At 37.2% G+C, this 1,153,433-nt stretch overlaps 3 protein-coding genes, 1 long non-coding RNA gene and 4 pseudogenes across 8 annotated transcripts in view; 6 read left to right on the plus strand and 2 right to left on the minus strand.

The window, feature by feature from the left end:
* The first annotated feature begins 27,077 nt into the window (after positions 1 to 27,077).
* Positions 27,078 to 943,603, plus strand: IL1RAPL1 (interleukin 1 receptor accessory protein like 1). The gene is made up of 10 exons (XM_082446519.1): positions 27,078 to 27,266; positions 265,217 to 274,603; positions 366,240 to 366,426; positions 368,989 to 369,142; positions 634,271 to 634,345; positions 884,929 to 885,061; positions 887,788 to 887,933; positions 912,802 to 912,945; positions 933,925 to 934,095; positions 934,547 to 943,603. Exons 2-10 carry the CDS (start codon positions 274,464 to 274,466, stop codon positions 935,263 to 935,265), a joined length of 1,869 nt encoding a protein of 622 aa, XP_082302645.1. The 5' UTR covers positions 27,078 to 27,266; positions 265,217 to 274,463; the 3' UTR covers positions 935,266 to 943,603.
* Positions 31,108 to 35,165, minus strand: LOC309652548 (UV excision repair protein RAD23 homolog B pseudogene; annotated as a pseudogene). Its single transcript has one exon. The product of its transcript is annotated as a UV excision repair protein RAD23 homolog B pseudogene (transcript).
* On the plus strand, positions 561,362 to 564,904 carry LOC309652661. Its single transcript, XR_014258863.1, has 2 exons — positions 561,362 to 562,639; positions 562,956 to 564,904. It is a non-coding gene; the product is annotated as an uncharacterized lncRNA (long non-coding RNA).
* Positions 598,009 to 609,681, minus strand: LOC309652557 (very long chain fatty acid elongase 5 pseudogene; annotated as a pseudogene). The gene has a single exon. The product of its transcript is annotated as a very long chain fatty acid elongase 5 pseudogene (transcript).
* Positions 943,604 to 1,007,522: 63,919 nt separating the features above from the next.
* Positions 1,007,523 to 1,010,640, plus strand: LOC309652617 (large ribosomal subunit protein eL30 pseudogene; annotated as a pseudogene). Its single transcript has one exon. The product of its transcript is annotated as a large ribosomal subunit protein eL30 pseudogene (transcript).
* Positions 1,010,641 to 1,121,693: 111,053 nt separating this feature from the next.
* LOC309652614 (V-type proton ATPase subunit F pseudogene) lies at positions 1,121,694 to 1,132,876 on the plus strand (annotated as a pseudogene). The gene has a single exon. The product of its transcript is annotated as a V-type proton ATPase subunit F pseudogene (transcript).
* A 6,582-nt stretch (positions 1,132,877 to 1,139,458) lies between these two features.
* LOC309652136 (melanoma-associated antigen B1-like) lies at positions 1,139,459 to 1,146,812 on the plus strand. The gene is made up of 2 exons (XM_082445645.1): positions 1,139,459 to 1,139,714; positions 1,143,464 to 1,146,812. Exon 2 carries the CDS (start codon positions 1,143,522 to 1,143,524, stop codon positions 1,144,557 to 1,144,559), a length of 1,038 nt encoding a protein of 345 aa, XP_082301771.1. The 5' UTR covers positions 1,139,459 to 1,139,714; positions 1,143,464 to 1,143,521; the 3' UTR covers positions 1,144,560 to 1,146,812.
* Positions 1,146,813 to 1,152,454: 5,642 nt separating this feature from the next.
* The window catches only part of LOC309652276 (melanoma-associated antigen B1-like), a 7,445-nt gene continuing 6,466 nt past the window's right edge, over positions 1,152,455 to 1,153,433 (plus strand). Inside the window, exon 1 of the mRNA XM_082445874.1 lies at positions 1,152,455 to 1,152,899. The gene's annotated coding sequence lies outside the window, so the exon portion shown is untranslated. The remainder of the gene's footprint in view (positions 1,152,900 to 1,153,433) is intronic.

Genomic DNA, 1,153,433 nt, shown 5'->3' on the forward strand with positions numbered 1-1,153,433 from the left:
TGTAACAGGGTAGGATGAAAGGGAAAAAAAAAAAAAAAGAATTGGGATGGGACTTGTGCCCCTGGGAGGGAGCTGTGAAAGAAGAAAGATTCCCTCACCCTGGGAACCTCCTTCACCGGCTGGGAGCTCAGCTGGGACACATAGGGAGCTTCAGAAGCTCAGAGAGTACAGCATTCGGCTTGCAGCAGGCAGGACAGAGAGAAACCAGCACAGATGGTCATTGCCACGTTGCTACACTTCCCAGCCTGAGACACCTGCCTGCTGGTGTTCGTGGTGGCTGGGTGGTGAAACTCGGGCTTCAGTGGACAGACCCAGGGAGAGAACTTGGTTTGGCTGCATGGAGACAACCCAGAGGTCCTGGAGTGTGGTCTGTACTGCAACTGGAGGTGTACACAGGACAGAGCCTGGTTCTGCCATAGGAGCCCTGTTGTTAACATGTGTGCAAAGGGAAGGGTGTGGCCCTGCCATAGCAGCCTCATCCTCAGCATGCTAACAGCGGGTGCAGCTCTGCCTCTCCGAACTATGGGAGCACACACACACAGGCAAGTTGTCCACGTGTGGAGACTAAAAATCTCAGCTGATTCCTGGTGCTTCCACCTTGGGTGTGGTGCGTGGCTTCCGTGGGTTTATGCTGGCTGTTTTGTAAGCACTGACCCTAGGGGACATCCAAGCTGATTACTGGTGCTCCCGCAGCTGAGGCAGGTCCAGTGGCAGCAGAAGCAGGCTTTGCAGGTGTGCATACACAGAAGTGGGGCTGAGATCTGAGTTGATGCCTGGTGCTGCCACAGTGGGTGGGGGTGCATGGCTTTGGCAGTTTTACTTTGGCAGCTTTGTGAGCACAGCACCTGATGGACAACCAAGCTGATTAATGGCATTCCCACAGCAAAGGTGGGGCCAAGGGCAGTGCCACCAACATTGTACTTTGTGGATGCACACACCCAGTGGCAGGTGATGTCACAGAGCGCATGTCCAGATGGACAGCTCTTGGGGAGGAACATGCAATGGCTTCTTTCCCAGCGGGAGCACTCCAGTCCCACCTATCTCACACTGCAGCTTAGAACCGGATCTGGGGGCTTCTATTTCCAACAACTGGTGAGCAGACCCTGCCCTCAACAGGGATGTGACAACCACAGAGCAAAGTGGAGGCCCTGCTCAACACCCAGCACAGGCTCTGGTCACCACAACACCAATCACACTATTAAGGGGAAAACAGCCAGCACACCCTGAAGAAAGATGTGACAGGCACCCATACCAAAAACAGCCCTTGTACCAAAAATATTGGACTCATGCAGGCTACACAGGGATGTTCCCACATAAAAACAGCCCTTCAAGACCACAGTAGATAACTGTTTCTCCTAAATTCAGAGTCAGAGAAATATAAGTAAAATGAAAAAGCAGAGAAACCACTCCCAATTAAAAGAACAAGAGAAATTAACTGAAAGAACAAACAATGAAACAGACCTCTCTAGTGTAGCAGACCCCACATTCAAAAAAGGAGGTAATAAAAATGCTGTAGGAATTAAAGCAGACTATCAATAGAAATGCAGATCATTACAACAAGAAACTAGAAATTATAGAGAGGAGCCAGTCAAAATTAGACAGCTCAATTGCTGAGTTGAATACCAAGCTAAAGGTAATAAATAACAAACTAAATAATGAAGAAGATTGAATTAAGTGATCTAGAAGATAGAATAATGGAAATCACCAACTCAGAACAGCAGACAGAAAGACAAATGAAAAAACGAAAGCAACATATGAGACCTATGGAATAATATAAAGTGTGCCAATCTATGCTTATTAGAGATCCCAGAAGGAAAAGAAAGAGAAAAGGGGATCGAAAATGTATTTGAAGAAATTATGGCTGAAAACTTCCCAAACGTAAAGAAGGAAACAGATATCCAGGTACAGGAAGCACAGAAGTTCCCAAACAAGAAGAACCCAAACAGACCTACACTGAGACATTTCATAATTAAAATGGCAAAAGTTAGAGGATTCTAAAGGCAGCAAGAGAATAACAGAGTCGGTTACAAGGGAACACTCATAAGGCTATCAGTTGATTTCTCTACAGAAACATTGCAGGCCAGTAGGGAGTAGCAGGATACATTCAAAGTCCTGAAAGAGAAAAACCTGAAACGTAGGATAGTCTACCCCACAAGATTATCATTTAGAATAGAAGGAGAGAGAAAGAATTTCTCAGACAAGCAAAAACTAAAAGAATACAGCAATATTAAGCCTATCCTAAAAGAAATATTGAAAGGTCTTCTTTAAATAGAAAAGAAGCAAGAATCTATAGTAAAGGGAAAATCAAAACAGGAAAGGTAAATATATAAAAGGATTGTAGATAGCTTAAATAAGCCAGTACATAGGTTAAAAAATACAATCAAAAAATTCTTGTGAAAGCGATAATAACTACAATGAACAGCAAAAGGATAAATATGAAGATGTGAAAGAAGACATCAGAATCACAAAATGTGGGGGAGGGAGTAAGAAAATGTAGATCTTTTAGAATGGTTTAGACTCCCAGTCTAAAGCATGTAGATAAAGTAATGGGTTAACATACTTGAAAACCAGGGTAACCACAAATCAAAAACATACAGTTACAAAAACGAAAAAGAAGAGAGCACAAACATAATACAAAAGAAAACCATCAAGCCACAAAAGGAAAAACAGAAAGAAAGGAACAAAGAAAAATACAAAATCGACTGGAAAACAAGGTTTAAAATGGCAATAAATATATATCTATCAATAATTACCTTAAATGTCAGTGGACTAAATGCTCCAATCAAAAGGCAGATTGGATCATAAAATAAGAGCCTACAATATGCTGCCTATAAGAGACCCACTTTGCAGTGAAGGACACACATAGATTGAAAGTGAGGGGATAGAAAAACATATTTCATGTAAATGGAGATGACAAGAAAGCAGGGGCAGGAATACTCATATCAGACAAAATAGACTTTAAAACAAAGGCGATAAAGAAGGACACTATATAATGATAAAAGAAGAGGGTGTTGCATTCCTTAACACATATGCATCCAATATAGGAGCACCTAAATACATAAAACAAATACTAACAGACATAAAGGGAGAAATTGAGAGGAATACAGTAATGGTAAGAGACCTTAACACCTGACTGACATAATTGGAGCGCTCTTTCAGACAGAAAGTCAATAAGGCAACAGAGATCCTAAATGACACAATAGAAGAGTTACACTTAATTGATATCTTCGGGGCACTACATCCGAAAAAACCCAGAATGCACATTCTTTTCAAGTACACATGGAACATTCTCTAGGATAGACCACATACTAGGACACAAAACAAGCCTCAACACATGTAAGAGGATAGCAATTATTTCAAGCACGTTTTCTGACCACAACAGCATGAAACTAGAAATCAACTATGGAAAGAGAAATGAGAAATAAAATCATTACATGGAGACTAAACAACACGCTACTATAAAACCAATGGGTCAACGATGAAATCAAAGAGGAAACCAGGAAATACCATGAGGCAAACAACAATGAACACACAACCTTAAAAAAAAACCTATGGGATGCAGGAAAAGCAATCCTAAGAGGGAAGTTCACAGTGATACAGACCTTCCTCAAAAAAGCAATAAAAATTTCATATAAATAGCATAAACTACCACCCAAAATGATTAGAAAAAGAAGAACAAACAAAACCTAAAGTCAGCAGAAGGAAGTAATAAAGATGAGAGATGAAAACAATAGAAAAGATCAATAAAATCAAGAGCTGGTTTTTTGAAAGGATAAAAAAGTCGGCAAACCTCTCACTGGGCTCACCAAGAAGAAGAGAGAGGGGACCCAAGTAAACAAAATAAGAATTGAAAGAGGAGAATTAACAACCTATACTGTTGAAATACAAAAAAATATCACAATATAAAACTATGAACAGTTAAATGCCAACAAATTGGACAACCTAGAAGAAATCGACAAGTTTCTAGAAACATATATCCCACCAAAACTGAGTCAAGAAGAAATAGATAATTTTTTTTTGTCCGTGCCGCACATCTTGCGGGATCTTAGTTCCCCAACCAGGGATTGAACCTGTGCCCCCTGCAGTGGAAGCGTGGAATCCTAACCACTGGACCAGCAGGGAGTTCCCAAGAAATAGGTAATTTGAACAGACCAATCACTAGAAGTGAAATAGAATCTCTAATAAAATAAACTCCCTGCAAACAAATGTCCAGGACTGGATGGCCTCACTGGGGAATTCTATCAAACATACAAAGAAGAACTTATACCCATCCTTCTCAAACTCTTCCAAAAGATTCAAGAGGAGGCAACACTGTCAAAGTCATTCTATGAAGCCACCATCACCCTGATACCAAAACCAGACAAAGAGACTACCAAAAAAGAAAATTACAGACCAATATCTTTGATGAATATAGATGCAAAAATCCTCAACAAAATATTAGTGAACCAAATCAAACAACACATAAAAAGGATCATACTCCATAATCAAGTTGGATTCATCCCAGGATCACAAAGATGGTTCAACATATGCAAATCAATCAGTGTGCTACACCACATCAACAAAAGAAAAGACAAAAATCACACGACCATCTCAATAGATGCAGAAAAAAATATTTGATAAAATTCAACATCATTCATGTTAAAAACTCTCACCAAAGTGTGTATAGAGGGAACACATCTCAACATAATAAAAGCTATTTATGACAGACCCACAGCCAACATAATAGTCCACAGAGAGGGACTTCCATGGTGGCACAGTGGTTAAGAATCCGCCTGCCAATGGCAGGGACGTGGGTTCGAGCCCTGGTCCAGGAAGATCCTACATGCCACGGAGCAACTAAGCCCGTGCGCCACAACTACTGAGCCTGCTCTCTAGAGCCTGCGAGCCACAACTACTGAAGCCCATGTGCCTAGAGCCCATGCTCCACAACAAGAGAAGCCCCGCAATGAGAAGCCTGTGCACCACAATGAAGAGTAGCCCCTGCTCGCCGCAACTAGAGAAAGCCTGCGCACAGCAATGAAGACCCAACACAGCCAAAAAAAAAAAATAGTCCACAGAGAAAAGTTGAAAACCTTCCCACTGAATTCTGGGACAGGACAAGGATGCCCACTCTCACCTTTCTATTCAACACAGTTTTGGAAGTCCTAGCCATAGCAGTCAGACAAGAAAAAGAAATAAAGGGTACAGGAAAGAGATAAAGTTATCATTATATGCAGATGACATGATACTCTATATAGAAAACCTTAAAAACTCCACACAAAAACTACTAGAACTGATAAATGAATTCAGCAAGGTAGCAGGATACAAGATTAACACAGAAAATATTCCATTTATTTACACTAACAATGAAATATCAGAAAGAGAAAGTTAAAAAAAAATCACTTTTAAAATCATGTGAAAAAAATACCCAGGAATAAACCTGACCAAGGAGGTGAAAGACTTATATGCTGAGAACTATAAAACACTGATAAAGAAAATAGAAGATGATTCAAAGAAATGGAAAGATATCCCATGCTCTTGGATTGGAAGAATTAATATTGTTTATATGGCCATATTACCCAAAGCAATCTACAGATTTAATGTGATCCCAATGAAATTACCCATAACGTTTTTCACAGAACTAGAATAAATAATCCTAAAAATTATATGGAACCACAAAAGAGTCAAATATGCTAGAGCTATCCTGAGGAAAAAGAGCAAAGCAGGAGGCATAACCCTCCCAGACTTTAGACAGGACTACAAAGCTACAGTAATCAAAACAGTGTGGTATTGGCATGAAAACAAACATATGGATCAATGGCACAGAATATAGACCCCAGAAATAAACCTATACACCTACAGTCAATTAATCTTCGACAAAGGAGTTAAGGATATATGAATAGAGAAATAGAATGGAGAAAAGACAGTCTGTTCAGCAAGTGGTGTTGGGAAAGCTGGACAGCTGCATGTAAATCACTGAAGTTAGAACACTCCCTCACACCATACACAAAAATAAACTCAAAATGGCTTAAAGGCTTAAATATAAGACATGACACCCTAAAACTCCTAGAAGAGAACATAGAGAAAATATTCTCTGACATAAATCGTAGCAATACTTTCTTAGATCTGTCTCCCAAGTCAAAAGAAATAAAAGCATAAATAAACAAATGGGACCTAGTCAAACTTATAAGCTTTTGCACAGCAAGGAAACCATAAACAAAATGAAAAGACAACCTGTGGAATGGGAGAAAATATACACAAACAGTGCAACTGACAAGGAATTAATTTCCAAAATATACAAACAGCTCATACAGCTCAATGTCGAAAAAACACACAACCCAATCAAAAGTGGACAAAGACCTAAATAGACATTTCTCCAAAGAAGACATATAGTTGGCCAACAGGCACATGAAAAGATGTTTATCACCACTAATTATTAGAGAAATGCAAATCAAAACTACAATGAGGTATCACCTCACACCAGTCAGAATGGCCGTCATTAAAATGTCTATAAGTAATAAATGCTGGAGAGGGTGTTGAGAAAAGGGAACCCTCCTACACTGTTGGTGGGAATGTAAATTGGTGCAGCTACTATGGAGAACAGTATGGAGGTTCCTTAAAAAAGGTAAAAATAGAGTTACCATATGATCCAGCAATCCCAGTCCTGGGCATATATCTGGAAAAGATGAAAACTCTAATTCAAAAAGAGACATGCATCCCAGTGTTAATTAGCAACAATATTTACAATAGCCAAGACATGGAAGCAACCTAAGTGTCCATGGACAGATGAGGGATAAAGAAGATGTGGTATATATATATGATGGAATATTACTCAACCATAAAAAAGAATGTTATGCTCCAATAAAGATGTTAAAAAAAAAAAGAATGGAATTTTACCATTTGCAGCAACATGGATGGACCTAGAGTTTCTCATACTAAATGAAGTAAGTCAGAGAGAGACAAATATATGATATCAGTTATATGTGTAATCTAGGAAACTGATACAATTGAACTTATTTACAAAAAAGAAACAGATTCACAGACTTTATAGAAAACAAATTTATGGTTACCAAAGGGGAAAGGGTTGGGGAGTGATAAATTAGGAGCTTGGGATTAACAGATGCACACTACTATATATAAAACAGATAAACAACAAGGACCTACTGTATAGCACAGGGAAGTCTCTACTCAATATTCTGTAATAACCTGTATGGGAAAAGAATCTGTAAAGAAATACATATGTATAACTGAATCACTTTCCTGTATACCTGAAACTAACAGAACATTGTAAATCAACTATACTTTAGTTTTTTAAAAAAGAAAAAAAGTGAAGCTAAATGCGTACTGTATATATTAGTATAGAATATATGAGATTAGAATTAGGTGGGTTTTTTTCCTCCCATTTGAAACTTTAGCACACCTAATTCTGGCAAAATTGAGTATATGTTCCTCCAAGGCCTTATAAAATGAGTCTTTGTGTCATGTTTTATCTCTTCTTTTAAAAATAGTAAACTTTGCATGTTGAGAAATCCATAAAAGCAATTGCAGAAGGTACTTATATAGCTCTAGAGTTTTCATTATACATAGAGTGGTGAAATTCAATTCATTCTTCTTGTAGCAGCAAGAAAGATGTTTGACCATTATTTTACCAGATGCTACTTTTAAAACCAAATTCTTAGGGGAAAAAATGGTCGACATTTCTCCCCATTTGGATTTGTCCATGTTTGTGAATAAAGACATATCTTAATTAAAATGTTTTAAATACACAACTAAAACAAATAAGGGAAAATCACAATAAAGGGCCAAATGCTTTAGTATGCTTCGTAATCATCATACTTCCCCTTCTAGTTGTAAGTGTACATAGTTACAACAAGGTAGAAACATAGAAACACTCAATTATATGTCTTGATGTTAGCATTTTGGAAAATCTAATTTACTAAAATAAAATCTTGTAAATGGACTGTAATTTAACAAATATATTTACTACAATATACTCTTTTAAAGAAATCTTACTTATAAATGTATATGTGTTAAAAAAAGAGATGAAAGTCATGTTTCAGCTATAAACTCAGAGGCAATGTCTTGGATATCTCTAGTTTGTCTCCCCAGATCCATCTGTAGTCTTGTCCAACATGCTATAATACCCTGGGAGGAAGACCTGTAACGAATGCATTAGCGCCTCCCTGTCCTCGCTCTTCCCCGTGGGTGTAGTCAGTAAGAAACACCAGAAGGAGTTCATTGAGAGGGAGAAGAATACTGAGTGTGGGATATTTGTTTTTCCAGCTCCCTTTCTTCAGGGTGGTTTTTGAAGTGAACTGGTGATCAGATCCAAAATCACAGCTCCTGTCAGAAAGCCCTCTCTACTCAACTCACCCTCTATCACTGGGTTCTGATGCCTGTTCCATCCCTTTGATTTGTCTTGACAATATTGACAATACCATCTTTTAAAATTAAACTCTCTTCAAATTTCTCGGTTCAATGATGCTGTTTGTTTCCTGGAAACAGGAAAATATCTGGAATCTACTTCTTCTAATTGACTTTGAAAATCTTAAAGTGACAATTGGAGGTCAGTTCCAAATACACTGAGATTTTAAATTTATATCATTTATGTATTTATAAAATGCCTACATTCATTCATTTTTAGTCATAATAAAATATATATCAAGTAGTTGAGGAGTGGTTTTAAAGGAAGACCATTCATTTTGCTGCTTTTTAAAATGTTTTGTGTGGGTCATTTCAGAGTTTGGAATTTGACTCTGTAGTAATTGGTATGAGTTTTACTAAAGAATTATACTCATAAAATACTTTTAGGTAAATATCTGGGATTTATGTTCAGCAGTTTTGAGTTGTACACTTTAAACAAATCAAGATCACTGACAAATTTTCTAGTAGAACAAACATATATAAATTTTGAAAGTAATGACTAAAGAAAGAAAATGATTAATAAAAGCTAAGTGTTCAGAAATACATTTTTAGAGAGAAGATTTTTGGCTATTGGTCAGGTATGAAGATCAATGAACCCTTTCCCCCCAAAAGTAATAATAAAGCTGGACAGAATTAATGAGAAGAATCAATTTAGCACTTTGCAAATTCACCAAAGTCATGTAGTCATCTGAGGGATAGTTCATAGCTTTGTAGTATAAATTACAACTGTTTAGTAATGTGTACATGATGGGAGTCAGTGTCACATTGTGATTAAGAGCTGAAAATCTGAGCTCAGAATGCCAGGCTCAAAGCCTGGCTCTGCTACTTAGTTTTGTGACCAGGGGCAACTTATTTATCCCTTCAGTTTCCTCATCTATAAGATGGATTCAATTTTAGTACCTTTCCTCATAGGGATATTGTAGGGTTATATGGTATAATATATATTAACCACTTAGAGACCGGTACGTGGTAAGCACTCAAGTGTTAGCTGTTCTTATTTATGTACTTCATCACAATCTCTTACTTGTGAGAAGGGAGGAAAAATCCACTTTTATTATTATTTAGAATAGTCAACTTTTTTTTCACTTCCAATAAATGGACTTCATCATATATAGTCTGCATTGACTACAGGAGGGATGCTTCTGTCTTAATAAATGTACATATAGCCCTTGTGCTGTCTGACTAAATGAACACAGAGCCTATAGGGACCAACTACTTGCAGGGATGTAAAATAGTATAGCCATGTTAGAAAACAGTGTGTACGTTTCTTAAGAAGTTAAAAATACACCTGTTATATAACCCAGCCTTTTTACTCCTGGGTGTTTAGTCATGAGAAATGAAAACATATGTCCATGCAGAGTTGTACATGAATGAACACATCAACTTTATTTGTAATAGCTAAAAACTGGAAACAGGCCAGATGTTTATGAACAGGTGAGTTGATTTTTTAAAACGGTAGTTATTCCATATGTGGAGTACAACTCAGTAATAAAAAGGAATGAACTGTTGATACGTTTAACAGCATGGGTGAATCTCAACATGATCATGCTGAGTGAAAGAAACCATATAGAAAAAGAGTATACGCTGTGTGATTCCATTTCTATGAAATTTTAGAAAATGCAAACTAATTTATAGTGAGAGACAACAGACCAATGGTTACTTAAAGACAGCGGAGGTGGGGTGGAAAGGGAGCAGTTACAAAGGGGCTTGAGGAGGATGTTGGGTGTGATATATATGTTCATTATTTTTATTGTGGTGATGGTTTCCTGGGTATATACATATGCTAAAACTTATCAAATTCTACCCATTAAATATGAATGGCATTTATACTTGTATGACAATTAAAGGTCAACAAGGCTATCTTTAAAAATACAGGGACTTCCCTGGTGGTCCAGTGGTAGAGAATCCACCTTACAATGCAGGGTTCGCTGGTTAGACTCCAGGTCGGGGAACTAAGATCCTATGTGCCATGGGGCAATTAAGCCCGCGTGCCACACTACTGAGCTCGCGTGCCTCAACTAGAGCCCATGTGCCACAAACTACAGAGCCCACGCGCTCTGGAACCCACACTTGCCCTGGAGCCTGCATGCCACAACTAGAGAGAAGAGAAAACCCTCACACCACAACTAGAGAGAAGCCCATGTGCCACAACGAAGAGCCCACACGCCACAACGAAAGATCCTGCACGCCTCAACGAAGATCCCGTGTGCTGCAACTAAGACACAACGCAGCCAAAGATAAATTAAATAAATAAATAATAAATAAATAAATCATTAAAAAAATAAAAATACATTTCTTCCATAAACTAAATTGATATAAAAATTTAACCTTTTCTTGGGTTGTTTTATTGCTTGTTTTTAATAGTGAGCTCAATTGGAGTTTTATCGCTAAAATTTAAACTTCGGCTTAGGGTCACTGTCAAAAGATGTCCTATACTCTGTAGAAGATTATTAATGCCCAGTAATAAATTAGAAACTAGAGAGAGTGCTATTTTATATTGCAGTATTTCAGTTGAGTATGTTTTGTCTATTATGTATGGATTTCAGCAAGTTCAGTTCATGGAAATATTTGTGTGTGTACATCTTCAATCCCACATGTATATCTACACTGCAGTTCTTTGAAGAGGCGAGCAGCTTATGAAAGTATTCTCCTAGAGTGATTTGAATCATCCTCGATTTTACATACAGCGATTGAGTCATAAAATTTTAATTTATGCATATATTATAAGGAGACTTCATTCATTCAAAGGGAGGTATATGCATACAGTTATTGTAAGGAGCCATTTCTTATGTTTTTATTTATCAGTTTTTGGATAAAATTGGCTAATAATAAGCAACCTTTGGTAGGGTATTTTAACAGAATTCTGAATATTCTATATTTTAGTCTGCCAAACAGTAAAGTTATCAGGAATGTGATGCTTTGTCATTATGTTAGGTCATCTATGTAAAATAGGCTACATTTATTCCAAAATGAGAATTACTTTGAAACTTCTAATGCTTAGATATTTAAATGCCATGATTATGCTATAATGAATATTTAAATCTTTGGAGTCAGACATAGTTGCTGCTAATGCCAATCAAATCTAAGATGACCGAAGAAACCCTGCTTTCATGAATAAGTAATCTTTCTCCTCATGAGTTTTCTGAATAGTCTGAGAATTCATGTGAGAATAGCAAAAACACTGTTTGAATGACATTTTATCTAAAAAAGTGGAGCAACCACAGGAGCAGATGTAGTATATTAGAGTCTGCTTGACCTGTTCACAAGGCTTTGTGAGCTTTGAACTCGAAATAAAATGCTTTGTTTGATTTTAAACATAGCTAACAATGTCAGATTGGTGTCTGAATATCTGAAGCCTTTATTATTCTCAGGAATTACATATTGGTAATTCAATATGAATTCTAAAATAATTTAATGGTTGCTGTTATTTTAACTTTATGATGGTAATAATGTTCTTTTATAAATAAGCCTCCTAAGTTTCAAAGGTCAGTATGACATTGCAGCTTTGACTATGAAATTTCGTACTGGTCATATTACTCTATTTTAAAACACTTTTTAATAGCACAGTGAACTGTATAAAATTCTGTTTAAAATTTGAACTATATTATAGAAGTATTCTACTGATGGTAGAGCCAGGATGGTTCAGTTGTAAGGTGTATTATTAAAAGAAAATTTCTCAACAGGATAATTAAAGGTGAGTACTAAGAAAGACCTTATATTAGACTTAAATCTCTACTGATACCAGTGGACTTGTAGTCTATTTGGGGAATAGTTCTGAGGTTTCAGGATAGAGCAGTATCCATTGTACTTGTAAGGCCCCTCAAATCCATCTCCCAAAGAAAGGACAAGAAATATTATTTTCAGAAAGCAGCTCATCTTGGAAACTAGAACCATGTATATCAGAAGCCTTATGCCTGTGGAGGGCAAAATTTCTCCACTGTAACTCAGAAGAAAATACAGAAAAGGGAATCATTGTTACTGTCTTAAAAAGCCATTGGAAAAAAAAAAGCCATTGAAACAATGATAGGAAATTTTGTGATTTGTACTTTTATTACTCCTAAACTTCGCACATCTCTAATTAAAATTTAATACTTACTAAACATCTAAGTAGTGTGCCAGGGAAAAAGGTATCCAGATAGGTATAGAACAGACCTGCATTTCTCAAGCATTTTATTATTCAGTGGATAGAGGAAGTGGTCATTAGACATGTACCTAACTGATAATAATACACAGTAAATTGTGATAAGTGCTATGCATTTATTACCATTTATTAATTCAGTAACTATTTATAGCCTGGCTCCATTGCTGGGAAGATCAAAATGCCTAAAGTATGATCCCTGGTCTCAAAGAGCTCACAGTATAAAGTGGAAGGTAAGCACAAACAGTATAGAATGGTAAAATCTATACTAGAAGGTTCACAGGGAGCGTAGAGGAAGAAGCATCGGCATCTTGTTCTTTTTGTGAACAGGTGTTCTTGAGGAACTTCTTTCTAGTGGCTTTCACTGTTGTATAGGTGTGTTTGCAAAGCAAGCAGTACAATAGAGGGAATAATTCAGAATGTGCCACCTTGTTACATTATTGTTCCTCTTTCAAGGAAACATGTATAGATATTTAACCCCATGGGCTCAAATGGGTAAAAACACCATAAGTAAATTTAATGTATTTCTTCTTGAATTTTACCAATATGTATTACTGTAGATCAGCTTTTGTACACTCTTCAAAGTAATTAAAAATGAAACATCTTATTTTAAATATCATTGTAGTTTGAATTTCTAGGCACCTAAGAGGCTTTATATGTATATCCATACAGAAAAGAAGCAGAAAGTACATTTGGATAATTGTCTTTTCAGTGTGCCAGTGTATCATTTGCTATGGAGGTTTTTACATACCAGGTATTCAGACATTGTGTGTATGTGTCTTAGTATAGCATCAGTATAGTAACTGTAAAGCATTTCAAGTTTTAAGCCATTTTTATGGACTTAATTGTGAAATTTGGAAAATGTTTTTAAACAGAATAATTCATATACACATATGCACATACACAGATACATATGTATTTCCAGTAGCGGTCTGAAAGTTATATATTTCCTAGAGTCATATGTTATTGAACAAAAACCAATGGTGAATTGCAAACAAGAAAAACTATTATATTTTATTATTTTTAAAAATTGGGATTATGGATTATATTTAATAGTAAATCAGTGCTTCCCTTTTTTCTTTATTTTGAACATTGTTATTGAATATAACTCTTCCCTATAAACTCTGAGCACATGATATGATTCAGTGTGAAAATGTTAGAAGCAAATTGAATAATGCAAAAAGGTATAGTGTTTAATTGTACTAGGACATTTTAAGAGGAAAGAAAACATGGAAGGAGCATTCTGAATGAGTGGTGAATCACTACCACACATTGCATATTGCCTCCATGAATTAATTGAAGGTGGATTTGTGTGCCCACAATCTGCTTCGATAGACTAAAAATGACAGTCGAGTCTCTACTTGCTTACAGCAAATGATTCTCTCTCAAAAACCTTTAATCATCTAAATATCACCAATGCAAAAATAGGACCCAGGTGAATCAAAGAGTTCTTTCTTTGAGCCTTTAGGAAATAGACATTACCATAGCAAAAAGGGACTTTCTTTTTATAAGGTTTTAATACCTCTGCTTTATTTTCCATTGCAACAGAGGTTTACAAAGGTAGGCCTGAAGGCTGTGTTAGGATTTTCTAGCGCTTCACCATAGTGATGGTGGATGTTGAAGGGAAGGAACCTTAAGTACATGCAGGAGAAAAAAAAGCCAGACTTTAAAAAGAATCTCAATCTGTTTATTAAGGATGACCATCACTACATGCATATAATAGACAGTTTTGGATGCTTGAAGAAGTATAGTATTCATACAGGGTTGCAGTTTTCTCTGACATAATATTATTTGGAAGATCTGTACTTATCATCACACCAGTGATGGTAGGTGTGGAGCTCATTTTAAAAACAGTTGATACGCTTTAAAATATATTAAATCTCCTTTCTTCTAATTATGACCTTGTTGATTGTCCAAGTCAGTAATTTGCCTTGACACTCATTACATTCCATTTTCTCAATGCAAAGTTGTCTGTATCTACATAGACATATCATTTATTATTGTTCCATAATAAAATAATAGAATCCTCATTTGCATGGTCATGGAAATCATTAAATCTGACTCAGTTCTCAGTTTCATTTCCCCCTTTCACCATCTCCAATTATGATTATCAATGCTTACATTGAAATTTTCTGATTAAAGAAAATTCACACTGTGCTAATTTCCAAATTTCTACTCTGATTGTTTCATACTTTTCCTCCAGCAGTTGATCTATGTCTTATGTTTCATTGCTTTATGGACCAGACCAGTTTTTTATAGGATGTCTAGTAATGTTTAAGGTCATTCAATTAATCATTCCTCAGTGTGTTTATATATTAATCCATTGATGCACTCATTCATTCATGCATTTGCAAATACATTTGGAAGGCCTACCATATTCTAAAAATTCTACAGAGAACTTGAGAAATAGAAATGACTACTTGGTCTTGTCATCCCAAAGACTGCACAGTATAGTGAGGGCAAGAGATACTTAAGCAGATAATTATAAAACAATGTGATAAATGCAGTAATATGCATCTTCATGGAATATTCTGGAAACATTTGGGAGGAGCATCTTATCCTAGGGTGTCAGGAAAAGCTTCATGAGTAATCAAAGGCTGGGTCTTAAAGGACAAGTGAATGTTGGCCAGGTAAGGAGAATATTCTTTTTTTTTTTTTTTTTTAAATCTTCATTTTTGGGTAATTTTTTTTTTATTATTATTTATTTATTTATTTATGGCTGTGTTGGGTCTTCGTTTCTGCGCTAGGGCTTTCTCTAGTTGCGGCAAGTGGGGGCCACTCTTCATTGCGGTGCGCGGGCCTCTCACTATCGTGGCCTCTCTTGTTGCGGAGCACAGGCTCCAGACGCGCAGGCTCAGTAATTGTGGCTCACGGGCCTAGTTGCTCCGCGGCATGTGGGATCTTCCCAGACCGGGGCTCGAACCCGTGTCCCCTGCATTGGCAGGCAGACTCTCAACCACTGCGCCACCAGGGAAGCCCAAGGAGAATATTCTGAGATGAAGGGACTTGAGCAAACACAAAGGGGGAGGAGCAGCATTGTGCTTGCAGGGAACTATTAGAAATTTAGTGTTGGCAGATATTAAAGCATGAGGCATTTGATGTCAAAAGAGACTCAGGACAGTTAGGCAGGGGTCAGATCATGGAGTGGCTTTTAAATCATGTTAAAGAACTTGGACTTCATCTGTGGGTGATTATTAACCACTGAGGAGTTTTAAGCAGGAGAGTGATCTGGTCAGATTTATACTTTAGATGAATCTACTGGCTATATGTCACAGTGATATGTTAGGAGATCATCAGAATAGTCCAGAGGAGCAGGGATGCAAATGAGGATTTGGACTCCAGGAATGATTACCAAAATTATAATGAAAATGTTCTGGAATTTGGTGAATTGTGAATATACTAAATATTGTGAATATACTAAAGACCAGTGAATTGTACACTTCACAAGAGTGAATTTTGTGGTGTGTGATTTATGCCTCAAAAGAGCTGTCATTTAAAAAGGCCTTAGTGGTGAATGAAAAATGGAGAGAGATGGAAATACCTGAGAAGATTTACAAGTTTCATGCTTTGGTGACTGGGTAGATGATTGTGCTACAAAATATAATGGAGGCTACCAGAGAAGGGGACATTGTTGGCTGGGAGGGGTAGTGATATTGGGGGTAGGTGGTGTTGATTTCAGATGTAGAGAGTTTGAGGTCTGTGTAGCATCCACTTGAACTGGTGGTTGGCCTACTCCATAGATATAAATTTGGTAACACCTATCCTAGAGTTTCAGTAGCTCCCCCAATTTTTCTGCCTCCATGTATTCCAGAAGTACAACAGAACTTCATTAGTGGCATCCCTCTTGGCATGCCAGTGATTCTCATTCCAGAAATAGGGTATATTAGAATCTACCATGTGGAGAATTACAGTTTATAAAGGCCTGCCTATCAGAGATGTTAATGTGTTCCATAGGGTATTTCTGTCCGTGCTCCCCATGTCCTTCTTAGAAATTATTGGTATCGGTGATAGTTAAAACCTTGAGGTTAGGTACGGTTACCTAGAGTTTTATGTCAAGTGAGGAGAACATTTAAGGGGTCAGAGAGGGAAGTACAGTACCAAAATGCTCAAATAAAGAATGAAAACCAACTGGAGGAAAGACTCTTGGCAAATCACTGTTTTAAAATTATTATTTATTTAGTAAATGAATAAATAAGCAAATTAATGTGATTTCAAGGAAGCCAGTGGAAGAATTTCAGGAATGATAGAATGATCAAACATTTCATAATCAAGAGATAAATTCGGCAAGATGAAACAAACTTATCCATTGGATTTGGCAATTAGGAGGGCTTAGATGACCTTAGTAAGTTGAATTTCAAGGATGACTAGTGAAGTAAGCGGGGAGGAGGGGAAGGCAATGGGTGTGGACTATACTCCTAGGAAATGTGGGTGGTAAAGGAGAGAGGGACTGAGAACATAGGAGGACTCTGGAAGAAGTTTGAATACTACTTTTCCAATATCAAGTCATTCTTCTCCTAAATAAGAATTCCTATGATGCTATTCAGGAATCCTATTTAACCAATTTTTAATTCTCCCATGATACCAGAATTAAGCTGCCCCCAAGTTTCTGATCATTTCATTTCTTAATTTATGTAATTTAGAGGTCGTTAACAGGTCATCCATTCAAAATGCCATGCTTCTCTGTATTCCACTTAACCCTGTAGTTGGAGGTTAAATTCACATATCAATCTTTTTTTTTTTTTTTTTTAGAATTGACTGATAAAACCTGGGACTTTAGTGCTGTCATATCTGTAAGAGACATCACAAGTTGATGACATTTCCATCGTTAGTAATTCTGCAGTGGTCTGTTTTATTCATCCCATTCTCTATTCTTGGTAAATCTCTGCCTTAAATCCTAGAAATAAAAGTTCCACAGGTATTTGTTATACAAGCTATACATATTGACATTTAAAAACATTTCATTATGCACTGTTGAAGCACACATTTCTACCAGCATTTCTGTCATTGAGAAAGATCCCTTTTCCCTTTCCTACTTTGTGCTTTCTTCTTTGATTCTTCCCTGGATCCCTCCTTTTTCTCTATCATTCAAAAATTAATAATCAGTTTTACTCAGTGTCTTCCTTGCCTGTGACTAAAAGCAGGGGGCTGTCTTTCTGTTTTGTGTGACAACAGCAACAAGTTTTATTTGAACCTTTCATATATTTCCATCTTCCGTTTCCTTCCTTTAAGGATGGAGAATTCCAGAATTAGGTCTACAACTATCGTTCCTCTTTTTTTTTTTTAATTTATTTAATTTATTTATTTTTGGCTGCGTTGGGTCTTTGTTGCTGCACGCGGGCTTTCTCTGGTTGCCGAGAGCGGGGGCTACTCTTTGTTGTGGTGTGTGGGCTTCTCATTGCAGTGGCTTCTCTTGTTGCAGAGCACAGTCTCTAGGCATGCAGACTTCAGTAGTTGTGGCTCGCGGGCTCTAGAGCGCAGGCTCAGTAGCTGCGGTGCACGGGCTTAGTTGCTCCACAGCATGTGGGATCTTCCTGGACCAGGGCTCGAACCCGTGTCCCCTGCATTGGCAGGCGGATTCTTAACCACTGCGCCACCAGGGAAGCCCCCTTATTTTTTTTTAATACGTATATACTGACTCCTTCACTCACTGCCCTCAACTGTTAATTAAACTGTGCTTTTGAAGTGCAGCGATCTCTATTATCAGTCTAGTAGCATTTGATAGTCTTCATTCTCCCTGAAATTCAGGCAAAAGTAGAGATGGTTAATTACCCCTTTTTCCACTTTTTTGGATTTCTTTCTGGAATTTCTTACCTGCCCGATGTCCTGATTCTTTCTCTGCATTCCACTGGCACCTCCACCAGCTCCTTTAGTGGTTCTCTTCATTCCTCCCTTCCGTTGTTTGTATACACGAGGCGACAGCTTTTACCCTCTGTGCTATTCTCCCTTTTCACCCCCACCTTTCTCAAGACACTTCTCACCACCTCTGTGTCACCAATTTTGCAATGTATATCCCTCCCTAGTCTCTGCCTCCTACTAGACCCCGTCTGCTCTCTCTCACTTTCACCTAAATACTTTCACTTATCGTTCCTACTGTAACTTTAAATTTGATATGCTTAAAGCTGTATTTGATAGATAAGTAGATTTCTTGCTAGATAGAGAGGTAGCCTCAACACATGTCATTAATGTGCACCAAGAAAAATATTATTTCAAATACAGAATTCAATTGATCAGGATGTAGAAGAGCATAATAAAAAGTGAACATTGAGAAAATAAAAATTCTTTTGCAATTCTCTTTTTTAGTTCCAAACATTGCCCAAATAGTTTTGAAATGCACATCTGCCACAATGTTAAATGTTTATCAGAGTTCTCAGAGTCCTAAATTAGCTTAGAAATCCCATTTTGAAATTAAAAAACAAAAATTCAAATTTCTTCTTTGAGGGCTTATGCTTAAAGCTGCCATTATTCTTTCTCACCTAACACCCAAAACTGCACCTCATTTGATTACTTGTTTCCTGATTGAGCAGTAATTTAATGCAATAGTCTTGCTTAAACAAGTATTACAAGGCAGAGTGGATTATATTTAACCCTGTATCACAAACCTTTAGGCTTTATAGGAATATTAAATAACTATTGATTTTAATGTATAACATTGTCATCATTCTTCTGATTTAAAAACCAGATGGAATCTCCAGTAAACCACTCACTGCAGCCCACACTTGTTAGCATAATCAATTTATCACACTTGTTTTACAAAGTTGTAAGAAAACCCCACAGAAGGGTGTTACTAAAAATTACAGCTGACGTAAGCTTTTCATATCGTGCCAAAGGAAGGGCAGTTGACACTACCAAGAAATAAACTCTACTGCAGCCTCTTTAGTCATTTGTCAGGATGTATTATGTGCTTGTCAATATCAAGGGGGTAAACACTGTCATTAATCTACAAGTGAGGAAAAATAAGTAACCACGTCAGTGTTCGGGTGCTTGGCTTTTAATGGAAATTCATCTTTATTGCATCTTTCTTCCTTTTAAATTTTCTCCTGTTGTTCCCTTTCCATAAAATGTGCAGTTACATTGTAATGTTTGGAAAATATATATAATGCATTATTACCATGTTGGCCATTGTGAAATTTTCTGGGTGTGCTTAGTAAGACAGGCACTGACAATGAGGTAGTTAAACTGAGCCAGCATAGATTTAGACTAAATGAGAACTCACCAGCTATAAATTTAACAAAGAGTTCATTTTCTAAAGTGATTGCTTTGTGCATCTGCAAATAGGAAATAACAGAACATCCAACTGTTTTTTTCCTAGACAAATAAAAAACTTGGATCTTGAAAAGCTTTCTTTAGAACCTTTAAATAGTTATTTTAATTTTAGATGCTGTCGCTGATGTGTTATGCAAAAGAGGGATATTACTTATAGTGGATGTGAAATGGAATTGCATTTATAGCATCTATTATTTGACTTAAATTGCCACTTATGTCTTGATATCTTTCTATGGAGAATCTATGAGTTATCTATATTAATTAGGTGAATATTCAAGTGAATGTTAATGTGTTATATGACAATGTTTTATGTCCATCAGATTTTCCTACAAAATCTAGTGGCATTAGATTTCTCCTTTGTAGGATTTCTAGTTAAAACCAATATATTAGCAATGTACCCTGTTTTATCTAGCAATTCAGTAACATTTACTCTCAAAGAATTAACAAATCAGAAGCATAACCGTGAAAATAGTTAAACTCCAGGCGATACAAAGGCTGATTGCCGAAATAATAATAAATAATAATAATTCACTATTTATTGGGTTTATATCTGTGTCAGATACTGTATGTTGTCTCATGTAATCTGTTGAGGAACACTATGAGGTATGTATTATCATACTGATAAATTAAATGCCCTTCTTAAGACCACACAGCTAGTAAGTCATAAAACTTGGATTTGAACTCAAGTCTGCCTGGCTCAGAAATCTCAGCTATTATGCAGTGGGTTACACTGCCTCTTAGAGCATTTGCTCAAGGAAAATCTTAGCTTTTACTTTGAAAGATGTCAGGTGTGTTTACCTAAGTCATTAAAACACCTTAATTAGGCATGAGGTCTCTGCTTTCGTGAAATCCTATATTTTTTAGAGTTGTAATTGGCAATTCTTGTATACTGAACATGATAGGTTGAATCGCATAGTGATTAACAGCACAGATTCTGGACACCAGCTGCCTGGGTTCAAACTATGGCGGTGACGCTTTGTAGATGTGTGACTGCAGGCAAGTTACTTAACTGTTCTATGCTTCAGTCTAATGACCTGTAAAATAAGCATACTTGTGTTGTTATGAATAATAAATGTTGTAAAAATGTAAAGCAATTGAGACAAGGCCTGCAAAATTGTAACTGCTTAGTGAATGGCAGCTATAGCTTACCATTTTAAGAATCAGTGTCTCCAGCTCATGTATTTCTTATCATGAATGAGAATATATCTTCCACTTAGTTCTGGAGTGTCCTTAATATCAGTACTTACTTTCCACATTTTCTACCCATCCCTACCTTGATTCATTCCCATTCATTCATTCTCTGTCTCTTTCTCTCTCAACAGCTTTATTGTGATAGAATTCAAGTAGCATCCAGTTCACCTATTTACAGTGTACGACTCAGTGGTTTTAATATATTCACAGGGTTGTGCAAACATCACCACAATCTAATCTTAGAACAATTTGGTTCTTCCTAAAAGAGATACTGTACCCATATCCCTCCCCTCCCTGCCCAGCCCTAGGTAACGAGTCATCTACTTTCTGTCTCTATGGATTTGCCTATTCTGGGCATTTCCTATAAATGGAATTACGTGACATGAGGTCTTTTTTGCCTGGATATTTTACCTAGCATAATGTTTCAAAGTTCTTTCATGTGGTAGTGTGTATCCATACTTGATTCCTTTTGTTGCTGAAAAATATTGCATTGTGTGACTATACCAAATTTTATTTATCTGTTTATCAGTTATATTCGTTTGGGTTATTTCCAGTTTTTGGCCATTATGAGTAAGTAATGCTGCTATGAACATTCATGTACGAGCATGAACACGTTTTCATTTTTCTTGGGTGTATACCTAGGAGTGGAATTGTTGGGTTGACAGCCTGATTGTATCTTATGAGAACCACTGTGACCTACTTGGTCTTCCAGCTTCTGGCCCGGCTCATTCATGAATGTTTTTACACTGTTGCCAGGGTGATCTTTCTGGATCTTAAATATGATCATGTTAATCTCACATTCATGGCCTTCAGTGGCTCTTTTGTTGTTTGGGAAATCAACTCTGAACAACCAAGATAAAGATCTCTGCTTTGGTGTAGGCCACATTCTGCCAGATGGATCTTTATGTCCTAATTTTGCATTAACATTTTACCATTTTGTCATTCACCCTCTTCATTCTAGCGTATGCCTTTGTCCTTTTTTCTACCTTCAGTGTGCTAATACCTTCATGTTTTTTAAACATTACCTTCAACTGAAGCATTACCTTCTATGAGAAATCTTCTCAGACACAGGTCTCTACCCTAATCCTCATACCCTTCAGATTTAGATGTGTCTTCTCAACTGACTCATAACATGTTCTTCAAGGTTAGCAGATATATGGTTCTATCCAAATGTCCATAAGACATTTGGTCTGCACCAAAAGGTCCTTGATATTTGGTCCTATCCAAAACGTCCATGAACATATGTGGTCTCTGCCAAATGGTTTTGGACAGGACCAAATATCGAGGACCTTTTGGCTTTGGACTAAATGAGACAAAATACCAAGGACCTTTTGGTGTGGACCAAATGTCTTATGGACATTTTGTATGGGACCAAGTGTGCTGCAAGGGTTCTTCAAACACACATCATAGCCTACAACATATTCCATTATAATAAACTATTTGTTTGCCTTTGCCACTAAACCATGAGAACCTACAGCAGAACCTTAACTTTCTTTATAGTGTGTGTTGCCAGCACAAGGAGTTAATAATTCCTGGAAGAAAGAATTGGAAGAATAGTGTCTCAACATAGAAATACTGAACAATTATAAATAGCACCACCATGCATCATCCTTGAAATCAGGCCCCATTAAAATAAATTACTACTAAAATCAAAATAAATTCTGTATGTGCTTTGATAATAAAAAATACATTCCTCCTTTAGTCTATTTTTCATTACACCATGGTGCCTAGGAGTAAAGATAAATATGAAAAGACACTCAGCTACATGACTTTCTAAGTTGTATTGTTGGCAAGTTATTCTGAATCGTGGAATAATACTTATGTGTCGTGTTTGCATCTCTCCTTATAGAGATACTTATTTTATATTAACTTTCCAACATCCCTTTGAGAGGGGCATGGCAAATTACTCATTTCTATCTTACATGTCAAAACATTGAGACTCAGTAAGTAACCAAAATCACAACACTTCTTCTAAAGGTGCTAAATGTCTGTTGAATTTAAGTTCAAACTTAACAGAAAATCACAGGAAAATTAATAAGCTAATTTTAAATTTTACCAAGGGAAATAAATGTAAGAAGTGGGTGAAAGAAGGTTAGAAGGCCCAATGATCACATTTGGCCCTAGCTTCCTGATTAAGTTTCATCCTCTCTCATCTTTTTGGTTAAAACCAAATGCTCTAATGTTATTGATGATAGCTCTAGTACTTTAACTTTAAATTAAATAAATGAAGCAAATGATAGGTAGTGTGACTACTGAAATCATTTGATTATCAGAAGACATGATAAACTTCTTTTCTTCTGTGCCAGATTCTAAAAGTCATTAATCCCCAGCAAGACTTGTTTTTCAAAGCTTATTGAAAATTACAGTACTGCAGTTTTATTTGTGTAAGTGTAATTATTATTATAGCTTACAAATGTCATCAAATAGTTTTTATTTTATCAGAGTAATTTGATCATACATGAATATTTGATTATATTCATGATTTATTTTTATGTGAGATAATGGTTATGTTTTAAAATGGCCTTTTTAAAATTTATTTTTCTCTTTTTTATTGAATGAAAGATTCTTTACATTTTATAGTGTTTTACAGTTTTCAGAAGTTTCACACAAATGATTTCATGTAATCTCATAATAACCCTTTTTACCCCACCCCTATATTGTCCCTCCCCTCTTCCCCCCTCCCCACTGGTAGCCACTAGTTTGTTCTCTGCATCTGTGAATCTGCTTCTTTTTTGTGTTATTCAGTAGCTTGTTGTATTTTTTAGATTCCACATATAAGTGATATCATACAGTGTTTGCCTTTCTCTGTCTGACTTACTTCACTTAGCATAATGTCCTCCAAATCCAGCATCTTGCTGCAAATGGCAAAATTTCATTCTTTTTGTGGTTGAGTAGTATTCCATTGTTTATCTATGTACCACATCTTCTTTGTCAGTTCTTCTGTTGATGGATACTTAGGTTGCCTCCATACCTTGGCAATTGTGATTAATGCTGCTTTGAACATTGGGGTGCATGTACTTTTCTGAATTAGGTTTTCATTTTTTTTGGATACATACCCAGGAGTAGAATTGCTGGGCCATATGGTATTTCTGTTTTCAGTTTTTTGAGAAACCTCCATACTGTTTTCCACCAATTTACATTCCCAACAACAGTGTACTAGGGTTCCCTTTTATCAGCATTCCTCACCAACATTTGTAATTTGTGTTCTTTTTGATAATAGCCATTCTAACTGGTGTGAGGTCATATCTCATTGTGATTTTGATTTGCATTTCCCTAATGATTAGTGATGTTGAGCATCTTTTCATGTGCCTGTTGGCCATCTGCATTTCCTCTTTGGAAAAATGTCTGTTCAGTTCTTCTACTCATTTTTTAATTGGCTTGGTTTTTTGTTTTTGTTTTTTGGATGTTGAGTTGTATGAGCTGTTTATTTATTTTTTTATTTTTAAACATCTTTATTGGAGTACAATTGCTTTACAATGGTGTGTTAGTTTCTGCTTTATAACAAAGTGGATCAGTTATACATATACGTATGTCCCCATATCTCTTCTCTCTTGCGTCTCCCTCCCTCCCACCCTCCCTATCCCACCCCTCTAGGTGGTCACAAAGCACCGAGCTGATGTCCTTGTGCTCTGCGGCTGCTTCCCAGTAGCTATCTATTTTACGTTTGGTAGTGTATATATGTCCATGCCACTCTCTCACTTTGTCCCAGCTTACCCTTCCCCCTCCCCGTATCCTCAAGTCCACTCTCTAGTAGGTCTGTGTCTTTATTCCCGTCTTGCCCCTAGGTTCTTCATGACCATTTTTACTTTATTTTTTTTTTAGATTCCATATATATGTGTTAGCATACAGTATTTGTTTTTCTCTTTCTGACTTACTTCACTCTGTATGACAGACTCTAGATCCATCCACCTCACTACAAATAGCTGAATTTCGTTTCTTTTTATGGCTGAGTAATATTCCATTGTATATATGTGCCACATCTTCTTTATCCATTCATCTGTCGATGGACACTTAGGTTGCTTCCATGTCCTGCCTATTGTAAATAGAGCTGCAGTGAACATTGTGGTACATGACTCTTTTTGAATTATGGTTTTCTCAGGGTATATGCCCAGTAGTGGGATTGCTGGGTCATATGGTAGTTCTATTTTTAGTTTTTTTAAGGAACCTCCATACTGTTCTCCATAGTGGCTGTATCAATATACATTCCCACCAACAGTGCAAGAGGGTTCCGTTTTCTCCACATCCTCTCCAGCAACTGTCGTTTGTAGACTTTTTTCCCTTAGATTCCATATATATGTGTTAGCATACGGTATTTGTTTTTCTCTTTTTGACTTGCTTCACTCTGTATGACAGACTCTAGGTCCATCCACCTCACTACAAATAACTCAATTTCGTTTCTTTTTATGGCTGAGTAATATTCCATTGTATATATGTGCCACATCTTCTTTATCCATTCATCTGTCGATGGACACTTAGGTTGCTTCCATGTCCTGCCTATTGTAAATAGAGCTGCAGTGAACATTGTGGTACATGACTCTTTTTGAATTATGGTTTTCTCAGGGTATATGCCTAGTAGTGGGATTGCTGGGTCGTATGATAGTTCTATTTTTAGTTTTTTAAGGAACCTCCATACTGTTCTCCATAGTGGCTGTATCAGTTTACATTCCCACCAACAGTGCAAGAGGGTTCCCTTTTCTCCACACTCTCTCCAGAATTTATTGTTTGTAGATTTTTTGATGATGAACATTCTGACTGGTGTGAGATGATACCTCATTGTAGTTTTGATTTTCATTTCTCTAATGATTAATGATGTTGAGCATTCTTTCATGTGTTTGTTGGCAATCTGTATATCTTCTTTGGAGAAATGTCTATTTAGGTCTTCTGCCCATTTTTGGATTGGGTTGTTGTTTTTTTGATATTGAGCTGCATGAGCTGCTTGTAAATTTTGGAGATTAATCCTTTGTCAGTTGCTTCATTTGCAAATATTTTCTCCCATTCTGAGGGTTGTCTTTTCATCTTGTTTATGGTTTCCTTTGCTGTGCAGAAGCTTTTAAGTTTCATTAGGTCCCATTTGTTTATTTTTGTTTTTATTTCCATTACTCTAGGAGGTGGGTCAAAAAGGATCTTGCTGTGATTTATGTCATAGAGTGTTCTGCCTATGTTTTCCTCTAAGAGTTTGATAGTGTCTGGCCTTACATTTAGGTCTTTAATCCATTTTGAGTTTATTTTTGTGTATGGTGTTAGGGAGTGTTCTAATTTCATTCTTTTACATGTAGCTGTTCAGTTTTCCCAGCACCACTTATTGAAGAGGCTGTCTTTTCTCCATTGTATATTCTTGCCTCCTTTATCAAAGATAAGGTGACCATATGTGCGTGGGTTTATCTCTGGGCTTTCTATCCTGTTCCATTGATCTATATTTCTGTTTTTGTGCCAGTACCATACTGTCTTGATTACTGTAGCTTTGTAGTATAGTCTGAAGTCAGGGAGCCTGATTCCTCCAGCTCCGTTTTTTTTTCTCAAGATTGCTTTGGCTATTTGGGGTCTTTTGTGTTTCCATACAAATTGTGTAATTTTTTGTTCTAGTTTCTGTGAAAAATGCCAGTGGTAGTTTGATAGGGATTGCATTGAATCTGTAGATTGCTTTGGGTAATAGAGTCATTTTCAAAATGTTGATTCTTCCAATCCAAGAACATGGTATATCTCTCCATCTATTTGTATCATCTTTAATTTCTTTCATCAGTGTCTTATAATTTTCTGCATACAGGTCTTTTGTCTCCTTAGGTAGGTTTATTCCTAGATATTTTATTCTTTTTGTTGCAGTGGTAAATGGGAGTGTTTTCTTAATTTCACTTTCAGATTTTTCATCATTAGTGTATAGGAATGCAAGAGATTTCTGTGCATTAATTTAGTATTCTGCTACTTTACCAAATTCATTGATTAGTGTATGAGCTAGTCAATGAATATATGTTGGGTACTAACGCCTTATCAGTCATACCATTTGAAAATATCTTCTTCCATTTAGTATGTTGTCTTTTCATTTCATCAGTGGTTTCCTTTGCTGTGCAGAAGCTTTTAAATTTAATTATGTCCCATTTGTTTATTTTTGTTTTTATTTCCATTATTCTAGGAGGTGGGTCAAAAAGGATCTTGCTGTGATTTATGTCATAGAGTGTTCTGCCTATGTTTTCCTCTAAGAGTTTGATAGTGTCTGGCCTTACATTTAGGTCTTTAATCCATTTTGAGTTTATTTTTGTGTATGGTGTGAGGGAGTGTTCTAATTTCATTCTTTTACATGTAGCTGTCCAGGTTTCCCAGCACCACTTATTGAAGAGGCTGTCTTTTCTCCATTGTATACTCTCGCCTCCTTTGTCATAGATTAATTGACCTTGATAAGTGTGTGGGTTTATTTTGGGGCTCTGTATTCTGTTACATTGATCTATGTGTGTTTTTGATACACCACATTAATGAATTGAAGAATAAAAATCATATGATCATCTCAATAGATAGAGAAAAAGCTTTTGATATGATTCAACATCCAGTTATGATAAGAACTCTCCAGAAAATGGGCATAGAGTGAACATACCTTAACATAATAAAGGCCATATATGACAAACCCACAGCTAACGTCATACTCAATGGTAAAAAGCTGAAAGCATTTCGTCTCAGATTAGGAACAAGACAAGGATGTCCACTCTTGCCACTTTTTTTCAACACAGTTTTTAAAGTCCTAGCCACAGCAGTCAGAGAAGAAAAAGAAATAAAAGGAATCCAGATTGGAAAGGAAGAAATAAAATTGTCACTGTTTGCAGATGACATGATATTATACACAGAAAATACTAAAGACACCACCAGAAAACTACTAGAACTTATCAGTGAGTTCAGTAAAGTTGCAGGATACAAAATTAATAAATAGAAATCTGTTGCATTTCTATATACCAACAACAAACTATCAGAAAGAGAAATTAAGGAAACAGTCCCACTTACCATCACATCAAAAAGCATAAAATACCTAGGGATAAAACTACCTAAGGAGGTAAAAGACCCCAGGAAAGTATAAGACCCTGATGAAAGAGATTGAAGACAACACAAACAGATGGAAAGATATACTGTGTTCTTGGATTGGAAGAATTGATATTGTTAAAATGACCATACTACCCAAGGCAGTCTATAGATTCAGTGCAATCCCTATCAAAATACCAATGGCATTTTTCACAGAACCAGAGCAAATAATTTCACAGTTTGTGTGGAAACAAAAAAGACCCTGAATAGCCAAAATAATCTTGAGGAAGAAGATCAGAACTGTAGGTATCACACTCCTTGACTTCAGACTATACTACAGAGCTACAGTAATCATAACAGTATGGTACTAGCACAAAATGGCCTTCTTAATTTTTAAAAACATAAACTGAACTAGTTTATGTATGAAAGATACTTATATGGAATTTGTATAAAAATAATATGAGGGGAGGGTGAATGGGAATGGAGAGGAAACAAGATTGTCTATAGCTTATTTTTTGAGGCTGTTTAATATATACATGGGTGTTTATTTTACTTCTTTCTCTATTTTTGTATATGCTTGACTTTTTACATAGTAATGTGTTAAAATATTTTCTATTTTTGCCTTTGTGATATTATTTTTTGGCAAGGATGGAGCAGAAGGTCAAATAGAACATTGATATTTTGAATTTCCGATTTCAAAGCTCCTACTAGGAGCTTTAAATGTAAAAGTTGCATGTGGTGGTTTGGTGATAAAGAGCGTTGGTGAAGAGACCAGACTGAGTGTAATGATAATTCCATTGAGATCTTGAAATACTCCTATTTGAAGAGCAAAAATATCCTACTGGGTGTTCCAAAGAAGACCAAAGTTTGTGAGAAGGCCAAAGACAAATTGAATATCATATTAAAGTACTGACGAGATTGAAAATGATACTTGGGTCCTTCTGGGTGACAGACTGTCTTAAATTCTTTCTCAACTGTACCATCATATTTTCTTCCCTTTTCATCATCTTGTATAACTTTTTTTGCTTAGTGTTAGCTTGTTAAATGATATGTGTAAAGCTGATAATTAATTCACTTTGGTTTTGCAAGAATAACACTTCTTGATATTCTGTTTTGAGCTCATAGCATATTTACGTGTACTTTTAAAAATCCTGATTATTAATGGTTTACCTTTAATGAAGGTAATAGCATTTTCTTTAGGAAAACACTATGAGGCTAAAGCAGAACTGTACTTTCTTGTTTTTTTCTGGTAATGCCCCTTGGATATAAGAATTCAGTTAGTTATTTTCCTTTTCTAATTTTACTAACCATTTCAGAGAAGTGGTTCAGCACAATCATTGCCAGTTCTACTCCAAATCAAGAAATCTTTTAAGTATCCTTAAAAGCTACCATAATAAGCCCTTGGCACTCTGTGTCTTTAGAGGATAGTTTTCTTTTTCAGGTATTATATTTACTTAATGACATGAAGACTGAGTGGAGGAGGATGCAGTATCTTCGCCCAGGAAGATGGAGAAGAAGAGTGGCCACTTGGATCAGTTAGATTTTTAGGAAAAATGAACATTTTAATGGCCTTGTGATTTTCATCAAACCATTTGGAAGGCTGTCCTAATTTACAAGTGGGTTCCTTTGAGGTTGCATCAAAAGCGCAGGGCACTTTCTTGTTATCCTTATCAAGGGTTTGACAGAGTGTTTACTCAGTGAATGTTTGTGGGTTTAAAAAAACCGAAATGCTATTTGATTGCTTTCTTGGTCATTGCTGCAAGAAGATGACATTTATGGTGAGAGCATACTGTGATATATTCATATGGATCCTTTTATGATGTTCCTAGTTCCAGTATCAATACAAAGTACCACCTCATCACAGGTGACTACTTCAGTCTGTTTACCATATAGAGTTCTCATTGCCCTATAGAGTACCAGGCTGGAATTCTTTCAGTGGTACTGTTCTTCTAATAACTTTTCTTTGATTGTTTGGTTTTAGTTCTCTTGGTGCCAGGCTTACAGTAAACATTAATTGCTGTTTATAAATCAAATGGATGAAGGGATAATTTCTAGCTGTTTAACATGGGGAATGTTAAAGTTCTCTGAATGTAAGTTTCTTCATATGTACAACAGAGGTGATAATACCTAACTTTAAAGATGTTAGTAAGATAGATAGATATAGCTTATATAAGTTATATATCAATCTCTCTATCTTGCATAGCACAGTAACTGGCAGATCATAGGTACCGAGGAAATGTTAGTCCTCTCTTCTCCCATCGTACCTTGTACTTTTAAGGGGATGTTGCTCACATCCGTACATGTTGTGCACTGGACAACTTCATAGGGTGACATTCATGTAGCATATAATATGAATGGCACCACTGAAGATGTGTGACCTGAAAAACTCAACATAATGACTTTGCATTTTTAACCCTCTATGCCAGTGATTCTGAAAATGTGAGCAGTTAAAAACTCTTGCATCAGAATTAACTAGAAGTGATTTCTAAAAATGCAGATTCCTGTGTCCCTCTCCAGATCTGCATAAGCAGAATTCCTTGAGGTAGAACACATAGATCTGTGCTTTAAACAGCTCCTCAAATAATTATTTTAATAGCTGTATTGTGATATAATTCACATACCATACGATTTACCTATTTTGCCCAAGTCTTTTTCTTTTTCTTTTTTTTTTGCTATTAAGATTTTTCTTTTAATATTCCATGAGATGTCTTGATTGTACATTTTCCAAAGTACTTTTCCAGCCGCATCTCCCAACCCTTCCAAAAGATTTTTCCAGTCTGTCCAATGCAATAAAAGATGCTAGATTATAGTTCTGTCCACCTTCTCTTTTTGAAAGCAAATAATCCTAAATGACTTTAATAGTCATACATTCTTACCTAATAATGAAAAACATTTACAAATATCAGAAACTCAGTTTTGAGACACTTGCATTAATTTTGAACTGAATCAGCATTTTGTGTGTTTTAAAAAAGGCAGCAGTTGGAATTCACGACTTGCTGTCAAACACATTTCTGCTGAGGGAAGGGGAAGACAGGGATGGTGAATGCTGCATTTCTCCATTGGCCCCAAAGTGCTAATTCCACAAAGGGATACATCAAAAGCAAACATGCAACTGTGGTTTTAAAACTTTTTACTGCAATATAACAATGAAGTAAACAGTAATTAGACACCTACCAATTTTCCCCCCAAAACAAAGCAAAAAAAATGTAAACAGGAAAATAACTCTGCCTATACTTGTACAGCTTCTCAAATCATGTTAGAAGGGTCTCACATTCAATGATCAAGAAATTTAAAATAGCAGTAATTATTTTCATTTTAACAAAAGATTCCCCTTCTCCCCCCTCAACCCCAAGTATTTATCATGAAAGAATGGGCTTTCTTACACATAAATGTATACCTATTTGAAGCAGCAACAATAACCATCAGTAATTTGGCATTTCTGTTTACACTTGCTCCAATTTTTTTTTTTCAATTTCACAAAGCCATTATCCAGTGTTGCCATAGAATAGGGACCGTAGATTCTAGGTAGCAAAGACTCTTTCTGAAACCAATGTTAACTCAAAGAAATATAAAGCAGGGCATTACACTAAATTTCTGGATCTAGTACACTAAAAAGAGTGAAACCTAGAAAAAGTTACCTACTGTTTTGTAGAAGAAATAAAGACATGCAAAAGCTGACTTTTGGTTGTACAATATTTTACACGCTGTGTGGATTTGTGGCATCTGCTAATTGAAGCAGGCATGCAAGGTATTCATCCCCACCCTGCATCTTAGATCCCCCCTTCCCACCCCCAACAATCCACTACCTTATACCAAGTATGTGGACATGAGCCCAAGTCATCCCAGACGATCCAGTGAACAAAGTTAGTGTAATGCACTGGTGTGAAGTGTGAGATGAAAAAAAGTCCCTTTCAATCTTCATCAAAGTTTTGCTGTAGAAGAAAATTGGCAGCCAAGTTCTCATTCCTCTCACAAGCAAAATATGCTTGTATCACAAGTCCTTCAGGAAATCCTAATGCCTTTAACGTTTCTATAGCTTCTTCTTCCTGAGGCGTTACTTGAATGTAGTTCATATGACCACTTCCAGCTTCTGCAATTCCTCCACTGCCACTTCCACCCCCTCCTCCTTGACCACCCGCTTCTTGAACTGGTTCAATATAGCATCTGAGTAAAATGCTCCTGATGGTGGCTAATTTGCTGCAGTAACTGAGGATTTTCTCGACCTATCTGTTGTAACAATGCTGGAAGCAGGGAAGGATTCTGTTGAATAATTTGTCTCCTCTGTTGAAACTGAGGCTGATTCCGTAAAAATGCAAGAGGGTGTCTCCAGAACTTGTTGTTGTAGTCATTGCTGTCGTAGTTGCTGTAGCTGCAGCCACTGAAGACTGAGGAGCCCCAGTACTCGCTGCTGGAGGGGGGTCAACCACGGCCTGACTTTCTCTATCTCCGGGAATTCCCATTAAAAGATACTCCACTGCTCTGTCAGGGTTGTTGAAATTGGCTCTCAGGGCTGCAATTACTTGCTCTCGTTCATAGCCCATTGGCATGATCTCAGTTACCATATTCTCCTAAGACTGACTTGTCACGAGTGCACTTGTTGCATCTTCAAAAAGGTTTGACCGAGAAGAATCACCTGATGTACTGTCAGTTGATGTTGGGCTAGCAGCCACTGGTGTTTCTGCTGGCTTTTCTGCAGGTTTCTCTTGTTTCATTGCCCTAGCAGGTGCAGGTTCAGAAGACGCTGTCGTTGATGCTGGAGTGACAGTGCAGGTGTGGGAGTGGGGGCCAGAGTGGGGGCCAAATTGGGGGCAGGGGTTGGGGCCTGAGCCACAGCTGGTGCTGTGGAGGAGCTAACTGTGGTAGTGGTGGCAGAATTAGATGGCTGAGTTGTAACTGGTGCTGGTGGTGTCACTGCTCTGGGTCTTGTCACCATAACTACCACGAAGTTTTTCTCATCAGTTTTATATTCTTTTAGAGCAGTATCGTCATTGAGGATGTTGCATGCTAAATTAATTTTTGACCTGCTACAGGAAAGGCATCTTTACCCTTTTCAGATTCAGTCGTCTCATTCAGTGCTCTTACCATCTCGTCTGGGTCGATATCGATCTTGAAGGTCTGCTGCTGGAGGGTCTTCAGGGTGGCCAGCATGGTGCCGCCGCGCAGCAACGCTGCCCAAGTCTTTCTTAATTATACTGAACCATTGCTCTCTTGGTTCCCTAGTTTAGTGCCCTTTGCCAGAGGAAAACAAAAAAAGAAGTGCCCCCACCCTTTTCTTTGTGATTCTTCGTGACTCCAAAGTAGCAAATGTTTGTACACATTGTCTTGTACATGTTTCTTCTGGAACTTTCATCACACTCCTTCATCCTTAGGGCTTGATATCTATCATTACTTCTACTAGTTTGCATGTGCGCATGCACGCACGTGCACAGAGACGCACACACACACACTCAGAGGCTTAGAGTCAAATTAGGTTTGAACTGTGGGTCTACCACTTTTAGGCAAGATACACTCTCTTGGTTAACTGAAAAATGAGGCCACTAAATACCTAGTTCATAGGGTTGTATGAGAATAAAATGGAATGAAATGTAAGGTGCTTAGTATATTGTGTGACAAATGAGGCTAATAATGCCTATTTCATCAAGCTGTGAGAATAAAATGGAAGTTGCTTAGCGTATTATGTGGAACATGCTGAACATCTGAAAATTATAGCTATAATTAAATTGAAGAGAGTAATATGTACCCTCTTATATTCCATAAAGTTACTGATTTTAATAAATTCATCAAACATTTATTGATTACTTACTAAATACAAGATACTGTGCCTGTGGTGCAGTAGGGAACATAAGTATAAATATTTCACGAGCTCTGCCCTGAAGGACCTTACCATTTATACAGTACACAAATAACCACATATAATAAATATTTCATAATGGAATGATAGAATAAATGCTGGTGTAGATTTGCAAACAAACTGTTATCAGAACACAGAGGAGAAAGAATTTTAATTTCAGACAGGGGTGAGGTCAGCTTTCATGAAGGAGGTAGGTAGTGTTTAGTCTGGGACTTCAAGGATGGTGAAAATATGGTTATGGAGAAAGGGAAGCCTAGTTTTGCTGGGGAAAAGATACAGAATGGAGAGTTTAGGGGGATGTGGCTGAAAGGGGGATTGGATCTTGATCTTAGAGGTATCAAATGATAACCCACAAAGCCTTCAGATGACATGTTGTAGGCAGTTGAGAACGAGTAAAGATTTTTGAGGAAGGCAGTGACATCAGCTGATCTGTATCTTAGAAAAGTTACTTTAGCCATATGCAGAATATATTCATGGTATAAGAATTAGGAAATAGAAACTCCATTTATGTGGGTATTCAGAATATTAGCAAGATTGTGAAATAGCAGTTGGGCAAAGGAGGTGCAAAACTATCCTTCCAAACTCAGGACATAGAAGATGTTTCAAAGCCGCTACTGGTGAAGTCTTGTGGAAAAGTTAGGTGCTTGAACTAGGGCAGTGCCAGTGAGAATAGAAAGAAAAGGAAAGAAAGGTGGGGAGAGGGGGATACACACATACTCAAAAGATAACTGGATTAACTAATGGATATATAACATAAAAAGAAATGAAAATACCTACAAAAATAATGTAAATTTATTCTGAATAAATCAAGCAAGGCTATTTTGGAAACTGCAGCAACCCTTTATTTTGTTCCCTAAAACACTTTACGACAAAAATGAACACACACATCAAAATATTGACTGTTTTCACTTGAAAATTTAACCTGTTTTTCTTTTTATGCATGTCGTCTTTTGTGTCTCAAAGTATTTTATTTGTGTATAGATTTTTAGGTATTTATGGATTTTTCTATTTTGCTTACTAATGTTGATATGAAGGAAATTTATTGATTTATTTTAATATTTTTATTTTTATACTGAGTTCTCTAATTAGTTCTAATTGTTTTTCAGTTAGTATTTCATATTTTTTCAGGCAGTCCTCTTTCCAAGACTTATATACTTATTTTTCTTGACTCATGTCATTAGCTAGAACTTCTAAAGTAATATTAAATAATAGCCATAAGATCTGGTTACTTGTTTTTAACTTAGTCTTTTACCATTAAATAGGATTTTTTGAGGCATAATTGACATATAACATTGTGTAAGTTTAAGGTGTACAAAATGTTGATTTTTTTTGGTGGTGGGAACATTTAAAGCCTACTCCTCTCTTAGCAACTTTCCAGAACAAAATACAGTATTATTAACTATAGTCACCATGCTGTACATCCAGAACTTATTCATCCTATAATTGGAGGTTTGTACAGTTTGACCAACATCTGCCCACCCCCAGCCCCTGACAACCACCATTCTAGTCTCTGTTTCTATCAGTTCTGCTTTTTTAGATTCTACATATAAGTTAGATCATACAGTATTTGTCTTTCTCTTAGTAGGATATTTTAGATTATCTTTATTTGATAAAGAATAGATACCTGTACTCTTAGTTTGCTTTGAATCCTCAGAATAGACAATGAATTTAATCAAATGCCTTTAATAGGTCTTTATTTAATATTTTTGACATGAGACTGATCTACTTTTCATGTCATCTTTTAGTATAACATTTACACTAGTTTTACAAAATAAGTTGGGAGTTCATCCTTTTAGTGCTTTGCAGTAATTTCATTGGCTTTGGAATCTTTTGATGCTGGAAAATTTCCCAGTGTTTGCTGGTAAAATTATTGAAGCCCAAGCTTTTATTAGAGGAACTTCTTCACCAGTGCTTCCAATTCCCAAGATGTAGTAAGAAAAATATCCTAGAACAAGTCTGTGCAAAGTGTTCAATTTTTTTCAAGAATAAAATGATCAATTTTACATTCCAATATTAAAATACATATTAAAGCTCCAATAATTTTTGTAAAGGTATTATTGTTGTAGGGATAGACAGACACATCAGATACAACTATGGAGCAGAATAATGAGTACACAAGTTTAAATACAAATGTAGCACTTTAAAATATTTATTTCAAATAATGGCCCCCCAAAAGGTTTATTTTTCGAATTACATTTGGGAAAGTTTTATCATTTGAAAAGAAAGAAGTTGGATCCTTACTGTGTAGCATACACCAAAATTAACATTAGGCGGATTAAAGATATAAATATAAAATTGAAACTTTACTAGAGAAAACTTTAGATGAATATTTATGTGACATTGGGGTAGAAAATGCTTTTAAAAATATAACCATAAAGGAAGAAAGCCATACTGGAAAAAGACAAATGGATTTAACTATATCATAAGCTTTAAAGGTTGTCATTAAATATTTGAATTACTAATACTAAATCCAAGAATGCCAACAGTCCATGGTGGAAATTCTCATCTTAACTGTAATATACCTGTCATATTTAGATGATAGTTTTTTTTGTTTGTTTGTTTTAACAATTCAAAATGTGGCTCCTTTTTCTGCCTTTGATTGCTTTCTGTAGAAATTCCCCCAGCTGCCAGGCCAAATTTCTCACCCAGACTCCGGGACTCGAGTCGCCTATCCAACAGGGCATTGATGCTGCCAAGTTGGCATCAACTGTCTTATTAGCTTCAAGAAGACTTGAGACAGAAGCTGTCAACACTTCATCTTTGGCATCTAGGTGGCTGTGAAACATATCACAATTTAGTCAAAAGACATAATCTTGTCCGGTTATATTTGAAGAAAATCATGTTTAAAGAATGCATACTCTTTTCCTTTCCTTTTTTTACACAGTGTTCACAAACATAGGAATGATTATTAACTTCTTATACTGTTTCCACTTGTAAATTAAAGAAGAAATTCTGCAGAAATTGAGAAAGAGAGCAAAAACACTGATTTTCTGAAATAAAATATTTAAGGATCTGCAGCCAATAATAATTTAATTCCCAAAAGCGGAGCAATTGAAGCCATTTCCAGCCATCAGTACACAAATAGAAAGCAAAATCTTATAATTCTCTTGTGTTTAAAGACAATAGTTATTTAAAACAATTTGTTTTAACTCTAGAGTTTCTTAAATCTCTTAATTACTGCTAGAAAATATTGTCAAATTTTATGCAAACTTTAGCATATTAAATTTTGGAGTCCATATAGGTAGCAATCATTTATTTATTTATTTTTTGATCTTTGAGTAAGCATTGGGAATTAATGATTCCCCTAGTCTTCTTACCTGCAAAAATATGTGAATTCTCTTACCTACTCCACCAGAGTTTGATTAAAGACATATGTATGACAGTGGGCCAAACTATATCATAGTATGTCAATTTTCTATGAGATGTTAATAAGTATTCCTTGGTAAATAGTTCTATGGTTGAACAATTTTGGGAAAAATTGGAATCATTGTAGGTAAATTTAATAAATGCCTGCAGGATTTCTCAGACCTTTTAATTTGCTAAAGTGTATTTTGATGCTCTAAGGGATGTTCATAGCATCCAGCATGTCCTACAAGCATTTTGCACACAGTACATATTGATATCTTTTGAGAAAGTTGCACTAAATTGAATATAAGTTGGAAACTGCTACTGCAAAGCCATATAGAATATCCAGTATGAAAAGCTGTACATCATGTTGTAGTAGCTGTTGCTATTAATTCATCTAAATGCTATTTATTGAGGACATTCCCTTGAAGAAGCCATGATGAATGGCTTTGTAACTAGAAATCTGTTCTACTTCAGCTTTATACTGTGGCTTAGATCCAGTGCTTCATGTTTGAACACAAATAAATATGACCAGGTCAAGTAATTCCATGCCATCTAAGAGAGGGTATTTCAAGTTTGATTATTTAATTTAAAAGGCAGCTCACTGGTCTTACCTTCTTTTAACCATTGTGCATGTGGTTAATAAGTAAAGTATGAATTCCTGTCAATGTTTTTCATATTAATATGTTTTGATTATCGCCACTTTTAACATTTTTTGTGGGAAAGGCTAGTCCCTAGACAAGGATTAACACAGGAGTTTTCTATTGCTTAACTTGTTTTTAATTTCTTACGAGTTTCTTTTATGCGTTTTCCTGTGCTAAAAATACAATCATGCAAAAAATTATAACATATAATCCCCTTCTCTATTTTGGGAATCAATTTACCTCTAAATGAGATAGTAACTACTTCATAGAAATCACTATGTTTTTTTTTTTTTTTTTAATTAATTAATTTATTTTTGGCTGTGTTGGTTCCTCGTTTCTGTGCGAGGGCTTTCTCTAGTTGCGGCAAGTGGGGGCCACTCTTCATCGCGGTGCACGGGCCTCTCACTATCGCGGCCTCTCTAATCACTATGTTTTTTAAAGTATGTTTTACATGTGTTCAAAATGAAGGATAATATTCATGTTATAATAGTTTGGCACATTGTCTACAAGGAAGAGTAGTGTACAAACTAGCTTTAAGATGGTATGCCTTGAGGATTGTGGGATAGAAAGGCATAATCTTTCTAATATAGGAATGTACATCAGAGGTGTGAACTAGAAATTATAGCTCTGCCTTATTGGGACATAACACGAGCTCAAGTGACCCCTGCTCTCCTTGTTCATCTATCTCTGACACTTCCCATTAAGAAGACACAATTGGGTCGCTTTTCCGTGATCCAATATGAAACATCTCTGATAAACAAGGTTTCAAATCAAGGTATGTCAGAAAGGCAGTTGGCCTCCTAGTGCCCTGACTTCCCTTTGGCTTGTGCACAAATTCAGCCCAGGCCCCGTTAGTGGAGGACAGCCCCTAGGATAGTTTCTCTCTGTTCACATTCCACAAGATCCGGGCAGAGCTGCTCTGCAAAAAAGATGTTCACATGGTGCCTTTTTTTTCTTAGAGGGGCAATGTTTTAGATACTTGGAGACTTCACGACCTGTCAGGTACACAAATTTGAAGTAATACAGGTGAGAGGTTCTTGTGACAATTTATGGAAAGTAACATTTTAATCTAGAGCTCTATGTTTGTGGGCAGCATGAGACAAGTCTAGATGAAAACCTGTTCACTTTTATATATACTCTTTGTAGATTTTGTAATTTGCTGAGTGTGTCCTCATAAATATAGTTAAATAGCTGCAATTAGAAAACATGTTCTGGATGCGTGTCACAATTAAATGGTAAACTACATATATTGGTATTTATTTATTTTTAAACATCTTTATTGGAGTATAATTGCTTTACAATGGTGTGTTAGTTTCTGCTTTATAACATATATTGGTATTTAAATTTGGTACAGATAGTAATAGAATTTTATAAAATGCATGCATGAAATAAGCATGTATTTGTCTTTAAATTAATGGTTCTCAACACTGTTTTATTCCTCAACACAATACCCATGACTCAGCACATTCCTATCAGTAATACTCTCTCTACAAACTGTGCTTCTGGAATGAGGGCCATTGGCACCAATCTTTGTGGGGGGTGGAGGGGGAGATGGAGTTTGAAAACATGTTGTTGAAGCTTTTTCCAAGTGGAGTTGACTTATCTGGCATAATCAAGACAGATGGTTATTAGGCTAAAGCAGGTACCATAAAAATAGATTATACACTTGATATAAACATTTTTTAACGTCTTTATTGGAGTATAATTGCTTTACAATGGTGTGTTAGTTTATGCTTTATAACAAAGTGAATCAGTTATACATATACATATGTCCCCATATCTCCTCCCTCTTGCGTCTCCCTCCCACCCTCTCTATCCCACCCCTCTAGGTGGTCACAAAGCACCGAGCTGATCTCCCTGTGCTATGCGGCTGCTTCCCACTAGCTATCTATTTTACGTTTGGTAGTGTATATATGTCCACGCCACTCTCTTACTTCATCCCAGCTTACCCTTCCCCCTCCCCGTGTCCTCAAGTCCATTCTCTAGTAGGTCTGCATCTTTATTCCCGTCCTGCCCCTAGGTTCTTCATGACCTGTTTTTTTTTAGATTCCATATATATGTGTTGGCCTACGGTATTTGTTTTTCTCTTTCTGACTTACTTCACTCTGTATGACAGACTGTAGGACCATCCACCTCACTACAAATAACTCAATTTCGTTTCTTTTTATGGCTGAGTAATATTCCATTGTATATATGTGTCACATCTTCTTTATCCATTCGTCTGTCGATGGGCACTTAGGTTGCTTCCATGTCCTGGCTATTGTAAATAGAGCTGCAATGAACATTGTGGTACATGACTCTTTTTGAATTATGGTTTTCTCAGGGTATATGCCCAGTAGTGGGATTGTTGGGTCGTATGGTAGTTCTATTTTTAGTTTTTTAAGGAACCTCCATACTGTTCTCCATAGTGGCTGTATCAATTTACATTCCCACCAACAGTGCAAGAGGGTTCCCTTTTCTCCACACCCTCTCCAGCGTTTGTTGTTTGTAGATTTTTTGATGATGGCCATTCTGACCAGCGTGAGATGATATCTCATTTTAGTTTTGATTTGCATTTCTCTAATGATTGATGATGTTGAGCATTCTTTCATGTGTTTTTTGGTAATCTGTATGTCTTCTTTGGAGAAATGTCTGTTTAGGTCTTAAACACAAAAGACCCCGAATAGCCAAAGCAATCTTGAGAAAGAAAAACGGAGCTGGAGGAATCAGGCTCCCTGACTTCAGACTATACTACAAAGCTACAGTAATCAAGACAGTATGGTACTGGCACAAAAACAGAAATATAGATCAATGGAACAGGATAGAAAGCCCAGAGATAAACCCACGCACATATGGTCACCTTAGTTTTGATAAAGGAGGCAAGAATATACAATGGTGAAAAGACAGCGTCTTCAATAAGTGGTGCTTGGAAAACTGGACAGCTACATGTAAAAGAAATAAACATTTTTTAAAAGAAAAATACAAGTACATTCATTTATTAATCTTTTCATGTAGGGCCAGACCTTTTCCTTAAATATCGGTTTCCTTATTTGAAATCTAAGTCTTTTTGGCAAGAACTCGATTCTGAATGCATCATCTACAATTTCCAATTTCAGTTTCTTTAAAAGGGAGTAAAACATAAATGTAATTGTGAAGCAGTATGACTACAGAATCCTCCTGTATTTTTTATTTGCCCCTATCTTTAAGAGTTGACTCATCCACACCTAATTTAACAGGACTTTTGTTTTAGTGACCTTTGGGTTTTTTGTGGTCAGATGATGAGGGACATTTTTAATTCTTTAACAACCCTTTGTTGAGGCATGGTTGATATGTAAAAAGCTGTAAATATTTAAAGTATATACAATTTGATGAGTTTGAGGATAAATACACACTCGTAAAACCTTCACAACCATCAAGACCATAAATAAATCCATGGCCTCCTGAAGTTTCCTCCCGCCCTCATCATTATTTTTTTGGTGTGTGGTAAAAACACTTAACATGAGCTCTATCCTCTTAGTAATGTGATCCAGCAATCCCACTTGTGGGTATTTATGCCAAATTTAAATCAGAGTTTTGAAGAGATACCTGCATTCTCATGTTCCTTGCAGAAGTATTCATAATAGCTAAGACGTGGAAAAAATGTAAATGTCCATCGACAGATGAATGGATAAAGAAAATATAGTATATACATACCATGGATTGTTATACAGCCTTAAGAAAGAAGGAAATCCTGTTATTTGCAACAACATGGATGGACCTGTAGTACATTATGCTAAGTGAAATAAGCCAGACGCAGAATGACAACTGCTGTATGATTTCACTAATATGTAGAGACTCCAGCCTTTTCAAAATTTTCAACTTAGTTTTTATAGAAACCTTTTTATTTTGGACTCACATTTGATCCGTTTGCATAATTTGTAATTTCATAATTACATTATATAGTAAACTAGCAAACATAGGTTCTAGAACAAACACAGTAGACTTATTAAGTAGACTTAATAAGGAAGCATACACTGTGTTGAGGGAACAGAAACGTCCTTTAATCCAAAAAGTCTATTATAAAAAAAATTCTTGATCTCAAAATCTCCTTCCAAGAGTTCATGATAAGTCCTTCTTAGTTCCTTGGCCTTTGCTCTACTTTTCTATTCACCTGCTTCCTTGATTGAGGTCAATACCATCTGTTAAATACAGTTTTAAAATCAGTCAATACCACGTGTTGAATACAGTTGACCCTTGAACAACACAGATTTTAGCTGTGTAGGTCCGCTTACATGCAGAGTTTTTCAGTAGTAAAAAATTACAGTATTACATGATCCAAAGTTGATTGAATTTGTGGATAAGGGGGAGCCACGGATATGGAGGGCAGACTATAAGCTATACTCGGATTTTCAACTGCACAGAGGGTCCGTGCCCCTAACTCCTGCATTGTTCAATGGTCAACTGTATTGCCATCTTCCTGAATGAATTGATTTCTTCTTCCTATAAAAATGGAATCCATGGATATTTTTAGCCCTCTGATATGTCTTATTTATTAAGGAGGAGGGTCACTTCTTGACTGCCCAGGAATTTACGAGCCTGACAAGACCAGGGAAGAAACTCACTTCAGTCCTGTTTCTCTGCTTTACCTCTTTTCCTGCCTAGTTTTTCAATGGTGTAAATTGCCCAATCTATCACAGAGTGTTGTCAGAGGCTGCCGCTCAACTTAAGCAGGATGAGCTGTGAGCATCAACTCTAGCGGGGGCTCCAGAATTCATAAACCTTATAGAAAAAAATTCTTGGGGGCAGTCTAATGGACACTGCTTCCAGACCAAATCAAGAGATGGAAGTTGCCAGGGCAAGCATTCCTCAGGAGGCACCCTTCTGCAACACCCTGCATATTTTAACAGCCAAAGAATCAAGCCATAAATCCCCATCCTAATTGTACATCAAAATCAACTGTTGAGTTTTGAAAATACAGTAACCTGGGTCATCTCTCACAATCACCAAATTGGAATATTCCAGAGCAGGAGCCCAGATGAAGGAATTAGTTTTTAAAACATTACGGGTGATTACAATTTTCAGCCAAGTTTGAAAAGTCGCTGGAATAAATATATGAAACATAGTTGTATTTTTGGAAAAGTGAGTTTCTAAATGATAAATGTTTTCCTTCTTACATATGGATGTGCCTTTTAGTTTGGAATTTCTTCTACAACAGCAAATGAAGTCATTGCAGAAACTGAAAAACACACCTTCTGATGTAAATCTGTTTGGGAAAAAAAGGGGTCGGCTCAGTGAATGGGGACCAGGCAGGCAGCCTGTCCTCCAAGGTTCTTTGCTGTTCCCTCTGAATCCAAAGGAGGGCTCTTGCTTGAAGCAGCTGCTTCTCAAAACATTAATGTGCATAAGGATCCCCTGGGATGGGTGGGAGAGGTTGTTAAATGTAGGTGCTGATTCAGTAGGTCTGAGGTGGGGCCTGAGAGTGTGCATTTCCAATGAGCTCCTTGGTGATGCTGCTGCTGGTCCGGGGATCACTCTGCGTAGCCAGAGTTTAAGCAACATTTATCCACCAGTTTTCAACAGCTGCATCTTCTTGGCATTCAAAACTTAGGTCTGTGTTCTCTGATATTTGTTTTCCATTTACCACTGCTAAAAATTATTTGCTACCATCCACGAATTATTTCTCTAAGAAATGAAAGAAAGAAGAAGAAAAGAAATGTAAACCCTTTAATCACCTTAAATGGAGGTGGGATGTAGTCACGCTAGACCATTAATGGTGTCAGCTCTTTGCATGTGAATACCGGGAACTGGGTCAGCTCTCTGTAATCAAGGAGATCAGATCAGCTACATTCCTAATAGAGCTAGCCACACCCTCAATCCATCTCCCCTTCAGGCCCAAGCCACTAAATGCCCGTGACTTATTTTTTTCAGGGTTATTTGTTAATTGTAGATGTTGTAGATGATTGATCAGTATGACTATACAAACATGGTGGACATCATGGGAGTGTCTTGCCTTTCTTTCAGTGTATTATCATTGGTGCAGCATTTCTAGTGTGATAGGAATTTTTTCTATTATAGTGAAGTGTGAATTTTGGACTGAATTCTAATGCAGAGTGTATGAATCCTTCTTAGAGATAACTGTGTTCCCATGTTTCCTCAAAAAGGAAAAATATTTTAGTGAGTGTTGTCACTGTGTTCGTCTTCATGCAGCCCAGTGAATGTCTGCACCCTTGAGTATTGAGGAAAAACTCTCTTTCTTTTTTTCACTTATAAAAAGGCCTATAATGCAGCAAAAATTGTAAACCTTTTTCAAATCCTAATCTGCTTTCCCTGAGATCCCATGGGAAATATCCACTGGGGAGAATTTACTCTCATCTTTATTACTTCTATCTGCTATTCTTCATTTACATGTAGATGACGGCCTTCATTTCTCAACATTTGCTAGGCTCTACTCATGCTAGGCAGTGTGCTGTGTCCGTGAATACAGCCTTAAAGGCCTGAGCTTTCTCACCCTGCCCCTAAGGGGCTTGCAGTCCATTTGGTCTCAACTTACACAAGAAGCTGAGCAGAAAATTGTCCAGTTAAAAGTTGATAATATGTGTATATTTTAAAATACTTTCAAGATTCATTGTCACTTTTGTCTTCACTCGCATTTCTGGGAAAAAAAGAGAAGAAAGAAACAGTATAGGTTAGGCAATAAGTAACAGAGATTGTGCTGAAGGAGAAGATGCACTACACTGGGATAGAGGTGCTGGGAATTCTAATAAACCACATACTGTATCAGTGCTTCCCTCCTTCCTCAAACATTTACTGAGCACCTACTAGGTTCAGCCAAAAAGATCATAGTTTTATGACAACAGTATGTTCCAGGTACAGTATCAAAATGTTCTCTCCATGAGCAGTTTACGTAAACACTGAGATTCTGTTCCCTCATTTGTAAGGATAGATAATAATATCCTCCCTGTCCAAAGGCAGTGAGCTGAAAAGTGATTTCTGGTGTTCTGTCTATGAAATAATCTCTAAGAAGTAGAGAGAAGGGAGATGGGAAAAACTATGAGCTGGAGCTTAAAGTGACTTTCTGGGATAGTCTCAAAAGTAAACCCGACCTGCAGTGTCTCTCATTGAATATCCAATTCCCCCCTCTCACCCACCCCCCAAGCAGATATCAATTTTCCTTTTACCGGTTAACCAGTAATAGCTGGAACTAAGAACATAGACCCACATGGCCATTTTTGCCACGAGCAAAAAAACTATATTTAGATGTTTCAGCTTGTTCTCACTCCATAAAAACCCAGTGGGTTTGGGGTCTAAGGCCATATAGAACTTGGTGTCACACAATTGCCTCTCCACTTGATCCTGCAGGAAGACAACTACCAATGATGCACATAAGGTTTTTGACTGTGACTGGGCTCCGTTCTCGAATTCCCATTGGAACTTCCATTGTAAGAATGACGCTTGTCACATTGACTCTGAGGCCAAACATAAATGTGTTCAGTGACTCTGTAACTTTAGGCAAGAGTCCTAAACTTTCTTTTCTCAGATTCTCATTTATAACATGGGAATAGAACTGTTTCAGGACTTAATGAGCTCATGTACACATAGTGCCTAGTAAAGTGACCAGGGCATTTTCAGCCCTCATTATATTTGTAATTATCGCATTATTGTTTTTATTGCAGGAAAAATTTTACTGACCTGGAGAACAGAAGAGATATAAGACTTTTATCCTTTTCCTTTCTAGATTTGTATATATTATGGAAGACACATAAAAATGGGTATTTCTCCACAGATTATCTTACTGTTAGGTATAAAAGTTAATAAATTAGGGAGAAAATTCATAACTAACTACTTGAGCTTTCTGTGAAAACTTACAGAAATAATATACCTTAATTGGTGTTTTGATTCCAAGCAAAAGCAAAAAAAAAGAAAAAAAGGACCTCTTAGGAATAATTTAAAACGAAAAATTGCCTTAGGATGTATTTCCTACCTGGTAGAAGTAGGTAAATTGATATAAATATTCTTATGGCTGTCAGACACCTGTCCTTGTCCCGAAAGCAATTCAGTCAGGGGCATGATATTAAGAGGAAGCAGAGGTGGTTACCAAGTACTAATAAAACCCTTGTTCTAGGGAACCAGCACTGTTGGTGGTGATGCATAAAATACTTACGCTTCTCACTGGCTGACATGGTGCTTTATATTGACTTTGGATCTTTTTAACCTTGTGATCTCTTTCTCTGTAAAATCAGTTTCCTTTGCCCCCTTCTGAAAATCCATTTCCTGGATTTCGTTTTCAAACTCCATCCATTCTTTTATCTGTTCAGCGTAATCGATGTCTCTTACCAAGGGTGTGGCTAGATACGCTCTTCTTTTCTTTCAGGTCCTAAAACCCTGCAAATAATGTCTTGAAAGGCCAACACATCATGTTGCCACTTATTATTTTTTCCTAGTCCACCTATTCTCTTGGAACTTTTCACCTGTTTAATATGCATCTAAAGCTTACCTGTCCAGAATCTATCCCCAGAGATGCCAAAGCTCGCCACTATTTTTAAATCTTTCCCTCTATGTGGCATCTCTCCATTTGGGCATGAATTACAAATTCACCCCAAGTGTTCTTCTCTACCTCATGAAAACATGACTGTGCCAGAACGCCAATGGCCTTCATTAGCCTGGCTGATCTATGAATCTGAACCCTCCTGAAATTCATTAAAGGAAAAATAGCTAATTGAAAATGAATGTAAAGACACCCAGTGGGATCTTAAAACCTAGCCTTTCAAAGTGATGTGCTTTGGCCTTAATAGGGCTTTTATTTATTTAATTTCAGGCTTCCCTTGGTTTTTGTGACAGGGTTAGCGGAGGAAACAAACCCAAACGTCTTGTAAACTCTCAAACTGGATGCTCATCTCAGGGGAGCTCAGAGGGTATCATGTTTTAAGTATTATCTTTCTGGAACTTGGAATGTGTCTGCTGACAGACAGCTCCCCTGGGTTTTAGCAATGCAGTGCTGTTCAGACAATTGAATAAGCTGAATTATACAAAGTATTTTATTAAAATAACAAGCAGATGGAACTTTGAAAGAATTTTCTTTCTTTTTTTTTTTCCTAAAGACTTAGAAGTTAGGCTTTGTTACAGAAGTCATTTAAAAGATATTAATGATGACTTTTCCTATTTCAAGTAAAAACCCAGAAAGATCTTGTTGCTCTTTTTAAACCAAGTTTAATATGTGGCCAATAACAGAGACTCTTTCGGCCAAACCATGGTATATGCAAATTAGTAATGTCCTTTTGTATTTGCAGATCTTATTTCTTCAGAGTAATAGAAAATGCTGCCTGGCATTGTCTTATTAATCTTCATAACGAATGCTAAGGGGCTAGGTAGGCCGTATTTGGCAATACCCACATGTAATAGAGTTTTAAAAAAATGGGGCAATGAAAACAAAATAAGTCTAGAAACTTGTTAACACTCTAAGTGGAAGTTTAGCAGTGGAAATGAACTAATGTTACCAGAAAAACTCTTACTCTCTGTTACTTTCATAATGATTAGCTAGAACATTTTTTCTCATGAATGACAAGATTGCCTATACTGTATTTGACACATGGTGGTTTTCCAATTTGCATCAGACTGTCTGTACGGATGTGTCTATGTCAAGAATAAAATACTTAGGTATTTGATAGATTGGGACTATTTTGCCCTCTAGAGGCAGCTCAAGGGAAGAGGCAGAAACTATCATTCAATGTTAAGGATTGAAAGATGGTAGGTAAAACTTTGGCAGGGGAACTTGAATGGTTCCAAGGCATCTCATTAGGCTCCTAGTCTCACAGTGGACCAGATCACAGTGGGGCAGGTAGAGCTCAAAGCCTTTGCTATAGCCACATACAGTGGATATCAGAAGCAACAGAAGCTCAAGTTCTGTTTTAACTTGGATACTTTAACTGCTAGGGTCTCTGGGCCTGCCACCTAGTGCAAAATTCACTGTACTATTTAGTTCACTGTAGGCTCTCAAAATATGGTAACTGAATGGATAAATGAAAATATAGTAATACCAACAAATACGAGTTCTTTTGTTGGAAGAGTGTGTGAGTGCCAAGTAAAAATATTTTTCTTTATTATGTTCCTTTTACATGTGCATATTCATATGCAAAAACATTTAAAAACCATAGGCCAGCTGATTTTTTTCCTTTTTTTTTTTTTTTAAGGTTAGCTTTCAACTTGCTATTTATTGCATACTGGTGTATCATGTTCCTAAAATACAGTTACTCCTCTGGTCATTTTAAAAATTTGCTGTCAAGTGGCATGCCATTTGATTTGAAGTAATGTATTGATGGAAAGAGGTGTGAACAGGCGTAAAGGGCAGCAGCAGCAGCAGGTACTTATTTACTAAGTACTCATTATATGCCAGATCAGGCACTTAGTAACTTAATTCTCACAACAAGAATCCAGCGAATCACGCCATTTTATAGATGACAAAACCAAGTCTTGAAGAAGCCACGTAACTTACCAGGATCACATAACCACAGAAATGAGATCTGAATTTGTGCACGATGATGACAGAGTCAGGTCACCTCACAACCCTGTCCTCCACCTCCAGTTCCAGAACTAGTGATTGTCCTCAGCTTCGCTCAGTACTGTCAGATATGGAAGTTGGTGTCACCAGATCCTCTGTCTCACCGCCACCTTTGGAGCAAGGCAATTATAGCATCCTTGATTTTGTTTGTCCTAAAATGGAGGAACGCTTGCTGGTGGTGGACGGAAGACTCACATTCATTCACAGGCTCGAATGGGTAAAATGGTCGCAGCCAACATCCTGTCGTGCTAATTGCTGCTATTTAGAAATAAGGGGTTGGGGGTGAGAAGTACCTATCCCTTCACAGTTTATAAAACACACTGAAGTTAAGGGATATCAAGGGGTGTACTCAAGCACACACAACTTTTGTGTGGCACAGTCTGGAATTTAATCCACATGCTCTGATGGTAACTGCCGTGTAATCCCCACCCGTCCAGATGGCCTGAGCCTCTTGTAGTTGTTGCTTGGCTGATAATACCTTTGAATAGAAAATAAAAACTGGTTGGATATTTTTCAGAATATCTTTCATTTCAGATACATTCTTAATCCATCAAAAGGGACATTCTAAATAAAGGCTTGTTTCTACATGATGTGTTAATGAAGAATGGCAGGGAAAAACAAAACAAAACAAAAAACCCTTTTAGGGAAGTTTTTTTCAAGCCAAACTACAGCTGGTTGAAGAATGACAATATGATATCACACAACTGCCACTACTCCTAATTAATTGACTTTACAGGTTTTTAGATAGTCACTGGCGTGTCTTGTACTTATGACTAAAAAGTGCACTAACGATCTATAACAGTGTTATAACACAGATAGCACATTGTCAGATGCTGCTATGGATGAAAACCTCTCATTTGCTCTCGATCTGTTAGCATGAACCTCTTGAGAGTTACAGATGCATCTATTACTGGCATTTTCCAAATGGCAGGGACATTTGTTGCTAACAGTCTCTGATGGGAAGGAGGAATTTGGGATTAATGCTAAAGTTAGCTAACACTTCTTGAACTAGACAGGGTGTGAGTAGTGAACACCTGACACTACTTGTGACCATCGAGCCTGAATCATGTTTAATGAAGGCACCCTCTTTTAATTTTAACCTTTTTCAATATAAATCCAACCTTTTTCCTGAAGCTTCTTCCCTTCACTTAATTGGACATCCTCTTTTATTTTTTTTCCTCTTATCTGTTACATAATGTGCCCTGCATCTTTTTACATATTTGTCATATTCTTCCCTTGTATTGGAACTATTTATGTTTCATACTTTCCCATTTACTCCTCTGTCCCTTCTCTACCCCATTCCTTAAGAAAACTGTATTTTGCATGAGGGAAGGGCTCATGCAATTTTTATGTGTATATGTGTGTGTCATCAGCCTCTAGCACATATTACTGTTATATATTAATGGGTCTGTCTCATATTAGTGTCTCATTATATGAGTGAAGAAATGAATTAATGAGGAGTGAATTAAATGGGTGATGTAGTTTAGCTCACTACATGGAACCAAGTAAAGTAGGCCATCCACCCTAAGTTTTTTAGTTTGAATCAAAATCACCATCCTACTAATAATATGGGGTTTTTTTTTCTTGCATAAAGGTGGTAGAATTACTGGCCAAATATTTTGTATATTTTGTTAGCATCTCATGCCAAAACTTCCACTCATCAATGATTTATTTCAATGATAATTACCCCAAATCTCCAAGTGTAAGTATCAGATGTTGAATATTAGTGTCCTGGTGCTCGGGGAGCCTTTCCCAGGCTTTTACATATGCTTCTCAATGTGATTCCAATTTTAGCATACAGATCTTTTACTTACTGTCAAGTCACTTAGCCTATTGGTTAAGGGAATAGAGTGTTCATAGCATTTCTTGAATATATTCTACATAATATCTTACCAATTCCTACTTTGCTGCTCTATTAACATTCAGGTAGAGGGGAAAATTAGGGAAGGATGCCAATCCCATGTGTAGGACAAAAGTGGAAGTCATTCACAGTATAATTTGCATCAGTTGTTTTCTCCCAAGTGGTTCTGTATTAGTGCTAAATATAATAGTACCAACTTGCATATGAAAAACACAAAGAATTGGTCACCAGTTTTTTTCAAATGTAAGATGCCATCAATTTCAAAATGCATCACTATTTTATGAACCATGGAGGAAGAAAAAAATGCTGCCAAATTAAACAATGTGTGTTATTTTAAGCTATATCTTGATTTCAGAGATATTAAAATGGATTAAATGTGTGGTTCTTAGAATAGATGAAATACGGTATTTTTTCAGTAAGTAGTTATATAGTGTGTATTCAATGCTCTATACTTTCAACATTGATAACCTTCTTTTTTGAAGGGTGAAGATACACAGGGTGTTCATGACACTTACTCTTCTAGGAAACTGTCTAAAGCCTAGTGTGCTTTGCAAGACCTGTCACTGCAACTCTGATTTCTGGATGTGTGAAGGTCTGTTCACTCTCTCAGATTCTTACATACAAACTTAAAGCGTGTGTTGCCACAGCTTTCCAGAAGGTAACATCTATCCCACGAAGCTTTCAAATCTTTTATTAGGTACTTTTTGTGACATTCTTTGGCCTATACTATGGCAGGCTTACTCAAAGCAGTTTGTTGTACACAGAAAGTTAAATATTCTTAAACATTAAAAACTTTCACCAACATTAGTATAATGACTTTCAATTAGCTAGCAGCAAAACAAACATATTCTTACACTCCCCCTATGTTTTAATGGCAGTCAAAGAGAGTATGAGTACAAATCTCAGCAATTAGAATAAGAAGGGTGAAGTAAGAAGGGCGTGTTGGAATAGGACAGCGAAGATGGGGGGGCCTTGGCCTTGCTATTGTCCATTCTACACATATTTGACCTTCAGTCCTTCAATTGCAGGACAGCAAACTGCTCGAGCCTACTCCTGTGATCCTTTGTCATTACTTTCTTGTCTCCTTTATCTCCCGTATTTATCTTCATCTCTGCTATGGGTGAAGCGGATTAGCATATACTGCCACTACTACTACTACTACCACCACCACTACAACCACTACTGTCACTGCTACTATGACTAGCTCATATATATTTAGCAATCGTCATGTGCCTGGCAATATTCTGTCATTCATACATATATATATGTATGTATATGTATGTATAGTTGATTTATAATGTTTCTGCTGTACAGCAAAGTGGTTCAGTTATATATGTATATCCTTTTTCAGATTCTTTTCAATTATAGGTTATTATAAGATATTGAATATAGTTCACACATATTAATCAATTTAACTGATTTACTTTAAAAATAGCCTTTATCTTTTCAATTAATTTTAGTTTTACAGCAGAGTTGAAAATGTAGTACAGAGAATTCTCATATACCCTTCATCCATTTCCCCCAAATGTTAACATCTTACACAACTGTGGTACATTTGTTGAAATTAAGAAATTAACATTGATACATTACTATTAAGTTCTAGACTTCATTTGGATTTCACAAGTTTATTCACTCATGTCCTTTATCTGTTCCAGGATCCATTCCAAGATACCAAGTTGCATTTAGTTGTCATGTCTCCTTAACCTCCTCTGATCAGTGACAGTTTCTCAGTCTTTCCTTGTTTTGCATGATGACTGTGACTATTTTGAAGAGTACTCATTGGGTATTTTGTAGAATGTCCCTCAATTTGAGTTGGCCTGCTGTTCTTCCCATGATTAGACTGGGATTATGGGTAACTAATTCACTTTTCTCAACCTATAAGATGATACTGTTATGATTCTATTTTAGAGGTGAGGTGACTGGGGCAGAGAACAGTTGAGTAATTTGAGGGTCTGGGTTTGAACCCAGAAAGTCTTGTTACAAACCCTGAACTCATGAACACTATGTTATATTGAGTCAGGATTTATAAATTGGAATCGTTACTTCCTTAGTATCTCTCTAGTATTTTTTGGCTTCAGATTACTGTGAATCACAGATTATCTGTGAAACAATAATAATAATTGTACTTAATATGCTGATGCTCACCACATTATTTGGGTTTACTAAGTTTCTGGACCATGTTCGCTGTTAGTATTGCAATTATTTTTTTATGAAGGGGGCTCTGTCTAATTTTTTAGTTGCATAATCACAATTCTGTGAACCTGAAGGAGATTTGAAATCATAGGTTTTGTTGATTCCACCCTTTATCTCACTTCTCAAAGGAAGTGTGCTGGCTCTCTGTTTGCGTGCCTTATTTGTAGGGAGAAAGTACTCTGTGAATTCTGCAAAGCAATCCATGTACAGAGGAGGAAAACGTGGATACTCTAATAGTCCCTGCAAGTTTGGGAATTGATGAAAAGGATAAGGCCACTTTCCAAATGAACTTTTAAAATTTCTAGGAATAGACGGCTCTCAGAGTTAGGCTATAGAAAAAAAATAACATTGGAGAAAATTCCAAAAATGTTATTTTAGCAGACTCTGTCTGTACATATGCTTATGCATGTTCTTTGGAAGCTCATACTCTAGCATTTAGCAGTACCAGAATTTCTATGCCAGTAATGTTAAATGGAAATCCCTCCCTCTCAAACTGGAAAATGTCTTATAGGTTAGCATGTGTATAAAAATGCGGATGCCTTTCTCTAGAGTAAGAATTGAGGGAAAATAAAATAGCTATGAGATGTGTTCATTTATTGAGGAAAACATGAAAAAAAATTACTCCAGAATGGTGTTATCAACTTAAAATTAGATATGCTTCTTTCTTTTCTTTTTTTAACATTCTGTGCACTTTTATTTTTGTAAAATGTAAACTGAGAAGTACCATCTACCTTTCAATAATGGAGATACTGGTACTTCATATGCATGAACTGCTTCCATTTTTGCTGCTAAGTTCTTTATTTTATTTTATTAAAAAATTTTTTTCACATTCTATTTTTTATTTTTTTAACATCTTTATTGGAGTATAATTGCTTTACAGTGTTGTGTTAGTTTCTGCTGTATAACAAAGTGAATCAGCTATACATATACATATATCCCCATATCCCCTCCCTCTTGCGTCTCCATCCCTCCCACCCTCCCGATCCCACCCCTCTAGGGGGTCACAAAGCACAGAGCTGATCTCCCTGTGCTATGCGGCTGCTTCCCACTAGCTGTCTATTTTACGTTTGGTAGTGTATGTATGTCCATGCCACTCTCTTCACTTCGTCCCAGCTTACACTTCCCCCTCCCTGTGTCCTCAAGTGCATTCTCTACGTCTGCATCTTTATTCCTGTCCTGCCCCTAGGTTCTTCAGAACCTTTTTTTTTTTTTTTTTTTAGATTCCATATATATGTGTTAGCATACAGTATTTGTTTTTCTCTTTCTGACTTACTTCACTCTGTATGACAATCTCTAGGTCCATCCACCTCACTACAAATAACACAATTTCATTTCTTTTTATGGCTGAGTAATATTCCATTGTATATATGTGCCACATCCTCTTTATCCATTCATCTGTCGATGGACACTTAGGTTGCTTCCACGTCCTTGCTATTGTAAATAGTGCTATGCTTATTTCTAATCTCACATAGATTGAGTTCCTGCTATGGGCAGGGCACTTTCCTTGGTGCTATGTCCTAGATCACATAGTACAATTAATACAGAATTTTCTGCTAAAAGGCTATAATGCTTGGAAAAGTATTTTTCAGATGTAACAGAGGGAATATTTTCTCTTAGGAGACTATTGATGCTCTTGAGCTAAAGTATTGAAAGGTAAACTTCATAAATCACAAGAAAATGCCCAAATTGGAGATAGAAAGCAGTTTGGCCAGGGATCACACAGCATATGTCCTCATTGGGTGGGATATTGACTTGGTGAGTTTTTTTGTGCTTTCCAACTCTAAAATCCTGAGTTTTTCTAATGTTAAGCTACCTGATTGTGATTACAAACCTCTGTCATCATTCAAAGATTTGGAAGTCAGACTTCCTGCTGGAAGTGTTAAAAAATACTTTGGAAGGATCAGTAAGTAGGCTTGATTCAGATTTTTCAAAACTGCCACCTTCTTGGTATCATGTGATGTTGCATCTGTGGCTGTAATGCATGTGGTTGTGATTAGCTGACACTTGTCCAGCAGTTCGTATTTTTAGGTTTCTCTCAGTGATGCCAAGCAGTGGAAAGCATTATTTCTTTGCCTGGATTTCTCATTGCATGTGTATAAAATCATATCTTTATGTCTATAAAGGAATGAGACTCTATAGCTACCTGCCCTGTGTTCCCTTCATATCAAGGGGAAGGAAATATATGTCCAAATTTAAATGGGATTCTAATCCCTTTATTAATCTTTCACAAGGCTTTCATTCTATGTTTTTGATGGATTATATCAAATCAAGCATGTTTATTTTTCTGCTCTGTAAAATCAACTGAAACTCCTTATTTCTCACTGCTGAACCTGCTTCTCCTACAGTCTGCTCTGTGTCAAAGAAGTTATTCCATTTCCTCAGTTAGTCAGAGCAAAAGCCTCTCTTGAGGCTTATTCTTGACTCCTCTCTTTCTCTCATGCACCACGTCCAAATCAGCAAATCCCGTTAGCTTTATCTCCAAAATATGTCCAGAATCCTATCACTTCTCACATCTCTGTTACTAGCATTCTGGTCCAAGCCAGCATCTTCTCTTTCTTGGATTATTTTAAGAACTTTCTACCTAGCCTGAGTCCAGCTTTGCCAAACTGTATTCTGTTCTCCATAAGTAGCCACGGTGATTCTGTTAAAATGTAAGTCAAATCATGTCTCTCTTCATCTCACTCAGATCAAAATCCAAATTCCACGCCAAATATAGAAAATCTCTCTTCCTTTATCTGCCCGACAGCATCATTTCTTCTCTTTCTTCTCTCCACACCAGCCACACCACCCGCTTTGCTATATTTGAACACACCATAACTCTCCCACTCAGAACTTTTGAAATTACTGTTTTCCTTTTCCAAAATGCTCCTCTCCAAGATACCCATCCTCAAGGTTTGCTCCCTTACTTTCTTCACGGCCTCTGTTCCCTATTTCACTCATCAGAGAGGCCCTTCTTGATTACCTCAAACCAAAGGCCACCACCTCCCACCCACTCCTCACTCTCTGTCATTCCTGTACGTTGTCTCCATATCACCTGCCACCACCTAACATATTTTATTTTCTGTCTCTCCCCATTAGAATATAAGCTCCATGAAAGCAGAGATGTATCTGTTCGTTTTGTTGCCTTATCACCAAGTGTAGAATTGTACATGGCACATATACGAGATCAATAAATACTTACTGAATGAATATAGTTTAAAGACAGACTGTCATTAAATTGGACTAGGCCAAACACATGTATAGATCAACTTTCAGTAGAATATATAGCATGGTTTATATTTACACATATTCAAATCTGGTCTTCAAACGTATTTTCATATTCCCTAACTATAAATATTTAGTGCTATGGGAGGGAATGATGTCAATTATTTTAACTCCTTTGGCATTTGAGAAACTACATGGAACTTTTACTATTCATCAATTGTGTTTTTTTCTCTAGATCTAATATCTCTTTTTCTTATTGAACATTCTCTTCAGTGCAGTTTTTAAAACTATTTTACCGCAGTTTTGAAATCTTGTTTTTTTTTTAATTTATAAAGTCTAACTATAGTATAGATCAGGGCCTATAATACTATCTATATAATTCAGTATCTTCCAGAATGTGTTTTCTCTGTCAAAGACTATGGTTCACATTATCATGGATGTCACGCAAATTTGGAAGTGAAAGTGTAGCTATGTTCCTGTTACTTGCTTCTGTCATCATTGTCAAATGCATATCAGTAGAACTTGCAAAAACACTTAATGGTATTAGATTGATAGTAACATTCTTTCACAATGTAGTATTGACTGTGCTATGCTAAAAATAGTCATTTCATTCAATAGGAGAAAAAAAAAACATGGGCTAGACAAGTGAGAAAACGAAGATATGCCCTAGTATGTTTTGAGTAGAAAAATATATTTTCCATGTTTTTCTTCACTTTTCTTAAAGCAACTAAAATTTGTAAGAGGATGATTTTTTAAAGTTGTGTACATGATTAAGATTAGAAAAATAATAAAACTGACATGACACATATTTGAAGCTTAAAGACTCATATTTTTGTATACACACAATATGTAGCTTAGAAATCATTGTGCTATTAGATTGACTTTTTAACTTACTGGATATTGGTGTTCTAATTTAGATGCATGTGTATGACCCTCATGTCTGTTTTAGGATAGATTTAATCATAAAATGATTTACGTTGGGCAAATTAGAGTAAACTCACTTGAGTAATTAATTTAGGCGTTTCAAGGAGTTAATTTAGGTCACATAAATAAGAACTTTGTCTCAAGGAATCCTTTACTACTCTGTGTTGCCATTTGACCTAGATCTTTTTTTCTTTCCATCCAGAAGAAAATCTGTTGATAAGCTACGTGTCATTCTTTGCTGTTAATCGAGGTTTTTAGTATATTGAGTACTGTATTAGAGTCTATGGCATGAGTTCATTAGAAATGAAATTTTGATCAGTCTCTACTTAGAATAATTGCTTTTATCTATATTTTTCAGGCTCATAGCTGAGAATAATTAATCTTATTGAAAATTTGGGTCAATTTATAGTTGATCTTGAATCACAGACTGACAGAACGGGAGACATCTTGTCACTAATATGTGTGTTATGTATGACTATAGTTATCTAAATAGTCGTATATAATATTAACAAGAGATTTGTGCATTGTCATGTGCATTCTTCTGTAGCTTGTAGTTACTGTAACCTTTCAGGTCAATAAAATACTAGTTCTGATTTGGTTTAAATTTCTAATATAGGCGTTTATACTAAGTTTCTTTGAGTAATGCTGGGCACTTATATTAACAGAAAAGTAACTGTTTATATCACCTGTTAATAGAATGCACATTACTTCCACTAAATAATTTTTCTTCTCTTTGTGACCTGTTCTTCATTATCAGACATGGGGAAACATCAGTAGTCATGGCAGTTTAACCACTTTGAAGCTTAAAAATAACTAATTACTTTTTAGGCTGTGAAAGTATTTCCAAAATGCCAAACACATGAGTAGAAAGTTCTATTTTGCATTTTAAAAATAAATTAGATGAAATTATCACATTAACTCTTTCAGGCAGGTAGGATTCATTTCCCTAAATGATCATGTTGGTATAAGAAGTGTTACCCTACTGATCTGAAAACGGTAATTGAAGTTCCAAAAATTACACCCGGGGGTAATTTCTATCCTGACAGCTGTGTGCATATTAGGACAATTAAAGTGCCAAAGGATTCTCATTTTATTTCTTGGTTATTATGTCTAAGGATATTGATGGCACATTATTGAGATCTGTTCAGGATCCAATGATTAAAATAAAAATGATGATCTCATCATGTTATTCACATAGCACAGTTATCCATTTCTCTTTTGATTTATAACTTATTTTTGCCTAATTTAGTTTAGTCAAGTCTCCTGGGCTTATATACTTTTTAGTTTTTGATAATCTATACTAATGGACTGCAAGGGTAGCAATATAATCTAATGAAGTGGCTAAACCCAGAGTCTTGGGAATGGATTATGATAGTTTGAAGCAGATCGTGTTTGTTTAGCCTAATTTTATGACTGATTCACATTTATTAAGCAGGTCCTTGCTGGATGGCTAGTTCAGAATGGCTTAGATTCGAATGGAGAGTTGGAGAGTATCAGCAGAGGCAGCTTCTAGGAATAGGAGTAGAAGCCCGACAAATATTTAAAATAAACACTGTGAATCAACATTTGGTGTTACCTGATAATTCTCAAAACTCTATTCTCTATTTAAGGTTTTTTCAATAAATTTATTTATTTTTTTTATTTTTATTTTTAGCTGCATTGGGTCTTTGTTGCGGCTCGTGGGCTTCTCACTGCAGTGGCTCCTCTTGTTGCGGAGCACGGGCTCTAGGCGCGCGGGCTTCAGTAGTTGTGGCACGCGTGCTCAGTAGTTGTGGCGCACGGGCTTAGTTGCTCTGCGGCATGTGGGATCTTCCCGGACCAGGGCTCGAACCCATGTCCCCTGCATTGGCAGGCGGATTCTTAACCACTGTGCCACCAGGGAAATCCCCTCTATTTAGCTTTGATACAATTGCGTATTAGTTAATCAGGGTCATTGTATATATATGACCAGTACTTCTAAGTTATATTTATTATTGTCTTCCTGAATGTGGCTGGCTATTAAGCATGTTCTGTCCATGAAAAATTACCGATATATTAATGGTAAAAATATGAAAAAAAAGTAGACTCACACCATTCCTAGGTACAGTGTCACATCTGTAATTGAAATGCCTATTTGTATGAAAGCATTATGAATTGCAGTTCTGTGTATACATTTCTGAATATGGCAAACTTAAAAAATCATTTTTTCTTTGCGCTTCATGTTTAGTACTAGAAGAAAATGATTTGTGGCTAATTTAACATTTAAGTAAAGTTAACATTTATCCCGGGGCATTCTAGGTACTACAGCCTGTCCCATTCATTAGGACATTTTGTACTTATCTGCAGAGCCACTCTCCTCAGAAGAGAATCTGCTAAATTTCTGCAGATTCTTATCCAGCGTCAATCACTTTGATTAGGGTCTCACTCCACGAACCAGGCAGCTTCTCTTCCACAGCAGCTCCATATGTCTCCTACAGCTGTTCCACTTTCTAGGCAGAACATGACTCCCTTTGACTCATAGTTTGTGTCCCTGTCAAAAAGACAGTCGATAGCTCCTTTAATATTTTGATTTGCCCAAGACCCTTAGGGCTTGGAATATTGCTAGTGGCCAGTCCTGAATCTGGAAACTTTAGAATGAGAGAAATTGTGTCCAGGAGTGTTTTGATGGGTGAAGTATTTACATCAATAATGATGCTAAGGAACTGTTTGAAGAGCAGGGATAGGGCAGAAACTTTACTTATGAAAAGATTTCTCCAGGGAAATTTTCATTGTGCAACCCAGTGATGAAAGGCTACCGTCTTTTTTGTTTTATGTTAATGAGGGTTAGGTTGCCTTTTCTTCTTCTTTATGGTTGGTTTACAGTCTGCAGATTTTATATTGGAAAATATTTTTTCAGGTTAATGTACTTGTATTATTATATTATACGATGGAAAGCCAGAACAGCTATTATACATTAACTCCAGAGCCAACAGAATTTTTCTGTGTATTTTAGAACGTCCGCAATACCCAAAATGTTAGCTGCAATAACTTCACTGTAATGAAAACATGTAGAATAAATAAAATGGGAGAAAACAGGTTCAGAATACAAGAAACTTTCATTTCTATAAATGGCAACCTGATTCATTCATACCTAAAAATATAGAGTTTTTGTGGATCTTAATGTAAAAAGATAAACCAAAACATCTTTGAAGAAATAGTAGAGTATTACCTGAAGCTTGCTGAATAAACATTTTTGGGGAAAGATAATAAAGCTTTTGAACTTGAACTTCTAGGATTTCAATGGAAAGATCAAGCATCTAAAAACTTGATTATCCAGTTGAAAGAATGATGTTGGGATGCCTTTACATAATTTGGTAAGATTTTAGTATTGAGCTTCTGCCTTTAATTAGAATAGCTACCAAAATCAAAAGACACTAGTTACCACTCCATGAATGGTGTAAATGAAACCTCAGTGTACCTGCTCATGGATTTGGGAGGGTTATTTAAACATTTCCTATCACCAACAGCATGAATGGTTTTTAAAAGAAACTAACATGAAAAACAAAGGTGTTTGACTCCTGGTTTTAGTATGTTATACCCTTGAATTTCATATGGCTCTGTTGGTAGCAACTTACCTTGTTCGTGGAAACCTAGAAGTCATCTAAATGTTACTTGATGATGTTTTATCTCAAAGGCAAAAACACTAGAATACTTCAACTTCCCATACAGAATTGCACCTTCAAACCAATGTCTAGTTGAAATGGAAGAAGGAAGAGGCAGATGTAGTAAAGTAGTTACAGACTTGATAGGAAGTGCGAATGAATAAGCAATTGACTGTTTGAGTAGTTAAGAACCATTGCACATTTCATTATAGCTATAATTTTTTGAGTTCATGAAGCCATATTCAAGTAGGAATATACACACTCATTTTTAATAAGTATAACAATCAAAAGTAAGTCATTCTGGGATAAAGATGTGGTACATATATACAATGGAATATTACTCAGCCATAAAAAAGAACTAAATAGTGCCATTTACAGCAACGTGGATCTATTAACAAATGACCCATACACTTAAAAAATTCTCAGTCTTGGTCTTCCCTGGTGGCGCAGTGGTTAAGAATCTGCCTGCCAATGCAGGGGACACGGGTTCGATCTCTGGTCGGGGAAGATCCTACATGCCGTGGAGCAGCTAAGCCCGTGCACCACAACTACTGAGCCTGTGCTCTAGAGCCCGCGAGCCACAACTACTGAGCCCGCGCACCTAGAGCCCATGCTCCGCAATAAGAAGCCCGCGCACTGCAACAAAGAGCAGCCCCCACTCGCCACAACTAGAGAAAGCCCGTGCACAGCAACAAAGACCCAACGCAGCCAAAAATAAATAACTTTTAAAAAAAATTTAAAAAGTTCTCATATTTAAATATTCATTTTTCATTGTGTTATATCATATTCTACTTCATTTTTAGGAATAAACTTCAAAAAGAAATTTTCTCTAGAAATGCCCCAAAAACTTGAAACTGATTTTGGTTACATCAGTTTTACTCTGCATTGAAAGTTCACCAAAGAATTAAAATTAATGATTTTAATATCTTTTGGGAAACTTCAACCCTAATTTATCTCCTAAAATCACAGGAAAATTGGTAATGGTATAATTCATCCCAATTAAAAAAAAATTTTTTTAAGTTCTCAGTCTCAATAATCCTGGGCATATTTTAATAATCTCTTTAACTTCAGTCTCTCTTATTTTCCCCACCATTGACCTCTTCAATTGGGTACCAAATCTTATGATCCCATCTCTTAATTTGTTCACATAATTAATTGCATTTACTTATTTATTCACATGTCTTTCCATTACTATACGACTTCTTGATGACTAACACTCCACGGTGGTGTCAAATATTAGCAGTTAAGTGTCTGTTGAATTAATGAGCAAATGAATGCATGGAAGAATGCAAAGTAAACATATATTAATATAGAGTAGGGGAAGGAAATCTAACCGGTGGTACCAAAGAAACCTTTGTGATTGATAAGAACTAGGTCTTTAACCTCTTGAGAATTAGAAATTCTGAACATGAGGGTTGGGGCATATAGATAACTTACATGATAAAGTTATTTCTACTTGAAATGGCTAAAATGAATATGTTGAAATATGTCCAGATTTAAAGTTTCAATCTATAATTTTCTACACCCAAGAGCTATTATTAATGGAAATTAAGGTTTCTATTTAATTATTATTTTTAAAAGCAAGGTTCCACTCCTGGAGAGACTGAAATAGTCATTTCTTATTTCCCTCTCTCCCTCATCAACTAAGTCTTACCTGTCACTATAACCAGTTGTTTATATCTCTAAAATGTATCTAGAATCTCTATCAGCTTTTATTTCTAATATTTACCTCCATTATTGTTCTTATTTCTGTAGTATCTTACACACTGCTGCTCGATTTCTCTTTTTAAAACCCGTATCTGGTCATATGATTACTAATGCTCAAACAATTTTCATGATTTCCCATTGCATATAGAATATAAGCTTCTTGAAAAGGCATTCAAAATTGTACAACCTGTTCCACACTTACATGTTCATCCTTTTCTCTGTCACTCCTCTTTGTAGCCTCTCCAGTCTATGAAACCCATTATAATCACCAGGCTTCATGAAGCCCAATTTTTGAATGGTATCAAGTTCATGGAAACATCTGACATTCAAAGAGTAAATAAAAGTATTTCAAAATTATTTCATCTATCTCACAGTGAAACACCAAGGTGGTAGGGGGAACTATTATTAGTTCACAGCTAACATCTTAAATATTCTTGCCCACCATTCGTGTCTCCTCAGGGTGCTATCTTGATTGGAAGGACAGTCTCTCATTCTCTCTTCCACAGCAACTCTTCCCACTCTCTGAAACTCTGCAGTAATTGCTTTATTTTTCTACTCTACCTGCCTCAACATTTTAGTTGTAAATAAATTTAGCCTGTTTTCTTTTGTATTTTATCTACCTCACTCATTACTCAGTTTTTTGTTTGGTTTGTTTTTTACAATAAAGGAAAACTCATAAGCTGATGCTAGAAGCAAAGCTCTTCTCTATCAAAGTCGGAAATGGGAGAAAGTTTGAAATACTCATTTTTAAATAACTTTTGTCCTCATTACAAGTCTAGTTTATATCACAGTTATTCAGCGTATGCTACTGAGAGAGAGCCCCCCTTTCCTTTTTTTTTCTTTTCCTTCTCCTCATTCAAAATACAATGTTCTTTCAGCTTAGAGGCCCCAATTCCTTAAGTCAGAATTGTCTATACCCTTCTCTATGCTGTCTCAGCTTTTTGCCTGTTCTTCTGGTGCACTGTTTGCCTTGAACAATTATATCTTGGCTGTTTCCTCTCCTAGACTGTGAAATATGTGATGACTTGGACAGTGGTCTTATTCATGTTGTTATCCCCAGTACTAAGTAAAGTTCCTTTTACAAAGGAGAGATTCCTATATGTGCTTGTCAAATTGATTTCATTTGACGGACTATATTTCAGAGGTAGGTTTAAATAAATTCACAGGCAGTTATACTTAGCCTGTCAATAAAAACTATGTAGAGGAAGTGTATGCATCGTTAATCACTTACAAACATTTATCACTGATTTCAGTATGAAATCTAATCACATGGATGGCATGAGGCATACAAAATTATGATCAGTGTATTTGGCCAAAATAATTTTCTCTTCATATTTATAATTTTGTTGGAAGTAGTTGGACCAACATTATAAAACCATGTCTTTAACTTGATCAGCTTTACCCAGCGTGTACATATTCTTTATAAATGTGGTTATAAATTGCTTACTTTTGAGTATACATGATAAATATGTCTGCATGACTGATGTTAACATCATTCTAAATTTTTTAATGTCATGTACAGTGCCAAGACAAGCAACACAACTATTTAAATTAAACATATTTTGAAAATATTTACTAAATTTGTTTGAAGTTTTGAATCTAAGATTATGAACAAAATTAAAAATTAGTTTTAAAAATAAAATATAATACAAACACTTAAGAGTTTTATCTAAAAATAAGCCATTTTAAAAATACTTCATTTTTGTTAACCTAATATAGGAATTCTAGCACCTGTATTATTACTGTACAATAATTAGGCAAGGGAAGATGAAAATGATATAAATATATTTTTAAATATCTTGATTAATCACTATGGAAACTGTCTTTTTTCATCATGTTGAGAAATCTTTTTTTAAAATACCAACTCCTAGACATCATGTAAAATTTCCAAATTTAATTAAAGTAAATTTACTAACTGATATTGTAAATATATGAAAAACAATTAAAGACTTTTTAGAACTCAGAGAAATGCTAGACACTTAAAATTTGGAGACAAACTATAGAAACAGTTTGGACAGGCTAAAATATAATGAAATGTAGAATTTTATAGTAAGGAAAAAATAAAAGACTTTTTTCAAGTCTAAACTTATGAAATTCTGTATGAGCTTTTGTTCCTTAATATGAAGTAAAATTACTTTGCCAAACTTGCTAAAAGAAGTAACACATGATTAAATCTTTGGACCTGCCAGCATGGGTAAAAATAAGGTGATGTATGGAAAGGTAAAGTCGATTCTTTATAAGCAGGGAATACTTCAAAATATTCAACTGATGAAACGGTGGTTGTTTATGGTCCTCGCCTTCTGAGGCTGTTTGATAATGTGTACGTCTATTATTCTTTCTTGTCCTCAAATGGCCTGGGAGCTGTGGTTTATTCACTGCCCTTTCGGTTTCTTTCCCACCAGCATGCAGTAGCCCATTCTACTTTGAATATCTTCACATCTCTTCTCTTCCTTGTTGCTGTGGTGTGCTAACCTCCTGGTGGTAGCCTTCATTCCTCAAAGCCTTTGACACTGTCTCAAGTTCTTTTTTCTATGTTATCTTTGTCATTTGAGCAACTACTTCAAAACAAATTTTCTAAAATGTTGCCCGTGTTTTCCCATCACGTGGACTTGCACCTGTCTGTGTAAACCCAAGTCAAATGGATTTATTTACTTGTCCAGGCCTACACCCTGGAAGCTGAATAATGACACAGAAAAACCATACAACTGTGAAATGTAATGTCCCTGTAACTTGTAGTCACCACCTTCATCTGTGTCCTCCGCACAGTCAGCCGCTGTAGGTTTCCTTGGCATTCTCCTGCTATTATCGGTATTTCTCAATTAAATATATAGTGTATATTAACTATTACTGTTAAAATGAGTTTGGTAGTGGTTACTTATAAAAATTAACTATTTGTAATAGACAGCTATTATATAAGGTTATTTTCACTTAGGATGAAATGTAAAAGAGTGGCTTATTTCAGAGTGTGTTCCATATTTTTATAATGGAGTTAAATATGTCAAGTCCTTATATTGTATATTTGAAATGTTTTACTAGGGCAGCTCCTTTTTAATACGTACAGGTTTAATTTAGTCTCTGAAGAAAGGTAGTCCATACTTTTAATTTTATTCGTTAATACAATATTTTTATTACTAGAATATAATACTTAACAAACACTATAGGTAAACGTTTATTTACTACTGACTGAACTGTTGAGCAATAATTCTGAAAATGCTTTACCAACTATAAAACACTGTGCCAAACTATAAAGTGCTTTTACTAATCAATTTGGAAATCATAGCACCTGGTCTAATGAGCATGCTTGTTTTAAATTGAACAGATGCAGGGTGTGATGATATACCACATTAAAGTTATGAGTTAATGGATATCCTTGCAATTACAAGTCATATAGTGAAGGTAGTTAAGCTATATCTACTTCTGCCAGTGAAGGAACTGTATAATTTCATGTATTTTAAATCTTATTTATAAACTAGCCTTCAGAAAATGGATATGACACCATAGTGCCTTTTGTTGGTAGTATTGTGTGGTTGTTTTTCAGTTGTCATTTCAAAATTGAAGCTAAACTCTATACCAGAAAAATAAAAAGAAAGTTAATCAAATTCATCTGTGCACAAAGCTTTAGCATTATGGATTCAGATATAGCCAAGTACTAGAACTTTTTCAGTTTCAAAAATTGAGCCCTTTTGAAGTTTAGATATTTAATAGCAGAAATTCTGAATATGAGGGATATGTGATATAAGGAAAAATTATTTCCATTCTGTAGTCTGTGCTGTGTATGTTTTTTATATGTAATTCATATTGAATTAATATGTTTTCAGACATGAGAATGTTATTGCACTAGAGTTAGTTGAAGGCAGTGATAAGGAACTGCATTTCAATTGTAGAAGGAAACTTCAATTTACCTGATTGGTTATAGGTAATTCGAATATTTTTTACTATAACAGTAAAAGTGCAAAGTCAAGCACAGGTATATTCTCCTAGAAAATTAAATACTTCTTGAATGGCATTATGAAGTGACACGGAATAGCTATGCCTGCATTCTGTTTTCCTGCAAAGGCCTTGTTTCCAAGTTGGATAATTTTTCTTAACACTGAAGAGTGTCATAATGAAATTTCTTCTGGAAAAATTATGTGTAATGATAAACATAAATCAGTTAAAGAATACTATAAGGTAGTATATAATTAAACAGTAATGTCTCAGACCAGGTAAATGGTTGCCTCAGTGATTCAGTTATGAGATGGTGAGATTCTAGAGGATGGATATTGCAAAGGAAATCAAAAACAAAATATGTAGAGACATTTTCTTAAAGTAATAATTAGCAGTACTCCGAGGTGTGCTTAATGTGAAGAAATAGTAAAAGCAATAAAATTTCAAACAATAAAAATTCATACTGATTTGATTGTATGTTGCATAAATTCTCTTTACAACCCTATTATGTTTTTCCTTTTATCAATTACATTTAGGATTTTTACCATATTTTTGTTTTATTTCTATGAGCTTCCCCTTAACTTTTACCTTCATTTTTATCCTCTTACTATGATTCCTTTGACCCCACATTCTTTTGTCATGTCCATTCATTTTAGTATTTCATGAATGGCATCAGGATGTTTTCTAAAATTCTCTCTGGTTTCTGTGGAAAAAATTCCAAAGACCTGTTCACTTTCTAAGCTTCAGGATTAGTGTGTTGATATTGATTAGGAAAATTTCTATAGGCAACTTCTTATACTGCTCCCTGAACCTTAAATACGAAGACCCAGTGTTTAGGCCCAGCGTTTGGTAACAGCTTGTGTGGTTGGACCTTCTTCTCTTCTTTGTCTTCATGAGTGGAGATTCATGTACACAGTCTAAACCCGTTTCTGGTGCCTAGTCAGCCTTTACCCAGTGCTGCTTTTTGGATGCATGTGGAGTTTTCTCCAAATAAAACTACCATATCATCTAACTGTACTAGAAAGTCAGAAGCATTCTGTACTTAGACATTTTACCTTAAACTTTTATTATGGAAATTTTGAAATATATACAAAATAGAGAATAATCAATGAAGGCTCATATACCCATAAGCAAATCTCAGTAAGTATAAACATTTTACCAATCTTTGTACTTTCTGTACAGGCTTTATACATGGAAGTATTGATCTCCAGTATGCCCTGTTCTAGATTCTCCTCTCTACACCCACTTACACTGCTCTTCTGGAAATACCTACCTATCTGAGCATGCAATATGATCGACTGTCCACTTTTTTTTTCCCCAACTATATTTTGATCTTGTGAGTTAGAATATTGGAATCAATGTAGGAAGAGAGAAGCTAATATGGAAAGGCCAAAGGAAGAAAAGGGAAAAAAAAAAGCTAAGACAGACTTTGGTAGTTCTAGTGAACCAGGGAAGTACAGCAATCCCCCTCTTACCTGTGGTTTCACCTTTCACGGTTTCAGTTACTCATGGTCAACTGTGGCCTGAAAATATTAAATGGAAAGTTCCAGAAATAAATAATTCATAATTTTAAAATTGTGTGCTATTCTCAGTAGGGTGATGAAATCTCATGCTGTCCCTCTCCATCCTTCCAAGGACATCAGTCTTGCCTTTGTCCAGTGTATCCTGCCCAGTATATCCTGCCCATTAGTCACTTAATGGCACTGTCTGGGTTATCAGATGGACTGTCCTAGTATCACAGTGCTTGTGTTCAAGTATCCCTTCTTTTACTTAATAATAGGCCCAAAGAGGAAGAGCAGTGATGCTGGCAAATCGGATATGCCAAAGAGAAGTCATAAAGTGAAAGTTCTGGACTTAATAAGGAAAAGAAAAAAAATCATATGCTGAGGTTGCTAAGATCCACAGATGGAATGAATCTTCTATCTGTGAAACTGTGAAGAAGGAAAAAGAAATTCATTCTAGTTTTGCTGTCATCCTCAAACTGCAAAAGTTATGGCCACAGTGCATAATAACTGCTTAGTTAAGATGGAAAAGGCATTGAATTTGTACAATGAGATATTTTGAGAGAGCAAGGGAGACCATATTCATATAACTTTGCTTATATTGTTATAATTGTTCTATTTTACTATTAGTTATTGTTGATAATCTCTTACTGTGTCTAATTTATAAATTAAGCTTTATTGTAAGTATGTATAGGAAAAGATAGTATGTATAAGGTTCAGTACTGTCCATGGTTTCAGGCATCCACTGGCAGTCTTGGAACATATCCTCCTTGGATAAGCAGGGACCTACTGTAAATGCTGGATTTGTAGTTATTTAGCTAGTGCTGTATAACAGAGTAATAGAGCTTACATTCTTGACAGTATCCTGGTAGTTCCTGTCCAGACGGCATAAACTATGCATAGTCCAGAATTGTATGCATTCAATTTAACCTAGTAAACACTTTAGATGATGAAATTTCCCCCCAAATTTGGCATTTGTCCCTATTGGATTTTTAAAAATCCAATGCTTTTTAAAAATGTATATTTAAGTAGATAGTTGGGGATAGGATTTCAGGCATTGGTAATTTTTTACTATGTAAACGCCAAAGTTACTATATAGGCCTATTTCCCTGTAATGTTGGAACTACTGCCACAGTCTGGCTTCCTACAGCCTGCCCTGCTGATCCTTGAGATCCACCCATAGAAAGATGAGTGAATGGGGAAGACATATACTCAACCAGCTCCATGGAGAATCATTACTCCACACCCAGGAATAGGGCAGAAAGAGAGAAGACACATTTAATCATTTTTGAAAGACATTTTTACTGGATATAAGATTCTTGGTTGATGCTTTCTTTTTTCAGCACTTTAAATATGTTTTCCCAATGCCTTCTGGCCTATGTGGTTTCTGTTAAGATGTGAACTGTTGATGTATTGGAGTTCCTTCGTAAGTGACGGGTCATTTTCCTCTTGCTAGTTTCAAATTTTCTCTTTTAGCATTTTTACTATAATGTGTTTGGGTGTGGATCTCTGTATTTTTCATGCTTGGAGTTTGTTGAGCTTCTTGGATGTGTACATTGACTTTTTAAATCAAATTTGGGCAGTTTCAGCTACTGTTTCCTCAAATATTTTTTCTTCTCCTTTATTTCTCTCTTTCCTTTACTTCTGATACTTCCAGTACATGTATGTTGTGTGCTTAATGGTGTCCCAACTTTCTCTGAGGCTTTGTTAATTTTTCTTCATTTGTTTTTCTCTCTGTTCTTCTGATTGCATATTCTCTGTTGATCTACTTAAAGTTTATTGATTCTTTCTTCTGCCAGTTCAAACCTACTATTGATTCACTCTAGCAAATTTTTTATTTCATTTATTGTAATTTTTAACTCCAGAATTTTCATTTGGTTGTTTATGCTAATTTCTTTGTCTTTATTGATATCTTTAATTGATGCAACATTGTCATCATAGCTTCCTCTACTTTTTTAAACATATTTTCCTTTATTGTTTTGAACATATTTATAATGGCTGCTTTGAGTACTTTGTTAAATTTGCCATCTATTCCTTTACACAGGCAGTTTCTGTTGCCTGCTTTGTTTCCTTTATATGGAACACACTTTTCTGTTTTTCTGCATGTCTCATAATTTTCTCATTGAAAATTGGACACTTTTGATAATATAGCAACTCTGAATAGTGACATTCCACCCCCCCACACACATATACACTCTGGGGATCCTTGTTGTTGTTTCATTGTTTATTTGTTTTGTGATTGGCTGAACTGTTTTAATGAAGTGTATTTCCCCCACAGTATGAAGCCTCTGATGCCACTTCTCAGGGGTGCAGCTTTAGTCATGCACATAGCCACCCTGGGTTGATAGAAGTTTTAGGAAGGCTCTCTGACTTTCTCTTTCCCTGATCTTTCTATTAGGCTGTTTGCCTTTGCTGGTGTTAGGCCCAGTTTTTTGGCTTCGTTAATTGTCTGCTGATTGCTCTATTGTTTTGGAGGATACCTGGGAGTATAAATCACTCCACAATCTGATACCATTAAACTCATGCTCCTTTGCCAGGCAGTTTTTGAGGCACATCTTTGAATTATTCCTGACCTCAGAAGGGCTTTTAGCTGTCTCTTTCCTTGATTCTCTCTGGTAAACTAGCTATCCTGTGGTTTATCTTGTTGCTCCTAATTGCTTACCACCAAACTCTCCATTGTTTTCAAGAGTACCCTTAGGCTTGAACTCCCCCATACTCTCAGATAAAGTCTGTTCCTGTGGAGAATGCTGGGTCTCTCTTATTGATTGATTCTTCCCTTGCGCAAAATCTCTGAGTCTTTGCTTCCAAACTGGGAACAGGGGAAGTAGGCTGATTCTCTTGGACTGGCACACCTGCTTTATGAGCAGGATCTGCAGCCTCTGTCTTCTTAGCTTACCTCTGCCGTGTGAATGAGATGTGGTGAGGATGATCAGGCCTCAACTCCAGTATTCTCAGCATATCACACCTGGAGTAGGGCCTCTGCCTATGAGTGGGGGCTGAGTAGAGGAAGAGAACCCCGTTTTCTCAGTTGCATTCATCAGGAATTTAGCCACTGCAACATGGAACTGCAGCAGATGAGAAATGCTGGTGTCCTGCCCATCTTGGGAAGATACCATAGCCCTTGACTCAGATCTGGGGAGGGAGGGAGCCCTACTTTTTTGGCAACACCTGCCCAGATTTGAGCTTCCATCATCTTGCTGAGATGTGGAAGGTGGAGGGAAGGAGGGAGCAGGTGATAACTCAAGTGCCACACACTGTCCCTGTTCTTATTGAGATTTAGTAGAGTTTCTTGAATAAGTGTTCTTTTATTTGCTGTATTATATTCCCTTAGGATAATTTGCTGTATGCCCTTAGGAAAATTTAAATAGTTGGTTTTTGTGTGCATTTTCATAATTTTTTACCAGTTCTGGTTGTTTCCTGGGGAGTGAGACTATGCAACTCCTCATACTGCCATTCCAGAAGTAGAAGTCTTCCATGGTGTATTTTAAAGGCCTTCTAGGCTCCTTGTTGCTTAAATATTTAAAACACTTAAGTGTTCAATATTTCTTTGTATGTTTCATGCTACTAATAAGAAAAGTAAAGCAAGATTTTCCAAACATTCGTGACTCAGATTAAGAAATAGTACACACTCGAAACAAAGCATTAATGTCTTGGTGAAATGAGGCAGATGTTAGCTTCTCAGTCACAATTGGATGTGGACTTGGTTGTTTAAGTGAAAGAAAATATTTCTCATTGTTAAGCTAGAACTTTTTCATCATTGAAATGTTCCACCATACAGCTTATTTCATACCATTTAAGAGCCTAGCTAGAATTTAAGATGAATGCAAATAACAATGTTTATAATGCAGATTGTAGGGTGGGAGGGACAACAATTTATATAATTTTCTCGCCCTCATCAACTCTCACTCTTAGAGCATAGCATAGTGTTGGAAGCAGACTGCTTAGGTGTGAACCCTGGTTTCACCACTATGTGCTGTAGACTTTGAAACAGTTACCCCAAACTTCAGTTTCCCATTTAAAGAATTGAAGTGACAATAGAACATACTTTAGGGTTGTTATGAGGATTATAGGCATTGATCATTCTTATAAAGTAGTAATCAATCCCTAATGTTTAATAATAATACATATATGTATTAATCCTAATGTATAATAATAAGCTTAACATGGTAATTAATACAAGTAAGAAATCGTAAGTTCATTAGTGAAATATCCTCTTAGCAACTTGACATAATCAATAAAAATTGAAGCCTACAAACCTTATTATTTAATGAAGTATAGATTTGAGTAATAGAGAAGAATTTTCTAACTTGTTCTTATAATCTCTGGTTTCATTTTACTGGATTTTCTTAAACATTATATATTTCTGTTAATACCTTCTCTGTGAGAATACATAATACTTCTTATTAAATATTAGCCTAGTCCACATAAAATTGTTTTATCAATGTTGATAAACTAAACAATGAAACTATTGATGACAGATGTTTTTATATCCTTCACTCCTTACAGTCACATAATTTTTTAAGAACTCAAATTGTTTTGTGTACACCCACCATGTAGTACCTGAAATGAGATGAATCTTTATGCGAGGCTTTCTTCCACCTGCTGTTCATTCAGTAGCTTTTACCCAGTCTCCTTCTATTGTGCCAGGTACTCTGCTAGGCATTTGGAAGGCAGAAATGATTTCTTCAGCTGAAAGAGGGAGATGGCCATGAAAGCAAACCACTAGGATAAATTTTGATAGGTACTATTGGAGCCATACCTCCAAAGTGTTGTAGAAACACACAAAACAAAGACTCCCTAGAAAAGCTTCAAAGAGGACAGGAAAGGTCATTCATCTGAGGTTGTTTATAGAAGCCAATGAAGAATCTTCCTGGTATGGTGAGATGCAAGAAAGCCATTTCTGGCACAGAGAGCAACAGACATGAAAGCATGAAATAATTGAAGTGTTGTGTTGTTCAAAAGATGCTGAAAAGTTCAGGTATTTGGAGAATCCAGTGGATGGGATAGGAAGGATAATAAGATGGGACAGCAGGGGCAAGTCAAAGCCAGGTTGTAAAGAACTTTTATGCTGTTTCAAAGAGTTTGGGCTTCATCCTATAGGCAAAGGGAAGCCAGGGAGAATTTTAACCAGAAGGAATGACATGGTCAGTTAGGTCTTTAGAACACTAACTCTGCCTGCATTGTGAATGATTGAAGGGCATAGTGCTTACATTTCTATTGTAATGGTCTAGGTCAGGGCAGGTCAGAGCTGGATAAAAATAGCTAGCTCCAAGACAGCTTTTCTGTTCTGTGCAATAGAGTGTTTCCTTCCTAACCCCCTCCTCTTCCCCAGAAAATGCATTTAGTCTTGTTTTATAAAACTGTTAAAAGTGTTAAGATACAACCACCCAGTTTTCTTTGCTTAGCCAGCTCAGGTGAATGGCTTTAATGATGTCCATGTTGTAAGGGAAGCATACTCTAATTTGGGAAATACATATCAGATACCTTTGAAATTGTGCATTTTAGTGCAATGAAGAAATTGAAGTACATAGTGAAATGTTTTGAAATGTTGTTACTAATGATATTATCTACTACCTACATAATGTAATGTACATTTAGCAGAAATAAAGTTAATTTTATGTTTCTTCTGCCCTAATGATGAGAGAGAAATGTTAAGTATTTGGGAACTTAATCTGATGTGTAGGTTGTTTTAAAGTGAGCTCTTTTCTTCCAAATGAGGAAATTAAATGAGAAAAATATATTGATTTATACATATGGTAATCACTTGTTTGGTTGGTAGTTGAGATTTATATATGACTTTTATAAATGATTTCCAGTGGTTGTTCCTAATTCATTCTTTTGCTATCTTCAGCTACAGATTGTTGCAAAGGTCACTAAATGGCACACTAAACATGTTCACCCACCATGCCCTTCTTTAGTTTTTTCATACAGAAAACACACACACACACACACACATATAATATACATATATATACCTACCTCCTTGCCATTATTTTTATTTTTCAGAGAAACCCATGATCCTCTGTCATGTAATTCTATCAAGACATATATTTTTTGCAGCAACTCATTCTCATTTCTAACCTCTGTTCCCATGCTAGAAGGTGCTTTTGAAATTGTTCTTTCTTCCTGAACATTAACAGTAACAGCCCCACCAGCCATTGCTGGTGTTGCTATCAAGTTAACACGTGGGGTGTGTAGATTTACAAGTAGGAATGAAATTTTATCAGAGATAATAGCTCTTACTTTGCTCAAGAACAGATCACCCCATGACCATCTGGTCGCATATCAGTTCATTTCTCTTATAATTCAGGAATGAGTGTTTTTGGAATGCATGGGATGTGAACTATGCCTAGAAGCTTTGCCGTATATGGGGTTCTCTTGGAAAAATACTTTTGAATGCCCAGTAGTACAAAACACATTTATATTCTTTATATCCTCATGTTTCCTAAAGATGGTTAGAGTTTTTTAAAAAACATGGTTTTCATTTTGACATTCCTACTTTTAATTGTCAAAAGCACTAAAATGATGTAGATTCTTTCCAGACAGAGTACACTGTTATCTGGCTTACATTGTGCTTCAAGAGCCATAATTTAATCTTTATTATATGAGCCTTAGAGTGTTCACAATTTTCTTCAACGCAGCAGATATCAGCACCCTAATTAACACCTTCCACCATTCCTCTCCTGGTACTTGAGAAGTTGGCAGCACTACAAATGAAACAGAGGCTGGGACACTAAACATGGACCTGACACAGATGGACATCCGTTGTCTTGTATGACCTTGGGTAATTCCAGATTTGTTTTGTGCAATAATTCCCCCGGATCCTGCTTCCCGTCTTCCAGTGGCATGTTTTCCTATGTTCATTGCTCAAGCCTGAGACATCATGAGCCAAAATTAGCAAGTGGTCATGTAAGTCTGGCCCTCCTGATATATTGAATGTGGGATGAGAATGTAATTGATAGAAGTATGAAAAGTTATGCAAACACTTCGGGGTTATTAATATTTTTGCTATACATTTGGTACACTCTGGAAAATAAGGAGTTGATAATTTCTAAAGATAGTAGAAAATAGGCTGTAAATGATTTTAGTGTAGAAAAAAGTTTTAAAATGTTGACTCATGAAGGTAATAATAGCTTAATGTTAATCAGGACTTTTACTTGTGCCTTTCTTTACTTTTCTGACTATGTTTCCCAAAAACTCAGGGTCCTAGAATTTTATAAAGAAGATTATTATATATGTCAGATATGATTAGAAATCAGTATCAGTCCATAAAATATACTTTTTGTTACTTAAACAACTAAATATATTAAAAATCAAATCACCATGTGTTAAAGATTGGAGTTACATGAAGATTGAAAAAGAACTGCTAAAACTCTTCAGGTCTTGAGAACTCCTACAAGGGAATCCTAGTGAAGTCTCCATCATCAGTGAGTCCTCCTTTGTATTGTCAGTGTTTGTATTTGGGTTGTAAGAAAGAGAACTTGACTCAGCCTATCTTAATAAAGGAGAGAGAATATAACAGAAGGACATTGCGTCAGTCACAGAGTTGTTTGCTATCCTTCATAGGCCCGAAGGATGGACAGAAGAAGGACATTTCTAAGCAGCGCAATATCAGAGTTTTATAAACAGTCTCACGGGGTTGACACTACCACCAGGATCCCATTCATTGAGAAAAGGCACTGCTTGTCCTTGTTTGCTTATTTGCTTTTCCAACTGCTGAGTCCTTTTCTCCATGTCCTCAAACGGAGCAGGATACAGAAATTCTTCCCTGCTGAAATGAACACTTTGTCATTTTGTATTTTCAGGAATTTATACACTGAAGCAAAAGATCATCCCAGAAAACAAGCAAATGATGCTAATATGCCTTGTCATCTCAGTTCCTCTCTTTGTTTGCTTTGTGAATCCTACTGGAATTGTTAGGTTGTGTCCTAGGAATCTACTTTTATTTCAATGAGATTAATCTAAATAATTTAGCTAGAGGTATATTTGGGTTGGTATCAAGGTTGGAAATGATTGGAAATTTTTTTTTATTTCTCAATCTGATTCCTAACTGTCTTTAAGAGTTCCTTTTCATGCACCCTCAAATTCCAGTTCTGGGTCTGTGCAGCACTTCAATCAATAAACATTTATTTAGGCCTACTATGTGTCAGTCCAGAAATCGTAGGCTTTTTTATCGTATGTGCCAACTCCTGATTCAGTAGAGACTTATAGTGTTTTTTCCCTTGTGAGAAAGGAAACAAGGGAAAGAGCACTAGAACCAATTAACAGCATCTATCATGACTGAAGAAAGGGAGTATGGGTATAGCTCCCACACACTTTCATTTTCTGTTCTAGACACTGTAGGGGCTAACATGACAAATGTAATGTGGTCCATCCCTTATGGAAATTATTATTATCTGGTTGGAGAGACTGCAGCTTGGTATCCGAGTTAGGAAGTTCCCATAGTATTCTAGGTGAGTGGAGATGAAGACGTAGATAGGACAGTGATACTAGAAAGGGAAAGAATGACATGGATAAGTGTAATATTTTCATTGTAAGAGCTGGAAAGATGCTGTAGATACCCTAGCACTGTAGGCACATTCTTTGGTCACTCCAACACTGAAGAAGGGAAACTACGTCTTTTTGTTGTTTTGTTTGCTTGAAGTACTTTCACCAGTTTTCGTAGTTCTGTCCTTAGGTGGTGCTCCTCTTTTCTTTCCATTATCTTCAGTGTAGTTTAACAAGATACAGATGCTGGGTCTCACCAACTTGAGAGTCTATTTATTAAAGTTTCTTCTCTGCTCCCACCCAACTTCTTTTTAAAAGTACGGCTCCCATCCAATGACCTGCTACAGGATAGTTAACTAATGTAAGTATTATGGACAAAAACTGTAGAACTTTACTTGGCTCAAAGGGCCCACCTTACATGGATTCTCTGACTCCTCATTAAAGGAAGAAAATTGTTCTATAGCCTCTTATTATCATTCGTTCATGATATCAGCATGCCTTAACCATAAAAGGAAAACATAGTTTTGCAATGGAGTCTCAAATTACTGACAGTTCAGTTATAAGTGAGTAGGGTAATGTAGAGTCCTTTATTCTCAGAAACTGTTCTGATCTCCATTCCTCCTGGGTCTGAGGTAAACTAATTTTGATATTATTTGATTTAAACTCATTCTAATCTATATAATTCAATCAGTCTCTTTAGCTTTAACTCAGTCTCATTTGAAGATAGCTTTCTATTTGAGATTCCTGTATTTCTCCCTCAAATAGTATCTGAAGTATGGAGAAATGGCTCTTATGACACTGTGTAGATGAGAGGAAACGGAACTCTTCTCCTCATGCTGGTTCTTGGGGGATTAATGGCAGAATCCACTTAGTGGGTGCTCTGCTAGTATGTGATGATTGAAATTGACAGTTGGTGAAATTCATAGTCCAAGTTCTCTCAACTTGGTTAAGGTCTTTTTAAGATCCCTGGCTTATTTAGCCACTGTAAACTCATCCCTAAAATCGTCTGCCTTGTCTTCCATCTTTCTCCAGGTACAGGCTATTTCTCCACTGTAAGGTTACCAGACCCTCTTTATAATGGGCTCAGTGGCTGGCGTACAAAAACTGAGGAAGGCATGGGAGGGCAGACTGAGTCATCTCTGTGCCTAATCATGTCAGCCTGCTTCATGAGCTGAGTTATATGCTCTTGTGTTTCCACAGTTACCCTGCACAACAACTTCCTCTTAGTGTTCAAAATGGAGACAGAAAGGTCCTCACTGATTCTCACGATTTATGGAACATACGTCTTCCTCTTGACCGAAGCATAAGGAAGGGGAAATACAGATATGCATCTCCCTCACCTATGTCTATTTCCAGTCCTCTTTCTACAAGCCTCCAGTAAAAAGAAAAAAAAAACTTGCATTCTTAGTTTTTAAAAATCTTAATCATATTACATTATCAGTAGATAATAAAAATTATAGAAATTTTATTAAGTTTTTTCTTTGTGGTATCTATCATCTTTATCTTTTATTCACCTTAACTAAGGCTTCATTCTGTTATGTTTGATTTATTGCAATACTTTTTAAAAAATTTTATTTATTTATTTATTTAGTTTTGGCTGTGTTGGGTCTTCGTTTCTGTGCGAGGGCTTTCTCTAGTTGTGGCAAGCGGGGGCCACTCTTCATTGCGGTGCGCAGGCCTCTCACTATCGTGGCCTCTCTTGTTGGGGAGCACAGGCTCCAGACGCGCAGGCTCAGCAATTGTGGCTCATGGGCCTAGCTGCTCCGTGGCATGTGGGATCTTCCCAGACCAGGGCTCGAACCCGTGTCCCCTGCGTTGGCAGGCAGATTCTCAACCACTGCGCCACCAGGGAAGCCCTGCAATACTTTTTTAACATGTCTCTTGCCTCTTTTTCTCTTCCCACTCTAAGTTGTTTTGCATTCCGTTGCCAGGCTGTTCTTCTGATCACTCTGCTTTGATTATACCATTTTTTTCTTTAAGATACTCTAGAATTATATATCTTCATTTACCCACTGTTTTCTTTCAGTCCTATTCCTGCTGAGTCCTAAGACCCTTTTCTTCTTACTGTAATTTCCTTAGGACATATCTCTAGATTTATTTCTTCCTCATGCTGCCTTTGTTTATCATATTACCTCTTACTAATAAGACGTCCATACACTGTTTCTTCAGAGCCTAGCCTTAGACCCACCTGAGTGAAACCTACTTCCTGCATAACTGCACTTCCTTCCATAGGTTTGCTAAAGAATTTAGTCTGTAGAACATATCTTGAAGTGACATTGTAAGTTTTGGTGACCGCTCTTTTCTTTGTACATATCTTTCCTCATAACTCAAATGTAAACATCTTAAACAAAGAATCATGTTTTTCTTCGGCTTTCACAATGTCTAATAGGCAGTACTGAGCCCTAAGTATTTACTCTTTAAAACAAAATTGAGTAGGAATTTAAAAATAAAAGCACATGCAAAAAAAACCATGGGTTTGTATCATAGAAATATTGCTTTTTTATGCTGTTCTTTGGATTTATTTTTTATGTTCTCATTAATAATCATGTACTATTCTTGTAATTTAAAACTGAGTTCACCAGTACTGTACTTTAATTACATTGTGATCCAAACAATTAGACTGTGCAAAGTTTTATTTAAGAAACACCAGTAAGTCTGCAGTTAATCATAAAGCAGTATTTCTAGTGTTGATTTCCAAACATTTTATCTACATTAACTTAGAATATTTGCAACATGCTGCTTCTCAACTGTGACCATGATTATTCTCTGATATTTATATTTCATCATTGAAGAGAGGCTCTCAGTTTCTCATTATTCAGTTTTAAGCTATGATATAAATCTAGTAAAATTAGAGTTGTTTAGAACAGATGGTTCATCAGAGATTTCAACCCAGGCAAACATGGTGGATTCTGTAAATAATCAAGGCGTTTTATTTCAATTAATAGCCATGTTATACTTCTCTTACAAAATTTTAAGGATTTAGACTTAACGCTACCTTTAGAGTTTGTGTGTATATGATGAGAGGATTGGTTTGGGTGACGTCTTGTTTCTTTCTAGTTGTTATAGTCTGTGGCTATATGATCAGTCTGCCAGATTCCTTAGGGAAATTTGTGTACTAGAGTTAGTAGGGACTTAACAAAAGTTAGGTTTCTCTGTAGCATGCAGACATATTTAGACATGGAAAACACTTAGCCTCTTGAACAATGAAAGTAATGAGTAATCTCTTTTTGTATTTCAGAAGTTCTGTAGACTGTTAAATAGAAATACCTCACAAACTAGGATGAAGAAAGCAAGAGAAATATATCTATTTGGTTGAAGGGGGTAACCACTGTACTCAGCAATTACTTTGGTTGAAAAAGAGCAATGATACATTCCCTAAGAAGGAATACTTAATTGTCCACCCTTGGAATAAGATGTTCTTTAGCTCTAAACTAAACTAAAGATTTTGAAGAAAATGCCAGAAAAAAACACTTCACTAAATGTTGAAATTATGGCATAGGCTTGCCATTTTTTCATCAAATTTAAACCAACCTTGAGAGTATTGTAAGGGTAATATTTTCTCAAGCATGAAATGTTCTTGTTCAATTTCTATATAGAAAAGGGGTATAAGTGAGCCTGTTATCTTAATATTTGGGTACACAGGGTCATCTTTGAAATGTGTTTTACTATTGTTAAAAAGAAGAAAAAAATAAGTGCACTTATCCTTGAGTTGGGCAATACCCAGGACTGATACATAGAGGGAAAATCTGAGATGTATATGTTTTAGGGCCCTTTGTCTCTTGGTGCACCTATAATAAAAAGTTCATGGTTCCTAATACCTTTTTAAAAACTATTTTCACCGGAGTGTACTTGAAACTGTACATCTCAAGTATTTTAACAAACATACCTAAATATACAGTTACTCAATAATTTACTCCATTAAAACATGTGGCTACTGCTTGTATAAGAAATGGTTCCTTCTCAAAAGTGCCTAATAAGACTAAAGAGATTAAATCAGTTAGAATGATTAATTTAAAATCATATTGAAGTGTTTAAAAGTGTTACTCTTCCTGTCCTGATTTTGAAAAGACAATACTTTATCTTCTTTCATATTCATTGTTTCCAACTCTTTCTAACTCCATTTTAATATTTGACATGAACACAGTATATTGCTGATAGTCTTTTTTAATTTGTCTTTTTTTACTCTTCTATACAACTCTCCTTTATTCAAAAAATTAACTACGAAGATACAACAGGAGAAAAGATCAGAAAGACAAAAGAGAATTTCAATGTATACCTAACTCCAAACAATTATTACCATCATCAAGGCATGAAGCCATGTGATTTCTATCACAAATTCAGTATTTCTCCTAAGGTGCATTGTACTATATTTTTATAACTTAAGCTAAGCAACTTCCCTTTATTTCTAATCACTGGGTATGATTTTCAACTGGGAAAGGAAAACTTTCCTTCCTGTCCCTTGTGAAATCTCATCTTTATATTTGGAGCTCCAACTCTGATTATGTTTTTCTGATGGGCTTCATTCATTCATTCACAAACATTACTGCTCACCTACTTTATTAGTTATGGGAAATATAAAAATCCATAGCATTCTCTGTCCCTTGAAGCATGTTTTCATGGGAGAGGATGGAAGTATATATGTAAATTACAGTGCAATAAGTTAGATTGTTTAAGCGTATGAAAGGGAAATGAAAAGCAAAAAATGAGAGAGACCACTTGCAGCTGTGTTGTGGATTTGGAAAGACTTCATGGATGAGGTGATCCTGAAGGATCTATGGGTAGTCCATGTAGCTAATGGTGGAGGGGCAGAGGGGGGCAAGAATAGGTCAGATAATGCGAAAAGAATTTGCAAAAATGTAACATGTTCTGAGACTTTCTAAGCCATCTTGACTCCAAAAAGAAGTGTTGAGATAAGTGAATAAAACAGTAAATATAGAGATGATCATGAATAGCCTTGAAGGCCACATGAAGGAATTTGGACTGTATCCTAACATATTATGGAGAGCTGTTGGAGGATTTTGAGCAGCTGCACAGCTAGGTTATTCTAGTGGAAGTGTGCAGAGTTGTCTGGGTGAAAAAAAACTAATGGAGAAAAAGGCCAATTTGAAAGCTGTTGTAATAGTCCAGTGAGAAATGATAAGAAAGCCTACCACGTGAGTGCAGAAGAAACAAAAGAGTACTAAGCAAACCAGAATATATTGAGAGGCTCAGGTAGCCAGTTTGATGGCTGATGGAGACAACAGACAATATTGGAGCAATTACAAGAGAGGACAAATCTAGGGAGGAATCAGTCTTGCTTAGTTTGAGGCATGCTGCATTTGAAGTGCCTAAGTAGAGGAGTGTTGAACATTTAGGAAGAGAGGCTAGCAGTCATAAATCTGAGAGTCACTGAGGTATAGACTTTTCCTTGGGTTGATCTGAGCTGGGAGTAGGAGAGTAAGCATGTAGATAAAGAAAAGTCACCCCAACATAAGACCCTGCAGAACTTCAACATAATGAACAGCAAGCAAAGAGGGAGGTTTGTCAATCATGGTTTTAAAAAGTTAAGGTGACTGAGGATGCATAACTCATATTTCAGCGATTTGAAAGTGGCCCCATCTCTTCATACACTTGCAAATAAAATCCTAATCTCGTATGGTTACAACCAGATCAGTTTGGTTACCCAGAGAAAAGTAAGGCCATGACATAGAATTGAAGGCCAATAAAAGTTATAAAATCAATATCCCATAGATTAGCTAGTTGGAAGCACATTTTGTTCTAGGAAGATTCAAAGTGTTATTTTATTCATGGTAATAATTTACTTCCTTTCAGAATTCCATGGAGAGATAATAGATCATTATTTATTTTATACTGAATATAGACTATGAAGATTAAAAATAGCTCATGAATAAAGAAAATAGAAACCCTATATGTGAGATTTTATGCAATTAAGGTAACAATTCCTTGAAGATATCATGGTCTGTTATGTAAATATGTGTAATTATGATAATTTCAAAAGCCGTGTTATTTACTCAGTAGTTTAACAGGTCCTTCACAAAACAGTCACTTTCAGAACTCAGGAGGGGTATAGCAATACTTGCCAAAAGAATGAGGATGAATATTTCAAGTGAATTTAAAATGTATTTTTATAAGACAGACTTAAGAGCTTAAAGATATTTTTACAGTATTTTTACTTTCATGCAAGAGAAGTACTGCTATAGTATATTACCCAAGATCAGATATGGCATACATGAAGACTGTTGTGGATGAATGGTCAGAATGAATTGGTGGTGTTCTCATAAGCTTTTCTGAGTCATAGTTGTTTTTTCCTTGTTGTTCAAGGGCCCATCATAGGAGGTGTATGAGTGTTATAACCAGAGATCTAAAATTTCAGGAACAAGGAAATCATCATCTGTCCATTCATTCAATGAATATTTATTCAGGACGAAAAATGTGCTATCCGTGGGGCTAAATTTTCGGGACCACGAGGGTGAATGAAGCACATGTTCTACCATTACATTCCACCCGTCAGGCAGAGGTAGACAAATAAATAAGTGTGTGAAATTAAGTCCTAAGGGTCATTATATTGCACTGTTCCTGGGGAGTCATTGGCATTGTTGTAAAATGTGAAATGTTTTACAAGTATTACATGTGTTATGATAGAAATATATATAGGGCACAGGTTTATATGAGTGGTGGAGCAAAAGTTACTTGGAATGACCCAAGTTTTAATATGTTTATTAGGCAACCAGTTATAGGTGAGTGTGTCCGTGCACACACACGTGAACTTGCATATGTGTGTTCACACATGTGGAGGGTTCATCATTCTAGGAAGATAGAACGGTGTGAGAAAGGCTGGGAGGTTTGAATCTTGGCATAAAAGTAATTATTTATGTCCAGAGAGCTGCAAAGGATAAGGCCAGGAAAAAAGACAAATGCCTGACCATTAGGAACATTTTGTACCGTATTTTCAGATTTTGGTTGTGCTTGTGTAAGTAGAGGGGTATTAAAAGTACCTGAAATTAGAAGGTGACTTAATTTTTTATTTTAGAAAGATTACTCTAGCAATAATGGGAAGGAAACCATGCCATCAGTGTATGAATAATAAATGAATAATAACCAACATGTATTGGACATGTTCTATGTGTCATACATTCTGCTCATGCTCACTTGTATTGTTCAATTTAGTGCTTACAAAAAAACCCTGTGAAGTAGGTATTATCACGTGGCCTTAGATTGAAATCTATGATTGATTTTTTCATATATCAATAATTATAGTATCATAAGATGAATATTTGAAATGGAAAATCAAAGGGCCAATGAACAATCTGAGAAAAATATGAGACCTTTTCATTCGTTTCCAGTTTGCATCTTTAATGTGGTTATGCATTTTATATGAGGATAAGGGAAAAGGAGAAATAAGATGGTTCCCAGCTTTTTGGCTTAGATGTATGATGAGGTTATTCACTGAGAAAATAGGGTGAAAGGAGTGCATTTGGAGAGGAGATAATAAATTAAGTTGGGATATTTGATTATGTGTTGTCTGAGAATATTAAGTGAAGATATTTCAGAGGAAGTTGGATACATGGATCTGAAGCTTAGAATAAAGATGTTGGTTGGACACATGGATTTAATGGTTATCAACACACAGGCAGTAGTGAAATTATCTACAGAGGATATGATTTGAAAAGGAGATTAAGCAAAAACGTCCATTGGCATTCATATCAATATTTAGGTGATCAGCAGCGGAAAAAGCACTATAAGAGGACAATGAGAAGGAATAGTTAAGGCAGAAAAGGAGAAAAGGAAAAGCATGTTTTATCTAAATGTAAAGAACGTGAGATTCAAGAAGGCAATTGTTGAAAAGGCCAAGTGTTCCATAGAAGTGAAGTAAGATGAAAGTGAAAATGTCCATTGGATTTGAAAATTAAGTCATGAGCAACTTTGCTGAGAGCATGTTTAGTAAAGATTTGCAAACAGATGAAAGCCAACTTGAGGAGAAGGTGGCTAGGCCAGTAAAACAGTTATGACCAATTCTTCCAAGAGCTCTCATAGTGAAGGAAGGGAGGGGTGGTGTTCAGGGTCTTTTTTTGTTGCTTTAGGTTTCTTACTGTGTGGTTTAGTTTATGTTTCCCGTGGTAAATATTTAAGCATGTTTATACATATTAGAGGGAAGGGTGTTTATATATGGTAGAACCAGCGGGAGGGGGGGTGGTGGAAAAGAAAGAAAGAAAGAGGAATCAGATTAAGAGCAAAGAAGTGGCTTTGATCTATAAATGAGGTAAAGAGTTCACCCTTGTCTGAAGCAGGAAGGAGGAAGGATGGAGGGAAGGGTGAGTTCTAATATCAATGCGTGCAGAGAGTCCTTAACCTTATTTTTCATGTCAAATCACAATCAAAGACATTTAAAGCAAAGTCACTAAAGAACATTAAAATGTACTTCTATTGCACTAAAAAAAATACTGTTTTTCCTCAGTTATCATTCTTCAGAGCAATACTTTCTGGCTTGAATATCCTGCCTAATTAGTGTAAGAGTTAATCTGTATTGTCCAAGGCACCAGCAGGATTTTGCTCCCTAGGAAAAGACATTAGAAACATGTTAGTTTTTTGTGATCAATATGGCTCACTTTTTAAAGAGGAAGTTGTTAATTTCTTTGAATCATTGATTATCTTTGGGCTGTTTCTGAGAATGTACAATAGTGCTGCAATTAGGAATGACACATACTGAAAAGATTATCGCTCTGGTTTTAAATTGTTTAGTTCTGATTTTAGAAGTTTCATCTGCCTCTGAAAAATTTCAAACCTCCATCTATATTCTTACCATGTAAGAAGTGGATCTAGTACACCATTTCTGCCTTCTACTGGCAATGTTATGTCCTAACTCTGGCTTGGGGAGTCCAGATAGGAGACAGAAAATCTGTTGTGGATATCCAAAGTGCAGACTACCTATTCATAATAAACCCTTTCAAAATCATTTCTTTGTAAGAGGACCCGTAAGAGGTCTTTTATAGGAGAGGCTCTGAAATGGAATTTCTATAGCACAGGGGTCCCCAACCCCCAGTCCGTGGCCTGTTAGGACCTGGGCCACACAGCAGGAGGTGAGTGGCCGGTGAGTGAGCAAAGCTTCATCTGCGGCTCCCCGTTGCTCGCATTACTGCCTGAACCGTCACCCCACCCCCCAGGTCCATGGAAAAATTGTCTTCCATGAAACCGATCCCTGGTGCCAAAAGGGTTGGGGACCTCTACTGTAGTAGGTTTCACCAAACTTTAAATTCTTGATTATAATGTTATCATCAATGTGTTCATAATAGAATGTTACTAAACAACCATTAACATGACCTTCTGAAAACACAATGTTGATTTCACAATGTCACAGTCATATATATAATTTTGAATATGAGTCCTCCTATGAACCCATTGTTAGTAGTTTCTAAGTGAAGTTTATTTGGAAATAATGATGTAATCATCAGCCTTTGACTTTTACTATAATATTTGGCTATTCATAGTGTCCCCGTACATAAAGGGTGACTGTATAATCTTTTGTTCTAGTTCAGATATTATGCAGAAAATCCAAAATAAGATTTTTCTTACTTTTAAAAATATGAGAACATTTACAGTGAAGCTGCAGTAGTTTTTGCTGGGTTTAGCCAAGTAAAATATGTACCCAATAAACTTGTACGGAAAAGGGTTAAAGTATACTCTGATAAAAAGTTACTTTGGGGCACACTGACCATATTGCAGTTGTTACCTATCACTCAGCTGAAACAAAATCACTGTCTGGCTTTGGGCAGCCATATACCCTAAATTGAAAATTCTGTAATCCATTTCATGGCGTAACGCTGAAGGGCTCTAGAGTCTGTGTAGGTCAAATCAGATACCCAAAGAACATGAAATTTTGGTCAGTTTGCTTTTACCTATACCTGGAATCCTGTTCTGTCATGTGTAAAAATTGGGGCAGGTGTCATGAGTCAGTACACAGCTGTGAACATAGCTGTATGATTGTCTCCCTAATGTTCTCATCATGATGTTTCTGTGTAGCTGTGGGAATAAATATCGGTCTGAATTCTCAAAGCCTCAGCACAATTGATCTGGGGCTAAATTAAACCCAAAGAGAATGTAACATGCTCTTTATCTTTACATTGTTGAATATATATATATTTGACAGTTATGTATTAAACTATCTATATGCACCTAGCAGTGCTAAATCCTCTATAGATATGGATGAAAATGACTCTCATATAATCACTGCTCTTGTATTTGTAGATGCTGGTATGTAATTTTCTTTGGGAAGGTTTTTGGTTTGCATTTGCTTACTTACATGGAAATCAGTTAAAAGAAATTGGAAAGTATTTAGGGGGTGGAAACATTGGGAATGATACAAATATTATTTTAAAAACTTGTATTAATTTCTATATGTACTAGTGATGCATATATTCAAATTTAACCTCCTGAAAATCCCAGGGAATAAAACTCTAAAGATCAGAAGATGCACAGTCTCTTTAACAAGTAGGGCTTCCATTTGCAAGCTTTGATAATAAAAGAGCCAGACCTCGCATCTTGGTTGTCCAAATTGGAAACCCATTTAGCATGCACTTATAATGCGTAAGAGATCACGGTGCTCTAATAAATCCCTAAACATATTCGTGGCCAGCATCAAAGTGAGGGGCTGCCCAAGTTAAATATAGAAGCATGTACCTGGAGAGTCAGAATTTTGCTGCTTGGCATGTTTTTAGTCAGCACTCCATATCTATGCAGTGGTGGCTAGTGTGGTGTGCTTGAAAGTTTGAGGACTTGCCTTGCCACCAATCAGCTAAGGGAACTTGGGAAGACCCCTTAAGCTCTCCTGATACTACAACAATCTATGAGAAGAGAGACTTGGACTAAATGACTTCCAGTGTTCTTAATGTGTAACAATTTGATTAGTTTAGTACTAGGATAATAGTAAAAAAAATGATAACCCTGTCCTGTGGTGGGTGTATAGAGTATAGTGAGTGATTCAGATAAAGGTTATATACGGCAAACAGCCTAAGAATTTGTTTTCAAGAAATAATTGACAAAAATTATATGAAAGCAAAGAGTTACAGAGATAAAACCTTCCAAGGTAGTGCTTATGTCTTCAGAGAGAAAGAGAGAGACCAGACAGACTTACATTGTTGGGAAACAGGTAGCCAAGTAACTGCTTGAAAAGCCACCAAAGGGAGCCTTCTTCAAAGGGATGGGCACATGGGTGAGATAATCCCTGGTTTAGCCTTTGACAGGCTTGCATCTCAGCCCTCGCTTCTGTTTGAGCTATTATGTGCTGACTTCAGAATGGGAGCACTGAAATTGGGGCATGACTGCACATTTCATTACCGACTCTGCTCTCCCAAACCGTGGGAAAATAATACTTTTTTACAAACCTATACCTGTCAATCCAATAAAAAGGGGTATACAATAGATAATCAACTTGTCTCATTAGATTATTCATTTATAGAACAAAATCTAGGATGAAACAGTCCTTGGATGAATAGAGCTATGATTTTTATCAATGAAATAAAATATATCTAACTGCTAAAACCGTTTAACAACCAGTGAGCTTGTTAGGCTAAGTATAACGAAAGAATCACATTTTATAAAAATGACTGGACCCACGTTCCAAAATAAAGAAATCTGCTTTGGAAAATATGCAATTAAAGACAGCAAAAGAATTGGGCTCTTATTCAGCCTAAGACTTTTAAATCAATATAATGTTACTTTAGAATATTCATACATGAGAATTTGTACTTTTGTATTAGCTTAACAAGCACCTAGGGAGTCTGAATAGTTAAGTTTATATAACTAAAGGAAGTACAGATAATGCAATCTCTATCAAACTACCAATGGCATTTTTCACAGAACTAGAACAAAAAATTTCACAATTTGTATGGAAACACAAAAGACCCCGAATAGCCAAAGCAATCTTGAGAAAGAAAAACGGAGCTGGAGGAATCAGGCTCCCGGACTTCAGACTATACTACAAAGCTACAGTAATCAAGACAGTATGGTACTGGTACAAAAACAGAAATATGGATCAATAGAACAGGATAGAAAGCCCAGAGATAAACCCATGCACATATGGTCACTTTATTTTTGATAAAGGAGGCAAGAATATACAATGGAGAAAAGACAGCCTCTTCAATAAGTGGTGCTGGGAAAACTGGACAGCTACATGTAAAAGAATGAAATTAGAACACTCCCTAACGCCATACACAAAAATAAACTCAAAATGGATTAAAGACAGTGATCCTTTGAAATATGGTTTAGGCTAAAAATTCTTTCCTTCTGAGAGTCTGGGATTTTGGTACATGCTAGATAAATGGGTGCCTATGTGACCAGCCCCCAATAGAAACCATGGGTGCTGAGTCTCTAATGAGTTTCCTTGTAGATTTTTATATATGTTGTCCCATCTTGTTGCTGAGGGATTGTGGGCATCCTGTGTGACTCCACCAGGAGAGAACTCTTGCTGCCTTGCACCGGGGTTCCCCCTGATTTTGCCCATGTGACTTTTCCCTTTGCTGATTTTGCTTTGTGTCCTTTCACTCTAATAAACTGTGAGTATGACTTTATAAAAAAAGAAAGAAATATGTATTATTATTAGTCCAATTTTACAGTTAGGGAAATTCAGGGACTGGGGAGTTAGCCTGCCCCAGGCCACACAGTTAAGTGTATGGTTGCTGTTAAAATTGGGGTATGCCTATGGAATGTGAATATGAATATTCCAGAGAAGGACCGAGAAGTGCTGATGGTTTACTTCACTCCAATATCTACAGTGGCCAAATAGAGATGTGGATAATTTGCTCCATAGCTAGGATGGGTAGATGATATGGCAAACTGGAGAAGATGGATGGTAAACTGGAGAACTTAAAACCCATCCATCAGTACATGTGGTGAATGAACCCCAGCCGACTGTGGCCCTCTAGCAATGCTGTACCAATGTTATCAAATCATCCAAATTTGTAGAGTCTCAAATCTGGATTCATAAGGGAAACCTCCAGATTAAGTATTTGGAAAATGAAACCTCCAAATTCTTAAATATTTGGAAGTTAATTAAAGATTTTTTTAAGATAAAATGTTAGGTGGGCTCCAGAGAACACATCAATCACTGAGTCCCCATGGCCTGAGAGCCATCAGTATACTGTTCCATCCTTATACAGAAGCATTTACTGACTTTCCCAAGTTTCTAGTAGTCTAAACTCTGAACAAAATACACAGTAGTTAAAAGGCACTTTCACTCAATATTAATATTCCTAATTGCTTAGTGAGTTGATTTCAGTGCTAAAATATTTGTTTTAAGAATAAACATAGGAGCATGTAAAATCAGAGTTCAGCAACATATTTTTAGTTTGGTGCCTTAGCATTTATGCTCCAACATTGGGAGCATCCCTGTGTTTCCTCTGATTAACTTCTCATGAGCTATAGCTGTCTCAGTCCACATCTCTTATACCAGATTATGAAGATCACTGGAAAAAAGAAAAGTCTTATCTCAGAAGAATAAGTTATAAAGCCCTGTTAGAAACCCATATGACAACATTAAATCCTTTTATCTGGCAATCTCAAAGTAGAATTGGGCTCATATTTCTGACAGTATCAAATGCCATGAACTGTTTCAAAAAAGAATTGACACATATACTAGGTGTTTTCTTGCTTGCTGTCTTGCTTGCGTTCATCTTTGTTACTCCTTTCCTTCCTTTTTCCCTTTTGTCCCCACCCAGTTTGCTCATATTCTGTCTTTTCTGGGTTCTTAATATTATCCTTGACCTCTAATGCAATCATAACTTGATTGTTTTGGCACCAGGTACTACTTTACAACAAAAAGGATTGAAATTATAAAAACATATTGAGAAGATAAAACATGTCCTCGGTAGAGTGATGTAAATGGTGAAGAGTGTCAACACCATACCTTATGAGGAACACGTAAATAAGTTGCGAAAAAAAGAATCTACAGGAAATATGATAGCAGTTTTGAAATATTCAGGTCAGCAATGAAAATCTAGTGTTTAGCTAGTTTGAAAGGTTATTCTGCCTTGGAAAGTGTGGAAGCTACGGGAGGTTGATTTTAGCTTAATAAATGAATCTATCTGTAAAAATACCTAAGTAGTGTAGTGGACACCTCAAAAAATAGTTAAGAGTGGTATCAGGTTCCTGAATTGCCAGGCAGAAGTAATTGACCTCTAAATGTGTGCTCTTCCTCAAGAAGTCTAGAGAAAAACTATTAATATATAGTAATGCCATCATTTAAGATGATTTCTATGATATTACAGAGGATACCATTTACTCTAAACTAACTATAAACATCAAAACAGATTACATCATAAATTGACTTTAATAGAAACTCAAAGTTTGTTGCTATAAAAAGTATGAATGAATGTTACATTCTCTTGTCATATTGAGCTTATTTTCTCAATACATTGATGAACAACAAATAACTGAGCAACAAAACTGACACTAGAGAAAATTTAAGAAAACATCAAAATGTTTCCAGAACTATTCCCCTCTGCCATATATTTTCACACATTGTAAGTTGAAGAGTTAACATCAGATGATCTTATTTTTAAGTTCAAGAACTCTTCATAGCACTTTCTCCTTGCTTGGGTCTTCCATAAAGCTATGAAAATACATGCACATTATGTCTGCTTTTCAACACTCTGTACCTAGTAATAGTTTGTTCAGAATATGTTGGCCTCACTATATTAACCAATGTTTATCAAAAGGTGGCAATGGTTTTCTAGGAAAAAGATTACTCCAGGAAAAAAATTGTTTTTTTTAAATTTTAAATTATGTGGTTAATGTTCAGTTGTTTCTTTGCTTTCACTGTACAGGTCTGGATTGGCGTGTATTACCAAGTGACTGGGAAGTAAATGTTGACATTTAAGTGGTTTTTGTTGCATATTTACTTTAAGAAAACACTAGGCTATTGTAGAAGATTCTAATAACTGTCTTCAGAAGAAGCAGATCTTAAATAACTACCAGTTAACACATAGTGCTTTGCAAATGAAATTGAAATAAATCCCCAATTATATTTAATGCAACAAAGGGTTATAGAATATCCTTACGAAGAAATAACATAGACTGCATTGTAGTCTTTGTCTGTGGCCCTGAAAATTGTAGTCGCTACTATTATTCTCTACAGATTTCACCGTGTCATGCTTCACTGTTCACCAGTTGTCAGGGAAAAATGTTTGTACCCTGGAGAAAATGAGACCAGTCTTACCTGTAAGCAAATTGATATTGATGCCTTTTGTCCTAGAAATGCACCTGCATTTTATTAATGTTCTGATTTGGATCATATTGCTTTAACTGGTTATTTTTTCCAGTTATTCTGCCTGGGGAGGGAGCAGTAAAGAGGAGAGCAGCGGGAAAAGGTAGAAACAAAACACTGCTGGATTTAGGGCCGGCAGACATAGCTTGGATCACTCGAAAGCATATTTCCATTTAAAGTTGAAATCTTTTCCTCTAGTTTCTTCACGGTCATTATTAGTTTTTCTACTTGAAAGTAGATAAATGTGAGTGTATATATACATATAAAGGGCAGCTTCTTTCTACTTTTCTGCATTCCATGTTTTGCCCTAAGTTGTTAGTGAACTGCTGTGCTGGAAAATGAGGGGAAACCCATATGATTCAGTTTAGCATGCTCGAAACAAATGGTGTGGCTTTGTTTTCTGAGATCTTTTTCTTACTCATTTCATCCTAGGGAGATGGAAACCTTTGCATGGCTTAGGTTTTCAGGCTAGGTGTCAACAGGACTAGTCACTATGAAAGTACAACTGTAATTAAGTGGCCTGCAGGTGATCTCAACTCTACTGCATTCTGTAACATACTGGGGTGTGTATCTCAAGCTCCTTATTTTTCTTTTTTCCTCTATATCTATTTAAGCTCTTTTACTGTTCAGTAGTGCCTGTTAATCAGGGAACAAGATGATTTGAAATATGATTTTCTTAAAGCTGGTTTGAAAGCTTAGAAGAAATAAGGGATTTGAAATCCATAAATTTTCTTAGTATTTTCTTTGCCTATGCCCCACCACCCTAGATTATTAAAAATTGCCCACCCCAAATTATACTCATAGGAAGAAAACAATTCAAGTAGGAGAAGCCCTTAAATGCTCTTTTATAAAACTCAAACTGAGAGGAAAACTTTTACATTAATTAATGAGAATTCAACCCTTTAAATTTTGATGACTTTTGAAACTTATGTACTTATAAAATCTGATTCCATCTCTAGGGAGGAAAAAAAGACATCTTGCTTTCATTAAAGCAAAAATGACCAAAAACGTTGACCATACATTTGCTATTAAAGATAACTATATTTAATTCAACAGAAATTGGTTTTTCACCAAGTCTAAATGACCTGCAGCATTATAGAATTGGCTGCCGTTCTCCCAGTCAGAAACCAGGCTATGGAAAGCCAGAACTTTCCTTTATATCTAGTACAAAGATTGTGCTTAGGGTTTAAATAAAATGAAAAGAATAAGCTGGAAAATTAGAATATGTTGAAGGTTGAAAGATTTGATCCTGTGACTTTTACATAACTCAGGAAGGAAATAACCCAATTCCTCTCCACTTTCAGTGGAAAAGCAAGTCAAAACCATAGAGGCCGAGAACTTTCTCTACAAGGATTTTCAAAGATTTATATAAAGATGTTGGGGAAATTCACAGAGACCTGGATAATGTTGGAAAATCTTATGTTTTGAAGGCAGGACAGAGCTGCCTGATACAACAATGCCATCTATCGGCTTCCAAGGAATGGCACTGACCATAGCTTGTTTTGACTGTCTGAAAAGGGGAGAGTTGAGTAGTTTGGAACTTGTGAATAGAAGCTCATTAAAAGAACAGGTGCCATTTCTCACGTGCTTTGCTTTTGAATGAGAAATTATATGTGATGTGTATACTCCACACATAAAAACATAACGCATATGAATATGTTCACACATCATCAACAACCCTCTCTTTCATGCTAGATGATGAGTTTTTCTTATCATTATATTTTTACAGTAGTTGGGTTTTGTCTACCTACGGACTAGCAGGTGTCATACGGAGGATTCGGTTTTATCTTAACCGACAGCACTCTCCTTTTTTCAGTGTGTTACTCATGTCTTAGCCTCCCACCCCTCCCAACTCCAGTAGTTACTGTGATTTGTAGGCAGACTTAGTATAGAAAAAGCATAGAGGACAGAGCCTTCTCTCGCTTGAGCTGGATCAATTCTACATCCAGATATTATAATCCAGCGTGTAAAAGAGAAATTTTGGCTCCTTTGAGGAAAGAATAAAACATTTGATTGTGGCTGTTTTAGTTTCTTTGCCTTTAAAGTTCATTAAAAGTCATGTCCTATAAAATCAGTTGTAAAAATATGTGATCATTTTGAAAGATAGCATCTTGATTATAAAATAAACACATGCCTGATATTTACATGATTCAGAAATACACAGGGAGTATGCATATTATTTCAGATAATATTAATATTAAGGGGCTCAGAAGTGCAATAACCTAAAAACACTGAAGATATCAAAATTGTCCACCTAAAATGGAGCTAGAAGTTAACGAAGTAATTAATTCTCAATATTTTTTGTTCTTGAAGAATATTGAGAAAGTGCAAAAGAATAAGGACCTTGACATGCAGTAAATTAGGATGTGTTTTTCCTGGATTTCCTCAATGATGGTGAAAATATATATAACAAAATAATTGATGCAAGGAATTCTTATGTTATATTTAATTTTATGGTGATAGTTGTATATGCATAATAAAGTTTTTGATCAATTGTAAATAGAAAAATCTGCACTAAAAAAGTAACATTTTTATTTAAATAATTCCCTTCCCCTCATTTTCATCAATTTGATCACTTGCTTTAGCTCTTGGGGGTTCTAGTTAGCACTTCAACTGACTCCTACTGATTAGTAATTTGGCTAATTGATTGTCAAATTGTAATTATTGCTATGCAACATAAGTGTTTACTTTAGGGTAGTATAGACTAAGTCTTTCTCATTTAAAACATTTACACTAATAAGACTCTATTCAAACAAACATTTATTTGCATACTGTGGCTCATTTGAAAGAAAAATTGAGTTATAAAATAGGAACCTATTGTACTGTTGCCATCGCCTGAGTAAAAATACAAAATAGCACATTGTTTCCCAAACTTGAGTGCTATAAATCCCAGCTTGTCTATGTTGGCCATGTTGATTACTATCTGTGCTTTACATACTTAATATCTTTCCTTAAACTGACTCTCATTTTTTTTACTAAAAAATATTTTTAAAGGAAAGTTTATAATACTTCTATAAATGAAAAACTAGAATTTCCATAAATAGTAGGTTATCACTTTTAAAAATGGGGAAAAGTCATAATATTGCTGTGTTAATTAATATAATAAGTAAACCATTATTATATCTAATTGATTTGCCAAAAATGAAATAACTTTTTCAGGGAGAAAAATTGAACAATTTTTCATCAGTCAGCAATAATGGCATATCTGGCTTAATTCATGATAAAGTAAGGTTCTTGGCATCAACAGGATGTTTCTATCTTTTAGTTCTAATGTTAACTAGTAGTGAGAATCACAACTTGCATATGTAAGTTCTAGGGAAGGGTAAACATCATTTAATTAGTTTTTCTGATAGTGTTGGACACTGAGATCAATCCTAAGCATGTTGTAAGTGACTTTGGTTCAACAAACCTTGTGTTTTGCATTAAGAATCCATTTGAAGAGCAGGTCAATTGTACTTGAAAAACAAAACAAAACAAACAAACAAAAAGAAGCCGTTTGAAGGGCATCTCCTCTTCCTCAGAAAGAATCTGGATTAACCACTGATTGCTGCCATGTTGCTTAGAAAATACTTACAAAAATTGATATCAAATCGTTTAACCATCTCTTCATACTGTACAGAATATTTTCAGTAGAGTCTTCGGATGATTCCATAATGAGGTCAGTCAGGTAACCCTGGCTATCAATAATTGTTGGTGGATTGAATATATAAATATTAAGAAGACATGTTCTCAGTATGCTGGCTGAGATAATGCAGAATGATCACCTTCTAGAAGGGAAGATTTATTATGTGTCAGGCACTACGCTAAATGTTTCACATTAGTTATCTCATTTAACCTCACTGCAGCCTTCCTATGTGGGTACTATTATTACTCCCATTTTGTAGCTAAACAAGCTGAGGGTCAGACAATTTGACTGAAGTCTCTTAGCTAAACTCGCTGCCTTGGTGGCCAATGACAAGGTATTGCATGCCACAGCTCTGTCTTTGTGCCCAAAGGACCTGGTCTCTGGCTCCAGACTTGGCCTATGGGTTTTCCCCAGGAACCAGGATGCAGGCCAGCCCAGTCCTGAGGGATCATTCCCAAGTATCCACCCAACCTTTCCCGCCCACCCCTTCCCTAGATACCCAGTGACAGAGAGTCTGATCAAGGATGTGTGTGATTAGGATTAGCCAGGGAAAGAAATAATGACAATCTTTCTCTAATTCTTGCTTGATGTCTGTTCCACTTGGTGCAGTCCTCCCCTTCACCCAGCCCTCAGAGCCTAAGTACCTACACTTTAGTCCGGATAACTTTGAAAATTATTTCTTGTACCGTGAGTGTACATACCCATTTCAGGGACACTGACCAATAAAACCAGTTCCAAATTTATAAGTCTTCTGGGAAATGTTTGAATTCCTTAAAAATATAGCTATTTTATATATTTTTGTGTATATATGACCATTTAAAAATATGATAGCAATGCGTCCTCTGAAAATGTTAAAATATGTAATACATTTCTGAAAATTACAGTGAACGCCTATCCATTCACTGTGGCATTATGGTTACTTGGGTGGTTTCTTAGCTGTAACTTAGTTAACAACTTCTTGGTTTTCTTTTACATTTCTAGATTTTTTTTTGTTCTACTTAAGAGAAATGCCTGTTTTTTGAGAAATTTTAGAAAATAACTTAAGATATCTTTCTTTCTTCGCATTGATTTTTAATTTTGGTTAAACGAGAACTCCATTTCTTTTTCATGGCTTTTGCTTTAAGGGAGCAATTTTCTTTATCTTAGTTGAGAATTTTATATTCATTCCTCTTAAAAATCCTTATTTCTTATGGGTCATGTTATCTTTTTTTTAATTTATAGTAGAGACAGAGTATTTTTGCTTCCCCAAGAAGATATGGAAATTGTATATTTCAACAACATGTGATGCTATTTTCCATGCAAATGATGTAAATGTTTTCTTTTATTCCTTTGCTCTCACAGACTTGTTTATCTTTTCTCTCCCCCTAAATTTTAGGAGGATTCTGGTTCTCCCTTTTTGCTAGGTTGCTCTTGTTAACAGCTAGAGTCACAGTAAAGAAGGCTATTCTCACAATATCAGTCACTTGATGGTAGTCTTTGCAAATCCAGAGGCCCTCTCTTTGTAGTTTTGCATTGATGCAATTCAGTGGTTTTCAAAACTGGCTGAATAAATGAATCATTAAAAGGGTTACCATTTTAAAGACAGCAAATGTTCAAGCCCCACCTCAGCCATAGTCTACAAGATATTCCCAATGTTTCATGGTTGAGAACTTCCTGATTGAACCAACCCCAGCCCACATTATATCATAAGTACCTGGCACACAGGAGGCTTGATAAATATATATGTTTTAAATGAATAGAATTCTGGCAAGATTTACCCATGTAAAGGATGGGTAAGAAGCATGTAGAACATTGTTATTTGGTGACCCTAATCTTTTGTACAGAAATGAATTATATAATGCTCACAGTTTTCTCAAAGAATAATGATCCCCTTGCAAAACAATTGATTTTATGCTATGAGCTTTTAGGTATAATTTGAAGTCATGGCAATACTGCATTTGCCATATCTTTTAGTATCTTTGGAGAAGGCTGCCTGGAGATAAGAACTTAAGTGGAGTGTTTTGTATTTTCGCCAGTACCTTGAGAGCAGTTTTTATTTTGTTTTTAATGGCAATAAAAATTAAATCCAAAAATCTTAGACATAGCTGATAAAAGTTTGGTGGTTTATTTGGCAAGTGAATGCCTCAAGCACTTCATTTGTACCACTTTGAAATGGGATTGATTGATTAAGAAATGCAGACTTTAATTCTCTTACATTTAAAGAGGTATCAGTGCTCTTTGAATGTTTAATTCCCCTTGGTAATCACCATGAATGTTTTTAGGATTTACTTGAAATATATTTGTCTGTTTGAAACTAGAATGCCAGACACTGCTTATTAATATACTCTTCAGTGCAGTACTATACAAATACACAGTCCTGTGATTGCTTTATCTAATTGTCCCCTGGTAAGGGATTTTTTTTTAAGTTGGAAAAAAAAAACCAGAAAAAGTTTAATGAAACACCATCAAATATGGCCTTTTTTTTTTTTTTTACAATCCAACTGTTCATATAAGTCTTCTGCCTAAAGGGGCGTATTGGTATAGCCAAGATAGCTGTAAAATTAGTCTATGTGTATTAATGTCAATATTATTTCATTATAGACATGCCTACCCATAAAGAATCTAATTTTTGTATGATTTTTTTTTCAAATACTGGCCAATCCCTGAAGGAAAATACCTATAATGTAAGGACAGTTGCCAATTATAAAAATCATTGTTTAGATGGAAACCGAGAGTATTCACCCACTGTGGTCATTACTTGTGCTTGCACAATGACATTTGATCAAGTTGTTTCTTAATAATTTATTCAGATGCTAATATTCAATTTAAAATATTCCTTACCTGAAAGTAAACACGTCCTTGAAGTAAATGATTTGAACAAGAAAAACATGTAAGAAATGTGTGCGTATACATATATTTAGAGAGTAAATACATATGTAATATAATATATAGTAGTGTAATATATATTGCAATAAAATATATTAAGATTTTTCAAGGTGTTAGGGTGTTAGGTTTTAGGCCTTTACACATGCTGAAGGGTAAGATATTTCACTGTTTAACTCCAAAAGCATACACTTTGGTTATGTCACAATTGTTTGAGATTATTCAAAGACCATGCAGAAAAGTATACCATGGTGAGAATGATTCAACTCTAATATTTGTTATGCAAAAAAATAAAGGAAAGGAAAGGACAGATAGGGCATATCGTTCCATGCCATGATTTCCATGTCAAAAGGGATCAGTGCAACATAAATATGAAACAACTAATTTAAGCTATGAACTTAGTCAATAAGCTCATCTTTAAGTATAACTTTGATATGTTAATTTATTCAGTTGGAGTATCAGTAATATACTTTATAACTTCTCCCTAAGACTGAGAAAATATTGGAACACCCACCCACACTTTGACTCTTCTTTCAGTAATTGTCATCAGTGTGTCCTAGGAAGCAGAAGAGGAATAGATAATCAACCAGGTAATCGTGCCTTGCCTGCCAAAGTTTGTGTTTTTCTTGCTTTTGTTGTTTTCACATCCACTTTGAGTGTTCTTTCATAAGGTATCATAAACCCATAGGAGTATTAGATGGACTCTTAGAACTAAAAGGAAAGTTCTCATTCTTACAGTCTAGTAAATGTAGACACACTTAAATGTCTTAAATACACGCATAAGACAAAGTCTCTTTGCCAAAAGTGCAGAGCGAGTACTGAAGTTTTTCCACTTGGGAATAAGAGGAAAAATCTATTGTTAAGACCATTTGTTCATGCTCCCAAGGGGTTCAAGGAGTTCAGCTTTCAGCTTTTTATGCATTTCTATCCAATATATATGAATTAGTGATTTCAGTGGTTAAGACTAGTCATCTCCATTTCTTCCTTGCTTGTCTATGTTTTATTGGTTATTTAGGTCCAGAACTTTCCCATCTACATTGAAAATCATTTGATTGGAGCTAAGCATCCTATCCCTCAACACTCAGAAGCTGATTTCAGCAATTACTGTACAGCTTGACACACACACATTTCAGCTCATCTCTCACATGGGTGTTGTACAAATTGAATGGGTGTTGAACTTATGACTTGTGGAAAAGTGTCAGCAAAAGCAGTTTCACCAAAAGACTAGACATGTAGCAGTTTTTTCCACCACTTTCATTATTTTTAAAAATTTCTACTGATAATGTACCATCTCTTACATGAAACTGCCTTTGAACTGATCAGATGGGATGGACTTAATTATGTCCTTAAACCATCTCAAACCTGATCATAGGCACAGCAAACCTGCTGGAGATGAATAGCCTAGACTTAAATGACCTGGCTGCCTTCTAAATTCTTCTTTTGATCGTGGGCAGAGTTGATAGGCTCTTGCTCTGGGATATAACTATGTATGGATTTATACAAGTTTGTCAAATGAAAGTTGAAACCTCTATATCCACTTTACTAGAAAGGACACCAATTTTCTGGTTAATTATATAGTCTGTTAGAAAAGTTTGAAAGATCTAATGAAACCTCACGATTGTCCAACTAGTACTTAATGAGGAGAATGAGGAACTTATCATCTATGGATGAACTCAAGCCTACAGTTCTTTCATCTTTCTCTTCTTTCTGTTTCCCCTATGTTATCTTTTCTTTTTCTCGTAAACCTCTGCTCTATTCCCTTTGAATCCAGCTACACTTCCACATTCCCCACCACCACAGCCTCTCTGTCTTTCCCTGCTCTTCTCTTTTTCTTGTCTTGCATCTTCCAATTACTCCCAGTGTCCCCTACATTTTCGTGTTGTTGTAGTTTAAACCTGTATTCTCCCTGGTTATCCTGTTTACCTTTGGTATGAATTCATCAGTTTTAAATTATTGTAATGTGTCATCATTTAAAGCTTTCATTACCAAGTTTCATATTGGAGACTTACTACTCAAAGTATGATCCATGAACCAGCAGCTTGGACATGCTAGAAATGCCAAACCTCAGGCCCCTCCCCAGACCTTGAATCAGAATCTCCCGTTCAACAAGATCCCCATGTCATTGGAATGTACCTGAAAGTGTGAGAAGCACTGCGTTAGAATACATTTTCTATATAGTAAAGTAGCATTTAAAGAAAGGGTTTACAAAACAGTGTTAGTTATTTGTAATTTAACGGGGAAAAATGCTGAAAGAGTATAGTCTTTTTTCTTCTTTTGCGATGAAAGCTTTGTAAGGACAGAGATATTCTCCTTAAGTATTTAACAATGTTCTTAAAACTTTAAAATGCTATGGTTTTAGCTGTTTTTCTGGGAAGATTTTTAATCAGTAAGTATTGAAAACATTAAGATTTGTCGTATGTATGTAAACTAAGGGCCCAGGTAAAAATGAAGATTCAGGTATATCCTTCAAAATCTGCAGACCATAAATTTTATTATGTTTATGTTTGGATCATATAACAATATGTTTGAGTATTAATAATTATTATTATAGTTAGTGATTGTGGAAAGTTTATAATTTGACAAGCAGTGTGCAAAACACTTTATGGAAATTAGCTTATTTAGTGCTTACAACAACATTACTAGCTAGCAAAGCTATAATTCTCATTTTCAGATGAGGAGACTGAAGCCAAGTTTCATAGGCTTATCAGTGGCAGAGCAGGGATTTAAAGCCAAGTCCATCTGATGTTAGAACTTAACGTTTGTAAGCTTCATGTTATACTGCCTTCCTTAGTGTATAATGTACAGTTAGGTTCATTAGTTGAAGTAGCAATAAAAAAAACCTTATATCATAGTAGCAAATTCTCATCTGGGAGTTTGAAATTGACATGTACACACTGCTATATTGAAAATAGATAACCAACGAGGACCTGCTGTATAGCACAGCGAACTATGCTCAATACTCTAATAACCTAAATGAGAAAAGAATCTGAAAAAGAATAGATACATGTTTATGTGTAACTGAACCGCTTTGCTGTACACCTGAAACTAACACAACATTGTTAATCAACTATATTCCTATAAAATAAAAATTTAAAAATTAGACATCTGTAAAGTTTTTACAATGAAAAGTTGGTATTCTTTCAATAATCATGGTGAAATCAGTAATTTCCCTTTATTTTAGTCTTTTTACATTAAACTAAATTAACTTCTAAAATCCTCAAAACATTTCACTCATGTATTGCTATTTATTAATATATTTTAAAATAACTTTGTAATTATTTATGTATTAGTTTTTCTCCCTCCTAGTATAACATGGTAGTTAGACACTTACTTCTGGAGTTCAGTTCACTGGGTTCTCATCTGGGTTTCAATGATTACAAGATATGTGACCTCATGCATATTAGTCTTCTCTACTTCAGTGATCTCGTCTTTAAAATGGGGGTATAAAAGAGCATCTATCTCACAGTTTTGCTTTGAGGATTATTTTGGATAATTTATGTAAATTGCTTAACATATTGCTGTACGTAAATTAAGCACTCATATCTATTAATATTATTAGATATTCACGTCTTGATAATAGAGATTTTATCATATACATCCTTGTATATACCAGTTCTGGTATATGATGGGTAATTTGGGGGATGGGTTCAGCTGTAAGTATCAGGAAACCTATCAGTAGCTTAAACAGATAAAGATATATTCTCATATAAAAAGAAATCCGGAAGCATGCATTTGAGTACTGATATGCCACAAAAAGAATTCAAGTTTTTTCCATCTTTCTGTATCACCATTTTTTAGTTTGTGTGTTTTATCCTCATGTTCACAGAATTGCTACTGTAAGCCAGATATTGTGTTCACATTCCAGAAAGATAGGAGGGAAAAGGGCAAAAGAAGAAATGAAAAGGCTGGGTGAAGAATGCTTGCTGAATCTATCCATGCTAAAATCTTTCCTTATATTCCTATCACAGGATTTCTGCTTGCACCTTCTTGGCAAGAAATGAGATATCTAGCTACATTTAGCTGCAAGTGAGTCTAGGAAGGTAAATATTTTAGCTTTCTAGCCCCTATATAAAGGAAAACAATGGAGAAGAGCGTCCTGAACGCCTTCAGGGTAACTGATCCAAAAGATCTACTATAGTACTCATTGGTCATTCAATGAAGCAAAGAAAAAAGTCAACATGCAACCCTTTAAATAGAATGCATCTAGCCTTTTTATATAAAATGAAATCCATATATATATTTAAATATGGTGATTCCCTTTATCCAGTATTTTGCCACTAAAGTGTTTGAAGTAAGGAATGAAACTTTGCACAGATAATTTATTTTGGCAGCATTGTCATGGTGACAGGAAAAAAAAATTGTCCCTAGAGCAGTCCCTGAAAAAAACTGCTCTTAGCAAATACTCAGAGGTGTTTTTGCTGCTGCAGATAATCATAGGAGTTGCCAGAAATTAAAATGTGCAAAGGATAAATACAAATCTTTCCCCTTCTTTGCAATGTTGGAGAGATCTTGATTCTTTTTTAACCTCCATAGTCTTGTTGTCACGTTTTGTAGCTTCTTTCTTTGTAGAGTCTCTGTGACAGCTCAGTTATCACTGTTTCCATCTCTGTAAGCACCCAAACTTTTGTCAATTGTGGATGGGTGATTTCAGGAAATTGTTACCCGACCTCTTTGTCTTTAACCAGTCCTCCTTGAACTCATCCATTGATAACACTGCCATATGCTTTCCACCCCAGCCTCAGTTATCTTCCATGGATTTTTGTTTTGTTGTGTTTTTAATCTTGAAAGTGCTCCACAAGCTATACCCAATGCAGGGTGATCTAACTATTCTTCCCCTTTCCATACCCTAGTAGCCTCACATTCATGAAGACCCTCTCCTTTCTATCTCCACAAAAAAGTCTTCCTCGTTCTACTTTTAAAGAGATACTCTTGACCTATATTGTTTCATTAATGCAAGATGACCTGAACTAAACTGACTCCACTTTAAATTTTTCTATTCATTCTTTTCTCCTTGTCAACATGTCTTTCTTGATTCGTTGATTTATTCACTGATTAACTAGCAAATACTTTTGGAGCATTGTGTGTGCCAGACCTTTTGCTAAACATAATATTTATGGAAATAAACAATTTAGGCTGTGTTCTCAAGGAGATTACAATCTATTGGGGAAGAATGATTTTATACTACTATTAGGATAGCCTCTAATTTTTTGAAGTCTTGAGCTGTAGTTGATCAAGTCCCTCACTCTCCCCTTCTGTCTCCCCCACAAATACACATACACACACACACACACACACACACACACACTGAAATGAAAGTTTCTTAAAGTAAAGAGGGATTCATTCTACTTCTTTCTTTTTGAATTACATCCTCAACCACATGTATACAATAGGATTCTAATAAAAATTAGGTTTTCTAAAATATTCTGGGAAATACCTGAAAAAATTAGGATGGAGTGAGGTAAGGATAAATATTTTCTTGACTTGTGAGAAGATAACATAAGAAAATATCATATAATGTGATTCAATGAAGATTCATGGAAAAAATATATTATTAAAATTTGGAAATTAAAAATAATGGACATTAAGAATCTTTCCCCCTTTGTATGTATGTAGTGTGGTACTGTTATGCTACTTGGTAGCAGACTAGAAATTTGAGCATAATCTAACTAGAGAGAAAAGATGGTTAATCCTAGTTCTGTGTTTTTCCAGTATACCATGTTTTTCAAAATCTCTCAAAAAATGTAAATAAGTAATACTTGATTTTTTTCTATTTCTCCAGAATTTTATTATTCTATATTTTCTTGTTTCTCTTGCAACATCTTATCCTTGGTTTTTTTGTTTGAAACACATATTTGCACTGTCCAGTTATTATGCCTACATTGTTTTTCACTCACTGAAGGGTATTAGGTACCATAAGAAAGATATAACTCAGTGTCTCAGTTCATGGTCAAACACACATAAAGAATACCTCCTTTTGTTACCAAACCAAACTCGGGTTCTCTAGCCTGATGCACAGCAAAGCCAATCTACTGACACTGAGTTGTGGTGAAGGAAAGTACAATGTTTATTTGCAGGCCACCAATCAAGGAGAATAGGCAGCTCATGCTCAAAAGACATAACTGCCGGATGACTTTTAAGCAAGGGTTTTTAAAGACAGTGTTAGGGGAGAGGGTCTTAGGATGCATGATCAGCTTGTGGATCTTCTTCTGATTGGTCGGTGGTGAGGTAACAGGGTAATGTTTTGGGACTATCAATCATCAACCTTCTGGTTCCAACCAGTCTGGGGTCTACTGCTTGTGGTCAGCATGGAGTCACCATCCTCCATTGGGTGGGGGTCTTAGTTCCTGCAGAACAACTCAAAGATATGCATCAGATTGTTATGTATATCCCTTGAGGAGGAACTAGGAGTCCTGTGACTCTGTTGTTCTGATCATTAACTGCTTGAGTCTGTTCTCTGGAACTCAGGGAAGGCCTAGGAGGCTAAAGCCTTTTTTCTACAAACAAGAAATGGGGGATATGGGGAGCTTTTGTACTCGGGAAGGTCCCACAGGTTCCTGCTTGGTTTCAATCCATCCTTTGATACTCCTTAACCCCAAGGGGAACAGGGGCAGGACAAGAAAGGGAATAAATTTTGGATAGAGAGATTAATCATAAACTCAGCAGGGGAACTCAATTTTAGGGGGACTCAGTTTCACTTTTACACCCTTGGATGAAAACTGAATGCTCATGATGTATTCTTTTACATGAACATCTAATTATTCAAGTTAAACTCTAAATGAATTTTTTTCATCTTATTTAAGAGTAAGTTTGTTTTTTCTTCCATAGTCAGGTAATCTTTTTCAGTGATCTGTAATGTCTCCCAAGAAGTTAGAATCTTAGCGAGTGTTTGAATCTTAAATTATTGTTTGTTCTGTCTTGGCTCAAAGATCCCACTCTTTGGAATTACAAAACCCTTTCTCTTATTGCTGAAAGCATTTAATGTATGCAAACTTATATTTGGCTTGAAAGCATTTTTAAAAATAAACTTTTCAAATTGGAATGTTCTTACTGAATTCAAGCTTTTATGATGCTGTTTGATTTGGCATATGTTCCTTGTGATATCTGCATTGAAAACACTTTGCATTTGAGAGACTTTCCCTGCCTTATTGGGACATTTCAACTCAATTTATAGTTATCAGTAGGAAAAGAAAGAAAACATTTCCATCCAAAAGAGGTTTCAGTAGGATTTAGCAGTAGGTACTTTAAAAAGAACAACAGCATCAACCTTGAACCTTTGCCTACTTTTTAAAAAGAACGCAACATTACAAAATTCTCTCTTCCTTTTTTAAGGATCCACAGAAGGAGGGTTCTTCCTAGTCTCTTTGAAAATCTAGTAGTCTTCTTCAAGAAACTTTTCTCTCCATCTTACCTGATCCACTTACAGTCAGAATAAGACTAAATTTATTACAGTGTTAATTTTAATGCTACAGTGTCAGCCATTGGTTGACTGCTTGGATCCTTCACAGAGAATGTGAATCTATCAGGATGCATTTGGCTTCACATAATAATCAATTCTTAGAGGTTTAGACCATGAGGATGGTTACTATTTACTTACAAGGAGCTTGAGGGTAGATGTTTCCATGGTTAGAAACACATATCATGGTTAGACGGCTCCATGATTCTTCACAAATGGAAGATATCTGGAAAATTAGCATGTAACTTGATCTTACCAAGACCCTAGAAACTCCCTTTTTGCTCTGTTATAGTCCTTAACCTTCAAAGGCCACCACTGTTCAGACTTCTGACAACAGGTTATTTTTCTCAATTTTGTACCTTTTATAAATGGTATCATATACGATGTACTCCTTTGTGTCTGACTTCTCTTGTTCAGCATTATGCTTGTGAGATTTACCCCGTGTTGTTGCATGTAACAGAAGATTGTAGTCATTACTGTGTAATGTTACAGAGTGGGAAATACGCTGTAATTTATATGAACTCTATTGTTTTAGTAGTTTCCAGTTTATAGATATTATTAATAATACTATATCAGCATTCAATATATGAGCATTTAATATGTCTTTAGGTAAACGTAGGACCACAATTCTATTTGATATCTATGTAAGAGAGGAATTACCTAGTTATAAGGCATACGTATACTGAGCTTCAGTAAATACTGACATCCAGTCTTCCAGAGCAAGACGTCTTTTTCCTCATTCTGAGGATCATATTTTAAATTTTGTAAATATATTTTCCAATCATCAGGGGGAAAATATAAACTGAAGCATGTGGGCAATGAATTGCATTTAATTGGAAATGAAGATATGAAAACTAGGCGGGGGGAGAGTATATTTATATTACTTCACAAAAGAACATATTCAAAAAAGCAAACAACTATACCTTGGCTGTATTAGAGAGTTAAAAAGGATAAAGCCAGGTTTTTGAAAAGTGGCCTAGTTTTCTTTTTCCTCCCTTTTAAAGAATCTTATAGGTCATTGAGGGGAAAATAAATACTTGTCATTTCAGAAAGCATACCTGTTCTTTTTTTTTTGGTAGAAAATAAAATCCACCTATAAAACATGAAAATTAAACTTGGAGCAGATCACAGGAGATAACTCTAGCCACCAAAACACTGTTGTTTTCTTCTTTTCTAAATTATTAACTTAAAATATTTGTAGCTATATTCAAGTTTCCTATATTTCAGTTTTTAATAATATTCAATTGTTTCAGGATATCTGATCTTGATACAAGATTTTGATGTAATTTTTAGTAGATTTTGTATAAACTAATTCTGTGTTGTGTGTAGAGGAGCAGAGTTCCCTGTGCTATACAGCAGGTCCTCATTGGTTATCTATTTTCAATATAGCAGTGTGTACATGTCAATCTCAAACTCCCAGATGAGAATTTGCTACTATGATATGTTTTTTTTTATTGCTACTTCAACTAATGAACCTAACTGCACATTATACACTAAGGAAGGCAGTATAAAATGAAACTTACAGACATAAGTTCTAACATCAGATGGACTTGGCTTTAAATCCCTGCTGTGCCACTGATAAGCCTATGAAATTTGGCTTCAGTCTCCTCATCTGAAAATGAGAATTATAGCTTTGCTAGCTAGTAATGTTGTTGTAAGCACTAAACAAGCTAACTTCCATAAAGTGTTTTGCACGCTGCTTGTCAAATTATAAACTTTCCGTAATCACTAACTATAACAATAATTATTAATACACATATTGTTATATGATCCAAACATAAACATAATAAAATATATGGTCTGCAGACTTTGAAGGACATAACTGAATCTTCATTTTTACCTGGGCCCTTAGTTTGTATGCATACGACAAATCTTAATGCTTTCAATACTTACTGATTAAAAATCTTCCTAAAATAACAGCTAATACCATAGTATTTAAAAGTTTTAAGAATATTATTAAGTACTTAAATTGATTTAGCTAAAATTTTTCAAAAATGAATCTTAGTTCAATGGTATTCTTTTAGTTTATTTCTCACTGTCAAAAAGTCTCCTTCCATGTCATTTTAAGTGAGAAAGTCAAATGGTATTTTGAAACATTGGCTTGAAGAAAACTGTAGTTCAGTTTGCTTTGATGAGAAGGAGGAATAATTTCCAATATTAGATTAGACTGAAAAGAAATATAGAAGAGAGTTTTACTGGAAGATCTTTGCCTTTTATCCTTTTAAGGTTTCATGGAACTATTATAAAACTATTCCGTTTTGTTTAAGATGTTCCTTTAAGCAACTTTCTAAACCTCAAGGCGTTTGTCTTAGGCTTTGTACTCTGGGGCTGTATTGTCAGAAGTCTTTGTTTAAAAAAGCCTTTGGTAAAATTCTTTAAATTTGAATTTAGGCCCCAACAACAACAAAGTACTTAATATTGCTGCCTTTCTTTATGTAATGATCAACCCCGCTTACGCTCTCCTTTATGTTGGTGAGCCATTTTCTTGAATCCTTTTCTAAAATGAGGTTAAAGAATAATGTGACATAAATCTTATATATATGCTCTGATTTTTAAAGAGTCTTCATTTTTACTTTTGTTGGTCTGGAAGTTAATGATTCTACCTCATGTGGTTCTATTTGGTTGTAATCCTATATTCAACATTGTACTGAAGTCTGTTAAACACTGATAAGCCGGTTTTTATGCAGCAGGTCCTCAGAGAGCATTGCACTAAAATGCTGTAAAGACTGGATTAGGTTTAGGTATTTTAAGGTGGTTTTGAGACATTTTCCTAGTGTCTGTTCTTCCAAAGGTGCCAAATCAACTTGGCCTTGATTTAATATTGCTAAAATTGTAATGCTGAGCTGACTTGGAGCTTCGCATACTTCAGAACGAGTTTTTCTAGCGGTGATTTAACAAATATTTCTACTTTTTTTTTAACTACTGCGGAATGCAATGCACACATGGGACATTATTGTGTAGTTGCTGTGAGACACCCGAGTTCTTTGCCAAAATCTTAAGTTCCTTTCATTGCTATTCTAGTTATACCTTCTTCTGTTATCTCTTGCCAGGATTCTAACAGCCTCATTTGATACTGTTTTTATTTAGTAAGGAGAGTTCTATTGTGTTTAATTTCTTCTGAGTTGTACAGAATTAAAATCAGCCTGCATTCCAGAGATAACCACTCTTAACATTTGGGAGTATATCTTTCGCATATATGCTTTCTATACATAGACATATTTTGAAAATTAAAATGGTATCGTGCTTTACAGGTTGTTTTATAACTCACTTTAAAGCAATATTTTTGTTACATAATATTTTATACACAGAAAGTAATATATATTCATGTGTAAGATATGAAAATAAAATAAACACACCCCATAACCACCACCTGACTTTGCAGAATAGTACTGATGCTTTGAAGTCCCATGTATCCCTGTGAAATATTAATCCTTTCTCTCTCTTGCAAGGATAACTGCTCTTCTTAATGATGTATTGATCATCCTCTTAATTTTAAAAAAGTTTCAGTACATATACACACATATATAAAATATATACACACGTACATGTACACTGAGTAGTTTTTGTGTGTTTTTCAACTGTATATAAATGTTATAATGCATGTAATCTTTTCTGACTCATTTGTAATTCAACAGTTTCTCTGAGGTTCCTCACAGGAACAAGTACAGCTGTAGTTCCATCCTTTAGACTGCTATTTAGTATTCTGTGGTATAAACATATGACACTTTGTAGTTATGCTCTTGTTGATGGGAAGTGGCTTGATCTCAGAGTTGCTCTAACAAGCAACACTCCTGTGAAAATTATTGTTTATGTCTCCTGGTGCACATGAGCAAGAATGTCTTCAGAGCCAGTGACGAGGAGTGAAGTTGATGGGTCATCTTATATGTCCACAAACTTCAAGATGATGCAATATTCTTTTCCAAAATGACTCACGAATAACCCCAAAACCATTAGTGTGTAAAAGTTCACATACTTCCACACTTTAACTAACCCTTAGTATTGTATAACGCCTTAATAAAATGCTGTCTCTTTTAATTTAGATTTCCCTGATTAATAGTGATGTTGAATAACGTTTTACATTTATCACTCCTGTCTTTTTTTGTGTGAGTTAACTATCTGTCCCTCATATTGTGTATAATGATTTTTGTCAGCTTTGTGCTGATTAATATCTTTTCTCTGTTTGTAACTTGTATTTTTACCTTATTAATGGTATGTTTTGTAAACTAGAAGCACTTACTTTTAATGTAGTCATGTTTATTAATCTTTTCCTTGTGGTTTGTCCTTGAGTCTTGTTTAAAGAATTCTTCCCTACCATGAAATCACACAAATATTCTCCATATTTTCTTCAAAAATTATTAAAATTTTTCTTTATACCTTTAAATCTATAATCCATAAGGAATTCAGTCTTCTAATGGTGTGACACCGTGATTTGAATTCTTTTTTCTTTTCAATATGAGTAGTCAGTTATCCCAGCACTTTGTCTTGAATAATATATTCTATCCTCACTGAACTGCAGTAGTAACCCCTATCCTATGGCAAATGTTTTAGAATAAAGCCAGTTGCTATGAAAAAAATAGTCCCCCAAATGTCAGGGGCCTCATACAGTGTAAGAAGTTCTGGTCAATGTTTTCCTCCCCTTGATTGTTCAGAAACCCACGCTCCTTCCCTGTTGTGTCTCTGCCATCCACTAGGACATTATATAATCTTCTGTATCCAGCTGGAAGATGGAGGAAGAAAGGGTAGAGAAGGCCTACCAACTTCTTAAGCAACTTGGTCAGAAAACTATCTCATTGCCACTCATATTCCATTGGCAAAAACTAGTCATGTGGCCATACATAAATGAAAAAGCTGCAGGGAAACATGGTTCTCTAGTGGACAGCTGTTTCCCAGAGACATTTCTCCTGTAAGGAAGAGTATGATTTTTGTGGTGCTCAGCTGGCTATCTCAGCTGTTTCAGGTTTCCTTGTATGCATTGGTCTCTTCTTCTCTAGTAGTACAAGTCCCTCTACCTTGATGATCCTCCATTGTGTCTTAGCTATTATTTGTCCCTTTGTCAAGTATCACAAAGAAAAGTTGGTTATTTTAATTGGAAAGCATTGGATCTACAGAATATTCTGGAAAGAATCAATATATTTGCATAATGGGTCTACTTATCCATTAGCATTGTATCTCTGTATTTACTTGCATGGGCTTAAATGTCATTCAGTATCTTTTATAATCTTATTCAAAAAAGTCATATACAACCTTTTTAGATTTATTTTTTGGGATTTTATTTTTTAATATTATATTATTTTTGTTAATATTATAAACCATTTTCCAAAATTTTGTTTAAGTCTCTCCTTGACTTGATTTGTTACTAATTCCAATAATTTGTGTTCAGATTTTTTGAAGGGGTTGTATGTGGAAATCATGTTATATATAAATAACTATAGGATTTATTTTTCTTCTCATTTTTATCTTTTCTTTGGTTGTCTAACTGAATAGAAGTGGTGACAGGCATCGTTGATTTGTTCCTGACTTGAGAGGAAATTATTTTGACCTTTCTTTATCAAATATAATGTTTGCTATAGATTTTTGCTTATGATACTTTGTATCTGTTGTAATATATTGGAGGATTCTGTTTGCTTATATTTTGTTTAGGATTTTCCATCTATGTTCACAAGTAAAATTGGCCTATGATTTTTTCTTCTCATACTATCCTACTTAGTTGTGGTATCAAGATTATACTGGCTTCATTTTGGGGTTGATGTTTTCCCACTTCTGTTTCCTAAGAGAGTTTCTATAAGTTTGGAATCATCTGTTCTTCACAAGTTCAGTAGAACTCACCTGTAAAACCGTATAAGGCTGGTGTTTTGTTAAGGAGATATTTTAACTACTGATTTTGTTTCTGTAATGATTAAAGAACTCTTTGGGTTTTTTCCATTTCTTCTTAGATAAGATTTTATAGCTTCTGAGTTTCAAGAAATTTGTTTAATATATTTTAGCTTTTAAGTTTAGGGACATACTTTTTTCATTGAAGTATGGTTGACAGTACTGTGTTAGTTTTCGGAGTACAACATGGTAATTCAATATTTTTATAGGTTGTACTCCATGCAAAGTTATTATAAAATATTGACTATATTCCCTATGCTGTACGTTACATCCTTGTAACTTAGTTATTTTATACCTAGTGGTTTATACCTCTTAATCCCCTTCATCTATTTTGCCCCTCCCACCACCCCTCTCCCCCCGGCATCCACAAGTTTGTTTCTTTTTTTTTCATATTTGTTCATTTGTTTTATTTTATAGATTCCACATATAAGTGATAACATACAATATTTCTCTTTCTCTGTCTGACTTATTTCACTAAGCATAATACCCTTCAGGTCCATCTATGTTGTTGCAAATGGCAAATTTTCTTTCTTTTTTTTATGGCTGAGTACTATTCCATTATATATATGTGTGTATATATATATATATATATATATATATATATATATATATATATACACACACACACACACATATATATACACACACACATATATATACATCTCACTTTTTCTTTATCCATTCATCTGTTGATGGACACTTAGGTTGCTTCCATATCTTGGCTATTGTAAGTAATGCTGCTATGAACATTGGAGTGCATATATCTTTCTGAATTAGTGTTTTTTTCTGATAAGTACCAGGAGTCGAATTGCTGGATCGTATGGTAGTTCTATTTTTGATTATTTGAGGAACCACCATACTGTTGTTCTCCATAGTGGCTGTACCAACTTACATTCCTCCCAACAGTGCACGAGGGTTCCCATTTCTCTGCACTTGTTACTTCTTGTCTTTTTGACGATAGCCATTCTGACTGGTGTGAGGTGATATCTCATTGTGGTTTTGACTTGCATTTCCCTGATGATTAGTGTTGCTGAGCATCTTTTTATGTGCCTCTTGGCCATATATATGCCTTCTTTGGAAAAATGCCTACTCAGGTCCTCTGTCTGTTTTTTTAATCGGGTTGGGTTTTTTGTTTTGTTTTTTGATATTGAGTTGTATGAATTCTCTATATATTTTGGATATTAAACCCTTATTGGACATAACATTTGCAAATATCTTCTCCCATTCAGTAGGTTGCTTTTTAGTTTTGCTGATGGTTTCTTTCACTGTGCAAAAGGTTTTAAGTTTGGTTAGGTAATATATGGGCATACATTTAAAATATCATTCAAAATCTCTTTTGTGAATATATGCATGCCTCTTCCCTTTATTTGTGTCATCTTTCCTTTTGTCCTGATCAATTTTCCATGCAGTTTTAAAATTTTATTCTTCTCTTCAAATCTTGGCTATTTTGATGTTCTCGATTAATTTCTGTTTTTATTTTTGTACTTTTTTTTTACTCCTACTTTGTTAGAATTTATTTAGTTCTTTTTCTAACTGCTTATTATGTATATTTAGGTTAATTTCTCCTATAACTATTAACAAAAAATTCCTCCAAGTGCATCAAGTATTTTGTTTGTTTATTTCTAAGTATATGTAAATTTCCATTATGATTTCTTCTTTGACCCATGAATTATTTAGAATGATGTTTTAAAATGTCCAGATATATCTTCTAATTATCTTTTCATTATTTCTAACTTGATTGTGTTGTATGATGTCAGATTTTTGAAATTTGCTGAGATTTTCTTTATTGCACAGTGCATGGCAACCTTTTGTGACTGTTTTAGATTAGCTTAAGAAGAATGTGTTAGACACACATTTGGGAATATGGTTTTTACATGTTCATTAAATCAAGCTTGTTAAATGGGTTGATGGGAACTTCCGTGTGTGTGTTGAAATCTCCCACTAAGCTTGTGGATTTGAACATTTATCCTATAATTCTTTCAGGTCCGTTTACCCTTTATATATATGGAGGCTATTTTAAGAAACTCAGAGGTTAGAACAATTTTATTCACCTTGAGATTGGTCCTTTTATTATGTAGTGACCCTTTTCTTGCTAGTAATGCATTTAGTTTAAAATGGCTTCTATCTGATATATTATTATATAGTTATCTGAGGGTTTTTTTGGTTTGTATTTGTTTGGCACACCCTTATATTTTATCTTCAAGCTTTGTGTTCCTTGTATATATACAGGTATGTCTCCTTCTGTCTCTTATAAACACTATATTGCTAGGTTAAAAACTACGTGTATCTGTCTAGATAGATATCCACTCTGACCATGTTTGTCATTTAACTGGAGAGTTTATTTCACTCATATTTTTACGTATATTTCTCATAATTACTTTTATACAGTTGACCCTTGAAAAAGAGGGGGCTATGGACGCCTACCCTTCATATAGTCAAAAATCTGAGTATAATTTATAGTCAGCCCTCCATATCAGCAGTTCCACATCTGCAGATTCAACCCCACCGTGGGTTGTGTAGTACTGTAGTATTTACTATGGAAAAAAAAATCCGAATATAGGTGGACCTGCACAGTTTAAACCCACGTTATTCAAGGGTTAACTGTACGTGATCTTACATGTAGTATAGTATTTTCTGCTATCTAGTTGCTTTGTCTTTGCTCCTTTTTTTCCCCTTCTTTACTGCATTCTTTTGGATTGTTTGAGTTTTATATTCTTATTCTAATTTTTCCTCTTCCATTTTGGAATTTATGCACTCTTTATTATTTTAGTTGTTACCCTTAAAATTTTACTATGGATTATTTTACAAACTAAAAAATAATCAGTTGTCTAATTTTTCCTCCCAAGTAAAGTAAGAACCTTTTTTTTTTTTTAACATCTTTATTGGAGTATAATTGCTTTACAATGGTGTGTTAGTTTCTGCTTTATAACAAAGTGAATCAGCTATACATATACATATATCCCCATATCTCCTCTCTCTTATGTCTCCCTCCCACCATCCCTGTCCCACCCCTCTAGGTGGGCACAAAGCACCAAGCTGATCTCCCTGTGCTATGCGGCTGCTTCCCACTAGCCATCCATGTTACATTCGGTAGTGTATATATGTCCATGCCACTCTCTCACTTTGTCCCAGCTCACCCTTCCCCCTCCCCATGTCCTCAAGTCCATTCTCTAGTAAGTCTGCATCTTTATTCCTGTCCTGCCCCTAGGTTCTTTATGACCATTTTTTTTTTTTTTTAGATTCCATATATATGTGTTAGCATACAGTATTTGTTTTTCTCTTTCTGACTTACTTCTCTCTGTATAATAGACTCTAGGTCCATCTACCTCACTACAAATAACTCAGTTTCGTTTCTTTTTATGGCTGAGTAATATCCCATTGTATACATGTGCCACATATGATCCACCACCTTCTTTTCATTTTACTTGCTCTCATTATCTGGTGTTTTGTTCTATTTTGTATACTCACATATTTACCACACTCGTTGTGTACCATTTCTAGAACGCTTAGATAAGAATTGAGATTTTATTCAGTAGGCAGAGGAAATTATGGACATATTTGATCTGGGGAAAGACATGATCAAAATGATACTTTAGGGAAACTAATCTCATGGAGTCAAGAGAAGAATGGAGGGAGGAAGAGATGAGAAACAGAAACACAAATAAAAGGCTATTTCGACAGTTCAGCAGTTTGAAAGAACGGTCTGAGCTGGTGTGATGGTTAAGGAGAATACATAGAATTTAGCAACTGGTTTGATGTGAAGTGGTGAAGAAAAAAGTGATGATGAGGTTTTTGAATCCAGGTTATTAAAAGGTTGGCAAAAATATTAGCAAGTAGGAAAGACAGAGGGAATAGCTGCTTTGAGGAGAAAGAAATAGCAATGCCTATAGCATATGCCGATGATATATATTCCTCACAGAGTTCCACATACAGCAGAGTAATTGGGAGATCATTAAAACTGGGGAAGCAGACATTATAGAGGTAAGTGTATACATGTACTAAATGGAGACAGTTATGTGAGACGGTGAATGTGCCAAATGAAAGTGCTTCATGTCAGACTGGTCATAGATATGCCCCGAAGACGATGTTCACATTTGGAAAACCAAGAAGAGTCAGTATTGGATATATAGAATTCAGGTCATGAAGAATTCAGTCTTGTGGAATATCATCTGTATATGGTACTGAGATAGGTATTTCATATCTATATTATCTCATGTAGTTATCTAATGAGGTGGTGGTATAGTGTCAGTGGAGGAGAAGGTTTCAAAAAGAACAAGGTGTTCAGCAATGTCAAATGATGCAGAAGCAATAAGAGGAGAATGAGAATTAAAGAAGAGGAATTGTGTCATTAGAATGTAATCGATGAATTTTGCAGAGAATCAGTTCCAATTAAAAGAGATGGAAGCAAAACTGAAAGAACTTAATATGAGAATGAATCCTGTGCAAGGGAACATTGAAATGCAAACAAGATTTAATAATTCACTGGTGAAGGGTTGTAGCAAAGCTGAGAGAAGATGCTTTTGACTTAAAATAGAATAGATGAGCTCTATGACAAGCATACTGTCTATACATAATCAGTACTCAACAAATGTTTTTTGAATGAAAAACTGTGTTCAGAGTTTGAAAAATAGGATCCAGAGGGAAGGACAGATAAGCAATTGAAAGTTACTGAATTGATAAGTTTTGTGATTTAAAATTTCCAACAATATCTATAAGAAACACTGCTTCGTGAAATTGCACAGATAAAGCTTAAGCTTTGGATGTTTTGTGATTTTTGTACGTGATTTTAAATGTACAGTAAGTGTAGGAAAATAAAACAAGTGCTGATAAAGTATTAAGAAATGGCAACTTGCTATCAATAACAACTGGCATTTAATATTTAAAAGGCCAAAGAGAGAAGAATTTGGATAAAAGATTTTTATTTGAAAACATGTGTATGTAGGTACATAGAAGAGGTATTCTTAATATAGCATTTTATAATTCATCTCAAATGTTAGTAGGCTCTTTTTATCTTTGGCTTTCAAAACATGTCTTCCTCAATCATAATACCAAACACTCCATGCAGATCCCACATGACTGTTATTTGTTGTTCACTTAAACATTCATATACCTGCTGATTTTAAAGTCCCCAGAGCGCTTTTGTCCAGGTGGATTTCTCTCTATCTCAGCATTGCAGTAGTTATTGAAAGTGATTTCACTAGCAAGATAAGAATTTGTTGACACATGTAAATGGCTTTCTCTCCAACAAGGGATGGAACAAATATCAACAACTGCAAAATGGGCTATCATGCCAAAATATTTTTCTTTTTTACATTTTAATCTAAAGACTAAAATGTGTGCTGCATAAACATTTGTCATACTCAGTATGACATATTTGCATGCATATTTATTTTCTGTATAAGTACTGAATGGCTAAAATGTGTTTTCTGTATGCTTACATAAATGCAGTAGCAGTGAGATATTGATAATAATAGTAGAAACATTTATTGACTGCTTACTACATGCCAAGCTGTGATCACAATACTTTGTAGGTATAATTGTACAAAACACTCGGATAATCTTATGTGAAAGATAGCATTATTTCTATTTTACAGAAAGTGGGGGGGGTGAAAAAAGAGGCACAGAGAAGTTCAAATAATTTACTCATAACAAAACCAGGAAATTCTGGAGCTGAAGTTGTAAGCTGTGCATGCCCACCCCACCATATACCTTCTAATCAACAGACTCTATTGTGATTTTATATTAGCTGAAATCCAGAGATGCAGAAGTTTTGAGAAGAGTTCCTGTCCCTACCCATTTATATTTGTGAATAAAAGCAAATCTATAAATTTCCTCTCCTATGATTATATCGTAAGAAAATAGTCATGTAAGCCAAGAGTATATATCATGTTATACTGCTAAGTTGTAAAAGTAAGTTAAACTCTAATGTATATAGTTTGGAATAACATACTTACTATGCTCAGGTGGGTAGTTAACATTATTTGGAAGGTTATGTTTTAAGTGGAATTTCTCCATTTTTTAAAAAAATGAATTAGTTTTGAGGAAAACTGTAAAATTGTCAAGAAATTTTTACATATGTTGACCTAGGCTTGCAACAAAATATAATAAGTACCGGTAGCTTTGACTGTACACATGTATATTATATGCTAGCATGTATGAAGTGATATTTTAAAATTAGTTCATAATGGATTACTTAAAATATATAGATCAAGAGTCATTAAGCATTATGTTTAGATATTAAGAGTACAAGTGTTAATCCAAAAATAAGAAAATAGTTTATATAAGAAACAACCCAAATCTGAGTCCTTGGAACCATTTCAAAAAATGTGTTGTATTTAATCATACATGTAGGTAAATATATTAAATATATACTAAGTACAGTAAAATACAAATGTGTACACATATATACATAAATATATATATATATCTAAAGGATGAATAAATATACATTTATCATATTTAAATAATAAAAGAACACCAGGCAGACATTATGTGTACATTTATTTTATTCTGTATTCTACACGTGTCCGGGGAGTGGGATCCATCTTTTTGTCAAGGTCATTTATGGACCAAAATTCCTCAAAATTAAAAGATCATTTTATAGGCACACTTAAAAGAAACTTAGCCAACAGTTAGGTGGATTTCCAGTTTCTGGAATTGCAAGTAAGGAGCTTAGAAGTCTCCACTCAGTCATGACAACAAGTAAAAAGATTAATAAATTGGGAAAAAACCCACAACTCTTCATAGAAACCATTAGAGAAGTAAGTCACAGGGTAACATGCTGCTTCCAAAGTTAGACAAATAGGCAGATATAGAGAATAGGAGTTTACCAGAGTAGAAACCCCCAAGGAGAAACCTCCACTGGAACCAGTGCTGTGGTAGGAAAACCTAAACTGCAATTAACAAATTACTGGAGACTCAGTGTGGACAAATCTGAGAGTTAAAAACTCCAGCGGGGCTCAGTCTTGAGGGCTCCCAAGCTTTTGTGAGTTTTACCTGTAGGAGCACTACCAGATCCTCACAGTGAATATCAGAGAAAAATCCCCCTGTGCTTCTGGTAGGGGGAAGGGAAAACTAACCATTTTGAAAGATTCCAGGGCATTTTGTTATTCTTAACAAAGCCTGCCCTCAGGAGCCTAACCTGCTGAGATATTATCTAAGTCTTTGTGGGGACAAGGAAATACCAAACTCCGGCCCCTTCTGTCCATCCAGTCCCACCTAAGGTGGAGTAGGGAGATAAAACTAAGATGTACTGGTGAAGTTCACAGTGCAGGGGCTCACTGAAAGACTGAGAATTATAAAAGTATAGAATAGTTCTCTTTCATGACATCTTAACACTACATTATTAAAGGCCCACATAGCACAGTTCCTTTCATTCGTTGTATCATGTTCACATTTCAACAAAAAAGTACAAGGCTTACTAAAAGGCAAAATACACAGTTTGAGGAGACTGAACAAGCATCAGAACCAGAGACAGAAATGGCAGGAATGTTGGAATTATCAGGCCAGGACTTTAAAAAAAAAACAAACCTATGATTAATATGCCAAGGGCTTTAATGGAAAAGTAAACAATTTGCAAGAACAGATGGGTAATGTAAGAAGAGAGATGGAGATTCTAATAAGGAATCCAAAAAAAGTTCTAGCACTTAAAAATGCTTTTGATGGACTTATTAGTAGACTGAACACAGATGAGGAAGGAATCTTTGAGCTTGAGGCGTGAGGATATGACAGAAGAAACTTCCAAAACTGAAAAGTGAAGAGAAAAAAGACTGGGTAAAAAAAATAGAACAATATCCAAGAACTGTGTATAACTATAAAAGGTGTAGCATACTTGTAATGCAAATACCAAAAGGAGAAGAAAGAGAGAAAGGAAAGGAAGCAATATGTGAAGCAATAATGACTAAGAATCTCCCTCAACTTGATGTCAGACACCAAACCAAGGTGAGGAAATTAAATCATCAACAAGCAGGATAAATGCCAGCAAAATTACACCTAGTCATATCATTTTCAAACTTCAGAAAATCAAAGATGAATAAAAATCATGAAAGAAACCAGGGGGACAGACCTCTTACCTATAGAGGAGCAAATATAAGAATAAATCCAACTTCTCCTCAGAAACTTTTCCAAAAAAATGAAGAGAAGGAAATACTGCCTAACTCATTCTGGGAAGCCAGCATTACCTTGATACCAAAGCCAGACAAAGACATTACAAGAAAAGAAAATTACAGACCAATATTACTTATGAACATAGATGGACAAATCCTCAACAAAATATTAGCAACTTGAATCCAACAGTGTTATAAGAAGAATTATACACTGTCTCCAAGTGGCATTTATCCCAGGTATGAAAGGCTAGTTCAACATTTGCAAAACCTTTAAAGTAATCCACCACATCAACAGGCTAATGAAGAAGGAATACATGATGATATTAATAGATGAAAATTCATTTCACAAAATCTAATGCCCATTCATGATAAAACTCTCAGCAAACTAGGAATAGAGAGGAAGTTCCTTGACTTGATAAAGAATATCTACAAAAAACCTGCAACTAATATCAAATTTAGTGATGAGAAACTGAAAGATTTCCTGCTAAGAGCAAGAGCAAGGCAGGGATGTCCTCTCTCACTACTGCTTTTTAACATCAGACTCTAAGTCTTAGGTAATGCAGTAAGACAAGAAGGAAGTAAAAGGTACACAGATCAGAATGGAAGAAACAAAATTGTTCACAGGTTACATGATTATCTACATAGAAAAACCGAAAGACTCAACAAAAAAACCTCCTGGAACTAATAAGTGATAATTGCAAGGTTGCAGGATACAAGGTTAATATACAAAAGTAATTTGCTTTCCTATATACCAGCAATTGACAAGTTGACTTTGAAATTAAAAATAAATTACCATTTAAGTTAGTACCTTCAAAATGAAATACATTTTGGTATAAATTTAAAAAAAACATGTATGGGACTTCCCTGGTGGTCCAGTGGTTAAGACTCTGCACTCCAAATGTGGGGGGCACGGGTTCAATCCCTGGTCAGGGAACTAAGATCCCACATGCTGTAGGGCGTGGCCTAAAAAAATTAAAAAATAAAAAATAAACTGAGGAAAACTTAAAAAACATATGTACAAGATCTATATGAGGAAAATACAAAATTCTGATATCAAAGAACAAGTAAATAAATCCATGTTTACAGATAGGAAGACTCAATGTTGTCAAGATGTCAGTTCTTTGCAATTTGATATTTACATTCAGTGCAGTTCCAATAAAAGTTTCAGTGAGTTATTTTGTGGATATCAACAATCTTACTCTAAAATATATACAGAAAGGCAAAAAATCCAGAATGGACAACTCAGTATTGAAGGAGGAAGAGCAAAGTCAGAGGACTGACACTACCCAACTACAAGGCTTACTGTAAAGCTACAGCAATCAAGACAGTGTGGTATTAGAGAAATAAGAGATAAATTGCTCAGTGGAACAGAGTAGAGAGCCCAGAAATGGACTGACATTAATATAGTCAACTGATCTTTGACACAGGAGCAAAGTCAATACAGTGGATCAAAGATCTTTTAGCAAATGGTGCTGGAACAACTTCAAATCCACATGGCAAAAAAGTGAGTCTAGACACATGCCTTATACTTTTCACAAAATTAACTCAAAATGGATTATAGACCTATGTAAAACATAAAACTATGAAACTCCTAGTACATGACATAGGAGAAAACCTAGATGAACTTCTGTATGTCAGTGTCCTTTTAGATACAGCACCAGAGTATTTTTTTTTTTAAGAAAGTAGAAACCTAGTGCTTTTTTTTTTTAATTAATTAATTAATTAATTTTTGGCTGTGTTGGGTCTTCATTTCTGTGAGGGCTTTCTCCAGTTGCAGCAAGCGGGGGCCACTCTTCATTGCGATGCGCGGGCCTCTCACCATCACGGCCTCTCTTGCTGTGGAGCACAGGCTCCAGACGTGCAGGCTCAGCAGTTGCAGCCCACGGGCCCAGTTGCTCCGCAGCATGCGGGATCCTCCCAGACCAGGGCTCAAACCTGTGTCCCCTGCATTAGCAGGCAGATTCTCAACCACTGTGCCACCAGGGAAGCCCCCATACAACACCAGAGTATTTACTACTAAAAAAATACCATATCTGTTTGGAGGAATGGCTGTTTCCAGGTATACAGCAGGGAATAGTCAAGATAAATCTAGGACATATGGCCCTATCAGAAAGCAGGAAAGCTATGAAACACTATTGGATTTATTGACAAAAATTAAGGAGCCAAGCTGAAGGGAAGGGGTTCACAATGGCCAATTGCAGAAATAGTTAGAAATTTCAAAAAGATTGATATCTTCAATGAAATTAAATACGTAAAATATGTTTAATACCATAAATTCCTAAAGACACTTAAAAAAAATTGGAAGTTTTTGGAAAATGCAAGAGAGCCAAATTATTACCTCTTTATACCAGTAAATGAAGATCAGAATTAAAGTATTATTTCCTTCCAGTCCAAACGATACTTTAGGGTGACCAAATAGGTCATGAAGAATAATTCTTAGCTTGTGGCCCCCTCCGCCATCTTCAAATCCAGTAAAGTCACATGTCTCTGACCCGTCTTTCTATAATAACATGTCTCTCTGATCCTAGGTGGGAAAGGGTCTCCAGATTAAGGACTCATGTTATTAGGTTGGGCCAACACAGATAATCCAGGATGATGTTCCCATCTCAAATTCTTAACTTTAATCACATCTGCAAATCCCTTTTACCATGTAAGATTGCATATTCACAGGTTCCCAGGATTAGGACATGAACATCTTTGGGTGGTGGTATTCTGTGTACCACATCCATTCAGTTACTTCCAGTTTACAATCTGATTTACAGAGCACTTGATGTTTGCCAGGCTAGGTGGTATTTAATACTTTAAACTATCCTGTGAATTAAGTTATATAAGCATTAAAAAAAACATAGATGGGGAAGTGGGTTACCACATGTTATTTAAATGAAGTAACTTATTTCTGCATTTCTATACAATAATTCTCTACAAAGTACTTATTCAATAGGTGAGAAGTATTCATCCTTTATTAGGGAAATATTTTTTCTATGAGTTTTATTAGAAATATGACCCATTGAACAAGGGAATCCCCATAAGGTTAACAGCTGATCTTTCAGCAGAAACTCTGCAAGCCAGAAGGGAGTGACAGGACATATTTAAAGTGATGAAAGGGGAAAACCTACAAACAAGATTACTCTACCCAGCAAGGATCTCATTCAGTCTCCACGCAGAAATTAAAACTTTTACCAATAAGCAAAAGCTAAGAGAATTCAGCACCACCAAACCAGCTTTACAACAAATGCTAAAGGAACTTCTCTAGGCGGGAAACACAAGAGAAGGAAAGGACCTACAATAACAAACCCAAAACAATTAAGAAAATGGTAATAGGAACATACATATCAATAACTACCTTAAATGTAAATGGATTAAATGCTCCAACCAAAAGACACAGACTGGCTGAATGGATACAAAAACAAGACCCGTATATATGCTGTCTACAAGAGCATATATACTTCAGACCTAGGGACACATACAGACTGAAAATGAGGGGATGGAAAAAGATATTCCATGCAAATGGAAATCAAAAGAAAGCTGGAGTAGCAATTCTCATATCAGACAAAATAGACTTTAAAATAAGGACTATTACAAGAGACAAAGAAGAACACTACATAATGATCAAGGGCCCAATCCAAGAAGGAGATATAACAATTGTAAATATTTTTGCACCCAACATAGGAGCACCTCAATACATAAGGCAAATGCTAACAGCCATGAAAGGGGAAATCGACAGTAACACAATCATAGTAAGGGACTTTAACACCCCACTTTCACCAATGGACAGATCATCCAAAATGAAAATAAATAAGGAAACACAAGCTTTAAATGATCCATTAAACAAGATGGACTTAATTGATATTTATAGGACATTCCATCCAAAAACAACAGAATACACTTTCTTCTCAAGTGCTCATGGAACATTTTCCAGGATCATATCTTGGGTCACAAATCAAGCCTTGGTAAATTTAAGAAAATTGAAATCGTATCAAGTATCTTTTCCGACCACAACGCTATGAGACTAGATATCAATTACAGGAAAAAATCTGTAAAAAATGCAAACAGACGGAGGCTAAACAATACACTACTTAATAACCAAGAGATCACTGAAGAAATCAAAGAGGAAATCAAAAAATACCTAGAAACAAATGACAATGAAAACATGACGACTCAAAACCTATGGGATGCAGCAAAAGCAATTCTGAGAGGGAAGTTTATAGCAATGCAATCCTACCTCAAGAAACAAGAAACATCTCAAATAAACAACCTAACCTTACACATAAAGCAATTAGAGAAAGAAGAACAAAAACCCCCAAAGTTAGCAGAAAGAAAGAAATCATAAAGATCAGATCAGAAATAAATGAAAAGGAAATGAAGGAAACAATAGCAAAGATCAATAAAACTAAAAGCTGGTTCTTTGAGAAGATAAACAACATTGATAAACCATTAGCCAGACTCATCAAGAAAAAAAGGGAAAAGACTCAAATCAAAAGATCTAGAAATGAAAAGGGAGAAGTAACAACTGACACTGTAGAAATACAGAGGATCCTGAGAGATTACTACAAGCAACTCTATGCCAATAAAATGGACAACCTGGAAGAAATGGACAAATTCTTAGAAAAGCACAACCTTCCGAGACGGAACCAGGAAGAAATAGAAAATATGAACAGACAAATCACAAGCACTGAAATTGAAACTGTGGTTAAAAATCTTCCAACAAACAAAAGCCCAGGACCAGATGGCTTCACAGGCGAATTCTATCAAACATTTAGAGAAGAGCTAACACCTATCCTTCTCAAACTCTTCCAAAATATAGCAGAGGGAGGAACACTCCCAAACTCATTTTACGAGGCCACCATCACCCTGATACCAAAACCAGACAAAGATGTCACAAGGAAAGAAAACTACAGGCCAATATCACTGATGAATATAGATGTAAAAATCCTCAACAAAATACTAGCAAACAGAACCCAACAGCACATTAAAAGGATCATACACCATGATCAAGTGGGGTTTATCCCAGGAATGCAAGAATTCTTCAATATATGCAAATCAATCAATGTGATAAACCATATTAACAAATTGAAGGAGAAAATCCATATGATCATTTCAATAGATGCAGAAAAAGCTTCTGACAAAATTCAACACCCATTTATGATAAAAACCCTCCAGAAAGTAGGCATAGAGGGAACTTACCTCAACATAATAAAGGCCATATATGACAAACCCATAGCTGACATCGTTCTCAATGGTGAAAAACTGAAACTATTTCCTCTAAGATCAGGAACAAGGCAAGGTTGTCCACTCTCACCACTATTATTCAACATAGTTTTGGAAGTTTTAGCCACAGCAGTCAGAGAAGAAAAAGAAATAAAAGGAATTCAGGGCTTCCCTGGTGGCGCAGTGGTTGAGAGTCTGCCTGCCAATGCAGGGGACATGGGTTCGAGCCCTGGTCTGGGAGGATCCCACATGCCGCGGAGCAGCTAGGCCCGTGGGCCACAACTACTGAGCCTGCGCATCTGGAACCTGTGCTCCCAACAAGAGAGCCCGCGATAGTGAGAGGCCCGCGCACAGCGATGAGGAGTGGCCCCCGCTTGCCACAACTAGAGAAAGCCCTCACACAGAAACGAGGACCCAACACAACCAAAAATAAATAAATTAATTAATTAATTTTAAAAAAAAAAGGAATTCAAATCAGAAAAGAAAAACTAAAGCTGTCACTGCTTGCAGATGACATGATACTATACATAGAGTATCTAAGGATGCCACCAGAAACCTAATAGAGCTAATCAATGAATTTGGTAAAGTAACAGAATACTAAATTAATGCACAGAAATCTCTTGCATTCCTATATACTAATGATGAAAAATCTGAAAGAGAAGTTAAGGAAAGACTCCCATTTACCATTGCAACAAAAAGAATAAAATACCTAGGAATAGACCTACATAAGGAAACAAAAGATCTGTATGTAGAAAACTACAAGACACTGATGAAAGAAATTAAAGATGATACCAACAGATGGAGAGATATACCATGTTCTTGGATGGGAAGAATCAACATTGTGAAAATGACTTTGCTACCCAAAGCAATCTGTAGATTCAGTGCAATCCCTATCAAACTACCAATGGCATTTTTCACAGAACTAGAACAAAAAATTTCACAATTTGTATGGAAACACAAAAGACCCCAAATAGCCAAAGCAATCTTGAGAAAGAAAAACGGAGCTGGAGGAATCAGGCTCCCGGACTTCAGACTATACTACAAAACTACAGTAATCAAGACGGTATGGTACTGGCACAAAAACAGAAATATAGATCAATGGAACAGGATAGAAAGCCCAGAGATAAACCCACACACAGATGGTCACCTAATTTTTGATAAAGGAGGCAAGACTATACAATGGAGAAAAGACAGCCTCTTCAATAAGTGGTGCTGGGAAAACTGGACAGCTACATGTAAAAGAATGAAATCAGAACACTCCCTAACACCATACACAAAAATAAACTCAAAATGGATTAAAGACCTAAATGTAAGGCCAGACACTATCAAACTCTTAGAGGAAAACGTAGGCAGAACACTCTATGACATAAATCACAGCAAGATCGTTTTTGAGCCACCTCCTAGAGAAATGGAAATAAAAGCAAAAATAAACAAATGGGACCTAATGAAACTTAAAAGCTTTTGCACAGCAAAGGAAAACATAAACAAGATGAAAAGGCAACCCTCAGAATGGGAGAAAATATTTGTAAATGAAGCAACCGACAAAGGATTAATCTCCAAAATTTACACGCAGCTCATGCAGCTCAATATCAAAAAAACAAACAACCCAATCCAAAAATGGGCAGAAGACCTAAATAGACATTTCTCCAAAGAAGATATACAGACTGCCAACAAACACATGAAAGGATGCTCAACATCACTAATCATTAGAGAAATGCAAGTCAAAACTACAATGAGGTATCACCTCACACCAATCAGAATGGCCATCATCAAGATATCTACAAACAATAAATGCTGGAGAGGGTGTGGAGAAAAGGAAACCCTCTTGCCCTGTTGGTGGGAATGTAAATTGATACAGCCACTATGGAGAACAGCATGGAGGTTCCTTAAAAAACTAAAAATAGAATCACTATATGACCCAGCAATCCCACTACTGGGCGTATACCCAGAGAAAACCATAATTCAAAAAGAGTCATGTACCACAATGTTCATTGCAGCTCTATTTACAATAGCCAGGACATGGAAGCAACCTAAGTGTCCATCAATAGATGAATGGATAAAGAAGATGTGGCACATATATACAATGGAATATTACTCAGCCATAATAAGAAATGAAATTGAGTTATTTGTAGTGAGGTGGATGAATCTAGAGTCTGTCATACAGAGTGAAGTAAGTCAGAAAGAGAAAAACAAATACCGTATGCTAACACATATATATGGAATCTAAAAAAAAAAAAAAGAAATGGTTCTGAAGAACCTAGGGACAGGACAGGAATAAAGACGCAGACATAGAGAATGAACTTGAGGACACGGGGAGGGGGAAGAGTAAGCTGGGACGAAGTGAGAGAGTGGCATGGACATATATACACTACCAAATGTAAAACAGATAGCTAGTGGGAAGCAGCCGCAGAGCGCAGGGATATCAGCTTGGTGCTTTGTGACCACCTAGAGGGGTGGGATAGGGAGGGTGGGAGGGAGACGCAAGAGGGAGGGGATATGGGGACATATGTATATGTATAGCTGATTCACTTTGTTATAAAGCAGAAAATAACACACCATTGTAAAGCAATTATACTCCAATAAAGATGTTCCAAAAAGAAGAAATATGACCCACTGAGAAGTGGACTATCATTATTTAAACTCTTCTAAGTCAGCATTAATTAGCATCTTCATATGTGTCTTTGTCAGTATAATAAAATCTCCATTTCTAATTAGAAAGCAGTATGTGTCACTTATGATGTGAACCTGTATTAACAGATTAGATTAAATATTATCTTCTAGTCGTAAAAGTTAATTGCTATGAATATTCCACAATAAATATTCTTAAAAATTAGTTTACTTTGGTTCAAATATTTTTAGCTTTTAAGCTGTCTCTTGCTTGGCTGTACATTGGGTGCTTTTCCATACTTCATCGTGAGCCTAAAGGGAAACCATTGTATGTTTGTATTACCTAAGATTCCTAAGAAAGCATTTTGAAGTATTTATTTTCCAAAGTTTGGTTGTACTTATGAATTTAAGATTAGCAAAGGCAGAAAAAGGTAGCAATTAATAACCGTGGAAAGACTAAACGGTGTCAGGATTAAGGTGAACATGGAGGAGAATCACTGCAAGAGACTACTGGTTGCAGTGCCTTCCTCGTGTTTGATATTACTCTGGCTTGATGCTTGGAAACATTTCTGAAATAAATGGATCCTAGCTCTGACATTATGCTGAAGGACATGCTCAGAAAGAGCTTTCTTTTCTTACTGTCTAGCCATGCCCTTGGGCTAAGCACTAGAAATTTCTAAAGGGCAATGTAAAAATAGAAGAGCAGGCAGTATTGGGAGTATATGTGTAGTTTCACATTTCAGGTTTATAAATGCAAAGGGGTAATGTCGCTTATAGAACAGCAGATTTCTAGAGTGGTTTTATATTCGGGAAACATAAGAAAAGAAAGATCCTTGAAAATTTAATTAGTTTAGAAGGAAACTTTGTAAACAGATTAAAACCAAATTTGATAAGATATTCAGATGATACATATGAAAATATTCAACTGTAAAACATGGTTACGACTTCTCTGTGATAAATGTCATTATGACATACTCCATAGTAAATTGTGGGCAATGTGTATTGATGTGATTTTGTGGGATATCTCATTACTATTGGCTATGTCTTTATAGCATTATGTTTACTTATAATATGCAAAGGAAGAGCAACTATGTCAAGAAAGGAAGAGAAAATGTGGTGCTTTTTTATTGATATTACGAATACATTTTAAAATTATTTAAGGTTAATTTTGGAGCTGCGCTGTCCAGTATAGTAGCCACTGTCCTCATGTGGCTAGTCTGAACTGAAATGTGCTGTAAGTGTGAAACTCACACTGAATTTCAAAGACTTTATATGAAAAAGAAGTAAAATATTATATTTTAATATTGATTACATGTTGAAATGGTAGTCTTTTGGATATATTGCATTAAATACATATATTCTGAAAATTAATTTCAGCTATTCTTTTCCCTATTTGAATGTGACTACAGGAACATTTAAAAACTGTATACGTGGCTCCCATTTGTGGCTTGTGTGGTATTTGTGATAGACATTGTTGTTCCAGACTTTCCTAATTACTGTGCTATTCCCCGTCCATTGTTTTCAGGGATGGAATTTTAATTTACAAGTTAATGATTAAACTACAGAAATATAAATAAATATACTTTTAAAATATGGTAACATATTAAAATACTAAAATTAGCATTTCAAAAATTTTTATTGAATTTAATTCTTCAGTCAAGATGTGGGAGAGAATTGACCCAAAGGATATTTACAAATTGTCCACCAATCAAAAATGAGTGAGGTATAAAAAATACTGGAGCTCTGTGTGTGAGAGCCTGCCCTCCAGCCTATACTACTCAGAAAAGTCTGTATCGCTAATAAATAATACTACTCTCATAGATTGTAGGAAATCATTAGACTCCCCTATGAAAAACTAAATTGCATAGAAAAGATGTAGCAAGGAATAAACGATGTATTTTGCTATTTTGTTTTTGAGCATGTGAAGGATAACTTACTCTAATTGAGAAATACGTGTGAATAGATTCAGGAAGTCTCTCTGCAGTCCCTTATTCGCCATTTGCTAGCTGGGATCAGGTTTGGGCTGTGCAATGCATGGTCATCTTACTCTGCAGAGTAGAACACCAGGAGTTCAGAGACTTGGGCTTTTGTTCTGTTCTGACCGCCATCATTTTGCTGTGTATCACTTGGTAAGGAGTGGAAGGGAAGACAGGGATTAGATCAAGCAAAAAGGTACTCAGAAAGACCTTTGAGAAATGTATATGGGCTTACTTTTAAACAAATGTCTGGAATATTAAAAAAAAGGAGTCAGAGATTAGTTAATTAATGTACACAGAGCAAGGTGGCTGAGAGTTTAGATTTTTGGAGTCACAGCATAACCTTTTACTACTCAAATATGCCATCTGTACAGTATGGATAATTCTACCTACGTCTTGGTGTTGGTTGAAGAATTAAAGGTAATACATTTAATTGACTTAACAAAGTGCCTTGCATATATTTAATGCTCAGTTTATTGTTAGAGTGGCTGCTTCTAGGAACAGCTAATTTTACAGTATAATGACATGGACACAGACTGTCAAGAACAAATGGAATGGTTTCAGGTATAATTTTTTTCCACATATGGCTTTGTGAGTTGAGTGCCCATTTTAGTTGAAAATATGTTTTTGCAGAGAGATAATTTCTAGAGGTGATTAAAAGTTTGATTATAACTACTCTTGGGTTTCATAATTTAAAAACATTTTCACAAAATCTGTGATTAATTTTTCCCATTTAAAATTTTTATTCTCAATAACGTGTTCATTAATTATAATTAGAATTTCATAAGGTATCTTGGGAGTTTCACTTTCACATACTTAGCTATGCAGGAAAAGTTAAATTTCGTAGCTGGTCGAGAACTCAGGGCAAAATGAAAAGATAAGAAGATAGTGAAACACTGTTCATGGTCCTTAAAAGACCTTTTTTTTTTTTTTTAAATTATTAGCACCTTTAATTATCATTTATTTATTTATTTGGCTGTGTTGGGTCTTCGTTTCTGTGCGAGGGCTTCCTCTAGCTGCGGCAAGCGGGGGCCACTCTTCATCGCGGTGCGCGGGCCTCTCACTATCGTGGCCTCTCTTGTTGCGGAGCACAGGCTCCAGACGCGCAGGCTCAGTAGTTGTGGCTCACGGGCCCAGCTGCTCCGCGGCATGTGGGATCTTCCCAGACCAGGGCTCGAACCCGTGTGCCCTGCATTAGCAGGCAGATTCTCAACCACTGCGCCACCGGGGAAGCCCTAAAAGACCTTTTAATGTGGTTAGTTACCTTCTAATGAATGCGAGTAACAAATTGAATGCCCACCTATGAACAGAACCTAAGTTAACAATTTAGAAATGAAAAAGTGACATAAAATTAAATGAAACTTTTACCTTCATCACTTTTCACAGGGTCATTTGTTGATTAAATTATCTCCTGTGCTTACCGCTTGTCTTACTACATCAATCACTGGTGAATTTAAATTAGAGGCATTTTGAAAATATAATTAGTAAGTGATGGCTTGTATCTATTGAGTAGTAAATTTATATTTTTAAAGTGCCTCAGCTATAATGTGAACCTTTTAATAATTCATTTCTCACATGAAATAGGCAAATTACAAATATCTAGCAAGTTGTAATTCTGGATAATGGTTTTTTAAAGGATGAAGAACAATAGTTAAGCTGTACCTTTGGTCACACATGGCAATATGTAATTACTATCTGTGGGTCCTCAAGATCAGCTTAATCTCTAATATGTAATTCAAACACCTGTTGTACAATACAGTATAATACATGGATAATCCAAATGACTCATTTCGTAAGCTGATGCTGTTTTTTACAAACAGTGTTTTTAAAGCGACTTGGAAGTTAGGCTTATTATCCTACAGTATGGTGGTGGAAGTGGTGGTGGTTTTGTTTTCCTCCTCCTCCTCTTTCTTCTTCATCTTTAGCATCATCTAAACTTACTAGATACAGACAAAGTACTTTTACATACATTGTCCAGTTCAGTGGTCCTCAACCTCTAGTAGCATCAAAATCACCTGGATGGTTTGTCAAAGCACACAATGCTGGGCATCACCCCCAGATTTTCTGGTTCCGTAGATATGAAATGGGGCCTTAGAAGTACTCAGGTGAGGCCAATGCTGCTAGTGCAGGGACCACATTTTGAGAATCACTGCTCTAGTAAATGCCTCTGTCTCCTTATCTATCCCCTTGTCTAAATCTCTGTGGACTCCCCAAATAAATCACCAGCCCTGATCTCTCTCTAGAGTGTCAGTACAATGTAGCAATTGCTACATTGCATCTCCATTTGGAGTTCCCACAGGCTCCTTAAATTTAACCTGCCTAAATTGGAACTCATAAGTCAACCTCCACAAAGATTGTTTCACTCAAGAATCATCAAGCTTTCGTGAAGAGCTTATTTGCATGCTATCTTAGTCAGTTCAGGTTACCATAACAAAATACCACAGACTGTGGGGCTTAAACACCAGGCATCTATTTGTCACATTTCTGGAGGCTGAGAAATCCAAAATCAAGGTGCCAGCAGATTTGCTATGTGGTGAGAGCCCACTTCCTATCTTGAAGATGGCCTTCTTGCTATTTCCTCACATGGCAGAGAGAAAAGGAGAGAGCAAGCTCTCTGGTCTGTTTTTTGGGCACTGATCCCATCATAAGGGCCCCACCCACCTGACCTTTTCTAATTACCTCCCAAAGACCTCACCCCCTAATACCATCATATTGAAGATTCAGGCTTCAACATATGAATTTTGAGGGACACAAACACTCTGTCTATAACATATGGTCTTAAATAATCTCCCCACAAATTATTTATAGTTCCAAAGGAAAAATAATAGCCATTGTAGTAAATATACATTGAAGAAATTTAACAACACTTTGAATAGGGTGATCAAAAATACCATCACTAAGGAAGGCAAATGAACACTGTGCGCTTACAGGTGAGATAGTCTGAGCCCACAATATTACCTCATTACCATTTGACCATGGCTCAAACCCATGGCCTAGCACATAAGGCCCCTGTCTAACTTCTTGGCCTCACTTCTCTCCTCTTCCCGCTTCCCACTTAACTAACTTACCTGAATAGTGAAGAACCTGCCAGTTTCTCTCTTGCTTTAGGTTTTTTATTGTTGTTGCTCCCATTGCTTGTCTCACCCTTCCTTCTCCCTAAGCACCTTCTGTCTCTTTGCCTAGTTAAAACCAACTAGTCCTTCAAGACTAAAATTAATATTACCCTTTCTAGGAAGGCTTCCCTGCTGAGTCCCCTTTCATGGATGGTTTAGCAGCTGTGTTCCACTTAGGGCTCTCATAGCATTCATCATACTGTATTATAATTTCCTGCTTACTTCTCTGTATCTTTGACTTGACTGTGAGTTCTTGAAGGGTGGGAACTCTTATTCATCTTTGTTTCCTCAGTTCCTAGACAGTATTAGTTAAGAAATAGCATCTTGGGCTCCCCTGGTGGCGCAGTGGTTGAGAATCTGCCTGCCAATGCAGGGGACACAGGTTCGAGCCCTGGTCTGGGAAGATCCCACATGCCACAGAGCAACTGGGCCCGTGAGCCACAATTACTGAGCCTGCGCGTCTGGAGCCTGTGCTCCGCAGCAAGAGAGGCCGCGACAGTGAGAGGCCAGCGCACCGCGATGAAGAGTGGCCCCCGCTTGCCACAACTAGAGAGAGCCCTCGCACAGAAACGAAGACCCAACACAGCCATAAATAAATAAATTAAAAAAAAAAAAAAAAGAAATAGCATCTTAATGAGAATACTGAATAAATGAATGGATGGGGAAATTTTAAATGCCATACATCAATGGTTAAATCTTCATTTTTATTTGGTGGAACATTGATTTAAGAAATGAGCAATAATGTTTGGTTTTATATTTGGCACTCAGTACTGGAGAGAGACAATTGAATCTGTCCCATGTTCTTTCATCTCTTTTGCAGTTCAAAACCACTACTTATGGGGACCTTTTCTGCTCCACTATTTAAGGTGGTTTACAAAAATTCAGGAGGATATAGTTTATTTTCATATAGAATCTTTTTTTAAAAATATTTATTTATTTATTTATTTTTGGCTGTGTTGGGTCTTCGTTTCTGTGGGAGGGCTTTCTCTAGTTGCGGCGAGTGGGGGCCACTCTTCATCGTGGTGCGCGGGCCTCTCACTGTCGCGGCCTCTCTTGCTGCGGAGCACAGGCTCCAGACGCGCAGGCTCAGTAGTTGTGGCTCACGGGCCTAGTTGCTCCGCGGCATGTGGGATCTTCCCAGACCAGGGCTCAAACCCGTGTCCCCTGCATTGGCAGGCAGATTCTCAACCACTGTGCCACCAGGGAAGCCCCTAGAATCTTTTTATATGAATATTTTAGATATGTATAACTAATTTATTACCTAATCGATTTTATTCAAATAACAGGCATAAATGCACACACTCATGATTTTGTGTTTGTATGTTTAGGGAAAATTAATAGAGAATGACTAAAAGGATATGTATAATAAAATTTTATATCTAGGTTGTGGAATTAATCTTCTCTTTCATTTTTCTAACTTTTCTATAATTGATGTAAATTAACTTACATGAAGAAATAATTGAGGATTTTTTAATAGCCAAGGTTTAGTGTTAATGTGATTTTCTAAAAAAAACCCATGCTTCCTATTTTTCTTTGAAAGGGAAGATTTTCATACTAACCATCATTACATCTGTAAAGTGAATTGATTCACAATTCCGATTCAGATGCAAAGTGACTATAAATTGAACTGATTCAGAAAATCATCAGGAAAACTTTACTAACCACTCTTAAGCTCTGCTATTTTTGCTAGAGATGATACAGGGAGGCTGCCCTTCCAATAGCTTCTTGTGCTTGCAAGCATTAAAGAGAAAACAATGGGTTTAGAGATACTAGTTACCCAAAACACCGCAGTGCATTCTTTCGATTTTTTGTACATAAATGCTGATACATCATGAGCGGGGAAGTGCTGACTCTTTTTTTAGGGCATTGAAAACTTTCTAGACGTCAGTTATGATTTCATTTTGAAGTTGATTTGTCGTTGAATTTTTTTTATTCTTGAATACATTTGTCCTTTATCCTTAATTGTCTATGTAGATCCAGTGGCAAAAAACTGTTACTGAGTCAAGGCATTGTCACTTATCAACAACTGACTAAGAATATAGCCAAATTATTATAAACTTCTTATTTGGCTTAGCATGGAGGAGGTCACTGTTCACCTAGCCAAACATTCTGCAATTTCAGAACTCCAGGCCATTTTACTCCTCATATAATTAAACACTGCCCTTCTTTTAACTGTGCCACTTGATAGTGACATTCAGTGGATGTTCCAGCGCCATGATTCAACCTCTTGGACTCAGGTAGAGAGTCCAGTTAAATGTGGCGTTCACCATCGTAAGTGACCCATATCAACTGGACGTTCCCCTGTTCACTAGGGAGAAGCAAGAGGCCTATTATGTGTGTAGCATTTAGAGGGGTGCACTCTTCACAGATGCTCAGTGGATGTTAATTTCCTTTCTCTCTCCCACTTTGCCCCCCTTTACCTCCTTTGCTTACTTAGAGTTTCAAAAAAAAAAAAATTTACTTGGCTACCAGTATTTTAAAATACATTTTATTCTGAAAATGTCAAAGCATTAATAACACAGATTTGTAAAGTCAATTTGACCCTATCTTGGTGGTAATTGGGGATTGTGGCCGTTAGTCAGATGTACCTTTCCATTGGAGTCTATGATGATTAAGAGCAGGGTTTGACTGTGGCCATATCAGCCACTGCTGAGAAGAAAGCAGTGTTCTGCATGCATATTCAGCTGCTGCATGATATGTTAGCGCATTTCACATTACATATAGTTGCCCAGTGCCAACTCAGTGCAGTAAATCTCAGTGCGGGGCTCTTGACATTTTTCATAGTAGCAGAAAAAAAATATGGTTTTCCATTTTATCGAATGAATTTGAATTCATGGAAGGCTTTAAATTGTGCACACTCTCTGGTTTATGTGCCTGTATACACTGGCAGTATGGATGAGCTGACCATCCTGGACAGACTAATCAAAGAATCTCATCTAATATTTTGGAAATGATTATTTCTGTCTCTTCTTTACTTTGCTGTAGAGTAATACCTCCCCCAAAGTGTGAGGAGGGACATTTTTGGCTCATGCTCATTAAAATTTCTCAATTTTTTTAAAGACAGAAGGCAAACTTAATTGGTGGCTGTTTTAACCTCTACTTTTAACCAATGGTGCAGCGTATCAGCACTTCAGGGACCGTTCTGGCCCTATAACCTAGAATTTGGTGTCTCTAATAATAAGATTTAAGGATGGCCTTAAGAATATGCTTTCTTTCTATTCCTCTAGATCAGTGGCTCTCCAATTTGGTGGCCATCAGTCATCTGGGGAACTTGGTAAAAATCCCAAAGGCTCAGATACTCTCTTACTCCAGTGTGGGGAATTCTGATATATCCTAGAGTTTGAGAACCACGGCTCTGGGTATTCAAGCAAAAAAGATCTGTTATTTGACAAAATAGAAGCTCAGGGAGCTGGAGTTGTCCACTTGGCCCGCTGTCCTTGACCCCCAGTCATAGCGGTAGAGCTTTACTGAACTCCCTCGGGCTTTCTGGCTTTACTGGAGGAAGACTGTATGAGAAACAGCCCTCCTAGTATCTGCAATCCACAAATCCACAAATCTCTCAAAACAATACTTTCTCTAAGTCTGATGCCAAAGTTCATTTGAGGGTAACTTGAGCTAAACATTTATTTCCTGAAGTTTCAGTATTTGTATGTTTAAGTGCAGAAATATTAGTATGTTTAATTCTAGATTGCTTCCCCAGGATGTCCTGGGGATTTTTCAAAATATTTGGTATATATACTGTATTAATTTCCAAAATCCAGAAAGCCTGCTTTTTAAACATATCTTGGTCCCAGAGCTTTCAGATAAGGATGATGAACAGTGTGCTTAATAATACTGTGCTTCTTCTGAAGAACTGGCTTCTTTTTATCCCATGGACTCTGCAAATGACTTCACTGGCCATGCTTCCTGTAAGTGCAGGGGCTGGAGAGCTCTAAGCCAAGCCTTCGCTCTTCCTTGATCAACAGCTCTATAATGTTATTCTACATTCACTGTTAAGTCTCTCTTTTTAAATTTATCTTGATATCATCATCCATTTTATTATTACTATAATTATCATCATCATCAATTGTAATTATTTTGCTGAATGCATTTTGTAGTCCTATTCCTGGGATTAGTTTGAATGTGTATAAATTAATTAGTTCTTCCTTTAGTTGGACAGATAGACTGATAAGATAGATAAATACTCTAATTACTGGTCCTGGGGCATTCTCTATGGAAAGATTTGACATAACTGCCTTCATTGCATCTCTCTTTATCTCCATAATAAAATACCTTTAATTCTGAGGGTAAGTTTCCTGGTGAAATAATGAGCATATATTTCCTGCTAGGTCAGATTCCTAGTAGGTGGCAAACCAGATATTAGCAATCTCACACTCTGCTTCCCTGAATAAGTCTCCAGGAGCATCCACCTACCAAAGACACTTAAATTCCTCTAGTCTGGAGAATTCCAGACTTTTAAGTTGTGCTTCTGATTCTAACAGTTATTTCTGCAATGAGTGGTTGTATGAAGAGTGACACACCCTCAAGAGCAATGCCAGCTCCTCTGGGGAAAACAAGGATCCCAAAGAGAAAACTCATACTTGGTGTTATTTTCCTGCCCCAGATCCCTGGCTCAGAGCATGAGGAGGAAGACAAGTGACAAATCACTGAGTTCTCCCTCAGGTCCTGAATTATCAGCCTGGATTACAAACAGTTCTGATTGCATATTTCAGTAGTTATTGTGCTTTCCTTAAAAAAAAAAAAAAAAGATTAGTATGTTTTTTAGAGCAGTTTTGGGTCTACTGAAAAATTGGACAGTAAATGCAGAGAGGTCTTATAGACTTCCTCTCCCTCCGCCCCACAGTTTCCCCATTAACATCTTGTATTAATATGGTAAATTTATCACAGAATGAACCAATATTGATATATTATTATTTTTAAAATTTTTATTGGAATATAGTTGATTTAAAATGTTGTGTTAGTTTCTGCTGTACAGCAAAGTGAATCAGTTATACATATACATATATCCACTCTTTTTTAGATTCTTTTCCCATATAGGCCATTACAGAATATTCAGAAGAGTTTCCTCTGCTACACAGTAGGTCCTTATTAGTTATCTATTTTTTATGTAGTAGTGTGTATATGTCAATGCCAATCTCCCAGTTTATCCCCCTCCTTACCCCCCTTGGTTACCATAAGTTTGTTTTCTACATCTGTGACTCTATTTCTGTTTTGTAAATAAGTTCATTTGTACCATTTTGATTTATTATTAACTAAAATCCACAGTTTACATTAGAGTTCACTTTTTGTGTTGTACAGTTCTATGGGCTTTGACAAATGTATAATGTCAAATATGATATCATACAGGACAGTTTCACTGCCCTAAATATCCTCTGTGCTTTCCCTGTTCATCCCTCGCTCAACTCACCCCAACTGCTGGTAACCATTGATCTTTTTACTGTCTCCATAGTTTTGCCTTTTCCAGGATGTCATACAGTTGGAATTGTACAGTGTGTAACCTTTTCAGACTAGCTCTTTCACTTTACACATTTAAATTTCCTCTGTATATTTTCATGGCTTAATAGCTCATTTCTTTTTATCACTGAATAATATTACATTGCAAGGATGTACCACAGATTATTTATACATTCACATATTGAAGGGCATCCTGGTTGCTTCCAATTTTTAGCAGTTATGAAAAAAGCTGCTATAAATATTTGTGTGCGGGTTTTTGTGTGGATATAAATTTTCAACTCGTTTGGGTAAATGCTTAAGAGTGTGTTGCTGGGGGCTTCCCTGGTGGCGCAGTGGTTGAGAATCTGCCTGCCAATGCAGGGGACACGGGTTCGAGCCCTGGTCTGGGAAGATCCCACATGCCGCAGAGCAACTGGGCCCGTGAGCCACAACTCTTGAGCCTGCGCGTCTGGAGCTTGTGCTCCGCGACAAGAGAGGCCACGACAGTGAGAGGCCCACGCACCGCGATGAAGAGTGGCCCCCCTCGCCGTAACTAGAGAAAGCCCTCGCACAGAAACAAAGACCCAACACAGCCAAAAATAAATAAATAATAATTAAAAAGAATCATTTAAAAGGTAGTTTTCAAAAAAAAAAAAAAAAAAGAGTGTGTTGCTGGATGGTATGGTAAGGTTATGTTTAGGTTTGTAAGAAAATGCCAAACTGTCTTCCAAAGTGGCTGCACCATTTTACATTCCCACTAGCGATGAATGAATTTCCTGTTGCTCCACATCTTCACCAGCATTTGGTGTTATCACTGTTGGGAATTAAGCCATCCTAATAGGTGTGTCATGCTTCACTTTTAACATTTAACAAATAGCAGTTTTGTGTTTACAACATATATTTCCACTACTGACAAATGTATACCATCATGGTTACATAAGATCATTGCCCTGCTTCTTTTTCTACCCATCTTAGGCCCCTTCAGATTTCACTGTTCTCTCTTCTCTCAACAAGTCTCTGTGGGTGGCCATGCTTGTCTTGCCAGTTCACTGTACTCCCACATTCACTTTCGGTTCTTGGGTTTGCCTCTCTAGTGTCTAGCAAGATGATGTTCCTTTCCCTCAGCTCAAGACTCAAAAAGTGGCATTAAGATGTCAATGAGCCCTACTGTAACTCCGTTTTCCTACATGAGGCTCCTCTCTTAGGCTTCTTTAGTAATGCTTTTCTAATTCTCTGGGTCTACTGCCAATTTTTTGTTGTTATGGAGAATTTCACACATACAAAAAAAATAAGTAAAGAGTAATGAACCACCATGTACCTATCACACACTTCAACAGTCACCAGAATCACAAACCCATGGCTAGTCCTGCCCCATCCTTTCCCTTGTTTAGTTTTCCCACTGTTGTATTATTTTGTAGCAAATCCCAGATACTATCATATTATCTCACACATAGATATAAATGTAAATCTTTCTAACATAAACTTAAAGTGATTATCACACCTAAAGTAATAACAGTAATTTCTTTTTATCATCAGATATATAGACAATATTCAAATTTAAGTTATGATCCAATAAGGTCCATGCATAATGATTGGTTGATTTATATTTTGTCTCTTTGAATCGATAGGATCCCACTCCATCTTTTTGCCCCCTTGCAGGTTGTTTGTTGAAGAATCAAAATAATTTGTTCAATGAAGTTTCCCATAATCTGATTATTACTGATTACATCCATGAGATGTAGTTTAACATGTTTCTCTGTACTTTCTATTTCCTGTAAATCAATAGAACCTTTATACGAGTTTGACTTATTTTGACGTGACTACTATAACTTAATTTTTGCTTTGTGTTAATGCCAGTTCATTATGGGTTCTCTCCTAACCTAGCTCTAGAGGGCATACCAGCATGTCAGTTTGTGCTAATCCTGAAATCCTTAATAAAGTTTTAGATGAATTATGTAAAGACTTTCACAGTGATGAACATTTAAGTAATGAGATGGGTGGGCTAGAACCCGGGACTCCAGACATTTAACTCAAATCCCCTTTCCCTCTCAGCATTCCGTGAGCCTTGTGAAAGTAGCGTGCCTCTTTGTAAGTTTTAAATTGTACTGTCACTACATAATCATACAGGTTGGTAGTTAAAGCGTTTGGACTCTTCACTTCTAAATAGGCATCCTGATTAGGGTACTTCCTGTGTGATCTGGAAGAAGTTACTGAGCCTAGTTTCTCTGCCTGTCAGGTGGAATTTCTATCAGTAACGACCTTCCAGAGTTGTTTTGATTGTGCAGTAAAGATAATGTGTTGAAAATGCTTAGTACAATGCCTCGGGTATAACAGTAAATGCTCTATAATGTTGGGGACTATAGGCAAGGGGAGAATTGTTAGGAGAAAACTGAGGCAGAGATGGGGTGAAGGGGTTGGCCTAATATTACATAGCTGGTGAGTAATATAGGTGTTATTAACATAAGAGCTTGTATCAGAGCTGACCCCATTAAGTATCCCTTAAATTGTGGAGGCAGGAACCTGCTTAGGTCTAGGCTATGTGGAAGGAGCAGGTGGTGAGTTGAATCTCAAGCTGATGATCACGCTCACAGTGTCAACTGCACACAACCATAAAATCCGTTAGGCTGCTCCAGACGGCTTACTGCTTACCTTGGCCTCAGCTAGACTAAGATTGTTTGCTTTGTTTAAAAACAGTTACACACACACACACACACACACACACACACGCATACACACATATATGCATACACAAATGGAGGGGGGGGGGAGAAGCTCTTCGCCAAAACATATCACATAAAGTTTCTTTTTTTCTCCTCTGCACAGATGTTATAATGTTGATACCTACATTATGCTTAAGGCATAGTTCTCTGGGGTAAAGTTTAAGTAATGGAAATAACATCCACTACTATTTGGGTAAAAATTACAAAGGCACTTCATACAGGGTTTTTTTTTTTCCCCTTTGAACTACACTTATCAGCTGGTACCATAGCAGAATAAAGCTTAAAGTGTTCTAAAATTTTCTGGAGATTTTCTTCTTTCTTCACTTAAGTTTTCCTGAGTAGGTAGTGGATACATGTACAATACTTTACTCTTCCTCTACTTGAATCTTCCCTTAGTACTTCCCCTACTTTAAAGTGAGGATATTTTAACTTTAAAGGTCTGTTCTATTTAATGACTGTTTACTTTTTTTGTTAATTAACATATCTAAAATCCTAAATTGTTTGAAAAATAAATAATTTCCTGTCTGTAACTTTTTAAATGTCATACGCATGATTAGCAAAAGCAACTGCTATTGGCTTGCCAAAGCTAAATGTTAAAATGTATGATGATAATGTTGATGTAATTTGTGACCTTTTATAAGTCACTTTGCCCTTTGAAATTAAGTGGGCCAGAATCAACATAGTATGTTGAATAGCTTAGCCTAATGTTTTTGTTGACTTTTAACAAGAACTCTATAAAGCAACTGTGAAGTATTATTTCTTTTAGCTTTTAGCTTTTTCAGTAAAAATCACTGAAGCAATTTTAATTTGTACATGTAACTCTTTCTTAACGTTTGAATACATATTTTCCTTCATGTGCTTCCATATCTTATTACTTTACATTTTCAAGCACACACAAGAAGCTGAATCCATAAGCTATTACGTTTTTCCCTGAGGTAACTAGAATGCATTTAAACATCCCTTCAGCCAGATACTGTTACTTCCAAAGCTGGTTCAGCCCATTTAAAAGTAATCTTTGATTTTGTAAGAAGAGAACTTGTCATCCTTCAGTGCATGATGTCAGAATGACACTAGTGATTTCACTAGGAAAAAAATGTCAGTGGTTAAATCTCGCTGGTCCACAAATAACTCTCCAGTTGCTAAATTGCATTTTAGCATCACCTTCAAGTATTTAATAGGAGAATTGACAGTTGACAGCTGGGTAAAACTATATCAGTTTCCTGCAGTAACTGGATAATGCCAGATTAACATTTAAAAGACATTAAAAAGACTATAGGAGAATTAAGAAATGTTGAAATGTCATCACTTAATCTTTAACATTTTTAACATTATAACTTATTTTGGTGTTTAAATTATTAAGGCTATGTTGAATAATAACCATAGGAGTTTTTCCAGAGGCATCATGTAGGAGCCTTTTAAACACAATGTAAAATTGAGGAGAATCATTTCCCAGCCTGGCGCTGGCTCCAGTCTCAAGACGGTGTAGGGGAACTCTGGAAAGGGTGTTGAGTATTTTCCGAGTGAACCTGGTTGCCTGTCTCTTGCAGCCAGCTACAGAAGGGCAGGCAGCAGTGGTGGATTTCTGTGGTAACCCATTTCCCCAAAGTCCATTTGCAGTATGAGGGAGAGGAAAGCAAAGGTATCTAAAAATCCTGGTGTCACAGGGGAAGTCCTTTTAAAACTATCTTTCAGCCTTCAGAGAATATTTTATGCAGCATAATAGCCAGGAGGGAAGAATGACCGGTAGAAAGGAAAGAGCAATAGTTTCAAGAGTTACTAATGAGAAAAATAATAGAAAATGGTAAAACGTAAAAGCAGACAAACGTTAAACAGAAGAATAGTACTGTAATTTTTTAATAGAACTCAGTAATATGCAGCTCTGCATACTCTTTTTCTCCTGGCTTTAGCTTATGCTTTCATCTTTGCTGTCCATTTACCTTGATTTTCCTCTTCTTATTCTTATGTTGTTGAATAGATTTTTGTAAGCCAGTTGTGTTAGCTTCTGCATAGTTAAACGACGATAATATGCAACTCCCAAACCCCAGTGCCTTTTAATGGCATTGGTTTACGTCTCTCTCGTGTTATTTGCCATGTAGCAGCTGTGGCGATGTTTTATGTGTCTTCTTCATTCTTGAATCCAGGATAAAGGAATAACCACTATCCAGAACATGGCATTTTCATGGCATAGGGAAAAGAACAATGGTGGAAACAAGAAATGGATTCAAAAATCTGTGCTTGGGCATGACTTGAAAAAATAATATCAATATAATCTACTGTACCACTAAAATCGTTTCTGGAATAAGGTGTAGTATAGTAACATTAACTTTATTTATGTATTTATTTTTTAACATCTTTATTGGAGTATAATTGCTTTACAATGGTGTGTTAGTTTCTGCTTTATAACAAAGTGAATGAGCTATACGTATACATATATCCCCATATCCCCTCCCTCTTGCGTCTCCCTCCCACCCTCCCTATCCTACCCCTCTAGGTGGTCACAAAGCACCGAGCTGATATCCCTGAGCTGATCTCCCTGTGCTCTGCGGCTGCTTCCCACTAGCTATCTATTTTACATTTGGTAGTGTATGTATAGCTATCTATTTTACATTTGGTAGTGTATGTATGTCCATGCTACTCTCTCACTTCGTCCCAGCTTACCCTTCCCCCTCCCCATATCCTCAAGTCCATTCTCTAGTAGGTCTGCGTCTTTATTCCCATCTTGCCCCTAGGTTCTTCATGACCATTTTTTTTTTTTAGATTCCGTATATATGTGTTAGCATACGGTATTTGTTCTTCTCTTTCTGACTTACTTCACTCTGTATGACAGACTCTAGGTCCATCCACCTCACTACAAATAACTCAATTTCGTAGTAACATTAACTTTAAACTGATGTGTATAAAGGGATACCATAAAGGTGGAAACAATAAACAGTGGTAAGGATGGTTTTAATTCATTAAATTCTTATCGAGCATCTGATACAGAAGACACTAGAAAGAAGCAAAGATTAATAAATACCTGTAGGCTACATTTAACATGCTCTCATTTCAATGAGGAATGCAGCAAAATGCATAAAACTAATATACATGTATCCACTGATAAGTGCTTTCTTCAGGAATAAAAGAGGTGCTACTTTGCCAAAAGTGTGAGTTAGATAAATTTTCAACCACTGAATTCTGGAAAGTTTAGGATGGTTTCTGTGTGAGAATCTGTTAGATGATGATACTAGTAAAGACGATGTAGTAACACATGGCTTTTATTGAGCATTTACTATATAATCAAGCACTTTAAAAAGCTTAATGTAGTTTCACAATAAATGTTTGACATGTACAATTATTATTCTCATTTTACAGATAAGAATATAAAGACAGACACATATTGAGACTATTATTGTGTTGGCCAAAAAGTTCGTTCGGGTTTTTCGATAACGCTCTTATGGGAAAAACCTGAACAAAGTTTTTGGCCAACCCAATATTTATAAGGTCTGCTGAGCATGGGTGGATCAAGTGAAGCGCAAGAGTGAAAAGGTGTTTATATTCAATTAATGTAAAACTGTTATGATTAATATTAGCGTGTGTGTGTATATAAAACTTAGAAAAGTTTCTATGCTTGCTTTCTTGCAAAACTGTGAATGTTCCCATAGCCTAAGCTCAAGACATTTTCCAGCAGATACGATCAAAGGCTATTTGCAAAGCAATCTCAATAAAACTTAGAAAGGGTAGAATCAATTGATAAGATGTGACATTTCTTTATAAGAAATATTGGGGGAAAATAAAACATTATGACTATTGACGGTGTGAACAAATATTTTGGTACCCTATTACTTTTATTCTTACCATTAAAGCAAAGCTCTATCATTATTTCCTGTTGAATCTGCCTTCAGTCTTTGCCTATATCCTTTACATGAGTGAAGGGTAGAATTTTGAACGGAAAAAAAATATAAGAAACAAAGATTTCTACATAATGCTTTGTTAATGAGCAAAATTGGGGCATTGTATCTTCTATGTGAAAAATGTAATATCCAGCAAAAACTGTGGTACAAATAATCGTTATTCAGTTATGTATTTATTACCCTAGGGGTCTTTTTGTAAATATTCCATTGTTGTAAAGCAGTAAACTCTTTTCTAATTTGCAAGTGTTATATCTCTATTGTTTAAAAAGGACCAAATGTGCGTATTGAAAGACAGCAGACAGTCATAACCTAATAAATTAACAAAACCATTAGAGGATATGCTAGTATTTCACAAACTGAAACTGTATGGTGAAGGGAGATTATTTCTAGTAGTTTTTACAGATTTTTTTTAGTTTTGTATCAAAAATATTAATCTTAGTAAGTTTTTTAAAACTCTTGTATGACTCCTGTTTCAGCCAGAACGGGAGACCTTAAAATAAATAAAGTTTTGATTGATTTATTTATTTCAATTGCCTCTGACAGAGTATGGATGAACAGTATTTAATTTGTCAATTTTGATTTATACCATATGAAAATCATTAAATGATTTAGGATAATTTATCTAGTAATCTTGTCTAATCGCCTCCTTTAACAAGCAATTTTTATTGAGATAATAATTAACTGAAGAATAGGTTGGATTCTCTCATATGACGCCCGTAGAAGGACACAACATCACTTCTGTGATAATTTTGCTACCATGTGTAACTTCAGCCTAGTTATGAGAATACATCAGACAAATCCAAATTGAGGGTTATACTACAAAATAACTGACCAGGACTTTTAAAAGTTTCAAGGTCAGGAAAGGCAAAGAAAGACTCTGGAACTGTCACAGACTAGAGGAGACTAGATATGGCAACTAATGGAGTGTGGGATCAGTTGGACCCTGGATCAGAAAAGAACCTTAGTGGCAAATCTGGTGAAATTTGAATAAGATCTGCATATCAATTCATCATCCTGTATGAACTGTGATTTTCTGGTTTTAATAATTCTTTTGTGGTTATATAATATATGAACGTTAGGGGAAGCTGGGTGCAGGGTATACGGGAATTTTCTATTTTTGCAAGTTTTCTGTAAATCTAAAATAATTTAAAAATGGCTGACGAAATATATTTAACTTGGGGAACAACATAAAACTACAACCTGTGTAATCAGAAAAAAATGAAACATTTTTATTTGAAGATGTTTATACCTCTGTGGAGCACATTTATGTCTGCAAACTTAGTGTCTACTATATAAGACATCCTGCAAGGTGCTGTATGAGAGAGAAAACTTAATTTTTAATGCTTTTATCGAGGCATTTTAACAAGTACCAGCGATGACATTTGTAAAACTCTAAACTTATGCAATATCTGAACACAAGTGTTGAAAGACGCAGTCACACTATCTGATATGATGATCAAAGAGAGGTTTTGAGTCTTAGACTCATGGTTGCAGAATTTAGAACATCCACAGAAACAACATGTTGAGGAGAATCTTATTCTAGTTTGGGGGCTTGGGGGGAACAGTGGTATATTGATATGATCATGGAGACTAATAAGTCATACTTAGAGTTCTTGGGTATGGATATAGGGAAATAAGTCTGGAATTAATCCAATTATGGCAAATTTTTAATGCCTTATTAAGGCATTTACTCTTCATTGTATAGTCAGTCTTAACTGATCAAGGGATTTTGATCGAGTAAGCCACATGATTAGTTCTGTGCCTCAGAAAGTTAATGGCAGTATGAAGTGAAAATTAGAGGGAGGCAGGATGGGTAGCCAGGAAACCAGAGAGGAGACAATGGTGGTAATTCAGAAGCACCAGGTTCATATACCTGACTGCCTGCTGGACTCTCAATAGGTAGCTCAACCTCATCCTCACGGGTTGAAAATCAAGCTCTTGATCATCCCCCCAAACCACCTATCACACCATTCTTTCCCCGTCTCAGTTAATTGCATCATCATTCTTCTAGTTACTCAAGAGAAAAACTTGAAAGTAATTCTTGATGCCTTTCTTTCCCTCTTTCTCTCACCCACCATTTGATCCATAAGAAATCCTATTGTCTCTACCTTCAAAACATATGCAAAATGTGACCACTTCTCACCAGCTCCGCTGCTAGCATCCTGGTCCATCATATTTCACCTGGATGAATGCCAGAGCCCTCTGACTCCCAACTTCTGCCTGGCTCCCCATCATTTTATTCTCAACTCAGCTGGTGAAGTGAGTCTGTTAAAATAGAGATTAGTGCTTGCTATTTCTTTGCTCGAAAACCTCCAAAGACCTCTGATCTTACAATGAGAAAAAGCCAAAATACCAAATTACAAGGGTCTGTAAGGTGCTACAAAGTCTTGATCTGGCTTGAACTCCTCCACTCCCATTCTCCCTCTTGTTTGCTCTCTTTCAGCAACACTGGCCTCCTTGCTCTTCCACAAACACTTCAAGAACGTTCCTGCCTCTGGGACTTGGCCCTCGCTGTTTTCTCTAGCTGAACTCCTCTTCCAAATATTTTTTTTTTATATTTCACTCCTTCGCCTCCTTTGGGTCTTGACTCAAATCACTCTATAGTTAAGGAATTTCCAGGCCACTCTAAAATTTGAAAGCAACTCCCAGTCCCATTCTCCTTCTCTCATTTTCTCTTGAGCAGTTTTCACCATCACACTTTATATAGTTTTTGCTTATGTATTTTGTTTTTTCTTTCTCACACACTTATCCATTTAGAACGTGAACTCCATTAAGGCAACAATTTTTGTTTTTTAATCAACTAAACACCATATTGTAAATCAGTATTTGTTGAATGAATTTAATAGGAAGTATTACCTAGAGCCATCCCTGCTTTTCTTATTTGTGTATTCATTGAACAAAATATTTTGAACACCTTTTATGTGCTTGGACTTGGGCCTAAGAATACAATGCTTTTGAAGTTCTCTTAGGTTCCCGGGAACAGTCATGAAAAAAGATGTTCATAGTCCAGTGTTATAAGAGGAAAGGTAAAATCTGGGGTTTTGCTCTCTAGTTTTAGCAGGAAAATATCTCTCAGCCTCTAATCTTACATTTATTCTGCCAACACTACCCTGTAGAAGCAGCAGAGCAAACTTGTTAACTGGTTTTGCAGAAGTAACCCGTAACTAAGAAGAAAAAACTATCAAGGCTGCAATCTTCAGTTCTGCTTGAGATCTTAGTTGTAAAATAAACTCACCTTTCTTTTTCCAATTTAGATGGTTTTCTATAAGGCGGGTCACAATCCTTGACAAGCAGCCATTCCAAGGAAGTTTGGCACAATTCTTAATTATGGTTTGTCGGGCTGAAGTTTCAGCAGTTCGTTCCCATAAGCAGAATGTCCTAGAGTGTGGGGGACACAGAAGGAGAATACGTTGGCAGCAATTATTCTGTCTCTTTCATTTTCTTCCGAATCAGTCCACAGCCCAAGGATTCTGTGAAGTAACAAAATTGGGTGTTATGGTTGTGGTCACATGCCCATCTCAACACAAGCAGTTGAAATTTCTTGAGCATTTTAAGGTAGAGATTTATGTTTTATTTGCAGGTCAGGATTATTCTTATTTAAATATCTATAGATATAAAAGGGAGGGCAAAGATGCTCACACACAAAAGTTGTATACCCAGTTAGAATTTATGTCTATATTAATAAAGAAATCTTTGATTTAGGATTCTTGGTCACTTTTTCCTAGAGGATTGAGATTGCGATGTGTGGGTGTAAGTATGTTTTGTTGCCAAGAGTGGGGTGATATTACCACAGTGACCAAAACTAGGATGAAATTCCCATTTATAAGAATAATGGTTGTACCCTCTCTACCTCAGAGGGGAAAAAATGCCTGGATAGATTCATCATTGCTATGCTTTCTTGCCATAATTTATTCTCTTCTACATTCTACACAAGTTCTTTAGGCCCTGTGACTTCATCAATCGTAAGTTGTTTTATTATTTCAGAATCATAAGACTGTAGATAGTAGGCATACTCAAAAGGCTTTCACGTTGCTCTACCACATATAGAGAATTTTTTTCAAAGAGGCCAATTAGTATTTTTATTAATCCTACCAACATAGAAAAACAGATATTAAGTATTACTGATCTATACTACAGCCATAACAGACATCTCTTGAAGTATATGATCACTGCCAGTGGAGCAGAACTTTCCAGGGGCAATGCAGTACTATTTTTATATTCAGTGATGGTAAGTCACACAACAAATGGAAGGTACCTATTAATGAATTACCAGATGCTAGAATTTTGTAAGAGATTTTTATAATGCTATTCAGTTATTCAATTACTCCTTCCTTCATTTTAGAGTTTGTGTCATAGAGTATATATCCCCCCCAACGTAATGTGTATATACACATATACACACATGCACACATTTACGTACATGTACACACATTTACATACATGTATGTAAATCTGTGTGATATGTGCACATATTTACACAGTTATGTACATGTATGTAAATCTGTGATATGTGCATATATTAAATATGTTTGTAAAGTATATATAATGTATGTATAACATGCATATGCTCATATATAAACACATATACACACATACACATATATTCTATATATAGTATTTGTATATTCTATATAATCTCTGGAAGGTATAGGGCTCTCCAGATTTTCACATTATTTTGTTTTGGTGACTGTTTAGGTTTATTGTTAGAAGAATTATGAGTTTCTGAATCACTGATCATTCCTCTATTCTCGTGCAAATAAGAGTATTTCAGTGATACACAGTCAGCCAAGCATGGCATATTCTCAGATGAGCTCACTATTGCCACATCTGTTGTCAATGACATCAGTCATTAAGCAAAAATGTTTTACTCGATATCTAAATGGTTTAAAAATTGGATCTCTCATATAATTGTCCATCCAAAGACTCAAAAAGAGGGGTTCTTTGTTTTCGAAGAATATTCTTTATAGAATCAATGAAAACAGTTACTCTCTTAGCAGGATACCTTCTCCACTTAGCAACAAAAAACATACATTTTAAACAATCACATTTCCTTTTGTCAGTCTGAGTCAGATGAAATCTTTGGAGTTATCAACCTTTTCCAACAACCTGAGATAGCAATTGTACATTGGATAACTACGATGTCGGTTATTCCAAGCTAGTGACTTTCTGAAGCCTTTGGAGTGGTTGTATTTATTCTAAGTGCAGACCTAACTTTCTCATGAAAAGAACAGGCTGTATAGTTCCAGGTAGCTGGATAATTCCAAATTCGTTTTGATGTAATACTTTAATTTCAGATGCTTACAGCTGTCTCGTTCCTATTAATCCAGCACTCAAACTTTTGCCCTGCTTGATAATCATTTGTCTCTGTGATTTCTTTATCATTGCTTTACTTAGGAACAGAACAAAGAATCCATTTAGACTAAAAGATACCAAACTATGACGGCAATTTTATGTGATCAAAATATTTTGTAGACTCCTCACAGGATAATTATGATACTTGTGGTAGCCATTGGTAAGAAATGAATAATGAAAGATCTAGTATGCTTTATTACTATATCATGTACATATGTTCAAAAAATACTAATACATGTTATTCATCTAGTCTGTTGAGATTTTTGGAATCCTTTCAATAATTAGGATGCCCTCTCAAAGGTCTCCATCTTGAAGCATGAGAACCAGTGGTTTGGAATGATTGAAAGAAACGAAGTCAACCAGTAAAGGGTGTGTTACCAAGAAAGTCACCACTGGGGACAGCTGGAGATCCTAATGGGGGCAGGACCCTAGGAACCAGTGTAGAGCATCTGCCTCAGAGTTGTTTTATCTGAGTGTCACAGGAGCTTCATTCATACACCAGCTCCCATCAGTCATTGGCTTAGGGCTATTCCCTAGGGGCCTTAAGTTTTCAGTTCTTTCTGCTTATAGTGCAAGTGGAAAGAGCCACTCAGGCAGCCAGGGAAAGCCCTCAGGTCTGACAGTTTGAAGTCAGGCCAGAGTGCTCAGAAAAGATACCAGCCAGGAGAATTACATTGGGACCACCAGGGTAATCTAGGCATAGCTTCACATCATAAAGTTGACTGATTAGCAACCTTAATTCCATCTGCTACCTTAATTCCCCTTTGCCATGTAAGGTAACAGTCACAAGTTCAGGAGATTAGAATGTGGATGTCTTTGGGAGGCCATTATTCTGCTTGCCACATTTGGTATGTCTCACTTTTCCCTGGTCACTCAATAAAATAATCCTATTCATTTGAATTTATCTGGTAAAATATTTAAGATGTAATCCAAAGGCCTTTGATGCTAGAAATTGAGTTATGGTTTTAACAGATGGAGTCTCATGTATCATAAAACAATATGGATATTTTATTTTAAAAGAGAAAAGTTAATTTAGAAAATTAGAACTTCTGTGAGCGTATGCATAATAGTTTTGCTACCTGAGGTTCAGCTATTGGCCTACTTTTAGCATTTCCAAAATAAACTTGTCATTTTTGTCGTTATCATAACTGATTATAAAGTAAATTAACACTGAGCACATTGAACAAATTCAATCATTTAGTTTATGGATATCTATCATAGAGTGTGGCTATTACATTTGTACTTGATTTCAATAATGGTTAAGGGAAATTAGAAGGATATGCTGCTCATCATCAGACTGAGACCTTACACAATAATGCAGAAATTGAATCATAGGATAAGCATGTAAACTGAACATAAGGAAATATACACTATAGAACAATTAGAGAGCAAGCTTGAAAACCATCTCCCATAACTCTCTGCTTTTTTCATCAGAAACAGCACTTGTTAGGCCTTGCATGCTCATGATCCACATCTATTCCAGGAGATTTACTTTTTATAATTTCTTTGCACTCCCCCTCCCAACAAAGCCTTACACATATGCGGTTTCTATGGTGCCCACCTGGGTCTTCATCTTCCGGTCATTGCTCATGATTTGGATATTTCTAGTTCTCTCAATCAAAATTGTTACTAGTTAATCTGGAAAATTCATCTGCGAAAAGTATTAATAGTTTGTCCTATTCTTCCTCTCTATGACAATATGAAGAATGCATATTACAGCTGCCTTCCAGAGAAGCGTGGTTGTAAAGTAATTAAGCTAAGTTTTTACACCAAAAAGGTTAGAACTTAAACAGTAATATTAGTGTGTTTTTGTTTTCAAAGCAGTCATTTTGAGAAGACAAGTCCTTATTCCAGTGGCCCTGACGTTAATGTTATAGCTTTCGCCAAATCTACCTATCATTCACCCACTTGGTGCCGAAAGAGTTCTCCTTCATTTCGTAAATTCTATCCACTTTTGTAGCAATCTTAAATGCTTTCTGAGATGAGGTGTGCTATAAAAGCATACATGTAAAATCAAATTCATTCTTAATTGACAAAGAGTTCAAAATTTTTGTTAGGTTGAAGTTAACTGAATGAGGCATTGTTTGTTTTTAGACTTGGACCCTCTATAGCAAAAGTTCCACTGTTGTCTTTATATAAGTCCATTCTTCCATGACTGGCTAAAAGCCCAGTTTAACAGGAGCCTTCAGGTACATACATTGTCTTCATTAACTGCCTTTGTTTGAAACACTATTCATACAACAGTATGTCCACCAAAAAGAAGTAGATGACTTGACTTATGCTGATTTTTGAATTATAAAAAAATTGTGATTTCTTATTAAATTGGGCATAGTGATCCTTCTCATGAGTCTTTCCTTTAAATATGAAATAGCACATTGAATATAGTAATTTCAAATATGCATGCATTTGAGTGAATTGTAAGTTTCTTGCAAGCAAGGATTTTGTTATATTCTACCTTCACTCTAACATGAAATTAGTAGTTACTATTTCAGAGCATGTATTATATTTCTAGCTTCTTCTTAAGTCGTTATTTTATTTTTGTTTTTATTTTTCTAACATTTATTAGCATAATGTGATGAACACACCCAAAGTATTAATTTAATTATAAATCAATACTTTATATGTACATTAAAATATAGATCTAATATCTTACTATTATAAACATTATATATTTATAATTAGTTATTATTTAATTTTTTTAATGCATCTAATCTAGTCCCCTCAACAATATTGCAAGTTATGTGTTACTAAAGCATTTCTGCAGTGAGGAATCAGAGCTAAGCGAAGGTAAGCAAATAAGCCAAAGGGCTGTCAGCTAGGCAGAATCCAAACCCTGATCTGACTCCAAAGGTAGATATAATTCCTTTTCAGTGTGCTACACCACTTGTAATTTTCCATAAGCCTAGCACAGTGCACCTTTTTGAGTTGAAGCGTATTTTGGAGTAGAGATATGACAATAAATGAGACAGCAAGAGAAGACTGTGATTGTAACACCTATTGAAGTATCTTCTTAGAACCAAAGACTTAGACTCAGAAGCCTACCATAGGCCACAGTTGGCATTGTATTCACTTAGAAGGATATAAAACAGGAAGTACCATCAAGTGTCCTTCTCCCTTGAGAGTTGGACTTAAAGCAGTCTGTGTAGCAGTCCCCACAGCCATCTGAGAGTGCTACATTTTAACCATCTCATCCCCCCCACTCCCCATACCATGGAACTAGAATCACACTGGGCATGTATGGGAAGCACCCAGGCTTAAAAGCTTCATTCCTTAGTAGTCAGTATCTCTTGTATCAAATCTGTAGTCATAGCCTCTGGAACATGCTCAGTTACAAGTCATCGCACTTAGGGAAGTCCAAAGATATGACACGTACATCAGGCATTTATTGTTCATTTACAGTTTCTTCCAGTCCACGTGAGATTTACCAATCAGGACTCATTTCTACCACAATCAAGTGGCGTTATAACGTATTTGATATACTGCCTTTATTTGTTTCCGGAGGATCAGAACTGGAAAGTTAATCAAATATCAAATTCTAATGCAGAAGGTCAAAATGTTCTAGTAACTCTTTACCTAAAATCATTAAGGAGTGGGGTCTTGAAAAGTAGATTTTGGGATTAGTTCTGTTATTAAGATGACAAGATTTGGGTATGACCAAATCTTGGGTATGACCTTTGGGTGAAGGTAAAGATCCTTGCGTTTGAGGAGATAAAAGAACTGAGAAGCCAGGGTGTGAGATGGAGTACCTTTGTGTATGTTGAAATAACCAAAATGTGGATGGGAGAATGGGACAGTGACTCATGCTCTACAGCTCTTACTGAAGAAGGGGAAATGACAAGTAGGTCCACACATGACTCTAGCTTTGATGGAAGGTGGGCGATGTAGTCTGATGGCATGAACTTCAAACCACCTGAGTTTATTGGAGGAAGAAGAGGACAATTCATTTAGAAGAAACAATTGGGAGGAAGGAAAACACATTCTCTATCTCCACCTCCTAGTATTTATTCTCATAATTCATTGAAGTGTTCTGAAATATTTGAACAAATCTATTCAATGGTAAGAAAACAAACAAAAAAATAGTCAACACATGAATTTCTAAATGTTGTCATGTTTGTGTAGGTGTGCCCAATATCATTTCTGTAGATCAGTGGTGAGTGTAACTAGGATTTGTAATAAATCAAAACAAGAGCAAGCACAATACTTGCGTTACATAGGGAATAATATATTGATATGGGGATGTTAATAAGTCTTAGTATAGGGAATAACATGGTGTCATTTTTTTAGTGGATTATTATTGGGGAAATCTTTTTTGATAACATAGCAGAAATGGATCTGAATTCTAAGTCTTCCATTTATTAGCTGCATGATCTTGGGCATATTAGTTCACTAAGCCTCAGATTTATCTTCTAAGAGATTAATACACCAATATTACCTACCTCGCAGGATTGTAGTCAGAATTAAACGATATAATGCACATGAAGAGTTTAGTAGAGTGCCTGGTGTGGTAAATACTTAATAAAGGTTAGCTATCATTGTTATTATTGTACTTATATTAAATTGCATTTTTTTAGAAAAAATTAGTTTCCCTAGTAGGTTAATATGAAGAGTTAAAAGAAAGTCAAAGGGTAATGTGTTCAGTTATTTTCTGAAATAAAAGATATGTAATATTATAATGACCCAAGTCCCTATAAAGGATTAAAAGCAGAACATTTGTGCTCTTGACTTTAATTTCTTACTTTGTCCCTGAAGCCTTTATTTAGCATGACCCCAAGGAATTTTTTCCTTATTTCATTAACAATGCTACACTTTTTAAAAGCATTTATGCCCCCCTTACTCCCACCTTAAAGGACTCTTGGGTATATCTCTTGCAAGCACTTGCACTTTGTCTAATTATAGGAAAACACAGGAAAGGATACTTTGTGTCCCAAACTCAATTCTGAGTCACTGGAAAACGATGCTGATTGCCGACTGCATTAGGGATATGTCGTTTATCAGTTAGCTAGCATTGATCCGTATTTAGAAAATATGCACTTTTAATTTGGTAATGATATTTACCAATATTGCAATCTGCGGCATCAGTGTTTATGGAAAAAAATCCTCTGAATGATGCTTAAGGGAGCCTCATCACACTCGGCACACATCTTTTAGAAATCTGTGTTTTTCCATTGCTCTTTCATCTCAAAATTATGTATTCCAGAGAATGAGCACCATCTTCTACTATCTTTGGGGTCTTGGATAAGTCACTTAATCTCTCACTTCATTTTCTCATCTGTAACAAGAGAATAAAAATGTGTACTTCACAGATTTATCCTCAGGATTTTAACTAGATAATACTTTTCATTCTTTGTTTCTTTTTTTTTTTTTTTTGCTGCTTTGGGTCTTTGTTGCTGCACGTGGGTTTTCTCTAGTTGCAGTGATCGGGGGCTACTCTTCGTTGCGGTGCGTGGGCTTCTCATTGTGGTGGCTTCTCTCGTTGCGGAGCATGGGCTCTAGGCATGTGGGCTTCCGTAGTTGTGGCTCACGGGCTCTAAGAGTGCAGGCTCAGTAGTTTGGGCGCATGCGCTTAGTCGCTCCGCAGCATGTGGGATCTTCCCGGACCAGGGATTGAACCTGTGTCCCCTGCATTGGCAGGCAGATTCTTTACCACTGTGCCACCAGATAAGTCCCTAGATAATACATTTTGAAATGCTTCTAGAGCACCTACTACAAAGAAAGTGGCAATCTAGTCCCTTCCAAAAGTTTAACTGTATTAGTTAACCACTAAAATTATAATTAGGAGTTGGTAAAATTGTTTCAATGATGTAAACATTCCCAGTTTTCACTGGATGAGTTATGTGGTATGTCTTCATTTTATAATTCAATTTACGTGGAAATTCTTTTCTAGCCCTCCTCTACAAGTATTCAATCTACAGCTTGTGACACAGTGTACATGATTTTGGGTAGATGGTGGCTAAGTGCTTTATATAAAAGATGCATTATTTACCAGATCAAGGGTCAATGTGTTCATAATTTAATATCCAAGGGTCAGACAGTCCAGAAATGTCTGAGAATTTCTGAAGTGACGTACATTTCTGAAATGAAACTGCCATTTTATAATGGATAGCACTTCAACTGGGTAGCCAAGCATATTTATATGATTTACATGGCATAGCTCATCAGTGAGGCCCTCCATAAATCTACTCTGGGACAAATTTCCAGATTCCATTTTTAAGTACCTCAACATTCTTTTCTCTTTAAATAAGTCTTTCTCAAGAAAATTATCACAGCATTGCTCTTGGGACTGAATGTCCTTATGTAGTAGAATATTCCATTTTCTGAAAGATTGCTTATTAATTTGGTAAGTGTGATGGAGTTGTTTTTCTATTTTAGTTTTCTTGGATATGTTCATAGCAAAATTACTGTCATCTTTATAGTGAGGTAGAGGTGAAAATAACTTTACTATGATATGGACACTGCATCTCATTTTTCTTAATGAATAATATATTATTGTTGTAAATTTATTCATTAGCTATGGCAGTTTTATTCTGATTTAATGTTGATGGATGGTTTTTATGTTTTATTTTATAATTTTGTGTTCCATTGATGTATTTTCTTTAAAGCATTGTGAATGGATTTCTTAATTTTACTAAACTGATAGTAAGAATATACTGATGATAATACTAATAATAGTAGCTACCATTTTCTTAATGTGTACCATTTCTAAGCACTGAAGTATGATTTGCATACCTAATTTCGTATAATCATAAAAAAATCCTGCAAAGTCAGTATTATCTCATTTTACAGATAACCAATCTTAAGGCTAAGCTAGGAGACCAAATTTCCATTATAAATTTTGTAATGAATGTATTCCTTGGTTAATTTATCTATTCAGCAAATTTTATGGAGTGCCTACTATGTGCCAAAGGACCTTGAATTTAACATTTAACAAGATAGACATAACCCCTGCCCTCAGAGCGCTTCTAGTCCTTGAGAAAATTTAACAGTTAGCCAAAGCATTACCAAAAAAATGTGATAAGTATTTTGATATAACCAGTGGAAGTTCTTATATGAGCATCAGGGAGCCCTAACCTGGGAGGAGAGAGGGCAAGGGTAGCCTCTTCATGAAAGACTTAATCAGGTCAGTGGAGGTGCTTAAGGCAGCTATGGAGTGTGCAATAAGCTAGTAGTGATGCAGGAGAGAAGGTCCTGTATAGAGAACTCTAATCCATCATAAGAAAATTAACCTATATTCTAAGAGCATACTTAATTATAGAAAGGCTGTGTTCAAAATAGGAATCATAATCCAGGAAACAATCTTAAATTGTCATTTCCCATTGCTTGATGATTATTAAAGCAAATATATTTTGAATAGATGTTTCCTATTGCTGGGTTAAAATGATTTCCTCAATTGAACTTTCACAAACATCTTTAGGCTTAACTTTTATTCAGTAAGTCAATGAAAATGCTAATTTTTAACACTTTGCAGCAGCTTTCTTCTAAACTTGGAAACTTTTATCTGACTGAAGAAATTTAAAAATCTCACCTGCATCAAATCGTCTTATTCATGCTGTGGTGGAGTCAGTTGTAGAGTTTTAATTCAGTTCACAAATAGCTCTTTAATTCCTGCAGAACACCATATATTTGGTGTGTCAGGCAGTGATCTGCAAACGTTTTTGGTCATGCTGTCATATCAGTCAAAATATTTTTGAACAAGCAGTATTTATCTATTAACAAGGAATTGGTATACATTACTATATTAATAGATAATACACATTAAAAACCTAAATAACATAGAGAATTAAAGAATGGGATAAAAATAAATAGAAAAAGAAGTTGCAGATTTTCTTCTCATGGCCCAGTTGAGCAAGTGTTGTGTGTCACCCAGGGAGTGGGAACTTGTTTTGCTTACCATCACATTGAGAGAGACAGAGATGAATAATCTGTTAACGCCTACCTTCAAGGAGGTAGCAAAATGATAGTAAGACAAGTTCACCACAACAGAATGCTGTGCTCATTAGTATTTGAAGTTGGAGCCATCATAGTTCAAAGTCAGAAAGGTGTTTTCGGGACTAATTTAGTCGTACATTGGGGCTAAGCAAAGGGGGTAATGGGCCACGAAGACAGGAAGGGAGCTCGGCGGTGCTTTTGAGGAGTGCTTCTCAAAATTTAGTGTGCCGGAATCAATCGGAGATCCAAGCTGAGGCCCGGGAGTTTGCATTTCTAACAAGCTCCAAGATGATGTTGGTATTGCTGGTATGCAGATCAAACTTTGAAGAGTGAGGCTTTAGAGGACTTTCACATATCAGGTGAGAAGTTTGTACTTAATACGGTAGGCAGTCGGCAATTTCTAAAGGTGTTCCAGCTGGGGACAACATGATCAAGTTCAACTCCAGGCAAATTCATTTAGCAATAATTTATAGATTGGAAAGGAGCAGGCTGAGACTGGAAGAAGAGAGATAAGTCTGGAGGCAATTACAGTAGTACAGGGGAGAGGTAATAACGCCTCTGAACTAGGACACTAGCAGTGGAAACAGGAAGGAGAAGATAACATTGAAGGACATTATAGAGGTAGAATCAACCTGAGAAGAGAGATAACAAACTAACACAGGTATAATATATAAAACAAATGAAATCAAGGGCTAGAGAAACTAATGAGAAATCTGACCTCTTCTGTTCATCTAGTAATTTGGAAATATGAATTTTCATAAATTTGAATACATATGCATAAATTATGTGTTGAGCTAACCACAGGAAAATGTCTAGTAGAAGAGATCACAAAATAAAATCAAAGCGCCGGAAATGGACAACTGGCTTCGAATGTGTTTATCGTCTCTGATCTTTATTTCCAGAAGGAAATGCTTATCCTGGCAATACGTGTCCAAACAAGTTCAGTAAATCACAGTGATTGTAAATAGTGCTTTATTCGTACTGAGCAAACATTTCCTGTTGATCGACCTCCAGGTGAAAAACATTAATGTCCACATAAAAATCCCTGAAATTTTTGAAGCGTTAACAGGGTGCAGGTGACAGGGAGAAATGTATTTTCATCGTAGGCTCCGAATTTCCATAGCTGTTTTCTGCTGTTTGGCCACTTCTTCCTTTGTCACCTGACTTCATGCTGCACATACTATCAGTCATAGAGACCACTACATTCATTTTCCTTGCATGTGTCTGGCTTCTCCTGCTGGATGAAAAGTTCCTTGACAGCCAAAACTGTGGCTTACTCATTTTGTATCCCCAGATCCCAGCACAGATGCTGCGTAAACTGTTTTGAGTGAATGAGTTATCCCAGAACTTAAAACAGATGTGAGCACAGAGAAAATTCCCTTTGGAATGAATGAATAAGTGGGTGAGTGAAAGAACGACTGTTGACTTAGTCCTTAGAATGGCCATTTTCCAGATTCTGTTTTCTTTATTGCTAGATAAGTACCAATCTTACTCAGCCCAAAGTATGCAATCAATATTTCGCTCATCCATGCCCACATTCTATAAGTAGATTTAATTTATATGGTGACTTTGAAATCAGAAGGCTAACTCTAAATTTATTATTTAGTTTAGGTCAAAATTAATGTTTTGCATTATAGTCTAGTTTAAATATGTTACATTTCTTTACATCAGATCAATTTACCATTTTTCACTCACATCGACTTTTTCATCATCCTTTCAAGCCTCCCATTTTTCTTTTTAAAAAATAGTTTCTTTATACTCTGTTATTGTTGTGTATGTGTGTTAGGAAAAACACTGACCTCTTTGGTGGCCATTTTGTTACTATCCTCAGTAGTGTAATTTGGGGATCTGTATCAGTGAGCGTTAACATGGTTGGACAAAGGATTTTACCTCTCAGTTCTTTCTGTACTGTGCATGCACAGCCTCTGACTTGTGCTTGTAACTGTGGTTAGGTCAACAGGACATAAATTCTTAAACTAACAGCTGACCCATAGTTTTCGTTGAAAGGCACCTTACATTCAGATTAGTTTTTGTATATGAAACCTGAAAAGGTTAGTTACTCAGGCTGCTGTATTGTTTCCAAACTTTCTAGGGTTCTAGCACATTGTTTTAAATTAGTTTTCACTATTTCTTTAAATAGTTACATTTTCAGGAATCACAGATGGGAGCAGAGCCTTGGAGACCATCCAGTTGAATCCTTTCGTGGTAGGGATGGTAAAATAAAAAATTAAGTCACTTTGCGAAGGACACATAGCTGGTTATTGACAAAAATGGAGTAAAAATGAAAATCCCCCAAGTCCCCAGCACAGTGATTTTCTCTTATGCTGTGCTACATCATTAAAGGGTTTTATAGTTTCCCTGTGGCAACATAGAAGCTATGTTTAATGTTCAAGTATGATTCATAGTTAACATTCGTTGGATCTGTTGGAAACCTAGATATGATAAAAGCAAAAGACACCTTGAAGAAGCACTTCCTGTAAGACAGCATATATCTTAAATTTGGATTGCAATCTTTTGAAACCCTCCCAGTTTATTGGTGTCCCAAAAGACTTACCAAATTTCTAGATTCATTGTTCTAAGCTTTGTCAATAAGAGCAATATTTACTCCTGTGATACTTCAGTTCTAAATTTTTTCACTGCACATTTTCTACATATAACAATAACATTGAATCTTCTTGGGGATTTTACTGTTCAGTTCAGCATGAGAGTTTGTTGATCTAAATACAAATTCTGAAAATTGGTTTATGATTTGTGTTATCATGCGTTTTTACACTGGAGGGCGGTCACTGGTATGTAGAATACAACTTCTGTTGATGCTCACAGTCTATGGTATTTCACAGGATAATGACGGATAATGCAAGGCTAGTGCACATGGTTCTTTTAATACTTTCATTCTTGGCAGTAACAGATTGAATGAGGCAACTTTTTACACAGCCTATTTCATTCCATTTTCAAAGGAGGCTATCATGCAATATGTCATTGACTTTAATTCTACCTACTTACTGTCATAAAGTAATATTAATGGTTTGAAGAATCCAGAGCCTCTTAAATCTCCTTCGCATCTATGCTTCTTTCCATTTCCACTACCGACAAGCTACTTCAAGCCATCATAACCTGAGCAATTGCAGCTGCATCCACTGTTGCCCTGTTCAGTCCATTGTCTACTCAACATTCAAGCCTATTTATAAAAATACAAATCCGATCCATTTATTCTCTGGTGTAAAACCAGTCAGTAACTTCCCGTTGCTCCCCAATCCTTACTATGTCCAGCAGATGGCTGCCTGATTTGTTTTCCTTCTCCCATCTTCACCCCATCCATCTCTCCTCTCCCTCTCACTTTCTCAGCTTCTACCCTCCATGAAAGCACATGCTTTGGCTTTGTCACCTCTGACATGCTTTGGCCTTTGTATATGCTGTTTATCCTATCTGCGAAATATTCTTTGCCGATTTATTGGCAGTGCTTCAGCGAGTTCTCTCCTTTTCATGCATGAATTTTCAGATTCAATGTCACTTTCTTAGGTAAGCTTTATCTCACTTCAGAAACTAGGTTAGAGCTTCTTATTATATATATAACTTCTAACGCTGTGCAGTTCTGCTTTGTAGCAATGGTCACGGATACATTTAATTAATTGTCTGTAATCTACTATAAATTTGTGTTGTAATAATTGTTTAGTTTCATGCTAAATGTGGCCAGATATCTTTTGTTCACCATTGCATCACAAGAACCTGGTATACTATTTTGAACATGGTGGGTTCTCAGTGATATTTCTTGAGCTATTGCTTATCAGAGCTCAATTTCCTACTAGGCTTGATGAACCTGAGGTTCATAAATACATTGTGGGAGAGTGGTCTTCAACATGGTGTTTTGAATTTCAAGGGAGCCCAAAAAGAATTTATTACTAAGAAAATATTGGACCATCTCTTCATTTTATTTTATCATTAAAAATTTTTGGTGCCTATTTTATATTTCACATAAAGTATTGATAGAGTGTTACAAGTATACAATTTATATAGAGATAAATGGAGAGAGAGAATATGTATTCACTGTTCTCTTTTTCTTTCCGTCCTTCCACCATCTTTTTTTTTTCCTGTTTTCTTTTTTTAACTATTACGTGATCAAAAATTCTGGACACTACTGATGTAGAAGAGCTTGATTTGTTTTTTACTTAATATATATTTACCCTCTATTTAATAAGCAGAGATGAGCATGCCTTTTAAATTGCATTTTCCTTGGCCTAAATTTCTACCCTATATTTAAAATTGCCCCATTGTAATTTGTTAAAAAACATTTATTTTACTTCCCAAGTGAAGGCTAGTAGACAAAACAGTAACGGTTTCATACTAAAGACAATAAGTGGATGGTGTTGTGATACCACGTTACTCTTAATTTTGCTCTGTTGTCTTACCTAATCTGTGCTGCATATGCCAGCAGGTGTAAGTGTTTAATATAGGGTGAATAAAATACATTTAAAATTAAACGTCAACCTCCCCACCTCACCTACTTATCAAGAGTAGAGTAAAATGAAATAGACCAAGAAATTAGCTTACTGGCAAATGCCCAAATGGATTATTAGATGTAATAGTACAAATTTACCTAAATATCACATTTGTCTCTGATCTTTTAAATTGAAAATCTTCAACAAAGTGTGGTTTTTTGGCTACTTTTATATTCCTGTGGCTGTTTTATTTCTTTTTAATTTTTTAATGGATTCTGTAGGCATTGCCTTAAGCTACAGTCATTGCCTCACTATAGAGGTTATTTTACTCTCATTTTCTGATGATGTGTTTTAATCAACAACAACAAGTCATTTGTAATGATAATATTATAGCAGCTTTATTTATTTGCCTGACTTCTGTAAATTAGAGTTTCAGGACTTCCTTAAATACAATTAAAGCCAAAACCACATGTGAAAACGGAGACAGAAAAATTCATCAGAAAAAAATAATAAATCCTGAATGACTCTCTCTTGAAAGAATAGATGGTCATTTAGTTAAAAAAGCAATTTCAAACTACCTGGTACGATTTAATTATTCGTACCATGGTTCCTAAAAGAGTATTCATTGTTGCCTCCCTTAAGTTTAATGAAAATAATTACCAAATTTCTGTTATCTAGAAACTGAGTAAATAAACTGGATCATTAACTTGAAAACATTATCAGGGTCCCAAAGTTTCACTAATGGAATTTTACATATTTAAATGAAGCAATAAATGGGAAGAAAATACGTTATAAAATAGTTCTATTTTATATCTACATGTGGTCCATGGCAAAATCGAATGTCACTTTGAAACTTTGTTCCTATAATACTACTGGTTAAACTATAAAAGAAACAATGTAAGTTACTCTTGGAGTCCTTCTTATGCTCTATAGGTTGCAATTTAAACCATGTAACCTGAAGCAACTATCTTACTATAAAATAGAAATTCTATAAGGAATGTGCTAAATTTATACCCTAATATTAGTTAGAACAAATTTCTGCACAGATTACGTACAATTCAATAAAGTATTGGATAATACTGATTCCTACATGGAAATAAAACATTTTATCAATACACTGTGGATAGTCATATTTTTATGTTATCAACAGTGACCTTTTTCCTTTTTCAAGTCAACTTGCTGCAGAATCCCTCTTTTCTAAAATATTTCTAAAGTCCAATTCATATAGAAATCACCTCTCCTAGTAATATATGCCTATCTGAAAATAGCCAATATTTCTTGGTGTTTTCTCATGCAGTGCTGTACAGGACCTTCCTTATCTGACAAGAAAAAACTAGACATCACCTATGCATTTTATTATTCATCAGAAAGACATGGAGTAGATATGTTTTCTAGGCTTGCTATGGGAATTTGACAAAGACGAGATATGAAGTTGAAGGCTGGTATTGAGCTGACTTGCAACTGTATTTTTTCTTTTTCAGTTTAGAAGTTCAATATAACTATATGATTTTGGATTATACAAATATTCCCAGTGTTGCTTGATTAATTATTTGGATGTGTTCTTTAGTAGAAAAAATGAGAAATATAATTAGTGAATATGAAACGTATATGTAGAAGTGATTGGTACACAATGTTTACAGCAATTTAAGAAAACAAATTGAAAAGCCACTATAAGTTATGAAGAAGAAATGCATAACATTCCAACACCTTGATAAAATTTATTTAAAATCAGTATGACCATATAATTACTTTTGGTATTAGAAATATATATTTTAATTTTATTTGAACTCAGATAACTTCAGGAAAATGCTCTTATTAAAAAGAATCCTTTCTTCCATCCATTGTACTAGATGCTTTAAGGACACAAAAATATGGGTGATTATTAAGTCATTGGTGAGAAATTATATTTAATAAAGTATGACTATGATTTGAATTTTCTGTGGATCATGGTTTATTTACTGTTCCTTAATGTTGTATCCATTATATTGAAGTCATAGTGTAAAACTGAAAGAGCATGGGCCCTAGAATTAAAATGCAGGTCTGTGTGGATGACCTGAGCTACTCTGGCTCTTAATTTTTTTCACATGTTAAGTGGGTGTTAGACTTCCTACTTTCCCAGCAAGTGGTAGGAATTGTATCATGATTGTCATAAAGTCAAAAAATATAAATCATGTACCCACAATATCTAGAGAATTCAAAATTCTAAGTTAAAATTAATTCAGTTGCCTTTATGTGAGTATGATTAAAAGTAAAAAAAGAAACATTTCATAAGGCAAATGACATTTTTGAAAACAGGGTAAAGATGAAGCCTATAGCTATAAGTGAGCACTGTCAATAATTATGAAATGCATAGAGGTGAAGTTAGTGAAAATTTGGGAAATAAAGTGTTCAATCAGTAATTTATTAGGCATGCAAAATTAAGACTGTAGACATAGAAAAATAATTACCTGAGAGCAAACTAAATATCATGTCTATGTTTCTAAATGTCAGTACAAATGGCACATAGAGGGAGAGGAAAAAAACATTTATTTTGCTTTCAGCATAGCACCGCATGCTTTTGAATGTTGATTGTGTGTGTTTTTTGTGGGTAAAATAGAGTCTTCTTAACTGAGAGAATATGAATTTGTGTTCAAACAGTGCTTTTCAAATAGTGCAAGTTGTTTTAAGTTTCTTACCAAATTCTAAATAATGATTCATTTTGCCAATAATAACCTCAAGATGTGTTTAATAACTCAAGGTTTTTTTAACCATTCAAGTAGTTTGACTACATTCAGTTTAATAGCACACATGTGGTTCCTTTTAGCATCAAGAAAATTACTACGTTTTTCTTTTCAAAAGGTTGTTAGGTGTATGACTGAAGTTTTTCAACTTTAAAGTCTCTTTAATACTATATAGGTATAGCTAAAGTCTAGTTACACAATTTGTTCGTAAAGGCTATTGTGTGATCTTAAACTATATCCATGGTTTTCAGCTCAATACTTAAAGCAATGGTTCTCAAAGTGTGGTTCCTGGACCAGAAACAATAGAATTACCTCTGAATTTGTTGAAGATGTAAATTCTTCCTCTCCTGTAGGTGGTTAAAATACCTGCTAAAATACCTGCTAAAAATATATCCAGTTCATATCTGGCACTTTAATGTCATAAAGTAATGTTGACAGCAGTGAAGCATAACTTGTGAGGTGAAACATCTTATTTGAGAAGAGCAATGAGTCTCGTGTGATTGAACGGCAACAAGCCAAAAGAGTTGAGGAATCATGTTAAGGATGACTGGCGTCGAATTAGGAACCAAGATGGCGGAGTAGAAGGACGTACTCTCACTCCCTCTTGCGAGAACACCAGAATCACAACTAGCTGCTGGACAGTCATTGACAGGAAGACACTGGAACTCACCAAAAAAGATACCCCACATCCAAAGACAAAGGAGAAGCCACAATGAGATGGTAGGAGGGGCGCAATCACAGTAAAGTCAAATCCCATAACTGCTGGGTGGGTGACTCACAGACTGGAGAACACTTATACCACAGAAGTCCACCCACTGGAGTGAAGGTTCTGAGCCCCACGTCAGGCTTCCCAACCTGGGGGTCCGGCAACGGGAGGAGGAATTCCTAGAGAATCAGACTTTGAAGGCTAGTGGGATTTGACTGCAGGACTTCGACAGGACTGGGGGAAACAGAGACTCCACTCTTGGAGGGCACACACAAAGTAGTGTGTGCATCGGGACCCAGGGGAAGGAGCAGTGACCCCAGGGGAGACTGAACCAGAACTACCTGCTAGTGTTGGAGGGTCTCCTGCAGAGGCGGCGGGTGGCTGTGGCTCACTGAGGGGACGAGGACACACACAAAGTAGTGTGTGCATCGGGACCCAGGGGAAGGAGCAGTGACCCCAGGGGAGACTGAACCAGAACTACCTGCTAGTGTTGGAGGGTCTCCTGCAGAGGCGGCGGGTGGCTGTGGCTCACTGCGGGGACGAGGACACTGGCAGCAGAAGTTCTGGGAAGCACTCCTTGGTGTGAGCCTAAATGCCCATCCACAGGCGAATGGATAAAGGAGATGTGGTACATATATACCATGGAATATTACTCAGCCATAAAAAGGAACTAAGTTGGTTCATTTGTACAGGCGTGGATGGATCTAGAGACTGTCATACAGAGTGAAGTCAGTCAGAAAGAGAAATACGGATATCGTATATAAACGCATATATATGCAACCTAGAAAAATGGTACAGATGAACCGGTTTGCAGGATAGAATTGATACACAGATGTGGAGAACCAACGTATGGCCACCAAGGGGGGAAAGTGCCGGGGGTGTGGTGGTTGTGTGATGAATTCGGAGATTGGGATTGACATGTATACACTGATGTGTATAAAATTGATGACTAATAAGGACCTGCTGTATAAAAAAATAAAATAAAAGTCAAAAATTCAAAAAAAAGAAAAAGAATGATTGGTGTCATTGGAAAATTATTGGGTAACTTTCTCTAAGAACTCATTTAAAGGATGGAGAATCAGGACCAAGTAGGGAGGCACTGAAAGAAGAACTGGTGGATTTGACATGAGAGCATTTATTTGGCCACAAACTGAAAAGGGAAATTGTTGTGTGTCCTTCAGTGTCATATTCCTTGCAAAGAAAGGAGGTCTTGGGTTGGCTGGTAAACCCAACCATGGCAACTGGCTTGAGGTTGCTTTTATCTGAAAAGAGTGGTGGTTCTCAAATTCCAGTGTACTTAACAATCCCCTTAGTAATTATTTCAAATGCATATTCCTGAGCCACTTCCTCAGAGATTGTGACTTAAGAAGTCCAAGGACCACACTTAAAGAAAAAAAACAAAAACTGTGCTAAAGGATTTTGGGTAGGCAGAGGGTTTTACTCAGATTCTCTATGCAAGTCAGTATTATGCATTGTGGTGAAAAGCAACTATTTAAAAAATAAATAAGAAATATAAACAAATAAAAATATTCTCAAGAAAGCTGTTTATTCTAGGAATCAACACATATGGGGAATTCCTTTTGTCACTTTCTAGTTTCACCCACTTAGTGAATGAAACAGAATCAGTACCTAAGGACTTTTTAAATTGTTAACAACAACAAACGAATAGCTCTCCTTCCTTGGTTTTCTAGTGTTCTGCTTTATGAAAGAAACAGAAAGTTCCTACATTTAGGTCCACTAGCTATCCTAAGTGAAGTCTTTCTAGATTGATTTGTTTGATTTTTGATTGATCTGATTACACTTTCCTTATTATTGCTAATGGTGATTACAAGGCCACTCTTTCCTTATTATTGCTAATGGTGATTACAAGGCCACTCTCTTCTTGTAAATTTGCTCAAGCAGCCGGGAAGCTGAGGCTACTTCAATTATCATTTTTAAGCTATGAGAATAAATTGGTGGTGGAGAGGTATACTGCAGATTTGGAACTATAATGACATATACTCTGTTTACAAAATGGTTTTGGCGTGGCTGACAGTAACCAGTAACTCGTGATATGACTCAGAGCCAAGGGGGAAATATATATCAAGAGGAAAAGTGCAATATATTAAAATTTTTATTTTAAAATACATGTGACTTTTAGATTAAATTGCCTTATTTATGAAGACATAGGTAAGTTATAGTACATAGCAAATGAAAGCTTCTGAACTATAGTAAGAAATAATCATCTTTACATGGGAAGTTGACAGAGGACGATTTTGTTTAGTATTTTACTATCATTTAAAAGTTACGAAATTTCAGAAATAGATTTATAGTAAATGTGGCTTAATGGTATAGAATACTGGATGTTTTATTCGGGTAAAGTACAAGAAAAAAACCTCTCTGTTGAAAATGCATATGAGAGTTGATTTATTTAAATTGTGGTGAATTTACTAAATTCAGTAGATGAAGCTCTGAACTAAGCGTAAGTAGGCATGAAAAAATCCAAGAATCTCAGTTTATGTACCAAGTAAAGACCTCATATTCAAAATTAATACAGGTTGTCATATTGTATTTTAAATGTTCTAGGATAATTAATTTTTAAAGAAAAATGACAGTGATCCTTTTGTCATAGTGACAAGTCACTACTTATTTATGTTTTGGATTCAGGTTTGTTTGTTTTTTCACTGCCTTATTGCTAAGCACAATATGTCATATAAAATATATATCCAAGTGCTTTGGAAAGCCTACAATGAGTTATGAGTGGGCTGAGCTTAATCAGTTTATTATTTCTTGAGCTTAGTAGCTACAAGTAAAAGCAAAATGCAATTCAGTAATTGAAAATGCCACATATTGTCCCCTGGAGTTTCCCATGCAGAGGGAGAAATAGAAAAATGATAGTTGCTAGAATTTGGAAGCTACATGTGAGCAGCTTCTTTTAATAAGATTCCAGTGTATGTTCCATGTAGAAATGGGAACATTAAATTTTTTTCTTGAAATAGTATATCACCTCATATAATGCTTTTCTTTATCTTCACAGTTCTAAAACTTTAGCCTGCATCAGAATTCCCTGGAAGGCTAGATAAACCCAATTTGCTGGGCCCCAGACCTGGAATTTCTGATTCTGTTAGGTCTGGAGTAGATAATTTGCTTTTCTAAGCAGCCCCCAGGTGATGCTGATGCTGCTGCTGCTGGCTCAGGGACCACACTTTGAGAACCACTGTCCTAGCCTTTCAATAAGCAAGTGTGAAACCAAAACAAAAAAGGCAGCTTCAAAGGGATGGATTCCTCGACTGTTATAAATGTATTTATTATGAATTATTACCTTTAATTTTTAATGGAAAATCTTGAACTTTTATGGGCGTTAATCGAAAGAGTAACTTTTGTTTCATTTGATTATTTTTTCGTCTCTGGCAATTTAACTAGGTAAAGGATCCATGCTTAAACCTGACGATCGTATCTGGGCTTGCACAGGCACTACAGTTCTGTCTTTTCTATATGATGAATGGGCATGAGTTTGAAAATGTGCACACTTTCTGCTGCATTGTGATTTTCCCCTCTATCAAAGTCATCAATCTTTTGGTCCGTGTATGCCTTCAGATTTCTGTCATTGACCAGCAGAAGGAGGCTGGACAGTGATTCAGATGATGTTGGTGAAGTCCAGAAAGCATTCCATTTCCGGACTTCAAAATGAGTCACCATTTTCTTCTTTGGGTTTGGGTATAATGGTCTTGATAGTTCCTGACTCATCAGTCTTTTCAGCATTTTACTCTCTTTACAATTAAATTGAAGGCTGGCACCAGAGAAACTGGGGCTCTGTCAAGTAATATGCATCTCTCCTTGCCTGAAAAGAGAGATGACTGTACAGTCAACTGAGCTGAATTCTGCTTCAGTGGAGAAAAAAAAAAAAAGAGGAGAAGCCAGTTCTGCCGATTGGAGAACGTTCCATGATACATGGCCCATTGCTGGCTATGGGGCTAGGAGAGCCTTTCTCTTTTTTTTCAGAAAGAACAAAGTTGTTTTGCCTTAAATTACTTGTTTTACTGACTCGTTATGAAGATGTATTGAATGATATGGTCATTTCAGTACCTTCAGAATTAAAACATATTCTTAACAAATGATGTTTCCTCGCTACACTGTACTTTTCCCACACACTCTAGTGCTGTCTCCAGTTGAATAGACCTTTTTTTTTTTAACTGCAAAATTTTCACCAAATGATTCTGTTCTTTTGTGGAGCAGAAGTGGTTAATTTTTAATTTGTAATATATGTACTTTTCTTATAATACAGTAGCCAACTGTTTACACATATAAACACATTTGTACAAAATGCAACATTTAAAATAAAAGTATTGCATTGTTTAACTGAATTAATATAGTTTAAGAAAAAACACCCTCTCCCTAAGAAGTCTGTTTTATATTTTTGCACGTTCTAGGATAGTTAGTGTAGTAGTCACAATAATGACCCCTCAAAGATGTCCAAATCCCCAGAACCTGAACTGTGTTACCTTACATGGCCAAAGGGAGTTTGCAGATGTGATTAAGTTAAGGATTTGAGATGGAGAGGTTACCCTGGATTATCTGAGAGGGCCGAATATAATCACAAGGGTCCTTGTAAGAGGGATGCAGGAGAGTCTGAGACAGAAAGGCAGAGAAGGAACTCTGTGTAAGTAAGGCTTTGGTAATCAGTGTTATTATTGAATGCGTGCAGAATTTGAATAGGATCTGTTGTGACTTTCCCCCTCTTTTTTAACAACCTCAAACCATGAATGGAATTCTCTTATTAGCTTTCAGTACCGGGTCTATTAGACTGAGTAAAAGGAGAATGATGTTTCTACCTCACTGCTGAGTAAAAGAGTGGTTCTCAAATTTTATTTTGCCCCAGAATCACATGGAATGCTTGCTAAAACTAGAGAGTTTCTGTTGCAGTTAGGTCCAGGTGGGGTCCACAAATGTGCATTTCTAACACATTCCCAGATTGAGGCTGCTTCTGATCTGGGGACTATAGTTTGAGAATTAGTGGACTGTGTAATCCACTCATGAGTACTAGTGGTCTAGAACAGCGTTTCATCTTTGAAGCTGACAAAAAAAAATGTCTCTTTTGGGCTTTGATCAAGTTAACAACAATAAAACAATTCATATTCTCTCTCTCTCTCTCTCAAAAGCCCTTTCTTAAAAGTCTCATTCAATAACACGTTACAATGGGGGACTTCACATAGGACGATCGTTGTCAGTGCCATAAGAACTACTGTCTTTAAGAAAGGAAATAAAATGAGCAACAAAGGGTAACATTTTATATGAAGAACCTCTGAAAATCTGCAGATATATCTAAGGTTTATTTTTAAATATTTTAATCCTCTTGCATCTCTTTGAGATAGGTAAGATTTAAGTATTATTTATCCCTCTTTTTCAAGAAGAGATTAAGTTATTTTTTTAAGGGAGCAGTGGGACCTCAATTAGGCTGTTTTTCCTGGTTTCTAAATCTTGTGCTCTACCAATTGATCCACTTTACCCAAAACAAGCATATTTTCTTTCTTGTACTTTGCTATATTGCTTAGAATTTAAATGTTACAGTGGAGTCTTAGATTCCTGTATCTTTATATGTGTGTGTGTGTAGGTGTGCAACACACATACTCAAGTGCATCTGTGTATGTATCAAATTGTATGAAGCAAAATAAGGGAGGCTTAATTCATGGTAAATGTATCCATGTTTTCATTGTGTTTCCTTCTTTGGACAAATATTATTACTAAAAAACAAAACCCACCCAAACCTTCCATATTATAATTTCACTGTGCAAGCTATTTAAATTCTGTAGAACAGTTTACATGGTGATTAAGTACATGAGCTCTGGAAACATCTGCTTTCAGAGCCTGGCTTTGTCACTTGCTAACATGTGAGCTGAAGGAGGTTAATTAAGACCTTTTAGTCTCAATTTCCTCACCTGTAGTGAAAACGATACTAGTCCCATCCTAGGGTTCTGATGAAGATAAAATGAAATAATACTTGTAAGGCTCTTAGCACATTTTGTTTTCGTAACAGTTACTCATTACTATCTCAACTATTTAATGCTATGTTCTCACTACTTGTATTTGTAAAATAACACCATTGTGTCTTTGTAGAGCTTCAAATGAATCTTTTTTTTTTTGTTTCATTTGTTTTTTTGTTTTTTTTTAAATTAATAGCTACTCTATTTATTTATTTATTTATTTATTTTTAGCTGTGTTGGGTCTTCGTTTCGTGCGTGGGCTTTCTCTAGTTGCGGCAAGCGGGGGCCACTCTTCATCGTGGTGCGGGGGCCACTCTTCATCGCAATGCGCGGGCCTCTCACTATCGCGGCCCCTCCCGTTGCGGGGCACAGGCTCCAGACGCGCAGGCTCAGTAGTTGTGGCTCACGGGCCCAGTTGCTCCACGGCATGTGGGATCTTCCCAGACCAGGGCTCGAACCCGTGCCCCCTGCATTAGCAGGCAGATTCTCAACCACTGTGCCACCAGGGAAGCCCCAAATGAATCTTTTGAGTCTGAGAATATTTTGCTTCAGAATCTTAACGTCTTAATGTTTATATGTTAGGTAATATGTCTAGGTAATACTATTACTGTTGAACATAGATGTGGATGTTAAGCCCCTAACTTTTCATTTTGAAACGTACTTTCTCTACCTATACTTTGAACATCTTGATCATTTCAGCTAAAGTTCATTGATGTGGCAGACTTTAGAAAGAATTAGGTAGAATAGTTTATTGACTCATTCAATCAAGAAATTATTATACAGTGCCTACTGTGTACCACATCCTCTTTTGGGGGGGGATTCAGCAGTGAACCAAGCAGAGAAGAAAATTCTGCCCCTGTGACATTAATATTCTAGTGGATTGATTGCTCTCAAAAGTGCATAAAATAAATAATTGCAATTATATTTATATAAGTCAACTTTATCCCTTTTTCAGATTTTTGACAAAATGCTACTTTTTTAATTCTCATAACGTAAAGCAGGTGAAACTGAAGAAAAATTGCATTCATTTTTACAATTTATCTAGGCTCTTTACCATTTTTAATAAGCTAGCTATAAGTGATTTTTGAAATCTAAAATCCCAAACACATTAAATGACAGATTTTGAGTTTTTAGTTGGTGCAACGGACATCAGCCACTTTTGTTTCAGTATCCATCACCTTCCTTTAATAGAGCCCAGATTTTCCTCCTGGAATCCACCAGGGCCCCCACTTCTGATTTATTTGCATCAAGTCTGGCTAGATCCTGGGACTGGGCATGGGCCACCTGAGTTTGGCCTAAGCTACTCAATACAGTCATTCCCCAAGCCTCATTGATTAGTTTGGAGAGGAGCATGTGCCTTAGATTGGCCAGTGAGGATCAGTGGCGTTTACCTCCCTGCTTTTGTTTGAGTGATAGGAATTCCAGCTGGATTTGAAACTGAGGGGCTGTGAAACTAGAGCTGCTGCTGCTTATATAATGTGAGAATGAAGTCACTCACGAAGGAAAGCAGAGCTCAGACAAGCCCAGAGACAGAGAAACTGAATCTGGCACCTTGCTTTATGCCTCTGATTTAAGCTAGACCCACCCCTGTGCTTTTCCATTATGTAACACCCAAAGCAGAAAATTTTGTGTTGGTTGATTTGCAGACAGGTGTATAGCGCTGGTGATTCCATTCCAGAAGTGGCAGAGCTAAGGTGATGTGATTTTTCGAAAATGGTGGAAAAGCCTTTGTAAAATTGCAAAGAAAATGAAGCAATATCTTTCTTTGAATTGCACATAGTTGAATGACAAGAAAAATAAATATATATTAAACTTTGAAAAAATATTTTGCATGATCATATTAAATGACATTAGACTCTAGGTTCATGTAATTATAAACAGTTTTTTTTTCACTTTTGTAAGTGCCCAAGGGAGCATTCCAAAATCTTGCAAGTTGTGGGACAATGCTTTGCCATTTGGGAATGGCCTACATATTACAAAATTTTAACATATATGCCCTGTGCTTGGCACAATAATGGTCCTCCAGAGATATCCACATCCTGATGCTCAGAACCTCTGAATATGTTACCATATGTGACAGAAGAGACTTTGCAGATATGATTGAATTAAGGACCTTGAGCTGGGGAAATTATCCTGGATTATCAGAGTAAGCCCAGTGCAATCACAAGGGTCCTTATAAGAGGGAGGCAGAAGGGTTAGAGTCAGAGAAGATGTGATGGAAGGAGAGGTCAGAATGATGCAGGGCCATGAGGCAGGGAATGTGGGCAGCCTGTAGAACATGGCAAAGACATAGAAATGGATTCTTCTGTAGAGCCTCCAGAAGGAATGCAGGCCTTCCTACCTATTCAAGACTTCTGATCTCCAGGACAGTAAGATAATACATTTGTGCTCTTTTAAGCCAGTAGTTTTATGGTTATTTGTTACAACAGCAGTAGGAGACTAATAACATGTTTCAACCACTAAATGTCAGTATAGCCTTCCAGTCAACAAGACAACACAAAAGAAATCAAATATTTCTAAAGTGTGCACTGTGGAGATACACTGCTCTGGTCTTTCCCCTCTTGTAAATCCCTACTGCTGCTGCCTCAGGTCACCCTGCTCAGCTCCCATCTGGGCTAATGTAGACTTCTAGCATTTCCCCATTCTTCACATCTTCATACTTGTAATCCAGCCTCCCTACTCTGGATTAACAGTATATTTTCTCTCAAATCTAAATCTGATTCTGTTACTCCTTTGCCTAATAAGCATTCTCATGGCCTCCGAAATATCTATAGGATAAAGTTCAAGCATGATAATTTCTTTGACAAAGCTCTCCATGATCTGGTTCTTGATTATCTTTCCAGATATCCCCCTTATCACACTTTTAACCCTTCTCACATCCTGTAGCCCAATCTGTCATCCCCAGAACATGGGAGACTATTTTCTAGTCTCTGTCTCTTTGCTTATTAAGCTTTTCCTACTGTCTGAAATGCCTTCCTCCCTTCTCCTCAACCCCATTCCCTTAAAAAAAAATCTTTTCTCCCCCTGTTTTCAAGACTCAGATTGTTTTCAAGATTTTAGCTCAATGAAACTTTGTTATTCCTCCAGTTAGAACTGATCATGTTTTTTGGGAGCCCATTTCAGCCTGTATATACTTCTGTTATAAAATACACACCATCACCCTGACTTGTTTGCACTTCTTGTTCCTATTTCTAGACCATGAGTGCCAAAGCAGCAGGAATGGTATTTTACTAGTCTTTGTGTCCCAAGCAACTAATAAATTATCTCAGAGGGTAGTACGTGCCTAATAAAGATTTGATGAATGAATTAAATTAATCACTGCTCATCTGAGCCCATATGATGACATTTGATTGAGAATTGATATTTAAATTATTATCAAGTTAAGGTTTCTTTTCTTCAAAGCACCACCTAACATACCCCTGTAGAATCAAATTGAGCCATTTAAGTTATGTAGTCTTCGTAGGGACAGTGATCCTATTCTTTTCCAAGTTTCTAGATGAGTACTTTGTGAAACTGCAAATAAAATAATATTCTCGTGTCAAAATGAATTATATAGATCACCTTCTATTACTCCACTGGACTTATTTAACACAGAAGAAAATTTCGTTAATCTATATAAGATATATTATGGTGTTCCCAAAGCCATGATAATTTTTATTATCCCATGAAGGTCTAATAAAGTATTAATTGTACACTGTTAGAAACCTGTCATCTTTACCACTTTTAATGATACTTTTTAAATCATCGTGCATAATTTGTGAATTAAAAAATTATATTTTTAGGTGTCAAAGAAATAAGAAAACCTTTATGTCAAGTGAGTAACTATGTAAACCTTTACATTTATCATTCATAAAATTACAGAATATTTAATGGACTGAAAACATTCTTCAGAGCTCTCTTCTTAAATAGGCATGGTGGTAAATTTCTAATGCTGTCTGTATTCTTTTTTTTTTTAAGATCTGTTATTTATTTATTTTATGTTATGTTATTTTATATTTTTATTTTTTTAACATCTTTATTGGAGTATAATTGCTTTACAACAGTGTGTTAGTTTCTGCTGTACAACAAAGTGAATCAGCTATATGTATACATATATCCCCATATACCCTCCCTCTTGTGTCTCCCTCCCACCCTCCCTATCCCACCCTTCTAGGTGGTCACAAAGCACCATGCTGATCTCCCCGTGCGATGCAGCTGCTTCCCACTAGCTATCAGTTTTACATTTGGTAGTGTATATATATCAATGCTACTCTCTCACTTCCTCCCAGGTTACCCTTCCCCCGCCCCATGTCCTCAAGACCATTATCTACATCGGCGTCTTTATTCCTGTCCTGCCCCTAGGTTCATCAGAACCTTTTATTTTTTTAGATTCCATATATATGTGTTAGCATACGGTATTTGTTTTTCTCTTTCTGACTTATTTCACTCTGTATGACAGTCTTTAGGTCCATTCACCTCACTACAAATAACTCAGTTTTGTTTCTTTTTATGGCTGAGTAATATTCCATGCTGTATATGTGACACATCTTCTTTATCCATTCATCTGTTGGACACTTAGGTTGCTTCCGTGTCCTGGCTATTGTAAATAGTGCTGCAATAAACATTGTGGTACATGACTCTTTTTGAATTATGGTTTTCTCAGGGTATATGCCAGGTCTTGGGCTTGCTGGGTCATAAGGTAGTTCTAATTTTAATTTTTTAAGGAACCTCCATACTGTACTCCATAGTGGCTGTATCAATTTACATTCCCCCCAACAGTGTAAGAGTGTTCCCTTTTCTCCACACCCTCTCCAGCATTTACTGTTTGTAGATTTTTTGATGATGGCCATTCTCACCGGTATGAGGTAATACATCATTGTAGTTTTGATTTGCATTTCTCTAATGATTAGTGATGTTGAGTATCCTTTCATGTGTTTGTTGGCAATCTGTATATCTTCTTTGGAGAAATGTCTATTTAGGTCTTCTGCCCATTTGGGGATTGGGTTGGTTGATTTTTTTTGATGTTGAGCTGCATGAGCTGCTTGTATATTTTGGAGATTAATCCTTTGTCACTTGCTTCATTTGTAAATATTTTCTCCATTCTGAGGGTTGTCTTTTCGTCCTCTTTATAGTTTCCTTTGCTGTGCAAAAGTTTTAAAGTTTCATTATGTCCCATTTGTTTGTTTTTATTTCCATTTCTCTAGGAGATGGGTCAAAAAGGATATTGCTGTGATTTATGTCAAAGAGTGTTCTTCCTAAGTTTTCCTCTAAGACTTTTATAGTGTCTTTAGGTCCAGACAGACCTGAGAAGAAAGTGTATTCTGTTGTTTTTGGACGGAATGTCCTATAAATATCAATTAAGTCCATCTTGTTTAATGTATTATTTAAAGCTTGTGTTTCCTTATTTATTTTCATTTTGGATGATCTGTCCATTGGTGAAAGTGGGGTGTTAAAGTCCCTTACTATGATTGTGTTACTGTCGATTTCCCCTTTCATGGCTGTTAGCATTTGCCTTATGTATTGAGGTGCTCCTATGTTGGGTGCAGAAATATTTACAATTGTTATATCTTCTTCTTGGACTGGGCCCTTGATCATTATGTAGTGTTCTTCTTTGTCTCTTGTAATAGTCTTTATTTTAAAGTCTATTTTGTCTGATATGAGTATAGCTACTCCAGCTTTCTTTTGATTTCCATTTGCATGGAATATCTTTTTCCATCCCCTCACTTTCAATCTGTATGTGTCCCTAGGTCTGTAGTACATATGCTCTTGTAGACAGCATATATAAGGGTCTTGTTTTTGTATCCATTCAGCCAGTCTGTGTCTTTTGGTTGGAGCATTTAATCCATTTACATTTAAGGTAATTATTGATATGTATGTTCCTTTTACCATTTTCTTAAATTGTTTTGGGTTTGTTGTAGGTGTTTTCCTTCTCTTGTGTTTCCTGCCTAGAGAAGTTCCTTTAGCATTTGTCGTAAAGCTGGTTTGGTGGTGCTGAATTCTCTTAACTTTTGCTTGTCTGTAAAGGTTTTAATTTCTCCATCAAATCTGAATGAGATCCTTGCTGGGTAGAGTAATCTTGTTTGTAGTTTTTTCCCCTTCATCCCTTTAAATATGTCCTGTCACTCCCTTCTGGTTTGCAGAGTTTCTGCTGAAAGATCAGCTGTTAACCTTATGGGGATTCCCTTGTATGTTATTTGTTGCTTTTCCCTTGCTGCTTTTAATATTTTTTTGTATTTAATTTTTGACAGTTTGATTGATATGTGTCTTGGCATGTTTCTCCTTGGATTTATCCTGTATGGGACTCTCTGTGCTTCCAGGACTTGATTGACTCTTTCCTTTCTCATGTTAGGGAAGTTTTCAACTATAATCTCTTCAAATATTTTCTCAGACCCTTTCTTTTTCTCTTCTTCTTCTCGGACCCTTATAATTCGAATGTTGGTGCCTTGAATGTTGTCCCAGAGGGCTCTGAGACTGTCCTCAATTCTCTTCATTCTTTTTTCTTTATTCTGCTCTGCAGTAGTTATTTCCACTATTTTATCTTCCAGGTCACTTATCCGTTCTTCTGCCTCAGTTATTCTGCTATTGATTCCTTCTAGGGAATTTTTACCTTCATTTATTGTGTTGTTCATCATTGTTTGTTTGCTCTTTTGTTCTTCTAGGTCCTTGTTAAACGTTTCTTGTATTTTCTCCATTCTATTTCCAAGATTTTGGATCATCTTTACTATCATTATTCTGAATTCTTTTTCAGGTAGACTGCCTATTTCCTCTTCATTTGTTTGGTCTGGTGGGTTTTACCTTGCTCCTTCATCTGCTGTGTGTTTCTCTGTCTTCTCATTTTGCTTAACTTACTGTGTTTGGGGTCTCCTTTTCGCAGGCTGCAGGTTCCTAATTTCCGTTGTTTTTGGTGTCTGCCCCCAGTGTCTAAGGTTGGTTCAGTGGGTTGTGTAGGCTTCTTGGTGGAGGGGACTAGTGCCTGTGTTCTGGTGGATGAGGCTGGATTTTGTCTTTCTGGTGGGCTGGTTCACGTCTGGTGGTGTGTTTTTTGGGGTGTCTGTGACCTTATTATGATTTTAGGCAGCCTTTCTGCTAATGGGTGGGGTTGTGTTCCTGTCTTGCTAGTTGTCTGGCATAGGGTGTCCAGCACTGTAGCTTGCTGGTCGTTGAGTGGAGCTGGGTCTTGGTGTGGAGATGGAGATCTCTGGGAGATTTTCACTGTTTGATATTATGTGGAGCCAGGAGGTCTCTGGTGGACCAATGTTCTGAACTCAGCTCCCCCACCTCAGAGGCACAGGCCTGACGCCTGCCTGGAGTACCAAGACCCTGTCATCCACACGGCTCAGAATACAAGGGAGAAAAAAAGAAAAAAAGAACGAAAGAAAAAAATAAGATAGAATAAAGTTATTAAAAAAATAATAATTATTAAAAATAAAAGAAAAAATTTAAGTAATAAAAAAAAGAAAGAAAGAAGAGAGCAACCAAAACAACAAACAAATCCACCAGTGATAACAAGTGATAATATCTATACTTTAAAAAAACCAAAAATACAAAAAACGGACAGACAGAACCCTAGGACAAATGGTAAAAGCAAAGCTATATAGACAAAATCACACAGAGAAGCATACACGTACACACTCACAAAAAGAGAAAAAGGAAAAAAAATATATATATATATCGTTGCTCCCAAAGTCCACTGCCTCAATTTGGGATGATTCAGTTGTCTATTCAGGTATTCCACAGATGCAGCGTATATCAATTGGATTGTGGAGATTTAATCCGCTGCTCCTGAGGCTGCTGGGAGAGATTTCCCTTTCTCTTCTTTGTTCGCACAGCTTCCGGGGTTCAACTTTCGGTTTAGCCCCGCCTCTGCGTGTAGGTCGCCTGAGGGCATCTGTTCCCGCCCAGACCGGACGGGGTTAAAGGAGCAGCTGACTCGGGGGCTCTGGCAGTGGCGGGCTGCACAGGCTCCCGGGAGGGGCGGTGTGGACAGTGACCTGTGCTCGCACACAGGCTTCTTGGTGGCGGCAGCAGCGGCCTTAGCGTCTCATGCCCGTCTCTGGGGTCCGCGCTGATAGCCGCGGCTCGTGCCATCTCTGGAGCTCGTTTAGGCGGCGCTCTGAATCCCCTCTCCTCACGCACCAGGAAACAAAGAGGCAAGAAAAAGTCTCTTGCCTCTTTGGCAGCTCCAGACCTTTTCCCAGACTCCCTCCCGGCTAGCTGTGGTGCACTAACCCCTTCAGGCTGTGTTCACGCAGCCAACCCCAGTCCTCTCCCTGGGATCCGACGGAAGCCCGAGCCTCAGCTCCCAGCCCCCGCCCGCCCCAGCGGGTGAGCAGACAAGCCTCTCGGGCTGGTGAGTGCTGGTCGGCACCAATCCTCTGTGCGGGAATCTCTCCGCTTTGCCCTCCGCACCCCTGTGGCTGCGCTCTCCTCCGTGGCTCCGAAGCTCCCCCCCCTCCGCCACCCGCCGTCTCTGCCTGCGAAGGGGCTTCCTAGTGTGTGGAAACCTTTCCCCCTTCACAGCTCCCTCCCACTGGTGCAGGTCCCGTCCCTATTCTTTTGTCTCTGTTGTTTCCTTTTTCTTTTGCCCTACCCCAGTACGTGGGGAGTTTCTTGCCTTTTGGGAGGTCTGAGGTCTTCTGCCAGCGTTCAGTAGGTGTTCTGTAGGAATTGTTCCACATGTAGATGTATTTCTGATGTATTTGTGGGGAGGAAGGTGATCTCCGCTTCTTACTCTTCCGCAATCTTGAAGGTCCTTCTGGTGTCTGTATTCTTATATATTGACAAAAGAACTTAATGGCATGGGCTCTTAACCTCACTTTATCCCCAACTTGCTGTATGACCTTAAAGGAAATTATTTACCTATGCTAAGCCTCCCTTTCTTTAACTCTAAAATGGGAATAATAATATTGGTAATCTCAAAGGGTTGTTGTGAATGTCAAATGAAAATGCAGGTAAAGCACATAGCACAATGCCTGGCTCAAAGTAAACTCTCTATAAAGATTAGTGTAAGTATCATTATTAGTTCTGGCTCCCTATTGCTTTATTATTTATAAGGTAATGCTCTTCACTTAGGACACAGCCTATGAATACTGCTGACTCCTTGCTACTGTTAAGTCATAAAACATAATTAAACTGTAAACCTTCTTCTCAGGGTGATTTACAATGTAACAGAGGGAGATATTACACATCTAGAACTAATTACAAGGAAGAATATTATTAATTGCTTGAGAATGTAAAATGGGTGTATAAAGAAAGGAGAAATGACATTCACAAGCTGGGCTCAGTTCTCAAGGTGATGGTGGCAAGAAAAGGCTCTATTTAAGTATTTAAGAATGGGTCTAATTTTACTAACGTGTTAAAGAGGTATTCCAGACAAGGAGCAGGAAATGACTAAGAAGATGGAGGGTGGGAGTACTTAAATGAAATAAATAGCTATAGTTTTAGTCCAAAGGGTCACCCTACTGTTAGTTTTAGCATTTTTGCCACCCACATCTCTTAAAAAACTCACTGTTAATAGACTTTTTCTTAGCAGACTGCAGTAAACTTTTAAAATGTATTTTCAGGTTTCCATGTGGAAATGTTTGTTTTCATTCACAAAAATTTATGGCACATACAAAATATAATGATGCTATAAAAATGAATGATTAGCATATCTATTGTTTAAAAAGCTAGGTACATGCAGCAGAGTTGAAAGCACATAACAAAAATACTGGAATGAAAAATGAAGTAATTGGCCTTATATAGCTTCTTTATGACCAAGTTGGACAGAATGCCTGGCCAATATGATTGGTTTTGCAGAAATGAAATATTAGTATGCCAGAAAATGGGTTGACACCATGAGTACAATCCTTTAGTCCAGTCTGTGACAAAGGCTAGGAACTCTACAATGGTGAAAATATTAAGGAGTCATCTTAGGTTGGGAAACTCTGGACCAAAAAAAAAAAAAAAAAAGACAGCTTCTTGTAGAAGTGGCCCAACAAAAAAGGAAAAAAGAGAGAATATAAGGAAGAGAAGGAGGAGGAAAGACAGTGGTATTTATCATCCCCTTCCCTGTTCCCATTGTTGTGGCATTATGTTACCATGGTAACCTGAAAAAGAAAATTCATCTCCAAACTGACATATACTAATAAGGTATAATATCATATATTTAATATATGTTTGTATTATGACTAATAACAGTAATAATAGTTATCGATTGATGAGTATATGACAGATACTGTATTAGATATTTGTATACATGGTGTACACTGCTGTGTAGATTTTTAAAAAAATATCCATTCCATAGGTAAGGATGTTCACACAACAAATAAATGACAGAATCAGAATTTGAGACTTACTCTGTATGGCAAGAAAACATTCAGCCATTTCACTGTTCTACACTGTGGGGTCTAACATGGTGCTTGGCTTATATATTGAAGAGTGAATGAATATTCTATGAAAACATTTACTGATCTTTGCAACCTTCTCCTAAGAATTGTGACAAAGTCTGACCAGGCTGAGATTTGATCCTATTTGCAAGCTAACAAATGGCAAATAGGCTTGCCATTTGTTTATGGTTACTGACGGAAGACACAGGCTCCGGGGTCAGAGACTAAGGGCCTTATTACTCATGGCAATAGCAGTTCTCCAAACCGCAGTTCCCTCAGTGTGGTATGAAGAAGGCCAGATGATACCTGTTTGCACAGTGAGTTGCATTACAGGAGGGGAACCCTGTATTGAGGGGAACCCTGTATTAATGGAAACCAAATATTTTACACTGAACGATAAGCATGCCTGCCCACTGTTCTGGAGGGAGACACTATTTTTTATCTTCTAAGGATATTGCCTGTACAGATATCTTTAAAAAGATAGTCTGAGAAAAAGTACCTCTGCTCACAAGATTTACAGAAATGTGAGAGACCTGTGGAGAATGTCTCCCAACACCTTTCATTTGCATAAATGTATTCTTAGGAACAGGGCCTCAACCCATCCCATCTTCTCCCATAATTCCCTATCCTCATACTTTTTGGCTTAGATTCCAGTTTGCTTCCTTATGGGAAACTCTAGCTGCAATACAGGCATACTGACATTGACCAGCCTGAAACCAAAAGGAAACCCTATATGTACTGCGCAAAGGGACTGTGGCTATTTCTGAAAAGGAGGTCTAACCTGCCCTCTAGAGTGTAGTGCTAAATCAAACCAATTATGTGAGTTCCCATACACATTCCTCTCTTTGTAAATGGGAAGTAAGTGCAAAATAAGGGATGGGTCATCCAGCTCCTGTGGAGATTAGAGCAACTTTCCCAGGAGCCTGCAATGCTTACAGCCTCCATGCATGTGATTGGAATCATTCTCCTTTAGTAGAATTACCTGTTTCTTTACAGTAAACTTCCATTCCCTTAAGCAGTCTCTTAAAGTCTCCTCCTTTGTGACTCTGAGGAATTTGACTGGCAGGATAGCACTGTATTTATCTTCCTAATTTTAAAAGCATTTAATTACTAATAATTACTGCCAATGTGATTTTTTTTCCCTAGTGCACATTAAAAACTTTGAATCCCATTTTCTGTAATAATTTAAATCAATCTGGAAGGACAGAGAGTAATTAATTATCTATAATTTCTCAAAATAGAAATGCTGAAATTATTGAATTGAAACAGAAATCTAGTGGAGAATAAAACTGAAATGAATAGGGTTGTGTGAGAAAGGGGTGCAGCAAAATGTAAATTTCCTTAAAAGTTGAAAGAGCCGTTTAGTACTATAATTGAGTTGAAAAATACACTAGTTGAATCAGTATTTCACGTCATGTTTCCTAAAGCACTTTTTTTTGTCCTGAAACTTAAGAATATTGCTTGTGAAGTATTATTACTCATAATGGGTTTAATATACAACTGTGAGCCACAAGAAGGGAGCAATTTAGAAATTGTGGGGTTTTTTTCCACTTTAGTTCCTTTCAGGATTAATTGAGTTTAGATAGCCTGTGTTTTTAACTTGTGAAACAAGTCCACCCTCTTTTGAATTTCTTTACAAAACTTCTTCTTTGACATGAAGACAAAGCAAAATAGACCATGTGTATATGCATTTTCCAGTGCACAGTCATGTAAAGGGCATGGGTTTTGGACTCAACCACACTTAAATTTGATAAGCTCTGCCTGTATTAACTATATGATATATATTTGTGTTTGCCTTTATTGAAGAAGGTTAAACGTATTTGGCTTCCTTGTTTATATAACTAATTCTGCTGTACATTAACTATTAAGGTAATGATTTAAGAGTTGTAAAGATTAAATAAACAAGCACTACTTATATAATGTGATCATAAATCAACCTTACCTCCTAGTTTTGTTTTAAGAGTATGGGGCTATTGTTCCTCAGGGTCTCCATGAAATGTAATATATATCTTGTGACCCTTTGGATCACCTTCAGAAGGTAAAAGGCCTTCCTCTCAGTAATTAATGTGTCCAATAATAATCTAAAACTCTAAATTTATTTTAAAGTGGTGGCTTTCTTCTCCATATCTCCTCTATCTCCTAGTGTGTCGCAGTGGCAAGCTGGAAGGTGTGGTTTGTTTTCTTCTTTCTTTCTCTGCCATGCACTTTTATATATTTTTCAACATCTTGCTAACTTGGTTTTGGATCCTCATGATTAGAGTTCAGGGAGGGAAAAGACATAAGGGGAGCAGTAGATGTTTACTTCACTGGTATTGTGGTGATGGTCCACAGACTCCTTCAGATATAGCACTTACCTGCCCCTTAGTGAAACCTTTCACCTGTGGTTTCCATCACTGGGCAAAATAGCTCCATTTTAGCTTATTCCAGTCTCCTCCCCCAGCCTCAAGGCATTCAGTAGGTCTTCTCAAGTCTTCCTGCTGAGGTCTGTAGCCTTCCCAGATATTCCTCTTGGTCAGGACCTAAGATAAACCTACACCACATCTTTATCACACACAGCCCACCTCTTTTCCATTCGTGTTCCAATAAAATTTGGGATCGGTGCAGTGCAACAGTCAAGTATCTTTAATTTGGCTATATATGTCCCCAGCTGGCCAGTCTACTCAGCTGTCAATCAGACAACAGTGTATTCTGTTTTGTTTTGTTTTTTCTCCACAAACTGTAGGGTGAAGGTTTTCTGTTGATTCAGGGTGAAGAGGAAAACATTTTCAGCCCCTCAACAGTGGCATGACTCCAAGGCATACAGACAGTTGGTTCCAAAAGCTTTCTTCAGCTTTTTATATGTTCACTCCCTCACATGTGTGAGTAGTTAAGAGACATAGCAGTTGGAATATGTTTTGTTCTTCAACTGAAACTTAAAATTTAAATCTTATTATAGATTTTTAGCCGGCCCTAGGGTGCCAGCTTGCCACGTGAGGGGGTGGGGAGTGTGGAGTGGGCGGGGGCAGAGTTGCCATCTTGGACTCAGCTCCACTCAATCTGGTGACCGGTGACGCTGGGCTGGGCTCAGCGCAGGGGGTCGGGAAGCACAAAGAAGTGAAGTATTTGACCAAGTTCACACGAAGATTTGAACCCAGGTAGTCTTACTTCAGAGCCTATGTTCTTATCCGTGCCCATTGCCAGCCTCACGTTCATTCGTTTGTACCGGGAAAGTCATGCTTTATCCCTAGAACTCCTCCACTGGCAGTTTTGTACAGGTTGGAGGAAGTGATGAGCTCAGACAGCAGAGTCAGGCACAAGAAGGAGGATATTATTTAGTGTCCATTCAGTTGCTGTGCCTGTTACAGCTTAGTCTGTGGCTTGCCTGTTTACTCTCTTGATGAGCAGTTTAAGCCGTGTGGCTGACAGGGTCTTGGTGCTCCAGCCGGGTGTCAGACCTGAGCTGCTGAGACGGGAAAGCCAAGTTCAGGACATTGGTCCACCAGCGACCTCCCAGCCCCATGTAATATCAAACAGTGAAAGATCAGAAAGAGAAATTAAGGAAACAATCCCGTTCACTATTACAACAAAAAGAATAAAATACCTAGGAATAAACCTACCTAAGGAGGCAAAAGACCTGTATGCAGAAAACTATAAGACACTGATGAAAGAAATTGAAGACAATACAAACAGATGGAGAGATATACCATGTTCTTGGATTGGAAGAATCAACATTGTGAAAATGGCTATACTACCCAAAGCAATCTACAGATTCAATTCAGTCCCTATCAAACTACCAATGGCATTTTTCACAGAACTAGAACAAAAAATTTCACAATTTGTATGGAAACACAAAAGACCCCAAATAGCCAAAGCAATCTTCAGAAAGAAAAACAGAGCTGGAGGAATCAGGCTCCCGGACTTCAGACTATACTACAAATCTACAGTAATCAAGACAGTGTGGTGCTGGCACAAAAACAGAAATATACATCAATGCAACAGGGTAGAAAGCCCAGAGATAAACCCACGCACCTGTGGTCACCTTATTTTTGATAAAGGAGGCAAGAATATACAATGGAGAAAAGACAGTCTCTTCAATAAGTGGTGCTGGGAAAACTGGACAGCTATATGTAAAAGAATGAAATTAGAACACTCCCTAACACCATCCCCAAAAATAAACTCAAAATGGATTAAAGACCTAAATGTAAGGCCAGACACTATGAAACTCTTAGAGGAAAACACAGGCAGAACACTCTATGACATAAATCACAGCAAGATCGTTTTTGACCCACCTCCTAGAGAAATGGAAATAAAAACAAAAATAAACAAATGGGACCTAATGAAACTTAAAAGCTTTTGCAAAGCAAAGGAAACTACAAACAAGACGAAAAGACAACCCTCAGAATGGGAGAAAATATTTGCAAATGAATCAACAGAAAAAGGATTAGTCTCCAAAATATATAAACAGCTCATGCAGCTCAATATTAAAGAAACAAACAACCCAATCCAAAAATGGGCAGAAGACCTAGACAGACATTTCTCCAGAGAAGATATACAGATTGCCAACAAACACATGAAAGGATACTCAACATCACTAATCATTAGAGAAATGCAAATCAAAACCACTATGAGGTGGTATCACCTCACACTGGTCAGAATGGCCATCATCAAAAAATCTACAAACAGTAAGTGCTGGGGAGGGTGTGGAGAAAAGGGAACCCTCTTGCCCTGTTGGTGGGAATGTAAATTGGTACAGCCACTATGGAGAACAGTATGGAAGTTCCTTAAAAAACTAAAAATAGAACTACCATACAACCCAGCAATCCCCCTACTGGGCATATACCCTGAGAAAACCATAATTCAAAAAGAGTCATGTACCACAGTGCTCATTGCAGCTCTATTTACAATAGCCAGGACATGGAAGCAACCTAAGTGTCCATCAACAGATGAATGGATAAAGAAGAAGTGGCACATATATACAATGGAATATTATTCAGCCATAAAAAGAAACGAGATTGAGTTATTTGTAGTGAGGTGGATGGACCTAGAGACTGTCATACAGAATGAAGTAAGTCAGAAAGAGAAAAACAAATACCGTATGCTAACATATATGGAATCTTAAAAAAAAAAAAAAAGATTCTGATGAACCTAGGGGCAGGATAGGAATAAAGACACAGATGTAGAGAATGGACTTGAGGACACGAGGAGGGGGAAGGGTAAGCTGGGGCGAAGTGAGAGAGTGGCATGGACATATATACACTACCAAATGTAAAATAGATAGCTAGTGGGAAGCAGCTGCATCACATGGGGAGATCAGCTCGGTGCTTTGTGTCCACCTAGAGGGGTGGGATAAGGGAGGGTGGGAGGGAGATGCAAGAGGGAGGAGATATGGGGATATATGTATACATATAGCTGATTCACTTTGTTATACAGCAGCAACTAACACACCATTGTAAAGCAATTATACTCCAATAAAGATGTTAAAAAATTATATAATTTTTTAGTATTTATATGTTATCTCTTAAAAACACACATACTGGGGCTTCCCTGGTGGCGCAGTGGTTGAGAGTCTGCCTGCCAATGCAGGGGACACGGGTTCGAGCCCTGGTCTGGGAGGATCCCACATGCCGCGGAGTGACTAGGCCCGTGAGCCACAATTGCTGAGCCTGCGCTCCGCAACAAGAGAGGCCGCGATAGTGAGAGGCCCGCGCACCGCGATGAAGAGAGGCCCCCACTTGCCGCAGCTAGAGAGAGCCCTCGCACAGAAACGAAGACCCAACACAGCCATAAATAAATAAATAAATAAAATTTTTAAAAAAAAGCAAAGATGGGAAGCTGTGTTACACTCATCATGTATTAAAAAAAAAAAAACACACACACACATACTTATTGAAACAAGGCATCTGGCTTTTGTAACATGCATTTGGTGGACCAAAATTTCCTTCCAGTGAACTCATTTACTAGATGGAGTGATTCTAACAGATAAGCATTTACCTAGTCTTTGAATTCTTTATTACAACTAAGCAATTACTGTCATTTCCTTTGTAATGTAGTATAAAGAACTATAAACTAGAAAACCCTCCAAAAAATTACAGTTGACCCTTGAATGACACAAGTTTGTACTTATAATTTTTCTCATATGGAGAAATGATTGGAAAAGTATTTGTAGTGAAAGTTAGCTAGACAAGGTAAATATGCTAAATGCCTATAATATTAACAGCAATAGCTGTTTAAATGTAAAACACCTAGCTTCAAGAATAGTCTGCATGCTAACCAAGAATGATGATGATTATTTTTGGTTGCATGTTCTACATTTATATGATATAATTTGTAAAAGATAGCACACTTATAAACATTCATCCTATACAGCACAGTTAGAAGGGAAGTTGAGTGACTGAAAGATAATTTTTCTTGTTTTTTTGTTTATAGCTCACTTTGCTATAATAATCCTTGCTACATGAATGGCGTTGATAATCAGATTTTCTATTTCAAATTTTATATTAGTTTTTTTCTTAACTGTCAACAGTGTTGATATTGACAAGTAGAAACTTAGAGGTAAATTGAACTACCAAAACGCATTAGTATTTCCCACTAATTATTTAAATTGCTAGTGATTGTTATTTTATTTAACACAAGTTCTCAGAACTCCCACATTGCCATCTTCTAAAATGAAACTTTCTGTTTTTTAATTTATAAAGTCATATTCCTCAGTAGAAAGTGTGACAGAAAATAGAGCATTAAATAACTGTTTCATTTAAGATTTGGGGAGAACAAGACAAACAGCCTTTTAGGAAAAAAAAATACAGGGAAACAATACATGTCTCAGGAATCTAGGAAAAATTGTTCCTTTATGGAAAAACAAGCCAATTAAAATATAGAATTCGTTTATAAAATATAGTGTATTAAAAGATAAGGGCAGGTTGGAGGTGGGTACGAGTATACAGGTATAGGACAAGGGATTTAGTTTGTGATGATGGAATAAAACAGCCTGTATCTTGATTGTGGTAGTGGTTTCATGAAACTCTACATGTAATAAAATTGTAAAGAATTATACACACACACACACAAACATATACACCCAAATGAATACATGTAAAAATTGGGAAAACCTGAAAAAAGTCTGTAGATTATGCCAATGTCAATTTTTTTGTTTTGATATTATACTAGAATTATATCAGATGTTGCCATTGAGGAAACTTGGTGAAGGGTACAAGGGACCTCTCTGTATTATTTTGGTGAATTCTTGTAGTTATTTAAAAATAAAAAGTTAAAAAAGAATAACTTCTTGAATGTTTTAGGGTTTCCTGCACTTAACCAAAGTCATAGTTTGTTTTTTTTTTTTTTTAATTTATTTATTTATTTATTTATGGCTGTGTTGGGTCTTCGTTTCTGTGCGAGGGCTTTCTCCAGCTGCGGCAAGTGGGGGCCGCTCTTCATCGCGGTGCGCGGGCCTCTCACTCTCGCGGTCTCTCTTTGTTGCGGAGCACAGGCTCCAGACGCGCAGGCTCAGTAATTGTGGCTCACGGGCCCAGCCGCTCCGCGGCATGTAGGATCTTCCCAGACCAGGGCTCGAACCCGTGTCCCCTGCATTGGCAGGCAGACTCTCAACCACTGCGCCACCAGGGAAGCCCCAAAGTCATAGTTTTTATTTCCCTTAAGAGATCTGAGTGTTTTCCACGATAGGATTGCTTAAAATTAAATAATGACCTGGGATATTAGTTACAACATTAATGTCAAATATACTAAAATAGATTGAAGGAGCATGTTTTAAAAAGCACTGCACTGGAATATTATGAATCAAATTATGAAAGAGAGATATTACCATATACAAATTAGAAAAAGTTTATTATGATGATTTAAAAAATAAATCTGGCCATATAAGTGCTTCATTTCTTCATGAACAACTTCATTTATATTTGTGTCATTGTTAGGAACGGCCAGTGTCTCTCTTTTTACGGACTCCAAATTTTTAAAAAAATCTTTAACACAAAAGAACTTCTACAACTGATTAAAAGATCAGGCCTATATTTATGGGCTATCTAGCAAATAAGAGCTTGAGATCCAAATTTATTTGTTCATTCATTTACAGATATCTAACGTGTACCTACCATGTGCCAGGCAGTATTATAGATGCTAGTGGTATAGCACTGAGGGTGAAAAAACATGTCCTTAGGAGCTTGCTTTCTATTCTGGGAAGATAGGAAAGTAAATACATATGTTTCAAACAAAAATATTTAAAATAAGGATATGTGATCTATAAAAATTTTCTTTAAAGGCATTAGTACTTAATAAAGATGGAAGAGGAATTACTTAGATATAAAATTATAGTAATCATATTTAATACTAGAGCCCAGAAATGTAGTGTTAACATTATATTCAGTATTTGGAAGATTTCAAAGGTAGGGTCTGCATATTGTCTTTTTTTGTTCCATATGCCCCACACTTGCTTACCAGAGGAAGTTCTCTCTATGTTTCATTTGAATGCATTATTATTGATCTTTTTGGTCACTGCTCCTATTGAAATGGGCCCATCAGCACTGGGGATTAGATCACAACATACACCACAATTTATAGACAAGAAAGCTGATCTGTAGTTAACTTGCCCCAACCCATGTAATCAATACGTAGCAAAGATGAATCTTATAGTCCTTTGATTCCAAATCCAGAGCACTTTCAGTCCACTAATAATTATCAGTATCTTTTGAAATAGTTCTAGCACAACCCTCTCAAGTTCATTGTCCCAGAGTAATCAATATATGCTTTCTACAAATATTTATGGAACGCTCTCTACAAAGCATGGTTCCTAGGTGTTGGGAGTAAGGACAGGGATATTGTGACAATTTAGACCTAGGTTTATGAACTTAACTCTTGACTTTTGGAGTAGAGATAAGGCATGTACACAAACAATTTATAGTAGAAGATAGAAAATGGTCAATGCTATGAGGGAAGCACAGGTAAAGTGCTGTGGAAGATGATGTAAGGACCAATGACATTCATTTCCAGAGTCCCAGGAAGATTTCCCAAAGAGAATGGCTTTTGATTTAGGCACTGAGTTGGGAGAATTGTGACAGTGGAACTAACGGTGAACTTGGGTTAAATACTTCTAACTCTGCAATATAGTAAATATACCAGTATCATAAAATAGTTTGCCCATTCATCTAACTAGTTTCTAAGTCTGAATCCCTGAACCTCCAAATTCCTCTATAAATTTATATTCCAAAACAGTTCAGTAGATTATTAAATATCCTACACAATAATACAGCTAACCAAGTTTTCTTTAGTATAACTTGTCAATGCTATAGCACCATCAAAATAACAAGCTGCCAGAATATCCACATTTATCCCATGCCATCACCATGATGATCTCAGTATATTTCTAGATCAGTAGATATTAATCATATTCAGAAGTGCTTAAATTCCCATCCTGTAAGATTTTTATATAAAAATTAGAGGTTTCAGACTTATTTTGGACTTTGAAGAATATTAAGGGACAAGTAAGGTGGAAGAACTTAAAACTAATGTGTCTGCCCATTTAGAAGGAGCTATCCAGAGAATGTTTCTCCTTAGCAATAAAGAATTACAGTCTACAACTGATTTGTTCTAGCTCAGTAATACAATAATATTGTAGTGTGTCCTTTGGAGAATCGACTGAAATATAAGTTCAGATAAATCCCCATCCTTGTAAAGTGATAACATTTTCCTGTGTGGCATTCCTACGTAAAGCTGACTTGGATGATGGGCAGTGCATGCAAGTAACATCATCTAGACTCACAAAAAAACAAATGCCTAGATTATATTCAGTCTTATCCATACAGATGCTGTTGGTTTATGGGCCTGACAGTGGGGGAGGTTGGAGAACAGGATAATCTCTTAATTACTAGATGAAGGCTTCTCATTAACCCATCATGATTGCTTTGTCCTTACATCCTGGCAGCAGACTCACCCTTTTAATTAGCTGTGTAGTATTCCTCTCCCACCTCCTCCCATTTTAACTAGAACTGCAGGGAACTCCACTCTTGCTTGGCGGAGCCATGACTCATTGCTTAGGTCTGGCCAGTTTCTTCTCCTGGGAATGCTGAGGTCATATACCTTAAAGCACCAACTCATGGCTTATGGAAATGGTATTGCTCCAAAACTCATCCTTCCTGATTTTCTATCTAATGTATATTTTCCTAATCATGGAATAGGCTCTTGGTGGATAACAGTGCCGGTCTTATTGAAGCCCAATTTCATCTTTCCCCTTTAGACACTATTTTAGAATTCTTAGAGGTTAGAGCCCCATCAGTTCCCTTAGTTTGTGTCCCTTCAGTCTTTTTGGCCCTTTAGGTTACAGTCTATAAATAGTAAGCCTAAACCTATGCTTTTAGGAAACTGTAGTTCTTCAAAGTGAGTTTTACTTAACTGAGTTATTTAATTTACCTTTATTTTGTTAAATAAAATTGAAAAAAAAAACACATTAGGTCAAGTCTGAAGGTTGCCTGAAAGTTCTCATTCTTGATTTCTACATTTTTAAGTATTAGTATCTTATATTTCTACATTTTAGTATTTTTAAGTATTAGAAATGTAGACGTCATTTTCAAAGCAAGTGTCTTATTGTAACCAGGGCTTGGTTTCGAAAAAAATGAACTAGAAAGTTTTTCCAGTTTTTTTTATTTTTCTGATTTCTGTTTGGGGATTTATCTCTGGTTTTCTAGGGAAAAAAAAGGAATTAGTATGTGTGACTTCGTGCTGCCCAGCTCCAAACCCCACTGCCAGCCCACATTATAATGAAAGTCAAGTCTGGTTTTGTTGAATGCATCACTACCCAGTGGTACAAATGGCCCACCAAAATCTCTGTGCTCTCCACCTATGCCTATGCCTTCTCCATTCTTGGCAACCATTCTTAGAAACACTGCTGATCTTTGGAGTATTTCCTGTATCACCTGGCATGTGAGTGACTTTCCAATTTTAAAAATGGGCAATTTGGACCGTCACTAAATTATAATATTACTGAGTGTTGACATTATGTTTTCATAGTTCTTTAGAGAGGTATTTCAGTGGAAATTCCTCAGTATGGATAGATGATTTTTCAATAACGAAAAAAAAACTCTGCTTCACATGACACCATTTAAATCCTTTGGAATTTAGATGCAGGCCTAGGGCAAGTGAGAGAGGGTCTCAAGTTCAGGTGCCCAGTGAATATTCATTTAGTTGTAGAAAAATAAAAGTTAAGTTTTGACTTTGATAAACTTGAGTCTATACCCACTGCAATTACTCTGGCATGAAGGAAGACTAGGGGGCTTCCCTGGTGGCGCAGTGGTTGAGAATCTGCCTGCTAATGCAGGGGACACGGGTTCGAGCCCTGGTCTGGGAAGATCCCACATACCGCGGAGCAACTAGGCCCGTGAGCCACAACTACTGAGCCTGCGCGTCTGGAGCCTGTGCTCCGCAACAAGAGAGGCCACGATAGTGAGAGGCCCGCGCACCACGATGAAGAGTGGCCCCCGGCTTGCCGCAGCTAGAGAAAGCCCTCGCACAGAAACGAAGACCCAAGACAGCCAAATAAATAAATAAATAATAATTAAAGGTGCTAATAATTTAAAAAAAAAAAAAAAGGAAGACTAGGAGAAGCTGAAATTGGAAACAGAGATTCATAAAGAAGTCCTTAAATATTGCAGGTCAAGAATGGAGAAGATGAACTAAATTCAACAAAGAAGCTGGAGGCAGATTCAACATCTCAGTGACGAGTTGGACGTAACAAATGAGAGAGAAAGAGAGGAGTTTAGAATAATGTATAGACTATTAGAATAGTTTACTAGTTGGGTTATGGTGCCATTGGTTAATGGAAGTAGGAGAATTAGGATAATAATGGGGAATAAAAGAGAAGGAACAAATAACATATTCACTTTGGGACATACTGAGTTTAAGGTGCCTGAAGTACCTCCAGGTAGAGAAGTTCAGTAGGAAGTTGAATGTAAGAATTTGGAGTTTAGGAGTTAAATGTCAATTGTAGTTATAGATTTGGGAATGTTCAAGATGTATTACTTGGTTGAAACTTAAACATACAGAACACATAATATGATAAAAAGGGTTGAGGGCAGAAGCCCAGGGCCAGTAAATCCTGGGGGGTCTGTAAAATATAACAGAGTTCCAGGTAAGTGAAGTCAGAGATAGAGGAGGAGTAATGAAAAAAATAGGATTGAAGAAAGTGAAAAAAGTGCCATAATGAAATCCATGGGAAGAGAATTTCACAACTTATTGAATGGACAGTGGTAGGAGATTATTTGATAGCGCTTGAGGTTCTATTGCTTTTTCCTCATGAAATGTTAATAATGCAAATCCATTGAACCGTAAGAGTAACCTAACAGAAGTGGGTATTTAACATATTTCTTCTGTATAAAGCAGGTTAGATGAATGAAATCTGTAATCAAATAATATTTTCAGTGTTAATATTTTAATTTTTTAATGGTAAAGGATTTAAAGATTTTAGAACTGAGACATCACAGACAGTGCATTTGTTTGGTTTATTGTATCAAAGGGTATAAAGCAGAAATTTTAAAAGTTAAAAAAGAGATTCTTTGATAAATATTCATTACAGGTCAAATTATTGTAATATATCAAGAAAATTTTGCTATGTACATTAAACCAAAATACATTGTAGGAATACTGTTTTTATTTTAGTCTCTCTAGAAGTAAATAATGATGTCCAAAAGATGACAGTATATTTCTCTGAGATAAAAATAATCGAGCTGGAATGTAAAACATTCCATTTGTAAAACACAGTAATGATTATGCTTCTACCCTTTTCTTTTGGCTCTTGTGGTACAGTGTTTTGGTTTGTGACTTGGATAAAGATAGAAGGCTTGTTTATCAAATTTATGGATTATGCAAAGTTAAGTAACAGAATGAAGATTTATAAAATACCCTCAGACTAAAAGGAAGTGCCAGTGTAACAAGATGAAAATTAATAAGGGTACACAAAGAGTTCTCTACTTGGGCCACAGTAATGAGCTGCACAAGTAAAGAATAAGGAAGATACAGCTGGATTCAGCAAACAAGATGTTAGGGGGTTTATGCACCAGTAAACTCAGTGTAAGTCGACCATTTGATGTGACTGTTAAAAAGGCAATGACAATTTTTGGCCACTTTAATATAAATATATTACCTGGGTCAGTATTTTCAGAGTGTGGCCGATGGCATCAGAATCACCTGTAAGGTTTTTAAAGTGTACATGCCAGGACCCAACAAGTTATTCACTGAAACAGAACCTCTAAGGTTGGGGCCCAAAGATCTGCATTAAAAAAAAAATCCCTATGCAGTGCTTATGTAAATTAAACTTTAACCATTGAAATAGACTAAGGGCAATTATGATACTATTCTGTTTTATACTGTTTTATCACTCCAGAATAATTGTGTTCTATTCTTGTTCTTATACTTTAAGAGAGATGTGGAATGTAGGCTGCATTCAGGAAAAAAGCAACTATTAGGAAAATGGGGAACTAAATCATGTCCATGAGGAATGTATGGAGAGAACATTTTTACTTAGACAAGAGAAGGCTCAGAGGGCCTTCATAGATTTGTTTTGTAATTGAACAATTAAGTAAATTACAGATATTTATTTGGCTGTTATTCATGAATATCCAATAAATATTGATTAGCAGTTAACAAATTGTTGTGAAGATCAAATAGCAACATGGGAAAATGTTTGTAAAATATAATATGAAGATTATGGTATAAAAGTGTACAAATACTTTTATTATCAATGTCAAAAGCCAAGATGCACATTAAAGAGTACCAGAAGAAAATGCACCACAGTGATGAGTGGTTTTGTTTGGATAATATTATTATAATCACTTTTTTTTTTGCAAAATATCCTCTTTTTCTGAATATTCTCTCAGTTAAATTACTTTTCAACATTAATTAAAAAACAGGAAATTACCCATTACCTCAAAGAATAAAGTATACTCCAAATGATAAACAATATTATGATCTTTCCTAAAATAGGCAGATACAAGGAATGAATATATGAAAGGAACTGGAAGTGAGTTCAGACTAGATTTAGGGGAAATTATTTCTGGATCTCAACAGACTGTCATAAAATTCAATTGTTAAATCATATGTTCCAAGTTTTACTTTTAAAACATTGCTGAAGCAAGTACAGTTTACACTTTTTCATTCCATTTCCTTTCATTAAGCACCTACTGTTTGCTCAGGATGTGCGTACAGCTTCTTGCTGTAACGATGTAAGTTTAAGAGCCTCTGCATTAAAGAAATAATGTTCTAAGTTTTAAGTTGTATGTTTAGAATATAGAACTGAGATTAAAATGCTTGTTTAAAAGAAACCAAACTCTAACAATTGAAGAGCAACTCTGTTTTATAATAAAGAAAACATTCCCTGAAAATTGTACTGCTTTACATTGCCTGGACGTTATCATTGCCATTGTGTTCCTCGGCAGAGCCATTCAGAGGCAGTATTTGGCTAAAACTATCAACTTGAGGGTGCGGTGGTTCTCTTACTCTGGCGGGTCCCCCACTTGATTGCATTTAGTATCTCATCCTCCGACTAGGGGCTTAGCACTTTCCACTCAGAAAAATGATGCAGCAATAAATTTCGACTCTATGGAATGATCACTCTTCCTAATAATACATTATTTGGCATCTTTGAATATATGACTGTTGCAAATGGTTCGTCTGAAACTTTAACAGGTTATTTTTCTCAATTCAAAATCATATTGAAAAGTGGAGAGAAGACTGCCACAGTTGAGCATTTATGGGTACTCTGGTGAAGCACCACTTTTTTCCCAATAATGTTTTACCATAAATTCAATGTGTGTTGAGAGTGACAGTTTTATAGTGTATATGAGCAGGATATAATATCTAGAGCTGTAATAATGATTTTCTCTACTGTAAAAGCCATTAAGCTCATATTAATACTTATATATTCATACTATTAAGCTCATATTAATTTTAATATACAATATGAGAGTTATGCTGGTTTTATCGTATACTACATGTGGATTTTTCATTCATTCTCTTACCTAGTTTATGATGCGTGGTATTTGATTAAGAGCAATAAAAACAAGGAAAAATAAAGGTAATATCCCTTTCTATCTGATAGTTTTCATTTGCTAGAGTCTATAATTGTGTCTTGAATCCTGTTTCATTTCACAATATGGAATATTATGTTATTTACAAACTTTATATCTTATCAACTACTTTACAAATATAATTAACTATATCTTTGACTTAGTACGCTTTTCAATAACTTTTTTTGTTTTTTATTTTCCATTTGTCTCTTTTGGAATTGAATTTTTTAAATTTCTAAAATAAAATTTGTTTTGATAACTATATTTTTCACTATAGCCAGTTCTGTACATTTTGGATAATTATGACAATTTTTATAGTCATTGTAACACTTTTGTAAAAATATAACGTCTGTAATTTATCTTAAGACAATTTATGTTATCCATCTATAAGAATTTGTATTCTTTAAAAGTCATAATATAAAGAGTCCCTTCCAGAGAGACCTCCATTTCAGTAACATACTTAAGAAAAAAATTGTGCATATGCAAATGACACGGAACCATTGTCAAGCTAGCACTTTTATTTTTCTTTCTTTATTGGACATATTTATAGGCAGTTAAATTTGCCTCAAACTATTTTGACTTTAGTTATAGTCATTACAATTTCTTTTTCATTAAGTTTCTAGGATTTAATGTGATTATTTAAATTCCCCTTCTCCTGTAAAAGAAACATTTTTCACGGAACACTTGTTAAAAACAGCAAAACAGTAGATTTCTTCTACTGAAGTAGGAGAGAGAGACTTCAGTATAAAGTGGAGTTCAACTCCACTGAAACAAAAGTGTGGAGCCTTTTTGGAGAGCAGGGTGTTTAGTCCATGTGATTACGCCACCTCTTTTTGCTAGTTGGCCCCTTAGGCTCCTACCCTCCCACAGAGACTGGCAGACAGGGACCCTATCGTTCTTGATGATTACATTTCAAGGATATGGCTCACAGGCCCTTGAGAAAGACATTCTTGGGTTGTAGAAGATACATCTCAGAGACAGAAAAAAGATTTACAACTGCAAGTTTTCTAAAGTAAATGCTCTAAGAAAAGGGAGGTTGGCGACCTACAGTCAGGTTTTGGTTGGAACAAACAGTACATTCTTTTGGCAGTGTTGAGCTTCCTCAGGGAGGAACTTAAGGGAGTGGGGTCAACATCTTAGGGATGTGGCCTTGACCTGTTAGAAATTATACTAATGCTTGCTTGACTCTCTTAGAGTGGAGGGTGGATAAAATCATTTGTGCTGAAATTTGCAGTTTTTATAGGCTAAAGTTAAGGTGTAATTGAAAGGATTACGCAGAGGAACTTGACTAAAGTTTGGTCAATCGGAGAGTCTTTGTCACCCTTCCCCTGATCTTGGGAAAATTGTCTACAAGTATTGGGTTATACTTGTGAACATAAATTTTGTAAATGCTTTACTTTCCAAAACTTACAGTTGCAATTCAAACATCTGAATTAGAGAGTTAAGAATTTAGACCAAAGTATTTGGTTTTATTCTGTGAGATTTTCCCCAAATGTATGCAGTTGCAATGCCAGTCTGGTCATAAATACTGATGTTACTTATAGCATTTTCAACTTCATTCTGCATGATAGATGCAATGGATTCTAGTTTCATACTACATGGTCTCAAAAACTGACTCTCTCTCTTACCAACTATATGTCTTGTCAAGTTCAGTAAACTGTTTAAACTTTAGTTTCCTCATCTGTCCGATGGGCACTATAATAAATAATAGCTATTGCATGAGGTTACTGTGAAGATTAAATGATACAAGTGCTTGGCACTATACCTGGCAAGGAGGAAGGACTCAATAAACACGAATTTCTGTGAATTTTATTATATATCATTAGTATTGAATACGTACAAGTGGAGATAGAAATTACCTGATCCATATCATTAGCTTATTTGAAAATTGGTGGCAATAAGAGATTTCAAATATTTATTTTTCATTTTTCTCTATCATTTGCTCTGTATACTTGCTATTCTTAGCTCATTTTCGTTTCTTTGTTATTTCCTCTGTGTAAAGGAGAATTATTTGAAAATGTGTCCTGTTTAAAAGCCAAGCATTCATCAGTTAAATATGAATTCTGTTGTTTTCAACAACAGGTGAAAATCTTTTTCATTCTGATTTCTATCATGAGAGGCTTGAGAAAACATATGTTTAGGGGCATTTGCTGTGAGTGATAATTCTACCTAATATCCTCCCAAGCCCTCGCTCGACTTCCAGGGTTATATTTATTTTTTTGCTAACAAGAACAATGCCAAGAAATATAGTTAAATCACCTGAGAGAGTAGACCTTTGAAAATATATAACCTACATATGGACTGACGTTTATTTTAAATTGTGATTGAACAGAGTTTAAGAAAACAAATACATTTGGCAGTGTTAATCTTGGGCTCAGAGCAGCTGGGTTGCATACAGTTCCAAACTCTTTGTCAAGTGCTGTTAGATTTGCATTTAATACCCAACTATAATGATTTTATTCCCTTTTTAGAGGAATAATGATGGTAGTAATTATATTTCCTCTGAGTAAAATATACTTGGACATAATTTTGCATGGATTATCTTCTTGTATTGTGACAAAAATCTTGTTATATAAATAGAACGTATTTTCTCCCTGAAGGAAACAATACTATGTACATATATATGTATGTAGTTGTACCCTGTTTTATTACCAAACAAATGGGTCTGTTTCTTCAAGGATACATATATGTGGAAAAAACTTTAAAAAATATATGTGAAAATTGAAAGGAATAATTTTTAGAAAAATAAGGTAAAGTAGTGGTGAATTATACACAAAATAGAAGCCATAAGGCCCTGTAAACTTTATTCCAGTTGGCCAATATGCGTTTAAACTAATAGACACATAAATTTTATCGATGGATCAGAAACTATCTTATCTAAAACATTTTTCCAAATTCAGATATCATCTAAACTGAGAAAATTCCTTGTGTTCCCCACCTCTCATCCAGTGGGCTGGAAATGTATTTTTATGGAGTTTTGCTTGTTTTCAGGTTTGAAAGAGGGAATGGTACTACATGGCTAAATTTCAAAATTTTGTTCTGAAAGTAGAAGTTTTAATGTATTCTGCATTTTCTAAAATCCAAGAAATAAGAGATGGCATAAACCATTTTCTGGAATAAATTTAAAATTACAGAGATTGTTCTCAAGTCACCAAAAATAAGATAAAATTAAATTTAAATGATTGAGTTTGAAGTATCTGCAAAAAGAACAAACTTGCTTTTCATTTTGCCATATCCTGGGTCATGAAGACAGAATAAATGTGTCCTTCAGGATCTAAACTCTTTGTAAACTCTGCTGTTAGTCAAAAATCTAAATTTTGACCTGTTTGTCTGCTTTCTAACTCAATTAAAGTAGAAAGAGCAATGATCATTTTTTATTTTCTTGCACTGTGTAGTGTTCCACTACATTTGGCTAATGCTTTGTTGAGAAATGCCCCTTAATGTTTCAGTGGATAATTTTGTTACCCTAATATCTTTCTTGTGATTTCTAGTCTGGTTTCTCAAGAGAACCTTTCTACCCATACTGATCTAACATGGGATATCTTGGAAGAATATGTGTACTTGTCTAAGAAAGTATGCTTTAATCATATTTGTCTCTATTTTACCACTTTGGTTTCGATCTAGATACCTTACGTAGACTGAAAAACCATGGATATATGAAGGAAACAATTCGTTGCCAAAAAGAATAGTGAAATACTAGCATATTATGTTACAAATGAGGGGACATGTTAATATTAAAGCGAAACTTCCAGTTAATACATGAGCAATATAATTTTTTTTTAAACAATTAAAACAACTTAAGAATGTGAAACTTGGGTGTAGTAAATACATACACATTTATAAATATTTATCTAGCTGGCTATTTTCAACTGATTTTTAAATCACATTTGTTCCCTTTGGAAATGCAAGAGACATTTGCTGGCCTTTCAGTGGACTATTAAGGTTTTTATTGGTTTATATCTGGTACAAAATAAATATATATATAACATAAGCAATAGGGATATGTTATGCAAGATTACACAGGATATGAACGAATCATGAAAATAAGATTCATGCTAGAAATCTTGTGCCTCGATTCTGGTTTGCCAGTGGCATAAACACAGTACACAGGGTAATGGAGAGGTTCCCAAATCTCTCATGAAATAACATCTCTCTGAACTGGTGATGAGTCTTCCAGCAATCTCAGTCAATATAATACCTTTAACCTCAAAACCCAAAATGAATTTGGCAACAAGGAACAAAGCCTTAGGAAAGAGTACTGAGCATAAAGAGAAAGAGCCTATTGACTTGTGATCATTTTCAACTAGTTGGAGATTTTTAAATCTTAGCTAATCTTTCTCCATTAGTACTTCCCAAGTACAGGAGGAATACATTACAAGCTCCAAGCAAGTGGGGTGTAAGAGGTGGAGTGAAGTTTTTAGAGTAGTCATATCACATTAGATATCCAGATATTTTCTGGCTTACTTCCTGCTTTAGGACAAAGAAGTCATCATCATTCCTTCATTTTACAGTGAAGAACGTTGAGGCCCAGAAGTGTTAAATAATTTAAGAAGGTTATATAGTAAGAAATAAATGCAACTGCAAGTAGAGCCTGGTTCTCCTGCCTTCTAATCAAGAGTCTTTCCCAGACACCATGTTGATAGCACTGCCTAAAATCTATTTATTTTTGTGTTTTTTCATTGGTTGGATGCAAGGTACAGTGGGTTGAGGTAACCATACTATCCATGACACGTGACCTGTGTTAGTCTCTTTAATGTCTCCATGTGTGACTGCACATATATATTCCCTTTTATCTCCATACCCACATTCCATTCTCCCTTTTCTACTGAGTACAATTATTGTGTTTAAGGTGTATCCTTTTATCTGAATGGTGTCCTTTCAAAATGTGAATTGTTTTCTGTTTGTGAATTATCATTTCCGTAAAATACATGCTGTTATTATTTCATTGTTTATCCTTTTTTCACTAAGCACTATTATTTGTTAGAATCTTTCATGTTACTGGGTATACTTCTATTCTACAACTTCTAGCGTTAGGGTGTGTACATAATGAACCCTTATGATAAGTAGGAACAGCTAATTTCCCAGCTATCCATGTCCTTGCCAGGCAACCCTTTGGCTAGGTGCTCTTGTACAGGTACAAGTTATACATCTGTGCACATGTGCAATGAGGGCCATGATTTTGTATCCAGAACATTTTACCTTTCTCTTTCTTTTTGATGGATATCCTGTTTACTTCCAACTCCCACCATTACAAATAACAGTGTACTGAATAACCTGGTATATATCTCTGATGGACCTGTGTGAAAATTTCCCTGGGATAAATGCCAGTTGTAGAATTGCTGTGTCAAAGGGTACATATATACTTAATTTAACTAAGTAATAACAGATGGCTAGGCGGATTGCTGCTACCATTTACACTACCACCAGCAGAGCACCAAGGCTCCTTTATCACCATATCCATATGATTTCTCTTATATTTCATGTATTCTTGCCTTGTCTCCCCAGCTATACTGAAGGAAAGGACCAAGTCTCATACTTTTAAAATGGCCCAAATTAGAAATCCTAGGAATTGTTAAACTAGCAGTGATTATACTTTAATCCTACAGGTAAAAATCAATCAACATTCAAACTGGTTCCAATTAATTAGATGTCTTGTTAGATACATTTGGTGTTTAGTTCATGTCTTTAGAGTTAAGCAATGTTCTGCGTCAGACCCAAATTAACCTTGTTATAGTTTGGTTTGATTTTATCTCTGGTTTATTTCTTTATTCCATCCAACTAAATGTGATGATTTAATTTTACCCATTATTTGCTTTTGTTACTAAGACAGTGAAAATGGTGAAAATAAATATGATGTTTCTAAATCTGTCCAGTATGAGTGCCATGGACCATGAGGATTTACTGTTGCAGTTTGGGAAGTTACTGTAATAGAAATAGTGAGGCTCTTCTTAAAATATTTGTTGTCACTCTGAGCTCAGAGGTCTGATTTTTATGGTAAAGAGATACTGTCAATGATCTGATAATATTTTAGATATTTCCTAATGAAGAGAGATTCAAATGTGTGTCATTTAAATGTGTTTTTAGACTTTTTTTAACATCTTTATTGGAGTATAATTGCTTTACAATGGTGTGGTAGTTTCTGCTTTATAATCTGTTTGAACTGTTTTTCTTCAACTCTTGATGGAAGCCAGATATTCATTGAATGTTTTGCCACATCTCAGCCTTGTACTCGTATGTATGCACACTACTTTATGTCATCTCTTGTCTCATTTTCCTTGTCTAGCTGTATATATTAACAAAGAATATAATCTAAGAGTGGAAGATTAGTTGTGTTCCATCTTATAATGATTTCTTTATTTTTGATGCTTTGCCAGATATGCACACACAGACACACCAGTCCTAAGTGAAATATTCTGTCACATTCTTTGCTTTTAAATATATATATATATATATATATATATATAAAACTGATCTTAGTAGCTGTTTTGGGAATGCATATGGGGACAGGACTGAGGTAAACATAAAAATTGAGCAAAACAGCGATAAATCATTTGTTCAGAGTGAGCATGTTTTTCCAAATTATTCGTTCAATGCTATTGATGTAAACCTTTCTGTGTTGTAAAGAATCAGTGGCATCCTGTTTTCTGTGCTGTTGCTTATACTTGGCCATGAGTGTTCTTAAAGAGATGACCATGAAATTTATTAGGCATTCTGGGGCATTTTTTTTGCCCTATCAATGATTTTGTTGACAACAGGGGTAAAGCAAGACATACGCTGGCCCTGTCCTCAGGAAGCATCAATAAGAATGGCTTTTCAGGACATGGAAGCAACCTAAGTGTCCATCGACAGATGAATGGATAAAGAAGATGTGGCACATATATACAATGGAATATTGCTCAGCCATAAAAAGAAACGAAATTGAGTTATTTGTAGTGAGGTGGATGGACCTAGAGACTATCATACAGAGTGAAGTAAGTCAGAAAGAGAAAGATAAATACCGTATGCTGACACATATATATGGAATCTAAAAAAAAAAATGGTTCTGAAGAACCTAGGGGCAGGACAGGAATAAAGATGCAGACGTAGTGAATGGACTTGAGGACACAGGGAGGGGGAAGGGTAAGCTGGGACGAAGTGAGAGAGTGGCATGGACTTACATACACTACCAAATGTAAAATAGATAGCTAGTGGGAAGCAGCCGCATAGCACAGGGAGATCAGCTTGGTGCTTTGTGACCACCTAGAGGGGTGGGATAGGGAGGGTGGGAGGGAGACGCAAGAGGGAGGAGATATGGGGATATATGTATATGTATAGCTGATTCACTTTGTTATAAAGCAGAAACTAACACACCATTGTAAAGCAATTATATTCTAATAAAAGATGTTAAAAAAAATAAAATATAAAGTTCCAGCGTAAAAAAAAAAAAAAAGAATAGCTTTTAAATTCCCTACCACCATGGTGACTTAAGGGATCAGAAAGCCTCTATACTTGATGCAGAAACATTGGAAAGCATCTGAAAAGTGGCCAAGGTGGTGAGGAAAACCATATAACCAGAAGGAGTAAAGCCTATATGATGCTGAACCCGGCAGTAAAATGATTCAAAGGTAGGGAGAATGCGAAGTAGAGATGGAATTTCTAATCTAGCTGAGACTTGATCTCAACATGCCAAAATTGAGAATTTTGATATGAAATTTGAGAAGGAATAAATCATTACAATAGTGATGGGCATTGTTGTTACCTTCCTGGTTTCTCTGATCTCTATATATTGGCAGCTTTGGGCTTAATCTTTCATGCCTTTGGTCTCTCTGCTCTTCTTTATGCTGACATTCTTGTATTCTTAGAAAATTTCTGTGACTTTAAATAAAATAGCTATATGCCGATGACCCCAAAATTTACATCTATAGCCCAAACCCTTCTACTCAATTCCAGACTTAGATATCTAACTTCCTACTCAGCATCTCTAAGTGGAAGTCAGAGGACATCTACACATGTCCAAACCGGAACTCCTGCTCTCCTCCAGCTCCAAATCAGTGACTTGTAATTCTTAATAGATAGCAACTTCATCCTATGCTTGCTCAGGCCAATTGGTGTGATCTTGACTTTTCGCCTCTTTTTATACCCCACCTCTAGTCAGTCAGCCCCAACATTAAAATATACCCAGAATTAGACCACTTCTAATCTCCATTACTAATCTTCATTGTTACCATTATCTCTTTTTCAACTAATGTACTGGCCTCCCAAGTTGTCTGAAAATCTGTGCTCCCTGTCCATGCTTTAAACTGTCTAGTCTCCATATATTAGCTAGAATGTTCTTCTTAAAGCAGAACCCAAAATGTGTCATTGTTGGCTCCTATTTCACTCAGAGGAAAATTTATTGAGACATCGACATTGCTTATTCTCTCTTCTCTGGAAACTCTTCTCCCAGATAGCCCAAAGTTAACTCCTTCACCTTAAGTCTTTGCTTGAATGTCTCCTTCTCAATGGGGGTCCATTTAAAACTCAAGCAGCCCTTCTCCCTACTGTCACCAAAGCACTTACCCAGACCTATAATTTTCTTTGGTCCCTGTCATTTGTCGTCCTCAAATATACTCTGCACATGATTTCTTATAATATTTATATCACATTCCTCCAATAGGAATAGAAACTCCATAAGGACAGAGATCTTTGTCATTTTTGCTTATAGATAATTCCCAAGTACCTGAAACAGTATCTACTAGATGCCGAATGAATATTTGTGGAATGAACAGATAAAGTGAAAAGCCTAGTGACGTTTGAGTAAATGAATTGCCTTCTCCACACCTCAAGTGGCACAAACTGAAAAGATTAAATAAAATGGTCTCTACAAGTCAACCCAGTGCAAATGTATGCATCTTGTGTGGATCAAGATGCAGAAATGAAAAAATAAGAAAAAAAACCATGAGACAGAATACATTTGACCGTAGTTTGATATTCATTGTCTTACAAAATTATCACTAGGGAATTTCCTGGCGGTCCAGTGGTTAGGACTTGGCGCTTCCACTTCAGTGGCCCGGGGTTCAATCCCTGGTCAGGGAACTAAGATCCCACAAGTTGTGGGCATGGCCAAAAAAAAAATTATTAATATCAATATGTGTAATAATTTTATTTTGGTAAAATTTTAAGGGCTTACCTGTCTGGGATGCAAAATGAAGTATTTATAAATGACCTGATAGGAGATACAAGACTTTCTTTAAAATACTCCAGGAAAAAAAATAAGTAAAAGGAGTACATCAAAAAAATTGGCAAATTACTGAAAATTATTGATGTGAAGTGATAGGCACATGGGGCTTATTATACTACTCTCTCTTATTTTGTGTATATTTGCATTTTTCAATAATAAAAATTTTAAGTGTGTGGTTTCTGAAATCCCTCCCTACTCAAAATATCTTCCATTGGAGCCAGAATATTAAAAGTAGATCATTTGATTCACCAATATTAAGAGGCTCACTGGTGTCCCCAAGACAAATAAAGATCATTCCTCAATATAACTAAAATATAAAGGAGGGCTTCCCTGGTGGCCCAGTGGTTAGGAATCCACCTGCCAATGCGGGGGACACAGGTTCGAGCCCCGGTCTGGGAAGATCCCACGTGCTGCGGAACAACTGAGCCACTGTGCCACAGCTACTGAGCCTGGGCTCTGGAGCCCGCGAGCCACAACTACTGAAGCCCGCACGCCTGGAGCCTGTGCTCCGCAACAGGAGGGGCCACCACAGTGAGAAGGCTGCGCAGCGCAACGAAGAGTAGCCCCCGCTCACCGCAACTAGAGAAAGCCCATGTGCAGCAACAAAGACCCAACTCAGCCAAAAAATAAATAAGTAAATAAATAAATAAATAAATTTATTTTAAAAAAACACATGAAGACATAAAGACAGAAAATACAATATAACCTCATTTATAAACCAAAGTTAACTTTCAACCATAAAAAATATTAGTTCAAAATGTGATTCTATCTAAAGAATTTTAACCCAATTTCCATTCATTGAGAATAATTAATGCAAGTAAATGAGTAAATTATGTCTGCATATTTAGTAATTGTACAAATGAGTATCCTGCAATTCCATTAGCAGAATGGAGCATACATTTTTTTTTCTAAATAAATCCTTACTAAATCTATTTATAGCAATAATTATACAATTTGAGCAATAAACTAACTTTTAAACTGTGTATTATGTGTATCATTGCAAATATAAATACTGAAGACTGTCAAGATTTTTTAAAAGGAGGATTATTTATCTTCTGTATGCATGATAGGTCTAGATATAAACTGTAATAAATAATGTATAGATACATAATTGTGTATTCAAGCAGTGAAACACCATTTGATGAATAAGTTCTGAATCACGAGTCATTGTGTTGATAAAACATAGAGGAGAAAGAGATGAGATCATGGATATAACTTTTTTGACAATGGTCTCATCCCATACAACACAGAGAAGCAGAACATTATAAATAAGCCAGGTGAAGAAAAAATATTTGGGATTTGGCAGAAGAAAATATATTTGGGATTTGGCACAAATATTTGGATTTTTAATCTTTGAAAATCTAGGGAAAATGATAAGGAAAAGACACAGTTAATTGACTAATTTAACCATGATTCCATGAAGTTGCTTCCTTTTGATATGCAAAAATATCCTGATATGGAGCAGCAAAATTAGTTCAAAAAAAATCAGAGGTGGTGAACACCTTCTTGAGTTTTATATTGTCACTTGTTTCATGGTCTCAAGCTTTTTTGTTTTTGCTATGTTTTTACTTATATTTTATAAACTTTTATTTTTCTAAATAATCTCCTGAAGGTTTCTGAAGCTTGGTCTTGTTCATCGCCCCCACCCCCACCCCCTGGACCACACTAAATGCCATCTTCTGGTCCCTCCTTTCATCTCAAAGACGGATTAAATCCCACATTCTCACCTGAGCTCAACTAGAAATGATCACTTCTCCCTTAAACACAAATTCTCTCAACCAATACTTTCTGCTTGTTTCTTTGCATTTTCTAAATCCGTGGTTTTCAAACTTTTTTTTGATACCTTGACACCTTAACTGGCCTGCTGCCTATGTATGTGCTGCCCCCTGGACTTGTGCCATGCTTAACCTGCACATCCTTACACAACTCAAACACAGGTTCCCAGAGCCTGCACTTATTTTTACTCCCTTCTCAGGGAAGAACCCTAACCTCCTAGAGGATGGCAAGGAGTAACAAGGCTCCATAGGAGATGACTAAGCAAGTACGAGGCTGCCTTGTCACAATCCCATAGGTGCTGAAAGTAGACAGTAAGATCCCACGTGTTAGAGCATGACTGTTTCATATTCACAGCATAGCAAACAGCAGGAGCATCAGCCTGGTAGCACGAGTTTCTCTACCCCAAGTACCATGAAGTGACACAGTATGCTGAGATGGCGACTACGCACACAGTGGATTGCACCATCGCTGAAGAAACCAGGGCCAAGGGCTCAGCACCTTTGTTGCGAACAACTAACAAGATAGTCCCTCCAGCCTTCACCCCGCCCCAAGCCCTGAGGATCAAGCAGTCTCATGGTAGTCATGCTTCGGTAGCTTTCACCTAATTAATCGCCACACAGGGGATGTTATGGCTTGCATTTTGGCACACTCAACAAAAAGGATGTGCGTGCATAGGTGTTGCCCGTGACAGACTGCTCTTCCCAGAAAACTTGAAATGTGGAATAGTATCGATTAATTCATCCCATTTTGATAAAATTCTGGTTAAGGCCAAATAAACTGATTTCATGACCTACTCACAGTTTGAAAATCACTGCCTTATGTACCTAGTAAATGCCTTGCAATTCTGATTAAACAAACCATTATTAAATGCCAAATATTTGCCGGATGGTGTGTTCCATGCTCAATATACGATGTGTTATAGCAGAGGGATCATAGGCTTTCTATCAACAGTAGTTTAATAGTAGTTTAAGTTCCCATTTTGCTACATATTTAGCCATTGTTTAGTACTTCATTTTTTTATTGCCTTATTTTATTTTTGTGAAGCTAAAACATGATATTCTAGGTAAAGCGCCTTGTAAAATGCCTGGTAGGTACCAGGCATTAGTCTTAAATGATCTGACTTCCGTGGATTTGTTTGCAGTGAAAAATTATACATGAGTTAAACACACACACACACACTTGTACTATGCACTAACCAGTTAATGGAATGTAAAATAGACTTGAAGCCCAGTGAAGCAAAAGCCCAAAGGAAACCAAACAAACAAAACAAGTCAGAGATTTAAAAATAAATAAATTTGTGTTATTAATAGTACTTACTTTTCACCAATTTTCCACTTAAAATCTTTAAAGACAATCAAATAGCATATTTGCTTTTCTTTGTACAGAAATGAATCTCATTTGTCTCCTCTACCATTTGAGCACCATGACAATGTGAAATAAATATAGTTTATAGTGTAGGGTCATGTTGGATGGTACATGAAACTACTGTCCAGTAAAAGTTCTTTGGTGTGGCACATTTTCATGTGAATATCAATCTGGCTATAACACATCTGGCTATAATTTTTATTTTGTAATGTTTGGCTTAACTAGTACACTATCTTTGTTATCACTTTTAAATGTTTATGCTAGCTTGTTTCTGTAGCCTTTGGGAAAATATGGAAGCCTAAAATATAAAAAATAGCTATTTTCTCATATCTCCTAGGTAAGGCATATCTAAAGCGTTATAAAATAAAACCCTTCTTTATATTAAATCTTGTTGAGAAATACTTAAAGCATCCTGTGTTTACACAATTTGGGGGTTACTATGCAACTGGAGATGAGCAATTAAGTCCTGTTGCTCTATTCAATATGTCTGTGGTCTTAACTTTTAAAAACCCAGAAACATAAACCTAATATATTGACTCCTTCCTAACGATAAAATGAAGATCATTATGAAAATAGTGGAGGCAAAAAGTTTTCATTATTAAAAGAAAGCAATAACCACTTAACCACTGCACTGGTGGTGCAGTGGTTAAGAATCCGCCTGCCAATGCAGGGGACACGGGTTCGAGCCCTGGTCCGGGAAGATCCCACATGCCGCAGAGCAACTAAGCCCGTGCGCCACAACTACTGAGCCTGCACTCTAGAGCCCGCGAGCCACAACTACTGAGCCCCCGTGCCACAACTACTGAAGCCCACGTGCCTAGAGCCCATGCTCCGCAACGAGAAGCCACCACCATGAGAAGCCCGTGCACCACAGCAAAGAGTAGCCCCCACTCGCCGCAACTAGAGAAAGCCTGTGCGCAGCAACGAAGACCCAATGCAGCCAAAAAATAAATAAATAAGTAAAAAATACTGTACAACTGTATATTCACTTGGGTTATTCATCTTTATTCAGGAAGCAGTGCTGATGTCAAACAAGGCAAAGAATATTGAAGAATATTAAGGAAAAATATGATTCAGCATTAGTAGTCATGTTAATGGCATCAAACTATAAAATTTTAATATTCCTGCACTTTAGTCGCTTAAAAATAAAATCATTTAATGACAAAAGTACATATTTTAGCAATCTGGGATTTCATATGGAAGAAATATTGATTTGACACTCCATCTGTATGTCACCTCACATACTTCTAATATTTCTGAGTAGACATGAAATCATTTTGAACCTATTAAAATGGACACGGGTGACAAACAGTTGATTATATGAAATGCAGTCTTTGAGTCAACCTGTGACAATTTATAATTGCCTGTGTGTGACACATTTTTAATAGAAACTAAGTCCTATAACATATTAGGGTCAAAACCTATATTAGAAATAATTTAATCCATACCCCTTGATTAACAGATTTAAAAAACTGGGAAATAGGGACTTCCCTGGTAGTCCAGTGATTAAGACTCTGTGCTCCCAATGCAGGAGGCATGGGTTCAATCTCTGGTCGGGGAACTATTAATAAATCCCGCATGCTAAGATCCCGCCTGCCGTATAGTGCAGCCAAAATTAAATTTTTTTTTAAAAAAGTGGGAAATAAATGAAATGGCTGAAGTCTTCCAACTAGCTGTTGAGAAAGCAAAGACTTAAATGTAGATAAAGCATGTATTCCACTATACAAAGAAACATCCTTTAAATCATTGTTATGTTTATTCATTCATATGAATATTCTACAAATATTTTCAAATACCTACATTGTGCCACGCCCTGTGCTAGGATAAAAATAGAAAAGACAGTGGTCTGCCTCTTAGAGAGATTGTGGTTTAGCAAGGGAGAGAGCTAATAATAGGAGAAAGAAGAAGACAGCATTATTATGGTAGAATGTGGTAATAATGGTTGTGCTACAAGTCATCAAAGGGTACTGGGATTTTGCCTAGTACCTTTGACTGTTGGACAGGGTGCAGATCTCACTTGAATTGCAACCTTTCTTGACTGTTGTCTCTTAAATGATCTTTACACTTTCAGTTTGACCTTCCTCCAGATCTGTCCTCCATATTGCTGCCTGGGTGGAATTTCTGAAATCTGATCAGAACACTTGCCTACATAAGAACCTTTGATAGTTGAAGCAAAGTAATCTTTAGAAAATAAGAGGGAATGTGGCAGTGTAGGAGGCCTATGGGAAAAGTGAAAGTTGACAACAGTGACTGAGATGATAGGGAGATGGGACCTTCTGGACCGCTGGTCAATCAGGAATAAGATATAGTTAGGGTTAAGGATTCTTTCATTTCTCTTATCCTTTAGGGGCAAATCTGTTTCTGCTTGAAAACTTGAAGGTTTTTTAATATAATAAATTGCTTACTGCTATCTGCTACTAGGTTTCTAGAGATTAAATGATTAATTGGGTGTAAAAAAAGGGTCTTCATATTATTAAAAACTCATTTTGACCAGTTCAGTATTAACAGCATAAAAAGAAAACTGAGGTAGTTCAATGGAAAATTAAAAAGAAAGGACTATTTTGATTCCTGGTAGTTTCTTTTTCTTCTTTAGTTATGTGTGAAGGGAGTTTGAAACAACATACTTTTAAAAGAGACTATAGTTTATTTGATGATGGCTTTAATCTTTTATAAGTTGACAACTAAGTTAATTGAAAAGTATGTTTGAAGCTCACCTTACAAACTGCTCACATGGTTGAAAAGTAAGCACTATTAGATCTTAAAGACAGTTATTTTTGTCATTTGATGTATCTTACTATTAACGTTATTCCACTGGAATTTGATACAATAATTCTCTACAATTAAAAATCTGCATGAAGTAAAAGATATTTACATGTCCGACATATCCAAATAGCTTAAAAATTGCGTAAAATGTTAGTAAATTTTTGGAGACTCTTTACCTTATCTTCTAAAAGGTGACAGGTGCAGTTCAAATTGAATACAGGATAGAAATTGAATAATCAGATTATAATTTTGAATAATGCTGAATCATTTCTGATACAGAACTTTTCAAACATGGCTTCATTACGGTAATGAGTGTGCTACTCTTGGTTGCACCAGGGAATCTGGGAACTGATTGTGGCTACGTGGAAATTGTAAATGTCAGATCTCAGTTTAATTGTGGTGGAAATATGTGGTAGCTCATTCTGAGTATTAAACAGCTATGCAAATATTGGCAGAGCAGAAAATCTAACATAATAGAAGTAATACTTAGATATTCTGAGATTCTTGTCTTTTAAAAAAAGCATGAATTAAAATCCTCTGTAGGAAAAATAAAGGTTAAAATGCAGTGTATAAATCAGGGTTTCTCAACCCTGCTGCACATTAGAATCACTTAGGGAGCTTTTATAATCAACACACATTGGGCCCCACTGGCAGGTATTCTGCATCAGTTGGTCTGGGATGATGCTTCGGCATTAGTACTGTTTTTAGAATAAGGTCTGCATCTAATTCTACTCGGATTGAGAATCACTGGTTGACATAGATGAACATAAAGTTTCATATATTTCAGTAATAAAAATTAAGGTAGCAAATTTATCCTATCTTATCAGAATTTTTTTTCTACAACCATCATGCAGTGATGTGTTAATCGTTAACAAAAATTAAGTTGGCTACCTGCAGTTTCATGATTAAACTGGCCAAACAAATCTTCCAAAGATAAATGAAATGAAGCCCAAAACAGACAGAAGTGTGTATCACTCTGTCTTTTGTGATTTCACATTTGCTTGACTAGGACTACTAATGCTCAGTAGAACGAATCATCCTGGCAGTGCATTTTTATACACCTTGTGAAGGTTTCATAAATAAGACATGGCTGAAATTATATCAGAGGAACATTTATCTTGAAAACCCTAAAATCCCTAAAGCAAGGGATTATAGATTACATATATTATAGCCATTATGCCAAAAGAGTAATATATACACATACATACATATACATATGCCATGCTTCTTCAGCTATCTGAACTATAAAATATTAACAAAAGCTGCACATGTATATATATTCACCAAATATATGTATAAGCAAAGCAACACTGTTGTCTTAAATAGTCTCCTACCATTTTCATATAGCTCTATTACTTACCATTTTCACTTGGTACAAGAAAACTAGACCTATTTCCAATAGAGAATTTACCTGCAAGGGTTCGTTTTTGCCACTATTAAGGATGCATGAAAGAATGTGTCACCCAAACACACACCCACAAAAATAGTACTCATTTTGAGGTCACAAGACTTAGTTCAAGTCGTATGTCTGCCTAAATTTTGTAAGCCTTAACAATTTCATTGATAAAATTGTGATACTGTTAAATGCCTCAATGAATTCTTGTGAGGATTCAAGATGGTAAGAACAATGAAGGCAGGAGTTATGACTGTTTTCTTCCCTGATCCCAAGCCTCTAGAACAATGCTTGGTACCTAACAGGCACTTAGTATTTGTTCAATGAATGAAGGAAATATTAGTACACACAGTTGACTGCCTGGCATCTAGCAGATACAGGGTTGTGCACCCTTAGTGTTGTGGTCTTCCATAATGGTGTGAAGGATTGGTTCACACATGTCTTCTTGAAAACATTCACTTTTTTTTTTTTAACTGAAAACAACAAGCAATGTAAATAAAACCCAGACTGTTTCAGAATATACTCAAAAAGAACACTCAAGTAAAGACAGAGCAAAATGATCATGTAATTGAAATAGGAATGGTTTTTACTATAATGTTGTTGAACTGGGTGGTGCTTATCTAACATTTGCATGTTGTTTTTTATTTGTACCTGTGCCCCAGTAAGTACCAGCAAGGAGTGATCAGTGTTACAGTCTAGAGCAGCACTTCTCAACCATTATTGGACACTGGGAATACTTGGGGATCTTGTTAAAATGGGTTGTCTGGTTAGGGGACAAGGCCAAGAATCTTATTTTTAAAATGCACCTGACCAGTTTAATAGTCAAGGAAGACTTTATTCAAGACTATTCCAATAGGGGAGAGAAGTTGAACTCAACTCCACCGAAACAAAAGGTGAGAGAATTCTTATCAGCTGGGGTAGACTAATGGAAAAGTACTGGAGGACACTGAGGGAGGGAAGCTGGAGACAGGAGCCCTATCTGTTTGATAATTACATTTCCAAGGGATGGCTCCCAGGTCCTTGAGAAAGTCATTTCTGGGTTGTAGAAGATTTACATCACAAAGAGACAGAGAAACGATTTACAGTTGCAACTTTTCTAAAGTAAATACCCTAAGAAAAGAGAGGTTAGTATCCTACAGTCAGGAAGAAACCTGTGTCAAGTTTAGTCAAGTTGAGGGGACCACTAAGGCGATCTTGATCAGTCTGCCTTTCTAATAAGCTCCCAGGTCGTGTTAATGCTGCTGGTCTGCAAACCGCACTGAGTAGCACATGAGTGCACTCTTGCATTGATACGTAGGAGATATTCAATTCTGATGAACCGTGTTGACATATTTTTTTTTAGCTCCAAGAGTATGTATAGATGTGTGAATTTGAAATGGTCAATACCATTGTCCTTCTAGATGGCCTATTAAAAATGCCTGAGAGTCTCTCCTCACAAGATGAAAGTTGGAATAAGGCAGGTTCCAGGGTCCAGAACACATTTGACATTGACCTCATTTCACTAAAAGAGTGTTACAGTGAAGTTCCAGTGGTATATTTTAATTACTTTCTCTAAGCCCCTAGCAAATAGGTCACATCATCCGTTTTTAACAGATGAAAAAAAAAATGTAGTCAGTTTTGGTCAGTGAAAGTGCAAAAAGTACAATTCAATTCTGCAAATAGTTATTACCTGATAAAGTCAACCTCTTAAGTAATCAGCTAAACTAGAGTAGATATGCCAAAACTGTAGAAAATCATTAAAGACAGAATAATAAAATACCGTGGGGACTTTTTAAACATTGAATTCTCCCAAGGACATTGTTATAAACTAATTTTCCTAATTGCATAAGAATGGAGGATTTTTTGAAAAATGTGAGTCAAAAGACTCTTAAGACATTTGAGTAACCTGTGTGGACACTGGCTTTAACTCTACTAAATTTGATGTGGTAATTTAAAGTGTTCTTATTAGAATTATCAACATTCTAAAATGCAATTCATTAACGTATTTTATATAGAAAATAGTGAAGTCTGAAATGCACTCAAAAAACAAGATTTAAATTGCTAATACTAAAAGTGTATAGTGATAACCCAATCCAAAGGTCAGAAAAAAAAAACAATTAATTAAAATTGAAGAAAATACATCAATGAATTAATAGGATTAAGAACGCTTTGCCTTCTTTTCATAAAAAGCTAAAAAGCCAAAAATGTGATTTTTAAAAGACTAGCTTTACATGAATGGAGTTTTTAATCCATTGAAAGCCTAATCCAAGTTTTAGGATTCAAACAAAAAGTCTCTAACATTTTAATTTGCACTCATGAGCGGTTCAATCAGACTAAGATATTTAATTTGGCAGCCTCCTTTTTAACAGAAAGAGCTACCTCTTTAGTTTGCCTCGGTTAATGAAATGGATGAATTCCAATGATTTTGGATGCAAGGTAATAATCGATCAAGTGAATTCTATTTTCCATTGATTTTCATTGTAAAATTGTAGATTTTCTTTTCCATACAGCAAACATCACTCTCTGGAATAAACTAAGTGGAAAATTGAAAAAGAGAGAATTATGATGCAGAACATCTCTAAGACTGTCATACATTTGCAGCACTTTGCATCACTGCCCCCTAATCTCTTAGTTTTCTACCTCTGCTTGCTTCCTGGACAGAACCATTTCCTATAATAATAGCTAACACCCACAAAGTGTTTTCTATCTGCCACATAGTGTTCTAGAACCTTTACATCTATTCATCTTCAGAATTACCCTGTTAAATGGGTACCATTGGGATCATCAACATCCACATTAGAAAACTGAGGCCAAACTATGGCCAAGGACACATAAGTAGTATCAGAATTTGGGCTTAAACCAGGTAGTCTGACTCCAGAACCTTCATTTTAAAAAATGTATATGTCTTGTGTTTTTATAGGTAACACAAATACTGAAAATATTTGTAAAACAAATTTATAGTTAATGAATGTCTAATTAGTTACTAATTAAAGCAAACACCCTTATTACTATCCTCAAGGTCAGGAGGTAGACTCTTGCCAACCACTCTTGAAGCCTTCCACGTGCCTCCTCCTAACCAGTGCCCCCAACACACAAATGTACAAGTGTAAACACAATAATGACTTTTCTAGAATTGCATCCTTGCTTTTCTTCTTAGTTTTATCACCCGAATATACATCCCTGAACACTGTAGTTAAGTCTTGTCTAATTTTTAAAATCTTTTAAGTCTCTTTCAATCTATAGGTTTCCCCCTTGTATTAGAGTTCTCCAGAGAAAGAGAACCAATAGGCTGTATATAGAGAGAGACAGATATAGATATAGATATATAATAGGAGATTTACTATAGCAATAGGCTCACGAGGTAATGGAGGCCAAGAAGTCTGACAATCTGCTGTCCTCAAGCTGGAGAACCAGGAAAGCCGGTGGTATATTCACTTGGAGTCTGAAGGCCTGAGAGCCAGGAGCTCCAGTGTCCAAGGGCAGGAAAAGATGGATCACCCAGTTCAAGAAGAGACTGGGAATTGGCCCTTCTTCTGCCTTTTTGTGAAATTTGGGTCCTCAATGGATTGGATGATGCCCTTCTCACCCCCATTAGTGAAGGTAGATATTCTTTACTCAGTCTGCTGATTGAAATGTTAATCTCTTCCAGAAACACCCTCCCAAACGTACCCAGAAATAATGTTTTACTAGCTATCTGAGCATCCCTTAGTCTAGTCAAGTTAACACACAAAATTAATCATCATACCTCTCTATCATTTTTAAGGGGTTTATTTGTTGAAGATGCTGTATTGTTTGTTCTATAAAGTTTTCCATGGTCTGGCTTTTGCTGCCTGTGCTTTTGTGATATAGTTTAATTTGTTCCACTGTCCTCTGTATTTCCTGTCTACACTCAATTTCAAGCTCTTCTTACCTGCCCGGCTCCCGTGGCACTCTGGTTCACTCTAGAGGTTGGTGACAGCTAACAGGGTTCAGCTGCAATCACTCGCTTCTCCAGTAGGAGCTATGAGCCCACATGTATTTGGCTCTGGGCATTGATTCCTAAATGCCCATCCAAGGTCAAGTTCCAGGGATGACAGATATATGAGTTCAGGGTAGAATGAGAAAAATAAGAAACACTTTTTTCTTCAAGTTAAATTTATTCTTTTAAAAAAAAAAAAGTATCCTTTATTGTGAAATTTCAATTGTCCTGTTTTATTGTTATCCTTTTCCCTTTGTTGTTGTTTCTTTATATTTTTATTTTGATGAAATAAAAACACAGTGTCAGTCTTCGTTCTTTTTTATTATGCTGTTGACAAAATTCAAAAATTTTGGAAACACTACTTTAGCCTAACTGTCCTGCCGAAAATTACGGTTTTAATTTTCATAAAAGAAATTATTGCTCTGAACCAATGCTGTTTGATAAAAATTTGAAAAAAATTCTCTCTAAAGTCAGTCTTGAAGAAAGGTACCTGTGATTTGTCTAAGCTTTTGAATAAAACTCAAATTCTATCTCAAATGTAGTTCACCACTTAAACTGCTGTACCCTTTATGGAAAAGAAAAAAGCACCATTCCTTCTTTTATACAAGAAACTTAAAAGTTTATCTCATGGAGGGAAAGGTGGCTAGGTAATTCTCCTATGGACATTTCTGGATCTGTTCCTCAGTCAGATTGCTTCCATTCACACTGCCTGCTGTCTTGAAAGTCCATGCCTTGCCTGCAATGCCAGCATCAATTCTTAGCACAGAAATAGCTTTGCTTGTTGAGGAAGATGTTCTGAATTACAGAAATTATTTTAAAAATTAGCCACTTCTGCCTATGCTCTCAGCAAACATATTAGTGTGATCTGGGAAATTTTATATTTGTGGAAGAAAGGCAATCCAAACTCCCTTTCTTTCCTGACTTAGCTTATTACATCTTCAGTACTTGCAGACTGTGTGGTACACAATCAGTCACAGCATACTACTGTTTATTGAGTGTCCATGGCCACTGGCTGACATGGCATTGAATATAACGTGGCATTGTTGCTCCAGGTCTTTTTGCCCTCGTGCTAAATGACTCAACCCATCAGAAGAAATTTATAATGGCCGTACAGCTCACCTATTTAGTCCTCATGAGATTGATTTGTTATGAAGTTACTTGCTGTAGTGTCTTTGAGAGGGTAGGCCTTCATTTCAAAGCAAGACAGCCTCACCCAGGGATTTCAAAGCATTCCTGTATACAGTAAGTCTGTTTTAAGGAAATGGGATGAAGCCAACTGGGAAAAATGAGAAAATATGTGTGAAAGGGCTTAGAACTGTGTTCTATAGAGGTACTAAATTAGGAGCTTCAGAGCATATGGAAGGTTAATATTATTTGAAAGCTTACTTTGAATCCTATGGAAAAATTAGCACTCTTAATTAGATAATATGACTTCAGCATTCCCAGGCCGTCTGCTCCCCATAATATCAAACCTTCTTTCAAGCCCACTCCCTTTACTGTGGTCCCTTTAGGTACTCTATCATTATGTTCCTTTTAAAATATATGTATATGTATATCTATATCTATGTCTAGTTATCTTTTAGACAACCAGGGATTTTTGTCAGCCTACTTCACCTCTACACCTTCCTACAATCCTTTCCACCACTGGAAACTTGAAAAACTACATCCCATTCTCTTCTGGATCTCCAGGCCTGCCAAACTTTCTTTCCTAGTCTGTCAAACGACCACGAGCTAATCTGATGAACAGATTCTTATTAAACTGTTAATGAGAAGTGACTGACCAGTAGGCAAGGCCATTCTTCAACTACTCAGGCTCTAATTGTAATTTAGCAGTCATCCTCCATAGGCAATGCTGGTGACTGGAATTTAAAGTTTAGAATTTTCTGGGATGACAGCCTGATGGCTGATGGGCCCCGAGGAGGCTGATGACTGATACATGAGACCTTTGGTAGCAGAAGGAATTTGAAAGCCTCTATCTCACAACAGTCTGAAATAGACATAGGCAAAGCCTTGTAAAGTCCCAATGACATTTTTAAGAGATCTGCTATAAACAATCTAGTATTACCAGTTCAGTCTGTCCTGTGTTTATCAGCAAAAAATAGAATCTGCTGCTGCAAGGTATTAGAAATACTGGCATCTTAAGCAAAAGACTTGAATTTTGCTGCCTGGCTTCTTCTCTTTGGCTTCTACTTTGCAGATGGAATGGTTGAGAAGGAGGATGGAGCAGTTGAGGGGGTAGCTGCTCCGTGCAGTTGCTCTTGTTTATTTTCTAACTGACCTGGCACAGTGTAGGCGGAGGCGATGCATGTTTCCTGACATTGGGCCAGTGATGTATGGCCTGACCTTCAAAATGAGGAACAAGATCTCTGTGGGTGAGAGTATAGCCGTGCAAATGCTTTTATCCCCTGTTGCTCGGCAGTTTGCAACCAGTTCCGACAAAAAGTACCCACCCCGCTGAGTTTGCTGAAGCTTGTATATTGGTTTTAGTTTGAACATTTTGGCAAATTAAGGACTGAGTGAAACCATAAAATTGATTTTATTTACAACAAAGCCTTGTGGTGTCTGTCAGTTGCTCTCGTATCTCTTTCCTTCAGTCTTTGAGGTGGTTTCTGTAGGTGGTTTATCTAACTTTATAATGAATTTGCATCTGTTTCAGTTAAAGGATAATATTTCCCCTGGGTGTCCTTTTAATCGATATTGGGCATGGTCTGCCTCCTTTCTAGTCTTTGTTTCATGTAGGCCCAGTGGATGCCTTTCTTCCATCTCTCTCATTCAATATCAAGAGCCACTGACAACTGCTTTGTGATGAACAGATTACATGTCTGTTATCTGCTCTGAACTGTTAAGTCTTCTGTTTAAATTTCATCCTCTAACATTGCAAAGAAAGGATGATATAGCAACACGGTTTTTATAGTGTGATAGCCAATATATGTGATACCTTTAAAAATATTTGAATACATTTTCTTTCTGAAAGTACTATTATCATACTTGGAGCACCTTTTAGGGACACAAAAGAGTACCCTCACTTCCGAATAAACAGGAATTGTGGGAAGAGGAATGGCCTGCATGTCAGAGAATCTGGAGTCTAGTCCCAACTTTGCCAATAACTTGTATATTTTACAGCAATATGCTTAACTTATTTGTGACCACAGTTCTTTATATATAAAATGAGGAGCTTTTCCTGGCTCAGTGGTTCTCAACCCTGGTTGCACATTAAAATCTCTGGGGGAGCTTTTTGAAGTATACCAATAACCAGCCCCCATCATAGATCAATTAAAAAAGGAAACTCTGGAAGTGAGACTTGGGCACTGGCAGATTTTAAAAGCTCCCCAAGTTATTATAATGTGCAGCCAGGGTTAAGAACCAATGGATTATGTGATTTCTAAAGTCCTTTACAGTTCTAAGATTGTATGATTCTAATCTCTTCACAAATCTCTTGGTTATTGTTTTTTCTATCTTGGGAGTTAAAAATAAAAGTATTAATTGAATTAGACAAGCATATTAAATCAGTACATATAGTCCATACAGGAATAAGCAAAACCAAACGTGTCTTAAAAAGTATATTTTTTACACTGTCATTCTGGAACTTTGTACATAAATTTGCTAACAGTACAGAATACTGGTTCTTCCTCACCCCAGGTGATTCTGATCCAGTAGATATGATACAGATAAGCAAACTTCACATTGTCAGTAAGCACCCCAAGTGTCTCCCCCACGTGAATCTATTGATCTCATGTTTAGAAATACTGTCTTATACACTATAGTCATTTTCTAACTCTGCTAAATAATGAAGGTGTACAAGACATGCCCCCTCTGGTTTACCGTCAGCTGGTTCAAGTTTCTATTTGGTGCAATAGTGCTGGTATGGATGGCGCTGGAAGCAGTTGTTAAGATTGGGCATAGTATATTTTGAGTGAATTTTGAGTTTTCCTTTGAACAAGATTAAAAGTTAGAATTGTAAGGGAGCCATCTAGTGGTTAAGCATACAGACCTGTGGCATCTTGTCCTAAGCTCTTGGCCTTATGGGTTTTATCAGAATATAGATTTAAATATGTATGCAATTAAGTATAAATTGTAATGGATTTTTACTTTTTTGTTTCAAAAAATAATTTCTCATCATTTTATAAATAACATTCTATATTTTATGTGGTTCTACTCCTTTTATGAAACATGGATATAGAGATGAATAAGAAATGATTTTTTCATGAAATAAAACACATTCTATTTGTAAGGACATAAAAATATGCAAGTAACTAAAGCGTATTTTTATAATTCCCACTAAATGTTCCTTGGATTTGAATGTAAGAGGGATTTTAGGACTTAAAAATAGTTTATGCAATTAGAGAATGCAGACATAGTGTGAAGGATTCACAGTCTAAGATACATTACCATTTTTTTATACTCTGAAGTTTTTAACAGTCCATAACACATGCATTGGGCTGATTAGGGCCTTGCCAAAAAAATAGACATCATGCCACTTACCAAATCATTTACAGCCACCAGGTATTCATTCATCAAACAAATATCCTCCTGGTTTTGTGCATGTTACTTTTATAATGCAGTCATGATGAGTTCGACATTTGAGTGACAGTGTTTGTCTTTTACACATAAAGAGAAAAACAAGTTTATAGAAGAACAAGATGCCCAAGGCATTCATTTTTCTAAGCCCACATTTTAATTTCAGGGTATTTTCACAGGAAGCATTTTAAAAAGTTTACCATTTTAAATTAAATTGAAAATATTCTATCACAGCTTACATTGTATCAAGTTCTTATGCTGGGTCATATCTCCCTCTCCGGTAGTCAAACTCCTGGGAGCTCATGCATTTATAGCTGACTCTGCTCTTCAGGTAATGTCCAGGTTTCCTCCCCCTGTGCTGCTTTTTTCCCCTCCCCTCTTCAGGATGCAGGCTTCCAAATGCCTCCTGGACATCACTTCTTGATATTCTTCCAGCACCTCAACATCCCCACATCAAATTAGTAAACTTGGGACTACAGCTCTTTAATTGTGCATTTCAATTAAAAGTTTCTAAAGTCCACAAGAAGAAAAGATTCCAGTCCTCTTTAGTCTTTCTTTCTTTCTCATCCTCTTCCCACTTTTCTCCTGTTATATTCGAAAATATATCTGGCATCATTCATTTGGGATACACTGCAAAATGGGGATTATGAAGTCAGATCCTGTGGAAGGCAGGTAGCCTCTGAGAGGACCCCCCAAGATTCCCACTCCCCCCTGGTGTACCTGCCCTGTATAATCCCCTCCTCTGTAGCGTCAGAGAGACCGTGAATATGATGGATGCCACTCCCCTGACTCAGTTACATTCACAGGCAAAAGTGAAGGGGGTTTTGCATATGTAGTTAAGGTGGCGAGTCAGTTAATTTTGAGCTAATCAAAATGGAGATTATGCTGAGTGGGCCTGACTTAATCAGTAGAATAGCCTTAAAATGGGTACTGAGCCCTTCCCCAAGAGAAAGATTCTCTGCTGGAAACGAAGTACTCCTTGATGAACTAAGCAGCCAGGCCGGTGGCAAGGAACTTCAAGTGGCCTCTAGGAGCCGCGAGTGCTCCCGAGAAGAGAAGAGACCTACAACCACAGGGAACCAAATGTGTTCCTTTAACCCATTTGTCTACTCCTATGTCATTAGAACCTTCTAAATACTACTGTAGCTTTATTGTTGCCCATCACCACATACGTTTGGGTGAGGACCCAAGCTCCATAAAAGAATGCAGTCCAGCCAAGACCTTGATGTGGCCTTGTTAGACCCAGAGCAAGGGGCCCAGTTAAACCATGCCTGGACTTCTGAACCACAGAAACTGTGAGATAATAAATTGTATGTTGTTTTAAGCCAGGAAATGTTTGGTTCTTCACTCTGCAGCAATAAGTAACTAATATATTATCTTGTGCTTTGGATCGTTGCAGTAACCTTCAAACTAATCTCTCTTATCTATCTCCATGAAATCCTACAGACTACAGCCAGAGTCATCTTCCTTAAAAAAATGAGGTAGGGGGTTTGTATTGTTCAAAGCTGTATCTCTAGAAGAAAACTAGAATATTGTATGTATCTTAGAAGAATACTTTATCTTAGAAGAATGCTAAGACATTGTATGCAGGTTACAAATATTGAGTGATGGAGTGAATGAATAAATATCATCTATCCACCTTTACGCACACCGAAACCATTGCTGGTCCCCCATTATGTACAGAGAGACATCCTTCTGATATAAGAAGGCTGCATAATAAAGTGCTTAAGTATATGGATTCTAGAGTTAAAGACCTTGCATTCAGATTCAAAGTCTAATACTCTAATACTCTCCAGCTCTAATACTTCCTAGCTTTGTGACTTCTTGGAAATTGCATGACCACACTGAACCTCAGTTATCTCATTTGTAAAACATGATAAATAATAATTATTACCACTCATGATGGTTTTGAAGATTAACTAAGACAGTGCATTTAACATATTTTCACAGTGCCTGGCCTATGCAATAGATCAATAAATGTTGGTTATGGTTATAACAGCTAAGTCCCTCTACTATCTATATTTCTCCTGTCGTCCAGCCATATGGAGCAGGCACCCCTGTGTCTCCTGCATTTGCAGCATGATGGAGAGTAAAATGCATCGATACTGGTTCAGTTTCAGGCTCTGAACTGGCTGTATGACCTTGAACAAGATTCTTCACAGCCCTTAGTTTGTCTCTCTGTGGAGTGGAGCTAATTGCAACATATAGCTCAAGAAATTGTCTTAACTCTGTCTCTACACAAAGCAGTCACATCGAACAACAGCTAAAACTGGCCAGTGAGACCGTCTGCTCTAAGGATGATACGATGGATGTTTTTTCTCAACATGTTGAAAAACCACAGAAAACATTTTCTCATTTTATTGGAAGTAGTTGTGTCGCTCTGAGTCCACGTGTTGTTGTTGTTTTCATCTGATCAGGCTTTCATCTTTCAGTTGGCTGCTAACTGAAAAAATCTGTCCTCGCTTTAGTGGAAACCTTGCTCTGTATCCTTCTATTTCCCTTTTTTTCCCCCTTACCAATTTCTAATTTATGTTTTCTTGCTATATTTAGGTAATTTACCTTAAATTCATTCTTGAAAAAGTAAAAATAAATATATAAATATCTTCCAGGGTTGTTATATATGTAACAAGCACTATTCAAGTGCCATTTTTAGAAGTGTAGGCGTAAGTGTTTTACTGGTGAGAATTAATAGATAATATCAGAAAACCTGATATAGGGAAACAGATAAGAAAGCAACTTCAGAAATTCTGTCAAATGAGTCCCATTTCTTGCCATTGAATAGATCACGGATGCAATTCATAAAAATGCAAATACAGTAATTCTTACATCACTCCTTTGGTTAAAAGATCTTGAGCTGTAGCATAAGGAAGTACATGTGCTAGGCAGCCTATGGTTTAATGAACTGATGTTGATATTGAAACTGGTACTCTCTCCCCTCACAGAGGTATGGCTGAATCCATGGGTTAGCCAGCCGCTTTTCCACCAGATTCTGTTTGAAAGTCAATTTGTGAATCATCCCGGTTTCCTGGTTGAACATAATGTTGAGCAGCAAGATTTCTGTGCTCTATTGATGTGTTTCAGCAGCACTAAACAACCAGACACATCAATGGAAATACTGGTCAGATCACCTCTCTATCGTTCTCCAGCAAAAACAGTTGACTGAGAACTTCCTGGTTTTTCAGTTGTTTGCGTCACTATATTCTAATAAACATGCTTCTCTATGGAGATAGGCTAACGCTTCATCATGGAAAAATAGTTGGAAGGTTTGACTGAAATAAAACTACATTTGTGGATACAGTCTCTCTTTCAAGATATTTAAACACTACTTCAGTTTGCAGGCTTAAAAGGAAATAACTTTCCTGTGACTTTATTGAGCAGAGATGCGGTAGTCACGCTGTACGTTGGATTGGGGAGATTGACCATGCTCTGAGATCATTAACTAGATGATTGAGCTCTATTCTGGTTAGCTTAGAATGGCTGTAATTTGTGCCAGCCATCACTGACTTGCACCAGAAAGATAAACTATAGGTACTAGCAGCAAATCTCAAGGCCTCTTATGATCCTTATCCTTCTATTTCTTAATTTTTTTTCCCATTTTGAGGTCACAACGGTAACACCTCATATATCCAACATTGGAAATAAGGACATCTGTATTGCATTGATATTGTTAAATTGGTATTCAATAAAATAAAACCATCCCTTGCAGTAATGGGTGAGAACTTGCCTTTCACTCAGAGCCAAGTTCATTAGAAATTCATGCTCACAGCCCAGAGAAAAACAGAGTTTTTATGAGATTTCAACAAGTAATATATCTGCATGATGGGTTGTTCCAAGAAACTGAGCAAATGAAAATGTCAGTTTGCAGAAACTGTCAAAACCAGCATAACCTAATTTAGAATTGCTGCTTATCTAATAAACTACCAGTAGCCCTACCAGATAGAGTCCTGTCAGTCTTGCAGAAAAAGTACTCATTTCTCTTGCACTTAAGTTAGGTTTATAGACACCCTAGGCTCTGCTAATGGGAAAAGAGCATGAACTAATTAGATACGGCACCCAATCATTAAACGGCAGCAAGCATAGTTATAGTGTTCTTAGCTATGAAATGCCAGAATCCTTGATCTGGGTATACTTTGGTATGTCAAAGTGGGAGCCAAATTTGTATGCAGTTATAAAAGTGTGCCTTGCTCCATGTTTTGCATATGGCACATCCTGAAAAAACTACAAATTGATAAGTAATTTTGTTAATGTAATGTTTACTGTGTGAGTTTGAGTTGCAAACATTTTCAGTATGTAACTTGTAGAAACACTGGCAGGTAATTATTTGGATCTCTTCGTGTTTGCATCTAAGGGACTTGAATACTACTACTTTGCATAATCACCATGCCTTTACCAACATCCTCTCTGACTTCATGATTTGTGGCTGTTAGTTATCGTGAAACAAATGTTAGACTGGCAGTGGGTAACACTGCTGCAGTAGCGTATACACATTCAGTGGATTCTAAACCAGTAGTAGAGAAACTCTGAAGAGGGTGGAGCAGGAGATGACAAGAGTGCGGAGGTAGGAGGGGTGTGTGGTGAGGTATTGGTAAAGAAGAAAATATTCATGCACTTTGTGATTGCATAAAATAATTTGATTACAAGTTTCAAAGACAGACTGAAAAAGAATGTAATCAATTCTCTGCATGTTGGCACAATAGAAATTTATGGTGAGACTGGAGGAAACGATAGGAGAACAGCTGAATGAACTCAATAGCTATGATGTGGAGCCTTCCTTACTGTTGAGAATGGAAAAGAATGCAGAAGCACAGTGCAACAGATTTGGCAGCAAGCTGTGTTTTCTCAGTACAGTAGATCCCTATTGCTCATGAGTATTAGAGAAAGACCTACACACCTGCTTCTGTTATTCTCAAGCTGTATGATGATTACAGAGTTTGTAAATAGCCTTTCCTTCCTCTCTGCTAATGTTTCCTTATATGTCGAAGAAGGTAGATTATCTGGCTATCTAAATATCACCTGGAATTGTTATACCATGCAGCATGTGTTCAAGAAACTGGAGCAGGACTATCCTGGTGGTGCAGTGGTTAAGAATCCACCTGACAATGCAGGGGACACGGGTTCAGTCCCTGGTCTGGGAAGATCCCACATACTGCGGAGCAGCTAAGCCCGTGCGCCATAACTACTGAGGCTGCACTCTAGAGCCCACGAGCCACAACTACTGAGCCCACATGCCACAACTACTGAAGCCTGTGCGCCTAGAGCCCCTGCTCCGCAACAAGAGAAGCCACCGCAATGAGAAGCCTGCGCACCGCAGCGAAGAGTAGCCCCCGCTCGCCGCAACTAGAGAAAGCCCGCGTGCAGGAACAAAGACCCAATGCAGCCATAAATAAATAAATAAATTTTAAAATACTTAAAAAAACAAAAAGAAACTGGAGCAGGTGATTTTGGTTGAAAGTTTTAGATAATACGATATTTTCAACACCTTTAATCATATTCTTCACAGTTTCTATCTGTTCTTCCCTCACCATCTATTAAAAGCTATCACTGTGGCCTTAGAGGCCTGTTACCTGGAGTCATTGTGACACATTGTTGTCATTGCTTGCCATTGTTTGCCGTCCTCCTTACAATTTCACAGACTACACAATTTGTGTAATTTCTGTTCATATACCATTTCTTAAGGCCATCTTTGCTTTACTGTTTACCCAATCACTTGTGAATTTGGGAGCTACCTTCTTATCCTACATGACAACAGCCTCTCACATGGTTCCTTATCTCCTAATTGTCTCCATTTCTTTCTAGCCATTAGAGATCACCAAGACTCAGTTTGGTCATCCATTGGGTTTGGGAGGGTAGAAACATCATTTTATCGATATCTTTAGTGACTCACATTTGTTCACCAAGAACCTACAGTCACGTACAGTCATCAACTGTAGAGGATAGATGTGGGTATGTGGAATTTGAAGACCAGAATGCCACTGAGGTCAGAGGCAGATGTGGCTGTCTTCAGTAGTAGAGTTTTATTAGAACATGGCCTAGAACTTCATTTTCGAAACAAAAATGTGTGTAATTCCCTTTTTCCTTATCAATGACCTCTTAATATCTACTGAATTAGTACTGCAAGTTATGATTTAAAGAGGATTTTAAAAAATCTGAATTTAAACACTCTTTTTCATATTTCTCTATACTTTACAAAGAGATAAAATTTTGAATTTTATCATTCAAAAAGATAACAGCCTTTAAAATTAAAATTTATATACCATATATGCCTAGTAATCTAGGAAAATGGAAGTATTGATAGGAAAACATTTCTTCGTGGTCTGTGTTAAAATTGTATAGTCTTACTCATTTATAGTAATCTATTTAGAATTTATCTTTTATAGTCTAATCTCTGTTGCAGAAGGTGGGATAGTTATTTTCCATCTCATTAGTCCTGCTTTCTCATGTGATAGAGAATCATTATAACTAAATTACATTACTTTTTAAAAATCAGGTTTTTTTTTACATAAAGACCTTGAATATCACACCACATTCAATTCCCAGTTTTCAATGGTAAAAAAAATGGTTTAATTGGTTTAAATGGTTTTCAATGGTTTAAAAAATGAGTAGTGTGCATTAGATCTCCTTTGCAGCTGAAACAAATTTTCAAAAGCTTAATGACTTAAAACAACACAGTTTTATTGCCTTCCACTTCTGGAGTTAGAAATTTGACACGGGTCTTACTGATCAAGTTGTCAGCAGAGCTATAGGAAAGAATCCATTTGCTTGCCTTTTCCAACTTCTAGAGGTGGTACACATTCCATGGCCCATGCTTCTCTTTCACCATCTTCAAGGCCAGCAATGTCTCATTTTTCTGACCATTCCTCAGTGGTGTATCTCCCTCTCTGATTCTATTCTTCTTCCTCCCTCCTCCACTTTAAGGGCCCTTCTGATTACATTGGACTACCTGGATAATACAGGGTACTCTTCCTATTTTAAGGTCAGCTGATTAGCAATATTAATTCCATCTGATACCTTAATGCCCCTTTGCCATGTTATCCTACCAATTCACAGGTTTCTGGGATTAGGATGTTGGACCGCTTGGGGGGGCGAGGAGGGCCTTTATTCTGCCTACCACATAGTGGTATGTATGTAAATATACCTGTGTATGTTATGTAAACATATATGTATGTTATGTAAATATATTTTTTTCCAAAGTCTGCCTATTAAAACAAACATCAGTAGAATAGATTAAATATTTTTTAGTTTGTTATTTTGGCACTAGATTTGTACCTATAGGATGAAACAAAATAAACCCAATGATACAGTGTGTGCTTTGACTCAAGAGACTGAAGTCAGAAAATTGCTAACATTTCCAGACTTTTCCCTATAAGCCATTAACCATTGCTGATGTCTCTGTGATACTGTAGTCAACAAATGAAGAAAACATTTTTTTTGTTATTCTGTCAAGTGGAAGCATTTTCAGACCCAATTCTAAATTCCTAAATTGAGGGATTAAGAGCAAGCTCTCAGTCACTCTCATCCAGAATTCATTTGGCATTGCTGCTTAGAGTGAGTACCCATGAAACTTTGTGTGCAGTGCAGGAATGTTTTGTGTTTGGGGTGTGGGAGTTGTGATAATTTGGATGATTCCTATGGAAATAGGAACTAGTAGAGTCATAAGGTACATGGCCATATTCTTAAGGTAAGCATACTGTCCGGTGACATCAATTGAGGTAAGAAATTGATTTAGGGAACTCCCTTTTGGGCTGGCTGAGCTAAGTAGTTCTTAACACAAAGGCACCATGATACCGTGGTAAAAATGGTGGATAAGGATACAGGAGACTTAGTTTCTGGTCCTGGCTGTATCTCTAATTATCCATATCCTTTTGAACAAGTTAAAAGATATCTTTTGGCGTCATTTCTCTCATTTTAAAAATGAGTTGAGGTGGAATTATCGCTGAAGTCCTCTATCATTCAAAGCTTCTGGGATGTTGTGTTATAATCCCGGTTTTTTTTTTTTTAAGATTTATTTTATTGATTGATTGATTGCTATGTTGGGTTTTCGTTTCTGTGCTAGGGCTTTCTCTAGTTGCGGCAAGCCGGGGGCCGCTCTTCATCGTGGTGCGCGGGCCTCTCACTATCGTGGCCTCTCTTGTTGCGGAGCACAGGCTCCAGACGCGCAGGCCCAGTAGTTGTGGCTCACGGGCCTAGTTGCTCCGCGGCATGTGGGATCCTCCCAGACCAGGGCTCGAACCCGTGTCCCCTGCATTGGCAGGCAGATTCTCAACCACTGCGCCACCAGGGAAGCCTTATAATCCCGGTTTTACATGGCCACCATATGCTTCATATCGTCTGTGGTGGCTCATGGAAGAAAGGGGGTTGGGCTCAAAAAAAGTCATACAGCACTTAGATGTGATATCACAAAGATATTGCAACTACAAGTATTGGAAACAAAGAGCTCACTGAAATGCTGAGAGAGAGCTAAAAAGGGCTCTTTCACACGTCTCCTTGATACTTTACTGTTTCCTGAGTTCAGTTCCAATGGCATTGGTAAATGTGAAGGGGTCTTAAAAAGAAATAGCATAAGGATGTTTTACTATAGCTTTGCCTTATTGTGTATGGAATAGACTTGATGCTAGAAGGTTGATAGCAAAGTGAAATTCTCTGTAGAAGATTTTTTTCCCCACTGACTTCTTTTAAAGAATTGAAGTTGCACTCCTAGGGGAAGACAAATGACCCTACAAGATGCAGTGAAAATAGAGAATGTTATCGTAGTAGAGATAGGAATGGGCCACAAACACAATCTATTCGATGCCCACATTTAACTGATCAGACATGCAGAGAGGCTCCATGATTCACTCAAGGTCATGAAGCCAGTTAGTTACAGAGTCAGGATTGAGACTGGATCTACTCTTTCCCACATTAGCTATGTTCAACCTTTCATACTTAAATTGCATATGATAATATATACTATTAAATGGGGTTTGTGGGGTTAAATATTGATAATACTCAACATCAGTCACTAATTTGAATGAGTTGATACTTCAGTGGTGCTTTGTAACTGTCAAGCACTGTTCTAGATGCTTGACTCATTTGGTTTTACTAACTCATTTAATCATCCCAACAACCCTATGAGACAGTTCTCGTTCTACTCCTGTTTTACAGGAGGGGGAGCTGTGCCCCAGTTCACACTTTGAATACATGGTAAAGATGGGATTTGAACCCAGTCAGTTTGGCTCAAAACGCTGTGTTCTCAATTATGCTTTAATACCTCAGAACTTAAATGCTTTAAGGGCTTCCCTGGTGGCACACTGGTTAAGAATCCACCTGCCAATGCAGGGGACACGGGTTCGAGCCCTGGTCCGGGAAGATCCCACATGCCTCGGAGAAACCAAGCCCGTGCACCACAACTACCGAGCCTGCGCTCTAGAGCCCACGAGCCACAACTACTGAAGCCCGCGTGCCTAGAGCCCGTGCTCCACAACAAGAGAAGCCACCGCAATGAGAAGCTCGCGCACGGCAAGGAAGAGTAGCCCCCTTCGCAGCAACTAGAGAAAGCCTGCATGCAGCAATGAAGACCCAACACAGCCAAAAATGAATAAATTAATTAATTTTAGAAAGTAAATGCTTTAAGAAAAATTAAACTACTTGGTTGGACATGGATTCTTTTATGACTGCAATCAAATAAGGCAAAACAATTTATTACTTGGATCTTTATGTATATGATTTTTCTGTCTAATCGAGGCTGTCATTCATTCACATGTAATGATTAAGCATCTACCGTATGTACAGGACCTTACCAAGTGTTCTAGGGGCTACAAGGATAATGTAGTTCAAAATGATAGCATGCGTGGTAAAATAGTATCATTCAAAGTCTAATAAATAGCATTACAACAGTTCTCATATTTTACATATTAAATATAGGCCACGCCTTGTATATATTTTCTAGTAATTTTCCCATCAGCCCCTTAAAACAAGTCATTTTCTCAGTTTTTATCAATGACGAAACTGAGACCTGAATAGGTAAGCAACTTAGCCATGATCACAAAGCAGCAGAATTAGCATCCAAATCTAGATCTGTATGAGCGATGATCCTATTTTATTTCTACTACTCTGCTCCAAATCTAAGGAAGGAGCGTGCAGTACTGCTGTCCAGGCCCACCTGGGAAGATGTTACTTTTGAATGCTTGGCTAGAATCTTTCGGGTCATTTTTGCCCAGATATTAGAGGCTCCTGGGGGTTTTCAACATCTCCTCACACATGGTAGTGAGGAGAAATCATAGCGTTCATCTCCAGGCTTTCTATTTAGGCTCTGCTCACCAATTAAATTTAAGATCAGAGTGTTGCAAAGTATTTAGGGGTCTGAGTGATGGAATGAATAGAAACAGAGATATGCAGCTAACTTTCTAAATGTGTGATCTTAACTTAAAAACTAATGATGACTTTTGCCCCTTTCCTGCTGCTCTTTTACTTTTTTCCCATTACTTCCGTGTTGTTTGTCTTGTCTACCTCTAAAGATCTACTCTTCCTAAGATCTGGAGCCTCCTCTGATTCAGGCACTCATATAGGAAATGCAGTGAGTCTCTCTCCTTTCTCCAAATAATGATGTGGTTTCAGCTTTTTATGCCTATTGAGTGACACTCTTGAAAAGAGGATTGCATCTCTGCCATTTAGAGAGTCTTGAATTATGAAATAGTTTTTCTCTCTCTTCTTCCCTCTCTCCTCTTTCTTCTTCACACATGCACGTCAGCACTGTGTAATTCCGTGTGTATCCCTGTTATTTATTTGTTTTTCGGTATTATGGTGACTCACAGCTTAGGGGTGTAACTGTATATATGTTATATTCAGATGGAGACTTGTCAAGACAAATACGGTCTCCCTGACACTGATGCTTGTAGTCAACACTGGAATAGGAAGTTCAGAGCTGCATTAAAATTTTTGCAATTGGCTGCCATAGAAACCAATGCAAGAGTGACTTTGTACTGAAATATGACATCTCAGGGATATGTCTGGTGAATCTTTGACGCACAAAGTGAAATAAATTAGAAAGCCGTTTTATATAGACCCTTTTAGATCCTCAAAACCTGAGTCTCAAAGCACTTGAACAAAGTAACTATTTAGAAAAAGAAAAGACATTGGTCATTGGCATTCTTAAATTCATTGAAAAGACCTTCTTTAGATGTTAATAGCATTTGATGGGAGAATTACTCTATCCAGAGCATGCAGCTCACCTGAGAAGTGATTTAAAGGTTTCATTTTGTACCTTTTAAAAATCAAGCTTCTCATCTTCCATCCCTAAATCAAAAGTGGCATAAAATTTCAGAAGTCAAGGTTTAACAGTCAGCAAATAACCATTTGCAAAACTGTTAAATGATGATTTTTTTGCATTTAATATGCAATTGCATTCACATTTTCTGTATCAAGGAATATGTTCTTTCATTCACTACATGTATGCAAGCATTAAAAGTGGTGAGTGAGTTACCTGCATATTCTGATTACTGAGGTCCCTCTAACCATTCTAACTTCTGTCTTTAATACATGAACCAAACTTGGCATTCTTCAGATACTATAAAAGAACACCTTCACATATATTTTAGCCCCCATAGAATTCATCAAAGATGTACTTCCTGTCTTAATATACAAAATATCTCAAATATAAATTTCCTTTTCTCTCTTGGTGATTCTTTATGATATCTGTGTGTCTTAGTTATTGTGATCTGCTGGTGCTTTAGTGTAGGTACAAGTACAGAATAAGAATTGTTAAAACCTCTTCCCTTTTTTACGAATGTGACTCCACAAGATGCCTTTAGCAATCAATGCCTGAAGGACAACTGAGCCAAATGCAAGTGGTTAATTAAGCCCCACCTTAGACCCCGCACTTAGCAACACCAAAACTCTAGTCCCATATACAGTAGAAATATCTTATGCCTCCAGGTGCCACATTGATGAGGTACAGGTAACTCTTTCCCCACCCTACTCCTGATAGCTGACCTACCTCTCATCACCACCATGCTGCCTAGCCTCTGATGAGAGGATTACCATAACAGCCAGTGGGGCTGCTCTGAACGATTGCCATGGAACTCTTTCCTTTTCCCTAAGTTCCCACCATCCCCTTTTTCTTTCTTGTGCCTTCTGTTGCTACTCCAAATTTTCTGTAAAAAGCTAACTTATGTATAGATTACCAAACCCTCAGAATGTATATCCTTTCAAGTGGAAAATCAAATAATCACAGCATGGTGGGCGCTATTTTTATAGTTTTCTATGTTATTGGTCTATTGCTTGGATCCACAGAGAATGCTTCATTCTTCCCAAGGAGGAAAGGTTTGCACCTCCTCCTTCTCTAACCACAATTGTTCTGAAGTCTAGAGCTGTTCTCCAAGCTTGAGAGTTCTGAAAGTTTAGCCTTAGGCAGGGAAGAGAGTAATGTGTATGCATATGTGTGTACATATGCACTTACAGTCTTGGCTAGTAGTAGGCATATGCTTAAATTAATTTGACATGCTGTTTATTTTTAACATAAGGTGAAGCACAGAAAGGAACCACTGCCTCAAAGATGTTAAAAAAAATGTTTAGATCAAACGTGAAAGAGCAAATCAACAACCAATGATGTAATCATACCTAAATTAGGTTCATATATTTTGTTTTACCTGGAGCACACAAATTAGCTTTGTAAGTTTGTCAGCTATGCCTAGATATTTACTATAACCTATAATTTTCTAAAATCATATATGACTTTTAAATTCATCAGAACTCTATACCACAAAGTGTATTAGATATTGGGGAAAGGGGCTTATAAAACAAAACACACATATTCATTAATTTACTTATTTTAGTCTGATTAGATGCTGAAAAAAGAAAAAAAATCAGTAGGATCCCATGAATTTCAAGGACTATTACACAGATGAAACTGCACTCACCTGGCCCCAGGGACACGTCACACAGGTATTAAAGACACTACAGTACCATACTCTAATAATACACAGAGAGAAATAAAGAACTGGGCCAACAGTGGTGAAACGTAAACACATTAAAAAAAATCAGAAGCTTTGGGAAAACATAAAGTGAATGTCCTTTGTATAGTAAAGATGTACAATTTAGAATGTCCTCTTTGGAGTCTAATTTAGACATCATGGTAAGGAGGGGTTATTTGGTGACAGTAATGACATGAAGAGATTAAAAACAGGACATGTAAGGCCATGTGTGTTTTGGTGTGGCCTTTTGAGCAGTTAGTGGAACCGCTAGGATTCGTGACACTATCTCTAGTTGGGGAAGGTACTTTCATATTGTAGGTAATTTTGTGGAGAGGTAGAGGAATAAGGGTGGGGTCTGAAGAGGTGACATAGTTCTGGATGCTTCAAATTTGCTGTAAATTAACAAAAGCAAAAAGCAAACACAAAGTTGCATGCAACTCATATCTCACGATATAAAAGGCATATAAAAGGCTCTTACAAATCAATAAGACCAACAACTCAACACAAAAATGGACATATTATATGAATAAGCAGCTCATAGGAAAGGAAGTCAACTGATTTTGAAATACGTGAAAATATTCGACCTCCTTCATGATAAAAGAAATCTAAAGAAACAACAATTTCACCCATCAGGTTAACAGAGTTAAAAAATGGCAAGAGTGTAGAGAATCAGATGCTCATACATTGCTGATAGGAGTTTAATCGATGCAGCCTATATGCACAGCAATTTAGCAATACCTATCAAGACGAAAATGGCACATACTCTTTGACTCAGCAGTTCTCAAATTTATCTTGCAGTTACACTCATCCATGCCATACGTGTGTGTGTGTGTGTGTGTACATTCATTATCTTTTGCATTGCATAAGATTTGAAATTACTTAAATGTGCATCAGCAGAGGACTGGTCAAGAAAATTGTAGTTCAACCACACAGTGGACACCATTCAGGTATGAAGAAGAAAGAGACAATTTTATATGTGCTTGTATGGAAAGATCTCGAAAATGTATTGTTAAATGAAAAAATAGAGGGTGCAAAAAAAATGGATATAATATGCTACCAGTTGGGGGAAAGAATATGCTCAGGCGCGCGCACACACACACACACACACACACACACACACACACACACACACACACACACACACACACACACACACACACTATAATGACCATAGGATATCTCTGGCCTGTTTGTACTTGAAATTGGTTAAGGAAGTTGCCTCCGTTGCCTCCGGAGAACAAGACTGGTTGGTTGGGGAGATTGGAGTGGGAAGAAGACTAACTTTTCAATTTAGACACTTTCATACCTTTTACATTTTATATCTTATTGTTTGGCTTTGTACTAAAAATAATTAAAAACTAAAGGGATTAGAGGAAAGTATGGGTTCTAAGACACATTCTATCTGAGAAAAAAAGTGGGCATTTAGCTTGAACTACTTTTGCTATATTAGGAATCTGGTAATAGTGAACACAAATCAGGAGAAAGAAAAATTTTCACAGATATTTTGACATCATACTGAGATCATTTGATAGTTTCTGCCTGGTTAATATATCTTAAATGATTATGGAGAGGATGCTGTGACCCAGAAATGCAATCATTCATTACAGTATCTCGCTTACATCCCATTACCACTGACAGCACTCTGTTACCTTTAAATTTTTTTTTTGCATCAGAGTCTCAGTTATTTAACTGTTTTCCATTTATTAAGCAATATATGAATCAGACTCACATTCTGTATTCAGAACAAGGATCAAAATATGTATTTCTTATAGCAGTTATAGATTACAACAGTGAAAAATGGATTTCAGAGTATGAAGGGTGGAGAACAAGTCAAAATGTAATATGAATGGGAGAGAACGTTTTTGTTATAATTAGAATGCCCTGATGGCCTAATTTTCCTCGTTACTGCTGAATGATATTTTTGAAAAGTATGTATAACTTAAGGTACCAAATGCAAAACAGTGAAATAAGGAAAAGACATAAGAAATAAAGGAATCCCCATTTATTACCCAATTTACATGAAAATGTTACTTTAATTGGTAGTGTTAAATGCTGTATCGGAAATTTTACACATCGTTTTATATGACATCTCTTTCCTTAAGGTGTTGAAGTGATTATTTTCATGTAATAATTTAGAAAATCTTGCACAAGTGACATAACTTAGATATGTAGACTCAAGTTGTCCATAAGAATTGCTGATTCAATTTTCTCCTCAATGTACCTCAACCTATAACTTATTAATGAGAATATGACATTTTCCTCTTCCATTGGACTTCGTTTCGTTACCACACTTGCCACTTGCATTCACCATGCTGCTTAAGGGACAGATGTCCTAAAGGGAGGAAAAAAGAAAACCACAATTGAGAAATCGAAACAACAACAAAAATTTAGCTAAATAATGAAAGATATTTGGCAAGCATCCTGGTGATGCCCAAGTTAATAAACTTGTTTAAGAGTAGGATGGGCATCATTCAGTGCTTCTCACCTTTTGGAAATGTGAAAAAAGCATTAAACTATTAGGCTGTGGCTTGTGGATAAGATTTCAGAGAGCTAGTTTACTGAGTGCTGAGAATGCTATTCTTTTGAGGCCTCTCATTACCTTTTAACATTTGGAATCCAAAGTAGAGAATGGTTTCTCCTCAACACCAGAGGCCATTTCATCATCATTTCAATCTCTTCTGAAGTATTGTTCTCTCATTTCTTCTGCTGCATGATATCTAAAATATTAAGATTTATTTCTCTGCATTTTATCATTAAAAATAAGAATCTTTCCACAAGGAAAAAGAAAGGTGTTCAGCTGAGACCAGGGGCTTCCTTTGATTCTTTTAAGTAAACTCCTGTTTGTGTCGGCAGTGGTACCTTGGCTGTTGTCCAGGAGTTTAATTGGCCCTCGTTTGCCTAATCTCCTATACCAGATAAACTTATTACGGACTCTCAGGACTCCAAAATCCCCCATCAGACAGAACAAGCCTTTTAATGAAAATCCCTCATTTTACCTAGCTTTTGGCTTGATTTGTGCCACCTAAATCCCTTCTCACTTGTGAGAAATGCATTACTTTTCCTAACAACCATGCTAATTCTAAACCAGGAGACATTTATTTTGGATCATTTCTTTTCTGGAATGATTCAAAGTTCAGGAAAGTAAAATTGGAAAGGAAGTTAAATTAGGCTGCAATAGCAAGGAGACAAAATTAAATTGGATTTTATAACCTCTGTTTTGCAACTAGGTTGATGTTAATTTGTATCTTGAAAGACAAAGCACTTGAACATTTGCTATTTTTAAATTTACAGTGTTTTCTTCTACACTAATAATAATAATAATACATATGGAGATGGGGCAGATAAATGTATATTCCATATAATGTACCTATATCCATATCCGTATATATCTACATGGATATAGATTGTATGTTGTATTAGAGGAAGTCAAAGATGACACCTGTGATAGGATGACTTTTTTTTTTAACATGCCCACTTTTTTTTAATTGAAGTATAGTTAATTTACAGTCTTGTGTTAATTTCTGCTGCACAGCAAAGTGACCCACCTATACGTATACATACATTCTTTTTCATATTCCTCTCCACCATGGTCCATCACAGGGTATTGAACATAGTTTCCTGTAGGAACTTGTTATTTATCCATTCTATATATAATAGTTTGCATCTGCTAATCCCAAACTCCCAATCCATCCCTCCCCCACCTACCCTCCCCCTTGGCAACCACAAGTCTATTCTCTATGTCTGTGAATCTGTTTCTGTTTTGTAGATAGGTTCATTTGTGTCATATTTTAGATTCCACATATAAGTGGTTTCATATGGTATTTGTCTTTCTCTGTCTGACTTACTTCACTTAGTATCATAATCTCTAGTTCCATCCATGTTGCTGCAAATGGCATTATTTCATTCTTTTTTATGGCTGAGTAGTATTCCATTGTGTATATGTACCACATCTCCTTTACCGATTCATCTGTTGGTGGACATTTAGGTTGTTTCCATGTCTTGGCTATTGTGAATAGTGCTGCTATGAACATAGGGGTGCATGTATCTTTTTCAATTATAGTTTTTATCTGGATATATGCCCAGGGGTGGGATTGCTGGATCATATGGTAGCTCTGTTTTTAGTTTTTTTGAGGAACCTCCATACTATTTTCCATAGTGGCTGTACCAACTTACATTCCCACACCCTCTCCAGCATTTATTTTTTGTTATTTTGTAGACTTTTTAATGATGGCCATTCTGACTTGTGTGAGGTGGTACCTCATTGTAGTTTTGATTTTCATTTCTCTAATAATTAGCGATTTTAAGCATATTTTCACGTGCCTGTTAGCCATCTGTATGAGATAGGATGACTTTTAAGAAAATTTTAAAAAGTGAGGAGGCGAGTCATGTAGCCTTATGGAGAGAAGAGAATTATAGGTAGGACACAGCAAATGCAAAGTCCTGTGGTGAAAGCATGTTTTGTGTCTAAGGAACAGCAGAGAGTGATACGGGTTGAGTGGAAATGCTAGAAGATGAAAGAGATGGGGTGGGGGTGGAACAGGTCAAGTAGGTCTTTGGTGACTCTGGAATTATTTGAGAATGGATTCTTTTAAACACGTATACATAAAGAAGCATAAATAGTGTACAAGAATGTTAATGTGTTTTCTGTAGTTGAGCACCAGACTTCTCTTTGAGTTTCTTAGTAGCCAGGTCATAAAGGGAAATAAAAAATTCATAGCTCTGGTTAAATAAGTAAATAAGCGATCAAGTATACCAATTATTTAGGGAAATCCAAACAAAATTACTCAAAAAACGTTGCTCTTGCTTGTCTTCTTTGTCAGCCAAACATGCTTTTTTTCTTTAATTTTATTTTTTTTATCATTTTGGTTCTTTACTTTTTATTAAACGAATTTCCATACTTGATGCACTTGATGTGTATTTCTATCCAATATTAAACAAGGTTTTAGATTATAAAATCTTAGGTCATTTAAAAATTATCCAGTGCCATACTGAAGCTTTCATGATTTTGATATGTTTTTATTTCAATCCCAATATTCAAGTTGGAAAATCCAGTGAGTTTTTTTTTCTTTTAATTTTTATTTATTTATTTATTTATGGCTGTGGTGGGTCTTTTTTTTAAATTTAATTTTATTTATTTTTTTATACAGCAGGTTCTTGTTAGTCATCCATTTTATACACATCAGTGTATACATGTCAATCCCAATCTCCCAATTCATCAGACATCTTTATTGGAGTATAATCGCTTTACAATGGTGTGCTAGTTTCTGCTTTATAACAAAGTGAATTTGGTGGATATATGTATATGTATAGCTGATTCACTTTGTTATAAACCAGTGAGTTTTTTAAATAGAAATAATATTAAATTATTCATGTGCCAAGAAGAAACTTATTTCATTGTGTATATTGATTATCTCTTTATATTCACTACCTCTTTTGTAAGTCATTTTACAGACCCTTACTTTGGGATGAATGCAGTTTTTTACAGATCTAGTAAATACTTTCTTATGTCCTGTAACATTTCAGGTTAAAATGCCCTGCAATCAACAGAAATGTACTGTATTTTATAGTCCAAAATCATAATTTAAGTAATTAAAAAACAATGACCATCATTATCCATCATCCAAGAGAGCTTACTTCTCTGAAAAGCAACAAGAAAGTGAACTAACATGTCTAAGACGGTTATGAATTATCTAATGTTTATAAAAGTGGATAAACCCAATTATAGAAATATAGAAAAGTGTGAATTATATGAAGAGATAGATAAGAGGAAAATATTGCCCTTATGATTAAAACCAGTCATGTTAGCTAATGAGGTAGTGAGATTTCAAAATTTTTCTGGGTATTATATTCTAAAATGGATAGTGATCTAAGCAAGCAGATTGTAAATAGTCTAAAGTAACGCAATAGTAACAAACATACTGCGTGGAAAGAGTTAAGATATGGGTGACAAAAGACAGGAGACAGATTAAAGCAAAAGAAGGTACAGGCATGACAATGAAAGCTAGTTGTCTATGGAAACTTGTTAAGGAAGCCCAGAATAACTAATGGTAAGAAGATAATAATAATAGCAGCTAATACATATGGTGTTTACTGTGTGGCAGGAACCAGTACAAGCATTTTATGGAAACTCCTCATTCAATCAGGACCACAACCCCATGAGATTGGTATTATTATTTTCATTTTACACATGAGGAAACTGAGAGCAACAAGAGGATTGACTGGATCCTAATACTCAAAGACAATAGAATCTATGGTGTTAAGTAATTAAAGTGTTTGGTAAAATTGGAGATCATCACACATCATTTGGGCACATCATTTCATATCACTTACAGTAGTTGGGTTCAGTCAGGAGATCAGGAAAGGGATGATTAAAAAATCCAGATGAGCACAACTAGGACCTTTATCAGGGATTAAAAGTGAAACTATGGATTTAGGGTGGGAGGTAAATTATTTAGGAAACCTGAAAAATGGAAAGTAAATGGGTGAAAAGAACCTATTGATTCTATGATATCAGTGAAAGTCACAGTAATTTTTTGATATAAGGCAGTTGGGCTTGTATTTAGTGAGCAATTTAAAAGGTAGGATGATAAAAATCTCACCTAATGGGAAAATGCAGTTGACCGTTGAACAGTGGGAGGTAGGGGGTTAGGGGCACCAGCCCTCAGAGCACAGTCAAAAATTGCATATAAGTTATAGTTGGCCTTCCATATCCAAGGTTCCACATCCCGGGATTCAACCAACATGGACTGCATAGTACTGTAATATTTACTATTTAAAAAAATCTTCATGTAAATGTACCTGCACAGTTCAGACCTATGTTATTCAAGGGTCAACTGTATCATTGCACTTAGGCTGGATATAAAAGGGTAGAAACAGGAAGATAGACCCATGAGTATTTCTCTAGAGTTTACCATGAACCCAGAGGCACTGTAGGAAAGGAAATTCAATAACTAAAGAACCAAAAACTTAAATGAATCTGAACAAAGAATAGCTGCTTACATTGGATATATTTCCTGGGAAAAGATACAGGAGTCCTCTCTTAAGCCTCTCTTAAACCAGTAAATAGAACAAATGCCACCATCTTTCAAAATTTAATCTTTTCAAGCAACAATTTCAAGTTTACGATTTATATTTGTGGATATGATATTCTACTAAGAGACATCTTATATGAAACAATTATCACGTACATTGCAAAAGGGAATATACATGTACAGGTGTTTTGGTGCCTGTGTATACGTGTGTGTGTGAGAGAGAGAGAGAGAGAGAGAGAGGGAGAGAGAAAGAAAGAGCGAGAGCACACGTTTTAAGTGTTTTAGAACTATAGGAGAGTTATGAGATATTAATGGAAAAAGGAAATGTTTCAGTTCTAGGTGTATGCATTTATACGGATTAGTATGATGAGGCTGGGGAGAAGTCAAAACACTTGAATGGAAGACAGAAAATCATAAATAAGACAGATGAAATATTCCAGAGTCACCTTGAAATAAATATAAGATTGATGTTGGTAGTTCGACAGTGACGGGAGTCTAGAGCTTATGCTGCTGTGAAACCACAAAAGATGCAACTGATATTTTATTGAAAATATCATGTCTGAGGGAAAAGCCTGAAACTAGGAATTGTTCTTAAAAATAAAAGTGTATCTGTTGATGTATGTCCGACTTGGCTGCTTTTCAGTTTTTACCCTCATACTGAGAATAATAATAAAAGTATTATAATTTCCTAGTTGAATCTATCTTTAATTTTATTTCTTAAAACGGATGTCAGCTTTTTAAAAGCAAGACCCTAATGCCCTCTGAGATTATGTCATTAGATAAAAACTTATCGGAGATGCTTTTATTGTTAGAACACTGCTTTTCTTAAGAAGTGAAGTTAACCTTTTGAGCTTTCAACAACTAAGATATTTGTGTGTGTGTTTGTGTATTAAGGAACACTCATAATGTTTGCTCTTCTAAGGCTACTTTCTTCAGTTCCAGTTTTCTTAGTTGGGAGCAGAATTTTATATTTCCCTTGTTTAGGAGGAGAAATACAATTATTTTGAATATTTTTTCTCCTTCTTCCTGACCCATTTGATCACCTAACTGAATCATCCCTCCTTCCCCTCCTTTCTTCACCAAACTTTTATTAAGCTCCCACAATGTTCCAAAAACTAATTCATCACCTTTGAAGGGTCTCACACGACTCCCAGCCTACCTACTTTCATATCAACCTGCTAAAATTTCTCAAATAATCTTTTAATTATTTTCATGGTCTCTTCTCCTTTAAATGCTTCCTACATTTTACTTTATAGGCCAGCATAATCTTCCTTTAAAAATGTATTATTTGATTGGGGCTTCCCTGGTGGCGCAGTGGTTAAGAATCCGCCTGCCAATGCAGGGGACACAGGTTCGATCCCTGGTCCGGGAAGATCCCACATGCCACAGAACAACTAAGCCCATGCGCCACAACTACTGAGCCCGGGCGCCTAGAGCCCGAGCTCCGCAACAAGAGAAGCCACCGCAATGAGAAGCCTGCGCACTGCAATGAAGAGTAGCCCCCGCTCACCACACCCAGAGAAAGCCCGTGCGCAGCAATGAAGACCCAGTGCAGCCAAAAACAAATAAATTTAATAAAATATATATATATATTATTTGATTAGCTAATGAATTAATTTATTCTTTCCCCCTTTTCACAAATGATTTCTGGCTGCTTAAATTAAAACCGCATGTGATTAAATAGTAAACAACAATAATATCAAGGGCAAAATGATGCAAATAAATCAACTAAAAGGGACAACCATTTTGTTGTGAGTGCTTTTCTAAATATTATTTTAAGGTTTCTAGTAGTGAATATAAAGGGCCATGCACAGCCTCCTATGTAAGACTCAGCATCAGAGAGGAAGGTATGTCAATTGCTGATTTCACTCAATTCCACCCAACCCTTTCATTCTAAAGCCTCAGTTTTTCCATCTGTACAATGGAGATAATGCTGACATTGCAGCACTGTGATAAGTAATCTGATAGTTTGGTCTCCAACACTTCTGCATGCTGAACGCTCAGCCATTTATCCAGCGGTAACCTCTCTTCGATGGAGCTCAGTTCCATAAGGCCTTGCTTGTATAGATGATGATGGTGGTGCTGGTGGTGGTGATGTGTTAATGGTGATAATAGTTAACGTTTATTGGCAACTTTTATAATATGCTAGATATTATGCTAAGTATTCGCCTAGTTTAACGCCTTTAATCCTGAAAACAACCCTGTGAGATGGGTACTTTTTCAATTCCCTTTTTGAGACCTTAGAGAGGTTGAATGACTTCATGTCCACAAGTGTAAAATGAATCTGCTCTATGTTTATATATGGGGTATGTTGTCCTCATAATGATAGGTATGGGGGAATTGCCCTGTTTCCTTACCTCCTCCCACTAGTATAAGTTATTAATTGAATGAAATGTGAGAATAGTAAATTTAGAAGATACAAAGTTACATGTTTGCAACATATAAAATAAAATCTGAACTGCTTACAGAAATACTTTGAACAAAATAGAGAGCAAAACACCTTTTTAAAAAATTTCCCTCCTTTTAGGAGAGCAAGCATAGTATGTTTCTGAAAGTTTTGGCCATTTATCTAGTTATATTGTTAGTATCAGTGTATTCAGAAGTAACTTTTTTTTAGCAAAGTCTGCCCCAATGCACTACATCAATTGAGTGCATAGAAAGATATTAGCACCGATAAGAAATATTAGTAAAACTGAGTTCAGTAGCCTGTACATTGAGGTTGCTGCATCTATTTACATCTCTCTGTTCTGTACAAAAACAGCATCTTAAATGATGCAGATAAATAATAGTGACATTTTATCTCCCTTTCTAAAGTTGAATTCCAAGAAGGTAGGAAAGATCCTTTCATGCTTACATCACCATGACAAACTGAAAGAGATAAATCCCTAATGGATGGGACCAGATATGGGGGTTAGGGGATTAATGCTTAGATGCTTCTTCCAATTTATTTCTCCTATTATATGTGTTAAAAATACATACCATATGTCATGCAGCATGTTTTAATCCCATCAAAATTTCTCACACAATTCCTCAGGGGATGCGTTTTTTGCTGCCAAGTTTTCACTGCTAGAATGCTGACTTACTATTCCTTTGCAGAGAGCTTTATGGTTTATTTTATAACATGTTGTCATAACTTCTCCAGCTGTAATTTTTATAAGGAAAATTAGTCCTGGGGGAATTTATTTTGAGAGCAGTATGCTTAATGGTGACGGAAAAGGATAGAAATATTTCCAGAAAGCAATGTATCCTTCAGTTGTTTTAATAGAACAGAAATTCCTTTGACAGCACTTGTGAAAGCCTTTATTATACTCAGCATTTAAATTCAGTCCTTGAACTGGGGTTTTCCCAGATCATTTGAGGGTCAATTTTGGAATAGTTCTTGTGTCCTATGTCACTTGTCAATGAGAGCACTTTATGCAGAAGAGCAAATTTAGGGGAAAAATTATCTTTTAGTAATATTAAGTACACGTGACTTACGGCAAGTGACAGAAAAACTGCATGTAACTGCCCTAAGAATTTTTCTTGCGTGACATTTTTATTTAAAAAAAAAACAGTTTTATTCAAAAATGAATGCTGTTAGATAAAGAAAGACAGCTTGAACTAATTTTGAAGTCTAAAAGAAAAGAAGGTTAAAACTTTACCCCAAGAATTAAGATCGCATTACCTTCATGTTCCCCTGTGTGGTGCTTTAGTTTTAAATCCCAATAATGCCCTTGAAGTTTTAATTCATTTTACAGAACATTGTTCAGTAAACTCAGATAGGCTGGGGTCCACTCTGACCCCCTGATATTTGACTTTTTACTAATTAGGCATCACTATAAGCTTTACTTGACTTAAGTAATCAAATAAAACAAAGCCAAAGTTATTTCTTTTTAAAAATTAAGTTGTTCCTACATCTATGTACCCTGTTTCCAATCAAGTACTCTAATTGTAATAACATTCCCCCACAGAGAAGCTATTAGCATTTATGGGCTATTTTAAGAAGAGATAATAAACACATGTGGGCATAATTCCAGAGGTACTCTTTGGGTTTCCTTCCTATTATAAGATATAGCATAAGTAGATGTCAGGTTTGCAAATGGTCTATTTTTATTAAACTATGCTGGTCATGGTACCGATGCCATCTTAAAGTTCTTCCATGAGACTTAATAAATGCAGGAATGCAAACACAGGAGTTACTTGATGTCATAACACCATTTGCAATATACTGATGGTAAATATAAAATAATTTGCTTCTCCCCTTCTCCATCCTCCATCCCATAAATTTACACATATCAGACCTCAGCTTCTCTTTGTCAGACTCAAATTGGATTTCCTTTGCTGTCAGCTCTAGGCTCAGACTTCTATGACCCTAATTTGGCAGCTCTTCAAAGGGCTTATGGTGTAAGCCTTTTCTATTTCTAACAAAAAGCAGAGCTCATATCCGCCTTCTAGTAGTGAATTCTATTTGAAGTTTCGGTTTCCCAAATGATACCATACTTTCTGAGCTCATTTAAAAAATGATTTCTACTGTTTCTGTACTGAATAATCAGTAAATTTTGAGTGAAAATGAATTGGTTTGAATGAAAAGTGTTCATTAAGATTTTTCATACCCTGACTTTATCGTCAAATTTTGGGCAGAAACAGTATAAAACATTTGATACACTATAAAATAAATGTTTCTTTAAGCCACAGTTATTTATAAGTTAGGTTTAATTCTTCTCTTAGGTATTTAGTATATATTCTTATTGGCACAGATTTTAACAGAGAGTTTGAAATTCTTAAGACATAATTCTTGAGACCTAGACTTTATTGCTTTGGGGGAGAGTTGTAATTATTACAACAACTTTCCTTATTTTTTACTCTTTGTCCCAATTCATTCTACTTGGGATTTAAATTCTGGGGTAATCTATTTTACCATATGTTAGAGGAAACAGAAATGAAGAACACATGGTCAAAACTGGCATAAGGTTTCAAGAGTTAACTGAGGATAAAACTCGAATTTGGCAGACTTCAGTGGCATAGATAAGAGTGAGTGAACAACATCCTAACCTAATTTACTAGAGCGTAGGTAAGAAAACCGAGTGGGAGGATGACGAGGTTTCCAATCCAGTTGTGCAGTGTTTAGTCCTTCATCCTTTTGCTACATGCCAAGATATAGACATTAAATTAAGAATTAAGACTTCTTGATTTTTCAAACTGCCTGTCCGTTGAAAGTACAATTACCCTTTGACTTAACAGGATTGCCACTAGAAGATGATAGCCTGGAGGAAGACCAAAAAATGTACCAAAATGGATAGTGCTCAGTCCAAAGAGAATGCCCTGCAAGAGGATATGTATGTGTGTGTGTGTGCATGTGTACACACACCCACATATAAGCACAATCACAGAATTAAAAGATTTTAGCAAAGATGAAAAACATCACCCTTAATGTCCCATCATCCTAGTTTATGTATGTATGTCTGCATATCTGTGGGTGTATGGTACTACAACTACCATTCTTACTCCATGTACACAGCTAATTTTTGTAGTTGGAATAAAGCAGTATAAATAGGTAAAATATATACTTAATAAATATAAAATATAATATATAAATGAATCTTTATTTCATTAAAGTACCCCCAATTTTTTCCCAACTCGAAAAGGGCCTTCCTGAGTATGGTTTTAACGGCTGTAAATGCACGTCACTCCATGATTCCCCACGATTGCCTTTCAGATTGCTTTGACATTTTAACTACCAACCATCTGTGTGCAGATAGCATTTTCAGTGTTTGAATTATTTATTGGGGACAAATTGTAGGCCAAAAGATAACCTTTCAGCCTCTTCACAAATGCTTTTTTCTAACTTTCCAGAAGAGGTGCAACCAATTGCATGTCCTAGGCTAAATTCTTGATCTTCCTTGGAGACATGTCCTTCCTTCAGACCTCCTCAACTCAGTCAGTGGTACCATTACCCACCCTGTTGTTCAAATTAAAAACCTGGTTTACAATTTTCTCCCTCTTCCATACCCCCATTTTCTTCCCTTTTAGCATAATTAAGTTTTGTCTCTTCTGCTTCATTGCAGTGACTTCCACTGCACTTAGAATAAAATCCACATTTTTTAATATCTAAATACTGCCCACTTCTCTGTAACTCTCTAACTCTCAGCCCTGCCGAGCAAGCAAACTCTCTAATATATGCTGTTTCATCTGTTTGGAAGGCTCTTCTCCCTGCACTTTCCATGTCTGGTTTCTTCTTATCCTTTGGGGTAAACTTTAACGTTCCAGTTTGAGAGAGGTCTTCCCCAGCTCCCCAATCTAAAGTAGCTATTCTTCCCCCACATAGTACTGTTCCTTTCTTTGGTGCCCTTTTTGCAGTGTATAATATGACTAAATATGAATTTGTTGGTTAACTTGATAAATCTCTCTCCTCACAACTAAATATAACCCCAGGAAGGTCGCTATTGTGTCTGTTTTGCTTATCACTGTATATATGCCCTTCTAAACATACTGCCCGGCACTTTGAATTATAGGAATTCAGACTGTCTGGGTTTGTGTCCTGGCTTTGACATGTATTAACGGCTGTCCTTGGATACAAGTGTAAAATGGGCATAACAATAATAACACCCAACATACAGGATTTTCTAAGGATTAAATTAAATTATTCATATATAGTTATTAGCCTACTGTTTGTCACAGTATAGGTTTTCAGTACATATTAGTTACTATTGTTGTTGTTCTAATGGGCATTCATTAAATATTTGTTGAGTGAGTGAAAGAATGAATTTGTTTTATGATATAAATAAGTAGGTAATCATCTCCTCAGTATATGAATGTGCCATTTTGTATCTCTGTTTCACTGAGTGTCCTTTTTTAAGTTACTAATAGGCAGAAACATCACCACCACCATCATCATTATTATCATCATCATCATGGTTTTAACTTCATTATTATTGATTATTAGAGGTAGAACCTTTTCCCATCTGCATGAGTTTCTAGAAAACAATCCATGTTCCGTTTCCCTTCATTAACATTTAAATTGTGGAGTTATCTGTTTCCAAATCTGTTCGATGCAGTGCCCAACAGGTTCAACAGTTAGAGCAGTCAGAAATATAACCCAGATTCACTTTTTTCCAAAAATAACTACATTACATAGAGTCCAAGTCTTATGTTAATGTAAATCAAATATCAGTTACCAAAAGATTGAATGGCTATTAAGAGAATCTTTTGCTGATGAATAATTTATTATCAATTTGGAAATTTTAATATCTCTACCAGGTGCTTAGGTAAGATTAGAGGTCAGTGACCTTTCCTCTGTTATCAGTGGTCCCAAAATATTCTGTTCATATCATATCACCATTAGTAATTATTCATATTATATTACAGTTATTCATTTATGTGTTGGTCCCTCCCATTAAAGAATGAGCAGCTCATTGAGGACAGAAATTATATTTTACTCTTTATGCATCTGGAAGGAGGCATTGAATATCATACAGTTGTTATGAATGTTATTAGCTGTCTTATTTTCCCCCAAATAAAGTAATTTTAGTAAACATAGACTGGGAAAGCATCCGTAGCAAACCAGTCAATACTCAGTTACCATGAAGAGGATGAAGCAGAAGTGTAATGTGTCTCAGTTGTCTTTAACATAATTCTCAGTAAGGATGGCGAAAATATTCTCTCAGGAGGGAAGAATCCAGATGACAAAGCTTGATTATTCCTAAAATATTTTGCTGCTTTGACTCTGACTGTCCTTCAATATATTCAGGCATGCTGTGCAAAGTACAGAATTGAAATAAAATAATCCCTAGTCAAATCATAGGCTTATTTTACAGGGATAAGTCATGTTTGTGGCTTCACCTGAAGTAAGAAGGCATTAAGTCTCCTTATCACATCCTCCCATCACTATTAGGCAAGGGATAGAAAAGACACTAGAGGAGGAGGGAATAAGAGGTAGTCCAGGCTGTAAGTACTTGGCCTTTGTTAAAACTACCCTGGAATTGGCTCACCAGTTAATTCCTTTTTATTTATAATCTTATTCATTATCCATTCTCTCTCTCCCTCTCCCTCTCTCTGGCTCTCTCTCCCCCCACCCTCCCAATAAAGCAAAGCCCATTCTCTCTCTCCCTCTCCCTCTCCCTCGCTCTCTCTCCCCCCACCCTCCCAATAAAGCAAAGTCCATTCTCCCTCTCCCTCTCCCTCTCCCTCTCCCTCGCTCTCTCTCCCCCAACCCTCCCAATAAAGCAAAGTTAAAACAGTGTGCTCTTCTTTTTAAAAGTTATAGATTTCCAAATTAAACATGTTCTCACATATTCTAGCCTCCCAATTATGGAAGAGTCAGAAAATATGCTGTTGAGATTTTCTAATATCTTTTAAAGTAATTAATAATGTATGGGTTAAGTTTACTTTAGATGCACATATACACATTCTATAATGAAAGTGATAAAATTTCCTTTTTATCCTTTGCTCATGCTATTGTAGTGCTTATAGTATGTTATATTACTTTGTGTTGACGCTCTCAAGACAAATTGGCCCCAAAATATACTATATCAAAAGTGTGCCTAATTTTCCTAAGCTTACTACGATTTTAATAGAGACAAGAATCAGAGTTATCTTCTTTTAAGACCTTCTGGGGTGGGGGCATATTCTCCCCATAGTCTCTGGAATATATATGTTAGCATTTTTGTGTACTTGAATTTTTTGTAAGTAATACACCTTTTACTATTCTTTTATAAGAGTTGTGAAGCTATTCTTTTATAAGAGTTGTGAAGCCATCTGTGGTTGCAGACTGAAGACTGAATTGGTTACACTTCCATCTTTAAGTGAGCATTCTCAGAAGCAGAAGTGAGCAAGAGACAAGGAAAGAATTACAGCGCCTTGTTTTGTTCCGCCTCCCATAGATCCTTTGTAACAGAACCGTAAAATGAGTGTGAATATAATATTTATTTTATATGAATATATACATTTATAATTTTTAATTATAAATGTATTATGTAACATTGACTTAAGCACTGAAAAAGTATACTTTGTTCTCAGGGACTAGAGTCTCAGTTACTCTACAGGTACATGTACCTATTTATAAAATACACACCAGTCCTGATAATTATTACACTGCAAATTTTATTAAACTCTGTTTCTTGGTTAGTCTTGCTAGAGTGTTACCAATTTTTTGGATTTTTTTCAAAGAACCAGATTTTGGCTTCATTTTCTCTATTGTAGAACTCTGTTCCTACCGATTGTTTAAAGTGTATTTAATGGAGTCTAAGCTGCATAGTTTTCACTTATTCAGAGACATTTAAATAACCATGAATTAATATGTGTCTGTAAGTCAAAGCTCTTTAATTAGAAGTGAAATACCATGCAGTTTTTCGGAAATGTGACATATCGTTAATGCTAATACGCAAAGAATATCTTCCCTTAAAATCAGTCAGTCTTAGTTGGCTTGACCCCAAAGTGTTGCATTTATTTGGGGTTGTTGATATTTTTATTTTCTGTTACTTAATTTGGCACTTGTTGTTTACGTTTTATAATAGTCAATGAGCAAATTAGAACCGTGGAGGTAGAATACAAGTGTATTAAGGACTTTCCACAATATAGAAGGAGAATAGAGCATACAATCATGCTTATATATCAGAGAAAATAATTTAGATATACATCATAATCTTATCGAATATCTAGGCAGGCACGCTAAAATGGGAATTTTACTGCATTCATTATATGCTTAGAGAATCTGTATCACGGAACCAGGTTTTGAAAGTATAGTTTGTCTCTTATAGTTGTATAGTTTGTCTCTTTCAGGAGAATATACAAGCAAGTTTTCATGGAGATAAAATTGATATTGTTACTAATAGTTATCTTTTAAAAATACGATTTATCCCCATTTCTTTTGCTTTTTTAAAGTACAGTTTAATAAGAGGGTCAATTCAGAATTGCAGTAGAAGGTATATATGTGTTTAAGTGAATGTGAAATAAACAAACAATTAATATATGTGACTGTTTGGACTGAACAGAATGTCTAAGGTCTTTAGGACTAAACAGCCCGTTACAGAACTATGTTCTTGTTTACGCTTCACAAAACTAATTGTCAGTTTATTTAAAAGGTTGTGCCTTAATTAGAGGCCATTAGTGGACATGAATTACCAAAACTGTTTAAAGTTCCATAGTCGTGAGCTTCTCATGATGCAGCCAAGGATTTGTGGACCTTGTTTATAATACACTCTCAGACTGGCCCCATTTTTACCCACTGATCCCAGACTCAGTGAACTTGTTAATGCTGATACCCTTGCACTGCATGCCAGTAATCAGAGTGTGCAGGGATACAAGGGAGCTGGGAGTGGAACCCTCAGATAGCTCTGGGGGATTACTGCTCTCTTCCTGTCAGAACAAATCAGAGCCTGTTTGAATAGACCATGAATCCAAATCCCTGGCACACAAAACAAGCCCCTGTTCTTCTATCTTTCTGAGTTGCCCTCAACAAGAAAGGAACAGAAGTGGATGGATACAAAAGTTTTCAGGTTAATTCTAAGGGGAAAAAAATAGGAATGAAGGCACTGCTGAACTTGACACAAAGCAGATTTCAACCGTAGGGACTTGAAGTTGAAAGAGAAAGGTAATGCATGAATTTAATCATTTGTCTTTTTTTGTTGCACATGTTTGACTGGTCTGAGGCGAGAAGCCATGAGGAGGAAACCAAATAGCAAATATATTCATCATGGTTTTGCCATAATTCTCTTCTCATTGTGAATTGTTTAAGCAAAGCCGTAGAATTTGATATGGAATATTACATATTCTCTCTCTCTCTCTCTCTCTCTCTCTCTCTCTATATATATATATATATATACATGTATGTGTGTATGTATATATGATTTTTCCTGTGGTGAAATTCAAAACAATAAGTGATGAATTGCTGCATTTGTGTGTGTGGATTTCACAGTTGAAGATACAAACCTATCTTTAACTTATATTAATTCATGAACACCTTGCCATTATTGTACAGTGATAACTTGATTTTTAAAATTTTTTTTTTAATTTTTGAATTTTATTTTATTTTTTTATACAGCAGGTTCTTATTAGTCATCAGTTTTATACACATCAATGTATACATGTCAATCCCAATCGCCCAATTCAGCACACCACCATCCCCTCCCCCACAGCGGCTCTCCCCCCTTGGTGTCCATAGGTTTGTTCTCTACATCTGTGTTTCAATTTCTGCCCTGCAAACCGGTTCATCTGTACCATTTTTCTAGGTTCCACATATATGCGTTAATATATGATATTTGTTTTTCTCTTTCTGACTTACTTCACTCTGTATGACAGTCTCTAGATCCATCCACGTCTCAACAAATGACCCAATTTCGTTCCTTTTTATGGCTGAGTAATATTCCATTGTATATATGTACCACATCTTCTTTATCCATTCGTCTCTCAATGGGCATTTAGGTTGTTTCCATGACCTGGCTATTGTAAATAGTGCTGCATTGAACATTGGGGTGCATGTGTCTTTTTGAATTGTGGTTTTCTCTGGGTATATGCCCAGTAGTGGGATTGCTGGATCATATGGTAATTCTGTTTTTAGTTTTTTGAGGAACCTCCATAGTGTTCTCCATAGTGGCTGTTTCAGTTTACATTCCCACCAACAGTGCAAAAGGGTTCCCTTTTCTCCACACCCTCTCCAGCATTTGTTGTTTGTAGATTTTCTCATGAAGCCCATTCTAACTGGTGTGAGGTGATACCTCATTGTACTTTTGATTTGCATTTCTCTAATAATTAGTGATGTTGATCAACATTTCATGTGCTTCTTGGCCATCTGTATGTCTTCTTTGGAGAAATGTCTATTTAGGTCTTCTGCCCATTTTTGGATTGAGTTGTTTGTTTTTTGAATATTGAGCTGCATGAGCTGTTTATATATTTTGGAGATTAATCCCTTGTCCGTTGCTTCATTTGCAAATATTTTCTCCCATTCTGAGGGTTGTCTTTTCATCTTGTTTATGGTTTCCTTGGCGGTGCAGAAACTTTTAAGTTTCATTAGATCCCATTTATTTATTTTTGTTTTTATTTCCATTATTCTAGGAGTTGGGTCAAAAAACATCTTGCTGTGATTTATGTCAAAGAGTGTTCTTCTTATGTTTTCCTCTAAGAGTTTTATAGTGTCCAGTCTTACATTTAGGTCTCTAATCCATTTTGAGTTTATTTTTGTGTATGGTGTTAGGGAGTGTTCTAATTTCATTCTGTTACATGTAGTTGTCCAGTTTTCCCAGCACCACCTATTGAAGAGACTGTCTTTTCTCCATTGTATATCCTTGCCTCCTTTGTCATAGATTAGTTGACCATAGGTGCATGGATTTATCTCTGGGCTTTCTATCTTGTTGCATTGATCTATGTTTCTGTTTTTGTGCCAGTACCATATTACCTTGATTACTGTAGCTTTATAGTATAGTCTGAAGTTAGGGAGTCTGATTCCTCCAGCTCCGTTTTTTTCCCTCAAGATTGCTTTGGCTATTCGGGGTCTTTTGTGTCTCCATACAAATTTTAAGATTTTTTGTTCCAGTTCTGTAAAAAAATGCCATTGGTAATTTGATAGGGATTGCATTGAATCTGTTGATTGCTTTGGGTCATATAGTCATCTTCACAATGTTGATTCTTCCAATCCAAGAACATGGTATATCTCTCCATCTGTTGGTATCATCTTTAATTTCTTTCATCAGTGTCTTATAGTTTTCTGCATACAGGTCTTTTGTCTCCCTAGGTAGGTTTATTCCTAGGTATTTTATTCTTTTTGTTGCAATGGTAAGTGGGAGTGTTTCCTTAATTTCTCTTTCAGATTTTTCATCATTAGTGTATAGGAATGCAAGAGATTTCTGTGCATTAATTTAGTATTCTGCAACTTTACCAAATTCATTGATTAGCTCTAGTAGTTTTCTGGTGGCATCTTTAGGATTCTCTATGTATAGTATCATGTCATCTGCAAACAGTGACAGTTTTACTTCTTCTTTTCCAGTTTGTATTCCTTTTATTTCTTTTTCTTCTCTGATTGCCATGGCTAGGAATTCCAAAACTATGTTGAATAATAGTGGTGAGAGTGGACATCCTTGTCTCGTTCCTGATCTTAGAGGAAATGCTTTCAATTTTTCACCATTGAGTATGATGTTTGCTGTGGGTTTGTCATATATGGCCTTTATTATGTTGAGGTAGGTTCCCTCTATGCCCACTTTCTGGAGAGTTTTTATCATAAATGCGTGTTGAATTTTGTCAAAAGCTTTTTCTGCATCTACTGAGATGATCATATGGTTTTTATTCTTCAATTTGTTATTATGGTGTATCACATTGATTGATTTGAGTACATTGAAGAATCCGTGCATCCCTGGGATAAATCCCACTTGATCGTGGTGTATGATCCTTTTAACGTGTTGTTGAATTCTGTTTGCTAGTATTTTGTTGAGGATTTTTGCATCTGTATTCATCAGTGATATTGGTCTGTAATTTTCTTTTTTTGTAGTATCTTTGTCTGGTTTTGGTATCAAGGTGATGGTGGCCTCATAGAATGAGTTTGGGGGTGTTCCTTCCTCTGCAATTTTTTGGAAGAGTTTGAGAAGGATGGGTGTTAGCTCTTCTCTAAATGTCTGATAGAACTCACCTGTGAAGCCATCCGGTCCTGGACTTTTGTTTGTTGGAAGATTTTCAATCACAGTTTCAATTTCATTACTTGTGATTGGTCTATTCATATTTTCTATTTCTTCCTGGTTCAGTCTTAGAAGGTTATACCTTTCTAAGAATTTGTCCATTTCTTCCAGGTTGTCCATTTTATTGGCATAGAGTTGGCTTGTAGTAGTCTCTTAGGATGCTTTGTATTTCTGCAGTGTCTGTTGTAACTTCTCCTTTTTCATTTCTAATTCTATTGATTTGAGTCCTCTCCCTCTTTTTCTTGATGAGTCTGGCTAATGGTTTATCAATTTTGTTTATCTTCTCAAAGAACCAGCTTTTAGTTTTATTGATCTTTGCTATTGTTTTCTTTGTTTCTATTTCATTTATTTCTGCTCTGATCTTTATGTTTTCTTTCCTTCTGCTAACTTTGGATTTTGTGTGTTCTTCTTTCTCTAGTTCCTTTAGGTGTAAGGTTGGATTGTTTATTTGAGATTTTTCTTGTTTCTTGAGGTAGGCTGGTATAGCTATAAACTTCCCTCTTAGAACTGCTTTTGCTGTGTCCCATAGGTTTTGGATCGTCGTGTTTTCATTGTCATTTGTCTCTAGGTATTTTTTGATTTCCTCTTTGATTTCTTCAGTGATCTCCTGGTTATTTAGTAACGTATTGTTTAGCCTCCATGTGTTTGTGTTTTTTACGTTTTTTTCCCTGTAATTCATTTCTAATCTCATAGCGTTGTGGTCAGAAAAGATGCTTGATATGATTTCAATTTTCTTAAATTTACTGAGGCTTGATTTGTGACCCAAGATGTGATCTATCCTGGAGAATGTTCCATGCTTACTTGAGAAGATAGTGTAATCTGCTGTTTTTGGATGGAATGTCCTATAAATATCAATTAAATCTATCTGGTCTATTGTGTCATTTAAAGCTTGTGTTTCCTTATTTATTTTCATTTTGGATGATCTGTCCATTGGTGTAAGTGAGGTGTTAAAGTCCCCCGCTATTATTGTGTTACTGTCGATTTCCTCTTTTATAGCTGTTAGCAGTTGCCTTATGTATTGAGGTGCTCCTATGTTGGGTGCATATATATTTATAATTGTTATATCTTCTTCTTGGATTGATCCCTTGATCATTATGTAGTGTCCTTCCTTCTCTCTTGTAACAGTCTTTATTTTAAAGTCTATTTTATCTGATATGAGTATTGCTACTCCAGCTTTCTTTTGATTTCCATTTGCATGGAATATCTTTTTCCATCCCCTCACTTACAGTCTGTATGTGTCCCTAGATCTGAAGTGGGTCTCTTGTAGACAGCATATAGATGAGTCTTGTTTTTGTATCCATTCAGCAAGCCTGTGTCTTTTGGTTGGAGCACTTAATCCATTCACGTTTAAGGTAATTATCGATATGTATGTTCCTATGACCATTTTCTTAATTGTTTTGGGTTTGTTTTTGTAGGTCATTTTCTTCTCTTGTGTTTCCCACTTAGAGAAGTTCCTTTAGCATTTGTTGTAGAGCTGGTTTGGTGGTGCTGAATTCTCTTAGCTTTTGCTTGTCTGTAAAGCTTTTGATTTCTCCATCGAATCTGAATGAGATCCTTGCCAGGTAGAGTAATCTTGGTTGTAGGTTTTTCCCTTTCATCACTTTAAGTATATCATGCCACTCCCTTCTGGCTTGTAGAGTTTCTGCTGAGAAATCAGCTGTTAATCTTATGGGAGTTCCCTTGTATGTTATTTGTCGTTTTTCCCTTGCTGCTTTCAATAATTTTTCTTTGTCTTTAATTTTTGCCAATTTGATTACTATATGTCTCAGCGTGTTTCTCCTTGGGTTTATCCTGTATGGGACTCTCTGTGCTTCGTGGACTTGGGTGTTTGTTTCCTTTCCCATGTTAGGGAAGTTTTCAACTATAATCTCTTCAAATATTTTCTTGGGTCCTTTCTCTCTCTCTTCTCCTTCTGGGACCCCTGTAATGCGAATGTTCTTGTGTTTCATGTTGTCCCAGAGGTCTCTTAGGCTGTCTTCATTTCTTTTCATTCTTTTTTCTTTATTCTGTTCCGCAGCAGTGAATTCCACCATTCTGTCTTGCAGGTCACTTATCTGTTCTGCCTCAGTTTTCTGCTATTGATTCCTTCTAGTGTAGTTTTCATTTTGGTTATTGTATTGGTCATCTCTGTTTGTTTGTTCTTTAATTCTTCTAGGTCTTTTTTAAACTTTCTTGCATCTTCTCGATCTTTGCCTCCATTCTTTTTCTGACGTCCTGGATCATCTTCACTATCATTTTTCTGAATTCTTTTTCTGGAAGGTTGCCTATCTCCACTTCATTTAGTTAGTTGTTTTTCTGGAGTTTTATCTTGTTCCTTCATCTGGTACATAGCCCTCTGCCTTTTCATCTTGTCTCTCTTTCTGTGAATGAATGTCTAAAAATTTTTTTGGAGAGCGATTTTAATTTACCTTTCTTGAAATAGAATTGAGTTTTTTAAATATTTATTTATTTATTTATTTTTGGCTGCATTGGGTCTTCGTTGCTGCATGCGGGCTTTCTCTAGTTGCAGCAAGCAGGGGCTACTCTTTGTTGTCGTGCGCGGGCTTCTCTTGTTGCGGAGCACGGGCTCTAGGTGCGCAGGCTTCAGTAGTTATGGTGTGAGGGCTCAGTAGTTTTGGCTCACAGGCGCTAGAGCTCAGTCTCAGTAGTTGTGGTGCACGGGCTTAGTGGCTCCGCAGCATCTTTCCAAACCAGGGATTGAACCCGTGTCCCCTCCATTGGCAGGTGGATTCTTAACCACTGCGCCACCAGGGAAGTCCTAGAATTGATTTCTTTTTTAACATTAGACTTTTTGTTAGATTTTAGTTTTATCCATTATATGAAAATTCTCAGGAAAAGGGAAATGTGGGATCCTTTAAAAATTTTTTATTCTTGTGTCAATGGGTAACTGTAAAGATTTAAAATTGTTTATCAGTGTGTACTAATGAAACATGGTAGATATCAAAATGTTTTCATTAGCAATAAAGGTTAATTGTATTAGAAGAGTTCGCCACTTATGACCTGTCAGGTTGAGGTGGCGCACATAAGGTAAGATAATACAGAAATAATCAAGCTCTCCTCCCATCAGCAACTGCCGTAATAAAAACTCATTGCATTTAGGGCTTACCAAATTTAATAAGTGGATGACAGTTTTGAAGGTCACCAAAGAGGAGCACAGATAGATATGTAAATTCAGAGTCATCACTGTATACCTGGAAGTTGAAGGAAAAATGTACAAAGATACATACAGTGGAGAAAACTTCCTCAGGATCACCACTGATTGTGGATTTATAAGCAGGTATGGAAAGAATAGAATGGGCACTGAATGTGGGAGAATGCAGTGATACAGAAATAAGTACATATAGCTAGGAAGGTGTGAAATGGATACTCTCATGCACTGCATACAGGAATATAAATTGACACAAACTCTACAGAAGCAATTTGGCAAAACATGATATTTTTTGACCCAGTAATCTTGATTTAGATATTCAATCTGAAGGCAAAATCAGAAATTCAAACAAAATGTATATAAAATGATATTGATCACAGTGCTGTATATTAAAATGAAAATTAAAACAAATTAAATATCTAATAATATACATTTATGGAATGAATATATATGCAGCCACTAGCAATAACCTTTACAAATAATATTTAAAGAACAATTCGTATTATATTATATTAATGGATAAGGCAGAAAATGAAATCCTGCTTCTTGTAGTACTGTTCCAATTATGAAAATATTTTAATGAGACTCTTTAGGTGCAAAGTTCAAAACCCTTTCAAATTATTTCAGAAAGCCTTTTATTATAAAGGTGTGTGGGATTTAGGTTCAGAACTAAAAAGAAGTCAAGAATTAAGTTCTAGGGACTTTGTTTGGTCTCTGGTCCTTTCCTTAATGGGTCTCTTTGTCTCTCTGCTTTTTCTAAGCTTCTTTTTATGCATTGTCGCCACTCTTACCTTCTAGGACTAGCTTTCTCTATTTATTCATAGTTGCTTTTCTGTTTTAACTTTGAATTACATGTGATCATCACAGCTTCTCTGGCCTAAATCTGTCTTAAGCCCTTTGTTTCTATTCAGAGAGAAGGAATTTGATTGGACCAGTTCATTTTTTTCTGACGAAACCAAGACATGGGTTATTTGCCTGCCTAGGAATTGGCAGCCCTTGATTAAAAGGTCATCTTTGCACTAATTGGTCATGGCTGGTCTGGGCATGAGGATAGATAAATAAAGAAATTGCCCTTCCTCTTCAACCACTTCCTCCATCACTGCCTGTCCTAGGACTACAAACTCTGTAGTGTAGGCAAACCAAACTTCTTTTCAAATAACCCCACTATTTCACTACTCACATTGTTAGCCTGCCTTTTTTCACTTCTTAGAGTTGCCATCATTGAATTTATGATGAATCTCAAAGCCTCGTCTATTACGTGCCCCCATGAAGTCCTTTTCTGACTCCTCTAGAAAAAGCTAACACTCTCATAGTGCTCTTTTCATGATTGTGTTAAAGAACTTACAGCATTGTACTTCCATTATGAGAGTGATGTACATGACTTACTGACTAAAAGGACATGCCTTTGCATCATTCTGTTGTGCAGTTTATGAAAGGAAACTATGAGACAGTAAGTTTATTAAAATTGTAACACTGAACTTAGGGGGGAAAGCAACACACACACACTGCACACACACACAACTCAGCCAAACTTGGTGTTCTAACATCCTCGCATGTGAAAACTCTCCAAAGTACTATTTCTAAGCTGTGTTGTTTTTCTCATGCATGAGCCATCGTTCTAATGGTGGAAGATGTGTTTTTGAGGCAACGGTGTCATCTTTTAAACACTGGAATAAAAAGTTTCCATTTTCTGCATGAGTCAGTTTTTTCAGTGACTGTTTCAAGCAAATGAACTAACACTGCATTAACTCCATGCTTTGTTTCAGTGGTTTCCTTGGGTGGACTGGTTTCACTGAATGCCATATGTAAATTGGTCAGATAGAACAAGAATTTAGATTTCAACAATCTTATTGGGAACTTTGAAACTTTTATTATCTCACAGGACCCAGAAATTGAATCGAAGCTTTGTTACTAAGCCAGGTTGTAGCAATGGACCCAGGAGTCAGTAGCTCAATTTTCTACTTCTTTGCATCAAATTTACTCTTGAAAATGATGCATGCAATATTGAAGAATGGCAGGGAGGAGCCTCTGTGAAGTGTTAAATATTTGGTTCACTGGGTCCTATCAGCAGGTAGGGCCTGCAGGGAGCTTGTTTATCCAGCAGAACGATCTCATTATGAGGACAGTGATGTAATATAGTTTACTTCATACCCCGAAGCCATTCAAGGAAACAGCTGAGTGAGTGATATTCATCCCGGGCCCTGTATTGTACTATTATGACTTGCAATAACTGGCAGCATATTAAAATAGAGATCAGGGACTATGGCTTCTCCATTGAATGAAGTTCTGAAATTTCAGAGCTGTTGAATTATTCAGTATTTTCCAATTTATAGAATAAAAGAATAATGTGATTGACGCTTTCATGGTACAGTAATGGAAATAAAGAAAGAGAATGCACAGGCTTGATACATTTCACAGTACATATTTATTTCTCATAATTGCATGGTACCCAAGTGGGTCTTTGTATAGGCCAGTGTGACCCTTGCTGTCAAATACAAAGACAAGAACTTGCCTTTGAAAACTAGGGAACAATAAAATAAAAAATATTTTTAAAAACACGTTAATGAATGATCACTACAAGGGACCCACAACAGTGCCTTGTTTAGCTTTGAAAATATCCATGAGTACTAGATTGAAAAAAAAAATAAGGTTTGAGACAAATGTCCCATCTTGCCTATGACAATACAGTGGGAACAATATAAGCTACAAGTTTAGAACAAAGGAAGGGAACCCTGCTTAATGTGATATGCAGTAAGATTACCAAATGCTTTATTCCAGCCCCAGCAGTGCCTAAGATAACAGTTTCTACATAAATATTTGTTGCAATAAAGAATGCCTCCCTCCACAGGTGGCTCACACTAAATACGGTTGAACCATTCCTTCTCCCCAAAATTCAGATATTTTCTCTTTGAAACATATTAAAGGAAAGGCTCAATGGTGTGACTGCTAAGGGTCTAGGTTTTTAACCTTTGAGAGGTACATGAAGGAACCTAGCTGCGGCTTTTTGGTACCGCAGCCGAAGAAGGGATATTGAGCTGGATGAACCATGAAAAGTTATATGCTACATGTTCCTCTTTAAAAGTATTTACTAGTTAACCAAATAAAAAGCAAACTGCCATTCCTTGAGAATTTAAACTTTTATGTAAATAATAATAACTAACTGTGATAAACATTATCATGAAGTAGCATCTGCTAGGCCAGAAGATTCCTCTAGTTTTGAGTTTAATCAATATTAATAAAGAGACTATGAAGATAATCTCACTTAAGCCAGCACTTGGATCTTTTAATTGCTGAGTAACACTGAAACTGTTTAAATTTGTTTTGAATTTAGTGGATGTCTATATTAACAACTGTCCAGTACAGTTTTTCACATAAGTGCATCATCTCAAATTTATCAGCCCATACCCAGAGGCTGCACTCTCAAAGACAGGGGAAAACAAAGCCAAAAATGACAAAATCTGAATCAGTGTAATTGTCTACTGTCTAAACATGGATTTCTACTTGCTTTGATTATTTAAAGAATACCTGAGAGCGTGTCAACAAAACCTCTGGAAAGCAGAGTTTAAGGTTCAAGGAAACGTTCTACACTTGATTTTTTTTCTGTTCCTGGCTCTTTAAGTACACATGAAAAAATACAAAAAATTCCCCATGATTTTTTTCTGAATTTATTACCACTTTTTTTCTTGCTGCAGTCTGATAGTGTTTATGAAAATACTATGTAAATGAAGGAGTTCTACCCAAATAAAATGGAACTGTTGTTTTTACACACATGACAAAAATGAGAAACAAAGATCACGCAGGAGGTACATAGATACTTGCTTATAATACCCTGAACAAAATACAGTATGTCAGTAGATTCCCATCATAATAGATATATGATTGCATGTGTAAATGCAGATGAATACCCAAATAGTTGTGTGTAAAGCTAATATGTATATAGCATATTATGTATTTTCATGAGACTTCTACGGTGATAAAAATAGACTCAGCATCAGTAAAAAAAAAAATGGCTCTAACCTTTTTTAAAATTCTCGCTTAGAAATTCACTTGAAGGAGCAATACACAAACTGTGTGTGTTTAATTTTCACCCACAATCTCTGCAAGAAGTTAATCAAATAGACAATTAATCTCTGTGATATTATTCATATGAAAACAAATGCATATTAAAATACACAGCAGACTTCATTCCCATTTCCCTTGAATCTTTCTCTAACTCTAGGGGACTCTAATGCCCCGCAGAACTCACAATATGAAGAAGATACACAGCAGTGCTTTCGTTGCACAGACTAGACAAGGCAAGCAATACGTTCTGCTGTATAAACACCTGTGATAAATGCAGAAAACGTGCTATAGGATAACAAATGGGTCTTCTACCCCAGCCACACTTGTCATCTGCCACCTCGACCTGCTTCTGCTCCTTATTTCCTTTAATGATGTCACAATCCTCTCAGGAATCCTGGGTTGAAACCTCAGCGTCATCCTTGACTACTCCTTTCCTCCATCTGTCCTGTCTGATCAGTCTCCCCATCCTGTAGATTCTACCTCTAATCTCCCCCACTTCTTACTTCATCTCTACTGTTTTAAGAGCTTTCTAAGTGATCTCCCTGTTCCTGGCTGTCTCCTTCCAATCCAGCCTTGGTATTGCCACTAGAGTGATCTTCCTAAAATGTAGATCAAATACCACTTCTTTGACGAAATTTTTCCACTTGCTCCATTGACTAGAGCAGTGGTTCTCAAAAGTGTCACCCCGGGGCTTTTTAGAAATGCAAATTCTTAGGTGCCAACCAACACCTTCTGAATCGGAAGCTCTGATGGTGAAGCGAAATTATCTGTCTTTTGACAGCTCCTCCAGATGATGCTGATGCACACTAACATTGGTAAACTACTGGGCTGAGTTCAATTTTCTTGGCCTGGTGTCTTGTCCATCCCGCTTTTCTGATCTCATTTTTACCTGGTTATGCTTTTCTCCTCACCCCATCCCACTGTTTTAGAACATTACCCTTTACTGTACTATCTAACTGGGATATCCCGTGGACTTGGAATTTTCTCTTCACAATTATCAAGTTTTTTTTTTTTTCACAATTATCAAGTTTTGAATTGAGATACGGTTGAAATTCCATCTCTTTCTTATATTCTTTTTGCTCTTCCCAGTTATATATTTCTCCTCCATTAGTTTACTTGAAAAGTAGAAAATAGTTCTGGGTTGAGATAGAACAAAACTTCTTGCTCTGTGTTTCCTCAGCAATGCTGTCTTTACTCATGGAATCTCTCCATTCTGCCTTGTGTTATATGTAGTTTTGTGTCTTCATTGCTGCAAACAATAGCCCACTTGGAATTGCTCTAAAATTTAAAGACTTTTATTACTTGTAAGCTTAAAAAATAGAATTTTATTCTGCTATATCCTCTAAAACAAAATGAAAGTAAATATGCACTTTAAACCTTGTTACTCTCTTAAGGATCAGTTTGCAGGGTGGGTATCCTGCCATCCAACAGGTCTTTCCTGTGAGGTGCCTCTAAAACGGGAAACAGATTAAATTTGATCTCTGTTTGGTTTGTTGCTCATCATGTTGATATTTAATCCAGTGTCCAACAAGTGTCCCAAAGGTATAAAATGCCTGAAGCTGGCAACACTTTTTGACCTATCTGTATGCACATACCCTTATCCGTTTCGTGGCCCAACTAGAGGGTTTTGTAGAGATACAAAAGTGAAATTAACCAAATCTTTCATTGAAGATGTATACAGAAGTGAATGGGTCCAATTATAATAGTGAATAAAATAGCTTGAAATAGAGCAAACTGTGTGTGATGAATTCAGTCAGAGGTTCAGAGTTGATACATAATGGCTATGACACCATTGCCATTCAGTTATCAGATAAGTGATGTTTCTTTTATTTTTATTAAAATAAATATGGCATTTGGATACTATTGTGGATTTTATTTTTTAAACTTTTATTTTATTTATTTTTTTATACAGCAGGTTCTTATTAGTTATCTATTTTATACATATTAGTGTATATATGTCAATTCCAATCTCCCAATTCATCCCCACCACCACCAACCGCCCGCTTTCCCCCCTTGGTGTCCATATGTTTGTTCTCTACATCTGTGTCTCTATTTCTGCCCTGCAAACCGGTTCATCTGTACCACTTTTCTAGATTCCACATAAATGCATTAATATACGATATTTGTTTTTCTCTTTCTGACTTACTCCACTCTGTATGACAGTCTCTAGGTCCATCCATGTCTCTACAAATGACCCAATTTCGTTCCTTTTTATGGCTGAGTAATATTCCATTGTATGTATATGTACCACATCTTCTTTATCCATTCGCCTGTCGATGGGCATTTAGGTTGCTTCCATGACCTGGCTGTCGTAAATAGTGCTGCAATGAACATTGGGGTGCATGTGTCTTTTTGAATTATGGTTTTCTCAGGGCATATGCCCAGTAGTGGGATTGCTGGATCATATGGTAATTCTGTTTTTAGTTTTTTAAGGAACCTCCATACTGTTTTCCATAGTGGCTGTATCAATTTACATTCCCACCAACAGGGCAAGAGGGTTCCCTTTTCTCCACACCGTCTCCAGCATTTTTTGATTGTAGATTTTCTGATGATGCCCATTCTAACCGGTGTGAGGTGATACCTCATTGTAGTTTCGATTTGCATTTCTCTAATAATTAGTGATGGTGATCAGCTTTTCATGTGCCTCTTGGCCATCTGTATGTCTTCTTTGGAGAAATGTCTATTTAAGTCTTCTGCCCATTTTTTGATTGGGTTGTTTGTTTTTTTTGATGTTGAGCTGCATGAGCTGTTTATATATTTTGGAGATTAATCCTTTGCCCATTTCTTTGTTTGCACATATTTTCTCCCATTCTGTGGGTTGTCTTTTTGTCTTTTTTATGGTTTCCTTTGCTGTGCAGAAGCTTTTAAGTTTCATTAGATCCCATTTGTTTATTTTTGCTTTTATTTCCATTATTCTAGGAGTTGGGTCAAAAAAGATCTTGCTGTGATTTATGTCAAAGAGTGTTCTTCTTATGTTTTCCTCTAAGAGTTTTATAGTGTCCGGTCTTACATTTAGGTCTTTAATCCATTTTGAGTTTATTTTTGTGTATGGTGTTAAGGAGTGTTCTAATTTCATTCTTTTACATGTAGCTGTCCAGTTTTCCCAGCACCACTTATTGAAGAGACTGTCTTTTCTCCATTTTATATCCTTGCCTCCTTTGTTGTAGATTAGTTGACCATAGGTGTGTGGGTTTATCTCTGGGCTTTCTATCCTGTTCCATTGATCTATGTTTCTGTTTTTGTGCCAGTACCATCCTGTCTTGATTACTGTAGCTTTGTAGTATAGTCTGAAGTCAGGGAGTCTGATTCCTCCAGCTCCGTTTTTTTCCCTCAAGATTGCTTTGGCTCTTCGGGGTCTTTTGTGTCTTCATAAAAATTTTAAGATTTTTTTTTGTTCTAGTTCTGTAAAAAAAAATGCCATTGGTAATTTGATAGGGATTGCACTGAATCTGTAGATTGCTTCGGGTAGTATAGACATTTTCACAATATTGAGTCTTCCAATCCAAGAACATGGTGTATCTCTCCATCTTTCATCAGTGTCTTATAGTTTTCTGGGTACGGGTCTTTCACCTCCTTAGGTAGGTTTATTCCTAGGTATTTTATTCTTTTTGTTGTAATGGTGAATGGGATTGTTTCTTTAATTTCTCTTTCTGATCTTTTGTTGTTAGTGTATAGGAATGCAAGCAATTTCTGTGCATTAATTTTGTATCCTGCAACATTACCAAATTCATTGATTAGCTCTAGTAGTTTTCTGGTAGCATCTTTAGGATTCTCCATGTTTAGTATCATGTCATCTGCAAACAGTGACAGTTTTACTTCTTCTTTTCCAATTTGTATTCCTTTTATTTCTTTGTCTTCTCTGATTGCCGTGGTTAGGACTTCCATGAGTGATGTTTCTGATGACGCTATATTTTTGTAATTTAAGACACCAAAGTTTGCAAACTATACTTGGTGCTCAGTTTAAGAAATAGTGCATAAGAGTTAATACAATCTTAGCACATGAAGTAAAAAGTGCACTTATTTAGGTGGCTATTGTGAAAGGAGGTTATGAGACAGTTTTTGAAAATCTCTTTAAAATTTTGTATAAAGCCTTTAAAAATGTATTATTTGATCCAGGAATTTTACTTCTGGAATTATTTCCTGAGGAAATTACACTTTTTTTTGAGGGGATGGTTGTGGAACATTGTATATAAAGTTATTTTATCACAGAATTATTTAGAACAGTCAAATCTAGGGGAAAAACTTAAGGTAGGCTAACAGCAGAAGGGCTAAGTAAATTATATGTAACACTATTATGGACTGTTATGTAGTTATTATAAAATGTTCAGTAAAACGTCATGATGTAACTTTTTATAGAATTATGATCTCAACTGAGAAAAGAAACTAAACAAAAGGATAGGTTATGAAACTATGAAACTACTACTCCTGTTGTTTCCTTTATTTTATTTTATTTTTTTATTTTTGGCTGCGTTGGGTCTTTGTTGCTGCACGTGGGCTTTCTCTAGTGGTGGCGAGCAGGGGCTACTCTTCGTTGTGGTGCGTGGGCTTCTCATTGCGGTGGCTTCTCTTGTCACGGAACACGGGCTCTAGGCGTGCGGGCGTCAGTAGTTGCCACACGCAGGCTCAGTAGTTGTGGCTCTTGGGCTCTAGAGCGCAGGCTCAGTAGTTGTGGCACGCAGGCTTAGTTCCTCCACAGCCTGTGGGATCTTCCCAGACCAGGGATCGAACCCGTGTCCCCTGCATTGGTGGGCGGATTCTTAACCACTGCGCCACCAGGGAAGTCCCCCCTTTTTTTATCGTAAGAATACAAACACTTTTAAGAATAAATCCTTACCAAGTGTGTGTTATGTAATGCATGGGGTTTTGTGTATTAGTATCTAGGATACCTGCTAGAATGTGGAGTCTAAGGTATGATGGAGGGGTAACTATACTACCAGGATCCTATTTGCCTTGGCATCACCTGTCTCCTGATAAAGAGGGAACCATATCTTAGAAGAAATTTGATAACACCTGAGCAAGGCCTGCACCCACCTGGAGATGACCTACATTGAGTACATGGCAGATGATAACTTCCAGGCTTTGTCAGATAAAGGGTATTCTAGAAACTGGATTCCTGATAATTGGCAGAGTCTCTTGAGTTAACCTCAGTTCTTACCACCCACACAGATCTCTCCAAAATATTTGAAAGAGCTCTTCCAAGATTGTCACATTGTATATATCTTTAAAGGCAAGAATCTGGCAATATTCCACATCAGATAAACATAATCCAGAAAGTAGAGATGAAGACAAAGTGTTGTGTGAACCAACATATACTGTAAACATTAACTTATGTCATATTTTGCTGTAATCATTGCTGCTGATAATTTGGGGGCACCTCTGTTTCCTCCTTGGAAGGATTCCAGCATCGCCAATTTTCATTTATGAAGTTCATATGTGGAAAGAGTAGCAGCTAGTGCAGACAAAGAGCAGAATTCACCTCATTGAAATCTAGCCTCAGCCTTTTTGTTCCATGTCTATGATAGCTGATGTGCGTGGCCTACACTCCCTAGCCACGGTCATGTCTCAAGTTTGGCTTTTCCAAGCACACTAGGGGTAGAGACAAATGATAGCAAAATGACAGATATTTATTTTTGATCATTGCAAGTTTTAAAAAAATATGAGTATATATATATATATATATATGCACACATTCAGGTCTATCTGTGAGTCATTTTAAAAATTCATTACATGTACACACTGCTGTATTTAAAATGGATAACCAACAGGGACCTACTGTATATATAGCACAGGGAACTCTGCTCAGTGTTATGTGGCAGCCTGGATGTGAGGTGAGTTTGGGGGAGAATGGATACATGTATATGTATGGCTGAGTCCCTTTGCTGTGCACCTGAAACTATCACAACATTGTTAATCAACTGTACTCCAATATAAAATAAAAAGTTAAAAAAATTCATTACATTTTCATTGCCTAAAGATTTTAAATGAAGAAATTAGAAAAACTTTTCACAGAGCCCACCCCTTGACATGAATGGTTGATTTTCTTGTTGAATGTGAAAGATATTTCAGTCTGTGACAAAAGATATGACTTGCAGAGTAAACTAACATCATTCCTCTTCCTTGATGCTTGTATTCAGTCGTTCACCTACTCCTGCCAATTTTACCTCCTAAATCTTCCCCGTTTCTCCTTCTCTACTACCACTGCCCAACTTCAGACCTTCAGTAACATCACTTTCCTGGCTAAAGCCTTCTACCTTATATGTCTACCTAAAATTTCAGTCAGCATAGCATATCTGAAAATATTAGACTGTCTCCATCATCTCCCTGACTGAAAGTCTGTGATATTTCCCCATCGCTTTCACAAAGAAGCCAAACATTTTTTACATCTTATAAAAATACCTCCACAGTCTGTCTTTGCCCACTTCTTTCCCTCCATCTCTTGCTATTTCCTGCTCTAAACTTGTTGTTTCTACACCACAAAGCCATTTGTAGTTCCTGCAGAACTCTGCTATCTCTTATTTCTGTGCCTTTGCTTTTGTGTTCACCTCCAAATTAAATATCTGTCTGCCAATTCTTTGAGTGGCTAACTTCTAACAGACATCTCAAATGTTTTCTCTTCATGGAACATATTCTTGACTAGCCCTATGCATTTCTTTATCATTGCATTTCCATTGTGCTTTCAGTTTCTGTCTGTCTCTTGGATTACACCGTGAGCTCCTTGAAAACAAGGGCTATGTCTTGTATGTTTTCATGTCTCCAGTCCCTAGGACAGAAACTGGAATGAAGGTAGTTCTTGCTACATGAATATATAAATCTGTGTTAGATCAGGTTTCCTACAACAGAGCCTAAGACAGGATTTTTGATGCACACCATTGATAGAGGGAGTGCTCTTCAGGGAAAACTTAAAAGGAAGGGAGGGAGGAAGGGAGGAAGGCAGGGCAGGAAAGAGGAGAGAGCTGAGTGAGGAGGTCACAGTTAACCTCTAAGCTCGGCCTGGTCCACACACGGAGGAGTTCTGGAACACGAACTGCACTGTACAATTGTCTCTACTTCAGGCAAAGGAACAGCCTTTTTTTTTTTTTTTTCTTTACACTCACATCAGTCAGTTATTGGCAGTAGGCAGACCCAAGAGGATGTAAACTTCCCACCAAGATGGTTCTTGTCAATCAAGGGTTATTTTCAAGAGAAGGAGACAATTGTGAACTGTTAGCAGGCAATACTCAAAGTTGCTGAAGAATGGATAGATCTGTTTAGTAAAGAGGATGGGGGGATCTGTATTACACTATCACAGATGCCTTAATTATTTTATCATTATTCCAATGTACCTACTCAAGTAGATACTTCAAGAGTAGTATAATTTGCCTTTTTATAGGTAAAGTCTTACATTTTCATATTAGGGTGCATTATATATGAGCTCTATGATTAGACTTTTTTTGTAAAGAATGAAACTTTCAAGCTTGTTACCATGACATATTTTGCACTCTTATATATGTAGTAATAGTGACCTAATCAACAATGCTTTCCCTAATCTCATTTTAATTAATTAATTTATTTACTTATTTTAATTTGGCCACACCGCGCTGCATGTGAGATCTTAGTTCCCCGACCAGGAATTGAACCCGAGGCCCCTGCATTGGAAGCGAGAGTCTTAACCACTGGACCGCGAGGGAAGTCCCTCATTTGAATATATTTACGTTATCCAATCTATGTAGCCTTTGTCCATGAAATAGTACATCAATATGGACTACTTGTAAAGGAATTAGTTCTGAATCTTAATTCCATCACCGTCTTCATATAATCTCCTACAATATTATGGGTGGTAACAAAAATAAATGAATATGGTGCTTCCTACTCCCACCCCCCAATGCAACTTCATGGCTTTATAAAGTCCCATTGACTGTGAAGGAGTATGTGCTGTATAGGAGACATCGAACTAGAGTATTTCCATGGAATCTTCTCATCAGGGAAAGAGAATACCAATAGCTAACTTTCTGAGAGAGGCTTACAGAAGGGTATTTTATTCTGAAAGACAGAAAAACCGATTAAATACTATTGTCCTGCAGAATTACCCAATGATAATTTAAAAATAATAAAGGTTACCTGGTAACTTACATAATGGAATTAACAGTGTCTAGAAATATGGAAATATGTTGGCTTGGAATGACTGTTTCCAAGCCAACAGAGCTTGTATACTGAAGTAAGGAAAAACTGAACATATCATTGGCAATTCTTGTCATCAAGAGTTAGGTTTTAAGTTATCACATTTTCTTTTAAGATTTGAGATGTCCCGCTGGACAAGATTAAGAAAAACATTCTTTGCAGCTATATAAGAAAAATGTCTTTATTCAAAGGAGATGCATACTGAAGTATTTTAGGAGTGAAATGTCATTATGTCTCTATTTTAATTTATTTTCAGATCATTTAGGAAAAAATTGTGATACATGCAGAGTGAGAACGTGTGCAAATGTGGTGAAATGTTAACAAAGGGAAAAAATAGCACTCCTCACTTATTTAATAAAATGCTTTAATTATTGAAAAAATATGTGTTCATTTATTTAAATGTGTTTATCAAAATAATTTGAAGATATCTTGAATTATTCCATATATTATTTGCCATCTTTCCCCAAAAAAGTATTACCATGTTAATAAATTTATAGTTTACTTTTGAACATCATACATTTAGTCTAATGGTAGTAAAACTTCCTAAGCCATAGATCCTACATTTTATTTCCATATTAAAATTAACATAAAGTGTCTCTGATATCCAAGGTGCTGGTATTTCTTAATTTCACCTCTGCCTTTTCCTCGGCATGTGAATCAGAGCTGTTTGAAACTTTTTTCCCAATAGATACTAAATAACTCTAATTTTCAGTAATATTTATGGTTTTCTTGCAACACTATTATCAGTAAGCATATTTTGAAAGTATGTAGTAATATCTCTATCTATCCCCCAAAACACAACTCTCCTTCTGTTCTCTTGATCTAATTTGTTACTAACTTTTTAGAAATTTGTAGGCTAAGTATTTTTGCTTTTAGCTTCAAGCATTTTGCTTTACCTTACAAATCTTTTGAGAGTTTGAATAATTTCATCTTACTGTTTATACTGCTACCTTGAAGGTGTACCAGCCTTTTGCACTGGCAGTGATAGCCTCTGTGACAGATGGCCTCAGTTACAATAACGTAATTCTAGAATTGTATTATAATTCATATCGTGGTAAAACGAGGTAATTTCATGCTTATTGCCAGAACTATAACTGTTTAAAATAAAATCCCACCTAGGATTCATTTCATGCAATGGGACAAATGTACAAAATTGTGTTGATAAATACTGCATGTAATTATGTAACCTTGACATCTCTGTTTGTGTACAGTTCTGTCATCCTATTTAGTGTGGTGAGCCAGCTCTGTGGCAGTCATTGGCAGGAGTGATGGTAATGACTTGGATGTTGATGTCCACCAAGCTTCCAGCACAGTTACTCTAGACAGTACCTCAATACGGCTCTTCATTAGGAATCTTAGACCAAAATTTGGTAGAAAAAGTAAACTAAATTAAAGAATGGTGTGAAATTTAAATTACCTTTATTAGGAAACAGAATACTATGGTGGTAGAGAGAATGAATTCTAGGGTCATATGTAGCTGGATGAGACTACCAGAACTTCCACATATGAGCTGGTGTTGAGTTTCTTCAATTGTAAATCTTGGCATTATTTTGTTTATTTACTCAAGAATTCATTCATTCATTCAGTCAGTCAGTCAATGTGTGTTGAGCTGGTTAGCGGGCACAGTTCTAGGCACTGAGGTTAAAGAAGTGAATTAGAAGGACCAAGTTCCTGACCTCAAGGGGCTTACATTCTGTTGGGGAGACAGAAAGCAAGCAAAAATTGGGTACATGATGTAACGTCAGATAGCAATGAGTCCTGTGAAAAAATATTAAAGAACAATCTGGGTCAAGTGACTAGGATAGGGAGGTGGTATTGCAGGCAGGGCAGTTAGAAAAGGACTCTTGGAGGAGGTGACATATGGAGGAAGGGAGGGAGGAAGCCATGCAGTTGATTGGTGACAAAAGTTCCATGTAGAGGGAACAATGAGTCCAAAGCCTGAATGGATGTTTTTGTGAAAGGAGAATGAAAATTTGTAAACTCAGCACATAATTAAGTGCTCATCAGATGTTACATAATATTTTAAGATAAGAAATTTGGATAATTCCATAATTATGTGTATTCTTTGCTCTAATATACATCTTCCTTTTCATTTTGATCATTTTCCTTCTTTTGAATTCTACATGAATTTTCCTGTTCTCAGATCCTTCAGGTTGCCCTCTTTTTAATCTCTAGTGAGTTCAACCCTGCTTGCAGTACTCAGATGCTACTGCTGTTAGAGGTCCTCTTTTCTTGGTTTTTGCCCTTTTGCTCAGCATTGGTGTACTGTGAGCTATGTCAGATTGATTATGTTGCTAGGGGTTGAGCAACTGCCCTCTCTAGGCAGGAAATCCACAACTTCTCCATGATAATAATGTGATGTACCTGCCCTGTGGTGACCTGTTGTTCAGTGTGTGTGTGTGTGTCTGTGTGTGTGTGTGTATGTAGGGGGGAGAGGTGATAAAAATGGTGCCAAGATGCCATTTGGAAGATGTACTTCCAGGAAACTCAGAAAATACAATTAGTTCCCATCCCATCAGCTCCATTTCCCACCATGGTTTCTACTTTACACTTCCCCTGATGCTCCCAGAGATCAGAGCAAAGTAACCATCTACCTGCGTCTCTGGCTGTGAATCACTACTAGAGCATGACCTGCTTTTGTTGTATTTCTTTCTGTCTTGTTTGGCTGTACAGCACTTATTCCTCATTTTATCAGTGTGGATCCAATCAGAGAGAAAAAAAATACACTAATTTGAACAAGGAAAGCTTATATAAAGATTTTTTCAATGTAATAGGTTATTGGAGTAATGAAGGATTGGCCAGTAAGAAGGAATGATGTATTAGTCTGCTCAGGCTGCCATAACAAAATACCAGAGACTGGGTGGCTTATACAACAGAAATTTACAGTTCTGGAGGCTGAGAAATTCAAGATCAAGGTGCTGGCTGATTTGGTTTCTGGTGAGGGCCCTCCTTCCTGCTTATAGACGCCCACCTTCTAGCAGTGTGCTCACGTGGCATCTTCTTTATAAGTACTCAGAAGGAGAAAGAGAAAGGTTGCAAGCTCTGGTGTCTCTTTTAAGAGCACTACTCTCTTCCTAAGGGTTCTGCCCTCATGGCCTCGTATAAACCTAATTATCTCCCAAAGGCCCCTCCTCCAAATACCATTACATTCAGGATTAAGCCTTCAGCATATGAATTTTAGGAGGACACAAACATTCAGTCTGTAACAAAAGATAACTGTAAAGAATAGAGGAATGGTTGCCATTACCCCTAACTGAGAGCACCCAAAGGAAAGCTCCCATCCTCCCATTCCCAGAGTGAGAGCCAAACCTTCCTGGGAAAATTCATGGCTTACTGAATGGCAGAAGTCACTGAGGTGGCACACTGGTAGAACTGGTTGGAAGTCTGCCCTCTGCAATTGGACAGGGACTTGCCTTCTAAAGTATCTGGGAAAGCTGTTCATGAGAAGGTGTCTCACCTGAGGATCTGCTAAAAAATTACCAAGCTGCTACCGTGTACTGCAGGACCTGCGTCCTGGAGAAGCACCCACTGCAGGAGCCACGTTCTGGAAAAGCCTTGCACACTGCAAGAGCCTTCCAAGCAAGCATGCTGGAACCAGGGAGCAAACCCTTTCCTTTCTCTCTCTCCAGAACACTTTACTAACAAAGCGTCAGTGCCAGCTAGCAAAGGAAAACTATTTCACAGGTCCAGATCCATTTTCAAAGAACAGGCAAACATGTGGATTTAGAATGAGAAGGCCATAAGCCAATAACCATGACACTGATTAAACTAAGAATAAATATCAGCAGAAGCAAACTAAGTGATGAATATATTGTTTCTTAGTAGGATAAATTACTTTTCAGTGCCCTTCTGAGTTTTATCCATTGCTGCATAGTCTGTGCCTAGAGAAGAATCTTGTCCAGTATAGATGCTCAATAAATATTGTTGGATGAATAAATGAATGAATGAACTAATTGCTTCCATTTTTCTCTAATGTTTTTTCTTTCTCTCTTTCTGTCTTTTTAAACTACAGCTGATGGATGCACAGATTGGTCTGTCGATATCAAGAAATACCAAGTTTTGGTGGGAGAGCCTGTTCGAATCAAATGTGCACTCTTTTATGGTTATATCAGAGCCAATTACTCCCTAGCCCAAAGTGCTGGACTCAGTTTGATGTGGTACAAAAGCTCTGGCCCCGGAGACTTTGAAGAGCCAATAGCCTTTGATGGAAGCAGAATGAGCAAGGAAGAGGACTCCATTTGGTTCCGGCCAACATTACTGCAGGACAGTGGTCTTTACGCCTGTGTCATCAGGTATCCTCTTAATTTTGTTACTGTTGAATCAATTATATCACATGTTGCTTTCTTATACCTAAATTTTGCTGCTATCCCTTTCACCTCAAGGTATGGTCTCAATATTTGTGTGTGTTGCTGCTTTCTAAAATTTAGAATCTAAATCGTAAAAAGTTGGCATTGGAATTTATATTGAGACATTATCTCTGGCTTATGGAGAAAAGAGATACCATCTGGGTATCTACTTATGTTGCCAGAAATTACTAAAGACTATGAAATAAAATTTATAGAGGAGGTGAAATGTTGCAAATAAAATGTAAGCAAAGACTTGCAGAAAGGATGCATAGTTTATTGCTAAATGGGTTGTAACATTTTGTTATTGCCCTTCACAGACAGATAGAGCACAGATACCTCTGGTTCAAACACATCTGCAAAGATGATTTAGGTTACGTGTATGTGCACAGGAAGAGGAAAGCAGCCTTGCCATGTTAGGGAATGCAAAGGCTATGTTCCAGATCATTTTATTGACTAAAAATGCTGAGTCAATACAAAAATATTTTGGGTCCCTCAGGGCCAATGCAAAAGTTAATAACAAAGCCTGTGCCCTTAATCCACAAAGAAACCCATCACACATCTACATATCTTTGTCTGCTTTTGGAAGAGATATATGTACTTTGCTTAATGATAATGCGTTGAGACAATATCCATGTATCACATTAGCAGTTAAAAGGCTCAGTTTAAGCATTTAGCCCTTCATGGACTGTGAATGACTGTGGATGTCATTAGACTATAAGAACATTGGCAAAGCAGGGTATAGGCGTATAGAGGGTGTGTTTAAATCTATTTCTTTGTGTCCGTATTTCGACTTATATATAAAGCCAAATCTAAAGCAGTTGATTCTCAATTTGGAGAAAGTCTCAGAATCACCTAGTGTCTTTTTCAAATCAAAATTCGACTTCCACTTCTGAAATTCTCATTAGCAGCTATTACTCCTCTATCATAAGGTTTGTGTCTCCCGCTCGTCATCAACCTATAAGAATAACCTTTATGGAGTGTTATGGCTACAAGTGTGTTAGGATGTTAAAATAGGTCAAAGCCGGATGAAAGTTAAACATAACTTTATCTTTTTAACACTGACAACATCATATAAATTAGAGTTCATTTTGGAAAATATAAATGAATGCAAATAAAGTTCTGCTTGGGGAAAATGTGGAATGAATTATAAAAGAACAAATGCACTATTCCTTTGCCAACTCTTGTTCTTTCCCTTAAAAAACGGAATCCAACCCTTTTATGTTGAAACATAACTCTTAATAGAAGTAAAGTTTTTGTAGGTGCATTGATAAATAATTGCCATACTAATATAGTTAGAGAGTACTGTTTGGAGTGGCTATTCTTACTTGACAAATAGTTATTAGATTTAATTTCATATCTGCTGCATTTCTTTAAAAAGCATTATTTCTGATTGTTGATGCATGTGTAGGTGATTCTTCAAGATAGGCAAATGTATGTCCTTATTTATCTGAGATTAGAATTGAGCTGAATGTCCATAGTCTAACACTTAATTTCGTTATTTATTGTTGATGGGAAAATAAGGATGTGTTTATGTTAGTAATCTGAATTTCTGAAGCACTGAAGTTGCAATTCTTTTATGTGTTTAAATATACACAGTGATCCAATGCTCTGAGAAATTGCGTTAAAATGTCTCTGAATTTATAGTTGCAATAATGAATGAAGGTCACAAAATTTCAAAAACAGTGACATTTGCCATATGTTCGTGTGTCTATATTTTAATGGAAGGTGAAACTAAAAGACAAACACCTTAAAGTTTTATATGTGTCAAGTGGTATTCTAGAGAAAATGATAAACTGCAGGGAAAGATGCTTTTGTCACTGGAATTCGAGTGTTCCAATTGATTTGAAGCTAGTGTTGATCCGGTTTCCTGTTCCAATTTGGAAAGCGGGACTCAAAATCATTATAAACAGCAGTTTAAATAGGATGTCTTGGTGCTGATGACGTGAAGGGAGCCCAGGGCTGTTAGTTGAGTCACTGACATTTTGGCATGTTGTTAGCTATCAGACCACAAAACTGTCACCATTCGTTTTTAAATAATCCACTTACAAAGAGTTTTAGAAGTTTGAAAATGTTAGCTGCTACTCAAAGGTTCTAGTCTTTCTTATAAGTGTTCTGGGTTATTAACTTATCAATGAAAAGTTTTAACAAGCGTTTTCATGTACAGTGTTTACACCTAAATATGTACAAGTCAATGGTGTAAATAACAGAAACACCTAAAATTACTCTCAGTATAATGAACAAGAGCTTTCCTACTCCCATCTATAAGTAGCTATTTTGGATAGAATAATACCACATAATTCTTTGTTCCATGGTACCTGGCTTTTTACTCAATCTTCTCCTTCTTGAATGTTTATTTTATTTTTACATGAAAAAGTGAATGAAGGAGAGCTTTGTAACTATTTTCTTTTCCTTTACTGCCAGTTAAAAGACTAAGTTTACTTTTAAAAAAATGAAAATTTCCTTTCCTCTTGACTCCCGATTTTTTAATCTTCCTCTTCCGAGTTATGCCCTATTAGCAGTTTCATATGCATAGCTAGCTGGTGCTTGTGTAAGTAATTTAATGTCCCCTAAATTGTAACACACTAAGTTGTTTGGCACACTATTTTTTGACCAAAAGTTTATTTTGTAGATTCATATTCATGTGCAAGAAATAATATAGAGAGATGCCATGAATCCTTTAGACAGTTTCTCTCACTGGTAACATTTTGTAAAACTATAGTACAAAATCATAATCAGCATATTGACAATGATACATTCAAGGTACAGAACAATGCCATCACCTCGAGGATCCCTTCTGTTGTCCATATCCACCTCCCCACCCCAATCCCAAATCCCCAGCAACCACTAATCTGTTCTCCATATCTATTTTTTGCAATTGAAGAATGTTGGAGGGACTTCCCTGGTGGTCCAGCAGTTAAGACTCTGAGCTTCCACTGCAGGGGGTATGGGTTTGATCCCTGGTTAGGGAAGTTTCATATGCTGTGTGGTGCGGCAAAAAAAAAAAAAAAAAGACAAAAAAAAATGTTGGAATTGGGTTTTTCATTCTTGTTTATTGTTAAGTAGTGTTACATGGTATGGACATTGCCACAGTGTTCATTCACTCATTGAAGGACATCTGGATTGTTTCCATTTTGTGCTACTGAAAATAAATATTCTATGAACATTCATGTACATTTTTAGTGAACATAAGTTTTCATTTCTCTGGGATAAATGCCCTAGAGTGAATTTGACTTGTATGACAGTTGCATGTTTAATCATATAAGAAACTGCCCACCTATTTTCCAAAGTATCTGTGCCATTTTACATTCCCACCAGCAATATGTGAGTGACCCAGTTTCTCCACATGCTCGCAGCATTTAGCATTGTCACCATTTCCATTGTACCCATCAGCGTATCGTGATATCTCATGGTTTTAATTTGCATTTCCCTAATGGCTAATGATGGATTTTCGTGTGCTGATTGGCCATCTTTATACTCGTCAGTGAAATGTCTGTTTATGTCTTTTGCCCATTTTGTAACTGGGTTATTTGTGTTCTTACTGTTGAGTTTTGAGGATTCTTTGTATATTCTAGGCACTAATCATTTCTTGGATATGTGGTTTGCAAATATTTTCTGCCAATCTGTAGTTTGTCTTTTCATCCTCTTAACAGGCTTTTTTGAAGAGCAAAAGTTTTTAATTTTGATGAGGTTCAATTCATTATTTTTTTTCAATTTACAGATTCTGTTTTTGGTACAAAAATATAAGAACTTTTTGCCTAGTCCTAGATCCTGAAAATTTTCTCTTGTTTTTAAAATTATTGTTTTTTTGCCAAAAGTTTTATTGCTTTACATTTTATATTTGTCTCTGATCCACTTTGAATTAATATTTATATAAGGTATAAGGTTTATTTTGGTCAAGGTTTAGCTTTTTCGATAGATGTTCAGTTGCTCCAGCACCACTTGTTGAAAAAGTTTAGCTTCCTCCATGGAATTGCTTTTGCATGTTTATTCAAAATCTGTTGGGCATGTTTGCTTGGGTTTATTTCTGGATTCAGTATTCTATACCTTTGATCTATGTGTCTGTCCCTTGGCCAGTACCACTCTGTCATGGTTAGTGTAGCTATAGCTGTATAGTAGGACTAAATATCAAGTAGAGTGAGTCCTCCCACTTTATCCTTTTTCAAGATTCTTTTAGCTGTTGTAGGGCGTGTTCCTCTCCATATAAATTTTAGCATAAGCTTATCTATGTCTACAAAAAACTATACTGGAATATTGGTAAGCATTGCATTAAACCTATATAGCTCAATTTGAGGAAAATTATTGTCTTTACTATGTTGAAACTCCTAATCTATGAATGCAGTAGGCCTCTCCATTTACTTAGGATTTCTTTTTTTGATTTCTTCATCAGCATTTTGTATTTTTCAGCATACAATCCTGTACACATTTTGTGGAATTTATACAGAATTATTTCATTTTCTTTGGTGTGTTTATAAATCATACTGCCTTTTGAATTTCATTTTCAACATGTACATTGTTAGCATTGTTAGAAGTATGCTTGATTTTTATGTGTTAAGTTCTTTCTAAAAGCATACTTTTTCAAATTACATATATAGAATGTATTTTATCTAGTATCTATTTCCTTTGTTCAAGTCTTGATTTTCTCTTTAGAGACTAAAAAGTTCTTCTTTCTCATTGAAAGTACATATTAAGCATCTATCAAAAGGTACTCAGTTAAATCCATTTACTCAGTCATCCATTTCAGAAATAACTACTGATCGCTAGGTAATATGCTAATGCTAGAATTACAAAGACTTTTAAAAAACATTTTTTTTTTACCTTCAAATCATTTGCATCAGAGAAAATAAGTGTGCAATAAATTGTTATAGATACTGTGACCACAGTTTAAAACAGAATGGGGTTCTGCCAAGATGGAGTAGCTGCCTTCCTCCCAGTCCTCCCCTTACAACTGAAAAGGCTGGATAGAACACAACCAACAAGCAAAGCAAGTGTTGTGAATGGTGGAAAGAAGGATTGTCTAGGAACCTCAGGGCTTGAGGAATGACATGACCACACTGCTCCACTTGTCCCACCAGATGATGTTGGCAGGGCCTAGCAGGGAGCTAATCTTCCATCCCTTGCCTGGCGGAAGCAGGCGGCAATAATATGATCCCCATGCTATGGTAGAGTCAGCACACATGAGTGGGGTCCTGATCTTCCATCTTTCACCCAGAGGAACTAGGCAGGAATTATATTCTTCTGCAAGAGAAGTGTCAGTGGAATCTAGTGATGACCTGAGTCTCCACCCCCAGCTGGCAGCAATGAGGATCTACGAGGCACTGGGAGGCAGGGCTAGTCACTGCTAGTCTTCACCCCACTTCTCTGGTATCAGTGGGGAGCAAAGCTTCTACCATCAAAAAGGCAGGACGAGGTGGTGCGAGGTAGGGCTAGTTGGCATCCAATTTTCGACCTTCCCTCCTCTGGTGTCAGTGGAGCCCAGTAGGAAGTGAGCTGGAGGCGACAAGGCAGGAAGATGTCAGCATGGCTGAGGAGGAAGCTGAACATACATATCCACTTGGCCCACATGTTACATTTCAACAGGAGGATTGCCTTTATTAAAAAAAAGGAAAAAAAGATGAAATAGGATCCACATCCCCATAATAACGAAAATGTTCAGGATAGAGTTAAAAAAAAAAATACTCACTGACCTGACCGTCAGTCAGGAAAATTACAACATTAATGAGAAAAGATACCAACAATGAGATGAATCTGACAAGGATTTTAAAACAATGATCATAAAAATACTTCAGCAAGTAACTACAAAATCTCTGAAAACCGATGCAAATAATGGAAAATCTCAGCAAAGAAAAATAGGTTATAAAAAGAAACAGATGGAAATTAAGCAACTGAAAAGTACAATAACCAAAATAAAAACTGATTGGAAGGGTTTAAGAGTAGAGTGGAGATGATGAAAGACTGTTTGACTTCATTGCTACTCTATTAAAATTTTACGTGGAAGGGCCAAAGAAATTCGAATTGCCAGATCCTTTGGGTCTCTCTTGGTTTTAACACTGACCTTTACCATGTCTACTATTAGCTCTCTGATATATAACTTAGTAAATTTCCTTGGAACACCTTTTCTTTGAATTTTCCTTAAATGCTAGTGTCTACCAGAATTTTGTTTTCAACTCTCTCCCTTTATTCTTCTACATCGGTTGCTCTCAACTTTGGCTGCATATTTGAATTAACTGGGGAGCTTGTAAAAACTACTGATGCCCGTGTACCACCTCAGATCTGTTAAATCCAGGTATCAGATGATTCTGTTGTGCAGTCAGCTTGTGAACCACTGCTCCCCGATCCTTCTTATTTATTCCAGTAGCTTCACTTAATAAATACTTATTAATGACTCAGAAACTAAATCCAAACATTTTCACAAGCACCGGAAATATATTTGCCCTTTCCTAATAGTCCCCTCTTCCTATTTGTCTAAAAGACACATTGACTTCAACATGTACCAAAATCTATTTTGATACTTACCTCAACAAAGCTATCTCCTCCTCAGATGTTTCCTTTCTTTGTCTGATAAATAGAATCACTATCATTCCAGTAACACTAGCTAGAAAATTATCACTTATCATTGTTTCCTTAACGTTCTTTACCTTGCCTTAATTGCTACTAAGACCTGTCCAATGTACCCTTAGAAATGTCTTTTGAATTCATTCTTTGTTGTTCATACTAATTTCTACTCTCCAAGTGATTGCAATGTCCTCTCAAGTGGTTTCTCTGCCTCCAGATTTTTCCTGTTTTAGTTACTGTTCCACACTGTTGTGGAATTATATGTCCACAACAGAGATATTATTTCATTTCTATACCTAAAAGTCTTTAATGGGCCCTATCACCCAGTATGAAGTCTGAAGACTTTGCTTGGTGTACACGTCCCTTTACAACCCAGCTTCAACCTTTCATTCTAGACTCATCTTGGGTGTTTGTCTCCATAGGCACTTTGTGCTGTGTTCTCACCATCCTGTCTGCTGTTTGTAGATTACAGTATGAATTTTCCTTACTCTTTTACTCTTTGTTCCTTCATCTGAAATTCCATTTTTCACTGCCTATCTGAAAAATATAGAGCTATATTTCTTGAAGAAGATCCAGTATATGTTTATCATCTTTCTACTTTTATCAAACTGCTCCAATGACAATTGTTTCAGTTATCTATTATGGGGGGGAACACCTCCAAGCTAAGTGGCTTAAAACAACAACCATTTTATTTACACATGATTCTGCAGTGTGGGCTGGACTCAGCTTGGTTGTTCTTCTGCTGATTTTGCCCATAGTCACTTGAGGCTGGAATCAACTAGGATACAGTATTGGCTGAGCCTCTTTCTCTCCATGAATTCTCAGGGTCTCCTTTCCTCCACGTGGTCTTTCCAACTGTCTCTCCAGCAGGATGGCCAGACATTTTATATGGCAACTCAGAATGTATGAAGACATCTGTACAAGCATCTATTTGCATCATGCTTACTAATAGCCCATTAGCCGAGTCTAGAGCTAATATGGGAGGAGACTTTACAAGAGCCTGAATTCCACAAGATGTGTTTTTTTGGTGGGATCACCAAAATAACAGTACAACAGAGTCTGCCCTTTGGCCCCTAGTAATCCCTGCCCTTACACATGCAAAGTACACTCACCCCATTCCTAAGACCCCCAAAGTCTTATTGTGACATCAAGATAAGGCTACAAGTCCAGGATCTCATTACCTATGTGTAAATGAGGTTCTTCATGCTTAGTTCCTTGAGTACAACCGCTCAGGAGTGGTTCCTCTTGATCCAAAGGTCTGTGAGCTAGAAAGACTTGTTATCTAACCCTTACACACCCAACATTCTGTGGTCAGACAGGAATAAAATAACTAAGCTAAATAATCCTATCCAAAATGTGTGAGAGATACAGAGCAGTCACTGACCCATAGCAATTCTAAAACCCAGCTGGGCACACGTCAGCAGTTTTTTGATTAGGGCCCAGTTCTGCTTACTGGGAGTGGTTCTCTGTGGCTTTTGGGTCCATCCTCTTCTTTTCTGTGGAAAGCTAAGGGCCCAGAGGCCTCTTTTTAATTGGAACTTTATCAACAAACTAGGACGATTTCTTAAAATGCTTGTGAGCCTTTTATGTATTAAATTGTAATCTATTCCATTAAGCAGAGGCCACACCCACAAGTATATTTAAGACTGCTGTCTCTCTACTTTCGAGTCAGGGCGCTGGAAGACAGTGCACCAGATTCTTAGACACCCCTTTGCTTAGCTAGTCTTAGTGTATGCCTCATATATCTTCATAGCTAAGTATCTCAGAGGTTTCCTCCAAGACCTTTTAAGCAACCTTCTCTGGATGATACAGTATGCATTGCCTCCCAAACTTATTATCACTGATGTGATTCCCCTCAGAGTCAGTGTGAGATAGTGTTGTTAGTGAGAATGCACCCACAAAATAGTTACTGAATAAAATAGTGATTGGGGTTAATGTTCTTAGAATGCCTTGTGGAAAACGTTGGCATAGCCAAAATTATACCATTTTCTGATTCCTATCATTTTCCATGAAAAAAATAATAATTCCATTTCTTATGACAGCTCTTATCTGAAATTAACGCCAGTTATGAACTGCTTATCCTCCATCATGACCTTTGGTATTCCAAAACACTGTTTTATTCTCTCCCTGTAATATACCCTCACTGTCACCAGGTGGAAGTAAACAGTAATAATATGTTAGGCCTAAAAGACCAACAAGTAACAGCTATAGGTGTAGTAGAAATAAGTTTTCATTCATTTTAATCTGTATGATAGATGATAATTTTAATATTTATTATTGTTTTATGTGATTATTGCTTAAAGATCAAGTCATTCTTAGATCAAAGGATAAATAATGTCAGCATCATTTTAGAAAGTCTTAAACATTTATGCCCCAAGGAGTCTCCATTTGTTCAGGACAATCAAAGCCCATATAAGTGTTTTATATCTTACCCAGAAATCTTAATGATCATATGCATATGTGTTTCAAGGACCTAATGTAGTTTCACGGTCTTGGTCTCCTAATTGTTAAACTACCTCTCTTAATTGAAACCACAGTATACCCTTGAGAATATCAGCTGTAATTTATAGGCTATAAAAAATGCAATTAAGCCTACATAAGGTAGCCCTTTAAAAAATCCATTGAAATACAACTGAAAGTCTTTAAGGTTTCAAGTCTGGGTGCAGTGTCTTATACGGATGATAAATTGAAATTATAGAACTGCATATCAGTTACTCTTTCTATAATCTTTTGGTGGGAACATGTGTCTCTTGCCATAATAGGCCTCAAAGAGAATTTCCAGTTTCATAATTCTGATAATTCTTGGAGATCATGCTGAGGTGGTAAATCAACCTAGGACAGATACTAAAGTTTACCCTTCTTTCCGTGTCTGAGACTTGAAGGTGTTTTCTAAAGGACTGAACTATTTTTGAACAGGGCAATAATTAGCCAGATTGTTGTCTTTCTGAGTGCTTTCTTTTCAGAAACAACAAACCTAATTGTTGGAAGTAAAAGCCTAGAGCTGTGTGAATTGGCTATTCAATTTACTGATTTTTTAATCATCCTGAAAATACATGTCTGCAACATAACAGCCATTTTTTCCCTAAATACTAAGAAGATGAAATAAATTCTGCTCAAGTGATGATGGGATAGTTTCTTAGATCACTGGACTGAGAAAAGCTTTGTCTTATCTTTCTAAGTCTTATAAGAAAGAAAGCTTTGAAAATTCTTTGAAATCAATGGTGGCAGGTTCAGGGAAGACAGAGACTAATAAATTTTCTCCAAAAAGTATCAAACTAATATGGAATAGGTTGGCTGCTGAAATATACATTTGTAAAATAATTAGGCACATAAAGGTAAATGCTGAGTTCTTACGTATCCTTTTTTTTTTTTCTATTTTAGGTAAAATGAATTACTATGAGCCCTTTTCAGTCATGGCTGTAACATGTACATTTATCATATTTCACAAACATTACTGAATGTCTATGATATGATATAAATGGCAATTACCTCGAGGAAATTTTAAAATTGCAAACAATATATGTGCCAGGCAGAGAGGCCATTGACAATCCAGCAAGACTATTGGTGGTCATACTTTTGTACTCTATTATTTTTTATTTTTTTTAATATCTTTATTGGAGTATAATTGCTTTACAATGTTGTGTTAGTTTCTGCTGTACAACAAAGTGAATCAGCTATATGTATACATATGTCCCCATATCCCCTCCCTCTTGGGCCTCCCTCCCACCCTCCCTATCCCACCCCTCTAGGTGGTCACAAAGCATCGAGCTGATCTCCCTGTGCTATGCGGCTGCTTCCCACTAGCTATCTATTTTACATCTGGTAGTGTATGTATGTCAATGCTACTCTCTCACTTTGTCCCAGCTTCCCCTTCCCCTAACTGCTAATGTTGGTGCAGTAAGCAAAGATAAAGTGAATAGGCCTAATAAAGTAATAGCAGCTGATCAACAAAGTTCAGGATAAGTGAAAAAGTTGACTATGAAGCTCCGGTTATCCAAGGTTCTTTCTAAGTCTAATTTTGTATGTGGTTCCCAAGAAAAAAATAAGAATAACCTAATGACTGTAGGGAAGACAATAAAGAGACTGTTCTTAGAAGGGCTCACGAAGAGCCTGTGATTTGAGCAGGACTTTGAAAAATAAACACATGGCTAGGGAAAGTGTGATGGAGAAAATTTTCCCTGTCAGAAGGGTTTCATGAAGACTAGTATAAGAAAAATTTTTAAATGATCTAGAACAAGGGTTGGCAAACTTTTTCTGTAAAGGGCCAGATGGTAAAAGTTTTAGATTTGCAGACAATATAGTCTCTATTGCAAATACTCAACTCTGCTGTTGTAGCAGGACAGAGGCACAGACGATACATAAAGGAATGAGTGCGGCTGTCCTCCAATAAAACTTTATTTGCAAAAATAGGTGGTAGATGGATTTGGCCTGCAGGCTAAAGTTTGCTGACCTCTGATCTAGAAAATGCCTTGCAAACTGCAAATAGGTAAGCCAAAAGTAGAAACTGCTATTGTTATTAACAAAGAAAAAAACCACAGTCTATTCATAATAGAGTGACTAGATCAGTTTTGATGGAAAATGGGGTTTTGTAGGTGATGGTGAGAGGGATGGCTGTAAAGAAGGGTAAAACAGATGCTAAGACTTAAATGGCAGCTAAGTATAAAGCAAGGAATGGAAAGCTGAAAGCAGTTTTTCTGGAATTATCTTCCAGCAAGTATATGAATGTTTACAGAAATTGGAACGTGGAAAACAGACAAGGGGTTTTTACAATAATTAGGGTGTGAAGTGATGGGGGCTACGGTTAGAGTATTAATGGTAGGTATAGCAAGGAAAAAAGATTCAAGATCACTTTGGGAAGTTAAAAATACATCAGAGATGGTGCTTGATTGGATGTTGAGAGCCTGATTGGATGTTGAGAGCCTGATTGGATGTTGCTGTGGGAAACAAATAAAAGGGAAAAATAGCAAGAGGCACATCTTATACTTTTCCAGTACAAACCTAAACTTTTTCACCACAAAATCTAAAGTTGCCTTGACTTTAAGCCGTCACTCTAGGAAAGCCTTAAATAGAGTTCCCACCATTGCTCCCTGACACAGCACTTGAATAAATAAAGGAAGAGGTCTGGGGTCCTTTCTAGGTTCTATGTTAGTCTACTTGTTAGTCTTTTTTCTTTTTTTTAAATTAACTAAAGTCCATACTTTGCTCAAATTTCTTTTCCTTTAAGGAGCTAATGCTCCTTAATGGCAGAGATTTAACATCTTGTTTATCTTTGCATCTCCGATTATGCATATATGACCACTGAGATCTGAGGAAAGAAAAATGTTTTGATCAGTTGTCAGGTTTGGGGACAGGTTATTTGTATATAACAAAAATCTTAGAAGTAACAGTAGCTTAAACAAGAGAAGCTTTCTGCTCAAAGAAAATTCCAGATGTAGGTAGTTCAGAGCTTATATGATGTCTGCCTAATTGTGAATTGTCTAGGCCTCAGGTTTCTTTTCTGTCTCCACTCCGTTCTCCCTGGGGTATGGTCCTCATCCTTATTTTCCAAGATGAAGTTCTGTCCACCATATCCATGTTAGTATAAGCAGCAATATGTAATGAGAGGAACAAAGAACATGGTCCTTTCCACTTTTAAGAACAAGACCCAGAGGTTATTTATGTCACTTCTCCTTACATCTCATTGGCTAGAACTTGTTCACATAATAACATGAAACTGTAGTGGTGACTGGGATATGTGGTTTTTATTATGAGTACCCATGTGCCTGATAACAACATAGAGGTCTATTCCTGAGGATCTTAAATTCGTTTCTCTAGAAGAAAAGCCCAAGACAGGGATTCTTGTGCAAGTGATCTACTGAGGAGTGCACTCAAGAGAAAAAGCCAGGAAATGGTGACTTTTCAAAAGTCTAGACTCATCCTGATCCCACAGGGAGCTGTGGAACATAAATTGCACCACAGAATTTATCCTCCCTTGAAGCAAGGGGGCAGGGCCTGGACTTCACAGTCATCTCTATCCAGGTGGCTCTTGTCATGCTAAGATGAGTCTCTGGAAAAGGGTACAGGTGTGAGCTTTGTCCAGTCAACACCCACAGCAGCTGAGGTATGGGTACAACAGCTGGTGAAGAAATTCTGAGTGGGATACCAAAAGTATCTGCTACACTGAGGAAGAAGAGGAAGCAGATATTGAGGGGAAATTAGTAGCCAATTTTGGCACAGCCAAGAAGCATCCCTCCACATATACTGAAATGACTCAATAGATCATTTTTGCTATGCATGCGGTAAACACTCTGTCAGTACATGTTGAATGAATAATGCATATTCTTTCCTTTTTTAACTAAACTCTGGCTCCTTTTGAAGCCTTTTTTTTTCAAAATTTTATTTATTTATTTATTTATGACTGTGTTGGGTCTTCGTTTCTGTGCGAGGGCTTTCTCTAGTTGCGGCAGGTGGGGGCCACTCTTCATCGCGGTGCACGGGCCTCTCACTATCGCGGCCTCTCTTGTTGCGGAGCACAGGCTCCAGACGCGCAGGCTCAGTAGTTGTGGCTCACGGGCCCAGCTGCTCCGCAGCATGTGGGATCTTCCCAGACCAGGGCTCGAACCCATGTCCCCTGCATTGGCAGGCAGATTCTCAACCACTGCGCCACCAGGGAAGCCCCAATAATGCATATTCTTGAACAAACTTCTATTTTTTTATTTCCACAGCCTTCCTTCTTTAAAATTCCCGAAAGGATTAAGAAATATTAATATTCTCAATACTACCATACCTGTCCCCAACGTATACATACGCATATGCATCCTGCCCTCAGTAGCCTCTCCCTCTGCCCAGATTCACTCACAACCAATTATAGAATTACCTCATCAACATTCCTGAAGAAGAATTGGCTGGACAAATCCCTGCTCTTTCAAGTATTTCTAGTTCTGGTTCCCAGAAAATTTCTCATTGTCCAGGAAATAAATAGACAACCAGCTTACTCTGATTAGGCTATATACAAACTCCATATATTCATCTTCTCTAAAGCTTAGGTGAAGAATCAGTAAGACTTTTCTCATCAGTCTCTGTGGCCTAGATTTATGCAGGTTTTACAGTGGCATTTCTGGCTTTCAGGAGGGTTTCCATTTAGTAACAGCTTCATGATATAGAATCTGAGATTATGAAACAAAAACTTAAAAGAAGTAATTGAACAAGCGCTTAACTGATTTCATTATCTCTCTCAGTTACAGATCCCCATTTTCTCCCATGAATGTCATAAAAGATAGTCCTATAAAAGAGTCAGGGTTATGGAGTGAATGAGTAACATCTGAAGTATGGTCCAGTGGTTTCAGGAAAATGTCTTACATTGCCCGAAAAGCAAAAAAGAGAAAAAGAAAAAGAAATGAAAATACTCCTTTAAAGCAATATCACATCATTAGTTATACTTCGTATTATAGAAAAGTAGCTTAAGTAAGATAGTTTATTCTCCCATGTAAAGTAAAAGATACGCATTCCTGAACTTGTATGATAGTTTCAGGGTTTGTCAAGGCCCAGACTGCAGTGCTTAGCATGTGACTTCCATTCACAAGGTTATCCCATGGTCCTAGTGCAGCAGAAGAACTGAATTTTAAATGTTATTTAATTTGAAATAGCCACGTGTAGCTCTTAGCCTTTGTTTTGAAATGGTAACATCAAACGATTATTGGCTCTTTCCTATAATATGTTTATATTATACATTTACATTTTGCCTAGAGTCCTGTAATGTAGATGTGGAAAGGATATTAGAACACAAAGCTAATATTTAGAAATACTGAAAATCAAGCTGGATCCTCCGACTCCATAATCACTGACGATTATAAAAATTCATTTTTTAAAAAAATTTATAATTAGGTGATGGATGTATTAATTATCTTGATGTTGGTAATCATTCCACAGTACGTATGTATATCAAATCACCACATTGTACACTTTAAATGTGTACAATTTTATTTGTCAATTACTCCTCAATAGAGTTTTTTTTTAAAGATTTTATAAGTTATTTATTTTCCTGATATTCCAGGGAGATTTTCCTTTATTTCCTTCAAGTAAATAAGTTTATACACAGTTATCATTTCAATTAACTTTGATGGCGTTGTGTTTGAAGAATGATTACAATAACCTGGCAACAAATTTTCACTTGATCTATCCTAATATTGAGGGTTAGGCTGTCTTTCTGGTCTTGACACTGTAAACCAATCCACTAAATGGCAAACCAACCATTATTTTACATTAAAACAGGAATACTATTTCTGTTACTGAAGAAGCTTTGGAATTGGTTGCATGTAGTTGATATGATTGAAATGTCTAGGAATTTTTGATACTGTATTCATTCTGAATTGAACGAATTTTCTAGTAGATTATGAAGTATCTACTCTACACCAGCTACTGGACTAGCCATTGGGAGCACAGCAGTGAATTAAACCAGATGAGATTCTTCCTAGACTAGGCTGGCAGTCTGTTTTGGAAGAGTCTTTCACAGAGTAATTACTTGTGCCCTGGCTTTTAAGAAGGAAAAGATTAGGGTGCCTTAAGATCAGCTAACAGGCCAACCTAGCCTACTTGGTGTATAGGCTCACTCTCAAAGTCTGCACTCTTCTAACTGAAATCCAAATATTTCTGGGGTTGCACGAAGAATTCCCAAGGGGTGTGCCACAAAGGTAGTTTGAAGGAAATTCATCTCCAGAACCTCAACTTCCATATGTACTCTTGTGTAAAATTGCCTGATAACTCACAGTAGCACTTCTTTTACTTTACAGAAGTGAAATTGCATTATGATGTATTGTATGCAAAACGGACTTAGGTGTCAAACAAAAGGATAGTCTGAAATATTAGTTTGAAAAATCAAGGCCACTTAAACTCAGAGATCTTCTCTGTCTTACAGTATTTCTGATAAGTTTGAAGCTTAATCCAAGTTGGTATACTCTCAATTCAGAACAGCCAAAACAACATATAGTAGTGATACTAAATTAAATGTAATTGGAATGTTTTATAGACCTATCATATTTTCAAGATACATTTGATGAAACCCAGGGGTAAATTTTATTTGTTGTTTTTCATATATTTGATATACATAATTGTCCCCCCCAAATAGTTTTCTTAAAAAAAGAAAATTCTGTTTCATCAAATCATGCCATGATGTATTTTTTCCGCTTATCCTTTTTGATATTTATAATATTTAATATTCTTCCCTCCTACTAAGCAAATAAATAAACTTCTTTAAACTTACAAAAAATAGATGTTAACTTAAAACACCCAGGATTTTTCTAAGATCTTTCAAGGGAATTGTAACAAAAAAAAGTTGAAAACTGCTACCCACTGTTTCTCAAATTATGATCTGATGTATAATTAGATTTTAATAATCACCAGTTTAAAAAATCACTAGTTTAAAAAAAATTCCTGGATCCTAACACATACCTATTGAATCAGAATTTCTGGGGAAACAAGGACTGGGAACCTGACGGTTCAATATGCATCCAGGTTTTTCTTATCCACAGTAAGTTTGAGAATTGATATTCAGGTAATAGTGATCCTTTTAAGGGAATCATATCCCATACAGATTCAGGGACAGCAGGGTGCTTTATAAAATCGTAGGAATGTAAAGAGTCTGTCTCGATGGAGGAGACCCAGTGCTTGCCATGGCACCCAGCAGGTAGTAGATTGAAAGTGAGTGAATACAAGGTATATACCTCCTTCTAAAATATTAGCTAATTAAATATAAATTATACATCTTCCTTCTAAAATGTTAACGATGTACTGCATAGTTAATTTCTTACAAAGACTATTTACTTCTCCATCTAAATTTAATTTACAAATGGACTCATAGGTAGTAAAGACATAGCAGGGTGCCTTCCAGATTCCACTGCTATGATCTTCAAATGAATGAGCACTGCAGATTATTCAACCTTCTGAAAAGTTCTTAATTAGGGAAGCCAGTAGTGTGCAGAGTAACAGCCTGTGTGTTAACTTTGTTGACATGATGTGGAAATCCCATGTAGATATCTTGTACAAAAGAATGAAAATTTTTAGTTCCTAAATCGCAATTTCCAAGTAATTGTACTTCTCATGAAAATTGCCACTATGAATGTCTGTTCAAAGGCTTTGGTTTACAAAGTAAAGATTTGAAAATATCAAACTTTCTTGATCTCTGAATGTTGTTTTCATTAATTAGGTGAATATGACAGCTCTCTCTTTACCCTAATAGCCCCCCTGGAGGAAATAACATTTTTGTTTGTCTAAACAGTACTTAAAGACTACTCTAAAATTAGAGTTTAAGACCTTTAATTCTGGAGTGCAAAGCTCTATGTCCTTGACTCGGATGTTTATCATGAATATTAATTTCTGATCTTAAAGTCAAGCCATGAAATTTTTACATATTGTCATACCTTTCCCTTGACAATTTTGGTAATTGCCATAATTTCCTCATCAGCAAGAGTTGTTTGTGGCTTCCCTGGTTTAACGAGGCTATAAAATTGGCAGCTCTGAATTCCTTCTTTTGTTTCAGTGTGAGGCCTATAGACTTGTTTGCTCTGAGCAGTAACTAGACCTCTGATCTTAAAAGAATTACAGTTTTTATTGATGTCCTTACATGATGAAGGACTTAAGTTGTTTTTGTCATTACAGGATTTAATCATTACCTTTGGAATTACTTTCTTATTAGGTGAGATTTATGTCCACTGCTCCAGACCCTTTCTCTGTTGCTCACATAAAAATATTGTTTTCCACAGGATAGCTATCCTTTTCTTTAAAATCGATTCATTGCTAGTATCGGATCTGCAAACATCAGGCTATATGTTCAGATTGTTTATCACTATTTAACTTTTAAATTCTTTAGACAGTATACACACAGACATACATGTATACATAAACATGCATATACTTTTTTTTAATAAATGCACCTCAACTGGAATATTGTTCTCTTTTGTTTATTTGTACCTTCAACAAGATTTATTGAACACCTACTAAGCATCAGACCTGCAGTCCTCTGAGGATAGAAAGAAAAATGGACAAGACACACATTGTCTGAAGATACCACAGTCAACCAGGGTAGATGGACTTATAAAGAATTATCTGTATCACTGAATGGCAAATGCTGTTAGAGATCTGGTGACAGGGTGTTACTGCAATCAGGAAGATTCAGGGATGGATACACAAAACGGTGCATTGAAGCTACATGAGATGGATTTTTACTGATAGAGAAATGGAAAGGACATTTTATATCACACAGTGGAAGTAGCACAATGCCAGCCATGGTGATTTGGGAAGAGGTGCTCTGAGAAGGGAAGACCAACAGATGTATGTGCCTAGAGTGAAGAGTGCACAGTAGTGCATACAGAAGAAGCTAGAAAGGAAGCTGTGGGCAGATATGAGACGTGTCTGTGGATAGAATACCAGGCTCAGGAGTTTCATTTTTTTCTTAAGAGATGGAGACAGTGATCCAGGATGGCCTATATGCCATAGAGAAAATTATTCTGGTTATTGTGTCATCTAGATAATTATTTAACCATTCTTTGAGAGCTCCTCTTGGCCAGGTGATGGCTAAGAATCAAAGCCAAGTCTTTGTCCTCAAGAATCTTACAGTCTTTTGAAGAATAAAATTAATTTAGTCAACAATTAATGTCTAATATGACAAAAGTTATGAGAGTGGAAAAACAGAGTGTAATGGGTATATAGATGAGGCGTGTGATTTTGAATAAAAATCAGAAAAGCCTTCATGAAGATATGTGTTGAGTTCTGATGCAGGCATAAAACTTAGATGAAAAGGAGGTTTGGAGGAGGTGGGAAAATAGTACAAGGATAGAACCATTATACATGCCTTCTGATTGTCTATGACTGTAGCAAAGTGCCGTGATTTGGGTTGTTCAGAGATGTAGCTATGGAAGTAGGAAGGTATCAGTTCATGGACTTGGGTGCAAAACTAAAGAGGTGAAAACTTTTCACTAAAAGATGCAGGGAGCTGCGGAAGGATTTTAAGCAGATGGATGACAAAATCAGATTTGAGTTTTAGGGAGTTTATTTGGCAGCAGTGTGTGAGAAAGTTGAATGGAGGGTTTAGAGTAACACCTAACTACAGGGATGTCTTAGATTGGGCACCCCAAGAAGTGGACCCCAAGGAAGCATCACTAGAGAAATGGGGAAGTAATATGGGGAAGAGAAGGAAGCCAATAAAATTTGTATTATAAAGCGAGTTACTCTGTGAGCAACTGGACATTAGGTCCACTGGAAGACTCAGAGAAAATGTAGATATGCCCTCAGAGTTATCATACCCAAGGGAAGAGGAAGACAGGTTATTTTTCCACCACCTCTCCATCTATTCCTTATTGAGGGCTTCTTCTAGAAGCTTTAGCTCTCCAGCATTGCTGGCTTGCCAGTCATGGAAACTTAGCTTGGTCACAAGGCCGGACAAAAGCCCTCAGACTGAGGGTTTCAGGTGTTTGTAGGAAGCAGCCTTTATATGGTAGCCATTTATTTGGGGATCTGGCACCATGGGCTACACGGGCTAACCAGATGGGAAGTGTTGAGAGTCTGGACTTAGGCCATGATAGTGGGAATCCAGAGAAGACCAGGAGAGCTACTTGGCCATCACTTTCATAGCATTTGACTATGGATTTAATGCTAGGGATGAATCATCGACGATGACTTCCCAGAAAGTAGATAGATATTGAAGATGTTGTAAAATGTGTTTCTTTTTAACAACCAAAAGGTTTTAGTGTATGTGTGAAACCAATATTGAAGCCTCTTTATAATTGTATCTATTTTAAAGAAGTATTATGTTATAGCACTATAAACACTGGCTAGGAACCAGAAGACATGGAGTAGTTCTTGGATCTTCAAATTTCTAAATGTGAAACTTGAATGATACTCTTAATCTCTCAGAGCCTCTTATGAAAAAATAAATGGAGGTAAACATCAAAGCATCTTTTTATAGGTTACATGAACCAAAGTGTAAGGAAGCCTTGTACAAAATTTTCACTTTAAAATAGAATTCACTTCAAGTATTTTAGCCCTCGGACCTAGCAAGTTGTTTATTTTTAAAAAACTTTTTTATTGAAGTGTAGTTGATTTATTGATACAATGCTGTGTTAGTTTCAGGTGTACAGCAAAGTGATTCAGTTGTGTGTGTGTGTGTGTGTGTGTGTGTGTGTATGTATTCTTTTTCAGATTCTTTTCCATTACAGGTTATTACAAGATATTGAATATAGTTCCCTGTGCTATACAGTAGGTCCTTGTTGTTTATCTATTTTATATATAGTAGTGTGTATATGTTAGTGTCAACCTCCTAATTTTTCCCTTTCCCCTTTGGTAACCATAAGTTTGTTTTCAAAATCTGTGAGTCTGTTTCTGTTTTGTAAATAAGTTCATTTGTATCATTTTTTTAGATTCCACAAATAAGTGATATCATATGATATTTATCTTTCTCTGACTTACTTCACTTAGTATGATAACCTCTAGGTCCATCTATGTTGCTGCAAATCAAGTTGTTTATTTTTAATGAATGAGTGGATCTGGTGAAAGAACTTTTATTTCTCCCATACCTGTATTTGGACGACTGCCACTGCCATTAAGTGATAGTGCTTTGTTAAAATATCTTTACTTAGTACATACTTCATATACTATTTCTTTCTCTGCCAAAAAAAAGTGTCTTTGTTATAACATTTCAATCAACTAAATCATTTAATAACTCTACATGCATATGTTGAGAAAAATATACTTAGAAGAGTTAAAAGTGTATTTTCATTTCTGCCTTAGTAAACCTCCTCTTTATCTGTGCTAAAGAGAAATTTCCACAGGACGTTCTTATAGGACACTTGATTGTAACAAAATCCTCAGGTCCTTGGAACTCAATGTTGAGTTACATCCCCACCCCCTCCAGTATGTGTATTAATTATCTTAGAGGGAATAACCTTTATTCTTTACTTTTTTCCAGGAAATCCTTGAATCTCTTCTGGGAGTCAGGTTAGCATTAGATCTCTTCTTCCTTCTCTCTGCTTGAGAGGGGACTTATTTTTCTGGTTCTAAAGAAAAAAGTTGCAATCCCTATAGGAATCGACACAGGGCCAGCACTGCCCCGTTATCAGTCGAGAAGAGATTTCTTTTCCAGCTTTCTCTTTCCTTTCTAACTTTTGAAGTTCAAGCTTATATAAGAATTAATTTAAATGAATTTGTTTGAAAATATCTTTTAATCACTTTAACAAGCTTCTACCAGAGCATTGGGTTACTTTCTTTTTCAAAGAGTTCAAGTTGTCTTTTCCAAAATGTGTACTTAAAATTACTTTGAAAAAGGAGATAATTGGTGTCAGGAATTTGGGGCAATGGGTAAGGATATAGATGAAATTAAATCAGGAACATGTTGATAATTGTTGAAACTGGGTGATGGTATATGGGAGTTATTTAGTGTTTTTTTATTTTTGCATATGTTTAAACTTTTCCATAATTAAAAAATCAACAACACAAAAAATTTAAATGGCTCTCAGAATCTTATTTTTGTAGCATTTATCTCTTTTGTGTATCAGTAAGCTATGGTTATGTAACATATCACCTCAAAAGCCAGTGAGTTAAAACAATAATCATTTGATATTGAGCATGACTCTACAGACCAGCTGGGCTCTCTCATGTATCTGCTGTCAACTGCAGGTCAATAGGAAGTTCTACTCATTTTGCCTGGCCTACATGTTTTGGGATTATTTACGTATAGGCCAGTCTAATATGGCCTCAGTTGGTAAAATTGGCCTCTCCACATGGTCTCTAATCCTCCACAGACTAACTCATGTTTTTCCATCCAGAGGGGCTGGGTTCCAAGAAAGAGAATGAAGGCATTGAGGCCTCTTGATGCCTAGGCTCAGAATTGGCACACTGTCGTATAATTTGCTGCATTCTGTTGGCCAAAGCAAGTGATAAAGACAGCCCAGATTCAAGGAGTAGAAAAGAAAATTAGTTCTTGTTGGAAGGAGCTACAAAGTGACATTGCATTGCAGGCATGGATACAGGTAAATCGTAGCCATCAATGCAATCAATCTAACATGTAAGCATTTCTTGCTTTTAAATCAACCACTACTTATATTCTGATAATTTACAAATTTGTATGTCTACCCCCAACTCTTCCTCCAGCTTTAACCTGACTACTGGTCACCTACTCTTTGATCGCCCATAAACACTTCCCATTCAATGACCAGAGGGTTTTTTACTTCTTCCCTAAAACTTTCTTCTACTCCCCGCCCCCTTCCTCCCTCCCTCCCTCCAGTCAATGTCATTACCATCCACTCATTCATCTATTCATCCCTCTATCCATTATTGAATTCAATAAACATTTATTGAATGCCTATTATGTGGCTAGCACTGGGCTAATTATTGAAGAATCTAAGTAAGACCAGCAAAAACAGACACAGCCTTTGTCCTTATAGGCCTTACAGAGCACAGGCCAAGAAATACAATCAGAAATCACAAAATACATGGAAAATTACAATTATAACAGCTGTTAAAGAGGAAAGATGGTGTTATGGGAGATTATAATCAGGTCTGAGTTTGTAAAGATTTAACTGATCAGACCTGCAGAGTGAGATGATGTAGCATAACCCTCAACCAACCCATGGCAGACATGTAGCTTGAGTGAGTAATAACCCTTTATTACTATGTCACTGTAAGATTTGGGGCTCACTGATAGTCTAGCCTATCTTGATGAACATACATGGTGTTATGATGGGTCATCCTCCAAGGTCTCGGAGACACCAAGGTTGACTGGCGGCAGAACTTGATGTAAGCAGGAAATCTTAAAACCAGGTACCTAAGCCTTCCTTGAGTGAGGCTGGAAAATGAGAGTAGAGAGGGCAAAAAATTATAGAGCCAACTGGTATACATTTCAAAGGAGCAGGATTTTAGAGAAGAGAGTGGATAAGTTTTACTTAGGAGCCATAGCAAGAAGCAAGAACATCAACCCCAGCTCCTGTCTCTGAAGTGCAGACTGTGAGGAAATAAATAGGCACCACTTGAGGTGGCTGCAGGGGAAGTGATAATCACAGAGGAGAGCTGCATTTTATTGGGTTCATGCCTGAAAGAGAAGGGCATGCTGTGGATTTAAGGCAGTTATGTGATTATGGAAATATTATACCAGAGTGTATAGAGAAAGAGTTTGAGACATGGGATATGTGTGGGCACTGGATATGAATGAATGAATGAATGAATGGAATACAGACCATTATGGAGATGCGTGTGCAGTAAAGGTATGTGTGTCTTGGTGGGGGGATGCTTACAGTTTTAACATCAATTTATGAAACTGGAGATGACAGACATGGTGACCTCAATCTTACTGTCTCTTTGAGGAGAATGATTCACTTGGTTGAGGTGAAGGCAGACCTGGAGGCCATTGAATCCGTTTGCTTTAAATGCCAGGTTGATGGTGAACCAGAATTTCAGGTCCCCAGGGTCCGTTGCTACTCCTTAATCTCATCTCTCGTTAACTCTCTCATGTTTAATTACTTACAATCCAGCTATTAGAAATTTTTATTCCTCACTGTTTATAAAGTGATATTTATAAAATATAAACCTGAACTTGTTACTCCCTGTTTAAAATTCCTTCAGTGATGCCTCAACTTTTCAGGATAAAATTTAAACTCTGTTAAAGCACAAAGGTTCTTTACCATCTCTCCTATAGCTACTACCCTAGTGTACCCTCAAGCCACTTTCCCCTACATCAGCCGCTCAGAACTACTTTAAGTTTCGTAGAGCTTCCTTGTTTCATGTTGTTGTGCTGGTATCTATTGCTGTTTAAAGTATCTGCAGTCTCTATCCTACCCTTTTCGTTTAGTTAACACTTCTCCTGACTATAGTCTGACATAATGACCCATTGCATGTGTTTTCTAATGCTCTTTTGAAGTTACTCAATTAACTCTCTGAAAGTTTCAGAAACACCTTGTCAAATACTGGTAAATCAACTTATTTCAGTATTTTTTTCTTTAATTGTTTTTCTGAAATTTGGGAAAGCATGATTTTATGTCTTTTGGAAGTTTTCAATATTTTATTTATGATCACCACTAAAAATAACAATGGTACATACAAACAGCTCGATGAATTTAAATACATTTTGATGAAATAAGGAGATGAAGGAAACAAAATAGGAGATATGAAAAGCCATTGCAGCAGAGAAAAATATATAGAAAACTACAGGGAGTGTGATTTGGAACTAAGAGCTATACATAGTCTAAAAGGGAAATGTAAGAGAGTAAAATTTGAGTCATTATGTGGGCTTGAAGTAAGTAACTGGACACACAATCGCAGGCGTTTATTTTGATAAGTGGAAAGCTTTGTCATCATTTGTACATTTTTTTTCCTTGATAGCAACCTTCATAAATTCTCTGCAGACGCTTATCTTTTTTCAGTGAATGTAAGACGCCAAATATTGTAAGAGACACAATCAATATCTGTGCCAATAAACTATGACACAATGCTTTCTTATCACAGCAATTGTAAAAGACATTCCGGTTTCAGAGATGATAAAATGTGAGCAAAATGTGCATCTTAGAATTGATGAAATCTGGAAATTGATGAAAACAGACAAGTAACTAAACGATTAAATATGTGGCATTAGAAAACTTCCAGAGGAAATCAAGCCATGGCCTTACAATCTTTAGAAAAAAATAATTTAAAAAATTCACTAAAACCGCTTGACCAGTATTTGACAAGGTGTTTCTGAAACCTTAAGCATGTTAATTATTTCCAAACACATGGCGAGGGTTATTATCCCAGACTCTGTGAAGTGAGATGTTAACTTGTAGCAAACTGATAAGTTGTAAATTATTTTCGTCTGAGAGGGATGCAAATTAATTCTCTTCAGAAGAAAACCAAACCCCAAAGGTCACAGTTTATTGCCCTGTAGGACATTAGCCAGTTTTGTATCTAACTTTACAATCTTATTCCAGCACTTTTTCCTTTGCCAAAGAGATATTGCACCAGCCACTTGTTACAAATGGCAAGAAGACTTCATTCAAGACTAATGCAGTAGGGACTAGAGATTGAACATAGGGCGTTTTGTGTGTGTGTGTGTGTGTGTGTGTGTGTGTGTGTGTGTGTGTGCTTTTTTTTTTTTCTGTTTTGTTTGTTTGTTTCGGCCGCGAGGCATGCGGGATCTTAGTTCCCCAATCAGGGATCGAACCCGTGCCCCCTGCCGTGGAAGCGCGGATTCTTAACCACTGGACCACCAGGGAAGTCCCATAGGGAGTTTTTAAGCAGTGTGTGAGCTAGTGAAAAAGTACTGGAAGGCATTAAGGGAAGATTGGGCAGTATGTTAGACCACCTATGCTAATTGGTACTTATCAAAGTTGGACTCCTACCCTCCCACAGAGACTGAGAGACAGGGATGCTCTCCTTCTTGATGATTACATTTCAAAAGGATGGCTCCCAGGTGCGTGAGAAAGACATTCCTGGGTTGTAGAAGATTTACATCTCAAAGAGACAGAGCAAGACTCTACAATTACAGGGCTTCTCAAAGTAAGTGCTCTAAGAAAAGGAAGGTGGTGGGTGGGAGGCTGTCATCAGGAAGAAACCTGTCTGAAGTTTAGTCAAGCTGAGGGAGATGTGAAGGCAGTTCTGATCATTTTCACTGATTGTATATACCAGTCTATGGTATTCCTTTAGAACGAACTTTGTCATCCTCTGGTTCTCTCTAAACCTTTCACATATATTCACGGTATATTTGTATGAGGTTAAGGTTTTTTACATCTTTGAAAATTATATTGTGACTTCTTTTTCTCCTATAATTGTTGATAGAACTAGCAGAAATCAGAGAGTGAAACCAGAAAACAAAACAAAATAACAACAAAAAGACACATTAAAACACAGATTTAGAAAGGGCAAAAAAATCATTTCTGGAATCTGACTAATGAGACAGCATGGGGAGGCTAATGGAGTAAGGAGAAGAATAAATGGAAATAATTGTCTTTGGAATGTGAACATTAACATAATGGAGAGCAATGAATAAGAAGCATGAGAGTGTTAAGTATATTGTGTCGCTGTCCCAAGAGACGCTCAGTTGAGAGATCACACCACAAAAACAAACAAAAAAACAAAGAAAACACACCATTTTAAATCATAAGAAATGTATGTGATAACAAAAATAATAAGAGAGCTCAGAAGAATCAGAGAATAAACAATTTTTTACCACCTCTTAAGTAGCTTCGAATCCTCTTCCTAAATTTTCTTTGTAAATTCAAAAGTTAACTTGAATTCTGACTCAGACATAAATGAAGTTTGCAGCATTTATTTCTTTATTGCCAGGAGAAAGATTTATCTTGATCTATTTAAATCCTTCCAGGCATTCCTATTTATTTAAATTTATAAAAGTTCTCCTCTTTGATGTTACTCTAAGTTTATTTTTTCATTGTCTGAGAAAATGAACTGAAAAACCTAATTTCCGTTTCCTAAATTACTATTTTTCCCCATGAAATTTCTAGGACTATCCAAATGATTGGAGTAAAATGGAGTGTGGCAAATTGCCTTCTAGGGGGACTCTTCCCAATTAGAAGTTGCCAAAAGTAGAGATCAAAGCAGTGTATAATGGCTTTAAAACTAGCTCATGGATGATGATATATAAATATTTTTGCTTTGACTACTTATATTTCATAATTATTTTTACCAAGTCCCAAGTATAAAAGACATTTTGTACATAAAATGTACTCAATAAATGAAGATTAAATTTTAAAAACAACTACCTGCTTTCTTTTCATTCTACATGTAATCAATGTGCATAAGCAGTAAAGAACATGGCAGAGTTGCATTACATTTTGTAGTCTAAAGATTCCTATAATAGTGACATCTCAGGAACAGGGCTTCCCAAAGGTCGTTTACGGGAATAATACTATCTCTGGGTCAGTGCAATTAGCATTATCCAATATAACTTTGTGTAAAGAGGAAAACATTCTATTATCTTTGCTGTCCAGTACATTAGCCAATAACCACATGTGACTGTTAAGCACTTGAGGTATGGTTATTAAAACTGAATAACTGAATTTTTTATTTTATATCATATAAATTAAGTAGTCATATTTTGCTGATGGCTACCATACTGAAGAACACAATCTTCTTTGATGTGTTCTTCAAGAATAAAGAAAAATGTTTAAATTTTTTTCTTTAGAAAACAAAACCCTGCTTAACCTAGTAGTTCCCAAATTTAGTTGAGCAAGGAATCCCTCGTTTACATCTGAGTAGAACATTGGGGTACACTTCTTTTTAAAGCAACAATAAAAAGTGATAAGGTGTTTAGGGCCATTTACACATTATTCCTTGTTTTATTTGCTTGTTCATTTGTGTATTCACTCAACTAACATCTCTTGAGCTATGTAATGGGCACGGTTGTGAGACAGTCTTGTTCGTTTATTAAGCTCTTTCTAATGGGAGAGACTGATTAGTAAAGAAATAACTACAGTACATGCAGTCTGGTAAGTTCCAAAAGCACAGAGGGCTATGGGAATACAGAGGTGGACACATCATCGAGATTTGTCATGGGGAACTTTCCAGAGGGAGACTGGAGGACAAGTAGGGCATTGATAAAAAAGAGGGCCTTTTTTCATTTCTTATTTCTCTGACTCCCCTCCCCACATTTTGCCACTTAACCTGTTTTTTTCAAGCTTGCCTCCTTATACCCTTAAGTCGGAGGGATTAAACCAGTTTTTGCAGGCTGGTTTGAGAATAACATGCACTAAACATTTTATGCTTCCTTTCTGCCGCTCCATCCACTCTCCCTGTCCAACCCCTACACATTCCAACACACACCAAAGAAACAGAGATCATTCTAACTTTAAAAGTTTTACTGATGGGCTTCCCTGGTGGCGCAGTGGTTGAGAATCTGCCTGCCAATGCAGGGGACACGGGTTCGAGCCCTGATCTGGGAAGATTCCACATGCCGCAGAGCAACTAGGCCCGTGAGCCACAATTACTGAGCCTGCGCGTCTGGAGCCTGTGCTCCGCAACAAGAGAGGCCGCGATAGTGAGAGGCCTGCGCACCGCGATGAAGAGTGGTCCCCACTTGCCACAACTAGAGAAAGCCCTCGCACAGAAACGAAGACCCAACACAGCCATAAATAAATAAAAAATAAATAAATAAATAAAAATTTTAAAAAAAGTTTTACTGCTAATCACAAAAATTAAAAGCTATAATGCAAATAATAGCCACAGAGAGGTTTAAATTTTTGTGTATAATCTTCAGTGTTCTCAAAATAACTCTCAAAATTTTAACCTGAGTGCAGGGACAGGTCTCCCATCTTTTAGTCTCCAATAGAACAGACACACATGCAGGCACACACACATAGCTACACATACACACACACTCATACACTCACATGCTCACGTCCTCTGTCTTTTCCCACTTCCAGCAGCCTTCCAACTGATTTCTCTGTATCCTCCTTTCTTTCCTAATCTATTCTCAGCAAAGTAAGAAACATTCTAAAATGTAAATCTCATTAAGCCTCTTCCCAGATTATACTCTTCAAGAGTTATCTCAGTTTCTTTCAAGATAAATTCCGTAGCCTTAGAGTAGTTTAAAATTCCTGTAAGATGTAGTAAGTTTATTCCTGGACCCTAAGAACTAAATGTCATAGAAAGGTGTCTAGCACATAGTAAACACTCAATCAGTGTTAGCAATTATTTTAGGAAATGGTTCTCTGTCCAGGAAGCCTAAAAAGGTGGCACACTGTAAGATTAGGGAAGCAACTCAAAGTGCAGCAAATGTACAAAAAAAAGCAAATCCTAGAAATGTTACTAAGAACTCACTGTTCCCGACAACACTAATCTACTCCTCTAACCCTGCCCTCAGCCTACATACTTTATAGTTTCAAAGGATGAAGTGTCTCCATTCACATCAAAACCTTACCTTTTTCACATAACAATGTATGCTTAAAACAATATTGTAGACCCTCTCTTATCCTAAAAAGTGTAAGTGTTAGGAAGCATTTTTTATAGATACTTAAAAAGCAGGTCCTGTAAGACTGATTGGAATTTTTAAAACTACTTTTATTTTATTAACAGAGACAATGTAGGGTAGTTATCTCAAACACAGATTTAGTTAAGGATTTGTTCCTGACTCTGGAAGTGAGTCCCTTTAATTAGTGTCAGAGTCCCAAAATATCCACCAGTATAACACATAGATTAAGCAAAGCTGAGCTGATTACTTGGTGCAGTAAAAGAGACCAACATCTTGAGAGGTTCTTAGTAGATTCTCAGAAGATGGAGGTTGAGGGTAGATATGTATAGGTTGGGGGGGAGAGTTGGATTCAAGTAGATTAAAGCAGGTCTTTGAATGCAAAGATCAGAATGAAATTGGGCAAAATCCAAGATATAGACAAGGATTGGTGGATGCAGTGAATCAAGGGTTTCGGAGTAAGTCTTAATGAGTAAAGAGCTGTTGATAAGTGAGAGGGTTCATCCAGCTGAACAATCCATTGTCCAATAAAGGGTTTTTTCCCTCAAGATAACTTAGTGTCTTGAGGCAGAGCTGGTTGATTACTCTATAGTTCAGATAAATGTATTTTCAGGAATGTCCTGAAGCCACCAATGAAGCTATATATTAGTTTACAGCATTATTTCCTGGGAAAAGACTTCTTGGAACAAAGAGTAAAGTCATACTGATATAGGGACCTTGAAGATTCAACTGTCTGGGTAACAACCTTTTTGAGTGTCCTGAGTTGTAAAAAGGGGATATCAGTGGGAACTTTTTCTTGTGGTTATTTTGAGAACTCAGTGAAATACTGTGAATGAAGTCCTTAGTAGGATACCTGTCACTTAGCAGACGTACAAAGACTGTAAAGTATCTTCTTTTTTAAATGAAGTATTCTTAATGTAGCAACTCATTCTTTTATTCACTCATTCTAGAGCATCCACCGTAATCCATATGTGTCCTTTGCTATGTGTAGAGGCACAGAGATGAAAGGACCATGCGCTCAAATAACCTTTGCACTAATAGACATGTTACCCTGTGACATGGAGTGCACTCTGGGAAAAATATGAATTGACATGCCGAGGCAGCCCAGGACATTTAGAAAAGTCAGAAAAACTGTCCTAGTGAAGTTGATCTTTGACCTGGGCCTTGAAGGATGAAGAGTAATCTGTGAGACAGCCCAGGGTCAAAAGATCATTCCAGGCTAAGGGAAAAGTACAAAGATTAGGAGCTATTAATTTCCATGCTGGGTTCCAGATATGAGGAGAAGGTGAGATTCCAGAAAAAGGTCCAGATAGAGCAGCAGAAGATGAGTCTGGATAAGAACAGTGTGATAAATAATAATAAATTCAATATATAATTACAGTAATCTGTGTTTTCAATAAACATAAGTTGATTCCAACCAAAGGGTCAAGGTTTTTTGCTTGTTTGTTTGTTTGTTTTAATCAGGGTAAGGAATTGGGCTTCTGTCCTGTATGCTCTAGTGGTTAGCAAATATGTTTTGTTTGTACACTAGAGTCACATGGAAAGACTTTTATAATTGTCCAGGTTATGCCTAAAACCTCCTAGAGATTCTGATTTCATTGAGCTGGGATGAAGCCTGGGAATCTGTATTTTTAAATGTTTTTGTGTTTTGCTTGTTTGTTTAATGCTCCCCTAGTGATTCTAATGTATAGGCAAGACAGAAAAACTGCCTGCAGTAAAGAGTCACAGGCCAAGACCAATAGTCAGAAGCCCAGTATGAGTCATTGAAGCAGTAGCCTTAAGGTCCACATGCATCATTCTGTAAACAAGGAGTCAAGAGAGGTTTGCTAGTGCAGCCATCCCATGATAACCCATTTTAGGAGGTGATGCTAGCAGTAGAGAGAGACTGAATTCGAGCAGAGTGAGTTTTCAGTCATTCCTGCTTACCTGGAGCTTGGTTTCAAAGAAGAAATGGAAAGAGGTTCTTCAGGTCTTCCCAGTGATATCGGAGTCATAGGCTAAAGCTGAGCTAGTATACATGAGATGAGATGCACTCAAAAGAAAGAAGTAAATGATGGATTAAACTAAGATGTTGCGATAAAGAAGAGAGAGGGAGCTCAGTCAAGGAAAAATCCAAGGGTTGTAGTTATAGGGGCAGGAGTAGCAGGTATGGGCATGGAGATGAAGATAGCACATTCAAAAAGGCTGAGTGTAAGGGGCTTCCAAATAAATCATGACTACTTCCCCAAGCATTACTTTACTCCAGACCCAGGTGCAACTGGGTAGTCCCTCCTCTTTCAGAAAATCTTTAACAGCCTGCTGTCTCTCCTTCTTTGTCGAAAACCCCAATGCCCTTAAGCCATTCTCTGACTGCTCTCTCAGTTCCAAAATATTTCCTCTACTCTTCTAAGTGTTGGTTTTTTGCTACAGTAGATCTTATATTATTTTTGAATCGAGAAATGAGCTATAGTTAGCATCCCAGAGCCACAGAAAATGACAGTATTCATGAACTATTTCTGATGAACATGAAAAAAGTCAAATGTGGTCAATTTCCTAGGTAACCTCAAGGTCAAGCAAAACAGTCCACCTGCCCCATTACCAAAGGTCCTGGGGCACATTATGAAAAATGAAAATTAAAGGCAAACAGAAAGCCTAAGCATGTGTATTTTGATTTGTGATTGAATTATAAAGTGAGAATAATAACTACGTAGGATCAATGCTGGTGTTGTCTATGGGATTCTAGGAAAAATTCTCTAATCTTCCCCAAACATTTTAGGATCTTGTGTCACAATTGCTGAAACCCTAACTCCAAGCTTAGGAGAAGGATAACATGGCTGCCAGCTTTTTACTGGTGTCAAGAAAAACACTAGAAAATTTGCAAAATGACTGTCAAAAACAATGGTGTTAACATGACAACAAAAGCAAATTTGTATTTTTTTTTTAATCCCTCAAAGGTCAAGGGACTGATATCTTCTAGTAATTCATCTAGGAAATTAACCACCTCTGGCTTTTAAAATCAGAGGTACGTAGTTCATAAATACTGTCATTTTCTTTTATTTTGAAGAATATGGTTCATAGGTAATTATTTGTTGGAAAATATTTTTATACATAATGGCGTGTTTAGGATAGCATCTACTGATGCACCATAGATAAAAATTGTAGCTGTGACAGCAATTTCAATCAGAAAGAAAAACCTTAAGGAGCTTCATAAAATTTACCAAAATTTATGCTTCTGAGTCCATGCTATATATTTGTTGATTTGTTTCATTCCCTGAGGGATCAGTAGTGAATATTTAAGTAAAAGAGGACATGATTGCACATTAAATACAATGTGTCTTCTGGGAAGATAGAGAAATCTTTCAGTTTTAGCAGCATTCATGTTTGTGTGCCTGTGTATGTGTGTGTATGTGAATTTATTCAATAATAAAAATACCATCTTCCATTTGCATGATATTTTAAAGATTTTTTTCATTGCATTTCTGATATATTCTCTCTTTTCAGTCCCTCAGTAATCCTGTAAGGTAACAATAATATACGCAATACTCTTAACAAAACCCTTTGACATGCAGTATCTTATTTGAGACAACGAGCTCCAGAAGTTAAGTAATATTATCTCAATTTAAATAATGAGACAGTGAGGGTCAAACAGGATAAGACACTTAGCAACCAGCAACAAGCTATTTGAGAACGAACTGATACTCAAACCTAAGGCTTGTTAACCTAGCACCGTGCTTGATTCATAGAAAGATTCAGTAAATACCTGAAGTTTAACTCATAATTTGTATAGAAATAGCATATCACTACCGCAACGAATTTTGGCTTTCTTTTGAAAACGTGGATTATTATATCCCAGGGAGAGGTTTTCTCTGTAGCCAAGTATCATCAGGAAGAGTTTACTTAACTAATTTGAACCATATAGATATTTCACTAATGTGGGAAAGCACACCATAATATAGGCTTAAGGAGCCAAGAGACCTGCATGTTGTGTATTATTTGGAAAGAAGCAAAACATTTTAATACACAACTACTTCACATGAATTTGATGGGGTATTTTCCCTTTGTTTTTATTAGTATAAACCTGCCTATCTTTAATAATTATTGGTGAGCATAAAATAAAAGAGAATTATTGAGAAATAACACCAAAGATCTAAGTATGCATAGAGTTTATTTCACAGAAAGATGCCTATAAAACTTGTATAACCAATCGGCAGGCTAAAAGAATAACCTCATGTAAATGCAGAATGCAATTACCATTTTCACAAATTTGGTACATGTTGGAAATGTCATTTCAATCAGGGCTAATCATAATATGTCAGGAATAACTGTGATAACCATAAGTGATAATGTTATGCTGCTCACTTTTTCTAATTTTGGTGGCAAAATATGCAAAGGAAAATTTTCAAAGAGCCTGTAAAACATGTTCAAGATTTTTCCCACTTTTAAAAATATTTTCAGGGAAGTATTCATCATTATAGAGCAACAATTATTTTGATAACTCAATTGTTCTTAGATTAATCTCATCTTAGAATTTTTGTCATCTTTTAAGGCAAATTAAAAAGAACAAGTATCAGCTTTTAAGTTGCTGTATTTTTTTAGTACACAAATTTAAATATTAGTTTGAAAGTGTTGCCTATTTCATTTTTTTAGCAAGTATGCTTCTTATTGATAATGAGTAAAGTACATAAAAACAACAAAACAGCAAACTAAGCACCTCAGCACGCAGCTCAATGGGTGTTCCTATTGGTTGTATTATGAAGTTGGTATGAATGCCATTTTGATGCTCTCTCATTTTCTGGCTCCTGATGAACAAACACGTTAATGGAAACATTATTAATTTCATTACTGATTTTAATGGGTCTCACAAATAAATGCATTTATTTTGAATGCCTTAAATCAGGTGATCTCTTTTTTTGGTTTACATTTTTATTTTTTAATATTTTTAATTTTTAATTTTATATTGGAGTATAGTTGGTTAACAATGTTGTGTTAGTTTCAGGTGTACAGCAAAGTGATTCAGTTATACATATACATATAACCATTGTTTTTCAGATTTTTTTCCCATATAGGTTATTACAGAATATTGAGTAGAGTTCCCTGTGCTATACAGGAGGTCCTTGCTGATTATCTATTTTATATATAGTAGTGTGTATATGTTAATCCCAAGCTCCTAATTTATCCCTCCCCCCCACAAGTTTCCCCTTTGGTAACCATAAGTTTGTTTTCAAAGTCTGTGAGTCTGTTTCTGTTTTGTAAATGAGTATCATACGATATCATTTATATGTGGAGTCAAAAAAAAATGATACAAATGAACTTATTTACAGAACAGGTGATCTCTTTTATTATTGAAGTATAGTTGATTTACAATGATGTGTTCATTTCTGCCGTAGAGCAAAGCGATTCAGATATATATATATATGCACACACACACATTCTTTTTAAAAAATTCTTTTCCATTATGGTGATCTTAAGCTGTAATTCATTGTAATTACTGCCTTTTATATTTTGAAAAATACCAACATGTGTATGAGTATATAGAATGTGTGTATCTCTGTGTGTGTTTGTGTGTGTGTCTGTGTGTGTTGAGTTGTGTTGTGATATTTTCTTTTAGCACACATATTTAGAATTATCAAGAAGATATTTGTTTCTTAAAGGGAGGTCAGGTTATATCACTTTTCTACTTTCGGAAGGAGTAATAAATTCAGATAATAATTCTCTAAATTTGGGCTTAATAACCCAGAATCCTATAGGATGTCACTCTACATTTTACTAGGCAACTACTCTATGTGTACATTTCGTGGAGGGTCATGGAAAAGGTATTTATGTGAATTATAGGACAGATCTTTGCCTACAAATAGAAGGAAGAAATGTAAGCAGAGACATAAATCAAAATATAAACAATACAAATCAATGTTAATAATTTATTGTTAAATAAGGCTTTCTTATTAATGGTCTAACCTTTAAACGTTGTTTTTGGAATGATATTCCCTGTTATGAAGCTTAAATCTTATAATGAAATTCATGCTTGGGAAAAACCCTTTAATTTTCCAATTACATTATGAAATAAAATAAATAATGGGTCTTCGTGATAGAAAAAATAAATAACAGAAGCCAAGTTCATGGAGTTGCTTTCTCTTGGTGTGTTTATTAATTGTAGTCTTACACAGCAGTAAGAGCTCTTCATCAGTATTTTACTTGTCTGAGCTCAGCTCTGTTTAAAACTCCCCTGAAGGACAATTCCAAAACTAACCTATTCTTCTCAAGTCCCCTATTTGACCCTTCTTTTCCCTCCTCTCCCTTTAGCCTGTATTCTTCCATCTGGTAAGTTTTTAAACATTTGAGACCATCAGCTATGAATGCTCTTGCCTTCCCTTTATCCTTTATCCATGTATTCATTGTACATGAATACATGTACAATGTATTCATTACCACAACCAACCTCATGCCTTTTTCCTGTCTCCAGGGATGAGGGTCTCATCTTCCACTTAAGAGATAATTATTTCACCTGTGTCCTTGATTCTTTTGATTCCTTTTCTCTTTCAACTCTATGGTTAGCTTCATCTTCTCCTTTCTCATGGAACTGCCATTTCACTCTTCTTCTTTTCTGAGCCAAACTTCTCAAGGGAGTAATCTCAGTTCTTTATCTCCATGACCTAATCTCCCATTTCCTCCTAAGCCACTGCAGTTCAGTCTCTACTCATCACTGGGCAAAATGTGTTGTTTTTATGATGAGTGATGACGTTTGTATTGGTAAATTTAGTGAGTATGTACTAGTTATTCTTTACCAGGTCTCTCTTCTGCACTTGACACTGTTGCTTACTCTGTCTTAGAAATTCTCAACACACTTGACTCCTATGACACCATCCTCTGTTCTCATTCTTCTGTGGACACTTTGTCAGTATTGTCCATGAGCTCCTCTTCCTCCAAGTTACCTTTTAGTTATAGGTGCTGCCATGCTTCCATCCCAGTTCCTTTACTCTTCTCACTCTGCACACCGTCTTGGTGCCCCCATGCCTTCTCCCACCCTTTGCGTCACCATCTGACACTTTCATGTAGTGGTTCCACAGGTATACGAAACTCACCATGTCTGAACTCATGCTGAGTAAGTCTCTCCCCCTCTTCTCTTAGCACAGCATCTTTAGGGTAACCTAGGTGAGGAACAGTGGAGTCATTCTTGTTCACCAACATCCTCACTTTCCCATTCAATCAGTCACCAAGACTTGCACATTTTGTCAACTAAGTATTTTCTTTCTTTCCATATCTTCTCTTTTATCCCTAGCACCAAGCCCTGGTTCAAATATTTTTTCTTTATTTCTTTTTTGGTCTCCTACAACAGTACACAGAGTTTCATATCACTGAACATGACATACATACTCTCATTTACAAAAGGATATCATTTTTGGATTTGGAATAATGTCATACATTTTAAAGTGTCTATAAGATTAGTTTATTTCCTCATAAATTCTTATACAATCATATGAACAATTCAACATCACTGCTTTATACACATGTGGCTTATATAATATGCAATTAGTTTTATAGTGTTGTTATTATTCAGTGGTATTTTAAATTTGTGAAATGTGCTAGTAAAGACCAAACTATTCTACATTTTTTTAACCCGCAGAAAGATTAAACTACTTGTTATTAAAAAAAATGGCTGCTATTGGTTTTAACATTTTTATATTTAGCTTTGTGTGGAATAGCTCATGAATATTTCTCAGTTCTCCTCTCTCTTTTTCACATAGCATCAGAAATTCCTCCATTTTGACAGATATTTAGGTTAATTTCTTGATATTATGGTCACTATTCATATTCGTCAAGTATTTTGATATAGACAATTAAAAAGAATAAAGTACGAGTATATGTCTCAGTCACACAGATGATCCTTTCCAGGAGTAGAATGTGCATTTATTAAAATCGTGTTTCTACTCACAGTACTTAGTGGGATCTGTCACAGAGTGAGCACTAGATAAACATTTTTTAAATTAATGAAGCTGTCAAAGGTCACCCAGGAATGTAATTCCAGAGGACAGATGAAGTTTTTCACATCTTCATGTTCATACTCCACATTCTTCCTTATGCAGTTATTCAAAATTAATTGGCAAGAATTGCCACTGTCCTTTTTTCGTACTTGTTTTGAATTCTAGATTGTATTTTATTTTGCCATCTGTATTCTTTACACTTCCTTGAAAAATCAGGCACCATATAAAATCAGACACCGTTTCAGTTGGTTGATACATTTCACAAGGGACCATTCCAATCATTATCTTCTTAGTCATTTAAATACCCATTTGTCTACTTATTTTCATGTAAGAGTATTGGTATCTCTTTGAAAACCTTACATATGTAGCTATGTAGAAACACCAAAGCTGTTTTTTCTCTTTTATGTTGTGAAGGTTAGGATAAGAGAAAGTGACACCTGGTTTCATTCAAGGTATTTTGTTAATTCATTGACACTTGCCTTTGAAAAAAGGATCCTGTATCTCCTTGTCTTATTTATGATGAATTGGTTTGTATATATATATATAAAGACATATTTATGACCTTAGGTCTAGTCAAGTATAATATCTCTCTAGTTCAGTTGTATGCCTTTCCAAGGACTCTCAATGTTTATCCAAAGAGAAAGTTTCTTGTTGAGTTTTAACTCCTACCAAATAGAGGCAAATTATTAGCAGCCACTGTACTTTCACTGTAGAAAATTGTATAAGGTGTTTTGTACATTGATGCATTTTTCTTCTTGCATCTACATCTACTTTTAAATGTATTTTTTTGTAAATGTATTTTTAATAATACTTGAAAAGATTAGTACTATTGAGAATGCATTGTTCGAAAGGGTCATAGACTTCACTATCTCATTAAGTGAACAGCCTAAAAAGATAATTATTTAATTTATGTTTCAACTATAATACTGACTTATTTGAATAATAACATAGCCACCATTTGTTATACTTTAATGATAGTGATATTACACTTTTCCTTATTCTCACAATGACCCTGCAAATAAATAGACTATGATTATTTCCAATACCCAGCTGAAAATTCAAGGCTCACAGAATTTATGTGACTTCCCACTGTCATACTGGGACTGGAATCTGTACCAACTTTGTAGAACTTGGGAATTTATGCTCTTTCTTTTTTTTTTTTTTTTAATTTATTTATTTATTTATTTTTGGCTGTGTTGGGTCTTCGTTTCTGTGCGGGGGCTTTCTCTAGTTGTGGCAAGCGGGGGCCACTCTTCATCGCGGTGCGCGGACCTCTCACTGTCGCGGCCTCTCTTGTTGCGGAGCACAGGCTCCAGACGCGCAGGCTCAGTAGTTGTGGCTCACGGGCCCAACTGCTCCGCGGCATGTGGGATCTTCCCAGACCAGGGCTCGAACCCGTGTCCCCTGCATTGGCAGGCAGATTCTCAACCACTGCGCCACCAGGGAAGCCCCTATGCTCTTTCTTTTATAGCAGTAGTTTTCAATATTTTTCTGCTTGCATATTTCTACATGGCAACACACTCCCATTATTTTACACAAAATTTCTGCAGAAAAAAAGTAAGGTAATATGTATAATCTAAACCTGTTGTCTTTTACATTTCCCTCCCAAACTTTAGCTGTTTAAATACCCATGATCCTCATGAGAATTATGACAATATATAGTAGTGATTGAATGCTGGCTCCAAATATGAATCTCTAATGCTCAGGTTTAATTTTCCTGGGTACTAGGATGTTGGTATTTTTACAAGTTTCCTTGGTGATTTTAATGTATAGCTAGGGTTGAGAATGAATGCTATATATGCCATCTTCTCAAGGTTTCTCTTCTGTTATATGAAGTGAAAAAGGCATATTAAAAAAAATTAAAGTTGATTTATATTGTTTACTATCAATGACAGAGATCAAATCATTTCTCAATTCTTTTTTTTTTTAGAGATTTACTTTTTTTTTTTTTTTTTTTTTTAATTTTATTTATTTATTTATTTATTTTTGGCTGTGTTGGGTCTTCGGTTCGTGCGAGGGCTTTCTCTAGTTACGGCAAGTGGGGGCCACTCTTCATCGCGGTGCGGGGACCGCTCTTCATCGCGGTGCGCGGGCCTTTCACTATCGCGGCCCCTCCCGTTGCGGGGCACAGGCTCCAGACGCGCAGGCTCAGTAGTTGTGGCTCACGGGCCCAGCTGCTCCGTGGCATGTGGGATCTTCCCAGACCAGGGCTCGAACCCGTGTCCCCTGCATTAGCAGGCAGATTCTCAACCACTGCGCCACCAGGGAAGCCCCATTTCTCAATTCTTAATATCACGATTACAATGGTTTTTCTCCTGATTCTTTTCAGTTCGTTTAATTTAACTCTCTGACCTTGGGCAGTTTTCTCTTAGAGGCTATTTTCTATTCTTTCTAATTCTTAAATTAAACTTTTAACCAGGTAATACTATTTATTAGTTACTGTTTTGTATAAAATGACTCTTTACGGAAATGTGGAAAGGTGGGTAGGAGAATAACTGCTAATGGGTTGGGGTTTCTTTTAGAGGGATATAATGTTTTAAAATTACTTTGTGGTGATGGTTGCACAACCCTATGAATACATACTAAAAACCATTGACTTGTGCATTTGAAATGGATGAATGATATGTTATATGAATTATATCTCAATGCTGCTGCTTTAAAAATGTATATTTTGGTACATATTGGTGAAGAGGCTCAACAGGTACAAACTTCTACTTCTCTCTCCTTCCCTCTCTCCCCTCTCTATCCCTCCCCCAACCCTCATGCCCTGCAGGTTCTTTGACCCAGATAGAGCCATCTTTATTCTGTGTGAACAAGACTGGTGATTATATCCTTCTTTCCTAAAAATCTAGGCTTCACCTCCAGGTTGTTGCTACTGAGGTTCCTCTACTCTTGTAGATGTCCACTGGACAGAACCCCAGTCATTTCCATGTTGACTCTATTTTCTGTGTGTTCCAACATTAGGATGATTATATAATCCATCATACAAACTGAGATACTTTTCTGAATGAAAGGGGACACTACTAATAATTACAATGGAATAACAGACATAGAATGGGGCTGTTCTGTGCAGATGAGTCTTATAGACACCCAAAGTATAGAAAAACACTCACACATCTTGGGCCTCCAAACTTTTGAACACAGTCTCATCTTTCCTGCTGTAGCAGCTGCTTTGCCTCACTCGGGTATGAGGTAAAGTCCATTCCTCCATGTCTCTCAACTGCAAAGAATATATTCCATAGATTTTAAAGGGCTCCCCTTAAAGAGCCCTTTAGTTGGCTGGAGATGATGGGTCATAATCCCCAATTCTTCCCCAAGGAGATAGATGACAGCTCTTTCCCAAAAGTATCTGCACCAAATCCTACCTCTGCATCTTTGTAAACCATTTTTAATCTGAAAGTCATCAAAGTGTTCAAGAGTGAGGAACAGATGCTTACCCATTTCCTTTAAAAATCTCTTATTTAGTGATTTGTAACTCACATTACTATTTCACATCTGTTGCAAGTTGGTGCCTAGTTCCAACTTCAGTGTCAACATCTTGTTTCATATATATATATTTTTTGTCATCACAAATGTGAGAGTTATTTTTGAGTAGACTGTTAAAAGGAGTTCTTTGCTTTACTGGTTAAGTGTGGCACAGGCTTTGAAAACAGAAAACTAAGGTTATTAGATTTATGACTTTAGGAAAGTGACTTAGCTTCCTGAAGTCATAACTTAATCCCCAGTCAAATGAGGGTAATAAAGTACCTACCTCTAGGGCTATTATCATGATCATCACATATGTAAAGAAATTATTACTATGATTGTTATTAAGATCTATATTAAACCATTAGTAGAATAAAAAATGAAAAAAAACGGTGTGAAAGGTCACAAGCTATTTTTCAGGATACTATTCTAATGTCTTTAGAAGCAGGCGATGCAGTTGAGAATTCCTAGAGCACAGAATCACAAAAATATCTACATAGATTTGATGCATAAACTTGTCTTACAGAGGTGCTCAATTAATACTGAATGAATGACACTATACAATTCTATACTTTAGCTACTAAGTAACTTTAAAAAGTACATGGGACCATAATGTTACTCCATTAGTTTCCCGAGGCTACTGTAACAGGTTACTACAAACTTGGTGGCTTAAAACATGAAAATTTAATCTATCACAGATCTGGACGTTCCAAGTGTGAAATCTGGCAGAACCACAGCTTATCAGAGGAAGTCAGCCAATGAGAATGCTTGATTTTATGTATTATTCTAAAGTGATAGACTTGGCTTGAGGTCTAGTTGGTTCCTTGCACCTTTTAGAGAAGAAAGGGCAAAGACTTTGTGACGGGTACTTTTGTCTTTTATTTTTTCCCTGTATTTGAAAATGTGTTTAAATTATAGATGTTGCATTCGTTAGAAAAGTATCAGTGGTGATTTAACTTTTGAAAAAAAAATACCAGTTAATAAAAAGGATATTTAATTTTTAAAGTATCCTTGATTCTGTTGTTTTGAAAGACACACATGTGTGTGTAAATACTTCCAAAAGTATATGATAGCTACAGACTTTTTGCCTGTTTATGAAAAGATATCGGAATTATATTGGTTATTCTTTTTTTATAAACCTGACCTTCATATTCAATTACCTGTATTAAACATATGTATACCTATATGATTCTGATTTCTAGCTTTATCTGTAAATACCTTTGTTTTCTTTTGTTTTTAAAGATATACACACGAATATAAATAGTCTAAAATGTAAAATGCTAATCTCAAACGTACACTTATATTATAAAATGGCTTTGGAAATTTTACTGCATTACCTTAAAAGAGAACAGAAGATTTGCCTAGGTTTAAAAGATATATGTCTAAATACTATATACATTTTTTTCTTCTATACATTTTTAATGCTTATCAGAATACTGACTAGCATAATTTTTGAAGTTTAAAATTCAATTGAACTTTGTCAGTCTTAAATTTTAAGCTGACTATGGATTATTTTATCTTAAAGCATTGTCAAAGAGATAAAAGGGCATATCTGTATAAAATGACTTTCTTATTTATAGAGGAAAAAAGATTAGTATTCTCAACTTTAAATGGAAAGCAATAGCAGTAAGGGAATATAGTACCGTACTGGCTAAAAGAGATGCCTTGCAGTTCATGATCCTTGAGTTCATGCTCATGATGTGTGTGACCTTGGAAAAGTAACTTGACCTCAATTAACTGTCATTGCCTAATCTGAAAAATGGGAGTTATAATAATGATACATGCAATATGTATCATAGGATTGTTTTCTGTATTAAATAAGATACTACACCAAAGGACTTTAAATAATTAACAGATATTAATTATTATGATTATTATACATTACATTAAAATTAGTTTTTAAATTTTTTTCTTGAGATACCTCTTTCTCTGGATTGAGCTTCTTGAGAACAGAGAGACCATATCTTCTTTTTGGTTTTTTTTTTTTTTTGGCTTCAACAATTAGCACGATTTTTATCCTTAAAGGCTTGAATAAATGACTCATTGAGTGAATGAATAAGTTGGCTGAGTTAACTGTAAAGTGCATGAATGGCATATGAATTTAATTTCTTCAGGAGATGTTTACTTTTAGTATTATATGATAAATAGCATATATATATATATATCTGTGTGTGTATGTGTATATATATATAATATATATATCTGAGCCAAATGCATTTGAACATAGAATGCTATATTTATAATGGGTTTAAAAGTGTTAAATTATGGGTTTTGATTCTTTACATTTTCAGGAAGGCTCTGTAGATATTATTAAAAATTTGCTTTGCTAGGTTGTTAGATATTTGCTTTTAATTTTAGACAACAATTGGCTTAAAAGAGAAGCTTGTGTATTAGAAATACTGCTTCTTCATACACATTTTCTGTATTATAACTCTCTGAGGGACTAGTGACAGAAATATAACTCAAAAGAGTTCAAAAGAAATATCTTGACTCAGTGACTGAATACTCCAGTGGTAGGACTGTCACTGTTACGACTGCAGATGTAGCTGAATCCCGAAACTCAATTGATACTATCAGTACCTGGCCTCTCTTCTTCCTCCTCTTCCTCCTCCACCTCCTCTTCCCCCTCCTTCTACTCCTCCTTCTCCTCCTCCTCCTCTCCCTGTGCCTGTCTCTGTTTCTCCATCTCTTAAATATTGTTTCTTCTGTATCCCTATGTTGGGTTCGTTCTAAGTCAGTCTCTATCCTTCTGATGACTAAAATGGCCCCTGATAGCCTCAGGCTTATATAATCTCTTGTGCCCCCCATTTGAGAAAGCTCTAGATTTTTGTTTGGTCTGGTTTTGATTGTGTGCTTTGATCATATGCCCATGCCTGAACCTACCCAAGGGGCCAAGGAGATGTAGTATTCTGACTGGCCACTCTTGCTCACCCCCAAGGCCAGGGATAGGATCAATCCACCTGAGCCACGTGGACTGAGAAATGTGATCCTTTTTCCCAAGCATATACTGGTCAAATGCAAACATAGACACATACATTCATATTCTCTCTTTCTCTCTGTCTCAAATATTGTACCTCACCATGGTAATGATCCTGTGAGAAACATTGGACCAGTCTCCTAGTCAGCTTGTCATACTGGAAGGATATAGGAAGCAGAGCAGTTTGACCCCTTTCCATTTTGGCTGTGTACTCTTAGCCAACTTAGAAAACGTTCTGAGCATCCATTCCCTCGCTGTCAACTAAAGATAATATACAAGATTGTGATGAAGACTAAATGATATATTACATCAAGATGAACCTAATCTAGTACTTAGCACATAGTAAACATTCAGTATATATTAGATATATCTTGTTACTTGCCCTTTGACAAAACCACTTTGATTCAGAAAAGGGAATTCAGGAGTGGGGAAGGGGTATAAAATCTGGAGAAATACCATCTATACCCTTTTCATAAAAATAAACTTTTAATTGTGTAGCTGTTTTAGATATGCAGAATTATTACAAAGTTAGTTCAGAGAGTTCCTATATACCTTATGTCCAGTTTCCCCTGTTATTAACTACTTATATTGATATGGTACATTTGCACAATGAATAGGCCAATATGTACATATTATTATTAACTAAAGTCAGTACTGTATTCAGATTTTCTCATCTTCTCCCTAATGTCCTTTTTCTATTCCTAGATCCCATCCAGGATACAACATTACATTTAATCATCATGTCCCAGGCTCTTCTTGGCTGAGCCTGTTTCTCAGTTATTCCTTGTTTTTGATGACCTTGACAGTTTTGAGGAGTACCAGTCAGGTGTTTTGAAGGATGTCCCTCAACTGGGGTTTGTTGATGTTGTTCTCATCATATGTTTCTGGGCCCATTAGAAGATCAGGAACTTGTCCACCACTTTCAACACTGTAGCTTTGACCATTATCTGTCACATAGTAGGTAAATAAATAATTATCTGCCAATTGAAAAAAAAATGGAACCAATGGCAGAGACTACTGGTTGCCTAAGCAATATTCTACTTTTCCTTCTTCCTTACCAACAAAAATTTAATTTAAAAATTGCTTATTTATTTATATATCTATCTATTTGATTGAGGTAAAATTCATATAATATAAAATTAACTATTTTAAAGTGAACAATTCAGTGGCATTTAGTACATTCACAATGTTGTGCAATCACCAACCATATCTAGTTCCAAAACATTTTCAAACATTTCCAGAAGGAAACCGTGTACCCATTAAGCAGTTGCTCCCCATTTCCCCCTACTCCATAGCTCCTGACAACTACCAATCTGCATTCTGTCTCTATAGATTTGTCAATTCATGATATTTAATATAAACAGATTCGTACAATATGTGACTTCTTGTGTCTGTCTTCTTTCACTTGCCGTACTGTTTTTGAGGTTTATCCACATTTTAGCATTTATAAATACTTCATTCCTTTTTATGGCATAGGCCTACTTTTATTTGGGATAGCAGTGTTCCCAGCTTAAAAGAAAACTATATTCCCCTCCCTTTCTTGCTCCTAGGTGCGGTTATGTGGCACTGGTCTAGCCAGTGAGGTGTAGGAATTCCTGGATGGGGCTTCCAGGCACTTTTCTTACAGGAAGCTGATTCAGTCAGCAATCCCCCTTTTGGCCCTTTGCCCTTTCCCTTCTTCCATCATGAAACATAACCATATGGCGAGCACGCTAGATCTAAGGAACAGAACACAAGGAAAATAGAATAGAAAACCGGAAGGAACTGACATCTCTGAAGAAACCTTGCAGCTGCTATATCCAATCCGTAATCTGGACTCTGGACTCCTTTCATGTGAAAAAGAAATGAGCATCTTATGTATTTTAAAATATTGATATGACAAAACCTATTTTACTGTGCATTAGAGATCCAGTTAAAGTTAGAGACATTTCTCAGTCAATGAGTTTATCATAATTCTACATTAAACCTAAGTAAGAGAATATTCAAATGTCCACTTACATAAATGTTTTAATCATTTCACCATTGTTATCCTTAGCTTAGGACTATTCCTGTGCACCTAATATGGCAGAGAGAAAAAGGTGAGCAAGTTATGTCTGAAAACGGAGGTTGCTGCTTTATAGAGTAAGATAACAATGCACTGACGTAGACTCCTTCTAAACATATATATATTCCACTTCCAGGGAATAAACCCAAAATGTCAAGGGCACCTCTGCAGCCCTGACTAAAGGGTGAGGCTCTTTGTATTGCCTGCTGACATCCACTTAGGAGAGAATGAAGTGTGATAATTTTGGAGTATATAATATTTTGATTCTTTTATTAAAATATATGGTAAATGAGTACAGAGATAGAGGCCTAGCATACTTCCTTAGTGTATAAAAAAGATAGACTGCATAGGAGGCAAGATAGGATAAGTGCTTGAGTGAAATAGAGGTATGGGTTGAATGTTGGAGCTGCAAAGAGAGATTGGAATAATGATGACTAAAGTTGAAGATGAAAAACATGGAAGTTGAAGGACAATGAAAAGCCAGTTAGTGGTTTTGAGAAGAAATGTTTAGTTGGAACAATTTTAGGGGAATAACGTTATTTTGGTAGGAGGAAAATTTTCAATGGCATGAGTAAGATAAACTAATGAGGGGACTGGAACATGGAGTATGTTAGTATTCCAGTGAAAATAGCGAATGCATTGAGAGCAGTTTTAGGAGTGAAAATAAGCTCAAAAACTTTAAAGGAAATGGAAAAATTTGTGCAGATGCACTATGATTGCTGCGATTTTTTAAAAATTTTTATTGAAGTATAGTTGCTTTACGATGTGTTAGTTTCTCGTGTACAGCAAAGTGATTCATTTATACATACATATATATATTGAATATATATATATTCTTTTTCAGATTTTTTTCCATTATAGGTTCTTTTTTTTTTTTTTTATGGTGGCTTCAGGAAAAACTTTCTGATACAAGATACAAGTAAGCGGTATGGGTTTAAACCTCAGGACCAGAATAAGTCCTTCATTCAAATGCATTTATTGAGAACCTACTATGTTTCTGGACTCTGCTAGTTATCAGAGATTAAATTGTGAATTTAAAAAATATAGCTTTTGCCCCCATTAATCTTAGGTTATAGTGGGGAAACGCAGTAAACAGATAAACAAGTGCATATTTGAACAGAAAGTAATAGTGTCACATTTTCCCCAATTTTAATTCCATGTAGCAGTAAGAACACAGAATAAAATGAAGATAGGTGTGATTAGAAGAAAGAGGTCAAGAATGTAACATTGCCCGAGGACAAATCATTCAACAAGTACATTTGCATATGCCCGTTGGTGATGCATTTGGGCAGCTTTGCCTTCACCTTCCTCAGTCACAACAAAGCATGGACCTCAGTAGAGGAAGGTGTAGAGAAAGGCAGAAACACATCAAAATATGAAGACTAATTTAGTCTATTTTTCTAATTAAATGTCAGTGTTTAAATTGTAAACATGACTTAGGATGTAGGCTAGTATCACCTGAATTGTCTAATTACGCTAACATGCAGCTTAAAATAATGATGGTAACAATACATTTCTCTTTAAATTCAAGTAAATATCATTAAAAGAAGCACAAAGCAAGTGGACTAGAAAGTGTGAAAGAAGCTGGGTCACAGGTCCCAATGTTAACAGAATGAAGCCTTTTTTTTTTTTTCCTGGAATCAAATTTCAAAAATTAATATTGAAAAAGCTCCCTTAGACAGCTCAGTGTCATTACTTCTGGAGGTCTCTCTCTTAAGTGCCTGATGAAGATGACAGTTCCTAAACTGTCTGCCAACAAGTGTTAATTACTTGGGTAATCAAAACAATATACCTGTTGATTTCCCCTCTGTATTCATCATTTAAAATGAAAATAGCTTTAACTTTTGCTGGCTGTTAAAATACAAGCTCATTGCGAAAATACAGAAAATAAATAGCCAAATTATTAATAATGGTTTTCTCCTATGGTGGGATTTCAGGTAATTTTTGGTTTTGTCTATTTATTTTCCATGTTTTGTACCCATGAGCCTAACAGGGAGAAGCTGAGATGTCATGAGTGGAGACCAAATGGCTCATGAGTAAATAGGGCAGGGACAGAGAAGTGGTATAAGTTCCATAGAACCAAGCACATGGTAGAAACTCAAGAATCAAATACCTCATTCATTTTATTAAATGCCTAATTGTCTGAAAGTATGAAATAGCATTATCTGATGGAGATACAGTGAAAAAGCATTCTGTGATGAATTCCAGGAGAAGGAAACACTACATAAAGTATTAACCAACCTCATGATATTCTATGAGAAAAGATTGATTTGTATGGTTTTACATCAGAATATCCATATATGTATGTGTGTCTGTGTGTGTATAATATTCATTTAGTTAAGGGCTAAATTTTCCGAACAAACATCAGTGAGAAACTCATTTTAATTGGGCTTCCATTCTTGCCCTACATTAGTGACTCTCTCTCTCTCTCTCTCTCTCCCCCTCCCTCTCTCTCTCTCTCTCTGTCTCTCTCACTCACACACACACACACACACACACACACACACACACAAGTGTAGGTAGGAGAACAAGGGAGGAAATTCTGCATTAGGGACACTTCAAAAGTAGGTTAATGCAGATGAACAGGATGCCAAGTACAGTACGAAAATTGACATTTATTAGCGCACTTTGCATGAAGTGCAAAATTTTCAAAGCTTTGCCATGCATATGAAACTGTTCCATTTTTATGCCCATGTTTTCATTATTCAGTAACGTATTACTTTCTGTTGTTCCCAAATGCAAGTTGTAAATCTACTCAAAAAGTTTCACTGATCTGGGATTTCACTTAGTCTTTTGCGGTTGACCTGATCATTTCATTATGACCAGAAAAGTAATTCAATGGAAATGAGTAAGAATAAATAGAAATAGAAGGCCATATATCTTTGAAATTAAAAAATAATAAAATTAATTGTTCATTCTTAGTGGCTTATTTTTGGCCACACTTAAGTCCATATTTTCATCTCTGGAATTAAATTCTATCACCATAAACATGAAATATATTTTATGTGCACAGGAAAGGAAAAATTTTAAAGCCCCATTCATCTATTCACTCATCTAGGTATTCATTTTACATAGACATTTGCCTTGATTCGCTTTCCTTTTTAGAAAGTGTTTATAATTTCCATGTATTTTACGTAGACAAGTAAAGCATGAATCCATTCCTACTGTAAAAAAGAAAATTAAAAAATAAAACACACACAGAATGTATTAGTCTGCCTTGGCCAATACTCATCTCTATTCTCTAACTTCTCCAGAGCACAAGCAATCAGATTTTGTTTGTTTGTTTTTCTACTGAAATTGTGTGAATCATTTTGCAGATCATTTTTATACATCTGCAAGGTTTCCCCATGTCAGTATATATAGGCTTATTAACTCATGAAGAATATTTCACAGAGCGCACAAAAATTGTATTAAATCATTTCCCTACTGGTAGATATTTAGGATTGTCCAAATGTTCTACCATTACAAACAATATTTCAGTTATAATCCATGATTATGCTTCATTGTGTACAGATAAGCAAGTATTTCTCTGGGTAGATACTAGGAAGTGGAACTGATAGTCATAGGGTACAAGCATTGTTGATTTTAATAGATACTGCGAAATTGCCCTCCAAATGTCGGTGCCAATTGACTTTCCCACCAGCAGGTTGTAAGAGTTCATAGGCCCCCTATCTTTTAGAAGCACTGAAAAGAGAAAATGCTACTGCTGTGTTATTTTAATATGTGTTTCTCTGATTCCTAGTGAGTTCAGGTTTTCATATATTTACTGGCTCATTTGTCTTTCTCCTTTTTGAAATGCCTCTTCATAGCCTGTTCTTTTAAATCCTTTGTAGATTTTATACATTGCAGATATTTTCTTAGAGTGTGTTGTTTATCTTTTTTACTTTGCTTAAGTTAACAATTTTTAAATTTTATAAATTAAATATATCAATCTTATCTTTCATGGTTCCCCCACCCCCCTGCCTTGTTTTGTGTTATTTAAGAAAGCCTTCCAGCCTTCCCTATCCCAAGTTTCAGAATCTAAACTCTGGTACATTTATAGCTTTTTTAAAAAAGCATTTTGATGTATAATCCGTCTAGAATTTATTTTGTGAATGGTGTACGGTAGAAATTGGTGTATATATGAATATGTGTGTGTCATAATATATGACAATTTCTTTGAATCATTAAGTCACATTACAAATCGTAGTCCAACAACTATGGAATATTAACTCAATTACATGGATAATTAGCAAGAGTTTTATATTTCTTTTCTCTGTGCTTTTAATATTTCCTCTAAAATAGGAATGTTACTTTCTGGCTATTTGGGTTATCACCAAAATATATTCCTTCTTGTTTACTGAGGCCAGTTCAGTACTTTGATTTAAACCCCAAAAGGCTCCAGTGAAGAACAGACCCATTTCTTCTCTCTTTTGTACTGGTGTCAAGATCCTTACCCAGTATAGTCAGTATTAAAGTTAACACCTACCTCTTTCCCTTATAAGGACCCTCGTGATTAGATTGGGTCCACCTAGATAATCCTGGCTAATCATCTCATGATTCTTAATTTAATCACGTGAGCAAAGTCCTTTTTGCCATGTAAGGTAATATATTCACAGGTTCCGAAGATTAAGATGTGGACATCTTTGGGGAGCCATTATTCTACCCTCTACAGTGCTCATCACTGTTCAACTTGTCCTCATTTGTAGGGATTTGTGGGTGGGGAAGGGAGGCGGGAATAGAGTGGTAGGAATAGGAAGGATGTTTGGTTGCCTCCAGCTGAGCTTGAATCTGTGCTCTCAGTGGGGCAGTTTCACTTAAAAGGGTATGTGGCTAAGCAGGCATCATAAAAGATACCTTTAGCATCATCCCTGAATTGAAGGATTGAAGGAGTTAACATAGGAAACTGCATGTTAAAATTAAATGAGTTATATTTTGTAAAGCACTTAGAACAATGTCTGAGCAGAGTAAGCATTATAAATAGATATAGAAACATATATAGATATATATATATAAAGTAACCCCCCCCAAAAAATGGTCACAAGGAAAGGAGTTTTAAGCAGACAATTGATTTGCAAATGTGATATATCCTTTTGACCAAAAGAGCTGATGGATTTAGTGAATTACTTTCCTTAGGGCATATTAAACCTCCACTGTTGACTGTCAGGAGGAAATACACCTTGCCAGGTTTGTCCACTGGCGGTGATGATTGTGTATGCATTATACACTTATTGTCAAATTTTTATGAGAATACCAAGTTAAAATCAAAAGCGAAATGCATATACTGGAAAATGGCAGTATTAATTGGTCTATCTCATATTTATTTATCGAACACTTACACTGTGCCAGATGCCACAGAGCATCAGTGACGAGTAACAGTCCTTTTGCTTGAGGCTTTTGAAGTATAACGGGGTGAATTCTTCTGGGTGTGCAGATACTTATAATACAAAGCGGATTACATTGTAGCCTAAAGAACATGTAAACAAAGGGCTATAAAAGATTATAAATGAGAGTAATCACACATGTAAAGATGTCTTTGAGTAAGTAGTGTTTGAAATGAGTTTTGACTACAAAGGTGAAAATTAGACAGGCACACTCCAGGCAAGGAATTAGTGTTACCTAAGTTAGATAGAACATCCAAGGATGTAAAATCAAAAGCTTTGGCAGAAATGGAGCGTGTTGCACCTATGATCACAGTGAGAACAAGAACGGAAAGGTTCCATGTAGCTTTTAGATCATATCCCATTGTGAGGGCGTTGTATTAATTCCGTAGGAGGTGATGAATTTTGAAGAGGGAGATGTGTCATCCAGCCTACTTTTAAGAAAAATTGATTTGGCTGTCATATATTAGATAAATAGAATGGAGGTGAGGTCAGAGGGAGGGATAATAGCTAACAGCTCATTACCAAACGGCCTAAGTGAGAAATAGTGAAGACTTTGACTAGGATAGTGGGAAAGAACTGGAAAGGAAGGGGTGGATGTGAGAGACTGTGTAAAGCAGAATCCACATGATTTAGCAACTGACTGAGAAGGAAAAGGGAGGGGCCCATAATGACTGGTTGCCTGCTTGGATGACTAGGATAATGTGGTAGCAGAATAAAAACAGGAAATTGGGCAGATGATATATTCTGGTCTTTAACTGAATGGATGTAAGATACTAGAAGAATTTTGAGAATGACTGTTTCAAACAAATATTTGAAAATGAGGTTAGACGTTCAGGAGAGAGTTAAAGAAAGGGAAGAGATTTGGGAGTTTTAGTCTAAAATAATCTCAGGATGGGGGAGGGGGGACTTCGTAGCTCATTTAATCCTAAGAACTCTTCTTAGGTGCCTTTTCCCCCTATCTGCCAAATGGGCGTCTATCCTATATTTGAACTTTGGGTCCATGACATCCTGAGACAGGCATTTCTGTTTGCACCATTCAGTTTGAAATTCCTTCTTTATTTTGAGTTCATCAAAGTTCTTTCCTTTTGAGCCAAGTTCTCTGTATTTGGACCCTACCCTAGAGCAATTGCAGTTCTTCAGTCTTACATAAGCTCTTCTGATATATTAAGAAAGCTGTAACATCCCTGTTTAGGCTACTCTTCCAGTAAAGCAGGGAGTGTAAATGGTGCTCAGAGGCAATGTAATATCTTAATGCCTTCTTTGGCTGTGATCCTTGCTAGAGTTTTCCCAGATATAAATAAACTTATAGAAAACACAAAACGAAATTTGAGTGGCTTCTAAGCTCAATAAATCTAATGTGCAAAACTGAATTTTTAAAATCCCTGATGGGAATCATTAGGATCTCCCTATGGACAGATGTCTGGGGACACATGTGTGCCTCTGTCACATCTCCTGCTTCTTACACTCCTATATTCTTTTATAAGCTAAACATCTCTAGTTCTCACAATGATTCATACGACATAGTTTCCAATCACATCGCTCTTCTTTGATCTAACTACCACGGGGAAGAGCAAGACTAGCCCCTCCCTTGGTCTAAATATTGTGATTTAAAAAAAAATTTTAGCTGAAATCAGTTTGGCTACATCCCCCAGCTGGCTCATAGTCAGCATGCTGCCACTGGTGTCTGTTAATCCTTTGCAGCTGGCTGTGAAACCAAGTGGTGGCTCTTCCCTTAAGTGATGTTACATTTTGCCTTGTTGTAGCTGATGTTACTCTAACCCACGTGATTCTTTAGATCCCAAATCGATCATATTTATCAAGTTGCCTTCTAGATCTCCATTTATGACATTGTTCACACTGTGGAATGGTTAACAACTTATATTCAGGATAGAATCCTTTTACCTAGCAGGGTTCTTCTAGTTTGATAGTAAGTTGTCAGAGTTAGGGAAGGAATTTGGGGGCAATGTCATTGAAGTGGTATAGATGTAAAAAGTGCTTTTTAAAATAAGATGACCCTGCTCTTTTAACCTGAATTTATTTTTATATAAAATAACACTATTTTTAGTTAAGAGCCTGAGCTGTTAAATCAGCAGACCTGAGTTCAAATCCTGTTCCGTCATTTTCAATTTATTTCTCCTCTGAATCTATTTCCTTAAGTGTCAAAGGAGGATATGAATTTCTTCTTTCTAGGGTATTGTGAAGGTTGAGGAGATGATATGCATAAAACACTTGGTACCTTGTTTGGTACACAATAAGTGCTTGGCTGTCATTTTTCTCTGAAAGTCTGATTACAGTTTAAAAAAAATCACTTTTTATGCTATTTACATTCATTTTCATATTGAAAAAAAAACTGTATAATTAAATACTTGGGAAGAAACTTCTAACATATATATGGTGAGCATCTGTTTTGTTTTTGATTTTTCCTAAAAGTAGATTTTGATTTGCTCTACCTTCTTCCTATCCTTTATATAAGCAGCAAAACATTCATTGTAAGGATGATCAAGGCCAAGGATGCAATCTAGAAATATGTGGCCTTGGTGTGCTTACATCTGTACTACTACCAAAGCTGACCTAGCATCATCTGTGACCCTCAAGGACCTTCCCATTTATAAAGAGTATTCCAGTACCAATTTGTCATGGCTAACCCTGAGTAAAGAAGGATATTTGGGAGATGGTGGGTACTCCCCTGTTGCAGTGACTGGCCCCCTCTCCATCACTGCATGTATGTTTCATTTCTATTTTCTCATCAGCTGTAATTAATGTGGTATTAAACCTATCCCTTGAGATTTTAATTTTATTTATTATATTTTCTTTTCTGGAAGTTCTAAGAGTTGCCTTATTTTAAATTGGTTAGGTAATTTTTATAGACAGATATAGAAATATCTATATATGCTTATGCTTGTCTTTTATTTCTTTGTTTTAAAATTGCTGGTTGGTAACTTTAAATCTGTAGTTTCACTACAGAGAGTGGAGAGATAGCTTCTCTTTATTCTTTCTCATGATTCTTGCTCAAGGCACTTTATTTCCCCTTTGTGCTTAGTTGGTTTTTGTTTGTCTGTTTTTTCAATGAGCTGATCATTTTCCTTAGAATATTATTTTGGGGTTTTCTCTGAGGCCTAGGATGAAGGGGAACTCTTCTGGAAAAGATTTCCATTTGCCTTGGCAAGTGCCTAAGGTGTGATCACTCTGGGATCACTATAAATTAAATGAAATTCATAGCTTGAGGTTTTTTTGGGAACTATATAAGTAATATGAATTTGTGCTATAGATCTACCTTAAGGATGTATAAGACGTTGGAGAGGGTCAAGTTTAGTTATGTTTCATCATTTTCTTAATGATTGTAGGCCTTAGCTTTACTGGATGAGGGTCTCTCCAATTTGAGATTTGACTAAACCCCCAATCTCTAGGCTATCAGACCTGTGCCACCATTAAACCAAGATTGTGGTGACTGAGATTACTGTGTTAGTAATGCCCTCAGGAAAATGTCTTCAGTGGGCCACTTAATTCTTTGAGCTCTGGTTTTACTTAGATTTTGGCCTAGGATTCTTATGAACTATTTCATTTTGAGGGAAAGAATCTAGTATTTTTACTTATTTTCATTTCTTGGTCCAAATAACCTAGTTTGCCATATTACTAGAAATAGAACTTACCCACTCTTTCTTATATAGGAGTTTTCTCAACCAGATTTTCTATTTAACATTTCAGATTTCTAGGACATAATTCTCATTCTCTGACCTTGCTTTCTTGCTACTGTCAGCTTTATTTCTAATCTACATTTTAACTTAATTTTCTCCTTTGGACAATTTCTATCAATCTTAAGCACCTTGAAATAGTTACTCTCATTAATATGATAGGGATTTTACAAAAAAATAATCTTTAAATAAAACCTCTGGATGGTTTGGTTGTGTGATTTAAGAATGAATTCATGACTTTGAAGAAGGAGTCAGGACTTGGAAAATTGGGTGAAATAAAAAGATATAGTGAGAAACTCATGGGTATTGAGATGATTGATTTAGATTTAGATTTAGATTTAGATTGTCAGGGAATTAAGTGAAGCCAGGAAGGAGTTATGGGATATAAGCTGATTAAAAGAGGTAAGACAGGAAGGAATGATGGAGGAATTAGACGCACAGGAGCCCATGTTAATCTTGGAGAATTCTAACCTGTATTCAGATTTTGATGAAATCAATTAATGAATATTTCACTATTGACCACATAAATCAGGGCTGTTGTGTAGTCTTCTCTTTTCTTAGAACTACTTATCAGATATTATCTATAACAAAGGATCTTTCGACCTCAAAAGAATTTTTTTGGTACATTTACTCATCAAACCAATACCTAGAAACAACAGAGAAATGGAAAGTTAATAATATGACATCTGATACTTTATAATTTTTTTTCATCTGGAGATAATAGAAAGAATCAGAGAACGTCTAAGAATCTGAGAAAGTCTCACCGTATTATTCTCATGTCAGATTTTTTTTTTTCTCCAGCTATTCTTTCTCATTCAGAACAGTTTATTGTACTACAAATGAAAAAGGGTATAATATGTGATTATATTATGGAGTATAATATATGAAAAAATATACATAAATAATACTTTATCTCTAAATTTCTAAGTTGTTTTAAATGTTTAAAGTTGTACAACCACCATTATTTATTGAGCTACTCCTCTGTCTCTGGCATTATGGTGTTTTGCATATGTTAAGTATTTTTCTATTGAATCCTCAGAAAATCCTGTGAGCTAGAAATTATTATTGCTATTTTATAAGTGAAACTGAGACTCATAGAAAATTAGTAATGCGTAACTTTATTGTTTATGAATGTCTTCCACTTCTACTTTCATGTGCATTTTAACTGTGATCCTCATGTCAAGCCTATGAGTTAGGTCAGATATTGTTACTCACTTTTTATACATGAGGGCAAAGAGGCTCAGAGGAGTGAGACTTGCCAAATCAATCAGCACACTGATATAGATGGTGCTCAATCTCAGTGCTTCTAATAAACAATGTATTAATTTTTCCACAGTGCCACACTTCTTTAAAAGATAAGTGATGATGATGATTATAACTTTAATGATTGTACAGAGTTTGGGATTTAGAAAATCATTATTAACCCAGTAACTGTATTTAGTAATTTGTATATCTTATATCTAATGCTATGAGAAGAACCCAAGGGATGCATACAATGTGTGAAGAATTCTAGGAAGAATGTAAGAAGTAGACAATATAATCATAAATAGCAATCTGTATTCCAACAATTTATTTAGCTTTGTCAGATACATTTTTTAAAGATACTTTTCTTTTTCATGTACTCCAATGATTACAACCGGGAGACATTTGTAGCATAAAGCTATCACCCCAAGATCGTTATTTATTTCTTTTTGGGTGTCAGAAAAATTTTTGTTTGTAAATTTAGGTGTGATGATCAAAGTCAAAAGGAGTGTGTGAGGTAAACTGTTAAGCTAATGGGCTAAAATTGTTTTTTTCATTTTAGATTCTTATTACAGGTAAGAAAGTATGTCATGGAGCTATAGAATCAGTGGGAACAAAACCATATCTGTTAGCTAGTAATAATTCCAACATGAAAAGGTCATATTCAGTGTAGTTCAACTCTGGAATTTCAAAAATGTTTATAGTAATACGTTAAAGAGTTTAAATAACTGACCTGAGGTCAGGCAGCTAATAAATGTTGGAGATTGGACTTAAACCCTATCAACCTCACCTTAGCCCCTAAACACTCCCAATGGGAGATAAGCGTTTCCATGATTTAAGGTTTGGTAAATTGGACAACTGTGTGTCTTGGAATCATGCTAAAACTGCAGGTTTTTAGAGTCGCTTAAATGTTTCTTAGCCATGTAAGTCTTGGGTTACCCATGGAGTAGATTAGTCACAAAATAATTATAGGAGTCAAAATTAAAATAAAATAAAGTTCAGATTAATTATAGCTCACATATTTCACTCTTTTATATTTTTGTTTCCTTTTTGGGCATAAATACAAATTGAATATTTTTAGATTATTTCTGTCAAAACAAATTTTGTAATGCTCATTTTTGTGTTGTTGTTGTTTATAGTATTTGGTTGAATTAGGATTTTTTAAATTTGATTTTACCAAGCATAACACTTAAAGTCCAAAGGCTAATCCTATTTTGTATCCCAGAACTTTGGACAATGAGTAGCCCATAGTTTCTCAATAAATATTTATTGAATTATGAATATTAATTTGTCTATCAAATATTTTGTCAGCTACTAGACTAAGGCCTTTAGTTGAAAAATGTTTCCTTTTAAGAAATGCTCAAATTCTGATACATCTTTCTTCTTAATAGAGTATGTTTCTAAAGCCTCTTGAGTGTTTAAGGGTGTTATTGAATATATGTCAATAATGCTTAATGGAAAATCTATTCCTTCTTAAGACAGTGATATGTACCATCCAGCATAATGCATTTGTTCCAACTGATGATGATAAAAATATGACTCTCAGAGATGAGAAAGTATACTATGTCCTAAACCTAGCCAACTACAGCTGACTTCCTCTCTAGAAGTCAGCTACTTGTTGACTGATTTAGGATGGCCTGGCCTCAGATGGAATAACTGGGGTGGCTAGAATCTAACTCTGTGAGGCTTTCGTCCTCCAGAGGCTAGCTCAGGTATGTTCTCATGTCAACAGGAGAAGTGCAACAAAGGGAGAAGAGATGTGTAAGTACTGATTTAAGCCCCTGCTTCATGACTTCTAAGATCCCATTGGCCCAAGCAAGTCACATGGTGGACTCAGACTCAGAGTGGAGGTTACATGTCCAAGGGTATGGGTACAGGCAGGAGTGAAGAACTGGGACTATTAATACCACGAATACTTAACTAATTGAATCTAATAAAGTGTATTTGGAATTTCCACTATAACCTTCTCATTCCCTAATTAGAACTGAATCCTAAAAGACAGACTACCTTAAACAATACACACACACACACACACACACACACACACACACACACACACTTTGTTCATTTTCTGCTTATCCTGTACTTTTTGCTAATATAATTCATTAGCTAAAGTATTCATTTCTGTAGAGACTAAGCAAAAGAATAGCAGGCTTTTAAATAGAAATACCACATGGTATGGACTTTGTGTTCAGTATACAAAACAAATATTATCTACATGTTATTTATCAAGTAAAATTTGTGTGTGTGGACATTTTATTTACAAGCATACCTTGCAAGAAAAGCACATTTTTAAAAATAAAAATGAGCTGATCATTCTACAAACATTCCAGTTGCCGATTATAATGAAATTGTGTTAAGTGTCACTCTTAAAGCAATGGAGATGGCATTTGCATATCAGTTTAATTGCTTTGGATTAAACACTGAAAGATGAGAGCCAAGAGAGTTTATTAAGCTGAAATGAGGGCAAGTGATAAAAAAGTGATATTATGCCAACACTACATCTGGAAGTCTTTTGCTATTTCCATTTTAAATCCTAATTGGCAATGTTTCTTAAAATTACCATTGAATGCCATAGAGTCTTGAAATATAATTTTAAAAATTAGAAGGTTAATGCAGGAATTGTGCTTGATCAATTCGATTTGAAAGCCAAGCTAGAGTTTTCTCTACTTTATTAATATTTATTTGTTCTTAATGTACTAGGCTGTAAGCTTTTGAAAGGCATTGTCTCATTTATTGCTGTGTCTTTAGGGCTTTGACATCGTCTGTCCTGTTATAGGTGCTCAATAAATATTTGTGAATGAATGAACACGAAGTATGGCAACCCCATCGTAGTTACTGTTAAGCGTTTTAGGTGAGGAGTTGGGCACTGCTGGTTTTGATTGGTGCCTACAATTGTACCCACAGGCTCCTTTCCGCTCTGAAACACTGGGTGCTCACTGGCCTCCTCCCTCTTTGTATAGGTGAATCATCAGTCATTAAATACATAAAGTCCTCAGCCACCTACACTGAAGCAGGCTATGTGGAGTGGGGCATGTGTGAGGCAACTTAATTTGCAATTCAGAAGGTCTCCTGTTGGGATGTTTGATTTGGGGCTTGCATTAGCAACTACCATTTGTTGGCTGTGTCCACAGCGTCAGAAAACTGATAACCACATCATTTGATAAATCAGCGATAATGCCGATCTCACTCATTTGCATTGGAGAATTAGCACCACTTCCAGGTGGCCCCCGTTGCTCACCAGAGGGGTTTCACATTTGCCGGATAGCCTATATAGTTAGATCATCTGAAACATATCTTCTAAATTTGGTGAGAATAACTCCTCCATTTCAGTCATTCTGGATAATTTACTTTATGGAATGTCTCAGCTGCTTACAAATATTATCTTCTTTAATACTTATAACAACTGTGTGAAAAGGGTCCTATGAAATATCTCCATTTTGCAGATGGAAAAATTGAAGCACAGAGAAGTTAGGTGACTTACCTATGGCCCCACAACTAGTAAGTGGCAAAGCCATGTTTTGAAATGAAAACTGGCTGGCTCCAGAGGGTTGTGCTTTTGACAACAGGGCTATGAACCCATAGGTGACTGAGGTTCCCCTAAGGACCCTGAAAATGAAGTATTTTGTATGCCACAGTTTTATTGTTGTTTTAAAATTTTTAATTGTGATAAAAAACATGAAACATAAAATTTATCACCTTAACCATTTTTAAGTATACAGTTCAGTAGTGTTAGGTATATTCACATGGCTGTACAACAAATTTCTATAACTTTTTCATCTTGCAAAACTGAAACTCTGCTCACTGAACAACTCCCCATTTTCCCACCACATCGTTTTTTAAGTCCTGTCATCCCAAACATCTAATAAGACTCCATCAGGCTGTTATCACGTGACAATAACAGGGAAGCAAAGACAGGAGAACATTGTCTTATTTGCATACATTGGTATATGCCCAGAATTCAAAACTTCTAAGAAACATAAATGTACCAAAAATGAGGTGATTTGAAATAAAAAGGAGTATCTTACTGATTTGTCTTCTTCTTGTTCCTTAGTTTAGCCTTGGAATTTTGTAGAAGGAAACTTATATGTTATAGTTCATCAGAATGACCTATGACTGAATTGTGAATTCAGGAATATTTTCTTGGTTCAAATCCAAGAAAACAAAAAAAGCTTTATTTAATTTTCTTATTTCTTATCATCATCATAACCTCTGCTTAAAGTTAAATTATATTTAAATAAGTAATAATTCTCATTTAGTATTCTTCTGATGTTTTAAAAAGACAATTGTGACATTCAACACAGAGTTAGAGAATATAAATGTACATTACATATGATTATAATTATATATAGTAAAATTTTAACCGTTCAAGTAAAAGTACTAATGCTATATAAGTAAATGCAAAGTCATACAATCTATGTTTGAAAAAATAAACAAAAATTTGGAAAGGATGTTTATATTAATTTACCTTTTCATTTCTTTTTAAATATTTACTACCATATTTGATTCGCAAATAATCCTGTGAAATAGTTTGAACTGTGCTGTAATAAAGGATGATATGGAAGTAGACCCAGATCCAGATGGGTGGTACTTAGGCTGAGTACTAAGCTATGAGCAGAGAATGGGAAGGAGTTCCTGCTTGAGGGTCTCCACCAACACATGGATGTGAGGATGAACATGGCACATTGGGAGCACCAAGAGTTAGGTACTGCCAAAGCCACAGATGTGAATGGGGAAGTAGTAGGAGATGGGAAAGAGATACAAGACAAATCCTGGTCTAAAAAGACCTTGTATAGCTAAACAAAATAGTTTGAATTTGATTCCACAGAGTATGCAGATTCAGGGAAGGATATTAAGCAAAGGAGTGTGACTTGGTCAGAAATGTCACAGATGAAAATATTTTATCATTAATCCATTTGCTAGTGTCAGGACTCATTCAAGGTGGGTGATTATTCAGCTACTAAGAAGGAAGCCTGAGAATTTCTCTAGGCATCCCTCAAAGTTAGAGTAGAAACAGTTAGGGATAAGAAGGGTTTGCAGATAGATTTTCTATTTTTTAAGTTATTTAAAATTACTTGGTAATTAATTCAGTTACTTTGTGAATTATTCTAACACCAAACAGTAAAGGTTCTAATAGGATCAGGAAAAAGATGAATGTCATCATATTTGGACATGTTAAATGAAAGATGGTTACTGGTCATCCAAGGGGATGTCTCAAATAGCAAATATCATTACAATAAAATTAAGTCTTTCAACAAAAATAACTATTAACGAATATATTTTTCTGATATTTTCAAATATCCCATTCTTTTCAAGCAACCTTCAATTCCAGAAAATCAGGAAGATGACATTTTTGAGTGATATAAATCTTTACACTTACATATAAAATATTTTAAAAGTATTTTCCACATGTATGAATTTACTCAGGTTTTTTGGGGGGAGGGCGTTTGAACTAGTCATTTAGTTTCTTTTTTTTTTTTTAAAGAGGAAGGAATTTTTTTTTAATTAATTAATTTATTTTTGGCTGTGTTGGGTCTTCGTTTCTGTGCGAGGGCTTTCTCTAGTTGTGGCGAGCGGGGGCCACTCTTCATCACGGTGCGCGGGCCTCTCACTGTCGGGGCCTCTCTTGTTGTGGAGCACAGGCTCCAGACACGCAGGCTCAGTAGTTGTGGCTCACGGGCCTAGTTGCTCCGTGGCATGTGGGATCTTCCCAGACCAGGGCTCGAACCCGTGTCCCCTGCATTGGCAGGCAGATTCTCAACCACTGCGCCACCAGGGAAGGCCCCAGTCATTTAGTTTCTTACCTTACATTGTCATCCTAAAATATATTGTTTAGGAGCTACAGAAATAATTTTTTTCAATTAGCATATATATTTAAAGATATCGTCATATCACAATTATTCATTCTTTCCCCTATAATTCCCTGTTGTCATTTTTTTCAGTTTATCTAAACTTATTTTTTATTCACTCATCTGTTACAAGTCAAGAAACTTTTACCCTCTCTTGTGATTATTATCCTGTGTGATGGAGACAAAATAATTGAGACAGAATAGAGGAGCAAGATGAATGGCAGACAGCAGGTGCATTTGTATACTATGAAGTGTTTGCAAAATAATAAGCACCACATGAATAATACATTTGAAGAATATTGTCTGGCAAATGATATTGAGTTATATATCCAAATCGTCCCTCAATTACTGAAGAACGAATTACAAATGCCTAATGCATTTAGTTTTATCAGACAGAGAGAGAACTCATCATGTAGTGCATCTAGTTAGAGTAAAAAGCTACTGTTTATTAAGAAAGGATTAAAATCTTTACCTATATGTATAATTTGAAAACCTAAGGAATATATAATAATATATTTAATTATTTGTACGTAATTTGAAAACCTAAGAAATATACAACTATAAAAAATAAGGAGGGCTTCCCTGGTGGTGCAGCAGTTAAGAATCTGCCTGCCAATGCAGGGGACACGGGTTCGAGCCCTGGTCTGGGAAGATCCCACATGCCACGGAGCAACTAGGCCCGTGAGCCACAACTACTGAGCCTGCGTTCTAGAGCCCGTGAGCCACAACTACTGAAGCCCTCGTGCCACAACTACTGAAGCCCGTGTGCCTAGAGCCCATGCTCCGCAGCAAGAGAAGCCACCACAATGAGAAGCCTGTGCACCACAGCGAGGAGTGGCCCCTGCTCACTGCAACTAGAGAGAGCCCACACTAAGCAGCAACGAAGACCCAAAGCAGCCAAAAATAAATAAATAAATAGATAAATAACTAAACAAATAAATTTTAAAAAAAAAGAAGGAATATATAAATATAAGGAACCTAAAGAATATACATATGATAATAATAATATATAATATATAAAGATATAATTTGAAAACCTAAGGAATGTATAATAATAATAAATATTTAATTACATATATTTAATTTGAAAACCTAAGAAATGCATATACAAATATATATATTTTTGCTTATTTTTAAGTCTGGTGTGTGGGGTTTTTTTTGAGGAATTAAACTTCCATGGCATATTTGCCATTGATCATAAAGTTGACTTTTATATAATGTAACAAAACTATCATTTGCACTAATATTATTACTATAGTTTATTTTCAGCTTAAGTACTTATGCTTATTTCTTTCAAATATTTAATATTTTATTAATTTAATTTAAAGTTAACTTGAATTTCAATATTTAATATATCTTACATTAACCCTGACAATAAACTTAAAAAGTAGATATAACGATTTACATGTTTATGAACAAGGAAATGGAGATTCAGAGAAGTCAGGCAATAGGCTTGAGGTCAGTAAATTGCAGAGATGGGATTCTGACATGGTGGTTAGCGCCATAGCCCATTTTTTGTTTTTCAGTAAATCATTTCCCTGTTTTTTAAAAAAAAAAACGCATAGAGTTGTGCTTTTGTATAATTTGTACACCTACCAATGTAAAATACTGAGACATTAAACACCAAAATGGAGTGAAAACTTAGAAACCCTTTGACCCAATGCTCTTGTGTTGTTTTAAAAAAGATTAAAAAGTAATGCAAGACTCAGGGCTTTGGAGGGATTGGTGTGCTTCTCTTCATTTTACCTTCTGACTGGCTTGCTGTATGCTCACTAGGTGGAGGGGGCTGAGCTGTCTGGGCTGCTACTGTTGTCACAGCCACTGAGCGCTGCAAGATTTTGAACCGTATTGGCTGAGGCTGTGGCTGCAGCTGCAGCTGCAAGGCAGAGGAGAGCTGAGATCCCTGCTGAGGGAGGTTTGGCCCGGGGTGACTCTGGGCAGAGCCCAGCCGAGACAACACAGCTACCTGGGGCTGCAGAAAATCCTCCACTTCATTGAGGTTAATGGCCGTCGCTTGTCGAGCAGGTAGGTTGGCTCTCTGACTGACCGAACCTCGTACAGGAGCCTGTGGCACTGGCTGCTGAGGATGCGAAGTTGTGGGTTGTTGAAGTTGTTGCTGTGGAATCAGGTGGTAGAAGCACTGCTGCTGTGGCTGCTCCTTGGCCTGCTGCTGGGTGTTCAAAAGGAGTGAGTCTGGTGGAGGCTGGAGTAGAGGGCCTGAGACTGGAAGCTTTTTTAACAATAATTTGAACACCTCCTTGAGAAGGAGTCGGTGGTGCAGCAGGCAGCACATTTGGTGGCTGAGCGCCTGCAGGCTGCTGGCCAGTCTTGATCCCTGTTGGTTGGTGGCCAAGAGTGATTTCTCCAGGCAGGGGGCTAGGCTTGATCCCTGTAGACAGGGGGCCGGGCTCGATCCCTGTGGGCTGGAGGCTGGGCTTGATCCCTGTTGGTTGGTGGTCAAGCCTGATTCCTCTGGGCAAGGGGCTGGGCTTGCGCCGTGTAGACAGGGGGCCGGGCTTGATCCCTGTGGGCAGGGGGCCAGGCTTGATCCCTGTTGGTTGGTGGTCAAGCCTGATTCCTCTGGGCAAGGGGCTGGGCTTGCTCGCTGTAGACAGATGGCCAGGTCTGATCCCTGTGGGCAGGGAGCCAGGCTTGATCCCTGTTGGTTGGTGGCCAAGAGTGATTTCTCCAGGCAGGGGGCTAGGCTTGATCCCTGTAGACAGGGGGCCGGGCTCGATCCCTGTGGGCTGGAGGCTGGGCTTGATCCCTGTTGGTTGGTGGTCAAGCCTGATTCCTCTGGGCAAGGGGCTGGGCTTGCGCCGTGTAGACAGGGGGCCGGGCTTGATCCCTGTGGGCAGGGGGCCAGGCTTGATCCCTGTTGGTTGGTGGTCAAGCCTGATTCCTCTGGGCAAGGGGCTGGGCTTGCTCGCTGTAGACAGATGGCCAGGTCTGATCCCTGTGGGCAGGGAGCCAGGCTTGTTCCCTGTTGGTTGGTGGCCAAGAGTGATTTCTCCAGGCAGGGGGCTAGGCTTGATCCCTGTAAACAGGGGGTCGGGCTTGATCCCTGTGGGCTGGAGGCTGGGCTTGATCCCTGTTGGTTGGTGGTCAAGCCTGATTCCTCTGGGCAAGGGGCTGGGCTTGCGCCGTGTAGACAGGGGGCCGGGCTTGATCCCTGTGGGCAGGGGGCCAGGCTTGATCCCTGTTGGTTGGTGGCCAAGCGTGATTTCTCCGGGCAGGGGGCTAGGCTTGCTCCCTGTAAACAGGGGGCCGGGCTTGATCCCTGTGGGCTGGAGGCTGGGCTTGATCCCTGTTGGTTGGTGGCCAAGAGTGATTTCTCCAGGCAGGGGGCTAGGCTTGATCCCTGTAGACAGGGGGCCGGGCTTGATCCCTGTGGGCTGGAGGCTGGGCTTGATCCCTGTTGGTTGGTGGTCAAGCCTGATTCCTCTGGGCAAGGGGCTGGGCTTGCGCCGTGTAGACAGGGGGCCGGGCTTGATCCCTGTGGGCAGGGGGCCAGGCTTGATCCCTGTTGGTTGGTGGTCAAGCCTGATTCCTCTGGGCAAGGGGCTGGGCTTGCTCCCTGCAGACAGATGGCCAGGTCTGATCCCTGTGGGCAGGGAGCCAGGCTTGTTCCCTGTTGGTTGGTGGTCAAGCCTGATTCCTCTGGGCAAGGGGCTGAGCTTGCGCCGTGTAGACAGATGGCCAGGTCTGATCCCTGTTGGTTGGTGGCCAAGAGTGATTCCTCCAGGCAGGGGGCCGGGCTTGCTCCCTGTAGACAGATGGCCAGGTCTGATCCCTGTGGGCAGGGGGTCAGGCTTGATCCCTGTTGGTTGGTGGCCAAGAGTGATTCCTCCAGGCAGGGGGCTAGGCTTGATCTCTGTAGACAGGTGGCCCGGTCTGCTCCCTGTGGGCAGGGGGTCAGGCTTGATCCCTGTTGGTTGGTGGCCAAGAGTGATTCCTCCAGACAGGGGGCTAGGCCTGATCCCTGTAGACAGGTGGCCAGGTCTGATCCCTGTGGGCAGGGGGCCAGGCTTGATCCCTGTGGGCAGCTGACAGAGCGTGATTACTGCAGGAGCTGTGGCCCCGGTGGTAGAGTCCTGCATGGGCTTGGAGCCTCTCCCCGAGGCCTGGCGTCCTTCACCAGAGTACACCATTCTGATGCTCTTCAGGCCAGATGATCTGGCCAAAACTTGGGTCCTTTGTGATGAGCCCGCAGTGGACAGGGCCGTGGCAGGAAGCAAGCTAACTCGATTCACCTCCGCAGAGAATTTCTGGGAAGGACTTGGTGGCTTAGGAGCAGGGGCAGGAGATGGAGATTTATGAGAGCTGCTTGCCTGCTGTGAAGTGAAACTGTCACCACTGGAGCTCCTTCCTGAGTTCAAGGGAAGTGTGATGGGTGGAGGTGGATGTTTGGCTCCCTTGTTCGGCACTGAAGACTGAACCGACCCAGTCTTAGGCTGTTCTGGTTCTTTCCCTGGAGAAGGTTGCCTGAGACCAGCTGAGTCACCGGAGCTGTGTGATACCTGCACTGGACATTGGCCGCTCTTTTGGACCAATTCCTTGGACTGACTGACCACCCTCCCCACATCAGTCTTTGGCCCTGGCACGAAACTATAGGAATGGTCATCTGTGGAGGATTGCGGGGGAGACAGCTGTCTCTCACATCTGACTTTTTTATGGGAGCTTCTTTTTCCAGAGATAAATGGATCATTAAGCGACTGCAAGGTCAGCTTTGTTGTCTGGGACTGACTGCCCTCTTCACACCCAAATACAGAACCATCTTGTACCTCATGGGTTGGACAGACTGTTGATTGTGAGTCATCATATTTGACAGACTTATTCCCTTTAGCATATTTCTCCACGTCCACTTGAGAAGGTATGGCCAAGTCACAGGGTCTCTGTTTCCACATATCTACACCATTTCCTGCTTTAAAAGTTTTGAGGCCGGAATTCCCACCTGTTTTACTTTCTCTTATTTTTTTGCAGGAAGTCAGGGCTCTTAGCTCAGGAGGAGGTGGACGAGACAGCTCCTGCTGCCGATTCAGAGACGCCATAGAATACCTCTTGAAGCTCCTTTTCATGGGAAGAGTGTTCAGCTTTTGTTTGTCATAGAGCAGTCTGTTTTCAGTGCAGACCACTGATAAAGAAGGGTCTAGACACAGTGGTTCAGCTGTAGCTAAGGTCAGTTGGCTCTCAAGCAAAAGTTTGTCCTCCTGGGTCCATTTCTGGTTATCGCTGGCTATGGCCTCTACATCGCAGGCTAAAGTGTGCATCGTGGGACGTAGGAGAATATGCCTGCTTTGGTAATGGGGAGGTTCCCTGCCGCTGGACTGCCTGTAGTCCCGTATTTCTGCTATGACACACCCACGATGAAAAACGTTAACCTGAGACTTTTCCAGTAAATCCACCAAAACAGGAGGTAATTCTTCTGCATCCAAGTATTTGAGCAATTCCCCTTCTTCACAGGGCAGTCGAATGGTCTCTGCAGATGATCCATGTTCCCCCTTGAGCATCAGCGAACAGCCCTCTTTTCCTGGGTACAGGTTGACCACCAAACACGGCAACGACTCTCTCCTAAGAAGCTTCTCTAACAGGTTCACATTGCTTCTTAATTCCTCCATAACCCCAGGCTCCTTTTCACATTCTTCAACGTAAATGTCATAAAGTTTTTCATATAGAGACTTTTCCCCATTAGATGAGTATCGCCTTTTTGGAGGTCTCTGGTGGGCACTTGCAATGACATACTCCGCATGATCCAAAGCTCCTTCTGGAGATTGTTGCATTTTGGTACAAAATAGGGGCCCTAAAAGAAGAGAAAACGTTAAGCGTTATTGATGAAGCAGGTGAAAATCGCGTCTTTCATATGGATGTGTAGTTCTGCAAGCTGCCCCAACTCCACAGTGGAACCACCAGCCTAACTTCAGTACGGACACCAAGAAACCCGCCTCCAAGGAAGTGCTACACAAAATTCTTGTGAGTTTCTGAAAACACCTATATCTGTAGGGGCGGCAGCCTCTGAGATAGGTCTGGCCTCACCTTGCGTCGTTGATCTTGGCTAAGCCAGAAATCGACATGGGGCTAGACGGGTTTCCGTGCGCCTGCGCGCGTCTGCGTGCTGTGCAGGCGCCTGCGTGCTGTGCGCGCCTGCGTGCTGTGCAGGCGTCTGCGTGCTGTGCAGGCGTCTGCGTGCTGTGCGTGCCTGCGCAGTGGGCTGTCCTTTAGCCTGCACTGTTCTCCTACCTGTACTTCCTACTGGAGAGTCAGGCCAGGCATCCGTATCCAGTCTGTGCAGTTGTGCAAGGTAAACGCAAAAAATGTTTTTTAGGAATCGAGGCAGTGTTATTACTTTTTTAATATGTAAATTCAGAACTTTTATTTCAGCAGAGTTTTCTTGAATCATTGTCTGAAAATCTTTCTTCTGTTTCTTTGATTTGCTTTTTTCCCTTCAAGGATTTCACTTATAAGTATGTCGGATAATCTCGTCCTGCCTTTTCTATCATATTCTTTCTAAAGCTTTTTGTATTACTTTATTTTCCTGTCTCTTTTCTATTCTATCCTTTATGATCCTATGTTAATTGTGGGTATACCTCTTCTCCCTCTGGAACTGTATTAGTTTTGTATTGCTGCCATAACAAATTACCACGAACTTGGTGGCTTAAAACAACACCTGTTTTTTTTGTTTGTTTGTTTTCCCCCTCATAGTTCTGCAAGTCAGAACACAGAGCAGTGTCAGTTTAGGGTCTCAGAAGTCCAAAATCAAATTTGCCTGGGCTAGGCTTCTTAACTGGAGGATCTGGAGAACAATCCACTTGTAAGCTCATTCAAGTAGTTGGCCAAAGTCAGATGTGGTTATAGGATTAAATTTCCTTTTTTTTTTTTTTTTTTGCCAGTTGTCTGTCAGGGGCCACTCTCAGCTGTTAAAAGTTGCTCCCATTCTTTGGCAAGTGTCTTCCTCCATACTCAAGCCAGTGATGGCATATTGAATCCTGTTTATGCTTCTCGCACCTCTGACTTCCTCTTCTGTCACCAGCTGGAGAAGACTCTATGCTTCTAAGGGCCCATGTGGATAATCCAGGATAATAGTCCCTATTTTAAGTTATGGTGCCACATAATGTACTATAATGACAGGAGTGGTAACTCATTATTTTCACATGTTCTGAGAATTAGAGTGGACCATATTTCACTGGCCATTTTAGCAAGTCTGCCTATCATAGGTGCTTTGTAATTTAATCCTCATTTATTCCCCGTTTCTCCTGAGTTTGACTAGCTCCTGTTTCATACTTCATGTTGTTTGTTCTTTTGTCTTTGAAGTTTAAAAAAAAAGGTTATGATTCCAATTCTGCAATGCTTATTTAAGTATAAAATTCCTGTTGGAGTGTCAAGTTAAATTTTTCCTCTGCTTTGTGCAAGTGTGGATTTGGACGTGTGCAGATGTGTTCTGCAATGGTTTCATCTGCTGAATCGATTCTCATTTTTTGGCTTTTTTTCCCCCTGAACCAGCAATAGAAGACACTTTGAAGTGGGTAGGGTAGGGAGATTGCATGGCTTACTTGATTTCATATTTTAAGGTCACCTTCTTTTGCTGCCATTACGATACATAGATTTTATTATTGTTAATGTTGGTGGTTGTGGTGGTATTTTTAACAAATTGTACATTTTTTCACAAGTCTGATTTCTTCTGATTCTTTGTCACAGTCTTCGTTCATTAGAGCCCTTTATCTTCAGTCAGTTCCTTTTTTCCCTTCACCACTAAGTCTTTGAAGCACATGTTTCCTCTCGAAGGTACCTTACTCTTCCTAAGAAGGGATGAACACCTCTGGTCCTGTGCTTTTTCTATATCCCTTTCTTTTGATTTCCCAGTAACCAGTGCTCTAATATACCTGGTCTCAAATCATTTCTCAGTATTTCCCATCTCAGAGTTTGACCTCAGAAGTCTCTTACAGATTAATAAAAATAAGATCATTAACCCAGGAGAAGTAAAAAGTCAAGATGACAGGTCACAAAATAAGGAATACAAACGCTGTTTAAGTATATGAAAAAATCTTCAACCTCACAATTAATAGAATTGCAAGTTAAGACAAAAATAAAAGACCATATCTCTACCTATTAGATTGCCAGAGATGAAAACACTTCATAGCTTACCATGTTAGCTAATGGTATGAGGAAACAGGCCCTCTCAAACATTGTTGTTGAGGGTGTTAATTGGTCCAATTCCTGTGGATAACAAAGAACCTAGTGATAGGATTTGCCCCCCAGGATTGGCTTCAGGGTGGCTGGGGCTCATAGGTGGGGATTTTTCACCATTGGAGTGTACTCATTAACAATTTACATACTTTTCAATTTATTTTTAGAAAGTGCAACATTTACCCTGTTACTTTGTACACCACTAGCACACAACTGGATCCATCAGTGGGGTGCAGCAATTTTTCATTCTAAATAGGTAACATAAAAGTGCTCAAGAGGAAGCAAATAAAATGGACAAAAACCTAAGGAAATTCTGGTGTTTAAGGGGAAATGAGAAAATGAATCGAGGCACAAAAGGAAAATACCCTCTGATAAAAACTCAAGATGAATGGACATAAATAAAACTAAATTTTCATGTTGTGCTCAACCCAGATAACGGAGGAAAGCCAGGTTATTGATAACTCTAGTAACAACATTTTCTGAGAAATACTAGTGGAGAAACTCAGACCATAGTAGAGAAAGGGATGGGCCTGTGTTGAGAAAGTGAGGAAAATAGTTCACACTACCACTGAAACATTTTTATTAGTGAAGGGAAAGAGGTAAATCACAGGTAGATATAGAGGACACACACATGCACATGAACATAGAATATCTCTGTGTAAAATCTGTCAATAATGCACCCATAGATCAGGGAAATATAACGTGCATAATGATATTATCAATAATATTATTTTGGAATTTTGGGGAAGGATGTAAGCCCTCATGTAGACTTTTATTCAACACATGAGAAACTAACATACCCAAAGCCACAATTCAGATTAATAACTTATTCATGTTATGTGCTTTATATGTTATAGACTTAATAAATGGTAAATAAAGACATCAGTAACTGCAAAGTCAAATTATGCAGCGATGCTTTGTACAATTTGGATACAAATAAATCCATATTAATAAAGAAAACTAGAAGCCAGAAGCAATGTAATAGCTTTTGCAAATTAGTCACCAAGGTGGTCAATTACTGTTGTATTTAATAGGCTAGTGAACAGAAGGGTTTTGAGAGTGGGAATGATTACAGTGCTGTTACGTAAATTGTAGCTTTGAGAAAGCACTCAAGGAAAAGATGTCTAGTTAATCATTATGATATTCTTCATGTATGTATGAAGAATAATTTGGGAAAACCCTGCATCCTGATAAGATTGAATATAACATGGTTGAATTCCTCCATTCCATAAGAGTTCTCTCTCCCTTTTGTTTTCTTGCTTGCTATTATCATAACGGACTTTTAAGGAAAAAGCAGATTTTGTGGCTGGAAATCATGTATACAGTAGAGCCATTTTCAGTACTTTGTAACAGTTGTTTCATGTGAGAAGAACATGAGAGATAATCTTATAGTATTGGCAGAAAAGTATTTTGACAGCTGACTGTTACAAAGTCTCCTGTGTAATTATTCCACCTCCCCTCTGACTAGGGATAAGTGTTTTACATATGACCCGTACTTCTGAAAATACTGAATTTCAAAATGTCTGTTCTATGTTGACATCCGCAAATATTTAACTATCCAGTTCTAGAATCCCCTTGGTGATTCATTCCTCTAAAACTAAGAGAGCAGAGCTAATAACAAGCCCTCATTCGTGGTGATGTGGTGATCTATTTATTTATTTATTTATTCATTCATTCATTCATTCATTTATCTATCTCCCTACTGCTGTATCTAGGGAGGCCTTCACATCAATGGCAGCTCTTTCTGAAGATAATATGAGACAAGTGTAACTGAATATCAAAATGTATGAGACTTCACTCCCAGAAAGAGTGTTCTATTCATATTGAGCCTTTCTATAAAAATGAAAAGTTAGATCTGGAGAACAGAATTGGAGGAGGGCTATATTTGCAGTAGGATAAGGAGATTAAATATAAAGAGCTATAGGATTTATCTCTTTTATGAGTTGCGGCTGGAAAGGAGCTTAAGCTTTTAAAAAGTGGTGACCTTGATATAAATTCCATATTTAACCAGTGGTGAAAATATTATGAAGAATGAAGAGGATGTGGAAGAACATCAGGCATAAGTGTGAAGATTCAAGAGATGCAGTGAGGTTGACAATCTAAGCCATTAAACCATCAGAGCAGAAAATGGTAACATCAGTAAAACATACTATGTAACAGTTTGTCCATTAGGAAGTGTTTTTATATCAGGATGTTATTTACTTCTCACAACAACTCTATGAGGTTAAGTATCCTTATAATTTTATGATCAGGTAACTGAAGTTCAGGGAAGATAAGTTATTTGTCCATGATCACACAGCTTGTTAGTGGATTCTTCTGCCCTTGCAAATGTCTTCTTTTTGTATTCTTTATCACATTTTGATAAAGAGGTGACCCATTCATATTTTGCTTTTAACTTTTAATCATATCTCTAATATCACTCCATGGCATCACATTCTGCCCACCCGAGTGTAAAGTATTTTATTCCTGTATTCTTTGTTGACAAGAATCTGTAGTATAATTGTCACATTCTACCATGTTTATATTTATAAAGATATACAAATCATTAGCCCATTTCCTTTTCTCTGAAAATGGCCTATTTAAACCATTTGTTCTTTTAGTGAACTGTAGGTGATTCAGCTTAATGGCTCTTCTTTCTAGTCAGAAAAATCTAAAAATTGCATGTTGACTGGAATTGATACTAAAGTTGCCTAAAAAGTATTGAAAAGAAATCAACTGTGAAATGTGCATAAATTATATAGAATAAAGAAGTCTCTTCCCAAAAACATCTAATTCTGCCTTTAAATTAAATTAACTCACAGTTTAATTCTGTTCCCCCCCCCCCGTTTTTGTTTTCGATATAGAAATAAAAGGCTTTCATCATAGATAGGAAAATGCAAAAGCAGCTTAATTTATTAAATGCACCATGTTTAAAGAGTGTTATATGTAATATTTGCAAATGTAGAAATATAATTTGTTTACCTCTTTTTTTTTTTAACCTCCTGGGAGACTTGTAGGAATTTATGTATAATGTAGATTAAGCACTTGGATATTTGTTTCCTAAACCACTGTATAGGCCAGGATCTACTCAGCTAAAGCAAATTATTTATAAGCAGTTCAGTAGGGAGAATTTAATGTGGTAAATGGGCTATAAATATGTTAGAAGAACTGAAATGGCAGGACATAGGCAGTCCAGGGGTTAGCAACCACCCCTATGTCTGAAGGGAAGAAGAAAGGAAGGAAGTGGTGTTACCAAATCCAGAAGCTGAAACAACAGATCCTCTCTTGGAAAAATCCAACCTGGAAGTCAGTTGGCAGGAGAGCCTGGGAAATGGAGGACATATTTATGGGATAAAGTGGTAAACAAGCAGATAAGACTCCCTTTCCCATGGTACTTATACTGTATGGAAGGGAAAATATATACCTATATAAAGAAATAAAATCAGGAAAATATCAATTAGTGATAATTGATAGGATAGATATAAAATAGAGTGGTATACTAAAGAATTATAAGCCTTTATTGTTTTCATGGATTTTTTGTATTAATTTGATTTTATTCAAAATTGCATTTAGATAATATTTACCTTAATTTTTGAGCACCCCCTCACTGGCGTCACACTAGTTCCATTGGGGTAAGACTAGTGTTTCAAAGGGCTTCTAGCTATTTTGCTTGAGCAACTAGGTGAATGGTGTGTTTATCAGTGAGATAGGGGAGACTAGGGTAAGAGTAGATTTGAGGGTAGAAGTAAAGATTTATTTGTGGGTCATGTTAGATCTAAAGAAATTTTTTAGATTTCAATTGAGTATGATAAATAGGCAACTGGATATATAAATCTAGAGTTCAGATAGAGGTGAGATGGAGATACAAATACAGGACACAATGGAGAGTTGGTATTTAAAGTGAGGGTTAAATGAGATTATATAGAGGGAGATTAAATGAGATAATGCATATAAAGATTTTTTAAAACGATAGCTTTATTGAGATATAATTCACATATCATAAGATTCTCCCATATAAAATGTAAAATTTAATTTTTTATTGTGGTAAAGTATACATAACATAAAATTTACCATTTTAACCATTTTTAATTGTACAATTTAGCGGCATTAATTACATTCACAGTGTTGCTCAATCATCAGCACTATCCATTTCTAGACATTTTTCATCATCCCAAACAGAAACTCTGTACCCATTAAACAGTAATTGCCCATTCCTTCCTCCCCCCCGCAGCACAGGGTAACTGCTATTCTAATTTTATCTCTAGGAATTTTCCTATTCTAGGTATATTATATAAATGGAGTCATACAATATTTGTCCTTTTGTGTCTTGACTTATTTCACTTAGCATAATGTTTTCAGGCTTCATCCATGTTGTTACAAGTATCAGAATTTCATTCTTTTAAAGTCCAAATAATATTGTATGTATATACCATGTTTTGTTTATTCCTTCATCTTTTGGTGGACATTTGAGTTGTTTGCACCTTTTGGCTATTGTGAGTAATGCTGTTATGAACATTGTTGTACAAGTATCTGTATACATCTCTGCTTTCAATTCTTTTAGGTAAATAACTAGGAGTGGCATTGCTGGATCATATGGTAATTCTTTGTTTAACTTTTTGAAGAACCTCCAAACTGGTTTTCCATAGCAGCTGCACTATTTTACATTCCCACCAGTAATGCACAAGGGTTCCAACTTCTCCATATCTTCGCCAAAACTTGTTTTCCTCTTTTTTTTTAATAGTTATCATAATGGGTGTGAAGTAGTATTGTATGAAGCTTTTTGCGCAATGTTCTTTCCCCCACCATTTCCTCTCAGTAGAATATAAGTGTCATAAAACCAAATACTGTGTATATTCACTGCTTTATCCCCAGCTGGGCCAAGCACATAGTCCTTGCTCAATAAATATGTATTGACTGAATGAATGCATTTTAAATGCTCAATAAATGATATTTAATTAACTCTTCTAATAAATGATAGGTAATATATTCATTCCTGTATTATGTTGAGTGTCCCCTGCTGGGCTTAATGGTTTTGTTTAGTTTCTGTGAAATGGCTTGCCTTTGCTATGAGAAGTTTAAGAGGCAATATGCTGAATTTACATAGAATGAAACTGCCTCAAACCATAACAACAGAAAAGGAGGGGAAAGACTTGAAAAATATGACATTAGAAAGCGATGGAAAAGCAAGCAAGATCTCACATGTTATCTTCAAATTGGAGCACTTGGTGCTATGAACATGTAAATTCAGGAAGGTGGCTGCAATCTCTTCTTCAAGGAGAATATCTAGCTTCCATTTCCATTTCCCCCAAACCTTTCTTGAGTGAGGAATAGTTTTCCCGGATACAGATACACTGTTCTATCTTCTTTGTGTCTGTAGAAGTTGGCCCACTTTCTAAATATGCTAAGTTCAAAGAAGTCACTCCACATGAGAACTCGGACTGCAAATTTCAGTAAACACTGTGTCTTCAAAATTACACCAGTCTCCAGAGTCTGGAAATATGCACCTTGGCCGATTTTATGGAATAGATTCAGTTTTTGTCTCCTATATGTAGTTAAGTATACAATATAAATGCCCATTATCACTAAGTTTATTTACCATCTTCACAGTTAATTTTACTTATCACTTATATTTTTATTTTGAAGTCAAGGAAAGCAAAGCTATTATCAGGAAATACTGACCCACAAAGCAAAAGTGAATAAAACGTATGCCATTATTATATTCCAAAAATATTTAGAGAAGTATTAGTAGAAAAAAAATCACTGATTTATAGCAGCTATTTGCTGACATTGTCCAGATTTGGTTTACACACAGTAGCAGTTTTTAAATTTCAGAAAATTAATATAACTGAAAAATCTATTTGTACATGGGTAAATTTCAGCAAACTCGGGTAGTTCTCTGTCTTCTTTAAAGATCAGTGTAGACTTTCTTTTACTCTGTTGGAAGTTTCCCTGGAATTTTCATTGTAAAATGAGAGGTGGGGTGCAGGATTAGCCATGTGTCTGGATCCTGGTTCACCTCTTCTCCACAACATTCTAGGAGCAAGATTTAATAGTACAAGAACTATTATAATCACGTTAGAAAAAACTGCCTGTGTGACGCTTGGAGAGAAAAAAGTGATTTGCAACTGACGCAAATGTGGCTCACACATTTATTCTTCTGTTCCCTTATCTTTCCCTTATCTTTTTTTTTAAATTTATTTATCTTTTTTATTTTCTTCCAGGTTTATTGAGATACAGTTGACACATAGCATTGTGTTAGTTTAAGGTGTACAACATGACAGTTTGATATACAGACAGACTGTGAAATAATTACCACAATATGATTAGTTAACACATCCATCACTTCACATATTTAACTTCTTTTCCTTTTTTTCTGTTGTGAGAACATCTAGGATCTACTCTCTTAGCAACTTTCAAGTATACAATACAGTATTGGGTTTTTTGGTTTTTGTTTTTAATTTTTATTGGAGTATAGTTGCTTTACAATGTTGTGTTAGTTTCTACTGTACAGCAAAGAGGAGATATATGTATACGTAAATCTTTTTTGGATTTCCTTCCTAGTTAGGTCACCACAGAGCATTGAGTACAGCTCCCTGTGCTATAAAGTAGGTTCTCATTAGTTATCTATTTTATACGTAGTATCAATAGTGTATATATGTCAATCCCAATCTCCCAATTCATCCCACCCCCTCTTTCCCCCTTGGTATCCATACGTTTGTTCTCTACATCTGTGTCTCTATTTCTGCTTTGTAAATAAGATCGTCTATACCAATTTTTTCAGATTCCACATATATGTGTTCATATACGATATCTATTTTTCTCTTTCTGACTTACTTCACTCCGTATGACAGTCTCTAGGTCCATCCACGTCTCTAAAAATGACCCAATTTCGTTCCTTTTTATGGCTGAGTAGTATTCCATTGTATATATGTACCACATCTTCTTTATCCATTCCTCTGTCGATGGGCATTTAGGTTGCTTCCATGTCCTGGCTATTGTAAATAGAGCTTCAGTGAACATTGTGGTACATGACTCTTTTAGAATTATGGTTTTCTCAGGGTATATGCCCAGTAGTGGGATATCTTTCAAATCAAGAAGGTCAACTACGCTGAAAAGAAGGTCTGTTGTATGCAGGGTGGGAAGAGATAATCAGGTGGTTGCAAGTAGCTATTCATTGCCAGGAAGTCTTTATAGCTGTGTTATAGTTTTTGCCTGGCCTGGAAGAGACATTTGCTTACCACATCCACTGTCAAGAAGTGTGTGCTATGTCAAAGAAGCATACAGGGAGAGGAGGGAAAAGTAGTGCAGTAGGATGTAGGTGAGGCTTGTTTAGAGGGATTAAGCAAAAAATAAATGTAAATCAGAACTTCGTAGCCATTAACAATAGTTCATTCATTCATTCATTTAACAAATGTTTATTGAGAATGCCTGTCATGTGCCTGGCACTGTACAAGACACTTAGGGAAATCATTAGGCTTCTTAAGTCCTTATGCTCCACTGGCCATTACTGAACAAATTCTTATAATGGATTATTCTCCATGTGTCAGAAGAAACTGGAGTGTTTAGAAAGGGAGAAAGAGCATAGAGATTTTTTTTGAAAAGTGCCTGAATCATTTAAAAGTTAAGCATAGAATAACCATATGACTCAGCATTTCCACTCCTAAGTATGCACCCAAAAGTACTGAAAGAAGACACTCAAACAAATACTTGCAGGTGAATGTTCATAGCAGCATTATTCTTAATAGCCAAAATGTGGAAACAAACCCAAATGTTCATCAGCTTATATACCAAGAAACTAAATATGATATATCCATACAATAGGCTATTATTAAGCCAAAAAAGGAATGAAGTACAGATACATACTGTAGCAGGAATGAACCTTGAACATATTATGCTAAGTGAAATAAACCAGACACAAAAGTCCACATATTGTATGATTTCTTTTACATGAAATATTCCAAGTAAGCAAATCCATAAAGACAGAAAGCAGATTGGTGGTTGTCAGGGGCTATGGGGATGGAGAAATGGGGAGTGATTGCTAATGGGTATGGATTTCCTTCTGGAATGATGAAAATGTCTTAGAATAAGATAGAGGTGATGGCTGCACAACATTATGGATGTACTAAATGACACTTCACTGTGCACTTTCAAACAGTTAATTTTATGTTGTGTGAATTTTACCTTGTTAAAAATATATGCCTTTAAGAATTCAAACAGCATACAGCTAACTCTCTCATTTTACCTATTATGAGAAGAATACATATTAACAGCAGAGGCAGCAAAATAAGGGAAAACGTAATTACAACTTGTGATTGTTATGAAGAAAATAAACAGAGGTAAGATGGATAGTGATAGAGGAGGTCAGCCATAGCTTCTCTGAAGAAATTTGTCATTTATATGACCTTGAGACCACTTCCTGAGCCTCAGTTTCCTTCAGTGACATGTTTGTTTGTTTGTTTGTTTGTTTAATCTCTCTCTCTCTTTTTCTTTCCTTCCAGAAGAGGTCTAGAAGGAGACCTTGGGGTCTATAGTGGTGAAGTTTGAAAGTTCTTGTGCCCAAGAATAACTCAGGTGGAGAAATACTAGACTAGAATTTCACACACTAAGGCCTCCTCAAGTCTAATATTCCAGGAATACTAGGCTAGAAAAATTAAAATGATAAAATTATATTATTCACCTTCTGTCAAAAAGTGGGAGATAATTATTTTGAATTTATAGTTAGCAGAAGATTGAGGATGAAGTTCAACTTACAGGTTAAATTATTAAGAAAGAATTTCAAACAAGAAGGCAATAAATTGGCATTTTTAGGTCTTATCAATTGCTCAGTGTTCTTACACTAATCTTTTCAGAAGCTCTGATTTCAACCACAGTTAAATCAATAGGTCCTCCGGAGGTCTTCTGAAAAGAAAACCTAATCCAAACAAATTTCACATTTAGCGTCAGTAGCTGTAAGCATAGTGTGTGTAAGAAAGATAAGATAGAGGGGCCACACGCATAGCTTCAGGCATCACCATAAGGACTGATAGAAAAAAAATTACAGATAGAAAAATTGGAAGACTTTAAGATTAGAAATAAACTATCAAAGTATATTTAAGGCTTAACAAACTGTAAGAGGTTCCCTCCACAATCTAACCCTGACATTTTTGATTCCCAACATTTTATTTTCACAACGAATGATTAAACAGTACAGTCAAATTTATGGTTAAGGAGTCACCTTCCAAACAATGGAGTTCTGCTCCATTCTGTAGTAACTGAACTTTCAGATCTTCCATCCCTCTGTGCTGCTTTTCAGTGCCCAGACGTTTGTAACAGTTCAAGAATACTCTATGCTTTTGTTTTCACACAAAAAAATTATGTACAAAAGATTATGACTTGAAAAAAGACCAGTGAATGTTAGAGTAAACCATATAAAACATAGAAGCCTAAAACAACTTAATCCTTAAAAAACATTGATCAAATCCCTGTCTTTCTCAGCACTTCGTAAGTGGGAAGAGATTTCCAAACATTATAGAAATGTTATTATTTCCCCTAGGGACCAGGAAATTAACATAATATACAGGTCAAGTGTTTAGTGGCGCCGCTGTTAGAGGACATGTTTAACAATCATGTTACTGGTAATTCTGTTAGAGTGGAGAGAAACCCTGAATACTATGGATTATCATGCATAGGGGGTGTGATTACAGAATGATTGAAACTGTGCTACCCTTAGGTATGGCATAACATGGCTTTTATTTTACTCTATAGCTAAACAGGCAATATACAAAATTTCTCTTCCCACACGTATTTTTCTTTCTTACCCCCTGCCTGCACTACCCAAATTTCCACACCTCGATCTGTAGCTGCATGATGTTGTCATCCTTCAAAAGATAAATTATAAAATCTCTGGTAGCTCCCATGCATGCCAATTCAGAATCTTTCACTTTTTCAAAGTAACACCCCACTAAGGAACCTATGGAGAACTTCGATACACTGTACTGATTTCCAGAGACTACTTACAGAAAGTATTCTAACTTTATTTTTTGTGTCATAGATTTACTTCTTGATTATGTCCAAAAATATTTGTTAATCCCCAGTATTTGCACTGGATTTAAGGCTAGATTTCCTTCTTCCTTATAAGACAGGGCCCTAAGCCAGTCCTTTCAGAAGCCATTTCTTTTACAAGTATGTATATATATATATGTAGAAAGTGTGTAGTAGAAACAGCTGAAGAAACCATGATATTTCTTTAATACCTGCTGCTTGCTCCATCTTATTCTTTATTAGATGTTTGGGAGCTTAAGGACCTAACTTTTCCAAGAAATCTAAGTTTGAGCGTGTTCTGCCTTTCTCCAGTAGGCATCTATTCTAGAATATAAAATAATATAAAATCAGGGCTAAGAGTAGGTAACTTTCTTTTGTTTTAAACAATGTATATATAGTTTATGTGTGCTAACCCAGCACTACTTATCTTCAGTAGTATACAGAAGAGACCAATGAATTAGAAGTTAGGAGATATACGTTCTAATCCCATTTCTGCCACCAATTAGTAGAACTTAGACAAATCATTGACTTCTTTAGGCTTTGGGTCCCTTTGCTGTAACCTCAGGAGGCTGAAAGAAGTAACTCTCTCTAAACTGTTTGTACAATACATTTTGTGTACTTGGTGTGTCCTGCAGGGTTACCCTTGCCAGAGAAAACTAGGTTTTGAAAAAATTTCACATTAATATCATTTCTTCACTGGAAAAGATGAGTATTGACTCTCAATTATGAACAACTGTTCTGTCCACGTACCTGTAATATCCTGTCTCTCTCTACCCATTTTATAAACATTGGAACCAGCAGTCATGATTTAACTTTTGCCTAGATTGCAGCTCATCTGTTAAAACAATAGAAGCTGAGTAGATATGTGCTGATGATTTTTACCGTAAATCCTGGAGGAGCATTCTTTCCCCATTTACCCCATTCCACTGTATTTCCCCGACTGCAGAGAGCCACAGTGCCATAGCAGTCATGCTGCAAATTTAATGATGGCGGATGGGACTCTTTACTTTGAGAGTGTCTAATTCCCCTCAGGGGGATCATATGTTTATTAATGTGTCACAAGTTGCTTGCTTCCTGTTAGCTCTTCTCAGTAAATAGGACTGTAGCATTCATTGGATGCTGCTTTGTTTTTAGCTTTTTAAATCACCTCCTGATGAACAGAAACAGTAAACAAGTATTAAAACATGGAAAATAATTTGAAAATAGTGCTATCCTGGGGAGTCTGGAATTCCAGACATTAGCAGACAGTAGTAAATCAGCAGTCACCTCACAAAGCTAGGGAATAAAAGACAGGAAAATAAGAACATCTAAGGGTGCTCATCTGGGGCCACTTTCTGAAAATTAGGGGTCGGTTGCATTTATAGTAGAGCAAGAGGGGGTGGCTGAGGTAAAGAGTCGTGTTTTTCATAAACTTTTCTCATTCTTGTCCAGCGCAATCAGGTATCCCAGGACTTATCTGGATTCTTACGCTTCACAGTCATTAAACACCACAGAACTGAAGGCATCGTCATGGTGATATTTCCTCTCTAACCTGCCTTGTAAACAAACACTGTTTAGCCCTACTGCAAAATAGAAATGTAAAGGAAGTAGGAAAAAGGGACGCAGTACTGATGATAAGCTCTAATACGTACTGAGTGCTCACTAAAAGCACTGACTAAAAGCACTCACTAAAAGACTGACACTGTGTTTTAACATGCTTGATTTCCCACAGCAACCTATGAGGTCTTTAGTATTATTTTCTCCTTGTACAAATGAGGAAATGGAAGCCTAAGGAGTCAAGTAACTTTCCCTAATTTCAAAAGTAATGAGTGATTGGGCTGGAATCTGAAACTCTGCAGTTGGGCTTTAGAGATCTTACTCTTAACCCAACTGCCTGTAGAAAAAAAAGGCCTGGTATTTGATACAAGGAGGTGTGGGGAAATCGACAACAGTATAAGTTTGAATAGAAAGAAAACCTAAGATTCTTGAATTTAGAAGATTAATGTGGAAGGTTCAAGTTTAGAATTCACTGATTTACTTCCTAGAAAAGTCTGTTCTTTAAGAATTCTAACGTGTTCTACAAATATCAGTATTTTTCCAAAACCTTGAATATTTTCTTAAGACACATTTGAATGCATCCTAAGATAGTTAATAACTTAGTTATTTTTTTCTGAAAAAATTATCTTAAAATGAGCCTGAGAAGAGCATGCTCCAGTCTGTACTGGAGTTAAATTAATAAATAATGCATGAGCAATATTGCTGGCAGCCCCAAAGAGGATTTTTTTTTCCCTCTTGAGTGTGAAGCTCAAGCTAAAATTTAACACACTTTCCTTTCTCTCAAAGCTGTTTCTTTTTCAGTGTCTTGCATGCTAAAAGATTGACTCTACCTTTCATATACTCATCTGAAAAAATTCTTTATCATCTTGTATGCCTCTCTCTTTCCTTCACTCCTTCACTGTCACATTATTCTATATCTTTAATATATTTTGAACATGATCCCTCCTTCCTATCTCACTGGGCATTGCCTTTGTTGGAGTTGCCTTTTTTTTTTTCCTGAATGAATGCAGTTGCTTTCTAATTTGTCTCACTGTACTTAGTCCTCCTTGCAATCCAATCCAATCCATTTTTCTCACTACAGTCAGAAAAATCTTTCCAAAATCCAAATGTCATCATTTCCCAGCATAAAGTCCAAAGTCCTTACGGTGGCTTTACAGGACTTTCAGTCTGGCTCCTGCCCACATCTCCAGTCTCAGTTCCTGCTGTTCCTTTATCACTATTTTATAACCCAGCCACACCAAATTATTTGCAATTACTCAAATATGCCAAGTTGTGTCATGCCTTCAAGCCTTTGTGCATACTATTCTCTGAAAGTAACCTTTCTTAAAATTGTCAAATTCTTACTCACACTTTAAGATACCCAGATATCACAATTTATGAGGTCTTCTTGTTTCTTTCTTTGACACTACTGTGTGGTACATACCCCTTTGTAGTACTTACCACCTTGAATTTTAACTATTTGTGTATCACTTCTGGAGTGTGAGGGACTGGGGGCAGGGAATATGTCTCATCATTCTAGCAAAATCCCTAAGCACATTCTCTCAGGACATTCTTCAGGCTACTAATTGACTGTTTAATGGTTGATGGTTTCACCTATTAAATATTTTAGATATACTTGTAGAGTACATATTATAGGAAGCTAGAGAAATCTACAATCAGTAGCCCTAAATTCTAATTTTGTGGAAATTTTCTTTGTTACCCAATATAAAGCTGAATAACTAACAGTAGTGGAAAACTCTGTTTTTCTCCTCTACTCTCAACACTTCTCATACCAGTTATGTGGGGTTTTTCCCACACCAAGCAATTCTTCAACCTGCTGGATGTCCTACAATTCAGTTCATTTCAGACACTGTTTACCTGGACTTAGCATCAGATCCTACAGGTTAAGGGCTCAGTTCCGTGTGACTGCCCCCACCCGCGACACACACAATTCAGATGCCAATTGCTAGTCCACAATATTACCTCCACTTCTGACTGACTGGCTGTAAATCAGAGGTCCGCAGAATGCCCTTCTCAGATTCTTCCATTATGCTTAATAGGTCAGTTACATTTTTCTCCTTCTTTGTTCAGTTTACCAATTTTATTTTTAACTAATTTGTATTGGAGTATAGTTGATTTACAATGTTGTGGTAGTTCCTGCTGTACAGCAAAGTGAATCAGTTATACGTATACCCACTCTTTTTATTTTTGTTTTTTTAATTTTAATTTTTGGCCGCACCGCGTGGCACACAGGATCTTGCTTCCCTGACCAGGAATCGAACCCGTGCACCCTGCATTGGAAGCACAGAGTCTTAACCACTGGACCGCCAGGGAAGTCCCTATCCACTGTTTTTTAGATTCTTTTCCCATATATGTCATTACAGAGTATTGAGTAGAGTTCCCTGTACTATACAGTAGGTTCTTATCTATTTTATATATAGTAGTGTGTATATGCCAATCCCAATCTCCAAATTTATCCGTCCCCCCGTTTCCCCCTTGGTAACCATAAGTTTGTTTTCTACACCTACGACTCTATTTCTGTTTTTTGGTTTTTTACTTTTTCATAACATCTTTATCGGAGTATAATTGCTTTTACAATGGTGTGTTAGTTTCTGCTTTATAACAAAGTGAATCAGCTATACGTATACATATATCCCCATATCTCCTCCCTCTTGCGTCTCCCTCCCACCCTACCTATCCCACCCCTCTAGGGGTTCACTAGACACGGAGCTGATCTACCTGTGCTATGCGGCTGCTTCCCACTAGCCATCTATTTTACATTTGGTAGTCAATATATGTCCATGCCACTCTCTCACTTCATCCCAGCTTACCCTTCCCCCTCCCCGTGTCATCAAGTCCATTCTCTACATCTGCATCTTTATTCCTGTCCTGCCCCGAGGTTCTTCAGAACCTTTTTTTTTGTTGTTCTAGATTCAATATATATGTGTTAGCATACGGTATTTGTTTTTCTGTTTCTGACTTCACTCTCTATGTCAGACTCTAGGTCCATCCACCTCACTACAAATAATTTTGTTTCTTTTGATGGCTGAGAAATATTCCATTGTATATATGTGCCACATCTTCTTTACCCATTCATCTGTTGCTGGACACTTAGGTTGCTTCCATGTCCTGGCTATTGTAAATAGAACTTCAATGAACATTTTGGTACATGACTCTTTTTCAATTATGGTTTTCTCAGGGTATATGCCCAGTAGTGGGATTGCTGGGTCGTATGGTAGTTCTATTCTTAGTTTTTTAAGGAACCTCCATACTGTTCTCCATAGTGGCTGTATCAATTTACATTCCCACCAATAGTGCAAGAGGGTTCCCATTTCTCTACACCCTCTCCAGCATTTGTTGTTTGTAGATTTTCTGATGATGGCCATTCTGACTGGTGTGAGGGGATACCTCATAGAAGTTTTGATTTGCATTTCTCTATTAGTTAGTGATGTTGAGCAGCTTTTCTTGTGCTTCTTGGCCATCTATATGTCCTCTTTGGAGAAATGTCTATTTAGGTCTTCTGCCCATTTTGGGATTGGGTTGTTTGTTTTTTTCATATTGAGCTGCATGAGCTGCTTGTATATTTTGGAGATTAATCCTTTGTCAGTTGCTTCATTTGCAAAAATATTCTCCCATTCTGAGAGTTGTCTTTTCGTCTGGTGCATGGTTTCCTTTGCTGTGCAAAAGCCTTTAACTTTCATTAGGTCCCACTTGCTTATTTTGTTTTTATTTCCATTTCTCTAGGAGGTGGGTCAAAAAGGATCTTGCTGTAATGTATGTTATAGAGTGTTCTGCCTGTGTTTTCCTGTAAGGGTTTGATAGTGTCTGGCCTTACATTTAGGTCTTTAATCCATTTTGAGTTTATTTTTGTGTATGGTGTTAGGGAGTGTTCTAATTTCATTCTTTTACATGTAGCTGTCCAGTTTTCCCAGCACCACTTATTGAAGAGGCTGTCTTTTCTCCATTGTATATTCTTGCCTCCTTTATCAAAAATAAGGTGACCATATGTGAATGGGTGTATCTCTGGGCTTTCTATCCTGTTCCATTGATCTATATTTCTGTTTTTGTGCCAGTACCATACTATCTTGATTACTTTAGCTTTGTAGTATAGTCTGAAGTCTGGGAGCCTGATTCCTCCAGCTCCGTTTCTCTTTCTCAAGATTTCTTTGGCTATTCGGGGTCTTTTGTGTTTCCATACAAATTGTGAAATTTTTTGTTCTCGTTCTGTGGAAAATGCCATTGGTAGTTTGCTCGGAATTGCACTGAACCTGTAGATTGCTTTGGGTAGTAGAGTCATTTTCACAATGTTGATTCTTGCAGTCCAAGAACGTGGTATATCTCCCCATGTGTTTGTATCATCTTAATTTCTTTCATCGGTGTCTTATAGTTTTCTGCTACAGGTCTTTTGTCTCCTTAGGTAGGTTTATTCCTAGGTATTTTTTTCTTTTTGTTGCAATGATAAATGGGAGTGTTTCCTTAATTTCTCTTTCAGATTGTCCATCATTGGTGTATAGGAATGCAAGAGATTTCTGTGCATTAATTTTGTAGCCTGCTACTTTACCAAATTCATTGATTAGCTCTAGTAGTTTTCTGGTAGCACCTTTAGGATCCTCTATGTATAGTATCATGTCATCTGCAAACAGTGACAGCTTTACTCCTTCTTTTCTGATTTGGATTCCTTTTATTTCTTTTTCTTCTCTGATTGCTGTGGCTAAAACTTCCAAAACGATGTTGAATAATAGTGGTGAGAGTGGACAACCTTGTCTTGTCCCTGATCTTAGAGGAAATGGTTTCAGTTTTTTACCATTGAGAACGATGTTGGCTGTGGGTTTGTCATATATGGCCTTTATTATGTTGACGAAAGTTCCCTCTGTGCCTACTTTCTGAAGGGTTTTTATCATAAATGGGTGTTGAATTTTGTCAGAAGCTTTTTCTGCATCTATTGAGATCATATGGTTTTTATCCTTCAATTTGTTAATATGGTATATCACATTGATTGATTTGCATATATTGAAGAATCCTTGCATTCCTGGGATAAACCTCTCTTGATCATGGTGTATGATCCTTTTTTTTTTTTTTTAAACGTATAGCTTTTTATTTTATTTCAGATGCCTGTGTTGATGATGCAGGTTCTCAGGAAACCCCCCAAACCATAAATGCCTTTCAAGGCTTTTGACAGTCAGGGTAAATTGAACAATTCTCAGTGATGTATTATATAGTAAAAATCATTCCATTTATAAAAACCAGCACACACCTGCCTAGTAAACAATAAAACTGTCCTCTTCCACATTTGTCTCAAAGCCTTAGTGGAAATCAGGTTGTGGAACTCTGGAAAACACCCAGCTTCTGTGAAGAAATAGAGTGTGATGATCCTTTTAATGTGCTGTTGGATTCTGTCTGCTAGTATTTTGTTCAGGATTTTTGAATCTATGTTCGCCAGTGATATTGGCCTGTAGTTTTCTTTCTTTGTGACATCTTTGTCTGGTTTTGGTATCAGGGTGATGGTGGCCTCGTAGAATGAGTTTGGGAGCGATTCTCCCTCTGCCGTATTTTGGAAGAGTTTGAGAAGGATAGGTGTTAGCTCTTCTCTAAATGTTTGATAGAATTCGCCTGTGAAGCCATCTGGTCCTTGGCTTTTGTTTGTTGGAAGATTTTTAATCACAGTCTCAATTTAAGTGCTTGTGATTGGTCTGTTTATATTTCCTATTCCTGGTTCAGTCTCAGAAGGTTGTGCTTTTCTAAGAATTTGTCCATTTCTTCCAGGTTGTCCATTTTACTGGCATTTAGTTGCTTGTAGTAATCTCTCATGATCCTTTGTATTTCTGCAGTGTCAGTTGTTTATTCTCCTTTTTCATTTCTACTTCTACTGATTTGAGTCTTCTCCTTTTTTTTGTTGGTGAGCCTGGCTAATGGTTTATCAATTTTGTTTATCTTCTCAAAGAACCAGCTTTTAGTTTTATTGATCTTTGCTACTGTTTCCTTCATTTCTTTTTCATTTATTTCTTATCTGATCTTTATGATTTCTTTCCTTCTGCTAACTTTGGGGGTTTTTGTTCTTCTTTCTCTAATTGCTTTAGATGTAAGGTTACGTTGTTTATTTGAGATGTTTCTTGTTTCTTGAGGTAGGATTGTATTGCTATAAACTTCCCTCTTAGAACTGCTTTTGCTGCATCCCACAGGTTTTGGGTCATCGTGTTTTCATTGTCATTTGTTTCTAGGTATTTTTGATTTCCTCTTTGATTTCTTCAGTGATCTCTTGGTTATTTAGTAGTGTGTTGTTTAGTCTCCATGTGTTTGTATTTCTTACAGGTTTTTTCCTGTAATTGATATCTAGTCTCATAGCGTTGTGGTCGGAAAAGACACTTGATACAATTTCAGTTTTCTTAAATTTACCAAGGCTTGATTTGTGACCCAAGATATGATCTATCCTGGAGAATTTTCCATGAGCATTTGAGAAGAAAGTGTATTCTGTTGTTTTTGGATGGAATATCCTATAAATATCAATTAAGTCCATCTTGTTTAATGTATCATTTAAATCTTGTGTTTCCTTATTTATTTTCATTTTGGATGATCAGTCCATTGGTGAAAGTGGGCTGTTAAAGTCCCCTACTGTGATTGTGTTGGTGTCAATTTCCCCTTTTATGGCTGTTAGCATTTGCCTTATGTATTGAGGTGCTCCTGTGTTGGGTGCATAAATATTTACAATTGTTATATCTTCTTGTTGGATTGATCCCTTGATCATTATGTAGTGTCCTTCTTTGTCTCTTGTAATAGTCTTTGTTTTAAAGTCTATTTTGTCTGATATGAGAATTGCTACTCCAGCTTTCTTTTAATTTCCATTTGCATGGAATATCTTTTTCCATCCCCTCACTTTCAGTCTGTATGTGTCCCTAGGTCTGAAGTGGGTCTCTTGTGGACAGCATATATATGGGTCTTGTTTTTGTATCCATTCAGCCAGTCTATGTCTTTGGTTGGATCATTTAATACATTTACATTTAAGGTAGTTATCGATATGTATGTTCCTATTACCATTTTCTTAATTGTTTTGGGTTTGTTATTGTAGGTCTTTTCCTTCTCTTGTGTTTCCTGCCTAGAGAAGTTCCTTTAGCATTTGTTGTAAAGCTGGTTTGGTGGTGCCGAATTCTCTTAGCTTTCCTTGCCTGTAAAGGTTTTAATTTCTCCGTCAAATCTGAATGAGATCCTTGCTGGGTAGAGTAATCTTGGTTGCAGGTTTTTCCCTTTTATCACTTTAAATATGTCCTGCCACTCCCTTCTGGCTTGCAGAGTTTCTGCTGAAAGATCAGCTGTTAACCTTATGGGGATTCCCTTGTATATTAGTTGTTGTTTTTCCCTTGCTGCTTTTAATATGTTTTCTTTATATTTAATTTTTGATAGCTTGATTAATATGTGTCTTGGCGTGTTTCTCCTTGGACTTATCCTGTATGGGACTCTCTGTGCTTCCAGGACTTGATTAACTATTTCCTTTCCCATATTAGGGAAGTTTTCAACTATAATCTCTTCAAATATTCTCTCAGACCCTTTCTTTTTCTCTTCTTCTTCTGGGACCCCTATAATTTGAATGTTGATGCATTTAATGTTGTCCCAGAGGTCTCTGAGACCATCCTCAATTCTTTTCATTCTTTTTTCTTTATTCTGCTCTGCAGTAGTTATTTCCATTATTTTATCTTCCAGGTCACTTATCCATTCTTCTGCCTCAGTTATTCTGCTATTGATTCCTTCTAGAGAATTATTACTTTCATTTATTGTGTTGTTCATCAGTGTTTGTTTGCTCTTTTTTTCTTCTAGGTCCTTTTTAAACGTTTCTTGTATTTTCTCCATTCTATTTCTGAGATTTTGGTCATCTTTACTGTCATTACTCTGAATTCTTTTTCAGGTAGACTGCCTATTTCCTCTTCATTTGTTTAGTCTGGTGGGTTTTTACCTTGCTCCTTCATCTGCTGTGTGTTTCTCTGTCTTATCATTTTGCTTAACTTACTGTGTTTGGGGTCTCCTTTTCACAGGCTGCAGGTTCGTAGTTCCCATTTTTTTTTGATGTCTGCCCCCAGTGCCTAAGGTTGGTTCAGTGGGTTGTGTAGGCTTCCTGGTGGAGAGGACTAGTGCCTGTGTTCTGGAGGTTGAGGCTGGATCTTGTCCTTCTGGTGGGCAGGACCACGTCCAGTGGTGTGTTTTGGGGTGTCTGTGACCTTATTATGATTTTAGGCAGCCTCTCTGCTAATGGGTGGGTTTGTGTTCCTGTCTTGCTAGTTGTTTGGCATAGGGTGTCCAGCACTGTAGCTTGCTGGTCGTTGAGTGGAGCTGGTTCTTAGTGTTGAGATGGAGATCTCTGGGAGAGCTTTTGCTGTTTGATATTACGTGGAGCCAGGACGTCTCTGGTGGACCAGTGTCCTGAACTCGGCTCTCCCACCTCAGAGGCACAGGCCTGACACCCGGCTGGAGCACCAAGACCCTGTCAGGCACATGGCTCAGAAGAAAAGGGAGAAAAAAAAGAATGGAAGAAAAAAGTATAATAAATTAAAGTTATTAAAATAAAAAAAAATTATTTAAAATAAAAAAATTAAAAAGTAATTTAAAAAAATATGGACAGACAGAACCCTAGGACAAATGGTAAAAGCAAAGCTTTACAGACAAAATCACACAAAGAAGCATACACATACACACTAACAAAAAGAGAAAAAGGAAATAAGTATATATATCTATATATAAAAATAAAGGAAAAGAGCAACCAAATCAATAAACAAATCTACCAATGATAATAAACTCTAAATACTAAACTAAGATAAACATAAACCCAGAAACAAATTAGATGCAGAAAGCAAACCCCAAGTCTACAGTTGCTCCCAAAGTCCACCGCCTCAATTTGGGATGATTCGTTGTCTATTCAGGTATTCCATAGATGCAGGGTACATCAAGTTGATTGTGGAGATTTAATCCACTGCTCCTGAGGCTGCTGGGAGAGATTTCCCTTTCTCTTCTTTGTTCACACAGCTCCTGTGGTTCAGTTTTGGATTTAGCCCCGCCTCTGCGTGTAGGTCGCCTGAGGGCATGTGTTCCCATTCGGACAGGACGGGGTTAAGGGAGCAGCTGATTAGGGGGCTCTGGCTCACTCAGGCTGGGGGGAGGATACGGGGTGCAGGTACGGAATGCAGGGTGAGCCTGCGGCGGCAGAGGCCAGCATGAGTGACGTTGCAACAGCCTGAGGCGCGCTGTGTATTCTCCCGGGGAAGTTGTCCCTGGGTCACGGGACCCTGGCAGTGGTGGGCTGCACAGGCTCCCGGGAGGGGAGGTGTGCAGAGTGACCTGTGCTTGCACACAGGCTTCTTGGTGGCTGCAGCAGCGGCCTTAGCATCTCATGCCCGTCTCTGGGGTCCGCGCTGATAGCCGCAGCTCGCGCCCCGTCTCTGGAGCTCCTTTAAGCGGTGCTCTTAATCCCCTCTCCTTGCGCACTCAGAAACAGTGGTCTCTTGCCTGTTCGGCAGCTCCAGACTTTTTCCCGGACTTCCTTCCCGGCTAGCTGTGGTGCACTAGCCCCCTTCAGGCTGTGTTCAGGCAGCCAACCCCAGTCCTCTCCCTGGGATCCGACCGAAGCCCGAGCCTCAGCTCCCAGCCCCCACCTGCCCCGGTGGGTGAGCAGACGAGCCTCTCCGGCTGGTGAGTGCTGGTCGGCACCCATCCTCTGTGTGGGAATCTCTCCGCTTTGCCCTCTGCACCCCTGTTGCCGCGCTCTCCTCCACGGCACCGAAGCTCCGCCCCCTCCGCCACCCGCCGTCTCCGCCCACGAAGGGGCTTCCTAGTGTGTGGAAACCTTTCCTCCTTCACAGCTCCCTCCCACTGGTGCAGATCCCGTCCCTATTCTTTTGTCTCTGTGTTTTCTTTTTTCTTTTGCCCTACCCAGGTACGTGGGGAGTTTCTTGCCTTTTGGGAGGTCTGAGGTCTGCTGCCAGCGTTCAGTAGGTGTTCTGTAGGAGTTGTTCCACATGTAGACGTATTTCTGATGTATTTGTGGGGAGGAAGGTGATCTCCGTGTCTTACTCCTTCGCCATCTTGAATGTCTCCCCAAGGATGGTTCCTATTAGGAAAACTTCCAGCTCAAAATTCAGCTTTCTTGGGTCCTTAAACTAGCAGCGGAGACTCTCCAGGCTTCTGTTTCTTTATGTTTTGGTGAGGCGCAGTCCTCTCCAATAGTCCATAGATGGCTTCTTTTGAATTAGAACCCACCTCAGGTCCAGCGCAGACGCAGCTGACTGCGACCAGACTTTCTCTATTTCTGTTTTGTAAATAAATTCATTTGTGCCATTTTTTTTTAGATTCTGCATGTGAGATATCATATGATATTTGTCTTTCTCTGTCTGACTTACTTCACTCAGTATGACAATCTCTAGGTCCATCCGTGTCGCTGCAAATGGCATTATTTCATTCTTTTTTATGGCTGAGTATGAATTTACCAATTTTAGCATAATTATGACCAGGCTTGACTTCTTTCTTGACCTAAATCTTCCTTTATTTTATTTTCCTAGATAAAATCTAGATAAAAATGTCTATTGAACAGTTTTTCAAACCAAACTTCTATATAATATAAAAATTTTTTTCTAGCATATGAAAAATATACAAATGGTTTAACAGAACCAAGCATTGTTTAGCTGGCTGACAAGATAGAGCCCTGTGGAATAAGCCATGATACCATACATTAATTATCAGTAGAGTTTTTATCCCTCTCTCCCTCTCTCCCTTTTTGAGTGAAGTAAATACACTGCCTTGACAGCAGTTGCTGTTCGTTCACACCAGGCCACCATATTTATTCTGCTTCATTACAGAAACTCCACTTACTGTATGAAAGTATCCATCTCACTGACAGTGGGTGAAAATGACACTGGACTGTGCTACAATTCCAAGATGAAGTACTTTGATAAAGCTGAACTTAGCAAAAGCAAGGAAATTTCGTGCCGTGACATAGAAGATTTTTTACTACCATCCAGAGAACCTGAAATCCTATGGTATAAGGTATGGACTATGAATAATTTTATCACTTATAAATAGATTACTGTGTACCTTACTCTAGGGCAGGTTGGATAAAAACATTTAAATAGGAGTGATATAGTTCAGTTCTGCCTTCCTAAGACACTACAGCAAGTTGTGCTGGTCATTATAAGTTTTTAAACCAGGGGCTTTGATAACCCTAGTCAATATTTGTATTGTTAGTCCATTGTAATAAGCTACTGTGTTAATGTTTATATCTAGTTTATGCTGATAATTCTATCAAGTCTATTATAATCTGTGTTGATAATTTCAGGAACTAAAATGCCTTAAGCATTCATTTCAAACTCTTCATATAAGCAGTCCAAAATGTCCCCAAACAAGGAGAAAAAGGATTGACTTGCTTCTGTGATAAAATGGTACACTAGTTTTATTGAAATATTCTGTTTAATGGAAGTATCTTTGTGCATATCCTAATCCCTTTTGTGTAAAAGCATACATGTTTTTAAAAATCTGATGAAAATGTATGCGATTATAAAAATAGTGTTAGATTAACTTCTTTTCAAAAACCAGAAGCAACTTTAGGCTTAAGCAGAATAATCAGACACTGTTCTTCCTGTCACATCATTGACTTTGACTGAATTTCAAGATTTGAACATGTTCTTCAACTTATTTATATCATAAAAGATACTTTTGTTATTGAACATACCCAAGAAAATACAATATAGATGCTATGAACATTTGTCTGGAATATGTTTTCCATGATTTAAAGATACCTGGTGTAAACTTTTGCTTTGTCCAACTAACTGGAAATAGGAATTTAGGAAGCCGGATCTTTTAGTAACTAGATTCACAAACGTCAGTATACAGAATATGAGCCCTCAGGACTGATAACGAATTCAAAACTTGTTAGAAATGAAACAGGAAATACATCTTTAACATTTTTAAAGGATTTTTCCAAAATTAGTAATGCCCTTCTTTGAATGACTTGCTTTTGATTCTTGACAATAAACAATGGAGTATTCAGAACATCAAGGGAACTGTTGAAATATTTTTCTACTTTTCCCTTGAATTTCTGTATTAGACAGTATTAAATAGCCCTTAAATATTAGCCCCACTATTTCTGTTCCTGTGCATGTGAGCTTTATTTACTTTTTAAGTTTTTTAATTATATATTTCTCCCCCTGATTTTCTGTGGTTTGCCTGCTTTCCACAGGAGGGTTCTAAGCAAGCCCTGATGATTTCCTCAAAGGGGAGCGGTATTAGGGGAGTTTGACCCAAGGTCATCAAGTACAAATATTTTTCTAGTACTCATATGTGTACATTCAACTTCTAAATATGCAATTTCTTTGTTGTTTGCCAATAAGTTGATCTTAAGAGTCATGCACTTTTTCTCACTTTTTGCAAATAGTATCTCAAAATTTGCTGAAACAGTAGAGACCACACACACACACATACACACACACACACACACACACACACACACACAGAGAGTCACACACTCAGTTTTTTAAATGGCTGGCCTCATATTGGTCCTTTAGTCATGCTTCCACCATCTCCCCAGTCATTGTGACCTTATGCTATAAAGACCATAATTAGTGAAGTGATGGGTGGAGATGCAGTATATGTGGAATTTAAAAGTCTTGTAACAATTCAGATTATGTTTCCATAGTCAAGGGAATATGTATTGCATACATTTAGTGTATAATTTATGCAACTATGACAGTTTGTACAACTAATATGAGGATATTAAGTGTATATTTTGGACTGAAATAACCAGATAATTGTCCCCCAATTATACACAGGCATTGAGACACATAATCAAAATAATGGTCTGCATAAATTTGATTTGGCAATAAATTTTTAACAAAATAATACTGCCTCTGAATAGTGTTAAAAGGTTTAAAGCTATTTTATCCTCATTCCATTAATTTCTAATCTGGCTAGAGAAAATGGACTTCTGTTTGGCAAAAACAGAAATCTCCTGAGTCAACATCATTATAATCCAAAGCTTAAAGCAGAGACCATAATTTGGTAGACTGTGAGACTATAAAGACCTTGCATATAAATAATGGCCATTTCTTCCATGGACTGTAGAATATATATACTATGAAAAGATTGAATTATTTCTAAATGCAGGATTAAAAGATTTAAAATATTGAACTAAAGCATTTTTCTCTATAGAATTAGTTTTTCTGCTTTCCACTAAAAAATTCATTTTATATTTTATGTTATCAGTATCAAAGTAGTTAATTTCATAATCATCAAATGCAGACTATTTGCTTCTAAAAATGATGTCAGGAGTAATCTTAATAAATGTCCCTTTTCTTATATCTAATAAATCAATACATATCTGATTTAGAGACACTAAAGTTAGATGTTAATAAAGTGACTCTTGCTAAAAGTGCTTTTTTCAAATTGAGGTACCTGATTTCCCAGAGATATAGAGAAGTTTTGAAAATCTTTAGCATTAATTCAAAACTCTAGCTCTTTTAAAATCTAACTTTAGAAGCTTTTAGTTTAGTTATTTTAAATACTTTATTTTTAAGTTACTATATGTACTATAAAAATTTTGTGTTCTTCACGTAGGAATGTAGGACAAAAACATGGAGGCCAAGTATTGTATTCAAAAGAGATACCCTGCTTATAAGAGAAGTCAGAGAAGACGACATTGGAAATTATACGTGTGAATTAAAATATGGAGGCTTTGTTGTGAGAAGAACTACTGAACTAACTGTTACAGGTAAGCACAGTCTTCAATATTTCATTTGCAAGTAATGAAACTAACATTTGAAGTTTCATTTTTTGTGCTGCATATTGATTTTTTTTCAAATCTTTGCAATGAAGGAAGTGCTTAACCAAATGCTAAGTGGATTCCTATAGGTGAAATTTATTCCTCCTTGCTTTCAAATCATGTTACCCTGAAATGCATTTGAAAGGTTAAAGAAAATAGGTTTAGGGGATTATAGAAATGTTAGCTTTTGAAAGTACTTGAAATAATGAGTTTACAGTTTTGGAAAATTATGCTTATATTTTGTAGCGGTATAATTTTTGGAAACACTTCCTAGAATGTTGAAATGGAATATATGAAATCTACCTCTGTCTTCCTGTCTTGCTCCAAATTAGAAAAATTACGTTTTTATTCATTTATCACTCTATGAACCTGATATATGTGTTCTCATGAACTTGAATATAACAAAATTTCAGATACAATAATTGAATAATTATGTGAGGTGCATTGCATGGACTCATTCCCATACCTGGTTGCTAAGGTAGAAGGGCATGAGAACAAGGTTCAGAACACTGTCTGTAATCATGAATCTACAGCTCACTAGTCACATGACTTTATTTTAATCACCACAACCTTCAAAATATCACTTTCCTCGTGTATAAAATTGTGATGGTAAAGTTTGCCTTGTTTATTTCATAGCATTTTTGCAAGAATTGAATGAGGCAAGCTAATACTTATGAAATCAGCTTGCAAAACATAGAATTATATCCAAATATGCATCGTTTTTGTCATGTTAAATGATGTCATGTTAAATATTGTATTCATTCCCTGTTTTATGTTATTGAATCCTTCTCTCAAAGTGGTTCCAACACAAAAAAGGGGGGGAATCAAGATCAATGCTTTAGGCAGTTAAAGACATTATTCTCATCTTATTAAGAGAGATTCTTCTTGGTGACATTCTTTGTACAATCTTTATTTTTTTTAAATTTTTGTCCCACTGCATGGCAAGCGGGATCTTAATTCCCTGACCAGGGATCAAACCCACATCCCCTGCAGTGGAAGCATGGAGTCTTAACCTCTGGACCACCAGGGAAGTCCCTGTACAATCATTTTTATGAAACATATATATAAAAGTAAGAAAAGGATATCAGATACTTTAAAGAGATTTCCATTTGTTCATTGATTCACTTAAAATAGTTTTCCCGTATATGAAAATTGTTTTGTGGTAGTCACCTTCATCTTATAATAATCATCTTTAAATCTTGAAATTATGATATGATATAGTTTGACTTAAAAACAAAATCTGATTTCATGAAATTCATTTGATGGATAGTAATTATTCAGATTGAAAGGAAATTTAGTTAAATAAGTAAGATACTCTTTGGTAATGCCTTTGATAGATATTAGACCCAGCAAATAACTGACAATAGCAATACATGGTACACTTGAATAGTAAACACACATTTAATCATGTATTACGTACCTATGATGTACACATGTATGATTTGCACTAGTTTTGTTTTCAGCTTTGTTGTGTATAATAGGTCTTCGTGTAGAAAATTAAAATTAACACTTTTATGACTTTACCTCCCTGTTTAATGGAACAGTGAAAAACAACTATCTGTACTTGGGTTTTCTTTACAATAAATATTGAATATTTTATTATTTCTTTTTTGCTCTTAATCTATACTGAAGTAGCTTTTCAAGGAGTAGGTACTGAGACAAAGGAATTAAAAAATAATGAAAATAATGAAAAAATATCTATTCTGTAAAGAAAATAGAATGAACTTCTAGTCTTTATTCTTTGGAGTGTAGAGCTAATTCTTGGTAAGCACATCTTTCCCCTTTCTAGAAACGCTAGGTTACTAAAACACTGTCTAGTAAGATGTGATTGGAAAACAGTCTCCTAGAGACTGGAAACTGGGTCCCAAATGGTAAAATCATGTAAGCGAGGCTACTTTGTACAATCAGTAATAGAATTGTTTTCTCGTAAATGCTACCCAGGGCTATTATATTTTTGTACATTCATTTTCTCCAAAAAATATCTCCTTTTCTTTATGCAAAAAGGAGGAATAATTATTTCTTGATATCCAAAAGGAAGTTAGTGAAAGTTTTAATGAAAGTTTACATTCAACTGAATATTATGAATACCTCTAACTTAAGTAGCTCTACCTGTGACATTGATTTGGGGAAATAAAGTATAAAGCAAAATTTGATTATATATGAAATTTTGGTTGAATCATAGAGCTGCATATCCCATAGTTAAAAATAATATGTATTAAAATGCATTTTAGGTTTTAACAAGAAGTCTGTTGACAAGATATATTTATGCATAACATTGCTTTAAATAGTGTTACACTATAGCTCATTTCCTTTGACTGTGGCCAAATTAAAGAGCAATTCTTAGAACCCAAGTTAAACTCTGAGTAAAGCAATGAAGGTGGGCATTTTCTCTGAGCAGTAATTAATCCCTGCTTTGTATCTTGGTTTTCTGCATATCATGATCATATTATACTTAATGTAAATCTTATGCAAAGCATGATATCATTTAGTTTTAGTGGATCTGCCTTAGCTGATAATATATATTTTGAAGTGTGTTAGAATGTTTCTTTAAAATAAAACAAAAAAGAGTCCAATACGTGAAGAGAAAAGAAAATTTCTGGATAAATAAAGTGGCATCATACAGGCCATATTGTAAGCTTTTATGGGAGATCTTTGGTTTATTAAAAGTATATGTGTCTACTAACTGAAGTAGTGGTTCAGGAAAACAGATCACAGTGAAAGAAACAATAAACCTGCTTGACACTTTTGGTATACTTTAAACATTTTTTTTAATAGATCTTTATTGGAGTATAATTGCTTCACAATACTGTGTTAGTTTCTGTTGTACAACAAAGTGAATCAACCGTATGCATACATATGTCCCCATATCCCCTTCCTCCCATTCTCCCTATCCTACCCTTCTAGGTCATCACAAAGCACTGAGCTGATCTTCCTGTGCTATGCTGCTGCTTCCCACCAGCCAACTATTTTATATTTGGTAGTGTATATATGTCGATGCTACTCTCACTTTGCCCCAGCTTACCCTTCCCACCCCGTGTCCTCAAGTCCATTCTCTATGTCTACATCTTTATTCCTGCCCTGCAACTAGGTTCATCACTACCATTTTTTTTTTTTAGATTCCATATGTATGTGTTAGCATACGGTATTTGTTTTTCTCTTTCTGACTTACTTCACTCTGTGTGTCAGACTCTATGTCCATCCACCTCACTACAAATAACTCAATTTCATTTCTTTATATGGCTGAGTAATATTCCATCGTATATACATGCCACATCTTCTTTATCCATTCATCTGTCGATGGACACTTAGGTTGCTTCCGTGCCCTGGCTATTGTAAATAGTGCTGCAATGAACATTGGGGTGCATGTGTCTTTTTGAATTATGGTTTTCTCAGGGTATATGCCCAGTAGTGGGATTGCTGGGTCGTATGGTAGTTCTATTTTTAGTTTTTTAAGGAACCCCCATACTGTTTTCCATAGTGGTTGTATCAATTTACATTCCCACCAACAGTGCAGGAGGGTTCCCTTTTCACCACACCCTTTCCAGTATTTACTGTTTCTAGATTTTTTGATAATGGCCATTCTGACCGGTGTGAGGTGATACCTCTTTGTCTGCATTGGGTCTTCATTGCTGTGCACGGGCTTTCTCTAGTTGTGGCAAGCGGGGTCTTCTCTTCCTTGCCGTGCGTGGGCTTCTCATTGTGGTGGCTTCTCTTGTTGCGGAGCACGGGCTCTAGGCGTGTGGGCTTCAGTAGTTGTGGCACGCATGTTCAGTAGTTGTGGTTCGCAGGCTCTAGAGCGCAGGCTCAGTAGTTGTGGCACACGGGCTTAGTTGCTCTGCGGCATGTGGGATCTTCCTGGACTAGGGCTCGAACCCATGTCCCCTGCATTGGCAGGCGGATTCTTAACCACTGTGCCACCAGGGAAGCCACAGTGAAAGAAACAGTAAATCTGCTTGACACTTTTGGTATACTTTAAACATTTTAAAAAAATTAAACATAAGATGTTTCAGCATCGTTTGTAAGCCTCTACACTCTTCTCTACGCCTCAGCCACACTGTTTTACTGATCGTCTCCAAATATCCTCCTTCTGGACCCTTACTCCTGGTGTGCTCTCTCTGGAATGTTTTTTCTTCCACGTTGTCACAGAGCTGACTTACTCTTTCTTCGAGGCACAGCTAAAATGTTACCTCTACCACATTGCATTATAACTATTTGTTGCCACTCCTGGTTTTTCACAAGAACATGAATTTTTCAGAGTCAAGGGCAATGTCTCTTTTTTTATAAACATTTTACTTTAGAATAGTTTTACATTTACAGAAAAAATAGAAAGGATAATAGGGAGAGATCCCATATTCCCCACACCCAGTTTCCCCTATTATTAACATCTAACATTAGTATGGTACACTTGTTACAATTAATGAACTAATGTTGCTATATTATTATTAACTAAAGTCCATATTTTATTCAGATTTCCTTAATTTTTACCTAATGTCCTTTTTCTGTCCCAGGATCCCATTTAGGATAGCACATAACACTGAGTTGTTTTGTTTCCTTAGGCTCCTTTTAGCTGTTACTGTTACTGACTTCCCTTGTTTTTGATAATCTTGACAATTTTAACAAGTACTTATTTTGTAGAATGTCCTTCAACTGTGATTTGTTTGATGTTTTTCTTATGATTAGACTTGAGTTATATATTCCTGGAAGACCATAGAGGTAAAAATCACAACATATCGTACTATCAACATGGCGTCACTGTTGGTGTTGACATTCATCACTTGGTAGTATTAGTCACTTCTTGGTCAGATTTTGCCACTGTAAACTTACTCTTTTTTACAGCTTTCCCTACTCTACTCTTTGGAAGGAAGTCACTATCTGTAGTCCACACTTAAGGAGTGAGGAGTTATGCCCCTACCTCTTTGATGTCAGAGTATATGCTTAAATTATTTGGAATTCTTCTGCATGGGACATATATCTATTTTCCTACATTTATCTACTTATTCAATCATTGTCTATATCAGTATGGACTCATGAATATTTCTTTTATACTTTGGTTTGTATCCACCATCACCTTATTTATTTTGTTGTTCAAATTGTTCCAACTTTGGCCCTTTGGAGCGCTTTTAGTTGTGTGTGTGTGTGTGTGTGTGTGTGTTTGAGTATTTCTTTATTTTCAGACCCTACAAGGTGCTCCAGGATCATCTTATGTATTTCCTGGCCTAGTCCTGCAGTCAGCTATTTCTTCCGAAGAGTCCTTTTTCCTTTTGTTGGAGAATGGTGCTAGAAACTAAGATCTGGGCATTGGGAGTACTCATTGCTAATCAAGTATAGTTGCTTCTAAGACCTGTCAGTTGACAGAGCAAGGAAATATGAGTATACTAACCCAGGTATATACACATATCTAGAAATATTTCTGTATGTAACCATTTGTATCTATATTGAACTAAACATGAGTTCATACTTATGTCTCTAACTCTAATCCATTACCATAGGGATCATTCTGGCCTCTTCCTTTGGCTTATGTGTAACCTCCTGTCCAATAGTGAGAAACCTGGTTACCACCATCTGCCATCTATTTCCTTAATTGTTTATTTCCAAGTAGGTGTGCAATGGGATCAAAGTTGTTGACCTGTACTCCTATGAGAAACAATTTTATAGACTAGAGTACATTGCTTATATACAGTTTCTTTTGACTTTAGTCTTACAGACTCCACCCATTTCCAAAGTTACTTAGGTCAGCACCTTTTCCTCCCATCTCCTTCAGTGAGGTTGTAATATATTGATAGTTAGGTTGTTTTATCACATTCTGCATTCCCTCTGGAGATCTTCCATCCTCCTAAATAATGTCTTTAAAATTTTGTGTATATTAAGGTTTGTAGGGGAGGAAAAATAATTTTCTGTCTACCCTTCAGAGTTCTTGGCTAAGACCCCCTGTAATAAAAGACAGATTAACAAGAGAAAAACAAACAGAAGTTTATTAAGATGTATATGTCACATGTACCTGGAAGATACCCAGGGAAACTTAGTACCTCGCCAAGATGGCCAAAGCCACTCCCTTAAATATCATCTTCAGCTAAAGACAAAAGAAAGGTTTTTTTGGTTGGGGGAGGGGGAGAAAGGCCAGTTATGGGGGGTTACCAGGAAAAGCACAGTAAACAAGGGTAAGTCTAAATCTAAATCTAAATGCCTTCTCCATTGGTAAGAGTTTCTGGAGGTTTAGTCATTTTTCTCTTCCTGGTACAGAGAGGGAGACACCCTTACATAAATGAAGATTTTTTTATAAGTGTAAATTCCCCTTACAAAAGGGTAACTCTTAGTTTATTTTCAGAGCTTCTCCTGTGTCTGCAGTTTCTCAAAATAACCAGCTCAAAATAACCTTTATATCAAAGAGGCATATTTTGGGGTGGCACATAATGCTACCCTTTATTCCCACCTTTGAAATTTCCCCAATAAGTTTTACAGTCTAGAATCTGAGTTGGTAGATGGCTTCATATCACAATGAACCATTCTTAGTCCTGAGAATAGGTTAGTTCAGTTAAGGAGTTGTCTTATTTCGGGAGGCAGTTTTTCAGGTGAGCTCCCAAAGTTAAGCCTATATGGTGCAAGCCATCAGGGATTTATTAAGAGACATTTCTATAGAAACACAAGAAAAACAAAGGTTAATGATTGGAGCAGAATATAAGCCCAGTTTCTGAGTCCTGAAGGCAGCTGGTTAAGAAGATTTCTAGATGTTGGGCTCAAAGAATCTTTTGTGTTTTTGCTGTAAAATATAACAAAATTTACCGTTTTAGCCATTTTTAGGTATACATTTCACTGGCATTAACTGCATTCACATTGTGTGCAATGATAACCACCATCTACCTCTAGAACTTTTTCATCTTTCCAAACCGAAACTCTGTACCCATTAAACCGTAACTCCCCATTCCCTTCTCCCACCAATCCCTGGCAACCACCCCTCTATTTTCTGTATCTATAAATTAGACCATTCTAGGTACCTCAAATAAGTGGAATTATACAATATTTGTCTTTTTGTGTATGGTTTATTTCATTTAGCATAGTGTCTTTAAGGTTCATTCATGATAGCTCCTCATTTCCTTCTGTTACTGAATGATATTCCGCTGTGTGGCTGTACCATAGTTTGTCCATTCATCTTTTGAATGGTGCATCTTGGGTGCTTCCATTTTTTTGGAGATTATGAATAAAGCTATTATATACATTATTGTGCAGGTCTTTCTGTTGATATAAGTTTTCAAATTAGTTGAAAAAATACCTAGGAATATAATTTTTAGAGTATATGGTAAGATTATATTTAGGTTTGTGAGAAGCTGCCAAACTGTCTTCTAAAGTAGCTGTACCATTTTGCATTTCCATCAACAATGAATGAAGAATTCTAGTGATCTGTATCCTTCCACCAATTCTGTTGTTTGAATTTTAACATTCCAGTAGTTCTGTAGTGGTATCTCACTGTTTTTCAATTGCCAATTCCCTAATTATAAATTATTTTGACCATCTTTTTATATGCTATTTGCATTTTATATATCTTCTTTGATCTGTGTCTGTTCAGATATATAGCCCCCTTTTTAAATGGGATGTTTGTTTTTCCATTGCTCAGTTTTAAGAATTCTTTGTATACTTTTGATACAACTCTCTCATCAGATGTATGTTTTGCGAATATTTTCTCCCATCCTGTAACTTTTCTTTTGATTTTCCTTAACAATGATTTTCACAGAGCAGAGGTTTAGGGTTTTATTTTAGAGTTTTCTTTTTCCCTAAAACATAGACTTAATTCTATAAATTTCTTCTAAACACTACTTTTGCTGCATCCCACAAATTTTATAAGTTACGTTTTCATATAGTTCAAAATATTTTAAAATTTCTCTTGTGAAGTATTCTTTGACCCATGTGTTATTTAGAAATGTGTTAATTTCTAGACATGTGGTGATTTTCCCAGCTATTTTTCTCCTATTGACTTCTAGTTTATTTTCAGTGATCTGAGCACACACTTTGTGTGATTTCTATTTTTTAAATATTGTTAAAGTGTATTTTATGATCCAGAATGTGATCTTTCATGGTGAATGTCCCATGAGAGCTTGAGAGGAATGTATATTTTGCTGTTGTCAGATGGTGAATTCTATAAATGTCAATTAAATCAAGTTTACTTACAGTGTTTTTCAAATCAACTGTATCCTTACTGATTTTCTGCTTGCTTGATATTGCAATTACTGAAAGTAGAGTGTTAAAATTTCCAAAAATAGTAGTGGATGTTTCTGTTTATCCTTTCAATTCTCTAAGTTTTTGCCTCACAATTTTGATGCTCTGTTGTTACGTGCATATGTGTTTAGGGTTATTATGTCTTCTTGCAGAATTGATCTCTTTGTCATTATGTAATATCCCTCTTTATTCATATTCTCCTTGTTCTGAAGTCAGCGTTATCTGAAATTAATATACCTAGCTTTCTTTTGATTAGTGTTAGTGTGGTATAGCTTTCTTCATCCCTTCACTTTTAACCTATCTGGTTCTTTGTTTTTAAAGTGGGTTTCTTGCAGACAACATGGTTCGATCTTAATTTTTTTATCCACTTTGACTTTCTCTATGTTTTAACTGATGTAGTTAGACCACTTACATTTAAAGTGATTATTGAGGGGATTCCTTGGCGGTCCAGTGGTTAGGACTCCACGCTTCCACTGCTGGGGGCCCGGGTTCAATCCATGGTCAGGGAATACCACAAGCCACATGAAGTGGCCAAAAAAAAAAAATTAAGAAAAATAAAGTGATTTTTGAAATTGTTGGACTAATGTATTTGTCAGTGGCCAAAAACAAAAAGTCTAAAAATAAAATGATCATTGAAATTGTTGGATTAATAAGTTTGTCAGTGTTTTCAGTTCATTGAACTTATTCTTTGTTTTCCCTCTCTCTTCTGCTTTCTCTGGTTTTAATTGAACAATTTATATGGTTCTACTTTGTCTCTCCTTTCTTATTATCAATTTTACTTCTTTTAAAAAAAATTTTAGTGGTTGCCGTGGATATTTCAATACTTTTTTTAAAAACCAATCTCAGCCCACCTTCGTAAAACACTATGCTACTTTGTGTGTAGTGCAGGTACCTTATTACAAAGTATTCTCAGTTCTTCCCTCTCATCCCTTATAACATTGCTGTCATTCATTTCACTTATCTGTATGTTATAACGTCCAATACATTCTTTTTATTTATTGTTTTACTTTTAAAATTTTATTTATTTATTTATTTTTGGCCGTGCCGCAGTGGTTTGCGGGATCTTAGTTCCCTGGCCAGGGATCGAACCTGTGCCCCCTGCAGTGGAAGCACAGAGTCATCCAATAAATTCTTATTATTACTTTAGACAAATAGTTATCTTTTAGATCAATTTTTAATAAGGTAAATAAAATATTTTATTTTACCCTCATTTACTCCTTCTCTGACAATTATCTTCTTTATGTTGATTCAAATTTCTGACATATATATTTTCCTTCTGCCTGAATCACTTATGTTAACATTTCTTGCAGTAAAGGTCTGGTGGTGATAAATTCCTTGTTTTTGTTTGTTCTAGAATGCCTTTATTTTTCACCACGTTAAATGTTCCACTCTCCTCTCTTCTTTCTTGAATGTTTTTTGAAAAGAGGTTCACTCTGATTCTTACCCTTGTTCCTTTATAGATATGGAATTTTTCCTATGATTTTTCAAGATTTTCTATTTGTCTGTGCTTTCTTTCCTGAAATTTGAATATATCTAGATGTAGTGATTTTTGTTATTTATCCTGCTTGGTGTTTTCTGGGCTTCATGGGTTTCTTATTTGGTGTCTGTCATTAATTTTGGAAATTCCATGGCCATTATTATTTCAAATATTTATTTTTTGGTCCAGTTTTTCTTTCTTATTCCTTTTCTTCCTTCTCCTACCTGTGGAAGTTATCCCATAGTGCTTGGATGTTCTGTTCCATTTTCTTTTTCATTCTTTTTTTCTTTTCACATTTTGGTTTATGAAATTTCTATTGACCTATTGACCTATTTCTATTGACCTATTTTAACTAAGTCTTTCCTTGGCTGTGTCCAGTACACTGATGGGCCCATCATAGACAGCCTTCATTTCTGTTACAGTGTTTTAATTCCTAGCTTTTCCTTTTGATTCCTGCTAAGAATTTCCATTTCTGTGCTTAAATTATCCATCTGTTTTTGCATGTTATCTTTTTTTCCATTAGAGCACTTAAGATATTAAACATAATTATTTTAAATTCCCTGTCCGATAATGTCAATATCTGTGTCATATCTGGGTTTGGTTTTGATGGTTGCTGACACAGTTTCTGGCTCCAATGTCTTCTCCAAATAAGCAAATCTCAGCTGTGACTCTCTGGATTCACCTGTGTTTCCAAATTTTGGAGTGGTGGTTTGCCTTGAAACATCAGGTCTCTTAGAGGTCTAAGAAAAGCTTTTGGTTTTCAGTTTTTTCAGCTTCTTCTTGTTGTAGCAATGGGAGTGATGACTTCTAAGCTATTTACTTGGGGAAGCTGAAACCAAAAGCAGCAATGTCATTTCTGTCTTGGGGTTCTCAAACGCAGTGAGAATCTAGCATGTCTGACCCATAGTAGTCACTAAACAGATGTATATTCTTGAATGAATTAATTCGGTATCATGGGCATATTCCTCTTTAAATCAATTGCTCTTAAATTGTGTTTACAATTGAGCAGAATGATACCTTGTCACCCCAAAAGTATAAAAAATAGTGGAGGAATAACTCCCTCGAACCAGATCCCATACTCCACTTTTGCTAACACTACTGAGTATTACATCAACCCTTTTATTTCCTACATTGTATTGTTGCTTTGTAGTGAACTTTAAGTCACATAACTTCATCTCCCATATATCAATTGTTAACTCAAGTGCCTACCTACGGTTGAAGTTTTAGGTATAAACATAGGACTGAATTTTCCTATTAAGATTGCTTCATGCTCATTTTTAACATGTCTTCCAGTTTATCAAATTCTTTTCAATTCTTGATTGTGTATTCTACTATATTAGCTTCTCTTTCTGGACAAGTGTCAATAAATTTTGACCCAGATGATATTGCTGTTTTGATTGAAATCATTGTTTAAAGTGTTCTATGCAAAAAAGTCCTAAATAAAGCTGTGTAGCATTCTGTTATACTCCTCTTTTCTTTTTTTTTTTTTCCATTAATGTACCTCTCTTTAGGTACAGTTTTTTTATGCTACTGAGAAATCCATAACCCAGCCCATATTTCTTCACTTGTTTCTTTTCATTTAATAATCAAATATAACAAAGTACATAAAATATAAATATGCAGCTACTTAGTGTATTATCAAATGAACCCACCTAGGTGAAGAAATAGAACATTACAGGCAGGACTTCCCTTGTGGCACAGTGGTTAAGAATCCGCCTGCCAGTGCAGGGGATACGGGTTCGATCCCTGGTCCAGGAAGATCCCACATGCCACAGAGCAACTAAGCCCGTGCACCACAGCTACTGAGCCTGCGCTCTAGAGCCCGCGAGCCACAACTACTGAGCCCACGCACCACAACTACTGAAGCTCGCACGCCTAGAGCCCATGCTCTGCAACAAGAGAAGCCACCGCAATGAGAAGCAAATAAGTAAATAAATAAATAAGAACATTACAGGTATCACAGAAGTTCTCCACATACCCTTCTTGAATATAAACTCCTTCTTCCCTGCTAGTGATTATGTTAGTGCCCTCATGACTTTTATGTTGTTTTCTTGTCTTTTTTAAAAAGTTACGCTAGTGGATAGTGCATACCTAAGCAATATAGCTAACATTTTGCCTGTTTTTGAAACTTATAAATTTGGACCCACACACTGTGTATTCTATTGTGTCTGGTTTTTTCAACTCCAATTTCTGTTTTAAAAGTTCATTTATGTTATTCCATTTAGCTGCAGTTTATTTATTACTTTTATACTATAGTATTCTATTCTGTGAATATCTCACAGTTTGTTTACAGACAATTGGGATTGTTTTGATTTTTTTGCTAATGTACATAATATTGCCATTAACCATCTTGCAAGCACACACACACAAACACACGTTTTTCATTGTACATATAAGTAGGAATTTATGGAGGATTTTACCTAGGAGTGGATTTGTTTATTCACAGTATGTGTATTTTCAAATTTAGTAGATATTGTTTAGGCTGCTTTGGGCCACGGGCCTACCCGAACCAAATGGACTGAGAGAAGGAGGGGAGTAGTAATCCAAAGGAAGTTTGAGGTGCCAAGAGAAAGTGAAAAATATTCTAGGGAATATAAACAACAGATGTTCACTACTTCTAAACATTATGATTTCTTGGAGATTATAAAATGTGGTTTGATATTCATAAAATTATGTTGTGGGTCATATGACAATTTTCTGTACTTTATCTGTTGATAAATAAAAAGATGAAAATATTCAAGTTTGTATTGCTATACATTGCCATATCCTAGGGTTCCTTATACTAAACTCTAACTCACACCCAAGCTGTATCTTTAACCCTAACCCTCTGCCAGATTATTTGTGGGAGTGCAGCTATAGGGAAAACATGTCAAGAAGTGGTCCATAAGAGACCAAGTAATTCCAAAATGAATTAGATGACCTTGGTTCTTCATACAATGTGACCTATTTAGACAAAAAATACAGACATTATTAGTTTATGGTACATGCTTTTGGATTTGTTTAGGTCTAAGAAAAAAATGCACACTATATAAATTTTTCCAGAAGTATTGATTAAATTATGTATTATTCACTTTTATCTGTTAATACTTCTTTCTCCTTCTGATGAAAACATTTTTCTTTAATTTTAAAAAGGAAGATTCAAAACAAAATAACAACCATATTTTCATCATAAAATTTTGAATGAGTCAGACAAGTTGAAAGCCATTTAATTTCTAGGGCTAGATCATAGAGTCAAGTAATGGTAAGAAAATGGATTGTGAAAATGTTATATCAGGAAAAAATTTTTCCAACACAATGTAAGAGTCAGCAAGAATAGGGATGAAGTGAGGAAAGGAAAACTGACTTGAAAAAAACAAAAAGAGTGAGGTTATTGCTACAAGAATGTAGCATTTTTTATACTTGGTATAACATTTTTAACAGAGTTAATGTAGCAATATACTTAAACTACTTTCCAGTCAGCAATAGGCTGAATTTATGTTCTCAAAAGGTACATCTTCCTCCTGTTTTTATGGATGAGGAAGCTGAGGCAAAGAAAGGTTAAGTGGCTTTATCAAGGTTACAAAACATCATTGTGACAAAGTTAGGAATAAAACTTAATTTCCTGAACTTCAGTTTATGATTTACTACACTAGATAATTAATAGCAGGGCATCGTACTTTTCATATTAGCTCTTCTGATCACTATGAAAGATTTATCTTTTAAGTTCAACTGAAACACATTTTACTATGAGACCTTTAATTCTTCTGCCACTGATATAATTAGATGGTGTATCTGTGGTCTAGCCTGGGGGTGACGTGATTACTTTTATTGTTTTTTCCATTTCTTTAAAAACTGGTATCTTTTATCTGCCCCTTTAAAAAACTGTTTTTGTTAAAATATTTCACAGACTCTAGTGTGCTTTGCTGACTGTAACTTAAAAAGAATTGATGATATTGATAATAGGCGCATATCTTTCTAGACTTTACCTTGTGTGTTTAGTAGTGTGCTAGAATTAATGCCAAGAACAACCATCACGTATATTATTTTTGATAAAATGGAGCATATTACAGTCTTAGCTATTTTATAAATAAAGGTCTATCATATTTTGCAACTGAAAGATCATTTATATTAATTGAAACTTTTGAAATCAAAGAGATTAAAGCTGATCAATATAGTGAAACTGAGTTTAATCATTTTGGCTGTCTAATCTTTATTTGGAGTTCGGTACCTAGAGCAAAAGATCTCTCTTATGAGTAATTTCTAATGATAACTCTCCTGGCACAAATTACCTTAAATTATTGTTTAATCTTTCAATATATTGAGTGAGTTATCCAAAATGTATTAATCAAGCAGTGTTTGATTAACGTCATTTAATGTCAAGATGTGATAACTTTGAATTAAAAGCATGATGTTTTTATCTTAAGCAAAAATGTATACATTTTAGACTATATCAATAGCAAGGTTGGGATGTGCCATTTCTAGCCATAGTGGCAACAAGGCATTATTCATTTAGATGATTTCCATCAATATAAGCAATAATAATAAGTATTAGTAATGAAAGTAGTTAATACTATTTGTTCTGTGCCAGGATCTGTTCTAAGTTCTTATTTATAATGACTCATCCAATCCACGTAACCTCAATTTACTCACCCTTTAAAAAACTTTTCAAGTACTTGCTAAAAAGTACCTGATTTCCTTCTAGATTTTGTAAATTGAACTTAAAAATATTCATTTTTTCATTATCCACTTCATATGATGCTTTGAACTTAAAAAATAACAGATATCCATTTCTGAAAATGTGGTTGAATAGGTACCCCCCTTCCCTGCTTTGAAACACCTAGAAATGCTGGATAAAATAGAATAGATAGGCCTTTTAAATGATTAGATGAGCTTGCAAGAGAGTTTTTAAAAAATCTCAGGGGCCTGTATGGGAAAAGAATCTTAAAAAGAGTGGATATATGTATAACAGATTCATTTTGCTGTACACCTGAAACTAACACAACATTTTAAATCAACTATACCCCAATAAAAAATTTTTTTAAAATATCACACACACACACACACACACACACACAGACAATCTCAGGGGTCAAAAGGAAAGAAGGAACTTTTAACTAGAGCAGTTAAAAGAACCTGACTCCGAGACCACCATGGGGTCGGGGGGTGGGTCGGGAGCAGATGAGTGTCGGGATTGTAATTATCAGCAACCAAGTGCTTTGGTTTTTATTAGTTACATGGCGAGTTGAGACTAGGACTTGGACCCTCAAAGGGTAGGCAGTTGGAACTGAAGTTCCCATATAAACCAAGGATTCTAAATGGGCTGCCGTGAAAAGGAAAAGGAAAACAAATATAACCGCTGACACAAGAAGACAAGGCAGTTTGCCTGTCCTGGCATTAGCTCTTCATTTATTTAAAACAAGGCTATTAATCCATAGCCTTGTGTGTTTGGGCATTTGAATTTACACCACTTGTCTGGCCTGAAATCCCTTAAGTCAAAAAATTTACATAAAAATGGTACCAGGCTGGTACTATCCAAGAGCAGTGTAAAGCAAAACATCTAGAGGAATAGAACCTCAACACATACTGCATAATATTCCCATGGATGAAACCCCACTGAGGGTTGCAGGAAGAAAAAGAACATGATTGGCCACAAAAAAGTGTCTGAGGACAAAATACAAAGTAGACTAGGACCCTTGTTTTATAAGATTTAAACATTCTTTTGGTGGCGAGACACAACACACTGAGTTGAGATAAAAGGAAAGGCAGAACTCTGTTACTTACAGATCCAACTGAGAGAAGGCTGCCAGGCAGGGGCACACAGGGGATTGTACCCAGGGATGGGGTAACAGCAAGCTCCAGCTGTAGGGAGTAGCTGATGTATGACAAGTGGAGTGGGGTTAGCTGGATTTTGAGGGATCCCTGCCGATTGGCTAATTTGAATAATTTCACGGACTCAGGGACATAGGAGCTGTCCCTAGTGCTTGGTGCCTGCCTTCCAGGGTGAGAGCCAAATAAGGGAAGTGGTTGAGGTACATTAATCGACTGCTTGAGAAGGGGAACTGACTGACCTCCAACCGGGACCTCAAGTGGGCCTGGGACAAGACAGCATTAAAAAAAACCCTATATTACACCCCTAAGAATGTCAGGTACTAGAGTCCATAGATACAGGCTATAAATTAGCTCTGCTTAAGATGATGAGTGATGTTTTAAAAACCTAAACGAATGCTGCCATTTTTGGTGCTGTGTGAGAGCGTACATCTTAAGAAGAGTGCTTGGTCAGCAGTACTCCTTACCCCAGACCTATGTGCCTTTTGATTCGATTGAATTTTCTGGCCTTGATTTTGGTGTTACTGTGTTGCCTGATATAGTTCATCAGCAAGACCTAGCCTTGAATTTCTTGTTGCTTTTGATAGCTTTGGATTTCTCAGTGCTTCGAATGTGTTCATTATGATAGTCCTACCGGTGCAATCCCATGGACTGCTTGCCTCTTAGAATGGTTCAGTATTCCTGTCACCGGTCAACCTCCTTGCCTGACCCAGGTGTTAGAGCTGTATTGCTTCTAGGCTTGCAGACCACTAACTGAACTCATACCGACCTCCTTGTTAGAGAACAGTTACTTTTCCTTTGACTGCTAGCTATATGGAGGCACTGTGCAAAATGATTTATGGGCATTATTATCTACATTTTACAAAGGAGGAAACTCAAAGTACATTGTGGGCATGAATTTATAATTTTCAATATAAATCATCATCATCATTTCTAATGAAGTTCCATTCTTTTATTTGCACTCTACTGCTTCCGATTCTCTTACACTCATTCCAACAAACTCAATTGTGAGAATGGAAGAGCTGTCCAATAAATACTCTTTGATAGAATGATTAGTTAAGCTAATTAGAGAAATGGGCAAACGTCTGGAACTGTGCTGTCCAATACAGGAGACATTAGCAACATGTGCCTAGTGAGCACTTGAAATGTGACTAGACTGGATTGAAATGTGCTTCAAGTGTAAAATATAGACCAGGTTTCAAAGACTTTATATAGCAAAATAATGCAAAATATCTCATTTGTAATATTTTATATTGAAGTGATATTTGGTAAAATAAAATATATTGCTAAATTAATTTTACCTGTTTCTTTTCAATTTTTTAAATGTAGCTACTAGAAAATTTTTAAATTTTATATGTGACTTGCATTATATTTCTATTCAGACAGTGCTGCTCTAGAAAGTGACTATGATCTCAGTCTTGAAGAGTGTAAGGGAAAGACACAGGACCCAGAACCTTGGGTGTAGTTCGATTGGTGGTTCTGTCATGCCTGGGCTAGAAGACCTTGTCCACATCCCCTGACTTCATTAGGTGTTGTCTTAATGTTGAGACTGTAAATACCCACTCGCAGTACTATGGTGAGGAGTAAATTAGCTTGTGCATGTGAAAGCATGCTATAGAGAAATGTACAAATGGAAGTGTCCTCTGTCATGGTTTGGTCTGATATGTGAATCTTTACCTTGGTTTGTTATTAATTAATGGAGTGTTAATATTTATAATCTTAACCAGGTCTCTCAAAGGACACTGATTATCATCAATACAAATCATTGATTAATATTGATTGTTCACTAAGTAATTTTTTATATGTGTGAAGACATCTCAAAATATCTTATTTCTATGCAGTCTATTAACAAGTGAAGTCCAATGTCTAGAAGTGGTATAAATAATGAATGTATGCATTTCTGCATTTGATCTGATTATATATACATGTATATATATTTATATGCAAATATTATATGTGTATGTATGTATATATATAACTTTTTAGCATCACTTCTTTTTTACAAAACTGGTTCCTTCGTGGGTCATCTTTCAAAAACCCGTTTGAGTATGATTCCACTTATATGAAGTACCTAAAATAAGTAAATTCATAGAGGCAGAAAGTAGAATAGTGGTTACAATGTCTGGGAGAGGGAGGAACGGGGAGTTATTGTTTAAGGGCATGGAGGTTCAGCTTGGGATGATGAAAAAGTTATGGAAATGGATAGCAGTGGTGGTTGCACAACATTATGAATGTACTAAATGTCACTAAATTGTTTACTTAAAATGATTAAAATAATAAATTTTATGTCATGTATAGTTTACCGCAAAAGAAGTCCATTTTGACATAAATGACTATCCTTAACAGTTTGGAGTATATTCTATTTTATTTTATTTTATTTTTTTATAGTTGACTTTAGGGTTCACTCTTGGTGTTGCACATTCTGTGGGTTTGGACAAAGGTATAATGACAGATATCTATCATTATATCATAGAGAGTATTTTCACTGCCCTAAAAATACTCTGTGCTTCATCTGTTCCTCCTTCCACCCAACCCTTGGCAACCACTGGTCTTTTTATTGTCTTTATAGTTTTGCCTGTTCTGGAATGTCATATAGTTGGAGCTGTACAGTATGTAGCCTTTTCAGACTGGCTTCTTTCACTTAGTAAAATGCATTTAAGTTTCCTCCATGTCTTTTCATGGTTGATAAGCTCATTTCTTTTTAGTGCTGGATAATATTCCATTGTCTGGATGTAACACAGTTTATTTATCCATTCACCTACTGAAGGACATCTTGGCTGCTTTGGAGTATATTTTAAACTTAGCAAATCAAAGATTTTTGTAAAAAGAGCATCCTTTCCCTACTTCATGTTGGCTCTCCTGTTTGACAGGCATTGATTTTTCCATAAAACTTATGAAACTCTAGTCATTATGTTGGCACTTAATATTAACTGCTTTTAGTTTTGATGTCAGCAAAATTAACTGAGAACTCAACATTGGACCTATTTCAATATGGAAGCGCTGGTATGGAAACGTTAGTAGGACAAGCTTAAGGAAACCTCTGTTTCCCAACATTCTCCATCATCTCCATCTCATTAAATCTGAGATTGAAAATGAACTCTAGGATCATGCATCCCTGGTGAGGATAGATGACTGCATACCTAAAAGTAAAACTGTTAGGCGTAAAATGTAACATAATAGGATCTAGAATCTTGATGAAATATTCCAACATATTTTATGGTAATTAAGTCTTTGAGCACCATGAGTAAAGATGACTATAACCTCAATGCTAAATTGCATGTAGTACCTCACTTCATGCAAACTCTTTAAAATATGAAGACTAAACTTGGTATATAATGTCAACACTAAAACTTGTTTAAAACTTATGTGATATTGGGCAAGATAAATGGTTCAGTAAATTAATTAGATATTTTAGTGTGATGATACCTATATCTTCATACACACATATGTGTATATATATGGTTTTTTTCTCTTAGAGAATTTTCAAACCTATTTTGTACATGGCTCCTATATTCTTAATTTTATTGTTGCTACTTAGTGGCAAGAAATTTATTACTTGGTATAAATAAAGCCAAGTTGATTTGTTTAAGCAGTAGGTTACTACTGGACTTAATGATATTACATCATTCCACTATTAGTTTGAATAAATTCCTATTATCTTATTTTTCAAAATGAACAATAACACATAGAGTCTGCAGTTGAATCATTGCAAAAGCAGTATGGTCATGCTGCTACTTCACTACGGGATTTTTTGTTAACAGACTGAACTCTGTCAGCTTAATGTATTCAGGACTAAGGAAAAAATGAAAACCACAAGCCAATTTCCTATCATACTCACTTTGTGTATTCTTTTTTTTTTAAATAAATTTATTTTATTTTTGGCTGCATTGGGTCTTCGTTGCTGCACGTGGGCTTTCTCTAGTTGCGGCGAGCGGGGGCTACTCTTCATTGTGGTGCGCAGGCTTCTCATTGCGGTGGCTTCTCTTGTTGTGGAGCACGGGCTCTAGGCGCTTGGGCTTCAGTAGTTGTGGCTCGTGGGCTCTAGAGCACAGGCTCAGTAGTTGTGGCGCATGGGCTTAGTTGCTCTTCGGCACGTGGGATCCTCCCAGACCAGGGCTCGAACCCCACGTCCCCTGCATTGGCAGGCCGATTCTTAACCACTGTGCCACCAGAGAAGCCCCTAACTTTGTGTATTATTTTTAATGGAGTCCCAGGTTTATATTTCTTCTTTCCTAGATATTAAATTAAGAAGGACAGTAAGAACTTGTGAAGGACTGTGGGAAAAAAGCATGCTAATGATTACAGATGGAGAAAAAAGAAAAGGTTAAATAGACTGAGACTATTACTTATTACTATTATTTGGATTTTTTAAAACCTATGATGTGATATAATAAGATGTTAAGAATTGGGAGAATTCAGAATAATAGAGCAACTTGAATTTACAGCATTAAAAATATAAGTAATAGGTTTCATCATGATTTAGAAATTTTTTAAACAATTGTCTACTGTGTACATGGCAGTATGTTTACTTTCTCTAGATTTCATCTTCATCTTCATCTCAAGTAAGGAGATTAAATTTATAGCTCTGTGAGGTTAACATTTGACATTGGTTCCTGAAAAACTCATTGCTCAATACTGGGAGAGATTGCTGGTGCTGTCCTCTTCGCAGGTTTCTAAAATACGATAGATCCCCACCTCAGATAGGTTTAGGCATAGACAAGCTGGCAGAAGGTCACTGAGAGTCTAGTGATTTTGCATTATGTTCATTTTTATTACTCATATTTTTCAAAGATATTTTATAGTTTAAAAATCAGGAAGCAATTAAGAAAATCAAAACATTAGGTTTTGATATGACAGTTTAATAATTACATAATAAGATTTTTAAATGACGGATGTTATTTTCAAAACGTTTTGACTATTTGAAAGCGCTTTTCTTATTTTTGTACTGTGAAAAGGTCCACTAAGTATGTTCTAGGGTTTTCACTGGTCTTTCCTGTAGTGTTGAAGGCTCTTTCTTGATGATGAGATCAAAAGGTAACTCTTAATTTGCAATCGATGTGGATATTGTGTAATACATATTTAGAAGAATTTTTAAAACTATCTTTGAGAAAACTGCATGGAAATGGAGTTGGTTTAATTCATGTCAAGACATATGACTTTTACATCATAAGAGGATTTAATGTTTTCACTTCTTAAAATGCTTGACCAAAGCTTTTAGTCATTATGTTAGCATCTGTTGTTCCATCTGGAGGACTTAAAAAATCCAGTGAATTGTAAATGGACAGTTCAACATGAATATGCAAGTTAAAGCCATGTTATGAATTCTACGTAAGATGTAGAGTAGTAGCTTACTCTATGCCTTAACTAGAAGATCTTCCAATATATTTCTTAATCATCTGCTGGGTTTAGCATTGAGTTTCACTCCAATATATCAACCAGGACCTCCTGGAATATAAACAGCATCCAAGATTTATTATGAATATTATAGACTTTGTTTCAAATGATGCAGTGCAGTGTGTTTACCAGGGAAATTTTTACAAGTGCAAATTAACATTTAAGAGGTATTTTAAATATAAAAGTATTGTCTGTAGTCACTGCTTTGTTCTGGTGTCAACAAAAGAAACTTTGGAACTTTTAATGAGCACTTACTGCTAATGTTCCATTAGATAACTATCCTCTGTTTACATACTACTGTCTTTTGAAGAGCACATTTGCTTTATTCACTAAACCTTGAAACATACTCTAAACACAAATATAAACGCTATTTCTCTCCCATGCCTAATTCTCTAAGTCTTTTCTTTAAGTCTTGTAATTTCTAATCTTTGTTTAGAATTTCTGGTTTTCAGTACTTCAGTTATGATCACAAAGCACATGCTGAGCTTTTTTTAAAATTGAGGTTTGCTCTGTCAAAGGATGAAAGAAAGACACTGAAACATATGTCGTCTTTTTTAAAAGTAAAAATACATTTTAAACTTTTAAGGGAAATTATGGCTTCTAGATGTCATGAACATGTCATGTTTCTTCTATGCATCAACTTTTATGAATACCTGATTAAAAATAAAACTGGAAGGCAGAATGTATCTAATTAGATATTGTTGCTATGGTATTATTTGAGCTAGTTAATGATACAACCCTTTCGAAATAATGAAGTTGTTAAAGTTGTCAACACCAAACAGGAAGGAAGGGAGTGAAGTAGCAGAGATGTGAAAAATATCACATAATATTAAAACAATATGTTATGGGGGCAGCAAAAAGGTCCTAAGCTATTTACTATTCACTGATTGGTTATGACATTGCTAAAATTAGATTAAAGCAAAAAAGCTGAGTACCAATATAATGAAATAGTTTTGTTGATGTTTTCCATTTGGGGTATATAATCAGATCATTTTATGTTGATCTAATTTCTCTTTGAGGTAAATAAACTCAATAGTGTTGACCTGCCTTTTCATGTGTTGTTTTTTTCATTCAACAAAATCATTTGATAAACATTTTGTAAGAAATAGAATTACACTAAACAATTGTATACTTGCACAAGCTACTTATATAGTTGTATAAATGAATGTGCTCTATAGTTATAGGATCTGCCTTTATTGTTTTAGGTGAAGTTAAGTTATGTGTACTTTCAGGACTGGTGCTATGCAAAGTGTAGATTGGAAATAACATAGCAAAGTGGTTCTTTACTTTGATGATAGATCCTCACTGTTCTTGGTGGCAGACAACAAAGGACTGAAACACAGGTAAGAGAATGCGTTTGAAGAAGAGGTAATGGATTTGAGATATATGTAGGAGGTAGGACAAAAGAATTAGATGATTAATTACATGTGAACGTTGATGGAGTGGGGGCTGAATTCTTGTTTGGAAGATTTGAATTTTGAGAGATTTAAAGATGAGCCTGTTTGAAGAAGAGTGTATTCGTTAAGATGCTTTTTGTTTCTGTTTTTGTTTTTGTTTTCTTTGACTGCAGGTAACTAATGACTTAAATAACAAAGACATATGTTACATTTTCTGACAAGAATTTAGAAGTAGACAGGCCCAGGGTTGGTTATTCAGCACCTGAAATGACACTATGAAGGACACTTTTTCTTTTGTCTTTCCTCTCTGACATTGTCAGCAAGTGACTTGACCTCTTAGGCTAGCTTCCCAAAATGGCATCATGTGAAAGCACTAGTGTCTACAGAAAAAAAAGATTGTCCCGTGTTGTGTTCTCTGAATAAGAGCAAGGACAACTTTCCCAGAAGCTCCAAAAGCAAATTTTTGCCCACATCCCATTGTCCAAAATTGCCCATGAATAAACTGATTGCTAGAAAGGAGGCCAAGACCACTCTATGTAGGACTGGCTTAGGCCATTCAGGATTCAACCCTGGGACTTAGAAGGGTCTCAGCTTCCCCATGAAGCACATGAGAACCTGGAGTAGAGTGAACAATATCAGTGTATCAAGGATAGTAAGGAAGCAGGAATGGGGAATGGGTTTGGAATAGGCAACTAGATTGTATACCCAGGAAGTGGCAGTTAAGGTTTGGTAATGTCTACAGGATATCTGTAGGAGGGTCTAGGAGACCTTTGGAAATATGGGCCTGGAAGATGTTAAATATTTGGGATCTGCACACATATGGTACTTGAATGGGATTATCCAGGGACAATATATAGAGTAAAATGTGAAGTGTACAAAGGGCAAAATACTGTAAGGCTAACAGAGATGTTAAGAGAAGGTGATTTTCCAGAGAGAGAGAATAAGAACCAGAGATACTATGTGTGTGTGTGTGTCTGTGTCTGTGTGTGTGTATGTGTGTGTGTGTGAGAGAGAGAGAGAGAGAGAGAGAGAGAGAAATACAATTAAATTCTAAAATACAAATTTGTTATTGGCAGAATTTTCCTACCTCAGAGAACTTCAAGTTAGCCCCTACATTTCTGATCAGTAAGAATCCTCTTAACACTTACAAGTTGTTTGTTTGTTTGTTTTTCCCTTTAGTTTAGAAACATATGTAATGACATATTTTTCTTATCATTCAAATAATCTCTAGTCACTGATTCCAGTTAAATTTACTCTGAGAATGCGTTTTTGATTTGTGCTGCTTTTTTCTGGTTATGACATCTAGAATCCTAGAGGACAATGACAGAGTGTTTTAACAATGCCCCACGAGTAGTAGATAAGTCTTCCATGTGACTGCAGCTGTTGGAGTCATAGTTATCAATACAGGTGAAGCCCCACAATGTAAGCATACCAAGTGTACCCTCCATAGGAGTCTAAGATATGTTTTCATTTGTGTTTCTGCACTTTGCCAAATAAGTTCCTAAGTGGGTCGGTATGGCAGAGCAGACTTCCATAGTATAGAGCTGTTTGTTGCTGGGAAGCAGCTTCTCACCCAGGAATTATATCTCCTAGCCCCTATTGCTTCTACGTAGTTGACTAGTTCTCACCAGTGAATGCAAAGGAAAGGAGGAGGGGTCACTTCTGAGCCAGAATAGTGAGGCAATGAGTATCCTTTCTTCCTGCCTTTCCTCCCTTATCAATTGCTGGATGTAGAGAATCCCAAGGCCCCATGGGAGGGAAGGAGCCAGGTCTCTAAATCACATCATGGGGGAAAGCTGATCCCTGACCAGAAAGACTGTCATTGCATGCTTTTGTGAGTGAGAAATGAGCATCAATTAAGTTAAATCAGTGCAATTATGAAGTTTACTCTTATGGCAGTTAGGCTTACCTAGCCTTACTGCAAGTAGCACAGTTAAGCAAGTTTTGCTAATACAGAGTCATCTGAGTAAAGAGATATTTATTGTCAAGTCACAAAAGGACTCAAAGGGAAACTTCTAAACTACGCACCTCCCACTTTCCTGTCTGACTGCCTCTGTCTACACTGTTCCTCCATCTGCTGTGCACCCCACCAGATCTCTGCCTGTTCAAAGTCTACCTGTCTTTCAAAGGCCAGCTCACAAATGCATACCTCCAGTCAGCCAATGCTTGCCTCCTAGATCAGGATGGTCCCGTCTTCCCTAGAGGTCAGATTGCTTCCTGACACTTTGTTTCCTATGTGTTGGTTTGGTTGTTTGAATATATTGACACTCTTTCACAATGGCCTCTGAGTTACTTGAAGTAAGACTTTGACTCGTTTATTTTGGTTTTATCAGTAATTCTGCATTATTTAACACAGAGTAGAAGATGATTAATAAGGACTTTTTGAATTATTGAATAAACAAAAGCTGAATTAGGTTTGTGTTTAAGGCGTATATTCCATTGTAAATAACTCAGCTAAATGTGCTTTTAGTCTTAATTGTAAACCCCTTATATAAGTAATGATTTCAGGGCTTTCAGCTTATTCACAAAATAATTTAAAATGTAACTCTTTTGTTAGAAAGTCATTGTACATTCATTATTCTCAAATTAATATGTAATAATCCTAATGAGCTATAACAGCTGTTATTTTTTCACAATAATTCTAATGATATGATTTTCTTTTAAATTCAGCACAAAATATTTTCTTCATATAGGGTCAACCGAAGTGTTTTTAAAAAGCTTGCATAGTCTGGCAATTCATTCATAAAACACATAGCAAAATATTTTAAAGTTAGAATCTACAAAAAAGTACTATAATGTGAAAAATAAGTAAGAATACCAAGGCAGCTTAGAAGACTAATGCTAACAGAAGACACACACAGAAAAACGAAGAGAACTATAGAATGAATGAATAAATAAATAAGAGAAGCGGGGCAGAAGGGAAGGAGACAAAGTGAAAGGGAAAAACTCCCTGGTCTTCTTGAGGAGGGTGTGTGTCCTAAGTATTAATCTGAGAGAGGAGGTGGCTGGCAGGGAGGCAGTTGTCATTACGCTGTCCCTTTGCAGTATTATCTATAACAGCACAATGCTAGAAACAACTCACATGTCCAAAAAATGATAAGGAGAGGATTTTATAAATTATGTGAGGTAGTACCGTATAGTGGAAAGAGTCTGGGTCAGAGTGAGGTGACGTCAGTTATGATCCTGTTTCCAACACTAGGGAACTCTGTGGTTCCTTCCAGAGCTAAAACTTTCTAATGCAATAAAATGTTTAAAAGTTTACACTATTCTGATTTTAGCAAGTTTCTTGAATGGTGTATCTCTTCATAGTATCGGGGAGGGCAGTAAGCTATTCTTCAAAGAGCAAAATCTCCAAAAGCCAATAAACCAACATTCATTCCTTCAAGAAATGTTTAATTAAATGCCTGGGTTCCAATCTAAATCAGGATTTTTTTTTTCCCAAAATAATTCCATGGGCAAGTTAACTTTCGGAGTTAATTTTTTTGGTCTACATAAAATTGTGATGAGAGTTAAATTATATTTAGACACCCAGTACAGTACATCGCATGCAATAGACTTTCAATAAAAGCTTGTTTCCATCCTCTGGTGTATAAAACAACAAAAAAACACAAACTAAAAGCAACAGTAGGTTAGCTATATGTCTATTCTGGTCTCAAGGGGTTGCTTGACACCAGAATTTGTCAGAGTCAATTTTCACTACTGTGATACAAACCGTGGTAAAATTATATTTTTAAAAAATGATATGAGAGAAAAAATTAATTAATACTCCCTGGTTAATTTCAGCCGTAATGATTATATAAGTTGGGGTATTCTCCATTAAATGAGTATCTCTTTAATGCAGATGAGAAGAAAAGAGGATGTTGATGACGATGATAACTAGCTTTTATTGAATGCCTACTATATGCAGCATTCTAAGCACTTTGCATATATTATCTAATTTAAATTGTACCATGGATGACTTAGTAGCTTAAAGTGTCCTGTTTGTTGAATGCATTTTACTGTCTACTTCCATTTGATAGACTCTGTAGATGTACTGAGTCTATTCTTCATTCACTTTACAAAAACTAAGTACTGTGTACTGTGCTAGGCACTGTGATAAATCGAAGAATTATTTAGTCAAAGATCTCCTGAGGTAGTTATCATTGAGCAGAAGAGATAAATTATGCAAAAATCGGATGCAAAATGGGAAGTGCAATATAAGAGAGATGGTCATAAAGGGTGGTGGGAATCTGGAATGGTCATGGAAAATTTCCTGCACAAGTGGAATTTGAAGTCCTTCTTCAAGGAGAGCAAGAATTTGGACATGGGGGTGTCAAACTTAAAAAAATCTGACTTGATAAGGACTTTATTTGGATGGATTATTGCAAAGAGGGGACTATTGCCATAGGAGGAGGGGACTGTTGCTCTAGGGAGTTCATTCTGAGGATAAGATCTGCCAGCCTCTCAAGGGTTAGGCAAAAAGAGTTTTTCTTTTATAGGGAGCAGAAAACAAGGCTAGAAAGAACAGGGCATGAGGAAGTGGGATGAACAGGAGAGGCATGATGGGACAGAAGATCAGAGAATGTTTTACCCTGAGGCCAGCCTAGTCTGTGGGAGGGCTATTAAGGAAGGGCTGCATGCTCGCTCAGGCTGAGGGTAGGTCAAAGCTTGGGGGCCTGGGAGAAGGAGAGAATCTTAACCAAAATATGTTAACAAGCACTTTGTTCTGGTTAATCAGTGGGGACAACAGTACAGCTGATAATTTATGAGGCAAAGAGTGGGAATTTTGAGGGTCTGTGACTGGCCTTGTTATAGGTGAACAAAGGTGCATCCACGAGTCATATCTAAGTCATATGGGAAAGGGTGGTTTCTTGTAGTAAGCTGTTTCCTGGAACGCAAAAGGAGGGGGGAATTTCTTAACCTTTGCTATTTTCCAGGATCATCGGATTTGGGTAAAGTTCAACATTGTCAGGAGTGTGGGAAGAAAAAAATCAGTGAGGACTTCCTTAGGAAAGAGATGTGTATAGGAAGTGTTTCATTTAGCTAGGATGTAGATATTATGAAGGAGTGCACTAATAAATAATAGTAGTAGCTTTCTGAGTGCCAGGCACTGTTCCTAGTACCTTACATCTGTCAACTCATTTAATTCTCACAACCATCTGATGATACAGGTACAATTATTCTCCCATTTTATAGACAAGGAATTTGAAGCCCCTAGAGGATAAGTAACTTGGTCACACTGCTAGTAAGAAATACAACTGGAACTGTAACTCATAAAGCACATGTCTCCCAACAGCTAGTCCAACCTCTTTTTATTACATGAGACTATTCCTTTAACCCAGAGAGAGGTGGGATGAAACTGCTTGAGCAACAGAGAGGGGACATGCACTGATTTTCCACCTTCCAAAAAATAGACTCCAATGAATACTTATGGGAGAAGTTGTGGTACACAGGAGAAAGAAGAACATAGAAAACCAGAAAGTCCAACTTTGGATATGGTGCACGGGTAATAGCAGCAGCCAGTGGAGCTTGACAAAAGAGAATAATACTTAACAGGAAAGTTTCTGGATGCAGGGAATGGGAAAAAAAAACTGAGCCGGTCAGGACAGAAGGGCCCACTGGTTTGTCTGGTTTTTGTTTGTGTGGGAATAGAGGTAGGGGTGGAGATCAGGGTCAGCCTTTTTTTTTTTTTTCTCACACACACACACACTGTATTTTATTTTTACAAGAGATAAATAAACTGACACCAAGCATTGTAAATGGATGACCACAACAAAAGCAACAATGATTGCAATTACCAAACACGAAACACACTCATACTATGTCATAATATTGACATTCAGTCCAGTAATCCTCCACTGTAACAGCTCTTTCACTTTGCAGTGAAAATTGATTTGTATATTTTTTGCCTCTGAGTTTTTGTGGGATTTTTTTTTATTCAAACAGAAATTCACAAAAATTATAGTCATCCTCATCAGTTCACTCAGTCCCATGTAAATATTTTTTCATCTTGATCTTTTGTTAGCACTTTTAAGAATTCATCAGTTTTCCATTAGAGCTCTGAAAATGCTTATTCGTTCAGTTCAGCAGTATAGTCAGTTACCAGAAACCTGTACTTGTCAGAGTCTTTTCCATGAATTCCTTGAAGATGAAACCCTTTTATAGGAACATTTTTGCAAAAGCATCAGAGTACACCCAGAACTGTCTATAAATGACAAAAGTCTTAAAAATGACCACAGTTCAAGATTTGATGAAAGTTCATAATAATGCAATTGACAAGGAAATTTAGTTATTTCAGAGATATACATTTTAAAGTAATAACTAGAATTATGACTTATAACATTATACCAGAACATATAAGATTTTTAGAAATTTCATGTAATTTCTGAAACATTTATATTAACATATTTCCATACAAATAACCCAAAGAAAGTTTAGTATTAGTTGTTTTTTTTTGTTTGTTTTTTATACTGCAGGTTCTTATTAGTCATCAATTTTATACACATCAGTGTATACATGTCAATCCCAATCGCCCAATTCAGCACACCACCATCCCCACCCCACCGTGGTTTTCCCCGCTTGGTGTCCATACGTTTGTTCTCTACATCTGTGTCTCAACTTCTGTCCTGCAAACCGGTTCATCTGTACCATTTTTCTAGGTTCCACATACATGCGTTAATATACGAGATTTGTTTTTCTCTTTCTGACTTAGTTCACTCTGTATGACAGTCTCTAGGTCCATCCACGTCTCAACAAATGACCCAATTTCGTTCCTTTTTATGGCTGAGTAATATTCCATTGTACTTATATACCACATCTTCTTTATCCATTCGTCTGTTGATGGGCATTTAGTTGCTTCCATGACCTGGCTATTGTAAATAGTGCTGCAATGAACATTGGGGTGCATGTGTCTTTTTGAATTACGCTTTTCTCTGGGTATATGCCCAGTAGTGGGATTGCTGGATCATATGGTAATTTTATTTTTAGTACTTTAAGGAACCTCCATACTGTTCTCCATAGTGGCTGTATCAATTTACATTCCCACCAACAGTGCAAGAGGGTTCCCTTTTCTCCACACCCTCTCCAGCATTTGTTATTTGTAGATTTTCTGATGATGCCCATTCTAACTAGTGTGAGGTGATACCTCATTGTAGTTTTGATTTGCATTTCTCTAATAATTAGTGATGTTCAGCAGCTTTTCATGTGCTTCTTGGCCATCTGTATGTCTTCTTTGGAGAAATGGCTATGTAGGTCTTCTGCCCATTTTTGGATTGGGTTGTTTGTTTCTTTAATATTGAGCTGCATGAGCTGTTTATATATTTTGGAAATTAATCCTTTGTCCATTGACTTGTTTGCAAATATTTTCTCCCATTCTGAGGGTTGTCTTTTCGTCTTGTTTATGGTTTCCGTTGCTTTGCAAAAGCTTTGAAGTTTCATTAGGTCCCATTGGTTTATTTCTGTTTTTATTTCCATTACTCAAGGAGGTGGATCAAAAAAGACCTTACTGTGATTTATGTCAAAGAGTGTTCTCCCTATGTTTTCCTCTAAGAGTTTTATAGTGTCCAGTCTTACATTTAGGTCTCTAATCCATTTTGAGTTTATTTTTGTGTATGGTGTTAGGGAGTGTTCTAATTTCATTCTGTTACATGTAGCTGTCCAGTTTTCCCAGCACCACCTATTGAAGAGACTGTCTTTTCTCCATTGTATATCCTTGCCTCCTTTGTCATAGATTAGTTGACCATAGGTGCATGGATTTATCTCTGGGCTTTCTATCTTGTTCCATTGATCTATGTTTCTATTTTTGTGCCATTACCATATTATCTTGATTACTGTAGCTTTATAGTATAGTCTGAAGTTAGGGAGTCTGATTCCTCCAGCTCCGTTTTTTTCCCTCAAGATTGCTTTGGCTATTCGGGGTCTTTTGTGTCTCCATACAAATTTTAAGATTTTTTGTTCCAGTTCTGTAAAAAAATGCCATTGGTAATTTGATAGGGATTGCACTGAATCTGTAGATTACTTTGGGTCATATAGTCATCTTCACAATGTTGATTCTTCCAATCCAAGAACATGGTATATCTCTCCATCTGTTAGTATCATCTTTAATTTCTTTCATCAGTGTCTTATAGTTTTCTGCATACAGGTCTTTTGTCTCCCTAGGTAGGTTTTTTCCTAGGTATTTTATTCTTTTTGTTGCAATGGTAAATGGGAGTGTTTCCTTAATTTCTCTTTCAGATTTTTCATCATTAGTGTATAGGAATGCAAGAGATTTCTGTGCATTAATTTTGTATCCTGCAACTTTACCAAATTCATTGATTACCTCTAGTAGTTTTCTGGTGGCATCTTTAGGATTCTCTATGTATAGTATCATGTCATCTGCAAACAGTGACAGTTTTATTTATTTTTTCCAATTTGTATTCCTTGTATTTCTTTTTCTTCTCTGATTGCCGTGGCTAGGAATTCCAAAACTATGTTGAATAATAGTGGTGAGAGTGGACATCCTTGTCTCGTTCCTGATCTTAGAGGAAATGCTTTCAGTTTTTCTCCATTGAGAATGTTTGCTGTGGGTTTGTCGTATATGGCCTTTATTATGTTGAGGTAGGTTCCTTCTATGCCCACTTTCTGGAGAGTTTTTATCATAAATGGGTGTTGAATTTTGTAAAAAGCTTTTTCTGCATCTACTGAGATGATCATATGGTTTTTATTCTTCAGTTTGTTAATATGGTGTATCACATTGATTGATTTGCGTATATTGAAGAATCCTTGCATCCCTGGGATAAATCCCACTTGATCATGGTGTATGATCCTTTTAATGTGTTGTTGGATTCTGTTTGCTAGTATTTTGTTGAGGATTTTTGCATCTATATTCATCAGTGATATTGGTCTGTAATTTTCTTTTTTTGAAGCGTCTTTGCCTGGTTTTGGTATCAGGGTGATGGTGGCCTCATAGAATGAGTTTGGGAGTGTTCCTTCCTCTGCAATTTTTTGGAAGAGTTTGAGAAGGATGGGTGTTAGCTCTTCTCTAAATGTTTGATAGAATTCACCTGTGAAGCCATCTGGTCCTGGACTTCTGTTTGTTGGAAGATTTTTAATCCCAGTTTCAATTTCATTACTTGTGATTGGTTTGTTAATATTTTCTATTTCTTCCTGGTTCAGTCTTGTAAGGTTATACCTTTCTAAGAATTTGTCCATTTCTTCCCAGTTGTCCATTTTATTGGCATAGAGTTGCTTGTCTTTTAGGATGCTTTTTATTTCTGCAGTGTCTGTTGTAACGTCTTCTTTTTCATTTCTAATTTTATGGATTTGAGTCCTCTCCCTCTTTTTCTTGATGAGTCTGGCTAATGGTTTATCAATTTTGTTTATCTTCTCAAAGAACCAGCTTTTAGTTTTATTGAACTTTGCTATTGTTTTCTTTGTTTCTATTTCATTTATTTCTGCTCTGATCTTTATGATTTCTTTCCTTCTGCTAACTTTGGATTTTGTGTGTTCTTCTTTCTCTAGTTCCTTTAGGTGTAAGGTTAGATTGTTTATTTGAGATTTTTCTTGTTTCTTGAGGTAGGCTTGTATAGCTATAAACTTCCCTCTTAGAACTGCTTTTGCTGCATCCCATAGGTTTTGGATCATCGTGTTTTCATCGTCATTTGTCTCTAGGTATTTTTTGATTTCCTCTTTGATTTCTTCAGTGATCTCTTGGTTGTTTAGTAATGTGTTGTTTAGCCTCCATGTGTTGGTGTTTTTTACGTTTTTGTCCCTGTAAATCATTTCTAATCTCATAGCGTTGTGGTCAGAAAAGATGCTTGATATGATTTCAATTTTCTTAAATTTACTGTGGCTTGATTTGTGACCCAAGATGTGATCTATCCTGGAGAGTGTTCCATGCGCACTTGAGAAGAAAGTGTAATCTGCTGTTTTTGGATGGAATGTCCAATAAATATCAATTAAATCTCTCTGGTCTATTGTGTCATTTAAAGCTTCTGTTTCCTTATTTATTTTCATTTTGGATGATCTGTCCATTGGTGTAAGTGAGGTGTTAAAGTCCCCCACTATTATTGTGTTACTGTCGATTTCCTCTTTTATACCTGCTAGCAGTTGCCTTATGTATTGAGGTGCTCCTATATTGGGTGCATATATATTTATAATTGTTATATCTTCTTCTTGGATTGATCCCTTGATCATCATATAGTGTCCTTCCGTGTCTCTTGTAACATTCTTTATTTTAAAGTCTATTTTATCTGATATGAGTATTGCTACTCCAGCTTTCTTTTGACTTTCATTTGCATGGAATATCTTCTTTCATCCTCTCACTTTCAGTTTGTATGTGTCCCTAGGTCTGAAGTGCGTCTCTCATAGACGACATATAGTTGGGTCTTGTTTTTGTATCCATTCAGCAAGCCTGTGTCTTTTGGTTGGAGCATTTAATCCATTCACGTTTAAGGTAATTATCGATATGTATGTTCCTATGACCATTTTCTTAATTGTTTTGGGCTTGTTTTTGTAGGTCCTTTTCTTCTCTTGTGTTTCCCACTTAGAGAAGTTCCTTTAGCATTTGTTGTAGAGCTGGTTTGGTGGTGCTGAATTCTCTTAGCTTTTGCTTGTCTGTAAAGCTTTTGATTTCTCCATCGAATCTGAATGAGATCCTTGCGGGGTAGAGTAATCTTGGTTGTAGGTTCTTCCCTTTCATCACTTTAAGTATATCATGCCACTCCCTTCTGGCTTGTAGAGTTTCTGCTGAGAAATCAGCTGTTAATCTTATGGGAGTTCCCTTTTATGTTATTAGTCGTTTTTCCCTTGCTGCTTTCAATAATTTTTCTTTGTCTTTAATTTTTGCCAATTTGATTACTATGTGTCTCGGCATGTTTCTCCTTGGGTTTATCCTGTATGGGACTCGCTGCGCTTCCTGGACTTGGGTGTTTGTTTCCTTTCCCATGTTAGGGAAGTTTTCGACTATAGTCTCTTCAAATATTTTCTTGGGTCCTTTCTCTCTCTCTTCTCCTTCTGGGACCCTTATGATGTGAATGTTGTTGCCTTTAATATTGTCCCAGAGGTCTCTTAGGCTGTCTTTATTTCTTTTCTTTCTTTTTTCTTTATTCTGTTCTGCAGCTGTGAATTCCACCATTCTGTCTTCCAGGTCACTTATCCGTTCTTCTGCCTCAGTTATTCTGCTATTGATTCCTTCTAGTGTAGTTTTCATTTCAGTTATTGTATTGTTCATCTCTGTTTGTTTGTTCTTTAATTCTTCTAGGTCTTTGTTAAACATTTCTTGCATCTTCTCGATCTTTGCCTCCATTCTTTTTCCGAGGTCCTGGATCATCTTCAGTATCATTATTCTGAATTCTTTTTCTAGAAGGTTGCCTATCTCCACTTCATTTAGTTGTTTTTCTGGGGTTTTTTCTTGTTCCTTCATCTGGTACATAGCCCTCTGCCTTTTCATCTTGTCTATCTTTCTGTAACTGTGGTTTTTGGTCCACAGGCTGCAGGATTGTAGTTTTTCTTGCTTCTGCTGTCTGCCCTCTGGTGGTTGAGGCTATCTAAGAGGCTTGATGGGAGGCTCTGGTGGTGGGTAGAGCTGACTGTTGCTGTGGTGGTCAGAGCTCAGTAAAACTTTAATCCACTTGACTGTTGATGGGTGGGCCTGGGTTCCCTCCCTGTTGGTTGTTTTGCCTGAGGCAACCCAACACTGGAGCCTACCTGGGCTCTTTAGTGGGGCTAATGAGAGCCTCTGGGAGGGCTCACGCCGAGGAGTACTTCCCAGAACTTCTGCTGCCAGTGTCCTTGTCCCCTCTGTGAAACAGAGCCACCCCTCGCCTCTGCAGGAGACCCTCCAACAGTAGCAGGTAGGTCTGGTTCAGTCTCCCCTGGGGTCACTGCTCCTTCCCCTGGGTCCCGATGCGCACACTACTTTGTGTGTGCCCTCCAAGAGTGGAGTCTCTGTTTCCTCCAGTCCTGTCAAAGTCCTGCTATCAGTTACCCCTAGGCTTCCTGATTCTCTAGGAATTCCTCCTCCCGTTGCCGGACCCCCAGGTTGGGAAGCGTGATGTGGGGCTCAGAACCTTCATTCCAGTGGGTGGTCTTCTGTGGTATAAGTGTTCTCCGGTCTGTGGGTCACCCACCCAGCAGTTATGGGATTTGATTTTACTCTGATTGAGCCCCTCCTACCGTCTCACTGTGGCTTCTCCTTTGTCTTTGGATGTGGGGTATCTTTTTTGGTGAGTTCCAGTGTCTTCCTGTCGATGATTGTCCCGCAGCTAGTTGTGATTCTGGTGTTTTCGCAAGAGGGAGTCCAGGGTCAGCCTTAACACTGTCATCTTTGTAGGCCCAGGTTTCCAGGCTTTGGCTATGAATGAGATAATGGCAGGTCTTGAGTTATGGGAGGTAGGTGGAAAATGCCTGCTGTTTTAGTTCTTAAGAGTATCTCTAAGCTATACTTAAAGGCATCCCCCAGGTACAGTTTAGCCTTACAGAGTTAAGGACAATTGCTGAATCCAACAGGCATTCATCTCTCCTTCCCTTTACCAGCTACATTTGCTTCTGCCGTTCACAACTACCATTGCTTTTCCTAATGATTACCTTGTGATTCAATACATTCGGTCTAATGAGCCATGAGTTCATGGCACATGGTTGAAAATTTTATTGAAATTATTGTTAACTATTTGACATGTAAAGAATTGAACTAAGTTCATCTAGAAAAAGTAGTTTATATAGAAATGCTATTTGCTCCAACCAACAGCGATTTTATTGGAAATATAATAATAAAAACAATGAACCTTTATTGAACCCATTCTGTGCCTCTGGACCAATGGTAGGCAGTTTCACATCCTTACCTCTTTACATCTTCCCAGAAACCTGTTTGTAGGGGATATGGTTTCTACTTTGTGGACAAACAAATTAAAGGTAACACAATTTAATCACTTTGCCCAAGAGTGTGTACTTAAATCCTTAGAGGCAAGTTTTGAAGCCAGAGCTCCCTGACTTTAAAAAATCTTCTAAACCATTCTATTCTGAATCAATTACTTCCATTTTCAAGGCTAATCAATAACAGCTCTGCTTCCTAGTAGCTGTGTAACCTTGGAGAAATTATTTAAATACTTTTTGACTTAGTTTCTTCATCTGAAAAGTAAGGACAATCATATCTTCATGATAAGATAACTGTGAGGATTAAATTAGTTAATATGTGTAAGGTATTTAAAAGGCATGCATAGCTACCATTTTTATATGTTAGCTATGATGGTTGAAGACAATGATTGAGATGACAATGAAACCATGCTTCTCCTTTCTTAAAAACTCAAAGTGAATAGCCAAACTCAATATCTCAATGTGACTTTATATGCTCCAAGAACAAGATTGATTATATATGTATATATATACTTTGCTCCCCCCATACTCTTCTAGCAGTTTAATTAAAATAAGATTACAGAGAATTAGGAGCATTAGTTTACTCTTAATTGAATTCACATGTAATTTTTAAAAAAAAACATGCATTGTGAAATCTCTTTTGTGCCTATCTTTAAACTTCTATAAGTTCCTAAAATAAAATTTGTATTTTATCTAAGGACAGGATGGCAGCTCTGACAACTGGGTTTTGGAAAACTTAAAAAAATAAAACAAAGGAGGGTTTGAATATCCAACATTATATTGAAGGAGAAGAACAAAGCTGGAGAACTGACACTACGGGACTTCAATACTTAGTATAAAAGTACAGTAATCATGACAGTGTGATATTGGTGAAAGAACAAAGAGATCAATGGAACAGGATAGAGATCCCAGAAATAGATCCAGATAAATATAATCAATTGGTCTTTGACAAAGGAGCAAAGACTATACAATGGAGTAAAGATAGTCTTTTTAACAAATAGTTTTGGAGAAACTGGACATCCACGTGCAAAAAAATGAATCTAGACACCGACCTTATACCATTCACAAAAGTTAACTCAAAAAGTATCACAAACATAAATGTGAAATGCAAAACTGTAAAACTCCTAAAACATAAGAGAAAGTCTAAATACCTTGGATTTGGTGATGACTTTTAGATACAATAGCAAAGGCACAATCCATGAAGGTAAGAATTGATAAGCTGGACTTCATTAAAATTAAAAATTTCTCCTCTGAGAAAGACAACACCAAGAGAATAGGAAAACAAGTTATAGAATGGGAGAAAATTTTGCTAAAGACACTTCTGATAAAGGAATGTAATCTAAAATGTATAAAGAACTCTTAAATGTCAACAATAAGAGAACAAGCAACCTGATTTAAAAATTGGCCAAAGACTTTAACAGACACCTCACCAGAGGAATATACAGATGGCAAGTAAGATATGAAAAGATGCTCCACATTATACGACATCAGGGATATGCAAACAGTGAGATACCACTACACACTTATCAGAATGACCAAAATCCAGAACAAGAACACCAAATGGTGGTGAGAATGTAGAACAATAGGAACTCTCATTCATTGCTAGTGGGAATGCAAAATGGTACAGCCACTTTGGAAGACAATCTGATGGTTCTTACAAAACTAAATACACTCTTACCATACGATGTAGCAATCGTGTTCCTTAATATTTACCCAAAGGAATTTAAAACTTTTGTCCACATAAAACCCTGCATACGGATCATAATTACCAAAACTTGGAAGTAACCACGATATCTTTCAGTAGGTGAATGGATAAATAAAGTGTGGTACATCCAGACAGTGGAATATTATTTAGTCCATAAAGGAAAGGAGCTGTCAAGCCATGAAAAGACATGGAGGAAACTTAAATGCATATTACTAAATGAATGAAGCCAGTCTGAAAAGACTACATACTGTATGATTCCAACTCTGTGACCTCTGGAAAAGGCAAAACTATGGAGACAGTAAAAATATCAGGAGTGGGTTGGGGGAGGGTGAGATGAATAGGCAGAGCACAGGATTTTTAGGGAAGTGAATATACTCTGTATGATACTATATTATACATTTATCCAAACCCATAGAATGTACAACACCAAGAGTTTACCCTAATGTAAACTGTGGACTGTGGGTGATTATGATGTGTGGATGTAGGTTCATCGGTTGAGACAGATGTCCCACTCTGGTGGGAGATGTTGATTATGGGGGAGGCTGTGCATGTGTGGAGGCAGGGGGTGTATGTGAAGTCTCTGCACCTTCCCTTCAATTTTGTTCTGAACCTAAAACTGCTCTTAAAAAAATAAAAGTCTTTACTAAAACAAGTAACAAAGAATTTGCTATCATTATTGTGGTATGAAGAATCAGGGTCACTAAAATGTTAATATTTACTCATATTTCCCATTTTTAAGGAACATGGAGATATCAACATTGCCTTGACTTACTTGCTTCTTATGGTGGTTGGGATTCATGGTGTCTGAGCTGAGCCTGAGTTTTCCTGTCTGAAATATATGTGTTGATAGGTGTGAACTGTGATCAGAGATCAAACAGGTCAAAAAAGAAGTAACAGAGGAAGGACTAAGGTACAAAACCAAGGTTCTGTCTGTCACCATTAAGTGTAGGGAGCCCAGAGGCAATGACTGAGGGCAGGGGCAACCAGCCAGGAATTCATATCTAGATTGAAGTAAAAGTTACTTTAAAGCTTGCAAGGTTGGGGTGAGTCTGGTTGTTGGTGGAAATGCTCAGTTGCCTCAGCAAAGGCTCTAAACAGGCCTTGGAGTTTGTGACAACTTTATACTCTGGTAAGTATATGGCTTGTAGATAAATCAGGTATAGTTTAAAGGCTTGCAACAGGGATTGCATAGGATATTGTGAAAATTATATTGAAACTGGTCTTAAATACTTTAAATATAAAAGACTAAACTAACTTCATCTAGAAGTTCCACTGTGTCCTCTATATAGCTGTGACTTTTGTCTGTTGCTGCCTTGAAGTTGAGGAGAAAAGATGAAACAGTGGCCTTTTTCTCCAGTTCATACTAAATGATCACACAAATGACTACTGATATTTGTTTTGTTGGAAAAAAAAATGTCTTTCCATTCTAGAACACAAGATGAGTGAAAACAATTTAAGACTGTTTAAGGACTCTACTGATTTCCTCTGTGTGTTTGAAATAAAAAAAGAACTAAGATACAATTTACGCAACCCCAGGCCTGAAGAAATTGGGTCCTGTGTGCTGAGATTAGGGCATCTTTCTGCTGCCATCTTGCATGCCTCAAAACCATTCTCCAGAGCTTCCCTGGTGGCGCAGTGGTTCAGAATCTGCCTGCCAATGCAGGGGACACGGGTTCGAGCCCTGGTCTGGGAGGATCCCACATGCCGCAGAGCAACTGGGCCCGTGGACCACAAGTACTGAGCCTGCGCCTCTGGAGCCTGTGCTCCGCAACGGGAGAGGCCGCGACAGTGAGAGGCCCACGCACCGCGATGAAGAGTGGCCCCCGCTCGCCACAACTAGGGAAAGCCCTCGCACAGAAATGAAGACCCAACACAGCCAAAAATAAATAAATAAATAAATAAATAAAAATTAAAAAAAAAACAACCATTCTCCATGTCCTAAAAACCAGATGCTTAAAAACCATCAGTGACTCACTCCACATTACTCAAAGGATAAAGTCTCAAATCCTTAGTTGGTTTATCAAACCATCAATCATTAATCCACATGCACACCCCCTACCGTCATCCATCTCTGTTTGCCTTATTACATTTTAACTTCCAGCCAAACTGAACTTTCACAGGCATATCCCATCTGCCCAGATCACTATCCAACTTCATCATATACATTTGCTTGATTAACTCCAATGCATTCTTCAGATCTAACTTATTGCTACAAAGTAATGTCTGTCTGCTTAGCCCTCAAATTTAGTGGCTCCTCCTTTTGTGCTTTCCTAGTGTCAAGGTACATCTGTTTTACACACTTTTATAGTCATATATTTAAAGCAGTCTTTCTCAAACTTCAGTGTGCATAGGAATTACATGGAGATCTTGTGAAAAATGCAGATTCTGAGTCAAGGTGATGCCAGTACTGTAGTCCTCAGAGCACACACCAAGTAACAAGTATTTAGAGTCTGTCTGTTTCCCTTGACCTGAGGACAGAATTCTCAGAGCCTGACACACAATAGGCACTGAGTTAACAGCTATTGAATGAATTTAAAAGGATTAATCTCCAAAATATACAAACAGCTCATGGAGCTCAATATCAAGAAAACAAACAACCCAATTAAAAAATGGGCAGAAGACCTAAATAGACATTTCATCAAAGAAGACATACAGATGGCCAAGAGGCACATGAAAAGATGCTCAACATCACTAATTATTATAGAAATGCAAATCAAAACTACAATGAGGTATCACCTCACACCGGTCAGAATGGCCATCATTAGAAAATCTGCAAACAATAAATGCTGGAAAGGGTGTAGAGAAAAGGGGACCCTTTTGCACTGTTGGTAGGAATGTAAATTGATACAGCCACTATGGAGAACAGTATGGAGGTTCCTTAAAAAACCCAGCAATCCCACTACTGGGCATATACCCTGAGAAAACCGTAATTCAAAAGGACACATGTACTCCAATGTTCATTGCAGCGCTATTGACAATAGCCAGGACATGGAAACAACCTAAATGTCCAACGGCAGATGAATGGATAAAGAAGATGTGGTACATATATACAATGGAATATTACTCAGCCATAAAAAGGAACGAAATTGGGTCATTTGTAGAGATGTGGATGGACCTAGAGTTGTCATACAGAGTGAAGTAAGCCAGAAAGAGAAAAACAAATCTCGTATATTAACGCATATATGTGGAATCTAGAAAAATGGTACAGATGACCCTATTTGCAGGGCAGGAATAGAGATGTAGATGTAGAGAACGGACAGGTGAACACAGGAGGGGAAGGAGAGGGTGGGGCGAATTGGGAGATTAGGTTTGACATAAATACACTACTATGTGTAAAATAGATAGCTAGTGGGAACATGCTGTATAGCACAGGGAGCTCAGCTCAGTGCTCTGTGACGACCTAGATGGGTGGAATGGGGGTGGGTGGGAGAGAGGTCCAAGAGGGAGGGGATATAGGTATACATATAGCTGATTCACTTCATTGTACAGCAGAAACTAACACAACATTGTAAAGCAATTATATTCCAATAAAAAAAAAATAGACTCTTTATAATACAACAATTTCATTTTAAAATACAAGCAGTGTTTACAAATAACTAAGAAGGATATTAACTTCCCTCCTTCTGTGGCTGGTATTTCCATCTTTCTTTCTGTCTCTCTGCTTCAAAGTTCACTGGTATCTGGAATTTCTCCCACAATCTTCTCCATTACTTTCACACCCTGGAGTCAACCTGGGAGGCATTTTCAATGATAGCACTTCTGAAAATGAAAAACAAAGGAAGCCAGGGTGGAGGGATGAAGAAAAATGAACGTCTCTTGTCTTTTCAGACATCAATTGAGTTAATTTCTTCTTTCTGCAAATCTCACCTCCTTGGACTCCATCGTTCTATTTATCAAAGAATCCCATCACATCCCTAGATTCCATTTTAGTGTTGTAATGCTCCGAAAGCTATTATCTGGATTCTCCTCAGAAATGGAAACCAACCATTTATCAGTCGTTCGTTTACACAAATACTTGTCTTTTAATGTTTGAGTAGAGACTTGATCTTGTCTCGAGCCTATGAATATGTATGTTTAAGTGCATACATGCGTAGGGCTTGGGCTAAAGGAGACATGTAGCCATTTTGTTCCAAATGTTTATAGTTGCATGGATTGTGAAAATGGAGAAATGAAAATAACACAAACTCCCTGTGGTCCCCTTACCACCCGTACTCACAGCCCCGTCGAAAATACTACAAGTAAAGAGAATCTTAGAGAACACATACCATAGAACAGTCACTGCATCCAAGGGGGAGATTGGTAGAAACATTTCATCAAGGAATAATTTTCTTACTAGGTCAACAAGGCTTTTAGTGGTATAGGCATTGCTCTTCTCCTCCATTAGGCTTAAATGTGTTTCTGAGCAGACAAAACCATCAAGTAAAACTTTGTTTCTGGGAGAAAATGTGTCCTCAGAAACCTGTGGTTTTAAGAAACCACAGGGTGACTTTGCTAACAAGTCTTTATTAGGGTTCAAGTTTCTTTATTGTCCAAAGGCACAATATAAGGATATAAAGAAGAGGGTTATTTACTGTGGATTTCTGTGTAAGATATGTGGTATGACTTGGAGAGCTTGCTCTCTGTATGTATGTATGTATGTATAGATATAGTTGAGTTATCATGTGTATAGTTGTGTGTATGTGTATCTGTCTATCTAAATGTCTGTGTGTGTGTGTATGTATATATATATATATATATATATATATAAAAATAGAGATAGATACAGAGAGAGAGGAGAGGGAGGGAGGGATAGAGAGTGATAGATGTGATGTGGTCTATACATGATATGTAAAATGTGTGTATATATATCTAATGTATATTTTTCATCCATATGTATGCCTTTCACATATATATGTATGTGTATGTGTGTGTATAATCTGTATTTTCATTACTTGATGGCTAAGGTGTTAAGGAAATCAGAAGACAAAGTCTTGGTAATGTGTAGATCTGTCTATTAACAAGATGTTAGATATACTATAAATTTCATACTAAAAGCACCATCCCCCCAAATACAAAGAGAATGGAGCAATTATACTAGGGTGTGAATTCTAGCAAATTAAAAGAAATATCTGCATGGTCCACATTTCTAATTATCTGACTGAGTGCTGTTGATAATTTTCTGGAAGCCACAAACACAGCAGTAGCACTTAATTATAATACACTCTTACAGTATAATACACCCTTACAGTATAATTATAATATACTCTTACAGCACTTAATTATAATACACACTCACAGTTTTTCTACTGCCTTCAAGATCACATTGGCAGCAAAGCCTACCATAATGAACTGTCCTAAAGCCTCATAATGCTGTTTTCAGCAGTTTTGCATTTGAGTATTCACATTGTACAGTGTGTGAAGTCTGACTTGAATGTGCTCCACCACAGTAATTCTTACTTCAGAATATTAACATTTTCCTTTTTTCAATGAAAGACCATAGAATATTGAAAATAAATAGCTATAGTGAGCTAACAACTAGGAAGAACCTCAAGATTCTTCAAGATATGCTAATGATGATTTTGTCCAATAGATTTCTTTTTGCTGAGACACACGTTAAAAGTACTTCACCCTCCCCCGTAGTTTTCAGTGATGAACACACTAGCCCATAATTATCAGCACACAGTTATTCAATTACCCACTTGCAATCAAGAAAATATATCACTCCTTTTCTCTTGATATTTTGATTCACATCATTTAAGTATATGTCTGGAGCATTAATAAAATTATACTTCACCCATTTGATGATTAAATAGGGGAAAATCTCTTAAATACTCTCAAATTCTCTGTGATTTTCTTCCCTTTACCAATATTATTCCTATTTTCTACTCCTTTTGTCTTAATTCAGAAGAGTAGCAAAGGGTTTGGTAGATAAAGAAAAAAGAAAAGAAAAAGCTAAGTCTTCCTAGTAAGGCATATTATGCTTAATACTACCACAGTAAATCATCATTATTGAGAATTAGAAGGAGCCCTCTTAAATGTGCATACAGTGCTATTTTTTAAAGCTTTAAGTATTTTACTCCAATTTGTAATTCACCAGTATACTGTGTTACTCTTGATAAATTATAGCAATTTTTTACAACTCAGTTTTTTATTTTTTTTAATTTTTTTTATTTCAAAGGAGAGCTTAACTGCTGTTTTTTGGAGTCAACTCTGAGGTGGTGCCTTAATTATCAGCCCTAGGATAATAATGAAAAATAATTTTAGTAAACCACAAAATAACTTAGGGGCCTCATAAATGAAAGCAGTTTACAGAGTGCTTATTGACTAAGACAGCCTTAATGTTCCCTCAGCTTGACTAACTTTAGACAGATTTCTTCATGACTATAGGCCCCTGACCTCCATGTTCTTAGAGCATTCACTTTAGAAAACCTGAATTTGCAAATTCTTTTGTACCCCTTCGAGATGTAAATCATTTCCCAGACTCTTGTCAGTTTAACATCTCAGGGATATCTTTCTCAAAGACCTGAGAACCATCATTTTTAAATGTAATCATGGGAGATAGGGCCCCTATCTCCCAGTCTCTATGGGAGAGTAGGAGACTAACTTCGAGAGAGAAGTGATGATTAGCAAACACAGGTGGCCTAATCACATTGACCCACCCTTCCCCTAATGTCCCCCAGTACTTTTTCACCAGCTCATGTCAATGCTTAAGACCTCTCTTGCTTTTGTTTCCATGGAATTGCGTTCTGTCTCTCCCCTTTTGCAGTAGTCTTTCATAAAATCTTCCTTGCCTGTATAATTCTGTCTGGTACAATTTTTCTATGACACTATTTAGACCTTAAGTTTACTGTAAAGGAATCTGAATCAATGTAAATAGATTTTTAAAGGGTCTTAATGAATATTCTAAGGCATAGCAATTCCTTATCTACCTGCAATCACTATGTCTTACCCTTTTAAGCCATACCACATTTTTTCGTCTACTTTTATAATTCATGATGGTAATTGTCCTAAAATGTAGTAATAAGCCTTCTGTTTTTCTCAAATGAAGAAAGCTTTGCTTCTCAAAGTGAAATAGTTGTGTGTTTGTGTGTATCTGTGTGGGGGGTGGGGTAGTGATAAAACAAAAGCGCACATGTAGAAAATTTAAACACTGAAAACCGTAGATTAAAAGTGTTGTCTTAATGTTTTAAAAATCATAAGTGTCCCTCTAAGGAGCGTTTTGACATATTTTTTTCTTACTCACCCCACCCCCCGCCATGAGATTTCAATACCATGAACATACAGTATATCTGTGTATGTACTGTTGCCCTTTGGAGTGCCATAAACCTTTGTAATACCTAAGACTCGTTTGCCTCTAGAGAACCAACTTTTGCACCCATGAGATGATATTACACATTGAAAATGCATGGATTAAAGCATGGAGTAAAAATCACCTAAAATTCCACATCACAGAGGTGACTACTACTTGTATTTAGACATTTATCCTTTCAGATATCTTGCTAACAGTATTTTATATTTTTCTTTCATGTGTTCTTATGCTTTAATAACAATGTAGAAATATTCCATATTAATATAAATAGACATCATCCTTTCAAGCATATACCATAATTTAATCAATTTCCTGTGACATACATTCTTCTTCTGTTTTGTATTTCATATAATGCAATGATGAATATCATGCCATATCATATTTGTGCATTTGATGTGATATTTTTAGAAATAATTTCTCAAAGTACAATTTCTGGATGAAAAGGCATGTCAATTTAATTTAGTTTTATAAAATCTTCAAATTATTTTTTAAAAAGCTTTAGCAATTTAAATTTCTTCGTATTCTGCATGAGGAGGCCTATTTACAACACTGGGTATTACCCATTTTTTAAATCTTTTCTCAACTTATAGACACAAGTGAACCTTCAATATTGTTTTAATTTTTTATTATGTAATAAGTAATTGGGTTGGGTTTTTTAAAAGAATATCAACTACTTGTATTTTCTAAAAAGGTTTCCCTAATCTTGAACTTTCAGCCATTTTCCTCCTTTTCCCCTTTTTTGTTCCTTCTTAAACACATTCTCCAAAGTATAATCATCATGTACAATAATTTACTGTATAGTACAGTGGTCCTTGTGGGAACTATATATGGCTCTGTGCCCTTTCATTTCACAAATTATTTTGCTTCCTTCTAAATTTACTCTGTATAAATGAAGTTTCTGATAACTATAGATACACTGATGTGTATGAACTTATTATTCACGTGTCATGATTCTTCAGATATAATTCATTATAATTTTATGCAGAGATATTTAGAAAAAATAACATTTAAGATAATTACAGATCCTTCATTATCACAGGAAGAAAATTCTCTTTTATATTTAAGAACTCTAACATTCTAATATAATTTTTCAAACTGAAATTTTTAAACTTCTCAATTCCCTTCACTCCTTAATCACTTCGTTTCTGTACACTTTGAACTGATATATTTAATCTCTTTTCATTTTTATCTCTTTTTAAAAAGTATCATTAGACTAAGAAAAATATAGAATTTTTTCTATCAAGAGGTACCACTTTAAAAAGAGATTTTATGGAAACATAAATATCAAGAAGATAAGGAGAATCTGAACATATCAGATTAATGTGTACATTGCTCTAGTTCCAGTTAGGCTTGTTCCAATTATTCTTAGGTGCTGGTCATGTGAAGCAATACCTGTTTTCATAGTTGGCACGTTGTTTTATGTTGTCTCTTGCTCATTTCTCCATATTTATTCATGATAGTTGTTATTGATACTGTTTAATACTTTGCTCATGTAAATTCCCATGTTTCCCCAGTATTTTGTTTATAATAATTCATATCTCAAAATAAAAATGATGGCTAATAATTATGCTTTGGTTTTGATGACTTTTTAAAATAATCATCTACATAATTTTGGAGTATTTCATTAACCCTTAAAGAAATGGAGTACTGTTACATGCTACAACATGGGTAAACCTTAAAAACATTATACTAAGTAAAATAAGCAAGTCACAAAAAAACACGTATTATATGATACTATTTGTATGAAATGTCCAGAAGAGGCAAATTCACAGAGACAGAAAGTAGATTAGTTTCCAGGAAATGGGGGGGGGGGATTGGGAGGTATTCATTAATTATTGTTTTAATATATATGTTAGGTCCATAAATGCATTTGTTTTTTTCACTCAGATAGAGTCACATAACATAAAATTCAACATTTTAACCATTTTAAAGTGTATGATTTAGCGCATTTTAGTATCTTCACAATGCTGTACAATCATCACCACCGCCTAATTTCAGAACACTTCCGTTAAGCCCATACTTCCTAATTCCTTCCTCCCTCCATTTCCTGGCAACTAGTAATCTCCTTTCTGTCTCTATGGATTTGAGTGTTCTGGACATTTCATATAAATACAATCATAAAATAGGTGGTCTTTTGTGACTGTCTTTTTTCATTTAGCATAATGTTTTCATCCATGTTGTAGCAAGTAACAGTACTCCATTTTTATGGCTAAATAATATTCCATTGCAAGGGCATAATATATACTGTTTATGGCTAAATAATATTCCATTGCAAGGGCCTAATATATACTGTTTATCCATTCACCAATTGATATACATTTGGGTTGTTTCTGCTTTTTGGCTGTTGTGGATAATTCTTCTATAAACATTTGTGTACAAGTTTTTGTGTGAACATGTTTTGAATTAACTTGGGTATATGCTTAGGAGTGAAATTGATGAGTCATAACTCAGTGTAACTTTTTGAGCAATTACCAAACTGATTTCTTCAACAGCTGTACCATTTTACATTCAAACACTACAAGCCAGGTTTACAGTATGTGAGGATTCCACTATCTATCCTCGCCAACACTTGTTGTTTTCTATTTTATAAATTATAACCATCCTAGTGAGTGTAAAGTAGGATCATATTATGATTTTGTGCATTTGTTTTAAAATTGCTAAAGTTATAAATGCATCTGTGGTTTTGTAAATGGAATTGCTAATATCAAATTATTTAAGCCACCTTGAAGCATGCTATATATATTGTGGCGTAATGCAAGGAGTTGTTGATGGTTCTGTGTTACATTTATGAAATAAAAAGAACTCTAAGAAAGGAGAGGATCTGATAGTATGTACTAAACTTTAAGCTAGGTCACTTTTTACAATTAAGTTTTTCAACTCCTGAAGCTCTGTCTTTACTGAATTTGCAAAAGTGGCTTTAAAGAATTCTACAAATGATTTCTATGTTAATGGAATGGTCACTCTGGCTTTCCAAGACCAATGTTTGTAGCGCTCAGAAAATGGGGAAAAAATCATACTTATTTATAACCCTCTTTGACCTGAAATTCCATTGGGGTGAAAAAGTGGCTTCTCATTGAAAAATGTATTTACAGAATACCAGTATATAAACCATCCTTTCAGGGTAAGTTAAATACCTCTAGAAATTTCATTAACTCTATTAGACTGATAGTCATTAATATAAATATATCTTCATGAAATGTTTTGCTTCCCTGGAGGCAAGAGAACAAAAATAGTTAAAAATAATTAAAACAATATGAGTGGGGAGGGAGGACCTTCAAGATGGCAGAGGACTAAGACTTGGAGATCACCTTCCTCCCCACAAATACATCAAAAATACGTCTACATGTGGAAAAACTCCTAAAGAACCCCTACTGAACGCTGGCAGAAGACCTCAGACTTCCCAAAAGCCATGTGGCTGCCAGGGTCTTGGTGCTCCAGCCAGGTGTCAGGCCTGAGCCTCTGAGGTAGGAGAGCCAAGTTCAGGACATTGGACCACCAGAGATTTCCTGGCCCCAGATAATATCAATCAGCGAGAGCTCTCCCAGAGACCTCCGTCTCAACACGAAGACCCGGCACACCCAATGGTCAGCAAACTCCGGTGCGAGACGCCCTATGCCAAACAACTAGCAAGACAGGAACACAACCCCACCCATTAACAGAGAGGCTGCCTAAAATCATAATAAGTTCACAGACACCCCAAAACACACCACCGGACGTGGTCCTGCCCTCCAGAAAGACAAGATCCAGCCTCATCCACCAGAACACAGGCACCAACCCCCTCCACCAGGAAGCCTATACAACCCACTGAACCAACCTTACCCACTGGGGGTAGACACCAAAAACAAAGGGAACTACAAACCTAAGCCTGCAAAAAGGAGACCCCAAACACAGTAAGTTAAGCAAAATGAGAAGACAGAGAAATGCACAACAGATGAAGGAGCAAAGTAAAAACCCACCAGACCAAACAAATGAAGAGGAAATAGGCAGTCTACCTGAAAAACAACTCAGAGTAATGATAGTAAAGATGATCCAAAATCTTAGAAATAGAATGGGGAAAATACAAGAAACGTTTAACAAGGACCTAGAAGAGCAAACAAACAATGATGAACAACAAAATAAATGAAATTTAAAATTCCCTGGAAGGAATCAATAGCAGAATAACTGAGGCAGAAGGACGGATAACTGACCTGGAAGATAAAATACTGGAAATAACTACCACAGAGCAAAATAAAAGAATGAAAAGAATTGAGGACAGTCTCAGAGACCCCTGGGACAACATTAACCAAACCAACATTTGAATTATAGGGAACCCAGAAGAAGAAGAGAAAAAGGGACTGAGAAAATATTTCAAGAGATTATAGTTGAAAACTTCCCTAATATGGGAAAGGAAATAGTCAACCAAGTCCAGAAAGCGCAAAGAGTCCCATACAGGATAAATCCAAGGAGAAACATGCCAAAACACATATTAATCAAACTATCAAAAATTAAATGCAAAGAAAAAATATTAAAAGCAGCAAGGGAAAAGCAACAAATAACATACAAGGGAATCCCCATAAGGTTAACAGCTGATCTTTCAGCAGAAACTCTGCAAGCCAGAAGAGTGTCGACATATTTAAAGTGATGAAATGGAAAAACCTACAAACAAGATTATTCTACCCAGCAAGGATCTCATTCAGATTTGACTGAAAAAGTAAAACATTTACAGACAAGCAAAAGCTAAGAGAATTCAGCACAACCAAACGAGCTTTACAACAAATGCTAAAGGAACTTCTCTAGGCAGGAAACACAAGAGAAGGAAAAGACCTACAATAACAAACCCAAAACAATTAAGAAAATGGTAATAGGCACATAAATATCGATAACTACCTTAAATGTAAATGGATTAAATGCTCCAACCAAAAGAAATAGACTGGCTGAATGAATACATAAGCAAAACCCGTATATATGCTGTCTACAAGAGACCCACTTCAGACCGAGGGACACATACAGACTGAAAGTGAGGGGATGGAAAAAGATATTCCATGCAAATGGAAATCAAAAGAAAGCTGGAGTAGCAATTCTCATATCAGACAAAATAGACTTTAAAATAAAGACTCTAGTACAAGAGACAAAGAAGGACACTACATAATGATCAAGGGATCAATCCAAGAAGAAGATATAACAATTGTACATATTTATGCATCCAATATAGGAGCACCTCAATACATAAGGCAAATGCTAACAGCCATAAAAGGGGAAATCGACAGTAACACAATCATAGTAGGGGACTTTAACACCCCACGTTCACCAATGGACAGATCATCCAAAATGAAAATAAATAAGGAAACACAAGCTTTAAATGACACGTTAAACAAAATGGACTTAATTGATATTTATAGGACATTGCATCCAAGAACAACAGAATACACTTTCTTCTCAAGTGCCCATGGAACATTCTCCAGGATAAATCATATCATGGGTCACAAATCAAGCCTTGGTAAATTTAAGAGAATAGAAATCATATCAAGTATCTTTTCTGACCACAACGGTTTGAGACTAGATATCAATTACGGAAAAAAACTAAAAAATACAAACACTTGGAGACTACACAATGCTCTACTAAATAATCAAGAGATCACTGAGGAAATCAAAAAATACCTAGAGAGATATGACAATGAAAACACGAAGACCCAAAACCTATGGGATGCAGCAAAAGCAGTTCTAAGAGGGAAGTTTATAGCAATACAGTCCTACCTCAAGAAGCAAGAAAAATCTCAAATAAACAACCTAACCTTACACCTAAAGCAATTAGAGAAAGAAGAACAAAAAAACCCCAAAATTAGCAGAAGGAAAGAAATCATAAAAATCAGATCAGAAATAAATGACAAAGAAATGAAGGAAACATTAGCAAAGATTAATAAAACTAAAAGCTGGTTCTTTGAGAAAATAAGCAAAATTGATAAACCATTAGCCAGACTTATCAAGAAAAAAAGTGAGAAGACTCAAATCAACAGAATTAGAAATGAAAAAGGAGAAGTAACAACTGACACTGCAGAAATAAAAGGGATCATGAGAGATTACTACAAGCACCTATATGCTAATTATATTAGCATGCTAATTATATTATATGCTAACTATATTATATATGCTAATAAAAGGGACAACCTGGACGACATGGACAAATTCTTAGAAAAGCACAACCTTCTGAGACTGAACTAGGAAGAAATAGAAAATATAAACAGACCAACCACAAGCACTGAAATTGAAACTGTGATTAAAAATCTTCCAACAAACAAATGCACAGGACCAGATGGCTTCACAGGTGAATTCTATCAAACATTTACAGAAGAGCTAACACCTATCCTTCTTAAACTCTTCCAAAATATGGCAGAGGGAGGAACACTCCCAAACTCATTCTCTAAGGCCACCATCACCCTGATATCAAAACCAGACAAAGATGTCACAAAGACAGAAAACTACAGGCCAATAACACTGATGAATACAGATGCGAAAATCCTCAACAAAATACTAGCAAATAGAATCCAACAGCGCATTAAAAGGATCATACGCCATGATCAAGTGGGGTTTATCCCAGGAATGCAAGCATTCTTCAATATACGCAAATCAATCAATGTGATAAACTATATTAACAAATTGAAGGATAAAAACCATATGATCATCTCAATAGATGCAGAAAAAGCTTTTGACAAAACTCAACACCCATTTATGATAAACAAACCCTCTAGAAAGTAGGCATAGAGGGAACTTACCTCAACATAATAAAGGCCATATATGACAAACCCACAGCCAACATTGTTCTCAATGGTGAAGAACTGAAACCATTTCCTCTAAGATCAGGAACAAGACAAGGTTGTCCACTCTCACCACTATTATTCAACATAGTTTTGGAAGTTTTAGCCACAGCAATCAGAGAAGAAAAAGAAATAAAAGGAATCCAAATTGGAAAAGAAGTAAAGCTGTCACTGTTTGCAGATGACATGATACTATACATAGAGGATCCTAAAGATGCTACCAGAAAACTACTAGAGCTAATCAATGAATTTGGTAAAGTAGCAGAATACAAAATTAATGCACAGAAATCTCTTGCATTCCTATACACTAATGATGAACAATCTGAAAGAGAAATTAAGGAAACACTCCCATTTATCATTGCAACAAAAAGAAAAAAATACCTAGGAATAAACCTACCTAAGGAGACAAAAGACCTGTAGCAGAAAACTATAAGACACCGATGAAAGAAATTGAAGATGATACAAACACATGGGGAGATATACCACGTTCTTGGACTGCAAGAATCAACATTGTGAAAATGACTCTACTACCCAAAGCAATCTACAGGTTCAGTGCAATTCCGAGCAAACCACCAATGGCATTTTCCACAGAACTAGAACAAAAAATTTCACAATTTGTATGGAAACACAAAAGACCCCAAATAGCCAAAGCAATCTTGAGAAAGAAAAACGGAGCTGGAGGAATCAGGCTCCTGGACTTCAGACTATACTACAAAGCTTCAGTAAGCAAGACAGTATGGTACTGGCACGAAAACAGAAATACAGATCAGTGGAACAGGATAGAAAGCCCAGAGATAAACCCAGGCACATATGGTCACCTTATCTTTGATAAAGGGGACAAGAATATACAATGGAGAAAAGACAGCCACTTCAATAAGTTGTGCTGGGAAAACTGGACAGTTCCATGTAAAAGAATGAAATTAGAACACTTCGTAACACCATAAACAAAAATAAACTCAAAATGGATTAAAGACCTAAATGTAAGTCCAGACACTATAAAACTCTTAGAGGAAAATATAGCCAGAACACTCTATGACATAAATCACAGCAATATCCTTTTTTACCCACCTCATAGAGAAAGGGAAATAAAAACAAAAATAAACAAATGGGACCTAATGAAACTTCAAAGCTTTTGCACAGCAAAGGAAACAATAAACCAGACAAAAAGACAACCCTTAGAATGGGAGAAAATATTTGCAAATGAAGCAACTGACAATGGATTCATCTTTAAAATATACAAGCAGCTCATCCAGCTCAATATCAGAAAAATAAACAACCCCATCCAAAAATGGGCAGAAGACCTAAATGGACATTTCTCCAAAGAAGACATACAGATGGCCAACAGACACATGTAAGAATGCTCAACATCATTAATCATTAGAGAAATGCAAATCAAAACTTCAGTGAGGTATCACCTCACACTGGTGAGAGTGGCCATCATCAAAAAATCTACAAACAATAAATGCTGGAGAGGGTGTGGAGAAAAGGGAACCCTCTTGCACTGTTGGTGGGAATGTAAATTGATACAGCTCCTATGGAAAACAGTATGGAGGTTTCTTAAAAAAGTAAACAGAACTACCATACGACCCAGCAATCCCACTACTGGGCATATACCCTGAGAAAACCATAATTCAAAAAGAGTCATGTACCACAATGTTCATTGCAGCTCTGTTTACAATAGCCAGGATGTGGAAGCAACCTAAGTGTCCATTGACAGATGAATGGATAAAGAAGATGTGGCACATATACACAATGGAATATTACTCAGCCATAGAAAGGAATGAAATTGAGTTATTTGTATTGAGGTGGATGGACCTAGAGTGTGTCCTACAGAGTGACGTAAGTCAGAAAGAGAAAAACAAATACCGTATGCTAACACATATATATGGAATCTAAAAAAAAAAATGTTTCTGATGAACCTAGGGGCAGGACAGGCATAAAGAAGCAGACGTACAAAATGGACTTGAGGACACGGGGAGGGGGAAGGGTAAGCTGTGACGAAGTGAGAGAGTAGCATTGACATGTATACACTACCAAATGTAAAATAGATAGCTAGTGGGAAGCAGCCGCATAGCACAGGGAGATCAGCTCCGTGCTTTGTGACCACCTAGAGGGGTGGGATCGGGAGGGTGGGAGGGAGATGCAAGAGGGAGGGGATATGGGGATATATGTATACCTATAGTGATTCACTTTGTTATACAGCAGAAACTAACACAACAATGTAAAGCAATTATACTCCAATAAAGACGTTTAAAAAAACCAATATAGGTGGGGAGGGAGAAGAAAAATCACACTAACAGTTTGTAGGTTTTAGAGTTTCCATATTGATAAACAAAAGCCATCTCCTTGATTTGGATTTTATTTTAATGATTTTAATCTCTTTTCAAAAAATCTTATTCAAAAACGTTTACTTTTAATGGCAAAATGAGCCTCTTCCTACCATCTTCTTAGGAATTCTCCTACTGGGACATTTGCAAAATCTTTTATTTTACTAGGTACAATGATTTTTGCATGCATTTTCAAGTACCTAGGAAGCCGTTATGGCTAAACTAGTAATTGACAAAGTTTTGAGGATTCTGAAGGAAAAAAATGTAAATGAATACAGGTATCTTACAATAATTCCCATTCCTCCCTTTTCTTCTTCACTTGTGTGTGAGACAAGACCCAAGAGGTGATGGAGGGAGCAGGAAGCTCTCCTTCTCCTTGGTTAGTTGAGCAGGAAGCCATCTTCTAAGGATGGCTGCATTATATGAGTTCTGATAGATGAAGACATGCTGCTTGAAAGTGAAATTAAAATTTCCTGGAGTGACTGAGGGCAAAATCAAGAATTAAAGAGTTTTAACAAAGGGAAATCTATGGATTACTCTGTACAGGTCCCAAATGAAACCCTCGATATTATGATATTTTATCATAATGTATTTAAAATTGTCTTTATGTTTGACTATTTTAATGAAATGTGTATGTTTTATAATTTGTTGGAGATTCTTGCTATCAGTTCTTGATATCTTGCATTATAGTTATTTGTACTATTGAACCAGTCATGAGAATGAACTCCATTTTGTTATAGTGAATAATTATTTTTATATATTGCTGAATATATTAACTGATAATTCATTATAGACTTTTGTGTATTCATAAGGAATAGTTCGTTTCATGTTAATACTAGCTTCATAAAAGGAATGGAAAGCATTCTGTCTTCTTCTGTTTTTTGGAAGAGATTGTGTTGAATTGGTGCTAATGGTTCTTTAAATATTTGGTAGAATTCTCCAGTGAAATCATCCAGACATGGAGACTTCTTTTTTGAGAGTGCTTTAATTATAAATTTCATTTCCTTAATAGTTATAGGGCTATTCAAATTATCAATTTCAATTTGAGTTATTGTATAAGTTTGTGTTTTTTGAGAATTTGGTCCGTTTCATCTAAGTTGCCAAATTAATATGTATAGAGTTCTGCATAGTATTCCCTTATTATCCTTTTGATGTTCACAAGGTCTGTAGTGATAGTGATTATTTCATTTTTGATATTAATAATTTGTGTCTTCTCTTTTTTTCATTGTCAGTCTTGCTAGCGGTTTGACAATTTTCAGGAGCTTTTCACAGAACAAGCTCATTGTTTCATTTTTATTGATTTCTGCCCTTGTCTTTTATTTTTTCCTTCATTCAGCTTGCTTTGGGTTCACTTTGATCCTCTTTTCTGTATTCTTGAGGTGGAAGCTTTGATTATTGGTTTGCGACTTATCCTCTTTTCTAACACGTGCATTTAGTGCTATCAAATTTCATCTTAGCACTAGTTGGGCCAAATTCCATGAACTTTGGTGTGTTGTGTTTTCTTTCTTTTTTTTTAGGTCCATGCAATTTTTATATTTATCAAGACTTCTTAGACCCATGGATTGTTTAGTAGTGTGTTGTATAGTTTACACATGTTTAGGTATTTTCCTCCTGTATTTCTGTTATTAATTTCTACTTTAATTCCACTGTGGTCAGAGAACACACTTTGTATGATTTCCATTATATAAAATTTGTTCAAATTAGTTTTTATGGTCTAAGATACGGTCAGTCTTGTTATGTGTTCCATGGGAACTTAAAAAATGGCTTTTGTGATCCCTTTGGGTAGATTATCTTATAAATTATTATTAGATACTGTTGATTGATTGTGTTCTATCCAGTCAGAAGATTTGGATCTCTGGTTCCTGAAGAATCTAACCCTGTATATAATTGGTGCTCAGTAAGGGTTTGTTGAATTGCATAAACCTTCTGTATCATTATCCTCATTTCTGTTACCTCATCAACCTTTCCTGTCACCTCATCAACCTTTCCTGTCATCTGCTAAAATTTCTAGGGGAAAGGCAAGCAGCTAACAATGTTACTCTGCCACAGGATTTTAATAGGCAGGCTACAATGATAATGCTGCATAACAAACAACCCAAAAGCTCAGAGTTTGGAATACTAATTATTTATTTCCTTGTCAAGCGTGTACAGTTTGGCTGTATTTTAACTGATCTTGTCTGTTCATGCCAGAGCTCCACTGAGCTATGCTGAAATCCAGGTTTTGGGTTAGATTCAAGTCTCTTCCATACATGTTAATTTTTGGATCCATGCTGAAGGAGCAGTAATTATCTGGAACATGTTCTTCTCATGGCAAAGGGTGGAAGCTCCAGGGGAGCTGGCAGAAACATGGAATACCTCTTTAACGCTCAGCTTGTAATATTCATAGTGTCAGTTCCACTGTCCATCGTTCCATTGTCCAAAGGAAGTCATAGCAATGTCAAAAGCTAATGTGTTGAAAATACATATTCTTCCTCTTTCAGTAGGAGGCACCTCAAAATCACATGGATTTTGAGGCATGGATGTAATTCTGTTACAGTGAGGATGTGAAGAATTGGAAGAAGTGATCCAGTTCACCTCTGACTTGCTTTCTGAATCTGTTCTACTTTCTACAGGGATCAGGAAAATGAAAATTAACCCTCCACATGAAAAAGTGGGGAATTTTTATTTGACTTAAAAACTGTAAAGGATATTTCTTTTAACATACAATTAAATTCTATATATTATGTTTTGGAGAATATGAAGAAATAGCTTTAGTAAGCTAATGAGAAAGTGCCTTAGAATATACTTCATACTACATCAATGACAACGTATTTTTTTAACATCTTTATTGGAGTATAATTGCTTTACAATGTTGTGTTAGTTTCTGCTGTATAACAAAGTGAATCAGCTCTATGTATACATATATCCCCATATCCCCTCCCAATCCAGCCTATTTTCTCTGATTCTTTTGGTCTTAAACTATAGGTAAGCATTTGGTTGGGAGAATTTGGGGGGAATCCATTGTAAGCTTGCACAGCTAAGCTAAATACAAAGACTTAAAATAGAGTTCAGTTGACATGTCTGTGAGTCTGTGTGTGTGTGTGTGTGTGTGTGTGTGTGTGTGTAAACATTTGCACTTACCATTTATTTTTGCAAATCTTCAAAATTTTTCTATGAATCTGAAATTTATAGACTGTTTGGTTCCTCTCAGATAGTCATCACCAAACCCTATAGGATGATAATTGCCCAGGATTTTTCAGGCCACTATTTGAACTTTATTTGAAGAGACACAGTAGTCATTAAAAATACAACAAAGAAAACCCTGGAGAGAGAATTCTTAATTTAAATCCAGAACAGGCATATAGCACCTGGTATTTCATATACTCACCGGGTGACAGAGAACTTTCCTTACCTGCAGAGAATAAAGGAAACGGTTCCTCAGAGTCTATTCAGGATAGTAACTGGTTACAGTTGAGGTAGTGGTTTTAACAATATGGACACTTGTTCCCCAAGATTTGATCTGGGACCACCAACACGTTAACACAGACTACTGAGCACAGAAGGAACCAGTAGTGACTTTCAGTCTCTTCTTATCAGATTGATTTGAATTAAAACCAATAACCCAGAAGACAGGTGCCACCTCATTATCAGCTTTCTTAGAACAATATCAAACAAAATAAAGAGCCATATTAAAAAAGTATTTGTGTTCATTGGTATTCATGTGAATGACATTTGAAACACAATCACTAGAACAAAATAAAAGCAGCTGAATTAGAATTCAATTAGAACCTTTCTAATATTTGTCAAATAGAAAGTAGCAAATTTCACTAAAAAGAATGAAGGAAACAATTAAGAACATGTTTATTGCTATTTGAATTGTGTCAGTTGGAAGGAAAGGGACATAGTTGAAATATTGGCAGTAAATAAACTTTAAAGTTATTATTTTTCTTCTAATTTTCCTTTCCATAATGACTTTCTAGTTCTTGTAATATAGCAATAAAAAATAGGTCAGCACTGGATGTGAGTGTCTACAGTTGCTATGGTTGATATATTCTTCTCTAGTGATGTCTCTGTCATGGCTTCTCTTTTCTCACCTTCCTTCATTGTTGATTTGTCTCTTCTTTCCTTTTTTCTTTCATTATCTACTTTTACAACTTTAACAATGGCGCTGAATATACTTCACTAGCCTCTCTTCCAAAGAACCCATTCCATACCTCCAGCTACCTACTGGAAGTGTTCACTGGGACATATCTCCATGTTGCCTCAGCATATCCTCTCCCTTATTTCCCATCCTTTTTCTGCTCTCCCCTTCCTTCAAATTAAACAACAAAAATCAACTCACTATCTCTTGATTTACCAGTTAGTTAATTCTGCCACCTATGTCAAAATCTCCAGTATCTTAGATCCTTGCCTATCCTTTAACTCCAAATCTCCTTTGTTAATGGGAAAGACAAATTGACATGTTTTTCCAGATTTGACTCTGGTTTTCAGTGTTAAGTTTCTATTGTTAATTATGTGAGTAGTCTTAATTCATATCTGCTTCATAGTTTCACTGATCTCACCTGCTTCAAATTTTTACTGCCCAATGGCTAGGTCAAAAATGGTAAGCACATGATACATGCTCCTTGGCAGACATTTCATTTGACCCTGACATTCTCTCCTGATGTTCCCAGACATGGCTTCAAAATTCATGTATCAGAAAGTCAAAATCAGGACAGTATCATTGGTACAGTATGAAATCTGCCTGCAATCTTGGCCTAAATTATTGTATCACTGTGTAAAACACTCTTCTTGTCTGCGGATATTTCTACTCTAAATATGTTGTAGAAACTTCCTTCAGATAAATCTGCCTAAAGCACACTTCTCATTGTGTCATTTTACCATTCCACATGAATGTAATCGTTGTCTATGTATGCTGGTATGTGGAAATGTTTGGGAAATCCTGATTAATAAATTGACATGATTACTGCTTCATGACTTGTGTCTGAACTCACTGGTGCTAGTTTTGGAGGGTCTCCAGAGATCTGTTGGGAGGAATAGCTCTTCCCTGTATAGCAGAATCCACCTTCTCCTATTTGGGGTAGAAATTTTCTCAACTCTGGTTCCTTAGACAAATGATCCCACCTGCTAAATTTTTTTTTAATTTAATTTTATTTATTTTTTTATACAGCAAGTTCTTATTAGTTATCCATTTTATACATATTAGTGTATATATATCAATCCCAATCTCCCAATTCATCCCACCACCACCACCCCCCACTGCCAGTTTCCCCCCGTGGTGTCCATACATTTGTGCTACACATCTGTGTCTCTATTTCTGCCCTGCAAACCGGTTCATCTGTACCATTTTTCTAGGTTCCACATATATGCATTAATATACGATATTTGTTTTTCTCTTTATGACTTACTTCACCCTGTATGACAGTCTCTAGATCCATCCACGTCTCTACAAATGACCCAATTTCATTCCTTTTTATGGCTGAGTAATATTCCATTGTATATATGTACCACATCTTCTTCTTTTTTTTTTTTTTTTTTGAAACCACATCTTCTTTATCCATTCATCTGTCGATGGACATTTAGGTTGCTTCCATGACCTGGCTATTGTAAATAGTGCTGCACTGAACATTGGGGTGCATGCGTCTTTTTGAATTATGGTTTTCTCTGGGTATATGCCCAGTAGTGGGATTGCTGGGTCGTATGGTAATTCTATTTTTAGTTTTTAAGGAACCTCCATACTGTTCTCCATAGTGGCTGTATCAATTTACATTCTCACCAACAGTGCAAGAGGGTTCCCTTTTCTCCACACCCTCTCCAGCATTTGTTGTTTGTAGATTTTCTGATGATGCCCATTCTAACTGGTGTGAGGTGATACTTCATTGTAGTTTTGATTTGCATTTCTTTAATAATTAGTGATGTTGAGCAGCTTTTCATGTGCTTCTTGGCCATCTGTATGTCTTCTTTGGAGAAATGTCTATTTAGGTCTTCTGCCCATTTTTGGATTGGGTTGTTTGTTTTTTTCATATTGAGCTGCATGAGCTGTTTATATATTTTGGAGATTAATCCTTTGTCCGTTGATTGGTTTGCAAATATTTTCTCCCATTCTGAGGGTTGTCTTTTCGTCTTGTTTTCCATTGCTAAATTTTATCCACAAAATTCTCACATCTTCTGGTTAGCTGATGGCACCCATTATTTTAGTGTGAGCTTTCCTTCATCCAGTTTTTGTCATGTCAGTGGGATTTCATTGGGGAAAAAAAGTAAGATAAATAAATGTCCTTAGTCCAGTATTTTATATATTTTCAACATCTTTATTTTGAAATAATTTTAACTTAGAAAAAATTTCTCAAAACAGCACTTAGAGTTCCTGTGTATCCTTTGCCCACCTTCCTCAAATTTTAACAACTTACGTAATCATAGCACAATTATTGAAATTATGAAATTGACATTGATTCAATACTATTAACCAATCTACAGATTAGTCTTGCTTTGTAAAGTGTAATGTTCAAATATTAGTATATTGACTATGTTTATCCAAAGTTTTGTTTCTACTTAATTTAAAACAAAGAAATATTGCACTAGTGATTGATCTTAATATTGATGAGTAAAATAATAAAAGAGCTAAAATAATATTTTCATTTAATACCCATTTTCAAAATTTTTTTGCATGTTATCTTTTACGTATATAATTAATATTCACCTTAGTTAACTATTTGGATTGCAAAGAGCAACCTTTACCCTTACATGGTCAAACGTTCATGGGTTTTTGTTCTTTGCAACCTAAAGACTAAGAATCTTTTAGAAGTCTCTGCGCAGGAACCAGAGTGTAATGTGTCTCATTCAAAGTGGAACTGGGGCCTAGAAATTTATTAGGAACTGAAGCGCTCTCTCTCTCACTCAGTGGTCACAAGTTGTCTTATTCAGTACTCAGTAGGATTTTTCCATGTTTTAATATATCTGTTGTGTTCTTCTCTCTCGTTCAGACCTTTTTCTCTTCTTACAAAAGGCCCCATAATGGCCACTCTAGTCAAAGTGGATCATTTTTCAGCTCTATTATTCACCATAGACCGGAAACTCCCCTTTGTGACTCTTTGTTCAAATCCAAAAGAGGAATTTGTTGAATCCAACTTGTCCCAGAAGCAGCAAGAGAGTGAAAGCCCTAATACAAAAGTACTTTTCATGTCTATCCTTGTGTCACTTTTGCTGATATCTCATTGACCAAAGCAAGTTACATTGCCAAACCCAGATTCAAGGGATGGAGAAGTAGGTTTTACCTCATTTTGGAAGTTGCAACATCACACTGAAAAAGGATATCATGCAGAAATAGAAGAATTTATGACCTTTTTATCTATCACACTAATCTAGGAAATTGAGGTGTTTTGCTATAGAACATAACTATTAAGGACAAAAGGGGATGTGAACAAATGTTTCCCCAGTCAGGTTTGTGAATGAGCAGTTCCAGGTTCATACAATGAGGTCAGCAGGGTGCTGCACTTCATTTATATTGATGTAGTTCATTTTATTAATAATTATGATGATCTCAAAAAGAGGGTCATGAAATAGTTTGAAGAAAATATAGAAATGAAAAGTACATAATGTATGTACAGTCAATCCTTTGATTGTAATCTAGTTAAGACCAGATAGCAATGACTAAAAATCATTTTCCCTGATGGCTGTTCTGTAGCATAGGTAAATTAAAGATGTGATGCACTTCCTGATGTGAAAGAACCCACACTGGGAGAAAAAAAAAACAAAAGATGAAAACACTATCACAATGAAGACTAATTGGGATCAGTACTGGAGAAAAGGGAATGTATTCCAGCTTTCCTTTCTTCATAGTGGCCCTCAAGGGTTGAAGATGAAGTACATTTATTGGTTTTGCTAGAAGATTGCACTGGTACTGCCCATATTGTGCTTCTTTGTGGGTAAATAGAACCAGTAAGTTCCCAATAAAGTTATGCTGTGTAAAAATAGACAATTCATTTGTACCTAGTCATGTGAACCTCTCTTTTCTGGAATATTCCTCAGATATAAATATTGGGTTGGCCAAAAGCTCATTTGGGTTTTTCTGTAACATCGTATGGAAAAACCTGAACAAACTTTTTGGCCAACCCAGTATTAGAATTGGACATATTCATGAAACAGAGTTTACTATGAGGTCAACAGAATGCCATACTTCTTTCTGTGCACTGAAAGATGCACATTGGTTCTGAAAGATTTAATAGACTTTAAAAAAGTGAACACTCCATTCTCCACTCTGCTTAGATTCACTCTTGGGAAGAGAAGGGAATCCCACTAAAGAGCAGAAAATCAATTGCTGACTTTCTGGAACAGCATTAAGTTTTACTTACCAGTAGGACACCATTATCTCTTTTGGAACCCCGCTGGCCTAGCCATTAGCTCCCCTTTCACCAAAAGAGTCAGGCCTTTTCTTCTTCTGAGTTAGAAGTTTTATACATTATACAGAAATGCCTTTGTTTTTAAAAATGGAATTGCATCGAGAAGTGTGTTGGTATTCCTTAGAGGTAGCTGTTATCCAAGAAAATCTCCAATTAAGTAGATTATTATTGACCTCTACCTGACCCATTATCTGGCTATATTTAGATTCTGGTCTGTATAAAATTATTGCAGTAGTGTCAAGTGTTAAAAATAGCTATTTAAGTTCATGTGAGTGAGATATTTTAGTTATTTAGTTATTCTCTGTCCTAGTTCATACATATGGGTCCTGAAAACATGTGGCCTGAAAGTTTAGATTTCTGAGTTTAAAAACAAGTTTTAACTTGTTTAAAAGTTAAAAACAATGAGCCTTTGATTTAAAAAGGGAAAATGATCCTTTACCAAGATATAATTCTTGTAATGAAGTTGCTGTTTTTCAAGAATCATTAATTCCAAAATCAATTTAAAAACCACTTAAATATCTTTTTAATAATTTCAATACACTAATAGAAAATTGTTTCGACTGAGAGAAAATTGAACTAGAAATAACTAATAACTATCACTTGAGTGAATACTGCTTTTACTTTGAAACAATAGTTGAAAGCAGTACAGTTATCTAAAATTTATTATACAGTACCAAATGATTCTCAAGATATTTTGCCTTGTATATCTTTTTAATTATAAAACTCTCTTTGAAATTTATGACCCCTCAAAACAATGGCATATCTTGCAAAACGAAAAAGCAATGTGGCTAAACACTGAAGAACTGAGAAATGTTAAAATCCTCCCTGATGAGTGTGAACTTCATTTTATTACACCTGTGATTTAAAAAAATAAGCAAACAAACACAAAACTTTGATGGGCATTTTTAGTAATCTGTTTTTAATAAGTCATGTTATGTATTCTGACTCCTAAATTGAGGTGTATGAGCCAGTGCTTACATTATTCTGCTTAAAAGCTAATGAAACCATTTTTAGGGAAAAAAAGGACTAATATATGCTATATTAATTAATCATCTAAAAATAAGAGCCAGTTTTATTTCTTATATTTCCTAAGTCTTGATTAATCCATATATAGCCAGTATAGTCTGATGACTAAGGGACAACACATACCTTAATTTCAGGTAGCTGTTTTCTTTTTGTAAGATGATACTTGGAAGGAATGCTTCTTTAGGGTTAATATACCTGACAGTTCATAGCAGTAAACATATTAATCATCATTTAGCAACATACAAGTAGTCATACACGTAGTACACCCTAGGAGAAACCAGTTATATTTTCAGAGTATAGCCATTTTCACAAGACAGAATACTAAATTTCATTTGGAATGGTCTCAGAACATTAAAACCAGTGTTAGGCTGGAGCCAACTTGTACCAACTCACAGGACCTGACAGATGGTACAGATCACCCACACACAATGTGAAACTGTTGCTAAACATGCACCAGCACGTGACAAAATTTTTGAGGGTTTTTCTGTTTTATTGAAAAATAATATGTATACATCAGCGTCTAAGCTTAAGGCATACAGCATGATTATTTGAATCACATATATTGTGAAATGATTGCCACAATAGGTTCAGCTAACATCTATCTTCTCATATAGATACAATAAAAAAAAAAAAAAGAAGAAACAAAAAAGGACAAAAAAATTCTCCTGGTGATGAGAACTCAGAATTTACTCTTAACTTTTCTATATATCGTGCAGTGGTGTTAGCTATAGTCCTATATATAGTTTTAAAACAACTAGATTCTACATGATATGATTTGGAATGAATATTCATCTTTTATTGTTCTTATTGTAGACTCTCAATTTAAGTTAGCAAAATCAACTAAGCATTTAAAAAGTCTTTAATCTTGAAAACCATGATCCATCTGTACTTGTCCATATTTGCTATTACATCAAACTGCATGGCCTAGTCCTCATTTATGTTCACATGGTTTGATTATGTAGTGCATGTGGAAACCCTCCCACTCCCCCAAAGAGATGCTTCTTCTTGCCTATAAAAACAGAATTTCCACTTGATTAGTTTTCACCGTGAAGCTGTCTTTCACAGTTTCATATTGAGACAATTACGTGAAACTCATATTAAAAAAAGAATGTTTCATTAACTGCCTTCCAAAAGTAATCAAAATAATTTATTTCTTCAAAAGAAGTACATGACTTTTAGTGTTTATCCATGAATTTTACATTTTTATATTTATTATAATTGTCCTAGTACTTTTCACAATAAGATATTTTTGTAATTATCTATCTAGAATAATTTGGTACTTGAAGCATTGATATTAAAGATTGGACAGTAGCTGTGGGTCCCAGAGCTTTGCTTTAGCATTACTTGTTTTACTACAGAATTCAATGAAAGGCAGGTATCTCATCTCATGGACTTTATTATAGCAATTATGAGCAAGAGCTCTTATAACATCATGTCACTTAAAATGTCCATACTTAGAATAGTTTCATTCAACAAAGTGCTTCCTTTGAGCTCCAACGACACAACTCTGTTTTAGGAGGTATTACCCTGCAGTACAGTTGTTAACTTTCTCATATCTAAACTCCTCAATGATAGAAAACATATATATATTATATATCATTGAAAGAAGTTGGGATTCTGGCATACAGGAGTCACTCAATACCCATTGCAGAATAAATGAATGATGACTAAGAGCAAAGGTTTGTGGTATAAATAAGAAATCCATTCATTAATGAAAGGGAATACCTAGCACATATTTGAATAGTCATGGAAGACTTCATTGCATTGGCAGGACTTCCATGAACACTGAGTTTATATATGGAAAGGACATCAAAGTGGTCTGGACAGAGAAAACTTCATGAGCAAGGTTGCTGAGGTATAAGTAATGCCTTTTGAAGTTCAGTAGTGGGCCAGCTTGGTTGAAGCCAAGGTTCGTAGAAGTTAATTCTGGAGGTTGAGTGGAGAGTTGGAGTAAAACCAGGTCATGGGGAAGGTTGAAAGTTTATCCTGTTGGTTATGGGGAACCACTGAGATTTTGCCTAAACACTTAATTTAGAAAGATTCCTCTGAAATAGATTGTGAGAGGGGTGAAATTAGAGTTGGAGAAAAGTGAGAAAGTCTGGACTATTAAACTGTTAACGCCATGAAATTCAATGTTATTTAAATGTGTCTCATTCTCCCTGCTAAAATCTATAAATAATCTTAAGGCAAAATTATTCTCAAATATTGAATTGTTTTAGGCCCTTTTCTAAGAAAAACAATACTTCTAAATTCTATGTCCATATTATGGAGATTGAGTGTAGAAAATTTTATCACCAGCCAATACAAATCTATTGACTGGCCTAGTCCAAAATGTGAAGAATTAGAGTAACAATAATTTTATTATTTATTTATTTATTTTACTTTTGGCTGTGTTGGGTCTTCGCTTCTGTGCGAGGGCTTTCTCTAGCTGCGGCGAGCGGGGGCCACTCTTCATCGCGGTGCGCAGGCCTCTCACTATCGCGGCCTCTCCCGTTGCGGAGCACAGGCTCCAGACGCGCAGGCTCAGTAGTTGTGGCTCACGGGCCCAGTCGCTCCGCGGCACGTGGGATCCTCCCAGACCAGGGCTCGAACCCGTGTCTCCTGCACCGGCAGGCAGACTCTCAACCACTGCGCCACCAGGGAAGCCCCAATAATTTTAAACATATACTAATATTTACTAAGACTCATTGACAAACAAAATACAGAAGCAGTCATGAAAGTGAACACAAAAAAAGGGGAGAAAAATATGCAGTGGATAGTTGAGAAATAAAAAGCATTTTAAAATTGTTTTTAGGTATTTCACTTCTCAGAGGGAATTAGTAATAGCTAATATTTGCCAAGCATTACTATATACAAGGTATAGAACTTGTCATTTGCAGTTGTCTCAGCTCGGGCTGCTATAACTAAATACTATAGTATGTATATATCACATCTTCTTTATCCATTTATCCGTTGATGGACCCAGGGTGTTTCCATATCTTGGCTCTTGTGAACAATGCTGCAATAAATATGAGAATGCAGATATATTTTCGATTACTTGATGCCTCCACATTCTCACCAACACTTGCTATCTCTTGTCTTCTTGATGATAGCCATTCTAACAGGAGAGATATATCTCACACACACATACATAATGGACTGTTATTCAGCCACGAGACAGAAGGAAATCCTGCTATTTGTGACAACTTGGATAGACCATGAGGGCATTATGCTTAGTGAGGTAAGCCAAAGAAGGACAAATATTGCATAATATCACTTATATGTGGAAATTAAACAAACCAAATTTATGGAAATGAAGAGTAGAATGGTGGTCACCAGGGGCTGGGGGCTGGGGGAATTGGGGAGATATTAAAAGATACAACTTTGCAACTACAAGATGAATAATTTCTGGGGATCTCACGTAGAGCCTAGTGATTATAGTCAACAATATTGTATTATATACTTCACAGTTGCTAAGAGACTAGATCTTAAATGTTCTAACTACAAAAAAGAAATGATAATTAAGTGAGTGTTAGAGGTGTTAGCTAAAGCTACGGTGGTAATCATATTGCGATATATAAACATATCATATCAACATATTGTACACTTCAAACTCACACAATGTGATATGTAAATTTTATCTAAGAAAAACTACAAATAAAAAATTCCATAGGATGGGTGCCTTTTTTTAAAATTAATTTTTATTGGACTTTAGTTGCTTTACAATGTTTTGTTAGTTTCTGCTGTACAACAAAGTGAATCAGCTATACGTATACATATATCCTCTCTTTTTTGGATTTCCTTCCCATCTAGGTCACCACAGAGCATTGAGTAGAGTTCCCTGTGCTATACAGTAGGTTCTCATTAGTTATCTATTTTATACATCATAGTGTATATATGTCAATTCCAATCTCCCAATTCATCCCAACCCCCTTCCCCACTTGGTATCTGTATGTTTGTTCTCTACATTTGTGTTTCTATTTCTGCTTTGCAAATAAGTTCATCTGTATCATTTTTCTAGATTCCACATATAAGCAATATTATACAATATTTGTTTTTCTCTTTCTGACTTACTTCACTTTGTATGACTGTCTTTAGGTCCATAGGATAGGTGCCTTAAACAACAGACATTTATTTATCATCATTCTAGAGGGTGGGAAGTCTAAGATCAAGGTGCTGGCAGATTTGGTTCCTGGTGAGGGCACTTCCTGGCTTACAGGTAGCCACCTTCTCAGTGTGTCCTCACGTGTCAGAGAGGGAGAGCTCTGGTATCTCTTCCTCTTTTAATAAGGGCCCTAATCTCATCATGAAGGCCCTGTCCTCATAACTTCATCTAAACCTAATGATCTCCCAAAGGCCCCACCTCCAAATACCATCACATTAGGGGTTAAGACTTCATCATACGAATTTTGGGAGGGAGGACACAAACGTTCGGTCCATAACAACAGGTATTATCTTATTTAACAGTTACAACAATCCAACGAGAAGTACTCTTCCTCCCATTTTGTAGATGAGGAAACTAAGACAGAGATTGGTAAATAACTTGCCCAAGATCAATGGCTATGTGGTTGGGGGTGGGGTGGGGTTGTGAAATAGCCAGGATTTGAACCCAGATGTATTCCTAAGAATGATGCTCTTAACCCATCCTCTGGGTCAAAGTAGAATATTGGCAGTTTAATGATTGGGGTAGCAGTAATGTGCAAGTGTGAGTGTTTGAGTGTTGTCTGTAAGTGTGAGAGAATGAGTAAGAGAGAGGGAGAGAACATAAAGTATAAGAGATACTGCAGTGATTTACCATTTTCACTATGAGATATGGATGTGTTGTTCTAAAGGTGTAGCTAAAATAGTAATTTTAATCAGATTCTTTTAAACATGCCCACCAGGTGGTCATTTTGTAAACTCCCCCAGCTTTTCTAACAGTATATCTGGACAGTGAAAAACATCTTGCTAAATCTAAGTTGGGCTCTGTGGGTGAAGTGCTAGTAGTAATGTATCCCTTTTTTTCCGGGAATCTCCCCTTAATAGTGAAGAATCATTTTGCAATGTTGACCAATAAACAAAGCTTGTTTTAAACAAGACTAACTTATGTGTACATATGCACACACCTACACGTACACACACATACAGAATATAAGGCGGAATAAAGTAATCTTATTTTATAAGACACTTTAGTTATGTACCAGTGTTCTTCCTATTGAAAATAAGAACATATTTAATTGACTCAAAGGAAAAAAGAGGAAAGAAATGATAAAGAAATGAAAGGAGAAAAGAGTCAGGGGAAGAAATCTATATTAAGGGAATTCTCTTGACAGCTGGTATGCTTTTTAGCTTTCAATTTCTACTTCCTTGACAGTATCAGCAATTTTACTATCATGAGCTTAATGACTTGGGAAATGTAAACTGGTTAGAAAGTGCCAAGGTAGAAAGGAAAATTTCCAAATCTTTGGCTTTCTAATGAGGGCTTAAGCTGACAAATCTAAGTCCATTTTAGCATAATGGGAAAATATGTTACCAATTAGGAATATTTAGCTAGTGTTGGAGGAAAAAAATTCAATACTTTACCATCTAATAAGTGCTGAGATGGCTTCAGTGTGTTGAGAGGATGTGATGGGTTTTAAAGACACCAGGAAGAGAAACACATACATATACATACACATACATTTTCAACTATCTAATAGTGGGGTGGACAAACTTTTTCTGCAAAAGGCTAGAGAGTAAATATTATAGGCTTTGCAAGCCAGATGGTCTCTGTCACAACTACTCATCTCTGTTGTTGAGGCATGAAAGCAGCCACAGACAATACGTAATAAAATGAGCATGACTGTGTTCCAATAAAACTTTATTTATAAAAATAAGGAAGGAGCTAGATTTTTCCCACAGGCCAGTTTGCTGACCTGTGATCTAATATTTTTCATATACTGTATATTATAAAGAGATATAGCTTCAACTAGCAAGCAGTAGAAATGGATATGTATGTAACTTTATGCCTCAAATAGTTAATGCATATCAAATCATTCAAGAATTTTTTTTAAAATTGCACATTTCTATATTTTATATTTCTTCTGAAGCACTTATTTTATAATAATGTTTAATTCAAGTGAAAGTCATTAAAATAAAGTGGCATCTTCATATTCAAAACCACCTTAAATATATTCATGCTTGTCAGTGCCTTAGATAGAAACCTGTGAGCAATTCTCATAAAATAGCTCCTGAACTATGTCAAATCAACTTGGAAAATAACTCCAAAATATTTATTTACCATTTTCCATATATTAGGGTGCCAATATTTGTGTATGATAGCAAATTACATGGTGGTGGGTTGGTATTTATCTTAAGGAATCACAATGACATTAATAATCGGTGAGAAACAATCAAGTTCAAAGGAGGCAAGTGCAAAAGGATAGGGAAAATTTGTTTATATATAAGATGGAAAATGTTTATGTTTACCTTATGACTGATAGGAATAAAGACCTATAGTAGATTTTTAAAAAATATTTTAATCATAATTTTATTGTGATCTGGGATGTAGAATTGAATTCTTTTATGAATTAATCTCTAAGGAGTCATTTGTTCTTATTTAGGAATTTGAACTGGTTCTCTCTCTATCTCTGCCTTCCTCTGTCTGTCTGTCTCTCTCTCTGTCTAGAGAGAGAGACAGACAGACCAAGGCAGTAACATTGCTGTTAAAAATGTATTTGTGAAAACAGTGGTCCCACATTAATATCAGTACTCATTTTTCTTGTCATTACTCAGAACAAAAGGGTATTTGGTGATTAAACAGAAAAGAAAATTAATTTAAAATTAGAGCAGAAAATAAACTTAATAAATACGATATTTTCCATTAGTTCTGTAATTTATATTAATAAGGAAGGAATACAAGTTTCAATGCAGAATTGTTCTAAGGCTTATTATGCATACCAGGATATGGATTAATGTTTCGTAAAAGAAGAAGAGAAACACTTGTCATGGAAAAAGTTATGCAGTTAATCAAAGTCAAGATGACAAAGTAAGAAATATCAAGTAATTAAAAATAACCTGGGAGTTTTGAAACCAAGATAACAAATTGATCTCATCAAGTGTCAAAAATCTCCATCTCTAAAAGAGTAAAGCTATCATTATAAATAAAGCAGCATTAAATTTACTATTTTTAATATGAAACTGTAGGATATGCATGTAATTTGCTTCACTTAAGAAGTTGTCTCTCTTCTCCAATTATTTCTCTTTGGGTTTTAGATGAATTTTCCAGAGCTGATTCTCACTCAGGTTTAGGCAGTAAAATGTTGGGATAGAAAATGTGCCCACTCCAGTGAAGTCACTCATTACATGTGTGGGAAATATATTGCAACAGGACAGTGAGAAAATGTCTCTCTGGGATGGCAGTCCCCTTGAAGCTAATGCCAGGGAGTGTACCTATCTTTTACTGAATTATTTAGAAGACAATTAGGTGGGGCTGGGGAAGATTTTTGTGACTTATCAATCAATTCCACAAATCTTAGTTAGCAATAAAAAACATGACATACTCTTCCCTCATGGATAGTCTAGCTTTCTTAACATTTGGTTTTAAGATGCTTTAGGGTAGGGACCACCTTCTCAAAGCTCACTAAGGGATTTTTGTCTGTTTCATTCTCAACTGTATCTTAAACACCTACAGCAATGTCAGGCCCAGGGTGGATGCTCCATAAATACTTTTGGAAGTAACAATTAAGCTTTACATTGCCAGCAGAAACTTAGGTCAAACCCATTGTAGGTACTCGAACAAGTGCCTATTAAATTAAGTGGAAGGAGCAATTACGAATAAAGAACTACTGTGCCACTTTCCACAATGGGTCTGCGACTTTACCCTTATCAAGCTGTGGAGTGTGTCCCTTTGAGAGTTTATACAGATTATTTTTCCCACATAATGAGAAGCTGGACGCAATATAAATGCTGTAAGAATGATTTACCCTGGCTTAGTATTCTCTTTATGACTATTACTTTAAAGGCAGGAAATAAAAGATACTTTTAGTTCACAATGCCTATGTGTCAAGTAAAATGTACTTTTGGTTTGCAGGTATATATGACCTTATGGTTATACAACAAGCAGTTATTAACTAGGAAAAAAAATCCAAGGCACATAAATAATGGGATTTTTAGGTTATCATGTTTTATAGTCTAGTTTCAATGTTAGTAGTTACCAAGAGAACAATCCTTATCAATTTTTACAGCCACAGAATTACATAGGGAGAAATATTAGGATTGTTGAATTCAAAATGATTATAAAATTGAGCTCTACCCACCACCAGTCCCTCCCATTAGGGAACTTGCACAAGCCTCTTAGATAGCCTCATCCACCAGAGGGCAGACAGCTGAAGCAAGAAGAACTACAATCCTGCAGCCTGTGGAACAAAAACCACATTCACAGAAAGATAGACAAGATGAAAAGGCAGAGGGCTATGTACCAGATGAACGAACAAGATAAAACCCCAGAAAAACAACTAAATGAAGTGGAGATAGGCAACCTTCCAGAAAAAGAATTCAGAATAATGATAGTGAAGATGGTCCAGGACCTCGGAAAAAGAATGGAGGCAAAGGTCGAGAAGATGCAAGAAATGTTTAACAAAGACCTAGAAGAATTAAAGAACAAACAAACAGAGATGAACAATACAATAACTGAAATGAGAACTACACTAGAAGGAATCAGTAGCAGAATAACTGAGGCAGAAGAACGGATAAGTGACCTGGAAGACAGAATGGTGGAATTCACTGCTGCAGAACAGAATAAAGAAAAAAGAATGAAAAGAAATGAAGACAGCCTAAGAGACCTCTGGGACAACATTAAACGCAGCAACATTCACATTATAAGGGTCCCAGAAGGAGAAGAGAGAGAGAAAGGACCCAAGAAAATATTTGAAGAGACTATAGTCGAAAACTTCCCTAACATGGGAAAGGAAACAAACACCCAAGTCCAGGAAGCGCAGCGAGTCCCATACAGGATAAACCCAAGGAGAAACACGCCGAGACACATAGTAATCAAATTGGCAAAAATTAAAGACAAAGAAAAATTATTGAAAGCAGCAAGGGAAAAACGACAAATAACATAGAAGGGAACTCCCATAAGATTAACAGCTGATTTCTCAGCAGAAACTCTACAAGCCAGAAGGGAGTGGCATGATATACTTAAAGTGATGAAAGGGAAGAACCTACAACCAAGATTACTCCGCAAGGATCTCATTCAGATTCAATGGAGAAATCAAAAGCTTTACAGACAAGCAAAAGCTAAGAGAATTCAGCACCACCAAACCAGCTCTACAACAAATGCTAAAGGAACTTCTCTAAGTGGGAAACACAGGAGAAGAAAAGGACCTACAAAAACAAACCCAAAACAATTAAGAAAATGGTCATAGGAACATACATATCGATAATTACCTTAAACGTGAATGGATTAAATGCTCCAACCAAAAGACACAGGCTTGCTGAATGGATACAAAAACAAGACCCAACTATATGTCGTCTATGAGAGACGCACTTCAGACCTAGGGACACATACAAACTGAAAGTGAGAGGATGAAAGAAGATATTCCATGCAAATGAAAGTCAAAAGAAAGCTGGAGTAGCAATACTCATATCAGATAAAATAGACTTTAAAATAAAGAATTTACAAGAGACATGGAAGGACACTACATAATGATCAAGGGATCAATCCAAGAAGAAGATATAACAATTATAAATATATATGCACCCAATATAGGAGCACCTCAATACATAAGGCAACTGCTAGCAGGTATAAAAGAGGAAATCGACAGTAACACAATAATAGTGGGGGACTTTAACACCTCACTTACACCAATGGACAGATCATCCAAAATGAAAATAAATAAGGAAACAGAAGCTTTAAATGACACAATAGACCAGAGAGATTTAATTGATATTTATTGGACATTCCATCCAAAAACAGCAGATTACACTTTCTTCTCAAGTGCGCATGGAACACTCTCCAGGATAGATCACATCTTGGGTCACAAATCAAGCCACAGTAAATTTAAGAAAATTGAAATCATATCAAGCATCTTTTCTGACCACAACGCTTTGAGATTAGAAATGATTTACAGGGACAAAAACGTAAAAAACACCAACACATGGAGGCTAAACAACACATTACTAAACAACCAAGAGATCACTGAAGAAATCAAAGAGGAAATCAAAAAATACCTAGAGACAAATGACGATGAAAACACGATGATCCAAAACCTATGGGATGCAGCAAAAGCAGTTCTAAGAGGGAAGTTTATAGCTATACAAGCCTACCTCAAGAAACAAGAAAAATCTCAAATAAACAATCTAACCTTACACCTAAAGGAACTAGAGTAAGAAGAACAAACAAAACCCAAAGTTAGCAGAAGGAAAGAAATCATAAAGATCAGAGCAGAAATAAATGAAATAGAAACAAAGGAAACAATAGCAAAGTTCAATAAAACTAAAAGCTGGTTCTTTGAGAAAATAAACAAAATTGATAAACCATTAGCCAGACTCATCAAGAAAAAGACGGAGGGGACTCAAATCAATAAAATTAGAAATGAAAAAGGAGAAATTACGACACTGCAGAAATACAAAGCATCCTAAGAGACTACTACAAGCAACTCTATGCCAATAAAATGGACAACCTGGAAAAAATGGACAAATTCTTAAAAAGGTATAACTTTTCAAGACTGAACCAGGAAGAAATAGAAAATATGAATAGACCAATCACAAGTAATGAAATTGAAACTGTGATTAAAAATATTCCAACAAACAAAATCCAGGACCAGATGGCTTCACAGGTGAATTCTATCAAACATTTAGAGAAGAGCTAACACCCATCCTTCTCAAACTCTTCCAAAAAATTACGGAGGAAGGAACACTCCCAAACTCATTCTGTGATGCCAGCATCACCCTGATACCAAATCCAGACAAAGATACCACAAAAAAAGAAAATTACAGCCCAATATCACTGATGAATATAGATGCAAAAATCCTCAACAAAATACTAGAAAACAGAATCCAACAACACATTAAAAGGATCATACACCATGATCAAGTGGGATTTATCCCAGGGATGCAAGGATTCTTCAATATATGGAAATCAATCAGTGTGATAAACTATATTAACAAATTGAAGAATAAAACCATATGATCATCTCAATAGGTGCGGAAAAAGCTTTTGACAAAATTCAACACCTATTTATGATAAAAACTCTCCAGAAAGTGGGCATAGAGGAAACCTATCTCAACATAATAAAGGCCATATATGACAAACCCACAGCAAACATCATTCTGAATGGTGAAAAACTGAAAGCATTTCCCCTAAGATCAGGAACAAGACAAGGTTGCCCACTCTCACCACTATTATGCAACATAGTTTTGGAAGTCCTAGCCACAGCAATCAGAGAAGAAAAAGAAATAAAAGGAATACAAATTGGAAAAGAAGAAGTAAAAGTGTCACTGTTTGCAGATGACATGATACTATACATAGAGAATCCTAAAGATGCCACCAGAAAACTACTAGAGCTAATCAATGAATTTGGTAAAGTTGCAGGATACAAAATTAATGCACAGAAATCTCTTGCATTCCTATACAGTAATGATGAAAAATCTGAAAGAGAAATTAAGGAAACACTCCCATTTACCACTGCAACAAAAAGAATAAAATACCTAGGAATAAACCTACCTAGGGAGACAAAAGACCTGTATGCAGAAAACTATAAGACACTGATGAAAGAAATTAAAGAGGATACCAACAGATGGAGAGGAGATATACCATGTTCTTGGATTGGAAGAATCAACATTGTGAAAATGACTATACTACCCAAAGCAATCTACAGATTCAATGCAATCCCTATCAAATTACCAATGGCATTTTTTACAGAACTAGAACAAAAAAATCTTAAAATTTGTATGGAGACAGAAAAGACCCCGAATAGCCAAAGCAATCTTGAGGGAAAAAAACGGAGCTGGAGGAATCAGACTCCCTGACTTCAGGCTATACTACAAAGCTACAGTAATCAAGACAATATGGCACTGGCACAAAAACAGTAACATAGATCAATCGAACAAGATAGAAAGCCCAGACATAAACCCACGCATCTATGGTCAACTAATCTATGACAAAGGAGGCAAGGATATACAATGGAGAAAAGACAGACTCTTCAATAAGTGGTGCTGGGAAAACTGGACAGCTACATGTAAAAGAATGAAATTAGAACACTCCCTAACACCATACACAAAAATAAACTCAAAATGGATTAGAGACCTAAATGTAAGACTGGACACTGTAAAACTCCTAGAGGAAAACATAGGAAGAACACTCTGACATAAATCACAGCAAGAACTTTTTTGATCCACCTCCTAGAGTAATGGAAATAAAAACATAAATAAACAAATGTGACCTAATGAAACTTCAAAGCTTTTGCACAGCAAAGGAAACCATAAACAAGACGAAAAGACAACCGTCAGAATGGGAGAAAATATTTGCAAACGAATCAACAGACAAAGGATTAATCTCCAAAATATATAAACAGCTCAATATGAAAAAACAAACAACCCAATCCAAAAATGGGCAGAAGACCTAAATAGACATTTCTCCTAAGAAGACACACAGATGGCCAAGAAGCACATGAAAAGCTGCTCAACATCACTAATTATTAGAGAAATGCAAATCAAAACTACAATGAGGTATGACCTCATACCAGTTAGAATGGGAATCATCAGAAAATGTACAAACAACAAATGCTGGAGAGGGTGTGGAGAAAAGGGAACCCTCTTGCACTGTTGGTGGGAATGTAAGTTGATACAGCCACTATGGAGAACAGTATGGAGGTTCCTTAAAAACTAAAAATAGAATTACCATATGACCCAGCAATCCCACTACTGGGCATATACCCAGAGAAAACCATAATTCAAAAAGACCCATGCACCCCAATGTTCATTGCAGCACTATTTAAAATAGCCAGGTCATGGAAGCAACCTAAATGCCCATCAACAGACGAATGGATAAAGAAGATGTGGTACATATATACAATGGAATATTGCTCAGCCATAAAAAAGAACGAAATTGGGTCATTTGTAGAGACATGGATGCATCTAGAGACTGTCCTACAGTGTGAAGTAAGTCAGAAAGAGAAAAACAAATATCGTATATTAACGCATATATGTGGAACCTAGAAAAATGGTACAGGTGAACCGGTTTGCAGGGCAGAAATTGAGACACAGATGTAGAGAACAAACGTATGGACACCAAGGGCAGAAAGCCGCTGGGGGGTGGGTGGTGGTGGTGGTGTGATGAATTGGGCGATTGGGATTGACATGTATACATTGATGTGTATAAAATTGATGACTAATAAGGACCTGCTATGTAAAAAATAAAATAAAATAAAATTCAAAAAAAAAATGATTATAAGATTATCCTTAGTAGCAGATCACAATGCAGTGGTTCTCAACCTTGACTGCAAGGGATAATCACCCTGGGGAGCTTTTAGAAAATTTTATCATCAGGCCCAGATCCTAGCTTCAGAGACTCCTCAGTGGTACCTGAATATCTGTATTTTTTTTTTTAAAGCAACTTCAAGTGATTCTTTTGTGCAGTTATGGTTGAGAAGTTCTAGTGGCCTTCAAGTTGTTTTCCTCAAAGAACTCTAAAGGAATTTGGAAAAACTATGTAATCTCTCTCACATTTTAAATATAAAACATTTCATCGTATATTTAAAGAGTTCCAAAGAACATAAGCTCCTTTGTATGATATATGTGCTATAAATACATTCTTGTTGAAACTTTGAAGCTGGATATTTTACTCATTTGATTTATGGAAAATGTCCTAAAGTAAGATAATCTGAGACAGAGACAGATTTTCCCATAGTTTGTTTCTCAGATAAAATAGGGGTCTATCCCTTTTAATATTTCTTTAAGAAATGCTCTCAGTGGACTCTTTCAAAGGACCAATGCATTCTCTAATAATTCCTTTGTTTGATGTCCTGGAGGGTTTTACTCCTTGGAGCAATACCTGTTTTGAGTTAATTTTTGTAAATGGTGTGTAAGATAGGGGTCCAGTTTCATTCTTTGGCATGAGAATATCCAGTTTTCCCAACACAATTTATTGAAAAGATTATCTTTTCTCTACTGAGTGTTCTTGGCTCTCTTGTCAAATATTAATTGACCATATATATATACATGGGTTTATTTCTGGAAACTTTCTTTTTTAAATTTAGAGAAAAATGATTAGGAAAGAGGAAAGGCTGATCACAGGCATATTATCAGATCAATTTTAGATATATCCAAAAGCTGAAGATCTGGAAATGGATTCCCTTAAATATATCTGTGTTTGTATACTCCCTGAAAAGCCTTCACTTTGTAGTATGTCTACCCAAGTTGGAAAGTAGCAGGATTAGAGTTGGAGCTGGTAGTATGATGAACAGACTATTGGACAGGCATGAGACTTAGCCTGTCCCTCACTGAATCTCAAAATTGGCCAACAAGTGGATTAGTAGTTGGGGATGGGTGAGCATTTTTGAATTAGGGCAATGTGTGTACCACATGTCAGAGCAAGATAGGAGAAGTTTAAACTAAACAGACAAGCATCAATCTAAGTATACATTCATACCAGCAGAAGGGCAAAAATTGGCAAGAAACCAGGAAAGTAACTAGGAATCAATAGAAAAAAACTCTGAAGTGTAGGAGAAAATAGAAAAATCAAGTAGTAAAATTGTTCAGTAATCAACAGAACCATCAGGAATGAAAGATTATGATAAACATGGCTAGAAAATCATTGAAAGATGCCATCACCAAGTAAGTGAGTATATATAAGGCTCCCTTCTCTCCCACTCAAAAATCTTTCATGTTTCCACTTTAAAGCAAGAATAACTTGTCATGCATAGTAGATGAATACCTGCAGGCAAAAGCAGCAAACTGGTAGTTCCATGTTTTTGGTGTGGAGGTGGAAGGCAGGAGAGAGGGAGATCCTGACATCTGAAGTACGGTGAAGGCTCAGAAAATTTATTTCTGTTCAATGAAAAGCCATAGAATCCAACTATAGATGACATTTGCCAGAGATATATGACCACAGCTAATGACATTTTTTACATATCTCTTTTCTGTGACATATTTTTTAATAAAATCTTTTATAGACTTTTCCTTTTTGATAAATTTTCTTGGTTCTTGTTTTAACCCAAACAGAATCCCAAAAGTTATCTCTAGAATGACTAAAAGTGTTTCTTAAGCTTTGAGTGCTACCTGAAGTATTGAAAGAGAACATTTTTTTAAACTCACATTATAATATACACTTCAATGACTTTTTCAAAAGGAAAAGAAGCAGTGTTAATTTGTAATTATATGAAAGTGTTGAGGCAGAGGAACTTTTACCTTGAAAGGCTTTAACTCTTGAGCATCAAAATAAATGTAAAAGTCCTGTGGTATTTAGGGGAGCATATTTAAAATTGCCCCTACCCCAGAAATCTGGATAAGGGTTAATATAAATTATAACAAAATATAAATGTAATTAAGTAGTTATCCAAAGTTTTATCACAAATATATAATGTGAGTTCACAATTGAGGCCCTTACATTTTCATATTGCATGGCCTTTGTCTTTTTAATTAAGAAAAAACCACATTTCTATTGCATTGCCATGGGGTTCTTCATTTAATTTCCTATTTAAAAGTAACTTCATTTCTCCTTTTAATTTAATTTAAAAAGTGAAAATTATGAGAGAAAAAAAATGTTAAAGAAAATCCTGAGTCATCACTCTTTCCTTCTCTAATTGTTCACATCACTGATGAATGTGTGTCTAGAACAAAACACTGATACCACTCACTGGGTGATAATGAGCCTTTGCAAAATTTTAGATCAGACATGCAATGAAATATACTTATCCCTTTAAAGGCAGTGGATCGCTGAAAATTTCCCTGATTTGACAAAATTAATAGAAAACAAACAACCAAAGTATTTCTTTCCTGTCTGACCAGTTTTTAAAAATTGTGGAAACAAAATTTCCAGTGTATAAAATCCCACATTTACCCCCCAAAGGAAAAAAGAAAATGTTTTCTTATATCCCTGGAGTTAAAACACCTTACAACATCCACTCTAAGTTGAATTTCGTTCAAATATTTTGTTGCTCTTTTTGGAAGTGGCATAACATCTTGCTTTTCAGAGATCTCAGCTTAAGAAATGAAAGAAGTAAATGGTATTGGTTGATAATCATTGCCGAAGTCAGGGCAAGTTTGCTGGGGCAGGGGTGCAGGGAGATGGATGTGCTAGTAGTCATGGCTAACTGCTAGAAAACTTGTATTGGTGCCACTCAGTTGGGTAGCATGTGATTGAATATGGGCTAAGACTTTGGTTAAAGGAAAGTTGTTTACTTGGAAGTGTTACACCAGGATTTTCCCAAGTCATAGAATAGAAAAATGGAGAAATGAATCATTCATTTATTTAAAAAAATATGTATTGACCCACAACTAAATGCTGTGAACTATACTAGATGTGGAGGATACAATAGCAACAACAACCGAAGTCATGGCCAGCAGAGATTAGAAAGGGGCCTATCTCTTACAGAAGTCTCCAAGCTTTCCAAAGCTTTAATACCACCCACTTTTTTTTATTGACCTTTTGTTGACTCGTTTTGATTAACTAAGGGGAATGGAAGAACTTTTACATACATGCATATTTTGATCATTATTTATATAAAGTAAAATATTTTCTAATAACACTTGAAATTGCATTAAAAAAACTATTTTACAGAAGAATCTTGAGCCCAAACCATTCCATTAAAATAAAATTTTATTATGCAGTTTATACCAGCTTTTATCTGCCTCTGTTCTGAAAAGTTCAGTCATACACCATAAATATTTTATGGCAGTAAGTTAGGTAACACATTTGAATAATTAATTCAACATCCTGAAGTATGGATCACTGCCAGATTGATACAAGAATGTGTGCGAGAGGGATTGTACTACTTGGGTAGTCAAATCACACACACACACACACACACACACACACACACACACACACACAGTGTTCAAATGGATCCTTGGACCACCTCAAATAACACTGAAGTGAACAATAGTTGGTGATTACATCATGGTGATATTATATTACAAAAATCTGTATTTTAAATATTTTCTTTAACCAGGACAGTTAGTTATAAAAATTTGTATTTCCCTGATCAGCATCATCTAGATCTGGGGTCAGAAAACTTTTAATGTAAAAGGCCAGATAGTAAATGTTTTTGGCTTTCTGAGCCTGCGGTCTCTGTCACAACTGCTCAACTTCAAGCCATTGCAGCATGAAAGTAGCTGCAGATAACAGGTAAATGAATGAGCATGGCCATGTTCCAATAAGACACAATGAGACTGATTTGGCCTGTGGGCCATAGTTTGTCCACCACTGATCTAGACAACATAAAAGTTGAAAGGAGGAAAAATACAGTTTCAACTTTAGGAGATGGGGAGGTGTTTCGTTGAAGAGGTAGCATTTGGGACAAGCTTGAAGGCTGGGAGGATTTTGGTGAGCTGAGATTGTGATTTCTGCTGGAAGGAATATGCAGAGTTTAAGAAGTAGAATTGTTATGAACACCAAGCGTTCTATCATGGTAACTCTAGATGTACAAATATAGATTTGCTCATTTTTGACAGTGTTCAGTGCTAGGATGAGGAATTTGAACCTAATTTGATAAGCAATGGCAAACTGTTAAATATTTTATATTGCAGAGAGATTTTATAGAAACCACACCTGAAGATAGTCAATCTAGGAATGGTGTGCGGAATACCTTAGAGAAGTGAAGGACTGTGAACAATGGGACAGATTAGAAGACTATCATAATAGCTTAGAAGGGAGACAATGAGGGCCCTGCTTATTGGGGGAAGACGATTTGGAAATAAGGGCTGTTAAAGTGAATTGTAACATTTTAATGATTAACAACCAGGAACTTAAATTATTCCCAAGCTTTAGTCCCACCATATGCAGCAGCCCCTTTAACTGTCTGCTTGGTTCCTGTTTCTAGAAAATTGTTCAATAAAACATCTGTCTTCCTTGAACCCTGTCTTCTGGCTAAGTCATTTCCTGGAGACAAAAACCTTGCCTAGATTCCTGAGGCCCAATGCTTCCAGACCTTGCTATCTTGTAATAGTTGCCTCTGTGAACTTTCAAGTAGTAGAGTCAGCTCCCCTGACATTAGTTTGTAACTCCCTACCTGGATCCTACTGCATCTCAGGCCTTGTAGCTTTTTGCCTCAACTCTCACTAGAGAAATTCATATTTTGGGGGCAGCATTGTAATGACCCATCATATTGATTCATAACCATCAAGCCTGTGGTTGGGCAAATTCTCCCTGCAGCTATTGTGTCCCACTGTGTCAAATAAATGCCATGTCCCATTTCTGCTTAATCTTTTCTCCTCTAAACAACCACCCCATACCACAGACCTGAATCCTGAGATATGCCATCCTTTAGCTCTTTTTATAAAATTGTGGAGTAAGAATTATAGATATTTGATGTATTCCTGCATATATGTATACGAAATCAAGTGTGTGACTTGTCTGTTAAAGACTATTACATACAATTAGAAATTATATTTAAAGTAGTTTACAGGTGATGCTGCCTAGTCACTGACCCATCAAACCAGTTTCCAGACATAAATAACTGCTTGCCTACCAGCTAGAAATATAAGGCTTGTCTGTGACAAATAAATAAATCTTTATAAAAAATACTAGAGATAAGAGATCAAACTGAAATGTCTAGAAGAAAACATAGGAGATAATCTCTGTGACCTTGGGGCAGGCCAAGACTTCTTTTGATAACAAAAGGATGAACAGTATAATAAAATATTAATAAATTAAATTTCATCCACATAAACTCTTTTGTTCTTCAGAAGATATCATTAAGGCAATGAAAAACTAAGCCACAGACTTGGAAAAAGTATGTGCAAATTATATATCAGATAAAAGACTTTTATCTAGAACCTAGAAAATGTATGCAACTCAATAATAAGAAAACCCAATATGAAAACAGGTAAAATATTCAAATAGATACTTCGCCAGTGAAGATTTACAAATGGCCAATAAGCACATGAAAAGATATTCAACATCATTAGTCATTAGGGAAATGCAAATTAAAATCATATTGAAATATCACATCACACCCACTAGAATGGCTAAAATCCGAAAGAATGACAGTACTAAATATTAGCATATAAGTAGAGGAGCTAATGCCCTCACAGTTGCTGGTGCAAATGTAAATCAGTATAGCCACTTTGAAATGTACATTTATTATAAAACCCAGCAGCTCCACACCTAGATATCCACTCAAGATAAATGGAAACATGTCCATACAAACACTTGCACTTAATTGTTCAGACTAAAATTATTCAGAGCAGCCACAAACTGGAGACTCTTTGTACTTTCATTAACTAGTGAGTGGATAAATAAAATATAGTATAGGTAGGTATACAATAGAATGATGCGCCATAAAAATGAATAAACTGCTGATACATGTCATAACATAAATGAATCTCCAAGGAGATGATGCTGAGTGAAAGAATCCAGTCACAAAAGACTATATATTGTATAATTCTGTTTATATGAAATTTTCAGAAAAGACAAAACTAGAATGACAGAGACCAGATCAATGGGTGCCTTGGGCCCAGGGGTAGGAGCAAAGATTGGCTGCAAATGGGTATGAGGAAACTTTCTGGAGTGACAGAAGGGTTCTAAAATTGGGTTATGGTGATAGCTGTGCAAATGTATAAATTTACTAAAACTCATTGAACTGAACACTTAAAATGGTGAATTTTATTGTATGTAAATCACACCTCAGAAATGCTGTCCAAAAACTATAGAATATTGTTATAGGAGGATATATTTTAGTTTAAAAAGATAATTTTTGTATAAAAATAAAATCATTGATAAAATTTCATCACAAAGATTTTTAGAATGTCTCAGATATAAAATAGTGCACATAAGTGCATTATAAGAGAATTAGTGCATATAAGTAAAGCATCTTTTTTGTAGGCATGCATATTGCAAAATTGTATGATACTGTTTACGACCAACAAAATGGAACTTTTTATAGTGAAACTATATTCATAGTTTTGAAGGGAAAAACAGCTCCGTGAAATAAAATATTGCTTGGGGAGTTCTTTCATACTGCTTGTCACCAAGCATTCTCACTAGCTTATAAGTTATAATTGCTCTGTGATAAAGGCATGTGCTTTTCCTTCTCTCTTATAAAAATTTTAATGAGAACTTGAAGTGAACTCTCACTGAACCTATTTTCATTCCAAAATCTAACGATTTTAATCTTATGATCCTCCTGAGACCCAGCACTGTAGTCTGTGACAGCATGAATACTTCATAATTATTCCTCCTGTTTGTAGAAAACACCATGAGCATCCATCATTCCCTCTCTCCCCGCTGCCTCCAGGGAGCCACAGCCTCTAGCAAGGTCAGTAATTGCAGTTTGGGTTGACAGTTCCAGGCCAGCTGAAGCACACCCAGGTGGTGAAGACCAGCCACAATGGGTATTGACTGCCTTCCCTTCAGTTTCTATCCTCCTAGTTAGTTCAGCCTCAAAACTTTTCCTTAGCGATGTGATAGATGGGCTTGAATCATCTCACAGGAGATTCCCCAGAACAGAGAAAATGAATAGTTTCTCTACAGCCATGTGTATATGTGTCTGTTGGTATTTGGGACACAATTGATCTAACAGTCCTGGGGTAAATCAAAGGTCTTCCCCTTGAGTATAAAGAGAAGGTTGTGTTGGAGCTTGACATTTAATATTAAGTTTGGCATTTCACTTTGCTGTAGACGACCTGCATAAGATAAAATATTCAGCCATGTGGATTAAGATGGTGTTTTGGAAATAGATATGCTTCATTTTGGTAATGTTAAAAATTTTAACTACCACATTGGCCTGTGATTAGAAAAATAGATGTTATAGAGGCAATTCAAATAATTTAAATTTATTTTCTACTTTATTTTTAACAAATGCATAGAGAGATTGACACAAGAAATACTAAAGGAATGCCACAGGCTTTATGAAAAGAAACACATTATCAGTACAAAGAGTGATAAGCAACTAGCCTTCATAATGCATACAATATTGGTTGATGTAGATTTAGGAAAAAGAAGTGAACTTTCTTGTGAAATATTGGTGAATTCCAAAAAAGAAAAGTGGCGGGGAGGGGGGCTGGTGGTAGTGGTGTGATGAATTGGGAGATTGGGATTGACATATGTACACTAATATGTATAAAATAGATAACTAATAAGAACATGCTGTATAAAAAATAAATTAAAAAAAAAGAAATGCCTTTAAAAGTGATATATTTTAACTTTCTAACTTCTCACTTTGTGCTTTACTCATTTGAGTACACATGAAAGTGCTTGCAGAAGCAAACCCAATTAGGGACAGCCTATGGCTACCTAGATGCCTAGAGATCCTTCAGTATCTTTAGGTTTCAAATAGGTCAGGAATTTTGGTTTATTTTCTTTTTTCCTTTTTGTCCTCTGTTTCTCGGCTTACTTGGAGCTTTAAAAATGAATTTACTTGAGAATAACTTAACTACCCATTCTGGATGAAATTTTAACTGAATTTAATGAGAGGCTTAAATTAAATATTAATATAGTTATAGTCATGACTCCAAAAGTGTTTGACTCATGTGGAGTCTGAGCAGGCTTGTGGTTGCTCTAATCAATATAATAAGGCCACAGTGCTATATAACTTCTAAGGCTAGTTTAGAAAAAGCCATTGGTTCTCTTGGGATGTGTACTCTGGGGGAAACCAGCTACCATGTATAAAACTACCCTGAGCCCACCATGCTGGGGAGGCCACAGGTAGGCGTTCTATTTGAGAGCCCCAGCCGCCAACAGCCAGCATCAACTGCCAGTCCTGTGAGTGAGTCATCTTGGATACCCAGCCCAGTCTAGCCTTCGAATAACTGTAGCCCCACCTGGTATTTGACTACAGTCCCATGAGAGGTGCTGAGTGAGAACTGCCCAGCCAATTTCTTCCCAAATCCTTGTGCCACAAAATTTTGATAATTTAGTATATACGTAATGGTAAACTGCTTTTACTCTCTAATTTTGATATATTTTTTAAAATATTTATTTTTTTATGTATTTGGTTGCACTGGGTCTTAGTTGCAGCAGGTGGGCTCCTTAGTTGGGGCATTCAGGCTTCTTAGTTGTGGCATGCGAACTCCTAGCTGCGGCATGCACGTGGGATCTAATTCCCTGACCAGGGATCGAACCCAGGCCCCCTGCATTGGGAGCGCAGAGACTTAACCACTGCACCACCAGGGAAGTCCCTGATATTTTTTATATACTTGTTTTGGATATTCAATTCTTCATGCCTCATATTCAAATAATGATTGAATTTCTATTACAGACACATGTTCAACCATCTACCATGACACTTAAAATGCCAAAATCACAGACTTTGCCTTAGAGAAACTAAATTGTTAGTGGAGTAGATACAGGGTCACCAAGTATCAAAATTCTGGCATATACCATTCACATGATATTCTATGTAAATGGTGCCCCCTTGAGTTGTGCACTGGGGTGTTACTGGGAAGATAAGAAAAAGAAATGTTTTAGCACTAAGCATTATTTTACTGGTAATGTCTCAGGGATTGCTGCATAAGAGTGGCAAGGAATACTACTAAATTTTATATATTTTCAACTTTCTTTACACTGTTGTTGACAAAAGGGAAGAAAAATCTAGTTAGAATGTAAAAGTAACCAGGAATATATTTTTAAATATATTTTTGACATTTAGGAAATCAAAAGTTTATATTGCACTGTATGCAATAATTTGTAAATGCTTATTATGGTCTTCTAACACTTTTAGACACTTCACTGTGTCTCATGAGAATATGCCAGGTTGACTGACTAAATATAAGGGTTCCATCCTTGACTGTACATTGGAATCACCTGGGGACTTTTAACAACCAGTTGATGTCTTGGTTCTGTCTCCAGGGAATCTGATTTAATGGGCTTGGGTACAGCCTGGACTTTGGGATTTTTAATAGTTGCCAGCCTATTGTGGGCAGCCACAACTAAGAACCACTGATACAAGTTTCTTCTTTTAATTTAATAGCTCTCATTCTTGACTGCTTATTAGAATCATCTGTGGAGCTTCTAAAACTATCAGTGACTTGGTTGCATTTCCAAATATTCTGGTTTAATTGTTCTGGGGTTGGGCCTGCTTTTTGGTACTTTTAAAAATGCTTCCTATGTAGTACAGTCTAAAGTCCGGGAGCCTGATTCCTCCAGCTCCGTTTTTCTTTCTCAAGATTGCTTTGGCTATTCGGGGTCTTTTGTGTTTCCATACAAATTGTGAAATTTTTTGTTCTAGTTCTGTGGAAAATGCCATTGGTAGTTTGATAGGGATTGCATTGAATCTGTAGATTGCTTTGGGTAGTATAGTCATTTTCACAATGTTGATTCTTCCAATCCAAGAACATGGTATATATCTCCATGTGTTTGTATCCTCTTTAATTTCTTTCATCAGTGTCTTATAGTTTTCTGCATACAGGTCTTTTGTCTCCTTAGGTAGGTTTATTCCTAGGTATTTTATTCTTTTTGTTGCAATGGTAAATGGGAGTGTTTTCTTAATTTCTCTTTCAGATTTTTTATCATTAGTGTATAGGAATGCAAGAGATTTCTGTGCATTAATTTTGTATCCTGCTACTTTACCAAATTCATTGATTAGCTCTAGTAGTTTTCTGGTAGCATCTTTAGGATCCTCTATGTATAGTATCAGGTCATCTGCAAACAGTGACAGCTTTACTTCTTTTCCGATTTGGATTCCTTTTATTTCTTTTTCTTCTCTGATCACTGTGGCTAAAACTTCCAAAACTATGTTGAATAATAGTGGTGAGAGTGGACAACCTTGTCTTCTTCCTGATCTTAGTGGAAATGGTTTCAGTTTTTCACCATTGAGGACAAGGTTGGCTGCGGGTTTGTCATATATGGCCTTTATTATGTTGAGGAAAGTTCCCTCTATGCCTACTTTCTGGAGGGTTTTTATCATAACTGGGTGTTGAATTTTGTCGAAAGCTTTTTCTGCATCTATTGAGATGATCATATGGTTTTTCTCCAATTTGTTAATGTGGTGTGACACATTGATTGATTTGCATATATCGAAGAATCCTTGCATTCCTGGGATAAACCCCACTTGATCATGGTGTATGATCTTTTTAATGTGCTGTTAGATTCTCTTTGCTAGTGTTTTGCAAGAGGGAGGAGATATGGGAATATATGTATATGTATGGCTGATTCACTTTGTTATAAAGCAGAAACTAACACACCATTGTAAAGCAATTGTACTCCAATAAAGGTGTTTTAAAAAAATGCTCCCTATGTGATTATGATTTAACTTCTACCAATATGCTCATCCTGGGCTTGTAGATGAATGTTTTTTATCTGTACACATGTTTCTCAGCCACAGTTACCATATCATTAGTAATAGAGCACAGCTAAGATTGCCAGATTTTGCAAAGAGAAATACCTAGATATTATACCTCGATAAATTTAGATTTAAAGATAAGTGATGAATACTTTTTTAGTATAAGTATATCTAATGCAATATTTGGGACATACTTAGAACAAAATAATATCCTTTTTTAAAAATCTAGAATCCAAATTTAGCTGGGCACCTGTATTTTATCTGACAACCCTAGACACAGATTTTAGGCAAGAAACAGAACCAGACCCAAACAATTCATTAGGTGAAGTCTGACCCCATTGGAGTTCAATTCATTCTGAAGGACAGAGTTAAAACGCTCTCATTGTCCCCTAACTGCCACTGAGTAACCATTCTCTCCCCTAATGTTATTTCTAATTGTCTTCATCTGTAGCCTATTATTTATTGAACAAAAGCAATGGGCAGATGTAGGAGAAAAAGAGGAAAGAACTAAAACCTCCTCTGCCGTTAAGTGTTAAGTCTATTGGCAGCAGAAAATGGATAAGGTGAAATGGTGAGAATGAACCTTATGACTGAACCTAAAAACAGACAAATGAACAAAAAAAACCTTGTGAGTTTCAATTGCTAGTACTTAGACAACTCCTCAAATATTTTTATTTAATTATAGAAGAGAGAAAAGGACTAGTGCTGAAGTTAAGGTACCTGGCAGAACTTCATAGCCTTAGAAGCCATTGTGAAACTCAGAGATTCTCTGTCCCACTTATAATGACAGCATTTCCCTCAGAGTTACACAGCAGTTGCTGGCCAATATTATCTCACATTTGGCAAGGGCTTGCATTTCCCATGCTCACTTTATCATTTGTTCTTCTCAACAAGGCTGCAGAGTAGGCAGGGAAGTTATTATGACATCCACTCTATAAATAAGGAGAATAAACTCAGATTGCCTTGTCCTAGAGCAGTATTACTCACTGTGTGGTCCCCAGACTAGCAGCCTCAGCATCACCTGAGAACTTGTTAGAGATGCAGATTCTCAGGTCTCACTCCAGACTTACTGACTCAGAAGCTCTGAGGTACGCCCAGCAATTTGTGTTTAACAAGCCCTCCAGGTGATTCTGTTGCACATTCCAGCTTGCGAACCTCTGCCCTCGAGGATATGGTTAATAAGTGAGCTAGTAAGAAACAGAAGAATTTCAATCCAGATCTTTTGAGGACATAGGTAGTGGGATTTGCATGACTTTACATGGTCTCCAAATACAAAACTAAATTAAAAATGAAAAAGAAAAAGAAATACATGAATTTAAGGAGGGCTGGATCTAAACCTAAACATTTAAAAGCACATTTATTTAGTTATGTCCAAATTCATTAATTAATTTATAGGAAGATTCCTGAGAGCTTTTCGTTTACTTCAGGGTAAAGTTCAAATTTCACCTGAATAAAATATCCTTCAAGATTTGATATCTGCCTGCCCTTCCTGCATTGGCCAAGATCCTAACTTAAATATTGCTGTTAAAATATTTACTTGTTGAATTTCTAGTTTCTCTTTCCCCACTGGTTTTTAAATTCTGTGAGGTCAGCTGTGGTTTCACACTACCTGGGCACATCAAAGTGTGCAGGAAATATTTCAAATGAATTAATAAACACTAGAATGAAAGAATGAATCCCACATGTGGGGGTCTTTCATTAGCAAGACTTGCCTTACTGGAAGTGACGTATGCCTAGAAAAGTCCATTGCTTTGCCCCCATGCAAATGCTCATTCTCTGTTTGGCAGGATCTCAGCCAATGGGAAGAAAAATAGTTGACTGCATGAATTTACCCAAAGGGATATACGTTAGTGCATTATTTCTGTACAAGTATCTAAGAGGGAATTCTTACACTGTTTATAAGAGGGAGAAACTGGAAATAAGCGTTGAACACTTTTGTAACATGATAAATTTTTATGATATATTAAGTGAAAATACATTCTGCATAAAGGTGTTTAAAAAGTAGTCTCCTCACTTATAAAATGGGAGCAATAATAAGTCAACATATCTCATAGGGTTGTCATGACAATTAAGTGAGCTTTCTTTTTAAAAGCCCAACCCGTGGCACAGTCAGAAATACTTATGATTATTAATGTTGTTGTTAACATCATTGTCATATTTGGATGGAGAAATTACAGGCAGTCTTCTTTGACTGACTGTTTTTTTCCTAAATTATGGCACTTTAACCAAAAATATGTGTTGAGTTTGTTGTCAGAAACAGATATTTTAAAAAGGAAAACTACTTGATTCAAAGAAAGGCCTAACCCTAGGAACATTTTTAAGTAGCCCATTTTGACTTGTCTTCTACTTCCTCACTTTTCAAAATTCCCAGGGTTGCCCTTGTTTACCTCATTCCCGATGTGCCTACTCAGCTGGCTGTGAACTAGTTCTTACTAAATCCTCTCCTGAGGATGAAATTAGTTATCAGCTCTCTCAAGGATTTTTGTTTTCATAAGGATGCTCTAGGAAGAAAATGTCCCAAGCAGCTATATATTACCTGGAAGGTACCTTAGAGTTTAACTAGTTCATTCCTCTCATTGTTCACATGAAGCAGCTAAATGCTAAATTTGCAAGAGGTGAAATCTGTCTGTGCAATAAAATACTTGAAGTGCTTGGACTGGCACTCTAATGTCTTACCTCCTTAGCTTTTCATATGCAAAGAATAATTTTGAGCACAGTGCTTTATGAAGAATGTTGTTTGAAATTTCATCAATGAGACTGTCCATCCTGCAGTCTCTAGTTTGACTTATCCATTAATTTTAATGTTATTATTTTTTTACTAAATTTTCAAATTCTTATACTGAATAACTATTGTAAAGATGGAATTTTGTGTTTATGAGAGAAGTAATTTTTCAGGAAGCTGTTTTGCAACTAAGGGAAAATGTTTATTACTTTTCCTTCAAAGCAGGAAAAAGGAATATGCAAAAGTTTAAGGAAAAATGCAAGCTGATCTCTTAGCCGAGTATCTACATTAATGTTTTTGGGTGGATGAGATACTTCTGTAATTCTCAAATATTAATTCATTCTTTATTCCACCAACAAAGGTATAACACTGATTACAGTATGTTTTAGGGAAAACATTTCTCATAAGCATGAGGGCCATCTCATTACTCTGATGTCTTGGCTCATCACAGTGACCTTTCATTCATTTTCTCTTGTCTGCTTTGCAGACATTATGAAACCACTATATGGTGTCTATTGAGCTAAAGTCAATTAATCACAGGGTGACTTTTAAAATCAAGATTAATAATAGGCTATTTCATAGCCAGAATACCTGATTAAGATGGGCACATTTGTGGTTCCCCTCAAGTTCAGAAATAATTTAGTCAAGTTCCAATATCTCAGATAACTTTTTCTCTTATATAATTTTCCTAACATGCACTGTTTTCAGATGACATGATACTATACATAGAGGATACTAAAGATGCTACCAGAAAACTACTAGAGCTAATCAATGAAATAGGTAAAGTAGCAGGATACAAAATTAATGTACAGAAATCTCTGGCATTCCTATACACTAATGATGAAAAATCTGAAAGTGAAATTAAGAAAAAACTCCCATTTACCATGGCAACAAAAAGAATAAAATACCTAGGAATAAACCTACCTAAGGAGACAAAAGACCTGTATGCAGAAAACCATAAGACACTGATGAAAGAAATTAAAGATGATACAAACACATGGAGAGATATACCATGTTCTTAGATTGGAAGAATCAACATTGTGAAAATGACTATACTACCCAAAGCCATCTACAGATTCAATGCAATCCCTAGCAAACTACCAATGGCATTTTCCACAGAACTAGAACGAAAAATTTCACAATTTGTATGGCAACACAAAAGACCCCGAATAGCCAAAGCAATCTTGAGAAAGAAAAACAGAGCTGGAGGAGTCAGGCTCCCTGACTTCAGACTATACTACAAAGCTACAGTAATCAAGACAGTATGGTACTGGCACAAAAACAGAAATATAGATCAATGGAACAGGATAGAAAGCCCAGAGATAAACCCACGCACCTATGGTCACCTTATCTTTGATAAAGAAGGCAAGAATATACAATGGAGAAAAGACAGCCACTTCAATAAGTGGTGCTGGGAAAACTGGACAGCTACATGTAAAAGAATGAAATTAGAACACTCTGTAACACCATACACAAAAATAAACTCAAAATGGATTATAGACCTAAATGTAAGGCCAGACACTATCAAACTCTTAGAGGAAAACATAGGCAGAACACTGTATGACATAAATCACAGCAAGATCCTTTTTGACCCACCTCCTAGAGAAATGGAAATAAAAACAAAAATAAACAAGTGGGACCTAATGAAACTTAAAAGCTTTTGCACAGCAAAGGAAACCATCAACAAGACGAAAAGACAACCCTCAGAATGGGAGAAAATATTTGCAAACGAAGCAACTGACAAAGGATTAATCTCCAAAATATACAAGCAGCTCATGCAGCTCAACATCAAAAAACAAACAACCCAATCCAAAAATGGAGAAGACCTAAATAGACATTTCTCCAAAGAAGACATACAGATGGCCAACAGACACATGAAAGAATGCTCAACATCATTAATCATTAGAGAAATGCAAATCAAAGCTACAATGAGATATCATCTCACACCGGTGAGAATGTCCATCATCAAGAAATCTACAAACAATAAATGCTGGAGAGGGTGTGGAGAAAAGGGAACCCTCTTGCACTGTTGGTGGGAATGTAAATTGATACAGCCATTATGGAGAACAGTATGGAGGCCCCTTAAAAAACTAAAAATAGAACTACCATACGACCCAGCAATCCCACTCCTGGGTGTATACCCTGAGAAAACCATAATTCAAAAAGAGTCATGTACCACAATGTTCATTGCAGCTCTATTTACAATAGCCAGGACATGGAAACAACCTAAGTGTCCATCGACAGATGAATGGATAAAGAAGATGTGACACATATATACAGTGGAATATTACTTGGTCATAAAAGGAAACGAAATTGAGTTATTTGTAGTGAGGTGGATGGACCTAGAGTCTGTCCTACAGAGTGAAGTAAATCAGAAAGAGAAAAACAAATACTGTATGCTAACATATATATGGAATCTAAAAAAAAAAATGTTTCTGAAGAACCTAGGGGCAGGACAGCAATAAAGACGCAGATGTAGAGAATGGACTTGAGGACACGGGGAGGGGGAAGGGTAACCTGGGACGAAGTGAGAGAGTGGCATGGACATATATACACTACCAAATGTAAAATAGATAGCTAGTGGGAAGCAGCTGCTTAGCACAGGGAGATCAGCTCAGTGCTTTGTGACCACCTAGAGGGGTGGTATTGGGAGGGTGGGAGGGAGATGGAAGAGGGAGGGGATGTGGGGATATATGTATATGTATAGCTGATTCACTTTGTTATACAGCAGAGACTAACACAACATTGTAAAGCAATTATACTCCAATAAAGATGTTAAAAATTTTTTTTTCCTAACATGAACTGCTCAGCTTAAATGGACTTTCCTAAGCTCTCATCAGGGGTTCCCAAACATGTTTTACAAAATCACTTCTCTTGGCTACTGGGTACCTCTAGATAGCAGCGTCTTTATAAGCCACGCAGCACTGGCATCTCCCCAAGAAACGTGGGCAGAGGAAGTGAAAAAATAAGAGAAAGTCTGGCTGAAAAGATAGCAACATCTGTCATCAACATTGTGCACATCTCAGCCATGCCCTTGTGGTGGGAGAAAAGGGCTTCTCTTTTTCTCTGTTGTTTTGTGCCAAATTTTCTCTCCCTCTCTGCCTGAATCCAGTAATGTCCTTGGTGAGAGGATCTTGGTTTATTAGTAGATCTAAAGCATTTCATATTCATATTCTGCTTAACAATGTGATGCTACACCTTAGCAGTTTAGCAAAATGGCAAATCTGTTTTTTTAATAAGCCATATAATGTGCTGCATCATCAATTTGATTTTGCTGGGTAAACTAAGAGAACCAGTCAGCACTGATGAAGTTGAATTTTACAGGTCAATGCACCATTCACATTAAGGAAATCCAGGACACCCTCTGTACATGTATATTGTAGCTAGGGGCTGAATACATTTTGTACAACATTTCATTTGCTGTTATAAGGAAAAAATATGAAGCCTCATACAGCTCCCATAGAAATGTTTTTAAATTTTATTGCTCCCTTTCTATTCCCCAGGTGGACCCTTTCCTAGCATCTCCACCCTAAACAGAACTGCCTCTGAAGTACCGATATATGTCTGAGTGAATGACAATTTCCAAATCCCACTTGGAAAACACAGTGCTAATCCTGACGTAATATAATTGAAGTACAAGGAGTCATTACGGGGCCAAATATCTTCTGCTCTCTACTCTCTTGAGACCTTACGAGAACCCCATCCTGGTATCCTTGCCTTATTGAAGAGGGCTAGTTTATTTGATATTAATAGGAAGGTGTATGCCATCTCACAGCCCTCTCAATTATGTGATTTTTAAAAATCTAGTGAAAACATGCGGGTAAATTTATTCTATACTGTTAATATAGTTAATGATATGGAGACCACAGAATGAAGAATATAAAGTTAATTTTCACTGCAAGAAAATGGTTGCCTCTTGAGCTCTTTGGGGGCAAATTTGTTGCCCTTGTTGCTGGATTGGAATTAATTTACCTCTCAATCTGTGGTACCATCCGAGTTTCACTGAAGCGTCTAAGAACATACTAGTTTGATGAGGTGCAATCTTCCCAATTACACGTTTGTCCTGTGGTCCCTCTATTTGGGAAGACATGCCCATATAGGACTCTTTCCCATTGATTAGTCATCTGAAACAGAACACCTCTTGTTGTTGTTGCACGTTATCTCATCAGCATCTTGCTCAAGAAGGGTCTCACCCTCACAAGTCTCCAAGGTCTTAGTCAGAGTCCATATGCTGCTTTGAGTTCTACATCAGTGACCCAGTAAAAGCTATTTATTCCTGCCTTACCAGAGCCCTTCTTGGTGGTAAATCATATAGTGATGTAATAAAAAAAGAAAAATGGAAAAAATAGTTCTGATTCATATAACCTATTTTTCCAACAATTATTTAACTGACAGGTGATACCTCAATACCATATACCTGTCCAACCACCACCTAATGTCCCTCCTCTCCTTTATGGCCAAACATCATTCTTCTTATAAAAATTTAAAAATTGAGATATAATTCACATACCATTAGAGCTATCATTTTAAAGTATACAATTCAGTGATTTTTAGTATATTTACAAAGTTGTGCAAATATCACCCCTAATTCCAGAATATTTTGTCACCCCCCAAAAGAAATCTTGTACCCAATAGCAGTCATTCCCAGCCAGCCCCTGGCAACCACTAATCTTTCTGTTTCTGTGGATTTGCCTATTCTGAACATTTCATAGAAGTGGGATTATATAATATGTGGCTCTTAGTGTCTGACTTCTTTCACTTAGCATAAAGCTTTCATGGTTCATCCCTGTTGTAGCACATATCAGTACTTCATTCCTTTTTATGGCTGAATACTATTCCATTGCATAGATAGATATCATTTCATTTATACATTTATCAATTGATGGAAATTTACATTGTTTCCATTTGGGGGCTATTATGAATAATGCTGCATAACCAACCATCTTGATAGAGTTGTCTATATGCACTGTCTTCATCTCTTAATTTCATGTTCATTCCTCACCATGCTTCATTTGATTTTTGCTCCAAACCCTCACCTGAAAACGCTTTCTCTGGTGTCACTAGTGATGGCTATGCCAGCTAATCTAAACCATTTTTTAGTATAGCTTGTCCCATCTTACAGCTGCGGTCGACACTGTAGACCATGTCCCTTCTTCCTTCGAGATGTGTGACATCACACTCTTATGGTTTTCCTACTATCAGCATGGTTGTTTCTTCTCTGTCTTCTTTGCAAACTCACCCTCTCTCCTTGGCCATTAAAGCAGGATTTGCTCAAGACTCAGTCCATGGCCACCTTCTCTTCTCATTCAGAAGTCTCTTCCTAGGCAATGTGATCCCCACCTATGCCTTCAACAATCATCTATGAACTTTTGAGTACAAATTTATGCTTATAAGTTAGATTTCTGGGTTACATATCTATATGTTCACTGGTGTACTTGACTATTTTAAAGATACCTTTATCTAGTCAAGGCTAGACTCGTTATCTTCCCTGCGTAAGAATAATCTTTTTTGTTTGTTTTTTTTGTTTTAATTTTCTTAATAGAATGACTTTCATTACTCACCCAGCTTAGCAAGGCATAAAATAAAGAATCTTCCTGAAGGATCATGGTGAAGTAGTTAACAGCTCTGGAGACTGGCTGTCTGGGCTTAGATTCAAGGTCTCCACATACTCCCTGCGTGAACTTGGAGAAGTCACAACCTTCCTGTGCCTGTTGTCTCATTAATAAGATGAGTAATCCTCAGAGTTGTCGAGATGATTATGAATTTAAATACAGTAAAGATTTTAGAATCATGCCTGACACAAAACAAGAACTTTAAATGTTCACTGTTTTCCCTCTGCCTCATCTTGCATTTCTAATACTTTCTTTCCTAAGTTGTTCTCAAATTCCTCAACTTGCCTCCAATCCTACCACCTTGAAACAAACTCCTGTCATGACTCACTTAGATTCATTGGTGTCCTCCAAACAGCTTACCACACTTTGGCTAAAATCATCTTTTTAAAATACAAATATGACCAGGGACTTCCCTGGCAGTCCAGTGGCTAAGACTTTGCCTTCCAGTGCAGGGGATGTGGGTTTGATCTCTGGTCAGGGAGCTAAGATCCCACATGCCTCTCGGCCAAAAAAACAAAACTTAAAACAGAAGCAGTGTTGTAACAAATTCAGTAAAGACCTAAAAACAATAAAATAAAATACAGATATGACCATATTAAAAACTCTCTAAGAGATGAGGAGACATACACAAACGCATGTGCATGAACATACACACACACACACACACACACACACACACGACTTCCCACTGTTTAAATATAAAGGCCATCTACAGCCCGGCCTGGTGTATTAATTTCCTAGGGATGCAAAATACCACAAACTAGGTGGCTTAAGCAACAGAAACTTATTTGCTCACAGTTCTGGAAGCCACAGGTCTGAGATCAAGGTGTTAGTAGATTGGTTCCTTCTGAGACCTGCAAGGGAAGGATCTGTTACAGGCCTCTCTCCTTAGCTCACAGAGGGCTAATTTCTTGCTATATTTCTTCACATCATCTTCCTTCTATGCATATCTCTGTGTCAAAATTTTCCCTTTGGATAAGGACACTAGTCACATTGGATTAGGGGCTCACCCTACTCCAGTATAATCTCATCTTAACTAATCACATCTGCAATGATCTTATTTACAAATAAGGACACATTCAGAGGTACTGGAGGTTAGGACTTCAGTGTATGGATTTGAGACTTGAGGGGCACAAATCAACCCATAACATCTGGTCAGTCCCCCATCTACCTCACTAGCCACAAAAATACTTCATGCTTTCTCAGCCTCTCTCCTTGTCACCCATACAGTAGCCTCATTAAATGGGCCACAATATTCCCACCTTTCTAGAACACTTTCTGGAAGATGTTTCCTTGATCTGAAACATTCCTCATTCCATCTTCCCCATCCCCAAGCCATTTTGCCTGGCTTATTCCTGTTCATCATTCAGATTTCAAGTCAAGATCACTTACTCAATGAAGAATTCTCTCATCGCCTAGGCTGGGTCACTTGGATTATGAATCTATCAAAGAATGCAGTCCCTAAAGCATCTATGTTGATTTTTAATTGTACATTAGTTTTGTGTCTTTTTTTTCCAGTAATGCCTATTTCACCCTGAATAGTTTGTCTTACCCTTTGTACTGTATGTCCTTTTAAGCATACAGTGGGAACTGAATCAGTATTTCTTAAATCCAAATATTACTAAAGTTTTGTTACTTTGACAAATCAAGGTCCTTACTATTTATTACACACAGTTACTTTTTTCCTGCTTCTTTAACAGCTCATTCCCTCTAATAACATTGCATACACCTTGAAATCCTTTCATTTGACTACATCTTTTGCTTGAGGGAAGATTTGAGAAAGGACACATTTTTCATCAAATGATCTATTCCCAACACAGAGAAGTTGATTGAAAGGTTCTTCTTTGTTAGATATTCATAATATCTGATTATTATGTTAAAGGTGATAACAGAATCAAGCCCATTGTTTCTATCCCCCAGAATCTTAAACACATGGTTAATTGCTTATATGTGTATATTTGTGTATACATTTTGACTTTCTCAGAGATGTATACAATTCAGCCTCACAAAATGCAATTGAATGTGAAATTTGTAACAGAAGCCAGAATACCAAAGTTGGAATTCCGTCTCCTATACTACTCCAGCTGTGGATGAACTAATAGTATTTACCTTGTAGCGTTATTGTGAGGATTAAACAAGTTAATACTTGTAACTATCATGTGGTAAGCACCAGATAAGTGTTGCCTAGTAGTAGAAACAGGAGAGGATTAGTAGGCGTAGGAGTAGTGATATTTGTTAAGAAGTGTCTCTCCAGCTAGAATGACATGTTTTACCCTTCTCTATGCCTCACGAGAAAGAGGTCTCTTTTGGTCACCTTTGCATCCTCAGGACTTGGAACAGGGTAGGTGCTCAGCTAAATATTTAGCTGTTTATGTTTATTGTACCAGTGGCTGTCTATACTGTACTGCAGGTCTGGAAAAAAACATTACACTTTAAATTTAATTTGGGTGTTGATTTGTCATCAAGACAAATCTTTTGAATATATGCCTACTTGAGGTAAGTATGCAGGATGTTAATTAGTACTCCAGTACAGTTGATATATATTTTATAACTTGAGGTACTCCTACTTTTTAGCATCTATGTGTAAATTAACATATAAAGATATGAGTAATTGTTTTAATGAAAATTTCACCTCTGCACTTCAGTGTGAATGCAATCAGGTTTGCCGTAGCCTTCTCCCTGTGAGCCTGTAGATAAAGCATGGAAAAAAATTCTTTCTTTTACTATAATCCTCCTGTTGAAATATGATAGGAAAGCACCGATGAATTTAATATCATTAATGTTCTCTCTGAACAGGAACTCTTTAAATCATAAAATATCACCTAATGTATTTTTTATTAAAATGTTGACATTATTTCAAAATGTGTGTTTTAGAGCAAGTTTTATACAAGTTCTTACAACATATGGGTATATTCTTCATTTGGTCTTTCAATTAACATGATGATAAAGACAAAATGTTTATTTCTGCTACGGATGTGTCATTTTCCTGCCACTAGTTGCATGTGGCCTGTAATAATTTATCATACATTCTGAAGTTTTGTTTTACGTAAATAGTTTCTTTTAAGTTTTTCCTTCAGTATACATCTGATGATGGACACCTATAGATCATAGATTTTTCTTTTGGAAACTTACCATGACTATATTTTAGTTTCATTAGAATGAAAGAGCATTAAAAGATGGATTTAAAGAATGATTTTTTTAGAGTTTCTCTACTCAAAAATTGAAGCCCTTTAGGGCTCATAAGGGCATCTTTGTCTTACATAAAGTAGCAGCCAAGATAGAGTAGAACATAAAACCAGACACTAAGGTCATCACCTGATCTGGATGGATTAGCTATCTATCTGACTGAAGGTCAGAGACTAAACAAGATTTCTCAAGGCACCCACAGGTTCTGTGATTCTATGATTTTTTGGCTGTTGAGCATAACAGCATACAAGAGGACCATGTTGTGGGAAATCACATAGAAGGAAAAGTTAGCTCACACCAAAGGCAAAAGCAACATATGGATCCAAAGTTTCAATAGTTAGTGGTAATAGCTAAGGATATCTTGTGAATAGCATCACCCCATCTTTGCTAAGGTAATCCTATGCATTTTTCTCTCTGTATTTCTATCATAAATGAGTGCTGCTATTAACACACTTACCATGTTACATTATTGTCATGTGTTTACATGAGTTTATTGTAGGTAAGTCTTGTTCATCTGTTCTCTGCAGGACCTAGCAGAGTATCTGGTACCATACATATCAATACTCATTAGATTAATGAACTGATAAATTAAAAGTGTCTTACCACATCAGTAACAAACAACAAGCCCAGAACGATCCTTTTATTCAAAGCATTTGATGTCTTAATATTAACTGATTTTTACAGTCCGTTGTAAGTTCCGAGAGATCAAGGGCTGTATTAAACCACATCTCTGAAATTAACACTGTACCTGAACGTAGCAGGCACTCAGAAACACTTGTTGAAAAAACAAACTAATTATTACAGTAATAGCTTTCATTTATATAGCACCTATGTGCCACACAGTGTTCTAGGCACTTTAAATATACTGACTCATTTAATTTTTTACCTATGCTTTTAACTAATACACAGTATGGACTCTACATGATATAGATCTGCTGTACTTTCACTGAATATATGATTCACTTATAAAATGGAGAAAAAAGGACTGATCTAAGACGTTTTGTGAAGATTAGGCGAAGCAATGCTTGAAGCATACTTGGCCTAGTGTCTGGCATAGAAGTGCTTAAGATATTTTTGCTATTATAAGTATTATTGCTACGATTATCATCTCTTCCAACAGTGGGCATAAATCAGGTTGTATAATTCAGAGGGCCAGAATAGAGAAAGCTAATGCAGTCTGTGTAATCAGCTGCATGCTATGTGTACATTTCTGCCCCTCATTTCTACACCCTCATAAACAAGCACCATCTTCCAAGATTTCCTATGTCAGATGGCACTTAACTAGCCCTTCGTATACGTAGACACTGCAGATCTGACTAGACTGAAAACAGCAAAAACGGTAATAGCTAACACTTCTTTAGTGATTCTCTAGGCCTAAGACAGTATCTTCTGCCTGTACCCTTCACTCTCTATCTGCCCTTCCCTGCATTATTTGCTTCATTCTACCAGTCATTTTATATATTTAAATTGTAAATTTGCTTATTCTCTGCTTCCTCCCCACCCCTCAAGGACTATAAGATCTAAGGACAGGAGATAATTTTTTCCCTCACTTAATGTATTCTCAGCATCAGCCCTTAATGTAGAGTATCTTTTAAACGAACAAAAGGATATGAGTATTCTTCATATTAATCACAAACGATGAATTCATTCATTCATCGCAAATGTTGAAAAATGTTTAAGAGAGTAAAATTTCACAACCTTCTCAAAGGATTATATGGCCTATGACGATTTAAAATGCATATAACCTTTGATACAATTTTTCCACTTCTAAATTCCAAAGAAAATAAAATACACAGAGGGCGGAAGATGAATGCACAATGTTAGCCATTCCAGCGTTATATTCAGTGGGTAAAATTATCAACAATCTAGATTACGTTTAAAGAATAAACAGATGAATGGATAAAGAAGATGTGGCACATATATACAATGGAATATTACTCAGCCATAAGAAGAAACGAAACTGAGTTATTTGTAGTGAGGTGGATGGACCTAGAGACTGTCCTACAGAGTGGAGTAAGTCAGAAAGAGAAAAACAAATACCGTATGCTAACACATATATATGGAATCTAAAAAAAAAATGGTTCTGAAGATCCTAGGGGCAGGACAGGAATAAAGACGCAGACATAGATAATGGACTTGAGGATACAGGGAGGGGGAAGGGTAAGCTGGGAAGAAGTGAGAGAGTGGCATGGACATATATGCACTACCAAATGTAAAATAACTAGCTAGTGGGAAGCAGCCACATAGCACAGGGAGATCAGCTCGGTGCTTTGTGACCACCTAGAGAGGTGGGATAGGGAGGATGGGAGGGAGACGCAAGAGGGAGGAGATATGGAGATATATGTATACGTATAGCTGATTCACTTTGTTATACAGCAGAAACTAACACACCATTGTAAAGCAATTATACTCCGATAAAATTTAAAAAAAAATAAATGGTCTCTTATTCTACAGAATATTATACATCAGTATTTAAAAGAATGGGGCAGGTCTCTGTGTACTGTTAGCAAAAAGATTCCTATGATGGGTTTTTTTTTTTGGTTAAAAAAGTAAGCTGAAAAAATAATGTGTATAGAATAATTTCCCCCCATAGGCTCATATTTTACCCTCTTCCCCTATTTTCACTTTTGCCATGTTATTTTCCTCACGTCTAGTTTCAGGCACTCGTAGGTGCCCACCATTGTCCGTTCATCCCAACTCTCTACACTAATGACAGCCCCATTTCTCTTTCAGTTCTTAAACTAGTTTTATTATCTGTTCTATAGGTTCTATCTGACTCACCTCTTACCTCCATTTAGTTTAGCTTCAAGCCAACCACTTCGCAGAAATCAATCTTTCTTTGCCCTCCCACTCTTCCTTGATCACTGAACAAATGTTCAGTGACCTCTCCTTGTCCAAATTCAATTGCCTCATTCTGTCCCATTTCTTTCTGACCTTGAAACTCCGTTTAGTACTGTGGGTCCCAATCTTTACTTTTTGGGGAGTAATAAATTAGTTTGCTGAACTGACAGTTTACTGATTATATGTATACATGCATGCCCATGTATGGATACATATATATATACATAAATATTGTATATTACAATATACAATATGTTTATTACAAATAAAATATGTAGATCTATGATATCATTTATGACCAAAAGAATGTGTCAATCTAGCCTGGTCTACTCCTCTTCTTTTAATATTCTTCTATGCCTGTTCTCATTAAAAGGAATAAAGTTGTTTGAAAAGAAAGATAAAATTCAGCTTATTATTTCACTGAACTTAATATTTGTGTTGGCACTTTTGCCTCTGATGGACATAATTTCTACCATAATAATATGCATAATTAAAATTTCAGCCTTTGAAGAACTACTTATTTTGGGGGAGGAAGGTGGAATGTTTTAATAAAGGTAACCCATATTTTATGTGTATAATAGTGAACACAAATAAGTAAATTTTAAAAAATAAGTTGTAGTCTCATCATTTTGCTGCCATACCGGTTAACAGTTTGATGTATATCTTTCGTCTTTCCTTCTTTCCTCTAATGGAATTTTAGTATTTTACTACTTGATTTTTTTAACAGTACATAATAGCTAATGTTATTAACATAAGAGTTTGCTATTAAATATACTTCCATACTATCATTTTATGACTGAACGAAAATACCATTTGTTATCTTAAATTTTTTTACTTGTTCCAGTAGCTTTCTTAGTTATATTTTCTTTATTGTAAAAGCAAATGTTAATAGCATCTGTCCTCAAAACAAATTATACTTAGTGACTCTATTTTATACATGATCCACTTTCAAATTTTGCTGATGTTGAATTTTTAGATATTTGGTGAACATAACAAAATATTTAGGAATCAGCCAATAATGTAACTTTTTTTTTACATTCTCTGCTTCATTTGGCTAAAGTAAATACATCTTTAGCAACTAGTTAAAATGATAGTCATTTGTTAATTAATGATAACCTTTGAAGTTTAGTATATAAGATCTTTTGACAAATGGGATACATACGCCAAAGCTTTTGCATTAATTGCATCAGCATGATAAATTTAGTCACTACACTTCTTTCAAAAATCATTCATGTAGGCCAACAAACCTTCAGCCATTTAAAAAAAAAAAACAGTAACATAATACACTAAGTCCCCTACATATGAACCTTCAAGTTGCGAACTTTCAAAGATGCGAACATGCATTCCATCATGTCAGGGGTGAGTGAAATTGCAGCTTGCCCTCCATCTCTTATTGCTGACGATCCTTCAGCTCTACCGTCTCCCACCTCCTCTCCCTCCTCCAGTCAGTAACTCTTCTTGCCTGTTCACTTGATGCCAGCCGCTGTATGCCAGCTGTTGTACTGTACTACTGTACTTTTCAAGGTACTGTGCTGTAAGATTTAAAAGGTTTTCTTTATTTTTTGTGTTTGTTTGTTTTTTATGTATAATTTGTGTGAAAAGTATTATAAACCTATTACAGTACAGTACTATATAGCCGATTGTGTTAGTTGGGTACCTAGGCTAACTTTGGTGGACTTACGAACAAATTGGACTTATGAATGTGCTCATGGAACGGAACTCATTTGTATGTAGAGGATTTACTGTAATAGTCCAAGGCACTAGCAAGCCGTGCATCCCTTGTAACTGAGAGGGTGTTCCAAGGATTTTGGCAGAGACACACATTTGAAAACCAAAGCACTAAAGACATTCTAAGCTCAGAGAGCCAATAGCAGTTGCCTCCTTAGCTGAAATAGAGGTGTCATTCTGGAGAATCTGCCCTAGGCCCTATAAACTCTGCACAGCCAGCTTCCAGGAGGAAGATTGGGAGAGATTTGGGGGCCTTTGGGGAGATGTGATGGTTATACAGAGGGGCCATTCCATCCCCATCCCACTATTCATGTGGGAAAGTAAGCAGTGCTTTCTGGTCAAAGCAGTTAATTGACCGGCTAGGTCCTGCTTCCTGCTTCCTGGAAGCCAACCATCATTTAAGGAGGGCAACTGCCCTAATGTGAGAAACCCCACCTACATGGTGAGTTCCTGGAAGATGAGACACCCTTGGGGGAGAGAGAGGGACCAAGGAGCAACAGACATGTATGTGAAGAGGCCGCCTTAGAGGGAATCCTTCCCGCCAGCAGCTCCAGCTGATACCGCATATCAGAGATGAACCACCCAACTGAGCGCTTCCTGAATTCCAAACCCACAAAATGGTGGGCAAAATAAAATGAGATGTTTTAAGTCAGTAAATCTTGGATTGAGTTTTCACATGAGAATAGATAATTGAATCAAAACATACTTGTGAATTATTGTATCATGTCCTCTAATATTGTCAGGCAGATTGACTCAAGAAAGCCTTGAGCTTCTGGGACACAGGGATTACTAAGAGAAAGAGGAGGAAGGGGTAGATATGTTTACATGTATAGACTTCTTTTGAAAAATTTAAACAGGAACTTGTCTAACATTTATATTTTTAAAACTTTAAAAAACAATTTTTCCCTATTATGAAAATAATATATGATCAATATGGAAAAACTAGAAATAAACATAAACAAAAATTAAAACAAAAATTAGTTTTAAATTACCACCCATGTTCCTTGCACTCATTACTTACCACTGTCAATGCAGATTATAACCTTTAAGGCATTTTTTTCAAGATAGGTAACTATGTCTGATTATACTTATGTGATTAGCAGAGTCAATATCACATAATAATTGAAGACCAAAGCTCTGGAACCAAACTGTTCAAGCCCCAGCATCCTCTCCTCTACTACCCCTTACTGGCTTTGTGACCTTGGCCGAATTTCTTAACCTTTCTGTGCCCTATTATACATATAGGTATGATACTGGTATCTACCAGTCACAAGGTTATTATGAGGATATTTCATCACTTAGACTTAAACTTTCTAAAGAACTTAGAATGTGCCTGGTATGTAGTATGTACAAAATTAGTGTTTGAAAGTACAATAATTATATTTGAAAAGAAAAACCAAATCATAGAGTATATAGCATTTTGAAACATGCTTCCTTTACTCAAGAATATAGAATAAGCATTACTCATTAATAAATATATATTTGTGGCATCAGTTTTTAAAAGCTGCATAGAATCTTATCATATGGGTATAATTTAGTTCCCTATTTTCAGACATTTATATCATTCCACTTTTGCTTATAATACATTTTAACTCATTATGTGAGTCTTTAAACAAAGGTAGGTCAACTTGTATAATGAGCCCTCATGTACCCGTCACCCAGATACAATAATTACTGACACACGGCCATTCTTGTAATCCACTTTAAATACTCATTTAAAATCATCAATTCTTATAAAACTAAAATGATGGCTGTGTCTTAAAGTGTAGGAGCCTCCATGTCTTAAGCAAATACTATTAGGTATTTGTGTTTACATTAGAAAGACATGCTTAGTATCCTCAGAATACTAGCTTTTATCTGATGCCAAACTTAAAATTGTCAGTTCCCCTTATTCATCTCCAGTGAACATCCTTCATTATATCTTGTTTCCTTTGATATATCGGAGAAGAAAATGGAATAATTTAAAAGATGCCAGTGGGATAAAACACTATATTCCTAAATATAGTGACATTTTCAGAGCTATTTTAACCAGTGTAATTGAAATCCTCTTGTTCTCCACTGACATATTTTAGAAGCTCATATGTTTAGAGTCTGAAATTTCATTCCAAAAATGATAGAAAGCCTCTTGAATTCAGTGGAGAGTTACTGAGCTGAATTATGATGGGCAAAGGCTTCAGTGAGCTTAGGGAAGTATGTATGCTCTTCCACATGGATTAATTTCACAGTCTATCCTAGACAGAATGGTGTGTAGGTAGCCGGTGTGAAAAATATCATGTCATTGACTTCCATGTGCTATACTACATTATGGTTGAAGCCATAAATTCTGAGATGCTATTTTCCAGGCAAATTTGTTTCTTTGGAGTTATAGTGGTATGTTCAGTAGCACACAGAAAGAAGTTAAAATTATGGGAGGGAAATAAGCTCCCCTAGTCATACTACTACTGTGAAGCTATAACAAATGGATATTAAACTAGAAATAACTGGTATTTGTTCTTATGACACATAATATAAGCATTTAACATTGTTGTGGGTTTTAACAGTGAGTATTACATGAAACATTTATTAAAAATATTTATTGAGCACCTATATTGTAATAGGCACTGTTCTAACTGAGGATAAAAAGACACATCTCTTTCCCCCTGGATCTTGCTTTCTATAAAGAAAGACAGATACACAACAAAAAGGTGAACAAATAACCATATCAGTAAATCTGCTTTCTTACCCTAAAACCGTTTTAAAATTAGCCCTTGCAATTTATTCCCTATGGTTCTTGGGTCAGTGAATGCTCTTGCCAACTGCCACTGTAACCTTCCAGCATGATACAGTGTCTCACTGATTCTGTTTCTTCATCTAAAAATACAAAAAGGGAAAACAATAACCTCTCTGTCGAAGAGACCCATTTCTCTACTGTGCCATCCAGAGTACTGAATCAAGAGCTGCTTGACTGGGGGAGGGGGCAGGAAGAGGCTGGGAAAGCAACAGATAAGATTCTTGGAGGGTGTTAAAGGGATGAGGATCCTACTAAGTGTGTTGCAGACTACATCAGGAAGATTGCTTATGAACCACCAGAGACACCTTGCCCACAAATCCCCCAACTGGACCATGGGCACCCCGGTAAGTCTGTATGCCTCACCCACACACACACCCCACCCTGTGGTCAGTTCTGTGTGTGCAGCAAGATGAAAAGCAGCAAGAACAAGCTGTAACAGACAGTTAATGAACATGAGTAGAAAGCTGGCCCAAACCTGTGAGCCAGCGAGAGACCACAGATTTGAGCTTTAGCACCATCTTTGGGAAAACAAAAAGAAGACTTGGCCTGGTGTGTTACAGGATCAAGAGAAGGCATATAAGATGAAGAATTCTGTCACAAGAGGGAGCAAGAAGCATGGAGCATATGTATCCATAGAAGGTCTGAGAAAGCCTCAGCATCACTAGCAGGGATGATGGGAAGATAGCAATGCAAAACTTCAAAAAACATGAAAAATCAAGGAAACATGACACTACCAAAGGATCACAATAATCTTCTAGTACCTGATCCCAACGATTTGGAGATCTGGGATTTACCTGATAAAGAATTCAAAGTAGGATTTTAAGGAAACTCCGTGAGCTACAATAAAACACAGAAAGAAAATTTAACAAAATTAGGAAAACAATACATGAACAAAATGAGAAGTTTAACAAAGACATAAAAATAATTTTAAAAGAACCAAACAGAAATGCTGATGGATACAGTGAATGAAATTTAAAATGCAATAATGAGCATCAACAGCAGAATGGATCAAGCAGAAGAAAGAATCTATGAGTTAAAGACAGGAACTTTGAAATTATCCAGTCAGAGGAGAACTAAGAAAAAGAATGAAAATGAATGACAGAAGCCTATGCGATCTATAGAATATGATCAAAAGCAACAATTTATAAATTATTGGAGTTCCAGGAGGAGAAGAGAGGGAGAAGGGGGGCACAAAGCTTATGTAAAGGAGTAATGGCTGAGAACTTCCCAAATCTGGATAGATTTGTATATCTAAGTTCATGAAGCTCATAGGTCACCAAACAGTTTCAAGTTAAAGATGTCCTCTCCAACACACAGTATAATAGAAATGTCAAAAATCAAAGACAAAGAGAGAATCTTAAAAGTAGCAAGAGAAAAGAGCTTGTAACTTACATGGGAACCTCCATGAGGCAATCAGTGGATTTCTTATTAGAAACATTACAGGCCAGGAAAGGTTGGGATGATATATTCAAAGTGCCGAAGAAAAAAAGAAAACTGCCAACCAAGAATACTCTATCCAGCAAAGTTATCCTTCAGAAATTAAGGAGAGATAAAGACTTTCCCAGACAAGAAGAAAGCTAAGAGGGTTCATCACCACCACACTTGCCTTACAAGAAATGCTGAAATGAAATGATGCTAATCAGTAAAATGAAAATGTGAAAATATGTAACACCGATAAACATCCTTATAATGAAATTTAGAATACTCTAACACTGTGATATGGTTGTGTATTAACCACTTAACTCTAGTAGAAAGGTTAAAGGACAACAGTATTAAAAATAACTATAGCTACAATAGTATGTTAATGAATACACAATATAAAAAGAGGTAAATTGAGACATCAAAATCATGAAAGGGGGAGGAGAGTAAAAAGGTCGTTTTTATATGCAATTGAAGGTAAGTTCTTAGCAACATAAAATATACTGCTATATCCATAAGGTATTTTATGTAAGCCTCATTGTAACCACAAAACTGCCATAGATTCACAAAAGATTAAGAGAAGGGAATCAAAGCATACTTCTACAGAAAATCACCGATTCACAAAGGAATGCAGTAAGGGAGCAAGAAAGGAACAAAGGAACTACAAAACAGACAAAAAACATCTAAAAGGATGGTATTAGTAAGTCCTTGCCTATCAATAATTACTCTAAATGTAATTGAATTAAATTCTCTAATAAAAAGGCATAGAGTGGCTAGACGGATAACAAAACAAAGCCCAAATATATGCTGCCTGCAAGAGATTAACTTCCGCTTTAAGGACATACATAGGCTCAAGGTGAAAGGATGGAAAAAGATAATAATGATAAAGGGGTCAATTCATCCAGAAGATACAGCTATCAGAAATAGCACCCAAAATTAGAGTACCTAAATATATCAAGCAAATATGTACAAATCTGAAGGGAGAAATAGACTACCATGCAATATTATTGGGGGAACTTCAGTACCCCACTTTCAACAATGGATAGATCATCCAGACAGAAAATCAATAGGAAATATTGGGCTTAGAACTATACTTTAGATGAAATGGACTTAACCGACAAATATAAGAACATCCATCAAACAGCAGCAGAATACACTTTTTTCTCAAGTTCACAGGGAACATTCTCCAGGATAGATCACATCATAGGTCATAAGACAAGTCTTAGCAAATTTAAGAAGACTAAAATCATACCAGGTTATCTTTTCCAACCACGTTGGTGTGAAACTGGAAATAATTAACAGGAGGGAAGCTGGAAAATGCACAGATATGCAGATATTAAACAGCACACTCCTGAACAACCATTGGGTCAAAGAAGAACTCAAAAGTGACATTTGAAAATATCTTGAAACAATTAGTCATAAATCAAAGAGATAACTGCACTCCCATGTTCACTGCAGCATTATTCATAGTAGCCAAGATATGGAAACAACCTAAAATTTCATCTACGGATTCGTGGATAAATAAGATGTGTGTGGGGTGTGTGTGTGTGTGTGTGTGTGTGTGTGTGTGTGTGTGTGTGTGTGTGTGTGTAGAATTATTATTCACCCATGAGAAAGAAGGAAATTCTGCCATTTGCAACAACATGGATGGATCTCGAGGGCATTATGCAAAGTAAAATAAGTCAGACAGAGAAAGACAAGTACTATCTGATATCACTTTTATGTAGAATCTAAAAAAGCATAATTTGTAGAAACAGAGAGTAGAATGGTGGTTTCCAGGGGTTGGAGAGTGGAGGAAATTGGGAGATGTTGGTCAAGGGGTACAAACGTCTAGTTATAAAATGAATATATTCTGGGAATCTAATGTACAGTGTGGTGATTGTAGTTAACAATACTGTATTATATACTTGAAAATTGCTAAGAGAGTAGGTCTTAAATGTTCTCACCACACATACAATATCAATTATGTGAGGTGATGGAGGTGTTAACTAACCTTATTGTGGTCATCATTTTGCAATATATAAGTGCATAAAATCAACACGTTGTACGCCTTAAGCTTACACAATGTTATATGTCAATTATATCTCAGTAAAACTGGGGAAAAAAAGAAGAGCAAAGGATGTCCTTGTACAAATTAGAGAAAAGAACTCCTTCTTCTGGGTAGATGAATTTCACTGTGTGGGATATAGCTGGATTTCCACCCCCATAACCCTTTGGCTAGACACCTTGTGCAGAGCATGGCTTACACACTTGATACTGAATGTTGTCTAAGCCCTTTCATCTATTAGTATCTTCTTTCTCATACCACATTACCATTGTTCTCTAGCTTCTCTTTTTGAAACTATATAGTTTTTCTTTCACCTGTAGTATTCCCCAGAGCTTCCTGGTTTATTCACAAGGATGTATAGATAGAATCCAAGTCCTTACCTAGGCCTGCATCTGTATTGCACCATTCAACAGAGAAAGACATTACTGAGTCACACAGCCCAACTCCATACATCAGAGCATAGGCCTTACTGATATAGGTACACATAGAAACAATGGAATCCAAGGAGAAATGAAGTTCTGACTACCTGTAGTGTTTGCTTGGATAACTCTAACATGTTAACCAATGTAAAAAGGATTCTGATAGGTCTAAACTTAACAAAAATTTTAAAAATTTATTATTTTTCCATTAACCCATCTTTTAGTGATTTTACAAAATTACAAATTTGGTGTTTATTTTATATTAACCCAGTGTACAAGTACTACATTCATTTTATTTTCTTTAGAGAGTAATTTACAAAAATGTACAGTTTTATTTTAATTTATAATTCACCTAATCATGTCATTATAGTTGTATTTATAAGGGGCTTTATCATCTATTATTTAAAAATACTCTGATAAATTTGTGGTTCTGATGTCTGCTACTATAATTTCATAGTTAAAATAGCACATGAGATAGTGGTTATACAGATACTTATTAGAATAGGCTTAAGAGTATGCAACAGAAGAGATTATTTCACTAAGCCTTTGGTTTTCTCATATGAAAGTTACTTCTTTAAAGATCTGTACAGAAAAGAGTAGAGCATTTGGCTAGATAATGCTATCCTCTTCGATGTCACTGTCATTCAAGACCTTCCATGACCCCTGAAGTTAAAGAAGTTCAAAGAGCACCTCATTGAATTCTCAGCATAGCACTTATTAATCTCTGATTTTGTGTGGTGGATTCACTCTTAACTCTTTCTTTGGCTATCCCAACTTCAAGAGGGTAGGAGAGTTCTATTATTTGTTAATTGACATATTCCGAATGGTTAAAAAAATTCCAGGCATGTTGTGCAGGGCCTCAGTAAAAATTGTGGACAAGAAACAAGTGTTGGCAAGGATGTGGAGGCAAGGGAACCCTCGTGCACTGTTGGTTGGAATGCAAATTGGTGCAGCCGCTATGGAGAACAGTGTGGAGGCTCCTCAAAAAAATTAAAATAGAACTACCATGCGATCCAGCAATTCCATTAGTGGGTATTTATCCAGAGAAAACAAAAACACTAATTCGAAAAGATATACGTAGCACTATGTCCATTGCAGCATTATTTACAATAGCCAAGATATGGAAGCAACCTGTGTCTACCCATATATGGATAGATAAAGACGATGTGATATATATATATACACACACACACACACACATATATACATACGTACTTACATATATACACATACACATACATACATATACAGTGGAATGTTACGTGGCCATAAAAAGAATGAAATCTTTCCATTTGCAGCAACATGGACCTGGAGGGTACTATGCTAAGTGAAGTTAGCCAGACAGAGAAAAACAAATACTATATGATTTCACTTATATTTGGAATCTAGAAAGTAAAAGAAATGAACAAACCAAACAAAATAGGAACAGACCCATAGATACAGAAAACAAACTGGTGGTTGCCATAGGGGAAGGGGGTGGGGAGACAGATGAAGTAAGTAAAGGGGATTAAGAGGTACAGACTTCCAGCTATCAGATAAATAAGTCCTGGGGATATGATGTACACTTATGGGATATAGTCCATAATATTGTAACAACTTTGTATGGTGATGAATGGTAACTGTTCTTATTGTGGTGATCATTTCATATTGTATAAAAATATTGAAGCACTTTCTTATATACTTGAAACTAATATAATATTTTATATTAATTAAAGCTCAATTTAAAATTGTTGAAAAAGTGAATGAATACATGGTGGATATATTATAATAAAAGTTAAATATTTTAAAAACAAGTCTGAAAAAGAATACTTTGAAAAAAATGGAAGTAGCTCAACATATACTTTGAATAATGTACCTAGTTTGATTTTGTATTTCAAAATCCAATATAGGTAAGACATTGTTCTCCTTTACCTTTTTTTTTTTTAACATCTTTATTGGAGTATAATTGCTTTACAATGGTGTGTTAGTTTCTGCTTTATAACAAAGTGAATCAGTTATACATATACATATGTCCCCATATCTCTTCCCTCTTGCGTCTCCCTCCCTCCCACCCTCCCTATCCCACCCCTCTAGGTGGTCACAAAGCACCGAGCTGATCTCCCTGTGCTATGCGGCTGCTTCCCACTAGCTATCGGTTTTACATTTGTCCTTTACCTTTTCTTTTCGAACATTTTTCTTTTATTACTCTACAGCATACCAAAATTTCCTTAGTTAAGGGAATTTTTTTTAACCTTGCATCCTTCCTAAAAATAATAAATATTTACATACACACATGCAGAGGTATGTGTAACACATATCTACACATGTTTATGTGTATTTATGTATATTTTAAAGCTATAGTTGTTTATAAGTGTGTTTCTCACCACTTACAGTCATTTTTATGTCCTTATCATTATTGTCATTGTTTATAAATACATATGTGGTAATTATGTCTCCATTATTAGGTTGTAAATTCCTTTTGGGCAGCAAGCATCCTCTAATGAAGAAATTAAAGAACTCAGAACCATTACATTAAAAACATGATGCTTTCAAATACACTTTTGAATGTTCACCTCAGTGTTCTAATTAGATTCTAATTTCGGTATCCATATCTGCTCATCTGGATGCCCTTAGCGATTTGAAATGACCGAGTATTCTAACTCATCCCATACTGAATGGAAGCATATCAAAATTGTCTGCTATTCAAATGTGCTATCAGAAGCTATAAATAGAACACTGCTCGCTGCCAAAGGTGAATTAATTGTGATAAAGCTATTTTGATAAAAGTTATTCCTCACTTAAGTGAAACATGGAGTAGCTGATTTATTTCTACAGCAGCTATGTTAAAAGCTCACTATTCAATAAGAAACTTCTACTTCAGTATATGTCACCATAATTTTTTTAGAAAAATAGGAAAGCCCTTGCATTTGATTAGCTTCAAATGATGCTTCATTGATGAATGCAAATAATTCAACAAAAGAGGCTAATTGTGTAGAACAAGTAAATATTATACATACAGTGCTCATTTGCCTACAGTTACACAGGTAATGTCTGTATTTAGTTTCTTAATTTCTCATTATAAGACAATTGCATGTCAACTAGCAATATTTAATTGCATTGTTTCTATTCCTAGAATAATAGCACATTCCTTTTTTTAAGATGTTGAATGACAAATAAATTTAGATTGCAATCACTTATTATTCCTTCTCTAAGCAAAACCACTCAAGAGTTTCAGTTGCAATGAAAAAAATCTTATTTCCTACTAACGATGGCCAAATGGGAGCACTCTAGAAAAGTCTGTATCCTGTCTCATATCTCCTTCAGTCGTAGTCATAACCATTATCTTAATAAGTTTAGTTGGCTAATAACTTTACTATTTTCTAAAAGTGTCACTCCAAAACCTTATAGTATTTAATGTCACATCCCAAACCCCTATAATAGTCTTTCTGGTTTGTTTTTTTTATCCAACCTGACATGTCTGCTTTGGCAAGTGTTAGGAGTGACAAATGTGCAGTTACACTGAGTCTGGTTCATAGTTTCTTATCCTAGTTCTCATTCTGACCTTAATATAAATTCTACCAGGAGACAAGAATGTTAGAAAAGATGATCACATAGCTTCTTGGTTATCGTTTAACCGTAGATGAAGTCTTATTCACAATCAATATTTACATGTGTCTTTTCCAATTTATCTTCTAAATGATTCACCTTCTCCTAGTCTTTTGTGAGGTGTAATTATCTTTATTACTGCCATAACAAATTACCACAAACTTAGTGGCTTAAAGACGACAAATTTATTATCTTACAGTTCTGTGGATCAGAATTCTGACATAGGTCTCAATGTGCTAAGATCAAGACGTGGGTAGGGTTTCATTTCTTTCTGGTCGCTCTAGGGGAGAATGTTTCCTTACCTTTTCCAACTTCAAGAGGCTGCCCAGATTCCTTGGCTTGTGGCTTTTTCCTCCGTCTTCAAAGCCAGCAACGGTCAACCGCATTCTTCTCACATCACATCACTTGACCCTTCTATCATCACATTTCTCTCTGACTCCTGCCAGAAAAGATTCTCCACATTTAGGGGCTCATGTGATTAGATTGGGCCCACCTGGATTACCCAGGCTAACCTCCCCTTCTTAAAGTCAATAAACCTTAATCACATCTACAAAGTCCCTTTTGCCATGTAAGGTAACGTTCACAGCTTCCTGGGATGAGTGGAATGTCTTTGGATATCTTTGGAGGAGTCTTTGGATATCCTTGGATGTCTTTGGATATCTTTGGAGGAGTCATTGTCTTTGGATATCCTTGGATGTCTTTGGATATCTTTGGAGGAGTCATTGTTCTGCCTGCTATACAGTCTTTTACTATTCATTGTATCTAATGCATCTAATGCAGCTGAGTGCTTCCTATGGCTGACATGCTGTACTTCATAAAACATGACATTAGGCTTAATGAAATCAAGCATTGCGATCATTACTTATTTTTTCTCCTTTTTTTTTCTTTTTTTAAAATTGATGTCTCTTTATTGATATTCTGTCACCATACACGATCATTACTTATTAATGCTGGAAAAAGTTTGAACACAGTCAGACTTCATTTTCAGCCCCAGCTTCCTCTTGTTCTTTTCTCATTGTTTTAAAATAAGAATGGATGATAGTTTTTTTTTCTTTTTGCAGTATTGCAATGCAACATTGAGGAAGTTGCTAATTTTGTTGATTAGTAGAGAAAGACTGAGAGTCCAGTTAAATTTGTATCAGTTCAGGGGCAAGAGCTCAGCTTTTTTCTCACTGGGGAATTCTCCGTTTTCAGCCCAAGAATTACAGGAGGATTGGTTTTATCTGGTGAGAAAGGAGCCCAAATCTCTAGGCAACTCTTGTTAACTAATGTTGTAGATACCACTGGTATGAATAAGGGAGCCTTTACAAATTTATATCATTTGATTTATTTAATAGTCAGTGATTATGAATATTAATTAATTCATGTTTAATATTCATATGTTGCTTGGATAGATGATTTAAATGTAAGTATGGTTGATTTATTCTGGCATTCTTTAATAAATAACACCCTTATAGCTATACCTTTAAGGAATATCTCTACCTTATTTTGCAATATTTTATTACCCCCCCTTAATTGCTTTGTGCATTTGCTTAAATAAATCAGGATGCAAAGTATGTGGCTTATTTTTTAAATATTTTGATAATTCACCCAGAGGAAAAATATCTGTCAGTGCTTGGTGAATAAACTTAGAGTATGTATGTGAACTTATAGGTTAAAAAATCAATTTCCAAAAACACAGTGAAATGCTGGACATTCCCTTGTATTTTAGACAATCCATTTTGAAATGTGTGTTATTAGGTTTAATCATTCCTTCTCATATAGTTGCCTTTGTGAAAAAAGACAGTGCCAGGTTGGTTGATGTACTGTTAAAATTAAGCATGTATATTTACCTGTTTTTTCTTATGCTGTTACGTGTGACTATTTCTGTATAAGGTAGACTTAATGAGGTTCCTAAATTTGTTCCTCTCAGTATATAGTCTAACTAGTGCCTTAAGGAGAGTAACTGCTTGTACTGTGTCTTTTTACTGAAATCCCTTTAGATGGGCTTAAGATAGACATATGACTCTAAAGCTACTAAATGCAGAAATTTTAACTTAGCTTTACTTCTTTCATTCTTAGGAAAACAATCTTCATTTTGTTGATTAACTTTCGTTTAAATGCTTATTTTATACTGTATTTGGACTATGCTTCATTAAGCCTCAATTTCCACTTAATTTTGCTTGTGTCTTATTGCTCAAGTTTCTGTGTCTCAGTTCACTAATGAAATGTTTTCTAACCTGTGAAAATTCAAAAGAGCTCAAAGACCAATATAAAAGTACATTTCAGGTTTCTAAAAGAAAAATTCAGGTCTTCTGGGGCTATGGTACACTGCCACATATAAACACTATTCTTACTGCAAACTATAGTCATTTAAGTCTTTCAATTTCCAGTTCCCATATGTTAAATCTACCTATCTGACAATGACATCAATTGGAAGTGCCTTGTTATTTCTCTTTCTGTTCTGTTTCAGTGATTATTCTTTGTGACTTGATCTTGACATCTCTGAATTCAATTTGAAAATATAAGTAAGGTGTACCATCATTTATAGAAAATGAATATTAAGTGGTGTTACATATATATTTAGGTAGAATAAGAGGAGAATGCTCAGGTATACTTAAAACATTTATTGCTGTTGTTGTTATTTCAGAAGGTATAGGTACAGGTCATGGAATAGTTTGGGGCAAAGACAGTAGAAATAAGGACACAGAAGACAGTAGGATTTGTCAGTCTTGTGCCTCTATCTCCTAATCCCATATCTAGGCTAATGGGACTTTACATTGAATCACCTTTCCAGACCAGGGCTCCAGTCCCAGCCAAAGTTGCTTTCTCCACCATTCATGCCCAGATCTCTTTTACTTAACCTCCGAATAGGGATTGTAGTGCCTTAGAGATGAGGTATGGCAAGCCAATAGCCCAGTGGTCACTATTCCCTATTTCTCCTACTTTTGCCTTGTTTACAGGCTTGAGTTCTTAGTTCTGGTTTAGAGCCCTAGATTCCAGGTCTCTTCTACATGATAAGTTCAGATTTTTTCCTGCAGTCCCTAACTAGGCAGATCTGAAGATCTCCAGTTGTTGAACATCTAGCAAGCTTTGCAGTTGACCCTACTCTAGCCATGACCATGCCTAACTTTTATTATACTTAACTTTTTTTTAATACACTATATACATCATGGATGACAAGTTTGATATATTTATTGTTAATGTAAATAAAAGTCAACTCAAAGTTTCTAAATTTACCTTTTACCTGTATATAAGGTAGCTTCCTACATGTAGAATATTAAAATTTGCTGAACTAAAAAGTATATTTTTCTCATTAAAATCTCCATAATTTGATAAAATTAAATCACATAGTTTAATGTAAGACTTAACTCCCATTCGCTTTAGTAGAAATATCTCCACTTTTACTCATTCATTCATGAAAATTTTGAGAAAAGTGCCAAATGAAATTTTCTCCATTGACCATTGAAAGGAGGAAGCACTAGTACAAATTCCTCGTCCTCCAAAAGCTTACAATTTGATGGGTGAAACAGACTGGCCATAAAAAACGCTCGTAAATCCCTGGTGATTGGAAATACAAATAATACTCCATTTAAAAATGAAATTTGGTTGTAATAAGGTTTGAGAAATATTTATACTTTTAAAGAGCAGACCCTTCAGTATTCTAGGTATGCAGTGCTAGACTCATAGGGCATGAGAGACAACATAATTCTGATAATGTGAGTCATTTTGATGAGCTCCCCATATTTAAAGCTAAACTCTGTACCTTGATAGTAAATTCCATAATTTCATTATCAAGTTTCTACATATGTTTTGGAAAAACCTTGCAGGCTTCTGAGTGTTTACAATTGATTTGTCAGTTAAATGTAGAATTTCCTATACTTTGATCACTGTTTAATGTAGGATTTTATGTATGCATTAAAAGACCATTTAAACTGGATGTTTCCTTAACATTTCTTATTAACAATAGGTATTTTGTCATATTCTTTCATAGTTACGTGATTCTCACTCTTATTAACAATAGGTATTTTGTCATACTCTTTCATAATTATGTGATTCTCACTCCTGGAGTCCCTAATGCCTCTGCCTTACCTGCCACATTAACATAATTCTCTGTGCCCCATTTTTGAGAGTTTTCCGTATGTTGAATAATATCTTTCCTCAAATATAGAATCTTTTACTTTTCTACTTAGTCTTCATCTGTTTTCCCTTTGAGACCTGGTCTTTATCAAGACACAGGTTCCAATAAATTGCTAATGTAATTTCTAAACCTTTTGGTTTTAAAAAATAATTCTGCCTTTAATTTTTTAAATTTTATTGGCGTATAGTTAATTTACAATGTTGTGTTAATTTCAGATGCACAACAAAGTGATTCAGTTATACATATACACGTATCTATTCTTTTTCAAAATCTTTTCCCATTTAGGTTATTACAGAATATTGAGCAGAGTTCCCTGTGCTATACAATCCTTGTTGGTTATCTATTTTATATATAGTAGTGTGTTTATGTTAGTCTCAACCTCCTCATTTATCCCTCCCTCCCACGTTTCCCCTTTGGTAACTATAAGTTTGTTTTTGAAATCTGTGAGTCTGTTTCTATTTTGTAAATAAGTTCATTTATTGTATGATATCACTCACATATGGAACCTGATTTTTTAGATATGATATTTGACATAAAAGTAGGCCTTAGCCATGGCTGTTCCAATACTGATAACACTTACACTCTTTAAATTTTTATAGAAAAGTTTGTTGAGAATTATATTATTTGGGAATTTCATTGATTTGTTTTAAGGCTTAGCTTCTCTGGCCAGGAGCCATTTGGAGATTAATCTGTACAAGATCAGTGTAAACCCTACAAATTATACCTGGAGAGTCTCCAACTTGCTTCCTTAGAAATGCTATAAGATTCAGGAACTGTATAAGTATCGTTTTCCCACATATAACAATTTGATGACATAAATCTTTATTCTGCAATCAATCCCCTTCCTCCACTGTTTATTTTTTAACTATTTTTTTAGCTTTTAAAAATTAGTTATCTGGGTTTATTGCTCTGTCCTGCAGAAATTAAGTACTTTTAGTTGTTAACTAAGAATGCACACAAGACACATGTAAATAAGTGGATCCCTGATCCCAACTGAAATGCATGGAATCCAAGTATCCAACACTAGGCCCCGGGATTGTGAATGCTTTTTACGATTTGGGGATTTGAATCTTATGTGGACTACAAGGTTAGAATCATTGTAACCTACGCCATGGTATGGACTTGCTGTCTCTCAAAAGAAGGGTGTCTATCGAAAAGGCTAGCTTAATTTCAATGGTTATGAAATGAAAATATTTTTGTAAGATAGTTTCTAAAAGGTGATTGTTTTATATCTATCAGCTATATATAGTGAGCTTGCTAAAGCTAAATTGATTTCCATATTTGGCTCTGAGCCTCCTGATAGTCAAAGGAATAAAGGAAACAAAATTAATTCTAAATGCATCGTATCATCTATGTTGAATTTTTTCAAATTCCAGTATGATTTAAAAGTCCTCCAAGAATACTGATGCCTCATAAACTTGAAGGGTCAAGACATCAGAAGTGAGTGCACTCTCATAAATCCCTTAAAATCAGCCAATATGGCATGGAATAAGTCTTTCCAAAAGGAAAAACAAAAACAGGAGTAGAATTGGTGGAGGACTGGAGATTTTTATGTTAGTGTTTCTAGGTACACTCATATCTTTTGGTAAATTATATTTGTTACATTAATCCCATTCTCTTTTTTAATATAGGAAAGCTAACAATTGGTATCTATGAATTGAGAGAGTAACCTGCACTTCTTTAAATTCTATAACATTTTTGTTAACATTAAGTACTTGCTGTACTACTTTATGCCAGTCACTAGGTTTATCATCCTCGTAAAAATGCTATGGGAAGAGCTCAACCAGCGAAACAGAACCAGTGGGAAATATATATTAAGAGATTTATTACAAGGAATTGGCGTGTGCAATTTTGGGGCCTGGCTCGACAAGTCTAAAAGCTGTAGGGCAGGCAGTCAAGAAGGGCGGGCTGGAACTCTTGGACATGAGCTGAAGCTGTAGTGCACAGAGGCACTTTCTTCTTCAGAGGAGCCTTAGCTCTGCTCTTTAAGGCCTTGTACCTGTTTGAATCATGCCCACTCAGATTGTCCAGAATAATCTCCCTTATTTAAAGTTAAATATAGACTTTAATCACATCTACAAAATTCCTTCCCAGGAACACCTCAATTAGTGCTTGGTTGACTAACTGAGGTCTATAGTGTAGCTATCAATACACTGTCACATAAAACTAACCTTCACAGGCGAGTACTTTTATTGTTGTAATGTCCCAGATTCAGAAAACTGACTTTGAGAAAGTTAAATTGCTACAAGTAGTAAGTGATGGAACATGATTTGAACCCAAGCCTGTCTAACCTGAGAGCCCATATTGTAAAATCCAGATGCCAAACAGGAAAATTGGCAATTGGCCATTTACCTGGTAAAGAAATGATTACCGCACAGGTACGTGGGCACACGCGCCCACACCCACCCACGTCCACTACCACCACCACTATACAGCTATTAATGTAAAAATGATAAAAAGAATATTTAGGACATTCGAATGAATTTTTTAATATCGTGGAGATCGGCCAGCATTTTCATTAAATCAGGTTAATTTTCTTTTTGGAAGTCAGGGAAAAATGATCTGTTCATTATGAATTAAAGTAATCTTGGAAATGATTTGACAGTCAATCATCATTTCATAAAACTGAAATAAAATGTCAAGAGTAAACTATAAAAGACAATGGGATCATTCATAGTAATTACTGTCAGTTTAAACTGAAGAAAACAATATGATTTCTGTCATTATTAGAATTAGGTAGTAAGTGAACTACAAATGTGAGTCTGTAAAGTATTCCATTTAATTTATTGGATTTCTGCATATTGGATTAATAGATGAGTAGCAGAAATTTGTAAAACAGTCATTCTAACACCTTTAGCACATAGATTAGGCAATAGCAGGTAAGGAAGTGTTTATTATTTTATTATTACTGATTGAATTTGTGATACATTTTATTCTTCTATGTATATTCAGAGATAGTACTCTAATTTACTCTAACTCTGAAATATGTACCTACTTTGAAAAATAGGAGAGGCTAAATGGAGGACACTGGTTCCCCACAGAGTGCTGGGATAAGGACAGAGAAAAAGAGAACAAAATCAGAGGTACAATCAACAAAAAACCCTGTGAAATGTGGCTTTTGTTCTAAAGTTTCACGTTTTCCAAGGACACATTATTTGTTTTTTTTAAAATAAATTTATTTATTTATTTATTTATTATTTTTAGCTGTGTTGGGTCTTCGTTTCTGTGCGAGGACTTTCCCTAGTTGCGGCACGCGGGGGCCACTCTTCATCGCGGTGCGCGGGCCTGTCACCGTCGCGGCCTCTCTTGTTGCAGAGCACAGGCTCCAGACGCGCAGGCTCAGTAGTTGTGGCTCACGGGCCCAGTTGCTCTGCGGCATGTGGGATCTTCCCAGACCAGGGCTCGAACCCGTGTCCCCTGCATTGGCAGGCAGATTCTCAACCACTGCGCCACCAGGGAAGCCCCGACACATTATTTTAACTTGCTCTAAAGTTTAAGTCATTTTACTTTTACTCAAATATCAGAAAAATTCCCAATTAGACCAAACTTGTCTTCGAATAGCATCCCTGCTTTGGTTACCTTCTTTGAAAAGTCAACCTTATATAAAAAGCAAGACAACGTCCTTCCCTACAAACGTTCACTTTCTTTATACTAACTCTTTGCTCAGCATGAGATATTGCCCATAGACTGCAAGAAACTTCTATTCTTTCTAGATCCCAAATTACCATACAATGCTTATATCCTATTACTTTCCAACGCAGACATCTTCTAGTCATACGGGGCTATTCATTCTCATAATAATTGTCCTACACATTCCTAGAGCCATACCTCTGTTTACACTGTTAGCTTAATAGTCTCCCTTTTCTTCATCAAATATCTGAATCCTGTCCACCTCCAATTCCAAACCTTATGAAATTTCTTCTAGTCTGATCTCTCCTTTCACTAAATTCAGATAGGAGATTAAATCTGAAAGGGGCTTAACAATAACTCTAGAGCTAGAAAAGAGAAGACTATAAGGCCAATATTTTTTGTATTCCTTGACTCTGTGAATGGCACCAACATCCACTCAGTTAGAAGTCTTAGTAGTTATCTGTAATTTCTTCTTCCTAACTCATGGGAACTCTTTGGATCCAGTGATAGGAGAGGATTTCCAGTATTGCAATTTGTTTACTTGTTTTATCCGCTGAGATACTATGTAATATATTATTTGAATAAAGGATTCCATGGATCAAAAAAAATCTGAAAGGAGCTTGAAAATAACAGGTACTGATTCTTAAATCCCTTCTCTCATAGTCAAGTCAAATGATCTATGTCCATGGAGATTATGCTTGAAAACTTCTGGCAAAGGGGAACTCATTACTTTCCAATGAGGTACAGCCTTTGGACAGTTTTGAAAGGTAGAAAGTTCTTATATTAAGACTTGCCTCGATGTAACCATTATCATTGTTTCCTTACTCTCCTGTTCCTTGATACTAAACTCTAAACTTCTTCATAGCAAGAATAGGTTTTAATTCTTCAATACCTAGCACAATACTGGGCATGTTATAGATGTTAAAAATATATTTTTTAACATCTTTATTGGAGTATAATTGCTTTACAATGGTGTCTTAGTTTCTGCTTTATAACAAAGTGAATCAGTTATACATATACATATGTCCCCATATCTCTTCCCTCTTGCATCTCCCTCCCTCCCACCCTCCCTATCCCACCCCTCTAGGTGGTCACAAAGCACAGAGCTGATCTCCCTGTGCTATGTGACTGCTTCCCACTAGCTATCTATTTTACGATTGGTAGTGTATATATGTCCATGCCACTCTCTCACTTTGTCCCAGCTTACCCTTCCCCCTCCCCATATCCTCAAGTCCATTCTCTAGTAGGTCTGCATCTTTATTCCCATCTTGCCCCTAGGTTCTTCATGACCATTTTTTTTTTTAGATTCCATATATATGTGTTAGCATACAGTATTTGTTCTTCTCTTTCTGACTTACTTCACTCTGTATGACAGTCTCTAGGTCCATCCACCTCACTACAAATAACTCAGTTTCATTCCTTTTTATGGCTGAGTAATATTCCATTGTATATATGTGCCACATCTTCTTTATCCATTCATCTGTCGGTGGACACTTAGGTTGCTTCCATGTCCTGGCTATTGTAAATAGAGCTGCAATGAACATTTTGGTACATGACTCTATTTGAATTATGGTTTTCTCAGGGTATATGCCCAGGAGTGGGATTGCTAGGTCAGATGGTAGTTCTATTTTTAGTTTTTTAAGGAACCTCCATACTGTTCTCCATAATGGCTGTATCAATTTACATTCCCACGAACAGTGCAAGAGGGTTCCCTTTTCTCCACACCCTCTCCAGCATTTATTGTTTGTAGATTTTTTGACGAAGGCCATTCTGACCAGTGTGAGATGATATCTCATTGTAGTTTTGATTTGCATTTCTCTAATGATTAATGATGTTGAGCATCCTTTCATGTGTTTGTTGGCAATCTGTCTATCTTCTTTGGAGAAATGTCTATTTAGGTCTTCTGCCCATGTTTGGATTGGGTTGTTTGTTTCTTTGATATTGAGCTGCATGAGCTGCTTGTAAATTTCGGAGATTAATCCTTTGTGAGTTGCTTCATTTGCAAATATTTTCTCCCATTCTGAGGGTTGTCTTTTCATCTTGTTTATGGTTTCCTTTGCTGTGCAAAAGCTTTTAATTTTCATTAGGTCCCATTTGTTTATTTGTGTTTTTATTTCCATTTCTCTAGGAGCTGGGTCAAAAAGGATCTTGCTGTGATTTATGTCATAGAGTGTTCTGCCTATGTTTTCCTCTAAGAGTTTGATGGTGTCTGGCCTTACATTTAGGTCTTTAATCCATTTTGAGTTTATTTTTGTGTATGGTGTTAGGGTGTGTTCTAATTTCATACTTTTACATGTAGCTGTCCAGTTTTCCCAGCACCACTTATTGAAGAGGCTGTCTTTTCTCCACTGTATATTCTTGCCTCCTTTATCAAAGATAAGGTGACCATATGTGCGTGGGTTTATCTCTGGGCTTTCTATCCTGTTCCATTGATCTATATTTCTGTTTTTGTGCCAGTACCATACCACCTCTCAGGCTGGTGAGTGCTGGTCGGCACCGATCCTCCGTGCGGGAATCTCTCCACTTTGTCCTCCGCACTCCTGTTGCTGCGCTCTCCTCCGTGGCTCCGAAGCTCCCCCCACCCCGCCCACCCCCATTTTCCACCAGTGAAGGGGCTTCTCAGTGTGTGGAAACCTTTCCTCCTTCACAGCTCCCTCCCAGAGGTGCAGGTCCCATCCCTATTCTTTTGTCTCTGTTTTTTCTTTTTTCTTTTGCCCTACCTAGGTACATGGGGAGTTTCTTGCCTTTTGGGAGGTCTGAGGTCTTCTGCCAGCGTTCAGTAGGTGTTCTGTAGGAGTTGTTCCACATGTAGATGTATTTCTAATATATTTGTAGAGAGGAAGGTGATCTCCGCGTCTTACTCTTCCGCCATCTTGAAGCTCCTCCTCCAGCTTTTGAAGCTCTCCAAAAATATTTTTTAAATGCAACCTGTGTTTGAGTTCTTTCACTCTCCTACCTGTTCTTCCCCGTGTGAACCATGGTTTGTTTATGTGCCTCAGAGGGAATACACAGGTATAGAGTTAACTTTACAATCCACAGGGGACTACACTCACTACAACAGAGTTCCTGTGTTTTCTAGAAAGGCAGCCTGCATTCACATTTACCACTCTTTCATAGCTTCATCGTCCTATTGACAGTAATTGTGCTTGTACTCAATTAAAACCAAACTCTACTGCTACTACTGCTGCTGCTGCTGCTACTTATTTTTATTTTTACCCTGAATCATATCTTCTTTACCCTGTTTTTGTACCTTTTGTGTTTTGGCATCCAAATGTACAATATGTTTTATTACTGTTAGATTTATGCTATTATATTAGGCCTCAATTCCCCTCATCAAGATCATTTTGGATTTTTATTCTGTTATCCTCTATTCGGTAGCCCATCCAGATTCACATTACTGGTAAATTGCATAATTATTCCTTATATGACTTTATCCCTGTCATTGACTTAAGATATTGAAGAGAATATGAGAGAAAGGCTTGAGCCCTGCCATTAGAACTTTCTCTCTCTTTCAAATAGATCCATTAACTTATACTATTTTACTATAATATTATATACTCATGCTATATTTCTATATATTGCATACATATATTCTCTATTACTATATACTGTTGTATATAGGAATACATACTTAACTGGCTCCTTTCATGTAAATAAACTTTGGTGGGGGAGATTCGTGATAGGAATATAATGAAATGACGGGCCTTATTTAAAAGAAATGGATTGATAATAGAAATGTAGCATGCTTCATGTAATCATATAAGACTTTAGGGGGTACACAGCACATGGATATTGAAGTTATTAGTTGTCTTTATTATGTATATTCTCTCTCTCTAATTAACTTGTTAATTATTTGACTATACTTCCTGAAACCAAGCAAAAGATTTCAAGGAAAATTTGCAAAAATATTGTAACTTCATCCTAGAATAAAACATATTCTGAAACTTATTAGGAGTAAAGTAAAACAATTTAGTGATGAACAATACTCTGAAGAAATAAAATGATCAATACTCTCTAAAGTTTGTTGCTAAAATTCCCTAAAACTCCTTAGGTGATGTATACTATTGCTGAAGTTGTTTTATTATTTGTTTTGGAAAAGCTTAAAGACTTTAGATGGTTAAACGAGTAAATTTACAGACAGTTATAGAAGCTTGTGCTATTCGTGTTGTTAAATAATCACATAATGCTTAGAGCTTGCCATTTGTTACTGATCCTCTCCTTGTGACCAGGTGTTTAGTTTGTATATTAGAAAGAATAAATGATTCCACACTTCATGGATCAGGAAAATAACCACACTTTAATTGTCAGGATATAGATAAGCACTGTCTTATAAACTGTAGTAAAACCAAACATTTATGATATCTTTTAAAAACAGTCCTTTACTCTTCAAATGATTTTCGTGTATTAGAAATTCCATATTGTTTGTCTGACTTAATGACTCATGAAAATGTAACCTAAAAGTGAAAACATTAACATAATAAAATAAATAATGGCATTAAATCACTAGTGATATGGTCCATTTGTGTTAATGGTCTGTATTTCTAGACAAGTAATTGTGCCCTCTTGTAATTCTGTTTCAGTTACAAAACTCACTATCTAATTTTAGCAGAAAATGTCAGCTTAAAAGTATATGTTTTCTTACTTATCACAAAGTATTTGTTTTCGCTGAGGTAAATTTGGAAAACATAGAGAAGCATAAAAAGAGGGAAAATCTGTTGCCATTCTATCACCTAGGACCACCACCTATAATTTTAAAATTGCTCTATATCAGTATATTTGTAATTTCTTTTTATAAAATGTAGATTATAATCTTCATCCTTCTGGGTAACATTCTTTTCTTTCTCTTAACAATGAATTCTAAACATTTCCCATGTCATTAAATATTATTCTAACACGTCTTTGGCTACAGCAGAATTTACTTACCAGTCTCCTATTGATGGGTGTTTAAGTAGATTTTAATCTATTGATGAAAGCAAAAAGCTTGGTGTTTCTAAAAATGCTTTTTAAAATGAATGCATAAAACTCTGAGCCTGATTCTGTACAAGAAAAATGTATTTGTCTTATATGCATTTGAAAGAGCCCATCATTTATTCTCTACTTAAAATTGTAGAATTATGTCAGTGTTGTAATGAAACAAATGGTTAGCCATAATAATTTTAATGCATTCTGATGGAAACTTGGAGATGCCTCTATTAAAACCTAGATTTGGACTTTGAAATTACTGCAGTAGTATTGAATATGTCTAATATTACTTAACACTCAAGTAACTTTTTAAAAATAGCTGGATCTAATTCATTGATTCGTTTGTAAAAGCACAGGGTACCTTACCAAAAGAATCAAATATTTATTCATATCCTCAGCTAATGTAAGAATATATTTTTTACTGAATTTTATTCAGAAATAGTCAGCAGTATTTGTAAGAACAGTGGCTAAAGTTGACCATGCTTCTTTAGGTTGAATATAATCTTCCATAATTTCTGGAAACTTCTTTAAAATGCACCTTATCTTACCTGGTTTGACTAACATTTTTTTAATATAAATCTATTTATTTATTTATTTATTTTTGGCTGTGTTGGGTCTTCATTGTTGCACACGGGCTTTCTCTAGTTGTGGTGATTGGGGGCTACTCTTCGTTGAAGTGCGTGGGCTTCTCATTGCAGTGGCTTCTCTTGTGGCTCTAGGCGTGTGGGCTTCAGTAGTTGTGGCACACGGGCTCAATAGTTGTGGCTCATGGGCTCTAGAGCGCAGGCTCAGTAGTTGTGGCACATGGGCTTATTAGTTGCTGTACGGCATGTGGGATCATCCCGGACCAGGGCTCGAACCCGTGTCCCCTGCACTGGCAGGCGGATTCTTAACCACTGCGCCGCCAGGGAAGTCCCTGACCTAGCATTTAATATATCTGTATTTATTTTTCTATTTCTATGGGCATAGGTGATTTTCAAGGTTGTATTGGTCCATAATACTAGCAGAATTTTAAGCAAACAATTATAAGTGAGAAAATGTTAATGATCGATCATGTTTTCATTATGTAGTAAGAACTATATGTCTATACAATATTTGATAGATTGAATTTTGTCAGAAAATTATAAAATATAGATATAAACTGTCTGCTGGAATGTACAATATCTGTACTAGATTTTCCTAAGTACCAGAAGTTAAGTATACTAAAGTAAATATCTTTGAGTTTTTTTCACACGTTTTTCAGATTTTGTTTTAAATGAGACACCTTCGTATAACACATGTTTAACTGACAACACAATTATGTGCTGAGTTTTCATTTTTTAAATGTTTTTACTTAAAAAATAAATATAAAGATGCTCAAGTTGCACTGTTAAATGCAGCTATATTTATGCAAATGCACAGATTTAATAAAAGTACACCATAACTGATTTTTTAAAAATCAGAATTGATTTGTAAAACCTAAAGAATTGTAGTGAAATCAGTCAAGTTGGTTGTACTTAACTGGACTTCCTTAGTGCCATGACCTTGTTGTTCACTATTTCTCTTGAAACATAATGCTCTCTTTTGCTTTCTTTTTGCAAACGCCATGCCATTGTAGCAGAAGCTGTCACCTCAGTGCAGCTACAGGCAGTGTCAGTTCCTTTTCTAATGATTAAATTTTTTATTGACACATATTGATCCACAGTAACTCTCAGTCAATTTTTCCTGGGTGAAGACATGTATTCAATGAAACAGTAGTAGTGAATTTGTTGTTTGGATATGCTCACTACTTTTTTATGAATGTCTATTTTTTTATAATTTTTACTGGAGTATAGTTGATCTATAGTGTTGTGTTAGTTTCAGGTGGACAGAAAAGTGAATCAGTTATACATATACATATATCCACTCTTTTTTAGATTCTTTTCCCATACAGGTCGTTACACAGCATTCAGTAGAGTTCTCTGTGCTATACAGTAGGCCCTTATTAATCATCTATTTTATGTATAGTAGTGTATATATATCAATCCCAATCTCCCAATTTATCCCTCCTCCTTCTTTTTCCCCCTGGTAACCATAAGTTTGTTTTCTACATCTGTGACTGTATTTCTGTTTTGTAAATAAATTCATTTGTACCATTTTTTAGATTCCACATATAAGTGATATCATATGATATTTGCCTTTCTCTGTCTGACTTCCTTCACTCAGTATGACAGTCTCTAGGTCCATCCATGTTGCTACAAATGTCATTATTTCGTTCTTTTTTATGGCTGAGTAATATTCCACTGTATATATGTACCACATCTTCTTTATCCACTCCTCTCTTGATGGACATTTAGGTTGCTTCCATGCCTTGACTATTGTAAATAGTGCCGCAATGAACATTGGGGTTTATGTATCTTTTTGGATTATGGTTTTCTCCTGATATGTGCCCAGGAGTGGGATTGTTGGATCTTATGGTAGCTCTATATTTAGTTTTTTAAGGAACCTCCATACTGTACTCCATAATGGTTGTACCAATTCACATTCCCACCAACAGGGTAGGAGGGTTCCCTTTTTTCCACACCCTCTCCAGCATTTATTGTTTGCAGATTTTTTGATGATGGCCATTCTGACCAGTATGAGGTAATACCTCATTGTAGTTTTGATTTTCATTTCTCTGATATTAGTGATGGTGAGCATCTTTTCATGTGCTTTTTGGCCATCTGTATGTCTTCTTTGGAGAAATGTCTATTTAGATCTTCCCATTTTTCGATCGGGTTGTTTGTTTTTTTGATATTGAGCTGCATGAGCTCTTTGTATATTTTGGAGATTAATCCCTTGTCAGTCACTTTGTTTGCAAATATTTTCTCCCATACTGTGGGCTGTCTTTTCATTTTGTTTATGGTTTCCTTTGCTGTGTGAAAGCTTTGAAGTTTAATTAGGTCCCATTTGTTTATTTTTGTTTTTATTTTCATTACTCTAGTGGGTGGCTCAAAAAAGATATTTCTGCAATTTATGTCAGAGAGTGTTCTGCATATGTTTTCCTCTAAGAGTTTTATAGTACCCTGCTTTACATTTAGATCTTTAATCCATTTTGAGGTTTTTAAAATTTTTTAATGGTGTTAGGGAGTGTTCTCATTTCATTCTTTTACATGTAGCTGTCCAGTTTTCCCAGCACCACTTATTGAAGAGGCTGTCTTTTCTCCATTGTATATCCTTGCCTCCTTTGTCATAGATTAGTTGACTGTAGGTATGTGGGTTTATCTCTGGACTTTCTGTCCTGTTCCATTGATCTATATTTCTGTTTCTGTGCCAGTACCAAACTGTTTTGATTACTGTAGCTTTGTAGTATAGTCTGAAGTCAGGGAGCCTGATTCCTCCAGCTCTGTTTTTCTCTCTCAACATTGCTTTGGATATTTGGCATCTTTTGTGTTTCCATACAAATTGTAAAATTTTTTGTTCTAATTCTGTGAAAAATGCCATTGGTAATTTGATAGGGATTGCATTGAATCTGTAGATTGCTTTGGGTGGTATAGTCATTTTCACAATATTGATTCTTCCAATCCAAGAACATGGTATATCTCTCCATCTGTTTGTATCATCTTTAATTTCTTTCATTAGCATCTTATAGATTTCAGAGTACAGGTCTTTTGTCTCCTTAGGTAGGTTTATTCCTAGGTATTTTATTCTTTTTGATGTGATGGTAAATGGGATTGTTTCCTTAATTTCTCTTTCTGATCTTTCATTGTTAGGGTATAGGAATGCAAGAGACTTCTGTGTATTAATTTTGTATCCTGCAGCTTTACCCAATTCACTGATGAGCTTTAGTAGTTTTCTGGTAGCGTCTTTAGGATGTTCTATGTATAGTGTCATGTCATCTCCAGACAGTGATAGTTTTACTTCTTCTTTTCCAATTTGGATTCCTTTTATTTCTGTTTCTTCTCTGACTGCTGTGGCTAGGACTTCCAAAACTATGTGGAATAAAAGTGGCAAGAGTGGACATCCTTGTCTTGTTCCTGATCTTAGAGGAAATGCTTTCAGTTTTTGAATGTCCATTATTTTTGAGAAATATTTTCCTATACTTGCAGACCTTTCCATTGCAAATTTAATAATACTGTTGTAAAAATAATATTAATTTTACTAAAGGAATGTTTAATATAGAATTTAATTAATTTGGATAACATTTTGTGCTAAATGTGTATTCTGATCATGATAGATATTTGCAGTTTGAATAATCAATATTCTAAAAGCTTTTTCTTAAACGTTTTACATCGTGCCACTCATAAATAAAAGCAGAATGTTCAATAACTTTGGATATCAAAATGATTGTTTTTGATGAAAAGAATTAGGGCACTCATTTTGACAAGAGAAGATATGCAGTTCCCTTTGCTCAGAAGTCTGTGTCCTTCTTTAACTTAAATCACTTTAAAAATTCTATTCCCCATTTATTTTTATTAAGATTTTTGATGCAAACTAAGTGTATATGTGTTTTATGGATTTCCAAACTGCTACATAGGGGAATGGGGGATTAAAACTCTTGCAGTTATTTTTTAACATTCTCAAAAACCTTTCTGCAGAATATATTGAGCAAAGAACGTGCACATATATTTTCTTTGGATTCATGAAAAAAATATCAAAACATTGAGAACTTAAATGTAGCCAGAATTTCTATGTAAATCTTCTTAATGAATTATAGAATTCCCAGGAAAGCTGGAGAATTTTTGTTGTTGTTTTGGTGAAAAACATAGGTTTGGCATTTGTTACTATAAAAAATAAATACATACGTGAACACAAGTCAAATAGCCTTACTGTCTACCTGTAGGAATCTCACTGTCTTGTGGTACTGAAGTACACTTTGAGTGGATCTGCTTTGGTTATTTGAAACAAGATCTTTGACAAAGTTAGTTAAATGAGTTGCAGTCTCTTTCCCTGGCCTTGTAAAAATCAAGAGGGCAAATCTGAATGAACCTATTTGAAGTGTCTCACTCAGTGATCTCTTACTGAACTTCAACTTCTACAGCAAACTGTACAGGTGTTTACTGAATAGAATTTAAGTAAAAGTTTTGAAGAAGTGGAGGGAATGAAGCTCTACTATAAAGATATGAAAAAAAAGAATAGCAAAATAAGCATATGCTTAAACACAGTGATGGCCTACAGAGAGAGATATCTTAAGTGATGTCGAGGGTATTTCATGTTAAGAACTGAGAAAAATTTCTCAGTTCAAGGGAAGTCATCTAATTGCCAACTCAAGAAATTTTAAAGTCTCTACTAGATATCTATCTCAAAGATGGGTTTTAGGAATGATTAAATAAATTAATTTTAAATTCAGGGGTGATGTGATTCCTTTGCAGCCCTTCTGATTCCAGTGATTTATTAATGATCCTAGTAGCTTCTGTCACTTAGTTGTACAGCAGAAACTGTAATACAGATCTCCAACATGGCCATATCTAAATTGGACTGTAGGAAATACCTACATAGCTATTTACTTTGTGTAAAAGAATGGTTACTAGGAAATATAGGGATATTATTTAATGAATTATGGAAAATTTTTTTGTTGATTTACTGTAATGCCTTTCAGTATACCTATTTATACTTTTAAAGAAATGTGAAATAAGTTATAGATACAAAATAATGTATGTACCACATATAGAAAGTTTTAAAAATAACAAAAATGAACTCCTTTGTATCAGCCACCAGTTTTGAGAATAAAGCAGTATAATACCACACTTTATAAACCCCTTGGGGCATGGCTGCCTGGATCTCAACTCCCATTTTCCCTTCATACACAGCTAACTTGATGTGTAACTACTGTCCTAAATCTTGTGTTACCCATTTCCTTCCTTTCCTCTGTAGTTTTAAAATATATTATACATTAACTAAAAAAATACATAGTTTAGTTTTGCTAATTTTGTTATATAAATGTATTCATTTGAATATATTCATTCTTCTGTGACTTATTTTTTACTTATTGTTTTTTTGGATAATATTGTAATAGTGGCAATATCAGTATTTGTTTGTTTCTATTGCTGTATAATATTTAATTGCATCAATATACCACAATTTAATTTACCATTTTGCTGTTGAAGGACATTTGGGCTGTTTCAAGTTTTTTGCTGTTATTAACAATGCTGCTAGGACTATGCCTCTATTTGTCTCTTGGTGTACATGTGGAAAAATGTCCCCAGGATATGAACTGCTGGGTTTGTATGCATAGTTTGAGTTATATTAGGTAACACTAAATTCTTCTCCATATGTGTTATAACACTTTACATACCAACAAGCATGTTCAGCCACATCTGTAATCAAGCCCATTGCCTTTGTTTGACCATTTTACTTTTATGTTATTTGTCTTAAGCCTCTTGATTCAAAGGAGTATATTACATATCCTGCATATGATGCCTTTTCTAGTAATACATACTGCAAATATCATCTCTTTGTGGCTTATCTTTTTACTCCCTTTGTGGTACCTATAATCAAAATCAGTTCTTAATTTTAATCTACTAAAATTTATTATCCTTTTTCTTTCTGGTTTGAACTTTGAAAATAAAGTTTCATATCAGTAAAACATTTACCAGAATAAGGCTATTTGTCTAGAATGGTAATATGCACTTATCTAAAAATTATTATAAAATATAATTATTATAAAATGTGATATGTATATAAACTGTATATATATATATGCACAATCTCTCTATATACATGTATATGTGTGTGTATATATATATATGTGCATATATATATATATATATATATATATATATATATATATATATATATACACAAACACACAGTTGACCTTGAACAACGTGGGGCTGGGGTGTAGTTAGAGGCACTGACCATCCCCAAAGTTTAAAATTCGAGTATAACTTATAGTCGACCCTTCATGTACATGATTCCTCCCTACCGTGGTTCTACGTCAGCAGATTCATCCAGCTGTGGATCATGTATTATAGTACTATGTTATTTACTTTCAAAAAAATTTGCATATAAGTGGACCCACATAGTTCAAACCTGTGTTGTTCAAGGGTCAACTGTACATACACACACACACATAACAAAGTGTCTTTTAAGGTTTTCAACTTAATTTTAAATTTCATTTATCTGCCTTATCATGCATGAACTACCTTTTGCTTACTTTATTACTTTAGGCAGCTCCTGAAAACACTTCTACTTTGCAGAAGGGGTGGTAGTTGTGAATTTTCAGTTGTTTGTCTTTGAGTTTTCTCTGATAGGCACTGTGATTTTGTTCAGCAACGTGAGAGAAACTATGGGATTTTTAACTTTATGAGGCATCATCATGCTCATGATTTATTGTTCTTTGGACAATTGATTCCAGCTCAAATGTCCCATGAAATAAAATAACACATTCAGTGCAATTTGTTCTAGTAATTATTATGTGTAGCAATCATTTGACTGTGCCAATCAAGTTTTACTTTCTAAAAGCTCTTTCCATTAGTGCTAATGTGTTTGACTCTTTTTTAATAAATCCAGTAATCATTGGGCAGTTGGTGAGGAGAAACAGATTAGAAGATTGTTTATCTATATTTTCAAAGTGATGAAATAGAAATTCTGTCTTTTATGAACTTTTGCTGCTTGGTTTCTGGCAAAGTGTATTTTTAGTTGTTAAAATGCTGAAGCACTGAGTGTAATTTGTCCAGGGAGAAAAGGAAAAGGAACTGTCATTGGTTAAACACTCAATATAGGTTAGGCAGTGTTCTGGCCATATTATTACAGATATTCTTTATTCATGCATGCATTCATTCATTCAACAAGTATTTTTGAGTACTTTTCCATGTGTCAAGTTCTGTTGTAGGAATTGGAATAAAGCAGTGAATTAAAAAGAAAAAAAAATTCTCATCCTCATGGAACTTAGGCAAAAAATATAATAGCTTATTGCCTTAAAGGTATGTAAAACTTGACAAGTACTATAGAAAATAGCATATGGCCCTGCTTCTCATATTGTAATATGCCTGTGAATCACCTGGGGATTTTGTTACAATGCGGATTATTACAGTAGTTCTTGGGTGGGAGCCCGAGATATGGCATTTCTAGCAAGTTCCTGAGTGATATCAGTGCTGCTAGTGTAGGAGCACACTTTGAGTAGCAGAGATTGTACAGTAAATGGTGAGGAGTGGGGATCAAGAGTAGAGAATGAGAGAGAGACTGGCTACAATTTTAAATATGATGATTAGAAGGAAGCTTACTGAAAAGGTGATGATTGAGTAAGGATATGAAGAAGGTGAGAGATTTGAGCCATACACTTATCTAAGGAAGTATAACCGAACAGTGCAGAGGCCTTAGATGGGAGCATGCCTGGCAAGGAGGCCGGTATGGATGGAATGGAATGAACAAGGATAGCAGTTGTAGATCGGATTTGAGAGGCAGTGGGTGGGGGCCAACCTTGCAGGGTCTTGTAGACCATTATAAGTTCTTTGGCTTTCACTTTGTGTTTGGGACCCACTCCAGGGTTCTGAGCAGGGGAGAGACATGCTGTAACTTTTGTCTTTAAAAGATCACTCTAGCTGTTATAGAGACGATAGACTGTTGCAGGGCTGGGGTAGAAGCAGTGAAACCAGTTAGGCTTCTGCAAAATATGTGCTGGCTCAGACTACGGTTGTAGCAGACGAGATGATGGAAGTGGTCGTATTCGGAATCCACTTTGAAAGTAGAGCCAAGCGAACTTTTTGACATGCTAGTTGTAAGCTGTGAAAAAAAGAAAAGAGTCAAGGATGACTGCAAGGTTTTGGCCTGAGTTTTTTGAAGGATGGAGTTGCCAACAACTGCAATGGGAAAAGACTAGGTTTCCAGGAGCACATTAGAATTTCAATCTGTGTCTCGTTGTGTCAGTTAGTCCTCCAAGTGGAGAGGTGGAGTAGACAATTGCATAGGAGAGCCTGGAAGTCGAAATTTGTTCTCTCATAGCATTCTCATAATCCTCTGCTGTTCATCTTTTATCCTTGTTTTGTAGTTGGGGAAATATGATCAGAGAATTTAACTAACTGACTCGGCTGGCAAATGGTGAAGCAGAAACTCAAGACAGTATCTGTCTGGCTCCAAATGTCACACTGCTCTCCTGCTCCAGTAGTAAAGGAATCAACACTGGTCATTGTAACTGGTTATGCCTTTATTCAGAGCAAATCAAAAGTATTTTTAGGCAGGAAAATGGAGTTGGCTGTTCATCTTTTTAGCTGACTTGTTTGCCTACTGTAGACAGATTTCTTTAAGTCGATACTTGGCAGGTTCCCACATGTTCTAGAGTGCCATGCTCATCTGAGTGTGACTAAGGTTTTCCTGAATCACTCTCTTTTTTTACAGTTTACTAGTGGAGAGAATAATATATGGTCAGTGATCTGGGGTTCATAGTGAAGAAGTCTGTGCTTTCTCTGTGTTAGAAGGGTAGAGAAGTGGGTCGATAACATTGTAGCCTCCCTATCCTCCATGTAGATGATTATGAAGAATGTTCTGCATGGTTTCTCAGAGGTTCCCAGCAGGATTGAGCCCCAGTTGCCCACAGCAATAACCCACTGATTAATAACCATTTATTGGCTTTCCTTGTATCCCTACCTCACCGTTCCCATTCTTCACTTCTTCTTGGGATGACCTCCCAAATAGACTGTCTGCACCCAAGTGCATATCTCTGGCTAATCTAAGGCAGGTGACAATGTAAAATGTGCTTAATTGGTCTATCCAGAATAGTTATTTCTAATTTCTACCACAGCACCTGGCGAATAGTCTCAATAAATATTTGCCAGACCACTGAATGGCTACAACTTTCCTTAATGATCATTAAGTAATAATAGTAGTTGGTGTTACTATTATTTTAGGCAAATCTATTTTTAATAGGAGAAAGATAAATTCCCCTTTGTCACTGCTGCTACCAATCTCATTCCTTTTCATACCTTCCCAGAAGCAAGAATTCTTAAGAATTTGGTGTGTGTGGTTCCAGTCAGTGGGGGTGTGTGTGGGGTGGGTTTTTGACATTTACTTAAATCACATCATTTTATACATATGATTATGTAATTTGCTTTTTATCAAATTTATTATTTTGAGCTCTATGCATACTATATATTTCCTGCTTTCTAGTTGATTAAATTTTTCCTATTTTCCCCCTCTACAGGATTTAAAACTATTAAATTCTATTTCTTTTTTTAGTGATTTTCTGTAAATCTTTAAGGAACATATGAATTTATATTTTTAAGTGCGACTACGAGTAATAAGCTAATATTTTAATGTTGTTAAAATTAATGAGCTTCTCTATTCTCTCCCAAAAAATAAGCTGTAGCTTACTTTTCCTCCTTGCTACTCCTGTCTACTTCCATATTCATGTTTCCTATAATTTTTTGTTTGAGATTGTTCTTAAGCAACAAAAGGCTTTATTACTATTATCTTCATTGGTTCTTATTTAGATTAATGAATTTTTATTTCTTTCTTTCATTTGCTTCTTGAACATACTTCTTTCTTCAAATGAATTTTTTCTTGTTGGTGAAGTGTCTGCTTTAGTCACTGTGGTAATTAATCTAGGTCTTGACACTAGGGTTTTGCCATGAAGAGGGAAAAAAGGAGAATCTATGCAAGGTGATAGTGTCTGGATTTCCTTTGCATATGCTGGAAGGTCTATGCATTACCCTCTGAAAGTGGCTTTATGTTGCTGTAATGTTTGCAGTACAATCCATGGTATAGTATATATGTATGTTAAAAATAAACTGTTGAGAAAATGAACAAACCACACATTAAGAGGTGACCCAAAAGAAAGTATTATCTAAGACAGTATATTTGGTATGTTAAAAATACACAAAGATTTGTTTGGAACTATTTCCCATATTTCTTAGAGCCTCATCCAATGCCAGCATAATCAAATATAGTGAAATCAATGAAATTAATTAAATTTTAAAACATAATTTCTGCAGTGTGTTTAGCCTCACTGAGTAGGCATTATGACTATAACTTCCAATATTTATAGACTGTAGATCTTCCTTCTTACTCATAGAGTCATTTTTAAGTGCTAGGACAAACCATTTTTTCCCCTCTCTTTGACACTCATGCTATTGTATACCTAAATTAGTTCTCTAGTTATTAATTTTATGCAATCTCACCATCACCGGTACTTTTTTTTATTAATCCTCAGTTCTACTGTTAGCATTCTTACCAAAGGGTTATCAGAAAATTTAAGTGACTACAAACACATGTAAAACACGAAGCCTGTGAAAGGAAGTTAAAGCTGGAATTCCTCCCACTGTTAGAATCCCACTCTCACACCTTTCAGATCGCCTTTGCCCTCAGCTCTGATCTTGCTGTTGGGCATGATGTGGTGGTCCTGGCTCTTAGCTTTTTGAGATTTGTATGGTAGATGTCACCTCTAGAACTTCCAGGACCCTAAGAGTTCGACCCAATTAATCAAATCAGAGGCCATGATAACACTTTAAATTCTCCTATATACTCCTCAAAGCCTAATAATGGGAAAGAGGGGACAATGGACTTTTTTTTCTCTTCTCACGACATCTTCTTTAATCCTTTCTGGTTTCTGTCGATGTCTCTCTTTCCAATTACCTGCAAGTTTACTTTTTTCTGTGGTTTCCTGTGTTGTCTGTGTGTTATTCCCTCTTGGAAGAAGGCACTGACTAGGCTGACAGTTTGCTAATATCACCACTGTCTGATTACAGCTCTGTTACGCATGTGCAGCAGAACTGCATATCCTTTAAGAGGCCACTACAGCATTTATCAGCCTTTGTGGATTTTAGACTAATTTGACCATTCATTTAGACTTGCAGTCCATGCCGTGGGCAATCCAAAACCACCACCATGACAAATTAATGCTCTGTCACAGGCAGAGCAGTTGTCTCTCTATATCCTGAGACCCTCAGAGCATTGTTAAAACATGGCAATGTTAAACGTTAATTTTTATTGCCCAGTGGGGTTAATCACACATATCCATGAAGAGTCAATATTAAATTAAAGTCCTCTGTTCACTATTTATAATTCCCTCAAAGGAACCAATCATACCAAAAAGGAATCAGAGCCAGTAGTATTTCTTACTGTCCACTTCATGAGAGCATGTACTTATTGTATTGGATTTCTGGCATTTAGTGTTCTAGAAATATAAATTCCATTTTAAGTGCCCTAAAGACTCCCATCACCGAAATGAACAGTGAAGTGTTAACTTTTCATGCACACATATTTAGTGGTTGTCGTCAAAATTCAAATTTATGCTGCAGGTCCCTGTATTGACAAAGTTTTAGGATCTGGCAATTTTAGTTCAGAAAAAGATGTATTTTTTAATATTGGAAGTTATCTTTAGCTAGTCATTAAAATACTTAATTCATACTAAAGCTTGTTAAAAACAGTCCCTTCTCATGTTTATACTATTATAACATTGGGGTTTCTAAGCCTTTTCTATAGTACACATTCTAATTACTATTTCTTATGTTATATTCTTATTCTACTTTTATCTTAAGGGAATTTATGACTTCATAATATTTTGTTCTGGCATCATAGTTTAAACTTTAAGTCCACTAAAAAGTGCATTTTGAATAACAGTAAAGAGGTAATACAGGATAGTCTTCTGAAAGCACAAGTTCACTTAGTTTTTCTTTTTTTTTCATGAGACGGGTTTCCAGTAATTCAACATATGTTTTTTATGTTTTTTGAATTTTTTCAGCCTATGTTTTACTATTGAATTTGCGTTCTTAATGTTAAATCTGATGGCGAAAGTATCTTCCCATATTTCTTCTGGTTCCAAGAACACCATCCACTTTCCCAAGTACTGCATTTTATCTGAAAAAATATGAGAAGATGTAAACAACCTTGAGGCAAAAGCATTTGAATTTGATTATTTTCAAAATTTGACAAGTAATTTCAGACTAAATTTGAAAATAAAATTAATTTCTAAATAGTAAAAGGATAAATAAAACTAAATTTATTATCACTGAGAATATTAGACCATCTGTAATTATGTCTTTTAAAAAAACATGAATGTAGCTTTCACAGATTATACCACTTTTAAGGTGACACTATCTTCTATGTGCTAGATAGAAAATGAAAGATAATCTTGAGAAAGATTAAAGTGCAACAGAGTACATCATGTTTGAATCTAAGTTTTAAATTATGTGAGCAATACTTTTATCTTTAGATTGGCCCTGAATATATTTTTCTCAGCCAATATATTTTTCTCAGCCATTAGCCATTAGAAGAACCAACATTTTACTTGGTTTCTTATGACAGTTTAATTTACTAGCTTCTCTGGTTCTTCCAACTGTGCATGTTATAAAGAATAGTTATTCTTTATTTCTTTGGTAAATTTACTTCAAATTCAACCGTGGGAGGAAGATACTCCCTAACACTTCTCCGTTTCTTTCAGTATTTGTTCATATGCCATTTCATCCAGGAATATTATCTTTCATTTCTGCCTCTTACCTAGTTGAAAATAAAGATGAGTCTACAAATCCAAAAGAACGTAGACACCTTAACAATACCTTACAATTTATTATGATGATGAAGTTGCCGTTAAAATGTGTAGTTTTCTGACTGTTTCCAAATGTACATTGCAGGACAATGCTGTAAATATATTTTTTCTCATTTAATTAAGCTTCAGTTTTGCATACTTGAAGTATTTACTCTTAGGAATATTCTTAAAATATTCCCCAAGTCACATCTATGTAAGCTAAGCAAACCATGCAATAGATAAAAACTCATTATTTTATAATAACTCTTTATTACATAACAAGAGATATATTTGTGTGTGTGTATATATGTGTAAGTATATGTATATGTGTATCTGTATATTTATTAGACACATATTTATTAAATTTCTAGAGACGTACTATGGATTTTAATCTTTGATTTAAATTATATATAATTTGCAATTACACATACATCTACATGTCAGCTTAAGTATTTTAATCACAAGATTTCTATGTAATTTGTCTCTAAAGTTCACTTTTTTCTGGCCGTGGTAAATTCTCTATTCTTTGACAATAGCTTTTGTTTATTATCACTAGAAACACTTTTCTTGAACTAGGTTGTTAATTAACTGTCATTTTTGTACAGGGTGTAGAAGAAAAATGAAAAGAGGAGTACATAAGCAAACGGAATTTCACACACTATTTATTGACTGTTATAGTGTCTTCAAATTTCAAAAATATGTATTGAAATTCTTATCGTATTTAATTTCATCAGAAGCATGGCTTTAACCTCTGATTCATTACACTAGAGCACTGTATAGATACAGTTTAATATTGACTGAGAATATATTAATATAGACTTTAAAGTAGCCATTAAAAGCAGATTTCTGCTTCTCAATTTGTGCATTTTCTGTGATGACTGTCATTGCCATTGTAGCTAGCTTTGTGTGCATTTATAAAGCTTCCGTTTTAAACCTAGAAACATAAAGCTCTGAGAGAAATAATATCAGCAGTGTTTCACTTTTGGCCACTGTTGTAAATTGACAAATGGCATAAGTGCCTTTAGATTTTTTTTAAATAAACAAAACAAGTAGAACATATGCATCTAAATCATTAGGGTCATCTCAAAGGAGCCACAGTTCTTTATTTAAGTGATTCATTAGCCCAAATACACTATAATTTCCCCTTTTAGAATTGCTTTCACAGGCCAGTTTATGAACCAGAAAATAAAGACTCATTTCTTTATAGTTAAAACCTCATTTTTGGCCAAAAGTTATATTGCCCAATATACCACTTAATCTCTTATTGAATCTGCTTCTCAATGAATTTTGTTTCTGAAGTTCATAGCAGTTCTTAGAAGACTGAAGACTTTTCAACCATTGAGACTATTGAGAAGGCTGAGCTATAAGATTTAATAATTCAATAATTACAAATGGCATAACTACTTTTTATTTCCAAAGAAGGTGATAGGTAGGGGGCTTTCATCAGACATCCTCAGAGGTTCTAGGGAAGGCGGATCCTGTTCAGAAAGTCCTGGGAACTAGAGGCAGATTGCCATGTCATAGGCAGTCAAGTTCCTAAACTTTAAAACTTACTGCAAGGACATGGTAGCTCGTTTGAGCAGACTGATAAGCTTTTTGCCTTTCAGGAACGAGGAAGCACTGCAATCCCAAGCTCCAAGCCCCAGGAGGCTTCTCAACTAAACATTGGTGCTTTAGAAATCACCTGCTGCTATGAATTTATGAGTGACTTGGGGCATTAAGGTAAAACAAGAAACTCCATAGGGAGGCTTGGGGCTAGAGGAAAGATGTAGGTAAAGGAGATGGAGTGGAATGGTTGAAACAAGGGTCTGTTTAGACAGTTGGCACGTGGCTTGTTTTACTTAGTCCAGACAGAAAGTGCTGACACCTCAGCCGAGGCTGGCCATTTTTCACTGGCAGGGATCAGCGGGGATGAAGGAACCACACTTTCATGTGCCAGATGTGGTAACTTAACATCTTTACCAGACGTGTGGAAGTCTGCAATCTGAGCAGGGAAGGGAGTTTAGAGTGTCACTGTATAATGAGTGGAAGTACTGGATATACAGGAATCTAATGAATAAGAGAAATACTAAATGAATCTTCACAGAGTGAGGTGAAAGAAAAATGATAAAAGTGTGACTGGTGACAAGAGATTAGTAAAATTGAATTAGTGTGTGTGTATATATACACACACAAACACACACACACATAAATACATACATATATATATATGTCTCATTGTTTAAAATTAAGAGTTCAGTGAACTGTCCATCAGCATGTCTTCTTCATATCATTGAAGATTTAAAATATATCTGGAAATAATCCAAAATAAAATATAATTGAATAGACTCCAATATCACATTATGAAAATAATCCAATATGACCAAATAGAATTGCAAGAATGGTTTAACTGGAAAACCTATTAATATAATTCATGATAATAATAGGTCTAAGAAAAAAATTTACACTTACTCCATAGATGGCAAAGAGATAAATCAGTTAGAGGCATAAGATTTAGAAAAGAAGTAAAAGTCCCTTTATTTACAGATGGAGTAATAGTATACCCGGAAAACCCTAGAGAATAAATGGTATTCCTAACTCAATCAATAAAATAATTCGACAAGTTGGCAATGTAAAATTGAGAAGTAAAAATTGATACCCATCATATGCAAGAAATAATAGCCAAAAAGAAGAGTTGGAAATTTTTTAGAATGAGTTATAAAATCGTATTACAAAAGCAACAAAAAAGATAAAATACAAATAAACTTAACAGCAATGTGTAAAACCTATAAGAAACTATAAAACTCTTCCGAAAGACTGAAAAGTAGACTTAAACAAAAAGAAATCCCTTGTTCTTTGATAAGACATCTCAACATCATTAACATCTGTTCTCCCTAAATTAATTTATAAATTTAAAGTGTTCTCAATAAAACTAACAATACTCTTTGTTATATGGAGCTAGACAAATTGAAATTACGGTTTATATGGAAAAATAAGTGCAATAAATATCTGGGAAAACACTGAAAAGGAAAAGCTATGAGACTGGCTAGCCCTACAAGATATTAGAACATGCTACAATGCCCCAGTAATTAATTTTAATGGCATATGAATAGACAGACCAATGGAACAAATTTGAAAGTCCAGAAATAGACCCAAGTACATATGGGATTGTAATATATAATAAAGGTAGCATCTCAAATTGCTGAGACAGAGGTGAATTTAATAGTAAATAGTATTCGTAAAAAGAAGTAATTAGATTTCTTTCTCATTTCATGCTTAAGAATAAACCTTAAATAAATCCGAAGGCTAAATGTATAAAATAAATCTATACAAGTACTGAAAGAAAATATTGGTGAATTCCTTAAGGTAGGGAAAGACATTCTAATTATGACTCAAAATTCAGATACCACAAATTTAAAAATTAATAAATTTGACTACACACAAAAGAAAATGTTCACAAGGAAAAATCAAAAGACAAATGAAAATTGGGGGAAAATTATGTAACATATATCACATAGGTTTAATATTCCTAATATGTAAAGAACTTTTAAGTCTTAAGTGGGAAACAAAAGTCCTATTAAAAATGCTTAAAACATAAACAATTTACCAAAAGTATAAAAATGATCCTTAATCATATGAAGATGACTGCTCTCAGTAACAGTAAGAGAAATGCAAATAAAAATTGTAATGAGATACTCTTCTCAACCATCAGATCGGCGAAAATTTGAAAGTTTCACAATATACTCTGTTAAGGAAGCACTTTCCTACATTGTGGTTAGAACTGCAAAATGGTCCACAACAAATGGAAGGGAAGTTGGCAGTATCTCATAAAGGAACATGTGCAGTTAAACTTTGACCTAGCAATCTCATTTCTAGGAATTAACCTGAAGATATACCTTCGATAATGCAAATACACATACACACAGAGTTCTTCATTGCAGCATTACTTTAAACTGCAAAATATTGGAATCTACCTAAATAGCCAAACATAGGATATTAGTTCAATAAACTCTAGTGTATGCACACAATAAAGTAGTAGGCACATGTAAATAAAATAATTAGGATATATCGATTGACTGATATGTGAGTAATTTCTAAGGGAAAGAAAGTTTCTCTTGTATGCTACCTTTGTGTAAAAAAAGTAAAAGAAATAAGAAGAAACTGGACATCACCTTATGCAAGTATTCCCTGTGCAGTACAATATATCCTTGTAGCTTATTTATTTTATATGTAGTAGTTTGTACCTCTTAATCCCCTACTCCTATTTTGCCCCCCTCCCTTCCCTCTACCCTTTACTAACCACTAGTTTTCTATATCTGTGAGTCTGTTGGTTTTGTTATATTCATTTGTTTGTTTTATTTTTGAGACTCCACATATATGTGATAACATACAGTATTTGTCTTTCTCTGACTTATTTCACTAAGCCGAATAACTTCCAGGTCTATCCATGTTGTTGCAAATGGCAACATTTCATTCTTTTTTATGGCTTAGTAGTTTTATATATATATATATATATATATATATATATATATATATATGTCTTTATCCATTCATCTGTTGATAGACACTTGGATTGCTATCATATCTTAACTACTATAAATAATACTGCTATGAACATTGGGGTGCATGTATCTTTTCAAATTACTATTTTAAATTTTTCTGAATATATACCTAGGATTGAAATTGCCGATCATATGGTGGTTCTATTTTTAGTTTTTTTGAGGGGCCTGCATACTGTTTTCTACACTGGCTGCTACATTCTACATTCCCATCAACAGTGTACGAGGGTTCCCTTTTCTCCACATCCTTGCCAGCATTTGTTATCTGTGGCCTTTTTGATCATGGTCTTTCTGACAGGTGTGAGGTGGTATCTCATTGTGGTTTTGATTTGCATTTCTCTGATGATTAGTGATGTCAAGCATCTTTTCATGTGCCTGTTGCCCATCTGTATGTCTTCTTTGGGAAAATGTCTATTCAAAACATGTATTCAAAACATGGTCTTCTGCCCATTTTTTGATTGGGTCGGTTGTTTTTGGATATTGAGTTATATGAGCTATTTTTATATTTTGGATATTAACCCCTTATCACTCATATCATTTGCAAATATTTTCTCCATTTCATTGGATTGTCCTTTCATTTTGTCAATGGTTTCCTCAGCTGTGCGAAAGCTTTTAAGTTTAATTGGCTCCCATTTGTTTATTTTTGCTTTTGTTTCCTTTGCTTTAGGAGACAGATCCAAAAAAATATTGCTGCGATTTATGTCAAAGAGTATTCTTCCTGTGTTCTCTTCTAGGAGTTTTGTGGTTTCCAGTCTTACATTTAGGTCTTTAATCCATTTTGAGTTTATTTTTGCATGTGGTATGAGAAAATGTTCTAATTCCATTCTTTTACATGTAGCTGTCCAGTTTTCCCAGCACCACTTATTGAAGAGACTATCTTTTCTCCATTACACACTCTTGCCTCCTTTGTCGTAGATGAACTGACCAGAGTGTATGGTTTTATTTCTGGACCTTCTATCCTGTTCCATTGTTCTATGTGTCTATTTTTGTCCCAGTATCTTGCTATTTTGTTGACTATAGCTTTGTAGTGTTGTCTGAAGTCAGGGAGTGTGATAACTCCAGCTCTATCCTTTGTTTTCAAGATTGTTTTGGCTGTCGAGGGTCTTTTGTGTTTCCATATAAATTTTAAAATTATTTGTTCTTGTTCTGTGAAAAATGCCATTGATATTTTGATAGGGATTGCATTGAATCTGTAGATTGTGTAGACTGAATGGTGACCAGAATTTCCACTAACGTAGTGTCACTGCATTAATTGATTATTTTGATTTTGGTTCCCTCACAAGCAGACCCTAGATCCCGGGACAGGGATTCAAGAACAAATAGTTCATTTGGGAGGGGATACCAGGAAATAATAGGTATGGGCAAATGAGAAAGGGAGGGGAAGGTCTCTAACAGAGGGTGCATTATTGACCCAGTTACCACTAGGAGGACGAGCTTAATCCCTGTGGGGAACTGGGCAACAATGTAATACACGCCTGAGAGTTATCCTGCCCAAGGAGGGAGGGGGATGAGGTATTTGTACACTGACTCTCAGACATAGATTGAGGGCTTTTGGGGCATGTGAATTAATTCTCGGCACTTCCAGACTGCCCCAGTTCTCCACCAGATTCCCCTAAGCAACCAGTTGTAAGAGCTGATATTTGGGAGACAGGACCTCATATGTGAAAAATGATGAATGCTAGGGGGTTACTGGTGAGTGCCTCACAGCATCTGCTGCCTTGCTGAGGCGGAAAGCTGCTGAATCAGTCCCCCTGGCATTTCAGCCAGCACTCAGAGGGATTGCAGCCATAATCATGATGAGGTCTTTACCTTAACTCTGTTTCTAGGGTCCAACAGATTGGAAATAAATTATCATTTCTTCCATTTACTAGCTCAACAACCTTGGATGAGTTATTTGTTCAAAACTTTGGTTTCTTCATCTGTAAAATAGGGACAATAATAGTGAATCCTCATCGAATTTTTTAGATGTAAAGAGATCTTGCTTTTGAAAGCTTGGCACTAAAAAGTGATTACCAAGTGTTAGTTTTAATTATTATATTTGTATCCCTTACAGTTGTTATTACTTTTCATTTTTAATCAGTCTGTTAGAGATAATTGTTCTTATCTTGAACTATAAGATGCACCCCAATCTGCTAGATTAATGTGTACCTTGGCTTCAACAAATGTGAAATTTTTATAGCCATTGAAGACTCAGGACTATAGGGACTCCTATTTGCCATCTCTTCTTGAAAATGACAATCAGTTACTTAGGAAAGTGACACTGAAAACTACAAAGGAAAGTCAGAGAGATTGGAACCAAATCATGAAGCTCAAACACCATCCAAAGCATAAGTTGTGAGTGGCACATAAAGGGAAGAAAAACATTATGAGGACTGGACTAAGCCATGTGCACTATGCTTTGGATATATTTATGGAATAGTCACAGGTTAACTGGTTAATTGCATGAGGTAGATTTGGTTGGGTGTAGAAAGTCACCTATTCTTTCTTACACTGCCTCTTCAAACCTGTTGTCATGGCTAGTCCTTTCCCAACCCATGAATGAAACCTCAGGCCAATCCCATAGTTTACCAGTCTCATAGTGTATTAGTTTCCTAAGGCTGCCATGATGAAATACCACAAGATAGGTTGCTTGAAAGAATAGAATTTTATTCTCTCACAGTTCTGGAAGCTAGAAGTTCAAGATCAAGGTGCTGGCAAGGCTATGCTTTCTCTGAAGGCTCTAGAAGATGATCCTTCCTTGCCTCTTCCTAACTTCTTGTACCTACATCACTATGATGTCTACTTCCATCTTCATATGGTGTTCTCCCTGTGCCTCTGTAGCTTCATAAGGCCATTGTTTTATAAGGATACCAGTCATATTGGGTTAGGGGCCCACCCACTCCAGTAACCTCATCTTAATATCATCTCTAAAAAACCTATTTCTAAATAAGATCACATTCTGAGGTTGTGGAGGACTTCCACATATCTTTTTTGAGGGGACATAATTCAACCCATAACATGTAGATAATTATAATCTAGGCCCATCAATAATCAAATCCCCAAATCTCCTCCACTGTAAACAACTTCCCTTCCTCAGTTCAGGACTGCTGTATGCCTGAAAGCCTACATTGGGGTGAGAGTGACGTGAATGCTATCTTCCCTGCCTCCTCACCTTGTTCTGCTCCTCCTCCTCTCCGCTGACAAGGGTGGGGCTGACTCTTTCAAGGCTTGAGCAGGTGGAGAGGGTAAAGGTACTGACACTGGAGGGAAAAGAGGAGAAAGGAAAGGATGAAGAAACTTCTTTTGACTGATAGAATTATTTTGGCTTTGTGTCCCCTGAGGCAGCAGATTCCAAATTCTTATTCTTATTCTGACTATTACGTGTTTTTTATGCTTCTTAAGAAACTCACTTACCCTGAATTCTAGGTCTCTTTCACTTAAAACCAAATTTATGTGGACAGTGTCTCCATCACTATCAATCAAATCTTCAGACCCTTGATGTCTCATTCTGTTTCTCAGTTGGGATCTCTGTACCCTCCAGGCAGTCATCTTGGGTGGAACCTCTCTTGAAATGGATTCAGCATCCTTCCCCAAGGTTGACAGAGGCCCCACAATACATGTAAATCCTTGTCCCATGAAGCTGGAGCTATTTCCTCAGGCATTGATTAGTAAAACTCCAGCCTCAGACACTTGCTTTGAATTTTTAAGAGTTAGATACCAGTCCCTACAGTCGTCAATCTCCACTGGATATATTTTAAGCTCTCCAAATTGAGGTTTTCTCTTATGGGGGGCTCTCTCACTAAGCTTGTGGTGAAGGAAAGCGCTCCTCTTCCCTACCCCTTTGACTCCCAAGAAGGGGTGGGCAGAGAAAAAGGGAGGGGATTGCAGTCTTGCAGAAACACAGCATACTAACAATTCTCTCCAAAGAAAGCCACACTACTGGACACCCTGATTTGGCCAAAGATTTCTTAACCTTATATAAACAGCCTAGAGGTGAATAGCAGCCTAATCAAAACCTGGTAGAACTTGTCAGAACCTATCTTTTAATATTTTCTAATATGTATTTTTGTAAAGCGGTTTACTGAAATATAATTCACACAGCACACCTTTTACCTACTTAAAGTACACAATTCAATGCTTTTTAGTATACTCACAGGGTTTCACAAGCATCACACAACCTAATTTTAGAATAAAAACCCCATACCCATTAGCTGTCATTACCCATTTTTTCTCTCCTTCCAGCCGAAGGCAAACACTGATCTACTTTCTGTCTCTGTAGATTTGCCTATTTTGGACATTTCACATAAATAGAATCATACAATATGTGGTCTTTTCTGACTGGCTTCTTAGCGCAATGTTTTCAATGGTCATACATTGACTTGTAGCATGTATGAGTATTTCATTTTTTTTTCTCCAAATAATATGCCATTGCATGCATATATCATATTGCATTTATCTGTTTATCAGTTGATAGGCATTTGAGTTGTTTCTACTTTATTACTGTTATAAATAATGTTGCTGTGAAGTTTTGTGTACAGTTCTTGTGTGGACATATATTATCATTTCATCTTTGGTATATACCTAGCAATGGAATTGCTGGGTCATATGGTAACTTTATGTTTTAACTTTTGAGGAACTGCCAGACTGTTTTTCAATGTGACTGCATCACTTTACATTTCCACTGCTTCTGCATATTCCCACCAGCACTAGTTTTTGTCTGTCTTTTTTATTATAGCCATTCTAGTGGGTGAGAAGTAATTGTTTCATATTATTTCACTATATTTTTGTAGATGTTCTGTTGCTTTTTCTTTACGATGTCTGAAGAGTTTATACTTACTATATTTTTTCTCAGACTTATTACTCCTAAGCTAAATCTCTAAAATGACAAAAAGAGTGATAAATGACAGCAATTTCCACAGCAGTCACATAAGAAAAAGAAATAAAACGCATCCAAATTAGAAGGGAAGAGGTAGAACTGTCACTATTTGCAGATGACATGATACTTTACATAGAAAACCCTAAAGTCTCCCCCAAAAAACTATTAGAACTTAAATGAATTCAGCAAGGTTGCAGGATATAAGATTAATATACAGAAATTTGTTGTTACTATACACTAATAATCAAATATCAGAAAGAGAAAGTAAAAAACCTATCTTGTATAAAGTCACACCAAAAAGAATAAAATACATAGTAATAAATTTAACCAAACAGGTAAACGGCCTATACTCTGAAAACTGTGAAACATTGATGAAAAAAATTGAAGGTGATACAGAGAAATGGAAAGCTATTCTGTGTTCTTGGATTGGAAGAAATAATATTGTTAAAATGACTGTACTACCCAAGGCAGTGTACAGATTTAATGCAATCCCTATCAAAATACCCATGATGTTTTTTCACAAAACTAGAACAAATAATCCTAAAATTTGTGTGGAACCACAAAAGACCCCAAATTACCAAAGCAATCTTCAGGAAAAAAAAAAAAAGCTGGAGGTATAACCCTCCCAGATTTCATATTATGCTACAAAGCTACAGTCATCAAAGCAGCATGATACTAGCATGAAAACAGACACATAGATCAATGCAACAAAATAGAGAGCCCAGGAATAAACCCACTCACTTATGGTCAATTAATCTAAGACAAAGAGACAAGAATACACAATGAAGAAAAAAACTGTGTCTTCAATAAGTGATGCTGGGAAAACTGGACAGCTCCATGTAAAAGAATGAAATTAGAACGTTTTCTCACACCATATGCAAAGATAAACTCAAAATGGGTTAATGACTTAAATGTAAGACTGGAAACCATAAAATTCCTAGAAGAAAACATAGGCAGAACAGTCATTGACATAAATCGTAGCAGTATTTCTTTGGATTTGACTCCTAAGGAAAAGGAAACAAAAGCAAACATAAATAAATGGGACCTAATTAAACTTAAAAGCTTTTGCACAGCAAAGAAAACCATTGGCAAAATGAAGAGAAAGCCTACAGAAAGGGAGAAAATATTTGCAAACGATGTGACCAACAAGGGATTAATAGCCAAAATATATAAACAGCTCATACAACTCAATATCAAAAAAAAAAACAATCCAATCGAAAAATGGACAAAAGACCTGAATAGACAATTCTCCGAAAAAACATACAGATGGCTAACAGGCACATGAAAAGATATTCAACATCACTAATCATCAGAGAAATACAAATTAAAACAGCAATGAGATATCACCTCATACCTGTCAGAATGGCTATCATGAAAAACACCACAAGTAACAAATATTGGTGAGGATGTGGAGAAAAGGGAACACTCTTACAATGTTGGTGGGAATGTAAGTTGGTGCAGCCACTGTGGAAAACAGTATGGAGGTTCTTCAAAAAACTAAAAATAGAACCACCATATGATCCAGCAATTCCACTGCTTGGTTCTATATATACCCTGAAACAACAAAAAACACAAATTCGAAAAGGTACATGCTCCCCAAAATTCACAGCAGTATTATTTACAATAGCCGAGACATGGACGCAATCCAAATGCCCTTCAACTGACGACTGGATTAAGAAGATGTGGTATATTTATACAGTGGAATAAAAAATAATGAAATACTGCCATTTGCAGCAACGTAGATGGGCCTAGAGAATATTATGCTAAGTGAAATACATCAGACAGAGAAAGACAAATACTGTATGATATCACTTATTTGTGCAATCTAAAAAATAATACCGATGAATGTATATACAAAACAGAAACAGACTCACAGATACAGAAAACAAACTTGCAGTTTCCAAAGGGGAGAGGGAAGAGGGGGGCAAATTAGGGGTATGGGATTAACAGATTACAGACTACTATACATAAAATAGATAAGCAACATAGATATATTGTATAGTACAGGGAATTATAGCCATTATTTTATAATAACTTCTAATGGATTATAATCTGCAAAAATACTGAATTACTATGCAGTACACCTGAAACTAATATAGTATTCCAAATCAACTATGCTTCAATTAAAAAAAGACAAAAATTTCAACAAAAGGCGTTGGTACAGCTCTACTCTAGAGTTAGCATAATATCATATATGCAAAAAAATCATGCATATGTCATGAGATAGAGAGTAGAGTACATGTGAAATAAGCTTACTACATTCTGAGTGCTAAACACTTATGAAGGCCTTCAGACCGGTTACTTGCTTTATAACAATAATCACAACAGTAATAATAATAATGATAATAATAGATAACCTGTACTGAGCTCTTCCTATGTTTGTACCAGGCATTGTTCTACATATATTTTACATACATTAACTTCCTTGGTTCCTGTGAAAACCACACTGAATAGATACTATTATTAATCTTAGTTCTCAGATGAGCAAACATCCTTAGATGACAAGGTTAATCTCTAACTTTTCACAAGTAGGGGGAAGCGAAGATTGAGAATATATTAAAAATAGCTAATGCATAAAAATCTGCAAAGGTAAAGGGCAATAATTTTGCTTAGCTCTGTCCAGATCTTCTCAGGTCCCTTTTGGATATTTTTGTTGTCTACCCTTTCCCCAATTTCTGTGCTTTCATGCTCATCAACCAGTTCTTTTTGGAGGATTGTCCTCAGGCTACTGGAGCCCATCTCCCTCCCCACTCCCAGGTGGAAGAGCTTATATTGATGGATATATGTGAAGAAATTTTTAATAAACCAATGAAGAAAGAAACATTTTAGTGGTCAGGATAGGATATTAAAAAAAATTTTGCAGAATAAATTCCCATTGTATCATTGGGGAAGCAAATAATACTTCCTTGTAGAGGGCGGCAAGTCAGGATCTAATATCAAAAATTATTTATTAAAGAAATGAATACTTTTTCTTCTCGAATCTAAAAACATATTTGGACCTGAGCAATTTTGAAACAAATTTTCTTCTGAGTTTCTTAGAATGATAAAGAAAATAGTTCTCACGTATGAAAATGACTGAACTTTAAATATTTGGGTATATATATTTGATTTAAGAGGTTGCAAAAAGATTTGAATGGATAAGTAGTAGTTAGGGGAAAGCAGAGGAGATAATACCAACCCTTTACATAATTTTATTGTATAAGTAATTTCATGCACATTGTAAAATCGGCATTTGTAGTACATATATATATTTCCTTAAACTGTTACTACTTTCCCTCAATCAGATAGATAATGAAGTTGTTTTTAGTTCTCCTAAATAGACTAGAAATGTGGGCAGAGATGAAAAAACAAATCCAAATATATTGTCTTCAAACTTCACCTGTGTGAATATTGAATAAAGACACATTTTCAGATGTGCAAAAACAGAGAATTTGTTTCACCCTTTCTTAAAATATTATTCAAGGATGTGGTCCATCAGAACTAGAGAGTAAACCAAAAAAGAGGAAAGCAGTGAAGAGAAGTTCCTTGATTATAGCTATTTGGAAGTCTCTACCAAGGAGCTATCTGTCCCAAGTTAAAAAGGAGGAAGGACTTCAGAAGAGAAGTTTCTGGGGAGTGATTTTATTTTATACTTTATAATTTGGAACAATGTAAGGAAGCAATAGATGCCAAAGATAAAAGGATAATAGAAAGGTAATCAGTCATAAAAGATCTTAGCAGCCCCTTTTATGGGAATAGGAGGACTATTAGATGATAAAGTCCAAGCAATCAAGATCAAACCAAAACAGGGCTTCCTTGGTGGCGCAGTGGTTGAGAATCTGCCTGCCAATGCAGGGGACACGGGTTCGAGCCCTGGTCTGGGAAGATCCCATATGCCGCGGAGCAACTAGGCCCGTGAGCCACAATTACTGAGCCTGCGCGTCTGGAGCCTGTGCTCCGCAACAAGAGAGGTCACGATAGTGAGAGGCCCGCGCACCGCGATGAAGAGTGGCCCCCGCTCGCCGCAACTGGAGAAAGCCCTCGCACAGAAACGAAGACCCAACACAGCCAAAAATAAATATAAATTAATTAATTAATTAAAGAAACGTTTAAAAAAAAAAAAAAAAAAAAAAAAGATCAAACCAAAACAAAAAACTCAGGAATATTAAATTCCTGAGTAAAAGAACTGAAGAGCTTTCAATACAAATAAATGTAGAATTGGAAATAAAAATAGAATCATTTGTAGAATAGAATGTAAATATTATAAACTTGGAAAAGTGAATTAATATAAAATTGAAACAAGAAGAGGGACAAGAAGCTTATTTTCTTGTTTTTCCTATGGGAAAGAAGTCAGTCTGGCTTAAAATTGAAATACTTATTTTAAAATATTATGATTGTACTGAAGCTGACCTCCTAATGTAGATTCATGTTCACTGTTTTAAAAAATTCTAAAGCGCCTAGAGGGATCATTAACAAACTAATAATTATTTTACTTCTGATTATTTCTTCATTTATGTGCAAATAAAATTGCATTAATTATGTCATTCAAAACATGACCGTGTTTAACATAATCCCATTTAATAAAATGATATCTATCTATATTTATCTCTATACATGTATTAGAGAGATAGCTGGGATAATCATTACCTGATGTTTATTACTACTATTTCTTATCTATAGTTTTTAATATTCTTTGATTTTTTAATATTGAAAATATATTATTTTGTAAATTAACAAATCATTCCAAGAAAAAGTCAATTAGTAAAATAATGCAGAAATCAATACAGCTGTAGGAGTGACATCAGCACCCTGGTGGTGTGAGAACTCCCTTTGTCTCTCCCCTTCAATCTACAACTACTAAGACATCCATAACTGAACAAAGATTCCTTTGCCCAGCACACCAGGATGCAGAGAGATCCACACATTTGTGCACCAGAAGATGGGTGGATTGGAACACATAGAGGAAGCAGAACTGGGGAACAGTGGCAGCGATGCCTGTGATCCTGGCTCCCCAGCTGCAGCAGCTGAGACTGCAGGCCCAGAGAACTCAGTAGCAGAAGTGGAGGCAGCACACACAACTCTGACTTCTTGGTTGGAGTGGCACCCACAGCCACAGGGAACTGGGCAGCAGTGACAGTGAGGGCCCCACAACCCCCGTCCCTCCAGCTTCAGTAGCACCTGCAACTCTGGTCCCCCACCCTGCAGTGGCAGAGCACCCATGAACCCGACGACCCCAAATGTAGTGAAGACACCTGCTACCCCAGCTCTTCCTGCTTCTTCCTGTTGCAGCAGCAGTGCCCGCAACTCAGATGAACTCAGACATGGCGGAGGCACCTGCCATCCCAGTGCCCCTGGTGGTGACACCAGCAACAGCAGAAATACCAGCAGCAGCAAGGCACTGGATACCCAGGAGGCACAAGCATCAATGATGAGGGGACATCAACACCTCTGGCAGAGGTGGTAGAGGGTAGAAATGACCTGTTCTCAAATATAGTCCAAGGCATCAAGTAAAAGAAACCAAAATCGTGTGCTATAGTGCCAACTGAAAAACAAAATAAAGGCCTCTAGTTACCAATCTCTTGAACAGTTAGAATCAAAGTAAACAGAGCTTTACCTAAATAAGAAAGGTGTTTGCTGCTACAGATGTGCCAGCAGGGGAACAATTCATCAAGCACCATGAAGAACTATGTTAATGCAGTATCACAAAAATAAAATGACAGTTCTCCAGAAACCAAACTTACAAATGTCCTAAAATCATGGAAGACTGTGACCTAACTGATAGAGAATTCAAGATAGCTGTCACAAGGAAACTCAGCAAACTACAAGAAAACTCAGAAAGGTAGTTCAATGAGCTTAGCGACAAAATTAATGAACAGATGGAATACTTTACCAAAGAGATTGAAACTCTCAAAAATAACCAAACAAAAATTCTGGAGCAGAAGAATTCAATAAATGAGATGAAGAATGCATTAGAAAGCATTGGAAATAGAGCAGACCATATGGAAAAGATCATAAAACTAAAACCTGGTTCTTTGAGAAGATAAACAAAATTGATAAACAATTAGCCAGACTAATCAAGAAAAAAAGGGAGAAGACTCAAATCAATAGAATTAGAAATGAAAAAGGAGAAGTAACAACTGACACTGCAGAAATACAAAGGATCATGAGAGATTACTACAAGCAATTATATGCCAATAAAATGGACAACCTGGAAGAAATGGAGAAATTCTTAGAAATGCACAGCCTTCCGAGACTGAACCAGGAAGAAATAGAAAATATGAATAGACCAATCACAAGCACTGAAATTGAAACTGTGATTAAAACTCTTCCAACAAACAAAAGCCCAGGACCAGATGGCTTCACAGGCGAATTCTATCAGACATTTAGAGAAACCTAACACCTATCCTTCTCAAACTCTTCCAAAATATAGCAGAGGGAGGAACACTCCCAAACTCATTCTACGAGGCCACCATCACCCTGATACCAAAACCAGACAAAGATGTCACAAAGAAAGAAAGCTACAGGCCAATATCACTGATGAACATAGATGCAAAAATCCTCAACAAAATACTAGCAAACAGAATCCAACAGCACATTAAAAGGATCATACACCATGATCAAGTGGGGTTTATCTCAGGAATGCAAGGATTCTTCAATATATGCAAATCAATCAATGTGATACACCATCTTAACAAATTTAAGAATAAAAACCATGTGATCTTCTCTATAGATGCAGTAAAAGCTTTCAACAAAATTCAACACCCATTATGACAAAAACCCTTCAGAAAGTAGGCATAGAGGGAACTTACCTCAACATAATAAAGGCCATATATGAAAAACCCACAGCCAACATCGTCCTCAATGGTGAAAAACTGAAACCATTTCCACTAAGATCAGGAACAAGACAAGGTTACCCACTCTCACCACTGTTATTCAACATAGTTTTGGAAGTTTTAGCCACAGCAATCAGAGAAGAAAAAGAAATTAAAGGAATCCAAATTGGAAAAGAAGAAGTAAAGCTGTCACTGTTTGCAGATGACAGGATACTATACATAGAGAATCCTAAAGATGCTACCAGAAAACTAGTAGAGCTAATCAATGAATTTGGTAAAGTAGCAGGATACAAAATTAATGCACAGAAATCTCTTGCATTCCTATACACTAATGATGAAAAATCTGAAAGTGAAATTAAGGAAACACTCCCATTTACCATTGCAACAAAAAGAATAAAATACCTAGGAATAAACCTACCTAAGGAGACAAAAGACCTGTATGCAGAAAATTATAAGACACTGATGAAAAGAATTAAAGATGATACAAACAGATGGAGCGAATACCATGTTCTTGGACTGGAAGAATCAGCATTGTGAAAATGACTCTACTACCCAAAGCAATCTACAGATTCAATGCAATCCCTATCAAACTACCAGTGGCATTTTTTACTGAAGAAGAACAAAAAATTTCACAATTTGTATGGCAACACAAAAGACTCCGAATAGCCAAAGCAATCTTGAGAAAGAAAAACGGAGCTGGAGCAATCAGGCTCCCTGACTTCAGACTATACTACAAAGCTACAGTAATCAAGACAGTATGGTACTGGCACAAAAACAGAAATATAGATCAATGGAACAGGATAGAAAGCCCAGAGATAAACCCACACACGTATGGTCACCGGTCACCTTATCTTTGATAAAGGAGGCAAGAATATACAGTGGAGAAAAGACAGCCTCTTCAATAAGTGGTGCTGGGAAAACTGGACAGCTACATGTAAAAGAATGAAATTAGAACACTTGTAACACCATACACAAAAATTAACTCAAAATGCATTAAAGACCTCAATGTAAGCCCAGACACTATAAAACTCTTAGAGGAAAACATAGGCAGAACACTCTATGACATACATCACAGCAAGATCCTTTTTGACCCACCTCCTAAAGAAATGGAAATTAAAAAAATAAATAAATGGGACCTAATGGAACTTAAAAACTTTTGCACAGCAAAGGAAACCATAAAGAAGACGAAAAGACAACCCTCAGAATGGGAGAAAATATTTGCAAATGAAGCAACTGACAAAGGATTAATCTCCAAAATTTACAAGCAGCTCATGCAGCTCAGTATCAAAAATCAAACAACCCAATCCAAAAATGGGTAGAAGACCTAAATAGACATATCTCCAAAGAAGATATACAGATAGCCAACAAACACATGATAGAATGCTCAACATCATTAATCATTAGAGAAGTGCAAATCAAAACTACAATGAGATATCCTCTCACACTAGTCAGAATGGCCTTCATCAAAAAATCTACAAACAATAAATGCTGGAGAGGGTGTGGAGAAAAGGGAACCCTCTTGCACTGTTGGTGAGAACATAAATTGATACAGCCACTATGGAGAACAGTATGGAGGCTCCTTAAAAAACTAAAAATAGAACTACCATATGACCCAGCAATCCCACTCCTGGGCATATACCCTGAGAAAACCATAATTCAAATAGAGTCATGTACCAAAATGTTCATTGCAGCTCTATTTACAATAGGCAGGACATGGAAGCAACCTAGGTGTCCATCGACAGATGAATGGATAAAGAAGATGTGGCACATATATACAATGGAATGTTACTCAGCCATACAAAGAAACGAAATTGAGTTATTTGTTGTGAGGTGGATGGACCTAGAGTCTGTCATACAGAGTGAAGTAAGTCAGAAAGAGAAAAACAAATACCGTATGCTAACACATATACATGGAATCTAAAAAAAAAAAAAAAGGTCATGAAGAACCTAGGGGCAGGACGGGAATAAAGACACAGACCTACTAGAGAATGGACTTGAGGATATGGGGAGGGGGGAGGGGTAAGATGTGACAGGGTGAGAGAGTGGCATGGACATATATACACTACCAAATGTAAAATAGATAGCTAGTGGGAAGCAGCTGCTTAGCACAGGGAGATCAGCTCAGTGCTTTGTGACCACCTAGAGGGGTGGGATAGGGAGGGTGGGAGGGAGATGCAAGAGGGAGGGGATATGGGGATATATGTATATGTATAGCTGATTCACTTTGTTATAAAGCAGAAACTAACACACCATTGTAAAGCAATTATAGTCCAATAAAGATGTTAAAAAAATAAATTAATTAGCTAATTAAAAAAAAAAAAGAAACTCTACAGACCGGTCGAGAGTAGAATAACATAGTCAGAATTTTGAAATATAAAACCTGTCACCCAAGGATACTCTATCCAATAAAGTTATCCCTTCATATATGAAGGAGAAATAAAGGTTTTCTCAGACAAACAAAAGGTGGAGGAATTCGTAACCACTGCACCTGCCTTAGAAGAAATGTTGAAAGTAGCTCTTCTACCTGAAACAAAAAGGCAAACGTATATAAAATTTTCAATAAGCTGATAAATAGCCAGAGAGAATCAGAAAATTGCAGCTGTATATCAGAATAGATTGTTAGACACTTAATTATAGCATAAAGGTCAAAGGAAAAAACAGCATTAGAATAACTATAGCTACTTCAATTTGGTAATGAACTCAAAACATAAAAAAGGATAATTTGTGAAAACAAAAACACAAAAGGGGAAATGGAAAAGGATGGAACATGTATAGGCAAATGAAGATGAAATACTATCAGCAGAAAAAAGTACCATTTTATCGCTGAGATGTTTTGTACAAACCTTATGGTAACCACAAAAGAAAAAAGAAAAAAAAAACTAAAGAAGAAATGTGAAAGGTAAAAAAGGAAACTGAGAAAAACATCATAGAAAACTAGCAAACTAAAATGGCAGACAGAAACACAAGTAAAAAGAAACAAGGGAGATGTAGAACAACCAGAATACGAAAGATAAAATGGCAGTACTACATCCTCGTATATCAATAATTACCGTAAATGTAAATAGACTGAATTCACCAATGAAAAGACACATGTGGCTGGATGAAATTAAAAACCAAGACCCAACTATATGCTGCCTCCAGTAGACTGATCTCAGTTCTAAAGACCAACATCTGCTCAAAGTGAAGGGATGGAAGATGATACAGCAAATGGCAGCCAAAAGAAAGAGAGTGTAGCCATACCCATGTCAGATAAAATAGACTTCAAGCCAAAAAAAAGTAACAAGAGACAAGGAAGGACATTATATAATGGTAAAGGGGTCAATCCATCAAGAAGTCATAACATTTATTAATATATAGGCACCTATAACAGGAGAACCAAAATATATAAAGCTGTTATTAACAGATCGAAAGTGAAAAATGACAGCAACACCCCGTTTACATCAATGGATAGATCATGCAGATAGAAAGTCAACAAGGAAACAGTGGCCCTAAATTAAACATTAGATCAGATTTACCTGATAGATATATGAACATTCCATCCAAAAGCAGCAGAATACTCATTCTTCTGAAGTGCATATGGAACATTCTAAACAATAGATCATATGTTGGGACACAAAACAAGTCTCATTAAGTTCATGACTGAAGTAAATTTGATTTATAATATAGCAAAATATCCAGAGTATAACCCTAAAAGTTTTTTTTTTCAAAATAATTTAGTAATCTTCCAAATTATCACTATTCTTATTATAAAAACATGTAGTCTTCACCTCTGTTTTCAACTGGAAAATAATTTTACATTAAGGGTGTAATTGCTGACCAGAATCTTAGTAAGCCCATAGAACTGTAACATAAGATAGTTTAGATTAAAACCACAAAATACATTATTGACAAGGTATATGTCACAGTGGGGTGAAGTTCAACCCAAATTACTGCCTTTCTCTTGCAATGTGCTTCAGATTTTGTGAACTCCTTTTGCCCTTCAAAGAATGTCTGGAAATGGGATATATTTGCTTTTACTTACATATGGACAAAAGTAAACAATAATACCTGGTAAAGTTTAGAGGCACAGTATACTTACTTGTTTGGATAAGAGCATGCATTAGAAAACACTAGTATCTAAGATAGCCAGGTCCAAAACACTAATTTACAACCGTCTAGATGCTTTCATAATCTGAATTTATTATAGAGAGAAAGCCTAACCTAAGTCAAGTATTTTATGTGCTTTTCATTTACCAGTGAAACTCATCCAAATGGTGTGAGACTGAAACCAGGGGTATCAGCTTTCATCATCTGGGCCAAGCTTCCTCTGCTTCATTTCCTTCCACTTACTGTTTTCCCGCCAGGTCACTGGTTAGCAGACCATGCAGCCCATAATTATGACCTGGGGTGCTGAATATGAGTTCTTCATTTTCAAAAAGCATCCACTTTGCAGCAAGCACTTCTGAGTTTATTATCCAAAAATATATAATAAAAAATCCTTATAAACCAATGGGTTTGTGGAATAAATTGTATTCGGATAAAACTAATGTGCTCTTGAAATATTTATAAAATTATTTTGTGTTAATCCAGCTTCTTCTCTGATTCATATTAGTTATCTGAGTTAGAGACTTGATATCCTTTAGCCAGATTTCCATATTTCCCATAATATTAGATGTCCCATAACACCCACTGTTTCCTACTAGCATCACAGGGACACCTCCACTCCAGTTAGATTGTAATCACTCTTGTGCACTCATTTACATTCAGATAAGTTCATATTATTTCTCCATTGGTTCCTGTCCCAGGAATCACATTTCTTCTCACCCTTTTCTATCCAGCCATACTTCAGAATGTATATAGTACATGAAGAACTTTCTTGTTCTCGAAATCCCTATGGTGAGTAACATGCAGCTCAGTACTCAATCAGCCTCTAATTGTTTCCTACAAGCTAGTTTTATCTCCACAACTGAATTGTAAATTCCCTGAGTGCAGTAACATCCCCAAATCTTCTTTATCTAGCACTACCATAAACAGTGCTCAGCATACTTGTTACCTGTTTAACAAATAGTTGTTTATGATTATTTGATATTAAGATTTAGGCTAGTGATGCGGACCTGCTTTCAGGTAAAAATAAACACAAAGACAAATAAAACAAAACTTCACATCTGTTATGCAACAGTTCTAGTCTCCTCTCCTTGCTCCTCTGAATTACTTTAACACTTTTGATTTGAATGACTCAAACTAGAACATACTTAGAAGGAAACCCAGTTGTTGTGAATATCTATTAGAATGACTCAGGGTAGATAAATAAAGAAACAATAACTCAGAGGAAAGACTGGAAGTCAAGATTCAGAGTTCATGTTTCCAAATATAGGTCAGTGTATCTCCTTTGATCCAGATGAGTCAGCCAGTTGGTCAGTGGATCCTATTTGTTTGCCTATAGTAACGTGCATTTCTGTTTTTTAACACTTCTCCCATTACTGTAAGTACCTTTGCATATATTCCTCTTTCCTGGGCCTGTGGGCCCATTATGTAGCTCGGCAACTGTCTTCTCTTCACCATGGTATTATCAAGGCTGAACAAAAGGCCTAACACTTAGTAGGTGTTTAAAATATGTGTTGCAAGAATGAATGGATGGATGGATAGATGAGAGATGAAATTATTTACTGGGTCATAAAAGAAGATATCCCTTCTTATGAAAATAAGTGGCCTTTTTGTTGCATTGTTTGATGCTCTAAGATGTTAAGAAAGCAAAAAGGACATATTAGAGACTAAACCTAATCAAGGCTCTCTCCCCATACAAACACAAATTAGAACACATGACCTTATAACATGGAATGTGAGTAGCTGCCTTAATCATTTCAGGGTGGCATTTAATATCTCCTTTAAGCAAAAGGTGTCTTTGTGAATAAGATTCAGTAGTCATTTAGCCTTCTGTTTCTCAATGTTCTCATCTCTAAAATGGACATAGTAATTGTTGTTTTTTTTTTACCTATTTCATAGTTGGAATTAAAATTTATACCTTGCCATATGACCATTTAGACCACAGCCCTTGCACACCTTTCTGTGGATACTGACATAAGGTAGAGAGGTCAGAGAAAGGAAATTTATACTGACATAATGGAGTGACAGCAATGGGACAATAAGGGGAAGATAATGTGAAAAATTCATGCCAGGGAATAGGGGCAAGATTCTATAAAACTTAGAGCAAATCTCAAAGGGGAGGAAAGTGTCAAAATGATTAATATTAGAATTCAAAATCCACACTAAAAATGGATTTTAAAAATTGATTCTTTGCTTACATGTCACATATATGGTTATACAGTAGTAACATTTGAAAGAATTTTGAGTCTTATGGTCACATAGATAGGTCACATTTTTACCTAAATGTCTCCTATAGTAAGTGTTCAGGGACTTGGCTAATTTTATATTTTTTTAACTTGTCACCCAGCCCTTTGTTTCCTCTCTCCAGACATGCAGAAGGATTCTAAAATATATTTATGCCAAACATTTCTCTTTCATGGGAATTTGGTTTAAACCAGCTCTGTTGCTATGGTACCTAGTTTTCAGTTAACGGAAAAATACAGAATAGAAATAATACTGGATTTGTAGTGTGTATTTATATTTATATATATATATATATATATATATATATATATATATATATATATATATATATATACCCAGTTGCATATTGGTTTACTCACATCGATTGAATATGCAAATGGTCAGAAGTTGCCCAGTACAGTAAAAAAAAAAGTTCCTAACCTATTTAGAATTCACATAATAATACATACTAGTACTTATATCTTTCAAATATGTGTGTGTGTATGTGTGTGTGTGTATAGTAGAAGAGGCGGCATGATATAATAGCGTTTGGAGGTAAAGAAACCTGAGATTGAATCCCAGTTTAGCCAGCTAAGAGCAAGTTAACCTTGAATAAGTTACTTATTGCTCTGGATCTGTTTTCCCATCTCAAGTGGGTATTAATAATAATATTACTTATTTTTAATTTTAATAAAATTAAAGCAGTGCTTTAATTGTGTAAAACTGACTGGCACTGAGCAGGTTTGCATAGGCCTACTAGTTTTTTCAAATGTGGAGGTAACATATATATATTTAGTCCGTTATATATATTGGACTAAATTGTTTTCCCTCTCTTCTAAAACTACATGTTGAAGCCCTAAACACCAGTACCTCAGAATGTGACTGTATTTGGAGATAGGGCCTTTAAAGAGGTAATTAAGTTAAAATGAGACCATTAATGTGGGCTCTAAGCCAATCTGACTGCTATCCTTACAAGAAGAGGAGATTAAAACATGTAAAGAGATATCAGGGGCTCTCATATAGAGGGAAGTCCATGCAAAAACACAAGGAGAAGGCAACCAACTGCAGGCCAAGGAGAGAGGCCTCAGAAGAAACCAAACCTGCTGACACCTTGATCTAATGCTTCTCGCCTCCAGAACTGTCTGTGGTACAGATGGTCCCTGACTTACAATGGTTTGACTTGGAATTTTTCAACTTCAGGATGGTGCAAAAGCGATACACATTCAGTAGAAACTGTACTTTGAATTTGGAATTGTGATCTTTTCCCAGGCTAACGATATGCAGTATGATCCCCTCTTGTGAAGTTGGGCAGCAGCAGCGAGCACGGCTCTCAGTCAGCTATGCAATCACCAGGGTAAACAACCTGATAAACTTACAAACATTCTCTACCGATAACAACCATTCTGGTTTTCACTTTTAGTACGGTACACAATAAATTCCATGAGATATTCAACACTTTGTTATAAAATAGGCTTTGTGTTAGATGATTTTGCCCAAGTGTAGGCTAATGTAAGTGTTCTGAGCACCTTGAAGGCAGGCTAGGCTCAGCTATAAGTTCAGTAGACTTGGTGTATTAGATGTATTTGTGACTTATCATATTTTCAGTTTATGAAGGGTTTTTCAGGACCTAAGCCCATCATAAGTCAGAGGAAAACCTGTACTTTATTTGGCAGCCCTAGCAAATTAATGCTATCTATCTATCTATCTATCTAAAACAGGTACACAAATGGTCATAATAATATAAAAATGATAGTAATATGCTGGGTTTTCCTGAGTCTTTTTCTCTTCATTCACTGCCTAAAGTATATAGATTTTTAGTTATTTACTTTTTATTGACTAATAACTTATCTGGAATAAAGAGCACAAATCTTAAATGCATATACCGATGAATTTGTACGCATGTACACATCCATATATTTATCACCTAGGTCAAGACTTAGAACATTTCCAGTTCCCTAGAGATCTCAGTCATGTTCCTCCAAATCCCCAACCACTCCTCCCTGTCAAAGTAACCACATGTGACTTCTAGTGTTGCATGTATTTTGAACTTCATATAAATGGAATCACACGTTACTTTTTTGAGTCTGGTTTCTTTCACATAACATCATATGTGTGAAATCCATCCATGTTTCTATATGTTAAATAGTTCATTTTTTTCTGTTTCTTAGTACTATTCCATTGTATGAATATACTCCAGCTTATCTATTTTAGTGTTGAGAATTTGGGTAGTTTCTAGTTTTTCATAATTATAAATAAATTTGCTATGAACATTCTTGTAGCTGTTTTTGGTGGACATAAGCACTCATTTCTCTTGGATAAGAAGTACATAACAATTCTATAAAATGTCTCCATTTTAATGTTAGTCACACTATAAAGTCAGTATTTTTCTACCTTTTGAGTATTGCCTTTATTCTCCCCTCTAGAAATTTCTAATGTTTTCTGAACCAGGAATGACTTTGCCCCCTAGGGAATATTTGGCGATGTCTGGAGATATTTTTGGTTATCACAACTGAGGGGATGCTCCTGGCATCTAGTGGGTAGGGGCCAGGATCGCTGTAACAGCCTGTAACACACAATATAAGCCCTGACAACGAATTATCCTGCCCCAAATGTCAGTAGTCCTGCTGTTGAGAAACCCTGTATCTAGATCAATAGGATTTCATTTTTATTTTTACCTGGTAGGTATCAACACCAGCTTTTATTCCTTGACCAACCAGCATATTCCTTCCATTGTATTTTGTTAGGACTCCTAAAGGGAAGTTGTAACTGGCAAGAGTATCTTCTTCCCCATTATATTTGGTGTGTTAACTCTCAACACCTATATGACCTGACTCAAATGAGCTCAGGCATCAAATGAGCTTGACTTTGTCAATAAACATTTCTAGAAAAGGGAAATAGCAGGTCTCCCCTTTAAGCTTATAGTACTGCATTCTGTGCAAGAAAAAAATGTCATATGTCTATCTATGCAAATGCCACCCATTGCCTCTATTTAGGACCAACTAAGACATCCATGCCATTGATGCTTTTTCTGTTTCAAAATTTGTACAGAATATTCTCAAAATCCCTCCTGACATTTTTCCCAATCTCTGAAACTGTGATCAGTCCATTCCGACAACTGCATGTCACTCATTGTTTTCTCAGGCAACCTCTTCTAACCTTCAAAGTAACTGAAGGTATATTATATTCACTTTAGTTATCACAAATACTTAAAAGAAGAAAATGAACATGTTATTTCCATTTCCATGTATCTGAGCTTTCTCTTCTCCCATATCCCTGTCAGTCCTTGCTTCTGGAAACTGAGCTTAAGGGCAATACCTTAACTTACACTTTTTGCTGATTTTATATCATCCATCTAGCTACAGGGCCAACAGAGGTGATTACTTGCTTCCCCAAACAGGCATGGAGTTTCCACCTCATATGATTGCCTTCATTTATTTCAGTGACATTGAAATGGAGGAATGGTGTTTGTTGGCTTTCAGCTTTAAACACACGATATGCAATATTTTTGGCTGACATCTCAGTAGTGCCTGACACTAAAAAACTGAAAAGTCATCAGTTTCCCTCTTCACTTTCAAAAATTGAAAAACCACTGATAACTAAGAGTATTAAATGTGAATATAACCCATTTTAATAATACATAACTGCCTCTTAAATTAAAAAATTATTGCAAATAATTCTGTCTGTGCAACTCTAACACGTCAAGAAATTTTTGTGGGTGAGGGCTTTTGTAACTTAAACTTTAGCTCTATGGTTCCTTAATTTTAAAACTCATAGTTATTGATATTTGGTGCCTTGGCTCTGTGATGCCCACAGTCATACTATGTTTCAAAGTGTCTCATAAAAAGAAAGACTATCTATTTTTAAGATGTACTAATGACCTCATTGGCAATCAGTGACATAAAAGAAGAGAATAATTAATTTTTCAAATGATCCTCAATGAAAGTGCTTTTCATGATTCTAGAATCATGGAAAAACTATGGGGGAAAATTATATCTGCACTTGAACTCTTGGGAAATATTTTCTTTAAGCTATTAACCATTATTGTAGAGAAATTACTACTTTGGCTTATTTTTAAAATATTTGTTTTTTCCTTTCATCTTCAGCAAAATTAACTAAGTATTAACTATGATATGTCCTTGGAAAGAAAAGAAAAGAGTACTGTGGTTGTGATGGTAAATTTCATGTGTCATCTTGACTGGGCTAAGGGATGCAGAGATAGCTGGTAAAACATTAATTCTGAGTGTGTCTGTGAGGGTATTTCTGGAACAGATAAGCGTTTGAGTCTGTGGACTGAGGAAAGAAGATCTGCCCTCACTGTTGTAGCTGAGCGTCACCCAATCTCCTGAGGCTCTGAATAGAACAAAGGCAGTGCTTGAGCTGAGACCATCATCTTCTCTTGCCTTTGAACATCAGTGCTTCTGGTTCTCAGGCTTTTAGACTCAGACCAGGACTTACACCATCAAACCCTGAGTCTCAGCTCTTCAGATTCAGATCTACACCTTTGGCTTCCCAGTTTTCAGGCCTTTGGACTTATACTGAATTACCACCACCAGATTTCCTGGTTGTCCAGCTTGTGGACAACAGATTGTAGGACTTCTAGGCCTCCAAAACTCTTCTCTTTTATGTATCTGTATATATCCTTTCGATTCTGTCCCTGGAGATCCCTGACTACTACAGTGTTGCAACAAATTAATTAAATACTGCATACCATTTTCCTCCACCCCGACTATGCCTTAGTTTAACCATGTGGATTTGAATATTAAAAGCTTTAAGAGTCATTTTAATCTGTTTTTCTTTCCCCTTCCTTCCTTCCTTCCTTCCTTCTTTCTTATCATGATAAGAACATTTAACATAAGATTTACCCTCCTAACAAAATTTTAAGTGCACAATATAGTATTGTTAACTATAAAAGCACTGTTGTATAACAGATCTCTAGAACTTATTCATCTTGTATAACTGAAACTTTATTACCATTGAACAGCAACTCCTCATTTCCCCCTCCCTCCAGTTCCTGGCAACCACCATTTTACTATCTGTTTCTATGAGTTTGACTATTTTAGGTACCTCATATAAGTGGAATCATGCAGTATTTGTCCTGTGACTGGCTTAGTTTACTTACATTATGTCCTCCAGGTTCATCCATTTGTCACACAGATGTATAAACCCAAGGAACAGAATAGAGGGTCCAGAGATAAACCCATGCACATTTGGTCACCTGATTTTTGACAGGAGTTCCAAGAATACACAAATGGGAACAGGATAGTTTTTACAACAAAAGTGCTGGGAAACTTGGATATCCACATGCAAAGAATGAAATCAGACCCTTTTACTATACACAAAAAACAACTCAAAAAAGATTAAAGACTTAATGTAAGACCTGAAACTGTAAAACTCCTAGAAAAAAACATAAGGAAAAACCTTCATGACATTGGTCTTGGCAGTGTTTTCTTGGATATGACACCAAAAGGACAAGCAACAAAAGCAAAAATAGACAAGTGGGACTACATCAAACTAAAAAGCTTCTGCATGGCAAAGGAAGCAATCAACAGAATGAAAAAGCAATAAATATTTGCAAAACATATATCTGACAAGGGTTTAATATCCAATATATTAGGAACTCATACAGCTCAATAGCAATAATAATAATAATAACCTGATTAAAAATAAGCAAAGGACCTGAATACACATTTCTCCAAAGAAGACATACAAATGGCCAACAGGTATCTGAAAATATCACTAATCATTAGGGAAATGCAAATCAAAACCACAATGAGATCTCACTTCACACCTTTTAGGATGGCTATTATTAGAAAAACAAAAGATAAGTTTTGGTGAGGATGTGGAGAAATTGGAACATATGTACACTGTTGGCAGGTAAAATGGTGCAGCCACTATGGAAAATAGTATGGAGGGCCCTTAAAAAAATTAAATATGCATTATTTCTTAAATGTATAGGACTATAGGATACTTTTTTCATCTAACATCTAGTAATATCTTATGAACTAAATGTTCTATGGAAAACACTTTGAAAAATGACTATGTGAAGTCAGAGTATCCAGTAATATTTCTCATTCTAGTCTAAATCTAAAAGTAATATTCAAAAGCCAGTCCTTTTATTGCATAGAGTAAAAGACTTTAGAGTTTCATAGTACCAGAAAAGATCCCCTAGTAAACCTTCCTTTTGAATCTATGGTTTTTAATTATCTAACTGATGAATCCAAACAGATTCTCCAACATTATCTTCTCTGTGTTAAGACCACCCCTTATGTTGCTACCTTAAAGACAATATGCATTTCAATAATGAATACAAAAATGAACCAGTTCCTTAAATAAGAGTCTGAATATGACAAAACAAGCATAATGTGAAACCATAATAATCATTGTTTTGAACTGTGGTCAGTAATTTGGGTAGAGAACATTTTTTTTCAACTCTAGAAAGAAGGCGTGACAGAAAAGTTATCCTTAAACACAGGAGAATCAAGATCAATTCCATAGTCACAGTCATGTGTGACATTCTTCTGAATAAGATTTCAAAATAAATGCTGCAAAATGTTCTAAAAAATAGAAAATTATCATTAATCATATTCATGCTCATTTCCTTGTCTATTTTCCAACAAAGATTTTTTTTTCCACTTTCACCTTTTACAATCGTTGGTATACAAGTGATACACTTGTTCCATTTCAAGTCAAGTGACAGGGTTAGTTCATTACTGTTGCAACTCTGGCAAATGAGATCTGAAACGAAACACCTGTCCTTCAACCCTAACTTGTTCTTGGCTTATGCAGTTCTTGGCTTATGCAAATGAAGAGAGCAGGTAAGCATTTTACATGTTTTACTGCTCATATGATGCTGTGGGTTTTATGCTGACAAGGGACATTTTAATGTGTGTGAAACTAGTTTTCATAATCTGGTTTGGTTTTAGCTTTTTTCTTATTGGACAGGTTGCACTGCTGTCTTTTTATCTGGAGAGCAGATGAAAGTTGCCCAGGTTTAAACTTGCACATAAAAACCAGGTTAGGCCCCATACACAAAAATAAACTCCAAATGGATTAAAGACCTAAATGTAAGGCCAGACACTATAAAACTCTTAGAGGAAAACATAGGCAGAACACTCTATGACATAGATCACAGCAAGATCCTTTTTGACCCACCTCCTAGAGAAATAGAAATAAAAACAAAAATAAACAAATGGGACCTAATGAAACTTAAAAGCTTTTGCACAGCAAAGGAAACCATAAACAAGACGAAAAGACAACCCTCAGAATGGGAGAAAATATTTGCAAACAAAGCAACTGACAAAGGATTAATCTCCAAAATATATAAACAGCTCATGCACCTCAATATCAAAAAAACAAACAACCCAATCCAAAAATGGGCAGAAGACCTAAATAGACATTTCTCCAAAGAAGATATACAGATTGCCAACAAACACATGAAAGGATGCTCAACATCACTAATCATTAGAGAAATGCAAATCAAAACTACAATGAGGTATCACCTCACACTGGTCAGAATGGCCATCATCAAAAAATCTACAAACAATAAATGCTGGAGAGGGTGTGGAGAAAAGGGAACCCTCTTGCACTGTTGGTGAGAATGTAAATTGATACAGCCACTATGGAGAACAGTATGGAGGTTTCTTAAAAAAACTAAACATAGAACTACCATATGACCCAGCAATCCCGCTCCTGGGCATACACCTTGAGAAAACCATAATTCAAAAAGAGTCATGTACCACAATGTTCACTGCAGATCTATTTACAATAGCCAGGACATGGAAGCAACCTAAGTGTCCACCGACAGATGAATGGATAAAGAAGATGTGGCACATATATACAATGGAATATTACTCAGCCATAAAAAGAAACGAAAGTGAGTTGTTTGTAGTGAGATGGATGGACCTAGAGTCTGTCATACAGAGTGAAGTAAGTCAGAAAGAGAAAAACAAATACCCTATGCTAACACATATATATGGAATCTAAAAAAAAAAATGGTTCTGATGAATCTAGGGGCAGGACAGGAATAAAGACGCAGACGTAGAGAATGAACTTGAGGACACGGGGAGGGGGAAGGGTAAGCTGGGGCGAAGGGAGAGTAGCATCAACATATATACACTGCCAAATGTGAAATAGTTAGCTAGTGGGAAGCAGCCTCATAGCACAGGGAGATCAGCTTGGTGCTTTGCAATCACTTAGAGGGGTGGGATAAGGAGGGTGGGAGTGAGACGCAAGAGGGAGGGGAAATGGGGATATACGTATGCATATAGCTGATTCACTTTGTTATACAGCAGAAACTAGCACAACACTGTAAAGCAATTATACTCCAATAAAGATGTTAAAAAAAAAGAAAAAAAAACAGGTTAGATTTAAATTTAGATGTCTGGATGACTTAAAGAAATAGATTAGAAATACATCTATTAAATTTACCCATATCTTAACATTTGGTTTATGCATTATGACTGTCCCAATATGCTATGCCAATGTGAATATTTTCATAACTAATATAAATTATTTAAAAATAGAAAATGCAAAACAAAAGCTCTTATATGAAATATAGTTATCAGCATGAAGTGTTTACTCATTTAGCACCTGGCTATTGTAAATGTATTAATTTTAATGATTACATTTTCTCCATTAAAGTTCTCAATAATAATCTCCTGGATATAAAATAAATCTACTCATGTTATTTTAAAGAAAAGGAAAGAAAATTCCTTGGGATAAATTGTGTAACTGAACTTTTGTGATAATTTATTTCAATAGGGATAGAAAAGATTACTATGCAGATATGGTGGCAATGGAAGTCCAATGAGAAATAAAGCCTGTGGACATTGATTGCAGTAAACTGGTTGCCCTCATTCTTCAAGGGGTTTCCAAAATATTATTACAAAGTTCTTATTTTCAATAAATCACATCATAGGGAAAACTTCTTTAAAATGAATAGACTACTATAGCCGTGGAAATCATCTATTGGAATTCTTGGCAACAAAGTGAAACCAGTTAGTTATTTATTTGTAGGTTTTTCTATGCATATATTGTATAGGAAAATGGGAATATCCTTTTTGATTAGAAAAGTTTTAACGATGGGAAAGCAGTTTTCCTGTAACAGTGGAAAACTCGTTTTTGTTATGCATGTGTCCTAGGTAGAAATAATGCTTTTTAGGGAATTTAAAATATATTTGGATGAAGATACTTTCAATTTTTTAAATTGTTTTTATCTTTTAACTTTTGCCATGACGATTGTGTAAGGTAAAGAACATTACAACTCTGTTGTTCAGCGAAGGAAAAGTCTTTAAAACATTCAGGCCTACTGATTTTGAATCATTATATCCAGAACCATATGTTATATGGTCATGCCTTCTGGGAAACACCAAGCCTCTAGATATTTCTCCTACTTTTTTTTTTTATATAAATTTATTTATTTATTTTTGGCTGCGTTGGGTCTTAGTTTCTGTGCGAGGGCTTTTTCCAGTTGCAGCGAGTGGGGGCCACTCTTCATCGCGGTGCGCGGGCCTCTGACTGTCGCGGCCTCTCCTGTTGCGGAGCAGAGGCTCCAGACGCGCAGGCTCAGTAGTTGTGGCTCATGGGCTTAGTTGCTCCGCGGCATGTGGGATCTTCCCAGACCAGGGCTCGAACCCATGTCCCCTGAATTGGCAGGCAGATTCTTAACCACTGCGCCACCAGGGAAACCCTCTCCTACTTTGAAGACATTTCACACAAGCTTTTTTAGGTAATATATTTCAGTGTCTAAAAATTCTCACTATTAACAACTAATTTGATGTATAAAATTCTTCTCAACATACGAAGTTATTATTTTACCACTTCTTTTAATGTAATACATTTTAGTGCATAAAAAAGATCTCTAATTTAATGTTTAAAAATTTCCTCAATCCAAGTATGGTATATGTATTCCAGATCTCTGCCCTATTAAAAATGAAAAGCATATTCTCAATATTTTTACTTATAAGCACAAAGCTTTATTTTAAAAATTCATAGCTTTCTGCTTCTCTAGACTTTCTTTTCTCTTAACTAAAAAATACCATTAAAAGTTCTCTGTCATGGCGGTGTAGAATTGGTGGAAGTGGGTCTATAATGAGTGAAAGCCGTCTCAACAATCCAGGCAAAAGATGATGATCATTTAGATTTGGATGTTAGAAAAGGAGACAAACAGAAGTGGGCAGATTTGAGATACATTTGTCAAATGCTGATGGATTGGATATGAAAGGTGAATAAGAAATTGTTATAAAAAACACCTCTCCAAAAACGTAGAATGCAATTAAAAAGTGTTTTTTTCCTGAATGTCAAATGATCTCTTGAGAAAGTGATTATTGTATAATAGAATCTCAATATATATAATTTTATAAATTAATCCATGAAAGGGATCTTTAAGAAGTGCTGTAAATGTCTGTTAATCCCTGGACATATTGATTTAACCAGTCTCACTTTGTTTCTGCCACTTCACATTTGCTTTAATTTATTTTTCCAGAGACACACATTTGTTTATTTGTATCTGGGTGTGTATGTTCTGGTGATGATTACACTAAATGGGACATCTATGAATACCTGTGGTTTACATGGTTTCACTCATTTTTTTTAATTAAATTAACTTTTTACCATGGTAAATACAAATAACATAAAATTTACTATTTTAACCATTTTTAGGTGTACAGTTTTTTGGCATTAAGTACATTCACATGGTTGTGCAACAGTTTCACTCATTTTATTAAGTAGAATAATGTTTGCTTTCCTGACCAGTATTTATTGATTTGTTGTTATGACTATCTTTTCACTCACATTGAATAGTCCTTTTAGAAAATGCTCTTAATCTGTACTTATTGTATAATTAAATCCTTTAGCAAACTATTTTAAACTTAAAATTCTGGTGTACTAAGTTCTTTCGATTTTTTTAAATTCTTTTTTCTCTTTGCATTTCAGTTTGGGAAGTTTCTCTTGACAAAGAGTCAATTGACTTCTTTGGTTGTGTCAAGTCTACCAATGAGTCTCAAAGGCATTTGTCATTTCTGTTACAGTGGTTTTGATTTCTACCATTTCCTTTTAATTCTTTTTTGGAGTTTCCATCTCTCTGCTTATATTACTCATCTATTATTGAATGTTGTCTACTTTTTCCATTAGAGCCCTTAACATATTAATCATAGTTATTTTCTATCCCCTATCTAGTACTTTCAACATCTGTGTCATATCTGAGTTTGGTTCTGATGTTTGTTTTGTTTCTTCAGACTGTTTTATCTTGTCTTTTGGCATGCCTTACAGTTTTTACTGAAAGCCATACGTTTGGTATTGGGTCATAAGAATTGAGGTAAATAGTCCTTCAGTGTGAGGATTTATGTTAATATGGCTAGGAGTTGGACTGCATCTAATGTTTGCTATAGCTGTAGGTGTGAAAGGCTTCAGTCTAGGCAGTTTCCTTCTGTCTTCCCTAAGAACTCCTCAGATAGAGTCTGCTTGTGTCAGTTCTTTCAGCTCTAATCCACTGTTAATATACTGGAGCCCTGTTGATTTGGTGGTAAAGTGTGGAGGAGGGAAAGCGTTCTATAATCTTAGATTTAAGCTGTCTTTAGTGGGCCTGTGTCCCTGGACTGTGACATTTACAAGTGTTTCTTAGCTTTTTTAATCTCCCTTCTTAGGTGAGACAGGAAGGCTGGAGGAGGGAGGAGGAAGGAGGAAGGAGAGGGGCTGGAGGTGGGAAAATGCCCTTCTTCCGGTGAGATAAGGCACCGATGAAGTGTACTTCCTGGAGAGTAAGCCTTTGTCATGGAGAACACTCTGGGCTGATTTCACAGTCTTTACTCTTCCATCCCCCCTGCCATAACCACAAGGGGATCTATCTGGGCTCTTCACTGTGAGACCAGGTGGCCTGGGGTTCTTAGAGGTAAAACCCAGTAAACTTGTGGAGGCCCCCAAGAATGTGTGTCTCTCCTGCAAGTCCATATTCAGCCTCCAGCAGTTCATCAAAATTACCATTTGATACGACCATTTAAGTGTTACTGCTCCAGCAGCTTTTTCAGGTGAACAGTTCTCAGCTGTGACTCTCTGGGTTTGCCTATCTCTCCAGATTTCATGGTGGAAGTTTGCTTTATGACCTCAATTCTTGACAGGTCTAAGAAAAATCATTGGCTCTCAGTTTGTTCAGCTTTTTTCTTGTAAAGATGGGAGTGATAACTTCTAAGCCCTTTACATGTTGGAGCTCTTGGGTGACCTTTTAAGCTACTAACTAGTCGAGTGGGATGTAGTAAAACTAAAAAAAATCATCAAACAACGGAACCTGGACCATAAATCTGGCCATCCGATTCAGAGTAGAGAAGAAAATGCCAATTTATCCAAGTGGCACCCTCTGTTACCAAAACAAATACATCACTTACACTTGTAAATTTTGGGGTGAAAGAGTTCAAAATTATAATACACGATATACATACAAATGAAGGGTCTTCAATTTGAGTGAGATCAGTGGTCTGGTCCCTCAACATTCTTCATATGATGTCAATTCTGCCACCTGTTTAGCTAATTTCTACAGTGGCTGAATTTGGTCTCAGTCAAGGAAATTTAGCCTTCTAGCCCTTCATTAGAAAGTTTACCTCAGACTTACTGCTAGCCAGTGCTTCAACAACCCATTGGAGAGAATATACTGTAATATATACCGCAGTATATTCAATATATCCTCTCAGGTTATATGTTTATTCACCCACTCCTTTTACAATTTTAACTTCTACCCTAAGATTTGTATAAGTCTCCTGAAGGCCACAGTTTTTAGCCTTAGATTAGCTTTGTGTCTCTAATACACACGTGATGCATAATGGTGTGTGCACCTTGGGCTTTCTTCAAAGGCTACCTCAAAAATCAATTATGTAAATTATAATTCTGCATTTACTATAAAATTGTGGTCACTGAGAGCAGACCATTTGTATTCTCATGTACACAAACACTCATGCACATTCCTTGTTTAACTGGTCACTAACTCTGTCCATTGTTTTCCACAGTGTTTTTTTCTCTCCTCTCAAACGATTGTTTTTAATGCTTTCTAAAACACCAGTTGAAATAACCCTTTGCTACAGATATTGGGAAATCCAGGTGGACTTGAAAGTCTACCCAGAGGTCCCCCCTCTGGCAGTGAGACTGAGAAACCCCCTTAACTGAGCCTGCCAGACCACCTGTTACACTTGGATAATTCAGAAACAGCTTTTCCCATTAATTCATGCCAGGCATGAACCTAATCCTAAATGAGGCATGTTATAAAGCATTTGGATTAGAAATAATGCCATTATAACCATATGCCTGCGTTTTAAAATGTACTTTCAGACTACATTGTAGCATCATTCCACAATTTTCACCACAGTATATATTTTACCTGTAGTGCTTTATGAACAGCTCTAAATGAGGGGAAAGGCTGTGAGGGAATCATTTTCTAAGTAGTCACATACTCTGTATAAGTTTGAAGCACCCTGAACTTAAGGCTTCTGACATTCCACTGGTACACCATTTCAAGGCACAGAATTGCCTTCCTTCAGCCCAAATTTTGAAAAAATGAGCAGGACAGTTTTTCAGGTTTTGCCTCCATCCTTGCACATGCCCAGTGACAATCTTGTCACACTCTCCTGAAGTCTTGAAAAGATGGCTAGCCATCTCTTTTGTGATAGCTCAAATGTTTCCAAACTTCCATACAGTCCTTATGACCCTGTAACTTACCTGGGTGCATGTCTGTCTTTTTCAGTGCCTTCAATGGCATGAGAAGATATTGAGATCTGCTTTATAATGAGTTGTTTCTGCATTCCTCAGAGCCCTAGTGCCAATCCTGGCACATAATTGGTATTTGATGGGGTCATTCAATAAGTAATTGAACAATTGAATGACCCATATGTGTGTCACATTTCAGCTTTCCTTAAGAAAGCTATTTAAGAAGGGTGAAGAGTGTATGTGGTGGGGGGGGCGGGGAGGGAGTAACTTGGCCATGCTGACATCTGTAGGAGTATATTCTATATAAACAAGGTAGGTAAGTCCAGTGTCTGCCTCCCTTCCATCAAGAACCTTGCTTTTCTAGAAAGGAGTAGCAGAGCCCACTCTCTGTATTGATTTCCATGATTTGTTCACCTTCTGTCTTAGTCATGGCCTCTCCTCCCCTGGCATTTCCTAGGACATTATCTTCCATTTTCATTATGAGCAGTAATATGGGACAGACTGAAAGGCATAGCTGATTTCCTCTTTATCTCTAGCGGTGACTGTTGGCAACCAAAAACAACAACAACAACGACAACAAAAAACAAACAAGAGTTACACATTTAATTGCATCTAGTGAACTCTTAAGAATCATATTTTAATATCAAAGCTGAATGTATGTTGTGCTTTGAGTCTATGGTGTGGGAACTACTTGATGAAAGGTATACTAGGTTTAAAAAAAGGGCTGGCTTAATTTGAAAAGTGGCTTAATTTTAAAAATATGTATTTTTACAACTCAGTGTCCCTTAGATTAGTGGTTTTCAACTCAGTTTGTGCATCAGCATTGCTTGAGGAGCTTTAATTAATGTAGATAGATACTTAAGCCCAGCCCCTGATTTGAATTCATTTGGTCTGAAGAAAGCTTAGGCTTTTTTTTTAATGGTGTTCTTGATATAGGGTTGAATACTACTGACCCAAGGTTACCAAGAAGTTCATAATTATTCTAAGGGAAACAATTTGTAATCTTTTCAGCCCTTTATTTTAAATACATAGACAGTAACTTTCCCCCAGGTGGCAAATACTCAATGAAAAATCCAAAGATGTGTTTTGTATTCGGGGGAACTTTGGGATACAAACTAAGTTGGTGGCAAATAGGTTGCTGGCTCTTTGATTTTTTAGATATTTGGAAAGATGTTTCTTTTGTAAGAAAACTAACCAAATGACAACCAATGAGTGATGTGAAGAAAGCAAGGGAGCTTTCACCTTTAATAGCATGGTTTACAATGCAGCTGCTTCTGGGAAAGAGAGTTACATTTCCTTAAATCCCAAGGTGAAAGGTTGCTGTGAGTTCTTTTTTCTGAAAGAAGGGTTTGATTAAAGAAAGTCATAGATTATTCGTGGATGCCAGGCTCCTGAGAAAATAATGGAGGCCATTCTGGCAGGGAACAGAGATGCAAAAATGATGGGCATTTGGGGATGATTAGAGAGTCTCTCATTTGAAGCAGAAAGTGTTAAACTTGGAAAGAAGGGCAAAATAAAACCATGATCACGGTGACTTGATGACATATTGCCAAGAATTAGGTCATTATTAATACATAAACATTAATAGGATGCAAATTTGGATCATAAAAGACCAAAAGGTAAGTTTCAAGAAAGTAGAGTTATTACTCATACACAAATATTTATGTTTACATGTTGTCAGAGACTGTTCATACTTGTTCATATTGCTAATTTGAGTATTAGAGGGTTAAAGTGCTTACTCCTTATGGATATTATTTCCCTCCCAAGATTCTTTCTATCACCAAACCTCCCAAAGTTTGTTATTCTCTATGAATCTCACTTTTGTAGTTATGGCAATCAGAAAAGCAGATGGAAAGGCATTCCTTATTGGGAGTGGCATAGACAAAGTAATTGATACTGTTGGAAAGATAGAACATGACAGACAGAACATGACCATCCCATCAACTGCAGTGTAATGGTGTACCAGTCAGGATGTGCTAGATTATCATGCAGAAGTAAGTAACCTTATTTTTTAAAAAATTACTGTTATTTGAGTTTTTGTAAAACTTGAGAAACATGACCTCATGATAAACATTTTTTTAAATTTATTTATTTATGGCTGTGTTGGGTCTTCGTTTCTGTGCGAGGGCTTTCTCTAGTTATGGCAAGCGGGGGCCACTCTTCATCGCGGTGCGCGGGCCTCTCACTATCGCGGCCTCTCTTGTGGCGGAGCACAGGCTCCAGACGCGCAGGCTCAGCAATTGTGGCTCACGGGCCCAGTTGCTCCGCGGCATGTGGGATCTTCCCAGACCAGGGCTTGAACCCGTGTCCCCTGCATTGGCAGGCAGACTCTCAACCACTGCGCCACCAGGGAAGCCCAACATTTTTTGAAATGTAGAACTATTTATATAAATCCATAAAAGAGATATAAAGATGAAGTACAACAGATACAGATAGATAATAAATTATTATGTGATTATTTGATATTCTCATGTATAGTTTTATATTTTACAAATGTGCTTTCTAAATAAGAACCTACATAGACCTTTATATTTGGGTCATTCTAGTTCTTTCAATTCTAAATAAGTTAATTTTGGTCCTACTGGAATTTCAATAACAGATCTAAATTAATGCTGTTATTCAGAGATTTTTTTTTTAATTCTATGTTAATAAAGGTTTCCTCAGAGATGTTATACCTAGTTTTCCAAAAATAATACCAATCTTCTTAGTAATCTACAAGTCAGATTTTAGGCAGCAGCTGTTAAGAAGTTTAGGGCACTCATTTCCACTTTTTCAGATTGTAAAGTTCTACTGCTGGTCAATGCAATTAGCATATTCATCACACAACATTATTTTTTCAAATATAACTTAAATAGAGATTATCATTAAATGCTGACTTCTGAGAGTTCCTCTTAAATGAAATCTTTTTTTTTTTTTGAGATCTCTGAGCAGGAAGAGGTAGAGCTTCAGCTCCAAGCTCTTGGCTATTTGTTTATTTTCATCACTTTGCACAAAAGTCTCAGATCCGAACTGGCTACCATATTTACAGTCATTATCAACTTACTTGCCTATAGTGCTGACATTGTTGATGGATTCAGAGCAGTGAAACTGGCAATTCTGTATCTAATGCTAAAGTCTTAGGAGCAATAAAGGGAGTTTCAAAGGGAGGCTGAAATTCAACACTCATATACCTCAATTGTTGTAAATCAATATATATTGTTTTGTTTTGTCTTGTCTTTTACCTTGGAGAAGAGTTTCTTTACTGCCATGGACAATTATACTTATTCAATATGTAGAAAGGTCATGACTTCCCTTAAATATTTGGCTTTCCTTTAAAAATTAATCTTTATTATGTTGAGGAAAGTTCCCTCTATGCCTGCTTTCTGCAGGGCTTTTATCATAAATGGGTGTTGAATTTTGTCGAAAGCTTTCTCTGCATCTACTGAGATGATCATATGGTTTTTCTCCTTCAGTTTGTTAATATGATGTATCACGTTGATTGATTTGCGTATATTGAAGAATGCTTGCATTCCTGGAATAAACCCCACTTGACCATGGTGTATGATCCTTTTAATGTGCTGTTGGATTCTGTTTGCTAGTATTTTGTTGAGGATTTTTGCATCTATGTTCATCAGTGATATTGGCCTGTAGTTTTCTTTCTTTGTGACATCTTTGTCTGGTTTTGGTATCAGGGTGATGGTGGCCTCGTAGAATGAGTTTGGGAGTTTTCTTCCCTCTGCTATATTTTGGAAGAGTTTGAGAAGGATAGGTGTTAGCTCTTCTCTAAATGTTTGATAGAATTCGCCTGTGAAGCCATCTGGTCCTGGGCTTTTGTTTGTTGGAAGATTTTTAATCACAGTTTCAATTTCAGTGCTTGTGATTGGTCTGTTCATATTTTCTAGTTCTTCCTGGTTCAGTCTCGGCAGGTTGTGCATTTCTAAGAATTTCTCCATTTCTTCCAGGTTGTCCATTTTATTGGCATAGAGTTGCTTGTAGTAATCTCTCATGATCATTTGTATTTCTGCAGTGTCAGTTGTTACTTCTCCTTTTTCATTTCTAATTCTATTGATTTGAGTCGTCTCCCTTTTTTTCTTGATGAGTCTGGCTAATGGTTTATCAATTTTGTTTATCTTCTCAAAGAACCAGCTTTTAGTTTTATTGATTTGTAGTGAGGTGGATGGACCTAGAGTCTGTCATACAGAGTGAAGTAAGTCAGAAAGGGAAAAACAAATGCCGTATGCTAACACATATATATGGAATCTAAGAAAAAAAAATGTCATGAAGAACCTAGGGGTAAGACGGGAATAAAGACACAGACCTACTAGAGAATGGACTTGAGGAGATGGGGAGGGGGCAGGGTAAGCTGTGACAAAGTGAGATAGTGGCATGGACATATATACACTACCAAACGTAAAATAGATAGCTAGTGGGAAGCAGCCGCATAGCACAGGGAGATCAGCTCAGTGGTTTGTGACCACCTAGAGGGGTGGGATAGGGAGGGTGGGAGGGAGGGAGACGCAAGAGGGAAGAGATATGGGAACATATGTATATGTATAACTGATTCACTTTGTTATAAAGCAGAAACTAACACACCATTGTAAAGCAATTATACTCCAATAAAGATGTTAAAAAAATTAATCTTATTAGGAGTCTATTTTAAACTGGTGTGAGCTAATTTATTTAAACTGTGAGGAAGAGATGTTATATCTTTTGGGCATAGCGGGAAAATGTGTCCTAGAACTTACTGATGGCACCTTCAAAGGTGACTCAGCTGACCAGAAAGTGTTGATTTCCACTTTGTGATTTTTAAGAGTAAATGATATAAACAATCTAACCCTACACATAAAACAACTAGAGAAAGAAGAACAAAGAAAACCCAAAGTCAGTAGAAGGAAAGAAATCATAAAGATCAAAGCATAAATAAATGAAATAGAAACAGTGAAAACAATAGCAAAGATCAATAAAACTAAAAGCTGGTTCTTTGAGAAGATAAAGAAAATTAATAAACCCTTAGCCAGACTCATCAAGAAAAAAAGGGAGAGGATGCAAATCAATAAAATTAGAAATGCAAAAGGAGAAATCACAACTGACACTGCAGAAATACAAAGGATTATATGAGAAAAAAGAATTGAAAGCAGAAAGTGAAAAACATATGTAGTCCATATATTTTCCTGTTGATAGCTTCAATCAAATAAGTAGTAGTTAAATGCCTTTAAGAATCAGATATACCACAGAGGTAGCTTTAGATGACATGTTGCTTTGTAGTTGATTATATAGTTTGGATAGGACCTTGAGAAGCATATCTTGGCCATCATATTGGAAAGTCTTTCAACAAGATGATGCTCCTAATGTCTTTTGTTTTTAACTTTTTTCTTGCTCCTAATCGCTTTTGTTTTTAAATTTTTTCAGTGCTTTATTTTTTTACCAAGTTGAAGAAAATATATAACTGTAATACATGTTTGAGAATGCAGATAGCTCATTACAGGTACTTTTGATTGGTTTATTTTATTGCTGATGATTATCATTTATTTCCTCAAAGGCATCAAGAGATGATACTGGATTTGAGGGGTACATGAGGGCCTATCAGCCCTGCTCCCAGATTTAATACACATTGAAAAATTGTACCCATGGATTCTTATACTAACCCAGATTTGCAGTGTACCAGATTACTGATATTTTAATATTCCAACTACCTGATTTATAATTCTGTTCTACATGTTCTATTTCTCTATAATACTTGGCCTGAAAAAAAATGAGAACATATTTTCTGCTAAACAAATTTTTCCACTTGGATGTAGTTTTAAAGATGTATTACATTATACAAAGTTTTGAGATGGGAGCCTTTCAGGTTAAGTTCCTCCCTTCAGATTTTGTCTTTTACGGTCACTCCTGCATCTTGACACCCTCTGGAATAATGACCACAGTAAACAGACTCAGAATTGGGAGGAGACTCTGGAGAGCACTTGGTTCAAGATGTTGCCACTTGTGCATGTTCTCAGTGTTTTTCTTATCCCAAAGTCTAAGTGAAGGGAAAAATCAAAGTCTTCCCTTTTGCAGTGTATGAAGGGGAGAAACAGGAATGGGAGGGAGCAAAAAAAGCAAGAGAGGAAAGGACTTGATATCATAAATGTATGCATTGATTGCTATTGGAATAGTAGGGTGGCCTCAAGCATTACTTTACAAAACCGTATTCACCAAGTCAATAAAATGCCATCACTATTGTTCTAATAGTAATGATGGATAAAATATAAAAACAGATAAAAGACATATCCCAACAAAGTAAACATCTCCAGACCAAATCAAAAAAAAAAAAAAAACAGAAACAAAATGTGCACAGTATGACAGGCAGATCTAAGGGCATAAGTGTGCTGGGATCAAAGTCTGGAAGTAGGAAGAGGTATCCTGGAATTTATATCCTCTGGGTCTATAGAACTAACACTGCCCTTTATGAAGGATGTAACTGGAACTAGGCTCAGTGTGCAAACTGGTAAGTAGGATGGAAAATGGTTGAAGAGATCTTCTATTGGCAGACTCTAACTCTTAGGAGGCTATAGTGGAGTAAGCTAGTATGTTGGTTTCCTATTGTTGCTGTAATAAATTATTAGAAACTCAGTGGCTTAAAACAACACAGATATATATCTCATAGTTTAATAGGTCAGAAATCTAACATGGGTCTCACTGGGCTAGATCAAGGTGTAAGGAAGGCTGCATCCCTTCTGGAGGCTTCAGGGGACAATCTGTTTCCTTGCCTTTTCCAGCTTCTAGAAACCACCTGCATTTCTTGGCTCATGGCCCCTGCTTCCACCTTTAAAGTAGCAGCATAGCATCATCGTATGTCCTTCACTGACTCTGCTACCTTTGTCACACCGCTTTCTCTCCTCTATCTCTCACCTTCCTGCATTCTTCTTTTTATTTATTAAAAGAGCAATGGCTATAATATGACTGAATAAAGGTACTTGATCATATTTCATAAAATAATAACTTTATCAAAAATGACAACAAATTAAAAAATTTAAAAGAAAACAGTGAATCAACACTCAAGTTATAAAATTACTTCAGATGAAATGAAAATAATGGGAAAATACTAAAATAATTATATTCATGATTGTTCAAGAGATAAAGAGATAGCAGTTATGCAAAAAGAGCAATTTTTAGAGAAACAATGAGAGGCCCTAAAAATACCTAAAAGAATGAAGTTAGTGGATATATAAAATAAATTTCATTATTGGAGAAATTTTGTACAATATATAGAAAAGGATCACTATTCTGAATACGCAAATATTTCCCACTTAACAAGAAATAACCTAATTCAAAATAGTAAAAATATTTAAACAGATAATCAAAGAAGCCAATAAACATGGAGATTTTCTCAGCCTCATTAGTAATCAGGAAAATGCCAATTAAATAACACACATGTACTGTACTATGTTCTACTGATCAGATTGGTAAAATTTTAAATAGACATTTGTAAGGCTGATGACATAGCTACACTTACATATTGATTAAATCTAAAACCTTACCCCCAAATTTGACCTTTTCGTATTTCCTCGAGAGGAATACTCATATACATGTATAAAAAGACATGCACAAGGTATTGTTTATTTTCATTGCTGTTTATAATAGAGAAAAATTGATGCCAAAAACAAACAGACAAAAGCTAACAAAAGAGGAGTAAATAAGTAAAATGTGGCAAAACATATAATGAAATATAAAACATAATGAAATTAAATAAAATGCACTAAATTTATGTGTTTAATCATATGGTAGAATGTCAAAAATATTACTTAGTAAATTTTATGATTGTAATAGCATGAAATGTTTATATTAAAACATAAAATCACACTAGAGAATTTACATTGGTACATATTCATATATACGAAAGCTTTTAAACATTACTTCAAAGATAAAAACCAAATTTTTAATAGTATTTACCTCAGTATAGTGGAGGAGTGGATCAGCAATGGAAGTGGTGACTGAAGATAACTTGAACTTTATGAGTGATCTCTCTATTTTTGTTAAAAATATACCTAGATTCATATTTTCAGTAGTTTGTAAAGCACACACGGGGGTAAAAGGTGTTCATTAGTAAATTAAATCACAAAAGTGGTTAAATCTGGCAGCTGGTAATATAGGTGTCTGTTATTTTTATTTCTTTTTATGTACTTTTCAAATTTATAAACATTTTTTCAGGATAATTTTACCAAAAGTAAATCACTTTTTTAAAAGAAAAAGCTCAACTGATTAACTTTAGAAAGCACAGAGCCAATATGAAGATTAGTGAGCAGAGAAATTTATATCAAAAGCAGAATAAGGAGACAAAGAGATTCAAAATAGACACATAAAGGAGTAATTAGGAGACAAGGAACATAGCATGTGAAGTTCCAACATTATTTGTTTTATAGGAAATGATTTTAAAAATGGCAAGGAAGCAAAAAAAAAAATGGCAAGGAAGCAATATTTGAAGTGGTAATGTCGGAGAATTTTCTAGGACTGAAAATTTTAATCATTTTCCATTGATTAAATGTGCACACTGAATGTCCAGTAGGACCAATACAAATAAATCCACATCTAGACACATCAAGGTTAATAAGAGCATCTTATTAGCTACCAGAAACCAAAAGCAGACTACCTACCAGAAACTAAAGGAAAGACAATTACAACAACAGCAAACTTGTCACCAGCAAGGATTGATGCCAGAAAACAATAGAGAGATTTCATGAAAGCACCACGGTTAAGATCTGTCAACCTCGAATTCTATGCCTAACTGAACTATTACTAGGAAGATAAAATAAAGATATTTTCTGACATTGAAGGACTGAGACAATATTTTGCCCATAAATTCACCGCAGGGTGGGAGGCTTCGAAAGCAAGAAGTGAAGCCAAAGGGCCTGAATGGATTTAAGTAACAATGCATTTATTCTTTCCTCTTCTCTCAAAAAAGATAAAGCTTCTGCTTATGGGTCAATCAGATTTCCAGTATTCTTCCTTTAGAAAATAAATGAAGTAAGAAAAACTTCATATTCTGCTCCTAGAAGTTTATTCCTGATAAAAGTTTATGAAAAGTTCAGAAAAGTCAAGTATTTGACTGATGAAATTGATGCAGTTCATGGCAGTATACAGTACTTTGCAGTCTGATCCTAATGCAGGCTGACATAGAAAACAATGTAAAAATGACATGTAACATTACTTCCATTAACAAAAAAGAAGAGCTAGACATTTAGGTAAGTATACAGATACTCTGTGTACAGGGTACCAGGATTTTCTTTCATTTGAAGTTCTTTTTGGCAAGCATCTTCCCTGTTTGGAAGATAAGAAGTTGTGGCGGTTTCAAAGGGACTTGCAAGGAAGAAGTAGTGCACAGAACCAGCAACTGGCTACATGAGAGTTGTCATTACTTTCATACAAATGCATATGAAAGGGGAATGGAATCACCCCAAATTCCAGCGTAATGTTTCAGATTACTAAAGGAAGTGTATTATAGTGCATGGTACATAATAAGCACTCGATTATATGTTGAACCAATAATAATTATCTTTCCCTTCTGACCTATTAAACTTATTTTTAAGATCAAAAGTAATCAATTAGTTATTAGGTTATTCATCTGATATACAATGAAGTCATATGATTATAAGTATAATTAAATCGAGTAAAAAAGAGCCATGCATGGATCAGTGATGTTAAAACGTCATAAACCCAGGATTAAGAGTAAATGATATAAACAATCTAACCAATTGTGTACACAGGAGCTTTTTCAGGAACAAACAATGAACTTTATGTTCTTTTGAAAACTTTAGAGTTCTATATAAATATAAGATAATTTATTGTTATTTCACCAGCATTAAAATGGTGATTTCTGGGTAAATCTTCCATATTGTTTCAAACTAAATTATTTACAGTTATCAAGTGAACTCTCAATTGTGCATATTTATTTTGAACCATGGATCATATATAATACAGAAGGGGTTATTAAGTCAGATAGTATTTAGGACTAGGCCTCGTTCATATTTTCAACTGGGATGATTTCATAGGTTTGTAAGGAGAAGAATAGGATTTGCCATAACTAAATACAGTATAATAGTGACCAACAGTTTTCTGGCCCTTCAGAAACAAGAAGATTTCATTTTTATAGAAAAATAAAAGAGAGTCGGGAAGGTCTTAAACAGAATATTTATTCAACCCTATATCACTTGGTTAAAAGAGAGTTGTGGTGGTCCTTGAGAATGTCCATGGAGACAACTGCAGATGACTTTGAGAAACTATCCACCATAGATTTTGTTGTCACTGAGCTTTGACAGCCACTTTAAATCTCTTCTGATGCAATTTCTGTTCTATCTTCTTCATCAAAACTGAAAAGAATTGTTTACTAGATAATATAGAAATATGCCTGATTCCTCCACATTCTAGCAGTTAAATGCCTTATATTTTCTAGTTAGGTGATCCCAGCCATTGAAGCTTTATCATTACAGACTTGGGGATGGAGCCATGAATATGATATATGATATCTTATAACAATATAAAGGTTCTGACTAGAGTTTGATTGAAAAGAATATAACTGAGATGGTATTTTCTTCTCTGTAGCCTACTCTCTTCATGCATCTCTTAATATGATCATGACTCCAGTCTCAGAGAGTCTGAGGAACTTGTCCAAGGCCACATGGCTAGAACATGACTCACCTGGGGTATGTTAACATCAAGGCTCATTTTCAGGCTGAAAACAGGAAATGCTTTGCATTTTGAGCATGTTCATATAAAGTTCAAATGGAAAAAATACCATATAACTTCAAAGCCTAACACTCCTCATTTTATCATATTGCCCCAACACTATACTCTTAGTTCAGTGTGAAGGATATATGATGATTAATTTTCTTGTTATTTTGTCATGACCATAAATACAATGCAAAAATAATGACAGATGCCATCTTTTTCCATTTTATATTTAATAATTAGAAAGCAGATTGTCTAAAGAAAAAATTCACAGTTACTTTTCAACAACTTATAGTCATGTTAAAATGCCTATCAATGTAAGATAAATGAAAATATATTATGATTTGAATATTAACATTTGCCTAATTCACATATTCCCAGGAAAGTATCAAACTATTGATTTGGGCTAGAAATAGCATTACCAAACACAGGTTTATAATTTAGAATCTATTAGTCTGATAAACCCATGTATGTTACCATAGATATAGGAGGGGATTTAACTAATGTTTCAATGTGATCCATCATATGAAAATGTGTGAAGGCAGTTCCAGTCTTTAGTAAGGACACAGCAATGTCACTGTCATATAGAACAATGTAATGACTATTTTTTGCTCCATCAGACAGATGTATTACTAATAAAAGATAAAATAGATTGGACCCTAAAAATTACAACTGATATCCAGAAATGTGAGATTTATGTTTTAGAAAGATTCCGTAGACACCTAATTGTAAAATTCATTATCAAATGTATTTTTTTAATCAAAAAGTAGCTAAGTATTTTGTGTGCATCTATAAATTTATGTTCATGCTCCTTAATTCCAAGTTTACTTCTGAAACAGCAGTAAGTAATCTAAATGACAAATTAAATGAAAAAAATTTTTCCCAATGCATATGAAAATAATTTTTTAATACAGTGGACAATAGATGCTTTCTTAGAAAAAGATCTGAAGGTGAAAAAGCCCAACAGTATCACCTTTGCTCTGCTATTATATTCCACTGGTGAGTTTACCGTGATATTTATTCTGCCCACAATTACTACTAAAAGTAAGGGGGTGTTGAGAATTTGGACACAGTGGTTAAGATTGTTAAGACTTTTATTGTAGCTTTAGGTGGTTTCCTTACTTCTAGCTCTCAGTTATAAAGAGGATATTAATAAGTATGAAAACATCTACAATTTCTGCTTTATTTACTAAATACTAGGCTGATTTAATACTAAGTCTGCCTAAGATCACAGCCTTGAACAAAAGAGATAGACAAGTATCACAGAATACCAGGACAGGATTCCATTCTTGAGCCACTTAAGCCTCCCCTGACAAATGATATTGAGTACTACATTTCACTGAATCACCTGCCCACAAACGATTGTGATAAGAGCTTCTAATCTTATGCTTGAATTTCTTTATTGTCCTTGTATAAATGAAAGCAGGAGAAAACATATGAAAAAGATTGTGTATGTTATTTGTCTTTCATCCAAAAGATACATGTAAAATCATTTGTCTAAGCAGTTACTCTTGAGCGTACTTTTCATATTGTAATGCTGATTCGAAGTCCCTAACTATTCCAAAATTAGAATTGAAAGACTGTTCCTTAAGACACAGGTATCCTCAAACTATATTGAAGCTTAGCCCTAATGCCCTTTTACAAAGCCTAGAATGCATCAAAATAAGGTTAGTTTCTAGTAGTTACTATTTATCCATTAGGTCCATCAAGAGACCTGAGAACATTTGATGTCAAGGAAAATATAGCTGTTTATTTCCAGTTAGACTGAAGTTTTCCTTGTTCTTCTAATAGATGCCTTTCTAATCTTGTTTCTGTAATCAGTAGTTGTCTCCTCTATTTTATTCTCTTGTATATTTCCCCTCCCATATGTAAAGTGTATAATGTACAGAGAGACATGGATATAACTGCAATGTAGAACTCTCCCAGTTGCATTTCAGTAGCTGTTTTGTGGCATGCTGAGTTTCTGGGAGAGGGTGACAGAAACAGAAGGGATGAAAGAATGGGTTTTTCAGTGCCAAATTATCATAGCATTTATGTCCCTTCTTCCTATGATGCCACTATACTCTGTAATGTTTGTCTCAGAATTAAGAGCCCCTGGAGGTCTTAGAGTTTCATGATGCTGCTTTTTGTTCATCAGTTTATTCAGTGAATAATTATTGAGCAACTATATGCCAAGTACTGTTCTTGACTATAAAATCTGGCAAGACCCTTAAAGTCCCTCACAGTGTCTTTTATCTTATAAGTAGTCAAAAAATTCTTGACGATAATTATTTCCTTCGATCTTAAATATTTTCAGTTCACATCAGGATATTACAGGATTAAGGATTTTATCATGACAAAGTTTTCTGGTTTTGTTTTTGTTGTCTCTGATTTTGTTTTATTTTTATTCTTAAACTGATATGAGACAAAAGGATTTTATTTTTTGTCGAATATGTAGTTTTCACTTTAAGACAATTGTAATTTCTTACAGTCCCTATACTCATGAATGACAATTAAAGTATATAATCATTCAACTCTAATGTGTCACCTTAAAACCTATTCTAGGAAGTAAAGCATTGTTTATAGAAAGTTGAAGTCAGCAGTGTTTCAAGTCATTTGTATTAGATGCTCTCCAAAGTCTTTGTCTTTATTTTGTTTATATATATATATATATATAAAACTGATGTAGAATGAATACCCTGGTCATTACAATTTCTTTATCTTGAAGTTCACAGTAGGAGGATGGTGTTGTACAAGAACTGCTCACATTTTTTTTTAATGCAGAAATTCTTGACACAGTTACACAATAAAATTGAAACAAACCTTTTTCCAAAAGTACTCAATGTTTAGAGGCACTGCATGAAAATACCTCTTCTAGTATTTTTCCATATTGTATGCCAAGTAAATGTTGTGTTCAAAAAAGTGTTCTATGGTCAAAGAAGTTTAGGGAATGCTGGATGCTTAAGCTCCCCTTAGAAATTTATAATGCACATTTCTACATCAGAAGAATCATAAAAGATCTTGCTTATCTTTATTTGACTCCTTTTAGAAAATGAAAACTATTTGAAACATCTTTCATGAGTATTTAGAGAATACTACTATTATTAAAGTATTTTTTATTGGTCTTTGAATTTTTACCAAATGATGATACAGTCAAGTTACATGCATATATACATGCATTATCTTTAGTTGCTTGAATTTCACATATCAAAAGACCAAACTAAAACAAAACAAAACAGAAAGGTAGTGGAAACCTGAATTTGGGGAGAATTTGAAAAGGAAACTGGGAAATACAATTGACTTACTCAAGTACACAGTTAGGGACAAAGAATGAACAATGAAGAAGCTGCCTTTGTTCCTATTTTTCCCCAACTCCAATAAATTTATAGATAAAGAATTGTTTTTTTCCTAGGTCTGTTACACTGGTCTGTTTCTTGAAAATTTGTTTTTCCTTATGAAATGAGACTTTTATTTGGTAAGATGAGGGAAAGGTAAGACGAATATCCTGAGGCACTTTCTTGACCACATAGGGACTTGCATTGAGTTGTATGAAAGAGTTACCTGGTTTAAAAAAAAAAAAAGTGGTGGGACTTCCCCGGCAGTCCAGTGGTTAAGACTCCGTGCTTCCAATGCGGGGGGCGCAGGTTTGCTCCCTGGTCAGGGAACTAGGATCCCACATGCCCCTCAATGCGGCTAAAAAAAAAAAGTATTGTACTTAATCATCCTCCCATCCCTGGCGTTTCTCTGTAAAAGTGAGATAATATCAGCAATAGCCATTTAGGTAGATCCATGTAAAAATATCATTTGGGGAATTGTGTTTATGATTGTGGTATTAAATGTTAACAAAACCATGTTGCAAGAGAAACTGACTTACGGCTAACCACCTAGCTTTACTATCCTAGAAACTTATGGCTAACCACCTAGCTTTACTATTCTAGAAACTTATGGCTAACCACCTAGCTTTACTATCCTAGAAACTTATGGCTAACCACCTAGCTTTACTATTCTAGAAACTTATGGCTAACCACCTAGCTTTACTATCCTAGAAACTTATGGCTAACCACCTAGCTTTACTATCTTAGAAACCTAGGTAAGATGGTATGTGTCAACTGTTTTCATAGGTTAAAATGCCTTCTGATGGGTAAAATGCACCTGGACTGGAAAAACCATAAATATTTTTTCAAAATTCGTAGTTTTGGGCTTCCCTGGGTGTAGGGACTCTTGATATGGGGCATGCCCCTTGGAGGACTTTGGAAGCTATGCCAGTGGGTTGTTCCAAGCAACATTTGTATCTGTGAGGAGTGAGACTTCTTCTAATCTAGGGCAGTTACCCAGCTACCTGATGTAGAACTGTTTCCTTGAACCTAAACTATGTCATCTGGGACAGGATTGCTCCCAGAGTGCTGTGTGAACTCTCATCTACATGAACTGCTGCAAGGGCTCTGATGGAGAGGACCTCTATCATCTGACCTGTATCTTCTGAGTAGATTCATGGCAAGTGTGGCTGAGATAGTCTTAAGAGTCTGAATGTTTAGTTGAATCTAAGAAGAACCCCTGAAAGGCATTACAGTGATATTTCTCTCCAAATATGCAGCTTCATTCTTACCCTCTATGTCATCATTTATAAAATGGAAAGACTAGAGTAGGGTTTCTGCAAGTGTGGACTTCAGGTAACCCTCAGCAGAATCACCTGGACTACAGATTCTCAGGTCCCACCCTAGAACAATTAAATCAGAATCTTTGGGGATGGGGCCCTGCAATCTGCATGTTTAACCCCTCCTACCCATGATACATGGGTACACAGCTGGACAAGACACTCTTTAGATTATTTTCTAATTCCAGCTCTCTATGACTGTATAATTCTAATGATTTACTCCTCTCATTCTACATCATGTCTTAATGCAATTAAAGTGTTCATTTCTTCAGCAGACCATCAAGGAGTAAGTAACTAGGAGTTTCAGAGATGGCAAATAGACTAGGAGGGGAGATCTTTTTAGTTAATTCAGATTTTGAGGAATCCCTGGGACAGTTTGTTATCTTCATCCACCTTTTTCAAAGTCCTCTTGGTCCTCTATGATCCTTATGATTATTATGACATATAGCTTCTTAGTACCATATGATAATTCATTTTCAACTGTTGATTTTTTCCCAACATGTTATCATTCTTGTCACTGTTGCCTTGACTGTAAGGTAGTGACTCTTTCTAGAAGGTCAGAGATTATATTAGGTCTTACCAAACAAGTGAAAACCAATACTTTCCCTCTATTTAGCAGAATTAGTTTCATATATAGCTGAGATGAAAGAAAAATTCCCTTTGTTGTTCTGCTGAAGTCGTCAAGCCTTCCATTAGTCTGGATTAAGTTTTTGGGGTTTTGAATTTAGTTTTGGTTTTCAATATTGATTTATATTTCATAAAGACTTTGTTGGTTACAAAAAATAAAAAACCTTCAGTAAATTCTTCCACTTCTAGGGCACTGCTTTAGTTCAAAATGTGAAGTGTTTGTCAGTGATTCAGTTTCCATTTTAGGACTTAAAATTGTCAATGAATTACAAAAAGTTATTAGACAGTAATTCAGGCCAACCAAATTTAGACATTTAATTTAGGCTCTTGAACTTAACAAAACTAAATGAGATTCGATCTTGTTTTCTCTGTTTTATTACAATGTTATTAAAAGTTGTTTAAGATTTTATACTCCTTGAGGGCATATGTCTTTGACATTTTTGTATTTTCAATAGTGTTTTTTGTTAATACTGCAGATACTTTATGCACATTTCATAAATGAGTGCACAAACACGTTTTTTAAAAAAACAGGAAAAGTACTGTTATCAGACTCTAGGCAGGAGTAGAAAGCAGTACTTAGCAGAGGACTCCACCCTCCTGCACATTGTCAGAAGTCCTCAGACTCCATTCCTCTGTTCCCTAGCAGAGTCATAACTCCCAAGAGTAGTGACCCATGATCCAAAGGCATGTTTCCCTTTCTCTAACAATTAGACTTGCTGCTCCCTCGGTACCCCATTCTGGACTTGTGACTGTCCTGAGGAGAGTGATCTGGGAAATGAAGAAACATAGCTGTAAGAATTCCATGAGCAAGTTTATCCTCTCTGGGGGTAAAGGGGGGCAGTGTATTTGTATTTTAAACGATGATGGTGGAAAAAACACAGTGATATAAGCTTTAACATTTCCTGATGGTAGAATTTCAGGCAGTGTGGCATATGAGAAAGGCATTTGGGGGGACAGGATCCTAAAATGATGTCAGGAAGGTAATCTACTTTTCTACCTCCAATTATTGCTGGTTCTGCTATAACCTGACTTGATTTTTGATTTATAAGGTACTTTTTATAAGTACCTTTCTTCAGAAGAGGGGAGTAGGGAAACGAATACTCTCTCATCACTTTGTACCAGTTATTCTCAACCTTGACTGTACATTAGAATCACCTGGGGGAGCTTTTAAAAATCCTGATATTCAGGCCATACTCCAAATCAATTAAATCTGATTCTCTGGCAGTGGAATACAGTCATCAGTATATTTAAAGCTCTCAGAACCACTGCTCTAAACAAGGATGAGGAATGCAGTAGATGTCAGATGCCTACAGAGGACAAATAATTACACATTAAGAAGCCATGTGAGAAGAATTGGTGTCTGTGGTGACTGGAGAGTGATGATTGTGGCTACTAAGCTCCAACCCAGTGTTGAAGGGAGGGAAACAGGTTAAGAGGACCAAGCAAATCCCCTGGGGTTAAAGCACTTCTCTGCCCTTTACTGTGTAAGCTTGAGCAAGAGATTTCTTTATACTTCAGTTTTCTTATTAGTAAAATGAAGATGATAATTATACCTATCTCTTAAGGCTGTTGTGAGGATTAAATGAAGTCATAAGCATAAAGCACTTAGCCTTATGTTGGACACATTACAGATACCCCACATTTGTGCTAATTATTATGATAATGAGCCCAGAAATACCAGAGTTCACTTGTCTTCTTTTCAATAGGCAGTTGGTTTCCAATCTAGGGAGAGGAAAGGAAGAGTACACAAGAGCTAGGGAGACAGACATCAAAAGTTTCTGAGGAAGATCTTACTATTTTTCAATTATTTTTCTTATTTTTTTATCACCTTGTCCCCACTCTCAGCTTCCAAGAATTTCTTGCTCTTTTAGGTTCTTTTTTTTTTTTTTTTTTAGTTAATTTATCTATTTAATTTTGGCTGTGTTGGGTCTTCGTTTCTGTGCGAGAGCTTTCTCTAGTTGCGGCAAGCGGGGGCCACTCTTCATCGCGGTGCGCGGGCCTCTCATTGTCGCAGCCTCTCTTGTTGCGGAGCACAAGCTCCAGACGCGCAGGCTCAGTAGTTGTGGCTCACGGGCCTAGTTGCTCCACGGCATGTGGTATCTTCCCGGACCAGGGCTTGAACCCGTGTCCCCTGCATTAGCAGGCAGATTCTCAACCACTGCGCCACCAGGGAAGCCCCTCTTTTAGGTTCTTAAACCTCCAGTTTCATGATACTCCTACCAGGTTGGAAGTGACATTTCTACGTGAGTGGATGAATTAGTAGATTATCAGCTTAGAGTTTACTGTGTAGCAGACTACGTCAGAACAAAGACTATTTTGGGGCTTAAAACAAGAACTATTTTTGGTTTTGCCTCACTATACTTTGAGTTGACAATTTGGCCTGTGGTCTCCTGAGTGGTTGTTTTTCTGGGCTCACACATGCATCTGTGTCAGCTGTTGGTCATCAATCCGGCTCTTTATTTTGGGGTTGGCTGACTGCGGCTGGCCTGATAGACATGACTGAGTTGTGTGTCTCTCATTATCCAGCCAGTTAGCCTGGGTGTTTTTACGTGATGGTAACAGTTTCCAGGAGTGAAGAAGTGGAAGCTCTTGTGGTCAAGGGTCAGACTGACACTACATCATTTCTGCCACATTCTTTTGGTCAAAGGAGATCACATAGCCAGCCCATACCCAAGGGATAAGGAAATGGTCTCCACCTTTGTTGGAAGTTGCTGCGAAGTATTGTGGCCATTTTTTGTCACCTTTCACAGTAGCCTGTTGAAACAGGGCTGATGGGAGGAATTGAGGTCAGAGTGAGGGTGATGGCACGGGACGTATAAAAGGCATACCATAATTTAAAAAGAGTCATGTACCAAAATGTTCATTGCAGCTCTATTTACAATAGCCAGGACATGGAAGCAACCTAAGTGTCCATCATCAGATGAATGGATAAAGAAGATGTGGCACATATATACAATGGAATATTACTCAGCCATAAAAAGAAACGAAATTGAGTTATTTGTAGTGAGGTGGATGGAGTTAGAGTCTGTCATACAGAGTGAAGTAAGTCAGAAAGAGAAAAACAAATACAGTATGCTAACACATATATATGGAATCTAAGGGGAAAAAAAAAAAGGTCATGAAGAACCTAGTGGCAAGATGGGAATAAAGACACAGACCTACTAGAGAATGGACTTGAGGATATGGGGAGGGGGAAGGGTAAGCTGGGACAAAGTGAGAGAGTTGCATGGACATATATACACTACCAAATGTAAAATAGATAGCTAGTGGGAAGCAACCGCACAGCACAGGGAGATCAGCTCTGTGCTTTGTGACCACCTAGAGGGGTGGGATAGGGAGGGTGGGAGGGAGGGAGACGCAAGAGGGAAGAGATATGGGAACATATGTATATGTATAACTGATTCACTTTGTTATAAAGCAGAAACTAACACACCATTGTAAAGCAATTATACTCCAATAAAGATGTTAAAAAAAAAAAAGGCATATTAGAGATAGGATTTGGCAGATGATCCAGTGTGGATGGTGAGGGACAGATGTGTTTAAGTGGAAGCTGAGGCCTCAGTTATTATGAGAACTGAACTTTTATTAACTGAAGTAGGAAAGCAAAGGCAGCAAATGAGCACAGGGTCTTATCTATGTATTCTCTTACAACAGACCCTGGACTGTATTTCCTTTGTGAAATTGCTTTTTTCTATAACCATTTTTTCCCCCGGGGCAGGGCATATTTTAAAACTCATTAATTAAGGTCTCAAATGACCAATTAGATATTCTATTTCTTACTTGACTCCTTCATGAACTTTTAGAATGCTAATAAAATGTATAAATAATATATGTAGTTTCTAGTTCAAAAGGATGTTCCTCTAATCTCAACTCCAAAGCAAGTTATTCGGTTTCAGACTCTGAGCCAAGACCAAAGTCTATGTAACATCTTAAGAGAATGTGAGAGAAATTTATGGGAATAAAAAAGATACAGTGGCACTTAGCCATTTTCTGCATTTGTTTATTGAATCTATATAGAATTCTTCTCTGAAGTTTATAGACTTTTTTTGTTATAGATTTGCTCTCATGAATATAATTTTAAATTGCTTTGCTCTTATATAGCCATTTTATATAGGCCACTAGACTGTGAAATAAAATCAGGCAAAGGTAGACATTGTTTTTTTTTTCCTTTCTTGATTTAGTATTCTCCATGATTTTCCTATAGCAAGATGGTCTCTCCTTTTCCTTTTGTGGTATTTTGCCCCAGAAAATCTTTCTTTTCCCTTTGATGTACATTATTTCAAGTACTTTTAAAGTAGCATATTTTCCTGAATTAAAATTCTTTAACATTAGTTTAGAAATATCCAATACCACTTATACTAGTGCTTTTTATTGATTTTTTATTATTATTACTATTTATCATCATTGCTTAAAATGTGTTTTTAAGTAATTAGATAAATTAATTTTTCCTCTTATTTTCTCCTCCCTCAAACTTGGGCACGTGTTACCAGCCCTGATTGTATGTATGCATGTCTCCACATGTAGAGCTCTCTCTACAGGGTGGGAGAGCCTGTGTTACTGGCTCAGGCAGAAGAACTATTTATTTTTATTCCCCTGTAGTCTTTCCTTGATCTATTACTTAGCTACTTCCCCATTACTGCTGCATAGTAAACTATCCGAAAACTTGGTGGCTTCAGACAGCAATCCCTAATTCTCACTCATGCATCTGTGGATCTGCTGGGCGGGAGCGGGGTGAGGTGGGGTGGCTCATCTAGACTGGGCTCAGCTGCATTAGACTCCAAGACGTAAGCTGGATCTAGGTCGTTGTCATGTGTCTCTTATCCTCCTTGGACCCATTATAGGTTTTAGAGCATGGTGTGTTTTAGGTAGATGACTCTGACAGCAATTTTTCTATTTGGCAATTTGAGTGCACACAACTAGATGTCTCAGTATATAAGATGTGAAGACAGGAAACAACATGCAAGGATGCCTTATTAACTTACACAAGACAACAAGCAATTCCATTTTCCTTTACTATTGAATTCTCTGTTCTATTTGTGAATTTGAGACTTCGTCAATTTATGGGATTCACATATGACTCATTCTGTCTTAATCTAAGTCTAAAATAACTTTATATTATGGAAATAAAACATCTTCCATCTCAGTACAGTCCAAAATAGGTTAAATGAGATGGATTCCCCTGAGCAAGTGGAGCAGGTCTACAATACAGCTTTCTCACATATATTATGTCACGTATTCTTTTAGCATTTATGTGAGTTGTGTACATCACACAGATAAGCATATGTAAATGCAAACAAAGATGCTGGCACAGTACACACTTTAAAACTGCTTTATTGTTTTTAGATTTTGCTTGTGCTGATTTAAAAGGAAATCTACAAATATTTTTCATTTAAGTAACGATATGAGCTAGAATTCTAAACTATTAACACTGAAAGTGATTTTAGAGATCATGCATTATATACAGCGCCCACACTTGTCAGATTAAGGAGTACAACTCAGATACATCAAGTGGCTTCTCAGAGATTGGATTGTAAATTAGTGGGAGAGCTGGAAATGAAATCCAGCTCTCCTGAATAACCAGTAGGCTTTTTCCATGTTACTGCCATACCTCCCAGGCCCCTGTTGGAACAAAATGGCAACAGAGTTTTCAGAGGGAAAAATTAGACACAGTTGTGTCCTGATCTCTATTATTGTGGAAACTTTTTAAAATGTGTTTTAGTTCCTAAACTAGTCTGGCAGGCACCTCAAAGCTAAGAGCAGGTCCTTCTGAAACCTTCCCTGGAATCCTGTTGGAAACGTTGACACCACTGTTTCTCATCTTTGAATTCTTGTGGCACATACACATTTTGTCATGAAGATAAAGTTCTTAAGGATAGAAAATATCTCTCTTACTCCTTTGTACCCTCTCACAAAGATAAGAGCAGTTCTGGCTATTTAATGCTGTTGACTGTAAACTCCCCCTAACGACAACAGAATAACCTGTTGATTGAGCAAAGCTAAGTTAATTAGTCCTACTGCAGTAAAGGGAAAACACCAACTAGATGGAGTCTTGGTAGTGTGTCAAAAAGGGATATTTGGGGGGTTTCTAACCCAGGCTGGATAGTTTCATGGTGGGTTTTGCAAAGTGGGGATATGGTTGCGATTGGACTGAGTTTATGTCATAATGGTTTTGGATGAGTAGACACACAGTGTGTGGGTCTTTATATGATTATTAATGAGCGTTAGTCTTTTTCAATAAAGCATTTGGTTGGTTCACACTCTGTTCAAGAGCAGGTATTTCTTGAAACACATAGTTAAATTATATTTGTCTGATTCCAGCATTTTTAGAACAAAACCAGGAAAGTATACATCCTCCCATAATTGCTTAGCACAGGAAAATATGTTGGTATCAGTTTTCAATATTTACTTGTTAACTAGTCATCATTACATCATCCTAAAAATGAAACTGGGCCAATCTGAAGTTACATGCAAGGGGCATTTCTCAATAACACCCTGAAATTTGAAACCATGTAATTTAGACTGCAGATATAATTAGCCATGGACTTCACAAGGTCTTATGTGAAGCTGGCACTAGCGAGAGGTGCCATTCGAGTTTTAAGGGGCAAAAGAGGCATTTACTCAGTTATTCTTTCATGTGTTATTGAAATTCATATCTTGAGTCCCAGTGTCAAAACTAATGGAGCAAAAGGAATGTGAGAGAATTCTTTCTAGACCCAGTCCCACCTTTCCCTCCTTCCCGAAAAATGGTATTTGGCAAAACTTTGATTTTTATAAACATGGTTCAAAAGAAAGAAGCCACTGGGCTACTCCCCCACACACACATTGCTCTTCCCTGGGGAAACTGATGTCAGAGGCAAAATAAGATGCCCAATGTTCCAAATGGGTAAATGATACCAATGGGCCTCTGCTTAAGAATATCTTCTGTCCCCATTCTGCCAATTGCAACAGCGCTCTTGAGTCCTGCACGTGTACACTGTTGAATGCCAAATTATAGCTCCATTTTCCCTCTGCTTTTGTCTATTCAAACTACTGCAGACACTTCATTTGCACCTTTTGTTTTGTTTTATCCACCCAATGGAACTAGTTGGCTCTGATTCAGTCATAAGCACGGATACATCTCCAGCACTGAAATCTTGTGGCAATGCTTAATTACATAGTAGTTAATATTTTTGGATTATCTCCAAAATAGAAATACAATATTTTAAATTTTCTCTCATGAACTCTTAAAACTCAGTTTAAGAAATGCTGCCCTAGAGGTCTACTAGCATCAGCATGCTTTGTTTTAATATGTGCACATTCATTCACTCAGTAAATATTTACTGAGCACCTATTTTATGTCAGCCACTGTTCTTGGCATTAGAAATTCAGTGGTAAGCAACAATAGGTAAGACCTTTGCCCCTATGAATTTACTGTATAATAGATAAGGCTTTCTTTGAATGAACCAAAATGAAATGAACAAAGTAGCGAGGAACATGGTCTTATTTGTGTGTAGTATGGAGAGCTGTAGTACTGAGAATGGATGGAAGGTATGAGTCATATGCAACTTAGAGTGAAGTATTTCTAACTACTGAAACAGTAGGAAATCCGCACATGAGAGCTTGTTCAACAGCATCATCACCTCGTCATCATCCACCGTGTACGTGGAGGGTGTGGTTAAAAGAGGGAATGTTATTCAGTAACATGTGATTCCTTGGTAGAGAGCACTTTTTAAAATTACTTTGTACTGGAGTATAGTTGCTTTACGTTGTTGTGTTAGTTTCTCCTGTACAACAAAATGAATCAGCTATACGTATACATATATCCCCTCTTTTTTGGATTTCCTTCCCATTTAGGTCACCACAGAGCATTGAGTAGAGTTCCCTGTGCTATACAGTGGGTTCTCATTAGTTGTCTATTTTATATATAGTAGTGTGTATATGTCAATCCCAGTCTCCCAGTTCATCCCACCCCACCCCCCCTTTCCCCCTTGGTATCCATACATTTGGAGAACATGTTTTGAAGGGTGGTCACCCTGTGATGGAAGAGAGAGAATCAAAGAGTGAGAAAGAATAAGGAGAGAATTGGGAAGGCAATAAAGATAGGCTTGGCCTCTGTCATTTTGTCCTAGTGGTAAGTGCCTGGCGATCATCTAGATGAAGCTCTGGCAGATGGTCAGATGTTGCTGATTTCTGGTGAGTTATGTTAAACTAAAACCAGGCACCAGCTGAGTTAAAGAATAAATAATTCACTAGCGGCAAGACGGGAATAAAGACACAGACCTACTAGAGAATGGACTTGAGGATATGGGGAGGGGGAGGGGTGAGATGTGACAGGGTGAGAGAGTGTCATGGACATATATACACTACCAAATGTAAAATAGACAGCTAGTGGGAAGCAGCCGCATAGCACAGGGAGATCAGCTCAGTGCTTTGTGACCACCTAGAGGGGTGGGATGGGGAGGGTGGGAGGGAGGGAGATGCAAGAGGGAAGAGATATGGGAACATATGTATATGTATAACTGATTCACTTTGTTATAAAGCAGAAACTGGCACACCATTGTAAGGCAATTATACTTCAATAAAGATGTTTAAAAATAAATAAATAAATAATTCAGTAGAATACTTATATATGTTAATCAATGGCATCAGGTCTGATCATTTATGCTACTTGCATTCAACATTGTTCAGAGCAAGCCATGGTGCCTGTGCTCCAGATCCTAAGGGAGAGAGCCCCTGAGAATCATTTATACCACCCAGGAGAAACCAAAGTATGGTCCTTGAATCAGCAGCATGGACATCTGCAGGCACGGTAAGAATGCAGAATCTTAGGCCCCACCCATGCTGAATCAGAATCTGCATAATAACAAGATCTGCAGGTGATTTGGAAGAACATTCAAGTTTGAGAAGTACTGGTCTAATAAACTGACTTAGCTTCTGTGTTAGTCACTGCTCTAGGTGCTGGGGATAGAGGACCCCAACAAGCCGTGTCCCTGATCTCCTGAAGCCTTTAGTTGAGTGTGTTTTCCTTGGCGGTCCTATTTTCAGATACTCTCTTTGCTTTCAGACCATTGGTCCTGATTTTTGGTGTAACAAGTTAAGCAGCATGACAATACAAAGTTTGTTATAATGAGGTTGAAAGAGCAGAATGTCTTGAGTCAGAGAGGCCTCTGTTACAATCCTGGGTGTACTATGGCTTACTAGCTACTTGGTCTTGGGAAAGCTACTTAATCTCTTTGATTCAGTTTCCTGAACTGTAGTATTGTGGGTTAGTTCATAGAACGAAAGAAAATTATATTTATTGAATGGGTAGTAGAGTACCTGGTTTAAGTGTCTCTCAGTAAATTGGAGGAAGAGTAACTCTGGCTGTTACTCTTAAAGCTTATATGAGAAACAGCATGAAGTTCTTTGAGACTAGTCGTTAAATCCGTTGAAGCCTCTATTACATATAATGAAATTACACACCTTTTAGAAATGCACAAAGAGGTCTAAACTTGAGTGGGCTGATACTTTCCCAAGGGCAGTGATTCTCACCCTCTGTCTGCCTTCCTCTCCTAGGTGGAGGATTCCTGTGCATGTGTTGGAGGGGGATTTAGCAGGATGCTACATTTAGACTATTGCTATGCTGGCCATGGCTCCCATGTTTCCTGTGGAATCCACAAGCACAGCTGAAGTGCTATTCTTAAAGGGATGGCGGTATTGCTCTACCTGATTTTCCCATGTCCATTGACTCCGTAGAGGGCTTGTCAACAAGGTTCATTAAAGCTCAACCTCCAAACTCTACCTTGGACATCAGAGAGTCTGAAAGAGCCCAGGAAGCTTGGCTCCCTACAGGTGTCAATGTGACTATTACCCATTGGCTCCTGTATGGACTGTAGGGTCTGATGACCTGACCACACAAAATCACTAACCCAACATGGTTTACCCACCTACTATGGCTTCTCCTGCCTTTAATGTATTCCTCTGATGTGCTTTCCTGTGAAATATCCAGGAGACTATGTTTTGTGCTACAACAATCCAACAATAGTTTTTAAAAACCAGACAGCTCTTTAACATGTCGAGATCTTGGAATATGATTAGTTCTCTGGCATTACAAACCCTAGAAGCTTTCCTGTAGGCTGAAGGACATTGAACTATGAGAAACCAATGGCCTGGACAAACAGTTACTTTTACTTTGGGGCAGTAGAGAGGAGCAGAGGTGGTAATGTTGTTGGTGTTCTCTGATTAGCTAAAGGTGATTCTCTACCCACAGTTGCTGGGGAGAAGTCTACTTGCTACTCAAATAACAGAAAAAGAAGAGTAGAGCTTGGCAAAAGTTAGGAGGGCTTCATGGCTCTCTGCAGCAAATCACATATTTGTGGGGTGAGCGTCTTGACAATGAGGTTTCTGTGTATATGAAGTTTAATAGGCATTACATGGCAAGAAAGGTTTCTTGGATTTATACAAGCACATATTCCAAAGAGCTCTAAATACATCTCCAACACTATTTGCTTTATTCTTGGGACACTCCTGTGAATTAGCCAAAGGCCAAGCTGGGTCCTTCTGCTTTAGAAAGATGGTGGAAAGAGGCAGAGAGAGGGGGAGTCACCAGGCAGAGGGGAGCAGAGAGGAAACTAGGGTGAGAACTGTCTGGTTCACGGATGTAGACCTGGCTTCTTCTTCTGTGTGGCACTTTCCATCTCTCCTCTAGGTTCAGCAGGCCATGGTTTTCTCAGCCAGTGGCCCAAGGACCCAGCGATCACATGAGAACCAGGCCCATCGATACCTCAAGGAAGCATGTGTAAACATCCGGTCTATAGGGAATGAGAGATACACAGCTATTTAGTAAGGGCACTGTAGCAGGCACTGTGTTATGCAGCAGTTTATAGTTACAAGAGGAATTAATTTTGGGGAAAACCGGAAGATGGAGGAACTCTTATTATCCCCATTTTACACGTAAAGAAACTGCTGACCAGAGGGAATAGGTGAATCTCTAAGATCCCTTGGCCAGAAAGTGGTGAACAGAGATGGAAAACCCAGGGCCTCTGATCCCATTGTTGAAGCTGACTGGGCAGCCTCTGATCAGTCCTCTATGACAGGCCAGGAGGCAACACAGAGTAACCCTGAAGCATCTGATAAACATTGGTGAAAACCTCAAATGTTGACACTCACAGGGGAGGGGTCAGTCTTCTGCAGTGCTTCAGGTGACACATTTGTTTTCTTTTCTTTTAACACAGCACATGAGAGTGTTCATAAGAATTGCATGTTCTTTTGAGTCCATCACTTGGGACAGAATTTATGTAGAATGTACTATACCTCTCAAAATAGATATTCAGCCATTGGTAATTCTATGGTGCTCTCTCAAATATGTGATTTTTGGATAGATTAGGTGTTTCATCTGGGAATGAGGTTGATAATTGTTCGCAATGATGTACATTTATAAATAAGCCTATCCGTTGATAATTAACAACAAATGTCTTCCCTCTTACATTGTAATAAAACCAGTTTTACCTCTATTTACATAATCATTTCAATATTCCTAATCAATATTCCAGTGTCTATTCTTTGGATCCTTTTTTGAACCAGTTATGGCACCTGCCCATTCGCTCATGAGTTAAATTAGAATCTTTTAATATGTGCTCATTTTACATCTGTATGAGCACCATGACTTTATCCCGTTTGAAAAATATCTTTTAACTGTTTTGGAAATTGCAACAAGATGTCCAGTAGATTCACATGACAGAGCCAGGCAAACTTCCATGACAGATATGTGTACGTCATAGCAGTTGAAGCTCAGATGTGCTTTTCTTAGCTCTCCTTCGGTGAATCCAAAGCACCAAGAGAACATTGTTGACTCTCTGTTTTTCTGGTTTTAATTTTCCTCTCTACTAATTTTGTGTTTCTGTTCCATCTTGGTTAATTTACAGCCAATAAGTTATTACCTATTGTTGGCAGCAATGGTTGGGAACTTGATTTTAAGGTCTGGCAATTTGGAGATCCCTCTAAATGGATTAATGGTTTATAGAAATCTAATCCCCACTGAGTGAGAGACAACAGAATCTGGTTTGTTAGTCTTTTTGTTTGTCTATTTTTCAGCTCAAATCAATGAAGAGTGTCTTGCTGTCTAGGAAGAGAACAGCTCTTTCATCTGGACTGGGCAGTATTTCTGTTTCTTTGTTGACTCGTGCCCTATGGCTGAAATTATAGAATTGAAGCTGTAAGGTCTATTTTTCTGTGCCTGTATGTCTATATATCTATAATTCAGAAATACCTTCACTGCTGATTGAGTCAGTATATAATAATTTCCTACCTCCAGGTGGTATTAATATATTACCTTATAAAGTCTCTTAAATTAGAGGAGCTCAGTTCTTATGAGCATATCAAAATACCTACGTATATAAACTGAATTTTCTTAAAATTCCCTGAAAATAAGGAAATGGAACTACTGATCCTTTAAATGTATTGGATTAAAAAGTATATATTCTCCAAAAAACCAACACAGAAGCATTATAAGAATTCAAATTTATATAAGTTAGGTAAATAGTTGGCAAGAAAAAAGTTTAATCTTTAGTGTTTAATAAAAGCAGCTGTATCTTCTCTGATTTGTCATTGTTAAGTATCAAGTATCATACAAGCATACTTTTTTTTTCTATATGAGTATGTTTTTCCTAATGTATACAGGTCAACTGATCATATAAACCAGCATACTTCTAGTTATCATTTAACATTATGAAAAACATGCACTTATATTTAACCAAAGTAAACCATTATTCTGACAGGCTTTTTTTTAAATTTCCACAATAATTAAGTTTAGGAATATGTCAGCTTGAACAGAATTTCCAAGATGTTCAGCTAACCCTTGGACAGATATTGTATTGAGTTAATTGATGGACATCCATTGAATGCCTAGATCATTTCTATGTAAGATAGAATACTGAAGTATGGATTGTTAAGCATAACTTTAAGTGTATATACTTTTGCTCCTTACTTGTATGTGCTACAGAGAAGGTATATCTTTGGCTTTGTCACTGAACATGTTCTTTTCTGCCATGTTGAGAAATAAGGGAACTGTGCTGCTGTAAGAAACTGAACTGTATATATTCTGAGCTCTGCCAGTCCAGCAATATGACAGACTGTTCACAATTATCCACCCTTTAGTTTTCTCTGTGAAATAGAAGTAACATTGCATAAAAGCTATCATTAATATATATGAATGAGACTCTATTAGGAGTTTCAAGATAATAAGGCATGTTTTAGTTGATTAAGGGGAAAAAAGAGAATGCTTCTGTCTTGAAGTGAAATGACTTTTGTTCCAGAATAAGAAACAACATGGTGAAGGGCAACACTTAGCATACAGTTAGATATGAAGAAGATTCACAGAAAGATAACCTGAAAAGGAGAACAAATTTTTGTTAGTATTTTGCCAAATAGGACTCAGTTTTGATAGGTTTATTCATGAGATTTTCAAAAAGAGCTGTGGCTCCTTTAGAATCAAATATTTTAGTGAGGCAAACCTAGAATTTGATTTCCTCTCTGTGAAAATGACAAAGTTTCCTTGGAGTATTCACATGCTCTTTATTATAATTATAATTTTATTGAGTTATAGTAGCTGTACAATATTATATATTATAGGTGTATAATATAGTGAGTCACAATTTTTACAGGTTAAACTCAATTTATAGTTATTATAAACTATTGGCTATATTCCCTGTGTTGTACAGTATATCCTTATAGCTTACTTTATACATAACAGTTTGTACCTCTTACTCCCCTACCCCTATACTTCCCCTCCCCCTTTCCCTCTCCCCACTAGTGACCACTAGTTTGTTCTCTATATCTGTGAGTCTGTTTCTTTCTTATTATAATCACAGTTTCTTGTGATTTTTAGATTCCACATATAAGTGATAACCCGACAGTATTTTGTCTTCATCCACTCTTTTTTTTTCTTAACATCTTTATTGGAGTATAATTGCTTTAAAATGGTGTGTTAGTTTCTGCTGTATAACAAAGTGAATCAGCTATACGTATACATATATCCCCGTATCCCCTCCCTCTTGCGTCTCCCGCCCACCCTCCCTATCCCACCACTCTAGGTGGTCACAAAGCACCGAGCTGATCTCCCTAGGCGATGCAGCTGCTTCCCACCAGATATCTATTTTACATTTGCCTACCCATTTTATTTTATTTTTTTACTGTTTTTATTTTTTTAACATCTTTATTGGAGTATAATTGCTTTACAATGGTGTGTTACTTTCTGCTTTATAACAAAGTGAATCAGTTATACATATACATATGTCCCCTTATCTCTTCCCTCTTGCATCTCCCTCCCTCCCACCCTCCCTGTCTCACCCCTCTAGGTGGTCACAGCACCGAGCTGATCTCCCTGTGCTATGTGGCTGCTTCCCACTAGCTATCGGTTTTACATTTGGTAGTGTATATTATGTCCATGCCACTCTCTCACTTTGTCCCAGCTTACCCTTCCCCCTCCCCGTGTCCTCAAGTCCATGCTCTAGTAGGTGTGCGTCTTTATTCCTGTCCTGCCCCTAGGTTCTTCATGACCATTTGTTGTTTTTTTTGTAGATTCCATATATATGTGTTAGCATACAGTATTTTTCTCTTTCTGACTTACTTCACTCTGTATGACAGACTCTAGGTCCATCCACCTCACAACAAATAATTCAATTTCGTTTCTTTTTATGGCTGAGTAATATTCCATTGTATATATGTGCCACATCTTCTTTATCCATTCATCTGTCAGTGGACACTTAGGTTGCTTCCATGTCCTGGCTATTGTAAATAGAGCTGCAGTGAACGTTGTGGTACATGATTCTTTTTGAATTATGGTTTTCTCAGGGTGTATGCCCAGGAGTGGGATTCCTGAGTCGTATGATAGTTCTATTTTTAGTTTTTTAATTATATTATATATATATTCGTTATGTTGCAATGGTAAATGGGAGTGTTTCCTTAATTTCTCTTTCAGATTGTTCATCATTAGTGTATAGGAATGCAAGAGATTTCTGTGCATTAATTTTGTATCCTGCTACTTTACCAAATTCTTTGATTAGCTCTAGTAGTTTTCTGGCAGCATCTTTGGGATTCTCTATGTATAGTATCATGTCATTTGCAAACAGTGACAGCTTTGCTTCTTCTTTTCCAATTTGTATCCCTTTAATTTCTTTTTCTTCTCTGATTGCTGTGGCTAAAACTTCCAAAACAATGTTGAATAATAGTGATGAGAGCGGGCAACCTTGTCTTGTTCCTGATCTTAGTGGAAATGGTTTCAGTTTTTCACCACTGAGGACGATGTTGGCTGTGGGTTTGTCATATATGGCCTTTATTATGTTGAGGTAACTTCCCTCTATGCCTACTTTCTGGAGGGTTTTTAACATAAATGGGTGTTGGATTTTGTTGAAAGCTTTTTCTGCATCTATTGAGATGATCATACGGTGTTTATTCTTCAATTTGTTAATATGGTGTATCACATTGATTGATTTGCGTATATTGAACAATCTTTGCATTCCTGGGATAAACCCCACTTGATCATGGTATATGATCCTTTTAATGTGCTGTTGGATTCTGTTTGCTAGTATTTTGTTGAGGATTTTTGCATCTATGTTCATCAGTGATATTGGCCTGTAGCTTTCTTTCTTTGTGACATCTTTGTCTGGTTTTGGTATCAGGGTGATGGTGGCCTCGTAGAATGAGTTTGGGAGTGTTCCTCCCTCTGCTATATTTTGGAGGAGTTTGAGAAGGATAGGTGTTAGCTGTTCTCTAAATGTTTGATAGAATTTTCCTGTGAATTTTCTCTTGTAGACAGCATATATATGGGTCTTCTTTTTGTATCCATTCAGCCAGTCTATGTCTTTGGTTGGATCATTTAATCCATTTACATTTAAGGTAGTTATCGATATGTATGTTCCTATTACCATTTTCTTCATTGTTTTGGGTTTGTTATTGTAGGTCTTTTCCTTCTCTTGTGTTTCCTGCCTAGAGAAGTTCCTTTAGCATTTGTTGTAAAGCTGGGTTGGTGGTGCTGAATTCTCTTGGCTTTGCTTGTCTGTAAAGGTTTTAATTTCTCCATCAAATCTGAATGAGATCCTTGCTGGGTAGAGTAATCTTGGTTGTAGGTTTTTCCCTTTCATCCCTTTAAATATGTCCTGCCACTCCCTTCTGGCTTGCAGAGTTTCTGCTGAAAGATCAGCTGTTAACCTTATGGGGATTCCCTTGTATGTTATTTGTTGTTTTTTGCTTGCTGCTTTTAATATTTTTTCTTTGTATTTAATTTTTGATAGTTTGATTAATATGTGTCTTGGCATGTTTCTCCTTGGATTTATCCTGTACGGGACTCTCTGCACTTCCTGGACTTGATTAACTATTTCCTTTCCCATATTAGGGAAGTTTTCAACTATAATCTCTTCAAATATTTTCTCAGTCCCTTTCTTTTTCTCTTCTTCTTCTGGGACCCCTATAATTCGAATGTTGGTGCATTTAATGTTGTCCCAGAAGTCTCTGAGACGGTCCTCAATTCTTTTCATTCTTTTTTCTTTATTCTGCTCTGCAGTAGTTATTTCCATTATTTTATCTTCCAGGTCACTTATCCATTCTTCTGCCTCAGTTATTCTGCTATTGATTCTTTCTAGAGAATTTTTACTTTCATTTATTGTGTTGTTCATCATTGTTTGTTTGCTCTTTTGTTCTTCCAGGTCCTTGTTAAACGTTTCTTGTATTTTCTCCATTCTTTTTCCAAGATTTTGGATCATCTTTACTATCATTATTCTGAATTCTTTTTCAGGTAGACTGCCTATTTCCTCTTCATTTGTTTGGTCTGGTGGGTTTTACCTTGCTCCTTCATCTGCTGTGTGTTTCTCTGTCTTCTCATTTTGCTTAACTTACTGTGTTTGGGGTCTCCTTTTTGCAGGCTGCAGGTTCCTAATTCCCATTGTTTTTGGTGTCTGCCCCCAGTGGCTAAGGTTGGTTCAGTGGGTTGTGTAGGCTTCCTGGTGGAGGGGACTAGTGCCTGTGTTCTGGTTGATGAGGCTGGATCTTGTCTTTCTGGTGGGCTGGTTCACGTCTGGTGGTGTGTTTTTTGGGGTGTCTGTGACCTTATTATGATTTTAGGCAGCCTCTCTGCTAATGGACGGGGTTGTGTTCCTGTCTTGCTAGTTGTCTGGCATAGGGTGTCCAGCACTGTAGCTTGCTGGTCGTTGAGTGGAGCTGGGTCTTGGCATTTAGATGGAGATCTCTGGGAAAGCTTTCACTGTTTGATATTATGTGGAGCTGGGAGGTCTCTTGTGGACCAGTGTCCTGAACTCAGCTCCCCCACCTCAGAGGCACAGGCCTGATGCCTGGCTGGAGCACCAAGACCCTGTCATCCACACAGCTCAGAATACAAGGGAGAAAAAAAGAAAGAATGAAAGAAAAAAAATAAAATAGAATAATGTTATTAAAAAGATAATAATAATAATAATAAATTAAAAAATTTTTAAGTAATAAAAAAAAGGAAAGAAAGAAGAGAGCAACCAAAACAACAACAAATCCACCAATGATAACAAGTGCTAAAATCTATACTTAAAGAAAAACAAAAATACAAAAAACGGACAGACAGAACCCTAGGACAAATGGTAAAAGCAAAGCTGTACAGACAAATTCACACAGAGAAGTATATACATACACACTGACAAAAAGGGAAAAAGGAAAAAATGTATATATATCATTGCTCCCAAAGTCCACCTCCTCAATTTGGGATGATTCGTTGTCTATTCAGGTATTCCACAGATGCAGCGTATATCAAGTTGATTGTGGAGATTTAATCAGCTGCTCCTGAGGCTGCTGGGAGAGATTTCCCTTTCTCTTCTTTGTTCTCACAGCTCCTGGGGTTCAGCTTTGGATTTGGCCCCGCCTCTGCGTGTAGGTCGCCTGAGGGCGGCTGTTCTTCGCTCAGACAGGACGGGGTTAAAGGAGCAGCTGACTCGGGGGTCTGGCTCACTCAGGCCAGGGGCGGGGGGAGGGGTGTGGAATGCGGGGCGAGCCTGCGGCGGCAGAGGCCGACATGACGTTGCACCAGCCTGAGGCGCGCCGTGTGTTCTCCCGGGGTTCAGCTTTGGATTTGGACCCGCCTCTGCGTGTAGGTCGCCTGAGGGCGGCTGTTCTTCGCTCAGACAGGACGGGGTTAAAGGAGCAGCTGCTTCGGGGGCTCTGGCTCACTCAGGCCGGGCGGAGGGAGGGGTACGGAGTGCGGGGCGAGCCTGCGGCAGCAGAGGCCGGCGTGACGTTGCAGTAGCCTGAGGCGCACCGTGTGTTCTCCCGGGTAAGTTGTTCCTGGATCACGGGACCCTGGCAGTGACGGGCTGTACGGGCTCCCGGGAGGGGAGGCGTGGAGAGTGAGCTGTGCTTGCACACAGGCTTCTTGGTGGCGGCAGCAGCGGCCTTAGCGTCTCATGCCCGTCTCTGGTGTCCACGCTGATGGCCGTGGCTCGCGCCCGTCTCTGGAGCTCGTTTAGGCGACGCTCTGAATCCCTCCCCTCGCGCACCAGGAAACAAAGAGGCAAGAAAAAGTCTCTTGCCTCTTCGGCAGCTGCAGACCTTTTCCCGGAGTCCCTCCCGGCTAGCTGTGGTGCGCTAACCCCTTCAGGCTGTGTTCACGCAGCCAACCCCAGTCCTCTCCCTGGGATCCGACAGAAGCCCGAGCCTCAGCTCCCAGCCCCGCCCGCCCCGGCGGGCGAGCAGACAAGCCTCTCGGGCTGGTGAGTGCTGCTCGGCGCCGAGCCTCTGTGCGGGAATGTCTCCGCTTTGCCCTCCGCACCCCTGTGGCTGCGCTCTCCTCCGTGGCTCCGAAGCTTCCCCCCTCTGCCACCCGCCGTCTCCGCCCGCGAAGGGGCTTCCTAGTGTGTGGAAAGCTTCCCTCCTTCACGGCTCCCTCCCCCTGCTGCAGGTCCCGTCCTCTTCTTTTGTCTCTGTTCTTTCTTTTTTCTTTTGCCCTACCCAGGTACGTGGGGAGTTTCTTGCCTTTTGGGAGGTCTGAGGTCTTCTGCCAGCGTTCAGTAGGTGTTCTGTAGGAGTTGTTCCACATGTAGACGTGTTTCTGATGTATTTGTGGGGAGGAAGGTGATCTCTACTTCTTACTCGTCTGCCATCTTGAAGCTGCTCCTGCCTTTGTCCGCTCTTAATAAGAGGTTGTAAAAGTTTGCTCTTTACCTCAGAGGCTAATTTTCCCAAATAGCAAAGATTCCATATCTCGCCAGAATGACATTCTACACTGTGTTTCTGACTTTGTCATGTCCTTGAGTATTCTCCTCAACATAAAAGAAACAACAAATGTTCTTCATTTCTGAAAGTGTTGAGGATTTCTTTTTTTAAATATTGCACTGTCACTTTGATTAATAGATAGCCAAGTCACAACCATTCATGTTCTCAAGCATACATGATCCCATCTGAAGTGCTCAGATCTGGCAAATTTTGATTTTTGCCTTCCCCAAATCAAATCCTTGCTGAAAAATGGAATAAAAAGTATGAAACTTTCACAGAAAGTTTCGCATCTAAATCTTTCTTTAAGATTTCCCACAGGGCCCCTGGAGAAATCACAGAGATTTGTTCTTTTGCCTTATGGAAAAAGATGTTATGGAAATAACTATGTTTATTTGTTATGTTACTGTTGGTGAGCTTCAGAATTGTCACATCAAAAGAGTCGCTACTTAGTACTTTTAAAGGCTACTCTGAATTCACGTCATATAATCATCATTTGTGAATGAATGCCAAAGATTATTATGGTTTTTGATAATTTAGTACCATGGTTATAATCAAATTCAGATATGATAGTTAATTAGTTATTTAAGAACGTTTATGAAATCTACTCTATATAATTAGTATGATTTTTAAGAAATTGGTATTTATAGAGATTTTATTTTGCCCAGAACTTTGGGAGTCAGGAATCCCAAATGAATATCCTGCATAGCCATCCTGCATCTGGGAGGCAAGCAACAAGTCAATAAGGCTGAAGATAGCAGACTGGACTTATATTTCTGTGTGTTAATAACTTCCTCTTATTTTTTAAAAGTGGTTGAATTGGAGTTTTCTTTTTCTTGTAATTTATAACCTTCTGACAGATATCTACCTGTACTTGGATCATAGACTTTTATATGTTACAGCTTCACTCATTGTTATTGACTATTATTCACCAATAAATTTTTTAAGAAGTTTGCTTGCCTAGCTTCCCTACACATAGGACTTTCAAACCAGGAAACCTTAAGATTAACATCAGGCTGTTAAAGGCAAGCAGATGACAGCGGGAGATGTGAAAGCTGACAGGCTATCTTTGAAGGAAGGAGAGGCTAAAAAGGCAAAGAGCTGGGATACATAGAATTTTACCAAAATACACAAAATAGATGCTCATAATGATGACTTTGACACATAAAGAGAAAAGTTAAATTATCCTTTTATTAAAGACTGAGAAGTATATATTTTGCAAAGACTTCCATCAAAAAATCTTAAAATGTATTAAATGTGTAATGTTGTTTGAAGGGAAAAGTTATGTAGAATGTTCATTGACAAGATATTTCTTATTTCCCACACCTAGCATGGAGAAAGGCATGGAAGAGATAGTTAAAAGTTTGTTAAATGAATGAATAGGTGGATTTGGAGGACGGATGATATAAAATTATAATCTAATTCTATTTTGCACAGTTTCATAACTCATCTGACATCGAAATGATCACCTCTAATTATCTTTCTCCTCTTAATTTTCCATGAAGTCTATCCCCCCAATTTGACTTTTCCTGAGTATTTAAGAAAAAACATTGCAAAAGAGTTTTTATGGTTTTCCACTATAAGTTATGCCCAGAAATGCATCAACAAAATTTTGAATTTCTTGTCAAATTTCATTCACGTAGCACAGTGGGATTTCAGGGACAAAATGAAAGGCTAACAATGAAATCCAATTGTTAAATCAGTTCATATCTGTGAATCATGGGGTGGGACGTGATGGACAGCAGTCCTCCTAATGGGTTGGCAATGAGGAAGTAAAGTGTCTATAGAATAATTTAGAAACAAACATTGACTAGAATTTGTTCTGCTTTTTTATTATCATCATGTACCAGCAATTCTAAACAATGTCTGTGATAAAATATTTCTTCCCCCCAAAATATTTTGTTGGTCTTATTTCTAAACAATTGATGTGGCTACTGCTGAGTTTAATATTTATGTACGCTTCAGATTAACACATTTTTATTACTTATCCTTCAATAAATGTTTAATTCTACTTAGCAGTTAACTCAAAGACCTCCCAGTTACATATTAGATCCCCAACATACAGTCTCAGCTACAATGCATTTATTTCTAGAGTAAATTTGTAATAGTTTAGAACCGTCTGAGCTGACTTTGGAAAAAGTTGCTATGTCCAGTCCAGTGGTACTGGATATTTCTTTATTTAAATAGGAGATTTGATTTAAACAGTGATGGGACAGTGATTGTAAAGATGAACAAATAGAACTTGAATTCCTTCAATTTTGACATTATATATGACCCCTTAGAGTTTTTGTTTGTGTTTAAAATTTAAAACATTGAAGCAGAGTGTGAACTACACGGAGTAATATTTTTGTTTGGAAAGGGTACATCTTTGATACATGAAATATGTTACTGAATTTGAAAAATATCTTTATAATTGAAATTTTTTTCCCTTTTATTGTTTTGAAACTAAAGAACAAATTGAGAAAATGACTACTACTGATTATTACATGGATTTTACTGAGACTAACTTTATCAGATAGAAGAAGGAGATTGTAAAATATGATCCACTTCAGCAGTCCAATACCCTCGTTACTCCCCTGGGTCATACCTTCCATGTCACGTGCACAGTGTTATGGCATGAATTATACATAATTATCATGGAAGTAATGATAATTAAATACCCAATAAGCCAGTGCTACAATTTTCCAGTCTCTCTGGATCAGTTTGGGAGCCAGCAAAGGGATCACAATGAGCCTTACAGTATATAGACAACCTTCCAATTATTCATGCCCTTGCAATTAATTTAAAACTGTAAGTCTCTCTGCTTGTTTATTTTCTATCTTGAAATGATTGTGTTTAAAATCAAATATGAATAAACATTTACTTGGTGAAAGGTGAAATGGGTATATCATGGATAGGTTAATGACATGGCATCAAATATGTCTTCCTTGAGGAAATTATTCCTCCAGATGATGTTAATGATATTAAACCTCTTGGAGGCACTTTTCATTTTGTATATAAACTGTATCCTGTCATCATACTTCTTGGCAACATTCATCACAGGAGTTCGTGTTTCTCCGTCATGGGACCCTTCTCTGGGCGTTAGTGATTGCACATTTTTTCTGTTTTTCTGGCTTTTCTTCTCTTTCTCATTTGTTGTCTCATTCCATATGAGGCATATTCTTCTTTCCTTATGAGAGTTTGGCCTAGACTCCTTCCTCATCTCATTTTATACTCTTGTCATAGATAATCTCTTGCATGTTCTTGACTTTATTCATCATCTTTAAGTGAATAGCTTCAAAATCTGTATTTCCAGTTTCTCTATGAGCTTCTGTAGCTCCTTACAGCTGGAGATCGCTGCCTAACTATCTCAGAGATGCCTCAAACTCAACCTTTCTGTTTCAATTTTCTATTACTTCACAAATATAATAGCTAAAACAATGAATGTCTATAATATTTGAGAATTCTGTGCATAGACTGGGTAGTTTTTCTGCTCCACTTGGTGTGGGCTCTAGAGTCGTGCAGCTGCTTTCAGCTGGAGGCTAGACTGGGCTGAAAGGTCTAAGATGGCCTCACTTTCCACATGGTGTCTTTCCCTCTAAGGCCCCTCCATGTGGCCTCTCTCTTCAACAGGATAGCCTAAACTTCCTAATAGCATGGCAGCTGGGTTCCAAGAAAGCAAAGGTGGGAGCTGCCAGGCCACTTAAAGGTTAGTCCCAGAAGTAGCCCAGATCAGGGAAACCTATTGCTTTAGTCAAAAGTAGGTACCTGTAAATATATTCTTATTAAGTTTTAGGGATAGAGTAGCTATTGACACCATCAAAGGAAGTTTCTAAAAACAGAAAGGAAGGAAGGAAGGAGGAAGAAGGAAGAAAGGTAGGAAGGATGGGAAATTATCATCAATCAACTTCTCAAAATAAAAGGGACAAATATTCAGCAGTAGGAGTGGAGTCATTGTTACGCTATGGTGTATTAGATTTCTTGGTATTTGAAGTGTGAGCTGCCTTTCAGCAATTCCCCTTATACCTATCAAAAAGGGCATATAGAAAAAGGAAACTACATATACATTATAATTATCAAAATAGCTTCTTCCTTGGACTACCAAGTTCAAAGTATTATTGCTTTTCCATAATTTATGCTAATAACCTTGGAATCATGGTTTGATTGGTCGAACCCTCTCCCTTCCATATCAGTTCAGCCATTTATCAAATCTTATGGAATCTCCCTTTGTGTGATTTCTGCCATCAAGTAATCCATTTTCATTTTCATCACCACCATCCTGCTCCATTTCCTTTCCACCTGGAATGTGAGGTGTTATGGAAATCCCATACATGCCCACCCTGCATCCAATCTTGCCCTGGGTCAAGCTATTTTACACATTAAAGTAATTACACAGATTCTCTATTGCCTGCACAATACAGCCCAAACATTTTAGCATGGCTTTTGAGTGTCTTCAAACTGTTCCAACTTTATTCCTAGCTCTCTCATATACAAACTCTCCCTAGTGGCCAACTGGATAGGTTTCCTCTGTGTAATTGGTCAAGCTGTTCCCCACCTGAATTGTTCTTCTCTCATATCAGTTTTCTCAAAATCTATCCCTCTTTGTGAGTTTTGGGTCACGTCCCATCTTATATCTTTCTGGGCTACCCCAGACCTCATGATCCTCTCATCAGTGTACCTCTTGAACTCAGAGCCAGTTGGCCTTCAGTGTAAATCAACTTACTATTTTTTAATGTTTCACATGTCTCAAATGACATAATAAAGTGTCCCTGGATAGATCAATATTTTGAGCCCTCAGTAGTTCATGGAGAAGAGATGTTCAACTTCTTTTCTTTTTTACTTTTGAGGAATAAGTAAATTACCAGTCTCAGATTATGTATCCACTTTATAAAGAGCCACTGTCTACCACTGAATTTACTGGAAATTAAAGGAAAAGCATAAGAATCTGATTTAAGAAAGATTCAGAGACAGAGCAGCTCTGGGGATCTAAGTACCAAGAACCTCCTAGGGTCCTCAGGGTCTGACCACCAGGATGAATGAAATCCCACCATTTTTCATTTTTCTGTTGCATTCTGTTTGTAAGAGTTCAGTTTGAAGAAAAAGTCTGATTGCCAGAGCTTGAGCCACACATTCTCCTTGAAGTATGTGTCGAGGGTGGGTCTAAAGTGAACTTTTTGGCTTCGCATTAAGACTCTCTCCAGTGAGTAAGAGGTAATTCTCCAAAACAGACTTGGCGAGCTATTATCAGAAAAGAGGGGAGCAAAGGCTGGGCAGGCATCTCATTCCTCCTTTGTATCAAATCATATGATTTATCTGTATTTAATATATTCAGAGCCGACCCTGATAGAGCCTAACTTAGAAAGTAAGGAAGCTAAATGCCAGTGAGAAAACAGATACTGATTTCATTAGGATGATTGGTGGTATGGGCAGACAAACAATTTTAAAGATGTTTGGGACCTACTTTAAAATTTTTCATCATGGCCAGAATTGATTCCAAAAATACTGTATTTCCAGTAAACAATACATTGATTTGCATTTTCAAACATTTTTATAGCTGTTAAATTATTTTTGTCTTTTTAGAATATTTTACAATGTTTTAAAATGTTGGTCAGGCTACCTGAAATCTCTTAAGAAAAGTTCTAGAAAGTCAAACCTCTTGAGTAATGTGTGAAAAACAGAAAAGGATCCAGTGCTTTCCAGCCAAAGGATAACTTTCCCTGATGTTGAAACCAAAACAAGATGTCATTATCTTACTTTCACCCTGATCCTATTTAATGTTTCAATAGAGCAGTGGCTGGGTAATACGTTTATTAAGTCATTGGACCCCTTTGATGACAGCCATAGTATTCTCTCTCCAAAACATACATTTGCACAAATACAATTTTGCACACATTTTTGGAGGATCCATGTGTCCCTGAAGCCCATCTATCAATGCTAGATTTAGAAGCTTTTGGGGGAAAAGAAGTGTGTTAAACCTGTAATGAAAGGGCACGATATTTAGTTCCATTCCTATGTTGTATGGTAGCAAATTTCACTAAAAAGGAACCAGCAGATCCCAGACTGACACTCCTCCATTCACCTCCCTTCTGTAGTATGTGTTAAAAAAGAAAGTCTCTAGTAACTTTCTGAAACTTGTTCCTAAGTTGATTGTGCACTTTACCAATAGAGATCCTTAATTATTACTGAAGAATTTCTTTTTGGTTAGGAAGTATGTAAGGACCTTAATACAGTTCTTTAAAAAATATTTGGTGACACTCAAACTAACACTTTCTCTCTACTTATTTCATAATTCTAATTTGAGTGATTCATTATTCATGCATGTATTTGCTGAGTACTTAGTACATGACAGAAACTGTGCTATGTGCTAAGAATGTGAAGATGAATATGACACACTAGGTTCCTGCCCTCAGGGAATGCGTATTCATTATTTATAGGCTTTTAAATTCAACATATACCTCTGTTAATTTGACTATTTTAAACCTCTAGTTAACTGGCTTAAAATTTCTTTTACTCATTCCTTCTGAAGTGAATTTTTTAAATTAGCACTATCGAATAGAATTGTAATGCCAATCGCAATATGTGATTTTAAATATAATAATTAGTTATATTAAAAGTAAAAAACAGGTGAAATTAATTTTAATAATATATTTTTCTAACCAAGTATTTCCAAAATATTGCCATTGCAACATGTGATCATCATAAAAATTTATTGATGAGCTATTTTACAGTCTTTTTTTGTTACTGTCTTTGAAATCCAGCCACATTTCAAGTGCTCAGTAGCTACAAGTAGCTGGCGACTACCCTTTTGGATAGAACAGGCCAAAATATTCGAATCCACGTACTTTCTCTTCCTCTGAGGACTTCAGTCTCTCAACATTTTTGTCTGCCTACCTATCTATTTTATTGAAGTATAGTTGATTTACAATATTATATTAGTTTCAGGTGTACAGCATAGTGATTCAGTATTTTTGCAGATTATACTCCATTATAAGTTATTACAAGATAATGGCTATAATTCCCTGTGCTATATACAATATATCCTTGTCGCTTATCTATTTTATACACAGTAGTCTGTGACTGTTAATCCCATACCCCTAGTTTGTCTGTCCCCTCTTCCCTCAGCATTTCTTATGCAAGGCTCTTTGGCTCCTTCTCACGTTCTGTCTTAATAATTCAGTACCTATTTGCTCCCTCCCCAAACTGCTTAATAGTGTTCTTATTTGCAGCAGAAAACAAAAGAAAAAGAAAAAAAGACTCTTACCATCAACTATCTGCCTAGGAGGGCAATGAAAAATCATAAATTTAACAGCAACAACAAAGTTTGCTATAAATGATAGAGCTAAAAGGGGCAATGGGCTTATTTGATCAGGGAAACTTTGGACATGGTAGGACATGACAGGAGAGATCGATTTTTAAAATACTATGTTACTATTGTTATCAAGCACTTATTTGTCATCTTTTAGGCTCAAAATTAGGGTCAAGGATCTTCTGAGAGACTGAACTCACCTGGAATAGTTACAGCAGCTAACAAACGCACACACACTGCCCATGGTCTACTTGCCTTATTTGCTCAAACTTCCAATTTTTAGGCAAACTGCCAGATTCTCAAGGTAATATCTGTGTCCCAGTTGAGACTCTGGTGTGCACAAACCTCTATTTCGACAGCTCCCTTCGGTGCTTCTCTGGCCCAATGAAGTGGAAATAATGATGAAAGATTTCAAGATTTTGAAAAGTAGTTTTGACTATTTAAAAAGTGGCTATTCTAAAATAATTTCTATTTTATAGTATTTAGAGCTTAAAGAACTGAATAAAACTCTGGAAACTATTTGACTCCCTTAAAATTCTTCTGCAGATTCTATATAGAAATACTTATTAATCGGCTGAGTTAGGGACGTTGCATCACATTTTCTTTCATTAGTAAAAAAAGTAAAACACAAAATAGACTCACCTTCTCCTTTTATTTACACATGAAGTTAATATTAGTCCAGACAACTAGGAAAGGAGCAAAAAAAAGTACGTTCTTTCCTTTGAAATCTGCCTGAACAAATACCTGGTATTCCTCTGAGCAAACAGTAATGTCTGCACAGCAAAAAATGGTTACTGTAAGAAAAAAAAAAAAAGAATAGATCAGAATAGACTATGTTATATAAGTCGATAGAAGTTTTTTTTTAGGAAACAAAGGAAATCTTTTCTCAAGAATATTCTGCATGATAACATCATTTGCAAAGTTCTCAGAATTCCAAAATACTTGTTGGAGTATGCACACACAGATGGACAGAAGAGTGCTCTACGGAGTTAATCCCTACCTCCAAACATCTAAAGACTAAGATTTTATGGTATGGTTCATTTTTTTAGTGAATGGTAAAAATTTAAGTGTGTTTAAAGAAAGCACATATTATACAGCTCTTCTAAATGTATCTATCTGCACAAGGGCAAAAATAGGAAAAGCAGTGTGGTTGTAAATCTAATTCTGCCAGAGAAAAAAAAGTGTAGTATGGCCTTGCTTGATATTATGACTTTTCCAAAGAGTTACTCTGTAAGGTTTAACAGAACACCACTGCTACCAAAAATACGTGCTACTTACAAATCTTAGGAATTGGAAAGTCTTTCAATCTAACTTGAAGAAAAACAAATGAGTAAGCATAAATAGTATATACACAAAATGTTATGTACCATAGCATTTTAATCATATAAAAATAACATGAATCTAAATACTTTTGTTTCTCTCTCATAGTCAAAGCACTACTCAAGGATGGAAGTGTGGAGAGGGAGGTTCTGGGGGAGTCCTTGAAGTAGAGGTGTGGGGAGGGAACCTAGGAATTGTATCTGTGGAAAATGTATTCTTCCAGCATCCTATCTCTGCACTTGGTCTTACTGCTAGATTGTGGGCAATGAGTGATGTGCTTTGAATAGATGGGTATTAAGGGGGCCCTCCAATGAGTGAGGCTCGTTGGAGTTTGCAGAGATCATTAAATGCTGGAGACCACACATTCAAATAGTTTCAGTAGGAACAGGAGACAGGGTCCCTACAAAAGTATCACTGTGGATGCTGGAGCAGCTGAGAGAACTCATCTTTGTGGGTGAGGCCACAGTGATCAGAGTGTCATCATTGCTCTGAGATGGAGACAGGTTGGAAGTAAATTTTCTGAGATAGTTCTTTTGGGAGTCCAGGAGATGGGCAAGAAGGGGAGTCTTCAGAATTTCTGGTTTATTTTTATACTCTTATAGCTATCAATGTTAGTGGTACAATGCGTCATGTTATGTTATGCTAATTCAGGGCCACTAGAGGCCCATCAGAGCCCTGATTTGGAGGGAACAAAATGAATGGGCACAACTGGAAGATCCAGGAGGGATTCTTGAGGGAAGCCAGGCCAAGGGAGTGGATATACAGCAGGAAAATCCACTCCAGAACCCCTGAAAGGCGTGTTTGCCACTGGAAGCAATATTGGGGAACTCTGTTGAGGGTGGCAAAGTCCAAACCAGGTATTGTCCCTTATACTCGGACTGTTATAAGCACTTATTTTCTGATTTCCCTATCATCCATCTCTACCTTCTCAACTCTGTCCTCTAAGCTTACTCACTCATTGGATAACAATTTATGGATCACCTATATGTTAGGCACTATTCTATATTCTTCTAATATCAAAATGAGTAAAAATAAGTGCCTGTCCGCATAGAGCTTCCAGTCCAAGCAATCCCAGTGAAGTGGGAGAACTTCAGTAGGGTTTACAGGAGCATGTAGCAGTGACTCCCTAGTGTCTGATTATCACTTTTAGTGATGCCAAGTTTGATAAGTGGGTTCAAGTGGTAACAACCTGATCCCTGCGTTGTCAAATTCCCCATCAGCCTCAAGATTCCTAGAATTTAAAGATCTTGGCTAATGATTTTGTCAGAAGACTTATCTGGAGTTTCCTTCCATTCATTTATAGAGCAAACATTTATTCACCTTTTTCTAAATACTAGGCACTATGCCGGTGCTAGAGACACAAAAAGAAATAAGCCAAGATGCATGTGGAAGAGACAGGTAAATGAATAACTTCAGTGAAATATGAAAATGTACAGGAGTAGATGCAGGGTCCTCTGGGAGCACAGAGGAAGCAAGGTCCCTAATGATGGCAATCTCTAGCAGTCAGTGGGGCAGTTCATCTAGGTCAGGAGCTGCTGGTTATCATGCATTAGCAAACAGCCAACATCCAGGGGAAACTCAACTCTACAGCTTGAATTTCTGCATTTCAAAGCCAGCCACCAGAGAAACTTTCACTAGAGGCTTGATACATCAGACTTTCTGGGTTCATCCTGCTGGCTCCATCATTTTTTTTAAACTCTAAAGCTCTCATGTCTGCACTGGGCAACCCTGCTTCAGCCTCTTGAGAAACGGGGCAGGACGCTCTAGGCTTATGCCCTGGTGGATTTGTTTCTTTAGAGCTCCTAAAGTGGTTTGTATCAGTAATTTAAGGAAGAATACTCCAGGTAGTCTGCTTCACAACCTGGATCCCCACTAACATATTATTGTCAATTGAAGAACTGTTGTTTCTTGTCTATTTTGTCACAGCCAGTATTGACGCTTTACTAAAGGAAATCAGCTTTCAAATAAGAATGGTGTTGCCTCCTGTTGGTTCAGCTGCTCTGCAAACCACAGATTTTGTAAATTACAAATAAGATCCAATCTTTCAACCCAGAGAGGAGGAAGGGGCCCTATTTTCCCACTGGGCCTTATATTCTAGAGTCAGCCTTTTACTTAATTTCCCAGAGAATACTGAAAATGTTACCAAAAATGCAATAAGAGAATACTACTAATATTATCTAAAATACAACAAGAAAAACCAGAAAATTCATAACTAGCCCTGAAATTATCCTCTTAGGATTTTAATATTAGATTTTAAAATGCTGATTAGCTTGTAAGTTTTCAACCCCACCCCCAAGCAATCAGCAATTGATTTCCTTGCATTCTGTGTGTAAAAATACGATAGACTGGGTAATTATAAATAACAGAAGTTTATTTCTCACGGTTTTGGAGGCTAGAAGTCCTAGTTCGGGGTGCCAGCATTGTTGTGTGAGGGCCCTCTTCCACGCTGCAGACCTCTTCCTGTGTCCTCACATGGTGGCGGGGACATGGGAGTTCTCTGGGGCTTCTTTTTTTTTTTTATTAAATTTATTTATTTATTTATTTATTTATTTATGGCTGTGTTGGGTCTTCGTTTCTGTGCGAGGGCCTTCTCCAGTTGCGGCGAGCGGGGGCCACTCTTCATCGTGGTGCGCGGGCCTCTCACTGTCGCGGCCTCTCTTGTGGTGGAGCACAGGCTCCAGACGCGCAGGCTCAGTAGTTGTGGCTCACGGGTCCAGTTGCTCCGCGGCATGTGGAATCCTCCCAGACCAGGGCTCGAACCCGTGTCCCCTGCATCGGCAGGCAGACTCTCAACCACTGCGCCACCAGGGAAGCCCTAGGGCTTCTTTTTAAGGGCATTAATCTCATTCATCAGGGTTCCACCCTCATGACCTAATTACGTCCCAAATGTCCTATCTCCTAATACCATCACATTGGGCACTAGGATTTCAACATATGAATTTGAGGTGGGGGGGGGGACACAAACATTCAGACTGTAACACTGGGCAAGTATCCTATGGCATATGATACTTTAAAATATTTTACTTTTGGTAAAGATATTTTTCATGTTATCCTAGGTAGACTAGTTTCTTGTGGCTGCTGTGACAACTTACCACAAACCTGGTGGCATAAAACAATATACATTTATTCTCTTTAAGTTCTGGAAGTCAAAAATCCAAAATCAGTTTTACTGGACCAAAATCAAGGTGTCAGTAGGGCTATCCTTCCTCTGGAAGCTCTAGGAGAGAATCAATTTCCTTGCCTTTTCGAGCTTCTAGAGCTAACATTTCTTACATTCCTTTGTCCCTTCTTCCATCTTCAAAACCAGCAGCATAGCATCTTGCATCAGTAACCCATTGATTTCTACCTCTGTAGTCAAATCTCTCTGCCTCCTTCTCAAAAGGAGATTTGTGATTAAATTTAGGGACCACCTGGATAATCCAGGATAATCTCCCCATCTCACAATCCTTAACTTCATTGTATCGGCAAAGTTCCTTTTGCCATATAAAGTGACATTCACAAATTCCAGGGATTAGGACCTGGCTCTCTTTGGGGGCCAATATTCAGTTTACCATACTAGGTAACAAAAACATTCTTCTCATCTGAAGTATCCATTTTCTCAAATAATCCACCCCCTTTGGTCTACCAAGGTTGTTTCAAACAATATTTTTTCCTCAAGTTTGTTAGCTACCAAACTTATAAATTATTACAGATAGAATCATTGTAGATCTGTAATATACAGCCTGCTGAGCTACACAAACAAGATCCCCTTTAGCTTTTTATCACGGTTTGACATACAACATGGTCAAGGGAAGACTGTTTCAATGACTTCTCTAAAACCCCATTGAATACTCAAAATGTCATCCATTATGTTGTTGAGTGTTCCTTATGGAAAAATTCATGATTTTTTTAAAAAAGTTGTGTCCCTTAGATTTAAAACTCAAATTTATCTATCCTGATTAACTACAACTAGACATATACGATTCATACTGATTTTTAAAAATTTGTCTTGACTTCCAGGAAGTACAGGCTAAATTTAGTAGATAATTAAAGTAACTATCCTTAGCTAATACTATTGTATAATTATATGTTCTTCACCCACCCCCTCAATAACTATTTCTTCTCTTCCTTACTGTAATGCTTTAGATAATTTATCTTCTGGTCAACAAGCCTATTGCATGGGCCTTTTATTACAATCTATCCCAAAATCCTTTTTGAAAGCAGCAGACATGAATAAAGCAAACACACAAATTTGGAAGATATATAGACCCTATGAATTATGGCCCATCTGCATCTTTTTTGAGTGCCAAAGGTATAAATTCAGTGATAAATACATTTTGTTACTACAAAAGCATTTTAAAATTGTGTTTCTGTGCATTATATAGCTTATTAGAATAGATAAATTTAGATGTCAAGGATATGCTAATTAATGCCAATATAGTCTGTGGTTGTCTTGATTTCATTCAATATCTTCCAATTTTAATAATTTACAACTAGTATCAGTGACACTAAGAAAACTTTAAATGGAAATGTATATGAGCTGGCTTTTGTTAATACCTTCTGCAATGAAGACACATAAACACAGTTTTGAAATCATAGGTATATTTTCTGAAAGGTTTCCACAGGATAAGGGCTTCATTTTGGAACTATTTTATACAGGTTCCTCCCCCTGCCACCTCCCACTCAGTTTATTAGAACTTAACATACTATCTGACATAAGTGATACATAAATGGAGTAAATAATTTGTGTGTATCAGAGGCCAAGCATACTGGCTATTGTGGAAGCTTTGAAACCCTGTCCTAGTAGAGAAAAATAAGAAAAAAATATATAAATATAAGGATCAAAAGTCATTGGCCTGCTTTCTCATTTATTCTCTTAATCTAGTTTTTGATGGTTACTCATCATGTAAGGATTTCTCATGACATTTCCAGAGTTACATCTCCAAGAAACCTAAATGATAACTAACTTTAAAATGCCAATATATTAAGCTTTAATTGAAATGCAGCAAAATAAACATGTCTGAATGGGATTTAAGATTTAGAAAAACTTTGATTTATAAAAAGCAATTTAACTCAGAGAACTAAGCATTAAATTGTAACTCAGAGACTCTGAGTTCAAATTTCATGTTCACTGACTCATCTATCCTTTTGAGATATCAATATTTTTAAAAATATATTTAACATTATAAGTGGTTAAACAGACCTAATTCTTTCTGTGATTTAAAAGTTATAGCTGTCTTTTAAAAATCTACTGATTCCCAATATTTTCGATTAATAATATATATTTTTTAATTTAAATATGAAATATTTTGAAAAGATAGAAATGGTACAGAATAATATAATGCAGTACGTTTAAAACATTTTTACCCAAAGTTCAGAGTAAGAAAACCTATTTTATATCACATTTACATACATACATAAATATACGAATAACTTAAGCAAACTGTCCACAAAACACTGCTTAGATGTACTGCAGTTTACACTGATATTTCCTATTTTTTTTTTTACTTTATTCTTTTTAAAAATATAAGCCTCAATCTTTCAAAGTGATTTCAGACCCACAATACGGGTATCATTCCACAGTTTGAAAACACTGATATACTATTTACATTTATGTATCCACCATTCATTCAGCTTTATAAGATCTTAACATTTTGCCATATTTACTTTAAATAAAAAGAAAATAAAACATTAGATAAATTCCAAGTTCTCCATGTACTCTTTCTTTTCCCTTTTCCTACTTTCACCACAGAAGTAACTGTTATTTTAAATTCGATGTTTGTTTTCATGCATGTTTAACAGTTTTCACTTCCTGTAGATGTGGAGAATATAGAGCATAATTTTGCATATTTTAAAGTTTATATAAAGCTATTATGCTCACCTATTCTTCCGAAGTTTGTCTTTTTTTAGTTTATCATTATGTCCTTTTTTAAACTGAAGTATAGTTGATTTACAATATTTTATTAGTTTCATGTGAACAGCATAGTGATTGTTTTTGAAGATTATACTGCATTATAGTTTATTATAAGATAATGGCTATAGTTTCCTGTGCTATAAATAATATCGCTATTTCTTATCTATTTTATACATAGTAGTTTGCATCTATTAACGCCATATCCCTACTTTGTCCCTCCTCCCTTCCCTCTCCCTTTTGGTAACCACATGTTTGTTTTCTATATCTGAGTCTGTTTCTGTTTTGCATATACCTTCATTTGTATTATTTTTTAGGTTCCACATATAAGTGATATCATACAGTACTTGCCTTTCTGTCTCTGACTTATTTCACTAAGCATAATATTCTCTAGGTCCAACCACATTGCTGCAAATGGCAGAATTTCATTCTTTTTATGGCTGTGTAGTATTCCATTGTAATTCTGTTCTGAGTAATTCCATTCCCTTGTTTATCATTATGTCTAGATACTTATCAAGTTTGATACCTGTAGCTTAAGTTTATCCATTTTAACTGCTCTATAATAGCCCATTGAATAAATATTACTCATTTTTTATTAATCAATCTATTGTGATTGGTAATTTAGATTTTCTTGTTATTGTGGCAATAATGAACAATACTGTAATGAACATTCACGTACCTGCATCTTTATGCTCAGGAATAAGTGTTTCCCTAGGGTCTATAACTAGAAGTGGAGGCATGAAGCAATAAGACTTGCACGTGTTTGACATATATTTCCAAATTGTTCTTCAAAATAGTTGTTCTGATTTGTATATGCAGTAGCACTGTCTGAGTTTCTATTTCTCCATATTCTTGCCATTTATAAGTATGATAAAAAAAATGTGATTGAAATCTTGTCTAATCTTAATTTATATTTTATTGATCAGTAGTGAAGTTGAAAATTTTCATGATTTTTCGTCGAGTTCCCTCTTCTTCTATACATTTTCCCCATTTTCCTAATGGGATATATTTTTTATGTATGTATGCTATGAGTATTTTTCCTCCTTTTTCTATCTTTTACAGTGAGGCCAGGTCTACACTATCAATATTATAGTAAAAATTAAAGTAATTATTCAAATCAACAAAAGAAAGGTCTCAGACTTGCTGTTCATGCTTACAATCAAAGTGTAGTAGTTTTTCTGGTTTGTTTTAGTTTTGATACTTGGTTCCTCTGCAAGAAAGGCATTTAAAGTAGGGTTTGAGGCCTAAGTTGACCTGAGTTAAGCTCATAATAATAGCTCTCCACTTGGGGTAATGTATAGCACAGACCTAAATGTGTTCTTGTAGTTCTCATTTTTCAAAACTGCAACAGTGGATCAAATATCTGGTTTGATATTTGATCCAAATATTTGATCCAACAGTGGATCAAATATCTGGTTTAGATAATTTACCTCGGACAATCCATTGTTTCCTTAGTGATTTATTCTTAATATCCTCTCATTCCAAATTATTGGGGAAGTCAGTTACAATGTGAATGAAGAAAGCATACATTTAATATATACTTACTATGTGCAGTATATTGTAGTTGAGGGACGGGTAGGTATGGATATTATGATATAATATCTTACTTCAACAAGAATATGGCTTCATTGGGGTCCTAATACCAATATACATAAATGCAGGGACTGTATGCTAGATTGGATCTGGATCTCAGGCTTTAGTTACAGTCTCATTCCTTCATGGCCATGCCACCTTAGCATGCCACTTCCTCTGTGGCTTCTAAACACTTAGGTAAATCAAGACCATGTCTATTTTTTTTCTTAGAATGTAAAAAAATGACATGCCAAGTCAAGGTTACAAATTTTTTTTTAATCAAAAACATTTTAATGATTAATGTATAGACATTATTTAACATTGTAGGTATATGCAGATGAGCTAAAGCACACTCTGACAGCACACTATTGAATGTTATAGTTTTTGTAATGAAATATGTAAAGACATTCGCAAGCTAGTACCTAGGAAGACATACATTTACAAATATATACATTCTAGATTTGATAAGGTAAATGTAAACAGATGCTGTGACTCCTTCCAAACAGAAAACCCACAAGACTAATTAAGAGAACCAACTGGGTCCCTATAATATGAATGTGCAAAATTAAAGCATGATAAACTGATATTTACATAAATATCAAACCACCAATTCATTTATACATTGTCAACGACCTTCTCAGATGTGTCATGAGTGGTTCAATGAATGTTTTTTCCTCCAATGGAGGAGGTATTCAGAGGCTAAACTCCAACACTTTAAAATGACACACGCAACAGTCCTTATCTGTTTGATCACTGCCTCTAGGGTGTGAGACATGATTTTATGATAAGCGGTCTTATTTTTAAACAAGTATTTCTAAACAAATCTTTAGATTCAAAGCAGGAAAAAAAAATTACAGGTGCTATTAGATTTACATTAAACAAACCATCTCTATCCAGTTTCCCAGTTCTCTCATGCTGCAGCTGTTTAATTTTACCTTAAATTTAAGGTCCTTTCCCCACCTTTATTCATTTTGGTAAGCTAGGCACATTTTCAAAAGAAGTTTGTGTCAAAACAGATAGCAGTACAGAAATCAATCCAAATTTGGACCCTGGCAACCAGTTCCCCACTGCTCATCTATGGGACTCTGTCAAATGGTAAACATTTAATCATCTCTCTTGGAAAATATATATCTTCTCTCACAAGTGGAAAGCAAAATGGGCTTTGTCTCCTGTATAAAAACACTTAGCACTTCTGAAATTTAAAACGGCCTACTCATCCTACACACTTCCTAAAATCCTGAAGACAAAGAATATATATTTAAGTTTCATCAAGACTGCTTTAGAACCCCCCTCCCGTTTTACATTATTAATAGTGGCACTCAAAAAAAAAAAAAGATCTATTAAAAAGTTAAACTGACTGTTCTACTAGATTTGAACCTGCCTGATTTAAAGCCAGTATTACAAAACTGAAGGTGCTGATTTCACACGTACAAGTCACTTGAAATTATGTGTCACACGATAGTTTCATAAATCACGGTCTTTGATTTTTCTGAACGGAGCTATTAGAAATGAATAAAAACTTGAAACATACCCTAATTTAAACTAATAAGCTTTTTAAATTTTAAGGCATGTGTGTTTCTCTACTGTAACAACATTATACAAATTTACAATCACATGCATGATCTACAGTAAAAAAAAAAAAAAAAGTGTGGATTACAGTGTTATTAAATTGTGAATCACAATTCAGCACCTATCATGCTATAACTAATAAGGCAACAGCAGTGTCGTGTACTACAACAACATGCCCTCCACAGTCTAGTGCAGGGGTCGGTGAGAGCCCAGAAATGTTAAACATCTTATGCCTACTTGGATAATCTGTCTACATTTTCTAGGGGTTTGGAACTGATGGAAGAGGTCCTACGTGAGTCACACTATTGTAGGCCGACTAGTTACAGCAGCTGTTAACGAGCATTGGGCACAATTCATATGTGCTTACAATCAGACGACGTGGTTCAGAAGCTGTCAACCCTTGGGCCTCAGTCCTTACGCTGCTTCCTCGGGTTCACATTGTTTTCCAGGGAAGAAAAGCTGCTGGTGTGGCCGTTTACAGCCGTCACGTAGCCGTTCTGGTGGTCCTTCTGGTGTTCTCTCCTCCGGGAGGCCCCCTTCTTGTTGTAGGTCTGAATATAGAAGTTTGTGAAGAGGGCAATCAGAGAAATCATGTATCCAATCTGTAAATACAACCAACCAAGAGGGAAGGCGCACAGCTAGGTGACCCCGCAGCTGGTCTGGATGATGGTCAGCACAAACTGAAGCAGCTGCCCCTGCGTGATGTACTTCTTGCCCCAGAGGTACGGCCTCATGGAAGGGACGGACGACAGACCGTAGTACGAGTACATGTGGATGTGGATGAAGCTGTTAAGCGTGGCACCAAAATAAGAGTGGCCACAGGGGACCCAGTTCATCAGGAACCACCAGATGTTGAGCATGGAGGCGCGGTGGTACACGTGCAGCACTGTGATCTGGTGGCTGTTCTTGCGCAGGATGAAGAAGAAGGTGTCCATGAACTCGATGAGCTTGGAGAAGTAGTACCACCAGAGCACACGGATGATCTTCACGTCTGCTTCTCCTCCACTGCGTGTGCCCTGGCAGAAGAAGTTGTATTGGCCCTCCGATACTCCCGTCACTAGCTCACAGAACATAGAGAGAGAGAGCAGTGTGCGTCCAAGGTTATACACCGCTAAACTCCCCCGGCAAGAGAACGGCTGCCTATTCTTCATATATTTTGGTCCCAGCCATACAGTTAGCAACTATAGGATGGAGCAGAGCAAAGTAGGGATATAATTGTCCAGAAGAAACTATCCTTTTAGTCTGGGATCTTGGGGGCCGAGCAATGCCTGGTAATAGGTACTAAGTGCTGCATCAGAGTGTTCCATTTTTAAACCTCTTAGGCCGAGGGCGGCTGCGGCTCCGAGAAGCGGCGAGGCGGCGTTGGCGGCGGCGTCCGGAGCCAGCCGAGCTAGGAGGAGGCGGGAGGGAGGCGCCGGCCAGCAGGACCCGCCACCACAAATTGATATAATGTACCTATGTAACTTACTAACTCCGTACCATAAAAATGACATCTATTGTGCTATTCAAAAGAATAATGGTGAGATTAATTTTTTAAAATATCAATTCATTGTACCACGTGGTTGGTATGTACTTGTAATTTAACACAAATATAAATATGAGTATCTTTTTTTAAATTCTATCAATAGCTCTTTGAGTGAGTATATAAATTCATTTGTAAATGATACCAAATCTAAATTTGAATTCTTGAATCTAAGCCATGGGCCAAGGGGTATCTTGCCTCTCATCCTTCTCCAAATACCATGGAATTGCCTCTGACCTCACCTCAGTTGACTTATTACTCTTAAGCTGTAAAATGATTTGAAATATCCCATCCATATCTAACATCTCATGGTTTTAAAGACATTCTCTTCGTAGTTATTTGTGATGTTACAAACATAGGATAAATTTCTTTGGTGAAAACAGTCTTATTTGACCTTGATGTACCACTTGGCATTTTTGAAAATAGAGCAACTCTTCTGCTATGTTGTTTCAGAGAAAACAAATTCCCATATTATCCCAAACTCTTCAGTATAAGGCTATCAGTATGTTTAATTCTTCATGAAGTTAAGGTTTTTTGTGATGTGGTGCCAAGAAATAATTTTGTGATAAAACAAACACTTGGTTTACTAGAAAATACTGGCATCCTACAAACATGAATTCATTAGAGAGGAATTCTGAGCTGCAGCTTTCATTAACTAAAATAACTATGCTAGTTAATGTCCCAGAAGTTCTTAGTAAATATAAAGTACAAGAAACTGTCAGTGCTTCAAAAGCAGAGATAATATCTTATCCTTTTTATAACCTCAGTTATTAACTAGAACTTGCCACATAGTAGGAGACCGATAAGAACATTCATGGATTGGAGTGTTAAGTCATTAATTTTCAAACCTGTATCCTTTAAATAACAAAGGATTGTCTTCTATTATTTCTCAAAAAGGTGGGTATGTGGCCCATAGGTTTCTTACCTTCGCTTTACATTCCTTTAGAGCTATGATAAACTAAAGCATTTTTTAGGAAAAGTGACTTCTAAAATATTTTTGTTAATGTCTCAAATGTGCAATTATAGTCTGAAGATCATCACGGCATAGATAAGTGCCTGTGGCATCCATTTTTTATAGTGGCAACCATTGTTTATGTGTTTCAAGTGCTGCCTGCAGAATTTTTTCTTATATGAGAAATATAAGTAAATCAACATTATAAAGTCTATAGGATCTAAAAAATACAACAAACTAGTGAATGTAATAAAAAAGAAGCAGACTCACAGATATAGAGAACAAACTAGTGGTTACCAGTGGGGAGAGGGAAGGAGGCAGGGACAATATAGGGGTATGGGATTGAGATATACAAACTATTAGCTATAAAATAAGCTACAAGGATATATTGTACAGCACAGGGAATGTAGCCAATATTTTATAATAACTATAAATGGAGCATAACCTTTAAAATTGTGAATCACTATATTATACACCTGTAACTTATATAATATTGTACATCAAGTATACTTCAATTTAAAAAAATAAAGTAAAATAAAAGCCACATGAGGCTAAAAAGAAAACATATACCTATGCAAATACCAAAAAAAAAGTGTATAGGAGATTGGAATATTGTTTATGACTAGAAAAGCTTGACTGTTTTTATTACTAGATACTTATATGCATGTCACATGCAATATAACATTTGATTATGAAACAATTTTAGAATAATTAAGGTAAATTAATTGATATTCATGAAATAACCATGACTGCTACAAGATGGCCATTTGGAAACTTGCCCTAAGACAGGGATCTGCAGACTTTTTCTAAAGGGACCAGATAGTACATATTTTAGTCTTGTGAGATATATAGTTTTAGTCCCAACTACTCAGCTCTGCTTTTGCATCACAAAAGCAGCCACAGACAATGCAAAAAAGAATAGGCATGGCTGTGTTCCAATAAAACTCTTTTTTTTTTTTTTTACAAACACAGGCATGGGCCATAGATTGCTGACCCCTGTCCTAAATAGCCATTGACCTCATTCAATTTTAAGAATTTGAAACTTTTAGCAAAAATGTTACAGTTCTTCATGTAACTTGTAAGAACAGTAATTTTTTTTAAATAAATGAATGAATCTCAAAAAAGGAACCTAAGTTTCATTTTCATTATTTGAATGGAAACATGATTTTTTTCTTATATTTGACTATACATGTATTGAGCTAAACTTACTTGCTCTTACCACTAGACTAGCTGTCATTAAATATACTTAGATAGTAATTTTTTAGATTATTTTCCCTAGAATATTCTCGAATCTTGGACAAATGTCTCCTTATCATTGAACTTTAGGTTTCATGTCTGTAAAAATAAAGGGTTAATCATGATTTCTCGAAGGAATCTTCAAAGTATACAGTTCCATGTTTCTATGGGTGTCATATCATTTGCCAGTAGGAACAATGTCCTTGTTTAGAGACTTCTTTTAAAATTCTTTTATTGAGAATGTCATTTCTCCAAGAGATCTTATTCTCTTTGAAAGTCACTTCTAGTTTCTGTATGAAAAAAATGTCTTTTAAAATCAATACCAGTGAAAGTTAATCAGGCATAGAATGATTACAGGATGCCTTGCTTATCATTGGAAAGCCAAGATAGTTATCTTTGTGATTATCCTCACATCTGATTTGAAAGGACAGAGGGGCAGCTTTTCTGGCCATCCCACTCTTACTTTGTGAAATGTCCCCACTATAATCCCTTTGTAAGATGGCTGCCTGCCTTTATTACCATATTCTAAAGAGATTAACCAATATTATGCCCAAGTGCCCAGGATATCCCCAGCCCTACTTCCATCTTAAATTTATCACAGATTCAACATAGTCATAAAGGGAATAATCAGAAAATCTTCTCACATCTCATCTCATTATATTATTGTGCATAAGGAAAAAATAGTTTTAAAGTATAGAGAAGAATGAATCAGGTCATGCAGCTGCTTCCCAAATGTTCAGTTTCCGTCTCCATTGCCTCCATTATTTTTATCCCTGAAATGCAGAAATTATTCATATTGAGATACAACAGTCCCCCCCCCCCCAAACCAAGTCTTCAATGCCTGCTTCTTTATTAACGCATAATAAAAGATAACCGTAAGGATGTCGATGCAAGTGGCAGGCAAAGATCACCAGGTTTCTTCTTCATACAACCCTTTGCAGGGTTTTGCCTTCCCAGCAATCCCATGTCTGTGGGAACTGGCTTTTCCTCCTCCCTCCTCCTTTTGAATGGTTACAGTGGAAGCAAACACACTTTTACAAAGTAACCCCACCTCATCTGTAGAGATATAGCCAGAGGTTGGCTCCTGACCCAGGCTGAGCTAATCTGAGTCCATTCTCAGGATTTTAGAGTTAGAACTGGGAAATGATCATCCAGTGAAACTTTGAGCTCTTAAATGGAAATGTTGCAAACTCACAGGCTGTTGGCAGTAGATATCTTCTGACATGTGCTTTAGAAATAGAACCAAAAAGTGATTCTACTGGCGGGGGTGGGGGTGTGGAGAGAGAGAGGGAGAAAAGGAATGAAACAAATATATAATGAGAGGCAGAGTTGAGATATGAAGAGCAAATTCTGGTTTCTCCACAGTTTTTGGATAAGGCTACATTTCACACCATCACCCTGCCCTTGGGTTGTGTGAGATAGCCATATATGCGTTTAAGAAACTACCTTTTGCTAAAACTAGTTCAAACAAGTTTCCATAACTTAAAACCAAAAGAACTAATTGTGAAGTTTATTTTTTACTGTAAACATTCTATGAAATATAGACTATAAATATAATGCTTGCAAAAATATTCTTTTATGGTGCTAAATTACTGAACAGAATTAATTACGCACAAGATACTCCCCAGAGAAAGAGATCACAAAATGTGTGTGTGTATAATATTTTTTTTTCAAAAAATAAGTTTTGAGTGCCTTCTGTGAACCAGGCCACAGTGGTAGGTAGGCAACAATGAACAAATACAAAAGTGTCTAGTCTATTGGGGGAGAGATATATTAACAAAATACTCACAAAAATTAGTAAATGATTAAAGACTATGGAAAATTCTGTGGCGGAGAGATAAGGGACAGGGAGCCAGGTAGAGGAAGCAACATATGTGAAGGCCCTGTAGCTAATTCAAGCAAAGAACTCCAGTGTTGCTAATCCAAAGGATTTTTTTCACAAAGCCATTTATTAATTAGGTCCTGAAAGCATCACTTCTGTTTTCTGGTTACCATATTTAGCTCTCATGTAGGAAGGGCATTTTTTGTTTGTGTTCCAAATTTATTTCTCAAATAGTTTAAGACCCCTATTTCCTTAACATTATTCAAGAAGACATGTAGTATACAATGTTATTTGCACCATCAATTTGTTCAGCAAACTTTCTTTGTAGTCAGATCAAAAACAAAAAAAATCATCTCAGGTATATTCATGGTTTTACCACGGATCCGTGAGTGGATTAATGAAATCCTCCTTAGAGAGCTGCAATTGTGGTAGTGTTCCAGCACATTATTCCAGGCCACCAGCTCCATCTCACTCAGATAGGGTCCAACAAAAGTATGTGAGCCCAGAGCCATGGGAATGTTCATCTCCATCAAGAATTAATAGGAAAAGACACTCTCTTTAGCAAGATTTACTTAGGAAAGCAGCATGCAGTGCTTTCTTGGGCTAGCATCCCTCTGTTCTTAAACCACAACCAATGCTACTGTAACATTTCGGTAGTAATCTAACAAATGGTGTCAAGGATATAAGAGAGAAAAATTATACTTTGTGATTTCTCTAGGTTTCTGAGCAATGCATGAACTCTTTAACTGTATACACAAAGAACTGTACATTTAGTTGCCATGGCACTGCTTATCTGTTGTCTTTAGGAGGAATAAAATGGTAATTTAACTACTGTGACTCATCCCCGTAGGTATAATTGATAAAGCTACCTTTCCTAACTTTGAACCAGAATCCTTCAGCGGGCAAAGACTTTTTGTTGCTTTTGTTGTTGTTAAAGAAAAGATACTTGTTCACAAACCTAGGCTTAACCCCGTTCTCGACAATTGATAGCTTTAAGCAAAGATCACAATTTACTGAATCTAACTGTAATAATTCACATGTAATAGATGGACAACAAATCAAATGGCTGTCAGGGAAATAGCATTTTCCCAACATGTGTCCTCTTGAGTTACTATGTCTAAGCACTGACGAATGCTTGCTACTAATGACCCCTGGCATTAATAATGAGGCTCTAATCAAAGATCTGTTACATAACCTGCCCTTGATAAGAAATACTTAGTGTTCCTTAGCATATGGTCAGGGGAGAGTCCGGTGAGTATTAGGTATGTGAATTTAAAAATTCCTCACTATGCACCTTAGTGATGGAAAGTATGAGTGATTCTAGGACAAACTTGAGAATCCATGTGTATACTTATAGGTGTGACACCCTCGCATAATTATTAAGACTCTCCTCTGTGCTCTCATAATACTGTGCCCATGCTTCCATCATGACACTTTTCACTTTGCTTCATAATTTTCTTTCTACACCATTGAGTTACCAGCTTTTACAAGTAGAATAGGCCATTATTATTATTGCTGTTGTTATTATTATTCTTGATTACCAAGTGCCTAAGAAGGAAGGGCTCAATACATGCTCGCTGTATTATTCTCAAAGAATCTACTTTGAGAAAGCTGTGTTCATTATGTCTTAACATTCTGCAAGAGATACAAAGAGATGAAGGAATTAAGTCTGAGAACCATGGATTACTGGATGTCCAAGATCAACTCTCTTCTAGGGAAGTGCCCTGGGTTGAGGTTGGCCTAGTAATAATAACTCTGATTTCACCTTATCCAGAGAAGCTTAGGAGAAAACACCCCAGGATTTAGAATGCTCTTTTTAATTTTTTATTAAATTATTGATACCTTTGAGAAGACTCTAGAAGCTACACTTTTGGAAGTCCTTAGGAGCAAAGACAAGTTATTTCCTGGACCTGGCATATATTTCAGAATGAAACAAATGAAACATCCTAACAAATTGTCTTTTTTTTCCTTTTTTTTTAATTGAAGTATAGTTGATTTACAATACTGTATTAATTTCTGCTTTACAGCAAAGTGATTCAGTTATACATATATATACTTTTTTGTATTCCTTTCTATTATGGTTTATTAAAGGATACTGAATATAGCTCCCTGAGCTATATAGTAGGACCTTGTTGTTTATCCATTCTATATATAATAACTTACATCTGCTCACCCCAACCTCCCACTCCATCCCTCCCCCGACCCCCTCCCCCTTGGCAACCACAAGTCTGTTCTCTATGAGTCTGTTTCTGTTTCGTAGATAGATTCATTTGTGTCATATTTTAGATTCCACCTATAAGTGATATCATGTGGTATTTGTCTTTCTCTTTCTGACTTACTTCACTTAGGATGATAATCTCTAGTTGCATCCATGTTGCTACAAATGGTATTATTTCAGTCCTTTGTATGGCTGAGTAGTATTCCATTGTATATATGTACCACATCTTCTTTATCCATTCATCAGTCAGTGGACATTTAGGTTGTTTCCATGTCTTGACTATTGTGAATAGTGCTGCTGTGAACATAGGGGTGCATGTATCTTTTTGAATTATAGTTTTGTCTGGATATAGGCCCAGGAGTGGGATGGCTGAGTCATATGGTAGTTCTATGTTTAGTTTTCTGAGGAACCTCCATACTGTTTTTCATAGTGGCTGTACCAGCTTACATTCCCACCAACAGTGTAGGAGGGACTCCTACATCCTCTCCAGCATTTGTTATTTGTTGAGTATTTAATGATGGCCATTCTGACCAGTGTGAAGTGGAACCTCATTGTAGTTTTGATTTGCATTTCTCTAATAATTAGCGACGTTGAGCATCTTTTCATGTGCCTATTGGCCGTTTGTATTTCTTCTGTGGAAAAATGTCTATTTAGGTCTTCTGCCTGTTTTTCTTTCTTTTTTTAATTTTTTTAAAATTTATTTATTTCATTTATTTATTTTTGGCTGTGTTGGGTCTTCGTTGCTGTGTGCGGGCCCTCTCTAGTTGCAGTGAGTGGGGACCACTCTTTGTTGCGGTGCGCAGGCTTCTCATTGTGGTGGCCTCTCTTGTTGCAGAGAATGGGCTCTAGGTGCATGGGCTTCAGTAGTTATGGCTTGCAGGCTCAGTAGTTGTGGCTCGCAGGCTTAGTTGCTCCACAGCATGTGGGATCTTCCCGGACCAGGGCTGAAACCCGTGTCCCCTGCATTGGCAGACAGATTCCTAACCACTGAGCCACCAAGGAAGCCCCCTCCTGCCTATTTTTCGATTGGGTTGTTTGTTTTTGGTTCTTGAGTTGTATGAGCTGTTTGTATACTTTGGAAATTAAGCCCTTGTTGGTCACATCATTTGCAAATATTTTCTCCCATTCTGTAGGTTGTCTTTTCATTTTGTTTATGGTTTCCTTCGCTGTGCAAAAGCTTGTAAGTTTGGTTAGGTCCCATTTGTTTATTTTTGTTTTTATTTCTTTTGCCTTGGGAGACTGACCTAAGAAAACACTGATTCGATTTATGTCAGAGAATGTTTTGCCTATGATCTCTTCTAGGAGTTTTATGGTGTCATGTCTTATGTTTAAGTCTTCAAGGCATTTTGAGTTTATTTTTGTGTATGGTGTGAGGGTGTATTCTAACTTCGTCGATTTACATGCAGCTGTCCAACTTTCCCAACACCACTTGCTGAAGAGACTATCTTTTTCCCATTTTATATCCTTGCCTCCTTTGTTGAAGATTAATTGACCATAGATGTGTGGGTTTATTTCTGGGCTCTCTTTTCTGTTCCATTGATCCATATGTCTGTTTTTGTGCCAATACCACACCGTTTTGATTACTATAGCTTTGTAGTATTGTCTGAAGTCTGGGAGAGTTATGCCTCGTGCTTTGTTCTTTTTCTTCAGGATTGCTCTGGCAATTCTGGGTCTTTTATGGTTCCATATAAATTTTAGGATTCTTTATTCTAGTTCTGTGAAAAATGTCATGGGTAATTTGATAGGGGTCACATTAAATCTGTAGAATGCTTTAGGTAATATGGCCATTTTAACAATATTAATTCTTCCACTCCAAGAGCATGGGATATATTTCCATTTCTTTGAATCATCTTCAGTTTCCTTTATTAACATTTTATAGTTCTCAGCATATAAGTCTTTCACCTCTTTAGTCAGGTTTATTCCTAAGTATTTTATTTTGGGGGGTGCAATTTTAAAAGGTACCCTAACAAATTGTCTGGAGTCAGATAACTCCCTGACAGAAATGAGGCAAATTTTTCATCACTAATTTTGCCTTTGCAATAAAATTCCTAAGAAAGAAGTTAATTTGGCAATGGTGAAACAAAAAATTCTGCAGCATCAACACTGCAGATACAAATGGTACTGAAGGTAGTAAAATTGAGAAGTATGCATCTTTTATCTTTAGTAGTAATTTTTATATTAAAAACTCACCACCCAAACTGTACTAAAGTTATTGTAGGTTATACAAAGGTTTTGAGAAATATGAATGTGATAATGTAAAAGGGATTAAAATTTTATATTCTGTGAGATTTTACAATTTATTTTTCTTCCATGATATAGAAACAAGTATTGAAATCTCAAAGTTATTCCACATAGTAATACTGTAAATACAATAATGTATTATATTTAGAAAACTTGACTCAATTTACTACTTAGAAAAGTAAGTAGTAGTATTTTGCATAGTTTAATGGTTGGCCTTCTAAACAAATGCATTTAGTTCCTATTCTCCCATGATAACCTCTATGTTATCTTGTATAATTCTTCGTGATCTTTGTTCTCTGTTTTAGTTTCTCTAACCACATCTAATTTTGATTTAATTAAAAAATCAGATCCCTCCCTGTGATAGACTATGGACCTCTTCCTAGCTTGGTGGCCATCCCAAAGTCATTTCTGTATCTTCCATTCCCAAGTGGCCTGCAATATTCATCTGGAATCCATTCAACCCTGTTTGCATTTAACAATACTCAGTATATTGGAGAAATTTTCCATCTTCTTTTTTAAAAAATATCTTAATATACCTAAATTATGGTATAGTAGGACTCCATTAATTCAAGCTAATTGGGGAGAAGGTGACTTGAATTTATAAGGAAAGAGTTTGTTGTTGTAGTTGTCTTACTGTTGTATAATTTAACTTTAGTGTTTTTACTTGGAGTGATATCTGAAGTGAAGAGCTGTGGAGTGGCTTTCTATTAGAGAGCCTTCCTGTTTACTAGGTAACATGGTATTTGAATGTAAAGAGGGACCTCTCATAGGTTGAAAAAGTTTGTTGCCCTTAGTAAGCTGAGTGATCTCCGAAATCTTGTTTACATTCTCTAACAGCATATTAAATTTATTAATAGGAAAAAGCATACCATAAATAACGTTCCTATTTTTATGACTCAAACAATGCATTAATTTTCTAACTTGATCTTGTAAGAAAAAAAAGTTCAAACAGAATAATATTATGTGGGAAACTTATGTAAACTTATGCTATTTTACCCAGAAATCTTAAGAATCACCAATACACCTGTCTAACTGCTGGTGTCTCATTTGAAATGAACCATTTAACCGTCCATAGAAAGTAGTTTCTCCAGATATTATTTAAATGGATACCAGGTTTAAATATTTAACTTTTATATGTCTTTTGTCTTATTATTCAGTTTACACTTTGACTTTTTAAAATGTTAAGGGTGCATTGAAATTGTACATTTTAGGTTTAAATAGCTGAATCATAGGTGGCCAGCTATTAAAAATATGCCCTATTATGAGAACTTGTATAGTGACAGGAATATCAGTGAATGGTCGAATTAGATTACGACCTTTAACTAAACAAGCACTTCTTGTAATTGTGATTGTCTTGGGGCTAATGTATGTGACTATGACATTTGTTTCCACCATGATTTTATACCTATTTGAAAAGACATGCCATACCATATGTCACAGGTATTCAGTTAAAATATTTCAGTGTAATTATAGCTAATTAAATCATACACACAATCACAAAACTCCATTCAAGAAATATTTGGTACAAATCTAAAGCATACTAAAAGGAGTAAAATTTAGTGTGAAGGGTCAGATAGCGCTGCCCTTGATCTTCCCAAGAGATTCTAATCATTGTCAACTGAACTTCTAGATGTTAATTAATGTGACACAAAAATCAAGCCCTGTCTCCCCTTACTTTGACTAATTATACATTTATTTGAGTTTTAAGTTCCTTCCATTCAATTTCAAAATGGTGCCTTAAGCTTATAAAGCCCCTCAGAAGCTTAAGGATAAGGCAGATGTAGTTTTTTTTTTTTTTTTTTTTTATTTATTTATTTTTGGCTGTGTTGGGTCTTCGTTTCTGTGTGAGGGCTTTCTCCAGTTGCGGCAAGCGGGGGCCACTCTTCATCGCGGTGCGCGGGCCTCTCACTATCGCGGCCTCTCTTGTTGCGGCGCACAAGCTCCAGACGCGCAGGCTCAGTAGCTGTGGCTCACGGGCTTAGTTGCTCCGTGGCATGTGGGATCTTCCCAGACCAGGGCTCGAACCCGTGTCCCCTGCATTGGCAGGCAGATTCTCAACCACTGTGCCACCAGGGAAGCCCCAGATGTAGTTTTGGTTGTAATTTTAAATAAACTATTTAAGTTATTTCATTGAATTCAGTGCTGCTAAAAGTAAGTATTCTTGGTTTTGTGGGTACTTGAGAAAAAACATGTATCTTAAAATTAAAGTTGTTCATTTTCATAGGATCATAAGACTGCTAATACTCTGGTGATAATGAGGTCGAATGGATTGAAATAGCATCCTTCATGTTATGCTGATGATGTCTTGTGTGTTAGCATTGTCATCTGTGTAGACAAGGAGGTGCCCCATGGTCACTTCAACACATGTGAGCTTTACCTGAGTAAGAGTTTCAGGAGTAGACAGGAATCATGTCATTTTTCAGCCTTTTCCAAACCTTTATAGTGATGCAATATTGAATGGATGTACAAGACACTAATGATTTCATGTTAGTCAACACCATGCCACATATATTTGGCTGCACATGATACCCATTCATAATGACGGCACCAGCAAGATAACCTAAACATTCCTGAATAACCCCAAATACTGATAATGGAATGTATATTAATACAATCATTTTGTAAAACTGTTTATTAGTGTCTACTAAAGCTGAACATCTACAACCTATCCATCCCCTCCTAGGTCTACATCCAACATACATACAAAACAAGTACATGAACGTTCATAGCAGCACTATTTGTAGTGGCCTCAAATTGAGAACTACCTAAAGGTCCATCACCAGTAGAAGGAATAAATAAATTGTGGTGTGGTCACCTAATGGAATAATTTACATTGATAAAAATGAGTGAACTCTATTATACATAATAATGTGAATGAATCTCATAAACATAATATTATATGAAAGACACCAGGCTGAAAGTGTATATAATGTATGATTTCATTTATCTAAATTTTTAAAATAACACAAGCAAATACTGTTGGACATCAGGATAGTGATTACCTTTGCTTAGGGGAGAAGTAATGGCAAGGGACCATGAAGAAAACCTCTTTGATGTTGTTATACTGTTCTGTTTCTTGATCTGGTTGCTGGTTATATAGGTATGTTCAGTTTGTAATGATTCATCAAGATATATACTTATGATTTGTGCATACACACACACACACACACACACACACACACACTCATACATAGATATATAAAATACTTCAATAAGAAAATTAAATTATTGAAAAGTTCTGAGGTTAAATATGTTAAATTGAGCCCAAGTGTTCATCTGTGCTTGTATTAGTTTCCTAGGGCTACTATAACAAATTACCACAAACTGGGTGGCTTGAAACAACAGAAATTTAGCCTCTCACAGTGCAGAAAGCCAGAAGTCCCAAATCAAGGTATTGGTAGAGTTGGGGTTTTTTTGGAGGATCTGCAGGAGAATCTGTTCCATGTTCCATGTGACTCTCCTGCCTTCTGGTGGCTGCTGGCAATCCTTGCCATTCCTCGCCTTATAGACACATCACTCCAATCTCTACTTCCTTCTTCACATGAATCCCCCCCCCACCCCGCCCCGTATTTCTTCTCTGATATGAACACAGGCCCTTGGATTTAGGGCCCGCCTGGGTAATTGAGATTATTATCTTAATTATGTCTACCTTTTTCCAAATAAAGTGGCGTTCACAGGTTCTAATAATCTTTTAGGGGGGCCACCATTCAATCTACTGCCATATTCCTTCCTCAAACTCCATGCAAATCATAGAAATAGAAATATAAAAATATTACACAGACAAAAAATATGAGAAGAGAGGAAAACACAAGAGATAGTTTCAAGATTTTGGAAGATGGAAAGTGAGTATTGGATGATTTAGCAGAATGCAAGAAGTTAAAATTGGGTGTCAGTAGAAAGCAATTACAAGCAGATGCAGGGTTTGGAGATACCAAGTACTTCTGGATGCAGGGGTAACAAGTGGGGCAGAAAATAGTAAGTTTGGTTGAAAGTCTATATAAGGAAGTTAAAGATATCCTCCCCTGGCCTAGGCATCCAAGTGAGTAATTATCCCATACCTAGGCAGACAGAAAATGAACTATCCATATGAAAGAGAAGAATCAAAGTGGCCCTAGGCTTGTGGAACTGAGGAATTGCCGAGGTAGGGAGGGAGGCACTGTACTGAAACAAAGGGATTAAGAAACAGTCCATATTTTGAATGGTGCTGACAGCCTCCCCCCACCCTTCTGTGTTCTTCTAGGAGGACACTAGTCAGGAGCTTAGAGGTTTCTTATCTGGGGAAAACTCTGCAGCCAAAGAGAAAAGACCTGCAAACGAAAGGACTAAAGTCCACTTTTCAATCCTACCACCATACACACAGAGCTTTCATTCTGTCAGGCAAGAGTTACAGTGTATTTGAGGAAAGCTCACAATGTAAAAGACGGAGATTTTTTTTTTAAACATACAGATAAAAAGAACTCTGAGGAAACAAAGACTGTTCAGGAAGATGAAAGCTTAAAAAAATTATAATGAATATTCCCCACTACATTAAAGAAGCAATTTATAACATCCAGGATACTATAAAAATGGACATTCAGGGAACTCATAAGAAATTTTGAAAGATTAAAATATTATAGCACAAATCTTCCAGAGTGTAGAACAAATTATCAAAGAGAGGAGGAGATTTTTTTTCAAAAGGAGATCAGTACAGGAGGTCTAATTGGAATTTTAAAGACCTGGGGAAAATGGAGAAAAAATAGAGAAGAGGAACTTATAAAATAAGTAATGTAAGAAAGTTTTTCTTAATTGATAAACTTAATTTTCCATATTTAAAGGGTTCAATGGGTGATCAGCAGAAGGCATTCAAGATTATTCATATCAAGGCATGTCTGCCAAAAGTTTTAGAACACCAAGGGTAAAGATTCTAAAAACTTTCCAAAAGGGAGTGGAGAAAGGTCATATACAATGTCATGGGAATCAGAATACATTGGACTTCTCAAGAGCAATATTTGAAGCCAAAAGTCAACTAAGTAATGTCTTCCAAATTTTGAGGAAAGATTACTAATTACTTTCTACCTACAATTCTTTATATAGCCAATTAATCAGTTAACCTACAAGAACAGATGTATAGAGGTTTTCAGAAGTACGAGATCTTAAAAATATATCTTTAATATACCCTTTCACAAGAAGGTCCTAGAGGACATATTTTGCCAAAATGTGTGAATAAACCAACAAAGAACGGTTAAGAATCAGAGAACAGGGTACACATGGAGAGGAGAGGGGAGGACAGGAGAGGAGAGGAGAGGAAACCTCTGGAGAGAAATATATTGCTGACAAGTAATAGAGAAAACAGAAAAATGAAAACATGAAAGAAAATGATTTTCAGTTAAAGAAGCCAATAGGAATTTAGGTGATGTACATATAAGTGGAACGCTCCCAGAAAAGCAAACCACTCAAGATCTCTGAACACTTGCTGTATGTTTCGGCCTTCTCTATTTCTTCTTGACATGCCCTTTCTCCATCTTCATTGTTGCTACACTAGTCCTTAAAAGACCCAACTCAAGATGTAATCTTTGCCAAAATGTAGGGGAGTATCTCTATGTCCTTGGTTAAGGAAAGCTTTCTTAACATAGATACAAAATACAGCCATAAAAATAGAAGGTAAAATCTGACCACATTATAATTTTAAACTCTTGTGAAGCAAAAAAATTTCATAAACAAGTTTAAGAAGAAGGTGACAAAATGGAAAATTGCATTTCCATTGGTTATCATGATAAAAACTTGGTACATAAAATATATCAAGAATTCCAAGTCAAAAAGAAAGGTACACAATAAAATAAATTCATGCAAAAATGGTCAAAGTTATAGCATATAATTCACAGATGAAAAAATCCAAATATGAGAGGATGGGCAACTTCACTTTTATTAGTGCAGAACAAATTAAAACAATGATGAGTTATCCTTTTAACCCATCAGATTAATTTTAAAATGTAATTAGAAAATCTGGTTATCAGTTGTTGGGGAAAATTGTTGGGAAAAATGTGGGAAAAAAATTATACCCTCAGATGCTGCTAGTGGAAGTATAAATTGGTGCAACCATTTTGGGGAACTATTTGGCAGTAGCCCATAAAATTGTAAAACTGTATGCTAGGATTAATATATATATTTTTTGTTGCATAGCATATAACAGCAAAAAATTAGGAACAATATGTCAAAAGGGAACACCATAACTAAAATATATAATACAGAATACTAAACAGCAAGGGAAAGAGATAAACTAGATTTTTCTATATATCAACATCAGTAGATACCCAGAACATAAACTTCAGATGTGAATAGAAGATTCCAGAATGTTATACACAAAGATAGATGGATAGAGTGACTGATTGATATTTATATAATAGTAATTGATAAGTTCAATTAAATACAGCCCAAAATTATAATAGTGGTTGCTTCTGATAATTGGGAAAGGGAGTCCTGGTCATGGTTTGAGGGGAATTAAGCTGTTTTAGTAATGTCTTATTTCTTTAAAAATAATTTGAAGCAAGTATGACAGATGTTAAAGTTGATAGATCTGGATTGGGGTGAGGTATATGTATATTTTAAGGAATATTATTCTTTGTATTTTAATGAGATTTTTTTCTCAGAATAAAGACAGAATGATGCCTTTTCCATGAAGCCTTCCTTGATCTCTAAGCCGAACATCATCTCTGTCACTCCTGTCTCTATAGCTCTTATGAGTTATGCTATTCTGCTTATTGGGTTTGTCTCTTACATAAATTGAAAAACTCCTTATTGAAAAAATGGTGTCTTGTTCCTTTTTGAATCCGTCCACAACACCTGGACAGATAGCTGATACATAGTTAACACCCAATAAGACTTTATTAAACAGAACAGAGAAAAAATAGGCTGGTTTACATAGAAATACTTGCCTCGCTTTAGGTGACGCTAGAAAATTTTTAAATTTTCAACTTTTCTGTATTTCTCTTTGCATAATGGACCTATGTTTTCTGCCAACTTCAATTGACATTCTTTCAGAATAGATCTCTAATAAAAGTGAAATTACAGTGTTTTATGTTCATATGTTCCTTAGCATGTTGAAGATTCTCCAGACAGTAATTACCAAAACAAACCTAGGCTAGCATGGTGATTAAAAGCATCTGCTTCAGTTTCTCCTTTCTCAGAAATACGTATTCTTTTTCCTAATGCTGAGTTCTAGACTGTCGAATGGGATGTGGCCTTTTTCTCGGTTACTTCTTTGTGTCACTTTGGCTCTGTTGACCACTTTAGTAATGTTAACTTCTGCCTGTCAACACCAATTAACAATTTTTTTTAACATATACTGGGTCCACAACAGAATTTGTTTCCTGCTGTTCATTTAGAGTCTACTTGTTAAGCAAAGCTTGAATACAATATGGCATTTGCTTTGCAGTTTTTTTTTTATAATTTCAAGTTTCAAGGCTTCAGTTTTTCCACTCTCATAAATAAAACATAACGCTTTTATTTTTTTCAAAGTTATCAGAGTTTGTGCAGTTGAACAATGCCCAACTTGCAAATGAATACTTTTGAAAATACATATGGTGGATATATAAGTACATATGTGAATTCATTTGGCTCCAATGTGAATTTATTAAATGTGCTATGCCGAGTTATCTTTTATCAAAAGAACTGTTAGTAAGTGAAGATATCAAGTGCGCTTCCTCATACATACATAAAATGCTAAATTCAGGTTTTAATGCTGGCTTTTAAAGTGACTTTTTTGCCTGCTACTTATACTAAAAGGATGCCTTTATTCTTGAAAGTGAAATGTGTTTTTAAAGAATACTTTTCTTAATTTTTTTAGATTCCTTTTGTTGTTGTTTTCAGCTTTCTCTGCTGTTTCAGACTTAGGACCGGATATGCCCGACTGCAATGGCCCCCTCAACCATTATCTGGCTTTCCTTTGAGACAGTACTTTGCACAGAGTGTGTTTTCTTAGCTGGTTGACTCCTGTGATTGCTGGACTATATGTGCTGTGCGATGTGTCTCACAATTGGATCTGACTAGTGATCCTGGCACTTTGAAAGTGTTCTTTTCAGGTACCTTTTCACCCGTACACACAAAAGATGTGCTGATGATAGCACTGACTTTTCAGAGTGATCTTTTCATCATAATTAACATTAAAAAAATTCCCTGAGTTGAAATATACAATCCCGCGTGGCTTTGATGCTTCTGTAGTTAAGAAGGGCAGGAACAGCCTTGGGGAACACTTGCTGAATTGGCAGCATAAAGCAAGTCACATGTACCTCCAGATGAGCAGAAAAACAAGCTGATTTCATTCATTTTACCCCCCTATATTACATGGACTGGCTGGTCATTTACTTATGTTGTCACAACTGACCCTTAAAGACAATTAATCTGGCTAAAATTCAAGTGCTTTATACCCATAGTATGAGGTATGCTTCTGAGGTGGCTAGGGTTTTAAGGCAGGAGCTATATTATAGGTGCCTGGCATTTTGCAGGCTCTTATGAGCACACTGTTAGGCATTCAGGTATTAGAAGGGTTTTGGAAATCCTGCTCAGCCCCTGGCATCTTTTCAACCCTCTCTCGATCTCTAGTCCAGCTGTTCAATTAAAAGAAATGAAGTTGAAGAGGCATCAGTGTAGCTCCAGCTGGTGCTATGGAGGTTGGCGTTATGCTACCAGATAATGCACGCATTCTTTTTACTCATGTGGAAGGCTGCCTTGCTGTGTATTTCTCAGGCTGTCAGAAAGATTGATTCTTGAAATATTTTGAAAAAATGCTAAGTACTAGCTACTTTGGGTATTTACCCAGGGGCATTGCAGCTGCCTGACATTGCTGCGTGGCAGCTGAGCAGTGATCGGTGCTATTTCTCTGATTTGTTTGTCTTTGTCAGCATCTGAGAGGAAGGAGGTTCAAACCCAGAGTGGGGCCCTCCTCCCCCAGTGATCTCATCCAGGCCATGGCTTTAAATATTCTCTGACTTGTTAATGACTCCCAAATTCATTTCTTTGGCCCTGATGTCATCCGTGAATCTCAGACTCATACATCTAGCTGCCTGCTAAATAGCTCAGATTTGATGTTTAAGAGGTATCTCAAAGTTAAAATGAACAAAACCAAGCTCCTGATCTGTCCATCCATATGCAGCCCCAGTTGCTCCTCCCACCATCTTCCCACAGCAGTAAATGGAAACTCCTTTCTTGGAGTAACTCCAGCCAACACCTTGCAATCAGCCTTGAATCTCCCTAACCCTTTACCTCGTGTCCCACATTCCAAGGATCTACCTTGGAAGTAGAGTCAGTACATGAACACTTCTCTGCCTCTGCCACTGCTGCCTTAATCCAAACCAACAAATCTCATCTGGACTATTGTGATTGCCTCCTACCATGTCAACCTGCTCCCCCATCCCAACAGTGGATTTTCCCACAGCCGCAAAAGTGAACCCTAAAACACGAGTTCGATCATGTTACTCTCTTCTCAGAAATCACCAATGACTTTCAATCCCTAGGTCCAAACGAAACGTGCAAAGCCGTAAGTGATCTGGCTCTCTGGTATTTCTCTAACTTCACACCCTTCTGCTCTTAGCTCATTTCCTCAATTCGCTCGCCTGTGTATACAATGGCCTCTTCACTACTCCTCACATATTCCAGGCATGGTCCCGCCTAAGTGTTTTTGAAATTGCTCTTCTCGTTGCCTGGAATGCTCTTCTCGTCGCCTGGAATGCTCTTCTCCTGGATATTTACATGGCCTCTATCATCACTTCCTTTAGGTTTCCACTCAAATGTCTCTTTATCAGTAAGATCTTCCCTCACCAGCCTTTATAAAAGACAGCACTGCTCTCAATTCTCTTACCTTGCTATATTTTCTTATTTGCCTCTATAATCTCCCTGTGTCTTTCCCCTCTGCATGCAGGCTTTGTTTCGTTCACTGCCAGTTCTCCAGCACTAAGAACAGTGCCTGGTGCACAGAGGTCTTCAGTGAGTATGTGCACAAAGCACACCCATCGGACTATTCGTTCTACCTCAATCTCCACCAGCTGTAAAATAGTACTTAGAGTACCTGGTTCTTTTTTTATTTTCATGAGCATAGCTCTGCGATATCTTAGCTCTTCAGTAGAAAAGCCCATTCAAATCCAAGCCCTCACGGAGCTCATCTCTCCATCTCTGACTTGACTAGTCTGTGCTCTGGAAATTGGGCTGTGAAAAGCAGGTACTGCTGCGTCTTGCATTCCTTGGATTGCCTAGCACTTAGTACCAGAGTGATAAAGCCTGCATAACAAAGGTTTTTCCAATGACTTAAAATCATTATAAAGAAAAGACGCTTTCTGTATCTTGGGGAACAACTTGAAAGTTCACAAACACTTCAGTGCTACCAATTTCCTAGACTTGCCATTTGCTTCCATCCACTTCTCAAATAACCATGATGTCTGCAATTCATCTTCTGTGTCCACAACAAGCAACTCGCCTTTCCTCTTCCTCCTTGTCTTTTTGCTTTAACGAGAAAGAAGACTTCCTACTCTTCTTTTGTCTTAAGAACTTGTCCTAAGATTTCAACATTCCATTTTATGATTTATATTGCCAGCAAGTTTCCTAGTTCTTTGTGGGTGCAGGAACCATGAAATTCAACATCAGTGTTTGTCATAACACTTTGCAAAAGCCTTCATAGTCAGTGATATCTGTCAGCTTGGGTTTTAGCCTTTTTCAAATATCTTTGACATTATGAATACCTGTCTTTTTAATTAGAAATACAAACCTGATTAGTAATTTTTTTTTAAGAGGACCAGACACTATACTTCTCTGATCGTGTGGGACTGGATATCAACTAAGGCACAGCTTTCCAACTGATGTGCAGTGACACATGGCTGTGCCCCAAATGCATTTCAGGTGTGCTAAGATACCAACTCCTATAAGCTCTTCAGGGCAGCTGGAGCCCCTAGACCAATCACTTCTGACCACAAGATTTTTTACCCCAGGGTGCCCTACAAAAATAATTTCCAAATGTGTCATGGCATGAGAAAGCTTGAGAGTAATTCTAGTCCATCACTGCATAAAAGAACTTTCTGCAGTAACAGAAATGTTCCAGATCTGCCTGTCCAATAAGGTAACCACAAGACACATGTGGTTATTGAGCTCTTGAAATGTGGCTAGTGTGACTCAAGCTAGTGGTTACTATATTGGATAGTGCAGCTCGAATATAAACTCTAAACTATATAATCTATTAGGAACCAAAGATGAAAAATAAGCACAATTTAGCAATTTATCAGGCTCAACAAATATTAATTTGAAGTGTTAACAACCCATTGTGGGACCAGCGGGCACAAATTAAATTAATAGAGCACTAGCTTGAGAATACAGGCATGAAAGCAGACCTAATCTTTTAATGTGGCTAACATAGTTGGATATTTGCTGGCTGACTCTAGCTGTGTTCTCTTGTTGTCTTCTTTTTCTTTGATAATGCGGTGATGTGTGGCAAATGACAGTGTCATTGCCTGAAAGTGGCTTCAAAGTCATACCTGCAGGCCTTACCTTATTGAGTTCAGGTCAGTTGTGGCATTTACATTGTTCTTCTAATGGGGCCTGGAGCAATCTAATAATTTGCCTTTAGGTCATACAGACCATGTGGTGTTTACCATCCACCTCTCCATCTTAAATGAGCTGACAGTCATTGATGAGGCCAGTGCTGTGTTTAGCAATGCTTTTATGCTAGGTTAATCAGTATGGAATTAACTATTGCTTGCAGCCATTGCCTTTGAAGCATTGTTTAATCCAAGCAAGAGCATTCTGGAGTATGTAGATGTATGAATCAAAATTCACAACCTAATTCCAATTTACAGTGAGGAAAAACAGTTTAGATAATCTATTGTTTATTTATAAATTAATCCTAGGAGATGATTAATAACTGGCCTTCACCTCATGATTCCTATATTTGTTAATTCTTTCAATAAAATGTTTTTGGAGGTGCCTATTTGCCCATATTTCTCAAAATGACTCTGATCCAGTGTGTCCCACTGCCTCATTAACCTCTCTGCTTGCATGATATATCAAGTCCAGCTCTGTTTCTTTATTCATGCTGCTCCCTCTTTTTGGAATGACCTGTTCCTCCTCTCTTCTCAGGTACGTTTTATCCTTACTTCTGGAGGTCTTCAAATCCCTAATATTAGTGTTAATGCACACTAGCAGTTATGAAGCACATTTTCTGTGTTAGGCCTAATATCAGCTACCCTCATGAGGTAGCTCATTTAAACTTCACGACAAACCTTTAAAAGATCAATTTCTTCAAGAAATATATTTTATATCTGCCTTATAGATGAGGAAGCTGAGTTTCAAACATGTGAAGCAATTTTCATAAAAATTTTATAATGGAACAAAGCCAAGGTTGGAACCTAGGACTTCCTGACTCTAAATAAAGCCTTTGACTTTTCCATTGCAGATACAGAAGACAAAGAGGTCTATTAAAGGAGTCTATTAACTATTAACCTTGTACTCCTTGAAACACACTTTATGGCTTCCTTGTTTGACTTCTTGATTTCCATTCCTTGTCTGCATTGTGCTGTCATCTTACTTCCTATGTCATGGTGCCTTCTCATACCAATAGAAAACCAATTATTTGCCAAGTGTGTGAGAGGGAGCATGGTGGACAGGGAAAGTCTTGGTCTTTCTGCGCAGTCTAGTTCAAGTACAGTTATCTACTCTACCTATTACATGTTCCTCATCCGTGAATCTCTCTCTGATTAATATCCTATTTCTTCCATCCCTTAACTTAGAACTGTGATATCACCCATAGCCAGGAATACAGAGTTCATCTTTTTATTAAATAGGGTCTTTCATTTGTTGTTGTGTTACTGGTCATGTATCTTCAACCAGAGTGTAAATTACTTGCATGTATCTTGTTCTGTACTTACTTGGCCTTGCCCTATGGCACCAACCCAAATGCTAGGCTAATAACTGGCATACAGTGATTACACACTGTTGACTGAGTGATTATCTTCATCTTTACATTATAAGTGGACAAAAAGAGACATCATAAAATTAAAATTCATTCCTCAGAGATGAGAAACATAGCTGGATATACTAACTCCTGGTCATAAATCACTCAAACAAGGATGACATATTTCTCATATAACTATACAAATAGTTGGTACTTATTATTTTTTAAAGGGTACTAATAGTTATTTTCTGGATTCATGTAGTGTATTTTCTAGATGAGTAAGTTTTCTAAACTAACTGAAGCTTGTCTCAGCCATCGAAAATGTATTTTTAATGAAGAGTTTTTAATGTAAATCTTCAGAAAAAAGGAGCATACAATTACTGCCTTTTAAAATAGAATGCATGAAATACAGTTAAGTTTTTCCTTAAGTCATTCTACCTAAGTTTTTTGAGCATCCACTATATTCTACCTGTTATAGAAGACACTAAAAACATTAGGGACATGAAGGTTAAAAAAAAATTTTTTTTTACCCACCATAATCCCTGTTCTCAGGGAGTTTACACTTTCAAGAGGAAGTCAGATGTGTAGAAGGAAAAGTTACAACCCAGCCTCTTAAAGGTTGGATAGACGTGAGGAAACTTTAGCCTGAGAATTGATACCTGTGGTAGTTATGGAAGGTGAGTTAGGATTTAAGAAGGAGCAATATGACGTTCCAGAATGAGCATAGGAGGCACGTTCCAAAAGAATCTAAGAGAATGGTGAACTGGGAAAATGGTAGACTGTTCAGTGTGCTTGATGCAGAGCAGTCTGAGGCTAGTTCTAGACTAAAGGAGCATAAAAAATTCACATGGGATCATGTTACTTGCCTCCTTACAAACCTCCATTGATCCCATATCAATTACTGAATAAAAGTCTTAACTTGTTAAAGTATCTAAGAAATGTAAGCAAGCCCAGCCCAGATGAGCAAAGCCACATGTTTGACCGGGAATTGACCACAGATGCATGAGTGAGCTGAGCAAAGATCATTCCAGCTTCGGCGAGATCCACTGAACCCCGCAGGTGTCTCATGGACTCACGAAAAATAATAAATGGCCACTATTTTAAGCTACTAAGATTTAGGGTAATTTGTAACTCAGTAATATTTAGCTGATAAATTGTATTAGTGCTTTTTTCCTAAAGTAAAATGCCTTTGCTCTATTTATTATAAACAAAGAAATGGGAAGACGTATAGAAACGAATTTTGCTGAGCAAATAGCGCTGTGGTATTGCTTTGAGCTGGCATAGATACAGTTCAATTTCATTTCATTTCTTGTTATAAACTTGGCTCAAAATTGCTCATTTATACTTCACTATATGGACATATGTAGATACATGCACATATTCATGCTATATATAACATTCAAAAAATTTACCAAACCAAACCCTAAAGTTTTCATATCCGTGATATTTTTGAAAAACTGTTTTTATTTTGGATAATTTCAAGCATAATGGACACAGAAATAGAGTAGCATAATGAAATTCCATGTACCCATCACTCAGTTACAGTAATTATCAACATCCTGTGGATGTTGTTGTTTGTAACAGGCTTTTGTTTTGGTACTCGTTTTCTTTTCGAGGATATGAGTCGTGTTCAATGCAACTAAGAACAAATTTGCAGTTTGTTCCTGCACTGCTGAAAAGAAAATTCTTAAAATGACTAACCCCAGTTTGTTGCCAAGTAACCCTTAGCTATGCACTGATAGCAAAAGTAATATAACAGCATTAGCAGCATAATTAGATTTTAATAGCAAGTTTTATTTAAAGAGTGCCTGATCTTATTGCTCATAGGCATGCTTTTCTTTCTTGGATTTCTTTTTTTTTTGGTGGTAATCACATTTTTAATGACTTGTGATAGACTTTCCTTTTATGAAACAACAGAAAACTGCCATAGGAGCTCTTTAGTAAGCGTTTAGACGTTGTTGAAGCTGCTTAAAATCCTTTTAGATAGGAGGTTATTATTTGATAAATAACTGTTTTTATAAAATGATTTCTGCAAAAAAGATTAATTCCCAATAGTGTTATTTGAATGAATGATACCAATCTAAACAGGAAAAAGTGATGATTATGCAGCCGAGTAAGTTATAGCTGAATAAATGAATGAATGGAGATTTAGGTTTCTGTTTTTTCACTGTAACCAGAATAGAGAAAACAAAATGCTTTTCCTTCAGTCTGCCTTCTAGATGGATTTCTTGGGAAGGAAGGAAGTATGATATGAAAGGAGGGAGGGAGGGAGAAGAGAAGGAAGAAAAGAAGGAAAGGAAGATGGGAGGGAGGGTAAACAGAAAGGGAAGAAAGAAGGGAAGAAAAAGGAAGAAAGGGGTGGAAGGAGAGAGGCTAATTATCTGTAGGCATATTTCTTTAAGCAGTCATGTCATTAAATATCACAAGCAGCCTGTAACTTAGTATACAGTATTTATATTACTATTATATTGGAATTTTGGGGTTCCAACTGTACAGAAATTAGATTTGATTCAAAGACTATCAGAGGAAACTGTGCTATCTCCCAGTGCAACCTTATCATTGACAGATGTCAAGAAAGTTAAAGCAAGTGCAGAAGTTGAATATATCAATATTTGACAAATCTACTGTTACTGTCCCATAAGAAGCTGACCACCAGTGAAATTTAATTCATCGAGAAGAATGCAATTCAGTAATAGTAGAATTGTTTGTTTAATTTATGTTTCCACATTTTATGCAAAAGTGATGTTATTTTTTTTACAGAATATGGGTGGTTATAAAGTCACTCTAAAGGAAGTCTCTAATATTTTATATAATTGCTACAAAAATTTAAAAATTTTAGTTCATATATATAAACCTTGGATTTCAATGGAGAATATGCTTTTGAAGGTTCATTTTCTCTTTGGTAACAATTTTAATGGGATTTCTAGAATGCTTCCCCTTATTTTGGTCCACTGTCATAATGAGAGCCTCAAATTGTATGTCATCATCAAGTTCTGTATTCATTAAAGGGTTCTGCTTATGAGAGCCGATGACAGACGTAATCCTCTCTTCTAATCTTCAGAAATCAGTGTTAGGCTTATTCAAATTCTACAGTAAAAGCTTCATGATTGTGAAATACAGTTGAGTCCTAACACAGACCTTTCTGTCTCTCTGTTTCCAAAATCCATCAAAATATTTTTCCCCAAGTCTTCCCCATATCATCAGAAACCCCAGGAAAAAAATAAGGTGTCTAATAGAAACTACATTAGAAATCACAAATGTTGGAAAGTAGACTACAGAAATGGAAAGCATGTGACCATTAAAATCAAATGACATAGGTTCAGATCTTGGCATCTGTCCTCACTGGCTGTTGGTTTGGGGAGAAGCTTCTGGATTTTTTCATTGTAGCAAATGGACGATCAAATGAAATAATGTAACTGCACACCCCAAAATAGTGTGTTAATTTTTCCTACACATATGCTTATTTGCAATCTTACATTTATGTTCTTGTGTCTTAAAAGCCTTAAATTTATGCTGAGAGTTCCAGCTTACCTGTCAATTTAATAGTTTGTGAATGAAATTAAGCAAAGTATGCTATGTTAGCTTTTAATGATAAATTGAGATATTACATGGGCTACTTTGTTTTTAATCTCTGGCTAGATCCCTTGAATACTTACTGCCACTTACCAAAAAAATGTATATATAATATATATGTATACATATATATTTTTTTAGACTACCGTCTGTTGGTAAATATGTGTTCAGTGATTGCAAACAACTTTCAAATTAAGTGAAGTATAATAGTACAACATTAGGAAGATTTTGCTGTGAAATAATTATGTAATATTTCATCACCTAAATGTTTTAGAATAGGTTTGAATTATTTCTGCAGTTCTGGGATGCCTCCAGTACTCTGCATTAGATGGTTTATTCTATGTCTTTAGAGAAGAACCTCTTATTTTTTAGTTGTTTGGGTAGGGACGAGAGGCCTTGGTGGTGGTCATTCTCGCTATAAGGGTTTGGAAGGAGGAAGAGGTTACTCATTCTTTATATGGACTCTCACATTAATTCTCCTCATTTTGGCCTCCCGTCTCTCCCTTGTACCCTGTCAGACATACCTGACCTTTCTGTGTGCTAAGCCTATGCAGACTTTCATACACCCTTCATGGCTCTCTTGATTGCTGTGGTCCACTCTACGGTGACCCAGACTACAGCTTCCTCCATCCTGTTTCATCAATCCTCATGTTTTCAAAAGCTTTCTGTCTACTAGAAAATTAAAGTCTCTTGTCCAATTCAGGCTTGAAATATAGGTAATACAACCGCTTTAAATATACGGTTATCATCAGGCAGGGCTTCTCAAGCTCAGCATTATTGATATCTGGCACAGGATAATTATTGTGAGGGGCTTTTGTGTGCACTGTAGGATGTTTAGCAGCATCCCTTGTCAAATAGCACCCCCCTCGCCAGTTGTGACAACCCCAGTTGAAAACCACTGTCAGAGAGCCATACCAGTGAGTAATCGTGCAAGATACTATAACATGAAGAAAAAGCCAAGAGGCGTGAATATCTTCTACTTTGAAGTATGATATAAATAAACCAACCCAATACAATTTGGAAGGACATTAAAGTACATTACACTATACTATGGAAATGTGATGTCTTACTGTGATATTCCAAGCCAAGCAGAGAATAAAATATTTTCTGACTTTCAGTAGTAACAGGGTGCCTTTTGTGTATTCCACAATTTCCCTTAATAAGCATTTCCAGACAGCCTGGGATTTATTATTTTCGTTTCTTGAGGGCCTTTTATCTACTAATATAAAAAGAAAAAAATGATATGATAATTTTGCTTACTTTCTCATTACTAGGGAAGAGATACTTTCCCTCATAGGACATATAATTTTTTGGAATTGACTATTGTCCCTAGAAGCTAATTGGTGACCGTTAATTCCTTCTTTGCCTGTCAACAGAAGTGAAAACAGTAGCGGGCATGCTCACCTACTTGATTATAGGTATTATATCAGTCAGCATTCTTTTCCTAGGGTTCATCATAATTTCTGCAGATAATTATGTATTGTTTCCTTTTTCTCACCACTTTTTTGCTTTAGCTTTGACTACACACAGATTTATTTAAGATGGTTGAAATCAGTCATGCAATCAGAATTTATCCCCACAGCAGTTGTGCAAAATTCAGTGCAGCAGTTGTTTTAAAAATAAGAATTAAAAATATTAAACCACCTTTATTTATTCTGTCTACCTATGCTCTCTTTTGTTTGCCCTTCATATTCTTCTCAGCTCATTAGGTCAGAATCAGGGTGTAGTGGGTGACTGAATGAGTTCTAGAATCGACCATGAGTCTGGATGCAGCAAGCAGGGCTGCAGACAATGGAAGCTGGGAAGCAGGTCTTAAGAGACAACTGTAGAAGGTGGCAAGTGAATAGAAAACCTGAGCCCTAACATTAGCTCCATGTTAGTTAACTTTTCCTATATTCTTAAGTGATTCTATTTTAAAAACAAGTATTGAATGAATATAATCTTTTCATTGTTTATGTTACCTGGGAGGTTTATCAAGATAATGGGAAGTGATGAAATATAAATTCTATAATGTCTTTGTTAGTACTTCACAATTAATATTTTTAAATAAGAAAAAACTAAATTATATATGATGATATTAAATTTGCTGATTGAATATGTGCCACATATCATTGAACCAAGGGAATACTAGAGAGTCGTTCTTAGTATCTTGACTAAGCATGCTTCTGATTCTATTAGTCAAAAATAAGTTTGGTGGTATACATATTTTTTTATGAATGGTGTTAAAGCAAAGGATAGTAGAGGTTAGCCAAAGTTTATCTCATGATAAATGAATATGGCATTAGCCTGAAACATGAAACTTTTTTTTTTAGACCATTTTCTCAGTCCTCTGGGAGACCAGAGGAGAAGATGAGTCGTCAGCCAGTGGCTTGGTTTTTCAAAATATAAATCATTGATCAGTAGTAAAATTCTCTAGCCTCTATGGATAATTGGAGGTGACTGAATTGATTTATAAAGACGTGTCTCTTGATTCCCACTATCTTATAAAACTGCCCCTCTTGTACTGCCCCCGTATCATTAAGTAGCACTGCCCTTCATGTGTTTGCTCAAGTGCATAACTGGGGATCCCCCTTAACTCCTAGATTTTCATTTACATTCCATATCAAATCCATCAGTAAATTTTGTTAGTTCTACCTACCAAATAGGTATTTAAAGGAAAAAATCCTACCATTTCCAGCAGCAGCACTAATGTATCATCACCATTTGGTGTACTGCTTCAATACCCTCCTTACTGGCCTTCTGCCTCCACACTACTCCATCCTCCTAGACGTGAACACCAAGGTGCCAGAGTGATACTTTTGGCATATAACTGTTACCAGAAGCTCTCTCCACAAGTCTCCAGTGCATTCTCATTAGGTTTAGAGTAAAACCCAAGTCTTTTCCATGTTCTACAAGGCCGTGCCTGAATTGGCCCATGACTATCTCTGAACTCATTGCCGCTCTTTCCTTTTGTCAAGATAGCTATAATGATCTGTGCCTTCCCTCAAACATGCCAAGTGCACTCCCATTTCATGATCTTTGCACCTTCCTCTGCCTGCCATAATCTTCCTCCAGGTATTTCCATGGCTGGTTCCCTCCTTTCACAGAGATCTGTTTCAAAGATCTTCAAAGCAAACTTTCCTGACATTCCTCTAAAATAGCACCTGCGCTAGCTGCTTGGTTTTCTTTTTCTTTTTTTATAAATTTATTTATCTTATTTATTTACTTTTGGCTGCATTGGGTCTTCGTTGCTGCACGCAGGCTTTCTCTAGTTGCTGCGAGCAGGGGCTACTCTTCGTTGCGGTGCGCGGGCTTCTCACTGCAGTGGCTTCTCTTGTTGCAGAGCACGGGCTGTAGGGGCGTGGGCTTCAGTAGTTGTGGCACATGGGCTCAGTAGTTGTGGCTTGCGGGCTCTAGAGCGCAGGCTCAGTAGTTGTGGCGCATGGGCTTAGTTGCTCCGCAGAATGTGGGATCTTCCCGGACCAGAGCTCGAACCCATGTCCCCTGCATTGGCAGGTGGATTCTTAACCACTGCGCCACCAGGGAAGTCACAGATGCTATATGTTCTACAGTACTTAGAACTACCTGATATTATGTTATGCATATATTCGTTTACATGTATAGTTTCCATCTCCCTCTCTGGAATGCAAGCTCCATGAGAGCAGGAGTTGTGTCTGTCTGGTTCACTGTTATACCCTCTAGTAGCTAGAAAAATTCCTGGCAAAGAGAAGATGTTTTAAAAATATTTGTTGAAATGAATGAATGAACATATTTTTTAATTTGCATTATAAGCTACACTTATCAAACTATATGAATAAAATATTAAGTATCAAAGCTAGTCAAATTAATTTTTGATTTTCCTGAATACATGCATTTTGATAGATTATATTAAGAGTTACATCCTTGGGAGTATTTGCTTTATCATTTTGACACGACTCCTAGATCAAGGTTATCATGTATATGGTGTTAGTTTGTTCATAAACCGCTTTCCCTGCACTCTCTGCTCAGTTGATTTGCCACTCCTTCCTCTTTGAGGCTTCTGAGGCTCCATGGCTCCACTGGGAATTACCATAATTGTTTGCAACAGAAAGGAGAAATTTTGCCAATCCCAGTGCATTCGAGATAAGTGAAAAGTTAAGCACCTCTCTTCCCCCAAATGGCTTCACCTTGTATACACTGATATTTTCTCCCATCCATTCATTTTTTTTCTCCCAAGGAACATGAGGTTTTATCTACTTGCTATATATCTCATGAGTGCTATGCTCCACTATTAAGAACTAATGTTAAAACATTCCAGACCAAAGAAAGCAGAACTGAAATCCCATTTTGAGTCATTGAAGCTCTATGAGTAATTCACATTCCGTTGACTTGCTAGGACAATAGGCAGTTGGTTGTCAAGTCTTATAAGTTAAAAAAAAGTACATGCAGACAGCAAAACAAACCAAAAATCTCCATTGTAAAATGGCGTGTGTTGGTGGGATTGCCACAGAGCGTGTTTTATAGTCAGCTGAATAAATCTGTGAGTATTGTTTTGTGATCAGATTTAGCTGGTAGATTTAAATAGGGTCATAAAGAAATTACCTCTGAGTATAGCACTCATCACAATGCATCATATATGCGCTCTCATCTCATACATTCTTATGTATAACTCCATGCCTTATTGGTCATTTTATTTCTAATATAGTACTTATTATTTGCAGGTACTTCGTAAAGGCTCTTGAAATTGACTCGTGGAGTTATATTTTAATTATGTATCTAGGTTGTAAGCTCTGTGAGGGTTAAAAGCTGTGTTTTGTTTACCTTCGTTTGAGTCCTTTACAATCCCAGTACCTTGCTTGCATATCTAAAAGTCTTCAAAATGCTCTTGTTGAATTGTGTTTTTGAAGGATGGACCAGTTCTCCTGCTATGGAAACTAATGTAGGAAATATTAATGATTCTTAAATTCAGGATTTAAATGCCTTTTGAACGCTTATCTAAATATCCAGTTCATTATTTTACAAACAGTATTTTTTTTTCTTCTCAGGCTACAAAGAATGCTAAATGCTATTGTCCCAAACTTCGATGGATATCATTAGAACAGATGTATTTTCCATCTAATATATCCAGGCATTTAATCTGTTATCCTATTTAATCCTCACACCAAGCCATAAGGGGAAAATGTCACATTTTTTATATAAGGAGACTGAGACTCATAGAGTTTAAGTAACTTCTCCAACTTGCCAAACCAACCAGGTCTAACTTCTAACAGTCAGAATTTATTAGACCCATGTCTCCCTGAAAACTATGTGTATTATCTTTCTTACCTTACCATAATGCTTCTAAGAAACAAAGCAGAGAAGGCACTACTTAAAATACATTTTGAAAAGTATCTATGATTTTGAAAGAACAGATTTTGTGGTAGGACAATTTTAAGTATCCAAGAAATATTAATTATTCTCAAGAGTATTTGAGGGACTAAAATTAAATTTTAGAGGGATGTCAGAACAAAGGTACACTCATCCTAAACATCTCATATTTCTCTTCTCTTTAAGAACATTAGAAAAATTCGAGAATACTGGCCTCATTGCCCTGGTCTCTTGTCACTTTTGCTTTGGAAAATTGGATCCTCTTTTTCACTATTCCATAACCCAAGTGTACATGGCATGGGGAAAAAAGAGAGAGACTTCATCTCTTCATAATTATTTAGGGAACGTTAACATAGGAATTATTCCTATACACAACTGTGTGTATACCGCCTTCCAGATGTTTCTCTAGCTAGCAACTGGTAAGCAAAACAAACGTCCTTTAAATTGTTCCTTCTACTCTGAAGAACGGTTTTGTCGATTGGGACATATTAATAACTCTGTAAAAGATTTTTATTTTAAAATAAAAATAAAGATTTTTAATTTCAAAGTAAAAACACTTTAAAAATAACTATGTTATCTTTAATGTTGTCAATGGGATATTCTGAAGAATAAAATGAGAGCTTGAAAATATTTTTGTTGGTGGATTCATAGAAATATTTCAATGCATAGGTAGCCAGAGAAACATCTCTACTATAATTGTTGTGTATTTTTTTTGTAGACAAAATGTGATTAGGATTTAAAATCAGCCTGTGCTTCATGTCACCACTGTCAGACTTGCTTTATTTTTTCAATGATTTCAGCTTAGTGAGTGTGTGTGTGTGTGTGTGTGTGTGTGTGTGTGTGTGAATGAGAGAGAGAGAGAGAGAGACAGAGAGAGAGAGAGAGAGAGAGAAGGAAAGAAAGGGTCCCAAAAGGCAAGATCTTCTCTTGACAATAAAATGTTAGTTGGTCTAGTCATGGTCTAATGCTTATTACTTTGCTTTTTATTGTAACTAATTTGTTTGAGTTCCTTCCAGTCGTACTTTTGCCCATGCAGAAAATGAAGAGGGCTTTGTGTTTGTGTGTTCATTTGGTTTGGTCATTACCATTCCTGCATTTGTTTGCCAGTTCTGTCTTCTGTCAATTCGATTCAACTAATATTTGTTAAACACCATAAAGTGTCAGAAACATTCAAATAATGGATAATTCAGCACATGTCTTTTCTTTGTGGCAGCACAATTGGTCACCCTCAAATGACTGTGGAGCTATATCTTAGCTTTAATGGTCACCCCATTTCACAGTCATGTGTCAAATCTGTAGTCAGCTGTTGTGTTCTCTGATAGTTTCAGTTCACTTTTATCAAAGACAAGTGAATCATACAAGAAACATGCCTCAACAATATCCCTCTAGAGCATAATATCAGAACTTAGAGATGACAGATTGCACAGTACGAGTGCTCTGCTGTAGGTTATAGTCACTTATTTGCATGTTTTTGCTCTCCTAACAGATTGCTCACACCTTGAGGGGAAACATTGCACAAGGCTAGTAGTTGCTTGACAGAACTGGGAGGCAAAGATCTAGCAAGGACTCTAGCTTGAATTTGCTCTGTTACCTTTGGCAAACCAGTTGTGCTTTTTACACCTCGGATCTTTGACCTCTAACACAAGGGAGTTGAATTATAGATTTGTCTGGGTATATTCCCAGGAGCGGGGTTGCTGGGTCATAGGGTAACTCTATTTTTAGTTTTCTTAGGAACCTCCATACTGTGTTCCACAGTGGCTATACCAACTTACATTCCCACCAACAGTGTAGGAGGGTTCCCTTTTCTCCACACCCTCTCCAGCATTTGTTATTTGTAGACTTTTTAACGATGGCCATTCTGACCAGTGTGAGGTGGTGCCTCATTGTAGTTTTGATTTGCATTTCTCTAATTATTAAAAAGATACATGCACCCCTATGTTCATAGCAGCACTGTTCACAGTAGCCAAAACATGGAAACAACCTATATGCCCATTGACAGATGAATGGATAAAGAAGATGTGGTACATATATACAATTGAATACTACTCAGCCATAAAAAAGAATGAAATAATGCCATTTGCAGCAACATGGATGCAACTAGAGATTATCATACTAAGTGAAGTAAGTCAGAAAGAGAAAGACGAATCCCATATGATATCACTTGTATGTGGAATCTAAAATATGACATAAATGAACCTATGTACAAAACAGAAACAGACTCATAGACAGAGAACAGACCTGTGGTTGCCAAGGGGGAGGTGGGGAGGGAGAGGGATGGACTGGGAGTTTGGGGCTGGTAGATGCAAACTGTTACATTTAGAATGGATAAACAACAAGGTCCTACTGTAAAGCACGGGAACTATGCTCAATATCCTGTGATAAACCATAATGGAATAGAATATTTAAAAAAGGGTGTATATATGTGTATAACTGAGTCACTTTGTACATCAGAGACTGGCACTACATTGTAAATCAACTATACTTCAATAAAAAAAAGAAAAAAATGTAAAAAAAAGAGTAAAAACTTAAATAAATAAAACAAGGGAGTTGAATCAGCCCAGAATTTTTCACTATTGCCATTATTTTTTAACTTCTGGTTACTGTAAGATGTAAAGGCAGAAACCAAAGATATTCCAAAGCCACTCTCACAATACCTAGCACATTATAGTGTCCAATATGCATCAGTTGAGTTGAATTGGATTTGGGGGGTTAAAATCTTGGACGGAATACTGATGTATAAGTAAAAGCAGAGCTACTTATATCAAGAGAGGGGTAGGCAGTACAACAAGGTATGGAGTCGAGGCCCTCGGTCCACCCCTTATCTGTATCTGCATTTCACCTGCCCAGAGGGGCACTGTGGAAACCATAGGGCTTTAGGGAACACAATTTAAAAATCAAAGAACTTAATAAGCTTATAATTTTTTCTGGCTTGAACACTCTTGATTCCTCTGTTAACTTGGAGTTGTCCCATGAGGATAATATGGAAGGATCTTAAGGCTGTAACATTATGCCATGGGGTGGGTGGTGTGTTGGGGTGGAGCACCACACAACCGTTTTATATTTCTGAACAAATGTCCTACCTATGGATTTTATTATCTTTCTCTACAGATATTTTCTTTTATTATAAATTAGTGTGGGATGTGTTTGAACAGGGAACATTTTTCTCAGCTGCTTTCTATAACTGTTGAATTGTCTGCTTGTGACTCTGCAATCACAAGCTTTTTATAAACGGAGTTAATTTACTGAAGAAACAGGTTATTTTGATGCCATATTGCTTTTGAAGTTACCTGAAATCATTTGATAACCAGAGCCTAGGAAATGTGGCTCTTTGACCTATTAATGGTGAACTGCTTTGCCAACATTTAGTGACTAACCTACTTATTTAGCTATTAGGAGAATAAAAATCTGTTAAGATCACTTTAGGCAAGACATACAAGTATTCGAGGTTAATCAGAGTGATGTCAAATCTTTGAGAAGAATTTCAAAGTGATTTATCTCATCTTATTACCCCAACTTTCGTTTCCCCTTCCTTCCCATCCCTGTGTTAAATATTAATGAAGATGAATGAATAATGCATTCAATTAGTTATGAACAAAAGCTACTGATCCTATGTGAGGTTGGTCTTCCAAACCAGGACTCTTAAAACTCATTCCTGTTTTTCGGAGCTGGGATGCATCATCCGTTTGCACTGACTGTGTTTTCTGTTAACGAGAGATAGAGGTGAGCTGCCGAAGCAGATTGAATTCTTGAATCCTCTGGTGATGAGGATTTGTGGCCAACTCCGGGCACTGCTGTCTAGATCAGCCTTCTGGTTATCAACCAAACTGGCATGTCCTCCTGGCAAGGAAGGAAGCCCTCAAAGCAAAATCATTTAATTTTTCAATCAATTTCAGCAACCCTTAATTGATCATTTCTGCACTTCTTACAGAGTGGAAGTTGCAGTGACAGATTTCACAGGGACCTGGGCATTTCAGTCAGAGAGGGTGAGGAGGGAGTCTTTAATGAAGGATCACTGACTATTTGTCTAAAGTCCAGATAGTCTAGTTAGCTAGGAATGAAGTATGCAATGGGAAACCTATCTTCAAGATGCTTAATAGCCAACTCTTAGATCTGTACACTGATCATTGATAAATTGATAAGTGCACAGAGCAGTAATGTGTAGAAGCTAAAAATCAAAGGCAGTATATCATGCAAATTAGCAATAAGTACTATAAAATGTCATGGATAATAGTAATAAGGGGTTCTGACTAAATGAAAAGTATTACTTAAAATATAACTTGGTGAAAAATATATACTTTTATGCATGTTTGAATATGCAGCTTGTATTTGTAGTAATGTAATGCCACATTGCTGCCTCATTTATAGGAGATGTATGTGAGAAATACTTAATCTAATTACTAAATTATGGGTTTTGAGGCAATGTGATCCAGGGTAGGGAAACTAGGAATGGGATTAAGAAGAAAGAGGCAATATTATGCCCTCAAAAAAATCATTGAAATGCATGATACGGATATCATGTGTATCTTTAATTAACACAGAGAAAATGTAGGGTACCCTTTAAAAAGGAAAGCAAGGTGAAAATTGAAAATATTTGGTGAAGTACAATCATATGTTCTTAAGGACTGACCAATCCTGATTCTGTACTTCAACAGTCTCATGTGACTGCCAATTTGGTAGTGTTATATTTGACTCGTGTATAATCTAATAGCTTTTCAGCTCGCCTGAAGGTACTACCTGCAATATGTAAGTCATTACTTGGTAGAGTGCTTTGACACACTACTCAAAGAATGAAAAGTACTTGGGAAAATAAACTGTGTTCTATCCTTCAGTTTATGCAGCATAACTATAAGTCTGTATTATTATTGTTTTTCAGCCCCTCTGACTGATAAACCACCCAAGCTTTTGTATCCTATGGAAAGTAAACTGACAATTCAGGAGACCCAGCTGGGTGAGTAATTCCTTAATTCTAGTTAATACACTTTTCTCATTACATTCTGACTGTTAATAAGCCTAGATTGTAACCTGGTGTAATACTCTGAGCTAAGCCCATGTTTATTTAAAGGGAGCAAAATTAGAAAATACCAGCAAATAATGGCGTATTCCATCCCCCTGGTGCGTGCATTAGGACCAAGCTGGACATATGGATGTAAAAACTCATGTGTTATTTAGATGGTTGTTGAAAAATTAGATGGGTTTGCTGAAGGGTTTGCTGATGGTATTATTTTGTCATTTTATAAGGCTTGAATTGTTGGGTTTTTTAAAATTTATTTTACTTATTTATTTATTTTTGGCTGCATTGGATCTTTGTGGCTGCGCGAGGGCTTTCTCTAGTTGCAGCTAGCGGGGGCTACTCTTTGTTGCAGTGTGCGGGCCTCTCATTGCGGTGGCTTCTGTTGTTGCAGAGCACGGGCTCTAGGTGCGAGGGCTTCAGTAGTTGTGCCACGTGGGCTCAGTAGTTGTGGCTCGCGGGCTCTAGAGCGCAGACTCAGTAGTTGTGGTGCACGGGCTTAGTTGCTCCGCAGCATGTGGGATCTTCCCCAACTGGGGCTCGAACCCGTGTCCCCTGCACTGGCAGGTGGATTCTTAACCACTGCGCCACCAGGGAAGCCCTTGAATTGGCAGTGTGGAACTGTTTGACTATAATACCCACTAATATGTTAAAATACAATTTTTGAAAATTGGGGGAAAGGGTAGAGATTCATTAAAGTAAATGACACTGTTACAGTTAAAAATCATTTTTATCCAGCCAAATATAATGGACATTGTGATAGTTAAGTTATGGATAATATATTCATAAAATATGAGCGAGTGGCTTTTGGTTAAAGGACTGTAACATAAGAATATGTACAGAATATGCTTTGGTAAAAGTATCTAGTCCACAAATAAGAATTTTAACATATTTATCTTAGAGTTAAGTCTAGAATTTCTTAGTCTGATTTATCTATCTATATTCAGTTATACCAAATTATGGGAAATTTCCCCTCTTGTTTATAAATATATACAGCACATTTCAATTATATTTTTTATTTGAAATATGGTATGCATGTATGTATATATCATAAACTTTAGCAGAAAATTAGTTTTTAGTGGTTTGATATAAAAGGTTATCAAAAGTATAATTTAAACCATATATTCATGTTTGTTAAGGAATTTTTTCTTACATTAACCATTTGAAAGTAGAAATGCATTTAATGAATACAACAACAACAAAAAATTCATAGTCCATCCCTTATGTTATCAATGTTATTATTGTTACTGGGGAGAGAGTTTAAATCAAAATTGTAAATCTGTCTTCAAAATCAAGATTACAGATCTGATAATCTTTACTAATAGCACATCCAAAGTTATAGTGCAAAAAGATACGATGATGGTTTTAGAGACTATAAAATTATTATAGTCAACAGATTTCCAACATTGGAAATATTCACTCACTTTGAGGCATGAACATATGTAATTTTTATACAAGTCAGGGTATTAATGTTTCTTTGATGATAAACCTAAGGCTTTGGATTAATTCCATATACATGCAAGTAGTTTTATAATTGTCATTATTTTGAGATGGGAGACTACAAGCAGCATTAAAGCCATGTTGTATATGAAACAAACGTATTAAAATTGTATCACGCTCTTTACTCATGCTATGGTATATTGAGGTATATTAGATGTTATTGCTACTTTGAAAAGAAATTTTGAAATATAAATTTTCATAAGCGGCCATTCTCATACAGACCTTTCAATAACTCCTAGGAAGATATATATATATATATATATTTTTTTTTTTTTAAATAAGGAAACACAAGCTTTATTTATTTATTTTATTTTTTGGCTGTGTTGGGTCTTCATTTCTGTGCGAGGGCTTTCTCTAGTTGCGGCAAGCGGGGGCCACTCTTCATCGCGGTGCGCGGGCCTCTCACTATCGCGGCCCCTCTTGTTGCGGAGCACAGGCTCCAGACGCGCAGGCTCAGTAGTTGTGGCTCATGGGCCTAGTTGCTCCACGGCATGTGGGATCTTCCCAGACCAGGGCTCAAACCTGTGTCCCCTGCATTAGCAGGCAGATTCTCAACCACTGCGCCACCAGGGAAGCCCCTAGGAAGATATTTTTCTAAGAAGTTATGCAAAATTATAAATATCTTGGACCAAGAGGGAGTGGTTTATTGTACCAGTTATCTGTAATGAGCATAGCCAAAATGATATTAATTGTATCTCTTTACTTGAAAAAATGATTCAAAGAATTTTACGATAGATGGTTGCCCATTGGGTTTCCTTATATTGTCCCTGAATTTGGAATAAATCAAATTGTTCTCTGTCTTCTAAAATGTTTTACAAAATGGAATAAATAATTTGTAAAGCTTTCTTTTTTTTCAAAAATTACTTTTTCTTGAACAAAAATTTTTAAAAAAATCAAATTGAAAATATGAAAATTTCTTATGCAAATTGGAAGGTTTGGCTGTATATTTGTTTGAAGAAAGATGGGCATGTCTTGATAACAATCAAAATGCTCCAGAAAATACTCTAATTAACTCCTTTATTGTCACTGCCAAAAGGAACACCTTTCAGTTTAAACACCAAGTAAACCATAGACATCAACCTGGGACTTGTATTGTTTTAAACAACTTTTGTTTTATTTTCTAACCCCAGTTCTCAGTGTGATACATCATTTACTAGTTGGAGAAATTTAACCTTAATCCATGAATTTTTGAGCAACAGTTGATTTGAAATAACTACCTTTTAGTGTTGTTACTTTAATAGTAACGGGGTAGGTGAACAGCTGATCGCAAAGGATAAGTGAAAATAGGAAATAATGTTAAGGACCAAAAAAAAGGAAAGACTCGAGATGCCTAAAGTATGTTTGTTTTCTACAATATGTACTTTGGTTTTTCACCTCCTTTGGGATTTAATTTTTGCCCTTTCCAGATTCGAAAAAGCTGTTAATTTCAACAGGCTCAAAATGTGTTGTCGAATCCTAAGGAAGGGAACTGAGTGAAGAGTCATGGGCGGGGGAGTAAGGAGGGTGGCCAGGACCAGTGATAGGGAACCTGTAAGTGGTGCCTATTCTCATGAGATGGTGAAAATCTCCAACAGAGTTTCATTGATCAAGAGCTTGAGGGTCTGACTCAACCTTGTCCTAAATTGAGGGTTAACCTCAGAGGTTAATAAAACTACTCTGTGGGTTAATTATAAGAACAATCATTAGAAATTACACAAAGCTGAGTTAATACATGGCTGGTGACCTAACATGAATATCTTGGCTAAGTTAAACACATATCCATTCACCTGTCCTTGGTAACTAAATCCATCAAATCTCCAGTTTGTGTATGAATATATAAAACACATTAATAATGACTTAGATAAAATCATGAAACGCATAGATTTGTCTTCATCTCCAAATTCTCCTTTCTCTGCCATTTGCTAGCCATGCCTACCTTTCCCTTTCCACATCCCTTTGTGTCTTCCTTTTCTTCCAATTCTTTCATCTTCTCAAAACTGGAAAGATTCTGATAGTGATAATTTAAACTGTTTCAGTATAGAAAGCAAAAGGCACCAAAAATCAAAGTACTTAGGAAAAAAATAATATAGTAACTAAATTCATATAAACCATGTAAATTGGTGGTTTTGAATTTCAGTCAATATGGGGTTATAGCCTAGTATTTCCATTTTAAGTGGCATCTATATGTTATTTCTAAATGTGAAAATAAAAAACCCAACTCTGTCCCTTTTAAATAACTTTCAGGCATCAGCAAATATGTGGACAGAACTTTCTTGGGCAAAAGGCCCAGAAATCACGCTGTGCAATTCTGAAGGTCAATCCAGGGGGTGAGCCTGACTTAGTCTTTTCAGGCGGTTGTAGTCAAGGGAATCAAAAGACAGACACCAATGTCTTGCTGAACTTGAGCCCTGAGGATGTCAATCAGACATATGGCCTTCTTATGGCCAGGCGCCCATTTTCAGAAACTTCTAGTACAGAGGATGTTATATTCATCATTACCAGACTTTCAAAGAGTAGAAATTCATTCCACCCTTGTCCTAGTAAGACACATTATACTTTACAACGTAGAATTTACTGAAAATTATCATTAATTACTCATTTAGATATGGGTATTTCTTTATTTAAATTTTGCTTTTTGCTTTAAAAATAATTTTATAGGTTAGTTTTACAGGTAGACCTTTGGGGGAAATACAGAAAAGAATCTTGTTTCTTATACTTTATGTTGTAGAAACATTCTGCTCCTATTAAATATTCTGAGAAAATACCCCTTTAATGGCTGCATGACATCCGTGTGAATGTCCTATAATCTCACGTATATTGCTGGAAATTTGGATTTTTCCAAATTTCATTGTCATAAATAATGATGCAGTTGTCTTTAATCATACACTTTCCCTTGACCTATTGCAACAGGACAGATTGCTAAAAGGAAAATTACTGGGTAAAAGGAAATAATTTCATCAAAGTTTCTTGCTACATAGTTTCAGAATTCTTATCAGAGAAATGCAGACTCTCACTAGAAGTATGTAGTGAGTTTAATAACTTTTAATTTTTTTGATACAATGCATAAAATGATACATCTTTGTAACATAGAGCTCTTGAAGGAAAACTCACTTTCCCTGGGTATCAGAATCACTTCTTCCTTCCCCCTCTTAGCTCCTTCTCTTCATTCATTGAATATGAGTGTGGCCTCTCTTTTTCAGGATTATCCACATTTGGAGGGTTTCAAATAAATCTAGTCCATATTGTTGAAGAAATATAGAAACCTAATCAAATGTCTACAGTCTCTATCCATTTTTTTCTCTTGCTTATCCTAATGCTCAACTGAAAACTTCCTCTAGAGCCTGTGTTTCTTTTTTTTTTTAATTTATTTATTTATTTTTGGCTGTGTTGGATCTTCGTTTCTGTGCGAGGGCTTTCTCTAGTTGCGGCAAGTGGGGGCTACTCTTCATCGCGGTGCGTGGGCCTCTCACTGTCGCGGCCTCTCTTGTTGCGGAGCACAGGCTCCAGACGCGCATGCTCAGTAGTTGTGGCTCACAGGCCTAGTTGCTCCGCGGCATGTGGGATCTTCCCAGACCAGGGCTCAAACCCGTGTCCCCTGCATTGGCAGGCAGATTCTCAACCACTGCGCCACCAGGGAAGCCCTAGAGCCTGTGTTTCTTAATATAAGTACACAGTAATTTTGTGATGTGCTCTGGGCATAGGGAATGTCAATAAATACTAATTGACAATAAGGTATACATGCCACAAAGGACACACATCTCCAAATTTTCTGTAAGAAGAAAGTAATGAGACTGAACTGAATAAGCTGCTCAACAGTACTTTTGTTTTTCTTTAATATCCACTTTCTTTTGTTAAATTTGTTAAAAAGAAAACACATGTATCTGACTGAGTTACAAGGATTCACCAGATGTTAACATCTCCGGGAAAGTGGTTGATGACAATATTGAAACCTCAAATTTTTAAACATCTGTCCTCGTAAAGGACACACTACACATGTAACTTTATCCAACTTAACTACAGGCTAATTAAAATAAAATGTCACACTAGAACTTAACTAACACATCTTGCCCTGTTACACCATATTATAGTTTGCAGAATTTTAAGTTTCAAGCAGACTGAGGGAAAAATGTCTATATAATAGATCCTGATTGATAATTTAATAGGAAAACTTTTTGCCATGAAAATTTTATGTTTAATTTACTGTGTTGCTAAAGTAATTAGTTATGGAAATGTATTCTACTTCAATCCTTTATATGATCTGGAACTGTATATATACATATATATATACATATAGTGCATGGAATGTGTTGTATTACAAATATACTAGTTGAGTTTTTAATCCAAGGAAAGTATATAGGGAATTATTTTATGGAGTGAAAAATAGCCCTCTAACATTTACTATCTAGTTCTATATTTTCATAGCTGTTATTTTCTTAAAACAGAACACATCCTTTCTGAATAGTTACTTAATTAGGAGGCCTGTTTGTTTCCTTTCTGGAGTAGAGAAGTACTTTATGTCAGTATCCTAGAAACAAAACAATTCAGGTGTTGAATTTGATACCTAATTCTGAAAATGACTTACAATATTGATGCTGCTAAAGAATACTTAGTTGCTGAGTTATGCAAGTGATGCAAATATGACCTTCCTTCCCAGAGGTAAGGAAGTCAGGATTGACTGTTTGGGTTTTTCCATCCACAATTGCTCTTCTGGTTGTCATCAGCAAATGTAATGCTGTTGACTTTTGTTTTACTGCTCCATGTGGAAGATACAAAACATATTTTCACTGACAAACTCATATGAAAACCATAAAACTTCCCTTTCACTCTGGATAAAAACATTTGTATCCAAGTCTTGATTTTAGATGACAAATGATGTACTTGTTGCCCACTTAAGAAAGACATGCAGATCAGCATAGTTCTACTGCCTGAAATAAAGCTTGCTAGACATAAATTAGAGCTTCTGGGCAAATAGACATCATAATTAAAGCATGTAAAGGCAAATACAGACTGCTGTTATAATTATTTAAACTGATGGCATTCAGGTCTACTCAGTCCAAATTTATTGTGCCAGGATGAATGAAAGTAATAACTCTTGACAGCTGTTATGGTCTCATATTTTACTTTTGAAACCAAAAACACCTTAAGAATTGTGATTCTAACCTGAAGAGGAATATTTTGATATTAGTATTTATTTAACATTTCATATCCTTAAACAAAAGATGAATCAATTAATGAAAGCTAGTATTCATATTCTTAGATCATTATATGGCCTAACTTATATGATATGAATCTCACAGATTCTCAAAATCAGTCTTTCCTTAGTGCTAGAGAGGAAGAATAGGTTGGGGGGAAATCCAGCTTTGCATGTTTGCTTTAAAAATTGCTAGCTAAAAACTCACAGATATAGAGAACAAACTAGTGGTTACCAGTGTGGGGGTGGGGAAGGGGCAATATAGGGAAGGGAGAGTGGGAGGTGCAAACTATTGGGTGTAAGACAGGCTCAAGAGTGTATTGTACAACACGGGGGATATAGCCAACGTTTTGGAATAACTGTAAATGGAAAGTACCCTTTAAAAATTGTATAAAAATTTTCTTAAAAAAGGTAAAGAATGGCTAAGTAGCAACGATGAGAACAAACATACACTATTTTTTTAAATAACTTTTACTATTTTTAATGTTAAGTAGCTTATTGCAATTACCCCTCAATCCAGAAAAAAATCAAAACAAATATTTAAAAAATTGCTAGCTAAGCAGAAGTCAGGCTTCCTTTTTAAGTGTTACATGCTTGAGGCCTAGTGCTAGGACAGGCTTGAAACCCAAAGAAAGATGGAGATGAAGGTTAGAGCAGCTCCTACGGGCCATTGATTTCTGAACGTTTGGAAGCCAGCTGAAGCACTTGTTAAAATGCTTTAAAAACTGGAATAGAGAAAATGTGAGTCTGCTGGTTCTTACTTTGGAAAAGGGCCAAAAGAGAGAAAAGAAAGGAAGAAAGAAGAAGTGCAAGAAAGAGTGTTGTCACAAAACCAGAGTCTTTTGAAATTCCCAACTCCTGGTGTAGTTCTGGTCTAGTTTGTTGGCCACTAACATGAATCATTCAGATTGCTCTTTTGCTACAGCACTGAGAGTACAGTTTTGTTTGTTTGTTTGTGGCCAACTAAGAAACTAGATATGTGTGACTCTTCACAATTCTAGATTTAGACACCTTACGAAGTGGAGGGACTTTGATAGTTATCAAGTCAAATTCTTCTCTTTAAATTGATGGAAAAAACAGAGATCAAAAATGGCTACATGTTTTTATATCACAAAATTTTCGAAAATAAACATCATCATCAACATCATCATTTTTCTTCTTCATTATTATTATGATGATTATTATTTTATTATTTTGGTTACTTACAATAAAGAGGCAGCATATAGCAGAGGTTCCAAATTCAGGTCATTCTGTCAGACAGACGTAGGTGACAATCCAGCTCTACCACTTAGCTCTGCTGTAACCTTAAACAAACAGCCCTCATTTTCCTAATCAATAAAAAAGACACCATGATAATACGCAGCTCTGTAGAGTTAGTATGGGTATTTAATGAGATAATGCATGTAAAGATTAGTACATTGCCTGGTATATATTAAGTAGTCAATATATGCTTGCTGCTGTTAGTTGAGATATTTTAATGCTACACATATATGTATATATGGTGTAGATACAAATATATATAGATAGAGAGAGAGAGAGAGAAAGAGGAGAGAGATAATGATGTATATACAAGATTTCTGAACTACATTTTGAATGTCAATGATTGTTTGATCATGCTTATGTTCTTATTAGAATGTAAGTCTGCTATTGTACAGGATGGATAATATTTTAGACAATTTCCATCTTCCATCTAAGAACAAAATATGAATACTAAATTTTTCTACTTAAATGATACTTTACCTTAAAGAAATTATTGATTTTAGATTACTTAATTCTTCAACAAATCTATTCAAATGCATACGGTAAGTACTTAGTCATAGCAGAAGAAAATGATACGCATCCTTTAAAAAATGACCATGTAATGGACACTATACCACACGAATTTGTTAATAACCATCAAGAAGAAAGTAGAGTGAAAAAATTACTTTTTCAACTAAAGAAATTTAGATATAGTATTTCTTAAGACAATGGACGTGAGAATAATTTTACAAAGCAAAGCATCAAACCATTATGCCTGTCAAGCTCCTCCAGAAGGTTTTGGCAATAGTCTTATTCATTTTATAGAAAAATACTGTTTTTCCTCTGACAAGTACTATTATCTTGAAAGTACAAAGCTTGAAAATACAAAGCTTTCTGAGTTGTTCTTAAAGATTGAAGTTTACTGCATAGAAAAATGCAGTGAGTATCCTATGTTAACAAGAACTTCTGAATTTGCAAAGTGAATGCCAATTTATCAGAAATAAACCTATCAAAGGACATAATGGTGTAGAATATTAAAAGAGGTTTCAGAATAAGAATATGTACCACATGACTGATGTTCATTAAAATAGAAACTATAAAAAGACCCACATCATTTAAAATTTGAATATAAAGAGAGATGTTCATCCATAAATTTCCTCTTGAATTTTGGCTAAATAACTGAGCATTCCTAAATTATATGCAGACTCTTCATGAAAAATAACTCATGCTTGAATATGATTATAAAAATAGGATACCAGCATTTTATGGTCTAACGTTAACACACTTAGCATTCCAGTCATACTTTACCAACTTAGTATGTTCCTACAGATTTGTGGGTAAATTGAATCATCATAATTTCAGAGAAGTGTTCCCTTCATTTTTGATTGATCTTTAATTGGTAGTGGCTTAACATGTCAGTTTTAAGAGGCTCTGACCCCCAGTTCTTTTAAGCAGCTAATGATCAATGAAAGATTTATATGCACAAGGGAAGTACTCTATTTAAAGAAACTCTCTGGTGAATAATTTTATATAAGAATCTTTTTTGTAATTGAACAATCACCCCTATAACTTTTCTGTGTGTTAGTGAAGATTTTTACATTTTCATAAGATGTGGTTCATTGATATAAAACTGGCAAGTGGTATTTCTAACTAACCCAGATAAAGGATCATCCACCTATCACTTCAATATGGCTTCCTCTTTATCAGTGGAAACTGATGTCCCCATTGTGACTTTTTGCCTCCTCTGAGGAAATACTAAATTTAATTCACCAGCCTCAGATCAACAGTAATTCATATTAATTTAATTCTCAAAAATTGATGTGGTAGGGTAGATTCTTTGAGTAATCAGACTATCTCATGTTCATTTATGACTAAACAGTTTATTTTCATAAGAGGTACATTTTGAAGGCCATCGTACAATCTTATCTGCCTTGATTTTATTGAAATGTATCCAATAGAATGACTGTCCGTGGTGTCATTTGTTTTTCCATAGCTATAACTGTTATTTCCAATTTTAAAGAGAGCATTTTGTATTTTGATTCTTCTGGAATTTATATATGGACCTTTTCACTACATCATTTTGTTGATTACTTCTTTTTTCCTTAATATATTCCTATGCATTTAATAATGTTTAACTTTTTAATATGAAAGCATATACAATGAAATTTGATCTATTACTTCATGAAGGCCTAAACATTCATGTTTTAAGATATGCCTGAATGTATGCTCCAAAACATGCCAGATAAGGGACTTCTCTGCTGGTGCAGTGGTTAAGAATCAGCCTGCCAATGCAGGAGACACGGGTTCGAGCCCTGGTCCGGGAAGATCCCACATGCCTCGGAGCAACTAAGCCCGTGTGCCATAACTACTGAGCCTGCGTGCCGCAACTACTGAGCCCACGTGCAGCAACTCCTGAAGCCCACGGTGCCTAGAGCCTGTGCTCTGCAACAAGAGAAGCCACCGCAATGAGAAGCCCGTGCACCACAACGAAGAGTAGCCCCCGCTCGCTGCAACTAGAGAAAGCCCGCGTACAGCAACGAAGACCCAAAGCAGCCAAAAATTAATTAATTCATTCATTATTTTTTAAAAAACATGCCCGATAAGCCCAATGCATAGAGTATCCAGAAGGTTTTAAAACCTGCGCCTCACAGCAAACTCAAGAAGAGGCCTCTTTTGCAATTCACCACACACAAGCCCAATGTTACTTTCTCAGAGACACTAAGGATTTTTTAAAATTTTGTAGTTAAGATATGTAAATTTTAATTATAGCATATATTATCCAATTGAATAATTAAGAAAAAGAAAAGAAAAAAGCTTGATAAAGAGTTTTTAATTTTCCAGTGGTCTGAAGATATCTCCCACTTCCACTTCTGGTCCACAGTGAGCATGAGAGAAAGATTTCAAGTTTCTGAGGAGTCCAGAAAGTCAGTACTTCCCTCTCCCCTCCCACTACCCCACAAACTTGCAGGCAGGCTACAGGCTTTCTCACTCTTGGAGAATTTTTGTTTCCAGTTTAATAAAAGCAGGGTACTCACCTCAGACTTGCCTGACAAAGAATTGTGTTTATAGAAACTTGGCACCTCTTTGAGTAGGAAGAGAGCAAAGGAAAGTGCATTGCTTTTCTGGAAAAATTAAATTAAATTCATCCTGTCACATCAAGCTATCCCTAGAGATAGGATACGTACAACATGACTTGTTCTAGGAAACATTTGCAAGGCATTTTCATATGTTGTCTCATTTCATCTTTTTAACAGTCTGTGATGTTTGTATTGTGCTTCCATTTTACAGATTGTGACCAAAGCTTATGTGCTATACTTCTTGGAACATTTCTATACACTAGCGTATTGATTATTGTTTCTTTCTTCACTCCTTTGTTAAATTCTAACTGTAAATAAATGCTCTCTTAAATCTGTGACCCTTCTGCAATATTTAGAATGATCTCATCTTATCCTTATGGACTACAATATTTAGAATGGTCTCATCCTATAGACTGCTTCATTTTATTTTATCCCACTGTTAACAGATTCTGTGTCTCATCAAATAGAACATCTAGTAATAATGCAATTGTATATGAACTTGTCCTTGAAATGTTGCTCAGGGTTTTTTTTTCCCCTATTCATTTGCATGTCTCCTCGATCTGCTTCTGTTCATCTTTGCCTCCTATTTTCTCATTCCCATTTTTTTGTACTTCTGCTCTCTCAAGTACATTTTAACAGACACTTTTCTTCCTCTACTGATCTTCAAGCATGAAATTTCTTTTCAAGGCACTTAAGAAAATGGAAGTACTTAGAACATTCATGAACAGAATGTCCCGTGAGCTGCAAAAGTTAATGTGAAAAAAGCAGATAGAAGAGTCAGTTAGTTCATCAGAGTTTTTACTCTTTAAAAACAGCAAGTTATAGTCCTTTCTTAAACAGCAAGCAAAAAGCAAGTGGTCTCATTTCACTTCTTAAAATAGACAAAGTAAAACTAATAATTGACTTGTCAGTTTACTGTGACTATTAATTCCCTGTGCACAAAGTTGGTTTTTGTAAATTTAGGATTCACATTTTCTTTCTGAATATAATTATCTGACTCTACATAGATAAGTAATTTAAAGAGTACTGATTGTTTGAGCATTTAAAGTTAAAAACTATGTAGACATTGGTAAATTATCCGTTTAGAAAACCTGTAACAATTGGATTAAAATTAATGTTAACCCAGAAGTTAAATTGGACTTACGATATTTTTATGACATTTACAGTGCATCTTGCACATGGCTTGTAAATATATGTTAACTTTAAAGAACTTGGTAAGGTTTTTATAGAAATGGAAATTCTTTTATAATGTAAATGCATGTGCATTAACATAACAAAGTAATTTGCAATTTTTCCTATGGGCTGACATGTACTAGGTCAAGGCCCCACAAACAATGGTATCAAAAAACCTCCACCAATTGTAAAAATGCTTATACGAATGAAAGTAGCATAGTAACTAAGTTAACACTCTGTTTTAAACTTCAGTGACTAAAAGGACCTAAGCTTTAATTTATTTTATTTTCACAGTAGCAGAATATTGAAAACAAGATGGAAGTTGACTTTATTCTAGCGTATGAGAACAGTTTCTCAATGGGGAAATAAGACTAAGATTCTCAAAAGTTGTTGAAATAATGATAAATTCTCTTAAATGCAGATGAGCATCTTATGTTCAGTTTAGTAATTTGGAACACACATATTTTAATTATTTTAATGTTATAGGTTAACATTTTCACTTTTAATTTACATTTTTTCCTCTAAATAAAGAGGTCCTTGGCATCATGGTACACTGAAACAAACCAATGGGCCTGTCTTGCCCCTGACTAATTAAGTGAGAATCTCAGTGACCTGAAGATCTTCATCGCCAGATGAACTGTCTATAGCAATGAGTTTTAATGCGGAATGAATGACATAAATACCTGTAGAGCTTTTACAAAACACATGCACCCAGTTTTCTAGCTCTCCTGCCTCCCCTGTACTTGAAAATTTAATTTATTAGATCTGAAATGGAGGCTGAGAATCACTGTTCTCTGTCCTGTTGGGACTTTTAAGTTCTGCAAACAGAAAATTCTTATAATTTTGTTTCTATATCTATATATGTCTATGTCTATACCTATCTGTATCTATATCTCTTCTGACCTGGTGGATCTGATGTTTTCGTAGTCATAATCAGGATTTCTATACTTCCTGGAGCTCTTTGCTATGCGTATGAGGAAGCTAACAGACACAAACACATCTGGGTTATCTCATCAGTCAGGTTGTTATTGTCAAGAAAGAGAGACTCTCTAACTCAGGCACAGAAGGTACAAATGAGATCTGGATGTCCTTCCAAGTGGAAGCTATGTACGATACTGGGGACTGAAGGTGGGGATGAAGTAGAGAAAGAGGGAACTTCTCAAAGCCTAGTAGAAATTCAGCAACAATTTGAGTCACTTACCTTTCTGAAAACTTATCTTAGTATCTTTATTAGTTTTCTGTGGCTGCTGTAACCAAGTACCACAAACTTGGTGGCTTAAAACAAGAGAAATTTCTTCTGTCAACAGTTGTGGAGGCCAGAAGCTTGAAACCAAGGACTGCACTGCCTCTGGAGGCTCTAGGGGAGAATCTTTGTCTCACTTAATGAATGTCAGGAGGCTGTCAGCCTCCTTGACTTGTGGTCCCATCACTCCAATCTCTGCCTTTGTGGTCACCATTGCCCTCTTCCTCTTCTGTGTGTGTTTGTGTGTATGTGTGTTTTGTCTTCTGACTGTCTCAAATCTCACTCTGCCTTTCTTTTATTAGACGCTTGGCATAAGATTTAGGGCGCACATGGAAAATCAAGAGTGATCTCATCTCAAGAGCCTTACTTTAATTACATCTGAAAAATCTCTTTTTCCAAATACAGGCACACCTTGGAAATATTGCAGGTTCAGTTCCAGACCACTGCAATAAAGTAAATACTGTCATAAAGTGAGTCACATGAATTTTTTGGTTTCCCAGTGCATATAAAAGTTATATTTACACTATACTGTAAGTGTGCAATAAAAAAAAACAATGTACATACCTTAATTAAAAATACTTTATTGCTAAAAAATGCTAACCTTCAGGAAGTGGTAGTAGTAGCATCAAAGATAGCCATAAGAAATGTAAAAAAAAAGTTTGAAATATTGTGAGAATTACCATGTGACACAGAGACACGAAGTGAGCAAATGCTGTGGCAAAAAATGACGCAAATAGAGTACCGATGCAGGGTTGCCACAAATCTTCAATTTGTAAAACAAACAAAAAAAACCCACCATAACTGCGAAGCACAATAAAGTGAAGTACAATAAAATAAGATATACCGGTAAGGTGATATTCACAGCTACCAGAGATTAGGACACGGACATATCTTTTGGGGGCCAGCATTCACACCACTATGGTATATATCACATGTTCTACTACATTCACAAAAAGTGTGATATTGAGTAGAAGTTCACAAGATGAATTAACAGTGAAGTGTTGACAAGAGCCCTCATTCAGTAATTATCAGGGCCTGCTCCTGTGTGTGTGCCCACAGGGTGCATGTGTGTGAGTGCACGTGCATGTGTGTTATGTCTTGTGGTCTTTTCTTTTTCACCTGAAGAGTTCTTTTTACAGGTAGCCCTTGAGGTTAAATTGGGAAAGACACCATTATGAGTTGTCCATAGCACAAGAGTTTTAAAGTGCCCAATACACAAAGCAAAGGGAACCCTTTCCCAAGAAGAAAAAACATGATTGTCCCGCAGTTCTGAGAGAGCAAAGAAAGTTTGACTGTGAATTGGGCAATATTCAGTTGTCCCTTTATATTTGGCAAGAGTTGATTCACCTGTATTAATTAGAAACGGATGACTGCCAATAAGTGGATTGATGATTATGTCCACTAATGGAGAGTCGGATAGTGTTTCCAAAGTGTTCACAAATAAAATGTTAGGAGTAATATGTCCCTCTCCATTAGTAGACATCCTGGTATCTAGCCATAACAATTATAGGCATAACTTCTTAAAACTACGGAGATAGTCACTTACATTGTACAGTGTTCTAAGACTTATGATTCATGAGCAGAGTTGTAATATTAAAAGTTTTCAAGGTACTAATAAGAAATCATTCGTTTAATCAAGCACTTGTTGAATACTTGTCATATGACCAGCATAGTATTAGGCAATGCAGTAAGTAAAACTAAGAAGAACGTACTGTGTGAATTTAAAGTTAGAGCTGTTTGCAAAAGCAGGATCAAGCAAGGCCTCATTGTGAAAACATTAGGTGAGCGATACCTTAGTTTAGAAGTAAGATTTCAGCAGACAGATATGAAGTAGAAAGGCATTGCTGAACGACCAGTGTTAGGAGAGGCAGAGAAATGAGGAAACATATGTTGACTTTACAAGCTGGGCAATATTACAGCCAACTGAAGCAGTTGATCCAGCTGACCTGATGAAAAAGAGTAGTGCCAGAAAAACTATGAATTTAGATACATTTTCACTAAAGTGAAACCTTCACGCCACTGAAGCCTTAAAATTTTTTAAAAAGAGGAAAGGAGGAGAGCCCAGTTGGTAAGTTAGTCTTAGACTATAGAATGAGTAAGAGAAAAAAGAAGCCAGGAGCCAGAGAACCAATTGGGAAACTGATTACCTAGGTGAAAAGTAATATTAGCCTCTGAAAAAGGTCAGATTTCAGGGGGATCAGAGAAGAATCGGAGGTATAAATCTTGTTAATGTATCAACTAATAGGAAGTAAAGTTGACAGACAGAGGAATTTAAAAAAAAAAGGTATTAATTATGGCTGACTGAAAAGGTATTAATTATGGCTGGCTGGGAGGAAGGTAATGCCAATAACAACAAGAATGTCAAAAATAGAAGGAGTATTTGAGGGGAATATGTTGACTCAAACTGTGGTTATAGGAGTGGTACGTTTTTGGCAAGGCTCTCCCAAAACTGGAAATGTGGACATGGCTTGAATAAGGTGTCTGAGCTGGACAAGCATTTGGGAGATCCTCCTAGAGAGGAAGTCAGACAATTATTGGCCTAAGAGATTACTTATTTTTCTCACCCTGTCTCAAATTATTATCGTAGTATGTAAGTATACTAATTTCTGAATGTCTTGCTTTCCTCTTGAGGATGGGATATGTGTTTTATTTATCTCTGAGTAACCAATGGAGGGATTTTGTTCAATAAGTTCTTGTTGAATGACTGAAGGTTAGTTGCAGTGTTTTTGAGAGTATCTTTGTTTTTCCAAGTATAATGGAAATTGTTTCATATTTACTATTGTGTCCTTTAAAAAGCATTTTTAGAAGTTTTGCTACAATCGTATTATCATATCATTGTCTAATCTTTCATGTTTCCAAGTATTTTAACTTATTTTAATTATTTCACAGCCTAATTATAAGATATAACTAAGAAAACTGCTGATTATTTTCACAATTGAGTTGTATCCATTCAAAATCACTCATCCACGAATACATATTATCAGATTATTATCCCAGTAGAGATACCATAAATAATGCCTTTTCTTTTTGCTACTGCTTAATTTTCTTCTTCTGTCCAGGAAAGAAAGGTACTTTATATACATATTATTGAAATATTTAGTAACTGAATAATTTAGACAACATTTTAAAAAACTGGGGATATGGTAGGAGGTTTTTAAAAGATAATTGACTCAATTTTTTTCAACGATTTCTTTAAAATATACAGACACATATTTGAATGTTATTGATTTGGAGCTGTGTCTATTTACATTTGAATTCCTGTGACCTGCTTACCACTTTTAGGTTTCATATTGTTTTATTCTTCCTTAGTCTATCTTTCCATGCTATATTGATTTCTGAGTGTTCAAGGAACTTCCATTTTCCACCTCATTTAAGTGCATTTCATCCTACTGTGTTGGTCACCAGCAAGTCACAAAAATGGTACACAAATGGCCATATAATGCAATGTGATTTGAAACAAAGGGCAATTGCACTTGTCTACGGGCATGGGATTTTTATCCTGGGTTGTTCAATGTAGTTAGAAAGTAAAGAGTTACTGGGTTTTTTTGTCTTCATAAAAAGAATGAGAAGTTTGAATGCCATTTAGAGCAGTGGTTCCAAAACATATAGATTTCAGGAACCAGGTGAACTACAGGAAGGAAGGAAGGAAGGAAGGAAGGAAGGAAGGAAGGAAGGAAGGAAGGAAGGAAGGGAAGAAGGAAGGAAGGGAGGGAAGGGGAGGGGGAGGGGAGGAGGAGGGAGGGAGGAGGAGGGAGGGAGGAGAGGGAGGGAGGGGACCATCACAAAGTTGTCAATGTATTTAGTTTGCCAAATTATATTACTAAGAAAATAAAGAAGCTATTAGTGTAATTTGTAATTTCTTAAAAGGGCAATTTAAAATCCAAAACTGTGGAAGTTCTTCAGAGAAAACACCAGTCATTTGAATTGAACTGGTCATTTGAATTAAAATTTATATTTATTTTTAAAACTTACTATATTATCCTCTCTCTCCCCCCAAATTTTGTATCTAAGAGTATCTCAAGACTGTTACTGATCATGTCCTGCCTCCAGGAATGACTATAATCATAATACCTCTTAATTTTTCCACACTAACATAAAACATTTGACAGTGAAAACTAATTAAAATGCACAATTGCATTTCTTCTGTATATTTGGAAGTGGAATATCTTCATTGATATGTGTGTTTACATATTTTATTTACAACGCAAGTGAAGCTATTTTCATCTCAGTTACATGTACTTACACTTTGGAGTCATGTTATGAAAGCCATCTTATGTAAAATATAAGCACTCCTACTACACAACTGTGCATCACCTGCTTGCCCATCCTCCTAGATGGTAATTTTGACTTCATCACCATCTACTGGTCGCTTGTGACTATGGAAACACTAGTGAAAGTTGAGCCACTCAGCATAATACTTTCCATCTTTTTCTCTTTTTGCCTTACTTTCTGGAAGATTTCCTAAACTTTATCTTCCCACCCTCTTACTGATTTTTTTTTTCTTTTCTGATACATACTTTTAATTATTAAGTGTTTTTTCTTTGTTTTCTACATGTATCTTTTTCTATAGCAGCCTGTTCTTGTTGTGTGGAGGCAATGGCATCTCTTCTCTCTCTGAGAGCATTTAAGTTAGATCTTTTGGGGTTTTTGTTTTGTTTTGTTTTGTTTTAGGGGCTTTGCTTTTCTCTCTATATATTATCTTTATTCTCCCCAAGTTCCTATTGTCTGTTTGTTTGCATGTTTAAGTCTCCCTCATGTTAAAGGCTTCCCTCAGTTTTTTGATGGTCCTTGGTTGTCTGCTTATCATTAAGTGTAAGGCAGTAAAGAGATGCTTGGGAACTCTTCATAGCTAGTTGACTCGGGGCTTCATGGTTGGTTTGTCTGGCTCATTGGGAAACCCCTGCTGTCAGTATCTTTGGGTCTTTTGTACTGGTCAGATTCATAGAGAAGAATCCTCCAATATTCTGCCTATCTGTCTACATCTGATAGATGAGTGGGAAGAGATTTTACATTCAGCATAAAAGCACACCTTCAGCTGTGCAGAGACTGTCTTTGACCCTCTCCACAGAATAAACTTCTATTCTCTGCCATGGTAGAGAGAAGAATTGGTATCTAATTTTCTTTAAAATATTTTTGAACAATCCTCTTGGTTTTGCCCTATTCTCATCCTCCCTTCCATAAATATCTAGTATCATCAATTCCCTAGCCTTCGGGGGGTTCTGCATTGGTAATCATGTTGTTCCTTGGCATCAACATCTGTTACATTAGGGTTCAGCTTTTGCAGGTCTTCTAAGTGAGTTACTACTTGTTCACTAACTGTCAAGCTTCTAAAATTCTGTTGCTGTGGTTCCCTCCCCTGTCTCCTTTGTGGGTTTGTGGCTAATTAAAAAGCCCTTCACTTATATTTTCATGTGTACTCCGGAGGAAAAAACCCCCTGCATTTCTGTGTTCATTCTACCATCATTACCTGATAGTCTGCATGTAACTTTAGGAAATTGGTTTTTGACATTTTGTAAGATGATGGAATAAAAATAAACTGTCAACAAGTCTTCATAGAGGATTTATGAGCTTGAGCAATAATTGTAATACTCTCTATTAGCTAATCTGACACAACTCTGAATTAAAGTGAACCCAGTCATGTTTGCTATTGTTGATATGCTGTGAACAATGTGAGCGACAGTCATTTTTAATTAGTCCATGGATAATTGTAGTCATGTACCTAAGTCCCATTAGTGGTCACTTTTTAACATTCATAAAATGGAAGTACTGAAACCACTCTTTTCTTTTCTTCTTCTTTTTTTTAATGTGGTGGAGAAGGTCAACCATGTTTATGGGTTGGAATTATTGATAGGATACTTTCATTTGGCTTAGCATTTTCATATCTTTATAGCTTAACTGTCCACTGTGAGACTAAGCTTATTACTGTCATGTAAGATTTGTTAAGCAACACTAGTCATATCTAAAATCCACCAAGTGGAGTGATTTATCCTCATTTCAGAAAACCCATATACCAGATATAATAGGGAACTATTCTTCTTTTTAACCTTTTGATACATATTATAGACATTGGAATCAAAACAGAATCTGTGTCATCTCTTTAGAACACAGGCACTTCTATACACTTGGAGAAAGTGTACCCTGGAATCACCTATAAATGGATCCTGCTGAGTTCTGCTTTTTCTCGATCATCTTATCCTGTCAAACACGGGACTTTTCTCCTCTTCAGTTTCTCAATGATAAAGGTTTAATTTCAGCTTGTAAATTCAGTTTTATCCTTTATGACTAGAGCAAGATATTTCCTAGTACTGATCCTGTTTTCACATTTATGCAGGGCCCTGTGTGCCTGCCATATACATACAGATATCAATCAGGGAGCATGTCATTCCAGGCAGGGACGCTGATGCTTGTATGCGTATATATATATATGAATGATAATATAGTGTGAAGGATATGGATTGAGCTCTTTAGGGTATGTTATGGGTAGAGATCTTTAAGGACACCATAGATGGGAAGGCTGTGTCTGCTCACAGGGGCTAGAATTGAGCTCTTTACGGTATGTTATGCGTAGAGATCTTTAAGGACACTGTAGATGGGAAGGCTGTGTCTGCTCACAGGGACTAGACAAGCCCCTCTCAGGGAGGCAGTGTTGACTTTGAGACTCAAAGGATGAGTTTAATTTCTCTAGGTGGAGAAATGCACACTAGACCAAAAAAAAAAAATAGTATCAGCAAATACTTATGAGTAGGAGGAGCTTCAAGATGGCGGAAGAGTAAGACGCGGAGATCAACTTCCTCCCCACAAATACATCAGAAATACATCTACATGTGGAACAACTCCTACAGAACACCTACTGAACGCTGGCAGAAGACCTCAGACCTACCAAAAGGCAAGAAACTCCCCACGTACCTGGGTAGGGCAAAAGAAAAAAGAAAAAACAGAGACAAAAGAATAGGGACGGGACCTGCACCAGTGGGAGGGAGCCGTGAAGAAGAAAAGGTTTCCACACACTAGGAAGCCCCTTCGCGGGCGGAGACGGCGGGTGGCAGAGGGGGGAAGCTTCGGAGCCACGGAGGAGAGCGCAGCCACAGGGGTGCGGAGGGCAAAGCGGAGAGATTCCTGCACAGAGGACCGGTGCCGACCAGCACTCACCAGCCCGAGAGGCTTGTCTGCTCACCCGCCGGGGCGGGCGGGGTCTGGGAGCTGAGGCTCGGGCTTCGGTCGGATCGCAGGGAGAGAACTGGGGTTGGCGGCGTGAACAAGCCTGAAGGGGTTAGCGCACCACAGCTAGCCAGGAGGGAGTCCGGGAAAAGGTCTGGAGCTGCCGAACAGGCAAGAGACTTTTTCTTGCCTCTTTGTTTCCTGGTGCACGAGGAGAGGGGATTCAGAGCGCCCCTTAAAGGAGCTCCAGAGACGGCGCGAGCCGCGGCTATCAGCGCGGACCCCAGAGACGGGCATGAGATGCTAAGGCCGCTGCTGCCGCCACCAAGAAGCCTGTGTGCGAGCACAGGTCACTCTCCACACCTCCCCTCCTGGGAGCCTGTGCAGCCCGCCACTGCCAGGGTCCCGTGATCCAGGGACAACTTCCCCGGGAGAACACACGGCACGCCTCAGGCTGGTGCAACGTCACACCGGCCTTTGCCGCTGCAGGCTCGCCCCGCATCCGTACCCCTCCCTCCCCCTGGCCTGAGTGAGCCAGAGCCCCCTAATCAGCTGCTCCTTTAACCCCGTCCTGTCTGAGCGAAGAACAGACGCCCTCAGGTGATCTACAGGCACAGGCGGATCCAAATCCAAAGCTGAACCCCAGGAGCTGTGCAAACAAAGAAGAGAAAGGGAAATTTCTCCCAGCAGCCTCAGGAGCAGCGGATTAAATCTCCACAATCCAATTGATACACGCTGCATCTGTGGAATACCTGAATAGACAACGAATCATCCCAAATTGAGGAGGTGGACTTTGGGAGCAACAATATATATATATTTTTTTCCCTTTTTCTCTTTCTGTGAGTGTCTGTGTGTATGCTTCTGTGTGTGATCTTGTCTGTATAGCTTTGCTTTTACCATTTGTCCTAGGGTTCTATCTGTCCGGTTTTTTTTGCTTTTTGGGGTGTTTTTAGTATACTTTTTAGCACTTGTTATCATTGGTGGATTTGTTTTTTGGTGTGGTTGCTCTCTTCCTTATTTCTTTTTTTTTTTAATAACTTTTTTATTTTTTATTTTAATCACTTTATTTTATTTTACTTTATATTATTTTATCTTCTTCTTTCTTTCTCTCTATTTTTTCTCCCTTATATTCTGAGCCGTGTGAATGACAGGCTCTTGGTGCTCCAGCCAGGCGTCAGGGCTGTGCCTCTGAGGTGGGAGAGCCAAGTTCAGGACACTGGTCCACAAGAGACCTCCCAGCTCCACGTAATATCAAATGGCAAAAATCTCCCAGAAATCTCCATCTCAACGCCAAGACCCAGCTCCACTCGATGACCAGCAAGCTACAGTACTGGACACCCTAGGCCAAACAACTAGCAAGACAGGAACACAACCCCACCCATTAGCACAGAGGCTGCCTAAAATCATAATAAGGCCACAGACACCCCAAAACACACCACCAGACGTGGACCTGCCCACCAGAAAGACAAGATCCAGCCTCATCCACCAGAACACAGGCACTAGTCCCCTCCACCAGGAAGCCTACCCAACCCACTGAACCAACCTTAGCCACTGGGGACAGATACCAAAAACAATGGGAACTACGAACCTGCAGCCTGTGAAAAGGAGACCCCAAACACAGTAAGATAAGCAAAATGAGAAGACAGAAAAACACACAGCAGATGAAGGAGCAAGGAAAAAACCCACCAGATCTAACAAATGAAGAGGAAATAGGCAGTCTATCTAAAAAGGAATTCAGAATAATGATAGTAAAGATGATCCAAAATCTGGGAAATAGAATGGAGAAAATACAAGAAATCTTTAACGAGGACCCAGAAGAACTAAAGAGCAAACAAACAACACAATAAATGAAATTTAAAATTCTCTAGAAGGAATCAATAGCAGAATAACTGAGGCAGAAGAACGGATAAGTGACCTGGAAGATAAAAGAGTGGAAATAACTACTGCAGAGCAAAATAAAGAAAAAAGAATGAAAAGAATTGAGGACAGTCTCAGAGACCTCTGGGACAACATTAAACGCACCAACATTTGAATTATAGGGGTCCCAGAAAAAGAAGAGAAAAAGAAAGGGACTGAGAAAGTATTTTAACAGATTATAGTTGAAAAATTCCCTAATATGGGAAAGGAAATAGTTAATCAAGTCCAGGAAGTGCAGAGAGTCCCGTACAGGATAAATCCAAGGAGAAACACGCCAAGACACATATTAATCAAACTATCAAAAATTAAATACTAAGAGAAAATATTAAAAGCAGCAAGGGAAAAACAACAAATAACATACAAGGGAATCCCCATAAGGTTAACAGCTGATCTTTCAGCAGAAACTCTGCAAGCCAGAAGGGAGTGGCAGGACATATTTAAAGGGATGAAAGGGAAAAACCTACAACCAAGATTACTCTACCCAGCAAGGATCTCATTCAGATTCGACAGAGAAATTAAAACCTTTACAGACAAGCAAAGCTAAGAGAATTCAGCACCACCAAACCAGCTTTACAATAAATGCTAAAGGAGCTTCTCTAGGCAGGAAACACAAGAGAAGGAAAAGCCCTACAATAACAAACCCAAAACAATGAAGAAAATGGTAATAGGAACATACATATCGATAACTACCTTAAATGTAAATGGATTAAATGCTCCAACCAAAGACATACACTGGCTGAATGGATACAAAAAGAAGACCCATATATATGCTGTCCACAAGAGACCCACTTCAGACCTAGGGACACATACAGACTGAAAGTGAGGGGATGGGAAAAGATATTCCAAGCAAATGGAAATCAAAACAAAGCTGGAGTAACAAGTCTCATATCAGACAAAATAGACTTTAAAACAAAGACTATTACAAGAGACAAAGAAGGACTGCATAATGATCAAGGGATCAATCCAAAAAAAGATATAACAATTGTAAATATTTATACACCCAACATAGGAGCACCTCAATACATAAGGCAAATACTAACAGCCATAAAAGGGGAAATCGACAGTAACACAATCATAGTAGAGGACTTTAACACCCCACTTTCACCAATGAACAGATCATATAAAATGAAAATAAGTAAGGAAACACAAGCTTTAAATGATCCATTCAACAAGATGGACTTAGTTGATATTTATAGGACATTCCATCCAAAAACAACAGAATACACTTACTTCTCAAGTGCTCATGGAACACTCTCCAGAATAGATCATATCTTGGGTCACAAATCAAGCCTTGGTAAATTTAAGAAAATTGAGATCATAGCAAGTATCTTTTCCAACCACAACGCCATGAGACTAGATATCAATTACAGGACAAAATCAGTAAAAAATACAAACACATGGAGGCTAAACAATACACTACATAATCACCAAGAGATCACTGAAGAAATCAATGAGGAAATCAAAAACTGCCTAGAAACAAACGACAATGAAAACACGACGACCCAAAACCTATGGGATGCAGCAAAAGCAGTTCTAAGAGGGAATAGCAATACAATCCTACCTTAAGAAACAAGAAACATCTCAAATAAACAACTTAACCTTACACCTAAAGCAATTAGAGAAAGAAGAACAGAAAAACCCCAAAGTTAGTAGAAGGAAAGAAATCATAAAGATCAGATCAGAAAAAATGAAAAACAAATGAAGGAAAGAATAGCAAAGACCAATAAAACTAAAAGCTGGTTCCTTGAGAAGATAAACAAAACTGATAAACCATTAGCCAGAGTCATCAAGAAAAAAAGGGAGAAGACTCAAATCAACAGAATTAGAAATGAAAAAGGAGAAGTAACAACTGACATTGCAGAAATACAAAGGATCATGAGAGATTACTACAAGCAACTCTATGCCAATAAAATAGACAACCTGGAAGAAATGGACAAATTCTTAGAAATGCACAGCCTTCCGAGACTGAACCAGGAAGAAATAGAAAATATGAACAGACCAATCACAAGCACTGAAATCGAAACTGTAATTAAATGTCTTCCAACAAACAAAAGCCCAGGACCAGATGGCTTCACTGGCGAATTCTATCAAACATTTAGAGAAGAGCTAACACCTATCCTTCTCAAACTCTTCCAAAATATAGCAGAGGGAGGAAAACTCCCAAACTCATTCTACAAGAGCACCATCACCCTAGTACCAAAACCAGACAGAGTTGTCACAAAGAAAGAAAACTACAAGCCAATATCAATGATGAACATAGATGCAAAAATCCTCAACAAAATACTAGCAAACAGAATCCATCAACACATTAAAAAGATCATACAGCATGATCAAGTTAGGTTTATCCCAGGAATGCAAGGATTCTTCAATATCCACTAATCAATCAGTGTGATACACCATCTTAACAAACTGAAGGAGAAAAACCGTATGATCATCGCAATCGATGCAGAGAAGGCTTTCAACAAAATTCAACACCCATTTATGATAAAAACCCTCCAGAACGTAGGCATAGAGGGAACTTTCCTCAACATAATAAAGACCGTATATGACAAACCCACAGCCAACATCGTCCTCAATGGTGAAAAACTGAAACCATTTCCACTAAGATCAAGAACAAGACAAGGTTGCCCACTCTCACCACTATTATTCAACATAGTTTTGGAAGTTTTAGCCACAGCAATCAGAGAAGAAAAAGAAATAAAAGGAATCCAAATCGGAAAAGAATAAGTAAAGCTGTCACTGTTTGCAGATGACAGGATACTATACATAGAGAATCCTAAAGATGCTACCAGAAAACTGCTAGAGCTGATCAATGAATTTGGTAAAGGAGCAGGATACAAACTTAATACACAGAAATCTCTTGCATTCCTATACACTAATGATGAAAAATCTGAAAGTGAAATTAAGGAAACACTCCCATTTACCATTGCAACAAAAAGAATAAAATATGTAGGAATAAACCTACCTAAGGAGACAAAAGACCTGTATGCAGAAAACTATAAGACACTGATAAAACAAATTAAAGATGATACAAATAGATGGAGAGATATACCATGTTCTTGGATTGGAAGAATCAACATTGTGAAAATGACTCTACTACCCAAAGCAATCTACAGATTCAATGCAGTCCCTAGCAAACAACCAATGGCATTTTTCACAGAACTAGAACAAAAAATTTCACAATTTGTATGGAAACACAAAAGACCCCGAATAGCCAAAGCAATCTTGAGAAAGAAAAACGGAGCTGGAGGAATCAGGCTCCCTGACTTCAGACTATACTACAAAGCTACAGTAATCAAGACAGTATGGTACTGGCAGAAAAACAGAAATATAGATCAATGGAACAGGATAGAAAGCCCAGAGATAAACCCACAAACGTATGGTCACCTTATCTTTGATAAAGGAGGCAAGCATATACAGTGGAGAAAAGACAGCCTCTTCAATAAGTGGTGCTGGGAAAACTGGACAGCTACATGTAAAAGAATGAAATTAGAACACTCCCTAACACCATACACAAAAATAAACTCAAAATGGGTTAAAGACCTCAATGTAAGGCCAGACAGTATAAAACTCTTAGAGGAAAACATAGGCAGAACACTCTATGACATACATCACAGCAAGATCCTTTTTGACCCAACTCCTAGAGAAATGGAACTAAAAGCAAAAATAAACAAATGGGACCTAATGAAACTTAAAAGCTTTTGCACAGCAAAGGAAACCATAAACAGGATGGAAAGACAGCCCTCAGAATGGGAGAAAATATTTGCAAATGAAGCAACTGACAAAGGATTGTCTTCAAATTTACAGGCAGCTCATGCAGCTCAATATCAAAAAAACAAACAACCCAATCCAAAAATGAGCAGAAGACCTAAATAGACATTTCTCCAAAGAAGATATACAGATTGCCAACAAACACATGAAAGAATGCTCAACATCATTAATCATTAGAATAATGCAAATCAAAACTACAATGAGATATCATCTCACTCCAATCAGAATGGCCATCATAAAAAAATCTACAAACAATAAATGCTGGAGAGGGTGTGGAGAAAAGGGAACCCTCATACACTGTTGGTGGGAATGTAAATTGATACAGCCACTATGGAGAACAGTATGTAGGTTCCTTAAAAAACTAAAAATAGAACTACCGTATGACCTAGCAATCCCACTGCTTGGCACATACCCTGAGAAAACCATAATTCAAAAAGAGTCATGTACCACAATGTACATTGCAGCTCTATTTACAATAGCCAGGACATGGAAGCAACCTAAGTGTCCATCAACAAATGAATGGATAAAGATGTGGCACATATATACAATGGAATATTACTCAGCCATAAAAAGAAACGAAATTGAGTTATTTGTAGTGAGGTGGATGGAGTTAGAGTCTGCCATACAGAGTGAAGTAAGTCAGAAAGAGAAAAACAAATACCGTATGCTAACACATATATATATGGAATCTAAAAAAAAAAAAAAAAGGTCATGAAGAACCTAGCGGCAAGACGGGAATAAAGACACAGACCTACTAGAGCATGGACTTGAGGATACGGGGAGGGGGAAGGGTAAGCTGGGACGAAGTGAGAGAGTGGCATGGACATATATACACTACCAAACGTAAAATAGATAGCTAGTGGGAAGCAGCTGCATAGCACAGGGAGATAGATCATCAGTGATTTGTGACCACCTAGAGGGGTGGGATAGGGAGGGGGGGAGGGAGGGAGATGCAAGAGGGAAGAGATATGGGGATATATGTATATGTATAACTGATTCACTTTGTTATATAGCAGAAACTAACAAACCATTGTAAAGCAATTATACTCCAAGAACGTATAAATTATACTTAAAGAAGGTAGAAAAAAAAATACTTATGAGTTGCAATAAATCTGAGTGACTACAATAAAGAAATGCCCTGGAATATAATGAAAATTCACCTTCAGATCTAACTATAAAATAGCTAGCATTGACTGAATATTTCTTTTGTGTCAGATACCGTGCTAAGAGCTTCTCCTGAATGATCTCATTTAAAACACAAACTATTTTATCAATCACATTTTGAAGATGAGGAGCTTGAGGCACAGAGAGGCTTCCCAATTTCACATAGTTACTGGTGAAAATCAGACTTGAACCCAAACAGTCTGATGCTAAGACTCATGGTATTCATCGCTGTGCTAACAACTGACAGAGACACTCCCTTCTGTGAAGAATAATTGTTCTTTGGCCTCCAATTATATAACTTGGGGATATGGGATACCCAGAGAAACATCACATTTGGGATTGTGGTTGACTGTGGTGGTAAAGATGCTTAAACTCTTGATCCTCTTAGTGCTAAAAAATAACCACTCTTTACATTTTAGTGGAATACTTCACTATAGATGGCAATGTTTATTTTCATAATAGAAATAAATTTTTAAAATCTCATTTGGTAAATTTAAATACCTATTAGTCAAGTGGGTAATTTATGGAATGCCCTATGGATAAAAATTTCAAGCAAGTTCAGGCCTTAGAATAGGTTTCTCAACCTTGGCACTCTTGTTGTTTTGGGATAAATAATTCTTTGTTGCGGGAGGAAGGGTGTGAACTGTAGGATATTTAACATCATTCTTGGCCGCTACCCACTAGATCCCAGTAGCATTCACCCAGTTGCCTCCAGACATTGCCAAATATCCCCTGTAGGGTAAAAAAGCTCCCACCACTCAGGTTGAGAAACCACTGCCTTACAAAAATCTAGTGCAATTCCTCAACTTTACACAAGAAGGGAATTGAAGTGCTGTAACAAATGTCGCACAGCTAAATAGTGGCAGAATTTTGATAGATCTCAGGTTTCCTAATCCCAAATCCATAATTCACATACAACAAACTGCCTAAGGCAATATCTGCCATTTAAAGCGATACCGCCAGAATATATGGTTTTAAAAGTGCCCACACATCGTCCGTAGCAGCTCAGTAAATAGGTCAGACAGGTGGTATAAACCCAATTTTATCAGTGAAAGTGATAAACAGGTTATGATTTTCCAAGATCACACATTTAGTAGGGAAAAGAGCCTGGACACAAGATTTCAGATGTCAACCTTGTTGCTCTTTCCAAAATCGATACTTGCCCCAGTGGGTGGGCATGGGCTTGATTTGAGAAAGGAGCAACAGAAAAACTGTTGGGAAACATTTCTACATCATGTTTTCGTTTGCAGCACTCTGATCCTGTATCTTTTGCAGGCAGAAAAATAGCAAATAGTCTTTTCTATATTGGTAGGGAGAAGGGAGTCACAGTACCTTCAAAGATGTTTACTATTTACTAGCTTGTATCTAGCTATACTTATTCTTATATCTCAATGATTAGAGAACAAACGACCTCAAAAACATAAAAAGTAAAATTAAGTTATTTTATATTATGGATGCCTCAACTATAGAAACCTAACTACTGATAATTTCCAAAGACTTATAAAGAGATATGGATGAAGTCATATTTCAAAACTTCTCCTGTCTTGGATTTTGTTATAGGTCTCTATCATGTAGTGATATGAAATCTAAATATTTAACTACCTGCCTCTTTCCATTCATCACTGCACTGCCAGAAGAGAGGCCTTTATGGAGATAAATGATTTCTCCTTGGTCAAAAACCTAGCAGGTCACCATGGTAAAGTCTCAGCTCTCTTTGAGAAGTGAAGAGTAAGCAGTTTTGAATAGGCCTCTCTGCTATCACTCTGCATGTGTGATTGTTTCTCTATGAAAAATAAACTTAGTCTGAAAGTTTAAATTCTGTTTAGTTTGTGTAGTGGCTTACATGAAACTATGAACATGATTAAAGAAAGAATTAAGAGCAGTGTTTGCATATCTGCATAATAATGTTTTAATTGTTAAAATGTCCCTAAGCTAACACAAGACCTGTCCCTTATGTTTTTAACTTATTATTGCCATCTGTGGGCAAAATGTGTGTGTGTGTGTCTGTGTGTGTGTTGTCTGTGAATATTGGGTGTATCACCTAAAACTAAAATTGGTCTAATAAAATGAAATTAGCATCTGCAAATATCTGGAATAAATTCAGAAATATTCTGTATATACTTCAGAAATTTCAAAATAAAGGGATTTAAAAAATCCTCTCTGCAGTTATCAGTTGTGGAGCTAGTGGAACAGGATGCACATCTGACCCCTTACATCTAATGAATCACCAAGTTCTGTTGACAACATTTCCTAAATATATCACAAACCTCCTCACTTCTCTCCTTCACAGCCTACATGAGCACATTAGCCAGTGTCAGCATCTCATTAGGAGTACTGCAGTTGCTTTTTAATTGTTCTTCCACATCAACTCTTGCTCACTTCTAATTAATTTGTCCCAAAGCAACCAGAGTGACCTTTATAAAGTGTAATATGGACCATCACATCATCTTTCTTAAATCCCTTCCATGGCTTTCCATTGCACTTGGAATAAAATTCCAAATTCTTCACACAGAACATAAGAGCTGGTATAACCTAGCTCTCCCCAATCTCTTCTTTGGCCATTTTACCCCTTCCTCACTAGCTCCAAGCACACCCCACCATGCCTCAGGCTCTTCCCAATTAGAGCCTTTACACATGGTCCTTCTTTTTGGAATGTTATTTCACCATGCTTTCATTTGGCCAATTTTTACTCATTATTCATTTCCAAGCTTAAATATCATATTGTCTAGGAACCTCTATGATTTTCCCAGAGTATACCGGATATTCACTCTTAGCACCTTGTTCCCTTTCATTGTAACAATAATCTTATGGAACTCTGGAATTGTTTGTTAAATGTCTTGTCTTTCCCAGTATACCCTAAGCTCCAGGATGGCAAAGTTATAAATCTGTTTTGCTCATAGTGCATCACTAGTGGCTAGCACAGTGCCTAGCATATAGTAGGCATGCCATAAAAGAGTGTTGGATGGATCAGGAGGAAGGGAGGGAGGGAGGGTGGGAGGGAGGAAGTTAGGAGTGGGAAGGTCCTACCTTTAGTAGTCTAACTGTGAACTTCTTTCTTCAATTTTTATTACTTTCTCCATGCAGACAGCAATCCTATATAGTACAATGAACATCCCTAACTTGATAACTGAAATAAATTTCCGAAATAGGCCAACAGTTTAAAGTTTTGAATGTAAAGTTAAAACAAATACTATCTGTACATATAGAACCTATAAAAATAGTCATATTTATTATTAAGTATAGAATTTCTGGTTTTACTTTATTTTTTAGAATTTAATTCATATTTTTAAATACATAATTCTTTTGCTAGAACATAATTCAAAAGTTCTGGAAAGATAGCCAGTGAAAATTTATGTCCCAACTCCAGCTACACAGTTCTTCTCCCTAAAGGCAACCAGGGTTTCCAATTGCATGCCAAAATTTGATTTTGATTTAATGATTTCTGAATTGGTTTACAGTTTGGTTTCCTTTGTTATTCTCAGTCTTGAATTCTGTCAGCATTGAAATAGTTGCCTTAATGATAATTACTATTATATAACTCATGTACATGTAACATGTATGGATTATAAATATCTTCCAGCATGCTCAATTCTAAATAGTAATTTCATTTTCAAATATTTCTTTCTTGTAAAATAGTCATTTATCAAATAACCTTGCTTTTACAGTTATTGAACTTCAAAAACATTATTACAATGATTGCCCAAATTCTTTGTAGAAAAATTTTCAAGGTTTTATTCCAAAGACTCTATTCTGTTTAGAAACCCCAGCCAGAAATCCTGGTGCATAAGTCACAACAGATTAGATCTTAACTTTCTGTTCTCTGTAAAAAGTGACTAACTCTCTAATCAGGACTTTTTTCTCATGTTTTGATTGGTCTGTCATTTTCAAGTTGACTAAATGACTGGTTTTTGAAATAGCTTTCAACAGATTCGTTGTGATTGCACACATCTAGACTGGCCCAGTAGGAAAATATGACTTCACCCAAACATTTATGAAAGGAGAATACAGACAGTCAGCCTTTTTCTTCGTAAGTTGAATTTTTAGAATAGAAATATTGTGGCAATACTGACAGTCAGCCTTTTTCTTCATAAGTTGAATTTTTAGAATAGAAATACAGTGGTACAACTTGTGTTGTTTCTGTCTACTGGGGGCTGTGGGCATGGTGAAGAAAGTTCAAGGTAGAGGAATCAAGAAACAAGCTTCTTGTCCCTACTTGGCATCTCTCTCTGTGATCTTGTGTTATCTGGTTGACCACCTAGTACCTCTGTTTTCTCTTCTTTTAAAGGAGAGGCATGGCCTAGATTATCTCTAAGAAACTCCCAGGTTTAAATTCTCTATTGAATGAAAAAGGAAATAAATGAAATAAAGCCCCCCTAAACTGAATAAATTTGAGGCCAAAGACTGGTTTGCTTTTTTGTTATTTGATATAAAATTCACATCACACAATGTGTACTTTGATCTCACTAGGGTCTATTAGAAATCACAGTATCACATCATGTCAAACATAAAATCTTGGTTCTACATTAATTGAGAAATTATAGAACATTTTGGATATTTGTGCACGTGCATGGCATACTGAATATGTATTTTACATCAGCAGTCACTTATTTACACAGATGGAGTTCGAATTATAGATTTAATTTTCAATACTAAAGTTTCTTACATTAAAACCTCCTTGCATCACTTCTTTTTGTAGATACTAAATATATTTTCTTGACGTCATTAATCTCTTGGTTTTTTTCCTCGGTCTTATTATATGATCACCTGATGTGAAAAATGAAAGTGTCATGGAGTGTCACAATCTTTGAATGATCTTTAAAAGTATTAACTGTTATTTCATTGAAGAAGTTTTTCACAGATATTTTACTAAAATTGTATTTATATTTTCTGTCTCATCAGAGTAATAGTATTACAGCTTTGCAAGAAGTTTAAGTTGAAAGAGAAATGACATAAATTCTCACATAGCATATTTGTAAAGGAGAATATGTTGACAGTTTTCCTTTTTGTGACAGATCATGAGTTGTGAGGGATTGAGCCGTATGCAATTACTGTTTGACTACATAAAATTACCATTTGAAAAGTGTTCACTTTTCAAAATATCAAAGAAAGTCGGTTTGTAGACTTGTATTAGAAGACATTGTACTTTAGTCTAAAAAATAGCTGAACTTTTAGCAAAACAGAAAGTTCCATGATTTGCCATAAATGTAAATTTATCTATAAAGAGTAATGACATTATGATACAGGAAAAAACTCAGTGGAAAGTGCTGAATCAACTGATTCACTTTGTTATAAAGCAGAAACTAACACACCATTGTAAAGCAATTATACTCCAATAAAGATGTTAAAAAAAAAAAAACCCTTCAGGGAGAGGACCTTCAAGATGGTGGAGGAATAATACTTGGAGATCAACTACTTCCCCACAAATACGTCAAAAATACATCTACATGTGGAACAACTCCTACAGAACACCAACTGAATGCTGGCAGAAGACCTCAGACTTCCCAAAAGCTTTGCTTTTAACATTTGTCCTAGGGTTCTGTCTGTCCGTTTTTGTTTAGTTTTGTTTTTTTGTTTTGTTTTTGTTTTTTGTTTTCGTTTTTTTGTTTGTTTTTTTTTGTATAGTTTTTACTTCTTGTTATCATTGGTAGATTTTTTTATTGATTTGGCTGCTCTCTTCTTTCTAGTTTTTCTATTACTTTTTTTTTTTTACTTTTAATAATATATTTTTTATTTTTTTATTTTAATAACTTTATTTTATTTTATTTTATTTTATTTCTTTTTTTTTCTCCCTTTTATTCTGAGCTATGTGACTGACAGGGTCTTGGTGCTCCAGCCTGGTGTCAGGCCAGAGCGTCTTAGGTGGAAGAGCCGAGTTCAGGACATTGGACCACCAGAGACCTCCCAGCCCTACGTAATAGCAAACAGTGAGAACTCTCCCAGAAATCTCCATCTCAACACTAAGACCCAGCTCCACTCAACAACCGGCAAGCTACATTGCTGGGCACCCCATACCAAACAACTAGCAAGACAGGAACACAACCCCACCCATTAGCAGAGAGGCTGCCTAAAATCAAAATAAGTTCACAGACACCCCAAAACACACCACTGGACGCGGTCCTGCCCACCAGAAAGACAAGATCCAGCCTCATCCACCAGAACACAGGCACCAGGCCCCTCCACCAGGAAGCCTACACAACCCACTGAACCAAACTTACCCAATGGGGGCAGACACCAAAAACAATGGGAACTACAAGCCTTGCAGCCTGTGAAAAAGAGACCCCAAATGCAGTAAGTTAAGCAAAATGAGAAGACAGAGAAATACACAGCAGATGAAGGAGCAAGGTAAAAACCCACCAGACCAAACAAATGAAGAGGAAACAGGCAGTCTACCCGCAAAAGAATTCAGAGTAATGGTAGTAAAGATGATCTAAAATCTTGGAAATAGAATGGAGAAAAGACAAGAAACGTTTAACAAGGACCTAGAAGAACTAAAGAGCAAGCAAACAGTGATGAACAACACAATACATGAAATTAAAAATTCTCTAGAAGGAGTCAATAGCAGAATAACTGAGGCAGAGGAATGGATAAGTGACCTAGAAGATAAAATAGTGGAAATAACTCCTGCAGAGCAAAATAGAAAAAAAAAAAATGAAAAGAATTGAGGGCAGTTTCAGAGACCTCTGGGACAACATTAAACGCACCAACATTCGAATTATAGGGGTCCCAGAAGAAGAAGAGAAAAAGAGAGGGACTGAGAAAATATTTGAAGAGATTATAGTTAAAAACTTCCCTAATATGGGAGAGGAAATAGTCAGTGAAGTCCAGGAAGCACAGAGAGTCCCATACAGGATAAATCCAAGGAGAAACACAACAAGACACATATTAATCAAACTATCAAAAATTAGATATGAAGAAAAAATATTAAAAGCAGCAAGGGAAAAGTAACAAATAACACAAGGGACTCCCCATAAGGTTAAGAGCTGATTTCTCAGCAGAAACTCTGCAAGCCAGAAGGATGTGAAAGGACATATTTAAAGTAGTGAAAGGGAAAACCCTACAACCAATATTACTCTACCCAGCAAGGATCTCATTCAGATTTGATGGAAAAAGTAATACCTTTACAGACAAGCAAAAGCTAACAGAATTCAGCACCACCAAACCAGCTTTACAACAAATGCTAAAGGACCTTCTCTAGGCAAGAAACAAGAGAAAGAAAAGACCTACAATAACAAACCCAAAACAATTAAGAAAATGGTAATAGGAACATACATATCGATAATTACCTTAAATGTAAATGGATTAAATGCTCCAACCAAAAGACATAGACTGGCTGAATGGATACAAAACAAGACCCGTATATATGCTGTCTACAAGAGACTGACTTCAGACCTAGGGACACATACAGACTGAAAGTGAGGGGATGGAAAAAGATATTCCATGCAATTGGAAATCAAAAGAAAGCTGGAGTAGCAATTCTCATATCAGGCAAAATAGACTTTAAAATAAAGACTATTACAAGAGACAAAGAAGGACACTACATAATGATCAAGGGATCAATCCAAGAAGAAGATATAACAATTGTAAATATTTATGCACCCAACATAGGAACACCTCAATACCTAAGGCAAATGCTAACAGCCATAAAAGGGGAAATTGACAGTAACACAATCATACTAGGGGACTTTAACACCCCACTGTCACCAATGGACAGATCATGCAAAATGAAAATAAATAAGGAAAGACAAGCTTTAAATGATACATTAAAGAAGATGGATTTAATTGATATTTATAGGACATTCCATCCATAAACAACAGAATACACTTTCTTCTCAAGTGCTCATGGAACATTCTCCAGGATAGATCATATCTTGGGTCACAAATCAAGCCTTGGTAAATTTAAGAAAATTGAAATCGTAGCAAGTATCTTTTCCAACCACAACGCTATGAGACTAGATATCAATTACAGGAAAAAAACTGTAAAAAGTACAAACACATGGAGGCTAAACAAATAATCAAGAGATCACTGAAGATATCAAAGAGGAAATCAAAAAATACCTAGAAATAAATGACAGTGAGAACACGACGACCCAAAACCTATGGGATGTAGCAAAAGCAGTTCTAAGAGGGAAGTTGATAGCAATACAATCCTACCTCAAGAAACAAGAAAAATCTCAAATAAACAAGCTAACCTTACACCTAAAGCAATTAGAGAAAGAAGAACAAAAAAACCCAAAGTTAGCAGAAGGAAAGAAATCATAAAGATCAGATCAGAAATAAATGAAAAAGAAATGAAGGAAATGATAGCAAAGATCAATAAAACTAAAAGCTAGTTCTTTGAGAAGATAAACACAATCAATAAACCATTAGCCAGACTCATCAAGAAAAAAAGGGAGAAGACTCAAATCAACAGAATTAGAAATGAAAAAGGAGAAGTAACAACTGACACTGCAGAAATACAAACGATCATGAGAGATAACTACAAGCAACTCTATGCCAATAAAATAGACAACCTGGAAGAAATGGACAAATTCTTAGAAAAGGACAACCTTCTGAAACTGAACCAGGAAGAAATAGAAAAGAGAAACAGACCAATCACAAGCCCTGAAATTGAAAATGTGATTAAAAATCTTCCAACAAAAAAAAAGCCCAGGACCAGATGGCTTCACAGGCGAATTCTATCAGACATTTAGAGAAACCTAACACCTATTCTTCTCAAACTCTTCCAAAATATAGCAGAGGGAGGAAAACTCCCAAACTCATTCTACGAGGCCACCATCACCCTGATACCAAAACCACACAAAGATGTCACAAAAAAGAAAACTACAGGCCAATATCACTGATGAACATAGATGCAAAAATCCTCAACAAAATACTAGCAAACAGAATCCAACAGCACATTAAAAGGATCATACACCATGATCAAGTGGGGTTTATCCCAGGAATGCAAGGAATCCTCAGTGTACGCAAATCAATAAATGTGATACACCATATTAACAAATTGGAGAAAAACCATATGATCATCTCAATAGATGCAGAAAAAGCTTTCGACAAAATTCAACACCCAGTTATGATAAAAACCCTCCAGAAAGTAGGCATAGACGGAACTTTCCTCAACATAATAAAGGCCATATATGACAAACCCACAGCCAACATTGTTCTCAATGGTGAAAAACTGAAACCATTTCCTCTAAGATCAGGAACAAGACAAGGTTGTCCACTCTCACCACTATTATTCAACATAGTTTTGGAAGTTTTAGCCACAGCAATCAGAGAAGAAAAAAATAAAAGGAATCCAAATCGGAAAAGAATAAGTAAAGCTGTCACTGTTTGCAGATGACAGGATACTATACATAGAGAATCCTAAAGATGCTACCAGAAAACTACTAGAGCTGATCAATGAATTTGGTAAAGTAGCAGGATACACAATTAATGCACAGAAATCTCTTGCATTCCTCTACACTAATGATGAAAAATCTGAAAGCAAAATTAAGGAAACACTCCCATTTACCATTGCAACAAAAAGAATAAAATACTTAGGAATAAACCTACCTAAGGACATGAAAGACCTGTATGCAGAAAACTATAAGACACTGATGAAAGAAATTAGAGATGATACAAACTGATGGAAAGATATACCATGTTCTTGGATTGGAAGAATCAACATTGTGAAAATGACTCTACTACCCAAAGCAATCTACAGATTCAGTGCAATCCCTATCAAACTACCAATGGCATTTTTCACAGAACTAGAACAAAAAATTTCACAATTTGTATGGAAACACAAAAGACCCCTAATAGCCAAAGCAATCTTGAGAAAGAAAAACGGAGCTGGAGGAATCAGGCTCCCTGACTTCAGACTATACTAAAAAGCTACAGCAATCAAGACAGTATGGTACTGGCACAAAAACAGAAATATACATCAATGGAACAGGATAGAAAGCCCAGAGGTAAACTCCCGCATATATGGTTGCCTTATCTTTGATAAAGGAGGCAAGAATATACAATGGAGAAAAGACCGCCTCTTCAGTAAGTGGTGCTGGGAAAACTGGACAGCTACATGTAAAAGAATGAAATTAGAACACTCCCTAACACCATACACAAAAATAAACTCAAAATGGATTAAAGACCTCAATGTAAGGCCAGACACTACGAAACTCTTAGAGGAAAACATAGGCAGAACACTCTATGACATACATCACAGCAAGATCCTTTTTGACCCACCTCCTAGAGTAATGGAAATAAAAACAAAAATAAACAAATGGGACCTAATGAAACTTCAAAGCTTTTGCACAGCAAAGGAAACCATAAACAGGATGGAAAGACAACCCTCAGAATGGGAGAAAATATTTGCAAACAAAGCAACTGACAAAGGATTAATCTCCAAAATATACAAGTAGCTCATGCAGCTCAATATGAAAAAAAACAAACAACCCAATCCAAAAATGGGCAGAAGACCTAAATAGACATTTCTCCAAAGAAGATATACAGATTGCCAACAGACACATGAAAGAATGCGCAACATCACTAATCATTAGAGAAATGCAAATCAAAACTACAATGAGGTATCACCTCACACCAGTCAGAAAGGCCATCATCAAAAAATCTACAAGCAATAAATGCTGGAGAGGTTGTGGCTAAAAGGGAACCCTCCTGCACTGTTGGTGGGAATGTAAATTGATACAGCCTCTATGGAGAACAGTAAGCAGGTTCCTTAAAAAACTAAAAATAGAACTGCCATGTGACCCAGCAATCCCACTACTGGACATGTACCCTGAGAAAACCATAAGTCAAAAAGAGTCATGTACCACAATGTTCATTGCAGCTCTGTTTACAATAGCCAGGACATGGAAGCAACCTAAGTGTCCATGAACAGATGAATGGATAAAGAAGATATGACTCAGCCATTAAAAGAAACGAAATTGAGTTATTTGTAGTGAGGTGGATGGACCTAGCGTCTGTCATACAGAGTGAAGTAAGTCAGAAAGAGAAAAACAAATACCATATGCTAACACATATATATGGAATCTAAAAAAAAAAAAAAAGAAATGGTTGTGAAGAACCTATTGGCAGGACAGGAATAAAGATGCAGATGTAGAGAATGGACTTGAGGACACGGGGAGTGGGAAGGGTAAGCTGGGATGAAGTGAGAGAGTGGCGTGGACATATACACGCTACCAAATGTAAAATAGATAGCTAGTGGGAAGCAGCTGCATAGCACAGGGAGATCAGCTTGGTGCTTTGTGACCACCTAGATGGGTGGGATAGGGAGGGTGGGAGGGAGGCTCAAGAGGGAGGGGATATGGGGATATATGTATACGTATAGCTTATTCAGTTTGTTATACAGCAGAAACTAACACAACAATGTAAAGCAATTATGCTCCAATAAAAATGTTAAATTAAAAAAAAACAGAAAGGAAACACAAGGGACTAGAAAAAGGAAATTAATATAGATAAAATATAGTTAAGAGCTTAAATTAGTTAAAAATAAATAAAAAACAAAAATTAAGGATAAACTGTATTTCTCCTTCTGACTTACTTCACTCTGTATGACAGACTCTAGGTCCATCTACCTCATTACAAATAACTCAATTTCATTTCTTTTTATGGCTGAGCAATATTCCATTGTATATATGTGCTGATTCACTTTGTTATACAGCAGCAACTAACACAACACTGTAAAGCAATTTTAGTCCAATAAAGATGTTAAAAAAAAAAACCTTCAGGAATATTGATTATAAAGAACATCCAAGAAAGAAGTGAAATTTCATGTTATAAAACTGTTCTACCAACATATTTAATCCATTGTTAGAGTTAAGCAAACATAGGGTCATTTTTATATCTTATATTTAAAAGAAAATAACCATTTATTGATGCATGTAGAGGCAGATTATCAAAGTGGTTAAAAAGATGGGATCTGGAGCCAGACCACCTGGTTTCAAATTTCATCATGTTAAGTAATTACTTAACACCTTTCTGGGATTCAATTCATCCATCTTGAAAATGCTGGTAACATTCATGTTTAGTTCATAGGATTGTTGAGAGGATTAAATAGGCTAATATGAATAAGGACAGAAGAACCATGATGAGAGCAAAGCAAACATATCAAGAAATTTAAGTTGTTGTTGTTGCTCTTTGTCGTTCTTACTAGTATTATTTAATAGGATGTGAAAATTGAAGTTTTGCCTGAAGTGTCAATATATGATAATTATCTGATACCCAGCTGAGTGTGAGACAGAATATCCTGGAGGAATCTTCAAAGTGGATAAATCAGAAGAGATTCCATGACTCTTTAACCTTTCACCCACTTTGAGAATATAAAAGAATCTAGATTGGAGAGGCAGAGAGGAACTGGAAAGATTTCTTTAGAGAGCTGCTAAGGTGTCTCCTCTCCCTCTGATGGGGTGAGCAGTCTACCTTCTTCCCTGAAATTCTAAAGGGTGGAAGTTTTAGGGGGACTGCTAAGAGAAGTTAATGGGTATTTCCTGGAGTAGGGAGATGCAGTATATTTATGCGTCATTCACACCTGTGAAGGGTGAAGCATGTATGGGGGGGGTGGGAGGGGGTGCTGAGAGGGAGAGAGAAGAGGAGAGGGAGAGAGAGGGGAAGAGAGAAGGAAGGAGAGAGAATAAAGGACCAGAAAGTGATACTCCTGCAGGGAGTTGGGGAGAGGAGAAGGGGTAACAGGCATGAATGTTTCCCATGGAGCAGATTTGGTCCACAAGGAAGAGAAAGCCTACCAGGAGAAGTTTTAAGCCCTGCCCAGGAAGAGATGAGTCCTCAGAGATGCTTGATCTGAGGAGACAGTGACCAACCAAAGGGGAGGCTCTCACCATCTGAGCTTAGTTCAAGCTGGGGACCAATGCCAAATCCACATCAGTAACCTTAAGTGAAAGATTCAGCTTTACACATTTGCCAGTCACCAACCAAATAAGAACAGTTCTGTCCTTATGTCTCTTTACTCCTCCCTGCCTCTTTGTACCTGGGTGTGGATATGACAAGAAAGACAGGTAAGCTGGTCACATAAGTCACCTTATGTAAGACGTGTCCAGGAGGATGGGAGGAGAGCTCTTTAGCTTTGATTGAAGATTGAAAGGTTGATTACTATGATCTTAGACCATACTAAGGTAGTACTTATAACTTAAAGTGACTGTATGACCAAACTTTTCCTAAGAGCATGGAATCATGGGAATTTCTGAGTTTTCATTCAGTAGTAGGAGAAATTATCCTAGTAAAAAATAGTCCTTAAAAGGAAAGAAGTCAAAAGTTCCCCAAATTTTGAAATGCTTATGCTGTTCTCCTGGTTTGTTACAACAAAAGAGAAAGGAACCCTAAACTATACATACAGAGGACATGAATAAATAGGAAGGGTCATAGCTTAATACAGCATTGATAAACTAAATACTTATATGATTCAGTACCTAGGCTACCACATGAATTAAAAATGACCCTGTGTAATGAATTAATTTCCAATATAAATAGAACGAAGAGAGAAAATAAACCTTAATATCTTTTTACCTTGTATGAATACAGAAGAGGTCAGTAAGATATGGCATTGTCTCCAGATGATTAGAATGTGTTGAAAATATAGTGTATCAATTATAAGTGGTCATAATTTGCAAACTTCCTACTGGATTTTATATACATGCTCTGCGTTAGACGTTTTAATTAGTATTTTCCCTCCACTTTTTGAAAGCTAGATCCTAAAATGGGGTATTGATTTAAACAAGACCTAGTGAAAAATATGTATTGATTGATGGTGTTTAGCACAGGGTCTTGCACATGGAAGATGCTTTTTAATACTAAGTTTTTATTTATTTTAGTTTGATTTTAAGTTCAGCAGAAATACAGAATTCATATACTTGCTTATGTAAAAAGGATTTTTCACTCCAAAAACATGAAACAATGTGTACTGTAGTTTCCTTTGGGATATTACAAGTGTTGAACCTAGAAGCCTAAATCTTGAAAGTCATAAATATTTTTGTCATAAAATATTATCTGCAGGAATAATTCTAAATATCAGATTTTTTTAAAAACTCACTATACTAGTTTTTATGATATTGAGTTTTATCTTTTTAATTTTACTTGTTGATATCTTAAAAGTTTCCTCTTCCATTTTAATAAAATGTATTATTTATTAGTGCTTGAAGCATATGATATTGATATTGTTTATTGGAAAATCTACTAACATGTTAAAAGATCCAAACAAAAAACCTGCCTTAGAACTATAGAAATTTCAACCAGATTGAACTAAATTAGGTTTACTTTTCCTCTGTGTACTATAAGAGAGATTGGACATCAGAAATTTTCTTCAAAAATATTAAAATCTGTTTTATTATATGTTGTATTGTCTAAAAATAATATCTGATTTGATCCAACTCTTATAACTATAATTTCAATTTAACCTTATTGCAACTCAGTGAGCAAAATATTCTACCCTTCAAGTATTAAAGTAATAGTTCAATTTCAATAAATTTACTATGAGTCTGTAAATCAATATTAGAAGCATCAATCTTAGAAGATCCAATAGTAAGGAATGATAAAATAGTAGAGTAATAAAAATAAGCACCTGTGCTTTAATATCCTTTATGGGTTATATGAGTTGCTAATGTCATATTCCACTCTTTGCTTTTTTCTTAGTTACATTCTGGTTGCTTTTTCTATCATTAATATTAATGTAATCAAATTCATCTATCTTTTTAGTTTATGCTGTTTTTTTTTTCTTTAAGAAATGCTTTCATTCCTCAGGATTAAAAATATACTCACATATATTCATTTTAAAACATAATATTTTTTCTTTCACTCTGAGCCTTTTTAATGTGAGATTTATTTTAGTATCTAGTGTGAACTTAGGAATACACTTTTGCATTTTTCATGTAGATAGTTAAATGTCTCAGAATCTTTTACTGAATAGTTTTTCTTTTCTTATTTTTTTGCGACACCTTTATTGCTTAATAGGTTTCCATATAAGTGTGGATCTGATCTTGAGTTATCTATTTTTTTGTCTATTTGTCCGTTTCTGTGTGCATACCTCACTACCTTAATTCACACAGTTTCATGTAAAAAGTTTAAGTAAATCTTGGTATCTGATAGATATTGAAAGAGTTACTCTTTGCTAGTCTTCTTAACTTCTTTAACTTTACTATCAAATATGATTTGTCCATTCATTTTACTGAAGTATAGTTGATTTCCAATATTATATTAGTTTCAGGTATACAACTTAGAAATTCAAAATATTTATAGATTATATTCCATTTAAAAATATTGGCTATATTTCCTGTGCTGTACAGTATATCCTTGTAGTTTTTAAATTTTATACCTGGTAGTTTATACCTCTTAATCCCCTACCCCTATCTTGCCCCCCTCTCCCCATTGGTAACCACTAGTTTGTTCTCTATATCTGTGAGTCTATTTCTGTTTTGTTATATTCATTTACTTGATTTATTTTTTAGATTCCACATACAAGTAATAGCATACAGTATTTATCTTTCTCTGTCTGACTTATTTCACTATGCATAATACCTTTCAGGTCCATCCATGTTGTTGCAAATGGCAAAATTTCATTCTTTTTTATGGCTAAGTTATATTCCATTGTATGTATGTATATATGTGATATATATAAGGTTGCTTCCATATCTTGGGAATAGCAGATAATGCTGCTATGAACATTGGGGTGCATGTATCTTTTCAAGTTAGTGTTTTTGTTTTTTTCAGATATGTACCCAGGAGTGGAATTGCTGGATCATATGGTAGCTCTATTTTTAGTTTTCTGTGGACTGTCCATACTGCTTTCCATAGTGGCTGCACCAATTTACATTTACACCAACAGTGCACAAGGGTTTCCTTTTCTCTACATCCTTGACCATCACTTGTTATTTGTGGTCTTTTTGGTGCTAGCCATTCTAACAGGTGTGAGGTGGCATCTCATAATGGTTTTGATTTGCATTTCTCTGATGATTAATGATGTTGAGCATCTTTTCCCATGCCTGTTGGCCATCTATGTGTCTTCTGTGGAAAAATGTTTGTTCGGGTCTTCTGCCCATTTTTTAATAAAGTTGTTTGGTTTTTTTGATAATGAGTTGTATGAGCTCTTTATATATTTTGGATATTAACCCCTTATTGGTCATATCATTTACAAATATTTTTTCCCGTTTAGTAGGTTGTCTTTTCATTTTGTTGATGGTTTCCATTACTGTGAGAAAGCTTTTAAGTATAATTAGGTTCCATTTGTTTATTTTTGTCTTTGTTTCCTTTGCCTTAGGAGACAGATCCAAAAAAAAATATTGCTACAATTTATATCAAAGAGTGTTCTACCTATGTTTTCTTCTAGGAGTTTATGGTTTCCAGTCTAACATTTAGGTCTTTAATCCATTTTGAGTTTATTTTTGTATGTGGTGTGAGAAAATGTTCTAATTTCATTATTTTACATGCTATCAATTAGCTATCAATGAAATATGAATTTAAGACCAGTTTATCAAATTCTGTGAAAATTCCTATTGAAATTATTATTGAATCCAATTTATATATTGATTTGGAGAATCTCCATCTTTACAATTTGGGGTCTTACCATACCCTTCCCATGTTATGTGTATGTAGCTAGATATAGATGGATTCAGTAATTTAAGCCTTTGGTATATCTTTGGTAAAATTGTTTGGAAAAAATTTAGATGTCCTTTGTTCACTTCATCGGGTCCAAGTTTTCTCATTTGTAAATTGAAGATAATTTTTTTTTCCTGCCTACATTTCAGGGCTACTTTGAAGCAAAAATGAAATTATGCTTATGAAATAAATACATAAATGATAAGATTTTGTTTTTTAGCCAGAAGTGTTGGTATATTATATGCTTAAAAATGCTCCATGATTTTCTGAGACTCTGTTTAATTAATCTCTTTTCCTCCTAGTGTAAAAGTTTGGATCTTATAATTATTTAAATAAAATCATTGTTCTGTTTAATGATTTCTGCAATGCTCTGTGAACCATGACTTTTTATTCATTCTATGAAGTCTTTGATTAATGAGGAATATAAAAGTTCATTTCATCAAGTATTTATTGTATCACATACTGTGTTGCTAGCACTGAATCAGTTTTGAGATAATTCTTTTCATTTTAGGGGACAAAATAAAATGCAATAAGGAGTTTTGGTGACCTGTTACCCATCAATATTTTTTACGGTTATCAGCCTAGAGTCTCTAGTAAACATGGAAGTTTTAAGTATTATTTTTATTATTGTTATTTTTAGGAGAAATTGATCCCAAATTTTAAGTTTTTCTTTTGTAATAAGTGAAGTGAAATATAAAGCTTATTTTTCTATTGTCTTCTTTTAATTAATCATTTCAATAACATGTACTATCTAAACTTGCCAAATCAACTATATAATCACTTCTTCCTTCTAATTTTATCAGTGTATTATCTGAAAATAAGGTAATATCAGAAAATATCCACTTGTTGAATGAGTGAAAATGAATATATATATTCAAATCAAGAGAATTCATAGAGAAAATACAAGATTCCAAGGAATGAAGCCATACACAGATAAAATACTAAATAATAAATACTTTTAAAATAGGACAAGATACCTTATACATTGGAACATGGTATCAAGATACAAAAATATTTTAATAGATTAAAATAAGGAGTTACATCTAGTAAAGGAGTGATCTGTCAAGTCTAATTATGAAGTTCTGCACTCAGGTTCAACAACTCTGTTATATAAATGCACACTTAAGTGTATTAATATTGTTAGGAGTTACTTGATGATGACCATATGTACATGTGCTGTGTGGACTTAAACATTTCATGGATACTTAGCTCATATGAATAGAAGACGTTTTCAATCAAAGGAGAGGGTTTTTTGATATTAGCCATTCTGGCGGGGGTGAAGTGATACCTCATTGTGGTTTTGATTTGCATTTTCTTGATGATTAGTGATGTTGACCACTTTTTATGTGCTTGTTGGCCATTTGTGTGTCTTCTTAGGAAAAATGTCTGTTCAGGTGTTCTGCCCATTTTTTATTAACATCTTTAAAATGGATTTTTTAATATTAAGTTGAATGTGTTCTTTATATATTCTACATATTAACCCCTTATAGGTATATGATTTGCAGATATTTTCTCCCATTCAGAGAAATGGGAGAAAATATCATCATCTTGTTGATGTTTTCCTTCAGTGTGCAAAAGGATTTTAGTTTGATATAATCCCATTTGTTTATTTTTGCTTTTGTTTCCCTTGCCTGAAGAGACATATCCAAAAAAATATTGCTAAGACCAAAATCAAAGAGCATACTGCCTCTGCTTTCTTCGAGGAGTTTTATGGTTTCAGGCCTTACATTCAGTCTTTAATCCATTTTCAGCTTATTTTTGTATATGATGTAAAATAGTGGTGAAATAGATGAATGAATTAAGAGGGAGAAGTGTACAGTTATAGATAAGGCATGGAGATGTAATATACAGAATAGGGAATATAGCCAATAATATTGTAATAACTTTAAATGGGGACAGATGGTAACTAGACTTATTGTAGTGATCATCTCGTAATGTATTTAAGTGTCAAATCACTATGTTGTACACCTGAAACTAATATAACATTGTATGTTGATTATACTTCAATAAAAGTAAACAAACAACAATAACAACAAAAAAACAAAGGTGAAGGTATTCCCTGTGGATCGTGCATTGGCATGCTGTGTTAAAATATAAGAACATTTTTTAAGAGGGGTATTGAAAAATTAAACTTTATTCTGATGTAAGTAGCTAAGATGATGAAAAAGATCTGAAAACTCTTCCTTAGGAATGGGTTGGAGGTCTAGAGGGTTTTATGCTGAGAAGCGAAAACTCGTGCATGGGCACAGGAGATCAAATATTTTAATAGCTGTTTCATGGAACTAGATTAAGTTTAATTTATTCTATAAGTCAGAACCATCAAACTTTTATTTAAAGGTCAGTTTCAGCTCAACCAAAAGTTATTTTTAGCCAATTAAATTATCTAAACATGATAAAGCCTCGATTTTAATTAGGGGAGGAACTTCCTGATTTGAGTGCAAGACTGAACTACATCACACCATCAGCCATTCATTTTAAAATATGTATTGGGACTTCCCTGGTGGTCCAGTGAGTAAGACTCTGCACTCCCAATGCAGGGGGCCTAGCTAGGTTCGATCCCTGGTCAGGGCACTGGATCCTGCATGCATGCCGTGACTTGGAGTCCACATGCCACAACTGAGAGTCCGCATGCCGCAACTAAGAAGTCTGCATGCCACAACTAAGACCCAGCGCAACCAAAATAAATAAATATTTTAAAAAATAAAAAATAAAATAAAAATATGTATTAAGTACCTACAGTATGCTAGGTGTTGAAATTTTTTTAGGAAATCACTGATCATTAATAATATGTGATTCTAGATTTTAATCTATGTTTCTGATAGACATTTAACACATATAAATTTGATAAAGAACTTGTGATACTTACTAGAATATTACATATATTACATAGTGTTGAGTGTATACTAAGGCTACAGTTCTGCACCAAGTAGAGTGAGTAATCTGAAAATACTGACATGAGAAGACAGTACTGGATTAAATTTTAAGAATGGATTCAGCAGTTGTATTAATTTGTCTAGAGCAGAGGATTTTCTTAGAAGAAATAAGAAAAGTGACCTGATGAAGTGGCAGTTGAAGAGAAGCAAAGAATGGGATAGAACAAGGGTCCCGAAGTGTAGCCTCTGGCCTGGCAGCATAAGCATTACCTGGGAACTTGTTAAAAATGTAGATTCCTGGATCCCCCTCTAGACCTACTAAATCAGAAACTCTGGGGGTGGGGCCCAGCAGGCTGCAATTGAACAAGCCTTCCAGGTGATTGTAATTCATGCTCAGTTTGCGAACCACTGGTGTAGACTGCTGGTGTGAAGTCGAGTTTAGATACGATTTGGAAGCCAATTCATCATCACTGAATATCAGTGGAAATAAAGGCTGCAGAGATCCCATAGATTATAGTAGCTGTGTGATTGATTGGCTAACTTATGTAGGCATAACCCGGAGAGCACTTTAAAAAGCCAGTGTTGAAACTCTTGCTTTGGAAAAAAAAAATTCATGGAGGTTTTTCTTTTTTTTTAAATTTTACATCTACCATTTTAAATGATAGAGCTGGGTATCATTGTCTGCCAGAAACAAGGCCTATATATTTTGTTTCACAGGTAATGAATTCTTTCTTCCTCTAAAACAGTGTTGGGTAATGTTCCAAAAAAGTAATTACAGGCCAGTTAGTAAATATATGCTGAGACAGTAGAGTGCCTGATAGCAACAGCTATGTGTGCCACTGCTGATTAATCAGCTAGAGAACAGACCTATTTTTTGACTTAATATGGAATAGGGACTCCATTAAGGACAGAATCTGCATCTCAGTTACTAAACATATTCCCCTGCTGTTTTCATCTTCAAAGGTGTATATTTTCTTTTCTTTTGTTGTCTAGTAGAATGACAATCAGGGCTGCACAGTTTTTACAAATTGTTCCTTCCCCTCCTGTCTTCCTCTTTTATTCAGTCAGCTTGTCAAGCTGTAGGGGATTATGAAAGTTTGGGGAGTTAGAAATCACAGCCAGTTCAATCTCATTTTCATATAAACTGAACAGTAAGTTATTATATTGTAACAGCTTATCACTTTGGACCTAAATTACAGCAAAGTAGTTTTGTAAATCCCATAACAGAGATAGAATAGTCCATTGATGTAGGCATGTTTCGTACAGTTTGCTATAACTTTCAGCTTTAGCTCATTTTATATAACATTTTAATATATTGGTCGGAAAGATATAGTCATGATCTGCGGGGCTTTCTGATTTTGCTTCTCTCTTACATTAATTGCTGAAGCTAGTTAGAGACCCGTTTTAGGTTCTGCTGCTTCATCTTCTAGGATTATTCCTGTTTTAGGTCAAAGGAAATATAAGAAGTGCTATGTCTGGAAATGAAAGTGGCCATTGAGTCAGCCTTGCTCCTGGTCCTCCTCTTATGTTGTACCCCTGTCTGATAATTAGATTCTTGCCATATTACTTGTGATCAGACCTTTTTCTCGTACTCGATAATTGCTCTAGAGCTCTACCTTGATTCTCAGGCTTTTCCTCTGTTTATTTAAAAAGTATTCGGGAATTCTGGCCATAATCCCCAGTCTCACTTCCTCCCAGTCGCTGAGGACCTGTCCACCCAAACAGGTATTAGAGCATTCTGAGTACCCCAATTTGATTTGCATGCATATTGAGCCATCCTGCTTTGTGGTCTTAAGGACTTATGTGAGTATGATCTTTTGTTGGCTCTTAGAAAATTCCTTGATCGTCACCTATAGTGGATGCTGTTGGTACCCTACCTAGATGCTCTTAACCTGCAAGTACACCCATTCTCCATCTACTGACAGTATGGAGTTATAACTCACAGCTAGCAAAAGCATCACTATCCTATTTTATATATAGTAGTGTGTAACAAGGACCTACTGTATAGCACAGGGAACTATACTCAATATATTATAATAACCTATAATGGAAGAGAATGTAAAAAAAGAAAAAAATATATATATATATAACTGAATCACTTTGCTGTATACCTGAAACGAACACAACATTGTAATTCAGCTATATTTCAATAAAAATTTTTAAAAAACAAAACAAACAAGAAAAACCCACCACCATCCTTCTGTGGAGAATTGCCTTAGACCAGTGGTTCTCAAGCTTTAGCTTGCTTCTGAATCACATAGAAGGCTTGTTAAAACAGATAGATGGGCTCAGCTCCCAGTTTCTGATTCAGTATGTCTAGGGCGGAGCCTGAGAATTTGTATTTCTAACAATTTCCCAATGATGCTGATGCTGTTGGTCTGAATAACAAACTTTGAGGGTAACTGGTCTAGTTTAAATAGGAATTTCTTTGTCCCTGGAGGCTATGTGTTCCATCTCCTCTCCTCAGGGCAGACGATGATCAGTGACAGATTGCCATCAGTTTTTAAAGGGCAGATTCTCCTGCCTCAAGATGGGACTCTTTCTGTGTTTCATTCATGCTCCGTTGCTGCTTGGTGGGATCAGAATTAGTGACCATCAGAAACCACATTTCGGCTTAGCTTTTTACCCCTACCGTACCCTACTTCTTTTACTCTCCTCTTGAAGGCACTCTGTCAGTAAATTACCTGAACAAAATCTCCATCTCAGACCATGCTTCTAGGGAGCACAACCAGAGACTTGTATCTGTGGATTTCTGGTTTCTAGTCTCTTTAGTTCAATTTATTCAAGAAATTTGTATTGAATGCCTTTGAATGCCCCAGGCAGTATATGGTATATGGGAAGTAATTAAGACCTAGTCTCTCTCTCCCAGTCTCTGTCTCAAACAGCCCACTATTAAGTCGAAGACTGGATAAATAAATGTACAATTGAAACACAGTATGGCTGATGCTATGCTACACTAGTGCTGAGAATTTGAAGCTATGAAAACTTTTATCTGAGCCTTGGAGGGTATCATAAGCTGGGTTCTTCGGGGAAAGAGACTCTGAGATGGAGATTTGTGAGTAGGAGGTTTATTGGGGCATATTTTGGGCAACACCAGTGAGGAAGTAAGGGAAGCATAATTGTACAGATGGAGAGGTTGGATGAGGCCTCAGGCAAACCCATGGGGAACTCTGGAGATGTCCAGAGTTAAGGAGGAAAGGAATCAATCACTAGATGCAGGCTGCCTACTGAGAGGGGCATAACACTGGAAGAAGCAATTTTTTGGCTAAAGGATGCTCAAAGGGGGACTCAACTGTAAGGTACCATTAGCCAGTTCTCCCAGCTGCTGGGGAAATAGACATGTCAGTCCTGTAGTAGGCATCTGCGTGGAGAACCACAGCCTCCAGTATAGAGGGCACATGGATGCAAGGAAAGATCAGTCCTCAGCCACTTTATCCCAGGACCATAGAAAGTAGGTTGGACCTCATGAGAAAAAGTTTGGGGATCCAGCATGAAGAGTATTACACACACAGACACACACACATACACACGCACACACACACACACGTTGGTTCCTGGAGAACTGTCCTTGTGATCATCTCAGTTAATATATACTGGCTTCAAGCCAAACAACCAGCAATCCTGGTCCACCCAGTGTGAATTTTAATTGAGTCTGTTCTTAAGCACTAAATTTCTCAAATATCACAGATGCTAAATGCAAGATAAACCTGAGATTTCCTGAAAATGTATCCTGTAGACAGACCTGAAAGAGTTCTAAACTTTGTTTAAATGACTCTGAGGAACAATGCAGCAGGTAACAAATCTGCCGACAAGCAGCAATCTTGAGAATAAACATATGTGGGCCCAGAGTTCAGAGGCTAAAGTCAATTTAATGAGAAAGCTGTTGCTATTCTTTTTTATGTGAATTAAATGTATTCCAAGTAGCCAAAGTCACAGCCTAATGGTAACAGTCTGGCTGCAGAACTGAGCATTTGTTTTATGCTGTTCTCAGGGTCACCTAAAGATGAATGTGAGTTACCTGGATTGAACAGAATTCTATCCAGTGTGTTGTAAATGTGTGGTGATAAAATTTGAGAACCTAATTAAAGAGAACTGATTTGAATGTAAAATTGTTATTTTGCAACTCATCTATGCCAAACATTGAAAATTTTCCATTGAGATAATAACAGCACATAATTTGTAAAGTGGAATATAAAGTCTTAGTGAATAAAGGGTGGGCTATTAATGTCTTCATAAAGTTAATTATACAATGTTAAGACAACAGAAGGAAGACTTGAGTAACCCCCTGCCTATCCAGAGTAAATGTTGTAAAAATTCACAAATTTTATTTTCTGTATTTAGTGCCAGAAATCCAGCCCATGCAGACACACACAAAAGAATGAATTAGGTCTGCATCTCTCCCTGCAGTAGCTGAAATCTGTCCTGATGGAATGGCCTCTGGCAGTATTATGAATCAGCATGAAAGAATAGCAGACCTGGTCTCTAGAAACTATCCCCTCGCTGAAATGCGCATTTAAATTACCTCATGGCAAGGCCAGTGACATTCAAGGATTGAGAATGAGGTTAGAAAAATGGAAATGTTTCTCCACTTCAGGGAAGGTCTTTTGCCTGATCAACATTATGTAAACATTTTGCCAAAGAAAGAGTAGTACCAAAGTTTTGCAGCCAAATTATTATAGAACAGCAAACCGCTTTTATGCCCCCGATGCTCTAGTCCAAGGGTTGGCAAACTGGCCCTTGGGCCACATCCAACCTGCCACTCATTTTTGTAAATACAGCGTTGTTGGAACACAGCTATGCTCATTTGTTTATGTACTGTCTGTGGCTGTTTTTGCGCCACAGTGGCAGAGTTGAGTAGTGTGAAATAGACCATATGGCCCACAAAGCTTAAAATATTTACTATCTAGCCCTTTACAGAAAATGTTTGCTGACCCCTGCTTTAGTCTCTTCTAGTTCAGTGTATCCCAGATTTACTGATGATAAGAATCGCCTGGAGTACTTGTTAAATCTACAGCCTCTCAAGCCCCTCCTTTGGAGATCCTGATTCAGTGAGTCTGCGTGAGACACAGAAATGTGTATTTTTAACAAGTACTAGAATTTTTAAGAAACATCGGTCTAGTTCTTTTACTCCCCAGTTCTTTTGCATACCTTTTTATGCTCATCAAGTCCACATTATTTTCTTCAAATTCTTCTTCCTCTCCCCACATAAGTGCTCGCACAGACCAATGTGCTGTGTGACATTGTCGTGGGTGGGGTTTGCTAAAAGCAGAGCTTATGACAAGGATTTGGGTGTGTATTGTTTATGGACAGATCATGCTTAGGAGCAAGGAAGTTATGGAAGCAAGATATGATAGGAGAAACAAGCTAAGCAAGGTTGTGGTCTCAACTGGAGATGTACTTCAGCCTGATCCCATGAGGACTTCTGCAGCATGAATTGCAGTACAGGCTTGTTCCCACCTTGAGGCAAGAGGTCTGGCCTTTTGTACACTCTCCCTCATGCCAACATTTGGATGTAGGGTGCCCTTGAACAGGGGATAGCTGAGAGCCATTAACAGCAATAACTGAGGCACACGTGCACCTTCAGTAAAGGAGGATGGGGGGTGATGTACAGTATCCAGTGCAAAGGTAAACCCCCAAATGAATGAAATTTACATTGGCTTGGAATGTGCCCTCCAGAAAGTCATATCTATGATAGTCTTTAAAAGGTAATTTGAAATATGTTTTTAAATTAGTAAATCTTTGGAAGTAATAAATGTATTTGCTAGAGTTGAGATCTTCAGCCTTCTACCATCTCTGAAAAGTAAGAGGAAATTATGTGTCAGAGAGAAGTGACTTTTCCAATAAATAATCATTGTTTTGTTGACCAATGTCTTTGACCAGGTACTTGGTAAGATCTTTTGGTTATGATCATCTCTGTTAGGATGACATGGGGTTCTTATGAATTTGAATGCATGCAAACATTGCAGAGGCCTCTTGGAATAGTACTCCTGTCCTAGAACATATTTTTCCTAGTCCCCAACATCTCATAGTAGATCCACTAGCATCCTAGAAGAATCTATCAATGAAAGGTACATTATGGGAATGTAAAATGAAGTTCATCTCTCCATAATTATGATTTACTTTCCAAAGAATGGTAATAGCTACCACTACTAGCAAGTAGCAAATTAACTATTAGTAACTATTAGCAAATCCTCCTAACTAGCAAGGTAGGCATTATTTTCCCCATCCTCCTCTGAAATCACATAGCTAGTCAATGGTAGAGTTGAATGTTCTGAAGAAAGGCTGACACAGACCCTATTAAAAAGTTATCTTGCTTATTTCTCCCAAGTTGTTTGAATAAAATTAGAACTCACAAGCCTAGAACAAAGACTCTTTCAGACATTTCCAAATTATTAATTCTTGGATTTTGCAATAAGTACCCTTAAAGCTCTTAGGAGAAGTTGGTCGGGGGAGGAAAGGAAAATGTAATATGATGAGAGTTATGCTCTTTCTATTCTCTGACCAGTTCTCACTTTCATACTGCTCGTTCTGAAAGATGAGCAGAGAAAAGACCTGTGACCCCATGAGAGGTTGTATGACCTGAGCACCTCCCAGGGTCCTCTCTACAGCCCTCCCTCTGTGAATGCAGTGGGGGCAGCTCAGGCAAAGAAGGTGGAGAGTATTATACTGTTTTATAAACTTGGCAGAATCAAGTTACAAAAAGCACCTAGAATCTTATCTCACTGTATTCTGCTTTCTGTGTCCTTGAGGCAGAGTCGGCTTAACTTTTTCTTGAAATAAACACTGTGAAATAAGAATTTTTCCCCCAAACAACTTAAGGACATTTTCAACAACTTTTAAACAGAAAAACAGCTAACAAGATATGGTTACTCAGAGTAACTGTGTTTTTGTAAGTTGGTGACAAAAATAGAACTTTGATTTTATCTCATGTATTTTGGGGAAAGAGCAAAAGGCAGAATGTAATGGTGAGTGAAAAAAAAGAAAGAGAATTGGCAGGGTCCAGGATTTTCCCATGATTCTGCTGTGAACTTGGGATTCCAAACGAAATCCAGCTCATTTCAAAGCCAGTTTCCTTTCCAATTTGCCATGCCAATCTCTTACAACTCTCCTTAGACTAGGGCCAAAGAGTGGCATCCCTGAAACTGACCCTCACCAAGGGAGGGCTGAATATGGGAACCAGTGAACCACCTCAGGGAACGAAACCAGAACACAAGGATCAGGGTCATCTCACCCATGAAGCCTTTTCTTCTCTCTTCAGGTAGATTTTGGTGGATCTTTTCTTTCTGTATATCTGTAGTACTTGTACTGCATTCCTCTATTTTAGAACTTGGCACATGGTTATACTTTTTTTTAACCTCTTTTTCAAATGTGCTAGATTAAGAGCCCACCAAAAGCAGGTTTTATGTTCTGTTCAATTTTGTATTCTGTGCTCCATGAATTCAGTCATTCATTCAAAACCCATTTATTGAGTGCCTACAGGTATTGTTTTAAGTGCTGAAGATACAGTAGTGAAAGAAACAGACCAAAATTCTTGCCTTTAAGGAACTTTCAATTTAGTGATAGAGATAATATATTGTATATTCTATATAGCTGAATGTTGAGGTCTAAAATGTAGGCTAAGTGGAGACTTGAGTGTTTGGGGGAGGGTTGACATTTTAGATAGGATAAAGGGAAGCCTCACAGAGAAGGTGACATTTGATTAAACACTTAAGGAAATGAGGGAAGTAGTCTACAGATATCTGGAAGAAGAGAAGTCCAAGGAGGATAAAGGTAAAGACCTGGAGTTAGGAGCATGCCCAGTGTGTTCAGGGAAAAGCAAGGAGGCTTTTTAAGTCTGGAGTAGTAGCCACAAAGGGGAAAAGTGATAAGAGATGAGATCAGAAAGAAGAAGGTGGGGGCAGAGATCACATATGACCTTGGAAGGTACAATGATAACTTTGGCTTTTGCTTTGAATGGTATTAGAAGCCATTGAAGGAGAGCTATCTGAACTTCCAGTTTTAACAGGATCTCACTAATGTTGAAATAAAATAATTAATGAATTACCTAATTAACATGTATTCAAGAAGTGCACAGAAACACTAGAGATTGGGTTGAATTGGCACAATGGATCAGATCAAGCCTAAGTGCACATTCCTAGAAGCTGAGGGTTCAAGATGGAGCCATGAATCTCATCAAGTAGACAAGGAGAAGGCAGCCACGAACAGTGAACATGAGATAAGACCCATTTGCCCTGAAAGTCTTGCATAACTCCTACTTCTATCAACATATGGAATAATTTTCTTGGGGCAACGTTAACTTACGTTAGAGAGCGTGAGCAATTCCTACATAGCAATAAGCTAGGTGAGGAAAGTTGTGATAAGAAGATACATCCCACCTACCTCTCAGTACCCAAGACTGGCCCCTATATCCTGGCATATATAGAGAGCTCTGTACCATTTGGGTAAACATACTTAATGATATGCTGAGTCCTCTTTTCTTTAAATCATTGCTGAATAGTAACCTGGCCAGCTCACAGTATAAAACCCTTTAGTACACACTCAAAAAACATTGTAAGCTCCCAGAAATGTTCACAGGTCAGAAAGAATTAAAGGATGAAAAGAAACTGAATGGCAACAATGGACACAAACTCCCAGCACCACCACCACGGGAGATGATCAAGTTAAAGGAGTCTCAGTGAATTAGAAGATGAAGCCAGTTATGACCCCTACTTTATGTCTGATTTCACTCTTAAGTCACAAGGCTAATATCTTTCATAGAAAATATTGATTAAAACAGAAACTACAGTGTCTTATATGTATACATTTACAGTATGATTAAAGATAATCAGGAACACGTTTACTTTGAGAACATACGAGGTTTGAAGAATATCAAGACAAAGTTTTACTTTAAAAAAGGTCAAAGTATGGAATTAAAAAAACCTTTGTAATAGTAAAACTTAAATTCCATAATTGGAATTCTTGGAATGTTTATCCAAGATTTTTTAAAATCAGTCTCTGTTTTAAACACAACTTTCCATTTCTTAGACTGAGCATCTTAGGTATTTGTTTTTGTTTTCATTTTTTTTGAATCTTATTTTATTTATTATTTTATACAGCAGGTTCTTATTAGTCATCCATTTTATACACATCAGTCTATATATATCAATCCCAATCTCCCAGTTCATCACACCACCACCACCCCCACCTGCCACTGCTTTCCCCCCTTGGTGTCCATACGTTTCTTCTCTACATCTGTGTCTCAATTTCTGCCCTGCAAACCAGTTCATCTGTACCATTTTCTAGGTTCCACATATATGCGTTAATATGCGATATTTGTTTTTCTCTTTCTGACTTACCTCACTCATAATGACAGTCTCTAGATCCATCCACGTCTCTACAAATGACCCAATTTCGTTCCTTTTTATGGCTGAGTAATATTCCATTGTATATGTGTACCACATCTTCTTTATCCGTTTGTCTGTCGATGGGCATTTAGGTTGCTTCCATGACCAGGCTATTGTAAATAGTGCTGCAATGAACATTGGGGTGCATGTGTCTTTTTGAATTACGGTTTTCTCTGGGTATATGCCCAGTAGTGGGATTGCCGGGTCATATTTTAAAGTCAATTTTATCTGATAGGAGTATTGCTACTACAGCTTTCTTTTGATTTCCATTTGCATGGAATATCTTTTTCCATCCCCTCACTTTCAGTCTGAATGTGTCCCTAGGTCTGAAGTGGGTCTCTTGTAGACAGCATATATATGGGTCTTGTTTTTGTATCCATTCAGCAAGCCTGTGTCTTTTGGTTGGAGCATTTAATCCATTCACGTTTAAGGTAATTATCGATATGTATGCTCCTATGACCATTTTCTTAATTGTTTTGGGTTTGTTTTTGTAGGTCCTTTTCTTCTCTGTGTTTCCCACTTAGAGAAGTTCCTTTAACATTTGCTGTAGAGCGGGTTTGGTGATGCTGAATTCACTTAGCTTTTGCTTGTCTGTAAAGCTTTTGATTTCTCCATCGATTCTGAATGAGATCCTTGCCGGGTAGAGTAATCTTGGTTGTAGGTTCTTCCCTTTCATCACTTTAAGTATATCATGCCACTCCCTTCTGGCTTGTAGAGTTTCTGCTGAGAAATCAGCTGTTAACCTTATGGGAGTTCCCTTTTATGTTATTTGTCATTTTAAAAGTCTGTGTTATTTCCCATTTTGTATGTATCTTTTACTTTAATCACTTTCACCCATTTTGCCCACCCCCAACCCACCATCTCTAGCAACCACAAATCTGTTCTTAGTATCTATGAGCTCATTTTTGTTGTTCTGGTTTTTGCTGTTTTTCAGATTCTACATGTAAGTGAGATCATACTGTATTTGTCTTTCTCTGTCTGACTTAGTTTACTTACCTTAATGCCCTCAAGGTCCATCTACCTTGTCGCAAATGGCAGAATTTCGTTCTTTTTTATGGCTGAATAATATTCCACTGTGTCCATTCATCTGTCTATATCCATTCATCTGTCATTGGACATTTGGGTTGTTTCCATGTCCTGACTGTTGTGAATTATGCTGCTGTGAATATGGCAGTGCAGATATCCTTTTGAGATAGTGATTTTGTTTCCTTTGGATAAAAATTTTAGTTTTTCATAGGTTATATTGATTAATTAATATGAATGTTTATTTGTATTTAATTTGTAAATTGCCTGTTACTATCTTTTTGCCCACTTTTCTGTTGGCATGCTCATTCTTTTCTTATTGATTTATATAAATATTTTATATTTCAGTGGTATCAGCAATCCATTACAAACATTTTTTATTTGTCTTTTGCCTTTAAAGTTTACTTTAAAAATTAAATCTATATTTTTTAGATAAATTTGGCCTTTGAACATCTGTTTAGAAAGCTTGTTTTTACCTTAAGATGAGACAAATAAACACCTATGTTTTCTTCCAGTGCTTTTAAGATTACTTGTCATATATCTGAATTTTTTTGTGTCTGGATTGTTTTTTTTCTTTATTTTCTTCCCAAATGAGTTTCACATTATTTGAGTGATAAATCCCCATCGATGTGAGGTGCTATCTGTAGTGTTTAATAAGTTCTTACAATATGTTTGGCCTGTTTCTATACTTTCTCTTATGCTTGACATCTCTGTTCTTGCACCAGTAGCACATCAGGAATGTTCTTTTAATTATTATACCTTTGATTTACATTTTGAAGTTTGCCACTTCAAACCTAACAAAACTTTCTTGGTTATTCTTGCATTTAATTCGTCCATACTTTTGGCAAGAATTTCAAAATGCCGTGGGGATTTTTGTTGAGAATGCATTCAAATATTTTTATTAATTTAGGAATAATTGGCAGTTTTACCATATTAACTTTCCATACAGAGCATATGCTTTCTCTGTTTCTCCAAGTCCCTAAAAAATTTCTCACTGTGAATTGTTATAGTTTTTTTAATGTAGATCTTGCACATTTCTTATTAAATTTATTCTTATTTATTTTATAACTTTGTTACTATCATAAATGGAATTTTTGGAACCATATTTCTAACTTTTATTGCTGGGTATACAAGGAAACTATAGCTTTATATATCTTTATTTATTTTAAAATATTTCATCAGATTGGAAGGAATGAGGATCCTGCTGATTTCAATGTGACTATAAATAGAACATTAGCAGGCTTGCATGTTCTTGTACATTTCCAAGGATTTTAAAACAGTATTTCCTTTGATAATGAGTTATTCCTGAGAGCTTTCCATATAACTCTGCATTCCTTTTTGTGAATATTTTACCTCCCATCTGTGGCTGATAGAACAAAGGAAAAATGAAAAGTAATATGATTAATGCTAGAATTGACCATCAGTTTTTAGAAAGCTATACCTTCCAAATGAGATAATTCATGTGTTCTAGATAATTTAGCAACCAGCAAGAAGGAAATAATGAAATAAATAAACTTCATTTTCATTATGTTGGTATTTCAAGTTTTCTGAGTCAAGCAAGCAGTGTAATATGTATTTACTATTAATTAATATGAAGATATTGATATGCGTGAATGACACGCTCCCTGGGGTTGACATAAAAGTTACAAATCAAACATGGCCCTGTTTATTCCCCTATTCTCTTCACTGTACTCTTGCTCAAATTTTCCCCCTGATAGATATCTGAAGGCCATTGACCACTCCCTCAGGAAATCTCTGGAGCTACACAGGCACCAGAGGTCAATAGAAATAAATTGTAAGCTATACTTCCAGCTCTCTAATTAGACTTTCCAGTCTAATTGCAGGAAATGAAATCCAGGGAGATCAAATTTACCTAGATGACAGACTTTAGAATTGTTACAAAGAAATACATTGACAAGTACAAAGCCAGCATGCTCCTGGGAATAAAACTGAACCTTGCTCTGCCTCATCAGAGTATCAGATGGGGATAAGAATATCTTGTCTACCTGATTCACATGCTTGTCCACCTGTTTTTGAAAAGAAAATGCAAATAAACATGCTGCAAGGCCGTCCATGTAATATTTAATTATTTTGACTCTAGAGTTTGACCTTGATTCAAATCCTGACTCTACCACTTCTAAACAGCTCACCAAGGAACAAATGTCTCTAACTCCTTAAGCCTCCACTTCTTGTCAGAAAAATTAGGATAATTATAGAACCTACTGAATATGGTTGTTTTGATGATAAATGAGATTATATCTATATACAAATTTTAGCCTAACACCTGATACATAGAAAGCATTCCATAATATTATATATTGTTATGTTTACCTTTGCTAATTTCCAGGTTGTTTTAAAGTATAAAAGAATATTTTTAAAGAATATAGATGATTATTCAGATAGGAGTGAAATTCTAAAGAACTGTTTTCCTGGAAATTAATTTTGAAAAGAATTTTTATGAAAATCTTATATTTAGAGTGAGGAAAACAGTCAATTGTAAAGATATCTATATATTTATATACCTTTACATATGTGAAGGTATCTATATCCACCTATCTATTTATCTATCTCTCTCTCTATCTATAGTATGTACTAGAGACACAATTCAATCCTATGATATAAGAAGTGTTGAATTGGGAGAGTGGGATTGACATATATACATTAATATGTATAAAATAGATAACTAATGAAAAAAAAGAAGTGTTGAGAAAAATGTTGCTCCTTTATTTTATCTTAAACTGATTTGGTCTCCTTCATGAGTCCTCATCCATTATGTAATAGAAGATAAATAAATTCTCACTCTTATTTAAGCTTTTTATTTAGGGTACAGTCTCTCAGAGGTAGGAAGGCCCAGTCTCTCATTCAGCTTTTCTCTACCTCTGCTTGTTGCAAATAAGATGTTGCTCAGATATATGGGATAAAGGGGAAGCTTCCTAGGCCCTCACGTTTACAAGGAAGAATCATTGCCCGTGGGCATAATGTTCCTTGATTTCTGAGATAATATCCCTTATTCTCTAGCCATTGATGAACTTGTCAGCTGGTTGAATGCATAATCAGTCTCCTAACTGGATTAATTAGTGTCCAACATCATTCTCTGTTTTACCTGGATTCCCTTTATATTGGAGTGACTCCAGACCCCCAAGTCTCTGCTGTGTTTTCTGTGCAGCCTTCTGGCCAGTGATCCAGCCCCAGCGTCCTCCATTGGGCCAACTTGTTCTGCCACTGTTAGCCCGCAACAAGCCCCTCGGCAGCATCCAGCTAGATAGAATTCACTGTGTCTGTAGATATGCGTGTATGTATGTGTGTGCATATGTATGCATGAGTGTATATTTCCATTTTTACCCATGTATGTATCTATACACTAGACTGTCTCACAAAATTTTTATGGCAAGTTTTGTTCCACCCCAGCTAGGGTAGATTGTGAAATGTTCCAAAGTAGAGATTATTTCTCATTCATTTGTGGCTCACCAGCACCTCACCTGATACTTGGAACAAATATAAATAATCAGTGTGTATTCTCTTCATGACTGGCAGAATTTCTCCATACTTATTGATGGTGGGTTTGTGACCACTAGTATTGGTGTGAATGCACAAAATATTGAAACAGTAGCACAAATGGAAAATAAAAAACATTGAGGGACATGTTGGGATAATAATAGATTTTGGAAGGGTTCTCTAGATACCGTTTGATCCAACTTCTGAATTTATAATGTAAAACTGGCACTTGTGCTCAATCAGCTGCTCTAGTCTGAAGAATTATTGGGGTGATTCTGGACCCAAACTCAAAGAACATGGTGACACCGGCACAGTCTCCTCTTTTTGCTCTAGTGATTTTTATGTAGCGTTGAACATATAAATGGTGCTTTACAAAGTACAGAAGGGGGTCAAGAACTTGATCTCAAATACTTACATAGAGAGGCTTTAAAGATTTTTGTTTTGCATTTCCTAAAAAGGAGGGAAGGAAGGAAGGGAGGGAGGGAGGAAAGAAGAGAGGGAGGGAGGGAGGAAGGAAGGGAGGGAAGGAGGAAGGAAAGAGAGAAAGAAAGAAAGGGAGGGAGAGAGGGAGGGAGGAAGGAAGGGAGGGAGGGAGGAAGGAAGGAGAGAAAGAAAGAAAGAAAGGAAAGAAGGAAGGAAGGAAGACCTCCACTGAAAAGGAGTGTGTGAGGAAAAAAAGAAAACAACGAGAAGGAATTCAGAGGCGGGTTGACGTTTTGAGGTTAAACTGAAATGATGCGTTCATTGTAGTGAGCACCTTTGACATGTCGAAGGTGGTACACAGTCACTGATGATGACTACATTCTCTCTGGCTTTGGGTTCACAGTGCTTTGCAGTGCTATGTTATTCAGAACTAAATAACTATTGTCACTGCTCTATAATTTGGCCATGAGCTATCTGGTTACTTTCAGACAAAAGAAAATGTCTCATAATAATGGGGTTTTGTATGAGTCTGCTCTTTCTTTCAGAAAAAAAAAAAGTGTATTTGAGGATTTATCTCTGTTCACACTGAGAAAGAAGCTTTAAAAAGTTTTACTCCTCCCTCCCTGTAGCAGTTCTCGTCTGGCTTTCCATCAGGGAGAAGTGTTACCTTCAGCATATTCTGCGTATGATATAGACAGTGCCAGATGCTTCAAATGGTCATAATTGTGAAGGATATGGAAAAGGAGGCATCTTCCTACTGTGTTTCATTTCAATGTGGAGGGGAAAAGCCTTTTGGGTAAATTAGCACTTGGAGGATTTAGCAAAAGTGAATTAACTATGACAGAGTCCTCTAACACATCTATTTGATGATTTTGCCAGTCTTATTCCCAGTTACCTGGGATACTACCATGCTTTGGGATACCATGGGGTCATTAAAATGTGAGACAGAGTCTCTGGAAGAGAAAAACCAGATGAATCTTGACTTGCAGACAGTACGTCTTGCTAAATAGCATTTCCTTTGACCAGCCCTACCTTTCCCTTGGTGCTGAATATCTCTTTCATACGCTCATCTGAAAAAACAAACAGCTGATTGTGAATTTCAGCTGCCAAAACCAAAAGACTGTTGGGAAGACTTTTTACAAGCAATTAGCAAGTGTGCGATCAAAAAATCAATATATAGGTGATTTTTTATTTGTAAATTAGTATGAAAAGCTAGCCTCTATTATGTCATAAGAATAGGGAAAAGAGAAATGAAGGCAGAAGCGTGTGATAGAAATATATATGAATATGAGTCTACTATCCCTTACACACAATTCCTTGTATATGATCAAAAATAGCTATGGAAGATTTAGTGTCTTTGTGGTAACTCATTCAACCTGACTTGGATGGATTTGGTGGCTAAGCCTTACCTGATCCTACTGTGAATTATTTATCTTTACTTCTCTTTTATTTATTTATTTATTTATTTATTTATTTATTTATTTAATTTATTTATTTTTTGGCTGTGTTGGGTCTTCGTTTCTGTGCGAGGGCTCTCTCTAGTTGCGGCAAGCGGGGGCCACTCTTCATCGCGGTGCGCGGGCCTCTCACCGTCGCGGCCTCTCATGTTGCGGAGCACAGGCTCCAGACGCGCAGGCTCAGCAGTTGTGGCTCACGGGCCCAGCCGCTCCGCGGCATGTGGGATCCTCCCAGACCAGGGCTCGAACCCGTGTCCCCTGCATTGGCAGGCAGATTCTCAACAGCTGCACCACCAGGGAAGCCCTATCTTTACTTCTCTTGATGTAACTATTCACATGCTTCACTGCAGAAATTTTAGCATATTTGATCCACAGGACTGTTGCGGACCCTGCGGAGGGACCCCTCAGCAGGGTCCTACAGAATATGTATAATGTAACTTTCCATAGATATGAAAAATTCTGAATTTTGGAACAGAAAATTTCGAATATTGGAACAGACAATATCTATCCTATATGCTTTTCTTACTACTGTGTGAGGCATTGTGCTAACTGCTTTACAAACTGTATCTCAATGAAGCCTCACAACCTCTATCGGAGATAGACCTTGCAGTTTTTAGATGAGGAAACTAAGGATTAGAGAGGTGAAAAAAGTTGCTCAAGGTCACTCTTCCAGTTAGCTACTGTTACATAACCAACATCCCTGAAATTTGGCAGCTGAAAACAACATTTTGTTGTTATCACGCACATTTCTGTGGTTTGTCCGGGCTCAGCAGAATGGTTCTCGACATGTGGCTGCTGTCAGAAGCTGGGAATGGACTCATCTGGAGGCATCTTTGCTCACGTTATCTGTCCCTCAGCTGAAACACCTCAGGGCTGATCAGGCATCTCACTCTCTATGTGGCCTCTCTGTGTGACTTCCCTGGTGGCGCAGTGGTTGAGAATCTGCCTGCCAATGCAGGGGACACAGGTTTGAGCCCTGGTCTGGGGAGATCCCACATGCCGCGGAGCAACTAGGCCCGTGAGCCACAATTACTGAGCCTGCGCTCTAGAGCCCGTGAGCCACAACTCCTGAGCCCACGTGCCTAGAGCCCGTGCTCCGCCACAAGAGAAGCCACCGCAATGAGAAGCCCGTGCACCTGAGTTACTCCCACCAGCATGGTGGCCTCAGCATAATCAGGCTTAGTACGTGGTGACTGGCATTCCCTAGACTAGAGCAAGTGTTCCCAAAGACAAGAAGTGGAACTTGCAAGTCTATTAAATGCTGAGCTCAGAAACTGGCACAGTGTCATTTCTACTTTTTTTCTATGGGTGGAAACAGTCAAATATCACCCAGAGGGGAAATAGACTCCAACTCTCTAAGTAAGGATGGAGGCTGCTTAGCTCGTAAGTGAACATCCGGGGCTTGAATGTAGGTCTACCTAGTACCAAAGTCCATTCACAAAGGAGTAAAGTCCGCCTCTCACCCATTCTTCCTTCTGAATGCCATCCCCACCTTGAGGTCTTTTGCTGCTTAATACTCCATTTTTCCCCATCATTTTCCTATGTTCTCCTACTTCTGCCAGACTATCCTGTAAGAAGGACATCCTGAGGATGTCAATGTAGAGAACTGTGGCATATTTAAGGGGGTGGGTAGGGAGAATCCTCTTTTCTCCTCATACTGCTCTTACCTCATTGATCCTGACTTCATCCCATTTTTAAAATCCCCACCTCAATAGGAGAGAATTTGGGAATAACAAAGAAGAATTAATGTGAGGAAGGGACAGGAGGAAAAGGGAAAGGCATACATTCTGGAACATTCCAACTACAGTGAGCACCTTTACTCCTCCCTCTACTGCCCCTCTACCCCCAAACTCTAATGTATTCCTCCTACTAAAATATAACACATTTCATGTGGATTCTTGTCAATATTTGCTCCAGCTCTAGCACAGTGACTGGCGTATATTAGTTCTCATTTCTGTGGCAGAAATGCATGCATAAAGCTCTGTAGACCTGTGGATATGCTTCCCAGACATTTCACTTATGACCTGTCTCTAGGTCTGCCCTCTCTCCAACTGGAAAGTAGGGGAAAAAAATAGCCAAGGTGTGCTTGTTAGCTGACAAGGTTTTAGTTTGCACTATAATGAGAACTTGAGCTGTTTTTGCCTTTGTGAGTTAAGCTTTGGAGTCCAACCAACTTGGAGACAAATAAAGGGGGCCTTGAGAATTGAGGTTCCATGCTGATTTATGGAGGAATAATCGCAGTGTTGTTTAGAAGGGGAGTTGATACACTTGAGGTCTCTTCAGGAAAAATCAAAGCTTCACTGGGATTTAGCTAACTGGCAGTCATGATTTTGAACTCTATCCCCATTTGGCCAAACTTATCACATGTGTCAAAATGACACGGTTCTTTCAGGGGGCTTTTGGGAGTGAGACCCACAGCACGCAGCTGTGCTGAACAGTACAGCTGAACAGAAGCACTACATTAGTCAGCCTTCCTTAGAGACATCTGGCATTTGCTTTCCATCTCCTTTCCCTCCCCAGCCTTGCCTCCTTAATGCTAAACATACAAGCAGCCTTCTTTGCCGTCTTCCCCTACTCTCCCAGTAAGTACACGACTTATTTCCTGTTTCTTAAACAAACTCCATGGTTTTCTGATTCCTCCCAGGTTTTCTTGTGAAATGAAAACTATTGATGGCTCCTTCCTACAAATACAGATGTAACTGCCTGGAACATTCCTGAATTCCAGGTCATTAGCACAGGGGCATATATCAAGTATAGTTTTATAGGGCTTTACCCCTCTTGTTTGAGTGAAGATGGTACAGTGGCCAAATTTTCTAAGAGAGAATAATGGTCCTCAGGGCCAAGTATTTAAGCCCAATGGTCATGGTTGCTATGCTACAAATACCAGGAGAGAACTTGCTGCCACCTCAACATGGGAGGGCCTTTAGGATCTCCTCATCCAGTTGCCTCATTTTTCCTGTTAGGAAATTGGGACCCAGGTAGGCAAAGCCATATTCCCAAAGATCTGCAATGACACAGTGAGGCTATAACCCAACCCTCCTGGCTCCTCCTAGTTCAGTGACCATTCCACAATGCTGCCTTCATATCAGAATTTCTGCCTTTGTCCATCACCATATCCTGAGTGTTTTATTCTGTCCTACACTTCCACACCCCTGTGATTTATACTCCTGTCACCTCAAAGCTATTTTTAAATTTCTAGATCTCCTTTAATGGGCGGGTGCATTGGTCAAGAGAGCTTTCCGTGTTCTCATTCATTTGCTACCAACACGTACTTTCCTGCTCTCTGTACTTACTGAGCAGGTGAGCCTATGTTGACAGGGAAACTGGTATGTCTGTTGGCCAAAAGACAAAAGGGAAGAGAATGAGGTCAGGTCTGCTGGTCATCATATAACCTTCCTTTTAGTCTCACCACGCCTGGGTGATGGAGGAGATTTGCCCCCTCAGCAAAGATTATAACTCCAGCAAATAGTGGATTGTGTTCCCGATTCTACAGTAGCTCATGAGGAGACCCACCCAGTGTGGAAAAGTCCCTAAGTACAGTGTAGCCATCTTCAGAATCTGTGACAGAATCCCATAGTTTAGGACACGTATCAGAGACATCTGATGTGGAGATCTACTCCTCACTCGGGGTCGGAAAGACAGTGACTGTGGTCCAGGCGTCTCCATGGCAGCCTCAGTGAGGGAGCTCCAAGGAAGCAAACACAGTGCAGGGGGAAAGTGGGATGCTCCTGCCTTTGACCTTTCAGGTAAATCTAGTAAACTTACCTTTCTCAGGAAAAGAGGTTGGAACTGACCTTTTGTTTTTGGCAACTGGGGTCAGCTAGTATGTGCTGACAGCAAAACTAGGGTTTCATCCCCCAGCTGGGAGCTGAAGGGGAAGCCCGTCTTCCGCAAATTCTTAGCATGCTTGAGAAACATTAAGCTGAACACTGGAGCTTGATTTTCCTGCAACTCATGTAGAGAACAAGGGCTGAGGAAGGAACATTGTCTAGAAAGGAATTTCCTCCAAAGGTCTCAAGCAGAACCTCAAAGCAGAACCCGGAAACACTAGAACTGCAGACATGAATTCTTTTTTTCTCAGCAAAGAAAGCTCATGCTTTTAGTCAGTAGAGGGTCCTTTACTTCCTTCAGCCAGCTAATGACCTCAAGAGGTCAGGGGATTTTATTTTCCTTACTCTATTAAATTTGAGTGGCATATTCTTTTTTAAAAAAAAGATGTATACTATCCTCAAAATGACTGGCAAACTTAGAAGGACAAGGAGCAAGAAATGGCCCGAAAAGGCTTAAAATAACATATTCCACTAATGGAGTGCTACTGTGTGATGGAAAGACAGACGAGGAGGATTTTGTTAGTTGTCATAGTTTTTCCTCCACTCGCCCTCCGCCCAAACAATTGTAACTCTTATGGTAGCTAGAACCAGGCAATATGGGATAAAAAATTTTTCTGATCATAACTTTACTGGTTTTCAGTCCTTATCTCAAAATTTGCTACAGGTATATGGTCAAGTTCCATTTGTACATTCAGACAAATGTACAAATATCACAATATCACCTTAGTCTTCCTCTCAAGCATAAACTCATGGGTACTTCCCTTTGATCTACCCCTTCTCTGCCCTAACTCTCCCAAACTAACTGAAAAATGCTGTGGACTTTCAACAAATGGCACGTGCTCCTTCCTTTAGGGGAATGTACATTTCCTTTGCTTTTACCAATAAACCATTACTTGTCCTGGAAGTTCCATCTGACTTACTTCTCCTTCTGCCGGACTCTTGTTATGGACCGTATCATATCTTTCTGCAACATCTTTATGAATCTACCTTGGAATATGTCTCCTCAGCTGATCTCAGGCTCAGAGCAGTTTTACCTCACCCAAACAATTGGTTTGTATTTGTGGGCTCAATACTCAATAGTGACACCCACCCGTTTTCCCTTTTAACAATGGTCACCAGAACTTTCCAAGCCAAAATTGTAGCCCATCTACATTCAACAGTATGAATTTTTCCAACTACATTCCTTACTACATTTTATGAGCTGAACTTTGCTTTTCTTTTACTTTTAAATTTGGTATTTTGCCTTTAATGTATCATTTTATGGAACTACTTTCTGGAACAAGGTGGCTAGGAAGGGAAGGAAGGGGATAGGGGAAAGAATCCAAACTCAAAAGCTAGTTTACTTATGATTCTTTCACCTGGAAAAGTTAATAATTTTCCCTCTGAATTCTCCTGGCACTTTAAAAAAGCCTATATTGTAGCATTTAAATCATGATGTGTCAATTGTTCATTTTCTTGGAGTTTTTTCCTCCTACCTGACTGCAAATTTGTTAAAAACAATGATTACTTCTTACTTCTCTTGGTATTCCCAGCTTCTGGCTCCGCTCCTGGCTCAGGTAACTGCTCGATATATGTTTATTGAGTGAACAGTAGCTGAAAAGTAGCTCCAGAGATTTAATCCAATCACATAAATTGATTTAACTAATTGGAGTTCCGTTCAAGATTGAGATTCATTCTCTGAATCAGACTTCTGACCTTCAGAACTTTATATGTGACTGGTCACAGTCATATTTTTCATTGTACTTGTCTCCAACTGACTTTTAGCAAATAACCAGCAGGTTTAATACAAATAAGATCATATTAAATATAATTAAAAATCTCTCCATGAAATAGGATAAGATCCCATTGGGGCACCACAAAACACAATTATACCTTCATAGCATATGCTCTTTTTAAGTAAATCTATTCGTGAATATTAAAGTCTGAAAATCTTTTCTCAAAGTTTGTATCATCCTATAAATAACACCATACATCAAAGGAGAATTAGGAAGCCATTGTATTATCTCTATCCTGGATTATTTCTCTAAGCAGAATCATCAACATTGATACATACCAGGGCTTTATTTGAATTTAATGGTAAATCAGTTACATCGGTATAACAGCTAATTATATTCATTCTCTTTAATAGATGATGAAATTCTACAATATGTATATCCCAGTGAGCACAGGGCTGGTACAAACTTCCTTTATTTGCAAGTTGAAACAAGTTTGACCATGAGAACATTTATTCATTTAAATCTCCCACGTCATTGCTAGGGCAATTGCCTGAAATGTCCTTTGAAATGTTAAAATAGAAACAAAATAGTCTGAAGAAATTATTATTGATTCTGATTTTCTCTCTGTTATTTGGAGAAGTCATAGGCACAGGAAGAAAGAAGAGAGTGTTTTTAGCTGGAGAATGGAGAACCTTACACATTGTTTATCAAGTTGGGAGAATAGAAGGATTTGACAGTTTCTTCAAACAGTCAGGGACACATTGTCATTTAAATAAAGAGACAAGTGAAAGAAAGTGAATTAACCATTCACACAGATGTGCGTTACATACCTATACATTCACACGCATAAGCACATGCACTTGTGGGTCAGAGCTGCATCCAGGTAAATTATAATGATCTCACAGTAGTCACCAAAAGTGACCAGACACCAGAGCAGAGTGTTAGACAGTACGACCTCCTCAGCTAGTTCCAGCTCCCCACCTTGCTGACATGCTGCCTTGCCGAGATTCACTCAAAGAACAGGAAAAGTAATCAATATCTGCAGCTGATGGTATCTGGAAATTTACTTCCTAATCTAGTCAATAATTGTAGTTCTTTCAAAGATGCATAATTTCCTTGACAAGGTATCTCATCAGTGACTTAACAATTCGGAAACATCTCCTTTCAGTTTAGTGTCCAGTGTTCTCAAAATATCAGCTGTTTCAGCCAGATAAGGGCAAGTCACAACTCCTTTGTATTTTTCTTCTTCCTTGGTCTCAGCACCATCAAAAACTGGAGGGCAGGGTAGAGATTATAACTGAAGGAGGTAAAACCCAAGGTTGTGTGATAAATATGACCATTTTGGCCCCCAGATTCCTTGGGGAAAGCATTTATCTTACACCTTTCTCAAGGGGCCTCCTTTAGATTGCATCCTTATTTTCTCCTCTTGTTTCACATTCCTTACAATTAAATCATTCTTCTAAAGTGAATATTAGTTTTCTATTGCTGCTATAACAATTACCCCAAACTCAGTGATTTAAAATAATACCAACTTATTATTTTACAGTTCTGAAGATCAAGTCTGGAATAGATCTCACTAGGCTCAAATCAAAGTATTGACATGGCTGCATTCCTTTCTGTAGGGTCTAGCGGGGATTGGTTTACTTGCCTTTTTCAGCTTCTAGAGGCAGCCCACATTCCTTGGCTCATGACTCCTATGTTTAAAGCCAGCAATGGCCAGGTTAGTCTGTCTCATGCTGCATCCCCCTCACACTGACTCTCCTGCTTCCTCCTTCCTCTTATAAGGATCCTTATAATTACATTGAGCTCACTCAGATAATCTAGGATAATTTCTCTCTTTTAAGGTCAGCTGATTTGCACCCTCAAATCCATCTGCTACCTTAATCCATCCTTGCTGTGTAACATAATATATTCACAGGTTCAACAGATTAGGACATGGACGTCTTTGGGGGGGGGCATTATTCTACCTAAAGCAGCATCTCCTGGAAGACTTACCTTCTACTCAAATGGACAGACTTCAATCTAGGGGCCACTTCTCCCCATTTGTGAATTTTTTCAACTGGAGTCCTTCACTCATTCAGTATGGAGTGGGAGTAGGCAGTGGCATTTCAGGAGGCTAAAGGTTGCTGCCATTCCAAGCTCTACAGAGGCAGAGTTTGCAAGGCGCTCTAGGCTTGTGATCTTTGTCTCTTCAAGCCTAAGAATTTAATCAGGGATCTCATTTATAAAAGTTCCACCAGGATGTCTTCATTTTCTTAGATTTTTTTGATAACTGTTGGAGTCATTGTCAGTTACATATTTGCGCCCACTAGAAAATTAGTTCTAGAAACAGAGACTGCAAACAGATAGCCATCAGGCAGAATATGTTGCTTTAAAATAAAGGGGAAAAAAAGCAATGGAAAAGTACAAAGGTATAGCAGACAGTGTAGGGCTGGTTCTGGACATAGGGCTAAATTGGTAGGTATTTGGCAACTGTGCTGCAAAACCAGTGAAACTATTGTGGTCAGCTAGATCATAAGGAGAAAGGAAGCCTTTAAGAACATTGGCACTTGATTCTGTGTCCACGAAGAGTTGATTCTAAAGTGGAGGGTATGCATCCTCAAAATTACTCAATCTAACCCATTGGAGAATGGGAAGACAATGTAAGCATTTCTATACCCATATCTCTACTTTAAAAAAAGAACTTAAGCTTTACTAATACTTAAAATACAAATTGACACTCTCCTGATCATTTGGTTTGCACTTTAGCCACTTACATATCACATAAATTAAAACATTTGTTTGAGAAAGAGTGGGAGTCCCACCCTGCACAGAGGTTGACCAAGGTATGGTCACTCATATGCTGTTACCTTAGTGTGACTAATTGCGATACTCATGAAACCACTAAGTGGATTGATGGTTATACTGTCTTGTTTTAAGTAAGTTAACCCTCACAAAATGGACAAGTAGCTTAAAAATAGGTTAAGTGTTTAAAGATTCCTATAAGAAGCTATGTATGAAGATAATACTAATAAGATGAACATGGGTGAATACCAAGCAAATAGAAAAAATGATGTTTCTCTAACCTCTAGTACTCTGTTCATCAGTCACAAAAAATTCCCATCTGGTCAGATCTGACACATTCAATTTTGAGCAGAAAATTTTTTTTGCATTTTGAATGAATACAGTAAATAAAAATGAATGCAATAAATAAAATTACAGAAATTAAATCATTTTGCATTAATACTTATTTTATCTTCAGCTCTGTTTAAATTTCTATTTAGTGCATATCTTACGTTTGTAATATATGAGTACAATAGGCCATGTTTGTACTTTATAAATAAATATGTACACATATTCTGAGTATATGTATTAACATTTGTTTTATGGATAAGGCTGCATTATCAAATTGTTTGTAGACTGCTGCTCTACAGGACAGAGCTTTCGGAGGGAGGCAGTGAATAGCAAAGAAAAGATTCGACATGGAAGAAAGTTTAAAAGGTCATCAAAAGAGGGTGTATGAGGGAGCTCCAGTATAGGTCACAGGACATGCTTACACTAAGGCGTGAGTTTGTCCAGATCTGGCACTGCCGGGAACTTAAGTCTTATACTGACCTTTGGGTGGTACTTCTATCCTTTAATAGGGTCCCTAAAAAAAAAAAAAAATAGGGTCCCTGACTTATTTGATAAAGAAAGTAAGTCATAAAGGTCTCAGTGAGAGCCTTTAAATTTTAAATATCCTCTTTGTTTTCATTGCTTAGAAAATGAACTGCTGCAAAGGTTATAGCAAAATAAGTCTTTTCCTATTACTCTGAGCCATGAAGCATCTCAGAAATATATTCATTCCAACATTAAAATATCAAATTTTCTATGAAGTGGATTTAATTGGCAACTTAGCTGCAGCTAGCATACAATGAGTCCTTCTAATAATCAGTAGTTCTCCCTTCTGGACACAGTGATCTTGCATTCAGCTATTTTTTATTAACTTTACAAAGTATGTAACAATATGCATTTTGCAGCAAACAACTGGAGAATTTCAGCTACAAAGTGCTCCATCCTGTGAAGGTTGATTATTTTATGGGTTACGAGATTTTCATATCTTCTGTTCCAACATAACACAGAAGCATCCTTCAGAATGCTGTCTTTAAGATCACAGAAGCTAAGAGATTTAAATTTCAAAGTGAATATTATCCATTTTCTGTTCCCTTTTAGCACTCCCAGGCAAGCTCTCTGATGCCCTCATCGTTTGTTTAATGTTTTTCATTCTTCCAGCTGCTTTGGGAATCAATTCCAGATCACAAAGGAGAAAAAACCTTTTTCCTTCCTTCTGCCCCAAGCTCACCTTCCCAGACAAGATTTTTGTCTGCATTAAATAGATTCACTGACCCGGGACTAGCAGCCTACCCATAGCAGCAGCTTCTGTGGTGCTCAGTGGAGCATGGGAAAGGCTCGTAATGCCTGATTAAAGCCATCAGTGAAGCCTGAGATCATTTTAAAGGATTCTGGGGCAGAATGGCCCTACAAGCCATTCTTGTAAGTCCGTGTCATTTTATTACCATTAATACTTTCCTCCAGCTCTCGGTCCTAATGTGGAGAATCATGGGAATTTGAACAGGGTTCACATGAAGAGTAGCACATTCTATGTTCTGGGACAGAAAGATAAACTCTTCTTCCCTGGTAAAATGCCCCGGCAGAAGTTCCTTCAGGTGTTTCCTCCAGGCGGTATCACATCAGTACTTGCTTTAGAGATAATGTTTTGGATTGCACCAAAGAACAAAGTATTTGGTCAGATAATCTAACAAGAATAACAGCCAACCTGAACATTGATGCGGTTCTTCCATGTTACATTTCATCCTCACAGATCAGAGAAACCCAATTAGGTAGTATTTCCCCACTTCATAGACCAGGAAGGAAATTTCTGAGAGGTTAATTGCTGTGCTAAAGGGCACATAGTAAAATGCCAGGCTCAGTCCCATACTCCAAATTCCTTTTTAGTTCTTCTACATTATGCTGCCCATTCTAACTGGATTATTAGGTTGATAATGCTACTGTTATTAATTCTGCCCAAATGGTGGATAACAGACAGATCATACATTTAAGATGTTGGCATTTATCTCAATTTTATTGCCATCTATGACTAAAAATATTCAAAAATTTTTGGTACTAATAATTTTTGGAAAAACATAACTTTTCCTTAGATATTGTTTCTTCATTAGTTTTTCCATTAAATATTTTCCCCCTTTGGCTATGACAATCCTTAAGATTGATTCTCTCTGCTGAAGTTGTAACTCTCTTTATTTTAACCAGCAGTCGCCATGGAAACGCTTGTGCTACATGTCACACTTCCTTAAATACGATTACTCACAAGATGCAATAAATATATGAAGTGTATTTATTTGAATATTTACTTGTTAAAGTCACACAGCTGTGTTTGCTTTTAAGCCATCTTCTCACACCTCTGTGGTCATAGCTACATAAAGTGCCAACCTTTCTTGTATCCTGGTATTAGGAAGTGACATGTTACAAATGTAGAGCACCTTGCTCTGAGGCAGCTGTAAATATTAATTCCATAGCAAAATATCTTCAGCCAACTTGCACGCACCGTGCATCAAATTATGCCTCTTGCCCCAGTTCACATAACACATTAAAAGTCCAATGTGATATAGTAAGTGCTTTCTCCTTTGGAGATCTGATATAATCTCAGCATTTAATCTTTCACCTGTATAAATTTACTCTTAAATCAGATTCTATGGCCTAGACAAGTATCCAGAGCTTTAGTTCCTCATCTCTAGTTTCCTCAGAGAAGTAACCAACTGGATGTCCCACTGTCCCCTCCAATTCAACTTGTCTAAAATCAAACTCATTATCTTTCCCCCAGAATTCTTTAGAACTTCGTTATTTCAGTATCCAATCTGATCATTCTCTTAGTTACTCAGGCTTGAACTTTTGTCAGGCTATAGTTTTTTTTTTTCTCATTTTCTCTCATGTCCTATGTCCTATAAATTATTCTGAGCTTCTAACAGCCTTTCCGTTTCCATTGCCACCCTCATTACCTTGCTGGGCCTACATTATAGTGACTTTACCAGCCTCCCTTTCCCTCGCTCTCCTCCTTCTATCTGCCTTCCAAACTACTCCATGGTTATCTCTAAATCAACATTTTGCCTATACCCCTAATCTCCCCAAAACCACCACTCCAACATCTACGTTGCTCCCCAACATGATGAGAGCTGAACCAAGCTCCTTGCTCACACGCTATCCTCATTTCCCTTCTGGTTCTTTACTTATGACTTGTGCGTTGACAGCACTAAATTTTCTGTTGTTGGTAGTTCCATGGATCTTTGGGGGGAAAGAGATACTATACAAAGATAGTCTAAAGAAAGAAAAAGAGATATATTCTAAACATTAGCCTTCTTATATCTGTGTTATGTCACTACTAAATCAGCTTTTGTTTGAAATAAGAAGGTATAGGTTTATATATTAGTTTAATTTATAAAATTTGATAATTTCAAACAATTCATTTATATCACTTTGATTATTCTTCTGGAACCTGGGTAGTTTTCCAAAAGTAAAATTAACATTCCATGTTTTGCCATAAAGGAAACTTTTTAGTTATGTTCAGGTCAACAATCATTAGAAAAGTTTTAATTTGGGAATTAAAGAGAGATCCAATATTGTCAATCCAGCCAACATTCCCTTGAGCACACAACTGGCCTTATGCCCATCATTTTAAGCAATGATAGGTAGGTTGATTTCATTTTTTTTTTCTCCAACTATTATAAAAATGAAGCAGAGACCTAGGGTCTGGCATAGTAATCTTGCAAGTGAGGGATTCTTAACTGAGAGTGACTCTGGAAGCTTCTCACCTCTTTGGGACTTTTCTGCAGTCACAGGTCCAAGGAGAAAAACTCCATGTCTCTTTTCTGGCCACCTACAAGCTTTTAATTAGCACAATGTTGTTGCATTTCAGCCATCTCACAAAACTGCATTTCTATTCTGAAATCATTTTGCTTTTCCCAGAGAGATTGATGAACCAAACAGATTCCTGAGTTCATACCCGGGTGCTTGCATATTATTAGGAAGCTAGTAGGAAAAATATCCTCATGCAAGAGCTATAAACATTATTTGGGAAAGAGGAAAATCATGTGTGTGCTAAAATGAAATGGTGCCTTTGACGCTTCTGTCTGATGTTTCTTAAACCTAAGTTATAATGAAAACTCAAGTAAATGAATTTGTAATGACTAGAGAAAAAGAAAGAGGACTATAGGTGAATGAGTGTTGAATTTCTATTCAGGTCATTTACCTTTAGACCCTTAAAGAACATATTAGGTACTGGAATTGGTGGCCAAACTATGGTGTAAATGGAGCTATGATCAGAGTTAAATTCTATTTGGACCAGAAGAAAAACCTGGCTATGGCCATAGTTGGTACTCCTAAACTAATTCACCAACTCTTTTGTGTTACAAGGTGTATGATTAAAAAAAAAAAAAAAAAGACTGATTATTTAAAAAAAAAACAACCTTAAATAGCAAAACACATGTCTTACAGTGGTTAGGTTTGTTGCAACGGCTTTCTATAAAACAGAGCAGAATGGAAAAAACATCAAAGTCATGCATTGAACCAATGAAACATACAGATTGAGTCAGTATTGCAACCAACAAAATACCCAACTTTTGATGATCAGTAATCATAAACATTGTCATCACACTTAAAATATGAATATTCAGTCTGGGTTACTAATATATAAAACCACTCTGTATCTTTCCCATTTTTTTTCTGGATTTGACAAGAAGAGAGGTTGTGGCATGGAGGAAGACCAGAGGTCTTAAAGAATCTCAGATTTAGGTTCCAGTTCCAGTTCTGCCCTTTCCTAGCTGTGTGACCTTGATCACATCAACTAACTTCTCTGACTCCTATCCTTTTACCTGAAAGTGGAAAAGTAACAATTTATAAATGATCATTTTATATATATAGGACATATATATGACATATATAAATAATACATATGTAATATAACAATACTTAAGATAAACTCCTTACATATTCTATATTAATATAATACAATGTATATTAACACAAATACATGTATGTTAGTTTAAATATATAATATATAGTTATATAATATTTTATATATATAATACAATTGCAGTATTCTTCTGTGACCAAATACACATGACAAAGCATGTATGTAAATAATATATGTCTATACATATCTATGTAATGTGTGTGGGGTCATAGAAGAGTACTGTATTAATATGTTCACTGAGAACATTATAATCAAAAGCTTCTTAATCAATGTTATTAGACTATAGGCAAATTTAATGCAGCTGGCTTCTAAAATAATTTACTTTAGAAGAAGCCATTGATGAGATGATCTCTCTGTTTTCAACTTTGTTTTCAATACCTGGCTTGACTTTTATGCTATTATATTAGGTAAGCATTAATTTTCCCCTGGAACAGATTGCCACCAAGCACACACAGAGACGTAGTGCAGTGAGGAGGATGGAGCCAGTGGTGAAGTTCTTTTTCTGGAAGGTAATAGTACAGCTTTTCTTATTACTGCAAGTGCATGAATGAATGAACAACATTACAAGCACAGACGCTCCATACATTCTCTCATCAAACAGCCCCATCACTTCCTCAGTACCGTTTTTTCTCTTCAGCGTTAACTGATTTTTCCAGCAATTGAGCTTGTTTGCAATAAGCTGAATCGGAGCATAACCTTCCATTAATTAGAAAAAAATGTATGGGTATTAGCTTGAGGAAGCAGTAGCAGTCCTTGTGTGTTTTCTAGTGCAAACTCACAGTGATATTTTGTTTGATTGCTATTATTTCTTTTTCCCCTTGTGACAGTGTTGTTAAGTCTGATGCAAAAAAGTCTGAAAACTTTTAAATAGTTTGTGCTCATTCCAGAGAGAAAAAGACCTACCAAGTTCAGCTCTGAATGGATGTGAAACTAGCATCTTAGAATACAAATCTGTGCCATTACCCTGTCTATACTTCTAAGCCTTTTGCATCACTTACAATTGTTTTTACACTCTAGTCTACGTTGAAAGCAAACATCTTAATTGTCTTCTTTGTTTTAACTACGGAATTTCGAAAGTATTCCTTGATTCGTATTTATATTCCCTTGGTAATTATCACTATGAAATCATGTTGGACTAAGAAGCTAGGTTTATTAGTGATTTGCTGTTTAGTTTTTCACCGTTTCTGGTCAAGCTGATTGAATTAGCCAATGCAGATTTCTTCAACTCAGCAAAGCTTAATTATGTAAGTAATTTAATTATATAATAAATAAAAGCCACTTTACCTCAGCATATTCACAGTGATCTATTTTTGCTGCACAGTGATTAAAAATGACTCATTTTTCTTAAACTTTGAAATCTGACAGTATTATTTGAATGAAATAATTTATGGTAGAAATAAATTGAAAATGAGGACAAGGGTCACTGAGGTACAATCAGATGCAATAGACTAAAGGTAAAATGCAACTTGGAATTATTGACCAGAAATCAAGGTGCCTATACAAATATGAATTAGAAGTTGTTAGGGAAATCTCTAGTACGAAAAGGAAGCCACAGATCATCACATTTGCATTACCATGAGATGTCATTCTATTTCTTTAATGTAAAGATAAGAGCATCATAACTCCTCCATTTATATGGAGACTAAACAGGTAATGGTCTTGAGTCCATCACCTTTTGAAAACCTTAACTGCATAAGGTGGGTATTTGGTGATGCATTCTTGCCTGAACAAAACTCCTCATGATCAACAGGGCACTATCATTAAACAACAAAAATGCTGAATGCTAAGAATAAATTAATGCCTCCAAGTTCCATTCCCTCATTCTCTGAAGATCATTCTCATAAAGGGGATTCCATGTGTGACATCTGAAAGCAAGCATGTTATTAGTTGGACAACCACTGGCTCTGTGAGAATGAGTAGCAGGGGGAAGATGGCCCTTCTCTGTCTTCTCTGAGTTTCCGATAGCTTTGGTCTTCACTAGTGTTACTACAGGGACATACTTAAGTTGACTGCCGATGAGGAGTATAAATCCTATTTTAAATGTATGCACAAAGCGAAGGTCTCTGCTCTTTGCCATGCCAATGTGGGTTTTGGTCACCGTCGGGTTACTTTAGTTCTCAGGGAGTAAAACTACCGTATTCGTCATGATTTCTTCCTATTGACACCCTGTCATTATTAAGAAACACATTATTTGGGGGCACCAAAATTCCTAGTCTATTATTTTATGTCAAATTAGCACAAAGGACAAATGTATGTTTCTTGATCTACTTTTCTTTTTATAATGTGAATTCCCTACATAAAAAATAATGGTAACATGTTTTGGCACTTGTGGAACCAACTAGCAGTATGTAAATTTCCAAATAGCATATTGTTAAAATGCTTCTATTCTTCAAATCCTAATAATTTTCTAAGAAATTATAGTACTACATCTTTAAGGAATTTTTGCTCAGTGCACAGAGAACTTTGAGATATTAATATTTTAGAAAAACGTATCATTTAGAGAAATAATTTTATTATAAGAAAAGTTAAAAAGTTGATAATAAGCATAATTTAATGAATAATTTTCTGTGGTGAGTCATCATTTCTTTGTAATAAAAAAAAATTTTTCTCTCTGTGTACGCATGGAGCAAGTTTCTGCTAAAAGAATCCAAAACTTGGGAGGAAAAGAAGCTAAGGGATTACCAAAAAATATTCTTAGAATCTTTGAAGTTTTATATGATATTTGATAATACATTGAATGCCTCTTTGTGAAACATTTAATAAGAGAGAGTGCAGGAGAAAAGCTATTATTTATTAATCATGACATTACTTTTTAAAGTAAACAACAATAAGTCATTAGGTTGGTTTTGTTCACTGATATAGCCAAAGCACCATAACAGGGCGTGGAACATAGTAGGACCTCAATAAATAATTGTTGAAATAGCCATCTGATTAGTCTCTATACACAAAGGCTGAAGTGAATTGTTGGATGGAAGCTACTGGATCATCAAGCACGTAATGCTGGCCTTAATTATGTGGCTATTCCAGAGTTGAAAGGGTGTGAAGGGACTCAAACATCCTGATGCTTTGGCCACTGGGCTACTTGGATGGCCATGGGTTTTTTGCTGTTACTCCACTGTGGATTTTTGGAGCAGAGACAGTCTAATTAGACATGGAGCAGGTATTATAAATATGTAGTGAATGCCAATGTTTCATATAGTGATAATGTTTCATACCAATTAACAGTAAATTCCAAATACTATGCCAATGAAATTTAAAGTACCATTATTCCATTGGCTTGTCCATGAAGGCAATAATGCATATTTATTTCTTTACCTAGAGGGTTCTTTTGAACACACTGAGCTGTCTATGCCATGTGCAGTGTACCAACTCATTAGGAAGATTCCATGAAGTAACAATGGAGTCACTCTGAAATGACTTCATTTCAACACAAATTCTGTGTAAAAAGATTTTTGGTAAACAATCTTTCTTCATGGGGTTTCAGTTACCTTTTAGGAATCAGAAACTAATGGATAAAAAATATAGGAACACGTTGGTTTTCCAAATAATTTCTCAATCACTTCTAATTTTAAAAAGGGGAAATAATGGCTTTAAGAAAGAAAATAATAAATTAATTCTCAAGCCATTTTGTATGATATAGAAGACATTTAAAGAATAAATGTGTCTAGGTGTCTTATTGCGAGCATTTATCTCCGTATTTGACTTCACTGGCAAATGTGACACCTTACAAAAGAAATTAGGCCATTTCAGAATTTAGTGCTACAGAGCTTGTTTTTTTCCCCCAACCTGAAGAGACTTCATGAATATTTTAATGTCAGATTTTATAATTTAACATATCAAGACTTGATTACTAATGACTGCTAATCCTTGTCTCTGCTACCTCCCCAATTCATTACTGTCATGCACTCTTGGGACACTTCTAAAGCCAGAATCAACAACTGTAATACAGTGTGGAGCACTAGATGCCTTTAGTTTCACTGCTCACAATATCAATCATGTTCCAGAGTATTTGTTGAATAGCAGCATGCCTCCAACCTTCATGAAGGTATCCTTTTTCCTTTATTTTTCTTAAAAAGGTATCGTCCGTGGCAGCTAGCATAATGAACAGATCACTCAGTAAACACATTTGATCACCAAATATATTCCAGGCTCCAAAAACTTTCTGGGCACACACAGCAGAGTTTAAAAGTCACAAGAGAACTAGACATGAACATATCCAACTATGTTCCAATAAAATGGACAGTAATAGAACTATGCAATTAGTGTATTGGAACAGTTGATGCCATTAATTTTTCTTTGGGAAGTAATAAATATAACAGCTAATATTAACTGAGTAATTACCATGGGTCACATTCTCTTTTAAGTGCTTTACATACACTACCAGAAGTAAGAGTGAGTGGATGTTATCTCCATATTTTTAGACCCTAAACGATGATGCATCTTGCCCAAGGCCATAAAGCTAATAGACAGCGTGGCTAGGATTTGAATTCAGGAAGCATGGGTCCAAAGCCAATACTCTTGATCCCCAGACCACACTGCCTGTCTGTTTTCTTTTGGCGTCATAAGGGAAAGGGTCAGAGACAAGTTCATATCTGAGTTAAAAACCAAAATAGAATGATGACTTTATCAATTATAGAGAGAAGATAGAGAATTTTTAGCAAAGGAAATACGATGAGCAAAATCAGGAAGAAATGAAAGCGATGAGACACAGGTGGGAAATTACCCAAAGTCTGAGTTGCTAGATTGGGGGGCACGGCAGAGGCAGTGAGGGAATGAGATTATAAAGGTAGGAGCCCTGATTCAGAGTGGCCTGGTAGGCCGTGAAATAGGATTTGGGCCTTATTCCATGGGATCCCTTAGGAGTATTGTTATAGTCACTCTGAAGATTATACTGACTCCCGAGCCAGGTCAAAGTACAATTTAAGCTGTCAATGAAAATTATAGGCTTTAACTTTTGTCACCATTTTTAAAGTGCAGTACAGTGTTGAATCAATCAGCCACATGCTATAGACCAAGGAAAACATTTTACTCTAAATAAGCTGTTTGCATACTGAATGGTCTAAGTGTATTCCTTTCACATAATTTATATAAACTCTCTTTGAAATAAGGTATTAAGTAATTTTATGTTAAAAGTTTCAATACTTTTAAAAATTAAAATGTTCTTACTGAAGCCCCCAAGTCATATGCACCATATGTAATCTTTTGTGTCAGAAATGCCCATGATAAAGGAAAACAAACCAAACAAGACACCACAACCACAACTACCACCCCCACCAACAATAAAATCTCACTTCGCTTAAGACTTTATGTAGCTTTCAAATAGCCAGATCTTCATTAAAAGCATTCAGTACAATGTTTAGAAATCATTGTGGTGAACAGAAAACACCATCAGCTAATATTAAGTTTGAAAGTTGCATGTGGTGACCGAGACGCTGTAATGTTCCAGTCTCCTGGAAGCTTATTTATCATGAATAGTGCTCCGTCTAACTCCCTTATAATCCATATGGTAATACGTGGAATCTTCTTGTCTCCAAAGCCACTGGACTTTGTCCTCATTCTTATCCCCAGATATCCTGCAGTAGGGCCCCTTTTCCTGACTTTGGAGTCTTGGGCTTTCTAGCTTCTGTCCTTCACTTTGTTTGGTTTTGTTTAGTTTTTGGGTTAACTGCATCTTTTCTTGAGCACATCCAGAACTTCTCAGAGAAGCAACTGGTGCATTCTTTCCTCGTGGCACCTCAGTTTTCCATCCCCTCATTCGAATTGAAGCATCCTTTCTCTAGGGAAGTGTAAGAAGCAACAAAAAGCCTCCTTTATGTGTCATTTTCCTTTCAAAATTATCTTTTGATTCTCAGAAAACTTGTAGCTACTTTCCATCCAAGGTGAAAAACCTCTTATCCATGTTTCTATTTTAAGAAAAGCTGGGTAACTTAACATGACACATCAAGAAGCAGATGGGCAATCTGTTAGAGACAAGGTGTTTTGTATTTGCATCCTCTGTCCTGTTCCCCACTTTATTTTTCAGAAAGCAAGTCCATGGCTTTGAACTCAGATGTTTAGGAAACAAATGATTGAGAATAATTAGTAATAATAATAGGTTGTATTTCAAAAGATATTTCAATTTTATGTGTTAAAATACAGATGGCTATAGTGCAGTTTTGAGGAAAATCATCTTTTAGTCATTACAAACAATTATCAATGGTCACACTAAGAGATAAAAGATTATGAGCCTCATAAAGGATCCACTGTTTTGAACTATTGAAGGATGGTACCATATTTTACTAGGTCACCCATCTTTCTCTCATTAGATATTAATATATCTGTATCTGTAATGAAATGTGACACTTAGAATTTGCCACAAATAATTGAAGTTTGTTTTTGTAAACCATTTATTTTTTAACCAAATAGAATCTTTTAAAAATTATTCCTATAATTACATTGCCCTAACACATTTTCAGTCTGATATGTGTCATTTTTCATGAGGTTGAGAGATGGAATTAGAGCCACAAGCTAGCTTATCTAGTAGGCCATGAAATTGGAGCATATGTGCATGCCATTCATCTCATGTGACTCAGTGGAAAAAAGGGTGGCATCATAGGTATGCTTAGATTCAGTTCTCAAACTATGACTTTAGATCACTAAAAGTCCACTGTTCATTGAAAGGTATACATGGAGAGGTAAAGTAATCAAACTCCTCAACTCTAGTCTCTGCTTATTGCTATATATAAAGTCAAGCCCTTACTTCATTCTAAAAATCATAGTTTTATATATATGTGTGTATATATTTTTTAAGAAATATAACATGAGTATGTGGATTCTATCAGAGCAAGTGAGAATTTAAAACTAGATTCTAGTTAATATTTCGGGAAATATTAACTAAAAACCTACTATGTGGTCACAAACTGTTGATAGAGATATAATCAAATTAGACATGATCCCTCCTAAAGTATTCAGTGTACAATGGAGATTGGCTTTAAATAAATCATCATGCACTTGCCAAAATAAATAGATGATTATCATTACTGAATCTCTGATGTTCTTGCAAAAACAATTTGGAAAAAAACTCTAAGGATAAATACGCTTCAGAATATGATAGGGTATTCACCCTCTAAAATGAAATCTACCGTAATAACTTATGGTTGAAAATATATTTTAAAATAACATAAAATAATACATGCTTTGAAGTAAAGATTAAACTTTCTAACAAGTGATTTTATTTTTGATCATGCAATTTCAAAAGTATGGAAAAAATATGAATCTGAATGTCTGTATGTAAACTTGTTCCATAGATCAAAAATATTTTCGTATGCTTTTATTGTAAATAAGCATTACTGGAATCGGATATCAAAAATATTGTGATATTAAGACTTGCTAATTGTTAGAAGGTTTACTGAGGGAAATCATCAAATCCGCTCCTCTAATTAGGTAATATTCTCATTCACTGGGGCTCATTCCTTTGGGAATACTTGAAGGCAAGGGAGTGGATGTTCATGTTTTCTTTGAATGTTGAATCAACCCTTCCCTGAGTAATTTTGCTTCCATGGTCCTTTCACACTTTAGAGTTTGTTTTACATCCTCAGGTATTTTACAGTAGTTGTAATCTCTCCGCCAATTGGTTTAGAAATAATACAGAGGACAGATAATAAAATTAACCAGTCTAAATATGTCATTGATAGCATCTTTTATGTGTTTCTAAGAGAAAAAGAACTGAAAATCAAACAGTTAGCTTTACGGAGTGACCTCAAACAGATCAGTTAAGGTATACAATGAAATCTATAATAGTCTAATAATATATTTTCCATTAGCATCATTGATCTAGTGCCTGTAAGGTTGGGGCTTCATAAAATGAGACCCTGTAAAGAGAGGGATACCCTACAAAGAGAAGGTAAATTAAAATGTGTGCTTTGTGTCATAGTTGAATAGATGGACAGTTAACTGAAAATCAGGTAATTCTGGGTAAAATGACTTAGTCTGCCTAAAACATTTTAGTCATTTAAAAATTAGTGGTAAGTAAAAACATGGAAATCACAAAAGTTATTTTATCAGTCAAGAACACGTAGAATAATTTGATACCATTAATACCTCATTCAAGCAGGTGTTTCTCAGAGGCATGCACTTCATTGTTTGTCATCGCTCCTAATAAACAAGTACTTGAGTTTATGTCATCTGAAAATAATTGGCATGCCCTACAGAGACATGGAAAACTGATGTAGGCATATGCCCGCCCAACATTTAATGACCTTAATCTATCTCAATGACTTGCCTTTCTATTCAGATAACTAGTTTGGAATGTAATTTACTAAAATCAACTTTTGTAGTTTTATTTCAACAAAGGACAGCCTTTTGTGTGACAGGCTATAATATTTAGCTACTGAAAGGCCTACCATATTTCTCTCCCACTGAGAACTATTTGTTATCTAATGTCACTTATAGGCTGCATGTAAATCAAATTATTATTTCCGGCTCTGCATGGTGCAATACTGATTAAAAACTTGTCAAGCTATCAGAAGAATAAGGCCATTTCCCAGCATGGAATGATGTTATTTATTCTAGGCCCAATGATTGGTACCAGGACCAATGCCTAATAATAATATCTGTGACCGAGGGGAGAGAATCATTTAAAAATGATCACTCTTATCACAATCCTAAGGCATTTGAAATTCTGACAATGCTGAAGTAATTGTGCAACTTTAAGGAAATGTATAAGAAGGTAGGTAGACTGTCACTGAACTCACTGAAGTCAGCCGACACGATGGCTTCATGAAAGCACTTAACACTGTTCACCACTGTCCTTTTGACATGTTCTCCCACACTCTCTTGGTTCTCCAACTTTTCCTCTATTATTTCTCAGTCTCCTTGGCTGGTCCTTTGTATTCTATTCCTCCATTAAATGTTGTTGATTCCATGATTTCTCTTGTGTTCTCTTCTTTTTTTCATTTTAATTGCATCCCTTGAAAACTGTATGTCTTCGTGTGTGTTCACTGCTCCCCAGATAGTCTCCAGGCATGATCTCTTTCTTGACCTCCAGGCCCATACATCAACAGACCATGAGACATCTCCCACTGATAACTGAAATTCAGCCTGTGTAATCTCACTCTCTTACACCCCAAACTGGCTTTTCCTAATCTGTGGCTCCAAAATTCATGCAGTCATGTGGCAAAATTCCCAGGAATCATCCTAGAGTATCTTGTCTTCACTCACATTCCCATTCATTGAAACCTGTTAAGTCAAGCTCTTAAACACTGCTCAACTCTATTCTGGGTCTTCTCTACCCACTGCTCAGGTCTGCGTTCCCCTCAGCTATGCACCATCACTATCCCAAAAGGCTCCCTGCCTGCATGCTTGCACATCTCTAATACTGGCTTCCAGAGAGTGTGTCCCCCTGCTGCAAAACTGAACTGATTATGTGGTTTCCAGCCTTCAATAATACCACACTGCCTGAGGTCCAAGCTCATTAGCATGGCATGAGTAGCCTTTGTGGTTACATCTTGGTCTGCCTTTCCAGACTCAATCCTCAATGCCTTTCCAGAATCAATCCTCACACCTTTATGCTCTAAGTTTCAACAAGTGTAACAGAGTACCAAGGCATAGCAAGATGTATCACACTTGTGTCTCTCTCTCTGTGTTGTGTGTTTTACACAGTTCTCTCTGCTTATAAAGTCTACTGTATTAGTTATCCATTGCTATACCCAAAATTACCACAAACTTAGACTTAAAACAACACACATTTAATATCTCACAATTTCTGTAGATTAGGAATCCAGGTGAGGCCCTGCTGGTCCTCTGCTTCAGTGTGTCTTGAAAGCTGTAATTAAGGTGTCAGTCAGGACTAGGGTCTCAGCTGAAGGCTCAGCTGGGGAAGGATCTACTTCCAAGCTCATTCAGTAGTTCTGACAGTTTAATTCATTGAGGCTCAGATTATAACTGGCTGTTGTCTGAAGACCTCCCTTGGTTTCTTGCCTCATAGGCTTGCTCATAGGCCACTCCTTTACAAATATGGCAACTGCTTCATCAAAGCCAACAGGAAAAGAGTCACAATCTTATGCAACCTTATCATATAAGTGACATCCATCACCTTATTATATTGGGTAGAAGCAGGTCAGTGGGTTCATCCCACACTGGAGGTGAGGAGATTACACAAAGATATGAATACCAGGAAGTGGGATTGTTGGGAGCCATTTCAGAAGCTGCCTACCACGTTCTCCAACCCTAACTTCCTCCACCTGCATCCACCTCACAACACTTGTGCAAATTTTTGAAGACTCATCTCAATTATCAAGACTTCAGTTCCATTATAAAACAATTATACTCCAATAAAGATGTTTAAAAAAAAAAAGACTTCAGTTCCTCAGAGAAGATTTCCCTGACCAAGCCACCCCAAATTTGATTACTCTGTCTTTTTATTACTCACACTGTACCTCTAACATTATTTTTAAATTATTTGTTCATCTAGCTTTCTCCTCCACCAGGACATTGAAAGCAGAATTGCAATTTGTATTTTCACTGTCTGGTAGGTTGTCATTCCAAAGACAGTGCTCATTAAATGTAAAATAACAAATGTTTAAAAATAAATGAAATGACAAATATTAAGTACATGAAATTAATCTGGAAACATAGTATCCCCTGGGAATATTAACATCAAATAATCTAACATCTGAGCATTGCATTTACTTTAGTTAGGGTACAAAAGGCAATCTTCTTTGAGTGACATCGCAAAGTGACAAATTTGTCTCTGTTATTTTTAAGTTCCTTCAAATGAAAGACAACTATAAAATGAAATGCCATGTGGCTAATATGGGGAAGGGGTTAAGATCATAGGCTTTAGCATCAGACTACAGGATGAAAACCCAAGTCTTCCACTTACTATCTGTGTAGCCTTGGACAAATTATTTAACCTCTCTGTGCTTTGGCTTACTGGTCTATAAAATGGGAATAGTAATCAGACCTACATCATAGGGCTGCTGCAAATATTAAATAAAATCATTCATGGAAAGCAGTTAAAAGAAACCTGTTGTATATCGGACCCTCAGTGAATATCAGTCATTATTATTTCCTACTGTACTAATATGGAAAGATGTCCGTAGCATGTAATTAAGTGAAAAAAGCAACTTGGAGAACAGTACGTAGAACCTCAATTACCTTTTGCGAAAAAAAAGTACATATACTTAATCTCTGTCTATATATAGGGAAAATTTGGAAGTATACACATTAGACTTTTAACAATGATTATTTCCAGAGATTGGGGGAAGGGTGAGAGTCTTACCTTCATTTGTTACTTTGCAGACTTTTGCATTGCTTGAGGTATGTTAAATAAGCACATATTACTTTTATAACTTGTTAATGGCTGAATTATTTCATCTGAAATAATATGTTGAAATCCTAACCCTCAGTACCTCAGAATGTGACCTTATTTGGAAGTAGGGTCATTGCAGATGTAATCAGTTAACATGAGGTTACAATGGAGTACGATGGGCCCTTAATCCACTAAGACTACTGTCCTTATAAGAAGAGAAAAGACACACAGACACACAGAGAGAAAGCCATGTGATGATGGAGGCAGAGATTGGATTTACATAGGTGCAAGCCAAGGAATGCCAAGGATTACTGGCAAAACACCAGAAGCTAAGAAGAGGCAAGGAAGGATTCCTCTACGGGTTTCAGAGGAAGCATGGCCCTGACAGTGCTTTCATTTTGGACTTATAGCCTCCAGAACTCTGAGACAATACACTTCTGTTGTTATAAACCACTCAATTTTTTTCAATAAATTTAGTTATTTATTTTTGGCTGCATTGGGTCTTCGTTGCTGCACGTGGGCTTTCTCTAGTTGTGGCAAGCGGGGGCTACTCTTCGTTGTGGTGCACGGGCTTCTCATTGTGGTGGCTTCTCTTGTTGCAGAGCACGGGCTCTAGGCACGCGGGCTTCAGTAGTTGTGGCATGTGAGCTTCAGTAATTGTGGCACACGGGCTCAGTAGTTGTGGCTCATGGACTCTAGAGTACAGGCTGAGTAGTTGTGGCACACGGGGTTAGTTTCTCCGTGGCATGTGGGATCTTCCCAGACCAGGGCTCGAACCCGTGTCCCCTGCATTGGCAGGTGGATTCTTAACAACTGCTCCACCAGGAAAGTCCCCAAACCACTCAATTTTGGGTACTTTGTTACAGAAGCCCTAGGAAAGTACTATATAGCTAAAATAAAGTAATATTTTTAAAAGTATAAATAAAATGCTAAAAGACAGGCAGTTGCACAGCTGGTAAGGTTATAATCTTTTGGTGAAGTTTAAGCTACAGGATCAATTTGACTCTAACCCTCTCCAGCCTTGGCAATAGAATTGTTCTTCTTAGAAATCTCAACCAAATCTTTGTTGAGTGGTTCATAGACTGATGGGAAGTACTAAGAGATCTGAGGGCTATTTCTTTCCATTCTGTTCCTTCATGAAACTTCTTCTATTTGATTTCCAATTATGCAAGTCATATCAAGAGGGCAGATGGTCCCAGGGCTAAGTAACATTTGCTTGGCTGCTGGGAAAGTATATACCAAATACTAAAGAGAAATATCAAGTATTTTTCCTGTATTATGTGATTCAAGTGATACATGTTTTAGAAAAATAATTTTAAACAAAAATTCAATTAGTTTCCAGCTGGTCTTTCAACTGTTTAAAATATTACAGTGGTAAAACTAATGAACAGAGGTTTGTTTTCCTAACTACATCAAAGTTATTAAAATGGAGAGCCAATTAGAAAAATATGTACGAAAATATACATACACAGTTTTAAAATACTATAACACATATCAAATGGGCAAATTGTTCAATACAAATATTTGTAGGTATAGTTAGAGCTGTTAAATGTTTATTTAATGGTGAAGCTTTCCAATTTTAATTTTGTTTTCTTATATTGTAGCTGAAATTCAGCCTCTGTACCCTAGCACCGAATTGAATCTCGGGGACAGAGTTTTGGATGAAGTAGAAAAGAATGGCTTTATTGCTTTGCCAGGCAAGGGGGGCCACAGCAGGCTCGTGCCCTCAAAACTGTGTGTCCCAGCCCGGATGTGGAGGGACAGTGAGGAGTTTTATAGTCAGGGTTGTTGATAAGGATCAGGGTGCCTGCAGGGCCTGCATTCCTCCAATTAATAGCAGTGATGGGCTTCTTTTGTTCTCAAGGTTGTCAAACTGTGACCTTCTCTCTGGGAAGAATGCTTCATTAAGTAGTTTACATCTCCTATTTGGTGGAGGTTTCAGTATCTGCAAAACAGCTCAAAGGTATTGTTATGTGTATCCCTTGAGAAGGAACCAGGACCCTGCCCCCCTGCCCCAAGGCTACACTATTGTTTCTTGACTCCTCCTCCCTTGTCTCCGCATCCCCTCCCTTCCCTGAGTAGCAACTGTTTGAACCTGCCCTTTGAAACTCAGGGAAGGTCAGGAAGGCTGAATGAAGCCTATTTCCTGCAAACAAGAAAGGAGGGACACAGAAAGAATTTTGTGCCCAGGAGCCCCACGAGGTCCTGCTTGGTTTCAATATTAGGAAGCAGAATAGGGTCAGAAATAAAGAGCTTTTTCTTTTCTCAACGTGTGTAACCATGGAAGATAGCAGAAGGGAGTGAGAAAAAATGCAATCATTTTGATTAATAAAATGAATGGAGGAAGCAGAGGAAGTGATAACCCCAAATAGTGGGACATATATTATTATTTATTTTCTTTGCCTATCTCTTTCTCAAATATCTAGCTATTCATCAAGTAGGCTTTCCCTCCAAGGATCAAGGAATTGCTGAAGATTTAAATTTTACTTAATCTATAAGTTTCATTTTTTTATGTGATGGGATTACTTGTTGTTCTTAAGACTCTTCCAAATTAATGAAAATTGTTTAAGGTTGATACTGTCCAAAGACTTTCCTGTCCTCCAACTTAAGAGATTGTAAGGAATACATGAAAATTACATTACAGAATATGGCAAGAAGAATAGAAAAGGGGACGGGAAGGAGAGAGAGGGAGGGGTGGAAGGAAGGGAGGGAGGGAGGGAGGGAGGGAGGAAACTGAAAATGGAAATACAAATCTTCTATCATCCATTTACACAAGTGTGAAATATTTGCCATTATCAGTACAGAAAATGAAACAAAACAAGAAAACTATGTCACGTTGTCCTGAAAGTAATTACTGTTACTTATTAAGAGAGCAAACCAACAATGTTTTCCTCTGGTACTAATGCAAAGGTTAAACGGCCTTTAAACGGCCTGAAAATTACCTGCGCCATGGAAATGTACTCTGGGGTTAATAGGCACAAAGTGTCCATCTTTGAGCTACTTTAACAACTACCCTAGAGACCAAAGATAAACTAAAGGACAGTAAAGAAATATAATTACATTGGACACGAATGTCATGAAGAGTTAATTAGGCTTCAGTGGGTCGTAACTTATTTTGAGGATGTGGCATTTCAGAAAACCACCTAGCTCTCTTCATCTTACCTTCAGACACTAAAAGTATAATTGTTGTCATTATTGTTTTAATCAGTGCTGCAATTTAATGGCTATATATGTGATTGTTGTAATGTCTTTTAAGGTATTGGGGATTTCAATATTTGACATATAACCTGAAAAAATAATTATGACATTTCATAGATTTAATATTGCCCTTTGTAGTTGATGATAATATTGCCTTTTTGAAATGGTTATTATTGATAGAACACATGCTTAAATGGGTTACATGGCTGCCTTGCACTGCACCACATTTCTTTTCCTTGGAGGTCACTAGGATTATCTAATTAGACCAACACTGCCACCATATTTACCCAGTATGTACTGTATGTAGATATATTGCAAAATACTAAAACGAAGGAAAAAAACACTTGCAGTAGTTTGTACTGGAAAAACATTATAGTTGCTACAAATGATGGCAGGAATAATCTTTTATTAACCATAGTTCCTGATTTTCTTGATTGCAAATGCTAGGTACCATATTAGGCACACAACTTGAAATATATGTAGCACAATGAATAGAAAAGCTTACTTCCCTAAAATATAAAAGGAATGAAGAATAGGTTTTCAATGATCACATTTAAATATTTTCAAAAAGGGTTATTTTCCACCCAGTGGTAGAATAATTGATATATAATTAAAAAGAGGCTATGCCAAAATTATTGCTAAACCCTTTATATTGAGCACAATGGTCTGTATATAGTGTTTATTGGGAAATCTGTCATTTCCACTGGGGTAATGGCCAGTTCTTTTACCACTGTAACAGCTTAAATGCCTCTGTTTCTAGATTTTCAGTTAGCGGCACTTGCTAAATCTTGAAAATGGGCAAAGCACACATTTCTAAGACAGACTTAAAGGGCTGTCTTCACCCTTAGTACTTGGGGTGACTTTCAGCTTGCAAGCCTGGCTTCTGCCCTGAAACTAGCCAGGAAGACACTGAGTGTCACGGTACAGCAGCGGCTCTTACCTAGGCTGCATATTAGAATCACTGGGGCAGGGGGTGTCCAGTCACTCTCAGTGATTCTGAATTAAATGCTCTGGATCTGGGTCCTGGATATTTTTTATAAAGCTCTCTAATGTGCAGCCAGGGCATTAGTGATTATTAGATCAGTTGTCAAAATACAGTTTGCTTAACATTGGTGAATTGTGTAGTGTTAATATTCCTGGTTATGTTATTGCACTGTGGTTTTGTAAGAGGTTGCTACTGAGGAAAACTAGGTGCATGGAATGGAATTTCTCTGTACTATCTCTTACAACTGCATGAATCTACAGTTATTTCAAAGTAAGAAGTTTAACTTAATTTTTTAAATTGTCTACCCCTGAATTCCATTAAACTCACCTGTGACTCTTAATGCAGAAACAGGGCCCCAGCTGATCAGAGTATTTGTGGGTAGATCCTGGAATCTACATTTTTGTTTGTTTGTTTGTTTGTTTGTTTATACTGCAGGTTCTTATTAGGCATCAATTTTATACACATCAGTGTATACATGTCAATCCCAATCGCCCAATTCAGCACACCACCATCCCCACCCCACCGCAGTTTTCCCCCCTTGGTGTCCATATGTCCATTCTCTACATCTGTGTCTCAACTTCTGCCCTGCAAACCGGCTCATCTGTACCATTTTTCTAGGTTCCACATACATGCATTAATATATGATATTTGTTTTTCTCTTTCTGACTTACTTCACTCTGTATGACAGTCTCTAGATCTGGAATCTACATTTTTAACAAACTCTCCAGGTGATTTCACTGAAATTGCAGACATTATTTAGGTCCTTACATGTTTAGATTTTGAGGAATACTGGGCACCTGGCCCGTCCTAGGTAAGGGAGAGTTAGACAAATTGGCATGCTAACATCGCTCCCCCATTCAGTATTCTCCTGCTATTCCCACTTTACTTGTCCAAAAAAAAGGGGTGGGAGTTGTACACCAAGGTGTTATGATCATCAGTCATTCATCCCACAGAAGCAGTAAAAATAACCTTTGTAAACCAATCATCTCAGGCATTGTGATAAACTATACACAGATTTCTCATTTAATACTCAAAACCACCCTGGGATATAAGTTCCTTTATTCTTCCCACTTTGTAGAAGAAAACACTGAAACTTAGAGAAACTATGTTGCTTATATATACATTTCTAATGAGTTTTGGATCTCGAGTTAGAATTCAGACTCTGAAATCAGAGGCTGTTTTTTGTTGTAAAATATATGTAACATAAATGTTTACCATTTTAACCATTTTAAAGTGTACAGTTCATTAGCATTAAGTACATTTACATTGTTGTGCAACCATCACCACCATCCATCTTCAGAACTTTTCAACATCCCAACTGAAACTCTGTGCCCATTAAACAATATCAGAGGATCTTTTTATTAGGCAGTATTCCCTAATCCCAGTCCTTCCTCCCTAAAAAAAATCTCTAAAGGTAGAATTTCAGGCAAAAGGTAAAAGAAAACAATCTGGGAGACGAGCTCCTTGCCAGCGTTCCCCAAATCACACCACGTAGACACGCATCTGTGTGTAAGGCCAGCCTTGATTTGGCTGCATTTTTATTGACTCTAAAAGAAGTAATTATCAGCACTATTGTATATTGATCAAAAACCCAGCTGTAGACCCAGGCTGCGCAGTTTGAAAGCCAAAGTGGCCACTTGTTAGCTGAGTAACTCTGGGTAAATAATTTAACCTATTTGTGCTCCACTTCTCATTTGTGAAACAGACATATGAGTGGTGCCAAAGCAAAGTTTTACTGTGAGGATTAAATGATTAATGCATGAGAAACCCTTAGAACCTTGCCTGGCACCACCTAAGTCCCCCTGCCAAAAGTTAGTTATTACTATTTCCCTAGTTGTCAATTTTATGTATTTAATTTCATGTACATAATTTTCTCACATCTGTTTCACTGTTTGTTAATCTTATAGTTTAGTAGTAAACACATCTAACAGCCTAAATTTATTTTTATTACAATTATTTTTTAAAAAGTTACAGTAATACATCCTCAAATGTAGGTTTCAAGCAGTTTGACTTGGAAAGTTTTTCAGGCCCTGAACCCAGTCTTGAGAAAACAGTAACACCCCCCTGTCTATATTTGAGCGCAAGAGAAATTGCTTTCATGAACACTTGTTTCTGTTTTTCTTCCACTTGATTAGAAAATATGCTGTTGATGGCCAATCCATGAGCAATCTAAATATGTAATTAATTATAGGAACAAATTGAAATTGACCAAATCAGCTCAAATTTCTCAGAGCTTTGAAAAAAACGACTTGACTTTTCAAATGGTCAAAACAATTACTTAGAATTTAGGCATGCATTCAAATGCAAGTCAGTGTGCAGTGGAGATACAAAAGAAAAACCAGGCTCCCCATGATATTATAAGTGCTAACCCTGCTTCTTAAAGCAAACTAAAGTCTCTTTCTATTGTCAGTAGCTGTCTTCTAGGACAAATAGTTTGGTATTTTATAAAGGAAAAAATACTTAACAAAAACATTTCTATGAAATGTATCTCTTTTGAAAAATTACTCCTTGAATTTGAGTAAAAGAATTCTTTAGAAGATAAACTATTGAGATGATTCATCTGCACAAAAGAAAAATACTAATTAAGAAGCATATTTGAAGACATGTCATTGAAAATCAAAGATGACTTTTATGATTTTTTTTTTTTTTTTGTCTGCGTTGGGTCTTTGTTGCTGCACGTGGGCTTTCTCTAGTTGCGGCAAGCGAGGGTTACTCTTTTTTTTTTTTTTTTTTTTTTTTTTTAATAAATTTATTTATTTATTTATTTTTGGCTGTGTTGGGTCTTTGTTTCTGTGTGAGGGCTTTCTCCAGTTGCGGAGAGCGGGGGCCACTCTTCATCACGGTGCGCGGGCCTATCACTGTCGCGGCCTCTCTTGTTGCGGAGCACAGGCTCCAGACGCGCAAGCTCAGTAGTTGTGGCTCACGGGCTTAGTTGCTCCGCGGCATGTGGGATCTTCCCAGACCTGGGCTCGAACCCGTGTCCCCTGCATTGGCAGGCGGATTCTTAACCACTGCACCAACAGGGAAGCCCGAGGGTTACTCTTTGATGTGGTACGCAGGCTTCTCATTGCGGTGGCTTCTCTTGTTGCGGAGCACAGGCTCTAGGTGCATGGGCTTCAGTAGTTGTGGCACGTGCGCTCAGTAGTTGTGGCTCGCGGGCTCTAGAGCACAGGCTCAGTAGTTGTGACACACGGGCTTAGTTGCTCTGCGGCATGTGGGATCTTCCCAGACCAGGGCTCGAACCCGTGTCCCCTGAATTGGCAGGAGGATTCTTTACCACTGCGTCACCAGGAAAGTCCCCAAAGATGATTTTAAAAATGAGCTTCAAATGGGAAAAAAAAAAAAGGGAGAGAAATCTACGTTTAATGTTATTGGTGATTTAAGTTTGGTAATTAGTGTCCATTTGTTACTTTATTATGTTGCAATACAGTGGTAAACAAAACAAAGTAAGAGTTTTGGCTACTCAACTCTCCAGGAAATTGAAGCATGTATGAAGCTTAGCAACTGATATGAATTTTAATTTGATGGTAATTATGAAACAGAGTTATTTAGCAGGGGTTTCACTTCCAGGTAAAGATGGACAATGAAGGTCAATTTCTGACCTGCCTTTTTGGATATTCAGTACCAGCACAATTTAATTGGGATCAGGTAATTGCTCAGAAGGCTACACTGAACGCATTATCATCCCTCAGTGTCACTCCTGCACACCTAGTTATCCTGACGTTGTTTGTCAAAAACTGTCACAAGGGAGTGTGTCTCACTGAGAAAAATAACCCATATGTAATTGCTCAGAGCTTCAAGACCAAACCCTAAAGTGATGAGAAAAAGATTTTTTTAAAGCAAAACTCCCTTTTCTCTAAACTGATTAAATCAACCCATCCTGGTAATATGAGAGAGCATTTTAATAATATAAATTATTTAGGGGAGGTCAGTGATCTTTGTTCTTTTAGCTTTAGTGTGATGGTTTCAAATGTCCCTCTTACCCTCTCTTGGCTTTGAAGAATATTATATCAGTCTTGAATATCTTTTGTACAATATTATGAATTATGCAAATAAAATATGTAAATATTGTTTTAAGGACTAGTATTGTGGATTTTATTTTTATTGCAAATAATCTATCTTTTCTGATTCTTGAAACAGAGCAGAAACAGAAATTCATTGTGGCAGTATATATGCTTTTTATTATAAAAGATGACTATGAGCTCAGGAAGTGTCTAATATCATCAAAATAAAAACACTCATAATAAGAGTATAACATAACATATAATATATATAAAAGAAATTATTGTGATTTTTAATAACTATAACATTAAATGTTGTTTGAATTGACATTCTTAAATTTTAATTCACTTCTGACTTCTATCTATTGATGTGAGGACTAAAAAGACAGTAATCAGTATAAGATTTCTAGTCCGTTCAACCTAGACAATGAACCAAAAAAAAAAGTAATTTGTGCTACATTTCTGTCTGTCTCAGGACATGGTGTCAAGATAATTTCTAATTTTGTAAAATGAAAGTAGTGACAAAGAAGCCACCAAGTTTATTTCTTCAGAATAATTGTACATAGTACTATACACTATAAACTTTACACAACTATTGGAATGAAAAAGGAGGAATATTACAAATGATAAGTTTACCACTATATATACATAATAGCATTAATTCTCAAAGGAAATACACACATTTAACATGTGTCTTTAGTGAATACATGAAAAAAGGAAATACAAAACTGTAAATATCTCTACAATTAACATGATCGAATTATGTAAATGATAGTTTTAATATATAAAGGCCTTCAAAGCATGTTATAAATGAGGTAGAAAACAAAATCAAATTTAAACTTTGCTAGTATTAAAAAATTCTTTGCATGATTCTTTTCCCTGTTGAAGGTGTAGGGATTTTTCACTGACACAAACTTTGGAGAAAAACCTGTTCCAGTGTGTAATGCAACACACATACAGAACACCACGGCTACTTTTAAAAGGGCTTAATGTCCTCAAGTGTTGTTTGCGTTTTTATATGCGGAGAAAATGAGATACGGGTGTAGCCGTGAGAAAGAATTGTATATGCAGAGGACTGCTTTCTCTCTGCCTCTGAGTAATGAGCACCCAAGTGGTTTTAAGGAAGAAGCACCCTTACTGGCTTTTCCTAGGAGAAAGACTTACCAGCTTGCAAAAAGGTGCAAGTAGTAAAATTCACATGACTCTGATGAGATTGCCACCTTTCTTAATTTGAATTGTTGATATCAAGTCATTTTTACGGATCGGTCTATACACAGAGCAATAAGGCAGAGGGTTTCCCAGTCTTCAGCATGAGTTAGAGCTGGAGGACACAAAAAAGGGAAGTTGGAAGCACCGGACACATATTGGTACCTTTTTTCTTTAATATATTTGCCTGGTTTAAAAAATACATTTTCTCTGTCCGACTCACATGGTGTATTCCACATTTAGCTGTAGTATTAAAATAGAAAAAAAACCCCACAAACGTGTGTTGGCAGGTAGGCCCCTGTTCTGGGCTGCAGCCAATGGTAGGAGCACACTTTTTTTTTTTTTATCACTCAGAGGCCTGTCACAGTGAGAGAGTCCATTTTATGGTCTTTCTGCCATCAAGAAGTGGATTTGCTCTCCCTGGCCAAGTCAGCTCATACCTCTGAACAGAGCTCACCAGCCTGCTGGAGAATGAGATACTCAAGGAGAACAAGAGTATCAACTGGAAACTAATTAAAATTTCTATTACTATAAATGAGCCCTCCACTCACTCAAGTGACAGCAAAGTGAAAGAAAATCATCCTTTGTGTTTCCTTTGTTTCGTGCAGTGGGTTATATGATACATTCATTATAGCCTTTGTTCTCAAGAGGAATAAAACAGGCAAGTAAAGGAAGAGTTTTCTTCGTTGGCTTCAAAGCGGTTTTCCTTTTTTTAACAGGTACAACTCAGCACTCAATTACTTTTAGGTGTGAAGTTAACAGCAGTGGTTCTCTGCTTTTTTTTTAAATCAATGGCTCTGCAGTTGTCGTGCCTGGTTATTTACGTGTGAATGTAGAGGCTGTATTCTCCCAGCTCTTAGACTGCCAGGGCATTGCCATTGGTATAATTTATAACATTACTAATTAAAATGAATTTGCTTGCAGTAACATTCCGTGTGCTATTTGTGGGAAAGAAGTTATTAAAATATTCAGTACGGCAACAGTAAACTTGAATGCAAAGTAATAATAATCATACATTTTTAATTACATGTTTAATACCCATTTGGCTAATATAGAAGTATTCTGAAAATTGCTTAGGCTCAGCATAATGTTTTTGCACTTAGTAGTTTTCAGAGGCACCCTTGTGAATGGGCTTAGCAAATGCGCTGTCATTGGGATATAGCTGTTTAAAACGAGGATACACATTGTCTTTCTGTGATACTTTGCATAAGAGCAGCTATGATCAATACGAGTTTATTTTGCTTATTGCAGGCATATTGAAAGATTCCCGTTTTTCCGCAGATTTTTTTGAAAAATTTCAAGCCTGCAAAAATTGCAAGACTAGTACAATGAACAACCATATACCCTTCACCCAGAATCAATTGCTACCATTTGTACTCTGTCTCTCTCCCTTTCTTTCTTTCTCACTCCCTTTCTTTCTTTCTTTTCTCTTTTTTTTTCTTTCATTCTTTATACATATATAATTTTCCCCGAACCATTTTAGAGTTACTTGCAGATGTCATGATACTTCACTTGTAAATACTGTTGACCCTTGAACAACAGGGGACTTAGGGGCGCTGACCCTCTGTGAAGTCTAAAATCTGCCTATAACTTATAGTTGGCCCTCGTCAACTTTGGTTCCTCCACAACCTTGTTTCCTCCGTTGTCAAGTCCTTTGTTCTTTTAGCTGTAACACCACAAGATGTTTCCCCCTCACTCATTTGGAGGGTGTTTCAATTTACATGTGGCAAGGTATTCTCTTAGCTCTTAATAATGCTATTGATTAAAATATCCTAATATGAAGAAAAGTATGAAGTGTTACTATTGCAAAGGAAATGATAATATAAATGCTGAAAGGAAAAGGAAAGATGGGGGAAATCAATATAACAATTGAATAAAGTTTAAAATAAAGATGCAACATATGTTACAAGGCAGTTTAGCATTACTTGCTAACTAAATGGTATAGGAAATAAGTCTGTATTGTCTGAAATTATTATAATGATTGATTTTTTAAGGCTAATGCAGTACCAGTTGTCCAAAATGGGCAAGAGTTAATGTTGACTCTAGTAATAATCATTTACATAAGTGTACGTGTGATTTCAAGGACAATAAGGTAATGGTGGCTCATAAATAGGAAAATTTTTCATTGATCAAAACTGTGCCCATAAACTTCTGGTGTCTGATCTTTTAAACTATTGTACAGCATTAAAGTAATTAAGAAGAGAACTGAGGCAAATAAGACTGCTTTTAAAACACATCTTTGCATGGTTCTTCATCTTGAATTAGATCATTACAAATGTGACAAATCTCTCTGCTAAGTTTATTGTTTAATAGTTCTAAATTAAAAAGAGAAAACCTCCATTATATTTATCAAGACTTCCAAGCCTTTATTCACCATTTTAAAAATTTTGATTTTTCTACTTCATGACCTCAGGCAAATAGTATACAAGTGTTAACTATAACTCTTTAAAAATTATACTTATTTTTTCTATTAGTATGACAAGTGTTATGATGGATCTTCTTTTAGAATTCAGTAACCTAGGAATGAAAAACTATTTTAGATTCAGTGATTCTAACTTCATGAATCTTCTGATTAATAAGCTTTCTCACTTGCATTTTAAGCTGAAAGAAAATTGCTGAATATAAACTAAAACTGCTCAGAGAAAGGCTTTTCATTTTGCCTTTTCAAACAAAAAATGAATGTACAATGAGCTCGGTTCTCTTTTCACCGCTCAGTGCACAGCTCGGGGCTATAGTGTTAGGCCAGTGCCCTCCGCTTTCTTGCTACCAGTTAGTATTGATTGATTAATAGATTGCACACCTGACATCGATGATCACTAAGATGCATAAACCTGTGTGCAACGCCTGCCAGACCATTGTGTGTGCCTAGTGTTTTACTGGAGTTCAATAACAAAACTGGAGATCAATTTCAATCAACTGTATATAGAGTACAGAATGTGGTCTGTGTCTTCCTACGTATGCTTACTTTTGCTTAGTGATTGTATTTTCCGAGTAACAAATGTTAATTTTATATTAGACAGAAAAGTTTTATTGTATTTCATTCTCTCTCTTTTTTCTAAACTTTATCTTTAAAGAGTCTGTTCTTTTTTATTTTTGTTATTTAACAGGCACTCATACAGAGCACTCGGCATGCTCGAGGCACTGCTTTAAGGGCTTTATAAATATTAGTTAATCTGAAAGACAACACGAACAAGCTCTCATACCCGTCTCTTGTGAATTCAGTAGCTAGTCTGAATTTTAGTGGCGGATGTTTCTGTTTATAGACAGGTCACAGAACCACTGCTGCTCAGGCCCCCTTCATCTGGAAAGAATGCGTGTACCTTACCAGTCACTCCCCATCCCCTCATCCCCCTGCCCCTTGCAACCACTAATCTGCTTTCTGTCTCTGTGACTTTGCCACTCTGGACATTTCATAGAAATAGAATCCTACAGTGTGTGACCTTTTGTGTTTTGCCTCTTTCATTTAAGATAATGTTTTCAGGGTTCTGTCATCCATGTGGTAGCATGTGTCAGTTATTTACTTCTTTTTATTGCTGAGTGATATTCCATTGTATGGCTATTCCACATTTTCCTTACCTAACTGATAGATATATAGGTTTTCTCTTCTTTTTGGCTATTATGAATAATGCTGCCATGAACATTCATGCACACATTTTTGTGTGGACACATGTTTTCCATTTTCTTGGTTATATACTATGGGTGGAATTGCTGGGTCATATTTTTGAGGAACTGCAAAACTTTTTCAAAGTGGTTACACATTTTACCTTCCCAGTAAGTATACCTTTATATTTCAACTGACTGATAAAATTGAAACACACAAAGCATATAAAGAGATTTTCACTTCAAGTTACATCTGAAATATTTGGCCATATTTGAAAGTAGATATTCAGCATTTAATAATAAAACCTAAAAACATGCCTCTTTATGTGACTGACACTATTATGATGGATAGCAACTACACAATCATTGGTGAAGCACAGTCTGAGGGATTCCAGAAATAAAATTGGAGGCATGTGGCCATTTAGCCTTCCAAAGCCCAATGTGAAACCAAACCAAGGTTGAAACTGAAATTTGGTGCATCTCTCTTCCTGACTTCCTCCATTCCCATATCAAAATAAAAGAAAATAAACAAAATTCTTCCTTCCAACTTATTTTTCAGTGTAAGGAACAAATGGTATAATGAGAAAGCTAAAGTGCATACCAGTTAGGAAACCTGATATGAGACACATTTTGTCAAGTATAAAACTGTATAGGACATTATGTTTATTTAATGCTCACTATATGCCAGACACTATTTTAAGTTCTTTACATGATTAATATAAGCCTGTGAGGTAGGTGCTATTGTTCTCCATATCGTGCAGATGAGGAAATGAAGGCTCACAAAGAGTAAGTGTCAGAGCTAATAAGTGACAGAGCTAGAATTCAGATCTAGGCAGGCTGGCTTGAGAGTGTGTACTTTTTAACTACTCTATCCTGCTAAATGGTTTCTTTTACCACCATTATCTTATTAGGAACTTTAAATATGTTTGTGTAATACTTGGCAACTTCACACACTGTAGCATTTTGTATGCAAAATTAAGTACATGTCTCTAATATCTAACTTTCTGATTCAAATTTGCAGATCTATACTATTGATATCTGAAGGGCATTTCCATCCACTAGCAAACTATTGACTTATATCTTGTTTTGTGGGAGAGTAGAATTCAGTGAGGATTTCCACAGAATGGAATCAGGATGGAGGGCTCTATGGAGTGGTAATTCCACTTAAACATTCATAGCTCAAGCAAATTATTGTTTCCTGAGAATGTTCTTCAGACTGTTACTGTATGTGCCTGCCATATCTTTTCCCTGAAAAAGAATGCTGACCTTACGGATGCTAAGGTTTTATGCTACCATGAGTATAACCTCCAAGTTTAAAATATTTGAAGCAGGAGAGTATGTGAGTTTTCAGAGATAAAATTGTGTCCAAAAAAATATGTCCACCTTTGATGGACATGGGTGAGCATGACTGTGAATCATAGGTCATAGTTTTTGGTTCACTACATTTCCTTCCAACAATGTCCCATGTTTTTCAAAAGAAAATGTTGCTATATCATTTCAAATAAAGAAGGTTGTACTGAATGAGTTTTCTCTAAATAAAAGGGAGGAAAAGGTAATTCTTCCATGTTTTGTAGGTTTAAACCCTGTCATTGACAGTATATCTTCCCATGAAATCAGTCTTTGTAGTAGATAAGATATTTGGTAGGGCTTCTCTGATAAGATAAGATAAGATAAGATAAGATAAGGCTTTGTAGTAGATAAGATATTGGTAGGGCTTCTCTGTTGTTTGAATTCCCATTACAGGTAGGAAAATGTAAGAAAAAATAAAACAAACGTCTCTTTTCTCACCTGCTCTTTGTTTGGGGTCACTGCTTGGAAAATCATAAGAAACCATAATGGCTTGAATAAATAGTACGGAGCAAACCACTTTAACCTGTGCTATTTATCTATTTGCTTCTACCATCAATTCCAGCTCCATTTTTAAGAGAAAAATGCAACACAGTATTTCTGACTTAGACCACATTGAAGTACTGTTTTTTTCCATCCTTGAAAAGTAATTTCACCCTTGCCTTTTAAAATATAAAGTTAATTCTTTGTCAATTTTATTATATAATTATTATGATGAGATAACTATGATGTGACAGAATCTTCTCAGACAGTATCTGTTCATCCATAAAGGAGATACATATTAATATCATACATTAATGATTGCATCACCCTTACGAACCATTTATGAGTGTTCTTTGTGTGTACATCTGTACATATGTGTATGTGTTTGTGTATGTGCCAAGCTTTGTGAAGGATGCTGAAGTTCTCTAAGTGTCCTTCTTCTGATCTTTTTATTTGAAGTTCTGAGGTCTGTGATCAGAGTCAATGTCAAGGAAAGCCCTTAACTTCATTACTGTGCTTTATACTAAATTCAAACAGTACTGGTTTGTTTATTTCATTTCAAGTTTAGACTTTAAATGTTTTTTGTTCAATATAATAGGTAGAAGTTAATTACTATTGTCCATTGGAGGGGAGGAGGGAAAAAGGGGGTTAACAGTGAAACCAAATGCTGATTAGTTTCTCCTCCTCTTGCTTTAGCCCTTGATAACTAGGCACCTTCCACTTTTATTCCCAACACTGTTATAGAGAGAAAGCAGTACTCTTCTCCATTTGTGGGAAATCCCTGTGGGTCACTGTTATTATCATTTCCTCATGAACTCCTTTAAAGGATCCTGCAGTGATACTAGAGTCTTAGGATAGCTTTACCCCTTGCTACCTATCCAGTACTGTTTCTAGTTTTTTGTTTTTTTTTTGTTTTTTTTGTTTTTTTAAATCACATGGAAGAGAGAGTTGATAATATTACAAGGGGAAAACTTTCTTTTTCTGCTCAAAATGTGAGAATTTGAAGTAATGCTAGTGGAGGCAAATACAAGTAAATACACAATTAACTCTTACCATACAACTTCACTGAAATTGTGAGGAAATATTCCAAGGCTAGTAAGGCAAAGAGTTTCATTCCTAATGTTTGTCCCTAAGTAATTGTTTCCTTTCTGAGTTGGTTGTCTACATGCAGCTAGAGATGGCACTGAGGATAAAGACTCTTTAACCGTGCTCCCACTACTTTCTTCTGCTAGTTTCCAGCAGTGGCATGAGTTTTCATTACTTACTCAAGAACTGGGTGTGCTGAACTACCATTGCTTCTCTGTCTGCACCCACGTGTTTCTGTAGCTCAGAAATTTGCCTTTGAGTTTACGTAGTGAGGATCTTTTATCTGTCACTGTGTACTACCTTTAGCATAATTGCATTTAGATTTAGAGATTAAAGCTTATAACTTAATTATGAATCCAACTACTTAAGAAAGAGTTTAAATTTAATATTTTGATACAGCACAGCTCAACTCATATGTGTTCTTATTAAGTTGTCTCTCATTGAATTCATCCTTGTCATTACCTTGGACATCAGTGCTTCTTCAGAGTTGCAGGCTGTAGCAAAATAACAATGCAGACCTGACTTTTGTCTGAGCTAATCTTCAGAAAGCGTATACGCTAATGATGACATAAACATCTTTATAGTTCATCTGGGTTAGTAAATGCCTTGGGTGTGTGTGTGTGTGTGTGTGTGTGTGTGTGTGTGTGTGTTTGCATGCACACATGCACATGTGCTCACATGTATATCTTGCTATGTTAGGGCCTGGACAAATAACCTAATTAAAAATGTACCTACAAGGCCTGACCTAAAATGATAAAGTAGATGATGTTAGAGGGTACATTTGGAATAAGAGCAAGGGAGAGAGAAAGACCTGGCCAGAAAGCCCCCGGTGCCTGTTCACGTGCCTCTGAGAGGTTGTACCGGCACGCGCCTGTGTGGGCGTGAGTGTGTATTTGCTGGGACTGGAGCTGGAAATTTCAAACTAAATGTGTTGCTCGTGCCGCTCACTGAGACCGAGGCGGAGGCTGCCCAGCTTCTCTGGGCCAAGTGCCCTGGTACTCAGCGCCCTTGGTGCAGCGGCGGCCCCTTGGCCCTGCGCTCGGGGGTGGGGGTGGTGGCGGCGGCGGCGGCTCAGCTCACACCAAAGGGAACCGGCAGCCAGGGCTGGACTCTCGCCCGGCCAACTCCAGCAACGCTCCCTGCTCAGACTCCTCGCCTGGCTACCACAGCAAGACTTGAATGCAGCAATCATCTAAATTAGAGAAAGGAGATAAAAATAACCTCTGGATATTCCTCTCTTGTGATATTTATTCTGGATGAAGCATTTAGATCGCTACTACAGGTGTATCACTCGTTATTTTACCCACATCCAAGACTTGGGACAGGTGGACTAATTTATATTTTAAATGGCCGTGTGGCTGACAGGGTCTTGGTGCTCTGGACAGGTGTCACGCCTGAGCCTCTGAAGTGGAAAAGCTGCATTCAGGACAATGGTTCATCAGAGACCTCCTGAGTCCATGTAATATCAAACGACGAAAGATCTCCCAGAGATCTCCATCTCAACGCTAAGACCCAGCTCCACTCAACGACCAGCAAGCTACAGTGCTGGACACCCTGTGCCAAACAACTAGCAATACAGGAACACAACCCCACCCATTAGCAGAGAGGCTGCCTAAAATCATTATAAGGTCACAGGCACCCCAAAACACACCACTGGACACAGACCTGCCCACCAGGAAGACAAGATCCAGCCTCATCTACCAGAACACAGGTATTAGTCCCCTCCACCAGGAAGCCTACACAACCCACTGAACCAACCTTAGCCACTGGGGACAGACACCAAAATCAACGGGAACTACGAACCTGCAACCTGTGAAAAGGAGACACCAAACACAGTAAGTTAAGCAAAATGAGAAGACAGAGAAATACACAGCAGATGAAGGAGCAAGGCAAAAACCCACCAGACCAAACAAATGAAGAGGAAATAGGCAGTCTACCTGAGAAAGAATTCAGAGTGATGATAGTAAAGATGATCCAAAATCTTGAAAATAGACTGGAAAAAGTACAAGAAACGTTTAACAAGGACCTACAAGAACTAAAGAGCAAACAAACAATGATGAACAACACATTAAATGAAATTAAAAATTCTCTAGAAGGGATCAATAGCAGAATAACTGAGGCAGAAGAACGGATAAGTGACCTGGAAGATAAAATAGTGGAAATAACTACGGCAGAACAGAATAAAGAAAAAAGAATGAAAAGAATTGAGGACAGTCTCAGAGACCTCTGGGACAACATTAAATGCACCAACATTCGAATTATAGGGGTCCCAGAAGACGAAGAGAAAAAGAAAGGGACTGAGAAAATATTTGAGGAGTTTATAGTTGAAAACTTCCCTAATATGGGAAAGGAAATAATCAAGTCCAAGAAGCACAGAGAGACCCATACAAGATAAATCCAAAGAGAAACACGCCAAGACACGTATTAATCAAACTATGAAAAATTAAATACAAAGAAAAAATATTAAAAGCAGCAAGGGAAAAACAACAAATAACATATAAGGGAATCCCCATAAGGTTAACAGTTGATCTTTCAGCAGAAACTCTGAAAGCCAGAATGGAGTGGCAGGACATATTTAAAGTGATGAAAGAGAAAAACCTACAACCAAGATTACTCTACCCAGCAAGGATCTTATTCAGATTAGACGGAAAAATTAACACCTTTACAGACAAGCAAAAGCTAAGAGAATTCAGCACAACTGAACAAGCTTTACAACAAATTCTAAAGGAACTTCTCTAGGCAAAAAACACAAGAGAAGGAAAATAATTACAATTACAAACCTAAAACAATTAAGAAAATGGTAATAGGAAGACACATATCACCAACTACCTTAAATGTAAATGGATTAAATGCTCCAACCAAAGGACATAGAATGGCTAAATGGATACCAAAAAAAGACACGTATATATGCTGTCAACAAGAGGCCCACTTCAGACCTAGGGACACATACAGACTGAAAGTGTGGGGATGGAAAAAGATATTACATGCAAATGGAAATCCAAAGAAAGCTGGAGTAGCAATTCTCATATCAGACAAAATAGGCATTAAGATAAAGATTATTACAAGAGACAAAGAAGGACACTACATAATGATCAAGGAATCAATCCAAGAAGAAGAATTGTAAATATTTATGCACCCAACATAGGAGCACCTCAATACCTAAGGCAAATGCTAACAGCCATAAAAGGGGAAAGTGAAAGTAACATGATCACAATAGGGGACTTTAACACCCGACTCTCACCAATGGACAGATCATCCAAAATGAAAATAAATAAGGAAACACAAGCTTTAAATGATACATTAAACAGGATGGACTTAATTGATTTTTACAGGACATTCCATCCAAAAACAACAGAATACACTTTCTTCTCAAGTGCTCATGGAACATTCTCCAGGATAGATCATATCTTGGGTCACAAATCAAGCCCTGGTAAATTTAAGAAAATTGAAATCGTGTGAAGTATCTTTTCTGACCACAATGCTACGAGACTAGATATCAATTAGAGGAAAAAATCTGTAAAAAAATACAAACACATCGAAGCTAAACAATACTCTACTAAATAACCAAGGGATCGCTGAAGATATCAAAGAGGAAATCAAAAAATACCTAGAGACAAATGACAATGAAAACGTGACAACCCAAAACCTATGGGATGTAGCAAAAGCAGTTCTAAGAGGGAAGTTTATAGCAATACAATCCTATCTCAAGAAACACGAAAAATCTCAAACAACCTAACCTTATACCTAAAGCAATTAGAGAAAGAAGAACAAAAAAACCCCAAAGGTAGCAGAAGGAAAGAAATCATAAAGATCAGGTCAGAAATAAATGAAAAGAAATGAAGGAAACAATAGCAAAGATCAATAAAACTAAAAGCTGGTTCTTTGAGAAGATAAATAAAATTGATAAACCACTAGCCAGACTCATGAAGAAAAAGAGGGAGAAGACTCAAATCAATAGAATTAGAAATGAAAAAGGAGAAGTAACAACAGACACTGCAGAAATACAAAGGATCATGAGTGATTACTACAAGAAGCTATATGCCAATAAAATGGACAACCTGGAAGAAATGGACAAATTCTTAGAAAAGCACAATGTTCCGAGACTGAACCAGGAAGAAATAGAAAATATAAACAGACCAATCACAAGCACTGAAATTGAGACTGTGATTAAAACTCTTCCAACAAACAAAAGCCCAGGACCAGATGTCTTCACAGGCGAATTCATTCAAACATTTAGAGAAGTGCTAACACCCATGCTTCTCAAACTTTTCCAAAATATAGCAGAGGGAGGAACACTGCCAAACTCATTCTACAAGGCCATGATCACCCTGATACCAAAACCAGACAAAGATGTCACAAAAAGAAAACTACAGACCAGTATCACTGATGAACATAGATGCAAAAATCTTCAACAAAATACTAGCAAACAGAATCCAACAGCACATTAAAAGGATCATACACCATGATCAAGTGGGGTTATCCCAGGAAAGCAAGGATTCTTCAATATATGCAAATCAATCAAAGTGATAAACCATATTAATAAATTGAAGGAGAAAAACGATATGATCACCTCAATAGATGCAAAAAAAGCTTTCAAAAAAATTCAACACCCATTTATGATAAAAACCCTCCAGAAAGTAAGCATAGAGAGAACTTACCTCAACATAATAAAGGCCATATATGACAAACCCACAACCAACATCATTCTCAATGGTGAAAAACTGAAACCATTTCCACTAAGATCAGGAACAAGACAAGGTTGCCCACTCTCACCACTATTATTCAACATAGTTTTGGAAGTTTTAGCCACAGCAATCAGAGAAGAAAAAGAAATAAAAGGAATCCAAATCGGAAAAGAAGAAGTAAAGCTGTCACTGTTTGCAGATGACATGATGCTATACACAGAGAATCCTAAAGATGCTACTGGAAAAGTACTAGAGCTAATCAATGAATTTGGTAAAGTAGTAGGATACAGAATTAATGCACAGAAATCTCTTGCATTCCTATACACTGATGATGAACAATCTGAAAGTGAAATTAAGGAAACACCCCCATTTACCATTGCAACAAAAAGAATAAAATACCTAGGAATAAACCTACCTAAGGAGACGAAAGACCTATATGCAGAAAACTATAAGACACTGATGAAAGAAATTTAAGATGATACAAACGGAGGGAGAGATATACCATTTTCTTAGACTGGAAGAGTTGACATTGTGAAAATGACTGTACTACTCAAAGCAATCTACAGATTCAATGCAATCCCTATCAAACAACCAATGGCATTTTTCACAGAACTAGAACAAAAAATTTCACAATTTGTATGAAAACACAAAAGATCCCGAATAGCCAAAGCAATGTTGAGAAAGAAAAACGGAGCTGGAGGAATCAGGCTCCCTGACTTCAGACTATACTACAAAGCTACAGTAATCAAGACAGTATGGTACTGGTACAAAAACAGAAATATACATCAATGGAACAGGATAGAAAGCCCAGAGATAAACCCACACGCATATGGTCACCTTACTTTTGATAAAGGAGGCAAGCATATACGATGGAGAAAAGACAGCCTCTTCAATAAGTGGTGCTGGGAAAACTGGACAGCTACATGTAAAAGAATGAAATTAGAACACTCCCTAACACCATACACAAAAATGAACTCAAATTGGACTAAAGACCTAAATGCAAGGCCAGACACTATAAAACTCTTAGAGGAAAACATAAGCAGAACACTCTATGACATACATCACAGCAAGATCCTTTTTGACCCACCTCCTAGAGAAATGGAAATAAAAACAAAAATAAACAAATGGGACCTAATGAAACGTAAAAGATTTTGCACAGCAAAGGAAACCATAAACCAGACGGAAAGACAACCCTCAGAATGGGAGAAAATATTTGCAAGCAAAGCAACTGACAAAGGATTTATCTCCAAAATATACAGGGAACTCATGCAGCTCAATATCAAAAAAACAAACAACCCAATCCAAAAATGGGCAGAAGACCTAAATAGACATTTCTCCAAAGAAGATATACAGATTGCCAACAAACACATGAAAGAATGCTCAACATTACTAATCATTAGAGAAATGCAAATCAAAACTACAATGAGGTATCACCTCACACCAGTCAGAATGGCCATCATCAAAAAAAATCTACAAACAATAAATGCTGGAGAGGGTGTGGAGAAAAGGGAACCCTCTTGCACTGCTGGTGGGAATGTAAATTGATACAGCCACTATGGAGAGCAGTATGGAGGTTCCTTAAAAAACTAAAAATAGAACTACCATATGATCCAGCAATCCCACTACTGGGCATATACCCTGAGAAAACCATAATTCAAAAAGAGTCAGTAACACAATGTTCATTGCAACTGTATTTACAATAGCCAGGACATGGAAGCAACCTACGTGTCCATCGACAAATGAATGGATAAAGAAGATGTGGCACATATATACAATGGAATATTACTCAGCCATAAAAAGAAACAAAATTGAGTTATTTGTAGTGAGGTGGAGGGAACTAGAGACTGTCATATAGAGTGAAGTAAGTCAGAAATAGAGAAACAAATACTGCATGCTAATACATATATATGGAATCTAAAAAAGAAAAAAAATGTTCTGAAGAACCTAGGGGCTGGCAGGAATGAAGACACAGATGTAGATAATGGACTTGAAGACATGGGGAAGGGGAAGGGGAAGCTGGGACAAAGTGAGAGAGTGGCGTGGACATGTATACACTACCAAATGTAAAATAGATAGCTAGTGGGAAGCAGCCACATAGCACAGGGAGATCAGCTCGGTGCTTTGTGACCACCTAGAGGGGTGGGATAGGGAGAGTGGGAGGGAGACACAAGAGGGAGGGGATATGGGGATATATGTATATGTGTAGCTGATTCAGTTTGTTATACAGCAGAAACTAACACACCATTGTAAAGCAATTATACTTCAATAAAGATGTTAAAAAAAATAAGACGGTACATTTGTGGTCTCCTAATTTTGTGCCTCATGAACACACAACATATGCATATATGTGGAACATTATACACACAACACACACACATATATGTATACGGTACTTGTAACATTGTAGTAATTATAGGTTTTCAAATATGAGAACCCACAATTTATAGATACCCTTTGGTAGTATCTCCTTCCCTATCTCTCCCCACCTTCTCTTCCTTCTCTCCTTCCTTCCTGTCTTGCTTTCTACTTCCCACCCTCCGTTTCTGTCTTTGTTACAAAAAAATAATGGCTTAGCCAGATAAATAACTTCTAAACTGTTCCTTTTTAGAAGAAAAATGGACTTTGTAAAGGTATTTTGTTCTAAGTAATAACTGTACTTGCAGGGCTGTGGGGGACCGATCTGTGCATATAAGGCATTTTCTTATCAATGGAAATCTTCCATTTGTCATTATGTTCACAACAACATCAGAAGCAGGAACATATACAGCATCTCAAAGAAAAGTCTAGGCAGCTTTGTGGTCTTCGTATATAATTAGGCAAAGAAGTGATTAATACATATTGCAATATATGTGTCAAATCAGCAGATTATACACCTTAAACTCACACAATAATATGTCAATTATTTCTCATAAAGGTGGGGGAAAAAGTGAATAATAGTGAAAGACTTGAATAAGTCCCTTTCATAAACAACATTAAAGCAACAATAATAGGAATTTAAAAATATACATGAGTATCATGCTAAGGTAGCAACTGTTTATTTTTCTCTCCATCTAGTTAAAATCCTAATTTATAAGGTTTTAGTGGATATAATTCTTTATACATATAAATCCCCCACTAAACAAAGAATTGCTTGTTATAAATTTTCGTGTCAGAAGTTTTGAACTAGATATGTGTTCCTATAGAAATAATGTAGTTCAAACTTCTCCACCAAGTACTAGTGAGGTGCTTGTGTTGGGAAGCCATGGAGGCCATGGTAGGGGTCTTTCAACAGCTTGACTTCACACCAAGTAGCTCCACTTCGGTATGGTTTTAAATTGTATCTTCTGACATCTCACCAGAAACTAACCCTGAAGGCACCTTGATGTCAGGCTTCCAGCCTCTAGAACTGTGAGAAGATAAATTCCTTTTGTTTGAAAAAATAAAAGTGGAATGCTAGTTGCCAGGGACTGGAGGAAGGAGAAAATGAGGAGTCACTAATCAAAGGACATAAAGTTTCAGTTAATTAAGATGAATGGGTTCTCTGGATTTGCTGTACAACATTGTACCTATAGTCAACAATATTGTACACTTAAAAATTTAACAGAGTAGGTGTCATATTAAATGTTCTTACCACTATAAAATAAAAATTTAAAAAATGAAATGAATGAACTAGAAAAAAAGAAAATAACAAAAACAGTGAGATAAAATAAGGGTAATTGAAACCTAAACAACATCACTGAGTAGGATTTTTATTTTATGCCTTGAGCATGATGCTTAAGGAGAGCACATCTAATTAGAGAAAGACAGGAGGCCAATGAAGATTTTGGTGGGAATTATACACAGACAATTAGGGCATTTTCAAAGGCCTTGAGCTTGAGGGTCATTATATCCTAATTCACTTTTCATTTCCTTGTTGTTACTTTCATTACTCCTATACTTATTCATCACTGGGGTTGTTTGGGAGGTTACAAGTGAGTTAAAGAGCTGAGAGAGAGAAATCTCCGGTGATGATTAGACAAGCAAAGAGGGAAAAGAAGAAGTTGGGAGAAATGGTGTACTTTTGTGTGATGTGCTTGGGGTGGAAATACTTACCTGTGAGAAGCAAAAGGGAAACACAGACAGGTCATATGCCATTGCTCACAAAGAAACTCACCAGGTATTCATTCACTTACTGAATATTTCCTGAACAAGATTGTATGAATACAGTGTCCTAGGTAAAGGGCATTCACTGATGAACAAGACCTGCCTGGAGCTTTCAGTCTACTGGGATAACAGGCATAGAATAAAGAAGCAAACATCTTAAGCGCTAAAAAGAAGTAGAGTGTAAAATGAGAACCTGTGATAAGGACACCTATTACGATCTCAGTGCTGAGGGACACTTCTCTGAGGAAGTAATGTTTTAGCTGAGAACTGAATGATGAGCGGGAGTTAACTTGTGTGTTGAGGGGTGGGAACAGTGTTCCTGATCAAGGGCGTAGCAAGTATTAAGCTGAGGAGTGGATGTGGTATTTTATGTGTATAAACTAAGACATACTCTTTCTTTGGTCTTCCCTGAATAATGTGATGAAATCAGCATCCTTCCAGTTACAAAGCCAAAGACTAAGAGTGATTTTGGAGCCTACCTTCTTTGCCACCCCTGCATCTTCGTTACCCTTACTACTCACCATATCCGTTTGATCAACAATTCTTTCCTTTCCTATCTCCAAATCCCCCTCAATCCCTTCTCCTGTACTTCATGCTCAAATTAATTCAGGTCTCAATCACTTATTAATGAACTTGTTGCTTTCTCACTTCCCCCAGAATTGACTGTCATAAATATTTGATCATGAAATCCTCACCACAAACTTTTTGTTTTTACTTTTATTTATTGTTTTATACAGCAAGTTCTTATTAGTTATCCATTTTATTTATTTATTTATTTATTTTTGGCTGTGTGGGGTCTTCGTTTCCGTGCAAGGGCTTTCTCTAGTTGCGGCAAGCGGGGGCCACTCTTCATCGCGGTGCGCAGGCCTCTCACTATCATGGCCTCTCTTGTTGCGGAGCACAGGCTCCAGATGCGCAGGCTCAGTAGCTGTGGCTCACGGGCCTAGTTGCCCCGCGGCGTGTGGGATCTTCCCAGACCAGGGCTCGAACCCGTGTCCCCTGCATTAGCAGGCAGATTCTCAACCACTGTGCCACCAGGGAAGCCCAGTTATCCATTTTATACATATTACTGTATACATGTCAATCCCAATCTCCCAATTCATCCCACCAACACCACCAGCACCCCCGCCATTTTCCCCCCTTGGTGTCCATACATTTGTTCTCTACGTCTGTGTCTCTGTTTCTGCCTTGCAAACCAGTTCATCTGTACCATTTTTCTAGATTCCACATATATGCGTTAATATACGTTATTTGTTTTCCTCTTCCTGACTTACTTCACTCTGTATGACAGTCTCTAGGTCCATCCACATCTCTACAAATGACCCAATTTCGTTCCTTTTTATGGCTGAGTAATATTCCATTGTATATATATACGACATCTTCTTTATCCATTTGTCTGTCGATGGGCATTTAGGTTGATTCCATGACCTGGCTATTGTAAATAGTGCTGCAATAAACATTGGGGCACATGTGTCTTTTTGAATTATGGTTTTCTCAGGGTATATGCCCAGTAGTGGGATTGCTGGGTCATATGGTAATTCTATTTTTAGTTTTTTAAGGAACCTCCATACTACTCTCCATAGTGGCTGTATCAATTTACATTCCCACCAACAGTGCAGGAGGGTTCCCTTTTCTCCACACCCTCTCCAGCGTTTATTGTTTGTAGATTTTCTGATGATCCCCATTCTAACTGGTGTGGGGTGATACCTCATTCTAGTTTTGCATTTCTCGAATAATTAGTGATGTTGAGCAGTTTTACATGTGCCTCTTGGCATGTGTATATCTTCTTTGGCGAAATGTCTGTTTAGGTCTTCTGCCCAATTTTTGACTGGGTAGTTTGTTTTTTTTAATATTGAGCCGCATGAGCTGTTTATATATTTTGGAGATTAATCCTTTGTCCGCTGATTCTTTTGCAAATATTTTTTCCCATTCTGAGGGTTGTCTTTTCGTCTTCTTTATAGTTTCCTTTGCTGTGCAAAAGCTTTGAAGTTTCATTAGGTCCCATTTGTTTATTTTTGTTTTTATTTCCATTACTCTAGTAGGTGGGTCAAAAAGGGTCTTGCTGTGATTTATGTCAACGAGTGTTCTTCCTATGTTTTCCTCGAAGAGGTTTGTAGTGTCTGGTCTTACATTTAGGTCTTTAATCCATTTGGAGTTTATTTTTGTGTATGGTGTTAGGGAGTGTTCTAATTTCATTCTTTTACATGTAGCTATTCAGTTTTCCCAGCACCATTTACTGAAGAGATTATCTTTTCTCCATTGTATATCCTTGCCTCATTTTGTCATAGATTAGTTGACCATAGGTGCGTGGGTTTATCTCTGGGCTTTCTATCCTGTTCCATTGATGTATATTTCTGTTTTTGTGCCAGTACCATATTGTCTTGATTACTGTAGCTTTGTAGTATAGTCTGAAGTCAGGGAGTCTGATTCCTCCAGCTCCGTTTTTTTCCCTCAAGATTGCTTTGGTTATTCGGGGTCTTGTGTCGCCATACAAATTCTAAGATTTTTTGTTCTAGTTCTGAAAAAATGCCATTGGTAATTTGATAGGGATTGCATCGCATCTGTAGATTGCTTTGGGTAGTAGAGTCATTTTCACAATGTTGATTCTTCCACTCCAAGAACATGGTATATCTCTCCATCTGTTTGTGTCATCTTTGATTTCTTTCATCAGTGTCTTACAGTTTTCTGACTATAGGTGTTTTACCTCCTTAGGCAGCTTTACTCCTAGGTATTTTATTCTTTTTGTTGCAATGGTGAATGGGAGTGTTTCCTTAATTTCTCTTTCTGTTCTTTCGTTGTTTGTGTATAGGAATGCAAGAGATTTCTGTGCATTAATTTTGTATCCCGCACCTTACCAGGTTCACTGATTAGCTCTAGTAGTTTTCTGGTGGCATCTTTAGGATTTTCTATGTATAGTATCATGTCATTGGCAAACAGTGACAGTTTTTTCTTCTTTTCCAATTTGTATTCCTTTTATTTATTTTTCTTCTCTGACTGCTGTGGCTAGGACTTCCAAAACTATGTTGAATAAGAGTGGCAAGAGTAGACATCCTTTTCTTGTTCCTGATCTAAGTGGAAATGCTTTCAGTTTTTCACCATTGAGTATCATGCTTGCTGTGGATTTGTCAAATATGGCCTTTATTATGTTGAGGTAGGTTCCCTCTATGCCCATTCTCTGGAGAGTTTTTATCATAAATCGGTGTTGAATTTTGTCAGAAGCTTTTTCTGCATCTATTGAGATGATCATATGGTTTTTTTTTCTTAATTTGTTAATGTGGTGTATCACATTGATTGATTTGTGTATATTGAAGAATCCTTGCATCCCTGGGATACATCCCACTTGATCATGGTGTATGATCCTTTTAATGTGCTGTTGGATTCTGTTTGCTACTATTTTGTTCAGGATTTTTGCATCTGTATTCATCAGTGATATTGGTCTGTAATTTTCTTTTTTTTGTAGTATCTTTGGTTTTGGTATCAGGGTGATGGTGGCCTCATAGAATGAGTTTGGGAGTGTACCTTCCTCTGCAATTTTTTGGAAGAGTTTGAGAAGGATGGGTGTTAGCTCTTCTCTAAATGTTTGATAGAATTCACCTGTGAAGCCGTCTGGTCCTGGATTTTGTTTGTTGGAATATTTTTTGTCACAGTTTCAAATTAAGTGCTTGTGACTGGTCTGTTCATATTTTCTATTTCTTCCTGGTTCTGCCTTGGAAGGTTATACCTTTCTAAGAATTTGTTCATTTCTTCCAGGTTGTCCATTTTATTGGCATAGAGTTGCTTGTAGTAGTCTCTTAGGATGCTTTGTATTTCTGTGATGTCCATTGTCACTTCTTCTTTTTCATCTCTAATTTTATTGGTCTGAGTCCTCTCCCTCTTTTTCTTGATGAGTCTGGCTAAAGGTTTATCAATTTTGTTTATCTTCTCAAAGAATCAGCTTTTAGTTTTATTGATCTTTGCTATTGTCTTCTTTGTTTCTATTTCATTTGTTTCTGCTCTGATCTTTATGATTTCTTTCCTTCTACTAACTTTGGGTTTTGTTTGTTCTTCTTTCTCTAGTTCCTTTAGTTGTAAGGTTAGATTGTTTATTTGAGATTTTTCATGTTTCTTGAGGTAGGATTGTATTGCTATAAACTCCCTCTTAGAACTGCTTTTGCTGCATCCCATCGGTTTTGGATCATCGTGTTTTTGTTGTCATTTGTCTCTAGGTATTTTTTTATTTCCTCTTTGACTTCTTCAGTGATCTCTTGGTTACTTAGTAACGTACTGTTAAGCCTCCATGTGTTTGTGTTTTTTACGTTTTTTCCCCTGTAATTCATTTGTAATTTCATAGCGTTGTGGTCAGAAAAGATGCTTGATATGATTTCAATTTTCTTAAATTTACTGAGGCTTGATTTGTGACCCAAGATGTGATCTATCCTGGAGAATGTTCCGTGCGCACTTGAGAAGAAAGTGTAATCTGCTGTTTTTGGATGGAATGTCCTATAAATATCAATTAAATCTATCTGGTCTATTGTGTCATTTAAAGCTTCTGTTTCCTTATTTATTTTCATTTTGCATGATCTGTCCATTGGTGTAAATGAGGTGTTAAAGTCCCCCACTATTATTGTGTTAGTGTCGATTTCCTCTTTTGTAGCTGTTAGCAGTTGCCTTATGTATTGAGGTGCTCCTATGTTGGGTGCATATATATTTATAATTGTTATATCTTCTTGGATTGATCCCTTGATCATTATGTAGTGTCCTTCCTTGTCTCTTGTAACATTCTTTATTTTAAAGTCTATTTTATCTGATATGAGTACAGCTACTCCAGCTTTCTTTTGATTTCCATTTGCATGGAATATCTTTTTCCATCCCCTCACTTTCAGTCTGTATGTGTCCCTAGGTCTGAAGTGGGTCTCTTGTAGACAGCATATATATGGGTCTTGTTTTTGTATCCATTCAGCGAGCCTGTGTCTTTTGTTGGAGCATTTAACCCATTCACATTTAAGGTAATTATCGATATTTATGTTCCTATTACCATTTTCTTTCTTTTCTTACATATCGATATTTATGTTCCTATTACCATTTGTTTTGTAAGTCCTTTTCTTCTCTTTTGTTTCCCACTTAGAGAAGTTCCTTTAGCATTTTCTGTAGAGCTGGTTTGGTGGTGCTGAATTCTCTTAACTTTTGCTCGTCTGTAAAGCTTTTGATTTCTCTGTCAAATCTGATTGAGATCCTTGCTGGGTAGAGTAATGTTGATTGTAGGTTCTTCCCTTTCATCACTTTAAATATATCGTGCCGCTCACTTCTGGCTTGTAGAGTTTCTGCTGAGATATCAGCTGTTAACCTTATGGGAGTTCCCTTGTATATTATTTGTCTTTTTTCTCGTGTTGCTTTTAATAATTTTTCTTTGTCTTTAATTTTTTCAATTTGATTACTGTTTGTCTAGGCGTGTTTCTCCTTGGGTTCATCCTACCTGGGACTCTGTGCTTCCTGGACTTGGGTGGCTATTTCCTTTCCCATGTTAGCTAATTTTTCCACTATAATCTCTTCAAATATTTTCTCGGGTCATTTCTTTTTCTCTTCTCCTTCTGGGACCCATGTAATGCGAATGTTGGTGCGTTTAACCTTGTCCCAGATGTCTCTTAGGCTGTCTTCATTTCTTTTCATTCTTTTTTCTTTATTCTGTTCCACGGCAATGAATTTCACCATTCTTTCTTCCAGGTCACTTATGTGTTCTTCTGCTTCAGTTATTCTGCTACCAATTCCTTCTAGTGTATTTTTCATTTCAGTTATTGTATTGTTCATCTCTTTGTTTGTTCTTTAATTCTTCTAGGTGTTTGTTCTTTAATTCTTCTACGTCTTTGTTAAACATTTCTTGCATCTTCTACGTAGTTGCCTCCATTCTTTTTACGAGCTCCTGAATCATCTTCACTATCATTATTCTGAATTCTTTTTCTGGAAGGTTGCCTATCTCCACTTCATTTAGTTGATTTTCTGGAATTTTATCTTGTTCCTTCATCTGGTACATAGTCCTCTGCCTTTTCATTTTGTCTGTCTTTCTGTGAATGTGGTTTTCGTTCCACAGGCTGCAGGTTGGTAGGTTTTCTTGCTTCTGCTGTCTGTCCTCTGGTGGATGAAGCTATCTAAGAGGCTTGTGCAAGCTTCCTGATGGGGGGACTGGTCATGGGTAGAGCTGGGTGTTGCTCTGGTGGTCAGAGCTCAGTAAAACTTTAATCCGCTTGTCTGCTGATGGGTGGGGCTGAGTTCCCTCCCTGTTGGTTGTTTGGCCTGAGGTGACCCATCACTGGACCCTACCTGGCTCTTTGATGGGACTAATGGTGGACTCCAGGAGGGCTACGCCAAGGAGTACTTCCCAGAACTTCTGCTGCCAGTGTCCGTGTCCCCGCAGTGAGCCACAGCCACCCCCCACCTCTGCAGGAGACCCTCCAACACTAGCAGGTAGGTCTGGTTCAGTCTCCCCTGGGGTCACTGCTCCTCCACCTGGGTCCTGATGTGCACACTGCTTTGTGTGTGCCCTGCAAGAGTGGAGTCCTTGTTTCCCCCAGTCCTGTTGAAGTCCTGCAATCAAATCCTGCTAGCCTTCAAAGTCTGACTCTCTGGGAATTCCTCCTCCTGTTGCTGGACCCCCAGGTTGGGAAGCCTGATGTGGGGCTCAGAACCTTCACTCCAGTGGCTGGATTTGTGTGGTATAAGTGTTCTCCAGTTTGTGAGTCACCCACCCAGCAGTTATGGGATTTGATTTTATTGTGATTGCACCCCTCCTACCATCTCATTGTGGCTTCTCCTTTGTCTTTGGATGTGGAGTATCATTTTTGATGAGTTCCAGTGTCTTCCTGTCGATGATTGTTCAGCAATTAGTTGTGATTCTGGTGCTCTCGCAAGAGCGAGTGAGCGCACATCCTTCTACTCTGCCATCTTGAACCAATCTCTCTATATGGTCTCTTGATATGATCTAGATCTCTCCTCATCTCCTGCCCCTTTCTTCACATTCTGGCCACATGCACCTCCTTGGTCTTTCCTGACAATAGCAGACACTAAGAGCCTTTAAAGCTGCCAGCATTCCCTTCCTCCCTTAATTACCAGTCACCGTTCTTCTTCTATCCAGCCTGTTGATTTCCTGGAAATCACTTTTACCTGCCTCTCCCACTCTTCAGCATTTACTTCACTCTGCCTTACATTGTAGTGTGTCATTTTTCATCTCTCCAAACTAGATTTTAAATCCCATGAATCAAGTAATTTGTCTTATTCACCTTTGCATTCCCTTTATGCCTTGTTTTTTAATTTTCCACAGTTAGAAATAAAAGTTTATATTCCAGACTTGATCAGCTGGGGGTACCCTCAGAATATTGGTTGTTGATAATGACCCAAGTCATCAAATAAAAGAGATTCAGGCTTTGTCTCTATGAGGCCAGACACTCAGATTTTTAAAAATGAACATTTTTAGCAACCACATTTAAGCTCCTTAATAGCTGGATGTCTGGTGCTAGAGCAGACAGCTTTAAATGCTTGCTTTCAAAGACTTACATTAGGAAAACTGAAGATTTATGGTCTTAGACAAGATGTTATTGATTATAATTTATTCATTCAACAAATACTGATTGCTTACTCACTGGGGATCAGGTACAATAAAACCCCAAACTCTTTCTTCGCTTTGGTCATGCTTGCTTTACTTTATTGCTAATTGAGTCTTAAGACTCACACCTGGTCTAAAAATTACCTGACCTCTACTGTTGGCTCCTTCCCTAACCCTGACACTAATCACATGAAAATCCTGAAATGGAGAGCTACCAAATTTTCACCCTTCATGTTTGAGATCTTATTTTTTCCTTAACTAGTCTCTTGTACAAACCAAAAGACATGCAGACAGAATAACAAATGAAAATCCTTTTCAGCCAACAATAAAATATTTCTATAAACATGGAAGTGTACAAGATAGCAGCCATCTGTTTAAAAACAACAGAACTATATTTAAACCTAATTACTGTGTAAGGTATGCACCTTGAAAGCAAGGGCAAAATTGTTTACATTCTTCTAAACAGGAGAAGCTTTTGTGTTCTACTTTGTTCATCTATGCTAGTATCAGATTGGGTAACTATTACTGACTGAATATGGTTACTCGTATTTAATTATAGGCAAGAATGGTTGAAAAAATTGCCCTTTTATTTTATTATTCATGAATCACATGGACATGTCGAACTGGATGGTTCTGATTTTTTTCCTCTTTATTTTGAGTGGCTTGAAATCCAGATGTATTGGCTTAGCAAATCTGTAAGAAATCAGTGACAATGGAGATCACTAACAGAGCCTGAACTTTTTCTCATTTTCTTCCCCTGAAAATTTGAAACATATAAATCATGATAGAAATAACAATTAGAATAATTGTAAAAAGTTTTCAGTGAAGTACATACTAATGGGAGTTAGGGCCTTACTAAAAAATATTCTTCCAGATATTCAATAAAATTGATACTGTTAAATTATATTGTTGATTTTTTTTACTTATTAAAAATGACTTCTATGAAAATCTACATTATTCTAATTCTTGGTATATTTTCAGTGTTTATTAGAGGAATTGCATAAGTTAATCTTGTAAAAGGTTTTCATTTGTACCATTATGCTTTATATAAATGAAATATATGTGAGATATACATTCTTTGAGAAAGATGTTAATATCACTAATACAGCAGATTTTTAAAATTTTTTTTATTTTATTTATGTATTTTTGGCTGCATTGGGTCTTCGTTGCTGCATGTGGGCTTTCTCTAGTTGCAGCAAGCAGGGGCTACTCTTCGTTGCAGTGTGGGCTTCTCATTGCGGTGGCTTCTCTTGTTGTGGAGCATGGGCTATAGGTGCACAGGCTTCAGTAGTTGCAGCGCATGGGCTCAGTAGTTGTGGTGTGCGGGCTCAGTAGTTGCGGTGCACAGGCCCTAGGGCACACGGGCTTCAGTAGTTGTGGCACGCAGGCTCAGTAGTTGTGGTGCATGGGCTTAGTTGCTCCACAGCCTGTGGGATCTTCCCGGACCAGGGCTTGAAGAACCCATGTCCCCTGCATTGGCAGGCGATTCTTAACCACTGTGCCACTGGGGAAGTCCCTACAGCAGATTTTTTACAGAGACTAATAAGCTATGTCTAGCAAGCACATGCTGCTCACATATGTTTTTTGTTTAATCTGCATTGTAATTTGAAAGCAGGTGCATTGTTGCCAATATTTTGCCAACATTAAAATCCAGATTTTTGTCTTCCTTTATAAGGTATGAGAAGCAAACGTTGCACATCCAAACCAGGATGTAGGGAACAATCTCAAAATACCTAAAATAGGAAATGCCAGGGGGAAAAAAATGTATTGTCCTTTTAAGATGACTGTGCTCTCTGTGGTCATGATTGAAAATGTAAAGCATTTCTACCTGGATGAGATGACTTATGAGGTAACATTTCAAATTTGAAGTCTCCTTCACTAGAATACAGACTCCATGAGGGCAGAGATTAAGTACTGCTGTATTCTCTAATCTACCACAGTGCTCAAAAAACATTTTGTTGAATGAACAAATTAATGAACACACTTTCTTTCTTTCACCTTCATCCAATACTTGTGTCTCCTACAATAATCCTCTGTCACCCAGGGTTACTATTCTATTATTTGATGCCAGAAAATCCTCCAATGGGAGTACTCTATGTGCTTGTCTTTAACACCTTTTTTAGCCTCTTCACTTTTATACCTGTAATACTAACAGCAAAGGAGCCAAAAATCCACACACTGAGATGTGGTTCAACCAGAAATATTTAAAATTTATAAGTGAGTGTATTAAGCCAAATCTATATCTTATAATAAAAATGTAGACTATAGGATGATATTAAAAATTTCAAATAGTATATGAGAAATAATTTGGGGGAAGGAGTCTAGTACTAAGCCTTGCTTCCCAAACTTGATTGTTCCTGTGAATCACATGGAGATCTTGTTAAAATACAGATTCTTATTGGGTAGATCTGGAGTGGATCCTGAGAATCCGCCTTTCTAATAAGCTCTCAGGTGATGCTGATGCTGCTGGTCTATGGGCCACACAGTGAGTGAGAAGATAGTAAGCAACTGCTTAAATTATTCATTTGAGAACAGTCATGGTTTGAAGCTGTATGTGATAAAATTGATGGGCATTTATCAAACTGCTGAAAAAACTTAGATTGCTGAAAATATCCAAATGGGACACATACTTGGAGTAAGAACTATATAGGAGTAGACTGGAAAGCACCTGAGATATCATCTGTTGCCTCGTTTTACACAATAGGACTCTGAAGCTCAAAGGTATTTAGTGACTTACATAGAGCACACAACCACTTAGATGCTGCATCCAATTAGAACCCAGGTCTTCTTATTCCCAGGTCCACCCTCTTTTTTAGATCATGCTCCCTGTTAGCTATTGGAATTATAGCAGCATTCCTTAAATAAAGCACTAAAAGATTATTGAACTTTAAAATATACTTAATTTCACTTACTATTGAGTGCTTCACTAAAGTCAGTCAAAATGAAAGGAAATAGTGCATTTGTTTCATAGCGATTTTCATTTCTTGTGTGTAACATTTGTTAAATTTACAATTTTTTAAAATAAATTTATTTATTTATTTTTGGCTGCATTGGGTTTTCATTGCTGCGTGTGGGCTTTCTCTAGTTGCAGCAACCGGGGGCTACTCTTCGTTGCAGTGCGCAGGCTTCTCATTGCGGTGGCTTCTCTTGTTGTGGAGCATGGGCTCTAGGCACACGGGCTTCAGTAGTTGTGGCACACGGGCTCAGTAGTTGTGGCGCACGGGCTTAGTTGCTCTGCAGCATGTGGGGTCTTCCCGGACTAGGGCTCAAACCCATGTCCCCTGCATTGGCTGGCAGATTCTGAACCACTGCGCCACCAGGGAAGCCCTACAATTATTTATCTCCATCAAATATTGAAAATAATACTGAAAAATTTAGGATGCCTTTTATCAAGTATTACTGAATATAAGATGATGAGTGACTTCAGTGGACTAGTTTCTTTTTGCCCTAAGAAAAAGCTTAATTTTATGACTAAAAAATATAAAAATTTAGAAAAAGAAAGCAACAAAATACCAAAAAAATAATTTTACTGCTTTTACTAATAAAAGATATGTGTTTAACTAAACTGTATGGTTTTTTATTTTAATTTTTGAAAATGTGTGCAGATTCCCCTCAACTCCAATGTCAAAAAGGTTTCTGTCTATTTTATCCTATAGCCTTACACATCTAATCAAAACCATCTTCCTTTTACTGTATGTGTGTATGTATGTATAAGTGCAAGTGTTACAATTTCTTAAAAGTAGGTAAAAAAGAATTATTTTTACCCCAGTATGGTACAAAATAGCGTGAAAAGTGAAGTGATCTAGTGTGCATAAATTAGACACTTAACATTTCATTTGCAGTCTTGTCAAACTTGAAACAATTAGTTGCACTCAAGATTTAATCAGAGGTTACATATATCCATGGGGACTTAATGGAGCTTCTTGGGTTTTTATGGGACAAAGAAGATATTTTCGTGTAGAGTAAAGAATCCATCACCAACCCTTCTCCTCTATTCTACCCTCAACCTTCTACTTCCTTGATCCATGTTAACATTATGAAAGCAACAAATGGAAGCTCCTCCTGACACAGGTTGTAAGAGCACATTGCTATGATGTGGAGAGCATAAAGGGAAAATCAGGCAACATAATTGCTGTGCTAATTAGGCTCAGACCATTAAAGATCTTATAACATTTGTATTGTTGTTGTTGTTGTTAATATCACCTGAATATTGTCTCGCAGATTACAAACCACTTCCTCATATGTTATTTTCATGTGATAGATTATGAAATGCTAGCACAATAAATCATAATAATATTAAAGAATATTATTTTAATAGTGCATGAATCCTTGATTTTCAGCCAAGCCATCCTGTTTCCATAGTGACTATGAGTAACTAACTGCTATAGATTCTCAATCAGTGTTTCGTTTTGAGAGTTGATAACAAATGCTGGCATTTTTACAAAGAGTAAATTAAATAATCCATGGCATGCTCAGAGAATTGTAATGGTTACTAGGAATTTTTAAAAAGCATAATGATGCTTGGGTGATGCCTAGAATTTTCTGCTATGTATAAGTTTTTAAGAGGGCTACGCAGGCCTCATTTCTAGTCCTTTATCTGGCAATCACACCAATAACTTCTGACTATCATATATTTATGTCTGTCAGCTAATAGCCCTCTTTTAAATATTCCAACAAGCATGAAAATGATAATACATTAAAGCCATTTTATCTATAGTTCTCACTTTGTTGTGAGTTGGTTTAATTTGTTTGCTTTGGTCCAAAGTATAAGCCAAAGTTAGTCCACAGAGAATAGGCATCTTGTTCGTAGGGAAAGAGGATGGAGCTGCAAAAAAGTGGTGAGTCCTCGGATGCTACAAGGAGAATATCAGGATCCGCCAAGAAATAGAAGGGCAGCCCCCAAACCAGATTTGTGCGGGGCCTCTCCTTTCCTCATGCCTGAATAAAACCCATGAAACCTAGATAAAGTATATTATTACAGTTGAATGGTAGAAACTTGCGTGTGTGTGGAATTCTGAACTTCTAAAATTATTCTTATACCCCTTGTTAAGTGTACTTTAAAACAAAATAGTTGTTGTAATATAATGTGCCAGTGAATCCGAGTCTGTCTTGCAGAGTGACCCGTAACTCTTGAAAGGTCACTAATTTTGAACTTCTTCAGCATCCTTAAAAGAAGTTGAAAACTGACTGCTGCTGGCCTATGTGACTTGAAGATTATTTTGTTTAGGCCATACACTGTTTCTTATTCTGTGTCAAGTGGCTGCCCACATTTAAAACTGAGAGGTCTCCTGTACACATCCATTTTTTCCTCTTGAACAACTGAAGATCTAGCAATATTGGACTCATGTTCTGCTGAAGCTGAGTATCCTTATCTCCTTTGGAAGGGACCTTCCCTTTCCAGTTTTCCAGGTCCTGGCAAACCTGCTTCTCTCTGTAGACACAATTGTTTTGGCACCTCTTGGCTTTCAATGTAGAAATGGCATTCCTAAAATTTGACCAATGTGGTGATTGATTGATTGATTATTTTATAAAGAGTTGAGTGAACCATTTTCAGTTTTATTATTGCTCTATTATGTACATTGAATATGTAAACTATGGTGGAAGTTACACTTTTCAATGGGCCAGTTTACCACTGTACAATTTTAAAGGCTACATTGAAACAAAAGATAATTTTGAACATGTTTTTCCATTTAAAGATACATGTCATATAGGTGTGAAAATAGAAAGGAAAGAAGAAATAGACACAGCTTTTGTATATCCTACTGGTCCTACATGTGTAAATATCACATGTTTAAGTGAGGAGTCATTCACCAAGATTCTACTCTGTGCCAGAAATACATACTTCTCCTCTAATTCATGCTAGAGATGTGACTAGGACATGCTCCTTAGTCCTGTACCAACTGCAGAGTCTGGTGGATACAAAATAAAAATATAGCAATAATTAAAATACGATGTGATTAGGGCTGTAGTACAGGCAGGTACACATTATATGGAAAAACTGGGCAGAACTAATTCTGCCTGAGATAGTCTGTGAAGGTCCCACAGAAATGTTCATTGAGCTTATTCTTGGAAAATAAGTAGAGTTTTATCTGACAAAGGAAATAGGGAAAGACATTCTAAGATGAGAAAATGGACTAAGCAAAGACCTAGACATGTGAAAGTTGATTTTATATCTATTAAAATTTCTGACTGAAGCATATGTTGGAAATGAGGGATAGTCAAGGAAGATGTGGAGGATAGAATAGGTGGATAGTGAGATTTGAAAAGGCTTTTTATTCCTTCTCAAACAGCTGGAGCTTTTTATGATAGGCAGTAAGGAGTAGTAAATGCTTTAGGGACGGATATGAGTGATTGGAAAGGCAACTCTGGCGGCAATGCAGAGTTCTGATGAGCGCTGGGAACAAGTAAAGTCACGAGGTTCATTAGGAAGCTTTGGGTATTGGCAGGGAGAGAAGCTGTGAATAAGAAAGGAAGTAATTGGCAAGAAGGAGGAATCAGAAGAGAAATAACTGAAAGCTATCCTTGAAGAAATTTTCCTGATTGGATGTGGGTGCTGAGAGGATGAGATGAGTTTGAGGTGTGTAGCCTGAGAAAGAGTGAAGAAATCATACCAAAACCAAAATCATCGTGTCTCGGAAGGGAACTGTCCCCCACTACACTTCCATTGTGTAACTCTCTAATGCAATATATTGAGTGAAGTATGATACATTCCCACTTGCACTGGGTAGTCACACACAGACATATATCTTATATTCAAAATGCAATAGTGGTTTTTTTTTGTTGTTAAAAACATATTGAATCAGAGGTCTTTCCACTGTAGGATTAGCAAAAAATAAGATTGTACTTTTGAAGAATATATGTGAATATGAAGGATCATGAGTAGCTGTTCTGCTTTGTCAAATTCAGAATTAAAATAGGATTTAAGTGATTAAAAATAGAGGCATTTTCAGTTTATGGACTTATTATCTTTAAAAAAAAAAAGCGACAGTAGGGTTTCCAGCTGAGAGGAATGGTTGCAAAAAACATTTTGTTCCAGTTAGTTAATTTTTCCCTACATGTGCTATATTCATCGTATCCATTTTAAAAGCAAATGAGCCGTCTCTATCTCCTCTCGCATTTGTGGCAAACTCTTGCTGTGCCAATTTCAGATTACACGTATCTTAGGGAGAATAAGATGTTCTAATCTTGATTATAATTTTAAATTGAAAGAATGAAAATAGTTCAATATGAGGATATTGCTAGGTTGTGCTAGTCAGACTGCCTTTGCTTCATCTCCTTGAATTTGAAATTGAGTCTTTTGCAGTTTTTTTAGACATCAGTTCTTAAATGATCAACCCAAAATCTTTATCAGAAATCTGTGATACATTCATGCTTGGTATGTTGACACTTTGAATCACTAAATAAATTTAAAACAAAAGACCAGTCTTTCAATTTTCATTAATAAACTTGCCATAATTAACTACGTTTATGATGAAGGAAGAAAAACAAAAATAATTTAGGTAACTTCAGTTTATAATCAATCAATTCAGGATGTATTTATTGTAGCTTTTTATTGGTGCATCATTTGTCTTGTTATTTATGCATACGCTTAAAGCAGTGAATCTGGAACATCAAATGTTATGCTTTGTTTGTTTTTTGAAGAATTCTATTCACATGAATTTTAATCCACATTGATGTTGCTTTCTAGTGTTGAATACAAAGGAGCGATTATCTTTTGTGTATGTCTGGGTGTTGCTTTTGAAGAAATTATATTCACATGAGGTTTAATCCACCTTAAAGTTTTCTTTTTATTAAAGCTTATGCAAAATTGCTGAAGTAAAATTTCATGATGCCAAGTCACTAAGCAACATTCCCCAAAATAACAACTGTTAGAAGAGCGAACTGAGGGCAATCGTAGGCAGTGGGCAAACTGCCCAGTTATGAACCCTGAACTCATTCAACTAAGAAATCTATATATGATACTGGTATCTATTAAACTTGGCTTCCTTTTAACCAGCTTTAGTCTAGGTTTAGATTCCCACTTTTTATTCTAAGGTACACTGGGAAATAGAAGAGAAGGATAATCTTGTTCTGGGTGATTGGTAACTTTGGAAAAACTAAATTTCTTTGGTATCTTTCTGGCAATAGTTTGAAATGAAACAACTTTTTTTTTCAACAGATTGAAACAACTTATTTCCTCCAGAGTAATAGTTTGCATTTGACATCAGATAAGTGATTCTTCTAATTTGTCTAGGCTTTCAGCAAACTATTGAAAAAAATCCTTTCATTTATTTTCCATCTTTCTTCTTGAGTTTTATATATACATATATATATATATATATATATATATATATATATATCTCAAGGTGTTCTTGGAGATTGGGGGTTGGCTATCAGCCCATAATAAGAATCTTAACAAAAAACATACCATTAAGTATTTGAGCTTCTCAAATCAAACTCAGTATTTAACAGCAAAATAATATTATGCAAGGTTTTCTGATCATAAAAAGACAGATAGATAGTGACTTTGGGCAGAATGATTGTATCTGTTAGCCATTGAATTGACATTTATAAGTCTAATACTCCTGATGAATTTCCTCCTGTCTCATATTTTTCTTAGGTATATAGCTCATGAGGCTAAAGCAGTATCCAATCAGCATAAACATTTTATCACTGCCATATATTTGGTGACTTTTTGTTTCTTTAAGGGAAATAAAGTTGCTCTTTAATGATTTGGTGAATTTATATGATTTATATGATTTCTTTGGAAAAGTTACCACTAGGATTCACCATGAATCACAACAATATACTTGGTGCTATTCAGAAAACATTTCATCCCTTTCCCTGTTTTTGTGAAGGTTTATTTCCTTTTAATGTCTCTTTAATTCCTCTTATTTAAAGCCTAAGTCTCAAACATTCATGGCTCTTATTACAACCTATAAAATATGTGCTTAATGCCATTATCCTTTCTAAAAATTGTCTTGAATCCTTACAGTTTAATCACACATCTTGCTTGTAACTAAATTGAACAATATATGTAAATTGTCAGACCTCTGGTAAAACAAAATGACTAAAAACATTATATAGTGCTGTGGCTTTTTAGCAGCGGCTACATCACTTGCTTTATAAAATTATTTTATTTAGCTTTTAAAATGATATTTGCCCATTATCTGTATCTAGTAAAATCAAAACAGAACTTAGATGCTGAATATTTTTAAAGCCAAGAACCTTGGTGCCATCCTCGGTTTTTCCTTTTTTCTTACCTCTGACATCTAATCCGTCGAGTCCTATTGGTTATGTCTCAAATTTGGCCCTGTACCTGTTCATAAGTCTTCTGTCACCATCTTATTCCAAGCTTCCTCACTGTTCCCTACAATCCATTCTCCACACAGCAGTGAAAGCCACTTCTTAAAGGTAAATTGGACTGAACCACTTTCTTACTTAAAACTGCTCAGTTACTTCCTGGAATCAAGTCCAAATTAGCTAGTCCCTATATCAACTGGCTCCGCCTTCCTCCTCTGATCTCATCTCCTGTCACGTCCCTTTCTGGTCACATACCAAGCTCGTTCCCACATCAGAGCCTTGGCTCTTGTTGTTCCTTCAGTTGCCGCAAACCTCTTTCTCTGCTTCATGATTTCTGCCTTTTCATCCCTCAGGTATCAGCTCAGATATCATCTCTCCGAAGAAGGCTCTGACCACCCAGCCCAAAGTAGCCCCAAGTCAAGCCCTATCATATCTCCCAATGCTATTTATTTCATTTCAGTTAGCTCCATCTGAAATTACTTGTTTACTTATTTGTTTGTTTCCTTGTTATTATTCCTTCCCCTACCCCGAACCCCCTTATAATTTCCAGGAGAGTAGCGTCCTTATCTTAGTGCAATACTTGAGATCCTAGGTCAGAATCTGGAACATAGTTTATGCTCTATATAGATTTGCTGAATGGATCGTATATTAATGTGTCAAAATTCAGGGCATGTATTGAACAATATTTTTGAAGCATTGATTCTCAAACATTTTTATCTCATGAAACTGTCAGGTTGTCTCACTCTACAGGAACTCCCTCCCATAAAACTGACTCAGTGTTATCAGGCTTTTCTGTTCATTAGAAACACATTTCCTACCAGTGGAATTTAATTTTGGTGAAGTGTTTCACAGGTCTTGAGTTATATAAATCATGCTTGAATTGTCTTTCAAATAAGGAGACCAGGGAAATGACTGACCACGTGCTGTGACTTCTAGGGTTTTGGAAAACATCTGATCACTTCCTTCTACCTCCACCTGCCCATCCTCACTTATACCTGAAAGTCCATGTTTAGAGTTTTAGTTTTTTAGTTTACGTTTTGATCCACGTTAAGATAAAAATACTTCTAGAAGGATTAACACTTTAAACTCGTCCAGCCACTTGAGTATAAGGTCTGAGGATCTAAAAGGATGTTTTGAGAAGGGAAAAGGGCAAACATTAGAACACCAGGAAGCTGAGATATAGGTGGAAGGAAGCGCCCAGAGGGAGTGCTTCCATTTGGGAGCCACTCAGAAATTATCTGCTTGTAGGGCAGGTGGGGGGATATCCATGGCATTCTGGTCCTTTTCCTGGCTCTGCCGCTAACTGTGTAAATTTGGACATGTTATTCCATCTTTATGGGAAAAATTAAGAGATTCAGCTGGGTGTTCTCTAAATAATTCCAGGTTGGTGATTCTATACTCATTCATTTTACCCGTGTTGAACGCTCTCCACTTCTCGTGGATAATGGAAAATATAAGAGAGTCGATGTAATTAAAAGCCAATATGGTTTCTATAAATGCAATAACACAGGAAAAAACAGCAACAGACCTTGAATTCAATTTTTAGCATATGTATTTCATTCCACACATATTCATCGTGTTTCATTATGCATGTATTCAGACGTGAATGTGTGTGCATGTGCACGTTCGCAATGCACATTGCCTCCTTCACTGAGAAATTACAACACCATTATCCATCCAGAGACACTGACTCTGAGAAGTGAAACAGAAGATACTTCTCTCTTATGCAATGTCCAATAAGCTGCTTCATTTTCTGATATTCCTCATTATATTGCGTTTTGTTTATCAGTATTACTTTGAGCCAGAATGCACAAAACCATAACAGGTTGAGAAGGTTAGCAAGAGATCATCTGTTTCTTCCTTCAACTCAACTTCCTTTCAGACAACTCATTCTTGGTGATTTTCTTTTTAAATTACTTTCCTTCCTTTCACCTACTCCCCTGATTAATCTATTAGTATAGGGTCAATTGTAGGGATCCTGGCAATGTGATAACAATGAGCAATTACTGTGGCAGTAACAAAAGACTTAATATTTTGTGAATATTTTCGTTCTCAATCAGGGTCACAATTATACTTATTACATTATTACGCTTAATACACTTATTATTATACTTACAATACTCGTCATGATCAAAAGTGATCCACTGATTCTCTCAGCAGGCACTCAATACAGAGTTGGTGAGTGAATGAATAAATGCAATGTTGGAATTAATACACTCTCTAAACATTTCAACAAAACACTTCATTAAAAAGCATGCGGGGGGGAAATACAGCATTGGAGGCTGTGCACTGGAACAGTTATATCTTTTTCCATAGCATGAGATCCTGTCCTCATTAAAATACATATAATATGGAGCTGTTGCTCCTAGAGGACCTGCTGTGTCCTGTTGAAATTACCCTTGCCAGTCCGTGGATTAACTAGCAGTAGGGGAGGATAGGGCTGATGCTTCTCTGTGCCTGTGTATTTAAATGACTGAAGAACAGAAGTAATAGTGATTAACATTCTGCTTTTACAAGTATAAATATACATTTGACAAAGAGACAACTTTATTTTTAGTGTACTTCATCTGTGCATTATGAATGGTATGTTCAGGTCATGCTTCTTTTGCATTCATTTTCTATTTTTGTGGAATTGGAGCAAACTCATCCAATTTATCAATGAAATTCAAAACTGTACTTGAAAACGAAAGAAGAAGGCATTATTTTTGAAAGAGTAAGTATAAATAAATTATCAAAACTTTAATACTGTTCAAAAAATAGTTTAAAAACATACTTACCTCAATCTGTTATTTCTCCAAGTAGATGCTTTAAATGTTTTAAACTTCAGTTAGAAAAACTAACCTAGACCAATTTGTCCACTCAGCAGTTTTCAGGCTCTTCGAGTAAACTTTGTTAGAATCCTTCATTTAGAGACAGGTGGGAAATCCATGGCAACCTACCAGGTGGTATGCTAAAATTAACACAAGCCTTATACCAAATTGACCAAATTCTGTCAAATGTACCAACATTTGTAGCAAATAGGCACAAAAACTGTTATTGAGCTTAGGCCTTTAAGTTCTCACTCTCAAGCTGTAGGAACTTCTACTAGTCACCTTGCAAGAAAGGTTCATTAGGAGGAATATCAGCCAACCTTCTGTTCAGGTCAGAGGACAGAACCTTCCATGAAATAGAGTAGAGGGCAGACCGCAAGGAGTTTAGACCTAGACTGAATGCACTTATCTGAAGGTATTAGGCTCCTGGCCTTGCTGAGGGCTTGTGCCTTATTCATGTTAAGGTCCATAAAATCTATCTAGCCATCTGAACATCTTGAACACCACTTATTTCATCAATGAATAATTATTCTGAGCATCCCTTTTTTGAATTAATGAAACCTCTAGTGTAGATTTTCATAACGATACTTGAAATTCTTACATAACCCTTTTTTAAGTGTGATTTTTGATTAGGGAACTAAAAATGCTCTCCACCTTAGGTATGAATCAAAGTTAATTTACAGATACATAATTCACAGGGAAGTGAATTTTAAAGTCTACCACCATTCCTATAACATAATAGCTTTATATATCATTTTATTAAGTATTATAACATAACTTTTTCATTAGATTTGTGCTATAATGTTACATCTCCACCAAGAAGATATTGATTGAAATATGTAACATTTCATGGATAGTCTACACATGTGTTTTAATATATATTTCTACTCCTATGATGATAGGGTGATGATCAGATGTATCTATCATCGTGGATGATATATCTGTGATCTATTGATTATCGTAGAAGTAGGAATCACAGAAAACAAGGTCATTTGAGCTAATGTCCCTTGTTTGTGTCACTTAAATGGTCTTAAATTTTAACCATATAAATTATTAAATACTCAAATAATGCAAATTCTACAGGTGTCTGAGGAATCGCTTCCAAATTTTAACTCTTTTTGGCTACACATAAGTTTCTCATATTTAAGAAAAGGATTGGCTAGTGAAGGAGACCAAGTTTGGAACTCAACCGAGTTCTTAAAAAGGTTTGGAAGGAAAACAGGGACAAGTTAAATGTCTGCCTCTGCCCAGAGAGGAACTCCCTGGATGAAGGAGAGCTCTAAAATTTCTTTCCCAAAGAAAAGTTTAAAAACATAAAACAGGGCCCTAGGGAAAAAGCTCTGGTGCTTGCCTGAAAGCTAGGTCAAGAAGTAGACTAAGAAGTAAAATTTCAGGGAACCTTCTCTATACAATTGGAGGGATACCTTATGATATTAGTCTGCTTTCCACCTTTCAGTTAACCCTCTGTGAATGAATCAAGTGGTTTGCTTTTAGTCAGTATGTTGATTCCTTTACCCTTGGGAAGATCATCTCTACTCACATACTTGGATCTGTTGTTTGCCTAGGATCAGTTATATATGCAGGCTGTAGAAATCAATAGAACTTTCCATTATATCTCTTTACAGGTAGAATGTTGAGAATAAATCCACCTGAGATTGAGCGCTCCCATGTGGAATCACTGAGTCTCATACTACCTACATATTCTGCTGAACAAAGAGTCATATATCCAAATGACTACTAGAAAACTCCTTTTGAAACTCTGGTGGGCAACTCAACCATAACATTCACAGCAAAAATACCAGTTTCTCAGTCCCCCAAATGGCTTCCCAACCATTTTCCCCCATTACAATTAATGTTTGCAACACAGCCACCGTTATTCAAGCCACATACCTAAGAGTCATAATCCATTCTCTTTATCCTTTATACCCCACAGCCAATCTATCAACACTTCCTACGAGCTCTAACTCACCGTCTCTGCTGCTATTCTTCCAGTCCAAGCCTCCATCCACTCTCACCCAGAATGCTGCATTTTCTACCTACTACCTCTCCTTTCTTCTACTCTAGCTCTGCTTCTCTGGTCAACACAGTAACTGAATGACAATGAAAAGGAGAAAAAAAATAAGATCATATCACTCCTTTGGTTAAAACCCTCTTATGCCTTGTCTTTTTACTCATGGAATGAATCGAAACCCCTAACAGTGGCCTGCAAATCTCCCAGGAAATCACTGGCCTCTCAAATCTTCACCAGTTTCCTGCTGATTCTGGCCAAATAGGGTTTTCTCCTGTTCCAAACAGAAAACCAATATAACCCATCCTCAGGACCTTTGCACTCACCCTTCCTCTGCCTGGAAAGCCCTGGCCCCTGATATTCACGTATGGTTCTTTGATATCCAAACCTCATGTCAGGCACTCTCTACATCCATACCTGCCTTCTATTCTCCAGAGTGTTTTTCACCAACTAGAAGTTTCTTATTTATTTTATTGGTTGGTTTTTGTCCTTCTACTGTGACTATAATATAAATTCTGTAAAATCAAGGATCTTGCCTCTCTTCTGCTCTACTTTATTTGCCTCAGCACATAGTAGGAGTCCAATTTGTTGAATAAAGGATTGAGGACTCCCACCTGTCAAAGTTCTTCTTTTAAAAAAGGGAGAATCAAAGTGACCTTTTCTAATGTGGTTGAGGTCCTTGGTAATATGCTGACTTGGGAGAGCTGTTCTGTCTAAGAGACCCAGAAAATGGTCCACCCTAGTGAAATCCAACTCTGAATATATTAACTGCTCAAGGAGCCACCAGGGGACCAATAGGATCAATCTGAGTGTTTCTTATACCCTCAGGCTCCCTCGTCCTTCTGTTTGATAAATCACTACAGGAGGAAGAGGAGTGGTATCAAATGCAATGACAAGGATGACCTGTGATAATTTGCATCATTTCCAAAGAGAATTCAAAGCGAGTGACTCAATCTCAGAGCCCTAGGGCAGTGGTTCTCAAAGTATGATCCCTGGACCAGTACATCAGCACCACCTGGGAACTTGTTAGAGATGCATATTCTCAGGACTTGCAGAATCTGAAACTTTAAATCTGTTTGAGCAAACCCTCTGCTAAACTATGAGATCTATTGTGCTAGATCTATTGTACTGCCCAACCTCGGTTGCAGTTTCTAATCACCTACCAAGCTTTTAAAATTTCTCATGCCTGAGCCTCTTTGCCAGAAATTCTGATTTAGTTGGTCTGTCATGGGCGAGGGCTCTCTTTTATTTAGGTTCTCCTAGGTGATGATGATAGATCTCCCAAGTTCAGAACCACTGCTCTAGTATGGGAGCAGGGTAATTTCAGGTACATCTAGGTACTTGGCAGAAGTTCCTCCTGGAAAAGAATGTAATTTGGAATTCAAAAATTGTTTGCTGCACAATTTTACAGTAGGGGAGAGGGGAAATGACTTGGCCTAAAACACAGCATATGGTTATAATTGCTAGTGTTGTATAGCCTCATCCAAAGCATCAATTCATAGGGAAGCACATTAAAGCAATGGAATGTTCAAAACCAAGTTGTGTGGTAAGCATCCGCTATAATAGAATGACTTATTCCAGAAGGGAAGTTTCATTTCGGGGAGCTTATCATGATATCAGATATGTTTGGTTTTTTTTTTAATATGTTATTTTTTTTTTTAATTTTTATTTATTTATTTATTTTTTATTTATTTATGGCTGTGTTGGGTCTTCGTTTCTGTGCGAGCGCTTTCTCTAGTTGTGGCAAGTGGGGACCACTCTTCATCGCGGTGCACAGGCCTCTCACTATCGTGGCCTCTCTTGTTGCGGAGCACAGGCTCCAGACGCGCAGGCTCAGTAATTGTGGCTCACGGGCCTAGTTGCTCCGCAGCATGTGGGATCCTCCCAGACCAGGGCTCGAACCCGTGTCCCCTGCATTGGCAGGCAGATTCTCAACCACTGCGCCACCAGGGAAGCCCTCAGATATGTTTTGAGTTAATGAAAACGCAGGAAGCACCAAGTTAATAAGGCAATTTTAGACCATAAAACCTAATTTAACTGCACTAAGAATGACAGTGCTCCACACAAAGGAAGTCTCACAACCTGACTGATCAAATGGAGAATTCCTAGGATGCTTTGTGGCATTTCTTTTGAAGAAGCTAAGTTGGCTGGGAGAGCCAGGCTTCTTTAGAATATGGTTATTTACTTCTTAATTAAACACAGAATGATTAAAAAGAGATTTCACTTTAGAAGGCCACAGAACTGCTTGTTTGATAAAATTGTTATAAGCCTCTAGACTCTCATTTTCATTTTAGTATTGATTCCTTATATTTGTTTCAGAAATATTTTAAAAGAGATTCTTCAAGTTCTGTTTATATATTTGCTTTTTTAGTTGTTGTTAGAAGTAAGATAAAGTTTGAATGATGGGAGAAAGGGTGTTTATTGTCATAATAAAAAAAAAACCTTACTTTGTGTAATATTGAAACTGTCCCTTTTGATGTAGATAACTATATTTTAGCTGCTTAATTTCAAATTGAATTATTTAGTTGAAATATTAAAAGTCAATACTATTGAAGCAGAGCTGCTTGTTTCTCTCATTTTATGGATATTTTATGAAATATAAAACCAGCTGTTTCATTATAATTTTCCTGAACTGAATCTCCTTAAGGGCTTTGCTGAAATTATATTTGATCAATAGCTCTTTTAAAACCTCCCCTATAAAATTTACTTCTTAGTAGTATTTTCCTTACGTATAAAAATTGGCTACTACTGTTGTGGGTTAAGAACTTTTGTTAGGTCTCCTTAATTCATTAGAATGCCATATTATGGTTTGTAAAACCAATTAGACCGTTTAGTAAACAGAATATTAGAAACATGCTACATGCAAAAAGCATTGTGTTGCAAGTGGTTCACTTTTCTAATTTCAAAGTTAGTTTTGGAGCATAATACATTTACAAAGTGAGAGTAGTTAAATTTAAATTTAAAATAATTTAAATGAAATAGTATTACAAATTTAGTTCCTCAGTCACATTTCCAATGCTCAATAGCCATGTGTGGCTAGTGGCTACTAGTATATTGGACAAAATATGGAACACGTCCATCAGAAAGTTCTACTCAAAAGTGTTGTATAGGCTTGTTTTTGAGGAATAGTTTTTAAAATATTTTTTAAAAAGCATTGCTTTATGGAAAATTATAGGATAATTTTAAGAATTCTTAAATAGAGTCAAATGAGATATTAAATAAGGAAATATTATGACACATGGAATATTTCTTAAAACAATTAATCCTCTAGAAGAAGAGCCCTGAGTGCACTACACACACCATTTCCTATCAGAGGTGGTTGCCTAGAGCTGTGGTACATCTCAGCTCTATAACTAGGTCATAAGGGTTTTGAAGGCCATATCTTCTCTTCTAGCCAGTGTCCTCACAGCACCAAGAAAGAGTGTTGTGCGTAGAGGGCACTCAATGAATTTTTACTAAAAGCACCAAAGCAACTTGAAGCAAGGAGAGACTCCATAAATATTGACTTTGAACTTGAACAGTAGTTTGTGACCCCTGACCCAATCTAGCACTCCACTGTACAGTCATTCTGAACATTACTAAGCCATGACCTCCCTCTGGATCAGATGCTTCACGGTAGAGTCACAAAAGCAAGTATTCTCTCAACCAGTCCCTGAACTAGAAGTTACCTAAACTAACGCAGAGCTCCTATTCCCTGTCATACCCTCCTTATACCTGGTCTAAGACCAGCCAACGTGAACAGACACTGGCTCTCCTGGTTTCTCATGATTTAATTATTCACCTTGAATTACCATATGACTTCCTCCAACAAAGTTTACCCATCTTTAATTCTCTCTATTTCTTTCCCCATGATGGGAGATTGATACTCCAAATACACACACACACACACACACACACTCACACTTATACATAAAAGCAGTTGAAATCCCTCTCTAAATCAGCAATATAGTTTTGTTTCAAAATATTTGCAATGCATAAATTTCACAAGGTAGTTTAAAATTTAGTTTAAAAAAGATTACTTTATTCAGAAAAAAGTATTTTGGAATATTAGTTTAAAACTTCGAGAAGCACACACAAACAGCTTCATTTCTAGATTCAAGAAAGGCAAATATTTCTAAGTATTTTCTAATCTTTTCATGATTAGTTAACCCAGAATAGTGTGTCTCTTTTCCAACTAGACTGTATGTGTCTCAAAGGTACAGAGATTATTGAAAAAGAAGGTAGAATAGGAAATATTGACACGACTTTGGTCTGAAAATCTTTCCTTAATACATCACATGTGTTTTTGAGACAGATGTTTGGAGGACATGTTTTTTAGGGCAGAACCAGCACAAGTGTAAAGCTATGTCTGGACACCTGTTAAGCCCTTCTGTGCCGTCTGCTTACAGGAATGTATACATGACCTTAAAATGGTTGCTGCTTTTGGAGGCCATTTACTAGGGTTGAGATTACACCTCCGACAACTGTAAGACTTAAAAAGAGATTTATCTCAAAAGGAAGTGTTGTCTCTGAGCATGAGCTTCATTTTTATGAGCTGAGCTCGAAGTCCCTGACATTTAGAAATGACAGTGTGTCAGTGTGAGGTTCTTTCGAACAATACTTCTAAATTGTATCAGCTTTGCAAAATGTTACTAAGTGCCAGTATTCAGTTTATGAAATGTTTTAACTGTTGAGAGTGTGATGTTGACCAGAAAGGGTAGAGTCTTTAGCTAAGATTGATCGAAGATAGTTCGGTGAGTAACTATTTTATAAGGGGAATGGCGGTGGTGTTGTTTGATGGTTTTGGAGAGAGATAGAAGGATTCCCTGTTGTGGTTTTAATATATATGCTCAATTTTATGTCTTTTAAAAGTTTTTATGTCATAACATTTTAAAATTGTTGTTTGGAATTACAGTGAATCAAGGAAGTGTCTTTAAAAAGTATTCATAGTTGAGGGAATATAATTCTGCTATCAAAAAAGGAATTTAATGACTTCCAATACATCTTAATGGTAAACAGTTATGTGATCATGAATAGTAATTGGAATTTTGTGAATGAAAATCCCAAGAATGCGCATGTTCTTGTGTGTACAGATATGTTTGTCTGTGTTTGATTTAATGGAGGCCATGAACAGATTACTGTCCCATTCATTTGAACAGCTTGCTCAGTATAAGCATCATTGAAAGAAAATAGGCATGGAAATGTCTAGTAACTAGCTTCTAATAGACTCATCAGAGAAAAATTGTGATAGAGAAACTGAGACTTAAGAAAGCAAGCTTGGTGATGTCTAAGCTTGGTTCTTAGATGAGAAAGAAAAAAATTAATTTAGCTTTTAAAATTATAATAACTTTAGCAGCAATAAAACACACCAATGATTCTGAAACTACCTGAGGTTAAGTACCAGGTTTTTTGTTTTGTTTTGCTTTAATTTTCAGTTCCTTAAGGACCAATACTTCAGTAAAATATCATAAAAATCAATAACTAGAAAGAGTAATTTAAAAAAAAAACAGACATACAAAAGTAGCCAAGTATTTTTTATTGTTTCATTCAGATGACATTATCCAGTTGCTATAAAAGTTACTAAATGCTTACCCTCACTTTATATACTTCTTTTATGAAAGAACAATAAAAACAATTTGTAGAGTGGCTATGGTCTGTGGGCCAGGTTTTAAATAGAATTGCTTTACATCACTATGTATTAAACTGGGTACATGGGTGTTTTCTCAGGGAGTTATGAGATACCTACAGAAAAATATTATATGTATATTAGGTATAACATATTTTATTTTGATGATAATTTTAAAAATAGTATAAACGTGTTCTATAGTATCTGGCTGACCAGAAAGTACTGATGCATGATTTAAGTGTCCACATCTGTGTTTGTGTTTTCAATCAAGTCAGCAACAAGTAATATTATTCTAAATGTCAAGGTCTGATGAATGAAGACAAGAGGAAGCTAAAGAATCTGATATTTTGAAGAGTCGCCTCTATTAAATGGGAAAGCTGAGCCTTGAATCCAAAGCTTTCAACTCCTACTTTAATGTGCTTCACTTTAGTTTTGAGACAAATGCATACTATAAATGAACTGATTTATGTGAATCTTTCATTTTGAAGCAGATTTTATCACTTCACACCATATGAGAAAGTAATAAAACCAGACCCTTTATTGCCACTGTTTTTCAATCACAACTTATATAACATTTTCCCCTATACTACTTTTATTTGTATAATTGCAAATTTTACTGCAGAATTAGAAGCCAAGAATAGAATATTTGTGAAATCCACCTTGGAGTCACTGTTTCTTAGGACCCTGCAGGGAGAGGTCAAAGGAAGCACATTAAATGTATTAGAGGCATGATCCATATTCTCAAGGTTTTAAATGTTCATTCTTTTTTAGGGGGTGTGTAGGGAAAGAAGAGTTGCAAACATGTAAAATGCAGAATAAGACCTTATGCATCAATAGGCCAACTTGTGTATTCCATAATTAAATATACGAGGAATTCAGAGAAGAGGAAGCTCAAGTTCAACATGAACTAGCTTCATCAGTGGTAGCCTCGCCAAGGAGCCTCACCAAACTTCAGTATGAATTGTGTTTCCCTTCTTTCTTAAAAAAATAAATGTACAGTTGAGCCTTGAACAACACAGGTTTAAACTGCGCAGATCCACTTATACACAGATTTTTTTCAATAAATATGTATGACAGTACTACACAATCTGTGGTTGGTTGAATCCATGGATGCAGAGCCATGGATACGCAGAATCCACTGTAAAGTTATATGCAAATTATTGACTCTGTGAAGGGTCAATGCCCCTAACCCCCTCCTTGTTCATGGATTATTGTTGTTTGAATGATTTTCTAATGCTGAACATCTAAACATTAATTGTGATGCAAAAAATAAAATAAAAACTTTTGTAGGCCCCACTAACTTAGTAAGAGAGACCCTGGCAATTAATTATTTTCCTTAATGATTGTAGTAAAATGTCATTCTCACAATGACAAAATATTAGTGAAGGATTTGGGAACATATTAAAGTTACTTAGCGTTCATTGCAATAGTGCATGGTGAAACATGCACTTGCGTTCGTGCATTATGTCAATCACCATTCCACCTTGACCAAGGGAACAGCACAAAGGGAACAAGAGTAAACGTTTTATCAATAGAGAATTCCCAGGGTCACATTGTAGCAGATGGGTTGGGACTGATATAACTTCCCCAAACTTCCCATTAAAATAGTTACACACAAACATGCCCTGGTATGCAGTGTGATGGGCTTGTGTGAGTATGTTTCCATTTGGGGAACTGTCCAGCATGAGTGCTAAAACACTCCACTGACTTTGGGCATATGCCAGCCCTGAATAAGTTGTTTCTCATTGGAAAAAGGGTCTATACCTAACTTTTCTAAATGGTATCTATTAAAATTATTCTGCATTATAAGAGAAAGGAAAGATTTTCCTGAAGGTTCAAAGTAGCAACATATTTCTGACAGTACGTTTCCACTAAAAGAAGTGAAAAGTTTAGAGGATATCTTGGTGTCCTCAAAAAGAAGTAAGAATACATGATCACTATTAATTAAAAAGCTGGGAGCCCTAGGGAGAAAATTTAATGATGAAGGGCAGAGATGCAAAAGAACTTGTTAAAATGAGAAAGGAATGAAAAGAAAAGCAAATGCAACTAGGACTCTAAAAGCTGCATTTAAAGGTATTGTAATATAAAATGACAGAGAAAGCTGAACAAAAATTGTATGAGTAAATGAAGAAATGTCTCCAGAAGGCAAAGTAAAATAAAAAATATATATATAGAAGAATGAGTGAGTTATAGGGGGCAGAAAATAGATATCTAACCTCATAAGTACATCTAATTTAGATGAAGAAACCATAAAATGGAAAAGTGGTCAATATATTTGCAATAAACAATTACAAAGATGAGATAATGGGAGTAATGCAGTCCTGGGATCTAACTGCAATCCTTGAAGCAGTCTTATAACCTAACTTCAATGCTGCTCTACTGTAATCTGAGGCATTCTTGCCCATCCAGAGACCCATCCAAGGGACTAGGCAGAAGCCAGGCCTATGGTCACCCCTGGTAATAGGCCCTAAGACATTGGACGTGACTGTGGTCCCTGAAGCAGACTTGAACATGCAGAAGAAAAATCAGTGACCTTGAAGACAAGTCATTTGAAATTATCCAGTTAGAGGGAAAAAAAGAGTGAAATGGAATGAAAAAGAGCCTGGGTGACTTATGACGCACCATCAGGAGAACCAATAGATGCATGAAGGGAGTACCAGAAGGAAGAGAGAATGAGAAAGGGTCAGAAACCTTATTTAAAGAAATAATGAGGAAAAGCTTCCCAAATCTGGAGAAGGAAATGAACATTCATATCCATGATGCCCAAAGAACCTCTAGTAGGCTAAACTTCAGTGAGACACTGAGACACATTATATTGTCAAAAATCAAAGACAGACTTCCAGTTTCCAGTTCCACATGTAAGGAGCTTGGAGGCTGCCACTCCATCCTAACAACTAAAAAGCTGAACAGACTGAAAAACCAACAACTCTTCAAGGATCCATAAGAGAGATGAAGAAAGAGTGAAAACACAGACAGTCAAATACAAAGGAGTCATGGCTCACCAGAGCAGAGACTCATGAAGAGTAACTACTGCGGAAACCAGTGCTGGGTAGTAAAACTTGAACTATAACTAACAAAAAAGTATCTTTTTTGACCACAATGGTATAAAACTAGAAATCAATAACAGGAGAAAAAATGGAAAATTCACAATTATGTGGAAATTAAACAACACACTCCTGAACAACCAGTGGGTCAAAAAAGAAAAGTGAAATTAGAAAATATCTTGAGATAATCAGTCATAGCCTGAAGGGATATCTGTACTCTGATGTTCATTGCAGCATTATGCATAATAACCAGGATATGGCAACAACTTAAGTGTCCATCAATGGGATGAATGGATAAAGAAAATTACACACACACACACACACACACATACACACACACACACAGTGGATTATTATTCAGGTGTAATAAAGAAAGAAATCCTGCTATTTGCAACAAATGGATGAACCTGGAGGACATTATGCTAAGTGAAATAATCCAAAGAAAGACAAACACTGCATGATCTTACTGCATGATCTGTATGGAGTCTAAAAAAGTCTAATTCATAGAAGCAAATTGTAGAATGGTGGTTGCCAGGGCTGGGGGGTGGGGGAAATGAGGAGGTATTGGTCAAACACTACAAAGTTTCAGTTATGCGGGATGAATAAATTCTGGAGAAGTAGTATACATCATGGTGACTGTAGTTAATAATACTCTACTGTATACTTGAAATTTGCTAAGATAGTGTATCTTAAGTGTTAGCACAAAAAAAAAAGGTAACTATGCAAGGCGATGTATATGTTAATTAGCTGGATTGGGATAATCATTTCACAGTGTATATGTATATCAAAACATCATGTTTTACACATGAAATATATACAAGTTTTGTTTGTCAATTATATCACAATAAAGCTGGGGATAAAAAACAATATGGGTCTAACTTAAGATGAGCAGACAAGTCAATGGATGGGACAAATGGCCCTGAATTAAATAAATTAAAAATATATGTATATACACAGACACACACATATATATATAGACATACACATATATGTGTATTTTTATATAATGATTTAGGGAGTTTATATTAAAAATGAAACCATAAGGCACGTGGAAAAGTTCCTGGTTAATCTCTAGATAGAGAACAGTTTTCCAAGAATTTTTTTATTAAAAAAGAGATGGTCCTCACAAGAGAAAAGATTTTGACTACATTAAAAAGAACATTTTTAACAACAAATATCAAAAGATAAAAAAGTTAATGACTAACTAGGTTAAATATATTCAACAGGCATGAAGGGATTGAATTGTTCTTTAAATCTATTTTTTAAAAGCAGCAAAGCACATAATTGAATGATTAAACAAATAATAAGAATAAATAAAATGTCCAAGAAATTTACGGACTGTATTCAACATCATGAATAACTTGGTAATCAAAGACATGCTAATCAAAATGATAAGATTACAATTTTTCCTGACAGTTTTGTCAAAAGTCCTGTAAAATAGACACCCTCATATCCTGCTGCTCAGAATAACATTAGTAAAACTTCTGTGCAACACCTACAGGGAATTTTAGGTCTAATAATTCATAGACTTGATCTAACATTTCAAATACTGGGAATATACCCTTAAGAAAGTAACTAGACTCTTACAAAGATTTTTACATAATAGGAGCTTTGTCATAGTGGTATGTATAGTATCAAAAAATTTAAATTACCCAAATCAGAAACAATAGAGTAATTATGCCATGATTATTCAATGAAAAATTAAGATGCCTTAATAGTATGCAGCAAGGTAAATTACTTTAACTATCCCTTTTTTCTGGATTAGAATTTTTTTTAAATAAGATCTCACATATAATCTTAATATAACAGATAAAAGCAACATTGTATTAGGATAAATTTATTTAATGATACTAATCCTTTTAAATTTATAGAGTTGCAGTAAGGCTCAGTGTATCATTGTCATTAATGCTCCCTGTGTGTTTGAAAAGCTTTTGTGTTCTGAAACTGTTGGATGCATTAGTTCGAGTGAGTTGGTTGTATATCTCAAATTTTAAAATTTTATATATTGTGCTGATTTTTTTTTTTTCTACCAACCTATCAGTTGGTAGGAGGAATTTTGAAAACATTTTACTTGGGTGGTCTATTTGTGTATTTCTCTTCACAATCTGACAAATTTTACTTTATATATTTTGACACTGCATTTTTAGATACATAATTATATAGTCTCAGTATGTATTCTAGATATGTCTTTCTGATAAGGTGAAATTCTTACTCTTATACAGTGGCCCTCTCTATATCTAATAATACCTTTTCTTTAAAGTCTATTTCATGTATTATTGATATTGGCAAGCCAGCTTTATTTTGTTTGTATTTGCTGTATATGAATATTTTATATACCATTTTGTATACTTTTAATTTAGATGTGCCACTTATGAACACATTTACTTGGATTTGGTTTTTTTGTTCCGGTCTGAAAATCTTGTTAACTAGGACTTTTAGTTCATTTTTAATTGTAATAAGTGGTGCTTGGAATCATGGCTACCATATTTTGTGCTTTCCTTTTTTTTTTTTCTATTTTTTTTTTGGAGAACTGAAGTGTGACAAATAAGAAAACGGTCATCTTTATTCTTTTGATACACATATGCTTACTCAAGAAAATTTTAAAAATCACTTCGAAGTCAAAATATATAAAACTAAAATATATTTTATGCCAACATAGATTTCAATTATGTATATTTTTAGGTAAGTTTTAAAAATTTTTTTACTGGAGTATAGTTGATTTACAATGTTGTGTTCTACTGAGGTGTAAGGCAAAATGAGTCAGTTATACATTTACATATATCAACTCTTTTTTTAGATTCTTTCCCCATGTAGGTCATTACAGAGCACTGAGTAGAGCTCCCTGTGCTATACAGTAGGTTCTTATTAGATACCTATTTTATACATAGTAGTGCGTATATGTCATTCCTAAATTCCCAATTTATCCCTCCCCCACCTTCGTCGTGTTTTCATTATCATTTGTTTCTAGTATTTTTTGATTTCCGCTTTGATTTCTTCAGTGATCGCTTGGTTACTAAATAATGTATTGTTTAGCCTCCATGTGTTTGTATATTTTACAGATTTTTTCTGTAATTGGTATCTAATATCATAGCATTGTGGTCGGAAAAGATACTTCATAAGATTTCAATTTTCTTAAATTTAACAAGGCTTGATTTGTGACCCAAGATATGATCTATCCTGGAGAATGTTCCATGAGCACTTCAGAAGAAAGTGTATTCTGTTGCTTTTGGATGGAATGTCCTATAAATATCAGTTAAGTCCATCTTGTTTAATGTATCATTTAAGGCTTGTGTTTCCTTATTTATTTTCATTTTGGATGATCTGTCCATTGGTGAAAGTAGGGTGTTAAACTCCCCTACTATGATTGTGTTACTGTCGATTTCCCCTTTTATGGCTGTTACTATTTGCCTTATGTATTGAGGTGCTCCTATGTTGGGTGCATAAATATTTACAATTCTTATATCTTCTTCTTGGATCGATCCCTTGATCATTATGTAGTGTCCTTCTTTGTCTCTTGTAATAGTCTTTGTTTGAAAGTCTATTTTATCTGATATGAGAATTGCTACTCCAGCTTTCTTTTGATTTCCATTTGCATGGAATATCTTTTTCCATCCCCTCACTTTCTGTCTGTATGTGTCCCTAGGTCTGAAGTGGGTCTCTTGTAGACAGCATATATACGTGTCTTGTTTTTGTATCCATTCAGCCAGTCTGTGTCTTTTGGTTGGAGCATTTAATCCATTTACATTTAAGGTAATTATCGATATGTATGTTCCTATTACCATTTTCTTAATTGTTTTGGGTTTGTTACTGTAGGTCTTTTCCTTCTCTTGTGTTTCCTGCCTAGAGAAGTTCCTTTAGCACTTGTTGTAAAGCTCGTTTGGTTGTGCTGAATTCTCTTAGCTTTTGTTTGTCTGTAAAGGTTTTAATTTCTCCATCAAATCTGAATGAGATCCTTGCTGGAAAGAGTAATCTTGGTTGTAGGTTTTTCCCTTTCATCACTTTAAATATGTCCTGCCACTCCCTTCTAGCTTGCAGAGTTTCTGCTGAAAGATCAGCTGTTAACCTTATGGGGATTCCCTTATGTGTTATTTGTTGTTTTTCCCTTGCTGCTTTTAATATTTTTTGTTTGCATTTAATTTTTGATAGTTTGATTAATATGTGTCTTGGCTTGTTTCTCCTTGGATTTATCCTGTATGGGACTCTCTGTGCTTCCTGGACTTAACTATTTCCTTTCCCATATTAGGGAAGTTTTCAACTATAATCTCTTCAAATATTTTCTCAGTCCCTCTCTTTTTCTCTTCTTCTTCTGGGACCCCTATAATTCGAATGTTGGTGTGTTTAATGTTGTCCCAGAGGTCTCTGAGACCATCCTCAATTCTTTTCATTCTTTTTTCTTTATTCTGCTCTGCAGTAGTTATTTCCACTATTTTATCTTCCAGGTCACTTATCCGTTCTTCTGCCTCAGTTATTCTCCTATTGATCCCTTCTAGAGAATTTTAAATTTCATTTATTGTGTTGTTCATCACTGTTTGTTTGCTCTTTAGTTCTTCTAGGTCCTTGTTAAACCTTTCTTGTATTTTCTCCATTCTTTTCCCAAGATTTTGGATCATCTTTATTATCATTATTCTGAATTCTTTTTCAGGTAGACTGCCTATTTCCTCTTCATTTGTTAGGTCTGGTGGGTTTTTACCTTGCTCCTTCATCTGCTGTGTGTTTCTCTGTCTTCTCATTTTGCTTAACTTACTGTGTTTGGGGTCTCCTTTTCACAGGCTGCAGGTTCATAGTTCCCGTTGTTTTTGGTGTCTGTTCCCAGTGGCTAAGGTTGGTTCAGTGGGTTGTGTAGGCTTCCTGGTGGAGGGGACTAGTGTTCTGGTTGATGAGGCTGGATCTTGTCTTTCTGGTGGGCAGGTCCACGTCTGGTGGTGTGTTTTGGGGTGTCTGTGACCTTATTATGATTTTAGGCAGCCTCTCTGCTAGTGGGTGGGGTTGTGTTCCTGTCTTGCTAGTTGTTTGGCCTAGGGTGTCCAGCACTGTAGCTTGCTGGTCGTTGAGTGGAGCTGGGTCTTGGTGTTGAGATGGAGATCTCTGGGAGATTTTTGCCATTTGATATTACATGGAGCTGGGAGGTCTTTGATGGACCAATGTGCTGAACTCAGCTCTCCCACCTCAGAGGCACAGCCCTGATGCCTGGCTGGAGCACCAAGAGCCTGTCATCCACATGGCTCAGAATAAAAGGGAGAAAAAAAAAGAAAGAAAGAAAGAAAAAGATAAAATTAAATTAAATTTACAAAAAAGTTATTAAAATAAAAACAAAAAATAATTATAATAAAAATGTTTTTAAGTAATTAAAAAGAAAAGAAAGAAGAGAACAACCAAACCAAAAAACAAATTCACCAATGAAAACAAGCACTGAAAACTATACTAAAAAAAAAAAAAAACGGACAGACAGAACCCTAGGACAAATGGTAAAAGCAAAACTATACAGACAAATTCACACACAGAAGCATACACAGACACACTCACAAAAAGAGAAAAAGGGGAAAATATATATACATCGTTGCTCCCAAAGTCCACCTCCTCAATTTGGGATGATTTGTTGTCTATTCAGGTATTCCACAGATGCAGCATATATCAAGTTGATTGTGGAGATTTAATCTGCTGCTCCTGAGGCTGCTGGGAGAGATTTCCCTTTCTCTTTGTTCGCACAGCTGCTGGGGTTCAGCTTTGAATTTGGACCCGCCTCTGCGTGTAGGTTGCCTGAGGGCGTCTGTACTTCGCTCAGACAGGACGGGGTTAAAGGAGCAGCTGCTTCGGGGGCTCTGGCTCACTCAGGCCCGGGGGGAGGGAGGGGTACAGAGTGCGGGGCGAGCCTGCGGCGGCAGAGGCCGGCATGACGTTGCAGCAGCCTGAGGCGCGCCGTGTGTTCTCCCAGGTAAGTTGTCCCTAGATTACGGGACGCTGGCAGTAGCGGGCTGCACAGGCTCCCGGGAAGGGCGGTGTGGAGAGTGACCTGTGCTCGCACACAGGCTTCTTGGTGGCGGCAGCAGCAGCCTTAGCATCTCATGCCCGTCTCTGGGGTCCGCGCTGATGGCTGCGGCTCGCGCCCGTCTCTGGAGCTCGTTTAGGCGGCGCTCTGAATCCCCTCTCCTTGCGCACCAGGAAACAAAGAGGCAAGAAAAAGTCTCTTGCCTCTTCGGCAGCTCCAGACTTTTTCCCGGACTCCCTCCCGGCTAGCTGTGGTGCACTAACCCCTTCAGGCCGTGTTCACGCCGCCAACCCCAGTCCTCTCCCTGGGATCCGACCGAAGCCCGAGCCTCAGCTCCCAGCCCCGCCCGCCCCGGCGGGTGAGCAGACAAGCCCCTCGGGCTGGTGAGTGCTGCTCGGCGCCGAGCCTCTGTGCGGGAATCTCTCCGCTTTGCTCTCCGCACCCCTGTGGCTGCGCTCTCCTCCGTGGCTCCGAAGCTTCCCCCCTCCGCCACCCGCCGTCTCTGCCCGCGAAGGGGCTTCCTAGTGTGTGGGAACCTTTCCTCCTTCACAGCTCCCTCCCACTGGTGCAGGTCCCGTCCCTATGCTTTTGTCTCTGTGTTTTCTTTTTTCTTTTGCCCTACCCGGGTACCTGGGGAGTTTCTTGCCTTTTGGGAGGTCTGAGGTCTTCTGCCAGCTTTCAGTAGGTGTTCTGTAGGAGTTGTTCCACATGTAGATGTATTTCTGATGTATTTGTGGGGAGGAAGGTGATCTCCGCGTCTTACTCTTCCGCCATCTTGAAGCTCCCCCCCACCCCGTGCTTTCTATTTACCTGACATTTTTATGTGTCATTTTCACTGATTTTTTTTCCTTTTTCACATTGATTGAGTTTGGAAGTTTTATACTTTATCTCTGTTCTTTTCATTATATCCTAGAAAATTCATATATACACTTAACTTATCAAAGTTTACTTTTAGCTATATTTTTATTCTTTTTCAGGCAAAGTAAAAACCTTTATTTCTGCTGCTTCTCTCAACTTTTCTTATTGCTGCTCAGTATCTTAGACTTCTTTTTTTGAATTCACAAAAGGTGCACTGTTATTGCTTTATACAGTCAATATTTGTTTAGATAGTCACTAGACTGCAAGCTCTGTGAAGGCAGAAATTTTTGTTGTGGTGGTTATTCCTTGCTATACCTCAAGCAGCACTTAAAAGAGGGCCTACCACCTAGTCATTGCTCATAAATAAATAATTATTGAATCAGTTGATTGAATATACCCAAGTATTTAACATTTTTTTTCACATCATACCTTCCTGCCTCCCTCTGTGATCATTTTCTTAATGCCTGAAGAGTAATTCTGTATAGTTTCATTCATTGAGGGCAGGCTGCTACCAAATACAGTCTGTTTGCTGTCTGAAATGTTTGTATTTTTCATTCATGAATGGTACGTTTAGTTCTAAATTCTTTTTTTTTTTTATTGGGGTATAAGTGTTTTACAGTGTTGTGTTAGTTCTACTGTACAGCAAAGTGGAGTAGACTTCCCTGTGCTATACAGCAGGTTCTTATTTATCTGTTTTATACATATCAGTGTATTCTTTTCAGCACAGTCTCTTCTCTATTTTAAAAGTTTTCTCTTTGTACAAATGTATGTCAGTCCCATTCTTTCATTCTTTTTCTCCTCTTCTTATGGAACTCCAATTAGAATAAGATATACCTCCTTACTCTATTCTCCATATCTCAAACCCTGTTTTATAGTTTCCATCTCTTTGGTTTCCTTCTGCATTGTAGATTGTATCTTCAGATCTAACTTTCAAATCACTAATTATTTCTTTAGGTGTTTGTAATCAGCCATTAACCTAAACATTCAATTATTCAATCATTTTAACCATCTCCACATTCTATTATTATATTTTTTATTTCTGAAAGTTGTAGTATTTTCATTTCTAAATCTGCTTTGTCATTTTCCATAGTCTCTAGCTTCTTATTCATATATTCACCCCCTTTTTTTCTTCATAATATATTAAACATACTTTATATTCAACCTTTAATGATTCAAATATCCCAGCAATTTGTTAGAAGCTGCCATCTGTATTTTCTGCTGGTTCTCAACATGGTGCCTGGGTAGGGCTTCATGATGTAATGTTGAGTAAGCAAAATAACATACAACCAAATCGTTTACACTATGATAACGATTTTATAAAGATTCAAAGACGGTGAGAGAAGATAGACCAAAATATTCACAATTGTTAGTTACCTTGGAAAAGTGGAACTGCGGGTAATTTTTATTTTCTGTTTTATGCTTTTCTTCATATTCCAGATTCTCTACCATGAATATGCATCACTCCTCTCATAAAAAATATTTTAGAAAATGACTAAAAGGAACTTTCCCAAAGAATGTCTCTTTTATCTTGCAATAAGATGGCATTTTAAAGAATCCTCTCATAGAGGATTTCAAGCACGTCAAGAAAATTGTTCCAAACTGCTGAGAGTCTTATGGTGAATGTGACAAGGTTATAGTCCAACTTTTGACATGTTCATCATTAACGTTTCGCTGGTCCCTGGCCTGTCTGAATGGAGAGATGAATTCATTAGAGATGGGTAAATAAAAAAGTGATTTTCTCTCTAAATTAATATAATGACACACTTCCATGATGAATTTGCTAAATCATTTCGGGTTATACCTTCCTCTCTGTGAGTTCAATTATCTTTGTCATAAAGTTTTTTTTTTCCATAGACAACCTTTACCCATTTTTCATAGCCTAATTTAACTATAAAGCTGTTAACATCCCATTTTAAAGCTGATGATAAATTGCCTTTTAACCTATTTGAAATTTTTGAAATTAGGTGGTATAATATTCGTAGATATAACCTTACCAATTATGTGGAGAAAAAATGGAAACATAAATATGGCTTTAACCTTGAAACCTGACAGGCGTTTGGATAAGAAAGAGATGAGCCTTTTCATGTGTTTAAATTTGTCCAGACTCCTCACTCTGCATGTCAGTGTTAGGATTAGTCCTTCTTAACATTTGTTTTCTACTAAATGTGTGAAGAACATGTGTTTCCTATTGTTAGTGACTCAATACTGTTTTACTAAAGAATTGCATAATCTGAGAAAGTTTCAATAATAAAGAAAATTCACATTAGCATTTCCTGGTTATTTATTTGTATATATGTTTCACTCCTTTCTCTTTGTAGGTAATCAAAATAGTGTGAACATTCAGACTGAGGCTTAGAATAACAGTGTCTCTTACTCTAAATCTCTTAGGAAAGGTCCCTAAAATTAATCACAGTGGGCACCATATCTTATATTTTAAATGAATACCTTCTAACACCTTTTTAATTATACCATGCCATCTACTAACCAAATCCATGATTCTGACATAAAACAGTAAATAACTTATAAAATCAGAAGAAGAGAATCTTTTAAAAATTCATTTGTTTGGGGCTTCATTTATGTGAGCCATTATTTTCTAGCATTTTACCAGTTCATTTATATTCAAATTATCAGTGATGCATTCTCTTACACTGACTAATTTTTAAAAAGGGCTTTTTTTTTTTGGCTGTGTTGGGTCTTCGTTTCTGTGCGAGGGGTTTCTCTAGTTGCAGCAAGTGGGGGCCACTCTTCATCACAGTGTGCGGGCCTCTCACTATCGCGGCCTCTCTTGTTGCGGAGCACAGGCTCCAGACGCGCAGGCTCAGTAATTGTGGCTCACGGGCCCAGTTGCTCCGCGGCATGTGGGATCTTCCCAGACCAGGGCTCAAACCCGTGTCCCCTGCATTGGCAGGCAGATTCTCAACCACTGTGCCACCAGGGAAGCCCTAAAAAGGGCTTTTAATGTGTCTCCTTCTTCCTCTTTTTTCTGACATTTGCTATTACCCCATGATTTCCGTTGTATCTAACACTAAGCAGGTGTCTTAGGAAATAATCCAATATCTTGTAAAAGAAGTTCTACAGTAGCCTGTATGTTAGTATCATTTATCCTTCTGTCTTGTTACCAAGATAACGTGAGGCATTTTATTATATTAATTCTCTCTCTCTCTCTCTCTCTCTCTCTGGCACATTTGAGAACATTAAAGTCCTAATCAGGCATTTCAATTCCTACATGCCACCTCAAGTATAGTTTGGGAACTGTGGGAGCATACAACGCATTGTCTATTTCTTCCTCTTCGCTTTTTGCACAGTACCTTTTGACTTAAACAGAGTCTTCTATTTTCTGCACAATTAGCCTAACATTCAGTTTAGTTTTAGGGGTCCCTTTGGCTGCTTTGGTGGTATGTTTGACAGCCTTTTGGCCTTGTAGATTCTAATGCATTTCACATTACTTATATCTTGGTTGTCCCAGTATAATGTGGCTGGTGAAATTCCACTTGTTTACCAATCTTGTAGAAATGTTTTCCAGTTGATCTGCATTGTACCTGTGGCTCATTTCCCTGTATTGCCAAAACCCAGAACTGGAAGGGGTGTGAGGTATAATGCATTTTCTTAGCACATTCTTGGTAGCAAGTTAGCTCTAAATGTGCCGATGCATATAGTGTATCTCTACAATGATATGTCTCTGTGGGAAATCCCATTTAATTTGAGTTACAAGCAGCAAAGGTAACAGTAATAGCATAAACACAAACTTCTCAGAACTTTTAAGGACAAAGATCTCAGACAATTCATAAGAATTAAGATGCTTTTGGCTACAAGTAACAGAAATCCAGACTCCAACTGACTAAAACAATAAAGAACAAAAGATCTCACTTGACTGGAAGTTCAACAGTGCAGTGGACTTCAGGGCCAGGTGATTCAGCAATGTCATCAAGGGCCCAGGTGCTTTCTATTTCTCTGCTCTGTAATTCTAAGTGTGGCTTTATCCTCAGTGTAGTAGCAAGATGACTGCAGCAGTCCCAGGCATCATATCTACCTCCATTAATATCCAGGGGACATTCCTATGGCTATCTCACAGTAGCAAGGAATTCTCCCTTACTCCCTGGAAGAATTCCCATTACACTTCAGGTCAAAATGGGGTCATATGCTGGTTCCAGAATCAATCATAGGCAAGATTACTCTTGAAAGACTCCCTTCCTAAAATCGGGGTGAGTTCAGTTTCTCTTGAGACTTACGGCTACATGGAATTAAGGAGATATCTGATTGTAATTGGGGTTCTAATATACAAAAAAGTGGAGAAATGAATACTAAATAAGCAACAAATAGTATCTACTCCCTGGTTGTATCATCATAATTGGACCCTGAAAAAAATACAGAGGGAAGTGAGAGCCCCTGTGGCCAACTTGCTATGACCAGCATGTGTTTCTAAAGCATAGGTTGAAGACAAAAGAGGACAATGAGATTGCCCATCTTTTGGCCTGAGGCTAAAATAATTAATATAATTCTTTAGTGAGCAGATACTATAGTTTGGCTCACTCAGCATCCTTTCCATCCCCCTTTTCTTGTTCTATAGAGATTGGAAAGTAATGTCCTTGATTTCACAGCCTCTCTAACAGCTTGGGTTGGCCATGAGCAGAGTTGTGGCTAATGAGATTTAGGAAGAAGTCACTGGAGCAGGCTACCTTCCAGGAAATAAATGTCAAATTTGGGTATGACATTCAGAAGTGCAGTGTCTGCCTTGAAACCAGGAAAATAAAAATCACCTATTAAAGAGGGTGGAATAAGAAGGAGGCTAGGGTCTCAATGGCATCATTGAGCTGCTATTCGAGCCCTGAACTATGCACCCCCAAACTCTTGGTTATGTAAAGAGATATCAGTCACAGTAGTAACTGAAAGTGATAGTAGAAAACATAGAGTATCCAAATCAATTCTATAAATTTATTCATATTTTATCTCACTTACCTTAGCCTTTCATTGTTTCCCTAAGGCCAAATTAGAGAAACTCCTTAAATAGCATGTATCACAAATATCTTAACTAGTATGAACCCAGGAAACCAACTAATCATGCTCTTGATGCCTAAGCAGAGATGGTGGCCATTTATATGAATAAAACTTTGCATGTGCCACTGCCACCTGAACCACCACAAGTTTCACAAATCAGCAGTCCAGTTTGAGCCCACATGTCAGTCTTATTAAAGCATTGAATGCAACTTAAGTGAACAAAGAACAGTGAATTATATTTTATCATGTAAACTGATCCTGAAATATGTCTGAAAACATTAACATGAATGAGTGGGGTTGTATAACAGCAAGGAAGTGAAAATTTATATTAAGGATACTTTGTTTAACAATATTTGAACTCCATAATAGTCAAATAGTAAGCAGACAGTCCTTTCTTCTTTTACTTGATTAAAAAACAGATTGTCTAGAAAATAGAACTTTTGACTACATGCAACCAGATGACAAAAGATGTTAGCTGGAGGGAAATTTGTTCTCTACCAATAAGTAAAAAGTACCTTTAAAATACACCATTATGGTGTGGAAAAACTATTTTTAGTTTAGAATTACAAACTCCTCAACTGCTTTAATACCACAGTTTCATTCCATTTGCCTCTCAACTCTTCCTGCTGGGCCTTCTGCTGCAGTCTATTGACATATATAAGGGTTTCCATTACCTTTGAAAAACAAAACCAGCAATCATTTTTCAAAAGACATTCATGTTGTCAGTATGTAATTATTGCTGATATTAAGCATTCATTATGTTACTGAATGCAATGCACACACAAACTACCTCCTCATTGGGATAAACTTGCATTCCCACAATGGAGAAAAAAAAACAAACTAAAAACTATTAAAAGTAAGGCTTAAGAAAAGTTCTCCAGTATAAATGTGATCTTAAGTAAAGGTGGGACAAACAGGTCCCTGTGAGATATTTTACCAAAATATTTATGTTAAAGATAAGGTTCTACTGTATTTGGGATCTGGTTTCCATCAAAATACCTCATAATTACCTAATTTCGGTAAAGCAGGAATAGAAGGACTAATCTAGATAAATACGAAAGGGCTTTTATTCGTGCCCGTTCATACAGTTAAAAGTGTTAATCTAAGCTGCTGCATGGTATAGGATAGTTCATTCTCCTCGGTAACACCAACCATTAATGTCATATATCATAAGACAGAGACGAAATGCTTAGAATTCAATAATATACTGGGACATTTGTCACTAATAGATGTATGTAAAATTCAAAGACAGTGACTTTGAAATTTTTTATATTACTATTTTTAGCAGTGTAACCGTTTCTTTAAACCAGAGCTTACAAAGAAGCCAATGCAGAATACAGATAAAAACAGATCTCATGGTGAAGCAGAGCTGGCATTTAAAATCTGGTCTTCTTAGCTCTCCCACCCCCCTGAGAGGCTCCTGAGGCACCTCTGCAGAAGTATTAGAAGCCATCATAAGGACCCAAAGAAACTTGAGGCACTAATGTTTTCTCCTCTATCGTAATAATTGTAGCTATTTTAGCTTCCCCGTGGGGATGATTTAGGTGGTCAAGAACTGAGAAGGACCCCTCTCCTGAGACATGGGAAGAGTCCTGAGTTCCAAAGTACACTTTGTATTGTCTCTCTAGCCCTCTTAGGACATCTGATTAGTTGTACAAAGGGGATGTCTTAGGGGTCCTTGGAATTTCCTAATTGGAACTTCCAACTCACGCTTTACTGCTTTCATAGCTGTATAAAGTTGATACTGCTATCAGATTACTAGACAATAGAGGTCTTTTCCCTTCTTTTTTTCCTTCGGTTTCCTTTTTCTTGTGTATCATATAGCATTGGATATTCTCGTAGTCAGTGTGTGCATGTGTACATGCATGTGTATTTCCTGATCTGAAGTTTAAAACCCTCCAGTTAGCTTTGGGCCAATCCTGAGAAGTCCACAGAGCTTATATTAATACTGCTCTAAAACATTGCTGTTGACACCTATAAAAACAGAGTGGACTTCAGAAATGGAGTGACTGTGCTATTTTGTTCTATTGTGCTAAGTTCCTTTAAGCAGAGAAACTAGCCTCTATGGCATCCATAAGGAACCACCCAAGATGTGACACAGCCACAAATTGCTGTTTTGCTACAAACTTCCTGAAACCCATTTCGTACATTTCAAGCCACCAGGAGTCCCCTTTTATGCCTTTACTTCAGATTGTATACACATCTTCATTTTTCCTGGTTAACACCTGGGCTTCTCTAGGATACACTGGGCTTTTTGTACCAACAGTATACACTTAGATTCTCATGTATTGGGGTGTATTCAGCTGGAATTAGGTGGTAGACTCAGTGGGGTCGTGGGGAGAGAGAACATGATGTAGCTGCAAGGGGTGTCTGCCCAACTTGACCTGTGACCTTTGCTAAAGGGACACAGCCAAACAGAGGGTGCTCAGCAGAGAGCTGAGAGAATAAATGTCTTGACCCCATTCTTTCCCACTCTTCTGCTAGTACTTCCCATTGGCCATACCAAAACTAAAGCCAAAGTCTTCTTCTGGGGCAGGTAAAGAAAGATTGGAAAGTAGAGTAGTAAACAGGAAAAAAAACCAAACAAACTAGCATTCTTGGAAATGCCTTTCCTATCTAAACCTTTTTATCTGGAAATGCCTAATATCAATAACAAAAGCTATTATTTATCTAAAATTTGCCATATTCCAGTTTCTGTAGTAAGCATTCTATAGACATTATTTAAAATCTAAGTACAATTTTTCTTCCCATTTTACCTATGAAGAGAGTGGGAATTAGAGAGTTTGAGTTATTTTCCAAGGACTTAAATGCAAGTAAATGTGAGAATCAGGTCTTGAACCTAAGTGTGACTCTACAACTCATGCTTTTCATCAATTTTTATGTAGTCTCCCATTGTTACCCCAGTAGCATCCTCAGCCAGCTCATTTGGTTTTCTCTACTGAAATTCTTGAATTCTTAGACTGCATTGCACAATCCCTTCCTTTATTTTTTTAATTTTATTTTTTTATTGAAGTATAGTTGATGGACAATCCCTTCCTTTAACATATAAGGTTGAAACTGTACCGCTCCATATTGTCACTTAATTGTGACAACATTGATGAGAAAACCACAAAGCTTTTGTCTTTTGTGGGAGGATGATATAACATATAGAAGTTTGGGGAGAGGACTAAAGAAATCTAGTAATACCTGCAGATCTAAGCATTTAGCAGTTAAAATGATGAATGGGTGACCTTCCAGAAATTGAAAAAATCCTTACCTCTTATTCATGCAGGCAAACAATAACGTGACCAACCTGATATTGCCCCATTAGTAATCAATTATTTCTCTCTGACTTGGGTACCATAGAGAATGAATTTTGAAGGTACATCCTTACTTAGAACATTAGTTTATTTTCCCCAGGTCATTTACAAGACACCATTTGTTTATGACAAATTCCTATCATGACATGACCCATGTCATTAGCATGGCATTCAAGAGTCTAGATTCAAGCTATTTCTATTCAGATGGCCAGGGCTAGAGCTATATAGAAAATTAATTTAACTTTTTAATATGTGAAACCATATTCTGCAGCAATAATGACTTTCCATTTCAAAAGAGAAAGTTTTATCTAAAGACACTCATTTTTTCAAACTAGAACAGACATAATCCTATACCTTAAACATTTTATTCTTAGTGCTCTAGATTTCTGTTGAATTATAATGAAAGGTAGGATGGCTCTCGACAAGACTTCATTTTCTGGTGAGAGCAAGTTGACATTGATCTGAATTATTTTGTATGCTTGTTGAATATGCCATCCAATCTTCCAGCAATGTGTGTGTGCAACATATAAGTATCAGAGTGAGGCAAAGTTACCTTAGTTATCGTCTAACTCCTGGCTTATAACCATTCATATAGAAGCCAGAAAATAAAGTCTAAGATTTCAATTTTCTTATATTTAGCATCATTTAGAATAACAATCTGGATACTTAATCTAGTGTTTTACTTCTTAATTTATTTGAAATCATGTGAACATGATTGTCAAGAAAATATATGTAATTATTATTGCCTCTAAAGAATTTCTAAAGAAATTCAGATTAAAACATGTGGTCAGTATTTGCAGAAAAGTATTGCATGTAGCAAGCATGTAATATATTGTAATGTTAAAGAACTAATAGAACTAATTAACAGTGGAGGTTTATCATCTGTGAATCGTAGGAGATCAAGAAATTAACAGTAGAACAGTGTTTTATACAAAACAGACTTAACATTTTTCAAACTTCTTTTGTCTTTGTGTTTTAAAATGTATATTTTTTTCTTTTTATGTCTGCATATGTAACATTTAGATATTCTAAAAGTTAATCTGGTAAAGTCTTCTTCCGCAATAGAATTTCCTATTAATTTAATTTATTGTGTTATAAACCAGAACTTATGCTGTTGAAAGTGAGATGGACTACTCATTTATTTATTCCACATATATTTTTTCAGCACCAACAACGTGCCTGACATTGTACCAGACAGTGGGAAGGCAAGGATTAGATTTTATTCAACTTGGCAGCCTCCGTAATGTCTAAAACATTGCTTTAAAAGCTATTGGTGTTCTGTAAATATTTGTTGAAAGAATGAAGACAAGGTCCTCGACTTTGGGGAATTACACATGCAGATAATGACAATGTTGTACTACAGTACAAGGATAGTTCTGATATTTATAGAGCTCAGAACTTCCGGTGGAAGGAACGGGAAGTTTCCACGGAGGGGAGATATTATGAATGACATTTAAAAGATGGGGAGGAATTTGATATGTGGATATGGTAATAGGAGATAGTGTGGCCAAAGGCACAGCTTCAGAAAAGAATTAAGTATGCATTTCTGAAGAAAGAAGTCCAGACCAATTTGGCTGGACATACTCCCATGTAAAGGGAAACAAACTTGGAAAGGTTGTTGATTGTTCTCAAATGCAGGCTGAGAAGGTTGAGCTTTATTTGGGAGTCACTGGAGGCTTTAAGCATAAGCATGGTAAGATGGAAGCGTCCTTCATGAAGGTTAATCTAGCTGCATTGTACAGGATGGGTTGTCGCAATGGGAGATGAAAATGGGGAAATCCACTGTGAGACTAATGTAATTGTTCACATGGAAGGTAAAAATAGCCTGAGTGACCAAATAGTTTTCCTATATTTGAGACTTTGTTTCTCCAAAATGCTTCAAACTGTTTAGAAGAGATTTCAAGGAGTCTCAAGTTTGAAGCAGTCACTGTTACTCTAAAATAGAAATATTGTGTGAAGCTATCTCATTTACTCACTTCTTTAGGATATCAGGCATCCTAAAATGTGCAAAACACTGGAACACAGTTGTAAATCTGAACTTTTTGCTAGTCTCCATTAGAGACCATCTTAGACCTTCACTGAGGGTCTATTTAAACTTTTAAATACAATTTAAATAACCATACTACATTGATTTCTATAATATATGAGATTAGAAAAACCTAATCAGAAGGTGACAGTAAGCTATCAAAAAACATAGACCATTCTGTGTAGGCAGAGTAACACCTGAATAAATTCTGATGCTATTAGTGTACTTTGGTAAATAATATTCAAAATGATAGTAGTTATCACAAAAAGCTTAAACTGTTTTTTTTTATATATAAATTTATTTATTTATTTTGGCTGCGTTGGGTCTTCGTTGCTGCACGCAGGCTTTCTCTAGTTGCAGCCAGCGGGGGCTACTCTTCGTTGCGGCGTGAGGGCTTCTCATTGCGGTGGCTTCTCTCGTTGTGGAGCACGGGCTCTAGGCATGCAGGCTTCAGTAGTTGTGGCATGAGGGCTCAGTAGTTGTGGCTCTTGGGCTCTAGAGCGCAGGCTCAGTAGTTGTGGCGCACAGGCTTAGCTGCTCCGCGGCATGTGGGATCTTCCCGGACCAGGGCTCGAACCTGTGTGCCCTGCATTGGCAGGCGGGTTCTTAACCGCTGCGCCACCAGGGAAGCCCGCTTAAACTGTTTTTCACAAGTTCTTTTTGAGAAGGATAGAATATTCACTTTGAGGAAACTGAGACCATGTATCTTGTTTTTGCTTCATAACCAGCACCAGTGCCTTGAAGAGTGAAAATTGAAGTTGGAGAAGCAAATAAGACTTTCTATAAAATCATCACTGTTTTAAAGGTGCAAGTCTTCAAAGTACATTCCAGCCTCCTGGAAAACATATTTCCAATGTAGAACTTAATATCAAATAATGATGAATGTCGAGGTGCTGTGACTCCATATTTATGGAAGCATTGTCTCTCCATGCAAATGCTTTAACATATAATTAGAAATTTAAAAATTAAGGAACTTGATTTCATTCACTATCATTTAAGCTCCCTATATTTGTTTGAATTTTTCTCTGAAGAACAGCTGCTCTAAAGTACAGTCAGTATTTCTCCCATTGTGATAGCTAGTTCTACTCAAAATTTTGATATCGGCAAAATTTATTGTGGAAGGGTGTGTGTGTGTGTGTGTGTGTGTGTGTGTGTGTGTGTGTGTGTGTATACTCAGCCTTCCTTCTTTTTCTCACTTTCTCAGATAAGCAGCGTCCTTATGCCTTCCATCGGTTCTCAAACTTTAAAGTACTTAAGTATCACCTGAAACAATTCTTTAAAATATGTATTTCTGGTCCTACACTCCCTGGAGATTCAGATTCCAAAGTGTGGGAAGCCTGGGATTCTACATTTTGATAAGCCCCACTAGGTGATTCTGAGGCAGGGGTAACTTAAGCTTACTGTAAGTGGCTATAACTTTAGCCCTCTCTTTACTTTTGTGGGGTGACATGGTCCTGACTTTAAATAGGTGCTATCAATTATTTAATTCAATTAATGAGTAAAGTCAAGCAGTGTAGATAGCCAGGAAATCTTCTCTACTGAGTCAGAAAAATGGTGTGCCCATATAGAGTCTGGTCATTAGTAGCATCACCCACATTGAGAACTGCAGTTTTACACTGTCGGTCCTGAGATGTTTTATAGTAAGTTAAATGATCTAATTTATACTAGGTGCTGAGATATTTCCAAAGACAAATCACTTCCAAGGGTAGTACGTTTTATGCATTTAATTACATTTGGGTTCCAATCCAGTTCAAAACCATGTCTACAAAGGTTGGCATTTAGTCAGCTGAAGATTTGAATGCTGCTTTGTTCCTAAGGAGGAAAGCACAAGACTAATTTCTGTTCAAGTAATTGCAGGTGCAGGTTATGTTTACAGTCTTGAAAAAGGAAGTGTCTCAGTGAAGGGAAATTAAATGAGAGGGTTAAGTGCATGACCTGGAAAGGATATTTGAGTCACCTGTGATTTTCCATCCTGTTTTAGAACTCATCTTTCCTTTGAGGTGGGACCACATTACCAGCTATGTTCCTCTTAATAGGAGGAAGTTGGGTACTGGAGGGAGAATAAAAGGGTACAAAAAATTAGCCAAACACAATCACAAATTAAGTTTTTTTAAAGCTAGCAGGAAGCATTTAAAGATCTACACAATAAAGGGATAAATAAAAACACATTATGGAAAAAATAATGGAGTGCTTTCCCATCCACTAAAGATAATCACATTCCACCTTTAGGTCTCCCTTTACACAGTTCGCTTTGGAATGAACTTTCACAGCTGAAATTTCAGCTGTCATTTTGTTGTCAGAAAATATATCCAAGTTACTCAATCTGATAAAGCAGTATCTCTGAGGAATATTAACATTAGTAAGACAGATAACTTGAGACCCTTTTGCCTTCAGTGTGGAGACCATGGCCACCTTTGTCCTTCTAACACGCTCCCAGGAGATGCTGAAGCTGCCTGTCCGTGGGTCACACTTTGCGAACCACGGATCTAACATGTACTGCTTACTTCTAGTAAATATAGTATGCTGTGCGTAATTAATTTTCCTTTATATGCATAGTCATTGAGCTGCACTTCAGATATTGAATAGGGAGAAATAATTTATTCCACAAGATTTTACTGAGAACCTGCTACATGCCAGGTGCTGTTCTAGACAAAATACATCTCTTAATAACAGAGACAAAAGTGGAGCTTATGTTCAAGTGAGAGAAGATAGACAATAATAAGTAAGCATGTAACATATCAAGTGGTGATATATGCTGTTAACAAAAATGAGAGAGGGTGTGAGGCTAGAGAGGGGACAGTAGGGAAGAGTAAACTGCCCAGAGAAGGTCTCTCTGAAGAGGTGATGTTTCAGCAAGGATTTGGAAGCAGTGAGAGAGCAGGAAATGCAAATTCAATGCACATTGTGGTAAACAGCATGGAGTCAAGCCAGGCAGAGTTCAAAACTTACCACTGGCCCTCTTCTAGCAATTTGACCTGGGACAAATTACTTAACCACTCTGTGCTTCACATCCTCATCTGTAAAATGGGAATAATATCTCTCCCCATAGTATCATTATGAAAATTAAATTAGGTAGTGTATTAAAGCATTTAGAGTAGTGCCTAGTGTATAGTATTATAGGAGAGGTGGATTTACTGTGAGAATAATGAAGCTAAAAGTCCAGTCCTCATATGTACCTCTTCTGAGGCCCTCTATTGAATTTTGTATACAAAGTGTCATATTCTTTCTCTTAAAAAGATCCCCCAAATTGTATGAGGCCCAGGCCTTACATAACCTGGACCTGCCCCTGATCTTAGCTACCATTTCTTTATCTCTGGGATAAATGATTCCAGACAAAGGCAACAAGATGCGTAAAGGCCCAGAGGCTGGGAGAAAACATTGTGACCAGAGGAAAGTCAGTGAGAGACAAAAAGAGTGAGTGGCAGAGGTGAGTCAGAGGTGACCAGGGGAGGAGATCATAGGCTTGGAGCAGGCCTTGGCAAAGTATTTTGTTATTCTGAGTGATATGGGGAAACACTCCAGGAGAGACATGAACTGATTCTCATTTTAATGGGCTACTCTGACTAACGTTTAGAGAATAGACAATTGGGTGGGTGGGGGGGGGGGTGTAGTTTAGGATTAGAAGCTGGAAGTGCCATGAAGAGGCAACAAGCTAGGGAGGAGATATGGTGCCCAAGACTAAGGTGAAAGTAGTAGCTGTTGATAGTTTCTGAATATATTTTGTTGATGGAACAAACAGGATTTGCTGACAGATTGTGTGTGTGAGCGAGAGAGCTGTTATAGATGATTGGAAAGTTTGGGTCTGAGTAACTGACTAATGAGGATCAGGATTGGACACACGTGTGAAGTGGAAATCAGGAGTTTGGTTTTGGACATACTAGTTTTGAGATGGCCATTTTATATGTAAGATTCTGGATTATTCATTCCAGGATATATAGCCTCGATGGACATTTTTCTGAATTGCTACAGTTAAATTATTTTATAGTCATATGCCTATTATAAAATTCTGTACAGAATGTACCATATAGGCTCTTTGGAGTTATAACACAGATGACTTTTACGGCAAATTAATTTTCGAAATAGGATGGAAGTAGCTTTCTCCTAATAAAGCCTTTACAACATTTATCGTTAACCCTTGACTTTTTAGGAGCGTCTAAAACAGTCTTTATTACTTTTCCATCTAACACAGCATTTTAAGTCCACTATCTTAGGAGCTTCAAGATATTCTGTTTCATTTGAATTTAGTTCTTCTACCTTACATGGGCTTTAAGGTTTGCCATGGGTATGGGATTTTTAAGAATGCTGCAATACTTGAGGATTTACTACGTCTGAAAGAGCTAAGTTTATTTATTTATTTATTTTTATTTATTTATTTTTTTAAACCCCACATTTATTTATTTATTTATTTTTGGCTGTGTTGGGTCCTCGTTTCTGTGCGGGGGCTTTCTCTAGTGGCGGCAAGCGGGGGCCACTCTTCATCGCGGTGCGCGGGCCTCTCACTATCGCGGCCCCTCTTGTTGCGGAGCGCAGGCTCAGTAGTTGTGGCTCACGGGCCTAGTTTCTCCGCAGCATGTGGGATCTTCCCAGACCAGGGCTCGAACCCGTGTCCCCTGCATTAGCACGCAGATTCTCAACCACTGCGCCACCAAGGAAGCCGCTAAGTTTATTTTTATTTAAGAAAATATTTATGAAATGATATCATCATTGATCCCAGAGTTCCAAGCATTAGCTGTTCTCTACTCAGAGAAATATCCATTGAGTTTCTTTTCTTTTTTCTTTAATTAAAAATACTAAATATGTCAAACTTGTAAAAGGTAAAAAGAATGATTTAAAGAATATGCCTATATTTTCTCATATCTCTTGGCCTTTACCAATTTATCCTCCATGGAACTATCATGAGTCTTTCCCTTTTATGTCACATGATATGGAAGGTTTCAATTTAAAATATACTATCTGGGACTTCCCTGGTGGTGCAGTGGTTAAGAATCCACCCACCAATGCAGAGGACACGGGTTCAAGCCCTGGTCAGGGAAGATCCCACATGCCGCGGAGCAACTAAGCCTGTGCGCCACAACTACTGAGCGTGCACTCTAGAGCCCGTGAGCCACAACTACTGAGCCCGTGTGCCACAAGTACGGAAGCCCGCGCACCACAACTACTGAAGCCCACGTGCCCAGAGCCCATGCTCCGCAACAAGAGAAGCCACCACAATGAGAAGCTCGCACACCTCAACGAAGAGTAGCCCCCGCTCGCTGCAACTAAAGAAAGCCCGCATGCAGCAACGAAGACCCAACGGAGCCAAAAAAAAATAATAGATAAATAAATTTATTTTAAAAATAAAATAAAATATCTTATCTAACTAGATAATACTATCCATATTATTAAAAATATTTTATTCTGTTAGACCCTAAGGCCCTGAGGAGAAGCGCCATATTACTCATCTTCATAATCTACTGCCTGCCTCTGTGCTTGACCACAGTAGGTGCTAAAGATGTTACATGAATAAAAGTTAAAATAATGTATATTGAGATGAGCTCTTTGGGGCATTTTTTTTTTTCTAAAAGAGACCTTATATCCGTAAGGCAGTGACTATCAATAACAACTTAAGAATGGATGGTGTGTTAAAGGCACGTGACTTAAAATTCCCAGTCTATCCATTTTTGGCTTTATTAATTTGGCAAGTCACTAATTTATCTGAGCATGATTTGTAAAATGGAATTAGTAGTACTTGTCCTATTTTATAGAGTTGTAGTCAGAACTGAGTAAAATAATATATAGAAAAACATGATTTAGAGAGTACCAAAAATTGTATTTGGTTCTACCTAATCTGGAAGAGTTTTTATTGACAGTGTCTAATCCTTATTCTGAGAATAATGTACTTCGCTATAGTTTCCAAACACTTTGCATAGAGGTAGTGAAATGGACTTTCAAAAACTTCATTTCCCTTAATATAATTTACAAAGGTTCAGTCATTTAACTTCAACTCCCATTACCATGTGAGAATCTTTTTAGGCTAAATTAGCTCTCTTTTGAGATTCACATGTGGAAAGTAATCTTACTGAAATCTTACTGAAAAAGTCCTGTGACATTTGATTTTGAATTTGACATTTCAATTCAGTTATTCTGAACTTAAGGTTTGTTAAATCAATGAATAAATTTGGAGGATAAAATATCCCTGTACCTTTGCATATCTTTCATAACCTCTTACACATTAGCCAGAATTAGAAAAAGAAATGATCATCTTCCCTGCCTTAAACTAAAATAGAATAGTTGGCACATTTAAACAATAAATGATGAAAATAAATGACATTGATAAAAGTTTCACTGAGTCATTATGAAGCCCATCATAGCTCCATTGGGTGATCATATGCAAATTTCCATATAATTCAACACTTTATCCTAATTATACTAACATTTCAAACAATATTTATTCTTTGAATATATTTCCTTATTTTCCCATCATTCAACTTGTATTGATTCACCATTAACCAACTCTCAGACTCTTTGAAGAGATGGCTGAATGGAGTTGACCCAATCAATACAGGTTCCAAAGGGCAGAAGTTGGGAGCTCCTTATGTCCATATCTCTAGTTCTAAAGTGGCAGAGAGACAAAATCATGTTCAAAAGAATTTCAGGCCACAAGGCTAGAAAAACTGCCTTTATCCAATGGGATTCTCAAAGCAAGGACAGTATGAAGCAGGATTTAGGAGATGGGCTTTGGTAATGGGCCTGAGAGCCAAGGAAGAATGGAATGAGATATAATGTTCTAAATTAGAATTCACAAGGAAAATTAGAGACAATGTCCCTGGAGACCGAGGACCCCATTTGTCTTTTTCACTGCTGTGTTCTCCATGCATAGTACGTGGAACATAAATATTTATTAGCTAGCAAAATGCTATTGTTCAATTGTGTTTGTACGTGCTCCTGCTAAGGTGCCATGTGAGCAAACCAGACACAATGACTGGACTAAAGAAAGAAAGAACAATGTGCTGAAAACAAAAAGGTGAACAAGGTGGGGTTCTTGCCCTCCAACACTAGGCGATTAAGTCTCCCCTGGAAGTCAGCTTAGAGGAAGCAGTACATTTCCTGGGAGAGAAGGGTCTCAAAGGATGACTAGAAACTGACCAGCAGATAAAAAAGGAATGGAATCCCAAGAAGAAGCAAAAATATGTTCAAAGTCTTTGGGCTGTACAAAAGGACAGGTTGTTTGGAAGATGTCCTACAGTTTAATATGAATGTGATGACAAATGATACTGGGAAAATAGGCATGAGTCAGATTATGAGTCATCTTCAACGTCGTGCTAAGGAATTTGAAGTTTGTTAAGACTAAGCCTCAAATACTTCGTTCCAGCATGTTGACATAAAATATTTTAATCTTTTTATAGGGAAATTTAGCTTGTTTTTTTTGTTTGTTTGTTTGTTTTTTTAATTTATTCATTTATTTATTGGCTGTGTTTGGTCTTCCTTGCTGCGCACGGGCTCTCTCTAGTTGCTGCAAGTGGGAGCTACTCTTCATTGTGGTGCGCGGGCCTCCCATTGCGGTGGCCTCTCCTGTTGCAGAGCACGGGCTCTAGGCATGCAGGCTTCAGTAGTTGCGGCATGCGGGCTCAGTAGTTGTGGCTCATGGGCTCCAGAGCGCAGGCTCAGCAGCTGCGGCGCACGGGCTTAGCTGCTCCACGCGTGTGGGATCTTCCCGGACCAGGTCTCGAACCCGTGTCCCCTGCATTGGCAGGCGGGCTCCCAACCACTGCGCCACCAGGGAAGCCCTTAGCTTGTTAGTAAGAGTATTAAACTGACCTAAAAGAACATACTTAAGTCATGAAAGTGGAGAGCCTTTAGTTTTAAGGAAGAGAGAAAATATATATATTGTCAGAAGCAGTGATAAAACAGTCACCTCTCCCCTCCCTTTCCAACATTATCTACTTAAAAATCTTTTATATCAGCCTGAAGGGATATTAGGTTCCAATATGAGTACCCTCTAGTTTTATTTTATAAGAGTATTAATAACTTCATGTGTATTTCTGGTTATGATTAACGTACAAAGTGGATTAAATTTATGGTAGTTCACAGTTTTAGTTATTGTTCATAAAGTTTTTCATCATGTTGTCAACCTGTTGGACCACTGATGACATTCTCTATCAGGAACCAACATCACAACTAAGCGGGTACGTGAATTTAAAGTAGCAGGAGATATGAGACATGGTCATGAGACAAAAAGAAATGCCATTTTGTTTCTCGTAGATTCTTTTCAAAGACTGAGAAAACATCATATTCTAGGTATACTTGGTGGGTATGATTTAATGTGTGCCATTGAGAGGATAGGATTATAGAGGATGAAATTAAAGCCATACTCTATGTGCCTTACAGATAAAATGCCCACTCCAAAATATCTAGCATCCTTATATAAAGAAAAATAGTTACCAAATAATTATTTCTTTCCTACCCACCATATCCAAACCATCAAATACAAGCTCTGTTTTCAGTTTGAAGAAAGAAGGAATAGTCACCAGCTAAATTTGAGGGCATGAGTAGGGAATTAGGGGCAAAAAAAGAAGAGATGGAAAGAGAAAGCTTTATGAACATCCCTGTCTTTCTACTACAAAGAAATTGAACATTTCATGCATAAAACTAAGTATCTCTTGTTAGGCAGCATACGATCATATCAAAGGAGTAGCAAATAGCACCCGCTGCTGACTGACTGGTAAAAAGAAAATGTGCTCAAGTAGGTCAAGATTCACTTCTCAATGCCTCACAAGCTCCCCCGCCCCACCCTTATTTCTTCAGTAAATACCCACTGTCATTTTTTTGGCATGCAAGTGCGCACACACGCACATGCATACTTACACAAGCACATTGTTATACAGCGAATTTCCTTCTAGATCTGTTCATTGTTTAAAGTCCTCCCTGGCTTCTCCTGTAATGCGTGTCTGTTGGCTTTGATGTTCACTGTCAGGGATAAAAAAATTTTACAAATGTTTGATGCATGCTGCTCAAACCTGTGACATTGAACAAGATGTTACTCATTAATAAAAGGTGGGGGAGAAGCTCAAAGATTAATAAATGTTGTCATGGTTGCTGATGGAATAGGATACAAGAAGAAAAATACCCACTATTGCCCTCTTGTGAGTTTAAAGTACAAATATCAAGAAAAAAATAATATGTATATTTAAGGTATTTGGTCTATTAAAATTCTCCTCAGATATAAAGTAACCATTATATTGGTACATACTAAAAAATTTCAACCCCACGAATTCTTCCAGAATTATCTTATATAATAAGATAGAAATATAATATTCAGATTATATAGATGCATATATATACACACACATGCACATATATGTAATAGATAGATATAAATGGATGAGAGATAAGTAGATAAATAGTCTTCTTTCTTCTTTGCTGCATTAAAGAGGCAGAAAATGAAAAACTAATTGTATTTAAGTGGTTGTCAGATTTTCATCATATTTAGTATGGGTTTGGTCTATTTTTATTTTTAGGTCCTGGTTATTGTGACCCACACTTATGTTCTCAGCCGTGGAGCTGAAGGTTGTCTAAGTGGCCTTACAGTATCACACCTTCTTACATGAATCCCCGATAGAGCACTTTCCCAGGGTGTCCCTGAACAGCTCCCAGAGACTTTTAGGAACAGCATTCTACTCTCAACACATTTAAAACTTAGAAACTTATTTATTTATATGGGTTTAAAATCTGCCTCTAGGGCAGTTGGGTTTATTCTACTTGGAGCTCATCTCAGAAATAATACATATTTCTGAGATGACAAATAGGTTTCATCTCTTGAGAAAATTCCAATTAGTAGTGGCTGGCTGGAGTGTTAGGAACAATTCTAAGGTGTTTTCAATCTCATCAGGAAGGACTGTAGTGATCTATTAGTGATGCCTGCCATGGGCAGGGTATAGGGCTGGCCAGGTTTAGATTGAGTCTAATTCTTCTTCCCTATGAAATTCCCTCAAATATGTGGATATAGCAGTCATGTTCTTTTTAAGGAATATCTTTTACCTACATCTGAAATCTAGCTGCCTCACAACACATGGTACAGCATCCTCTCTAGCCCCCCAGCATGGTGTAGCTTTTTCTACGACTGTCCTTCTAGCCATCCCCTCACTCATAAAGCACAGAGCTATTCTGTGCTTGCAGAACTTCCCTAGGAAAACCTTCCTTTCAGGGTCACAAGTGAAGCTTGAACACCTCTTAAAAGTTCCTCTGAGTTCACATCTATATGCAATTCAGTGTGCCAAAAGCAAACCATCATCTTGTCATTTGACTACTGAGATAGCTTGCCATAACCATCAAAAATTTGCTTAAAATTGCATTTTTATTTCCTGCTCTGCTTTTAAAGGGTATTGCTGATCAGCTACATATTCTGTTTCTACCTTGAAGATTTTGTATCCTTATATGTCTGTATGGACATAGTTAAGGGTATATTGATGATTCTAGTATTGAGTGTAAAAGCACGATTGACACAAAAACTGCTTACATATGGTAAATGGAAATCCAGTTCCGGAAACATCACAGCACAGCCTCTCACCCCTACTCCCTGCCAAGAGGCTGTGAAACAAGCATGAATTTTTTGTTTGTATTTCTATTGGGATGATATTCTTTTAAGAGCTAGTAAGACAAGGTGGAATGTTGTCACTTTTAGTTCTACTCAAGTCCAGATTCCACGTGCCCTCATATAATGGACTTCCAGAATAGCCCTACATCAATCAATAGAACATCAAATAATATACTTTGAATTACAAACTATCAATGCAAAATGATTCAGTTGCAAATATCCTCCATTCATGCTGCATTACTGATTAAACACAACCATGTTGATGTTATGATGGGCTTCCATACCTATTTTATTTTTGATATACTGGTATATTTAGGATTTTATCTTTCCATTTTATATGCTGGGTTATCTTGCATCAACAATGTATATAAAACCGTTCATGTTTCCTGTTATGACAGCTGTACAAAGTCCATGTCTCAGAGCTGTATATCAAAGTGGCAAACAATAACAGAACACAGATCTGTTTTGACACTAATATGGATTTCATGCTTGTTTCACAGCCCCTTGCCCAAAACATTCAAAAACATTGTAGTACCCAGTAAATAACAGTCCAGAAGCAAAATCCAGAGACTGTATCTATTATTTCAGATCAAAATTATGAGATACAAGAATGCACGCTCCTTTTCTACATTTTGCATTTTATTCTGTATCCTGTGTTTTTAGGATTAAAGTACTTCACTCCCCAAATTCAGAATGTGACTAAAGGTGAAATAAGAGGTTTCCTTAGAGGTTTCTCTTACATTTAAAACAAACATATCATTGTTTTGCCGTCAATCATCTTGATTTCTTTTCAGCTTACTATGCCAAGCACCTTTTCCCGCATTGTTACAAGAATTAGGTTGTTTCAGTCTTAAAAATGACCCTATTAGGTAGATTATACTACTGCTCCATGTCACAGATGAAAAAAAAAGGAGGCTCGGAGGGGTTAAGTGACACACTCAAGATTCCAAAATAGTAATAGTGTGGTCAGGATTTGAACCCGGAAAGTATGGCTCCAGAGCCCACAGAGTTATCACCATATCGTGCTGTCTGGTATGTAAATTATAATGAACTGGAAGGGTTGAGTAAGGTACTAAAGTTTGCTGAGTCTCTATTTTATATCAGGAATTATGACAGTCAACATCAACAATCTTCCTTAATCCTCACAACAGCCCTATTTGTTAGGAACCAGCATTCCTCCCTTTTGTTAAGTACAACTTGAAAGATAAACCAAATAGGCAATAAAATGAGAAGAGTGAAGACGACCATAGTTACACAGCTGGTAAGGGAGAAAAGCTGGATGTAGACTCCCACTTGCTTGCATCTGAACCAGACAGTTATTTCAGCTTTCATATTCTAAAAGAAAATCTAACCTTAATAAAGTGGTTGACTAAATTTTCTTACCTCTTTTCTCATCTCCATGATCTTTCTATCTTGAAAGTCCAAGAAACTGAAGGGCTTTGGATGAAACAGAACATACCACTATGTTTAAACATCTCCAAGCCACACTGAAGTCATTTTAGAGTCATCTTGTGTTAAATTTTTCTTGGAAATGGAGTGGCATTGTTAGTGTTTTGAAAGACAGCAGATATAACTGCATATTATATCATAAGAATAGACAATTATAAAAAGAGTATAAGATGAAGTACCTTTACATGAGCTGTAATTGCAGCTGGTAATTAAACTGAAGTGTTTCATTTTCCCAGTCAGCTCATCAGTGACACCAGAAAATAAATAATTTGAAAGTGAAATCCTTAGGGGCAAACAATTGTAATTAATTGCATTTTCCAAAGGAGAAAGCATTCCTAAAGCCTGTTTGGGGTGACCTCTTGAGTAACATACACAGTGATTTACGCTGTGAGCAGGAGGGTAGGGTTCAGAACCAGACCTGATTTAATTTGAATATTCATGAAGTCTCCAGCATGATTTATACTTCAAATCCATCTCCATTCTCAAATTTATTGTCCCCTAGGTGAAAAAAGAAAGCAGATTTATATTCTGAATAATTCACATTGCACAATGAGATGATCAGCATAGAAAGACTTTACCATGGTGGAAGCACATAAAGTGGGGCTGCTATTCATTTCTTCCAACTTGGAATCTCCTCAAGTATCAAGAGTATTTTCTTAGAAATGCTTGGGAGCTGAAATGAAAATATTTATGCATATAAATGTGGGTCCATATCTCATAACACTGTGGGATTAGAATCATAAAATTCAGGCAGTCTGATTTGCCGCTATTCAGTCACACAGAAAGTGGCATTTGGGATTTGTGCACATCTTTTTGGCTATTCAGATCACATGGAACAAATTGCTGTGACTTTTCTGATTTGTGCTGCTTGCTCTGAGACCTGACCTGAAGTAGGCTTTCTTCTATATAATTTCACATAATTTAATCAAGAACTCTAGTACTCATTTCTCTTCTCTTCTTTTCTTTTACTTCTGATGTGAACATGGCCTTTGGACACAGAGAGGCATGGATACAGAGCCCAGCTCACTAAATCAGTAAGCTTTTACCATGTAACAAAGAACCCTAAAACTTAGTCGCGTAAAACAATAACTATTTATTTAGCTTATGATTATTCAGGAAGGCAATTTGGGCTGGGTTCTACTAGGTGGTTCTTCTGTTCTAGGCCAGGCTCACCTGATCTGAGCTGGGGCTCACATATGTGTTTGCAAGGAAGTGCCAGGTTGGGTGGGGTAGGGTGGTCTAGGGAGGCTTCAGCTGACATAGCTTATCTCTGCTCCATGTGGTCTTCCACTTTCTAGCAGGCTAACCTGAGCTTTCTCAAATGGTGGTGTGGCAGGGATCCCTAGATCAGTAAAGGAGGGCGAGTCCAAAAACACATGCACTTTTCAAGCCTCCTACTGTCCCATTGGCCTAATGGCCAAGCCCAGAGACAGGGTGAAGGTTACTACCAAAAACTAAGTATACTGAGAGGCATGAACAAATTGGGGGCTATTACTACAAGAATTGACTACATACACATAGAAGAAACTATAGGCTAGTTTCTTAGTCCTTCATTCCCAGTTTCAGCATCATCTCATAGGGTTGTTTGGGGGATTAAAATTAACTAGTATAAGTAAATTTAATGGGTAGACTGCCTGGCATACTTAATAAAGGAAAGATGCTTTTCTCTTTAAGATATCTATGTAGTCCCATTTATTAGTTACACAAAGCAGGTATTTTAAATATGAGAGCAAACTGTTAGTGACATGTCATACCACTGACCTCTAGAATTGTTTAGTATTTAGCTGGAGAGGCTAGTATTTATCTCCTTCTTCCTTAACAATTTCATGTCAGTCTTTACTGAAGCTATGCATTAACTTGGAGGATAAACTTCTGCAAAGAAGTATATTCCTAAAATAGTATGTGAATGCATGCATGTATGTAAAATGTATTTCCCATAAAAACTAAACGTTTATTGAGCCATTTATTTAAGCTCCTCTTTTATTTCTTTGCAACCTACCAATCAGAGGCAAAACTAGGCCAACACGGTCCATGCATTGCATTGGGGATCATAGGCTAGAAGAGGCCATAAAGGTTCAAAGTTTTCCAACTATTGACCATGGCCATTGAAGCAGCTAAGGTGTTTTAAAGTTAGCTTGACAATGTAAGCAAATAATCAAAAGAGCCCTTAAAGTGAACTCAACTTTGGCCTGATTGTCTTTAAAATCTGGCTCCGATATTAATGCATGGATGTTCACATCTTTAATTTGGAACTAGGCCACCAGCACAATAGAGTAGATGAACTTCTGTGATTTTCAAGTGCACCCATGCTTTTTCCCATTGATCTGTGGGTAATAGATCATTCTATTGGCATCTCTGCAGCATTCAAATACAGTCTGCATAATTCAAAACTGGTCAGTAAATGTATCACTGAAGTACCTTGACCTGAAGATCATATAAATGAAAAGCCATTAAAAAAATCAAAATAGATCACTGTAGTTGTCATATTTACTCTGTGAAATACACAATTTATTTCACCAAAATATATTTCTCGTACATCTATTATTTTATAGGTCATTAAAATAGTGCAGAGCATATCAGGTTTATTTCAGTGTGCAAAGACATCTTGTATGTATCTCTTTGGCCTTTCAGGACCGATGGAACCTCTCTGATCTTTGCTGACTTAAACAAAAAGGAAAAGAGCATTTGGTCAGCATGGGCTGAGGCAAAGAGCTATGTTTATACTTGGCAGTCCTCTGATATTGACTGTTTTGAGGGTAGGAGAGTGAAAGAATTTGAAGACTTCATTGGGATCATATGTTTATAGGGGACAAGGCAAAAACTACTTTTTAAAATGTAATATTGCATGTGTCAAAATACCATTTTCTATTAGTCCGATAATAATTTAACATACAGTTTTTAATTTTTTATTTTATTTTATTTTTTTTAAACATCTTTATTGAAGTATAATTGCCTTACAATGGTGTGTTAGCTTCTGCTTTATAACAAAGTGAATCAGTTATACATATACAATATGTTCCCATTTCTCTTCCCTCTTGCATCTCCCTCCCTCCCACCCTCCCCATCCCACCCCTCTAGGTGGTCACAAAGCACCAAGCTGATCTCCCTGTGCTATGCGGCTGCTTCCCACTAGTTATCTATTTTACATTTGGTAGTGTATATATGTCCATGACACTCTCTTACCCTGTCACATCTCACCCCACCCCCTCCCCATATCCTCAAGTCCATTCTCTAGTAGGTCTGTGTCTTTATTCCCGTCTTGCCACTAGGTTCTTCATGGCCTTTTTTTTTTTTTCCTTAGATTCCGTATATATGTGTTAGCATACTGTATTTTTGATTAATCTGTTTCAGTGAGTCAGGCTGCTGGAAACCAAAGTGATTGGCTTTCTGAGACGGAAAGATTATAATTTCATTTTTGTAGTTGAAGTAATCACTTTGAACCAGATACAGAATTCCAGGCAGTAACTACTTAATACTTCTTATTATAACCCGAATAACTCAAACGGATGAAAAATCTACTGTGAAAAATGAACGCCAGTTGTAAAATCTTTTCAAGGGGCCTAACAGAAACCTTAGCAGGGTAATTACTGATTTGTGAGCATTTATTAAGAAGTGGAGTTTTAAAACATAAGACTATTCATGAATTTGCTGAGATCATATCTTAAAATACTACATGAACAGCACAAGATTTTCTGGGGTGTGTTCTATATTAATTTTATTATTGATTACTTCAGTCACCGTCTCTGTGGCAGAACAGTCTTTCTCCAGATATACAGTTATTTAAAAGCAATCAATTTAAGGGAAAATGTAGAATGACAATGCTTTAAGAAGTGTTCACATCTAATCATAGAAGATCAAGCATATAGGAAATAAAATGGCAATTACTTTTATTTGCTAATTACAGATCATTACAAAGGCCATTCTGAAAGTAAAATTCAAAATTTAAATCTGTGTGGACAGAATATGGTCTTTATTATATTGTCTTGTTTTGCTTTATAATCTAAAGTCTGTTTATGTGCTAAATAGTTTGCTTAAGCAAAAATATCTTTAGTTATTAAAAAAGCTAAGAACGTAAGGATGCCAAAATTCATGCTTTTGATTGTATGCCAGTAATTGTATTTGATTCACTTTTTACAAGTTGCGCCTCTGATGACAGTTCAACTGAACTAGTATTTATTGAGCAATTATTTAGTTTATAGTCACTGTGCTAGAACACAGTGATACAGAGATGAATAAAGCATGATTCCTGTCCTCAGAGGAGATAGACGTATACACAGCAACTGTAATATATCAAGTAAGAGCTATACAAGTGGTATGAATTGGGTTACTCAAAACAGTCAAGGGAGTGATTCTTCTGGGGTGGGAGGAATGGGAGAAGGTGACATTGGAGCTGAGAATACAGGGAGATGTATCAAGGGTCCCCAAGGCCACCCCCAGTTTCGGTGATTCACTGGGCAAACTCACAGGACTCAGCATATAGTTGTTTTCATGGCTGTGATTTATTACAGCAAGAGGATACAAAACAAAAACAGCAAAGAAAAAAGGGGCATGGGGTGAATCCCAGAGGAAACCAGGCACAAGGTTCCAAGACTCTTCTCCCAGGCGAGTCACACAGGTTGCACTTAATTCTTCCAGCAAGGAATTGTGACAACACATGTGAAATGTTGTCTGTCAGGGAAGTTCATTAGATTCAGCACCCAGGGATTTTACTGGGGGCTGGTCACATAAGCACCCTCTGCCTAGCACATCAAAATGCCAGACTCCCAGAAGGAAAGCAGATGTTCAGCATAAAGCATACTGTTTGCAGAAACCATTTAGGCACAGTGAGCCATACTTATAAGGGAATGATGGGAGCTCTCCCAAAATCCAAGTTCCAGAGGCCAGTCGAGAGTGAACCTTGTAATCCGGCCTTTCTAGGGATAGCAGTCTCAGTCCTGGTAGGTTAACTCTCTTCCGCATGGGTAAACAGGATCTGTCCAGATAGAGTTGGTGGAGAAATGAATTCAGGCTGAGAAAACATCAAGAAAGGGCTCAGAGGTATGAAAAATGATTCAAAGCATTTCATTCAGTGAGATATTAAAGCCTAAATGCTACTGGAATGACTCAGAATGTAAAATCCACATTCCTCAGGCCCTGAGTGGATTCCAGCATCCCTAAACAAGCATCATCTTGTAAAGGAGATTAAAGCAGTGATTGTGTTAATTCAAAACATTTTGCCTCCATTGTCTACTTCATTCGTATAATGATGTATTTCTAGTTTGGAATATCTGGATATTTGTCTTGGTTCAGTGCTTTTTTTTTTCTGCAGTGTGTACAGTTTCTGACCATCACATGTTTGAAGTGTATAGTTCAAGATCTCTATCACAGTACAATGGAGAGTGTAATGTTGTCCTGGGTGTGGAGTATATACCCTCAGAGATGACATTTCAGAATAGAGTACATTTATAAAAGTGATAGACGCAAAATGTCATTTTTATCACTAGTACTTACTGCATTAACTATAAACTGTGGAATTGTGCTCTTTCTTTTCCCCAGCCAGATTAAGACATGCTTCAGTGTCTATCAGATCCTATACTTGTACAATCTAAAGCAGCACCATCCCTCTATTTCACTAAGAGAGAAATGAAAACTGTTAAGCTCATAAATATTTCACCACAGATCGCTATGTATTAGCTGCTCACTGTTGAATTCAGCTGCTGTGAAATGCTGATAATTCTGTACTGAGGGCTTGAGGACAACCTCTATTTCAGTAAATATTATGGCTTGTACTGATTTATGAGTTCCATGCATTCCCTGATAGACAAGATGGAATATGTTAGCCTTATTAATGCAATTGGTGTAATGTACTCAAAGAACTAAGTCTCAATTTTAGAGATTTAGCTGCTTGGGTATGCTACCACTATAACATGCATGGGCCTTGGTGGTGTAGAAATATATATCTTATAAAACATTGCACAAATGATATCTCTGTATAGTTTGGAAATATATTAGAAAATATATATATTGCTTATATTTTATTTTGTTAAACTCTTAGGAAATTATAAACGAATTCCAAAACTAAAAAAAAAGCTTAAAAACAAAGGATTCTTATCTTTTATTATCTTCTTTATTGAAGGTAAATTAGGACTCTGAAAGAAATGTATTTGTGTCCTATTGCTGGTGTAACAAATTGCCAAAAACTTAGTAGCTTAAAGCAACACAAATATATTATCTTACAGATGTGGAGGTCAGAAGTCCAAAATGGGCTTTACATGACTAAAACCAAGGTGTGGGCATGGCTGTGTTCCTTACTGGAGGCTCTAGGGGAAAATCTGTTTCTCTGCCTTTTTCAGCTTCTAGAGGCTGCCTGCATTCCTTGGCTCGTGACCCCTTTCTCCATCTTCAAAGGCAGCAGCATTGCACCTTCACATTTCTCTCTCTCTGTCTCTCTCACCTCTGTTTCCATTGTCACATCTTCTTTTCTGACTCTAACCCTCTAAGAAAGATCCTTATGATCAACTTTGGGCCCACCTAGATAAACCAGGATTATCTCCCCATCTCAAGATCCCTAACTTAATCACATCTGCAAATTCCATTTTGCCATGTATGGTGTCATAATCACAGGTTCTGGAGATTAAGATGTGGACATCTTTGGGAGGCCATTATTCTGTCCATAACAACCCCCATATCTTTATTTTGTGTAATTGTAAATACTATAAATTATTCAAAGCCAATTAATGGTAGTCAACCAAATTTGGGCCCTTCGGTAAGTATTTATTGATCACCTACTATATGCCTTGTAATGTTCTAGATGCTGAGGAACAGCAGTTAACCAAACAAAATATATTCTCATGGAGATTACATTCTAGAAGGAGAGATGGATAAATTAATATTTGAAATATTCTGAATATTTGGTACTATGAAGAAAAGTAATTCAGAGTTAGATGGGAGAGTGTGATACTATACGTATTATAAGTACTGCTATTTTATCACCAAATGTGGTCAGTGATGAACTCTCTCAAGATGCAATATAACAGGTTGAATAGTGGCCCCCAAAAGATATGTCCAAGTCCAAACCCCTGGTATCTGTGAATATGACCTTATATGGAAATAACAGCTCAGCAGATATAACTAAGGATCTTGAGGTCATCCTGGTTTTAGAGTGGGCTTGAAGTCCAGTGATGAGTGTCCTTACAAGAGACAGAACAGGAGAAGACACAATGAGGAGAGGGCCATGTGAAGACAAAGGCAGAGACTGGAGTGACCTGTCTGTAAGCCAAGCATCACCAAGGATTACTGGCACCCACCAGAAGCTAAGAGAGAGGCATGGAAGGGATTCTTCCCCTTAGCCTCTAGGAGAAACTTACCCTGCTGACACCTTGATTCTGGACTTCTGCCCTCCAGATCTGTGAGAGAATACATTTCTGTTGTTTTAAGCCACCCAGTTTGTGATAATTTCTTACAGTAGCCTTAGGAAACTAATACTGGCAGTGTTTGAGCAGAGACCTGTTTGGAATGAGAAAACAAGTCATACAGATGTTTGAAGAAAAAGCAATATAGACAGAGTACACAGAAGTGAGAGATACTTTGTGTCATCCAAGTAACAACAAGGGGGGACAGTGTGACTAGAACCCAGAAAGGAAGGGGGGAAAGAGTGTTTGAAGATGATTTCAGAACTATTCTACAGACCAGATCTCACAGGCAGTACCTTGTGAGCTATAGTAAGGATTGGATTTTACTCTGTCTATACCTTAGTATAATTGTGACCTAGTAATAGGTAGTATTCTATATTAAATACTTTATCTTTTTTCTTGTGCATGACAGTTATTAACTGCCAGAGGAAGTAATTGTGACACAATTCATGATAATCACAAAACCAGATTGTATTCTGGTAGGCTCCAGCATATTCCAGTAACTTAACTATCAAATTTCTAAGTAATATTGGCTTTGGCCTGAACTAAGATTTATCGGTCCCTCCACCTCCACCACCCAAGAATTTATTTCCTTTTGTGTCTGCTTATAGAAAAATCTGTTGTGTTCGGCTCCTTAAGCAGCACTGTTCTGTATATTAGTAGTACCACTGATACACTCTGATACTCACACGAGATAATCCTGCCCATCAGTGAGAACGGAGGACACATTGTAGAATGAGAATCCCGCACAAAGTTTAAAGCTTTACTTGTTCATCAAAGCTGGAAACTACAAGTAAAATGAATGAATCTGTTTCAACTCCCTTGCTGGCCCCTGTTAACTCTGACTCTAGAAAGCCATAAAACGTTATCAAGAGGTGGCAGAAGAAATAGACTCAAAAAATAATGAATGGCTTATTAAAAATTGCAACATGTGTTATAATAGTTGCTAGAACTGTGGTAGAAATAAGAAAATTATAATGGAGTAGGGAGTTGTATTTCTAACCAGATGTCTCTATGTTAAGAAATAAAGGTCAAGTCTTAGAAAATGAAAGATAATGTTCTAATGGCTTTAAAACTGTGTAATTGGTAGGATCATCTCAAGGAAATGAGTAGTGCACAGAAACATAATCAATGCGAGCTTGGTAGGAGATGCTTTACTTCTTTAACATTTGTCCCTCACTCTACTATGTACAGTTTAGATATTTGCATTGTATGTCCATCAAAGAAAGTAAAATTAACCATCCTCCAACTTCTGTTCCTATATATGTGTATATACTTTGTATACATATATACAGCGAATCCTGTGGGCAGGAAAAAGAACAAAAGATGCATATAAGATTGTATCTCTGCTCACTTTCCCATGCTCCTTCATTTTATTTTTTATCTCATATTAAAATGTTTTTTATGACAAAAGAAAATTTCAGTTGTGGGAAATTACAGATCAAAAAGGAACTGAATCTTGATTTTAGAATCTTAACTGTTACTTAGAACCTTTCACACCCTTTTTAAGGGAGCACCTGCTAAGTTCATTTGATTCCAATGTGGAAATCTCTATAATATTTTGGGATGATAAAAGTTCCATGGAATCAACAAGTTTGAAATATGCTTACAGTAAACATCGCTTTAAAAAGGGCTATTGCAATCCAGAAGGAATCTGTCCATATAGCCCACTAAATTATCCTCAGAAAGATGATCACCATAGAGTGATGCAGTGGTACAGAGTGCCACGGTTAGCATTACAAAGCCAGGATTCTAGTTCTGCCTTTATTTTTAGTGGGATGACTGACCTCATGCAGGTTATTCAACCTCACTGTAATTCAGGTTCCTTAAATTTAAACTGAGCTGTGTGAAAATAAGAAAAATCCACATTGCCATTTTAGGCTGTATAAAATATGGAAAATGTTTCATTTTAAAACATCACCGATGTTATCAAAACCATATATCTAGATACCAACAAGTGATCTAAGTACAACTTATTCATATAGATAGCATATCTAGACTACATATACTACTTATGTGCCATTTTGAGTGTGAAAGGGTTAGCCAGAGCTGTAAATTCTGTCACTGAGGGAAGTTAAATACCTTGAAGGAAAATATAAATCAGTCTTTCCAATTATAATTTTATATCTAAATCTGCTTTATCTTTGGTTTGACATAGTTAAGATTTTTATCCTATGCACAGAAGTAAAAACCTTATGACCTAAAGACATTTTTTAGTTACTTCTCCCATGCTTTTTCATTCTGTTTATAGTTTAATATACAGATAAAATGTTTTAGAAAAGTTATTGCCAAATTTTTATATTTTGAAGTTTTATTCTGTAAATACGATCCATTCTGCTCATTTCTTTTCAAACACTAGATATTTTTACTAAAAATAATCTGATATAATGAAAAGAAAAGCAGGCGCATGTTCCTGCTCAATAGACACAATTCTTCAATAGAAGAATTCACCCCTTCATGAATGATCAGAAGTATGTTTCATTGAAAAAATGTGAAACTTAAAAAGTCACAGATTTTCAGATGATGACAACTAACAGCAACCGAGATTCTTGCAGGAATGTACCAGGTAGGTTGTAGGAGAAGGAACACCTGTTATCACACATGTAAATGAAAATTCTTGACTCAGCCTCATAATTTATAAGATCTGTGTAAACTATTTTTCTCCACTTTGGGTTATCTCCAGTTTAATTATTTTTTGGTCATAACTTTTCATTGGAACTACTGTATACTACTGATTACTTCCTAATCTTCTGTGGCTAAAGCTTGCCATATGCTATGTGGAAAACTAAAATCAGAAGTCACCACATATATGCGTTCAAGCTTTTTTCTTCCTTTCTCTCATAGAACAAGAATGTATTTTATTATTTCATTCCAAAAAGAATAGCCCTTTTGATATATGTGTAGACCTGCTCATCTCAGGGATTTCAAGTCGTGGCACATAGCATGTAGGTGATACAGACTTTGTATAAAAGGCCAAAGTAACTAGGTTGTTATGTTTTTGGTTGTACTTAATATTATTTTGGTTTTGGTACTTTAGCCATATTTTTTTCAAAAGGAAGCAATAAAGTTTGATAGAATTTTGGACGGAATGTAGACTGGACCAATGTCAAGAGAGCTGTGCTCTGGTCTGGACTACACCGTTAACTTATCACATACCTCTAGTTTACCTGTCTGAAATAAGAACAGCAAAACTTGCTTTTATCATCCTCCTGAGGATAACTGCAAGAAAAAACTAAAGTAAGCTGCTAGCAAATCTTTTATTTTTAAGAAGTACAATTTGATCTTTTTTGCTGTATTATGAAATTCTTACTCATGTTTCAATTTATATTTAACTTTTAAAACTAAATGAAAATTGCTAGTCTGCCTTGAGGCCTGTCTCTGATACCAGAAACCTGAAGGATAGTCCCAATTATACAATCTGTATTTTCTGAGCTGTAGTATGAGACAGGAAGTCTTCTAGGTGCTGGACTGTCTGATGACCAAGACAAATCAGTCCCCCAGAACTATGTATTCCGTGGAGTAGACAGACTCTATACAATTAAACAAACGTTTTCTCGGTTGTTGATAAGTACTCTGAAGAGAAGAATACTGGATATTGAATAGGAAGTGTCAGGGGAAGGGGATACTTTTGTATAGAGTGGTAAGAGAAGACCTTTCTGAGATGGTGACATATGGGTTGAGACCTGAAAGTTGAGAACAACCGAGCCGTCCAAAGGTCTTAGAGACAAACATTCCAGGCAGAGGAACAAAAGGATCTAAGATTCCTGAGGCCTCAAGGAGCTTGGCAAGATGGAGGAACTTGAGGCTTACTGGACTGGACAGAAGTGAAGTGGGGAGAGAGCCTCAGATCAGCTTGAAGAGGCAGCCGGGGGCTAGATCAGACAAAGCCTTGCAAGCCAGGACAAGGAGTTTGCATTTTATTCTTAGTACAAAGGGAAGCTATTGGGAAAATCTGCATATTGTTAAAACAAATTTCCTCAACATGACAGAATTGGGGTGGCGAGTGTTTACTCAGCATATTACCCAGAAAAGTTCACCCCAATTCCTCTACAGATTTCTCTCTCTCCCAACAAGAGTGAAACTGTTCCATTGCCTTCCCCTTAAACACCTTCTTCTTTGGCCTTGGCGCACCTGCTCTCAGCCCCCCTGGCTGAGTAGAGTCCCTTGGGAATATAGTTTCTCTTCTCTATTCATCTTCTTCCATTGAGAATCTTCACACTCTTCAAAATAAGAAAAATTCTGCTGAGTAAAATTCTTCCATTCCGCATCCCGTCTACCTACTTAAGCCTTTGTGGTCATCTGCCAAAGGGCACAGTATTTGTACATCCAGGAGTACTTCCTATTCCTAGCCTCGTGGCCCTCCTCCTTTGTATTTTTCTCAAGGGCCTTTGGAGATGCTTCCAGGTTCGGCATGGCCATGTATTTCAAAATGTGGTCCATCAGTTCTAGGAACTAGCACATAAAGAACTGTTTGTACCAAATCTCCTTCGGGTTTAATCAGGACTCCTCCAAGGCCTCTCCGAGAAACAAGAAGATGTGATTACTGGATGAAAGGACTCAAGGTACAAGACCGCCACAAGTGAGCTGGCATGCATCATCGTCTCCCTTGCTGGAGTTCACAAGGCGGTCCGGGGTAGGTGGCAACTGTGGAGGGCAGGGTAATAATACAGTTACCTTCCAGAGGGAATTCACATTATCGCTGCTCACGGGGGCCATGCTGATCTGGGATCCTCTGGCTTCAAGCAGTTGGGGCCCAGCTGCATCCCTACAGAGTTCTCAGTTGGCTCTGCAGCACTTTCTCTTTTTCAGACTTAAACAGCTTTGCAGACAGTGAGAATACAGCCCATGTTCTTCCATTCAATGAAGTCTAAGATTATTCAATAATACTTGACTATTTGTTGTTCCTGTAATAACTTAATCTGGCCTTCCAAACTTGGTGTCCTGTGCCATCCTGGATAGCCCTTCTTGAGCATTCTTCCAATTCTTTACATGTAGAACAGAACTTTCCCCTTCTTTTTCTTCTCTCTGAGATGAGGTTAGGAATTTGGCATCTGAGTCCTAATGTCTGTCCACATCACTGTGCTACTCTGCTTTAAGTTAGTAAGAAAATGTGCCACCAAAGTTGTATTTTTATTAGTTTCTTGTAGGGAACTGGGGAGGTTGCCTAAAGAAAAATTCTCAATCATCTCTCACATAGGCATTTCTCAGTAATTCTAACTTCAAAATCCTCTTGACCCATATTTCTATATATCTCTGGTCGTGTTTTCAAAACCATCAGGGCTCCTGCCTGATATATCGTGCCCCTTTAGATCCTAAGTCTATGACATAAGTCAGTCATCATGAAAATGCACAATTAGCTTAGCTTTTTATCTAAGTTGTGGCTGGGTACCTTTGGTCAATCCTGAACAAGTAGCCCTAAATATCACCTGATTATATAGTACTGCCCCTAAAAGTCCTATGGAAGCACCCACAAAAACAGGAAGCCAAAATTTCAATTCCAGAAAACCATGGAAATCATGTAGATTCCTAAAAAGAGATTCTATGGAGGGTTTTTTTTTTTTTACTTCTGTAGTATTCTGCTATGTATTAAATTTCATGAACACACAACTAAGGAGGGTTTTAATCAATGCATCATACTGAAATTATCCTAAGAATCTTTCTTTAGATATTTGTGACTCCCCCCAAAGTTCCTTATTCAGAGCAGTCCCTCAAATTTCTCACCTTCTCTGTCACTGTACACCTCCAAGCTTACCTCCATTGTCTCTGCACAGTTCTGCTCAGTCAAGCCTTGATCTGCACACAGGTCACCCTCTGACATGCATCTACCCATGGGAGCTGTGGGTCCTTTTCTGTTCTTTTTTTTATATATATAAATTTATTTTATTTTATTTGTTTATTTTTGGTTGCATTGGGTCTTCCTTGCTGCGTGTGGGCTTTCTCTAGTTGTGGCGAGCGGGGGCTACTCTTCGTTGCGGTGCGCAGGCTTCTCATTGAGGTGGCTTCTCTTGTTGCAGAGCACAGGCTCTAGAGCTCAGGCTCAGTAGTTGTGGCTCACGGGCTCAGTAGTTGTGGCGTGGGGGCTCTAGAGTGCAGGCTCAGTAGTTGTGGTGCACGACTTAGTTGCTCCGCGGCATGTGGGATCTTGCACAGGGCTTGAACCCGTGTCCCCTGCATTGGCAGGCGGATTCTTAACCACTGAGCCACCAGGGAAGTCCCCCTTTTCTGTTCTGATTGCTTTTCTTGTGAGCTGTTTCCTTTTCCCTCTTCCCACCCTCACCTCCACAATTCTGGTAAAGAAAAACTTAAAATAATAATAAAAATAAGAAGCCTTTCTTGGCTTTTGCTTATTGCTAGCAAAAGATTCCATTTAATTCAGCAAATATGTATGGACCGCCTATTGAATATTGTGGACTGCAATAATCAGAATTACAAGTTATTCTTAAAACATGGTTAAGCTCTTAAAATATTTTAGCATGAGCTATCTGCTCCAGTTCCAACTCACACAGAGGCTTCTCTTGAAAAATTTCCCACAGGCCCAGGGGCCACTCCTCAGATTTACAGCAATGAAAACATAAATGAAGCTGCTCACTTAGGAGTGACCAAGCTGTGGAGAAGTGATGAATGCCAAACCAAGCTGCCAGAAACTGATTTATAAACCAGAATGCTGATTCATCAAATGAAATGGGAGATGAATCTGGTAAGATAACTGGCATCAATCATCTGAACAAGACACACTCCCTCTTAATGAGTAAGTCCACTGAAGAGACTAAATTGCAGATCAGGAGGCTTCTTGAGACAGGGAATTAGAGAGAAGAGAAAGGAATGATCAGGGGCCTTCCTTTGAACTCAGGTCGCTCAGACACTTTGTTCCTCCCCACTCTGAGGCGCTTATAGTCTGCGAGTCTGGCAGCTGACACTGCCGGTTCTTACCTTCAGCTGGCTTTTGTCCCTTCTCTATTCAGACCACCACCCTTGTCTTGGGACAACAAAGTCCCAACACTGTTAGAAAGATTTAGGTCAGAGCTTACTTTGCATTCATGATATTTAGTCTCCTCTGCTTTTAGGAGATAAACTAGAGAATTCAGAAAAGATATTTGGGGAACACCTTAAACTCATCAGCCACCTTTTTTTAAATTTTATTGAAGTAAAGTTGATTTACAATGTTGTATCAGTTTCTGGTATACAGCAAAGTGATTCAGTTATACATATATATAATAGTTTGCATCTACTAATCCCAAACTCCCACTCCATCCTTCCCCCATGCCCCCCACCTTTGGCAACCACAAGTCTGTTCTCTAGGTCTGTGATTCTGTTTATGCTTCATAGATAGGTTCATCTGTGTCATATTTTAGATTCCACATAAAAGTGATATTATATGGTATTTGTCTTTCTCTATCTGACTTACTTCACTTAGTATGATAATCTCTAGGTCCATCCATGTTGCTGCAAATGGCTTTATTTCACTGTTTTTTATGGCTGAGTAGTATTCCATTTTGTGTGTGTGTGTGTGTACCACATCTTCTTCATTCATTCATCTGTCAATGGATATTTAGGTTGCTTCCATGTCTTGGCTATTGTAAATAGTGCTGCAATGAACATTGGGGTACATGCATGTTTTCAAATTATGGATTTCTCTGGATATATGCCCAGGAGTGGGATTGCTGGATTATATGGTAGCTCTATTTTTAGTTTTTTAAGAAACCTCCATACTGTTCTCCATAGCGGCTGCACCAGTTTACATTCCCACCAACAGTGCAAGAGGGCTCCCTTTTCTCCACACCCTCTCCAGCATTTATTTTTTGTAGACTTTTTGATGATGGCCATTCTGACTGGTGTGAAGTGATACCTCATTGTAGTTTTAATTTGCATTTCTCTAATAATTAGCAATGTTGAGCATCTTTTCAAGTGCCCATTCATCAGCCACCTTTTACATAAACCATTTTTATAGTGAATAACCATGTCTGTTTCAGCTTAATGCTTATTAGCTTTAATTTTCAAAAGGTGACGGTTTTTCCCATTCAATTTAGCAACGACTTACTAAGCTCCTCAAGAGCAAGAAAACTCTCAGGAGGAAACAGAAATGAGCAGGACAGTCCTCTACAGAAGCTTAGAGAAAGGTTCAAGCGATAACAACAACAACAACAAAAGGCAGAAATAATTATGGTACAGAATTAAGAAATCATATAAGACAGACCTTTCCAGAAAATGAAGCCATCATACATCTGAATGTGAGAGTGGGGTGGCTTTTGAGCTGGACCTTCTAGGGCACATGGGGTTTTGCCAAGAGGAATGGGGAAGAGGCTGCTGTGCACAGTTGAAGAGCCAGCTGGTAAGCCACATTCTAGAGTGAGAGCAGCCCCAGGCACATTCAGAGAAAAATGATGGCATGGACCCTATTTAAAGACTGCAAGGAGTACATGTGAAAGACCTGACCTGCCAATTCTCTTATGGCTTTTAAAAATCTAAACAAACAAACAGAAACACTATTCCTAATTGTAACCACAAGTGATTAAGTTAGCTGGTGTATTTTTCTTTACTTTTCTGGGTAACACCTGAATTTGAAAAGCCAGGACAATGAAAAGATAATGATTAAGGCAATAGCATAACATTTAATGATTAATCATGTTAGGAGTGACTTGATTATAACCAGTCATCAACTGCTGATCCATATTTAACCATTCGTTCCTCAAAGTCTATTCTTAGTAAAAGGAAACATGCAAAATTAATATAAAGCCTTTAATTTCTGAACTTTTGGCAGCTGAACTCTGTTCAGCTCTGGAGTGCCTGGTTATATGCCATTTTCTATTATGTAATTTCACTCAGAAGTGCTATCTTTTTATGGTATTTTAATTGCTGAGAAATCAATTGTTAATCAGAAGATAGTTTGAACTATTAAATGACAAGATTGTTTTTAATTCATTATGTTTAACTAATTACAAATGAATAACTTATTTTCTTTTTATCTGTGTCATGTAAATGATGGAAAGGAATCTCACTGTATCTAACTTATGACTTTTTTTTTTATATCTTTATTGGAGTATAATTGCTTTACAATGTTGTGTTAGTTTCTGGTATACAACAAAATGAATCAGCTGTATGTATATGTATATCCCCATATCCCCTCCCTCTTGAGCCTCCCTCCCACCCTCCCTATCTCACCCCTCTAGATCATCACAAAGCATCAAGCTGATCTCCCTGTGCTATGCAGCAGCTTCCCACTAGCCATCCATTTTACATTTGGCAGTGTATATATGTCAACGCTACTCTCTCACTTCATCCCAGCTTCCCCTACCCCCCCACCCACGTGTCCTCGAGTCATAGAAAATCCTAAAGATGCCACCAGAAAACTACTAGAGCTAATCAATGAATTTGGTAAAGTAGGAGGATACAAAATTAATACACAGAAATCTCTTGCATTCCTATACACTAACAATGAAAGATCAGAAAGAGAAATTAAGGAAACACTCCCATTTACCATTGCAACAAAAAGAGTAAAGTACCTAGGAATAAACCTACCTAAGGAGGCAGAAGACCTGTATGCAGAAAACTATAAGACACTGATGAAAGAAATCAAAGACGATGCAAACAGACAGAAAGATATACCATGTTCTTGGATTGGAAGAATCAACGTTGTGAAAATGACTATACTACCTAAAGCAATCTACAGATTCAATGCAATCCCTATCAAATTACCAATGGCATTTTTCACAGAACTAGAATGACTTTTTATCTGAGTCTTCTCTCATTCTCCTTCCAAATTTTTGAGGTGTAAAAAATGACTCTCTGCCTTCACATAAATTGCCCTTGAAATGTTTCTGTAGTTAGTGACAGCCGTCTTACACTTACTTCCAGGAAAAAGACTCTATTCACATACTGTTCAGGCCCTTTCACTGGCTTGAGCAGCTTACAACAGGGAAAAGAATGTGACATTATCAAAGACTTCCTTCTGGCTTTTACTGTATGCTGTCTTCGAGTAACACACACTGAGGGGCATGGAGGTGGAGTGAACAGACCAGAGTGAATTTACCTCTTGGAGACAGGGGCTTTCTAATATGAAGTAGGGAAAGTGTTGACGAGGTAAGAGCCACTTTAAGAATAAATGTATCACTTTTTTTTTTTTACGTATTTGTTTATTTATTTATTTATGGCTGTGTTGGGTCTTCATTTCTGTGCGAGGGCTTTCTCTAGTTGTGGCAAGTGGGGGCCACTCTTCATCACGGTGCTCGGGCCTCTCACTGTCGTGGCCTCTCTTGTTGCAGAGCACAGGCTCCAGACGCGCAGGCTCAGTAGTTGTGGCTCACGGGCCCAGCTGCTCCGCGGCATGTGGGATCTTCCCAGACCAGGGCTCAAACCCGTGTCCCCTGCATTGGCAGGCAGATTCTCAACCACTGCACCACCAGGGAAGCCCAATGTTTCACTTTAATGACTTCTTATTTTATTGGTATATGGTGTTATTTTCTTTTCATGTTAACTTTTTGTATTGAGGTATAATTGACAAATAAAATAGTATATATTTAAAGCATAAAAAAAGAATAAATGTTTCATATGATATATATGTTTATTTTATTTCATTCTTGGTTCAGCTCAAAGTGCAGAAATATTGGAAGAATATTATTCCACCTGGTCATTAGAATTGGCAAGCCACCCAAGGGCAGGACTGTGGGCTGATCAGGTTCTGAAATAAGGTGGCTCACTTGAATCCCAGCTTTCCATTCTTACTCACTGTGACTTTGAGCCAGTGACTTACTTCTCTACCATTAGATTAATTTTCTGACTTATCTGATGGAAATATACTTTCTTGGTATTATAGTAATGATTAAAGTAATGGTATGTATAAAACATTAGCACAACGCCTGGCACAGAGTAATCAAGCAATAAATGGTGGTAACTTTTATTAAAAATAAGAGGTATTATTTCTTTATAGCACCTATTTATTTTGTGTGGGTGGTTGTATACCTCTTTTTTAAAAAATATGTCTTCGTAGACTATAGGACACCCATTGGCTATTTCTGAAACACAATTTAAATAGAGTCTTCACCACACACAGTGGAGAAATAGAAAGAGGAATTTGGGGACTGGTATTCAAACCATTGAATCAGGAAGACAGTATTAGTACAGGGATTGCCACCTAGCAAATTTCTCTCTGTGAGAAAGGTGTCCTTTCATGTCAGTATAGGAGGAAATTCATTACCCATTAATTTTTTAATGAGACAAACAATAAGCATCTACTGGAATTCACCTACCGAAGTATAGATAGTATGTTCGTGTATGTGTACACACACAACTACAGCACCTAACATGTATGCTCATATATACATGGGATGGGAGAGGGATTGGTTGATTAATTCTTATATCTTTAAATATGTCTTTAAATACACTTGAAAGTTCTTGAGAGTTATCTTTTATTTAGTTATCTTAAAAGTTATCACCACAAAAAATGGTAATTATGTGATAGGGTAGATGTGTTAACTAACATTATACTGGTGATCATTTTACAATATATTCATATGTCAAGTCATCATGTTGTACACTTAAACTTGCACAATGTTGGGACTTCCCTGGTGGCGCAGTGGTTAAGAATCCGCTTGCCAAAGCAGGAGGCACGAGTTCAAGCCCTGGTCCGGGAAGATCCCACATGCTGCAGAGCAACTAAGCCCGTGTGCCACAACTACTGAGCCTCCGCTCCAGAGCCCGCGAGTCACAACTGCTGATGCCCACGCGCCTAGAGCCTGTGCTCCGCAACAAGAGAAACCACCGCAGTGAGAAGCCCGCTCGCCGCAACTAGAGAAAGCCCACGCGCAGCAACGAAGACCCAACACAGCCAGATAAATAAACAAATTTATAAAAAAAAAACTTATACAACGTTATATGTCAGTAATATATCAATAAAGCTGGAAAAACAGAAACAACAGAAATATATATATTCAAGTGCCCTAGATTTGATTTTAGAAAATCCTAGTCAACACACTCAAGTACTCCCTTGAATCCTTTCTCTTGAGTCTTGAGGTAGAGCCCAGAGTCCCTGATGTTCTAGTAACTCTTCAGACATCCTAAAAGTACTTCACTGAGGGAGGGGGGCAGTGTTGAAGACCATCAGCTTCTCGGGAGGGTCTGGGACAAGATGTGGTTCAGAAGTCAAAATTATTTAGAATGTAGTAAGATAATGTGGTGTATCTGGATCAGGTATGACATTCCATCCCAAGAGAGTTCAGGGGCAGTACCCCATAACCAGTACTATTTCTGAAGCAAAACATATGAATATTCACACTAAGTGTGATAAATAAAGATCATAAATAGCCTTAAGCAGTTTCAAGGAAATTTCTGCCACCAAATGAGTTATATTACTAAAAAGCAGCTTTCAGTTTTTAGAGCTTCTAGGAATTCTGAATTACAAGTAAGGAATTGCCGACCTGTAGCTGAAGTCCAGTATCCAGGGAATCAGTAGAAGACTCACATTCCTCTCTATTTCTACACTGTACCTAAAAGATTGTAAATTGCTACTAGAACAGCCCTAGGTGTCTTGTAGTTTATCAAGATGCATAATTTGTGAATGTGTGAATTATGTAATCACAGACATAAGCACCTAAAAATTCATATATGTTGCATTATATTTATTATTCTATGTAATTCTTCTTTTAACAGCATTTACCAATGCATCCCAGTAGCCCCACTTGAACTAATATCAATTGCTTGCCTGGCCCAATGCAAACATATAAATCATTGAAAAAAAACTTGAAAACCACAGCTGGAAATTAGAAACCTATCTCTGCAATAAGATATTTTTATGCAAAGAGGAAATGAATTGAGTACTTAAATCTGGAGCCCCTCTCAGCTTCACTTGAAATAGTTTTGCCTGAAAAATTGCATAACGTGTTCACTGATAAGAAAAGCAATGAGTTTTAATCAAATAAGTATGTGTAAATTTAAACTACCTTTCAGATTTCAAATGGTGCAAGGGAAAAACTTCCTCAAAGGTTTAAAACCTACTGAAAACACGAAAAGAAATGTGGAAAAGTAACAAAGTGAGCCAAATATTTATGTCTATATACTTATTTATATTTATCCATCCACCTATCTTTAGGTAGCTAGCTAGCTATCATATTATATTCAACCCACTGCTAAAATAAAGTGTCATCAATGTAAAACTAAAGACGGTTGCTTCCTTTCAAGGAATATCTAACTTTTAGGTATGGAGAATACCTTCTTATGCTTCCTTCATCTTCCATCTATCAAGAATTGATTGTATACCTACTGGTGCTCCAAATGTGGCTTTGTAAAGCTTTGAATCTAGGAGGAGTACCAGAAACACCCTTCTACTAGAAGAACTTCAATCTAGTTAGAAAAGATGCTGCTAGGGTCTTGTGGATGAAAAGGGCACACAATATGCCACAAAGTGTTTTGCACATGATAAGAGTTGCTTGATTATCAAGCATTCACATTCACAGCTAGTACCTCAGAACCCTTATTTTTCAATTTGGACTCTATTCAGATCCAGGGACCATATGTACCTTGGCTGAGAAAAAAGAGTTATTACACTGAAACATATGAAATTGCCACTCTGTAGGTCTGAAATGCTGGCAATTTCATATGGTTCACTGTAATGTAAGATGGCGATCTGGAATCTATTGCCCTAGGACAGTTAGTCTTTTGTTCCTCTTGTAACCTTGATCTTGGACATTTTGTCCTGGAGCAACAGCCACTCCCCACCATGAATTAGTCCCTAAAATCTATGTGCCTCCAGATCTCCCCAATGCTAACTACTTAATCTGGAGTTTGACCATTGCCTGGGCATCTGGCCAATGGGCTTTTATCTGCCTACTCTTCTCTCCAGACTTGCAGGACCCTGAGAGTGAGTGCTTTCTTAAATCTTGTTCCCTAGGCGCCTTGTTTGACTCATCCTAGTCCCAGACCTGCATGACATCACACTTGATCATCAATCCAGAGCTGTCTGAATTCAACCATCAAAATTCAATTGAAAAGGTCTCACTCCTAGGGAGATATTTTTCACCCTAATCACATTACCTCCTCTGCTGCATTTGACACTATGAGTCACTCTATCCTTCCCAAAGTTCTTTTCTTTTATAAGTTATCATGAAGTAGCTGCCTTTGTCCTTTGTACATCTGTGTTACTCTAACCAAACAATCGCCACTCACCTCTTGGAGCTACCCAAGGCTTGGTCTCCTGTCCTCTCCCCTTTTTAAATTCTTTCTGGACAATGTCATCCCAGAATGGTTTTGACTATCAACTATGTACCGATGGCTCTCTAAACTCCACCTCTAGCCCACACGTCTACTCTCCACTGCCATCTCAACCTGAAGGTGCCACAAGGGTCACAGACTCAACTGTCCCTCCTCTTCCAGTGCTTTCTTTCTCAGTTGGTGACACCATACAGTCACCTAAGTTAGAACTTTGGAATTCATCTCTGATCCCTCCCTTTCTCTTGCTTCCCCATGGCCAGTTCACCACCAAGTCTTTTCTTTCTCTTTTAGCTAAGGATTTCTTAAAACTGTTTCTTCCTACCCATCTTTTCTGCATTGCAATGGAGTTCACCATAGTTTACCCAAAGTCCTTCTCCTATGAGACCTCTGAATGTGATCTTTCCCCTTTCACCTGAGAACAGCATGAGAAACATCTAGACACTGATGCCGTGATAACATGAATGATTTTCATACAGGCTTGTATAAAAATAATTTCCACATAAGAAATTATTTCCTATATTGATTTTTATTACACATGTTAAAAATTGAGATAAAACACTTGTCCTTTTAAAACAATTTTGAACAGTTTTTCTAAAAGAGGTAAAGATACACCATACACAGTGAGTCCAATTGCCATTGGTTTTTACTATAAAACTCTATTGGTAAAATGCTAATTGCTGGATTAAATAAATGTTTACCTAGGAAAGATCTTCAAAAAGAAATCAAAGTGCCATTTAATATCTTCTAAAATTTATATTTAAAAATAAAATACATTTGATGCACTTTAAAAAATACTTTAATTTTTTAGAGAAGTTTTAGGTTCACAGCAAAAGTGGACAGAAAGTACAGAGTTCCCATATAGCCCCTGCCCCCTCACATGCCTACGTAGCCTCCCCCATTATCAACATCCCCTAACAAAGTGATATACTTGTTACAATCAATGAACCTATACTAACACATAATAATAACCCAAAGTACATAGGTTACGTTAGTTTCACTCTTGGTGTTGTACATTCAGTGGGTTTGGACAAAAGTATAATGACATGTATCACCATAATAGTATCATACAGAGTAATTTCACTGTGCTAAAAGTCCTCTGTGCTCTTCCAATTCATCCCTCCTTCCACCTAACCCCTGGCAACCACTGATCTTTTTATTATCTCCACAGTTCTTTCTTCTCCAGAATGTCATATAGTTGGAATCATACAGCATATAGCCTTTCCAGATTACCTTCTTTCACTTAGTAATATGCATTTAAGTTCCCTCCAAATTTTTTCATGTTTTGATAGCTCTTTTCTTTTTAGTGCTGAATAATATTTCATTGTCTGGGTGTACCACCATTTATCTATTTACCTACTGAAGAGCATCTTGGTTGCTTCCAAGTTAGGGGAATTATGAATAAGGCTGCTATAAACATTCATGTATAGGATTTTGTTTGGGCATAAATTTATAACTCCTTTGGATAAATACTAAAGAGAGTGACTGCTGAATCACATGTAAGAGTATATTTCATTTTGTAGGAAACTTCCAAAGTGTCTTTCAAAGTTGTTACCATTTTGCATTCCCACCAGCAATGAATGAGTGTTCTTGTTACCTCTACGTCCTCACCAGCACTTGATGTTGTCAGTGTTCTGGAATTTGGCCATTTCATAGGTGTATGGTAGCATAAAAGTGTTGTTTAATTTGCATTTCCCTTATGACATATGTTGCGGAACATCTTTTCATATGCTTATATGCCATCTATATATTGATGTTTTCTTTGGTGAGGTGTCTGTTAAGGTCTTTGACCTATTTTTTAACAGAATTGTTTGTTTTCTTATCATTGAGGTTTAAGAGTTCTTTGAATATTTTGGAAAACAGCCCTTTATAAAATGTATATTTTCTCCCAGTCTGTGGCTTGTCTTTTCATTATATTGACAGTGTCAGAACAGAAATTATTAATTTTAATGAAGTCCAGCTCATTAATTTCTTCTTTCATGGATTTTACCTCTGATGTTATATCTAAAAGGTCAATTGCCAAACCCAAATCATCTACATTTTTACATACGTTATCTTCTAGGAGTTTTATAGTTTTGTGTCTTATATTTAGGTCTACGATCCACTTTGAGTTAATTTTTGTGAAGGGTATAAAGTCTGTGTCTAGATTCATTTTGTTGCATGTAGATGTCCAATTGTTACAGCACCATTTGTTGAAAAGACTATCTTTGCTCCATTATATTGCCTTTGCTCCTTTGTCAAAGATCAGTTGACTATATTTATGTGGCTCTAGTTCCAGGCTCTCTATTATGTTCCATTGATCTATTTGCCTGTTCTTTCCCCAGTAGCACACTGTCTTGATTACTCTAGCTTTATAGTACATCTTGATCTTGGGTAATATCAGTCCTCCAACTTTGTTCTTCTCCTTCAATATTGTGTTGGCTAATCTGCGTCTTTTGCCTCTACATATACAAACATTAGAATCACTTTGTTGATATCCACAAAATAACTTGCTTAAATTCTGATGGGGATTGCACTGAATCTATAGATGAAGTTGTGAAGAACTGACATCTTGACAGTATTGAGTCTTCGTATCCATAAGCATGGAATATCTCTCCATTTATTTAATTATTTGATTTCTTTCATTAGAGTTTTGTAGTTTTCCTCATGTGGGTCTCGTACCTATTTTGGTTACATTTATACCTAAGTATTTGATTTTGGGGGGTGCTGATGTAAATGGCAATGTGTTTTTTATTTCAGATTCCACTTGTTCACTACTAGCATATACAAAATCAGTGGGCTTTTTTGCATTAGTCTTGTATCTTGTAGCCTTGCTATAATCTCTTATTAGTTCCAGGAGTTTTTTGTCAGTTCTTTCAGATTTTCTACATAGACAATCATGTCATCTGTGAACAAAGACTGTTTTGTTTCTTTCTTCCAAATACGTATACCTTTGATTTCTTTCCTAGCTATTGCAATAGCTAGGACTTCCACTACCATGTTGAAAAACAGTGGCGAGAGGAGATATCCTTGTCTTGTTTCTCATCTTAGTGGGAAAGCTTTGAGTTTCACACCGTCAAGTATGATGATACCTGTAGGTTTTTGTGGATATTCTCTATCAAATTGAAGAAGTTCCCCTTAATTCCTAGTTTACTGGGTGTTTTTAACCTAAACGGTTATTGAATTTTGTCAAATGCTTTTTCTGCATCCATTACATGATCACGTGATTTTTCTTTTTTAGCCTGTTGTTGTGATGGATTACATTAATTGATTCTTGAATGTTGAACCAGCTTTGCATACCTTTTATAAATCCCACTTCGTCATGTTGTATAATTCTTTTTATCATTTGATTTACTTTTTAAATAGCTTTGGTAGTTTAATAAAATACCTTTTCTAAAAATGAGCATAAATGAGAGTATCAGTATGTGAGGGGGGAAGACTGAAAAATGGCATGAGAGGTGGAAATCTCAATACTGATGCTATTTTCTGAACTAGAGTTCTAACAAAGAAAACTGGAAAACTTTGATTGTATGAAATATATAATTATTATAATATATTGAGAACTATTTATCAATTATCACTGAAGATACCTCACAAAAGCTAGTAAACATATCATTCTATATCAAATCAACCCTACAGTAAGTATCACTTAAGAACCTACTCAGAAAGAGAGTGATGTGTAAAGCAACACAAGTCACAATGCATTGTTCTTACTCTGAAAGAGTTTATAATTTAATAATGTAAATAAAACATATAACTAACTATAATACTCTAGCTGCATATGATGTAGGTTGTACAAATTGGTCACAGAGAGTTAAGTGACATGGCATGCACAAAATCACCAAGTCTCATTTTAGCCCCTCTTTCTTTAACTTGCCTTTGGAAATCTCTTTTGAAAACCTTTTCTAAATTCCTGTACAAAAAAAAAATATTGTAGAAGAAAAGATAATAAAGAAGAGTGGGAAGAGGAGAAAGTAATGAACTGTGGTTGAAGATGAAAGCTTTTGTATGGGGGTAAGGGGTATATGGGAAAACTCTGTACCTTCCTCTCAATTTTGCTTTGACTCTAAAACTTCTCTAAAAAAATAAAGTCTTTAAGAAGAAAAGATTAAAGCTTTTCCAGAGGAGCACTTGATTAAAAGTTCCTAGAGAGCTTAAGGGTTAATGTGGATCTAATGCACACTTCTTAGGTGGCAATGGATGGAAATGACCTCTGGAAAGTACTTTTTTCTTTAAGAGTGGAAAAAAAATATTCCTCCAAGTGAATAAAAAGGAATGTTATGCCCAAATAGTGAGGATTTGAGGAGCAAACAAGGACAAGAAATACTGTAGAATGAAGGGATTTTGTTCCCTTTGTTCCTCTGCTTTTTCTTCATTTTAGCAAGAGGTTCTCAGTATTTGAATCATCCATGAGAGCTTTTAAAAAAATCCCTGTTCTTGAGCTTGACCCCAAATTTGGAGAAATTAGATCCAAATCTCTGGGGTTAGAACCCAGGCATCTGTATTTTAATTAACTCCCAAGGCAATTCTAACATAAAGTCACAGTGGATACCCATGCCCCAAGAGATCTGGAAGAGAGATGGCAGGGAAGACTTTAACAAAGAAGTTGAGAGGAAGTAGATACATCACCTTCAGCTAGTGTTACCTGACCAGGCAATCCTGCTAAGACTGGTAGGAATATAGCAGCCAGAATAAGCAAAGAGGCCCTCATATATTTACCAGTAAAAATGAGAAGTTTGGATTCAATGATCTCAAAAATTACCATTTGCAATAGCATTTTGAACTAAAACTGAAGAATTATAGTGAGGAGGAAAAAGTTTTCCTAGCTGTTAAATCCCTGATATTGATATTTCTTCTTCTAGCCTGCATGTAAAATGGTCAGTCTTGGTTCACTAATAAACCTACACTCACTGTAACACACATTAAATGATCTAAGCATTTGGGAAGATGGTAATATGAAAAGTCAGCTGTGAGGTTGGTATTCGGATGGATGATTTCAAAAGCTCTTAGCTCCTGATATCAGTAAATGTATTATATTTTTCCTCCCTTATAAAATTCATGTACTGTTTATTGCTTCCGTAGTCCTTTTGAGCATGTAAAGACACCTCTCACTCATTCTCATTCTTAAAATGTGCCAGCTCCTTGGTGTATAAGAAGGAAAGCTACAGTTGGTTATAAAAATGTGATGGATGATTTAGGTGGCTGTATTCAGCTGTAAGCAATAAATGCTGAGCTTGGCAGAAAGTACTATAGGCAAAACGCAAGTGATTTACTAGCTATCTAAAGCACATGAGATTTGTAATGCATGAGACCCTCAGGCCCATCGCTTCTCTTCAGTAATGGGAAACAGTATTTTGGTGAAAAATGACACATTTAATTTCAACTTTGTGTTGTAAAACAAAAAGGCAGTCTAATTTTCATTTTATTATTTTTTTCTTTCATAAAGCATCATTGCATCTTATTGGAAGCACAAATGGTTTCTTAAGACGCAGAAACAGTAGAGCATGTTAGAAACACTATCTACTGGTAGACATTTATTATTGACTGCATGTTTGCACATGGTTGGTGAGATCAAAATGAGAAACTCAGAGTGCTGTGACGGATCCATTGTATTCTGCTAGACTCTCCGGAGAACTGATTCTAATAGCTTAGTGCTCTTTAAGGCAGATGTGTATCCAGGTGATTGCCATGGTTACGTATGGATACTGAAAACAGTTTTGGCATTCTCCAAAACAAGAAGGAAAAAGCCAGAGGGAAAAAAAATAGTAAGAGAAGTAATGTTGCCCACTGAACTGAGGGTAAAAAAAAAATGTAGTCACCAAGGACCATGAACTCAAATCCCAACTCTGTTAAAGATATATAGTGTGAATGCCATAAACTTTCTGCATCTCATCATATCAGCCTGTGAAATGCTGATCTATTTTGCAATTTCAATGTGAGAGATAAATAAAACCTCTTCCAAGGCACTTTGAAAATAGATTCTGCATTTCAGAATAAATGTTAAACAACAATCTGATGATGGAATAGCTGACACAATGCAAATTTTAAATAGAGCAGAGTAACTTTCTAATTATGGGCTACATTTTATTCTTTGTAACTGTGATTAGAAAGCGGCCATGTTCCCTTAATTAGAAAGTTAATTAGATTGTGACCTCTTTTCCTGTCTTATTGTCTTGGACTGCAGGCCAGAAGTAAATTACAAATTCCACCACCGACATGTCTATACCCACCCCGAAAAAAATAAGACTGTTAAACATAAATATGATTACAAGGAATAAATTAGGAGTTACAAGTCAGATAGGCTATGGAATAGATCTCCCATTAGAGAAAAATTGATCGGGATAAATGAAGAAGATACTCTTCTAGGTCAAGCCTATATAGTAAGATACCTAAATTGTGTTCTTGGGGATGCTGGTTCTCATACTTCAGTATGCGGGCATGAGAATCACCTGAAGGACTTGTTAAAACACAGATTTCTGGGCTCCACACATAGAGCTTCTAATTCAGTGACTCTGGGGTGGGACTGAAGAGTTTACATTACTAACAAGTTTTCAGGCAATGCTAATGCTGCTGGTCTAAGGACCATACTGCAGGAGCTGCTGCCTTAAAATATTAAGAGTGTTAAGCTGAACTATTGTTTTCTTATCACATAAGTTTCAGAGTTCTTAGAGTTGAACAAAGTTAAGCAAGTCTCTTTACCGTGTGATATCGCAGAGTCTTTTATAGATTACTATGCTTTAGGAATCTTCAAGAAGAAGGGTAAAGTATGCATTGCTCCTCAGATGTATTTGACCTCCCCACCTGTTAGAATGTCTATAATTTACTTTAAAATATAATCCGTCAGCTTTGACAACATGACAGGCCTTCAGTATTACCTAGTTCATGCTAAACTCTAGAGGTGGTGAGTTGCCCTTATGGTAATAATTTCCAAAGGAGGTCCCTACAAGCACTTTGGCTCTCTTTCCTCAGAGCTATACTGGAGGATTTGCTATTTCACATACTGTTGTTAGAATGGGCTGTTAGAAAGATTTGTTACTTAGCATTAACAGCAGAATGTTAGAGTTTTCATTGGTGTAATTAGTGATTTTCCCATGTGTGTACTGGTTAAAATATTGTAGAGAAACTCCCTACCCTTGCATGAACAGGATATACAAATCTAGTAAATCTTTGTCCTTTAATGTGAGAAATAGTGTTCTAAATTCGATTCCTAATTCTGGAAGCTTCTTGATTGCCTGGCTCCTACTAGCCTAATTAGCTGAATTCTTTCTCTAATATTATGATATTTGCCTTGGGTGGAATTTTTATGCAAAATGATGTTGGATCACTTTAAAAGAGATTTTTGACTTCATAGAGTTGACTGGATGTTTTGTGATTGCTTGTTAATAAATGTCTAAAGGAGAATTTGCTTTGAGATTTGCTCACATTACAGTTTAGGAGTAAAACTAGAGGAGGAGGCTAACACCTCTCCACCTCCAGCCAATAGCAGTTATGGATATCTACAAGAAAAAACATATTAGTTGCGCAAGATGAGATTGCCTTAGGTCAGATCAAAGCACTACCCCTGCTCCCCACTCCTATTCTTGTTTGAGTCTTTGTGAAGCATTTCATACAACCAGTGCCCTTCAAAAATACTTGGGGAAATGCTGTGTTATTATTTTCAGCCTCTTAACAAAGGAGGCCTATGTCACAGGAAACAGAACAGCATTAGGAAACTGTTCTGTAGCATCTCTGTTGTGTTCTACGTGAAAATTCCATGCAGAGCCAAATAGAAGCACAAGAATCACATAGAAGCAAACAAGTGGAGAAGAGGCAATGATTTCATGTTTACCTTCTTGGTAGCAGTTTCCTAGGGAGATAATTACTTGGGAGAAAAATCAGTTTGCCTTACTTAGTGGTATAAATTCCATTTTGTCTAGAAAAAAGGTGCTCTAGAGCAGGAGTGTTTTGGTTAAAAAAAATCGTGCACATAAATGATACTGGGAAACTCAAAGGTACCCTTTTGGTCTGTTCTTATTTTACTTTGTTGAAAGCAAGACGATCACATGTACATAATCTCAGTATTGAGTGAGATTAAGAAATCTCATTTCTAATATGATGTTACACAATAGAAGCTCAGGAAATATCTGTATTTGCTTTGGGAGTCATTTCTGTTCATGCACTGTTGTCATTTCAATTTCAACTTACGATGGGAGCTTAGAATATATTTTAAAAGACAGGTATTTTGATAGTACAGTGGTCCTGATCTACAGTAGGACTTTGAATGAGTGCCATTTTAGGCCAGAATTAATGGAGCGCACTCTGCTTTGGAGTTAGACTTGAGTTTAATTGTTGGCCGTGTCACTTACCAGCTCAGTCGGGTGGAGGGATACCCTAGAATTTTCCTGATTTATTTGCGTTTCAGTTTGACACTCCCCAAATATGACTAATAAAACCTTACCTCATAGGATGACTCATTCATTCATTCAACATTTATTGACTGTCTACATGTGACGGGCACTGTTCCAGGACTGGGAGTACAGCACTGAACAAGCACATTAACTACTGTCATGGAGCCCCCATCTAGTTGAAAAAGACCCTAAAGACCACCAGCAAATATGTTGTATAGTATCTGGAGATGATGAGCACCATGAAAAAAATAAGTCAGGATAAGGGGGCAAGAGAGAATTATAAGGCTGCTATTTTATTAGGGATCAAACACAGCCTTTATGATAAATGGACATTTGAACAGACTTGAAGGAAGTGAAGTCTTCTGTGCTGCAAGGATAAAATGAGGTAGAGCGTGTGGAAAGTACACTGTAAAATATCTGCCACAGGATAGGTATGCAGCAAATGGTATATTTTATTTTTATTATGATTTCATTACTAACATTATCACTGATGTTGATATATTTTCATAAAGTCATGCCACTGTTCAGTAGAAAAACCTGAGGGAAGAATCCCTAACTAACAAAAGGCCCTCATGAATGAACTGTCACTTAAGGAAGGCACCAGACTTCTTGACATCACTGCAGCAGGAGTCTGAGCTCTGACCACTGCTTGAGGTGAGAGCCTTCTTATGATCATCAAAATAGTTTGCGCTCCCTGGATTGTTGCTAGGGAAAGTGTGTGTGATAGTAGATATTAAAATAATATCAGCTACCACCATCAATTATGGATTACTTTTTATGCATCATGCAATGTGCTAAATGCTTTATGTTCACTATTGCTTTGAATTCTCCCAGCAATCCTGTCAGGTAGATATTGTTGGGATGCAACTTGCCCTGGATCGCTCTGACACTTAGGATCAGACGTGGGATTGGAGCCTGGAGTGGTGTGAAAACAATGTCCATGCCCTCATTCACCACATTCACAATGTAGAATATATTGGCAAAAAAAAAAAGAAAATTATAAAATTGTATATATTCCAGTTAATGTTATGGAATAAATAAGCTTTTGCTCCTGACTTTGGAACCCAGACTTCTGCATGTTTTTTGCTTGTTAAATGAAAAACATATTTTTGATACTATATAACAAAAATAAAAATTAACTTTTGGAGAACATACTTGTTCACCCAGAACTTCCTAGAGATGACAATTTTTGGAATTCTAAGCACTGAGAGAATAAACAGTGTACTTTGGATTTTTTAAATTGTGCAGCCTCCCCTCAAATCCATATTTATCCATTATCTCTGTCCAGTGTTGTAGGTCACAAACTCTTGAATAGAATCATTCATACAATTCTCAATCATCACTAAGACCTATTTAAGATGCGGAGATTTTATAATTTACGTGTTACTTAAGAAACCGAATACCTAACTAAGACAGCTTATTAGATTTTTGAACTTTATTTAGTAGAGTGACCTCTGGTGGCATTAATAATATAAATTGGTTTTGAATTATTATTCAGGGTAGCTTGAATAGACAGACAGGTGGCGAATTTATTACAAAGTAAATCCCTCATGACCTACTGTTTTTCTTTTCTAGTGAAGTTCTTCAAAGCATAATCCTATCACTTTTGACTCGAATGAACTAGTCAATGTCTCCTGAGCTGAGCTATGACATCACGTAGAAGTTTAATTTTCTTTTTGTTTAATTTGACCTTGAGCAATCTGCATCATAAAAAGGCAGTATAATATCCAGTTCTAAACTTTACACATCTTGTAACTACTCCACCCAGAATGATTCCCAAGAGACCTCGCAAAATTAAAAAAAAAAGAAATTGGTCAAATTTTCCACCTCTAACTTTATTCCCCCAGATATTTTGGAATCTCTTTCTTCCTATCAGTCAGTGCCTCTCACACTTTGCGTGCACCCAATGGACAACCCTATGCATGGGGGAGAAACTTGCAATAATAAATCCCAAACATCATCCTCTTTGGCTGGATCCCCTGCTCTAATGCTCACACAATGCCTGGCACATAGTTGGCAGTCATGTGGTGTTAGTTGTTTGAACTACTAACTCAATGAATTAATGAAGCGAGCAACCATCCAATACATAGACAACAGAGTTCGCCTTTGACTTTCATTTGTTTGGAGTTCAATTCAGGGCCAGAGGACCAGTTGGAAAAAGTATTGTATAGAGATATAGTAGCAAATGATTAGTGATTTACATTTTCTGGAAACATATCTTACTCTAACTTTCTGTAAACATCAACTTAAAAGAATGCTTAACTAGAAAGTTCAGGTTCTCATTGGCAAAATCAAGAGGGACGCAGTGTGGAGAGGTGACTGCATATGTTTTTTTACCTCCTTTTCAACATCCTAGAGTGTAAAATATGGGTTAGATTTCCACTCAACCAATGGGAATTTCAGATTTCTCAAACTATACCCTCTCTATTTCCTCTTTATACTTTCATCTGCAGATACAGAGTTCATTGGAGAGCATAAAATGAGCACCACCTTAGGTAGAGGATGGACAGGACAAGGGAAGCTACTGAGAGCCTTCATTTTTTTTTGTAAATTAATTAATTTATTTATTTTTGCTGTGTTGGGTCTTCGTTTCTGTGCGAGGGCTTTCTCTAGTTGCGGCAAGCGGGGGCCACTCTTCATCGCGGTGCGCGGGCCTCTCACTATCGTGGCCTCTCTTGTTGCGGAGCACAGGCTCCAGACGCGCAGGCTCAGTAGTTGTGGCCCACGGGCCCAGTTGCTCCGCGGCATGTGGGATCTTCCCAGACCAGGGCTCGAACCCGTGTCCCCTGCATTGGCACGCAGATTCTCAACCACTGCGCCACCAGGGAAGCCCGAGAGCCTTCTTTTGATGTAATGATTTCTTAGTCTATGCACCAGTACCCAGGAGTTTATCTGTCCTAGAATTTCAAAGTAGTAATTATAGTGGGACAAAACAATATTCATATGCATTTCAAAGTTTTAAAGCACACTTAGAATACATCCATGCCCATTATTTGGTCACTGTGAGATTAATGTGCAGCCAAAAACATCCTTGGCATTTGAGTGTTGTGGAGTGTCAAATACTTTTTTCAGGTTGAGACATCAGAAGGCCCACATCCCCATGGGAGACTTCAAGAAGGGGAGCCACTGTCCCTAAGCTTCTCAGTAGAAGGACTGGTGATGGTTAGTGCTCTCGATGAGCAGCAAAATGGAGGTCACCAGAGGCAACTCCATAAGCTGTGGTGGAACACGGAGTGCTGGGCCAAGGCTTGTGAGCCATGGGCTTCAGCAGAAGCTAAGAGTCTCATTGTAGAACTCTCACATAGAGTCAGACTGTTTTGAGCAAGAATTAGGGTAGTAACATGAGCTTCTTGCTTTAGTCCCCTCCCTGTTGTAAAACTTGTTTGATTTCAAGGAGGGATACAACAGCTACTGCTGTTCTATGGGTAACCAGGGTGAGCACTGTACATTATCTGTCAATTACTATGAACTATTTGAGAATTGTTGAGTTACTTGAACTTGAAAAAAAATTAGAACAAAAGGCCTTCCTTGGGATAATCTGGAGGACGCTGCATAGAGCAGAAATGGAAAATTGGGATGGAGTGAGGGCTTTCCTAAGTACAATAGTGTGCTCACAAAAGAACTGGAGCATTTTTATAAATATGGGCACAGTAGATTAGTGTGCCTTCTTTGGCTTCATTATGGAAGTGTGATAGAAAACTCCTGTGGGAGTGAAAGACAGTAGTGACTTAAAGGAGTTACTGACAAGATGACAGCTGCTCAGGGAAGCTGCCTTAGAAGGTGTCCAGTCAGGACCAAATCTGGAAAAGGACTGATGGAAGTTATTCAGCATGCTGAATGGACATGGCTTGGTGGTAGATTGGATAATGAGAGCAAAAGATAGAGTGGTGTAAAACATCATTCAAAGTCAAGGAATCTGACTCTTGTCAGTTACAGAGAGAGAGAGACAAATACGAGGGAAAGTATGAGAAGGAGGAAAAGAAGAAGACATTTTAAATGATTATTTTCAGTTTCTTTGTTATTTCTTCTGCTTTGGAGTCTTGGGGAAGAGATGGTCCCACGTAGAGGATCCTGACTGAGGCAGAGGGTATTGAGGCTGCTCTGCCCCCCCCATTCAACGGACGGCTTAACATTAGTTATGGGTATGGGATATGAGATGCAGATGCTGAACTGCTAAATCTACTCTCCCTCCCCAGGCCTCCCAAATCACAGCTCTAATAGATTCTGTGCTTTCCACATCACAGGAAACCTCTTCCACCTCCTTTCTAGTTTTCCTGGCTTGCCTTCATCATAATTACCTAGAGAAAGCACCCCTCCTTCTCCTTGTGTTCTGATGTTAGTGCTACTTTATGGATTGCTCGCCTAATGACGACCCTCACTTTCGATTCTGCCCATTGATCAATGCCAAGCATAGGAACAATTGTGACTTGAAAAGAGTGTTCTTTTTAGAAACTGCATCTTGCCTTCTGGCTATATGTCTCTAATTCTCTACTCCATCACCAGGTCATTTTCTCCAGCTTCTGCCTCATCCTAGAGAGCTTGTGTTGTTTGTAATAGTTAACAACCTACTATGTATAACAATATGTATAGGACTCCCTGATGTGTACTCTGCCTATGTTATCTCAATTAATCTTCATGGGTATCCTGAAAAGTAGATATTATTACTTACTTTTGTAGATGACAAAACTGTCTCCCAAATATTAAATAAAATAACTCATATAAGGCAGGAAATAAATAACAGAGCCAGGACTTAGAGTGGGGTCTGTTTGAATTTGAGATTTGCCTTTTTCCAGTGTGCTACAGCAAAATGTGGATGGGGAGAGGTGTTAGGAGATAGCTTCCTGCCTGTCGCTACCTGTCCTGTTTGCCAGGCTGAACCATGAGACCTCATATCTCAGGCTCAGTATGGTTATATCATCCAGCTTAACTTAAAAGTTACTAAGAGATATCTAAAGCTTGATATTCTTTAAGAAGAAAGTGAGAGAAGAGTAGGTACAACTAGAATACTAGAAACATGGATTGGAGATTTGTCTGTATGCAGATTGTATTAGATTCCTATTGCTGCTGTAACAAATGACCACAAGCTTAGTGGCTTAAAGCAACACAAATTTGTCATCTTACAGTTCAGAATGTCAGAAATGTGACATGGGTCTCATTGGGATAAAATCACAGTGTCCACAGGGCTGAATTCCTTTCTGGAAACTCTAGGGGAAACTCAGTTCCCTTGCCTTTTCCAGCCTTAGAGGCTGCCCACATTCCTTGGCTTATGGCCCCCCTTCTCTGTCTTCAAAGCCAGCAACATCTCATCTCCCTTCTCCCTTCATGGTATCTATTGCTGACCACAGCGAGAATGAGTCTTTGCTTTTAAGGACTGATGTGATTAGAATGAGCCCACCAGGATAATCTCCCGACTTAAAGTCCATAACCTTCATCACATCTGCAAAGACCCTTTTCCCATGTGAGGTAACATAGTCACAGGTTCTATGGGTTAAGATGTGTACATATTTGGGAGGCCATCATCTGCTTTCCGCAAAGATGTTTTCTGAACCAGTGAGAGCATATGAGAGTCTCATATGCAGTATCCACAGGAGCCATTTTGATACACAACACAGCCACCCAAATGACAAAGAAGTCCTCTGAGGCAGTGTAGACAGTGATACTCTATCTTAAATTCTACAGAACTATAGATTTTACCCCTATGGGGGCAATGGTGTCTTCCCTCAAAGTGACAGTGACTCGCACACCTTGCTAGATAATGCTACACACTCCAGTTCAGCTCATCTAGCCATTAGAAGCAGAACTTGTTTAATTAAATGAATCAAAGGGATTTCTGTCATTTTCTGTTGTTCTTTCTGTAGACATCTGATTTTGTGATAATTTGAAATCTAGACTTTTTTCTAAGTTACTAAAGTTGACATTTTTTCTTCCTTGCCAATTTTTCCCCATTTGGGCAACCATAGGCTAGAAGAAGAACACATGCCATGCATTGAATCTTCTACTAGTTGGATCTGTAAGAGAATGAGTGTTGGTAGTGTCTTCTAACACGTTCTCAGATTCACGGGTTATCTGTTTGACCTGGTCATTCATGATATTAATTTAGCATATCCTAAATATCATCAGAGCAGAACATAAGGAATGTTATGTCAGGTAGCTTTTCAGCTACCCATAAATATAAAGCCTATAAATACCCTGCCTTATATAAGAAGGAAATTTGTACCAAATGCTAGGTTATCCATCATCAGCAAGCACCTAGCATGTCTTGTCTGCAAATTATTCTTCACCATTTCTTTTTCTAACTAATTGTCATTCAGCTAACAAGCTCTCCCTTTTGCCTCAGTGAACTGCTTTTCCAAGATTGACCCCCATGTGCCTACACAGAGAAGAGCCCAGCGTTATTTCAGACATTCAGACTAGGTCAGAATGGATTCAGGGCCTTTATCACAAAAGACTCATCTCAGCTGGATATCACTATCAAAAGCACACTTCTAGCTCTACCCCATATTGGCCAAGATAACAGTTTCTAATTTAAAATAAAAGGTGGAAGAAAGGATGGAAGAGTAACAATATGGAACATAAGCAGCATGTGTACTTATTTCTGCTTCCTTTCTCTTTTCTCACTAATTAAGACAGATAACAGAGCCCTTTGGTCATAACACCCATCTTTGCAGGAAGTTGTCTTTGATGATGCAATGTCACTGGTGGGGATGTGAGCAGTGATGAGCTGGAGGACTTAGGAAGGCAAAAGGATCTCAAACCATGTGAATGAACCTTAGTAGCAACCCAGTAACTGACATCATATACCAAAGAGTACCCTTTAGATAGGCTGTATCTATTTATACAGTATGTAAATAGACACCAGCTGATTCTGCTTCAGCATCTGTGGTCACCAGCTAGTATGTACTGCATTTTCATTGGTGTGGTTCAACTTGGTCCTCAGGTGGTGTGCCTGAATGTCTGCCATTGGTGGGCTCCAGTGGTGATGTTTCTAGAGCCTGGGTTGTTTTCCTGTCAGTTTAGTATTAATCAGGATAGCAGTGCCAAAAATGGATCCATCCCTGTCTCTCCTATGATACAGTGTCTCTTTTTCACAAATCATTGTGGATCAAGGTAGAGGTAGATGTTGAGAGGTACTAATCAGTGCCTTTCTAGTCTGCCCTTTATGTTATGGTAGTCTTTTATGTTAGGGTCATCTTCCTATATACTATGAACCAAACATCTCATAAAAGCAATGTACAAATTCTAGCCCTAAAAGGTTATTGCTCTGAACCACAGTTTTCCTCCACCCATTAATTTGCTTCCAGTTGAATGTGGTTTTTTTTGTTTTTTTGTTATTTATTTATTTATTTATTTATTTATTTATTTATTTATTTTTGACTGTGTTGGGTCTTCATTTCTGTGCGAGGGCTTTCTCTAGTTGCGGCGAGCGGGGGCCACTCTTCATCGCGGTGCGCGGGCCTCTCACTATCGAGGCCTCTCTTGTTGCGGAGCACAGGCTCCAGACGCGCAGGCTCAGTAGTTGTGGCTCACGGGCCTAGTTGTGGCTCCGCAGCATGTGGGATCTTCCCAGACCAGGGCTCGAACCCGTGTCCCCTGCATTGGCAGGCAGATTCTCAACCACTGCGCCACCAGGGAAGCCCGAGTTGAATGTGTTTTGAATCGTCTCCATATCCCAGGTTCCTGGCACTCATATTCCCCTTTGGATTTCCTCAGTTGAATAGATTCTGTGGAATTACCCTTTAGCTGGTAAACCCTTGGTTATCTCTGTCTGAGTGTCTTATTACCTAGGTGACCATTTCCTATTCTAAACCCCTACCCAAGTGGAATTCCACTCCTACCCAAGCCACCCATATACCCACCCTCTCCCTGCCATTTTCAATAAGACAATTAGGTGTTTCATTAATGTTTATTGTTTTGTGGAAAAAGATATGTTCTAAGATGGTTTAAATCTCTTCTTCAAAATGAGAAGTGTGTCATTTCATTTCCAAGACATTGACCTTCCCAGCCTCTTCTCTTCAGCTACCCGACATGATAATATGGAACTTCTAAATTTTCTTCCACAAGTTCATGCTTTATTATTCCATTATCAGGATGATATCAAATTATATTACCACTCCTGGGATCCTTGAAGTGATGCCTTTGAGAAATTACAGTGCCAACAGAAATTATAAAATAAAGGTACTTACATAAGAGGAATGATCACTTGCCAAGCATTTATGGATTCAGGTCAAAAATTTTACCTCTCACTTTCACTAAACAGTGGGTTCCATTGTTTCATTCACAATAGGCTATTGGTACACTTTGGGAAAACCATTTTGCAAAGACTCTTCCAGCAACATGAACAGTGAAAGAGATCCTGAAATAGCTGCTAGGAGTATCTTATGGATACAAATATCTACCCTCCAAAAATCTCACTTTAGCATTTATCTTTGACTTCGGGTGGTCAATTTTAAATATAACTGGCTCTTTTGACAAAATAGATTCCTTTCAGTTTTTTCTTTCTCTTAAAGAGAATACCATTTTAAGGACTTTTTGTTTGTTTGTTTGTTTTTGTAAAATTGGTGTAATGGCTACAACACTTACCTATTTCCCTAACATACACATACACACACAGATTTTAAATTCCCAGTTCTTAAAAATATTCCCTGGTCAAATGCTTGTTTATATGGTATTACTGCTATGTATATACTGCCTCCCAGTGGCGTGAATCACTTCTTTTATTGTCCCCTCAAAGTGAATTTTAGAAATCCATCTATGATAGAATCATTATTTCATAATGGTTAAATATTCAGAAAACTGATGATTTCAGAATTGTAGGCAAGTTGCCTTGGAAAAGCATACGTTGAAGGGAACTGTACAGATTTTAAAGCACTACAACCTTAATCAACAAATGATCTGAGGAACCTCCTTCATCAGCTTCCCCTGAGGTTCTTGTTACCAAAGTTCACTTCCAAGCCTGCTACAGACGTACCAAAAAAACATCTTTGAGAAGGAGGCCAGGAAAGGGAATCTGGTCTGATGATTTTCATGCACACTAAAGTTGGAGAACCACTGTCCCTCACAGACATTAGAAATTCAATTTGGGACAGCCTAGAATTCTATAAGAGGCATACACAACATGCTGTCTAAAATAACCCCATGTTTACAATCCTGAACCAAAATCTGTAAATTTCAGTTGTTTAGTTCCCCCTAAATCTCTTATCCCTAGAAAAGGGGCAAGAAGGGATAGTGGGAAAAGCATTGAAGCAAATGTGTGGCGACCAGATAGCATGAGTATGATCTGACATTAGCTCAAGGGAGAGGGGAATGGTAGAGAAAGCAGATCCTGTACAACTCCAGTTTAGAGCTGGTTCTGCCCTCTTTGGCTGTGTGACCGTGTGACTTAGACAAGTTAAATGACTTGGATGGTCAAAATGTGAATGATAATATATATCATCGTATTGCTGTGAACGTTAAATGAGAATAGTAGACATGTAGTAGGTCCCCACATGTTAGTTACCTTTCTTCTTTTTTGCTGTCACTTCTACTCAAAAGGGAGACTTTAAAGCTTTGAGGGAGATCTGATGGCAGAATCTAAATTTCCTTTAGGCCATGTCTTTAAGCCACATAGAGATATAGTTTGTTTGCCAAAAAACGTAGTCTTCTGTACAATTCAGGAAATGAACACCACAATGCTTTATCCATTAGCAGCAACAATACTCTAGTATTTGGTGGCCTCTGGTGGGGCTCCTCTTAAGCCTTCCCAAGGATCCAGTCTCATAAATGAAAAGGACTATACCTACAGAGTAAGCTGCACAGAGCAGAGTCTCCGAGGAGGAGAAATAGGGTTGTAGGATCCTATAGTCCTTACTTTTACTTTCAGGGAAGAGAAAATAGTAGGAGAGAAGAGTGAACAGCCCTGGAAAATGGCAGCAAAGGAGAGTAAATAGGATACAACAGACTAATAAAATGAATAGAGTGCAGAGAACCTGAATAGGCTGACAACTCATGATAAATGGTCTTCATATTTTGACCCCTGATTCCTAAATCAGAATCCTCCACTAACAAACTACTAAATGGATCAGCCCAAATATGCCTTAGCACCCTCTGCACAGTACAATGTACTAGACAGAGTGACCCAGAAATAAACAAGGCCCATCTTTGCCTTCTAGTATTTTGCCAAATAGCAGGAAACCTCAACAAATTTGGCACAGGAAATAGGTAGCTAATCAGAAAAAATTAAGCTTGTATCAATGTACTTAAGCTAAGAAGAAAAGCCTCATACTTCTTATTAAAAATAAATGTAGTTTAATTGCTCAAAGAGATCCCAGTGCACAGATTATCACAGTAAATAAATGCACACCCATCTCTTCTGCAAATCACAGAGCAACCTGCTCCCTGCACCTCAGATGCCTTTCCAAGTCATCACAGAGGGAGACTTTTAATCATTTCGACAACCAGAGCACCAGCTTTGTTCTCAAATAATGCTGGAAGGTTTCTAACATCTGTGCTATCTATAGTGCTGTACTTTTTTGGCTTTACATAGTCAGGGTTTCATTTTGTTTGTTTGTTGTTTGGTTGGTGTCATCAGAGTCCACAAATGAAAGAGGCCTGCAAATCAATGCGACAGGCACAACTATGCATATATTCTCCTCTTTGAATTTCTATTTGCTTGATTGGGACTACGCAGTGGCTGGAGGTGTTGTCTGCATCTACCTTTCATCCTTAATTTGGGCAAAATGAGTGAAGATTGATTCTTATACGTGCTTTTTTTAAACTGAGGATCTGCAATTAGCCCTGGCTATACTGCTAACATCATGGAACCACTTGGTGAGCAGGATTGCTGAAGGATCAGTATCCCATCTTGTTTATCCCTAGGAAAGGTGACAAATTATGGACAAATTAGCATCAATATGAACTATTCTGTAGAAGGGTCAAAATACAAATACAAAAACCACAGAAGTGAATCCTTTCAATCACTGCAGTTTCAATAACATTCTACTGAAAAGAGTAATTAACAAATTATCATGGTAACCTAGAAGCAGGACATAATCACTATGTAATCACTAAGACATTAGATACTGATAAACAGGTGTTTACATATTCACACACACATATTCTCATATTCTTATCTCAGAAATCAGATTCATTAACCCATAAAATGAGTAAGATATAAGCTAATTGGCAAGTTCTTGCAGTGATAAATGTCTAATGTGAGTCCAAGTTAGCTCTGATTTTCAAAATTTTTTAAACAGAAGTCAAAACTGTTTTAACAATTTATAAATAAATTTCTACACCTTAGAGTTTGGTTTAAGGCTTAGACCAGAACCATCATGGAAAAGCACAAATGTCTAGTGCTAAATAATTTTGACTTATATTGGAATGACAGATCCAAGAAGACAGGCATTTTTGTCTATTTTTGACCACCAGTGTATCCACAGTGCCTAGAAGAGTACCTGGCACATTGTGAGCTATTAGTGAATTTTCATGAAATAAACAAATGGACAAAACTTAGATGTTTCATTACACTTTCTCTGTCAGAATTACTATCATCAGTCAAAACCAGGTAATAGGCATGGAAATTTTTCTGGGGAAGTAATAACCATAGGAAGATATGGTACTGAAAGCTAGCTCAAGGAAGGCATGGATCAAGGTGTCTGTCTCATGGCTGCCCTATCTCATAATGGGCTCTATACAACCCTAAGCTCAAACTAACTAGAAAATTAAGACAGCCATTTCTCTGTCATTTGCTGCTGTTTCTAGCAGCTTTCACACTCTGTTGCCTTCTAGACATAACTCAGGGAGCTCTCCTTCCCATTTTTCCTGCCCTTTGCTTTCTTTATTAGGAACTATTTACCCTTCAATTCTCCTCTACTATGTTTTTTTCCCTCTACTATGTTTATTTGCATTTAAGAGGATTATGTTTGTTGTTCTTGTAACTTCATTTTTGCAACTGATACAAGAACAGAATTGGAAGCATTGAGATGAACAAAAATGGGGCAAATTGTCTGAATCCACCCTTTCTTTCCCAGTCCATTCTTAAGCTTTTCAGGTTCTTAATGAGGATATAGGAAATTTCAGATGACTTTGTGACCATGAAAAGAACTTGGAAATAACCATCCATGGTTTTGTGTTATCTCCAATCATAATCCTTTTTATTAGCTAAATAATGAGGGAAAATATTTTTCTTTTCTTTCAGAATGAAAGACAACTGTGTTGTTTTTCTGAAACTTTCTAGAATTTCACATCTCAGAAATGGCATTAAAATGTATCCATTACAGAGGAGGACTTTTGTTTGTCTTTTTGGTATTACATCAGTGCTTTGATTTAATGTTTAAAGTGTCATATTGTATCTCATATACAGTTAAACATACACTTACCATTTGACCCAGCATTCTCACTCCAGAATACTTATCATAGAAAAATGAAAACTTACGTTTACACAAAAAGCTGTGCACAAACATTTATAGAAGTGTTACTCATAATAACCCTAAACTGGAAAGAGCCTAAATTGCCTGCTTTGGGTGATTGGATAAATAACAGTGGTACATCCATATAATAGAATACTATACAACTGTAAAAAAGAACAAACTGGGACTTCCCTGGTGGCACAGTGGTTAAGAATCTGCTTGCCAATGCAGGGGACACGGGTTCTATCCCTGGTCTGGGAAGATCCCACATGCCGCGGAACAGCTAAGCCCGTGCGCCACAACTACTGAGCCTGTGCTCTAGAGCCTGTGAGCCACAACTCCTGAAGCCCACACGCCTAGAGCCCATGCTCCGCAACAAGAGAAGCCACTGCAATGAGAAGCCCGTGCACCGCAACGAAGAGTAGCCCCCGCTTGCCGCAACTAGAGAAAGCCCACGTGCAGCAACGAAGACCCAATGCAGCCAAAAATTTAAAAATAAATTAAAAAAAAAACTACTGATATGAAAAATAACTTGGATGGATATCAAAGACATACTGAGTGAAAGAATCCAGTCTCAAAAGATCACATACTGGGGACTTCCCTGGTGGTCCAGTGGTTAAGACTCTGCACTTCCACTGCAGGGGGCACAGGTTCAATCCCTGGTTGGGGAAGTTCCTCATGCTTCGAGGTGCAGCCAAAAAAAAAAAAAAACATCAAAAGATCACATACTGTATGCTTCCATTTATATGACATTCTAGAACAGAACAGAACAGAGTGGTTGCCTGGCATTAGGAGTAGAGGAAGAGTGGCATCCTGAAAGGATAGTACAAGGGAGATTTTGGGGGTGATGGAGCTGTTCTGTAACCTAATTGTGGTGGTGGTTACATGTGTCTGTATCTATGCTAACACATATAGAACTGTACACCAAGAGAAAACAAGTCAATTTCACTATATGAGAATTTTAAAAGTAAAAGTTTAAAAATTAAAAACATCATAATGTTCCTTATGAATCTATACCCACAGAGAGATGCCTAGAAGGGTATTCACCAAAATGATATCATCTGTATGAAGGGACTTCAGAATAAGAATATATTTTGTTTGTTATTTGAAAAGAGCTATTTCTCTTTCTAAAATATTGTAAAGTAGGTTTATTTTTATTTAGAAATTGTCAAGGTGCTTTTTTGTTTAAGTCATTCTCTTATAGCTTCTGGTTAATACAAAGACCCAAATCACTAATAATTATTTTTATACAGTATTTTTCTGGTAACATTAATACTATTTGTATATGGTGAGTGTTATATTACTTCCTGCCAAGCTTGGAAACAAAGATGACGAGTGCCATAAGTGTTAGAAATATATAAAATTAATAGTTTCATGCCTAAGAGCCTCTCTTTGCACATGAGATTAGTACACCATTCTTAGTTTCATTTTGTAGTGTAATTTGCCTCTTCAAAGAGCTCACTTTATTCCATTCAGTTTTAAAGCTGGAAGATTGCTATGCCTGTAATAAATTTAGAAAATTAAGTTATTACTACAGTGAAATTTTCAAAACACCATCCACTCGAAAGTATTTTAGCCATACTTTTCATAACAGAGTGAATAGAAAGACAGGTACTATTAATATTTCTCTTTCTTCCCTGAATTCATCCTCTAAGGCCTTAAAAATGAGAGCATGAGATGATACCACATATGAACACATGTGTGCACATATAAAAGAAAGATGAACAATTACATACCTTTGTAGCCATATCTTTTTGCTCTATACTTGAATTTCAAAATATAGTTACCTTTTCTTATGTTAGAATCTCAGCAAAATAAAATTAAATATCCTATATAATTCATACTTCCCTTTATCCCAGATTAGGTTTCTTCTTGTGTTTTGCATATAATGTGATACAAGGTTGCTGGGGTTTTTTCATTGAGATAAATTAAAAGAAATCTTTAAGGCTTCCCTGGTGGCGCAGTGGTTGAGAATCTGCCTGCCAGTGCAGGGGACACGGGTTCGAGCCCTGGTCTGGGAAGATCCCACATGCCGCGGAGCAACTAGGCCCGTGAGCCACTACTACTGAGCCTGCGCGTCTGGAGCCTGTGCTCCGCGACAAGAGAGGCCGCGATAGTGAGAGGCCCGCGCAACGCGATGAAGAGTGGCTCCCGCTTGCCGCAACTAGAGAAAGCCCTCGCACAGAAACGAAGACCCAACACAGCCAAAAGAAAAAAAAAAAAAAGAAATCTTTAAAATGATCATGAAGCATGGTCTCTAGAAAAACTATGCAATTGCAATATGCAACTCATACTAAAGAAGAATAATTAAATGAGGTATTCAAGTGGATACTGAGAGGTGAATGAATTGTTATGTTCATTTCATGACAACATCTAAATTTTTCATGTTTCCATTATATGTCAAAAGTTAAGCTTTAACTGGAATAAAAAATTTCCTTTCTTGGTAAACTCAGTTGATTTAGCAGTTTTATGCATGAACTGAAGCTTTCAATCAACATGTTTTTCTGTCAAATTTCCCTTTTTATGGGAAATTCTGTGCCTGATTCTTTTTTCTTTAAACATCATTGAAAAGAATAATAAAAGAGCACCAAATGTCTCTTTTGGTTGAAAGAGTTTTTAAGGAGACACCACAATAACACTTTACGTCCTTGTTTGGGAGTTACCTTTATAAAAAGGGTAATTTTATACTGGAATCTACTATTAAAATTGTGTGACTAATGTCTCACTATGAATCAAGGTAACAAACAAGGTCATTGTATATGGCAGAGCTGAGGGATGCTTGTTAACAACCATTCAAAAATAGATATTTGTGGGACTTCCCTGGTGGTCCAGTGGTTAAGACTCCATGCTCCCAATGCAGGGGGCATGGGTTCAATCCCTGGTGGAGGAACTAAGGTCCCACATGCTGTGCGGCCAAAAAAAAAATAGATATTTGCATGAGTTTTGGGCTAATTTCCCCTATTTTCACATGCAAGATCGCCTTCATTTCTTTCTTCTCAAGGCATTGCCTTGCACCTACCCTTGGTCCTCCATACATCTGAGCTCGCCTCTTCTCACAGACTGTGATACCCTCCACAGTCAATGGCCTGTGAATCTGGAGGGTTTCTTGAGGCACTTCCAAAATTCAATTCCTTCGTTGAGTTTTTATGACAGCTCACAGCCTAAGGCAAAACAAAAGTGAGGGTTAATTGATCATAAACAGGGCTGAGACCACCCAGAGAAGCTGTCAAGGGCCAGGCGACTGAATTGATTGAATTTCCAAAGTCATAGAGGATGTGTGTAGCCAGAGGGAGGAGGCTGCCTTATTTTGGAGTCATCAGCTGAGGGCTAAGGAAAGAATATTCTGGGAATTCTACTCTGTCAAGACACAGGTTGGGCTTTTCGAAGAAAATAAGAACACTGAATTTACCATAACAAGACTTTCAGCAGTTGCTTTTGCTTTTTGCTAAAATTCTTGCTATTCCTTTTCTTTGATTCTGTTCCATTCTCATTCTTTTTTTTTTTAATTAATTAATTAATTTTTATTTTTGGCTGTGTTGGGTCTTCGTTTCTGTGTGAGGGCTTTCTCTAGTTGCAGCAAGCGGGGGCCACTCTTCATCGCGGTGCACGGCCCTCTCACTATCGTGGCCTCTCTTGTTGCGGAGCACAGGCTCCAGACACGCAGGCTCAGTAGTTGTGGCTCACGGGCCTAGTTGCTCCGCGGCATGTGGGATCTTCCCAGACCAGGGCTTGAACCCGCGTCCCCTGCATTGGCAGGCAGATTCTCAACCACTGCGCCACCAGGGAAGCCCCCCATTCTCATTCTTGACCTTCAGAAATCTCTGGTCCGTATTATTAGAGACTTAGTAATATTTATTGGTCAGAATATAACATTTGAATAATTTATTCTTTTTTATATATGCAAAGCAGTGATTGGCTAGGAAGAGGTCTAGGTTCAAATATCTACCCTGGCACCAGCTCCTCAGTGACTCGGTCAAGTAATCCAAATCTCAGATATCCCAGCCCTGAAATATCTACATACTGTACTGTGAGAGAGAAGTGATTCCATAGAGGGGAACCCTTACAAAAGTTATATGTGCTCTACTAATATATAATATCTATAGGTAGTAGAACTGGTGATAGATTGTTTCATTTATATAGCATTGATTACAGTTGGACTTAATTTTTTCTCTAAGCAGTTGAAGTTGCTTACCAAACAATCTGTCTGTGTTCACTACATTTCTTTGAAGCTGAATAATATAATGTTGCTAAGTATATCTAGGGTCATCCTGTTGTTCTCAACACAAGTTTTCTCTGCACTGTGACACTTATATTACTTCTGCATACATGGTGACCTTCAGACATTTTGGGGAGGTATTGCATGTGGTAATTAAGATCGTAAGTTTGGGAGCTAGTCCTAGATTCAAATTTGGGATCTACTACTTTCTAGCTTGTAATATTGGGCAATTTATTTAACTCCGCTGAGGTTCAATTACTGTTCTTCCATAAACTCGGATAGTACTAGTACTTACATCGAGGGTCAACAAATGTTTTCTTTAACAGACCAGATAGTAAATATTTTAGGCTTTACAGACCATATCATATATAGTGTCTTTCACAACTACTCAACTCTGTCTTTGTGGTGCAAAAGGAGACCTAGACAGTATGTAAATGAGTGGGCATGGCTCCAATAAAATTCTATTTACAAAAAACAGGCAGCAAGCCGGATTTAGCCCACTGACCCTAGATTGCTAACCACTGACCTGCATTAATGCTTGGCACAGTTCTAAACATTAATTTTAATTAATGTAAATTAGATTATATTAATTCTGTGACATAAATTTAAACTTTTACCATTATTCAAGAATATGTCACAATTATATGGGGCTATGAATACTATATTAATCACAGACTATTTTACATCAGAAACTAAAATCACTAGATCCTGAAGGAAAATACCGTGGTTTGAAGATTTACATTTGTGGAGGATTCTGCAGTAGAATCTTCTGATCTGATGAAAGGGAAATAATAATCATTGAACATTTTTCAGTGCTTTCAAATCAACTAAATAGGCAGGGGATGCTAGAATATTGAAACAAAAGTCCGTTAGATGAAATTTTCAGTAAGATAGGACCACATATTTATTCATTCTTCAGTCCTTTGACTGTCATTTCCTTCCTAAATGTTGCTAAACATATGCACCTAGTGGAAGCCTAATGTGCTGAACTTGTACCATTACAGTCCTGTTCCTTGTCTTCCTAATATAATGAAGCTGATTATATTCCTTGTTTTATAATGTTCATCCTATTAGGATAGAGAAATTCATTGGCTACCAAGCACAGCCTTACGTTCATGTTCTTATCATTAGCCCTGCTCCAGCTATGGACCTATCAGCATTTTCAGCCTAAATGCTGCTTTCAGGGCTTTGCAATTCAGTCATAAAAATTAGCTGCAGGCAGAAACTTGACATATAAAGTCCAGACCCAAGAGAAAAATGTTATTACATTTTTAACAGGAAGAGAGAAGTACATTTGGCCGTTATAAGAAGCATAAAATTCATTGTAGGGGACTTGCTCTGGATCCTTTGCTGTCCTGGCGTAATTTAAGATTGCATTTTTACTGCTTCCTCTGTTTTCCATATATCCATGGAGGAACCCTATGGACTTCCAGTGTTACACAACTTTACAACAAGTGCCCTTAAGGCTATTGTCCTATTTAAGATTGAACCAAAGCAGCTTTTTGAGTACCATTTGTCAATGGGAAAAGGAAATTTCAGCCTCTTACTATAGCCTTCTGTGAATTCAAAATTTGAATCATTCTTCTGCCATAATATAACAACACAGAGTATGACCTGCATCAAACTTCATGTTTTATGCTTGAGCTTTAGAACTGGCTTGTGTGTTCAAAGACATTTCTTTGATGCAAGATTGAATTAAGGAAGCTTAATTAACATTTTCTAATTAAATACTGCATGGTGAACTCAATCACATTGTATTCTGCAACTTTGATGAGATTACACTCTCCTTATTTAAATAAACAAGATGGGATATAGGATTGAGAGCTTGGACGATAACCATTCCTTCCCTTCCTCAGCTGTCACCCGTTTTTCAGAAACATTTTTAGCCACTCATCTAATTGCAGGAATTTGGTAGAAACGCATTTCTCAGAAATGCTTAAGGATATTAAAAATGCTTAAGGATATTTCTCAGAAATGCTTAAGGATACCTAATCTCGTGATTGAGAGGAGTAGTATTCTACCCATTTAATACCTAATTCAAAGTTATTCTATTCATTGGCGATAAAGCCTATTTTTTCTTCCCTTTTAACTTATTTTCTATATGGAATATGTGATATATAATATGTATCATGTAATGCATAATATGTGATTTCCAGTGACCCCCATGTTGTTCAGTTTAATGGCCAATGTACCATCCTCATGTCACGTGGTCTGAGAATAGCACTCATCCCCCTCCTCCATGAAACACCTTTTCCTCTGGCTTCCAGGACACCACAACCTCTGGATTTCTCTCCTGCCTTTCTGGTCACTCTCTCTCTTACTTTCCTTTGATGGTTACTCCTGTTCCCCTGGCTTCCTAATATTGCAAAGCCCAGGTCTTCTCCTCCACTCTCATTCTATGCATGATGTCATTCCATCTGTATGCCCCTGACTCCTAAGTGTATATACTCAGCCCTGACATTTCTTTAAAGTTGCATGTCTAACCATCTACCCATCTCCACTGGAATAGATACCCCAAACACCACATCTACAAAAATGAGCTCCTGGTCTTTCCCTACAGACCTGCATCACACATAGCCTCCTCTGTCTCCAGGACGGAAACCCCAGTCCTCAATCGCTCAGGCCAAAAATCTTTGGACTCATCCTTGACCTTTCTTTCTCTCACTCTTCACACCCAACCTGTCAGGGAATTCTGATGACTCTAACTTTAAAATTATCCATAATCTGATGACTTCTCCCTTCCTCAGCTGTTACTAACCTAGTCTGAGGCACTTCTCGTTACTCATCGACTCAAAAGCTCCCCATTTCACATTGTGAGCCACAGCCCTTACAATGGCTTACAAGGCCCTACCCAGGTGAACTCTCCACCACCTGTATGACCACATCTCTACCTGTCTCTGTCTTCCTTATTCCACACCAGCCCCTTGGCCTCCTTCCTGTTTCTCTAACAACCTAGGCACTCATCCTTCTTAGGGCTTTGTACTCACTGCTCCTCTGCCTTCAGTGCCCCTCCGTAACATATCCAGCTGGCTAGCTCCTTCACCTCCTTCAAGTCTTTTCTCAAATGTCAACATTTCAGTACGTCCTATTTTGATCACTTATTTAAAATTGTAGACCCACCCTACTGCCAGCATTCCTGGGTTCTACTTTTTCTCCTTTCCCGTATATCTAACCACCTTTGAACATACTGTATAATTTTTGTCCATTCCCTATCATCCTGCACTAGGACACAAGTCCCACGGGAGCTAAAAGTGTTTCTTTGTTCTTTTACATATCCCAAGCACCAAGAGTAGTGCCTAGCACATAGAAACAACTCAATAAATATCTAAACTGCTAAATGTATACATAATCATTGAAAAAAATCATAATATTTAACAATAAAAATTCAAGCATTCACAACAGATAGTAACAATGCCAAATGATTTGTTAAACATTTTTAATTTAGGGGAGTGATTTTTTTTACAAATAATATTTTTTAAAAATTATTCTTATTAACATTTTAAAAGATTGATTTTTATATAATTAAAGATGGATGACTCCCCTGGTGGTCCAGTGGTTAAGACTCCACGCTTCCACTGCAGGGGGCACGGGTTTGATCCTTGATCAGGGAATTAAGATCCCACATGGGAACTAAGATCCCACATGCCACGCAGCGCAGCCAAAAAAAAAAAAAAAGATGGATGATGACATTCTATATTAAGCAATTTTCAAAGAAATAATAGTTAATTGTCATAGAGTTCTAAAGAAAATTTTCACATGGAAAATTAAGCATGAAAAGCAATTGCGTCTGCACGATTTAGTTAATAAAATGTCCAAAAGAGATAAGCTTAGTTGTAGATCTAACTAAGTGCCTCACAACAAAAGCCATATTTTACATTGGCAGCAAAAGTAAGAACTTTAGAAGATTTTTCTCCAAATTTTTGGATGTTGTTATTTCTTCCTAAAGTACCATAATTTATTTAGCTATATATGCTTACTGGAAGCAAGCAATCATCTTTAGTTTATAGTTTACTTCCTGCTCTATGGGTATGTTCTGCCCCATGTTCTGTTTTCTCCACTCCAGAGGTTTTGATCTTATCAAACTTCTCTTAATGAAGAAGATTAGAGGGTGAAAACCAGTAATAACTTTGGGGGTTAGTACGAGGTTCCCTGAGGCATTAAATTCTAACCAAGTTAGTTAAAGCTATTATTGATACTTATTCAGAATTCCATATTAAAGCATTGAAAATCTTTAAGAATGATGATTGTGGAGTCACTGCTAATAACATAATGACAATAGAATATGTTAAGTGCTAAAAAATAATGAGATAGACCTAGATTGCAACTCCTGACTCAAATAACTGTAATAGTTTTTTGATAATCACCATTCTCAGAATACAACCTAGGTAGAAATAAAAGCAAGAGTTAGATGCAATATGGAGTAGAACTAATAGGACCTGGAAACTGGAGTTAAGTTGAAAATTATAGTTCCTAGTGTAATTGTTTTGCAGAAGCCTTTCATGAAAAAGATAAACCATGAAATAAAATTTGTATGGAGTCCTTACTGAAACCTCATTTTTATACACTCACTACTTTGATGATTTACACATCTAATTTTACATCTTTAGTTGAGTGTGCACTAAGCAAAATTATGAAAACATGTTTCTCATTAGAGTACTTGGAATCCCCTGCATATAACTTACCCTAACCAATGACTAGGAATTTCCTTTCTGCATTGAGTATTGCTGCTATCCCCTAATCTATATTGTACTTGTATATTAAAAATGCTTCAGCACAAATAGGGAAGGAATTATTAATTCTTTAGTTATTAAAATAGCCTAATCAAATCTCACAACTCCCACTCATAAAAACAGAAAAATTATCAGAGTAAAATCACTACAGATTACGTCCTCAAATTATAAGAACACGAAAATTGTAAATTTTCAGCCAGATATGTTTTTAGTATCATTCAACTGTTTTGCATAAAGGACTTAACGTTATGAAAAAAATTGTAATCTGAACAATTTGCATAACAACTTACCATGTTGAGGATACGCTATAGCGGTGTTTCTTCAACTTTCCACATCAGCAGACCTGACAGTGGAGCCAATTTGAGCTTTTTATGCTTATTTCAACATTAAAACTTTTAAAGATAATCTACCATTGGAAGCTTATTGTTGCACTGGATAATGAGTGAGATCCAGTTACACTGACTCTCTCGATTAAAAAAAAAAATGGGCTGACACACATTTCAGGACTTCTCTGATGAGGTGTCAAAGTATTTTGATTCAACAGACATATAAAATTATGAGGATACAAATAGCAAGAGATTGTTTTTGTTTTTCAATTCTTTTGATCTTGGTCAGAAAGATTTCTTAAACATAGATACCCAAAATGATGCCAAGAGGTGGAAAAGAGCAACTTTTTAAGGCTATTGGTGGATATTTTAATAAGTTTATCTTCTTTTAATAGGTCACGTCACCCAGGATCCAGTGATGGATGTAAAGGGTCTATGATACACTGGTTAGTCTTCCTTATTGCCTCAGGGAAAAATAAAAAGGCTTTATCATTAAGAAAAAAATGACTGATGGAGTTCTATATTTAGAACTTATGGTATAATTTTGAATTTGTCAATCAACTAAGAATCCCAAACAACTCATAATCCTCATGAACTCTTCACCCAACACTCAATATTCATTTTCACTGTAGTGAACTTATCGTGAGTAATAAAAGTATTCAAAGCTTTGCTTTACAGTTGTCGATAAGGGGGCTCAGCTTGGAGGGAAAATCGTATCTGGGTTTCTACTCTTTCTTACTGTATTACTTAAGGTAATGATAACTGTTCTAATGCAGGGGAAAAAAACAGTTCTCTGGAGCTTAATATAATAGAAGTTTATTTTTGGATCACATGAAACGAAGCCCATTAGGGGCAGGGATTGTTGGTAGAGTGCTCTGTTCCAGGCAGTCATTTAGGGACCCAGGAATGTAGAGACTCTGTCACATTCAGCACATGGCTTCCAAATTCACCTTGGGTGTTGAAATCCTGGATGGATATTAGAGAAACAAGTAAGTTTTTTAGGGAGGAGGAATAGAATGAATAGGTCAGGCCTGAACGTTTCGTTGAGCACTTCTGCCCATTTTCCATTGGCCAGAACTCAGTCATATGGCTACAGTTAACTGCAAGGGAGGCTGGTAATGTTATTTGGCTGTCTGCCTAGAAGGAAAGGTATACAAAGTTGGTGAATGGCTAACCAGTCTCTGCCACAGTCATGTTTTATTTGTTTGTTTGTTGTTTGTTTGTCTCCATAAAGATAATTAACAATTCTACATAAAGTTTGAAAATTCTTCCCTGCACCATATATCATACATATGTGCAATAAATGGGCTTTTAAGGTCACTTCTCATTTTGATAGTAATATGTCTAAAGGATGGAAACTTCAGCCACAGTCTGCGAAATTTATGAGTTTCACCACTGTGTTGAGCTCCTTGAAAAAATCAAAGGGTGAATTATTTGAGATGGTTTCTGTTGTGAAAGACACAGCAGCTGAGGAATTTGGGGTAAAAAATAGCTCCAATGAAGGGTACTTCACCTCTATCTTTTATGATGTGACCCTTTCAGTGTACATATCCTTCTGGTTACTTGTCCAGTCGATTTCATGCTCACTAAAAAATGTGTACCTTGTTGAAAAATTTCTCAGCAACTATTTTCCATCAAAAAATTCTTCACAGGTCTTCATAGGAATCATCATTCTAAATATTGAAAATCATAGACTTTATTAAACACTAAATCATCTAGAGATTTAGTACAGCCCTTTTTGTAGGCTGTAATAAATCTATAAGATAAATAATGCAAGCAATCTGAATCTAGTAACCAATTTTTCTACAATGTTTTTGAGTACTTTAAAAGATGTCCCTTGTTAGTACTGGTAAATAAATGCACATATTTGTTTCAGCTTGGCTACCTCCTTTTGGCTCAAAACAGACTCTAGCATCTTTACGATCCAAGTTTTCAACTAAATTTTCTCTTATAAGAAATTCACCTTCCAAAATGATACTTCCAAGATGAATTTTTTTTTTTTTTTTTTGGCCACACCGTGTGGCTTGTGGAATCTCAGTTCCCCGACCAGGGATTGAACCTGGGCCCTCGACAGTGAGAGCACGGATTACTAACCACTGGACCACCAGGGAATTCCCAAGATGAATTTTTATTTGCTTTTTTTTAAATAGCCAAAATTCTCTTATTAAATTGTAAAAAAAAAAAAAAATAGCTCATTGGTTTTTTTAAACGTGCATGATTAATTTTAAAATGCCAATGAAGAGTGATGGTTTCGTGGAACATAGATTCATGTTTTTTTTTATGTGCCAGATGCTAAAATGGAGACTCATTTACATCACCAAATTAAAAATCATATTTGAAATAAGAAACTAAGTACAGCATATACAGTTTAGATTCAGTGCTGTTTATTACTGATTGGAATAGTTTTGGTATGAAATTTCATGTCTGTCACAACCTTTCATCATTTCAGATTGTTCTTTCTCATTTATCTTGTGTATGTTCACCAGTTTCAAATTTGCACTTCAAACTTCATATTTTTATCCATGACCCATTTCAAAATATGTGTTACACTTTACTGTAAAGATATCTATTCAAAGAGATTGAGTGTAGCCCTTTTTATAATAATAAGTACCAACACTAACATTAAAATGTTCATGAATATGGATTGGTGAAATAAGCTATGATCCACATATTAGAATATCCTGTGGCTGTTGGAATGACAAAATAGGGCTACTTGTACTGGTATAATGTAACTTGTACTTTGTAAAGGATATATGTGTATGTGTTCATATACATACATGTGTGTATACTACACATGCATGTTCATATTTATATAAATTTACATGTACATATGCATATGTTTGTATATGCATAATATTAGTTGAGAAACATACAGAAGAAACTGTTTTAGTGGTGACCTCTGGAAGACTGAAGCCAAAGGATGAAATGTGGGTAGGAGCTCTTTACTCTTTATTATCTTATGCCTTTCTTTTTTTTTTTTTTTTACAAAGGTGCAAAGTAATCTATTTAAAGCTGGATAATCTTTTCAAACAAGAAAAAGTAAACTACACAAATTTTCACATTTTATACAAAAATTCACTCAAAACAGATCATAAGTCCAAATGTAAAATATAAACATTTTAGAGAAAAAAACAGAAGGAAATTTTTGGAAATTATGGCCCCGTGACAAGTTCTTGGGCATGACATCAAATGCATGATCCATAAAAGAAAAACATCAGCAAATTGGGATTTATCCAATTTTAAAAGTTTTGTTCTGCAATAAGACTGTTAAGAGAATTGAAAAGACAAGCTACTGACAGAGAAAATATTGGACACCCCAAATATCACAAAGAACATGTATCTACAACATATAAAGGATTCTCAAAACTCCACACTAGAAAAATAAGCACAATGAATAATGTTCAACAACACTAGTCATTAAGGAAATGCAAATTAAGAACATGATGATGTATCACTACCTATTAAATTTAATACCTATGTAAAAAGCTAAAATGTAAAATACTGGCAATGCAAAATGCTGGTGAGAATGGAGAGAAACTGGATCTCTCATGCGCTAATGGTGTAAAATGGTACATCCCTCTGGAAATTAGATGGTAATCTTATACCTTTCTTAACTGTTTGAATTTTTTACCGTGGCCATCTGCTTTGGCATGTCATTTATTCCATATATGTGTGTATATACATATATACATACATATGGAATACATGCATATACATATATATATTATATATATATATACAACTTTGTAGCACCTATCACTAAAGAAGTTTTAATATAACTAAGGAATAAGAATATTAAAGATGGAGGAAAACTTCAAAGTCCAAATTACTTTGTAGTGTTTAAATTCTGCTTTTCTTTCCTATTCTACCACTGTCTATTCCATTTATCAGCCAAAATCATTCCCACCTGAGAATTAAGGGAAGCAGCTTCTCTAATCAGTGGGAAACTTGTAACTGGGGAGCAAGGCCATAACTTTAAATCAGCTGGCATCCATTGAAACTAAATACCAGAAATAGCAATGGTTACAAAAGAGCCCCAGCCCACTCCCCCTCATGCAGCCGGGCTGCAGTGATTGGGGTACAAAGAGTGAAGAACTTTTTGGGACTTCCCTGGTGGCACAGTGGTTAAGAATCTGCCTGCCAGTGCAGGGGACACGGGTTCGAGCCCTGGTCTGGGAAAATCCCACATGCCGTGGAGCAACTAAGCCCATGCACCACGAACTACTGAGCCTGCGTGACACAACTACTGAAGCCCGTGCACCTAGAGCCTGTGCTCTGCAACAAGAGAAGCCACCGCAATAAGAAGCCCACTCACCGCAATGAAGAGTAGCCCCCGCTCACTGCAACTAGAGAAAGCCCACGCACAGCAACGAAGACCCAAAACAGCCAAAAATAAATTAAAATTTTAAAATATAAATAAATTTTTAAAAAAGAGTGAAGAACTTTTTGAATAAGGCAATGCTTACTCTGGAATAAGACAATGCTAACTGAAAACCTGATTGTAACTAAAATGAGGTAAGGGTTCCTACTACTTCCATCAAATTCATTCTGCCCCAGGAAAAAGATGATGATTTGATCCTAATTATGCTAACAACATTTCAAAAGCCTCCAGAGAAAATGCCTGTTTTCCAAAATACAGATCATTAAATTATATTGTACTATTTAGCAACTCTTACCGCTGAGAAATCAAGGCTTATTTACTTATCCCAACTTCACCTGGTTTTAGCCATCCCAGGACTCCAGTCCATATTTTTCTCATAAACTCTGCCCACCCTTTAGAGCCAGACCTACCTGCTAGTCTTAGAGGGTCTCCTGGGACACAATTTCTAGGCATATGGGTGTTCAAACCTTCATGATTACTCTGATCCACTCGGGATAGCTCAGGTTCCAGCTGGGGCTCGGCATTAGCACTCACTCTGAAGGCTCCATCCACTGCCTCTAGTATCCCAGATTTGTTTATTTCTGTCACAGCAGAGAAAAGCCAGAGGTTCCAAAACCTGCTATGCACCTGAGTCGTCAGGAAAGCTTATTAAATAAATAGTTCATTGATTTCTGGGCTACAGTGATACACAGCCAGGTTTGAAATCCCTTTTCTCGGTTCATTGTTCCTGAGTCCTGTGTACTGGAGCACCACCAGGGCTGCCTTAGTGCTGGCCTCCTCCTCTTGACAAAGGGATTCCTACATTCCATCGTGTGGAACCACCCTTTTTATGCATAAGCTGCCTTCTGTTTCTTTAACTCCCAGTTTCTTTTTTATGAACTATTCAAATCAACTCATTAAAAATATTATAAAAGATGCCAACACCAGTAGAATAAGAGTCAAGCCTATGCTTTAGGCCAGATTTCCCTCTGTTCCTCTGCTCACTGAGGAAGGTCTAAGTTTCCAGACTCTTTCTTGATTCAGGATAAGAGTCCTACTTTCCCAAATAGCCATGAGCAGGGACTGAGGGGTTGTCACCATTAGTATCCACTGAAAGGCTTTTTACTCCAAACTAAACTTTAGTCCTCACAAGCTCTGAGGTTCAGGATTCTATGAATCTCCTCTAAGAAGTCTCATTTAGCTGGATGTGTTGGTGATGTCATTGATGGACATTGTTACATTCATGTAGATTTGAAGAAGGGGGCTTCTGTTCCCTAAGACCTACCCAAAAGATTATTATACACACTGTTAGGAATGAATAGGAGGCCCAGGTTAAAATAAAAATATTCACTTAAGAGCTTTGAGTTTGATGGTTTAATTTATAATGTGAGTTGCAACACCTATGAAAATCTTCCTCAGTTATCTTACAGTTTACATAGGAGAATTTAATTTTTTTTAAGTAGAGAAAAATCTGGTGAGTCCAATACCAGTATAATGTATCTTAAGAGATTTTACCCTGTAGCCAGTGAAGATTTGGAAAGTTTTTCATTAATTATGGGTGACTATTAATACCATTTCAGAGTTTGCTAGACATAGAAAGCCTTTATTTTTTTTTAATAAGTTTATGTATTTATTATTTATTTTTATTCTTGGCTGTATTGGGTCTCCGTTGCTGCGCACAGGCTTTCTCCAGTTGTGGTGAGCGGGAGCTACTCTTCGTTGCGGTGCCCGGGCTTCTTATTGCAGTGGCTTCTCTTGTTGCGGAGCACAGGCTTTTGGTACGCGGGCTTCAGTAGTTGTGGCACACGGGCTCAGTAGTTGTGGCTCACGGGCTCTAGAACGCAGGCTCAGTAGTTGTGGCGCACAGGCTTAGTTGCTCTGTGGCATGTGGGATCTTCCTGGACCAGGGCTCGAACCCATGTCCCCTGCCCTGGCAGGTGGATTCTTAACCACTGTGCCCTCAGGGAAGCCCAAGAATGCCTTTATTAAGTAATTTTACACATACCTCATACTCTTACAGATTTGAAACATAATGTAGGGAGAGAGTCCATCAGGCAGAGTTACGAGTTATTGCACTGATCTAGGTATAGTTGCTCATAAGTTCTGAAAGTGCTAAATATAATATTGTGGCTTTGATTACATATCATTTTCTTTTCTCATTCAAATGTGGTTTAACATGGTTGCATAGATTTGGCTTCTAATTTACCTGCCTTAGACTCTCACTTAAGTATACAATTACTTTTTCAGTATTGAGAAGAATATGTTACTGTAAGTAGTTCCTGAAAATAGGACAGCATTTTATAGTTCTCTGGACTTGAAGGTTTTTTGTTTATTTTTTATCTTGTTTGCTTATTTGTTTGTGAATGAACATAAAGTTAATCCTCATAGGACAAGGAAAAGTATCTTGTGTTTCCTTATGGATTTAACCTCTGAAACTTTTACACTATCACTAATGATATCCCAGGAGTCCTTGGAGCTAAAATAAGCGGGTGTACAGTTCATAAAGTTTTATTTAGATGCAACCCTTGCTTGCATATAAGTTTACAATCTGGTAAAGAGACAAGGGTATAAAAAAGATGCAATGAAGTTGAAGAAATGGATTGAATTTAGACCATATCTGGAGGATATAGCAAGGGCTTGTATGGCCACTTGGGAAGATGATGGGGGAAAATGATAGAAATAAGTGAGAAAGTTTTTCTGGATGGGCTGGATCAAGTCTAAGTTCTAAAAGACAGCCATAGGGCTTCCCTGGTGGCGCAGTGGTTAAGAATCTGCCTGCCAATGCAGGGGACATGGGTTCGAGCCCTTGTCCAGGAAGATCCCACATGCCGCAGAGCAACTAAGCCTGTGCGCCACAACTACTGAGCGTGCGCTCTAGAGCCCACAAGCCACAACTACTGAGCCCACGCGCTACAACTACTGAAGCCCACGCACCTAGAGCGCGTGCTCTGCAACAAGAGAAGCCACCACAGTGAGAAGCCTGCACACCGCAACGAAGAGAGTAGACCCCGCTCACTGCAATTAGAGAAAGCCCACACGCAGCAACGAAGACCCAACGCAGCCAAAAATAAATAAACTAAACTAAAAAAAAAAAGACATCAAAGTTGTCTATTTAAATAAATAAATAAAAAATAAAAGACAGCCATAGAATGATAGATAAGATAGCAAGTTGAAGTGAGATTAGAGATGGGAAAAAACTTGAGCAAAGAGGATCGCCAAGAGTGGGTGTATCTCAAGATGAAATTCATCAGAACAATGCAAAGCAGTAGAGAGCCTTCACTTCAGTGGACAGCACTTGCTCTTTCATCCTTTGGATAAGTAACCTTGAGTTCCAGCGGTGTTTTTGGAGACTAATACAGAATGAAGGGAAACAAGACAATCTATTAAATCAGAAAGCCTAGAAAAATTGGGTGGTGGAAAAATAACGTGATGGTGTGAAAATTATGTGGACTCTTATTAGCAGAAGAGTAGTTCTGTTTTATCAAGAGATACTTTTCAGCCTGGTACCTAGTAGGCACCATATTTGTTAGGACTGTGTACCATTATTTTTACTAGTACTAACACCCACCATTCTCTGTGCTAATTTACAGTGTGCTAAGTGCTTTACGTAACTTGTTCATATGTTTAATCCTCATCATAAACCCAGGAGTTAAATATTTTTACACTCAGTCTTGCAAAAGAGAAAGTTAAAATATTTGAGAGGTTAAATGATATAACGTGCTTAAGGTCAGGGAGATAATAAATGGTAGAGTCCTATTTGGATATAGATTTAGCTGACTCAGGGACCTGGCTTCCAACTACTACATTTATGCTATAGAACAGGGATTGTAAATTGGTGACCAGAGCACCAGAATCGGCCTGGGGACCTACTTTGTTCAGCCTACATGGTGTATTTTCAGAGAATCTGTATGTGCGTTTTTATAGGGGATGAACTATTAACTGGAGTCACCATGCATCATTGCCTTAAATCATCTTGACTTTTAAGATTTCAGTTTCTCGTTTGAAAAGATAAGAAAAGCAAGCTTTATGAATATCCAGATTATCTCTTAAGACCCTGAGTGTTAGGAAACTTCGGGGGAGGGTGTTTCATTAAAATGCAGATATAGAAAAATGTAACTGGAATTGGACCTTTTATTTTAGTGCAGCCAGTTCATTTAAAAAGCAACAAAACAAAACACGCTTTTTAAGTCACAAGGTACTATATGTGTTTTAGAACAGGTGCTATTGGGACTTCCCTGGTGGTCCGGTGGTTAAGACTCCATGCTTCCACTGCCGTGCAGCGCACCCAGAACAAACAAACAAGCAAAAATAGAACAGATGCTATTGACTGTATTACCCCTAAGTAAATTCCTTATAGTTTTCCTCCAGTTAAAGCTAAATCCTTTCTTAAAAGGAGACTCATTCTTAATGTCATATTTTCCTTCTCAAAGAGAGCATTTGTAGTTTTCTGTTTCTGCATTTTGTATATAGGTATTGTGGGAAATTATTAGAGGATTAGCAAGAGATAAATGTGGTTCTTGTCTACATCACTAAGTAGATCAAATTAGTTGGTATAGTGTCATGAATTTTATCCTGCCACACTGCCACCTGGGAGACAAGATGAAAAAAATACTTTCTAGAGGTACTGGTTGGATAACAAAGGTACCCCAAAATACAATGTCTTCAGTAAATTAGATGTGTATTTCTCTCATCAAATAGACAAGTACAGAGAAGTCCATACTGTTGGATGATTCTGTTTCATTATGTCATTCAGGGACCCAGGTCCCTTACATCTTATTGCTCTACTATTTTGTCTTCATATATATGACAGAAACCAGTTCACTGACACATCTGCTTTCCAGCCTACAGGAAAGGGAAAAAGAAAGTCCAGGGATGAGGCGTCATCATAAAGGAGATGAATGGGAAATTGTAGACATCACTTCTTCACACATCCCATTGGCCTGATCTCTGTCATTTGGCCGTATCTACCTGCAAAGGAAGCTAGGAAGCTAGGAAATACAGTCTGTAGCTGGTTAGCCATGTGCCCAACTATAAAAATGATAATAGACACTGGGAGGCATTTACTGGTCTTTACCTCAATAGGTATCAGCCCGGGTTTGGAGATGACAGATTAAGCACAAAAAAGCTGAAGCCATTATCAGGACAGTCAGCTCAGGAGCATGGCAACCTAAATGTAACACTTACACTTGAATAAGCTGTTGTGAACATTTCAATACCCTTCAACTCCTCCACTAATACCCCTTCCTTTCCTCCTCCTTTCATTTTTCTTTCCCTCTCATTCCTCCTTTTCATATTCCTATTTTTCATCTCCCTCTGTTACTTTCTTGCTTGCTTCAATTGCTTTTGATACTGAGTTCTAAAGAATTTGCTAATCACTGGCCACAGATAAATGCTTTCTCTATGTATGCTAATGGCTGATTTAAATATACTTGGAGGCTGAAAATAGAATAATTTGCTTTAAAAATGTGAGACTCCAGAAGGATGAGAAAGCACCGCGAGAGTTAAAAGAATCAATGAAGGATTTAGTACAGTGGCTATGTAATTAATGGAGCAAAAATAAAGGAGATGTCTTATCATGATGCAATCACAGAGGGCTTCCCTGGTGGTGCAGTGGTTAAGAATCCGCCTGCCAATGCAGGGGACACGGGTTCAAGCCCTGGTCCGGGGAGATCCCACATGCCGCGGAGCAACTAAGCCCATGCGCCACAACTACTGAGCTTGCGCTCTAGAGCCTGCAAGCCACAACTATTGAGCCCGCGTGCCACACCTACTGAAGCCCATGCACCTAGAGCCCGTGCTCTGCAACAAGAGAAGCCACCACAATAAGAAGCCCGCGCACCGCAGTGAAGAGTAGCCCCCGCTCGCCGCAACTAGAGAAAGCCCAAGTGTAGCAATGAAGACCCAACGCAGCCAAAAATAAATAAATAAATAAATAAATAAATAAATTTATTTATTTTTAAAAAAAGATGGAATCACAGAAATTTGAGATTAGTAAGTCCTCTGCAACAAAAACCTAAAAATGTGTGCATTACCAAAAAAAAGTCTACTTGTGGATGACTCAAAACAGTTTTAGAAATGAATAAAATTATAAGCAGTTCTGATGTCTTTGGCAGAAAGCAAACCACAAGTCTCTTTTTCCATCCTCTTTTTCAACTGATGGGCAAAAATGGCCCTACTTCCCTGTACATTTAAAAATGGCTAGGATGATGAATTTTATGTGTATTTTAACTCAATAAAAAATATCCCCCCCAAATCGTCCTACTTCCTCTCCATCATTACCAAAAGTTTCTGAATAACATTTCTAAGCAAATCCATTCCCTGGCAGTTAAACGTTTTCCACTGAGCAGTTATCAGTTTCCTACTTCTTTTAGCTAATACCCATTTTCTCAACACCCAGGTGTAACATCACACCTCCCAGGGGTGAGGTCATCAGGTGGCACCCGATGTTTAGTGATTCCTGATGAGTCCCCCTCTTCAGCTTGGTGTCCATTAATTGTTCTCAGTGCTTTCAGGGAGGAAGAAATTAGCTTCTACCCTTCGAGGTTCTTCTGGCTGGTCTAAGAATTAAATTGACATGAGACGGATTAACAGGAGAAAATCAAACAAAAGTGTAATGACATGTATACACGAGAGAGACCCAAGAAAACTGAGTAACTCGCCAAAATGGACAAAACCCTCGCCTTAAATACCGTCTTCAGCTAAAGAAAAAAGAAGACGTTGGGGATAGTGGTTTGGGACTTGAAAGGGGAGGAAGGCAATTCATATGGAGATGGAAAAGCAAAGGTTTTGTAAACAAATGCTTGCTGGGCCAGGCAGAGACAATGGGACACAGAGTGGACTCTGATCTCTAGGTTCTGCCTAAAATCTCCCCCACCACACGTAGCCCATATTCTTGGCAGATAGCTCTGGTGATAGCTCTATTCCAGGAACAGGACCTCTATCTAAGTTCTTTTAGGCAGTTAGGGGGATAGTCAGAGTTTCTTGTTGAGTCTTTTGGGCCTTGATTGTTTTCAGCTCGGAATAATCCACATGCCAAAAAGACATTTTGGGATGGCAAGTTTTGCTCCCCTATAATGCCAGAAACTTTTGGATCATGCATCTAGAAGGCAGCCATCAAGAGCTACCATTTGAGTCCTTACAAGAACCTTTGAACTATCTAAAAACAATGCAGTAATGATATTCCTATTTTGCACACCCTTTCCTTTCAAATGCATGAGATTTCCTCTCCATTCTGGAGGGGCTGTGCCACTGCCTTCCTTCCTCTAATAGGTATAGGAAATATCCCCAATAATTCATTCAGATTCCAGTATGCAGCCCTCAGGTTCCTGAAGGGCATAATTTGGCCTAACTTGATACGTGAACTACAAGTCATCACTTATAGAAAAGTTTAAGTCCCATCATAATAGTAACACTAGTAATAGTAATAATTGGTAACAATTTGTGAGCACTCACTCACCATGGGTACTGTGGATGTACATTAACTCATTTAACTCCAGGTTATTTGTGGTTACTTAAATCCCCTTGCAATCTGCTGGCCAGGCAAATAAGTTGTTTTGTTCCTAAAATCTACAGAAATATGCTGTAAGATAGTACAAAATACATTTTCATAAGGAAATCTGACACTACAGCTGAATTATGGTTAGCAAATTTTAAAGTGCATGTCTTGTTTTTTTGTGATTTTTTTCCCTTGAAATTTGAGCAGACGTTGTTACATCCTGCAGGAATAACAACCTCAACTATGAGCTTAATAGAACCTATCCCTTCCATTTCTTTCCTTTCTTTGGGGATCCTTAGATAAATCTCTGATTTTCAAAGAACTCTGTGTGGTTAGTTACTGGCAACTATTACGTGCCATAGGTCCTAATACTTATTTGGGTAAAATGTCTCGAGCAAGTTCCAAGGGAACTTTCTGTGTGTGCGTGTGTGTGTGTGTGAGACAGAGAGACAGATAGAGACACAGAGAGACACACAGAGAGACACACAGAGAGAGACTGAGAGACACAGAGAGAGATTCTTCATTTCGGAATAAAGTCTTCTGGAAGAGGAGCCATTCAGTATAACTAATGACAAAAGAGAAGTATGTTTTGTAAACCACTTTGCTTTTATCCTAAATGGAGAGTCTTTGGCAAAACATTTATCTTTACCGTGACCATAGGGTAATTTTAATACCCATGATTAATGGTGCAGATGAAATTAAAACCCCCTACTATTCAACATCTTGTTTAAGAACAAAATGCTCACTATTTCCTAATTCCAACTAGTAAGATCTCTGGATGCTGATGCTTTTTAATTAGGGAAGAAATTTCCTTTTAATTGAAAAAAAACTTTTTTTTTTTTCCAATAAGTTAGAGAGTGTCCTCTAGTGGAGAGAGAATCTCTGCTCTCAGCAGATTTAGAAATGGCCAAATGATACCTAATTAGAAGAAGTTTACACTAAATAGCAAGTGTCCCTACTGCTGATTGGAATCCGCTGGTTGAAGAGAAAATGCATTATTTTTCCTCTAAGTCCCCCTCACATTGTGGCCTACTTGAAAGCCTGCCGTATGACAAGCATTGTTCTCATTTTAGATAACAAATGATTTTTTATGATCAATTTTAGGGTGCTTCCTTCGGAACTTGGTAAGATTAAGCTGACAGTGCACCTTTCGGCCAAAAAGGCAGCAGAAGCATTTAGTGCAATTTACTGAAGCTTTTACAGATATCAACTTGAGACAGCAAGAATACCATTATCTTCAGGACTCCAGCCCTGGCTGGCTGATATATTTGATGTGTGTGGCTGCCTAGGCCATAGCTTAAATTTTTCTGTTATTATTTGAAGGAAAACAAAGAAACAAAATTGAGGGGGAAATTAATGTGACTCTTTTCTATAACCTGTGGAATTCTAATGCTAATTTCCTGTATTTCTGGTTATGTATAGTAAATAGTATTAAGGTTATCACTTGGGTATCAGAGGTCAGACTAGAGGAGTTTTTTTTCAATACATAAATGGAAGAGGATAAGGGAGAGCTTTGGTGCTTGACTCTCTAAATCACATGCTAGGCTTGCCTTATCAGAAATTGCATGTTACAGCAAATTAGAGAGCAAAAGATAGAAAAGATGGATAGTTTCTCTTGATAACAAGTTAAATAGTTTGGACTTAAATAGAGTAAAGATAAAATTATATTGCTGATTCTTCTATTTGATAAAAAGAAAGAGGAATAAGGAGAGTGTTCTTAAATCCTTCAGTAGTCGAACGCATGTGTACATATGAATATCATGTGTGTGGCTTATTTGAATGGTAATAATAAGCAGTAAGGCTAGCATTGTATTTCTGTTAACAGATAATGTTCAGAAAAATGTACCATCACGACTTTCATACAGATATTAAAATGAACACATGTTAAAGAATTTTTGCTCATATGATATGAAGGGAACAGGCAGATGTTATGACCAATTCAAAGGTAAAGTCAAAATAGTATATTAAACAGAAGAAAGGAATGCTGAGATAAATTCCAAGTAGAGACAAAATTGCTTTTTCCCTGGGGTAGGGAGCGAGCAAGGCTAGGGGAGCAGATAGGGAATTAAGTCGAATGGCTACCAGACATGAGAGAATTTACATATCAGTTACCTACAAAGAGTTACAAAGAGTTGAAAAATAGCTCAAAGACAGGGAAAGGGCTAAAATCTGATAACTCAGAATGGTGTGCAATAGAAAAATGAGTAGTTTTCCACAGAAACACAAATGTTTTTCCTCCATTCCTTTGGAAACCTAGTATATTTCTATAGCTTGGATTGGCTCCTCAGTGACCCAGTTGTACAATCTACTTCCTGTCTACGCCAGCTACCTCTCTAACCACCACTGTCATTATTAGGAACCCTCTTTCCTAGACTCCCTGTCCTTGCTTCCTGCTTAAAAGCCCTGATGGAATGTTTTTCAATCTTGTTGCTTTTCTCAGCCCCAACTCCAATTTAAACAGAGTTCAATGTAAAAAGAAATTGTTCCAGACAGTTAACTGTAACCACTTGCATGAAAATCACCTGGGAGTGCTTGTTAAAAATGAAAATCCCTGGAACCCTATACACTTGCTGAGTCAACATCTGGTTTTGGGAGAGTGGGAGTAAGTTATTTTGACAATAAGTTCAAGACTCACTGGCTTCAGTAAAGAAAAAAATATAACATCTGAAGCCATATTCATCTAAACTAAATGATATTGTAGAACATATGAGTGTATAAAATAAACTCTGGCCTGAAAGTTAGTGGAAATTTGCTAGAAGAAACAAGGTTAATGGTAGCATGAGGAGTTGCAATACCAATAACCTTTCCTCTAGTTGCTATCAAAATCTGGCTATGGGGACTTCCCTGGCAGTCCAGTGGTTAGGACTCCACGCTTACACTGCAGGGGACACAGGTTCCATCCCTGGTCGGGGAACTAAGATCCTGTATGCCACATGGTGCAGTCAAAAAAAAAAAAATCTGACTATGATTATTTTAAAGTTGAATATCTGGAATAATTAATCTATTAATGATTTTTCTAGGCACTATGCTAAGTGTCCTTTTATTGTTTTTCCTTTTTAATTGAAAGCATACTCAGATACACATTAGATAACAAACACAATAAAGAAAAATTTGTGATCATTCACTATTGTCTTAATTTTCTTTGTATTATTTTCTGTTCTACTGAAACTTTTCTAATTATATATTTAAATCTGTCAGTCGTGAACTTTCTTGTTATTTCTAGGCTCTAATTCTAAGAAAAGATTTTTTTCCTCTACAGATTTATAAAATATTTTCTCCTAGATAGTATATACATTTTATAATAATATTTAACTCTTTAATAAATCCCAATTTTTTTTGTTGTATTATGTGAAATTAATTTTTGTTTCCAGGTCATAATTCAGTTCTGATAACACATTGCCTGGAGTTAAGTCTGGTACAGTTTCTGAGCATTTATATCAACTTCTTGTTTAAAATATTTTTACTTTTAAACACTTGGAAACAACTCAGTTTTTCTTTAAAAGCGTAAGCCTTCAATAGTTTATTCATTTCCTATAAATTCTCAACTAAAATTATAAATACATCACAGGGCCTATAACACAACAGTGGGGAAATAAGCATTTTAGGTATGATGTTGATAATTGCATTCTGTGGTCTAATAAAAACCCTTTTATCTTGATAGTGTTTTTATAATTTTGAACAACACTGGTTATTAATAAAATAATTATATGTAATAATAAATTTTTGGTTTAATATTAATAGTAAGAACCACAAAAATACTACTTCACATTCACTAGAATGGCTATAATCAAAAAGACAGGTAACAAGTGTTAGCAAGCATGTGGAGAAATTAAAACTCTCATACATTCCTGGTGAGAATGTAAAACAGTACAGCCACTTTGGAACACAGTTTGGCAATTCCTCAAAGATTTAAACATAGAATTATAACGCAGCAGTTCCATTCCTAGACATATAACCAAGAGAAATGAAAGTGTATGTCCACACAAAAATTTGTACAAGAGTGTTCAAAGCAGCTTTATTCATGTTAGTCAAAGAGTGGAAACAACCCAAATGTCCATCAATTGATGAATGAATACACAAAATGTGGTATATCCATACAATGAAATATTATTTAGCCATAAAGAGGAATGAAGTATTGATATACACTGTGACATGGATGAACCTTGAAAACATTAAGCTAATCAAAAGAAGGCAGAAGCAAAAAGCCACATACTGTGTGATTTCATTTATATGAGATATCCAGAATAGGCACGTCCATAGAGACAGAAAGTAGAAGTAGGTGAGTGGTTGCCAAGGCCCAGGGGTTTGGGGGGAACTGACTAGTGACTGCTAATTGGTTCAGGATTTCTTTCTGGGGTGATGAAAGTCTCGTATAGATGATTGTGCTGCTGGTTGCACAGTTCTGTGAATATATTGAAAACCATTGAATTGTACATTTTAAGTGGGTGAATTGAGGATATGTGAAATATACCTCAAAAGAGGTATTAAAAATATGCATGCAATATCTTTGAAAAACAATTTTATAGAAAGTGGTGTGCTGGTAAATGTTTAACAATTGGCTCTCCCAGTGTCATTCTGAGAATTACCCCACCATATAGGTGGTTGATATTTTCATTTATATTGGCAAATAAGAGTGAAACATTGGAGATGTACGTCAGAACTTCATTTGTTCATCAGTGATGTAAGCAAATCCTTTGCTGAATTAGATGATAATTTTTGGATGCCAGAGGAATTTTTTTATGTTTGCAGTATTACCAATGTAACAGCTATAGACGTGGCACTTTGAAGTTTAATCTGCATTATTAACATTTTCTCCGTATTGTCATAGGTACAGACAATCAGCAAAACAGTGAATCATAGCCTGATTTGTAGCATTTGGCAATTCGTGGGGTAAATACTCTCGCCATGGCTGATTGCTGGCTACCAACATAATCTCACTTAATGTGCATTTGGGAAGAGATGTGCGGTAATACACTATTATATGGTATTTCTGCCATACCAATACCATAGAAGAAGAATATGGAAAAATAAATAGGCGGGTTAGAGTTTTGGGTATCTTTTACCTTAGTTTTTAATATAGTATATTTAATTATAAGTTTCTGTAATTTAATTTTTAATAATGACTATGTTTAACAACCTGCTTACAGAATTTCTGAAAAATGTAATAGCTGATTCTTAACAGGCTGGTGTGAACCAGCTCTGACCCACAAGAGAATTAACACCTGAATGAGGAGGCTCTGCATGTTGAAGACTAGTTTACAAGATAGACTTGGCCTGTTGAGATAGGCTGGAGACATGTAACCTTTAATTAATGAAGCTTTGAAAAAAGGAATCAAGGAAAAATGCAAGTACAAGAGATATTAAGCAAGTTATTAATTAATTTGAAATTATTTATTGAGTTGCTAATATATTCAACACACTGTAATGGGTCCTAGTAATATACAAAGGTAGTTACAGATGTAATTTCTGCCTTTGGGGAGTGAATATCCTTGTTGCTGGACTAGACATGCAAACAAACCAATTATTGTGAGGGTTATATTATGATAAAGTACAGATATGTTCCAAGGGCTAGAGAGGAGAAAAGACGGAGTGACTGACTATTTCTAGAAAAGCCAACTCAGTCTTTTGAAGAGGTGCTATTTGAGTTGGGACTTAATGGATGAGGAGTAGTTTACTAGGTGGAAATGAGGAGAATTAAAAGCGAAGAATGTAACATTAAAAAGCATGAGAATGTGAAATAGATCTTGGATGGACTACTCATAAAACTCAGATGCTAAAATCCTGTTATGTAACTGGCATGTCCTGCTTCATCAGCCTGAGGTACAAACACAGTCATATTATTTTTATTTTCCTAATTCCTGTTTCCTAATTGCCTAATTAACTTTCTAACCAAAATTTGCTAATTATATTTTCCTAATTTTCCTAGTTGTGCTTATGAATCTCTATCTATCCTTATTGAGTGGAAGTGCATCATCTCTCCCTAGGCCCCACCCTGCCCCATGATTTTCTATCCACTCCTGGTTTTTATTCAGCCTGAGGGGAAGGGATGATAGTTGTTTATTTCTGCTTTCAAACACAGGTAATACACACTTGGGGTCCAAGGTCACAGCTCCTAACAGAATACTCATGTGATTAGCCACCATTTCCCAAATGAAAAGTACTAGATGGACTCAGCTTTCCTCCCCAACAATTAGGCAGTCAGGGAGTCTGAGGTGAGCCTGACATCCGTCACCTGGCCTTCTCTCAGGAATGATTCTGCTGGGCTCCTAGGAACAGAGCTATGCATAAGAACGGGAGTGGTACCTTTTGTTCAGCCACAGGAATAGGTATCATCAAGAGAAACAATTCAAAAATCTCTTCACAGAACAGATCTCTACTCAAGTTGACTTTCTATCCTGATTGTTTTGAGAAGCAGCTGGCAACTCAATCTGTCTGTCTCTCTCCCCTACACACATACAGTGATGCAGGTAAATTATAAAAATAAAAAATGTATATTTTGTACCTTATCAGGCTTCCTTGTAATCTCTGCTTTGAGAGGCTTGCTATTATCACAGTGATCTGTAGTCACTGCTATCAGCTGTGCTTTGTCCTTTTAAGAAATTATGTGGAAATAATCCTATTTTTGCAGTGACTGTTCCTTATATGGTCCCAAAGTATTGTAGAATTCTCAATCCTTCTTGATTCTCTCTGATCCAGTCCCAGTTTTGCAAATACAATAAGAGTGATTTCTTTAGACTGCAGGTGTAATTATGTCAGTCTCCTACTTGAAACCTTTCCTCACCTTAGCATTGCCCTTAAACGGAAGTTCCAAATCTTCAACATGGCCTACATGGAATATTAAGGCTGCCACTGCTCTGGCATCATCAGTGCTCTATTCTCCCCCAAATCTTCCTCCCTCCTCTACCTACCACATACAGTTTAGCTTCAGCCACTGTGAAGTTACTTACTTCCTCCAAAGTTCTCTGGCATTCTCTCACTCATGCTCTTTCCTCTCTACCTGGAGTGCTTTTCTATGTTTCCCCCCACCTTCTTTTATTCCTTCCATGAATTCCACTCTCTGACCCACAGCCGGCCCAACCCAAGTCTACACAGAGTTCCCCTAGGTGCCCCCATAGCACTGCAGATACCCCTAGTACTGGAGGTCAAGGCAAGGTAGGTAGTCAAAAGCCAGGTGTGGCAGCACAAGGCTAGGAGGTGAGAGAAATGAGGAATTAGGTAATGGAAAATCACTTGATCTGGGAAGGTAGGAGGGTGATAGGAGAGAAAAATTCAGGTCCCAATGAGGGATTCAGTTGACTCCTCTGCTAAGGAACATCAAGCTGAGTTGCTAACGACATGATCATTATTTATAATCTCCCAAATTTAGTAAAACTGTAATGGAAAAATAGATAATTTCTGGAGATTTCTACTTATGAGTTCCAGTCATTAACTCCTACCTAAAAGCTAAACCGTGATCCCTTAAAACACAGATTGTGTGAATTATTGATACGTAAATTTTTAAACTCTGTAATATATGTTGATTCTGTTGGCATGTGATATTAATCATCACACTATGTAGTACTTTGAGATTTACTGTTGAATTTAGGACTACCTTGACACTATAACAGGTAGTCGAGTTACATAAAAACTAGTGCTCTTATAAAAATGTAAAAGCAAAGAATATTGGATTTAAAATTGTTTTGTAACATTGGATTGACACTTCCCATAGAAATCTGTGGTTTCCAATCAGTAAGACTGGCATTCAATTATCCATTGTGTAAGGTAAATATTCTCCAAGGGAGGAGGATTCCATATTAAAATATTTACAAAATACTTACGTATAAAATTAATAGTGGGAGAGGAACCAAGATGGCAGAGTAGAAGGACGTGCTCTCACTCCCTCTTGTGAGAACGCCAGAATCACAACTAGCTGCTGGACAGTCATTGACAGGAAGACACTGGAACTCACCAAAAAAATACCCCACATCCAAAGACAAAGGAGAAGCCACAATGAGATGGTAGGAGGGGCGCAATCACAGTAAATTCAAACCCCATAACTGCGGTGTGGGTGACTCACAGACTGGAGAACACTTATACCACAGAAGTCCACCCACTGGAGTAAAGGTTCTGAGCCCCACGTCAGGCTTCCCAACCTGGGGGTCCGACAATGGGAGGAGGACTTCCTGGAGAATCAGACTTCGAAGCCTAGTGGGATTTGATTGCAGGACTTCGACAGGACTGGGGGAAACAGAGACTCCACTCTTGGAGGGCACACAGAAAGTAGTGTGTGCATCAGGACCCAGGGGAAGGAGCAGTGACCCCAGGGGAAACTGAGCCAGACCTACCTGCTAGTGTTGGAGGGTCTCCTGCAGAGGCAGGGGGTGGCTGTGTCTCACCATGGGGACAAGGACACTGGCAGCAGAAGTTCTGGGAAGTACTCCTTGGCATGAGCCCTCCCAGAGTCTGTCATTAGCCTCACCAAAGAGCACAGATAGGCTCCAGTGTTGGGTTGCCTCAGGCCAAACAAGCAACAGGGAGGGAACCCAGCCCCACTCATCAACAGTCAAGCGGATTAAGGTTTTACTGAGCTCTGCCCACCAGAGCAACAGTCAGCTCTACCCACCACCAGTCCCTCCCATCAGGAAACTTACACAAGCCTCTTAGATAGCCTCATCCACCAGAGGGCACAGAGCAGAAGCAAGAACTACAATCCTGCAGCCTGTGGAACAAAAACCACATTCACAGAAAGATAGACAAGATGAAAAGGCAGAGGGCTATGTACCAGATGAAGGAACAAGATAAAACCCCAGAAAAACATCTAAATGAAGTGGAGATAGGCAACCTTCCAGAAAAAGAATTCAGAATAATGATAGTGAAGATGATCCAGGACCTCAGAAAAAGAATTGAGGCAAAGATCGAGGAGATGCAAGAAATGTTTAACAAAGACCTAGAAGAATTAAAGAACAAACAGAGATGAACAATACGATAACTGAAATGAAAAATACACTAGAAGGAATCAATAGCAGAATAACTGAGGCAGAAGAACGGATAAGTGACCTGGAAGACAGAATGGTGGAATTCACTGCTGCGGAACAGACTAAAGAAAAAAGAATGAAAAGAAATGAAGACAGCCTAAGAGACCTCTGGGACAACATGAAATGCAACAACATTTGCATTATAGGGGTCCCAGAAGGAGAAGAGAGAGAGAAAGGACCAGAGAAAATATTTGAAGAGATTATAGTCGAAAACTTCCCTAACATGGGAAAGGAAATAGCCACCCAAGTCCAGGAAACGCAGCGAGTCCCATACAGGATAAACCCAAGGAGAAACATGCTGAGACACATAACAATCAAATTGGCAAAAATTAAAGACAAAGAAAAATTATTGAAAGCAGCAAGGGAAAAATGACAAATAACATACAAGGGAACCCTCATAAGGTTAACAGCTGATTTCCCAGCAGAAACTCTACAAGCCAGAAGGGAGTGGCATGATATACTTAAAGTGATGAAAGGGAAGAACCTACAACCAAGATTACTCTACCAGGCAAGGACCTCATTCAGATTCGATGGAGAAATCAAAAGCTTTACAGACAAGCAAAAGCTAAGAGAATTCAGCACCACCAAACCAGCTCTACAACAAATGCTAAAGGAACTTCTCTAAGTGGGAAACACAAGAGAAGAAAAGGACCTACAAAATCAAACCCAAAACAATTAAGAAAATGGTCATAGGAACATACATATCCATAATTACCTTAAACGTGAATGGATTAAATGCTCCAACCAAAAAACACAAGCTTGCTGAATGGATACAAAAACAAGACCCATATATATGCTGTCTACAAGAAACCCACCTCAGACCTAGGGACACATACAGTCTGAAAGTGAGGGGATGGAAAAAGATATTCCATGCAAATGGAAATCAAAAGAAAGCTGGAGTAGCAATACTCATATCAGATAAAATAGACTTTAAAATAAAGAATGTTACAAGAGACAAGGAAAGACACTACATAATGATCAAGGGATCAATCCAAGAAGAAAATATAACAATTATAAATATATATGCACCCAACATAGGAGCACCTCAATACATAAGGCAACTGCTAACAGCTATAAAAGAGGAAATCGACAGTAACACAATAATAGTGAGGGATTTTAACATCTCACTTACACTAATGGACAGATCATCCAAAATGAAAATAAATAAGGAAACAGAAGCCTTAAATGACACAACAGACGTGATACATTTAATTGATATTTATAGGACATTCCATCCAAAAACAGCAGATTACACTTTCTTCTCAAGTGTGCACAGAATATTCTCTAGGATAGATCACATCTTGGGTCACAAATCAGGTCTCAGTAAATTTAAGAAAATTGAAATCATATCAAGCATCTTTTCTGACCACAACGCTATGAGATTAGAAATGAATTACAGGGAAAAAAACGTAAAAAACACAAACACATAGAGGGTAAACAATACATTACTAAATAACCAAGAGATCACTGAAGAAATCAAAGAGGAAATCAAAAAATACCTAGAGACAAATGACAATGAAAACACGATGATCCAAAACCTATGGGATGCAGCAAAAGCAGTTCTAAGAGGGAAGTTTATAGCTATACCAGCCTACCTCAAGAAACAAGCAAAATTTCAAATAAACAATCTAACGTTACAGTTAAAGGAACTAGAGAAAGAAGAACACACAAAACCCAAAGTTAGCAGAAGGAAAGAAATCATAAAGATCAGAGCAGAAATAAATGAAATTGAAACACAGAAAACAATAGCAAGATCAATAAAACTAAAAGCTGGTTCTTTGAGAAGATAAACAAAATTGATAAACCATTAGCCCAACTCATCAAGAAAAAGAGGGAGAGGACTCAAATCAATAAAATTAGAAATGAAAAAGGAGAAGTTACAACAGACACTGCAGAAATACAAAGCATCCTAAGGGACTACTGCAAGCAACTCTATGCCAATAAAATGGACAAACTGGAAGAAATGGACAAATTCTTAGAAAGGTATAACCTTCCAAGACTGAACCAGGAAGAAATAGAAAATATGAACAGACCAATCACAAGTAATGAAATTGAAACAATGATTAAAAATCTTCCAACAAACGAAAGTCCAGGACCAGATGGCTTCACAGGTGAATTCTGTCAAACATTTAGAGAAGAGCTAACACCCATCCTTCTCAAACTCTTCCAAAAAATTGCAGAGGAAGGAACACTCCCAAACTCATTCTATAAGCCCACCATCACCCTGATACCAAAACCAGACAAAGATACTACAAAAAAAGAAAATTACAGACCAATATCACTGGTGAATATAGATGCAAAAATCCTCAACAAAATACTAGCAAACAGAATCCAACAACACATTAAAAGGATCATACACCATGATCAAGTGGGATGTATCCCAGGGATGCAAGGATTCTTCAATATATGCAAATCAATCAATGTGATACACCATATTAACAAATTGAAGAATAAAAACCATATGATCATCTCAATAGATGCAGAAAAAGCTTTTGACAAAATTCAACACCCATTTATGATAAAAACTCTCCAGAAAGTGGGCATAGAAGGAACCTACCTCAACATAATAAAGGCCATATATGACAAACCCACAGCAAACATCATTCTCAATGGTGAAAACCTGAAAGCATTTCCTCTAAGATCAGGAACAAGACAAGGATGTCCACTCTCACCACTATTATTTAACAGAGTTTTGGAAGTCCTAGCCATGGCTATCAGAGAAGAAAAAGAAATAAAAGGAATAGAAATTGGAAAAGAAGAAGTAAAACTGTCACTGTTTGCAGAGGACATGATACTATACATAGAGAATCCTAAAGATGCCACCAGAAAACTACTAGAGCTAATCAGTGAATTTGGTAAAGTTGCAGGATACAAAATTAATGCACAGAAATCTCTTGCATTCCTATACACTAATGATGAAAAATCTGAAAGAGAAATTAAGGAAACACTCCCATTTACCACTGAAACAAAAAGAATAAAATACCTAGAAATAAACCTACCTAGGGAGACAAAAGACCTGTACGCAGAAAACTGTAAGAAACTGATGAAAGAAATTAAACATGATACCAACAGATGGAGAGATATACCATGTTCTTGGATTGGAAGAATCAGTATTGTGAAAATGACTATACTACCCAAAGCAATCTACAGATTCAGTGCAATCCTTATCAAATTACCAATGACATTTTTTACAGAACTAAAACAAAAAATCTTAAAATTTGTATGGAGACACAAAAGACCCCAAATAGCCAAAGAAGTCTTGAGGGAAAATAACAGAGCTGGAGGAATCAGACTCCCTGACTTCAGATTATACTACAAAGCTACAGTAATCAAGACAATATGGTACTGGCACAAAAACAGAAACATAGATCAATGGAACAAGATAGAAAGCCCAGAGATAAACCCATGCACCTGTGGTCAACTAATCTATGACAAAGGAGGCAAGGATATACAATGGAGAAAAGACCGTCTCTTCAATAAGTGGTGCTGGGAAAACTGGACAGCTACATGTAAAAGAATCAAATTAGAACACTCCCTAACACCATACACAAAAATAAACTCAAAATGGATTCGAGACCTAAATGTAAGACTGGACACTGTAAAACTCTTAGAGGAAAACATAGGCAGAACACTCTTTGACATAAATCACAGCAAGATCTTTTTTGATCCACCTCCTAGAGTAATGGAAATAAAAACAAAAATAAACAAATGGGACCTAATGAAACTTCAAAGCTTTTGCACAGCAAAGGAAACTATAAACAAGACGAAAAGACAACCCTCAGAATGGGAGAAAATATTTGCAAACGAATCAATGGACAAAGGATTAATCTCCAAAATATATAAACAGCTCATGCAGCTCAGTATTAAAGAAACAAACAACCCAATCCAAAAATGGGCAGAAGACCTAAATAGACATTTCTCCAAAGAAGACATACAGATGGCCAAGAAGCACATGAAAAGCTGCTCAACATCACTAATTATTCGAGAAATGCAAATCAAAACTACAATGAGGTATCACCTCACACCAGTTAGAATGGGCATCATCAGAAAGTCTACAAACAACACATACTGGAGAGGGTGTGGAGAAAAGGGAACCCTCTTGCACTGTTGGTGGGAATGTAAATTGATACAGCCACTACGGAGAACAGTATGGAGGTTCCTTAAAAAACTAAAAATAGAATTACCATATGACCCAGCAATCCCACTACTGGGCATATACCCAGAGAAAACCGTAATTCAAAAAGACACATGCACCCGAATGTTCATTGCAGCACTATTTACAATAGCCAGGTCATGGAAGCAACTAAATGCCCATCAACAGACGAATGGATAAAGAAGATGTGGTACACATATACAATGGAATATTACTCAGCCAACAAAAGGAACGAAATTGAGTCATTTGTTGAGACGTGGATGGATCTAGAGACTGTCATACAGAGTGAAGTAAGTCAGAAAGAGAAAAACAAATATCGTATATTAACGCATGTATGTGGAACCTAGAAAAATGGTACAGATGAACCGGTTTGCAGGGCAGAAGTTGAGACACAGGTGTAGAGAACAAACGTATGGACACCAAGAGGGGAAAGCTGCGGGGGGGTGGGGATGGTGGTGTGCTGAATTGGACGATTGGGATTGACATGTATACACTGATGTGTATAAAATTGATGACTAATAAAAACCTGTATAAAAAAAAGATGAAAGAAGGATAAATTCAAAAAAAAATTAATAGTAAAGGAACCTATTTAAAGCTGCATTTTGCCTCTTAAAAGTTTCTAGACATTTTCTGGAGTTGACTTATCTGGTCACTAATAACGGTTATTGTATATAGAATCAAAGTCCATAAGGAATCACTTACTTGGAGAACATTCAGACATAAACAAGTATAACATAAAAGGAAAGGCTATATCATGCATCTTAGAAATATTAGAACAGCAAGAACTTAGTTATGAACTATTCTTACACAGTGGACATAATTAAAATAATAATATGAATTTTATCCAATAAAAATATTCTTGTTGTGGAACTTGGAGAATAAAGTTTGCATATAGGTTGACCCATACCAGGACTTAGAAAGAATGCATCTGTAACTGCATTGTGCTTTGCTCTGGGTTCATATTGTAGAATCACTTGTAAGCCCAGGTTCACGAGGTGTGCACTATTAACTCATAGCTTAGCTGTGAGGCTTCCAATCTTTAGGAACCTCCTTCTCTTCACCTTAAAGTCAGAGTTGTCAGAGTCCTCCAGAATATTCTCAGGAATTTATGAAATGAAGAAAGTTTCCTTACTTCAGATGCCTATAAAGGTATCCCTGGAGCCTAGTTCCCAGCCCTTCATGTAGTCCTCATCCTTGTGAGTTCCCCTGCTCCAGTCCAAGCTGGACTAGGTCCCTACAGGTCTCTCTCCCACCCCGCATTTTCTAGCTCTACTTGGAGGCAACAAGATCTTAAAACTATAATGGTACTGGTATAGTTCAGTTCTCTCATGCCGCCTGAGGCTTGGGGAAACCAGGTGTTCGCAAAATCACATTACCTGTCCAGAAATACGCCTTATTTTCTGCAGGCATTAAATTCGTTTCCACTTTTCAGTCAGGGACCTCCACTTACCTTATTAAGTAATCAACCAACCTGTATTCACCATTATAGTGGTCTCTCTTAAGTAGCATATTGGGAGAAACTCATCTCCACAGTCGTATTATTGATTTTACATCTTATAAACATCCCAAATATTTATGCTCAGGAGTTGTTCATTTGTATTTTAATGCGCTTTTTTACCTGAGCATGTGTTGGTTTCCTTAATTAAAATACTATTCCTCATATAGTACAAATATTTTAATAACATTTTTAGGGGATCCTGCATTTTACAGTTTCATTTCTTTCCCATGAAAAGAGTTTTGTTCTCTTTCTGTTTCCCACATTCAGGACTGAGAAACATCTTCTACCTGCTTTATAGAATCTTATATTATCAACATTATGTACTGTCTGATATCATGCTTTGAGAAGGGCACGTCACCTCCATGGTACCATTCCCAATCATTCATAACCTCAATTTAATCATGTGGAAAAATCAGGCAAACTTAAGTGGAAGAACCTTCTATGAAATAACTGACCAGTGTTCTTCAAAATCTTATAAGTAATTCACTTTCCACTAAATAAGCTGTCAAAAGCCCACATGAATTTGACGAAGATAGAAAACATCTGAAAAATGTGATTTTAGAAAGATGTTTCATTAAATCAATGAAGTGATTAAAATGTTACCTGCCACTTTGCCTAAAATAAGAGTGTACAAACAGTTTTATAACACATTTTCATCACTTCTCTCAACAGGCGATTCAGCTAATCTAACCTGCAGAGCTTTCTTTGGGTACAGTGGAGATGTCAGTCCTTTAATTTACTGGATGAAAGGAGAGAAGTTTATTGAAGATCTAGATGAAAATCGAGTTTGGGAAAGTGACATTAGGTAAAGTAATTTTTGTCTTTTAACTTGTACAATCAAGATTAACATTTGTTCTCTTAGTGAATAGAAAGTGAACTAAAAGAAAAGAAGGGGTTTGGGGGAGTGTTTTACTATTATAATAAAAATATTGCAACATTTAGTGGCGAAGAGGCAAAATACTCTTGAGAGAGTGACTATAAAATTGTCAAACAGGAGTGCCATTTGCAAAGAATTTAAGAGAATTAAAAAGGAGTTTTTCACTAAGGAATAAACTGAGTGTGAGACAGACCAAAACATCAAACATGGAAAATGTCTGAGATCAGGTGATACAGCCACTATGGAGAACAGTTATGGAGGTTCCTTAAAAAACTAAAAATAGAACTACCATATGACCCAGCAATCCCACTACTGGGCATATACCCTGAGAAAACCATAATTCAAAAAGAGTCATATAACACAATGTTCATTGCAGCTCTATTTACAATAGCCAGGACATGGAAGCAACCTAAGTGTCCATCGACAGATGAATGGATAAAGAAGATGTGGCACATATATACAATGAAATATTAGTCATAAAAAGAAATGAAATTGAGTTATTTGTAGTGAGGTGGATGGACCTAGAGTCTGTCCTACAGAGTGAAGTAAGTCAGAAAGAGAAAAACAAATACTGTATGCTAACACATATATATGGAATCAAAAAAAAAACAAGAAAAGGTTCTGAAGAACCTAGGGGCAGGACAGGAATAAAGATGCAGACATAGAGAATGGACTTGAGGACACGGGGAGGGGGAAGGGTAAGCTGGGACGAAGTGAGAGAGTGGCATGGACATATATACACTATATGTATAGCTTAGCTGTGAGGCTTCCAATCTTTAGGAAGCACTTTTCCTGGGAAAAGTGCTAGTGGGAAGCAGCCGCATAGCAGAGGGAGATCAGCTCGGTGCTTTGTGACCACCTAGAGGGGTGGGATAGGGAGGGTGGGAGGGAGACGTAAGAGGGAGGGGATATGGGGATATATGTATATGTATAGCTGATTCACTTTGTTATAAAGCAGAAACTAACACACCATTGTAAAGCAATTATACTCCAGTAAAGATGTTAAAAAAAAAAAAAACATGGAAAATGTGATATTACACCTTCGGTTTATAAGAGCTCTTTTTCTTAATTGTTGAGAGAAGATATTAACAGGTTTCTAGGATTCAACCAAGCGCAATCTTTGTAACTTCCTTTTATATGTTTTTACATATTTTAGGCATCATGTTGACTATAAAGCACTTGATAGGAATCATAAAGGATACAAAAAATGTTTTTATCACCTTTTTTAGTCTGACTTTAAGGTCTAAACATTAATATAGTGGGAATAATAGTGAATAATCATTAAAATACAATCGATTTTGAGGGCATCATGCTTATTAAGCCGCTTGCTTCTTTTTTAAAAAAATAATTAATGTATTTGTTCATTTACTTTTAAATATTGAGGTATTCAATTATGACCCAAAGTATGCTTATACACAGATACTCATTTTTAATCATAATGTAAATAGGCAAATATATTAATAAATAAGCTATAAGTGAATCAAAATACTGATCATTTGTAAACATTCTCCCATCTAAAGATCACCTCTTCTGGGTATATATGAGCATTTTAACCAAATTCTTCTTCTTAAATGTGAGAACTTTTAAAACTTGATCAAAGGTATAAGAGAAAAAGGTTTTCGATAGAAAATAAAAACCTACAGAACTGTCGTATAAGATTATTTCTACTGGAATTTTCTTCCTGGCAACAAATACACAAGAGTATTGCACTGCAGTTGGGTTCTGAAATGCCCAGATGAGCAATTCTCCAGTATGTACTAAAATGTTCCTCTGCCATTTCTCATGTTCAAAACTTCACTATTATCTCATACCCATACACTGTGAAATGCTAAGGTTAAAGAAGGATAATAAACCTCCTAACTTTTCCCCTCTCTCCTGTTGTGGGTGCTCAGGGAATGTTCTAGAAAGGTAATTTTCTTTAATTCTGCATTAGGAAGTATTGTGCAGAGGTGAGTTACCAAACAGGTGGGAGGGCAGAGGTGGAAACTTTGTGAGCAAGGAAAGGGAGGCTTACTTTGAAGTTTTCCATTTGTTCTAAAAAGATTGCTAAAATCCTTGACAGTGAGATTAGTGAGCATTTACCATTAATTTTAAATGTCAGAATTAAACACTTCATCAGACCATTTAGTCTACAGTTTTGTAATTTCATGTTTCTTTTAAAATAGGAATTGATTTGCACCATTAAAAAAAAAAGCCAGGCTAGAGATTTCAACTGAAATGTCAAAATAGCTCAGAAATTTTCTATTCTTCCTTTTATTTTTTTAAATTAACCTGATAGATAATTAGTCCTCCAGCTGAAGACATTAGAATTTCTTATCTCACCCTTACATCATATTTCTTCTTAAAGGGAAAGCAATTTGTAAACTTTTCAAGGTCTCTCTCACCTCTTTATTATGACAGTGTGATTGTCCTGCTAAGAGAGAGAATTAACTGCAACTTCATTAGCATCTACAGAGACAAGCTTCCTTATTAGAAGTGAAGAAGAAAAGGGCATGATATAATTTAATTAAGATAGCATTAATCCATGACCAAATTTGAAGCACAGATGCTGTAGGTTTTTTCACATCAGATTCACATTCATCTAAATGTTTTTCTTTTTCATGTATGTGTATGTTTGTGTGGGGTTTTTTGTTTCGTTTTGCTTTATATTTTAGAATCCTTAAGGAGCATCTTGGGGAACAGGAAGTTTCCATCTCATTAATTGTGGACTCTGTAGAAGAAGGTGACTTGGGAAATTACTCCTGTTATGTTGAAAATGGAAATGGACGTCGGCATGCCAGTGTTCTCCTTCACAAACGGGGTGAGTGTAACCTTCTAAGCTTGAGTGGTTGACTTAACCTTTAATGGAAGGGAAATAATTTGGAAGCAAAAAGTTTTTTAATTTTTTTTTACATAAATTTATCCTAAATAAAATAATTACATTAGCATTAGGGCCATCAAAACATGTAACACAGCAGATAGGTGACTAGCTCAGAAACTAGAGTCAAACTTAGATTCCTTGCTGTTTTTTTGTTGGCTTGTTTGTTTGTTTGTTTGTTTTGGCCGCGCCTCATGGCACGCGGGATCTTAGTTCTCGGACCAGGGATCAAGCCCACCAGGGATTGAACCCATGCCCCCTGCAGTGGAAGCGGGGACTCTTAACCACTGGATCACCAGGGAAGTCCCCCTTTCTCTGTTTTAATACGAACTATATAACCTTAGGAATGATATCCAACTTCCTTAAGCTTCAGTTTCCTGGTAATATGGAATGGGGAAAATAATAATATCAACTCTTCAGTGTGTATTAAGGACGAAAGAAGACAATAAATGTGAAGAGCTTGGCATGGAGCCTGTACACAGGAAGTATTTAGTTAGATGCTACTTATTATTATTAGAAATAGGCAAACCAATTAAAAATAACCAGGACAGTTTTAAATCAAAGATTGTGCTCCTTATTGGAAGGCTGTCCATTGAGTGTAAGAATTATGTCCAATGGATTCCCCATTGTAGTTCTTTTTGACGTTTTTTTCTGCCTTGGATAAGTTTCACATGTGTAATATCCTCCCATGATTAATAATAATTCACTAGTGAATTAGGTGTCAATTATTATTCATGAATAGCAATTCACTAAATCTGATTCCACGGCAACCCCAACACCTTACACACAGGGATAAAATATATATAAATAGATACTGAATTGTTTGAAATTATAAACGATTGTAAAATTTGAGCCATGCCTTTTAGTTGGTGAAACTTTTCATGTACATCGCAGAGAAAAATATATTTTTTCTACATTATGCTAAGTGAAAACTTTCTGGATGTTCTCTTACTCAGCAAATTCACAGTGATTTTAATTTCAAAGCACATGTTTAATCCTAAACTCTTTGAGGTTGGAAAAGAAAGAGAATGCCGAAGACTGTTCCTGTCACTTTAATGGACACTAGATTCCCTTTGAATAATGTTACTGAAAGCTATTAAAACAGACACCTCTGTTGTCAAGGTGACTATAATATTAAAATACTTTACTTTTGGGGGGATGTTAACTGAGGGAAAAGGTAAGCAGCAGTTAGTAAGCAACATGATTGTTTGTTTCTCTAGCTTAACACATATATTCAGTCAATGAAGGGATTTAGAGTAGAAATATTATACATATAAAAGGACAGAAATAGCTTCTCACGGTGGGAAGCAATTTAAATGTGTAATTGAACTACTCCATAACATCTTCCTCAGTGATCGGTCAGCTTATACTGGATCACATTCCTCCTCAAGAAAGCCAATTCTATCTTTGGAAAAACCTAACTATTAGAAAGCATTCCTTTTTCACTGTCTGTCTACCCCTTGACCTCACTTTTAATCTCTCTTCCCCAAAATAGCCCTTCAAAAGTTTGAGGACAGTCACCATAATCCTTCTGGGCCTTCATTTCCCTAGATTCAACTTCGTTAGTTCCTTTTATCCATTCTTTTCTGTGGATAAAATACTTGCACCATTCTGGTTACTCTCTTGAGCAACATATATTTCTTTTTAGGACAAAGTAGGAGTGACAGTTAAAGTAAGGAAGCTGGGTTGTTTCCCAGGAGGATACAACTATTAAAGCTCTCTTCTAGCAGCCAGGCACACAGCCAGGAAGGGGCACACAGCCCCACGCTATTTCTAGCATGTGTGGCCTAAGGTTAAGTTGCCCATAGCTACAGAAGCTTCCAGTACTACAAAAATAAATGACTGAGGAATCAAGGAAATTGTTTGAAAAAACTTTTCCAATACTGTGTAATTCCCCAAACATGAAGAAGAAAGTAGTGGACAATGTTAGAGCACTCCTGAATACTTAGATCTTCGACAGTGTTTTTCAAATATGTATTTATGCCAACAGCATTTTATGCTTAATAAAGTAAAAGCATTAAGAAGCCAAAAAGAGTTCTTCAAGGTCATGTTCTCCAAAAGTCCCTCTTAAAGTTAGTGTTCACCTTCCTTTTAAGGGAGCTGCAGCAAATAAGTCCTCAATTCACAATGGCAGCAGTGTGGAATGATCTATCCCAACCATCTACGGGGAAAAACAAAGGACTGTAGTTAACAGATGGCATAACTGCAAGTTCCCCAGCCCTGAAAGGTTCAGAAGGTCAAGACACAGCACATGTGAGCTGATAGTTTGGGTCTTTGATCATAGGGTCCCTGAAAGAGTTAAATTGCTGTCATGCTAGCAATTATATAATGACCAGATGAGTTACTATATTGCTCAGAAGCCTAAAGCTCGGAGAAGAACCGGAAGCTGTCCCTATGAATCATATTTTTCTGCCATTGACTCATAAATCCCTTAACTATCTTACAGGCCTTCAAAGACTTTCTTTATAAAATCTCCATAGAGAGATACGTTAAAGCATTTGATGAATACAGATCTTGTAAGTCAATAATTATCCATTCCTCTGACAAGTACACTTGCCAGGACATACCTTTGCCAAAGTAACTTAAGCATTTTTCCCTCCACTGTTACCTTTAGTTCAGTATTGTTGACGTAATAAAAATGATGTCAGAGCCCTCCAATGGGTGGTATGGATTCTTTGAGATATCATTCACATGTATCAAATGAATCTTCCTTAATGCCAAGAGGATACTACAATAAATAGTTCAGCTAGGATTGAGCTAGGGTGGATTCTGGGCCAGCCTTTTCTCTTAAAAAAAAATCTTAATTCCACAAAAACCACCTAAAAATTTACTAGGAAATTTGACCATAGAAAACCCTTGCTTGAGGGGCTTCCCTGGTGGCGCAGCGGTTAAGAATCCACCTGCCAATGCAGGGGACATGGGTTTGAGCCCTGGTCCGGGAAGATCCCATATGCCGCAGAGCAGCTAAGCCCGTGCGCCACAACTACTGAGCTACTGAGCCTGCGCTCTGGAGCCCGCAAGCCACAACTACTGAGCCCCCATGCCACAACTACTGAAGCCCGCACGCCTAGAGCCTGTGCTCCGCAACAAGAGAAGCCACCGCAATGAGAAGCCCACGCACCGCAACAAAGAGTAGCCCCCACTCATTGCAGCTAGAGAAAGCCCACGCGCAGCAACGAAGACCCAACGCAGCCAAAAATAAAATAAATACATTTTTAAAAAAAGAAGAAAAGGAAAATCCTTGCTTGAGAATATTCAGAGTTGTTGATTCCTGCAGCCAGGGAAGGTACTTGGACGGTTAGGTCATGTCACATGCTATACAGAGAACTAGGTTATACAGTGAAACAGAGACAAAGGGCCATGGGGCCATATTAGTGTATGACTACCCTGCCCCTTATTCCTCACTCTAGTCTCTGGCTTGACAAGCTTGAGAGTTAGATCCTTGTTCCAAAAAGAACCAAAGCAAAGAGTAGACCGACATTCACTACTGTGCTATTTCTTGTCTCCACCATTGCCTATTGAATTGAATTCCATATATGTCTCTGAATCTTTTACCCAGATGTCTTTGCTTAGATTCCTAATTGCTGCTACCCGATTCGACCACACCTCAAACACTGACCTTCAGTTTCCCTCCAAAACCCCGACCTTTTATTTTCCTTTCGTTTTTATGTTTTCCATTCCTCTAACGCAAACAGTGCTCCAGACAGATACTCAGCAGCACTGTGCTCTGGCCTCTGGGCTAGCCCCTCTTGCACCGATCAGGCAGTCCTAAATTTCTTATTCATTCTCTGAGTTTTTCGTCCATACTCTAATTCTGGATGACCTCACAGCGTGGGCATGTTTACTCTCTGGAGCAAAGTAGTTTAATGTTTAAGGGTTTGGACTCTGGAGCAAGGCTGTCTGTATAAAACCTACTCTCTGCTTACTAGCTATGCTATCTTGGACAAATCCCTTATTCTCTGTAAGCCTCAAATTCCTCTTGTATAAAAGGGGAATAATAATAGTACCTTCCATATAGAGTAGCTATGAGGATTTAACAAATGAATATATATCCATATGTATCACAATGTCTGACACATATTTATCACCTAGTAAACGTTAGCAGCTATTACATGATTTTTCTACTCCAACTACATGATGTTCTGGGTAATTTAGGATGCAGCAATAATGTGTTCCATTAAAAACTCCCTGAAATCTAATTTATCTTTCATTAAAATGGTCAGCTGTAGCTCCAGCAATTTTGTTCCATTGATTCTATATTTTTCCTTATAACAGACTTACTTTAGTTTGAATGTGCTGTCCTAAAGGATATCTTCATTTATTTATTCATGCATTTAATGATAATTGTTAAGAACCTACTATGTGTCTGGCACTCATAAAATTAAATGAACAGGAAATAAGAACCAATATAATTTGAAATGCCATCATCTGCTTTTTAAATTACATTGATATTAAGCACTTCTAATGTATTGATAGAATTGTGCTTCTAGGGAATGTTTGGCTTTGAAACTGTCACATTAAGGGAATGTTCATTAACAGTCCTGTTGTAAATGGTTATGTTTAGATATATCGATTACAATATTATGGCACTTCATTCATCATGAAGTAGTTTGGGGACTGGCAAAGTATCTACCTCAGAGACTAGCACTACTTAATAATGATAAATATCTAGTTTTTCTCTATTCCCCCTCAAACCCATTTTAATTGTTGCATGTGCAGTCGCTCTCTCTCCCTCCCTCCCTCTCTCCCTCCGAAGAGTGTAATCAATGGGAATTAGACTTGCTCTATAAACTCCCTAGTCCTCGGAATATCTTTAGTAATGTAATTAACATGCACATCATTTAGGACGCATTGTTTTAAAGCCAGATGAATTTAGACCCAGCGGACTCCTTATCCCTTCTTATAATGAATCATTTTTGTACTATGTGCCCCTATCCTTGTTAGTATTTACCTAGTGCATTTATTTGCTGAGAGATACAGTAAGACTATAGAACTGTTTAAAGCTCTCTCGGGGCTCATCCTTTGACATCTTCGACCATTGATTTCAGAATATGGAAAAGCGAAACTTTGCCCAGACATCAAAACCTCCTACATCTCTTTATGGCTGCATCTCTGTAAAAAGGCCATGACCCACTAAAAACTGAGTAGGCATCCACAGAAGAGTCACTTTTACTGAGTCGTTACTGTGGAGGAGGAAAAATCATTTTCCCTCTACCTTTCTAGGTTCTTCGCTGAGACACACCGTGTAATAAAAGATAGATTAACAGGAGAAAAACAGACATAAATTTAATAACATGTATTCCTCCTGTATACATGGGAGATACCCAGGAAAACTGAGTAACTCCCTGAAGTGGCCCAAGCCAGCACCTTAAGTACCATCTCCAGCTAAAGACAAAAGAAGGTGTTGGGGAGCAGGGGAAGGCCAATTATGGGAGGTGACCAGGAAAAGCGCGGTAAACATGGGCATGGTTGTTCTGCAGATTTAATTCTCTGCCTTCTCCATTGATGAGTTTCTGAAGATTCAGAGTCATCTTCTTCCTGGTACAGCAAGGGAAACACCCTTACAAATGAGGATTTCTTTTATAAATGTAAATATCTCTTACAAAGAGTAACTTCTACTCGGTTTTTAGAGCTTCTCCTGTGTCTGCTGTCTCTTAAAAATAATCAGCCTTAAATAATCTTTATATCAAAGAGGCATATTTTCGGAGGGTATATTCTGTCCCTCTTCTTTGCTTATGCAATGCCAAAATATTAGAGAACTTTAGTTATGTTGCTGCAGCATCTTCAAATCAGAGCCATCAGGTTTAACAAATTCTCTCTTTGGATAAGATCTGACGTTTTGAAGTCAAAGTTTTATTCTATCCTGTAACATTTTTCTTGCTTCTCTGCTCCTCAATTATGTAAGACATTTAATCTGACCTCAATTCTTCTTTTTTTCTTGGCAACTAACACCAAAACAAGTAAACAAATAAAAACCACATTGGAGGCTATTATGAATGCCAAGAGCACAAATTGTCTGGTACTAGTGATTCTGTACCTTTGAGTTTCTTGATATGGACATTGCAACAAGATTATTTGACTGCCACCAAAATTACAGGCATGAAAACTAGACTTTTGAGCTATTTCCTCAGATATAGAATATATGATTTAAGTGAGGTTAACTCCAAGTTATTTTTGCCTCAACAGTGGAATATCTTTTCAAAGGTCTGTTGATCCCAGTTTTTCTTGATCAACTACAGCATGGATATTTGTTATGTAGCATAGTTTTGCCTTTCAGTCCGTTTGGTTATTGTTTTCCTAAGTGTGAACTGGAATATCCAAGCAGCATCTTTGTTAGGAAAGAAAAGGACCACTCTTAGCTGATGATTAGCTTATTTCTCAATTAGTAAATAACAAGGGAATGATCCGGGACAACACCCATATTGAGAGCCAAGAATGATAAGCCCTTCAGTTTTTATCATTCCTGTTAATCATGTGGGGCAGAGCTCTTAGTATTTAATTTATATATGGGCATAGTCATTGGAAGTCCTTTATTTTGTTTGTTTTCCTAACTAAATGTTAAATTCTTAATAAAGATCTTTAACTTGTACATCATCACATAAATGTGATGTTTGGGATGGTTAAAGTTCAATAAGGAATCTCCAGATTGAACTTTTAAATGCCCCTCGAGGCGAGGAAGCCAAGCCAAACACTTGCCATCATGCATGCCTGTAATACCTATAGCTTTGGGTGAGTTCCTCTCTTTCTGAGGTCCCCAAAATATCCTGAGGTTCCTGCACCTGCCAGGAAGTGACCTTCCTTACTCCCCTGGTAAGGCTGCCGGGAACCCTGTAAGCAAGGTGCCAGGCTGTTTTTCCAAAGGGCCTTATTGGCTCCATAAAGTCAACCTTAGTTCCTTAAAGCTGTCTGGTCATATCTGAGTCTATACATGTCTCTCTCAAATAAGACATTCCAGTGAAAACCTTGGTAATATAACAAGTTTCCAATTGTGTCCTGTTCCAAGGAGAACAGATTCTTATTGAACTTATGTAAATATAACTATAATGCCCTGAAAATAAGAGTATTCACCATGAGTTTCTGAATTCTGGAGGGATCAGGTAGGGAGAAAAATATAAATGTTTCAATTCTGCTTATAAAGATATAATTTACTGAATTGCTGTTAAGTCATAGTGTAAGATTAAAGGTTTTCTTATATCTGAAAAACAAAGATTAAAAAGGTAGTTATAGTTCAGACAAAAAAGTCATAAAATTATAGTCATATTCATCAATTTATTCAGTCCCATGTGACTAATTCTTGTTGCTCTTATCTTTTGTTAGCAGTTTTTTGAAGCCATCAGTTTTTCGATTAGAGTTCTATAATTTCTTACCCAATTCAGTGGTATCATCTGAAAGTTATCAGAAAGATACATTGTCAGAAAGTCCTTTCTATGGATCTTCTTGAAGATGAAGTTTTTGTTTTGTTTGCAAAAACATCAGAGTAAAACAATAATTGTCTCTAAATGACCAAAGTCTTAAAATGGCATGGTTAAAGATCTGATTCACTGTAATGCAATTGAAAAGGAAATTTGATTATTTCTGTGACACATAAAATTTTAAGATAATAACTAGAATTATGGCTAATAACATTGTAGCAGGAAATATCTGAATTTTAGGAATTTTATATAATTTCTAGAACATTTATATTAATAACATTTACCCAAATAATATAACCTAAGAACATTTATCATCACTTATTTGACAATGCTTCCCATATCATTTAGCATACCCAATAAGCCTAATTAGTTTAATATCTCTCTTTTATAAGGAGAGAGAGCAAATATTTTGAGGTATTCCAGGGGCCTTTTGGAAAACCCCAAATTATTTCCAGGTCAATAAGACTTCATCAGAATTTGACTTGGGGGAAGTTTGTCAAAAATATCAAAAAATTTTAAAACACTTGTCAAATAGGATCATAGGTCACTATGAAACAATACTTAGTTATCCACTTAAAATGACAAAGACTTCACAGGCAAATACAGAAAGTTAAATAGTTGTAAAAAAACTTAGCTCTTATAATATTTGAAGAGACTCGGGTTTTTTTCCTAAATAGTCAAAGACCTGATAAAGATAAAACATAGTAGAATTTTTGTTTTTCTAGACAGATGGCATTAATGATAAAGAAGATCTTTGTTTACAATTGCTTATTAAGAGCAGACCAATAATCTAAAAAAAAAAACTTTGTGCTTTTAACAGAAAGCAAAACCAAATTCTAATTTTGTACAAGTGTACCTTTGATACTGAAATTTATTCACATAATTAAATTTATCCCAATCTTAGCCAGCTTGATCACACATAAAATTTCTTTCCCAAGATCCCTTTTTCACAAAACTTCTACAACTTTCTATGTCCACTTTAGTTTGCCCCTTTTTCTCTTTCCCAGTTTGAAATAATCAGCTCTAGGAAAAAAATCACTTTTATTTCTCTCAACAAAAATGCATCTCCATTATCTCATGCCTTTTCTTACCCAAAAATACATTTTACTTCCCTTGCATACAGAATTGTTTCCCTTATTATCTCTAGTATCCTTAATCACATGTAATAATTAGAAACCTTAATTTCTAGTGAAAACAAAGAAATAAATAATTGTGAACTACATTAGCATTTTGTGGTGTGGAGAATTTATAAATACCTTTTTTTTAAATTTCAGCTCTTTTAATTTTTTTATTTTTTATTGAAGTATAGTTGATTTACAATATTGTGCCTATAAATACCTTTTATAATTTCTAGAAATATGTGCCCTTTTAAATAGTGCAATCTTTCAGTGTGGCACAAGACATGGTTACTGAAAGACTGAAATTCATCTTTAGTTTCTCCGCAATAGGAAGTCAAAAGTAGATAAGACTATGTTCAATAATTAATGTTTTATTATTTTATCTTATTTGGAAATGATCTAGATATTTAATGAATTTCCATCATTTAATTTGATCTAGCGAAACCCTAAGGGTGTTAAGTTACCAAAAAGATTTGGGGAACTATTTAAGTAAATAATCGTTTTAAAAAGTTCACCTGAAAACTCTTATCTCATTTACATCTATTTTATACATTTGTTTTTAATAATCACACTTAGATTACCCCTGAAGATTTTATGAGACATTAAAGCAGTTAGCCATCTTAAGTTATTTTTCTTGTTGACAAATTTTGTAACAGAGATAACATGAACTTACTTGACTTTTAGTAAACCTAGGTAGAATAAAAGTATTATACTGAATGCTGATAACTTTAAAGATACACCTGTTTTAATTAAACCAGTAACTTTAAATTTGCTTTTATTGACTAAAGGTTAATCATAGATCACATGAACTTAAAAAACATTTGCGTTAGTTCCTATGACATTTAGAAATAATTTATGTAAGCACTTACTTTAAGCTGAGTAAATAGAGCTCTTTTACAAATTAATTATGGCATGACCATCTAGAGATATAAAAATAACCCTATCTGTAATGTACACGCCAGAGAGAATATTCCCACTGGTCCTAAAGGCAAGCTGGGTCTACCTCACCACACCCTTGCCCACGATCTTTGCAGGTATCTTTGGTGATAGCTCTATTCTGGGAACAGGCCCTTTATTTAAATTATTTTAGGCAACTAAGACAGACATAAAAAGAAAAACTTCCTGAGTTTCTATTTCTTAAAAATAACCAGACTAAGTTGATTCTCATACCAAAGAGACACATTTTGGGGTGGCAAAATTTGCTCCCCTACACCACTCTTGGAAAGTCAACCCGAAGTCCCTAGAGCAGTGCTTTACCATCTTCTGTCGTGGTTGTTATCGCAGTCTTTACAGTACACAGAAATCACCTAGGAAGTTTGTTAAAAAGTGATTCAAAATCACTAGTCTGGGACTTCCCTGGTGGTCCAGCGGTTAAGATTCTGCACTTACACTGCAGGGGGCACGGGTTCGATCCCTGGTTGGAGAACTAAGATCCCACATGTCGCGTGGTGCAGGGAAAAAAAAAAAATCATTAGTCTGAGGTGAACTCAAGATTTGAATTTCAAACAAGTTTCTTGATGCTGCTGGTCTGTGGACCACAGTTGGCACACCAAGGTCTTTGCCTAGACAATAGGTACTCTAATAAACTTGGTAGAATCTAACAGGTGAAAAGCATCTAGCTCTCTTGAGTTCACTGTTGCCATCACAGAGGAATGAAAGAGGAGTATAGCCAGTCAGCGGGACTAATTCTAACTAATTGCCTCATTCTTTTTACGTGGTCAACACCTTTGAATCTGTTTGAACGTTTGTACGTTGCCCTCACATCTAGTCTTAATGAGGTTACTTGCCTCGTGTATTCAATGAAATTGTGCTTTATAGGACACATTTACTACTCAGAGAGATGTCTGAAAGAGCACTGTCTTCAAGTATTAAATAATTAACCTCTTAAATGAAGAGGGCCTTCATTGTTGGACACAGTTCCTCCGTATCCCTTTTTAAAAAGGAAATCCACTTAGGGATGTCTCAACAACCTATATATGGATATATACATATATTTCAGCCTATGCAAATAGGCTGTATACAGTGTTCAGCCTGCGCAAATAGCAGTTCCCAAGGAGGAACAAGATATATGATGGGCAGTAAATACTGCTAATTTCCTGTTTTAAACACTTGTATTCAGCTAAATCTCAATTATGTGTAGTAAGGAAGGGCAGACAGTATGAAGATTGAACCTCCACATTTTATTGGTCAATGATATGATCGCGAAACAGGCAAAGAAAAAAATAACACAGTAACAGAACCTGGATAAACAGTTCCTATGTGTTCAAAAGTTCAAATCATTTTTTACAGGCGTCTTTCTAGCATCTAAAGAGGTTATAAAAACACAAGTAAACCTACAGTGAGAGCAGAGGGAATTCACTGGAACTCAGATCTTTGCCTTGGAAAGTAACACACAGGCACTTTAAAAAATAATAATTCAGTTTAAGATATTTGCAAGAAGCCCACAGATATCATTGAGCACGCACATAGCACAATTCCACATATGTGATCAGAGATCACAAACAGAATAGCATATCCATGGCCACTACCCACCAACACACCATTCACTTTTACTTCTCAGAACTACCTTAATATTCTCATTATTTCTGGGTCAGGACAACCTACTGACTGACAATTCTTCATATCCTGCTCAAAGTCTCACTTCACTGCTGGTTAAAGATGATTCATATAATGCTGTTGTATGAGAAAGCAATAAATCATTCCCATTCACTAAATATGAATGAAGTCCCAGCTCTGGGCAAGGCACTGGGTTAGTTGTCCTCAGTAGTTGAGTCACTGCTGCCAGAGGGATGTCTATCACCATCCTGGGGCATGAAAGCAACATTGTTGGGGAGAGGAAGATAGCTGTGCGTTTTTATGGCTGTGAATTCCTGCACTCAGTTGAGAAATCGCACAACTGGGTCAAAAATGCAAGGTATAACTTTTAATAAGCAGTTCCCTGTATATCAAACTTTGACAACCACGTCAGTAAAGTGAGAAGTTAGACGTGACACATAAAAAAATGCTAACTACTCTCTCAGGTCATATAGTAGGAAAAAACGTGTTGATTTCCAATAAATTTCCATGGTAACTTGTATTAGATTTTAGTGCTGAGAATTACATTTGCCATCTGTAAGAAATATGTTTGCTATTAGTCTCTACTTTTAGGGCACATATACTATTTTTAGCATGTGTTCTATGAGGAATGATATATCTGGAGGTTGATTTCTCTAAATTAAAAATGGACATTTAAATGCTATTAAAATAGATTTTGTTTGTACTTCACAAAAAGAAATCCAGTGGTATATTTAAGAAAGCACAAAAAGGTCATTTTAAAGATCACCCAAGAATCATTACCATGAATTAGAATTTGATATGAATGAGGATTGACTGAAAAATTGTGACCAGGGATGAAGAAATGGACAGTTACTTGAGAGTGTTTGTTTTTGACTCTTCACTTGTGTGTGACCTAAAGCAAGTCTCTTTATGTCATTGTTCTTCATTTTTATCATTTGTTAACTAATTGTCCTTAAGCCACAGTTCAGTAGTCTTGTAAGAACATATTAAACTCCGGGTGACTAACAGTATATATTAGCCCATTCATCAGATTTTATAGGTTCTCAGAGTTTTGAGTCATTGTACCTCATTTTGCAAATCTTGAAAGTGAAATGAAACAGTTGCTCTTCCCAGGAATTTTCTTATAGTTTTAAGTGTTTGTAAAGTTGACTCAGATCTTTAGATAAGTTCCTATAACTGCAGAATAGAAATTATAATTCCTTAAGATATGCTATGGCAGATCAAAGTGCTGACTGGTAATGGTTACCAAATTTATGGAACCTAAAATGGAAGAGGCCATTATCAAAAGCTAAAGAATGATACTTAAATTGCCTGACTTAAATCAGTTTGGAATTCTAATTCTAGTATGAAATATAATGTGAATATGACTTGAAAACTCATTTATACTACTTCACCATTTCAAGGTAATGACTCACAACTGCTTGGGTGCATTTCTGATTCTCCCCAAGTGAACAAATACATCTATATGATTTAGCTATATCACTATCGAAAGTAGCTAAAAGGAATACATTAAAGGTATCACAACAAAATTCCGTATTGGCCATCATCTTGTGCAGATTAATGTCAGTGGCAACTCAGTAGTCCCATAAAAGTTGATAATATTAAAATATATTTTCAACTTGCCACGTGGCATGTAGGATCTTAGATCCCTGACGAGGGATCAAACCCGCGCCCCCTACAGTAAAAGCACGGAATCTTAACCACTGGTTGGCCAGGAAAGTCTGTCAACTTTTAACTATTCTCAGACCAGTTTAGCTTCCTTGTCTGTAAAACAATGCAATTAGACTAAAATTTGAAATTTGAAATCCATATTTTCTCTAAAATGGGATTATGTTTTAACCTGCTCTTTCAGGGAATATTTGTAAACTGTTGCAAAAAAACATGGTTATTATTTATATAGAGAAAAACTCCCTATTGGTGTTAAATAATTCCTGCTAGACTTGCCTGGCTGAACTAGGCATCTATAAATGATGATTGGGTAAACAGACAGGTGAATGAAAAATTAATTAGGCTAAAGAGTTTACCATAAGGGCTCTTAGCAAAACACAGATTATAAACCACCTTGGATAACTCTATTCCAAACTGTCCAGAGTAAAAGGCAAAATATAAGCTATTTTGAAGTGTTAGCATTTAAAACTATAGGTCACTTGCCCCTGTTAAGTTCACTTGAAACCTAATACACTAGAAAGAGATGCATTAAAAAAATTTTAACTGAAGTAGTAATAGTGGTTATCTCAGGGCGTTCTGATTCCATGTGACCTTTAATTTCTTTTTCTTATTGTTACATGATTTTCAAAATTTTTACAGTAAGCATATTTTATAGAATCAGGAAAAAAGGTGAGAAAAAAACAAATGTATTTTGATGCAGTCTCTGAAGAATTTTAAAATTCTTACAGGAAACCTACCATTAATCTGTTTGCTCTAAATCAAGTTATTTCCACATTTTAAAAGTATGTTAAAATCTGTTTCCTTGAATGTATTCTTGCTTCCACTTTATATCTGTCTGTATTAGAAAACATTGCATGTTAGGGGACACCTTGACTTTTGCATTTTCTCAAACCACTGCTAATTTTCACACACCAAAAATCAATACATAGAGTGAGACAATAAGATAATGCCTTACTCTTTGTGAAGCAGGGCAGTATTACCGCTGTTTTGGTAAAAGAGAATTCATTATTGAGGACAGGCTTTTCATATATCCTGACGACACAGGCCACTAAAACATATGAGCCACCCACTTTATTCTCAACTTTGTCGTGGCTTAAGGAACTTTTTACTGTTCCCTTAGGAGGAATCAAGGAATGGTAGTTTCTGCTATTGGTAGTTCCCAAAGCATGCCTATTCCTTCACAGAGTGTTGATGGGAGAAAAAGAAAAAACTTAAATGTTGATAAACTCTTGACTAGTATCTCTTTACAAAATGAGAAAGGAAGGCAAACTTACCACTATTTTCCTCAACATTTTTACGTTTTCAGAAAACAAAGAGTGATCAAAAAAGATTCAACAGGGATAAGAAATGGATTTTTCTGTTACGTCCTTTGAGGGAAATGATCCAGCATGCGGTTTGATTATTGTTTTTGCCTTAATAGTCTCTAGCTCTGTGGAATGACCAAGATTTTGAATGAAACTTGTCTTGTGAGAGAAACAGCTTTTGCTGAACACGTTTTATTCTAATGCTTTCAATAATTATGAAATAAGTTAAAATCTTAAAGGACGAAAATTATAATAATAACATAAAATTCTAAAGTTTATCAAAGCATCCCATTCTGTATATTGCAGTAACTCCGTTTTTACATGTGTAAAATATTTTATAAATCGATTTTTAACAACTGAATATACCGACTATACTACAAATCATCATACGATTTTTTTAGAAGTGTTCAGTGTTTCTGTCGAGAGCATGGTTCCTTCTATTGGTTATCTAAGCAGTCCAGATGTTCTGGGTTCTTTGGCCAGTCCAAAGCATTCCCAGTGGAAGACCAAATTCTTTTAACTGTGACTATATATCCTCTGGTGGAGGATTGCTTTTAGGATAAACACTGCAGCCCTTAACAAAAAGGAGTAAAATGGCAATGCCACCTTCACTGTGACAATTTTCTCTCCAGAGACGTTTTGTAACATTCCATCTGTGACTGTCTATTTGTATGACATGTTGAAAAGGAAATTCCTAGTAGAGGTAAAACAAATACTTTTTCTTCTAAGAGGCTTTCTTTTAGGCATCAGTGAGGTTTGACACCTTTGTATACAATGGCCCTGTCTTCTAAGCTGGTCACCCGAGGCCCATTTAGTTGTTTATTATAGCAGTATCTTCCTTTGTCTGGCTTCTCCCCATCATGCTCAGTTGTATGAGATCTAAGATGAAGGAGACCCCATCTGAATACTTTGTATGTGTCTGTGTGTGCAAATACATAATAGTCTGTGTACAGCCCACATTATGGTCTTTGGATAGACCTATTTCAAACATTGCTTTCAGAATCCAAAGGGGAAATGTTTTCAGAGATAAAGCTCTGTCTGTGTTAGTAATACCACATGGTACATTTTGAAAATATATATCAATTTTCCACTAGGGAGAATCATTGTCCTATTTTTCTGACCTAATTTTAAGAAACCTGACTTAATTGATACCATGAATCCTTCAAACAAATATTTATTTTCAAGGTGCATGCTAGCTGCTTGGAAAAGGAAAAAAAAGATAAATATATTCTAGCTGAGAAATCAGAGCATGAATTTGCCTACCATCACCCATTACACCGTACACTTGCTTTCCCCGTACTCCACACCAAACTACTTTCCAAACTCCTTTGCAGCCACTGTCCTGTACTGTGCCGCACAGTGTCTGATCCCTATCTCTAAGATCCCACAACAGAAACACAAATACTCACACACACAAACACCCTGAGTGAGTTGCTCACCCGGTCCTTGGGTATTATTCTTATAGTAGAGCATTTCTTACACCCATATAAAAGGCCTAGCAGAGTGACACTTAGGTGCACAATAAATATTAACTCTTATTATTTTGTTTTTAAATATTTCCTTGCATGCCTGACTCTACAACTACACATCAGCTCCTTTAAGGCCAGGAGCATATTCCATCCATCATTTTATCACTAGAACTCAAAGCACTACACCTGGTACATTTAAGGCACTTATAAAACAAAAAGAAAGTGAATGAGTGAGTGAAAAGACAAAAATGAATAATAATATCAAAGATGTAAAACAATACTTTCCTCATTCTTTAAGTCTATAAAGACTATGTATGTTGTCATTGCATTTATGGATGAAAGAATCCTTTTAAATCTGTACTATGAAGTTGACCATTTTTCTATAGAAAGAAGTTTTATCATCAAACTAATAGACTGTGTATTAATAATTATACCCCATCAGTTGCTTGAACCTCATGACACATTGTATGGAAAAATGGCTCACAGAGATATTCTCGTCATTTTAGAGCGGGAATGCACAAAAATCTAACTTTTCATTAGAAAAGTGCATTTGTTCTTAATCATCCAGTCATCCATTTATTCAAATATTCATTGAGCTCCAGATAGTTTTCAAGGCACTTGAGATAGAATCAGTTAAAAAATATGAACAAAATAGACAAAAAAAACTTGCCCTGATGGAATTTAAATTCCAGTGGGAGGAGATAGACAATAGATAATAAATATATTAATAAGAAAATTAAATACTATGTTCTTTAATGATAAATGCTATAGTGAAAAATAGAGAAAGGAAAGTGGATACAGCCACAGGTTTGTGACTTGGAATGAGTGGTCAGTGGACCGAGTTGCAAAAGTGTTCTATGAACAAAGACTTGAAGAAGCAAAGTGGGAGGCCCTAAGGTAAAGCAATTGTTTATCATGTAAAACCATGAACAACACTTAGTGGTATAATGCAGTATGGTAAGTCATCAAAAAAGCTACAGAAAATACAGGTTCTAAGGACACAAATTGCTTTTAGTTGGAAAAGCTTCACTGAAAGTACAGATCTTAGCCTTGCCTTGCAGGATTGGTAGGGTTTTGATAAATGGAAAGAAGTTCTAGGTTGGTACAGAATTGGGAAAACATATGTCAAATTCAGTTCACATTGGAGGGATAATTCCTGCTGGAGGTTAATCAGCTGCTTCAATTAAAGGAGTGAAGGACCTTGAATGCCAACACAAGGGGTTTGGACTTTTTCCCATGAGCAATGTAAATCAGCTAACAGTTACTGAAGAAAATTCCAAGATGAGGACATGTTTTTGGAAGATTAAACTGAAGGCTTTGCAAAGATTATAATAGAATAGCTGTGAATAACTTTAATCCAAAATAATCAACCCAAAATATTCTCTAATTACAATAACACTTGTAATATTGTGATCTTACCATAATTTCCATATGGCCTCTCCAACTAGATTCACCAGTTATTAACATTTTGCCACATTTGCCTTATCTCTCTTCATCTAGTTAGGTAAATAAAAAGATAGAGCTACACTATGTATACAAACACATATTATTGCTGAACCACATGAGAGTAAATTGCAGACATCATGACTAAATTCTTCAACATGAATCTTCTAAAAACAAGGATATTTTCTGACAAGACCAGAGTATATTTATCAAATTTAGGAAAATCGAAAATGATAGAATGCTATTCACTAATATATAGTCTATATTCACATTTCAAAGGGTATTCCCATAATATCCTTTTACCACATTTTCCATCCAGAATTATGCAATCCATTTAGTTGTCAAGTCTTTTTAATCTCTTTTAATCTGGGATTGTTCCTCAACCTTTCTTTGTCTTTCATGGCATTGACATTTTCGAAGAATAGAAACCAGATTTTATTTTTTACTCCTTTTTAGGATATTTACTTATATGTGGCTGGAATACTGCATAAATGATATTATGCCTTCTTAATGCATTACATCAGGAGGTACATGATGTTAATTTGTCCCATTACTGGTAATGCTAATTTTGGTCACTTCCTAAAGATGGTGTCCATTTCTCCCTTAATCATTAATAAATAATCAGTAGGGAGGTACTTTAAGACAGTAGGAATATCCTACCTCATCAATCTTTCACCCATTAACTTTAGCCTCTGTTGCTAATTCTTGCCTGAGTCAATTATTATTAGGATGATGGGAAAATGGTGATTTCTAACTCTATTATTCCTTCTATATTTGCCAATTGGCATTCTGCCCTAAAGGAGAGCTTTCCTTTTTATTAATTTGTTTATAATTAATATAAACTCATGGATTCATGTTTTATTTGATTACTGTCATTACTTATTTTAAATTGTCTTTTAATACATGCCACTTGGAACTTCCCTGGTGGCGCAGTGGTTAAGACTCCGCACTCCCAACACAGGGGGCCCAGTTTCGATCCCTGGTCAGGGAACTAGATCCCACATGCGTGCCACAACTAAGAGTTTGCATGCCACAACTAAGTATCCCACGTGCCACAACTAGGAGCCCATGTGCCACAACTAGGGAGCCCCCGTGCCACAACTAAGGAGCCAGCGAGCCACAACTAAGGAGCCCGCCTGCCCCAACTAAGACCCAGTGCAGCCAAATAAAAAAAAAAAATACATACCACTTATGAATATTCCCTACTTCATAGAAAAAAATATAAAACAAAACTTAGCACCCTTCCTATCTGGTTGGGGAGAGAAAAAAGACATTCCAAGGGTAGGCTCTAGCTAACTGTATAAAGAATGATGCATTTTTTCCATCTAGTCTTTCATTTAATTTTTTGTTTTAATAGTTTATTAATGTGTAACATTTCAGATCCAAGGGCTTGTGGGAGCTTAGTCTAACTAGACCCTAATCATGGGTCCCAGCCAAGACCATATTTGCATTCTTCTATTTTTTTTTGAATTTTATTTTATTTATTTTTTTATACAGCAGGTTCTTATTAGTTATCCGTTTTATACATATTAGTGTATATATGTCAATCCCAATCTCCCAATTCATCACAACACCACCACCCCCCTCTGCCGCTTTCGCCCCTTGGTGTCCATACGTCTGTTCTCTACATCTGTGTCTCAATTTCTGCCCTGCAAACCAGGTCATCTGTACCATTTTTCTAGGTTCCACATATATGCGTTAATATACGGTATTTCTTTTTCTCTTTCTGACTTACTTCACTCTGTATGTCAGTCTCTAGATTCATCCACCATATTTGCATTCTTAATTGACAGTAAGTTAAAGTTAATTTGATACTTTGGCTGAAAACCTCTTTCCAAAACTGCAAAATATACTACTTGGAAGGTAACCTTTTGCCCAAATGTTTGGTTGCACAGATCACGTTGTTAAATTCAGAGACCACTTTCATTTATTATTATTATTATTTATTATTAATATTATTATTATTATGTATACCTTTTCTTGTTCCAAAAAGCACTCTTGCAAGAGCAAAACTACTATCTTTACATATCAGTTTATACCTTCTGAAAACATTTTCTTGCTATTATGTGAATAGCAATTCAGCTTCTTAATGTGTTACCAAAAAAAACCATTATAACTGCTTCTAAATTGCATTGATGTATTGTAGAATTGAGTTGAATATCTTTGTAGGCTGAGCATAATTATCCTCCTGCCAGGAACAAATAAGTTATACTGCTCCAGAGAAATAAATGTGCATATGAATTTATGTGGATGGATAAATCCTTATAAAGTTTAGCTCTTTGTAACACAGTGAGAGAAGAAGAAATGTACTTGGTGACGCTAATGAATAAACTGGGATCATTATATTATCTATCATGCATTTCCCCCACAAACTTGCATTTTACTGCATATAAATCAGGGCAGAGCATTTCAAAGGACTTTATATAATGAATGAGGCAATTTTAGGATGAACTATATAAGAATAAGCCACCTAAAGTCTTCAGTTATACTTTAAACAAGATTATATATATAAATATAGACAGAGATACAAAATGAATACTCCAAGTGAAGAGTTCAAAATTACATATAGGGACTTCCCTGGTGGTCCAGCGGTTAAGTTTTTGCGCTCCCAATGCAGGGGGACCAGGTTTGATCCCTGGTCAGGGAATTGGATCCCACGTGCCACAACTAAAAGATTCCGCCTGCCGCAACTAAGACCTGGTGCAGCCAAATTAATAAATAAATAAATAATTTTTTAAAAAACACAATTACATATAAACTTTGATTTAACTCTGTTAACATCTTTACCTCTTCAAAGATACCTAGCAGAAAAAGTTTGCAAACAATAACACTAAGTACAAGCCAATTAAAAAAAAACAGGATTCCAAACTATACTAGGTAATTGCAGCAAGATTAGTGTAAACCAAATGCATTTATTATTTGCAGTGTAATCCAATATACTAGGGGATGGCATGCGCTTTATTTTAATTAGCTGTTTCTTTTAAAGGGTTGCTTGGTCCAACTGTCTTGATAACAAAAAATTGTAGTCATTGCTCAAAATGCTTGTAGCAAATCTAGTTTTAAATTGAAGCAATTTATTCCGAAAGCAGTGTACTACTGCAGCAATAATCAATGTGTTTTCCCTTAGCCATACTGGAGCTTTCCACGGACTATTGTTAATTGCCTGTAACTAAATGACTGCTTGTGCCCTTAAATGTAACTCTTTGGTACTTGTTCATTTGTTGTGTTTAACCAAATGCCGGTTTCCCTTAGGTTTTCCCTAGCGATTTTGCTTTACAATTTTCAGTATTCAGTCTCAGTCCCTTAAAGGGGGCAGAGTCTATCATTTTAACAAAATAACACAAAGGCTAAACAGATTTTTAAAGGTTTGCACTTTCTCTTTCCATCCTCTGATGTTGAATTGTGCTGAAATGGAATCTTTTTATTTTTTAAATGCTGCCACTGCAGGCAGCTTGAACTTGAGCTGAAAAGCAGATCCCATTTCAAAAGGAAATGACATTTGCTGGGGCAACACCATTCACATTGTAATGTAAAGATAAAATACAGCAGTGAGCCCCAATCATTTCTTTTAACAGTAACAGAATTTAACCCCTAGTAATTTTGTCCTGACCTAATGTATAAGCAATAATGGCTGGCACTCATATTAATGAATGTGTCCAGCTTGGAGCAAAAGAATGTGGAAACTGAATCTAATACACCATTTTATTTGGGAGAATTTACACATGCTATATAAACCAATGGAAAAAACTTCAATGGAAAAATTTTTAACCTGCACACATTTATAATATGAAGGCAGGTGTATTAGTCTTTACGCTATAAAAATAACGTAGTAACTGAGGAGCAAGCACTATTGTGTGGACTGTGGGGAAAGACACATTTCTTTTCCGACTTACAAGTTTGTTATAAGCACACCGTGCTTCTCCATGTAATACTATAGAGGTTTCTGGGGGAAATCTGAGATACTGTCAAGATCTCAGGATAAGTTCGTTCTCTGTAAATGCTGTTTCTTGGTCTAGTTTTGGGTATCCCTAGTATTAAGAAAATGCCTATCATATGGCTCAGAAGAATTTTTCTAGCTTTATTGCTCACACTCTAGGTATATGTAAGTTTTCATATGTTTGTACCTTAAAGGAGGTATTCATGTGACACAAGACCATTTCTGTAATTCCTAAGCCTCATCAACCCTGCTCTCTTTTTCTCATTACATTTTAGACAGTATTATTGGTTAGCCTAATAAATAGTGTATTCAAGGTAGTATATACAGTTTTTTGAGTGGCTCATGACATCTAGCAATGGGAATAATTCACATTTGGGCAACTACTTCTCTGAAAACAAAAAAGACTTACTGTCATAAAATTTTTCTCTTACACATATTCAGTTTTTAGAAGTTAAAAAAAATGTGTGTAGAGACCAGTGTTACAAATACCATTTGAAGAAAATGAGAATTCTGCTTACTGGATTAATAGAATTATATTTCAGGCATAGTTTTTGATTGTTCTAAAAGCTATTCAACGAGATATGGGTGTGTAAGGCATGCTAGATGCCCAGGCCCAGTGCCATGGTTCCAGAATCAAAGGATGTGCTTAGGGGCACCATGAAAGAACCATTCTCTGCCTGGGCACTTATCTAGAGCAAAGCAGCTGTCCTGACTCCCAGCTTTCCTTACAGCTTCTTCCCACATAGCCCTTGGGTTAGAACTTATAATGACTGTTTTTAAAAAAAAAAAGTCAAATTTTTAAAGAATTGAAGTACAATTAACATAAGATAAAACACATAGATCCTAAGTGTTTATAGCTCAATGAGTTTTGACAAAAGTATATATCAATACTTGTACCTACACCTGAAAAAAGACACAGAGGTTTTTTCTTTGTTTGTTTGTTTTTTTACCCCATTATGTTCCCTCTTGCCCCTTCCCAATAAAATTTCCCATCACCCATCCACAAAGCATCCCTTTTGTGATTTCTATCCCTGAGGTTTATTTTGGCCTGCTCTTGGACTTCATTTAAATACAATTATACGGAAGGTATTACTTTGTGTCTGACCTTCTTCACCTAACATAATTTTGTGAGATTAATGCATGTTGCAGTAGTTCATTCTTTTTACTGCTGAGTATATTATATCACACGGACACACAACAGTTTGTTCATCATATCCTGTTAATGAACATTTGGGTTGTTTACAGTTGTGGTTACTATGAATAAGACTACTCTGAACATTCTTGTACAAGTCTTCTTGTAGACATCTGCTTATATTTCCTTTGGGTAAATACTTAGGAGTGTAACTGCTGTTCATAGGGTAGATTCATATTTAACTTTATTAGCAGCTACTCAAAATTTTCTAATATAGTAGTACCATTGGGCACTTCCGCTAGCAGTGTTTGAGAGTAGAAGTTAAGCATTCTCCATTATTTTTTTATTTCTTTTCTCACACAACAAATTTCAGAGTGATGAATTCCAAGTGTGTAATACATTATATTAGCAAACAGAATGAATATTAAAAGGAGCCACAGTCCAATATATACACTACCAAATGTAAAATAGATAGCCAGTGGGAAGCAGCCGCATAGCACAGGGAGATCAGCTCGGTGCTTTGTGACCACCTAGAGGGGTGGGATAGGGAGGGTGGGAGAGAGACGCAAGAGGGAGGAGATATGGGGATATATGTATGTGTATAGCTGATTCACTTTGTTATAAAGCAGAAACTAACATACCATTGTAAAGCAATTATACTCCAATAAAGATGTTAAAAAAAAAGTAGCCATAGTCCAAATGCTTCTCTCTCCCATTATACCCAGTGTAATTTAAATCAGATTTTTTCTGGTATATAAATTAGCCTATGGGCATAAGTTAGAGTTTTATACAGGCTTCTATGTGTGGTGGAGTTTAACTGATATCCTGAGAGAACAAGACTCAATGTACCCCACAGACTTATCTACCCACTAATCTTTTCTGTTCACATAGTAGTGGGAAAACATCATACTAAATTGGGTTTTGTATTTTATTCCTGGTACTTTTGTAGTACTATCTTGTGTAGTCCCTCACAAGATTCAGCAGATAAAGCTGTCTGATATTTACAAATAAAAAATATATAAATTTCCTTGAGGTACTTTTTAGTATTTCACACTTCGTATTAATTCACTTAGACTCTAAAAGATTTAATAACTCACTTTATTTTTTCTTTCTTAAATTCATAAAGTCCAATCACTTTTTATAAGTTTTTCTTCTGTGTCCTATTTAATTTTAATAAGAGCAGAAAAATACATTTGATGAAACAGTAGTTTATATGTTTTTTTTTTTATTAAACTGTTGAATTAGAAATGAAGGACTAGATAATGAGAAATATGGCTGAGGTTTTTTTTTTTTCTGTTATCATCACAGGAAAAGTGACATCACATGCAAACACACACACACACAAACATGTCCTTGTGAGAAAATGATGGCCATACTTTTCAGATTATTTATCAGATACTACATTGCACCCATGATGATTTCACCCTATTTGTAAGATCTCAGGAGTGATCTTGTAACCCAAGAGTAGTTGTCACTGCAAAACCATAGATTATTTTAAAGTTCTCAGTCTAAAACTACACTGACTATGTTACAAAATTAGATAACCCATTAGTGGATTGTAAATTACAGGATCAAAAATACCATTATTTTAGAGCCATAATTTCAGGAATATTTATCTTTAACGGTAATTAAGGAAACTAGTATTTTTCAAGGTAGTTGTCAACTGCAGGGAACAATGGATACCCATCAGTAACATTTGGACTATGATGATCAAGGTCAACATGCATAAATAGGCAGTTAAAGTGAGTTTCAAAATCTGTGCATTCTGACTTAATGTTTAAATACCAGTATCATTGAATTTGTTACAATGTTCGTGAGCTCTAAAGGAGAAAAAAAGAAGTGAATATTTTATCCCTTAAATTTTTTGATCATTTTTTATGCAATATAGACATTCAATAGGGATAAGAGAACTTGTATACAGCGAATGGCAGGAAAATTACTCTTTTGGATAGAATGTAGTGACATACCAAGTAAAAGTGGAAAGAAAGGATAAGAAAAAAATTTTTGAGTAGCTTAGTGAAAGGAAAATACTACCAACATAGTCTGGTGTGACATCCACTAGAGAGCCTATTTCTTGAGCCCAAGTTAGCACTCAGCCTCCAAGACCGTGGTCAGCCACATTGGCACCACTCTATTCAGAAAGCTACAGGACAAGTGGTTATTGCTTCTGACAGGAGCCAGCAGACAGTATTCATTAGGTGGTCCACCCAACACTCTATGCGACAGTCCACACTGCCCTTCAGGAACTGTGCTGTTTGACCCCTCATCTCTTCTCAGCCCCAACCCCCAGGTGACAGCTCAGGTGGGAAGGATCAAGATTCATATTGGGTGAGTTCAGAAACCGTCCTGGCTTAAAAGCTTCATATCCACAGGAACCGATATTTCTTTTATCAACTCCATGGGCATAGCTTACAGGATTCCCACAAGGGATGGGTTTATATGTAAGAGTTACTTGCACTCCAGCAAGCCCAAAATTATAGTTTCCAATCAGGTATTTATAATTCTCTCAGTCCAAATGCAATCTACCAATATAGGTTCATATTTACCATAAGCAATGTTGCTTAGAAACACAGTTACCACATACTACCTTATCTGGTTACCAAGGAAACAGCTAGAAAGTTATCAAAAGATCAAATTCTCAGGCAGAAAGGGAAGGGGTTGTGTTAATCCATTACCTACATCTGATCTCATCCACAAAACTGTGAAATCAAGGTGAATTTATGATTTTGTATGTGAATATGGTATAATTCCCTCTTGTAATTTTTTTTCTAGAGCTGATGTATACAGTTGAACTTGCTGGAGGGCTTGGTGCTATCCTTCTGCTGCTTGTTTGTTTGGTGACCATCTACAAGTGTTACAAGATAGAAATCATGCTCTTCTATAGGAATCATTTTGGGGCTGAGGAGCTGGATGGAGGTAAGATGAGTTCCCTCTTTTAATGTTCTTTCTGAATATTCTGTTTCCTGCTTTTGTTTTTTTGAGGGGAAGAAAAGTTACCTGAATAACCATTTGCAGCAGCTCTCACAGTCTTTCAGTGTTCAGTTTGTAAATTCATCTTTTATATGGAACTATATGTGTGATGCTTTGCAGCCAGTAGGTATTTTCCTCTGAAAATTGTAAAGCAACACCTACTCTTTTTAGAACGGTATTCCAAACAGCACTTGCGAATTACAAACGCTGATTAGAGTGTTATCAGAGTGTTCATTTTCTCTCACCTTGTAATCAGTACTGAAAGTCCAGCTTTACTTCTATACAGGTAAGGAGTGTCTCTTTTAATTGTGTTCCCTGGCCCAATAGTTTGAAGTGAATCTCAATTTGTTCCTTGTTTAGAGTGGTCAGTTATAATAAACAGTACCAAATATTTTAGAAATCATCCAGCAGTCTTTTCAATCCTGTTTATTTAGCTATATTTAGACAGGCTAATTTTTATTCCAAGTGGGGACCAACAGATAGGAAAGTGTACAAGCAAGTTGTTTTCATAATAATAAATCTAATACTTTTACTCAAATCGGATAAGTAAATATTGTTTTTGTAGAAATCATAATTATTATTTGCCTCTGGTCAGTCATGAATATGTGTACAATCTAAGAAGAATTTGGAGTCCTTAAAATTGAGCTCCATAAACCGCCCATGAGAGGACTAAAGTTTTTTTTTTCCTTTTTTGGTCATTTGAAAGTGATTCATGTATAAGATAGACTTGCAATATAGGAAGCATATGTGAAGTGACAATAAATTGTACAGATGGTCAAGGTTTCTTGATCATTTTTGTAATCTCTTTTTATTGACTATCCATTTTTCACTAATTGGTACAAAGGAAAATAAAGCAATCGCCCATGCTACCACATTTCCAGGGGCCTCTGGAATAAATCACAGGTAGGACTGTAGTTTGTCAGACTTGCGAAGAAGAGCAATTTATTCAGCATCCCTAACACTCCTCTCTTTTTAACCTTCTCCCCTTCCCATCAGGGTGAAGTCTGTGCTGCAGCAAAGCTGTTTGTTTGTTGTTGTTGTTTTTTTTCATTTTAAAGTACTAATTAGCCTATTTATTCTTTGTTTCTAACTTTCTTGCCTGTTCATACAAATTATTAAATTGTTCAGTACTGCTTCAAAGAGATATGAGAAAATTGCCAATGTCAGAGTCGTTGTTGAATGAGAATCAAGCAAAGTGCTAGGCATTCTTAAAATCATTTTTGCTAAGCCTCAAAAAAAAAATCTAAGGTCAATGTTATAATCTCCATTTTACTGATAAAGCAACTGAGGCTCCCAGTGGTTAAATAACTTACTAAAGAAGATAACACTAGTATTAATGTAAGTGGCCAAGATGGGATTTGAATATAGGTCTATTTACAAAGCCTTTATTTTATTGAACACTGAGCCCCTATTGTTTTTAGCTTTTTAAAACTTCGGTGTGTTCAGTATAACCTAAAGATCTGCTGTTGCTTGCACAGTTAGCATAGTAGAAGATATTTGAAAAAGCAGATTACCTAAACAAGTCTCACTTTATCTATTTTGAACATATTTTGTGTTCTGAATGATATGAATGATTTCACCGAAACTATCAATTTCCAGTATAATTTTTTGTCGTGTTCTGAATGGTAGAAGATTCTGAAGAGTTTAGATGCCTCTAAACCTTAGTCTCATCCCCTTAGATCCTTCTACACATGCTATTATGGTTGAATAAATATCTACTCTTCCATTGTTGAAAAATTTCTCTGACATCATCAAATCCCCATTCTTCCTAGCTCTCCCACAAGTCCTTTCTTTTTCCAAAGAAGAGATAATTGTTAAGAGACCCCAAACTTTTCATATTCTTGACTTGGCTTCAAAAACTGTAATTTGAAAGTCAAAGTTGATCGGTCTTCTTTATTCTTGGCTACCATGTTATCTCCCGTGAAAAGGGAATACATAAAGTGCTCTTGGAAGGAGAGGCAAAGAGTGAAGAAAAAGAGGGAAAGAAAGTTTACCTCATATTTTGAAGTAATGTCAGAACTATGGTGATTGATAATAACAGATTCACTGACTATTTATTGAATATGTATTAAATGACAAGGGCTGTGTTGGCTATTTTATTGATAGAGAGTTATACAACCAGGAAGACAGAGTTCAAACCCAGGTCTAAATGACTCCAAATCCCCCAAATTTCCATCACTGTATCAGACTAGGAGGTGGACTATTTGGCATCTAGACACATTTAGTCAGTTCCTTTCAAGTCATTGCAATAGGCATTACCTGACTGTATCAGTTCTATATCAAAAGGATTCTATTTTTCCAAGATGGAACATATTGATGCTTTGCTCTCTTAGTTTGTTCACGTCACTCCTTGTTCCCCTCTACACAGCCTTACATTTTATTGTTTCCCCTAGACTCAGGCCTTAGCACTTCTCTTCTAATTCTGCAGCACCACCTTTTTGGATCACATGTACAACCCTGTCTACACTTGCATTTGTGTACAAATGACTCGTAAATCTAAATGTCCTTCTCCCAGTTCTCTTGTTTTATTATCATTTTTTTCTCTGCTAACCTGTTGGTTTTCTCCACTATGATAGGTCCCAACCCCAGCTTTTGAGTCACACACCCCCCACACTCATCTCTTATCATCCTCCATTTTACGTCTCAGTTCTTTGTATCATCCTCTACCTCATTTGCTTCACTTCCTCCTCATCTGCCATTTCCAATTAGTTATCATGGTCAGTTAATTGTACCTCTTGAAAATAGACTATTCCCTCAGTCTTCATTGCAAATGCCTTGTGCAAACCTCCTACACCACCTTCTTAGCCTTTTTCTGTTCCCCTCCATTTGATCCTCCACACTCGGCCAGACTTCTCTAAGTACAAATTTACTGTGATTCTCTGAAAAAAAAAAAAAAAAAAAAAGCATGCCTCTGTGTTGCCTGCCAGAGCAGAAAGTTTTCTTAGCTAAGAAAGCAACTGCCGTAACAGGGTGACCCAACTTACATTTATAGCCTGGCCACCCCCGTGGAATCTGGTCATGCATCGTTCCAGTTAAAACGAGGTGCTGAAAATGCAAGAAACATTTAACAAGGACGTAGAAGAACTAAAGAGGAACCAAGCAATGATGAAAACCACAATAAATGAAATTAAAAATACTCTAGATGGGATCAATAGCAGAATAACTGAGGCAGAAGAAAGGATAAGTGACCTGGAAGATAAAATGGTGGAAATAACTACTGCAGAGCAGGATAAAGAAAAAAGAATGAAAAGAACTGAGGACAGTCTCAGAGACCTCTGGGACAACATTAAACGTGCCAACATTCGAATTATAGGGGTCCCAGAAGAAGAAGAGAAAAAGAAAGGGACTGAGAAGATATTTGAAGAGATTATAGTTGAAAACTTCCCTAATATGGGAAAGGAAATAGTTAATCAAGTCCTGGAAGCACAGAGAGTCCCATACAGGATAAACCCAAGGAGAAACACACCAAGACACATATTAATCAAACTGTCAAAAATTAAATATAAGGAAAACATATTAAAGGCAGCAAGGGAAAAAAAACAAATAACACACAAGGGAATCCCCATAAGGTTAACATCTGATCTTTCAGCAGAAACTCTGCAAGCCAGAAGGGAGTGGCAGGATATACTTAAAGTGATGAAGGAGAAAAACCTGCAACCAAGATTACACTACCCACCAAGGATCTCATTCAGATTCGATGGAGAAATTAAAACCTTTACAGACAAGCAAAACCTGAGAGAGTTCAGCACCACCAAACCAGCTTTACAACAAATGCTAAAGGAACTTCTCTAGGCAAGAAACACAAGAGAAGGAAAACACCTACAATAACAAACCCAAAACATTTAAGAAAATGGGAATAGGAACATACATATCGATAATTACCTTGAATGTAAATGGATTAAATGCTCCCACCAAAAGACACAGGCTGGCTGAATGGATACAAAAACAAGACCCATATATATGCTGTCTACAAGAGACCCACTTCAGACCTAGAGACACATATAGACTGAAAGTGAGGGGATGGAAAAAGATATTCCATGCAAATGGAAATCAAAAGAAAGCTGGAGTAGCAATTCTCATATCAAACAAAATAGACTTTAAAATAAAGACTATTACAAGAGACAAAGAAGGACACTATATAATGATCAAGGGATCGATACAAGAGGAAGGTATAACAATTGTAAATATTTATGCACCCAACATAGGAGCACCTCAATACATAAGGCAAATACTAACAGCCATAAAAGGGGAAATCGACAGCAACACAATCATAGTAGGGGACTTTAACACCCCACTCTCACCAATGGACAGATCATCCAAAATGAAAATAAATAAGGAAACACAAGCTTTAAATGATACATTAAACAAGATTGACTTAATTGATATTTATAGGACATTCCATCCAAAAACAACAGAATACACATTTTTCTCAAGTGCTCATGGAACATTCTCCAGGATAGATCATATCTTGGGTCACAAATCAAGCCTTGGTAAATTTAAGAAAATTGAAATCGTATCAAGTATCTTTTCCGACCACAACGCTATGAGACTAGATATCAATTACAGGAAAAGACCTGTAAAAAATACAAACACATGGAGGCTACACAATACATTACTTAATAACGAAGTGATCACTGAAGAAATCAAAGGGGAAATCAAAAAATACCTAGAAACAAATGACAATGGAGATACGACGACCCAAAACCTATGGGACGCAGCAAAAGCAGTGCTAAGAGGGAAGTTTATAGCAATACAAGCCTACCTCAAGAAACAGGAAACATCTCGAATAAACAACCTAACCTTGCACCTAAAGCAATTAGAGAAAGAAGAACAAAAAAACCCCAAAGCCAGCAGAAGGAAAGAAATTATAAAGATCAGGTCAGAAATAAATGAAAAAGAAATGAAGGAAACAATAGCAAAAATCAATGAAACTAAAAGCTGGTTCTTTGAGAAGATAAACAAAATTGATAAACCATTAGCCAGACTCATCAAGAGAAAAAGGGAGAAGACTCAGATCAATAGAATTAGAAATGAAAAAGGAGAAGTAACCACTGACACTGCAGAAATACAAAAGATCATGAGAGATTACTACAAGCAACTCTATGCCAATAAAATGGACAACCTGGAAGAAATGGACAGATTCTTAGAAAGGCACAAACTGCCGAGACTGAACCAGGAAGAAATAGAAAATATGAACAGACCAATCACAAGCACTGAAATTGAAACTGTGATTAAAAACCTTCCAACAAACAAAAGCCCAGGACCAGATGGCTTCACAGGTGAATTCTATCAAACATTTAGAGAAGAGCTAACACCTATCCTTCTCAAACTCTTCCAAAATATTGCAGAGGGAGGAACACTCCCAAACTCATTCTACGAGGCCACCATCACCCTGATACCAAAACCAGACAAAGATGTCACAAAGAAAGAAAACTACAGGCCAATATCACTGATGAACATAGATGCAAAAATCCTCAACAAAATACTAGCAAACAGAATCCAACAGCACATTAAAAGGATCATACACCATGATCAAGTGGGGTTTATCCCAGGAATGCAAGGATTCTTCAATATACGCAAATCAATCAATGTGATACATCATATTAACAAACTGAAGGAGAAAAACCATATGATCATCTCAATAGATGCAGAGAAAGCTTTCGACAAAATTCAACACCCATTTATGATAAAAGCCCTGCAGAAAGTAGGCATAGAGGGAACTTTCCTCAACATAATAAAGGCCATATATGACAAACCCACAGCCAACATTGTCCTCAATGGTGAAAAACTGAAACCATTTCCACTAAGATCAGGAACAAGACAAGGTTGCCCACTCTCACCACTATTATTCAACATAGTTTTGGAAGTGTTAGCCACAGCAATCAGAGAAGACAAAGAAATAAAAGGAATCCAAATCGGAAAAGAAGAAGTAAAGCTGTCACTATTTGCAGATGACATGATACTATACATAGAGAATCCTAAAGATGCTACCAGAAAACTCCTAGAGCTAATCAATGAATTTGGTAAAGTAGCAGGATACAAAATTAATGCACAGAAATCTCTTGCATTTCTATACACTAATGACGAAAAATCTGAAAGTGAAATTAAGAAAACACTCCCATTTACCATTGCAACAAAAAGAATAAAATATCTAGGAATAAACCTACCTAAGGAGACAAAAGACCTGTATGCAGAAAATTATAAGACACTGATGAAAGAAATTAAAGATGATACAAATAGATGGAGAGATATACCATGTTCCTGGATTGGAAGAATCAACATTGTGAAAATGACTCTACTACCCAAAGCAATCTACAGATTCAATGCAATCCCTATCAAACTACCACTGGCATTTTTGACAGAACTAGAACAAAATATTTCACAATTTGTATGGAAACACAAAAGACCCCGAGTAGCCAAAGCAATCTTGAAAACGAAAAATGGAGCTGGGGGAATCAGGCTCCCTGACTTCAGACTATATTACAAAGCTTCAGTAATCAAGACAGTTTGGTACTGGCACAAAAACAGAAATATAGATCAATGGAACAGGATAGAAAGCCCAGAGATAAACCCACACACATATGGGCACCTTATTTTTGATAAAGGAGGCAAGCATATACAGTGGAGAAAAGACAGCCTCTTCAATAAGTGGTGCTGGGAAAATTGGACAGGTACATGTAAAAGTATGAAAATAGAACACTCCCTGACACCATGCACAAAAATAAACTCAAAATGGATTAAAGACCTAAGTGTAAGGGCAGACACTATCAAACTCTTAGAGGAAAACATAGGCAGAACACTCTATGACATACATCACAGCAAGATTCTTTTTGACCCAGCTCCCAGAGAAATGGAAATAAGAACACAAATAAACAAATGGGACCTAATGAAACTTAAAAGCTTTTGCACAGCAAAGGAAACCATAAACAAGACCAAAAGACAACCATCAGAATGGGAGAAAATATTTGCAAATGAAGCAACTGACAAAGGATTAATCTCCAAGATTTACAAGCAGCTCATGCAGCTCAATAACAAAAAAACGAACAACCCAATCCAAAAATGGGCCGAAGACCTAAATAGACATTTCTCCAAAGAAGATATACAGATGGCCTACAGACACATGAAAGAATGCTCAACATCATTAATCATTAGAGAAATGCAAATCAAAACTACAATGAGATATCATCTCACACCGGTCAGAATGGCCATCATCAAAAAATCTAGAAACAATAAATGCTGGAGAGGGTGTGGAGGAAAGGGAACACTCTTGCACTGTTGGTGGGAATGTAAATTGATACAGCCACTATGGAGAACAGTATGGAGGTTCCTTAAAAAACTACAAATAGAACTACCATACGACCCAGCAATCCCACTACTGGGCATATACCCTGAGAAAACCATAGGTCAAAAAGAGTCATGTACCAAAATGTTCATTGCAGCTCTATTTACAATAGCCAGGACATGGAAGCAATCTAAATGTCCATCGACAGATGAATGGATAAAGAAGATGTGGCACATATATACAATGGAATATTACTCAGCCATAAAAAGAAATGAAATGGAGGTATTTGTAATGAGGTGGATGGAGTTAGAGTCTGTCATACAGAGTGAAGTAAGCCAGAAAGAGAAAAACAAATACAGTATGCTAACACATATATACGGAATCTAAGGGGAAAAAAAAAAAAAAAAAAAAAAGGCCATGAAGAACCTAGTGGCATGACGGGAATAAAGACACAGACCTACTAGAGAATGGACTTGAGGATATGGGGAGGGGGTGGGGTGAGATGTGACAGGGTAAGAGAGTGTCATGGACATATATACACTACCAAATGTAAAATAGATAACTAGTGGGAAGCAGCCGCATAGCACAGGGAGATCAGCTCGGTGCTTTGTGACCATCTAGAGGGATGGGATGGGGAGGGTGGGAGGGAGGGAGATGCAAGAGGGAAGAGAAATGGGAACATATTGTATATGTATAACTGATTCACTTTGTTATAAAGCAGAAGCTAACACACCATTGTAAGGCAATTATACTTCAATAAAGATGTTAAAAAAAAAAAAAAAAAAAAAACGAGGTGCTGGTCTTTGGACAAACACAGCTATTGAGGATGGACCAAGACAATGCAGTTACACATAATTCTCAGGTCCCTTTGAGTAAATGAGGTAACCATAATGGTTAGGAATAGGAGAAGGTAAATTGCTCCTCTACCACCTTGATTCCACAAAATAGTGAAAGAAAATTTGGACAAATTCTACTGCATATACATTTATTAATAAACAATCATTTAACCTATCCTATAAACTTGAAGAAGTCCCAGCTCTGTGTCATGTGAGTGTGTGTGTGTGTGTGTGCCTGTGTGTGAGTTCCCAAAAAACCTTGCCCCTGAGGCAAATGTGACAATGCCAGTGGCAAGATTAGGCTAACCATCTAAAGACACCTAAGAATATTCTTCATTAACTGGGTAGTGATACAGAAAAATATCATGCTATTAAATGAAAAGCAGAAAACAAAAAGATTTGTATACTATGATCATCAGCTTTGCACATACCTATGTCTCCATGTAGATAAGAACTGAAAGATAATATTTAAACATGAAAACAGCATTGTAGGGTGTTATGATTCGAGACGTTTATACTTATATTTTTTAAAAAATTTCTCTAATATTTACCATCTTTTCTATTACATGTAACTTTTTACATTCTTTCTGAAATAAATTTGAATTTATTAAAAAAATATTCTTCATCAGGGCACAGGACCATTTGGAATCAAGCCTGGAACAGTTTCCCTAAGGAGGCAGGCCACTGACCCCACTAGATACTTGAGGGGTGGGATGTGTCTCTAAATGATGTTATGTTATCCATATGTCTTTTTTTAATTGAAGAATAATTGATTTACAATGTTGTGTTAGTTTCAGGTATACAGCAAAGTGATTCAGTTATAAATAAATAAATAAATAAAATTCTTTTTCAGATTCTTTTCCCTTATAGGTTATTACAAAATATTGAGTATAGTTCCCTGTGCTATATAGTAAATCCATGTTGTGTATTTATTTTTCACATAGTAGTGTGTATATGTAAATCCCAAACTCCTAATTTATTCCTCCCCCCCTTTACTCTTTGGTAACCATGAGTTTGTTTTCTATGTCTGTGGCTCTATTTCTGTTTTGTAATTAAGTTCATTTGTATCATTTTTTTTAGATTCCACATATAAGCGGTATCATATGATATCTGTCTTTTTCTGTCTTACTTCATTTAGTATGCTAATCTCTAGGTCCATCCATGTTGCTGCAAATGACATTATTTCGTTCTTTTTTATTGCTGAGTAATATTCCACTGTGTGTGTGTGTGTGTGTGTGTGTGTGTGTGTATGTGTGTGTGTGTGTGTGTGTGCGCCACATCTTCCTTATCCATTTATCTGTCAATGGACATTTAGGTTGCTTCCATGTGTTGGCTATTGTAAATAGTGCTGCAGTGAAAATTGGGGTGCATGTATCTTTTTGAATTAGAGTTTTCTCTGGATATATGCCCAGGAGTGGGATTGCTGGATTATATGGCAACTCTATTTTTAGTTTTTTAAAGAACCTCCATAGTGTTCTCTATATAGCTGTACTACATTCCCACCAACAGTGTAGGAGGGTTCCTTTTTCTCCACACCCTCTCTAGCATTTATTATTTGTAGAATTTTTGATGATGGCCATTCTGACTGATGGGAGGTGGTACCTCGTAGTTTTGGTTTGCATTTCTCTAATAATTAGTGATGTTGAGCACTTTTTCATGTGCCTTTTGGCCATCTGCATGTCTTCTTTGAAGAAATGTCTATTTACATCTTCTGCCCATTTTTGGATTGGGTTGTTTTTTTGATAATGAGCTCTATGAGCTGTTTGTATATTTTGGAAATTAATCCCTTGTCGGCTACATCATTTGCAAATATTTTCTCCCATTCTGTAGGTTGTCTTTTCGTTTTATTTCTGATTTCCTTTGCATATGTCTTGAGTAGCACTGATTTCAACATGGAGGGTCCATTTCCAAGGTCCACTATAATTAGTAACAAGCCACTAATTTTAGCAATGAAACTTTATTTCTAACATCCATTGTGGTAATTAATGAAGCATCTACTTTTGATCAGAAATAAAGATAGTTGAAGTGTTTGTAGTGGCTCTAGAGTGTTGCCTTATTCTAATTAAATGCTAGCTGACCATCCTCATAAAGGCAACCTACTGTCTCTAGAGCTGAACATACACTAACATAATATCCCACCATCTTTACTGGAATAATTACAAAAGAAAAATACACTTATCACAACAACCAGAATCCTTTGCCCCTCCATGCCTCTGACTGGGGTTTCCCTTCCACTTTTGTTTAAATGCTTATATAAAGGTAGTCCTTTCTTCCTTCCTTCATATCTTCCTTCCTTCCTTCTTTCCTGTCTCTTCTCCCTCCCTTCTCTTTCTCTCTCTCATACACAATTCATATTTCCCCCTAACTTACAAAGATTCCCCTCATAATCCCAAGGTCTAGTTATTTTCTCCTTCATCTTTACTAAAATGGTACTTCAGGCACATCATTTTTGCAGCCCTTTTCACCTTGAGTAATTAGCACTTACTAGTGAATACTTACAACTTGTAGAGCATTATGAATTCAAGATTCCTTATCACATTTATTTATTTATGGGAGCAGAGGGCTCAGAGACAAAGTCATGAAGGAAAGAATTATTCCAAAATTTTGCAAGGATGTCTAGATTTTAGAATTGGCTCTACAAATAAAAAATGTAACAAATATTTAAAGAAAAAACAAGGTTATAATGTTATGGGTAGTCTATTAATAAAAGAAAACAGCAAACAGTAGCTCTCTTGCATTGATGATTATATTGGTAGATATCAGTAAGGTACTGCATAAATTTTCATTAGGGAGTAACTTACGGGAACAGGCTTAAGACTCCATTTTGTGGGGAAGATCTAGTGCTAGACAGGGTGAATCTACTTTATGTTTGTTTGTCTCAGAGTGCAAACTGTTTTGGTTTTGTTTTTATCCCCCATGTATGGGGTTTGAGGGATGTGCTTATTCATAATGATGGCAGGGCAAGCTTATAAGAACACCATAATCACTATTTTATTCAAAAGGTGAAGAGAGAGATCTCTCCTAGTTCTACTTTGGGAGCTATTACAGGTATTGGACAAAATGAGTTAGAGCGATCTTTTGTAATCTCCACCCGCTGATCCTGGGAAATGTGAAGAGCTGTTCCATTTCAAGCATATGAAATAAATTGGTATCTATGCAATCTTAGGTCGTAGGATTTATTTGCCTTTCTTCTTCAATTGTAAGGTTACTGTTAATAGTGTCAGGAATTATTGTCCTCATGTCTATCAGTCAAACACAGTGCTTCTGTAAAATCATTTAGAAACACTATCTGGTTTTTCGTTTGTTTTAGGGTATTTTTTGGTGGTGGTGATTAGATAATTTGCCTACACGTGAACTATCTAGAATGTGTTTTTGAGTTCCAGAAGGAAAAACCTATAGTTGATTTTGGTGTACAGCTTGCCCCAAATTGTAAGCTGTTAAGTAGTAGGAATCAAGCCTTCTTACCCCAAATCTTGTGCTCCCTATAGCACTCTGCTAAGTCTTACCCTCTTAATTAAGACTTCTACCATCTATGCTGCCCACTGTCCTCTTAAGGATGCAAGGGAAGGAAACTAATATCTACTGAACGCCTCCTTTGGGCCAAGAATTTTACTATATGGTGGGGACTCATTGAATCCTAGACATATTCTTGAGGGAGCTGCTATTTTATAGATCAGGAAACGAAGTCTCAAATGAGCAAAATAAAAATTAATGGCAGTCAGGATTTGAGCTCAGCGGCTTTTTTTTTTCTTCACTACATCACACCATACATATTTTAATTAGTGACACATTTCAGTATTTGAGGTCCTATGGATTCAAATAGTCCAGAAAAGTACCAAGTACTAAAACATGTAAACTAGAACAGTATCGTTAAGTTTTCAAAGTGTAAAACTCAATCAACTTTATTTTAGAGTATAATTGTCAGATGCCGCTATGGCTGAATTGACATGAAAAGTGGAATTTATTAGAACAATGACATTCAATAATCACAAAATCAAAATATTAATATATGCTTAATGCTTTTTATTCAAAGATCTATCATCTATTTCTGCAGAGTTTTTAATTGAAAAATTATTAGTTGGAAATATAAAAAAGCATATGAAGGCAAATCTGAAATACAAGAAAGAAATGACTTAATTTTTTAAAAACTCTTATTTATTCAAATTATGTCAATGCTAGTTTTTAATGATCACATAATTCTGTGCTAATATACTACATGCAGACATAGAAAATAGCCTTTTAAAATGAAATACACAGTTCGTCATTGGGCCCTACCCGGGTCTCCTTTTGGTAATCCATTTGCTGAATAATGGCCTCTGTCACTAGTCAGTTTCACATATGTGACTTATAAATATTTGAAAGTAAATTTAAAAAAAGAAGTGGCCACCTGCCAATAACATCTGACAACCATTCAATAGGTGTTTAAAGGTTAAAAACTCCCAAAGATGTGAATGTCAATCCCAAGCCATTTATATTGTCAGTAAATCTCTTTCCTAGCCCACATCCAACATAGCCACCACCTTCATCTTGATAAGGGAGTCTTCAGTCTACATTTTCTTAAAAGCTCTATTGTTCTAAAAAATCCATGGATCCTTTGGCTTCTCAATCCTTTCAAAGAGAACTGACTAATATCCTCTCATATGTCAAAGAGGAAAATATTTATTTATCATTTTTCCAACCACTTTTTTTTATTCCTGATACACAGTTCTATATTCTCCTTCTCTCCTCAAGGTTTCTTAATAATATTTTTAATTCATATTTTTATTTCTTAACTCTCTGGAGTCCAAACGTTTTCCCCCTCAAATATATCTTTTTATAAAACATAGTAATTCATTCGGTAAATTGAAGGAGAAAATTCTACTGGACTAATTGTTTGACTTAAAGTAACAAAGCAACTAATTAATTGGTTAGGTTTGGTGTTTTTGGTTTGTTTGTTTTTCTTTCTCCCCCCAGCTTTATTCAGATATAATTGACATATAACATTGTATAAGTTTAAGGTATACAGTGTGACGATTTGATACACATATATATTGTGAAATGATTGCCACAATAATGTTACTTAACATATCCATCACCTCACATAACTATTTCTTTTTGTAGTGAGAACATTTAAGATATATTCTCTGCAACTCTCAAGTATATAATACAGTATTGTTAACTATATTCACCAAGCTGTATATGTATCCCTAGAAATTATTTTTCTTGTAGCAGGAAGTTTATTTACTTTGACCAACCTCTCCCCCTTTCCCCTGCCCCCAGCCCTTGACAACCACCATTCTACTCTCTGTTTCTATGAATTCAGCTTTTTCAATTCCACATTGTAAGTGAGATCATGCAGTATTTGTCTTTCTCTGTCTGACTTGTTTCACTTAAGCATAATGACCTCAAGGTCCATCTAAATAAAATGAAAGGTTTCCTTCATTTTTATGGCTGAATAATATTCTACTAAATAATATTCTACTGTGTGTGTATATATGTATGTATTTTTATATATATGTATATATATATGTATATACACACACACATATACACATTCCTTTATCTGTTCATCTGTTGATGGACACTTAGGTGGTTTCCATGTCTTGGCTATTGCGAATAATTCTGCAGTGAACACTGGGGTACAGATATCTCTTTGAGAGAGTGGTTTTGTTTCCTTCGGATATATACCCAGAAGTGGGATTGCTGGATCATATGGTACTTCTATTTTTAATTTTATGAGGAATTTCCATGCTGTTTTACAACTTACATCCCCACCAACAGGGCAGAAGGGTTCCCTTTTCTCTACATCCTTGCCAACAGTTGTTACCTTGTCTTTTTTTTTTTTTTTTTTTAATGAAGTCGCCTTAGGATTTTACTTGTATGTTTAATTTTTTATATTTTATTTATTTATTTATTTATTTTTGGCTGTGTTGGATCTTCGTTCCTGTGCGAGGGCCTTCTCTAGTTGCGGCGAGCGGGAGCCACTCTTCATCACAGTGCGCGGGCCTCTCACTATCATGGCCTCTCTTGTTGCGGAGCACAGGCTCCAGACGCGCAGGCTCAGTAGTTGTGGCTCACGGGCCCAGCCGCTCCGTGGCATGTGGGATCTTCCCAGACCAGGGCTCAAACCCGTGTCCCCTGCATTGGCAGGCAGACTCTCAACCACTGTGCCACCAGGGAAGCCCACCTTGTCTTTTTGATAATAACCATCCTAAGAAGTATGAGGTGAGGTCTCATTGTGGTTTTGATTTTCATTTCTTGATGATTAGTGATGTTGAACATCTTTTTATACACCTTTTGGCCGTTGTATGTCCTACATGTCTTTTTGCTATTGAGTTGTATGAGTTCCTTATATATTTTAGATATTAATCCTCCCCTTATCTAATATACGGTGTGCAAATGTTTTCTCCCATTCTGTAACTTGCCTTTTTATTTATTGATTGTTTCTTTTGCTGTGCAGAAGCTTTTTAGTTTGATATAGTCACACTTGTTTAGTTTTGCTTTTGTTGCTTGTGCTTTTTGTGTCATAGCCAAAGAATTGTTGCCAAAACTAATGTTAAGGAGTTTTTCCTTATGTTTTCTCCTAGGAGTTTTATGGTTTCAAGTATTACATTTAAGTCTTTAATCCATTTCAGATTAAAATTTGTGAGTGGTGTAAAATAGGGGCCCAACTTTATTCTTTTGCATGTGGATAGACAGTTTTCCCAACACCATTTATTAAAAAGATTATCCTTTCCACATTGAGTATTCTTGGCCCCCTTGTCAAATATCAACTGACCACATATATGTGGGTCTATTTCTGGACTCTTGATTTTGTTCCATTGGTCTATGTGTCTGTTTTTTATGCCTGCACCATACTGTTTTGATTACTATAGCTTTGTAGTATAGTCTGCAATCAGGAAGTGTGATGCCTCCAGCTGGGCTCTTCTCTCTCAATATTGCTTTGGCTATTCAGGGTCTTTTTTGATTCCATATGAATTTTAGAATTTTTTAATATTTCTGTTAAAATTGCCATTGGAATTTTGATAGGGATTATATTGAATCTATACATAGCTTTGGGTAGTATGGACATTTTAACAGTATTAACTATTCTGATTAATGAACGTGGGATAGCTTTTCATTTGTTTCTTCTTCAGTTTCTTCATCAGTGTCTTATAGTTTTCAAGGTACAGGTCTTTCACCTCTTTGGCTAAATTTATTCTTCAGTATTTTATAATTTTTGATGATATTCTAAATGGAATTGATTTGCATATGTTGATCCATCCTTGCATCCCAGGAATAAATCCGACTTTCTTTTTTGCCCATGCCACACAGCATGTGGAATCATAGTTCCCCGGCTAGGGATTGAACCCATGCCCCCTGCAGTGTAAGCATGGAGTCTTAACCACTGGACTGCCAGGGAAGTCCCATAAATCCCACTTGATCATGTTATATTATCTGTTTAAGGTACAGTTGAATTTGGTTTGCTAGTATTTTGTTGAGATTTTTTTGTATCTATATTCATTAGGGATACTGGCTTATAGTTTTCTTGTAGTATCCTTTTCTGGCTTTGGTATCAGGATAATGCTGGCCTCATAAAATGAGTTTGAGAGTGTTCCCTCCTCTTCAATTTTTCCTTGGAAAAGTTTGAGGATTGCATTAATTCTTCTTTAAATATTTGGTAGAATTCACCAGTCAAAGTAGTTGCTGGCTTGAGGATTTCTGTCTGGTTGTTTTTTATGGTTTCTGTTTCTTTAATAAAATTCTCATTTTGTTCATGCATTGTTTTCTGATTCTGTTAAATTGTCTATCTGTGTTATTTTGCATTTCACTGATTTCCTTTAAGATGATTATTTTTAATTCTTTGTTGGACAAGTTGTAGATCTCCATTTCTTAGGGCTTGGTTACTGGTGCTTTATTAGTTTCCTTTGGTGATGTCATATTTGCCCGATTCTTTGTGATCCCTGTATCCCTGCATTAGTGTCTGTGCATTTGAAGGAGCAAACATCTCTTCTAATCTTTACACACTGACTTTAGCAGGTAAAGTTCTTCTCCTGTCTGTTCCCCAGGCCAATGGGATTACCTCCAGAATCATAATCATTCTGGGCTGGAACCAGTTTTGAGTCTGTTGCCGGGTCTGCAGTGAAGTTCATGGTTGGCAGGCTTGTGAGCAGGAGCTCAGGTTCACATGAATCCTGTCTGGTCTCTGGGTGGATAGGAGTGCCTCTAGTATCTTGTTCAGTAGTATAGCACTTGGACAAATGTTCACTTCAGGATCCACAATCGGGTCTTCACTCAGTGGACCTATTGCCAGGTGTGTGGATGGGTATGTCTCCCACCAGGTTTCTGGGAGGGCTTCTGTCTGGTCACTGGATGGGTCCTTGGGTGGGCAGGACTGGCTCTGTACTGCGGCTGAGAGGATACATGCAAGGGATATCTTATTTGACCATCTTGCTGACTTCATTCCTATTTTTCTTTTTTTGTGGGAAATGACAGTCATAATCTCTTGAAAATCATGGAAAGAGTAAACCAATGACTATATTAGAGCTTATGAATATTATTACAGAGGGTGTGTACATCAACTGCTTTCCATCTCTGTAGTCAATAGAATTATAGTTGAAGGTTTAAGTTACAGAAATAAAATTTAGAGAATAAAGTTCAGAATAAGAAATATATTGTTGTACTATCTTGTTATGACTAACTAGTTTTGAGCTGTTTATAAACTTAAGTTGAATTTAAAAGATCACAGTCCTACCTTTAAAAATCTTAGCATAATTTTGTTTTTTCTGTGATTATAAAAACTCTCAATTTTTCAGTTTCTTATACACATTAAGATTAGTCAATATATGTTCTTACAGATATAAAAAGAAAAATCTAAGAGATATTTCCCAAGATTCAGATTCAGCTGGTAACTGGGAAAAAAGAAGAAACCTTAGAATCCATATGATTTTGAATCAGAAAACATTGCTGAATTTAGCATGATATCTGGCATGGTGTTTGCAGTCTGATAATTTTCAAGTCAGGAGTTTGCTTCTGTGGGTAAATAAATGCCTAGCCCAGTACTGCACTGACATAGACTCTGGGGAAAGAGAGGAATTAGATATCAATCAAGTGTCCCATTGATTTGAGGGAGGAAGCTGCTGTAGATGCTTGCAAGGGGCCTTATTACCAGAATAACCTACATGTGAGCAACTCCTTTTTATCTGGGAGACATTAGCTTAAATGTTATAAATTCACCCGGATGACATAAAGAGATAGAAAACTGACTGAGACCACAGCACCTATTCCCGAGGTTCATTTAAGCTTAATACAGTTACTGAATATATTACTCTAGGTAAGAATTTATCCCCTTTTTGATGAAAGTGGATTTTCAGCTATTTTATTTAGAGCACATGCCCTGTAAGTATCAAGACCACTCATCATGGAGCTGAGGCTGCAGTGTGTAGGTTTTGTGGTACTTTGATCAATTACCTGGCAGCTGACTGCAGTTCTTTGATGCCTTTGAGACCTTTGGGTACCTATACCCTGTCCTAGAGCAGAGTTTCTCGAAGTATTGTCCCTGGACCGGCAGCAGTATCACCTGAGAGTTTGCTATAAATTCAGATTCTAAGGACCTATTCCAGATGCTCTGAATTGAAAACTCTGGAGGTGGGGCCTAACAGTCTGTATTTTATCAAGTCCTCCCAACTGTTGCCGTTCATGCTTCAGCATGAAAACCACTTTTTCAGAAAAGTTTACAAGGACTCTGAGGTCTTCAACTGAGTCACAGTGAGAAAATACAGTTCAAGATTATTCCAAAGGAACTTTGCTAAACTTTGACCCTGTAGCTCCTAGTAATTACTTGAGGAGTCCAGGCAGCTTGGAGTGTGTATCACCAAAGCCATCTCTCCTAGGAAATGGCCCAAATCTTGAGAAAATCTCCACACTAGCCATAAGATATGTCATGTGATACCCAAATGAGAGGCCATTCATTCATTTCATCAACAGATATGTTTGAGCATCTACTAAGCCCTAGTCACATATCTGAGTCAAGGATCTTGTGGTCAAAGAAAGAAGATAAGATGTGAGCACAATAATATAATACATGGGAAAAGAGATCACCTTCAACTCAATGATACCAGACTCAGATTCAAAGGAAACAACTGCAGAGTTAGCTGCTGGTTTTTTGACAACGGATAGCCATAGTATTTCTCAAGCTACCATAAACATAATCAGTGGTGAGGTTTGGAAAAATAAGTTTTGTGATTCTATGTGGAATGGGCCAGAAGAATAAGGAAATGGAGAGGGAAGACCCACTAAAATATAATTATAACAGTTGAGAAGAGAGTAGGGCCCCACCTAGGATGAAAACAGAATCCAAAGGATTTTTACCAGTGAATGGCTGTGAGATTATTGGTAATGAAAAGAGATAAGTGGAACATGCCTCTGAAGTTTGGAGACTAAAGACGTGAGATTGTTATGTTACTAAAATTTAAGTGAAATAAAATGTGAAAACAAAGCTTGAGATGGGAAGCTTGTTTTGTTGTGAACATGTCACATGTGAGGTACACGCTGAACATCCAAATTAAGGGGTCCAGGTTACAGGTTCATGAGAAAGAAGATGCGATTGGACATCTACATTAGAGAGACATCTACACAGAAGTGGTTGTTGATGTCATAGGAGGAAAGGAGATTTTTAAGGGAAAATAGACTGAAAGACAAATGAAACAGGCCACAGAAAACATCTTGAGAAATGACAGTATTTATGGATTGGAAGAGAGATGTCCATTGAAGAGGCAGGGGAACCAGAAACAGTGTCATGTAAGCAGAAGTGATATCCAGCTGGAACTTACGAGTATTGGTGGACCATTGTTTGCATCTCTTCTGAGTCATAAGTGCTCTGTTCTTTTTGTTGTTCATATTGATCTGGTTGTCAAATATTTTTTTAAACCTACAGAAGACAAAAAGCAAAGAATGAGAATCTAGTCATTACACATCTCAGGTCTGAGCAAACTTCAGCACTTTACAGTACTTTGTAAAAATCTGGAAGAGGAAAACCTCCCAGAAAGAAAGTAGTATATGCATGAAATCATTCTACAATCTGCAGTCTGGCTTAAAGAGTCCTCCCTTTGGCCCATGACCCCTGTTCTACTCTTTGCAACACATTTATCCTCTGGAAATAGATTGTTGACTTGTCTACATCTTCTACTAGACTGGAAGCTACTGACCCATATTGCAAAGGGGAAGATTTTATCTCATAGATATGGCATGTGATTACCTAATAAACGGACATTTTAATTAAATACTAACTGGCATTATATTATAGCTTTATTATGTGCTATTTTCTATGATTTCTTACTCAACTAAAGTATTTACATCAACAAAATGGTACCACTATAGACTGCTGGCATGTGTGCATAGACATGGTATAACAAACATAATTATTATTTTTTGTGAAAATTGAATTTTATTTATACTATGTACAACTATATCCTGGTTGAAGAATAAAGAAAACACCAAATACCAAAATATGACATGATAGGGATGATTATTTTTTATTTTATTTTTTTTACCTGAAATGTGCTTTAAAAAAATCTTCCATAGCTAAAGGTTCTTTTCCCCAGGGATCCTATAGTAGAATTGCTCGCTTCTTATATGCCTGTGTTAACTTTAGGTGAAGTAAACAGTCTTCTCAGTTTTCCATGACAAGTTATAGAAGTGAGCTTTAGTGTCTTTGAAGTCAAAAGGAGTGTCCCAAAGCCATCCAGAGCAAGTCATGGATGCCCCTGTATCTTTGATGTTTTATACCCCAAAGATTTTAAATTTTCTATACCAAATGCCCAGTTCATTTTGTTCTGAAATTTAAGAGTGTTTCAGTTCAACTTGATCTAATAATCAAATAATACAATGACAGTCATTAGGAAAGAAGCACAAAAGAGACCTAAGCATATTGATATTGATAGGCTCAGCATACTGATAGTATTTAGACTTGAGGTGAATTATGAATCCTGATATCACACTCTGAAAAGGAAATTGGAGAATGAGACTATGCAGAAGATAAATGACTTCTTATTCTAAGAAACAACAAATGAGAATTTGGAGATGTTTACATTAAGATAAAAATAATGCACGGTAGTAGTCATCAAATATTTGAAGAGTTCTCATGTAAATATGGGGAAGAATGAGGAAAGAAATCAAATTTTAGAACTAAGTTTCATTCATTTATAATTTTTGATTCTTATAGTCAAACTGATTAACATGATGAAAAATAATTTGGCAATAATTTACATGTAAGATAAATGAAGATCAGGAAAACAATATGTTTTTCTATAATACTTCAGCATACTAAACTCAGTCCTAAAATACAAGAACCAGCTCCCAAAGAAAAATTAATTATTCCAAATTTCATTTTATTTTTTCCCCAAAAGAAAATCAGCACAACACACACAACCTAAAAACCATTCCTCAAGCCAGTCAAGCCAGTTTCAATGTTCTTTCTTTGATTAGGTGAATGTACATTTATGTAGAATAAGAACATACTATCCAAATATGTGGCTTTTATAAGTTGTCAAAATTCTCATGATCTGTGCATCAAAAATGTTGAACGTTACCATTTCATTGCTCTTTTCATTAATTTTTCTCCTACTGTCTTAATAACAACAAAAATAGTGACTCCTTTATACCCCCAAATTCATTCCGCGATACTTGGCATTATTGTATTCTTAATGAAAATTAATAAAGACTTCTTTCTTTGGCATCCCAGAAGTGGAACATTCGGAGATATTTATGAAATGGGGTGAATGTTCTCATGTCCTACTGTTTTCTTTGTAGAGTAGTGACTTCAGCTTTACTCTGTAATGTTCTTGACAGATAATAAAGATTATGATGCATACTTATCATACACCAAAGTGGATCCTGACCAGTGGAATCAAGAGACTGGGGAAGAAGAACGCTTTGCTCTTGAAATCCTACCTGATATGCTTGAAAAGCATTATGGATATAAGTTGTTTATACCAGATAGAGATTTAATCCCAACTGGAAGTAAGTTAATGTTTTCATTTAACAGTGTGCATATTCTTGTGTCCGTCTGTGTAGTCATCATTTTTAGACAGAGTTTAAACTTTTAGTTCTTTCCTTCTACATCTTTCAGTTTCTCAAGAAAGAAATGGCATTATGTGTTCAAATGAAAAATAAGTGTTGATTCCACTGAGGAAGCTACTTCGATTATTCTGTAAAGCGTCTCATGTTATAAACCTTGACATTTAAAGAAACCAAATGAGAGATTTGTACCTGGGAAAACATTTCTATCTTTGAGAGAAGCAAAGTCCCATACTCTGTTCAAAGTGATCATTGGCTATTTTCATCTTCTCAAGGGTTTACCTAGCAAAAAGAACCAGCAATTCTCATTTAATGTGTGAAAGAGAATTTACTGGGGCTTTCTGGACCGAATGTTCAATTTACTTATTCTGATAAACCCTCTTCTCTGTTGTAGCATATATTGAAGATGTGGCAAGGTGTGTAGATCAAAGCAAGCGGCTGATTATTGTCATGACCCCAAATTACGTAGTCAGAAGGGGCTGGAGCATCTTTGAGCTGGAGACCAGACTTCGAAACATGCTTGTGACTGGAGAAATTAAAGTGATACTAATTGAATGCAGTGAGCTACGAGGAATTATGAACTACCAGGAGGTGGAGGCCCTCAAGCACACCATCAAGCTCCTGACCGTTATTAAATGGCATGGACCAAAATGCAACAAGTTGAACTCTAAGTTCTGGAAACGTTTACAATATGAAATGCCTTTTAAGAGGATAGAACCCATTACGCACGAGCAGGCTTTAGATGTTAGTGAGCAGGGGCCTTTCGGGGAGCTGCAGACTGTCTCAGCCATTTCCATGGCTGCGGCCACCTCCACAGCTCTAGCCACTGCCCATCCAGATCTCCGATCCACCTTTCACAACACTTACCATTCACAAATGCGTCAGAAACACTACTACCGAAGCTATGAATACGACGTACCTCCTACCGGCACCCTGCCTCTTACCTCCATAGGAAATCAGCATACCTATTGTAACATCCCTATGACACTCATCAACGGTCAGCGGCCACAGACAAAATCGAGCAGGGAGCAGAATCCAGACGAGGCCCACACAAACAGTGCCATCCTGCCGCTGTTGCCAAGGGAGACCAGTATATCCAGTGTGATATGGTGACAGAAAAGCAAGGGACACCCCGTCCCTGGGAGTCTGAGTGGAGTCTGCAGTCCAGTGCCTGGAACTAAATCCTCGACTGCTGCTAATGCTGTTAAAAACATGCATTACAATCTCTAGAACACGAGGAAAAACAGGGTCTTGTACATATGTTTTTTGCAATTTCTTTGTAGCATCAGTGTCTTCCTGTTTTACCATGTCTCTTACCATTACATTTTTTGACTTTGTTTTATATGTCATTGGAATTTGTAAATTTACCTTTTTTTAAAGAAGAGACTTACGTATAGATAGAAAACCCTTTTTTGCTTCATTAGTTTAGTTTTAGAATGGGTTTTTATTTCCTTTCCTTGATTTTTGTTTTGCTTTTAACATTTCCTTGGGGTGCTTGGACAAATCTATCCGATGGGACAAGGAGCACCGGATCCTCTCTTGGGTTCTGCCTAGGATCAGCAGGGCCATGTGGGCCTTCAGAAAGCAGTGCAACGAATGCCAGCATTGCCATTTGGGGGAAAAAAAAAAAGATGAGAAGAACACTTGTTCATAGGAGGGCCGCGCCAATCAGAGCCCTGAATATCTTCCTTGTCCCACCTCATTCCCCACCTCTACCCTTCTAATGGCGGCATGATGTGTAAATTCTGAGAAGGGGTTGGGGGGGGTCTAACTGTCTTAACACTTAATTCACTGCTCGTCAGAATGCACTCCAGACCCAAAAGTGTGCTAGTCACTTGACAGTGACCACTACAGAGTGCTAAGAAGAGAAGATCAAGGGCAGGAAAATGGGGGAGAGTGTGCTGTTTCCGTTTTTTAAATGAGTTGATGTACCCTTATATAAATATATATATATATATATATATATAAACACACAACAAAAGAAACAAAAACAAAAAAAGCAAAAAAACAAAAAAACAAAAAAATCAAGCCCTATATTTGATCACTTCCTGGAAAGGCATGAATGTGTTTGTGGCTGTTTTTGTTTACTATTCTACTTCCTCTTTTCCCTCTATAATTTTCTGCAAATGAGATTATGTGCAAATGCCAGGCAAGTTAACTCAAAAGGGTGAATCAACACAAGTCAAAATGAAATTTACATTGAAGGCTTACAAACCAAAGGGAAGGGCAGGATGTGTCATCAAATATGTTTTGTCACCTTGTATTATAGAAAATGTTATTTTCTAAAGAGTCAGTGCAAATCTGTGAAACTTATTATGGGGTCCCCTTGTATTTAAATGTTAATTCACTGTATTTAATTTTCAATGCTATATTCAGAATCAAGTGTTTGGTTTCAATTTGTGAACATAAGCAACTTATTAATATCAAAGTGTTTATATAAGCACTCAGGAGGTCAAACATATGAATACCAACAGAAATCAGTATTTTCAAAATAAACATTATTTACACAAAATAGTTTTTAAATTAGGTGAGAAGGTATTTAAAATAATTAATTTTACTGTATAAAGAATTAGTTTTACTTTAACTGTACAATTCTATCTGTCAGAAACAGAAAGCTGATGCTCCCAGGAAATTCATCTCTTACCATTTAGTTTTATGTTTGAATGACATAGCAGCTAATACATAGTCATGTTGAAAATGATGAAACATCAATCATAAAGGAACTTGCAGAGGGCAGAATTGCTAAAGGGAAATATTACCTAAGTAACTTTTAGTTTTAAAAAAAATCAATGTGATGAAAACACTGATAATAGAACTCATGCATTACTTTAGTGATTCATTATAGGAACTTCCATTCCAGCCATCGTCTGTGGGCTTGTGTAGTGAGTATTGTCTGTTTGGTTTATTCCTACCACCATATAATGAGAAAACAATTCTACACTTTTGGTCACAATACTAAGGTATGAGTTGGCCACACACACAAAAATGTAAACTTCAGTAGGAGTTCACTGGGGAGGGTAAAACTGAATTGCAAATGTATGAGAGATGAGTATAAGAATTTTGTAACAATGCAAACGTCTCATATTTGTGTGACAAGGAAAAGGACCTTTAGGATGTGCATTGATTTTTATTTGCTAAAAAAATGCTTATTTCCCTGACAACTCTCCTCGGTCCTTCTCTACAATCTGTTCTTTATTCCCGTGCTCCCCTTGGACCTGTGTCACATTTTCACAAACCAGAACTGAAGCTGCAAGGACACATAAACTTTAAGGTCAGCTTTGCACATTGGGTTATTTTCAGAATCCAAGAAGGCCATTGTTTACTTTGTACTATGGACACCTGTCAGGGACTGGTGGCAGTGAACCTCATTGGACTGGATTCCAGATTCCCCCAGTGCTCAGAAAACTGTAAACATGGCAATGGCCTGGTTTATTTCTTTGTTTTTTTAATTTTTTTTTTAAGTGCACGATGAAAGTGTGGAATAAATGTAGAGGAAGTATTCAGACCACAGTCATATTTTAGGCATCCATAGGTGTTAATTTAGCTGCATTGGGAGTACATTTTTTGTTCTATTTTTAGTGTAGATTTAAGAACTTTGAATAGCATGATTCAGGGATTGATGGGTAATATTTGATATTCTCACAACTTAAAAAACGTTTTTTTTCCTCTAATGCTTTGTCATATTTTTAGAAAATAAATGGAAGAAGAAGCTATCTATGGCTTTAGAAACATTCCTCCCAAGTATTCCTCTATCAGCTCCATGTGAAAACAAATGAAGGAAACTGTCATGTGTTCACGTGCTCTATGTTTAACAAAAGTTATGTTAGAATTCACAATAAAGAGAGAAAAAAAATGTATTTTCCCTAGTGCTTAGGTTTCATCCTTCTTTTTTTTCGGTGGGGACTATGGGGGATAAGAATATTCTAGCTGTAAAAACACAGTTGAAAGTGTGAATATGTTAGCCAAGCAGAGGGAGATAATCAGCATCTGGACTTGGACATGTGTGTTGTTTGGTATTGCCTGTTTTTCATCATTCGCTGCTCAGACTCCAAGTGACATGTTACGGATTCGTAAGTCCACCTGGTTCTTTAATGTAACCTCTACTTGCTGCCTATGAGCGTCCTACCCTTTATACTGGTGCTCAAATCTTTGATTATTTAATTTGTAATCCATTCCGTAGGTCTTCTATGGGCAGAGAAGAAATTTGTATCTCATGCAGCCAGCTAATTTAAGTTAAGATCAATTTTATGAAATAAATCTAACACACAATGAGTTCAGACACCTGAACCTACTATATTTCTATAGGTAAACCCCTCATTGTTCAGTCAACCATTTTGCATTTATTACTTTCTTCATAGTGTATGTATTTGAACCCTATTGACTTAAATACCTAAATACTGCTTTTTTCCTTATTTCCTTATTATTTAGCATTTTATGACAAGAACAAATAATAACTGAGAGCCGACCCTAAACTCCAAGTAAGTTTTGTTTATCCTAGAATAGTCATTAACTTTTGACAGATACCATTTATGTAAATTTAGATCACCATTTCTAGGAAAACATTAATTCATACATTTGTGAATTATCTTCAGATTCTGGAATGATACCCTAGTCCTCCTTTTTGTAAGAAGTATTTTGTTATCTTGTGCTTAATTTCTTTCTTATTTTAATTTAGTTTAAGTTTATGTCATTAGTCTTAGAAGAAAGCTTATTCAAATTCAGAGGAGACCATTGATACTGTGCAAGTAAAATGACTGAATGGAACTAAGAGAATACATAGACACAGAAGCAGAAAATCCCTATTGTTCCTGATCTGAACTTGCTTGGTCATTATTCCCACTATTGTTATAGTTGATTAAAAGAGGTGAAATATTATTAAATGGATTAGAAATCCTACCTACATATTCCCTATTGCTGAAGAATTTTTTTAACAACATATACAGTCATTACAAAGAGATGATGATGCAACGGAGTTCGCTAAAAGGAGCAGCTTGTCAATGGAAGCAGAGCTATTCCCTGTCTTATCACTAAGCCTTCCCACTTTATTGTTCTGAGCAAAGAAAGTAACCAACAGTTAAATTTGCATTATCCTTAACAATAGACCTTAAACTTGGGTTTAAGGACACCTTGAGTCTGTAAAAAGGATTAAAGGAAATAACGAAGCACTTGAAATTTCAGACAGAATTGTGAATGTGTACAAAACTGATTTCTGGGATGTTAGTCTCAAAGACATCCATCACCTAAAAAACTATCGATGTTTCAATTTAGAGCATATTCTCAGAAACTGACATTCAGATGAACCACATGTCTTGTAGACACTGTTATGGCTACTATTCCTTACCTTTATTCATGAAAATTCAGGGGATGACTATTGTTCTTTTAACAAACAGAGGCAATTCCTCTTCCAACATGACCCAACTTTGTGGGAGAATTGGTTTACAGTGAGGAAAAACTTTGATTGATGACAAGTAATTCATGCCCAAATAAGTAAGAGTTGATAGTTTATTCATTTCTTAATTTACTCAAAAGATACTTGGGGGTGGGGGGATGTGAAATCATGCAATGTGGCATGACGCCTTATTTCTTTAAACTTTTTTATGGGTTGATTTAATCATTCTCCTACAACAAAACTAAGAAGAATTAATTTAGTGCAGGAGTAGAAGAAACAGCCATTTGACGTGTTTTTCCAAAGGGACCCAGTTTTCTTATCCAAGATTTAGAATTGGTTATATACTTGGTTTTCAGCAACTGTGCTTATGCCAGTTTCAGGATTTATGATATAACTTCGGGGTAATATGAAAAATTTTGAGAATGAACTGAAGTGAGGTGGTGGTTATTTAAAGTTTTACTTTTTACTCATTATGGGCAGCAAGATGAAAGTTTGTGCTATGTTAATTAAGATACTGTCACAGGGAGCTGTAAGACCTGACTAAATTTGAGTAAAGAGAAGGATGATGATGATGATGATGACTTAATCCTAATCCTAATCTTATGTGTTTTGTCATCGGCAAGCTTCAGTCACATGTATAGAAAATGCCCAGACTAAAAAGAAGGAACTCAGCTCTAATTTTCCATCAAGTATCATTTCTTCCTTCCAGGCTCAGAACACAAAACATCTCTCCGTTATATACACATAAGATACATAAAAAGAAAACTTTCCTTTTTCCCTTTAGTAAATGTTTCTCTAATTAGTCTCTGAGTCCACTGACAAACTCATGTTTCTGAATCGTTTGTTAAAGTTAAGTAAGGCACTATTGTTTTTTCTACCATTCACTACCTTCATTGATGCATCCCGCAGGGTCTACAGCCCGGAAGGAATTCTCTTTCTAACAAAGGCAAGTCATTACACTGTATTCCCTCCACTACTAAATGAATAGAAACCGAAGAACTTCACATGAACTTGAGACTCTTACATGTAATATTAATGTTGTGTAAATTTCAGTCTTCATAGTCCAGATAACCTTAAATTTCAAAGGGCATGCTGGTCATTAAAAAAAAAAAAATTTAATGTAAAACTACATATTACATACTGCATGAACATGTGGCAAAGTAATTCGGATCTATCCTTACTAGTCAATGAGAGACTAAATTTGGGGAGATCAGATGTGAGTGTTTTAGGTTAATTCTCAACTGGGATGAAGACATCTTTCTGTTAGGATATGTGGACAGTTGTCCATATTCCTTGCAACATATGCTCCTGGTAGCTAGAATCCTTAGTGTGTTCTTTCGATCAAAGTAGTGGAGATATGTTCATATGATCTGCTATTGAATTGTAAAAACTTTTACATTTTCAGAGTTTGAGAGAACCCAAATAGGAAAATGAGTTTAGTCATTTTCCTCTGCTGGTGTTCAAGTCAAATTTTAAACTCAGACACTCTCAGATATGTTCAACAGTCAGTAAAAAGTGCATTTTCCCTAGTGTTTCCCTTTAGTTTTGCCTACCCTCTTTGATTTTGTACAATCTAGAATGTATGTAACTCGTGTAGGTGATGGAGGCACTCCTTTTTTTCTTAGAATACTTACAATTATATATTTGGTTTTGCTTTCACTAGCAATAGGAAAGTAGACAAATACAAGTGTAAAAATGAGAAATTTTAAACTTGAATTATAATTTGTGTTTTACAGTCGTTTCATAAGTCTGTTGCTCTCTATGAGTATGCTCTCTATATATCCTGTAAAAATAAATTTATATGTTACATAGAAATTCAAGAAATTAAATTATTTATTAAGCTACAAATGTTTCTTCTGGTTTCTACCTGATCATAGATGAAAATAAATTAAATAATGTGTTGTTGGAACCTCTGTAAGTACCTTCGTTAATTTGACAACTCTTGTTATACTTTTCTTTCCCTCTCTGTTTATGTCTGTATAAGCTTATAATTCTTAGACTTAATTTCTATTATGATTATGGAGAAGGGGACTTAAGAAATGGCCAATTGGCTGAACAAAAAGAAAAACCTTGTTAAAAAGTCAAGTCTGCTTACAATCCCTCTTTTTTTCTTCACTACTGGATTTGTGAGAAGTTTGAATCACAAACTCAGTCACTTAAAAGTTATTATCACGTGAATGATCTTTTCAAGGTTAAATTCTGCATTTTCCCTTCATCTATTTCATAAAATTCTTTCAGGAACAGAAATGAAAGGAATGATAACGCGTGAATCCTCTTTGCTGTTTCTTTTCCTTACTTCTTGCTCCCCAGGTATTTTATTCCTTTCTTTTTAAGGTACTACTCACATAAGGACCTTAAAATAAAGTCCCCTCAGGTAATATTTTAAAGTGACCAAAATCTTTAATCACTTTATGATTTTTAACTCTGTTTCCACCTAGTTGTAGTGCACAGTTATTCCTAAAGGGAAATGTTTTTGGCCTTACTTTTCATTTTATGTTAAAGATAAATAAAATTATTAATATTATTTATTTATTTGGGGGGAGGGGAATAGTGGTAAGTCTTTCCATCACAAGTGGAACAAATGAACAACCATAAACCTTTTAGAACAAATGGGCTGTTTAGGCAAAATTCATGTCTTAGGACAGCCTTTTAAGAAACACTTATTAAAGATAAAGCAGAGATAAATCATTATGAAAAATGGAAAGTAATATTTTTTTTAAAGCTGTAAGGTTATTTCAGGTTGGATTTCAAAGTAATTAATATATTTAAAATTTCACAAAGTCATTTCTACCTCAGTAGGATTTTTCAGTGTGAAAAAGTAACTTCTAATGAAAAAGTAAAATGTTATATGGATTATGACTCAGTGTATAATTTCTATATTGTATTTTAAGCTGTGACTCATAGGACCTGACATATTATTAAAAATATCAAGAAAGAACTCTATAGTTGAAGAATATTGGGGACTATGTGTGCGCCTCACACACAAATTCTCAGGAACTTTCAATTACACTCATTAATAGCTGGTTAAAAGACTGATAGTCAAGGAACATCTTACTTATTTCTAGAAGATTCCTAATTGATATCAGATCTACATTTACTGGAAAAATAGAAACATAGAAGGAGGCGAATATTCAGAGAATTAAAATAGTAGTAAACTAATCACTGCTGTGGGATTTTTAAGATGTATGTATGGCCTGTAAGAGTAATGCAAACAAATTCCTTGACTAAGCTTACATTTTCAATCAATGTTTAATGCCCAGTGATACTGATGTGTGGGGGGAAGGGTGGGTGAATTTCTGAAGGATCGAGAATATCTGAAGTTGGTGAATAATTTAGCCAATTGTTTGCCCAAATTAGGGATTTTTATTCCAGTGTTATGTTGATTTGAGATGATACACAGAGGGAAGTTTTTATTTGAATATTTATGTATTTGATTTAAAATATGTTAGAATTTTAAAAAAAAACTTAAGTAGTAGATCAAACTTGACCTTGTGGATACTATCTCTGGTAGAATAATATATACTAAATGATTTAAACAAAAACATAGGTAAATAAGTCTAGGAAAGGTGATATATGGCAAAAGTCATCAAGATGGTTCATAAATGACTGGATTATGGAAAAACTGCTAAGGCAGTCCAATTTCTACCTTCTGGGAAACAAAACCAATAAAAGGAGAATATCCCAAAAATCAGAGAGCAGAACATGCCAAAAGCCTATGTATATGACAAACAGAACTATAAAATTATGAAAATGAATAGCTGGTTTAAATTAGGCAATGAAATATCTCAGTTCTTCTATTGTCCTTGGCAATAAAAAACTGTTTACACAACTATGAACTTGAAAGGAAAACTGGGCTCTGAATGAAAATCCTTTTTTTCAGGGGTCTCAGCATGCTTTTCCTCAATAAAATGGGAAATTTATTGCTAAATGTTATAATGTATGAACAGAAATTATGATTTTGGCATGCTTGATACTGTGCCATAAAGGTTTGGTGAGAAGTGAGATAGTTCTTTCATAGCATCCTTCTAATGGGCCTACTAGTAATAATTCTAAGACCTAGGTGCGCTTTAAAAACTCCTAAAGTCCCACAGATTTCAGATGATACTAATCTGAAGTTTGTCCCTATTGTTAGTTAGTCAGTGGGTTTGTTTGTTTAATAAACCCTCCAGGTTATTTTATAAGACAACCAGAGTTGAAAACTATAGGAGCGAGACAGATGGGTCTCAAATTTTAGACTCCAGAACAATTGCCTGGAAAATTTGTTAAAAATGGAAATTCAGATTGAACGCCAATAATACTGGAGTGGGGTCCAGAATCTATGTACTTACTAAGCTCCACAGGTGACTCTAATGTGGTGGCCCAAGGACCCCATCCCCCCGTCCCCGGCCTCTTTGAGTAACACACGTGTAGGATTTATTGTTTCTGTCATTACTACTGCTGTTACTCTTTGGAATACAAAATTAAAATTTGCAGCAGATGAATGTCACCATAAACTGGGTCTTCCTTTTTTAATAATTCCTCCCAGTTTGTCCACCAGAACTCGAAGAAGTCCTGAAAAGAGCTGAACTATATAGACAACAACATTTTATTTGAGAATTTCTCGAAAAGAAGGACAAAAAAAGAACTAGTCAAGAAAACCAACTTTGTCATGAAATATATGACTTCAAAAAAGTAATTGTACCATCGTAGAAGAAACAAATAAAGCTAATAGTTAAGTGTTAATTAAAAACACACCTTCCTTCTAAGAGACTACAGATCTATTGTTACTTCCATTTCTGTTAAGGAAGAAAAATGACAAAATTACACAGGGATACCAAAGATATTGGTTGTGAAAATAAATACATCAATATAAAATGTACTAAATTTTTTGGACTTAATTAACAATTATTTTTCCTCACATTAACAATGAATTCATTCAAAGATGAACTCTAATGAAGACTTTTCCAAATGTCCTTTAGCATAAGAATTGCTTGTAGCATTTGTTAAAAGCATAGATTACTGGCTCACACTCCAAAGCAATGGAATTCCAGGAAACGTTTATGATCATGTAATTTGGGGAACCGTATCTAGTGAATGACATAAAGTCCAAGACTGTATTCATCCAGCACCAAAAAAAATTTCGTTAATTCTATGTGGGATGATACATTAAATGCATCATCTCTCATTATTTCAGAAAAATGACAACCTACACAACAGTGACAAACCAGTTGGTTCTTTATTTCATACCTCAATCACTTATTCTGACAATATATTTCCAGCCACATAGATTTATCTTACTAGGCTAATGTTGATCTTTATGTTCCTTGTTATGCCAGGAATGAGTACCAGTGATGAGGTTGCTAGTTTCTGTTTCTTAAGAAGAAATGTCCTATTTGATGTCTGATTCTCACAAACTAATCACGTCACTCATCCTAAGTGCAAATTTCAAGGACAAGGCTTCTGTTAGTTAAGAGAAAATATTCTTATACATGCTTTGTGCATTAGCCACATCAAAGAGTTTCTTCTAGAGAATTGGTTTAAGATTTCCCACACATATGCTAATGACTTCCACAGCCACTGTAGGCCCGCTTACCATCTAGAGTTTTACAACACTAGAACATCCAAAAAATAATATTCAACAGTAGAATTTTATTGAGTGCAATAAAGCCTTTTTTACTTCTATACTAAACTGAAAGAGACAATATACCAGTTGAGCTGGATTTATTTTCAGAACGCATTCTGGACAACAGCAGTTCGAAACAGTCAACTTTGACAACATGAAGTATTTAGTGTGCTAAATTAGTCTACATGTGTGCGTGCATGTGTAAGGCGTGTGTACTCTAATCGAAAACACACACTAGCATTACATTTAAATAACCTTAATCAATATATGTACCACATTAAATAAACAGTTATATGAATTCCCAAGATAATGCACTCCATTCGGAAATTACCAGTGAATCATTTTGGCACAGGCTAAAAATAAATACCCAAGTTTCTGTTCAACTCACTTTAAGAACATGCATTTTATCTTAAAGGAGAGAGTCAGCTTATTCTTGTTTCCCCATAAAAATTCTGTGATTGTTTCTGTTTCCTACTTTTTCCATTACGTGGTAGCCCTGAGTTATTTATTTATAAAAAAAGGGGGAGGCGTTGCACTCAGCAACTATCATAAGAAAAGCCGATGACAGCACCAAAGTTATTACCATGAGTTTCCTATTTTAGTTGATTTTATTTTTCCAGGGCTGTGAAATATCTTATTTTTTCAGATTCCATTTAAATTATGTCCATAGCAAATAACATGTCCTCAGCAAAGCCTAACTTCAGAGATACAGTTACTGATAAGATTTTTTTTTTTTTTAGTTTTCTCTTACTTTACAGAATCCATGCCATCACTGAAGTGAAATAGAAACACAGTAGAATTAAGTGAATTTACAACCGACGATCTTATGAGTACTGCACCTTAAGTATTCTGTGCCACCAGGTGACCTTGTAGTCATAGTCATCTTCAAAATGGGCATCTGAATAACTTGCTGTGTATTTTCATGAGAAAACTGGACGTGCGACGAGAAATTACAGGAAGGGGATAGCAGATTCCTGCTGGTGTAGCATTTGTGTTGATATCTTTAAAGATCTTTAAAGAAGTATACTTTTGTGTTGATATCTCTAAAGATTTTCACTACGGCTTAATAGGTAAGACTACGTAATCGACTGTAGCAAGCATAACATACTTAGCATTTTGTACTTTCATTTTTAAGAGGGAAGGAGATCACTCACTAACTATGAATGCTGCATATGTTAGCAATAGAGATAAGTGATTTTGTAATTTTGATTGCACTTGCCTTAAAATTTTTTCCAAAAAGAAATTATATAAATAACAAATATAGATGAGGATGGTTAAAGAACATTGTTTAAAAATAGGCAAGTTCTGCACTGATTATACTTTTTTTACATAATTTAATGCATAATGGCAGAGTATATTTGCCAGATCCATGTAAAGAGTATATGAGCACATGATAACAGCAGTTTGTATAAGCACAAGGTGTTCTATGTTTAGACTAAAAATTAACAATAATAACTTTTGGTGTGTGCTTTAAATTTCAAAAAAGTTGGATGTTTAAAGATAAATTTATTACTTGCGTAAGAATATTTTTGTATAATATCGGCAAAGGTTTAAAAAATGGACTTGCTTTATGGAGTGCATTTTACAGAGAAAATAAACAGGTTATGTGTCTAGTTTGTAAAATGTTTTCTTTCAAGATTACTCTTTCACTGGTTAAATGCGAGGATATGATGACTTGAAGTACCTTTTTTTGTGTGAACTGAACAATACGAACAACAAGAACAACAAAAATAAAGCAATGTGAATAAGTTGCGTATGCAAACTTTTTTTACTCAATGCCAGTAGATTTCGAAAACAATAGCAAGGTCCGTTTTTGTTAGTATAATGCTAAAAATAATTATATAAATGTGGTTTGCCATTCGATGCATGAACATATATCCATTATAAGAAAAATATAAAAAGTGTTTTGATTTTAGGAAAACTTTTATTCTTCATGCTTCAGTTTAAAGTTATATTTATTGTCTAAAATTAAGAACAATAAGACAATTTAATAGCACCGCATACTTCTTATTACATATTTATGACATCAAAGCTAATATATAAAGAAAGTTCTTGAATTAATAAAAGGTTCTATGTGTACCTGGCTATCAGGGAATGTATGTCCTGGGCTAAAAATGTTACAAGGTTTGTTAGAAAGAACATATTTACAAAACTGGTGTGCTGGTATATATATATATAAACTTTCAGTCTCAGAAAAAAATATATATATATCCTTATAATGTACCCGTATTTAGTTAAATACCCTGCTTCGAAATCTATAAATGTGATTGTGAGCTGGTTTGGAGACCAAGGAGTATCTACAAGGCTAAAAATGTCTCTTGAAGATTAAAATGAGAGGCTTGATCATTTAAGAAGACAATAGTCCCAGATAAGATGTGTGGATTTTCATACATGCTTTTATAAGTATTATCCGGTAAGTGGTTTTAAGAAGGTTCTATAAACTTTCAATTAAGAAAAAAATGTGGAAACTGAAAATAAGCTTTCTTTTCTGGGGAAAAGACTTGTGACAAGAAAACCAGAAAAAGAATCACATTTTTTAGACATGAGGTATCATACCTACAGCACTATGGGGTGCGGAAAAAGTGCTGGACTAATACAGAATTTTTTTTTTTTAATTTTGTAAAATTTTTTTTTCCAAGAGGCCAAGGGCATTAAAATGAAAACCTAATTTCTGATGTATCACAGACATTCCTATACCCATGGCAAGTATTGCTACTTCTTAATGATGCACAGTTATTCTATATTTTGAGCATCTGTGTAAAACTGTGCAGTTATTACTGTATTAGGTCACACCCAGGGGAAATGCCAAAATCAAGAGTGGGTGGATGCAATTGCTCAAAAAAGTATTACAGGCATTTATTAGGAAAAGAAAGAGTATTTAAATTAATAAAACTAACGATGAAACATTAACCTATAGAAGTTGACTCAATGTCTTACTCTTCCCTCCCAACAATTGTCCTACTGACTGAAGTGTATTAACACATCCTAATTTTTTTCTTATGATTCATCTAAGAATTTGGCGAAATTAACAACATAGAGTCCTCCTCTTTGTTCCATCTAGATAATCTCTGTCTTTAAAAAAAAAAAAAAAGGAAGACAAAAATTTCCTTTAACTGCCCGGCCCCCCCCGACACAAAGAGGGCATGTGTCTTTTTTTTTTTTTTTTCTTCCTCTAATGTTCCAAGCATCTCTGCTCCTGTGCTGGTGGGTTGTCATGTAGATACAACCCCAGTTCTGTATTGTGGTTATAGAATTCAATTTTTCTGTGATAATGTCAACATATTCAGTGAGTCAGCTCGGGGTAGGACCACTGGGGTAGCACTTAAGTAGGCCTTCGTGGTTAAGGGTCTGAGAGTATGATCTTGAGTTGTCTAAGCCAAGATCTGTTAACAGACCTATGAATGATCATTCTCTCTTGTTCAGACTCATGCTAATCAGGCCTTTAAGACACTGTCTTCAATGCAAATGACAATTATTAATAGTGGACAGAATGTTTCACCATCTTGTAGGAAAGTTAAATCATAACTAAAATTTGTTTGCAATATGTGGAATCATAAAGAGGAAACTTAGTAGAAAGAACTTAATGTCAATTGTCGTGATACATCTATCTCCACCACTGAGATACAGCAGTTATGCAAAGTCTCTGTTCTGGACATTTTCTTCCTTACACAGAACTAGAAAGACAGAGACAAATTCTGACTACTGACGTTTCCTTCTTCTGGACTCCCAGATGCCTCTCACTCTCTTGTTAAATCGTACGGCTTTAAGTGTGATGATATAGCCGTGCCTGGTTCTCGCTGCCTGGAATATGAGTGTTAACAAAACTCCTCAGCCATCCATTTGTCAATATCTGCTTTGGGCAGCTGATCGCCTTAAGCACTTTCTCTACAATCAGTCTCAGAAGACAACCTTATTTTTCAACTTTTGGTCACATGTTATTTTTGGTTAAATAAGCTCATTACACCATTAACACCTATTGATTTGAGCTGATAATGTTTAATAATTTAATTAAACCTTAAAGCCCTCATTTACCTCTTAAAATGTATGGGAAAAAACACCAGAGAAGTGTTCCTAGGGCTTGTTCTGAGATTCTGGCAGAGGAGAGCAGCTGTTTGCTCTGCTCAGGTCATCTGTTTTGGTCTTTTCTAGACCTCCTTTAAGATGGTGCTTGACAGAGTTGTTTATCTGCTAACCTAACCGCATGGAAGCCCTGGAGGAGACAGCAGGATAGGCTGAAGAGCAGACAAGTCATTTACTTTAAGTTGAGAGACCTTGAGCATGGTATGTGACCTCTTTTACCCCTGAACTCCACATGAGAAATGCAAGTGGACAATAATACCTTCTCTGAAGGTAAGTTGTAAAAGTTCCTTCCTTCCTTGCTTCATTTACTTATTAGTGTCAAGCATTGTTCTGGTTGCTGGGGACATAATAAAGAATCAGAGACAGTATTGTTGACTCACAGGTCTTACTCTCTGTTTGAAGGTGACACACAAGGCAAGTTCCCAAATCAATGAGAAAATTTCAGACAGTGATACACGCAATGACAATATAAACTAGGGGGATGTGACAGGAAGTGACTACCTGAGGAGGTTAATTTACAGAGTGGCTATGAAAGGCTACTTGGAAGAGATAAAATTATGGCTGAACCTAGAATCAGGAGAAGGGGACAACCAGGAAAAGACTTGGCGTTAATCCGAAGGGCAGACTAATGCAAAGACATTGAGGCAGGAATGAGCTTGGTGTGTTTGAGGAAGAAAAGGAAGGCCATGTGGCTGGGTCCTTGTGAATGCAGGTTACAAGTAATATGCAGAAGGCATAGTACCTAGTAGGTGATAGATAAAGGGTAGCTAGTATTACTGAAATCAGGTTGGAGATTACATTTTAAAATTCGGGTTGTCTTAATGTAAAATGAAAATATATTGTAGTAACTCTTCATTCCATCTTTTTTATTGTCCAAAACATCTTTGAGTTGTAGTTTATCACTGATTGAAGGACTTCAACAGGTTGTATTTAAGAGCATTTATTCTCAAATCTCTAAGTATGTCATCAAATCAGCTATAAGAAAAACCAAACCAAAAAAATACTCTCAGCTTATGGACTTGATGTGCTATATCTAACTGGCTAATTAGAGTCTATGTGGTTCTTGGGGGTGTGGGCAGCAGAAGGCCAAATGTGTAATGCCCACATACTGGGGCAAGAACCAGTGCAATAGTCTCTCGCCTCTCACCTCACCATGATGTGCAAGGAAAGAGGTGGGAAGGAGAGACATGGGGAAAGAGGCCTGAGAGAAGTGCATTGATTTAGTTCCCTATTGCTATGTCACAAACCACCCCAAAAGCCAGTGATTTGAAACAATAAACTTTTTATTATCTCTCATGTGAATTGACTAGGATCAGCTGTGCAGTTCTACTGCTGGGCTCCTTTAGGAACTCTCATGCAGTGGTGTCATATTACCAATGGAAATGGAGACATATGGAAGGTAAACTGAAATGCTACAATGGCTCTGTTTCTCTCCTTCCTCATGTAGTTCTCCGCCTCTACTCTCCACTTGGTCCCTCCCCCAAGGTCCCTCCATGTGGTCTCTCCAACTGGGTACTAGACTTCTTACATGGCAGCTCCAGTTTCCCAAAAGTGCAAAAGTGAAGGCAACCAGACCTTCTTCAGGGTCAGCATGACTTTCACCACATTCTGTTGGTTAAACTGAGTCAAGTCAGATTCATTGTGATTGATTGTGGGAGGGGACCACACAAGGCATGAATTTCAGAAGGCATGGCTCTTGGAAGCCATCTTTGCAGACTGACTACCACAGAATCAATGAGAAAGACAGGATGCATGGGACTGAACCCTTGGTGTCCAGGACATGGTCCCACCTCATGCAAGTACTACATGGTTGGCCTTTGAAAGACATGAAGTCCACAACTGCCTTCGGTATCTAAACAAAACTGTCTAAGCTCAGATGGTCACTAATACCATTAAGTTTAAATGTAACAAAACATACAAGAAGAAAATCTTCCTTCTCCCCCGACCCCAGCCTATAAGGGTTCTTTCTTATCTTAGTCAAAACTCACTCTGCTTACAGGAGAACAGGGAGTTAACTAGGGAAGCCTTTATATTAAGGTTTCCTTTTTCTGGTAATGAACTAATGCCAAACCTCCATTAGCAAAGTCCCTAGGGATCACTCCGTAGATAAATAAAGATTCTATGGTCAGGCCACTCAAGATGGCTGTTCTCTTGCTCTCTGTACCTCCCTTGCCCGACCAGTGCCTGCTTCACCTTTACCCTATGCACATGACTGACCTTCCTACTACTTGCCTCAGGCCCCAGCTGGTGATTGTTTTCATCAAAGGGGCGGTGAGGGGCGTGCCCCTCTGCTGGTTTCCCTGGTAACTGATCGAGCCCACCTGATGTCAATTCCCCTCTAACTGCTAATCTCCCCTTCCGCGGGGGAGAGAAGCCTGCCGCCATGTCCTGCCCGCCGTCCGCTACACACGCTGGGGTGTCGCTCCAGGACCGTGCTTCAGACAGGTCAGCTCCCCCATCTGTTAAACCACTGACGTCTCTGTTGCTGACTCCGGGCTCTTTCTTTGGTCTCAAAGCTGGGCAAACACAGGCCTTGTAGGCCTGCGGGGTGCAGCGCAACAGGGCAGAGCAGCCGAGAGACCGAGGAAACTCCCGTGAGCGCCGAGATGTCGGAAAATACAGGACGGGGAATGGAAAGTTGCAGGTAATCCTGGAGCGGCTGTCCACTAACATGTGGGGCCCAAAAGCTCCAAGGGTGACCCCGAAAGTTACGGGGCGATCCCAGGGTGTCTGTCCACTAGTATGTGGCGTCCTTGCTGAGTGGCGGCGGCCGAGAGATCTGGAGAGCAGTGTCCTCCAATGGCTCTGCTATTGTATCAAAGTGAGCCTTCTGTAATTGGTTAAGCCAGCTTTCTAGAAGGAATTGGTATTTCTCTTGTGCCTTTGAGTTGTAAATGGTCTACCTGGGCTCTCAGGAACTTTAATCTTCTGTGATCTCTACGAGTAAAGGAGAAAAAAAGAGCTTTTAGGTAAACTCTATAGAAATAATTATGTTTTGGGAGTGTCTATCGAAAATAGTCTCTCCAGATTTTGGTAACTTGAAACTACACTAAGTTAAATGAGGAGAATTCATTGACTATCTGGGTCATTTCAAATAAGATAAAATATTAGAACATTAATTGCTGAGCGGGTCTCAGTTTACCTGCCTTTGCCTGCTTAAGAGAGGTAGACTAGAGCGTTACGTTTTCCAATCAGGAAATGCACAATTACTTGCTTCTTGGTTTTTGCCAGACATTAAGGTTTTCAAGGCTTAAGGTTATAATCAGTCATAATTCTTGTAACCAAGTTTCCTTATCAATTACATTGCGATCAGGTGTTTAACCGTGCCTTTTTAAGTCATTTGTCATTTATAGATAGTTATTTTTGTACCCTGATGCTTTTGCAAAAGTGCTTCATCTTCAAGAAGATTCATAGGAAGGATCTTTTGACAATAACAGGTCTCTGATAAGTTTCAGATTATACTGCTGAACTGGGTAAGAACTTAAAGAATCCTAATGGAAGACCTGATCATAAAAGTTAACAGGATTGGTTACTGAGTGAATTGGTGAAAATAGTTTTAATTTTTATGGATTTTGTCTCGAATGTTACTGGTTTTGATCTGTGTTTTCCAGATATAGGGAAGCCCTCCCCCTCATGTTGGTTATGAATTATAGCAATTTGGTAAACTACACCTGTGGGTAGAATTGAAGCATTTTCCGTTTTCTCTCTGCCCGGTCCCTCCAGAAACTGGGGACTCTTGTGTTCTGAGCAGCCTTATCAGGGGAATGGAAAAGACTGTCTCCTGGCATGTGCAGGAATCTTGATATTTTGGGGACTTCTAGAAGAGAAAAATCCACCAAGGCAGAGCCTGATAGCAGGCCTTTGGCATGGCTTTCCTGGCCTTGAGAGGCCTTTTTGGAATTCAGTCCGAGACGCCTGAGGACTTCCCCCTCAGGAGTTTGGAGGAGCCTGTGTGATCTATTGACCAGACTTATTTTGCAGACAAATTAGTTTTGATTGGCTGTGTTTGGAGATGAGGGTAATTTTAGAGAGAACAAGATTATGTTTCAGTGGATGTTAAATTCTAGTTCTGTTAATTGAGGCCTGTATTTATGAAAGTTATTGTGCTAACCATACTTTTGCCCTGATGTTCTGGATGGAAAGAAAATTAGTGAAATTGTCACAGAGTATAAGTACTCATGAAGTGTGACGCCACTTGCTTCAGTCTGCTGCTAAGAGCCCATGTACAATGCTTGTGTGACAGTGGGTATAGGTGATAAAAGGTATAGCCTATAAAGTGTCTCCCCATTAACATACCTCAGAGCCTGTTCATGAGACCTGACTAGCTTTCCCCCAACGTGAATGACTAGGTGAATATAAGCAGAAACTAACACACCATTGTAAAGCAAATTATACTCCAATAAAGATGTTAAAAAAAAAAAAAAAAGGGAGGCCTAGCACCAAGGGACATGATCTGAACCTGGGGTAGGAGCTAGCACGCCCGCATTGCAGGACAAATATTTTATCAACAGTGCTTTCTGTTGGAAGATTTGCAATCGAAAGGCGAAATAATGGAAAAGTCTGCGCGTATTGAGGTATGGGGAAGTCATTCTGGTTTATATATGGTTTAACTTAAATTTTACTGACCAGAGCAGCCTGATTTGTGGCCTTTCAGACATGCACTGTATATCTGCTTTGGCGATTGAGGAAGGGAATATGTTTGAAAGTCAAAATGGAGTAGCTGTCGTTCAGACATCCAAGGTAAAACTAGATGGCCATCGTATACCTGATTTTAGACACGTTCTTATATTGTTGAAAAGTTGAGTTTTCTGAACTATATTGCAGACTGGGACAAACACCACAGGCAGGTGCGGTATTATTTCTGAATGTGGTTACTGCTTGTATTTTGCTGAATTGTCACGATCTCCCCCCTGTGTTGCGCCTGTTAGATGTCTTACATTTTGTCCGTAGCCTGAGGGAGGAAATCTGTTTGAGGGCTGAGCAGCAACACGGGCCTCGCTGCGAAATGAGTCGAACTGCTGGGTGTACAGTGAGATGCCGTTGTCATCCTCCTCTGGACTTCCATGAAAAATCGACCGGGCTCATGTGACTATGTCGGCGCTACTGACAGTGGGGGGGAAAGACTCACCATCTTCCGGTCGCATATGCCAATATGTCAGAAGGACCCCCATTGGTAAACGTTACTTTACAACTGACTGCCATGAGCCCCCCCTGGGCTATGCTATGTGGAATGGTATAGGTAGGCTTTTGGACACCCAAGTCCAACTAGTGGGATTAACTCTTCTGTTTGGAAAAACCTGATGGGTCCACCCCTAATGGCACTCAACATAGCGTGGGGTGGCAGACCTGTACTGTGACCGCTGACCCCTGGCTAGGCCACCGGAATGTTTCTTTTACAGCCAGGGCCCACCCCTCCCCATGGGGGTGGCTCTGGGTTTGTGAAAACCAAGGGTGGCCTTACCTTCCTTATAACTGGACAGAGCACTGCTGCTGTCGACTCCCTCTTCATTGACCCAGTAAGCGTTTGGCTCCAAAATTTGTGCACATCGTGCCAAATGACTCTTCTGAGCATACTAGGTCTCTTACTCTTTTTTTTTTTAGTATTTATTTATTTACTTGGCTGCTTCGGGTCTTACTTGCGGCACGTGGGATCTTCGGTGTCCTGTGAGGAATCTTTGTTGGGAGATCTATTTAGTTGCGGCAGGCAGGATCTAGTTCCCTGACGAGGGATCGAACCTGGGCCCCCTGCCTTGGGAGCGCATAGTCTTAACCCCTGGACCACCAGGGAAGTCCCTAGGCCTCTTACTCTTGATACGCTTCGGCTGCTGCTGTCTGTACTGTATTCGTGGTATCTGGCTGCAGTGCCCCTCTGCATACCTGACCCCAGGGATATTGTGAAAGAGGGGTGGACCAAGATGGTAAGGGTCGTGCAGGGTCTGTACGGGTGGAGTGTATGGCCAGGCCACTCAAGATGGCTGTTCTCTTGCTCTCTGTACCTCCCCTGCCTGACCAGTGCCTGACCAGTGCCTGACCAGTGCCTGCTTCACCTCTACCCTATGCACATGACTGACTTTCCTACTCCTCGCCCCAGGCCCCAGCTGGTGATTGTTCTCATCAAAGGGGTGGTGAGGGGCGTGCCTGCTGGTTTCCCTGGTAACTAATGAGCCCACCTGCTGTTAGTTCCCTGATAACTGGTAATTCCGCTGCCGCCCCGCCCCCCCCCACCCCCGCGAAGACTGCCGCCATGTCCTGCCTGCCGTCTGCTACACACGCTGGGGGGGGGGGGGGAGGCGCTCCAGGACCTTGATTCAGACAGGTCAGCTCCCCCATCCATTAAACCACTGTAGGATGCAGCCCAACACTAGGGGAGACTTTATATTAAGGTTTCCTTTTACTACTAATAAATTAATGCCAAACCCCCATCAGCAAAGACCCCAGGGATCACTCCGTAGATAACTGAACTCTATGTGTTTTAGAATCTTTTTTTCCTACCTGAAGTCCCCAGAACTGGGAACAAACCATAGCTAGTTCTCTACCCAAGAGGTCATGCTAACACTTTGAACAAGAATGGAAAAGTCGAAGCTATGTTAAATTCTTGTTAGCATTTCTTTGATCAAATGTATATTTTCCCCCTTTTCGCAACTTTTTTTTCAAATGCAAACGTGCTTAAACATTAGCCACTGAGCTGCAACTGGGAGAGCCTCCACAGAATATTTAAATATGCAAATCAGCACCTTAGAGAGGAAAAGATGAACCTTCCCTACTTTGTTCTTTTGTACACAGCAGCAGGCAGTGGGAAGTACAATTAAATAGTCTCTCTGAACTCCTCCATCAAGAAGTATGTATTATCAACTGAACTATATGCAGCTGTGCTGCCAGAAGTCTTAGCAAAATGCCACGTGTGCCCCAGAGAGATTCCAAATGGAATACAATTGCAGTTAAACTGAGTCACCGTTAAGGAAAGTGGCCCAAATCTTTGTTCATACAGAACAAAGTTTTGCTTGAAACTGGGCTCAGTCATATCACTCTGTGGATGATTTTGAAAGTAAATATGGATTAGGAATATAAAAGAATGAAGGCAGAGGCCTGTCAGAGTAATCCACTCATGCTATGAGGAAACTGCCCAATTAATAAAGAGTGACATTTACTAAAAGTTTGAAATTTTTTTTTTTAAATATGAACAAATGCAAATAAATCTGCAGATACTAATTAAGTGCTGCACCAAGTGTTGATGAGGTCATCAGAAGATGAGGAAATGGGTATGCTTATTTACTGTGGGTTAAAGGGTAAATTGGCACAATGATTCCTTTAGAGTAAAAAGATAGCATCAGTTCTCGTCTACTTGGAACCTTTCTTTCTCTTCATTTTAAAGTCTGTTTAATAATCTATAGCGTACTGGACATTCCACTGAGAGCCTTATCCAGGGTTTCTAGGACACCACACTAATGGAAGAACACATTTTAAGTTGGCCTCCTCACGCACAGAACCACCCTCTTCTAATTCCACTCTGCTCCTCCTAAATATATTTCTCCCCCTTCTTTCTTCTCCTTTTCTTCCCAGATTTTTAATGAAAACTAGCATAATATAAAGAAAATGGCATGAATTTTATATTCAGGGAAACATAATTTTCAGTCCTAGCTTCTCAACTTTTTTATGGACCTTTGTCAAGTTAGTTTTAATCTATTTGAGCCTCCGTTTTTCTCATCTGTAAAACAGATAATACCACAGAGTGTTTTGTGAATATTAAATTATATGTATTGATATGACACATAGAAGGTATCTAGGTGGGTTATGTAATGCTAGGTGCTACGACAATTTAAAAATATCCAGGGGCCTAACTCACTCAAATTTTATTGCTGTAGGAGTTCCTGGTCAGTTAAGACCTAATGCTAACTGTTGGAATTTTTCCATTTTGTAGCTCTACCATCCCCTAGGTCTTAGATAAGCTATGAGTATGCAGGAGCCCATTCCCACCTCACTGCTAAAAGTTATATCACTTCCCCTCATAGTCCGTGAAGTCAAAACTGGGCCTTTGTTGACGCCTGAAGTGAGTGGGCCAGAAAAGTCTAGGCTGTGGCTGGGCTGTCCTCAGCAGTGGCTCAGTGTTACAGAAGTCCCCATTTGTGGCGGTAGGGTGCTGGAATCGTTATAGTGTTGCTTGCCAGGATTTCAGAATTTCCATAAACCGGTAACATCTCTGTTTCTTATTCTCTCTCCAAATGTATTTTTTTAAGTTGTGGTTTTCTATCCTTGCTCCACTGTATCCTGGAGATAAGGACAGGGCATACAATTTATATTTTAATCCATAGATCAGGGGAAGAAATTGGGCTCTGGTGCAGTTCCACAGAAGACCTCAGCTGACACCCATGGGGAACTGTGAAGCCGAGATGGTTCTTTAGGGTTGTCCCATGTTATGACAAGGGTGCCAGTCGTTTGTACTCCAGTATAGACAGCTCGTTGGATACAGGCTGCCTCTGGAGATGGGTGTGAAATTTTTAATCTTCCTCTAAGTGGCAATGTTCTTTGAAATCAGTCATATAATATTGCAATAGTTCCTGATAAAAATATATTTCTTGAATTCAAGTCCATGGCTACATGTATAGCGTGAAATCAAAGGTGCCTAGAAAGCTCCAAATTGAGTTGGCCAAACAGAGATGATTTTTCATTGAGATTTGTGTTTTGACATCACTAGGGACCTCCAATGAATGAATGTTTCTTCCAATTTTGATACATAAATCCCACCTTCAGCCTAAATTTGGGTCGTAGTCGTCCATGTTTCGAGGGGAACCAATCCAAGTAAACCTGAACATAGAGAGTGAGAGGGAATTCTATGATAGTCCCTATGGCATTAGAGCAGCCAGCTTTTGTCTCTTAGAAGGAATTAACCACCCTGAGGCCCTAACCACTCCAGTACAATCTGACTCTCAGCTGGGAAAATATAAAAATCTACTGTCCCTTGGGCTTAGTAATGCCTAAAATTCTAGCCCTGGAGGTCCAATTGCTTAATCTAAAAGCCCATGTTCAATTAAGATACAAACACCTTGTGTGAAGTAAGGGTAGCTTTTACCATTTATGAATACCTTGATTTAAATAAATCTTTCAGATTGTTTTACAAAATAGCTTACTAGAAGAAAGATGAACCTTAATGCCAACTATATTGATTAGAGAAATAGGAATACCAAGTTTGTGCATGGGAAGGCTGTGTTAGCTATCTATTGCTGTAGTGAAATTACCCCGAGACTCAGAGGCTTCAAACAATATTCATTTATTATCTCCCACTTTCTGTAGAATTTGGGAAGAGCTTATCTGGGTTTAATGTTTCAGGGTCCATCACAGACCTACAGTGCAGGTGTTTTCTGGTTCTCCAGTCTCATTTGAAGGCACAATTGGGGAAGAGTGTGCTTCCAAGCTCAATGACATGGTTACTGGCAGGATTCAGTTTCTTGCTGGATTGTTTTGAGTGGCTCATTTCCTCACTGGCTGTTGAACAGAGGTTTACCTCAGTCCCTTGCCATAGGGGCCATTCCCACATGGCAGCAGGCTTTATCAAAGCAAGGTAGCTGCCATGGCAAGAGAAAGAGAAAGTAGAAAGTCACAATCCTCCATAACCTAATCATGGACGGAACATTCCACTACCTTTGCTGTATTCTAATCATTAGAAACAGGTCACTGTGTCCCGGCCACACCCAAGAGGAGGGGATTACACAAGGGTGTAAATATTAAGGAATGGGGATCATTGAGGGTCATCTTGGAAAGATGCATACCACAAGATGGTTGACTGTAGCATAAGGAGAATGGAGGTTCTGATAGCAAACTTTGCTAAAATCACATGTCTTTTCTGGGATTCAGCTCAAATGATTTTTCAAATATTCTACACCATAATCTGGAATTCATTAGAACACAGGCTGAATGAAATCCAGAGCTTCTTGGATTCTCAGGTTCATAATCAACAAAATAAGGATGCTAATGCCTATTTCAAAGGCTTGTCGCTGGAGATTAACTGAGAATAGTTTCAGAAGTAGAATTATGCATAATTTTTCTTCTCTTCGTGTTTGCCAATGTGTTAATATTTTTCTAAGATCGTGTGTACAGTTAAATTTTTTTAAACATGCGAAAACACCATTTAGGGTATATTAGATGCTTGAGTTAATATGAGGATATCTTAAATCTATACCTGAACTACTAAGTAGAAAGGATTTTTGAGCTATGGATTTGATGAGGCCTTAATTCTCCCTTATTTAGAAGTTAATCACTGCAGGATAATCATTATACAGTGATTAACTTCTAAATAAAGGAGAAATAAGGACAGAGCAAATTCATATCTCAGTGTTGTATTGCAGATTGGGAATCTGTTGCATCAATGTTCAGTATACAAGAAGCTGATAATTATATTTACATGGATGAGACCTGCCTTATCGTGTACAAGATTCTTGCTGACATTTAAGAGAAGAAATCGGAATACTCTAAATGCAGGCAATTTATCATTGTCTTGATTCACAGCAACCTAGGGACTCTTCTTTATCAAATTTTCTACTTATGCCAAACACTTAGAATGCTCTGTATTGTTGCCCTGCACTATTTTCTCTATTCTTTCCCTTCTAATACAAAGAATGACAGTTTGGGTTTGTTTTAGTTTTTTGTTTTTGTTTTTGTTTTTTGTACAACAATCTTTCTTTTAAATGCATTTTAAGCTCATTCATTCCACAAAGATTTAATGAGTTTTTACATAACCAAGGCATTTTGAGAATTCAGTCTTAAAAAAAAATGTACTCACTGACTTTAAAAATCTTAGGCTCTATGAGAGAAATTATACATCCATTAACAAGACAAATACTGTGAAAGTGATCAATTTAAACTAGTGTTATCAACAAAAAGCAACATTAAGTGCCATTTGACATGGGACTTGGAGGCCAAGATTTGAGATGTGCACAGGTGATCACAAACAGTGGGTCAAAGTATAATTTTCAAAATGCCAAAAACATGACACATACAAATACAGAATGAGTATGTATCAAAAACTTAAATCATTAATGAGAGAACCAGCAGGATGGTAAAAATGGTTCAAAGGAGAGTTTAAAAAACAGATTTATGTAGACACTCAGTAAGTCAAAGGCATAATGAAATGAATTTCCTGGTAGATGAAAAATTAATATCCTACAGAGTAATAAAACTATCTTTTGGCATAGTCTTTCCTCCTAAATAGATATTTATAAGTTAATATGTAACTTCAGAGTCTGGGCCCTGATCAGTAGTAAACAGTAAATCAAACAAAGGTAAATCCTGTAGGAAATTAAGTAATCGTTGGGTAGGCCTGTCAGGCAATGCTTCAGTATGACACCAAAATGACATGCAGTCATTCTTTTGTCTTATTTCTAAATTTTGAATACTTTTCCTTAACAAGGGTAAATAGCATGTACATGGCCACAGAGGTATATTTTTAGAGAAGGGCACATACACGAGGGGTTGGCAGACTTTTTGTATAGACGGGCAGATAATAAATATTTGGGGCTTTGGGACGGCCATATGATCTCTGCTGTAGCTACTCATGTCTGCCATTGAAGCCTAAAAGCAGCCATAGATAATAAGTAAACAAATGAGTATGACTGTTACCATAAAACTTATTATATGAACGCTGAATTTCCTATAACTTTTACATGTCACAAAATATTCTGCTTTTTGGATTTTTTTTCAATCATTTAGTAATGTAAAAGCCACTCTGTAGACCATACAAAAACAGCTGGTGGGTTGGATTTGCTCTGTGTGTCGTTTGCCGACCCTAATAGACTAAGCGAGGCAATGACTTGCTATTTTACGTCAGTGGCAAATAAGACAGCAAAGAGGTTGGGGCTAGGAAATGCATGGTCTTAAAAACCCTACTCAGACACAGACAAGGAAGGAATCAATTTGAGCCTTGGTGTGGGTTTGCTAAATGACACTGCAATGTTTTCATAAGGTTAGTATGAAAGAAGTGTTTTAGATGAGGTACAAGAGGCAGAGACCAGAGATAGAAAAACTAGGTAAGAATTTTTCACTAGTTCATTTTGAGGAGCTAGTCATGTGGTTCAGAGTGTGGTTAGAGAAAAATGTCCCAACAGATGAGATGTGTGGGGCGGGAGAGAGCAACTATTGAAAGCTTACGCAGAGGATTCAAGCCAGAGGCACTGGGGAGTGAAGATTTCCTTGTCAGAAAAGGACCATAGTGACTATGTTGGTTGTAAATCAGCGGAGCCGGAGGTAGCCATGGAATTCCAGCTGTAGGAAATCAAGCAGAGTGTTGGGAAGGCTTGAATGGATTTTGGGAGATAGTACTTGCCCACAGGTGAAAATCTGTAGGAACTTTCCTCGTGGAGGGGAGAGTGAGGGGGCATGGGAACGGATGGAGTGTCCAATAAAATGCCTAGCCAGAAAATCCAACTAAAGACAGAAGCTGGTGTATGTGGTGAGGGGAAGGAGGGGGGGAGGGGAGGGGAGTAGAAGGTGGCTTAATGGAATTCAGGAAGAAAAACAAGCCAATGAGAAGATAAAAAATATAAAATCGGGAAAATTACGATTTTTTAGGATTTCAGAGGTCAGATTTTTCATTCATTCTGAGGGGAAGTGATAGCTAAGAGTCTAAAGTTCACAGACTATCATTCATGGACACTTGCTGATTTTGCTTTTGTTTTAATTTTTTAGTAATCAGAGATTCAAATTTAGCAAATGAATTTCTAAATTGGCAGAATATCAAATAAAAGCTAATAGAGGGCTTCCCTGGTGGCACGGTGGTTGAGGGTCTGCCTGCCAATGCAGGGGATGCAGGTTCGGGCCCTGGTCTGGGAAGATCCCACATGCCGCGGAGCGACTGGGCCCGTGAGCCACAACTACTGAGCCTGCGCGTCTGGAGCCTGTGCTCCGCAACAAGAGAGGCCGCGATAGTGAGAGGCCCGCGCACCGCGATGAAGAGTGGCCCCCGCTTGCCGCAACTAGAGAAAGCCCTCGCACAGAAACGAAGACCCAGCACAGCCATAAAAATAAATAAATGAATAAATAAAGAAAAGCATGACACACACACACACACAAAAAAAAGCTAATAGAGACTTCAGAAGGAGTCTCAACACCCACCTGTAGTGCCTCTGAAAGTGGCATTAAAGAGTGGAAAGAAATCAAGGGCCTGAGTTATAATTCTGACTGGTTCTCTCACTAATTATGTAAACTTTCCAATAACATTTGACAACTTAGGACCTTACTCTCTTTATGTGTGTAATGAGCTATCTCTAAAATTCCTTGTAGGTCTAAAATTCAATGATTCTCTTTTACTACTCTCATATATAAAAAGAGTCCTGTATAATCCTGAAAGGGGACAGTGAAAAACTGCATGTACAGCTCTGGATCCCAAACTCTGAATCCCCAAGGAGTTATGTGGCGATAGTAATGGAGATCCTGAGGTTTTAAAAAAATATTCTAATATATTTCACTATTTTAAAATCTAATTAAAATAGTACCTGTATCCACAAGGGTGTTTGAAGGACTAATGGAAACACTAATATGTTTCGTTTATTTGCTGAAATCTTATTAATTCGGGGATGGAATAGTCTCATGTGGGTGAGAAGCTCCGACTGGCATTGGCGAGTCTTTAGACTCTTTGACATCCAAAAATAATAAAAGAGGCCCTTTATGAAAATTTTGGAGACTACTGCTCAAAACGGATCCAGATGGAATTACTGCAACAATACTGATGCCTGATGACCAGGTAATTATTCACAGCCTGACATCGGCAACAATTCCAACCTAAGGTAGAACACCATTGAGTCTCAGAAGATGGGAAAACTCCACAGCTGTGTTTTGCTTCTGCTGAGACTCATACACACAATTTGCCACCTGTCAGATAAGAGAGAGGGAAATGTCCTGGATGTGCACAAGGTAGTAAGAGAAGCTTCTGATCATCACTGGATACAAAGGGAGATAGGACTACATCTCCTACCATATAGAGGTGGCTGCTATATAATAAAATAAGTGATAATACACTTAGTTTGGAGCACATTTTGCCTTTTTGCAAAGAACTTCCATATGTGTTATCATGTTCTCTAATTTGATCTAAACAACACCTCGATGAGGCCAAAAGGGAAGATGTTTCTATTTTTTAGCTAGATAAACTGAGGCTCACAAAAGTAAAGGGCTTGCCTAAGCTATCACAAGTGGTAATCTTGAAGCTGGAATGTATTAGTAATCTTTTGCCACACCAGTGCAAAACAGAGCATCTATTGCTTATGCATCTGGGGTGATCGGTTAGGCACCTCTGTTGATCTTGGCTGGGCTCACTCCCATGTCTAGGGTTTGGCTGATTGGTAGCTGATCTAGGATGGCCTTGGCTACACCAGTGTCCTTTATCTGCCAGCTCATACGCTGGGCATGTTCTCTGGGCAACGGCAGAAGAACAAGACCATGAGCAGAGACACACAAGCGCTTTCCCAAGCCTCCGACAGCATCTCACTGTCCAAAGCATACCACATGTTCAAACTCAGAAATCAGAATCAAAAGGAAGGCAGGGGTAAAGATGTGGGCCCACTAATGTTTACCACTTGGAACATCAACCTATGTTTTCTGCTTCTATTCTAATCATCTAATCTCTTTTTACCTTTCTAATGTGTATATCACTCCCAAACTGAAGCACAATTTCAAGGTAAATAGCTGGGCCTTAAAGAATGAATGTGATTTCTACTCAGATATACTCTCATTCACTCAAAAATATTTATTGCCTATTGTATGCTAGTCACGATGCTGAGACGCTCGTTGTTTACAAATGAATAGAAAAGTCACCTCAGCTTTTAAAATAATCATATATCAAACCTTTGTGTTACATCATATTAGTATAAAATTTCTTCTATTTAAACTCCTCAAATTCAATATTCAGATATCAGCACGTGAAAACTAAAGGGAAAAGCAGGCTGCAGTGTAGTTCAGCGGTTTTGCTCAATTATCTCACACAGCTCCTGCGGCAGCTGCCACATTCTTCATGGTCTTATACACCAAATGTACCTTCGATTCTTTTCTCTCTCCTCCCAGACCTGCCCCTACTCATAAAGAGAGTCAGCAGCTCTTTACCTGCTGTAATACGCCTGCAACTACCTCATATTCCAAAATTAGTTTCTCATATTGAATGGGTCAGGTGGAAGAGCAGGGACATTTCTCCCCAGGCTCACAGATAGAATGCCATATGCATTGACATTTTAGAGCTGGAAGTGACATAGGATCTTTTAGTTCAGCCATCTTCAAAATCCTTATTTTAATTAGAAAGCAATGGAATTCCCTCTTGAAATTTCCCAATGAGGGGCTTCCCTGGTAGCGCAATGGTTAAGAGTCCACCTGCCAGTGCAGGGGACACAGGTTCGATCCCTGGTCTGGGAAGATCCCACATGCCGCGGAGCAACTAAGTTCCTGCGCCACAACTACTGAGCCTGCACTCTAGAGCCAGCAAGCCACAACTACTGAGCCCATGTGCCACAAGTACTGAAGCCTGCGTGCCTAGAGCCCGTGCCCCACAACAAGAGAAGCCACCGCAATGAGAAGCCTGCGCACTGCAACAAAGAGTGGCCCCCACTCGCTGCAACTAGAGAAAGCCCACACACAGCAACAAAGACCCAACAGAGCCAAAAATAAATAAATAAAATTTAAAACTTTATTTTAAAAATTAATGTGTCAAATTTCCCAATGAAATTTTTGGTAAGGCCCATGACTTTAGAATAGATGGATGCAGATTTTTCTGGTTAAATACAGAGTAGCTATGCAGAGCCTCACCCACTCAGCTTGGACCAAGCTGAAACTAATGGAAACATTGTGAAAGAAAGCAAATTTTCCTTAGATACACTGTTCCAGTTTTGAAGATCGAGTTCTTTTTTCCTTCTGTAGCACCAACAGGTGCTAATACATGGCGTGTATGTTGCCACTCTGCTTCCTGTCCCTGTGCAGATGTGACTAATCAAGTGTAGCACTCTTTCCTGCTAAGCCTGAAATTGGCATCAGAATTCTTGTCGGTAGAGAACTCCAGAATTTCAGTATTTATCAGTATAAATTTGAGTTTGCACTGAAGATGAAACCTATTTGCAATCCCTAAGAGACTTTCTATTTACACACACACACACACACGCATATCTGCTTTACACACACATTACTTGTCCTATGTTTAATACTGATGTTCCCTGGCTATCCATTCAGGTGAACAAGCTGTGAGCTCTGTAGAGGCTGAACTAGGGAATTACAGCCAGCTCTTAGAATCTCAACAGCCTCCCTCACCCGGGCAGAATTAGTCTTGAGAAAACAGCCTGCCCACCCTCCAGCAACTCTGAACAAATACTGGTAGCTGTGTGGGTGTTTGAGGAGTCCCCAAAAACCAGACCCTGAAGGACCTTCATTAGTTTACAATATTCAGAGGCTGACTGAAGGGACATTAATCCCTCTTTTAGGGTACAAACTATTTTTTTAATATGAGAAATGACATTTATATATCTAAACAGTTTACAATTCTACTTTCCACCAATCCAAGAAGTGTTTATACCCCTCCTTCGCTAACCTAGTCTGAACTGAAAGAGTAAGAAGAGGTGAGCAGCATCTTAGTGGATTTAAGGTCTGGATGTCATCTTTAACAGACCTTTATTTTCACAAATCAGTTTTCCCCCACCTTGCCTGCTTAGTTTTTGGAGTTAGTTAGACCGAGGTCTACCTCTCAGCTCTGCCTCTTGCTGCTATGTGATCAAATATAGTTTTATTATTTTGGGGAACCTCAGAAAGTCCTATTATCCATCCCAAAGTTTCTTTAAAGAGGACATATCAGTGTGGTGTTTCAGTATCCCTAAAGTCAAGAAACTGAGGTTCTAGTACCTGTCACGTGCTTTAAAGATCCCTGTGAATTTCAGTGTCTTCCTTTGTCAAAGAAGATAGGGTTTGATATGCTGTGGGCCAGCAGCCCAAGCCAGGGACTGAGCATGGCAGGGCCACTAGATCCTGACATTTCTTCTTTAATGGTCAACCTTTGCTCCAGAGCTCCCAGCTGGACTGGCTAAGACTTGGAGCTGGATCGTGGTCACTCCCTGACCAATGCTGTTCCTCTTTTCTTTTCACAGGTGTCAGATCTAAAATGCAATTTGAAAGCTTTCCTTGCCCATTCTCTCTTCCTCCATCATTCACTGGCATTATCCTCTTTCTTCCTCAAAGAAACCCCTCGCACTCATTAACTCCATTTCAGAGTCTGCTTCTTGATTGACCCAAACAACACATGCTATAAGGTCTATTAATGTTTTAATAGATAAGATCATGTTAGAAATGATTCTGTTTTCTCTTACCTTTATGTTTGGCACTCTAGCAACAGACTTGGGAAGGGTGAGTGGGATGCTTAGGAGATCATACGTCTCGGTTTGCCTGGAACAGTGCCAATTGACACCTTTTGTCCAGATGTCCCTTCTGACCTAACATTTGCTACTATATAAATTGTTTTGGAAACCATGCATTGTGGTCTCCCTAGTGATACTGAATAACATGTTTAATTCCTTCAATTTCTGAAATTTAAAATGCTCCTGTATATATCCAAAATAGCTCAACATATCCATCAATGTGCTGATGTTCCATTCATTCATGTATTCATTTAATTCTGGAAATGCTTATCGAATTTAATTCAGTACAGTATTATAGACTCAGGACTTGGATAAAAGACAGTAAATACTTGAGTAGCATTTTAGGTCAAGTTGTTGTATTTTATTGGCTAAAAGACTAATTTGAAAGATCAATTTTTCCTTGATTTTCTAGTTCACAAAGAGCATTCATAATGGCTAGTCTACCATGACAGATCCTTCCTCCAGTGAGGATGACATGCTTCCCTTGGGAAAATTTCTCTGGGCAGCTGCAGCCACAGCGCAGGTTGCTGACTTCAGCTAGATTATATTCGACAGATTGAAAGCTCACAGGTGCCTGAAGCATACCAGAAAACATTTGTCTTTCTTAGTAGGAAAATTGGAAGGATTTTAGTTGGCTGTGCCATTTTTTTTCACTTATACATGTTTTAACGTTACATTTCTGCACTACAGAAGTAAGGTTACCAGGATATGGGCTGCTGTGTGTTAAAGCATTACAGATTCTTCGCTTTATTCATAATTTTAGTGCAAATTCATTAAATAGCTTTACTAGAATATTCGCTTCTTTTAACAAGTCGAGACACTCTTGGGATTTTTCCATGTTTCTTATGGTTGAAAAAAGCCTCCTTGTGTCCACTTCTCCACAAATCCCCATTTGCACTTCTCATGGCAAAATCTAATAAGCAGGGTTAAAGTGGGCTATCACAGGGTACACTCATTTTTTTGTTGAAGTATAGTTGATGTACAAAATTATGTTAGTTTCAGGTGTACAACATAGTGATTTGACATTTAAATAAATTACAAAATGATCACAACAATAAGTCTAGTAACCATCTGTCACCATACAAAGTTATTACTGTATTCTTGACTGCATTCCTTATGCTGTATTTTGCATGTGTGACTTATTTATTTTATAACTGGAAGTCTGTAGTCTTAATCCCCTTCTCAGGGGATACTCATTTTGAACACAATGGAACAATTGTTTCCGAAAGTCAGTATCCACTTTGCATTCTAAGAGCTAGGCTGGATTCTATTTCAGTTGAAAGGGTTGAAAAAAATGATACATGTCAAAAGATGAATAACCTAAAGATTGGTCACTACGGAGACTCATTACATCTCTATTCCCTACGTTTAAATTCTCTCTTTAAAACAGGAAATGTTTGCAACTAAGATAGTTGCATACTCAATTCATTGGCCTCAGACAGTTCTGAATTTCCACTTAGGGCACAAAACTGAGGTGTTTACTGTGTAAAGGAAGACATTTTAAAAGATTTTTAATATTAGAAGGTGCCATGGTAGATTATCACTTATATCTTTCAAACAGTTGCCTTAAATTTCCTACAAATCTCACTTTGATTATGCAGAAAGTATGAATTGCTCCACAGCATATGAGGTATGAATAATGTTACAGTTAATTATTTTCCCCAAGTTGACTAAAATCAGCTCCAAAGCCCACCTGTAAGTCCATTATCACTCATTTTGGGGGACATCCCTTCACCTCCTTTATAAAGTCATAGTTAAAGTCAGGAAAGTGGAAATCATTATAGATATTTCTAGCCGGAAGGGATTTTTAATACAGGGAAACAGAGGCTTCCACAGATTTTGCAGTGCTGCTGACATCAGGGAAGCAGAAAATGCAGGAATCAGAGAGGCCTGCCGCTCATCACCTCAGGGCTCTGTAGGAGCCGCGTGGCTCCTGGAGATACCTGGAAGAGGCCGAGAAGTTGTTGCCAAAGCCCTGCCTGTCTCAGCCTGGACCTTGCCTGCAACTTCTAGAGGAGAAGTAATGGCTTTTTCTTTGATTACATTTTCCAAATTTCACACGAGTCCCTTTCCATGGCATCTTCTAAGCTAGAGACCTGCTCTCAAGGGGATCCCGAAAATGTATTTCTAGGATTTTTGTTTCCGGGGCAACATAGAAGGGTAGAAGGAATACAGATTCAGGAGGGACAACAGCTGGCACAATATCGCCACTCTGAAAGGCACAAATAGCCCCAAGAAGATAGTCTCCCATGTTTCTAGTCTCATCGTGATAGGCTGTGGTTTCTTAGTCCAGGACTGTTGTCCCAAACCTTAGGGAGATAAACACCTGAGTGGCTTCCTAGAGGGGTAAAAATCCGTTTTCGTTCTTTCCCAGTGAATCTCCAGCAGTGAGAACACGGTGCTGTTTCTCTTTAGGTCACCCCATCACATCAAATTTGCAATAAATCACACTTGCTAGAGGATTGTCTTTGTCTGTAGATGCTGAAGTGAAAAGCACTCCGCTCAGGAAGTCATTGGGGATCTGGGGCTCTGTCTGTCTCCTCAGAACTTAACTGCTGTTAAATGAGGATGGATTCTTGCTCTATGCTCGTCTCTTCAAGAAGAAATCAAAGCTCAGGGATCCCCATTATATGACTTTGTGAGGAGATACAGTGATGCTCTCAGATGCAGTGATGGGGGGTGGTTAGGCATTCTGGGCCACCGTCCTGACTGGTCACTCTAGGTTTGAAGGATGGGAAAGAACAGAGGAAATCTTAGAGCTCCTGCAGAAGAGGTGTGGTATTGGGTCATATAGTAGGAACCAAGGAGAAAGGGAGGGAGGGAGAGAGCAAGGGAGCAAGTGACCAAGCAGGAGGGAGTTGATGGACATGAAAGACAATACACTTAGGGGAACTAAGAGGCTGAAGAGCGTCCATGTATGAAGAATTAGAACCCTGAAAGGTACATGTTCATACCTGACCAAAACTATCATACTACCTCCAACAGGGTGAGACAAAGGAGAAGAATTCAGGATCTAAAGCTAGATTGATTTGTAGGAGTGGGGCAGGTACAAACTCTGACACCAAGCCCAGACTCGAAGCTACAAAGTAGAACTCAGAGGGTCTAATGCAAACCTGTGGGGATATCCTGCTGGATAAACACCATAGTGGAAAATCACAGAACAGGCCACATGCAGAAATCTGCAAAAGTAGGTAGGTGATGCCCATCCAGAAAGTCCACTAGTAGAAAATAGGACCCCAACCCCTTGGCTGGGATTCAGACTGATGTCATCATCTCCAGGAAGGTAGGGCAGGCGTAACCAAGTCAGAAAGCCAGGCCTAGATGATTATGGTATAGGGCAGATGACTGGTTCAAAGACTCAAGACGTTAATTTATTCACTACTAGATGAATGCAAGATGTCCTAAAAATAAAAAAAAGTTCTAGTTATGAGAATCAGGAATAAAGCCAGGATTGAAATAACAAAATTAATAATAACATTAATAATATAACTTATTTATAGACGTATTACCAGGTTCCAAGAACTCTGCTGTGTCTTTTTCGTATTATTTTCCTTTAATCATTACAACTACTAGTGACGTAGGTATTATTATCTGATTTAACAGATGAAGAGATTGCATCCCAGGGAGTTAAATTATCAAAATCATACAGCTAGTAAGGGACAGAGCCATAAATTGAACTCAAGGCTCTCAAATTTCAATTATGATTCAATGATAAGCATAGAATTGAGCTTGATTTCCCTCAGTCATTGAGGTGACCAAGAATATTTTCCAAAGATGGCTGCAGCATTATCTTCTATTCCACATGGTTTTCTGCAATGTCACTTTACCCCTCCCTCTTTTTTTTTTTTTTTTTTTTTTGTCGCACCACTGCTTGCGGGATTTTAGTTCCCCAACCAGAGGTTGAACCCATGCCCCCTGCAGTGGAAGCGCACGGTGTCCTAACCACTGGACCACCAGGAATTCCCTACCCCTCCCTCATTAAAAGGAGTCTATTTCTCCACTCCCTTGAAATGGGCATAGAATATAGCGGAAGTGATGCTGTCCAGTTAAGGATTCAGTTCTTAACTGACCTGGCAATTTACACTTATAGCCTCTTGGAATGTGTACTCCTGAGAATGCTCCAACTCAGAACACAACCGCCGTGCTGCAGGAAGCCTAAGGCACGTGGGGAAAGTCACATGTAGCCCATTTGACAGCTCCAGCTAGTTCCTTGCTGACACCCAGAATCAACTGCCAGCACTTAGGGTGGACTGTCTTGGGCATCCAGCCTAATTGAGCCTTTAGATGACTCCAGCCTCCGCCACCATCTGTATGACTGAACCACATGAGAACTGCCCAGATGAGCCCAGAATCATGAGAACTAACAATATATTTTTCTTTCTAGCCACTAAGGTTTGGAATAATTTGTTACATAGTAAAAGATGAGACTACAACGCAAGGTAAAATGTGGTTCTAGCTATTGAGCTGAGACTGAGCCTGGACATGTGGGGTGGGTAGGTCTAGGTATTGGGGGGTGGAAAAGAGGGGAAACAGAAAAGTAACTACACAACACATTAGTTACTCTTAAGTTTGGGGTAGAGGATGAGTAAGATGATTAACGTGAAATTTTATACCTGTTACTTAGCTCAGCTCTATTAGTTGTCCTGTTAGTTTTCTACGCACCCAAAAAATTACTACGAACTTAGTAACTTAGAACACATATTTATTATCTCACAGTTTCCATGGGTCAGGAATCTGGACACAACTTAGCTGGATCCTTTATTCAAGTCTTGCAAAAGCTACAGGCATGGTCTTGGCCAGACTGTGTTCTCCCCTGGGGCTTGGGGTCGTCTTCCTGGCTCACCTGGTTGTTGGCAGAATTCAGTTCTGTGTGACTGTAGGGCTGTGGCTCTCAGCTCCTAGAGGCCACCTGCAGTTCCCTGTCACATGGCTCTCTCCACAGGCAGTTCACATCCCAGGAACTTGCTTCTTCAAGGTCAGTGGGAGAGTCTCTCTAGTGCATGCTAGCAACATAGATAGATAGATAGATGGAAGATATTTATATATAAAAATAACATAACCATGGAAGTGACATCCCCTTACCTTTGCCATAGTTTTTTTTCTTCTTTTGGCCAAGCCACACGGCTTGCGGGATCTTACTTCCCCGACCAGGGGTCGAACCCGTGCCCCCTGCAGTGGAAGCGTGGAGTCTTAACCACTGGACCGCCAGGGAAGTCCCCACCTTTGCCATATTCTGTTTGTTAGAAGCAACTTAAAGGCTCTGCCTACTCTCAAGGGGAGGAGATTATTCAGGATACCAACACTGGGGTCACTTGAGGATCTATCCCCAACAGTTTCTCTTAATATATTCAGTATTCAATATTCAGTCATCTGCTCATCCATCCATCCATTCATTCATTCTCTAAACATGCTCCCTTAGAACCTTGGCATTTACTTTTCCCTCTATCTGGAACAATTCCCCAGAAATTTACACACCTCATTCTGTCTTTCTTCAGGTTTCTGCTCAACTGCCACCTCGTGAGTGAGGGATTCCCTAGACCAGCCTGTTTACAACAGCTGATCTGGGGCCCTAGAATTCACTGTCCCTCTCATCCTGCTTTATTTTTCTCAATAACTCTTACAAGAATTTGATACATATATTGACAGCTTTGTTCATTGGCTGTCTCTCCCACCACAGTTTTATTCACTGCTGAAACCCCAAAACCTAAAACAGTGCCTAGCCATAGTTGGAACTCAATAAATATTTGTTAAGTGGATGAGTGAATGAATGAATACACAAGTGACCATTTACTGAGCACCTACTTTGTGTAAAAGACGGTGCTAATTGCTTTAGGGACCTGAATAGTTCCAGCTGTGAAAGAGTTTGCTAGGAGAGTACCAAAACTTGAGCCTGAGAATGAAGATTTCCGAGCAGAAAGACATTTAAAATCAAACCCAATCTGGAGCAACTTAAAGGGGGCATCAGAAGTTTCTACAAATCCCAGAGAAAGCACAAATTAAAACTGAGGCAGCTGGAATTAGTGTTTGAGTGAAGATAGGCACTCAGAAAATTAAAACTGTCTCAAAACAAAGATGGAAAACAAATCATTTCGACAGCAGTGGTTTCAGGATTCACTTTTCCCAGAGGCTGAGATTTATTAAGAGGACCACTAATTTTGGCAGTATTAAGAAGTGCTTTACCTGAGGGCTGGTGTGGTATGCTAGTTTTAATTGTTCCAGTGGATAAGGTAGCTTCTTGTAGGTGGCACTTGACAGGTCCTGGATCATCTTGAGATGTTTTCTAGAGCCGTGTATGATATTGCAGGTGTGAATATTGTTCCAGTGAGGAGACACTGACTGATTTCCAGGTGCTGAGCCCTGTTGAAAAGAACATGAAGGTATTACAAGCAAATTTTGGAGCTAACAGTAGCTAAAAGGAAGAACATTTCTGGGAAATGGAAGAGTGTGCAAAGACAGAAAAATTTAGCCCTTTAAAGCTGGTCTTGGCAAGGGGAAGTGAGGATGCAAGTGACAGTCATGGTATAGTTCAGTGATAAATCATAAATAAAAACCGATCACGATATGAGGAGAAATGGGTTGGTTCCCTTATGTTTCCAGTCTTATTTTTTGATGCTGGGGGTCATGCCCAAAATGCCAGAATACCCATGGAGGAAATATCCAGAGCAGCAACAACAGGACGGGGTGGCCTGTAGCAATTCCCTCCTTATCAAAAGAAAAGCTTGATTCCAATTTCAAAGTGTGAAACCAAATTGGACTTTGTTTTCAGCTAAGTGCCTAGCTTCCACCACTCCTTGCCACTGGTGAGAAGAGCTGGGGACACTGATTCAAAGAACAGTGCAAGAATTATGAGATGGTGATGGCAGGGAAGTAAAATTAATTTCACTATGAACACTGCATACGTTGCCAAAGCACAGTGGGGACTACCTGTGCACTACCCTACGCCAACCAGACCCAGCATCTATCTGGCAGAGAAATGCAGTAACTAAAAGGATTTGTAGCCAAGTAGGCACACCCAGCCGCGTGACATCTGGGTGCCAAAGCCTTGTACGTTGCAATTAGCTGTTCAGTGATCATAGATTGGGAGTAATTGGTATCTCTGCAAAATGTAATGTGTTTGCAATTTGGAAATGCCAAATTTTAAAGTAATGGTGCCAGTAGAAGTGACATTTGGCAATGTTGGAATCTCTGAGTTGGAAAAAGAAGGAAAAACGGATCATTGAAGGTGTTTTTGTCACACAGACGATATGTGTATGTCAAATTTGCCAAAGGAACATTTGACTTACAGATTCCTGGACCCTACCTCTTGGAGACCATGGATTGATAGGCCCAAGATTCAGAATCTATTTTTTTTTAAATCCCAGGTGATTCTGATGGGCATTTTTGAGAACCTTGAAAACAGATGACATGAAGGAGGTTTACAGCTTATGTAAATAAAGGATTGAAAGATGTTTAAGAAGCATGATTTTTACACTTCAGGGTTACATAATACTTTGGCCCCAAATGACAGAAGGTCACTGAATTGCAGGTCTTAGAGGGCAGATTCTGGTTCAACACAAAGAGGAACCCTCTCAAAATTGGAGTTGAGGAGACTAATGAAAAACCATGATGAAAAACCATGATCAGTGGGGTGATAAATGTGGGGACTAGATTGCTGTCACATGTATAGACATAACCAGTGGAATAGTAGCTTCTGGTGGTAATGAGTATCCTTTTGTCACTTGTCTATGAGAACGATTTTATCAATAGAACATTTACCCACTTTAACCCACTCTGACCCACTGTTCTGCTAACTCTGCCTTACTATGTCACTAACACCCTCCATATTGCCAAATCAAAAAAATACTTTTTAGTGCTGTTAATAGCTAATGTTCATTGAATGCTTGCTGTTTACCAGGTACTGTTCCATGTAACTTAGGTGTTGCATTTAATTCTTGCAAAAACCCTATGAGGTAGGTAATATTCTTATCTAATTTCACAGATGTAGAATCTGAGGCACAGTGAGGATAAATTATTTTTCTCAAGGTCACGTGACTAGCAAGGTGTGCAACTGGTCTATGATTCTGAGAAGTCAAATTCTAGAGCCAGTGGACTTCCCTGGTGGCGCAGTGGTTAAGAATCTGCCGGCCAATGCAGGGGACACGGGTTTGAGCCCTGGTCCGGGAAGATCCCACATGCCGTGGGACAACTAAGCCCGTGCGCCATAACTGCTGAGCCTGTGCTTTAGAGCCCGTGAGCCACAACTGCTGAGCCCATGTGCCACAACTACTGAAGCCTGCGTGCCTAGAGCCCGTGCTCCGCAACAAGAGAAGCCACCGCAGTGAGAAGCCCGTGCACCGCAACAAAGAGTAGCCCCCGCTCACCACAACTACAGAAAGCCTGGGCGCAGCAACGAAGACCCAACGCCGCAAGCAAGCAAGCAAGCAAATAAATAAATAAATAAATAAATAAAATTTAAAATAAATAAAATAAAAATAAAACAGATAACCAACAAGGACCTACTGTACAGACAGGTAACGCTGCTCAATATTCTGTAATAACCTAAATGGGAAAAGAATTTTAAAAGGAATAGATACATGTATATGTATAACTGAATCACTTTGCTGTACACCTGAAACTAACACATTGTTAATCAACTATACTCCAATGTAAAATAAAAATTAAAAGAATTAAAAAAAAAATTTTAGAGCCAGGACTCATATATAGTTCACTATACAATCTCTCTTACCAGACCTCCATGCAACATTTGGCACGGCTGACCTCTCTCTGTTTGAAATACTCTTAGTTTCTATGACACCACAATTTCAAGGTCTTCCCCTTACTTTTTTTTTTTTTTTAAAGAAAGTCACATACTTTTTTTTTCTTTAATTTTATTTATTTGTTTATTTATTTATGGCTGTGTTGTGTCTTTGTTTCTGTGCGAGGGCTTTCTCTAGTTGCGGCAAGCGGGGGCCACCCTTCATCACGGTGCGCGGGCCTCTCACTATCGCGGCCTCTCTTGTTGCGGAGCACAGGCTCCAGACGCGCAGGCTCAGTAGTTGTGGCTCACGGGCCCAGTTGCTCCACGGCATGTGGGATCTTCCCAGACCAGGGCTCGAACCCGTGTCCCCTGCATTGGCAGGCAGATTCTCAACCACTGCGCCACCAGGGAAGCCCTTCCCCTTACTTTTCTGCCACCCGTTCCTAGTTTCCTTTACTAGCTCCTCCTCCCTTAACAAAACAATGGCTTTATTGTATCTATTGTCATCATTTCCCCCTCTCCATTCTTATCGTTTTTTTCCAATGCTGTCTACATACATAGGACTGTGGAATTTATATGTTTAGTCTAGGCTACTTTTTTGAGATTTTGTAAATATATTTGAAATCCCTACATCAATGCCTCCTAAACAGCTTACAATTAAGCTGTTAAAAACAGAACTCTTGATTTCCAACCTCTCTTTTAGAAATTGAGATGAGGAAGAACTTCAGAGTTACCCTTGACACGCTTCTCTCCCAGCACACCTACACGCAGTCCATCACCATGTCTGGTCCATTCTACTTTTACAGTATTTGGAATCTGTTCACTTCTTTCTAATCCATTGCCACTAATCTAGCACAAGGCAATCTCTCATTAGACTATTGTAAGAAGAAATTTATTAGCTCTTTGCTTAGACTCTTTTTCTCTCCTGAGTGATCCCTCTTACAAAAAAAGTTCTGGGTGTTGTCCCCCTCTCCTTCCTGAATGTGTTCCTTCAGGTTTAGGCTGGGAATGATTTTTTTCCCATAAACGTAATTTTTTATTGTATAGCATTCAACCTTATAGTTGAAAAATTAATAGACTTTATTTTTTGGAGCAGTTTTAGGTTGACAGAAAAATTGAGCAAAAAATCAAAGTTCACGTATACTCCCTCCTCCTCCCCCCATACACACAATTTCCCCTATTATTAGTATCTTATATTAGTGTGGTATACTTATTACAATCAATGAACCAATATTGATACATTATTATTAACTGAAGCCCATTGTTTACATTAGGGTTCACTGTTTGCATTGTACAGTCTTACGCATTTTGACAAATGCATAATGTCATGTATCCACCGTGACGGTATCATACAGAACAGTGTCACTGCCCGTAAATCCCGTGTTTGACCTGTTCATCCTCCTTCTTCCTGAACCTTTTGGCAACCACAGATCTTTTTACTCCCTCTTTACCTTCACCCCAGCTCTGCCTCCCTCCCCACTCTACAAACACACTTACTCTCCAGGCACCATCACAAGAACTAATATCCAAACACAGGCTTTGAAGAAAGATAGGCCTTTCTCTATAGTTTCCCCCTTTCTCATAGAATTTTAGAGCTTTGAGGAATCTTAGAGATTATTTAATCCAATGTATTCGTCCTTCACTATGTTTTGTACTGTTTATTATTCTATTTTTTTGACTGGAGATGGGAGGAAGTATGCGAATGAAGCAACATGGCATTTTAGTTTGTAAATACAAAAAGCAAACAATTATAAACTACAGAGCTGGAGACACCAGGCCAGCTTAGCGTAGTCCTGTCAATCAGATATCTTCTGGGCCTGCTTAGACCAGTTGCATGTTGGCCTGTGATTTCAGCATCTCCAGGTTCACACATACTTGCAATGGCAAAGAGTTAGAGGGCAAAGGTCCAGTTAAATATTACACGGTGTGATGGTTAGTTTTATGTGTCGACGTGGTTGGGCCATGGTGCCCAAATATTTGGCCAAACATTATTCTGGATGTTTCCACGAAGGTGTTTTTTAGATGGGATTAACATTTAAATTGGTGGACTTTGAGAAAAAGTCCATATTGCTCTCCGTAATATGGATGGGTCTCATCCAATCAGTTGAAGGCCTGAATAGAACAAAAGGCTCATCTAGCCTGAGCAAGAAGTAATTCTGCCAGCAGATGGCCTTCTGACTTGAACTGCAACATGGGCTCTTCCCTGGGTCTCCAGCCTGATGGCTCACCCTGCAGATTTTGTACTTGCCAGCCTCCGTAGTCGAGTGAGCCAATGCCTTAAAAAAAAAATCCCTGTCTATGTGTCTGTCTGTCTGTCTGTCTGTCTGTCTACCTATCTATCTATCTACCTACCTATCTACATTTTATTGGTTCTGTTTCTCTGGAGAGCCTTGACTAATACACATGGCTAAAAATTCATGGGAAACCCTGAGTCTTATTTCTGGTAGACAGGATTGAGAGCATGTGAATTCTTGCGAATTGTTATTAAAAGCCTACTTTCCACTTGGACTATTTCTGATTCCCACTGTGGAGTCAAAAGGTGGAAAAATAAGAGAATGGGAGGTATGTGGGAGGATGTGGGTGGGTGACTATTACCGCCTTAGCCTCCTAGCTTCCAATTGAATATAACTCCCTGGATAATATATTTTCCCATGGCAGGCAGTGGCTTTCAAGATAATTACATAGACTTCATGACTCCTCAAAGTAATATGATTAATATTCTCGTGGTATGGGTAATGATGATACATCTTCCTCAGAAAAGCATTTATTTTTATTTTACTTTATTTTATTTTTAGAAAAGCATTTTTAAAAATCAGGTCTGTTGCATAGTTTCTCCCTTGTATACCTTCTTATCTCCTCAGCTTATAGAAAGCTACAATATGAGACTAAAGAAGTAGGAAACTATCGTTAAGTCCTTCACTATTTTCAGTGCTCCAGAAAGGTGACATCTTTTCTCATCTAATTCTCTCTTTATAGGAAAAATACTAGCAAGAACTTTTTTCAAAGGAAACTTCAAAAGAAGCACTTACAGAATTTCTAAGACTAGTAGGAAGAAATGGAGCTGCTTTCAAGTGTTAAGGCAGATGATGGAATGCATCAAAAAGGCAGCAATAATTGTGTATGGATTTTGTTAGGCAATATTCATTTATTTAACAAATACTTGGGATTTACTTTGCGAAAGGTTTTGTTTCAGGACCTGTTTACAATGACTAGTGAGACATTTTCCCTAACTTCAGGAAGTTCGTCATTTAGAAGAAAAGCAGTAGTCAGTTACCTGTAATACATATGATAAGCATTATAATAGAGTTATCTGGAGGACATAGTAAGAAATCTGTGAGGAAAACACATTCAACAGTTTTTACAGTCTGAATAAAAATATGAATAAATGGCATGAGACAAAACTCCACTGATAAATTCAGTTTTCAGAAAAATCACTCTTATAGTAAAGATAGTTTATTTTCAAAAGCAGTCATTTTGGAATGACTAATATTAAATTCATGTTCTTTGACTTTCTTGAGTCTTTAAAGCTGGATTAGTTTCATGTCTTAGTTTTTAACCTTTCCAGAAGATTACAGAACAGAACAGAAAGCAAAGTAGTAAAGATGTGCATATATGTGAGAGAACTGATAGATGAGATTTTTCCTTTTTAAAAATATTAAATTGTTAAATTTTAAACGCTAAATAAATTTATGAAAAAATAAAGACTGGTATAAATGTTTGTAAGAAGTTTTCAAATGGGTCTATAATCTTCAAAGTCTTGCAAGAAATGGAAAAACATGCTTGTCTGGATGAGGTATGCATTGGTGGTTGTTTATTAGGATTTTATGACTAACTTTAAAAACAAAGTATGTTCTATTATTTAATCTAGTGAAATATCACATTTCAAGAGAAAACACAATATGGGATAGCTCAGTTTCTGAGACAGTGTAGAATTATTCCAGCTAAACCAAAAAGAAGTCATTTCCCTTGATCCCAGGCATCTACAAATTATAGAAAGAGATTAAAAAGTGAAAGCATTAAGTATCTTATTTGCCTTTGAGTTTGTCTTTCTTTTCTCTCACTTATATGTGTGTAAAAGAGTCTGAAAAAATTGTTAAGTCTCTGAAATTTTTGAGGATAGAAAGACACAACTCTCTCTTTTCTGTACTGCTGTACAGGAAGCCACTGTCCGCGCTAATGGGACTGCAGTGAAAGCATATGTATCCCTGTGAAATTAAAGTGATTGGACATTGTTTTAAGAAGGATTAAAATTTTGTTGTTTAAAAAGAGTGTGGATATGGAAGATATATGCATATATTATTTTATCTTAAAGTGTAACAAATTACATAAATTAACTTCACTCTGAGAAGTAGAGATATTATTCAGTTGTACGAAACCTTATCCTGGATGAGAATTATTGTACAATTGCCTCTGTGTTTTGAATGAGGCACTTCAGTGTGAATAAAAAGATACACATATTGCATTCTAGAAAGGAAAATAATGACTTCACATACGAAAGATTCATGCTATCATTTTTCTGTTATTTTATGCAATTCAAAAGTGGCATGAGTGCAGATTGGAGAACTTCGTGCAAATCATAAGTTTTCATTTTCAAAACAATACACTTAACAATTGCATTAGCAGTAAAGAGGTTTCTTCTGAGCTATTGTTCATGATGACTGTGTCTCAGTTTGGAATTTAAAGGACTCTAAATATCAGTATTCTGTGAACAACGTGGCAATCACCACCTAAGTCTATTGCAGGCGCAATTTTCCCCTTTTCATAAGACCCTGATTTAAGACCTGAAAAATACTAAGAGAAATAAGCTTTTGAAACATGTTTGTCAAGCACTAGACTATATACAACAATGCGAAGGGAATAAACCAATTCTAAAAATGCAGGCAAGTTGACACTGTGAATACAAAACATGGCTCTAACACTCATGTTTTCTTTTCCAAGACTGAAAAATGTCCCTTTGCTGGAGTTGCATTCTTGGTCATACAGGTAAATAGAGTTGGGTAACTAAAGTTTTATAGGAATTTTTAAAAACCAAACTTACCTTTCAAAATTAGAGGTAAGGCTTGAATAAGCTTTAGCCACCTTAATAGAAAACAATAGCCATCTTTTAAAAGTTATGCCATGAAAAATACAATGAAATGAATGAAATAACATAAATGATGTGGCCTTTCAAAAGCGGAAAAAAAATTATGTAATGGCAGATGCTTATTCATAGGCCCAAAGGAAGAAAATAAAGAGAAGCCAGAACAAAGAAGTGGAGACTTGTTTTTTTGAATGCCTTCTATGCATCTTCTGAGTACCCCTAAGACCGTGGTAATTAGTCAAATTGATTTCAGCTGCCTTCACTAATCAAGGTCGTTTTAACTGTTGCTACGAAGGACTTGCATATCCTCCAAGTGGCAGGTAGCCCAAACAGTAAGATGTTTGCCCGAGTTGTTTTCCAGGAACTTGGAGTCAGCTGTGTCTCGTTTGAGCTGAGCTGCTTAAGACTGGAGGGGACCACCGATCCTCCAACTGGGCATGCGCAAGTGTCCCCTTGGTGACCTTCAGAAAACTCCACCCTCACAATGTGCTACGCGCTTCCCTTTTGGAACGTGCAGAGGCCTGCAGTTTAGTTACACCTGCGCAGAACGACAATTACGCACTTTTTCCAATCGCCTCTCGCCATGCTCCCCACGCCTCAGAGCAGCCTGCTTCTTCATTTATCCCCCATCCGCCAGCCCTTGCTTTGGGGAGGTGGGTGTGAGGCGTGTTCACCAGTCTCCTCGCTTGGCTGCCTTGCCAAACGTCAGCAACTCAGTGTTTGGCTTGCTGCCCGTCGTGCAAAACTGACCCGGTTCAGGAAGGCCCCAGCGCTGGATGAATAAGACATGGCCAGAAAGGTAAGACAAGCGGGTCTGTCAGAATAGAATGTATAGTCTCTGAAAGCGTGGCCTCAGGCTGGAACAAATAGGACCTCAGGAGGAGCAATGAGCAATCTCCAAACACAAAATTTTTCTTTGAAGAACCCTTAAGAAATCCACGTGTAAAACGTTTGAGTGCTCTATATATTGCAGTGGGTTTCTACTAAATGAGTAGCAACGGGCTTCTGTCTTTGTGAAGTTACTGGGAGCAAACTCGCCCTCCTGCTGTAAACAACTAGAATATGGCACAAAATACGTGAAACAGCAGCTTTCAGACGTTGGATAACAGACAGTGGGTTGCAGAGATCCCCAGGAGAAAGGAAACAAATGAAGAGAGCCCTGGGATTGCCTCACCTTTCTGCCAGGAGGCACTTTCTGGGGCATGATGCTGGGAAGGAAAACCCGAGCAGAGCACGGTGGTTTCTTTGAGTTGAGGAGGGGTTTAGGGAGGCTGAGGTAGCTAGAATTTCAGAGCAGAGTATCAGAAAGGAGTTACACAGAGAAGGAGCTCTACAAAACTTCCTAGGGGCTCCCTTGAGCCCATGGCTGTGTACTGTGCACGTGTGTAGGGTGAAGATCTACAGTGCTGGGCACAGAATGATCAGGGAGCTGACACTGAGCAGTTTCCAGCAGATCATGTCTCTTTATCCATTTGTGTTACCCTGGAGCAATTTGAGATTTTGATCGCAGTTTTAGGGGAAAGGTGATTTTTAGTTTGAAGTGTAGTATTGGAACATCTAGGCTAGACATATGAAAATGATGAAAGAAAACACACTTTTGAAAACTGAATGATAGAACCTGAGACACAGATCTGAGACTCATTTCATAGAGGTAGAAGTTGAAGTCATGAAAATGTATACATTTTCTTAGAGAAGGTATGTAAAGAGGTATGAAAATTAGCAATTATTGAGCATCTACTTCATGCTAGCACTAAGGTGGGTGCAGTCGTAAGGTATCTGAACTTAAAACGTTGTAACAATCCTGTCAGCTGGGTAATTGAATGCCATTCGTAAAGATCAGAAAAATGGAACTCACAAAGGTAAAGCAATTTGCTCAAGGTTCTACAACTGGAATGAATAACTTACTGAAGATCTTAAAATAGTTACCCAGATGTGTGATAATCCAAAGCCCAATCTCATTCAACTAAGACAGGCTGACAGGATCCCTGTACAGTACTGAATTTCAGAGAAGGAAGGGAAATTGGTGCTCTTGAGGGTCTAACCTGTTCTCTGGTTACTTCTCTAATTCACTTCCCAATACTCACCTCTCATTCACTCTGGTCAGCCATAATGACTCATGAGTATTGCTTGTAGGCACAAAGCATATTTCTACCTCAAGCAATGAACCTCAGCATCCCTCGCAGAAATGCTCATTCCCCACGATGTCCACGTGGATTACTTTCTCACCTTATTCAGGCTTCTGTTCAAATGTCAGTTCCCCGTGGAAGACTGCCTGACCACCCTATGTAAAATACTAATTTTTTCCATTCTGTATCTCCTTAATTTGCTTTACTTTTTTCTCCATAGCACTTTATCAGAAAATATGGCCTATAATTTGTTAGTTTTTATTTTCTGCTTCTCCAGATAGAATTAAGCTCCATGAGGTCAAAGACTGTATCTGTTTTAATCATTGTTCTCTCCCCATTGCCTAGAACAGGGCCTGGCATATTGAATGTTCTCATGTAAATGAATGAAGAAGCAAACCTGTTTTAGCTTACACCCCTATATCACATATTTGTACCTTTGCTTCCCACTGGTATAACCAATAACATATAACCTATTTGACTTCCACAGAGCTCCATTTAAAAACTGAAGAATTAGAGAAGTACAAGAGTGAGGGTAGTACTTTTTTTTAAAAAGCTGGGGGGAGTGGGAGAGATAATTGAAAATAAAGGAATGGTTTAATTGTGTCAAATAAGCCAGAGAATTTAAAATGAATGAGTTTGATACACTATTTGATTTGGCAAAGACATTGACCTTCAAGGGTTCACTTTCCACATAGAAGAGGCCAGATACTGATGGACAAGGCATTAAACAAAAACGGAGTTGACAAGGGACTGGAGTCAGGTTAAAGACCATTTTGGATCATGCTAAAGGATAACTACTGAGGCTTTTAAAGGTGACTTGCCTTCTCAGTGATGCAGGAGTTACTGGCAGGATTAAGGCTAAATCCCCAGGTTTCTTTTTTTCTTTCTTTTTTTTTTTTTGAGAAGATTTTTTTTCTCTTTTATTACGTCAATATAGTGAATTACATTAATTGATATTTCTAGTTAAAATCATACTCCAATCCCCAGGTTTCTTGATAGCTGTCTTTGAAATAAAGTATGGTTGCAGAGCTTCCTAAGGGCAGCAGTAGAGGGCAGACTCTAATATTGAAGCCCTTTTCAAGTTTCTGTTTGCATAATATTGCTATTGTCCCACTGAACAGAGTAGTGGGACAATAATGGTCAAGGGTCATTGTGGGTAGGCAGAACGCAAGGCGTAGACAACAAGAAGGGTAATCATTGTGGCTACTGACAGGTTAAAAACATGCATAGGGTAGATCTTATAATGGAGCATAATCAATGCAGAAGGCAAGTTGTTGATGAAAAACACGAGACGAATGCATAGGACCAGGGATTCTTAAGAGCCAGAAGGGGGTCAGTCTTCCTCTGAAACTAAAAGGAGGCATGAAATCATGGGTACAATAGAAGATGTTTTTGTAAAGAGGAATAAGGCAGTTCACAGCAGACTTCTCTTATTCAGTCTTGGTCAGACGTCTCAGTCATCTTGCTCTTTCCCTTTCAGCTACTCTCTGTTCTCATTGGTGCTCCCTAAGGCATCTGTCCTAGGCCATATTCCATCTGAACTGCAAACTTCTCCTTCATGTTTGCACCGTATTAGAAGACCCAAAGTCTGGAAAGCATTCTAAAATTAATTATACAGGCATTCAAAGAGATATTTTGAAAACGCTTTCTTGCTGATTGTTCACAAATTCCAGATCATCTCAGTTTGACTCTGTGGGCTACAGAAAACCCAAAAAACTGAAGTTTGTATGTACATAATTTCCTCTCAGTGAATACACTGGTCCTTGAGCTGAAGCAACCTGGCAGACCCATTTCAATTTGACATTCTGTAGAGATGGCCTTAGATCTAACCACTTTTTCTTGGGACCCTCCAACGCTTCATTTTTAAAAGAATAGTTATTATAACAAAAAATTTAATCTTAAAATTATGTTTTAAAATTTTTTTGAGTTTTAACAGATATTACGTTCAAATTAGGTTTAAAATGTGTTAAAAAGTAATACATAAGTATTATATAAAAATTCAAATAGTAAAAAAATTATTTGAATGAAAAGAATATCCCCTTTCCCAAAGACAACTACTGTTGAGTTTCTGACTTAAACACCAAATGGATTGTTGATATTAACAAAGTAGATAATTTTGTTTAGGTGTGATAACTGTACTATTTTTCTTTTTTTGAGTCATTATTTTCTATAGATAAATATTCATGGTCAAAAAAAGTTTCTGTATCTTACCTGAAATTTAGTTTTCTATGCATTTCCTGACACACACATACATGTACACTTCTATATGCATTTTGAACACTGGCATTAGCTTTGGGTTGCCATATTTCCAGAGTATTTTTGGCTGAGGGCACGTTACAAGACCAAATCATATTTACTGGAAATCATGTCGCTTCATTTTCCTTCTTCCCATTAGCCAAGGACATTATCTGGGACAACATCCAAATAAGTCTTTACTAGACACTCAGCTTAATTGGTGTTTCTCAATTTTATGTATTTTTAAATAATTGAAAAGTCACCTGAAGGGAGCTTAATATGTAAATATGGCAACAGAATTCAAATTATGGAGTGAAGAATCATGTTTTCAACCACAAAAGCATTTCTTTTTATTTTAATAGACATTGAATTACGATCAAGTAGCTAAGAAGTGTGGCATTCAACAGTAATCAGTTCATTGACTGGTTCTTCCATGTAGCTACATTTGTGGAACAAAATTCAGAGGCAAGGGTATTGGCAAGGTAATTAGTGCATTGATTTCATGGTTGTCTTCAAGAAAAAAATAAAGAAATAGAAACTCACAATAGGAAAGAAATTTAGGCAATTGTTTTATTCATGAGACAAGTTGAATTCTTCATACTGTTTAAAAACAAAAGACACTGGTGCTCTTTGAGAAAGAATGGCTAGTTCCCGATTCAGGAAAATTCAGAACAGCACAATCTGTACTCAAAAACAAAAAATAGGAAGTAGTTATTCATATTTTAAAAGATCCTTTGTTATCAATGGGATAATAACCAAATTCTTCTAACTATTAAGTATGATTCTAATTTCTAAAAGTCAAGTCTCATGTTCTCTCAACAATTTTGGAATAGATTTGCTGTCCTTCCCCAAATTAGTACACTGGGTATGCTGAGGAGTTAGGAGATCTCTTAGTCTTGAAATAATTTATTCCTATGGGAATGTGCCAAGTATAATCTCTTCACCAGAAAAGATGGTAGTATAGCAAGATGAAAGAGGTTTTATGAGTCAATCTCAAAAAGCTTTGTTAGTGCATAGAAGAAGATACAAGGATTACCCTAAATCGTTAATAATAAAAATATATTTTTCAACTTAGGAATAATATGATCTTTTGCATCAACTATATGTGGCTAGTTAGATTTGACTTGCATAAATATTTAAAATTTTTAAAATTATGTGTTAGCCAATAAAGAGAAAAAAGCTTAAAGGATATTTCCTTTTCTACATTTTTTCTAAATGAAGAAATTATTAATAAGCAATGTTAATGTTTTAAAGACATCAGCTTGGATTGGTTATGTAGTGTTTTGATTATAACCATTATAAAATATCTTGAATCATTCCACTCTTAAATTGTTTTGTGGTGTAATCTTGCAGAATTTAGGAAGAGTAAAAGCTGGAGAAGATAACTGACTGAGTGTCACATACAGGAAGGTAGCTGCATCCTATAGATGAATTCTGTAACATTTTCTGTGTAAAAATGTTCTTTAATTATCCTAGTAGTGTTACCTTAAAGGAATCAGTCAAAACCAAGATGATATCGCCTGATCTCTATATGTTATTACTATAATTCCAGTTGAAAAGTATGAGATATTAGAAATGGTTGAAAGATAATGAGACTAAACCAGAATGCCTCTGGTAACACTTCAGATGAATAGTGGAATTGCATATCTACTTATACTGTCAGAGTCCTTCATCTATAATTAAGGTCATAGAATCTTTCTCAGTATCTCCACCCAGGCATTTTTTCTTCTACTCTGGCACCTAAAAATCTAAGAGAAGAAGTAATAGACAAATGAACAAAAACAGAAGAGATAGACCCTTACGGTCCGTACCTCTACGGCACCTACTTTCTTGAAAAATTTAAAAGTTTCGTAAGGACATCCACAAATAGGTGGAAATTTGCCATCATGGAGATCTAGCTTCATGTGAGACTAGAAATTAACAGCTAGCTATGGAAACTTACTCAGAGAATAATATGGGAGAAAGAATGAATTTTGCAGTCAGACAGATATGAGTTTGTATCCTGGTTCCATCATTTACAAATAGAATAGCAGTAATAATTGAGTGCTTTGCCTTAGAACAATTACTTGTATGCTCTGAGTCTTAGTTTCCTCATCTGCAAAATAGAGGTAATACTTACTCATATCTTTGATATGAATGTACATAAACTGCCTGAGAGAGGTAAAAATCCACTAAAGTTTGTTTTCTTCTCCTTTTGGCTAGAAAGTATGTAATACTTGACATGCCCATTTGCTCTAGCCATAGATTTGATGTAAAGTGATCCTCTCCTCTCATAACCTAGCATTAGTACATGTAATTATGATATAGAAACTAGATTTCTGCCTCCCTGCCTCTTTCCTTTGTATTTGTTATTCTCCCTTCCTATCTAGAATACCTAAAATCCTAACAAAAAGTTTGTAACAAACGTTTCTATACATAGCTATAGATTATTCTTGACAATTTGATTTGCCTTCACGTTCATTCATTTAAGTACTTTATTACAAGTACTAAATAATCTCCTGAGAATTGAAAATTGAACAGAGATTTATGCCTTTAAGAATTTTGGGTTCAGTTATAGAGTTAAGAAACCATCTACCGCAATATATTGTGAAAAGAGGGCTAGGATTATCCACGGCAAGTAAGGGAAGCAGGATATGGGGAGGAGCATGGGGGTGACAGTGGATGTGATGTGAGGGGTAGTGGTCAAAGAAGTTTTCTTCTCAAAGGAAGAGAAACTGGAGATAAGTTTTACCAAATGAGTATTACTAAGTTAAATCAAGAAGAGGCAAAGACACTTGAGGAAGTGTGAACAGCATTTATGAAAGCATAGGAGTGTGAAGAAACAAGATACTTCTTCTGGAAAGATTTCTGTGGCAGATTGTGTTTTTCAAAATATCTGCAACAATGTTTCCAGACCCACATGCTTTCCAGAACCTTACCTCTCCTCCATCAAGAGGTTGAGTCTATATCCCTTCCCCTTGAACGGGGGAAGGCCTTGGGGACTGCCTCATTAATAAAGTATAGTAGCTGTGACACCGTGTGACTGCCAAGGCTAGGTCATAAAAGGTGATGCAACTTCCTCCACTTCTTTTTTGAAAATGTGCCCTGGAAGTCCTGAGCCACCATGTAAGAAGTCTAGCCTCCTCAAAGCTGCTATGCTGAAGCAAACACACAGAGATGGGGGAGATGCCTGAGGAACATCAGCTGTTCTGGCTCCCAGCTGCTCAAGACTTCCCAGTCCAAACATATCAGTTAGGAGGCCTTTGAGATGACACAAAAACTTAGGCATTGAAATCACTGAAACTGCATGAGAAATTCTGAATAAAAGCTACTGAGCTGAGTCATTCCAAACTCAAAACCATGAGATGGTAGTCTTAAATGATTGCTATTGTTTTTAAACTACTGTACCTAGCACAACGCCTGGCACACGGTATGTGTTCAGTATATTCAATGAATATATATATATATAAATATATATATTCAGTGAATGAATAAATGAATGGATTATCTTTATATGTTTAGAGAGTGAGAAAGGCAGCGTCAGTGGGAGATGAGCCTAGAAAAGCAGGTAGGAGACACATCGTGAGCATCACTGTGTACTAAGCTGAAGCATTTGACTTTATTTTGAAAGCTACAGAGACCTATAGAAGAAGAATTTAGGCAGTAGAGTGACATGATCAGATTCATACTTAAGAAGATCGAAATAGTAGTGGTATGGGGATGCAATAAGATCAAAGTACGGAGTATAGATACGCTCTATGTGAAATTGCAAGAAAAAGAAGATGAATCCTGAAATGTTGAGGGTAGAGAATTTACGTGATAGATTTAGTAGCAGCCTTCTGCCACATGGGCTTTCATTTATAGTTTTAAAAGAAGTTAATTACCTCTTACATATGCCCCTTTAGGGCAATTTTTAAAAGTTTCTTTGTTTGATTTTGTATTGTCTTCATAATTACTGATTATTTCTGACAGACAGAAATCCGTCTTAGGGGTACCATCTCCTAGAGATAAGCAACTGTGCCTTATGTATTAATTTCTTGTGATCTCAAGCAGTTAATAGAGTTGAGCTAACTCAACATAATAATCTTTTGGGAAATGAATTTCCTAGCTACTCACATGTCCTCTAAACTTAGGCATCTTCTTTGTGAAAGGTTTTCCAACCAAGTTAATTATTAGCTGCAACCCTGAATCTTCAATATTGAGTATATGGTTTCTAGTAGACCCATTAACCATGAAATACTAGTTACTTTCCATATTTCCAGTTGCTTTGAATAAAGTGTCAATTCCATGGTGTGAGTATGTGTGGACTAGAGGGGATATAGGGAAAGGGGAGGAAGATGAGATGATGATAATCTTTGGAAAAGATGAATAATCCTTGAAGACCAAAACAATATCTAAGACGAAGTAGCATTCCAGTATTAAAATGAAGATCAGTGGACCTAAGAACCAGAGTAAGTTTAAGGACCAGTCCACAGATCTGAGGGGGTATGGCAGACACTGCTTGTAGCTTATCCAATATCTCTTCTTTTCTATTAGAATAGAACCCCAACTCTGTTTGGGCAGTGTGCCCAGCCGAAAGAACTAAAATTTCCAGCTTCTCTTGCAGCTAATGATGGCCATGGGACATAGTTAAGGCCAATAAGATATAAGTGAAAGTTGCTGGATGGGACTTCTGGGAAATTTCTTTGAAAGGGTAGACTCATCTCACCTACATCATCTGTCTTTAACTTTTTCTCTTTTCTGAAACACAGCCTGTTGATGGTGGAATAACTGCCTTGCAACCATGATCATAAGGACAAAAATTGTCCGCTAAGGATAGAGGAGTAGAAGGCTAGAAGAAGCTCAAGTGCCTGATGGCATCTTGAAGCCATTGAACTGGTCCTGAGCTAATAACCTATTATTTTTTTTTAAATGAAAATTAAGAACTCTCTGGATTAGGGGGTCTTCAGAGAAACAGAACATACCCAACATACACATATGTATATGTATATACACACGCACACATATATACAAACACACACACGCATATAAGGAGAAAGAGACAGAAACAGAAAGTGAGATTTAAGGAACTGGCTCTCATGTGATCATGGGAGCTGGAAGTTTGAAATTTGCAGGGCAGGCCAACAGGTGGAAACTCAGGCAGGGTTTCTATGTTGCAGTCTTCAGGCAGAATTCTTTCTTCAAAAAACATGTCTTTGCTTTTAAGGCCTTCAACTGATTGGATGAGGTCACACGTACATTATGGAGGGCAGTCTATTTAAAGTCTGCCCATCGTAAATGCTAGTCACATATAAAAGTACCTTCACAACAACATCTAGACTGCTGTTTGACCAAACACCTGGATACCATAGCCTAGCCCAGTTAATGTATAAAATTAACTATCACACTTTTAAAATTGTTTGAACCACTGGTTGATTGGGTTTCTATTGCAAACACAAGTACAGAATGTCTTAATTATTAATGGCAAGGGAAAAAGATTGTATCTGTAAATATGAGCAGTTCTAGGTGGTAGGAGTGAGGAACAGGGATGGAGGAAGGGGAGGATATCAATTAATAATCTTGTAATCTGCTTGATCGTAGCCTCTGTTCACATCTGCTGATGTTCACCTTTTAGACTTCAAAGTGCCTGAATCTGAAAGTTTGGAATCTCCTGACCATCAAGGGAGACAATGCAACAGTCATTGCCCTCCCCCTTCCCGATTTTGTTATAATATGAATATTGTAATAATACTGCTTAGACAAAATGCATTGACAAATTGAGTTAGCCATTTGAACACATATCAATGAGAAATGAGAAAGTTGGAGTTCTTTATTTCTCTGGCCTTTTAAGGGCACTTATCCTTGAAATACAACTGTTCCTCTCCCCAGGCTGCAGGATCATAGTTACATTTTAGTGCATTATTTTGAAGGCCTGGTGTGGTGCTTTTGTTTCTTGGTGAGATTTAACTTGTAACATCAGCTCCTAGGATTGCTTAGATTTATTTAGACCACTTGTTTACAGTTTGGGGTAAATCTAGTAGGATTGTCTTGAGGGCCATTCTACCCGAGCTTTTAGATTTGGGGTTTCTTGGATGAGTCATCCAGCTTCTTTAGGTCTTCATTTCCTTACCTGTAAAATGAGATATTCATCCTGGATAATCTCTAAGTTCATTTCCAGTAAAAACTGTTAGAATTTTGTGGTATTATCTAAGAGTTCTTTTGTACCTTGGCAGGGAAAAAATTTCTTCAAGTAACTCTCTATCCTGGGATTCATAATTTCACTGTCTGCACACACAAAATTAAGTACCAGGACTAAAGTGGTTGGTTGTACCCTATAGTGGGTACTATCATGTTTTTTTAACTTTTATTGAAGTATAATTTTATGTGATAAAAATTTACCCTTTTAAAGTATATACTTGTGTAATCATGACCACAATCAAAATATAGACCATTTTCATAATTCCCAAAAGTTTCCTCATGCCTCTGCCTAAGTGGTTCTCTAGAAACCACTGATGTGTTTTCTGTCCCTTTATTTTTTCCTTTATTAGAAGGTCATTTAAATGGAATCAGGCAACACTTAGTGTGACTGGCTTTTTCCACCAAGCATAGTGATGTGAAATCTGCCTGTGTTTTTACATGTTCCTTTTCATTGTTGAATAGTGATCTCTTGTTTGAATTTAAAACTGTGTGTTTATCCATTCACCAGTTAAGGAAATTTGTGTTGTTTTCATTTTTTTTAAAATTCTGAATAAAGCTTCTATGAACATTTGCATATAGGTATTTTTCTTTCATTTTTCTTGTATTCCACATAGGAGTGGAATTGCTGAGTCATAGTGTCAATATATTTTTAATTTTATAGGAAGTGATCAAAGTGGCCGAATCATTTTGCATTCCAACCAGCAATGTTAAAATTTTCCCACATTCTTACCAATGCTCATTAGTTTTTTTTACTTTTTTTCTTTTTGAATTTTAGCCATTCTAGTGGATACGTAGTAGTGTCTCACTGTGTTTTCAATTTGCATTTCCATGTTGACTAAATGTGTTGAGCATCTTTGCATTTGTTTATTGGCCATTCACATATCTTCTTTAATGAAGTGTTTGTTAAAATATTCTGCTTATTTCTTTATATGAGTAGTTTGTCTTTTTATTGTTGAGCTACAAGTGTTCTTTATATATTCTGGACACAAGACCTTTATCAGATACATGTTTTGCACATATTTTCTCCCAGTCTGTGTCTTGTCTTTTGAAGTACAGAAGTTTTTGTTTTTGTTGTTTTTTGATTAATCCTGTTATTACTTTTTTCTTTATAGTACATATTTCTTTGTCTTGTCCAAGAAATATTTGATAACCCAAGGTTACAAAGATTCTCTCCTGTGTTTTCCTATAGAGGATTCATTGTTTAAGCTCTTATTCTTGGACTCAGGATGCATTTTAAGTTTAGTGAGCATAATTTTAAAAATTGCTTTCCGCATTCATTACTTTTGCACCTTTGTCAAAAATTAACTTACCGTTTATGAGTGAGTCTGTTTCTGTACTATTTTGCTGCCTTGATCTATGTGTTTATCCTTATGTCAATACCACATTGTTTGATACATAGCTGTATCAAATACATGTACACGAGTACTCCAATTTTGTCGTCTTTTACAAAAACATTTTGGCTGTTTTAGGTCTTATGCATTTCAATATAAATTTTATAATTGTTGGTTAATTTCTCTAAAAATCTTGCCATGATTTTAATAGGATTGCACTGAATTTAGAGATCACATGGAGAGAATTGACACCTTACCAATATTGAATTTTCTGATCCACCAACATAATATATACCTCTAATTTGATCTACTTTAATTACTATCTGTAATACTTAGCAATTTTCAATGTAAATATCTTTCACATATTTTATAAAATGTATCCTTAAGTGTTTCATGTTTTTGATGCTATTGTAAATAGTATTTTAAAATTTTACTTTTCAACTGTACATTAATAATTCATAAATATACATTTGATTTTTGTATGTTGACCTTTTGTCCTTGTGGCTTTGCTAAACTCACCTAATCAATTTTTTGGTAGATTCCTAGGGATAGTCTTTGTAGATAGTTGTGAAATCTAACAATAAAAGCAGTTATACTTCTCTTCCTTTCCAATCTGTATGTCTTTTTTTTCCTTTGCCTTATTGTGCTAGCTAGAATTTCCAGTTAATGTTGAATTGAAAAGGTGAGAACAGATACTCTTGACTTGTTTCTAATTGTAGAGGGAAAGAATTCAGTATTCACTATTAAGTGTAATGTTAGCTATGTTTGTAGAGCCCCTTCATTAGGTTGAGGAATTTACGTCGTATTTTTAAATTAATGAAAACTTTGTCATGAATAAGTGTTGAATTTCGTGAAACGATTTTTCATATGGTATACATTTTAGTCTGTTATTATGGTAAAATACATTGGTTTTTGAATGTTGAAACAACTGCATTCTTGGGAGAAAGCCTACTTGGTCATGATATAGTACCTACTTTATATGTTGTACAAATTGATTTGCCAATTTATATTAGGGATATTACATTTATGTTTAGGAACAATATTGGCCTATAGTTCCCTTTTCTTGTAACATCTTTGTCAGGTGTTAATATCATGGCAATTCTAGTGTCAAGTAGTGAGATGCCCCCTGCCTCTCCTCCTCGTGCTTCGCTTTCATTGTTTTGTAGAGTTCATTAGTGAAGCCATGTGAAACTAGAGTTTTCTTGAAGAAAGGTTTTTAACTAAAAAGTCAATTTTAATACATATAGGGTTATTCAGGTTGTCTATTTCTTCTTGAGTGAGAGATGGTAGTTTGTGCCATTGGAGGAATTTTGTCCAGTTCATCTAAGTTGTCAAATTTATTGAAATAGAGTTGTTCAAATATTCCCATTATTGTTTAATGTCTGAAGCATATGTCTTCTGGCAATATGATCTCTTAGCTTTTTCTTTTGTCTCAAAAAAAATCTTTATTTCACTTTCATTTTTGAAAGATGCTTCAACTGTGCATAGAATTTTAGGTTGCCGTGGGGGGGGGTTGTTGTTTATTTTTCCATTAAGTACTTTAAAGATACCATTATGTCTTATTTGCATATTTTCTGATGAGAAATCTGCTGACATTCTTACCTGTGACTGCTGAGCATACTGCTTTTCTTTTCTCTGAATGACTTCAAGACTTTTTGTTTTCTCTTTTTAGTTTGACTGTGATATGCTTAGGTTGTTTTCTTTGCATTTATTAAGCTTGGGATTTTCTGAGCTTCTTGGATCTGTGTTTGTTGTCTTTTTTTTTTTTTTTTGGCCATGCCGCATGGCATGTGGGATCTTAGTTCCCCAACCAGGGATTGAACCTGCGCCCTCTGAAGTGGAAATGTGGAGTCCTAACCACTGGACCTCCAAGGAAGTCCTTGTGGTTTGTTGTCTTTTATTCAATTTTTGAAAATAATCAGTCATTATATGTTCAAATGTTTCTAATGCTCTTTTCTCCCTCTTTTTTGGTGGGGAACTCCAATTACATGTATATTAGACTGATGGTTTCCCACAGCTTTTGGATGTACTATACTTGTTTCCTTCCATTTTTTCTCCTTCTGCTTCAATTAGTTACTTTATTTCTTTTAGTTTTTAAAATTAAACTTTTTATTTGGGAACACCTATAGAAAAGTTATAAATATAGTGCAGAGAGTTCCCATATATACGTCACCCAGCTTCCCCTAATGTTAACCAATGGTACATTTGTCAAAACTAAAATATTAACATTGGGACTATTAGCTAAACACCACCATTTTTTCAACTAATGTCCTTTTCATGTTCCAGGATCTAATCTAGGATACCATATTACATTAGTCATCATGTCTTTTTAGTCTCCTCAAGTCTGTAATAGTTTCTTGGTCTTTCCTTGTTTTTCATTATCTGTACATTTTTGAAGAATATTGGTTGAGAATATTGTAGAATATCCCTCAATTTGGGTTTGTCTGAAATTTTCTCCTGCTTAGAGTGGGTTATGGGTTTGGGGGAAGAATACCACAGAGAGGAAGTGCTCTTCTCATCACATCATATCAGGGGGTACATGCTATCCACATGACTTACCACTGGTGATGTTGACCTTGATCACTTGGTTGAGGTGGGGTCTGCCAGCTTTCTCCCCTTCGTACGTTCTTTGGAAGCAACTCACTAATTCCTTCAGTGGGCCACTGCTCCTGTTTTGTGTTTAGTGTGATACCTGCAGTGCTATAGAGTTTCTCTTATTGTTTCTCCTCCACCCTTAGCTTTCAGCTAGCTCCGCATGCTTATGACACAGAAGGATGTTTTTCTGTGTACTGTTGCCCCTCTCCACAGTGGTAGGCTATTACTTAGTGCGAGACTTGTGGATATAAGGGGAATTTTTCTTTCTCCTGCTATAGCCTCTGCCTTAAGTCTTAAGCGTGCCCTGTGTAACTCTGCCTCAAAGGTGGATCTACCTGCGTTTTAGCCCTCCCCCAGTGGCAGACAATCTCTTTCTTGACTCTGAGGATTGAGCAGTGAATAAAACACAGAATGAATTTCATAAAGCTACGTCTACAACAACTGGTAGAAAACTGATAAACACAAACATGCTGATTACTTGGCTTCAGGTAGATGAAGAACCCAGCTAATTTTACCCAATTTGGCCAGTTTGAGTCATTATTTTGTTTATTCAGGCAAATTGTTAGTTTTCCCAATCACTGAAAGGATTTCTTGCCTTTTTATTTACTCAAGGGGAAGACACTTTTCCCAAGTAGAACTCATCAATTCCCTCGTTGTTAGGGTGGATGCCAATTCAATATTCAGATAACTTAACTCTGAAATATGTTTAATTATACTTAGGTGGGGAAATACCAATAACATTAAAATATTCCATTTGGAAATACAGTATCTGTATTTTTTCTGGATTTATTCTAGATCTTCTAAAAGCAGTGAGGACAGAGGTAATTACAAATCTAAAATGTGAAATAGTTTAGACTCAACACAGTGTTTAGTAAGTGAAAAAGGTGCTTCAAGTATAATTGCACGGATAGAAATCATGTATTTTAAGAAAACTCCTCTTTATGTATGTATGACATTGAAATTTTAAAGCTTGTTATGTACTATCAAATGCTGGCACCCCAAATATCACCAATGCATCCTGTTGATAAGACAAATCTAAATGTATCACTTACCATGGTAAGGGAGATCACCACCTTGACAGAATTTGATCTTGTCTCAGAGAAGGACTAGGTTAGATTTTTGTTAAGCATTTGAAGTTTGGTTTAAAATGGTTTTTCAATGTGGAGGCTTACTTAGGATTAAGTGAGGATCATGGTATATTAGTTTAGGATTGGGGGCACAGCAAGGTGAGGGCACAAATTGTTAATTTCCATTAAAGAGTCGATGGACATTTTGGGAAGTCCTGTAATGTAGTGAGCAATATAATTATTTGCCTGGGCAAGAGTCTTCTAGAATAATAAAACTGTACTAATGTAGACAACTGAATGCCATGTCAGTGATTCTCCGTGAACCATGTGAGTGGTTCTCAACTGTGGCCGTTTTGCCTCCCAGGGGAATTTTGGCAAAGTCTGGAGACTTTACAGTTGTTACAAGGGGAGTTGGGGGTCTTGGTGCTACTGGCATCTGGTCAATAGCTGTCAGCCACGGATGCTGCTAAACATCCTACGATGCAGAGGACAACCTCCATGACAAAGAATTATCCAGCCCAATATGTTAATAATGGCCAGGTTGAGAAATCCTGGTGTGGGCAAGAGGTCTATAAAGGGCCAGATGGTAAAAAATTTTACGCTTTGGCTCATACGATCTCTGTTGCAGCTACTCAACTCTGTTACTGTGCAAAAGAGTCGCAGATAAAACGGAAATAAATGGGCATGACTGTGTTGCAAACTTGATTTACAAAAACAAGCAAGGAGCAAGATTTGCCCCGGTGGGCTGTTGTTTGCTGATCCCTAATGGAGCCAGTAAGCTGTATGGGGATAGGAGGTTTCAGTTTTCAGTGTCTAAGTGTATGAGTAGATGGTTTCTGGTCTCAGCAGTGTGCTTTGAATCTTCAATAGAAGAAGAAACATTTTCAAGTAAACATAGGTAAATAGCAAATAAATATGGAAAGTCACATGAAAACCCTAGACTTCCCAAAGAACACTGTGAACATTTCTGTGGAGCTGATTTTCTGTGCTACACGAACTATACCAAAACAACAATCTGTTTGCTGAACCAGTAATTTTCCAGGATGAACTAATGAAACTAAAATTACTTTTTAGCTGTTTTTTTTCTGTATTTTGAAGCTCATTTAAATTAAAAAAATGGTAACATGAGACAAAAATAATTATTTCTTTTAAAACAAACAAAATATAACACTCTCAATGACAATGGCTTAAAAATTATCCCTTTAACACTTAGTACTCTTTTTTCTTCTTTTTTCAGTTTTTTTGCTGCATTAATCACTTCCTAAGATTATATATATTTGTTTATTGTCATGCCCTCCCTGTGAGGTCATGGTCATTGTATATTTCAGTCACAGCTGTATCCCCATCACCTAGAGGACCAGAATGAATAATTACACCGCTCATAGAGAACCACTACTATCATCATAGATAACACAGAGCACTTATTATGTGCCAGCTACTCTTCTAAGGACTTTACATGGATTAGCTAGTCTAATCACATTACAACCCTGGGTAGAGGGTACTATTATTATTCACAGTTTAAGAGATGAGAATAATGAGGCATAGACAGGCTAAGTGACTTGTTTAGGCCCACAGAGCTAGCAGGTGACAGCTAAGATTTGAGTCCCTGTAGTCTGACACCAGAATCCACGCTTTGAACTATTACACTATAGCTGATGCTCTCCTGCTGATATGTTGCATAAATACACATATATACATACATAGTTTGCATATTTCACAATATCTCTATTGTAAAGCAGGTTACACCCTTACCCTAAGTCTGCTGGCTCTTGTCATTCTGCATTATTGTCATTCATGATATTCAGGACCCAGGTCCTTAGAGGTCTATCTCTGTGAGGCATTGAGGTGCCTCATGGGAAACAGCAAATCCTAAGGAAAGAGAGAGTTGGAAAAATAAGCTTGTTCCACTATAGGTGTTCCTACTGTTAGAGAGAAAGATGGTATTGGTATTGGTCAGAGCACAACGTGTATTGCTTCCTGTGAATGGACATCTGAACCCTTCCTGTGAATGGATACCTGAACTCTCTAGTAGAGAGAGGCTTCCGTTGATAAAATCTCAAAGGGAAATTTTCTGACAAAAATCTCAGAGGCATCAGGAGCACAGGGAGCACTACTTGGCAATAAAGCGTGACACGAAGGTAGAGGCTGGGAAGGATCCCTGCTGCGCCAGCAGTGGGGTTACTCCTCAGCACTGCCTTGCATCCACAGTCACCAGTATTTCTCCAGGGCTGGGGGCATATAATCATGTGTGGCACCCAGGCAACACAGCACAGGCAGTAAGGCATGGCAGCAGGAGGGTGGTGGCAACAGTCACAGGGCAGCTGCAGCTGAGGGTGGGAAGGGCATTCTGGGAGGTCTCAGCAGCAGACATTACTGCAGGGAAAACATATTTCTGTGTTGCGATGGAGAAGGCCACATTGATGCGTATGAATACTCCGGAGATGTACTCCAGAAGGCCCCAAATGATTGGGTTAGGAGAAGGACAGAGCTAAAGGTCAAGTGCTTTTTATGGTAGCAGCTTAGAGTTACCCCGTTTTTCTCCTGATGACTGTGGAGCTTCAGAATAATGGCTTACAACTATTATAGAGCTAAAGCCAGTGTTATCTTCAAGAGTAAATGTGTGTGTATGTGTACGTGTGTATACTTGAGGGGGGGGAGAAGGCAGATAGGCTGTATATCTGTATATTTAGGACTAAATCATCTTCGGTCATACAAACTGAGTAAATTAACACCAATGCATTGGGTCTTTAATAAAAAACACAATGGTCGTGGTTGTTCTCTGAATTACTAATGCCCTGAAACTGCCTGAAAGTCATTTGGACATGCTTGCTGATAATACTCTTGATGAGGAATAGAATTTATTTTTTGCTTGAGAGCTAATTAATGTAATCTTTAAAATATATAAATCCCATGGTGAGCCCAAATAATTATAATTGAAATGTGGACCTTGCCAAAACTGAGAAAATTAAAATGCAAACAAAATCTGTTAATATATCTAAATTAAAAAAAAAACAAAAAGGAAAGAAAACCAGTTAACTTCTGGAAACAGGGTTTGGTATTTAGAATGAGGAGATTAAATTATGCAGATATCAAATTAACACTTGGAATGAAGATGGTGTTGCCCAGCTGCCTTTCAAAGCTTCGCCTTGCACAGACTAAAGTTGCTAGGGAGCAGGGAAGTGAGCTGTTTAAAAGGCCACAGTTGTGTTCCCTAAGTGGTCCACACAGGGATCATAAAAATTCCTGATGGAATCTTTAGCAGCATGGAGGTAATTGGAAGGAAGGCATGGGGCTAGTAATTAAATCACCAGTCTTTTCTGGGGAGATTATGTGTAGATACACATATAGAGAGACATATATAAATAAATAGACGAGCTAAACATTAAAATATACAGGTATGTACATATATATTCACTTATACAATACCTAGTTAGTCATTTCGGTCATTTCGGCAAACAGCTGAGCAACTCCATCAGAAAAAAGAAAAACATTGGAGGTATGGGGCTTAGAGTACAGCTGTAGGGGCTTCCCTGGCGGTGCAGTGGTTAAGAATTTGCCTGCCAGTGCAGGGGACACGGGTTCAAGCCCTGGTCCGGGAAGATCCCACATGCCGCAGAGTAACTAAGCCCGTGCACCACAGTTACTGAGCCCGCGTGCCACAACTACTGACGCCCGTGCGCCTAGAGCCCGTACTCCGAAACAAAGAGAAGCCACCGCAATGAGAAGCCTGCACACCGCAACGAAGAGTAGCCCCCGCTCGCCGCAACTAGAGAAAGCCCGCACGTAGCAACGAACACCCAATGCAGCCAAAAAATAAATAACTTTATAAAAAAAAATACAACTGTAAAACTTTCAGAATATACATTATCATATGACACCTATACATCTGGTGCATTTCAGCAATTTAGTAGGAAAAACAAAACAGTCAAATTAGTTTTTTTGTTTTGTTTTATACCTGAACTGACCAACCAGCTCAATCCAGGTCCTCTGGTAGTTCCATGTTATTACTACATTTAGGAAATCAGATAAATGTGTCTTTGGTTCTTAGGGATATTTCTATGTGTTTCTCACTTTTCAAGCAGCTGTTTTTAGCATTGTGTAGGTACTGTCACAGCCTCTTCCACTGCATTATTATAAGGAGTTCACGGTAGGAGTCATTTCTGTAGACACACTACCGTAAAGAGGTTACGGTATATCAGTATGGATGGATCTGTTCTCACCTCATTAGCCAGCCAGCCAGAAGTAATTTTGAATATCAGATCTGGACCCTGGGGGAACTCTTGTCCTTTTCTAAGACAAGCTGTAGAATGTGTACCCTGCTGCACAACCTTGAGATGACCATTAAAGTTCAGAACTCCATCATGGGTACCATCACCAAATGGCCATATTAATAAGACACCTGAGAGGGCAGAGATGAGAATGCTTTCAGAGACTTCTAACTAGCACTGACAGGGACACAAGACCTTCATCTTATTGTGATTATTCTGGCTTCTTAGCCCAGAGGAAAGAAAACGAGTCAGAAAAACAAAAGGTTTGTGGAATTAGTTTGGTATCATTCTATCTATTCCCCAAGGGAACAGAAGAGCAGAGAATGGGGAAGAAAGCAGAGGGAGAATAATTTCTTACCAAGTACTGTATTTGAAAAGCAGACTGGTAAGATGAACAGTTAATGAATGCATCAGTTCATTTAGCAAATATATTTTCTTTCATTAATCATTTAGCAATATTAACTATTGTAGGCTTGGAGTTACTAGGATGAGCTAAATCGGAGAAGGCCCCTGCTTCAATAGAACTGCAGCCTCGTGTGGCGTGCAGACCTTCATTGAATAGTTACTCTGATGATAAGCATAGGTCTATGGACATGCATGTGGAAGGAAGCAGATGAAGAATGGGTGTGAACAAAATAATATAGTGTTTGGAATATGGCTATGCTAAATCCTCTAAATTGGAATGATGGCCTACCTAAATCATTCTTTTATATAATCATATCTGCCAAAACCTTTGTAATAACCCCATCTCTAGTATTGTATCTGCAAAGCTCTTTTTACACTTAACAGCAAAACTCTCATTCTTTGCAACAATTTGGATTAGAATGGGAAACCCAGCGAGTATGGTACATCTCTTTAAGATATGCTACAACATAATTTTAGAGATGGATACTTTGTAAATTAATTATGCATACTTTGGCACTATTCATGCAAATAACCATAAAATTTTTAACTTTCAAAATTATTGTTAAAGATTTTTTCCCAAAAGTTTCCCTAATTTGATACCAATGGCATTTTTTACAGAACTAGAACAAAAAAATCTTAAAATTTGTATGGAGACATGGGGGACCCCGAATGGCCAATGCAGTCTTGAGGGAGGGGGGCGGAGCTGGGGGAATCAGACTCCCTGACTTCAGACTGTACTGCAGGTCTGCAGTGATCAGGACAGTGTGGTGCTGGCTCGGGAACAGAAATATAGATCAGTGGAGCAGGATAGAAAGCCCAGAGATAAACCCACGCACCTATGGTCAACGAATCTATGACAAAGGAGGCAGGGATATACAATGGAGAAAAGACCGTCTCTTCAATAAGTGGTGCTGGGAAAACTGGACAGCTACATGTAAAAGAATGAAATTAGAACACTCCCTAACACCATACACAAAAATAAACTCAAAATGGATTAGAGACCTAAATGTAAGACTGGACACTATAAAACTCTTAGAGGAAAACTTAGGAAGAACACTCTTTGATGTAAATCACAGCAAGATCTTTTTTGACCCACCTCCTAGAGTAATGGAAATAAAAACAAAAATAAACAAATGGGACCTAATGAAACCTAAAAGCTTTTGCACAGCAAAGGAAACTACAAACAAGACGAAAAGACAACCCTCAGAAAGGGAGAAAATATTTGCAAACGAATCAACGGACAAAGGATTAATCTCCAAAATATATAAACAGCTCATGCAGCTCAATATTAAAAAAACAAACAACCCAATCCAAAAATGGGCAGAAGGCCTAAATAGACATTTCTCCAAAGAAGACATACAGATGGCCAAGAAGCACATGAAAATCTGCTCAACATCACTAATTATTCGAGAAATGCAAATCAAAACTACAATGAGGTATCACCTCACACCAGTTAGAATGGGCATCATCAGAAAGTCTACAAACAACAAATGCTGGAGAGGGTGTGGAGAAAAGGGAACCCTCTTGCCCTGTTGGTGGGAATGTAAATTGATACAGCCACTATGGAGAACACTATGGAGGTTTCTTAAAAAACTAAAAATAGTATTACCATAATGACCCAGCAATCCCACTACTGGGCACATACCCAGAGAAAACCGTAATTCAAAAAGACACATGCACCCCAGTGTTCATTGCAGCACTATTACAATAGCCAAGTCATGGAAGCAGCCTAAATGCCCATCAACAGATGACTGGATAAAGAAGATGTGGTACGTATATACAATGGAATATTACTCAGCCATAAAAAGTAACGAAATTGGGTCATTTTTAGAGACGTGGATGAATCTACAGACTGTCATACAGAGTGAAGTAAGTCAGAAAGAAAAACAGATATTGTATATTAATGTATATATGTGGAACCTAGAAAAATGGTACAGATGAACTGGTTTGCAGGGCAGAAATTGAGACACAGATGTAGAGAACAAACGTATGGCCACCAAGAGGGGAAAGTGGCCCAGGTATGGTGGTTGTGTGATGAATTGGGAGATTGGAATTGACATATATACACTAATATGTATAAAATGGATAATGAATAAGAACCTGCTGTATAAAAAAATAAATAAAATAAAATTCAAAAATAAAAAAAAAAGAAAGTTTCCTTAATTTGATATCAGTCTAAAAGACCTTATTTTCTGGGCTAGAAATGAGGATATGGATGTTTGTGCAGCTGCTGATTGTTATTTTGCAATTTTGCAGTTTGTGCAAAACTAACCTGTTTTGTGATGGAGCTGGTGTGGCAGGTAAAAAACAGTCCATGTGTTCGTGTGTCCTGGAAAGGTGAAAGAACTTTATTTATTTTACTTATTTCTGCTGGCTAGTGGAAATTTATCCTAATTCATTCACTTTCTTCCCTCTATCCTTATTCTTCTTTCAGGGTTCAGTCTAATTACAGGGAGATTATATACTGTCTATGCAAGTTGGCATCTTCTAAGTTGTCTTTATTGCCATCTGTTCATTGGTCCCCATGAGTCATAGCTAAGTCCCACTCCCAGCTACAAGCCATCTTCAGTTTGGTTCTTTCTATGCCACTGTGGATGCATGGAAATTATCTTCTTGTTTTTTTCCACCTTTGGGCACAGTTACTCTGCGAGCTCTCAGTCCCATTGGCCTAGACACCCGGTGCAGATATTTCTAAATCTCTTTATGCTTGCCACCTCGCTACAGTGTTCTGGAAAAGGGAGTGCAGCTTCCCTCTGCTCTTGGATCTCAAATTTATCAGAATTTCCCTTCACACCCCACCTTCAAGATGAGGCTGAACTTAGTAGAAATGTAAGGCTCAAGTCTAACCTTTCTGAGTGACGCAACACTGACTATATTTAGTCGATGTTTTTCATAGAGGTTTCCTGCAATCCCATTAATCTGGAGTATCTTTTTTAGTCTTGGGGTGGATAGCTTTGCTCTGAACCATTATATAATCTTTCTGCCATGAATCCACTTATTAAAAGTTCTTCTCAGCTCCTTTTGCAACAACCATTTTTTGAGATATAGTTGCTCTGTTTTCTAGTTTCCTGAATGGGGCAAGGATCGCCAAGGATCACAGATCACTGAATATGCTACTGAATTAATAGCATAAAGCCTTATGTTAATATATTTGTGGTGCTTTTTTTTTTTTTTTTGAAGATTAGTGAGTGATTCAAACCTCAAGCAAAGCAACAAACAACAGTTTTGTCTGGGTCTTGAAAGAATCTTAGTGTTCTGGAAAGAGAGATCCCACTCAGATAACAGGTACTTCATATTTTCACAGAGAGCTGTAGGATTGTATGCTTATCCATGTCAGTATTTCCTGTAGGCTTCATCTTCTTTTGATGGAGGAGGGCATTACTATGGATTAAGAGGTTTATTGGAGTTTAGATTTTTAGAATATTCCAGAAGTCAGTGAGCCACAAACAAGTTTTTTAGAAATTGTTTTTGTTCTCAGTATATTCTTTCCAAAGTAAAATATTCTCTGACTTTTTTCTTTCTCAGATAGAATAGAAAAATGATACCAGTATATGTGTGTGTGTGTGTGTGTGTGCGCGTGTGTGTGTGTGTGTGTACCACTGATTCAGTTATCACCCTCCAGTGTGTTTTTTTTTTAACATCTTTATTGGAGTATAATTGCTTTACAATGATGTGTTAGTTTATGCTTTATAACAAAGTGAATCAGTTATACATATACATATGTTCCCATATCTCTTCCCTCTTGCGTTTCCCTCCCTCCCACCCTCCCTATCCCACCCCTCTAGGTGGTCACAAAGCACCGAGCTGATCTCCCTGTGCTATGCGGCTGCTTCCCACTAGCTATCTATTTTACGTTTGGTAGTGTATATATGTCTGTGCCACTGTCTCACTGTGTCACAGCTTACCCTTCCCCCTCCCCATATCCTCAAGTCCATTCTCTAGTAGGTCTGTGTCTTTATTCCCATCTTGCCCCTAGGTTCTTCATGACCATTTTTTTTTTTTTTAGATTCCATATATATGTGTTAGCATACTGTATTTGTTTTTCTCTTTCTGACTTACTTCACTCTGTATGACAGACTCTAGGTCCATCCACCTCACTACAAATAACTCAATTTCGTTTCTTTTTATGGCTGAGTAATATTCCATTGAATATATGTGCCACATCTTCTTTATCCATTCATCTGTCGATGGACACTTAGGTTGCTTCCATGTCCTGGCTATTGTAAATAGTGCTGCAATGAACATTTTGGTACATGACTCTTTTTGCATTATGGTTTTCTCTGGGTATATGCCCAGGAGTGGGATTGCTGGGTCATATGGTAGTTCTACTTTTAGTTTTTTAAGGAACCTCCATACTGTTCTCCATAGTGGCTGTATCAATTTACATTCCCACCAACAGTTCAGGAGGGTTCCCTTTTCTCCACACCCTCTCCAGCATTTATTGTTTGTAGATTTTTTGATGATGGCCATTCTGACCAGTGTGAGATGGTATCTCATTGTAGTTTTGATTTGCACTTCTCTAGGGTTTTTGACTTCTTGGTCTGTTCATGACCTTCATACCCTGTCAGAATCTCAGGAATTAAGCTTACATGAATGCAATTATTTCTTCTCTACAAAAGGAGGCGTAAATTGATGTTTTCTTTCAGATAATGCCCCTTGGAAATCCAAACAGGATATGTTTCTTTCTCTTTTGTGGTGAGTGAGTTGTATGAAATCTTATTGCTATATATACAATATTTATTTACAATGGCACCATACCTCTCCATTTATTTATTTATTTTTTAAAATTTATTTGTTTATTTTTGGCTTAGTTGGGTCTTTGTTGCTGCGTGCGGGCCTTCTTTAGTTGGGGCGAGTGGGGGGCTACTCTTCATTGCGGTGCGTAGGCTTCTCATTGCGGTGGCTTCTTGTTGCAGAGCACAGGCTCTAGGTGTGCGGGCTTCAGTAGTTGTGGCTCGCGGGCTCTAGAGTGCAGGCTCAGTAGTTGTGGTGCACAGACTTAGTTGCTCTGCGGCATGTGGGATCTTCCCAGGCCAGGATTCGAACCTGTGTCCCCTGCGTTGGCAGGCGGATTCACTGTGCCACCAGGGAAGTCCCCTATCTGTTTATTTTTATTACAGCATGATATGGAGGAGTAGCGCTAGACTCATTTCCAGAATTTCTAAGTGTGTATCCCCAGTTCTGCCTACCCATTAGCAGTGTGATTGTGTTCATATTTACCACATTCACAGCCTTTTTCTCATTTTTAAAATGGAAGTAATATTTTCCACCCCATCTGACAAGGCTTTTGCATATTTGTTGTTATTGCTAAATATTTTGCCTTAAATAGTTCTTAATCTTTCCATTTATAAGATAGAAATATTCTCTCATTGTTGATTCTGAGTTTTCCTTAGACTAGGATAATACATAGTATGGAAAAGAGTCTCAAGTTCAGTATAATCTTCATAAAGCTCCAGTCAACCTAGACATTCCCATAGTAAAGGTTTTCTTTGGCGAGTGTGGAGGGAAGTCAGCATGATGGCACTGAGGTTTGGGAAGAAGGTCAAGGAAAATGGCTGTGGCTGAATTCCTGAGCAGACAAAATTGCCAAATCCATGTAAGTCTCCTTCCATAGATTTACTTGAATGTGAAGGAAACTGTTTTTCTTAATCAGTCTAATGACATTCAACCTCATTGCCCAATTTGGTGAGCCAAATTCATGGTGATAAAGGCATTTCATGATGATGATGAGATCTTGGGGTGATAGGAGCAATGAAATGATGAGAGGGATTATATCCTCTAGGTAAAGTAGTCTGAACTATTAGATTTGCTAGATTTTTGTGTGTTTATGTTCATAGTATTTTAGAAAGACAAGTGTCCAATAAATAAGATGTTAGAATGTAGATTTTATCTATTTGAGGAGAATATATATGGTCCTTGTGAAATTTAAAAACTGAAGTACATTCCAGATGAATCATGAAGAGCCTGTTCTGCTGTAGTAATAGTACTAGTTGTTGATACAGCTGAAATGAGAGGACCAGCTGGGCTTTCACATGCCTGCTTTCTCCAGGCTAGGGGACTACCCTGTGTAAGAGGCTCCATTTAGTAGTGCGTTGCTATTCACTTGCTAGGTCAGTGATTGTTTTCCCTGTTAGTTTGTGCTACATGTTTTGCTTGGTGAGCCTGAAATTCATCAGAAAATAAGATAAAGTTCAGGAGAAGAGGAGAGAGAACAAACAAGTTGAAGCTTGTGTTGTTTTAGGAGCACAGTGATTCAGTATTAGGCATTTTGTTTGAATTCCTGTGTATTATGCTTCAGTGAGTCAAGGTGGAAGTAGTTTACAGCTGAATTTGAAAATTAAGGGATGTTTTGTTGAGTACATGCTCATTCATTGTATAGTATATTTTATTGATACCCAATGTAATATCTCCCAGTGATGAAAATTATATCTAATGTAAAAGAAAAATAAACAGCAGCAGCATATAGTGTGAACTCACTCTAAATTGCTACTCAGCTACTCATAAACAATTAAACATGGTCTCTCCTTCGATTCTTTATAGCCAATGCGCTTTAAAAAAATTTTTTTGGCACATCCCACAGTTTGATAACATTCAGTATCCTTACTGAAATGTTGAAAGGATTTTAGTCCATCTTGAATTAAAAACCAAATGTAAGGTAGAATATTGAAATACAAGCTGATGGTAGAGAGACCTTAAGCTCTTGCCCACATCGTATTTCTGTTTTATCTAGGAGAGTGTTTCTCAACCATGAATGATTTACCACCCTCCTCCCAGGGGAACATTTGGCAATGTCTGGTTACTCTTTTAGTTGTCACAGCTGGGAGGTGCTACTGGCATCTGGTGGGTAGATGCCTGAATACTGCTAAACATTCTACAATGCATAGGATCCCTCCCACCCCCTCCCTCCTCCCACCCCTCATTCACAACAAGAATTATCTGGGTCAAAATGTCAATGGTGCCAGATGTCTGTCCTGACGTAGGACAGACATCTGATGAGATATTAGGATTTTTGAGGAAGAAATTTTCCTAACATTTAAAAAATGAAATCATCTATGGTTGAGGGCACTGCTGCTTTGAGTTCAAAGACACAGACTTCTCATCTGAATTCAGGGAGTTATAACTTCATGCATACCCTCAGCAAATATTCTCTTCTTACACAATATAGATTCTGTGAAGAGAAGTCACCATTCCTATATGGGAAAAAATGATATAGGTTCCACTAAAAATCCATTAGAATGAAGAGATTATCATAGCCTTAGGTTAAATCATAAGATATTTCTGTTTCTGTAGGTCAAAATTATCAAGTATCAGTAATATCATAGGGTTCAACTCTGTACTATGACATCTTTTGTCAGATGATCATGATCTGAAAGAAAGTCCCATTTGGGAGAGAGATGTCAGGATGCCTCTTCAATGTGCCTTGCTTGTATTTCAACCTATTGCAATAATTATGGCTAGAATCTGGTAACATTTGTGGTATCTTAATAATTAATGACACACTGTTCAAAATGCATTTTTGTAATAACTTTTGCCAACATAATTTTGGTTGGCATACATTTTTGAGATAACACAATTGCTATTGCTTGGAAATTTTGAGAATATCTGTCAGTCTGGTTTGGGAATTTTAAAAGTAACTCTAAGAATTAAGGAAATAAGAGGTTTAATATAGCAATTAGGGGTTAAAATGGGAATTAGGAGAGTGAAGGCCTGGAAGTATATAGCTGAAGGATCAGAGAAACAGCCACTGTGACATCAGTCTGAAAGCTTGGAATGAGTGAAGAAGCTGCCAATCCTGGGAAGTCCAAGAAACTTCAGATACCACAAAGTTGGAGTTTGCAGAGTGGTCTGGAACTAGATGCCTGCCCCTCTGATTGTCATGATGTATTGAGCAATAATAGCTTCTTTATCATTTCTACTTTCCAATTTTCACAAGAGTTCCTCTCACTGGTAGACCATAGCCTGGGTCTATAGCGTGAAGGTGATGCTGAGAAACATAGTTCCCAGACTTAGGAGGGACTGGAAGCAGTGAGGCAAAGTTGACCACCACCAATTCAACACAATGAAAATCCCCTCCTTGATGGATTGCTCGCACTCATCATTGAGGGTAGATGAGAATGGGCAGCTTAAAGTTTCTCAAGGTTTCACAGAGTTATAACTGCATTTTCATAAGGACAAGAAAGGATGGGCAGCCAAAGCCTCTGTAGAATTCACAGTGATATAATTGCCTGATCATAAAAAGTCATCAACATTAAAATAAAGGCCATGAAGAAAGATAAAGAAGGACACTATATAATGATAAAAGGGTCAAACAAGAGGAGGATATTATACTTGTTAACATATATGCACCCAATATAGGAGCACCTGAATACATAAAACGAATACTAACAGACATAAAAGGAGAAATTGACAGGAATACAATAACAGTAGGGGACTTTAACACACCACTCATATCAATGGACAGATCTTATAGACAGAAAGTCAATAGGGCAACAATCTAAATGACACAATAGAACAGTTAGACTTAATTGATATTTTCAAGATGTTACATCCAGGGAAAAAAAAAAAGCAAAAGCCAGAATACACATTCTTTTCAAGTTCAATTGGAACATTCTCTAGGGTAGACCATGTTCTAGGGCACAAAACAAGCCTCAACAAATTTAAGAGGATAGAAATTATTTCAAGCATCTTTTCTGAGCACAAAGGCATGAAATTAGAAATCAACCACAGAAAATGAGAAAAAAAAGATTATGTGGAGACTAAACAACATGCTACTAAAAAACAAATGGGTCAATGATGAAATCAAAGAGGAAATTAAAAAATACCTTGAGACAAATGACGATGAAAACACAACCATACAAAATCTATGGGAGGCACCAAAAGCAGTCCTTAGAGGGAAGTTCATAGCAATGCATGACTTCCTCAAAAAACAAGAAAAATCTCAGACAACCTAACCTACCACCTCAAAGAATTAGTAAAAGAAGAACGAACAAAACCTAAAGTCAGTAGAAGGAAGGAAACAATACAGATCAGGAAATAGAGACTGAAAAACAATAGAAAATCAATAAAATCAAGAGCTGGTTCTTTGAAAGGGTAAACCAAAGGGTAAATCAACAAATCTCTGGCCAGGCTCACCAAGAAGAGATGACCCAAATAAACAAAATAAGAAATGAAATGTGAGAAATAACTACCGACACCCTAGAAATACAGAAAAACATAAGCTAATACTATGAACAATTATATGCCAACAAATTGGACAACCTAGAAGAAATGGACAAGTTTCTAGAAACATCCAGCCCACCAAAACTGAACCAAGAAGAAATAGATAATTGGAACAGACTGATCACTAGAAGTGAAATAGAATCTGTAATAATTAAAAACAAACAAACAAACAAAAACAAAAAACACCTCCCTGCAAACAAGAGTCCAGGACCATAAGGCTTCACTGGGCAGTTCTACCAAACATACAAAGAAGAACTTATACCAATTCTTCTCAAACTCTCCCAAAAGATTGAAGAGGCAGGAACACTCCCAAAATATTCTATGAAGCCACCATCACCCTGATATCAAAACCAGACACCTTTCTTGCTCCCCAGCCATCTTGGCGGCTCCACGTGGTTGGGGGAGTTCCGCACCTAAGGCAGGAAGATGGTGGCCACAAAGAAGATGAAAAAGTCACTGGAGTCAATCAACTCTAGGCTCCAACTCATTATGAAGAGTGGAAAGTACCTGCTGGGGTAGAAGCAGACTCTGAAAATGATCAGACAAGGCAAAGCAAAACTGGTCATCCTTGCCAACAACTTCCCAGCCTTGAGGAATCTGAAATAGAGTATTATGCCATGTTGGCCAAAACTGGTATCCATCACTACAGTGGCAATAACATTGGGCACAGAATGTGGAAAATACTACAGAGTATGCACACTGGCTATCATTGATCCAGGTGATTCTGATATCATTAGAAGCATGCCAGAACAGACTGGTGAATAGTAAATCATGCACAATTTTTCCTTAACAAAACTGTCCAGAGCTTGTTTAAAAACAAAACAAAACAAACAAAGACACCACCAAAAAAGAAAATTACAGGCCAATATCTTTGATGACTATAGATGTAAAAATTCTCAACAAAATATTAGCAAACTGAACCCAGCAACAGTTAAAAAAGATCATACACCATGATCAAGTTGAATTCATCCTAGGGTCACAAGGATGATTCAACATATGCAAATAAATCAGTGTGATACACTACATCAACAAAAGACAAAAGCCACACAGTCATCTCAATAGATGCAGAAAAAGCATTTGATAAAACTCAACATCCATTCATGATAAAAACTCTTGCCAGAGTGGGTAGAGAGGGAACATACCTCAACATACTAAAAGCTATTTATAACAAACCCACAGCCAACACAATACTCAATGGCGAAAAGCTGAAAGCCTTCCCACTAAACTCTTGAAGAAGACAAGGATGCCTACTCTCACGATTTCTGTTCAACCTAGTATTGGAAGTCCTAGCCACAAAAATCAGACAAGAAAAAGAAAAGGTATCCAAATTGGAAGGGAAGAGGTAAAATTGTCATTATATGTAGATGACATGATGCTCTATATAGAAAACCCTAAAGACTCCACACAAAACCTATTATAACTGATAAACAAATTCAGCAAGGTAGCAGGATACAAGATTAACATACAGAAATTGGTTGCATTTCTTTACACTAACAATGAAATATCAGAAAGGGAAAGTAAAAAAACAAATCCTTTTAAAAATTGCATCAAAAAAATAAAATACTTGGGAATAAACCTGACCAAGGAGGTGAAAGACTTATATGCTGACAACTTTAAAACATTGATAAAGGAAATTGAAGATGATTCAAAGAAATGGAAAGATCTACCATGCTCTTTGACTGGAAGAATTAATATTGTTAAAATGGCCTTACTACCCAAAGCAATGTACAGATTTAATATGATCCCTATCAAATTACCCATGACATTTTTCACAGAACTAGAACAAATAATCCTAAAATTTATATGGAACCATAAAAGACCCAGAATTGCCAAAATAATCCTGAGGAGAAAGAACAAAGCTGGAGGCATAACCCTCCAAGACTTCAGACAATACTGCAAAGCTACAGTAATCAAAACAGCATGGTATTGGCACAAAAACAGACATATGGATCAATGGAACAGAACAGAGAACCCAGAAATAAACCCATACACCTATGGTCAATTAATCTTTGACGAAGGAGGCAAGAATATACAATGGAGAAAAGACAGTCTGTTTAGCAAGCAGTGTTGGGAAAGCTGGACAGCCACATGTAAATCAGTAAAGTTAGAACACTCCCTCACACCATACACAAAAATAAACTCACAATGGCTTAAAGATTTAAGTAGAAGGCATGACACCTAGAAGAGTCCTAGAAGAGAACATAGGCAAAACATTCTAGAAGAGAACATAGGCAAAACATTCTCTGACATAAATCATATCAATGTTTTCTTAGGTCAGTCTCCCAAGGCAATAGAAATAAAAGCAAAAATAAACAAATGGGACCTAATCAAACAAGCTTTTGCCCAGCAAAGGAAACCATAAAAAAATGAAATACAGCCTACAGAATGTGAGAAAATATTTGCAAATGATGCAAACAACAAAGGCTTAATTTCCAAAATATACAAACAGCTCATACAGCTCAATTTAAAAAAAAAAAAGCCCAATCAAAAAATGGGCAGAAGACCTAAATAGACACTTCTCCCAGGAAGGCATGCAGATGGCTAATAGGCACATGGAAAGATGCTCAATGTTTCTAATTATTAGAGAAATACAAATCAAAACTAAAATGAGGTGTCACCTCACACTGGTCAGAATGGCAGTCATTGAAAAGTCTACAAATTGCTGGAGAGGGTGTGGAGAAAAGGGAACCCTTCTACACTGTTGGTGGGAATATAAATTGGTACAGCCACTATGGAAGTCACTATGGTGGTTCCTTAAAAAGCTAAAAATAGAGTTACCATATGATCCAGCAATCCCACTCCAGGGCATATATCTGGACAAAACTATAATATGAAAAGATACATGCACCCCAATGTTCATAGCAGCACTATTTACAATAGCCAAGACATGGAAGCAACTTAAATGTCCATCGACAGAGGAATGGATAAAGAAGATATGGTATATATACACAGTGGAATATTTCTCAGCCATAAAAAAACGAATGAAATAATGCCATTTGCAGCAACATGAATGGATCTACAGATTATCATACTAAGTGTAGTCAGTCAGAAAGAGAAGGACAAATATCATATGATATCACTTATATGTGGAATCTAAAATATATGTAACTTGCAAGAGGCCTATGCAATATCGTTCCTTCAGAGTAAAATATCTGATGTCTAGTCCTTCTCTATCTTGATATCTTTCTAAGACATTGCTATTTTTCCTTTGGTATATTAGGGTAGAATAGCCAGTGTTTATCAAACACATCTGAACTTTTAGTGACAAAATGAAAAAATTCTGAACTAGAATGAAAATATATGAAATGAAAAAATGATTGGACACAGAAGAAGGGAACAGTAAATTTAAGACATATTAATAGAAATTATCCAAAATGAACCATCTAGAGAAAATAGAACGTCAATGAGTAGGAACAATATCAAACGTACTAATATGTATGTAGTTGGATTTTCAGAAGAAAAGAGAACAGCTCAGGAAAAATAAAAAATGGCTCCAAATTTGAAGAATAAACGTCAATACACAAATTCAGGAAGTTCAGTAAATTCCAATCAGGATGAATAAGAATAAAACCACAGACACATCATAGTCGAACTGCCAGAAACAAAAGATAAAAAGAAAACCTTAAAATCAGCCAAAGGAAAGAAGACACACTACATATAGGGAAATTATTATGATAAATTACTTCTTATCAGAAACAGTGGAAACTAGAAGGCAATGGAATTTTTTTTAAGTGCTAAAGGAAAAGAAGAGTCAATTTAGAATTCTACAGTGAAAATATTTTAAAAGGTTAAATAAAGGTATTTTAAATAAATTGAAACTGAAAGGATTAATAATCAGTTCTGTACTATAAGAAATGTTAAAGGAAGATCATTCTAACAGGAAATTGTACCATATGGAAACTCAGCTCCACAGGAAGAAAGAAAGAGTTCTAAAGGGTAATTCTATGGGTAAATATAAAATATATTTTGTCTCAATTTTTATAAATGACAACTTATTATTTAAAGAAAAAATAGTAACAATTTATTGTGGAGTTCCACAGATATAGAAGTAAGATATATGACAACAATAGCAAAATGAACGCAAAAGTAAAATGGAATTAAACTATTGGAAAGTTCTTATACTATTCTTGACGTGGTATATTCACTCAAGGTTAGATTATAAGTTATATAGGCACATTGCAATACTTAGAAAAATAACTAAAATAATGCAAAGATATAACTAAGGAGCCAATAGAGGAGATTAAATGGAAAACAAAAAATTCTCAACCAAAATAATTTTTAAAAGGGAAGAAAAAATGAACAAAGAAATGTGACAAATATAAAATGGTAGATTTAAACTCAACCATGTCTATTATTAATTTAAGTATAAATGCATTAAACATTCTAAAAGGTTGAGATTATCAGAATGGTTAGTACAAACAACATTAAATTATATCTTAATTATTAAGAAGCATATATTTAATATAAAGATATATATTAGTTGAAATTAAAAAGAGGGAAAATGGTATACCAGCAAACGCGAAGTATAAGAAGGCTGGTAAGGCAAAATAAATATAACAGAAAATAAAATTCTCGGCAGTAACTATTAACAGAGGTAAAGAGGATCATTTCATAATGATTCATGAAGAAGACATAACAATCCTAAATGTATATGTACCTAATGACATAGCTCCAAAATACCTTAATCCAAAGTTGATAGAAAAAAAAGGAAATCACAATAATATTTGTAGATTTTAACACTTCTCTCTCAGAGGAGTTGATAGGAGACAAATTATTAATAATATAGAAGATTTCAACAACACTTTTAACCAACTTGATCTAATTGACATGTACTGAATACTACTCCCACAGGAATCACAGAATATACATTTTCTATATGTGCACATGAAATAACTCTCAATAAATCCCCCCAAATTGAAGTCATTATATTATCTGACCACAATAGAGTTAAATAAAGAATCATCAACAAAAAGATAACCAGAAAATCTATTTACACTTGTGTCAGAGGAGAAACCATGAGGAAATTTAGAAAATATTTAAAACGTACTGATAAGACAAAACATGTAAAAATGTACAGACTGTTGCTAAAGTGTTGCTTAGTTGAGAATTTATAGCTTTAAATGCCTATATTGGAAAAAGAAGAATGTTTTCGCATCAATGAAGTTTCTACTTTATATTAGTCAGAAAAAGACAAACCCAAAGTATGTAGAAGGTAGACAATAAGGAAGATAAGGGTGGAAGTCAATAAAATAGCAAACAAAGATGAAACAAAGCCAAATTTGATTCCTTAAAACGTTCAGCAAAATTCTCAAACCAAGGTTGAGGAAAGATGACAAAGTATAAGAGTTCAAGAGGGAACATTACTACAGATCCTACACATATCAAAAGAGTAATAAGAGAACATTATGAACCCCTTTATGCCAATAAATTCAATAAGCTAAATGAAATTGATAAATGCCATGAAAAATACAACTCACCATTTCTACTGTCTCAAGAAGTAGGATATTTGAGTATGTGACTATCTCTTAAAGAAATTTAATTTATAAATAAGTTAACAAGTGCTTTCAAGAACAAGCAAAAGTAATATACAGTGAAAAAAATTAGAAGAGTAGTTTCCTCCACAAGGAGATTGACAAAAGATAAAGGGAGAACATTGTGGGATAATGAGAATGTTCTTTATAATTATTTAAATGTTGGTTTCATAGTTGCATACATTTGTCAAAATACATCATGTACACTTAAGATCTCTGTGTTTTAATGTTTATAAATTAAATTTCAAAAAAAGAAGCCCTGAGTTTATTATTTTTTTTTAAATTTTATTTTTCAGCCACACCACGTGGCATGTGGGATCTTAGTTTCCCGACCAGGGATTGAACCCAGGCCCTTGGCAGTGAGAGCACGGAGTCCTAACCACTGGACCACCAGGGAATCCCCCCCAAAAAGAAATGCTGAGTTTAAATGAAACAAAATACATGTTAAAACCTCCATGAGATATTACTTCACACCTGTCACAATGGCTATTATCAAAAGGACAACAAATAAGAAGTGTTGGTGAGGATGTGGAGAAAAGGGAACCCTAGTGCACTATTGGTGGGAATATAAAATGGTGCAGCCAGTATGGAAAACAGTACGGAGATTCCTCAAAAACTTAGAAATAGAACTACCATACAATCTAGCAATTCTATTCCTGGGTAGTTATCCAAAGAAAACATAAACAGTAATTAGAAAAGATACAGGCACTGGTATGTTCACTGCAGCATTATTTAGCATACCCAAACATGGAGGCAACCAAAGTGCCCCTTTAATAGATGAATGGATAAAGAAGATATCATATATATTACTCATATTACTTAGACATAAAAAGAATGAAATCTTGCCATTTGTGACAACATGGATAGACCCAGAGGGTATTATGCTAAGTGAAATAAGCCAGACAAATACTGTATGATTTAACTTATATGTGGAATCTAAAAAAACCCAAATGAACAAACACAACTAAACAGAAACAGTCATAGATTCAGAAAACAAAGGGATGGTTGTCAGAGGGGATGACGGTGGGAGAGGTGAAAAATAGGTGAGGGAGATTGAGGTACAAACTTTCAGTTACAAAATAAATGAGTCACAGGTTTGAAATGTACAGTGTGGGAATATAGTCAATAATTATGTAGCATCTTTGTATGGTGACAGATTACAACTAGACTTATCATGGTGATCATTTTGAAATGTATAGAAATATAGAATGTTGTGTACTAGGAACCAACATAGTGTTATAGGTCAATTATACTTCAAAGACAAAAAGAGATCAGATTTATAGTTACCAGAGGCAGGGGTTGGGGGAGGAGATACTGGATGAAGGTAGTCAAAAGGTGCAGACTTGCAGTTATAAGGTAAGTAAGTACTAGGGATGTAATGTACAACATGATTAATATAATTAACATTGCTGTATATTATATATGAAACTTGAGAGTAAATCCTGAGTTCTCATCACAGGGGAAAAAATTATTTTCCTATTTCCTCAATGTTGTATCTACATGAGATGATGGGTGCTTGCTAAACTTATTGTAGTAATCATTTCATGATGTTTGTAGGTCAAATAATTATACTGTACACCTTAAAGTTTACACAGGGCTATATATCAGTTATGTCTCAATAAAAACTGAAAAAAAAAAAGGAATATGGATGCTTACCCACCAAGTGCCAGCTTACCCATCAATCTGACTATTCATAGTACGTCAGCTTCACTGCAGGATAATGCTGAAGTCTTCTACAGTGTTTTCCTTTAGTCTCAAATCCTTGCTTCTCTCTCACCTTTGAGTCAGGACAAATAAGTTTCTGAGACACTTTGGTGCCAGTGGAGTTTGGTTTTAAATTCCAGTGCGTCTTTGAAGATGTATTTTCTCAAAGGGGCTACTCTTTTCTTTTAACTATCACAAGACATTTGAAGCACAAACGCCATACCAAAGCACCCATTATTAATAGTAGTATTACGTTTTTACCCATGGTAAGTATCGTGCGGTGGAAATAGCTGAATGCTTTAAGGCAAGACTTTCCTGATGCTCATTTTGACTACAGTATTCCATTACAGTTATGGTTTATTCATCTCCAAAGCAGCATTGTTGAAATCACCCCTGTATACCTGGTGCAAATGCAAGCGAAGGTACATGTATCTCTGCAAGGGCCCTGACTAGGCCTCCCCAAACTAAGTAACCAAGGTCAGTTTCCTCAACCAAGTGGGGGAATAACTAATATCTGTGACAGCCAAAATATAGGGATTTAACATGTACTAGATGCTTTGCATTGTGAACATGGAAGGTTACCAGGAAGCATGATTCAATTCCTGTCTTCAAGGAGCTTATAATTAAGTGGGAAGATGACATAAACACAAGAAAAGTGGCAAAGAAACAGCCTAATGAGCTAAGGATTCTCTCTTCTCATTTTTTGATTCTGTGATAGCTGAAAATCTATATATATGTTGAAAACTTAGGACATACTGGGTATTGGAGCAAACTGACAAGTTATTGTAGGTGATTCTGTATCTCTTTGTTAGGCAATATGTGTTACGTAAGTCTGTAGTATGTTGGCCCTTAAGAAATAAGCCAAGTGCAAAAATAATTATACTATATAAATTTTACAGTCAACTCATCCTATGAAAACATACCACGAAGAAATTTGATTCCAGTTTCCTTTCTTTGATTCTTAACGTGGAGAAGAATGAGCATGGATTGTAAGACTCCTTGATGTTTCCTTCCATCTTTGAAGCAGCTCTGTGTCAAGAGAAGGAATTTCATTCAGAGAAATCCAAATTGTATGAGATAATTTCACTAATTTTTATTCATAGGTAAATATGTGAGAATATTATAGGATGGAAGTGGGGTGTGGTTAATTAGGTTCTCCGTTTCTCTTATTTTTAAAATATTCAGGACAAAAATATGGGAGGCAGTTTTTCCTCACTTCTTATGTGAATACAAATCAAAGTAAAACAAATAGAGGCAGCCCGCCGGCTCGCCAGTGCAGCTGCGATGTCCCGGAGCCCGAGCCCAACCCCGGCCCGGCTCCCCGGCCCACCGCGTATTTAGCTTCCGTGCGTCCCGAGCGCGCCACCGCCACCGCCGCGCCCCGACGCAGCTACGGGCAACACTGTGCACAGGACCCTGCCAGGCACCCTGCTGTCCAGGCCTGCGACCACATCCCCATCAGGGTCCCTCAGCGGCTCCCAGGACGGTAGCGATTCTGCTATGGCCTTCAGGGTCAACCAGTCCTCCTCGGCAGCTGAGTCGTCCCTGGTGACGGCCCCCAGAGCCCCAGTGAGCCCACCGTGTCCCCCGTGTTCTCCCCACCGGAGCTGGCGGGCAGCAAGAACAGCGAGTGCGCGGTGTGCTTCGATGGCGAAGTGGCCACAGTCATCTACACGTGTGGACACGCGTGCCTGTGCCACGGCTGCATCTCAAGAGGCAGGCCCGGCCTGCTGCCCCATCTGCCGGCGGCCCGTCAAGGACGTCATTAAGATCTACAGGCCGTAGCCTGGCCCGCCGATGGGCTTTGACCAGAGCAAGGTCACCTTTCTGAACCCCACCCCCACCCCGGGCCGGGCGACCACCATGGCCGCCGGGGAGTCCAAGGGCAGCAGCCATTTTGCCACTCTCCAGTGGTGGGCAAGGCGTGACAGTCGTGGACACGAGGCCCCCGGGGGTCTCAGTCCAAGACAGTGTTGCTTCTGGCTCGAAAGTGCTTTGCCCCCAAAAGGCCGTCCCAAGAGCAAGCTCAGGAACTGCCTGGCAGACTGCCCTGTCCCCCGGTGACCTCTCAGCTGAGAAATGGCGTCCTCTGTGCAGTGCCTTTTGCTGGGGTTGGCTTGAGTGTGTGTGTGGGGGAGGGGAGAGTGGGAGACACTCCAGAGATGGGGAGTGTGTGAGAATGACCTAGAGAGAACGTGTAGGTATTTATCCAGGGATCCTGGCTCTCTAGGAGGTTATTTAACACTAAGGAATGTGTAATCCGGAGCCCAGACGGTAGCGTGACTAGAAGTTGTTCACTTTCCGGGGCTGTGACGTCAGCTGGTTTTGAACGTACAAAGCCTGCACCTAAACAGAACTCCCTCAGATGGTATAGAAAAGGGACACTCAGATTTTCTAAGGCGAGGAAAAAATAGCTCATTGTTTACAGCTCCAAAGCGGCAACTCCTTGGGGAGTAGTTGGGCGGAGAACATAAAGAGAACAATTTGCTTTTTCAGTTTCTAACTCAGTCTTGGAGAGGAGTTTTGACTGGGTGCTGGGGCCAGAGCTCTGGGCAGTGTCTTCTCCAGAAGCCTTGTCACCCCTTCAGCCCCAGACAGCCTAATTATGAGCACACCACCCCTTGACTCCGTCCCTAGATGCTTTTAGTCCACCACCCTCATCGTCTCCAAAGAGAAGACAAGCAACAGGTTCCCTTTTCCTGGGGGAGGGAAAGAATCCTGGATGCCGGTGAGCCGCCTGGGGTTGGAAGGGCCACTCCGCAACTCTCCACATTTCCTGGTGAAATACCGGGCCTGGCATTTGCCCGCGGCTGTGGGCATCACCAGGATGACCTGCTGGCCAAGTAGGGGAAGGAAGCAGGGCTTTGCAACCGGTCTTTGTTCTGATTCTCAGCTTATCTCCGCCTGCTGATTACTAAGATGTTAACTGATCATTAGAATGCTAACTAGGAACTGAGACACTCGCTGAAAATGCTGACACTGGGACTCTCCCCCTCCCCAGGGTTATTTGCTGGGCATTTCTTGGGACCCTGGTCCTGCCCCTCCCCCCTCCCCCTCCCCCCTCCCCCCTGCCTGGGCCCACCTCTGCAGACTGCCGGACCACACCTGGGCTGATGGGCTGGCAGGCCTGCAATTCCCTTCTGGGCCCTACCTCTGCCCTGTCTTGTGCTGTACCTTTAGGGAGGTCCCTGGGCCTCTCTGTTTCTCAGTTCCCATCTGTCCAAGAGGAAGCCTGGTACCTGTCACTCCAGAGCTCCTGGCAGGACTGGCACGTTTTAAAAGGCCTGAGACACCTTGCAAAGAGCAGGTATCGTTTTTAGTCCAGTTCCTAATCTGTTCTTCTGTTGAAGGAGGCAGGGAAGGGAGGACATTCAGAGTTTTTGCCTCCATGTAACAAATGTTTGCTGCGTGTCTGGGGTCACCCTCGTCAGATCAAGGCCCATAAGGCCAGTCAGTCCGTGCCCTTATGATGCTCCAGGTCTTGGACCGTCTGCTTCTTCTCTGCCTGGTATTCCGACCTGATCTCAACTTCCGAAACCTTACTCTTGTTCCTGCAAGAACACCTGATTGGTTCTTTTTCCCTTGTGAACTTGGGAAACACTCCCAGGTTTTCATTTTGCAGCAGAATCTTTAGGGGAGCGACTGGCACCCCAGCATTTGCCAAGATAAGAGTTTGCAAACCTAGGCAGTGCTTGGCGCCCAGCTGAATTTGGTCCGCTGGAGCCTTCCATGTCCCCCACGTGCTGGGTGTGGGCAAGGCCACGCACAGGCCCCACGTGAGAGGGCTAGTCGCCCCCCAGGCCCGTGGTTCTCCAGGCAGCAGCTCCCTGACTGGATTGAGCCACAGTCACAAGCCCCGGTGGTCTCGGCGGCCTGGGGGAGCCAGCTCCTCTCTCTTGTCCCCTCGGGTTCCAGCCAGGGTCAGTGCAACCACCGCCAGGAATCCAGGGATCGAGGGCCTGGACCCAGGGTGGACCAGGCCCTGTGCCTGGTGACCTATTACCTGGGAAGAAGGGAGCTGGTGGCCTGGTTAACTTGCTCTGCAGCTGCTATAAATAGCCTCCCTGTTTCCAAGAGGAATTAAGGGGGTGTTTATCTTCTAAAAACCAGACATTTCCCGATGCTCTAAACTGATTTATTCAGCGCTGCAGAGGAGCTGCCCACACCGCCCTCTAGGTTCTGTCAGGAGAGGGGGCAGGAGGAAGAGGGGAGGGAGCCACTCTCCTTTATTTGGCATCACTGTGTGCCCGGCACTGGGCTGGAGAGGTGCATCCCCACGTCAATCCTGTGAGGTAGGTCTTAGTACCATACTGAGTCGTATCAAAGACACCACTGATTACAAAACACACCATTCTGTGTACCACTAAGGGAAAAACACTGCCAATTTCAACTGAAAGATGCCACGGCTTACAATTCATTTTATTCCGATATGTTAAGTGGAAAAGCTGTGCTCCTAGAATCAATGAAATACGATATTATCCCCAGTTGGCAGGTAAGAGAACTAAGGTCCTGGAAGTGAAGCAGGAGGTGGCAGGACTGGGCTTCAAACCCAGGAGTGCCTGATGCCAAAACCCACACTGTCCGCTGCCTGGCCCCGAGCCCAGAAAGCTCGACACTGCCTGAGTTTTCTTCCTTGAAGCTCACCTGGGCAGCCCCTGGAGAGAGCTGGGCACCCGCCCCTGTGTGAGGGTTGCAGCCCCAGACTGTGGCCCCTCTGCCGCCCGGACCCTGGGAGCACAAGTGTCCTTCCTTTCAGGCTCATCTGCCTACTGCCCACCTTCTCCCGGCGGAGCTGAGCCACGTGTGAGCTTGGGTCCAACTCAAGCGCCTCTTCCTGTTACATGGGGGCGCCCATCAGGGGCAACTTCGGGGAGAGGCTTGTCCCACCACCTTCCTGGGCCTCATGACCACCACCCCCTTAAGTAGGGCCCCCAGGGCGAGGACAGGAAGATCAGAAGATGCCCCCTTTGTTGTGGTCTGGTGCCTGTTCATTGTGACCCACCAGAGAAATTGAGCTGTTTCCAAGTCAAGACAAACTCCTTTTTCTAGCCCATTCTCAGAACTGGGAGTCTTCTGGGATTTAGCTACCCAGGGCACCTGCTCCCCTAAGTATAGCAACGCTTTTTTCAGTCGTCCGACAACCACTGGTCAGCGTGGCCTGTGTTCTGGACACAGGGATGGGAACCGGGTCTAAAGACAAAGCCTGTAGGGAGCTCGCAGTCCAGAGCAGGAGGTGGGCAGATTTGTAAACTTGTATTTGACCCATCCAGTGCTGGGTCCTGTGGTAGCACATAGTAGGTACTCATTAAAGGTTTACTGAGTAAATCAGAAATCAGGTTATGAGTCTCCAGGGTTTGGTAAAGCACCATGTATACATGCACACAAAGTCATTCAACAAACATTTGCTGAGTGCCCACTAGGTGTGGGGTGCCGGGAGGACAGAGCTGAGAGGACAGGGCCCCAGCTCTGATGTCAAAGGGAGTGACATTATGAGACATTTGGGGCAGAGGCCATGGGCGTTCCTGGCCATTCTGTTGCCTCGGGGGTCTATCTTAGTGAGTACACAGCTGCTTTCCAGACCCAGAGCCCCCTGCACTCTTCAGAAAGCCTTCTCTGCATTAGGAATGCCGGGCATCTTGTAGTCGCTGAGCTGCTGCCGAAATGGCCTTGGACAGAACCCTCAGGAGCCCCACCAACCGATAATCGCCTTCAGGTCTTGCCAGGGAGACACGGGGACATAGCTACCTGCTACTTTCAGGCCTTGGGACTGGTGGCTGGCAGTCAATCCCCAAGTCGACAGAGAACCCCCAGTCAGTTCCAGAACTGGGTTGTGCAAAGTCTTGGCGAATGAGAGGCGGTGACCTTCCGCCGCTCAATCCTGTCTCTGCCCCGGTTCTGGCAGAGGGACTCCGGCTCAGGAACACGTGGCCTCCCGGCATCTCTCAGTATTTAATTTTCTCACCGTCTTTCTCAAGTCCCTAGTGAGATGACCTGTACAACAGTCTGTGCCTTATGAAAGTGTCTGTGCACTTTTAATCGTTTTTAAAAACAACTTTAAAAAGTGAGCCAGAGAATAGCATACGTGGTAGTGTTCTAGAAATCTGTGCTCATCACTGAAAGCCTTCTGCATTGTGTATTTGATGTTGGTGTGAATGTCTCTCTTTCTGATTCAATACTGTGACCTCTCCAATACAGTCTAATCTTTGGGGATCTGTAATAAAGGTTTCGAAACCTGGGGGGAGTGGCGGGGGAAGGGTTTGCGCTGGTCCGGTGTTGTGTGTTGTGCTTTTGCATGTTGTGTGTTTTGATTTTTGTCCGTTTTTATCTGTTTTATATTAGCATAATTTTCCTGTTTAAAAAAACAAATACAACTTTGGCTTGCTAAAAAATAAATAAATAAATAAATAAAACAAATGCAATAGCTGGGATTTGGTGTCAGAGTTGCTACTCTAGAATTTACAATGAGGGGTGCAGGAGGTTGTCAGGCTGGGACAAGTCGGTATGTATCAGTTTTATCAGTCTAACATTTCTTTTGCCCTAGGGTTAAGCACAGCATCCGAATCTAGAGTCATTCAGGCAAGAGGAAGGTCCTCGTAAATAATAAAATTTTAGAATTTTATTGCTGGAACTTACAAACCTTAGAAATCATCTGGTATAACCCATGTGTTTTGTTTTGTTTTTTTTTTTCATGAAGAAATTAAGCTACAAAGACAGTAAGTGACTTGACTGTCATATGGCTTGTTAGTGGCACAGTCTGGTCGCCTGTGTCCATCTGGTATGTTTTCCAGTAAGCCCTCCTGAATCTGTTGTCTCCAAAAACGTATTGCGAAATGTACCAGTTATGTTTATTTTCTTCTCTTCCACTGAGAAAACGTTTCCATTGTGTGAAAGGGCCAGTGAATCAGCATGCTTGTAAAAGTAGATCAGTATCAGCATTCTTCTTCTTCAGTAGTGTGCTTCTCTCTCCTTTGCACTCACATTCCACTGTTTCCTCCCTTATTCTTCCACTTTGCTCCCCTCATCCGTTTCCTTTTTCTGTACCTTTTCCCATGCTGTAAAAGGGTAACATATAAAATAAATGTCACACACAATTATCAAATTAATCTCTTATGCAATAATATTCTTCAAATAGATAATATTTCTTTAGTCAATGAGTTGCCCTTTATTTCGAATTAATAGTAAATTATAGTAAATTAAATTGAATTTCACATAGGTAACTAAAGTTTCAGAGTCTTATATTTCATATGAAGAGACCAAGCTCTGTTAACACCTTCATATGGAAATATATCTAAATGGAGGAATTAAACCATAGCTTCAGTGAACAATCGTTCATCCCTTGGATGTATAATCAGAATTAATGAGTTGAAAAATTGTCTTTACTGCCAGTAACACTGGCCAATAAATATCTAAAGTGGCCATAAAATTGAAGTATGGTAGGGTCTGACTGAGACCTTCAGATGTTAGCTGAAGCAGAAATGAGAAAATGAGAATGATGTTGTGTGAGTCATTGGTTTGTTTGTTCTCAGATCCTGTTGGGGTTAACCGTTGGTGTTTTAACAGCCCACCACACCACTTAGCGGCTTTAACAACGGCAGTATTTATTTTTTGCTCATGGATCTGCAATTTGGGCAGGACTCAGTGGGGACAGCTTGTCTCTGTTCCGTGTGGCATCAGCAGGGGTGTCTTGAATACTGGGGTTAGAATCATCTAAAGATTCACTCCCTCACTTGTCTGGCCCTCAGTGCCATCTGTCAGCTGGAACTTCAGCTGGGGCTGTGACCAGACCACCTACCTGGGTCCTTTATTCATCTCTGCTTGGCTGTTGCTAATCCCTAGACTGCCTCTCTGCCCTCTGTTTAATTTTTCAGGTCTTTTACAAACTGTTTGCAACGATTTCCCTATATTAAATTCCCTCTGTTGGATTGCACCTCAAAGAACCTGGGTTCCAACAAGGTGGAAGCTGTATCTTTTACGAATTCACGCATTCACTTTTTGCTACATTCTGTTCCTTAGAAGCAAGTTGCTAAGGCCAGTGATATTCAAGTGGAGGGGAATTAGACTCCACTTTTGGTAGCAGAAAAGTCAAAGAATTTATGAACGTGTTTTAAAACCACTGTAGTTTCCCTTCTCCAGTCGTTTGCTTGTTTGCTCAGATACAGTCCTTGCTGTTTTCCTCTTCTTATCTATGTTTCAGGGCACTTACTTCTGCACACTACATTCCCCAGAACCTCTTGCTTTATGGCTTCAGGTTCAGGGCAGCTAGTGGAAGGCACTGAGAAGAAATTGAAGGATAATTTGAGGGAGGAAGCCCAGATAGTTACTTCTACTCTTTCTGCTTCAAAGTCTTTGGCAGTTGATGTACCTCCTTTTTTGTTCCAGTTCCCATTGGAAGTGGGACAAAAAAGCCCTGGTCCCTAAAGAACCTGTACACTAGTTCCCCCATTTCTTCTTGTCCCATTCACATCATGTTGCTGAATTGTTTCTGTGATAAACTGAGTTCTTATGTCTTCTTTTTATATGCCATCAAATTATAAGGAACTTTACTACATGTTCAAATAAAGAGTTTTCCTTGAACTTTCAAGTATAAAAATAACTATTAAAAACTTATGATCTAACAACAACAACAACAAAGTCTTTATGATTTTTGGAGGAAAGTGGGAGGACAATTTGGAGGAATTTTGGCACTCAGTGGGGTGGCATTGTAGGAGCTATGAAATTACAACTGCTTCCTCTCTTTACGTTATGGATACACTTTATTTGTAATTTTTTCACTTTAAAATTGAAGTCACTAATCTTATGATTCCTGTGCTGCCTTGACTTTGTTAATAATTAATTTCCTTTGCTTGGCATATCTTTAATTCGCACCATAGTGTTTGAGAGCTTCCAATCTGTGGATCTGAGCAAATGCATTATTGAACATTCTTCCAACAGTTCTCTTTTCATTTTGCTCCTCCGGCCTTCTCATTACCCAGTCCCTAAAACATACCAAGCTTGTTGCTTTTCTTAGCGAGTGCATTGTTGATAGCTTATTCTTTTTGTTTATGCCACTCCTCTTTCCCTTTGTAGGAGAGTCTTAAGTTTTACTGACGCCACTCTCAATCAGGACAGGTAGGTTTGTGTCAGGTGGAGAAGCATTAGCCTCTTTCTCTTAAACTGAAGCATCTATTGTCCCAAAAGGTGTCTTTGTCAGAAAGAAGAAGCAAAGTCACCTAACGTAACACAGTATGTGAACATACGAGTGTTTCTGTGGTGGAAGCTTGCATATATCAAAGGATATCTGGTATATTCTTCAAATATACAGCAGACTCTGACAAGGACAGTGCAGCTCAGGCACAGTTCCTAAGGGACTCTCATAATCTCTCCTTTTGCTGGCCTCAGGCAAAGTGGGGAGAACTCAGTATAGTCCCAGAGTAAGCTCTACCAGGCCCCACAGAGAACTCATTGATTAATATGAAAGGGATGGTTGAATATAAGATGTGTAGGGATCTGAAGATTTTTTGATGCCTCCTAATCCCAAATGTTTAGACTTAAGATGTGAGCCTACCACATCAAAAATCCTCTTATTATGTTTCCTCAATATTCCCTTACTATCAACTAAATTATCATTTCTTATGTAGTCCAACTCATCTTGGTAAAGATTGTAAGTTCTACAGGTCACTTCAAAATCTGTGGTGTGCTTACATCTTAGAAAAAATTAAAAAACATTTTTTTAAAGACACCTAATGACCATTCATTCATTTCATTTATTAGATCCCTACTCTGTGTCATGCCCTGTGCTATACACTGAGAATTTATAGTAAATGGGAAATAGTTTCTGTTCCCAATATACCAACACATAATTATGGTAATTCATTACCTACTTAAGTTACTGGCTTTATGATTTTTGTACTGTCTTCACTCTGTAAATAATCACACAATATTTGCACTGATTATCACTTCTGCTTAAAAGTTCCTCTTCTTTCTTCTCCATCTGTGAATGCCATATTCATTCATTCTTCAATATCCAGCCCCAAACAGCTTTTACCTCTCTGGTGAAGGCTCTATTTTCCCTCTTTTGAACTCCACAAGGACCAGCCATTTGTGTTTGTTTGTAACAAACAAACAGAATTTATGCATTGGTCTCCTTGTCAGCAGTGTGACGTTCATCTTGTTATCACTAGCACCTAGCACAGAGCCTGGCACATAGTAGATGTTCTGTTAGTGTGAGCTGCGTTGACTTGGGTGAAATAGCTCAAGGGCATCTCACCTGTCTGGAGAGGGTAATTTTATAATAGAGTGATCAGAGAAGACTGCACACCTCATTCGCCCAAGGAACATGAAGGGCGTGAGAAAGCAAACCCTGTCCGTATCTTAGGGAAGGTTGTTCTTCAGTGACACATCCTTGAAAGTGGAATTGGGCAATTTTCTTCCTGCCATGGGCTTTGGCCTCTCAGTGCTGAGGTCCCCACTGTTGCCACAGCTGACCATGTTTTCATCAGTTCAAATGAAGAAGCTGTTTGGCAGCAGAGTATTGGCTGACACTGGCATACTAATTGCGTTGGCACTTTCCTCCCTGTTCTGACCAAAGGGAAAAGGTTATAAGGAGATTGCTGCCAGGGAGTGAAGGAAAGCAAGTCATGAAAGGCTCCATGCACAGCCAAAAGTGGCGTTAAAAATACAAGAATATTTCACAGATTGCTGGATGTCATAATTTTTCCTCAGCTGTCTGCAAGAGTTCAGTGCTAATCTTCTATTCAGTTTTGTGGGCGTTAATTTGCACAGAGGAAATATCATAGGTGACAGAGTTGAACTGATGGGTGCTAAAAATTTTAGTTCCCAGGCTCTGTTGTAGACTTTGACTAGGAATTCAAGATGTAGTTGTGCCTCACTTTAAAAAAAAATCACAATCCAAAGCTAATGTGTAAACCAAAATTCTCCAACAGGTCTGGACTCAAAGAGGGCGAAAAATCCTCAACAGAAGCTCTCCGGTAATTAAGCAGCACCCAGCAACAAGTGAGCACAGGTGAGAATTATTAAACACTACAAAATTATGCCAATTCATTGAGACAAGTTGTTTGTCAGGTGTTGAAAAAGGTGGTATTCACCCACCCATTATTATACTGGTATATCCCACTGAGGCTGTGCCTATAAGGAAGGTTAAAGGTCGGGGCCTGTGGTGTTCGCCGTGTACCATATCGCACAGGAGCTGTATTGGATATCTGCCGTCTTCCTCTCTAGGTATGCTCTCATCCCTTCTCTCCCCGCTCCTTGCCTGGTATCCCTGTAGACCACATCATCAGGGCTCCTATACCCTCTGTCTTCTGGTTGGGTTTAACCTATAGGGAGCTCTGGGAGACTGAAGGGTGTTTAGATGTAGTTTTGGAAGCAACTGAGAACTTCTAGTCTGTTAAAGGAGTCATAAGTATATATTATAAACATAATTCTTATGTACCTTTGGGGACAGAAGGAAGGAAAGAGACAGATGAGTTTCTGGAGTGTAGAACTGGGTAAAAAGATGCAGTGGTGAAGTTGGCACCAGAACAAGACCAAGAACTAGCACAAAGGGACAGTGATGGTGGAACAGAGTTGCTGTATCACTGTGTCCCATCCCTTTCATTTCTCAACGTTGAAAATTGCCTTTGAAGCCATAAGTGGAATGAGGTGGTGATTTGAAGGGAAGTTTATGATAACTGCATGTGCCATCTGTGAATAATAGCACAAAAAATTGTGGAGTTCAAACTGGATAGTGCATATTGGCTTTTCTTGTCAACATCTTGTATGATAGCTTATTTCATAATGCTGGCATTTTGAACTCTAGTAAGTAAAAACTTTACAAGAAGACTATATTTTTATTCTTAGTGATATATAACTTCAGGTATCTTTAGAGGGAAGGAGAACATACTGGAGTTCAATTATAAGATGTTTATTATAGTACTGAATGTGAAAATGTCTAAGCAGTAGTTTTTAAAAATGCATGATGAGAATACATGGCCTTTCAATGCAGTGATAATAAGTAAATAAAGCCTAGAGGCAGAAAAGCCCAACCAGATTCTGCAGTCAAGAGATGACCAAAAAAATGATTCATAAGATGAAAAGTTAGTGAGACTCTATTTCCTATATATATTTCCTCTTCTGAGCTCTTCAGTCCTTTTCCGTAATCGAATTAGACACTTAGATAATTATATAAAAAAATCTTTCCTATTTCTTTGCTTTGTTAATTCTTTATCGTGCTAGATATTAGATTTCTTGTGTAAATGGTAGATCTTGAGCTGTTAGTCTAGTTACATTTTGACATTGGGAAATTTGGAGCTTCTGAAATCTGTTTAATATTTTCTCTTAATGTGAAAATATTATGTGAAAATGCACAGTATTGCTGATGTCAAGACTAATATGGGATACTGTATAGAAAGTGTTTTGAAAACCATAATATACGATATAAGACGTTAAAATAGTAACATTGATGTTGATGATGATAATAGTGTTCCCAGGTACACATAGACTGAAGCGTTAAACATCACATATCCCTGGAAAGAAAAATTGTCATTTTTTTCTGCTGAAAAAGGAAAACAGATTTTCCCTGGCCATGGTCTTTAACATAGGCTATTTTCTTTACAATAGTCTGTCATTCTGTATTTACTGAGATCCACTGCATGTAGAATTCATTTCTTGCTGTTCTGGAGAACTGTAAAAAGTAGTCATGAAGTCTCTGCACAGGAGGAATTTATTTTCTAAAGGGAAAGTGAAGAAAACAAGTTAATGTACTTAACATGTACGTGAAAGCATATGTGTGTATTCAAATATGTACATACTTCATTGTACATTTCTCACCCATACATCCATTTTTTCAATGATTTAGTAGAGGGATGGCAAACTGTGTCCTGCGGACCAAATCCAGCCAGTGGCCTATTTTTGTATGTCCCTTGAGCTAAGAATGTTTTGTACATTTTTAAAGGGTTTTAAAAAATGGAAACAATGAAGAATATGCAATACAGACAGTATATGTCCCGAAAAGCCTTAACTATTTACTGTCTGGCCCTTGACAGAAAAAAAAAATTGTTGGTCCTTGATTTAGAGTCATGTGTGAAACTATGAAGTTTTGCTAAATTAGAGGAACCAGAATTGTGTCAGTTTAGTGTGAGAGCAAGTGCCAAATGATCTATAATCCTATAACCGCACTGAACGATGCTTGAGTCAAAATACTTCTCATTTGTACTGCATTGGCTTGCAAAGCCTTTCTTGTATGAAAGGCAAAAATATACACTGAAGTCATACTTATTACTGCAGGAAGTTTCATGTGTCGATTCCAATGCAAGTGTATAAATTTCTGTCATCTCTGAAAGTACAGACTATTCAAGTCAAGTAAATCTAGGTCTCCATCCTCTCTTCCCTACCACCAAGCTAGTTTTCAGCGCTTTAGCATTCTGTTTATAACATGTGCCAGTAAGGACCTTGGAGTGCTCACTCAGTGACAACTCAGCCTTCTATACTGGACTCTGTGGCTAATTGTGACATTACTGCTGATTGAAGTTGCCATTGGATGTGACAGAAAAGACCTATATTTTCCCAACATTTCTTTGCTTTGTGTACCAGAAAGCTGCCTTTTGATTCAGAGCTGGAATTTGCAGTGCGTGACTCAGCCATTTGGTTTATGTTCTTTCCACTGCCTTTGCGGGGAAGTGTCCTTTCATTTCCGCTTCAAAAGCATTCTTTATGGGAGTTTCTACTGGCATTTAAAAAAATATCCTGCATCCCACTAGCATCCCACCCTCCCTCAGCAGCTCTCAGCTCTGCTATTTAATAAGAACTTGTCCTCTGGTTTATCATTTGAGTGTGTGTATGTGTTTTCATGCAGTTTCTTCATGAATATTCCATTCTCAGTTACTGAGCACAATTTTAGGGGATTCCAATCTTATCTAGTGGAATGGTTGTCTGGGAAGTCCCATTTTTGGGCGTGTGCACCTGCATGACTCTTGGAGCAGTGATTAGAATTTATGCTCTTTATCATTCAGCTTTGGTTGACCGAGTAGCCAAAAGTATGCATAAACTATTATGCATATTATACATCTCTTGACACTTCCTGTGCCTCACTTTTCTCATATGTTAAATGGGGACAGTAATAGAACCTAGCTCATAGGTGTGTTAGGGAAATTAAATGAGATAATTTATGTAGTTGTTTAGCTCAGTGCTTGGCATAGAGTAAGCACTTGATACATGCTAATACCATTATTGTCATCATTATTATCTTTTTTCTCTGAGAGAGCTTTTTATTCCCTAGAGTATTTGTTTAGTCATTTCAGCGATATTTGGTGCCTACCATTTGCTAGGCACTGTCTTAAACACTGGATTAGCAAAGATACTCTTTAAATCTTCACTGAAAATATAACAGATTTCTGTTGAACACCGATCTGATCAGGTGCCTGATACATGCCTAAATCAGTGGTTTGGAGGATATGCCCAGGTCAGTGAGCTGATTTAAGTCTTTGTGGTTGTTCTTATCTCTAAGAGCAAACCCATGGGCTGGCCACAATTGTTTACATTGGCATATTACTCATCTCTGCCTAGTCAGACTGCTTATTCCACTGTCTTATCAGTGTACCACATTTGTTCTACTTCGGCCTCTCTATATACCATTGTCTATCCATGATCACATGAGGGCCTTGTTAGGAAAATCTGCACAACTGCTTCCTGAGACCTTCATCATAGCTGTAATAGCTGATTTAAATTCCTTGTCTACTGGCAGCCATGTTCCTGCCACACACAGACACCTGAGAAGATAGAGCCAACCCGCAGACACTCAGAGGCTTTTTTTTTTCCTGAATCAGGAATAAGAGACAGACAGAGTGACTCCTAGGAGTGGCTTCTGACTTGAGGCTCCAGGGGATTCCCTGATTCCTACAGTTCTCCCATTCCGTGAGCCTCCAATATTTGTATCCCAGACCCCTATTGTGACTTAAGCCACTTCCAGTTGTATATCTGTAACTTGCAACTGAAAGAGTTCTGTCTAAAATCCTCTCTCTCTCTCTCTTTTTAAATCCCAACAATGACTGAATTTGTTCTTTTCCAAAACAGGTTATAAATTCTAAAATGACAGTTGCCTTTTAAAATTAAATATTCAAAGGAAAAGCTATCTTAGCCATACAAAAAGATGAAATCTTGCCAGTTGTGACAACATGGGTGGACCCTGAGGGTATTATGCTAAGTAAAATAAATCAGATGGAGACAAATGCCGTATGACCTCTCTCATATGTTGAATATAAAAAACAAAAAAAATGAACAGACCAAACAAAAACAAACACGTGGATACAGAGAACAGAGTAGTGGTTACCAGAGGGGAAGTGGGGGGCAGGTGATATGGGTAAAGAAGGTCAACTGTATAGTGACAGATGGAAACTAAATTTTTGGTGGTGGGCACACTGTAGTGTATACACACGGAACTGATATAATGTTATAAACCAATGTTATCTCAGTTTTTAAAAAATCACTTCTTTAGGCACTTGGCCACCTCCTCCCTTGATCAGAGCATCTATTCTCCACACCCATGGGGGGACCTGCAGCCCAAACCCAGGCACCCTCTAAGACCCCCCAGGTGGAACTTGGCTGACAAGTACTGTTTCTTCATGGTAAAACTATTGGGGATGAAAAATAATAATACAGGTCTAAGTATTGGGGATAAGTCACGTGTGATAGTCCCGAATGTTGGACAAGGAGCAGAGTTTGCCAGAGAAACACTAGGAGAGTGAGTTGTAGTTTAAAAAGAAATAAGAGATGACAAATTCAGCTGGAAGTAGGACCAGCTCCCTTTTTGGAAGAATGACCACACTTCGGAAGATGACTCAGTGGAGTAGAGACTGTCCCCAGGTCAACCCTGGGAGGTGCGTGCTGCAGATAGCAGGGCCACATGAGGGGAGGGGCCTGGATCACTGAGTCAGCCCCCGAGGGGAGCCATCCTCTTCCGGGACACTTGGATTGAACAGGAAAAAACTGGCTCCACAGAAAATCCTGGAAATTTCAAGACCTTGCCAGTTCCAATTGATTTTTCCCAAGTCCTTACAATTGAAAAACAGGTCTCTTAGTTATCAGCTTTGGTGAGACTAAGCAAGATCAGGCTTGCGTGTTGCACAAGGAAACTTTAAATCAGGAGAATGAGCCTCACCCAAAGATGTGGGCACGTGAGTCCTCTCCTACAGCATGCATCACTGTTATGCCCTGACATGCTCAAAGGTGTTTTGGCATGGGACTGGTTTGACTCAGGTTTGTTGTAAGGCCAGGTGGAGCGTAGTGTGGTCAGAACTCATTGGCCTCCTCTGGCTGCAATCAGTCCTTTCCACATTTCCAAATGCTAAATGCGCTGTACAAGTAATGTGACTCTATTTGTGCGGGGAGCAGAGCAAAATTAGGGTACTCTTTTTACAGAACCTTGCTGTCTCCTTCTCTCAGCCCCACCAGTTGCCTCTGTCCTTGTTGCCAGGCACTTGTTTGGGTTAGAATCAGAACATTCTACAAGATTCTCTCTGGTCAGTTGTGGCCCACAGGATACTGGAAATCAGAGGCAGAGCTGCCGTGGCCTTTGGAGCCATGGATGGTGTGCTGGTTACCATAAAAATGTCTTTCCAGCTGGTCCTGGAGCAACTCTGTGGTGCTTTGGTGGTGTTTTCCAGATACTTGATTCAAGCTCCAAGTATCTTTATGTTTTCCTGGGAGATTTTGTATATGTCACCTTGATTCTTTTTATGATAAAGAGACGACATACTCTAAAGAAGAAAAAAGAGGCAGCCAAAAGATTTTCTGCCCAGGCTGAAGAATATCATGAATTCACTCAGAAGATTAGACTGTTTACACAAGCCCATAAAGCCTTCAGGTCACCTGCAGAGGAAGCCAGTCCCCTAAAGTTACAAAGCCTGTGTTTGGTAGCACTTCATAAAGATATGAACAGGCTCACCTCTTCACCTGGGGACTTTCTCAAAAAAGAACCAAACAGTAAGCTCCCTAAACTTTTATTTCATAGAGTGATGATGGCTTACCTTCAAGTACAGACACAGTTACTCAAAGAATCATCAAAATCCCTCCACTTCCAAGTTGCTGAGACGAAAAACATCTTAAGAGCGTCTCAGAAGAATGTAAACTAAGTTCAGAGGGAAATACTATATGGTTTGGGCAAAATCATGCATCTTCAGGAAAACCTAAAACTGCTTTCCCAAGAAGCAGCAAAATGGACTGAAAGAGTCTGGGAAGTGAGAGAATAACAAAAATGCTGGAAAACCCAAATACATGAATAAATCAGATTTTAAATAATAAAGAGAGTCAGGTAGAATCTCTGCTAAATAATATCTGGTCTTATGGTCCACCTGCGTTGATTGCCTTTTCTCTTCAGTTTGGGTCACATTTTCTGTTTGTTCATGTCTAGTATCCTGGACATTATGAAAAATAGGGTGTTCAGACTCCAGATTCTGTTATGTTACTTCAAAGAATATTGATTTAAAAAAAATTTTAGTGGCAGTTGGCTTGGCTGGACTTGAAATCCAAACTCTGTCTCCCCTTTAGTGAGCAGCAGCTGAAATCTTTGTTTGGTTATTTTTGCCTCATCTGGCTTGCTTGGACTTCTGCCTTACACATGCATAGTTCAGGGGTCAGCTGAACTGTAGTTCAGGGTAGAGTTTATATGCAGAATTTGGAGTTCCCTTTATTGAATCTCTCCTTTTTGATATTTCTCTCTTTTCAGAGAGAAAAGATTTAGTCACCTTACTTGGGACTGACTATAGCCTGCCCTCAGCAAAAAGCTGTAAAAGGGGAAACTTACCCCATTCCATTTTCTACTTCCAAATGTTTACTCTCCTTTAATATTTATCTGATTTTAGTTATTCTCCATTGACTTTAGATCGACTTTTATATTATGTCCAGAGTTTCAAGTTGTTTTCTGTGGAAAGGTTGGTCCAATAGGAGCTACTTCTCCATTTCCAGAAAGAGAATCTCACCCCTCCCACAAGTACTCCTGATGCAGTGACAGTGGTCCATGATGTATGGATGTATATAGTGGTCTTCTGCTACAGAGTGAAGAAACTTGTTGTGAATTAAACCCCTACCATCCCACCAGTAAAAGGTCTACATAAGTCCCGATTGTAGAAGGCAAGAAAAAAAACTGGTGCTCTATTTTATTTCCAAGTATACCCCTGTGGAGAATGAAGTCTAATCCCTCCACCCCCCCCCCCCCCCCGCCACCGCCCTGCCAAAAGAAATCCCTTGAAATCACAGTACTTCTATTAATTCTTAGTACATGATTATTTTAAATAAAGATCACTGTTTTGTCAGAGCCACTAATTGCCTAGAATGAATGAGACCTATCAACAGACAATGATGGACAAAGAAAAAGTGGCATTCCCAAGGAATGCTTTTAAAAATTCAAATCTCATTTCCCCATAATTAGTCCATCAACCCAAGGGAAAATTTTCGGAACTTTCCTCTTCTTCCCAGCTGTAATTCTGCCTATAGTAACATTTTTGCCTCTTTCATACCTTCCCTTGATTCCATTTTAACTGGATTTCCTCTGTGGAAACACTTTAGAAGAGAGAGAGAGGTGGGAAGGGAGTGGGGAGAGAGAGAAAGAGAGAAGCATACCCTGTGATTGGTTGGGGTGTATGTGTGTGCATTTGATGCTGGGGAAGAGATTAGAGACTTGGAAAAAAATCTTTGTTGGGTGAGGTAACAGTGGAGAGGCAGAAGCTGCGCAAATCTTGCTAGATGGCAATGGTGCCTGAATAATGGGAAATGGTGACAAAGACCTTCTGTTTGTCTCCAAATCCTGACTTACATGTACCTAAATATGTTCATGGAGTAAAAGTCAGTAATCTTTCCTTCACAAATATTAATGGAATACATATTTTCACTTGTTTTGCATAACTTTGACCTCAGTCTTCTCTCCTACATGATGATTTTCTGCTTTTGTAGCAGGAGGTAGTTCTTAATTACTGAGAAAAATTGACTGCATTCAAAACCCTCTCTCAGCTTGAGTGATACTAACAAAAACAGACCAAACTAGCATTGAAATGTTTGGAAGGGTGAGGGATTATTCAAGGAGAATATCAAAGCCAGGATGGGTTGGATCTGCTGTCTGATGAGTAGTTTTATGTAAGTCAAAGTAGATTCTGAAAGAACTGATATTTTCTGTTTAAGAAGTTTTGTTCTGTTTAAAAAGTTTCATTGGTAGACAGAACCCTTTGCTTATCCCAAATAAAGTAAGCTGCTGCTTCTAATTCATTGATGCTTATTTGTGTGTTTTCTCTTTTTGTGTCTGAAGGATGGACTGTGTCTGAATGATAACTATATAACTTTCCCAGTGCTGGTCAAAGGCAGTTGTACCTAGCAGAGGGCTTTGTATATAATCTTTGTCAAGAAATAATAGTAATTATGGTGATAGAGATTTGTCTACATCTTTCAGAGGCAAAAAGGCAAAAATTAAATTACCGATACAGTAATGCACTAGTGGCCCCAATTTGGCAATTAGAGGTACTGAAAATGATGACAAATTGCTTTCTCAAAAGGTATGTTTTTTTTTCCCCCGACAGTGTTTTTCAAGTCAGTGATTTTAAGTTCCTCATACTTGAACTTTTTCTACTTATATGAGAAATGACCGCATTTTAAATTCATTTTAGATATGAAGATGACAAACTTAAAAATTATTAGGTTAAAAAGATAACTTTTATGCTTTCTTTAGGTGGTAGCTTTTAAAAATCCAAGGAATTAGAAGAACTTTTTGCTTACAGAAAGGTGAAAAACTACTTTCATTTTCAGGAAATCATGAAAGCATAAAACTCTTCTATAGAATATCAATGTCAGTTAAGGATAATACATTACATAGAGTCAGAAGTACTGGTGTTTAGCGAGTTCACCTTTGAGAGACATTTGGCATAAACTAAAAAATCAAGGTCACTTATCTACTTCGGTAAAATGGTGAAGACAGATTTTGTCTTAGTGAACACTTCAAAAGTGTGAAATGATGTGTACAATTGAAATAAAAGCAATGAAGAAAGAGGCAACTTTTCTCAGCATAACAGTTTAAAACCACATTATGGATACAGAATGACTAGTTACTGATAAAGGCTTGACTATTCAGAATGAATTCTATACTTATTTGTGTTAATACATCTTTCTCACTATGAGAAGCTGTTCCCCCATAAACCATAAATAAAATGTATTCTCCAAAAATGGAATAGTGTTTTAACAGATGCATGTCTAGCTGAAAAAATCTAAAGGCAGAAATAAGAACAAAAATAAACTCTAAAAAAACTTACATTTTTGTATGAGTTTAAGATTTAGAAAAATGTTTCAAAAATATTAGTTTATGTGGGTTTTCATAATTATCCTACATAATAAAAGCAGCAGATATATTCTTCCAGCAGGGATCTCCTGTGTAGATCCCCAGTGCTTAACACACCTCTTAGCTCACAGAAAGCATTCATGTGATGTTCACTGAATTAGAGTGAGATGAACTAAATTGATGTGCGCAGGCTTTTTTATAAAAGGAGAGAGAATGCTGGTTTTATATCCTAGAAAATTGTATAACCATCATAATACTAACTTAAATTTGCATTAGTTGGGGAAAAGTCCATTATAAATATTCACATGGCCCTTGGTTGTACCTATACACCCCAATACACCCAACATATGTAAATCAAACTTCCACTTTAGTCTCATGCTGCAGATTTTTAGCAACCAATAGTTTCTGGCTTTTTTTTCCCCCTTATCCTTCATTATCCCCCTTTTGGTGGGCTGCACGTTCAATTTGTAACCCTATCAGAAAACCTTTCCTCTACTTACATACTATAGCTCATCTTCTCATTAGTGGGAAAACCAGTCTATTATTTTTCAAGCACACAGGATAACATATTGTGTCTGAGACTCACTTTTATGTGTAAAATGGCCCCCCAAAGCCACCGTAACTTCAGTCACTAACATTGTCTTATGATGGTTGAGATTAAGATCTTTTATGTATCCTCACATTCATATCACAGCTTCCCTAATGTGGTGGCCTCAGGAGAGTGAAACACAAGCAGGTCCATTTCTAAGGGAAAGAAGTTGCATCTTAATGACCAAATCACAAGTTCTGGCTACTCAAATAGATGAGTCACAAATACCGAAGAATGCTGTGGAAAATTTTCTTCCCTCAAGGAGATAATGATATATTTAAGGAATCAAGATTCTCAACACAATTAGCAAGCAAAGCAGAACTGCACTAAATTATGTGGTACAGAATTCAAGTGCTACAGGAAATAAGAGCAAGGAAAATTGCCGCCAACTAGGGAAATCAGAGAAGGGAAGGGTTTTGCCAGGGCACTAGTCCCTGCTCATGACCCTCTTTCCAGCTGTAAATTGGGCACATGCCAGACTACTCAGAATGCTTGCTCTTATAATTCGTCACAAAATACTCCTTTCTTTTTGATCTCCTTTTGATTAGCCCAATCTCATTTGAGTCTCTTTGGCTCCCTATTTCACAACACTGAATTTTCAGTACACTGAGCTTATATTGTCCTTTAAGTTATATATACATACATATATAATTTATATACATATATAATACTAATTTATTACATACATACATATATAATACTAATTTCCATTTTCTTTCTCGATTTGTTTAGGGCAGGACCACAGTTTTTTTTTTCCTATCATATCTTCTATTGCATTAGTATAGTGTCCTCCACAAATTACCCACTCAACTGAAGTTTTTGATTGATGGAATAAAATGCCTGGGCTATGGCATGTTTGCATCTAGTAAAGTGCCTGGCATATAGTAGGTAAACAATAAATAGTTTGATGAAAATCCATCTAACTGTTAAATGAATTGTCTTATTGGTCACTATTCATTGCTTTATTTTCAAATTAATCAGTTAGCTAATAGAGAGCTTTACATTTGCAAGTAATGAGGAAACAGTTAATTTAGTTACCCTAAGTAGGTATGACCTGGGAGTGGATTGTGGTAATTGGGATATATTACCTCAAAAATATGTGTGAGCGTATGTATGTGTATATATACACACATACACACATTGCCATAGCCACAGTTTGAAGTCTATTACAAGAGCTATATCTTTGTATAGCAATTCCTCATTTTTAGTGTAAATATGGTTACATAAACTATTCGTCCTAAAAGTTAAACACTACCCAACCATTTTTCTGTGTCTCTTTTATTGATTAATTGTCGTATTGATTCATTGCTTGCTACATTGAAAACAAAAGGAAAGAAACTGGACCAGGCTTTGGAAAATGCCGTGTAGGGAGCAACCTATAACAACCAGCAAATGCTTAATGACTGTAACATTTCTTTTATTGTTAGAGACTAAAATATGTAGAGTAATGGATTTCGTAATTAGACTTATATTGAAACCTTATCTCTACATCATGCCATATTGATACAGTGGAAAAACTGGATTGCAATGAAAATGAACTATCTACAACTACTTTCAATCTTATTAATGAATCTCGCAGACCTGGTGTTGAGTGAAAGAAGACAGAAGAGTACATACTCTATGATTCTTTTATTGTAAAATACTAAAACTTGCAAAACAAATATGTACTATTAGAAGTAAGGGTATTGGTTTCCTTGAAGGGGAAGGATTTGTGATGGAAAGGAAGTAGGATGGTAGCCTCTGTAGTGCTGATCATATTCTGTCTCTTAATGTGGCTGCTCATTTCACAGTTGTGTTCAGTTTGTGGAAAATCATGGAGGTGTATAATTAAAATATATTTGTTTACCTGTATTTTTATGTTTATAAAACATTTTAAAATTAGTTTAATATGTACCTCCTAGGGTTAACATGAGGACTGAGTCAAATGGCATTTATGAAAGTGCTCAGCAGACACTGCATTCAATAAACAATCAATAAACATCACTACCTAATATGTTAATACCTATACCCTAAATATCTTACAAATAGGGTCCTCACATAATTTGTGTCATATCTTTTTTTTTTTTTAAAGATTTATTGATTGATTGATTGATTAATTGACTGATTGATTGCTATGTTGGGTCTTCGTTTCTGTGCTAGGGCTTTCTCTAGTTGCGGCAAGCGGGGGCCACTCCTCATCGCGATGTGCGGGCCTCTCACTATCGTGGCCTCTCTTGTTGCGGAGCACAGGCTCCAGACGCGCAGGCTCAGTAGTTGTGGCTCACGGGCCCAGCTGCTCCGCGGCATGTGGGATCTTCCCAGACCAGGGCTCGAACCCGCGTCCCCCGCATTAGCAGGCAGACTCTCAACCACTGTGCCACCAGGGAAGCCCTGTCATATCTATTTTAATACATGATATGATGAGGCAGTGCACTAGTATCTTTTAGAACATACCTGCTCTAGCTTCTTCTCCTATCCTGTAGACGTTCACAAACAACAAAGGATGCCCTAATACAGGGGTCCCCAACCCCTGGGCCACGGACTGGTACGGGTCCGTGGCCTGTTAGGAACCAGGCCTCACAGCAGGAGGTGAGTGGCGGGCGAGCGAGAGAGCAATGCTTCATCTGCAGCTCCCCATCGCTCACATTACCGCCTGAACCATGCCCCCCCCAACCCCCTTCCATGGAAAAATTGTCTTCCACGAAACCAGTCCCTGGTGCCAAAAAGGTCGGGGACCGCTGCCCTAATAGATCTGCTTTGTCAGGTTGCTATCTGTGAGTCGCTCCTTGCTGAAAATGTGTGCACATATAGCAACTGTATAATAGTATCCATCATAAACTAATAATGAGTGAACAGCAGCAGAATGGAGCTCATAATAGAACAAAAACAAACTACGAGCAGAGTAAAACACCCTTCTATGTTTTCAACTGGCAGGAAAAATATTGCTTGAAATTTTGATTTGACAGTCCATCTCAAAGAAAGTAATATGAAATGACTTCCTACATCATCAGTTTACTGATCAGGGCCCAATGGATATAAACATTGTGCTGAGGACTTCTTTCTAACTCTTGGACCGAAAACAGTGTGTTGAGAACTGATAATCCCTTGGTTCTCTGTGCATTTCCTGCAGATTGCCTTAAATTAAAGACTGGATAATTTTTAAAGAACAGAATCAAACATGATTACTTTTATTTGCCAGGTTTTGTCTAATTATAGTTAGTTGTTTAGTCTGGTTTGCTCACTAATGATAGCCAATATCTTTCTTATCTTACTACATCTCATCCATTAGCCAATCTAATTATCACATTGAAGTTAAAGAATGGTCATTGAGGGATTAGGTTTTACAATGAAAGCATTATACACTGGAACTAAGCATCCCTAGTAATTATTATCATGTATATGTATTGTACACTTGGGCTTCCATGTCTTTATAAAAAAAGTTCCTGCGGCAAAAGTATTTTATGGTTGCTGGGATTGCTTTGCATTTACTTTTTTTAATCGATACAAATAACTATATTAAGGTTTGAAGATCAATGTTGAACCTGCTTTCTGAAATCTTAAGTAATCAACTTTTCCCTAGTGGAAGCAAAAACAGAAAACCTAAGAGCCCTATTGTAATTGATTTTTCTTAGAACTGCAAAAATGTTTGTGAAGCAGCAAGAGAAACAAAGGGAAAAAATCTAAACCAATTAGATATGACGTTTCAGAAGATGGACTTGTTTATCTGGAGACGAACGCCAATTGCAAAATCCTTCTTAACTAACTTTATGACAATACTTCCCCCAAACCAATGATATAACCCCCACGATTGTAAAAATAAAAAACAATCTTACTGAGTTAAACCCAGAAATGAGAAAGAAATGCTGATTTTGATGGAGTAAATGGGACTCTAATGTATTGGTAGAGGTTTTCATGATCCTCACACACTAGCTTTGCTAACCTATACTTATGTGATGTACCCATCAACCATGGATGGTTTTATTAAGTAAACAATGTTAGTAGTCAGAGAAAGTACACAGTAGCAGGCATGTGCCATTTCTAAAAACTAATGTTTTTGAGATTAGTGATGATGTTAATTGGTCTACTTATTCAGGGTTGTTTTAATGGATACCAGGTAGATACAGCAAGATCCCCTTTTCCTAAAAGGGGAAGGGCTACAGATAACATAACTGAAGTCATGTAACTTCAAGAAATTTTGAACCTCAGAAATAATTATTCCTCCACGAAGACATACAAATGGCCAACAGGTTATATGAAAATGTGCTCAACATCACTCATCACCAGGGAAATGCAAATCAAGACTGTAATGAGATCCTCATACCTGTTAGGATGGCTATCATCAAAAAGACAAAACAAACAAGCAAGCAAAAAACCCAAGAGACAAAAAGTGTTGACAAAGATATGGAGAAATCAGAATGCTTGTACATTGTTGGTGGGAATGTAAAATGTTGCAGCTGCTATGGAAAACAATATGGAGGTTCCTCAAAAAAATTAAAAATAGAACTATCATATGATCCAGCAATCCCACTTCTGAGTATATATCCAAAGGAATTGAAATCAATATCTCAAAGAGATACCTGCACCCTCATGCTCATTGCAGCACTATTCACAATAGCCAAGATAGGGAAACAATCTAAATGTACATCAGTGGATGAAAGGATAAAGAAAAAGTACATACACAATGAAATATTATCCAGCCTTTAAAAAGGAGAGCCTGTCATTTGCAACCACATGTATGAACCTGGAGGACATTATGCTAAGTGAAATATGTCAGATGCAGAAAGACAAATACTGCATGATCTCAATTACATGTGGAATCTAAAGTAGTCAAATTCGTAGAAGCCGAAAATAGAATGGTAGTTGCTAGGAACTTGGGGGAGGGGGAAATGGGGTGATGTTGGTCAAAGTGTATAAACTTCCAGATAACTTTTCTATTACTATAAATTGCAAAAGCATGCTGGTGAAGACAGTATAAAATGAATTTAATCATGCAGAAAGAACTTAATTATTAATGCATAGGTAGTTCCTCCATCCATCCATCCTTCCATCCGTCTTTGTATCCTTTGTTTATCCATTCAACCGTTCATTCATTCAGCCAAATACTTAATGAGATTCCATCATATGTCAAGCACTGTGCATTTAAGTAGCTTTAAAGAAAGTTATCTTTGGGGGTAGAAAAAAGTGCTAACAATTGAGAAGCCCTAAACATTTGAAAGCTATAAGGAAATAAAGAGCTTGGAACTTTTAATCAAGCTAAGTGGCTTCAACTACCTTCCACATGCTTTGCTGGGTAGGTGCATTATAGATTGCTTGCACCTTATTTGGGAGTGATTACCAGTAGTATTAATAGTTTCATTTAAAGAGATGGCAGTGGAATATTTCATTTTACATTTCTCTTTAAACAGTCACATAAGTTAAATATTTAAAGGATACAAGTGTAACTTGCTATGATGTTTTGCATAATATCCTTCACTCTCTGTAGACCACAAGATTAAGAGAAATTTAAAGTATGATAGGGCAGAGTCAAGATGGTGGTGTGGGAAGACGTGGAGTTAGCATCTCCCCACAACTAGGGCATGTGCCGGCCACTGGTGGGGGACTCTGACGCCCAAGGAGATGGGAGGAACCCCAAAGTGAACCGGTGGGATGTAGGGGGACTGAGGGGGGAGGAGAAGTGGAGGCCAGACAGGATCGGTGCCCCTGAGGCTGGGGAGATCAGGAGAGGCAGGCAGGAGGGGCCTTCCCGGAAGAGCAGAAGAAGAGTGGAGGGCGATTGCCCCGCCCACATGGGCATGGGGAGCCTGCTGAGCTCCCAGGCCGATCCCCTGCCCTCCAAACCCCCCTCCAGGCCACGTGGGTCCCTGGGGGCATAGGAGGGAGGCCGGGGAGATCAGGAGAGGCAGGCGAGAGGGGCCCTCCCAGACCGGAGGAGCAGGAGAGGAGAGGAGGGCGTTTGTCCTGCCCACTCAAGCCCAGGAAGCCTGCTGGGCTCCCAGGTGACGTTCCCTGCCCTCTGAGACCAGGGGTGGGGGCACACCTTGGCCCCTTCTGTTCAGTTCAGCCTAAGCTCCACCTCCACAGCCCCCAGGGCCTTTTCCAGCCCTGTGGGCCCTAAGCATAGGCCCCGCCCACTGCCCAAACCTTGCCCTTGCTTAGGCTCCCCTCTCCACAGCCAAGGCCTTCCCCCCCCTTTTTTCTTCTTTTCCCTCTTTTTTACTGTTGTGGTACTGATGTACCTTCCAGCTCTTGACTCATCTATATTTTTATATTCTTCCTAATATATCTGTTAGAGTCCTAGTCTAATTTTATTTTTTACTTTGTTATTGTTCTTTTTTTTTTTTTTTTGGCCGCCCCAGGCAGCCTGTGGGATCTTGGTTCATGAGCCCGGGGTCAGACCGAAGCTCCTGCAGTGGGAGCTCTGAGTCCAAAACACTGGACTAACAGAGAACCTCAGACCCCAGGGAATATTCATTGGAGTGAGGCCTCATGGAGTTCCTCATCTCAGCACCAAGACCCAGCTCTACCCAGTAGTCTACAAACTCCAGTGTTGGAAGCCTCAGGCCAAACAACCAGTAAGACAGAAACACAATCCCACTCATAAAAAAAAAAAGAGAGAGACAGCAAAAAAATATGTCATAGATGAAGGAGCAAGGTAAAAACCTACAAGAACAAACAAATGAAGAGGAAATAGTCAGTCTACCTGAAAAAGAATTCAGAGTAATGATAGTAAACATGATCCAGAATCTTGGAAATAGAATGGAGGTACAGACTGAGAAAATACAAGAAATGTTTAACAAAGATCTAGGAGAACTAAAGAACAAGCGAACAGAGATGAACAACAACAGAGATCAACAATAACCGAAATGAAAAATAAACTAGAAGGAATCAAAAACAGAATAACTGGGGCAGAAGAACAAATAAGTGAGCTGGAAGAAAAAATGGTGGAAATAACTGAAGAGGAGCAGAATAAAGAAAAAATAATGAAAGGAATTGAAGACAATCTCAGAGAACTCTGGGACAACACTAAATGCACCAACATTCGAATTATAGGGGTCCCAGAAGAAGAAGAGCAAAAGAAAGGGTCTGAGAAAATATTTGAAGAGATTATAGTTGAAAACTTGCCTAACATGGGAAAGAAAATAGTCACCCAAGTCCAGGAAGCACAGAGAGTCCCATACAGGATAAACCCTAGGAAAAACACACTAAGACACAAGTAACAAAACTTAAATTCAAAGAAAAAATATTAAAAGTGGCAAGGGAAAAACAAAAAATAACATACAAGGGAATCCCCATAAGGTTATCAGCTGATTTTTCAGAGGAAATTGCAGGCCAGAAGGGAGTGGCAGGACATATTTAAAGTGATGAAAGGGAAAAACCTACAACCAAGATTACTCTACCCAGCAAGGATCTCATTCAGATTCAATGGAGAAATTAAAACCTCTATGACAAGCAAAAGCTAAGAGAATTCAGCACCACCAAACCAGCTCTACAACAAATGCTAAAGGAACTTCTCTAAGTAGGAAACACAAGAGAAGGAAAAGACCTACAATAACAAACCCAAAACAATTAAGAAAATGGTAATAGGGACATACATATTGATAACTACCTTAAATGTAAATGGATTAAATGCTCCAACCAAAAGACATAGACTGGCTGAATGGATCCAAAAACAAGACCCGTATATATGCTGTCTACAAGAGACCCACTTCAGACCTAGGGACACATACAGACTGAAAGTGAGGGGATGGAAAAAGATATTCCATGCAAATGGAAATCAAAAGAAAGCTGGAGTAGCAATTCTCATATCAGACAAAACAGACTTTAAAATAAAGACTATTACAGGAGATAAGGAGGGACACTACATAATGATCAAACAATCAGTCCAAGAAGAAGATATAACAATTATAAATGTTTATGCACCCAACATAGGAGCACCTCAATAAATAAGGCAAAAGCTAACAACCATGAAAGGAGAAATTGACAGTAAAACAGTAATAGTAGGGGACTTTAACACCCCACTTTCACCAATGGACAGATCATCCAAACAGAAGATAAATAAGGAAACAGAAGCTTTAAATGACAAAATAGACCAGATAGATCTAATTGATATTTATAGAACATTCTACCCAAAAGTGGCAGAATACACTTTCTTCTCAAGTGCACATGGAGCATTCTCCAGGATAGATCACATCTTGGGTCACAAATCAAACCTAGGAAAATTTAAGAAAATTGAAATCGTATCAAGCATCTTTTCTGACCACAACACTATGAGATTGGAAATCAATTACAGGGAAAAAAACTGTAAAAAGCACAAATACATGGAAGCTAAACAGTGTGCTACTAAATAACCAAGAGATCACTGAAGAAATCAAAGAAGAAATAAAAAAAATACATAGAAACAAATGACAACAAAAACACGACGACCCAAAACCTATGGGACGCAGCAAAAGCAGTTCTAAGAGGGGAGTTTATAGCGATACAATCTCACCTCAAGAAACAAGAAAAATCTCAAATGAGCAATCTAACCTTACACTTAAAACAACTAGAGAAAGAAGAACAAAGAAAACCAAAAGTCAGTAGAAGGAAAGAAATCATAAAGATCAGAGCAGAAATAAATGAAACAGAAACGAGAAAAACAGTAGCAAAGATCAATAAAACTAAAAGCTGGTTCTTTGAGAAGATAAACAAAATTGATAAACCCTTAGCCAGACTCATCAAGATAAAAAGGGAGAGGATGCAAATCAATACAATTAGAAAAGCAAAAGGAGAAATCACAACTGACACTGCAGAAATACAAATGATTATAAGAGACTACTGCAAACAACTATATGCCAATAAAATGGAAAACCACGAAGAAATGGACAAATTCTTGGAAAGGCACAATTTTCCAAGACTGAACCAGGAAGAATTAGAAAATATACACAGACCTATCACAAGTAATGAAATTGAAACTGTGATTAAAAATCTTCCAACAAACAAAAGTCCAGGACCAGATGGCTTCACAGGTGAATTCTATCAAACATTTAGAGAAGAGCTAATACCCATCCTTCTCAAACTCTTCCAAAACATTGCAGAGGGAGAAACACTCCCAAATTCATTCTACGAAGCTACTGTCACCCTGATACCAAAACCAGAAAAAGATATCACAAAAAAAGAAAATTAGAGACCGGTATCACTGATGAACATAGATGCTAAAATCCTGAACAAAATAGTAGCAAACAGAATCCAGCAGCACATTAAAAGGATCATACACCATGATCAAGTGGGATGTATCCCAGGGCTGCAAGGATTCTTCAATATATGCAAGTCAATCAATGTGATACACCACATTAACAAATTCAGGAATAAAAACCATATGATCATCTCAATAGATGCAGAAAAAGCTTTTGACAAAATTCAACACCCATTTATGATAAAAACTCTCCAGAAAGTGGGCAGAGAAGGAACCTACCTCAACACAAACCCACAGCAAGCATCATACTCAATGGTGAAAAACTGAAAGGATTTCCACTAAGATCAGGAACAAGACAAGGAATGTCCATGCTCGCCACTCTTATTCAACATAGTTTTGGAAGTCCTAGCCACAGCAATCAGAGAAGAGAAAGAAATAAATGGAATACAAATTGGAAAAGAAGAAGGAAAACTGTTGCTGTTTGCTGATGACAGGATACTATACATAGAAAATCCTAAAGATACCACCAGAAAATAACTAGAACTAATCAGTGAATTTCGTAAGGTGCAGGATATAAAATTAAGGCACATAAATCTCTTGCATTCCTATACACTAATGATGAAAAATCAGAAAGAGAAATTAAGGAAACACTCCCACTTACCATTGCAACAAAAAGAATAAAATATCTAGGAATAAACCTACCTAAGGAGGCAAAAGACCTGTATGCAGAAATCTATAAAACACTGATGAAAGAAATCAAAGATGACATAAACAGATGGAGATATATACCATGTTCTTGGATTGGAAGAATCAATATTGTGAAAATGACTATACTACCCAAAGCAGTCTACAGATGCAATGCAATCCCTATCAAACTACCAATGGCATTCTAAACAGAATTAGAACAAAAAGTTTTACAATTCCTATGGAAACATAAAAGACCCCGAATAGCCAAAGGAATCTTGAAAAAGAAAAACAGAGTTGGAGGAATCAGGCTCCCTGGATTCAAATTATACCACAAAGCTACAGTAATCGAGACAGTATGGTACTGGCACAAAAACAGAAATATAGATCAATAGTACAGGATAGAAAGCCCAGAGATAAACCCATGTACATATGAGCACCCAATTTACGACAAATGAGGCAAGAACGTACAATGGAGAAAAGACAGTCTCTTCAATAAGTGGTGCTGGGAAAACTGGACAGCTACATGTAAAAGAATGAAATTAGAACACTCCCTAACATCATACACAAAAATAAACTCCAAATGGATTAGAGACTTAAATGTAAGACCAGACACTATAAAACTCTTAGAGGAAAACATAGGAAAAACACTCTTTGACCTAAACCACAGCAAAATCTTTTTTGACCCACCTCCTAGAGCAATGGAAATAAAAACAAAAATAAACAAATGGGACTTAAACTTAAAAGCTTTTGCACAGCAACAGAAACCATAAACAAGACAAAAAGACAACCCTCAGAATGGGAGAAAATATTTGCAAATGAAACGAGAAAGGATTAATCTCCAAAATATACAAACAGCTCATGGAGATCAGTATCAAAAAAACAAACAATCCAGTTAAGAAATGGGCAGAAGACCTAAATAGACATTTCACTAAGGAAGACATAGAGATGGCAAAGAGGCACATGAAAAGCTGCTCAACATCACTAATTATTAGAGAAATGCAAATCAAAACTACAGTGAGGTATCACCTCACGCCAGTCAGAATGGTCATTATCAAAAAATCTAGAAACAATAAATGCTGAAAAGGGTGTGGTGAAAAGGGAACCCTCCTGCACTGTTGGTGGGAATGTATAGTGATACAACCACTCTGGAAAACAGTATGGAGGTTACTTGAAAAACTAGAAATAGAACTACCACATGATCCAACAATCCCACTTCTGGGCATATATTCGGAGAAAACTCTAACTTGAAAAGATACATGCACTCCAATGTTCAGAGCAGCACTATTTACAATAGCCAGGACATGGAAGCAACCTAAGTGTCCATCATCGGATGAATGGATAAAGAAGATGTGGCACATATATACAATGGAATGTCACTCAGCCATAAAAAGAAACGAAATTGAGTTATTTGTAGTGAGGTGGATCGACCGAGAGTCTGTCATACAGAGTGAAGTAAGTCAGAAAAAGAGAAACAAGTACCATATGCTAACACATATATATGGAATCTAAAAAAAAAAAGAAAAAATGGTACTGATGAACCTAGTTGCAGGGCAGGAATAAAGAGGTAGACATAGAAAATGGACTTGAGGACTTGGGGTGGGAGGGCGAAGCTGGGGCAAAGTGGGAGTAGCATCGACATATATACACTACCGAATGTAAAATAGTTGGCTGGTGGGAAGCAGCAGCATAGCACAGGGAGATGGGCTCGGTGCTTTGCAATCACCTAGAGGGGTGGGATAGGGAGGATGAGGGGGAGGCTCAAGAGGGAAGGGACATGGGGACATGTGTATGCATATGGCTGATTCGCTTTGTTGTGCAACAGAAACTAACACAGTATTGTGAAGCGATTATACTCCAATAAAGATCTATTAAAACAAAACAAAAGAAAAAAGTATGATAGCACACCTGGGATGAGAGCATACACATTCTCCTTGAGGCTCTGAGAATTCTAGAATCAACAGAAGAAATTTTTTGAAAAATATCACTCAGGGAATGACCACTTGGGAATCTGTGGCAGCAGCACCAGCAAGGGGCTGTGATAAGCTGGGGCAGTATCATTTATTACAAAAATCCTTCCCACACCAGGAAGAGTAATAGGAAAGCCAGCTCACTGCAGGTAAAAGGTGTGGATGCTGATTAAGTGCCTTACTTACAGAGCACTGTATTTTATGCAGAGCCTCACTTCACCACTGAATTCTGTGGGGAGGAAATGCATGTAAATAATTAGAGGGTGCTTTTATTTTTGTAAGATCAAGATCTTAGAATTGGTTTGTTGTTTTTTTCCTCCTCAGTGCTACAGGTACAATTCTACCTTTCATGGGAATCACACAATTCAAGTTTAATTCTTAAATTGAAATGCACTTTTTAAAGTGTTTTATTTTAAATCCACATAGAGAAAAATCTTCTAACAGAGTATCTAAGAACAGGCTGATTATTATCCTAGTTTATATGAAACTGAACATCCTTTGAGCAGCAAACATTACTCCTCTCCTTGCTGTGTGCTTTATGCTCAGGACTCATCTTTTTTTTTTAACATCTTTATTGGAGTATAATTGCTTTACTGGTGTGTTAGTTTCTGCTTTACAGTGGTGTGTTAGTTTCAGACCTTTTCCCGGACTCCCTCCCGGCTAGCTGTGGCGCACTAGCCCCCCTTCAGGCTGTGTTCACGCAGCCAACCCCAGTCCTCTCCCTGGGATCCGACCGAAGCCCGAGCCTCAGCTCCCAGACCCCGCCCGCCCCGGCGGGTGAGCAGACAAGCCTCTCGGGCTGGTGAGTGCTGGTCGGCGCCGAGCCTCCGTGCGGGAATGTCTCCGCTTTGCCCTCCACACCCCTGTGGCTGCGCTCTCCTCCGTGGCTCCGAAGCTTCCCCCCTCTGCCACCCGCCGTCTCTGCCCGCGAAGGGGCTTCCTAGTGTGTGGAAACCTTTCCCCCTTCACGGCTCCCTCCCACTGGTGCAGGTCCCGTCCCTATTCTTTTGTCTCTGTGTTTTCTTTTTTCTTTTGCCCTACCCAGGTACGTGGGGAGTTTCTTGCCTTTTGGGAGGTCTGAGGTCTTCTGCCAGCGTTCCGTACGTGTTCTGTAGGCGTTGTTGCACATGTAGATGTATTTCTGATGTATTTGTGGGGAGGAAGGCGGTCTCCACGTCTCACTTCTCCGCCGTCTTGAAGGTCTCCCCCCAGGACTCATCTTTATTAGGAGTTTTACCTGATGGGCTGAGGAGGGTTGCAGCATCCAGACTTGGTGGAGAGGTTCACACTGGCGAATGCTCATATTTATTCTTCCTCATTGTCTCATGTTCATGTGTCCTTTTAATAGACATTCATGCGGAGACAAGGCTATAAACCTTCTCTCCAGATGGCAGACCCCTCTTTGAAGGAATATTTGCAAAGGTCCCTGCCCAACTGACAACAGTTTATTCCTTCCTGACACACTTATTTGCTGCCATAGAGCGATGGGAGGTACCTAATCTGGGCAGTATAAATTTGGCAATTCATGTATAATTGTTGGCTTATTGAGCCAGGGGTATTTTCACTTTTATGACTAAACTCACTTTTATACTCTTGCTGATGAGTTTTCTGGTGCCTAAATGTAAGCCCATTTGCTTCCATATTTATTGGTCATTATTATCAGCTGGAAGTTTCTTAGCTTTCTCATATGCAACACGAACAAGAAACAACTTAACCAATGGAAAAGCAACTCCTGCACTGTCAATTTTAATTATTATTGAAAAAATGTATTTATATGTAGAGAAGTACACAAATCATAAGTGTATATCTCAGTGAATTTCCATAAAGTGAACATACCTATGTAACCAGCCCTCATATCAAGATACAGAATATTACCTAGAAGCCTCAACTGACCCACATGGGCACAACTCCCCTTCCTGATATAACCACGATTCTGACTTCTCCAACACCGTAAATTAGTTTCTCTGAATTTAAACTTTGTAAAAGTAAAAAAATTCACTGTGTCCTCTTCCATATCAGGCTTCATTTACTCAGCATTTTGTCAGTGATATTTATCCTGGCACTTGCAAGTAGTTATAATTTATTCATCCTCACTGCTCTAGAGTGTTCCACGGTGTGAATATGCAGTGGTATATTTATCCTTTTACTCTTGATGGGCAATTGGGCAGTTCCCATTCCAGGGCTATTACAAATAGTGCTGCTATGTACATTCTTGTCCATGTCTTTTGGTGCACATGTCTTTTGACCCGTCGCCTTCTTGTTATAAGTAGAAGAAAAATTATGAAGTAAAGTGGAAGTAGTCACCTAAAAAAGAAAAGCCCATGATGCTCTTGTTATTTGGGACTTGCTATGTGACTCATTGTATTTTGAACACAAACAACTCCCTCTGCCACAGTGCTTTCCCTCAGGAACCCAAACTCACTGAGAAACTTAGCAAAATGGCCCCAAGATACTCCTGTTCTCACTCGAAAATCAACCAGATTTCAGTTAGGGATGAAAGCAAAGTTTAGGATAAAAATATGCAAGCTTAAAGCCATATAGAACAGCACAGCCAAAACACTCATTAAAATTACTCATGGACAAAAGAGATTTGCACTAATTAAAATGCCTAGTCACCGTAGAGTGGGTTAAGAGGGAAGATTGACTTAATACCAGATGGCTTTATTTTATGGCTTTACATCAAACTTTTGAAATATTTTCAGTTAAGGAAATGAAAGGAAAATGAAAAAAACCTTGTAGCGAAACAGATAAAGTACCACAGACGTAAGGAGATCCACTGTAATCATTATGGCAGCATTTTCTATCACATTTATGAATTTGGGCAATTTTTATTGCACTGGTTAAGGGACGATTGAGCAGGTGCCATTTTATGAGCTACTAACTCTTCAATGATGCCCAAGTGGAGCATCCACACACAAGGGTCAATTATTATGAGTCTAATAGAAATGCTGTGATTGGGAAAAATGCAGAGTAACATTTATCTCCCCATTGCTCCCTTGAGCAGAGTTCAGCTGTCAATTTTAGTCCCGAGGAGCTTAGAGACCACCAACATGGCCAGAAGGTTTTGGATTTGTTACATCAAGGGCAGAGTGAGGTGAATATTTTTAATATAACTTTATAAAACCAGTCCCTACTTTTAACATTACAGGGATATTTAAAGCAAAAGAAGACTAAATATGAGTCCTATAATTAAAATATAAACTGTGTATTTCAGTATATTATCCCAAGATTTTAACCTTTGATTTCAAACTCATTCCTAGTTTAGACCAAAAGTCCTGATTCTTCTCTGGCTTTTATTTCAGTCTTAATGTGACTAAGCATGGAGGATTTTATTCAGGTGATAGAGAATTTATATTCTTATTTCCCATGAAAATCAGAACAACCACAAATCCTTCTAAAAACTGAAACAATAAGTGCACAATACTTAACACCATCATTACACATTTGGCACTCAGTAAGGTTAGATTCCTTCTAGCATATGTCTGCATGATATTGACATATAACTGTCATTTACCACGTATGAATGAGGCCATAGAAATAGGAAGAAAAAGAAGGAAAGGTGAAAGGAGACTAATATTTATTTATTTATTTTATTTATTTATTTTTTTAAAATATAGGTGACTTTATTTTATTTATTTATTTATGGCTGTGTTGGGTCTTCGTTTCTGTGCGAGGGCTTTCTCTAGTTGTGGCAAGCGGGGGCCACTCTTCATCGCGGTGCACAGGCCTCTCACTGTCGCGGCCTCTCCCGTTGTGGAGCACAGGCTCCAGACGCGCAGGCTCAGTAGTTGTGGCTCACGGGCCCAGCCGCTCCGCGGCATGTGGGATCTTCCCAGACCAGGGCTCGAACCCGTGTCCCCTGCACTGGCAGGCAGATTCTCAACCACTGCGCCACCAGGGAAACCCCGATTAATATTTATTGATGGCTTCTTATGTGCAAGGCAATAAGCTCAATATTTTATATGTGGTAGCTGATTTCATCCTTTCAGTAATGCTGCAGGCATGACTTATTAGATTAGAAAGTTGAGACTCAGCTAGTCACACCTACTTGTCCACAACACTTGTCCACTGCAGTACTTGGCCTTCTCATTTTAAGAACTGATTCTCAGTAGTTAAGATCCTTAATGTCCTGTGGAAGAGCTCAAAATGAAAATGTTCATGGTTTACCTGCCAGTGCACCAAGAGGTTCTCCAAGTTCAAGATTATTGTGTCTCGTACAGTTTTGACACTGGCAGTGTTTTTTGAGGAATCTCAAGGGATGCCTACCATCTTCCAGTAATGGGTCCCAGGACAATAAGGAATGCTCAGCCAGCAGCTAAAGGCCTCAACTGGGCCACGGTCATGAGGGGGCAAGACTGCTACAATTCACTGTCTCCAGGCTTACCCTGCCTCTCGATTTAGAACAGTCCACATCCTCATTTCCTCATTCCTTGCACCCAGTTTGCTGTTTTCCCTGTGTCCATTCTCCTCCAACTCCAAACCATCCTCTAAGCTGCTGCCAGATATCTTGAGGTTTATGAAATGCAAATCTGACCATGTTATTGTCCTCCAGAAAAAATCCTTAAATTCCCATAGCATTATGACAACTTCTTAGATTAGCACAGAGGAATTGGACCCCTTCTTCCTTTTCTGACCTTGCCTCTCCCCTTCTCTCTCTTCACCCCCATATCTTTTTTTTCTGACCATTCTGAAATATTCAGGATATTTCAGAATATCCCTCAACGTGACGAGCTGCTTCATATCTCCAAGCCTTTGTTCATGCAATTTTATTTGCCTAGGATATCCTTTCTTCCCTTTTCTTCTAAGTAAATCCAACTTTGTCTTTCATAGTTCAGCTCCAATTTTAACTCATTTAGACCTCCCTGTCTGATTTGTATGTCCCATTATATACTAAAATATCATAGAACTACATTACTGAATTACAATAATTTACTTGACTGCATTTCCCATTACATGGTAAGCTTCTTGAAGACCGGGACTATGGTTTCGGGCATGTTATTCTCTATACACAGCATGAGAACCTGGGCTCTGTATCTTGCCTATTGAATTAAAATCTAAGCTCTGTCACTTACTGACTGACTTGTCCCTTCTAAGCCTCACTTTTCTCATCTATGAAATGGAACATTACCTACCTTGTAGGGTTATTGTTGGGATTAAGTCAGATTAATTTATGTCAGTAAATTACAGTGTCTGCCTATGTTAAGTAATCAGTAAATGTTAGTTATTACTATGATGAGAAGAATAGCAACCACTTATTTAATGAATAATCATTCACAATGTATAATAATAATGATTATGAATTTAGTAACCTTTTAATCGAGTTTTGAAGGACTTCCACCTTTGTCACACTTATCAAAGGGACTCTTAACAAAAGCTAAAATTTTTGTTATCGAATAGAGAAAAACTAAGATATCTTCTAGTATCCCTGTTACGTTTTACAGATGAAGTAATTGAGGCTCTGTAAGGTCAACTTTATCAGGGTTTGATCAGAGAAGCAGAACCCTTTTGAGTAACATGGAATGAGGGCTTTATTATATGGATTAGATCATGGGCAATTGTGAGAGCTGGTAGAGGAGTCTACGTAAAGCTGTTGCTTTCATGTCTCGTGGTGAGTCCGAAGTCACAGTAGCTCAGCAGAACCAGCAGTCAGGGAGCAAAGCTTGACCTGAGGTAAAGGAGCATGAGGACAAACTGGAACCTTCAAAAACAAGCTGGAACCCACTGGGACAAACTGGAACCCGTGTTCGTCTCTCTCCCTCCAACCTTGATGATACAGGTGACCTGAAAAAGGAGACAGTGCCCTTCATCATTGAGCTGCATGTATGCTTGGCCTAAGACTTGGAAAAACTGAAGGGCAAGATGTGGCAGGAGCTGAAGGAGTTGAGAGCTAGTGGCTACTGGTGTCAACAAGGTGAACCGGCAGATAAGCAATAGTGTGTGTGAGCTGCAGCAGTGCTTGGGGCCCTGCACTGACCTTCAGAGCATAGCGCCTGCTGTTCATTTTCACCTTCTACATCTCATGCAAATTTCTCTTGTGGCCAACTGTAACCAGGAGAAAGAAATTGCTGGAAATGCACTTCCAGCTCAGATAAGTTGGCACAGTTTAAAGCTACCACATCAAGTAACAACTTCAGAAATATGCAATTGTAGTACTGGCCCTAGAACCCAATGCTCTTTTCATTAGATTTCTCTCCCATCTATAATAGATAGTATCAGTTACAAAGTTAAGAACATACGTTTTACTTTGTTTTTTTAAAAATTTTTTTATTGTATTTTTTTAACATCTTTATTGGAGTATAGTTGCTTTACAGTGTTGTGTTAGTTTCTGCTTTATAACAAACTGAATCAGCTATACATATACATATATCCCCATATCTCCTCCCTATCCCACCCCTCTAGGTGGACACAGAGCACCGAGCTGATCTCCCTGTGCTATGCGGCTGCTTCCCACTAGCTATCTATTTTACATTTGGTACTGTATATATGTCCATGCTACTCTCTCACGTGGTCCCAGCTTACCCTTCCCCCTCCCCATGTCCTCAAGCATATTCTCTACATCTGCGTCTTTATTCCTGTCCTGCCCCTAGGTTCTTCAGAACCTTTTTTTTTTAGATTCCATATATGTGTGTTAGCATACAGTATTTGTTTTTCTCTTGCTGACTTACTGCACTCTGTATGACAGACTCTAGGTCCATCCACCTCACTACAAGTAACTCAATTTCGTTTCTTTTTATGGCTGAGTAATATTCCATTGTATATATGTGCCACATCTTCTTTATTCATTCATCAGTTGATGGACACTTAGGTTGCGTCCATGTCCTGGCTATTGTAAATAGTGCCGCAATGAACATTGTGGTATATGTCTCTTTTTGAATTATGGTTTTCTCAGGATATATGCCCAGTAGTGGGATTGCTGGGTCGTATGGTAGTTCTATTTGTAGTTTTTTAAGGAACCTCCATGCTGTTCTCCATAGTGGCTGTATCAATTTACATTCCCACCAGCAGTGCAGGAGGGTTCCCTTTTCTCCACACCCTCTCCAGCATTTATTGTTTGTAGATTTTTTGATGATGGCCATTCTGACCAGTGTGAGGTGACACCTCATTGTAGTTTTGATTTGCATTTCTCTAATGATTAGTGATGTTCAGCATCCTTTCATGTGTTTGTGGGCAATCTGTATGTCTTCTTTGGAGAAATGTCTGTTTAGGTCTTCTGCCCATTTTTGGATTGGGTCATACATTTTACTTTGGAAGGATTAAGTATTAAATTTTTGAAAATAGACATTAAATCACTGGATTTTCATCTAAAGCAATGCCAGTCTTTCCAGTAATTCTCATAAAATTTGCTTTTGTAATATCAAATGGTCTGTGAAATCATTTAGGCCCAAACTTCTTGTTCAATATGGCATCCACGGTGGGAACATTTGGCTTAACACCAATACACACAATGTTTCATTTCTTGACAATATAGGGAAGGTAGTTTCCAGAGTTCTGTTCCTTGTCAGGAAATTCCAAATTGTTCAGTTTTGGTCAAAATCACACAAACCTGTTTACCCATGGAGGCTTTTGGTCTCCCAGAGATGGCCTAATCTAAGACCACAAAACCAGAAGCAGCCAACAGCTATTTTGTGAAAACCTTTCTAACACTCCAACCTCTACTACCTAGTAGCGAAGGAAATTTAACCTATAGGAAAACCTGAATATCTATGAAATTTTGGTTTAATTAGCTTCATCCAACTAATTACATATTGCTTTAAAAGCTATGTGAAAAACAGAATGAAAAGAATACTCAAGTGAAAGCCATAAGACTGTTGAAGAAAGACCTCTCCGTGGCCCCAGAGCTCTGTTTCTGCTCTGACATCTTTGGGTTCTTATCGAAACAGTCTCCACTAACAACACACTTTGTGATAGTTACTAACTTTATGACAGTCTGTATTCTCTTACCTCTTTCAATTCCACTTACCTTAATCATAACTTCTTTAAAGTGCTCTGTTTAGAAAACACATTTCTTCAGTTCTTCCCACGGCTCTTGTTTTGCCTTTATTGTCAATGATTTAGCTCAGAAACATGAATCAGTAGAGTCTCATAATATCTTATACTATATATACTGCATAAGGCATCGTTAAAATATCCTAACTTTTTTAAATTGTCATTTGCTTTGAGGAGGACAGTGAAAGCTCTTTAAGTGTGCCTGGAAACCATTTCCTTCCCATGATAAATGGCAGACTCCAAGAATCTGGCTCCTTCTTTTCTGTGGCTGAACCATCACTTAAAGGGCTTTGCTTATGCAATCCAGGCTCTCCATGTCCCAGGCAGGGTTGAACCACAGGGCATGTTTGCCTTCTTGAGATAGCTGGGTCTCCAAGGGTGGACTGAGATGTCAGAAACCATAGTGTGAGAATGGGAGCTGACTTCGGAGTCCAGCTTTAGGGCAGTGGCTTTTCTGAATTGGATAATCAGTGTTCAGCGGTATCTTCAGAGGACGTTCTGCATGGAGGCCAGTGTCAGGAACATCTCTATGCAAAACTCAGCTCACCTCCTCCCCTGAAGCCATTTATTTTCCCCTTCTGGGACCAATTCTGCCTGCCATTCTTGTTAATTCTTTCTATGCTAATAAGTGAAACCAGGATATTTACTGATAATATTTTATTGGGTTGGCCAAAAAGTTAGTTCAGGTTTTTCTGTAACATCGCGAATGAACTCTTTGGCCAACCCAAATAATACACCAAAGATGTTTCTATCTAATAAGATATTCTTTACTCTTAGAATACAGCAGTGGTTAAGACCTTGGGATTTAGAGTCAGAGATGTAGGCAGAGGTTTAGCTTTGCCACTTACTAGCTAAGCAGCCATGGGAAAATCAGTTCACGTCTCTGAGCTTGGTTTCCTAAAGAATACAATAAAAACAATACCTCCGAGCCTTGCTGTGAGGATGAAATGAAATGTCAGTGCATATAGTGATTAGCACTGAGAGAGCATGTCATAAGTGGTAGCTCTTACTATTTTTAATATTGTTTATACAGAAGTGAAATTATAATGGCGCCTGGTAGGAAGGGATTTAAAGCATGGAGTCTGGACTCACATCTTGAGCTTCTATCCAGTTATCATCGTTTATGAATTGTGAGACTTTGGACAAATTGTTTAATCCTTAACCTCCTATGGCTTTGTCTCCTCATCTGCAGAATGGGGATTATAGCTACTTCTTAGGGCCATTGAGGATTAGATAGTTAGATAGACAGACAGATAGATAGATCAGTCTTCCTTGACTTATGATGGGGTTACATCCCGATAAACCCATTGTAAGTTGAAAACATTGTTAGTGGAAAATACATTGAATACATCTAATCTACCAAACATCATAGCTGAGCCTAGTCTACCTTAAACGTGCTCAGAACACTTACGTTAGCCTACAGTTGGGCAAAATCATCTAACACAAACCCTATTTTATAATGAAGTGTTGAATATCTCATGTAATTTATTGAATATCGTACTGAAGTGAAAAACAATGGATTTATGGGTACAGAATGGCTGTAAGTGTACCCGTTGTTTACTCTTGTGATTGTTTGGCTGACTGGGAGCTGCTGCTGCCAGCATCACAAGAGAGTATTAGACTGCATTAATTGCTAGCCCTGTTTGAAAAGGTCGAAATTCAAAATTCTAAGTACAGTTTCTACTGAATGTGTATTGCTTTTGCACCATTGCAAAGTGAAATTGTAAGTTGTAACATTGTAAGTTGGGATGGAGATATGTACTCACTTAGGAAGGGCCTAGGGCGTAATAAATGCACAATGCAGTTTAGCTCCCTTCTAATCACTACTCAGAATGAGCAACACAGACACACACACACAGACACACACAGACACACACAAACAACAGTTTTGGGGTTTTTTTTGACGAGGAACATGTCACGTTAACTTTTTTTTTTTATACAGCAGGTTCTTATTAGTCCTCAATTTTATACACATCAGTGTATACATGTCAATCCCAATCTCCCAGTTCATCACACCACCACCCCCACTACCCTGCCACTTTCCCCCCTTGGTGTCCATACGTTTCTTCTCTACATCTGTGTCTCAATTTCTGCCCTGCAAACTGGTTCATCTGTACCATTTTTCTAGGTTCCATATATACACGTTAATATATGATATTTGTTTTTCTCTTTCTGACTTACTTCACTCTGTATGACAGTCTCTAGATCCATCCACGTCTCAACAAATGACCCCATTTCGTTCTTTTTTATGGCTGAGTAATATTCCATTGTATGTATGTACCACATCTTCTTTATCCATTCGTCTGTGGATGGGCATTTAGGTTGCTTCCATGACCTGGCTATTGTAAATAGTGCTGCAGTGAACACTGGGGTGCATGTGTCTTTTTAAATTATGGTTTTCTCTGTGTATATGCCCAGTAGTTGGATTGCTGGGTCCTATGGTAATTCTATTTTTAGTTTTTTAAGGAACCTCCATACTGTTCTCCATAGTGGCTGTATCAATTTACATTCCCACCAACAGTGCAAGAGGGTTCCCTTTTCTCCACACCCTCTCCAGCATTTGTTGTTTGTAGATTTTCTGATGACGCCCATTCTAACTGGTGTGAGGTGATAACTCATTGTAGTTTTGATTTGCATTTCTCTAATGATTAATGATGTTGAGCATTCTTTCATGTGTTTCTTGGCAATCTGTATATCTTCTTTGGAGAAATGTCTATTTAGGTCTTCTGCCCATTTTTGGATTGGGTTGTTTGTTTTTTTGTTATTGAGCTGCATGAGCTGCTTGTAAATTTTGGAGATTAATCCTTTGTCAGTTGCTTCATTTGCAAATATTTTCTCCCATTCTGAGGGTTGTCTTTTTGTCTTGTTTATGGTTTCCTTTGCTGTGCAAAAGCTTTGAAGTTTCATTAGGTCCCATTTGTTTATTTTTGTTTTTATTTCCATTACTCTAGGAGGTGGGTCAAAAAGGATCTTGCTGTGATTTATGTCATAGAGTGTTCTGCCTATGTTTTCCTCTAAGAGTTTGATAGTGTCTGGCCTTACACTTAGGTCTTTAATCCATTTTGAGTTTATTTTTGTGTATGGTGTTTGGGAGTGTTCTAATTTCATTCTTTTACCTGTAGCTGTCCAGTTTTCCCAGCACCACTTATTGAAGAGGCTGTCTTTTCTCCACTGTATATTCTTGCCTCCTTTATGAAAGATAAGGTGACCATATGTGCGTGGGTTTATCTCTAGGCTTTCTATCCTGTTCCATTGATCTATATTTCTGTTTTTGTGCCAGTACCATACTGTCTTGATTACTGTAGCTTTGTAGTATAGTCTGAAGTTAGGGAGCCTGATTCCTCCAGCTCCATTTTTCGTTCTCAAGATTGCTTTGGCTATTCAGGGTCTTTTGTGTTTCCATAAAAATTGTGAAATTTTTTGTTCTAGTTCTGTGAAAAATGCCGGTGGTAGTTTGATAGGGATTGCATTGAATCTGTAGATTGCTTTGGGTAGTAGAGTCATTTTCATAATGTTGATTCTTGCAATCCAAGAACATGGTATATCTCTCCATCTATTTGTATCATCTTTAATTTCTTTCATCAGTGTCTTATAATTTTCTGCATACAGGTCTTTTGTCTCCTTAGGTAGGTTTATTCCTAGGTGTTTTATTCTTTTTGTTGCAATGGTAAATGGGAGTGTTTCCTTAATTTCACTTTCAGATTTTTCATCATTAGTGTATAGGAATGCCAGAGACTTCTGTGCATTAATTGTGTATCCTGCTACTTTACCAAATTCATTGATTAGCTCTAGTAGCATCTTTAGGATTCTCTATGTATAGTATCATGTCATCTGCAAACAGTGACAGCTTTACTTCTTCTTTAACGATTTGGATTCCTTTTATTTCTTTTTCTTCTCTGATTGCTGTGGCTAAAACTTCCAAAACTATGTTGAATAATAGTGGTGAGAGTGGACAACCTTGTCTTCTTCCTGATCTTAGTGGAAATGGTTTCAGTTTTTCACCATTGAGGATGATTTTGACTGTGGGTTTGTCATATATGGCCTTTATCATGTTAAGGAAAGTTCCCTCTATGCCTACTTTCTGCAGGGTTTTTATGATAAATGGGTGTTGAATTTTGTCGAAAGCTTTCTCTGCATCTATTGAGATGATCATATGGTTTTTCTTCTTCAATTTGTTAATATGGTGTATCACGTTGATTGATTTGCGTATATTGAAGAATCCTTGCATTCCTGAAATAAACCCCACTTGATCATGGTGTATGATCCTTTTAATGTGCTGTTGGATTCTGTGTGCTAGTATTTTGTTGAGGATTTTTGCATCTATGTTCATCAGTGATATTGGCCTGTAGTTTTCTTTCTTTGTGACATCTTTGTCTGGTTTTGGTATCAGGGTGATGGTGGCCTCGTAGAATGAGTTTGGGAGTGTTCCTCCCTCTGCTATATTTTGGAAGTCTCTTTCCGCAGTGACTCTGGGTTCAGCCATGTGACTTACCCTAACTGCTGAAGTGATACTGGGCATGACACGAGCAGAAACTTGAAATACACTTGTTGCTCTTGAACACCGCTATTGTATGAAGCAGCCTAGGGTAACCCGCTGGAGAGGAGAAACACATTGCTTCTGTAGCCCTGGCCAAGAGGTAGATACATGAATGAGGTCACCTTAGATCAGCTAGTCACCAGTCATCCTTCGAGCTGGTCACAGACAGCTGTGCAAGCCCAGCACAAATCAGCCGTGTCAGCTCAGATCTGAGGAACTTGGCAGCCAACCCATAGAATCATGAGATAAGTTGCAGATTAAAGTCTCTAAGTTTTAGGGTGGTTTGTTATGTCGCAAAGGCTAACTGATACAGTAAGCACTCAGTAAGAGTTGGCTATCCTTTGCTAGTAAGTCTCATTGATCAATCACCAACAGTGGAATGATTATCTAAATAATCATGACAATGATTAGCTTAGACCAGAGGCCCTCCTCCTTGTCTATGTCTCATTAATTGGATGTGAAGTATTAGCAAGTGGCAGAGGTGATTCTGGTATGCAACCAAGGTTGGGAGTAATCATTTGATTTGGAGTAATCACTGAGAAGGAATGGATATTGGGGTGTCAGTCATCAAAATCATTACACGCATGATCACACAGCTGGTCAGTAGCAGTGCAGTGATATTGTCTGGTTCTCCTGAGTCCCTGCCTGCTGTTTTTTCTATCATTGCATGCTGTGGAAGACGGTGATACCCTCAGGCATTCACAGTAAGTTAATTATTGGGCATATTGTCCAACAGCAGAGGGAAACTTGTTCACACTGTTTTTCTTTGAGCTGCACGTATTCTGAGGCAAAACAGAAAACTTCACATACCATTACTGAGACCTTTTTTCTTTTTTTCCTGCATGCCCAGCAACTGGTGAGTGTTCAGCATCAGATATGAGAAGTTAAGCTGAATATACTGGAGGAAAAGCTTCTAGAGAAAGCAAGCTCAGCTTTAAAAAAATGCTAAGTTTGCCGACTCAAGAGCCCAGGACAGCTTTATTAAATTGAACAGAGAAAAACCAATTAAACACTTTAAACTGCTATTCTGGGGCTCACCAAAACAACACAAATCAAAAGAGGAAATATTCAGTTATTACTAGCAGCTGGATTTTTGTGAAAGTTTTTTTAGTTAAGCCAAGTTCCCCCTCTTGCTGCTGCATCCAAGAGGGCTAAGTGATTTTTCAGTCTCCAGAAAGTACTTCACTGTGGATTTGCCCACAGGGATAGTCAAAGATATCCTAATGGCCTAATGCATAGCTCTGAGCATCCCACTTCTCTTTTCAATAACTTTTAGGGGCTCCCCATGGCTTGTCAGTATCCTTGACCTGGAAGACAAAGCTTTTTGCAATATGACTCCCTGCGCCCCCATACCTTTCTAGCTTTCTCTATTACTCTACCTACTTGTAGCCGGAATTTTTGACATATTATGAGGCTTACATCCCCTAATCAATCCTGTCCTCTGCTGCCTCGTTGTCTGTGCCTATGCCCCACTGCATTCCCACCTCTTCCATATATCCTCATTGACTAAATAACACATTTTTCAAGACCAACCTCAAATGCTAACTTCATGAAGCCTTCCTTATCTTTTGTTGAAACTCACCAGCCATGGACCACGTAGAATACTTAACTTGCTGTAGCTCAGAAGAACACATATCAGAGGAACCATGAGGAATCGGGCTTTGCTGGGTGATTCTAAGGAGGGTTCAAAGAGGCAGGGGCCATTTCTGGACTGGATGCTGTCAGAAAGTGGGAATACTTGGTGACTTGGTATCTTGATAACTTTTATCTAAGAGGCAGGAAAATTAAAGCAATTCTAGAGTCGTTGGTGAAGAAGCACATATTAGACAGAAGAGGGGGTCATGTAGTGACTTGACTGTTGCAGAGTGTCCTTGCTTCTGTGGCTCGGTCTGATCGTTGTTTATGTACACGGTGTGTATATATTCTCTTTATAAACCATCCTGTGTGTTATGTTCAGTGGGGACATCTCAACTCTCAGGACAGTTTTTCACTGTCTTACTGTGCAACTGGTTGGATCCATCTTCTCAGGATCTCCATAGTACAGAGATGAGGGAAATGTCCCACAGATACATCAACATGAGCCCTCATAGATTGTTCTTCTTTTGTTTCTAGTCGACACTTAAATCTGTTATATTTCACATTGAAAACACAACTTGTTTTTAAAATGTAGCGTGTTTTGTGAAGGAGGAAAATTTGGCAAGACTCAGATTGTATGTAGATCTGCATGGAAGAAGCTGAATAGCAACTATCTTATTTATTTATTTATTTATTTATTTAATTTTTTTGGCCATGCCACACAGCTTGTGGGATCTTAGTTCCCCGACCAGGGATTGAACCCAGGCCCTCAGCAGTGAAAGTGTGGAGTCCTAACCACTGGACTGCCAGGGAATTCCCACAACTATCCCTTTTAGACAGACGTGTTCTCTCCAATCGACCACAGTCCCAGCCATTACACTAGACTCATATTCCTTACTGGCTGGTCCCTAGGGATGTCTGAGACTACAGTCTCATCTTATTCATGTTTCAGAGTTAAATAAGGGACTGTATAGAACAGTAGGAAGGATGGAACAGTGCCCTGTAAAGGACCAGATACTAAACATTTTAAGCTTTGTGGCTCAGGCAGTCTCGGTCACAGCTACTCAACGCTGGCATTGTAGCAAGAAGGCAGCCGGAGACAAAACATAAACAAATGACATGGACCCAAAGAAACTATTTCCGAAAACAAGTGGTAGACAGGATTTAGCCCACAGGACTAGTGCTAACTTTGAGGCCCATTTCTGCCATTTGATCACAAGCCAATGACCATGTCTGGGTTTTGCATTCTCATCTGTAAAATGGCGATAATACTGCTTGCCTTACATATGAGGATCCAAATGGGATACTGTTACGTGAAAAATCTTTTAAAAATATGAAGCATGGTATACTTAAAAGATATTAGCTTGTATATTTCGGGAACAGAACCGTTCATCTTTCTGCAGCAAGGTTGTGGTAGGCATGGAAGTTGTGCCTTCAAGGAGACGCTGTGAGGAGTGTGCACAGCAGGGGCAGCCGAGAGCTGCCTCACCCAAGGCAGACATCACTGTGACTCAGCAGGATGGGAGTATAAAGTCTCAGCCGTTTTGGCCTCAGCTCTGACAGGCAATGCTCATTGCACAGCTCCTCGCCAGATCGGCCAAGGCTTTGTGGGATCTGCATGTCAGTCTAACTTTTCCCTCTGCCCAATCATGCTTTCTCCCCCTTTCCTTCACGAGTTGAGCCTTAGTAAATATCTTGTACCCTGACCTCCATCTCGGAGTATGCTTCTGGAAAGCACAACCTGTGACAAGTATAATTTACTGAGATACTACTATGTGTGTTGTTCTTTTTGGATGTTTCCTTTCTTCATTCCAAGAACATGCCCAGACCTTGCCTTGGGACCCTTTGCGTTCTTTGAAGATAATCCCCCTTTTTGGCCAAAATCTCTGATGGAAATATGCTTGAGCTTTAAGGGTCTAGATGGAGAGATGAGCTGAGAGGGAAGTAGCCAACCCTGGGGGAATGGGATAACTCTGGATTAGGAAGGGATCCATGGTTTGGTGCCTGTGTTCTATGAGCATCAAGACCTGCCCACCATGTATTTAAAACACCCCAGCAAGACCTTGGAGGAGACCAGCAGAATTATGTAACTCAGAGCCTGGAACTGAGAAATTGGGGTACTGATGCCAGCAAAATTCCTGGGTCCAGAGGGCCCTTCAAGGAAACATGAAGGCTTGGACCATAGATCAGTAGCAAGATGGGAGCTGACAATCAAATTGACTTTATTTATTTATTATTTATTTATTTATTTTAAACATCTTTATTGGAGGATAATTGCTTTACAATGGCGTGTTATTTTCTGCTTTATAACAAAGTGAATCAGTTATACATATACATACGTTCCCATATCTCTTCCCTCTTGCATCTCCCTCCCTCCCACCCTCCCTATCCCACCCCTCTAGGTGGTCACAAAGCACCAAGCGGATCTCCCTGTGCTATGTGGCTGCTTCCCACTAGCTACCTATTTTACATTTGGTAGTGTATATATGTCCATGCTACTCTCTCACTTTGTCCCAGCTTACCCTTCCCCCTCCCCGTATCCTGAAGCACATTCTCTAGTAGGTCTGTGTCTTTATTCCTCCCGTCTTGCCTCTAGGTTATTCATGACTTTTTTTTTTTTTTTTTTAGAGTCCATATATATGTGTTAGCATATGGTATTTCTTTTTCTCTTTCTGACTTACTTCACTCTGTATGACAGACACTAGGTCCATCCACCTCACTACAAATAACTCAGTTTCGTTTCTTTTTATGGCTGAGTAATATTCCATTGTATATATGTGCCACATCTTCTTTATCCATTCATCTGTCAATGGACACTTAGGTTGCTTCCATGTCCTGGCTATTGTAAATAGAGCTGCAATGAACATTTTGGTACATGACTCTTTTTGAATTATGGTTTTCTCTGGGTATATGCCCAGTAGTGGGATTGCTGGGTCGTATGGTAGTTCTATTTTTAGTTTTTTAAGGAACCTCCATACTGTTCTTCATAGTGGCTGTATCAGTTTACATTCCCACCAACAGTGCAAGAGGGTTCCGTTTTCTCCACATCCGCTCCAGCAACTGTTGTTTGTAGATTTTCTGATGATGCCCATTCTAACTGGTGTGAGGTGATACCTCATTGTAGTTTTGATTTGTATTTCTCTAATAATTAGTGATGTTGAGCAGATTTTCATGTGCTTCTTGGCCATCTGTATGTCTTCTTTGGAGAAATGTCTTTTTAGGTCTTCTGCCCATTTTTGGATTGGGTTGTCTGCTTTTTTTTAACATTGAGCTGCATGAGCTGTTTATATATTTTGGAAATTAATCCTTTGTCCATTGATTCATTTGCAAATATTTTCTCCCATTCTGAGGGTTGTCTTTTCATCTTGTTTGTAGTTTCCTTTGCTTTGCAAAAGCTTTTAAGTTTCATTAGGTCCCATTTGTTTATTTTTGTTTTTATTTCCATTACTCTAGGAGGTGGATCAAAAAAGATCTTGCTGTGATTTATGTCAAACAGTGTTCTTCCTATGTTTTCCTCTAAGAGTTTTATAGTGTCCGGTCTTACATTTAGGTCTCGAATCCATTTTGAGTTTATTTTTGTGTATGGTGTTAGGGAGTGTTCTAATTTCATTCTTTTACAAGTCGCTGTCCAGTTTTCCCTGCACCACTTATTGAAGAGACTGTCTTTTCTCCATTGTATATCCTTGCCTCCTTTGTCATAGATTAGTTGACCATAGGTGTGTGGGTTTATCTCTGGGCTTTCTATCTTGTTCCATTGATCTATGTTTCTGTTTTTGTGCCAGTACCATATTGTCTTGATTACTGTAGCTTTGTAGTATAGTCTGAAGTCTGGGAGCCTGATTCCTCAGCTCCGTTTTTCTTTCTCAATATTGCTTTGGCTCTTCGGGGTCTTTTGTGTTTCCATACAAATTGTGAAATTTCTTGTTCTACTTCTGTGAAAAATGCCATTGGTAGTTTGATAGGTATTGCATTGAATCTGTCAATTGCTTTGGGTAGTAGAGTCATTTTCACAATGTTGATTCTTCCAATCCAAGAACATGGTATACCTCTCCATCTGTTTGTATCATCTTTAATTTCTTTCATCAGTGTCTTATAATTTTCTGCATACAGGTCTTTTGTCTCCTTAGGTAGGTTTATTCCTAGGTGTTTTATTCTTTTTGTTGCAATGGTAAATGGGAGTGTTTTCTTAATTTCACTTTCAGTTTTTTCATCATTAGTGTATAGGAATACAAGAGATTTCTGTGCATTAACTTTGTATCCTGCTGCTTTACCAAGTTCATTGATTAGCTCCAGTAGTTTTCTGGTAGCATCTTTAGGATTCTCTATGTATAGTATCATGTCATCTGCAAACAGTGACAGCTTTACTTCTTCTTTTCCAATTTGGATTCCTTTTATTTCTTTTTCTTCTCTGATTGCTGTGGCTAAAACTTCCAAAACTGTGTTGAATAATAGTGGTGAATGTGGGCAACCTTGTCTTGTTCCTGATCTTAGTGGAAATGGTTTCAGTTTTTCACCATTGAGGACAATGTTGGCTGTGGGTCTGTCATATATGGCCTTTATTATGTTGAGGAAAGTTCCCTCTATGCCTACTTTCTGGAGGGTTTTTATCATAAATATGTGTTGAATTTTGTCGAAAGCTTTCTCTGCGTCTCTTGAAATGATCATATGGTTTTTCTCCTTCAATTTGTTAATATGGTGTATCACACTGATTGATTTGCGTATATTGAAGAATCCTTGCATTCCTGGGATAAACCCCACTTGATCATGGTGTATGATCCTTTTAATGTGCTGTTGGATTCTGTTTGCTAGTATTTTGTTGAGGATTTTTGCATCTATGTTCATCAGTGATATTGGCCTGTAATTTTCTTTCTTTGTGACATCTTTGTCTGGTTTTGGGACCAGGGTGATGGTGGCCTCGTAGATTGAGTTTGGTAGTGTTCCTCGCTCTGCTGTATTTTGCAAGAGTTTGAGAAGGATAGGTGTTAGCTCTTCTCTAAATGTTTGATAGAATTCGCCTGTGAAGCCATCTGGTCCTGGGCTTTTGTTTGTTGGAAGATTTTTAATCACAGTTTCAATTTCAGTGCTTGTGATTGGTCTGTTCATTATTTCTTCCTGGTTCAGTCTCGGAAGGTTCTGCATTTCTAAGAATTTGTCCATTTCTTCCAGCTTGTCCATTTTATTGGCATATTGTTGCTTGTAGGAATCTCTCATGATCCTTTGTATTTCTGCAGTGTCAGTTGTTACTTCTCCTTTTTCATTTCTAATTCTGTTGATTTGAGTCTTCTCCCTTTTTTCCTTGATGAGTCTGGCTAATGGTTTATCAATTTTGTTTATCTTCTCAAAGAACCAGCTTTTAGTTTTATTGATCTTTGCTATTGTTTCCTTCATTTGTTTTTCATTTCTTTCTGATCTGATCTTTATGATTTCTTTCCTTCTGCTAACTTTCTGGTTTTTTTGTTCTTCTTTCTCTAATTGCTTTAGGTATAAGGTTAGGTTCTTTATTTGAGGTGTTTCTTTTTTCTTAAGGTAGGATTGTATTGCTATAAACTTCCCTCTTAGAACTGCTTTCGCTGCATCCCATAGTTTTTGGATCGTCGTGTTTTCATTGTCATTTGTTTCTAGGTATTTTTTGATTTCCTCTTTGATTTCTTCAGTGATCTCTTGGTTATTAAGTACTGTATTGTTTAGCCTCCATGTGTTTGTATTTTTTACAGATTTTTTTCCTGTAATTGGTATCTAGTCTCACAGCGTTGTGGTCAGAAAAGATACTTGATACGATTTCAATTTTCTTAAATTTACCAGGGCTTGATTTGTGACCCAAGAAATGATCTATCCTGGAGGATGTTCCATGAGCACTTGAGAAGAATGTGTATTCTGTTGTTTTTGGATGGAATGTCCTGTATATATCAATTAAGTCCATCTTGTTTAATGTATCATTTAAAGCTTGTGTTTCCTTATTTATTTTCATTTTGGATGATCTGTCCATTGGTGAAAGCGGGGTGTTAAAGTCCCCTACTATGATTGTGTTACTGTCGATTTCCCATTTTATGGCTGTTAGTATTTGCCTTATGTACTTAGTCCTCCTATGTTGGGTGCATAAATATTTACAGTTGTTATATCTTCTTCTTGGATTGATCCCTTGATCATTATGTAGTGTCCTTCTTTGTGTCTTGTAATAGTGTTTGTTTTAAAGTCTATTTTGTCTAATATGAGAATTGCTACTCCAGCTTTCTTTTGATTTCCATTTGCATAGAATATCTTTTTCCATCCCCTCACTTTCAGTCTGTATGTGTCCCTAGGTCTGAAGTGGGTCTCTTGTAGACAGCATATATACAGGTCTCGTTTTTGTATCCATTCAGCCAGTCTGTGTCTTTTGGTGGGAGCATTTAATCCATTTACATTTAAGGTAATTATCGACATGTATGTTCCTATTCCCATTTTCTTAATTGTTTTGGATTTGTTATTGTGGGTCTTTTCCTTCTCTTGTGTTTCTTGCCTAGAGAAGTTCCTTTAGCATTTGTTGTAAAGCTGGCTTGGTGGTGCTGAACTCTCTCAGCTTTTGCTTGTCTGTAAAGGTTTTGATTTCTCCATCAAATCTGAATGAGATCCTTGCTGGGTAATCTTGGTTGTAGGTTTTTCTCCTTCATCACTTTAAATATGTCCTGCCACTCCCTTCTGGCTTGGAGAGTTTCTGCTGAAAGATCAGCTGTTAACGTTATGAGGATTCCCTTGTGTGTTATTTGTTGTTTTTCCCTTGCTGCTTTTAATATTTGTTCTTTGTATTTAATTTTTGATAGTTTGATTAATATGTGTCTTGGTGTGTTTCTCCTTGGATTTATCCTGTATGGGACTCTCTGTGCTTCCTGGACTTGATTAACTGTTTCCTTTCCCATATTAGGGAAGTTTTCAACTATAATCTCTTCAAATATTTTCTCAGTCCCTTTCTTTTTCTCTTCTTCTTCTGGGACCCCTATAATTCGAATGTTGGTGCATTTAATGTTGTCCCAGAGGTCTCTGAGACTGTCCTCAATTCTTTTCATTCTTTTTTCTTTATTCTGCTCTGCAGTAGTTATTTCCACTATTTTACCTTCCAGGTCACTTATCCATTCTTCTGCCTCGGTTATTGTGCTATTGATCCCTTCTAGAGGATTTTTAATTTCATTTATTGTGTTGTTCATCATTGTTTCTTTGCTCTTTAGTTCTTCTATGTCCTTGTTAAACATTTCTTGTATTTACTCCATTCTATTTCCAAGATTTTGGACCATGTTTACTATCATTATTCTGAGTTCTTTTTCAAGTAGACTGCCTATTTCCTCTTCATTTGTTAGGTCTGGTGGGTTTTTGCCTTGCTCCTTCATCTGCTGTGTGTTTCTCTGTCTTCTCATTTTGCTTAACTTACTGTGTTTGGGGTCTCCTTTTCGTAGGCTGCAGGTTCGTAGTTCTCGTTGTTTTTGGTGTCTGTCCCCAGTGGCTAAGGTTGGTTCAGTGGGTTGTGTCGGCTTCCTGGTGGAGGGGAGTAGTGCCTGTGTTCTGGTGGATGAGGCTGGATCTTGTCTTTCTGGTGGGCAGGTCGACGTCTGGTGGTGTGTGTTGGGGTGTCTGTGGCCTCTTTATGATTTTAGGCAGCCTCTGTGCTAATTGATGGGGTTGTGTTCCTGTCTTGCTAGTTGTTTGGCATAGGTTGTCCAGCACTGTAGCTTGGTGGTCGTTGAGTGGAGCTGGGTCTTCGCGTTGAGATGGAGATCTCTGGGAGATTTTCGCCATTTGATATTACGTGGAGCTGGGAGGTCTCTTGTGGACCAGTGTCCTGAACTTGGCTCCCCCACCTCAGAGGCACAGCCCTGACACCTGGCTGGACCACCAAGAGCCTGTTATCCACACGGTCATGTGGCTGTAGGTAGGAGGCCTCAGTTCCTTGCCACATGGATCTCTCCTTAGGGCTGCTTGAGTGTCCTCATGACATGGCAGATGGCTGACCCCAGGATGTGTGATCCAGGCCCCGGTCCCCAGGACTGTCACGGCTTCGGCTGCTGGGGCCCCTCCAGAGCCGGCAGCCTCAGTGAGGCTGCCCTCCCTTCAGGCTCCTGGGCAGTTCAGTGATGGTGGAGGGAAGAGACCCCGAGCCAGGAGTTCCAGCTCTGCAGAAACCAATCAAATTGATTTTAAACTTTGCAAAGAAAAGTAATGTGATACATCTTGCATTGCCTAGTTATTGAATAAAATCCAGTCTGCTGCAGTTATATCCCTTTAAAAAACCTTTTCTAAACAAGTAAGTTCAATTATTTTTGAGAAAATCTACAACAAATGTTCAGTTACTAATTGACTTTATAAATCTATATTAAGCACCTACTATATCCCTGGCATTCTGCTGGGTGCACAGTGATGAACAAGGTAGATGGTCAGTGTATCAGGGCCACGCAGCTGGAATCACAGGAAGCTGGCAGGGCCTTCAAATCCTCAAGGGGTCAGTGCAGCCTCCTGCTGCTTCCTGGGAGATTCTGGTTCACTTCAGTGCAGATAGGGCACCTCAGAGGCTTGCTTCTCTTGCTGCCAGCACCTGTGACTCTCGAACGCTTTCTCTAACTGCATGAACATACTCAGCTCATGTGCAGGACAGGCCTGAGGTATGTGGGCAGGGGGAGAGGAGGGTGTGGAATTGATGTCTTTGGGAGCAGCCCTCAACCATTGCAGATGGGATTTGGTGGATAAACACTCCTACTTGCCTGCCCCTTGCGGGGGAGAACCCTGAGTTGTGCTCTATACCATCTCCCAGAGATCCCCAGTGGGATTCAGCCACAGTTGCCCACAGCAATAATATGCTCATTAACACAATCTGTCTTGGCTTCCCTCCCTTCCTGTCTCATTTTCCCACTCCTGTTCCAGAATCACCTAGCAAATAAACTACTAGCACTTAAATCCTCATCTTGGCATCTCTTTCCTGGGGAACCTAAAGTAGGATTCCACCACCTTCAGGCATGCATCAGTCTAAGGGCAAGGGACACTTGGCCACTACCATCTCTACCCTAGCACCATGTATGCATGAAAGCTACATCTCTGGGTCCTTGTTGGTGATGTGTGCTTATAGAGTAGCAGATCTCTAAGCACTCTGATTGACATAGGTTGAAAACAGTAGGCAAATAATTTTCTGTCTTCCTAATTAACAGAAAGTGCACTGGGGGCAGGTTTGTGTTACTCCTGCTTCCCTCCGCACTAAGCATGATGTTAGGCACCAAGTAGGTGCTCATGGTGGAACTGACTTTCTTCCCCAGTGAATTGGTCCCTACTTGTAACTAAAGAGACGTTTTAGGAGTCAAGTAGGTCCCTTAATTCACATTTCTACTTAGTATTTGGAGTCTGAAGGAAGGGCCTTGTGGTCTCTTGAGTGAAAGAATTGAATGCCTCTGGTATTTCCGTGAAGTCTTTGAGCATTTCTATGCAAGTGTCTAAACAGACATGATTAAGAACAGTCTAAAGCAGTGGTCAACAAACATTTTCTGAAAGGGACCATATACTAAACATTTTAGGTTTTGTGGCTGGTCTCCATCACAACTACCCAATTCTGCCATTCTAGCTCAAAAGCAGCCAGCGATAATGCATAAATGAATGTTTCAAGAAAGCTATTTACAAACACAGGTGGCAGCCTGGATGTAGCCCATGGGACTTAGTTTGCTGATCTTTGGTCTGAGGCAGTGTTGTCAAACAGAACTTCCTGCAGGATGAAAATATTCTATAATCTGAGATACCCAGTATGGTAACTAATATGTGGCTAGTGCTACTGAGAATATGAATTTTATTTTATTTACATTTTAAATAGGCACATGTGGCTAGTGACTACCATAGTGGACACTGCATGGTGTTGTTTGGCCAATCTTAGCAAACCCCTGACCACTTAATCATGTTTCTGTCAAACTTTCTGCCCCAACTGCTTATTCATTGGGAAACACAATGTTGGAAACAGTGAAAGTGAGAACAACATATGCTCTGTCTTTCCAGTGAACCTGACAGCCTCCCTTTTGCTTTCAGTGTGCTTGGCTGAGCATCATACACATGGAGGAGGCCGTTATTTCTCCCTGAGCAAGCTAAGGCATGGGTAAAGCTCTTAGGCATGTAGTTCATGAGCTGCAGTGTCTCTGCCAATAATTCAGACATCTTCAGGTGGTCTTAGGTACTAGTATAGGTCTCATGAAGGTTGGGGCTTAAAGTTCTCCTTCTCAGTAGGCTTTTTCACTTTATTAGCACGGTCAGCTCCAAAATTCTGACCTTTTAGCCATTGATGACTCAATTTTGGCAAGCTCAGTTTCCATGCCACCCTCCTCTCCTTTTTAAAGTTTGCTTTTCAAAACCAGCCTAACAGGGATCATTTCAGTGCATGATGAAGTGGGCACTTACTGAACAAGAAACCTGTGGATTTATGCTTATGGGTTTCCACAAGCAACTTTGCCACAATCCTGTGAAATCTTGCTCACAGTTCATTGACCTCTGACTGGATCTTGAATTATACTTGATGCTCCAAACAGAAAGTAATATTTGTCACATTCTATAACTGTATGTTCTACGGCTTTGGAAAACTGAGGATTGCTTTGACAAATTCACTCTGCTTGAGCAGAAGTAACTCTTTATATCCTGGACCACACAGTTCTAAGGTGCCACCGTGTTTTATGAATAATTTGTATGTAGGAAAGTACACATACCAAAACTTGATGCATTTTCACAAGCTCAGCACAGCCATGGAACCAGCATATGGGTCATTCCCACCAAGGTAGGTAGGAAGCACCATCCTTACTTTTAACTGTAAGGATCAGGTGGGGTTTTCTTTTTCTGTTTTTTATTTATTTTTTTTTTGTTTTTGTTTTTTACTTCATATAAACTGAATCAATCATGTATACACTGTATCTGGATTCTTTTTTTCTTAAACATCTTTATTGGAGTATAATTGCTTAACAATGGTGTGTTAGTTTCTGCTTTATAACAAAGTGAATCAGCTATACGTATACATATGTTCCCATATCTCCTCCCTCTTGCATCTCCCTCCCACCCTCCCTACCCCACCCCTCTAGGTGGTCACAAAGCACCAAGCTGATCTCCCTGTGCTATGCGGCTGCTTCCCACTAGCTATCTTCTTTACGTTTGGTAGTGTATATATGTCCATGACACGCTCTCACTTTGTCCCAGCTTACCCTTCCCCCTCCCCGTGTCCTCAAGTCCATTCTCTACGTCTGCGTCTTTACTCCTGTCCTGCCCCTAGGTTCTTCAGAACCATTTTTTTGTTTTAGATTCCATATATATGTGTTAGCATATGGTATTTGTTTTTCTCTTTCTGACTTACTTCACTCTGTATGACAGACTCTAGGTCCATCCACCTCACTACAAATAACTCAATTTCTTTCCTTTTGATGGCTGAGTAATATTCCATTGTATATATGTGCCACATCTTCTTTATCCATTCATCTGTCGATGGACACTTAGGTTGCTTCCACGTCCTGGCTATTGTAAATAGAGCTGCAGTGAACATTGTGGTACATGACTTTTTTTGAATTATGGTTTTGTGAGATTCATCTAATCCATTTTGCTACATATAGTTATGGATTTTTCATTTTCATGTATTATGATATTCCATTTTATGGATGTTCCACAATTTATCCATTCAACTCTAGATAAATATTTATATGGTTTCTAAAGTTTGGAACAGTTATAAACAGTGCTTCTATGAAGATACTGGTACGTCTTTGGTGCATGTATGCAGAATTTCTGGATCATTGGATATGCATATACTCACTTTAGGAGATCCTGCCAAACAGTTTTGTAAAATGGTTGAACCATTTCACACTCCCATCTACAATGTACAGGAATTCTACTTACTCTAAATGCTCACCAACCCGTTATTTTTCTTATTTTTTTAAAATTTATTTTACTGATATATAGTTGATTTACAATGTTATGTTAGTTTCTGCCATACAGCAAAGTGATTCAGTTATACATTTACATACACACACATATATATATATATATATATATATATATATATACATACATACATACACACACTTTTTCATATTCTTTTCCATTATGGTTTATTATATAGCATTTTGAATACAGTTCCATGTGCTATACAGTAGGACCTTGTTGTTTATCCATCCTATATATAATAGTTTGCATCTCCTAATCCCAAACTCCCAGTCCATCCCTCTCCCATTCCCCCTACCCTCTAGCAACCACAAGTTTGTTCTCTATGTCTGTGAGTCTGTTTCTGTTTCATGGAAGTTCATTTGTGTCATATTTTAAACTCCACATATAAGTGATATCATAAGGCATTTGTCTTTCTCTTTGTTACTTCACTTAGTATGACAATCTCTAGGTCCATCCATGTTGCTGCAAATGGCATCATTCATTTTTTTTATGGCTGAGTAGTATTCCATTGTATACATGTACCAGATCTTCTTTATCCATTCATCTGTCAATGGACAGATGTGGTTTGATGATTTTCTTTTGTATGATGCTTGTGTTCTCTTCTTTTTGGTTTTTGTGCATCTCTTGATGTTTTTGTTTTGTGGTTACCTGTTTATTTTCATTTTTACTATTCTATTTGACGTGACACCTCATTGTGGTTTTATTTGGCATTTCCTTAATGATGAAGTTGAACACCTTTTTATATATGGATATCTTGTGGATATCTTTTTTTGTGACATGTCCATTCAAGACTTTTCCCCAGTTTTTTACTGGATCAACTGCTTTTTCTTATTTAATTTTTGAATTTAGTTTTTGAATACGTAAAATAGTTGCAAGTTCAAAAACAAAAAACATTTAAAAAATATAGCAAAATATATCCCTCCCACCGTTGTTTTGGGTTCAACTGGTTCCCACTCTTACCTTCCTCATAAGGAACCTTTTTATTACTTTTTATTATTTTGTATTGTATTATTTCCTATGCTTTCAGGGCTTCTTTATGGGTGTGCTCCTATTAAATATGAAACAAGTTTTCCATGGAAATTAGCAGAAAATCAGGACAGTGGCCCTTGCTTTGAACAATGCAGGAAGTGGGGTTTTTAATTAATTAATTAATTTTTATTTATGATAGATTATTTTGCATTGTCGCAGTTGAGATGATAGCCATTATGTGCAGTCACAGGGCAAGAAGCAGAAGCATAATTTGCAAATCATTCCAGATCTGAAAGGTGAGGTTTGTGCATGTTATCTAATGCAGCTATTTTGTCAGGACTAAACAACTGGGTATTTTAAATATAAAGCTTGAAAACCAAATATCTAAGTTGTAAGTAACTCTCTCTTTTTTTTTTTAATTAATTTATTTATTTATTTTTGGGTGTGTTGGGTCTTCGTTTCTGTGCGAGGGCTTTCTCCAGTTCCAGCGAGCGGGGTCCACTCTTCATCGCAGTGTGCGGGCTCTCACTATCGTGGCCTCTCTTGTTGCGGAGCACAGGCTCCAGATGCGCAGGCTCAGTAACTGCGGCTCACGGGACCAGTTGCTCCGCGGCATGTGGGATCTTCCCAGACCAGGGCTCGAACCCGTGTCCCCTGCATTGGCAGGCGGACTCTCAACCACTGCGCCACCAGGGAAGCCCGTAAGTAACTCTCTTCATCCTCTAAGCTGTAAATTCTCTGAACAGAAAGATTCATAGGCATTGCAGGACTTACATAAGCAAGGGTATATGATTTGCTGCAGATATGCTGACTTAACTGGGCTGGCTGATACTGGGCTCTTTACATCCCAGTTCCTCAGTGCCTCACTAGTAGTAAGTTGGACACTTAGGAAGGTGCATTAACTCTTTGGAGCCACCTGGGTAACATTACCACAAAGAAAATTAGCGTAAAGAAGATTATTGCTTTCTCTATAACTGTTCCTTTTTGCAAGCTTGCTGTAGTGCTAAAGTTGCAATTTGAAGGAGAATCAACCTATTCATGAAACTTTGGATTTCTGTGTGGACCCAGTGCCACAGTGGTCATACGTCAAACTTTAGGAGAAAAGCCGCATGTACTCTACAAGTGATTTACCGGAGGTGAAATGTTGTCAAAAGTAACATATAGGTAAAGCACTTAATGATCACAAGTGGTCACATGTGTATGTTTTAGACAAGTAAAAAAAGCCTTATAGCACAAAATGATCTTGATTGTCCCTCAGCCATAGTAGACATGTGGGAAAGCCCTCGGATTTTCCTTAGACTTATATCTGGGAGAACTCCAGGTATAGATGTGCATGTGCGCGGGGAATATTGGTTGGCCTTTGGGAATTGAGCTTGTACCTTGGAGTATGTTAGGGTCGTATTTTCCCAGGAAGGGCCTCCTGACACCTTTTATCTCTCCCCCCAAGAGAAAAACAATCCAACCACAGCAACTGCTGAGTCAGAGAAGCAACTGAATATAGGTGTAATCACGTGGTTCCAATGCCAACAAACATAATGCATAAACAGGAGAATAGTTCAGCTAATGCCACGTGCCATACAACAGAAGAAAAATCTCTTGGTAGTTATTTAGGCAACTGAGCTAGGTGCCAAGACTCTTGAAGTATTTCTGATGGCATCTTAAATAAACACTCATTAATTTAAATGAAAACTAAAGTCTGATAATCATCACATTCAGTTATTTAGATTTATAATATATTATGTATTTTATATTGACACATTTATGTTATAAATATATTAAATATTTTGCAGCAACTAGAAGAACTTCTAAGTTATATATAAAATTATATAATAAATATAATATTTTTAGAACATTCCATAGTTTCAAATTATAAATCAATTCACAAATTTACTTTAACTCCCTTTATTAAATAAGGCAATCTGAAGAAAAAAAAAAGAAAAAGAAATAAATAAGGCAATCTGATAGGCCAAGCCATATCTAAAATTTGCGGGTTCCAGAGAAAGCTGTAAATCAGGCTAGCAGAGAAATAATATATGTTCTGTCCTCCTACCTTGAACAGTAAAGAAAGGGCTGGTCTCCAGCCTGACCCCCTTTCCTTCCCCTCACCTTGGCTCTGCTCCAAAAGGGGTCACATACATAGTCATGTGGACCCTCAACCCACATGTCCAGCCTCCATCCTCCATCTACCTACCTCCTCTGCAAGCAACCACTCCTTAGCCAATTCTCAGACCCAGGGGTGCACACACCAGCAGTATGTCTACCCTAAAATGCATATAACCAATAAAAGAGTCCATATATACCTTGGAAGCTGAAGTGTGGTCTAGAATGAGTTGAGAAAGACTTGAGTTCCAAGTGGACCTCTCACCCTAGGTAGGGGCATAGTTGGTAGAAGACCAAAGCAGGCCCTCAAAGGTACAGGAAACAAGGCAGGATCTCTTCTTATCCCTTTCTACGAATGGTACTACTGTTAGGTTGCTTGGTACAGTGGAAAATAACAACAGTAACAAATATTTCAGCTCTCATACAGCTTGCAATTTAACTGATGGAATAAATTTCTTATAAGAATGAGTACAACTCTCAGACATATCTTACCAGGAACTTAAAAGGAATTGCTTAAGGCAACCTCGTTCAATATATGGAAACAGTTCTTCCTTTTAGGAAATAGTGGCAGGAAACTTCTCTTTGGAAACTTCCCTGTGGCCCACGTCCTTCATTACACACAAACTCTTGAAAGGTATTCTTATCACCTACATCAGGAGTTATTAATTTTTTTTCTGTAAAGGACCACGTAGTAAATATTTCAGGTTTTACAGGCCATATCTTATTGTGTCTGTTGTCTTTGTAGTGCAAAAGCACATCTAGACAATGCATAAACAAATTGGGAATGGCTAAGTTCCAATAACACCTTACTCAAAAAAGCAGGCAGTGGGCTGGATTTGGCCCATAGGCCATAGTTTGCCTGATTTATATTATGACCAAATAAGGAAGAAAGATAGGAGTGGGAGGTATGACAAAAGAAGAAAAACCCTAGGAAAAAGTGACAAATACACATACTCAAAGAGAGAAATATATTTTTAAAAAGACAGGGAAGAAACAGTGTCATAGAATGATATATATGCTCAAGGAATGATTTCAGGCATGTGTGTGCACACACACGTGACATACACAGAGAAGAGCAGTAGAAAGCATAATAGAAGTACGCAAAGGTCAACATGCTGATCCTATCCTTTAATTATATTTATATATTTTTATGTATGGATCTATGGAAGAATATTGCAGTAAGTTATTTTAAATATTAGGCCAATTTCTAACATTTACTAACTAAATCTTTTCAAATCCTCTCTGCCTCATTTTAACATTTTTAAAAATCCAATTTCATATTCTAAGAAAAAGGATGTTGTATATTATTTTATAGAAAAGTAGCTATATTTTCAAATAGCATCTATTTCTTATCACCTGTAAGATATTTGTTATCAAAAACTTGCAATGCCTTTTTTAAAACGTCAAAATGTGGTTCTAATAGAGATAATCTTAGGGACATGGTCTAATTTAATGGAAGGCCAGTTTGAGCCTAAGGAACATAACATCCTCACCAATGACTTAAAGATCAAGGACGATTATATTTCCTCTCTTGATTCAGGGAAAGAATTACTGGCAAAACACATATTTTGATTGAGGAAAATCTTATTGAAACTGGGATCACTTAAGTTTAGGATGCTTTCAATAATGTTATGAACTTCAGCCATTGTTTGCTTTGCATTGGTTGGCTCTCTGCAATCAGCCACAGATGAGGTGTTCAAGGACATCTGGATTGTAGAAAACTTTAGCAAATTTATCCTTGACATTTCAGTGGGGGAAAAATGATATTTGCTAATGTGAGAGCATATTACACATTGCATTTTACCTTGAGAGAGTGTTGATTCTTTCTGATATGTGGATAGTCCTGAAAGTTACATTTGACAATAGGAGTTATATTTTAAGTTAGCCTATTACTGGAAAAAAGTACTTTTCTGTAACTGTGGAAAGAGTGTACTGCCTTTTTACACTGCTTCCCTAAAGAACTGGTAGGATTTTTCAGACTATCTCCACTAAGTGTTTATATACTTGCTTCCCCTTGGCCACACTCCTTCAATATTTAAGAACTACGTATCAGAGCATTTCACTATTCCCAGTGTCAAAATATCAATTTCATTTGCCACAGGTTGAATAGATGGAATGTTTGGGTCGTAACACTTAGGGGAAAATCCCACTGTAGGAAAGAAAAACTTACAAAATAAATAGAAAAGTCTAACCCTAAGCCCAGGGTCCATTTTAATATTCAGTGATGTTAAACCCATTGTTAGAATTCCAGATTGTCAAAGTTGAAAGAAGCTTTAAAAATCATCTAATCCAAATGCTTCTCTTAACAGAGAAGAAGCGAGGTGACTTATACAAGGTCCTATGATTAATTTGTAGAAGAAGACAAAGAAATCTTACTGCCCCAGGATCCTTTCTACTTTGCTGTAACTCTGCTTCCATTTTCCATAGTCTTCTTTCCACAGTTAAATCTATTCATTCCTTTAAAAAGCATTTACTGTGGTGCGATGTCACCTCACATATGTTAGGATGACTATTATAAAAAACCAAAAACAGATAAGTGTTGGTGAGGGTGTGGAGAAAAGAGAACCTTATACACTGTTGATTGGAATGTAAATTGGTGCAGCCACTATGAAAAACAGTATAAAGTTCTAAAAAACATGAAAAATAGGTCTACCATATGATCCAGCGATCCCACTTCTAGGTATACACCCAAAGAAATTGAAGTTAGGATCTTGACGAGGTATCTGCACTCCCATGTTCATTGCAGCATTATTCATAATAGCCAAGACATGGGAGCAACCTAAGTATCTGTCAGTGGACAAATGGATAAAGTGTGGTATATACATGCAATGGAATATTGTTCAGGCTTTAAAAAGAAGGAAATCCTGCCATTTGTGACACCATGGATCATCGTGGAGGACATTATGCTAAATGAAAGAAGGCAGACACAGGACAAACACTACATAATTGCACTGATGCGAGAAATCTAAAATAGTCAAATTCATAGACTCAGAGAGTAGAATGGTGGTTGCCAGGGGCTGGGGGGAGGGGTTAATGAGGATTTATTAGTCAAAGGGTACAAAGTTTCAGTTATGCAAGATGAAAAAGTCCTAGACATCTACTGTATAGCTTAGAACCTATAGTTAACAATACTGTATCATCTAGTTAAAAATTTACTGAGAGTGTAGATGTTAAGTGTTCTTATCACTAATAATAATAATAATAATAAATTAAGAGGATGGGAGGAAAGTTTGGCCGGTGATAGATATATTTATGGCATAGATTATGGTGATGGTTTTAAGTGTGTATAGTTATCTCCAAACTCATCAAGTTATATATGTTGAATAGGTACAGCTTTTTGTCTGTAAATCATACCTCAATAAAGTGGTTTCAAAACAAAAACATTTATTGAACACCTATGATGGGGCAAATGTCCCTAGATGCTACAGATATGAGGACATATAAGATAGATGAGAAGTCACAGTCTCAAGAAAGATTGTCACAAACCTAATATGGTAATCTTTATAAAATAGAATGTACTAGATGTTGTGGGAACATGAATGAAGGGATAACCCATTTTTCCTGGATTCATGGGTGATACATTTCCTCAAAGTGACTCAATTTAGCCATAAGGAATCAGCTTCTTTAGTTTACTTGGTGCCTGAATGATCAGTATGCAGTTCCCATACTTTGTAATCTTCATACATTCAACCTATGTTTACTGAGTATGTACAGTTTATACACAAAGTGATGGAATATCAGCCACAGACTTTGCATAGCCTTTACACTTAAGCAGCTTACAACTAAAAAGAAGATAGACTTTAATGAAGCTTAACACAGTCTGTAACAAACGTAGCCAAATAAAGTAGAGTGTGAAGGGGAAGAGAAGGTGGGTTGGAATTAAGAAAAGTGTTATAAATAAGAATGTTTCATGAAAAAATGAACACAGTAGAAATTCCCTGAAACGAGAGATATAACAAGTAGTTTATATTATGAATGTAAATATATTATTTAAAGAAAATTTGGGATAGATATAATTGAATGAAAGAGAAAAATTTTAAATTTAAAAGAGAAAAATTTAAAAATCCTATAGTTCTACCATCCAGAGATAAGTATTAACATTTTGATATCCAGTTGTTTTCACAGATTTTTCTTAGGTACACGAAATACAAATTTTTTCTTAAAGGAATTTGGTTTGTGGATATTATTTTATAATCCAAAGATTATATTTGATAATATAGTGTAGGCATGTTTCACTCTAGTTAATCCTCTTCTAAAATGTGATTTTTATAGTAATGTATATCATAGAAATAATTTATTAATGTTTTAAGTTAATTCCCTATGTTAATAATGTTTCCTGTTTTTTTGCTATTATGAGTAGCAGCATAATGAACACACTTGTACATAAATCTTGGTTTGAATCTTTGATCCTTTCATATTCCTAGAACTTGAATCACTAGGTCCCACTTTAAGCTTTTGATACACACAGACCAGTTACTTCCCAAAAAAGTATAACCATTTAAATCCCATAAATGATTCACCCTAGGCAATAGAGTTACCAATTAAAAAAAAATCTTTTCAGAGGCACAAATTAGGTATCGTTGTTACAATTGTGTTCCTTTGATTTAATAATATATTATCATTATCTACTTGTATTTTTTCCGTTGTGAGTTGTTTATTGATGTCCTAAAACCAATAACCAATTTTTATAAGTAGTGCGTTTCTCTTTTCTTTTCCAAAAAAAAAAAAAATTCAAACCTGTATACATTAAGGTAGTTAAAACTGTCACAAATATTTTTTTTATCTGTCTTTTCCTGTTAAATTTGTTTATGGTGCTTCATGACATAGGATATAGAGTTCTTTTTTATCTTTTCCCCCCAAATTTTAACCAGTTGTCTCAGAACAGCTTAGGGAATAGTTGTCCATTTCCTCGATGAATATTTTCACTGGAAATTTCACATGTATCACGTACTAAAATATTTTATATTGGGTTTGTTGCTGATCTTTTTATTTTATTTCAATTAACCGATTACTTTTACATTCATTTCTGTGATAAATTGTGACTAAAATGTTACATTTGTAGCGTGAACTTCACCATGCATCAGCACAAGTGTCTTTTTTCAAAATTATCTTGGCCATTCATTCATTCATTCTAAAACACTTATTCGGCTCTACTATTTGCTATGCTCTGTTTCAAGCTCTTGTTGCTGAGTTGGTTTTTTGTAACATTATAATAGCATGTATTATTTCATCATAAAATAATATATTTTCAGTAGGGATATTTTAGAAAATTCAAAAATATACAAATTAGAAAATAAAAATACCTGCAATCTAATTACCAGCGTTAATACTTTGGACTATAAACTTGAGTGATAAGTATTCCCGACAGATGGATAGTGTTTTTTTAAATGTGTACTTAATATGTAGACCTCTTTAATTTTAAGTATATCATGAACATTTTCCACTGTAACTAAATATTTTTGACAACATTATAATGACTTAGTTGTTTCCCTTAGTATGGATATGCCATAATCTATTTACACATATTAGATATTTTCAGATTTTACTATTATAAAGTATGCCATGATTGTATGCCTCATACATATGTCTTGCATCTGAGTATTTCTTTAATATATATTCCTGGAAGTAGCTCATCTATTTAAACTTTTCACAGGAAATTTAAAACAGTTTTGTCACATTTCTAAATATCCCATTGATATTTTGATTAAAATTGCATTTTAAAGCCATAAATTATTTTTTGTCCAGTTGACATTTTTGAATATTGAATTTTCTCTGCTTTGATACATAATTCTCCATTTGTTCAATTATTCTTGAATTTAAAATATCATTTTTCTTTAAATAGGTCTTTTATTGATAGACATTTTACTTGGTTTTTAATATTTTGTGTTGCTGTTGCAAATGGCATCTGTGTTTGGCAATATTAGGTTGTAAGACATGGTTCTACATGCAGAATGCCTTCTGTTTTTAGTTCTGTTTCCACATTTTCACAGCTTTTCCAATCAGGCCTTCTAGAAATAGACTAGTGACCAAATAGAATGGCAAAACAGCTGTACCAGTGCAGTACATACGTGACTCAGCTCCTCCAGGTCAGCTTCTCTGCCTGAATCTTCCTCCCCATCTCTGCTTCTCCTCTCCCTTTCTGCCTTTTGGCATATACAAATTTCCTTCTCCCTGTTGTGTGTCTCAGCTCCTGAGGTGTTCTAGTGACTGTATCCCTAGGTGTGTTCACATTAATAGAGAGAATCTGGTTGGTTCAGAGATAACAAATAAAGATCACCTCATTTCGGCAGGCCGAGGCTCCTTTATGCATGACTGTTTTGATCAGATTTTCTGTGGATAGGGAAATGAAGGCATGTGGTATAAATAAAGCATGGCAAACTATGTTTTGAATCTTGCTTAAGAATGTGGTGTGGATACAGTGGGTACTCAGAGCATACTGTTAATAGAGGATCTTATTATATTTTAACTAATTATTGTTTTATAGAGGTTGTATTAATTTTGTATAATTATTTTGTAATCAGGTGCTTTGTTGAGATTTATTGTTATTCTAAGAAGTTTTGGAAGCTTCTTCTCTTAAATTTCTACATAGATATTTTCTTCAAATGGTGATTTTTTTCCCCCACCTTTCTAGTACTTATACCTCATTTCTTTCCCTTAACGTACAGCAGTGGATAGATATTCTGGAAGAAAATTGCAATGCAGTAGGGATAGAAGGCATCCTTAATCTTGTTTCTGACTTTAATGGGATTGCCTCTGTGTTCAGTATTTAATATGTTGTTAGCTCTTGGTTTGAGACATATATGCTTTATCATGCTGTGGTGGTATCTTTCTATTCTTAATTTACAAACAGTTATTATTAAAAACAAATGTTGAATTTAGTACATGTTTTTTGGACATCTAATGAGTTGATCATTTGTCTTTTGTCTCCAATGACTAATTGGTATGATAAAGTGTGTTCTATTTTGTCTGACTCTATGGTTTATTTTTGCTAACATTGGCATGGCAGAGGTTTACCAATTCCTGTAATCTTTCTGACTTTGTTTTCCTTGTCATTCTATAGTAAATAAATAGTTGTATTTTTTATCCAATGTATTATTTTTCAATAGAGGAGAGTTTGATCTTACTTTTTCTTCTTGTTTCATAATTAGGGCCTTCAATCATTCTTGCATTTACTTTTGCCAAGTGTGGTGGATTTACCAATTATCTCTCCCCCTCTGTTAGAGGAATATACATCCCTGCCCATTGCCATGAGGTTTTCAGAAATGTCCCATGAGAAGGGTGTATGTGCTTTCCCCATTGATGTAAGGTTTGGGCGCTTGATTTGGCCAGTATAATGCCAGTGGACTGGTTATACATTACAGCTGAGCAGAAGGAGAAAGAAAACCTTTGTGTGTTTCAGTCCTTTCTTTTTCTCTCTGAAATGAGAAATACATGTTCTGTATAGGGGCTGATCCTTCAGAAGGGATCCTGGAATGAAGAAGACGCATGGAGCAGAGCCTCAGTCACCACAGCCAAAACGTAACATGAGTGAAAAGGAAACATTAGTTGTTGTAAGGCACTGAGAATTAGGGGTTGATTTTTTTTTTCATTAATTTATTTATTTTTGGCTGTGTTGGGTCTTCGTTTCTGTGCGAGGGCTTTCTCTAGTTGCGGCAAGCAGGGGCCACTCTTCATCACGGTGCGCGGGCCTCTCACTATCGCGGCCTCTCTTGTTGGGAGCACAGGCTCCAGACGCGCAGGCTCAGTAGTTGTGGCCCACGGGCCCAGCTGCTCCGCGGCATGTGGGATCCTCCCAGACCAGGGCTCTAACCCGTGTCCCCCGCATTGGCAGGCAGACTCTCAACCACTGCGCCATCACGGAAGCCCTAGGGGTTGATTTTTATCACAGCATAACCAAATGAAAGCTGAAAAACATTAATAACCTGTCTTTTGAAAAAATCTGTGTAGTTAGCCAGTTTTTCCAGGTGGCTCCTAATTTAACCAGAGTAATTATTTTTTATATTATTTTCTGACCCCTTCAAAGAGTAGGCTAATTGAGCAGAGGCACTTAAACAATGATCCAAGGCCTCTTCGTTAGAAGTAGAGGATAAGGAAGAAAGTGACCCAAATGGCTAATTTCCCCTAATCTTGTTGCTGAGCAGAATCTTTTTAATGTCTTGATGTTCTTCCCTTAGATACATATAGTATACAAGAGATTCATATTATGTTAGTTATGCATCTCAAACCATGATTTGTTTGCTGCTGCCAATTTCTCAGTTGATAGATTAACAAGAATGACTTTTAGGAGTCAAGTTCTGGATTAAAGCAGCATCCAAAAATATATGAGCTGAACTACAGTAGTACAAAGGTTTTCACAATCAAAAGAAGGACTTTTTTTGTCTTGTTAACTTACTTATTCATAAATCATGCTGAAATAAGCAGGATCACAATTGTTATTGCCCCTTTTGTTTTAGTTCACACAGGGAATCAAAGCTTATACTTAAAAATGAAAACATTTTTATCATCAGGTGTTACCAACCAACTAAAGTTTGCTTTGACTCCAGTTCATACATAACAATACATTCTAGATCAAAACATAATACCTAAAATGAAATGCAATATTTATTTATTTTTATTTCTTTTCCAAGGTGTGAAAAATCATATATTTTAGGAAATTTTCCAAACATTTATTTTGTTCTCATTTTTATCTAGAAATCCAAGTCTTTCTTTTCGTAAGAAAAGTTTTCTCTTATTACATCTTTTGTTTCTGTTTCATTTCTTTTGGTATGCTCCTCAGAAATATGATTGTCTTCATTGCTGAATCTCTGGCCTCTACATTTATAATTTCTCATAATTTTTATCTCTTTACATTTCCTCTCTACCTAATGGAAAATACTCCTCAAGTTTTCCTCCACCTTAATGATTTTGCAGTGTCAAATTTCCTCATTACTGTTTCCAGTACAGGTTTTTAATATGCTAAATAATTTCCATTTCTTTACTAAGCTTTATACCTAACATTCTTTTAATTTCTACTTTACTTCCTTTCTTTCTTACCATATCTTGTATCCTAGCTCTTATTTCTTGTAGTCATGTTTTCTTAAACAGTACTGTGAACAAATATCTTATGCTTTCTATTTACTTTTGTTTTTTGTAGCCAATGCTTTCAAAATTATGCTCCTCTCATTGCATCTTTTCATGTGTTCTCTCTTTCCCTTAACTCAGTGTTGGACTTTTATTGATCACTCTCCATGCATTTCCAACTGGTTCTCCCTAGCCTGGTGGGAGGATTTCTCCTGCATCACCTCTTTGACCCCTGAAGGCCATTAGATTGCCCTAGATGCAATTAGAAGCCAAGTAGCACATTAGAGGAAAGGCAGATGATAGACATTTCAATGCTTTGTCAGCCAGAGAGAAGTAAGAAGAAAAAGAGCTGTGAGGAATGTTGTCCCTATATAGATTCTTCTCTGTGTGTGATGATTTATGAGAGCCCCCAGCTTTCTACGGCAAATACCCGTGCCCCTGTGCTAAATAACCGATGTGGTCACACCTAACCCCATCCCTGATGCTTTTTTCACTGGGTGACTTCCGGGATTTGACTATGAACATTTTGACTGCTATTGAACTCAGCAGCAAACATCATTACCAGAGCTCACCCTCACCTTCAAACCTTATCCTTCATTATTAAGGAGGTGTTTGTGAATTTCTGCCAGATCTCATCTACTTAACTTCTGTCAGTGCTCAGCTGCCTTCCTAGGAAAATTCATTTTGAGCAAACATTTTGTAACTTCCATTGATGTGGTCCCATAGCACTGAATCAACATAAATATTTTAATGTTTGGCATGTGTGTGCCATTCTTCCCTAGATGCCAGCCTCAGTATAGCAGAGAAAGAAAAATGTTATCATATTTTCCTTTACCCCAATGTTTGTCCTAAAATCCAGTTAGAGTTTTCAAAAGAATGGAGAGAGTGATGGTTTTCTGCATGATACAAGAAGGCTTTTCATTGATGAAGAATTTACTTTCATCTTTGGAATCAGAAACCCATTGGCCAGGAATTTTTCTAAGTTTGTGCATCCTTATTTTCAAATGTAATTTCCAACTTTTTCTACTTTACTAAACTTACCACCTCACCATGATCTTCTTCAATGCCAGGAGTTAAATTTACCTCTCTCTTCATGTTAACTATAGAAATTACAGATGGGAACACATTTACCTTCCTGCCTCCAAACTTACAAATTTACCAGTATCCTCAACTATTCTTTGTCCTTTTCCCTTATAATGGAAATGGTGTCCATTTTCCTACACTGCCATTTGTCTCCGAAAGCGTCTAGAACCCCCTAACCTATTCCCACACAAATAATTCAAGGATAATTTATCCCAGGAGCCATTTTTGAAATCTTCCTCTTCCTCATTCCTCTTACCTAATCCAACACTTTGTTCTCTAAGTCTGCTGCTATCGGCCTACATGAAACAATAATCATCTATAGACTAGACCACTGCAATTGCCTCTGAGAGATCTGCCGTGATCCACTATTGTATTCTCCAGTTTTTCACTATATTATAGCCAGAGTGATCTTCCATGTCTATCAGAAATACAGATCTGATCACATCCGTCTACCACTTAAAACATTTCAGTGCTTCCTATAGGAGAAAGCAAAATCCTTCACGTGTCTCTACCAACCTTTCCATCCTAAACCTGTGACCCTTGCTCCTCCTGACACAAGGCCTTTCTGCATCCATTCCCGACTCATAGAACGTGCTTTCCTTTTCTCATTGCCTCATGAATTCCTACTCACTAGTTTGTTTTTTTTAGTCATCAATATTTATTTACCATCATTTTGGTAGAGTTCTCTAGAGATGGTGGAGAATTAACAAACTGTGAATATATACCAACCCTCATGAAAGCTACAAATAGAAATATTAGAATAATAACAGCTGATGTACGTAAGCAGAGCTACTCAAAAAGTACCAAATAGGATAATGGAACAATTACATTTAATATGTGTTTGGTGCCCACTATGCATGAGGTTTTGTACCAGGCGTTGGGGATATAAAGGTGAATGAAAAGCACAAGATTTCCAAGTTCTGGAATAAGTGGAAGAATTGAAATGAAATGAAAGTAACATGAGAAACTGTAATGGGAATATCTCTTCTACATATTCTGGGATAAATGAGAGAAAAGTGGGGAATGAAACTAATATAATTTCATTTATTGAGTATAAAAACCTTTCAATAATACTAACTAATATTTATATCTTGTTCAGTGGGTGCCAGGAGCTCAGTTAAAAGCATTAAATGAATTAATTTCATTTAAGCCACAGAAAATCACATGAAATAAAGACTATCCTTATCCTACATTTCTAGAATATTGCCCTGAGGCTCAGAGACTTTAACTTACTCTAAATTTACACAGCTTTTAGAGGCGGACTGATCCTGGAGGCTGTGCCCTTAGTAACTACACTGTGCAGTCTAAGAGTTGAGTACGAGAAGAATAGTAAGGGAACTCAAGCCTGGAATAAATAACATTCTCAGGCGCACAAAACATTTATGAGAAAGAAGTGCTATTAAAAGTAACATCTACATGATTTCATATTACCTGTTTTTTCCTAGTAAAGCAAAGCTGCCTCCTGATTAAATTAAAATGGAAGTTTGGCATGATGAGGGAAAGCTAGAACTGCCTACTTGACTCTTTAGATTTCAGTTAAACCAACATTCTCTTGGAGCCTTTCCTGACTTCTTGACTCATTTGGCCTGTTCCCTGTTAGAATGTAACTTCCAGGAGAGTAGAGACAATATATATCTTAATTACAATTTTAGTCCCAGCACCTAGCATAATACAAAGAACAGAGTATGGCTCAATAAATACCTGTCAAATTAATGAGGACCAGACATAGAGAAAGGGATCTACAGTGGAAGCTGAGAAAAAATAAGCATGAAAGTTAGAAGAAACTCAGCTTTACAAGCCTTAGCTTCACAAGCCAAGGGGGAAATAGCATTTTACAAAGAAAAGGAGCAGTAAACTAATCAAATGCTGCTGGAAAGTCAAGTGGGCCCATGGCGTTAACTAATATGTAGGTAATTGATCACCTTAGGGATAGTGGTTTCAATAGCGTGATGAGGGCAGATTCTGAACTATAGTGGGTTGAGTAGTACAATAGAGAAGGGGAGATAAGTGTAGATAGACAGGTCTTTAAACATGTTTGTCTCTGGAGAATAGGAGAGAAGTAGGTGGTATATGTAGCAACATGTTGGTTTAAAAGGAGAGTCTTTTATTTTACTATGGGAAGAAGATGCTTATGTTTAAATACTGCTGGAAAAGAACCAGTTGAGAGAAAAATTGAAAATATAGGAATTAAAATATCTGTGGAGTAAAATGGATATTATTTTTGTTTAAGAGAAATGAAGCAGATTCCCTTGAAATGGGTTTTACTTTCAGCAACCCAGGATAGACCTTTAAAATCAAGAAAAGTAATTCATATTTTAGTATAAAGTATGAGAGTGAAAATAAGGTAATTACAAAAGTGATTGAGGTTTAATCTCTAAGGGGTATGATCTGTACCCCCTCATTACCCTCCCACCTGGGATATCACCACAGATTTAGGAAACATTGGAAATGTATGTTTTGAGAGCTTTAAAAGTGAAATGAAAGCTGAATGCTCATATCCCCTATTTCAAAGTTATTTTAATAGGTTTAGTTTTTAAATAATGCTAATTTTTCCTATTGGAAATTTCTGAAGCATATTCCTAGTTGTTGTTGTTTCATTCTAGTTTACAAATTCATTACTCTTGAGTAGCATGATAATGATAAAAGAGAAAAGAAGATTGGGGATCAGAAAGACTCAGTGACAGCTCTAATTTTGTTGCTAATTAGCCGTGGGACCTTGCCATGCTGTTTAATCTTTCCTGCCTTACTTTCCCCATCTACAAAATAAGGATAATAAGGTCTATCATACTTTTCTCACAGGGCATATATCGTGAGGATGAAACGTGCTTATGCGTATAAAAGCCTTTTTACTCATATAAAATGCTGTACAAAGCAGCTGGATGAGAAGACACGAAACAAGCTCAGTGCAAAATGTTGTTCCATCACTTTCCAGGCACGTGACTTTGGGCAAACTCCTTAACACTTCTGTTCCTTAGTCTCTTCACCCAGGAAATGGGGGTAATATTCCCTAGCCCTCAAAGTTTTTATTAAGATTAAATGAGTTGTGAATGAAAGCAGAGAGCATACTTCTTAAATGTGCCTTGATTTGAAATTTATTCAGCCTATGATTTTGTTCTTTTATTTTCAGTACAGCGGGGAGATGCCTTTACTGAATGGTTTGACATTAGATAGGATTCAGATTCTAATGGGTTAAAGTCCTTTACAGCTTTGCTATTTGAAGGGCGGTTGGTCCTCAGGCCAGCAGCAGATACAGAAGCACTTGGGAGCTTACTAGGAATGCAGAATCTCAGGCCCCCTCCAGACTTGTAGAATCAGAATATGTATTTTACCAAGATCCCCAGATGATGTGTACGCAATTAATTTTGGAAATCACTGTTTAGCAAGCCATCCAGTTGTGAGAAGTGAGTTCAAAGAGAGTAATGTACATACTGTAACCTATGACGCCGTTTCCTCCTGTTCATTTTCCTTTGTCTTCAGTCCCTCAATTCTGTTTTACTATAAAAATGAAATGAACCAAAGAAGAGAAAAACGGAGCGAGAAGTTAAACAATCTTCAAATGTATTTGTGAAGTGGTTTTATACTAGGGCGAGAATTAGCTCCAGAGCTGCTGTGTGCATTTGTATTGTCACTTATTAGATGTCTCTGCCTGGAATAACACTGTCAAAGTGGGTGCCTTATCCTCCCTTACCCATCTTTAACTTGCCGCCACCATCAAAGGCACTATCAAAATGTGCTGTGCTAAGGAGAGTGTCCAAGTTACTGCTCATTAACAAGCCAGGCAGCTACTGTTCTACACATTTTCCTGGTAGTTTCTTAGAGGTGAAGGTGAAATGTAGAAAAATATTTAAGCAATAAGTTTATAACTTTTTAATAGGCATTTAGAGGTATGCCATTGTTTTAAAAAGTAGGCAGAGAATAAAGTTGAGTCTGTTGAAGTAAATTTCAATAATAATCATACCACATAGTCTGAGTCTGTCATAGGCAAAAGTTTTGTTGTTTCTTTTTAAATTTTTTGACTTTGTTAAATGATCAATTTGAAGACTGGGGAAGCTTGTTACTGTGGACACTGATGATATTTCAGCAATGAAGTAAACTTGCACGTTGCTGATGAAGGTAAAGTAAGTCTACCCCAGTTCAATCCAAGATCTATATCCTTTTGCTAAATACAAGAGAGTCATCTTGTCCGTGCTCCAAAGGAAAGAGATTTACAAGTTATCCAAAACAGGTTAGCATCTCCTGGGCTGAAAAGATATGTCATGAGAATAAATGTATGGCGAAGTTATCAGGGGAATGTTTCCAGATGAAGCCTGCAATTTTTAAAATTACTCTATTTCCTTCATTAAGGTTCTCCTTTTAAAAGGCAAATGGTCCTTTAAACATAGCATCTAAGATTTTGATTTATAGAAGACCAGATGTTAGTGCAGTTTGATTTAAATGTCTTTGGGGGTAGCTATGATTTTAGAAGCAGTATATATTGCATTTATGTGGAGGCCTCCCACATAACATTTAAAGATTTGTGTGTCCCTTGGAGATACAGGTGAGGGAATTGTTGCTTTTTTACTTCATTGCTAACAGGCTCAATTTTTCAATTCGTAATTAAATAGCCCATAGTCATCTTGAGGGACTATTAGAACTGTTGCTATTCAAGCAGACCTTGAGGAAGTTATGGCAAATAAAGGCTAAGAAGATGACCACCTGAGAAATCAAGATGATTAAATAGTCAGACCCACCAGGGCTCTCAGAATGCAGTTAGCAGTGATTGTGAGCATTTGAAAGAAACATGGATCCAGTCATTGCTAAATAAAATCAAGGTTGAATAGTAGATTCTGCTCTTATGATCTGGCTGTAAAATTTACAAAAGGAAATGTATGAATGAATTTTTGCAAAATGTCTGAAAGGCAGGGAAAAAAATAGAATTTCAACCAAGGAAGCAACGTTGCTCTAAATGATATTAGCTTGGATATTATGTGATTCACATCCCATGTTAGGTGTGGTCTTGTTCTAGGTATACGTATGTACTCTTCACAGGTGTTCAGGTTCAAGGTAAAATGGACCTATTGATAATTTTTTAAGTTCTCAATTTGCTAACCTTTTCACTTCTGGCTGTTGGGAGAACAAAACCCCAGTGAATGAGACTGTTTAGTGCTTTACATTATTCAGAAACGATAAGAAGAAAATGTAAAAGAAACAAGGTATTGGACAGTTTTTTCTTTTAAAAAAGGAAGGAAAGAAGGAAGGAAGGGAACACGGGCAGGAAGTCAGGAAAGCAGGGAGGCAGGCAACCTGCATAACCTGATGTGCTTCACTAAAAATTCAGCCCATACCTTCCAGAATATCATCTCCAAATAAGATCAGTTTATGATTAGGTATTGTGAGCAGCCATCTTGTTAATATGATTCTATTGGAACTACAAATTGATATCGTACCTCAAAGTAGCTCTTTCTTTTGTCATATCTTTGGGAAATTCTTTTTCAAGTTATAGTTTTAAAAGGCAATAACAAAACATATTGTTTGTGTTCTTACTATAAAAGTAATGCACTGTTACTGCAGAATGTTTTAAAATGTAGACAAACAAAGCAAAAAAAAATTGTTTTGACTTCATCACCTAAAGAGTTTACAAAGAGTTTACAGAGTTTAGTTACACCTAAAGTACTGTTTACATTTGCCCATTAAGTGTTGTTTTTTTTTATCAGTACACACACACACACATTATAAAAAATAATGTTTTGGAATGTAACAACTTCCCTTAACAATATATGGGAAAGGTCTTCCTCATCACTGCATATTCTTCTATAACTTAGTTTTTTAAAGATCGAATAGTCTGCCACTTTGTGAATTGGTAATAATTTGTTAATCCACTCCTACTTGGGAATGTTTATATTATTTCTAATTTTTTAGTTTTTAGAAACAGTGCTGAAATCAACATTATTGTAGCTCAGTGGTTCTCAGCCTGGGGTGATTTTGTCCCCAGGGGACGTCCAGCAATATCTGGGAACATTTTTGGTTGTCATAATGGAGAGAAAGGGGGAGATGGCATTGCCATCTAGTGAGTAGAAAAATATATTTCACAAAGTTATTGAAACCTAAATGAGATCACTGGTTGTGCTTATGAAAGCAAGATATTGGTTTCCACTTATTGACCATAATACTGTTTTTAATTCTGTCTACCGATGAGTCATAGTTTCTGCTGAAAATTTTTTAAGCATGAAGGTATGAGGATTTTTTATAGGTGACATAATTGTGAGTAACCCCCCCCCCACACACACACATCAAAGGAAAATTTTCCACATATTCATTATCAAAATGAGCTCTCCGTAGCATCCTTTTTCCTGGAAAAATGATTTTCTCACATATTGTTAATGCGTTGCCTTTATCTTGAAGAGGTAATGTGGGATTTAGATAGATATTGTTTATTTTTGCCTGATCTGTTGTTTCCTTGGTCAAGCTTTCCAGAGGTTTGTCAGTTTAAGAACCAACCTTTGATTTCATTGATACCATGTTGTATGTGTATTTTCTGTTCTGTCATTTTCTTCTCTTCTCCTTTTTTCGTGCTTTCTTTGAGTTTATTTTGCTGTTCTAACTTCTTTGGATATATGTCTAGTTCATTAATTACCTTCTTTTATAATATACACATTTAAAACTGTATCTTCCCATCTAAGTATTCTTCAGCTTCATCTCACCTGTTTTGGTTTAAACTGTTAATTATTACCTCAAAATATCTTCTAAATTCTGTTACAATTTTCTTCTTGGATTAGTGGATTTAGAACATATGGGAGACTACCAAACGTAAAATAGATAGCTAGTGGGAAGCAGCCGCATAGCACAGGGAGATCAGCTCGGTGCTTTGTGACCACCTAGAGGGGTGGGATGGGGAGGGTGGGAGGGAGGGAGACGCAAGAGGGAGGAGATATGGGGATATATGTATATGTATAGCTGATTCACTTTGTTATACAGCAGAAACTAACACGCCATTGTAAAGCAGTTATACTCCAATAAAGATGTTACATAATAAATAAATAGATAAATAAATAAATAAATAAATAAATAGAGCATATGGGAGTATATTAGTTTTGTTGTCGTCACTGTTGTTAAAGATCTTGTTTAATTGCATGCTCTGTGTGGTTTGTCAAACCTTTGAAACTGATAGAAAAAATTATGGCACAAAATGGTCAGTTTTTCAAAAATGTTTTATTTGTGTTTGAAAAGAATGAATGCTCTTCAACTATTGGGTACAAGTGCTATATATTTCCATTAGTTAAAATTTGTTAATCATAATTAAATCTATATTCTTGGTGTTTCTCTGTTTGTTTTATCAGTTTTTGACCAATGCATTTTGAAATTTTTCACTATGATTGTATTTTTGCTTATTTTCTCTCTCCTGTTGATTTTTGCTTTATATGTTTTGAACCTATATTATTAAGTGTATACAAAATTATTTTTGTAATTTTGTCATAAATACATCATTTACTATAATGATGTGACCCGTAATGGAATATGACTTTTCTTTAAAAGTCTATTTCAGGGACTTCTGTGGTGGTCCAGTGGTTAAGACACCACACTTCCAGTGCTTCCACTGCAGGGGGCGCAGGTTCAATCCCTGGTCTGGGAACTAAGATCCCACATGCCGCGTGGTGCGGCCAAAAAATAAATAAATAAAAAATAATAATAATAAAAAGAAGTCTATCAAATAAGTCTGTTAATACAGGTATTAGGCTTTCTGAATTTGGTATTTGCATGCTAATTTATTTTTTATTATTTTGTTTTCAACCTTTTGGAAACTTATGTTTAGATGAATTTATTAAAAACAACATATAGTTGGGTTTAGTTATTTTTCCAGTCTGACAATCTTTGCCTTTTAAGTGGTGCAGCTAGTATATCTAATTCAATGTAATTTTTGATAGATGGGATTGGATATACCTACATTTTTTGTACCTTATATCTTTCCCACCTATTTTTCATTTTTGTTTCTCTCTTTTCTTATCTTTTGGGGGTGTGTCCGTTAATATCTTTATTTTTCCTTACTTTTCATTAACTCACTTGAAAATTATACAGTGTGTCTCTGTTCTGTTATTTGTTACCCTAGAAATGACAATAATATGCCAAATGCATCAAATTATAAAATATATCATTGCTTTTACCTTCCTCCTAGAAAATTTGAGTACTCTAAAACAACTTAATTCCACTAACACCCTTACTAACATGTTATTTGCCTATATTTCAGTTCTAATTTGTAATCATATGAGACACAGACATAATTATTATGACTTTGTTTAGTCACCATTCATTATTTAACCACACATTTACCACTTTTTGCAGTTTTCATTATTTTTGTATCTTAGAACTTCTGTCCAACGTTATATTTCTTCGCTCTGAAGTAATTTTCTTAGAATTTATCTAGGAGATTAGGATCTGCTGTTGGTAAACTCTCCCATGTTTATTTGTTTGTTTGCTTTAATTTGAAAATGCCTTTATTTTAACCTCAGTCTTAAAAGTTATTTTCCCTGGATACAATTCTAGGTTAGCAGTTATTTTCTCTTAACACACTGAAAATATCATTTCACTGTCTCTGTTTTCTGTGTTTTCACTGTAGAAGTCATTCTAACTGTTATATACTTGATGTTCCTTTTAATATGTTGCTCTTAATATTTCCCCTTTGTCTTTATAGTTATGCATTTCTACTCTGATGTGTCTAATTGTGGATTCTTCCAGTGTTTATCCCTTGAGAAGTTCATCAGTCTTAAGTCTGTAGAATGATGTCTTCATTCTGTTCCGGAATTTTTTCAGTATTTAAATCTTCATATATTGCCTATGCCACATTCTTTTCCTTCTCTCTTCTTGACATTGTAATTAAATGTATGTTAAACCTTCACACACAACCTTGCATGCCCTTCTTTTTTCACATTTTACACCTAAATAGAAAATCTGTCCTGCAAATGGGTACTGCATCTATAATTTCTTCTAAATTATTGACAGTTTACTAATTTTCTCTTCAGTCATGTCTGCTGGTAAACTTGTTCATGAAGATCTTAAACTTGGTTATATTATTTTTCTTTTCTAGGAATCATACTTGATTATTATCTATAACCTGCTAGGTTTTGTTAATATAGATATCTGTTCCTTGTTGATATTTTCACAATTATGAGTTTTTAGAAAATATAATAAGCATATTCAAGCTTATGTTTATGGCCAATTTACCCTCCCAACTTAAACAACTAAATTACTGAACAAAATGTGTCAAACAACAGTTTTCAGACATTGTATGACAGGCAGCACAGCAAAGTGATCTCTGAGGGAAGAGAAATAAATGAGATAGTCCAAACTCACTGCCTAGAGAAAGTTTCAAGGCCACAGTGCAGAGAGGGAGAACCCAAACAGAACCTCTGTCCTCTCTTAGTTGAGGAGACAGAGTTTAAAATCCGGGAAGGTAAAGGTGGTTAGAGTTTGCTGGGTAGAGAAACTGAGAGGAGATAACTACTAAAGAGAGAGCTCCAGAGTCCTACAGAGGGTTCTCCTCCAGTCTTTATCTGAACACTGGTGAGCATATGTGTGGGAGGAAATAGCCAAGGCCAGGGAAAGATCCATCAGTGCCTGGAATAGTTCATGTGCCCACCAGAACAGTGGAAAAACCTTATTATTCCTAAGGCATCAGGTAGAGTATTCAAGATAACTTAGTACCTTATTAGCAGAGAAGTATTAGCCCCAGAAGAAACATTTTTCTGGTTTTACCTAACAAAGCTTTAAAATAAAACTTAACAGAATCAAACCCTTTTGACATAATTTAACTATGCTCCAGACAAAACAAACCTCAAGAATATATACCTTCTTCCAGCTCACAAGAAGGTAAAATCACAATGTGTGTATCCAATAAAAAATTATTAGGCATGCTAAAAATCAGAGAAATGTCACTCATAATGAGAAAAATCAACCAATGGAAACAGAAACAGAAATGACACTGATGATAGAATTAGTAGACAAGGACATTTAAAATGATTATGATAACTATATTTCATATGTTTGAGAAGGTAGAGCAGAGCATTAGCATGTTAAGGAGAGAAATGGAATATATTTTAAAAGTCTAAAATTGAACATCTAGAGATTTAAAAAAATGATTTTTAGATGAAAAATACATTAGATGGAATTAACAGCAGATTAGGTACTCGATGCAGGAGAAAAGATCAGTGATCTTGAAGACTAAGCAGTAGAAACTCCAAAACTAAACACAGGAACATGACTGAAAAAAAAAAAATAGAGCATCAGTGAGCTGTGGACAACTACAAGAGGCCAAATATATGTGTAATTGGAGTCCACAAAGGAGAGGGAAGTGGATGGAAGAAATATCTTAAAAAGTAATGGACGTGCTTCCCTGGTGGCGCAATGGTTGAGAATCTGCCTGCCAATGCAGGGGACACGGGTTCGAGCCCTGGTCTGGGAAGATCCCACATGCCGCGGAGCAGCTAGGCCCGTGAGCCACAATTACTGAGCCTGCACGTCTGGAGCCTGTGCTCCGCAACAAGAGAGGCCGCGATAGTGAGAGGCCCGCGCACCGCAATGAAGAGTGGCCCCCACTTGCCGCAACTAGAGAAAGCCCTCGCACAGAAACGAAGACCCAACACAGCCAAAAATAAATAAATTTTTTAAAAAAAGTAATGGACAAAATTCTTCCAAATTTGATTAAAAACAAGACTATAGGGGCATCCCTGGTGGTACAGTGGTTAAGAATCCACCTGCCAATGCAGGGGACATGGGTTCGAGCCCTGGTCTGGGAAGATCCCACATGCCATGGAGCAACTAAGCCCGTGAGCCACAACTACTGAGCCTGTGCTCTAGAGCCTGCGAGCCACAACCAGTGAGCCCACATTGCTGCAACTACTGAAGCCTGAGCGCCTAGAGCCCGTGCTCCACAACAAGAGAAGCCACCACAGTGAGAAGCCCGTGCACCGCAACCAAGAGTAGCCCCCACTCGCCACGACTAGAGAAAGCCTGCACGCAGCAACAAAGACCCAAAGCAGCCAAAAATAAATAAATAAAATAAAATTTTAAAAATGCTAAAAAGAAAAACTCTAAACCACAGATCCCAAGAATCTCAATGAACCCGAGGGATGAGAAATATTTTTTAAATTAATTTTTATTGGAGTATAGTTGCTTTACAATGTTGTGTTAGTTTCTGCTGTACAGCAAAGTGAAACAGTTATACATATACATATATCCACTCTTTTAGATTTCCTTCCCATTTAGGTCACCACAGAGCATTGAGTAGAGTTCCCTGTGCTATACAGTAGGTTTTCATTAGTTACCTGTTTTATACATAGTAATGTATATATGTCAATCCCAATCTCTCAATTCATCCCACTCACCCTTCCCCCCTTGGTAACTGTAAGTTTGTTTTCCACATCTGTCTCTGTTTCAGCTTTGCAAATAAGTTCATCTGTACCATTTTTCTAGATCCCACATATAAGTGATATTATACAGTATTTGTTTTTCTCTGACTTCCTTCACTCTGTATGACAGTCTCCAGGTCCATCCATGTCCTTGCAAATGGCACTATTTCGTTTCTTTTTATGGCTGAGTAATATTCCGTTGTATATATGTACCACATCTTCTTTATCCATTCCTCTGAGGGACGAGAAATATTAAACACCAATGCACTTCATAGTCAAATTGTTCAAAATTAGAAATCAAGATAAGATCTTGAAAGCAGCCAGAGAAGAAGTACAGATGAATAAAGATATAAATGACAGCTGACTGCTCATTAAAAAGCACAAGGCAGAAGGTAGTGGACGCATGTCCTTAAAATACTGAAGGGGAAAAAAATGTCAAGAGTTGTGGTGTTGGTATGAGGGAAACAGACTTACTCTTACCCTGAGTAAAATGGTCCCAGTTCAGTATAGAAAGAATGTCTACTATAATTCCCAACTAAGATGGGCACCAGATTTTGTAGTTTCTACCTGCTTTTCCCTATTGAGTCATTAAAAGAAAAGCTCAGGTTAGCTGGTACTGATAAATGCGTAGAATAAAAGAAAATTCAGTGTTGTGCTTGTCTCTCTGGATTCCCATGTCCCCTTAGATTTTTGTCCCGTAATGTAGTCTCTTAACAGCACTTTGATGTCTTTAGTTTGTTTTCATTAAGAGGATGGTCTGAATAACCTAGCCTCTCCATATTTCTGTAAAAGTAATTAGTAATTTTCATGGTCATTTTCCACCTCACTACAAAGTATTGTAAACATTTTTGTTATTTGAAGGTCGTAGTTTAGATAATTAATCATATTGGTAATATACAATAACATGGAAAGTTGCATACATCATTAAAACGCACAATATGTAGAAAGAAAACAAAGTAATGTCATTGCCTCTCTCCATTTTTCTGCAATGTAGAACTACAACTCATCCCTCAAGGACCTCACTGACTGTCTGTGGGCAGGATACTCTGACGTGTGAGGAGGACACGTTATCAATAAAAAAATTAAAACTTCATAAAACTGAATATACTCTTCATTTTAAATTAAAAATAGACATTAATAGGATTTCTAATATCTTCTGCTGATCTCCATGGATCATATTGTTGAAAGCTGAACCATATGAGTTTGTGATTTTGAAGTAAAAATCAACAAATATTGGCAATTTCTTATGGTTAGACTTAATTCACCCCATTTTAGAATCCATTGATATAGCCAAAAGGGCACAGAATTGAGAGACAGAACTTTGATTCCACCATTTAGCTATCCCTGGAGCTTTTGCGACATTACTTTGCATCTCTGAACCTCTGGAATATTGTGAGATTTAAACAGCATGCGTTTCCTAAAATGATTACCAAACAGTGATTACCAAATTCTGGCACAGCAGGAAATCAGTTTAGCACAATGGTTAAGATGGTGGTCCAGGCATCAGTCAACTGTGAGATGAAACTGATTCTATCATCTACTAGATGAGTCACCTTGGTAAAATTCCATAAATTTTCTGTGCCTCAGTTTCCTCATCCATAAAACAGGGATAAAAATAATACCCATACCACAGTGTTGCAATAAAGATTAAACGCCTATGTTTATAAAATACTTAGAAAAGTGCCTGGCACATAGTAAGCAAATAGGTATTCACTTTTTATTATAGCAGGATATCATTAAAAATGAACAGCATCCCTTCACCCCCTTCGAGTGAACACAATCAAGAAATGCAGACAGAAGAAAACTAATGCAAATGAGAATCATTACTCATCTAGAAACCAATAACATCGTTGAAAGTAACAGATATCTGGAATTCCAATCATGATGGATAAAAGGTTCATGCTTATAAGAAGGCAAAAGACTGTAAATGTAATAACTATTTGTTGATGTAGGAAATGGCCATGCAGAAGAGTAGAAACTACCTTAAACATTTCCACTTGCATCAGATGGAAAATCAAGCAGCTGCTTTAGTTACTTGCAGTTTTTCAGTGATGCATTTCACTTTGCCATTGTAGAAATTCGGTGCATTGAATTGTTGAAATCCTCTGTATTCTTTCTCCACATGGCTTCTGCTCCAAGGAAAATGTGACATAAGGGGCTCACAGCTAGAGTTACTATCAAAAGCTAGGCAAGCAGAGAAATATTCATGCTCCTGTAAGATGCTGCAATTATGGAATACAATAGCAACTTTAGGCCAAATGTTGAATCCTACAAGGATCAGTTTGAAATGTTTGCCCCAACTTTGTCTTATACCACACATGTTTTGTGGTTTTGTAGTCTTTCTAACAGAGGTTCCTAAATTTTCTTGGTTCATGGTGCCCTTAGTTTCTCAGTAATTTTTTCATGACTCTCTAGCCAACCCCCGCCCCCCCGCCGCAAAAAGAACTTAATAGTTCTGTTTACTAAGCAGTTAGGTCCAAAGAATTTAATAAGTATTCATATCTTAACAACTTAGTAGTTGTTTGGAATAATATTTATATTTGTACTTTATAATACTTAAAAATTGAAAAAATTAATTTTAAATAATCACAGTTATTTACTAATGGGATATATGTGCCTGTTGGTCACTGTACAACTTCTCAAACCTTGGAATCCAATTGGACACTGCCTCCCTCATTTCCTGTTCCACATTGATTTTTGCACAGCACTTGCTTTTTATCACAACTACCAGAATGCCAGCTTTGTAAAGATACGACATCATCAAAATGAATGTAATCCACCTGGTAGCCCACGTGTCGCTGAGTTTACCTTGAAATTTTAAACTATCCTAAGGTGTTCCTGTAAGTTTACTGTGTTGCCCTGTGACACGTTGGCACACAGTTTGGGAACCACAGCTCTATGCCATTTCCTATATATTTGAAGTTATTTCAAATAGGTATCCATTATGGACAGATTGCTGTATGGATCTAAATATCACTTTCTGCCTTTCAGAGCGTTTTTATTGAGAAGGAGGCTGGATGGTGGTATTTGAATAAGTAAATATAAGGAGTTACATCATCATAAAATATTTATTGAGACTTTATTGAACGTAAAGGGTGGTGAGGAAGGCAAACAGAATTTATGTTCCTTAAGAAGTTTAGTGTATTTGACTAAATAGTTTATATGTATGAGATCTGATTATTTCATTTTCTCAGTGAACTTTGTTAATACCTCCCCTATATCTCTACTATATAGTCCTTCACAGTTTGGGTTCCCTTTGTTTTTTTCTGCTCATAACCTGTCTCTTTCTGATATTATATCTCTTCCCCTGCTTCCCAGCTCCCCATACTCAAATATAATCATTTCATCATCAGCCTAATAAGCTCTATGATTCCCAACTTCATGTCTTTATCCATGGCATTTCCTGTCTGGTGAAATAAATTTCTCCCTATTTTTCACTTAACAAACTCCCATTCATCCTTCTAGCCCAGCTCAAATATTTTTCTTAGTGAAATCTTTCCCTACCCTTACCCTTACTATTCTTCCCCTTTCAGGAAAAATTACTCATTCACTTGCCTTTCTTCTTATAGTACTCAGTATATATGCCTGTGTTTCTATCAGTGTTCAGTAAGATAAGAACCCCCAGGGAGGGGGAGGGGGGAGAGAAAGAGAGAGAGGTGGGGGCAGAGATAGATGACAGATAGACAGACAGACAGACAGACAAGGGATTTCATAAAGGGATTTTACTTTCCCTGATTTTGGGGGGAGCAGATTAAACAGTCTGTATATTTTTGTGTCTGGAGATTGAAGTCTGCAGAGAAATCAGTCAGAAAAGAAGATATTGGGGAAGCAAGGATAAAGTAGAATCTGTGAAACTGAGCTTGAACTAATGAGAACTTACTAGAACCTAGGTTGATTTCTCACTGCCTCAAGATTCCAACTTTGACAGTGGGGGTGTCCTGCAGGAGAAGCTGGTGCTCATCATCAAGCAGCTAAACATTCCTCTGGCCTAAGAGTCAGAGAAGCTGAAGAAGCTCTCTAAGAACTCTGACTCCACACCCATCCTGGGAGCTCACAGAGAAGCTTAATGGAGCTGCAAGCTCCTGTCCTACACCAACCTTTAAAGCAAAAAATGAAGATGGCAGCTGCTTTAATTCTGTCTTCTGAATCTCACACAATATGTATCTTCTTTTGCCCATTTTATTTTATTTGAGCATCATAACAATTCTAGATGGCATGTACTATTTTTTGTAACTGAAGTATACTTGATTTACAGCGTTTTACAACGTTGTGTTTCAGATGTACAGCAAAGTGATTCAGTTCTTTTTCAGATTCTTTTCCACCAGAGGCTATTACAAGATATTGACTATCGTTGCCTGTGCTATACAGTAGGTCCTTGCTGGTTATCTATTTTATATATAGTAGTGTGTATCTGTTAATCCCAAACTCCTATTTATCCCTCCCCCTCCCCGCCCTTTCCCGTTTGGTAACCGTAAGTTTGTTTTCTGTGTCTGCGAGTCTATTTCTGCTTTTTAAGTTCATTTGTATCATTTTTTAAGATTCCACATATAAGTGATATCATATGATATTTGTCTTTCTCTATCTGACTTACTTCACTTAGTATGATACTCTCTAGGTCCATCCATGTTGATGAAAATGACAATATTTCATTCTTTTTATGGCTGAGTAATATTCCACTCTGTGTGTGTGTGTGTGTGTGTGTGTGTGTTTGTATACACACCACATCTTCTTTATCCCTTAATCTTTTGATGGATACAGGTTGCTTCCATGTCTTGGCTATTGTAAATAGTGCTGCTGTGAACATTAGGGTGCATGTATCTCTCCTATTAGAGTTTTCGTCTTTTCCGTATATATGCCCAGGAGTTGGACTGCTGGATCATATGGTAACTCTCTTTTTAATTTTTTAAGGGCCCTTTTTACTGTTCTCCAAAGTGGCTGCACCAATTTATATACCCACCAACATGGTAGGAGGGTTCCCTTTTCTCTACACCCTCTCCAGCATTTGTTATTTGTAGAGTTTCTGATGATGGCCATTGTGACCAGTGTTAGGTGATACCTCATTGTAGTTTTGATTTCCATTTCTCTAATAATTAGCCATGTTGAGCATCTTTTCATGTGCCTGTTGGCCATCTGTATGTCTTCCTTGGAGAAATGTCTATTTAGGTCTTCTGCCCATTTTTTGATTGGGTTGTTTTGTTTTGTTTTTGACATTGAGTTGTATGAGCTGTTTGTATATTGTGGAAATTAATCCCTTGTCAGTTGCATCATTTGCAAATATTTTCTCCCATTCCGTAGATTGTCTTTTCATTTTGTTTATGGTTTCCTACAATATGTATATTGTAGTCCACACTAATATGGACCTGGGCAGAGAAGGAAATCCTGAGAAATATAATTTTAACTTGGCTAAGTTGACACAATGCAAATACACCACTACCTTTAAGTGCACTTGCTTAGGTGCCTATCTCTGCCCCTAGAATGTGGGCTCCTGGAGGGCAGGGACCACATCTTATTTATAATCTCTCTCTAGTGCTTCATACAAAACCTGACACATAATAGGGGCTCACATATTTTTGTTGAATGATGAATGAATGAATGAACAAATGAATGAATAGGAAAAGATGATGAACACCCTCAGACATCACACTGTAAGTATTAAATATTTGGTCATTTAAATAGGGAATAAATAAGCAGGAAGAATCACTTGTTTCCAAAAGCAAATACTTAACATACCTTGTATCGCCTAATCCCTTTAGGATGAGGTGAATATATTTAAGCCTATCAAAATTTTATCATGTATATAGATCTTCCAAATTTAAAGATTGTGTTTATTGAGGTTCATTTGATAACTTATTATTTAGTTAAATATAATTAAGTCACCACTTTTCTGGACATATATGGCACAAAAATATTCTTTAAGCCTCCGTTATATTATAAAAATAAGAGTAAATGTTGATTACTAGTTAAATACCAATTTAAATTTAGTTTCTTTTCATTTATACACCTCGTATTTCAGAATCCACTAGCACAGAAGTCACTGAAGATAAATATTGCCAACCTATCTCTGTCTGCATTTCTATTTATCACAGCTTCTCCTGCCATCAATTCAATCCCAAGTCCTATTTTTCAGAGTGTTTTGGCCTGGTTTAAGCTCCAAAGCATCACTACCATGATCATTCCTTAATTTTCAGTCTTCAGAGGCATCAACATCTATAGCCTATACCCATCTGTAATCACATGATTAATAGGCTACAGCAGGACAGAGCCCCAACTCTATGTAGAACTGCATCCTTCATAGAGAGGCTTTAAGAATAAGCAGCCAAATTAAACTTATTCTGATCCTTATAGAAGCAAAATTAGTACCTTGCCTTGCTGTCATTATGGGTAAGATGCACATCATGTCTCACTGATAGTCCCCAGAATATAAGTAATCTTTAGCTTTTGCTGTTTGCTATTGGCTCATTACAAAACAAAAAAATTAAAACAATAATAAAACACTTGATCCTTGACTTTTGTTGATATCTTAAGGTATGTGAAAACTTTTACAGATATGACAAACATGAGAAAATTCTATTTTACTAAGAACAGACTAACTGTAACCTTGGTAACTATGGAATCATTTTTTAAAATTCTCTAAAAGCCTGTTGTATTTTTAATTTAATGAATCAGTTATTCTAACCCCTGGACAACTTTTCAAAATTCTTAGCAAGTAAACTTCTTTTCTAAAAGTTTGTCTCTGCATCTTCAAATAACAAGAGGGAACTAAAATTTAATGAGTGACAACTCTGTGCTATACATAGGTTATGAGGCAGTCACTCTTATTCTCATTTACAAGTGAGAACATTTAGGATCAGAAATGTTAAAAATCTCCTTAAAACTAAACAGCTAATAAATTTGAATGCCAAGATTTTAACTTAGGATTTTAACCAGTTAAAGAGGGCAAAGCTTTTACTCCCTCCATTATGTCATAATGCTTCCCTACCCACCATTACTATGGGATGGTTTCAAGATTTAGGATAAGTTTTAAGAAAGCATAGCAGGGCTTCCCTGGTGGTGCAGTGGTTGAGAGTCTGCCTGCCGATGCGGGGGACACGGGTTCGAGCCCTGGTCTGGGAAGATCCCACATGCCAGCGGAGCAGCTAGGCCCGCGAGCCACAATTACTGAGCCTGCGCGTCTGGAGCTTGTGCTCCGCAACAAGAGAGGCCGCGATAGTGAGAGGCCCGCGCACCGCGATGAACAGTGGCCCCCGCTCTCCGGAACTGGAGAAAGCCCTTGCACAGAAACGAAGACCCAACACAGACAAAAATAAATAATTAATTTAATTTAATTAATTAAAAAAAAAAAAGAAAGCATAGCAGTTCTTTTCCTGGTGTTTTGCATTATCCTTAGGCACAGTCATTATTCATTCATTCTTTGATTCAACAAATATTTATTGAGTACCTTATATATACCAGTCACTTCTCAAGATGATAGAGATATAGTGATGAACAAGACAAAATCCCTGTTCTTACTGAGTTTCCATTCTAGTGAGGAAGACATATATAACCACAGAAATAAAAAATAAAATACATATAGTTTCAGGTAACTAAAGTAAAACATCACAGGGTTAAGGGATGAAAGATGATAGAGGTTAGGGGACAAATTGGGCTTTATAAATAAGAAGGGGAAATGGGGTGCCTATAAATATCAAGCTTCTCCAACTATATAGAACTAAGATGAAAAGGATATTCCAAATAATATTCTTTTTTTTTTTTTTTTTTTTACTTTTGGGTTTATTTATTTATTTATGGCTGTGTTGGGTCTTCGTTTCTGTGCGAGGGCTTTCTCTAGTTGCGGCAAGTGGGGGCCACTCTTCATCGCGGTGCGCGGGCCTTTCATTATCGCGGCCTCTCCCGTTGCGGAGCACAGGCTCCAGACGCGCAGGCTCAGTAGTTGTGGCTCACGGGCCCAGTTGCTCCGCGGCATGTGGGACCTTCCCAGACCAGGGCTCGAACCCATGTCCCCTGCATTGGCAGGCGGATTCTCAACCACTGCGCCACCAGGGAAGCCCCTCCAAATAATATTCTCATCTATGCTTAATTGGCTTAAAAGTAGGGATTAATTACTGTTACTATGAAATAATCGAGAAAGACTAGAAAAGAGTGAGATTTCAGATTAATAGTAACGAGAAATCTTTCAAGACTTGTATTGACCTGTCAGTATTCTGCCTCTGGTATCATCTTAGATCATATTGAAGTGTAGGAACTCTGGCTTTCCAAGTTTAGAGGTCCTCCCTCTCCAACTTTACAACTGTCTTTCCCATTGATCCTGTCCTGAAATATGATTCCCTTTAAAAGCTTTAAGGACACCTTCTTTCTACTTCTGTTACAAATGACAGACTCCTAAAAGTCAGTCATTTTTTATTTTCCCTTTTTCTTTCCATAACATTCTAAATATTAACACAGAGAACCACATATGAATTAAACATTATTTTCATCATGACTGGGTTTAAAATGGATCAGCAAGAAAAAGAAAAACGTAACCTTGACACTGTAGAGGAAATGAGATTGAAGACAATTCTTATTTTAATGTTGTTTACCAAGAAGGCAATATAGCAAAGTGATCAAAACTCAAGTGAGTCCTAAAGTCAAATTACCTGTGTTCAAGTCCAAGGTCTGGTGATGACTTGTTATATGATTTGAACAAATTACTAGACCTTTTGGATTCCACATTCTCATCATGATTATACATGCTCCATATGTTCATTTTAGTAAGTAAGATTAAAAAGTATATTCTTAATGCAGCACCAGGCACTTAATAACACACTACAGATAGATATTAGTTAATATTTTCACCACTGATAAATAGATAGATTTAAGGACAAAAGATATCTTTCCCATCTCATCTGGGAAACTCCTTTGTATATTTCAAAACTATGGTTTAACATTCCCTTTCCTGTCAAGCCTTCTGTGATTCCCGAGGAAGACTTAGGTGTCATTTTCTTGTGCTCCCATTGTACTTTATTCCTAATTCTATGTTAGAATTGTAAAAGGATACAGGCAACTCTCTTTTCAGTGGCTATGAAATCAATTGTCTGAAGTGAAGTTTCCTAAATGCAAACCCTAAGATAAAGATTTAAGTGCAACTGATTTATTTAGGAAGTGGTCCTGAGAGAAACTGGAAAAGGGAATAGGGGAGACCAGAATAGACAAAGCCAAACAAAGGTATGACTTCAGGTGAATCGCCACTCAGTCTGATCCCACAGCAAGCTCTGGAGCTTACATTATAACTCAGAGTTTGTCATCCTATAAGGTGAGAAAGCTGGGCTTTCATACTACCCTATCAGTCAGTCATTGGCTAAGGGGGTGGTATGGGGCATAAACTCGAAGGTACTTCCAGCTCTCTGCAGGCAATGCTTTGAGAAAGGTCTCAGGTGGGAGCCATCAAAAACAAAGCACACAGAAGATGGGACATAGGGGCACACAAGTCAAGGGGGGAAGGAATCTGGGTGTAGTACCAGCAGTGTCCTGACTCACAGTCCTTTCTTGATGAACTCCCACTATTTTAATGACTTTATTCCCAGCTCCCCTGTACTGCCGTATTACTTCTGGTTCCTGTCTCAGTGCCAAGAGGGATTGGCCTTAGAAGCCCTTTTGTATAGTAAATAGCATTCTACCTTACGGCAGTAACCAGAGTGCCTTTGGCCTTAGCCTTAGAACAGTGTTGACACACCATGCAGGAGCCTCTGGTGGCTGACTTTTCTGTTTGTGTTGCTACTGAGCAGCTGCTATCGCCTGGCATTATTGCCCAAGTGTCACAATCCTTAGACAGGCACTTTGCCACTCCTCCTGCCCTACTCTGACTCCTTTCCAACCTCTGTATCCGATTCTGTGGTAGCTGCTGCCTCTTCTAATCTACAGTAGCTTACACAAGGTTGTAAGTCTGGTTTCTTTCCAACCCTACTAACCACATATACCTAGATGGCCACTTGCCTCATCTTTGTTAGAAGACTTGCTGCCCCGTACTTCTTCCTAAATCATTCTATCCATTCCACTCTAGCAGTTCCACTGGGGAAAGAGAAATTGCCTTTATCCCTTCCAATTAAAAATTTAAAAGTTCTGTCTCCTTTTCTGATGTTCTTGCCATTCCACATGGGGTTGCATTATCAATTTCTCAGAGTACCAAAATCTGTCATCCGGTCTTCTGTTTCACAGTTGGAATCTGTCCTATAAATAGAGTATTCTTATTGTTAGACAACATTTTAGAATTGAAAATTTGTGTTCAGAATTCAACAGTATTATTTTCATATATATTATATCCATATTTAAAAATTTTTTGTCAATACTGTGCAGGATTCAGTGACATTTTCCCACTATATCACCATTCTTTATTATAAAATTAGAGACTCTCCCTAATAGTATGTAAGAAAGAAAAGAGCTGCTCAGTGTTTGAAATTTATTGTATAATTTTAAAATGCCATATAAGAGAGATCTTATGTGATACTTTTGCTTGAATTCAGACTCCCTAGTCAGAAATAGATTTCCATAGGTAGATGGATAGATTAGATAGATGGATGATAGATAGATGATTTATAGCATAGATTATAATAATTTCCTTCTACTTTTTTGGTCATTTATTCTTTAATATTTATTGATTTGCTACTACAGCGGTAGGCCCTGGGAATAAAAGATGATAAAGAAACCAGAACTGCCGTTAAGGCATCATAATCTAATGGGAAAAACAGACATGAAATAATTACAATACAGTGCTAACGGTGCCATTGGGAAAAAAAAAAAAAAAAAAACAAGGGCAAGAGGTAGGAATGGCAAACATTTTCCAAACTACCTTTGTCTTGAATTTGCACGATGCTCTGTTCAATTAGTGAACTAATGATTGATCCTGAATCAGCTCAAGCCACACAGGCCGAGTTAGATTCTCCCTCTTTGTGACTCCCTTAGAATTCATCACATAATCCTATATTTCTCTGCTTGTCCACCTCCCTGACTAGACTCGGATCATCTTGAACACAGGATTTTGTCTAATTATCTTTGTATCCAAAGCATCAGTCATAATTTTTGGTATGTAGTTGCTCCTCAATGAATGTTTGTAAAATGAATGAATGAACGAATGAATGAACTAAACAAAAGATAGGGAAGAATTTCTTTGAAGTCTTTATATATAAATTTATATTTAAACTACTAAGCATCTCATATTGTCCAGCTAAAATTCTGAAACTGCAAGTGAGGTTGAGAGGATCACCTAATGTCACGGGCTGGTCTCAATTTTGTTTTCTTGTCCAAAGCTCCAGACTTCGCAAATTTGACAGAGTTGTCTCCATTCACCATTCTGAAGCTCCGTAGGGACAGAAAACAGCTGCACCTTCCAGAGCAGCTTGTGAGATGTACAGAAAAGAAATGAATATTTCCTATATCAAGAAAGTGGGCTTTTAAACACTTGTTGCATCTAATTCTGGTAATGTTTGGTTTTAAAAAAACTCATCTACATGGTTATATTTTGCTGTCTCTGCAGTACCATTACATGACTGCTGCCTCAGCCTTTTGCAAGCAATTATGGTGAGCTTTAAAATCGAGTAGCAGTGAAGGGGTGCAGTTCTCCTGGTTCTCTAATGTAGCTCGAGTTCACGCCTTAGTATTTTTTAATCCATCATTATGTGATTCTTGATGGGCTTTGTTGTTTTTTTTTTTTTTTGATTTTTTGAATTTTATTTTATTTATTTTTTTATACAGCAGGTTCTTATCAGTTATCTATTTTATACATATTAGTGTATATATGTCAACCCCAGTCTCCCAATTCATCCCCCCCCAACCCCCTGCCGCTGTCCCCCCTTGGTGTCCATACGTTTGTTCTCTACATCTGTGTCTCAATTTCTGCCCTGCTAACCGGTTCATCTGTACCATTTTTCTAGGTTCCACATGTATGCGTTAATATACGATATCTGTTTTTCTCTTTCTGACTTACTTCACTCTGTATGACAGTCTCTAGATCCATCCACGTCTCTACAAATGACCCAACTTCGTTCCTTTTTATGGCTGAGTAATATTCCATTGTATATATGTACCACATCTTCTTTATCCATGCGTCTGTGGATGGGCATTTAGGTTGCTTCCATGACCTTGCTATTGTAAATAGTGCTGCAGTGAACATTGGGGTGCATGTGTCTTTTTGAATTATGGATTTCTCTGGGTATATGCCCAGTAGTGGGATTGCTGGGTCATATGGTAATTCTAGTTTGAGTTTTTTAAGAAACCTCCATAGTGTTCTCCATAGTGGCTGTATCAGTTTATATTCCCATCAACAGTGCAAGAGGGTTCCCTTTTCTCCACACCCTCTCCAGCAACTGTTGTTTGTAGATTTTCTGATGATGCCCATTCTAACTGGTGTGAGGTGATACCTCATTATAGTTTTGATTTGCATTTCTCTAATAATTAGTGATGTTGAGCAGATTTTCATGTGCTTCTTGGCCATCTGTATGTCTTTGGAGAAATGTCTTTTTAGGTCTTCTGCCCATTTTTGGATTGGGTTGTCTGCTTTTTTTAACATTGAGCTGCATGAGCTGTTTATATATTTTGGAAATTAATCCTTTGTCCATTGATTCATTTGCAAATATTTTCTCCCATTCTGAGGGTTGTCTTTTCGTCTTGTTTGTAGTTTCCTTTGCTTTGCAAAAGCTTTTAAGTTTCATTAGGTCCCATTTGTTTATTTTTGCTTTTATTTCCATTACTCTAGGAGGTGGATCAAAAAAGATCTTGCTGTGATTTATGTCAAAGAGTGTTCTTCCTATGTTTTCCTCTAAGAGTTTTATAGTGTCTGGTCTTACATTTAGGTCTCGAATCCATTTTGAGTTTATTTTTGTGTATGGTGTTAGGGAGTGTTCTAATTTCATTCTTTTACATGTAGCTGTCCAGTTTTCCCAGCACGACTTATTGAAGGGACTGTCTTTTCTCCATTGTATATCCTTGCCTCCTTTGTCATAGATTAGTTGACCATAGGTGCGTGGGTTTATCTTTGGGCTTTCCATCCTGTTCCGTTGATCTATATTTCTGTTTTTGTGCCAGTACCATATTGTCTTTTTTTTTAAAGCATTATTCATTTTAATTAATTAATTTATTTATTTAATTTTTGGCTGTGTTGGGTCTTCGTTTCTGTGCAAGGGCTTTCTCTAGTTGTGGCAAGCGGGTGCCACTCTTCATCGTGGTGTGCGGGCCTCTCACTGTCGCAGCCTCTCTTGTTGCGGAGCACAGGCTCCAGACACGCAAGCTCAGTAGTTGTGGCTCATGGGCCCTGTTGCTCTGCGGCATGTGGAATCTTCCCAGACCAGGGCTCGAACCCGTGTCCCCTGCGTTAGCAGGCAGACTCTCAACCACTGCACCACCAGGGAAGCCCCCATATTGTCTTGATTACTGTAGCTTTGTAGTATAGTCTGAAGTCAGGGAGTCTGATTCCTCCAGCTCCGTTTTTTTCCCTCAAGACTGCTTTGGCTATTCGGGGTTTTTTGTGTTTGCATACAAATTTTAAGATTTTTTTGTTCTAGTTCTGTAAATAATGCCATTGGTAATTTGATAGGGATTGCATTGAATCTGTAGATTGCTTTGGGTAGTATAGTCATTTTCACAATATTGATTCTTCCAATCCAAGAACATGGTATATCTCTCCATCTGTTGGTATCATCTTTAATTTCTTTCATCAGTGTCTTATAGTTTTCTGCATACAGGTCTTTTGTCTCCTTAGGTGGATTTATTCCTAGGTATTTTATTCTTTTTGTTGCAGTGGTAAATGGGAGTGTTTCCTTAATTTCTCTTTCAGATTTTTCATCATTAGTGTATAGGAATGCAAGAGATTTCCGTGCATTAATTTTGTATCCTGCAACATTACCAAATTCATTGATTAGCTCTAGTAGTTTTCTGGTGGCATCTTTAGGATTCTCTATGTATAGTATCATGTCCTCTGCAAACAGTGGCAGTTTTACTTCTTCTTTTCCAATTTGGATTCCTTTTATTTCTTTTTCTTCTCTGATTGCCGTGGCTAGGACTTCCAAAACTATGTTGAATAATAGTGGTGAGAGTGGACATCCTTGTCTCGTTCCTGATCTTAGAGGAAATGGTTTCAGTTTTTCACCATTGAGAATGATGTTTGCTGTGGGTTTGTCATATATGGCCTTTATTATGTTGAGCTAGGTTCCCTCTATGCCCACTTTCTGGAGAGCTTTTATCATACATGGGTGTTGAATTTTGTCAAAAGCTTTTCTGCATCTATTGAGATGATCATATGGTTTTTATTCTTCAATTTGTTAATATGGTGTATCACATTGATTGATTTGCATATATTGAAGAGTCCTTGCATCCCTGGGATAAATCCCACTTGATCATGGAGTATGATCCTTTTAATGTCTTGTTGGATTCTGTTTGCTAGTATTTTATTTTAATTTATTTAATTAATTAATTAATTTATTTTTTGGCTGTGTTGGGTCTTCGTTTCTGTGCGAGGGCTTTCTCTAGTTGCGGCGAGTGGGGGCCACTCTTCATCGCGGTGCGCAGGCCTCTCACTGTTGCAGCCTCTCTTGTTGTGGAGCACGGGCTCCAGGCGCGCAGGCTCAGTAGGTGTGGCGCACGGGCTTAATTGCTCCGCGGTATGTGGGATCTTCCCAGACCAGGGCTCGAACCCGTGTCCCCTGCATTGGCAGGCAAATTCTCAACCACTGCGCCACGAGGGAAGCCCCTGTTTGCTAGTATTTTGTTGAGGATTTTTGCATCTATATTCATCAGTGATATTAGTCTGTAATTTTCTTTTTTTGTAGTATCTTTGTCTGGTTTTGGTATCAGGGTGATGGTGGCCTCGTAGAATGAGTTTGGGAGTGTTCCTGCCTCTGCAATTTTTTGGAAGAGTTTGAGAAGGATGGGTATTAGCTTTTCTCTAAGTGTTTGATAGAATTCACCTGTGAAGCCATCTGGTCCTGGACTTTAGTTTGTTGGAAGATTTTTAATCACAGTTTCAATTTCATTACTTGTGATTGGTCTGTTCATATTTTCTGTCTCTTCCTGGTTCTGCCTTGGAAGGTTATACCTTCCTAAGAATTTGTCCATTTCTTCCAGGTTGTCCATTTTATTGGCATAGAGTTGCTTGTAGTAGTCTCTTAGGATGCTTTGTATTTCTGCAGTGTCTGTTGTAACTTCTCCTTTTTCATTTCTAATTTTATTGATTTGAGTCCTCTCCCTCTTTTTCTTGATGAGTCTGGCTAATGGTTTATCAATTTTGTTTATCTTCTCAAAGAGCCAGCTTTTAGTTTTATTGATCTTTGCTATTGTTTTCTTTGTTTCTATTTCATTTATTTCTACTCTGATCTTTATGATTTCTTTCCTTCTGCTAACTTTGGGTTTTGTTTTTCCTTCTTTCTCTAGTTCCTTTAGGTGTAAGTTTAGATTGTTCATTTGAGATTTTGCTTGTTTCTTGAGGTAGTCTTGTACTGCTATAAGCTTCCCTCTTAGAACTGCTTTTGCTGCATCCCATAGGTTTTGGATCGTCGTGTTTTCATTGTCATTTGTCTCTAGGTATTTTTCGTTTCCTCTTTGATTTCTTCAGTGATCTCTTGGTTATTTAGTAACGTATCGTTTAGCCTCCATGTGTTTGTGTTTTTTACATTTTATTCCCTGTAATTGATTTCTAATCTCATAGCATTGTGGTCAGAAAAGATGCTTGATATGATTTCAGTTTTCTTAAATTTACTGAGGCTTGATTTGTGACCCAAGATGTGATCTATCCTGGAGAATGTTCCGTGCGCACTTGAGAAGAAAGTGTAATCTGCTGTTTTTGGATGGAATGTCCTATAAATATCAATTAAATGTATCACGTCTGTTGTGTCATTTAAGGCTTCTGTTTCCTTATTTATTTTCATTTTGGATGATCTGTCCATTGGTGTAAGTGAGGTGTTAAAGTCCCCCACTATTATTGTGCTACTGTCGATTTCCTCTTTTATAGCTGTTAGCAGTTGCCTTATGTATTGAGGTGCTCCTATGTTGGGTGCATATATATTTATAATTGTTATATCTTCTTCTTGGATTGATCCCTTGATCATTATGTGGTGTCCTTCCTTGTCTCTTGTAACATTCTTTATTTTAAAGTCTATTTTTTCTGATATGAGTATTGCTACTCCAGCTTTCTTTTGATTTCCATTTGCATGGAATATCTTTTTCCATCCCCTCACTTTCAGTCTGTATGTGTCCCTAGGTCTTAAGTGGGTCTCTCGTAGACAGCATATATATGGGTCTTGTTTTTGTATCCATTCAGCAAGCCTGTGTCTTTTGGTTGGAGCATTTAATCCATTCACGTTTAAGGTAATTGTCGATATGTATGTTCCTCTGACCATTTTCTTAATTGTTTTGGGTTTGATTTTGTAGGTCCTTTTCTTCTCTTGTGTTTCCCACTTAGAGAAGTTCCTTTAGCATTTGTTGTATAGCTGGTTTGTTGGCGCTGAATTCTCTTAGCTTTTGCTTGTCTGTAAAGATTTTGATTACTCCATCGAATCTGAATGAGACTTTTGCCCAGTAGAGTAATCTTGGTTGTAGGTTCTTCCCTTTCATCACTTAAGTGTGTCATGCCACTCCCTTCTGGCTTGTAGAGTTTCTGCTGAGAAATCACCTGTTAATGTTATGGGAGTTCCCTTGTATGTTATTTGTCATTTTTCCCTTGCTGCTTTCAATAATTTTTCTTTGTCTTTAATTTTTGCCAATTTGATTACTATGTGTCTCGGCGTGTTTCTCCTTGGGTTTATCCTGTATGGGCCTCTCTGTGCTTCCTGGACTTGGGTGGCTATTTCCTTTCCCATGTTAGGGAAGTTTTCAACTATAATCTCTTCAAATATTTTCTCTGGTCCTTTCTCTCTCTCTTCTCCTTCTGGGACCCCTATAATGCGAATGTTGTTGCATTTCATGTTGTCCCAGAGGTCTCTTATGCTGTCTTTATTTCTTTTCATTCTTTTTTCTTTATTCTATTCCACGGCAGTGAATTTCACCATTCTGTCCTCCAGGTCACTTATCCATTCTTCTGCCTCAGTTATTCAGCTATTGATTCCTTCTAGTGTATTTTTCATTTCAATTATTGTATTGTTCATCTTTGTTTGTTTTTTAATTCTTCTAGGTCTTTGTTAGACATTTCTTGCATCTTCTCGATCTTTGCCTCTGTTCTTTTCCCAAAGTCTTGGATCATCTTCACTATCATTATTCTGAATTCTTTTTCTGAAAGGTTGCCTGTCTCCACTTTATTTAGTTGTTTGTCTGGGGTTTTATTTTGTTCCTTCGTCTGGTACGTAGCCCTTTGCCTTTTCATCTTGTCTATCTTTCTGTGAATGTGGTTTTTGTTCCACAGCCTGCAAGATTGTAGTTCTTCTTGCTTCTGCTGTCTGCCCTCTGGTGGATGAGACTGTCTACGAGCCTTGTGCAAGTTTCCTGATGGGAGGGACTGGTGGTGGGTAGAGCTGGCTGTTGCTCTGGTGGGCAGAGGTCAATAAAACTTTAGTCTGCTTCTCTGCTGCTGGGTGTAGCTGGGCTCCCTCCCTTTTGGTTGTTTGGCCTGAGGCCACCCAACACTGGAGCCTACCCAGCTCTTTGGTGAGGCTAATGGCGGACTCTAGGAAGGCTCACATCAAGGAGTACTTCCCTGAACTTCTGCTGCCAGTGTCCTTGTCCTCTCGGTGAGCCACAGCCACCCCCCGCCTCTGCAGGAGACCCTCCAACACTAACAGGTAGGTCTGGTTCAGTCTCCTATGTGGTCACTGCTCCTTCCCCTGGGTCCCAATGTGCACACTACTTTGTGTGTGCCCTCCAAGAGTGGAGCCTCTGTTTCCCCCAGTCCTGTCGAAGTCCTGCAGTCAAATCCCGCTAGCCTTCAAAGTCTGATTCTCTAGGACTTCCTCCTCCCATTGCCAGACCCCCAGGTTGGGAAGCCTGACGTGGGGCTCAGAACCTTCACTCCAGTGGGTGGACTTCTGTGGTATAAGTGTTCTCCAATTTGTGAGTCACCCACCCAGCAGTTATAGGATTTGATTTTATTGTGATTGCGCCCCTCCTACCCTCTCATTGTGGCTTCTCCTTTGTCTTTGGATGTGGGGTATCTTTTTTGGTGAGTTCCAGTGTCTTCCTGTCGATGATTGTTCAGCAGTTAGTTGTGATTCTGGTGCTCTCGCAAGACGGAGTGAGAGCACGTCCTTCTACTCCACCATCTTGAACCAGTGTCTTCAGGGGCTTTTGAAAGACTATTTAGGAATCAGAGTGTTGTGCTGTTGACTTTCAGGTATTGGAATATTTTTCCCGTTTTTTGAAATACAGTCTAAAAATTCTGACTGCTCGTTAGAATTGACTCTAATAACTTATGTATTCGCATCACAGAAGTTAGCTCTACAGATAGTCATCCTGTTCTTCTAAGTTCCATAAACTATATTTGCCCCAAATGCCTCTTTAGAAGGTTCTAGAAAAGTGTTAGTTTGGAAGACAGATGCCTTCCTGAAATTTTTTATTAATGACTCTAAAGGGGAAATTTAGGCTGAGAATAACCAGATAACACTTCTTTCCTTTTCCTCCAAAATAATCAGGATGTGGATTCCAAAATCTGGAGGTTCAGTACTCTCACCTGGAGACAGAGCTGTCTTGTGTTCATTCTGAAGCAGCTGCTACTGGTATACCCATATGTGCAGTATCAAATGGAGCAGAAATCCAGCTAGCGTGTCCTCGCCTCATTCTCCTGTCAGTTCTGAGTGCTTCGTCTCCTTCTCTCTTTCTCTGCACTCTGGAGCATCTTCATTTGACCCTGCCACTCTCCTGTTACTAAGCTCTTGCTTTCTGTGAAGAAGCCTGTTTGACGTCCTTCAGTTCTTGTTTGTCAGAAGAACTTCAAAATGTTCAAAAGAAACAATGGTCTAACTTTCCTAGGAAGTTAAATTTGATCATTCCCCTTGTGAAAGTGGCCTGTGATTGTATTCCAAGCTGCTAGGCTCTTATTTTTTAAAAAGAGCTCAAAATTAGTAGAAAAATAAGGAAAGATCTAAAAGTTGTACTCAGACTAAAAGTTATTTAGGAGCAGCTGGTGTTCACATGGGGGTTTAAAATGCAATTAGCACCTGTCTTCTAAATATCTGGTAAGCGTAAATTGAAATGTGTATCTCATAATCTGTAAAATGATCTGTTGCTTTTTGTGAGAAGAAATATAAGCATAAAAATAGAAATACAGATAGAAAAGAATTAATTCAGTGATGACATTCTTTATTGGCTTTTTAAGTAGAAACATAACATGTACCAGGTTTTACTAAAAGGGACCTAAGGTATAATTTAGACTCATGACCTCTAAGAAGATCATAGTATTTCTTCCTGATAACACAGCTGAACTGGGAACAGTGAAACTACGACTCAGGACTCCTCATCCTACTATGCTCTTCTCACTTTAAGCGTCAGGTTCAGTGAATTTGCAGGCTGTTTGCTAAGTTAGGGCTTCTTACACTGGGATCTTTGGAAGGGATTTGTAGATCTTCTCTAATTTCAGGTAATTTTCAGTGTGAATGTGCACTTTCTTCTGGGGGGAGCATAGCTTTCAAAAGACTCAGAATAGCCCATCCCATACTCCCCCCCACCCCGAAAAATGAGGTATAAGAACCTTTAAATTAAATAAACATTTGTTTTCTCTTAATGTAAAAATCATGGATAAATATTTTAGTACTATATCTTCCTTCTCTCAGCTATCCACATATGAAGTTAGTGTAGTTTCAGTTCTAATTCAGTTGTCCATGGAGAAGGCAAAGGACCACCAAGTGAAAAAAAGTGAATCCATATACCTTGACCTTACATAATCAATCTGTTAAGAGATCTTTGATTTACACACTCTGCCTATATATGTGGTTTCCATTTCCTCACCACTTAGCCCACTAACCTCCCCCCCAACACCCCGCCGACTCCTTCCTGGAGGAACTGTCAAAATATCTAACTTATATATCATAGTAAGGCATCTCTCTTAGGCAACTAAAGACCTGTTGGAAAAAATTAGTAGAGGGGTTTGTTTGCTATTTTTAAATTATCCATCTAAATTCTTTTTATTATATATTGTTCATTATTGTAGTAATATGGTTTCCTTTTTGACAATTTTCTTTTGTCAGCTAGTATAGCACTATTTTCTCTTCAACTGGCTCTGATTCCACCTTCTTCTCCCACCTGCTGACTCCAGATATCCAAAAATCTTTAGTTTTTGACCTTCTTCATATGCATAATATGTTATACACATTTCCTCAGGGGTCTCATTCATTCTGAAGATTTAAATGTGTTCTCTCCACCTAGGAATCCCAAATCTTCCTCTCCAGCTTCTTTCTTAACATCTTATATTTCCAGCCAGTTAGATTTAAGCCCAGTCTATTTTATATTCCTCCATCAAATATGGACCATCCCCATATATTCTCAAAGGAAATGAATCTCTCATATACAAATTGAATCTCCCTTCTGCATTCCAAGTGTCTGACAACAATACCAACTTTTTCACTGTCTCCAAATTGAGACGTTCAAACTAATTTTTGACATCCTATTCTTTTTTATTGACAGCATCCAAGAACTATCAACATTCTGTTTGTTTTTCCCCCTGGATAGCTTTTGCTTTCAGTTTATTTAATAAATAAATGTTTTTTGAGAATCCAGTAGGTGCCAGGTGATTTGCTAGGTGCTATAGGGGAACCAAGATGAATAGGCTGTTTTAGCCCTCTAAGGAGTCATTAACGACGAGTATGAAGCATATTTACAAATAGCTACAATGTAAGGCCTTCATAGCATTGGCAGTGGCTACCCCAACTCCAATTATGCCTTGCTGTTATTGACTTCTGTCCAAATCCATACCCATCTATAGGGTTTATTTCAGACTTTTCCATTCTACACACCTTACTTTATTTTTATTTTCTTACTTTTTCACTCATGGTCATTCCAACTACATGATTTTGATTTTGATTTTTCCTCTCTTCTGGGCCTATGTGTAGAAGGATATGCCTCCGTAATCCTCCTGTTGATCCAGTAGAGGTTTTTTTTTGAGCCGTGCCCTTTGGCAATCAGCATTAACCAGAGGATAACCTGGACATTCACATTCCTACCTGAAAAGCTGATTTTAATTAACTGACGCTCCCTTTCTCTAACTCTCTTTGGCTTTGAAAAGCTGAGATCATTTACTGCTTCAGCTTGGGCTATGTTTCTCTTACTGGGGGAGATCTGCCTTTTGCAGTTATGCTAAGGATGACTTTCAAGGCCCAAGTCATTTCTGAGTATCCTTCTGTTCCCACCTGGAACACTTTGGTATGCTACAAGTGGTGATAAAGTGATCCCTAGGCCCAAATTGACAAAAGGAGACCTGACTGCCCAGTAAACAAAAAACTGGACCCAGTGTTTGGTTGCCCAGGCAAAAGGCTGCCAAAGCAAAAACCTATTCTTAAAACTAGGCATATTTGTTTATATTTCTTCTGCCATTAATTAATCCATGAAAGCGTCATTTTCACATTCTTTTTTTAAAACAGGAAATCCATTTTATTCAACTCCTCTAAGATCTTATGAGAGAACAGTCGTTGAAACATGATTTTGTTTATTTTTAGGCTAAGATTTTACAGATTATTTGTAAATAAAGAAGAAAAGAGAGGTAATAGCCACATTCTTGCCTTGATCTTGTTTCTAACCTGAAAGGTTATCCAATTGACTAATGAAACATAGGTGGTAAATATAATTATCTACCTTTGAAAGCACTCCTTTTGGGGGTGGCGGGTGTGCGCGTGTGCATGCACCTGTCTGTCTCTGAGATTGCCTGCTTTGCAATTTTGTATTTTATATTCTGGGAAATCTCACCTTTCAATTCTCTGTTTAGAAAACAGAAATTCAGGATCTCTTCAAATATTCATTCCTGTAACTCTGAAGTGGGGGGGTGTGGAGGGGAATGAATAGGTCACTGCACTGAGAAGAATTATAGGGGTATAGTGACATCTACAGGTAGCATGTGTATTGTCAAATAGAATGTGGTTACCATCTGCTGAGGAATGGACTGTTGTAACAAGCCTCTCTCTGCCTTAAGTTTGTTCAGACATGCGTTGCCCAAGGTAATCAACACGAAAGGTTAGAACAGTTAAACTGGAATAGCTGACGTAAGGGATCTCGCTAAAATTAAAATCTCTGTAATAAAGGGGCTTTATTTTACCCACTTTCTTATACCTATCTATCTTCATTTTTGAAATGGGAAAAGCATTCTGATTAGCAGTTCATTCTGAAAATGAAATGAAAATATATATAAGCCATACATACATAGTTGATAAAAGTAGTCACTGAAAATTCATGGAAATCACAGAGAAAGAATATGCCAATTAGAAATTCAAAACGTCATTTTTGGCTCTCAGTGACAAAAGAGCCGAAATAAAACCATCCTGTTCCAGTAAATAACCAGTAGTAACAACGCAGGTTAACATTATGTCAGAAATTATTCCTACATTTTCTTAAGCAAAGGAGTGAGAAGAACAGTAACAGTAGGGGGTGTGGTTAATAATAAATTATAATTGTATTAGGCTCATTAGTGTCAGTTATTTTGCTATCTTTGCAAAAACAAAACAAATCAGGGAAAGGAAAAAATAAAATTTAAGCTCCTTGTAGGGTGAGATTATGTTACAGGTTTTGTATTTCTCATGGTGGCTAGACATACATAGTGAATAGTTGCTCAATTGAGAGAAAAATAAAAAGATGTAAAGCTGCTTTCAAAACTCCTTATTCTAATGTGTATTAATTTAGTAGAAAAGAATGAGATGTTTAAGCATAGTTGGGATTTAGCAGTCAAGTTGCTAAAACATCTTTTTCAGTATATACTCTGTGCAAAGTGCCACACGAACCTACTTAAAGGTGGAAAAATCCAACTGCTTTATTAGTTCTTATTACTCCTTCATGCCTTCTTTTTATTCCTGTATCTTTCCACTTCCAATATTTACTTTAACATCAAAGAGGGATACCTAAAATATATATCTTTTCCCCAACAATTTCAAGTGTTTTTTCCATTTCAGTGCTTTTGTTTGTATGTTTTTGTTTTATAATCTAGAATATCTTTTCTTTCTCTGAATATACAACTCCTATGCAGCTCAAATGTCCCATTCTCTAAGTCTTTCCTGGATAAATCAAAATAGTTATTTATTCCTTTTTGAATTCTCCTAACACTCTTTTATGTCACCTATCATCTTTTACCTTGAGATTAGAAATATTTATCTATTTTAGCTCTCCTTAGATATATTGAGGGCAGGAACAATCTTGAACATTTTTATTTATGTGCCTTGCATACCTTGGGTACTCAATAAATATTTGTTGAGTAAAGTAAAAGATTCATCCCGTGGAAGTTGAATAACAATTTAAGAATTAGAGGATAAGGTAATATTTACAAAAATGAGTTCACAAGCCTGTTAATTAGTCCCTGTTTTAAGGGGTCTCCTTTATTCCTGAAGATCTCTTTTGACATAAATCAAAATCTTAAACATAATTTAGGATTTCATTTGTGTGCTTATCTGAGAAGGAAGAATAGGCTTAAACACATATGGATGACTGGAGAGAGAGGGAGGGCGATAGAGCGGTCTGAATTCCCTCCTTTTGGCATGCGAAAATATATGAATTTCCAGTGGTCACTACCAAGATTACCTGGCTAGAGCAAGTTTGCTAATAGCCCAATCAAGGAGGCTGGCTACCAGGTGAGGCACCTTAGCAACAGGCGGCTATAGGATGTTCTGCTAAATGGGGACCTCATCTGTCAGGGAACAGCATAGTAGAGAGGCTTCTTGGAGACCCACGAAGAACGTAGATGTATGTCCAATGATCAGATCGATATTTCGGCATTGCCACACAGAGGGCATCTTCAGCCTGTCAGTATTAGAGAAGCAGGAATAGCCACAGAGAGGGGTTATTAAAGAGAGAGGAAAGAGGTGTCTCAGAGCCAGACCCTGCCAACACCTTCCATCTCAGATCCCATAGTCAGGACTGCCACTCAAGCCTGACCTGAGGATAAGGAAAGAAGATGAGATTTAAAAGGACTTTGAAATTAATGCTTTAATTTGAACTAAATTTTAATACCCAAAAGTGGCCACAAAGCTAGGGAATCTTCATAAGATCATATTGCTGTACTGGAAAGGGAGATCCAACAGTACACGAGAGAAGACAGTAATTGGAAACACTGCAGCCACTTTATCTTGAGATTGCACCAAGCTGAAACTTCTCAGTAAACCCAGTTACATTAGTCAACAAAGGACTGTCTTGGTCTTCTACGGCTTCCATAACAAAATACCATAGACTGGATGGCTTAAACAACAGAAATTTATTTTCTCAAAGTTTTGGAGGCTGGAAAATTCAAGATCAAGTTTCCGGCAGGGTTCAGTGTCTGGTGAGAGCCCTCTTTCTGTCTTGCAGATGGCCACCTTCTTGCTGAGTCCTCACATGGCACAGAGAGAGAGAGAGAGATGGAGAGAGATGAGATCGATCTCTGGTGCTTCTTCATTTTTTATAAGGACATCAGTTCTATCAGATTAGAGCTCCACCCTTATGACCTCATTTGACCTTTATCACCTCCTTAAAGGCCTTACCTCCAATAGAGTCTCATGGTGGGGGGTGGGGCGGCTAGGGTTAAACATATGACTTTAGAGGGACACAGTTCATTCCATAGCAAAGACTGCTTGCCATGAGGCACAGACTGTTTAGAGACAGAATAAAATAGAGAAAACCAGGCTAGAAAATGATTCTCCATTCCTTCCATTCCATTCCAGTGTCTGGATATTGCAATTACAAATGGAAGCAAGAGCTTTCAGGCCTCATTAAATAAATCTTGGTTATACGGTCATGATTAAGATCAAAGGAACCAAAAAGCTGATTGGAAACTCAGAGGCTCAACTCTTTGTCCCCAGTGCCAGAGGTAGCTGATGCTTCCAAATCCTGGGGGACTTCTGGGGTGGGTGGATTTTCACAATAATTCAGCATGGCATAAAAGTCAAATATGTTCTTCAAAAATTGACATGTGCCATTGGCAGTCTAGAACTCAACAGTAGCAAGCCTAAACTTAATCAACAGTACATTGGAGAATACAGATAGTAGGAATTATATTGGAAATTTAAGGCCAAGTACAAAAAAAAACAAAAGGTTGCATCTGAAAACTACTTGTTAAGTCAGAATAGAAAGTCTACTCTTAAAAAAGAAATGGTTCTGACTTCCAGTTTTAGGTCTGACACGTAAAGAGCTTCGAAGTACTCACAAGAAGAGAGCTTTGGACTTCTCTGGCAGCGTAGTGGTTAAGAATATGCCGGCCAATGCAGGAGACACACGTTCAATCCCTAGTCCGAGAAGATCCCACATGCCACAGAACAACTAAGCCCGTGCGCCACAACTACTGAAGCCTGTGCGCCTAGAGCCCGTGCTTCGCAACAAGAGAAGCCACCGCAATGAGAAGCCCGCGCACTGCAAGGAAGAGTAGCCCCCGCTTGCCTCAACTAGAGAAAGCCCATGCACAGCAATGAAGACCCAACACAGCCAAAAATAAATAAATAAATAAATTTATTTAAAAAAAAAGAGAGAGAGCTTTCCTCAAGGTAAAAATCAACAATTCTTGTATTCATCAGAGAATGGAACTCATAGGGAAACTCCTGCCCTCCAAACTAGAGAGACAAACAGAGAGAGAAAGCAAGAACACCAGAGGAAATTTTAGCCTCTGACACCACAATTGCAACAAAAAGTATACTCAGCCTACCTCCTAGTCAGATAAATTTAAACCTCACACTACCTCAGTTCCTTTTACCCAATACATCATGTTTGGCAATTAAAAAAATCACAAGTCATACTAAAAGACAAAAAGCCCACTCTGAATGAACAAAGGAAGAATCAGAACCAGACTCAGATATGGCAGACTCAGATATGGCAGAACCAGACTCAGATATGGAATTATCAGACTGAGAATTTAAAATACCTACGATTAATATGCTAAGCATTCTCAGGGAAAAAGTAGATAAATGCAAGAAAAGGTAGGTAATGTAAGAGATGAAAACTTTAAGAAAGAATCAAAAGAAAATGCTAGAAATCAAAAACACTAACAGAAATGATGAATGTATTTGATGGTTTCACTCATAAAGGAAAGAATCTGTGAACTTGAAGATAGATCAATAGAAACTTCCAAAACTGAAATACAAAAGGAAAAAAAAATGAATGAAAAAGACTGAACAGAATATTCAAGAACTGTGGGACAATTACAAAAGGTGTATATACATGTAATATCAATACCAAAAGGAGAAGAAAGAAAGGAACAGAAGAAATATTTGAAGTCTTAAAGGCTAAGAATATAAAGCAGAAACTAACACACCATTGTAAAGTAATTATACCCCAATAAAGATGTTAAAATAAATAAATAAATAAATAAATAAAGGCTGAGAATTTTCCAAAAATGAACGACAGACACCAAACCATACATCCAGGAAGCTCAGAGCACAACAAACACGATAAATGCCAAAAATTTGATATCTAGGCATATCATATTCAAACTGCAGAAAGTCAAAGACAAACAGAAAATGTTGAAAGAAGCCAGAGAAAATAATGTCTTACCAACAGAGGAATAAGAACAATTAAATCGAACTTATCTTCAGAAACCATCCAAGCAAAAAGAGAATAAAGTAAAATATTTAAAGTATTGCTGACTGTGAGGATGGCAGAGAGGGGGAAGCTAATTGTGGTGATGGGAGACGAGGACACGGTGACTGGCTTCCTGCTGGGTGGCATAGGGGAGCTTAACAAGAACCGCCACCCTGATTTCCTGGTGGTGGAGAAGGATACTACCATCAATGAGACCGAAGACACTTTCCGGTGGTTTCTAAATCAGGAGGACATCGGCATCATCCTCATCAACCAGTACATCGCAGAGAGGTGAGGCATGCGCTCGATGCCCGCCAGTGCTTCATTCCAGCGGTACTGGAGATCCCGTCTAAGGAGCACCCCAGTGATGCTGCCAAGGACCCCATCCTGCGCAGGGCCAGGGGCGTGTTCATGGCCCACGACCTGCGCTAGGGGACTCCCCTCAGTCATGCAGCCTCTCCCCAGGCTTGCCATCAGCCCTTCTCTAAGATTTGAGCCTCTGAGTTCCAATTCCCTGCCCCTTCCCACTCCACTGAGAGGCTTGGTGAGGTGCTTCCAGGTTGCTGGAGCTCTGCCATTGAAATCAAGGCTGGTTAGGGTTAAAACAAAAGAAAAAAGAAAAAGAGAGGAGACACAGATTACTGGTATCAGAAATGAAAGAGGAACCAGCTCTACTAATCCCATGGACAGTAAAATGATAATAAAAGAATACAGTAGACCCTTGAACAACACAGGTTTGAACTACAGAAGTCCATTTATACACAGGTTTTTTTTTTCTATAAATACTACAACACTACATGATCCACAGTTGGTTGAGTCCTTGGATGCAGAACCCTGGATACGGAGGGCCTACTATAAAGTTATGCATGGATTTTTTACTGCACAAGGAGTCTGTGCCCCTAACCACCACATTGTTTAAGCATCAACTGTATTTTGAACTCTACACCCACAAATCTGATAAAAGGTGAAATGGACCAATTCTTTGAAAGACACAGTCTACCAAAACTCACACAAGGGGAAATAGGCAATCTGAGTAGACTTAAAGAAATTGAAATCAATAATTAATAACCTTCCAAAATAGCAAGGACCAGGCCCAAATGGTTTCACTATTGAATTTCACCAAACATCTAAGAAACAAATGATACCAATTCTCTACAATCTGTTCCAAAAAATAGATGCACAGTGAACACCTCGTAACTCATTTTATGAGGTCAGCATTATCTAATACCAAAACCAGGCAAAGACATTACAAGAAAGGAAAACTACCAATCAATATCTCTCATGAACATAGATTCAAAAATCCTCGGCAAAATATTAGGAAATAAAATCCAACGATGTATAAAAAGGATTATACACCACAACCAAATGTGTATTCCAGGTATCCAAGGGTAGTTCAAAATTTTAAAGTCAATTAATGTAATTCATTACATCAACAGGCTGAAGCAGAAAAATCATACGATCATATTAGTAGATGCAATAAGAACATTCAACAAGATACAACACCCTTTCATGATAAACTCTCAGTAAACTAGAAATAGAGGGGAAATTTTTTCAACTTGATAAAGAACATCTTCAAAAAGACTACAATTAATATCATAATGGTGAAAAACTAGATGCTTTCCCCCCTAAGATGGGGAACAAGGCAAGGACGTCCCTTCTCACTACTCTTTATCAAAATTGTACAGTACAATTATAAATTGTACTGTAAGCCCTATGTAATGTAATAAAAAAAGACAAGAAAAGGAAGGAAAATGTGTACAGATTGAGAAGAGGGAGTAAAACTGTCCTTGTTTGCAGGTGATGTTATGGTCTATATAGAAAAATCTCAAAAAATTGACCAAAAAACCCCTTCTGGAACTAATAAGCAATTATTGCACAGATGCAGGATTCAAGGTTAATATATGAAAGTCTATTGTTTCCTATATATCGGCAGCGAACATTTGGAATTTGAGTATAAAAAGTAAAATACCATTTACATTAGAAGCAAAAAGTTAAAATACTTAGGTATGAATCTAACAAAATTTTATAAGATCTATATGAGGAAAACTACAAAACTGATGAAAGAAATCAAAGATCTAAATAAATGGAGAGATATTCCATGTTCTTGGGTAGGAAGACTCGATATTGTTGAGATGTTAGTCATTCCTAACATAATCTGTAGATTCAACACAATCCCAATGAAAATCCCAGAAGTTTACTTTGTGGATACCAACAAACTGGTTCTAAAGTTTATATGGAAAGGCAAAAGTTCCAGAATAACCAATTCAACATTGTAAAGGAACACAGTTGGGGGACTGGCAGTACTCTAGTTCAAGACTTACTCTAAAGCCACAGTAATCATGACACTGTGGTGTTGTTAAAAGAATAGACAAATCAATTTAACAGACTAAAAACCCCAGAAATAAACCCACACAAATATGAGCAACTAATTGTTGACAAAGGAGCAAAGGCAAGCCAGTGGAAAAGGATAGTCTTTTCAACAAATGGGGCTTAACAACTGCCATTCATATTCAAGAAAATGAATCTAGACACTGACCTTATATCTTTTATGAAAATTGACTCAAAATCAATCGTAGACCAAAATGTAAAATGCAAAAATATAAAACTTATAAAAATATAAAAAGATAACAAAAGAGAAAATCTAGGTGACCTTGTGTTTGACAATGAGTTTTTAGATACAATACTAAAAGCATGCTCCATGAAAGAAAAAATAGCTAAGTTGGACGTCATTGAAGTGAAAAACTTCTGCTCTGCAAAAGACACTCCGTTAAGAGAATGCAAAGACAAGGCACAGCCAGGGAGAAAATATTTGCAAAAGCACATCTGATAGAGGACTTGTATCCAAAACATATAAAGAACCCTTAAACCTCAACAACAACAACAACAAAATGAACAACCCAATTTAAAAGCTGGCAAAAGATCTAATCAGCTTACCAAAGCAGACATACAGACGGCAAATATGGCACATATGAAAAGATGCTGCACATCATACGTCATTAGAGAATTGTAAATTAAAACATCAATAAGATACTACTACACGCCTATTAGGATGGCCAAAATCCAAAACTCTGACAACATCAAATGCTGGTGAGGATATGGAGCAACAGTTCTCATTCGTTGCTGGTGGAGATATAAAATGGTACAGCCACTTTGGAAGATAGTTTGGAAATTTCTTACAAAGCTAAACATAGTCTTGCCATATTTTAGCATTCGTGCTCTTTGGGATTTATCCAAATGCATTGAAAATTATGTTCACATAAAAACCTACACAGGAATGTTTATAGAAGATTTATTTGTAAATGTCAAAATTGGAAGGAACCAAGATGTCTTTCAGTAGGTGAATGGATAAACAAATTGTGATGCAGTCATGCAATAGAATATTATTCTGTGATAACAAGAAATGAGGTATCAAGCCCTGAAAAAAAAATGGCAGAAACAAGCATAGTGTTACCTGAAAGAAGCCAATCTGAGGGAATTTCCTGGTGGTCCAGTGGTTAAGACTCCGTGCTTCCATTGCAGGGAGTCCAGGTTCAATCCCTGGTCGGGGAAGTAATCCCGCAAGCCATGCAGCGCAGCCAAAAAAAACAAAACAAAACAGAAGAAGCCAATCTGAAAAGGCTATATACTGTATAATTCCACCTGCAGTTAAGTCCCCTACATATGAACAAGTTCCATTCCGAGAGCACGTTGTAAGTCCAGTTTGTTCCTAAGTCCAACAAAGTTGGCCTAGGTACCCAACTAACACAATCAGCTGTACAGTACTGTACTGTAATAGGTTTATAATACGTTTGCATCTTTGAAAGTTCGCAACTTGAAGGTTCGTATGTAGGGGAGTTACTGTATATGACATTTTGGAAAAGGCAAAACTATGGAAACAAAAAGATCAGTGGTTGCCAGGTTTGAAGAAAGGGGGAAGGAGGAATCGTTGGAGCATAGGGAATTTTTTAGAGCAGTGAAACGCTTCTGTATCAGAGAGAGAGAGGAAGGAGAGGAAGGGTGGGAGGGAGGGAGGGAAGGAGGAAGGAGAAACAATTTGTATAGATCAGCATTTTCTAATAGCATTTTCTAAATTAATGGACATGTTCTATATCTGTGCTGTCCAATATGAGAGCCACATGTGACTACTACTGAACGCTCGAAATGTGGATAGTGCAGCTAAAGAACTGAATTTTAAATTTTATTTAATTTTTATTCATTTAAATTTAAATAGTCACATGTGGCTAATGGGTACTGTATTGAACAGCACAAGTATATATACTTTTCTCAATTGAGAAAATTCAGTGTTGAAAAACATCTGTTGGGTAAGTCATTTTTGAGAGTCTACTACACTTAAAATACTAACTTTAAATATTCTGCATATTAAAAGAAGTAAAATCTGTGCTCCTCCTCCTGGAAATTTATTTGAGGGGAAATGCATGAACAATTAAGTAACAACTGAAATGTGACCTATGAAATGTAACCTCTACAGATAACCTACAGACACTACTTTCAACTGTAAGTGTGAGGATATAAAGAAACTTAATTATAAGGATAGAAGTGAAAAGAGGTTAATAAATAAATGAAGTCTTTAAAAGGAATGGAAAAAGAATATTATATGTGACCTAAAACCTGTTTTTATTCTCACCTACCAAAAAATTCTAAATATTAATAGTGCACTAGGAGGGTTTCAAGTAACATTTTGAGACATTCTTATTTTATTCATCCTGTCACAATTTGGACAGTTTGAGGCCTGTATTTTAATAAATGTCCACAGCTAGCTTAAAAATGTTCATTACTGGAGGAAAACTCAGCAGTTGAATATGATCACCAAAAATTTTCAGAGAAGTTCCAGAATATCTATAAACTTCCCATTAATATGTTAAAATTTAAATGAAAAACACCTTATCTTCTGGGAAAATCTTAATTTCTAAAAGTTTAACACTTCTTAACGAAGTGCTAACAAGATATCAGTGTGGGTAACAGTGTGGCTCCAAAGTCAGCTTCTCATCAGAATCACTAGAGGCTAAAAAAAAAATGGTTCTGAAGAACCTAGGGGCAGGACAGGAATAAAGACACAGACATAGAGAATGGACTTGAGGACACAGGAATGGGGAAGGGTAAGCTGAGACAAAGTGAGAGAGTGGCATGGACATATATACACTACCAAATATAAAATAGATAGCTAGTGGGAAGCAGCTGCTTATTAGCACAGAGAGATCAGCTGGGTGCTTTGTGCCCACCTAGAGGGGTGGGATAGGGAGGGTGGGAGGGAGACGCAAGAGGGAGGAGATATGGGGATATATGTATAGGTATAGCTGATTCACTTTGTTATACAGCAGAAACTAACACACCATTGTAAAGCAATTATACCCCAATAAAGATGTTAAAAAAATAAAAAATAAAAATTTTAATTCTCTGTGAAGAAAAAAAACAAAAAATCTCGATTCCAAGGCTGCTCTTGGGTTACAGTGGGCCTAGAAATCTGTATTCTCAGTAACTCCCCAAGTGATTTCAATTATGGGGGGTATGGTACCCATTCTTTTTAAGAGCTCACAATTTCTGTTGCCCATTGCTTTGCCTCAACTAATGCTGAGAGACTGGAAAGAACCCACCGCTTCCCCAGTATCCTGTCATTTTGTTTACTTCCAGTGTTCCCGTTTCCTATCCCACTCGCTGCAACACACACAAATCCACTTTCCCCCTACATCACTTGTGTGACTCTCAGCAGCATGATTGTGCATTCTAGATATGTGAATGGACTCTGAATTTAACAAAGATCTCCTTTAATTTAAACAGAGCTCTAATTTAAAACAGTGCTCCTTTAATTTCAGCACCTATTCATTTGTAATATCTTTGTACCTTTTATTTATCATTTGATATTGATCTGGATTTTGAATACTTAGTGTTTTTTTGTCATTACTCTTAGTGTGGAGTCCATTTTGTTCTTTAAATAGCTTACCTATGTCTTCACCTTCTGTGGAGTACTGAAAGCCAGGGAAGTCTTGGTTCTATCAATTTGGACTTGGATGCACATTTGATAAAATCCAGAACTTAAGGCCCCATCTCTTTAGATCACAGACACTTGATCTAGACTTCTAGCTTTCAGTCGCAAATGTCACATTAAATCCAACTCATTAAATAAATATCTAACAAATGTAGGCCACTTGGTCATTGAGTGTTTAGTAGATATTAAAGTCTGGAGAAAAATTACATTCTACATTCTACACGTCAATCGCCGACAAAGCCTGAAATTCAAATCCTGACGGTGGATTTTCGTTTCCCTTTATTCTTGCTCTCTGAATATCCTATGCAATTTTTAAGCTATTTTCTCTGTAGGGTTCTTCTTTTAAAAGAAAAATCACTGGCAGTGGCTTAAGCAAAGCCCTGCAGTAATCAAAGCAGTATATAGTCATTCGATGAAGAAAAGTAGGGAGGAATAATTTAAAGAGCAGCATTCTTTTCTTGGGGCTGAGTTTCTTTACCCATCTGCAAGCTGAAAAGAACTAACTAGGTGGTAGGAGTCTGCCATTGTTCACTAGGTGGTTTGTGTATGCCAAGCTGAGATTTTTTCGGAGTCTTCCAAAATTGCCTAATAACAAATAGAAAGAATAGTTTGATAACAGCAGATGTCTCTGAGTAGTGGAGATTATATTGTTATTGTTGTTTTTCTTTGTGCTGTTCCTACTTCCCTCCCTCTCTATAACGATCACTTTAAACATTAAACATTAATATTTTTGAATAGATTTTTACAATGAAATGGAAAAACCAGTTAGAAGAAACATAAGAATGATTTTCTAAAACTAAACTGGAATTTTGAAAAACTGATAATCCTCTTAAACATTGATTGAGATGTTTTTATTTTGACCTGGGTTTCTTGCTCTATAATGAAAGAATGGTATATGGTAGCACATAATTATAAAACTTGAAGTTGTCTCCCAATATCAATGGATGCTCTAAAGGTGTGTTTTCAAATGAAAAGATTTTTAGTAAAGTCACAAAGCCCTGTTACAGTTCCCTGATGAATAATTTTATAATATTTAAAAATCATATACATATCCAAATATCATAGAGGGAAATATTTAAGTACTAAAATCCCATTGAAGAGGCATTGCTAAAATATATGCCGGAGGCACAGGTTTCAGAAATGGTTATATTTAATATCTTTATTAATTAGCTAGTACGTGACTAAAACGGTATTTTAACGACAGTCGTGAGTTTTGTTCCACTGAGAGATGAAGACACTAATGAATACTAAAATTACCCAGGAGATGCACTAATATAGCTCTAAATATGTTACTTATATGCTGTTTTTTTTTTAAATGTCAGCTATCTTGAGCCACCATCTTGTTTCTCTTTTATTTGAAATCCTTTGAAATATACAGCATTTAAGAAAGTAACTTGATCAGATCAACATACTTCTAATTATCTGTATACCCTAAGTCCAAATCACAAGATAAAGGCTGGGTTTGCATTGTAGCTTTGCCTAGGAAATTGCTTTAGTTTTTAAATTTATTTGAACTGTAAAGAGGAAAATGGATGTGTGTTTTTAGCTGTACTCCTTTAGACTTCTGCAGGCATCTCTGGGTCATTGCTCTGAGCCCCTGTCTCTATTCCCTGCCTTTGTCTTTCCCAGATCAACTATGTGTGTCTTCTGCAGGAACATGGCCTGCGCCAGTTTCTGAACTAAACATTGTAAGAATAGCAGAAAGAATACCAATAACCTCAAACCTAACATCTGGAGAAGTCCAGAATCAGGTCTTTTGAAAGACACAGTACCCTGTACCACTTGGATGAATTGCAGGCACTTGTGTAGCTTATTACCATGTTCCCTTGCCACTTCCACTATGTAAAGCCAGTTTATAAGATAGAATTTCTCCCTTGTGGTTTCCAAACATTCCCATTCTCCACTGAGCCTGAATATCTACCCTGTATTCACACCTTTTTTGATTAGGTCCCCTACAGCTGGGCTAGCTCTAGCATATTTTCCCCCTGGAGGTTTGGGTACTTACAAAATATGCATCTACTCTCCTTTAAGTATCTGTAACATAGTAGTATTCTTTGGGAAATTTAGGACGACCTATATTTAACATGACCCTTAGAGTATGTCTCTCAGTGATCAGGCGTCTCAAGCAAGTTTTGGATGTGGTTGCATCCTATTCCAAAATTGAAATTTTGGAAACGTATCAAGAGTTGATAGTTCATGTCACTTATTAAGGTCTTTGTGCTTTAGATATCATCTTTATTGGCACTAAAGCAACCATTTTGTTTTGAAAATGTGCCTGGCCGGTATTCTTGCCCCGTCCAAGGGCCACTATACTGTCACTGAAAACATTCAGAAAAACATAAGCTGAGGATCTGCCAGGAACATCATAGACAGCATCTCCAAAATGTTCTGTGCTGAAGTCCTGAGATTCGATGTGAAAAAAAAAAATGGCAGGAGGACATGCTTTTCATGGCCAAATATGTTAAGAAAACTCATCATGCTATATCATCCCTCTTGGAGTTTCTTAGTGCATATTGACATATTGAGGGCTTTGGGAAGTCTTGCAGTGAAAACAAAACCAGAAACTAAAACTTACTCAACTTTATTTAAATAATTTGCCTTTTTTTGAATAGCACCTATTATTACTTCACAGGTCCTGTTTTTGAAAATACTGATGTAAACACCACTCCAGCACTGATTAGGGGGTATATTTGATTCCCTGTAACAATGTCTCAGCAAGACATGCAGGCACAGTCTGACGTGCCACCTGTCATTTTTGTCACTCCCTCCCCAATAGGTCCCTGGCACGCCCTCAAACTTGCTTTTCACTGAGTACCATGATTTCTCCAAATACCTCCCATATGAACTGAGAATAATAAAACTCCAGAAGAGAGGAACCTCAGAGGCCTGCTGTGAGACCTGGGAGGCCCAGACAGAGTTTCAAGCTAAGGACCCTCACTTCGCCCTCAGCTAGGTTTGCCAGACATCCTGTTAATAAAAAAACAGGTCCTATATTTCTTTGTCCAGTGTTATTTTCTCCTCAGACCACTCAAGGAAGTGAGGTCTGAAGGGGATGAATGACCCCAGTTAGGCAGAGGGAGGAATTCCATACTGTGTCAGGAGTCAAGGTGAGGAACCAGCATGAGAAGTGAGGGGACTACTAACCCCAGAAGAGAGGGTGTCCCCCAGAGTCAAGGCCCTGCTGTCAACCTTGGGAGGGCCCAGACAGAGGTGAAGGTGACCATAGGAGATGTCTCCATCACTTCCTTGTAGGAGTCTCAGAGAGATGAAGGCCTTGGTCTGAAGGGAGATGGCCTCAGGTCAGTAGACTGTGTCCCAGGAACTGCTAGGAGTCAGAGTGGGGACCCAGTGCGCCTAATAGAGCCCATTTCTCCCTGCCCTACTGTGAGCCCTGAGAAGTCTCCAACTGGGTTGGCCGGCTGAGCTGTGAAATGCCTTCTCAGTTCCTTCTTCAAGTACTTGTGGAACAAACAGGACAGGAGACCTGTGAGGCCCTAGAACACTGCCCTTAGGAAAAGTCTGGTGGAGTTGGCCTTCGTCAGAGCAAACAAAATTGAGTTTACCAGCTGACACCACTTACATCTTCCTCCTCTTCCTTAGCCTGTGGTGGCCCACTGCCATGCCTCCTACCCACACTCCTGCCTACTGATACCAACAAGAGCGATCATGTCTCAGTATCAGAAGCAGTGGTGCTGCACACATGAGCAATGCTTTCAGGCCCTCAAGGAGACCCAAAGACTCAAAGTCAGGAGTGTTCATAGGCACCTCATCAAGCAGGACTCCAGTGGTCCAATAGAGGAACGAAGTCAGAGAGCCATGCAGCTTTGCCAGACACTAAGAAGTTGCCCAAACACACTCTTGACTAGAAAGTGGTTTTGTTGGTGAATTCCCTTGTGCTCAGTTATCAAGTTAAAGAGCCCATCACAAAGTCAGACATGGTGAATAATGTCATAAAAAATGATAAGGAGCACTTCACTTCCTGGGATCCTTAGGGGAGCCTCTGAGCACATGAAGCTGGTCTTTGAGGTTGATGTGAAAGAAGTGCACCACTCCTATGTCCATCTCAGAAAACTGGACCTCACCTAAGACGAGAGGCTGAGTTATGTAAAGGGCATGCAGAAGATCAGCCCCCCTTGTGACTGTTCTGAGCCTAATATTCATGAAGGGCAAAAGTATATCACTGTGCGAGGGATGGGACGTGTCCTGTGCTCTTGTGCCAGAGCAGGAGAACACAGTATGCAAATTAAATGTTTCATTCACATCGTCTTCAGGGAGTTTCTGAGAAATAAGTGTAATCCTCCTTTGAGGCAAGATGGTAAGAAGCCACTGGGCACCTTTGCACTGGGCTGGGAGGGTCAGAGCCCTCTCCATCAAAAGGGCATTCAAATTAAGTTATCATGTGTATAATCTGATAAACTCTATACGAGTTCTGGGTTTTGGGTGATGGTTAAATTAATGAAAACAAGGGTAGTTTAGATGGAAGGGCTGCTCGTAGGGAGGGAAGTTGGTGATCCTTGACACAGACTTAGGGGGTTTGTGTTGTATCTAACTGGGAAAGTATATCTTATACCCATGCTGAATAATTTATCATGTAATAGGGAAATATTACTTAGTTTTTCTTGCTAATAGGCATTTTGGATGATTGGGTTTTCTTTGTTCTAGGTTGCCACATATTTTCTGGCTTCTGCTGGAGTTAAAAAAAATTAAAAAAAAACAACCCCAGCAGAGTGGGTGGCATCATGGGGTCGAAATTAATCATAGTAATAAATGCCACGTTGAAGTCTCAACACAGGCCAGTCACTGTGCCAGACACTTAACACATATTAACCACATCTCACTAGTTCTACAAGACAGAGCTTGCCAAACCCACTGCATAGATGCAGAGCCCGGTGCTCACAGAGTTTAGTAATGCACCCAAATTCATACAGCTGTTAAGGGACAGGTTTGAAACTAGATCCCAGGTCTGGATTAATCAAGAGCCCACACTTTCCAATTCTCCAAGCCTGAGGCCCACCTTGTGTTTCTTATATTCAGTTTTCCTCTTTCTTCTTAAAAATGCATCTCAGGCAATAAAAGAAAATCTGTGCTCATGCTACTGGGTTGGAATACATTCCCAGAGCAATATGAATACCAAAATAAATGACAGGCATGAATGAAGAAAAGAAAGCTAATACTCAGTGACAATATGATCATCTTCATATGCAGTGTCAGATAACCTCAAAAGATCAGGGGCTCACAAAATCATCCTGGACAGCCCCTTCCCCATAAAATATAAATCTGTCAGAACAGAATTTACATGAGACTCTAAGTCTGGCTGGTGAAGAGAAGGAAAATATCAGTGTATTTTTCCCCTGATAGGTTACCACCTGTCTGGAACCCCTGCGTTATGCTTTAGCTTCCCCATCTCACATCGCTCCTAAGGCAGGGACCAAGGTTTGAAGAGGGGAAACTGCTCAGGTGTTTGCAAGGATGAGGTATTTCTCAGGAAACCTTTAATCTAAGAGGCAGGAGCCAAGAGGATGGCCTCAGTGTTAGACGGCTTAGAAGGCCAACACCCCAGAATATAGGGAGTCACACCTAGACAGGCTTCCACCTGCTGTCGGACTTAGAGAGCCTCAGATAGAGCTGTCAGGCTGAGCATGCCCTCACTTATTCTTCAGGCTTCTCAGGGACTTAAGAGCCTTGGCCTAAAAACAATGGAAGGAGGTAAGCAGAAAGAGTCCCAGTCTTTGATAGATATGAAGGTAGGGACCCTGAATGAGGAATGATGGAAGGACCCAGCCAGAACAGTGGGTTTTCTGTAAATTCTGACTCAAGCCATCAACCCTTGGAAGTCCAGAACAGTCCTGGCTGGATGTGGCTCATCCTGGCTTCCAGTTGGAGGTCTCCAGAACGGGAGTACCTTGATTTGATGGGAGCAGCCTCAAGTTAGCAGAGAGTGGAGTCCCTAGGCTGGTCAGGTATCTGACCAGAATCTGAATAAGAATGAGGGAACCACCCACCCCAGAAAAGAGAAGTCCCACAAATCTTCCGAATGCTGTCAGCCCTGGGATGCCCAGGACAGATGTTTGAGGTAGAAGAACCCCCTCAGTCTCCCTGAGGAGTCTCATGGAGGTGAGGACCCTGGACTAGTGGGACAGCCACTGATCTGCAGAGAGAAAACTCAGGCCTTAACAAGAGTCAAGGAAATGACCTGGCTGTTCTGAGGGGGCCCCCAAAAGCAGAGGGGGCCAAATAGAACTCCGTACAGTTCTTAGCCCTGGGAGACCCAGAAGAGCTACCGCTGAGTCATCCCCTCATTCCACCCATGTGATCTCAGGGAGGGAAGGGCCTCATCTAGCAGGATCGGACTCCAGTTCTGCAGAGGGGGACGTCTTGGCCATGACCAGAGTCAAGGTGAGGACCCTCACTGCTAATGAGGGGGTCTCTCCCCCAAGGAGGGAGGCTCACAGGGTGGCGCCCGTCTTGTCAGGCACAGATGGTCGTAGCAGCGCCCTGACTTCCCGCCACTAGGGCCTCGGGGCGGTGAGGGCTTTGTTTGGAGGCTGGAGGACTGGGGACCATAGAGAGAGGGCTCCCAGGCTCCGATAGACGGCACCGGCAGGACGCAGGGACCGCTGAGCCCTGAACAGTGGGCGGCCCCGCCGAGTCCCGCCCCTGCCGTCAGCCCTCGGGGACCCCACGCAGGGCCGGATGCGGCTCCCCCCGACTTCCGCTTCGGAAGCGAGGAGCCCGAGCGGCAGCCGCGGCGTTTGTTCGGCCGAGCGTCGGTTTTCGGGACTCGTCCGGAGCCAAGGTGAGGCCCTGAATGTAGCCTGAAGGGACCTTCCCGACCCCCTCCCCCCATAACAAAGGGGACCCGCCCGCCTCGCGCCCCTGCCTGCCATCAGCAGCGTGGGACCCTGATCTGACGTATATGCCAGAGGAGTCCTGTTGGAGTCGCCGTCTGGAGGGCCTCAGGGAGTGGAGGGCCTTTGTCTAGAGGGGGCCGCTTCTTAGGCAAAGGGTGTAGTCTTGTCCCCAGCAGGTGAGAAGGTGGGACCTTCAGAGCTAATGAGGGTCCCTCCTTCCGAAAGACGTGCCTGCACGGAGCCCCCGCCCGCCTTCGCTCGTGCGATGCCCTAGAGTAATTCAGGCCGAGAGAACCCCTCACTTCTGCCTGGGGTGGGAAGTGGGGTTGGGGGCTAGGGGACGTTCGGGTAGAGAAAGGCCTTTCTATAAAGGGGGCAGGACTTCCCCGGCGGTCCAGTGGTTAAGACTCCTCGCTTCCACTGCAGGGGGCGCACCTTGGATCCCTGGTGGGGGAACTAAGATCCCACATGCCGCACGGTGCGGCCAAAAAGGAAGGGCGGGGGCATGGACCTAGAGGGTGTGACGTACGCCAAGTGAAATAAGTCAGACAGAGAAAAACAAGTGCTGTGTGATTTCACTTATATGTGGAAGCTGAAAAACAAAACAAGTGAACGAACAACAGAACAGAAACAGTTATAGATACAGAGAACAAACAGGTGGTTGGGGGGAGGAGAGAAATTAGGTGAGGGCAACTAAGAGGTACAAACCGCCAGTTACAAAATAAATGCGTAATGGGTGCGAAATGTAAACAGGTAGATGGATGGATGGATGGATAGATAAGGCAACCCCGTTAAGCTTAGGGAGGAGACTTGGCCCTAAAAGAAGCAGCGGTAGGACCATGAGTGCTAGTAAGCAGACCTCTCCTCAAAGCAGGGAACTGCACAAATCAGCAGCCCTGCTCTCAGATCTGGGAGTCCCCAGATAAGGCAGCCGGGATGTGGAGGCCCCGACTCCTCTGGTGAGAGCTTCGGTCTGAGGCGTGCAGATCCGGGTCAGTGGAGGGAGGAATCCCAAACCCTAGCCGGACTGGACGCCCAAGTCCTGAATGAGGACTGAGGGAGCCACCAACTCCAGAACAGCGGGGTCGGAGAGTCCCACCCTTGCTGTTACCAGGCATAGCCGAGCCCCAGATCAGCTTTGGCAGAACGAGGCTCACTCTGACTGTAAGCTCGGGTCCCAGGAAGATGAGGACCTTTTCTGACGGTCATGGGCTCACGTCAGCAGAGGGCAAAGTCTCAGGCCGGGTGCAGGGTCAAGGCGAAGATCCTGAGTGAGGAAACGGAGACTGCTCCATACACAGTGGAGAGAGCTGCATCTAATGCCGCCTCTGCCCTTAGCCCCGGGAGGCCCCGGGCGGAGCTGGCAGGCTCAGGTGCCCCCTAACTCCTGCCGGTGGGGTCTGAGGGAGATGAGGGCCTTGGTTTAAGGGCTGGCTGCCCGGTTCAGCAGAAAAAGAGGAGTCCCAGGCCACGATAGATGTCAAGGCACAAATTCTATGTGAGGAATGAGACAACCAACTCCCCCAGAACAGAGGAGACCACACAAAGTGCCGCCTCTGCCTTCGCCCTGGGAAGCCAGGTTTAGAGCTCTCAGGCTGAATTGCCCTCTCAGTTCCTGCAAGGGTGGTCTCAGGGACATCAGGGTTTGGGTCTAATGAGAGAGGCCTCATTCAACATAGGGAAGAAGCCTGGTTCCTAACAAGAGTCAAGGTGGTAACACCGAGTGACGATGAGGGAACCCCACCCAGAAAGAAGTGAACCACATAGAATCTCCTCCCTACTCTCAGACCTGGGAGGGAGACTGAGGCATGGTGAGCTGATGAACATCACTCACTTGTCCCCGGCCCGTGGCAGGGAGGTGAGGAACCTCGTTGATGGGAGTATGGGCTCAGGTCAGCAGCCGGAGGCTTTCCAGGTAATGCCAGGAACCAAGGAGAGGACCCTGAGAATTGAGGGGACCAGCTACACCACAGTAGTGAGGGCAACAGAACCTCTTCCTGACTGTCAGCATCGCAAGTCCACACACAGTTGTAGCTAGGGAGGCAAGAACATTTTCTTTCTAGTGGGTCTCGGGGAGTCGGGGGCCTTAGTATGAGGGGATAGACTTCAAGTCAAGACACACAGGATGCCCAAGTCCTGCTATGAGTCCGGGCGAGGACAGTGAGGGATGACGTAGATGAACAGCCACCCAAAGCAGTGGGGGCCCACGAACTGCCCCCCCTCAGCCCTGGGAAGCCCCAGGTAGAGGTAGCCTGATGTGTCACCCCTCACCTGCAGCCCCAGGGACTCAGGCAGACGTGGGCCTTGATCTGAGGCCAGAAGACTCAGGGGGGCTGAGGGAGGAGCCTCGATCCCGTCTGAGTGAGGGCTAAAGAGGCCAACGATGCGGGAACAGTGGGGTCCCGCGGAGTCCAGCCCCTGCTAGCAAGCCAGGGAGGTCATGGACGGGGGTGACTGGAAGTGGCTCACCCTTTCTTTCATCTTGGGGATCTCAGGAGGGTGAGAATCTTAATGTAACGCAAGCGAACTCAGGTCAGCGGAGGGAGGATTTCCAGGATTTGCCAGGACTCACGGAGAAGATGCTGAGGACCGTGGGGACCTGCACCCCATGCCAGCGGGGGCCCCGCAGAGTCCCTCTCCATTGTCGTTCCTAGGCGCCCCCGGGCACACATGTCAGGCAGAAGTGCCCATCAGTTCCCCACTCAGAACTCCCAGGGAAGTAAGCATCTTGGTCTGATGGGTCAGCAGAGGGAGGAACCTGAGACCCTCCCCTGAGCGAAAAATGGGGACCGCGAGCGAGGACCACACGTTATAGGGCCTCAGCCTGCCTGCTGCAGCTTTCAGCCTCTGGAGACTAGGGGCACCGTGGCCGGGTAAGGCCATCCTCACTTCCACCGTTCGGGCTCAGGGAGCTGTGGGCCTTACTGTGAGGAAATGTCCTCAAGTCAAGAGAGAAAGGAGCCCCCAGATCCTCCCAGGAGACACAGTGGGGGCTGTGGGTGACGACTGAAGGTAGCACACCCCCCTTCCACCGAATCAAAGGAATAGGAAAGAGTCTTGCCCGGTCCTCTGCTCAGCCCTTGAAGGCCCAGAGCATGGTTGTCAGGCGGAGGCGCCTCATCTCTCTCTATCATTTCTCAGGGAGATGAGATCCTTCGTCTGAAGGTGCCACACCAGGGGCAGAAGGGGGGGGGGGGTCCCAGACCCTCGGTATCGACAAGATGAGGACGCTGAATGGTTGAGGACCAGCGAGTTCAGGACAGAGCAGGCCCCACAGAACTGTCAGCGCTGTCCACCCCGACAGTGTCCATGACTCAGTTCCTTCTCGTGGGTCCCAGGGAGCTTTGAGGTGGCACCTTTAGAGCAGCACAGGAAAGAGGTCCCGGCCCTACCAAGAGTCGACGTGACAATCCTGTTTGTGAACGAAAGGGACCCTTGGAACCCAGAGAGGGCCTACCCTCCCAGGATCTGTGGTCACCGCCGTCAGCCACAGGCAGGGCTGGCAGGCTGTAGCCTGAGGCTCACTCACTCTCACTTCTTACACTGGGTTCTCAGGGGACAGGCTGACCAAGAACAAGAGCCTAGCGGCTCCTAGAGCAGTGCCCTCAAGGGAGCGTGCAGAGCGGCCTTCTTCAGGCCAGGCTGGTGCCTCCCTGCTGAGAGTGCTCACGCCCGCTCACCTTCCCTCCTCCAGGTTCCAGCATCACCTGCTCTCCTGCCCACTCCCCCGCTTGCTGTCCCTGCCCATAGTCATGCCTCGGGGGCAGAAGAGTAAGCTCCGTGCCCGTGAGAAGCGCCGCCAGGCCCGGAGGGAGACCCAGAATCTCGGGGGTGCCCAGGCCCCTGCAGCAGAGAGAGAAGAGTCGCCCCCCTCCCCCGCTTCTGTTTCTCGGGGTACTCCCCCGAGCTCCCCTGGTGCTGGCACTCGCCAGGAGCCTCAGGGAGCCCCAGCCACTAGCTCTCGTGCTGCAGGGGTTTCATGCCCAGGATCTGATGTACGTGCCAAGGGCCAGGTTAAGGCCAGGAAGAATTCCTCCCAGGCCTCAGCCTCCGATGAGAGCTCTCGCAGAGATCCTCTAACGAAGAAGGTGGGAATGTTGGTACAATTCCTGCTGGAGAGGTATAAAATGAAAGAGCCCATTATAAAGGCAGAGATGCTGAAGCTTGTGAACAAAAGGTACAAGGGGAAGTTCCCTGAAATCCTCAGGAGAGCTGCTGAATGCCTGGAGCTGGCCTTTGGTCTTGACTTGAAGGAAGTCAAGCCGAGTGGTGATTCCTATACCCTTGTCAGCAAGCTAGATCTCACCGATCAGGGGAGTCGCAGCAGTGGCGGGCGGTTTCCGAAGAATGGGCTCCTGATGCCTCTCCTGGGTGCGATCTTCTTTAATGGCAACCGCGCCTCTGAGGAGGAGATCTGGGAATTCCTGAATGTTTTGGGTATTTATGATGGAAGGAGGCACGCAATCTTTGGGGACCCCAGGAAGTTTATCACAAAAGATTTGGTGCGGGAAAAGTACCTGGTGTATCGTCAGGTGCGCAACAGCGATCCCCCACGCTATGAGTTCCTGTGGGGCCGGAGAGCCCACGCTGAAACCAGCAAGATGAAAGTCCTGAAGTTTGTGGCCAAGGTCAATGGGACCGTCCCCAGTGCCTTTCCACTCCATTATGAAGAGGCTTTGAGAGATGAGGAAGAGAGAGCCCGAGCCAGAGCTGCAGCCAGGGCTCCTACTCGTGTCAAGGCCAGTGCGCGTTCCAGGGTCACGTCTAGCAGTTCCTCCCACCCTCAGTGAGGTCTGAGGCAGCTTCTTCACTTTGTGTTTGACCAACGCTGCCAACCCTTGAAGTAGTGAGAGGCTAAGCTGGGGCTGGAAAGATCATAATATATCTCTTCTTTGTGTCCCTGTTTTACACTAGTATCTTTCAAATGTTGTTTCTTTCACTAGAATGTTTATTTAGATTCAGAATCCAAGTTTACAGATGACATGGATCACAGATTGGTTGTTGTTTATCGGGTTTAAGAGGAAGAGTTTTGGTACTGTGTAGTACGATTTGGAAAATCCTTGCATCTTTTTGGGGTTCTGGAATGAGATAATATGGCTTTGGAATAGGAATTTTGTTGGAAATGTGAAAGAATGCTGTGGTTTTAAAATGGATGAAAACAAAGTAAAGTTTAGTCAAATTTTGGTTTGTCTTATTCACCTTTGTCTTTCTCTTTGTAAAACTCAAAGGTATACACCTAGATGTCCTTAGCTTATTCAAGAATGCCGACAAAATTAAATAGTAATAAATTACATTCCTCACTCAGTGCCTCATGTATTCCCATCTTTAATTGAGCATCTGCTCTTTGGAAGGTTCTGTGCTGGTAGTGATGGTGCTAAGATAAAAAAGACCCTGCGCCTGCCTGTAGATGTTTAGAGTAGAAGAGCAGCTATTATATAAGGAAGGTGGTGTGATGAAAAAACCCAGTGAGGGTGGTGGGGAGAGAGTCCAGATGAGAGCAGTGAAGTATAACTTGTCTTAGCCAGAACACTTGGAGGCTTGGTATTTTGCAAATCCCTCCTTGGGAGGTAATTTTGAGTTGGCTGCATGGTGGGCTAGATGAGGCTGTGATAATGGTGAGCAGGGGCCAGACCCTCAGATGGTGGGCCTCAGAGTTGAGAGGCTAAGCCTGAAATGAGAAACTGCCCTGAACAGTTACTTTGGGATCGTGAGTAAACCAGAGAGAATCTCCGCCTGGAGAAAGAATAGAAGGGGTCCAGTGCTTTTGCCCCGGTGCAGGTGAACACAGTGCACCAACAAGCCAGGTGTTTTATGCATATGGTCGCCTTTGTGGTGGGATGCTGAGAAGCCCCTGTGCTGGCACTCTGTGCCCTGAGCTGGAGGAGCCCCAGCCCGCTCCATTAATTAGTTATCGGGGTTTTTTAATTGGAGTATAAATTGCTTTACAATGTTGTGTTAGTTTCTGCTGTGCAACGAAGTGAATCAGCTGTCCGTATACATATGTCCCCTCCCTGCTGGACTTCCCCCCACCCATCTAGGTGGTCACAGAGCACCAAGCTGAGCTCCCTGTGCTGTGCAGCAGGTTCCCACTAGCTATCTATTTGACACATGGTAGTGTATATAGGTCAATCCTAATCTCCCAATTCATCCCACCCCGCTTCCCCCGTGTCCATATGTCCGTCCTCTCTGTCTGCGTCTCTGTTCCTGCCCTGCAAATAGGTTCAGCTGTACCATTTATCTAGATTCCACATACATGCGTTGATATACGATATTTGTTTGTCTTGAGTGTAATCTGGCAGAACTCCTAAATGGGGAAAGATTTTGGTGGTGATGAAATACGTGAAAATCGGGGGGTTTTTGGGCGGCAGGGGAATTATTGGTCCTTGACACAAGTTCTGTAAGGTTTGATTTGCATGCTGGTGAAATCCCTGCCTCCACAAATGAAACAACATATTCTCTGATAGGGAACATTTACTCAGGGTTACTTGCTAAGGAGCACTTTGGTTAATTCAGCTTTCTTTGTCCTAGAGGACCGCATAGTCTCTGACATCTCCTGGATAAAATGAAAAATTCCTAGAGATGAGGGTAGTTTCTTCTGGTATGAAAATAAGCATCATAATAAGTGCCATGCATGAAAGACCCAAACATTGCCAGCCACTGTGCCAGGTGCTTTACATATATCACACATGTTCCGACAGTTCTATAAGATGAGGCTGATCAAACCCACTTGGCAGACAAAGAACTTGCAGTATTCTCCAGACTGGTAAAGTGACAGAACCGGGAGTACAGCCTGGTCTGAATTCCTCCAGAGCCCATACTGTTCCACTCCTCCCAGCCTGAGGCAGCCCTTCTGTCTCTTAATTCATTTCTCTTCTCACTGCTCCATGATGTCTCTCAGGCAATAAGAAAGAGGAGCTTGTAGCCAAAATACTAAAAGCAGGACTAAAGAAGGAAGGTGAACATGAGAATCAGACACAATTTGGGGATTGTCTGTGGGCTTCGTTTACCTAGGATCCTCCTGCCCCTCGCCCCAGGGTTCCCTGAGAGCTGACTGCCCCGGTGCCGGCACGTGTGTCCAGTCCCTGCACTTTCCCGCGTTACGGCGCCCTTCCCCTGGGTCTTCCCCAGTCAGTGTGCCCTCGTGTCCAGACTGGAAGCTGACCTGCTGGCCAGCTCTTCTCTGCGTCTTCCTCTGGAGGCTGCACTCAGCTCCCAGAGGAGCAGACAGCCCACATCCCCTGCCCTCCCCTGACTCGGAGCATCCCGACTCCCTGCAGATCCCGTTCCTCACCGTGGACCCCTGTGACAGCAGCTGCCCTTTCCATGTAACTGTTCACTTCAGACAGTGACGTTTAGACACCTCCTCATCCCCACCGGGTGCCTCCACCACATTCTCAGTGTTTTCAAACCTGCTGGTGACTAGACTCTGGTTGCGTATGGACGCTACAGGGCCTTGGCTTATAACCCCAAGTCTAGGGAGGCCTTTTTTGAAGCAACGTGATATTTGCAGTAGGATTTTAATGCAACGTCTTCTTTGAGTCTGGCCATTGAATCCATACACTGATGCGTGAACTTAATTAAGTGGTCAGAAACCAAAGCCTTCTTCCTAAGTGGTAAAGGAGGAGGGACCAAGGAAATCACTGTGTCAACAAACAGGTACTGAGGCTGAATTCCTAAAAACCCATCTTGGAGTCCTTCCTGGAGGTGGAAGATGGTTCTTTGGCAGACGTGCTAGCTTTGAATAAAAAGGAAAAATAATTCGCCATCCTCCCAGTAATTCTAGTCTGTATCTGTCCCAGGGAAGATGCTGTTTTTTTCCGATATGCGTAATGGCACCTGTTCGTGTGTTCAGGTGTGTTCAGTCAGGTGGTGGGTGGCTGTGATTTTGACCATGCAACCGAAAGTTAGGAGAAAATTCCCGGCCTACTGAGATTACACAGGTTACTGCAATTGGCAATGCAGAAAGGTACTGTTGAAAGCCCTCTCTGCTGAGATTTACAGGGTACTTTTGGAAATTAGACGTAATCCTGTATTTGAAAACATCTCTTACATAGTATGCACAAGAAAAATATTGGTGAATTTCAAGGTAAATTTGGCCTTCTCAGAAACTCCTCCAAGGAACTAAGAGGGTGGTTGTCATAACCAATTGCAGTAGTTGCTCTTTATTGAGCACATACTATATACCAGTTTATGGGAGACTGCAAACCTCATCCACATGCTGTCTTGCTCTCCTTGGGTTCCTGGGGAGACTATATTCCCAGTCCACTTGTAATTAGGAAGGGTCACCTCCAGACCAAGGCACGAGGGGGTCAGTATGGCACCTCTGTGCTTTCCCTTCCAGTCAGCAGCAAACAGAGAGAGCCCGTGTCGAGCCACGTGATGTAAACAGCCTGGATCTCGGAGTCACCTGTTAGCAGTGAGCCTCTGCCAACCTTCCTCAGGTTTTATGTGCACAAGAAACAAACTTTTGTTGTGTTAAGTCATTCAGATATCAGGTTTTCTCTGTTGCCTCAGTTAGCAGTTACTTCATCCGAGTGATACACAACTACTATTTCTACTGTTAGGCTCATTTAAATATTTTAATGCCAGAGCTAATCACAGCATAGATATTCTTCTTATAAAAACTTCTTACACACATAAATCACAATCTCCCCCCTTACAGCATTGCTCCAAAATTCAGCCCCCTTTTCAAAAGTAACCACAATTAACTGTCTGGTGTGTGTCATCCTAAAGCTGATTTGAGGCTTCTTTGTACGTAGATGCGCTACAAAAATACGTTGAGTTTTTAACACACAGGGGCAGCAGTGTACATATTATTGTTCTGTGACTTGCTCTTGTAACTTAATGGAAGTGAATGCAAGATCTTTCTGTGACAGCACTTATAAGACCCACCTCACTTTTTAAAACTGTCATCACCATTAGAAAAAGTCCCGGCCAGCCCTCTGGTCCTAAGCTACAGCGTGAAGTAGAGCCCCCTCAGCCAACCTGTAGATCTGTGAGAACAAACAGTTGTTGTGTTAGGATGCTGAGTTTTGTGGCTCTTCATTAGGCAGTGGAAGTTGACTAGTAAGTACATGAAGGGCTAGCAGTTCATATTTTAATTTTTTATGTTCTTTGTCTTCCACAGGGCGCACATACTATTCCTAAAAATATTTTTAAGGTTAAGAAAAATAAACTTCAAAAGGCATGGGAAATTCTAATGACAGACGTTAGGGAAGCTTTTAAAATGGGAAAAGTAAGCAAATAATTGACAAAAGAAGAGTGAAATGACGCATGACTGTTTCTCCTACAAAATGAAAAGAAAAAGATTACCTATAGACTATTCTCTCTCAAGATGGTGGATTGATACAGAGAAATTTTATATCAGAGGATAAATTCCTGATAGTTCCTGAGTTTCAACATAGTTCTGGAGCATGTTTATCTCACACCATCTAGAAAGGCAATATGTAGTACGTAAGAGCATGAGATTCTGGAAGCAGACACCTGGTCTTCCAATCCCAGCGCTACCATTTACGAGTTGTGTAATCTTGGGTAAATTCCGTTAACCTCTTTGTGCCTCTTTTCTTATCTGTAAAATTGTGATGATAATAATACCTAACTGTAAGATTATTTTGAGAATTAAGTGTAGGGCATTCAGCACAGTGCCCACGAATTCATAAGCATTATATATGTGTTAACTATTATTTTATTATCAGAGCATTTTGCCGAGTTTTCATTGAAGAATTAATTGACATTTAATACAGGAAGAAAGTGGGCCCTATAGATAACCTTAACACTTAAACACTAAAATGTAGAAATAATAACCTTCTGAGAGGGAATCTGTCACACCTGTAGTCCCTAAAGCACTATAGGACGATTTCCCTTAATATTAATTAGGTCAATAAAAAGTATTAATGTTTAAATACAAGCCATGGTTATCAGAAAAATGTGTTGGCCTTAATACTTCATTCCGCATTTGTATAGGATAAATGAGGTAATTCAAAAGAGAGAGATTTTATTTTATTTATTTATTTATTTATTTTTTAAAAATAATTGACATATGTTACATGGAGCTTTTATTTATTTATTTACTTGTTTATGGCTGTGTTGGGTCTTAGTTTCTGTGCGAGGGCTTTCTCCAGTTGCGGCAAGCGAGGGCCACTCTTCTTCGCGGTGCGCGGGCCTCTCGCTATCACGGCCTCTCTTGTTGCGGAGCACGGTCTCCAGAGGCGCAGGCTCAGCAATTGTGGCTCAGGGGCCCAGTTGCTCCGCGGCATGTGGGATCTTCCCAGACCAGGGCTCGAACCCGTGTCCCCTGCATTGGCAGGCAGATTCTCAACCACTGCGCCACCAGGGAAGCCCCGAGATTTTATTTTTTATCATTAGTATATAGCTAAGCCGTGAAGAACTGAGGATGTGGTCAGCTTTGACCACATCTCGGACTAAGTGAGATTTAAGGATTGTTTGGTATCCAAGGATACCTCTTAATGTAACTTCTATAAATCTGAGGAGAAAAGAGATTGTGATGATCTCATTTGAGAGTAATATGTGGAAGAAGGACTGGAATACATTGGAAATGCTGCAGAATCAAAGCATTGTTTTCATGTATATTTTATAGTTCTTAAGTGATTTTTTAGCTTAATTTTTTCTAGCTGGAACATTTTATGTCATAATTACTAGTCTCATAAGAAATTTCATTTTTATTTATACAGATATTTGGAATCTATGATTAGATGTGTGCGTTTAGGCCAGTTGGACCTCCTTTATTTTACATCAATGTACTTTTGGAATTTGGTATTCTCCTTTTTCAAGTATAATGCATATGTATCTGGCACAGCTTCCTGCTTGACTCTATTGTTGTGCCTTATGTAAAATGACATTTAGTTTGCGTCTCATTGATTAGAATCAATAACATAAGTCATAATTATGTCCTGGAATAATACGTATTTCTAGCCTGGCTGCACTGTAGGTGGTGGGATGTGGCCTGGGAAGCTAATCATCCTTTGTCGTTTCTTTCCACTTGGCGAAGGGCACCCAGAACGCTAAACAATCAACTTCGTAACTAAATATATAGGATAAAGTTGCTTAAAAATGGGGGTCTCTTGTACTAAGGGGAAATGTTAAGACCACTCTTTTTGCAAAACATAAATGGAGAACTAAGGCAAAGATAATTCAATCAGAATTTGTATCATCACGTCAAGATTTCAAGCCAAACTACAAGACTAGTACACTGTAATGTGTATACGTGTTGTGATGTCAATTTCCAATTCAAGTTGACTCTCCATTTTATTGATCTGATGAGCACATTTGTTAGCTAAAGCCAAAAGACAATGCAGGTTCCCTGTCAGACTGTTATGATTGAGAAACCCCCTAAATTGTTTGGACTTATTGGCTTAATTATTCCACATTTGGGAATCCATGGAAGGGCCTCTTTTCTGGAACACTGATGCATATGAAACTGTTGTGACTGTTCTCTCCTTTGCAAAATATTCTACTGCCTTGGCTTCTGTATTAGTCAAGATAAGCTAGGTTATGTTAGAGTGGCAAATTAATCCTGAAATCTCAGTGTTTTACCACAGCAAAGGTTTATTTCTCAACAACACTACATGTTCAATGGGTATGGGGGAGGGAGGGGCATTTGGGGGTTTTCTCTGGGGCTCACCTATTCATCAAGGCAGGGGAGAGTGGACAGAGAGTCTCTAAAGGGCTCTTCTCTGATTCAGCCAAACCCATCACTTCTTCTCCCATTTCATTGGCTGAAACCAGTCATAAATCCTCGGTTAGCCTCAAGCGGTCTGAAAAACGGAGCTTTCCATGTGCCTAAGAAGAAGGAATATAGAATTGGATTTGGTGAGCATAGCACTGTCTGCTACAGTTTTTAAGACACTGCCCTGTCCTGGTTCTTCTACCTCTCAATCTGTTTTTTCTCTGTCTCCTCAGTGGACTTCTTTTCCATCACCCCTTGGGGAACTGGTGCTCCCCAAGTTACCATATCCGGTCCACTATTTTTTTTTCTCCCCACAACTATCCCCAGGTAACCTCATCCACTCCTCCAGTTCTAACTGCAAACTGTCTGCTGCTAACTTCTAGATCTATTATCCCAAGCCCTGACCTACCCACAAAGCTTTAAACATAAACCCAACTGTGACTGATTCAAGGATATCTCAAACTCAGTGTGAAAAAATATAAACACGTGATTTTTCTCCAAACCTCATTCCTCCTCTTCCTGTATTCTTTGTCCCAGTTAGTGGCAGCATCACGTTTCCAAGTCTAGATTCCTCCCTATCATTCCCACCTCTTAATTTTGTATGCCATCTTAGCTAGGCTCTGCTGCACAGTTGTTTAGTCAGTTATCAGTCTAGATGTCCCCTGTGAAGGTATTTTTTAGATGCGATTAATAGTTAACTCTGTAGGCTTTGAGTAAAGCAGATTACCACCCATAGTGTGACTGGGCCTCATGCAATCAGTTGAGGGCCCCAAGAACAAGGACTGAGGTTTCCTGAAGGAATTCAGCCTCAAGACTGCAAGACAGGGACTTCCCTGGTGATCCAGTGGCTAAGACTCCGTGCTCCCAGTGCAGGGGGCCCCGCTTCGATCCCTGGTCAGGGCACTAGATCCCACATGCATGCTGCAACTAAGAGTTCCCATGCCTCAACTAAAGATCCCGCATGCCACGGCGAAGACCCGGTGCAAACAAACAAACAAACAAAAAAAAAAAAAAAAAAAAAGACTGCAACACAGAAACCCTGCCGGAGTTTCCAGCATGCCTGCCCTGCTCTACAGACCTTGGACTCAAGACTGTAACATCTGAGTTTCTAACCTACTGGCTTGCGCTATGAATTTCAGCGCCCTGACTTCCCGCCACTAGGGCCTCGGGGCGGTGAGGGCTTTGTTTGGAGGCTGGAGGACTGGGGACCATAGAGAGAGGGCTCCCAGGCTCCGATAGACGGCACCGGCAGGACGCAGGGACCGCTGAGCCCTGAACAGTGGGCGGCCCCGCCGAGTCCCGCCCCTGCCGTCAGCCCTCGGGGACCCCACGCAGGGCCGGATGCGGCTCCCCCCGACTTCCGCTTCGGAAGCGAGGAGCCCGAGCGGCAGCCGCGGCGTTTGTTCGGCCGAGCGTCGGTTTTCGGGACTCGTCCGGAGCCAAGGTGAGGCCCTGAATGTAGCCTGAAGGGACCTTCCCGACCCCCTCCCCCCATAACAAAGGGGACCCGCCCGCCTCGCGCCCCTGCCTGCCATCAGCAGCGTGGGACCCTGATCTGACGTATATGCCAGAGGAGTCCTGTTGGAGTCGCCGTCTGGAGGGCCTCAGGGAGTGGAGGGCCTTTGTCTAGAGGGGGCCGCTTCTTAGGCAAAGGGTGTAGTCTTGTCCCCAGCAGGTGAGAAGGTGGGACCTTCAGAGCTAATGAGGGTCCCTCCTTCCGAAAGACGTGCCTGCACGGAGCCCCCGCCCGCCTTCGCTCGTGCGATGCCCTAGAGTAATTCAGGCCGAGAGAACCCCTCACTTCTGCCTGGGGTGGGAAGTGGGGTTGGGGGCTAGGGGACGTTCGGGTAGAGAAAGGCCTTTCTATAAAGGGGGCAGGACTTCCCCGACGGTCCAGTGGTTAAGACTCCTCGCTTCCACTGCAGGGGGCGCACCTTGGATCCCTGGTGGGGGAACTAAGATCCCACATGCCGCACGG

This window comes from Balaenoptera physalus (genome assembly GCF_965194825.1).
Source record: "Balaenoptera physalus genome assembly, chromosome: X".
NCBI classification, from domain to species: Eukaryota; Metazoa; Chordata; class Mammalia; order Artiodactyla; family Balaenopteridae; genus Balaenoptera; species Balaenoptera physalus.

Bases quoted from the DNA above. Each gene is read 5' to 3' on its own strand.
- IL1RAPL1 (XM_082446519.1), top strand. From the start codon at position 274,464: ATGTGGTACAAAAGCTCTGGCCCCGGAGACTTTGAAGAGCCAATAGCC. The intron at 274,604-366,239 runs GTATCCTCTTAA...GCTTCATTACAG, and splicing joins CTTTACGCCTGTGTCATCAG to AAACTCCACTTACTGTATGA. The intron at 912,946-933,924 runs GTAAGATGAGTT...TGTTCTTGACAG, and splicing joins GGCTGAGGAGCTGGATGGAG to ATAATAAAGATTATGATGCA.
- LOC309652136 (XM_082445645.1), top strand. From the start codon at position 1,143,522: ATGCCTCGGGGGCAGAAGAGTAAGCTCCGTGCCCGTGAGAAGCGCCGC.